The following is an 856,071-nucleotide window of genomic DNA, read 5'->3' on the forward strand; positions in this document are numbered from 1 at the left end:
AGAAAGTTCTGAACAGCTCTAATATAAAATGATAGAGAATATTGCAAAATAGAATATGTAGACTTTCAAATTGGAATTCAAAGTTTTGTGACAATTGTCAATATTTGCCAAACTTTTCAGTAGGTTCTTTGATGCCTGATTCTTTATTTGGGTATCAGAAAAATCTTTTTCCCATATGGAAGCTTTACACATATTCCTAAGCCAAATGGAATAGACATTTTGACTTATATGCAAAAGATTTGTGGTCTTTGCAGAGTCATTACAATTTCTCTTGTGGTACAGATGAAGCCATAAATAAATATGTTTATATTTATTTATAAATAAGTATATTTATATATATACTTTATACTTATAAATAAGCATATTTATAAATATACACATATTACATAAATTGTCTCATGTTTTTGAATATCTTAATTGCTCTTATTCTCTTGAGTATCTTACTGCATAGGCCCATACTTAAAGGAAGTGTGCAGTGGGTTTCATCAAATATAATATTTTTCTTCTCTTTGTACCCTCATCCAATTCCAGTAAGTACTTTACTTACACTAAATCCCGTCAACTTAACCTGTACTGGTTATTCTTGTAAAAAAGAAATGTTAAAGAGTCTCGAAAACATGGTATTTTTTCCTTCTAAAATTTAGTCTTTTTTAAAATGTAAGCTAAAAAGAAAAGATAATCATTCTGTTAGAAACTTAGCCAACTGCATCTTCAGGTCTTCCTCTGTTATAATATATATTTTCAGTATGTCCTTCATACTAAATCTCTAATAGTATTCATTTCACTGGCTTTTGTGCTCAGAAAGGAAAATAAAGGAGACCTTGAGATTATAATAGCATTGACTAGTATTAAATGTGAGAATTTGATAGCCAAAAAGGATAGCATTTGTTCAAGTTTACTTTGGTTTTAAAAATTAATATTTATTTATTTGAGTAATAAATTCATAAACCTAATTCATTCTTTTATTTTTAACTTCAACAAGCAAAATTTATTACTCCATTTATAACTCAAAAATATTAAAAATCACTTCTAAGGAGACTGAGATTACTTTATAAACACATTAAAAAGTTAGCTTAGGGCACCTGAGTGGCTCAGTCAGTTAAGCATCTGACTCTGGTTTTGGCTCAGGTGGTGATCTCAGGGCTGTGAGAAAGCCCCAAGGTGGGCACTTCACCCAGCATGTCTGCCTGTACCTCTCCCTTTGCCTCTACCCCTCCCCCTTGCTCTCAGGAACATGCACGCACACACACTGTCTCTTTCCCTCTCAAATAAATATATAAAATCTTTTTAAAAAATTTAAAAGTTAGTTTAGATTTTTTTAAATATTTTTAATTGCATCTATATCCATTTGGATAATTAATTGTCCAATTTACAAACATATTTAAAATCTTTCATACATTTAAATCTTCTATACATAATAAATTAAATTTATAGACATGATGGACATCAAGTTCTCTTAAATATTCCAATATTATGCATAATCTTTGACATTTGACTTTAAAACCACAAGACTAAAATGATTATGCAGGCTACACATTTTGAATTAGAATCCTTATCTAATGTTATTTTTAATGAGTGATGGTTGACATGAAGACTAATAACCAATAACCTTCCAGATTCATGGTAAGAATGTGCTTTGAAGATAGGTCGGGCCATGTGATTTGTTTTGGCCAATAAAATAAGAGCAGAAGCAACATGTATTGCTTTGATGCCAGAAAACTTCAAGAGGCAGTGCTATATTGTCTTCCCCCAGAAACATTGATCAGCATTGCTCCAGATCGTGGTGACTCCGTCAGTGTCAGTCCCTCTACTTTTGTAACAACATGGGTGGAAACTGAGGGCATCATGCCAAGTGAAATTAGTCAGAAAAGAAAAATATAATGTGTTCTCTCTTATATTTGGAATCTGAAAAAGGCTTTCTACTTAGAGAGTAGAATGGTGGTTGCAAAGAGTTAGGTGCTGAGGAATATGGAGAGATGTTGGTCAAAGGGTACAAACTTCCAGGTAAAAGATGAATAGGTTCTGAGGATATAGCCACCCAGGCACCCCTAGAATGATTACTGTTTTAAAGACTGATAATACCAAGTGAAAATGTGGATCTACAGGAAATTTCAAACATTATTGATGGGAATATAAAATAATGACATTGCTTTTGAAAAAAAAATTATACTTTAAGTTACATGTAACACCTACACATGACCAAGTATTTCCAAAAAAAAAAAAATAAAACTATATTTCCACCCAACATCTTCTATTTGAATTTTTAAAGAACTTTATTCAGAATAGCCCAAACTAAAAACAACCAAAGTGTTCATTAAATAGTTAATGGATTAACACATTGTGGCATATTCACACAACAAAATACTACTCAATAGTAAAAGAGTATGAACATAAGGGAATAATCTCTTATATATACAACATTGCAAATTAATTTTAAAGCATTATGCTAAGTAAAAGAAGCCAGGTACAAACACCAGATGTTATATGATTCCATAAACTGCAGTGTAATGTGCAAAGAAAAGCAATTATCTAAGGTCACTGAAGACTGAGCAAAGCAGACATATGTTACAGGTAAGTCAACACTTGCTAGAAGAGAAAAATCCTAGGTAAGCTTCCTAGTTTCACCACTCAGAGCCTGAGGACAGACAGCACCAACATTAGTGCAATGTTGTGCAACTACAATATGGATGTGATAAAACTTTTTTAATAGACTGATGAACCAAGAAGAGCAGAGTCTGGGACAACTACACAGCTGAAAAATTAAGAGGGGGCAGAGTAGAGTGAGGGGAGGATTTCTAAAAAGAGAGATAAGATAGAAACATCACATTATGCCTAAATATTTGGCGAACTTGCCATGCACCACATGGGAAAAAAATGTAGTTTGAGTTCTGTCAAACTGCACACTCAAAAACAACAACAACAACATTCTTTGAAAGTATATAACCTAATCCAGAATCTCTACAATGTATATTTCATACCCAGAACACAAATCCAAATTACACAAATTCCAATAAAATGGAAAAATGCCACACTCAAAGAAAAAAGCAATCAGCAAAGACAAAAGTAGAGATGGATCAAGATGTTGGCATCAGAACAGATTTTAAACAAGCTACTATAATTATCTTCATGGATATGGAAATACATTGATGATGAATAAAAAGACAAATCTCAAAGGAATAGAAGCTATAAGAATAAAAAAGAAATTAAAAAGTGGAAAATACAATCTGAAATAAAAATTTCACCTGACAGGATTAACAACATATTGAAGATAAAGTAAATGAACTTTAAGACAGATAAATAATAAATTAGATAAGAGAGAATTAAATGCAAAAAATGAACAGACTCAGAAAAAGTGCAACAATTGAAGATTGCCTAACATATATGCGGTGATTGTACCAGGAGAGGAAAAACAAAATAAAGAGACAGAATAAATGGATGAAGAAATGTGGCTTTTTTCTCAAATTTGGTGAAAAACATAAATGTACAAATTCAAGCTCATTAGAACATAAGCATAGTAAATTCAAGGAAAATAACATCTACACACATACAGTCAAATGTATGCTTCATTTGAAAGTTTTGAAAGCAGCCAGAGAAAAACAACATATTAAACAACATACAGAAGAACAAAATTTACTTGAGGTCAGTCAAGGTAACTCTTCAATCTCCACGATGTAATGCAGACATGTCAGAAATAGTAGAAATCTTGTAGATATTTACTGAAGAGATAAGGTATTTATTGAGATGTCCAAATGAGGCTATTAATTACTTCAGTTGGTGTAGGTAGTGGGAAAAGCACTATATTTGGGTGTAGAAGAGCTCAGTTAAGGTTCACATTGACCATCAAGTAGCTGAGATTCTGAACAAGTTCCTTAGACTCTCTAACTCTCTAAATCTAATCTGATTATTTTAAAAATTGAAATAATTGCTCCACAAGGTTCTTGTGAAGATGACCTAAGACAATCCACATGAAGAGGTGCCTGGGTGGCTCACTCTGTTAAAGTGGCTGCATTCAGCTCAGGTGGGATTTCAGGGTCCTGGAACCAAGCCCAGAATTTGGATACCTGCTCAGTGGGGAGTTGACTTGTCCTTATCCCTCTGCCCCTACCCCTGCTCCACCCCACTTGTGTGCCCACACTCTCTCCCTCTCTTTCCCTCTCAAATAAACAAATGAAATCTTGAAAAAAAAAGATGATCCATGTGAAAATGTCTCTTTTTAACATATACAAATTATAATATTTATAATATTTAGTTGAATCCAAATGATGTTTCATGTTTGAGTATTTCTTACAAAGATACACTATTTAATTTCTGCAGAAAGGCCATAATTTTGGTACCATTTTTCTGTATCAGTGGCTTATGGACTAAAAATAATTGTCCAATATAAAGGCAAATTACCTGTTGACATCTGCAAAATGACTTAAATCTTTAAAATCTTGTCCATATGTCCTCTCACTTCCCAGCATGGTGACAGAATTTTTAATTAATGCTTCTAGTTATTGATTTTCTACAACTGACCATTCTCCAAAATTTTCTTACATGGACTTTTAAAAATAATTCTTATATTAAGATTTCTAATAAATTGAAATTAATTTTCCTTAAAATTATTTGAGAATTTTATTTTGCATTTGCCATTTATTCCATCTCATTAAACATCACTATCTAATATCTACCTCCAAATAGCTACTAGCATTTTTAACATTTATACCACAATAAACTTTGATGGTTTACTAGTTGTCAAAGTATACTGCAATGTTTAGCTATACTGCTATTGCATATAAAATCAGGACTTGGTAAAGCATACCAAATATACACAAATGTACATTTTTTATCCAGTAAGATTCAATTTATCTGAGGTAGACTGTTTTATATAGAATTATCTTGAACAAATAGGAATATGTTTTCTTCTTTTATAGATTAATACTTCCAAAAAGAGATAGCTTATTTGACAAAGTTTCTGAAACAAACTATGACCTCCTACAAAACTGAAGTGGTTGAAAAGACAAAATATTACTAAATCACCAACAATACTATGTTTTTATTCGCTGGAATCTGGAGATTAAGGAAAAAATACACTCTACTCTAAGCCATGTTAGGTTGGAATTATTATCCTAATACTGTGAAGAAAATTTTCATTAAGTCATGGATTTTTATGTGTGAAGTACAAGCGGATAATTATCTTTAGGAAATGGGAGAAAATTGCAACTACTTTTCAAATGTAACCTTGACATTTTGAAAAATGCAGTCATGGATCTGTCCCCATGGGGACAAATATTTTACCCTTCATTTCTGCACCAAAATTCAGCACATCATAGCCAGATCTGATCTAATCTCCATGGTCTGTCTTAGGGGGGTTATATGCTTATAAAGATATGTCCCAATGAACAGCAAAGATTCACTGAATGTTTCTGTTCCCCACCCTTTCAATTGATACTGACAGCCATCCTTTTTTTTAGCCTCAGGTTTTTCAAAATAAAAATCAGTTTTTATGCAGTAAAATAGATGATTCAGTCAAAAGAAAAAGTTTGTGAGAACTTCAAAGCAACCACAATCCTTGGGACTAAGAATTAGACCCTATGGCTCCATTCTCCCAAGTAGGATACACTTACAGAAATCAACATTGCTTACAAATATCCAGAGTTTGCCTTCATTTAACCCCTTATTAATGATAAATGTAAGGAAGGTTTAGAGTCACTAAAATCCACTGCCACGTAGGTCATTATTTTCTTTTTTTCTCCTCTTTGCATTGAGATAATATATACAAAAGTGCTTTACCTGGTACCTGAAATAAATTGATTATCCAATAATGTGTTCATTGTGGTCTTTTAATTGTTTTGTTTCATTCATTTTTCCCTTTACACCTTGAAAAGATACTAATTAAGAAATTTTAATCAATACAGTCAAACAGCAGACATCCTGTTTATTATCTGCAGACCTTTCTAAATCTCTAGAACAAAAACAAAACTTTTTAATGAATCTCATCATTGGCAAGTTCTTACTGGTAATTTCATACGTGTGACTCATTAAAATTTTGCCTCTGTGTATGCTGAGGAATAGGAGAACTTCGATTTTTGTCACTTTGCCAATGTGCTCTACTTAAGCATGATCTCTTCTTATATTTCAATGTTGCTGTCTATCATGGGGTCTGAGGACCTGGCCTTTGAAAGCACTATAGAACTTGCTTCCAATGCAAACACAGTAATTTCACTTCACTATATCACAATATATCTAAACAGCAAAATCACAGAGTTAACCCAATATAACTCAGTAACTTATCCATTTCAGGGTTTTATTTTTTCTTAATTGCTTTATATTTGTACTGTCCACATGGAATTTTGCTTTTATGTACCTCCATTTCCATAGTAGGCATATCAAATATTATGAACACAGTTCACTTACAAAGGCAAAAATTTTATGATAACTCATTTCATGCATTACTGTTTTTAACCTAATTGATTTTCCTCATGGAAAATTTTAACACATAAAATTACGTAGTGCCTTTGTTGTTTACTTACTTGCCATCTCTCTTCTACACTAGAATATCAAGTTTAGGAGGGCAGGAACTGTATTTCTTTGCTGCTATATCCTCATTTAATACAGTACCTAGCACACATCAGATGTACAATAAAGATTTGTTAGATGAATGAGCAAATAAACAAAAGCACAGTAAATGTCTGTCTGTACTTGTTCAATCTTATGGAGGGTCAAAAACTTACACTATTAGGTGGGACAATATGGCTCCAATGGAATGGAATTGAGTATTTTGCTCCTCTTAGGTCACTTAGGCTCTGTCAAAGGACCAGAAGGCTAGGGTGTGGTTAAATCCCCTAAATAAGAAATATATTAAGAACTGACATTATTATTTGTAATCTCAAGGACTCCAAATTCTGTTTTTTTTTTCTTCCATTTGTATCTTCCTTTCCCCAAATTATTTTATAGAGATCTGTCTGATCTATTGATCAGAGATCAACACTCTAGGTCAGAAATAGCCTAATAGAATCTGTATTCTTAATATTTCTAATAATGTTCTAAAAATAAAACCAAAACCAATGTACTCATAAACATCATTTGAGAATCATAAATTTATGACATTTCTCTGTTTACATAATATGTGCACATACATGTATACTATATACTCATATTCTTACAAAAACAAGAATATAAAATGCATACACAAATTGAGAAATAAACCAGGAAAATAGTTTATAAAGAAGGAATGGGGGACGCCTGGGTGGCTCAGTTGGTTAAGCAGCTGCCTTCGGCTCAGGTCATGATCCCAGCGTCCTGGGATCGAGTCCCACATCGGGCTCCTTGCTCAGCAGGGAGCCTGCTTCTCCCTCTGCCTCTGCCTGCCATTCTGTCTGCCTGTGTTCTCTCCCTCTCTCTCTCTGATAAATAAATAAAATCTTAAAAAAAAAGAAGAAATGGTTCATATCAATTAAAATTGTACAGGTTTTCATAAATTTCTAGTTGGCGTATTAGCAAATTGGAGGTTTTTTTGAATGGCCAATTATCTCCTTAGGAAGTATATATCTTCTAGCCTCCAAAGGTGACAGACAGGGCCAAAACAGGAAATATTATTAGTTGCATGGTATTAACAAGTTCTGAGTTCCAAGTTTGGAAAGTAAACTAGAGAGCTCCAAATGTGGAATTCTTGAAAAGTCAGAGAAATAAGTTCAACAAAAGAGCAACTAGCAAGGGATGGGATGTCTTAAAATTTGTTCATTGCATATGTGATGTCTTTAAATATGCAGGTTTTGTTGTGCTAAAAAAAAGTTCCCTTTTATGCCTAGTGTTTTAAAATTTTGCAATCATTGAAAATACTGAACTTTATAAAATGTTGTTATGGGGCCTATGGGTGCCTTGGTAAGTTAAGTATCTATCTGCCTTTGGCTCAGGTCATGATTTGGGAGTCTTGGGATGGAGCTCCATGTAGGGCTGCCTGCTCAAGGAGTCTGCTTCTCCTTCTCCTCTGCCCCTCTCCTCACTTGTGCTTTCTTTCTCTCTCTCAAATAAAATATTTTTAAAAATGTTATGACATCTACCAAGATACATATATATATATTTTTAGCACAGTGACACATTGCCTGATACTCAAATGATAAATCATCCTTGAATATTTGGATTAGATTCTTTCTTTAATGTAATGTAATGTAATGTGTTACCATATTTTACATAGTAAACATACTATTGAATTTATATTATTTTACTGACCTTTTCCTTTATTACAAGTTTTTGGATTACCTTTACACTGTTGGACTGATTTCATTGTATAGGTTATCTCAAATAATTTTTCAGATCAGGTGGGTAAAAATAATCACACATTGGGTGCCTGGGTGGCTCAGTGGGTTAAGCCGCTGCCTTCGGCTCAGGTCATGATCTCAGGGTCCTGGGATCGAGTCCCGCATCGAGCTCTCTGCTTGGCAGGGAGCCTGCTTCCTCCTCTCTCTCTCTCTCTCTGCCTGCCTCTCTGCCTACTTGTGATCTCTCTCTGTCAAAATAAAAAAATAAATAAAAATCTAAAAAAAATAATAATCACACATTTATGGCACAAGAAGGGTAAACAAAAGAACAACTTTGACTCTCATGCTTCCATCAATGAGAAAATAGTTATATTTATATATATACATAAATATACATATTTATGTCATTATGTACATATTTGTACCCATATGAGATGTTACAATCAGTATATTGAGCAGTGATTCTTTTTTTTAAAGGTTTTATTTATTTAAACCAAGGCCATTTGGGTGGCCCCTAATCCAAAAGAACTGTTATCCTGATAAAAATGGGACATTTAGACAGAGAGACAGAGACACGTAGAGGGAAGATGATATGAAGAGACATAGGGAGAAGACAGCAACTGACAAGCCAAGAAGAGAGGCCTAGAACAGCCTCTTATTCCATAACCCTCAGAAGGAATCAATCCTGCCAACAACTTCATTTTAGATTAACAGCTTAAACTCTGAAACAGTATGTTTCTTTTGTCTAAGACATGCAACTTGTAGCAAGCACTTTTGTTATGGCATCCCTAGCAAGGGATTCACCATTGTATTGATACCAAATGAGATTATTAGTACAGGAAATCCAAAGTGAATTCATCCAGTCTTTCCTATACCCTTTTGATACCAGGAAAACTTACACTCATGACCCTTGATATGACAATGTGATGGCTTTCAGTGCGGTGGTAGGATCTATGAAATTTTGTCATGTGGGTGCTCCCTGTCACAGATGTCCCTTGCCTATAGAATTCTTAATTACCTAAATACTTCTCAATAAAACAGTCTGTGCCAAAGTATAGGTGTCCTAGATCGAAGTGTCCGTGTATTCCATTCGAAGTCAATATTTCTATTGACTATTTCTATTGCCCAGTCTGAATAGTAAACCCATAAAGCAAATCACTGAGTATAGGCAGCCCCCAAAGTTATGCAGATATCTGTGATGGGTGGTGATGGGAATTGGGCAGCAACAGTAAGTGGTTGCAGAGAGACTGATCCATCTTGTCTCCCTGGGTGAGTTTTTATTATAAAATACATCTTTTGTGTTAATATATGAAAAGCATATGCAAGATTAGATATCCTCCCCTCAATAAAACAGTAGAGAAGCACAAAGATAAAATTAAATCTCTTACAAAGAACATCAAAATGTGAATTGAGAGGCTTGATATTAGAGCTTATGTGACTTGGGACTGCCAATGTAAAGGTCATCCAGGGCCAGGCCTACAAGTAAAGAAAAACATTCCATCATAGTCCATCATCAAGAAGAGCAGCACTGCTACCCTTGAAACTAATAATACACTATATGTAAACTAAACTGTATTTAAATAAAAGAAAAAGAGGAAACTTCTACTCATGGAAGATGTTAGTTGAAAAATGCTTTCAAAGAAGGAAGGAAGGGAGGGAAAAGGGGAGGAAGGAAAAGTAAAGGAAAGAAAAGAAAAAAGAAAGAGAAGCACTGAAAGATGCTATTAAATACTATTCAGGCTTAGGGCTCTAAGTGTATCTTTTTTGCAGGTAATGCCAGCCAGAAGACTCTGGTGTGTAAAAGTCTTGGGAAAAGCATCTATGACTCCTGATCATATTAACTCATCACTTTCTTTAAATGTTATGACCTTTCAAGTCTGAAGATTCCATAAATGCCTAAGAGACTGCACCAACCCTTCTAGATCACCAGAACCCACTGAATAAGACACAGAGAAGTTCGAGTCTTGAGGCTGTTAAAGAACTCCCTCACGCCCTCTGAAAGTTTTTTGTCTGAGATAGCACACTTGACATGCAGAATCTCATGACTCATATTCTTGTTAAATTTTTATCCAATAGTTCAAGTTATTTGTGAACTACTTTGAAATGTCAGAATATAAATGTGCAGAAGACAGTGTGATTTCTGAAGTTTCCTACATAATATCAAAGTGATTATGAGATGTAAGGCTATAGAACCAGATGTTTAATTGAGGTTGAACAGCAGATAAAAGATTTGAAACAGGGCCAAGGTTGTTTGGGAGTAAGAACAAACAGCAGGTACAGCGAAATGGAGGCAAGTCCAGGGATTGGCTAAAATCAACCAGGAATATCCATCCCTTACTTTTCTACTTCACTGATTGCTAAAATAGATGGGGTCCACTTAGACAAATTAAAGAACAGACATTTAGATGGGATAAGATTCTATTATATGCAACTTTTCTTACATTCCAGCTACTGTGTTTGTATGAGAATATAGTTAGATTTGATGCTTCTCTAAAGAGCAGTAGGTTCTGAGTACCTGGGTGACTCAGTGGGTTAAGCATGTACCTTTGGCTCAGGTCATGATCTCAGGGTCCTAGGATCAAGTTCTGCATTGGGCTCCCTGCTCAACACACAGCCTGTTTCCTCCTTTCTCTCTTTCCTGCCTCTCTGCCTACTTGTGATCTCTCTGTCAAATAAATAAAATCTTTAAAAGAGAGATAAAGAGAGAGATTAGTAGGTTCTGGTGGGGGAGGGTAGTTAATAAATACACTCATCCATGCATATAACACCAGAATTAAGTACATCATAATTCTGTGAAAGACAGAGTAAAGTATGGGATTTAGTCTTCCAGAGTTGAGATTACTGTTTCAATCTGGCTGTCCTAGTGAAAGTGATGGACAGAGGTTGGAAGAAGACAGATAGGAAAGATTTTTGTTTAATGTTCTTCAGAATCAGGATATGAATTCAGCATGCTTTCAGACACTTAATGTAGTGAAGGCTAAAACACAGGACAGGAGCAAGACTGTCTGGGTTTGAATCCTCACTGTGTAACTCATTACAGAAGCAATAATGTAATTTTTTAAAAAAAGAATCATTGTATTCTGTTGAGTGACTATAACACTACATATTTATCTATTCCATATCTATTCCATGAGCAGAGTTGGTTCCAGCTAAGAACACTAATATATACATGGACATATGGACACTTTTTGTTTTGTGTTTAGAAGAGCAATTCTCTTAACTACAGAGAACAGAGAATATAAAGGAGAGTAGTTAGCAGAGGGCAGGTTGGTGGGGAGATGGCTAAAAGAGGTGATGGGGATGAAAGAGCATACTTATCATACTCATCATGATGGAACACTGAGTAACATATAGAATGTTGAATCACCATGTCGTACAACAGAAAGGAATAGAACACTATAAGTTAACTGTACTGGAATTAAAGTTTTGAAAAAAATTACAAAGAAGAGGAATTCTGTGATAAGAGGGTATGTATAATTGATGGACTGCAGTGCAGGATTGAAGAATTACTTCAGTAAACTATGACATTGGGTTGCAACATCCTAGCTCTGTTACTTCTGATTTTGACATGATGTCTCTTCTTTACCTAGTTTTTCTAATTCTCAATCCATAGCTATGGACTTCCCTATCATTCTTTCTTTCCTAATAATTAGCTCTTTCCAAACATGCAAATACTAATGACAAGATCATTGACTATGATCTTCTATTGCTCATCTAATCAAGTCCTACTTAAGTTTCAATTTTATAAATGCCAGCCTCTGATGTGGTTAATTATAAGAAGTCACTACTCCCAACTGTTCCTTGCATCCATTTTCCTGTGGCCACCTCATATGTGTCTCCTCATTTTATTATTGTTTGGTGTTGTTGTTATTGTTTTTGCCTGGGTCCTGGCCAGCATCTGAGGATCTCAACTCCAGGACCATAACTAATATATTTTAATATTCCAGCACCAACTAGGCAGAATGTACAACACATAGAAGATATAAATACCCATCACAAATACATGAATATTTAAGCGCATATCTCAATTTGTATTAAATGGGTTTGTTGTTTAAAAGATTTTATTTATATATTTGACACAGAGAGAGAGAGATTATAAGTAGGCAGAGAAACAGACAGGGGGGTGGGGGAAGCAGGCTCCCTACTGAGCAGAGAGCCTAATGCAGGGCTTGATCCCAGGATCATAACCTGAGCCAGAATCAGAAGCTTTAACCCACTGAGCCACCCAGGCGCCCCAGATAGGATTTGCTGTTTAAGCATGCAGTTTCCTCTTTTTGTCTACTATAATTAAACTAATCGTTTTGTGTTTGTCTCCTATACTTTTCTGCTATACACAGGGCCCACCATTTTGTCAATTTTTTTTTTTTAAAGATCTTATTCTGTTGACTAGTTACTGAAATACATGTATAGATGAGGAGGCATTGGTAGTAAGGGTATATATTTCTTTTAGAGAACCTTACAAGGGATAAAGCAGTTCTTCCAGCTTCATAGTGTATTACTTAAGCTAAGTTTTATTGCACCTTGTCACTCACTCAAATGTTACTTTTTAGTTAGTTGGTTTATTACTATTGTGAAAGCCCTTTTTATTGTATATGATACCAAGATTTCTGTATCTGTGATTTCAAAACAAGGAAGATATCAACATCAATTTTAATCAAATTCACCCATATATTTAATTTAGTTAAGACCTCTAGTAATTGCATGTTATCAGGGATAGATCTGAAATTGAAACTGACAGGAGTATAACATTCTCCCACCTCTTCAGAATCCCAAGTTGGAGCAAAAAACAAAGGCTCATATTAACTAAACATGTATAGAGAAGTAACACAAAGTCTATAAAGAACTTATCAAACTCAACACCCCAGAACCAAAAAATCCAGTCAAGAAATGGGCAGAAGACATGAACAGACATTTCTGCAAAGAAGACATCCAAATGGCCAACAGACACATGAAAACCTGCTCAATATCACTTGGCATCAGGGAAATACAAATCAAAACCACAATGAGATACCACCTCATACCAGTCGGAATGACTAAAATTAACAACTCCAGAAACAATAGGTGTTGGCAAGGATGCAGAGTGTAAGAGGAACCCTCTTACACAGTTGATGGGAATGTAAACTGGTGCAGCCACCCTGGAAAACAAGATAGAGGTTCTTCAAAAGGTTAAAAATAGAGCTACCCTATAACCCAGCAATTGCACTACTAAGTATTTATCCAAAGGAAACAAGCATAGGGATACAAAGGATCACATGCATCCCAAAATTTATAGCAGCAACACCCACAATAGCTGAACTACAGAAAGAGCCCAGATGTCCATCAACAGATGAATTAATAAAGAAGATGTGGCATATACATGTACACACGCATCACAGAATATTACTCAGCCATCAAAAAGAATAAAATCCTGTCATTTGCAATGATGTGGATGGAACTAGATGGTATTATGCTAAGTGAAGTAAGTAAGACAGAGAAAGGCAAATACCATATGAGTTCACTCATGTGGTATTTAAGGGTAAAAAAGAGATGAACTCAGGGAAAAGGAAGGAACAATAAAATCAGATGAAAACAGAGAAGGAGGCAAATCATAAGAGACTCTTAACTGTAGAGAACAAACTGAGAGTTTCTGGAGGGGAAATATGTGGGGGCATGGGGTAACTGGGTGATTGGCATTAAGGAGGGCACTTGATGGAATGAGCACTGGATGTTATTTAAGACAGATGAATCGCTAAATTCTACCCAGAAAATAAAAATATGGTGCATGTTAACTATACTGAATTTAAATATGCATTTTTTAAAAAAAGAAGTAATCCATTGTCTCCTTCTGGGTAATCAATTAAAAACAAAGAATAACCAATTATTGGATGGGCAGAAAGCAATGGTTATGGAGTCTAGTGAATGTGCAGCAATCTATGTCTTGTCATTACTTTTAGAATGAATTAATATTTGTGGATATTTACCAGTTTAGGGTAAAAGAATATCCTGGGGCACCTGGGTGGCTCAGTGGGTTAAAGCCTCTGCCTTCGGCTCAAGTCATGATCCCAGGGTCCTGGTATCGAGCCCCACATGGAGCTCTCTGCTCAGCGGGGAGCCTGCTTCCTCCTCTCTCTCTCTGCCTGCTTGTGATCTCTGTCTGCCAGATAAAAAAATAAAATCTTAAAAAAAAAAGAATATCCTAATATCATGCTTTCTGTAAAGAACTTAAATACATTAACTGAGAAATCATGTGTCTTTAACATTCGTATATTTTTTTCTAAGTGTGACAATATATTTAATTTTTGTCCCTAAAAGACACATTTATGAACTAATATCATTTTATATTAATTTGAAGTTTAGTGAAAACTTATTTTCTGTGCTTGATGGTTGTTTTTATTGCTTCAATTATTATTTTGACAAATATAAGTGCCAAAGATTTTGAAAAAAGCACTTTTGCACAATTTGTTAGGGAAAAAAATAGATCCACTAACACATAAAGCAAATTCTAAACGTTGTATTTTCAAGTATCTCCACAGATGTGTGCCTTGATTTTTGTTTTCCTTTTCAGAATACTGATCATGATCTCTGCCTGCCATCCTCATGAAACTATTCTAAGACTCAGTTGAGAGGGGTATGAAAACAATTTGAAAAATCCAAGAGTTCTGAAATTAAGAACTTTCATACTGAAGAGTACTCTATTTGTCTCTTGAGAGGTTTTTTTTTTTTTTTTAAGATATTATTTATTTATTTGACAGAAATCACAAGTAGGCAGAGAGGCAGGCAGAGAGAGGTGGGGAGGCAGGCTCCCTGCCAAGCAGAGAGCCTGATGCCATGCGATGCAGGGCTCCATCTCAAGACCCTGGGATCAAGACCTGAGCTGGAGACAGAGGCTTTAACCCACTGAGCCACCCAGGCACCCCAAAAGCTTACATAATTAAACCAAGTGCTTAGTTTTCTAAGTTATGGAAATACTCACTGGAGATTAAGCACAATGGGTAACTTCCAGTGCTGAGTTTCTACAGGGCGACTAGAATTAGAAGTGGCCATTTTGTAGGATACTCTAAATGCTTCCATTTCATTCTAACTGGTGTGTTAGAACAATTTGATAACCATATGTCCTGTTTCACGTGGGTCTATTCTTGGATTTCATTGGTGTGGGGAAGTTTCTGTCTTGTCAGCCAGTAGCAAATTGTTTTTATAATTTGTGAAATGCCTCTTAATCAACCTTGGGAATACTTTAGGAAGCAAATATGTTTTTCCTTTATCAATTATAATCCACTTACTAAGTAATACCAGCTTTTAAAAGTGCACTTTGGTTAAATCACATGTATCTCAAAACTTAAAATCCACAAAAAAAATATTTAAGAACTACTGTTCTAAGAGTCAGAATGTTAATTCAGGCAATATTCATTAACAACACATCAGGCGTAAAAACATATATCTTTACATACCATGTGGATAGATAAATAGGTACCAATTATGCACATATGTGTCCATAGACAAATATGTATATGCATGAACACTTAGATGTCTGAGAAATAGTTTTAAATTTGCCCAGCTGAAATGTATTGTTAAAACTACATTGAGGGGTGCCTGGTTGGCTCAGTAGGTTAAGCCTCTGCCTTCAGCTCAGGTCACGATCCCAGGGTCCTGGAATCAAGCCCTGTATCGGGCTCTCTGCTCAGCGGGGAGCCTGACTCCATGTCTCTCTCTGCCTGCCTCTATGCCTACTTGTGATCTCTGTCTGTCAAATAAATAAATAAAATCTTAAAAAAAAAAAGCAACTACATTGATCATTCGTGGCCAAAATAAACTCAAGTGAGTTTCTCTCATCATATCACAGAGCCTTAGATATATTGTCCTCACATGTCCTTTCCATTTAGCTGAGTCTTTATTCACCGATCTGTCACTTTTTGGCATGAATTTTAAATGTGCTTTTTTTTTCTTCTGAGTTAAGTCTTTGAAATCACATTACTGGGATCCAGGTACACATTAATGGTATTCAATATAGATCACTCTCAGAATGTTAACAAACTCTATGGCTTATGGCAAAAATACTCCATATACTTTCTCCTTTCTATTTCTTGATAGTATATGAGTAACATGGTGTAGTGGAAGGAGCATGAAGGCATATACCTATAAATTTGAATGCTGCTCATTATTTCATCACTTATCTTTTTTAAAAATTTCATTATTTATCTTTTTAAACAGAGATTATAATACCAATCTAGAGATGACAACAGTCAAATAGGTCCAGAATCCCTATGTCCTTTCTTTCTGTTCCTCTCCCTCCCTCCTTTCCTTCCTTTTTCTTTCTCTCTTTCTCTTTCTTTCTTGATTTCTTTCTCTTTCACCCCCCTCCCCCCCTAACTCCCTCCTGTCTCCCATTCTCCCTTTCTCCCTTCCTTCCTTCCTTTCTGCTCCAATGCAGGGGCTTGAACTCAGCATCCTGAGATCAAGACCTGAGCTGAAATCAAGAGTCAGACACTTAACCATCGGGGCCACACAGGTATCCTCAGAATCTCTATGTTTGACATAGTCATTATTGTGTTATTTTCTGGAGAGCAATGATATTGGCTTGATGAAGTTAGGGTGCAGCGACTTATCATTCATCTCTTGGCTAAATAGGTGAATTCATGATCTTTCATTTCAAAATGTATGCTGGCCACCTGCTTCTGAATACCTGAGATTCCACCACAGTAGTAGGGAGCTTCATGAGGTTTTAGACCTTTAAACCTTCTCCAACACCTCTCACTCTTTTTGGTTTTATAAATTCCTATGGATTTGGTTATGAGTCATTTACACTTTAGTGAAAATTCACTTAGTACTCATCTAATGGATAACTCTTATTTTCCAGACAGCAGGTGGGAAAGTCAGTATCATGGAAATACATCAAAAAATTCTCCCAAGTTTTATTGCTTAGAAACAGACCTTAAAAGGAGGAAAGAGAATAAGAACATTTGGTCCAGATCATTTAAGCAGTACTGTCCATCCTCCCACCACTGTTGGGAAGCAGATAAACTTTAAGTTTATGGACAAGTTTCTCAACCATCAAAACTTCTATACTCTGCAAGTCTTCTAGTCTCTCATGTCTTATCCACAAATTCTTCCACTATTTTCTCCTTTTAAAGCCATGCTTCATTTTTTCAAATTTGATGTGCATTGGTGCCTTCCCCATTTATGACTTGAACTTCTGGACTGATTTTATCTCCTTACAGACAGTGCCTCCTACAATCACTTGCAGAAAACCCCTCTAGCTCTAACCTTACACTGAGGAATTTATACTTTACACTTACTAACCCACTTCCCCACTTTGAATTCAGAAGTAGGATTCACACTGTCAAGCAAAAACTATAGAACTGGGAAGCTGGGGTGACTGCGTAGGAGGCTTTCAGGCAAAGAGAACTGGGTGACCTCACTGGCATCATCACAAATCCATGTTACAGGGATTTCAAGGGTCCTATCTTATGTCCAGAGTGGAGGGCCTGCAGCATATATATCCTGTTGCTCAATTTTTCTTTTTTTGCCTTTTTGTAACAAATGGAATTCAGAACATTCAAGAATGTGTATTTCACATATGGCAGTCAGAAGAACTCTGAAGTTAAAATACAGAAATGGAATCTCTTGGTAAAAAAGAGAAGAGTATAATCAGAGAAAGTTCATGATATGATCATTCTAGCCTCAAGTTGTAATAAATTTACATCTTGGAAGATGTCCATCTACAAATTTAAAACTTATTCCACCTTATTGTTTTTTTTTTTAACTTATGTTATTTTCTCAAGCCTTAAACGTTACCATCTTATGTTCCACTGCTTGAACTAATCACTTCCTGATTATCCCTATAAATAAAAAAAAATAAATATTAGGAAAGCATATATGTTTTTATACAAGTATAAAAACCCTCTTCTTTGTATTTTTTTCAGAGAATGCAATTGATTTCTCCCTACACTCTGGCTCCTAAGGCATACAATTCTATATAAAGAACTAAGTAAATTATGAAAAAAAACTAATTTGTCTATTTTACTAGTTCTCTGGAACATAAGACTAAACCCGCTGGCCCATTCTGTAGATCATTGCTCCATCTTGTGGTTGATAGTGATTACAGTTCGCATTTACTGGTCTCTTAAAGTTCCAATCCAGACACAGTGTTAAGTGCTTCAAAAGATTTATAAACCATTTTACAGATAAAGAGACTAGGCCACTACTTATTTAAGAAAATTGTGCAAGAGCACAGAGATATCAATGGACAAGATCAGATTCAGAGGCTGTGTTGTGAACCACTAAGCTACATTCATCCCTGTTCAGAATATCACTGGTGTGCTTTTAAATGTTTAGCAGCAGCTGCCTTTGGGATGGAGGGGGATAAAACACCTTGCATTGCAGCTTAGATTGATTTATGTGCTGTAATAATCCCCATCATGGTCGCTTTTAAGGCACCAAATAAAAGCAGTGAAAGAGGTGTCAGAAAGAGATGTTCAGTGTCACATGTTTGTATAGTGTTTCCCTGGGGCTGGTAAAATAATCAAATCAGACCACACCAACTACATTGATAGTAGTAAAATGTAGCAAAATAATTAGGAAATTATGAATTTTTAGTTTCTATCACTTTTGTGTTTGATACATTATTCAACTGTGAGCTTCAATTTACTTTTTAAATAATGGCTATATTTAATAACCTGCTCCCCAAATTTCTGAGAATTTAATGATTGTCTCCCATAAGCTGAATTGGCTCCAGTATGCTAAAGGAGTTAATCGTGAGTGTTTTTGCTCTATCTGTAATTTTGAGGCGTAAAAAATACTCCTAAATTGCCTTTGTTTTTCCAAATACACAGTCCATTGCTTAATCTTTTTATTTTTCAAGGTGGGGATTGCTGTTTAGCTTTCTTTCTTTCAATTTCTTCTTTTGAGGTATGCTGGGTTACTTTGCTATTCCTTAAAGCAAGAACCATTGTAGTACATTACACAGTATAGTAAATTAATGATACGTGTTATGTATGATAGCATATACATATGTCCATACATATACATGGAAAGGGCATCTCTGATCTACATGCGTGTGGTCATATTGAGACACAGAAAGTAATAAACTTGGGATAAGTTAAAATTAAAAAATGATAGTCAAAGAGTATTCTTAGAACTTGAAGCCTTTGCATTTATGATACTGTATTGATCAGAATTAACTAAAGGGTGAAATCTGATTTACTCAAATTTAAATGACTCCTCATCCATGGAAAGTTTAGCAGTGATGGTAGACAAAATATGGTCTCTAGTTGAAGTCTCTACTAAGAACATTTCTCTTTCAGACACAGAATTCAAGACAAGGTCATTGATTGTGTTCCATAAACATCTTTTTCTATTATGTATGGCTTTTGCATTTTTGCCTTGAGATGTTTTTCATTCACGCTAGTACTTATCATCCATCCATCTGTACTTTCTATAGAATATCTTATTTTACCATTGAACAGTTCATGCTAAATGACTGCTTTACTAGAAGGTAAATAAGACTCTTGAATTTTTTTTTAGATTGAAGAAGTTATTATTTGGTTCAAAGATATTAAAGGTTTGTGACATTGTAATGCAAGGAAAGAACCTTAGCTATAGCCCCAAATGTCTATTGATGCTATTAACTTCTTAAATCATTTGATTATATATATATATATATATATATATATATATATACACACACATACATACACACATATATACATATGTATATATATATAATCATATATCTCAAGGCTATCATGGAAACTGATAAAGTACCTAATACAATCGCCATACTTAACAGAGGAAAAGTTGAAAAATATCATTTTAATTCACTTTTTGGCTTTGCACGTTTCATCCTAAAAGATAGCAAATTCTTTGTGTTTATATTAGATTCAGATACATTTTTTTCTGTTATAGAAAGAGTAAATAAATCTAAACATCAAATGGTTATCATCACTTCACTCTCTAATCTAGAAATATTTTTTCTTCAAGGAAAGAACTTGAAAGGAAATTGGTTTGGGTTAGGTCAGATGAAATGCATGCCTCCATCACCAAATGGATTCAAGTATGATTTGGATGACTACATAATAATTATATAATGGAATGATATTGATAGGATTGATCGAGGGGATTTAATATCAGAAGAAAAGAAAATAAAGGATGAGGGACCTAAGTGATATAAGTTGTCTTTAATATCTGTTACTGCTCATCACTGAAACTGCCTCATCTTCTTCCTAATTTTCATAAAATAAAACATCTTAATCATTCAGTATTCCTCTCTCACTTTGTGTCATTTCTTCCCATTGATCTTTATGTTTGTTGATACATTTTTTTTTTACATCTGCTTTGATTATATTAGATCAGGTTTTGTAAGAAAAGAGCTTGATGTAGTAGAAAACACATAATACCTGCAGTTGGAATGCCTGAGTGGTCCCAACTACTATTAGAAACTCTCTGATACCAAGAAAGCTATCAGGCTTCAGATTCAGACCAGTATTGAGAGGACTGGTCTTGTGGTCTCTAAGTTTCCTAGGAGCTCTAGAAGTATATGATGATAATATCTGCCTTCCATCTCATTAATGCCAAGTAAAGATGGGTTATACTTCCTCAACTCTACTCTCACCTCTTAGTCTCAAAACTGTACTCTCAACTTACTTGAAGAAAAGTATTCCTATTCCCCAAATTTGCTGAATTCGGGGTTGAAGTGAAAAGTCTTTGTTTATTGTTTTGGTGCACAAGATTTGAATACTGGAATTTGAGTACTAGGATAAGCCTTCTAGAAAAGATTGTCAAGAAAAGCTTAAAAGCAAGTGTGTTCTGCTCATTTGTTTTTCAAAATATTAGAAATGTAGTTGCAGGGGCGCCTGGGTGGCTCGTAGGTTAAGCTACTGCCTTTGACTCAAGTCATGATCTCAGGGTCTTGGGATCGAGTCCCGCATCAGGCTCTCTGCTCAGCAGGGAGCCTGCTTCCTCCTCTCTCTCTCTCTCTCTGCCTGCCTCTCTGCTTACTTGTAATCTCTCTCTGTCAAATAAATAAATAAAATTTAAAAAAAAAAGAAATGTAGTTGCAAGGATAATGTTTTGTGAATTGTGCTATCCATCCTCTCTATTTTGCTGATGTCACACTGAGGTGTCAATTAAAGATGATATGTGCAAATCATTTAAAGCCCTAAAGAGGAAAAGGAAAAGGTTATAAAATATAAGGTCATGCCCAGGCTATTAAGGAAGCAATAAATGGAAATTATAAATAGCAGGCAAACCAAGTCCATAAGAAATAGTATGGGCTTTAAATCTCAGAGACTGTTTTAGGAGGCTCTGTGTATCCTGGTTCTCATATGGAACATGCCATAAATTGAACAGTGTCTTTTAGAAACACAAGCGTTAGACTGTGTGTAAGTTTCCTGCTGTACTGTTTTGTGTTCATCAAATTTATCAGCCTAGAAGTATTATTTTCAAGAATTATTGAGAAAAATAAGAGCCTCTGCTATTTAGAGACTGTGTGTAAGTTTCCTGCTGTACTGTTTTGTGTTCATCAAATTTATCAGCCTAGAAGTATTATTTTCAAGAATTACTGAGAAAAATAAGAGCCTCTGCTATTTAGAGATTTTCTTTTAAAAAATCAAGCATATGGCATACAAGGTATTAGTAAATGCAAATGCATACTTCTTTAAGTAGACAATTATGTGCTCATATATGACACTGCACTCCTCTGTGCTATAATATTGATATGAAAACCCAATATCAATATTATCTGTTAAAACAAATAGTATCAGAATATAAATTCATGCTGCTTCAAAGTGTAAACTTGTCTAGCTTTACAGCCCAAGTAATTCAAATATTTTAAGGTTTATTTATTGGATTCTCTCTCTCCTGATATTTACATATGAAAAAGAGACTCATGTACAAAGTATCATATGAGCTATTTTCATAGAGCCAGAGGACAATCAGAATATAGATCCTTCAACCATGCTGAACTTTATGTTGCTATCAGCAGCTTAATGTAGTGTTTGCCAGAGTACAGCCAGATGATCCTGGCAACATCATGATTTGGGTGTGATGACTCTCGCTGGACTCATCTCTGCCCCCAACACAATGTGGTACCCAGAGGGGTTTGGAGCAGTAGAGCAGCACAGAGGTTGGTAGTGCTTGTTAACATAGTGGTATGGGGCTATTGGTCATCTGTCAATGTGAAAAGGGGAAACCATTTGCCTTCATTGCAATTTAACAAGCCAGTAAGACCTTCAAAGCAGGCATCACCTAAGGGAATCAGAGCAGAACAGAATTTCATAGTGGCTATCTTGAAAGCTGTATGTTTGAGGGATATTTAAGTGTTTTTTTGGTTTTGTATAGATTTTTTAGAATTTTTACTCTGCTTGGAACATGTGTCTTCTTATTCTTCATAGGTCATCTTTCTATTACCAAATTCCATGTCATTTTGGGAACTCTTCAGACTCCTTATTATATAATTAACCAGGTCTGGGCGTAGCACCTTGCCAATGCTGTCCCACCACACTTGCCAGGGGTTCCCTCTTGAGGAGCCATAGGGGCGCCAACAGCTTTCCTGACAGGAAGGCGTCTGAGCGCTCGTCCATAGGGCCCTTTGGCTGAGGCTTCTTCAAGTACGTTTGAAAATCACGTCTGTCTCCCTGGAACATGGTTCTCGTGGTGCGCGCAGGCCGCAAGCACCCGCCTCCTAGGTGAGATGGCTGCACTGTGCCCAGTCGCCTCACACACGCTTCCGAAGGCACCTGTGTTCTCTGGCAAGAACGTGTTTGCGGACACACCTTTCCTCAACAGTTGCTGGAGGGGAAGGCTGCTCTCTCAGCAGACTTGTTTCTCGCTCCCAGGGAAGGGCCTGGCATGTTCCTCAAGCCTCCACACACCCTGCGGAGAGCACTGCTGTCTTCTGCCTGGGAGGATGCTGTTTCGGGGTGACCGGTTCTCACCGCGGTTTGGGCCCTGGGCCTCTTCGGCACCGGGCATGGGCTCTGGCTTCCAGAACGATGCTAGACGAATGGTGGCTTTCCCCGCCCTGTTGTTCCTAAGAGTGGAGTGCATGGCAGCGTGCTGCCCCTCCTGGGGCAACCAGGCGTTCATTGAATGAACCTTCTGCACACACCTCGGCGTCCTAGGTGAGGTGCTTTCCAATTTCCTCTTGCCCCATACGCACTGTGCACTACACGGGTGTTCCCGCGCGAGCCCATGTGTGTGGCTGCACCATCTCTCGCTGCTGCTGTCAGAGCCAAAAGGCCCCTTCGCCACAGACGTGTTTCGCGCTCACCAGGAAGCACCAAACACGTTCCCCGAGCTGTCCCACACACTTTGGCAACACCTGCGTCTTGCGGACAGAGGCTGCTTCAAGGTCCCCAATCTTCACTCCAGTGGCGCCCCTGGGCCTTAAGACCAAGCCCCCTCCCTGGCTTCCAAGCTTAGGTTAAGAAGACGATGCCAAGAGCCCTCTGCAAGAAACGCTAAGACGCCTTCCTGTCAGCAAAGCCGTTTCCAGGAAAGTAGCTCATAAAGAGGGACGGCCAGTGCGATGCCTGTGTGATAGCATCTGGGAGGTGCGCTGTGTGAACCCATGAGGAGGAATCCAGTCAAGGACGCATCCCTCCACGAGCTACCGCCTCCCAGAGAAGTAGTGGTGATCCAACCAGTAAAATGGTTTATATGTTTCAGGACTACACATAATATAAAAATTACTAATTTTTAAATTATGAAATCCTAAATTCTTATAGGACATCTCTTCCATTTTTATAATATAAACAGCCAATGTTAAAAAATTAGTTAACACTATATTGATGAGAGGTGACTGATACATCATTGCTCTTACCAAGGGATCTCTGGAATGGAGTAGCATTTTTTGTTAAATACCTATAAAAGAAATATATACTGACATTATTTACTATAAGAAATATTCACAGAAATGATTTTTAATTTAAAAATATGTTAATTAAGCACTAAAAATGTTTTATTTTAATCAAAAAATAGGTAAAATGATAAGCTGGCAAGAAGTGACTGTGAGTGTTGAACACTAAGCATAATTAGAATGACAACCGTAGAACAAATTAAAGAGTAAGCAGTGATGTCAATCCTTAACCTAGGTACAACAGCTTGCTTTGATGAAACATTTGTCAATTCTAAATATCCTAACAGGAGTATTTTATTAATTTCCCATTATTCTATCCAGATACCCAAAGAAATTTTTTTTCAGATCTCTTAAAAATATTCTTACTGGCGGCAGGTGCAGTGCCTGGGTGCCTCAGTTGGTTAGGCATCTACCTTCGGCTTAGGTCATGATCCCAGGGTCTGTCCTGTGACAGGCTCCCTGCTCACCTGGGTGCAGGAGGGGGGTGGAGGTCTGCTTCTCTTTCTCCCTCTGCTGCTCCCCCTGCTGTGCCCTCTCTGTCAACTAAAAAAAAAAAAAATCTAAAAATAATCCTTGCTGGGGTTGCCTATGTAGCTCAGTTGGTTGAGTGTGTGACTCTTAAAAAAAAAATTTTTTTTAAGATTTTATTTATTTGACAGACAGAAATCACAAGTAGGCAGAAAGGCAGGCAGAGAGAGTGGAAGTAGGCTCCCCATTGAGCAGAGAGCCTGACACGGGGCTCGATCCCAGAACCCCAGGATCATGACCTGAGGCAAAGGCAGAGGCTTTAACCCACTGAGGTACCCAGGTGCCCGAATGTGTGACTCTTGATTGAGGCTCAGGTCATGATCTTTGGGTGGTTAAATCAAGCCCTGAGTCAGGCTTCTTGCTCAGCCCGGAGACTGCTTGAGTTCTCGCTTTCCCTCTCCCTTTGCCCCTCCTGGCTGCTCACATTGGATAGATAGATAGATACATACATACATCGATAAAATCTTTGAAAAACAAAAAATGTCCTTGCTCAAACCTTATAAGCCATGGTGTTAACATTGCACCTCCTGGCAACCTCTCAATCTGCTGTGCTATTGTAGCAGCTCACTCTAACTTGCTGCACGGCAGACTGGAGGATGAGCACAATTCTACAGATGGATCCCCTAAAACCCTCTAGGAAGCTCTATGACTACTTGAGTGCTTTCCAAGTTCTGAGGAACTCCTGCTGCCTCCAGCCATGCATTCCTGAACCCCAAATTCTTCTCCACCAACTATGACATCAAGGTAAAAAGTGAAGAGAGGCCAAGTGAATGATTTAAGTTTACTCGGCACAGTTCTTGGGAATATTCTCCTTAGATCAAAATTTTTGAGTCACTTCAATTACCTTCTGAAGTAAGAGTCATGGTAGTTACTGCTGAACAGCGCCCTCTCTTCATACTATTCCAGGGGACTCTTGGGAAAAGGCTTGTGGGGAAGTCAAATTAGAGTCCTCCCCAATATTGCAAGGTGTCTTTCTGTTTGTTGGGACCTCCAGAAAATTCCAATGTGAACATGTTTATATGTTCATAGACCTAAACTGAGTGGCTTGAAATAAAGGTCCATAGGAGATGATGTGTCATGATGGGAAAGATATAGGTATGGGATCCAGTCAAATCTGGGATTGAATCCTGTCTCAGCCTCTTGTTACTGTGTGATCCTGGGCAAGCTACTCTTCTTGAGACTCAGTTTCCCAGGACATGAGATAATACACAGTTATCAAGGTAACTATAAAGATTAGTAATAATGTACTAAAGGCACTCGGCACATGGCTAGAACATAAGCTCTCAATAAATGCTATTATGAATAATAAGATCCACTCAGCAATACCCAGTGTATTCAAGGTATAACTGATTATATTTTCACTGATTTCCATTTCTTATAAAAGGATTAAGGTTAAAATAACTTCATTACAATAGTTTATTACCATCAAGTTCACAAAAATGATCCTGTGAATCATCATATCTCGCCCTGTCAATGAATGCTTCTTTGCTTTGATTAAGGAGAAAGAGGGAATAAAAAAGAAAAATGATTTAAATTGGGAATGGAAAATGTTACGCTGTATCTTATATAATTAAAACCAGATAATCTGAGATCATGTCTTTAATTTAGATAGTTTCATAAATTCAATTAGTGGTTACCTGAAGGAATGATAAACAAGTTATCTGAAAAATATACATATTAACTTCCATGAAGTATTTCTATTTAACTATACTAAAACTATGAGCCCTATTTTAATAATAATTTCCATTAGAAAATTATTTTACAGAAATATAGGAGATGTAGTTAAATACAAAAGTCAACCTAGCCTTTTCGACTGACTTAGAAATCGCAATCATTTTTTTCTAAAGTAGGAAATAAATTTACATTCATAATTCCTTTAACTTAAACTGCTTCTGTATTTATAAGACAAAAATACCAAAAACTGCATTTCTAGGAGCTCCCTTCCTACATGGTATTCACTGGTAGCACCAATGTCACTTTAATCATGGCATATCATTCACTGTCCATACTACCTCACATTTAATAAAATATAAGATCAAGATCTCTACTTGGAGATCTTGGAACAATTACAGTCATTCAAATAAATTCTGACCTATATTCACTTTAACCTATATTCAGACCATCTCTGTCTTAAATACATAACAGCAACATCTATAAGAGAGCTATCATCCTTCTTTATTTACAATACAACAGGAAAAAAACAAGGTAATAAAGTTATTTGTGTACCAAGTACAAATCACGTAGTTTCTAAATATGTTACTATCATAGCCAAGAATTTATTTTGTATTTGAGAAACCGCTACATGACATAACCACTAGAAGTCCACATAAGGCTGGCTGCACAAAATCCACTATCAATAAACGTTGCCGGGGTGCCTGGGTGGCTCAGTGGGTTAAAGCTTCTGCCTTCGGCTCAGGTCATGATCTTAGCATCCAGGGATCGAGCCCTCAGCAGGGAGCCTGCTTCCTCCTCTCTCTCTGCCTGCCTCTCTGCCTACTTGTGATCCCTGTCTGTCAAATAAATAAATAAAATCTTTAAAAAAAAATAAAATAAACATTGCCAATTTAATTCACAGTGGGATTTTTTTTCCTTCCTATGGGAATATTCAATTAACTTAATAATACAAGTTAATGGAAATACTTGTATCATAGTTGACTCAGCTGGAATACAGGATGTGAAAAAGCAAGAAGGCAAGTTCTAGTTACGGCTGAGATGGTAACTATAGTTATGTTACTTAATTAGAGAAGTCTTATCTTTGAAAATAGTCAAGAACAAAGCAATTGTGACATAAATTCCTATTTTCTTATTAACAATACAATTTAGAGGAACTTTTATCCTTGAGGATTCTTATGTGGTGATGCTTTGCTGATCGTTTCATCCCAAACCCTGCCTGAAAGCCACAGCAGCAGAAAAGATGGCGAAGGCTAATCTAATGCTAACAGAGCTGGCTCGGTCTGGCTTATAAGTGGGTTGAAGGGAAGTAGTCCAGCTTTTCTAAAAGTCAGTTTGAAGATGGATGCCAAGCTACTTACGTCACAACTTCCTAGTCTTTACCAGGGACTTCCTGTCAAGATGGCGCTGGGTTAAAACCAGTGGCCTTCGAAGTGGGCAATGCAGGGGCAGGAAGAAAAGGACCAGAGCGATTTCCAAAGAGCAGGAGAAAACTTCTCAGGGTGGTAAACAAAATAACTATCTTGATTAAACTGATTTTCATGTGTACACACCTGTCAAAACACCAAGAGGCATATTTAAATAGGTATAGTATACTGCATGTCAATTATATTTCAGTAAGGCTGTTTAAAAGTTATAGTACCAACTGCTGGAGAAGTTGTGGAATGAGGAACTCTCATACACTACCAGTAGCAATGTATTTTAGAAGTCATTTTGGAAAACGTCTCGGCAGTATCACTTAATTTCACCTCTAGGTATATTCTACATAGATGCATACCAAATGCAAACACCAAATGTCCACCACTATATTTTTTGGAATGGCTGTGAAGTGGAAAATTCCAACTATCAATGATAGGATGGGAACATTTTGGTGCAGTTTTAACTATGGAAACCAATGAAAAAAGAATTAAATGCTACTACTAAGTCCAAGAACATGGGTGACTCTCACAACATGATACTTAATAAAATAAGTCAGACACAAATAATACATTCCATATTATTTTATAAAAATAGGCAAAAATAACTTCTGCTACTGTAATTCAAAATCATGGATAACTTTGGACAGTGGTAATGACCAGAAAAGTACACACAGCAATCTTCAGGGCAGCAAGTACATTGTTTTGGATGGTTGTTGCAGAGCTGGGTTCACTTTGTAAAATTAAACTCACCTTTATGCTTAACATTTATATACTTTATTGCATTTCTGTTATACTTGGATTTAAAAATTTAAAAATAACTCTGTACAACAAATATCTATAAGCAAAATTAAAAGACAAGCCCTAATAATGCATATGGCCAAATAATTGTGATCAGATTGCATGAGGAATGCCTACAAATAATATAGATTTTTTAATTCATTTGACAGAGAGAGAGAGATCACAAGTAGGCAGAGAGGCTGGCAGAGAGAAAGGGGGCAGCAGGCTCCCTGCTGAGCAGAGAGCCCAAAGCAGGGCTCGATCCCAGGACCTGAGATCATGACCTGAGGTGAAGTCAGAGGCTTAACCCACTGAGCCACTCAGGCGCCCCCAAATTATAATATTTTAAAAGTACATACTATCCCACCTCCACACCCCATGCCAACCCCATGTTGTTTCACCATGGAGAAACAACAGCAAAGAATATTAAAAGGCACTTTACCTTAAAATTCTATAGTGACTTAAGTCCCAATCCCTGGATAACTTCTCTAGTTATATTCTTTCCTGGATAATGTAATATGGTTTTAAAATGCCATATATTCACACATGACTCCCACATTTTATCTCTCCCCTGAAATTGAGACTTGTGGATCTAACTACCTGCTCGACATCTCCAACTGATGTCTCATAGGCAGTTCAAATGTAGCAAGTCCAAGACTGAACTATAATTTTCCATCAAACTTGTTCCTCCTGCAAGGATCCCCAGTTCAGTCAAAGGCAACTCCTAGTTTTCTAGTTCCAAATCTTTTTTCTTTTAATGTTTTTTGGAATTTATTGATTTGTATTTAAAATGAACTGTTGACACAGATTCCCTGGAAATCATCTGACTAAACCCGAGAAAACAGTTAATTCTACTAAGACAGTAAAATAATTCCAAGACATATGGTTTACCCAACAGAACAATACTGTAGATGCTGTCTCTGATACAAAAACTCACTGCTCCTTACTCTTCTAAACACACAGTGGTATAGAGTTAACAATATTCAATCACTTCTGTTCTTTCTTGAATATATAAAATAAAAATACCAATTAAAAAACTAATATATCTTCTCTTTAAATGTTTCTTACAGATACAATTTCAATATTTTCATTCAACAGTGGTGTGTTTTAAGAGATTATTATTCATTCACAAGTCAAACAATACTCCACACAAAGAGGAACAGTCTATAGGCTCATACTGTGAATAAAGACTTCAGGAATGCAGCAACGGATCTTTCTAAATTACAAAGTGGATAAAATTCTGAGAGGATACATGCAATAAAGCTCTACTAAGCAGATGGCCACAGACCTGGAACATTCTACTGATAACTTCAATGGGACTCCAGATGCTTCCAAACTCAACATGAACTCTCATCTTAGGCTTTGTACTTTCCTTTTCCAGTTTCACTAATGACACAAACATGATTCAAATCCCTGAAGAAGTCATTATAGTCAAGGGCATATCCTACAATAAACTTGTCTGGATTTCAAATCTAACAAAGTCTGATTTATAACTAAAACATCAAGGGGTCCTTTTCACCAGCAAGCTTCCGACCTCGATGATCTTTGGATTATGCTCCTTGACCAATGAAAGCAAGGTTTGCATTGTTTTGCCAGTGTCAGTTTATCCTCAATAATCAAGACATTCTTTCCAGTCAAAGTTGAGAGAGCAGGATGCCTGGGTGGCTCAGTCAGTTAACCACTGCCTTTGGCTCAGGTCATGATCCCAGGATCCTGGGATCAAGTCCTGTGTTGGGTTCCTTGCTCAGCCAGGAGCCTGTTTCTCTCTCTGCCTCTGCCAGCCACTCTACTGGCTTGTTTTTTATCTCTCTCTCTCTTCCTTTCTCTAACAAATAAATAAATAAAATCTTAAAAAGAAAAAAGTTGAGAGATCATCTCCATCATTTACTTTGATGTGCCCTGTTGACCGGTCATTACAATAGCTCTTCAGTCTGATGAAATCTACAGTAATAGGAATGGATCCATCACAATTTCTGTTCAGTGCTTTGATACCACCCTGCAGGTCAGCAAAGAATTTATAGCCTCCCTCGAGCAGACAGAGGTCTACGATGTGACGGTCTACGATGAAGACAGATGTCTTCATCACATCTTGACTAAGCTGCTCGGTCCTGTCCATAATTCCATGAGGAATAAACACCTTTTCCAAATCCTCAGCATAATGATTGAGGTATACAGAATAAGTCTAGGTGATCACCTGGTTTATCATCACTCATCATGATGCTGGGGTTGCCACTGTGCAGCCCAGTGGGCGTATGGGTTAACCGCAGCCTGGAAAGGAGGAAGCCGGGGGCGTAGCAGAGGAGGCGGAGGCTCCACAGAAGGTGGCAACAAGTGGGAAAGCTGAGCGATGTGCTCGCTGTTGCTCTCTAGGCCGTTGCTGGAGCAGAGGCCTCTACTTCCCAATCCTGTAGTCATTTATAGCTCCTATCTTTTTCCATACCCCACATCAAATCCTTCAGCAAATCCTATCAGCTCGCTCTTCAAAATCTGTCCAGAATCTGACCACTTCTCATCATTTCTACAGCTATCACAATTCTGTCTTACCTGGATTAGTACAATTTCCACATAACATAGCACCCGGCTGCTCAAAGCATTCGCTCCAGTCCTCCAGCGACTTTTCATTCCACTCAGTTTAAAAGCAGCATTCGTAGCTGTCTTCAAGCCCTCCACCCCACCCCACCCGACCCCTGCCCCCATCCCTAACATCTTCTGACTCAGTCTTCTACTATTTTGCCCTTGACCACTGCACTCCAGCCACACTGGCCTTCTTGGGAGGCTTCAAATCATCTAGGCACACTCCTGTCACAGGTCCTTTTTACTAACAATTATACATGCCTAGAATACTTCTCTCTCAGGCAGCCATATTATGACTTACGACTTGTGCCTTTATGGGCACTTTGTTCAAATGTCCCATTATTGCTGTGCCTTTCTCTCACCACCCAATCTAAAACAGTGCCACTTCCCCATCCCCATCCACAACACCCCTAGCCCTCTGTCATCCTTCTCTGCTTTATCTTTCTCCCAGGCACTCATCACCACTTTACTTACTTCTTATATATTTTACTTTTTTACTGCAGATCTCCAAAGAGGATTAAGCTTCATGAGAAAAAGAATTTGTCATGTCCACCACTATATGCTTAATACTACTCTAGAACAGTGCTTGACATATATTGTAGGCATTCATTAAGAAACACTAATATGCAATAAACAGATTAAAAATGCTCAAACTTACTAGTAATCAACAAAATACAAATTAAACAAAAATGAGATGCTATTTCATCTGCAAGCATTATTAATTTTTGGCAAGGATGTGGAGACCAATGCCAGTTCACAGCCATACAAACACTATGGAAAGCCCTCAGGCAATATCAAGAACAGGTACACGGGGTCATCATAAGGTTCAGCAATCTCACTAGTGCATGCCAAATTTCCTACTGTATGCCAAAAAAATTTACAAGGCACTCAAGGTCACATAATTTGTAGAAGTAAGAAATCTGAATAATTCAAACGTCTATCAGTAGAGGAACAGAAAGTAAAATAGGTAATAGTCATCTGATAAAAACCATTCATCAGCTGAAATAATGAAACAAATCTCCCACGTTTTAACATAGATCTAGAACGCAATATGTACAGTGTAAAAATAAATTTGGATGTTAAATTCAGTATTATTTTATATAAGGAAAAAATAAAATCATATGTAAAATAACCATCATTTTATATATATAATAAAAACAAAACCATAGATGGATTCATGATAGTAGTTACCTCTAAGAAGGAAAGAGAACAGAATTGGGAAATAGGGCATAGGGGATTTCAAATTTATCTACATTTCTCTCTTTTTAAAAACATAGTAGAAAAAGTTAATATCTAGTCCCTAAATAAATAAATAAATAAATAAAATGAATTTATTTTATTATCTTATTATGTTATATTATCTTCTCTAGTTTTCTATATTAAGATTTTTTAATAAATAATGACTGATAACTTTATTAAGTCTAACAATTATAGTACACAAATGCCAACCTAAGCAAATAGGAAATTAAAAAGATTAGTAATAATCCATTCCCTACTCTCAATTATAGATATGTTCAGTCATTTCATAGTGCATAATCTGAGACCACTCACAAATTATGTTGGCCTTCACAAGCAGGTTTTACTTAGAGAAAATAAGGAAAAGTCAATAGGGAAAAAAAATCTATGAAACTTACTAGTCATGGTAATCAAAACTTTAACTGTTCAGAATGTAACACACAGACTGAATTACTATTTACAAAAGACTTAGAAGTTCAAGTTCCTTTTCCTATAATAACCAGGAAGAATGGATCCATAAGTCCTGTTAGCAGAACAATCTTCTGTATTTTTACATTTTGATAAAGTCACTATTGATGATATATTTTTGAAATTTAAATTTAAAAAATTTAATTTAAAAAATTAAATTTAAAAAATTGATATGTTTTTGAAATCCACTAAGAGGAGGAAGCAAAGCAATCATGAAATTTAGGATGAAGAATAACTTCATAAGAATGACTTAAAAAAAAAAAAGAGAGAGAATGACTTGAAACTTTACGGTTTCATCAAAATCACAAGAAAAACAGAATATTTCTGATATAAATATACTAAATAAGAGAATATATTTTAAACTTGCCTTAGCATGCTGTTAATTGCTCCCAGTTTATTAGCTTGCTCACAGTCTTCTAATTCTTTGGTATCGTTTGCCACTTTTGAGTACTGAAAGGAAGTACATAGTAAGTTTAGTAATAACTATTAGCTTTCTCTCTATTTCAAGTTCCACTGGCAATCTGTCAGTGATGACACAGATACATCCTATTATCAAAACCTCTTACATATGTAAGAAATGGAAATCAAAATGAGTCACAAATTCCCACCAACGAAAGAAGACATCAAAAACAATTACCACTGGGAAAAAAAAAAAAAACAATTACCACTGGTATGCTGGTGATCATGTAAAATAAGAAAACCCTCTTGGGAAAGTAATTTGACAATATTTATCTAGAGCTATAAAAATGAATAAACCCTTGAACCAACAGTCTTACAACTGAAACCATATCCAGAGCAACACTAAAAAAAAAAAAAAAAACTAAAATAAAGTACAACCGGGGCGCCTGGGTGGCTCAGTGGGTTAAGCCGCTGCCTTCGGCTCAGGTTATGATCTCAGGGTCCTGGGATAGAGTCCCACATCGGGCTCTCTGCTCAGCAGGGAGCCTGCTTCCTCCTCTCTCTCTGCCTGCCTCTCTGCCTACTTGTGATCTCTGTCTGTCAAATAAATAAATAAAATCTTAAAAAAAAAAAAGAGTAAATCTTAAAAATAAATAAATAAATAAATAAATAAAATAAAATAAAGTACAACCACTTTAGAAAGTATTTGGTACTATCTCATCATGCTAAGCTAGGCATAATCAATGGCCCAGCAACCTTACTTCTAAATATCTACCTAAATATCTACCTGTTTACTCTTACATGTGTACACAATGAGACAAAGGATGAAAATGCTGATACATCACTGTTCATAATAGCAAAAAGCTCCAAACAATTGAAATGCCCATCAGCAGAGGAAGAGCTAACCAATGAGATACTCATACAATGGAGTACTACACAACTATTAAAATGAACAAAGCTACATATATCAACAGAGACAAAATTTCCAAAAGCATAATGAAGAATAAAAAATAACTGAAAAAATATTTTTAAAATAAAAAAATTTTAATGCCATTTAAAAGTACTATGCCTCAAATACCTTGATAACTGTGTACCCTATACAATATAATCCTGAAGATGACAGGTTGACTAGTTGGAACACAAGACTAAAAATACATGCATGATAAAACACCTGTTGCACAGGGCATCTGATACTATAGTTATACTATGCTACTATAGTTCTTCTACAGAAGACAGAATTGATGTATCTTAAAAGAAACTATATAATTGAACTGTAAAATATTCAAGTTCTCTGCCTGTGGCAAGAATTAGAAAGGTGGGACTATGGAGCAAAATGTTCCCACTGCCAACTAATTCCAGTACAGTTCTCTTCTGTCAAGCAGGAAATGGTAAGTTTCACAATGTAAAGCAAAAAATATTCAAGGAACAAAAGTGACTCACCTTATTAGAACTCCCAGCTTTAATTCCGACTGGAATTTTGCTCTTAAAAGAATAAGAAAAATTTAGGAAGTTAACTTCATTTTTTTCTTGAGATTTCTTCACAAATTAGTAATGCCACTGCTTAAATACAGAGACTATTTTATTCTATGATGAAAAAAATGAACATTCATTCAAACTGTTTTCATACTATCTAATAAAAAAAACAATTTATGGACTTGTAAATCATAATTTAGCAAACTGAATGACATATACAAAATAAGTGTCAAAATCAGCTAAAATATTTTTTAAAGATTTTATTTATTTATTTGCCAAAGAGAGAGAGATCACAAGGAGAGAGGCAGGCAGAGAGAGAGAGAGGGAGAAGAAAGCTCCCCGCTGAGCAGAGAGCCCGATGTGGGGCTCCATCCCCAGTCCCTAAATTCATGACCTGATCCGAAGGCAGAGGCTTAACCCACTGAGCCAACCAGGCACCCCCAAATCAGCTAGAATTTAAACTGTAATGCAGTATGGAATAGTTCACATAACTTTTAGGTTAAAAAAAAAACTGACAAAAATCACTATTCCATAAACTTTCCTACCACAGAAAAAGAAGCTTTAAAAATTTTCAAAGTTCTTTGAAAAATTTTATGCTCAATCTTAATTTCTGCTCTAAACTGACATCTAAAGTGAAGGCAGTATGGGATTAATACTGACAGAATCAGTTCTTTGGTGCACAGGATTCACCTTGGTTTACCAATCTAGGTAATCAGGGTTTACTAATAGAAAATCCCTATGTCCAGCTCTCTTTTCTACAAAGCCAGTAATTAGTTTCAGGATTTAATAAGCAAACCTAGAAATCATTATAACTGGTTCATCAGACACAATTTTAAACAAAAAATTGTATCTGAAAGCAGAAAATCACAGGTTGATCCTCTAATCAATCTAGGGGACTGATTTCCAGCCTCGGAATCTATGGTATAGCAAAATACCTACTAAAATCTTTTCATATGTCATGGTAAATTTTAGCTTAGGTAAATTTAACCAAATATTCAGAATAAATATCTTCCTACCAGGTGGAAGAATATAAATAATGATTAGAGATATTTCCCTAATCAATAAAAAGACTAATAGATTAAAACATTACTTGTTGCAAGCATTTTATTATTTTAGTATTTGCTAGTACATCTAACAGAAGGCAGAAGAGAGAAGACTATAAAACTTAAGTCAAATCTAATAGTCACGAACCTGAATTTAAAATGTGGACGGAATACTAACCAAAAGTGACTGCTGGCTACAGTGTGTCCTCTGACTAGTATAGTATAATATGCTAAAATCAAAACCTTTAGCAGCTTTTCTGAAGGTTTGATGCTAAATACAATAACTTGACTTATACAAATCTTAACAATAAACCTTTTAGACATACTTGGGTAGGCATCACAGATGATTGTTACGAATGACACATAACAATCACAGAAGAGAATTATTAGAAGTAATGAAAAATGTAAAACTAATAACTAAATCAAGAATGAAATAAACCAGCTGGTATTGAGGCTGGGAAGATGATGGGGTAGGAGGACCCTAGGCTCACCTCATCCTATGGATACAACCTGAAAACAAAAACTTCACACAAATAATCTAAAAAACAACCCAAAGACTGGCAGAAGGCAGAACAAACTCTGCAACTAAAGGCAGAGAAGAGGCCACATTGAATTGGGTAGGAAGAGTAGAGATGTAGTGGGGAACGAAACAGGCTTTGGCCGTCTGCAGTCAAGAACTGGAGGTACAGGGAAGGGTGAGAAACAGACTATCCCACATGCATGGGGAAGACCAATCCCCATAACTTTTGGTTTTGAAAGCCAGAGGCTCCAAATTTCAGGAGTTCCTACAACCAGTGGGAGTCGAAGCTTGGATTTTTAAAAATCAGCACCTCCACTCTGGGAGAGCTGAAAGGCATTAGGAAGCAGAGTTCCTGCCCTTAAAACAGACAGCGGGGTGGGGTGGGGGGAATAGGACAAACAGCCCAGGTAGCTACAACATAGAAGCAGCAATTTGAAAAACAACTAGGGCATATGGGAGGGAGACTTACTAATCTCAGAGCATGTCTTGAAAGGCAGGGATCACAGGGAGACCCCTCCAGGAACAAAGGAGGCAGGCACCATTTCCCTCACCTCTACATCCCCACTCACAGCATAAACACATAGGCACCTGTGGGAACCAGCACTATGCAAGGCTTTCTAGCTAAATTGGTTATACTGAGCTCCACCCACCCATACCTAGTAAGGTCCCCTTTTTGACACATTTGTGTCAGTTCTGGTTTTGGATCCCTTCCCATGGAAGACCAGTGTAAACATCATCAGTGCAGCTTATTCTGACCCACACGTTTTGCAGGGCCTCAGTGTGGGCAGCTGTGGACCTTGCAGAAGCTCAAGACACAGCCTGTTGTAACTGGTACCCCACCCACACAGCCCTCCATCCATCAGGGCAGGAAACAGACCAGCACACACCTTGTTAAAATGTGCAGCCCTCCAGCGGGGGACCAAACACAGCTCACAACAAGCTAAGAGAGCCTCTTAGACAACTGGACTAAAGGAAAAGCTGGCCAGGACACAAGAGCAGAGCATATGCAACACACACAGGAGACGGTCCCTGATGTGCCAGGTCCTGGAGAATAGGGGACAACTCTACCACAGGGCACTACAGGACATCTTGTTCATAAGATTGTGAACTTCAAGAGGAGGACGCAGAGCTGATTTTGCTAACACACAGAAACAGACACAGAGAATCAGACAAAATGAGATAAGGAATATGTCCCAAATGAAAGAACAGGACAAAACCACAGCAACAGATCGAAGTGAAATGGACATAAGTAGTATGGCTGATAGAAAATTTTAAGTAATGATCATAAACATACTCACTGGGATTGAGAAAAGAATGGAGAACATCAGTGAGACCCTTAACACAGAAATAAAAAGGAACACATCAGAGATGAAGAACACAATAAATGAAAATAAAAATACACTAAATGGAATAAATAGTAGGTTAGAGGAAAAAGGCAAATGAATCAACAACCTGGAAGACAGAGTAAAGGAAAGTAATCAAGCCGAGCATGTGAGAGAAAAAAAAGTTATACAAAATGAGAATAGACTTAGGGAACTCAGTGACTCCATTAAGTGTAATAACATTCAAATTACAGGGATCCTGGAAGAAGTAGAAAAAGAAGAGAACAGAAATTTAATTTGAAGAAATAATAGCTAAAACTTCCTGAATCTGGGGAAGGAAACAGATACTGAGATCCAGGAGGCAGAGATCCCCCAACAAAATCAACCCAAGGTGAACCACACCAAGACACATAGTAGTTAAAATGGCAAAAAGTAGTGATAAAGAAAAAAAAATTTAAAGCAGCAAGAGAAAAGAAAACCGTTATATACAAGGGGAAACCCCATAGAGCTATCAGCTGATTTTTTTACCAGAAGATTTGTAGGCCAGAAGAGAGTGGCATGATAGATTAAGTGCTGAAAAGAAAAATCTGCAGCCAAGGATACTCTATCCAGCAAGCCTATCATTCAGAATAAAAGGAAAGATAATGGGTTTTCCAGACAAACAAAAACTAACAGAGTTTATGACTACTACCCCAACCATACATTAAAGGGGACTCTTTGAATGTAAAGAAAAAACTGTAAGTAAGAGTAGGAAAAGTAGGACACATAAAAGCAGTAAAAATAAGTATATCTGTAAATATCAGTCAAGAGATTCACAAAGGATATAAAATATGACACCATATGTCCAAAATGTTAAGCAGAAAGGAATAAAGAATGGGTTTAAACTTAAATGACCATCAACTTAGCACAGACTGCTATATGCAAACGATGTTATATACAAACCTAATGGTAACCACAAATCAAAAACCAGCAATAACAAATAACATGGAGGACATGGGGAGATGGAGAGGAGACAGGACTTGAGGGAAATTGGAAGGGGAGATGAACCGTGAGAGACTATGGACTATGAAAAACAATCGGAGGGTTTTGAAGGGGTGGGAGGTCGGGGGAGTCAGGTGGTGGGTATTATAGAGGGTACATATTGCACGGAGCACTGGGTGTGGTGCATGAACAATGAATTCTGTTACACTGAAAGAAATAAAGAAAAAAAAGCCAGCAATAGATATGCAATGGATAAAGAGAAAGGAATCCAAGTATATCACTAAGGAAAGCCAAAACACCACAAAAAAGAGCAAGAGAGAGATCAGAGAAAAACTACAGAACAATCAATCACAAAGCAAGTAACAACTTGGTAATAAATTTATATCTACCAATAACTACTTTGAATGTAAATGGACTAGACACTTCAATCCAAAGATATGGGCTGTCTTTGAATTACACAGAGTGGATAAAAAAAAAAAAAACAAGAGCCATCTATAAGACTGCCTACAAGAGACTCATCTCTGATGTAAAAACAACTGCCGACTGAAAGTAAGAGGATGAAGAAAGATTCGTCATCCAAATGGATGTCAAAAGAAAGCTGGAGTAGTAATACTTAAATCAAACAAAACAGACTTTAAAACAAAAACTGTAACAGGAGATAAAGAAGAACACTATATGATGATGAAGGGGAGACTCCAACAAGAAGATACATAATTATAAATATTTATGCACCCAACATGGGAGCACCCAAACACACAGTTAACAACATTAAAAAAAAAAAAAACCTAATCGATAGGAATGCAATAATAATAGGAGACTATAACACCCCTCTTACATCAATGGACAGATTGTCCAAACAGAAAATCAACAAGGAAACAATGGCTCCATTCACCAGATCAGATGGATTTAAAAGATATTTTCAGAGCATTCCATCCTAAGACAGCAGATACATATTCTCCACAAGTGCACACAGAACATTTTCCAGAACAGATCACAGATTAGCCCATAAAATAAGCCTGAACAAATTCAAGAAGATGGAAGTCATACCATGCATCTTTTCTGACCACACCACTATGAAAATGGAAGTCAACCACAGGAAAAAATCTGAAAAGAGCGCAAATTCATCAACATTAAATAACATGCTACTAAACAATGAATGAGTCATCCAAGACCTCAAAGAAATAAAAATTACATGGAAACAAATGAAAATGAAAACGCAGTGGTCCAAACTCTTGCGGATGGAGCAAAAGCAGTTCTAAGAGGGAAGTTTAGGATCGTACCAGCCTACCTCAGAAGTAGGAAATATCTCAAACAACCTAAATTTACATATAAAGGAGCTACAAAAAGAATAACAAAACCCAAAACCAACAGAAGGAAGGAAATAATAAAGATTAGAGCACAAATAAATGATACAGAAAATTTTTTAAAAACAAAATAGAAGAAATCTATGATATCAGGAGCTAGTTCCTAGAAAAGATAAATAAAACTGATAAACCTCTAGCCAGGCTCATTAAAAAAAGGGGGGGGGGGTTTGAGAGAGGACCCAAACAAAATTGCAAATGAGAGAGAGTAACAATGGACACCACAGAAATACAACTACAGGAGAGTATTATGAAAAATTACATACTCCAAACCTGGACAACCTAGAGGAAATGGACAAAATCCTAGAAACATATGATCTATCAAAACAGCAACAGGAAGAAAGAACATTTAAACAGACTGATAACCAGCAATGAAATTGAATCAGTAATCAAAAAATTCCCAACATGGGGTGCCTAGGTGGCTCAGTGGGTTAAAGCCTCTGCCTTCAGCTCAGGTCATGGTCCCAGGGTCCTGGGATCAAGACCAGCATGGGGCTCTCATCTCAGCGGGGAGCCTGCTTCCCTCTCTCTCTCTACCTGCCTCTCTGCCTACTTGTGATCTCTCCCTGTCAAATAAATAAACAAAATCTTTAAAAAAAAAATTCCCAACAAACAAAACTCCAGGACCAGATGGCTTTATAGGCAAATTCTATCAAACATTCCAAGAAAAGTTAATACCTATTCTTCTCAAAATATTTCAAAAAAATGAAGAGGAAGGAAAATTTCCAAATTCATTCTCTGAGGCCAGTATCATCCTGATACTGAAGCCAGGTGAAGACACCATTAAAAAACAGAACTACAGGGGCACCTGGGTGGCTCAGGGGGTTAAACCTCTGCCTTCAGCTCAGGTCATGATCCCCTGGTCCTGGGATTGAGCCCTGCCTTCCACTCTCTGCTCAGCAGGGAGCCAGCTTCCCTGCAACCAACACCGCCCCACTCCCTACTTATGATCTCTGTCAAATGTCAAATAAATACATAAAATCTTTAAAAAAACTACAAAAAATTAAGATTTTTTTAATTAAAAACAAAACTACAGGCCAATAACTCTGATGAACATAGATGCAAAAATCCTCTACAAAATACTAGCAAACCAAGTCCAACAATCCTTTAAAAAAAAATCATTCACCCTGATCAACCTTTACTCCCAGGTTGCAAGGGTGGTTCAATATTTATAAATCAATCAGTGTGATACATCATATCAGTAAGAGAAAGGAAAAGAAGCTTCAGATTTCAACAGATACAGAAAAAGCATCCAATAAAATACAGCAACAATAACCCTCAACAAAGTAGGTTTGGAGGAAACAAACCTCAACTATAATAAAGGCCTTATAGAGAAAATCCATTATACTCAATGGGGTGAAAACTGAGAGCATTTACCGTGAGGTCAGAAAAAGGACACGGATATCTACTCTATTTATTCAGCTTAGTACTGGATGTCCTAGCCACAGCCATCAGACAACAAAAAGAAATAAAAGGCAACCAAACTGGTTAAGGAAAAATTCAAAATTTCACTATTTGCGGAGGACATGATATTCTGTGTAGAAAACCCTAAAGACTCCACCAAAAAACTGCTACATCTAAAAATGAATCCAGTAAAGTTTCAGGACATAAAATCAATGTACAAAATTCTGCTGCATTTCTATACAGTAATAAGGAAGCAGCGGAAAGAGAAATTAAGAAACAATCCCATTTACAACAATCCCCAAAATAATTAACCAGCTATGAATAAATTTAGCAAAGAGGTGAAAAGACCTGATTGTGAAAACTTAAAATATTGATGAAAGAAGCTGAAGATGACACAAAGAAATGGAAAGACAGTCCATGCTCATGGATTACGAGAACAAATATTGTTAAAATTTCTATACTACCCAAAGCAAGCTACACATTTAATGCAATCCCTATCAAAATACCAACAGTATTCTTCATAGAACTAGAAAAAAGACATCCTAAACTTTGTATGGAACCACAAAAGACTCTGAAGAGCCAAAGCAATCTTGAAAAAGAAAATCAAAACCGGAGGGAACACTATTCCAGATTTCAAATTATATTATCTGTAGTAATCAAAAAGGTATGGTACTGGCACAAAAATAGACACTTAGGTCAACAGAACAGCATACAAAGCACAGAAATAAACCCATGATGCTACTGTCAATCTTTGACAAAGGAGGCAAGAATATTTAATGGGAATAAGTCTCTTCAACAAAGGGTAACTACATGGCTGCATGCAGAAGAATGAAATGGGACTTCTTACACTGCACACAAAAACTCAAAATAGATTAGGGACCTAAATGTGAGACCTGACACCATAAAATTCCTAGAACAGAGCACAGGAAGTAATTTCTCTGATGTTGACCATAACAAGATCTTTCTAGGTATGTCTCCTGAGGCAAGTAAAACAAAAGCAAAATAAGCACTTGTGATTACACTAAAATAAAAAACTTCTGCCCAGCAAAGGAAACCACCAATAAAACTAAAAGACAACCTAACTAACTGTAGAAGATATTTGCAATGACATATCCAACTAAGGATTATTACCCAAATTATATAAAGAATTTATATAGCTCGGGGTGCCTGGGTAGCTCAGTGCTTTAAAGCCTCTGCTTTCAGCTCAGGTCATGATCCCAGGGTCCTGGGATCGAGCCCCGCATTGGGCTCTCTGCTCGTAGGGAGCCTGCTTTCTCCTCTCTCTCTGCCTGCCTCTCTGCCTACTTGGGATCTCTGCCTGTCAAATAAAGAAATAAAATCTTAAAAAAAAAAAAAGAATTTAATACAGCTCAACACCAAAAAATATCCTAAATAATCCAATTAAAAAATGGGCAGAAGATACGAACAGACATTTCTCCAAAGACAATATCTAGATGGCCAACAGATACATGAAAAGATGCCCAACATCATGCATCATCAGAGAAATGCAAATCAAAAACAAACTGAACTATCACCTAACATCTGTTAGAATGACTAAACTCAAAAACTCAAGAAACAAGTGCTGGTGAAGATGTAGAGAAAAAGTAACACTCATTTACTGTTGGTGGGAATGCAAACTGGTGCAGTAACTGTGGAAGATAACATACGGGTTCCTTGAAAAATTAAAAACAGAACTATCCTATGATCCAGCAATTATACTACTAGGTATTTACCCAAAGAATACAAAAACACTAATTCAAAGGGATATATACACTCCTATTTTTTTTCTAAAGATCTTATTTATTTGACAGAGAGAGATCACAAGTAGGCAGAGAGGCAGGCAGAGAGAGAGAGAGGAGGAAGCAGGCTCCCCGCCAAGCAGAGAGCCTGATGCAGGACTCGATCTCAGGACCCCGAGATCATGACCTGAGCTGTAGGCAGAGGCTTAACCCACTGAGCCACCTAGGCACCCTACACTCCTATGTTTATAGTAACATTATTTACAATAGACAACCCATGGAAACAGCCCAAGTGTTGATCAATAGATGAACAGATAAAGAAGATGTGGTGTATACACATAAAATGGAATATTATTCAGCCATAAAAAAGAATGAAGTCCTGCCATTTGCAAAACATGGATGGATTTAGAGAGTATAATGCTTAGGAAAACAAGCCAGTTAGAGAATAAGAATTACCACACTATTTCACTCACCCGTGGAATTTAAGCAGCAAAACAAACACAAGAACAAAAAAGAGACAAACCAAAACAAGAAACTCTTAACTCTATAGAGAACAAAGAGATGGATACCAGAGAGGATATAAGGAGGGGGCAATGGCTGAAACTGGGGAAGTGGATTGAGAGTGCACTTATCTTGATCAGCACTGAATAGTATATGGAACTACTGAAGCACCATTTTGTACACATGAAGTGAATGTACACTATAAAACTTTTTTTTTTTAGCTATATAGAACATTAGTAAGTCATTCAGCAATATATGACTAAGGTCTATAGATTAGACATTTGTATTATAAAAATGTTAATTTCCTGATTTTGTTAGTTACATTGTGGTTACATAAGAGAATAATCTTGTTTTTAAGGAAACACAAGTAATTAGCAGTATTATATCCCCTTGTTGGTAATTTACACCCAAATAGTTCAGAAAATAATATATACAAAGAGTAATAAAGCAAACGTGATAAAAATTCAGAGAATCTGAATAAAAATAAATGAGGACTGTTGGTATTATTCTCCCAATTTTTCTGTAGGTCTGAAATTATTTCAGATGAAAAAGTTAAAAAAATTATTCTTAAAGGAAAATGAAGAGGATTTTTTAAATTGTCCCTTTACAAAGGACATTGGTTAAGGTTTTTTCCCCATTTGTAAGGATAACAAACTAGATTAATTGGTTAGGTAAGAAAAGTAAAAAGTGAAATGAAAACACAGCTTATAATGAACTATTGTTTAAGAAGAATTAACTATGGTATATGTCTAAAACAAAAGTCTAAAATATAAGTATAGCTGCTTTTTTTTTAATGTAACAAAGCAACCAAGTGAAGACCTCATACCAAGCCTGAAATTCCTCTGCTTTACAAAGCACTCTAATTCCCACTCTAAATGTAAAAGTTAAGGTCCACTAACATCACTTTTCTTATGAAATAAAAAGCATATTCAACAAAGCATGAAATAAGAGTTAGCCAATTGTAGATCCAGTCCTAGAACAGGCTGCCCAGGCTTCCACCTGGCTTAGAACCATACTATACTTCCACAACCAATCAATACTACTGGGTACAAGAGCTTCTTCGAACCCATTTTGGTGACAAGTATAAAATAAACCTTCAAGAATGTGGTTAAAAAGAGAGAGGTGACAGCATATGAATTTGAGGACAAGTCTAAATCCATTAACAGTGGCCTAAAATATAAATTCATGCTTATCTAAGAGCCCAAGAGGAAGCAATGTTTTCCTTATTATTTTTTTTTAATTTATTTTACCTCTGGACAGGGCTCCACATGGCAGTCTTTTATTGAACAATGGCCATCTTCTGCCCAGAAAGGACATGGTCGCTTCAGATTGACCTTGAGAGAAAGATTGGATAAACGTTAGCACACATATGGCACAGTTCTTCAACACTCTCTAGGTGTCCCTGTGCTGCACACCACTGATGTGGTGGTGGGAAGAAGAAAAAGTCCTACCCTGTGGCATCTATAGGGTTCAAAATTTGAAACTGCAGTTTTTCAGACACCCAATTGTAATATTAATTTTAAAAAATAACTGTTATTAGTCCTCTGACACTTCAAAAAAGAAATAAAGTCCAAGTACACTTCTCACCTGCAGACCCTGGGCAGCATTTTACTCTGATGTCTGTCAGCACCTTACCAGTTAGGGTTCTCCCGAGCGCCCACCCGCTTCAGTGTGCAATGAGCACCCACTGTCTGCACTGTGTAGGGTTTAGGGCAAAGAAGATATATAAAAAAGTGCTTCACCCGCCTGGAGTGTACTGGAGGGAATAGAAATTATAAATGCCTGCTTAATTACAAATTGTAGCAAGTGCTACAAAGAACATCCAGAGTTTCTTGATGGAAAATAATGGGCTTGGCAGACAGTGACCTTCTTGACTGCTCAGTGTAACTGGGGATTTTGTTTGTTATATCTTATTGTTTACATTTAGGAAGATATGGGATTTTGTATATTAAGTTTATAGCCTGCTATCTTAATGCATTTTTTTATCATTTTTGTTCATTATTTAAGTTTTCTAGTATTATTTTGTCATTTATAAATGGAGATAGTTTTACTTATTCTTCAAAAATGTTTATGCCTCTAGTTGCTCTCTCTTGTTTGGTATGCTAATTAAGATCTCCAGCAGTAAAGAACAGTGGGTACCCTGGGTCCCTCACCTAAGTGAGAATTCCTTGACTATTTCCCAACAAGCAAGATGGTGGCAATGCTAATGTTAGGATTAAAATGATCATGTTAAGGAAGTATCCATCATTCCTATTAAATTTTTTAAAAATCAGGAATGTGTGTTGAACTGTGTTGAGGACCTAAAAGCCTTGTTCCTGCATTCTTAGAATAAGATTAACTTGGTCAGGATATATTTTTCTGTAATATGCTCAAAACTCCACATCATCTTCGATTTCACTTCTACTCTCACAGCATACATTCACCCCATCAGGTAAGTCTGTTGGTGTTACCTCTTATGTACGATCTTCATTTGCTTACTTTTCACCTCTTCCAACTCTACTGCCCTATTCCAACTCCACTTTTCATCTGGTCTCATGCAAAAACCTACATGGTTTCTCTATTTCCTATTTCACACCCTGAGAGTCTGTTTTGTACAAATCCCCCAAAAGCTTATTATACTTATACTAAAATTCAACATCCTTACATAAGATTTTCTCATCTGGCTCTTACTTTCCAACTCTCCATATCTCACTCACCTTGCTCCAGCCAGGCTGAACTTATTCCTCAAACACGCTCAACCTTTATGCCTGCACTCAAGACGTTTATACCTGTAGCTCTACTCTCCTTCCCTGGAATGTTCTCTCTCCACATCTTGTCACGGCTTTCACGTTATGTAGGTCTTTACTCAAATGGCACAGCACGGATACCTTCCTTTCCTGATCATCTTCTTTAAAAGTAAAGCTACCTAACTTCCCCACCCCATTAATTTATTCTGTCTCCTACTTTATTCTTCTCCATAGCATTAACCTTAGTAAGCATATGACATTAAATTTCACTGTTTATTGTTTGCCTTCCTAATCTGGATAAAGCTTCATGAAGTCAGAGTCTTTGTGTTATTCACTATTGTATCCACAGCACTTAGAATAGCACCTACCTGCCTGGCAGCTGAGCATCTGCCTTCAGCTTAGGTCATGATCCCAGGGTCCTGGGATCAAGCTCTGTGTCAGGCTCCCTGCTCAGCGGGGAACCTGCTTCTCCCTCTGCCTGCCACTTCCCCTGCTTGTGCTCTCTTTCTCTCTGACATACAAACAAAATCTTTAAAAATAATAATAATAAAAATAGGAAAACTCTTTAAAAAAGAGTGCCTATTGGGCGCCTGGGTGGCTCAGTTGGTTGAACAAACTGCCTTTGGCTCAGGTCACGGTCCTAGAGTCCCGGGATCGAGTCCCGCATCGGGCTCCCAGCTCCATGGGGAGTCTGCTTCTCCCTCTGACCTTCTCGCCTCTCATGTTCTCTCTCACTCTCTCTCTCTCAAATAAATAAATAAAATCTTTAAAAAAAAAAAAAAAGAACGCCTACTGCTAAGTAGTTATTCAATAAATATTTGGTGAATAAAGAAATGGAATAGATAGTATAAGAAACTGTAAATACCAACTCAGCAGCCAACTGAGCAGTTGACAGGGGTAGACTGGCTTCCACCTAGATATCCTTGCTCAATCATAAGTATGTTTGCACATGTTTAAAATTAACCTATTCTCTTTGCTTTATTTTTCTGCCACTAGTGTATGAAAAGTATACTGACGGTGGTTAAATGTCCTTTTTGTTTAATTTGTAGGTTGGCAGAACTAGAGAAAGGAATAATCATCATCAGAATATCCTTGACTTGGAGACAAATGCATTAACTAGATCACTGAATTACCCTCCCTTGGGAAGTAAGTGGATATTTCCATTACATATGGAATAATTTCATCACATTGATTAGAATGTTTTCTTAGAACACTGTTATGTTTGCCTATCCAACTTCCATTTTTCCTCCTCCTGTAAACCCTAACATTCCATTGAGAAACAATCACTCCCCCTTATATTTATGTAAAATAGGATTGTTAACCAAAGTGTCTTTCCTTCTTTTGGTCAATTAGAAACCTGTGTAAGTGTTTTTCCAGAAATTAGGGAGGAATTTCTTCCAGAAATTTGATATAGAGTGTTGCAAAAACAAGGGAAATGGCTATTGCATTTCTTGCTAGGCACACGACATAATAAAATTGTCACCTTCAAAAAAAAAAAAGGGCAATGACTAATGGTGCCAAAATTTTAGTGGTGACATAAAAATAATGGCTATTAGTTCCTGCTCTAATTTCTTTTTTTATCCTCAGAAATATTTAAAGACTAAGATAGCTATATAGAATCAGGATAAAAAAGAAAATCATGCTCAATTTTTAAAATAAACTAAAAATGAGTATCAAAGAAATTATAAACCCAATCGAATACTGAGAGCAAGAGCAAAACAAAGCATAACAGCAGCTTTTAAAATACTGTTCTTTGATTTAAAATACTGCTTTTGAATATTGCTTTTTGTTGCTACCTTTAAACTAGCATTGGTTATTCTGTAAAGGTCTAGAGCAGAGCACTCAATTTAAGAATCAGTTCCTCAGTATTACTACGAAGGCTGTTCTGCTTGTGCCCTCAGCCTGGTTCAGCAGCCCTTCCAGTGAGCTCCCCAGGAACCATGTGCTGCTGTGGTACTTACACTGAGAAAAGCACTAACACAGGACAGGGCCCAGCAGCACAACACAGAGCCTGGAAGGGGTCTAGATGGTGGAGCCTAAATTACAGTGAAAGCTGACAGATAAGTAAGTCTGTGGCACTTTCAACTTCTGTGGAAGTAGTCTCTGTCCCAAAACTGAAAGATGAGGGATTTCCCAAACACAGGAAGAGTGTTCAGGTTCTCAGTGTTCAAAAAGACAATCAGGTTTTACTACATACTTAATATATTCAAGTGATTAAAAAAAAAAAAAAACACAGAGTGTTCTGAGAAGTCAAAATGGGTTTTCAAAAGGGTCATAAAAGTCACATCTGTAGAGAGCTATGTAAATATTTTGCTCCTAAAGGAATCAAAAATTATAGCTCTACCTTGTAATAAGGGAAGTAGTCTCACTCTTGCAATTTTTTCTATTTTGGGGAAGATTTTGAAAGTGTTGAAGTTATCGATGCTATCGATGTCACACAGGCAATCATCCAGGACTCCGGTTACCTGGGGGTGGGGAATATATACATATAAAATTTAAAATATGTAAATTATAGATATTTCAACCTTAGCAAATCTGTACTATTGTATAAAAAGATAGTTTATTCATTTGAGGTAACTAGTCTTTGTTAAGATACGTAACATGAAAGGGGTGCCTTGGTGGCTCAGTTGGTTAAGTCGATTAAGTTGTTTTAAGTCGGTTAAGCCTCTGCCTTCAGCTCTGGTAGAGATCCCAAGGTCCTGGGACCAAGAGCCCTGCTCAATAGGGATCCTGTTTTTCCCTCTCTCTCTGCCACTCACCCATTCATTCCTTTCCTCTCTCAAATAAAATCCTTTAAAAAAAGATACATAACATTAAAACAATCATTTACTTTTTATATGGCCAATTAGGTAAAGAACAACAGAAGGATTAAATAGATATACCTATTCTGAAGAACTAAGCATTAGTGGCTAGAGAAATATATTGAATGTTCCTCCCTTCCCCAAACATACATAAAATCCAAATGTAGCAGGAATGCTAAAGCATTTCTTCCAAGACTAACCTAAAAGTCACAGACTATAATAATACTGTTGTAGTAACCCCATCTTATTTTTCTACTGCCATTTATGGAACACTTATGTGATAGGCACAGTGCTAAGAACATTACAGGTTATCTCATTTATTTTTTAAATATTCTATGAAATAGGTATTATTATCCTCATTTTACACATAAGAAAATTAAGGCTTAGCATAGTTAAAATAATTTTTCCAAAGTAAAAATGAGACTTAGTCCCAAATAATCACACTTAAAAATACATGCTTTATCTACTACCCAAAGTATACATTAACTAAACAGAAAATGATATTTACAAAATGAGTTCAGAATCCAAAATTTCCATAAAACATTCTTCAGCTAAATTTAAAAATGGGACTCACAGACATCCACATATCAGATGAATCTTCAGGGAATCAGGTTGAGTGAAAAAAAGCCAACCTCAAAATGTTACTTATTATGTGGTTTCATTTATACAACATTTTTTTTAAGATTTTATTTATTTGACAGAGATAACAAGTAGGCAGAGAGGCGGAGAGAAAGAGAGAGAGGAGGAAGCAGGCTCCTCGCTGAGCAGAGAGCCCGAGACCAGGACCCTGAGATCATGACCTGAGCCGAAGGCAGAGGCTTAACCCACTGAGCCACCGAGGCACCCCTACAACATTTTTCAAATGGAGAAAAGTTTTTTGGTTACCAGGGCTTAAGGGCTGGAGTAGGGAGAGGAACTGGAGTCAGGGAGAAGGGTAGAAAGGAGGGAGAGTGGTTATAAAAGGGCAAGAAGGGAGGTGCCTGAGTGGCTCAGTCAGTTGAGCTTTTGACTCTTGGTTTCAGCTCAGGTCACAATCTCAGGGTCATGAGACTGAGACTTGCAATGGGCACATGCTCAGTGGGCAGTCTGCTTGAGATTCTCTCTCTCCCTCCTCTGCCCCTCTCCAATCCCTCTCTAAAAAAAATTAAATCATGGGCGCCTGGGTGGCTCAGTGGGTTAAGCCGCTGCCTTCGGCTCAGGTCATGATCTCAGAGTCCTGGGATCGAGTCCCACATCGGGCTCCCTGCTCAGCGGGGAGCCTGCTTCCCTCTCTCTCTCTCTCTCTGCCTGCCTCTCCCTCTACTTGTGATTTCTCTCTGTCAAATAAATAAATAAAATCTTTAAAAAAATAAAAATAAAAATAAAAATAAAAAATAAAAAATAAAAAAAATTAAATCATTTTTAAAAGGGCAAGAGGAAGGATCCTTGTGGTAATGAAATCGTTCGGCATCTTGACTACGGTGGTGCACACATAAAAGTGGACAGAAAATGTACAGATGCAAGGGAGACTAGGAGGGATCTGAGTAAGATCAGTGGGTGCGTCAGTGTCAATGTCCTGGTGATAATACCGCACTGTATGTTTGCCAAATGGTACCAGTGGGTTAAACTAGATACAGTGTAGGTGGCATTTCTTTGTATTATTGTTTACAACTGCATGGAACCTGCACTTACCTCGATTAAAATTTTTATAAAAAAGGGGGGGGGTACCGAGGTGGTTAAAAATCATTTGTATGATCCATTGGAGGAATCTATGCACAGATGATCAGAAAATGGAAACCAGAAATTCCCAGTTGTTTCTTTCTCATGTTTTCCCTCTAGGAATGCAAATGTGTCCCCAAACTCCCTACAACACAAAGAGTCAGAGGTATATTATCTTTAAAGAGCAAAGGATCATTCACAACAATTTTGGCTCTAGAATTCCAGATGCTTTACTATCCTAGTTACTAAGATCCTGTCACTAACTATTGAATTTTATTCCATTTCTCTAGCTTACTCTTTGTAAAACTTCAAATTCTAAGTAATTGTGGAGAGTTGGGGGGGTAGAAATACCAACTGACAACTTTCTAGGTTTTAAAAATACTTTATCCAGTGACTGCTCTTTCTTACAAATATTTCTTAAATTGTTCCTTTTTAGTAAACCACCATATTTTTAAAAAATATTTTAAATGTGGTAGAGGCTGGGGTAAGGTATACAAAATTATCACGTACTTATTTCTAACTCTTAAATACTAAAACAAAAGCCTGCATATCACTAAATTTTTAAAAACAGAAATAGAGAGGTGCCTGGGTGCCTCTTGGCTGAGCATCTGACTCTTGGTTTCAGCTCAGGTCATGATCTCAGGGTCCTGGGATGGAGCCTCGGGCTGTCCCTACAGGCTCCCTGCTCAGCAGGGAACCTGCTTCTCCAGCTCTCCCCACCCTCCACCCCTTCTCTTTCTAAAATAAATAATCTTTAAAAAAAAAAAATAGAAATAGAATACGGCTATTATCTTTTAAGTCGCTTTCTAATTATAGCCATCTCCCTCCCCCTGGAGGTAGAATAACTTATTTTTGTTAAATACTTTTCCTTGCAATTTCATCACATATGATATATCCCTAAACAATATAGAGGGTTCTTTTTGTTTTTGAACTTTAATGTTAATGACATGATCTTTTGCTAATATTTTGCTAGCTACCCACCATAATGAGTTTTATGGTCATTCATTTTCCCTGCTGTAAATGTTGTATTATATGAAAATATCACAGTGTATTTATTCTATTGTTGAGCTGTAAGCTCGGCAGAATAATGGCCCCCCAAGATATGCATGCCATAATTCCAGAAGCCAATGAATATGTTACAGTACATGGCAAAAGTGACTCTGCATATGTGATTAAGATCTTGAGATCTTGAGTAGTTAATACTGAATTATTTAAGCAGACTCAATAAGAAGATCCTTGTAAGAGGAAGACAGTGTCAGAGTCAGACTGGAAGGTGCTACATTACTGGCTTTTAAGACAATGGAAAAGGACACAGGCCAGGAACAAAAGCCTGGAAAAGGGAAGGAATGATGATTCTCCCCTAGAGCCTCCAGGAGAAATGCAGCTTTGTTGTAACCTTTATTTTATCCCTGTAAAACCCATTTTCAGACTTCTGGCCTACAGCATTACATGATCATAAATTTGTATTATTTTAAGCCACTAAATTTGTGGTAATTTATTAGAGCAGCAACAGGAAACTAATGCAATCCATATTTAGGTTGTTCTCAGATTAAGTTAAAGAACAATGCTACACAAACACTTTTTTCTTTATCTCCCTATATATATAAGAGTTTCTCCAACTTATATGCTTACAAGTGAAATTACTATAGCTCATTTCCAAAATAGGTATACCACTTCACAATCCTACCAACAGCAGATAGAAGTTACTGCTAAATCATATATTTGCCATTATTTGATTTTTTAAAAAAAGATTTTATTTGGGGCACCTGGGTGGCTCAGTGGGTTAAGCCTCTGCCTTCGGTACAGGTCATGATCTCAGGGTCCTGGGATCTGAGCCCAGCATCCCTCCCAGTCTCTGCTCAGCAGGGAAACTGCTTCCCACCCCCTCTGCCTCTCTGCCCACTTGTGATCTCTGTCAAATAAATAAAATTCTTTTTTTAAGAAAAAATATTTTATTTATTAAAATTTATTAAATTTATTTAATTATTTAAATCAAAGCATTAACTTATTAATTGAAATTAAAATTAAATTATTAATAATTTTAATTAAAATTTAATTATTTAAATATTTAAGATTTATTAATTTTATTAAAATAAATCATTTTTATTTTAATAAATAATAAATAAATAAATAAATAAATAAGATTTTATTTATTATTTGACAGAGAGAGAGCACAAGTAGACAGAGTGGCAGGCAGAGGGATAGGGAGAAGCAGGCTCTCCGCTGAGCAGGGAGCCTGATGTGGGGCTTGATCCCAGGACCACAGGATCAAGAGCTTAAGGCAGCTGCTTAACCAACTGAGCCACCCAGGCACCACAATTATTTGATATTTTAAAAATTTTTACCAATATAGTAAGCAGGAAAGAGTATCTGATTTTTGTAGTGATGAAGTATAATGTTTTATTTGCCGTAAGACGTGTGTATTTCTTGTGTGAAATACCTGTTTTTCATTTTTCTATGGGGTTGTCTTTTTCATATTAACATGCAAGAGTCAATACTTTTTCCCTATTCTAGTACATTCTTCTGGAACTCCAACCTGACATATTATATTAGACTGTGTCTCTTAAGCTCTCTTTAAAATTTACTAATCCATTATCTCTCTGAGCTTCCTTCTGAATAATTCATGCTTTTATTTTCCATTCATTCATTCATTCATTCATTCATTCATCATTCAACATATTTGAGAATCTACCTCACATAAGCCTTGCACTGCTGTTCTACCTGCTGAGAGTGTAAAAAGAGAAGAAAGAAAGAAAAAAACACAAAAATCTCTGCCCTCCATGAGCTTACATGCTCATAGGAAAGGGGGGGGAGAATGACCACATACAGAGTCTGTCAGATGGTAATAAAGTAACAGGGAAACCAGGGAACTGCAGGACTGAGTTGCTACTATTTTCAAAACGAGAGTTACAAAAGGTCTCAGTCAAATTTTTGCAATGCTTGAAGGAGGAAAAGGAACAAGCCACACAATTTGGGAGAGTGGGGGAAAGCACTCCAGGCATTGGGAACACAAACTATACATGCCCCGAGAAAGTCAGCTTGCCCAATGTTTCTGAGGAAAAATAAGGGGGACTATGTAGTAGGTGAAAGGAGAAATAGGAGACCATTATAAGACTTTGGCTTTACTGGAACCCGGGGTTTTCTCACACCAAACAAGTCTCCAACTCTCCAACACCAAGTGAGTGCCCAAATCAGTTTTGATACCACCTGGAGTCAGAGCAGACCTCACGGAATTAAGGGCTCACACACACAGACTGTCCCCACCTTAGATATCAGTCCTAAGTTCCAAGCCACCTGTACTTCTGACTGACCAGCTATAAATCGAGGTTCTCATGACTCTCTTCTCTGGTTCAGTAATTTGCAATGGCTCACAGGACCAAGGAAATGCTTATGTGTACTGTAAAGGATACAAATCAGGAAGTACCAAATAGAATAGATAGGGGCATAGGGCAAAGGTATTAGGAGGTGCAAGTACAGACCTTCTCTGCCTCCAATGCACCCTCCCAGCAAGGGTCTATTCGCCCACCTGGAAATGCGTCAATCTTGTTTTAAGAGCTTTTACAGAGCTCCATCTCTAGCACCCCTATCCCCATCCTAGGGGTCATGGCTGGGGCCCAAAGAGGAGAAACAAGCAAAAGATACCAGAAAGACTAGCCAGAAAGACAAGACAAAACCAGAAAAGGACAGCATCCTGGAAGCCCAGAGAAAAGAAGTATTTCAAGGAGAGTAAGTGATGAACTGTGGGGAAAAACTGCTGTCTATAGGTAAAGCTAAGGTTTAAAAACTCACTATTGGCTTTAACAAGAAAGACACTACAGACCTTGCCAAGAGAAGTTTCCGAGGAGCTGGAGTGGGTTGAAGAGAGAACCAGCATGGAAGGAGTAAGGATAATTCCTTTGATGAGTTTTTTTGATAGAGAACAGAAAAATGGAGCAGAGCCAGGAGAGTTGGGCAGGTTGAGAGGGAACTGTAAACTAGAATTAACACCATGTTTTAGAATGCCAGTAACAGTCCATCAGAGAAGGAAAAACTAATGATCCAGGAGAGAAAGGGAAGAGTTGTTGAGCCATGTGCTTGAAAGAGGGAATGGGACCTAATGCAGACGAGGCAGGGATTGACCTTTGATAAGAGTTCACAGTTCAAAAAAAAAAAAAGTTTACAGTTCATCTATGATAATCCATTGGAAGTCATGATGTGTGGATTCAAAAGCTAATAGGTAAACACATAAGGATTACACTGATTACTCCAATTTTGTTAGTGAAATACAAAGATGAGAAAAGGGTAAGTGTTGGAGGATTAAGTAGAAAAAGACATAACATGGTAGCGTGATTCAGTAATCCTTTCTTCTGCTGGATATAATCAGCTATCTAATCCACCCATTGAGTTTTTAATTTCAGCTCTAGAAACTGCAGGTCTTTTTCCATAGTCTATATTTCTAATACCTAATTCATGGTGCCTAGTGTTTGGTGATTTTGCCTATTAGCTGCTTATTCTCCTTGACACTGTATCTTCAAGAATTCTTTACGGCCTGGGTTGAAAATAAATTCTTCCAGAGGAAATGAATATTTGCTTTTACCAGTAAACCAGCCCCACTTCTGGGAGACAGATCCAATAAAATGAGATAATATATACTGAAACACATTGGAGATTAAATACTATCTATAATAGGCTCCAATACTGTATTAGAAAATACCACTGGAAACAAAAGCCAAATGTATCCACTTTTGAGGACTGTTTCACAAAACGTTCCTTTGAATATGCACAAATACTTAATTTTTGAACTATATGTATTCATTTGGACATGATAAAATGATACGTATTCATTTGGATATAATAAAAGTAAACGTGCAACTATAAAACAGTAACACATGTAATTAGTAGATGAGAAAAACCTGAAGTGAAGTTTCCAGATTGTTGACAAAGAATACAATTCACATAGGCTATAAAAAGAAAAAAAAGAGAAAAGTCTCCTTTAAGAAAAATATCTAAATGTATGCCCCAAAACTATCACCGCTAGAAGATAATTTTCCTAAAGACAATTTGGAAAATTTACTTTTTAGAAGATTTCCAACTTTCCATTAGTTCAGTGTTTTCTAAGCGGGGCTCACAAGGTAGTTCAGAGGATAACTGCGTTGCAGTTACTTACAAACAAGGCCTGGGTCCCATCCAGAGCCACTAAATCAGCAACAGGTGGCAACGGGGCCAGAGAATCTGCATTTTTAGCAAGCTCACCAATAACGCAACCGGAAGTCTGCCCCTTAGATTTTTACCAAAACATTCATTTAAAAAATACCCACACAAATACAATGCTCGCGCTTTCTGGGATTGTGTGCACACACCATAACGCCAGCAGGAAAGTGTGTGAACAAAGTCAGAAAAGCATGATTACAGGGTTGCACGCAAGGCATCAGCCGTCCTCAGCCGGGAGCAACAACCGCTTCAAATGGGCATCTCCGCTCGCGTCGAGCCACCGAGACACCTGCCCTCCCAGCGGCTCCGCCGCCTCGCAGCAGGGGCAACCGGGCACAGCCACACCTGCTGCTGCAGGAAAGCAGCGAACTGGGCTCTCAGGGCAAAGGCTCTGGCTTTCCACACCCTCGACCTCCAGCGCACTCTGTCCTGCAGGTGTCACAGGGCGCCCCCCGGGCCGGCCCACTCTCCCCAAGTGTCCGCGAGCTTTCCCCTCGGGACCCCCGGACCCCGCGGACCGGCTCAGCCGGCGAAAACTCCCCCGAGAACGAGGGACGGCAGAGCCGGGGCGCAGCAGGGGGCTCTCCAGCCCGAGAGCTCCAGGACTCGGGGTCTGGCGTCCCTCCCCGCCCGCGGCACTCCTGAGGGACGCGGGGGAGCCCCCGGTGAGGGGCGGGCTTCCCCGTCCGCGCGTCCCTCCCCACACAGCGGACCGCGTCCCCACTCCAGCCCAGGCTCCAGCACACGCCCCGGCGCCCCACACTCCAGAAGAAAAGCAGAAACGCCTCCGGGAACCGTCACCTCCTGCCGCCGCCTCCACGAGAGTCGCCTCCCCGCACTCACCGCGCGCATCTCGCAGGCCTCCCGGGACGCGGCGGTTCGGGTCACGGACCCCCGCCCGCGCGGTCCCCAAAGCCCCTGCGGGTCCGGCCTGGCCCTGCCCGCACCCCCGCCGCGGCCTGCTCGCCGCCAGCGCCTGCGTCCGGCCCCGCACCCCACCCCACCCCGCCGGCCCTCGGCTCACCTGGGCCTCGACGATGCGCGGGAGGAAGCTCAGGGTGACTAGCAGCTGCACTGCGGCCGCCCCCCGCCCGGCGCCGGACCGCCGGGGCCCCTGGCTCATGCTGACTTCTTCCCACAGCGCGACCGGCAGGGCCCATCGGGGCCGGGGAAGGGCTGGCGGCCCGGGCGACGACCCAAGGGGACGGCTCCCGGCGGCTGCGAGGCTCCAGGGTCAGAGGTCCGCGCCGTGCGGACGCGGGGAACGCCCTCCCCGGCTCCCGGCTCCCAGCAGCGGCGAGTGTGGCCGGAGAGCCGGGCGCACCCACTTCATCTCCCAGACTGCCCCGCCCCCGGCTTCCCCTTCGACCCGGCCACGGCGCCCTCCGAGCGCAGGGCCTTGTGGGAGTTGTGGTCCCCTCCTGCTGGGGGGCGGGGCCGGCGGCGGAGGGAACCCGGGAGCAGCGGCGGCGGCGGCAACTCCGTCTCCCCCACGGCGGCCAATGGGGCAGAACCACGCGAGCCTCCAAAACAAGAGGCGCTGCGGGCGGGGCTCCGCCCCCTGCGGCCGGGCGCCGCGCCGTCTCCTCTCCCCCGCGTTGGCTCCTGGAATCCCGACTGGGGGTCAGGCCTGGGTGGCTGGTCCCCGACGCCGCACAGCCAGGGTACTCGGGACGCGCCCCGGGGGGCCTTCGACTGCGAGCCGGGCGCGCTCTGCGTCTCCTGCGGCGGCCCCGGCCTCCGGCGCCCGGCGGGGCCCCGCCAAGCATTGGCCACTAGACGAGGTGGCCCGACTCCTTTTCGATTTCACGGCCCGCAGGCGTGGACGCCGCCTTTCCTCGGTCCGCTCTCACTCCCTGCGGCGGAGCAGACCGCGCGCGGAAGAAGGGGACGAGCCCCGGAATTGATCATAACTTGTGGGGTGGGGAGGAGGGCTTGGACGACCTGGGAGGGCTGCGGCCTGGCTCTGGCCCCCGCCTCCGAAATACCGCAGTTTCTCACCGGGCTTCAGAAGGACGGAGGTTCCTTAAGCTCTGCGAGCCTCAGTCTGTTCGTCTGTGAATAATAACCGACCCAAACCCTGTTTTAGGATTGCATTAGACCTTAGGTAAAGGGCTTGGGATGGCACCAGAACAAAAGAAGTTCAACGACAGCTGCTATTCGTTTTATTAATAGCCTTGATTTCTAGAAAACTAGCAATACGGCGGCTTACACGTATGTGGTGTGTATTAGACTTCCATTGCTTCGGTAACGACCACACATTTAGTGGTGTAAATAAGACATTTATTATCTTAGAGTTCTGAAAATCAGAAGTCCGAATTAGATCAGCAGGGCTGCATCTCCTAAAGGCTTTAGGGGACACTATGTTTCCTTGCCTTTCCCAGCTTCTAGAAGCCACTTGCGTTCCTAACAGCTCATAACTATACACCACACTGTCACATCTTCACTCCCTAGGCTTCCATTGTTACATTCCTTGTCTTGCTGACCCTGACTCTACTGCCTCCCTCTCATAAAGACCCCTGTGATTACACAGGGTCCACTCAGATAATCCAGGATAATCTACCCACCTCAAAAATTTTTTTTTTCAATTTTTCAGGAGACAGAGCTTGTTTATTGGGTAGGTAGGTGGGCACCAGACCCCAAAATTCTTAATCACATCTGCAAAGTCCTTTTTGCCACATAGGGTAACAAACGCACATTTTGGGAATTAGGGTATACACATGTTTGGGGGACATTGATCAGCCAACACACAGTGTGTTACACCTTTCTGAGCACTTTCATTATTTGAGGGGCCTGTGCAAAATGAAAATTCAGGGTCCTGGTTTAAAAGATGGTAAGAATTTCAACCAGGGACAACAGAGCATTCAACCAGGTGCAGGGCCCTTCTGAACCACGTCAGTCCTCTTCCTCTTCAGCAGCTTGGAATTTTTGTTGGACTCTTCCAGCTACTTTTTCACGCTTCCTCTTTTCTTTGCCAAACCTCTATTTTCTATCCTCCCGTTTCCTTTTGTCCCTTATATAAATACGATCTCTCCCCATTCTGCTAAAGCTTTTCTCTTGTCCAATCCAATGGAGTTTTTTTTTTTTTTCAAGATTCCTCATCTCTGCACCACATTTGATTTTATTGCTAACACATACATTGTGGGATTATGTTATTTAAAAAAATCTTGGGAATTTTTTGTTCTGGTTTAAAGAAAAAAAGGGAAAAAAAGTTTAGATTATACAATTTCTTATTACAAAATCTCAGGTGCTCTAGTGGACCTTTCATCTCATGTCCTCTAGTGCTTTTGCAATCAAGGACAGCAACCATGGTCTGTAGTTAGAGTCCTTCTAGATTTGTTCAGTTTGAGTGGTCAGTGGCTGGAAGGAGGTAAGGGTCACAGAACTCCAGTGCAGGGGGTCCAATAGCTATTGTCTTCCTGGTTATCAAACCCAGGAAGTAACAAGCAAGTGAAATTAGAAAGTGTTGGTATTTTGCACGAGATATGGTGCACCCAAATGCATGCCTAATGACGTCTACTGAGATCTCTCTTACCGTTAATTGTTACGAGTGTGAGGAGGGGGGGTTGTTCTTTTGTGAACAGACTGCTCCATTTGTCCTCTCCCCCTGCCTCTTTGTGTACCTTTGCTTTCCCTAAAATCAACAACAGTGAAACCAGCATTGTGCAAGGTACCGGTGATGTCATCCTTGCTTCCAGCAGAGTTCCACGGTGACACTCAGTTTGAACTTTGCCACTTTGAACGTTGTGACTAGAAGTTGTGACAGAGGAGAGAAAGTGCCAACACTAATTCTCAATGGTTGAAAGAAAAATCAGCTCCTGCTAAACTTTTCAAGAAAAAGTAGCAAATGACAAAAATGTAGAAGTGCTTATGGTACCAAGGAAGATTTCACTGTTCATGCTTCCAGGAAGGCAAGTTAGTGAGGACAGCATTCAGGGGCACTAAACAGAGTCTTTCCCAGGGCACTGCCATTGGACCCATCAATGCCAATTGCTTTTAGTCATTTGTCCTTCCTATCAAAATTCAAATTCCTTCTAGAATTTAGCTTGGAGGGAGGGAACAAGCGCATTGACTGACAACCCTGAAAGTCTACAGGGAATGAGCAAAATGATGCACAAATCAACAGTGAGTGCTACTACCTTCAATTCTTAGTAGAAAGGGAAGGGGTGGGGGAGACACCTGGGTGGCTCAGTCAATGGAGCTCCAACTCTCGATTTCGACTCAGATCATGATGTGAGGGCCATGAGATTAAGCCCTGCCTTGGCTCTGCACTGAATGTGGAGCCTTGAGATTCTCTCTTTCCCTTTCCCTCTGCCCCTCCCACTACTCATGCATGTGCTCATTCCAAGTAAACAAATCTAAAGGAAGAAAGAAAATGGAAGAGATGCTGGTCAGACATGACCCTTTCCTTCAGGAAGACATGGTTGTATTCAGATACTGGAAATAGCAACAATTTGCCAGCCACATCTGGATTGGATGGACCTAATTTTCTGGAACTAAGGTATCTTAAAAGTGACATCATTTTGCAAATTGAAGAATTTATGGGCCTCCCAGATCTATTAATCTGAGAAAGGGCAGGGCCAGCTATGAAACTAATCAGTACAAAGCCCTCATTACAAACAATGAGAATTTGTCATTGATTTGGTTGGGTCAGATTATGGGAGGGGGTTATCCTGGAGGGACAATCTTAGTGTAGATGTAATTCCACTAGGGCTAGCCATGACTCTTTTCCCCATGATTCTTAATGTAGCCAAACAGAATCAACCTATGTGTCTCGAGGATGACCCGTGTGGTTTAAGTTTTAAATGAACAGTGTCAAAATGTGCTTAAGGTTAATCTTACTCATTTTTGAAATATAGACACACTGTCGGCATGCACAAAACCAAACTAATATTTGTTGCAGTATCTCTCCATTTAGCTCTCAAATACAAATGATTCCCCATCCCTTTCTATCCCTTTGTTTCCCTTCCCCTCCTTCCTACCCCACACCTCTCCCTTCTCTGAGAGGATGGCCCATCTCATCCCGTGATCTGGAGCGAGTTTTCTAGAGTCCTGTGCTGTTCCCACCTGTGATACTAATTTAGCATGAACAATCTGCTATTCCGTATCAAGAGTTAGCTTTTGCTGCATATACATGTATTATAGACATCTGGACGGTAAAGTTTCAGAAGACTCTGTCTTCTTGTACTGTATTCTCTTTAGTGGCTATCTCAGTTCCCATGAACAATAGTTGATGAACGTTTGTCTATTGATTACTATTTCTTACAATCTCAATTTCTCTTAGAAGGTATCTGTCTCAGAACCAATCCTGGATTGGGTACCTCTGAACGTTTCCTGTGGACAACTGGGAAATAGGGTCATTGGACAGGAACATTCCTGGAGAAGGCAGTAAGAAGAAGCTGAAGGCTTTTCATTAAGGCAAGGGATTCCAGGTCCTTAAGCAGAGGTGTATTTGGGAACTATCAAAAAGACTGAGGACAGTAACAGACTTGTCAGAGGGTTGGTTGAAACCCACTATTGGAAATTCATTACTTTAAGCATTTTGTTTTTTTCCTCAAACACTATTTGAAATGTCTACACCCAAGGTTGTTGAAGCAATGGTGTGAGAATGGTCTCGAGCAGATTACTATAATGCTTAAGAGACTTTGCACTGGGTGTTTAGGTTTCCAAGATACCATCAAGTGTATTGTGTTTTTTTGATGATTTTTTGGCTTGGTGAACTCGTGACTTCTAGTGAAGGAAATCATTGATGTGTGGTTCCAAATGAAAGTCAAGGTAATGGGGTGGAAATTTAATAACATCAGTAATTTTCACTCCTGATAGCAAGCTGAACTGTGATTAATGAGCCTGCTGAGTAGAGGCAATCTGTTGTGTTTAAACAAGTGTATTTGGAGATAGTACTGCTATGTTAACAACCTGCCAATGGCAATTTTTTAAAAAGTGAATTTCCACCTGTAACTTAGTTATGAAGGGAATTTTGGCTTGGTGATAGGATTTCTTGAATTTTGCTGAGGACATCTCTTCTTCTGTTCTTTTGACAAGGGATAGGGATTAAAAGAAATTAAAATGAAAGACCTTGGCTGGCCTGTGGCTTGCTCTTAGTTATCTATATAAAGCATTCACTGTTTTTCTTTAATATTTACTCAGCTGTGACATGCTCAAGTATTTTCACTTAACAGCATTAAAGCTGATAAACTTGAGCCCATTAGAATTATTTCCATTTCTAAAAGAGTTTACCTGGAGATATGCAGTTTGCACAAAACTTTCTTTTACGTAACAAACACATGGCATTATGTTAGAAGTTAATATATAATGTGATCACAGGGGTAATCTATTAAATGTAATAACTGGGAAAATGAGAATCATTATTTTGCCAATTTCACTCTCCCACCTAATGTCTATAATGCAAAAGACTTCACATAATCCCAAAGTTCTATGGCACTGGCTTGCACATTGGGACTATCTGATTTTGGTCCAGCTCTCACTGCAGTCCACTCTGCATAGGATCCAGGGCACAGTGTGTGAGGGCGACCGCGACGGATGTTCTTACAATGTGAAGATGAACGTTACAGGAAGTAGAGAGGGCCAAGGTCATGGAGACAGTGAGGTCAGAGAGGCAAAGGCAGGGAAGGCCGTTGATAGCCATCGGTGATGGCTGGAGGTGTTTCTCTGTTGGCCCCAACTGAGTTCCCTCCTGTCAGTGCGTTCCCATGCCGTCATTGGAATCTCAAGAAGTTTCATTTTTTTCCAGATCCAGTTGTTTTTTTCCCAAGTTCAGTCTCATATGTATATTGAGTCCAGCCAGTCGCCTCGTCCTTGCCCGGTGTTGCTGCTTGTTTTCCAAGACTCACATTCACGCTTGCTCCCAGACTGCTGCCTATCGCTCCTCATCCCCATTCCCTCCAGCCCTAGAGTCTTGTTTCTATTGTGTAGGCTCCCTACCTCCTGTGCCTTAACTTCTCTCACTGGCCAACATCTTGATTCAGATTTGGATTCCATTTGGCCTTAACAGAATCACATACTTGCTGGCTTCCATTTTGTGTTATTTTCTTTCTCCTGTTTAGGAACTTCTGACGATCTCCTGACAATCTCTCATAGATACAGACTTTAAGGATCTTCTCCTTCTACTTGAGCAGGATGTGCATCTTGCATTTACAATCTTACATAAAACCTCATGCTCTTCTCTGAAAAAAAAAAAAAGAGGAACATAGCATATACTCCTCAAGGCACTATAAGTGCCTTTTACGTGATTCCTCTTAGGGTTGGAATCCCAATGGGATTCTCATTGTTTGTGACTATCCACAGTTCCCCACAGAAGCAGGATGACCCACCACATTATATGACATCCTTGGGACTCTTCTAATCCCCCAAGAATGAAATGGGTCATTTATGTCTCTCCTTTATTCCATGATCCCAAGGATTCACTATATTGCTATATAATAAAATCAACAGGGATACCTGGGTGGCTCAGTTAAGCATCTGACTCTTGATTTCAGCTCAGGTCATGATCTCAGGGTCCTGGAATGGAGCCTCCAATTACACTCTGTGCTCAGCATGGAGTCTGCTTGGGGTTCTCTCTCCCTCTCCCTCTGCCCCCCCAATAAACAAATAAATCTTTAAAAAAATGAAATCAATTACAATTTCTTAGAAAATACTACCAATTTTTACAAGGCTGCAATTGCCACTGGGTTATAAAACAGTCAGAAAACACAGAGAAAATATTCAGTTATTTTAAAGATAACTTTACAATTACTTGAGACTATCTTTTCCCCAGTTTTCAGGTTATGTTTTTAAAATGTCTTACAATCTCATGCTCCTAGTCTGTGGTGTTTTTTCCCAGACATCCCTAGGCTTATCATACCACTAAATTAGTGTGATTCTTCGCTGTACAAAATTATTTATCAAAGAAGTCCTCTTTTCAAATGCCTTCATTGTACTATTTTAATTGCCATGTATAGAAATTTACTAATTTATCAAGAATGGCTCTAAGGTTTTTAATGACAAGAGAACACTTTGGAAATGAGAGGTTCTAGTTCTTCAAAGACCTATGTTTGTATCTGAAAGGTTTGCAGAATTATTTTTTTTAAAGATTTTATTTATTTATTTGACAGAGAGAGATCACAAGCAGGCAGAGAGGCAGGCAGAGAGAGAAGAGGAAGCAGGCTCCCCACTGAGCAGAGAGCCCAATGCAGGGCTCAATCCCAGGACCCTGAGATCATGACCTGAGCCAAAGGCAGAGGCTTAACCCACTGAGCCACCCAGGCGCCCCTGCAGAATTTTTTTTTAAAAAAAGATTTTATTTATTTATCTGACAGACAGAGATCCCAAGTAGGCAGAGAGGCAGGCAGAGAGAGAGAGAGAGGAGGAAGCAGGCTCCCTGCTGAGCAGAGAGCCCGATGCGGGACTCAAACCCAGGACCCTGGGATCATGACCTGAGCCGAAAGCAGCGGCCTAACCCACTGAGCCATCCAGGTGCCCCCAGAATTATTTTTTAATAGAGTAGTTTTAGGGTCACAACACAATGGAGTGGAAAATACAATTCCCCTACACCCCTCCCATCAACCTGCACGGCCTCCCGAATAATCAACATCCCCCACTAGAATGGTGTATTTGTTATAATCAGTGAACCAACATTGATACATCATTAACACCCAAAGCCCATATTTGATATTAGGGTTTGTTTTTTTGTATGTTATACATCTGATGAGTTTTGACAAATGTGTAATAACAAGTATCCACCCTTGTCCTATTAGATGGAATAGTTTCGCTGCCTCAAAAATCCTGTGCTCGATTTGGGTCTCTCTCCTCAGTGAAATCATTTTTTCATCAACTTTCCTGCCCCGAGGTTCATGTCATAAATGGAAAAATCTATATCAGTTGGAATTAATTCTAACCATGTAGAATAAAACAAAGCAAAACATCAAATTCAACTAAACTGAAATAAGGTTTCTCTTCACTCTACATGATGTGATTTCAAGGAAAAAAAAAAGATGTGTAGTGGTGTCCAGTTATCTTACTAAATGTTAATGATCATCAGTCCAATCTTCTGACCACAATTATGACACAGGAGGGTGGGATTTTGAATGTAGCAATACGGATATCTTGTACTAAGGCAGAGACAAGAGAAGTGTCTATAGCACTGTCAAGGTTATGGGAGAAATTGAAGGTATAGGGCTCCTGGGTGGCTCATTTAGTTAAGCATCTTCCTTCAGCTTAGGTATGATCCCAGAGTCCCAGGATGGAGTCCCACATGGGGTTAGTTTCTACTTGGTGGGGAGTCTGCTTCTCCCTCTACCACTGCCTGTCCCTCCCCCTGTTGTGCACACACACACACACACACACACACACTTTCTCTCTCTCTCTCTCTCTCTCTCTCTCTCCCTCTCTCGTCAAATAAACAAGTAAAATCTTTAAAAAAAGAAAGAAAGAAAATGAAGATAGCCTTCCCTTGGGATAGCACCCTACAGCTCAGACTCTGTAGACCCTTGTGTACACTCACCTATGAAAGGACTAGTACTTCATACCAGGATTAGCTGAGGATTCTCTGCACCTCCCCCTACTCTGCAAGATATGTATGCCAGCTGCACATCCCATTTTGTATCTACATAAAAAAGCCTAATTCTGATTTATGTTTTTTGAGTAACAAATGGAAAATCTCTTGATTGCTCCAAAAAATAATTTTGAATAGAAAGCTACTAATGTGTTTTTGTTGATGAATTTCTATGATGTAGAGGAATAAAGTAGTCACTTCCCTGCTGCTGGCGCTAAAGACAAACCACCACTCAGCAGGTGGGGGGTGGGGGGATTATAAGGGAGCATAAGCATCAAATTAAGGATGAGACCAGGTGATTTTATAGAGTTTTTCAATCCTGAGTTTCAGTGATTCCACTTAAAAAAACAGAACACTCTACTTGGACCTTTTTTTTTTTTTCATCCAATGATCAAACAAAAAGCCTTTTCCTAACATTGTTTAAACATTTTAGAATTATCCTTTCCCATTTGCAGTATGAGCATCAGTATCTGCAACTCAGCAAATGGCCTGTTATCCCGTGTTCCCACTTTAATAGCTTGAACTGGAAAGTAGAATAGATTGCAAATTGAATGACTGGAGCAATCAATAGCCATATATTACCAGCTTTTGAAATAGACTAGACTACACATACTAATGTCCAGGACACAGGAATGTAACACACTTTGAGAAAAAAGAGATAGCAAGAAAAACTTTCTGACTCAAAGATCTAAAGTAACAACTGGCTGATGTTTAGATAAGAAGAACTAATTATTGTGGGGTTATTTTAATAACTTTAAGAAAAACACTTTAAAATGTCTGTATAACAGTGTCAGAAAGAATTATTTAGGAGAAAAGCCACTGGGCTGTCTTGGAATATTAGTACATCATTGTCTTACTGTTCATTGTGACCTCATTAGCAATGTGCAGACTTTTCAGATTATAAAGATACTCTTTTCATCCCAGGGTCAGTACCTCTGCCATGGCTATCTTTGTATTTAAAAAAGAAGTACATTAACCAGAAATTGTATTTCATTTCCAAAAAGCATATAGAAACCAAAGTATAGCCATGTCTCCCACTCCCTCACCTACCCACTGACCTGCATCTGCCTTTTCTCCTGTGCCTCCACCCTTACACTCAGCTCTGCTCCCTTTGCCAACCAGAAGGCATTTCTCTAACAATTTTCTCATTGTGTTCTGCATGATGGATTTCCCACTCTGCTGACGGATTCCATTAGTATTAAAAACATGTTGAAAGAACTCCCACCTTTTAAAAACACTTCTTGGCCCTATTTCTGCCTTCTCTTTTTCTTTTTTTAAGATTTTGTTTATTTGTCAGAGAGAGAGAGGGAGAGAGAGGGAGCACAGGCAGACAGAATGGCAGGCAGAGGCAGAGGGAGAAGCAGGCTCCCTGCTGAGCAAGGAGCCCGATGTGGGACTCGATCCCAGAAGGCTGGGATCATGACCTGAGCTGAAGGCAGTCGCTTAACCAACTGAGCCACCCAGGCGCCCCTTTTCTTTCTTTTTTACAGAACCCTCCTTAAACTAGTTATCTATATTTGCTGTGTTCAGTTTTGCTCCTCTTGTTCTCTAATTAACCTCCTTAAATTAAATGTTTGCCCCCACTGCCCCACCAAAACTTCTCTTGAGTAAGCTCCCTACTGACTTCTTTATTGCTATAACCAACGCCAGTTCTCAGGACTCATTGATTTGACCTAAAGCAGCATTTCGCACTGCTGAGCACCTTCTCCCTGAAATACTTTCTTCACATGACTTCCCTGGTCTTGTCCTCAATTCCATGACCTCTAAATAAAGCCTCCTTGGGACACCTGGTTGGTGCAGTCAGTTAAGACTCCAACTCTCAGGGTGCCTGGATGGCTCAGTCAGTTAAGCACTTGCCTTCGGCTCAGGTCCTGATCCTGGGCCCTGGGATTGAGACTCATCACAGGCTCCTTGCTCAGAGGGAAGCCTGCTTCTCCCTGTCCCTATGCTCCCTGCTCCCCCTGCTTGCACTCTCTCTCTGTCTCTCTGTGTCAGATAAATAAGTGAAATCTTAAAGAGAGAGAGAGAGAGAGAACTCCAACTCTTGATTTCAGCTCAGGTCATGATCTCTGCACTCAGTGGGGAACCTGACATTTCTCATAAAGTGTCATTATGTCAGGTTGGTGGGTCCCCCAGGAGAAGTTTGTTCTTTAAGCTTACTGCTGTCAGACCTCCGCCTCCCTCCTCCCCACGCTGTGGTTGGTATAGACGCTAGTCAAAGATGGGGCTGGAACTAATGGTGGCCCCATCTTCCCTGGACCACTCCGGGACAACGGTCTCATCCTTCTCAAGACCAGGCATCCCAGCACCTCTGCTCCAGGTGAAAGGAAGCACAGCTCGTCCTCAGCAGTGAACTCTGCCTTGGTGAAAAGACTTCTGGATGGGGTGCCCAGGTCAGTCTTTAAGCGTCTGCCTTCAATGCAGGTCATGACCCGAGGGTCCTGGGATCAAGCCCCACAACTATGGGGCTTGCAGTTCAGTGGGGAGCCTGCTCCCTCTCCCTCTGCCTCTAACCCCTTGGGAGTCTGCTCACTCTCTCTCTTTCTCTCTCTCTCTCAAATAAATAAATAAAATATATTTTTTAAAGATTTTATTTATTTATTTTATAGGCAGAGATCTCAAGTAGACAGAGAGAGGAGGAAGCAGGCCCGCTGCTGAGCAGAGAGCCAGAAGCGGGGCTCAATCACAGGACCCTGAGATCATGATCTGAGCCGAAGGCACAGGCTTTAACCCACTGAGCCACCCAGGCGCCCCAATAAAATATTTTTTAAAAAAGTTCTGGGATCCCATCTTTTATAAGTGTAGACAGTCATACCAGATGAGAGAGGAGAAATCAGGGCACTTGGGTACTGGATGTGGCTGCCATGAAGACCTCAAATCCTATAGTTCCAGAAATTGGGAATTATGGACAGACCAAGATCACAGAAACAGAGGGTAAGATGGTGCTTCTTAATGTATAGCACAGAACCTCTCAGGGTGCAATTGGCGCCAGTGTTCTATTCTGAAGGGGGCAGGATCAAACCGTTTTATTGAGGGGCTTCAGGGAAAGGTCAAAGGGCTAGGAGGACAATGAGATCCAGTATCCTCAGCCTGGCCAGGATCTCCTCAGCGTCACAGTTTCCAAAAAAAGTCCAAATGTCCTCTTAAGGCCCACATTCTAAAATGTCTTTTTGGGGGGCTCCTAGGTGGCCTAATGGGTTAAAACCTCTGCCTTTGGCTCAGGTCATGATCCCAGGGTCCTGGGATCAAGCCCTGCATCCAGCCTTACATCAGGCTCTCTGCTCAGCAGGAAGCCCGCTTCCTCCTCTCTCTCTGCCTGCCTCTCTGCCTACTTGTGATCTCTGTCTGTCAAATAAATAAATAAAAATCTTAAAAATAAATAAATAAATAAAATGTCTTTTTGGCATTTGGCCTGCTGGTAACTATTCACTTGAGAACCACCACATGGTGCCAACAAGGACTTGGCTTCCCATAGCGTAGGACTCCCAAACTTCTTTACCCTGTGCGCCACCTTCCCAGCTCTCCTTGCCTAAAATTCATATCTTCCAAACCAAAAAACAAGACAGACTTTCTAGTTTTTAGTTGGGGGAAAGCAGCCTATCTCAGATCTCAGGCCAGAGAAGGCTGTGGCGTACGGCAGGGGGACGCCCAGCACTGGCTGGAGGGCTGGATTCAGCCACCTCAGTCACCCCACTTGCCAGTGTTTTTTTCTCCATCATAGTGGGGCCACCATGCTACGTTCTAGGTGCCTGCCCTGAAGTCAGGAAATCGTCCCTAGACAGAGCGCTAGGCAATTGTAGGAACCACTCCTTAGTGTTCCTTCTCTCAGGAGCTATAGTCTGTGTCACTTTGGCATGGTGTCTAGAAACTCTGTATCATGTATTTTGTCCATTTTAATAGAATTTCCTCTTTATGGCAAGACAAAATGGAATTCCTAAAAAGGAAAATACTACGTTTTTAAAATCTTGGTGAGACTAAGGGCCCCTGGGTGGCTCAGTCAGTCAAGTGGCTGCCTTCAGCTCAGGTCATGATTTCAGGGTCCTGGGATTGAACCCCACTTCAGGCTCCCTGCTCAGCATGAGGGTGGGGGAGTCTGCTTCTCCCTCTCCCTTTCCTGCTCCCCCTGCTGTGCCCTCTCTCTGTCAAGTAAATAAATAAAATCTTTTTAAAAAATCAGATACGTAACCAACAGACTCACCCAAGCACCCAAAGCACATTTCACTTTTATGTGTTTCAAAGATTCACAATCAATAACATGGTAAGATCAAAACTAATACTTCATTTTATCAGCATTCAGAGATTTTTATTTGAAGGGTTGTTGTTACCAAAAACTTTGAGGAAAGATAGATGATCCTTCTGTTGCTAGTTTAAGTAACAGTTGCGAACTAGAAAAGAATATTCTCTGAGGTCATCTGAAGCCTACATTTGTATCTACAAGATGACTTAAAAGAAATCAATTCTTTATATATTTGACAGCACAAAGTATCTTTTTTGCCTAGCAGTTTCTCTTTAAAAAAGTAATGTCTAATATGTTGTACATTTTTATTTGACATTCCTGTAATATATGCCGGATTACTTCTCAGGTATGAAGAGACATTAAAAATGCCAAATTCTGGGGTGCCTGGGTGGCTCAGTGGGTTAAGCCGCTGCCTTCGGCTCAGGTCATGATCTCAGGGTCCTGGGATCAAGTCCCACATCGGGCTCTCTGCTCAGCAGGGAGCCTGCTTCACTCTCTCTCTCTCTCTCTCTCTCTGCCAGTCTCTCTACCTACCTGTGATCTCTCTCTATCAAATAAATAAATAAATAATCTTTAAAAAATGCCAAATTCTTTGACACATCCAATCACCCCTATCATCGCCATGACATAAAGATGGGGAAAGAGAACTCCAAGGCTTCATGTCTCACTTGGAACCAGGCAGTAGCCTGGGACTGGTACGCCTTCAGGCTCGAGCGCCTCCCACCCCACCCTCCGTGGTGTGGAGACTAGGATCTCAAGTTACCAGTGACTCTCAAGTCAGGTTTGTTAATAACCAGCACTCACTTACCTCTGAGGAAAAACCAGCATCATGAAAGAGAGATGACACCCTCTATAAACAGGTCGTCTTTTAACCCTGAATGGAGCTCTAAAATACCTATAGGTAATCTCTTTACTGGCTAAGAGTCAATAGCATGTGCAGAAAATAGAGGAGGGAGAACCTAGGCTTAGGGTTAGTGGCTCTGGGCATGGCTGCACTGATCTGAAAGCACTGTGGCAAGGCTTACAGGGGCCTGACTTGAGAGCATGGTTCAGGGTCAGTGTCAGTGTCAGGTTCCAGGTCTGTGTCCAGGGGACTGCTGAATGTGGGCCTCTCAGGACAGAAACCTCAGAACAGAACCCAGGGTTAGGGTAAGGGCTTAGGGGCCTAGCAGGTCTGGGACGGCATGCTCTGTCCATGTTTATGGGGGGCTGTTTTGAGGGCATGGTTCAGGGGGAGTGTCAGGTTCCGGTTTGTGTTCAGTGGCCCGCTGAATGTGCGGTGGCTAGAGTTGAGCATGCAATTTTCTCCTCCACCGAATCCTTCCCAGAGTTCCAAATGGCACGGTTTCCCTCCGCGTGGCAGGCTCAGCCATCTGGTCTTGCTCAGGTACTCCCAATCCCTTGGGTTCTGTAGCCAGGCCCTTGGGGATGGACCTCTCTGCACCCAAACTGGGGTGAGGCTTAAGGCCTAGGGGCATGGTAGGACTGATCTGAAAGTGCTTTGGAGAGCCTCCCAGGTGGCTGAGACGAGGGCATGGGTCAGGGTCAGTGTCTGGCTCTGGGTTGGTGTCCAGGGGTCTACTCATATGGGCGTGGCCTCAGTGGGCGTGCAGATTCACGGTGAGTTCTGCAGATTCAGAACAGATTCTGCTGTTCATTCTTTCTGTACTTCCAAATGGCACTGTTTCTTGCTGGGGGGCATTCTGAGCCCTCTAGGATTGCTCTGGTCTCCTCAGTCTAGACAGCTTATGTCCCAGGCCTCTGGGGCAGAAGCCTCAGAACTGAACCCACAGTCCAGTCAGGATTATAACCTAGTGGCATGACAGGTGTGGACTTCCAGTGCTCATTGCATCTTGATGGGAGGCTAAGTTGAGTGTCTAGCTCAGGTTGGGTGTCAAGCTCCAGGTTTGTGTCCAGGGGCCCCCTGAATGTCAGGGTGACCAGATGTGGGCATGCAGATTTCTATTATTCAGAATGCTTTCAAGAGTTCCAGATGGAATGGTTTCCTTGTGGATGGCAGGCTGAGGCCACTAGTATTCCTCAAGTGTCTCCAATCCTTGGGTCTTTGGATCCAGGCTCTTGGGGGATGGAGGCCTCAGAACCCAACCTAGGGTACGGGTTAGGGACTAGGGGTATGGCTAGCCTAATCTGCCAGCTTTGATTTGACCTTTCTAGAGGGAAGATTTGATGGCTTGCTTAAGAATGAGTGTCAGGCTCTGCATTGTTGTCCATGGGGCTCCTGAATGTTGGGGTGGCCTAAGGGGGATTTCCACATTTCTCCTACTTGGAATCCTTTCCATAGTTCCAAAGACCACAGTTTCTTTCTTGGTGGCAGGCTGAGTCCTCTGGTGTTGCTCAAGGGTCTTTGGATCCAGGCTTTTGGAGTTGGACCCCTCAGAACCCAATATGGGGTTAGGGTTAGGGCCTGGGGCATGGCAGGACCAAGCTGAAGGTACAATGGAGAATTTCCTGGGGGGGACTGAGATGAGATCAGGGCCAGGGTGAGTTTCAGACTCCAGGTTTCTACTAAGGAACACTGAATGTGGGGGCGGCGTCAGGTGGGCATGAAGATTTCTCCTGCCATTAATCCTTTCTGGAGATCCGAATGGCATTGTTTCCTTCTGAGTCCTCTGACAATGCCCCAGTTCCTTCTCTTTGTTCCACATCACAGGGATGGGCTTCTCAGATGCCAAATATGGTTATGGTTAGGGCCTAGGGGCATGGCAGACAGCATCTCCTAGTGGTGTTTTGATGTTTTCAGAGGGCTAAGTTGAGAGGGTGGGTCAGGGTGAGTTTCAGAATCTGGGATTATGTCCAGCTGGCCACTGAAATTTGGATGGCCTCATATGGGCATGCAGATTTCTCCTATTCTGAGTCCTTTCTGGAGTTTGAAATGGCACAGTTTTCTACAGCTGGCAACCATTTGGAACTCCAGAATGCATACAGTCAGTAGAAATCTCCATGCCCATCAGAGGATATGGCCAAATTTAGTGCACCCTTGGACACAAACCCAGAACCTGAAATTAACCTTAAAGCACACACTCATAGGAGACCCCTGTGAAGTTTTCCACATCACTGCCAGACCAAGCCTGCCATGCCACTAGACCTGAATGCTAACCCTAAGTTGCGTTCCTTAGAGGTCTGTCCCCCGAAGAGCCAGCCTCCAAAGCCCCAGAGACTGGGGACAGCTGAGCAATACCAGAGGGCTCTGCCTGTCACCCAGAAGGAAACTGTGCCATGTCAAACTCTGGAAAGGCTTCAGAGTAGGAGAAATCTGCATGCCAACACGGGCAACCCCCAATTTCTGTGGTCCGTTGGACATGAACTCAGAGTCTGACACTCATGCTGACACAGGCCCTCAACTCAGCATCCTGGGAAGCTCACGTCAAAGACTGCAGATTGGGTCTGCTATGCACCCAGGTCCTACACCAAGTGATGGGTTTAGCTTTGAGTCTTCCATCCCCAGAAGCCTGGCTCCCAAGCCCTACCCATTGGGGACAACCTCTGCAAACCCAGAGAACTCCACCTGCCATCCAAAAAGAAACTCAAACCAAGAGCATGACACACATCCTGACCCAAGCCCTCAATTTAGTCGCAAGGAGTTGGCCTCAGCTGTGGCTGATCAGCTTTGCCATGCCCTTTGGTCCTACCCAAACCTTTGGTGAGACATTGAGAATTCTGTCCCCAGAGGCCTTGCAGCCCAGCTCTACACACTGGGCCATCAGACATCAGGGATATCTGAAAAATACCAAGGACCCCACCAGGCACCCACAAAGAAATCATGGCATTTGCAACTCCCGAGAGGATTCAGAGCAGGAGAACTCTGCATGTCCACCTGAACCAACCCCCCCTTCAGAGGTTTGCTGCTACAAACCACAGAATCTGACACTCAGCCTGACCATGCCCTCAACTCAGCTCCAAAGGAAGCTGGACTCGGTGCCAGCAGATCAGGCATTTCATGCCCTTAGGCCCTAAACATAACTTTTAATTGGGCTTTGAGTGTTTGTCACCAGAGCCCTGGCACCCAAGCCTTACACATTGGGGATACCTGAGCAATACCTGAGGACTCCCCTAGCCTCCCAGAAGGAATCCCTGCCATTTGGAACTCCAGAAAGACTGCAGAGGAGGACCAATCTGCATTCCCACTGGAATTCACCCCACACTCAGGGGCTCCCATTCACAACAGCAGCCTGACTGTCCCCTGACCCAGGGCCTCAACTCAGCCCCCGGAAGCAACAAGACCTGCAGATCTCTGCCATGCCATAGCTGTAGCTTTGAGTCTTCTGTTCTCAGGGACCTGGCTCCCAAGCTTTAGGGACTGCAGAGACCTGAGCAATCCAAGAGGACTCCACCTGCCACACAGAAGGAAACCCAGCGAGTTGGAACTCCGGAAAGGATTCAGAACAAGAGAAATCTTCATGTCCACATGAGACCATTCCCAATGACCATGGCCCCCCGAACACAAACTTGGATTCTAACACTCCCCTGACCCAGGCCCCCGACTCCACACCCCAGGAAGCTCACCTCAACTCCTGTTGAATGAACCTGCCATGCTTCTAGGCCCTTACCCTAACCTGAGGTTGGACTTTGAGGCTTCTGTCCCCTGAGGCCTGGTTCCCAAGCCCTACAGACTGGCGACATCAGAGCAAAGCCAGAGAACTCTGTCTACCCCCGACAAGGAAATCATGCCATTTTGAACTCTAGAAAGAATTCAGAGAAGTTGAAATCTGCATGCCAACCTGAGTCCACCCCAATATACAGTAGCCCCTGGAACTTGAACCAGAAGCCTGCCCCTCACTCTGACCCAAGCCCTCAACTCAGCTACCAAGAAATTTGCCTCAGCTCTGGTATATTTGGTATGCTATGCCCCTAGGCCCTATCCCTAACCCTCAGTTGGACTTTGAGGCTTATGTCCCCAGCGGTCTTGCAGCCAAGCTCTATACATTGGGGATATCTGAAAAATACCACAGGACTCTGCCTGTTACCAGAAGGAATCCCTGCCATTTGGAACTCCAGAAAGGACTCAGAGCAGGACACATCTGCATTCCCACTTGAATCCACCCCACCTTTAGGGGCCCCTGGACACAACAGGGAGCCTGACATTCCCCTTAACCATGCCCTCAACTTGGGCCCCAGGGAAGCATGCTTCAGGGTCTCCTGACCTCTGCCATGACCCTCGGCCCTAACCCTAACAATTCGTTTAGTTTTGAGTCTTCTGTCCCAGAAGACTGGCTCCCAAGCCCAAAGACCGGGCACACCTGAACAAACCCAGAGAACTTTGCCTGCCACGCAGAAGGAAATTGTGCCGCTTGGAACTCTGGAAAGGATTCAGAGCAAGAGAAATCTGTATGCCCAAATGAGGCCACTCCCAATGACCACAGCCCCAGGACACAAACTTGGAGTCTGACACCCCCCTGACCCCAGCCCTCGACTCCGCACCCCGGGAAGCCTCTGAGGCTTCACCTCACCCCCCACAGATCAGGCCTACAATGCATCTAGGCCCTTACCCTAACCTGAGGTTGGACTTTGAGGCCTCTGTACCCCAAAGCACAGATCCCAAGCCCTACAGATGGGGGACACCTGAGCAAAGCCAGAGAACTCCACCGGCTACCCACAAGGAAACTTTGGAAAGGATTCAGAACAGGAGAAATCTGCATGCCAACCTGAGGCCACCTCCCCATATTTGGTGTCCCTGTGCACTAGAACCAGAAGTCTGCCCCTCACCCAGACCCAAGCCCTCAACTCAGCCCCCAGGAGTTTTCCTCAGTTCTGGCTGATCATATCTGCCATGACCCTAGGTCCTAACCTTAACCTTCAGTTGGACATTGAGGCTTCTGTCCCCAGAAGCCTGGAAGTCAGCTGTACACTTTGGGGATACCTGAGCAATACTACAGGACTCTGCCTGCCACCCACATAGAAACCATGCCATTTGGAAATCTGGAAAAGATTCAGAGCAGTTGAATGAACTGCTGAGACCAACCTGAGACCACCTCCATGTTCAGTGGCCCTCTGCACTCGAACCAGGAAATGGTCACTCTCCCTGGCCCAAGCCCTCAACTCAGCCCCCAGGAAGTTTACCTCAGCTCTGGCTTATTGAATATACTATGCCCCTAGTCCTTAGCCCTAACCCTTGGTTAGAGTGTGAGGCTTTGGTCTCCAGAGACCTGGCAGCCATATCTGAAAAATACCAGAGGACTCTGCCTGGCACCCAGAAAGAAACCGTGGCATTTGGACTCATGGAAAGGATTCAGAGCAGGAGAAATTTGCGGGCCCACCTGAACCCACCCCACCTTCAGAGGCCCCCATCTGATGAGGCAACAGAAGGCAGTCTGAGGACAATGCAGAAGCCGGCAAGCTTTAATAGCCCCCATCTTGGGATATGTGACAGTCCTCAGGCATTCCTGCTACCCTAAAGGAAAAACAAATAGCTAACTGGTAGAGATCACAATTCTACCAGACCTACGTCTCCCTCAGTGTACAAATGTCCTAATGATTTACAAGGAAGAATTCTTTTCTTTTGTTTTTTTTTTTAAAGATTTTTATTTATTTATTTGATAGACAGAGAGAGATCACAAGTAGGCAGAGAGGCAGGCAGAGAGAGAGGGAAGCAGGCTCCCCGCTGAGCAGAGAGCCCAATGTGGGGCTCAATCCCAGGACCCTGAGATCATGACCTGAGCCGAAGGCAGAGGCGTAAACCACTGAGCCACCCAGGCACCACTACAAGGAAGAATTCTTATCAATAGCTTAACTTCCAAAGGCACATAACTCAGTTCTTGAAGCCCTAACACTATCTTTCCCTCCCTAAAATTGAGGGAGGCTGAGGCAGAGGGATATGTAAATAAAGTTAAATTTCTTCTAAACCTAAAGCTCATTGATAAGAATGTGTGACAGCAGGAATGTGCCATTCCTCCAGGAAGCTTCCAAGTCTTTTACTGTTAATGTCTTACTAAAAGGAAAAACACCTTAACCTGACAATGGCAGGGCCTCTGATATCTTACAGTCCTCTTTAGCGTATGAGAGCTCTTTTGAAACTTCCCTTTTCCTTACCTCCCCAACATCACAGTCTATAATCAACCACCTCCACAACCCAAGTGTGAGAGCTCTTTCTGCCCACGGGTCTTGTTGTTTGATTAAAATCATTTTTTAAAATTTATTTTCAGCATAACAGTATTCATTGTTTTTGCACCACACCCAGTGCTCCATGCAATCCATGCCCTCTATAATACCCACCACCTGGTTCCCCCAACCTCCCACCTCCAACCCCTTCAAAACCCTCAGATTGTTTTTCAGAGTCCATAGTCTCTCATGGTTCATCTCCCCTTCCAATTTTCCTCAACTCCCTTCTCCTCTCCTTCTCCCCTTGTCCTCCATGCTATTTGTTATGCTCCACAAATAAGTGAAACCATATGATGATTGACTCTCTCTGCTTGGCTTATTTAACTCAGCATAATCTCTTCCAGTCTTGTCCATGTTGATACAAAAGTTGGTTATTCATTCTTTCTGAAGGAGGCATAATACTCCACAGTGTCTATGGACCACATCTTCCTCATCCATTCGTCCGTTGAAGGGCATCTTGGTTCTTTCCACAGTTTGGTGACTGTGGCCATTGCTGTTATGAACACTGGGGTATGGATGGCCCTTCATTTCATGCATCTGTATCTTTGGGGTAAATACCCAGTAGTGCAATTGCAAGGTCATAGGGAAGCTCTATTTTTAATTTCTTAAGGAATCTCCACACTGTTTTCCAAAGTGTCAGCACCAGCTTGCATTCCCACCAAGAGTGTAAGAGGGTTCCCCTTTCTCCACATCCTCTCCAACACATGTTGTTTACTGTCTTGTTCATTTTGACCCTTCTAACTGGTGTCAGGTGGTATCTCAATGTGGTTTTGATTTGAATAGCTCTGATCACTAGTGATGATGAACATTTTTTCATGTGTCTGTTAGCCATTTGTATGTCTTCATTGGAGAAATGTCTGTTCATGTCTTCTGCCCATTTTTTGACATGATTATCTGTTTTTTGTGTGTTGAGTTTGAGGAGTACCTTATAGATCCTGGATATCAGCCCTTTGTCTGTATTGTCATTTGCTAATATCTTCTCCCATTCTGTGGATTGCCTCTTTGTTCTGTTGACTGTTTCCTTTATTGTACAGAAGATTTTGATCTTGGTGATGTCCCAAAATATCATTTTTGCTTTTGCTTCCTTGAGAAGTATTTATTTAAATCACATGATGAATATTTTTTACCACCTAGGTTTTTGTTAGAACAAATTTACAATATTCCTAAAGAATTATGGAATGTGTTTACTTGGAAAATAGGTAAAACAAGGTAATATTGTATTTCTGGAAAGGCTACAGTACTTCCCACTTGGTTAGATAGACTTATTTAAAATCCTTGAAGTGTGTTGCGGTGCAGATCCTCTTGGCAAACATAGGGACTGCTTTTTACTGAGTGTGTCATCCTACCACTTTGGCAATTTCACATTTGTTACCATAGCAAAATCTCAAATTACTTTTTGTTCTACCTAAATCGCAGTACATAAATAAAAAAAAATCATAGACTGTTTTGTCTAAAACTTAGAGGTAACTTGAAGTAGTGACTTTCTGTTTAAAAGAAAATACATTTTACCAGTACTAAAATCCAATTTTCTTTAATCATCTCTCCCCAGTGCATTGTCTTTCTATTGCTAATGTATTTCCCACTTGTAACTATTGACAAACTTTTGCAATTCATGACTGAAATTACTTTCAGGGACCACAACAAATTTAACTTTGTGTTTGCTTCATTTATCACTGAAAATAAATTTCATTAAACATTTAAAAATGTTCTTATATGATATCACAATCTACATGGAAAAGGTATAATCCTGAGGCCAAATGGTTTATTAACTAGATCGAAAAGTCAGGTAATAGAAATGGAAGAAATTCACTGAGGTTTATTCCTCTGGGTTATAAAATCATAAAAGCAGGTACATCTTGGTTACAGATTATTGTATAATTCCCTTCAGTTTGCAGAGGTCTTACTAAATTTAGCAGGTACTTTGTAACTTTTGTTCAGTGAGTGACTTAATTGGCAATCATTGGAAAGGCAAGTTAGAAAAGAGAGATAAGGGTTTGCAAGACCTGAAGATGTTGATTAAAAAATAAGCAAAATTGGGGGTCCCTGGGTGGTGATGTCTTGGTTTTGGCTGAGGTCATGATCTCAGGGTCATGAGATGGATCCTTGTGTCAGGCTCCACACTCAGTGGGTGTATGCTTAGGACTTTTTCTTCCTCTCCCTCTCTTTCTGCCCCCCCCCCACCTCTTTCTCTCTCTCATTCTCTCAAATAAATAAATAAATCTTAAAAGAAAATAAGCACAACTGATTTGGTCTGAGAAATAAGGAGCTTAGAAATTGTCACTCCATCCCAACAACTAAAAAGCTGAATAAACTGAAAAATAAGCAATTCTCCTTAGATATTTCAGAGAGTGAGTTCATGGACAATCACTGCTTCTAAAACTGGTGAGACAGACAGGCAGACACAAAGAATTACAACTTTCCAGAGCAGAAACTTCCCCAGAAACCAGTCCTGGGTTTGGGAAACCTGAGCTGTAATTAGTGAATTGCTTGGAGGGTTAGTGTGGATATGACTCTCATAAGAACTCTAAGTGGGGACAAGCCCCGCAAAATGAAAACAAATTCCAAGGGGACCCAGCCATAGGGGGCCTCTATACATTTGTGAGTTTTACCTCCAGGGTTTCTACCAGGTCCTCATAGTTAATAGTGGAGAAAAATTTCCTCATGCCTCTAGCAGGAGAAAGGGAAACATAACCATTTATCTATATAAGAACAACTCAAGATGCTGATGGAAAGTAACGATGAGCAAAAGAATGGGAGAAAGTCTCCTTATTCATGCATAAAAAGATTCAATATGGTCAAGATGCAGGTTCTTCACAAATTGGTCTGTAGATTCAAGACAATCCCAGTCAAAATACCATCAAGTTAATTTATGGATATCAGCAAACTGATTCTAAATTTACTTGAAAGAAGAAGACCAACAATAGTCAACATCATATTAAAGGAGAGGAACAAAGTCCGAACACAGATAATACTCTTTGTATGAAAGGAAAGGCGTTCAGGAACCGGTAGTTGGGAAGTTGAAATAGCCTGGAGATGACCTCTTTTCTCTTTCAAAGATAAGTTTATGGATATAAAAAAATAATAGATAAATTAACAGAGATATCAGAATGAGACATTTTTGTTCCCGAGGGTGCAAAATATAAGGAGTCACTCACTTACAGAGTCACTCACTTACAGACTTACAGAATCTGTTTACAGAAAACAAAATCTGGACACAGATGGCCAGTTTTGTCATGACAAATTTGCAACCATTTGTACAGCAAATCAATTTTTATTTTGTACTTATAGCTTGTCAGTTAAATTTCCAAACTCTGTTACAATTTCACTTTCCTCATTTACATTGTTTATTCATCCAAATGTGTTTATTGAGTTCCTACCTAATGTGTCATGGGCTAGGCGATTGATTATATATTGGTGAAGAAAACAAAAGCTGACTGCCCTTTTGGAGTTAGTGATAAGTGAGAGATCAAGAGACATTTAACATGTACATAACTAAGTTAATAAGGACTCATTGTGGTAAGGACAATAAAAGAAACAAACATGATGCAGGATTGTCTATTATTACTGGTTCATGTTAGAGAAAATAATGATCATCTCCAAGACCTAAGATATGGTGGGGGATCAACCATATAGAAAAACTTTGGGGATGCAGTGTGGTTGAGGAAAATTCCTGCCTGAAGTCCCAAAATATTTCTTTGAATGTTAAATATTAAAGTTAAAAATGAAATAAAAAATAGGAAGATATTTTTTCAAGCATATAGAATAAAAACAAACTACATTTGGTCATACCACAAAGATACTACTAATGAAGTTATTTCTTTCTTCTAGTTTTGTCCCATGCCAGCTTTAGTAAAATTCATACCACTCCTTGACTACTCTTCTTCTGCTCTTGTCTTTCTTCTTTCTCTTCCTTCTCCTACTCTTCCTTTTTATTCTTACATATTTAAGATTGATCTAATTTTAATTTCTTCTCATTTAAAGCTACTCTTGAAGGGGCATCTGGGTGGCTCAGTTGTTGAGTTTCAGCTCAGGTCATGATCTTTTCATTCCTGGGATCCAGCCCAGAATTGGGCTCTGTGCTCAGCAGGGAGTCTGCTTGAAAATTCTCTGCCTCTGCCCATTTCCCCTTTCTCTCTCTCTCTCTCTGTCTCTCTATCTCTCTCTCTCTCTCTCTCTATCACACACACACACACACACACACACACTTTTTATTTCTAAAATAAACAAATCTTTAAGAAAATAAAGCTACTCTTGGATATTTTTCAAGTTTTTGTTGCTGTTGTGAATGAGGTCTGGTCTCTATGTTCCTTTTCATAATCTACGTAGTCTTGATGTTTCACTGTAGAGAAATTTTAAACATAGAAAAAATTCTAAGGAGTAAATAAAAATATCTCACAGTATGTTATCTGGTTAATATTTGCAGCATATTTCAGGTTTATGTTTATATTTATAAAGTCAAGCATTTTTTGTTGGTCATATGTAATGATTACATTTTGTAACTATCATTTACTTATGTAAAAGAAATTATTGTTTTTCTATATGTAGCTTGCATATGCCATTATCCATTGTATCTAATTACTAACACTTAACAAATGCTTTATCTTCATCTATTGAAATAATTGTTATTTTCATATTTCACCAATTGATGAATAAGAGTAGATTTATATATATTTTTTGGAACAGTAATGCCCTGTGTTCCTGGAACAGAATTTATCTATTCATGGTATGTTACTTCTATTTATTTTGTGTCAATTTACATACATACAATACAAAATTTACTACAATGGCTCATTCTATATGCCATATATATCAAAATTCTTCTTATACTTAAGAGAAAATCCTCTGGTAGAAAATAATAATTCTTCCATTTTCATCACTTTCTTTCAAGGATTGTTATTTCTTTGACTTTTTCATATCTCACTCTGAAGTCCACTTACATGACATTTAAAATATAATTTTATACTCTTAGCCATTTTAATAACAGAATTCTATAGAATTCACTATTATGAAGAGGGGTGCGATAGAAAATGTTTATATGTTGATTGTTCAGAACAACAAAAAGTAGCCTTAATTTGTAACATTCGTTTGCTTCCATGGGGATGGGAGGAGCCCCAGGCAGCAGTGTAGCAACAGTGTGGGGTGGGCGTGGTGGGCGGGACCATCCTGGGCGCTAAGGGGGCAGGGCAGCCTGGGGCACAGGGGCCTGGGGCACAGGGCCGCACCCGATCTGCGGCAGCTAAGGTGAGGGGGGCAGGGTGAGGCGCACAGCAGGGTGGCAGGATGCATGTTGTTGTAGCAATGTGGAGGAGGCGCGGGGAGGGGGGCGGATATCCAGAGCGGAAGTAGCGGTAACATGCCTGGCAGCAGGGAGGCAAAGGAGCAGGGGGGAGGGGGAAGCCGTCAGGCAGTAGTAGGGGGTTAGGGGCGGGACAAGCCGGGCATTAGCGGGTCTTCAACGTCAGGGCGTGGTGGTCTGGGCTGCATGAGCCGGAGGGGTTTGCAGCCGGGAGAGAAAACTGAGGTAGGGGGCCGGGATCACGGAGGAGGGAGCAGGGGTCACCAGAAGCATGGAAGGGGGCAGGCAGTAGTCGTACAGGGAGGGGGTGGGAGCTGCGTGGCACCCGAGTGGGGAAGCCATGCAGCACCTCTGGGGGATGCGTAGAATCTAGGCAGCAGAGGGGTGAGGGGATGGGAGGAGCCCCAGGCAGCAGCGCAGCAACGGCGGGGGTGGGGGGGCCGGCGTGGTGGGCGGGACCATCCTGCGCTCCAAGGGGGCAGGGCAGCGAAACGCCGCAGAGGCCTGAGGCACAGGGCCGCAGTATATCGGCGGCAGCTGAGGTAAGGAGGGCAGGGTGAGGCACACAGCAGGGTGGCAGGATGCATGTTGTTGTAGCAATGTGGAGGAGGCGCGGGGAGGGGGGCGGATATCCAGAGCGGAACTAGCGGTAACGCCTGACAGCGGGGCGGCAACGGAGCAGGGGGGAGGGGGAAGCCGTCAGGCAGTAGTGGGGGGTTGGGGGCGGGACAAGCCGGGCTTTAGCGGTCAACAACGTCAGGGCATGGTGGGCTGGGCTGCATGAGCCTGAGGGTTTTGCATCCGGGAGAGAACACTGAGGTAGGGAGACGGGATCACGGAGGAGGGAGCAGGGGTCACCAGAGGCGGGGAAGTGGGCAGGCAGTAGTCGTAGAGGGAGGGGTGGGAGCTGCGTGGCACCGGAGCGGGGCAGCCATGTGGCACCTCTGGGGGATGGGTGGAATCTAGGCAGCAGAGGGGTGAGGGGATGGGAGGAGCCCTAGGCAGCAGTGCAGCAACGGTGGGGGCGGGTGTGGTGGGCCAGACCATCGTGCACGCCAAGGAGGCAGGGCAACGAAACGCCGCAGAGGCCTGGGGCACAGGGCCGCATCCAATCGGCGGCAGCTAAGGTAAGGGGGGCAGGGTGAGGCGCACAGCAGGGTGGCAGGGTGCATGTGGGCTGTAGCAATGTGGAGGAAGCGCTGGGAGAGGGGTGGATATTCAGGGCGGAAGTAGCGGTAACATGCCTGGCAGCGGGGAGGCAAAGGAGCAGGGGGAGGGGGAAGCCGTCAGGCAGTAGTGGGGGGTTGGGGGCGGGACAAGCCGGGCATTAGCGGGTCCTCAACGTCAGGGCGTGGTGGTCTGGGCTGCATGAGCCGGAGGGGTTTGCAGCCGGGAGAGAAAACTGAGGTAGGGGGCCGGGATCACGGAGGAGGGAGCAGGGGTCACCAGAGGTGTGGAAGGGGGCAGGCAGTAGTCGTACAGGGAGGGGGTGGGAGCTGCGTGGCACCCGAGCGGGGAAGCCATGCAGCACCTCTGGGGGATGGGTAGAATCTAGGCAGCAGAGGGGTGAGGGGATGGGAGGAGCCCCAGGCAGCAGCGCAGCAACGGCGCGGGGGGGGGTGGGGGTGGGCGGTGTTGTGGGCGGGACCATCCTGCGTGCTAAGGGGGCAGGGCAGTGAAACGCCGCAGAGGCCTGAGGCACAGGGCCGCAGCGTATCGGTGGCAGCTGAGGGAAGGAGGGCAGGGTGAGGGACACAGCAGGGTGGCAGGATGCATGTTGTTGTAGCAATGTGGAGGAGGCGCGGGGAGGGGGGCAGATATCCAGAGCGGAACTAGGGGTAACGCCTGGCAGCGGGGCGGCAACGGAGCAGGGGGGAGGGGGAAGCCGTCAGGCAATAGTGGGGGGTTGGGGGCGGGACAAGCCGGGCGTTAGCGGTCAACAACGTCAGGGCATGGTGGGCTGGGCTGCATGAGCCTGAGGGTTTTGCATCCGGGAGAGAACACTGAGGTAGGGGACGGGATCACGGAGGAGGGAGCAGGAGTCACCATAGGCGGGGAAGGGGGCAGGCAGTAGTTGTACAGGGAGGGGTGGGAGCTGCGTGGCACCCGAGCGGGGCAGCCATGTGGCACCTCTGGGGGATGGGTAGAATCTAGGCAGCAGAGGGGTGAGGGGATGGGAGGAGCCCCAGGCAGCAGCGCAGCAACGGGGGGGGGGGGGGCGGCGGGAGGGTGGCGTTGTGGGCGGGACCATCCTGCGCGCCAAGGGGGCAGGGCAGCGAAACGCCGCAGAGGCCTGAGGCACAGGGCCGCAGCGTATCGGCGGCAGCTGAGCGAAGGAGGGCAGGGTGAGGGACACAGTAGGGTGGCAGGATGCATGTTGTTGTAGCAATGTGGAGGAGGCGCGGGGAGGGGGGCGGATATCCAGAGCGGAACTAGCGGTAACGCCTGGCAGCGGGGCGGCAATGGAGCAGGGGGGAGGGGGGAAGCTGTCAGGCAGTAGTGGGGGGTTGGGGGCGGGACAAACCGGGCGTTAGCGGTCAACAACGTCAGGGCATGGTGGGCTGGGCTGCATGAGCCTGAGGGTTTTGCATCCGGGAGAGAACACTGAGGTAGGGGGACGGGATCACGGAGGAGGGAGCAGGGGTCACCAGAGGCGGGGACGGGGGCAGGCAGTAGTTGTACAGGGAGGGGTGGGAGCTGCGTGGCACCCGAGCGGGGCAGCCATGTGGCACCTCTGGGGGATGGGTAGAATCTAGGCAGCAGAGGGGTGAGGGGATGGGAGGAGACCTAGGCAGCAGTGCAGCAACGGCGGGGGCGGGTGTGGTGGGCCAGACCATCGTGCACGCCAAGGAGGCAGGGCAAGGAAACGCCGCAGAGGCCTGGGGCACAGGGCTGCATCCAATCGGCGGCAGCTAAGGTAAGGGGGGCAGGGTGCATGTGGGTTGTAGCAATGTGGTGGAAGCGCTGGGAGGGGGGTGGATATTCAGGGTGGAAGTAGCAGTAACATGCCTGGCAGCGGGGAGGCAACGGAGCAGCGTGGAGGGGGAAACTGTCGGGCAGTAGTGGGGTTTTGGGGCGGGACAAGCCGGGCTTTAGCGGGTGGACAAAGTCAGGGCATGGTGGGTTGGGCTGCATGAGCCTGAGGGGTTTGCCACTGGGAGGCAATACTGAGGTTCGGGGTCGGGATCTTGGAGGAGGGAGCAGGGCTCACCAGAGGCGGGGAAGGGAACATACAGTAGTGGCACAGGGAGGGGTGGGAGCTGCGTGTCACCTGTGGGGGATGGTCGGAATCTAGGCGGGAGCAGAGGGGGTGAGGCGGTGAGGGGGTGGGAGGGTGCGAGCAGCCCCAGGCAGCGGGGCAGCAACAGTTAGGAGGGGGTGGTGGGTGGGCCCATCGTGCGTGTCAAGGGGGCGGGGAGGTGAAGCGCAGCAGAGGTCTGGAGCACAGGGCCGCAGTGGAGCGGCAGCCTCTGAGGTAAGGGGGACAGGGGTGTATGTGGGCGGTTGCAATGTGGTGGAAGCACGGGGAGGTGGTGGATAGGGTGCTAGTAGCACAGTAATGTGGCTGGCAGTGGGGAGACCACGGAGACAGGGGTGAGGGAAACAGCTAGGCGGTGGTGGTGGGTGGAGGGGAGGGACCAACCTGGCATCATCTGGAGGCCAGTGTTTGGCGTGGTGGGCAGGGTAACAGGGCTGCAAGGGTGCCAGGAGGTGTCAGAGAGGTGAAAACGCTCACGTATGGGGGCGGGATCAGTGGGGGAGAGAGCTGGGGTCACCAGAGTTGGGGGAGGGCGCAACCAATCAGTAGAGGGGCAGGGAGGGGTAGCGGCCGTGGGTCGGGAGCTGTGTGCCATCTGAGGGGGTCAGCAGTGTGGCACCTGGAGGGGGTGGGGAGATTAGAGGTGGCAGGGCAGTATAGGGAGGGTGGGACCAGCCCTGAGGCAGCAGCACAGAGACAGCTTGACTGGCTTGCTGGGCCTGCTCATAGTGCATGCCAACGAGGTGGGGAAGCGAAGCAAGGCAGAGGCCGGGGCACAGGACAGAGGCTTCCTGGCAGTGAGGGGGCCTGTGGGGGGGCACTGCAGGGTGGCAGGGGTACATTTTTGGGGGCAGCAAGCTGGTAGCCACACCGGGGGGGGGGGGGTGGATGTCCTGGGCAGACACACACTTGGCAGCCAGGAGGCATCAGAGTGGGGGGAGGGGAGTAGCTAGGCGGTAGTGTCCTTGGGGGTGGGCAGGACTAGCTGGGTATGAGTGGGGTCTCAACATCATGGTGTGGTGGGTCAGGCAGCAAAGCAAAGGGCCTGGCTTTGCTGGGCTTGGTGCATGTCTACAGGGCGGGACCACTGTTAGCAGCAGCAGCGTGGACCCAGGGTAGCAGTGGAGAGGCAATGGTGGTTGTAAGTGGGGGCGCTGTGGACGGTGGTGCAGCGTGGTGGGGGCAGCCTGGTGGTACCAGTGCGGGGAAGGTGGAGTAGGACTCATGGGGCGGCAGCAGTGCGGCAACAGGGCTAGGAAATTGGGAAGGCTCGAGTGGGGGACAGGGGTAGCATCTAGGTGGTAGCTGCAGGGAGGGGTGGGCAGGAACAGCAGAGGGGCAGCGTGGTAGGTGGGGCAGTCATGCAAGTCAACAGGGCAGGGCTATGAAGACCAGCAGTTGCAGAACACAGGGGAGCAGCAGGACATGGGGTAAGAGTGGTACCCAGGGTGGCAGCAGATCAGAAGCAGGGTAGTGGTAAGTGGGCAGTTACGGCGAGGGGCAGGGGATTGGTAGTGGGGGTGTGGAGAGAGCAGATGGGGTGGTATCAGCAATGTGGTGGGGCATCAGGACAGGAATGAGCATGTTGGTGGGCGGGGTGGGACAGCACGGCTGCACAGGTGCATGTGGGGTGGCAGGCGGTTGGTGGTGGCATGCAGAGAAGGGGGGACAGAACCATCTGGGAGGCAGCGGCACAGCAACTGCACAGGTAGAGCACGAATGGCAGGGTAGGGCCTTAGTGCCTGTCAATGGGGCTGGACAGTGAAGGTCAGCTGTGGCCTCGGGCACAGGGCAGCAGCTTAGCTGCAGCAGTGGTGGTAAGGTGGACAGTATGAGGGGTGTGCTGCAGAGGGCAGGGTCACAAGGCAGGGGCACCCAGGCAGTAGCAGCATTGGGAGAAGGCTGGGATGCGTGGGGCGGCAGCAGCAGGTCAACGGGGAGGGAATCTGGAGGCACTGGAGCAGGGGTGGGGGGCCGACAGGCGGGAGAAGTTCGGGGGGTGTTTGGTGGGACCAGCAGGGCAAGAGCATCAGGTTAATAGCTGTGTGGGCAGGGCAGGGGCTCTGCACAGTGGCAGCAAGGGGAGAGTATGCAGTGAAGAAATGGCGGGGGGAGGGCAGTGGGGCAGCAGTGATTAGAGGAAGGCAGTGACTTGAGATGGCAGCAGATGGGGAGGCAAAGCAGGGAGGCGAAGCGGGGAGGGATTGGCCTGGATGTGGTTGGGAGGGACTAGTGGCGCAGCAGCCACATGGCAATGGCACAGCAAGGCTTGGGGGCTGGGTGGGGCAGTGGAGATGGGCAGGAGCAGGGTGACCACGGTAGCAGTGGTGGTGCTGTTGGAAACACAGGCATCAGGGCAGTAGAAGCACTGGAGGTTGGCGCAGCAGGGTGGCAGAGTCCTGGGGGGTGCACAAGGGAGTGGTAAGGGCACTGGGGGTGGCACAGCTGGGCATCAGTTGCAACGGCAGGGCAGCAGAGCAACTGTGGTGAGGGTTAGCTGTTGTGGAAAAAAGGGCACTGCTGTGGAGTAGCAGGGTGGAGGGTGGCAGCGCTGGTGGCAGTAGCATGACAGGAATGGGGGGGGTGGAAGGGACAGCGGTGGGTGTGTGGGGTGCAGCAGGGTGGCAGTGGGGGATGGCACAGTGGGGTGGCAGTGGTACAGGGTGTGGGGACCAGCCAGGCGGCAGAAGCACAGGTCGGGGTGGCAGTGATTTGGTAGCGGCGCTATCAAATGCTTTTTCTGCATCTGTTGACATGGTCCTATGATGTTGATCCTTTGTTTTGTGAATGCGGCACATTAGTTTGATTTGTGGATGTTGAACCACCATTGCATCCCTGAAATACATCTTACTGGATCATACCTCTTCCTGTATTGTAGAATTTGGTTTGCAGATATTTGGGTGAGGATTTTTATGTTTATGTTCATCACAGATACTTGGGAGGTCTCGATAAGGGCCGTGCTGGCCTCATAAAATGAGGTGGGGAGCGTTTCTTCCTCTTGTTTTTCTGGCAGAGTTGGAGAAGGATTGGTATTCATTTTTTTCTGTGGATGATTCGTAGAATTCACAGGTGAAACCATGGGGTCCTGGACTTTTGCTTGTTGGAAGTTTTTGATTTCTTATTTAATCTCTCTACTGGTCATTAGTAGACAGCTGAACAGTCAGATGTCTGTTTCTTTAGAATTCAATCTTAGTAGGTTGTATGTTTCTGGAAATGTATCCTTTTCTTTTGGATTATCCAGCTTGTTGGGGTGTAAATGTTCATAGTACATTCTTAAGAGCCTTTGCATATCAATGGTTTCAGGGAACATCTCTCTCATTTCTGATGATGAGTCCTCTTTCTTTGAATCTGGCTGAGACTCTGTCAGCTTTGTTCTTTTCAAAGAACCAGCTCTTTGTTGATCTGTTATTCTTGTTGGTGTTTTTTTTTTTAAATATATATCTTTCTTTTGTTTTTTTAGTTTTTATTTCATTTATTTAAGTTCTGATGTGTTCCTTCTACTAACTTTGGACTTTATTTGTTCTTTTCTGTTTCCTTGTTCTTTTCTGTTTCCTTGAGGTATCAAGTTAGGTTGCTTATTTGAGATGTTTCTTGTTTCTTGAGTTAGGCCTGTATCACTATAAACTTCCTTCTTAGAACAACTTTTTTTTTTTTAAAGTTGGCTCTAAGGGCTGCCTGTGTGGCTTGGTCTGTTAGGTGTTGGCCTTTGGCTCAAGTCATGAATTTAGGGTCCTGGAATTGAGCCCTGCATGAGGTCCCTTGTCAGCACGGGGAGCCCCTTTCTCTCTCTTCTACTGCCTGCTGCTCCTTCCACTTTGCTCAGTCTGTCTGTTTGTCTCTCTCCCCAGCTCTGTGTCAAATAAATAAATGGCATCTTTAAAAACATAAAGTGAGCTCTATGCCCAGTGTGGGGTTGAAACTCAAAACCACAAGATCAGGAGTCACAGAGCTCCACTGACTAATCGACTAGACTAATCGACTAATCGGGTGCCCCATTTTAGAACCTGTTTTACTGCATTCTGTGAACTTTGTTTCATTGTATTATTTTTTCATTTACCTCAAAGTATTTCTGTGTTCCTATTTTGGTTTGCCCATGAACCCAATTGGTTGTTCAGTAGCATGTTGTTTAGTCTCTGTGTTTATGAATTTCCAGTTTTCTTCTTGTAATTGATTTCTAGTTCTATACCACTGTGGTTGGAAAAGATGGTTGATTTGATTTCAGTCCTCATTTGGGAAAATTCTAGGCTTCTGGAATTTATTGACTTGTCTTGTGGCCTTACATATGACCTAAGGTGGAGACCGTTCTAGGGGCACTTAAGAGGAGTATATTCCTTTTGCTGCTTTTGGATGGAGGGTTCTGTGTGTATCTGTCAAGTCCATCCAAGTAAGGGGTTGTCTGAGGCTGATGTTTCCGTTGTGATCTTCTGTCTGGATGGGGGATCATTGAGAGAAGTGTGAGGTATTAAAGTTCCCTATGGTATTGGTGCTGATTGCTTCTCTTAGGTTTGTTCATATATGCTCTACATATTTAGTTGCTCCATGCTGGGGCGGTAAATATTTATAAATGTTGGATAATTTTACTGCGTTAATTCCATTATCAGTTGTAGTGCCCTTCATTGGCTCTTGTTACAGTGTTTGGATTTTTTCTTGTTCTACTCCATTGGGCTGAAAATAAGAAGATCATCTGTTAGTTCTGCAGCCATGAACAAAGCACACCCCTGCTCTAAGTCTGGTTTTCTTTTTTTTTCCTCTGTAAATAAACACAATAAATTCTTTTCCAATGACCATATCCTGACTCCAATACGAGAATGTGTATAAAAGTGCTTTATAAACTAGGAGATACTGCCCAATTATGAAAATGATTGCGCAACCACCAAATGTTCAGGATAAGATTTTTAAAGACATATGTATTTATTGTAGAGAGAGAAAGAGAGTGCACAAACATATGCTAGAGAAGGGAGGGTCAGAGGGAGAGAGGGTATCCTCCAGCAGCATCCCCGCTGAGTGTGGAGCCTGGTGCAGGGCTCTCTCCCAGGAGCTTGGGTTCTTGATTTGAGCCAAAATCAAGAGTCAGCTGCCTAACTGACTGTGCCACCAAGGTACCTCCAGAATAAGATTTTTTACAACATTTTTTGAGGGCTTACTCTCATAGGTACTATTCTAAGTGATCTCCATTTCACTCAATTCTAAAACCTATTTTTAAATTTAAATAGAAGCGATTCTAAAAGCAAATATTCATAATATACTCCGAGGTGGGCAAACAGGCAGAAAAGAGGTTAAGTAGGGGCATTGGGGTGGTTCAGTCATTGAAGCTTCTGCCTTTGGCTCAGGACATAATCCCAGGTTCCTGGGATCGAACCCCAGGTCAGGCTCCCTGCTCAGTGGGGAGTCATCTTCTCCCTCTGTCCCTCCCCCTGCTTATGTCTCCCCCTGTTTATGTCCCCCCTGACTCTCAAATAAATAATTAAATTAAAAAGGTAAGTTACTTGCTCAGTGTCATGATAAATGTTAGAACTAGATATAGTCCTGAGTGTGTGACCATGAAGAATGTGTTCTTTACTTTTTACATTTACCAAAAAATACATAGCCCTCAAAATACCATAGATTAAATTAGTTTCCCCTTTCTCCATACATTGATTATTGGAAGATGCTACAATTCCAGGACCCTAGCTGCCTGGGTCGGTGGAGTGTCTGACTCTTGATCTCCAGGTTATGAGTTTAAGCCATGTTGGGGGTACAGATTACTTAACTGAAAAAAAAAAAGATGCTATATTTGGGCTTGTTTTCTTTTTCCTTTTGACCCCTTCACCCATTTCTCCCACCTCCAACCCCAAACTTCTGCCACCCTCCATCTGTTCTGTCTGTGAGCTCATATTTTTGTTTTTGTTTTGTTTAAGGTTCTACATGTGATTTCTAGTATTTGTCTTTCTGTCTGGCCTGTATTACTTAGCATCATGCCTTCATGGGCCACCATGTTGTAAATCGAAAGATTTCATCCTTTTTTATGGCTGAGTAGAATTCCACTGTTTATGGACCACAGTTTCCTTATTCATTCATCCACTGATGGCATTTAGGTTGTTTCTTTATTTTCACTGTTGTTATTTTCCTGCAGTGTACACAGGGGTGAATATACCTTTGTGAGTTAGTGTTTTTATTTCCTTCATATAAATACTCAGAAACGGAATTGCTGGGTCCTTTGGTTGTTCTGTTTCTCATTTTTTGGAGGAACTTCTGTACTGTTTTCCATATACTCCTAGTAATGGTGCACTAGAGTTTTCCTCTACTCCACATCTTCACCAAAACTTGCTATTTCTTGTGTTTTTGGTAATGGCCCTTCTGACAGGTGTGAAGTGGTGCCTCATTCTGGTTTGATTTGCATTTCCCTGATGATTAATGATATTGAGCCTCTTTTCGTGTTCGTGTAGACCATCTGTATTTCTTCTTCAGGAAAATGTCTATTTGGATCTGCTGCTGTTACATTAGATTACTTGTGGAGTTTTTGGTGTTTTTGTGTGTTTTGTTTTGTTTTGCTGTTGAGTTGCATGAGTTATTTATATTTTAAACATTAACCCCTTACTGGATATATAATTTACAAATGTTTTACCTTAGGTTGCCGTTTTATTTTGTTGATGGTTTCCTTTGTTGTTTGGACGTTTTATAGTTTGATGTAGGCCCACACTTTGCTTCTTTGTTTGTTTTTACTTTGGTATCAGCTTAAAAGCACCACTACCAAGACCTGTGTCAAGGGCCTTTCCAAATCCTGTGTTTTCTGCTACAAGTTTTATAGTTCCAGGACTTATATTCAAGTATTTGACACATTTTGAGTTAAATTTTGTGTATGGTGTACGAAAATGGTGCAGTTTTGTTCTTTTGCATGTGGCTCTCCAGTGTTCCCAGCACCATTGATGACAGAGACTGTTTTTTCCCCCTTGTTTATTCTTGGCTCCTTTGTCATAAAGGTCCCGGACCATAGATGTGTGTTTCACTTCTGGGCTCTCTCCTGTCTTCTGGTGATGTGTGTGTCTGTTTTTATGACAATGTTAGATTGTTTTGATTCTCAAGCTTTGTCATTAGTCTGAAAAGTGCAAGTGCAATGCCTTTAGTGTGGTTCTTCTTTCTATAGATTGCTCTGGTATTCAGAGTCTTTTGTGGCATCATACAAATTTTTAGATCCTTCTGTTCGCTTTCTGTGAAAAATGTCCTTGGAATTTTGATAGTAATGACAAAGTAGATGGTTTAGGGAAGTATGGACATTTTACCACTATTAATTCTTTCACCCATGAATATGTGATATCTTTCGGTTTATGTGTGTTGCCTTCAGTTTCTTTCCTTACTGTCTTGTAGTTTTCAATTATACAAGATTTTACCTCTTGGTGAAGTGTATTCCTGGGTATTTTATTCTTTTTGATGCAACTTAAGGTGGGATGATCTTCCTAATTTATTTTCTGATGATTCATTATTAGTGTATAGAAATGCAGTAGGTTTTGGGGTAGTAATATTGTATTCTGTCCCTTTACTGAATTTAGTCATAGTTTGAACAAGTTTTCATTGGCTTCTTTGAGGTTTTCCTTATATTCTGTATCATCTGCAAATAGTGACCATTTTACTTTTTTATTTCCAGTTTTGATGCCTTCTGATTATCTTCTTGCATAATTGTTCTGCCTTGGATTTTTAATATTGTGTTCAGTAAAAGTGGCAAGGAAAAAGTGACAGTGTTCCTAACTTCGGCGATCTTAGAGGAAATAGAAACAGCTAAAACTTTTCAGTATGGGATGTGATGTAATCTGTGTGGTTGTTGCATAAGGTCTTTAAAAAAAAAGATTTTATTTATTTATTTGAGAGAGAGAGAGATCACTAGTAGGCAGAGAGGCAGAGAGGGGCAGAGAGCCCGATGCAGGGCTTGATCCCAGGACCCTGGGATAATGACCTGAGCTTAAGGCAGAGGCTTTAACTCACTGAGCCACCCAGGTGGCCCATATATGGCCTTTTTGGTGTTGAGGTATGTTCCTGGTCTACGTGCTCTGTTGAGAATTTTGATTGCAAATGGATATTAAAGTTTGTCAAATGCTTCCCTGCTTCTCAAGATGATCACATCATTTTTATTCTTTATTTTGTTAATGTCCTATATCACTTTGATCGATGTGCTCCTGTAAACCATCGTTGCATTCCTGCAAGATCCCACTTGATCATAGTATATGATCATCTCAGCATATTGGTGAACATGGGTTTTTAGTATTTTGTTGGACATTTTTACATCTATAGTTATCAGGGATATTGGAGTATAAGATTCTTTTCTTGGGGTGTCCTCGTTTATTTTTGTATCAGGGTAATGTTGGCCTCAGCAAGTGGCTTTAGAAGCTTTCTCTTCTGTTTTTTGGAAAAGCGGGCAAAGGACTGGTATGAATCCTTCCCTGAATGGTAGAATTTACCATAAAAGACATCTGGTTCTGAAACGTGGTTTTTTGGGAGGTTTTAAATGGCTGATACGGTGAGTACTGGTGTTTTATTTAAGAATTGAATCACTAGAGATGAAACTGTTTCCATATCTTGGTGGTGGGATGGATGAAGGGGAACGAGAGTCATGGGGGCCCAGCACTCAGAGGCTCCATCTGCCACTGCGGCTGTGTCATTCCTCTCAGATGCTGGCAGAGGATGAAGGACTGGTGGAAACACGGCAGAGTGGTGGTGGCAGAAAGTTGGGGTCCGAGCGGGGTGATGAGACTGATGCGTGGCCCTCCTGTCCCACCCATAGGGTATCAGATTGCCTACTGCCTGGCCAACAGCAACTCCTGCACGTTCACCACAGTGGAGATGGGTGCTATGGTGAGGCAATTCATGGCCACCGAGCTGGACCCAGAGTCAGCATACATCTTCAGGCTGATGATCAAGATGAGGCAGGGCTGGGGGAGCCCCTAGAGGCCACCATAATCACCACTGAGAAGCGAGGTAAGGCCAGAGGCCCAGGTCCATTGTCCTGGTGATGTAGGAAGACAGCTGGGCCCAAGGCTTCCTGGGGCAGGGCTTGCAGGGTAGTGCGTCTACATAGCCCGATATTTACCAGATAGGCAGGAATGTCCCTGGAGAGGAGGTTGTGTAACTGGATCAGGGTGGCTCTGAGTCACCAGGTTGGAGGGAGGCTCCCTGAAGCCAGGTGCTTTTTCTCTGATGTTCAAGACCACATGAACAGCTGAGCCAGGGGTTCCAAAACAGGTTTCCTACCAAGCAATCCTAGGGAGATATGTCTTCCTGGATGGTGCTTCTTTTCCAAGCCCTGGTGAGGTGCTTATTGTTCATTGTCTTGGTTTATCCTTAACCAAATTCTGGGGGACAAAGTGCTGTGAGGTCCAGTTCTACAGAAGACATGGGGCACAGACAGATTCAGTCATTTGCCAGGGACACAGCTGTTGAGGCAGTGATGTGGACACCTTCCACAGACACTGGGCTCCCTGTTCCCACAGCAATCTGCTGTGGGTTCCCATCTCAGTGAGCCCCTGATATGCCATCCAGCCTCATCCCGGGATCTGCCTCGGGGTTCCCTTCCCAGGGGCACCCCAACTACTATAGGCCTTTTTTATCCCACCTGAACTTGGAGGGACCACAAGGGTTCCAGCTTAGGTCTGAGTCAGGACAGAGCAGGGGCAATCTGGAGTGCAGAGCAGGCACTGTACCCCCAATCTGAGGCTGCCAGGATCCTGCATGGCTCTCAGGGCAGCGTGGTGCCTGCCAGTTTCTGTGCTACCACCAGCCCACATGCATAGTTCCCTTAGAGCTCTGGCTTCAGAATGTGTGGCTCAGAGACTGCATCCCTGTTCTCTCCACATCCAGGGATCAGGCTGTGCTTTGGCCCTGCTGAGGCCACAGGGTAGCACACGGGTGGTAGCTTGACTTGGCCTGTCCCAGGAGTGGTGTTGAGGGGAACATATGGCTCATTTACCACCTGTGCTCTTGAACGGAGAGCCCCATCCATGTCCCAGAGCTATCTCCCTGGACTTTGGAGCAAAATCAAAACAACAAAATGAAAGGATCCAGGATACATTTGGGCCCATTTACCTGCAGAGGTACTCTTGGTCTGTGGCTTGCACATCAATGTCAGAGCAGGGCTTTTACTGGAGCACAGGTAGACTAACAACCAGGCCTATCTGGAAATGTTGCCGCCCTGGGAGAAACACATTTGCTCACTACTCAAGCGTTATTTGTGCTGTTATGCTGAATCCTTCTCTGACCCACCTGCGTACCATGAGAGGCTGAGTGAAATGCAGTGCCTGGAGTGTAGATTATGTTGGCTTCTCTATACATCTGTCCCTAGGGGTTATTCGGCTGGTGGGAAGGGGGTTAGGGAGCAGGTATTTGGGGCTGACATGCCTTGCTTCCGAAGATCCCCCTGTGTTTGAGCAGGAAGGCGGGGGGCTGCAGTCTGATCTGGCACCTGGGCCCACGTTGGTTACCACGGTGGTTGGGTTGAGGGGAGCACAGGGCCTGCAGCCAGAGTCTGTGGTTCCTCAACCGCCTGTTGACAGCCTGCACCCAGGGCTTGGGGCACTGGGGCAGAGCCAGAGTCCCAGGGCCCAGGAAGATGCTCATAGGAAAGGACTGGAGCCAGGGAGGGAGGGAGGCAGGCAGGCTCATGCAGCCACGGCAGCCAGCCAGGTCACTGGGGGGCTGAAGCCTGGCTCTGTGCTCTCTGCTGCATTGGAGGGTTGGCATGTCTCAGGGCAAAAAGCACACAGTGGGAAGTCTGCCATCACCACAACCCTGAAGTAGATGGTGTGATGTGGCGTGCACTCAGGCACCTGGGTGCCATGGGTGTGTCTCCTCCTCCTCCTCCTCATTTGAAAGGAGTTTCAAATGTCTAGGTCAGCACCTGGGCGTTGGACAGAGAGCAGCTAACTAGGGTGCGGGAGTTCTTTCTGAGGTGGCTGGCAGGTGGAATGCTGCCCTGTGGCTGAGGTGGGCGGTGGGGGTAGAGACCAAAATAGCCTGCTATGTGCTAAGGCTCAGGTTTTGTGCAAGGGGATTCTTGGAGGCGCCACAAAAGAAGAACCCCATCTGCATGTCTCTGCAGAAACCTTGGTTGGGTGCAAGGAGGGAGAAAGGGTGGGAAGGAGTATATTTGCTCTTTCCACCACTATGCGGGTTACCTTCTTCCAAAGCGATCCATTGAGGACATGGAACACAGAGGCTGAGCGACCTGGTGGACACCAGGAGAGGGTGTGCTGTGCAACAGGGGGAGAAGGGGCTAGACCTGCCTGACCATGGTGGATGCAAAGGGGGCACTGAACAGGTTTGTGGGCCTTGGGCAAGGCGGTGAGCTGCAGGGCTTTGCCATTATCCAGGAAGCCTCCGTAAACGCTGTTGCAAATCCTTTACAACCTCTCTGATTTTCTCCTTGGGAGAAAATTCTAGAAGCAGAAACCTTAGCTCAGAAGACATGAGCATATTTGGCTTGGAGATACAGAAACTCATGGACACACCATGCCCTGGCAACGAGGATGCAGGTCTTGTGGCCTCTCTGCTTCCATTTTGATGTCTTGCCTTCTATGTTAGGTGAAAATATATCTCATTAAGTGTGTGTCCACAGGCCTTTTATCCCTACTTTTCCATTAAATGCCTGTGACTATACACGGTGATGTGTCTTGTGGGGTCTTAGTGTCTGATCGTGAAAATTCTGAAACTCAACTGGGTACAGGTTTGCAGAACTCATGGAAAAGCTGCATTCAAGCCAATCAAGAATTAGTAAAGGGGAACTGAGTGAGTTGAGGAACATGAGCCTACCTTTGTGACTCTTGTTTGAAATGTTGCTGGTTCTTTAGTATTTCTTCTTCCAGATTTAGAGAAACTTTATCTGAAAATATCCATGATCTACAGAAATGTGATGAAGTATTTCTGTGTGAACAAATGGGAAAATTTAACTTCTCTCCCTTCCTGAACCCTCCATCATTCAGAAATTCTCAGGGAGAATTCTTTCTTCCAAGGTACTTAGGATTATTAGCACAAGTTCAGCACAAGCGCCTTTTTCCTGTAACAGGACACCGCTAGAAACATTGGTTATTTTACCAAGGGATTGAGTGAAATGTCCAATTTGACAGTAATGTGTATAGACTCAGATAATGACCAGACAATTTTCAGGAATTAAGGGTGACTTTGTGTAGCCCCTTTTCAATAGCGGCTTCACACCTCGATGACACAGTGCTCAGGAGCCTTGCCAGATGAGTAGGGAATGTTACCTGTTGGCAGGTATAGGAACCTCAGGATATTTGGGGGACCTCAAGAAGAGGAATCCACCCAAGTTGACAGGTAATGCAGTCAAGTCTGATGGGACTATTGCGCTTCGCTTTGGCCTGGACACACTACTGAAAGTTCACTCTAGAGATTCCTCATGAGAAGTTCCAGCATAGCAGGGTTTCAAAATCTGTATGGAATAGTCCATCACTATGCCTGCCAGGCTTAGAATAGATGCTAAGAAACCAAGTGTGCTTGCGGCTGCCTCCTTGCATCTAAGAAACCGTCCCAAATCTGTTAAACTGAAAGCCATCACCCATGTGGACTGGCACCCGCTGCCACCACCGCCAGGCGTTTATGTGCCTCACAATGGGTCCCATGAAGCTCTGAATCTGTTTAGTTGATAATCAGGTTTGGGGACCTCTTTGTAGGGTGGCAGTGTTTTCAGATTGGGAAAATCCTATCAGAACTATACCCAAAATCATCCCAGAATCCTCTAGAAGCTGGTTGTTAGAGGGCTTTCCCTTTAGGTCAGTAGCATAGTCTCTGGTTAGGAGTGAAGCAACTTCGATCTCCAAGGTATAGGTTACATTCATATTGTGTGGTGATTAGTTGTTGGTTTCTTATTTCTTTTTTTGAGTTCCAGGGTCCATGAGAGGCATGTCTTAGAAAGGAAGACCAGAGGCTCATTTCAGCCAAATAGAGTTGTGAGGAAAGAAAGAAAGCAAGACTAACAGAGTCACTCACATAGAGTAGAAAAGACATTGAGGAGGTAGAGTATATGCATATCTCCAATGGGAGTTCCGTGTCATTGAAGTTACAGGGTAGAGGAATGAGAATGCATGTCAAAGGTGAATGAAGATTCAAGGAGAAGTAAGCAACCCTAGGACGGTCATGCAAAATGCAGTTGAAATAGGGTTTATGCAGATCTTCTGTTTGGTTTATGGGAGCAGCAGAAACTTTATTTAGACTCCTGTCACTAGTTGCACATGGTGATTGACCTCTGGGCCATTTCCTGGCCCACATCCTCCTGCTTGGGTCTGGCAAAGATATCGTGGAACTCCCAGTAGCCAGCTGACCGTGCATGTATCATTTGAAGGTCTGCCAGCAGCAATGCTAAATCTTTAAATTTCGGGATTCTGTGGTTTTGGCCTCTTTGAGTTTGTGCTCTCTGCTGGAAGGGAGGGGCATGCTTTCAGTTTTGTGTGACATTGTGTCTTCCCAAGTGCGGTTTCTGAGACCTCAACTAAAAGCTCTCCCTGTTTTTACAGGTGGTGCTTCGAAACTAAGGTGACTGGACCTCGTTGGCAGCATCCAACACGTCTGGCCTCTGTCTCTTCAGTGCAGATTCAAGTGCAAAATATACAGGAATGTGACCTCTGTCATCTCCCTGGTGGATGTATATCACAGTTGTAAGTTGTCATGGTTCTGAACCTCCTGCCAGGGTTGAGGTTTAGGCCTTGACTGGGGTATCTTTTTTGCCAGCTTCTGTCTTTCTTCTGGAGGTAAAAATACCCCTTGTCGATTAACTTGGAGAGGTACCCTGAAACAGAATGTTTAGAGTTGGCTGCTTGTGGAAGATGACTTTGTTGCACATGTGGAGAAGGTTCTGCAAGTCCCTGCCCCACACAATACTTCTGAGCTCCAGGTTGCCTCTGGTAGCAGAATCCTGAGTTATTGCAACCTGACCTTGAATAGACATTCTCTCGACGATCAACTATCTGCCCACACTTGCCTCATTGGGCCATACATCTAGAGCAAAGAATCCCGGGCATCTTTACAAATGGATGTCGGAGTGGACTTCCGCACATGTGTTCTCTCTCTCTTTCTCTCTATCTCTATGTTTCTTTTTGTGGGCGGAGTGGGAGTTGCAGAGGATGAGAGAGACACTTCAACAGGCTCCACATGCCTTCCATAGCCTGACACGGGCTCAATCCCATAACCCTGATGTCATTACTGGAGCCAAAGCCAAAAGTTGGTCCCTTAACTGAAAGAACCACGGAGGCATTCCTGGACAGTCTTTGTGTTTATGGAAGGGACTGTTAGAACCCCCTTCTGTTCTAAAATCTACCGAATCGGGGAGTATTTCCACATCTGCTGTGGTCATACACCCTCTCAGGCCCAGAGATACATAGCTGTTCTTGGTGGTGGAGAAAAGCTCTGGGCTCCCATGTTCTCATAGTCAGGGAGGAAGCCCTCACTGCCTGATGCTGAACTGTCGAGGTTTTCCTGCCCTGATCCCAACAGGTCTTCCAGAAGAGCTTCTTTGTAAAAGATGAAATTAATTTGCCAGTCCCCGGTTGGCACAGTTGGGTAAGCATCTGCCCTTGGGTGAAGTAGGATACCTGAATGCTGGATATCAAGCCCTGTATTGAGCACCCTTCTCCATCTTCCTTGCTGAGCGACCCTGACTGTTTTGCACTCTCTCTAGCTCTGTCATTCTCCGATATGTGAAGTAAATAGAAATATTTCTAACCATGAAATTAATTTGTAAATCCTTTGCATTTTGTAAGGACAATATTAGTAGAATTAAGGACACATGAGAGGTAGATCACAAACCATGTGTTGAATCTTGTGGCCATTCATCCTTGCGCGATATACATACGTCGATAGGTTAAGGTTTTCTTGAACATACATCGAGGGTGCACTTGAGATGGCTTTGCTGGCAGGATGTGATTTTATTAAAGCACAGGGATACGACCCTTGGGTAGAAAGGGTTGCTTGCTAGGGTCGTGATGGGAGGCTGACTCTCTGAGATAGCATTGGGGGAGGTCAGGCAAAAGGGAGGTTTTGCAAGAACGTGGCAGGAGGACAGAGGACACCCAGGATACGGGAGGCTTTGCTCTTGTGAAGGGAAGGTGTTTTTTCCTGCTAGGAAGGCATGAATTGAAAGATGGCGCGGAGCTTCCTGGAGGAATGTTACCTTCCTCCTCTCACAGGTCCTTCTCAAGGGACTGCAGGTTTGAAAAGAAGCTGTCCTACGGACATTTCCTTCGGCCTCAGGCTCCCTCAGTGTCATGGAGGAGAGGGAGATGTCAGGGCTTCAGGAAATGGCAGATCCGGGCCTCTGGCAGGTCGCTAGGCTCTCGTTAAATGAGCCTCTTCCTGCAGAATCAGGAGGACTTTTCAAAACCGAGGGAGACTCCGGTCTTGCCGGGTTTTGATCTCCATCTGTGGAGAATCTGTTTTTTCCTTTCCTCAGCTTGAGAGCAGTCAGAGCGCCTGAGGGATGTCCCCTGTATCTCAGGTTGGGGGGCGGTGTGGCGTGCCAGTGCCTGTTTGGTGCTCAGCTAGCCTTCTCCTCCCTCCTCATGTGCCCCTGACCAGTGCAGAGCTTTGTGTGGTTAAGGTTGTTGAAGGAAGACAGTCTCATCTTCTGTAGCTTCTTCCTGCTGAATAGGGGCATAGAGCTGTCCCTCCGTGTGGGTCATTGCTGGTCAGGTGGGGGAGGCCCAGCTGGGGGAGACCTCTTCTGTCAGAGTCGTAAAAGGAAGAGGTCGCTGAGTGCAGGGGAGAACTTGTGACTGGATCTTCCTGAGCGGAAAGGACCATTTGTCCTCTGGAAGTTACTGCAGTGAAGGGTTCCTGGCACCACCTGCAGAGACCGGGCATGGGGTGGGAAACAACACAACGGGGTTAGAAGAAGAAAGAGAAGGAGAATCCCCATGAAGAGTCCTCTGATAGTGGGTGAGAACCCTTCCCCAGGCCAGGAGTTGAGCCAGTCCTTAAGGAGAGGAATCCTTGGAAGTGGGGATTTGAGCAGTGGTGTCTGGTAGAAACCCAGAGTTCTCTTTGAGATCATGGGGAATGTATGCACAGCATTGTGTCTTTTGATGGGCACAGGCTCCACCTTGTGCAGCAGTTACCACCTCTGAAGCCTTTGTGTTCTGTAGAACTGCTTTATGCGTTGGGTTCATTCCCGTATTTCACTGAGAAATCCTGTTTGGGGTGACACGGTGGGCCTTGACTGTGTACTCAGTAAGGACTTCCCCATGCCCCACGACATCCTCCATTCCCAAAGAGGGGCAACGATGGATGCCAGGTGGCCACGTCAGTGGAACAGAGCACCCGTGCACCATTGCTTAAAATGGGGAAGGTGGGCTGGGTCGGTGATGGTTTTCATGACGCGCCCATGCATTTGGCCCAGGCCAAATGTCTGGCAGCCTCTGGAGCTTGGGGAAGCCATGGGCCCAGGTTAGAGCTTCATGGCCATTGCGTCCCAGCTAGAGGCCCTTATTCAAATCCCCAGTCTCCTTAAACCGCAGTCAGGCTTTCAAAGGCTCCTTGGGTTGGGAGGAACGTGCAAGCATTTCAGGCCCATATCGGGTTGGCGGGTTCTGGCTTGGGAAGAAGAGCCTTTTCTGTCAATTGCTTCATGGGCGACAAGGATGAGGAAGGCCTGTCAGAGTCCAGATAAATTCTTGTATGATTTGTTGCCAATGAGAACCAACAGGTGGGCACTAGGATCTCTGCTTTGGGGGCAGACATGTTTGCTGACAGGCTTTGGCCTCAGCAGTCCGAGTTCGACTGATGACAGCACTCCTGGTTCTTCTTACCGCCTTTCCCTGAAACTGTTGCCGTTGCTAAAGCACCTGTCCTCCACGTTTTTGTAGGGGCCTCTGCAGTGTGGTGGACTTCAGAACCTTTCCAGAGTTAGGAGCCATGGGCGTAGAGCAGTCGGGTCCAGGCCTAAGGATCACTGGGTTTCCAGTTGTGCTGGTTTCGGGTGTTAGTTCAGGCATATCTGGAAGTGTAAGGTGGTACTTGGTAATATCATGGGCCTGCTGTCATGGTTTGGTGGCCTTTGTTCTCTGGGACACTCTGGAGCTGATGCCAGGTCCTTACAGTCAGGGGTTATCCCTGTATGAATTTTCCCATGAGGGCAATTGGATGCTTAGCTAAAGCCTTTGTTTTCCAGTGTACCTGAATAGGGGTGGCTTCTTGGATCACTGGGACTGGGAGGGAAGAAACCATTGCAAGAAACCCTTTTGAGGGTTTCTCCGCTGGGAGATCCTCGTTAGTAGGAATCGCCGGTGAGTGGGAGAAAACTTGTCCGGGAGATAAGGGCACCCCAAGTGCACCCTCCACTCCAGGTGGAGAGCGAGGTCCTTCATTGTCCCCATAAGTCCCCAGAGAACTCTGTGGAGTGGTGTGTGTTCTCTGGCTTTGAGGGAAAGAATTCCTCATCCCAGCCCCAGCTGGTCAAGGTGCTCGTTGAGTTCCACAATCGTGGAGGAATCAATCGCATGGTCCAGTTGCTGAATGAACCTTGAGCCCATGGGGTCCCGGTGTTATGCCCGCAGAATAAGGAGCAAGGGGACTGCCCACCCACGAGCTAATGTGGCCATGTTTCTGAGGGTGACCTCAAGTTGTCTAGCTTAGTTAAGCGACATATTTGGAAAGGCCACCAGAGTTAGACGGGAACATGCACAAAGGTGGGTTCTTGAAACAGACTTTTCCTCTTCAAAAGAACACTCCTTTCCAGAGACAGCCAACTCAGGGCTCATGTCCTTGGAAAGCACCCTGGGATCGACTCGAGGGGCAGCAACCCTACCCCTGCTGGATTACCCGAGGGTGTTGCCTCGGAACCGCCCCTGTCTCTTCCACGCACAGGACCATGTCCAATGCTGGGCTCAATACTGGCAGCGGCCCCACAAAATGGGCCCCGCTCAGCCTGTGTGTTTGGCAGAAGCAAGAGGTGTAGCGAGGAGAGGCTGTCCCTCATCTGAGCTCTGACTCGGGAGCACCCAGACACCACGCCAGAGGAACTGGGGCCCCATGACAGAATTTCCTCGGGGAAAACTTGGGCCTCAGGGATGGCAATGCTAGACACCTAGGACGTACCGAAATGGGACCTAACATTCCTTCGGAAGCACGTTAAAAGCATGGCGCATTTGACTCTGGTTGAGCCCTCCAAGTCAAAGGGTCTCAAGAAGCATTTCCTGACCCCTGAATGAATAGTCGACAAGATTATTCTGAAACTCACATTTTGTTAGCTGCTGTAATAACGTGCGGCTGGAGCTTTGACAATTCTCTAGGGCCTTCATTGCTCAGTTAACTCATTTGTGCAGTGGAAGAGGGAAGAGGCTGTACTAGCTAGCCACCAAGGCCCTTTCCTGACTCTAACATTGCCTAGGTCCCCAGTTATTATTTATTATGTATTCATTTGTTATTTGTTACGTATAAGCATGACAGTATCCTGAAAGCATCGGAGGCTGTGTGACGGTGGAAGGTCTGGGACAAATTTAAGAAGAGCGAGGTGAGCTGGAGCTGAGAGAGTGGGCATGCAGGCTACACAGGAAATGTCACCCCTTTGGAGAGTTTGTGAGGGCATGGTCGGGATGAAAGGCTCACCAGCCATAGCGAAGGAAATTCTGTCATCACCCCTCCCTGAATACCCACTCCTCCCCTCATTTTCCATTCCCCATTTGCCATTGTTGATGGCGTCTAGAAAGATGCAGAGGTTCCTGCTCTCCTGGCCTTATAGACGTACAGGATGGTAGTGCAGGCACGAGGTTATCTGCTTTGGCCTTATTTGAAAAATGAAAAAAAAAAACTTGAGTCTGAGAAGGTGACTGACCAAGATCATGCAGTTTGTTGGTGGCAGAACCATGGTTAAGTCAGGTCTGCGAATTCCTAGGCCACGGCTCATTTTGTAACTGTTAATAAAGGCAAAGATAGTTTCTTATTAAGACCTTTTGAAAGTTGTAAGAAACAAACATTAAACATTTATTTTTTATCTTGCCTTAAACACCGCATCTCTTTTTTCCAGAGGTTGCTTGGATTTTCTGACTTCCAGGGATTAATAGTGTTCAAAGGAAAACAGATGAACAGCGTGGCTTGAGATTTTTAATTTTTAATTTTTCCCACATCAGTTCTGAAAAAGCCATAGTGTTTCCTCCTTTAGGTTACTGGTAAATGTTAAACTCATCTTTTCATGTTTTTAATTTTTCTCTGTCACAGAACCTAAATTGGTAATAAATCAATAAGAAACAAATGTTTACATTCACTCAGTGAAAAGTATCATGTCTAAGCTCAACATCTATCTGAGCCACACATGGACCCGTAAGTATCTTGTATGTGGAGCTGTGTAGGCAGGTAAATCCAGGAACTGCAAGGCAGGCCAAGTCTCTTCTAACTTCCTTCTTCCTTCCTTCTTCCTCAGCTGTCCCTCCTCCACTAAGAGCAGAAAATGAACACATCCCAAGTGATCTTTTTGTTTGTTTATTTCCACTTTGTTTCAAAATGAGTATTCTAAAATTTGAAAGGAATCATATTTTTAAAACAAAAAAATAGAGGGCTCTTGGGCGGCTCAGTGGGTGAAAGCCCCTGCCTTTGGCTCAGGTCATGATCCCAGGGTCCTGGGATCGAGCTCCACATTGAGCTCTCTGCTCAGCAAGGGAGCCTGCTTCCCTCTCTCTCTGTGCCTGCCTCTCTGCCTACTTGTGATTTCTGTCTGTCAAATGAATAAATAAAATCTTAAAAAAACCCCGAAAAGATAGAAATAGGCAAGAATTACTTGAAGGGAAGTGTATCAAGTATATCAAGCAAATTCAAAGAACAGTTGGTAGAATAAGAAGCAGGACTCTTAATTTCACAGAGTTGTGCAAGTTGTAAAACTTCCTTTGATTTTTCTAATAACAACACTGAAATTGCCTATAATCATTTCTGATAGACACAGCATTGTACTAGAAGTGTATGGATGCTTTTCAGGGGACCGAACAATGAGGTCTGAGTGGACAGCCCTCTCATGGTCCTGCTTGATCCAGGAATAGGACTTTGAAGATCTGGTGGAATGGAGGGACCACACGTCCTCCAGATGACTCTCCCTAAGGGTTTGTGTCAGCTTGTTCACATCTCTAGCTTGAATAGCCGACTGTTCTGGCTTTGGTTTCTGCATTTCTCATTCATATTTCAACTTCATGAATGCATTCTTGCTTCTTTGACATTCACCTGAGCTCTGGAAAAGGCTACCAAATTGTAGTCAAATCCAGTTTCTGGCTTTAGTTTTACTTGACCATCCTGCAGCATAACCCTTAGTCTCTGTTGTCTCTGACACTTGCCTGCTAGCTTTCCTTTCTTAACTCTGATACATCTCCTTACTGTTCCTCACAAAGTTGTCTTTCCCTTTTGCCCCAGACGTTGCCTCTCCTTGGGTTTGTTGCCCAACCATCCTTGGCTCACTGCTTTTCTTCAGTCTGTGTTTTTTCCTGACTGGTCTTCTCTCTCTCTCTCTCTCTCTCTCTTTTTAATGAAATACTTCTGAATTAGTAATAACATGGTTAAAGGTTAAGTGATGTTCCCTCTAGGAAGGGTGACATTTTTCATCTCAACTGAGACACTTCCACTGAGAATGAAAGAGGTTCCATAAAGTTATGATGGTACAGCTGTCTATATTGGGACAGTACCAGACAAACTGGAGTTATGGTCCTCTTGCTGTAGATATGCCTGTCTGTCTTATTTGTCCTAGCAGTGCTGCTTTTTTCAGGTAAAGATACTCTTGTATGCCCCCTACTGTTATTTAGAAGGGAATCCATCATCTTTAGGGCTTTCAGAACTTAGATGCAGCTGTATACCACTGGCATCCTGTTAAAATGCAGATGCTGATTTAGTAGATCTGGTGGGGACCCTGGGTTTTGCATTTCTAAAAAGCTCCCAGGTGAAGCTGACTCTGCTGCTCAGGGAGCCACACTTTGAGTAAGGAGTCTATACATGATTTTCTGTTCTTTCTTTGATTTTTTGTCACTTCTTAAAAGCCTGTCCAAGACATCTGTATCTAAACAAACATGGATTGTTTCTTTGTTATAACTGCACAGTAATTCAAGCGTGGACGTTCCATAGTTCGTTAACTGGTTATTATTAGTTATGCACTATTTCAAACCTTTTGCTATTACAAACCATGTTCTAGTGAATGACCTTGTACATATAGGTTTTTTCTATCTGATAAATTCCTAGAAGTGTGCTGCCAGTCAACGGGTGCATAGAATTGATAACTCGATCATTCAGGATTTTGGTATCATTTTGTGTCACTCCCATCGACACCACATCCATGCTTGTTTGTCCACAGCTTCACCCATAGAACATGTGGTTCAACTTCTGGAATTTTGGCAGTGGAAAGAGAAACGTGGTATTTTATGAAGTTTATCTCTGCAAGCTTCTTATTTATGAGTGAGGTTAAGTATTTTTTCATGTATCTGAAAGGTGTATTTACGTTTCTGTGAACCCTCTGTTCATATCTTTTGCCCATTTTGCTCTTAGGTTTGTGGCTTTTTTTGTTTTTCTTCTTCTTCAGTGTCTAGCTCTTTATAGATTAGGGATACTAGTGCTTGTCCATTTTATGGATTGCAAACTCTTATTTTATGGGATGTGATTTGTCTTTTGATAGTTGACCCTGGTGTTTTCTCTCCCATGCAGGTATTCTGTTTCAGAATGCCACCTTTCACTTAGTCATTTCTTTAGGCTCCCCTTGGCTGTGACAATTTCTCAGACTTCCCTGGTTTTTGATAACCTGGGCAGTTTTGAGGAGTACAGTTAGGTGTTTTGTAGAATGTCCCTCAACTGGGAATTGTCTGCTGTTGTTTTCATGATTAGACTGAGGTTATGGGTTTCTTGGAGGAAGACCACAGAGATAAAATGTCCTTTGGTCTTATCATATCAAGGGTTAGTGCTCTGGACATGACTTATTACTTTGTTTTCTCTGTCCTCATACTGTACTCCTTGGAAGGAAGTGGGCAATTACACTATACCACTTACACTATACCTCCTTCCTGTTGGAGTAGCTACATGATTATGTACATAAATTATCAGGAATTCTGCATAGGAGATTTTTCTGTTCTCTCCTATTTACTAATCCACTTATATCAGCACGAATTCGTGGCTAGTTATTTTATATTTTGTTTCTAGTACAATGATACCTTGTTCCTTTTGTTGCTCAAGTTGTTCCAGGTTGGTTAGTAAAAGCATCTTCTAGTGGCACCTGGGTGTCTGAGTTGGTTGAGTGTCTGACTCTTGATTTTAGCTCAGGTCATGATCTCAGGGTCCTGGGATCCATCCCCAGGTTGGGCTCTTTGCTGAGTGTGGGGCCTGCTTGAAATTCTCTCTCTTAGGGTGCCTGGGTGGCTCAGTGGGTGAAAACCTCTGCCTTCGGCTCAGGTCGTGGTCCCGGGGTCGTGGGATCGAGCCCCACATCGGCCTCTCAGCTCAGCAGGGAGCCTGCTTCCCCCTCTCTCTCTGCCTGCCTCTCTGCCTACTTGTGATCTCTGCCTGTGAAATAAGTAAGTAAGTAAGTAAATAAATAAATAAATAAATAAATAGAAATTCTCTCTCTCTCCCTGTGCTCCTCCCTGCTGCTTATGCTTTCTCTCCTTTTGCTACTTTCTCAAAAACAAGTAAATTAATTTTTTAAAAAGCACCTTCTGTCGCTTCCTGTGTCTATTGACATACCCGGTTATTGTTTGAATATTTCTACCTTACTCTGTGGCAGTAGATTTTCCAGGTGCATCTTATGTCTTTCCTGCCCTAGAATTAGCCATTTTTCCCCCCTAAGTAGTTCTGGTTCTTTTCATTGGAGCATAGTATGAGAAACCAAGATTGGGGGACTAGATGTGTCTGTTGTGACTGTTAAGTCATTGCTCAAAGACCCACTCAGCTAACTGAACAGGGAGTTTGTGTATACTCACTCATGTATATACACGTGTCTAAAAATATTTTAGTATGTCACCATCTTTATCTATAGTAAGCTAAGTATTCACACTGTTGTCTCCTGTTGTAAGCATTACCAGATGGAACATTCTAACCTTCTCTCCTTGCTTGTCTGTAATCTCCTGCACTAACAGTGAGAATCCAGCTAACATCAGGATTTCATTTATTTGATAGTTCAATTCCAGAATACACATACATGATTTCAGAGTTGCATACATGATTTCAGAGTGGTTAACCCATGGATGCTTGATTCTCCCAGTTTGGGACCATTTGAATTAAGGTGCTAGAAATATTCACATGTAGGTTTTAAAACACAAGTTTTCAAAAACATAGGATGTGAAATTGCTGTGTTTGTTATGTATGTATGTATGTATGTATGTATGTATGTTTAGCTTCGCAAGAAATTGCCAAACTATTTCTACAAAGTTGCTGTATCAGTTTTTGTTCCTACCAACTATGAATGAGAATCTTGTTGTTCTGATTCTGGACCTGAAATTGGCACTGTCATTATTTTTGATGTAACCATTCCAATACCTGTGTCATGTTGTCTGCATATTCCCACTGAGGTGATGTGGAGCATCTATCTGTTTGTGTATTTATTTGCTATCCTTATATCTTTGGTGAAGAGTTTGTTCAAATCTTTTGCATATTTGTCATTTGGTCATTTCTTTTCTTATTATTGAATCATTAAGAGCTCTTTTGTGATGTTGGACACAAAGCCTTTATTAGATACCTGTGTTCCAAATATTTTCTCCCTGTCTGTGCCTTATCCTTTCATTTTCTTAAAAATGTCTTTCACAGAGCAGAAGACTTTATTTTTAATAATATCCAACACATGCTTTTCCCTGTGGAATATGCTTTTGCTGTTGAATCTAAAAACCCATCCCCCAAACCAGTGTCCTAGAGATTTTTCTCCTGTATTTTTATATTTATATCTCTGATTCATTTTTAGTTAATACTTGTGTAAGGTCTGTGTCTAGTTTCATTTCTTTTGCATGAGTGTTCGGTTGTTCGAGCACCATTTGTTGAAAGACTATCTTTTCTCCTTTTATTCCTTTTGTGCCTTTGTCAAAAAATGTTTGACTTTATTTTGGTAGATCTATTCCTGGTCCTTGTAATCTGTTCTGTTGATCTGTGTGTCTCTCTCAGCACTAACACACTGTCTTGGTGGATAGTAGCTTTATAGTAAGTCTCAAGACCAGGTGAGGTGAATTCTCATTTTTCTTCCACATTGTGTTGGCTATTCTATTTTTTTTAAACTTTTTTTAAAGATGTTATTTGTTTGTCAGAGAGAGAGAACAAACAGGGGATGTCACAGGCAGAGAGGGCAGAGGGAGAAGCAGGCTCCCCTCTGAGCAAGGAGCTTGACTCGGGACTTGATCCCAGGACTCTGGGATCATGACCTGAGCCACCCAGGTGTCCAGTGTGTTGGCTCTTCTAGATATTTGCCTTTCTGTGTAAACTTCAGAATCTTCTTGTCATTATCTGCAAAATAACTGTGAGGTTTTATTTTGATTTTATTGAATTTATCGATTAAGTTGGAAAGAATTGACCTCTTAGCCATATTGAGTCTTGCTACTGATGAATACGAACTCTCTCTCCATTTATTTAGATCTTTGATTTCTTCCATCAGTTTTGTCTTCCTGTGTATATGTATTGTGTTAGATTTTATACTTGAGTACCCTTTTTAGGGGTGTATTGTAAAGAGTATTTTTTTCATTTGAAAATTTGGAATTCAATTCTTTATTCAGATATAGGAAAATAGTTGACTTTTTTACATTGACCTTGTATCCTATGATGTTTTGGTATTTCCTCATTACTTCCAATAGAATTTTTTTATAAGATACTTGAGATTTTCTACATAGACAATAATATTGACTTCAGATAGAGTTTTGTTTTTCCTTTTAAATGACACACCCTCATTCTCTCATGCCCTCTTTCCACGCACCTTCCCTCTGGTAATCACCAGTTTGTTCTCTATATTTGTGAGTCTCTTTTTTTGGGTCTCTTTTATGCTTTGTTTTGTTTCTTAAATTTCACATATGGTTGAAATCATAGGATATTTGTCTTTCTTTGACCTATTTCATTTAGTATTATACCCTCTAGATTTATCCGTGTTGTTGCAAATGTTAAGATTTCATTCTTTTCTCTGGCCAAGTACTAGTCTATTAGCTATCTATATAATCTCTCTATCTCTCTCTCTATATATATCTATATATACACCACGTCATTTTATCCACTCATCTATTGCCGCGCTCTTCCATATCTTGCCTACTGTAAATAGTGCTGCAATATAAACATATCTTTTCAAATGTTTTTATTTTGTTTGAGTAAATACCCAGTAATGGAATTACTGGAACATATGACAGTTCTATTTTTAAATTTTTGAGGAACCCCCACATTGTTTTCCATAATGGCTGCACCAGTTTTCATCCCCACCATCAGAACACAAGGTTCCTATTTCTTCACATTATCACCAACTCTTGTTCTTTCTTGTTCTTTTTCTGCAGGCAGAGTCCCAGGCTGGCAGGAGAAGTGGGCGTGGTCGCTGGGACAGCCCTCCAAAATGGGTCAGGTGACCTTTCAAACTCTGGGGAGGTGAAGGGTTCCTAACATCACAGCAGCACGTGGGCCATACCGTAGGTGGATTTTTCTGGACCCATCAGACAGCCTGTGCAAGACGTGAGGATGAGTGAAATGTGCTGACTGGAATGGAGGTTGTGTTGTCTTCTGGGGTTTCTGTCCCCAGGGGATATTCAGGCCGGTGGGGTGGGGGCAAAGGGGCAGGTTATTTGGGGCCGATGTGCCTTGCTTCGGGGGCGACCCTGTGTTTGAGCAGGAAGGCGGGGGCTGCAGTTGGATCTGGCACCTGGGCCCACGTTGGTTACCACGGTGGTTGGGTTGAGGGGAGCACAGGGCCGGCCGGCTGGAGTCTGTAGCCCCTCAACTGCCTTTCATGGCCTGTACCCAGGGCCTGGGGCACCTGGGGACAGCCAGAGTCCCAGGGCCCAGGCAGATGCTTATTGGAAAGGATTAGAGCCAGGGAGGGAGCGAGGGAGGGAGGCCCAGGGAGCCACAGCAGCCAGCCAGGTCGCTGGGGTGCTCAAGCCTGACACTCTGCTCTGTGCTTTATTGGAGGGTTGGCGTTTATCAGGGCAAAATGCGCACAGTGTGAACTCTGCCATAGTCACGACCCTGAAGTGGAAGGGTGTTGTGGAAGGGGAAGGTAGTCAGTCGTTGTTGGTTTTTTTTTTTTTTTTTCCCCTGGTTGAGTACCAGGGCCCATGAGAGGCATGTCTTAGCAAGGAAAGACCAGACGTCCTTTTCAGCCTCATGGAACTCCTGGCAGGCAATTGGCCAAGCATGCTTTAGGGGAAGGCCTTCCAGCAGCAATGCTAAGACTTTGACAGATGGCGGGGCCCTGTGGTTTTGGCCTCCTTGAACCTGCCCTCCCTGCTGGGACGGAGGGGCCTGCTTCCATCATGGGTGACTCTGTCTCTCCCCACGTGCGGGTCTTGAGACCTCGACTGAATGCTCTCCTTGTTTTTACAGGTGGTGCTTTGAGGCTCAGGGGACGTGACCTACTGGGCAGCATCAAGAGCGTCTGGCTTCTGTCTCTTCAGTGCAGATGGTAGTGCAGCACGTCCAGGAGTGTGACCACTGTCGTCTCGCTGGTGCACGTGCATCGCAGTGGTAAGTTGTCTTGGTTCTGATTCCTCGGTGTGAGGGTGTCATTGCTGGCTAGGGAAGAAGGGATAGCTGAGCCCATTCCTTTGCTCATCAGACCGGGAAGATTTTCTTGTGTGCGAATCCTGCCAGGTCCTTCCTGTGTTGGCTCCGTGAGGAATGGGATTCCCATATGGGATGTCCTCGCATTCAGCCACAGCGATGATGCAGGGGGTCCCAGGGGTGCCTGCACCTCGCTCCCATGTGAGGGATGAAGCACACTCTGAGATGGTAGCGGGCGCCTCAGGCCTGAGCCCCACCCGAAGCTTCTCCCACCAGGATACCGGGCTAGTGGCTCTCCCTGTGTGAGTTCTCTGGTGTTGGGAAAGGGCCCACTTCTGGCTGAAGGCTCTGCCTCAGTGACGGGAGACAAGGGTTTGTACTGTGTGATTTCTGTGGCGGTGAGCAAGGTGGGCGCTCTGGGTACAGGTGGGGCCCCAGTGATGACAGACACGGGTTTCTCTGCTCTGAGTTGTCTGGTGTCTCCAAATGTGAGACCTGTATCGAACGGCTCTTCCACGTTGACCGCATTTGTCGGGGTTGCCGCCAATGTGGATCCTCAGGTGCTGGCTAAGGGTGTGGCTGGCCTAAATGCTTTTCCCTGAAGATGAAATTCAGTTGGTTTCTGTCTGTGGGAATGTGCCCATGGCCTCAAAGAGATGTATGTTGCTGTGAGCTCTTGTGCAGCAATCCCAGCACATGGCTTCTACCCCATGTGAGGTCCTGGACATGAAGAAGAGCAGAGCTCTCTGAAACAAGGGTCCCCCACCTTCTTTCCATCGCTGAGGTGCGTCTCCAGTGGTCTTACTGTGTACAGAGGTGAGCACTGCCCTGGAGTTGTTCCCCCCATGTGTATCACTTCTCCGTTCCTCGGAAGGGTGAGTTCTCTCGTGTCTCCCGAGGTTAGAGCCCTGACTAAAGGCTCTCCCACACTGGGGAGATGGTTGTGCTGCGATCCAGGATGAACGAGCTCTGATGTCCCTGGCACCAGGGACCCATGGCTGAAGGCTCTTCCACATTGTCAGCAAATACAAGGCTTGTCTTCCCAGGACACAGCACACCGGGAGTGAGGTGAGGCACGTGAGACCTCTCCGTGCTGTGCTCCAGCATTGCCTGGGTTCCTGTGCAGTGTGAACCCTGTGCTAATGGCCAGAGCACGAGGGGCTGTGGCAGGATCGCTCACTCAAGTTTTTCCCTTTCCCTGACTCAAGGAACGCATTCTAGCCCCTCCCTTCAGGAACGGTCGCTGCGTCTACCCCTGCAAGCCACTTGTAGTCGCGTGCCTTGTTCCTTTTCGGAATTGATAGATCTTTCTACATGGTAGCCTCATACCACGTCAACTGCTGATTAAATTTTTGATGTTTCCGTTTCAAAGACTATATACCCGTGAGTCGTGCTGAAGCCAGTGACTTTTCCAGACACTCGGGCGGCGGCTTGGCTCGAGGCCCATTTCAGCCGAGAAATGAAACTCTTCAGGTCTCTGGTGGGACAGCCCGTATGCTCAGGGTCTTGGATGACAGGGGATTGTGGGGAATGCTTAGCGTAGCCCGTGTCTAGCTCTAGTGTGGAAGGCCAGGGTTCATGACCCTGAAGCTTCCCGTTGACTTGCAGAGAAGCAGACCTTTGAGCTGCCCCCGTGTGGGTCTCCCTTCATCCTTTATAATAGGGAACGAATTGCCATGAGCTCCTGGGTCTTGTACACAAAGAGTGAGTCCCGGAACACTTGGTGAAAAAGTACTGAAGTGCTTTGTGGGTACTAACAGAACAGAAGGAGAAAATGAAAGAGGGGGAGGGAGGAAAGAATACAAAGAATGAAAAGATCATGTAGGGAAGGAAGGGAGGGAGGGAGGAAGGGAGGGAGGGAGGGCGGCTTGAAAAAGGAAGAAGAGAAACTGGTAGAGAGGCATTAGGGTAAAGAAGAATTTTGAAAGTTGTGAGACAAACATCTGAGAGTTAAGATTTGAGCTTGATGAGAAAGGAAAGGAATGGAGTCCTCTACTCAGGAGCAGAAACCGGTTGTAGCGTGTTGGTGATGAGAACCTATGGACCAGATAAACCTGCGAGACAAAGAAAATGAGGATGGGAGGCTGGGGAGTTTCAGAAGGGCAACGTCAACCACGTCAGGACCGAAAGAGGGGCCATGTGAGGGTTTGAGTGCAAGAATCACAGAAGGGTCCAGTCCTCGGAGGACACAGAATGTGCAGTGGGTGAGGTGGATGGAGTCGGAAGGGTTGACAGAAATGGGTTCGTGTTGCAGGGTTGTTTCCACAGGAGCCCTACAGTAGACAGGACTGATGTAGGAAAGAGGTTAGCATTCAAGGCCGATGGTCAAGAAAGAAGTCTTGAGATGGCTCTGCTGGCAGGAGGCAGTTTTTATTAAAGAACAGGGATACGACCCTTGGGTAGAAAGGGCTGCTTGCTGGGGTCGTGACAGGAGGCTGACTTTCTGGGATGGCATTGGAGGAGGTCAAGCAAAAGGGAGGTTTTGCAAGAATGTGGCAGGAGGGCAGAGGACACCGAGGATACAGTTGGCTTTGCTCTTGTGAAGGGAAGGTGGTTTTTCCTGCTAGGAAGGCATGAGTTGAAAGATGGTGCGGAGCTTCCTGGAGGAATGTTACCTTCCTCCTCTCACAGGTCCATCCCAGGGACTGCACGTTTGAAAAGAAACTCTGTCCTACAGACATTTCCTTCGGCCTCAGCCTCCCTCAGTGTCGTGGAGGGGAGGGAGATGTCAGGGCTTCAGGAAACGGAGATCCGGGCCTCTGGCAGGTCGCTAGGCTCTCGTTAAATGAGCCTCTTCCTGCAGAATCAGGAGGACTTTTCAAAACCGAGGGAGACTCCAGTCTTGCCGGGTTTTGATCTCCATCTGTGGAGAATCTGTTTTTTCCTTTCCTCAGCTTGAGGGCAGTCAGAGCGCCTGAGGGATGTCCCCCGTATCACAGGTTGGGGGGCGGTGTGGCGTGCCAGCTCCTGCTTGGCGCTCAGCTAGCCTTCCCCTCCCTCCTCGTGTGCCCCTGACCAGTGCGGAGCCTTGCGTGGTTAAGGTTGTTGAAGGAGGACGGTCTCATCTTCTGTAGCTTCTTCCTGCTGAATAGGGGCGTAGAGCTGTCCCTCCGCGTGGGTCGTTCCTGGTCAGGTGGCAGAGGCCCAGCTGGGGGAGGCCTCTGCTGTCTGAGTTGTAAAAGGAAGAGGCCGCTGAGTGCAGGGGAGAGCCTCTCCTCCCTAAACCTCTTGCTGCTGCCAAACACACAGGCTGAGCGGGGCCCGTTTTGTGGGGCTGCTGCCAGTGTTGAGCCCAGCATTGGTCACGGTCCTGTGCGTCGAAGCGACGGGGGCGGTTCGGGTGCGGCACCCTCGAGGAATCCAGCAGGGGTAGGGCTGCTGCCCCTCGAGTCGATCCCAGGGTGGTCAAGGGGCCCTGGCAGTGCCGCTTTGTCCTGCATGTGTCATGCCCTGCAGGGTTGTCGGGGACTGCAGGGGACAGCGGGAGGAGGAGCAGCCCCTGCAGCAGACAGGGGAGACAACGGGAAGGCTGCTGTCCCGCCCAGTCCCAGGTGGCCCACTCTCCCCACACAATGGACTGTTGTGGGCCCAGGTGGTTGCCTCGTGTTCCAAGTGTCCGTCATCGGCAGGGCCCGGGCAGCCAACTCTGGGTGTGGCGGCCGACTCAGAGGGTCCTCTCGTCTCGTCCTCGGGGCTCCAGTGCCGTCCTCTGGTGGGCTGCCCAGAAGTATTCTCTTTGGCCTATGGAGGTCAGGCGTAAGAGAGCCGTTCCTGCAGGCGTGTTTCCCTGTATGTTCACGCCGAATCCTCCTCCGGGCCCAAATCGGAGCAGCAAGTGAGGCCCCAGAGCCCGCCTGGCTTCCTTTGTCGGAGCACCCCAGGAGCCTCTGGTGCCTTGGGGTGGTGGGCACACTGTCCTTTGGTGCAGCTGTGGAGACAAGGGTAGAGTGGTGTGAGATAGCGAGTGGCGTGTGGCCTGGGCCTTACCAGAGGCCTGTGGGGTTTTGCGGGACGTGTCTTCTGAGGTGTTGAGGTAGAGGTTTCCCTGCAAGACCCATGCATGACCTGAAGAAAGGGGAATTTCCCGTGGGCCCCCTGGGGCTGAATGAAGGCTACACTGCCAGGGTCCCTCAGGCCCCTTCCCTGAGCGTCCTCCTCCATGACGGCGGGGTCCTCCTCCTGCTGGGCTGTCCCTTCCCCAGCCTCTCTGAGAGCCCTGGACGTGCCCTTCTCTGTGGGGGGAGCCTTTGCCCACATGAGTGTTGCAGGTGGCGTGGCAGAGACGACATGCTCCCGACCCCCATGGGAAGTGAGTTCACACAGTCCACGGGCTGTGGGCAGGTGTTGGGCAAGGTGGGAGTAGGCAGGGTGGCCTTTCCCTGGTGGGTCTCCCCTGCCGACTGAGGGATCGAGGTGAGTCTCTAGAGTATGAAACTCACAAAGCAAAGTGTGCCATGAGGGGACCCACTACCTCCCACGAGGCATCTTGGAGGCTCGGGGGACTGGAGGTGTTGGTTAGATCGTATGGGAGTCGCTGGTGGACATGACTCAGCTGGAGACCGGGCCTGACTCCCCACCCACAGGGATGCAGCGCTGGGAGGGGTGAGCTGTCCTGCTCCTGTGAGCCCGGGGGCCTGTCTTGTTTGCTCATTTCTCACGTGCCTGAAGTGGGAGATGAGGCCACCTCACCACTGTCTCTTCGCGACTAGTGTCGTCCGGGAGCAAGCCGTCTGCTGGCTTTTGCAGGGTGGGAGGGCAAGGTTTGGGTCGTGCAGAGGGAGGGGCTCAATGGGGGGTGTGGAGCCCTTTGCCAGAAGGTCACTGTGCCTAGGCTGCCTGGGGTCCAGTCCCTCCAGGCAGCCAGGGCCCTTCCTCCAAGATCAGTAGCTCCTGGACGACAGCGCCCAACCACCACAGGGAGTTGCAGGGATCAGGTGGAGGTTCCCCGTGGGATGTTCTCAGGACTTCCTAGTGCCTGCAGGGACTGGGATCTTCCTCTCCTCTCCTCTTTGTGGTCAGAGGCTAGGGCAGCACCCCGGGTTTTGTGCTGTTTGCTGAGGTACCCACAACAGGGACGGGGCAATGATAGAAAAGGTGTATCCATGTTCACCGGCCCCTTTTCCTGCCCGACTCACCCCGTTCCCGAGTCCTCCTCTTCTTCTGCTTCCCTTGTCGTTTGCGCCAAGTCCACTGAAGGAAAGTTTCTTGAGAGCTAAGAGCAAGAGCAGAAGTGGGCATGAGCACAGACTCCCCGGCATCAGAGAACCAAGTGGGGACACCCAGGCCCAGCCTCCCTTCCTGAGGCCTCTCCAGCCGGGTGAGCCGTGCCCTGCCGATTCCCAGCCCTCCTCCCTGCTCTGCTGTCCGGGGCTGCTTCCCAGAGTCCGCGGTGAGGGGTCAGGGTGATGGTAGGAAAGGGGTGAGGAGGGCTTCCCAGGGATTTCATGCAGCAGTTCCCATGCAGAGCTCGAGTGCCTGCCAGAGACGAGGGCCTCTGGAGTTGGCGTCGTCAAAGCAGGGAAAGGGGAAGAGCTGGGCGGAGGCACTTAGGGACAGAGGAGAGAGGAAGCCCAAGAGATGGAGGTGGAAGTGAATTACAGGCGCAGGGTGGCTTCTTCCATCGGAATCGTCTTCTGTGGAATCCTTCTTCGGGTTTGGGAGCAGCAAGGGTGCTGGGGTTGGCCCTGAGAGAGAACAAAGGGGAGTTAGTGCAGGTGACGACCCACGGCCTGCTGCTCTGGGGATGCTGGGCTCTGCCCTCAGTGGGGTGCGTCCCTAGCTCCGAGTCCTCCCTGGCCTTGGTCGTTTGATCTCCGCAGGGTACAGGGGGGTCTCTGGTTGCCCACCTGCTCTTCCCACCTCCGATTCTCTCCAAGACCCGGAAGCCTGGCTGTGTGATCCTTTCCCCCCTGGAGGCTGTCACTGTCCCTAAGACTGCCTCTGCGGGACGTTGTTTTCCTCTGTCCTTTTTCCTGTCCTTCCCTGCTCTCCTTCGTCCTCCTCCTCCTCCTCCACCTCCTCCCCTAGAGATGCTCCATGTCCTTCCCCCTGCCAATCTCCACCAGTCCTATTGTTGTCCAGGAGGGGGCCACCAAGGAAAGAGAGGAGATATCCTGGGTCCCCTGGAATCAATCCCCCGATCCGTCTGTGCTGGGAGCAGCTGTCATGGGTCTGGGATTGCTGGGGAAGTGCCGTTAGAGATGGCCCACCACGTCCCCACAGCGCATGTCTGCCCAGGGACTGGGATGACCTTCCCAGGGACGTGTTTCAGGGAACGCAACGCCCTCTGTTTCCCTAAGTGTTACAGAGACAGGAGACAGGAGCATGGGAAATTGTGCAGGCACCCTCAGCTGTTCAGGGCTGGAAAACGTCCAGCGGTGTGGTTACTGAAACACAGGATTTTTGCCAGTGCTCCTGCTGAGGCTTGCCAGGAATGGACGGGGTCGGGGTGTGTGTAGGGCCCTGGGCAGGCCTGAGGAATGTTTGCCGTTTGGGCATGCCTAGGGAGTGGGGAGCATGGCCAGGGCTGTGGGCCAGCGAGGTGGGTTTGTGAGAGGAACCATGACTCTCTGGCCCTGCTCCCAAGAGGCTCTGTGCTATGCTTCGAGGCCAGCTAGTGAGAGGTAGAGTGGACCCGGAGCAGCAAGTGTGTGAAGCAGGTCCAGCAGCCCCATCACACAGGCTCAGGGGACCGTGGCCCACGACAGGGGTTCTCCAGGGCAGCTGCATGGGGACATCCCACCCTTGGGAACACGTCCCCAGGTCAGACTCGGCTGGGGTGTGAAGGCTGGCAGAAGCTCCGATTTACGGGGAGCCTGTGTAGTGAACCCAGGAGAAGTACACTTTCCCTTCTGCAGCTCTGGGCGTCCCCTTGAAGTACAGCAGCTTGGAGAGAACCAGGATGGTTTGGTAGTGGAGGTTATGAGGGAGAGAATTTAGACCTGTCTTACACCTCCTGGCTCAGACCAGAACGGAGTGTCGTGTAGTGTCTCTTGCCCAGGAGAGTGCGGTTGGGGCCGCCAAGTCCTGAGCATGACTAGGTCTGGGCCCGTGCCAAGAATGATGCAGAATCTCTTGTGCACCATTCCTGAGAGGCCATGAGCAAAGAGGCCAAGCTTTGTCGTGTGGCAGTGGCCAAGGGAGGCACGAGCAGCTTTGATGGGAAAGATCCTTCAAGGAGCCACGCAAGGAGTCGAGTGGTGATGACAAACCCAGCCTACACTAAAGGCCCATGGACACCTTGTCTGTTCTTTTCATCCTGAGAACGTGACATGAGCAAATCATGCCTGTGCCAGAGCACCGCTTTCCTTTCAAAAAGGTGGTTTTTGACCCATCTTCTTCCTTCTCCAGAGCGGCAGGGGCAACCCCATGTTCCCGGGAGCCCTGTCCCAGTGTTCCCCTCCTCGGTACCATTCCCTACCTGAAGAGATTTCGTCCTCACTGAAGATGTAGTCCTCGATGCTCTCTATCAGTAGATCTGCAAGAACTGAAAGAGGAGCAATGCCGTTAGGAGAGAAACCGCCTCACCCCTTCATCCCAGGTGCGTTGAGATGTCTCTGGGCCGTGCAGCATCTGCCTGACCTTTCTGCAGTGCTCTCAGAGGTTCACGGGGTTGGCGGAGCCGGAGCCCTTGGAGGAGACAGGGATTGGAGTTTCATGCCTTCTAATGAGACCAGGACGCTGCAGCAGTCACCTCAGTGTCAGTTCTGCATGCCCATGACCGCTGTCCCCTCCCAGCGCAACCATCAGAAACTCCAGTCGTTATGGGACTCTTGACGTGTGTCTAGTGGGAGTGAGCAACTGGACATTTTTGTTCCCTTGATGATTTCCGTGTACTGCGCTGAGATAATAAATGACTGTGTATGATGGATTCTAGACAGACTCTTTCCTGGATCACTCAGCACTAGACACAAACCAGGAGCGAGAGAGGAGGCCTGCTCTCCTGTGTATTGCTCGGGCATCAGTGGCTGGCTTGACAGGGATGTTGATCAAGGGAAGACGTTCCTGGGCTCACACACACCCACCAGGTGCTGCTGGAGGTCTTTGGACCCGAAGAGATTAAGGTGAAGCCCCAGTTCCTAGAATAAATGGGGAGCGGATTCCGTGCAGCACTGATCTAAAGCATACAATGTGATGCTCTCGGGACAGAAGAGCTGCTAGAATAGATAAGGGAACCATAAAGGAACACAGCGAACCACGACGTTTCTGAATATGAAGAAGTCGGTGGTGGGTCTCTAGAAGCTGACCTTCCAATACCTTGGATGATTCCCCCAAGCCAACAGGAGGGTGCTGGCATACAAATAGGCAGGGACACCTGGGAGCGGAAGAGAAATGCCCAAGGAAATGCGCTCATGTTGGCATCAGGATGCTTCCCAAGAGGACCGCCCAGGAAAAGCATCCTCTTCTGAAACAGTGAACAGAGTGAAAAGGCAGCCCACAGATTGGAGACACCCTTGGCAATCCTTATTTCAGAAAAGGTGTGTTCACTGACAAAAAGGAAGAACAACAAAACCAACCAAACAAAAGAAGACCGGGATTTCACCAAATGAAAGAATCGAGAAAAAGACTGGAATAGTCTGTGCTGCAAAGGGAACGAATGACTCGGCCAGTCAGACAGACATCGTACGTAAAGATGCTCAACGTAAGGCATCATGAGGTCAATGCGAATCCAAAGGATGCTGAGCTGTGGCATTGTCAGTTAGGGTGGCGAGGACCCAAACCAGGAATTCAAACCCAGGACCCATGTTGGAAGGAGGCAGAAAATTAGAGACTTTGTATGCAATTCATGGAATGCAGACTGGTGCAACTACCCTGGAAAAGCCCGTTGAGTGTCCTCGGAGAGCAGCGAAATGTACTCCCGTGGATTCCGCGCATGCGAGTGAGAAAAAGAGATGTTGGAAAATCAGATTCTGTTCCAATCATGAGAAAGTCTTGTTGTCTGCCAAAGAACCCTGAAACCCTGATTTGGCTCTGTTTCCATTCCCAGGCACTGAACTCCCTTGAGTTGTCTCTTGGCCCAAACCTTCCGAATCTAACAAGGCCCTCTTGCATGGACAGATGGCCAGCGAAATGGGTGATGATTGTCCTGTCACCCCTGTTGAGGTTTGAGGTTCTCTTTGGCCACCTTGCGATGCACAGAGCACCCTTCGTTCCTGCATGGAGGGGGCCCAGGTGCCCCCAGTGATGCTCAGTCCTTGAAGACCACCTCATTCCCCCTTGGATAGGACACCTTTTGGACCCACCTCCAAGATCCCCAGCAAGGACCAGTGGTGGGTGTGGGATTTCCCTGGGAGAAGGCCACTTGCATTCTTAGACACAGTATCTGCAGGGAAATGGTAGATCTCCATGGAGAAACACGGAGTGAATTGGCCCCATCTGTTCCCTGGCCACTACCCCTTTGTGCGGGTCATCCCCAAATGGGCTGTTGTACGCGGCTGCCCCGGAAGCCACCTGCAGAAGGGAGGAAGTGTGTCCCCGCACTCAGTGTTTCCGATGAGGTTGGGAAGACGCATCATGGGGCCTCTGATGCAGAGATGTGTGTGTGTGAGTGCAGTGTCAAGAGGGAGGTGCTGTGACCATTCTTGCCCGAGACCTAGCTTGGCGGGAGAGCACCATGGACACTGACTCAGTAACAGGGATTGGAAAAGACACACTTGTGTCTTTGGGGCACAGTCTAGCCCTTTTTAGTTAGTGACAGGATTTGTTTTCTGGGGGAATTGATGTGTATTTGCAAGGAAAGAACACCTCTTTCAATTGTAGGTGTTGAGTTTTCCCATGAATGGACGTTCATGACGTGACAGTGATGGGAAACATCCCTGAGATCGCCATTTTGAGGGGACCAGACACGTTCGAGAGCGCAGAATTCATCCACCTGACACACACACACTCCAACCCTGCGAATCACAGCACATGGATTCCCATGGAAACAGACCTTGTGCCCAGCACCCGATCCTACAGCACCTAAGAGCAGCACGTTAGCTTCCAGGGCCAGGGTCACGAGGCCTCGGGTCTCGGTCCGGAACATGACCCTTAGTCTCGTTGCAACAGGATCTGGATTCTGGGTAGCTCTCAAGATGGAGCCTGCAAGGAGGCCCCACCTTGCCCATTGTCCAGGTTGCTCCAAAGCAATGAGTGACTCTAGAGGACAGCATACTTACCATGCTCCCTTTCCAGCAGGGCCACCTGTGATTTCAGAAAAGAAAACATGATGAACATCAAGTCCTGCCTGGTCCTGTGTGCACAGCTCTTTTGGTCTCTTGGTGATGGGCAGGGTCATGGGCAGTGATATGGAATCCACCTAGAGGTCGCATGCCCTGGGTCCATTAGGTGGCACGGCGGTGTTAGTAGCACCCGTGAAAAAGCTACGGACCCTGTGGACTGTAACCGAACCTGCTGTTTCCTTCAGGGTCTTTGAAATGGGGTGTCCCTGGCTAAGAGTCGCTCCCTCAATAATCTCCCCACCAAGGACATTGTACGTGCTGAGGTGTTCGGATCTGATTGCGAGTATCAGAGAAACAAGGGATGCTGTACCTCACCTGAAGGAAGGCTAACTTACCACCTTGGTGAAAAATGGGACCTCTCCTTCTGTGCTGTCCACGTCAAGGTTATCAAACAGACTATCGAGGGGATCTAGGTGGATACACACAGAGAGTGTCGGGACCCCGATGGGACTCTTCGGGAATCGCTCGGGGAGCTTTGCTTGGCGTGCACGTGTGGACAAGTGTGTGGAAGTGGGGAGCTCATCAGTATGGACTGAGCTGCAGTGGGCCCTTCCTGGATGGAGGATGAAAGGTCCTGGAGAGGAGCGGGGATGTGAATAGAAACTCTGGCTCCTGTTGGAGCTACAGGGCCTAGGTTGGCTGTGAAATAGTCCATCTCCAAGGCACACCTACTGCCTGCCCCCAAACCTGCACCACCTAAGAGCAGCGCAGTAGTTTCTGGGGACAGGGCCATGAGGCCACGGGTCTTTCCCCAGAAAATCCCTTTCTGTTACTCCGACCCTTCCTCTCAGTCCCGCCGGACCTGGAATCAGGGTGGTTCTCGTGGTGGAGCCTGTGAGGAAGCCCCGACCTTTGCCCTTTTCCAGGTTGTTGCAAACAAGTGAGTGACTCTAGAGTATAGAATACTTACCGCCATCCTCTTCCAGCAGGGACACCTGTGATTTCAGAAAAGAAAACAGTATGAACATCAAATCAGGCTTTGTCCTGTTTGCATGGCTCTTTTGTTCCCTGGGGGATGGGAGGAAGCCCGATGCGGAAGTGTGCTAGAGGCCCGTGAGCCCCAATGTGTGACGAGAGCAAAATGAGTCCTCCGCAGATGCACCCAGTCTTCCTAGAGGTCCCACATTCCAGGTCCCACTGGACAAAATAGGTGGTAAGGAGGAATAGCTACTATCCGTACCAAAGCTCCCTGCCCTCCAGATGGTAGGTGATCATGCTGTGGTTGTCCCAGCCCCCCTGCAATGCCTTCGGGGTTAGGTCGCATTTGGTAACAGATTCTCTCTCAAACTTCTCCCTACCCTGTCAATAGTGCATGCTGAGGTTTTTTTTATGTGACCTTGATTTAAAAAGCCAGAAGAGTTTTGTGTCTCCCCCAAAGAAAGCCAGCGTACCACTCTGGTGTAAAACGGGGCGTCTTCCTCATTCTTTCCTGTTGAACGTTCACCCGCCTGTCCATCCAGCCAAGCTAGGGAGAGATCCACAGAATGGTCAGTCCACTGGTGGGGCTCGGCAGGAAGAGCTCAGGGAGTTTCGCATGGGTTGGGCGTGACCGGGAGTGTATGGCGTGGGTATGGACTGAGCAAGCTGCTGCTGCATCGAGAGAGGTCAGGGCAAGGAGCAGGAACGGAGGGAGAAATATTGACTCTGAACTCGAGCTACAGGGAGTGGAATCAGGGTGACCTCTTCAAGTAGAAAGGGTAAACACTAAGAGACACGTTCCCGTACTGACAGGCAAGATCCTCCAACCAGCGTCATGGTCATTGTCAAGACCGTTTCTTGGCTGCTCCCACCTACCTCTCGCCTCTTCTAGGAGATTGTATTTCTGCAGAAGGACACTGTGTGGCAGGGTTGCATTCAATGCAAGCACAAGTACCCTATAGGTTTCTATTTGTCCCTGAGTCCTGCAGGGTCAGGAAAACCAAAGACCCAGGATTTTTACGTACTGACATCTGACCATTCCAACAGAGTCCCCATCCGCAAAGTGCTGATTCTTCCCAGTCTTTCCTTTCCTGTGGCCTGTGGGTGTGTCCTTGGGAGTCCGGGGGACCCAGTTTCCCAGGACCCAGCTCCCCCAGTCAGGATCCGGCAAGTTCACGAGAGAGCGGAGGCCAGGCGAGACAAGGGCACTCTCTAACCTGGTCATCTAGCATATTGTCAGGAAGTCGGATTGGGCCCCAAGCTAATGATGAAGCTTTCCTGGCCATTGCCATTTTCCAGTGAGCCTTCCCTCTATGTGCATTCAAGATGGGAGCGTTTTTGTAAGGCTGGTGGTGATGTTTGGGTCGACTAAAGTAGCTTCTGATTCCTTTGTGTTTTGACCCTGTCTGAGAAACGTCCCGAGCTAGGACAGATGTGGGCCCCTTTTCTCCCCATCCCTGTCTGAGGAAAGGGAATCCTGAGCAACCCTCCAGGTGGAGCTGTGGTCAGCGAGGAATGTGGTGTCCTAGCGGGGTGTGTGCAGCGGCAATGGAGGAGGTTTGGCTTTGCAACTTTGACCCGTGCCCTCAAGTCCATTCAGTGGGAGATGTCTTCTGGTGAAACGCACGCAGTCCACACACCCACATGCCCGGTCCCGTCGCTTCGAACCACGCGAAAGCGAGCCCCAACCCTCCGACGCGCCAAGCACACCGCCCGAATGACCTACTGGTTTGCAGGGACTGTAGCACAGGGTCCTGGGTTTCTGCAGGACACTCCGTTTGTTCAGTCCGCCCCAGCCTCTGTTCCCGGGAGGAACTCAGAAGGGGGGAAGCTCTCCAGACCAAAGGAGGAGAGAAAACCCTACCTTGTTGAGTTAGATCTGTCCCCCTAAGGGGAGTGATGGGGGTATAAGCATATGGGGTGTATCCAGTCGCCGCCTCCTACAGTTGGAGAAAGGGAAACCCAGTGAGGATCCCCGCACCCTGTGCACACCATGTGCACACATCTCTGTGCCCTTGGTGTGTGTTGTAAGCAAGCTAGATACGATGCGGTCATTGAGTCTATTTTCCAGAGGAGGAGGAAATGACCTCCCGAAAATGACCCCCTTGTCCTTGGCTCCGGCATGTTATGTCAAAATTCCCCCATCCATTTTCGTCAGCAACTCATTCCAAAGCCATTTCCCATAGACAGAACGACCTGGTGGAAAATGCTCACGACCATCCACTGCCTAAGCAATGGTGGTGCCCGTCTCAATCTGCTGTCCGTTAATGGTATAAACTCATGGCAGGCTCTCAGCACCAAGGACATGGTCTCTCCCCTCTGGCATGTCCATGCTCAGACACTTTCATGGAAAGAGAAATCAAACACTGGCTGTCCCTCAGAAGCACAAAATGACTTTAGCAAGGTGACTGAGCGGCTCAGACATAGAAGCTTCTGCCTTCAGCTCAGGACCTGATCCTAGGGTCCTGGGATGGAGGCCCACATTGGGCACCCTGCTCGAAAGGGGAGCCCACTTCTTCCTCTCCCTCTGCTACTCCCCCTGCTTGCGCTCTCGTGCACTCTCTGTCTGTCTATCTGTCTCTCTCTCCCCTTCTCTGTCTTTCTTTCAAATAAACAAAATCTTGAGGAACAATGAGTTTACCTGAGGGAGAGTCAGAGTTTCCTCCTCGACCCTCAAAGTGGGTAGTAGCTCTTCCATCAGGTCATCGTGGAGAGCTAGGAGGATACAGAGGCACCATGAGGACACTGGTGAGGCTGCTCAGGAAGTAGGCCGGGAGTTTGGATGGATGAGGACAGGAGGGGAGTGCGCGTGCGGGGGCGCCTAGGAGGTACGGGCCGCACTGCTGCCAGGCCTTGTCCTGGTGCAGAGGGGAAGGGACGGGAGAGGAGCAGGGAGGAAACGTGAAGAGGGTTCTTGTCTTTCTAGCTAAAGCGAGCTCGATCAAAGCCAAATAGCCAGTCCAGGACATGGGAAGCCTAACCTGGCTTCTGTGTGAAGACCGAGTCCCATAACCTCTCCTGACTGACGTGCCACTAAGGTGTCCCACGCTGCTGCTTTGGACATCAGCTCTGGGCCCAAGATCCCCACCTGCTGCGACTATATGCATCACGTCTGTGTAAGATCTTGCACAGCATAAAAAGCTTGCTTGCCGGGCTGCATTCAACCCTCAGGAAAGAAGCCTAGTAGTTTGCTTCACTCATCCTTTGTCTTCAGAAAATGCCATGTGCAACACTGGAGAGCACAGACATTGTAGCTTCCGTAAACAGCCGGCACCGTTGATGAGTGTGATAGATTCCTTCCACTGTTCTTGAGCTGTCCCGTGTGTGTGTGTGTGTGTTTCCCCTGAATACAGTGGCTGTCCGAACCCTTCCAGGTGTTCTGACCAGTGGGAAGTTGCTTACACAGAGCAGTCTGGGTGTGTGTGCTGATCGGCTGTAGGCCTGCTTTGCAGGAGATTTGCTCCGGGGATGTGGGTCCAAAGCTTCCACCCAAGCTTCACCTTGATTTCCTATTGGCCAGTGGTGCTTGAGTGTGTGCTTAGAGAATTTGAACCTTCCTGAGGCTTAGGGAAATCTTATCAAGTACAGTCAGTTCCCTTCGTGAAGCTTTTCTGCCATTGGTCGGTTGTGTGTACACACTGAGACCGGCTATGACCGATGTTGCCCTGTTCTGTCCTCCACGGGTCCACACGCTTTCCAGCCATGTGGGCTTGAGCACGAGTATGTGGCTTTTCTCTGTGCACTTGACTCCAGGGACCAGCCTGTAATCTTTAAGGTGGGCTTCTAAGCTTTCCCTGGCTTCTGTGTCCATGAAAGCCACTGTGTCATGTTGGGTCCTTTCGGGCACCATCATAGAATCTAGGTATTTGGCTGTGTGCACAGATGCTGATGGCCCTTTGCTAGCTAGCACCCATGGTACAGCATGTCCCCCTGGCTGAGGGACTAACACAGGTGGGTAGGCCAGAGCAACTTTCAGATTGGAACCTGAGCTCCAATCTTGGCTTTCCAAGTAGGAGGTCAAGGGTTTGGACCCTTCATCTCCGCACCATGCCCATCCCAGGAAATCAGAGGGAAACAACCTCCAGGTACAGCTGTGGGGAGTAGGGGAAGGAGTATGTAAAGTGTGCCAGGGTGATGAGAGAGTTTTGGAAGGGGGACACTGTGATTGTGATGGAAGTGTGAGAAAGATCACCTGGGAAAGGCACACAATCGTGTTCACAAGCATAACACATGGGGACACACACACACACACACCCACGCACACCCCCACGCACACAGGGCCTTCATCCCACGTGCACACAGATCACCCCTTCCCTATGTACGAGTTCTTCCAGGCCCTGTTTGACGTGGTGACCGTGCCTCAGCGGACAGTCTCGGTCAGTATCCCCCAACCCCCGTTCCTTGTTGGAACCCAGAATCAGGGGGCAGGCTTCTTTGTACTCTAGATTTCCTCCCAGAGCCCGATGGTCTTAAATACGTACAGCTGTCCTTGCTCCCAGCGTCTACCTGCGATTGGGAAAAAGGAAATAAAGTGAGGATCCCAGCATCCTGTCTTGTTGGGCCAGCTCTTTGGTTTGGGGAGGACTTCAGGCAGTTAATTGGATGAGGTCCCGTGGTTGAGTCCATGTCCACCCACCTGAGTTCAAGAGGACCATTTGAATGATGCTGGAGCATCATTCAATCTCCAAAGTCCATACTGATCAACAGACAGAACGTTCTCTTTCAAGGAGAAACCTTTTCTGCTGAAGAAGGTCTTTGATCCCATGGAGTTTGTAACTGAGGCTGTCCTGTGTCCTCACCCTTTTTGGGTCCACTGTGTGTAAGAGGTCAGACCCAGCATTCCTCCACGAGGGGAGACTGCTGCCCCCTTCCCCTGGGAGTTAAAGTGCCCGATGTTCACCAAACTCCACTGATGGAAGAAATCAAGGAAGCACCATTTGTGTCTCTGAGAAATCAGAGAGGCGAGCTTACCTCAGGGAGAGTTGGGGGACCTTCTTTTGTCCAGCTCCTAGGAAGGTCCTTGGACTGGCCCTCCACAGGGTCTAGGAGAACAGAGAGGAGCTGTCAGGACATTGGCTGCGCTACTCAGGAATGACTTGGGGAGTTAAGTCTGCTGGATGTGGATGCGGGGCCAGAGGGAATGGACGTGAAGGGTGACCAAGCAAGGCCTGACTTGCCAGTGGGCCAACAGTGGTGGACAAAGTGGTGGACGCAGTGCACAGTGGTGTATACAGAAACACAGAGGAGGGGAGCAGGATGGAAAAGGGAAATGGGGCCTTGGCTTTCTAACGGAGGGGATGTCATCAGTGGGAACTCTCAGCGTCTGTCTGGGAAACACTCAAGGCACCCTGTGTTTTAGGGCGCAGTCCCCTGAGCCCTCCTGCCCACTGTGAAGCCAAGCCAGCTTCTTCAGCTGGTCATGGGGCCTGTTCAGCTGTCTCCCCTGCACCCAGTCTGCTGTGTGACCCTATCGCTCCTCTATCGTGCCTTGGAGTAGTGGGTTTTTCGGTGATGGAATCTAAGTACTGGGGATGGGTTATATTTCTTAGTGCGTGTCTGTTCAGTGACACTGCTGACATCTGTGATGCTTTGCAGACTGCACTGCCATCTAGGGGGAAAACGTTGCCATCCTATCTCATGGCACCTCTGTACCCATGAGGACATGACTGGCCCTCCCCGTTTCCTCCCTCCACGGTCCCTTCCACTTTCTGGGTCTACGAATGTCCCTACTGGAGTGTCCTCAAAGCCTGGGATCATGTAATGTACCTCTTTCCTTGTGTGCTTGCTTTGAAAATGCGTGTTAAATTTCCAGGTTCCATCTGTTTCGTAAAATATTGGAAACCTTAGTTTCTTCTTACGCCTGAATTGCACTCTATGATGTGTATGGATGACACTGAATGTGTTCTTTCCTCCCGTGATGGATTTGGGGGCAGTGCCTCTCTGGGGCTATTGGGAACCCAACTGTGTGAGACATTAGTGCACAGATTTCTGTCTGTTTCCAGAATGAGAAGACGTCACCGAATGCATTGGCCCATTTGTAGAATGGTAACCACGTGGAATGTACTGGGTACTTGAGTTCCCCAAATGTGGTGAGGTCGTTCTGTTCCTTTGAAGATACGTAGCACACCCATGTAAGATGTGGCTAATGGGCGGAAGTGAAGGGGGGACATCATGAAACCTCCTGTCGTATTCTGTTCCATTTTTCTGTTCAGCGTTCCTGGCAAAAAACATAGTCTCTTCCTTCCTACACATCTAAGAACCATGTTTCCTGGGGAGACCTATAGGGATCCGTGTGTTCCAGAAAGACCTAAGATCCATCCCTTCAGCTAGTAGACACTTTTTTCCTGTGCCCCTTGGATCCAGTTGGAATGAGGATCTCATCGTGACTTGTGGACTTAAAAGGGGACGGACGGACAGCATAGAGGGAAATGGCTACCAGTGAAATCAGAGGACAGTGTGTCTCAGGCAGTTATAAAAGCTTCGGTTATGTCTGTGCTACTGAATGACAGAATGCATCTCTAATCAACGTAATGAGTCAATCCCCAAGGTACCTTCCTCGGGGTCCTCAATGGTGAAGACCTCGTTGTGGAGGGAGAACCGGACTCTCTTCTTGCGGTGGCGTTGTGGAGGGGGCGGCGTGGGTGGGGGCGTCTCCACATCCTCCAGGAGACACTCCTTACAGATTTCTGGGAGACACACAGAAATAGAGAACAGTGTCGGCACCTTGTCGTCAGGAGCCCACAGGGGGATTGGAAGTCCTTTCCTTCTAGTCCATCCGTCTCCTGCCCCTACTCGCCAGCTGCCCAGCAGGCATTCCTCCCTCCAGGTGGGACTTAGGAAGGGGTCACCATGTGCTGTGCTCTGAATTCCGCCCCCTCCCACACCCACAGGTTCCGTGGGCAACGGCTTGTATGGAGCAGAGACAGGACAGAAAAGCACGCAACAGAGCGCCGTGAGCACGCGTGATAGCCTCGGTCACATCCACTGAGCAGCCACACCTACCCGAGAGTGTTCCCCAGAACCCTCTGTGCCCTGTTTCCCTGCCCTCCGGCGTAGACGTTAGTGTGCCACCACGGTGTCCCAAGTGATTGAGTCCAAGGAGTGCCTGGGACCTAGGGGAGGACTGGATGCTTCCCAGCCGCTCGGCAGGTGTTGAGGAAGGGACCACCTAGGGACTCAGCTAGACAGCTGGCTGTGGGTGAAGCCACAGTGGAGGACAGTGGAGGGCCCTGAAATATAGGGTGCCGAAGGGTCCGTCCAGAGTTGCCACCCTGATGAAGGATGGATCTGGGACAGGAAAGTCGTCGTTTCCCTGTGGCCGGAGATCCCCGAACCCCTGACACCAACCCACGGCCCCTGCTAAAAGGTTCTGAAGCCCTGAACCAAGAGCTGCCCTCACAGTCTCAAATCCCTCTGTGCCACTGTGTCTGTAGGGGAGAGCGAGGGCCACGAGACCAGCTTCAGTCCTCACTCACCTCTGTGTTTGGGGCCCTGACATCAACTAAGTGGTGGTTTCTGCCCAGTGGGGCCCTAGTGAAGGACCAGGAACGGGTAGCTTGAGCCACGTTCCCTCACCTCTCTGCAAGGTCAGCCCAGTCGCCCAAGGCCGTCCTGAAGGCCAGTTGAAGCCCAGGCTCCTGGGGTTCTGCTTGGCTCCCAAGCTGATTCAAACTCCCAACAGTCGCATAGGACCTGGCTGAGAACTCGCTTGCCTTGAGCTCGCCAGTCCCGAGGAGCAGTCGATGGGTACAAACGGACATGTAGGTGGCCATGTGGGCTGGGAGTGGTTGGTTTCAGGAAGGAGACGGATGATGCTGAGTGGCCCGCTCTTGCCGTGCGGACTGCTCTGAGGAGGCTGGATGGAAGTGAGGCTACCCTGGCTGGCGTGAGTCCCTCCCTGCTCTCTCATTCTTCGCCAGCATCCCCTGTCTACTCTCAGGTCTCTTGATCCCCTCTGGAGACTGTAGGTTTAGCAGACAGTCTCCTGTCTCCCTCCCTAGGCCGGGCCTGGAGAACCCAGCCCAGCAGTACCTTTGAGAGCAGCAGACAGTCCACTGTGCAGCTGCCATGTGTTCTGTTCACCCACCCGGTGGCACAGCCTGTTCCCGTGCACTCCCAGGCATCAAGTAGACGGCCCGGGAAACCCTGCACATCAACCCATGAGACCACCCCGCTATCCTCCAGTGTCTCTCCTTCTAAGAACAGCTGCATTTCGACCTCTGACCTTTCCTCTCCGATTTTGTCATGTCCATCGGGAAGAGGAGACCAGCAATTCGTTCCCCTCAAATGTGCCTGGGTCGCACCAAGATTCTCCTGATGCAGGGACAGCAGTGTGGCGTGTGACCTGTGTGTTGTCCCTGTAGGACTGTGTCCGAAATGGGCATTCAAAAAGAGTACGGTTTTCTGAACATCGAAGCGCTTTAAGGAAGGCAGCTTCCCCACGAAATCCCAATGAAATCACCCAGACAAACGAACAAACACAGGCATCCAACCGGGAGGGGGAATCAGAGGGTGGAGAGGAAAAGCCAAAGAGAAGAAGCCGATCTCTGTGAAAGGGAGACAGCCAGCTCCAGAGAAGAGAATTGAGAAAATCGATAGGCACATACCTATACAACAGCAGTTAAGGTTCCCCATCGTGGGGACTGTTAGTCCTGTTCACCCAACCACCAGGGGCTCGGCTCACAGAGTGACAGTTGAAATGGAACGTTGGATGCGTGTCATCAGGTCACCGTGGCGATGGCTCATGACAGAACTCTGAGGGTGTCATGGAGGGAAGGGGGTCAGGGAGGGGTCGATGGATGATGGGCAATTAAGGCACTTGTTGTGGTCAGCTCTGAGTGGTGGAGAGAAGTGATGAGTCCCTGAGTTGTGCTGCAGAATGCAATACTGCGCTGTACGTTAACTACCTGCATTTTTGGACATTAAAAAAAGGATACTCCTGAGGGCACCTAGGAGACTGAAATGTTCATTATCCTATCTGCTACTCTGGAAAACTCCTATTTATACGAGATTGTTTCACAAAGTCTCTCCAGGAGTTCTTGGGTGGCTCAGTGGGTTAAGTATTGGCCATCGGCTCAGGTCCTGCTCTTGGAGTCTGGGATCAATCCTAGCATCAGGCTCCCTGCTCATATGGCTCATATGTATGGACGAGAATGAGTTAGGAGTAGGTTAAATAAGTTTCTTAGGCATTAATGCTGCAATCAAGGTGTTGCTTGGGACTCCTTATCTAAGGCTTGGTTGGGTTCCCATCTGTACATATGTGGCAGAATTTATTTCTGGACAGCCGTAGGAGTCACAGTAGCTTGTTTCTTCTTTGAGGTCAGAAGAAGGGTGTCTGATATCTTACGTTCCTTAAAAGACTCACATGTGGGACGCCTGGGTGTCTCAGTTGGTTAAGTGTCTGCCTTTGGCTCAGGTCATAATCCTGGGGTCCTGAGATCAAGTCCCATGTTGGGCTCCTTGCCCCTCACCCTGCTTGTGTGCTCATGCGCTCTCTTTCTCTCTCTCTCTCTCTCAAATAAATAAATAAAATATTTAAGATAAATTAATAAAAGACTCACATGATTAGGTCAGGCCCACCCAAGTTAATCTTCCTTTTAGACCAAAGTCAACTGATTAAAGGATCTCATTTATACTTGCAAAATCTGTTTTGCCGTAGAATGTATCACAATCACAGGGACTTAAGTCTCTTCCATTTAAGAGGAGTTCATGTCACGTTGTTGGATCCATTGGAGGTCATCATCTTAGATTCTGCTTATATAATTAGCGTGAGTTTATCCATTCTGTTTTCCAAGGTAGTTTTGGTTATTCTTGGCCATTCAAGTTTCTATGTAAGTCTGAGAGTAAAGTTATCAGTTTCCATAAAAATATCTGCTAAGATTTTAATTCTGATTGTCTTGAATCTATAGGCCAATTTGTGGAGAAATGAGATATTTTTGTAATATTAAGTTGTCCAAGCCATGAATATAGTGTATTCATTTACTTAGCTATTCTTTGTTTTTTGTTTTCTCAATAATACCTTATACATTTCTGGAAAATAGTCTTGTTTTTCCTAGTAACCAATTTTTAGTGTATGACATGAACATTTATTAGCTGTTTGTTTTGATAACCTGGGAATGATATGTCTCTGTTTCTTCTTGCTGTATTTTCCACAGTGGTCATTTTATAAATGGGTGGTATAAAAGCTATGAACTGTATAAGACAGTCAGTTCAGTTATGGGAAGAAAATACTTGGGTATCTCCCTAGATTTATTGTAATCCATAAAGAGAAGAATGAAGAAATCTAGTATACAGTGAAATGGATATACACACTAATGTGCTGTAATTTTGTAATACAATAAATATAGCTACATTGGCAATCGTTACAGTATATAAGCCTATCAGAGTTATACAATGTTACATGCCAAATATATTCATCTGAAAAAAGAAAAGTGACTTAGGAAAAATAACAATAATGGAATTTAATATATAAATTGACATTGTAAGTTTACTGTTTATAAAAAAGGGTTTCCTAAAAAAAAAAAAAAAAGAAAGAAAGAAAGAAAGAAAGAAAGAAAAAGGTTTTCTACATGGAACAGTAACCAAACATTTTGGACACCCCGTCCTACAGGAGTTATGTTCAGAATTATTAAATAGCATTTTCCCTGAAGACGACTGTAGCTCTTTATGTGAACATAGGCCCAGCAGTCCTTTCCTGTGTGTTCACTGACTCCTTTAACTACATTTTAAAAAGATTTTTATTCCTTTGACAGAGAGAGAGAACACATACACGCAGGGGGAGAGCGCAAAGCAGACTCCCCACTGAGCAGGGAGCCTGACATGGGGCTCGATCCCAGGACCCTGAAATCATGACCGGAGCCAAAGGCAAACACTTAACCAACTGGTGCCCCTTAACTCCATATTTTAGAAGTGTGCGTGGTTATGCTCTTGGCCCAGGCTCATGAATGATACTGTGTTATCAGTGAAACCTGCCCTAATAGCAGGAATAGAACTTTTCTCCCCTCTGTAATCTCACTCTACTTTGCACCTGTTTTACTATAGTAGGATTTCATGCTACATGGTAGTTGGATGCATCATGCTTGTGTCTGTCAGATTATATGCTCCTTGAGAACAGTGATATGGTTTTATTGGTTTTCAGATTCTCAAGATAGGAGTGTTCTTTATGGCATGTAGGCACATGATGGGATGCCGGTAATTTATCACACTGTTGAGGAATGTCTGCCATGCTTTCTCCTCCAACCAAGTACAAAGGTAGGCACGCCAGAACACATCTTCTGATTGTGAATAGTGAACTCCGTAACAGTTCTTTGACAGCTTTTCCATGTCTTCCCATTGTGATTACTTAAATTTGAATACAAATGTGCTGTTTCAGGAATCCTTATCATTTGCGGATGTGACTGTGGGCTTTACCCAGGAGGAGTGGCAGCATCTGGACCCTGCTCAGAGGACCCTGTTCAGGGAGGTGATGCTAGAGAACTATAGCCACCTTGTCTCAGTGGGTAAGGATTGTTTCCCGTGTAGACGCCTAGTATGCACCTTCATTCTTGGTTTGACACCTGTAGAAGCTTTGTTGAGTTTAATGATATTTGAGATTTCAAGTATTAAGCAGAAGGATTGTTGAATCACTGTAAAGAATGAAGTGTTGTAATTGGCCCCTGAAGCTTCGTCTTCTGTCTTCTTCAAGGGCCCTGAAGCCCATTAGCCTCGCCGAATTCCCATGTCATTTCCCAATTACAGCGTGTTGCATCCCTAAACCAGAAGTGATCCTGAAGTTGGAGCAAGGAGAGCAGCCATGGATGCTAGAGGAAGAGTCCCCAAGTCAGAGCTACCCAGGTGAGTCAGTATGTATTAAACAGATGGACACTAGGTGACATGGTATGAATTGTTTTTATTCTCAGGTACTTGCTTATATGTTCGTTTTCACATTTAACAAATACTGAGTACCTGCTGTGCCTCACTCAAGTTTTAGGTGCTGAAACACATGATCAAACTGAATTTGTTCCTGACCTCATGGAGCTTACATTCTGATAGGGAAAGAAAAGACAGAAACACACATACACATACTATACACATAATATGTCATAATATACATAATAGGTACACACATACACATACTATATACATAGTATGTCAACAAAATAGCAAGGAAGTTATAAATTGAAATAATGAAATGTAATACTTGAGAAAAGGAAGGCATTCGGGAAGGCATTTGGATGATATCAACTTGAATTAAATGATTATAAAATGCACAGGTTTACATGGGAATAAGCATTTGGTTGTATGAGCAGAGGTGATATAGGGAAGACCCCAGGTTGGAGATACTTACTTGGAAATTGTCAACTTATGGTAGTATTTAAAGTTTTTAAAATTAGTATTTGAAGCTAAGGGATCAGGTAACCACCTCTCAGAAGTAAGAATGAACAAATTTGAGAGGTCTGAAAGCTGTTCCCTGGGACACTAATGTTTAGAAGTCATGAAAATGAGAGGACTCAGCGAAGAAGAGAGAAGGAACAGTCTGGAGAGAAGGTGGAAACAGAGAATGTGGTGTCCTGTAGCTGAGTGTAGATGGTTTTCATAGACAAAATGAACTTCTTGAAGAAAAATGTATAAAGTCAGCGTTTTCTGCCTTTGTCTCCAAATCATCCAGAAGCACTAAGGGAAGTGAGCAAGACAAGCTTCATTCTATGACACTAGTGGATATCTGAAATCCCAAATCAGTGCAAGTGTACCTGCAGCAAAGCTGATGGTGGATCAAGGAACGTGTGTGTGTTAGCAGGTGGGTAGAAAACAAAAGCATTTCTGATGCGCACGGGGTCTGGCAGTGCGCTTTTCATGAACAGAGCACATCCACACCTAAGACTTCCATGAACAACGGTGCCATAAACTAGATAGCTGAGCTCCCTTGGAGACCGTTTCATTCTGCAAAGGAGACGTACTGAAGTGTAGAAGCACAAACCACACTTTTCAGTAGCCCTGTTTCCATGATGGTGCAAGAGAGACTGTACATGAGGGAAAACCACCTCATAGACACTAAATGTGCAGAAATAATCTTACATGCCATCTTAGCGTGTACTCCTCTGACATAGAATTTGATGCAAAAACTTACTTGACAACGGTTGATCGGGATTTGTAGACCTTCTACAAAAGTGAGGGAAGCATGGGGGACGGTAAGGCTGGTTAGGAGGAGGGGAATGCTCAGGGGGGTGATTACCTCATTGACTGTAGATTTGTAAATAGCACATCTGATTGCTCAGACTAGCAGGATATGTTCCGAGTCTCAGTGTGAACCACTGTGTGCCAGAGCAACTGGTCAGAAAGGTGGAAGGGGAAAGGATGTTATCTTTTGTCTTGTTCCTCTCTCTCAGATGAAACTGTTCTGTAGAGCTTTAACTACCTTTCTTTCCTGGATTGCATCAGACAGTTGACCTAGGCAGATGCTGGGGAAGTCGGAGCCTCCATGGGCCCAGTTCGGCCTCTGGGCTTATTTCTGTGAAATGAGCCCAACACTTGGTTTTCCTCAATTTGGAACTGCAGCAATGCCAGCCCCAGTGAGCTGGCTCTGTGATGAGCAAGAGAGCAAGCTGTTGTGGAGGCTACTCCAACGAGGAAGGAAGGCACATCCTAGTTGATCTGTAAACTGAGACCAACATGTGCTGAAAACTTGTTCATAATGAATTACCCCTCTAGCCTAAGGGATGACTCTGTTCGGTCTCTCAAGTAAACCTTTTGCCGTGTGGTCTTCCTTGTAAAGCTCTCATCCTTTTAGCCCAAGTAATGGAAAAGGAACCAGCACAAATGCATGCAAAACGATTATAAGAAAAAAGGGGTGAAAAGTATTGGGAAGAAAGCTAGTTGGTGATAGAATTGTCATCTGATCAAAGTAGTCATAAAGTAGGTAAATTATGTGACCAAATATTAAATCATGAGTTTCCAAAGGGTGTAGTAATTGAATTAATTATCTCTGTGATACAGGTATTTAAGAAGGATATTAATAAGGGAATAGCAAACACATGGCAAGGTGTCAAACTGAGAAAGGAGAACAGAAAATATAATTACAGTAAAGAAAGCAAATTGGAAGAACCCCAAGGATGAATACATACTGGCAAAAATCTGTTCAGGGCCCGCCCGGGTGGCTCAGTCATTAAGTGTCTGCCTTTGGCTCAGATCATGATACCATGGTCCTGAGATGATCATCTCTAGCTTCTATTTTAATGCTCTTATTTGGAGCAAGTTCTTAGGTGAACTACCATCTTGCTAATTTTTTAAATTGAAATACTTCTTTTTATGAGGTGACTACAGATTCCAGTGCACTTTTAAGAAACGATATATGCAAGTCCTGGGAACAATTCACCCAGTTTTCACTAATGGTAACATTTTGCAAAACTGTTGTATAAATATCATATCCAGAAAAAATATATATATCATATCCAGGATATTGACATTGATAAAATTTGGGGGCCTAAGAAAGATCTCTCCAGTTTTTCTTCTCTTCATTTGTTTGCATACATTTAGTACAGTACAACTTTGTCACTTGTGTAGGTTTTGCGTATCTGCCCCATAGTCAAAATACTCTATAGTTCTATAAGGACCTCTACTGTTGGCCCTTTTATAACCACAGCCTCTTCACTCCTGTGTGCTCTGCCACTGTCAGTTCAAATGTTACATAGATTTGTATGTATGTCACTTTGGGATTAGTTTCTTTCCCTCGACATAACAGCTTGAATATTCATCTAAGTTATTGTATCAATGGTTCGTTCCTTTTAGTTGCCGATTAGTGTTCCATTTTATTTATTTATTTATTTATTTATTTATTTATTACAGAGTTTATTTTTAAGAATATTTAAGTTTATTTAAGTTTATTTTTAAGAGTATTAAAACAGGGAGATAATTTTAACCTTATTAGCTAAATGATGTCTTGAGCAAATGTATTAATTCATGTACTTAGAACAAAAGTATTGAGGAAGAAACAAACTCTTCTCTTTTTTAAACAAAATTACTTGTTAGAGTAACATTTTTTAAATGAGATAAAATTCTTTCAATAAGCATAAGGAAATTTTGATCTAGGTATGCTATGTACCTTTTAGGTACTAATGAAAATGAAGTAATGGTAAAAATACTTTGTAAATGTGTGCATCTATGTTTTTTGAAAACTGAAGAAGCAGTCTGACATCTGGCTAGTTTTCGTGGGCTAGTTGTAGGAAATTTATGGAAAATAAGAATCAGCACACCAAAAAGTCTGATGCATTTTTGCATATCTAGTTTCTGTTCACTATGATCAGGATATAGATAATACTGTAAAATACACTCACGTGCTGGTTATTTAGGCTATTTGGATTCTTTTTAATATTGAAAAGGTCACACAGATTGTGATTACTGTGTAGTGTCCAAGAACTAAGGTTTGCCATCTGTTACTCAAATACAGGAAAAAGTTAAGATAATCTAGTGATATGAGTGGTTTTGACATTTCTGTTTTTTGGAATCATCTATTAATTATAGTCTTTAAAGACTAATACCAAATTTTAAGTTTTTGCACAAATAAAGCTTAGAGGTTATGCCAGTGTTTATATTTTTCTTATAAAATGTGAAGATATTGGTTGAGAACTAAAGCTTATGTAATGGAAGTCTGGCTTTTAGTCATTTTAGTTTTAGAAGATTATTTGGATATGTAAGTGGGAACACCATGTTTTATCTTGAGATATTAAGTTATATGAGATTTTGATAGTTTTAAGCTGTAATTTTCCTAAAAGTTGCTATATAGAAATTCATTACTATGGAACTTCATCAGGGAACTGATTTAATATGTATTCCTTAAATATTTGCTTTAAATATTTTTCAGGTCCTCTGCTTTCTTGCACAACTCAGTTCTTGTCTTTCTGCTATGAAGTGATTTTTCCCATTTAAAATTTTGCTTTTTCAAGCTACAATATATAAGTTGTTTCTGTAACACAATTCCTTTTCACACCCTCCCTCCCCCACCCCAAGAACTGGTGTTGCCAGGTTGGATAGATGTCTTTAAAATTGCATATTGGGCTTAATAGGGTCTGATTAGTTTTAATCTACTTTATTTATTGATATTTTTACTGAGAAGTTTGTTATGCCAAATGATTAATATGATCAGGCATACTATTTCAGTGTAGATAGGATCTAACTTTGTGTTTAGGGCCTCTATTTTTTGTGTAAGAATCATCTTGCCAATTTAAAACTCATGTCTGATGAAAGTAGATTGTTTGACAAGCATCACTTTATAGAATTTGTTTGGGTCTGAGTGGTAGGTCATGAAGAGAATGGTGCCCTTTTGGATAAACAGATAATATGTGTGTAAATTCTTTCTCTTATATTAAGTGAGGGAGCATGTATGTAGGTGAGATTTTAATCCAAATTTTCAGTCTTTACCTGTTTTGTTTGCCTAATAGTATTTAAAGGGTGTGAGGTGTTATGAGCTCCTTTCCCTTGTTTTCATTTCTGTCCCTCCCATCTAACTGTTGGTATTTTTGTTTTTCTGTATGTTGACCTTTTAATGTTTTTAAACAGTTTTTTGGTTGACAGAGTTGTCTCCCTTTTTATCTTTCATGTTTCAGCTTAATAATTTTCGAAGTTTTTTTGTATATTCTCCTTTGCATATGAAGATTCCACAACTAATTGATTAGTAATTGTGCTTTTTTCCCCCAATTGTGATAATTGGATTTATACTAAAATGATACTTGCTTTAGGAACAAGCATTTATGGGTAGCCGACTAAAACTAAAAGTACTGCCTTTTCAAACCAAGCAATGTAGACTTGCTCTCATATTTTTTAGTATATTTAAATCTGCATATTACTAAAATTTAAAATATGAATTTTGGCTAGTATTTTAGTATATGTAATTTCAAAGGTTTTTTTGATGATCCACTTATTCAAGTGATTATAAAGTTGATATAATGATAAAAATATCCTCAGTGAGAATATAAATCATGTTTTTCAGTATTAGAACCAAGGCAGTTTTCATAAAATCAGTAATATGATTCTTATTAATGTAGTAATAAATGCCAATATCTGTGCCTTAATATTTTTTATTCTGTGCCTTAATATTTTAAAGTAGACCTGTATTTCTAGTTTATATTAGTATAAACCCTTCCAGGATTAAAATACAGCAGTTAGGCAAAACTATTTTTGCCACTTGGAAAAAAAAAAAAAAAAGCAAGTCATTTCTAGATGATGTCCTGGCTTAGATATAAAATAAAGAGATTTGGGTCTGTTATATTAAAGCCAAATATAAAATGAAGCAGCCTAGCACACACTTGTTTGGAGCTTTCTTCCATTAAAATGGTTCAAATTAGCAGTGGTTTCATTGAAAGGTAATTTTGATAGAAGTAAATTTAGAAATTTTACAGTTTTAGCTTAATTAGTAGGAAAATGAAAACCCACTTGCTGGCGATACGTTTTGTATTGAGCTTTTTTCCTTCGTATTATGTATGTGTAGTAGTTTCGAACATTAGGAAATTTGTGCACGGCTGCATCTAAAAGATCAATAGAGTTGGAAAAGTTGGAATCTGTTATGTTTTTTTTTTAAAGTAGTTTACTAGTATTGAGTAAATTTGCACTAAATATTATTAGGCTTTTGTTCTCAAACTATTGATACATCCCTTATCATCTTTTTTGTCTTACCTGTTGGAATGTCTTTCTTTCTGTGGAAGTTAGTGACCTTAAAGAGCAGCCCAAACCTAGTGTTTTAGATAGTTATCTCTGGTAAATTAAATGATAAAAAGCATGGCTTTTATAATGAAATGAACTACAGAAGTACCATAAACCTAACACTGAATATAAAGATTAGAGCGTAAAAGATACACTCTTATGTACTTTACAATAATGCTGGATTGATGTCATAATTTTAAGTTTTTTAATTTTTCATATACTTTATTATGATTTTGCTGTAGAAAATTAGGTTAGCATTTGGCTTATAGTTCAGGTATATAATGCTGACAAGTATATCTAATGCATATTGGACTGATGATCTTTCTGAAAGTTGTTCTGTAAGTTACAACCATATTTTATTTGATTTGTCATTGGTAGTCAATCTTGGTTGTTTGTTAGTGGGAGCAGAACCATGGCAGGGAGGGGGGGGGGTTACGTGTGTGTATTTTAGCAGCAGCAGAGTTCTGAAACAGGAAATATGCCTTATCGTATTCATCCAGAGAGCTAGGAAGGAGGTAATTGTTTCTTACGCTCGTTAAAACCAGTTAGTTGGGCACCTTAAATTTTAGAGATTCACAGATGTAGGTTTGAACAGTTGTAGATACATTATTTCATAACAGCTCTGAAGAAAAATTGATTAAATTTGTTGAGAGGAATAATCCCTTAGCTAATACACACAAAAATTGTACTTTGGGTTTTAGAGCATTGCTAGCATTATCAGTGACTTGATTAGATATTTTTCTGTGGTTCTGGTTTGCTTACATTTAAATAAAGTTCAGAGGGCCTTGATTGTTCCTTTAAAAAGTATTTGTTTAAAACTGTAATCTTCAATTTAAACAATAGAAGAAGTTGATTCTGTGTCAGATATTTGTCACTGGAAATTATCATTCCCTCTTTGTTAATGTGTTTATGCTCATAATTACATTCTTAGGTATTCACAGCTTAATTTTTATCTGTCAGTGGGTATTTGTCATTTTTAAAGCTATATAGGTAGCATTTCATTGGGCTAAATATCAGGCATTGCTTACTGTGCTGTGTTAGGATTATTTCCATTTTTTCCCTTTAAAAACAGCATATTGTGACTATCTTTGCATAGTTTACATTGTTTTCTTAGTGCACATTGTTAGAGTGAGGTTTCGGGAATAAAAGGTAAAACAGTTTCATAGTTCTTTGTTACAGATTGCAGATTTTGTGCCAAATGAACCAATTTATGGTATTGCTACTAAGTAGAAGAATTACTAGCAATTCTTGATGTTACTTTTGAAGAATGTGGTATTTTCCTTCAGAAAGTAAGATCTAAGCCTGGCTCAGTTGGTAGAGCATGGGACCCTTAAACTCCGGTTTGTGAGTTCAAGCCCTGTGCTGGGCATGGAGCCTGCTTAAAACAAACAAAACTACAACAGCAACAAAAAGAACTCCACATAGTGACATCTAAACTTCTTTTCAAAGCAAAAATGTGTATAAACTCTTCAGTCAAGGCAAGTTGGTATAATGTAACAATTTTAGAGGAAGTTGTGAGGTCCTAATTGTTTGGAGGAATAGAAAGCTCCAGTAGAGCTCATAAATTACTTGGCAGTCAGTTTTCCTTTCTGGTTTGCCATTGTGGGCAGCTAATTTAGAAGTGTTAAAAGGAACCTAAAATTTATGTTAAAGTGGATTTAAGTGAATATATTGGAATTCTTTTCTTTTATAATTTGTTTATAAAAACATCATATTGAGTTGCCTTGTAATGAGACATTGAAACTAAAATTAAATAACAGGATATTTCTAGTCCATGCAACCTCAAATCATAACAGCTTCTTATTACAATTCTAATAGCCCTTTACAGTTTATAGTTTTAAAGATATTTCCAGATATTGCATTTTATCCTTGAAACAACCAATAAATAAATTACATCAGGTGTTAGGATCATCATTTTGCAGAAAAAAGAAACAAAAATATTTGAGGCCCAGAGACTTAGTAACTTACCTGCAGTCATAGGCTTTTAAGTTGCAAAGCTGAGAATGGAACTTTGGTCTTCTATTTATTAAATGACACTATGCACAATGAATCATGCAACACTACATCAAAAACTAACGGTTTACTGTATGGTGACTAACATAACATAATAAAAATAAATAAACAAACAAACGACATTATGCATGAAGTATTTTTTTTTTTAAAGATTTTATTTATTTTAAGAGAGAGAGATTGAGAGCAAGCACAGGCAGACAGAGTGGAAGGCAGAGTCAGAGGGAGAAGCAGGCTCCCTGCGGAGCAAGGAGCCCGATGTGGGACTCGATCCCAGGATGCTGGGATCATGACCTGAGCCGAAGGCAGCTGCTTAACCAACTGAGCCACCCAGGCGTCCCTGCATGAAGTATTTTAATGCAGGCCTGGCACCTTGGGAATATTTAAACAAATGTTCCTGTGTCCTGTGCTGTTTCTGACCACTATGCTTTATTCTTAAAAATCCCCAATTTTTTTGGAGCAATATTTTTAATATTTTTGTAGTTTTCTGTATTTTTTTGAGAAATATTTTTAATATTTCTGTAGTTTAGGCTTTGGTGCTTACGCACCCTTTTCACTTTATAAAATCAGATTTTAGGCAGCATTAATTTGCTCTGTACAGGAATATTTATACGCTTTATATGTTAGGACAAATTGTTCTCAAATAATGCAATTAGCACTTTATCAACTGGAAAAATCAGCATCTCCTTTTTCTGCTTTCCTACCAATATGAATCTTCAATTTAGAAACCAGATACAAACATTTTACACATTTAATAGAGAAAAAGAATACCTAGTCAGAAATAAAAAATCTTGCATTAAATGAGACTCCCGTATAAGTCTATGAATGGCAGTTGTTTAAAGCATAATTTGATTAGTGAAGTTGCTAATATGGATATAACTGTGACATACATGGAAACTGTTTGTTAATTTTAAACTTGTTAAAATTTGTTGGAAAAAAAATGTAGACCTGATGTAGCTTATGAATCAGTGGCTGAATTTTTTTCCCCTCACCTGATCCTTAAGCATCTGTTGGTTGATAGCCCTGACAGAAAGCAGGGGAAAAGCTCCAGAAATTCCTGGAAAATAGAATTAAATGGTGCAGTCTTGGTATTTACTAACTAGGTTTCGATTCTTCTTGTCTCCTCTTGTTAGTCTGACTTTATTCCTTCATTCCTGCTGCCGATTCAGCTCAACGTCAGTTCCTCTTGTGAGCTAGGCAACTTCAGGTTTGCTCTTACTGCTTTTTGATCACTACCTCTGTAATCTACATGTCACTTTCTATTTGCCATCTGCATTCCATGTATGTTACCGCTTCCATATGTGTATTTTTTAAATAACTTATATGTGATCTGTGGAAGTAATTTTTCTTAAAATAATTGTGGCAGAAAAAAGGTGTTACTGGTTTGAATACTAGTACTGTATACTGGTATTTTAGTTTATAACTTGTTTGGGGATAAGTATATCTATATATTATGTTGAGTAGTACTACAAAGAAACTTCAGAAGTGCTCTATTTTTAATAATTGTACTTAAAATAAGACTGTATATTCAGGGACACATAAAATAAGGCTTAAGGAGCTATTTTTGGTTATTCTCTATTTGAAAATTCTAGTTAAATTTGTAGTGCAAATGACATTAATTTGGGTACAAGTAAAATTTTGAGACAAGGTCAATATGAAATCTCAGCTCACATGTTTTTTTCTAAAGGCATTTTGTTAATTTGGTGTAACTTAGAATATCCTTAAAGTCAGGATTGGATGTTAAGAACAACCAGTAAAAATTGAGTTAGCTCATATACTAGCTGCATCATTTTATAGTGTGTCAGTTCTGTTATTGGTGAAATTGACTTCTGTGGACAGGCTTTAGAACTTAATTATCATTTATTATTTTCTTTCTTGCAGTCAGCATTCTATGTTTGAGAGGGGATTGTTGCAGCACTTGAATCAAGACTCTCCAACATGATATATATGATTATCAAAACTCATCAATGAATCACTTAAGATCTTGTATTTTATCGTATGTAAATTATACCTGAATTAAAACAAAACAAACTGAGCATGTTTGCTTAGAGGTGGGGTGAAAGGTCATGTACTGAACGTCGTATGTCTGTGTCTGCAGATCTGCCATAGCAATGGTAGCTGTCCCTCTGAGGGCCAACAGAAATTCCTTCTACCTCTCTGCTTACTTCATGTAGCCACTGATAACAAGGGGAAAGCAGTCTTTTGTTTTGTTCCCTTTGGGAAATTTGGGAATATTTTACATTTGTTCTGAAGTTAAATACTTAAAAGGCAAATTGCTATAGTCAAGATTTCAAAGAGTTAAGGTTTCTATTAGACTTTGATGCTCTTTAGAAGGATTAGGTTATTCAGTAAAGAGTATCATTGGAAAAAAAAAATACCCAAATCGTTACAGTAAGCTCTAATGGTATAGGTCTATCTCATTTGTTTAATTGATAGACAGCTATCACTATGTTCTAGTTGTTTTCCATAGGTTAATGCATTTAATCCTTATCACAACCCTATGTGATAAGTACTTTTTTTTTTAATGAAGGTAACACTTTCTTTTCTGTTTAATTTTTAATTCAAACTTTTATTTAAATTCCAGTTAGTTAGTATACAGTTAACTACATGCAGTTAATTTCTACACCTGGTTAATTTCTATACCTAAAATTAATATTATACTGTATGTTAACTAACTGGAATTTAAATAAAAGCTTGAATAAAAATTAAGCAGAGAAGAAAAGAAAATGTTATCTCCTACCAGTCCCATTTTACACAGGTAATTGAAGATGGGTAACTTGCAAAAGATGACTTAGTAAGTGAAGCTAGAGTTCAAATCCAGGCAGCTTGGCTCTTGGAGCATATGTTCTTTTTTTTTTTTAAAGATTTTATTTATTTATTTGACAGAGATCACAAGTAGGCATAGAGGCAGGCAGAGAGAGAGAGAGGAGGAAGCAGGCTCCCTGCTGAGCAGAGTGCCCAGGCGGGACTCTATCCCAGGATTCTGAGATCATGACTTGAGCCAAAGGCAGCGGCTTAACCCACTGAGCCACCCAGGTGCCCGGAGCATATGTTCTTGACCATGTTGCCACATTGCCTGCGAGTAGATCACTAGATGGCAAAAATATTTGGCTTCCTGCAGTGATCTAGTTAGTATAATTCTTTATGCGCAGCATTTATAAGTAATAAGATGAGAATTTCATATGAAACACTCTCGTTATTTGAAAGTATATCCGGTAATTGCAAGTTAACACTATTCCGTATTAGAAATATATATATAGTTTTCTCAGTTATTTTTATTTGGTTTAAATTGTCCAAAAAAAAGTATGTCAGAAATTTTAACATTAGGAAGCAAAAAAGTCAAATTGGACATGCATTGGAATAATTCTTGTCATAAGAAATATGTGTCTTATAATTCATTACTCAGTTTTGGAAATTCCAGTGATTCTGTATTGTCTTTTAAAACTTTTTCAGCTTTAACATTTGATTAGTAAATTCACTTTCATTTGAACCTGCTTCCTTTGAAGCTTTTATATTTTTGTTACAGATTTGGAAATACAAGGAACTCTTAATCTTTTATGAGGTAGCATGGTATAAAAAGCTGGGTTTGTACCTAACTGGTTTGAATCATAACTCAGTACTTACTGGCTGTGGAACTTAATGCAAATTACCCAGTCTTTTTGACCCTCAATTTTGTCATTCATGAAATGGAAATAATACCTTGTAGGGTTGCTAGGATTAAATGGGAATGCATTTCCTGTAGTGTGGCACATGTTCTCTGCATCCTTCTAACTTATGATGGAGGTTAAAGTCTTGGGTAAAATCTCAAACTGTGAATAAGAAAGGTGAGGATCTGTGAAAAATGAAACCTTCAGAAGACTGGATGTTTAGATTCTATGTTAAGGAAGCATTGGATTGTTGCTCTGTCAGAGACCCCCACGCCGATTCTGGCCTTTGACTCCTTATATGTCTGGTTAAATTGAACTCCCTCTCACAGCTTCCTTCAAACTAAATGCAGTCTTCTGTCCTGCCTTCTCCATACAGCTCTGTGTGTGAGCCACACTGGCCTGCTTGCTGCTTCCTCATGTTGTATGTATTTCCGCATCCCTGTTCTGTTCCCTGCCTGAAGTGTTCTGATTGCTTGTTTGTTCTTCTGTCTACTGGTGTCTGACTGACTTCTTAAGGATTTTCTAACATATCACCTATTTTGTGAAGCTTTAATTAGAATTAGCCCCTCTCTCTTTATCTCTTAAAATATTTCAGTCTTATATTCAGTAGAATGTAAGTCATGTGGCACCGCTGCATGTCTGTGTGTCTATCTGTCTTTCCTGACAGAGTAGGGACTTTTCCAGTGCAGTAGTCTTTGCTTACTTAGCCTCTGCTCTCACTGCCCCTTGCAAGGAATGTTCACTGTGTGTTTGAATAATTAAGTGAATGAAAGGGGGCCAACTGAGTTTACTTTAATGAGTATATAACATTCCTATTTATGTATAATTAGAGACAAATGGTTTTGTTTAAATAAGGTAACCAAGTCCTTTGCAACTTTAACTCCTTTAGTAGTATTCATAGTGCAAGGATACATTGGAGTTTAGTCCTGGTTAAAATGACTGGCTTTCAAGGGGCATTGTATTATTGTGCTTTTCTGTAAGGCTGAAAATCATACTAGTGTCTTTACTGAAATTAAGCATTCAGTTGGAAAGTTGATTAGGAGCAGTAATTACTATTACTTTGAATAAGAAATATTTTGCTGTTGCATTGCTCAGAATAATTCAACTTAAATTTTTTACTTATATCTATTTATAATTTTTTATGTAGGAATTCTGGATTGGTGGAAGCTGCCACTGCTTTGGGTCCCTCCTGCTGCCTCATTTGTCTTCTGAGTGTTATTTTCTGTATGTTGGTGCTCCCAAGACAAAGTAAAGATTATTCACTTTCAGGAATTACTACTGCTGTAGGCTTGATTTGAGCCTCCAGTCTCTCTCTCTTTTTTTCTTTCTCATGAACGGACATAATACCCAAAATATTTTGATAATTGAACATAGTTTTTTGAATGAGTTATGTTTTTAGGTGGAACTACTTTCTTAGGTGAGAATAATAGATGACAGCTATATTTGTAATGTGTGATAATCCTAGTAGTTTTGGAGTCTCCATAGTAGAAGAACACTTTGAGATTGGGGGTGAATTTATATATTCTTAAAGTGACAAAATTGCCACATAGTAAATGCTACTTAAATCTTTTTTCATTACATATTTGTGTGTATGTATGTGTATATACATATATATATTGATAGAAATTCATCATTTTTTAAAAACTAAATACAGAGCTGAATTTAAGTCATGTGGGACAAAACAATATTTTGTCATGATACTTGGTAAATAGACCTGGAGGTAATTATAAAGCAAACAATTTTTAAAAATCTGTTGCAGAAATAGTGCAGGCATTGTATCAACAACAGAAAATAAAAAACAAAAATGAGAAAAATATATATTCCCACCTCCTAGAGATGATTACTTTTAGTACCTTAGTTTGTAATCTTTTTGTCTACATATGTCTATCTGGGTATATATGCATTCTTATTCGATTATGGCATAATGCTGTGTATTCTCTTTTGAAACCTTTTTTTAAGTCAGTAATGTGTGCTTTTCCATTTCAGTCATTTTTTTATCCCATATAATGCCCAGATCATTTTCAAATTTCTCTGGTTGGCTCAAAAATGTTCTTAATGGCTTGTTCGTCTAAAACAATAGCATTGTACCTATGAACGTGGCTCTTAGAATCCTTAAGTCTTTTTTTTTTTTTATTTAAAAAAATGTTTTGGAAGATTTTTATTCATTTATTTGACAGAGAAAGGCACAGTGAGAGAGGGAACACAGCAGGTGGAGTGGGAGAGGGAGAAGCAGGCTTCCTGCTGAGCAGGAAGCCTGATGTTGGCCTCAATCCTAGGACTCTGGGACCATGACCTGAGCGGAAGGCAGAAGCTTAACGACTGAGCCACCCAGGCACCCCAACCCTTAAGTCTTTTAAAAATAAGGGATACCCATTCCTCCCCTCCTTGCCTTTTAAAAAGACATTTGAGCAGAGACTGGGTCATATGTTTCAGACCTTTTGAATTTGTCCAGTTTATTCTCATGTCATTTAGCTTGTTTTTCTATCTCTTATATTTAATGGAAATTAAAATTTATATCTAAATACTTCGTTGAGTCTCAGGTTGAAGATACCTTGGATATCATAGGTGATGCTGTGTCCTTCATATTGTATCACACAGAAAGTTACAGGATGTCTGCTTAACTTCCTTTGTGATGCCCAGATTGACCACTGAAATTGGGTGGTGGCAGTCTTTTCTGCCCGCTGTTCAGTTACATTGGTCTCTTTACATCAGAAGGTATTTTGGGTGGTGTTGCTTTGGCTCTCTTAAGAAACAAAGTTCAGTTCTTCATCATCCACTAACCTGTTGGTTTAGAACCAGTTGTTGATCCTTGCCTAAATCCATAAATTTATTAGGGTTTGCAAAATATGACTTTTAAAGTTCTATTCTTTTGTGTTTATTAACACAATGTTTTTCTGTAAAGTAGATCTTTACTGTATGAAACGATGCTATTTGGTTGTCGTGAAATACAGCACCTACAGGGAAAGTAGCATAAATACTTAATCTCCCCCTTTTTCTACTTTCAGAGTAGAGAAAGAACTGTTCTAACAGCCACTTCAAAAGGTGATAAATGAAAAATAGTTTGTTCTTTTTTCCTTTGAGAGTCTTTATATAGACTCAAGGGTTTTAATTTTATTTAGAGTGTTTTAATTTACTACCATTTAAGTTGTTTCTTTGATACTCAGTTTGTTAGAGCTTTAGGTCCTGGGATGTCCTTCATTTTAGCTCCTATATCTGTCTGATAGAGATCATTATCTCTTGAGTACCTTCCTTGTCTCCTGGCACAGAAAAATATCCCAGACTCATCTTGTACCCTCCTGCCACAGACCTGGCATCCATTGTAGTTCCAAGTTTAGTGCGTTTTAATATATTAAATATTAGAGATGCAGTCTGGGTCCATCTAGGGATTGTTTGCTGCTAAGATTGATATGATTTTAGGCCATTTCAGTGAAAAGACCTAGAGAACATAGATTTTTATAAACATGAGTTCATATTGATATTTCTTTTTTTTTTTTAAAGATTTTATTTATTTATTTGACAGAGAGAAATCACAAGTAGATGGAGAGGCAGGCAGAGAGAGAGAGAGGGAATCAGGCCCCTGCTGAGCAGAGAGCCCGATGTGGGACTCGATCCCAGGACCCTGAGATCATGACCTGAGCCGAAGGCAGCGGCTTAACCCACTGAGCCACCCAGGCGCCCATATATTGATATTTCTAATTAAGGTTTTTACTTGATTTCTTGATTTTATACCTATAATCATAAATCTTAAAATCATTAGTAAAATTTCATTTTTTTATACAATATAAAGAAGAAAGCTTGAGGATATCAATACTGATAATAGTAAAAACAAACTTGCAGAAGAAGTTTAAAATTTCTTTGTAGTTCTTTTTTTTTTTTTAAATTTTTATTTATTTATTTGATAGACAGAGATCACAAGTAGGCAGAGAGGCAGGCAGAGAGAGAGGGGGAAGCAGGCTCCCCACTGAGCAGAGAGAGCCCGATGTGGGGCTCGATCCCAGGACCCTGAGATCATGACCTGAGTTGAAGGCAGAGGCTTAAACCACTGAGCCACCCAGGCGCCCCTCTTTTTTTTTTTTTAATATTTTATTGATTTGAAAGAGAATGGGCATGAGAGAGAATATGAGCACAGGGAGAAGAGAAGCAGACTCCTCTGCTAAGCAAGGAGCCCTGTGTGGGGCTTGATTCCAGGACCTTGAGATTGATGTGTAACCAGCTGAGCCACCCAGGAGCCCCTCTTTGTAGTTCTTTTTGTTCTTACAGTGCTTCCTACCAAGAAGTACAGTAAACTTGCAGTAGCCAAATAACTCCTGTGAAATAAACTCTATCTCCTGGTTACCAATTTGATATTTAATTGGATTTGTTTGTTGCTGGTTTTAGTGAATGTTTTTCCCCTTTGCCACCCCTTCTCTATGAAGCAAACATGTTTATTGGTTTCTCAGTTATCATTTGTGTGTGTGCAAAAGCACATGTGTGCTGAGAAGTTCAGATTCAGGCAAATTGTGTGTAAATCTTACTCATTTTATCCAAAAAGAAAATATTTTTTGTACAAAAGGTAGCATATTGTATATGCTATTGTGTGCGGTCTTTTTTCTTTTAATGAAAGGTTTTTATTTTTATTTTTTAAATTTTATTTCTTTGTGAGAGAGAGAGATGGAGACAGATAGTGAAAGAGCATGAGCAGGGCAGAGGGAGAGGGACAGAGTCCTGGTTGAGCAGAGAGCCTGATGTAGGGCTCTACCCCAGGACGCTGGGATCATGACCTGAACCAAAGGCAGATGCTTAATCCACTGAGCCACCCAGGCAACCCTGTTTTTTTTTTTTCCCCTTAAAATATTTTTAGGTCTGTCCAATCAGTGTGTGGTAAAACTATGGATAAAACCTTTTAAAAAAATAATTTTAAAAAGCTTTTAGTAACTTGATAATTATTTTCAATTGAAAATAATACCAAAATTAACTCAATAATGTGAAAGCAGCCGAAAGTGATGGAAAAAGATCTACAAAAAGGCACTGGATTTGGTGAATTTTGGATTGTACTTGAAGATCAAATGGGGTCCAGGAGTAGGTAGGTGGAGAACTTCAGGGAGGGTGTTGAAGGGAGGCTTGGGGCAGATCAGCTTGGCTGTTTTGCAAGGTCCATTTCAGAAAAATCACGAGATTAGAGAGAGGAATAATGGTACTCGGGAAGAAATGAGGTCTGCCACTATTGACAAATGGATAGAAATGTAGATTGGTTGGTATTTTTTGTTTTGTTTTGTTTTTTTAGTTTGATGCAAATTCTTCTGGAGCACAGAAGTTTGTTTTTATGCTGACTACAGTGTGTAACATAAGTAAATAGAATGGCATGCTAAATGTTGATTACCTTGATGGTGAATGAGGAAAACTTTCTACCTTAGTTCAGTATTACTAAGTCACAAATACCAAGGACTTGGAAGAGATCATTGTGGTTGTCTCAACCTAATCTTGTGGAGTAGGAAATTGAAGCCTGGAAAGATGAAGTCATGTCCAGGTTATACAACGGGATGGCGGCATAAGCCAGGTCTTAAATCTGGCTTCCTAATTCTTTTTTTTTTTTAAAGATTTTATTTATTTATTTGAGAGAGAGAAATCACAAGTAGTTGGAGAGGCAGGCAGAGAGAGAGAGGGAAGCAGGCTCCCTGCTGGATCCCAGGACCCCGAGATCATGACCTGAGCCGAAGGCAGCGGCTTAACCCACTGAACCACCCAGGCGCCGCTGGCTTCCTAATTCTTAATTGTATCTACTTTTCTCTATGCTGTCGTTCCTTTTGTAACAATGAAAAATGAGAAGTTGTGTAGCTTTTTTTGTTTTTATTTTGATACTTGGTTTTTGTCCCAAGGTAACTTTAGTTCTGATTTATAGTCTGTGGTTTTTGTTTTCATATATGTGGGCCTAAATAGTGTAAATGTGGAAGTTACTTTTTTCCTTAATTTTTATGTACTTACTTTTAATGTACTAGGTAAAGAGATTTGAAAATTATTTTGTCATAGAATTATTTTGAGAATTTTTTTGGGAATTAATTTTATGTACCTGTGTTTCTTTTTTTTTTTTTTAAGATTTTATTTATTTATTTGACAGGCAGAGATCACAAGGAGGCAGAGAGGCAGGCAGAGAGAGAGAGAGAGAGAGAGAGGGAAGCAGGCTCCCTGCTGAGCAGAGAGCCCGATGCGGGACTCGATCCCAGGACCCCGAGATCATGACCCGAGCCGAAGCCAGCAACCCACTGAGCCACCCAGGCGCCCCTGTACCTGTGTTTCTTAATTACACATGATGGTTTATAGATAAATACATTTGACATCCTTTTACTAGCATAGGTATAGTGATTTTTATAATCAGCTAATGTTTTACAACATGTACATGTAGTTTGCATTGTTGTATATTTCAGGTGTTTCCTTAACTTAAGTACTCAGATATTTATCCCAACATTATTGCTATGGGGTTTCCCGCAGAAAGACTTGAAGGCGTATACAGGAACAATATTGATGATGTAGTAAGGTAAGAACTCTTAATTTTTCTGTTGCAAATATTGATGTATTCATGCTATATTTTCATTTAGAGAAGATTTCTAAGTCTTAGAAAATGATGTGCTTTGTGATGTGAACTCTTTTTATTATGTTGGTGCTCTATCACTGCTTTTTGTTTGTTTAATGGATCTCAATGGGATACAGCTCATTTGATAAGAACTAACCTTTGACATGGTTAGGTGTATGTAATAGGATTTCCTGGATTCCTTTTAAGGCTTCTTACCAATTTAAGTCCTGGATTCAGTTACACTATGTTTTTTGTCTTTTATTTCACAATTGGGGATTAGATTTAATCCTTGAGTGTATTCAGTCACTTAAATTAATTCATTCTAAGGTAGAGATAACTGATACCATGTATTTTTTACATAGAACAGTTTATAATGGAGCATAAGTATACTAAGCATTTGAAGAAGTAATTTGGTACAGAGGATCTGGACAGGAATTGCTGGGCAGACCAAGGCCTGACTTTGTCTCTTTTTTATAAACTTGCATGATTTTTTAAGTGTAATTATTATCCAGCTTGAAACCGTATTTCTCAAGACTGATTTAAATAATTTTAACACATGTATAACCTAAGAGTATGTGATCTATTTTATGAGAGAAGGAATTTGTTTCTGTTGTAGTCTTAATATATTTTCTCATTTCAAAGCAAAAATATATATGTATGAAAAATTAACTGTAAACATCAGAAAATTTAATGCCTTTTAAAGTTTAAAATTTTGGATTATTTTGTTTATCTTCTTAGAGAAATCTCTTTCTTGGAGACTTTCAGTTTAAATATTTGATTAGAATTAATGTTATCTTGAATGGGAGAGCACTTTGTAAAGCATTATGCAAATGTAGAATCCTTATATAATTGAGTATATGAATTGTCTGTGTCCTTATTATGAGCTAGCCATAAGTTGTTTTGTTAAGTGGTTAATTTTTAACAATTTGCTTTGAGCCAATGTATATATTTACATTTTGCAGTATTGAGTTGTGTCCAGTTGGATGTTGTTGTGTTTAAATTGTTCAGAATTTTAAAATCAGTATCAGTATCTACAAAAAGTACAGAAAAACCAGACTACTTTTTCGTAGTTTTATTACAGTTAGAGGTACAGGGGGCTGTCAGAATTACTGTTTAAGAATTTGAAAATAGGGAAATAAATGTGTCTTCTCATGGTTGGGCAGGACACAGTTGGAAGGATGCATAATATCAGATCCACGAGAGCAATAGCCTGATATGGCTTAGTCAGTGATAATACACATCTACAGAAAACACAGTGGGTGATGGGAAACAGAATGACGGGTGTAAATTTTGCATCGAGAGAGATGGAGAATCTGGAAAATGAGCAGTGCATCTCCTGAAGTGCAGGAGTGTTTATTAAGCCCCCTTAGGACCTAGATGAAATACCATGCAGGTTGATCTGTTTTATATTACTACTATATAATTCTGTATTCAACCAAGTACTACTTAACCAGATCAGATTAGTACTCATGTGGAAAAAGAGTATGAATACTATGGATAGAGGACAGGTTTTTGGGTCACTGTAAGGGCCTCCTTGTGGTGAGTTTACCTGGGGTGCTTGCTCCCTTTGCTCTCTTCTGACTGTGAATAAGTCACTGAAGCTGATTGATCATCTTTAAGTTACTGATAAAGTTCGGTTTCTGGATCAGCACATTTCATTTTCAGACCTTAGACTGATACTCTCACCAAGAAAATACTGTGCTACCAGTGCTTTGATCTTTCATCTTCCAACTTTGCAACTCCTGCCTTTAAGCCACTGAATTAAGATTCACAAATTTAATTTGTGAAATAGTAACCAAAGTTGAAGTTTATTCTATCCACTTTAATGTATCTACTTTATCTAGCTTTTGTCTTTTTCAAATCTGTTATTCCTTAAAAAGATTTATGTGTATGGTTTGTTATTTAGCCAGTAGTTGCTTTAGCCAAATGTCACCCTTTGGCAAGGGTGGTAGCCCGTAAATGATGAAGAATGATCTGCTGAGTAGAATAGCTAGGGCGTGCATGCCTGGCTTGTCTTGCCCTCCTGCTCCCCTCCAGTTTTGTGACTTGGATATATATATGGCTATTGAGGCTTTCGTTGGCTTCATTTGCTCACTCCACTCCACTTCTTTTATGAGAAAAAGGAGGAACAGTCACCAGGAAGGTAGCTGTAGCTTTTCCCCTATGAAGTAAAATAATTTCCAAGAAGAGGATTAACTTCTCTAAGGGATTGGCTGTCTCTAATACCTACATGATTCATTTCCTTGATTGGTTCCCACAATATGGGAAATAGTAGTAATAAGCAGTAGTGATTTCTTTTTGGTTCAAAGATGATAAAGTGATAATGAAAAGCGTGTCTTTTTATCTTCTTACAAGTTTTCTCATAAATGTATTTCCATTTGGATTTTCCTTTGCCCTATCTATTTGAATTTTTACTTCTCTAAATCCATGTTTTTTTCTATGATTTTCCCCCAAGCAAGAAATATTGTTCCAGGTTCAGGTTTTGTTGGTGTACATCTTTGCTCTGAGTAAAAGAAACTGAAATTGCAAATGCCTTTATGCTTAAATTATGCAGTATTAAACTGTTTTGGGATATGGATTGTTATGGCAACGTGAAATTTTATACTTAAGTGACTCAAGTAACAAATATTTAACTTCTCCTTTTGAGGTTACCTCCTAGGGTTAGGAATTAATGTAAAAAAAAAGAAAGTGGGGGAGAAGTGAACGAAGTTGGAATTTTTTACTATCTTAATTGCAAATGTTAGGCTTAATAATCAGAATTGACATGTCAGGACAAGGACATTTGAACAAAGGAAGATGAAGAGCTAACTCTTCCCAGATTGTTTTTTCTTCTTTTCCTCTTATTCCTACCTTCTCTTCCCCTCCTTTATTGTCATTAAGCTCTTGCTCTGATCAGCTGGTAATTTGAAACAATGTTTTATTCAGATAATTGATTATTCTTGAATATGTGTGGTAATCTTATCCCCCTGGGCTAATATTGAAATTACCCTAATTTATATGTTATCTGGTATAAATCTAAGCAGCCTTTAACGAAATGATGCATTATGTGTTTAACCGACATAGCTTAAGAACTGTTCTGTACTTAATAAATCAGCCAAATGTAGGTTTAATAGAGGTGAACTGGCTTTCTTACTGCAGAACCTTTAATACACTACTATGCCTTGCAAATCTCCCAAGAATGAAATTCGAATATGCTGCTTTCCTTTTCCTTTTTCTTCCCCTCATTCTCCCTTCTCTCATTTCTTTTGTACTGTGTTAAAATAACATCTTTCTAAAACAGTGTTTCTTGGAGCACAATTTGGGAAGTGTTGAAAATGAAAAAAGATGCATCTAACAATATTTCCCCCTAGTCTGAAATCAGTAGGAAGTAATTTACTTCCCCTTTTATTGGAAAGATTTTAGATGCGGTTAGATTCCCATATTTGTCATAAGAGAAGGCTTAGAGCTGAGCATTCTGATACATAGTGATTAAAAAAAAAAGACTTTATCCATTGTCTTCTATACTATCAGCTTTTTTGTTCGTGTGTGTGTGGGTGTGTGTGTGTGTGTATTTGTATATATATATCCAACTTTCCTGTTTTATACATTCTTCCCAAAGAAATTTAAAATAATCTTCTCTTAGTTATATGTCGATCTCTCAATCAGCCTTTTATTTATGTGTTAATGTCCAATAAAAAAGGAATTGTTTGTCTTCCCAACAATATCATTATTGGTTGTTCAGTTCCAAGAATTAAAAAGAGAGCATATAGAGGAAAGTGTCACACTAATTTAGAGGAAAGAGTATTGTTTCCATTCTCCATTTCAACAACTTTTGACTTCTCTTTTATACTGCCTTTCTTTTTCCTGCTTCCTTTTTTCTCTTTATTGTGGCAAAAATTATATAACATAAGATCAATCATTTTAAAGTGAACAATTCACTAACATTTAGTACCTTTCCAGTATTTTGTAACTACCACCTCTCTCAAGTCCCCAAACGTTTTTAATACCCCAAAATGAAAAGCCTATACCCATTGACTGCCTCCCACTTCTTTTGTTAGTTTTATTTCCTTACATATAGCAGATCCTTGATAGATTTGACAGTGTTTATAGTATCTGCATCCATCTAGCTTTTAGGATTTTAATAATAGGTAACACTTATTTTTCATTATTTCTGTTGTATAAGCTGTTTACATGTGTCATTTTATTAAAAATCTCTACAATTAACCTGTCCCCATTTCATGTATGGTTTAAAAGAAGTTAATTTCCCCAAGTGCCATAGTGGGTAAGTAGTGAGCTGAGGGTCGAGTCTAGTCTGTGAGATTCCAAAGCTGATTGTCTCAGTAGCCATATCTATTAGAGGATGAAATGTTTTACCACATACATATGTACACCAGAATATGCCTATATAGGCATATTCCAGAAAATTTGTTTAGGATTTGAGTTTCCAGGTTGAAAAAAAGCTATAAAGTGCCAAGCACAACAAATGAAAACAGGCCAATACCAGGCAGTTATTACAAAATTTCTTTAAGAATATCAGAAATAATGAGAATGTCTCAAAAGCTTTTGGGATCATTTAGGAGGGATTAGGAATATATATGTCATCTAACTTCTCATAATCTAAGAATCTAATTTAAAGATGGAAGATGGAGGACTAGCGCTTTAGAAGTTCTGCATTCAGCCTAGAGTTCTGTATCCAGCCAAACCATTAGTCAAGTGCAAAAGGAGGAAAGAAAGACCTTCAAGAACAAGAAAAAAAATATATCCACCATGCAACATTTCTTAGGAAATTCCTAGACCATGTGCCCTAACAAAATAAGAGAATAAACCATCAAAATAAAGAAAGGGGCTTTAAAATTTTTTTCTTAAAATTTTCTTTTTCTTTTCTTTTTTTTTTTTTGAGAGAGGGGTCAGTGAGGGGGCAGAGGGGAGAGGAAGAGTCTTAAGCAGACTCCATGCCCAACCCAGAGACTAATGCGGTGCGCCATCTAACATCCCTGAGATCAGAACTTGAGCTGAAGAGTCAGATGTTTAACCAACTGAGCCACCCAGGTGCCACTAAACTTTACCATTTTAACCATTTCTGAGTGTATACTTCAGTGGCCTTAGGTACATTCATATTGTACAGCCTAAAACTTTTTTTTTCTCCTACCACACTGAAATGTTGTACGCATTAAATAGTAGCTCCCCCATTTTCTCTACTCTGAGCTCTTGGTAACCATTGTTCTACTTTCTGTGTCTGTGTATGTAACTTTTCTGGGCACCTTATATAAGTGGAGTCATGTAATCTTTGCCTTTTTGTGACTGACTTAGCATAGCATGTGACTTCGTTTAGCATAATGTCTTCAAGGTGCACTCATGTTGTGGCCTATATTGGCCATGTTTTCTTCCCTTGTATGTATATAGCACATTCTGTTTATTCATCCATGGATGGACACTTGAGTTGCTTCTGCCTTTTGACTGTTGTAAATAATGCTGATATGAACATGGGTGTACCAGTATCTGCATCTTGCTGCTTTCAGTTTGTTTGGTTGTATACCCAGAAATGGAGTGGCTGGATCAAATAGTGATTCTGTGTTTAATTTTTTGAGGAACTACCATATTGTTTCTCCCAGCAGCCGCATCATTTTTCATTCTCAGCAGCAAGAATAAATGTTCCAGTTTCACTACATCCTTGTCAACACTTGGTATTTTCTGAGCTTTTTTTTTCCTCATTCTTTTTTTTTTTTTTTAAGATTTTATTTATTTATTTGACAGACAGAGATCACAAGTAGGCAGAGAGGCAGGCAGAGATTGGAGGAAGCAGGTCCCCTGCGGAGCAGAGAGCCTGACATGAGGCTCGATCCCAGGACCCTGGGATCATGACCTGAGCCGAAGGCAGAGGCTTTAAACCACTGAACCACCCAGGCGCCCCACTTTTTTTTTTTTTTTTTTTAATAGAGCCGTCCTAATGGGTGTGAAGTGGTATCTGTAACTTGAAGAAATCACACATGTCAGCTACAGAAGCAGAAACCTGAGAAACTTCCTTTTCTCTATGAGCCTTGGTAACTGACCTCTCCTGCAAAGCCCCTTCCCCAAAACCAAGAGGAAAAGGATGGGGCATAATGCACCCTTATTTTAGCTAGACTCTTTCTAAGATTTTTCCCATTCTTTTTACTTCTGGAGTATGATAGCTGATGATTGCTTTGTTTGCTGGGAACCAGCGCTCTAGGAAATTCGTGTTAGCCACTTGGCCACTCTCATGTACCCTGGCCCTCTGTTTTAAAAAAATGAACAAATGCTAAAAGAAGGTTTTAGAAACAGAGGTATTTAAAATGTGCACACTGGACACATCAGTACTTCTAGCGTACACACTTAGAATGACTGTAATTATCTTGAAACAACTTACAAAGTCTAAATTTGAGGTCTATGGTCTCCCTTCTTGGAAGGCCTATTTAAGCATCTGGTTGATTTAGTCTTATATTTCTCATCACCTAATAGGAGGCCTTCCATCTCTTTCCTCTTCTGTTCCTCTTTTAAATTTGAGTCTAGACAATATAGCTCAAGTTCCAGAGGAACCGGAAAAATGACCAATGATTTTCAGTTTTGGGGACTCTAATTTTGTGCATGATCTTTTTGCCGCATGATCTTTTTTCTTTTAATTGAAGTATAGTCAACATATATGTTATATTAGTTTCAGGTTTATAATGTAGTGATTGGAAAAATCTAACAAGTATAACTGCCATTTGTCACCATAGAATACTCTGACTTATATTCCCTTTCATCACCATGACTTATTCATTCCATAACTAACCTGTATCTCCTGCTCCCCGTCACCCATTTTTCCATTTTGTCCATAGCCATACCTGCTCCCTTTTGTATTTAAGAGTCTGTTTCTGCTTTTTGTTTGTGTTTAAAAAAATTTTTTTTCAGATTCTACATATAAGTGAAATCATATGGTATTTGTCTTTCTGTGACTGACTTACCTTGCTTAAGGTAATACTCTATATCCATCCATGTTGCAAATGCAAAGTTTCATTCCTTTTTAATGGCTGAGGTATAGTTCATTGTTTGTGTATCAATCATCTCTTTATTCATCTGTCATTGGACACTTGGGCTGCTTTCATAATTTGGACATTGTAAATAATGCTGCAGTAAACATAGGGGTATATGTATCATTTTGAATTAAAGTTTCTGTTTTCTTTGGTTATATATACTTATTAGTGGAATTACTGTATCATAAGGCAGTTCCACTTTTAATTTCCTGAGGAACCTCTGTACTGTTTTCCATAGTGGCTGCACCAATTCACATTCCCACTAACAGTATATAAGGGCTCCTTTTTTTCCACATTCTTAACCAATACTTGTTTCTTGTCTTTTGGACTCTAGACGTTTGGCAGTTGTAAGGTGGTAAGGTGGTAACCTCAGTATGGTTTTAATTTGCACTTACATAATGATTAGTGATGTTGAACATCTTTTCATGGGCTTATTGCCCATTTGTTTATCTTTTTGGAGAAATGTTTAGCAGTTTGTGTTTTTGTTGTTGAATTCTAGGAGTTCTTTATATATTCTGGATATTAATCCCTTATCAGATATGTGACTTGCAAATAGTTTCTCCCATTCTCTTGCTTTGTTGATAGTGTTCTTGATGAACAAAAAGTTTAAAGTTTGATGCAGTACAGTACAATTTAACTATTTTTTGTTGTCTGCCTTTGGTGACGCATCCAAGAAATCATTGCTAAACTGGTATTATGAAGCTTTTCTTCTGTATTTCCTTTTAAGAGTTTTATAGTGTTTGGTCTTTTTTGCTTAGATCATTAATCCATTTTAAGTAATTTTTGACTGTGTTTTAAGATAAGGGTCTAACTTAATGCTTTACATGTGGATATCCACTTTTCCCAACACCATTTGTTGAAAAGACCATTTTTTCCCCATTGAATGGTCTTTCCACACTTGTCAGAATTTTTGACCGGATATACAAGAGTTTATTTCTGGGTTCTCTATTCTAGTCAGTTGGCATACATGTCTGTCTTCATGCCAGTACAACACTTTGTATCTTTATGGTAGATTTTGAAATCAGTAATTGTGAGTCTTACATCTTTGTTCCTCTGATTCAAGAGTCTTTTGGCCATTGAGGGTTTTTGAGAGTCCATATGAATTTTAATGGAATTTTCTAGTTCTGCAAAAAAAAAAAAAAAAAAAAAAAAAAAAAAGTTTTGGGGATTTTTGAATGATATTAATCTGTAGATTTTGTTGGATGATATTGAAATATTAACAGTATCAGATTGGGGTGTCTTTCCAATTTTTTAGGTCTTTAATTTTTTTTTTCATCAGTGTTTTATAGTTTTCTCTGTATATCACCTCCTTAATTAAGTTCTTTCCTAGATTCTCTTTTTTGGTGTTTATCATGGATGGAATTTTCCTTTTTGGATTGTTCATTGTCAGTGTATAGAAGTACAGCTGATTTTTGCACATTAATTTTGTATCCTGCTGCTTTGCTTAGTTTGTTTATTCTGATGATTTTTTTTTTTTTTTTATGGTGTGGAATCTTTAAGGTACATGTAAAAACATATAGAACATGTCATCTGCAAACAGAGATAATTTTATTTCTTCCTTTTTAATATGGTTGCCTTTTTGGATAGAAGTAGCAAAACAGACTTCCTGTTTTGTTATTGACCTTAGAGGACAATTTTTGTCTTTTACCATCGCATGTCATGGTAGCTATGGGGTGTGGAGTTTTTCTTTTTAAATCGACTTTAGTTTTTGGAGCTATTTTACATTCACAGCTACATTCAATTCGAAGGTACAGAACTGTCCTGTATGCCCCCTGCCCTCACACATATATGGTCTCCTTCATTATCCTTGCCCTCTACCAGAGTGGTTTATTTGTTGTATTGATGAACCTGTTCTGACATCATTATCGTACAAAATCCATAATTTCCATTAGGCTTCACTCTTGGTGTTGTGTGTTGTATGAGCTTGGAAAAATTTTAATGACATGTATCCACCATCATAGTAACATACCTAGTGGTTTCACTGCTCTAACAGTAGTCTGCAGTCTGCCTATTTGTCCCTTTCCTCCCAGCCCAGCCGCTGGCAACTGCTGATTTTTTTTTACTGTCTCCATACTTCTGACTTTTCTATACTGTCATATAGGTGAAATCATCCAGTATGTAGCATACAAAAACTCTGGTACTATCCAATATGGCAATATATGAAAAACCCACAGCATGCAAAATGGTATGGCCACTTGGAAGACAGTTGGTAGTTTCTTAAAAAACTAAACATACTCCATAAAATCAAGCAATTGTATCCCTTTGGGTAGTTACCCACAAGAGTTGCAAACTTATATTCACACAAGAATGGATGTCAAGTCTTTAATGCCTGGCTCCTAAATGAGGAAAAAGGGGGGAAATGAAGGGAAAAAATGGGCTCTGGATCTTTAAGTCCCCTGGAAGCCTTTTCCATCAGTGGGGATTTCAGCAGTGGTGGCCTGCTTCTGTGTAATCAGAAGCAGCAGCCAATGATCAGAACACAGATCTCTGATATTTGGAGGACAAGGTCCCATAAGCTGGTGTAGGCTGTGCTAGGCATATGTGCATGGCTTCCTGTTGCGAGGTGAGGGGGTGGGCACTGGGGTGGGTAGCTGCTACCATAGTGAGAGTTGAAATTGACTGAAATTAACTGTGATTTACTGTCTAAGCCTTTTTCTAGAAGCTGCAAGCTTTTGAATAGACTCCAGGATTCCAAAATAGTTACACTAGTCAGATTATGCCAGTACAATTCTTGTTTAGGTGGGGAGATGGATTCCTGGTGACTCCTACTTTGCCATCTTCCCTCAACTAATTTCTTATTACAAGTTTTTTTTATATCTTTTGGAATACGTGTTTATGTATTCCTTTGACAAAAATAATTTTAAAATGCACTTTGGCAGCTCATAGGAGTTCACAGGAATTGAGGAAAGAAAAGACTTCTAAAAACTAAAGACTCTGTATTCTCACAGCTGTCTTTAATGAATTCAGATTATTATATATTGAAATTATTTGAAGTAAGGTATAGTGTGTCTTAGATTGTACTCTATTCCACATTTTGAGGGTATTACCTCTCTGCTCTTAAGTTTTTAGTCTACTTTCCAAGTTATCTGTAGTTAAATTTTCCCATTTCCCTTTGGAAAGTGCTGTTTTCTTGCTTTTTTCCACTTTTCCATTGTATCAAATTTATAAGGCAGTGAGCCAATTGTGGGCATGAAATCCTTGGGAGGAGAGAGGAGGAAGTGGGAGGGGCAGCCATGGTGAATGTTTTCCTAAGTAATATTCAAGTTCTTTGAGAGAACTTACCCTCCCCCCTTTTTAAAAATGCTGTGATATTTTCTCTTAAATAGATTGTTTATTCTCCTGCCAGTCTCACTGTTGCGCAAAGTGCTAGATAAGAAATTGTATAGTTCACATTATTAAAGGGAATACAAAAAGTATTTTACCAACCCTTAGTCAAAAAAAAAAAAAAAACCCCAAAAAACAAAAAAAAACAAACAAAAGCCAAAAAAACAGAACAGCTATAGGATAATAAATAAAAGAACAGAGTCAGAGTTCTGGGTTGCACATGACAGAAAGTAGCTCTAATTAAGCAGAAAAGAATTGTTTGAAAAATATTAGATAGCTCATAGGTAGAGAATCAGGCTTAGGAATTTTGCAGAAGCAAAAGACCATGCCTTGCTTTGAGGGAAGCAAGGCATGGTTAAGAGGTTACAATAAGGCAGTCTCTGCTTAGGACATGGCTGCTTGAAAACTTGCTATCCCGGGTACTGCTGCCTTGACTGCATGTTGTTGACTGTGCTTATAAGCTTTCAGCACTTCTGGAGCTTTCTTTCAGTGATCTGACTCCTTTGCCCCTTGCTATCACCACCTAGGATTCAGTGTCCAGAGTAGAAGGACCTAATTGGTGTTAGACTTGCACCCATGATGAGGAAGATAAGGAAGGGAATATTTGCTTCTCACTTTTTGAAATTCTCTCCAAATTAGAATGGTTGTGGATGCTGAACAGCCTAAAGAGTACTAAAACCTCCTATAAATTTCTCTTACTTCACACGTCCTATCCTCAGACTCTCTTCCCAAAGATACCTACAATTAAAACTTTCAGGTATTCTTTAAGAAACTGTTTTCTTCTTACATCCACTTTTTAAGAGAAATAGTTGGGAACATAGTGCCTACTCTTCTGCATCTTGCTTTTTTTTTTTTTTTTTTCCATTTACCATACTTAGGAATTTTCCATACTGACATGGAGATGGAACTGATTTTGTTATTGGCTTTTATTCCATTTTATGATCATTCCATAATAAACAGTCCCCTCCAATCCATATTAGGTTATTTCTTGTTTGTCACTATTGAAAACAGCACTCTAATAAACATTTTCTCACACATACCTTGGTGTCCTTTAACAGGTATTTACTGAAGGTAGATCCTTAGCAGTGGAGCAGTGGAGTTTTTCTCTTCTCCACAGTGGAATTTATTCTCACCAACATGTATGACAGCATCTTTCCCCCTTCAGTCTTGGCAAACAATATTATCAAACTTAAACTTTTTGTAATTTGTTGGGTAATTTGAGTTTTATTGCATTTCTTTAATTGTGAGATTAAGCGACTTTGTGATCTTTATTGGTCATATTTTTTTCCTTTTGGTTTGTACATGTATACTGACCCTATCTTCAGCATATTTAAAAGTCTTTTTTCTTAATGATTTTTATGAACGCTTCAAAAATTAAGGAAGTTAGTGGTATTCTTTCTTAAGACAATTTTATAATGCCCTGCCTTGCTGGTCTTTTGAATTTTATGACTGCGAGATTCAGGTGAAGCTGTTACAGAGAGCTTGATGGATTATCTCTGTTTCAAATTATTGATTGCTAACTGTATGCTTTACTAATATGTCTAATCATGGAATGTCAAAGATTTTGTTAACAGTTGTTTGTTCAAGAATATTCTTTAAGAAATAACCTTGCTTAAATAGCAACTTGAAACCATTTTAATCCAGAAAAATGTCATGCATCCACCACTCTTGAGTTACTGAATCAGAGCAAACCTTCTCTTGGACAGAGACAATAGAAGTGAAAGGGAATTTAGTGGCTTCTAAGCCTAGCCTTGCCTTTTCTCTCTCTTTCTTTCTTTCTTTCTTTCTTTCTTTCTTTCTTTCTTTCTTCCTTTCTTTCTTTCTGGAGTTCTGCTTATCCTCTGGCTCTAGTGTCATACGACTCTCTAACCTGTGCAGTTCTACCTTATTTAATGTTCTTTTTGGATCCAGACATTTTCCTCATTTCAAGCCTTTTCTTTTGTCTTTACTATTCTTATGTTCCTTTATATATGCTCTTTTGTATTCATCTAGGATTATTTCCCTTTTTTCCACTAGGATTATTTCCCTTCCCCCACCCCCGGTTGTAACCTTTTAAGTCTGAACATTGTGAGTGAATTCTCTGCAACTGTATTGATTGGTTTTCTAAGATAATTTCTGTTCATTTGCCTTTTTTAAGCTAGTATCCCTTGTGATTGTTTATGCAGAATTTTAGTTTTTAAATTAGTCTCTCTGTAATCTTTCCTTTTGGATTTTGAGTTATGAATTCATACCCTGTTATTTAAATGAAGCTTTTGAAATCCGTTTTACTGATCTGTATCATATCTAACTATGCCAGTATTTCCTTCCTTGTCTGATGTGAACTCTAAAATTATATGAACACTTTCTCCCTGTTTCCTGGCATTTCCACTGAAACTTGTTCCTCATTCTAGGTTAGAAATACGTCCAGAATTTTAGTTTTCTTCTTTACTGTATTAATCTACTAATAAAATTAATCAAACATACCAGGTATTTGTTAGAAAACTGCGTATGGTTGAAAATACTTTTTCATGGGTGCCTGGGTGGCTCAGTGGGAGTGGGTTAGGCCTCTGCCTTCAGCTCAGATCATGATCTCAGGGTTTTGTGATCGAGTCCCGCATTGGGCTTTCTGGTCAGCGGGGAGCCTGCTTCCTCCTCTCTCTCTCTCTGTCTGCCTCTCTGCCTATTTGTGATCTCTGTTTGTCAAATAAATAAATAAAATATTAAAAAGAAAATAATACTTTGTCAATAGGTATTTTGACAGTTGTAAAGTCCCAGTAATTACTGTAACTTTCCTCTTTTAATTTTATGCTCTATTCCAAGAATGTTCCCATTTCCACTACCTTCCTAAGCATATGTATTGTGGTCTGTTGTGTTTTTTCAATGATCTCTGTGTTTTAGACCTGTGCTGTCCAATATGTTAGCTATTAGCCACATGTAGCTATTTATGTTTAAATTAGTTAAGATAAATTTACTCATTAATGTTCATTTGCCTTAGTTTTCAATAGCTACATGCGGTTAGTGGCTTCTGTGCTGGACAGCATAGATACAGAACATTTTCATCACTGAGGAAAGTCCTATAGGGCAGTGCTTTTTTTTTTTTTTAAAGAATTATTTATTTATTGAAAGACACAGCAAGAGAGGAAACACAAGCAGGGGGAGTGGGAGAGAGAGAAGCAGGCTTCCTGCTGAGCAGGGAGTCTGATGCAGGGCTCTCAGTTCCAGGACCCTGGGATCATGACCTGAGCCCAAGGCAGATGCTTAATGACTGAGCCACCCAGGCACCCTGGACAGTGCTTTTCTGAATGTCATTTTGCTTTTCATTCTAAAAAGTTCTCATTCCTGAAGGTGATATACTTGTTGTATTTCTATCTCTGGTATTAAGCAAAATACATTTGAGATATTTTGACGTGGGTTGCATTTTACATGTTGGTAGTTGTAATCAGATTACTTTCCTAATCAACTTTATTGAGGTGTAATTTATTTGCAGTAAAGTATATTCACTTTAAGTGTACAGTTCAGGGAGTTTTGACATGTATATACATCCATGTAAACATCGCCACAGTCACGATTTAGAACATTTTTAGTGCCATAAAAGTTTTCTTCATGTCTCCCTTTAGTCAGTTCCCCAGCCTTGATTCTGGGCAGTTTCTAATTCTTCACTGTAGTTAAGTTTTGACTGTGTTAATATTTTATATAAATGCAGTTATAGAGTATGTACTTTTTTGGGTTGGTTTTCTTAGTCTTTGCATAATTACCTTGGTTGTTGCTTATTTCAGTAATGACTTTTTTCTTTTTATAGCTGAATAGTATTCCACCGTATGGTTACGATATAATTTATTTATCCACTCACCTGTGATGGGCATTTGGGTTATTGTAAATTTAGGTCTATTATGAACAAAGCTGCTGTGAGCATTCATGGCCAAGACTTTTGTGGACATATATTTTTTTGTCTTTTGGTTAAATGTCCATGAAAAGAATTTCTGGGTCATATGATATAATTACTGAAAGAAAAAAAGGTATATATATTTAGGTTAATGGAACAGAAGAGAGATTACAGGAAAACTCAGACATAGGTTGTTAGAAAAGATGATAGAGAATTCACTGGGGACAGGATACTCATATTAACAAATGGTGTTGGAACAACTGAATATCAGTATGAAGACAATTACTTCTGATAATACAAAAAAATCTCATATTACATACAAATGGATATTGTAGATAGAAGTATAAAAGTAACATGTAAAACTATAAAACAAATAGATAAAAACAGAGAAGAAAATCTTTGTGACCTTTGGTTTAGTCAGAGATTTCTTTCTTTTTTTTTTTTTAAGATTTTCTTTATTTATCAGAGAGAGAGAGGGGAGAGACCGAGCACAGGCAGACAGAATGGCAGGCAGAGGCAGAGGAAGAAGCAGGCTCCCCGCCGAGCAAGGAGCCTGATGTGGGACTCGATCCCAGGAGCTGGAATCATGACCTGAGCCGAAGGCAGCTGCTTAACCAACTGAGCCACCCAGGCGTCCCGAGTCAGAGATTTCTTAGTACATAAGAAGTTAACCGGGTAAGAAAAAATTCACAAGCTGGACTTGATCAGCATTAAAAACTTCTGTTGTTTGAAAGACACCATTAGTAAAATTAAAAAACAAAAACAAAAACAGCAAATTTGGAAGAAGTACTCACAATGCATATATCCAAAGGACTTAAACTCAATGCAATATAAAGATGATTTTAAAAAATTCATAAGAGGACAACCCCATAAAGAAAAGACAAAAAAAAATTTTGAACATAAACTTTACAAAAGAAAATACTTAAATGATAAGTAAATATATTAAAATATATTCAAAATAAATCATTGGAGAAATGGAAATTAAAAGATAACGAGGACCTGTTTCAAATTTTACTGGGATAGCTAAAACTTCAAGGGGTAATAATGCGTTGGCAAGGATATATAGCAATTTGAACTCTAATCCATGTTGGTAAAAGTGCAAAATGTTACAACTTCTTTGGAGAAGTGCTTGGCAGCTTTTAGTTCATAGTAATAGCTTTCTGAATTTTTTCACTGATAGCTCACTTCCTCTGCTGTTTCTTTTTCCTCTAGTTCTATCCCTCTTTTGAGAGAATAGATTTTCTTTCCTACTGGGGATCCTAGTCTTTGATCAGACTTTAATATAAAACTCTGAGTTTTGCTTTTGTGTTTAACTTGAAGTAATAGAGGAGAAGGCAGTACTGTGCAGGCAAGTGTTAAGATTGCATTTTTAACAGGATACTTTACTTGTATTGGATGTATAACTGATCTTAAGTTTGACAACCTAAAAATGAGTAGGATAAAAGAGTGTTTGGGGCTTGCCTGTGTTAATGGGATTAAGGCAGAGATGACTTACATATTAAAAAGAAAAACAACAACCCAATTTCATGTTTTAGTAGTAGCAATGGCAGCTGCAGGTATATTAGAGTTCTAAGAGCAAATTTTAATTTTTAAAAAAGATTTTATTTATTTATTTATTTATTTGAGAGAGAGAGAGAGAGAGAGAGATATCACAAGCAGGCAGAGCAGCAGTCAGAGAGAGGGGGAAGCAGGGTCCCCGCTGAGCAGAGAGCTCGATGCAGGGCTCGATCCCAGGACCCTGAGATCATGACCTGGCCTGAAGGCAGAGGCTTAGCTTAACCTGCGGAGCCACCCAGGCACCGTATGAGCAAATTTTAATTTAACATGAATGCAGCAGAACTAAATAGGGTGCCAAATAATGAGTTAGCTACAGAAAAATGTAGCAAATAAGTAGTTATTTTTTTTTTCTTTTCAGATATGAATTTTTCTTTTTTACCTATTTTTGGAGTAGTAGTCTTTTCTGAATGGGATATCTTTAAAAAGGATTTGCTTCTGGGTTTCTCCCAGACTTCCAGGAGCATTTGTTATTATGATTGTGGTTGTCAGTGCTACCCTGTAAATACAGTAGTAGTTGTCACAGAGGAGGTACTCAATAAATATTTGTAAGATGAATTTTTATCAATTCTCCAAGCATTTAAAAGTGATCAAATGCTCTAATAATATAAACTTTAGTAGCAGTATATATTGACAAGCAGATATACCAGTTCACTTTCAAGAAGGAGAATGACTCAGGCTTTCCAATAAAGCTTGAATTTAATTGTCTAGAATAGATTTAGTCTACATGAAGCCCTTCCGGTGGGTGGATTGATCAGTTAGCTGTTGAAACATGGAAAAAGCATGGCCAGGCTTTAGGCAATGAACCTCAGATATTTTTGGCAAGACAATTCCTGTTGTAAAAATGGAGACATCAAAACGTCTTTGTTAGAAGTTGCTTTAACTAGCTTCTTTTCTTTGATTCCACATTTATTCAGCAGCACTATACTTTCAATTTTTGGTGGGTCTCCTTATGGAAATATATTGAACTTGTCATAAAGATGTGGGTAATTCCTGTTCAGTTGGACTTTTTAAGGAAATTAATATATTGCTGTTATGGTCTTTATGATATTTATGTATCAGTCATATGACATGAGTTTGAATTTGTTTCTGAACGAAAGTACCATTCACTATACTGAGAGGATTACATCTTACACAGAAGGTAGAGGATCAGACCCTGGACTGTCATAGTAACTTCACCAGAGTAGTAACAGAATTTCTTAGGCCTATAAAGAAAGTTTATCTTGTAACCCAAATTCCTCCCCCCTACCTTTATTGGAACAAGTTTATTAATTTGGTATAAGTGTGTAGAGCAGCTAGATTGAGTTTTGCATTTGTTTAATGTAATCTTGCATTCCTCACAATTGAACATTGTGTTTTATTTTGCCTGTAGAGTGCTCCAGTTTATATAGCAAGTATATGTAAACCTACATAGACTATATTTCATAAAAAAATACTATAAGATCAAATTTAAAATTGCTTTATAATTACTGACTTTCTTAATTGTATTTAGTCCATTTACATTTAGTATAATTATTGAAATGTTTTGTTTACCATTTTTCTGTTTGTGTTTAGTTGTTCAATACTCCTTTGTTCATTCATTCTTATTCTCTTTCATTCCTCTTTTCCTCTACTCTTTGGGATTAATGGAATAATTTTAGGTATTCCATTTTAATTCTGTTGACTTTCTAGCTATATATATATATATATATATATATATATATATACACACACATATACATACATACACACACACATTTTAGAGGTTGTGCAATAAGGGTTAGAAAACACACTTTTTAGTTTATTCTAGTCCTCTTAGAGTTGATATTGTGAGCATTAAATGTAAGAACCTTATAAAAGAAGAACTTATGTCTACCTATGTATTACATCCCAGAATACAGTGTTACTTTATTTGCTTTATACACTTGTATTTCAGAGAAAGGGAAGGAAAAAATGTTCTTTTACCTTTATTCCCATTATTCCCTTCAGCCTGAGGGGCAGGTCTGATGGCAACAAATTTTCTCTAGTTTTTTTATCTTTTTTTTTAAGATTTATTTATTTATTTGAGAGAGAGCATGGGGGGAGAGGCAAAGGGAGAAGTAGAGAGAATCTTCAGACAGACTCTGCATTGAGTGCAGAACCCGAAGTGGGGCTTTATCTCAGGACCCTGAGATCATGACCTGAGCTGAAACCAAAAGTTGGATGCTTAACCCATTGAGCCACTCAAGTCCCATTGTCTTTCACCTGTCCTTCTGAGACTCCAGTAATATAGGTGATAAACTATATTCTCTTGATTTTTGTATTGTTACACAGGTCACTGACGAGCTGTTCATTTTTTCAATTTCTTATTTCTGTTCTTCAGATTAGATAATTACTACTAATTTGTTGTCAGATTCATATTTTTGTGTTCCAGCTAATATTTATGCATATCAAGCTGCCTCTACACATATTTATTATCTAAAGCATTTACCTACTTTATCTGCAAGTGCAAATTCAGTGAGTTAGGAATTCAGAATAGGCATGGTGGAATGGTTTGTTTTAGGTCCAAAATATCTGGAGTCTGGGACTCCCTGACTAGAAATGAGTTGGCAAATTGTGGCCAAATCATCTACAGGTGTTTTCACTCACATGTCTGGTAAATGCTGGCTGTTATCTGGATCTTCAGCCTGGCTATTGGCCAGCACCCCTCTACTTGGCCTTTCCAAGTGGTCTCTCCATGTGGGTTAGTTCATGCTTCATCATATTGTGTTAACTTCGTGCCAAGAGTGAAAATCCAGATTCCAAGGTGGAAGTGCTTGACATTTTTATTATCTAGTCTTAGGAATCACATAATACCACTTCTGCTATATTCTCTTGATTCAGGTTGTTACAAAGGTGTGCCCAAGTTTTAGGGGGAGGAACAGTAGACTTTACCAGTTGATGGAAGAAGTGTTAAAGTTAGGTTGAAAGGAGAGCTATGTGAGATGGATGATGCAGTCCTTCTTGAAAAATGCAGTCTGCCACAGCTTTCTTCTGCAGTCTCCATTCTTCTTTTAAAGTGAAATCTTTTTTTTTAATTTTTTTTTTTATTTATCAGAGAGAGAAAGGGAGAGAGCGAGCACAGGCATCCAGTCTTCTTTTAAGAGTAGACTTTTCTTTCCAGATACTGGACTTTTGAGGCCTAGAATTTCTGTCTTTTATAGTTTCTGTTTCTTTGTTGAGAGTTTTCATTCTTTCACTTATTGTAGTTATCTTCCTTTGTATTCATGTATATATTTATAATAGCTGTTTGAAGTCCATATCTGCTAATTCCAACACCTGGTTCATCTTGGAATTAGTTTCTATTGACTGCTTTTTTCTCTTGGTCATGGGTCTTATTTTTCTGCTTTGCATGTCTAATAAATTGTAATTGTTTAATGTCGTGATTGATATGTTGTATGTTGTGAAAGGTAATGTTTTAGGGAAATGTGGATTGTTACTTTCTTTAAGGGTATTGAGTTTCATTTTGGCAGGCGTTTCTTCTGGTATGGTTAGGCTTGGTTTTCTTTGTTAAGGCAGGCTTCTTTCCGGTTTGTCCTTTGTCTTAGGGCATGGTCCTCAATTCTAAGGTGTGGCCTTTCTGGGGGTTCAGCTGAATACCTCGTATGCTTCAATGAAGTCTCTCCATTCTGGCTGGGCCAGAACTCCTCCTCCTGGATGTGCTATCTCTGATGTCATCTCCATTATGCTTTCAGATCCTGCACATACGCAGCCCAACTCTTGGCCAAGGACCAAAGATGAATTTCCACACAGATTTCTGAGGTTCTCCTACTCAATCCCTTTTCTCTTCCTTTTTGTTCTACAAACTTCAGCTGTCTTAGCACCCCAAACTCAATCTCTGCCTTTACCTCAGTGAGACCTTTGTTGCATTTGTTCTGTTTCCCCCCTGTGTCAGAAGAGAGCCTTCACACTGAAAGTGAGGTAGTCATGGGAGTTACCTCATCTTCCTTTTTTCTGAAGGACTGTAAGCCTGTGCTGCCTTTTGTTTAGTGCCCAAAATGGTTTGCCCAGTTTTAGATTTGCTTCTAGTCAGAGGATAACTCCTGTACCAGATACTCTATAATGGTTGAAAGTATATACATGCTACTGTAAGAAAACTTGCAGTAGATGACCCCTTTGTATTGAAAACCAATATAAAACGATTTTAAGAACAAACTTATTTAAGGCCTGAAATTTTTACACTAACCTTACTACTGTAAAATAATTTATAATGTTCAAATTTTGCTTTTTATTGAATTTTACCCATAAATTTGTATTGATTTTTTTCCAGAAATAGCAAATGCAGTGAAAATTTTAATATCATTCTCTCTTCCTGACTGATATTAGACATTGCTAATCATTAATGATATTCTTCCCCAGTCTCCAACCTGGATGTTGTTTTAATAGCCTTAATATTGCACACTGGTAAGCAAGCCACCAGCAGCTTGATGCTTATTTACCATTTTAGTGTTTATTTCCATTTTACTAGCCCAATCAGTATTATTTTGTGGGATATATAGTTTTTATGAAAGATTTCCCTAGTAAATTATTTACTTCTCTAGAACTGAAGAACTGAAGTGATTTTTTAAAAAAAGTCATGTTAAAAGGAATCATTAAGGCTATTAAGTTCTCAGTACTTCCTGAGTGAAATGTAAGAAAATATAAGCTTGTGAAGCAGACATTCTTAGCACTTGTGTCTCTGATAAAAATTACTTGAAATTTAAAAGAGAATAAAAAGCTGGTTTTGAATATAAGTTATAGACACCAGCTAAAATAACACAGGAAGTGTCTTGATGAAATTAAAGGTTGAGCTTTCTATGGCTGTGCCTCTAGGAGGGATTTAAAGGTCAGTGACCAGCATTTTGATAAATTGTGTTTTGTTAATCATTGTTTTTCACTGAGATCAGATTTGCAATTTTGTGGTAGTGTATGCTAATAATTTTTTTAAAATATTTTAATTATTTTTATTGGACAGAGAGAGAGAGAGAGACCTCAAGTAGGCAGAGAGGCAGGCAGAGAGAGGGGGAAGCAGGCTTCCCACTGAGCAGAGAGCCTGATGCCCAGGACCCTGAGATAATGACCTGGGCTGAAGGCAGAGGCTTATTAACCCACTGAGCCACCCAGGTGCCCCTGCTAATAATTTTTTTTTAAAAATGTCCTCGAGACAGGCTTCGTATGAATGAAGATACCACTTAAAAAAGCCTCATGAGTCTTTCTTTTTTTTCAAGATTTTATTTATTTATTTGACAGACAGAGATCACAAGTAGGCAGAGAGGCAGGCAGAGAGAGAGAGAGAGAGAGGAGGAAGCAAGGTTCCCACAGAGCAGAGAGCCCTATGTGGGGCTCAGTCCCAGAATTCTGGGATCATGACCCGAGCTGAAGGCAAAGGCTTTAACCCACTGAGCCACCCAGGCACCCAATCATGAATCTTTATAAACAGGAATTGCATGAATCTCATTAAAACCATATCTGGGGGCACATGGGTGGCTCAGTTAAGCATCTGCCTTTGACTTCTGGGATTGAGCCCTGCATTGGACTTCCTGCTCAGAGGAGAGCCCTCCTTTTCCCTCTCCTCCTCCTCTGCTTGTGCTGTCAAATAAATAAATAAAAATTTAAAATATCCCAAAAAACCCAAACTGTTTCTCAAGGAGGATGGTTGTCATGTTAAAAAAAAACCCAGGTTTCCATTTTTTTCTAATTCAAAAATAGTATATAAAAATATTTATTTTATGTAAACTAAAATATACTGTTCAAAAACAGTTGGATTTCTAAGCTCATCAGACTGACTTTCTGGAGGTAAAATAATATATAACTTGATCAATTTATACTCTTTTGGAAAATACAGTAGGATACTTTTTTTTTCCATTGGAAAGTAGTATATGCTTATGTTTTAACAGTTGCGGAAGTGTTGAAAGTGAATAGTGAAAACCTCCATCTCTCCCTGAAAACTTGTGATAACTGCTATGACTGTTTTGGTATTTCAGCCCCACTTAAGTGTGTGCAGGGCAGCCACATGTGAATCATGTTCCTTGGATTTGGGCTATAAGATGAGTGTTTGCTTATTTATACAATATTGGTTTATATATTTGGATTCAAAACTTAACAGTCCCAGACCCAAAATGTACTAAAAGTGAATTGTTAGTCCCCCAAAATACCTTTTTCACTGCTCACATTTAAATTTTAGCTTTCTTGGAGAAAATTGTATTTTGCAGATCATTCTTGCTTACTCATTTTCTCTCAAAAACAAAAACAAACAAACAAAAAACCCTTGGAGGAAAAGATACGGCAGATAGCAATGAGTTATGTTTTCTGAATTTTATAGTCACTGTCCTTCAAATAATTTGTTTTTGTTTGGGTTATCCCAGTTATCCTTAGCATTTATATAAATTTCTAAATTTCTGACCATATTAAAATGCAAACTGAGAAAAAGCTGTAGAAGTATAAAGCTTCTGGAAGAAAGCATAGAGAATATCTTTGTGAACTCTAGGGGTAGGGAAAGAGTTCTCAGAAAGGATACAAAGTTGTAAACAAAAGAAATATTTGATATATTGGATTTTTATCAGAATTTTATTTTCCTTTTTTAAGATTCTATGTATTTATTGTTTGAGAGACAGACTGAAAGAAAAGTGGAATGGGGGTACAGAGAGAGAAGCAGACTTCTTGTGGAGCAGGGAGCCCAACATGGGACTTGCTCCCAGGACCTGGAAATCATGTCCTGAGATGAAGGCAGACACTTAGCCAACTGAGCCACCCAGGTGCCTTTTATCGGAATTTTAAATTGTTGATTATCAAAACACATTATTAAGGAAAGGAAAAGGCAAGTCCTAGATAAGGAGTAAATATTTATGTCAATACATATATGTGATAAAAGACTTTTACCCGGAATATATAAAACATCTATAAATCAATAATAAAAAGCCAGTTAATTCAATGGGGCGGGGTGGTGGTGGTGGCTGGGGAATGAGCCAATGAGTTGAACAGACATTTTCAAAGAAGAAAGTATAAAAATAGCTAATAAATAAATGGAAATATGCTTAATATCATTAGTCATCAGGAAAAGGAAGTTGAAAAACCACAGTAAGGTACCACTTTGTACCTGTTGGGAAAGCTGTGATTAAAACTGACAGCACCAAATGTTGATGGGACTGTGGAGCAAATGGAACTCTTAAAATGCAGATAAGTTTGTAAAATTGTATAACTGGTTTTGGAAAACTGTTTAGTACTTTCTTTTAAAGTTAAACATACACCTGCCCTATCTACCTTATGACCCAGCAACTCTACTTCTTAGTTATTACTTATTTACTCAAGGGAAATAAAAGTATGTGTCTCTAAAATTTTTGCACAAGAATATGTACTTATTCATAATAAACCCAAACTGTAAACATCCTAAATATCCATCAAAGGAGAATGTTTAAACAGATGATGGTGTAGTCATGCAGTGGAATCATTTTCCAAATAAAAGGAATCAACTATTGATGCATGTAACATGGATAAATCTGTACAACAGTAGATTAAATGAAAGAAGCCATTTACAAAAGACTGCATCTTATATGGTCATATTTATATGAAGTTCAGGAATAAGGACAAAACTGTGGTAATATTAGCTGCCTGGGAGCTTAGTGGGGTTTGACTGCAAATAGGCATAAGGAATTTTCTGGAATGGTGGAATATTCTGTATTTTGATTGAGTTGGTTGTACACCTATGATCTCTTTCACTGTATGTAAATGTTATCTCACTTTGAACTGAAAATCCAAAAGTACAAATTGAGAAATGTTTAGGAATTGGGAAGATAAAGACGTATGAGAGACAAGAGTAGAAGGGTGTGTAGCACCACTTTTTTCTGTAGTATAATCATATTTTTGAGTAGAAGTCATCTTAGCAGAATCACTGCTTCCTTGGTTAGTTGAAGAAGTAGGCTAAACTGAAGAATCCTAAAAAGTGACCCATACCTTAAATATTTAAAGAAAAGTACGCCTGAAACATTAGGATGAAATTGTTCTCTGTGGTTTATTAACAACCACCACCAGAACCACAAAGTAGTAATTTTCCTTTGTTTCCCTTTGCCCCTTGGCAAGAGTTCTTAGTCTTTTTTTATGCCGTGTACCTTTTTGGCAGTCTGGTGGAGCTTATGGACCCCTTCTTAGCCCTTCTTAGAGTGATTTTAAATTAGGATTACAAATATACCTGTTACATTAATATTAGTCATTTGTTCTTGTTTTTGTTTTGCAGAAGAAAAAAGGTTAGAGATAATTGCAACCAGAGACTAGAACAACAGTAGAGAAAATCAATGATCCTCTTTACTTTTCCCTTCATTAATAGAATACCACTTGTTTGCTGTGTACATGTTTTCCCAGAATGCCGATAGTAATTCTAGCTTCCCTTGTGGCTAGATTTGATAATGTGATAACTTATGATCTTTTGTTCTTAAGTAGAAATGATGAGTTCTTAAAGGAGGGGCCTATCCTTCTTTCCCTTCTCCAGTCTGCTTATACAAATATGATGGTGCACCATCGTAGACCTTGCACTGCCCATCGTGTTGGCTGAGCATATGATGGAAGGGTCCTGGGTCCAGTCCTGTATGAAACAAATCTACCCAACCAGTTGTACACTACTAATCCTGGAATTTATGTGGGAGAGTAGTGTATTCAGTGTAATTAGTAGCATATTTGTTTATGAGCCCCTCCTCCCTCCACCTTCTTCTATTTCTCACAGCTAAACCTTATTCTCACTGATACAGTTACTCTAGTATTACTTTTGATGGCAGGGATAATAATTCATAAATAATTTTATCCCAGGGAAATAAGCACAATTTCAGGTACTTAATTCATGTTTTCTCAATACATTTAAATAAAAGATAATCTTGATAGGAGTGGGTATCAAGGAATGAAAACATGAAAGCATACCATTAAAAAAAAATAGTAGGGACCCAGAACCCTTAATGAAATATGGTCATGCAAGGAAAGAGCCTAGTCTGGAAACTGCTGAGTGGTTTATGGAATGAGGGCCTTACTCTGCAGAAATTAAGAGGAACCCATCTTGTCATACTAAGTCCATTAGAGAAGGTTTTGATGGTATAGGAGAAAGTCATTGTTATGTTTGTTTTGATTATAATAGTTCAGAAAATACTAAGAAACCAAATATGTGCTAGAATACTATAGTTAACACATTACATAAAATTTATAGTCTAATAACCTAATTCTTAAGTGTTGATAATAAGTAGTATTTTACCATTTGCAACTGTTTTAGTATGACATACGAATACAAATATATCATTTCAATTAGTGACAAAGTTATGAGTCATGATTGTGTGGCATGATATTTCACATCCAAATGTATGAACTCTCTTTCCTCTCTACCCAACCACACACATTTTCAGCCCTCTTTGTGTTTTTTGTTTTGTTTTGTTTTGTTTTTATTAATGATTTTTATTTTATTTATTTGACAGAGAGAAATCACAAGTAGATGGAGAGGCAGGCAGAGAGAGAGAGAGAGGGAAGCAGTCTCCCTGCTGAGCAGAGAGCCCGATGCGGGACTCGATCCCAGGACCCTGAGATCATGACCTGAGCCGAAGGCAGCAGCTTAACCCACTGAGCCACCCAGGCGCCCCTTCAGCCCTCTTTGTAGTAGCTAAATTTGTAATTTTGGTTATATCAATTTTGGGTTTTATGTGATTATGACTAGATAAATGCAGTTTACAATTAAGTACTATAACTGTTTTTTCTGAGCATTTTATTTTCCCTGGAGGTAAAATTCTCTCTGTCTCTCTCTCTCTGTCTCTCTCAACTTCTTTAGTCTCTATGTTTTTAACTTCAGTTTATCTCTAAACTATATAAACCTCCTAACATGTTCAAGCCCATTGGACATTAAATCGATTTTATCTTCTTTAGGAGCCTTCTGATCTACCGTGAGTTGGGTCAGTTGTTCCCTAGGTTTGCCTTACAGCTGTCTACTTCAGATGTTTCTTCACCATCATTCTGAGAATTCCCTTTTCCCCTTCTCATGAGTTGGATTCTTCAGTTCCTGGAATTGTCCTCTTTCTTGGTTTCCCACCTTGTTTTGGTAGAACACATCTTCTAGTAACTTCCTGAGAGAGAAAATGTGGACAGCATTTCTCTTGTTTAAAAAATGCCTTTACTATATATTCACACTTGATTTAATGTCTCTTTTGGTATGGTATTCTAGGCTGGAAATAGTCAGAAGGTTTTTTCCTGGAAGTTGTTTTCTAGCTGCTAGTGTTGCCATTAAAAAGGGTGGTGTAATTCTGATTCCAGATACTTTTTATGAAACCTCTTTCCGCTTGGGCAGCTTATAGGATCCTATGTTCATCTTTTCAGTATTCAGAAATTTCACTGAGCTATATATGCTGTATTTGGGTCTATTTTCATCACTTTTGCTGAATACTCATTGTATCCTTTGACTTAGGAAACTCCTGTCCTTCAGTTTGGGGTATTATTCTTGAATTATTATCTTGGATTTCTTTTCCTTGTGTTTTCTGTTCTTTTCTCTAGAACTCATAAGTTGAAACTCCTCGACTTTAAATCTTCTCATTTGTTTTCCATTTTTTTAATTCTGTTTATCCTGCTGTTTCCTCAGCTTATACTTTTCTAAACTCTCTCGCCTATTGTCTACCTCCTAACGGTAAACAAATGTATATACATGAAGTACATACATGTGGTAAAAGCACATGGCAAGTGCTTTTATTGGCTGTAATTGTTGCTCTTGTTTAGGTTTGTTTGTTTTTTGCTCTTGTTTAGTTTTGTAATTGTTTGGAAGGAGAGGTCTTTGGTGTTGATTCTTTGGCTTATTAGCTGTATGACTTTGGGCGAGTTTTATAATTTTTTGACTCCTATTTTCCTTGTTTGTAAAATGTGAGTAAGTTCTATCTCAGATGTTTGTGAGCATCAACTGAGAATATATATATGAAAATACTTAATGAACTTTGTATGGAGTTAATAGTTACTACTTGCATCTTTCAGATATGGAAAGTTTCTTTGAAAGAAAATGATGGCTGAATTTTCATGTTATTTTTAAGATTACTTGATTACACATGTCTATTTTTCTCACATCTAAATGAGCTAGATGAACTTAAGCTAAGTGCTAATGCTGCCTTTTAAATAACTTACTTAATACTCAACCTCATAATGTTAGGCTGAAGAGAGATGAAAATATTTATTCTGTGAAAAGCTCTGGCTTTACTTCAGATTGTATAAATCTGTGTAATATAATAATTATTTAAGAATGACATGATTATTAATTTAAACCCATGAAGGGAATATTTATTGGAATTTGTTTGTTTATTTTTCTTAAATGGTACTTGAGATTAGGAAAAATGGAATCTTTTAGGTTTTATCAATAGTATAAATGTAATTTCAAATGTTAGCTCATTTTTGTTAATGGTGGCTTTTTGTTTGTTTTGTTTTAAGGTTTTTGGATTCAAAGCATAAAAACCATTACAAGATATACAAACTGTAAGTATGTTTTTTATTTGTATGCTTGCAAATAACTTCTAAAATAACTATTAAGTGAAAGTTATTTCCTTGTTAGAATCAGGTAGAGTTAATGATATATTTTAACAGAATTGTGTTCCTAAAACAATTAGTCCAAGCATTGTTAGGTTATTCAGAAAGCATAGTGATGAGGTCAAAACAATGTTGGCACACATTCACTTTACTTGATACGGTTTAAATGACTTGGCATCTAGCCCATCTTTGAGCCAGTAGCCTTGTGGTGACTTGAAGTGTAATTCACAGCAGAGCTTTTCTGTTAAAGCTTTAATAACCTCTTCCATGGAGGTGTGCTTCAGAGTGGGTGTGGTTCTGTTTATTCTGGTCTTTAGGTCATTCGATTGAAACAGCTTTTAGGGTATTCTCCAACTGTATATAACATAAATAAGTTACCTAATATTGTTGAGTTGGGTGGTTTCTGTTGTTTGGGGCAGGGATGTAAGGCTTGCCCGCTTGGTACAGCTGGTTTATCTTATCTTTAACCTTTTGTTTTTCTTTTTGACTTTGTCAGTAGGGATGTGAAAAGGAAAAAAGAACAAAAGAAAAATGGGAAGAAAGTATTTTGTCATTTTTGCCCTTGAAGACTATTATTCCTTTCCAAAATACTGACCCATTTTCTACCTTTTAAAAAATGTTATATGAAATGTGTTATTTTTCTCCTTGGTTTTTATTTTTCCTCTGTGATGTCTGTAAATTATGCAACAGAAAAAATTTTAATCTGTAGTTACATTTCCTGATTGTCACAGTTTCTGTAAAATTTATTTCTCAAATGTAAGAGCAAGATTCTTTTCTGCCTTTGGTGGGCATTTAAATCATCACCAGAAAGGATGAGAGATTCTGTGTGCTTTGTTGGCTTATAGGATGTTGCTTTTCTATCTTTAATTTAGTGATCTTTCTTGAATTGAGCAATAAGACCTCAGAAGACTTACGAGTAAAGTAGACACCATTATTGTTTCTTCTAGTGAGTTTTCATTAATTTCCTCAGATTCACAAAGAAGCAAACATTTATGCTGATTTTGCCACATATTAGACCCTGTAAAACTTGCTGATGGTACAGAGGTGAATAAGATACCATTTCAGTCTTTCGTAGTTTTTTATAGTCTGAAGTAATAAGTAGACATAGTATTGCAGAAGAGGTAACTTGTATACAACAGAGCTGTGTGGAGAACAGTGGAAATAGGACTTGTACCCTCTAGGCAAGTTTTCATAAAGAAGGGCATTTTTGAGCTGGGGTGAAGGAATCCGCTGAGACTCTCCTGGAGACCTCCAGGTGGGGCGTATGGCATTACGGGCAGAGGTTGGCATGGAAGAAGGCGGTTGGCATGGAAGAAGGTGTTTGGCATGGTGGGGTTTAGAGTATGGCAGATAATCCATTATGGTCAGATTCGGGGGTAGGGTATGGAGGGTGTGGGGTGACAGGTAACAAGGTGAAAGAAAGGTGCTGCAGAGACTTGGCGTGTAGGTGGGCCCCAGCTTACACATGATCTGTGCATAGATCTTCCTCTTGTCCTGATTAACCTCCTGTAACAACAAGCCTTGTTGCAGATGCCAGAATGCTTCAGTGGAGGAAAATAAAAACCACAGAGCTTTTTACTTTTGAATAACTAGATTCAGAAGCTGAGTTTAAAAAAAAAAAAAAAAACGAAAAGAAAAGAAAGCACAGAACAAGAAGTGTCAAGCTGCAGTCTATTAAGTGAGTCAGTTCAGGTTTAGACTCTTAAGATTAGGCATTTAGAGTCCCAGAAGGAAGGTAGAAAGATACCAAAGACAGATTCTGCCTTTTTCAAAATTTTATTCGAGTTTAACATTATATGCAAAGAAAAGGAAGGAAATTCTTTTCATTCCTGTATTCAGTGGCTTCCTGCTTCCAGAATTTAGGACCTAGGCTTGCACTGTCAGTACTGTGGCTCACTTAACATTATTGTGGCTATAGGTGGCATGTGAGCTAGTCTGGGAACTTGGCTGCCCTTTTACTTTTGTGTTTCTAAACACAGGATCCCAGAGTTAATGAACCGTCTCTTTGTTAATTGAGTGTAGCTTTTGGTATATATATTTCAACTCCCCTTCCCCAGTTCATTTGATGGAGTCATAGACTTTCAGAACTGGGAAGTATCTGAAAGAGATCATTTAGTCCAACCTTCTCATTTTACACATGGGGAATCTGAGGCCTAGAGAAGTTAAGTGAGTTGAACAAGGTCACATGGGTACATATGGTAGCAGACCACCCACCGTTGACGCCAATCTTCCTTTCTGGTTTTGTTGTCATTTGTTTTAACCTCCCCAAATTTTACTTCAGAAGTTTCTAGAACTACCAGGTTGTAGCATGTTTTGATTTCTGATGTCACTTTTTATTCTCACCTTCTCTCTACCCTTATTTGTATTTCTGGCTCTGGGTAAGTGAGTCTGGCAAGCAGCAGCTGTTTCTCTTTTCTTTCTTTTATTTTTGGGATGTTAATTCTATGTGATGTATATCTTTTCAGGTATATACACTGAAAGGTCCTAAAATATTGACACTAGACGTACATGTATTTAATGGTATATTAAACTTTTTATGGCAATTGTGATGTGCGGATGAAGAACAGTACTTAATATGGACTTTTTAATAATTGACTGAATCTGTTTATGTCTCTATATTATGAAGCATTCAATAAATTATCTTAAGAAAGAACAAAATTAGCTTCATATCCTTAATCAAATTTGGGTATGATGATGCTTAGTGAATTTGTTTTGGGCAGGTGTGTGTATTTCATGTTTCTATGTTCCTCTGTATACCTGTAGGCTGGTGAGGGTAAGAGGGGAAGGGAGGATGATGGGGATAGAGGCATAATACACTTCTTGCCTTTGAGGACCTTAACTGTTCCCTGGATACTTGTTTTTAAGAGCGTTACTCTATTTCATTGTGTATTCTGTTTGACACACAACTCTCCATCATTTGGTGATGAACCTCCACCTGTTGTTAATTTTTATCTGTTAAGGTTTCTTTTTAAGATAGTGATGTTGAAGAGAGTTAGAGACCTGTATACTTCCCTAATGCTTTGGGAAGTCTCACTTATCTGGAAGCTTTTCCTGTTAGTCTTACTCTTCCTTCACTTTCTGTCAACCCCTTCATTAGAAACTCTTGCAATGCTTCATCTCTCTTGTCTCATATAAGCCAATATAAGGTGAGGATTTTAAAAAAGATATCTTTTTTACACTGAATTTTAATTTTAAGGAAGTGTAAATGGTCAGATTTACCTACTACTTGTCTCAGTCAAATCCCATTTTTCATTTATGTATCTTCAGTTTTGGTTTGTTGAAGGACTTATCAACTAACATACCACACAAACGTTATAAGGAATTGGGAATGTGCACATGCACGTGTGTGTGCACGTATGCACGGTTATTGGAGAAGGTCTTAATTAAAGAAGAGAGTCATCATTCTTATTCTAGCAACCCCTCCTCCAGATCACTTCCATTACTACAGGCCCCGGTATATGTTCTCACATACTCTTCATCCACTTCATCGATACCTGTAGAGATTTTCATAACCTTTTCATGTTTTCATGGTCGCTTTTTGTTGGTTCTATCTTTTATGCCAAATACTGCTCTAGTAGGAAGGCTGATTTTGAGTAGAATTTGTTATTGCTTTTGTTTTTGAAGCTGTTCTCTCTTTTGTATTGTAAGTGGAAGAAGTATGGAGCTGTATTGGGAAAAGTTTTTATTTTTGTAACCAGAGGACCTGGGCTTGAGTCCTGGCTCTTCTAAATCTTAGCTTTCTCATATATAAGATGGAGATTATATTTTCTATTATTATATTGGTGTGACTATGAATTAAAAAAATGGAAACTCCTTTGTAAGGTTGTGTACATGTGGTAAACATGTAGAAGCTCATTAGTTCCATTTTTTCACCATTTCTGCCTCTTAACAGTAATATTTGAGAATCAGTTTATGATGGAGTCTTAAGCAGTACTTGTCAAACCAAATGTGTGAGCTCCTGAAAAAGCAGGAGAATTTTAGAAGACTAAAGCTGTGTGAAACTCAAAATGTTGATTTTTCTGTTATGCTGCCATGAGACCAGCATCTTAGAGCTTTGCTTCCTAGCCTGCTCCTTGTCCCTCACCTTTTAAGTCCTATCTTTACACGAGTCTTTATAAAATATTCTGCACTATTTACCAGACCTCTTCTTTAATCTGTACTAAAGATAGTGTAAAATGTGACTATTTTCTTGGTCAGTCTTCCTCTTACCTGTCATGTTTTGCATAGGAGTGAGTATGAAATTATTTAGCAAGGGTACATAAATATGCATATGGCATTACTAAATGATTTTTTTGAGCAAAACTCAATATATTAAAAGTGAAAAGGGGGGAAAGCTTTATTTTAAGTAGTAGTATGGAAGTTGATTTATTTCAGGTCTGACCATTTAGAAAATAGTGGATTCTGATTTGTTTATAATTAGTTCAGCTTTCATGTGGATAGGATTTAAAACCTTTTAAAGTAGAGGAACCATACAGATATTTTTAGGATTTCTTAAATGTGAAATACATGTCCACAATCACATATTGAAACTCTTAGGGCCAGTGTGTCTCTGCATTCAGAATTTTTCCCTTTGCAGAAAGATAACATGGAAGCATAAACTTACTAATATTACATAACACTCCTCTGGGGTCTAGGGCAAAATGGTCTTCCTACCATTTTCACTCTTTACTCTTAAGTGTATTAGTTAAAGAGTGCACATTGTCATAAACTCAGATCGGATGCTGCCACAATTGAGCCTGTCATAAGTTTAACAGAAAATGTTAAGATATTTCAGACTTTGGGGATTTCAGAATTGGAGAGGAAGGGATTGTACAATGACCTTGACTTGTTTTAAAACGCTAAGTTTTTATTTTAAATAATTTTTAAAAATCTCATTTGGTTAGTAGCTGTAGTTACCATGATTTTGCTGACCACAAATTCAAGTGTGGGATCCCTTTCAGAGCTTCTTAATGTTTGTTAACACACCTATTAACCATGAGTAAACCAGTGCATGATGACAAACATGTCACTACTATTAAAGAGACCAATTTTAGTATGCTCTAAGTAATATAGAGTTAACATTTTACTACTCTGTATTTATTTTACTTCTTATTCCTTCATTACTCTGAGACTTTAATTAAAACTCGTAACTGAGAGATTTTTGACAAAGATTACCTTTGTTAGAAAAATCTGCCTTAACAATTTTTTAGTAAGTGTAGTTTTTGAGTAGATTAGTGTCATTCACTTTTAAAAAAAAATTTTTTTTCTTTGCCCTTATAATTTTACTATTTTAAAAATTTATCTTTTTAAATAGTACTTCAAGAAAACGATGTATACTCAACTCTGGGGTAAAGACAGTACTGTGGCTCATTAGGTGTTTGTACATACTTGGTGAAGTCAAACATATACTCCCTCAGCATGCAGGAAGTTTCAGGGGACACGTGCAGCTGGGTGGGAGGTGTGTGCCTGAGCGGCATCACAGGTTTTGTGAGCAAGTAATGGAAGCCCTAAGTGCATAACACCTAAGATCAGTTTTCTTAATGGTAAAATGGGGATAATGACACTACCTACTTCATAGAATTGTTAGGATTGAAAGAAGTAGTTAATACAAAACAACATGATGCCTGGTACAGTATAAAAGTTCAGGAAATGTGTGTTACTATACTTTTTTTTTTTTTTTTTTTGCCAGTGCAAAAGATAACTTTAGATCACATTTAAACTTTTCTTTTAGGTGTGCTGAAAGACATTATGATACCGCCAAATTTAACTGCAGAGGTAGGTATTAACTGCCACGTAATGTATTTCTGTTATATAACTTAAAACCAATAGACCAAATCTTCTTGTCATAGCAGTAGTGAATAAGCTCAATTATTAAGTGATGTAAATATTTATCTTAAAGATGGTCTTAGACAATTTGGAAAAATTTAATTTTACTTTTGTGTTTTAGGGAACAGTTATCATATAAACCTGCCAGTACTAGTAGGAATACTAAAATGCAGGGTTGACTGTAAGAATTAGGAAAAGTTTCTAGACAAACCATAAAATAAAGAAAGGGTTATATCTACTGTTGGAGGCATTTGGTCTAATAGTAAAGGATTATAGGAAGAATAAAGCAGACAATGGAGTAACTCCGTGGAGTCGTGACCTAAAAGGGGCAAAAGTTTATGACAAATGTGGATAAGAGGAGCCTGACAAGTGGGAGCAGGAGCTGCTTTAAATGAGTTCTTCTCCAGGTGTAGTGAATTTTTCTGAGGTCCCACAAAAACCTTCCCTCATTGTTTGTGGAACCCCTTGAACCATGAGAGACCTGGAGAGTGAAGAAGCTTGGCAGATGCTACCATGATAGAAAGAGAGGGTGGAGCCTATGCGCTCCATGTTGATGTGTTTGCGGTGGATCCCTTCTGACAGTCTAGATCGGATGTTCAAACAGCTGGTTTGAGAATTCAGAAGTGCTAGTGGTGAAAGCCAGTACAGATCCACTAAGAATTTTTCCTTTTTCGTGAATTTAAGCTACTGCTTACTAGGCAAAGCGTGTTTTAGTCAACGTTTAAATAGACGTTTAACAGTTTCCTGGCTGTTTTGTGTGCCCGTGGGGAGATGAAGATGGAATGCTGAGGCCCAGGTGAAAGCATCCCAGCGACTCCTGTAATGGTCATCGTCGTCTCCCAGGACCACTCACCTGACACACTGAATCCAGTTCCATATTAGTGATGATGTGACTGAAGATAGAAGGCATACTTCTCACATATTCAGATGACACAGAGGACAATTATGTACATTAGATGTCAGTCAGGATTTGTAAGGGTTTTAGTAGAATGGAACTGCTGAGGCAGGGACCAGTAAGAAAAAATTTAATAGTGATATAGTTGAATTCCTGTTTCTGAGCAACTTAAAAAACACAACAACAAAACCCCTCTGACTATAAGCAAAGAGAAACTTTGGGTTTTTATAACTCATGTGAAAAGACTTGAAGCTTCATTAGATACACTTTACTACAACTGTATACGTTTTTATAAGTAGCTTTTTTCAGCTTCTTTAGTAAATGTCTTTAAAATCACGTGTAGTATACAACACTAACATTTGCAAGACCATCTTTAAATAACACGCTTAGCATTTTTATTATATGAAATATAAAAATCAGTCCTTTCCATTGTTGATTGATTGGTAATCTATATCTTCTCTGGAATATATGTTTTGTGGTGATGTAATATTATAAATATTATGACTCCTTTTGTCAGAAAATGCATTGAGAGCCCTGACAGGAAACCTGCCTACATGACATTTCATTTTGAGTTTGCCTCTCTCTCTGACATGTTGCCTTCTGCTACCTCTCCATTACAAAGTTTCCTCTTTCATAAAGTGGGGAAAATAATGCTCAGCCTCTGTCTAGTGGGTAGGTTTAAGAATTGAGACATTGGTAAATTATCAGGCAGCAAATTATTTTTCTCTGGAGTTCACTTTTTCTTTTAAACATCTATTAAGCTTATATGCAACATTTCTAAAGTTAATCTACTTTAATAAAGAATTCAGGAAAGACTTTTTTTTTTCCTAATTCTGAGGTTATCCTTTTACCACAGTTGCACAGTATCCTTTTGAAGACCATAATCCACCACAGCTAGAACTTATCAAACCCTTTTGTGAAGATCTTGACCAATGGCTAAGTGAAGATGACAATCATGTTGCAGCAATTCACTGTATAGCTGGAAAGGGATGAACTGGTGTAATGATTTGTGCATATTTATTACATCGGGGCAAATTTTTAAAGGCACAAGAGGCCCTAGATTTCTATGGGGAAGTAAGGACCAGAGACAAAAAGGTAAGTTATTTTTGATGTTTTTTTCTTTCTTCTTCCTTGATCTGAGCATTTATTAGAAAACAGCTTTTTATAAAGATGGTTGGTAACCCTTATTTCTTTATTCTAAACATTTAAATCTGTTACTACCGTAACTGTAGTATGAGCAAATGACCGAATCTCTCAATTTTTCTGTTCATTCTGGCATTTTCATATCATGCTAGTAAATCTTATGCATTAACTGTATGGCATATTTGGTCTTATAAAATCCTGGCAGAGCATTTAAAGAAGCAGTACGTTGAACAAAAGTAAGCTTGATATTTCTGAACCTTGCTTGAGAGTAAGATGTCTTTGGGTAATAACTTGGATGCCATTTCCTACTAAAGTATGATCCTTTATAAGTACATGAAAATTATTCTTTGATATGAATATTCACGAATATAGTTATAATTAAGATTAGTCAAAGGTTCTTCTGTTATTCAGAAGGGTAATAAAGACGATGTTGAAAATCACTGACAAACTTAATCTGTGTAATGTGTTTGAGGGGAGAACATAAAGTCAGGAGAAGTTTCATAATAATTTCTAAGAGATTCATTTCTTTGGATGGTAAACATAAACATATGTTTATGTTTCTTACAGAGAGATTTTGTACATTTCTCTGTCTCTGAGAAGGAAAAACTCAAACCGCTCCAGATAGAAGGAGAAACTCACCTAGACAAAGAACTCTCTTGAGGGAGACATTACAACTTTATGAAGAAATTTATTCTAGTTTTAATAACATTTACAATCAGGAAGGTTCTCTTCCAGTTTAAGTTACTTGCCTGCCTGCCTTCCTTTAATTTTTAGTGTGGGCTTTGAGCTCGTGACCGTGAGATCAAGATCTGAACTGAGGTCAGGAGTCAGACGTTTAACTGACTGAGCCATCCAGGCGCCCCTAAGCTGATTTCTTTTTAATTCAACTTCAAAACAGAAACATGATCACTTCTATTATTTTAGCTGGTGATTGCATTGATTCCTGCCTCCTTTTCTCCTTCCTCATTTCTTATTTTATTTATCTTTGTGATTTTTAAAAATTACTTCTAGAGATGCTAGAGTGTTGTGTATTGGTGATAGTTTATAAAACTGAATCTCATGTTAGTGCTTGATTTTAGTAAATATTCATTATAGTAGATTGCCTTACATTTCTTTAGAAGTTGTGTATGTCCTGAGATGATAGTAGTAGAGTGAATTCTTGAGTGGAAGGCCTGAGATGTTTACTTTGGTTCATTTTTTTCATCATCTAGAGGGAAATAGTTGCTGTTACTGATTAAAAATATAAAAGGTAAATTGTTCTACACTTAAGTGAGTAAGTCCAGGGCAGCACAGGGGAAAGAGACTGAATGGAAAGAAAACAATAGAGAAACAGGTTGAATCAAAGTACAGTAGCTGAAGCAGTGGTAGAAGTTTAGAGCAAGCAGGGTTGATGAGCAGTAGACACTGTATGTAGTTGTGGGAAAGAAATCAAATCAAAAGAATTTCAAATAAAAGTAGAGAAGCTGTGTATTATGGAGCCAGAACACTAGATTTAAGCTCATGGCTCTTTTTTTTTTTTTTGAAGATTTTATTTATTTGACAGAGAACACAAGTAGGCAGAGAGAGAGAGAGAGAGAGAGAGAGAGAGAGAGAAGCAGGCTCTGCACTGAGCAGAGAGCCCGATGTGGGGCTCAATCCCAGGACCCTGGGATCATGACCTGGGCTGAAGGCAGAGGCTTTAACCCGTTGAGCCACCCAGGCACCCAAAACTCATGGCTCTTAAAGGATTTATGTGACATATGTTCTAGAAATATGATGAAAGCTATAGTCTCTCACTAAAAATGTACATGGTATACTTGAACATAAAGTTTTGCTTATAGTTTTTAATTACACAGATTTTTTAAATGTGGAAAATAAAAGGAGTCTTTATAAGAATTATGTCCCCTTTTATTTTTTATTCATTTATTTTTAAGATTTTATTTATTTGACAGAGAGATCACAGTAGGCAGAGAGCGGGAAGCAGGCTTCCTGCTGAGCAGAGAGCCAGATGTGGAGCTCGATCCCAGGACCCTGAGATCATGACCTGAGCCAGAGGCAGAAGCTTAACTTACTGAGCCACCCAGGTGCCCCAGTGTCCCCCTTTTTTTTAAATTTTTTTTTAAAGATTTTATTTATTTATTTGACACACAGAGATCACAAGTAGGCAGAGAGGCAGTGAGAGAAAGAGAGGGAAGAAGGCCCCCCGCCAAGCAGAGAGCCTGATGCCCGGCTCGATCTCAGGACCCTGAGATCATGACCCGAGCCGAAGGCAGAGGCTTAACCCACTGAGCCACCCAGGCGCCCCGTGTCCCCTTTTTAAATGGAAAAAGCAGTGGCTCTTTGAGGTTAATGACGAAATATCAATGGTTACAGATTAATCAGAATTAAACTTTGGTTTTGCCAATAGGAAGTTTTTTGAAAGGGCTGCTAGTATTTAGATTATAAATAATACATTAAAATTATGCCATTGTCTTTGACTTGACAACTTCTTTGTCATCTTTTATATCCAATCAATTTTGACTATGTTTTTGGTGAAAACAAGTGCTTAAAATGCTATCTCATGAAAGAATGAAAGAGCAAATGAAATCTGTAGATTCTTTTGTCAGATGAATGTAGGATTGTATCAAAAAATTAAGATTCTCTAAAATTCTCCAGAAAAATTCATGTTGCATCATTTTCTTTGCCTTGGTTAATGAGATCATTTTGGGCAAGATTCTGGCATAACGCTGTGTTAGGAAGGGAAGGATTATGACTTCACATTTTTAGTTTTAAGGTTGAATTAAATTGTGCAAACGAGTTTATATTTTATCCAGTTGACTGCATTTAAAATCCTGGCTGTAGAATTTTGCCTTCTGAAACTAGTGAACTTATGGGTAGAAAAGCATTTCATAATTGCTCCCATTTCTTGACAAAACCTCTTGAGAAGCCCTTGATTGAATGTCTTGGCTCTCCTGAATTTGGCAATTTTCATAGCAGTAGATTTTTCATGAAACGCCCTCTTTTACAGACTGTGATTTGAGGCTTGGCACTGCTAGAGCAGGCTACTTCCCCATCAATGGCTAGAATTTCTCCCAGGATGGAGCTAGAGTCTTGTACCCCATGCACAGTGAGGAACACAGCAGTGAGTGCCACGGTGATGTGGAGAGCGCTGTCTTTCCCTAAGCAACAAAGCCAGAAGTTTTGCCAGGTGTTAAGGTGTACTATCTGCCTAGAAAATACTGAGATTTCTTGAGGGGAAGGTTTTTTGGGGGCATTTTGAAAATGTTAATGTGCCCCCGAAATTTCCAAAGAGTACTCTAAAATAAGTATTATTCTTTGATTGTGTTACCGTGTGTGTACTTGATGAAAACCGGTAGCTGGCTAACCCGAGAAGTCGTCATCATATACTGAAGGGAAGTGGTATTTCCAGTCCTCTCATGACCTGCTTCATAGTCTTAGGAAAAGAGGTCAGTTTTTCTGGGAGTGGACAGATTTGTTTGCTAGAGATAATTGCAACAGTCTTAACTTTTCTTTTGCAAGCTACAAACATGTTTGACCATTTCTAAAGTATTTGTCTTCACCACATTGAACTACACCTTTTTTGTTTGTTTGGCATTACAACCAGCAGACTTGTAGAGTGCTTTACTCGGTATTTTGAGTTAGAGGGTAATCAAAGGTTCTTGTAGTAGTCTAACTTTTTCTGACCAAGCTGTGCTTTTACATGTGCCCTCTTTTCCCCTCTTCCGCACACACCCACACACATACCTCCCCTGTGTGAGAGTTGGCTAAATGCTTATGATCATGAGAACCAGCCATGTAAGGAGCACTTGGGATAGTCTTTCACACCATACTCAGGGATACAAGTAAAACCCAAGGATGCTTAAACAGTTTAAGTTAGATCCAGGAGAAGTTTTCATAAAGAAAAAGTGAAGACATGTTTTAATTTATCATTGGGAAAATACTGTATTCCTTACAATCTGAAAATATTGTCAGTTCTCTTGCTCTGTAAAGGTGAAGAGAGACTTAGTAAACTGGCAAGGCCCAAGGGATAGTGTTGTGAAATAGGGGTCAGAGTGAAAAGATAGCAAGAGAAGTGTTTATAAAAATAAAATACAGTATACTGTAGAATGTGAACATCCCTCCATTATCAGCAGAAATGCTTCAGGCACACAGCACTCTTCTCTTATGGGTTTGAATCTCCCCCAGGTGGAAGTTAACAGGCTAACAGAATAGAGTTCTGTGTGTACTGTTAAGGGTATCCTCAGTAAAATTGTTATGCTTAGCTAATACATTATATCGAGATTCCGAGTTAAGTAATTTGGCCAAAATTGATCACTTTTAGCATCTTGGAGTCAAAATAAATCATTGAGATCTGTCGTGCTTAGTTCATGATTAATCAATATACCCAGACCATTTTTGGATGAATTAGTCACAGCTGTCATCTAAAGCAGTATCCTAAATGTGCTCCTACCATTACTTCTGTATATATTTAAAAAGGCAAAAAGAAATTTAGGAGCAGATGCTGTTAATGAAGCTCTGTCCCATTTGCACGGTTTCATTTGTATTTTATGTTGAAACAGTGTTAGAAAGTTAGATTAAATAGATAAAGATTATGGGCATAAGATTTTGAGCCTTTTTTGGCAGGAATTTTTCTTACTTTAAAAATGATAAAACGGAGGCCCAGAAAGGTGAAGTGCTTTGATTAAGATGATTCGAACAGTTAATGATAGCATTTAGAGTAAAATTTGAGTACCCTGAACGTTGTTGAATCCTGGAACTGCAAAAGAATTTTGCGGCTGTTCAGAATTAATCTCTATGGGGACAAGCTGTCCCCAAATGGGCCTATTTTGACAAGGCTCCTCAGTTTATACCCTTTTTTACTGATGCTTAGGAATTTGGTGGCCCCTGACCTAAGTACAGATAAAGGCAGCTTGAAGTTGTTAGTCTTATAAATATAATGCTGAAGGTTTCCTTTAAATCTTTGAAATTTAATTGTCTAACAATTTTCAGACATATCAGACGTTTACCTAATGGTTAGGGTGCTAGGGAAATAATCTGTTTTTAGCCTTTAATAAGTATAGTTTCATCATGAGAAATGAGCTAAGCTGAACATGGTAAAGCTGTTGTCATTCAAGTGTGGAATTCTTCCAGGGAAGTAAGTATCTTATAGTAAATATAATTATCCAGAGTAGTTTTATTCTTGAAACACCTGCTAAAAATTTATCTTCTTGCCAGTATTTCCTTTTAGGTTGAATGTATAGATTCGTATTTTTGTAACTATGAACCATTATTACGGGAGATACATATATTTTGTCAGTTTTTCAGCTTATATAGCATTAATTTTACTAAAACTGTCTTTAATGTGACTTTGCCTGTATCCTTAATTTCAGTTGTAGGGAAACATTAAGAAGGAAGTTTTGTTCTGGTGACATTTATATGGGAGGATATGGTTTCTTCTCTTCCCTCCTTCCTCCCCCCTCCCCCCTTTCTCCCTCTCCCTCCCCCCCTCTTTGTTATGGAGAAAGAAGACCCAGTTGGCATGTTTTAGTGAAGAATTTGTGGACTTGGCAGGGACTCTCCTCAAACTAATCTGGTGCAGAGTTGTCATTCCCTCAGCTTCCCTCAGTGGACTTGGTGCAAATTAAATGGCAAAGCGGTGGGTGCCTGCTGACCCTACAGTGTGCCGTTGTGTTAGTGATGCCCAAATGGTGCTTGAGGCTTTGAGTGTTGCCGAGAATTCAAAGTACAACTGATACCTCCTCTAAAGAAACGTATTTCCCAGAGCAGGATAACTGCTTGATGGAAACAAGAGTCCTTCTTTTATTCAATAATTGAGAAGAAACCTGTGTTACACTTCCCTAAGAGTAATTCCTTTGGAGATTTGGTCCTTTTTCTTCATGAGTGAAACAGGCTCTCAGCAGCTCCCTGTCCTGCCCCCCCCCCCCCCCCCCCCCCGGAGAGCCTGGTGCAGGTTAAATCCCAGGGCAAGTGCCTGTCTAGTCCTGTGCTTCACACTGTCTGCACTTAACACTTAATGTACCGGAATGAGAATAAACTCACAGCATTTATTGTAAGCTATGAATAAGTGTTAAAGCATCCTACTAATACTGGTAAGTATGTATTTTGGAAAGAGTCCCCAAATTTCTGAGTTCAGAAGCAAACTTTAGTTACATGACAAACCCATCCACAATTTCTGCTACTCCTCTCTCTTTCTGTTGCTTTCCCCCTTCTAGAATGGTGGCAGGCAAAGTACACATTAATCTTTATTTTCTTTGATTAATCTTTTAGGAAAAAATATTTGAGCTTTTGATTTCTTTTTTTGTTTTGCTTTCAAAGCAATTATTAGAGACAAAATTTATATATATTATGATCTCTGTACATGAGTTCATTAGCTTATCTGTAATGAAGACTTAAACTTTCTAGAAATAATAAGTATTAACTTTATTCTAAGTGATCCCATGAAGAGGAAATTTTCTGGTTTCTCTGAGGAGTGAATTTTTATGTCCTGATTGTATAGTCAGCTTACATTTTTCTAGCTACTAAATTTCTCCATATGATAACATAAAAAAATTTTCTAGTTTTCCCCTTCACTTAAACTCTAATTGTTCTCATTTTCAGTAAAAACAAAACAAAAAGAACTCCTAACACAATATTCTTATTTTTTTTTAACATACTAATTCTTTTGGGCTAAACTGTGTTCCTCTAATACATGGTATTTAAGCTTGTCATACAATCTATACATTCATAAAATTATAAGGTTTTTATACCTTGAAGGATTTTAGCAATGATTTAGTTAAGGCCTGTTCTAATATAAATGATCAAATAAATCTGTAAAGATCAGTCTCTCCTAGGTCATTTCATCTGTCTGTGTAATGTTATTCAAAACTATCTCCTAACCTCAAATCTAGTATTCTTTCTACAGTACTGTGTTCTTCTGTCCAGATTATACTTCTGTATCATTTTGATCCCCAAAGTAGAAATAGAAACTTAAAAAAGAAAAAAAGAAGTAGCTATATTATAACATATTAGAATTCTCTCAATATCTACTCACAGAAGCCCAACTCAAAGAGTGTAAACCCAAGGAGACCTTTATATTGACTTATATAACCTTAAAAGCTCTGGCCTGGACTTAGATGCTTAATAGGTGTTGGTAATCTTTCTCTCAGCTCTCTCCTTTGCTCTGTATGTGCTTTCTTTTCAGGCATTCTCCTTGCAAATAATAGCAAGGTATGACTCCTGGCGACTCTGGTGTTACATCCTGGCTACTTTAGCAACTAGAGGAGGAAGAGAGCTACAGTTTGAGTGAATATTCCTAGATTAGGTTCTGATTTACCTGGATTAGGGCATGTACCCATCCCTGAACTGAACATTCTGGCGAGAGGCTTGGGACATGTATCTGATGCTGAAGAATAGATCCCATCCCATCTCCATCGGACTGCAGGGGGAGTGTGATAGCTTTCCCAAAGGGGAAGGGGTGCTGTGCAGAGAGACCTGTGCCCCTTGTCTGGTTCATACTATTCGCAGAGATCTGTGATTCGTGCAGCACTGTTGTTGATAGGTTACTCAAAAGTAGTTCCATGGAGCTGGAGCTCTGTGATACTCTAAACTTTGTGGAGGCTCTTCATGGTTGGGAAAAATAGTGCTCAAACAGGTCACAACTTCTTTGTGTGCTCTTAGTGAAACCCAGGACATCGGAAGATGAAGTTCTAGGCTCAGAGTCACATTTAGGTTCAGGTCCAGGTTTTTTGAACAGGATAATCATGTGCCCCAGGACTGTTTTCTCACCCTTGAAATAGAGGTGACAGTGTTTGTCTTACAAAGTGTGGTGGTATTAGGGTCATATGTACAATGCCCAGCACTTAGCTTCATAACAAAACTCCTGCCACATGGCGTCATCGCAATAGTAACCATTCCTAAAGAGCTATATTCCTTCCTTTGTTGAGTTACTTTCCTGTGACGACCTTGTGAGGATTCTGAAACATACTTTTTCAAGCTTCCAGAAAACACTGTTATTTTAAAATACGACATTATTTCTGAGTTTAAAAGTGCCAGTGGAAAGTTTACTGAAGTAGAAAATTACTTTTTTGACTGAGGAATCTAGATTGTGACTTCATCTTAGAGAAGATGATCTGAAGGTACTGATGCACAGAATATGAGCAAAACATTACGTAGCTTGTGTTGTGGTATCCCGGTGGAATTCTGGCCTGGAAGTACCATGATAATATCCTAGGTTTGAAAGATGTGTTTAATCTCTACTTCTTCTAAGTTTCTGTTCTTTAAGAGATTAATTATATACAAGAGACTTACGTAAAACAGCTCAGGTTAGAAAAATAAGCGGTTCATTAAAGATACATCAGGCAAATGTAAATTTCAAGAGCAGATGACAGGATATCATTATCAGAGTGCATTTACAACAGAATGTGTAAAACTAGATCAGGAATGTCATTTTATATTAACACAGGGTGCACTCCACAGTGAAGAGTTAGCAGGTATGAACTCTTACATGCTAAACATAACATCAAATACAGTAAGAAAAGCTGAAAGAAATGAAGAAAAAACTGATGGCAAAACAGCAATAATAGGAATCTTTAATATACTTAAAGATCAAGAAAGTACAAAATAAGAAGATGTGTAGATGGATTGAATAGTATAATAAAAAATGGCCCATAAGATCTGTCTTTTTTCTTTTTTTGTCATCCACACAATAGTTAACCAAGATTGATAATTCATTAGGCCAACTACAAAGAAAATCTCATCTCCAGGTAGAAATCTATAAACCCCATTCCTTGATTATAATTCAGTACAGCGAGAGATTTTCTTAAATGTATAATTTTGATTTTTTTCCTTGTTTTTAAAGATTTTATTTATTTGTGTGAGAGAGAGAGAGTGTGCAAGAGGGGGAGGAGCAGAAGGAATCTCAAGCAGACTCTGCACTGAGCCTGGAGCCCCACGCAGGGCTGGATCTCATGACCATGAGATATGACCTGAGTCAAAACCCAGAGTTGGGTGCTTTAACTGACTGACTGAGCCACATAGGCACCTCCAGCTAGAGATTTTTTAAAAACGTTTAATCAAGTAAAATCAACTATTTGGAAATTTAAAACTAGTTACTTAAATAATTTGGGGTCAATTATATTTGGGAAATACAAATATATTTTAGAGATTACTAAGATAATAACTAATAGAGAGGAATTAATAAAGATGAAAATATAAGTTGTGAATTAGCAAACAGTAAACCTTTTGAACTAATCATTTCAAACATTGTATGAAATTGCCAATAAAAGCAATACATCTCTTTTAAAGTTCTTTTTGAGGAAAAAGAAAGGGGAAACACAAATTATACGTTAAGTATGAGAAAAGTGAAGAACTACACTGTGGAGGTAACTAAGAATTATTTAGGTCCCCGCTAATGAATTTGACTATTTCAATGGGAAATAAGCAATTTTCAGTGAACATCATTGCTTCAAGGTGAAATCCAAAATTTGAACAGACCATCCCAAAATGAAAATGTGTAGAAGCCCTCAACATGTACCTAATCTGAATTCTGTTTCAGGTGGTGCTATCAAACTGGAAATACGGAATAATTCTGTTACTTGAGTTGGTCTAGGTGTTAGAAGATAGGTAAAACTTCCCAGATGACTGCTTGCAGATCAGTGTCCTTAATCTGGTAAAGATAGCATACTTTAAAAAGCAGCAAGTATAGCATGGGAGAAATGAAGTACTTTGGTTTGACCAAAAATAAAAGCACATTCAGGGGAGTTGTGTGAGGTAAGAGCGGAAAAGTGGTTGGGCTGTATTTTTATGTTGTTAATGGATTTATATAATCTGTGATAAGTTTTCTTATTTGGATAGTCACTGGGAAACCATTAAGCATTTTAAATTGTTAGTGTGATTCATCTGACACTTTCATAAAGTTAATTAAAGAGTAGGTGTAAAAATAGAAGAATAGATCAATCAGAGGCTGGTATTCATTTGACTATTACAGAATTGCAGGAGGTGATTGAACTAGAATGGCCACAGAAAGCTAGAACTGCTATTTTGAGAGGTATGTCACAAAGTCTGGATTTTGACTCTGAATAGATGTGTAGAAGTCTACTAAGAGTATCCTAAAGGAACTGAACCACTGGTGTGCTTTCCGTGTTGTGTGGACAGTATGTCTGTGTGTGTGTGTCTGTCTGTCTGTCTGTCTGTGTCTCTCTGTATGTATGTACTGTGTGTAGATGCTGGGAAGTTGGCCTGGGCCTTTGCCTACAGTTCCGGGATTTCCTCATTCCTCTTTTATAGCCCTGTGTAGATCACTACTCCCTCTCAGATTGTTTCCTTGACTCTAGCAGGAAGAAGATGGCAGCGTCAGCAATTGGCTGTAAACTCTGGAGCTGGAGTATTAGGGTGAAACTTAGTTCCATTACTTACAAGAGTTGGGATCTTACCTCGTCTATAAAATGGTGTTACTGATAATACCCACTTCATGAGTACTAAATTATACTTAATGAAAGTACTTAGAACAATACAAAGAACATTGTGACAGTTCAATAAATAGTAGCAGTGGTGGTATTAGAAGAGGTTTTGAGCTTTGAGCACTGGGGAAAATAGTAAATATCATTAATAAAAATAACAGAGGTTGGTCCTGCAAAAATAGGAAAGCTTCAGTTTTTGGATATGTTGTGTTTAAAGTGCTTCTGAAATTTCCAGGTAGAAATGCCCAGCTAAGTATTAGAAGTTCTGGACTGGGAGTTGGGAATCAGGTATGGAGAGACACAGGTTTTGGAGTTAATGTTAATTGAACTACTAAGACAGAGAGGATTGACAAAGAGGGGCTCGCTCAGATCAGATTTTCAAGGTAGGCTTACTCTTAGGGAAAGAGGTTAGGTAGTTTTCTCTTACCCAGTAAGGTTAGGAGAAAACTTTCAAGAGTGTGTTCTAGGATAGAGGCAGAGAATTTTCAAAATGGCAATGAAAAATGATATAGGATGGGACTGAGAAAATAGTAGGAAATGACTGTTAGTGACACTTAAGAACTACTGACCATTAAGAAATCAGCCTTATGAAAACAGTTTCCTATGGGGTAAGGGGCAGAGGCTTACCTTTGAGAGTTATATAGAGAAGAAGGGTGACAATTTGAGAAAGATAAAAGATTTGGGGAGAGTGTGCATTTTTAGCCCATGAATGGCTTTGGATAAAAGGACAAGGGTTACCCGAGCTGTGTATTAGGAGGAGACAGGTGAAACAAAGACAAATGCCAGAGAGGGAATAATTAATAGAGCACTTACCAAAATGGAACCTAGGGAAACATGCAGTCAGTTTTATAAAATATCAGAGAATATAAGAAAATTTTAAGATGGGACAAGGGAATTCTGAGAGTGCCACACTGGGTGACCCCAAGGTTCCCAGTAGAGTAGGAGCTACATTCATTGAGGATGATGTCTAGGACAGGATAGAAAGGTGGGTTGAACAGAGTGCTGAAATCATCACTCAGTTTAAGAAGTGTGTTTTAGAAGAATGACGTATGGAATGATAGAGATTCAGAGTCATAGGTGAGACTGAGTAAAGGCAGTAGACCTTGGGAGGAACACGAAACATCTTTGCAGGCACTCCTCTAGGTCTGTGAACATCAGGGAATCGAAGAAGCAATGGTGGTCTTTTGCGATGATGGCCAGGAATGTGGTGTAAAGGCAACCCTGAAGAATGCCAAGTTTAGCTGAGATTACAATGTTTAAAAGTTACATTTGGGAAAAAAAGGTCAAGAATACAAGTAATTTTCTTCACATTTAGAGTAGAAAAGAAGAATCGTTGGTGGTTGAGGGTGGATACTTTGGGGATATAGTTACAAACCAGTTAACTTAAATGTTCTTGGTTAATTTAAATGAAAATGGAAATATTAAAAACACATAGTTATTTTTTAATCTCTAAGAGCTTCGAAGTTCAGCCCTCTTTTCATATATGTAAAATAAATTTTTGAAGATCTTTAAAATGTTCATTTCTTAGATTTTAAATGAATCTAAGAGATTTATCTTTATAGTCAAAATGCTATAGGTAAAACATGCACGTAAACCATTGTTTTCAGCGTATGCATTCAGGAAATAATATATTTGAGGTGTTATAAATTGCATTGTCAATTTACTATGGATGTTGTATTCATTTTATTTCAACATCTACATTACAATATGGTTCATTGTACCATTAATTAAATTTGAGTAAGTGTGCATTGTGGCCATGAGAGATGTGACTAGATAGAAGGATACACTAATGCCCATGGTTAGTACATATTTGAGCCTTACAACTCAATTATTTCTGCTAATCTGACTGCATTGAATTTGAGCATGCTGCTAGGTAGGAATTGCAAAGTTAAGTTACAGAAGCTGAATTATGCATAATTTGATAGTAAAAGAGTTAATTAAGTTAAATTGTGCCTTTCAGTGTTTTTCTTTGAATTGTGTCAGTAATTTTGTTTAGCTCATATTTAACACACAAATTATTCGTCCATGTTTGACATCTAGTAGATTCATATGTTCTTCCTCTATCCTTTTGCCTTGCCCTTTGGTAAGAGTTATTAACTCACTATATAAAAAGCTGCATTATACATGTGCTGCTAATCACTTGCTACTTGAAAAAAATTAAATCTCTGAAAACATTTTAATTATTCATACAAACTTATACCAAGAAGTTAAATAGGAAGAAATCATCTATCATTGCATTGAATCCCAACAAATAACTTGACAGCTTGGTCGTCTTCTACACTCCCATTGATTTGATTTTTTGAATTTAATTTTATTTAGTTTTTAGACTAAATCATAAATTCACATGTTTCAAAAAAGCTTCCTTCCTACCCAGCCATCGTCCATCTGCTATATTCCCCCCACCTTGCTTTGCAGTTCTGTGTCTTATCTTGATAAATATGAATAAGTTGTTTACTGAAGTAACATTTAAGTAATGTAATACAATAAACCATTGTAAGTTTAAACACTTTTTATTAATAATGATTTTTAACATTAGTTTTTTATAGGAGCTTTTCACAGTAATAGTATTTTACTACTGTTTCTTTAATACAGAAAACCAAAATTCTAGTTCTTCCAAAATTATACTTCAAATGTAGATAGGATTTCTAAAACTGCTAATTAGGATTTGTGTAACATTTGTAGGTTTAGCATGCTTTTGTGTAACTACACTTAGTATTTACTCCTCATGAGAATCCCGTGAAGATAGGGTAGGTATTAATTGTCTTCATTTTCCTGAGGAAACCAATCAGAATTGATATTTTGACCATTAGCTTTTAAATTCTAGTCTTTGCACTACAGCCAGAATCTTAAGTGATTTGTCCTTCTTTGAAATGGCTTTTATCCATTTTTTTGACATTCTAAATATTTTTTAATTGTAATGAAATCATGCTAATTTTTTGAAACAAACCTGAGATTACTAGAGTGAATACCTGTTTACCTGCCATTCTGTGTATCTGTCTTTAAATTCATATGAACGTACTTTATACTTTATTTAGAGGGAAGAAAAGCATTTATGTCCCGAGTGTTTAACAGATGGGGAGATTCAGATGCCAGTAATAACCTGAAAATATTACAAATTCTTTCTTCTCTTGAATATACTTCTAAGTTTTCTGCAAGTCACTTGTAACTGTCAGACATCTTCCTGTTACTATTTGCCTTCCGTTTCTGTTAAATGCCTGAATTTTCCTGAAGTTATATACATCCTAGGAAAGGAGACCTCAGCCCTCATTTATTCAGCAGCATTAATGAATTGCATGGCTGTACACACTAGATTTTTTTCTTTAGATAAGTTTTTAAAAAAATAGAACATGAATTATATATATTTAGCATTTGTAATACTTAAATTTTCTCAAACATTATGTATATCCATGGTTTCTTCTACAGAGAGATGCATGTGGCTCGAGGACATTTCCTAAGTCCCTCTGTTAGAGAATTCTTGCATACATTTATCCCAGCCACATATTCCTGTTCTTACTGGGGGTCTCAGGGCATCATTTTTTTCTGCTGCTATTTCTGTCTCTTAAAGGCACTATGCCTTTATGTGTTCTGCTGATTCTGATATGTTTTTGCCTAAAAAATAAGTAACCAAGCTTTTGAGGAGTTGTGTGTTCAATAAAAATCCATAAATTTCCTACGTCTCGGGAGCACAGCTGTATTGCAGGTGCCTTTGATATGTATTTTGGAACTGCTGAGGCCTTATCTTACTGGGTTCATGGGTTGGAGCATTGTGGTGACCATTGAATAAATGAGGGGATTATGATAATTTTAAGGGAAAAGGTTATTCTGATATTTCCTTTGTACTGATGTTGCTCTGATTTACTCTTGTTGAACTAGATTTAAATATTAATCATTTAAGGTCAAATATCTAATGTATATATGGTCTTCAGTGGATACAACCCAGTTACAACCCAGTTATCGTAACAATTTAGTAAAATAAGTGTAATGGAATTTTTCTTATGAATTTGGCTTTTCTTTTTCTTTTCTTTTCTTTTTTTTTTTCTTTTCTTTTTTTTTTTTTTTTTTTTTTTCTGTCCACCAGGGAGTAACTATTGCCAGTCAGAGGCGCTATGTGTATTATTATAGCTACCTGTTAAAGAATCATCTGGATTATAGACCAGTGGCACTGTTGTTTCACAAGATGATGTTTGAAACTATTCCAATGTTCAGTGGCGGAACTTGCAGTAAGTGCTCTAAATTCTCATCCCTCCATGTACTGGAACATTTTTCTGGACATACCTAGAGGTTTACATAGAAATCTAGAAAGAAATTTACCACACTTAAAATGTACATAGGGGTATATATTTCTGAGGTATCCAAACTAAGTAGCTCCGTTGTTCAGCTTATTGGGCTAAGGAGGCCAGCAGCCATGGGTTTTAATGTCTTAGAAGCCAAATTGTATTTATGAAAGAAACATTCTTTGCTGCATCTACCAAATGCAGCTTAAACTGTGACCAGATGACTAAAAAACCTATCCCAGTAGAGATCCAGCATCCGAGTAGCAGTGGGATTCATTAGTTCCCTGTGTGGGGGCAGGGACCAGTTCCTTCCTATCTTAGGAAGATTAGATATTGGTAGTAATGGTGACAGGGACAATAGAAAGGAAAGGTAAAAATTATAAGACGTGGCGACCTGCTGAAATATGTTGAGTGAATAGGGTTGAGTCAGAGTGTGTGGAGCATTAGAGACAACCTGGGATTAAATCCAAGATCCAGTGACAGTTTTGTTAGCTCTCTCATTGCTAGATTGTATAACCTCAGGCACACTCTACCTGTCTTTATGTTTGCTTGTCAATAAAATGAAGACATTTCGAAATCTGAAAATTTCTAAGTATGTACTAAACAGAGTTCATGTCGGTGATGTCTGCCTCCCATTGATTTCTCTTACCCTAGCCTCTGTGAGCCTCCCTCAGTGATCCTGATCCTGGTCTGCTTCTCGCTAGTCTTGGCTGGAGTTCTTAGACTGAAAGGAGCCTTAATACTGAATACCCAGACCCAAGCAGTTAGTCAAGAGAGAATGCGTGGGTGGAAGTATTATCCAGCCCAGTAAAAGATCAGACTGTTGCTGCTTTTTTTCTGTAACTGCCTTGGCAGTGATCAGTCATGTTTTCATGTTTAAGAAATATGTTTCATTTATTTAGAGAGCAGTTCTGTAGTTTGTAGATAAGCAACTACTACAGTATTTCTTTGAATACCTCTAATAATATTTCAGTGCAGTTTTGTAATTTGTTAGTGGTTTTAGTTTTTAGTTTTAAGTTTTGCTTCTTGAAAATACTTATGTAGTTAAAAAATTTCTTTTTTTTTCATTTTTTTATTAATTTTTTATTTTTATAAACATATATTTTTATCCCCAGGGGTACAGGTCTGTGAATCACCAGGTTTACACACTTCACAGCACTCACCAAAGCACATACCCTCCCCAATGTCCATAATCCCACCCCCTTCTCCCAACCCCCCTCCCCCCAGCAACCCTCAGTTTGTTTTGTGAGATTAAGAGTCACTTATGGTTTGTCTCCCTCCCAATCCCATCTTGTTTCATTTATTCTTCTCCTACCCACTTAAGCCTCCATGTTCCATCACCAGTTCCTCATATCAGGGAGATCATATGATAGTTGTCTTTCTCTGCTTGACTTATTTCGCTAAGCATGATACGCTCTAGTTCCATCCATGTTGTCGCAAATGGCAAGATTTCATTTCTTTTGATGGCTGCATAGTATTCCATTGTGTATATATACCACATCTTCTTGATACATTCATCTGTTGATGGACTTTTAGGTTCTTTCCATAGTTTGGCTATTGTGGACATTGCTGCTATAAACATTCGGGTGCACGTGCCCCTTTGGATCACTAGGTTTGTATCTTTAGGGTAAATACCCAATAGTGCAATTGCTGGGTCATACGGCAGTTCTATTTTCAACATTTTGAGGAACCTCCATGCTGTTTTCCAGAGTGGCTGCACCAGCTTGCATTCCCACCAACAGTGTAGGAGGGTTCCCCTTTCTCCGCATCCTCGCCAGCATCTGTCATTTCCTGACTTGTTGATTTTAGCCATTCTGACTGGTGTGAGGTGATATCTCATTGTGGTTTTGATTTGTATTTCCCTGATGCCGAGTGATATGGAGCACTTTTTCATGTGTCTGTTGGCCATCTGGATGTCTTCTTTGCAGAAATGTCTGCTCATGTCCTCTGCCCATTTCTTGATTGGATTATTTGTTCTCTGGGTGTTGAGTTTGCTAAGTTCTTTATAGATTCTGGACACTAGTCCTTTATCTGATATGTCGTTTGCAAATATCTTCTCCCATTCTGTCAGTTGTCTTTTGATTTTGTTAACTGTTTCCTTTGCTGTGCAAAAGCTTTTGATCTTGATGAAGTCCCAATAGTTCATTTTTTTCCTTGCTTCCCTTGCCTTTTGCGTTGTTCCAAGGAAGATGTTGCTACGGCAGAGGTCGAAGAGGTTGCTGCCCGTTTTCTCCTCAAGGATTTTGATGGATTCCTTTTGCACATTGAGGTCCTTCATCCATTTTGAGTCTATTTTTGTGTGTGGTGTAAGGAAATGGTCCAATTTCATTTTTCTGCATGTGGCTGTCCAATTTTCCCAGCACCATTTAGGCTGGGAAAGAGGCTGTCTTGTTTCCATTGGACATTCTTTCCTGCTTTGTCGAAGATTAGTTGACTGTAGAGTTGAGGGTCTATTTCTGGGCTCTCTATTCTGTTCCATTGATCTATGTGTCTGTTTTTGTGCCAGTACCATGCTGTCTTGATGATGACAGCTTTGTAATAGAGCTTGAAGTCCGGAATTGTGATGCCACCAACGTTGGCTTTCTTTTTCAATATCCCTTTGGCTATTCGAGGTCTTTGCTGGTTCCATATAAATTTTAGCATTATTTGTTCCATTTCTTTGAAAAAGATGGATGGTACTTTGATAGGAATTGCGTTAAATGTGTAGATTGCTTTAGGTAGCATAGACATTTTCACAATATTTATTCTTCCAATCCAGGAGCATGGAACATTTTTCCATTTCTTTGTGTCTTCCTCAATTTCTTTCATGAGTACTTTATAGTTTTCTGAGTATAGATTCTGTGTCTCTTTGGTTAGGTTTATTCCTAGGTATCTTATGGTTTTGGATGCAATTGTAAATGGGATTGACTCCTTAATTTCTCTTTCTTCTGTCTTGCTGTTGGTGTAGAGAAATGCAACTGATTTCTGTGCATTGATTTTATATCCTGACACTTTACTGAATTCCTGTATAAGTTCTAGCAGTTTTGGAGTGGAGTCTTTTGGGTTTTCCACATACAGTATCATATCATCTGCGATGAGTGATAATTTGACTTCTTCTTTGCCGATTTGGATGCCTTTAATTTCCTTTTGTTGTCTGATTGCTGAGGCTAGGACCTCTAGTACTATGTTGAATAGCAGTGGTGATAATGGAGTATCTCTAAATTATCCTGTACTGAGGAAATTAATTTCTTGAATAGTGTTTGTCTTTCTCAGGTATTACCACCTTCATATCTTTCCTGTGTTCTTAGAGCTGGACACCTTTATCATAGGCCACAGATTTATTAATAGAGTGTGATATAGGCTCACTGATTTGATTGCCTTAGCAAAGCACACTGGGAGCCCTAACTGATGGCTGTCGTCATCTCTGTACAGCAAAGGCCAAGCACCACAGCAGTGTTCCGTGGAGACATGCCGTGGCTTCGCTGGTGGGGAGCGCAGCATGGTGTGTAAACCTGTGGAATCTCTGTGTTGTACACCTGAAGCTAATGGCACATTGTCAACTCTGCGTCAACACAAATAATAGAATCTGTGATAAAAAAAAGTTCTAAATGCAAGGCATTAGACTGTCATAGGTGACTGACACAGAAACTTAACACGTTTATAGAGGATAAGGAAAAAAGGAAGAAAACATTCTTGCTCTTCTTGTAGGATAAATATCAGGTGTAAGGGCCAAAAGGAGGGTTTAATTTTAGGTAGAGAATAAGAGAAAGAGAACATTCAGTTCAATAATCCACCTATCTAGTGTAATTTTTTTCATTGGCTTCTCTAGCAAAAACCTGACAGTTCTGCTCTGCCTGCAACGTTCTGATGGATTTTTGTTTTGTTCTTGTCTTTTTCCACTATTACATTTAAACTTTCAAATTACTGACTGCTGAAAACTTTTCATCTTTACTAATTTTCTCCATTTATGGCCTGTGGTTTCATACTATGTAATAAAGCTATATTAAAAGTAAATGTAATTGAATGGGAGGTTATACGTATAAATTATAAATGGTGTATTCAGAAAAATAAAAGGTTTAGGGGTTGTCATATGGTTTCACAGAGGAAGTCCAGCTCTTCCTTGAATGGTAGAGAAAGTGTACCTTTTATATTGGCATTAAAACTGAAGGAAGTACTGCAGGTGTGACTTGAAGTACAATAGCAGGACATGAGCTGGACCCAGAGGCACGGAGGGTGGCATGTGTGGCCCGCTGTCAGAGGAGCCTAAATGGGGATGTTAGACTGGATTTGATAGGTGCTGTTGCATCAGTGATAGGTCAAGAGGCTAAGGCTCTGTTTTAAGTCTGGCTGGGTAGGAAGTGGTGATTGCATGATGGGGAACCAGTGATGGAAAGGAATCCAGTTACGGGACTTGTGAGCCAGATGTGCTTTCCTAAGGCAGTCAAATCTCCTTTCCCTTTTATATTTAAACAGTTTGTCAGTTTTGATTCTGGCCATATGAATAATTCCCAAAAGAGGGGAGAAGGGAAAACAAATCTCACTGAGACTTGGGAGACATGAATGTTTTTTGTTTTTAAACATGTTTTGGTCAGGTTAAGGTGAACTGTTTATATGAAGATCCTCAGTGGGTTCTTGAAAGTGGGTTTGAATCTTAGGTGAGAGCTAGATCTGGTATTTTGGGAGCATCAGGCAGCAGGCATAGTAATTAATTAGCCTTCTGTGTAAATATGGTATTGGGCTAGAGGTTGGGAAGGCTTAGGGAAACAGAGTGGGAGGAGTGTGAGACCTGGTGAGTTGGGAGTTTGGGTTCAGGGGAAGGTTGGGACCCTTGAGGAAAACGAAGTAGTTTCTGCAAAGTTGTCAGGGGTCAGCAGCTGTTTTCTTACTGAATTATTGTCCTAATATTCCTAAATAAAGGAAAAGTTACTATACTCTTCACATCTGAAAGGGTTAAAACATTAGTAAAAGATGAGCAGTGTGATTTTCTGTCAGTAGGCATATGCCAAAACAGTTTAATCCTGATTTTTGTTGGCCAGGTATTGACTTGTCATTTCTTTAGAACACAGTCAGTTGTATCAAAGAGAAAATACTTGACTTGTGTCTTAGAAGTCAGCAGAACTGCACTGATGTTGGACTTCTGATAAGTTAGCTCTTGAATATCTAAGATGGGGAATTTGTATTGTAAATGAACTGATTTTCTGTAGTGATTTAATGAAAACTTTTAAACTTAGGTTTTGGGGTAGATTCTAAGCGACGCTGATTTGTAATTAGTTTATGAATGGATTACACAGTTCTAGAATTCCTGAAGATGCACGTTTTAGATGTAGTTTAATTGAAATCTGGCTTCTACTGTTAATACACTTTTTAAAGTCCTAAAAAGAGGATTATCACATTCTGAACTAGTGGCGTCTTAATAAGATTACAAGGCATTTCATCATGGCTGGTTTTTATCATAGCTTTGGAATCATACCTTTTTGTTTGCTTTTTCAAGCTAGAATTTCTAGTGAAATTTTCAGAATCACATAGTCTTGTAAAATGGCTTGCTGTACTTTGAACCTTTAGTCAAGGAAGTGAAAATTATGGACAGATTGTTGGTAATGTTTCCCCTTTTTGGAGTGCCCTTTTTCTTGTGATAAATGGCTCACATTCATATTAGAAAAACCCAACAGGCTGTTATCAGACCTTCTGTTTATTATGTGAGTGCTGGTGCTGCTCTAGATATGCACGGATAAGCCCATATGTGTTTACTGATGGGAACATGCATCTAGCTTGGATACGCCTTTTGCCTTTTTCTCACTTGTTGGTCACATTGATAAACAACGTGATACTTCTTTCTGCATCTCTAGCGATGATGCCTTTTAGCGTTAAGGATTTTATGCCAGTTTTTATATATGTGCATATTTTATATATAAATATATATGAAATACACATGAAATTTTTCATGTACTTTTTGCAAGCTTATGATTTTATTTCTTGATGGTCTTGGCATATTTCCTTCAAGACCCACTTACTCGTAAGGTTAATCACTAAAACATATAATCCTTTCCTTTATTTTAAAACAGACAGGGACCAAAGCCAAAATACTTGTTAATGAAAGTGGAGTGTGTTTTGGAGGGAGGGCGATTTTGCTACAGTTCCCACTTGAGTCTTGTATTTCTTTGCCGACATTTCCAATCTCTTGTCTTCCTGTTTCTCATGATGATGGCTTTATATCCCTTTAAGAAATTAAATGTGAGCTATAGGTAAAATAAATGATAGTTAATATTTTTATAAATAGAGTCTTGTGTTTATGGAATTTATAACTTTGTTACAGATTGTATTCTCATGCGTCTTATGAACATGTAATGATTTGTGTTTTGTGGGTTTTATTACATGGTAGAGACATTAAAATACTGTAGCAAATATCTGTTTTTAAAGTTACTTTTCATGCAGTTTATAGATGTGCCAGAAGATTATTTTTGCATCTTAATTATAAATCTAATTTATATTAGATTTTTAACATTTTAATGTTAAAGTTTTGCTGTTATTGTAGTTCCAGAAGTCTACTGTTGGGATTTAGACATAAATAAAGATTTTATTTATGTATTTGACAGAGAGAAATCACAAGTAGATGGAGAGGCAGGCAGAGTGAGAGAGAGAGGGAAGCAGGCTCCCTGCGGAGCAGAGAGCCCGATGCGGGACTCGATCCCAGGACTCTGAGATCATGACCTGAGCTGAAGGCAGCGGCTTAACCCACTGAGCCACCCAGGCGCCCTATTTTCTGACCTTTTTAAAAAAATATTGATGTGTTTTAGATCTGGGCTACAGATGCCGAATTACTATTCTGTGTGTATTGCTAATATTAACCATTAAAATGGTGTTTGACAGTTTGACATTTGAAGGCATTTCCTGTGGAATGATGCTAACATGTATTTAACCATGCAGATCCTCAGTTTGTGGTCTGCCAGCTAAAGGTGAAGATCTATTCCTCCAATTCAGGACCCACACGGCGGGAAGACAAGTTCATGTACTTTGAGTTCCCTCAGCCTTTGCTTGTGTGTGGTGACATCAAAGTAGAGTTCTTCCACAAGCAGAACAAGATGCTAAAAAAGGTTTGCCCTTTACTTTTATTGGGAAGAATATCCAAAATCATACTTTGAAGAGTAACCTCAGATCTTTTGCTTAAAATATTTGGTTAGGCAGAAATCATTCTGTAAGGAGAGATTACAGGATAATATTTTGTGACTGACCATTCATTGAATTAATTATAATTGGTTTTCTGTTAGATCTACGCATGGTTTGCTTACTATAGCACTGATGAGCCATTATATTAGTAAAAAAAAAAAATCTTACTAGAGGAAAAGTCCTTATGTCATTGTAATTTGAAATGAATTTTCTTTAAGTTGGGTTATGCAGAGAAATTTTATAAAAATATTAAAGATTGCATACCCCATTAAATCAGTTACCATCTTTTTAGACAGGATGATCAATTACCAAGAAAAAGTTAGCAAGGGGCCAGGGGCCATGGGTTTATAAAGAAAAAAATTCTCTATTTGTATAAATAATATCTGTTCCATGGTCTTGTGTAATGACACAAAACACTTTCCACCCATTTTGGTTTATTTTTTGTGACACTATGTCATTTTATATTTGGCTTTCTCAAATTTATTGAATATTTCGAATTTTAGTTAGAGTGATAAGTATACAAAAGAAGTAATAACGAGTGAAAAAGTGTGATATTAAGTATACAGATTCAGAAAGTTAGTGGGGTTTGCTTCTTACTGAGCCATAGTTAGGGAATTCAAGAGCTCATTCTTAAAACTGTCTTGGTTTAAGATGTGAAGTGTGAACATTTGAGATGAGTGCGCCTAAGGTGCAACATTTTGGGGTATAATGAAAAAAGATTCTAGCTTTGTATGTTGTTACTGCCTCATTAAACATACCACATAGTGTATTGCCATTCTTTAGATATTCTCAGTAATAGAACTGATTTAGTTTTCCTGATATTTAGCTTAAAAAAAAAGGAAGTTTCATTTATTATTAAAACTTTAAACTCTACCTTGATTTATCTAAAGAAATACAATCTCCTATACCCAGAAGCCATATAGCTGGGAAATGACAAAATGTTAAACTTTTTTTTTTTTTTTTTTACTAGAAACCCATTTCCTACCTATTCTGTATAAGTGAAAGTTAAATATATCTTGATAACTTTGGGAAGTAATTTTTCTGTAGTCCAGGAAGCATTAGCAGGTGTTTAAAATTATCTTTTCCCTTCTGCTCATTGTAAGACTGGCACACACAAAATTTTATTTATTTATTTATTTTAATTATTTATTTAAAGTGGGCTTCACGCCCAATATGAGGCTTGAACTCATGACCCTGAGATCAAGAGTCACAAGCTCTACCAAATGTGACAGCCAGGTGCCCCTAAAATTTTATATTTTACTTTTAAAAATAGGCACCTGCATCACTCTGTCCCTATACCTTTAGGAATGTGTAAGTACTTATTTTCAGTTGTCTGTATGTTACTTTAATACATACAAATTTGAAGATTAGATTAATATTTGTAGTAAATCTGGGATTACTTTACATATATTTATTTGCATTTTATGTGATTTTGCTTACCTATTATAAATGTTGCTGTGATTTAAACAAAAATAGATTTAATATAAGCATTACCTAAACAGAATCCACATTTTTAAAGATTTAAATATTACTAGCTTGTGTTTTTCTGACTCTAAGTTAAATATATGTACTGTTACTAACTTAGTGACTTTGCTAAAATAATTGAAATTAACAAAAATTTTTTTAAAGACTTAACATATGAGGGACGCCTGGGTGCCTCAGAGGGTTAAAGCCTCTGCCTTCGGCTCAGGTCATGATCTCAGGATCCTGGGATCAAGTCCCACATCAGGCTCTCTGCTCAGCAGGGTGCCTGCTCTTCCCCCCCACCCACCCCTGCCTACTTATGATCTCTGTCGAATAAATAAATAAAATATTTTTTAAAAAAGACTTACATATGAGATTGCTAGGTACTGTTAAAAGATAAAAAGAATGTTAAACAAAAGATACTTGAAGGTCTTACATCTTTGTGGGAAAATAGCAAAACTATTAGAATAATAGTTCTAATAGGTAAATTAGAATAAAAGATTTGATGGCAGTTCAAGGCACCAGATAAGATGTCATAAAGCTGCACATCATTAACTGTCACATGGGCCATGTCAGTCAAATTCCAGTCATGAAGAGAGAGAGAGAACATTTTCTGTGTTGGTCATGAAAGGGCTGACGTGATGAACTTCTGATTGATATGTTTTTTTGATTAACAGGACCTTGTATTATTTTTAAGAAGTAATTTTTTAAAAATAGGCATTTTATAACCTAAAAAAGTCATAATGACTTGTCTTCCTTCCCTCATATTCTGAGGTTTTTCAGGCATACACATTGTAGTGTAAGAAACTGGAGCCACTTAGTGTTTGCATTGCTTCTGAAGTAGAAATGTGTCTGCCTTGCTTCTTTGGGAAGTTGTACGGACATTTCAAGAACTTTTGTTAAAGTAAATTTTCTAATGGATAACTTTTTTTTTTTAAGATTTTATGTATTTATTTGGGAGAGAAAGAAGGATTTGGGGCGGGAGTTGTAGAGGGAGAACCAGACCCCTCTGAGCAGGGAGCCTGATGCGGGACTTGAGCCCAGGACCCTAGGATCATGACCTGAGCCGAAGGCAGACACTTAACTGACTGAACCACCCAGGTGACCCTGTAATGGATAGCTTGTTGAAATAGACCATAAAACCCATTTCTGATTATTTAATACACACATATATACAAACTCAAACATTTTTTAAGGCTAACATTAGACAAGAAAGGAAATACTTTACCTAAGCTTTTAAAACAAAAGTACGTTATCTTAGAACCTGTGGAGTTACATTTTTGTCTAAAATTTGAAAAAAGAATAAACATACATGAATTAGAGCAACAGATAACCAGTAGCTTGCCAAATATTAGTCTGTACGTTTGTCTTTATTCAGACTACCAAATGACGTGTCACCTATTTTATTGACTTCTTGGGATGAGTATTAAATATAGGTGATATATTTTCTTTAAAAAAATTTAATGTCTTTTTTTTTTTAAAGGACAAAATGTTTCACTTTTGGGTAAACACATTCTTCATACCAGGACCAGAGGAAACCTCAGAAAAAGTAGAAAATGGAAGTCTCTGTGATCAAGAAATTGATAGTATTTGCAGTATAGAACGTGCAGATAATGACAAGGAATATCTAGTACTCACTCTAACAAAAAATGATCTTGACAAAGCAAACAAAGACAAGGCCAACCGATCCTTTTCTCCAAATTTTAAGGTAAGTTAAAAACATTTCGAGGAATTAGTGGGTTACTCTGTGTGTGTGTGTCTGTGTTAAGTATATAGCTGGTAAAGGACTTGTGTGACTGAGGTTTAAATCAAATTAAGTATTAATTAGAAGCAATATTTAGGTATCAGTAATGTGAGTTTCTAACATGGATGCACACAAAATTTTAAAAAGCTGCCTCCCCCACCACCCCGGCCCTTCTTCGTTGTTGTTTGGTGAAATCTGGGGCAGGGGTTGGGAAGGGGAATTCAGTTTATGGGACATGAAATAGGAATGAGGGAAGAAAGAAGTTAAAGGGAATTCAGTCATTTGGGAATGATTCGTATGGAATGTTCTTTATTTTTTAATTTTTTTTATTTTTTATAAACATGTATTTTTATCCCCAGGGGTACAGGTCTGAATCAGCACTCACCAAAGCACATACCCTCCCCAATGTCCATAACCCCACCCCCCCTTCTCCCAACCCCCCTGCCCCCAGCAACCCTCAGTTTGTTTTGTGAGATTAAGAGTCACTTATGGTTTGTCTCCCTCCCAATCCCATCTTGTTTCATTGATTCTTCTCCTACCCACTTAAGCCCCCATGTTGCATCACCACTTCCTCATATGATATGAGGTTGTGATATGATGAGATATGATAGTTGTCTTTCTCTGCTTGACTTATTTCGCTAAGCATGATACGCTCTAGTTCCATCCATGTTGTCGCAAATGGCAAGATTTCATTTCTTTTGATGGCTGCATAGTATTTCGTATGGAATGTTCTTAACTGTTCCTACTTTTGTCCCCTTCCAGTTTATTCTCAACTCCTCAGAGTGATCTTGAAATAGATAGATTGTTATAATTGGTATGGTGTTATCACTCGTGTTTATACTTTTTAAAGACCTTGTGGTTTTTTGATATGACCTACAAGGACCTACATAATTCAGCCCAGGCTTACCTCCCACATGAACTCTAGCCACATTCTGCTCCTGCTCCAAGATTCACCCAATCTGGTCTCTCTTCAGTTCTTCCAAATGCTAAGCTCCTTCTGCCTCCAGTCTTTTCAGTTCTTTTTCTCTCCCTGAGGACCTCCCCACCTTCCATCTTTCCCCTGCTGTTCCCACATTTGGCTACCCTTCCGTGTGGTAGCCTTTGCTTCAGTCTTGTTGGTCTGAAAGGCCTCTTGTCAAGCTCTTGTGTTACTCCCTTTATAAAGCTCTACTTCCTCATATTGTGGAATTATTTGGGTCCTTACTTATATCTATATGTGATGTGTGTGCATATTTTTAATCCTGTGTGTTGATAAGAATTTTCCAGGTTAAAAAATCTGATTTGTCAATATTTCCAAATGGTAGTTTGCCCTTTTTTCCTTCCCCTTTCCTGTTTCTCCTTCTACCTGATTTTCCTCCTTCCTTTCACCATACCCTTCTTTCTCTTTCAAAAAAATTTTCTTACTTATTTTGCCTCATTCCATTTTTATAATATGCAGCAAGCCTACCCATAGTTGATAAGTATAAGAATATTGTGAGCAATCCTAAAAATAAATGGGAGGCTACATATTTTAAGTGAAAATAAATCCAATATTAAGCGCCTTTAAATCTTAGACTTCTTTTAAGTGATTAGAAGGGTCTTTGAGAATTCACAGGTTTCCATCAACTATGTCTGCGTTTTCCTTAATTATTAGCTTTTATGGTGTGACTTCCTCTGGTTTTATTGTTTTAATATTAAATATTTTTTAATATTACAAGAATATATATTTGTGATTACAAATTAAAACTCTTTCAGTTATCAGTAAACAGATATAATGCTGTAAGTGTTTATGAACAAATGAGCAGAGGAGGCATAAAGCACGATCTTGGTGTGTTTTTTAGCCCAATAGTTAAGAGAAGACCTTTTCAGCAGGTGACCTGTTATCAGAGGCCCACATGGAATGAGTGAGCAGTACAAACATCTGGGATGGGAGGGAAGGGCAGATACAACAGCCCTGAGACAGAATGATTCTCCCATGTTTGAGGAGCAGTAGACAAGCAGCCATTTTGACTAAAGCACATCGGTCTGACTGTGAAGACATTGGTGTGTTTCCAGCACAGGAAGGATGTCATCTGAATTTTGTCTTTAAAATGTAGACTGGAGAGGAGGCAAGGACAGAGCTGGGAGATGAAGTGAGAAGCTGCCACCGTGGTTTAATGTAGCTGAGAGGTGGTGGCTGCAGGGACTAGCGTGGTAGCAGTGGGCACACTGAGAAGCTGTCAGAGGAGGTAGAGATGGCATCGTGTGGGTGGACCCAAAAGGGTTTGCTGATGGAACGGATGTTGGATGTAAGAGGAGGAGAAGTGAGGATGACTTTTAGGTAGTGGGTCAGGGGTAGGTTGTAGATAGAGCAGATAGAGCAGATCCACTGCCTTCTGCGCCTCTGCTTCCTCTCCGGGGAGACGGAAATCCCTGCCTCGCTGAGTTGTTGGACGGCTCTCCAGCACTGCTGTGATGGCCCTTTGTCCACTGTCAGATCACTGTATGATGTTCTTAACCTTCAGGGCTGACAGGATCCCAAACATCGCTGCTAGTCAGTGTTTTTATAATGTAGTACTTGTTTAGTGTTATTTGTCTCAGAAAATACACTGAGGCTCAGCGTGGTAGTAAGTGCAACATTCTTTTGGATCTCAGCTATTTGTACATTGAAGTTTATTGAAAAGACACTTTTTAAATGACCAACAAACTTCAGTCTCAGTGCTTTTTTTTTCAGTAGAATTATTTAGTTAATGCTTACAGCTTATGCTTATTATGTTAGTACATCCCAGTGTATCTTTTCAGTGTATAACAAGAAAACATTGGAAATCTGAAGCAGACGGTCATTTAAAAGATAGCTGCCTTTTCAAGATCCTGTTTGTCATTGCATTTTTAAAAAACAAATCTGTTAAAATATGTATCTCTACTAAGTCATTTAAGATTAGTCAGATTTATGGATTTTCCACTTAGACTCTGTCTTTTTTCTCTAGGTGAAACTGTACTTCACGAAAAACAATAGAGGAGCCATCAAATCCCGAGGCTAGCAGTTCAACTTCTGTAACACCAGATGTTAGTGACAATGAACCTGATCATTATAGATATTCTGACACCACTGACTCTGATCCAGAGAATGAACCTTTTGATGAAGATCAGCATACACAAATTACAAAAGTCTGAATTTTTTTTTAATCAGGAGGGATAAAACACCATGAAAACAAACTTGAATAAACTGAAATTGGTCTTTTTTTTTAATGGCAATAGGACATTGTGTCAGATTACCAGTTAAAGGAACAATTCTCTTTTCCTGACCAATCTTGTTTTACCCTATACATCCACAGGGTTTTGACACTTGTTGTCCAGTTGAAAAAAGGTTGTGTAGCTGTGTCATGTATATACCTTTTTGTGTCAAAAGGACATTTAAAATTCAATTAGGATAAATAAAGATGGCACTTTCCCATTTTATTCCAGTTTTATAAAAAGTGGAGACAGACTGATGTGTATACGTAGGAATTTCTCATTTTGTGTTCTGTCACCAACTGAAGTGGCTCAAGAGTTTTGTGATAACACAGGTTCACATCCTACCCCTTTGCACTTGTGGTAACAGATAAGTTGGCAGTTGGCTAAGAGGAGTTTCTCCAGGGTTTTGCTACATTCTAATGCATGTATTCGGGTTAGGGGAATGGAGGGAGTGCTCAGAAAGGGATATCTGTTAGCTGGACTCTGGACCATATACCATCTCCAGCTACTTCACGCACCTTTCTTTAGCATGCTACAGTTATTAATCTGGATGTTTGAGGAACTGGCCGCTGTCACTGCTTGTTGTTTTGTGCATTTTATTTTTTTTTTTAAAGCATATTGGTGCTAGAAAAGGCAGCTAGAGAGAGTGACTCTGTATTGGGGTACAGGAATGAACCTTCCACAACTTGTTAAGAATCCACAAATGAAGGGATATAAAAACAATGTGGTCATAGATAAGAAACACAGCAACAATGACTTAACCATATAAATGAGGAGGCTATCAACAAAGAATGGGCTTGAAACATTATAAAAATCGACAATGATCTATTAAAATACATTTTCTGAATTGTAATGACTGCTCCATCTCCTGTGTAATCAAGGCCAGTGCGAAAAGTCAGATGCTATTAGTCCCTACATCAGTCAACCACGTACACTTACTTTATTAGTTTTCAATCATATACCTGCTGTGGATGCTTCATGTGCTGCCTGCAAGCTTCTTTTTTCTCATTGAATATAAAATATTTTGTAATGCTGCACAGGAAATTTCAATTTGAAATTCTACAGTAATTGTTTTTTTCTTTAAAGATTTATGATGCACTTACTCAATCCAATAGCTGTCAGCTGTTCCACCCTTTTGACCTTACACATTCTATTACAATGAGTTTTGCAAGTTTTACACATTTTTTAAATGTCATTAACTGTTAGGGAATTTTACTTGAATACTGAATACATATAATGTTTATATTTAAAAGAACATTATTTGTGTTAAATAGGAAATTAGAGTTGCAGTAAATTTTCAACACTGCACAAATAATAAGGCATTTACTTTTTCAGTAGAAATTGTCCCACATAACGCTTTTATCAATTTTTTATTGAAAGAATAGTTCTTGGTTTTTTTGTTGTTGTTGTTTGTTTGTTTTTAAATGTGCAGTGTTGAATCATTTCTTCATAGTGCTAGACTTAGGACTAGGGCTTCAATTTCACTTCTTAAATATCATATATTTGATATGCCCAGACTGCATATGATTCTAAGCAGAGTACAACTACTATTGTAAAGCTAATGTGAAGATACTATTTAAAAAGAAGTTTTTTTCCCCCAGAAATTTGGTGTCTTTCAAATTGTACCTTAATCTTGAAACATTTAAATATCCAGCCAATTTATTTCTTAATGGTGTAAAATCTCATTTTCAATAACTTATTGGTGCTGAAATTGTTCACTAGCTGTGGTCTGACCTAGTTAATTTACAAATACAGATTGCATAGGACCTACTAGAGCAGCATTTATAGAGTTTGATGGTTAAATAGATAAGGCAGAACTTCATCTAAAATATTCTTAGTAAATAATGTTGACATGTTTTCCATACCTCATCAGTTTCATTCAACAAATAAAATTTTTACATTTTTAACAAAGCTCTTAGGATTTACACATTTGTATTTAAACATTGATATATAGAGAGAATTGACTGACTGCTCAAGTTAAATTGGTGAAGTTAGAAAACAGCTATTCCTAAGATCTCAGCATTGAAATTTATATGCCACCTTATCTTTCATAAAAGCTGAAAATTGACTAAAATGAAAATCCACTCTTCATGTTTTGATGATAGTTATTAATACTGTTATTTGTTACAGTTTTGGGCACAGTATATTAAAACATAACTTGTGTTGTTCCAATATGTAACATGGAGGGCCAGGTCATCAATAATGACATTATAATAGGCTTTTGCACTGTTATTATTTTTCCTTTGGAATGTGAAGGTCTGAATGAGGGTTTTGATTTTGAATGTTTCAATGTTTTTGAGAAGCCTTGCTTACATTTTATGATGTAGTCATTGGAAATGGAAAAATGGCATTATATATATATATATATATATATATATATATATTATACATACTACTCTCCTTTATTTCAGTTTCCATCCCCATAGAATTTGACAAGAATTGCTATGACTGAAAGGTTTTTGAGTCCTAATTAAAACTTTATTTATGACAGTATTCATAATTAGCCTGAAATGCATTCTGTAGGTAATCTCTTTGAGTTTCTGGAATGTTTTCTTACTTAGACTTTTTGGATGTGCAGCCGCTTACATGTCTGAAGTTACTTGAAAGCATCATTTTTAAGAAAGCTTATACAGTTGGGCCCTGTGCCATCCCAAGTCCTCTGTAGCTCCTCGCAAACTTTTTTTTTTTTTTTTTTTTTGCCATAATTATTACAGGGCAGTTGGATACCTAGCATCCCGGTTCTTTGCTGTGGCACAGGTTATAAACTCAAGTAGAGTTTACCGGCAGCATCAAATGTTTCAGCTTTAAAAAATAAAAAGTAGGGTACAAGTTCCATGTTTAGTTCTAGAAAATGTGTGCAATATGTTCATAACGATGGCCGTGGTCGCCACAAAGTGACTCGTGTACCTTTACATACTGTTCATATGTCATGCATGCAGACGGAAGGGGTGGGGCTGTGCACGGAAGTGGGGGCTCTAACGGCAGTGTCTGGCAGAGCTGCCTTCCACCCTGCCAGCTCAGCAGTTCAGTCTGTTTTCCTAGAGCATATATATACTCAACATTTCAGTCTGTTAAACAGCCTTACTGCGATTCAGCCTCTTCAGATACTCTCGTGCTGTGCAGTCGTGGTTCTGTGTGTAAATGCTATGCACTGAGGATACACAAACACATAATGACGTGTGCAGGATAACGCCTCATACCAATCAGATGTCCGTTTGTTACTGTGTTTGTTAACAACCCTTTATCTCTTAGTGTTATAAACTCCACTTAAAACTGATTAAAGTCTCATTCTTGTCACTGTGTGGGTGTTTTATTAAATGAGAGTACTGGTCGTTTGAATTGTTTAAATCATTTGAATTGAGGTTTAAAATAAAAGGCAGCCAGATGTGGTTCTCTGTAACACCACCACCCACCCCTCCGCCCCGTGTTCTTCAAAGCCTGCGGTTATGAAAACATGGGCCTTTGTCAGCTTGAGGGTAGAGTGTCCCAACTACTCATGTTTAATAAGAGACCTGCCTTTTTTTAGGGCTGCAGCCAACACTTAGTAAGTTGTTTCAGGCACATGAAATAACATTCTAGTCCTGAAAAAGTTTAAGAGTCTTGAAAAATTGTCTTTTCCCCCCCACTTAGCCAGATGTCTGAAGGAAAATCTCCCCGCATAGATTTGATACTTCGGATTTAAACATGGTGACTTTTCCATCCTTTGTATACTGCCATCAACATACAGGAAGCCTCATCTACTCATCATGACTTGTGCCATTTGAATATTGATAGTCCTGAGTAGTCTGAAAGACTCCATGTGCTTGAATTAATCTTGTGATTTCTAATCTTAGTCAAAGTTTAAAGACTAAGGCGTATCCTCCTTTTGTCGGAGCACAGTAAGATCTAGTAGGTGACGGTGTAGCTTGTAGGGATGTTGGGAGAAGTAAAGCAGACCGTGTATGGAACAGTGAGACTTCATGTCCTTTCAGGTTTACATGTTGTTGTGTGGCTTTTAAAAAACAGTAAGTGTGAATAATGTATAATCATCTAAAAAAGTATGCAAAGTGTGTGGTTGTGTATGCACTTCCATTTGGTATTGTGAGGGTTACCATCCTGGAGTTTTAAGTACTGGGTTTCATAAGAGGATCTTGGCAATGTCTGAGACGTAGGAGCATTGTTCTTGCGTGTTGTCCACACTGTCTCTTGCGTTCGTGGGATTCAGTGAATGCCACCACCATTTCTACTGAGAAGTAAAAACCACCCGTGTTTACCTGCAGGCTCCCAGAGGCAGATGAAACATCAAGCCCTTAAATCTCCGGAATTTGTTGCTGATGTCCAACTCCTTTTGTTCTTTAATTCCTGCCAGATAACAAGCCACGCATCTTGATGACTGAAGTCTAGGTTTTGATGGGCCGTGCTGTTCACAAGCACAGAGAGAAAAGTTTCTGAATGGAGATGGATAGCATCAGTCCAAACAGGTATAAGGACAGTATTTTAAAACTTTTAAAGTTAGAGATCGGTTTTTCTGTAAAATTGTAGAGCCATAGGAAACCTAACGACTAAGTTGCTTCTCGGTTTTTTGTTTTGTTTTTTGGTTTTGGTTTTGGAGCAAGTCTATTCTCTTGTAACCATGATCTTGCTCTTTTCTCCATCCTTCAAGGAGCTTCCTTCTTACAAGTGTATTAGAATGTTGCTATCCACTCTTGGCAAATTCCTATTGGCCAGTGACTTTAAAAATAGATAATGTGAAAACAGGAAAGGACGAATAATTTCGTTGGTGGTAATACCCTTTGGTTCTTCAGTTAGCTCTTTTGAGAATCCTTTCCCATAACAACAATAATAAAATACTCATAATTCGACCATGTGGAGACATGGCCATTGTGGATACTTTCTGTGACTCTGCAATCATTTTTTTTCTGCATATTCATGTGTATTCTTTAAGAAGTGAAGTTTGTACTATGCATACTCATAGCCTTTAAGTTTAGTATATGCGACACGTATTTGTAAAGCGTTGAGTCACATCGGACAATAATCAGTGACTTTAGTGCTGTAGGTGCAGATCGTGTGCAGAGCCCTGTCCAAGACCCCGGATTCCTCATGATGTGTAGATCCTGTTAGCATCAGGGTGATAAGTGAGTAAGTAAGATAGTTAACGTTTATTTAGCATAGACAAGCTGAATATTGTAGATCTGTCTCCTCAAAAACCATTTTAAACGTGCATTTTGGGATTGTGTGTTAAGTGGTTAAACAGAACCTATGAGACACCATGCAATAGTTCATTTCACTATTGCCTTTCCACATCCTGCGAGGTTGGAGAAGGATGAGCTTTTCAGTTTTTATAGTTCCCAAACAGGTGTTCAATTTGGTCTGAATTGATTTGACACCTGCCCAAAAGGGAAAGCTACTGCTTATTTATCAGTCAATTGTTTTGAAATCTGTGCTTGTGTGACTTCCAGCATCTCAATGAGACAGTATTTCATGCGTGGTTCACCTTCAGCTCTGGAATTCACCATGTTTAATATAATGGGGGGTTTCTAACAAAACATGCAGGTCTTCTTTGGTAGTTATTTGAGGATTTTGGTGAAAAAAATTCGGCGGCAGGGCAACACATAACTTAGAAATGTATTGATTGACATTTAAAGAATATTTTTACATGAATGAATGAAGTCGGCTGCCATCTTTGAGCATTACCAGGTTATAAAATAAAGCTGTGTATTTTTTTTTTTTTTTTTTTTTTTTTAGGTTTTATTTTTTATTTTTATTTTTTTTTTTATTTTTTTTTTTTTTACAAGTAAGAATTCACTTTAAGACTTGATCAACAATGATACAGTGAGCTGTGTATTTTTAAACGAAGTGTTTAACAAGGATTTATATTTTTTTCATTCTTTTAATTAAATATAATTTATGTCTCTTGTTGCATGTGGTTTCTCATCTGTTCTTGAGTCAGAGGTTTTGTTTGCAATGGAACAAGGCTCTAGTGTTGCAGATTGTCAACTGTTCACCGCAGCGAAATTCTGAAAATGATCCTGTGTGGCTTTCTATATTAGCCTGTAATTCACTGGCATCAGTTGACGTGCACCTTCGGGATTTTTCTCCCCACTCTATACAGCTGTCCACATGATATCTTATGTTGACAAATGCCTTTCAGTTTTTACTTTCATCTCTCACTAAACTGCCCTACTGGGAAGTTTTATAAATGTGCATTGGGTGGGTGGGTGGATGCCTTAAATTTTGGAGTGCTGGAGTCCAACTTCAGGGTTTCAAATAGTTTGATTCAGGCAAATAGTTCTCCATGAAATCTCACAGTTCACTGTAATGAAAGTAATGTCAGCCTTGGATGACTTTGACATAGAGGAATGACTCTTGGATATTAATGAATTTGTTAGTAGCGTCTTGATGTGTGCATTAATAAATTGCTTTCAGGCCTGTGCATTTAACCAAAGTTGGGGCACTGGAAATGTCTATATCATGTTCCATTTGGCTACCGATGGACATAAAAACAGAAATGCTTTCCTATGGAGAGTATTTTTTTCTTTAAAAAGAAAGTTATTTTGAGTATTTGGTTTTGATTTTTTTTATATACAAGTACTTGAAAACCTTAGGCTGCTCGAATCTTTCCCAAGGAAGTTTCTACACAGTTCTACCTCAGAAAACCTGAAGATACAGATTTGAAACTCGTAGGAGTCCTGTGATAAGTCACCTACCTGGAGACCAAAACACAGATCAGAAAGGCAGGAAGTTGAAGTGGGAAGAGAAGGAAAAGGGAAGACAAGAGGGCTCGGGGAGCTCCTGCTATCCCTTAGTACTGGAGGGCAGCGAGGGAAACGCTGTGCCAGCCCCGCGGCGGCAGATGCTTGCCGGGCTTTACCTACCCTTCAAGGTGGGTGGTTTCACCTCAGTTTATGCACAAAACCTGAAAGAGTATTCGAATTGCCCAGGCCTCACAACTAGTATGGAGGGAACGGAACTGGAGCCCACTGGAACTATGCTTCTTGACCACACTACGACACTCTGCCCCCTCATACACGTAATCAAGTTTACAACACAAACAACGAATGCATAAACAATCAGTAATGGAATCCTGCCAATATCGTTTATCGCGGGCAGAAGAAAAGCCCATTTTATTACAAGCCTTGAGTCCTGCAAAATGAATGAAGAAGAGAAATGTCTAACAGGTGTTTGTACCATGAAAGAGAACTCCGCATACTTGCAAGGTTCTTGATAGGTACGATGGTGAGGGGTTGACACATGTTTTTACGGCAAGACCCAGAACGAGAGCAAGATGGGCCAGTTTGGCCTTAAATTTGTTGAATAAACTTGTACCTTACTTGTGGTTGAACTTAGAGATGCGCTGTGGTTTAAAGAAATTCGTTCTCCATTAAGCTGGTCGACCAGTGGCCTGTCAGGTGTATGCCGCGTGCTTAGCATGTCCACTTGTAATGATGGTGCTGTAGAGCTCAGAAAAGGTCACTGACCTTTTATAGCAGTGAACAGAGAAGGAAGAGAGAGTACAACAGCTTGTTGCGGGAACAAACTTAGCCCTTTTGGAAACTATAAGAAGAGAAAGGCTAGAGCACAGTGAGTGGCGTGGAAAGCAGGGGAAGGTAAAATTTGGAGAAGTAGATGCGGGAACTTCTGATTCCAACCAAGGTGGAGTAGAACCAGTCAAGGCCATTTCTACTGTGGTTGTCAAAAACTGGACCAAATGCAAAGAAGCAAATACCTAAGAACTCAGAAGGAAACACAAGCAGACAGACCGGGAAGGAGGCTTAAGATTCGGAGAAGCATCCTATATGAGGATGATTTGCTTTTATTTTTTTCTTTCTTTTGTCTTACAGCTTTGTGGCAGGGGTCCATCCCACTTGAGGGCTGTGCAGCCATGGAGACACGAGCAGCTGAAACTCTAGGAGAAATCCACCTGTTAGCCAGAGGAAACCAGGAAAAGTGTCTCCTGTTGGCCAGAGAGTGTGGGTTAAGGGAAGGAGGAAAATCCTGAACGGGGAGAGCTGGGATGGGGGACCCTCTCATTGTGTATACGAACTTCTCCAAGTCCTGAGCTCGGTCCGGAGCGGGCGTGCTCAAGACAGACCGAAAGAACCATAGCAAAGTCTACAAAAAAATGAAAATGAGATGGGAACCACCACTAACAGAAGGTGATAGAGAATTTGCGGTCTGAGCCTGACTGTGTTGATTACTTGCTTAAACAAACAAACAAACAAACAAACCAGTAAATAAAATGTTTTTCAGAAAAATGTACCCAAAGGATCCAACCCAGTATCCAAAATTGCTTAAGAAGGAAGAACCAGGATAATGTAACCCATTTCCAAGGAAAAAGTCCATCAAGAGATGCCAGCCACGAGGTAACCCAGATGTTGGAATTATCAGACATAAAAGCAACTATTACAATTATGCTCCATGAGGTGAAGATAAACACACTTGAACAGAAAGATAGAAGTTCTCAGCAGAGAACCAAATTATAAAAAGAACCACATGGAAATTTTATGGCCAAAGATACAATATCCGAAATTAGAAATAAAAACCAGTAGATGGACAATAGAAAAATGGAAATGACGGGAAAGAATCAGCACAGTTGAAAGTAAATTACTAAGTGTCCAATTTTAATGATGACGCTAAGTTCTTTAAGGTGGATGAGGCTTTGAAAAGTAAACTGTATTGGACTGTAATTAGCTACAGGGATCCTTGATAAAATATTAACCTAAGTACATTCATGTGGCTCCTTGAGTTACATATGAAGAAGTTCCTGCTGTTTGTCAATTATGTTGAATAAGGAATTAGCATTATCATAGGTCCAACTGTGATGATTATGCAAATTTTCTGTGACAGTGTTTTTTTTTCAGGCTTAATATGTAAAAACATGTCACATATGCATTGGGGAGGGTATGTGCTTTGGTGAGTGCTGTGAAGTGTGTAAACCTGGCGATTCACAGACCTGTACCCCTGGGGATAAAAATATATGTTTATAATAAATAAAAAATTTTAAAAAAACAAAAACCAAAAAAACATGTTACATATGTTCTGCAACTTACAATGTCTGAGCTCAAGCATGCGTTGACGAAGAATGTTCCCTAATTGGGTCCATTACGTTGTGTACCTGCAGCAAAAGCAATTTCGAAACCTAAGAGAGTCATCACTAGATAATTGCCAAGCTCATCATCAGAGTCAGTGCCTGATAAATTGCTTTGCTCACCTGCTCATGTTTACTCTTTGCTTTTTAAAAAAATTTTTAATTTATTTTTAATTTTTGAAAAGATTTTATTTATTTATTTGAGAGAGAGACAGCAAGAGCATGAGAGGGTAAAAGGTCAGAGGGAGAAGCAGACTCCCCATGGATCTGGGAGCCCAATGTGGGGATTCGACCCCAGGACTCTAGGATCATGACCGGAGTTGAAGACAGTTGCTTAACCAACTGAGCCACCCAGGCCCCCTCATGTTAACTCTTTGAATCAGCGTTTGTAATAGGGCCTTTTCCCAATTGTGGATGTGATTACAGAGATGTCACGTGAAAATCGACCTGTCTCATAGGCCCAATACATGCTTTCCAATCTCATAACAGAAAAAAAAAAAATTACAATGTTTAATGCTGCTAATACTTAGAAATCTGTTACACGACATCATTAAGGCGAGTCTGGAGGAAATGGGACTGGTATTATGTTTGGAAAAATAACTTCCTGATGAAGGAAGACAATTTCAAGGCTTTAGAATATCTCTCATTGTTACATTAGTGCCATATTATTTTTAAAAAGCAGTGTGAATTCTTGTAATAGTGATAATTCTGGATTTAAGAGTTTAACAAGTGCTACCATTTAATTCCTGTAAGATAGGAAGCACAGGGGCACCTGGGTGGCTCAGTGGGTTAAACTCTGCCTTCAGCTCAGGTCATGATTCCAGGGTCCTAGGATCAAGTCCCACATCAGACTCTGCTCAGCAGGGAGCCTGCTTCCCCCTCTCTCTCTGCCTGCCTTTCTGCCTACTTGTGATCTCTGTCTGTCAAATAAATAAATAAAATCTTAAAATAAAAAAAGATAGGAAGCACAATTATATCCATCTTATGTGTGAGGAATCAAGGGAGGCTGACATTCGATAACTGGTCAGCACAGAAAAACTGGTAAGTAGTGGAACCAGGATTTGAGTTCCCCTCTATCTGGTTCCTGAGCCTAGACCACTAGCTACTGTGTTACATAGTTACTTCCTATAACAACCAAATGAGAATCTTTATTATTTTTTTTCTTTAAAGGGCACAGTTGTCAAGTTGAAATGAGTAGGACAGCCGGGTAAGCAGTGGTTTTCACGTGTTTTGGTCTCAGGATTCTTTCAGACTCTTAAAATTTATTGAGGACCTTGAAAAGCTTTGCGTGTGTAGGTTATTTTTACCTACAGATATTTTACCCTATTGGAAATTAAATCTGAGACATTATTACCTGAGAAATATTTACTAATTAAAAATAACAACAAACTTATTACATGTTAACATAAATAATGTTTTTAGTGAAGATAATTATGCTTTCCAAAACAAAACTTTAGCAATTAAGGGTGGCTTTTAAAAAAATTCTATATCTATTAATACTTGGCTTAATAGAAAACAGCTGGATTTTTATATATGCTTCTGCATTTCATCAGTTGTGAGATGTTGTTTTGGTTGTAGCACATGAAGAAAATATGGCCTCTGTACCAGATACTTGGTTAGAAAGGGAGAAGTTTTTTAAGAGCCTTTTTAGATGATTGTAGGTATTCTTGATACTATCAAACTCAAGTTGTACTTTTTGAAAAGTTCACTGCAGTGTGGGATTGGGACCCCTCAGTGAACCTTTTGTACTGAACCTTTTGTTTGATTTGAACCTGTTAGTATATCTTGTTCTTCTTCTTTTTTTTTTTTTAAGATTTTATTTATTTTTTTGACAGAGACACAGAGTAAGCATGAGTGAGCACAAGCGAAGGGAGAGGCAGGCAGAGAGGGAAGGAGAAGCAGGCTCTCTGCAGAGCAGGGAGCCCAAGCAGGACTTTATGTGGGACTTGATCCCAGGACCCTGAGGTCATGACCTGAGCTGAAGGCAGATGCTTAACTGCCTGAGCGACCCAGGCACTCCTATCTTATTCTCTGAATGGTCTTTTACTCATGTATAATTCTGTAACATTATGAATGGATTATTTAGAAAATATTGGCTCACTGATTTGTGTAGTATTTCAAATATTGACACACTTCACTGTAAACATAAAAAAAAAAAATCACATTTGCTAACACCACCCTGAGCTCATTAGAAAAGTCTTTAAATACTGGGAAGCTGTCAAGTTCAAAGTGGCAGATATAAGTTTCTTAAAATACTAATGTTTACTTAAAAGCTTGAATTTTATCCCTGACGGCAAATACCGTTCGTCATTCTCCTTAAAGGGTCTCGATATCCCACTGGGCCATCGGCCACGCTTTGAGAGTCACTGGTGAAGATCTTTGATTGGGGAGAAGTAAAGAAGAGAACATTCATCTAAAGGTCCTAACAAATTAATTTCCAGGGTGCTGAAGAAACACGAAAATGGTCTCAAAATCACTAGCCGTAATCTGTGATAAATTAGGAGAAGTGGGAGAGAGTTCAGACATGCAGGAATGAGAAAAGATTGCCTTCACTCTCCCAGGGGATGTATTCTGGCCAACTCTGATTCCCAGAAAAAGACTATATGATATCCCATAGCAGGTAGCTTCAGAACCCTACAGAATAACTCATGGGAGGTCATCTTAAGTTTTGTTTTCCTGCACAATCACCTGACAAGTGCTTCACGTGGCATACGTATACCCTGAAGTATTTGAATAACTACGAAGAGACAGTTGAAGGATAATTTGTATGGCTACTGCTTGTACAAACTGAACCAAACTCATTTGATTAGACACCGTTTATAGAGTACCCGCCATATGTAAAATGCCGTGGTAGGGAAATGGCAGACGGGAGGGGCTCAGAGAAAAGAATTGGCCTTGAGAAAGGAAAATACCGAGGGTATTATCCAGTATAAAATCTGTGAACGCCACCTAATGAGAGGAAGTAGCATGGCCTTACGGGAACATCATAGCATGAGGAGTTAGAATATTTGAAAATGTGCTCATCCTGGTTTCTGCCAACTCAGTGGACACCCTTGGGCAAGTGATGTCAAGTCTTGACCGGTGTTCCGTGTCTGTAACATGAGAGGTTAAGGTCCCTGGAAGGAATGGAGTTGTGGTCTCTCAGTTTACAGAGCATCACCAAGAGGGACTTTGGAGAAGACAGTTTGCTGTCCTAGCTCTGTGCTGCCCTTTACTAAAGCCACTAGTCACATTGTGGCTATTGAGCACTTGAACTAGGACAAGTCCAAACTGAGATGTGCTCTAAGTGTAAGTGACACACCAGATTTTGAAGACTTAGTATGAAAAATAGAATGTAAAATATCTCATCGGTAGTTTTTTTTAATAGGAATTACTGGTTAAAAAGATAAGTTTTAGATACATGGGTTTATATGAAAATATTATTAATTTCATCTATATTTTTAAAAACTATATGGTTCCTAGAGAACTTAAAATTACAGATATGGCTTAGATTAGAAAGTGGACAGTGCTGTCCGAGCTAACAGTTTCCAACCAAAGAATAGTAACTTGAAGAAGAACCTAACTTTACTTTTAACTGTTCTTTCTGAGGTTTGCAGACAGAGCGTGGGTCCCAGTTTTGACCAGAGGGCCTCCCGGAAGACTCCGTTTGGTCTCTGTTGTGTTCTCAGTCTGCACTCTGAGGAATTCTAGGGCCCCACGAGCTCTCCTCCCATGATTTGTCCGCAGTAGGCGAGGGTCAGGCCCCAAAGGGACGGCTACTATGGGACACAGGGGACTTTCTCTCCCCTTCTTAATTCAAGCAGCAGACTGTTCAGCGTGCACTGACTGAATGAAGTAATGAGCATACAAAATTTGTGTGCGTTTTTGTTTAAGGTTCAGGCTTTGGACCGGCTCAGGCCACCGGGCTGATTCTTGGTGTCACCGTTCACCAGCCCTGTGATCTGCCTCCCCCTCGCAGAGCCTCCGGCTCTTCAGTCTGAAGCAGGAGAGCTGTGTGTGCCACCATATTTTGAAGAAGCTTCCGGGTCACCCTCGGTCCAGGCCTCCCGGTGATCTGAGTCCTCGCAGTATGAGTAGGGGGAAGTGTGTGTCCGCCCTGACCCGCAGGAGTCTGCCACTGAGGGCTGGGCCATGAGCAGAGGGGCTTCTCCTCATCCAGAGCTCCCTGGCAAACCTGGCCTCCTCCTGGGTCCGGCTCTCTCCTGCTCCACAAACCTTCTCTGCCTGTGCTTTCTGTCCCTTCCACTTCCCCCGTTCTCCCTCAGCCCTACCCCGGCCTTTTCCTAAATAAATAAAGACTCTCAACTTCCTTCCCTTCTATCATCAACCCACACTCTCCCTCTTTCAATCTGCTTCCCTGTGATGCAAAAGGAAAAACCCTCTTCCTCTTGTGTAAGGCCAGCTTTTTTACTGCGCTCCTTGTCCTCCCTTTCTTGGGACCTAGGTCATGTCTTCTTGAATTATCTCTTTTTCATCTCATTTTTGACATTTTAATCTCCTTTGGGTCATTTCTTAGAGCCTATTAGATATCCTATTCTTCCCGCTCTTTTTTTTTTTTTTTTTTTTAGTAAAAGGAGAAAAAGAAAACTTTTATCTTGCATTCTACTTACATAGCACTCTATTTTGTATTATTTTTTTCATTTCTTTAAATCTATTTTTTGTTGACATAGAGTTGACACACTGTGACGTTACTTTCAAATACACAACATAGTGATTTGATGTCTCTATACTGATGCTATGCTCACCACACGTGTCACTACCATCTGTCACCACAGAATGCTATTACAATATCAGTGGCTATATTCCCTATGCTCTGCCTCATATTCCCATGACTTACTATTCCATGACTAGAAGCTGTGTCTCCCACCTCTCTTCACCCATTTTGCCCATTCCCCATCCCCCTTTTCTCTCTTTTTAAAAATCAAGTTAAAAAAGAAGAATCTACCCTTGTTTTGACTTCCTCATATCTCACTCACTCACATTTCTATTTCTAGTACTTACCATATTAATTGAGTTACAAAGGCACGTTCAAGAATCACCTGTAGAATAATACACCGATTTAGAACTACTCCGGACCTCACGCAATCATCAATCAAGTCAAAGGTAAGAATAGACAGATGTTCAGATATTTAGGGATTCCGAATTTTTATCACCTATGCAACCTTTCCTGGCAAGGTATGGGAGAACGTGTCCTGGGAAAATGCGAAAGTAAACCAAGAAAGAGGAAGACATGGGATCTGGGAAAGGGGAGGGAGAACAGCAAAAGGAAGTCCTAAAAATAGAACGACAGAGCAGGCCTAGAGGAAAACCAGTCCAGACTGAAACAGAAACGTCGAGTCCTCAGGGAGGCCTCAGGTCTCCAGGAGGAGTGGAACCAGTGTTTTTGGAGTGCAGGCAAAAAGTTATCAGGAGGTAGGTGACACAGATGCTGGAGAATCTTGGAAAAAGCATGTAAGAGTATTAGAGGTACACTGAAATTCAAGCAAATGCAACACAAATCTCCTGGTAACTGCTGATCTACTCTGGGTCTCAATAGATGTGTACAGTGGACATTTCGTATTAACAAAACCATGTAATACGTTTTTGTGTGTGTGTGTGTGTGTGACTGGCTTCTTTCACTTAGTGTGACATTTGCAAGTTTCATCCATGTGATATCTCACCCCTTTCTGTGGCTGAATACTATTCCATTGTTTGGATATACCACTTTTCATTTGCATTAGAATCTTAAACTCTCTTGTTAACAATATGTTATTGAATGAACAGGGGACCAGGTGGTGTGATCTAGTATACATTACAACACAAGTCCTTGTTGTGTTGTGAATTTGAAAAGGTCTATTTTTAACACTTTTCTGAGAATATTTAGATATGAATTAAGGACATGTAGGGGAATCAAGAAATCATGCCAGCTGCCACAGAACTTTTGGCAAAGATGGTAACTTATGTATACATTTCTGAAGCTCTTCTCAGAATTGGAAATGGCCAAGAGACATTAAAGAAATAAAAAGAAAATACCCCCAACTAATTGGTTTTGAAACCAGGGAATGATGCCAACCACATTTCAAAGAATTTCAAAATTCAAAGAATTACTATTAAGTACAGAGCAGTGGGACCAGACGGAAGTGACAGAGAGAGAAGGAAATCCTAAAGCCCTATCAGCACTCCCTAAGTTAAAGTGATCAAAGTTGAGAATGAGGATGGGATATGTGGCTAAAATAAGAACATGACACATGGCTTACGGTCATGAAAAGCAAATTGGGGATTTTCTCTGATCCATCTTCTCAGTAACTCAGGGTTTCACATGGAGGCAGATAAGGACTTTCCCAAACAGAGTGGTATTAACGTCTACTTTCTTCTCTAGAGGATGGAGGGCTGTTTCATGTGAGCGGATGTATCAAGAGTGGTTACCAAGCCTACAGCAAACTGATGTGGAGAATTGCCTTCCTACAACAGAGAATGAAATATGGAAGTCAACCAACAAAGACAAATTAGCCCAGTGCAGTGGGACCCGGGGGCAGACTCTGGCCTCAGTTCTTTCCAGTCTTCTGTAGACTTCTTTTGGAATGGTTTTGAGAACACAAGTCAGCCCTCCAGCTGGATCTACTCATCTCTCTTTCTGTGCTTTTACCCATGGTGTCCTCATCCATTCACGTGATGTGAGACACCTTCCATAACCCGAGGACTCCCAAATTTATATTTCTATCCAAGATTTCCCTTCAAAGTCCCAAGCTTGTCTATTTTTCAAATGGCATCACAATTGTGTCCCAAACTCGACTCCTGATTCTCACCCTTAAACCTGTTTCTCTGCTGAGAGCGTGGCATTATCCACTCCATTGCTTGAACCTAAAGCCTAGCAATTTCTTCCTCTTATTTAATGAAACCCTCTATGCCACATTTGATCCAGTTCACTTAACCCAAAATTCCAATTCCAAAAATACATCTTGAATCCTTTTGCCAATATCTGAACTACTGTGACTTCTCATTCGGATCACTGACTTTGCATCCTAACAGACTTGTTTTCCACCTTGTGCTTCCCAGGAGCAGCCACGGTAGATCTAAAGTCTCAGTCAGACCATGCACTCCTTTCCTTGAACATCTTAGTAACTTCTTATAGCATCTCCGAGAACATCCAAGCCTGGGAGTGACCTGGTTTTGTCCATCTCTTTCACTTTAGATTCTGTAGAGTGATTAGGACAGAGAAGAGCAAGAGCGTTCCCAGCCTCAGGGCATTTGCACCTGCTGTGCTTCATACCTGCCTAGTTCACACCTATCCTTTCTTTATCTGGATTGCTCATTTTCATCTTCCAAGTCTCATCTTAACTGTCACTTCCCAGGAGGTCTAGCGCATCACCCAGTGAAAGGCAGACTCCTCCCCCTTTGGTATTCTCTCTTGAAGGACTCCCTTCTTTTTCTTTAATAGCTTGCCCCAGTTTATACTGGATATTTGGTTTCTTGCTTGTTTATAGTCTCATTCACAGCAGGGAATGGGACTGGAAGCCACTCCTAGGATTTTTTTTTTTTTCCCTTTCACCATTTTCCTTCTGGTGCCTGACATGTGGAGATCTTCTACTAATATATTTTTCAATTAAGTGAATGACTTAAAAAATAAGCAAACATCAATAGAACAAGACAAAAATGAGATAGATGAAAAAACTCTGCCGCAGAGAGAATTAGAGGATCGCCATAGCTTTTGAAACCAGGGGATGAAAGCATTTCAGGAAAGAGGGAAATCCCAGGGAGCATTCGCTTAATTCTCTCAGGGCACTGGGAGAAATCATGAATTCTTACAGAAGAGCTAAAAGATGTTATGGTAAGACAACAAAATGGGAGAGAAAGGGAAATGCAAGGGGATGGTAGGACCATGGCAGAAACTGCAACAGCATTGGAAGCAACAAGGAGCAATGTCGCCGCTGCAGAGAATAAGGTCAGTTCAGTGAAAGGCGAGTGTAAGGCGCTCTGAGAACACAGAGGAAAAGGACAACGAGAACAGAGAACTGGAAGGAACATCCCGGACCTGCAACGGGTAGACAAAAAAGAAAGGTGCAATGTGGATCAATGGCGGTCCTGACAGGGAGAGAGGAAAGGGAGCAAGGCTGCTTCTGAACTCAAGAAAGGTCCAGATACGCCCGTGCATGAATTCATGACAAAATTAACAGCACCTGGAAACAGCTTGGTGACTTTCTTGAATTCAGGCTTACGGAATTACTTACTTACACTTTGCCGAGCAGAGTCCTACTTGTGATGGGAACATGAGCTTTGGGTGGGCAGGGGTCTGTGCACAGTAGGTACTCAATACATATATGCCAGTTTTAACATAAAAAGTTATATACTCGTGTAAAAATCAGCAATGGGAGGAAGGATTGCAGTCTTTTTGCTGACATACACAAGCTTCAGTAAAATTACTATAATAAAATTATATGCACTGGACAACAAAATATATACTACAAACTCTACTTGTAATCTGTGAACAGAAGAATCAAAACAACAGTGGAAAGAAACCTTAGCATAATTCCTTTGAGTTTTTACCTAATCAGAGAGACAAAAGTATCTGTGATTATAGATAAATTGAGTAATATAAATAATACTTAAAAATATGTAACAAATTTTATTCTTTATTAAAAAAAAGTCTTCTTTTTTTAAAGTTCCTGGAACACTAAATGACAAATCTTTAGTTAAAAATATCTTATGTGCATAATATAATTTTATTTTTAAAATTCTGCATGCATGTATACAAATATATTTTTCTGGGTAAAAATAATGCAAGATGGAGATAGCAGTAGGAAAAGTATTTTCTCTGGGTGGTGGGATTTCTTTTTTGGGGGGCATTCCAGTTTTTAAAATTATTTTTATTTAAATTCTAGTTAGTTAACATACAGTGCAGTGCTGGTTTCAGGAGTAGAATTGAGTTGTTCATCCCTTACCTACTGCACCCAGTGCTCATCACAACTCGTGTCCTCCCTCAGACCCATCTGGGGGGTGAGATTTCTAATTATTAAACATTTTCCTTTTACTTATATGAAATTTCTATCCTTTCTACAGTGAAGTTGTATTACTTGGATAATTAAAAAAGCAAAGGGGGGAAGCTAGCCAGCTGATACTCACATGAAATTTATTAGTAAAGAGATGGTCCGTCCTAAGAGAGGGGTAGCCAGGAAGACAGAGGAGACGTGCGTACAGACAACAAAACCTTCGGTGGGGCTTGGGAAGCTTTACTAAAGTGTAAGAATTGAGAGAAATCCAAGCCAAAACGTTCTATATGGAAAAGGCTGCCAAGGGTGCCGGCGCCCATCGCAGGCAGGTTTTCCCAAGCACAGCATCCCACAAGGTAAAGAACAGAAACAGAAATAATCTCAAAGGAATATGGATATTAAAATAAACATAACCTTGGAAGGACTATGTGATGCTGCTGCTGGTTTGGGGAAGTGAAGAAGACTTCCGTCCTCTGGGAGTGGTAAGAGACAGGGCAGCATAGTAAAAGATCTCTGTAGCATTAGACTTTCTTGAATGTGAGGGCAGGGTCTGCCCCTTAGACCTAGTAACCTGATTACTGAGGTTACTAGGTTACTAGGTTACCTCAGACTAATAACCTGATTACTGAGACGTCTCTGATGCTCAGTTTTCTCATCTATAAAATGGGAATAAGGTTACTTACTTTGGATGCTAGGTATCCAAACCCCTCCCTCCTGCATTACGAGGGAGGCTGGGAAAAGCCATAGGATAAAAATAACAAACCGTCCACAGAGAATTATTCGATTTTATTCGATTAACAATGATCCCAGCCTCATTTTTCTTCTCCCGATCGTCCAAGCCCATTACTGGGGAGGGCAATGCAGGCGCGGAGAATCGAGAAGGTGGGGCTGGGAAGCTGGTAAAAACCCCAAACGTTCCTGTGTTTATTTCTGCCTGCTTGTCCGGGACCAGTGTTTCACAAAAGGAGTGAGAAATGAGTAACCACATGCTGGGCAAGATGTTCCTGAGAATGTCAGGAAGCTTGTTTGTCAACCTTAATTGACAACTGATGTTTCAGGACAAAGCATGATTCTCATAATTTAATGGGACAGCATTGCTACTTAATGCCAGAGGGGGCAAGAGTGACTATAGGGCCAAAGCCTGTAGAAAGGAGAAATACGGACAAAATAATCCCCTTTTTGTTTTAGGAAAATGTAAAGTGGTGCCCCAGGGATTGTTGGCAAATATTATCATCTTTGAAAGCTACTACTTAACACAAATTACGGGAAACCAGAGACTTCTGGGTAATGTGAATCACAAGGAAAGAATGCCCTATTCTGTGGCTGCAACTTTTTAATGGAATACTGGTTGATTTTGAGTGAAGAAGGCCAGGGGTCAGGGTCAGTTTGGGAGAATTTCCTGCCTGTTTCTGTCAAGGCCCCTCCGCAAGACGCTTCTTTCTTGGCCGTCTTGAAAAGTTTCCTGGGATCACCCACATGTGGGAGCCACCCATACCTCTAGGGGCAGGGCTCCCCTTTTTCTCTACATGGCTTAACTGAGGTTAGAGCTCAATAGCTCTGTGTGGACCTCTGTGTGCTGCGATGGCTTCTGAAGAAGATCTTTTCTGTGTCAGTTCCTAATGAAGAGTTCTGTGGTAGGAAAGGGCAGGGTGGGGACTGGGGCAGAAGGGTGCTTCCAAAGAGAGGGCCAGACTTGGAGGGCTCAACGTTTCTATTAGAGTCAAGGAATGATAAACAGCAACTTGGGGTTCGAGCATCGGTGGAGGGCAGGTGTGCAGGGGATGAAGCTGGGAAGAGTTTGGGACCTCCTAGCTCTTAGGGAGAGGAGCTGGCCCCAGATAGGATGGAGAGAGTGCCCCTAGAAGTCCCCTCCTGGATCCGTACCTGTGCAAATATGGTGGAAGGGGGAGCCTGAGGAGAGGGAGGTCAGTTAGGAGAAGGAGAGAGTGAGGGGGAAGGGCAGGACTTGCCAGGGTAGAGCACACAGAGAGGAGGGGGACCCAGCGACATCAAGAACGTGGAATGGATAGGATTTGGTGATTTCAGTGCAAATGATGAAGGAAGATGAGGCAAGCCCCATTGGATGCCAGTGGTGCTCTTTACCCAACAGGAGCAGGGAACTTCTTATTTACTTCTCTGATATTTTCTCTGTACGCTGATGCTTATTTTTGGCTGCTAGTGGAATCTGAAACGGAGAAAGCTAAAGATGGCTGACTGGTTTCTGCCCCATTGCTGACAGGAAGAGAGTATATAGAACAGCCACTGCTTTCCCTGTGAGCCAGCTTTGTTCCTGGGGGAGAGACACGTATCCCAGCACGGAATCACGAGATCACCTGGCAGCTGTGGACTGGAGGTCAGTCCAGATGCCAAGGGGCTGAAGGGGGAGCCCACCTCTACCTCTGCCTGGGTGGACGTGGAAGTTGGGCATTTGTGAGGGCTTCCAAGAGGAAGCGACTCTTGAACTGAGGCTTGAGGGACATGTGGGCGTTCTGTGGGTGGAAAAGTGAGATGAGAAGTGGGTAAAGACATCGCATATGAGAGAACATGGCAAAGTTAGGCGATGGCAAATGGCGCAGTCTGGCCGAAGGCTCATGTGAGCAGAGGGAAAGTGTGAAATGAAGCTAAGAAGGAAATCAGGGGCAGAGCAGGAAGGGCCTTGAGGCAATGACAGGAAGTTACAGTCTTTGCCTTGTAGCTGATGAGGAGACGTTGGGGAGCTTTGAGGAGAATTACAGATGCCATTCTCTCGCCCACTCACGCACTCACCAGATGTTACTCAAGTTCCATGTTGGACCACTCTGGCAGCAGAGTGAAGGGGGGAGGCAAAGAAAAGATGTTTAGCGGAGAACACCAGCTGTTTTCCCAAATGTACGTCTTCTGCCGGGATACACAGCTAGATAACAGTTCTCTGTCTTTCTTGCTGCTAGGTGTGGCCATGTGCCCTTATGCCAGTCTATGCCATGTGTGCAGAAGGGAGTTGTGCTGCATCCTGGCAAGGGCCTTTGAGACCTCTCCTGTGCTAGGCTTTATGCTTTTCTTCCTACCGGCCAACTGAGTTGAGACCTTGGAAACCAAGTCTGAAAGATCCTGGTGCTGCCATGAACACAGGCCTCCCTACTCTCCAGAATCACAACCTGGACTGTTATGCGAGTCAGAAATAAACATTTATTATGTTGAGTCATTGTGTGTTTGGATCGATTCCCATAGCTTAGCTACCCTAAGTGTACACAGTTGGTGTGAAGAAAATGGAGGTCTCAGCTAGGGCCATGATGGTTTTCAGATTTGAGGATGGTCCCACCACTTCCGGTTGTCTTTTCTGTGGTTTGGAAGGAAGCCCCAGGCTTAAGCAGGAGGGATCCTAAGACGGATCCAAGAGCTGGAGGTCATCTCCTGCCATCGCTCGTGGAAGTTACTAAGTGCTGTGTATGCCACTGTTTCTTGTTAGTGAGAAGGCAGGAGAACGTGTTGCTGAAGTCATTTTGGTGGTGTCTAAGGCAATTCCCTCCAGGACTCCTTCCCCATTTGCTTCGGCATGTTCAAAGAACTTTCTGGCTCTGCCTTGACTTGTCCCCGACCACTGAGCTCTTAGTGACTCTCCTCGTTCTTTCAGATGTTGACACGCATGGGCGCCGTCTACATAACACATTCAAGCTTTTCCCAGCTTACAAGTCAAGTCGCTCGTGCCACGCAGCCCCTCCTCTAGCTACAGCGCTCTCTGTTCTCCCTCATCTCCCATGTTGGGAGCCAGGACTCTTCTCCAGCGAGCCCTCCAGAGCTGTTCCACACAAGCCTACCAGCTTAACTCTTTCTTTGCCAAACCCCATGGATATTACCCAGTCCTTATCCCTGGTGACCTTGAAGGTCTCCCCTCAGCTTCCCTGACTGCAAACTCTAAACCTTAGTAGGAGCGTGACTCCAATAACCCAATAATAGAATACATAAATATTCATGTATATGTATGTACATTTACACAGGAATATACAAAATGGCCAAGGAAATGTTAACACTGCTTGTGAACTATTAATCACGTATAATCACGTATTGATGGAGCCAAGGCCCCCCTCCCAGTCTTCGTATTTCTCCAATCTGTGTGGAGGGTCTTGCGTTCTCTTTTACTCTTCATAGAGTTTTTCTCTGGTGTATGTTTCTTTCTCCTAGTTTCTTGTGCTTGGTGGGTTTATCCCTGTTGTCCTAAAAATCTGGCAGTCATCTGCGTTCGGTCTATCACCTTGATCCAATTCCAATACCACTCCTGCTGTACTTAACGAAAAAAAAATATGTCTATTTTAGATCTTTCTGTCCTATTCCAGTCTCTTTTTTGGACTGATCATTTTTATTAATTGCTTTGTTTTATTTTTAGGTCAATAGCGATATTAGATACAGACCACAATTTTAGCTCCTTCCCCAAAGCTCCCTCTCGCTTTTCTTTTCGTTGTCTTTTTTCATTGACTACAAATTCCAGATTGCATTAGACATGGTAAGAGAGGACATCTTTATCTTATTTTTGGTGTTAGTGGGACTCATTTTTTTCACCATGTATATCATATTAGCTGCTGGCTGTACGTAGGCATTCTTTATCTTGTTTGGGTTCTATCTCTTTGTTCCCTCTCTTTCTAGGTTACTGAACAATTTAAAAAAAAAGTGTTGATGTCGTATTTTTATCCAATTCCTTTTGACCTTCATGCAGAAGTGAGTTTCTCCCCATTTAACTTAATCAAATAAATACATTTCCTAATGGAGAGAGGTCATCTGTTACCCTGGTCTTCTTGCTTTGTGTCCAACTGTCACTGCAGAGTAGGATGAAAACAAGACCCTGAGTGACAAGTGACAGGACATCCCCCGCCCATGAGGAGGGCAAGATGGATAGATTGTGGTCTGATTTTCTAGTTTCTAGTGTTTTTTTCCCAGTCACAACAAGTTTTCATTACCCTCTGAGAGCAGAAGACCGCCCCACAGAGAACAGGAGTCTGATCAGGCAGCTTCCAGGCCAGGACCTCAGGGCCCTGTTGCAGCCATGGAACAAGACAGAGCCACTTGGGGAACAGGATAGAAGCTATCTCTCTGGCTCTTCACCAACCACATAACCAGGTGTAGACATGGCATGTTTTCTCCTCATCAGCTCAACATGCCCGGAAGGGAGGCAGGGGCCGAGGTAACGAGGACCTTCTACTGTTGCTTCTTGCCTTCTCCCCCTTTTCTGAGTAGGGGCTTTGATTCTGCACTAGTTCATATCTGACAACTGCCTTTAATCCTAAAACTTAGGACTAAGCCTCAGGAGTTCCAACAGCGATGGGCAAATCCTTCTCTTATGAGCGGTAGTTGGCAAAGGCGGCCAATTATCTCAGGTGTTCACAATTATTTCCTGGACCTTTCCCACAGAGTAGACGCCAATGAGTTATATGGGAGGGAGACTCTCCTTTTTTTTAAAGAAAGAATTCAGCAGTCATGGAAGTTGAGCCATCTTTCCATGAGTGTGTGATCCTAAATCCTGTCTTAATATTTAACTGTAAAGTAAGGCAATAGCTTAAAACATTTTAAGGTCCTAGTGAGGAGCCCAGTAGGCTAGGTTATCAAACTGTGGAAGAGGCTTCCCAGTGTGCTCGCTACCCCAAACAGATGTGGTGAGGGGAGAACTGGGAGCTCTGCCACCCTCACCCCCTCCAGCATCTTTCGCATTGGACCCTGGAGCTCCTGGTGGGCTCTAATCCCTGCCTGGCTAGAAGGAAAAACTTCTCCTCGTGAGTGTTCACACCTACCACGTGACTGATTGCTACGAAGACCGCTCCCTCGCACTAACACAGAACAGGCCAGGTGGGAGCCTTGATTAGGCTGCTCAGGGACCATGCACAGGGTTTTCAGGTAGATCACACTACTCTTTCAGCAAGGTAGAATGGGGGCTGAGAGGCCCAGCCAGTCAGGAAATGGACATGAAGATCCCAGGTCAAGTGAGACCAAGAGAGGAGGGCAAAGGGATCAGGTGAGAAGCAAGAGAGGACTTAAAAAGCCAAGGGCAGGTGAACATCATGAGGGAGGAAAAACTGTGAGGGAACAGGACAGATAGCGGAGGACAAGAAGGAAGGAACAGGTGTGCTGAGTAATGTGGGTGAGTCTAAGAAAATAATGGCCTAGGTTCTAGAAGTTTCCAGGCTGTGGTTCTCGGGAGGCACCCAGGTGTGCTTTTCCTTCTTGTTCTTGGATTTCTGTGACAGTCCTATGGATTCTCAAACAACTGACCTGTGTATGTTAGCTTGCGTGTTCTCGCAGCCAGAAGACCCAGCCCTAGACCCTGAGCATAAGAGAACCTCCTTTTGTAGGCAGTGGAACCGCGAAACTCTGTCTTTCCCCTCATCCTGTTTTTCCTAATTCTCCCACCTCACGGGAATCCCACAGGGACAAAGCATGGCTGGGAATGTCTGGAGCCTGCGGATTTGAAGGTCACCAGCAGGACTGAGAGCTCGCTCTTCACACTCATGTCCACGAGGTTGGAGATCTTCTATCCCCACAAGGAGGGCTCATTGAATGTTCTCAAGTTGCGAATGATTATCTACCAACAGTGCTGGGGAGCCAGTCTCCTTCCGTCCTACTTGTACCCCCCAAACTGGCCAGGACAGTCCCCCGATTCTCAGTCCCATTCCTTGGAAACAAAAGAGCAAAAGAACAAAAGGTGAGAATTATTTCACTCAGCATAATCTCTTTGAGTCCTGTCCATGTTGCTACAAAAGTTGGGTATTCATCCTTTCTGATGGAGGCATAATACTCCACTGTGTATATGGACCACATTTTTCTTATCCATTCATCTGTTGAAGGGCTCGAAGAGATTATGCTGAGTGAAATAAGTCAAGCAGAGAGAGTCAATTATCACTTGAGAGATTGACAATTGACAAAGAGAGTCAATTTCACTTATTTGTGGAGCATAACAAATAGCATGGAGGACATGGGGAGATAGACAGGAGAAGGGAGTTGGGGTAAATTGGAAGGGGAGGTGAACACTGAGAGACTATGGACTCTGAAAAACAATCTGGGGGTTTTGAAGGGGCGGGGGGTGGGAGGTTGGGGTATCAAGTTGTGGGTATTATAGAGGGCACAGATTGCATGGAGCACTGGGTGTGGTGCAAAAATAATGAATACTGTTATGCTGAAAATAAATTAATTAATTTTTTAAAAAGGTGAGAATTAATTGTAGGGGATGGGCATATCAGGAGAAGATTTCCGATTGTGGCTCCGAGGAGAAAAGAGGCCTGAATGTGATTTGAGTCAGCATGGAGAACTTTCCGTATGCCCTAGGATTCCCACAGAGGCTCCCCCCGCACCCCGCTTGCTGACCTTAGGACCCATTTCATGGAGCAGCTCTTCTCAGATTGGGGCTCAAGGGTGGAGAGAAATTAGAGGGGCATGCCCAAGAAGAAAGGCATTCCCTGTGGAGAAAGAAGCACGGCGGAGGGTGCGGGGAGGGTCAGCATGCTATCTAGATGGAGAACTAAGGACAAGAAGGTAAACTGAGGCTCAATCCTGCCGTGCTCTGTGGGCGGGCAAAGTGGGCATCAGAGTTACAGGAATAGGAGAGGGATGTATCAGAGGCCCTGGGGAAGGGCTTGGCTTTGTAAGGACTGGAGTGAAGATGATGGGGGAGGAGAGGCCCTTCTTGAATCACTTTAAAAACCTGCAGAGACTCAACTGACAGGTTTACCAACAGATGTAAACATACTCTGTCTCAGTTAGGGGTAGGCTCAGAAAGACACACCGAGATCATGGGTAAATTAGACCGAATGTTTCATGTCTGCACTGGGGGAATGGTCTATGTCGCTAACATGTATGTCACTAAATCCTTGGATGTGCTTGTAATTTATATGAAAATGTTAAACAAAAACAAAAACAAAAAAACCCCAAACAATCCCGCCTCCCAAAACCAAAAAACAACAAAACCAACCCGGTCTCCCCCCCCCCCCTTTTTTTTTTCCTAAGAGAGTTTAAGCTATCCTATGGTCTCTAGCCTTGGATCTTTAATTCACGGCAATGATTTTCAAATCAGTGAAACATTTCCTGCATATTATCAATTTCTGACTACAAATTAGAAAAATGCAAACCCTCTGTCTTAGCACCCGGCATCTCTGAGAAGACATTCTTTTCACAATGACATTTGAAGGCTTTCTGGATGTGACCGATGGGACAGTCATTCTGAGTGAATTTAGAGATTTTAATTACTGTTGTATTTAATTGCAAGTGGGAGCTGTGGAAAAAAAAAAAAAGCTGTCAACAAAGGAAGTAATTATTCCAAAGCATTACTTCTGCTCCCCGTTCTCAGTCAAAAATTTCTCACTAAAAATGTGTTTCTTTAAATGTAACTCAAAGCAGCTGATGAAATGTAAGACCATGGAAAGTTTCAAATCACAGAGCAAATGCTGGGGACTTGACTCAGTGGCAAAAGACCTCCCCACTGTCCCTCGTATCCCATCCCGGATGCCTGCCGTTTTGTTTCCAAAGCTCAGTATTTTCCACTTAATCACTTCCTTTTCATAATACTTCTGGTGTCTCTGGAGTGTTATTACTGTTTGATTTTTCCCTTTTAATAATGACTCTGACTGTGGTGCCTTTTTTTTTTTTTTTTTAAGAGAGTGGACAGAGCAACACTGAAGCTACAGACAACTGCCCAGACAGGAGGTAATCCCGCAAACCCTCCCAGGATGCCTGCGTCAACAGCCAAGGCCAGCATGTGGAAGGTAGCCTTTCCCAAGATCATTCCTCAGCGTCCTCTAGCCTGCTGGGAACCGCAAAGACATACACCATCCATAAGGCCCTGGGGACCTAATAGATGAGCAGAAGACGAGGTCAAAACCCAGAGTTAGACCGACCCTTTCTGGAAGACAAAGAGGCAGCCGCCTTATCAGTGAATTTAATGAGCACCTATTTGTGTGTGTTAACTTTGCCAAATGCAGAAATCCCTGTCTCTGGGGTGTTTATGATATATTGACGAGACAAGGTGCATACAGACCAAAATGATTTAATTACCATCTCCCCAGGCAGAGGTTCCTAGATGATCTTCCTCAGTGGAATGTCTCTTGTTCTTCCCCATTGGAGAACATCATGATTTTCCTCTTTTCTCCCCCCACATTCAGGACCCTTTTCTACAGATGGAATTGTACATTTATCGGCTTACCTGTTTCTTGTCTGTCTTCCCGTGCAGAGCTGAGCTGTAAGAACAATAAGGCGGGGGCTGTGTTCATTTTGCTGTTGCTCTATATCCAGAAGCCAACACGGTGCCTGCAACATAGTAAGTGCTCAATAAATGTTTCTTGAAGGGATGAACAAATGAATGAGTGAGTGAACAAAGGAAAGAGAAGCTTGGCTGGGGAAAGTCTCCTAGGCCAGGAGAACATGTCGCAGACCCAGCTAGAAAGGAAGCTGGTTGAAGCCCCTTTTGACAAGGATAAGCCACTTTCCTCCCCAGAAATGACTCCAAACGGCAGGTGGGTGGGTATCTCTATTCCTAGAGGGGCCTCCTAACTGAGGACCTCGTGGAAATAATAAAGGAATCCAACAAGGGTGACGGAGATGCCATTGAGAAAAGAACCACACATATTTTATTCTATATTAAGACAATCATTATATAACCAGGGGTAGAATTTTGATGACAGCCACCATCCCTTCCTCCCTGAGGGGCTACACAGAGCTGTTGCCCAGTGTGGCTTGGGGATCTGTTTCTGTTCTGGCTTGATCTAGATTTTTCTTCTCCCAGCCTCTGCTGACCTCCTTCTGAGTCTGACATAGGTCCTTAACCTACTCTGCCTGCTTGGGAATCCATTACTTCCTTGTTTCGGGGTCTTTATTACTATTTGCAGAATATTCTCAGTCTCTGAAAATGTGATTGCTCAAATTTCACTTTAAAGACAGTCTGTATCAGCTGATATTTATAGGAGTTTTACCTCCCTACGTGCTAGGCTGCAGAAAGCCTCCTGCCGGGAGTTGAATGATGACTATCCCTTCTTCAGTTCTGTCTATAGTAACTCCCACAGGGCGCTCAGATATGTCACATGCACTTTTGTTTTGTTTTAGCTTAGCTTTAGGTCAGGCTAGTGTTTGGCTAGAAAATGAAAGATGGGTTTTACGTCGCTTTTCTGCTAGGCTCCTAGCAAGCCACTTGTGGTTGTGCGTGTGTTACTCTTTGGGAACTTAAATCTAGGAGGACTTGGAGCTCTCAAAATAATTTGCTTTTAGCAAGTGAATTCTTTCTTTAACTTTTCTCGCAAAGACACAGTATGGACCATTATGTCAATCCAATAAACTGTGAGGGTGTGGAACAATGGGGGGGAAAAAAAAACACTGAATTGTGTGTCTGGGGGCCAGAGTCCAGCCTCGGTTTGGGCCCCAAAAAACTGTGTGGCCTTGGACTGGTGCTCATTTTTAAACTGCTATCAGCTCAAGCAAAACCTGGGTCAGAGCAGCTTTTGAAACTGGCCATGATCCACTGTTTGCAAAAAAATTTTTTTAATATCCATGCTTCAAATGGGAAAGAACTAGTAGAAAGCTTATAAGAATAGCACTGAAAACTGCTATCATCAGCAAGGAAAAGAAGTGAGGATGAGAAAAATATCCATTTTTTTTTTTTCATTTCACAAAAGAATCCCGGCTTATTGTTTTCCCCCTTCTCAGCATACAGAGGCAGCCTTAAAACGTGAGTTAACCAAAGCAAACGATTCCAAGCTAATATTTTTTTTAAAGATTTTATTTATTTACTTGACAGAGAGAGATCACAAGTAGGCAGAGAGGCAGGCAGAGAGAGAGAGAGGAGGAAGCAGACTCCCTGCCGAGCACAGTGCCCGATGCGGGACTCGATCTCAGGACCCTGAGATCATGACCTGAGCTGAAGGCAGCAGCTTAACCCACTGAGCCACCCAGGCGTCTCCGAGCTAATATTTTGTTGTCTTTAAAGTTATAGCGGCATCAGATGATTTTATAGCCCACTGGGGCCAGAAGATTCGCTGGGAAGCAGAGTGAACCTACATGAGCAAGTTGTACTATATAAAGTGGCAAGTGATCTCAGACAATTACAGAAACCTTCCTGTCTCAGTTGGTACCCTGGAGACAGCCGTTAATGCTGGCATACACTGCTAAAACTGTCAGCAATAAGACGTGAGGAAAACCCAAACCAGAACTTTTAACAAATTATGAGGTTGTGGAAAAGAGCAGAAACGTCTTGGTAATGACTTACATTAACAATACAGCTGCCTCCTCGAGCTCCCCGAGTCATAAAACACTAACAGCTAGGGGCTGAAAGGAAAACATGTGCACGTTACAAGGAAATGAAGATCAGAGAAACGGACTTTGCATGGGGGTGTGGTGGTTGCCAAGCTAAATGCAGAAGAGCCACGGTTCCGCTGATGCGAAAAGAGTCAACCACGACACAGGGAAGGCGGCCGAGTGGGCTTATCTCATGCACAGGCCTCAGTGACTAAAGGTGGTTCAGGTGGAAATCGCTGGGTTTAAACCACCAGCAGTAGTGATGGGGGCTATAGCTCGGTCTCCTCATCCGTCAACTATGGCCAATGGCTTCTGTAAAGAAAGCATTTTGGGGGCACCTGGGTGGCTCCGTGAGTTAAGGCCTCTGCCTTTGGCTCAGGTCACGATCTCGGGGTCCTGGGATCAAGCCCCACTTTGGGCTCTCTGCTCAATGGGGAGCCTCCTTCCCCCTCTCTCTCTCTGCCTGCCTCTCTGCCTACTTGTGATCTCTGTCAAATAAATAAATAAAATCTTAAAAAAAAAAAAAAAGCACTTTGAAGAGTGCCTCGTGACTGAACACTCTGGAAATGTTCGCTGTTACTACTCTCATTTCTACTGCCACTGCTAGGAATGAGCCTCGTCAATCCAAACCAGACTCTTTTTTTCCCCCCAAAACATGGATAAAACCAGAAAATAGTATCAGAAACTGGCAAACGACTTCAAGAGTTGGTTAGACACAAGTCTCTATGTTCCCACATTGTTGGTTTATTCGTTTTATTACTGATTTATACAACAAATATTCATCGAGCCCTGTACTGGGGCAAGGCTCCATGGCCTAGGATTCTGACAATGAATAAGATATAGTCTCTGACCCCGAAGAGCTCACAACCTGGCTGGTGGAGAGCAGACAGAGCAGACATTCTGAGGAGTTATATTTCAGGTAAGGGAGGGTACAGCGGGAGGACAGAGAAGAAGGAAGCCGGAGGGAGGAAGCCTTGATCCAGACTGTCTGGGGTAGGGGAGGAGAGTGGGGATGGGCCATGGTCAGGCGGCATTCCCTAGAGGTGATGTCTGGACAAAAATGTGAGGTGTCACTGTTTCAGTTAGAATGGAGACGGCCAATCAGATTGAGGGTAACAGCCAGAACACCTTGAATTCCCTAGCACCATTGACAAAGAACTCGAAGTATGCTTTTGAAGTCAATGCCTACCTTTGTTCTTTCTTCCAATTAATAGAATGGAATCTTTATGGGCCATTATTTTATATTATCTCCTCTTGCAAAGGAAATGCTACTTTTATTTATTATTTATTATTTTTTGAGAGAGAGGGAGAGTGAGCTTGCAAGTGGGGCAGGTGGGGGAGGAGGGGACGGGGAGAGGGAGAGAGAGAGAATCTTAAGCGGGCTCAGCACAGAGCCTGACCTGGCTCTCGATCTCACGATCTCACCACCTTGAGCCGAAATCAAGAATTGGACGCTTAGGGCACCTGGGTGGCTCAGTGGGTTAAAGCCTCTTCCTTCGGCTCGGGTTATGATCCCAGGGTCCTGGGATCGAGCCCTGCATCTGGCTCTCTGCTCAGTAGGGAGCCTGCTTCTCCTCTCTCTGCCTCCTTCTCCGTCTACTTTTAAACTGTCTGTCAAATTAAAAAAAAAAAAAGTCTTTAAAAGAGTTGGACGCTTAACTGACTGAGCACCCCATAGAGGAAACAGTAATTTTCACGCTAACAGCATACATTTATAAAGGGTAACTTGCCACCATCACACTATGTAAGGTCCGTCTGGATGCATGAAGTCCTGTGGGGCCTTGGGCTGACCAAGACTGACCCCTACTAAGGTTGTACAGACTCCAGGTCTTAGGGCAGAGCTACTCTGGGCCCCGGTGTGTGCAACTGCGTTTCTGTTACACCACAACCGGGCAGGAGGTAGATGCGATAGCTGTGGCATCCTCTGTCAGAGGGAGAGGAAAGAGGTGGGGAAAAGGAACTCACTGTGAGCAGATAGAAGGCCAATGAGGCTACAGGTGAGGTCCTGTGAGAAATCCAAGACTGCCCTGCTCAGTACGCCATTGGGCAAGCGACATAAGCCAGAGAAAGGTGCCAGTCCCTAACCTCAGAAGAAGTCCTGGACACCAAGACACAGAAATCAAGATTTTTTTTCTAATCCTGAAATTGACCACTGTTGATTTTAACATGCAGTAGGACAGAGAGACGTTTTAGAAAGCCTTGGAGAAACTGTCGGTGAAAGCGTTCACATAGGAAATGTGCTTCCTGTTGTTCAATGCAGCTGTCTTCTTGTGGAACTCCCCTTTGAAAAATGAACTTGAGGATCTTCAAAGAACAGAGTTCTGCTCCACCCTAGCTCTGCACATCTGAAAAATGGGAAAGAGCATTTTCCGTCCTTTTTATTGAGTCGTGACCCTCAAAATGCATTTCCTTAATTCAAACCTCTAACATTTGGTAGTTTAAACAATTGGTTTAAAATATGTGAATAACTAGGCTTCATTTGTTGGGAATCAAGACCACTTGGAGAAAAAATAGAGAAAGATGCAAAGAATGTCTGAGAATTGTGGGTATTTCATTCCTTTTAAAAACCACAATTCACTTGCTCAATGAAAAAGAAAAAAAAAAAAACCTTTTATTTTTAAAGCTTCTTTCAAGCTGAAACTGTCTATGTCCAAGCTGTAGCCTAGAGCAAAATTTTACAGCTGAGTAACAAACCTCTTAAAACAGGGATTTATAATGGAAATGCTATCCGAGAATTAATTACAGTGGGCTCCAGAAGGGTGTAATTTTTTTCATCAGTTCGGAGAGAACGCCAACCTGGTGTGACCATATTTACCCCAAACCTCAGACTCCATTAATTCATTCCACTGGGCTATACAGCAAAAGCCAGTGTCCAGGTCCCTCTCTTTTTTTTTTTTATCCACTTTATAGCCCTAGTTTGTCTAAAAGGTTTCAGAAAAAGAAAAGTTCTTTTAAGAGAGGCCAGTATCAATAACAGAGGTTTTAAATTAGGACAGCCAAAGACCAAGAACGAAGTCCTGCTTGTTCTTAAGGGAAGAAACACAAACACACTCTTACTAAAAACAAAGTTTAAAAACCTGAAACCTTAATTATCTTTAGACTTCTCTTTGGACTTTGACAGGGTAAGGTTTTCATTCCTAGGAGGTCTGTTTTCTGAAAGTGCACCTGCTGCCTCATTGATGATTAAAGGAGTTAGCCTGTGACCAAGGGGACTGGGTGACACCAGGACCAAAGAGCAGAATTACCAGGGGGGATTTAAAAAAATAGATGTGCCTGAGTTCTAATGCTAGAGATTTAGATCCAACAGCCTGGGGGTGGCCAAGAGATTGAAAAGTTCCCTTGTGGATTTTAACAGGGGGCCAAGACTCAGAATCAGAGCTCTGTCCCTTCTACAAAAAGTGGGGACCATGGACCAGTAGTGCCCGTATCATCTGGAAAGGCAGAATCTCAGGCCATGCCCTATTAGAACCGGTATTTTAGCAGGACAATTGGGGGATTTCCCCAGGGCATTAAAGTTTGGGAATCAGGGCCCTACACTACAGCTATTGCAAACAACCTGCTGATAGTCTCAGACTCAGTCTTAGAGGAGTTCCAGTATACCCACCGAAAATATGATCTGCCCAATGTTCCATGCAATAAATACAGATAGGGAGTATTCCTTCACCTGATCAGAGTTGGAGGAGAACAAAAGGATGGTACTGATGAGATGGGTGTCCCTAAAGCTTTCTGGGCTCTGGATCCAGGACACATGCAGAGTTGGAAAGTGGGACGACGGGAGGGGGAGGGAGACAGCGGTTGAAATGAGTGATGATTCATCCATGTTCATAATGGAGCAGCCATTAAATATTTTGAAAATCATCTCTGTTTTTCTGTTTTGGCACACCTCAGTGTGTTTCTTGTCATCACCTGAAGCATGCTAGGCTCTTTCCATCAAAAGTCCTAGCCCTAGGCTCTACTTCCCCCTGGACGCTCTTCTCCACATCTTTGCACGGCCAGCGACTTCTTGGCATAAATAACCCAGCTTGTCACTTGGGCAGCAAAACCCTCCTTGGCTACAAGCTAGCGTAGCCACCCAGAATTTTATAACATCATCTTCCTTTTAATTCCTTCCATAACACTTATTCCATCCTGTTTCTTGGTTTTCTTATTTGTTGGTTTATTCTCTCTCTCCCCTCTTTAAAATGCATTCTTCATGAGAATGGGGAACTTGTCTTAATTCAGTGCTCTGTCTGCATTCAGTCACTCATTAAACCAGTGCTGCTTGTTCACGGGCCATCTGTTATGTGCAGGGACAGTTCTAGATGCCGGGGATGGAGTACTTTTAAGAGTGCCTGCCCTAGAAGAACTGTTCAATAAATCTTGATTGTTAAACTAATCCATGCTCTTCAACAAACATTTTTACAAGACCATTATAGGCTATTCAAAGTGCTCTGAGCTAGAGGATTACAAATGTAGATTCTAACTATAAGGAGTTCATATTCTAGTATGAACAATAAGGCAATAAGATAACCCGAGAAGCATTAAAGTAGCCTTCAGAACAAAAAGCTTTGGGAAGGACAGAGGTGAGTCAAGAATGCTACTTAGGAAAAAGTCGAGGGGAAGCAGTGTCTGGAGATCATTTTGAGAGATGACATTTCTAGAATACCCTTAAGGGGGAATCAGGTAGGACCAGGCAGAGAAATGATAGAACATTCCAGTTAGAGGACAAGGCTAAGCAAGAGATGTGAAAGAAGATGAAATGAGCGAAATGGTCAAGAGGCTCATGGGGCCAGAGGGAAAGTGGCATTCAGGTAGAAAGTGAAAGAAGTGATGCCGGAAAGTCAGGTGGAGGTACAACCCTGATAGGTGTACCACCAGCAGCATTTTAATCCGGGCTACCTTTCTGGCCAATAATTTCTCTGTATGCATTAGGGATTTTTAAATTGTTAATTCTCTTGGACTCAATATTCCCATTTTTAAGTTTTGTTTTGTTTTTTAAAGAAAATAAGCATATATTTGGACAGTGATTTATGTTTAAAATGTTTGTGGGTAAAGGGTTTATAAAGCTTTTCCCTATTTCCGCATGAGAATTTGACCTTCATTTACCTGGTAACCTGATGAAAGGGCGCATCAAGTATGTTGACAACTAGTCAACATGACTTATAGTAAACCTGACCTTGGGCTGTGCTGAGTGGCATCTAGGCTATGGGAACTATAAATAACAGATAGGAACCATAGCTCTGAGCTTCTCTGAGCATGTGCTCTTATAACTGGACATGTCCTTTATAAGGACCCTGAAACTTGTCCCAGTGAAACTGTTGTCAGAGTTATGGTTCCCTGGGAAGGCATAAAGCTTCTAAACCAGGACAGTTCCTGTGCTTAACTCGATGTGCATTTCATCTCTTTGCACATGAACTTCTGTGGACCACTGCAAGGAGTACCCATTTTTGCCCTTCCAGCAAGTTCTGTTCCCGTTCTACACAACTTTGAGTAGAATGTGTCATGTGTGTTCTTTGTGATGCTGAATGTTGAGAACCAAGAAGAATTCTTGATGCTAAATGTATAAACCAGAGTTCTGTTTTTGTTTTTTTTTTTTAAGATTTTATTTATTTATTTGACAGAGAGATCACAAGCAGGCAGGCAGGCAGGCAGAGAGAGAGAGAGAGAGGAGGAAGCAGGCTCCCTGTTAAGCAGAGAGCCTGATGCGGGGCTCGATCCCAGGACCCTGGGATCATGACCTGAGCCGAAGGCAGAGGCTTTAACCCACTGAGCCACCCAGGCGCCCCAAACCAGAGCTTTATAAGATCAATATTAGGGGGTGCCTGGCTGGCTCAGTGGGTTAAGCCACTGTCTTCGGCTCAGGTCATGATCTCAGCGTCCTGGGATCGAGTCCCGCATCGGGCTCTCTGCTCAGCAGAGAGCCTGCTTTCCTCTCTCTCTCTCTCTCCCTCTCTCTGCCTGCCTCTCTGCCTACTTGTGATCTCTCTCTGTCAAATAAATAAATAAAATCTTTAAAAAAAAAGATCAAAATTAGGGACAAGCTAAATGCCTAACAATAGAGGAATATACTCTACTCATAGAGTATAGTTCATTCAAATAAGCAAGAATAAACTATTGGCATTACTTCAAAATAAAAAGTTGCACAGCAAAAGAAATGATCAATGAAATGAAAAGGCAACCTACTGAATGGAAGAAGATATTTGCAAATCACCTATCGGATAAAGGGTTATTATCCAAAATATATAAAGAACTTACACAACTCATCACTCTCAAAAATAATCCAGTTAAAAATTGATAAAATACATAAACAGCCACTTCTCCAAACATCCAGATGGCCAAAAGACACATGAAAGAATGCTCAACATCACTGATCATCAGGGAAATGCAAATCAAAACTACCATGAGATAGCACCTCACCCCTGTCAGAACGGCTGAAATAAAAAACCCAATACATGAGTGTTGGCGAGAATGTAGAGAAAGGGGAACCATTGTGCACTGTTGGTGGGAATGTAAACTGGGCACCCACTGTGGAAAACAGTATGGAGGCTCCTCAAAAAGTTAAAAATAGGGATGCCTAGGCAGCTGAGTCAGTTAAGCGTCTGCCTTTGACTCAGGTCATGATCTTGAGGTCCTGGGATGGAGCCCTGAGTAGAGCTCCCTGTTCAGCAGGGAGTCTGCTTCTCCCTCTCCCTCGGCCCCTGCCCCTGCTTATGCACACACATACTTTCTCTCTCTCAAATAAATAAAATATTTTTTTAAAAAGTTAAAAAAAAAAAAAACTACCTCATGATCCAGTAATTGCACTACTGGGTATTTACCTAAAAAATACAAAATTACTAATTCAAAAGGGTATATGCACTCTTAAGTTTATTGCAACATTGTTTACAATAGCCAAATTATGGAAATGATCCCCGTGTCCATCACTAGATGAAGACATAAAGAAGATGTGGTATATGGAATGGAATATTACTCAGTCATAAAAAAGAGCTAAATCTTGCCATTTGCAACAACATGGATGGATCCAGAGGGTATAATGCTAGGTGAAGTAAGTCGGTCAGAGAAAGACAAAGACCACATAATTTCATTTATTTGTGGAATTTAAGAAACAAAACAAATGAGCAAAGTAAAAAGAGAGAGAGAGAGAGAGAGAGAGAAAGGTAAACCAAGAAATGGGCTCTTAACTACAGAGAACACACTGATGGTCACCAGAGGGGAGGTGGGTGGGGGATGGGGGAATAGGATATGGGGATTAAAGAGTGCACTTGTGATGGGCCCCAGCTGACATATGGAAGCACTGAATCCTTATATTGTACCCTCGGAACTAACACTACACTGTACGTTAACTATACTAGACTTTAAAATAAAATTTGAAAAACAAATAGATCTACTTCATTCATAAAATGGAACATGAAGCAGCTCTAAAAGTTCATGTTTCTGAAGAATAGTATCAATGGGAAATAAATGGTCATAATATATATTAACTTAAAAAGTATAATATGAGAAGGAATATATGGTGTGAACACGTAACACATGTTTGTATGAAACAGGAAGGAGCTCCAACCAGAGTACAGGAAGAGAATAAGGCCACATATAAAGACATCTTCCATTTTGCCATCTTTTCCCTCCTCTCTTTTCCAAGGTGCAACTAATTTTCCCAACTCAGATATTGGTGATTCATGCCATCTGGGCCATCACAGAGCTCAGTACCCTGGCCACAGTGTCCAACTTATGACCAAGGTCAACCGATCAGGGTTTCTTATGCCCCTCTCCATAGTCACTGCCTGGGCACGTGGGCTCAGGTGGTACTCGAAGGTACAAATACTGGGACAATAAACTGGAACTCTTGATTTGTTTTTGGATGAAGAGATGAAAAAACAGTTGTGGCTAGCGCCCAGGTTCCTGCCATGAGGTGGGGAGCAACAGTCACCTTCCATCCCGCGGGCTGCCCAGGGAGGGACGGTCAACTTGTGTAAGAGTTAGACAATCACAATATCACAGAAATCCAGAACAAGGAGAGGATGTGACACGTGTTTGTTAAATTTAGTTCAACAACAGTACTTTTCTTTTTCTTCTCTTCTTTGAAAAAGCCTGCTAGCACCAAGGTCTCTGAGGTCTGCTGGTATGATCTGGTCTTAGGACCCAGAAAAGAAATGCTGCTCTAAGGAAATAATGGATCAGGCCATGGACCATGACTTACTTCTTTGTGCTTTGTTTCATTTACTAGATATTTTTACAGCTAAAAATTACTCTTAATATATATGTTGAACATAGCTTTTACACAATATGCATAGACATATATGTATGGCTTACAAGATGGTAACATGCAAATGATTTCATGATTTTTCCTCTTTAGGCTTAATAATGTGCCATAAGCATCCTTCCGTGCCAGCACACAGGGCTCTATGACTCTGTCATAATCACTCTTTACTACCCTCCTGTGAACTGACGGGTACAGTCATACCTATCTTGGCCACGTGACCTCATTTCACCGCTAGGTGTCTCAGTGTTTGTCTAAGTGGGGTTAACTGACAGAGGATTTGCTATAAATGAAAGTGAAATACTGTAAGTAAAACCCTTAGCACAGTGCTGAAACAGAATGGGCTCAGTAATTGGAGTTCTATCACTATTTCTCCTATGGAATTCTTACTCCATTAATATTGTCATCAGTGGATAGCTGAGTTATTTCCGATTTCTGATTCAACAAACAAGACCGCAACACACAGTTTACCCTTGTGTGATTTTTAAAGACTAAACTCCAAAAAGCAAGACTGCTGGGCACAGTATATACCACACGCATACAAAGAGAAATGTGACAGCATACACACACGTATACACAGCATATACACAGCATGACCCCAGGACTTCGGTTACACAAAGACACTCTTATGAAGAAGAATATTTCAGGGGCTCAGAGGTTATCTCTTGGGAGCTGGCCAAGGGCTAGTCCTAAAGACACATTTCTTTGGCAAGTGTGGGGTCTGAACGACACAGGCCTGCTGAGTTAACCCTTTTCTGCCCCCGGGGAGATGCATGAGCCAAGACAGAGAGGTGGAAATGCACAACCCACACTTAGGGACAAGAGTGCAAACCAGTAGCATTAAAGGGAAGGAGAGGAGCGAGAGGTCAAGTGGAAAAGTAGCTTCGCCCAAACCATGAAGAGGAACCATGAAGAGGTTCAATGCACAGAAGCACGGGGATGAGGATAACGCACGTGGGAGTGGTTTTAAAGATAAGCTGGAGGGAAGATTCTGGAGCCTGGGGACCCTGCCAACACATCGTGGGACAAGATGGCCTGAAGCAGTGGGAATGGAGAGGGCCTGTGCAGGAGACTGTAAAAAGCAGCCAACTTTCAAAGTCACTGAAAATGGGGACAAAGCTGAGGGGCTAGAATCCTAGAGCCCTCTAGGATCGTAAGCCCATGTGGTTAAAAGTAACAGCCTCCTGATACCAACAGACGTGCCAGGAGAGCCTTCGGATCCATTTACCAACTGTTTATCACGGGCCTACCAAGTGCCGAATGAACCATCATCCAAGTTTGGTTCATGAGCCCCCCTCCGTCCCCTGAGGAGCTTGTCGACAAAGCCTATTACACCCCCCAAGAGCTACCAAATTCAAGTCTCTAGTGCAGGGCTTGGAAATCTGCATTTTCTACAAGCTCCCCAGATATTCTCACCACTAAAATTTGAGATTCTCTGTTCTCTCTGGTGCCCAGAAAGTCATTTACACTGGGAATTTAAATATATCTCAAGTTGTGAAAAGAGGGAGGAAAAACTATAGAAACCAATAGATACAGGGGTTTTTTTTTGTTGGTTTTTTTTTTTTCTTCCTCCTTTTTCCCAATTCAGGATGGGAGTCTCCATGGTAGGCATGGAGTGAGGCTAAAACTACATTTTTCTGGGTGGCTACATATGTGTGTGTGTGTGTGTGTGTGTGTGTGTGTGTGTGTGGCCTTTCTGTTAGGAAAGGATGGCTAAGATCTGCAGATGACGAGGATGTCCAAGTGCATGGCCCTATGTGTGATCTGATGAGGCCGAAGCTCTTTTAACCAAGAATGACAAAGTCTTTGCCCAGCACAACCTAAGACTGCTACAAAAAATACATGACATATATTTTGGAAATGAGCACATTAAAAGATGCCTTTATATATGGAGAAAGCAGAGAATTTTATTTAAGTTTGGGCAGCCCTTTAGAACGTTCATGAACGTTTTTAAAAGCAAAGTTCCAGGGAAGCAAATGTTGCTAGTGACAGCCCAGAGCTCAGGACATAAGCCGAATGAAATAAAAAATCCAAGGATTTTTTGTTTTGTTTTGTTTTCTCTCCTAACCTCTTCACCTGGCCTTCGCCTCCCCCTCCCCCATCCTTCTCCTTCCCTATAGGAGTCCTTTCCCCTCCTGGTCGACAGTGGAGAAGCAGCATGTTCCAGAATACGCAGCCCTCTTAATCTAATACAGCTCTGATGGTTTCTTTCATTAAGTTTCAGCATCCTTCTGAAAATCTGGCAAATACTATGATACATGCTATCTCCGTTAAATGTATTAAAAGAACATTCAATCAGGAAATTAGTTAACTATTCTCTAAATAAATTATATTTGAGATGCTACATATAAAATATGATAATTCAGAGAGTAAATCAAATTATACATAATATTTTAATGTTCTGTTGAAGAGAGTGAACAGGGCATAAGCTTTAGGGCCAGACAGAGATCAGTTTGATTTATGGCTCTAGATTCGGGGAAGTTATTTAGGTTTTCTGAATCCATTATTAGATTCTCATCCATTACCATTGTTTCTGAGCCGGGCATTATCGGCATTTGAGGCAGGATAATCTTTTGTCCCATGAGGTGGTCCTCAGCATTTCTCACCGTGGTCCTCCTCCTTTTTCTAGCTACTAGATCCCAGGAGCATTCTCAGCTCTCACCTTGAGATACCCAAATACCGTTACAAACCTGAAAACGCCCCCCACCCCCGGGAAGGTGGTGATGCTCCCAGCTAAAAGCAGGTGCATTAAATGAATAATAATAATGCCTCTCCAAGTTGGAAAATTTTTCCTGGCACTTTGGGGTAAACAAAGAGGTAGCTTAATCCCACCCCTGTCCATAGGGGCTGCTGTGCAGAGCAAGCTGCTTTATCTAAACATCCCACCGGTAACACTGCAGTAGGAGTAAGACCTGAGGGTTGTAGTAAGAATGCAATGAAGCATCACGCGCTAAGCACCGGGCAGCCAGGCTGGTGCAGTCAAGTCAGTCGCGTGGGTGCTGTCCAGATGGGAAAGCCATGCTATTTGTTATGCTCCACAAATAAGTGAAATCATATGATAATTGACTCTCTCTGCTTGACTTATTTCACTCAGCATAATCTCTTCCAGTCCCATCCATGTTGCTACAAAAATTGGGTATTCATCGTTTCTGATGGAGGCATAATATTCCACAGTGATCAGGTCCTGCATTTTTAACTTCCCAATCTCCATATGATTCTTTTTAAAAAATAATTTCTATCCACTTACTGAGATTTATTATTTGTTGATTCAGAATGTCATAATTTCCTTAGATTCTTTAAAAATAATTTCATTTAGCTGCTTTGAAGTATTGGTCTACTAAATCCAACATTTGGGGAGACTCAGATAATTTCTATTGACCGCTTTCTTTTTTAGTCACATTTTCCAGTTGCCTTAACTTTTTGTGGTAAACTGAACATTTTAGATAACATATTGCAGCAACTCTGGATTCTGACTCCCCCCATCAACAGTGGTGGTTTTTGATTTGTATTGTTGTTTGTTTTGTTTGTTTGGCAAATTGACTGGGCTAACACAAATGAAATGTGTCTCCCCACGGAGTATAGCTAGTTATGTCCATGCTTGGTTTTCTTTTAATTCTTGTTTTCATTTTTAAACCTGGATTCCTAGGGGTCACCCTTGCAACTGCACAGTTCAGTGGTCAGCCAATGACTGGATTGAGGTTATTCCACTCAAACATCTTGAGCTAGTAAAGTCTCCATCCTCTGATGAATAGATCCAACAGTAAATGGTTTTCCAAGCATAAAGCTTCTCAGATTATCACATGCCTTTGGTTGATTCTACAACACTTAAGTTTTTCTTTCTTTTTCCAGCTTTATAATCACTTTTTTTGGGAGGAAGATTAACCAAGCTTCTTATTTGGTCACAGCTGGAAGTCCTTGAAATCAGGATCTTGACTTTTCATCTCTGCATTCTAAGGTTTAACTCATAGTAGGCTTGCAGAAACTGTTGGCAGAGAAGTTCACTTTTTAATTTTCTTTTTTTAAAGATAGATACATTTCCTAAATATCACGTGGACAATTATTTGTTACCTCTGATTTTTCAAGCTGATGGCTACTGATTCCTTGATGACATTTGCAGGTTCCCTGAAAGTCATATGATGCATGACACAGAACTTGTTTATTGAATAAATTTATTGAATTTACTGAATAAATTTAGCCTTTTTTTAAAATTTAGTCTTTCTTAGTACTCTCCCCCCTCCTGCCCAGTTTTATTGAGATGTAATTGACATATAATTGTGTACATATAGGTGTATAACATGATGATTCAATACCCACGCATATTGAAAAATGATTATCTTGGTACTCTTGAACTATTTCTTCTCTTATTATAGTTGTGTTATTTATAGTTTTACCTCTCAAAGACCAAATACAATTTTTCTTGACAATTTCTGGGTTCCCATCTTTGTTTGTTTCTCTTTGTTCACAACAATTTCCCTCAGAGAATTGATAACCTCATGCTACCTACTGTGTAAGCAGTTATACTCTAAATGAAGGAAAACTGCATGAACACCTTACAAATTGGGGGCAATAACTGAGTGTCTTTTGCTGATTACCTATTTGCAAATGAAAAACCAAGTAACTATAATGAAGATAATTAGAGATATTGCATCATAATATGTATTATTTTCTTTATTTTATGCAGAGTAATATAGGTTTGACTATCTCTTATTGAAGATACTCTTATAAATAACATCCAATTTATCAGACCTCACAATTATTTTTTTTAAAGATTTTATTTATTTATTTGACACAGAGAGAGAGGTCACAAGTAGGCAGAGCAGCAGGCAGAGATAGAGGGGGAAGCAGGCTCCCTGCTGAGCAGGGAGCCCAATGCAGGGCTCAATCCTGGGACCCTGAGATCATGACCTGAGCCAAAGGCAGAGGCTTAACCCACTGAGCCACCCAGGCACCCCCAGACCTCACAATTCTTAAAAGCCCTGTGTTGGTAATATATATATATATATTCTATAATTTATACCAAGTCTTTGACAAGATGAGAACCAAAAGGAAGTTTCCATAAGAATTATTCATTTGAAGTAGGAATAACACAGAAGTTTATGAGGGCTCTCAGTAATAGCTTGTTTTAATTGCAACAGCCACCAAACCAACTCTATCAGGTAATTTAACCAATGACCAATTCTAAATTTTTATTATGAAAAATCTTCTTCAATAAGATAGGCTTACCTCTTGAGAAATTCACTTCACATATGTTCTGAGTATTCACTGATAAGGCACATTAACAAATTTAGGAGGTAGCCTTGGATAGCTAAAAGCACTTATTTATACTTTCTTACTATTGCCAGTTGTCATTCATCTATGAAAATGCAGGACATGGAATGGGAACAAAAAGATAAGTGAAATCCCTAAACACAACATTCAATCTCTTTTTCCGTAAGGGCTTTTAATAGCAATGACAAAAGAATTTGAGTTCAGTCCCCTTTCTCCTCTCTACCCCATCTACCCCAAAAGACACTAATGAGAACTAGAAGTGCCAGAAGGTAGACAGAAAAACGGAAGAAGAGAAAGAACAAAGTGCCTGGAGAATACATAGAGCACCTAATGATTCCACGAATAATTTATTGTAAACACTACTTTTCTAAACTTTCCATCAATCACTTTTTCATTAGTGACTGAAGGTAGAGTCAAATAGCGCACCTTTAAAGTTATTATATCTTAATTTCTACAAGTTGTACTGCAACACAGAGAAGAAGGGGGAAAAAAAACCTTACAAGGCAAGTAAAGCATGGCAAAATTTTTAAATGATCGGTTGAAGCATATCTCTCTATGTATATAGACATTTAATTTCTCTCAGCAATTTTTGTGGTTTCAGGGTATATAACTCACACACAGTCAGATTCATACCTGAGCATTTCTTAGTATTTGATGCCTGTTCTTGGGTCAAAAGACTCGATTCATTAAAGATGTCAATTTCCCCCAACTTGATATTATAGATTCAAGAAAATCCCCATCAAAATCCCAGCAAATTTTGAAGCAATTGAAAAAACTGATTCTAAATTTCACCTGGAAATGCAAAGAAACAAGAGTTAATGAGGCAACTTCAAAAGGAAGAACAAAACTGGAGGAATGACACTACCTGATTTCTAGATTTATGATAAAGCGACAGAAGTGAAGACAGTGTAGCATGGGTGTAAGACAATTAGGTTAATGGAAGAGAACAGAGGGTCCGGAAATCAACCCACACATACACAGGTGATTGTTTTTTTGACAAAGGTGCAAAGGCAAATCAGTGGAGAAAAAAACAGTCTTTTCATTAAGTTGTTCTGGAATAACAACTGTATGAATATCCATATGTATAATATTACCTTTTTCCATACTACACACTATATATAAGAATTAACTCAAAATGGGTCATAGGCATAAGGTGAAACCTAAGGTCCATAACATTTCTTTGCAGTGAAGTTTGAAGAAAATCTTTGTGATACCAAAGATATAATCACAAAAAATAAATTCGCAAATTCTCCTCCTTCAAATTAAAAGCCTCTATTCTTCAATAGATACTGTTAAGGAAAAAAAAAAGCCAGAACTGAGACAAAATATTTGCAAAGCATATATTTAATGCAGAACTTGAATCTAGAATACTTAAATAAAGAATTCTCAAGACTCAAAAATTTAAAAAGCAACTGAATAAAAAATGTACAAAAAATGTATAAAAAAGATATTTAAATAGTGTTCTATATCATCTGTCACTAGACAATGACACATGAAAATTAAATTAAATTAAATGTAAATTAAAGTCACAATAATATACTTCTACACCCTGACTAGGACGACTAAAATGAAAAGACTATACAATGCGTAGGCAAGACGGTGGAGGAACTGGAACTCTTGTACGCCACTGATGGGAATATAAAATGGCATAAACATTTGGAAAATAATTAGACTATTTCTTAAAAAATTAAACCTATAATTCACCTATGATTCAGCCATTTCATTCCCAGGTATTTAAATAAGAGAACAGGAAATATAAAGACTTGCACAGGAATGGTAATGGCCATTTGTTATAGCCCAAACTGGAAACAATTCATTATCCATCAACAGATAAATGGATAAACCCACTGTGATATACCCATATACGAATACTAATGATTAATACAAAGAAATGAACTCTTGACACCTACTATAGCAAGGATAGCTTTCAAACTAATTAGACTGAGAGAAAGAAGTGAAAAAAGGGTACAGCCTGCATGATTCCATTTATATAAAATTCTAGGTAAGTCAAGAGTCTCTACAGAGACAGAAAGCAGATCAGTGGTCGCCTAGGGATGCAAGGGTGGAAGGAGTGATGGGGTAGACTGCAAAGAACCATGAGAAAATGTGGGGGATTGTGGATGCCCTTATTATTGTAAGTGGTTTTATGAGTGTACAATACATAAATCTTATCAGATTGTACACTTATTTTTCTAAACATGTATTTGTTGAGAGAAAGAGAAAGCATGCGGGGGTAGGGGGAGAGGGAGAGAACCTCAAGCAGACTCCCTACTGAGCGTGGAGCCCAATGTGGGCCTCGATCCCAGGACCCTGAGATCATGACTTGAGCCACAATCAAGACTCAGACGCTTAATCAACTGAGCCACCCAGGCACCCCATACTAAATACTTTAAATATATATTAAATACTATTAAATATATATATTGTATGTCAAATATACCTCAATAAATTTAAGGGAAAAAAAACAGCAAAATGTTACCTGTTAAAAATGTCTAAGAGATGACTGTAAGGAAAAGGCCAATAAATGAATCAAACAAAATAAAATATAAAGTATGAGAACATGGGTTGAACAAGGACATAAATTTGAGGAAACAGAGGTTGAAGGCTAAGAAAGCAAAAGTGCCAGAAGCCAAAATTTCCATGATTCTTGTCACAGCAATGAGGGTGCTACATTCTTATGTAAAAACAGAAAAGCAAAGTAATTTGGCTTCAATTAAAATATTTGAGGGAGGAATTTGGGCCATAGTTGTGAATGGCAAAGCTGCCAATGTTTAAAATGAAACATGTGCATCTGAATATTTCAAAGACTTAAGAATATTTCGTTAGTTTAGCCAGCATGACCTCTTTTCAACCACCACGTGCTTCCTCTTCAGGACACTTGAGTGATTCAAGCGAGTACGGGGATCTATGAGACGACCTTCTCCACACAGTGGTCTTGCTTGGAAATCCAAGAATTCTGGGTCTTGGTTCCAATTCCATTCTGGACCTGAAGTCAGCTTGAGAGGCAAATGATTGGCCTTTTCAATATCTTCCTATTTAAAAAATGGGGTGGGGGGGAAGAGGCCTGTGTTCTATATGGGGAGAGGCCAACTCAGGTTTTCTTTCCCTGGAGATAGTCCCAGCACAGGTGAAGTTAGTAATTAAATGGCATCTTTGCCTTTATCACTGCTGTCCTCATAACGTAAATGTTAAGTGTCTTCTTATGCTCACTGCTTCTAGGAAGACTGCTTTTGTTTGTTGGCAAAAGGAAAGGGAGAAAGCAATCCTCCCGCACACTGACTGATGACCTGTGCATTTCAACGGCACTTAATCACCATGGTACCCGGGTACTCAGACCCTGCGATACATTGAGAACAAGAACATCAAACCCACAGCTCTGCAAAACGAGGCCGGTAGGAATTCTAGGACATGAGTCCTTTGAATCTGTTCCCTTTGTGTAAACAAGCTGAAGGGCAAAACGAATGTGGAGTGTATGGTTCCCAAGGTTTTTCAGATTGAAACTGAATAGCAAGACCTCGTCAATTCGAGCTCCCCATTTTCTCCAAGAACAGATAACCCCTTGCAGCGGGGGGCCACACCGGTGCATCAGGCCTGTCTCGGGAGACGCTCACGGCAGCAAAGTCAACCTCACGGCCATGTCTGTGGATGTGGAAGACTCGGTTCATCAGCCGAGATTTTGAAGACCATTCATTGGTATTCTCAAGCTGTTTCTACCCGGGAGCAATTCAGAATATGGAATCAGAGTATTCACGCTGTCATTTCTTATGAGACAAGAAGGGAAATTCGAAAGTCTGGCCTTGATCAAACTACAAACTCTTTTCTGAAATACTGATTTTCCATATTGAGCAGCTAGATGGGCAGCAACGTGAGACAGCAGCCCGTTGCTCAGGTAAAGGGACCCCCTGTCTTAGAAAATTGATTAGAATGACATTAAAAGTCTCTTAAAACTCTTTGGAAAATAAACCTTCTATATGGATTTTTGGCTGGATTTTACGGGGAGAAAACTATGTGGCAGAATGCTAATTTCAATTTGTTCACTTAGCCATCAAAAGGACCTGGTTTAAGCTGACTTGGGAGTAAGCTGCAGCAAAACATTTACCTTTTAGAAACTGAATTAGTGAAATTATTTTGCAATGCCTTGAGGTAATTCTCTAATATTTAATCTCCAAGTTTATTAAATATCAAGTAGTCGGAGATTATTTTAAAAGAAGCACACATAGTAAGCAGTTACTTTAATTATGGTTAATCCCTTACTCTGCCATTTTAAACCAAAAGTTTTTCTTCACTCTTACCTATGAAATTTTTAACCTCATGAGTGGGAGCACCTACAATCTTTATGTAAAAGAACCGTGTGCACACAAGATGAATGTTAGGCACGACTCTGGCAATAAATTACTCAACAAGATCAGATGATATAGAACGTTGTCTGTGTTTTAAGGTCAAGAATCCTGATTATTCTCAGCAAATGTAAACACAGTTTTTGCAGGAGTAACGTGTTCTAGCTCTCTTAAAAGTAAATTTACAAACTGCAAGTCACAGTCACAACCCATTTGAAAAATATGACATACTCATTTTTAAAACTGGATTTTTAAAAAAGTTTTTATTTATTTATTTGACGGAGATCACAAGTAGGAAGAGAGGCAGGCAGAGAGAGAGGAAGGGAAGCAGGCTACCCACCGAGCAGAGAGCCCGATACGGGGCTCGATCCCAGGACCCTGGGATCATGACCTGAGCCGAAGGCAGAGACTTTAACCCACTGAGTCACCCAGGCGCCCCTAAACTGGATTTATTCTGATGAACCATTCAAATTCTCAGAATTCTAAGGTTGTACAATAAAGCATCAAAATATAAACCTCTTCTTAACTAAAACTGGGATTTTATTCAAAATTTAAAATTTTGGGACGCCTGGGTGGCTCAGTTGGTTAAGCAGCTGCCTTCGGCTCAGGTCATGATCCCAGCGTCCTGGGATCGAGTCCCACATCGGGCTCCTTGCTCTGCAGGGAGCCTGCCTCTCCCTCTGACTCTGCCTTCCACTCTGTCTGCCTGTGCTCGCTCTCACTCTCTCTCTCTCTCACAAATAAATAAATAAAATCTTAAAAAAAAACAAAATTTAAAATTTTGTTTTTCCTATAAGATTTCTTGAAAAGACTACAGCTATGCAATTCAGCCACAGCATACAAACTACGTAGGAGTTGTAACATAGTAAAGCCTAAAACAGGAGGAAAAAACAACCAAACCCCTGGGGCATTCCAAACCCTAGTAAATATTTTCCTGTGTTGTAGACCCCAAAATGGATTGAAACCGACTCTCCTCTATCAGCTTCCATTGTCTCTTGAGTATACATGAGTTAACCAACGAACTAACGTATAATTCCCAGACAGCCTATTTAGTACTCTGGCCCCTATTTCAAAACGGGATTTAATGTATCAAACTATCGTATTCAGCTGCCATTTATGAAGATTTCCTCCACCTCACTGAACAGTGCTGAGAGTTCTCCATCCACAGCCCTGTGTGTCTGCAGCATATGCAGAAGGAGAAGGAGCATTAATTATAATTACCGCTAATAGCGCTGCCGAACTTGAGGCGCTAGGGCTGATGTGACAGGAGGTGACGAAGGACCATGAAGGTGAAGGGCGGTCCAGTGTTTTCTGAAGTGAGACTGCCAATTCTCAGAGCTGGTAAATGGTGTGAGAGTAAAATAAAATAAAAATAAAGTAAAGTAAAACAAAACAAGTAACATAAAAGTTTGGTTAAAAAGTACCTCAGAAGTATGTTTGAGAAAAACTAGGATAAACAAAGTTAAATAACTGGCTTGACAGCAGAACTTTCCATATACGACTATGCATCACCTGTGTCAAGAGGAAAAGAGATTGTGTGAGAACCTCCTAATATTACTTTGCCGAGAACTCCACAGCCCCCCTCCCACCACCCCTCAGCCTGCAGAACTTTTCTTAGGGTACCCTCGCGGAACAGGTGCCCGCTGCATTTCAGAAGGTAATGTTTGAAGTAACATTCAGTCCCCATAGAAACATCAGGAAAAGTCCAAGAGGTGGGGCTACACCCATAAAATACCTAGATGAAAACTGGACAGAATGTTATTAACACCCCCACTTTTTAAAAAAAATAATCTCCAAGACCAAAATTTGAACTCAAGATTCTGAGATCAAAAGATGCTTCGCTGACTGAACCAGTCAAGAACCTTTTAAAACTATGGAGCACAGAGGTGTTAGATCTATTCATTTAACCCTATTAACCCAATTTTTTTGGAAGAATGTTTCTTGAAATCATTCTTTTTTTAAAAGATTTTATTTATTTATTTATTTGAGAGAGATAATGTAAAAGAAAGAAAGTATGAGAGGGGAGAGGGTACGAGCAAGAAGCAGACTCTCCACTGAGCAGGGAGACCAATAGGGAGCTCGATCCTGGGACTCCAGTATCATGACCTGAGCTCAAGGAAGTTTCTTAACCACCTGAGCCACCCAGGCACCCGAGATCATTCTTGACTCTGATATTTGTAATTTGCTATCAGAAGCAAAGGGCATAATAAAAAAAATAAACATCTGGGACTCCATCAAACTAAAAGCCTCTGCACAGCAAAGAAAATGTCCAATCATCAACACATCAAAAAGACAACATACTGAAGAGGGAAAATATTTGCAAACTACCTCACTGATAAAGGTTGCATATCCAAAATATTAAAGAACTCATACAACTCAGTAACTCAAAAACAAATAGCAGTTACAAAATCAGCAGAGTTCAGAATATTTTCCCAAAGAAAACACAACAGAGAGCCAACAAATACAAGAAGAGATGTTTACCATTACTCTTCACCAGGGAAATGCAAATGAAAGGCCAAAGTGATGTCACCTAACACTTGTCAGAATGGTTAATATCCAGAAGACCAGAAATATCAAGCACTGGCCAAACTGTGGAGGAAAGGGAACTGTGCTCTGTTGGTGGGACTGTAAATGTGTGTAGCCACTATGGATAATAGTATCAAGTTTTCTCAAAAAAAAAAAAAATCCACATGGGGCACCTGGCTGGCTCAGTTAGAATAGTGATTCTTCATCTCAGGTTCAAGAGGTTGAGCCCCACATTGGGGGTAGAAAATACCTTGAAAAAATTAGAAATAGAAAGACCATATCATGGGCATCTGGATAGCTCAGTTGATTAGGCAACTGCCTTCGGTTCAGGTCATGATCCCAGAGTCCCAGGATTGAGTCCTGCATTGGGGTCCCAGCTCTATGGGGAGTCAGCTTCTCCCTCTGACCTTCTCCTCTCTCATGCTCTCTCTCACTGTCTCTCTCTTAAATAAATAAATAAAATCTTAAAAAAAAAAAAGAATGACCATATCATCCAACATTCTCCCTCTTACGTATTAGAAAGAAGCCAAGTCTCTCCTAAATGAAGGTGTATAGTGTGATGTGCCCTGCTGTTTAATTCCAGCACTGAGAGTCTCTGCCCCTTTGAAGTAGATTGTAAAGGGCCCTGGCCACAGGTTAAGGTATAAATTCTCAGGTCAGCTTCTCTCCAGAGCTCTACTCAAACCTTCAGAATTTAGTCCTCAGTCCATTCCTTTTGTACCCACAGCTCTGTCTTTCCCCAGTCTCTCAAGGCCCAGCCTACCACCCCTGGGAATCTGACATAACTTGTGGTTTGGTTGACCCTGAGCCCAAAGCCATGACCTGAGCTGCCCCCTACAAACATACCTGGGTCACAGAAACTTATTAACTACTTAGCAGGAAGCTCAGCAGGGTCTCACAACCAAAGGCCAACAACCTGAATACTTGCTGATCAGGGAGCATCCCCCGACCACTGCAGACCTACTGATTCAATGTGTCATCAGGTGTTCTGTGCAAATTCCTTCCACTCCTGTCCCACACTAGACTCTTACCAGCCAGTGAGAACAGGTTAAGTCACAGGCACATGATCACCAGCATCTTACTGGAGTAAGGCCTCTGCTACTCCTTCCCAGCTCAGCAGTATCTGGAAGTGAGCCAAAAAATAAAAAATAAAAATTCCCTCCCTGCAAGTAGACGCAGTTATGGGGCTCCATGCCTCGGGTTGCTGAGCCCTGAGGTAGGAGTCAGCACTTAGCTCAGATTTGGAGCACTAGCCACCTGCTGCCCCTGGAACAGCCACATTCCTCAACTCTGTATTGGATTTCTCTCAAATAGAGACTTCTGTTTTGTCTGTCAATAGGTATGTTTCTGTGTGAAGCATGGAGTGGTGTGACTACTTGTTCCTCCATGAAGTGTTGGAATGCCCTAACTCATAGATTCAAATTCATTTCCCGCCCACTCTGCAGATCTGCCAGAGCACAGCTCCACCTCAGCCCAGTACTCTGTTACCCACGGCAAGCGTCAATGCTCCGTATTATTATCCAGGACTGATGTCTTTTTCAGATCTGAACCTGAGGCTTAGTGTGGTCAATTAACTTGTCTGACATCATATGGGTAGTAAATAGTAGAACACAAATTCCAACCCAGATCTCCTCAAGATGCTCAGAGGTCTTCCCTCTAATGCAGGCCATTCTCAGGCACCTCAAGGCCCTGTGTGTTTCCCTTTCTCTGGCTACCGTGAGAAGTATAATGAGAGGTGTGGGCTGACTGTCCCAAATGTAGCCCTGGTCAGTGGCAAGGAAAGATCCTAAGTAACAAGACTGATGTCAGGGTGCAGAGCAGTTCTGCAGGGCCTGTGAGTCTCCACCTGGGGGACAGGCTGAGAGTGCCACTGCAGTGGTTTTCACCAGGCCTGCCATCAGGAGCTCCCCCTGGGCTGCTGGATCACATCCCCAGAGAAATGGTGGGTGAGAAGAGGAGGTCAGAAGAAAATGTAGAGTCATTGAGGAAACCTGGTGGAACTAAAGGCAATCCTGAAGTGGCCTGTAGTTGGGGGAAGAGGGTAGGGCAGCAAGAGGATGGGCTTGAAGAAGTCTTTTCAACTACTCTGCTCTCTGTGACAAATGATTCCTAATATTTTTCAGGTGCCAGTATGTTGCAGGGTGGCCATGTCAACTAGCGTGTAGGTCCAAACAGCCACCTGTGTGACCCCTGTGCCTCCATTCAACCCCCTCTTGCAGGGCGAGTACTACCTGAAGAGACTTGGTCTTTCCTCTGTGATTTCTTCTAAGACATTTAAAGTTGAGTCACTTGCCATAGGAGATGAGTGGCAGGTGGCAGTAAGGAGGAGAGGTGAAGACTGGCTTTGTGGTGCCTGAGTCCATCTGCTCTGGGATCACCTTCACTCCCCTCTGAACTCATCAGGACTTCTGTCCTTCTCCAGTGCACAGTACCAGTGATAGAATAGCTGTTAACCCATGGGGAATATGAGCACACATGCAAGAATTACTATACACCTGGGATGTACGATGACCACATAAGAAATCCAACAGAATGAATGTTAAATATCATTTGAAATAGAATTATTGGAGTAGACAGACTCCAGAAAATTAATAAACAAAATAAATGTATCCTTCTGGATATAGGAAAATATCAGTAGCAATAAGACCCAATTAAACTACAGGAAAGAACCAAGTCAAAATATTGCATGTGAAAAATAGAATGGTTGAATTAGATTGCATACAGATAGGGTAAATAATAGGATAAAAACAGATCAAAGAGGTGTGCAATTGGTACTTTCTGTGGACATAACAGAAGTATCGACTTTGGAGCTGGCAAACTTATGGTAGGACCATTTGTGCAATTTCTGTACCGAAGAACTAATTAGCGAGATATGGTTGGGGATACAAAGAAGTGGAAGCTGGTGCAGGAGCCTGGCATAAAGAGCAGCAACAGAGCTTTTTTCATGCCTCCCATGCCCTTTTCACCCCCTTCCTCACTGTCCCAACCTCCACCACCACTGCTAATCCTAATGGACAGTGGAAGGAAAATGAGAAGTAGAGATTAGCAGCTGACGGACACAACTGATTGAGGAAGCCCCACAAATAGGGTTTTAATGGAAATAAAATAGGGCCACTCTAACCCCTTCCTCAGATCTTCCGTTGGGGCTCCCCACTGGCTGAACTCACAGCCAGAGAGCATAGATAACTGTCAGACCTTTCTATCTACCACTTCCACACCACAGAAGGGGTTGGATGGGTGGAGACTGTGTCTTTAGAGACAGACAGGAGGTATCTGCTATGGGTGGGTGGGTAGAAATTACTAGATTCCACTCTGATACTTAAAAAAGAAAAGAAATTAAGAGGATTCATTAAAATAATCTCCATGGGGCACCTGGCTGGCTCAGTTAGTGGAGTATACATCTTTTTATCTTGGGGTTGTGAGTTTGAGAAACACATTAAGCATAGAGATTAAGCAAAAACAAACAAACAAACAAACAAATAAATAAATAAATAAAACAGGGTTGCTGGGGGGAGGGGGTTTGGGAGAAGGGGGTGGGATTATGGACATAGGGGAGGGTATGTGCTTTGGTGAGTGCTGTGAAGTGTGTAAACCTGGTGATTCACAGACCTGTACCCCTGGGGATAAAAATATATGTTTATAAAAAATAAAAAATTAAAACATTAAAAAAAAAAACTTGCATAGAAGGGTAAACCTAAAAGCCAACTCTCAATTATAGAGAGCAAACAAAATTACAGAGAACAAGCAAACCATTATACAATGGTACCAGAGGACAGGTGGGTCATGAGTTCAATAGATGACGGTTTAAAGATGGCATCAGTTTGATGACTCCAGGGTGTTGTATTGAAGTGTTGAATCTACCGTACACCTGGAACTAATAGTACACTGTACTTTCAGTAACCAGAATTTAAATAAATACACACAAGACAAAACAAACAAACAAACAACAATTAAAAAAAAAACCCTTAAAAAAAAGTCTATATAAAGGAATTGCAGAGGAAGAAAGAGAGGAGGAATGTAGAAAGCCAAATGCTGAGAAAGCCTGCACTTGAAATAAAATCAGAGTATCTGATTCCCAAAGTTCTTTTTGCTGCAAGGATATTCCTGGCCTCAATAGACATCTGCAAAGGCCACAGGAAGGTAGCTGTATTAGTCAGAGTTCTCCAGAGAACCAATTGGGTGTCTAAAAGTAAATATATAGCATCTGTATCTATGTCTATATCTATATATCTATAGGGAGGTAGGGAGAAAGAGAGAGAGAGAGAGAGAGAGAGAGAGAGAGAGAGAGAGAGAGAGAAAGAATGAGTTTTATTTTAAGGAATTGGCTCATGATTATAGAGAGTAGCAATCCAAAATCTGCAGGTTGGGCTGGCAGGCTCAGACCCTGGAAGAGCTAATATTGCAATTCAAGGCTATATTAATCATGTTTTTCGTTTTCTGTTTTTTATGGTGATGAGACATCTTTCTGGAGAAAAGGAGAAGGTAAGGAAGCCAGGAGAAGTTGTTCTATTCATGGAGATAATAATCACCTGGTTACATACCTTTTATATCCAAACCAACCAATCCCAAGGCCCTACCTCAGCACTTCCTTTATCTCACTCTCACAAACTAAAACCAATAGTTATCTCATTCTAAATCACAGCAAAGGTAGGAGTCAGACAACTAAAGGCCACCCTATACATAAAAATGCTTGACATTATTCAAACTGGCCAGTCCTAGACTGTTTCCCCTGCTCTGCCTTGCTTTGTCCATAGAAACCCCTGGAAAGTCTCTGGGCTATGCTTTCACCTCACTCCCACTTCTGTTTCCTGACCAGATTCCTGTGTGAAGTGGCACGCCCCCTTTTCTGGGGAAATGCAAATAACAAAAATACCTCAATCCCATTTGCATCTTTGTGTCATCACACAGTCACCTCCATAAGTTAAAATCCCACAGGAATTTTAACACAAAGTCCAAATGTCCTTAGGCTGGAGACCTAGGAAGAGAAAATATTGCAGTTCAAGTTTGGAGCGGTCTGCTGGGATAATAACCGTATTCCTCAGGGGCAGTTAGTCCTTTGACTGATGAGGCGAGGCCCACCCACATTATGGAAAGTCCTATGTTTTACTCCAAGTCCATTGTTTCAAGTATTAATCACATCCAAAAAACACTCTCTCACAGAAATATCTGGGAATAATGCTGGACAAAATATATGGACACAATGATATCAACCAAGTCAATATACAATATTAACCATCACAAGAAATTTATGGGGAATTCTGCACGTATTTCTCTGGGACCCCAAGGAGCCTGACAAGATAAAACACACTGTTCTCCTCAAACTCAGGAGCCTGCATGGAAGGAGTGGAAAGTTGACAGCAAAGGAATAGGCCGATGTGCCCTTGCAGTCTGACTAGCTAGGGATCTGTCAACCAGCATCAAGCTATGAATGTGGTTTGAGGTGGTCTGTGACTGATAGGGCTCCAGCCTCATGGCAGACACAAATGCTGAGCTGCTCTAAAAGAGGGTACAGTCATTCTTGGTATAAGAAAATTACTGTAGTTAGTTTTGCCAAGAATAAAAACCAGCATATGGTCAAAAAGAAAGGAAGCAAAGCTGATGAAATAAGAAGCAGTAGATACAAGAGAAAGCAGAAATGGACAAAGATTTTAGACTTTGCAAATGCCAAACTTTTCATAGACCTCTAATCATTTCCTTATGTCTGTTAGTTTTTAAATATCTCTACTCATTGCAATTACATTCACTTTCATTTACTGAATAACAAACAATCTCAAAACTAACAGCTAGGACTATCATTTCCATCATGGGTCTCTTGACCAACTGTCCAGTGAAAGTGGTGAAGATGATTTTTTTTTAAATAAGAGGGAGGGCCCACAAATGGCCCTATGTACATATAGCAAATGAAGAAAATGTATTCAAGAAAACCTACTTAGTAAGAACGGTAGGAGTCTGTGACACTTGAATCACAATCTTCTTCCTCCATTCCCCATCCCCAGCTCAATATGAAACAAAGTCCACTCCAGATGGCTGCAGCCAAGGACACAGGGCTCTTTGTCTCCCAGTTCAAGGGTTACAGCATCCTCTTGGGAGAGGCAGGATGACAGTCTTTCTCATCCTTGACCCTGGCTGCCTGTTGTCAAGGGGAAGGTCCTGGCAAGTGTGGCCAAGAGATAGAGATCTTTCTACCACTGAGGCTTTCTACCACTGAGGCCCTACTCTGGAGGAGGCTCTCCCTTGGGTGGTGCAATGAAAATACCAGAACCCCACCTGTCTTTCCCCTGGCCTGAAATGCAATTATCTAATACTCAATTTAGAAAGCTAAGATGACCTGAATCTACCACCTCCTTTCCCCATATCATGGAGCATCTACCTGCTGACTCAGGATGACAGGGAAGATTGCCTAAGAGCGTAAGCTTCTTTGTCCTGGGATCTTCCCCTGCTCTTTTTTTTTTTTTTTTAAACCTAGCAGAGAAGATTGTATTAAATAAATTAGTTGATCTACTCTACCTTTTAAAATAAAATAAATGAAATGTAATTGATAACTCTAAAATCAAAAGACTTAAATACAAAAAAAGAAAAAGCATCTTGGTTCTTTCCACAGTTTGGCAACCACGGCCATTGCTGCTATAAAAATTGGGGTACAGATGGCCCTTCTTTTCACTACATCTGTATCTTTGGGGTAAATACCCAGAAGTGCAATTACAGGGTCATAAGGAAGTTCTATTTTTAATTTCTTGAGGAATCTCCACACTGTTCTCCAAAGAGGCTGCACCAACTTGCATTCCCACCAACAGTGGAAGAGGGTTCCCCTTTCTCCACATCCCCTCCAACCCATGTTGTTTCCTGTCTTGCTAATTTTGGCCTTCAACGGATGTGGTCCATATACACTATGTAGTTATGATGCCTCCATCAGACAGGATGAATACCCAACTTTTGTAGCAACATGGATGGGACTAGAGGAGATTATGCTGAGTGAAATAAGTCAAGCAGAGAGAGTCAATTATCATATGGTTTCCCTTATTTGAGGAGCATAACAAATAGCATGGAGGACATGGGGGAATAGAGAGGTGAAGTGAGTTGGGGGAAATTGGAAGGGGAGGTGAACCATGAGAGACTATGGACTCTGAAAAACAATCTGAGGGGTTTTAAGTGGGGGGCGGTGGGAGGCTGGGGGAACCAGGTGGGGGTATTGGGGCATGGATTGCATGGAGTACTGGGTGTGGTACAAAAACAATGAATACTGCTATGCTGAAAATAAATAAAAAATAAATTTAAAAAAAAAAAAAGCAAAGAAAATCCACAACTAGAATAAATTAAAAAAAACTAAAAATTAGTATGTATAAGAATAAGTTACTTATTAAAAATAAGCCTAGAAGAAATTCTAGAATGAAATAATTTAAACACATGTACATATTTGACAATCGCTTTAATGTTAAATGAATCTGAAAATAGATAACCATGTAAAAGAGTGGCTATAGATTGGGAAGATGAAGGCAGTTGTCCCTTCTAAGTTATATAGGCTGCTCACTACATTAAAGAACAGAACCAAAATGGTGAAGGACAGTTGCAGTAGAAGTAGTGAGAGAGCAGACCCCAATGAATGAGGCGTAGGGGGATACATCTAGAAAATCTCCAGATCCGAGCTGTCATGGGTTTGAGCATTTCAGAGCAACAATAGGAGAGAGAGAGCTCTGTGAGGCTAGAGGTCTGCTTAAGACATATTGCTTTCTACAAATCCAAGAAAACAAGTTTAGCGACAGAAAAATAGTGCTATGGACTCCCAGGCAGAGGGCTTTAAGAGGAAAGGAGAGTACCTTCAGAATAGCTCCACTGAAGAAAATGAAGGCATAAATTCCTGACAAACTTCATCTACTTTCATGTGCTTTTTTTTCCCAAAATGAAGAAAAAGGCATTAGGGAAATGAAACAGGATATTGAATGACACCATAAATTAGAGTTAGAAAAACTCAGTGAGGAAAGTACAGACCTCAGGGAAGAAGCAGCAGCGTATCGACACATTACTTCCTAAGTGAAATGGAAAGTAGTAAAAAAGGCAGCAGACAGTGTTGTATGAGAATGGGAAGTGAGAAGAGAAAAATGCTAAAAAAGAAACTAAAAAAAGAGACTACAAGATTTGAGAGAAAATATCAAAATGTGAAGTTATGGACAGGAAATGAATATCTGGAATGCCTCTGGGAAAACTAAAGCAAAGACACAAAAACGTTAACAGTCATAATACAGAATTTTTTGTAAACACAATAAATCCTTTCAAACTGTTTATTAACAGAGTACCCTGAGCACTGACTCAGAATGACAAATAAAAGGTTTAGTAAAATCATTGAGAGAAAAATGGAATTAAAATTGAAATGCAAAATTTAATTGAAATGTAAAGAAAAAAGGAAATCCTTGGGCATCTAGGGAAAAAGGAGCAGATGACATATAAAGGAAAGGAAATGAGAATGTAATCCACATTTCTGAATGCCGAATTTTGTACCACAAGAAAATGGAGTAATGTATTGAAAGACACTGAAGGGTACAGGTCTGTACCCTTCAGTGTCTTTCAATACATTACTCCATTTTCTTATAAAAATATATGTTTATAAAAAAAAAAAAAAAGAAAGGACCAATACCCAACTTTTGTAGCAACATGGACGGGACTGGAAGAGATTATTATGCTGAGTGAAATAAGTCAAGCAGAGAGAGTCAATTATCATATGGTTTCACTTATTTGTGGAGCATAACAAATAGCATGGAGGACATGGGGAGTTAGAGAGGAGAAGGGAGTTGGGGGAAATTGGAAGGGGAGGTGAACCATGAGAGACTATGGACTCTGAAAAACAATCTGAGGGTTTTGAAGGGGTGGGGGGTGGGAGGTTGGGGTACTAGGTGGTGGGTATTATAAAGGGCACGAATTGCATGGAGCACTGGGTGTGGTGAAAAATAATGAATACTGTTATGCTGAAAATAAAAAATAAATTAAAAAAAAAAAAAAAGAAAGACACTGAAGGGAAGACACTGTGAACCATGGATTTTATAGCTAGAAAAACTGATTTATACAGAATAAAAGTCTTGGCATTCAAGTCATTATGCAAGAACTCAGGCTATATTTCTCCCATGAACCCTTGAAGAGGGATGACCAAACATAGGATAAGAAATGCCTTGAAAGAATGTAAGGACAGGTGGTTAACAGGCAATCTATGATGACTTTGCATCACTAAGGTTCTGTGAGAGGAAGAATGACCTCAGTGGCAGTCCCTAGGCTAATTGTTTCATAATAATCTAAGAGCTTTCTTGGATCAGAATGCTTTTATTTTATGTAAACATATTTTTAAAACAGCTGGAATTTAATATTGCTTAATATAGACATCTTATGTTAATTTTTGATTTTACATTTTAAAAATAGTAAACTTCCAACATTAAGTGTAATGGTTATTCAACAAAATGCATTCCAAGTCCACACAATTCAGGAAGGAAATAACTGGCACTACTTGAGCTGACTTGGGAGAGAGGAGTGTTCATGGGGGAGCCAAGAGGCAGCACTCTTCTTGGCCTCATGGCTGATGGAAGCCCCTGGAAATGGGTAATCTCCAGCCCCTCCAAGGCCCAGGATGGCTGCTCTATTGAGCAGTGATTGAATCTACAGAACTAGCAGGAATCCACAGGTGTCACAGTGATGGATGGAAGAGGGGCTCAGCAGGGTGGGTGTGTGGGTACCTGTAAGGCCCTGGAAGATGACCTTGAGCCCTACAGTGCCCAAGGGTCATATGCATGAGGTACTAGGGCCTCTTTGCTGCTCTGTGCTGAGGGGGTGATCTGTCAGCACACAGAATCATTTCACCTGGGTGACAGGCAGGTCAGCTTTCAGGATCAGGTACTCTGGACTGGGAAATAATGCAAAGGGAAGGGGAAGACTCTAGGTTTTCAGAGATGAACAGTCTGAGTTCCACAGACATGGAACTCTGTTCCACGAGGAACAGAGGGAGGCCGAGGGAGGAGCTGGTTGTCTCAGGTCTCATGGAACAGGAGTGGAAAATGACCCTTTCTTTCCCCCCACTCCTCCACTCAAGTCAGTCCTGTCATGAGATATGCACCTCAAAAGTGGGCAGCTTCCTGGAGGGCTTCCTTTTTCTCTAATAAAGATTTTTATTTCTAGCACAACCACTAAACCTTGCCTGTGCTTTTCAATTAAAAGATCAAAAATTCTTATGCAGTGGTATTAAAAACATAGGAAAGCAGACCTTGTGCAACCACTTTAGAAAACAGCATGGAGGTTCCTCAAAAAGTTGAAAATAGAGCTACCCTGCCACCCAGCAATTGCACTACTGGATATTTACCCTAAAGATTCAAACGTAGTGATCCAAAGGGGCACGTGCACTTGAATGTTTATAGCAGCAGTGACCACAATAGCCAAACTATGGAAAGAACCTAGGTGTCCATCAACAGATGAATGGATAAAGAAGATGTGGTGTATATATACAATGGAATACTATGCAGCCATCAAAAGAAATGAAATCTTGCCATTTGGGACGATGTGGATGGAACTAGAGGGTATTATGCTTAGCAAAATAAGTCAATCAGAGAATGACAACTATCAAATGATCTCCCCGATATGAGGAAGTGGAGATGCAACATGGGGAGTTTAGGGGGTAGGGAAAAAAAATGAAAGAAGATGAGATCAGGAGGGAGACAAACCATAAGAGACTCTTAATCTCACAAAACAAACTGAGGGTTGCTGGGGGGACAGGGGTAGAGAGAGGGTGGCTGGGCTATGGACATTGGGGAGGGTATGTGCTGTGGTGTGTACTGTGAAGTGTGTAAACTTGGTGATTCACAGACCTGTACCCCTGGGGTTAATAATACAGCATATGTTTATTAAAAAAGTTAAAAATTTTTTTAAAAGGTAAAAAAAAAAAATAGGAAAGCAGCAAAGTATATGTGAAACTTAACTTGTCTTCTCTGCTTCTTCTGCACACCTGTTTCACATGTCCATTTCCTCTACTTTATCATGTCGTGGAAGTTCTAGCTCACCAATCAGCCAACAAAAAGAAATAAAGGCATCCGAATCAGCAAAGAAGAAGTCTCTCATTCTTTGCAGATGACATGATAATTTATGTGGAAAACCCAGACGACTTCACTCTAAAACTGCTAGAACTTATACAGGAATTCAGTAAAATGTCAGGATATAAAAGCAATGCACAGAAATCAGTTTCATTTCTATATACCAACAAGATGGAAGAAAGAGAAATTAAGGAGTCAGTCCCACTTACAATTGCACCAAAAACCATAAGATACCTCGGAATAAATTGAACCAAAGAGACAAAGTATCTGTACCCAGAAATACTGAGTACTCTGCATTTATATAGTACTCATGAAAGAAATTGGGGAAGACACAAAGAAATAGAAAAATGTTTCATGTTCATGGCTTGGAAGAACAAATATTGTGAAAATGTCTATGCTACATAGAGCAATCTACACATTTAATGGAATCCCAATGAAAGTACCATCAACTTTTTTCAAAGAAATGGAACTAATAATCCTAAAATTTATATGGAACAAGAAAAGACCCCAAATAGCCAGAGAAATGTTGAAAAAGAAAACCAAAGATGACGGCATCACAATTCCAGACCTCAAGCTTTATTACAAAGCTGTAATCATCAAGATAGTATGGTACGGGCACAAAAACACACACACAGATCAATGCAAGAGAGTAGAGAGCCCAGTAATGGACTCTCAAGTCTATGGTCAACTAATCTTTGACAAAGCAGGAATGAATGTCCAATAGAAAAATGATAGTCTCTTCAGTAAATGGTGCTGGGAAAACATGCAGAAGAATGAAACTGGACCATTTCCTTACACCACACACAAAAATAGACTCAAAATGGATGAAAGACCTCAATGCGAGACAAAAATCCCTCAAAATCCTTGAGGAGAACACAGGCAGCAACCTGTTTGTCCTCAACCACAACTACTTCTTCCTAGAAACATCGTCAAAGGCAAGGGAAGCAAGGGCAAAAATGAACTATTGGGAGTTCATCAAGATCCAAAGCTTTTGCACAGCAAAGGAAGCAGTCAACAAAGCCAAAAGACAACCAACAAAATGGGAAAAGACATTTGAAAATTACATATCAGATAAAGGGCTCGTTTCCAAAATCTATAAAGAACTTATTAAACTCAACACCCAAAGAACAGATATTCCGTTCAAGAAATGGGCAGAGGACATGAACAGACATTTCTGCAAAGACGACCTCCAAATGGCCAGACACATGAAAATAGACACATGAAAAAGTTCTCAACATCACTCAGGACCAGGGAAATCCAAATCAATACCACAATGAGATACCTCCTCACACCAGTCAGAATGGCTAAAATCAACCAGTCAGGAAACAATAGGTGTTGGTGAGGATGTAGAGAAAGGGGAATCCTCCTAAACTATTGGTGGGAAATCAAGCTAGTGCAGCCACTCTGGAAAACAGTATGGAGTTTCCTCAAAAAGTTGAAAGTAGAGCTACCCTATGATCCAGCAATCCCACTACCGGATATTTACCCTAATGATAGAAATGTAGTGATCTGGAGGGGCATGTGCACCCGAATGCTTATAGCAGCGAAGTCCACAATAGCCAAATAGCAGTCCGTTGTGTGGATAGACCACATTTTGTTTATCTGTATCCTGAACATAGTAGCTGTGGGAGCTCGTATTTTTACCTCATTCCGCTTATGCACCAGTCTCTTCTGGGCCGTAGGACATGTCCAAATTATTGCTTCCTAATTAAAAACAAATTCCATTACTTGGAGTAAATTAGTCACCTTCCTCTGCACAGAGGTTAATAGAACCAGGGGTCCGCAAACACCGTCCTCACAGTGTTCCCCACCCTTATCCTTATTTTTCTGTTCCCTTATGCACAAATACTCCTCTTAGTATGTTTGTGTGTGTCCCTAAAGACTCTGCAGCTGGGTACAACGTGGGGGCCTAAGCATGTGCTTTTCCTTTTCCAGTTCTGCTCCAAAAATCTCGTTCTCTGCTTTCTCCTTTCTCTGTGCACTCTGGGGCTACTTATGTTGTTGTTGGTTCTTCCCACTTTGGGCTTTTCCCCTGCCACAGGTTCTGTAGCAAGTACTGACTGCTTCTGTCTCATCAGTTCACCAACAATAGAGAGTACGTTCTTTCTAATTCCCTGCCACAACACACCGAGCCTGTTTCTTTGTCTCCCTATGGACGAATTTACGAGTATCTCTAGAGAGAAGCTCAGGAATGAGATAACTGGTCACAGGACACACACTTTTTGTCATTGAATGCTCCCTGGACTCCTTTCTAGAATGTTCTGTGATTTACACTCCCACAGAAGGGCTCAAAAGGCTGTTTCCTCCACCTAGGCTGACACATGTTATTATGACCCCGTTATTAGTCACTTTGATGGATGTGAAGTGTATCTCATTATTTCAACATACATTTTCTAGCTTACTCGTGGATAGAATATCTTTTCACCAAATGGATTTTTAGTATTCTTCTCTGGAAATTGCCCATCTTTTGTGGATTTTGTGTCTTTTGTGGATTTTTAAAGATTGGGACCCCTTAGCTTTGTTGTTGCTGTCATCCTCGTAGCTCATTTGTAAGAATTTTTGGATATAGGATGCCTGGGGGGCTCAGTCAATGGAGCACCTGCCTTTGGCTCAGGTCACAATCCCAGAGTCCTGGGATCAAGCCCCGCATTGGGGGATCCCTGGTCAGTGGGAAGCCTGCTTCTCCCACTTCTTCTGACCCTCCCCTGCTTGTGCTCAAGCTCTCTCTCTGTGTCAGATAAATAAAACCTTTAAAAAAAAAGAATTTTGGGATATAGTAGACTTTGATTTATTATATTTTAGATATGTCTCCAAAATAAAGTCTGTTTTATATATGTGGTACCTTGCATGTTGCAGTCTCTCTTAACACTCTGTGGGTGTTTATTGTTGATTAGAAATGCTTAATTGTCTTAAATGTTTTGTTGTGTTTCTGATGTTTTTCCTATACCTTGGTTAGTTTTATATTCTCTTCTTTCTCCTTTTGATGTTTAATCTATTTGGAGTCCAACTCTCTATGCAACAGCTGAATTAATAAATAAACATGGAAGAAGGAGAAAATCACCCTTACAGAAAAATTCCAATTAATGAATGCAGACCAAATGAAGGGAATAGAAAATCACCATTAGCACATCACAGCGATATTGCTGCTGGCAATATCCATGAACAAATGCCAAATATTGATTAATTACTATGTTGGTTTTAACATATGTCCACAAATTATTTGATATTCCTCTTTCCAGGAGGTGAAGCTTGATTTCCCTTCTGCTGAGTTTGGGCTAGAATTAATGACTCATTTCTAATAAATAGTGAACATAAAGGGAAAAATATTAACTCTAGTGGAGAAACAGGTGAGCGCCCAATTGTTGAAGGTTCATGTCACCAGAAATAAGTCATGTGACCAAGCTAATGGAAGGACTCAGGCTCATCACCCCTGTGGGGCATCCTTCTAAAAATCTATACCTCCCAGATCTTCCCAGAAACACCATCTGATCATGGGAGAACCCTGGACACACCCAAACCCCAGGACACTTTATGAAAAACTTGACCTGGACTCTTCAAGACATCGGGACCAGCAAGGACAGATTGAGCTGCTCTCTCTTTGGAGAAGACAGCGACTACATACCGTGTGGAATCGTGGGACACCAGGGGAAAAAGCAGTTAAATTCCAGTCAAGTCTTCAGCTTGGATGATAATAATATGTCAATATTAATTTCTTAGAATTGGTAAATGTACAATGATTATGTTAGGTAACATTATGGGGAAACTGGGTGAAGGCTCTATGGGAACTCTGTGCTCTTTGCAACTTTTCTGCCAAACTAAATAAAAAGTAAAATTCATTTCAAAATAAAAATTTTATAAACCCTACAAACACTTTACAGATGACATAATAAACTAGAGGAAATAATTTTTCATAGTAATGTGGTGTGGAATGTATATTTATGACTGACAAATTTGACTACGTAATAATCTTTCGATAAAAATAGCAGGGCAAAGAAACATACTCTAATTAAAACTAACAGTTAAAGAACAAAGTGGGGTTACTACAAGACCACACATAGAAAGAGATCTTGGATGCAGAGTACACTAGACACGAGGCAAACCCTTTAAGTAGGGAGCGATACAACTGCTTATGCATATTGATGGCCACCACCGTGACCATGCACAGAACAGGGTATCCCTCCTCCTTCATCCATCTCCTCCTGATGCTTTGGGACCTCGGTGCTATCCTTGGTAAAACGAGAGTAGGTAAACCTTTCCCAAATGTTGTGGGTTTTTTGTTTTTGTTTTTGTTTTTAAGATTTTTATCTCTTTGTTTGTTTGTTGACCGACTGAGCCACCCCAGTGCCCCTTAAATGTTTTTATTAGGAGATCATGTAGGAGATGACAGCCAAAAATGAGGGTGGTAATAGAGACTCTTTTTTTTTTTTTTAAAGATTTTATTTATTTATTTGACATTGAGAGAATGAGATCACAAGTAGGCAGAGCAGCAGGCAGAGAGGAAGCAGGCTCCCTGCCGAGCAGAGAGCCTGATGCAGAACTCAATCCCAGGACCCTGGGATCATGACCTGAGCCAAAGGCAGAGGCTTAACCCACTGAGCCACCCAGGAGCCCCGGTAATAGAGACTCTTGTGTCCGGGCTGCTAAAAACTCACAGAACCCCACACGAATCACAAGAATGTGACATTTTGAGCTATAATGGTGTGACGAAATTGTTCCTTCCCACCTCTGCCCTGTGCCTCTAAACCTTTCCACTCTTGATACATGAGCCTTTCTGTAGTCATTTGTTTGACCATGTTTCTTACGTTCTTGTTAATGGTTTTTGTTAAGAGGAGCTCATCAGTCCCTCCACAAAGCCGATTCCTCTCTCCAGAATGTTGGAAAGCCAAGTGTTTCTTCCCCGAAACTCTCCTGCCTCCCCGAATACTTCAGCTGCCTCATGATCCCACTGGAACATCCAAGTGAAGAAGGTCATTTTGGTACCAATTTAAAACACGATATACATTTTAAAAAGGACAGGGGCTTGTTGTAGAAATCAGCTTGAATGAGTGTTCCCCTTCGCCAAGTCTGGCATGAATTTGAAGGCCACCATGATTGAGCTCGGGGTAGAATTATTGTCTTTGCTCCAGCTGCTACAGCAGAAATACTAGAGTCTGGGGATCTTGCACAACAAACATTGCTTTCTCACAGTTCTGACGCTGGGAAGGCCAAGGTCCAGACACCAGTGGATTCAGTGTCTGGTGAGAACCCACTTCCGGGTTCAGAGATAGCCATCCCCTTGTGGTGTCCTCATGCGTGGAAAGAAATGGAAGGCTCTCTGGGGTGTCTTTTATAAAGACATAAATCCTATTCATGGGGCCTCCACCCTCATGACCTAATTCCCTCCCGAAGGCCACACCTCCTAACACCATCACACTGGGGGTTAGGATTTCAACATAGGAATTTTGGACCCAGGGGGACACAAGCATTTAGTCCATAAAAATTACAAACCATTAAATATTCCTATATTGATGAGTCCATAAATGCTGTTGCTAGGCGGTTGTTTGATAGATCATGGAATCATTGCTAACTCAACTCTGAGGGCCAGAGGATAAATGTGGGGAGGCAGCCCGAAAACACCATTTTGAAACTATGTTATTTTTAGCCACGGAGGCTTGAATGTTACTCTTTATCTTAGCATAGCCCATCCTGTCCTATCCTTATGCTCTATATCTTTGCAAATGGGATTCCCTCCACTTAGAATATCCCCCCTCCTTCCACCTGGCAAATTTTTATTTGTCGTGCAATGCCCTGTTTGGGTATCACCTCCTTGCTGATGTCCTCCAAAGATAGAACCATCATTCTAGGCATCACTTCTCTTTGGCCATGGGGCAAGAATTTATTGAGTGTCTGCTGTAGACCAAGCCGCACACGAGGTATACACCATTAATGCAACCGAGTCCCAATCCTCATGGGGCTTTCAAAGGGGGAAGCACAGCCTCAGTGTCTTGTACTTGATAGACTTGCCATGAGGTGAAACTCAGACTTAGCCATATTTCTATTTCAACACCTGCCACAGAGTAGGAAATCAGTAAGTATCTGCTAAAATATGGATGTTCACCTCCTCCCTTGTGTGTCTCCAGCCCTGATTCATAACACTTGTGTGTACAATTTGCACCTATTTTCATGACCTCTGTTTAGTCTCCCTTCCTGGAGGTGGGTTCCTGGGGAGCCTGGCTCTGCTTTCTGGTTCATCCTGTGTGCGTCCGGCCTACTGATCAAGGGGGAACTGGAGAGGTTTGCAGAGCGTGTCTCGCTTACACTTCATAGGGATGGGCTGGAGGTCATCATCTGGGTCCAACACCGTAATGACTTATGCAGAAAATGGGACACAGGTGATGTCAAAATTGAAGGCTTTTTTGTCTTCTGGGACGATCACTGTGTCATGGGCTGGTCTCCAAGAACGAAGAGTGGGCAGGAGACAGAGCTGTAGGTCCAGCTCCAGACCTACTGGTGCCTCCTGTTGGTCCTTGGCTCGCCCCTTCCTTCTCTGGCGGTTGGTTGGTTGATAGATCATGGAATGCAAAATGGGGAGTGGGCATGGATATTGGCTTCTTTGTTTCCTCAAAGGTGACATAGGTGGGTCCACGTGATACCACTCTGGAGAGACTTCAAAAGACCGCTCTGGGGGAAGCTATACATTTTGCACTGTCCAGGAGCAGGGAGGGGGCCACCCTGGTCCAAGCTTTTGGACACACCGTTCCATGGCCTGGACTCCTGGGAACATTTTTGTGAAATAACACTGCTTCCCAGTCCCAAGAGAAAAATCTGGCAGAAGAGAGCTGTGCACACTTACCCTCCCCTCTGCGTGGGGGTAACACATCAGTAGGCACTCTAACGAGCCAGCACCCCTCCCTAAAGCCATGGCTTGTTTGCTTCTTCTAGGAGCCTGGCACCGAGCCCTAGATACTGTCATTGTCTTGGGGACAGACGCCCCTCCCCCAACACCTTAAGTGGCCCGCACCGCCAGCTTCACCCCAAAGCAGGCTCCCAACCCGGAGCACTTAGAGCATCTCCCCATCCCCGTGGCTGCCGAGAAGCAGCATAAATGTGCTCAGCCAGTTGGGTGCGAACGTGTGCATCTTTCTGTTCAGAAAGTTCTCAGGCTGGGCTGCTGGGGGCTGATCTGTAGACGTTCATTCACCACTTGCTGTTGGTTGGTTTTTCTCTTCCAAGGGAGGCGGGGGTGTGGCTGCAAAATATATCTCAGGGTTTTTTCTTCTCCCCAAAGAAATCATTGTGTTGTAATGCAGGGAGAGCCCAAGCTGATGACATTTTTATGGGGCTGCCTCTAAGTGAAGACTGGAGTGTCTGCTAGGGCCATCCGGAGAGCCGGTGGATCTCTCTCTCTCCCCCCTTTGCCATCGCCCACCCTCTTTCTCTCAGAGCCATACAACTTGAGCTCAATACTTGTCTAGAATTCTCCGTGGGGCTACCTAGGCTAAAAGGGGGTGAGATGGGGGAGATGACACCATATCCTCATGAGCCGATTGGCTGCTCTCAGGCTTCAGGAATGATATCATCTCTGCTTCTGCCTCCCCACCCCCCTCTACTTCCAGTCCTTTCCTGGCCGGTCAAGGCCCCCTCCCCGGCACCCTACTCCAGGACACCCCGTTGCCTTGGAGACCACAAGTTTTCAACCTCGTTGTCTGAAGGAATGGTAATTCATTATATGTCTGACATGGGGGTGAAGGGTACAGTGAGGGAGACCTGGGCTGGACGGTTGTGAGAGGAGGTTGTAGACAAAAAAAAAAAAAAAAAAAAAAAAAAAATTATGAACAAAAATATGTTTCACGCATAAGAAACTGTCAAAGATGGTGGAGAGGGAAAGGTCATTGCAAACAGCGTTTGTGAAATTGAAAAATGGAGACAGAATTCTAAAAAAACAAGCAGTGGCCGAAATATGGTTTAAAATACGCCCTCTCCCCCCCCCCCCCCGAGACAGCTCATTAGGAAGGTTTTGGAGAGAGAATTACCGGCGGTCTGGGGCTGTTGTGTTATCTTTGAAGGAAAGGCCATCCCCTCCTTACCCCCTCCCTAGGTGTATACACTAGATAGCTCTCCCTTCCTACAGGCTTTGCTCAGAGAACAAACCATTTTTTGAAAAAAAAAAAAAAAAAAAAAAAGGACTAGATAAGGATCCCCCCACACCCTTGGTGTTTGTGGGTATCTCCAAGAACTGAGCGCCAATGCCTTGGTTTGAATTCCTGGAAACCAAGGCAAGAGTGAAGAATCCCATTGAGGTTACGTGTGCGCATGTGTGTGTGTGTGTGTGTGTGTTTCAATTATCCACCGATTCCCTGTCTCCATGGATCATATTCTTTAGGGGGTCATTTAATCTTAGCTTTCCCTGGAGCAGTTGAAAGGCAACATACAAATTCCCCTTGGTCCTACCCAAACTCTTCGTGTATCCTTGCTTTGTTGGATGGATTTGACTTGGTTCCCCACCCAGACCATATGGCTCTAGAGAGAGCAGGGACTTAATAAGGTCACTTTACAGGAGCTTGATACAATTTACTGCTTAAGCAAGAGGAAGCCACCGCCTCTCTCGACAGTGTTTCACCTTACTCCCTCTATGGGTGTTTTGCCAAACACCGGATCTGAACAGATGTCTACTTTTTTAACTTAAGCAAACTTTTCTCTTGCATTTCCATTTAGCCCTATTTCTTCTATGTTGTTATCCTTGAAAATATTGAAAAATATCCTAATAAATCATTACAAACGCTCTCAATTGATTTATGAGGCAAGACAGTCTAACCTTGAAGAGTGTGGATTCTGGAGCCAGACTGCTTAGAACGGGGAGTCCAATATGGTAGCCACTAGCCACATGTGACTATCTCAATTTAAATATATTAAAATTAAGTAAAATGAAGGCTTCAGGTCCTCAGTCACACAACCCTCAAGGGCCCAGGAGCCACATGGAGCTAGTGGATTCCATATTGGAAAGCAATGATATGGGACACATTAACCCTTGCAGAAAGTCCCATTGGCTAGCGCAGGCCAGATCCATATCCCAGCCTGGCCACTCATCCTTGGCGTGAGCTTAGGCGAAATATTTGGCTTTCTGGGCCAATGTTCTCATAATGCCTACCTCCTTGAGTCGTTTGAGCCTCGTATGAGTCAATGCACTCATATGAGTGTCCAGAGCCTAATAACGGATTGATCGTAGTTAGCCACGACGGTCTGCAGCAATCTCCTTTCCCAGCTGTAGATTCCTCTCCATGATCTGAACTCTAGTCCGTGGATCCGTATCACATTTTTCATAACCACATTCTCACTACGTCCTGCCAAGAGCTCTCTTAGATCTCCCTTATAATGCAGCATCATCTGGCCGGAAACTCTTCATGGAAACTACCGTCTTCTTACTCACTCCCATTTCAATGACGCTGTAAAACCAGAGGCAACCCTGGGAAGTGGGAATCACTTTATGCTGGACCCTCATGGCCTTCCGGCAGAGCTCCCAGTCCTGGTTAGCGCCCTTCCAGCCTTTCCTCTCTGCCTTGTCTAGGGCAGCGAGTAGAGAAGCCGGAGCGTCGTCGAACCAGGCGGCGCATTCTTCCCTGGTGACTTAATGAGCCAGCATGACTAAATGACCATTAGCTGGATGTTTGTGTGAACTGCAATAGAAAAGTTCCTGTAAACTTATTGAAAGGGAAGATAATATATCTAAATAGCTTCCTGTCTCTCTGGTGCCAAGCAGCAGCAGAAGCAAAGCCGACTCTCCAGCCGGGAAATATTTAGCACGTCGGGTGCGCTCGGCCCCTCCCTGTTGGGACGAGGGAGCCAAGCCGGGGAATGAGTGAGCCTCCACGTCCTCCCGGACGCCCGTGACGTTTGGCCAATTATTTCCGAGCGGGGTACCGGAAGACACTGACGGTGTATGGAAGGTCGGAAGGGACGTGGGACAGAGATGGGGTGACCTTGACTCTCCTGTTGTTCACCTTGATACGGTGGCATCCGGGCCTGGGCGATCTTTGCTTTGGCTCTTGGAAGCCTCTGCTCCTGTCTTGCAGGACAGGGAAGAGCAGACGGCTTCCTGTCTGTGGGGTGACGGCTTCCACGCCTCCGTGCATGCTGCTCTGAAAGACCTTTTCATTGCTATTAAAGACGTGTTTGGGGGCTTGACTTTAAATAGAAACGGCTCCTTCACGTAGCCAAGCCACCTCCCGGACGCCAGGAAGCCCCTCTTGCATTTGCCGTGGTTGAGGGCAGGCATGTCAGAACCTTCTCAGAAGTCCAGGTTATGTGTTCCCCCAACCCCCACACCCTGAGGGGTTTGTCGTGGGGCGAGGTCGGTGGCTTGAGAAAGACAAGACATGCCCTGTGCGGTAAGTGCCACCAGCTGCGTCTCTGGGACTAACTCGTGCCATCCGCCCCGCTCCCCGGGGTCAGCTCCGTTGGAAGTGGCCCAGATGTGAGCTTTGGCTTCCTCTCTCAGCATCCTTCCCCAAGCACCCTTTGTCCCCCTCTCTGACTGCCGTCTACCCTGAGCCCCATCAGTGGCTCTTCTTGGGATCTAGACAAGAGGTTGGCAAACTTTTTTTTTAAAGGGCCAGAAAGGGACTATTTTAGGCCTTGCAAGTCAAGAGGCAAAGTCAGTCCCATTATGTAGGTGCTTACATAACCACTTAAAATCTAATCCTCCAAACATTTAAAAAAGAAAACAAAACAGAACCCAAACAAAAACCTTCTTCGCTTGAGGGCCATAGGAAAGCAGATGGCAGACTGGATGGGGCCTGTGGGCTATAGTTTGCTGACCCCTGAGGCAGGGGGTAAACCGTGATGCAGAACTGCTGTCTCACAGATGACAAATGTTAAGGGAGAAGTCCCTGGGTGCTGGATGCCACCCTGGTTGTTGAGGACACCACTGAAAAGCTGAAGAGGTTAAACACGGATTGTATCCTCGGGGTTCACTCTGTAATAAGGATGGTAGGTTGATAAAAAGATCGTACAGTGGGGCACCTGGGTGGCTCAGTTGGTTAAGCAACTGCCTTCAGCTCAGGTCATGATCCTGGAGTCCCGGGATGGAGTGCTACATTGGGCTTCTAGGTCCACAGAGAGTCTGCTTCTCCTTCTGATCTTCTCCCCTCTCATGCTCTCTCTCTCTCAGATAAATAAATAAGTAAAACCTTAAAAAAGAAAGAAAGAGAGAAAAAGAAAAAGAAAGATCGTTCAGAGACCAACGCAGAGAAGCAGATGTTCACAGAGACGAGGTTGCAGAAAGTTCTCCAGCCCAGCTCTGGGGTGGGTGTGTGCATGTGTGAATGTGTGTGTGCATACATTGGGGGGTGGTTAGAGAGAGTAAGGGGCACTAGAGAGGAAAAGAAACAGCTTCTCAGTTCTCGAGCTGAGAGCCTTTAGGAATTCTTGGATTAAATAGGAAGCCATGAGGCCCAGACTGAGGAGCAAGGAGGCAGGACGTTCCCAGCAGAGGGGAAAGCGCGGAGCTGGGAAACAGCACAGAATTCTGGGAGCAGAAAAGCAAGCCAAGGAGAGCCGGACTGCAGCGTGGTCACGCCAGCTGTCCTTGCTATGCTCTGGTGGAAGGGCTCACTGGGGGCCTCACATATGTGTGGGGACTTGGCGTCCATTATCAGGACCTGAGACACGACCCTGAGGTGTGCTTGCGTGACTGTCTACAAGAGTACAGAAGAGTTAAGTGACACACCAAGACACACAGAGAGAAGATGGGACCACATTCCAAGGGAAGCCAGTGTGATCCTTACACTAAACCATCCCTAGCCCCTCATTACCGTCTCAGAGCCACCAGACTCTATGACCACCCTGTCGGTGTCTCTGCCAGCTCAACCCTCAGGGGTTTTGACAGGAGCCCTGGCGCTCCAAGCCATGAGCCATGAGTGGCTAGCGGCTGCCATATTGGACCATTCTACTGGATGGCGCTGGTCTACAGGACCTGAATTGTGTTCCTAGCTTGGCTTTGGGGAGCAGTTAGACAACAGTGAATGAACGAGAGAAAGAAAGAGAGAGGGAGAGAGGAAGGAAGGAAGGAAAGAAGGAAGGAAGGAAGGGGAAAAGAGAAAGAAGAAAAGAAAAGCCCGCTCTTCTTTACAAAACCGGCAAACCCTCGTGATGTGGGAATGTCAGGGCCTCTCAGTGAAGGGAGCAAGACAGAAGAGAAACAAATGGGGCTGAGGTGAGGGACATGGTGTTTTCCCCAATATTACTAAGCAACCGTGTCCTAAAATTTGCCCAGCCAGCGACAGCATTTTGTTTACCAGGAAGAAAACACTTGAAAAGGAGAATATTTGGCAGAAATGGGCTTGGGATTAGTAGGGTTCTTTCTTTCTTTCTTTTTTTCTTTTAATGCTGTTTTGTTTTTCTTCTGGGTTGTTCAAGGTACTGACCTAGCACTCAGCCTCCTTTGCCAAGAAACTCCTTCCCGGCCTAATTAGCCTTCGGTATTGTGCGCGGGCTGGGGAGGAGGGAGCCCGGCACAGCCAATGGGGGCCAATGAGGTTGGGGTGGGGGAGGGGGCTGGGCTGGCCATTAGATGCCGAGGTCTTAAAAATCCCTCTGTAATTAATTTTCTCCTGCATTAATTAGAGAAATGTTGGAACGGGTGCGAGAGGGAGGGGTTTGTTGCCCCTGAGCTGCTTTTCAGGGTGACTTAGGAGAAAGATGGTAATCAGCAGGAGCGCTGGGGACGTGGTCCGGGTTTCAGGAGACTCTCCTGCCTGGGGGAGGGGAACCCAGTTTAACCAGGGGCTGCAGGGAAGCACTGGCTTTATTTTACCTTGGGCTGCATGATGGTAGGCCCTTCTCCCCCAGCTTGGGGTGCATGTGGGCGCACACAGGGATCACCGCTTCTCCATCATCTGCCCATGCACTCTGAAGACACGAACCTTCAGCTCGGTTCTCCATGAAGAGCCCCATTGCCCCTCTTCCTAGCCCCATCCCCCAACTAGCAGCATTCGAATATAAATCGGAATACCACTTGCTTGTATCCCCTCCAAGAACTCCCTTTTAGCCTGCACACGAGCTGCGGGTCATTTTCCCTGTGCTTTTTCTCTGTTTTCAGAGACTCCACAATGATGACCCGCCTACAAGGGAGTTTCTAGCCCCGTGGAAACGACAGCCCTGAGAAGGTTCTAATAAAAGCTTCTGGAATCTTCCAGCCCACAGATTTCTCTATCCCGAGTTCCAGTGTGTTGAAAATGACCTTGGGGAGGCAGGAAGCCAGCACGCTTCTAGAATCCAATGCCAATTCCCCGGTCCTGTTAGCCGCTTTTATGGAAATTTGAATTGAGCCCAGCTTCTTCTAGACTCCGGCCCATATGGATTTTATTAATTCCACCAATGGCTTAATAGTTGTGTTTGAGCTGGTGGGTCACGTCCAGCAAACAATAATCCTGTGTCATCAGGCCTGTCCCTGGGGCCAACACCTTTAGTTAATAGTTCAGTGGAGTTCTCCCAAAGAGGGAGGGCCAGCGTCGGCCTGTTACTGGTCTCCAAGTGGTCAAACCAGTGCCTCCGAGGAAAAAGTTTAAGCTCTGGGCTCCCAGGAGGCTTCTTCATTGACTGCTAACAACATGGTACCCCTTCTGCGGAAAGAGGCCTCCAGGGACGGACAGGCCTGTTGCTGGGGTAGAAGGAGGTGACAACCAGCTTATCTGGCTGATTACTTTGACTCCACTCTCTTCCTCTGCGGGCGGGGCCGGGGCAGCTGGACTGAGGCTCCCAGCCACTCCATCCGCAATCATTTCCGCCAGCTGAATGCACCGCTTCCCTTTAACCTTTCGGAGCTCAGGATGGCCTCCCCGGCCCCATTCCCTGCTGCTCACCACCAACAAGCCACCCTGTGGCGGGAAGGATCTTTGACCTGGTTCTTCTTGGCCCACATGACCCTTATCTCCCTGGAGGGAAGGATGTGCGGAGAGAGGACAACAAAAGAAATGAGAAGCTGGTGGGGCAAGTTCTGGGTAGGAAATGGGGCTGGGAGTGAGGGCGATAAGACCAAGACAGAATCTCCTGGAAGCTATCAGCACCTCTGGGAAGCAGCCCGTGCCCTCTCTCTCCGGGCCCATCCCCGCTGCATTCTTCACAGCAGCTGTTTCAACTCTCCTCCTTCCTCCTGGGAGGCCTCCGAATCCACCCCCATCATTCACGGCGGATGACTTCACCTCCGGCTCAACGGAGAGGATGAAGCCGCGGGTCTACACCGACGGCCGGCGGGCAGCCCGCGCGTCCGGCTGTGTCGTCAGCGAGGATCCGGGTCTCGGTCGGGGCTCTGCCACTTCCACAGCTGCTCACGGCCCGTTGGCTTCGCCTCCCTCGGCCTCAATTTCCCCACCTGTAAAATGGGTGGCGGCGAGGTTTCAATGAATGCGCGGAACTTGCGTGTCAACAACGGTCGCTCTTAAATGTCGCGAGTTGTGACAAGTGAGGGCCACCTCTGCGGTGACCACCGCCATACCATCACCCCCATTCACTCCCTCAACCTAACAGCCCCCACCTCGTGTCACAGCCGTACTTCCTCCCAGCCTTCTCGATGTCGTGGGGGAGTCCTGTGTCTCGGCTGTGGCTCCTCCGCTAGAGCAGGAAATCCTAATGAGACCTGCCCTCTCCTCTTGGTGGCCAAACGCGCTCCGGTTCCATTTAACTCCCCCCAGCGTGTGCCTTCTCTCCGCGGCTCCCTCACACCACGGTCCCATTTCTTTCCCTCCTTTCTCTAGCTGATCGACCCAAGGAGTCCTCTAAGCTTGTCGACACCACTTCCCGGCCTCCCACGCCCCCTCAGCCCCCTGCAATTTGCCTCCCGCCCCCACGGCTCTGGCAAACTGGAGCTTTCGAAGTCTTCCCAAGGGCCCTCCTCTGGCCTGCTCAGTCCTTCGGGAGAGTTGGGCTCTGTGGAGGCAAACAGCCATTCCCCAAGCTCTCTTCTCCCTGGGCATCCATGATTCTGCTTCTCCCGGGTTCCTCATCTCTTTTGCTTATGACTCATGATCATCTGTCAGGGATCCCCGAGTGTCATCTTGTTTGTCCTCTTCCTGGGTGGTCCCCCCCACCCCCCACGCCCTCTTCCACCATTTTACCCATGAGTCAGCCAGAACCATGTCTCCGGCTCAGACCTCTCCCGTGCTCTGGATTTGTACTTCCAGCTTCTTGCACATTCTTCTCTGCAGACTGCATGGCTCTCCCCATGACTCAACTCCCCTAAGGCTGAAAAAAACCCGCCAGCGCCCAAGCTCCTTCCTTCTCTCCTCTCCCAACACACAGGTCTTGTTGACCTACCTTCAGAGGCGGCCTTTGCTCTGCCATTTTCGTTCTGTTCCCTTTGGCTCTCTGCCTTTGGAGACTCTCTCTTCTTACTTGGATACTCGAAGTGGTCTTCAGAGGAATCTGTCCGGGGCTAGCCCCTTTCTGTCCCGGTGTCTTTCTCCCATTGACAGCAAGGCGAAAAATTTGGGTGGCTCCGTGATTTGGTGTCCAAACGTACTTTGTGAGGGAAAGGGAGATCTATGAAATAATTTCATGGCCAGACTGTCCTGGGCAGACAGAAATACAGGGTCACACCATCAGCATGGCATTCTGATGATGCCATTTCCTGGGTTTGAAATCTCCCGGTCCCCACACGGACACATGGTCTCAGCACAGTGCTCGTGGGTCCCTCGTGATATGGCCTGCTTGGCGATGTTAGTTCAGCCTTCTTCCTGGGCTCTCGTGCCCCTGACCGAGCAGCCCTCCTGAATGCCTCATCATTGCCTGAAATGTTTTGTCCCTTTCTGTCTATAGCCCATGCTCTGACAGGTCCCTGGCCCAGAAGTCTGTCATGGGTCTCCACCCCTGTCCCTCAAGGCATGACTGAAATGTTATGCACCCCCCTTCCCCACCTCCAGAAGCCTTCATGGACACTGCTGGCTAGAATGACCCTCTCCCTCTTCTCTGTTCCAACAGCACATTACACAGCCCTTCCTGGCATGTCCCACATTTCAAATGACCTGTGCCCATAAATCTTGCTCCCTAAAGATCCAACACTTTGGTGGGGGGTGGCAGGGCCAGGTGCCAACCTCCTGCCTCTCTCCAAGTTATTAGCACCATTCCTTGCTTAAAGAAAGGAAGAGGGAATAAAACATTCTGTCCTACCTTGGGCGTTCACATGCAGACTCTCGCTCCGTCTTTGCAACTGGGCCTGAGGAATATTATTAGCTTCCCACCACCACACTGTTCCTTTTTATTTTATTTTATTATTATTATTTTTTAATTCTTCAAATAGAGGAAAGATAAGGCTGGGGAGATTAAGTAATTCACACAGCTGGGAAGTAATGGAACTGTGTTTCAACCTGGGAACTGTCTTCTGTGGTGAAAAATGTGTAAAAAGCAGGCTGCATGGATTACTTCTAATCCCATGGGCTTTCAATACACCCTACTACTCCCAATATTTGTTTGTTGAATAAGATTTAATAAAAAAAAAAAGAGGGCCTAGTGTGCAACAGTGCAACTCACAATGGGCCTTCAACACGCCCTTGTTCTGACGAAACAGTATCAAATGCCTCCATCCCCAGCAAATCAGAGCGGGACCTGCACGACAGTTTTGAAAAGGAAAATAAGTCCTCGGCAGTCAGCCTAATGCAGAGTGTGAGGGTTTGGTGTGAATATTTTCTGTCTTAGCAAGGGTGTGACAGGCATTTTATGAGCAAAATAAGCTCCTGGGGTTTCTACTTTTTTTTTTTTTAATGCAAAATCTCCTTGTTCTCTCTTCCATAGCACTGTGTAATTGCCAGGATAGTGGGTTCTTGATGGAAAGCTGGCCAACGCCAGTGCCTGTCTCCCAGCCTCACCGCCCGGATTTAGAGTGAGGAGAAAATACGGCAGTCAGGCCAAGCTGAGTCAGGGGAATCAAACCCAAGAGCCAGAAGGGGACTTTGGGAGAAACTCCCGATGACTGTTTTTTTCTTTCCACTTGGGCCATTCTCACTTGGTGGTTTGCAACTTGACATTTCATTTGGTGACATTTGATTAGTGACAAGGTCATCAAGAGCCCCGGAATGTCACTTTGATTTTATAACCTCCTGTCCCGTCCCTGGGTCTGATGGATGCGCTGCTCCCAGATGCCATTCCTGCTTCCTGGACAAGCGTCCGGCGTCCACGATGGTTGAGGTTCGGTGTCCCCACTGCAAACACACACCAGGAGGTGGGGCAGGGACAGAGAGGTGGGGAGTGGGGGGAAAGACCGCTTGGACCACAATGACCTGTGTCTATGTCAAGGTGAGTGGGAAGGATTCCAGTCCCGAGAAGGGACATTGCAAAGCTTTGTGTCATACACAAGTGTTCCTACAAGTGCATTGTGTGCACTCACCTTGGGCTCGGTTTGTCTGTCTGCAAAACCGAGCAACACCCCCCCACCAAAAATAGACCACATCTCTTTGCACCCCTTTGAACATTGCTTGGGACCCAGCTAATGTGTGGTCAACGTTCCAATACAATGACTGGAAGAAAACATGACAACAGACAGAGGACTCCGGGCACCTCTGAAGCCGCGTGGACGGCAGAGAGTGGAAATCTCAAACCAGCTCTCCACCATGCCAAGTCTGCAGCCCCTTGGCTGTCATCACTTTGACTTCTGGCTTTCTTCATGCCCCCCCCCCCACGGTCTGCAGGAAGGGCTGAAGTAGGTGGTGCAGAGCAGCCCACGTGGAATGGGGTGCAGAGGACAGGGAAAGAGGGAACACCTTGCAGGGGTGAATCATCCCAGCCTGTGAAGAGTGCCCTTGGCTGGCTGCTTCTGAATAAAGTTTTCAGATGGATTGACTCATCAGGAGAATGGGGAAGAACTTTGCCTCCTCTGATCCTTCTAGAAGTCTCTACAAGTGTATTTGCTTGAAACTATATTTATTTATTTATTTAGGGGCTGGGAGAAATTCAAATCATCTAGACCAGGGGTCAGCAAACGAAGGTGGTGGGCTAAAAGGAACTTGCGGCCTCGTTTTGTAAATAAAGATTTATTAGAACGCAGCCGTGTCCGCTTGTTGACGCATCGTTCATGGATGCTTCTCCCAGCAACAGCGGAGTCGAGTAGGTGCAGCAGACACTGTACGATCTGTAGAGTTTGGTGTATTTGCTATCAGGCCCTTTCTAGAAAATCTCTGCAACCCTTGATCGCCCTTTGTTTAGGTCCTAGAATGTGCTGTGGGAGGGCAGGGACCATGCTGGGGACCATACCTAGCAACGTAGAAGGCCACGTGAGCTCTTAAACAGTTTTTTTTTTTAGTTATAAAACTATGAAGAAGAAAATAAAAAGGCACCCATAATTCTATCACCCTCTAATAAGAAGTTAATATTTTGCTGTTTGAGTCTAGCCTTTCCCTATGCACATAGAAAAGTATGAATATGTCATTATATAATTAAAATCCTGCTGTGTTTCGTTTTGTATCCTGTTGTGTGTGGTTGTGTTGTCCATTTTATAGCGACTGCTCTGTATGTCCTTGAATATTCCTCCTTAACATGACTTTTAATAACTTATTAATATGTGTCACGGCATCCCTGAACTTCTGGGTGGTTTTACTTATTCCCAAATCAAAATACCATGTACTAGAACAAATCCCACGGAGCAGAAATCTGTGTCCGATTCTTTGATTATTTCCTTGAGATAGATTCCCAGAAGTGAAATTACTGGGTAAAAGGGTAAGGACAATTTTCAGGGTCTTGATAACATATTGCCAAATTGCTTTCCAGAAAGACTGTACCAATTTGTTCCCACCAGCAATGTACGAAATTGCCGCCTTACCCTACTCTCACCAGCATGGAGTACTATCATTAAAAAAAGTTACCAAATTGATAGGCAAAGATTGCATTTTGTTGTTTTGATTTGGATTTCTTTGATTACCAGTGAGGTTAAACATTTTTTTTTCATCTGTTGAACACTTCTTCATATGTTTATGGCCAAGGGGAATCTTAATAATGGTCTTCAAGTGTGCAAAGGGGTTATTTCGTAGATTGGGACCAGCTGTTTTGGAGAAGAAACTGGAAATGTTGAAACTTGAGCAAGAAAGCAATCGGCTGAAGGTCCTTCAGTGATGGATGACCCCAAGAGTGGTCAAAGGCTAATGGAAGTCACCATGTTGTACCGAGCCTCTTCTCTCAAGGTATGAGGGAACAGATGACCAGTAGTTGCAGATTCTCTGCTGCTGACAATTACATATGTTTGCATTTGAATGCTCACAAAAGCCCCAGGAGACACAGGGGACTTGGGCGTAATTTATTATTAATTATCCCAAGCGGGACTGAAATCCTCACCCCAAACCCAGGTTCCATGGCCATGTGACTGCACAGCCTCTGAGAGAAGGGATTAAATGCAGAGTTCTGGCTGAAGGGTTTTGCTCATTGTGCATCAACAAAATGAGGGACGCGTGAACCAAACCTCCCAGAAGACCTCAGCGGGATCTCTCCTCTCTCACACAAATCACGGCAGGGTTTTTTGCTACCAAGAACCCAGTCACTTCTCGGAAGCTTGTGCTTTTTTATTTTTGTCGATTTCATGAGCTTGCATCACTGGGCTTGGTTCTTTCTTTTCTTATCTTTGTCTTCTGTGCCCGGAGAGGTCTTCTGGTCCAGAGAGGTCCCAAAGAGCAGGTATGTGCCTTGTTGCGAATGGTCGTCCTCAGAAGCCCATGGACCAGTTGGGCTTTCTTCCTTCTTCAGCCTCCCCTGGCCATGGGGATTGGGGATCAGGGTAACGAATACCCTCCCCAGGGCTCTCCTCCTCCCCACCACTCAATGGGAGCTTTGTCTTCGCAAAGAACGAACCTGAAACCCATCCGGCCATAGCAATTGTTGCCTGTGGACTCCTGAGCCATTTGGATTCTGACTCTGTTAGAGATCTTGTAATTTAAACTTCAACCTGCTTGTTAGAAATTCAAAGAAATCATCTAATAATATTTTAAGTCTAAGGAAAAGCAGCCAAAGTCCCACCCAGTTCCCCCCACCCCAGTTCCCTTCCTTTGCCTGTCCCTCACCTCTCCTTTTAGAGGTGCTCTGAGATCCGGGTTCCAGACACGGTGACGGGAAGTTACTCGTCTTCCACAAGTACGGTGAATTGCTCCGGTAAGTGACGTCCAAGGTCACAAGAACAGGAAGGCCAGGGTTCTCTTCTTTGGAGGGAGGGGCTGAAAGTATCTTTGGTTTTTCAACTGGGAAGTTTGGTAGTCTTGTCTTCTAGAAGCTTGGAGTTCTTTATCCTGTGTGGTCCAACACGAGTTACTGCTCTGAGAAGCAATGATGCTTCATCTTCCCTCTTGCCCATCTCCCACCCTGTCTCTTTGGAGTGCTGACCCTCGTGAACCCCTGTGTGCTTGTGTGTCTGTGGAAGGGGTGGATGGAGGGAGCAGCTGTGTTTTGTTCACTTCCTGTTGTGATGACAATTCAAGCATCCATCCTCTCAGAAACGGGCTTGCTTCTGGCCTCCTCACCTCTGAGCACAGAAATCACCTGTGCTGCCTCGAGCAAGGACAAGTAGCTCTACTACTATAGAAAGAGCCAGAAAATGGAGGTCACTATGGCTCTTCCCTGGTTGGCTGTGTGAGTCGTTTCCACCCACTGAGTTCACTTCCTTCCTTTTTACGACAAAGGCATTTTGGCCGCCATAGTCCATTTCTGCTCCCGAAGCTGATATTACCACAGTAGGAAGCCATCTCCAGAGCAGCAGGGGGACTCGTGTGCCCCGCATCAATGTGCCAGACTCCTTGGCCCTCCTGCCCTGCACTCAGCCCAGCCTTCCCCAGTTCTTCCACCCAACTCTGTCTTCCCTCTGAGCAGTGAAGCCAAGTCCTAGTGATGGTTTGGGCACATTGATTACATGAAAGATAATCCTCTGGGGGGAAGTGGTTCTTCAAGATATGTCCAAGACCAGGGCACCTGGGTGGCTCAGTGGGTTAAAGCCTCTGCCTTCGGCTCAGGTCATGATCTCAGGGTCCTGGGATCGAGCCCCGCATCAGGCTCTCTGCTCAGCAGGGAGCCTGCTTCCTACTCTCTCTCTGCCTGCCTCTCTGCCTACTTGTGATCTCTGTCTGTCAAATAAATAAATAAAATCTTAAAAAAAAAAAAGGACATGTCCTGGACCAACAGCATCTCATCACCTGGAAACTTCACCTAGAAAAAAAAAAATCACCTAAAAAGTTCTCCTGAACCCAGACTTACTGCATAAGCCACTGTGGGGATGGGTCCTAGCAGTCTGAGTTTTAACATCTAGGGGATCTGAATGCATGCTCAAGTCCCCCACCCACAGCTCTGGGATAAATCTGGGCAGAACAATCCAGACACATCCCAGGTCCCCTCCATCCCATGACACACTGGAAAAGGAGGAGGACAGGATCTTTTATCCTCCAGAGCATGGGAGAGGAGCCAGATCCTGCTGGAAAGATCTGATATTTTGTAAATGAGCTCAGGCTCTTTAATACTACTCCCCCCCGCCCCCCCCCGGAAAAAATGGGCTTCTCCTCACTCTGGGGTGTGGCAGCAAGAGTGTTTGGATTTGGGAAAACAGCTACCTAGGGAGTGAGGATACAGTAAATAATAAAATGGAAACAATAAGGTTTTCAGTTGGGCCACACAATTTAACATTAACTGAGGATTTGGCAGTTAATAGTGATTAATATTCCTTTCACATGTGTTATCTCAGAAACCACAAGGCACAGCTGAGTTGAGGTGCAGAAAGAGACACAGTGTATGACCCCATGGGCAGATTTGATGTTAGGCATCCTGACTCCTTGTTTTTGGTGATGAAGGGGGTTATACCCTGGGGATGTCCTTTCCTTCAGCCTCAATCAAACCTGCTCTCCCAGGAACGGAGTCTAGAACCAGCACTATTAGATCCTTGATACATAAAATATTATTTATCAAACGTTTGTCTGTGGATGTCTCAGCACCGAGCCTTCCTAAAAACAACCAACCAGACTAAATGAATAAAACTCCCAAATAAACAGAGAAGGTCTTACAGAGCTAAACATAGTTTGACCATGTGTGCTCCTGGATATTTACCTGGCTGATTTGAAAACTTGGGCCCTGCACACAAATGTTTATAATAGCTTTATTCACAATCACCAAAAACTGGGAGCAGCTATGATGTACTCCCATAGGTGAAATGGGTCAAGAAGCCTGGTAGGTACCCACCTTGATCAGTGGCAAAAAGGAATGAACTATCAGGCACGGTGGATCTTACATGCATATTGCTAAATAAAAGAAACCAGTCCGAAAAGGCTATGTGCTTTACAATTCCATTTCTATGATATTCTGGAAAAGGTAAAAATACAGATAGCAAAAACAGAAGAAGAAGAAAAAAAAAAAAAACCTCAGTGATTGCCAGAGGTTCAGGTGGACAATTGAATAGGCAAAGTACAGGGGAATTTTTAGGGCAATGGAACGTTTGTTAGATTTGGTAATGGTGTACACATGGCTCTGGGCATTTGTCAAAACCATAGAACTTTACAGCCCAGAAAACAAACCTTAATGTACACAGTTGAAAAAAATTATCTGGGGGGCTGTTGGGTGGCTCAGTTGGTTAAGCATCTGACTTGTGATTTTGGCTCAGTTCATGATATCATGGGTCAGGAGATCAAGCCTTGTGTTCGCCTCTGTGCTCAGTGGGGAATCTGCTTGAGGTTCCCTCCCTCTGTCCCTCTGCCAACTGTGCTCATTCTCTGTCTCTCTATCTCTCTGAAATAAATAAATTAATATTAAATAAAAAAAAATATTTGGGAGGTTGGAGGATTCTAGAATGGATTGCAAAATGTGATAGAAGAAACTAACTGTGTTGGAAATATACACAATCTTCTCACAGAATGTTAAGGAGCGAAAGGTGTGGACCTACGTGACTTTGGAAATGCCTCTATAAGACTAAAAGCAAAGGGAACACACGTAACGCTACTCTGGTTCCTAAAGTTGGTCCCCATGGGGACTTAACCATTCTCCTACTGCTCTACATGGTTACTGGAACTGAACAGGAAAGTAGATGGACCATGGATGGTAGGAACCCAGCTTCTCACTATTGGAGTGGGCGCTTCTGATAAGTAGTGGGAGGAGGCTAGAGTGGTCTGTGTGGTGATGGATAAGCGTTGGAAGTATCAGTCTGAACTCGTGAACTTGTGTTTAGCTTGATATTGACACAGATGGTTACGTATAGAAACATTTATAAATGTGTGTGTGTACAAACAAGGATCAGTATAAGCATATGTCACCTTGTGCTGTTTGTTGGAGGGTGTAGAATTCACATCGCCACACTGCCCATGCGCACACCAAACACCTTTTGTTTCTGGTCCTATTCTCCAGTAAGAAGAACCAGGGTCCTTAGATAGATGGCTGATCCCAGGACCGAGACAGGAAATATCCAAAATGAGCCTGGAGGACATTTAGTGCCAAAAAGCAAGGGAATGCCTAAACTACAACCAAACCAAACCAAACCAAAACCAAAACACCCATGCATACAAGGCTGGGAGTATGGCAAAGGAGCACGGGAACCAAAATGAAGGAGCTCTTGGTGGTCAAAGCTGAAACAGTTTGAACAAGAAAATAATGTGGTATTGGATTATATGATAATTGACTCTCTCTTCTTGACTTATTTCACTTAGTGTAATCTCTTCCAGTCCCGTCCATGTTGCTACAAAAGTTGGGTATTCATCCTTTTCTGATGGAGGCATAATACTCCATAGTGTATATGAACCACATCTTCCTTATCCATTCATCTGTTGAAGGGCATCTTGGTTCTTTCCACACTTTGGCGACCATGGCCATTGCTGCTATAAACATTGGGGTACCGATGGCCCTCCTTTTCACTACAAACCAAAGTAGAAAATAAATACCCATGAGCCCATAGTGATGTAAGTAAATGACCAAGTAAACAAATAATCAGAGAAGGCCCTTCTCTGTGCAGGAGAATTTCAAAGTATTTATGTAGGTACTCTACCATCAAGGAGATAGGACCTAGTGACTTCCCTCCAAAGAGCATAGCCAGGAAAGGAGGGGGAAGACGGATCTTTTCAATGGAGAAGTCTGATGAATGCTACCTCAGCCAGGAGGTCAAGGTCAAAATCAATAGCAATAAAACATGTCAAGAGCATGTAGCCTTGAGATGAGATGATGAGGCTGGCACTTCACCTCCGTGGTCTTCTTTCCCAAACTTGTAACTACCTTCTTACAGGAGAAAAACATCTGACAAATAAAACTGGAGGGAGATTCTATAAAATATCTGAGGGGTGCTCCTCAAAGCGACCAGGGTCAAGAAAAACAGGGAAGCTTGAAAATGTAACATCAAGAAGCATGTGAGGAGACATGGTGACTATGTGTGATGTATCCTGGCTGAGAAATTGGCACAGAAAAAGGACATCAGGAAGGACTAAGAGCATCTGAAAAATGTATGAGTTTCATTTAATAATAATGCATCAATATTGGTTCAATAAACCACAGTAATGGAAGGTGTTCATGATAGGGGAAACGGGGTAGGGTGTATGGGAACTTGCCACACCAACCCCACAGCTTTTCTGTGAATCAAAAAATTTTAGAATAAAAAGTTCCATGAAAAAGACCCAGAGATTAAAGTCAAGGTCGTGGGCACTGAGGGGGAGTCATCATAAAATACTGAGAACAGATCTGATATTGAACTGTGAACAAAGTAAGGGAGTGACATGAATGTAGTTGATGTCCAAGGAATTCTGTCCGTTCACATAAGCTCCGTGAAAGCAGCAGCTCATTTAGCAAAAGCTCACCAATCCCTTTAGCTGCCATGTCCCAGCAGGTGGGGGATGGGCTGCCTGGGAGTCCTGGGAGGGAGTTGCAACTTTAAATATGATGGTCAGAGAAGGTGGTGCTAAGAAGATGACATTTAAGTAAAAATCTGAAGGACAGAACAAGCCAGGTGTCTTCAGTGGGATGGCGTGGGTGGGGGGTTGACTGAGCTTCATACCATAGAAATAACATTTTTGTTCATCTAATCATTTCAGGATTAAAAAAAAAAGAGGGGGGGCAATGCTGGATTTAAACAATGAGTAAGTGTTCTGCTGTATGGAATGACCAAAGCTGTCATAGAGTGTGATGAAGGGAAATGTCATTGGGCTTTGGAGAAATGGACAAGGCTTTGGGGAAAGTGGAGTTTGAGCTAGGATGGGAGGAATGGGAAAGGAGTGGGGAGAAAGGCATGTACTACTCGGGATGACATAGCAAGCACGCATGACACCAAGGCAATGGGACAGGTGACACACCTTGGGGGACACGGGAAGTAAGGCTGCCCATGTGGGAAAGTGAAAGATGAGAGAGGGGAGTTTGAGAGTCAGGAACATCAGCATGGTGTCTGGGGAATGTGGTCTTGACAGGAGGAGATGGAAGGGTTGAAGGAGGATGAGGAGAAGACCAGGGTCTTTCTCGAGAACCTGCTAGGGTGTGTGGAAAAAGGAGACAGGGCACTTCGCCTCGGGCGGTGGTGGAGAGACTGGAGATGGCATGGCAAGTGGGGGAGGGGCCGGGGAGCATCGGACAGCTGATGGAGAGAGAGAGGTCGGAGGGGAGACTGGGGGCTTCTGCTAAGGGCTCTTAAAAATGGCAATAAATACACTCCGTCTTCAGAATTGATGAGGAAGCCTGCGGGTTGTTCATCTAAGGCAGGTCTGCCGGGGGTTCGTGGGCCAGTCTCATCGGCTGATTGAATTGATCCGTTGCCGTCACTGAACAGAATGGGAGGAAAGCTGGGTGTCTTCACCATAATAGTTATAATCCTTCTAGCGCTACTGCAAACCTCGTACTGAGTGTTCTGTATCAGTGGTTCTCAACTGGGAGGGATTTGCCCTCCAGGGGACATGTGAGGACGTCTAGAGGCATTTTTCATGGTCACAGCTTGGGGGAGGGGTGCTTCTGGCATGTGATGGGTAGAAGCCCCAGATGTAGTCAAACACACAGCACACAGGACAGACCCCCATGAGAGATGTCCATCCTGTCCACAGCGTCAATGGTGCTGAGCTTGCAAAAGCTCGCTCTCTGGAGATGGAGAATCCCTAGGCTCTCATGACCTGGACAAAAGGATAGTCTCTTTCTCATTCTAGCAGTAAAAGGTGATTGTGTGGCTCTCCACTAGGTAGGACACTGTCCCCTAAGGGATATTTGGAATGCATAGAAGGATTTGGGGGACCATTTGAGAAGGTGTTGTTTGCAATGTGTAGGTGGCTGGTTTCTAGGAATGCTGAATGTCCTATGACACATGGACTTTCCGGCTAATACCCTCCTTGTGGAAAAAGCTCTGGAATCCATGTGCCCAAGGTCAAATGGCTGTTTGGGGTGGAGCAGGGGGAGGGCAGAGCCAGGCTTGAACTTTGGCCTGACTGCCTACCTCCTCCTCCTCTGGGATATGTTTCCTTGGGTCAGGAGATCACAGCTCCATGAGCTCTATCACCCACCAACTACGAGCAGAGCTCTTCTTAGGAGGACTCTTCTTTGGCCAAGATGCTCCAGATTCCCCTGCCATCTTTCATGAATACCACGTACCAACGAACGTCCTTGTTTCCTCACCTGTAAAGTGGAGGAAAGAATAACACCAGGATGAAATGAACTAGTCCTTACACAGTGCCTAGGACAAAGTGAGCAGTGATGGGGGCATGTTCCCAGCCCTCACTGGAGAACCAGGAGCCGAGAGCCCAACACCTTTCAGCACCATACGGGAGCTGTCCACAGCTTCTGTTCCGTGAGTGTCCTCTGCAGGGCATCAGGGAAGGCCCCCAGGGAAACCTAATGAGCGTTAGAGACCTGATGTGGAGTGTGAGCTGTTGGTGAGTACACCTGTTCCCTGGGCTGTCATAACAAACCCCAGATCCAGTGGCTGAAACAGCAGAAATATAATGTGTCATGACCATAGAGGCTGGAGATCTGTTATCCAGCTGTCCGCGGGGTTGGTTCCTTTTGAGGGTGAACAGGACCCCTCTATGAGAAATCACTGCTTTTCTTACCCCCATGCAATTCCTCTTGGTACCACGTATGGAGGGTCCAGCATTGAAAGAAGTCTAGAATCTGGTTCCTCTGCAGCCAAGGGCAGCCCCCAAGTAAAGCAACGGTGCTGGCTATTATTCTGGAAAAGAGAACCCCTTCCAGAAGACTGACCTCGAGGAGAGAAACCAGAACTGTGCAGACCCACTTACTGCCATGCCTGAACCTCACGTCTGGGAGCTCATGCATGTGGCGGGAAGCCGATACGGCCATTATTCCGTGCCTTTAAATTAGGTGTCCCCCTGCGGCATTAGCCGATGCCATACACAGCGGCTGCATGCAAATAGTTTTGCATTGGGTGTTGCTCGCAGGAACGTGGAGAATCACATTTGGTTAAGTCTAGTCTGCACCCTGGTGAAGCCCAGCCCCCTTTAGGCTTTCACGCATTACCTCTCACCCTTATCATTTCCTGCTTTGGGATGCCCTTGCTCTCCATCCTCTGGTTTCTGTTGTTCGGTTGCAATGAATTACCCACTGCTGTTACCTCATGCAAATAAGCAGGGGGTGGGGGAAGCTGGTGGGAGGCACCTGGGCAAACTTCCTGTTCCCTAGTCCCTGTACTCAGCAGCTAACGTGCGGATTGCAAAGGGGGCTAAAGAGAGGAGTCGAAGGCCAGGACAGAGCACTGGTGCAGTCAGCCTGGGCTGTTTCTGCACGGCTCATGGAGCTCAGGAGCTGCTGGCCCCCGAGAGAGCAAGAGCCTTCTTCTGTGACCAGCCAGAGCAATTCCTTCCAAGGTTCCCCGGGGTTGCTGCACCCCTGCCACTTCCTGCCTCTCAGGAGGACAGTCCCAAGACCCTCTAGACCCTGGGTGCCCACCCGATCTCATGCCCTAGCTTCCCCTCACTGGACTTTATCCATTGGCCTGTACTGTTCTGGGGCCCCAAGTGATCTTCCAGGGATGGGCGTCATGTGCTCGAAGGTTCTCTCCCCAGGGAAGCCCTCCTCATTGACTTTGTGCAAAATTACATCTCCCCAGCTCACTGTCACTTGCCCTGGCCCATTCTGCTTTCACCCACCCCCCAGCCCTTAGTAACACTCACCTTGCTTCTCTCTGCATCGTCTGCTGGCCGCATGCCCCAGAGGACTTCACCTCTGTCTCTCTGGTCACCACGAGGACTGGCCTGGAAGAGGCCTGCTGTGCAGATCTGAAGAAGGGACAACTAGACCACCCTCTCCCATTTATGCAGCACTTTCTTCCTTTTTAAAGGATTTATGTATTTATTTGAGAGAGAGCAGGGGAGGGGCAGAGGGAGAAACAGACCTCCCGCCGAGCTGGGATCCCAATGCAGGGCTCGATCCCAAGACCCCAGGATCATGACCTGAGCTGAAGGCAGACACTTCACTGATGGAGCTACCCAGGCACTCCATGAGGCACTTTCGACAGGACATGTCGTTTGTCCCTCACAGTGACCCTGTGAGGGGTGCAGGGCAGAAAGGGTGAAGACCATTGTGTAGACAGGGAGCAGGTGGGCAGAGGGTCTCTTTGTCCGAAGGGTCGGTCGGTCAGGCCCGGGTTTGAAGCCCAGAGCGGTGCAGGGTCTGGAAGGTGGGGGGAGTCCAATTTTGGTTTCTTAAAGTGTTGACAGATTAACTGAGATCATGAATGTGAGAGGCTTAGTGTCCTGCTGACTCAGGAAGCTCTTGGAGCTGCAGGTTATTACTATTAAGGCTGCTGTGGGTTTTTTGTGCTCTCTGACCAGTGTCCTATAGCCCTCGAGGCAGAGTGGGAGCGGCAGTGAGATGTTAGCTCCCATGACTCTTCCTCTGACACAAGTTCCACTGCCCACAGAAGGGTCCCCATGGCAGTGGCTGGTGTGGACTGGGCTCAGAGCAAGCCGGGGGACTCATGGGTCTCACTTGCATGCGTCCCACTTGACTTCACAGCATCCCTTTTCCATCAGATTCAATAAATATGCTTCTGTCTTTTTTTTTTCTAAACTTCTCCATGGTGAGTCTCCTTGATTTCCTCACTTCCTGTGCATTTTGAATCATCGCTCTTTCTTCTCTGATAAGATTGAGTTGGTCACATCATCTTTATAACAAATTTCTAAAAGCCAGCCACCGTGTCAATGTGTCTTGAACCCAGCGTGGAGCAAGCCAAAAAGGAGGCTTGTGCCTCTGCAGTAGACCACTGGGGAGGGCTCAGTCTGTGTGCCGCGTGCCACAGGCTGGTGGCTATGCTTTCTCTAAGCATTGAAACTTTGGTGTCAGTAGAGAAATATGCTCTCATTGACTTTGTTTTGTATTTCCCAGCTTTTCTCAGTAAGTTTTAGAATTTACTTTCTAGACTGTGCCTCCAGATGGCTGGAGTCCTTATAATCTATCTTAGCAACTGCTTTGGGGAATAAAGGGGCGGAGGGACTTATAGAAGATACTCTGGTTCCTTCTCCCACTTCCATGGCCCCATGCTGACTTTGTTTTTGCCTTATTGCTGGGCATTCCCATCTGAGTCTTCTGCAACTCTGCAGCTAATATTTTAGAAAAACACCATGTTGTATTTTTATGATTTGGAACAGTTTTCTGAGATTTCACTGTACATTGGTGCAAAGTTCTTTTTTTGGAGAAGTGCATCTCCAGCTTTTACAATCAATGTCATCAGGGAGATACGATTTGATCCTTAGGACTGTGGCTGGGGAGACTTTCCAGGAAAGGGAGACACTGAAAGTGAGATAATCTTCTCCTAGCCTGGGACTGGGTTGGACAGATTGTGTTGCACTCTGATTTTATTACAGCATTTATTTATTCGCTTAATAAATATCTGTTGTGTGTTAGGCATGAGGCATATAGCAGGGAACACAAAAGCAAAGTTGGTGCACTTACAAGGCTTACTTGCACTGAGGGAGACAGATGATAAATTCATTTGTACCATTCATGCCAGACAGTGATACACTGAGAAAAAAATAAAGCAGGGTAAGAGGACAGACGGAGAAACCACAGGGCTGTTGCAAGTAGAATGTCAGGGGAGCCTGCTCAGAGGGACACAGGAGGGCAGAGACTGAATGAAGTGTGGGTGCAAGCCATTGGCATGTTTTCAGCAAGAATATTCCAGACAGAGGGAATAGAAAATGCCAAGTCCCCAAGGCAGAAACATTCTTAACATGTTCAAGAACTGGCCAGAACACCAGCTAGAGTGGAGTGAATGAGGCAAAGGTTGGGTGGCATATGTTCTGAAAAGTAGGTAGGGACCAGATCACATAAGGTCTTAATGGTCAGAGAAAGGAGGATGGATGTCATTGTCATTTTAAAATACATTTGTTCATCTGTTATCTTTACAGACTCTGCACTCCTAGAAGGACAGAAGGGAACATGACATCTTTGTTTTACATTTTTTGCGTCTGGGGACAGTGAGTGCTCAGTAAATGTATGTTAAGGGGTTCTTCTTTGCTTCAATGTTAAAATCCAAGTGGGAATAACTTCTCTCCATGGTCTGTCTCTTTTTGGCCCTTGAGCTCGGAGGAAAGGTGTGGTGGCCATGGACAGAGGAATCCAGAATGTCTTTAGCGTGCAGCCCATGTGGCAGAATCTCTTCGCCACCCTTTCCCTGAAACTGGCAGTATAGGCAAACAGCCCTCTGGGTGTTCTCAACACGCTAGGTGCCCCGTGCAGGGTGTGTCTGTGCGGACTCGGGGCAGAGAGTCCTGATGATCTGAACGGAGAGTAAGAACAACAGTTCACTTAGTATCTGTTTCCAGAAGTTTTTTTTTTTTTAATTTTACTTATTTATTTGAGACAGAGCACAAGAGAGTATGAGTGGGGATGGGGAGGGGCAGAAGGACAGGGAGAAGCGGACTCCCCCACTGAGCGGGGAGCCCCATGTGGGGCCCCATCCCAGAACCCCAAAATCATGACCTGAGTGGAAGGCAGACACTTCACAGACTGAGCCACCCAGGTGCCCCTGTATCCAGCAGTTTTTATAAAAAAGGACTTTTACTGACACTGTCTAATGGGCTCCCAGCTGCCCCTGGGAGTGAGCGTGTGCTGGAGGTAGGAGGTGCGGCAGGGGATGCGTGGGGTCGAACTCTGGGAACAAAACTTGCACGCGGGCCGTAGCGTATACAAGCCAACACGGATGATGGCTGGGAAATCACGGCCAGCATCAAGCATCTGAGTTCTGGATTCCTGGAGGGCCCTTTCAAAAGCCGGCTTGCTTTGGGTGTGGAAACGGTCCTTTCCCTGGTGGCCCGGCATGCAGATGGGACTCAGCAGGGGAAGGATGGTGGATTTCTCTCCTGAGTGACTCCCAGAGCCAGTTAGTCTCAGCCTCTGACCAGAAACTGAGATTTATTTCTCACTGGCCAGAAGAGAGTTATTTCAAAATCTTCTTCCTCCATTACAAAACGCCCCCTGGGATTGGGGTTGGCCAAAGCTGCCACAATCTTGGTTTCTCTGTCTTCAGTGCATCTAGAATTACACGCTGCAAATGAGGGTTTGGGTTCTGGAAGGGTAGGCTTGGGGTCCCTGCTGTCCCTGAAACTGTCAGCCTTGGCAATGGGGCCCGGTTTCAGCTGTGTTCAGGAAGGCCCCACCCCCTTGTTGTGTGGGTAAATATTCCCTCTTGGCAGAGAGGCCAGTGCAAACAAACCTCCAGCAAAAGTGTGGGGGGTTTTTTGGTTTGTTTTCGCATTTCTACTTTATTTTTGTGCGTATGTTTGTTTTGTTTCACATAGCTTTTTCGATAGAATGCTCGATTTTTAACCACAAATAACTATATTGGAGTCCCAGGAAGTTTTGGAATGTTGGAGCCAAGCCGATGAGACATCCACGTTGGGGAAGCAGTGATATGTCTGCTGCATCCTTTCTGGAACGATGACCAATGTCCGTGCCCGTGTTCACATGATGCCCGGTCCTGCTCACTCTTCTCTACAGGTTTTAGAGCCATTGGAAGGCACAGTACCGTTAGTTGGTTGTCTGTGTGTGATCCTGTCCCCTTCTATCCCCATTAGAACACACATTCTGTGAGGGCAAGGAGTTGATTTTATTTTGTGCGATGCTTTATTTTTTTTTTAATTTAATTTATTTATTTGACAGACAGAGATCACAAGTAGGCAGAGAGACAGGCAGAGAGGGGGAAGAGAGGGGGAAGCAGGCTCCCCACCAAGCAAAGAGCCCGATGCGGGGCTCGATCCCAGGACCCTGGAATCATGACCTGAGCCGAAGGCAGAGGCTTTAACCCACCCAGGTGCCCCATGTGCCGTGCTTTATTTCCAGGACCTGGAAAAGAACCTGCCCAGAGCAGGTTCTCCCTAAAGGTTTCATGAGAAGGACAAATGAGCAGTTGCTGGCCTCCTCAATTGTGCGCCTAAGAGCATTATCTCAATGTTTTCTTCATCTTTCCTCTCCAAACTCTATCAGCAAGGATTTGTTATGATCCTGAGATTTGGGATGAGGAAACAGCCTTTGAGAATTGACAGCACAGGGCAGGGGCATGGTGGAAGGGACCCGCAGGCTGGCAGTGGGACCACAATCCAGCGGAGGCAGGGGACCCTGAGCACGAGGGACTTTGGCGTCTCCCTCCCCCAGTCCCAGTCCAGCCCCGCCCCGCTGCCCACCTGCAGAACCCAAGCTCTCCCTCATGGGATAGAACCCTCTCTCATGTAGGGATGTTTCATACACACTCACCCACAACGACATGGGTTCACCCTCAGGCTCACACAGGCTCAACAACTCGCACAGTCTCATGTTCACGCACGCACACACAGGCACATACGTACACGCACACAGGCCACCGTTAAAAGCGATCATGGCCTTCTGGTCTGACTTCCTACCGGGAGCCAAGAAATGGACTCAGGTCAGCTCCCTTCCTAATTCTTATCATTAACAGGAAAAATGACTCTGAAGTCATTGGCTGTAGAAGAACACCTTCAACCTAGCTGACATGAAATTTTTTCCGGCTATGCCTCAGAGACCTCTTCTAGGGGTTCCCGAGTCTGGAAGCTTCTGCAACCACCTGGAGACTCTTCCCAGGCTGCAGCAAGTTGGAGTCATAGTTCCTGGGCAGGATCCAGAGCCTGGATTGCTCCTCCAACTGCCTCTGAGGCTACCAGTCCGTGGGCCAGCTGGCGCTGGGCAGCCACTGGAAGGAACTCAAGGATGTCTCCTTAAGGACAGAGCAGGCCTTGGTGTCCAAGAAAGAAAACTGCTGAGTTTCACTTACTGCAAAACAAGTCTTATAAACCGTAGAACACAGGTATGATGGAGTCCCCTCTTAGAACAGGGGTCTTATTCCTCCTAGAAGATCCTCCTTAAGTATTTGTCGATACCATTTGCCATGGGAGGAGGGAGCACTAACTGAATCATTGCCCACTCTCTAAGTCCACAGGGTTTCTCCCCACTTTGTAGACCTTAGCAACCTAAAAATCTAAAAATCTAACCCTGCCTGAGGCTCCCGCTACCGCCATTCTGACTTAACTGATCAGGGGTGGGTCACTTCAGTTAGTTTTGCAGATTTCCAGGTGATTCTACCATATTGCTAAGGTTGTCACTATTCCAGACCCGAAGCTGGTCAACATTTCCCTGAAAGGGGCAGGTTCTTGAGGGTCACGGTCACTCAATCCTGCCTCTGTATTGCAGAAATAGGCATAAACAACATATCAACAATGGGCGTGGCTGGGTCTCAGTAAAACTTTATTTATCAAAACAGACAGTGGGCCACCTTCAGCCGCCAGGCTAGAGTTTGCCAATCCTGGTTCTAGGCCGCCCTCTCCTCCAAACACGTGTGGTCAGCCTCATCAGAAGGATGTTTTAAAATTTACATTTCCTGGCCCCTTTTGATGGTCTTCTCTGGAGTCTGGATGGAGCCTAGGAATCGGGATTGATCAGGAGCCTCCCAGAACTGAGGGCTATTCTGAGGTGGGAGCCCATGATCCACACTTGGAAATTACCCCGCATTCTGGCTGATTGGCTGAGGCACTGATCCTTCCCCAAGCATTCCCCCTGTTGGGGCCTCTCCATCCAGAAGTGAGGGACCACCTGGTCTGTGTCTCCTTCCTTCTCTCTTCCCGTTTTATTCTCTGTGCTTTCGTCCCAGAAGCCCTTTCCAGACATCAGTTCCTAAGTCACACCGGCAGGAGGTGAGAGATGGTGCCTGGTCTTTGGGCCCCAGAGGGCCGGAGGGAGGTGGAGAGGCCTGTGGGGCCCTTCTGCTGCCTTTGGGGACAGGAGGAAGATGATTCTTTCAAGGCCACTCTGGAGGGCACTTTTCATACCTCCCCTTGCCCCTCGCCCCCCACAGGCATGGCTCTGACTCCTTCTGAGCCCGGACTCCAGGCCTCTGCACCCTGCTGGTTACTGGGGCTTGTTTTCACAGGTGAGGTGATGGGAGCCTTTTCCAGCTTTCTGTTTCATGATAAGATTCTTATCTCCCTGACCTTCTCCAAGCTGCGGGGTGATGGCTTCGCGGAGGCCTCAGCTTCAGCTCGGTTGTTCTTAATTAAATCTGAAATCGACTTGAATGATCGGGTTTGGGAGCTCAGTGGGCTGCCGGCCAAGAGCCTGAGCAAAACTGCCACAAAACTGCCACAAGTTGCACCACTTCCCACAGCCCTGATCCCTGGGACATGTGTCCAGATCATGGAGAAATCCTCCTGCAATGAAGCTCTGTTAACTCTTTCACCTGGGGGCCGGATTTCAAAAGCAAGCACGGAGCAGGGACAGAGGACCTGGCTTGGTTTCGCTGCATACACGGAGAGGTTATCCAGCACCCCAGGAATCGGGACCCCCCCCCAGAACTCTCAGGGTGATGATGGGAGGGGGGGAATACGGGGAGGTCCTCAAGTTCTGAGACATAATTCACCCCACCAGCTGTAACTGCCCAGTCTTTATTAGAGGGTTTTCCCTTAAAGTGATCCAAGGAATTGGTATATTCAGAACAATATTTGGGACTTGGGCAACATGGCTGGCTCCGTCAGTTAAACGGCTGGCTTCAGCTCAGAACACAATCCCAGGCCCCACATCGGACTCCGAGCTCAGTGGGGGAGTCTGCTTCTCCCTCTCCTTGTTCCTCTGCCCCTCCCCGCTGCTTGTGTTCAAACTTTTCTCTCTCCCTAATAAATAGAATCTTTAAAAAAAATTGGGGGCTTCAAGGAAAAGTTTGGGTTGCAGAGGTGTGGACGGTCCCTGGCTTCTAGGCATAGGGACAAGAAGCCTGGGGCTCACCCAGGGTCAGCACTTGGAGGGGAACATTTCCTAGTACCTTCATCTGTGCAGGGCAGGTGCTGGGAGCCCCAGGCATCCATCACACACATGGAGAGGAGCAGGAACTGTGCGTCTCAGAACAGCAGGGCATCCCAGCCTTACACACACACACACACAAACACACACATACACATTCATTTTACATATACTCTCTTACTGAATCATTCCAATAACACAGAGGCTCACCATCATCTCTCCTGGAAGACAAAGACACCCAGGCACAGAGAGGTTAAATAATTTGCTCCAGGCCAAACAGGTGGTAAGTGACAGAACTGGTATTGGACTTCGGGTTAGCCTGTTGCCAAAAGAACTGAAAAAATGTATGAAAGGTGACAGTCTCCGCCCCCTGGTCACAACTGGAAGGCATTTTTAGGGCAACCCAGAAGCAAAGGCGATGTCGCACATTGGGCTCCGGGGGGTGTTCAGTGTGGGAGCAGGTTGTTAGGGTGACTGAGGACTTGGAGAAAGGGCATATCTCCCCATTCTGTCCCCTTCCTTCAGCCGTGGAGCAGCAGTGTGCCCATGTCACCCTGTGGAGGGGCAGGTGTGGAGGGGCAGGTGCAGAGGGAAGTAGTCGCAAATGTATTGGCAAAGCGAAGACAGGTAAGGACCACTGGGCACTGAGACTGAGTGTATGTCCTTCTCCCCACTGCTCTGGGGGCTATGGATCCCTTCTTTCAGGGCCTTTTCTGATCAGCAGCTTTTCTCCTTAAGCTTCTCTTTGTTTTGCTTCTGTCCCAAAGGAAGGCAACTGCTTAGTATGGTGGGTTAACTACACCGTGTCCCCCGTCCCCCTCAAAATTCACACTTTGGAGCCCTAATGCCAGTCCGCTGGAAGGTGACCATATTTGGAGATGGCGTGTTTACAGAGGTGATCAAGTCAAGGTGAGATCATGAGAGCAGGGGCCCTAACTCAGTACGACTGCTGTCCTTATAAAAAGGACATCTGGACACAGGATTGCACGGAGAAAAGAGGACATGAAGAGCCACAGGGAATAGAGGGCCGTCTACAAGCCAAGGAGCGAGGCCTGGATGGATCCTTCCCTCAGGGCCCTTGGAAGGAGCCGACCCTGCCGACCCCCTGATTTCAAGCCCCCAGCTTCCAGAACAATAAGTTGATACACTTGGCAGAAGCCATCCAGTCTCTGAAAATATGTTACTGCAGCAAACTGAAGCCCCAGCGTGTGCACATCAGGGTTCCCACAATTTCAGGATCATTCTGGATTTCAAAGAAGAGATAAAAGTCAAAGAAAATGCATCCATGGGAGTGGAGGAGTTGGGGGTGCTGATGGCACCCAGGGCCCTCTGAACTGTGGAGAGGTGAATGCTGGGGCGGGAGCTGGGGTTGCAAAGCTCGGGAGGCCTCGGGCTCCCTTTCACTCCCTGCCTGGTTCCCTTTTGAGAACTCGGTGTTTAGCTGCTTCATTTTTGTATCCTGGAAACTGAGCCAGGCTGGTGACACCGCCCTGAGCAAGTGGGGCTCCCTAGAGCTGAGACTTCTAGACACAGAATGTTCCCAGTTTCCAGAAGGTTAAGAAGCTCCCTGGGGTCATGGTCTCCACAGAGGCCAAGGAGACCTGTCCAAGCTCGGAGTTGGATCGCTCGGCTGCCTAGCCTGAGGTGCTCAACGTGGGGTCCACAGGGAAAGCTGCACATGCCCACAAGTGGAGAATAAATCCCTGCGGCGAGGTTTTGAGAGATCTTTGCTGCTGTGTCATCTCTGGGTCCAGCCGACGTCGCCTGCTCAGCCCCGCGCTGGGGAGACCACTGTGAATGAGTCTAGGAGGGACAAGATACAGCTATGGTAGATTTTCAGATGTGACGATCATTCGGAAAGGGTCCCACTGGTCCCAGGCCATTGGCTCTTCTCCGGATGTCTGTGGTCCTTTGTGTGTTGGTTCCCACCAACCTCAGGTTATGAAGGTCGGGGGCACAGTCCTGCTGGCATGCTTCCTCCCAGAGGCTCTTCGGGCTCCTGGTCCTGAGGAGGTGGTTTTTACCAAACCTGAGCACACATGGTCACGTGGGGAAGTCGTGGAAATGCAGATCACCCGGCCCCGTCTTTAGAGGACCCGAATTTGTGGATTGGGGGAGAGCCCAAGGATATGCACTTTTTTTTTTTAGAAGATTTTGTTTATTTATTTGACACAGACCTCAGATAGTGAGAGAGGGAGCACAAGCAGGGGGAGTGAAAGAGGGAGAAGCAACTTTCCTGCTGAGCAGGGAGCCCGATGTGGGACTTGATCCCAGAACCCTGGGATCATGACCTGAGCAGAAGCCAGATGCTTAACGACTAAGCCACCAGGCGCCCCAAGGATGTGCATTTTTTAAAATTTTTTTTAAGATTTTATTTTATTATGAAGGGGGGGGGGAGAGCGAGCACAGGCAGACAGAATGGCAGGCAGAGGCAGAGGGAGAAGCAGGCTCCCTGCTGAGCAAGGAGCCCGATGTGGGACTTGATCCCAGGACGCTGGGATCATGACCTGAGCCGAAGGCAGCTGCTTAGCCAACTGAGCCACCCAGGCATCCCAAGGATGTGCATTTTTAATAAGAATATTTGCACCCCCACCTGGGTGGGTTGAAATGTGTGCACCGCCGTTCCGAGAACATTTCTCCTAGGATCAGGGGCCACTTGCTACTTTTCTTTGTATTTCCACAAAATAAAACAGGAGACAGAAATCTGTGTAAAGTGAAACTGGCAAATGTCAGGGAGAAAACAAGGTTATTTTGCTGAAACTAGCAAGTCAAGTCAATGTTGGTTGGATTGAAATGGATTCCTACTGCCATAGGAATTTTTTTTTTGAGACTTTTTTATTTTAGAGCAGTTTTAGGTTCACAGCAAAACTGAGAAGAAAGAACAAAGATTCCTCATATACCCCCCCCCCCCCATGCACGGCTTCCCTGACTCTCAACGTCTCCCCCGCCCCCACTGACCAGAGAAGGACGTTTGTTACAACCAGTGAGCCTCGTGGACATGCCAGTATCCCCCAGAGAGCACAGCCTACGTGAGCGTTCGCTCTTAGTCTCGCACATTCTACAGGTTTTGACGAAGGTACAGGGACATGTACTCGCTATGAGAGTCTCATGCAGAATCGTTTCACTGCCCACCAAACCCACCGTGTTCCACACCCTCACCCCTCCCTTCCCTTAACCCTCAGCAAACCCTCGTCCTTTTACTTTCTCCATAGCTTTTCTCTTTCTTGCCATGTCATGGAATTGGGATCAGAGCACATATGTCCTGTTTGAGCTGGCTTCTTCTGCCATGTGACACGCCTTTGAGCTTCCTCTGTGTCTTTTTGCGACTTGCTAGCTCCTTTCTTTTTAGTGCTGAATATTATAGTCATCTGGATGGACCACAGATTACTTCTCCTGTTGTTGTTTTGAAAGACAGGGAGGCAGACGATACAGTGTTTCTATCAGCCGTGGGTCCCCTTCCTTTATAATAATAATGAGGCTTTAGAGTCTCAAGCTTCACTGTGTTTGATTGAAAACCTTCCCATCATAGATACATGTTTGCTCACTTGGTTTCCTTTGATTTTTGCAGGACTGGGAAGTTGTTCATCTCAGACCCTGGACTGTAACCCGGACGGAGACACTGAGATAGGTGAGTCATGTCAGCGATGTGGCCATCCCGACAGGTGACAGGTGACAGGTGACAATGTGATGGGGAGCTGTGAGGAGGTCAGTGTCCCCCCGCCCCCTGCCGGAGACAGAGATGCGGGGTTCATGCCCCAGGTCTTCAGTGTCCCTGCACACTGTATCGTCCTAGGGGCCAAAAGAGGTGAAGTCTTGCCAGCCAACGGAGTTGCTGTGTGTCGTAGGTAACTTCCTTGCTCTCTCTGAGTTTTAGTTTGCTTATCTGCGAAAGCGGTGGTAGCTGAGAATGGCTTGAAGTCAGACATGATACGGCGTGACGACATAAAAACCAGGTCAGCATCCTGACCTCCTCGTTCCCATCCAACCTGTCCCGGTCCGTTCATCAGCCTGGACCGAGAACAGCGTGAAACGCGGAGTGAGCACACAGGACATGTCCAGAGATGGCTCTTCGGCTCTCGGACCTGACTATTCTTTATCGGGCCTATTTCTGAAATATCAGCGTAGGTTAGAAAGAAGGAAGCTGGGGACATTGATATTTTTTTCCGTAGGGATCTCCTTCCTTTACCGTCACCCATCCAGCTGGGGGCACCCTCTAACCTCCGCCCCCCGAAACCTGGAGCAGATTTCCCTCCCACTTCTTCTGACTCATATCTTCATCATGTCTCAGGAGCACGGCGTCTGTCACTCCCTTCTCCTGGGGGACAGGACAAGAGGGCCCTGGGCAGAGTCAGCTGGCGCCCCGCACAGCCAGGACTCGGCACAAGCCTGGTCCGATTAGCAAAGCTGGGAGGTCGGCAGCAAGCGCGGCCCCGTTCACATCTGGGTGAAGGAAGCTTCCTGCTTTCTTAGACACCTGCTTCCTTTCCCCATGAAGCATGAATTAGGAAGAAGAAAGCCTTCTTGCTTCTCTCCCCTCTCCCCCTTTAGCCATGACTCTGAAGGACACTAAAGGTGATTCTCAGTGCCTTGGAGGCTGCTTCCACTTTTCATGGGCAGGTGCACGGCTGCCCTGAGCCTACTCACGGCCAGTGCAGAGGTCAGAGCCCCCAGATTCTCACCTCCCTCCACGCCTCCAACCTCTTCTCCATGAGATTTCCAGGGCCACCCTTTGTCGAAACCCAACCAGAACGCTTGCTGGTGTGCTTGGGAGAGGAAAGCTTACTTTAGATGGGCTTTCCAGTGCTTTTCTCTAATTACAGCTTGATTCTAAAGCAATGAAATGGTTATTATTATAAAACCAATGTGTTTGCAGCCAAGGCGATGGGAAAGACACCACATAAGCTGCACCGACCCAAGGTTCAGGGAAATCCAGACTTTTTACTGGATCCGAGAGGAAGGCAAATGGGTGAGAACAGGAGACGGGGATCGTTAGCCATGTGCGCCGACTCACAGGTTCGTAGGGGGACGGGAGAGAAAGAAGGAAAGAAACAGAGGAGTGAAACACCTTAGGTCTGGTGACAGACAGAGCAGTGACTTGGAGTGCACAGACACCCAGCCAAATAACCATTTGCAAGGGTTCTGGAACATACAGACAGCTGCGATGTTGAAATATATACTTTCCCAAACTCTTAGTCATTTCAAAGTGTTTACACAGCTCACTAGGTGCCAGGCATTGTCCCTGACCTTCCACATATACTAACTCATTTAATTAAATTTCCATTGAGTTTCACAGTTTCTAGATTTATGGAATTTTCACCTGGAGACTGTTAGTGAAATCTGGGATCACTCCTCATCCAAAGAAGCTCTTGGAACGGTGACAGATCATTCTAGATTCCAGCCCACACTTTCCCTGTTAGCACCTGTGCCTCTACTGAATGTTTAACCCCTTGTCTGCTGGGCAGGACAAGAGCTAATGGACGGGAAAGGGGAGAGTGGGGAAGGGGGAGAGGCCAAGGGGGAGCAGAGGGAAAGGCCAGGGACCTGCAGGCAAGCTCAGGGGAACAATAAGGCAGCCTAGTCAGCTGGGACTCCTTTTCCTGAAGACCTACCATCTCAGCAGAAGGAGGGAGGTCTGTTCAAACCGACAAGGCAGCTGAGAGCCTCTGGCACACCTCCCCCTTAGCTCCTTCTGTGCAGCAGCAAGCAAGAAAGTTCTGATGAGCTAATGCTTCCAGGAACTGAGTAGGAGGGATCGCCTTGCTGGCCAGGGCATTATCCCACTCTTGGAAGGGTTGGTTTTGAAGAACGACCAAACTCGGGCTTGACGCAGCAGAAACAGGGCACGCGGTGGCATGGCTTGACATTGGGACGTGTGTCCATCCATCTCCAAGTTCCCTCTCTGGCCCTCCTTCCCCACTCGGCACCCTCCCTGTGTGAGTAGGACTGACTTCAGGGAGCGGGAATTCTTCCCAGGAGCCCTTCGCTGTGGCCCCTTCTGCTGGTTTTGAGGGACCTGGAGCGGAGTGGAAGGATCTCAAGGCAAAAGCAAATCCAAAGCCTATTAAGAGTCAGAGGTCAAAGTCCAAGAGGTCACGCTCAGAGGGCCAGAGGTAGGACACTCTGGAAGAGTTTCAAGCTCTGTAGTGTTTGAGAGAGCGCCTGGTTTGCAATAAAGCAGAGAGCACCCAAGGCAGTCACAAGGAGAGGTCTAGAAGGTACGTGCTTCCCTTCAGCATTGCCTGCTTGGGGGCTGGTTGCAGGTGTCCAAGGTGGGGGTGGGCAGGTGTCGCTTTTCTCTAAGTTTCCTTACAGCACGAGACAAAAAGTCTCTGGTCGCTATTAAATGACCCAGTTCATGACAAGTGCCTAACAAAGGGTCCGATATAAATATTCCTTAGGTTGGCTTCCAGGATTCCGTTTTGTTAACGAAAGTCTTTAGAGGTCATAATAAAATTCACCCCTGGAAGTTGGCCCACTTGCCCACAAATGGTGGTGACCCTGCCCTGAGGTAGCAGGAAACAGCCAGATACATTTTCTTCCCCTGGAATGATCGGTTTGGTGTCCGGGGGTCGGGGGACCCTCTCTAGATGGCACGACATGTAAGCACGTACCGTTGAGTTCGGCAAGCTATAGAAAAGTCTAGTTTCAGGTTTGGTGATTCGAAAGAGGAGTCACCCAGAAGGTGGCACTTGTCTTTGGCTGTTCTCGGGCAGCGGTTTGACAAAGATCTGGAGAGGGCAGGGAGAGGCTTGGTTTATGAGTACTTGAACTCCAAGATCCTTTGGTGGGTCTGAGGGGTGAGGTGGGGGCCAGAAAGGGGTGAAAATCTGGGAGGTAGATGACAATAGGGGCTCCTCCCTGTGAAGTTGTCCAGTATTGCCTCTCTGTGAGCGCCCCCCCCCCCTCATTATATGAAATGGGCTAAAACATTCTGGGATTCCTTGCTTGAGAATAGTGGTGACATGATGTAATTTTTTTTTTTCTTTGAAGCCATTTCTGTTGCACTACCTCCTTCGATGTGGCTCTGCCTTGCCTGTCCAGAGGTCTGAAAAAAGCAAAATATTTTAGACACTGGAAAACCATACTGGAGTTGGGGTGCGCCCTTTCCTGGCCAGTTCCCCAATGGATGCTCTTGTTCTCCCAGCCCAGCCTCGGCTTCTTGCTAAGTCACCCTGGTCCCATCTCCCATCTCTGCTGGTCTGGGGCAGCCGCCGATTCCTGCCATGATACTGCCAAGGATCAGTTTCAGGGAGTTTGATGTCAGGGTAGGAAGGGTCTGTGGGAGCAGCAGCCCAGCATATAGGGGGGGATTTTCTGTTCTCTGGGGTGTAGACCAGTCTGCTCCAGGAGCCATGGACCAGTGGCCAGATGCTCAGAGGCAAGGCTTTTATTTCTGGGGAAAAGGAGTCAGAGGCTCAGGGAGGCTTGGCACCCAGTAGACACTCCACGAATCTAGGGGATGATTTGATCTCAGCTGTCCCATCCTTCAAATAATAGACACTCACACATCATCGAGGGCCTTCTTACAGAACCCCTAGTTGTATGATCTGACTTGCAAACTAATATTCTACAGATATAGACCTTCCTATCTGGACCTGGCTGCATTTATTGCTGAGGTCCTCTTTTCTTTCCTTCTGGTGGCACGTTTGCTCTCCGTTGTACCTCTCTGAGACAAAAGACCGGGAGCCGTGTTCCTTCTTCTAGGTCATTTATTCACGCATTCACTCCACGCAGTTTTATGCGCACTCACTCTGCTTGTGTCTCAGCTCTTGGAGCATGAAGGTCAAAGAACAGGACTCTTCCCTTGGAGGAAAGAAAGGGGCAGAGAAACAACCCCAGTGCCATGAGACAGAGCACCAGAATCTTCTGGTGTGGTCAGGAGACGCTTCTCAAGAGATGAGTTCCCAGAGCGGAAACCCCCTCCCTGCCCAAGACAAGCAAGAGGTCAGAGGGAGAGCGGGTTAGAGATGAGCTGTTTCAGAAAGATGAGAAGCCCAGATGTCAAGGCACCAGGGTGCTCAGAGCTGGGGATGGGGGATGGGAAGCAATTACAGGGCCTGGGTGGGGCAAGCAGTTATGGATGCCTGGAGTATCACACCAAGGTGGGGGCAAGGTGAGATGAAGGCAGGCCAGAGCAGAGGCCAAGTTCACCGGAAGTCCAATACCATAAAAAAAATACCTTCATCCAGTGGTCAGTAAGAAGCCAGGAAAGACCTTGACCTGCATGGGGATGAGAGGGGATGAAAGGTGTTTGAGGCCAGAGGGACGAGAGGATAGAGTATAGGCAGTTAGGCCGGTGGCAGGAAGACCAGGTAGGGTCATCTTCCAAATTCCGGGCAAAGGAAGCTACAGAAATGGCATGCCGATGAGGGTGCCAAGGAGAGAGTGGTGGAGAGATTTGGGGGATCAACTAGATTTAATTTCCAATTACATGTGAGTGGTCAGGAGGGTTCAGCATTCTTACTCGGAGTGGTGAGTGGTTCTATTCACGGAGGGAGCTAGAGAGGGGGTGAGGGGAGCCAGCCGGTAAGGGGGGTGGGTCTCTGAGGCGCTCCAGGGAGGTCTCGGTGTAGATGTCCGGCATGCTGCCGGCTCTGGGGCTATGGAGCCCAGGGGATCCATGTGGGTGGGGACAGTCATTTAGAAGTCGTTAGCATGTGGGTGGTGGTTACCGGCTCTGGAGGTGAGTAGATGAGGGGACAGGAGGTAGTGGCAAGAGAACCAAGTCTTGGGAAACAGCCACATTGGCGAGATGGGGAGAAAAAGCGAACTCTCCCATAGAGCCAAGGAGGTGTGTTAGGCATAGAAGGGAGCTTGTTCAGAGGTAGTGGCCAGTGTCCCCAAAGCAGGCGGGAGCACATCCAAAGAAGGATGCGTGGGTAACATGGAAGGCATAGCAGAAAGGGCAGCCACGACCACCAAAAATAACCCTTGTGTCTGGTGGTCAGGAGCCCACGTGGGACCTTGGAGCGAACTGTTTCGGTGCAGAGAAGGAGGGGAACCATCCAATGAGCTGAGGGACACTGACAGTGAGAAAGTAGCTGCCCTAAATGTAGACTCCCCTGCAGAAAACCTGGTAGTGTGCGTGCAGGGAGACTGGCAGCAGGTCAACGGAGCGGTAGACAGTAAGTAGACAGTGAACCAGATTTAGAGGGCCTGCAAAGTTAATAGACCCTTCAGGATAGAAAACGCTTGAATTTGTTAAAAGATCAACAGGCAGATGCCAACGGAGAGACAGGAGAAAATGCAGGGAGGTGATCGGAGAAGTGGGCACGATATGTGGGTGTTTGGGGAAGGACTCATGCTAGGGATGCAGGAAGGAGGGAGGGCTGGGCACCAAGGGAGGAAGTTCATGTGCACTTGCCTCCTTTTTCCTTTCCATTTTGTTTTCGGTGAAATAGGCAAGGTGCCCTCTTTTAGGAAAGTTGGCAGAAGGGGCTTCGATCCTGGCATTGCTGTGAGGAAAAGGGGGCATGGGTTTGACCAGAAAGTTGTAAGAGGATGGCTGAGTGCTTAGGAAGCTACCGGGGATGGCTCTTGGCCCGCTGTGGTCCTGCCCGCGTGGGGGTCTGTGAGCAAGGCCAGGACGTGGAGGCAGAGCAGATCTGTGGTTTTCCTGGTGCACGACTGGGGCTGGAAGCAGAAAGACACCTTCACTCTTGCAGTTGTTGGCGGGAGCATGGTCTTGGCTGATGGGCTTACCTGGGAAGAAACGTACAGGAGGGGAAAGGTGACAGTGTGAGAGAAAAGGGAGGTGTCCAGAGTCTGGAGAGCGTGATGAGGTGAGAGACTGAGCAGGAGAAAGAGCTGGAAAGATGGATACTGTGTCAGGGAGCTCTGGTTTTAAATGTCAGAGGCGGGACTCCTTGGGGATGGTGGCAAGTCCAAGACACAGCTGGAAAAGTGGCAAAGACAGTGACAAGCATTGAAGCTGGGGTCCAGGAACCAGAAAGCTGTCATGCTCCCCTCCCCCGCCCGGATCTCACTCACCACAGGGACTGTCATGGGAAGAGGCCACGGGGCAGCCGGCGTGACACTGAAGGGCTCGGAGAACTCCGAGACGCATCTCGTGTTCGTGAGAAAGACTCGACCGTGGGAATTCTTGGTCAACATGGTCTCCCGAGCAGAACAGATGAGGGCCGGGGCGGGCCCCTTCTGCTTGGTTGCAGCCCTCGGAGCCCGTGGACCTCTGCTTGTTTGAACAGTTAAGGGGCAAAGCTAGTTATTTCCAGCATCCGGAGAAGTGGAAATTTCCACAAGACTGCCGGTGACTTGGCCCCAAATGACAGCACCGAGAGGTTGAGCTCAGTCTGTCACTTCATCTTCCTTCCTCTCCCTGCCTGGCTTCCTCTCTCACGTTTGACCGACTGCAGCAGAGCTGGTCCCCACGGGCCTCCTTGATGCACGCCCTCTGGAGATTTGGCATGGAGAGTTGATACAGGGATGTGGAGGGGAAATTTCCCACTTGGCAGTGCGGTGTGAAAGTCAGGAGGGAATGCTTTTCCTGCTCAGCAACACGAGGTATCAGATCATTACTGCTTGCTTCTCTGTCCAACTCTGTTGCTATTTACGTACATGTATCGGTTCCCTAACAATACCTTTTGCTCAGGTCGTGATCTCAGGGTCCTGGGATCAAGTCCCGCATGGGACTCTCTACTCAGCGGGGAGCCTGCTTCCCCCTCTCTCTCCCTGCCTGCCTCTCTGTCTACTTGTGATCTCTTTCTCTGTCAAATAAATAAATAAAATCTTAAAAAAAAATTAACTGGGACTGATTTCATGATGGGGGCCAGGACAAACCATGCTCTGAGAACACTAATTAGCTCTGGTGCCCATGTGGGAGAATTGAAACCAAGGCTAGAAGCTTCCTTATAAATCACCGACCCTCCTGTCATGAGGCAGTAGTTTAGTTAAGAAGACAACAAGAAGGGAAATTTAAAAAAAAAAAAAGAAGAAGAAGAAGAAGACAACAAGAGGAACCTCTTTCATAAAAGGGATGAGGAGACACGCCCATGCCGTGGGGGCCAGAAGCCTGAACCATCAGGAGAAGATGGGAACTTACTTTTTGTGGGTGTTCACCATGTCTCAGGCACTGTGTTGGGTGCGTTGAATTTAGAATATCTTTTAATTATTTAACAACCTGCTTCAGAGAGTTGGGAAAGCTGGAATCCTGGAGGAAAGGAATTCTGGGTATGTCAAGCTTTCAGACTACCATACAGGAGTACAGACTAAATTGTGCAAAGCTTTTTTATGCAATCTGGATGGAAAGACGTCAGCATCACTGTAGTTGGGCATGTTCCAGGACATTCTATGAACTAATGATAGACTGGAAGACACGAGAAGTCAGGGATCTCCTCTCTTTGGCTCCTCCATGTACAATGCCCAGGAGATGACAGGTGCTTAATGCAGGATTTGATGTTCGGAGCTGTAGCGGCCATTTTGTGACCATGAGGAAAAGAGAGGAAACATTTCAAGGACTGTGACCCAGAGCCCTCATATATTTGAGCTGCCAAATTAACTCACCCTGGGACCACCTACCTTCAGACCTCTTACTCTATGACATAATTAAACATATTTGCTTTTCAAAGTTACTTTTATCAGGCAATGTTTTTTTTTTTTTAAATCATGGCCAGAAATGCCTTAATTGACCCAATCTCTACATAGAAGCTTGAGCTGGCCGTTGTTCATTTCTGTGCTTCAGCTGAGTGAACACCACCGTGCTCCTTAAGGGAGCCACACGTGATGAGAACAACGGTGGGCACCTCGTTCTCAAGGTTAGACTATAAAGTTTGCCAAGACCCTCAGGCTGATCTCCCCTACCTACGTTTAAACAAACTCTCGTTTCATCCAGAGCTGGATTCCCGGCAGCGCGGGTGGGAGAGAGCGAGCCTGGCAGTTTCGTGTTTGGTTTGTCAGGGTGCCACATGGAGCTGGGTGCCAAGGCCATGTTATGTGATCGGGGCCATCCCTCTGACCCGCCCGCGGCCAGGCGTCATGGCAGGCCAGCCGTTGAGAGAAAAGCATAGTTTGCATTCTTCCCTTTCCTGGGGAATTCTAGGAGGAAAGACACCTGAGCTGGTCTAGGAGGGCATTGTTCCTGCCCTTTTCCGATGGGATCTGTAGGCTTTTGAACCTGAACAGAGGTGGAAAGGGGTATTGGAGTGCCCTGGAGCCTTATTAACCTGTTGTCAGGGAAGACGGTGATTTGGACTAAGCGTTTGGGGCAGATATTTAAGAGTGTCTGTGACTATGGTGGGCGAGCATCTGTGTTCCGTGCTGACGAAGCAATCTGACTTCTTTTCCTCAAACACACTACCCTGACACTCGGCCGGCTGCCTGGGAAGAGCCATCCCGTCCTAGTGACCCCCGCATCCCCCTGTTATCTCCTCTGTGGTGACTCAAAGTTGTAAGGATAAGGAGATGACATGAGGTCTGGAACGTATCTGAGGAACAGCTGCTAGAAGGTTTGTTAACATTGGACAAGCAGGGGCTGTGTTTCCAGCACCTCTGTCATTGTCCCTGTGAACCTCAGGCCACAGGGCTCCACACAGAGAAGCGGGGAGAGGGCCCAGGAGGGACAGACGCACAGCTGCACCACCACAGCCACAGCCAGCTTTCTGGGAAGCGGGCTGTAGGGGAGCAGAAGAGCCAAGCCTTCCCCAGGACTCTGCTGGTTAAGTCAAGCTATAGTAGGCACGTTGTCCTGGGGTCAAAGATCACCCTCAGGGAACCAGCACCAAGACATATGGCTCACCCTCACTGATTACAGATCATCACAAGCTCTTTGGGGAGGAGAAGATGAGCAGGACCCTCTTGAGAATTTGGTGCATCTCCTCTGTGCCTCCTTGACTTGAAGTTGCTCAGACGAGCCCGTAGCTCCCAGCTCAAGTTCCGGTTCCCTTCCTTGTCAACCTCTTTGTCTTTTTTTTTTTTTTTTTGACAGAGAGAGAGATCACAAGTAGGCAGAGAGGCAGGCAGAGAGAGAGGGGGAAGCAGATTCCCGGCCGAGCAGAGAGCCCAATGCAGGGCTCGATCCCAGGACCCTGAGATCATGACCTGAGCCGAAGGCAGTGGCTCAACCCACTGAGCCACCCAGGCACCCCTCAACGTCTTTGTCTTGACAGAATCCCAAATCCAACAGCTTCCTCACTACTACCTTTTGATATCTGTGTCTTGTCACCCTACCAGGCCTTTTTTTTTTTTTTTAATTGTTAGGTTTTAATTTTGAAACAATTTCAAGCTTAGAGAAAAATCGCCAACACTGTACAAAGAACTTTGTCTTAGGAAGCCCTTTCCAGTCAATTGCTAACATGATGCCCCATCACCGTGAAAATCTTAGTGTGGAATTTCTATGAGCCGCATAGCTTCTTACACACGTATATTTACCTAAGTGCCTCCTACATAAGCTAGTATATGGCCATCCTGATCCCGACGTTAGCACCCAAGGCCCTTCATCCCTTGTTTCAGTAATGGGTCTAGTTGTCGTAATGGAGGCATCTCATTGGACAATGTTGAACCATCACTTTCCTAGTCTTTCCTTGACTTTTGTGACATTGACACTTTTTTTTTTAAAAGCTTTATTTATTTATTTTGAGAGAAAAAGAGAGAGAGAGATGGGGGGACGGAGTAGAGCGAGAGAATCTTCAACAGACTCTACACGAGGTACAGAATCTGACATGTGACTCGATCTCATGACCCTTGAGATCATGACCTGAGCCAAAGTCAAGAGTCAGATGCTTAACTGACCCACCAGGTGCCCCTGTGTCATTGGTAACTTTAGAGAATACAGGCCAGGAATTCTTAGAGTGTCTTTTAGTTTTAGTTTGTGTGATGATTCTTCATGATGACCTTTAGATGTGCATGTATTTGGCAGACAAATCATAGAAACGATGCTGTGTTCTTCTCCTTACGTCCTGACCCGTGAAACACAGTGCTGAGCACTTAAAGAAGGTGGGTGTACCAGATCCCATGATCAGAAAATCACCACTTTTCCCTATGTAGTTAATAAATATTTTTCCTGCCTGGGGAGGCATTTTGAGACAATGCAAATAACTTTGTTTCTCATCAAAAGATAAATTTATTTCTATCAGTGTGGACTCATGCATTCTTATTTTCATTAGTCATAAGCCATTGTTTCATTGATTTTGTTGTTCAAAGTATCCCAGATTTGGCCAGTGGGAGCTCCTTCAAGCTGACGTTTGTGGCTTTTCAACACTGGGCCCAAGGACTCAAAGATTTGCCAGAGTGGCACAGGATAGCAATGTTTCCAACTCCATTCCTCATCATATCCCTTCCCTGCCCCAAGATACTTGAACTATGTAAATCCTTCCCCAGAGAACATAGTGGCATGGTCATAACTTGTTAAATACCATAATTAAAATAGTTCTCTTATTAACTTCGTGATAACGCTTTCCCCCCCTCCTCCTTGAAATTACATGTTAGCATTTTGTTAATTAAATTTCCAGTTCCAACAGAACTTCTTGCTGCTGCCATGAGGTTTACAGGGGCCCTCTTCCTGGAGGGTGGGAAGGTGGCCCAGCAAGTCAGACAGGCTCTCATCTTTTCTGCAAGAAGGTTGAGGGAGGGAAACAGAAGAGATTATCAACAGTCTGTGATCAAATCAGGTGGCCAGATTTAACAAAACCAAAGAAAGAGAAAATTTAAATTTCTGATATACAACCGATGATTTTTTTAGAGTAAGTATATCCCCCAAATTTCTTGGGACATACTTATGCCAAAAACCTCATTGTTATTTCTCTGAATTTCAAAATTGGCATGATATCCTGTACTTTCTCTGGCAATCTTACACCTACCTGAACCCTGGCTCACTGCTCAAGAGAAGAGGGGTTTTCCACTCTTCTTTCAATGTATGTTGGCTCTGTAATCACTGAATTAGCTTTGGAGGTAATTTGTATTGTTCTGGTCAGCTCCTTAATGCACACAATATCAAAAAAGATTTTATATATTAGTGTGATGATGATGGTGGACCCATTGATCTTTAATCATTTAAAGTGTCTGCTATGCACCAGGAGCTGTGGGAGGTGCTACAGATACAAAAACCAATGAAGACGCGGGCCTTGACCTCATGGAGCTCACTGTTCAGAGCCAAGGTCCTAGACCTGGCTAAATCCAGCAACCATCTTGTTTTATAAATAAAACTTTATTGACACACAGCCACCCCCATTTGTTTACTACTGTTGATGGATGTTTTCATCTACAGTGGCTGAATCGAATAATTGGAACCCAGTCCCTGTGGCCCCCAAACATAAGATATTTGCTTTTGGCTCTTAAGAAAAAATGTTGGCTGGCCCCTGCCCTTGAGAAAGAACAAGTCCGCAATGGGAATAATAGGCTACAAGAGGTAGAAGCAAAGCCCATGGAGAGCGCAAAGAAAACAGCACCTAGTTCTGTCTCTGTGGTGCTGTACCCGTTTGTCGGAGCGACCCTGGAGCTGAGTTTTAAGGTATTTGTCCAAGGGTGAGAAGGGAGGGGGGCTAGGATTCTGAGTAGAAGCAACAGCATGTGGCAAAGGCACGGAAGCTCCTTCAGGGCCAGGATCTGGGGACGTGGAAAGTGTATGACAGGGTTTAGGAAAAGATCCTATCTTGAGGGTCTCCACCTGTCGGGAACCTACAGATATTCATTTACAAGGGCACACTGTATGGCCTGGAGTAGAAATTAGAATTTGTATTTTACACATGAGGAATTGAAGGCTCAGAAAACTCATGAAACTGTCCAAAGTCCCACAGAAGGAAGCAGAGGAGTCAGGACGCTAACTCAGGGCGCCCCCCGGAAAAGCTCGTGTCCTCAGCATCCCCTGTTTTGCATTGCACAGTCGGGGGTCCAGCACTTCTCACAAACCACGGCCAGGCTCTCAGAGACTGGGAAGTGTTTGTTCTTCTAGAGGGGTGACTCCCAACCGTGGATGATTGTGTCCCTCTGAGGGGCACTTGGCAATGTCTGGGGACATCCTGGGTTGTCACAACTTTGGGGGGAGTCGCTACTGGCATCTCATGGGTAGAAGCCAGGCATGCTGCTATGTATCCTATAAAGCATAGGACAGGCCCCCATGACAAAAATTATCTGTGCAAAACATCAATCGTGTCACAAATGAGAAACCTTGCCCTACATCCCTGTGCCCAACACGGGGCTTGGCAAATGAAGGGTACTTAGTACTGTTTGTTGAACTGGAAAAAAAAAATGGATGTGTTTAGGGGATGGGGAAACCATGGACCAGATGTTAGTGAGTAGAAGACAGGGCAAGAATGTAGATTAGAATGGGGCTCTAGGCATGCAGGGACTGACGTTGGAGAGGTTTAATTTCTTCTGAAAGCTTGGGGACATCAGCGAGGCATTTTAGTCCAGGAGAGTGACACGATTAGAGGGGTTTGTTGGAGAGTCGCTGACTCTAGCATGAAGGTGAGATTCAAGTAAGGAGGCCTGATGGCAACCTTGACGAGGCAGGGCCAGCAGGGAGAGAGAGGCCGAAGAATCCTGAGAGAGGCAGGTAGGAGACTCAGCAGGATTTGGGGTGTGCGGGGTGAGAGGAAGGGTCACGAAGACACTCGTTTGAGCAATTACAAGACTGGCTGAGATAAGGAATATAGAAGGGTAGACCAGGTGTCTGGGTGCCGGGTGGGGAGAATGAAGACTTGGGATTTGCCAACGTTGAGGTGGCTCCAGTCTTCCTGTGTTCCCATGTGGCAACTTTCAGTAAGGCCCTGGGAATCTGAATTGGGAACTCGGGAAATGAAGCTGGGATGAGACTATGTATGTTTGCCCCATTTGATGTCATTCTTTCTTACCTTGTTTTGCCCATTGTCCCTCACCAGACCATAAATCCTCAAGGTCATGCATGGTGCAGGGATTAGGAGTTCAGACAGACAGGGATTGGAGTTTGAATTCTGACTCCGCCGTATCCTCGCTATGTCATACCGGGATCTTACTTTGGCCCCGTGAGCCGTAAAGTTTCCTCATCTGTAAAATGGGGATGGTATTAGCTACCTATATTGTTGCAGGCATAAAACAGGCAGAACGCCCTCAGTAGTGGTAATGACTTAGTATCTCACTCTCTGCTCCCAGTGTGCAATGCACACATGTGTGTGCACCCATGTTCACATGTGTGACCTAGTGCGGCTTAGCCCTGACCACGTGGTCTTGAAATACTTGGCAGAGGTATTCATTTTCCCCCAATAACTCTTCCAGGAAAGGTGGCTACCTATGTGTGTGTCCCTAGCCCCTGGAACTGCTCCTGGGTCACAGGTACGGCGTCATGAGGGTTGCATCTCTAGGCAAGCCACATGCCCAAGGTTGCACTGCTCACCACGGCTCACAGACCTGAGGCTCGCCTTGGCAATATGGCAGACAGAACAGTCTCTGATCCTTCTGGCCAGCAGAGAAAAAAAAAAAAAAAACCAACATCAGTGATTAACTCCGGAACACATGCACTTAACTTTGCTGGTGAACGCATACTCATCACTGTACACTTTTCTCCGGGCTGGTGTGAGGATGGGTTTGCACTCCTGAAGTTGGCCTCACTGAACAGGGACAGGAAGAGGCGAGTTTGAGACATCCAGCTGCTCCCAGGGGAGGTGAGAGTTAAATGGATCTCACCTTGCCTTCCTCATGGTCATTTCCAAGCCTGGCCCCTGGGGACTCTGGGTACTTGGAACCCACTCTGGGCTCTGGTGCCAGCTGAGTCATCCGGGAACACACGCTGCCCCACCCCACATCCTCTGCCTTCTGACCAGCACCAAGTCTCCTCCATCGGACGGGAATGAGACTGCTTCCTGTGGTTTTCTCAGCCAGAGACGCCCACCTGGCCGCTTCTGGCCGCCTCACATTACTCTCCACATGGGGCCTCATGCACAGACCCTTTTCTTCATCACCCTGGTTAAAACAGTGAACGAAGTCAAATGGATGAATCAGCCTTAAAAAAAAGAAAAAAAAAAGCTCTCTATGGTAGATCTCCAAGTCGATCCAAAATTATTTTTCGACTCACCCATGACCACAGTTTATTTCCTCTTTGGTACGGCAGGGGTGAATGCCAGACAGGGGGCAGACAGAGGTTCTCCTGGTTTAAATCAACTCACATTTATAGAGCGTCGACAAGGTGCCAAGCACTGGGCTGACTCTTTCCCCAGTGATTCTCAGCAAGCAGCAGCAACATCTGTCTTATCCTTCGTTCCTAAGTAAGACATCTCCTGTGCCCTGGGGAGATCAAGCCCTGGGGTATTTAGGTGTGCTCTGTCCTCATCTCCAGGCAACTCCTAAAGCCTGAGGTCAATTCTGCCACCTCCTAGACTTCTCGAAGGATTCAGCTTAGGATGCTGAACACCGCAGAGTTTTAGGACTTCCTACCTTGGCACCCTGCGGTGTCTCATCAAGCAAGGAGGCTCCCCCCTAAGCCTGCAGGCTCCTTGCTGTCTGACCCCAGCCATCTACCCTCGCTTCAAATTACAAGTAGGACTGGAAGCCAAGAGCCAGCCAGATGCATCATGGTTCCCACTAAGGAAACAAACCAAGCTGCCAGCCAGCGGGGCTTGGGTACAAAAGCCCAGGAAGCAGCGAGTTTACCCAAGAAAGTGATTTCGTATGTTTGTTTCTACATGCCGCTTTTCTCTCTGCAGAAGCTACGTGTTTCTCCAACTGCTCTTCTTTTAGAGAGGAGCAGCGTCGTTGGGGTGCCGTGGGGAGGGGCTAACAGGACATGCAACTGGCTAATTTAATTGTCTTCATTTAAGGTAAGGACACCACCATTGGTTCAGTCCCCTTTAAATCCTGATTAGCCTGGCTGTAATCTGGACCCACGAAATGCACTGCTGAGCCAAGGTGGCACTTTATTCATTCATAAATGAGTAACCCTGGTCCCAAATGGGACCTCACATGAAAGGATGCATGAGGATTACATTCTCAGTCTATTCCCGTCATATGTGAGCCGCTTTCCTTCTCACTGTCCCCAAAATGCACACCAGAACTACAGTTTGGTCCATCGATCATTGATATTCCTGCGATGGGCGGGGGTGTGTGGCAGGGGGACTCATTAAGGAGAACCCTGGGAGTTCTACTTCTTAGCAAAGGTGTCCACATCTGGGATCCCAGGCAAGGATGGACGCTGGGCGGATTATGAACTCGGGATACAGGGTCTTTCCAACTGGTGATTTTGTCATGTGAGTTAAAACGTTGGAATCCAGACACCCTGCGAAGAGAGAGCTGCCCGTTCTCTGATTTCTCAGGCGTCCAATGATCTGTTCATTCATTCATTTATCAAACATCTGCTGCCCTCCTCCGTGTGTGGGACAGACACAGCACTGACTATGAGAAGTAGTTCGATGTCCTAGACTATCCTGGGGGCTGACCTTGCCACGCATGTTGGAAGGCCCTGGGTGGGAGTCAGGAGATCAAATCTGTCTTTGCTGGGTGACCATGAGTGAGTCGCTGTCCATCCCACGGATTCGCATCTCTCCCTGGGGTGCCTTGCCACTCTGCGGCTCTGTGTTTGTGCTCAGTCAGCTGGGGAGGACGAGGACGCCAGGGCCAGCCTCCCTCTGCCTTCTGCTCTGGGCAAAGACTGAAAACCAGGCCTAGTGGGGCCAGCCCCGCTCTCCCCTCAGGCTCGTCCTGGGCCTTTTGGTCCCCCCCCCCATCCTCTCTCTCTGCAGAGGTGAGGAAGGGAGGAAAAGAGGAAGAGGGACACACAGAGAAAAATGAAACAAAAGTAACTGGCGACTTCCTGTAACAGGGTAGATCTCTCAAGTCTCAACCTGAGCAGAAGCATGCTTTCCTGCTCCCCAGCTATTACCTGACTTTGGAGCCCAAATGGGTGTTCTCTGTCAAGTCAGCGATTGCGGTTCACGGTGAAGACTGACTTCTATACACATCACCATGGTAACGTTTAGGCAAACCGGCTGGGAAGCCTGAGGATGGATATTATGGGATAGCTTCCTTTCCTTTTTTTTTTTCTTTCCTCTCTTAACAGTAGCCTAAGGTAAAGAACAGCAGAGTTGGATTAATTAACTTCTTTTTAGACATTTCTTACCGTTGGGTATACTTGGCTCTGGCATTGTTAGTGGAGGTTCAGCTGGTCATCCCAAGGCATTCGGAGGTCCTTGAGTGTTATTGGTGAGTGGAGGGAATGACTGATGAGTCACGGTGAGCAGGACTGATGAGAATACGAGAGGAGGAGGGGGACACACGGACGCCTGTGTGTATGTGTGGATCTGTGCCCTTGTGTGGAACTGCATGTGTGTGCACCTGTGGTTCTGTTTGTGTCTGTATTTGTGTGTGTGTGTGTGTGTGTGTGTGTGTACTGGAAGGGGGATGGTGGCGTGACTTTAATTCAGATGTCTCCATTCTCCATTCAGATACCATCTTCTGGTCCCAGATTCCCCCAGTAGAGGTCCTGTTCAGTACCACCCGTGTTGTCTTTTGTCTGCTTAGCTAGAATTTGAGCCACTGTCTATCTAATGTCCCATGATCACATGCTAGGAGGATCCCGGAACGCCAAAATGAGCTTCCTCCAGAGGTGCCCAGAGAAAACACAGAAGATAAGCTGATACTCCTTATCCCCTCTGGAGGTCAACACTAGAAACTTCCAAAAGCTTATATTGAAAACCACGAATCTCTTGGACTTCCCTGGCTATTTTATTTATTGTTTTTTCTGAGCTTGACCTGGAGGTTGTAGGCTTAAAACATTAAGCTTACCTGCGTATAAAAAGATGGGCTCAGTAAATACTCAGACAGCGTTTCTGGAGCTCATCTTCTAGAGATGTCTGGGCAGCCTTTAAGGAAACACATAAGTTCTCCTTTGCCAGGGTTCCTGAATCCTACAGACGTGGGCTTTGGGGAGGAGATCCACAGTGGCAACAGATAGAATTTGGAGAAGCCAATTCTCTGCTTTCTCCCAATCTCCCCCGTTACTAATTTTAAGTTTGTGAAGGGTAATCCTTTTTTTCTTTTTAAATATTTTATTTACTTATTTGACAGATGGAGATCACAAGTGGGCAAAGCAGTAGGCAGAGAGAGGGCGGGGGGAAGCAGGTTCCCCACCGAGCATAGAGCCTGATGCGGGACTCGATCCCAGGACCCTGAGCTGAAGGCAGAGGCTTAACCCACTGAGCCTCCCAGGTGCCCCGTGAAGGGTAATTCTAACTGTATAACCAAATGGGATAAAGAATTTCTTTTTTCCCCAAAGACAACACATCTGAAAATTTACAACTTCTACAGATGTGTGCCTTCCATTTGCAATGGATAGGTGCTTGGACATCGCGTGGATATGGAAAATTTGAAGTGAGTGAATTTTACGTATATTGAAGAAAACCACCGGAGGAAATCTTTGGTGATTCCTTTGTAAAGTGATTGTGTCTTTATAGCCATTACCCAGATCTTTCCGCCTTAGGTTGGATGGGAACAGAGTGTCCCAAAGCTTTGGATAAACAAACAAACAAACAAAAAACAAGTGGGCTTGGCCTGGGTAAAATTCAGAGTAAGCAAAAAGATCTTTGGCACCTACATTATCTCTCCTTTTGATGCCTTCTTAGCACTTTTGGGACGTGTGGACATTTTTTCTACCTGTCTCTACAGTTGCTTAGGTCACATTTCTTCTTCTTCTTCTTCTTCCTTTTTTTTTTTTTTTTTAATTTTACTTATTTATTTGTCAGAGAGAGAGCACATGCACAGCAGTGGGAGCAGCAGGTAAGGGAAGAAGCAGGCTCTCGGCTGAGCAAGGCTCAATCCCAGGACCCTGGGATCATGAACTGAGCCAAAGGCAGATGCTTAACTGACTGAGCCACTCAGTGTCCCACATTTCTTCTTTATAAATTAAATGCCCTGGTCAAAAATTCTTTAATTTTTTGTTTGTTTGTTTGTTTGTCTGTCTGTATTTTAGAAGCTTCTATGACATGGAGACTCCTGAGAAACTGAGTTTCTAGAATCACCTTTAACGTATTTTCTGTGTCAATGTATAATCCACTCTTCTGAAAAACCTGACTTTTTTTTTTTGCCATCTCTGATAAGAAACCCCATTTTATTTTTAATTTTTTATAAGATTTTTATTTATTTGACAGAGAGAGAGAGAGCACAAGAAGGGGGAGCAGGAGGCAGAGGGAGAGAGAGAAGCAGGCTCTCCGCTGAGCAGAGAGCCTGACGTGGGGCTCCATCCCAGGACCCTGGGATCGTGACCTGAGCCAAAGGCAGACACTTAACCCACTAAGCCACCCAGGCATCCCTTAAGCCCCATTTTAATATTTAGATTATTTAGCCAACAACTTCAACAGGAAGAAATGACAGCAACTAGCCAGAAAAAGCTTGCAGGGATACTGGACAGAGACGGAATAAATCCATTTTGGGCTGTGGATGGCTTCCAGCTCTAGATCTGAGCCCGCATGGAGGTCCCAGGACCCTTCCCGTTTCAAGAGCTAGTGGCATCTCTCCTTTGGTCTTTCCTGGGCTCTGACTGATTTTAATATAAGTCAACTCTTGGCAATGGAGATTTGGAAGCCAAAAGTAGACTCTTTATACTTTGATCCTTAAGGAAACTGGAACAAATCGAGTTGCTTATTAAAAAAAAAAAAAGCCAAGGGTGAGGTCCCCTGGGGTGTGGTGTAAGGGTTGTGCTGGAAAAGGGAGGCCATGGTCCAAGCAAATGCGGCTGAGGAAAGTCTTCCAGCTGGACTGGGTTCCTAACCATTTCTCTGGGCAAAGGGGAGATCCACTCCCTGATAAAATAAAAAAAAAGCAGCTCATCACCCTCCGAGCAGGAGCTGGGCCAGCAGCCAGGCAAGGGGAACAATGATTTCCTTGCTTTTAAATTTGATTATTAGTTCCTATTTATTGGAAGCCTGTGATACAGTTAGCCTCGTAGCCAACGTGCAGGAGGAGGCAACCCTTAATGGGATTCATTTTTTCCTATTAACTTTTTCTGTATTTCATCAATTGAGTCAGCATCTCACTAGTTAAGAGATGTTCTGCTGAATCTCGTTTGATGGCCATGCAGTGACCAGAACCACTCTGGCTCTCCTTGTCATCCCATCCACCGGTCAGTCCAGCCTGTGCCCAACCCCCTACTCCTTCTGCATGGCTATCGGTGAGGTCACATGGCCGATTTCATTGAAAATGAGCGTTCCTGGCCCCATTTCACAACTGTGCAACCAGAGGCCAGGAAAACTATAGGAAATTTCAAGATCTGGCTCTTAATGTTTGTCTTCCCACCAGCGACCTGGGATTACCCACTCTGCATACGGCCTCCCGTGGTTTTGGATACGGGTCATAGCCCCGCGTCCTCAAGCGTCAAAAGCCAATGGAAGAATACCAAGTGATATTCCCATTGTTCCTCTAGAAAAATAACTGGGCAAGTGCATCTTAAACTCGGGTCTGTAGAAATGGTTATGATTAGAGGTATGACTCGCAGGATATCTTAAAACCAGACATCTGGTTCAGAATGCACGTGCACGCTCGAATATGCACTGAGACCAAACTGTAGTGGTCTTATTCTCAAACTGCAGTTGTTAGCAGTGCATTGAAAACCCAAGTTGCCATTGGGATAAGCTTGGCTTGGATGCACCCATGGGGAGAGTTGCTTGCGCTCTTGTTGAACAAGCCGGTGGCTGTCTGCAGGTTGAGCAACCCCTACCCCACTCCCCGCGGGTCCAAACTGGCGACCATCCCTGGAGGTTACTGGTTCTGGTGCTCCCTGAGGTTGACCGTAATGAGGAGTTGTTTCAACTCCTGTGTTTGCCCATTAGGTGAGCTCTGGATGAAACAATTCAGGTATGAGTAAGTGCTATAGGGGTTTGCGTATGAGGCCAAGATTTTTGCAATACATTGATGTTTACTCTTCCGGGGCTAAAGTGGGTTGTGGTTTATTGCCAGGTGCAGAGCCGTGGTAGACCGCCAGCAGTGGTGGAAGCCAAGAGCAGAGGGAGCCAATGGCAAAAACAGGGTATCTGACAAATGGCCTGTAGTTGCCCCCAAGAAAGTCAAAGTAAATAATATAAAGCAAGTTTCCATACACATCACTCTGGGTCCAGAAAAAAGGTTTCTCATGACAAGGGATTAATTAAACGACTTGTCAGGTCCTGAGACAACACTGGTATTTAGTAGGGTCTTGGTGGGGGAGCTATTTGGACAGGAGTGGGGTGATTTCTTGTTTTCGGAAGGGGTAATAGATGTTTGTATGATCCGGCAGGAGTCCTGGTGGCCATGGCCCTTTCTAGGTGATCATCTCCAAAACAAGACTTAGGTGCAAGATGCAAGCATCATTAGATTGAGCTCCAAGGTGGAAGCAAGGCAAACCCCAGAGGCCTTGAGAGTCTAGTGGGCTGACCCAACAAGCTCTTCCTCCCTGAGCAGGCAGATCTTCTCATAGTCAGACTCCACATGATGCCCCTGAATGGGACAGGTGGCACAGTCCACGCCAACAGCCACCCACTGGTCAAGTTTCAGATTGCTCTGGGGATAATGCTGGTGATGTTACCCAAGTCTACCACTGTTGAGCTCACGGGTACATGGAAGTGTAGGTTCTGATGGACGCTACTTAGCTCCAAGTCAGCTTAGATTATGTCAAGACAGACCTATAATTTGCACATTATTGGTTTTGTATTCTTGTAGACTCTTGTGTCTAGCCCAAATCCCCTCTTTATCCCATAAATATTTTAGGTGGTGAGATCCTAATTCCTCCTACTGGACCTACTACAGAGGCTACAAAGAGTGGGCATGTGCCCAATTTCACTGATGGCCTGAAATCTTTCTTCTAGTAGTTCCATTCACCTGCTAAGCCCCCTTGTCATTGTCCCAATACCTGGGAGGTGGCATTCAAAGACCAATAACCAGCCATTGTTCCAATTCCAGGTAACACACGGAAAGTTTGAAAAGTCTCCGTTTCCTCACTGGTGAAAGAAAAGGGTCATTGTTGGAGATAATATTTATCCCATGTTCAACTGTGTGATCTCATTTAATCTCTATCATGACCCCATGAGATTTGGGTATTTTCAGTTTGCTCTTCAGATCTGCCCTGTTTTGTGCCCCAGTAGACTAAGCCATAGGAATGGTATCAGTAGGTTGCCTTACCTTTGGCTTCCAGTTGGGTTCAGTCAAGGAGGGCAGAAGACAAAGGTGAGCCAATCCCTACCTTTCAGAGTTACCCTGCCTGGTTGCCTCTCTCCATTCTCATTCACAGCTACTGCTAGGGCGTGTCTCTCTCTTCTTCTGCCCTCTTGTCCTTCAGTCCTGGGTAATGGTGACCCTGCTCTTTCTAGCCCTGGGGTAGTACACCAGCCCCCATATTTCCCTACTCTCCGCTCGTTCCTTTGTAAGTAGTTCCTTCATTAAACTCTGTTAAATTCCCTAATCTGAGTGCGTCATCTGTTCCTGCCAGAACCCTGACTATACAGAGGTTACTAATATGATCCCCATTTTACAGGCAAAGAAACTGAGGCCTAAGGAGAGCAATCCACTAAGGCCAAGGACTCCCACCTCAGAAGAGGTGTTCAGATCCTGGTTTGTCTGAGCTCAGAGTCTGGTGATTGAGGACGGTACCTCGGCACTCCAATGGGGTCCCTTCCTGTGTTGGCAGCCCCTGACAAGGACACCGGCCACTCACCAGCCACAGAGCATTGCTCTCAAGGCCTCCTCCACACCCGCTATCCCCAGAAAGGGGAATTGTGCAGATCTGCCTGCTTTCTCATTCCATCACGTTAGGGTCAAAAGACGTGAGTGTGCATAGCAGACGGTCTGGTCTGGGATGAAGACGACGTGGCAGGGCTAAGAAGCCACTTGAAGAGCAGCTGAGCCTGGCTTCCCTGGCCAGTGTCCCGTGGCCTGGAGGGAATGTTCCATGAGGCACAGGGATTGCAGAGCTGTTCAGCTTGGACTGGAGTCATTCCTCGGAGCATACACTCACTCCCAGGGGGCCCAGGGGTTGGCTCAAACCCTTTCCTGCACATCTTCAGAGCTGGGTCATAGAAAATGCAGGTGCACATGGTTGAGAGGAGGCAGAACGCTCTTCTGGTTTTGGACATCTCCACGGTGCTCTTTTCCACTGATGCTCTGATGCCAGTGGTCCTGCACTGATTTTGAGAATGTAGTGTGGACCAGGCATTGTGTTAAGGTTTAATAGGCAATAGCTCATTTAATCTTCCCAAATTGGTGAGAGTGAGAGAATCATCCATTTTACAGATGAAGAAGTTGAGGCCCAGTTAGAAAATCTGCATTGCATCCAAACGGGCATTTCTAAGTGGCTGCATTAGCACAAAAAGCTAAATCTGTCTTCAGACCTCAGAGCTATGGCTAATCATTCAAAACTCTGGGTTGGATGCCTGACATTTACGTTCTGTTAATCTGATCTTGTGGGCACCATCTAGAGGCCTCCGGAACGTCCCACCACACCTATAACCTCGCCACCCAAGCAATTTCTCTCCCCACATGATTCCTTCTCACCCTGTCCCCCTTCTTCTGAGGTTTCTTTCTTGCCCGTTTCCTCTTCTCATTGTGAAATGGTTTTCTCTCTGTTGCTGCCTGTCCCAGCCCTTAGGCAAGAGAGGCACTGAAATGGATTCGCTAGCTTTTGCCCTGACCTGTCTGTTGCATCTCACAGCACACCCAGGGATGCCTTGCCTTGGAGCCTTATTAATCATTTCAATTTGACATTGGGTGTGTTTTACGGTCTTCACTTCCACCCCTACTTTGCCCCCATTCAATTATATTTTCCTTTTAAAGCAGCCCTGGAAGAGAAAAATCGATTTCTCCTGCCAGATGCTAAAAAAAAAAAGAAAGAAAAGAAAAATACTCCCTACACACACTACACACACACACACACACACACACACACACACACACTTTTCTGCTTCCAAGTTTCTCTTTAACACACAGATAAATAGAAGGAAAAAAATGCCTCCTTGTTTTTAGTAATGAGCAACAGGGACGTTGTCCTGAGTATGAGGATTTCTAAACCACCGTGTCTGATCCTTGGATGTGCGTAGAAAGCCCCCGAGGGCATAATGGGAGAATTCGATTTCTGATCCCATAGATCTTGGGTGGAATGTGAGATCTGCATTTCATGCGGCAGCAGTTGTGGGGGGGTGCGGGGGGCAAGGTCAAACTTTAAGGAAGTCTCCAGAGTTACCCTCCGCCGCGTTCTGCACGCCTCCATGGACCTGGGCCAATGCTTCTCCGTTCTCCACAGTGCAGGGAAGCATGTCCTCACCCGGGAAATGTTTCCAGGTCCCCCAACTGGCCCACGTTGCCCACAAATGGCATCTTTTTTTTTTTTTTTACGGCCGAGGGCCTTTTTTTTTTAAATTTTTTATTTTTTATAAACATATATTTTTATCCCCAGGGGTACAGGTCTGTGAATCACCAGGTTTACACACTTCACAGCACTCACCAAAGCACATACCCCCCCAATGTCCATAATCCCACCCCCTTCTCCCAAACCCCCTCCCCCCAGAGTATGGTTTAGGTTGGAGTCTCCCTCCTAAGCCCTTCGGAGGCTAACAGTTAGTTGTCCCTGGCTGGGAGACAAAAGAAATGCATTTTTCTGGAGCCAGTTTTCCCCCAACGCTAATGACACCTTTATCTCTGGGTAATTAAGGTTCTGACTGATGAATGCATAATTATGCATAAGCCCGACTGAAATGATCACCTTGGTCTTTCATCTTTTCACTTACTTCATCAAGAGGTAAGTCTCGGGCCTGCTTCGGAGAGCAGCTGGTCTGAGGTGTCTAAGGTGGGTGGGGTCCCTTGGGGTCCCAGCTGCTGCCACAGGGACTGCGGGGCTGGAGAGGCCGAAGCTGTCTCGGTGGCCATGACGTAGAGGCTTCTGGTGGCATAGAATGTATCATGATTTGCCAGTCTGTGTGGAAGTTCAAGCTGTGGTCCGTGGGTCTTGTCCAGTTCTGCCTCCAGAGAAATGAGGTGACAGGGCTGGGCTCAGGCTCTGTTACTTGGGCCTTTGACCTCCGCTGGCCCCTCCCTGTTTGGGGACAGGCTCATTCTTCATTCTGGCTGCCCTCGAACATAGTTACGTGAGTGTCACTGCCGTCATCCTATGACAGTCACCCTCTCACTGCGGGGTCAGGGCTGCCCTCCTCCTGGGCAGGCACTCAAGGGGTAGGGGGAGCACAAGGAAAGTTCCAGGTCTCCACCCACACCTCACCAGAAAGTGTGCTCTGGAGTGACAACACAACTCATGAGTTGTAGGCCCCAACTGAGCTCCAGACCCTCTTCCACCTCCCCTGAGCTCTGCACAGCTTGGGAAACTCTTCTGAGCCTCTGGTTTCTCACATGTGAAATGAAGATTATTGTGCCCACTTTCTAAGATGAATTAAGGGGAATAAAGTCTGTTTGGGCTTCGCACGTGGCCTGGCCACTGCATGGGAGGGCCCTTGTCTACCCTTCGGGTGCTGGAGAGCTGAAGGAACTGTTCTGGTCTCCACTTCTTAGGGTTCTCTCTCCTGCCACGGGGCCTCCAAAGCTGCTGGAAAATCTGCAGCCACATGGGATTCAGGGCACAGGTGCAATCGGACTGTTGCCTTAAAGGGTTGGTCTGGGTTGACCATGAGCCCGCCTGTGGTCTCCAAGAGCACAGAGACGTTCCTCTGAGGGGCAATCAGTGAGGCCTAAGAGTGAACCATGAAATGGGAGAGTTCATCTGAAGGCCTTGAGGACTCAGTAGATGTTTGGTGGGTAACCATTCCCCGACCGGCCCCGGGCTGTGTGTTTTCACACATTCATTTATCTTTGCCACGATCCCACATGGTAAATGTTTCATTCGATGCATGAAGGTACCAAGGCTAGAGGGGTGGATCCTCCCCATGTATCTCACTGCTAAGTAATCCATGTAGGGCCCCCCATCCCAAGCAAGACACTGACACCACTGTCCTCTTGGACTAGCTTGCTAGCTCCTTTTTTCTTTTTTCAGTGCATGCACACGTTTCTCAAATATATCTCCCTTCACCAATTAGGTAATTATTCTTTAATCCCCTTAAAATAGACTTTCATTCTCTGCCCACTGGTGATACTGTCTCTCCAAGGTCAACAATGACCTATTTCTTCACTGTCAAACTCAATGACCTTTTCTCTTTTAGTCTTCATTTCTGGCGCATTCCACCATTGATGGAAGCTCTCTCCTTGGGCTTGAAGACAACGTATCATACTGATTTACCTCCTCCTCCTCTCTCTCCTCATCACTTCTTTTTCCCTCTGGTGCCTCTTTTTCCCTCTCGTACTTGTGATTTTGGTCTGATTCTTCTAGCACATTCTTTGACAAACTCATCTAATGTTACAGTTTCAACTATATCCTTTATGCTTACCATTGTCCAAACTTCTATTTTTCGAGCTGTCCTCTATTGAGCTACAAGCATGGACAGAACAGCTGTCTTCTGCTAGACCTGTTGCTGTCATCTCCAGCTTCATAATGCCAACACACAGATCTCTGTCCCTCTTTGATTTCTCATTCCCTTGCTGACTTCTCTGTTTTGGCCTGTCACAGAGATATCTCAGTCATCATGGACTACTCTGTATCCCGACCCAAATATCCACCCGACAGCTTTGGGTCCTGACTCAGTCCTTTCCCCTCAATGAGGCCCTGACTACTTCACACCTGGCTCATGGGCATGATCTTCCCTTAGTTCCCCAGACTAGGACACTCTACAAAAGACAAAATATATATACAAAATGCAGCCAGAGTGTTTCTGTCTTGGGAAATGCCACTTTTACTATACTTGTCTCCCAAGAAACCCTACAAAATCACTAACAGGTGCCTTACCTTGATTTGAGAAGTTCTCCATGATCTCCATTTTTTCCCCCTGTCCTGCTCTCCCACTAATCACCTACAGACACCCAGCTCACATCAATTTAGACTATGTTCTAATTAGGATTAAGTGCAATTGGCAGTAACACTGTAGCCTAAAATAAGTATGACAAACTACACAGACACTGATTTCTCTCTCATTTCAAATCCCAGGACAATAATGATATGTGATCTTCACCAAGTGCCCAGAGACCCAGATCTCTTCCATCTTGTTGCTCTGCTTTGTATGATCTCCATTTCCAAGGTCGCCCTGGATACAGATTAGCCATTTCAGGTCCCACTGTCAAATCCACAGCCCACCCAGAAAGAAGCAGGAAAGGCTAAAGAAGGACACAGTCCTTCTGTATAAGGACACTTTCTGGAAGTTGTAGAAAGAGCTTCCACTTAAATCTTATGGGTCAGAATTTAGTCACATGGCCACACCTGAGCACAAAGGAGGCTAGGAAATGGATGCTTTACTATAGCGAGGCACTGTGCATACCTGGCTAAGACTCAGGGCTCTATTACCAATGCAAGAAGGTGGGAAAGTCTGTTGGGAACAACCAAGAAGGTGGGAAAGTCTGTTGGGAACAACCAATAATCCTTGCTAGAGCCAACCTTTTCCTTTCCTCACAAAACATGACACTTTGGTAACCGAGTTGTATAGCATAATGGTCCCCCCTTCCCGACACACTCTCCTGTTTATCTAAGTCTTACTGGTCAGGGAAACGCTCTGACTGAGGAGGATGAGCACTGACCCTGGAGTCACACAGAACAGGGTTCAAATCCCAGTTTTACCACTTCCCCTTGCTGTGAGACCTTGAACTCACTCAGTGTCTCAGCCTCAGTCTTTACCTCTGTAAAATAGGATGACAAAACTCATGATGGTTATTACATGAGAATCCCCTGGGCCAGTTCTGATTAAATACCTAACACCGGGTTGGGCGCCACCTACTCAGATGAGAAATGAAGGCAACTTGTTTTATCGATAATCATGAGATTTGCCCTATTTTCTCAAAAGGCTCAACCCAAATCCTTTTTGTTTGGCAGAGAATTTCCTATCCGTTTCAGATCAGGACACCCATCCCTGCCTTCAGCTCTTTCTGATAATACAAATACCATTTAAGATACTCAGGTGAAAGTGAACATAGCCTGCTTATAACTTTATTTATTTTTTACCCTCAGGAAAGTTGAAAGAATAGAGCTTTGACTTTTCTGGAATTGTTATCTTAAGGTATTACCTCTTTGTACACACATGCCCAGTTTTCTCAATGAGGTGAAATATTCTTGAAGGCAATGCCTATTTTAAACAGGAAGTTTCCTTTGTTTTTGATCCCTTGCTTTTTTTTTTTTTTTATCCTCTTAGCACCTCCAGTGTTACTTAATAAAAATGTGCATTTCACTATCCCCATCTTCTTCTGTCTCTGATGGTTTCCATGGATGTCTGAAACTGTGGCAACAAGGAACGTATGGGATAAGATTTTGAGACTTATCGAAATTGTCCATTATTGCCTTCAAGGCACAGTCCTGGGGCAGACGTGTCCTCCTGTCCCTTCCTTGTACATATCATAACTCCCTGTAGTATTCTTAAAACAAACAAACTAACAGACAGCTGCTGAGTGAGTGAGTGAATGGCCAAGGGTCCAGTGTACGGCGACTGGCACTAGCTCAGGCGGTCAGTGAGAGAGCACAGATGTGGCCGTGCTGGAGTTGAGGGCTCTAAGATGCTTCCTGCAACACGGAGCTCACCCAGAGGCAACAAATGGTCCTGAACATGCTTTGGATGAATCTCCCCATTTCCCTTAGGGAAAGACAAACTTCCTTCTTTTAAAAGAATTCTATTATTGAGAAATAACCTATTCTCCAAGGCTCTGTGGGAGCTTGATTGGTTATAACTGATTGTCTTTCTTTCATGGACCCTGCAGGGAGTTAAGATGACCTTCCAGAGGCAGTCTCCTTCCGTCATTTGTTCCCTTGGCATAGCTATGATCCCATCTATTCTGCAGTAGGTAGGAAGAACCTAGAGGCTAAGAACTTAAATTTTAGAAGAATTTAAAACCACTACTGAATTATGTACTTGTAAATGACAGACAATAAAGTTCTCTGTGTTGAATGCATACAGGACAAAACTTCCAAGGTAGGAATCATTATTCCATCTTACAAATTAGTTTAAGGGAGGCACACTAAATCACACAGCTCCCAGCGGGCAGAGGCAAGATTTGAACTCGTGTTTAACTCTGTAGCTTTTTGTTTTGTTTTAAATTCTACTGTGGAAGACCCTCCCTATGAGTATTTCATTAACATAGAACATGTTTCAGAAAACAGCCACAGTAGCCAGTTTGCCCTAGCACCTTGGGCAAATAGGAAGTGAATATGCAACAATGTTTCTCTTCAGTAATACACTGGTCAGTTTCTCACCCCACCCCTCCCTAAATGCACTCTCAGGAAATATACTTGACACTAGATGACAAGGAGAATCTTTTGGCTTGTTCTTTCTCAAGGTTCTTGAAAGCAAGAATTAACATAGTTATGTTTTATTTTCTTATGTTTTAATTATTTCTACTTTATGAACTGGACTCTTCTCAAAATCACTGCTTGGCTGGAGATGACGGACACAGTCAGAGTGCCCAAAGGCCGACTTGCCCGAGAGAAAGCAAACTCTCACTGAGTCAGAAGTATTTGCCTTCAATCCTCTGTCTCTGGCACATAGTCTATATATTTTAGAGTCCATAATATGCATGTACACCCATGACACGTACACGTAATAAACCGAGCAGATACAGTACGTTATTATGCCTTGTCTAGATCACCAAACAACGTCCTGATGGAACAAAGGCTCTTAGCAGAAAGATTGCAGAATATGCTGTCTTTTGTCCTGCTTTCCTCTTCTCTTCTTCTCCCTCCTCCGCCCTCTACCTGCCCCTCCTTTTCTAGTTTAGAGCACTCCACATCAGGGCGACAAAGCATTGAATTCCTCACCAGGTTTAATCTCTGCAACATTCTGGCCCTGGAGTTATTAAGAGGAGATTGTGCAGAGCCCTGATGACGGCTAGATGGAGACTTTTCCTGGATAAAAAGTCCTTGCCTGGGATTATCTTTACTTCTTTTGCAGTAATCCCACCGCCCCTCCACTGATTTTGCCCTTCTGAGATGGAGACAAGTGCAGACACAGGGCTCTGTAGGGCCCACAGAGTGGTAGTAGCCATTAGAGGAGTGAGCTGGGGAGGGGTCCGAGAGCTCTCCTCTGGGAGGGTATGGGATGGTCTCTAACACTTCTGTTCAAAATGCAAAAGGAGGCCAAACCACGTGGTTGGCCTTGAGGTTGATGTTAACAGCGTGTTCCAGCTCATGGATGGGCAGCGCCCAGGTCCAAAATAAGCAGTTTCGCTTCTGTTCCAGACACCTTTCCGAGCTTTTTCCACCTGCTACCTCCAGTTGTGTCTGACAGAGACATGCTTTTCTTTCACGGCTCACTCTTTTCCCCCAATGACTTGATTATTTCCATGGATGTTCAAATAAGTAAAGGAAACAAGGTATGTACAAATCAAGATTTTAAATGGCTCAGATGTGATGTGTCCTGCCGGCTGATGGGAGAGATGGGAAGTCGTTTGCTGATAAGGATTTTAGATGTGGACAGCAGAAGATCTCTTGTCTGTGAAAAGAGGCTCATGGTAGCCACGCAAAAGCATTGGCATCGAGTGCTGAGCAGATGTCTGGCGTGTGGTAAACAGGAAACAGGTGAGGCTACTTGTGGCTGATGATGAGACTGAGAATGTGTCCCAGGAGATACTGTGACCGCAGAGACCACCATGCTTGGAATGCCCACTGGGTGCAAAGGATTTTTTCCTTTGGCAGAACATGAAGATTACCTGGGGAACTTAGAAATATCTGGCATCCTGGGGGCCCTGGGGGGCTCAGTTGATTAAGCATCTGATTCTTGATTTCAGCTCAGGTCATGATTGCAGGGTCCTGGGACCCAGCCCCGTGCTGGGCTCCCTGCTCAGTGTGGAGTCGGCTGGGGAATTTCTCTTTTTCTTTCCTTCTGCCCCTCCCTGTGCTGACTCTCTCCATCCCCCACTCAAAAATAAATATATACATTTAAAAAATATATAGCATCCCAAGCATGCTTGTTTCAGGGTGGTTTTGCTTTAATGTCAGCGAACTAGAGCTGCTGGCTGGGATGAGAACGCTCGGGAGCATGAGAGGACCAGGGCAGGGAGTGAATGGTGGCTGGTTACTAGAGACTATGGTCCCACCACAGTGGGCAAGACCTCTTCTGTGTGGGTAGCAAAGAGAAGGGAAGGAAAAGATAGTTACAGGAGACATTTCAAGGAAGAAAGGGCTCGTTTCTTATTGCCTGTGTGAAGTAGAGAGGAGAAACCAAAAGCTCTGTGCCTTCAAAGCTAAGTGCCTTGGAGAATGGAAACGAGGGGATGTGGAACCATGGGAAACATCTGGATGGAAAGAGGGAAACTGGGAGGAGAGCAGGCTTTGAGGGAAGAGTCCCAGGAGAAGGTGTAGAGACTTATGAAAATACCCAACAGCAAGTTTGAGAGGAGGGGGACACCTTGACCCACTAACGTGGGAGCCCCCTGCACACAGGTCATAATCAAAGCTCTAAGAATGAATGAACTCGGACTCTGGGCTGCTGCTTCTGCTGTGACTGCCTGCTCGCAGCATGGATTTTAACCGAGGCACGGACAACATCACCGTGAGGCAGGGGGACACAGCCATCCTCAGATGAGTATGATATGAATTAAGTATAATAACTTCAGGTGGAGAATAAGCAGTTAAAAAAAAAAATCCACTGGGGGGCGGAGTCAAGATGGCGGAGAAGTAGCAGGCTGAGACTACTTCAGCTAGGCGGAGATCAGCTAGATAGCTTATCTAAAGATTGCAAACACCTGAAAATCCATCGGCAGATCGAAGAGAAGAACAACAACAATTCTGGAAACAGAAAAACAACCACTTTCTGAAAGGTAGGACCAGCGGAGAAGTGAATCCAAAGCGACGGGAAGATAGACCCCGGGGGGAGGGGCAGGCTCCCAGCAAGCAGCGGAGCAACGGCGCAAAAAATCAGGACTTTTAAAAGTCCGTTCTGCTGAGGGACATCGCTCCAGAGGCTAAACCGGGGTGAAGCCCAACGCGGGGTCAGCGTGGCCTCAGGTCCCGCAGGGTCACAGAAGGATCGGGGGTGTCTGAGTGTCGCAGAGCTTGCAGGTAATGGAACGGGAAAGCCAGCCACAGAGACAGAGCTGACAGTAAGCTCACAGCTCGGTGTTACCTTGAATCGGTCACAGGCTTGGTGAGCTCGGAGTGCGGCCGGAGGTCAGGCAGACGGGAATAACTGGGCGCTGTTCTCGGAAGGGCGCACTGAGGAGTGGGGCCCTGGGCTCTTGGCTCCTCCGGGCCAGAGACCAGGAGGCCGCCATTTGTATTCCCGTCCTCCGGAACTCTACGGAAAGCGCTCAGGGAACAAAAGCTCCTGAAAGCAAACCCGAGCGGATTACTCACCCCGGCCCCTGTTAAGGGTGGTGGAATTCTGCCTGGGGCAAAGACACTTGAGAATCACTAAAACAGGCCCCTCCCCCAGAAGATCAACAAGAACACCAGCCGAGACCAAGTTCACCTACCAAGGAGTGCGATTTCAGTACCAAGGAGAGCAGCAGAATTCCAGAGGAGGAGAAAGCAAAGCACGGAACTCATGGCTTTTTCCCTGTGATTTTTTTAGTCTTGCAGTTAATTTGATTTTTTTTTCATTTTTTGGTTTATTTTCTCGCCTTCTGGTAAATTTTTTTTTAACTTTTACCTTTTTTTTTTTTTTAACATTTCTTAACTAGTTTATCCAATATATATATATATTTTCTTTTTTTATATTTTTCTTATTCGTTTTCTTTTTTTAATTCTTTTCTTTTCTTTTTTTTCAGTTTTCTTTTTTTTTTCTTTCTTCCTTTTTGAACCTCTTTTTATCCCCTTTATACCCCCTCACGATTTGGGATCTCTTCTAATTTGGTTAAAGCATATTTTCCTGGGGTTGTTACCACCCTTTTAGCATTTTACTTGCTCTTTCATATACTCTTATCTGGACAAAATGACAAGATGGAAAAATTCAACACACACACAAAAAAAAAGAACAAGAGGCAGTACCGAAGGCTAGGGACCTAATCAATACAGACATTGGTAATATGTCAGATCTAGAATTCAGAATGACAATTCTCAAGGTTCTAGGTGGGCTCGAAAAAGGCATGGAAGATATTAGAGAAACCCTCTCGAGAGATATAAAAACCCTTTATGGAGAAATAAAAGAACTAAAATCTAAGCAAGTTGAAATCAAAAAAGCTATTAATGAAGTGCAATCAAAAATGGAGGCTCTCACTGCTAGGATAAATGAGGCAGAAGAAAGAATTAGTGATATAGAAGACCAAATGACAGAGAATAAAGAAGCTGAGCAAAAGAGGGACAAATAGCTACTGGACCAGGAGGGGAGAATTCGAGAGGTAAGTGACATGATAAGATGAAACAACATTAGAATAATTGGGATTCCAGAAGAAGAAGAAAGAGAGAGGGGAGCAGAAGGTATACTGGAGAGAATTATTGGGGAGAATTTCCCCAATATGGCAAAGGGAACGAGCATCAAAATTCAGGAGGTTCAGAGAACACCCCTCAAAATCAATAAGAATAGGCCCACACCCCGTCACCTAATAGTAAAATTTACAAGTCTCAGTGACAAAGAGAAAATCCTGACAGCAGCCAGGGAAAAGAAGTCTGCAACATACAATGGTAAAAATATTAGATTGGCAGCTGACTTATCCACAGAGACCTGGCAGGCCAGAAAGAGCTGGCATGATATTTTCAGAGCACTAAACGAGAAAAATATGCAGCCAAGAATACTATATCCAGCTAGGCTATCATTGAAAATAGAAGGAGAGATTAAAAGATTCCAGGACAAACAAAAACTGAAAGAATTTGCAAACACCAAACCAGCTCTACAGGAAATATTGAAAGGGGTCCTCTAAGCAAAGAGGGAGCCTACAAGTGGTAGATCAGAAAGGAACAGAGACTATATACAGTAACAGTCACCTTACAGGCAATACAATGTCACTAAATTCATATCTCTCAATAGTTACCCTGAATGTGAATGGGCTAAATGCCCCTGTCAAAAGACACAGGGTATCAGAATGGATAAAAAAACAAAACCCATCTATATGTTGCCTCCAAGAAACTCATTTTAAGCCCGAAGACACCTCCAGATTTAAAGTGAGGGGGTGGAAAAGAATTTACCATGCTAATGGACATCAGAAGAAAGCAGGAGTGGCAATCCTTATATCAGATCAATTAGATTTAAGCCAAAGACTATAATAAGAGATGAGGAAGGACACTATATCATACTCAAAGGGTCTGTCCAAAAAGAAGATTTAACAATTTTAAATATCTATGCCCCCAACGTGGGAGCAGCCAACTATATAAACCAATTAATAACAAAATCAAAGAAACACATCAACAATAATACAATAATAGTAGGGGACTTTAACACTCCCCTCACTGAAATGGACAGATCATCCAAGCAAAAGATCAGCAAGGAAATAAAGGCCTTAAATAAGACACTCGACCAGATGGACATCACAGATATATTCAGAACATTTCATCCCAAAGCAACAGAATACACATTCTTCTCTAGTGCACATGGAACATTCTCCAGAATAGATCACATCCTCGGTCCTAAATCAGGACTCAACCGGTATCAAAAGATTGGGATCATTCCCTGCATATTTTCAGACCACAGTGCTCTAAAGCTAGAACTCAACCACAAAAGGAAGTTTGGAAAGAACCCAAATACATGGAGACTAAACAGCATCCTTCTAAAGAATGAATGGGTTAACCGGGAAATTAAAGAAGAATTGAAAAAAATCATGGAAATAAATAATAATGAAAATACAACGGTTCAAAATCTGTGGGACACAACAAAGGCAGTCCTCAGAGGAAAATATATAGTGGTACAAGCCTTTCTCAAGAAACAAGAAAGGTCTCAGGTACACAACCTAACCCTACACCTAAAGGAGCTGGAGAAAGTACAAGAAAGAAACCCTAAGCCCAGCAGGAGAAGAGAAATCATAAAGATCAGAGCAGAAATCAATGAAATAGAAACGAAAAAAACAATAGAACAAATCAACGAAACTAGGAGCTTGTTCTTTGAAAGAATTAATAAGATTGATAAGCCCCTGGCCCGACTTATCAAAAAGAAAAGAAAGGACCCAAATAAATAAAATCATGAATGAAAGAGGAGAGATCACAACTAACACCAAAGAAATACAAACTATTATAAGAATACACTATGAGCAACTCTACACCAACAAATTTGACAATCTGGAAGAAATGGATGCATTCCTAGAAACATATAAACTACCACAACTGAACCAGGAAGAAATAGAAAGCCTGAACAGACCCATAACCAGTAAGGAGATTGAAATAGTCATTAAAAATCTCCAAACAAACAAAAGCCCAGGGCCAGACGTCTTCCCAGGGGAATTCTACCAAACATTTAAAGAAGAACTAATTCCTATTCTCCTGAACTGTTCCAAAAAATAGAAATGGAAGGAAGACTTCCAAACTCATTTTATGAGGCCAGCATCACCTTGATCCCCAAACCAGACAAGGATCCCATCAAAAAAGAGAGCTATAGACCAATATCCTTGATGAACACAGATGTGAAAATACTCACCAAAATACTAGCCAATAGGATTCAACAGTACATTAAAAGGATTATTCACCACGACCAAGTGAGATTTATTCCAGGGCTGCAAGGTTGGTTCAACATCCACAAATCAGTCAATGTGATACAACACATCAATAAAAGAAAGAACAAGAACCATATGATACTCTCAATAGATGCTGAAAAAGCATTTGACAAAGTACAGCATCCCTTCCTGATCAAAACTCTTCACAGTGTAGGGATAGAGGGCAAATACCTCAATATCATCAAAGCCATCTATGAAAAACCCACTGCAAATATCATTCTCAATGGAGAAAAACTGAAAGCTTTTCCGCTAAGGTCAGGAACACGGCAGGGATGTCCATTATCACCACTGCTTTCAACATAGTACTAGAGGTCCTAGCCTCAGCAATCAGACAACAAAAGGAAATTAAAGGCATCCAAATCGGCAAAGAAGAAGTCAAATTATCACTCTTCGCAGATGATATGATACTATATGTGGAAAACCCAAAAGACTCCACTCCAAAATTGCTAGAACTTGTACAGGAATTCAGTAAAGTGTCAGGATATAAAATCAATGCACAGAAATCAGTTGCATTTCTCTACACCAACAGCAAGACAGAGGAAAGAGAAATTAAGGAGTCAATCCCATTTATAATTGCACCCAGAACCATAAGATACCTAGGAATAAACCTAACCAAAGAGGCACAGAATCTATACTCAGAAAACTATAAAGTACTCATGAAAGAAATTGAGGAAGACACAAAGAAATTGAAAAATGGTCCATGCTCCTGGATTGGAAGAATAAATATTGTGAAAATGTCTATGCTACCTAAAGCAATCTACACATTTAATGCAATTCCTATCAAAGTACCATCCATCTTTTTCAATGAAATGGAACAAACAATTCTAAAATTTATATGGAACCAGAAAAGACCTCGAATAGCCAAAGGGATATTGAAAAAGAAAGCCAACGTTGGTGGCATCACAATTCCAGACTTCAAGCTCTATTACAAAGCTGTCATCAAGACAGCATGGTACTGGCACAAAAACAGACACATAGATCAATGGAACAGAATAGAGAGCCCAGAAATAGACCCTCAACTCTACAGTCAACTAATCTTCGACAAAGCAGGAAAGAATGTCCAATGGAAAAAAGACAGCCTCTTCAATAAATGGTGTTGGGAAAATTGGACAGCCACATGCAGAAAAATGAAATTTGACCATTTCCTTACACCACACACAAAAATAGACTCAAAATGGATGAAGGACCTCAATGTGCGAAAGGAATCCATCAAAATCCTTGAGGAGAACACAGGCAGCCACTTCTTTGACCTCAGCTGCAGCAACATCTTACTAGGAACAACGCCAAAGGCAAGGGAAGCAAGGGCAAAAATGAACTATTGGGATTTCATCAAGATCAAAAGCTTTTGCAGAGCAAAGGAAACAGTTAACAAAATCAAAAGACAACTGACAGAATGGGAGTGGATATTTGCAAACGACATATCAGATAAAGGACTAGTGTCCAGAATCTATAAAGAACTTTGCAAACTCAACACCCAAAGAACAAATAATCCAATCAAGAAATGGGCAGAGGACATGAACAGACATTTCTGCAAAGAAGACATCCAAATGGCCAGCAGACACATGAAAAAGTGCTCCATATCACTCGGCATCAGGGAAATACAAATCAAAACCACAATGAGATATCACCTCACACCAGTCAGAATGGCTAAAATCAACAAGTCAGGAAATGACAGATGCTGGCGAGGATGCGGAGAAAGGGGAACCCTCCTACACTGTTGGTGGGAATGCAAGCTGGTGCAGCCACTCTGGAAAACAGCATGGAGGCTCCTCAAAATGTTGAAAATAGAACTGCCCAATGACCCAGCAATTGCACTATTGGGTATTTACCCTAAAGATACAAACGTAGTGATCCAAAAGGGCACGTGCACCCGAATGTTTATAGCAGCAATGTCCACAATAGCCAACCTATGGAAAGAACCTAGATGTCCATCAACAGATGAATGGATCAAGAAGATGTGGTATATATACACAATGGAATACTATGCAGCCATCAAAAGAAATGAAATCTTGCCATTTGCGACAACATGGATGGAACTAGAGCATATCATGCTTAGCGAAATAAGTCAAGCAGAGAAAGACAACTATCATATGATCTCCCTGATATGAGGAAGTGGTGATGCAACATGGGGGCTTAAGTGGGTAGGAGAAGAATCAATGAAACAAGATGGGATTGGTAGGGAGACAAACCATAAGTGACTCTTAATCTCAAAAAGCAAACTGAGGGTTGCTGGGGGGAGGGGGTTTGGGAGAAGGGGGTGGGATTATGGACATTGGGGAGGGTATGTGCTTTGGTGAGTGCTGTGAAGTGTGTAAACCTGGTGATTCACAGACCTGTACCCCTGGGGATAAAAATATATGTTTATAAATAATTAAAAAATTATTAAAAAAAGACAAGAAATGATTTCTTCTTCAAATCAATTCAGAATGAGGCAAGGTAGAAAGAAAGATGAAAAAGAAGAAAGGAAAAAATCTTGCATTATTATTTTTCGCAGTCAAACAGAGGACTCAGGACTTTGAAAGGTGAAAGGTGCTGGATGTGTTATGAACAAACCTCCTGTATGTCCGTGGACACCCTCAGCAAAATGGCACCTGCATAAACGGTCTGTCACCATTCCCTAACACCAAAAGCAGAACACAGTCTTCTCTCCCTGTGACTTTCCATGCACTAAAAGATGATGTATTTCAAACTTATGTTGGGTACCATCAAAATGAAAGTGTGTATCCTCACTCTGAGTAAGGAAAACAAGAATGAGAATGAGGTGATATTGGCAGACAATGGATTTCTTTTTAGTGCCAAATGTAAGGAGTTTAGGAAAGCACAATATTTCCTTAATCTCCGTCTCTCTGGGTTTCTCTGGATTGTGGAAAGTCACCAGATAATCTGTTTCCTGGTTATTTGTTCCTTATAATTCACAATTTCTCTTAATGTTTATCTTTAATTTTATCCCCTATATAAGCCCAAACAGGATCTTTGATTTACAGGTGTGTTATTTTCCATCAGCTATAGCTTATTGCCACTCAGACTATATTGTGTAAAATGTAATAAAATGAAGACCTTGAACAAAAATGCAAATAAGCAAAAGAAAAATATATATTTACAATATACAAAATATGCATGTGTGTATCCACACACTATACAACTATATATGTGTGTACATATGTGTATATATTTATAGCTGTAACGCATAACTTACTTGGAAGATACAGTGCAGGCACAGCGACATTTCTATAGTCCCAGATGCACAGAATTATGGGAGAAAAGATTCATTTCTAGGCACTTTTTATGGACTCGATTGATCTTGGGAAAATAGAAAACATTAAGTAAAACTGTACATAATAGTAAAGCTATGTATCTGCTATATTCTTTAAGATGCTATCGTCCATGCCATGGTGACACCGAAGAACATGCACAGAGAGGAGCGCAGGGGCCGGAGACAGGCTCTCAGGGCTGCGCAGGCTGGGGCTGCGGGCCAGGAACCAGCACCACCGGATCAGAAGCCCCAGAGCCCGGGGTCCGTGGGGAAATGCAACAGGTGCGTTCATCGAAGTCAGGGAGTGCTCCCCTGATGAGGCGGTGAATGCGGGGGGGTTTTCACGGCATGGAGTTTAGAGGGAGGCCACCAGAGCAGGGATGTATGGGGCAGGGTATACCTGCAGGGATGACGCCGAGCTGGAAGGAGGGCGGGGTGGGGGCTGGCAGGCTGCCCCCAAGACACGGGAGGACGTTTAGGACAGGGGCTGACCAGGGAACAAGCCCGAAATCCGGGTCAGGACGCCACACTGTGAGGGGCCCTGAGTGTCCGAGCCAGGAAGGGTGATGCAGTGCCCAGGCAAGGGGCACCCAGGGAGGCTTCAGGGTGCAGACCAGCACCTGCTCCAGTGGGATGACACTGCAGGGCCCAGAGTGGGGGAGGGGAGTGGGGCTGCTGCGAACCTGGGCTGGGAATCTGTCTCTACAGACTGTATCTGAAATGGAGCTAATTAGTGATCAGGACTGAGTCAAACGGAGTGAGACCAGTTCTTGGAAGGTAGCAAGGTGGTTTGTCTCCTGGTGCCTAGCCTGGCTTTCATTGTTGTCGGGTTCCCCTCCTCTTCCAACCACCAGCCGTGAAGTCAGGTTTTAAAATTGAATTCATTTAATGATTTTGGGCCCTAACCCCTTACCCAGAGGGGAAAAATGCTGTCAATGATATCTTGTATATCCACCCAGTAATATCCATTTCAGGGATGTATTGTTATTATTATTTATTGTTATTATCTTGCTTTTAAAAAAACCTGTCTCACAAATGCATTCTATGTGATCCATGTTATTCCATAAAATGAAGGTAGCATGTTTTATCTCTGTGCTCACCAGCGGCAGAGAACCGGACTGTGACTGTGAGGATGTGACACTGTCCTCACAGGCGTATTCTGTGTTGCTCACGTGTCCCTGTGGGATTTGTTCCCAGGAGTGGAGTTTCTACTCTGTGTAGATGGTGCACTGAGGGGATTTAAGGTGATCCTCCTTCTGGACTGTCATCTTCAGAGCTATGCAGCAGGTGTTTGGGACATTTTTATTTAATGTTATACAAATCGCCTTCCAGGGGCTCCTGCCTGAATCCCCTGGACCATGGCAAGCCAGTTTATGTGGGTCAGGCAGCCAGACCCCCTGGGTTCCAGTTCTATGACCTCACAACTAGCCATGTCATGTGGGGACAGTGAACTGAGATGCCTCCTGCCTTGGTTTCCCCACTTGTGAATGTGAGGATGTGTTGAATTATCACATGTAAAGCACGTGAGGCAGTTAGAGTCCTGGACGTCCTGAGCACCCAGCATGGGTTAACTCTTCTGGTGGATTTAATGACCATCTTTAAATGTATTCTGTTTTTAAACTGCATCTTATGCTGAATGATACACAGGGATATCATAGATCTGATGTGCTAGCTACAGGTCACACTAAGACATGGGAAATAGATAATTATAAAATAAAAAAAAAAGGGTTCAGACTCCGCCACAATTTGGAAAGTTCTAGCCTGAGCAAGATCATTCCTCAGAATGCGTTGAGCTCCTTAAATCAGAGAGGGTCCATGGTGCCACATGGGTGTTACGAGACTCATCTCTCCAAGTGGGAGTGAAGTTGGGCATTTCTCGTATGTTCACGAGTCATTTTATTTTCTTTTTGTAAACTGACCATTATCTTTTTTGCCTGATTTTATATGAAGTTTTGGTCTTTATCCATTGGTTTGTAAAAGGGTTTTATAAATGGAAGAGACTAGTTCTTTGTCAGGTGTACTAACAATTTGTTCCTATTCATGTCTGAAGTATTTCTGAGGGCTCCCCCCACCCCCATTCCGTACCTTTCAGTTGAGCTAAGTTATCAGTCTTTTCTTCCCTGGCACCTGGGTTTGGGCCTTGCTGACACCCTTGATCTTACCCACAAGGCTGAGAAGCGATTGGGTCCTGCTTAGAAAGCCACAGCTGGCCACCTGTGCTTTTTATCCACAAACATTCTCCCCTGGTTTTGTCCTGTCCTTTCTCTGGGTCTCTTTTAGTGTAAATCTTCATTCCATTCCACAACTACTTCAATGTACGGTGTGAAGGATGGACCTTGTGTGACGTGTGGACCTCCAGATGGCTATTTGGGCCAGCATCACTTACTGAGTAACTCCGTTTTCCTCACTGAATTGAATCGCCACGTTCACTGGCCACATGTGCTACATTCCGGGGTAAGTCTGTGTGTTTACTGCCGGGCCCTCCGATCGCTCGTCATGAACACCTGTCCTGACACGCTAATCTCTGAGAGCCCGAGTCGGGCTCTGTCATGTACTTCTCTATGCCTGTAGAGCTAACACTTGTTACTCTTTTCACTAAGTACTCTTTTCACTAAGTGTACTCTTTTCACTCAATGACTCTTGAATGTAACATTTCAAATTGAAACATGGCATTATCAAAAAAAATAAATAAAAGGAATGATCTTATTTTACTTAGCATTTTACTTTAGGAAGCACTAATGTCTTTATAATATCAAGTCCTGGTACCCAACCCAGGGATTGTTTCTGTCTCCTGTCATGTCCTTCGGTGCTGTTCTGAATATTTATTCATAGAAACTTGAAACATTTCTTGTTAATTTTTTATTTCAGATTCCATTAAAATTGGAGACAATTTTTCCTTATTTTACATATGTGGGGAGAACCATTGGCTTTTGAAATTAATTTCAGAGGGAGAAACTTTACTGAATTTTCTTACTATTTACTGTTTTTTGGGATCTTGTCTTATTTTCAAGAAACAGACACTGATAATTTTGATTTATTTCTAATGTTTATGCTTCTTGCTTTATACCTCTTCTTGCTGAATATGCTAAGAAAGGTAAGAATAGAAACCTGGGAGGGAGGAGTGAAATATTAAATACAGGTTTAAAAAGGAAGCTATTGCCACCAAAATAAATGTCCTCTCTGGGAGCAAGTTATGAGAGAAGTCAGAAATAGAAGTCTGGGACCTTAAAAAGACATGAAGGAATGAAGAAAAAGCTTACAAAACATTATATTGCTGTTATTATATGACAGAAGTTTTAAATCATTTTATCATCCCTGAATGATGAACCAAATCCAGTCTCTCTCTCTTTTTTTAATTTAAAATCAATTAATTGGGATGCCTGAGTGGCTCAATTGTTAAGCGTCTGCCTTTGGCTCAGGTCATTATCCAGGGTCCTGGGATCCAGCCCTGCACCCAGGCTCCCTGCTCAGTGGGAAGCCTGCTTCTCCTTCTCCCACTACCCATGCTTCGGTTCCCTCTCTCCCTCTGCTTCAGTTCCCTCTCTCAAATAAATAAATAAAATCTTTAAAAAAATTTTAATATAAAAAAATCAAGTAGTTAACACATAGTGTATTCTTATGTATTTATGTACTATGTATGTATTATGTATATTATGTATTATCCTGTAGTTTCAGGATAGAATTTGTTGACTCATCTGTTGTGTACAACACCCAGTGCTCATCACATCCGTGCCCCCCCCCTTAATGCCCATCACCCCGTGACCCCATCTCCCCGCCCACCTCCCTTCAGCAGCCCTCAGTTTGTTTCCTGGAGTTAAGAGTCTCTTATGGTTTGTCTCCCTCTCTATTTTTATCTTACCTTATTTTTTCTTCTTTTACCCTAAGCTCATCTGTTTTGTTTCTTAAATTCCACATATTAAGGAGATCATATGATAATAGTTCTTCTCTTGTTGACTTATTTCACTCAGTATAACGCCCTCCAGTTCCATCCACGTCGTTGCAAATCACATCAGGTCTTTCGATGTGCATATATATTCATTCGAGGATATCAAACACAGCTTCACATTTACTTCTACTTTTTTCTCTATAAACTCCTAACTAATTTGCTTTTTCAAGACTCATAGATTTGGAGAAAATAAGGCAAGATCAACCACTTTTATTACATTAGCTTTGGGGCATAGTATATATATTTGTTATGGAATCGTATATATACACGATTATGAACAATGAAGGAAACATAATAATAATTATCATAATTAGTGATATTAATAATGTAATTAAAAGAGGAACAGCCACAACACCACTGAAAACTTCCTGTGTGCCAAACACTGAGTGCAGTGATGTAAATGGATTTTCTTATTTAATCCCCACAAAAACTAAGTTTGCAAAAGCTTAATTGCCCAAATCCATTGTTTATGACTTATTTTCAAAGCCAGTTCTGTACAACTCTAAAATCCCATCCCAGGCACTAACTTAGCCCCAAAACTATTCATTTATTTTTTGGTAATACTTAATAAATCACAGATTTTGGTCCCAAATCAATTTTTTTAAAAAGTCCATCAATAAATGCAAGCTGCTGAAAGATTAACTTAAACACTTGGTAGAGATTTTAAAATAACATAATCTAATCCGGGGAAATGAGCTGAGAGCTCACAGGGGCGTTTTCTGGAGATGCGCACATAGCATCTCTATCCAAGAAAGAAAACCATCCTCAGGGAGCCTGCGTTCCAGAACTCGGGCATCGCCGACCTTTTATGTAGGACGTTCACGAAGAAACGTCTTAAATGATAGCTAACATCGGACTCGGAGAGTCTTTGCCCGAAGGCAGACACACACACGTGGCCAGCTTCTGCGGTCAGCTTCTTCCTAAGGCCATGTCCTCCTTGAGAAGCCTGGCTGGGGGCGGAGCCTCGTGAGGGATGCGGGAGATCAGGATCATGCGGGGCAGGGGAACGGCATCATCCAGGGCAGAACAGGATTGTCCGGGGCAGGAGAACTCTGCCTCTGCAGGGCCTCGGAAGCACCAGGTAGGGGCGTCTCAAGAAACAAACCGAGCGGCCCCCATTCCCAGAGGACAACTGTGCACAGCTAAGAAGATGGCTTTCCACTGGAGAAAAAGGGGGTATTTTTTTCAGCTGGTGACAGGGAATGAGGTGGGGGACAGGCTGTCAGGGGACTGCTAGAGTCCCCAAAGGCTGAGTCCCTGGGACTCAAAGGGACACTTCCTTAGGAAGCCACTTGCGAGTCCCCAGGGTTCCTGAGGCTGCTCAGAATGGGAACAGTCTGTCCCTCCCTTTCATTTAACCAGTATCCTTTTTTTCTTTAAATTGAAGTATGGTTGACATAAAATGTTATATTAGTGTCAAGTGTATGACATAGTGATTTGACTTTTACACATGTTATAAAATACACGCCAGGTAAGTGTCCCCACCATCAGTGGCCACACAGTGTTATCACATTACTGACTGTGTTCCCTGTGTGGCACTTTTCATTGCCGTGACCGGTTCATTTTATAACTGGAAGTGACTCAACCCCCTTTACCCATTTAGCTCATCCTCCAACCCCCTTCCCTCTGGCAACCACCGATTTGTTCCTTGTATTTAAGAGTCCGTTCTTTTTATTTTGTTGTTTAGATTCCGCATGTAAGTAAAATCGTATCGTATTTGTCTTTCTCTGTCTGACTTTTTTCAGCTACCACGACACCCTGTACGTCCAGCCAGTGTGTCTAACAAACAGAGGCCCCAGAATTTTCACAGTATAGTCTTTTGCTTCCTTGGTTAAGTTTATTCCTAGGTATTTTATTATTTTTAACCAATTATAAGTGGGATTCTTTTCTTCCTTTCTTTCTGCTACTTCGTTATTGCTGTATATAAATACAATAGATTTATGTATATTAATTTTGTATCCTACAACTTACCTGAATTCATTTGTCAGTTCTAATTTTTATTTTAGTGGAGTTGATAGGGTTTTCTATTTATAGTATCATGCCAGTTTATTTGATGGCTGTCAGTTTTCCTTTTTTTTTTTTTTTTTGCCATTTGCAAACAGGGAGAAGTTTGCTTGTTATGAATTTGGACATCTTTTATTTCTTTTTCTTGTCTATGTGCTGTGGCTAGGACTTCCAGTACTATGTTTAGTGAAAGCGGTGAGAGTGACCCTCATTTTGTTTCTGATCTTAAGGGGAAAGCTCTCAGTTTCTCATCATTAAATGTAATGTTAGCTGTAGGCTGTTTGTTTGTTTTATAGAGAGCCTTTATTGTTTTGAGGTGAGTCCCTTCCACACCTACTTTGCTGAGAGTTTTTTATTATGAATTGATGTTGTACTGTATCAGATGTTTTCTCTGCCATCTCTTGAGATGATTGTGTGTCTTTTTTATTCTTTCTCTTGTTAATGTGATATAGCATATTCACTGATTTATAGGGGAATATTGAACCACACTTAAATTCCTGGAATAAATTCTACTCTATCATGGTGGATGATTTTTTTTTTAATGTATTCTTCAATTTGTTTCATTCAAGTTCTTTTGAGAGTTTTTGCAACCATGTTCCTCAGAGATGCTGGTCTGCAGTTTTTTTTTTTTTTTTTTTTTTTTTTTGTTTGTTTTTGTTTTTTTTTTGTGGTGTCTTTGGTTTTGGTATTAGGGTTATGTTGGCCTTACAGAGAGAATTTGGAAGTTTTCCACTCTCTTCCACTTTCTGGAATAATATGAGAAGAATACGTTTCAGCTCTTCTTTAAGTGTTTGGTAGAATTCACCTGTGAATTCACTTGGTCCTGGACTTTGTTTGCTGAAAGTTTTTTGATTACCAATTAAATTTCATTACTAGTAATCAGTCTGTTCACATTTTTTATTTCTTCCTGATCCAGTTTTGGAAGATTCTGTTTACAGGAATTTATCCATTTCTTCTAGGTTGCTTCACTTGTCAGCCTACAATTTCTCATATTATTCTCACACAGTCCTTTGTATATTCTCCCCTTTCATTTCGATTTCTATTTATTTGAGTCCTCTCTCTCTTTTTCTTGATGAGTCTTGCTAAAGGTTTATCAATTTTGTTTATCTTTTCAAAAAAACAGCTTCTAGTTTCATTAATGTTTTCTTTTTTTTGTAGTATTTATTTCATTTATTTCTGCCCCAAACTTTATTATTTCTTCTTTTCTACTAGTTTTGGGCTTTTTTTCATAGCTGCTTTAGATGTAAGGTTGGGTTATTTATTTGAGATTTTTCTTGTTATATGAGGTAAGCCTGTATTGCTACAGTGTTCCCTTTTAGAGCTATTTTTGCTGCATCCTAAAGGTTTCAAACTGCTATGTTTTCATTCTCATTTGTTTCCATGTGATTTTTATTTCCTCTTTGACATCTTGGTTGATGCCCATTATTTGGAAGCCTGTGGTTTAGCCTCCATTTGTTTCTTCTTGTAATTGATTATTCTAGTTCCATACCACTGTGGTCAGAGAAGATGCTTGGTCTGAGTTCAGTCTTCTTAAATTTACTGAGACATTTTTTGTGACCTAACGCGTGACTTCTCCTGGAGAAGGTTCCCTGTGCACTTGCATAGAATGTGGGTTCTGCTGTTTTGAGTGAACTATTCTGTTGGGTCTGTATATATGTTGAGTTTGTATGGTCTAATGTGTCACTGAAGCCACTGTTGCCTTGTGGGTCTTGTGCTTGGATGATCTGTCCTTATGTAAGGGGGATGATAAAGTCCCCTGCTGCTGTACTGCTGTCAGTCTCTCCCTCTACGTCTGTGAACTTCTGCTCTGTGTGTTCAGGCACTCCTGCGGTGGGTGCACGTACATTTATGATTATTACATCTTCTTGTGGAATTGTTCCCTTTGTCATATTAATGCCTTTCTTTGTGTCTTGCTACAGTCTTTGTTTTAAGTCTGTTTTATCTGACATGGGAATTGCTAACCTGACTTTTTTTCTTTCTCTGCTTCCATTTGCATGATCCATGCTCTCCAGTCTCCTCACTTTCAGGCCACCTTTAGGTTTGAAATGAATCTCTCGTAGGCAACATACAGACAAATCTTTTTTGTTTGTTTGTTTATTTTATTTTTTTTTATCCCTTCTGTCATCCTGTCTGTTGATTGGGGCATTTAGTCCATTTACATTTAAAGTAGTTGTTGAGGGTGCCTGGGTGGCTCAGTTGGTTAAGCAACTGCCTTCAGCTCAGGTCATGATCCCAGAGTCCCAGGATCAAGTCCTGCATCGGGCTCCCAGCTCCACAGAGAGTCTGCGTCTCCATCTGAAATTTCCCTCACTCTCTCAAATAAATAAATAAATAAATAAATAAATAAATAAATAAAATCCTTAAAAAAAATAAAGCAGTTGTTGATAGGTACATACTTATTGCTATTTTGTTAATTGTTTTTTGGTTGTTTTTGTAGTTTTTCTCTGTTCCTTTCTTCTCTTCTTGCTTTTTTCCCTTATGGTTTAATGACTTTCTTTAGTGTCATGTTTAGACTCTCTTCTCTTTTTTGTGTGCATACCTACATAGAATTTTTATTTGTTATCCCATTGCCATCAGGTTACCATCAGTTACCATCAGGTTGACATATAACGTCTTATGTATGCAGCATTCCATAGTAAGTTGGTGGCCACTTAAGTTTGAATACATCCTAAAAACACTAAATTTTTACTTGCCCTTCCATGATTTATGTATATGATGTCATATTTTATATCTTTTTTATATCTCTTGGCTGATTTCTGTAAAATAATTAATTTTACTGTTTTTGTGTTTTTCCCTCCATACTGGTTTTATAGTCTACTAATTAGTAGCCAGCAGACTGGTTTTATTAGTCTTTACCTGTATTATATATTTGCTTTTACTGGTTAATTTTTTGCCCCTTCATAATTTCTTACTTCCAGTCTGGACTTTTTTTTTTTTTCCATTCAAAGCATTCCCTTTAACATTTCTTGTGAGTTGGTTTACTGGTAATGAACTCGTTTAAATTAAAGAAAATTTTTAAATGAAATACTTTTAATACTTAAATGCATTTAAAGTAATTTCTTTATTTTCAAGTATATTTTCCCAACCTGTTCTTTGGGAAGGAATCTTTTTCTTGCATATAGAGACTACATGATAAGAAAATCCACTTAAGTTTTAAGTTGTCAATGTATTCAGAATAATAAGTCTCATCTTGAATTCATAAGAGCTATAGCAACATTTTAAATTAGAGTTCTAATGAGTTTTTAATGAAAACGACAAAACTCTGATTATTGCAGAGAGTGCAGATTAAGGATTAAATGATGGCTGTCTAGACTCACCAACATCTGGCCGTTATTTATTGATTCCTCCCAGCCCCACGTTCCAGGCCAATGGCTGCCAGGAGGACCCTGCCTCCGGCTGCCACCCCCATATGAGCACTGCCGCAGGAAGGTTCTTTCGGTCAACGCAGTGAGAGTCATCTGCTTGGGCTGACAGATGGACAGAAGGAAACTACTTCCTAAAGCAGGCAGAATCATTCTTATGATTCCTAAATGTTTTGGGGAGGCTGCATATGTTCTGTTGTAGAAGAAAGAAAAGAGGGAGGAAAAGAAAGATCATGTGTTTGAAGAAGGAAAACACAAGTCAAGACAAGAGGGGAAAGGGCAGAAAAAGAGAAAGAGAAAAGAGCATGTGACATGCTGGTGTTGCCTCCTGGCCTCCAGCTTTTGCTGCTAGAACTGCTGCCCCTGCCCCGCTGTAAAGGGTTCCATGTCTCTCAATGGCCTTCCAACAGCCACATGTGCTTAAACCAAGGTGGGGTCAGACCTGAGCTGGCCCCCTTCCTCTGAGCTGCACTCACCACTAAGGCTGGGTATGTCTGAGTGCTCTTCCAACACATTTTTTTTTAATTTGACAGAGAGATAGAGAGACAGAGAGAGCACAAGTAGGTAGAGCGGCAATGAGAGGGAGAGGCAGAATCAGGCACTCCACTGAGCAGGAAGCCTGATGCGGGACTCAATCCCAGGACCCTGGGATAATGACCTGAGCTGAAGGCAGACGTTTAACAGACTGAGCTACATAGGTGCCCCTCCAAGACTATTCCTAATCAGAGTAGAGGGAGAAAAAGTGTCTTTGTGGCCATGAAAATTAGAAGATGTAAAACTCAGGGCTCACTGAGATGCCTGGGAGGCTACATTGGTTGAGCATCTTACTTTTGATTTTAACTTAGGTCATGGTCTCAGGGTGCTGGGATCCAACCTGACAACATAGGCTTTGGGATCCATACACAATGGTGAGGGGGCTCTGCTTAGGGATTCTCTCCCTCTGCCACTCCTCCCACTCTCTCAAATAAATAAATAAATAAATCTTAAAACAAACAAACAAACAAACAAACAAAAAGACCTCAGAACTCACAAAAGCCAAGGTTTCTACCAAGTTCAACAACTGACCTGTAGGAGGGAATGGACTAGCAGGTGACATGAGGCACCATTTGCCTCCTCAGCACAGCTGGGTCTTCTCATTCTCACTACACAGCAGAATCTGCCATTTGTCTGTACTAATTTGAGCTTTTTAATCTCATGAATCATAAATGCTGTAGCAAGAAAGTAAAAATAAAGAAGAGGAATAAAACAGATAAGAGAAAATAAAAATAAAATAATAAAATAAAATAAAAATAAATCATAAATGCTGTAACATGAAAGTAAAAATAAAGAAGAGGAATAAAACAGACAAGAGAGGTTAGGACAATGTACATAAATAAGGAAAAGAATGAAAAAAGAAAGACACACATATAGGCATTCTCCTTTGTTGGCTGTCATGAAGCATGTGAGCATTTTGGGGAGACCCACATGACAAGGGGATGAGGGTGGTCACCATGCAGCTGCCAGCAAGAAACTGGAGCTCTCAGACCCTCACACAAGAATAAATGAATTCTAACCAGTAACGTGGTAGAGTCTGGTAGCAACATCCTTCCCTGCAATAGACAACACAGATTTTGTACCTGAAAGTGATCTTGCTGGAACAACGACCTGAAAATGTGAGCGTGACTGTGGATGGCAGTGAGTGGAAGACAGAGAAATTCTGAGGAGTGTGAGAGAAAGTCTCAATGTCCTGTTAGTAGAAATTTAAGTATTGAAGATGCTGTTGATGAAGCTCAAAAGGAAGTAAGAAGCAAGTTACTGAAAACCAGAGGAAGCAAGACCCCTGTTATGTGGTTTCAAGGCTTTGCAGAAATCATCTCCTGCAGTCGTTTGAGAAGCAACAGGACTTGCAAGCCATGAACTCGGCTTTATAGCTAAGATTTCCAAGGAAAGATGGAGGTGCCTTCTGGCTTGTAGTACTGATAGCTGAGCACTGCATGTAATAACCCTCCTACTTAGTGTAAAATGCAAGAGGAAAGAGGTCCATTAGAGGAAGCACTGTTTGAAAAAAAGGATCCAGGTTTTGATTATTTTGAAATTTTTCAAGTCTTTCCAGGCAGCAGAGAGAAAAAGCCAAGAGTGTGACCATGCACATTTTGCAAAACCTTGGAAAGATCAAATCATCAGAGTGTTCCAAAGGGCTTTCAGATGATCAAGGATGTTCTCCTTGCAGACCCTCTTGGCCATACCAGAGAGCTTCTAAGAAGGTAAATTGTGTTGTCCCTCAGCCCACACAGCAGGAATCCCAGGTAAAAAGGGTTTATCCAGAAAAGACCTTGGGGGCTTTTGTCTAGAAATGTGAGCCCCATCCCATCCAGGAAATTCATGGGAGAGACACAAGTTCTTGATAAAATTGTATCAGTAAAATTCTGGCCAGCTTGGTCTAAAAGAGAGTATAAAAGGGAAAGAGGATACCAAAATCCTAAAATTATACTGTCAGGAAGCTGGCAGAGGGAAGTTGGTTGCATGTACATAGTATCCTCATAAAGAAGGAAAGATGACTCTCATGTCTAAACCAAGAACCCAGAGACTGGAGACAAGAGCCATGGAAGGTTACTCTCTGTGTTTGAGAACTATTATGGCCCAGTGACCTTTTGTCCTTTACTTTTTCTCCTTTTTAGGATGGGGACATCCATAGCTGTTATGGATGGCTATCCCACCACTGCACATGGGGTGCATGAGGAGGGTGCAGGTGACTTTTCTTAAGGCTGGTTGCTGGCTCTGTAGGTTTGCAGAGTGGCCAGTCAAGAGGAGTTTCGCATAGTGTCATCCACACCTTGGAACTGACCTACATTATGAGGTCCTGGACTTTGAGCAGATGCTATCATGGCATGAGGCCCTTGGAGACCTTGGGATGGATAAACGTATTTTACATTTGGGAAGGGCCTGAATCACTGGGCGTTGCAGTGACTCTGACAATCTTGTAAGGAGGACCCCATGATTCCTGTTTACGTATTTGCCCTTTAAGAGCTCCCTCCTTTTGAGTATGGACAGGACCTGTGACTTCTAATCTATACAGTCCTTCAAAGGTAATAGACATAAGTTACTATGTAGGTGGGATTCAGCAACACAGCTAACTGTCTTGCTGGAGACTCTTTTGCAGACAGTGGTAAGGCACGCAGGTACTGGGGGGAGGCCTACCTCTTGGAGAAATGCAGGCAGCCTCTAGAACCCAAATGCAGGCTATGCTGTGGAACAGCTCAAAGCCAAGGCCTTCCGTTCTCCAGCTGGGAGGGAATGAATTCTGCCAACAAGTGAGCGAGCCTGGAATGAGACTTTTCCCCAGTCCAGCCTCCGAGTGAGAACCCAGCCCTGCTGGACAACCTTGAGTGTGACAGAACCCAACAAAGCCACGCCTATGCTCCCAACTCACAGAAACAGCAAGATAAGAAGTGTGTGGTGGTTTAAGCTGCTCGGTTTGTGGCACTATTTTTATGCAGCAATGCATATCTACCATGGCAAGTGAGAGGGAGAGAGAGATAAAAAACAGAGTGAATACAAAAAAGGACAAGAAAACACAGTCAACAGTCCTGAAAAGACAGTCCCCAGAGGGAGACTGAATGCAGGAACTGCCGACAACCAGGGCCAGCTCGCTGATTTGTGGGAGGACAAGAAAGCAGTTCAGAGTGGGTGGACTTGAACCACTGAACACAGGCCCCAGCAGCACAAGAAGAAGAGGTGCTGAAGAGGACACGTCGGGGCTGGAGAACTCTGTCAACCCTGTCTGGGGTGCTGTCAAGACCTGGTCCAGCAGGAACCTCCATACCTGCTGAAAGCCAGAGTTTTCTGCCAACCTGCTTTGGCACCTGCCATGCTTCACAGAAGGAAGACGTGCCATCTGATGACACTTTTGAGGCTCTTCAGGGGCCGCTCAGACCACAGCTCGTGGTCATCTCTTTAGAAATGGAAAGTAATGAGTTTAGCTCGACGTCTGCTAGTTTACAGGGTGGCCCAGAGAAATTTTCATGATGAATCACACATCATCTCTTTCTTTTGAGATTCTGGTTCTTAATTCTCGCAGAAATAAGTAAAAACTATACATCAGGGATGGCGACTTCTCTGTGGTCAACAGTTTACTGCTTTGGTCAATAGAACATGGTCACAGAACCCCTTGGTCTGGCTCCAGAATGTTTATAAGCCACTGTTAGGCTGGGTTTCTGGGAATCTTTTATCCTGACGCTGCTCCTGGGCATTTGGTCTCTCCAGGCAAGTGGGTCCTCAGACAAACCAACAGCAGAAACACTATTACCCACAACACTCGCTCCTTTGTCTTTCTTCTTAGCACTCACAGTAGTTCTGTCTTGTTTGAATAATGGTTTGAACGATGCTGAATTCGGGTTATTTGTCAGACACATGTTGTAGGAGTAAGTGCCTGAGGTAATGCAGTCGCCCGGAGTACAACAGACAGTGAGATTTCTTGGGTGATCAAGAAGAAAACCACACACACACACACACACACACACACTCTCTTGTTCAATACAAGGGACTCTCCTTTGAACATAGCATTCATGACTAGAGCTTTCATTAACTTCTCTAATGGCAGCTAAAGTGAAACATTTATGAATAAGTAAAAGAGGCTAAAACAGCCTCTTCTCCATCTCCCACTCACCCTGCTTGTGCTCTTTCTCTGTCAAATAAATAAAATCTTGCAATAAATAAATAAAGTCATTTGCAAAAAAAGAATAATATCGAGAGTTGACTACAGCCAAATAGCAGAGAGCTCCATGGGCACGAGCTCTTGCCAGGGCACTGCTGTGCCCCTCAACATGCTTTTCCTTTTATTACACACTTAAATATCCAGTGTCTGTTGGAATTTCCAGATTAAATCAGGAAGCAAGAAAAATAAATAGGTTTTATGAACGTAAAGAAATGCAGAGGCTATGTAACTGAACAACATAAAAATAGATTACAATGACATTGATTTCTTAGATACCCAGACCCTGTTCTCATTCAGAGAATGCTTTTCTCCCTCAATTATGCATGTGGAATGCATGTAAAATACAATTTGGACCTTGCCATCTTCTGCAAAATATTTTCAAAGTAAATTGGTAGGTTTGGTTTCTCTACTCAATATAGGTTAAAATACATGTGGGTCTTTAAATAAAAGAACATGCCCAGATGCTTCCTTCTTGCCAATATTGCTTCTAATTTCTCCCACTGTCACTGAACATCAGGATGTAGCTGGTCACCCAGTGGGAGGTCCCCCTTCCCCCACTCCCCAGGTGGCCAAAGCTGGGACCTCCATTCTCTCTTTAAAATCAATCTGCAGCCACTGGTATTTATTTGACCTAAGTGGGGATCAATCACCAGCATTTTTCTATAGGCATCTTTCTATAAAAGGAGGAATATAGAAACAAAAATAAGAAACTGTTAAGATCATTGTTAATAGAATAAAAACACCTGTGAGGCTGTGTATATACCAATGTAAGAAAATAATAGTCCTCCAATGCATAACATGCAACTTCTCATCATTACAGAAAAAAAAAAAAAGCATAAAACCATGAACTGAATGTAAAGGAATGGGACTTAGATTAATTGTGGACATTCTAGGGCGCAGACACCCCTGAATCTGTAATGTGGTTAATATGGGGAGAGGCCCCCAGACATCCTGTGCTCGGGTCCCCTCACAGAAGTGGTGGATCTCCTGGGTCCCGCGTAGGGTTTGCAAAGAGTCCTGCTATCTGAGCCCTTTGCCTTTTGCTCTACCTAAGGAAACAAACTCACATTAAAGAAATCCTCAGAAATAGTTCAGCACATTGAAAAGGATCCAAAAGAAAATGTTGGAAGCTGATCCAAATGAAGTTTCATGGTAATTCTCCACAGCCCAGAAAAGAGGGTCACTCGCTATTGTCACATGATGGGAAGAAGGCAGGCCAAGTTCAAAATACTCTTGCTAAGTATTTACAAAGACATAAGACACTAATTTTCAATGTTTCTAAGTGTTTTAAATTATAGCGTACTACATAAATATGGCCTTCATCTGTCATAACTAGGTAGATGCCCAGCTTAACTTCACGACCAAAGGGGTGTAGCAGCCGGTGGAGAACTTCAGCTTTGAGCTCTCAACGCCAAGTCTCATCATGCCGTTGTGGTGGTTTCATCCAGAAACAAGTCTGTATGTGTGAGTAAGAGTCCTGGGGAGCTCGGGAGCTCGTACCCACATGCTTTCCCTTCCTGTCTTTCTCTTGCTGCCTCCTGTTCTTTTCCTTTAAATAAAAACCTTTCATGAATACAACCCATGGAGTCTTCTCAGACACACCAAGTGGAGAAATCTTCGCATTTACCAAATACATATGCCGCATGGGAAGAGACGTTGTTATGACTCTGAGATTTAGAGTGTGAATGGAGACAGCATGCCTAAAGTGGATTTCTCTAAATATAAGTATGCATATTTCTGGTGCCATATCTTCAATAACATGAAAGTAATAAAAATAGAAAGAGAGAACACTCTCATCTCTCCATGAAAATACTTCTTAGTGTAACGTGGCTCCCTAAATCTGTTGAACTGGAAGACAGCACCGTTTTCTGACTTCAGCATTTTTCTCTTGTAGACTATTTTGTGCTCGGAAAATATATGATTGGGATGGCTCCAATTATGTAATCTTAGAGTACATCCTTAAGTATCTTAAAATGTATTGAACCTATTAAAACCAGTAAGAAGTTACAGAGCACCGATTATTAAGGAATGAGTCCTAGGACCTCAAGTAGGCTGGCATGGGAGATCCTTTGTTTTTGTTTTTGTTTTAAAGATTTTATTTATTTGACAGAGATCACAAGTAAGCAGAGAGGCAGGCATAGAGAGGGGGGGAAGCAGGCTCCCTTCCAAGCTGAGAGCCCTATCTGTGGCTCAATCCCAGGACCCTGAGGTCATGACCTGGGCCAAAGGCAGAGGCTTTAACCCACTGACCCACCCCAGCGCCCCGATGCTTTGTATCTAATGCACGCACCAGAGATTCGAATGTAGATAAAATGCTTACATTATAGGGACTCTGGGAAGAGAGAGGATGTGGATGGGGGCTTGAAATCAGCCTTCATTCGATGTCGTGGCAGAGAAGTAGGACTGAGGACCATGTCAGTCTGTACGACCTTGGACACATCAGTGAGTCTCTCTGTGCTGCTGGGCCTTGCTCAGAACATGCACGGCTTTGACATCTCTAAACTCTATTTCTTCTCTATAAATCTGTTGTATCACTGAATCACTGCCTTACTTTTTTCAGCAAAACTCTCCTGTTCTTCACTGAATCTTTCCAATTCTTGGGCATGGTATTTCTTTCTCATCAGAGATCTACTGCAGCACATCAGTTGGTAAAAGCCTTAAGAAAAGCTGGCCGCAAGTATCTTTGTGAACAGTCCTTGCTTCCACTACTAGATCTATTAGCCAACCTATGATTAAACCCATTCAATTTAACAAGTACCATTTAACAAAAAACACAATTTCAAACAGTCAAATGTGTCATATGGAAGTGTGGAATGGCTTCAGTTCAGTATTTCTAAACCTTCATTAAATCTGTTTTGTTAAATTGTCAGTCTTTCAGGAAAAGTCTTTGTGATATGATTTTGCAAATGAGGTAAAGGGCTGATTCCAAGTTTGAAGTTGTCTTTTGAAAACCTCAGCCTCCAATAATAAATTTGGCAATACTTATCTAACATTTTATATTATGAATGGTTCTTTGATAAAGTAACTCAATAAATTGGTTATCTGCTCTGCCATTGTTATTCATGAGCAATTAGTTTTAATAGGAAATTGTGAACTTCCTGCTGGGAGAATGGGCCCTGCTGCTTTATTATTATTATTTTTTACAGATTTATTTATTTATTTTAGAGAGAGGGAGAGAGCATCAAGCAGACTCCCTGCTGAACACCGAGCCAGACATGGGACTTGAACTCATGAACCTGAGATCATGAATTGAGTGGGAACAAAGAGTTGGAAGCTTACCCGACTGCACCACCCAGGTGCGCCCTCCCCCATTGCTTTCCTAAGCTTTTTATGCAGACTTGGGAATGGTCAGAGATGTGTGTAAAGAAGTAACTGCTTTCTAATGTTCTCCAATTTGAATCTGACTTCCCTTTAAAAAAAAACAAATGACACATTATTTAACAGCTCTCAGTGCCTTTTGCACTCATACCATTGGCTGTCAAGTAAATGCTGAAAAAAGACACCCTAAAGAAATGTCTATGTGTAGAGTAATCTTCGCTTTAATTTTGTAATATAGAGACATCAAATCCATTACAACAAACACTCCCACTGTTTTCATCTTTCTATTTCTCGTATTCAACACAGTTCATACTGTAGGTGTAAAATAAATGCTTCCTGATAAATGATAAATAAAGTGCTACGTGCTGGACGGCCCTGTTTTGTAAAGGGGCAGTGCAGCAGGTGGGTCAGCACGTGCATGCTAAGGCCAGACAGAGCTGAATTCGAGTCTGGCTGTGCCCGTTCCTAGCTGAGTGTTGGAGGGTGTTAGATGCTCCTTGTCTCCGTGAAGAGCAGAGTTTAGGGCCCTGCCTTACAAGTTCCTCCTGACCCATTCCATATTGGTTTTCTGTATTTTCTCTAGATAAGGCTTTGGGGCTTAAGAGCAACATGGCAAAGCCTTTCCCCAACTATACCTATTAGGGATCACATCTGTCAGTAAAAATGTGTCTAAAAACAACGGCCAAATAAAAATAATTAAAAATCTCTAAGTATCAGGAGTTCTATCACCATATATCTGAAAATCTATCAGAAGTATTGGCATTTCATGGTTACTCAGTTTTCTTTATATTTAAGCCAAGTGGAAAGATGAGATGAAATCAATTATGTTATGTTACTAAAGATCATAGTAAAGTTGGAAAATATTAAAGGAATTAATCCAATTTCTGGACAAAATTAACCTGCTTCCTAAATTTATGAATCTTATGCAATGCAAATTACATATACTCTGTCATACGACCAAACTCCAATAAGTGTCCTAGAAGGTTGCTGATCCCGCATTTAATTCTGGCTGAGCTATTATCAGAAAGATCTCTCACATCATAAAATCGGTTTTACAGTTTACAGATTCAGTACTTGCCAAGTACAAGGATGCATCTGATAGAGAATATAGATTATGGTCGGTGCATTTATATTTTCTTTAATTTATTTGTTCCTCCTCTGATAGTTTAAAGACACATTTGCTAAACACACTACAAAAATCATTTCACGTTTCCTGACTGACCCCGTCCTGTGTGATGCAGTCCCGGGCAGGGTATCCACGTGCCGTCTTCCCACGAGCGAGACCTGCCTGCCGTCAGTGACCCCTGGCAATTCTTGGTGTGTGGGCGTCACCTCTTCCCCTTCTGGCATATCTACTAAGGTGCTATTCCTTCTTTTTTCAATAACATACACAGCGAATTTTTAGTAGGTTATAGAAAAGTAGATATTTTTCTTTCTAATAGGTTGATGTTCTGATCGTTCCAACCGGTCTCATCCTCGTAAAATTTTTTTACTCGCCTTCGTAGTCAGGTGTGACTATGAACAGACAGCTCTGTTGTCATTCTGAACCACGGATCGGATCACACCGAGCTCAGAATCCTCTGGAGACTCTCCTGTCTGTCCTCCTCCCCACCAAGGCCAGGCATACTTCGCAACGAGGTCCGTGTCTTGCCACAAATCCCTCCATCCTCTTGTCCTTCCCTGAGCCCTGACACTCCGTCTCTTACCAAGGCCCGCCCTCCACCGTTACTCCTCTAAGATCAAAGTCCTCCTGGTCTTGGGAAAATTGAGAACTCTTTCCCATCAGCTTCTCTCTTCACCTGCTTTCTAGATGTCATTCTTCCTCACTCTCAGCTCACCCTTTGGTGTCTTGTCACTTTATTTTGCAACCAGGAAATCCAGGACCCTCGCTCCCTCAGAACAGCAGCTCTGCACCCCTGTGGAGGCCCCCCTCCATTTTCCAAGGCACCATGGACCGAAGGATGAGTGACTATAGCATATGTTGTGGTCAGAATGGGGATGGCTATCTTAGGGGACTTGTGATGTATTGAGCAAAGCTTGAAACTGGGTATAAACATGACTGCCTCAAGATTTCCTGTAAGGAAGCATGGCCAGGACCTTCCCACGGTTCTCCCATAGCCAGCCTGGCTCTGCTTCCTGGACAATCACCAACCTCCTGACCCTGAGAGTCAAATTCAGAAGCTCTTCTCTTCACTCATCTTTAGGAAAAAACAAACCTCTGTATACACAGTCATTGCTTTGAGCCTAGAATATACATCTTGGTCCAACCACAATCGCCCACTTAACGTATCATTTCTCCAATGATGTCTTCCTGCGGGCTGATTTTTTTACTCTAAACCTGACCCAGAGCTGTGCCCTTGCAGACAACCTAGGGCTGGACTGCCGAGGCCTACTAGGTAAGTCCTAGGAGGGATTTGTCAGTATGTCTTGGGTCCCCTTTAGTTCTTTCTTACAGAGGACGTGCCCCTCCATTCTTCCTGCAATGTGCTTATTTCCTGTGGATTCCTCTGGACAGAACACCTGTGTGCATACACACACACATACTGCACACACTTGCACACACAGACACGTACAAATCCATATATGCACATTACACATAAGTATGCAAAAATACGCACAGCACACACGTATGCACATGCACACAGACATGGGCATTGCACACATTCATTCTTCCAGCAAAAAGTTACTGAACCCAATGTGAATACAATATGAGCAAAATATGGTCATCACCCTTATGGAGCTTATGGCCAAGTGAAAGAGATGGCAAATCGCTGCAAAATAAAATCTCTCTTTGTACTCTGTGACAACTGTAATGAAGGCCGAGTGCTCAGACGATGCCCCACGGAGAGACGTGCTAGGGCTAGGGGCTGAGAGCAGCTTCAGACCTGGAGGGAAGGTCACTTCAGGGAGAGGGATCAGCACATGCAAAGACCCAGTGAGATGAGGAAGCATGTATTTAGTTTTTAGAATTGGTTTTGAAAGAATCACCAAGAGACAAATCAAGACTCCACACCCTACAAAAAAAGTAAATATATTTACCTGGGAAGTTGAGTCAAGAAAAAATCCCATTCATATATAAAGTCCTGTTTTTTTTTAATCATAAGATGATGATATTTGAAAAACTGCACACCATTTTCTTTTCCGTTTGAAAAACTCTCACTCGATGTTTAAGTGCCGGCAAGTACCAGACTTCTCACTCTGCTGTTCCCTTTGATCACGTGAACTTCGGTTGCACTTGGCTTTCCGGCAGACACAGAACAGACAGATGTCATGCTTCCACTTTTACCTTCTTAAATCCTGAGAAAGAGCACATCCTAAAATACAAGCGCTGATGGCCGATGGACTAAATGTCACTCACAGACGTGGTTCAGTGAACAACCTTTAGAAACAAATAAATGAAAAGTGCAATTGCTCTAAGTTTTATGGCTTCCAAAGCCTCTTTTTTATCCCGTATGATTCTCAATGGATCCAACAGAAAAATGCTAGACACTTACAGTACTTTTTTTTTCCTCTTGGAGTAAATAAGATGCTGGTGTTATTTTTAGACTATGGATTGAGTAATTCTAAAAAAAAAAATGTAGAAGTGACACATGTTCAAGGAACGTAATCCAAAGAAGAGGGACATTGTGGGCTAGAAGCAGGGATGTGATCTGGAAGGCAATAGGGGTTAGTAGCCTCAGAGCTTGTCAGTCAAATAGATATGGCTCTTCTGGGAGAAGACAGGTTTTCTCTGATTTTCCCCAAACCCAAATTCAGTTTCTGGTTAGAAGAACTAGACTCAGCCCCTGGGTATGTCTTTGTAGCTATGGCTATGCCCATGATTCAGTAATCCATGGATGACTGTGCCCTTCAGGCCATCCTTTGGAACACCAGGTCCTCTTTCTTCTGGGGAGCTTGCCCCCTTGACCAGCCTGTGAACTTGCTCCATAGCCCCAGGGTAGAGGAGACTCCCTGTCCCTTGCCTCCTGTTCTCATGGTAGTTGTGCTGGGTCTGTCCCTGATGCTGACCCTGACCTTCAGCTTCCTATGTTCTGCCCAAGTCCTCAATCCTTGTAGCTTCATCTTCCAGATGCCAACCCTCACTTCCTGTGTGGACCACGTTGACCTTCTGCCCTTCCTCTGAGTCTACAAGGCTCACTGCCTACGTTCTCAGGTCTTTTGTTGTCAAGGACTGTTCATTCCAGACTTCATTTCACCCATTCAGACCTGACCTCTTGTCCATTTGCTTGGGTTCTGAGGGCATCCCAGAACCTGACCATCTTCTACATGGTACTTTTCCCTCTTTCTGTAAGATTCCTTTCAGAAATGTCTGAGACTTTTGTTGTTGTTTCCTTGGGTCTCCCAGAGTTCCTAAGTCCAACCCACTTGGGCAATGGACATATTGGACAAATCCATCCCACTGATGAGCAGTCCAGTGCTGGCTCCATTTCTCAGCAGAGCTGCCACTGACTCATTAAAACACACACCTGTCTGTTCTCTTATGTGGTGAGCACTGTCACGGGCACAACAGTCTCTGTAACACACCTCACTGCCCATGACTATGCGATTCCTTCTAGGGTGCTAAGTCTGATCCCTCATCAAGCGCTTTTCTTCTGAGATGTGGCAAGGCAAGTCAGAGGTCAGTGTTATGAGCTGAGGCCAGGAAGCAAAGCCAGAGGCTGGGTTCCCCAGCTTGCAGACGTAGGTGATGGAAATCTCAGAGAACAAGGGCTTTCAGAGGAGTTGGTTGAGGAGGGAACTGCTCAAGGATCCAGCAGGATCTTACTATCTACATAGTATAGAACCCCAGGGTGTTAATGGTCAGGGCACCACCGAGGTAATAACTACTCCCCCACTTCATGGAATGAGGAACCCCAGTGGCCTGTGTAGGAACCCCCTTTGTTTCACTTTATTTTTCCTTACCACCACCAAGTCCCACTGTAGTCACTTTAGTGTTAATGACTCATAAAATGTAGATGCTCCCAGCACTCCATGCACACACTGACACACTTCCCTACATCATACCCACAGCTGTGTGTGCTTTAGTGTGCAAAATAGCATTGCATTTTGCTATGAATTTTATTGTTTCATACTTTTTTTTATTAACGTGATGGCTTTTTAGCTTATTTCCATTACTTCAGCTGTTCTAACTCCTTTCTGAGGTCACAGGGCGTTCGTGGATCATTTTACATTTTGAGTTCTCCAATAGTGGATGCTTTGACTCTTTGCTGTCACTAAGAACACTGTGATGAACCCGATGGACCTGCTGAAGAACTTTTAATATGAGGAAGATGCACTTTTGGCCAAGTTAGCCATAAAGTTGAGTGCAAGTGATCTACTCACATGACTCTGCTCCATTGGATTTCAGGAGCAGAATGGAGCAGTTCTGACAGTGCTTTCAAAGTCTTGTTCACAGGGAACCAGCAGGGTTAACCTGACTTGGTTAATATACATAGTACCCTAATACACAGCCTCAGAAGTTGCTGCTGGGACACCTTTATCCATAACCATCATGAAGTGCTCAGTAATGCTCTAGCAAACCCAAAATGTCAACGTCTTTTCTTGCTGACTTGACAGCACAGAAGAACATGCAGTAATTAGACTTCAGAAATCTGAAGCATACTTACATTTGTTTTGAACCTTGGAGGACACTTAATTCACACACTTTAATTAGATAACATGCTTGTTTTGGGGAAAAGACAGGTATTTACTTCTTTTTATTTTGGAGGGATTATTTTATTTATTTTTTTTTTTTACTTTTTAATTTTTATAGGTATTTACTTCTTGATGAATCATTAATGTCTAAGAACTTCACATGTCCAATTTAGGGATTCTAAGAATACAGACATACATTGCCTAATGCAATGGGTGATTATCAGGACCTCTGGGCTTTAGAAAGTGGAGTATCCTCAGGACACAGGAGTAGCTTGGGTCTTCCAGAGTCACCTGAAGGGACTGACAAGGCCTTTGGGAGATCCTCACATGAACAGACTCCTATGAACCATGGGCCACCAGTGTTTTCCTTTCTCTACTGGAACAAGATATTTTAGGCCTATGTCACTCTTGAGCTTGATGTTTGGCAGCCCAGAGACTGGCTCCACTCCCTGTTTTGTTTTGTTCTTGTTCTTTACAATGAATTTTCTATCTGTATTTAAAAATAAAAATTTTAATAAAAGTACAAATTACCAACTTCCATAATCTGGCTATTGTGGATAATGCTACTATTAACATCGGGGTGCATGTATTTCTTTCAATTAGTATTTGTGTCTTCTTTGGGTAAATGCCTAGTAGTGCAGCTGCTGGGACGTGAGGTGGTTCTCTTTCTAACCTTCCGAGGAGCCCCCAGACTCTTCTTCAGGGTGACGGCATGAGTTTGTCTTCCCACCAGCGGTGCAAGAAGATTCCTATTTCTCCACATTCTCACCAATACCTGTTCTTTCTTGTGTTAATTTCAGCCATTCTGACAGGTGTGAGGCAACACCTCATTGTGGTTTTGATCTGCGTTTCCCTGAGTGTGAGGGATTCTGGGCGTCTTTCACGTGTCTGTTGGCCATCTGTTTGTGTTCTTTGGAAGGATACCTATTCATGTCTTCTGCCCATTTCTAATTGAATTATTCACTTTTGGGTACTGAGTTTTGTGCGTTCTTTATATATTTTGGATACTAGCCCTTTCTGAGGTGTGTTCCACAGATTGACCTTTAGTCTGTTGATTGTTCGCTTTTTATCTTGATGAGATCCTGTGGGTTTTTTTTTTTTTTTTTTTTGCTTTTGTTTCCCTTTCCTCAGGAGACACATTCAGAAAGAAGTTGCCACAGCCAATATCAAAGAGGTTACCGCCAGTGTTCTCTTCCAGGATTTTTAGTTTCAGGTCTAACATTCAGGTCTTTCATCCATTCAGAACTTATTTTTGCATGTGCTGTAAGACAGTGGGCCCATTCCATCCTCTTGGAGGCAGCCGTCCAGTTTTCCCAACACCAAGGGGAGGTGGGTGGAGGGATGGGGGAAATAGGTGATGGGGGGTACGGAGTGCACCTGTTGTGATGAGGTCTGGGTTTTGGGTGGAACTGTTGAGTCACTAAAGTGTACACCGAAAATGAGTATCACACTGCATGTTAACTGATAGGAATTTTAAAATGTAGATGATCTACTTAACTTGGCAACAGCTGCTTAAAAGTGGGAGCAGATGCCTCTGAAGGATGAGGTATGAGATTCTCCATCAGGCCACATCAGTAGGGTCCCTCTCATCGTGTGCCCAACACAGAGGCTGGGCATCCACCATCTTGTGTTTGTCATAGGTACCATCTACACTGTCTTACTAATGTTACCTGACTTCTCTTGGAGTAATATGAGTGTCTGATGCAGAGGCTAACATAACGAGAGTGTGTGCCGTGAAGAAGGGGCCAGGGGGTCAAAAGACTCAGGCTTGTGGGTCAAGAATTTCAGTAAAGAGTTATATGACCTCACATGGGTTACTCCACTTCTCCAGCATTGGTAATCCTTTGTAAAGTCAAGGGATTGGACTGCTCGCCATTTTTCAAATTATACACTGCTGTTCACAAAATACTAATAGGTAGCCCATAAAAAAAAATTAAAAAGAAAACAATGAAAATTTTCTTCTAAAATGCATTTTTAAATATAGGCTTACAAAAACATAAGTAAGCAAAATAAGCTTATTTTTCAGTCTTTTAGCCTGCCAACTTTATCCTGCGACTTCCCTAATTTATATCTGCAGGTTGTAACTATGTAAGAATTAACATGTCTAAATCCACACCTTTGATCCCCCTAGCCCTGTTCCCTGTTCCCATTCCCACTTCCAGGTGTTAAACCATCAACCCAGCCACTCAGGCAGAACCTTCTGTAATATATTTGGCTCATTATTTCACCAGATGTATCTATACTGTCAGCTAATTCTTTCTCACTATCAGTTACCCAGCTGTGTAAAATATGACCCCAAAACTTCGTAGCTTAAGAAAACAAACACTTCGTTAGCTCACAGTTCCATAGGTCAGCAGTTTGGGCCAGATGCAACTGCATGGCTCTTCTCTTGGCCTTGCAGAATGCACTCCAGTGGCAGCATTATCTCGGGGTTGGCTAGTGTCTGGTGGTGCCCAAGCTATGACAGCCTGTATTTGCTATATATGGCCCAATCATCTGCAAGGCCAGCTTTGGCTTCTTCCCGTGGCAGTCTAAGGGCAGCAAGAAAGGGCAAACACCACAGAGAAGGTACATTCCAAGTCCTTGTCTGCATCGCACTTGACAATATCTTGTTGTTCACAACATGTCAGCTGGCCAAGTCCAGAGTCAGAGAGGGGCCACAGAAGAGTGTGGATAGATGAGGGGCCATTGGAGGCCACTGCTGTGACCCTCTTTCCCCCAACCCAAAGCAAATCCCAATGTCTGCACTTTCCTTACCCACTGGCTTCTCTGGAATCAAGCCCCTCTCATCTCTCACTCAGAGATTGTAATAGATTCCTACTAACTTGTCTGTCCAGTTCTTCTCTCAGATCCCCTGAACAGGTTTTCCAAGGACAACAGAGAGATTATTTAAAATGTAAGCAAGGTGGTCTTGTTCCCTGTCAAGAATCCCTCCAAGATTTCTTATTTAATTGAGAATGTGACGTAGATGAATTCCTCGGGCGGAAACATCTCCGCAGCTTTGTCTCCACTTACCTGTGATGCTCGTCTTCCTTTCCCTCAGCTGTTGTCAGGGATGCCCATCTTTCGGTTTCGCAGAGAAATCGGGCTCTTCCCAGTGATACGTCTTTCCATTATCATTCACGCACCCCCACCCACAATGTTCTTCCCTGAGCCATTGCATGACTTAGCTCCCTCTTGGATCTCATTAAAGTGGGATCCTTCAATGACCTGGTCTGTTTCTTTTGAAGCTCTCTGTGCATCACAGTTTTTTTGTGTGTGGGTTACTTTTCCACTTACCTGTTAGCTGTTAGACAGTAGTTTGTGGGCACAGGAGGACAGGGTTATGGCTTTTCGTATTCTCACTGTTTAGCTTGTCGTGCTTGTACGTAGTACAAACTCAAGAAATCTCTGTACAATGATCTCTCCAAACTCAAAGCAGCATTAACCACATGGCTAAAAAGTGGAAATATCCAATATGCCCATAAACTCATGAACGTTGAATGGACACAATCTGGTACACACATATGGAGGAATCTTGTTCCACAATAAAAAGGAATGAAGTAGTAACACATGCCACAGTGTGGATGGACCTGAAACATGACACTAGTGAAAGATGCAGACCACAGCAAAACCAGACCCTACATCTCGTAGGATTCCATTCATACGAAATTTCCAGAATAGGCAAATCTGTGGAAACAGAGGCTAAGTAGTGTGAGTGCTGGGAGACAGGGAAAGGCTTCTCATTATATGGAACTTCTTTTTGGTGGGAAACACTCTAAAATTATATAACCGGTGGAAATGCACAACTCTGCTAATCCACTAAAAAATTAAATGTACACTTTATGTGGGAGGATTTTATGATATGTAATTATATTCTTCAAAATTGATTTAAAAAAATAATTCTTAGAAAATGAAATAAAATCAGGTGCAATAATGTTCACACTGATCCCGATTTGGGGGGGCACAGGAGAGGAACAGCTATTTCAAAACTTCTTCAATTTCTGTGCATTATCTTTTTCATTTAAGAGGTAAAACTGTAGAAAGAGTTGTGAAACCAGAAGCAGGAGGAGTCAACTTCAAACTCCTTTGGTAAAGATGTTTTCGTTAAAGAAAAGTTAAAAAATCAGGGGATGTGGAGAAAGGGGAATCCTCTTACACTGTTGGTGTGAATGCAAGTTGGTGCAGCCTCTTTGGAGAACAGTGTGGAGATTCCTCATGAAATTAAAAATAGAACTTCCCTATGACCCTGCCATTGCACTCCTAGGTATTTACCCCAAAGATACAGATGTAGTGAAAAGAAAGGCCATCTGTACCCCAATGTTTATAGCAGCAATGACCACAGTCACCAAACTGTGGAAAGAACCAAGATGCCCTTCAATGGACGAATGGATAAGGAAAATGTGGTCCATATACACTATGGAGTATTATGCCTCCATCAGAAAGGATGAATACCCAACTTTTGTAGCAACATGGACAGGACTGGGAGAGATTATGCTGAGTGAAATAAGTCAAGCAGAGAGAGTCAATTATCATATGGTTTCACTTATTTGTGGAGCATAACAAATAGCATGGAGGACATAGAGAGGAGAAGGGAGTTGGGGGAAATTGGAAGGGGAGGTGAACCATGAGAGACTATGGAAAACAATCTGAGGGGCTTGAAGGGGCGGGGGGTGGGAGGTCGGTTTACCAGGTGGTGGGTATTATAGAGGGCACGGATTGCATGGAGCACTGGGTGTGGTGCAAAAATAATGAATACTGCTATGCTGAAAATAAAAAATAAATTTAAAAAAATTCATGGAATTTTAAACCTCGAATTCACCCTAAAGAATATTCCATCATAAAATGCAATGTCCTGGAATATATTTTAATTAGCTATGCAAGTTTGCATGCACACATGTGTGCACACATACATACACACACACACATATTCTGAGTTCATTTCATCTGTGCAAGAACCAGGCAAGACCCTGCCAGCCATTTCCAAGTCCTGACATAGGTGTGGAAATTGGCCTTTTCTATCATTGTGAAGATGTATCTTGGCTGTCAAAGAACTAAACATTATTTATTTTAACCTGCCTGAAACTTAAAATAATTTGAGTTTGCAAACTGAATGTGCTCTAATTCACTTCTTAGTCAAATGAGGAAAGTCAGCCAGTATGTTTGAGACTGACCTTACGCGGCACATCTAAAAACCACACTCCAGTCTGCAGGCTTAATTTTCCTTGCTCTTCCTCTTGAATTTTATTACCCTTCAGTTGTCATTTCCAATCTCTAGTGTGTTGTGATAATACCCTCCTCTGGAATGTGCTTCCACTAGAAACTTTTTGGAACTGCGAAAAAGGAATTACTTATCATGATCGTTCACTCATTAATGTCACATTTTTGTTGATACCTGATGTTGTTGAAACTACTCTTAGCATCCAGAGTCTTGCCACTCAAGAAAAATAGCCACCAATACACACAATTCCTTTCAGAAAACTCTTTTCCTAAGAAGTGTGATAATTGTATTTCTCACTGCCCATATTCTTTTATGTGTTCTATCTTATGCTTAGGAATTTAAAAAACACGTACATAAACAAAACAAAACAAACCACACATACACACCCACCCACCCCCCATATATATATATATATATATATATATATATATATATATATATATATAATATAAATATAAAAAACCCTCTGAGATAAAACTCTGCTTTATCTAGTAACCTTAGATTAGACAATTCTGCTAATGGTTTGTTACATGACTATGTGGCAATCAAAGGAGACAGTTAAGATACCCGAGCTCTTCAAGCTGTGTTGGATCCCTACACTTCCCCAATTTAACCAGGATCTTCCATGCTGACAGGACAACCCATTCTGCTGGCATGAGCCTTGCCTCCCTCCTTGACTCATGGGTCCTAATGACAAAAGCCCCTTGAACTCGCAATCTGACTTGCCCTGTTGCTTCAAACAGCCCACCTGAATGAGAGTCAGGCATGTAAGATGCAATGTAACTAAACAATGAGATCTGTTAAATGTGAATTGGGAATATGAATATAAAGATATTTGAATGTGAAACTGAACAGAAGTTTACCTAGATAAAAAACTGATGACCTGGCTTTGGTCCACAATTCTTCTTATTGGAAGGAAGACAGATGGTGATTTATGAAGTAATTTGATGTGCCATGCAACTTACAAATCATGTTCTATTTAATCTTCACATTAAAGTGTGAGGGAAGTGTTGCTCCATCTGTGAACCAGATGAAGACTTAGAGGATTGAGAAGTTGTAATAATTTATTGAGATTATATAATTTGTGAGATTCAGAATTACATTTTAAGATATACCTTATCATATCATTTCTATAATAGCAAATATTCTCCTAGAGTTCTTCAAACTTAGAGAAATACATAGAAATTCAGTTGAGATCATCTCACAGTAATTTATTGAGGACAGATCATAATACGGATCTTTGGGGAATTGAAAAGATTGTTAAGGGAAAGAAAATTGGTAAACTGCATTTTTTTTCCTGAAACTAAATGCTTTTCTTGCCCTCAGAGCTAGGCATAGGTTTAAAAAGCAAGTGTATTATTGTCTGTCTCTGCTTCTCAGAGAAGCATGAAAGGCTTCCGAAATTTAAGGCAAAATATCAGAAAACCTGATGTTAGAAGATGTCTTGGCTCCAAAGTTTTGTTACTGCCATTTTGATGCAATTCATGTGTTGAACATGCTGCTTCCACATTTATGACAAGCATACAAAACTTTAATCAAAATTATCTCAAATTTGAGTCTCATTAAAATATTCACCTAATTAATACCATCTTCCTTGATGCTATAGATAAAACCTTTCCACTTTCTAAACTTTTTTTTACTAAATGTATTTTCAATGGTTCCTATTCCTTAATTAATACTTCAGATAAAAACTTGATTTACTGTTCAAAGTTTACTAAGTCTATCTTATGTCAATGTGTATTTTGTTTTGCACACAGTTGTTAACTAAATGCAACTATCCAAGATCTTAAACATTACAACTTTGTCAAAAATGTTTTTGTTATCTGTCCATATTTTACCAAATAAAACTTCTTACCATGTCAAGTTTTACATGCTATCAATATTTTGGGGGAGATTCTTTCTACCAAGTGTGTTTTTTGGCATTTTATTATTGCTATTTTCAATACTTCCAAGCTATATGATTCTTCAAAAATATTTTTACTTATAACTCTCAGTTTGGGGGTTTGTTGATTACTTCAATCATAATATTTACTAAGAAATGGTTAAAAGTTTTGGATGTAATTATCATCATGTTTTCATGATAGACATTTCAAAAGTTCAAAAAATGATTATCCTTTGGCTTAATAAGAGAAAAATCATTCCTGGATTCATTTGAGGAAAAAAAAATCTTACAGCTTTAGTAATTACAAAATAAGAATGCTAATTTCAAGAAATATTACAAACACCAGCATCATTTGGTCTATTGTGAAAGACTAATTATTCAGTTAAGTAAAATAATAGGTATTAATTTCACATAACCTTAGTAGAGATATAAATCCTATATATTATTACTAAATCATGTATTTTTTATTATGGCCAAATATACATGACACATACCATTTTACCATTTACTATAACAACTGCCATTTTAATCATTTTTTTTAAAGCAGACTCCACACCCAGCATAGAGCCCAACACAGGACTTGAACTCACAGTCCTGAGATCAAGACCTGAACTGAGCTCAAGAGTTGGACACTTAACTGACTGAGCCATCTAGGCATGCTGTTAACCATTTTTAATTGTACAATTTAGAAGCATTAACTTTTATAATGTTAATCACCATGACCCATTTCCAGAACTTTCTCTTCATTCAGGACACTCCACATCCATTAAGCAGCAACTCGCCATTTCCCCCTTCCCTCAGCCCAAGGTAACCTTTTTCCCGCTTTTTGTCTCTATGCACTTAGTTATTCTTGGTACATCCCATAAGCAGATTCATGTAATATTTGTTCTTTTGTGTTTGGCTCATTACACTTACCGTAATATCCGTAATATATTTGAGGGTCACATACAGAGCGTGTGTCAAGATTTTATTCTTTTTTTAAGACTGAATAATATTCCATTGTATGCAGACACCGTATCTATTCATGCATTCCTCTATTGATGGACACTTGTGTTTATTTCAGCTTTTGGCTACCGTGAATAGTAATACTGCTGTGAATGTTGGTGTATGAGTACCTGTCTGAGTCATTGCTCTCCATTTGGGGAGGGGATGGTGAATACCTAGAATTGGAATTGCTAGATCCTATCATCCAGCTTTTTGAGGAACTAACAATTTCACACAGCAGCTGTGCCGTTTGAAAATGCACATGGACTTCTGGTCCTCCATGTCCTTACCAAAGCTTGTTGTCTTCAGCCTTTTTGAGAATAGCCACCCCACTGAGTGTGAAGTGGCATCACATTGGGTTTTGCCTTGCATTTCTCCAATAATGAGTAATTTGAGCCTTTTTCATGTGCTTTTTGGCTATTTGTGTATCTTCACTGGTGAAGGGTCTGTTCAAGTCCTTGCCCATTTTTTTTTTTTTTTAAATTGGGTCTCTTCGTTTTTTTTATTCTTGAGTTGTAATATTTGTATATTCTGGATATTAACCTCTTATCAAATATATCATTTGAAAATATTTTCTCCCATTCTATGCTATTTTTCCCACTCTTGCTAATGTCTTTGATGCACAAAGTTTTTAAATTTGATGAGATCGAATTAATTTTCTCTTCTTGCCCATGTTTTTGGTGTCCTTCTCCCTGAAGTATCAAATCCAAAGTCATGAAGACTTTTCCTTATGTTTTCCTTTATGACTTTTATAATGTTAGCCTTTACATTTAGGCCTCTGATACATTCCAAACTAATGTCTGTAAATGGTATTAGGTCAGAACTCAAACTCATCCTTTACCATATAGGTATCCAGTTTTCCCAGGACCATTTCCTCAAAAGACTGTTTTCTCCCCCATTTAATGGATTTGGCACCTTGCTAAAAATAATTTTACAATACATGTATGAGTTATTTCTGGGCTCTCTAGTCCATTCATTTGTATTTCCATCTTTATTCCAATACCATGTTGCTGTGATTACTGCAGGTGTAGAATACGTTTCAAAATCAGGAAATGGGCACCCGCCAGTTTTGTCCCTCTTTTCCAGGATGTTTTGGCATTTCAGGTTTCCTTGATTTTCAGCAAAGTGACCTTTGTATTTGCTCATGTATTTAACTTCACCAGAGATTTTTATATCTTCCTATGGGTTCTACTTGCTGTCTAATGTTGTTTTATTTCCATCTGAAGGATATACTATATTTTTTAAAGATTTTATTTATTTATTTGACAGACAGAGATCACAAGCAGGCAGAGAGGCAGACAGAGAGAGAGAGGAGGAAGCAGGCTCCCTGCTGAGCAGAGAGCCCAATGTGGGGCTTGATCCCAGGACCCTGGGATCATGACCTGAGCCGAAGGCAGAGGCTTCAACCCACTGAGCCACCCAGGCAGCCCGGATATACTATTTTTTGTGGTGAGGTCTGTGGTCAGGGATTTTATCAGATTTTGTTTATCTGAAAGTGTCTAATTTCTTTAATTGTTCCCTCAAAAATGAAGGACAATTTTGCTGGTTACAGAATTCTCAGTTGACAGCATTCTTCTTTCGGCTCTCTGAACATACCATCCCACAGCCTTCAGATCTCCAAGATTGCCTGGCAATCTTCCTGAGGATCCCTTGCATATGATCACTCATTTCTCTCTTGCAGCTTTCTCTCTTAGCCTTTGTTTTTTGATAACTTCATTAGTGTGTTTCAGTGTGACTATCTTCGGGTTTATTCAACATGGAGTTTGTTGAACTTCTTAGGCTTACATTATTTATGTCTTTAATCCAATTTGGAAAATTTTTTACATCATTTCTTCAAATGCTCTTTCTATCCCTTTATCTCTCTTGTCTTTTCCTAGGACTCCCATAATTCTTACGCTGGCTTGGTTGAGACTGTCCCACACAATATTGATTCTCTGTTTATTTTTCTGTTTTATTTTTCACCCTACTGAAAGCTTAAGGTGCTCTCAGATCCTTTCTAAGCATACATCTTTTCTGGGCATGGACATGGTTTTCTAATTTCTCCCCTTATATGTGGTTGCTTTTGAATATCCTAATTTCCAAAAGAGTCACAACCCAACTTCTCTAGGCCTTAGATGGTTTATTCTATATCTCCACTTGTAATCTCTTGCTCCAGGCATCTGTGAGTATAGTTCTCCTAGATTTTACAAACAGTTCCCATTACTTTTCCTGCTTGTGTTCCAAGTTATGCAAGATGGGAATGAATGCCTTGCATCAGCCTTTTGGGTATAGCAGATGTGTGAAATTACTTGGGAAAAAAGTCTGTTCCTCTAAATAAGGGGAAAATTGGGAACCAGGTTGCTACCAGCTTAAGACCAAGACTATTACCAGGTCAGGCAAGGGATAGGGTTAGATGACTATTGCTTGGTTTCTACAAACTTTTAGTGTTTTCAGAGCTCTTATGAATTGATTCATACAACTTCTGACGTGAGCGTGTGTGTGTGTGTGTGTGTGTGTGTGTGTGTGTTGGTGTGTGTTATATGTAGAAATCAGTCCTAGGGACTTTCTACTTTGCCATTTTGCTGATAACATTGCTATATTTTTTAAAACCTAAGAAATGTTTACAGATAAACAATCTCCTTGAATATTTTTTTCTGTTCCATTTTTATTCCCTTCTATTTGGACTCTAACTGCACATATACCGAGAACTTTGGGTAAGTCCCACGTGTCTCTCCTGTTCTTTTCTATTCTTGGTTTTCTCTGTGTTATACTGTGGACATTTTCTATTGACCAGTTCAATAATCTTAGTCTATCCAATCCTTTCTTAAACCCATCCATCTTGTTCTTAATTTCACATACATATTTTTCAGTTATAAGCTATGGCTTTTGCTTATATATAATGTCTAAATCTCTGGTAAAAATTCTCATTCATTTTGTGTCCATCTTTCTCTTTTTTTCTTCAGCATATTAATCACAATTATTACAATGTCTACTAAGGTTATTTTCTGGATTATCTGTCAGGCTTGCTTTTTAGAGTTTTATTATCTTGTTTATTTCTTGTTGGTTTTAGCCATACTGTATTACCTCCTTGCATGTCTTGTAATTTTTAACTGCATGCAACATATTTCAGACAAAAGAACCTTTGAGGGTCCAGATGGCATCTTCCACCACTTGTCCATCTCCCCCATTAGGCAAAAACAGTAAGTGGTTGGTAACATCCATCTAATCTCTAAATTTCAGCTTAGGTAAGTTTCAGTTTCTCTCTCCTTCATCTCTCCTTTTCAGGTGGGGCCCTCAATAGCTTCTAACTGAAAGATTCATGGGTCTTTCAACAACATAGCCTTAAAGTGGATATTCTAGAATTAAAAAGTACAATATCTAAAATGAAAACACAGAAGATGAGTTTAAGAGACCCACTTTTGTCCTCTAAAGATTTTCAGCTCAGTCTTTAGTCTATCAGCCAACAGCTTCGACATTTGACAAGTGGAATTCCATATGATTTTAGATTAGATATAGACAGAGAAAGAACATCACTCCCATCCTTAAAATAAGAAAAAAGCTATAAAGCTGAAAGTTGACTAATTTCTATGAGACCATGAAAGAACCAAAGTCACAGCTACAGAGACAGGTGCCTGCAGGAAGAACAGCCCCAGAGCATTTGTTTCCCTGAGACAGAAGTGGCCAAATGTCATATAAACAAATAGAAATATCAGATAAGAAAAATTTTAACAAGTTGTTGAAGCATGGACTTTACTGGGAGTATGAAGCCCCTGGAGACCGCTACTATGAAGGAGGAATTTCACCCTCTTACAGGTTTTTCCTCTAGGAACCCCGCCTAACAACCACAGGGAAGATGGGGATAATGCTAAGAAAGAAAGGTAATGGCTGAGGGAGAAGCAGCCTTGGCGAGTGCTCCACCCAGACCCATCCCCCCTTATTTTCCATAAAACACAAAGGCCTTAGCCTACAGAAGAAAGATCAGTTAAATCATAGTCTGAGTCCTGGGAAAAGGAAATGGAGACCACCACTGAAAATCTACCTTCCCCCATATCTTTCAAAGTGGATAAGAGCCCCAACCTGCAGAAGGCACAGTGGCAAATCCACAGGCTGGGGGTGCATAATGGAAACCCATTCAGCGTGAAGGAGGGAAAAAGGAAGCTCTATTTCAGGAAGAAGTGTAGGAACAATAGTGACATTCATATTCTTAAGACCAAGGTTCAATCTCTTTAAAAAGAAAAAAAAATCCTTAAAAAAATGGGATTACCTGAAGCTGAGATTAAATTAGAAAATCAGAGAATTTCACCAACCAAATTTCATCCCCAGCAGCACACTAACTAGCCAAGAGTAAAAATATCAATGGATATAGCAGAAAGCACAAGAGTATTGGTCTTTCCGGAAGTTCAAATTAAAAACACGATGAGATGCCACAATCAGCACTGCTAAAACAAAAACAATAAATGTCTTACGTGAACCTTTATAATTGCCATTCAAGCTGACAAAGAATGTAAACAGCCAAGATGTCCTTGAGCAAATGAAAGGATAAACACGCTGGACACCTTGTGTACTGGGCTGTGACTCAGAAAAAAAGACACGGTGAGCTGCTGAGTCACAAAACAACATGGCTGGGGGACTTTGGGGAATGCCTGCTTCCTAAGGATTGTGAGGTTTGTGCACATTTTACTGCCTTTCAGGAGATTTGGGGACTATGCCTTTTACTGTCTGGTGTAGAAATCAGCAAATGCTTTCTGGGGTCCCCTATTCTCTCCAATTTATGATTTCAGCTCATGTGACTACTAAAATTTTTGTTAGTTTTATTTTCTTTCTGCATCCCAGCCTTTGCTGACAACAGGGGAAATAACAACTACTTGTTATTCGTTCTTTCCCGAAGTCTGCCGTCCTTGAAGTTTTAGCTCATTCAGTACTGCTGTTTCTACCTGCATCTCATGCCTTCAGACACGTAACTTTTCATGGTTTATTCTACTTTTCCTAGTTGTGATTAGTGAAGGTCTGCCATGAGTAACTCTCTCCTCCAGGAGCATACTTTTTTTTTTTTTAAATTTCTTTTCACGTAACAGTATTCATTGTTTTTGCACCACACCCAGTACTCCATGCAATCCGTGCCCTCTCCAATACCCACCACCTGGTTCCCCTTCAGATTGCTTTTCAGAGTCCATAGTCTCTCATCATTCACCTCCCCTTCCAATTTCCCTTAACTCCCTTCTCCTCTCCATCTCCCCTTGTCCTCCACGTTATTTGTTATGCTCCACAAATAAGTGAAACCATATGATAATTGACTCTCTCTGCTTGACTTATTTCACTCAGCATAATCTCTTCCAGTCCCATCCATGTTGCTACAAAAGTTGGGTATTTGTCTTTTCTGATGGAGGCATAATACTCCATAGTGTATATGAACCACATCTTCCTTATCCATTCATCCGTTAAAGGGCATCTTGGTTCTTTCCACAGTTTGGCAACTGTGGCCATTGCTGCTATAAACATTGGGGTACAGATGGCCTTTCTTTTCACTACATCTGTATCTTTGGGGTAAATACCCAGGAGTGCAATGGCAGGGTCATACGGAAGCTCTATTTTTAATTTCTTGAGGAATCTCCAAACTGTTATCCAAAGAGGCTGCACCAACTTGCATTCCCACCAACAGTGGAAGAGGGTTCCCCTTTCTCCACATTCCCTCCAACACATGTTGTTTCCTGTCTTGCTAATTTTGGCCATTCTAACTGGTGTAAGGTGCTATCTCAATGTGGTTTTAATTTGAATCTCCCTGAGGGCTAGTGATGATGAACATTTTTTCATGTGTCTGATAGCCATTTGTATGTCTTCATTGGAGAAGTGTCTGTTCATATCTTCTGCCCATTATTTGATATGATTGTCTGTTTTGTGTGTGTTGAGTTTGAGGAGTTCTTTATAGATCCTGGACATCAACCTTTTGTCTGTACTGTAATTTGTATATATCTTTTCCCATTCCATGGGTTGCCTTTTTGTTTTGTTGACTATTTCCTTTGCTGCACAGAAGCTTTTGATCTTGATGAAGTCCCAAAAGTTCATCTTCAATCCTAATTATTTTCAAGAAAAGCTAAATTTCAAATCAAAACACAATCTGTATTTTGATTACAATATTAAGTACGATTATTTATTGGATGCTTTCTTCAGAAACTCACTTGATACCGTACTGTTCAGAGGACCCAATTAATGGAGATTATAGTTGGTGGAAAAAGTGATTAACTGCCATTTATTAATAAATTTTGAAAATAGCATGGAGAGTTCTCTGAACTAGTTAAAGAATCCAAAATTGGGGAGCAGCAGTGTAACTCAGTCGGTTGTGTCTGACCCTTGATCTCAGCTCAGGTCTTGACCTCAGGGTGGTGAGTTCAAACCCCCTCTTGGGCTCCACTGGGTGTGGAGTCTGCTTAAAAAGAAAAAAAAGAATTAAAATTGGACTATCTGACTCAGGAAAAAAAAAAGAGGATATTAAAAATGTAATATGAGTGGCTCACATCTCAAATTATTTCTATTAAAGTCTAGCAAAAATAAGCCAAAAATAGTTTATCTACTTAATGTATCATAGACATTGCTTAACAAACAAATGCTCGGTGAAAAGCCAATATAAAGGGGTGCCTAGGTGGCTCAGTGGGTTAAAGCCTCTGCCTTCAGTTCAGGTCATGATCTCAGGGTCCTGGGATGGAGCCCCCCATCCAGCTTTCTACTGGGTAGGGGGTCTTCTTCCCCCTCTCTCTCTGCCTGCCTCTCTGCCTACTTGTGATCTCTGTCTGTCAAATAAATAAATAAAATCTTATAAAAAAAAGAGAAAAGCAAATATAAATAATGAGAAGGGGATCAATAATGCCAATATCTTCCCTATACTCACATATTTTTCATGCTATGAAGTACAGAAAAAATGTCCTTGATTTACTGTAAGAAAGATGTTAAAACCTTGAGCAAAGGGGTGCATGATGTCTCTCCTGCTCCTCACTTGAGCCTGTGGCAGGTGTGAGGCCGCCCGTGCACCGGGACCGTCTGGCTGCAACGGCTGGAACAGCTCACGGACTGTAGGCTCGAGGGAGCCGAGTCGTCTCTGCTGCAGCAAGCATGCAGGAGGTGGGCTGCATCTCCATGGAGAGGTTGGTATGGACTAATTCCCTTACCCTCTGTGGTCTGGCGTGACACCAGCACCCCCGCCGTCGCTGTTCCTGGACCAGAACCACCTGCGGGCCTGGCCTCTGCCGGGGGCGGGTTGATGGGGCAGTCCCACCCCTGGCAGTCTCTCCACACCCACAAGTAAGACATACTCAGGTCAGGACGGGAATGTTGACTTGGGAAAACCTATCAAGTGGGATCTGGAATCCAAAGAGGGGGTCCAAGTTTCAGTCCTGCAAATGCCCAACACTGGTACCTTGGCCATGGTGGAGTCTGGGACCTGTAAACTGTTATATGGCAAACACTAAAACGTGAGCCCCATTTAGTCCCAGGTGGGGACCTGGTCCCTTCCGTCTGATTTGGATTTTTGCTCAAAGATCAAGAACTCTGAAGTAATATGGATTTTCCCCATCTATAATTTTTAAAACCTTGTTTCTGATTCTAAAAGTTCTTCATGGTTATAGGAAAATATTTGGGAAATACAAAATGATTTAGGCAGAAACATATGCCCTTCAAAACCCCAACTCTGGTAAATGAGGAGTTAAAGTCTTGGTACTTTTACTTCCAAAGTGCTTCAAGTTCATTTCCTTACCATTTTAGCACAGCTTTCTATATTGGACATACTTGTAATTAACACCACCAAAGTCTGAATGTGACAGCATTGAGAAGTGGGAATGGGGATTCAACTCCATTCAGGCAAGCCTCTGAAGGAACTAAGGGGGTGCCTAGGGGACCATCTGCCCCCACCCTCACTTGCCTGAGCATCTGGGTCAGGGACAGGCTCTTGGTGCACATTGAGGACACCTAGCTGTGTCCACAGTAAGCAGGAAGGGGTGTGGAGATCCCTCACACCTGCACTCTGGGGTCTCACACTCTGGGTTTCCCTGGGGAGAATGCTTTCTGCAACCCACATGGAGTTCTCATCCCCCTGCCTCAGCTGCCTATTGAAGGGAACCCCACCAGGTGGGTCACAGCACATTTTTCTAATTAGATTTCCGGACTGCTCAACCAATGTTGAGTCAACAGCACAATCTTAAAATTCCTCTTTATAAAAATTGAGGTTGTGACCACTGGTGGTTCTGACCTGTGCCTGGCAGAGTCCTTTCCTTTCCTATGTGCTTCCTCACCTCCACCACTGTTCCTGCCACTGACAGGGCTTCCCTCCCCACGGATGCAGCTCCCTGTCCCAGGGATGGCTCCCTCCTCCTGGAGGAACCCCTCTCCTTCGTCAGCTAACATCCAAGGACACATCCAAGGACACTCTCTTAGAGGACACATTAAATTTAATATCTTTATCTTAGAAGAAAACATAAAAATATATCTTCATGATTGGAGCAGGCAATGACTTCTTAGATATGACACACAAAAGAAATGAAAAAAAAAGAGGTAAGTTGAGCTTCATCAAAATTAAAAACCTTTGGGCTGCTATCAAATAATTAGTATTATTAAATAAAGTAGAGACAAACCACAGAATGGGAGAAAATATTTACAAAGCGTATATCTAAGAGACGTCTCTCCAGAATATGTAAGATCTTATACAAGTCAATAATAAGATAACTAAACCAATGGGAAATGGGCAAAGGATATGTATAGACCTCTCTCAAAGGAAAATATACAAATGGTAACTGGCACACATACACAAAAATGTGCAAAATCATTAGTCATTAGGGAAATGCAAACCATAATGAGATAAAACAATAATGAGATACCACTGGAGAAACACTAGGATAGCTAAAATAAAAAGAAAGAAGCAGGTGTTGGTGAGGGTATGAAGAGATGAGATCCCTTATACGTTGCAGCAGGAATATAAAATGACGCATCTGCTTCAGAAAACAGTTTGTTCCTCAGGATGTTAAACACAGATTTATCACAGGATGCAGCAGCCCCACTGGTAAACATGTCCCCAAGAGGAGTGAGAACAGAGGTCCACAGGAAAACCTGCACATGAATGTTCACATCAGCATTGTCTATAAGGGCCCCAAAGTGGAAACAACGCAGTGTCCATCAACTGCTGAAGGCATACAGAAAATACAGTATACCCTCCAGTGAAATATTCAGTGTAAGAAGTGCTGATGTATCCTACCACGTGGGCGGGCCCTGAAAAATACTATGCCAAGCAAGAGAATCCAGTCAAAAAAAGATCGTATGTTCTATGATTCCACTTGCACCAAGTTTCCAGAAGAGGAAAATGTCCAGAGACAGAAAGTGTGCTAATAATATTACTAAGGAGTAATAGTGAACACGGGACAGGGGGAAGCATAGAGGATATGGCGTACCTACCCATGAGTGTAAACTTCCTTGGGAAAGAAATGAGAATGTTCTCAAATTAGAGTGTTGTGGTGGTTTCGCACCCTGTAACTGTACTTGAAGAACACCGTGCACTTTAAGTGGGTGAATTTTATGGTATGTGAATTTTGTCTATTACAGTTTTAATTTGGCTTTTCCCACCAGAAACTAATATTTAGAAGAGCTGCCCTTTCCATCTGCTACTTTAGCAAATCAGGTCTCAAGACGTCTGTGATCCTCAGAAACAATTCATTAAGAAATTACCACACCCTGCCCAGCACTGTCAGCAATAAGTTATCTTTTGGAGAGCCATGCACTTATGGTTAAATCCATAACAATTTAAGGAGATAAAATAAGAAGAATAAAGGGAGATCAATAGTTCTACAATTATCCGCAGAGCTGCAGCATAATTATATTCCAGACATCTACACCCTTAATGGACTTCTGATAAGAAGCTATGGATTAATAGTCCACATTAACTTGGGCTGAGTTGCAGAAGAAAATCTGCATTTATAATTGTGTCACTTTTGCCTGTTTTGCAGAATTCTATTCTAGACTGAAGTGCACTATGAAAAGATACATCTGTAATCAACCACCATTGAGAAGAAACATGAAAGAAACCACCTCATTTACACAAGATCAATAACAAAAAAATCAAAAGATATGACAAGAAGTTTTTGAAGTCATGTACAAAGCCTATGTGAGGAAAACTATTCAACACAAAGTAAGTCTTCTTCATTCTCTTTATTCAATTTCTTTTTAGTCATGATATCTAATGCTTTGAAATTTCAAGTGATATTTAATAACTTTAAAAAAGGACTTTTTAAATTTATTAAAATTTAAAATTTACAATTTCCATCTGTAACAAACATGACCTGTGTTAAGATGCACAGCTCTCAAAGTACATTTCAATAAATACTTTTCCTTCCTGGGCTGTCCACTCCGAACTTTAGACCCAAAGTGTATCAGAAGTGACAGTACAATTTAAAAGGCATGCATTACTTGGTAGATATTTTATGAAGACTATTTCTTTTCATCTCCATAAGAGCTCTAAAAAGAAGGCAGTATTTCCACTATGTGAGCAAGAAAGCTACTTCCAAGATTTGGAAGCTCTGCTCCTGGGCGATGAACTCAGATCTGCCTGTCCCAAAGTCCCTATTCTTCCCACTTTCCACTGTCCGTTGGTGCATTAATCTAATAAATAGTATGGAAAATACGAAAGAGGAGAGCTTTGCTTCTAGGCTCGTTAGATCCTGAAGAAGATTTTCTGTTTTCATTGGTTCTTACTACTTAATCTCTCAGATCTGAATTGTAAATGTAGACTTCTTATCTTCACTATGAAGTTATAGACAGTTTGTGAACAAAATCAGTAATTCTACAGTGTAATTGAAATGTCAGTTATTCTTAAATTAATATATACATTTGAAGGGATCCCAGTTAAAACACCAACAGGTTTTGATCTCCCATTTTTGTTTTAGTGAGTGGTGAGGTCCTTTAGTCAAGCCAATTCCAACCTATTTGGATATAGACCAAAAAATTTTCGAAAAACTCTGAACAACAGAGAGTGACATTGCCTACCAGGTAGTGAACATTTGCCCCCCTGTCCTGCGTGCAAAATGCCTTCATCCTATCCCGATGTTCCCCCAAAGTCCTAACCCATTCTAGCATCACCTGTAAGTTCCAAATCTCATCCTCTAAATCATCCATGTCAGGCAGGAGTATGACTCTGAGTAGAGGCCACACTCAGAAAGATTCCATCCGTGGACCTGTGAAGAGAGAAAATAGCTATCTTCTTCCAGAATAGCATGGTAAGGCAGGTACAGGATAGGCATTCCATTTTCCATAGAGGGAAACTGAAAGGAGTAGAGGGGTCACCAAGTGAGTCCAAACTCAGCAGAGCAAGTTCCATTAAGGCTTGGAAGATCCTCTGAGTCTTGGTGCCTTGTCCCCAGGGCTTTTGGGGTGGCCCTGCTGGCCTGGCCCTCAGCCTCTCTGACCTCTGTCTCCATGTCCACATGTGTGTCTTTGGAGTCATTCTTCCTTGCTCGTGAAGGACAGCCTGTGTTTTCCTGCAGGTAGCTCTGGAAGCCCACTTCCTGCTTCTAGAATCTCACAGGTTTTGGATAGCCTCCCTTCATTTATTCCTGTCTCTGTTCCTTCAGGAGAAGCTGGTGGTGTTTCTTCTGATACAACATTCCGTGAAATCGTGCTGGTCTGTGGTGTACATCGTGGGGCACCCATGCCATTAGACCCCTCCAGCCAAACCCCATCTCTGCTCCTGGCTCTGCTGAGATGTCTGAGTGGGTCCATGGGGCCCCAGATCATGTCTTCAGCAGAAGGTTGCCCAGTCTCACACTTGGCCCTCTCTCCTGAGCATCCTTCATCAGCCATGGATGGCCTTGTTTTCCCACTCCCAACTGGGATTGGCTTGGGACTAACCCAGTCAAGCACTAGTCTGTCTTTGCTGAGCAACCCCTCCTCAATTTATCTCCTTATTCACACATTGCTACGAGCTGAGTGGAGTCCTGCTTGGAAATCTCTTCAGTTATCCTCAGGATCTCCTCAGCTAAATCTCATCTACACCTCTCCATATTTGCCATCGTAAATTGTTTTCCACTGGACAAAAGAACTCAATTCAGTTGAGCTTTCTGCCACTTTGCAACGAAGATGAACTTTTCTCCAATTTCGGATAACATGTTCCTCCTTTCCTTTTAAGACCTCACCAGAAGCACCTTTAACATTTGTATTTCTGCCAAGATTCTGGTCATCAACAACTCGATGTTCACAATGAGAAACTTTCTCTGCCATGCTTCTTCCCGAGTTGTCACCAAAATCCCCCTTAACATCCATTCTTCCTTCCCAGTTCAGAAGCCACTTTCCTCAGGCGCTGCCATAACAAACAGTCACAAACTTGGTGCCTGAACAGAAGTGTTAAGGTTTTGATAGGATTAGGGCAAGCTGTTCCTTCTGGAGGCTCTGAGGCAATCATTTGCTCCACACTCTCTCATGGTTTCTGCCAGCAACCCTTGACATTTCTTGAACTGTTATTTGTTGTTGTTGTTTTAAGATCTTATTTATTTATATGACAGAGAGAGATCACAAGTAAGCAGAGAGGCAGGCAGAGAGAGGAGGAAGCAGGCTCCCCACGGAGCAGAAAGCCTGATGCGGGGCTCGATCCCAGGACCCTGGGATCATGACCTGAGCCAAAGGCAGAGGCTTTAACCCACTGAGCCACCCAGGCGCCCCTCTTGAACTGTTGATACATCACTCCCATCTCTGCCCCTGTCTCCATGTGGCATTTTCTTTTGTGGCAAACATTTTTTCCCATTTTGTTTTTTTTTACATTCACTATTTAAAGTATACTTCTTACAGAGAGAAGGGCCGCAAAATACAACCACATTTTAGAGTTAATTTGCAAATGGAAAGTGTTAATTAAAATTTAAGGCTCTCGAAGTTTCTAATTAGCCTGTAAAATTCATTCTGCTATTGGGGTTTGAGTTTTTATTTCTTTTCTTGGTTGTATCTCTAATTATAGACTGTAAACTAAAAGTTGGGTTTTTTTTTTTTTTATATTTCACAAGAGCATTTTAAAAGAAAATCACCAAACTTTTAAAAATGTAAATGGCTTCCTAAGATTCAGTTGATGCAAATACTATTAGATAATTTGGTTTCACTGTGAAGTGAAAACTTCTAACAGAAATGGCTGAGCTTTTACTTTATGAATTGGAATTTAGGGAAAATAATCTCAAATATTGATTAGATTTAGTTAAATCATGGGCATAATTCCATCAGTTGGTGATAATACACAAATTTCATATTTTTTATCCAAGTAGCACAAGAATATGGCAAAAAGTGTGGGTTACCACTCTATTTTTATAAAAAGATTCATTTATTTATTTGAGAGCAAGGAGAGAGGGGTGGGGGGAGGGGCGGGGGGAAAGGGAGAAAGAATCCCGAGCAGACTCCCCACTGGGCACAGAGTCTAAGGCGGGCTGGATCCCATGACCTGTGATCCTGACCTGAGCAGAAATCAAGAGCTAGATGCTTGATGGACTGAGCCCCCTGGGCGTCCCCTCCATTTTTTGAATATACATCCAGGACTGGTTTTTAAGATCACAGTCTTGCATAATAAGCAAGAAGCTGAAATAATGACTGAGTCAGAAATTAAGGCAACAGCAATTCATTGACTGGTCCCCATACATCAAGCACATTGATGTCCCTCATCACAGCAGTTCTGACCCTTACTACTTCATTTTTTACCACATTCATATGTACCTAGATAACCCAGCATCCAGAGCCGGTAGATGTATCTACATCCTGAAGGCACCAAATTTTAGCATACAACTCAGTAATGCCTAGTCACTCTGGAGGGCTGTCAATATGACCACTGTCCCGTTTGAAAGCATTTCCAAAGAGGCTCGCACTCCCGTGCTGTTGGCTTCATTCCCACTCCAAGCCGAAGTGAGGGCTAATGTACTTCCTGTCTCTACAGGCTTGCCTTTTACAGACATTTCATATAAATGGAATTTCACAATCTGTGCTTTTAAAAAATGTACTTAGCCTGATATGTTTTGAGGTTCATCTCCATTGCAGCATGGATGCGCACTTGGATTATTTCTACTTTTTGGCTCTTCTAAATCATGCTGCCATGAACATTCATGCACACATCTCTGTACGGACACATATTTTCATTTATCTTGGATGGATATTCAGGAAAGTCATTGCTGGGTGATCTAGTAAATTTACATGTTTATTTTCAAATAACTGACAGATTGTTTTCCATGATGGCTGCACCTTTTTGTGTTCCCATGAGCAATGAATGAGGGTTCCAATTTCTCCTCAGCTTCTCCAACACTCATTCTTTACTTATATTTTTTTCACTTTATTTTTTTTAAAGATTTTTATCTACTTATTTGACAGAGAGAAAGAGAGCACAAGCTGGGGAGAGAGAAGCAGACTCCTCTCTGAGCAGAGAGCCGAATGTGGGGCTTGATCCCAGAACCCAGGATCATGACCTGAGAAGGTAGACGCTTCATCCACTGAGCCACCCAGGTGCCCCTGTCTTTTTTGCTGTGGTCATCCTTGTAATTATGAAGTGACATCTCATTGTGGTTTTTATTTTCATTTCTCTGATGGGTAATAATATTGAGAATTCTGCCTTGGGCTCCTTGGCCATTCTATATACATATGCGTTGATGAAATGTCTATTCAAATTTTTAGCTTATATTTTACTGCCTTTTTGTCTTGTTGACAAAAAGGCAGTAAAATGTGTTTTAATTAGTCAATTCGTTGACTAATTGAGCTGCAAGCTTTTACAATCTATTTGGGATGCAAGTAATTTATCATAATATGTTTTCAACATTTTTTCTTCCCATCTAGGACTTGATTTCCACTTATTAATGGTGTTCTTGAAGTTCAAAATGTTTTCATTTTTATGAATGCGAATTTGTCTTTAATCACATGTGTTCTTGGGGTTGTAGTAAGACTGCCTAACCTTAGTCCCTACTCTGCTGAAACTGGAAACTGAAGTTTCATGTGGCCCAGGAGATGCTCAAGGGCCTGCATGTGTTCACAGGCAGGAAGTTGTCCCTATGCCATCTCTCCTCTGTGCTCACTGCTACCAGGATTCAATTCCTGGGAGCCCAGATGGGGGATGTCTGACCCTGGGCCTGCGATTTCCCCAGTGGTGGACATATTTTGAGTGACCCAAGCCCAGGAAGAAGGAACAGACCTGTCTTCCCAGAAAACACCTCAAGCCTCTTCTGTATTATGTGAAATAAATGTTTTGTGAGCAAATACATCCTATAAGAAAGTTTCCGATGATCCCTTCATCACCCTAAAGTAAAATGAACAATGCTCTTCTCTGATTTTAAGATACAAAAAGTAGAAATGTAAGTTAAAAAATTGGCCTTTAAACCTTTTTTTTTTTAAATCTTCTATATAAACAAACTCTAGGAGTGCCTGGCTCAGTCAGTTGAGCACTGGGCTCTTGATTTTGGCTCAGGTCAAGATCTCAGGGTCATGAGATGGAGTCCCTCGCCAGACTCTGTGTGGGGATGGACTCTGCTTCTCTATCTCTCTCTCTGCCCTTCCCCCAACTCACAAGTCTCTCTCTCTCTCTAAAATAAATACATAAATCTTTAAAACTTTTCTATAGGAAAACCAGGGGACCAACTGTTAAGTTTAAAGTAATCAAAAATTTCAACTGCATTACCCAAATTATTATAATGTGCCAATAATTAAGGTCAGTCACAGTGTATGTTGGTTTAATGTTAAAACTAACTAAAGAGACTTTACGAAGAATACGTGGAGGAGACTAGCTCATGTTGTGAATTTAGGAAGCATTTAAAATATGTCCTTGTGGAAGGTGGCCTCGAAAGTGACCCCAATGTCCCCTACCTGCTTGTATCCCCACCCCCTGAAATCCCCCCACGTCTTGGACATGGGCTAGGCTGAATGACCTGCTTCTAACAAATACACAGCAGAAGCACACACACAGCACTCACAGCACTGCCAAGGTAGGTGACAACATTATGTCAGCATGCCCCTGGCCCTCCCTCTCTTGAGCACTTGCTCTGGAAGAAGCCAGCGGCCATGTTGTGAGCTGCCCCACTGACATGCCACGTAGTAAGGCCCTGGTGTCTCTGGCACACAGCCAGAAAGCACCTGGGGCCAAGGAGTGCCAGTCTCCAGTCCTGGGAGTGATCAGGTCTCTAAAGGGATCCTCATCTTTGAACCAACAGGAAAAAATCCTATCCTTTAAGTCTGTATGACTTTTGGATAAACCACATATTTAAATTAAGTGGAGTTCAATCAGACCAGGAGCGGGTGAGAGAACTTTAAGTATTGCATCATGATCCAAGCACGCTACAGGTAAGGGCTAATGAGAAGTGCTTTCAGCAGCAGCTGTCACTCCACCAACCTCTGGGGGTGTGGGTGAGCTCGGATTCTGCCACGAGGACATCACATTCAAGGCAACACCTGGCATCTTAATTATTGAAGGGCTGCACAAGGATCTCTCATTCATGCAAACTGCACGCTTGTAATTCTTGACAACAGATGGTTAGAGGTAAGGGGTTCATTTATATTCTCTTGACCAGCAGTTGTGTAGATGAGGGCACAACTTAAGATCGAGCAATTAGACGGAGTGAGATTTCTTCTAACTTATCTCTCTTCAGTTATGTTATCAGGAATGATTCTAATGACTCCATGTGACTAGCATCATAGTAACAAAGATGGAAATATACAGGGCATCTTATAAAGCAGCGCTTCTCAAAGCACGGCATCTTTTCTTAGAAAACCAAGTGCCCTGTCTCCACCCCCAAACTGCTGGACCAGTAGAGGAAAAAGTCCCCATTGTTTTCAAGAGTGACGTTTGGTTACCAGGACATCATCAGGATAGATCAGGGTGCTGACAGAGAGGCCAGTTTCAAAGGGAAGAATTCTGTCTTTGTAGTATGAACAGTGAGGTCATGCATCTAGCAAAACAAAAACACTCCAGTAAACCAGGTTTTTAAAATAGCTTCTTTTTACATCATTATGAAAGATTTTCTGAAAGAAGTGGAAGGAGTTTGGATGGGACATTTATGACTCATGTATTTTTGTTTTGTTTTGTTTTACAGTGGGTTCAATACCACTCAGAGCACACTGGTTCTCTACGATCAGGCAGGTCCAGGAACAGCCATCCCTGGCTCCTCTTGAGAAATGTGGTATTGTCAGAGTCTTGCCAGTGTTCAGATTGTAGAAGAGCTGAGGTGAAGGGCGTGAGGCTGAGGGCTGGTCCACCCATTCCTTGGGTTCAAGGATGAGAAGGGCAGAGCCTATGTGAAGGGCTGTGGGCACAGGGGCCGTTCTGATGGATCAGGACTTGAAGGAGCTCAAATTAGAAGTTCTCAGGAGAAGGGAAGGATTGAAACAAATTTTCCCTTCCTCCCCCAATGAAGATGTGTGTCTCTCTTCTTATTTCTTCATGTTTCTGAAAAGATTTTGAATTGTTTTTCATTTCTGCTGCAAAGGCAAATTTTCTGTCAAATAAAAATGTGAACTGAGAAAATTAATAACTAAGAGAAAAGGGGTGAGGTGGGAAGGGGTCTGCACAGAATGACCTGCAGGCTCAGGCTGACCTGCTGTTTACTCTCTCACAATTCAGTCCTGAGGGAGGTTCTGGGGCCTCGGAGGCATTTTGCTGTCCTCTCCAACTGCAGACAACTTTCATCATCTTTCCCTTCTTCTACGTACTTCAGTCCTCCCCGTGTTATGGTCAGAGACAGCCCCATTTCTAGATTTCTAGAGTGGAGTCATCTGATTGTTTCCTTTTACTCATGCCCTTTATTCAGCTGTCCTGTTTGCCTTTAACTCCCCATGGCCTGACCCCTACAGAAGCCGAGACCATGGAGGATGACATCAGGAGGAGCTTAGTGAGGACCAGGCCTAGGAAATTCCACTGGATCAAAGGAGGAGGTTTTGAGTAACACTTCAGAGAGGAACACCTGGAAAGGGCCATGAGGAGGGGGAGTATCAATGCCCTGTAAGATACTATCACTCTGGCTATTCAACATGAATATTTACAATCCCCATAGTTGTGTTATGAAAAAGGAACATATTGTACAAACACATATAGAGAATTGTTTTACTGCATTTCTACTATACGTATAAAAATTCTATTTAAAATTCTATGAGCACAATTATATATTTTAATTTTCTTTTCAGTAATGTGTATTTTAGCTCCTTAAAAGTACTTTTTCTAGGGGCACCTGGGTGGCTCAGTTGGTTAAGCATCTGACTTTTGGTTTCGGCTCATGTCATGATCTCATGGTCGTGGGATTGTGCCCCGAGTTGGACTCTGTGCTCAGAGGGGTCTGCTTCAAGTTTCTCTCTCCTTCTCCCTCTGCCACTCCAGCTCATGCTCTCTCTCTCTATCTCTCTCTTTCAAATAAAAAAATCTTAAAACCAAATGAAACCGAATAAAACAAAACCTTTTCTGGCTACTGTACACATGCCCCAAGGTTGTTAACCCAGAGAGCCACTGGCCTGAAGCCACACATGTTTGGTCTGATGCACCACTGCCTTTCAGCTCTTGTGGACTCCATTCTCCCATCTATTTTTCAGGGTCACAGATTCTAAGAGGCTTTGCCACAACATCCCAGGGTCCCAGAGTAGCCACATCACAGCATGACATCCATATGTATGGAGACAACCACAGTCCAACTCCAGAAAAAAGAGTCACAGGGCATGTATCAAGGAAGAAATAGAATTTTATGTTTGCATTTTAAGTTTAGGAACCATCAGAAGTACTTGTATTGGCACTGGCTTGTTGTCAACAGAGTAACAGGGAGACAGCAGAGAAACCCTATTTCAAAAGCTAAAGGTCTCACTAAATCCTTAAGATGTTATGAAATAAAGCTTTGATTCTGGTAAACAAAGCAGGCCCTGGAATTTTTCCTGTGCCCTGCATAATACTTTCTAGCAGATAGGGCTTACTTTTTGGTGTTGTTATTAGTTACGTTCCTTTTCCCTAGTTTTTGGTTGACTTTATTATTTTGCTTTATTTTTAAAGCTTACAAAATGAAGAGTGTAAGCTATGCAGAAGATGTAAGGGATAAAAATAAAGGAACACCCATGCATAACTCCTCTGCCTAAGAAAGAAAACTCAGCCATGTCTTCGCAGACCTTTATTGGTCCATCTCTACTCCCATCCTGTTGGTTATCCCCATTGTTCCTCCTCATAGTTTACTTGATGGGAATATACGGCTAAAGAAGATATCACTTTGAGTTGCATACTTTGAACTTTAAATAGAGGGAACCATATACTGTGTGTATTCCTTGACTTGCTTTCTGGCTCAGTATCATGTTGATAATATTAAATCTCATAAACTTTCATTGTGGTCTATGGTCATTGTTTTATTATATCTCATCATAAAATTATATTAAGCAAATGCATCCATTCTAGTTGATTGGATTGGGTCTTTCCCCCATTTTTCAAATTACAGTGAAAACAGCTATGCATCTTCTCAGGATCTTGGAGACGGGGCTGCAATTTATTTAGAGAATATACAATAGGAATGGCTGAGTCCAAAATTTGACACATCTTCACATCTACGAAGCTTCAACAAACTGTTTTCTGAGATGGCTGTGTCCTCATGAGCAGTCAAAAGGCTCTGGAAGTCCATGTTGCTATGTAGAGTTGATAGTGTTGCTCTTTTTAATTGTGTCCAATTTGGTGGTTGGGAAATGGGATCTCTCTATGTTCTAATCTTCATTTCCTTCATTACTAAGGCAGTAAATAAAGAAAAATAATTTTTTAAGTATTTTATTTATTTATTTCACACACACACACACACACACACACACACACACACACACACACACACAGATCACAAGCAGGTAGAGAGACAGAGAGAGGGGGAAGCAGGCTCCCCGCTAAGCAGAGAGCCCAATGTGGGGCTCAATCCCAGGATCCTGGGATCATGACCTGAGCTGAAGGCAGAGGCTTTAACCCACTGAGCCACCCAGGCGCCCCTAAAGAAAAATAATTTTATTTAGACAAACCAAGAAGGAAAAATGGGAGGGGGCTACCTCGGATGAAGGATCAAATTGGGTGTCAACTGTGCAGAGTCATCTATGTAGACATGAGAGACGAGATGGGCTGTGCCAGGTAACCAGCTGTGGGCAGGGGGCTGCAGACAAAGGGAGTGGTTTCTAGCAGTTCCAAGAGGCAAAACCCTCTTTCCTTTTAAGTGCTGTAAGTATTCTTAGCTGGTAAATAAGAGACCTTGCCAGACAGTTTTAATCTAGATTAGGAGACTAGGGAGAAAAGGGAGAATGTAGGAAGACATACTTTGTGCCTATTTATTCTCTTAACTGGGGTGAATTACTTTGCACTGTAAGAAAAGGAAAATCACATATAAAAACAAATTTTTAAAATCCTTGAGAAGAATTAATCTGGCATGAATCATGCAATGTTTTAAGCTTAAAAGAATCATTAAGAGCTTTCTAGGTTTGGAGAAATATATACATATATATAGTCGGTCATATTTTAGATCTGCATGACTTGCCTGTGTTAAATCTAGATGAAGCATTTCTAGCCCATTGGAGATGCCCCTTCTTGTTCCCAAGTTCCGTTATATGTAGCTGCAATGGGTCATTCCCTATCACTTGAATGTTGAGTCGAACTGAGTGTCACCATTCACTCCTGGAAAAGGACTCACCTTTAATGATCAGTGGAGTCCAGAAGAGCCCAATGGGGAACCTTTCTAGTTTTTCTTAGTCATTTTGCATTCTCTTAGGAACAGATGCCGAGATGGAACCAGTCATATGAGTGATTTGCCAGGGAAATGCCTGTGGAGAATGAGGAAGCAGGAGTAAGTGTGGTAAGCATTCCTATTTCGATGCAGGTCTGATGACTGAGGAGACAGGATGAGGCAGAATTGGACAAGAAGAGCTTCGGACTTGACTGCAGTTCAGAGACAGCTTCAGCCAGGCTGATGCGGAGTCTGGAGTAAAGGCACCCTCCAGGGAGACCACACATGAGGCCAGGAGAGCCCCGCTCCACCATCCAGTCATTGGCTGAGAGAAGCCTTGGGAGAATATGGCCCCAGGATGGAGGTGAGTGGGGACCCAGAAGTCCCAGAGGTACCTAGGCTGGAGGCTGTCATTTTCCCATGCCTCTCACAACAGGTTCTTTTGAAAGGGAGAGCTGAAAAACGTATCTCCATAACTGCCTCACTAAGAAATATAAACCTATTAAACTCACCATACAAAGAAGCTCACGGTCTTTAACGTCTGCATAACAATGAAATATCACGAATGCATTGGGCTCCTAAACTACATGTGGGCCTACCAGTTATGACATCCAAGAGCATCTCACTGGTGTTCCTAATGACGTTGAAATGAAATGAGGGTTATTTGCCTGGCTCAAGGGATTATTTTTTAGAACTTTGTGTTGTTTGCAAACAAATTAAGGAAGACATTTTTTAAATTTACAAATTAAACTGATGTAGAGACATCTGTTAGTACCCTATAGCTTCAGTTCTCTATTTGTCTGTAAGCACAGTGATCCCCTTTCGTGTTCCTATCCTCAGCACTGAGTTGGTTTTCCCTAAGTAGATTTTCTTCTGCATGAGTATGTACTCATTATTTATTTGGACTTCACATAAAATGGTTGCTATCCTTGACCCAGTGGTCCCAAACCACTCACATGGATCTAGAATGTTCTGTGCCTAGGGATGCTGTCATATGATTGCAGAAGCCAGGCCTCCTGCATTGTTCATTCATTATGTGACATTCAGACCTCTCAGACTCATCTGCTTCATTATCTTATTCCTACTAACCACACAACGTTTCAAAGCAGAAGGACACAAAAATGGGATTCAGACAAAAGAGGCCCAGCTTAACCAAGAGACTGGTTCTTCCCCCTCCCTTTGTTTGCGATGTTTAGTGTATCTACTTTACAATGGGAAAGGAGTGGAATGGCTCACTTACACAGAGTAGAAGTTAGTGGAGAAGAATAATTAATTAGTGAGAGGAAGGATAACCTTGTGTTAGGTTGGCCATCTGTGTGGGAGAGGAGAATTACGAATCCCTACAGGAGGTTTGTCTAACAGAGGCCATGCAGTCGGGAAGAGCAGAGAGCCCTAGAATGACATACGTCTGTGATGCCCACCACGTGACATGCCTTCACCCAAACCTCTTTCTGTCTTACTAGAACCTCTTACTACTCAGCATGGTTGCTTGCTTAGTCCCATGGCCACCAAAAAACTTCTGGAAAGATAATAACTTTCCAGTTGGAACATAAGTATTGTTAGCTCTCCCGATGGCCCCCTTCCAGGTCCATGACTCATGCTGAGCTACCTTTGTCCTGAATGGCTCTCACTGATAACTTGACCTACCTTTGGTCCTGTCAAGGCCACTCAGCACCCTTTAACAGAAACAAAGAGTGTTCAATGAAAGTTGCAAAAAGACCAACTAAAAATAGAACCCAAGTCACTGTTGGAAGGCTAAATAATTAACTAAATAATTAGCTACTTTCAAAATCAAAGCCGACCCCCCAAAGTCAAGGAAACTCCCTGACTGACAAATGCACTAAGACAGCCACTTTCCAAGGAGACTCCTCCTCCACCACCACACACTGCCCCCTGCTCAATCTTCTGTAGAGACAGAAACTTAATGGACACAACACACTGCAGCTGCTAACACCTGAGGCTGAGAAGCTCCTTGGAAGGATGAGGCAGGAGGCTTTACCACTCAGATGGGTTTTGGAGACACCCAAATTGGCCACTGGGTCTCTTCTTGGTCTTTTGCCCAAAATTTAGCCCACAGCCTTCATAAAATTACATGTTAGCCCAAAGGAAATCTCAAAGATCTTCTCCACAAATATTGGTGGAAATGGTAATAACTAGCTCTTCTGCACAACCAGAAATAGGCACCATGTGTTCTCATTTATGGGCTTTTGTCTGATGCATGTAGAAGTTTTAGAATTAAAGCTCTTTATTTATATCTGTCTGGATGTTTTTGTGTCTACACATATGTAATAGTTTCCTGCCTTTGGATGGTATTACAAAATTACACCATAAATTTCTTAAAAGGACTTCTATTTTAATTGCTGTAATGATAAATAAACACATACAGATTGAACAGTTCTAAAATTCCCAGAAATCTGGGAAATTATCTTTTAATACTTTTATATGCTTTAAAAATATTCTTATACAAACTGACACAAGTATTTTCAAAATTCAAGTTTCCATAATTTGGGTAGGTCTTTAGCAATCAGGACTAGTTTGATATTGCCGGTTGAAACACTGGCGTTTCTAGCATCATACATTTCTATACTATTTGGGTACATTCTTCCCAAAATTACAAAGGTTTCCTGATTAAATAAACCCGCCTGTGGCTACCGCTGTTTCAGACTATCAAAAATGCAAAGTTTTCTTTAACCAAATTGAACCTTCTTCTGACCAACCTTATTTCAACAGTACTTACAATTTGTAGTATAAAAATAGTTTCCAAGCTCTTTACATAACCTAAAACCTTAAAGTTATGCTAACCTGAGTAAATGGTTTTCTTTAGATATCCAGGTCACTTATAAAGAAGAGAAAATACTGAAACTTAATTACTAAACTTAATTAATTCTATAGGCTTTTTGTCTCTAATTTTTACATGGTACAGGCTGGGATAAGATTTCAGAATTGCATTCAGGCCAGGTTATTTCTCCTGGAGAGCACACTTCTGTTCTATAGAAAGATCTGGACATATTTCCAAATAATTCCTATTCCCCAACTACCTCCTCCTCTCATCCATCCCCCTCCAAAGCCACAAAGGCACCTTTCTCCATCCTCACCATGAGAACCTACGGGGCTTCTGATGGAGAAGGCCCCAAAATGGTGGCCGCCAGGATTTTCCCAATGAGTCACAACCAGCCTCCAGCCATTTGTGAAAAGTATCATGTAAGTCTCCCCACGTGTCTGTGGCTTCAATGTGCTTGCTATGGGCCTCAGGAGGCAGTCACAGGCTCAGCTCCTGTCTCTCTGGATATGCCTGCCTCTCTAAATTTCAGGGTGGCAGCTAGTCTTGAAGCCTTGGTTCTCTGAGGAGCCCAAGAGAATCTACTGATCTCCAGTTTGTCCTGATTTTTCTTACTGTAAGGCTAAAAGTGATGACTTCTGGAAGTTGCTTCTCTTGCTGTCAACATGTTATACAACCATGTTATGTCTGCCATACTGAGCAGTGAACATCGGTACCACTGTTAACTACAGATTTTATTCTGATTTCACCAGTGTCTTCCACTAGTGTCCTTTGTCTCTCTCAGAATCCAAATAAGGATAACACATAGAATTTAGTTATGTATCAGCTTAGTCTCCTCAATCTGTGATACTCCCATAGCCCTTTCTTTTTTTATTTTTTTCAAGACTTTTTCACATTTGGAGTTCTCTCATTATGGATTTTTCTGATATTTTCTATTAATTAGGCTGGATTTATGTTTGGGGGGAAGTATAGCACAAAGGTGAGTCCCCTTTATACATCATATCAGGATGTACATGACAGAAGCTTGACTAATAACTGGGGATGGTAGCTTGATCACAGGGTTTAGATGGCACCTACCAGATTTCTCTGCTGAAAAGTTACACTTTTTCCCCTCAAATCTCTATCAGCTAGAAGCCAATCACTAAATTCAGTGCACACTCAAGGGGAATGGAATTAAACTCTACCTCTTGGTAGCAGGAATATCTGTATCTATATCAAGAATAATTTTTCTGTTATTTATTTTTTCATATGGACTCATGGACATTTATTTTATTCTTTGGAGTTTGATCCAACATAGGCTTGCTTGTGTCATTGCTCAATTTATTAAAATTTCCTGGTTTCACCTTTGCTTGAGTTTATAACTTCTTCAGTCTGTGTCTGCCCTGAATAATGCTGTATTCTTACTTCTCCCAGTGAGTGCCTGTCACTCTCTAGTTTTCAGGTTGCTTCTTCTTCCTGTGACATCAGATCTCTGCTGGGTTCACAAAAAGTAACTCATTTCCAACAATGCTCTTTCCAGCTCTCTATGTCTCTGAAATCATTTATTAGACTGATATCTGATAAATCATGATCCAAAAGCTCACATGAAAATAATGGATGTATAATTACAATATGAGTTCTGAATCACTGGTTCTGTGTGCTCTGAAATTTTCTGATCCAGGCTGGTGCCATTAGAGAAGATAAAAATAGATTATTTCTTCGTGTCACTTCAGTTCCCTCCCTTCACATCACTCCCATCTGTCCCTCACCTACAGAACCCATTAGGCACATAAGGCCCATGACTTGGCTTGTTCTATATCGATACTATCAATCATGCTCTTTGGCCTTACAGCAATAGACTCACTCCTGACTTTGTCCTCAGGAGAGAATACAGTAAATTATCAAAAAGAGAAGGTTTACATTACTCTCATAAAGTGTAGTTAACAAGCAGGGAGGACGTTCATACAACACCCCCATCAATCAGTACCTGTGCTGAGACATAACAGTAAATATCAGTGGTAATAATAATAATAATAATAACAATTGAATAAATAAAGGCTTTTAAAATGGGTACACCTCCGAGAATCTTAGAAAAAAAATGCAACATGAATTTAGGACTCAGAGAGTTTAAAGGTCAGAACAGGTCAGGAAGAGTAAAACTTATACCATTTCATAGATTTGAACAATTACTTTAGGAAAAATCCATTACATAATACACCTGTTAGATGCTGAGGAAGTAGTATGAAAAGGGACTATCTCGTCTGATATAACACTATCAAAATGTATTCTGGAAAGGGATTCAATATGGCAGCAAAGGAAGATCCTGAAGTGATCTCCCATAAACATAAACAAATCTACAGCTACATACGGATCAAATCTACAGCTACATACGGATCATTCCCCTGTGAAAAAGATCTGAAATCTGGATGACAATCAACGGATAAAAAAATGTCATTGAGACAGGTAAGAGAGGCAGAGATTTGGTCTTCACAAAAAACTCAGGCCCCAGAGCCCAGCACACAATAGGGAGGGGTCTCACCAGTCTGGTGCTTCCTCTGGAAAAGTGAGGAGCTGGTGCCTCATATCAGGCAGTCCAACCCTTGGGATCTGCACCAGAGAGATGAGTTCTCCAGAGATGTCTGGGGAAAGCCAAGGGAGATGAGGGATCCAAAGTACTATAGGAAACTGAGGTTTTCCTTCTAAAGAGCTCATGTTTGGTCTCACTCCTCCTGGGATCCTACTCAAAAGCACCACTTTTTTTTTTTTTTTTTGATGTGGAAAAAAAATATATTTTTTATTTCTTTTCAATGTAACAGTATTCATTGTTTTTGCACCACACCCAGTGCTCCAGGCAATACGTGCCTTCCCTAATACCCACCACCTGGTTCCCCCAACCTCCCACCCCCACCCCTTCATGACCCTCAGGTCGTTTTTCAGAGTCCATAGTCTCTCATGGCTCACCTCCCCCTTTTAAAGTGTCTAGACTGTATGGCAAGAAAATTCATTTGTTCATCTGAGGGTATCTGCCCGAGGGGCAGGGAAGAGTCAGGGGTCTCTCTGGAGACAAAGGCTCTGGCAGACACCGTTTGTGTGTTCTACACCTACCCTGCTAGCCAAGGTAGGCACATTGTGACACAGCACATTCCTGTTGCCTCACAAGAAGGGCTCGCAGAGGGACGCCTGGGTGGCTCAGTTGGTTAAGCAGCTGCCTTCGGCTCAGGTCATGATCCCAGCATCCTGGGTTTGAGACCCACATCGGGCTCCTTGCTCTGCAGGGAGCCTGCTTCTCCCTCTGACTCTGCCTTCCACTCTGTCTGACTGTGCTCGTGCTCGCTCACTCTCTGACAAATAAATAAATAAAATCTTAAAAAAAAAAAAAAAAAGAAGGGCTTGCAGACCCAGCATGGTCCCACCGCCTTGCTGAGGCTAGAGAGAGTGGGTGGTAGCAGCAATTCTTCACTCCCGCAAGGGCAGACTAGTGTGAACAATCATGGCATTTCCCTGTCCCCAATCTCAGGACTGGGATAGGGCAGCACAGCTAAAATTGATGAGTACATGCAGTCAAGGCATTTTCCTGTTTTCGTTCTGAAGCCAGAGGGCGTGCCTTGTCCCCTGCACGTACCGCACAGGGGATGCCCCTTATTTGTTTGGCTCTGGTGGCCAAGGGGGCTGGCATTCCTGAGCTCCAGGGAACTATAACAAATGCAAAGACACTTCTTGGCAGACCAGTACCCCCAGGACACTGCATAGACAGCAGGCTGAAACACAACCCCTGTTTTTCCGTGAATAAAGCCTTTTTACTTACCCTGGAGCTTCAACCTGAGGGACAAGCTTCATGTCTCCCAGACATATAGAGGCTACAGAGGTGCTCCCAGGGAATGTAAGCAGAAAGAAACCATCCTTGCTCATCCCCTTTGCCTCAATACTGCTCTACCAAACATCCCAGAAAGGAGCTTATACACTTATCTAGAGCCCTGATTTTTGAAACTGTCACCAGGGACACCTCCAGATCTCCCAATCTGGAGTCCAACTGGGATTGAAATTGTCACCCCACAAGACTATATATATTTGCACACTTTAAAAGCTTCTGCCTGAGTGTCTGACTTCCAATCAGCCTAAAACAAAGTGTTAGATTAGATTCCTTTCCTTGGAACACTGACAGGTCTTGGGGACAGATCAGAAATAAATCAGGCTATTTAGACAATCACAAAGGTTAGGAGACAACCAAGAACCAGGACAAGGGTAAGGGAGAAAGTTCGTCTCCTACACATGGCAACTCTTCATCACTGGAAGAAGAAGTTGTTTTGCCAAATATATAGAAACACAGGAAGTCAAGAAAAATGAGGAAATAAAAATACGTTCCAAATAAAAGAATAAGACAAAACTTCAGAAAAACGTTAATGACATTGAGATAAGTAACCTACATGTAATGAACTCAATTTGATAGTCATAAAGATGCCCGTGGAACTCGGGAGAAGAATGGAGGAGCACAGGGAGAACTTCACCAGTAACAGGAAGTGTGTGAAAGAACCAATCAGAAGTGACAGGAATGACGAATACAATAATTAAACCAAAAACTACACTAAAGGTGTTCAGCCTGAGACTGGATGATACAGAAGATAGAGTCTCTGAGGTGGAACATAAAGCTGCCCAAACAGAGCAACAAAAAGAAAAATGAATTCAAAACATTACAGATAACTTAAGAAACTTAATGTGACATCAAGCAGCATGACACTCAAAGAGGTCCTAAAGGGTGAGGAGAATCAGAAAGGTGCAGATAACTTATTTGAAAAAATCATGGGTGAAAACTTTCCTAACCTGAGGAAGAAAACACCACACTGGGATATTCAAATCAGAAAAACAAACAAATATAAAACACCTCAAAGACCCCAACACCAAGCCACATTATAATTTGAATGTCAAAAATTAATGATAAAAAGCAGCAGCAGAACACCTGTTTATTATGTGCAGGGAAGTGTACCCAGTAGGCTACCAGCAGATTATTCAGCACACGTTTCACAGGCCAGAAGAGAGCAGTGTGATGTGTTCAGAGTACTGAGGGAGGCACCTCAGTGGCACAATTGTTTAAGAGTCCAACTTTTGGTTTCTGCTCAGGTCATGATCTCAGGGTTGTGGGATCAAGCCCCAACTTGGGCTCCCTGCTCGGTCTGCTTCAGTTTCTCTCTCTTTCATCCCTCTTCCAAAGAAATTGTTAGTGTCCGTGATCAAAGGAACGAGGCTGATGCAAAGTGAAAGTCAAGCAAAGCTTTATTTCGCGCCAAGCATTGAAAACCAAACCGACTGGTAGGGGCCATGTCTTACAAAGAGGCGATGACGACGACCCTAACGAAGCCACTCCCCAGACAAGGCCATTCTCCGGACAACGATGCTCCCCAGACAACGACCCTGACGAGGCCAACGACTACCCCAAGGACTACCCCCAACGTCTACTACTACTCCCACCCATCCAGCCTCACAAACCAACCTTTAAAGAGGCAGTTGAGCCCAGCCCACACACAGGTGGCCAATGAGATTGCAACACACAGGGAAAGCTGCACAGTCATGCTCGGTCAGCAATACGGGTGACCAGTTGAATTTCAACTGACCACAGTAAATATATGAACACTCCACTGATTGGATGTCTCCATCTGGTCTGGCCCACCCCTATATCCGGGGTTTGCAAGTAAGTTCCTCTGGCTAACAAGGCCCTCATACAGGCCCTCACATTCCCCCCTTTTCCTTGGAAATAAGTCAAATCCTTGACTTTTTAGCCAGTTCTATGTTCTCCTGTTGTAAGGGCTTATATTGAGCTTGTAAGACTAACTTTTTTTTTTAAGATTTTATTTATTTATTTGTCAGAGAGAGAGGATCGAGAGCGAGCACAGGCAGACAGAGTGACAGGTAGAGGCAGAGGGAGAAGCAGGCTCCCTGCCAAGCAAGGAGCCCGATGTGGGACTCGATCCCAGGACGCTGGGATCATGACCTGGGCTGAAGGCAGCTGCTTAACCAACTGAGCCACCCAGGCGTGGGACTTGATCCCAGGACGCTGGGATCATGACCTGGGCTGAAGGCAGCTGCTTAACCAACTGAGCCACCCAGGCGTCCCATAAGACTAACATTTTATCGCTCTAATTTTCTTTTGTACAAATGACATAAGAGCATTTACAATGCAGGGGCCAAAAGCAACAGTAGTGCACAGTCGGCTGATGAGTTAGCCATTCACCGCTTTGTATGACCTTTTGCATTTTTCCTAATTCCATTCATCTAATTTCCTGCCTATACTTTACATAAACAGGTAACAATAGGAGCAACAATAAACTCACAAGTTTTTTAGTCTTAGCTTTAGTCCATGGTCAGCAGGGTCCGTGGGCTGCGGCTTCCATCTCTGGGGGGCGTCCTCATCCTCATCTCATTTGACATGATCCGCGTGAATCCAGGCCCTAATTCCTTCTACTTTTACTGACACGGGGGTGGTCAGGATGACAGTAAATGGTCCCTTCCAGCGAGGCTCTAAGTTTCCCACTTGATAGCGACATATCCAAACCAAGTCCTTGGGTTGGTAAGGATGTGGTTCCACCTCTGTCTCTGACCCAGTGTGGTCAGTCCGGATCCCTGCGTGGGCTTTTTTAAAAATAGACTGTAATGCCTGCAGTGACTGGAGTACAGAATTATCAGTCATTTTTGCTAGGGCAACCTCTTGTAGCCAAGGACGGGGGGGGGGAGGGGTCTCCTGAACATTGTTTCAAGTGGGGTCACCTTGTTTAAATAGGGTGTACATCTTGCCTTGAGGAGGGTGAAAGGAAGGAGATCAACCGATGTTCTGGAGTCCACCAGACTCCAGAATTAGTTTTGTCAAGGTCTCTTTAAGAGTCCAGTTCATTCTCTCTACTTGCCCGGAACTCTGGGGCCAATAGGCACAATGTAGTTTCCAATTAGTGCCAATGGCCTTGGTCAATCCCTGTGAGACTGAACTCACAAATGCAGGGCCATTGTCTGACCCGATTGCAAGAGGCAGCCCAAACCTAGGAATTATTTCTTCTAGTAGCTTTTTGGCTATCACTCTTGCCATCTCATGTTTGACAGAAAAAGCCTCTACCCAGCCTGAAAAGGTATCTACAAAAACTAACATATACTTGTGCCCATATTTTCCAGGTTTCATTTCTGTAAAATCTATTTCCCAATAAATTCTGAGTTCCTTACCTCTTTCTCTTTTCCCTCTTCCCATTTTAGTTCTTCCCACATAAACTGTCTGGCATTGAGCACATCTATCAACTACATCCTGAACCATACATCCTAATTTAGAAACCTGAAACTGCTTGTCTATAAGTTCCTTGAGTTTGCGTATCCCCAAGTGAGTACCCTGATGTATCTGGTCTACTAACTTCTTATCTAGTCTTCGAAGAAGAATTATTTTTCCTGCTTTAGTCTTAGCCCGGTTCCCTTCATAGTCCAATTTAACCCATTTTTGTAAATACTTTAAATCTTCTTCTAAATAGTTTGGTTTTTCTGGTAGGGCTGGAGCCGGGAGTGTAACCAGTTCTTGTACTGTTTCTCAGGCTGCTTGCTTTGCAGTTTTATCTGCTAATTGGTTTCCTTTTGAAATCAGATCAGTCGCCTTTTGGTGACCTGGGTAATGCATAATGGCCACCTCTTTTGGGTCCCAAATAGCCTAAAGGAGAGCCAATATTTCTCCTCTGTTTTTAATTCCTTTTCCTTCTGCTGTTAATAGGCCCCTTTCTTTATAAATAGCCACATGTATATGGAGAGTAGCAAAAGCATACCTGCTGTCCATATAGATGTTAGCGGTTTTACTTCGGCTATCTGCAGTGCTTTGGTGAATGCAATCAGCTCCACTTCTTGCACCGATGTTCCGTGTGGCAGGGCTGCTGTCCAGAGTTCCTGTCCAAAAGAAACCACCAAAGCCCCCGCATACCTCTTTCTATTGACCATGTAGCTACTCCCATCTGTGAACAGAGTCATCTCAGCATCTGGGAGGGGAATGTCTCTGAGATCCGGCCTTATTCCTGTGACTTGGGTTAGGACCTCCCCACAGTCGTGTGGGTGATCAGCCAGCTCCTCTGGCAGCAGCGTGGCTGGATTTAGCACCGCTGGGGACTGGAAGGTCATTCTTGGTTCATTAAGGAGGAGGGCCTGATACCCCGTCACTCAGGCGTTCGTCATCCATTGGTCTGGTGGAGCCCAGAGAAGGCCCTTGATAGCCTTTTGACCCAAAGTCAATTTACTTGCACCCTTGACCAGGAGGGCCGTGGCAGCAATTATGTGGAGGCAAGGGGGAACCCAGCTGCTACTGGATCTAGTTTCTTGATAAGATAGGCTACTGGCCTTTGCCAAGGCCCCAGAGTTTGAGTCAAAACTCCTTTAGCCACCCCTGCTTTTTCATCCACATACAAGTGGAAGGGCTTGGTAACATCTGGGATGACCAATGCTGGGACACTCAGTAAGACTGTTTGTAATTCCTGAAATGCTCCTTCGGCCTCAGCTGTCCACTCTTATCATAGCGAGCCACCCTTTTGCCAGTTTGTAGAGAGGTCAGGCAATCTCTGCTAACCATGGTAGCAGAGCCTACAGTAACCCACCGTCCCAAGAAACTCCCTCACTTGTCAGGACATGGTGTGGCAAGGGTATCGGGTGATCACCTGTTTCCTGGACTCAGACAGTGAACGCACACCCTCGTGGAGATCAAAGCCTAGATAAGTGGAATGGCTCTGACAGAGCTGTGCTTTCTTTGCTGACACCCGATATGCTTTTTCCTGCAGAGTCTGTAAGAGAGCTCTTGTCCCCCACAAACATGACTCATAGTCCTCAGCGGCTACTAGCCAAGTTATCAACATACTGTAACCGAGTGACTCCCAGGTTGGAGGTTCTGTACTCACACAAATCCTTATGTAGGACCTTGTCAAAAATGGTGGGTGAATTCTTGAATCCTTGAGGAAGTCTTGTCCAGGTGAGCTGGCCTTGGAAACCTTCTTGTGGGTCAGACCACTCAAAAGCAAAAAGGGGCTGAGATTCCCTTGCTAAATATATGCAGAAAAATGCATCCTTGAGATCTAAGATGGTATACACAGTTCTTTCGGGGCCCAGGAGGGAGAGTAGGGTATAGGGGTTAGGCACCGTTGGGTGGATATCTACAACCCGTTTGTTAACTTCTCGCAAGTCCTAGACAGGTCGGTACTCCCCAGTCTCAGCTTTTTTGATGGGCAACAAAGGTGTGCTCCATGGAGATTTGCAAGGAAATAGGATCCCATCTCCTCTGAGACAGTTAATGTGTTTTCTGATCCCTTCCTTTGCTCCCCGGGGGAGGGGGGACTGCCAAACGCGAACAGCCATAGCCATCGCCTTTAATTGCACCACCACTGGGTGTTGTCCCCTGGCCAAGCCAGGCGGGTTCCCTTCTGCCAAGACCTAGGGAAACTCGACCTGTAGGGTTTGGAGAAGGCTCCCCCCGTTTGTCTTCTCTGGTTTTGAGACTGGCTCATAAAGGAGGTATTCATCTACTGCTGCCATAAGCACCTGTACAGTGGGTTGTCTCAAGGTTACAGTCATGTCTCCTTCCAAGAACTGAATGCCAGCTCATAACTTGTGGAGGAGATCTCTTCCCATCAAGTTACATGGAGCATTATGAAGGGAAAAAAATCAATGTTTAACTACTCCTGAGGCCAAATTTAAAGTCCTTTCTATTGTCCATTTATGCCTCTCTGTGCCATTTGCTCCTAGTACCTAGACTTCCTCTCCAGATAGTTTCTCCATAGGTTTAAGTAATGATAAAAATTGGGCTCCTGTGTCCACCAAAAAATCAATTGATTTCCCCTCCACTTCAATTTTTACCTGAGGTTTAGAGAGGGGGTTCGAACCATGGCCCCTTCAGTCTCTGGTGGCAAGCATTGCTGTCTTCTTTTGGGGGCACTCCTTGGCCCAATGTCCTTTTTCCTTACAGTAAGCACACTGATCTGAATCTAAGTCTCCCCGCCTGCCTTCTCTGTGCTTAGGCTTTTCCTTTCATTTACTATCCCCTACCTGTCTCCTCCCCTCCTCATGTAATGCCAAAACCTTAACCAGTTTTTTTGTCTGCTTTTCATCCTTGTGTGCATCCCTGTTGTTAAACACCTTTTCTGCTATTCCCACTAACTCAGTCAGATTCTTCCCTTCAAATCCTTCAACTTTCTGAAGTTTCCTCCTTATATCTTGGGGCTGACTGACTGGCAAATGCAAGATTCATTGCCCTCTGATTTTCGGGTGCCCTAGGCTCAATCTGACTATACATTTTATAGGCTTCAATAAGCCTTTCTAGGAAAGCCCCTGGAGACTCATTCTTACCTTGAGCCACTGTACCAGTTTTAGATAAATTTATGGGTCTCCTTGCAGCTGCACGGAGGCCTGCCAGTAGAGCCTGGTGGTAGAAATGTAAGCTCTCCTTGCCTTCATTGGAGTTTGGATTCCAGTTGGGGGGTTCCCTCAGGCAGTAGTCCTCCATTCGGCAGGGATCGAGGTCCCTGCCAAGTATCTCACTTTTCACCTTATGGGTTTCTCGCATGATGTGATCCCTCTCTTCTGCGTTAAAGAGAGGCATAAGGAGCTGTTGAATATCCACCCAGGTAGGTTGGTGGATAAGAAAGACAGTCTCCAAGAGACTAATTAATATCCTGAGGGAGGACATAAAAGGATTTGTGTTGGGCCTTCCAGTTATAGATGTTAGAAGAGGAGAAAGGGATATAGGTTAGGTTAGGTGGGGGTGCCCTCTCCCATATGGTAGAGCAAACTCACGGAGAGGCAGCATTGGCGGCAACAGCACTGGTGAGGTAAAGGGAGGCAGAGGGGGATAGAGGAAAGGGGAAAGATCAGGGCGGTCTCTCTGCTTGGTGGTCCCATAGGTGGACCCCAACCACATATGAGGTGGACTGGTAAGGGCATCTCAGGACTGAGAGTCAAGTTTAGGGGACAGATGGGGACGGGGAATTCCACATCCTCCACATCCGATGGGGGGAGGACGGTCTTCTTCCCTGGTTCCCCCTTATCTGTCTGTTCTGGTTTTGGTCTTTGACCTGCCTTAGAGGGAGAGAGATGGTTTCATTAGCAGGGGAAGGTGGGACTTGAGCCATGACGGTGGCTCTTCTATCAGATATCACCAGGCCACAATGTACGGTATTTGGTCTTGATGTAGATTGAACACCTCACTCAGGGTAGAATAGATCTGAACCTAGGCAAACGTTCCTTCCGGCAGCCACCCTGTGGGCCACTCTAACTGGCAGAGTGTTTTTAGTGTTCCCGGGGAAACCTTGTCACCGACTGGGTGGCTTTACCTTGAAAATCCTTGAAATGTTCGAGAACAAGACCCAGGGGTGTCACAGGTCCCTTACTCTCCGCTTGTCCCATTTCTCCAAATACAACAAACAACACAACAGACAACAAAAAAACAAGGCAAAGACCACCACAGGCCCAGCAATTCCCATCCAGAGCCCACTGATGGTGGGGACTTTCTTGGTCCCTGACAAACCAGACAATGGACAAAAAAAAAAAAAAAAAAAGCTAGAGTGAAGACAAAAATAATATGTTTAACTAAAACTACAATAATTAGTTAAAAGATTTATATTTTTAAAAGGTTGTGACATCAAAAACATTAAACATATGGTTCCCCACAGTATAGAACTTCAACAGTTTACATCAATGGAAAAGTCATCCACACAGAAAGTCAATAAGAAAAAAATCAGTCTTAAATGAATCATGTATACTGAGGTGAATGGATAAAGATATCACATACATCAATACTATTCAGCCATAAAAAATAATAAAATGGTGATGGTCGTGGTAACATGGAGAACCTTGAGAATACCTTGTTAAATAAAATAAGAGAAAGATAAATACCATATAGTTTCACTTGTATGTAGAATTGTGGAAAAAAAAAGAAACTCAGATTCATAGATACAGAGAAGAGATTGGTGTCTGCTGAGGGGAGGGACTTGGAGGCCTGGGAGGGCGGAGGGATAGAGCCACAGGGTGGGGCTCCCTCCCCCTCCCTCAGGAGCCCTTTGTGACCAGACACTAGCTCTGTGATGTGGGCCTGGGGCTTGTATCTGCACCTCCACACCCAGGGCTCAGTTGTCTGAGGACAGCAGTGTGGTTGGACGCTAAGTCTCAGAGCTCAGTTGTCTGAGGCAGCAGTGCGATCAGACATTAATGTCTGCTGAGGGAAGAGATGAAAAATTATCTCTTCCCTCAGCAATTCTTTTTTAATGGTTGGCTGAGCTCCAGTCCCATTATCTGGGCAGTTAATGTCATCTTTGCCCTTGTATGTGGGATAGGGCTCTTTGTATATTTAGTTTCTTATTTCCAGCCTGATCCATCCTCACCACCAGGCAAGAAACACAAAAAGAGCGGGAAGGTAAGGAACCCTCGGCCCAGACCCAGCAGAGTGTGATTCTATCTTCTTTGCTATTATTCTTTCCACTTTTCTGAGTCACTGGAGAGACTCCTGAAATGGGAAAGAATAGAATGGGTATTCTCAGAAGAGAGCAGACCACCATCCATCCAGGACAAGCCAGACTCAGCAGGGGTTAGAGGGACACGAGGATTTCTCCCTGAAGATCTCAGGCCAGAATCCAGGTGTGGTGGAGGGGTCCAGGGCAGTGTCCCAAACACAGTGACCGGTGGCCAAGGACCAGAGGCTAAAAGCTGCCTCTCTAGCGGAGGTCAGGCCCCTGAGCACTGTGTCACCAGCCACGGTCCAAGGACAGGTATTTCAGGTGAATGTTCCCCCTTCAGGGCTGATTGAGGGCAGTACTGAGCCCAGGAGGTCCCAAGCAGCAGCTAGAGTGGGGCTCTGGCCTCGGAAAGTGGGGTACTATGTGAAAAAGTCCAGTTGCGCCACCAGGTCTGGTATTATGTGTGTTTCTTGAGCAGAGGAACAGTGGCAAACTTCTCACATAGGATATCCTTCTGTACATTCTTCAAAGAGGAAAACTGGAAATATTTGTATCCATTTTGAAAAGGAAATGAGTAAAACTAAAGAAAATCACAGTCCGCCCACCCCCTTAGTTAAATGTAGGAAGTCACACTACTCATGAGCAGTGAGCACCTGCTGCTGGGCTGGGGGTCCCAGCCTCCCAATGTTCTCTTATCTCAGTACCAAGCAGAGCCACGGAAGAGAAGCAAGAGAAGCCAGAGAAGCCAGACTCTGAAAGGTGAGTGTCCACCACTCACCCCTGCGTGCCCCAGTTACACTGTGCCCCCTGCTCTGAAGCCCGGCCCCACCATCTCCCAAGACACCAGGGCCTGAGCCCATCCCTCAGGAAACAGAGCCCTGGGAGGCGGGTTGGGGGCTCCTGGGAGGGAGATCACAACCCACCCAGAGGCTTCCCAGATTCTGCACCAGAAAAAAGCCCTGAGGGGCTGGAAACGGGTGTTGCCCAGCAGGGGCCCAGGGCCTAGACTAGGGGCAGGACCTCCTGCTTCCACTGTGGACAAGCTGTTCAACTCAGCTCAGATTCCTCTGTAAAGCCATGCAGTCCTTCCTCCCCCAGCAAGGTCATGAGTGAGAAAACACTTTGGAAAAGACAAAGCGATCCCCAAAATGAACCCTGTAATCACCGTGTGGGCACATGACCTTTGACAGTGCTGTTTGGGGCTTCTAAGTCCAATCCCCCAAAGGTTTCCCCTAAAGGGACATTATACCCAGTCTCCTGTAAGACACCTGGGCCCCCGCCTTCCCCTTGACCCAGTCTCCTGTTTCCAGCTTGCAGAAATTGCCTGCACGAGCTGGAAGAGTTCCGCAGTTTAGTCTCCCTTCTGCAAAGGTAATGGATCTGCCCCCTTATCCCCTGGGTGGGCCTCCCTGAGTCTGTGGTGTGACCCCCAGGGCTGCAGGGAACCGGCCTCTGGGGCTGCTTGGGGGTGCTGGGAGGAGCCATGGGACAGATTGTGACCAAAGCCCCGGGCTGAGGGACAGCAGGAGCATTGTGATGTGGGTGTGGGGCGTGGAGGGCCATGGGGTCCTCTCCCGGCCCCAGGCTGCTGCAGGGACAGCTCACACCTCTTGTCTCCCACAGCCACCTGACAAGGGTCTCTGACCACGGGGGCTTTCACCAGTCCTTACATCAAGCAGCCCCTGGTCATGTGTGCCAAGGGGCACCAGCTGGAGCCCATCAGCCATGCAGGGAGCCTGTGGAAGGCGCTCCTCCTGCCGTGGCCTCATCACCTGCTCGTGCTCCACTGACAGGGCCCCCTCGGCCTCTGGCCTCCACCCTCCCAGTGAGACCTCAAGAAGAGCAAACTAACTTTAAAAAAATCCTACCAGACACAGTGAGAAAGAACTTTCTTCCAAGTCATTCCAACTGGGCCTCTCTCATTCCAGCCATCTCAGGCCTTGGCCATGCCAGCTACCCCATTTTTTCCTTTTCCTGGTGGTGGGAAAGTACCAAGTCCTTGTTCTTGCCTGGCACATTACAGCAAAAATGCCAGCAAGAACACGTGTCCTGCCACCCACCAGATGCCTCATTCTGGCGTGGCCTTACTAACAGGCAGATAGAGACTCATAACCCTCCGTTTGTCAATCCGGATGTCCAGAAGCTCCTTGAACTACTAATCAACAAAAGGGTAGAACTGAAGAGTTGGAAGGAGAAAGAAAAGGTTGGGTCAGTTTTCAAACAGGGGTGCCCAGAAGACCACGTGAGCTTCTGGGGGACTCTGTGGAAGCTTCTGGGTACTGAGCAGACCACCACCACCCAGCCATCCTTCTGGAACATGAAAAACAAAGCAGAGCCACTGGCCCAACCTCAGCCGTTCTCATCTCCCAAGGTCTTGGAAGACCACTTGCAATGGAAACGCAGCCAGCTCTTCTGGGGTCTCCCCTCTCTACACAGTGAGTCCCTGGTGACCACTGCCTTGTTTTCTACCCACTCTTCTCCACTACAGTCTCCCTCTGTTTTATTCAATGGGACCTCTAATTGCTTGCCCGTTCTAAACCAGGATCAAGTATCTTCACAGTTTTCCCATGCCCCACCATTGTTCCACCGTGGGATCCAAACTCAACCCTCAACACTAACCTTGCCCCAGCCCCAAGTACCCCTTGCACCCTCTGTCCCAATAAGACCACCTTCTCTCCCATCCCAGAGGAGGACCAGTAGGGTATCTTTTGCTACATCCCAGAAAAAGACACAATCCTTCACCCCAACTAAAATGCAACATCTGGAGTGGCCCTTGTTGCCAAAGCAACAAGGAAGGGGGAAGACTTTACCCACTATGGAGGAAAGATCTCCAAAATTCTTTAGCCAAGTCCCTCCCAAGCTTCTAGAGGACCACCAGGCCTCCCGGGCCCACAGATCAGGTTCTACCTATCAAGGGGACTTTGTCATCTTTAATATGCAGAAGCCACAGCTTCAGAGGAAGCTCAGCAGGGATAAACAGCAAAGCAGCTTGCCCCACAAGGTTCAGCTGTCTCTGGAACTGAGGTGGTCTCAGGATGAATCCCCGGGAATGAGTCAGGCACAGAGAGAGCAGGGGCTCTCAAGGCCCTTTGTGTTTAAAGGTAAAAGCAGCCAAGCTACATGGAGGACCAGGTCCAGATACCACAGGAAGTATAAAGCAAGATTCAAACTAGAGAAGAACTTTGGTAAGGGTCTATGGCAGTGTCTGAAGAGGACACCAACAGGTCTCTCCAGGATCTCAGCTAGATTCCCAGTGAAGGTTCTGGGAACCAACTCTGAGAAGGAGTTTGGAAGACCCTTAATAGGGGCCTTGGAGGGTGGTCCAGGAAAATACTTAGCCAGGGGCCCAGACAAGAAACATATAGAAAAAACTTTAAAGGTTCATTTACACAGGAAATTAGGACAGATCAATATAGGTCTGATCCCTGTGACTGTGCGTCGATCCTGGTTTGTGGCCAGCCATGCTTTTCCCAAGTCCCAACCCCACATGGCTATCAGAAATCTAGCACCCTTAAAGGATCAGGAGCTCTGCGTAAACACCTCCCATGAGCTGTCCTTCCTCTGTCCTAACACTCAGCAGAAGCTGGAAACACACATCATAAGTTTTCGAGTGAGGCGTAAGTGGGACCTACCTCTCCAAACTGTTGAGCCCATAGATCTCAAACTACTTGAAGCTCAACATTTGCCTTTTCCCCAGTCCCCCTTTCCATGCTCAGCCACCTTTGTACCTGGGGCCCCCTCAAAAGCCAAATTTTACAAGTTCTTGGGGAAACCACCTCAGCCCCATCCAGAAGAGAAGGGTATAACTGAAAAGTCTGATCCCACTTCAGGGAGTCCCCTGCCTGTTCCCTCACCCATACGTGAGCAAATCCAGCAGGCCCTGGGAAGGACTTTACCTGGTGATGGCCATCAGTCCTCAAAGATGTCTTTATCAAGACAGGAGGGCAGTTCACCTTCTTGGGCCTCCATTCTCAGCCTCCCAAACAGAACCCTACACAGCAAGACTGGTATGGGGGCCAAGAAAGACAACCTGGAACCAAGTCCAAGTTTAGCAATGGCCAGGAATGAGCTAAAAGAGAGTGGGGGTCAGGCCTCACCAGACATGGTAGCAACACTGAAGATGAAGCTCAGGTCCCAATCTCCAAGGTCTGAAGGGGCCACAGAGGCTATGGAGGCCAAGAAGGCCCCTGCCTGGAAAGTTGTCTTAAGACCCAGTGGGCTGGCCAACAAACCAGCCATTTATGTGGATCTGATATCAGGATATCCAGGTGCTAGGAAAAGCCCCTCACCATCTACAGTGTTGGTTGCTCAAGATCCAGAGGAGGTAAGCCTTGAAACAAAGGTTAGTAAGGTTGAGCTCCAAGAGAAGATAGAGTCAGAGAACCAGCCTGAAGGCTCTACCACTAGTGAGCTTCCTCAAGATTCTCCCAGTGACCTCCTCCTTCCGGACTTTGCCACTTGTGTGCTTGTTGAAGACAGTGGCACCAATGTGCTCCCACCAGACTCTCACACTAATGCTGTCTTTGCTGCAGACAGCTTGACCACTCAAGAGTCACCCTCCTGTTCCCAAATGGAACGTGCCAGTGGAGAGACACCATCTTCCCCGATGTCACATAACCTTAGCTCAAGTGGATCAAGCAGTAAGGGGCAGCAAGAGCCCTGTGGACCAAAGGTTGAGGAACCAAGTGACAGCCAGAGCAACAATGAGATCACTGATGAGGGAAAGGACGAGAAGAGACCCAAACCAGAAGAGAATGAAGACAGGTGTGCAGAACCATTGGCAAGCAGGGCTTTCCAAGCTAGCAAGATAGGCCACCCTCCCCAGGTCAGAGGATCAGGAGAGAGCCTTGGGAGCAAATACCTCTGGCTCATGCCACCGGAAAAGGGACATGTTTTTCCGGAAAGCCACTTTAGACAAAGGATGAAGAACTTTCTGCAGTGCCTTAATCCCAATAAAAAGAGCAAAGGACTGGAAGGCCCCCTTCAAAAAGGCAAGCCTGCATCGGCTTCTGCCCCGAGCTGGGTACCAGTCAGAAGCAGATCGGTTATGGACAACAGGGCTGCCGAAACTCAGACGGTAGTGACAGCCGTGGGACAAATCCTGGTGGAAAAATTGGGACTCCACCAAGGAATTCGGGCCTCAGAGATGTATCAGCACAAGGAATTGCAGGCCCCAGTACATAGGCATTCTTGCCCTCACAGGGCTTTCGCCTCTACAGACCCGAAGAGAGTGATGGGAGGAATAACCTCCAATCAGCCTGGTACCTCCAAGGGCCATAGCTGCCCTAGCAAGAGCCAGCTGACCAGATACAGGAATGGTGAATGGAAAAGCCTCCCCAGGAACCTGGGGCCCCCAGGCAGACCCAGCCAGCACCAGCCAATGGTGGCAGGTGTCTCAGGTCGAGTTCATCATTATCCTACATGCAGTTTTCGAAAATATGCCTCAACCTATCAGGCAGAGAACGCTTCACACATCTTTTCTGGTCAGAAAGATTTTCCTCAAGAAAAAATCGAGTATATGCAAAGAAAGTCCATTTTTTCTCATGTTAGCACATCCTCTGTGTGCTAATGACTTCCCCATGCCACAATTTTGTCTCCTGAAAATATATGTTTGGTGTTTTTTCTCTCATGAGTGGTGCTGGACTTTGTGTGTGCCCTGCTTGGGTGGAGGGGATCAGAGTTTTCTCTCCCCAAAGGCCTGCTTTGGTTTCCAGAATGATGGGGCCTTGGAGGGCCAGGGACCTTGGGGTCCACCCTGTCCCCTTCCTCACACACCTTCCATTTCCATGACAAGGTGAACAAGACCCAGAGTGGGACCTTGCTCTGCCCATCCTCTCCTGCTTTCCTTCCACCTGAAATTTGTGTGGTTGTAGGGAGGGTCTGCTGAGGCATAAATCCCACTCAGGCTCCAGGAAGATAGAGTCCTAGATCAGAGTGGGGCCTGCAGTTGGGAGACGCAAGGCTGGCCTTGAGGGCAGAGGTGAGAAATCCTGCCCCCATCCACGTATCCTGTGGGGAGTAGAGGACGGCCATCCCAGGAGCCTTCTCACCCCCAGATAATCTCATCTTAGCTCCATGCAGCCCCTCTTACACTCGGAGCAGCAAGGGATGAGCTCTCTCCCAGCACTGAGGGTGTGTGGGATGCCACAGAGACCCCCAGGCACCAGCCTGCCCAGCCCCAGGGCACTGAAGGGGCCTTCTCACCAGCACCCCCTTCCCCTTCTGGGGGATGGGTGGGGTGTGGCTGTAGGCAGGGGGACCCTGTACTTAGGGTGGGAGGCCAGGAAGGAAGCCAAGTGTCAGGGTAAGCCCATGCCTGGTGTGACGACTGAGGACCCTTTGTGTCCCACTGCCACCTACAGGCCCAGAGGGGAGAAGTTAGAGGCCCCGGGACTGTCCCCACAGGATTTCCACCCTACTCCAGCTGCCAAGTCCAGGGGTGGGGTTGTGAAGAGGGTGGGGCGGGGGTTGTACAGAAGCCACCTGAGCTCCCACATGGAAAGCCAGGTTCCCAGAGACAGCCAGGCCTTCAGGCAGAGAAGTTAAGTTCTGCACAATTTGATAAGCTTGTAGGACTGCGGGCCCCGGGAAGACTTGTGGTCTGTGACCTTTATGTACACGTGTGGCCCAAGGATGGCTCCCAGGGGACTGGTGGGGACTCGGAGGCCAAGGGACTGGCCTGGCTCCTGGTCATGGTTACCTCAGAGCCCAGAAGGGCAGGAGGACAAGATGGGGCTTGTCCCACCACCGGCTGGAAGAAGGTGTCCAGAATGAGCGTGCAGTCCAGGAGGCTCCCCCACCGCCCGTGTGCCCCGGTCCCAGCCCAAAATCATCCTCTAGGGCCCCTCACACATAACTCACATGGTAGAGAGTCCCACAAGTCGGACGTGCACTCCACACTCCTGTTAGTAGAAGTGCCGTGGACAGGAGGCTGGTGGAACAGCCAGAAACAGGAAGGAGCAAATCCCCTTGCCCTTCTCCTGCCAGATGGTACAAGAAGGCCAGAAAGGGAAAGCCCCATGCCAAGAGACCTTGTGCAGAGACCTCTGACAGAGACCCACCAAGGCCTCCCACAGAGACTCATACAGAGACCCACACTGAGACCTCCCACAGAGACCCACACAAAGCCCACATAGATCCTACACAGAGACCTCTGACAGGGGCCAACATCAAGAGCCCTCATGAACACCATGTCCAGGGATGATCTTCAAGGCCCTCCCACACAGACCTTATGCAGAAACTCTCACAGTGAACAACACCAAGAGACTTCGCAGAGACCTGTGACAGAGATCCACACAGATTTCTCTCAGGCACACCTCAGAAACCGATCTGAATACCCACACACAGCTCTGAAGAACCCACACAGAGGCCTCCCAGTGCCCTGCAGACGCCAAAGACATACCTTGAACAGAGGCCTCACCTCCATCCTTAGGAGCCCAAGTAGCCACCCAGTGTCAGGCCCCGCTTGGATCTGAAGCCACTTAACAAACTGGCAGTGAAGTTGTGCTGTAAAGGCTTGTGTATTTTTTAATTACTTCTGAAAAAGACTTAGATTCCCCATGTAAACCTGAAAAATCCTTTCCTTCACAAATTTTCATTAGCTTGAGCTCCCACGCACAGTTTAAAGAATCAGAAATTGAAAACAAAACTTTGCCATCGTCTAATGAGGGAAGAAAACTTATTTGTTCAGTTTTAGCTACGGTTTAGTGAAATGGCCTCAGGGTTCATGTTCTTTATTTTGTTAGGGACAAGTCCCTCCACCCAGTGACTTATTCACATTGGAAATGCTGTAGGGAGGTCTACAGCCATTGGAATGTGGGATGGAGTGAACCAGCAGAGAGGTCATTGACTCAAATGTACAGACAGCATGCTCTTTGGCCCAGAGCAGCTTGTGGTAGGTTTGTGAGGCTTGCTTTATTTTTAAATCAAAGAACTCACAGTGTCAAACACATGAAGCTGTTTTAGAAATGAAACAGTTCGGCAATATATTTTTTTTAATTTTTTTTATTTTTTAAAAACATATATTTTTATCCCCAGGGGTATGGGTCTGTGAATCACCAGGTTTAAACACTTCACAGCACTCACCAAAGCACATACACTCTCCAATGCCCATAAACCCACCCCATCTCCCAACCCCCCTCCCCCCAGCAACCCTCAGTTTGTTTTGTGAGATTAAGAGTCACTTATGGTTTGTCTCCCTCCCAATCCCATCTTGTTTCATTGATTCTTCTCCTACCCACTTAAGCCCCCATGTTGCATCACCACTTCCTCATATCAGGGAGATCATATGATAGTTGTCTTTCTCTGCTTGACTAATTTCGCTAAGCATGATACGCTCTAGTTCCATCCATGTTGTCGCAAATGGCAAGATTTCATTTCTTTTGATGGCTGCATAGTATTCCATTGTGTAAATATACCACATGTTCTTGATCCATTCATCTCTTGATGGAAATCTAGGTTCTTTCCATAGTTTGGCTATTGTGGACATTGCTGCTATAAACATTCGGGTGTACGTGCCCCTTTGGATCACTACGTTGTATCTTAAGGGTACATACCCAGTAGTGCAATTGCTGGGTCATTGGGCAGTTCTATTTTCAACATTTTGAGGAACCTCCATGCTGTTTTCCAGAGTGGCTGCACCAGCTTGCATTCCCACCAACAGTGTAGGAGGGTTCCCATTTCTCCACATCCTCGCCAGCATCTGTCATTTCCTGACGTGTTGATTTTAGCCATTCTGACTGGTGTGAGGTTATATCTCATTGTGGTTTTGATTTGTATTTCCCTGATGCCGAGTGATATGGAGCACTTTTTCATGTGTCTGTTGGCCATCTGGATGTCTTCTTTGCAGAAATGTCTGTTCATGTCCTCTGCCCATTTCTTGATTGGATTATTTGTTCTTTGGGTGTTGAGTTTGCTAAGTTCTTTATAGATTTTGGACACTAGCCCTTTATCTGATATGTCATTTGCAAATATCTTCTCCCATTCTGTCAGTTATCTTTTGATTTTGTTAACTGTTTCCTTTGCTGTGCAAAAGCTTTTGATCTTGATGAAATCCCAATAGTTCATTTTTACCCTTGCTTCCCTTGCTTTTGGCGATGTTCCTAGGAAGATGTTGCTGCGGCTGAGGTCGAAGAGGTTGCTGCCTGTGTTCTCCTGAAGGATTTGGATGGATTCCTTTCGCACATTGAGGTCCTTCATCCATTTTGAGTCTATTTTTGTGTGTGGTGTAAGGAAATGGTCCAATTTCATTTTTCTGCATGCGGCTGTCCAATTTTCCAAACACCATTTATTAAAAAGGCTGTCTTTTTTCCATTGGACATTCTTTCCTGCTTTGTCGAAGATTAGTTGACCATAGAGTTGAGGGTCTATTTCTGGGCTCTCTATTCTGTTCCATTGATCTACGTGCCTGTTTTTGTGACAGTACCATGCTGTCTTGATGTTGACAGCTTTGTAAAAGAACTTGAATTACAGAATTGTGATGCCACCAACTCTGGCTATCTTTTTCAATATCCATTTGGCTATTTGAGCTCTTTTCTGGTTCCATATAAATTTTAGAATTATTTGTTCAATTTCTTTGAAAAAGATGGATGGTACTTTGATAGGAATTGCATTAAATGTGTAGATTGCTTTAGGTAGCATACACATTTTCACAATATTTATTTCCAATCCAGTAGCATGGACCATTTTTCCATTTCTTTGTGTCTTCCTCAATTTCTTTCATGAGTACTTTATAGTTTTCTGAGTATAGATTCTGTGCCTCCTTGTTTAGGTTTATTCCTAGGTATCTTATAGTTTGGGGTGCAATTGTAAATGGGATGGACTCCTTAATTTCTCTTTCTTCTGTCTTGCTGTTGGTGTAGAGAAATGCAACTGATTTCTTTGCATTGATTTTATATCCTGACACTTTACTGAATTCCTGTATAAGTTCTAGCAGTTTTGGAGTGGAGTCTTTTGGGTTTTCCACATACAGTATTATATCATTTGCGAAGAGTGATAATTTGACTTCTTTGCCGATTTGGATGCCTTTAATTTCCTTTTGTTGTCTGATTGCTGAGGCTAGGACCTCTAGTACTATGTTGAATAGCAGTGGTGATAATGGACAGCCCTGCCGTGTTCCTGACCTTAGCGGAAAAGCTTTCAGTTTTTCTCCATTGAGAATGATATTTGCGGTGGGTTTTTCATAAATGGCTTTGATGATATTGATTTATGTGCCCTCTATCCCTACACTTTGAAGAGATTTGATCAGGAAGGGATGCTGTACTTTGTGAAATGCTTTTTCAGCATCTATGGAGAGTATCATATGGTTCCTGTAGTTTCTTTTATTGATGTGTTGTATCACATTGACTAATTTGCGGATGTTGAACCAACCTTGCAGCCCTGGAATAAATCTCACTTGGTCGTGGTGAATAATCCTTTTAATGTACTGTTGAATCCTATTGGCTAGTATTTTGGTGAAATTTTTGCATCTGTGTTCATCAAGGATATTGGTCGATAGCTCTCTTTTTTGATAGGATCCTTGTCTCGTTTTGGGATCAAGGTGATCCTGGCCTCATAAAATGAGTTTGGAAGCTTTCCTTCCATTGCCAATTTTTGGAACAGTTTCAGGAGAATAGGAATTAGTTCTTCTTTAAATGTTTGGTGGAATTCCCCCGGGAAGCCATCTGGCGTGGGCTTTTGTTTGTTTGGAGATTTTTAATGACCATTTCAATCTCCTTACTGGTTATGGGTTTGTTCAGGCTTTCTATTTCTTCCTGGTTCAGTTGTGGTAGTTTATATGTTTCTAGGAATGCATCCATTTCTTCCAGATTGTCAAATTTGTTTGCGTAGAGTTGCTCATACTATGTTCTTCTAATAGTTTGTATTTCTTTGGTGTTAGTTGTGATCTCTCCTCTTTCATTCATGATTTTATTTATTTGGGTCATTTCTCTTTTCTTTTTGATAAGTCTGGTCAGGGGTTTATCAATTTTATTAATTCTTTCAAAGAATGAGCTCCTAGTTTCATTGATTTACTCTATTGTTTTTTTCATTTCTATTTCATTGATTTCTGCTCTGATCTTTATGATTTCTCTTCTCCTGCTGGGCTTAGGGTTTCTTTCTTGTTCTTTCTCCAGCTCCTTTAGGTATAGGATTAGGTTGTGTACCTGAGACCTTTCTTGTTTCTTGAGAAAGGCTTGTACCGCTATATATTTTCCTCTCAGGACTGCCTTTGTTGTGTCCCACAGATTTTGAACCGTTGTATTTTCATTATCATTTGTTTCCATGACTTTTTTCAATTCTTCTTTAATTTCCCGGTTGACCCATTCATTCTTTAGAAGGATGCTGTTTAGTCTCCATGTATTTGGGTTCTTTCCAAATTTCCTTTTGTGGTTGAGTTCTAGCTTTAGAGCATTGTGGTCTGAAAATATGCAGGGAATGATCCCAAACTTTTGATACCGGTTGAGTCCTGATTTAGGACCAAGGATGTGATCTATTCTGGAGAATGTTCCATGTGCACTAGAGAAGAATGTGTATTCTGTTGCTTTGGGATGAAATGTTCTGAATATATCTGTGATGTCCACCTGGCCCAGTGTGTCGTTTAAGGCCTTTATTTCCTTGCTGATCTTTTGCTTGGATGATCTGTCCATTTCAGTGAGGGGAGTGTTAAAGTCCCCTACTATTATTGTATTATTGTTTATGTGTTACTTTGATTTTGTTATTAATTGGTTTATATAGTTGGATGCTCCCATGTTGGGGGTATAGATATTTAAAATTGTTAGATCTTCTTGTTGGACAGATCCTTTGAGTATGATATAGTGATATAGTGTCCTTCCTCATCTCTTATTATAGTCTTTGGCTTAAAATCTCATTGATCTGATATAAGGATTGCCACTCCTGCTTTCTTCTGATGTCCATTTGCATGGTAAATTCTTTTCAACCCCTCACTTTAAATCTGGAGGTGTCTTAGGGCTTAAAATGAGTTTCTTGGAGGCAACATATAGATTTTTTTTAATCCATTCTGATACCCTGTGTCTTTTGACAGGGGCATTTAGCCCATTAACATTCAGGGTAACTATTGAGAGATATGAATTTAGTGACATTGTATTGCCTGTAAGGTGACTGTTACTGTATATAGTCTCTGTCCCGTTCTGATCTACCACTTGTAGGCTCTCTCTTTGCTTAGAGGACCCTTTCAATATTTCCTGTAGAGCTGGTTTGGTGTTTGCAAATTCTTCAGTTTTTGTTTGTCCTGGAAGCTTTTAATCACTCCTTCTATTTTCAATGATAGTCTAGCTGGATATAGTATTCTTGGCTCCATGTTTTTCTCGTTAGTGCTCTGAAAATATCATGCCAGCTCTTTCTGGCCTGCCAGGTCTCTGTGGATAAGTCAGCTGCCAATCTAATATTTTTACCATTGTATGTTACATACTTCTTTTCCCGGGCTGCTTTCAGGATTTTCTCTTTGTCACTGAGACTTGTTAATTTTACTATTAGGTGACGGGGTGTGGGCCTATTCTTGTTGATCTTGAGGGGCGTTCTCTGAATCTCCTGAATTTTGATGCACCTTCCCTTTGCCATATTGGGGAAATTCTCCCCAATAATTCTCTCCAGTATACCTTCTGCTCCCGTCTCTCTTTCTTCTTCTTCTGGAATCCCAATTATTCTAATGTTTTGTCTTATGGTGTCACTTATCTCTCGAATTCTCCCCTCGTGGTCCAGTAGCCGTTTGTCCCTCTTTTGCTCAGCTTCTTTATTCTCTGTTATTTGGTCTTCTATATCACTAATTCATTCTTCTGCTTCATTTATCCTAGCAGTGAGAGCCTCCATTTTTTATTGCACCTCATTAATAGCTTTTTTTTTTTATTTCAACTTGGTTAGATTTTAGTTCTTTTATTTTTCCAGAAAGGGCTTTTATATCTCCCGAGAGTGTTTCTCTAATATCTTCCATGCCTTTTTCAAGCCCGCCTAGAACCTTGAGAATTGTCATTCTGAACTCTAGATCTGACATATTATAAATGTCTGTATTGATTAGGTCCCTAGCCTTCAGTTACTGCCTCTTGTTCTTTTTTTTTTTTTGTGGTGAATTTTTCCGTCTTGTCATTTTGTCCAGATAAGAGTATATGAAGGAGCAAGTAAAATACTAAAAGGGTGGCAACAACCCCAGGAAAATATGCTTTAGCCAAATCAAAAGAGATCCTAAATGGTGAGGGGGGAGAAAGGGGATAAAAAGAGGTTCAAAAAGGAAGAAAAAAAAAGAACAGAAAAGAATTAAAAAAATAGAAAATGAATAAAGAAAACTATAAAAAAGAAAAATATATATATTAGATAAACTAGTTAAAAACGTTAAAAAAGAAAAGGGTAAAAGTTAAAAAAAGAAAAAAAACTTTACCAGAAGGCAAGAAAAAAAAATGAAAAAGAAAAAAATTAAATTAACTGAAAGACTAAAAAAAGTCACAGGGTGGGACGTCTGGGTGGCTCAGTTGGTTAAGCAGCTGCCTTCGGCTCAGGTCATGATCCCAGCGTCCTGGGATCGAGTCCCACATCGGGCTCCTTGCTCAGCAGGGAGCCTGCTTCTCCCTCTGCCTCTGCCTGCCATTCTGTCTGCCTGTTCTCGCTCTCTCCCCCTCTCTCTCTGATAAATAAATAAAATCTTAAAAAAGAAAAAGTCACAGGGAGAAAGCCATGAGTTCCGTGCTTTGCTTTCTCCTCCTCTGGAATTATGCTGCTCTCCTTGGTATTGAAACCGCACTCCTTGGTAGGTGAACTTGGTCTTGGCTGGATTTCTTGTTGATCTTCTGGGGGAGGGGCCTGGTGTAGTGATTCTCAAGTGTCTTCGCCTCAGGCGGCATTGCACCGCCCTTACCAGGGGCCGGGCTGAGTAGTCCTCTCGGGTTTGCTTTCAGTAGCTTTTGTTCCCTGAGCGCTTTCCATAGAGTTCCAGAGGACGGGAATACAAATGGCGCCCTCCTGGTTTCTGCCCCGGAGGAGCCGAGAGCCCGGGGCCCCACTCCTCAGTGCGCCCTCAGAGAACAGCGCCCAATTACTCCCATCTGCCTGACCTCCGGCTTCACTCCGAGCTCACCGAGCCTGTGGGTGATTCAAGGTAACCCTGAGCTGTGAGCTTACTGTCGGCTCTTTCTCTGTAGCTGGTTTTCCTGTTATAATACCTGCAAGCTCTGCGACACTCAGACACCCCCGATCCTTTTGTGACCCTGCTGGACCTGAGGCCATGCTGACCTCGCGTGGGCTTCGGCCCGGTTTAGCCTCTGGAGTGATGTCCCTCAGTGGAACAGACTTTTAAAAGTCCTGATTTTGTGGGCCGTTGCTCCGCCGCTTGCCGGGAGCCGGCCCCTCCCCCTGAGGTCTATCTTCCATTCACTTTGGATTCACTTCTCCACCAGTCCTACCTTTCAGAAAGTGGTTGTTTTTCTGTTTCCAGAATTGCTGTTCTTCTTCTCTTCGATCTGCTGATGGATTTGCAGGTGTTTGCAATCTTTAGATAAGCTATCTAGCTGATCTCCTGCTAGCTGAAGTAGTCTCAGCCTGCTACTTCTCCCCTCAGTTCGGCAATATTTCTATTACCTTTGGTTTGTTTAGATTTACTGTTAACAACATAACATAATTTTATCTTTTTCTTTTTGTTCCTTTTAAAATATGATAGTATCCTTAGATGATATCATGCATATGTTCAGAACATGAAAAAAATCACAAGCTAATGATCAGCTATGGTAGCTTAAACTTCTGGAGTATTCAGAAAGTTTCATATTTTACAGAATCTTAAGGCACGTTCAGTTTCTATGACTCAGGAAGTCAGGCTCTGCTTTATATTATCAGCTTAAAAAGGGCACAGTGCTTAAATAATTTTGAAATCTTAGAAAATATTCCATTTAGTTGCTGCTTGAAATATATATTACCTCAATTAAATTAGTTGGAAATTGGCATTTTAACATCTGTTAAATTTTAAAAGTATACGTTTAATCAGCATTTCATTATAATAACAAAGAGCTCACTATCTACCTAATATTTTCCAAGCTGGGCACTTAGTTGAGACTCCGTATTTCTCACTGGTCTTAAGAGTCCTGTTGCCCTGACTTGATAAGATCTAGATAACAGATCTCAAGTGTATGCGTAAATCTCTCAGGTGACCTGTTGAGGTGATGATGCCACAATATTTTCTCTCAGAAGAGAGGAAGAGCTGGTGTCAGTTCTGTGGGTATATATACGCTTTTTAATTAAGAAAAAACATAGGCAGTAAAATATTTTTTGGACCCACAGTTATTAATGTTATTAACATTTTGAAATTTGCTCCCTTGATGATACTTTCTCATGTTACTGAATCACAGGAACTATGGAAAATGGCCCTGGATAGCCTATAATGTCCAATCAGTAGTATTTAATAACCGAGACAACACATCATTTCCCTATAGATGCCTGCATCCACAATATCCCACAATCATAAAAAAAGATACTTTCTTTTTTAAGTTTAAGCTACATCTAAACCATGCTTTTAGTCAGAATAAAATTAAATTCTTGTAAGAGGTATAAAATAATGTAACTTCTAACAAAATAAATGGGAATTTTTGAAGTTTTACTGTCTTTTGAAGGAAAACATCACTGCCTCGTCTCATCCTGATAACAATAAATGAGATGACACAGCTCTTTGCTCTCAGCAATTTTATGAGTGTGTGTGTTGGTTCTGTGGATCAGATGCATTAGTATTTTTTTTAAAGATTTGTGGGACAGACTATTTTTATAGAAGCGATAAATAGGACATATGTCTTGTTAGTGTCAGTAGCCATTCTTACCCCACTTGGAATAAGGGCAAACGAGGAACCAACACAAACGTTTTCCGGGAAGTGATTCCATTACCTTGAACTTTTCTCAGTAGAAGAAAAGGTGGGAAATCTCAGGTAGGAAGCTGAGACACTTTTGCCTCACAAATAAGTACACAATTCATATGCCATTAAAACTGGGAGGGCTGCTGCAGGCTGTTGGCTGGAAGGATTTGCAGAGAGCAAATGAAGACAGATAGGTACGTTTAAGGTCTCTTGGCCATAGCCAGGACACCATTTACAAAATGTGCCCATAATATAAGTAGGAAACAGAACTTGACCAAAGCCTGCTGCGTGTCCTATCTTCCCTCAATTTACACAGCAAAGACACTGCCCTCCACCACCACCTCCCCACAGAATCCTCCCTCGTTGTCAGTCAGAAACTTACTGTGGACTTCAGATGAAGAAGTAGGTAAAGAAAGGAATAAGAGAAGAGGGGAGACAACCATTACCAACACACACACACACACACACACACACACACACACACACAGGTGTTGGTCTCTGCTTTATCCCAGCCACCTAGTTAACAAATGGGGATCCCATGGCACGGAGTCTCCCCAAGCCACACAGGTACTCAGTTTCCACACCTGACTCTCATCCAGTGCTTCCTCTGCTACACGACTTGAGCAGTGTAAAAGGATCCCTTTCCTAAGTCAGACAGATGATATCCCTACAGGAAATTATTTCCACCACCACCAGATAATGGTACATATCACTTATTTCAGAGAGAAAAAAAGGAAGGAAAAGTCATCTTGCCATTTAGATAATGAAAATTTTAGAGAATAGAAACCTCTCTGGATCACAGTCTGGTTTTTCATTTGTTTGTTTTTTAAATATTTTATTTGACAGTGAGAGATAGTGAGGGAGGATAGAGAGGGAACACAAGCAGGGGAGCTGGAGAGGGAGAAGCAGGCTTCCCACCCAGCAGGGAGCCCAATGTGGGGCTTGGTCATGGGATCGAGCCAGAGCTGAAGGCAGACACTTAACGAATGACCCACCCAGGCATCCCAATGACAGTTTGTAATATTTCTCTAAAAGAAAAGAATGACAAATGGGAATTTAAATCTATTAACTTTCATGAAAATAAGTACAATGGAGTGTGTTCCACTTTTCCCTCTGGGTGGACTCCTTCCTGAGAAGTGTACCTTTGTCTGCATCTTGAATCCGCCTGCAATTCCAAGTAGTCCTCACAGATTTTGAGGATTGGAGGCAAAAGTACACAAAGTCCAGTTCCTGGAGATACCATTCTGGCTTTGCTCATCTGAGAGGCTTGGGAAGTCCATTAAGAGTGAGACAGTAAGGGCCTATTTAATGTTAAAATCTGTTTAACTGTTAGGGCCTGCTTAGCTAGAGCAACTCCATATTGCCTAGGTATCCATATTGTTGCTTACATCCACGGACTTCATTCCAGGAATAAACACCCCATTAGTTCCTGGTATTGGTTCCAGGTATCGATTCTGGGAGTAAACACCTTAACAATAGAAGCCACATACCTTGAGGTCCGTGGTAATGCCCTATAAAACCAGCTTGTGAGATGGGGATGGGGTCACTCTTTTTGGAGGTGGACCTGGCCGGTCAGTCTGACTTCTAGTGCTTGGTATAGAATAAAGTTTGCATGACTTTCACTTTGTCTCAGTCTCATTCCTTTGATAATGGGCCTGAACAGAGACCTTTTTGTGGTGGGGCTCACCAGGTGACTGGACAGGACAGTACACAGTGGTGCAAAGGAACACATTAGAACTTCCATTTGGAAACTTTTTCATCTCATTTTTAAAAAAATCCTTATATTTATATAAGCTTTGCACTGGATATAAATTATAGACTTATGATGCATGTAGTTAACTTACAAATACATAAACACACACACATAAGAGGCTACATATGCTGAAAGATTTTTATGGTAGAAATGTAGAGACCACTGACATGAACAAGATTCCTGGTCTTTTCTAAGAAGCTGATCCAGAATCCAAAACAACCATTGGTTCTGGGCTCCATCAGCCAAACCATCTATATGGCTGGTCCAGAAAGAATGAGGACCATGGAACTCCAAAAGGGCTGTTTCACCAAACTTGGCAATCTTGATCATCCCCTCATAGGCAGGGCATGGGTGACACAGAGGTGAGTGAACCATTCTGCCCCAACTCACCTGCAAACACAGCAGAGCTGTGCACAAATAAAACCCCAAGCCTGTGGTGAGGGTTGTGATGAGGGGAAAAGAAAGGGAGGTGAGATTCAGTTAGAGTGCAGTGAAGGAACCTCATGCCTTTCCTGGACCATCAGACCTACGGGAGGTGTGGGGAAGGTGCAGAAGCCATGGGAACCCCGGACAACATTTAGCAGAGATCACACACACCATACTCAGGAGAGTCGTTAAGAATGCAATGGTTTGCATTTCCATTACATTTTTGTGAGTATCCTATTGCATTCAAGGTAAAATTTTGAAGGTATTTTCCAACGTAAAAAAATTGAAAATCCACTGGGAGATGTTATTTGCTTTGGATCATGTGAATAGTTCTGCAGACAGAAAAGAATGGATTCCTGCAGTCAAGTATATGGACACAGTGACTTGACTAGGAAGCAAGGGGGCTAAATACATTGGACCAAATTAAACAGATTGGCTATTCCTCAGGCACACAACCACTGATGGTGCTCACAAGCTGGCTTATTAAGACAGACCTCTAGCTAACAGGCCAAGCAGCTGCTGTGAGTGCACTTAAGCACAGACAGCCTGGGAAACACCCCAAGGTAAGGGCTACAAGCAAGGATGCAGCGAGGTCAGTGAATGACCCAGTTCTGGTGAAGGCAGCATCTGCGCTGGTCAGCTCTCACCATAGAGGATGATGTGAGAAGCACAAGTGGAGAAAGAGAAGTATTTCAACTTCGATGTCAGAATCAATCACCTGAATGTATCACTAGATGTAGAAAACGAACTGAACTGAGAGTCTAACTGGTTCATCCACGACGCGCTGTCTACATTACCTGCTTGTCTTCTACAGAAAGGACGTCATTATTTCACAGATTCTCTGATCCCCACCACACTGGGAGAGTCTGATATACTTGTCAAGGTGAAGCCAGACATCAGGGGACAGACTCACAGGAAGTATGAATGTCGTGCAACTCCCTGAGAGACCGGCACCAAACGAAACATTTCATGGCATGACATGATAAGATATGATATATGATGGATGTATCGACAAACAAAGGGATGGTGAAAAATACTATAAATTATAGATGTGAAAAAAAAATGACCTCTGCCATCTCAGGAGAAGTACCCTACTTTTAACTTAATTCTGCCACTCTCAAGGGCTATCATGTCTGTGTTCTTTTTATTGGGGTGACATTTTTGCCTGTACTCAGCATATGGATAATTTATCAGTGAACAAGTTCTTATTAAAACCCTTTGCAGGAATTCCTGAGTGGCTCAGTGGGTTAAGCCTCTGCCTTCAGCTCAGGTAATGATCTCAGGATCCTGGGATCGAGCCCAGCATTGGACTCTCTGCTCAGCGGGGAGCCTGCTTCCCCCTCTCTCTCTGCCTGCCTCTCCGCCTACTTGTGATTTCTCTCTGTCAAATAAATAAATAAAATCTTTTTAAAAAACCCTTTGTATTCAAATTACAAGCAGACTTTATATAATAAATGCCTTTCTATTATATAAATGTCATTTATTTTTATGATAATTTATACATTTGTATACATCTTATATATTTTTATAATAAATGTTGTTATATAATAAGTGTTTTGTGAATGTCCTCTTTGTTTTATAACATTCCACTCTGATACCAGTCCACTAGTTTTCTAGGGAATAACAGTGGGATGGTGAAAAGTCAGAGGTTGAAATCTTAAGCAAAGGGAATCAGAGGGCCCAGGCTGAGACAGTGCTTAAGAGAGAGTGCAAGAACTGAAATCATCTTGGTGGTTTTAACATTTATGAATTTTTACTATGTCAAAATAAATATAAAATTTGGGAGTGGAAGAGTTAAGGCAATCTTAGAGAATACACTCAAGCCAGCAATGCACTTACCCATTAATCTCTTTCTCCCCATACATTGAACAGGTTTTGCTAGAAGACTTGTACATTTCACTGATTTCTAGAATTCAAGAATTATATCTCCCAATAGAAGGTAAAAGCTTACCCATGTTCCCTTTACTGATGGGACGGTGGTGGGGGTATCCAGCTCTGCTAATGTCCAGAAATGGCCCTGATTCACACCAGGGCTGTGTTACTCTCCTCTTGGACATAAACGCCAAGGGGTATCACAGAACACCAACGCCAGACAAAGTTTCTCTGAGATCATGATAAAGGGGGACAAAATGAAGGTAACTCATAATTGTTTTTAAGTATAGAAACAAAGATCACCCCCAAAATACCCCCCAAAATACCAGGCACCCCATTCTCTTCATTAATATGAGTGACATCTACCTCATTACCAGTAATGGTTTCTTCTGACTATAATCTTCCCTCCTATAGATAAGATTTATTGATATCATAGAATTGCCTCTGCCTTCAGCATCCAATTAAATGTGATTAGATTCAGCATTCAATCTAAATCCAATCTAAAGTGACCCCCCACTTTTCGTCTTTCCCTCAAATCACCCAACCAAAACCCAATCCAACAGCAGATTTTTTTCTAACACCTCCTCCCCAGACACCTCCTGGTTCCCCATGGTATATGTTCTCCCTCGTTGCAATGAATAATAAGCCCAGCTTGTTCTGGATAAAACTCGTTCATAGGAGTGTTCCTGGTGGTCTCTGGCTAGAGGATGTGGACTTTGGAATGATCTCAGGGCAACCAGCTGATTATCCCTCCCAAAGGAGAACACCCCCCATTCTTCAGTCCTTCCTCCAAACACCACTCACTCCACAGCACTTCCATCCTCCCCCAGCTGAGTCAGGTCCCATGTGCTGCATTCTCCAGACCCCCTGCACTCCCTCCTGTGACAGCCACTGCCTATCATGGCAGGCTTCTTACAAGTGCATTGAAAGCTCCTTGCAGGCCCAGGGAGGAATGTCTGACCACATTGCCTGTAATTAGTCTGGGGCCTGTTGAAGCGGATCAGTAAAAGTTGGCTTATTCATGGACACATGTCGTAGAGCTTTCCAATCTCCCTGAAGACTGAATCACAACAGTGTAATCACATATTTTAAAAGGTTTCCAAGTAGCCAATATGTTTTGATAAGAATCTGTAAGATAAAACAGCATTAACAATTGAAATTTAATGATGCAAAGAAAACTCCAAATTATTGAATCTAAGTCTTTTATTTTATATGTCAAATACAAATATCCTTGTCGCTTTTGAAATTAATCACAAAACTTAAGTGTTTATAGAATACAGTTTAAAAAGCATTTTACCTTAAGGTATTACTTTATGATGACAAAAAAAATCATTTAAAAAGCTATTACCAAAGAATATATTTAAGATAATTTAAATATGCAACTTGCAACAACCACATATATTGTAAATCTACTATTCTAAAAACAAGAAACAATTATCTCTTGTTTACTTTAACATTTAATGTGCTGAAAAGTCCAGAGAACCATTGGTTTATTAATAAATTCATATAAAAAAGGGTAGTGAACAATCACACTGCATGCATTTTCCCTCTTTGAAAATTATTTTTGAATTATTGAAAGTGTTTAAAGACATTATTTGAAAGGTGTGCAAGAGAGAGGAAAATATGCCTGCATGCTTACTGCCTAACAATTTAAATTACAAATATACAGAAGCACCAACTTTTAGTTATTAGATGAATAAATTTTAGATATTTAATGCATAAAGTGGTGATTATAGTTAATAATAATGTATTATACATAGAAATTTTCTAGGAGAGTAGATCTCAAGTGTTCTCTCCACAAGAAAAGGGCAAAGACATAAGGTGATAGATATTTTAATTAGCTTAACTGTGGTATGATTTCCTGGTTTCACTTGTGAGATGATTGTGAAATCATTTCACAATATATAGGTAATTGAAAACATCACATTGTACAACCTTAATCCATACAATCGTTATTTGCCCATCATACCTCAATAAAGCTAGAAGAAAAAATGCACAGATGTATACACATACATGTATATCCATATATGTTACATGGTGTATATACATGTGTGCATTTTAGCATCCTTAAATTTGTATTATGTATTCCAGTTTTTGCTGGAAAATGCTGTTTTCATTATTCTACATAATATGGCACACTAAGGTTGATAAGCAGATATGATGCCCAAGTAACTTTTTTCTTTCTCCAGGGGTTTCTTCCAGGTCAACTTGAACTTGAGTTTGGAGAATTGCCTCCCTGCTCTACACCAACCACTGCCAGCATCCCCAGCTCATTCCAAATCCTCTGGTTCGTCAAAACTTTCATGAGCATAAAGAGAGGTTTTTTCTTGGGAAAACATTGGATAACTCTACTATTGACCACCTGTGCATTTATAATGAAGGATCAATCTGTGTGATTTGTCTATAAACTTGGAAGGGCAAAATGAATGCTTTTCCTTTTTACTCAGAATAACTAAAGGTATGAATGGATATACTATTAAAGGTAAATTTTCATTAAAAAGTGTTCACAAAAAAAGAACTAAGAGTTCTTTGTGTGTCCCTACCTCTAAGAGGTTTTCTCCTAGGATTTTCTTTGATCATTTTATAATGTTATGTTTTATAGCTAAGTTTCTGATATATTTTGAGTTAATTAGTATTAAGGGTCTGAAGTTTGGGTTGAGATTTTTTTTGAGCCTATGGATGCCCATTTTCTCCAGTATTATTTTTTAAAAGACTGGCTTTCCTCTTTCAGAAAAAAATTGTCAGAGACCATAGTGAGCGAAGAAAAAAAAAGTAAAACTGAAAGTGAAGATTTTTATTGCCTTTATAAAAAATGCTTTAAGAGATTGCCATTTCTAAACAAATAACAATTTATAGAGGTACATTAAGCAATAAATAATTGTGAAATTGAATCATGTTCAAAATTAACCTAGCATGTTTGAGAAGAAGACCTCATTAATCATATCCATTGCTATGAGATCATCACAACTTTGCGGGTATATTGGTGAATCTGAAACACAACTTGATCTCACATGGCCCTGCTGTCATCTTGGGCCCTCACTCAGGATTGTAAGGTCACCTCCACTTTTTCTGTTGCGTCTTCCTCTATCTTCAAGCCAACAATGATATGTCAAATCCCCCTGTGCCTGAAATCTCTCTGACCTTTTCTTCTTTTTACCAGACAAAGCCTGTGTAAAGAGCTCACCTGATTGGGTCTGGCCCACCTGGATAAACTCTATGTCTTAAGGTCAAGTGACTCAGAGTTTTAATTACATTTGCAAAAATTTCTTCACAGTGGTACCTAGATTAGTGTTTGATTGAATAATAAGAAGACCTGAATCTTGAAGAACTGTGTTTAGAGTTATTCCTACAATGGGGCACCTGGGTGGCTCAGTCAGTTAAGCGTCCAACTCTTGATTTTGGCACAGGTCAGGATCTTAGGGCTGTAGGATTTAACCTATTAAAGATTCTCTCACTCCCTCTCCCTTTTCCCTCCCCTTCCTCTCTAAAATAATAATAATAAAATTATTACAACCATGGCTTACATCCATACTGTTCTCCGTACTGGCTTCACTAATTTATAGTCCTACCAACAATGCATGAGTATTCCCTTTTCTCCACATCCTCACCAACAATTATTATTTCTTCTGTTTTTGATGGTAGCCATTCTAACAGGTGTGAGGAGATATCCCACTGTCATTTTGATTTGCATTTTCCTAATGGTTACTGCTGGTATGCATTTTTTTCTTGTACCTGTTAGCTATCTATATGCATCTAGAGGACTGTTGCAAGTTTGTTTGTATCTGCATGTACCTGTTGGCCATTCTCTTCCAATTCTATCTAGAACTCACTCAAGCAGGCTAGCCCACTACCAAAATACCTGCCTTAGAAATCATTCCTCCTCTCTCTCTGCCTGCTTCTCTGTGATCTCTGTCTGTCAAATAAATAAATAAATAAAATCTTTTAAAAAATGGGGTGCCTGGGTGGCTCAGTGGGTTAAAGCCTTTGCCTTTGGCTTAGGTCATGATCCCAGGGTCCTGGGATCAAGCCCCACATCGGACTCTCTGCTCAGCAGGGAGCCTGCTTCCTCCTCTCTCTCTCTGCCTGGTTCTCTGTGATTTCTGTCTGTCAAATGAATAAATAAAATCTTTTAAAAAATTAAACAATTAAAAAAAATTGGGGCTCAGTGGGTTAAAGCCTCAGCCTTCAGGTCAGGTCATGATCCCAGGGTCCTGGGATGGAGCCCCACATCAGGCTCTCTGCTCATCGGGGAGCCTGCTTCCTCCTCTCTCTCTTCCTGCCTCTCTGCCTACTTGTGATCTCTGTCAAACAAATAAATACAATCTTAAAAATAATAAAAATTTAAAATTTAAAATAAAAAAAAAAAGAAATCAGTGACCACTTTCTACATCCAAAGTTTAATTGAAAATCTTTATCTTAACAAACACTAGAGCAACAATTGACATTGATGGAAACCAAAACCTCCTCATTGGAATGATGTCTTCATTTGTCTTCTAGGCACTCTATTCTCTGATAAGTCTTCTACCTCAGGAGCCACTGTATCTATGTTTTTTTTGTTATTTTATCCCTATTTTCTCATTCTGCTTTTCTCTAACTCCTTGGAGTTAATATTGTCTCATGACTTTAGATCCAATTGGTATGCTGGTTACTCACAGGTTTGTACTTCCAGCCTGGACCTATACCCCTGAACTCCTTCTCATATGTCTAACTCCATATGTGTTGGCTCACACCAAGTGTCTAGAAGTCATCTGATCTTTCCTTATCTCCTATCCTTGCTCTTTGAATCTTTTCCCACCTCCAATCTTTCTTCTTCCAGCTAATGGCAACTCCATTCCCCTAGTAGCTTAGGCAAAAATTTTTGGTGTCATCCTTAATTTCCAACTCACATCCCACATCTCTCATATCAACCAATCCCACTGGCCCTATTTCAGAATTTTAACTGGTGTCTAGCAATGTCTAACTCCCTCTCCTGCTCTTACCCAAAACTTATCACTTTTTCCTGGGGTTTTTTCATTTCCTAACTTTTAGATGACCTCTACTGCTTATACCTTATGCTTCTACAGTTTATTCTTAAAAACCGGAAGGAGTGAGACTTCTAAAATAAGGCATACAGTGCCACCCCTCTGCTCAAAGCACCAGAAAAACTTCCCGATTCATGCAGTCAAGTCTAAAGTGTTTACTATGGCTAACCAGGCTCTCCACTCTTCCCAGCAATCCCCCTTCCTTGATCTGTACCTTCTCTGTGTTGTCTAGTTTGTCTCTGAGCTCTTCTTTAAACGTCACAGCTTTTCACCTTATTTGCTTTGGCTCTGTCCTCACGTGCTTCTCCCAGACATTTACATGGCTCTGCCCTCACTTCCAGCTCCTCTGCTAAAAAGGCACCATGATAGTAAAAACTTCTCTAATAACCCTCTGTTTTTTTAAAAGACAATGGTCCCCACTTCCCCATTTTGCAATCTTTGCCCCCCTTTTGTTTCATTTTATTTAAAAAATTATTTTTAGAACTGGTATAGAAAGATCATGAACTCACCTCCTTCCATAAACACAACAAACCTATGGCTGCATATGCAATAATTCCCTCCTCTGAAAGAATCCTGAAAACTGTAAGGACCTATTTATCCAGAGTGACTCCATCTCAGTTAAATAGCCACTTTGTTGTTTATGCAGTAAACTTAAATTGACCCTGCCCCCCCCCCGAGAAACTTACTTAAAGCAAGTCCAGAAACCAGTAAAATGTAGTCAGCTAAGGGGGAACCCTCTTACACTGTTGGTGGGAATGCAAGTTGGTGCAGCCACTTTGGAGAACAGTGTGGAGATTCCTCAAGAAATTAAAAATAGAGCTTCCCTATAAACCTGCAATTGCACTCCTGGGTATTTACCCCATAGATACAGATGTAGTGAAAAGAAGGGCCACCTGTACCCCAATGTTTATAGCAGCAATGGCCACGGTCACCAAACTGTGGAAAGAACCAAGATTCCCTTCAAGGGATGAATGAATAAGGAAGATGTGGTCCATATACACTATGGGGTATTGTGCCTCCATCAGAAAGGATGAATACCTAACTTTTGTAGCAACGTGGACGGGACTGGAAGAGATTATGCTAAGTGAAATAAGTCAAGCAGAGAGAGTCAATTATTATATGGTTTCACTTATTTGCGGAGCATAACAAATAATATGGAGGGCATGGGGAGATGGAGAGGAGAAGGGAGTTGTGGGAAATTGGAGGGGGAGATGAACCATGAGAGACTATGGACTCTGAAAAACAATCTGAGGGTTTTGAAGGGGTAGGGGGTGGGAGGTTGGAGGAGCCAGGTCGTGGGTATTATGGAGGCCATGCATTGCACAGAGCACTGGGTGTGGTGCAAAAACAATGACTTCTGTTACGCTGAAAAGAAATAAAAAAAAATAGTAGTCGGCATAGAATAAAGCTTTGCATAACTTTAACTTGGTTTCAGTCTCGTTCCCCTGGCCAATCAGTCTGACTTCTAATACTTGGCACAAAATAAAGCTTTAAATAACTTTCACCTTGTCTCAGTCTCGTTCCTTTGATAATGGACACTAACAAAAACTAGATGAACAGTGCCTCCACCACAAATTATAAAAGAGCTACACTGAGATAGGTAGGAGCAGCAGAGACATGCTTTCCCCAAAAACACCACAACTCCAGGCAGGGCAACACACAATCAGAAGGACCTCAAAGATATTGAACTTTTCCTGAGGGGCAAGGAACTTGTCTTCTATATCAGGCACCCCATTCCCTGGGCCCTGCACCAGAGAAATAAGCCTCCAAAACACTTGGCTTTCAGAGCGATAAGTACTAAAAAGGCCATGTGTTGTGATAAGCACTGGGTGTTTTGGGGTTTTCTTTTGCCTGATTTTTTTAACTTTTTTATTATGTTGTGTTAGTTACCATACAGTACTGCATAAGTTATTGATGTAGTGTTCCATGAAGTGCTGGGTGTTATTCGTAACTAATGAATCATTGAACACTACATCAAAAACTAATGGTGTATTATACAGCGGTTAACTGAATATGCATACATAAGAAAGACACTTGGCTTTCAAAACCAATAGGGAGTATGTCCAGGATGACCACAGAACTCTAGGGAATAGACTATCCATTCTGCAAGGACTCACACAGAGATTCACTCAGCCTGGGACTGAGCATAAAAGCAGCATTTTGAAAAAACCTAGATCATATGTGGAAACTACTAATCTTAAAGTGACTTCCAGCAAGACAGAGGCCTGTTGTGACTCTTTCCAGAAATGAAAGTGCTGGTGGGCACTACTGTTGTAGTCCCACTCTACCTATTAATGCTGGTGTTGGCAGGTACCATATTGGCACTCTGACCTACTAGTGCCACTGGGGCCACCTTGCCACACACATAACACAGCACACTGCAGCCAGCCAGGAGAACCCCAGCTCTACTCTATATGCCAGCTACACCAGAGCCATCCAGGAAATCACCCTATCCCCCTGTGCTGCAGCCATGCCAAGGTCCGATGCCTCATCTATGTGCTGCCTACAAGAGACCCACTTCAAAATGAAGGCACATGCACCCATGAAAAGACATTTCATGTAAGTGAAAACCAAGAGAAGCTGTTGTAGTTAGACTCAGACAAAATAGACTTTAAAATAAAGGCTGTAACAATAGACAAAGAGGGGCATTACATAATGATAAAGTGGTCAATCCAGCAAGAAGATGCAACATTTATAAATACTTATGCACAAAATATGAGAGCGCTACAAGACAGACAGCAAATATTAACAGACCTGAAGGGAAAAATTGACACAAGAAAATATAATATAGTACAATACAAGTAGACAACTTGAACTCCCCCTTACATCAATGGATGGATCATCCAATTAGGAAATACATAGGGAAATATCAGTCTTAAACAACACGTTAGACCACATGGACTTAAAAGACATGTACAGGACTTTCCATCCAAAAGTAGCAGAACATATACTCTTCTCAAGAGCATATGGGACATTCTTTAAGATGTATCACATGCTAGGCCACAAAACAAGTCTCAGTATATTGAAGAAGACTGAAATCATATCAAGCATCATTTCCAACAACAGCAGTATGAAATTAGAACTCAATTACAGGAAGAAAACTGGAAAAATTATTAATATGTGGAAATTAAACGTGCTATTGGACAACCAATTGGCAATTAAAGAAGTCAAAAGAGAAATGAAGAAATACCTAAAGACAAATGAAAATAGAAATGAGACCTATCAAGGGCACCTGGTGCCTCAGTCAGTTAAGCATCTGCCTCTGGCTCAAGTCATGATATTAGGGTCCTGAGATCAAGCCCCACATCAGGGTCCCTCCTTCTCACTCTCCCTCTGCCCCTTCCCCACTTGTGCACTCACATGCATTCTATTTCTCAAATAAATAAATAAATAAAATCTTTTAAAAACTTTAGGAAAAATCGAAATGAGACATATCAAAATCTATGAGATGCAGGAAAAGCAGTTATAAGAGGGAATTTTGTAACAACCCAAGCCTACCTCAAAAATAAAGAAAAATCTCAAACAAGCAATTTAATTTTACAGCTAAAGGAACTAGAGAAAAAGAAAAACAAAGAGCAAACAAGGATCAAAGTTAGAAGAGGGGAAATAATAAAGATCAAAGCAGAAACAAATAAAATACAGACTATAAAGGCAATACAAAAAAAATCAATAAAACTTAGAGTTGGTTCTTTGTAAAGATAAAGAAAATTGACAAACCTTTAGGTAGACTAGCCAAGAAAAAGAGAGGGTTCAAATAGATAAAATACAAATAACAAGCAAGAAGTCATAACTAATGTCAAGAAAAATGCAAAAGATAATAAGAGACTACTAAGAAAAGAGAAGCCAAGAAACTGGACAGCCTAGAAGCAATGGATACATTCCTAGAAACATACAGTCTGAATCATAAGAAATAGAAATTCTGAACAGTTTGATTACTGGCAAGGAGATTGAATTGGTAATCAATACTTTCCAAAAACCAAACGTCCAGGACCAAGGATTTATAAGTATATCAAAAAGAGTAAAATACCTAGGAATGAATTTAATTAAGGAGGTTAAATACATGCATACTGAAAACTGTAAGACACCGATGAAAGAAACTAGAGGTGACACATATAAATGGCAAGATATTCCATTCTCATGAGTTGAGAGAATTAATATTGTAAAAATGCCCATACTACTCAAAAAAATCTGCAGATGCAAGACAATTCCTATCAAAATTACAATGCTGTTTTTTTTTTAAAACAGAACTAGATTAAATAATTTGTATGGAGCTATGAAACACTCCAAGTAACCAAAGCAATACTGAAAAAAGAGGGACAAAGCTGCAGGTATCCCACTCCATGATTTCAAATTATACAACAAAGCTATAATAATCACAATAGTGTTGTACGGACATAAAAACAGACCCAGATATGAACAGAACAGAACAGAACAGATACCCCAGAAATAAACCCATACATACATCATCGATTTATGACAAAGGAGGCAAGGACATACAATGGGGAAAGAACAGTCCATTTATTAAATGTTTGTAAAACTGGACAGCTACATACAAAGGAAAGAAACCTGATCACTATCTTACACCATATACAAAAATCAACTCAAAATGTATTTTTAAAAAACTTGAATGTAAAGTCTAAAACCATAAAACTCTTAGAATAAAACATAGACAGTAGTATCCTCTTCGTGTAGTTTTTCTTTTTTTAAGATTTTATTTATTTATTTATTTGACAGAGAGAAATCACAAGTAGATGGAGAGGCAGGCAGAGAGAGACAGAGGGAAGCAGGCTCCCTGCTGAGCAGAGAGCCCGATGCGGGACTCGATCCCAGCACCCTGAGATCATGACCCGAGCCAAAGGCAGCGGCCTAACCCACTGAGCCACCTAGGCGCCCCCTCTTCGTGTAGTTTTTTTTTTTGGAGCTGACTCCAAAGGCAAGGGCAAAATAAACAAAAGTGACCACATTAAACTGAAACGTTTCTGTGCAGCAAAGGAAAACATCAACAAAAAGAAAAACAGCCTCAAGATATGGAAGAAGATAGCTGCAAATCATATATCTGATAAGGAATTAGTATAAAAAATAAATTTTTTAAACATTTATACAACTCAATAAGAACAAGAACAACAACAACCAAAATCTGATTTTTTTAAAGATTGTATTTATTTATTTGGCAGAGAGAGATCACAAGTAGGCAGAGAGACAGGCAGAGAGAAAGAGGAGGAACCAGGCTTCCTGCTGAGCAGAGAGCCTGACAAGGGACTCGATCCCAGGACCCTGAGATCATGACCTGAGCCGAAGGCAGCGGCTTAACCCACTGAGCCACCCAGGCACCCCCAAAATCTGATTTAAAATGAGCAGAGGACCTAAATAGATATCTTTCCTAAGAAATACAGGAGGCCAAGAGATGCTTGATAAGATGCTCAACATCGCTCATCAAGGAAGAAAAACCAAAACTATAATGAGGTGTCCCCTCACCTCTCAGAATGACTAGTATCAAAAATACAAGAAATAACATGCTGGTGATGATGTGGAGAAAGGAAAACCTGCTGCATTGTTGGTGGGAATGTAAACTGGTGCAGACACTATGAGATATGGTGTAAGGGTTCCTCAAAAACTGAAAAATAAACAGCCATATGATCCAGAAATTGCACTGTGGGGTGTCTATTTGAAGAAAATAAAAATACTCTTTAGAAAAGCTAGTATACTACATAGATACTGTTCTGTTCATGGCAGCCTTGTTCACAACAGCCAGGATATGGAAACAACCCAAGCTTTCCCAACAAATGAGTGGGTAAAGTAGGTTATACTATAATATATATATATATACATATATGTATATGTATATATATATATAAAATTGAGCATTCTCATAAAAACAAAGTCGTCCATTCTCCAAGAATATATAGCAATCCTAAATGTACATGCTCCTAGAAAAAAATCTTCAAATATATGAGATGAAAGCTAATCAATATGGAAAAAAAACACATAAATACCACAGTAGGGGAATTTAATACTCTTCACTTAATAAATGATAGAATAAGTGAGCAGAAAATCAGGTGAAGTATCTTGACTTCAAAAAGCCAGATGTGGGGCGCATGGGTGGCTCAGGGGGTTAAAGCCTCTGCCTTCGGCTCGGGTCGTGGTCCCAGGGTCCTGGGATCAAGCCCCACATCGGGTTCTCTGCTCAGCGGGGAGCCTGCTTCCTCCCCCCTCTCTCTCTCTGCCTGCCTCTCCAACTACTTGTGATCTCTGCCTGTTAAATAAAAAAATAAAATCTTTAAAAAAAAAGCCAGATGTTTTTGTGATTTCAAAAACTCAACTAGAGATTATAGTGTACCATTAATATGTTGTTTTGGCTATTTCTCAAGCATTATCTGAAGAGCAAGTGTGGTTAAGTCAGGGTCTAGAGCTGTGTGCCATTTATAAGGATTTATCTCTTGCAAGGAACACCAGGAAGAAGCTAGTGGGAATGAAAGGATGGCTCATACAGAGACAGTGGCATAGTACATTTGTATTGACCTAATTGTGGAGGTTCTTGTATCAAGACTCCCAATACAATTCATTATTTCAGCACATACATAAAATTGGGACTTAACCATTCCTTTTCTTGAACCCTATTAATGTTATGAGCCCTCTCATAAGCAAGTTTTCTTACCAGTGTAAAAGTTTTGTTTCTGATTTTTGTTTCTAAACTACAGTGAAAACTTCTTCAATCCAATTTCACACTAAAAAACAAGAAATTATAATAAATATATAAGAAATTGTTAAATGTCTCCAATAAAATAATGTTTGCACATTGAAGTGGGAAAAGCAAGGGAGAGAGGAAAGAAGATAACAGGGAATAGATATTAATATGTCTTCTTTTAAAAAAATCTAAACATGCTGGTATGTTAAGCAAAACTCAAAGTTAGAAATACATAAAAATTCGCACACATGCCATTCTGCAGCAGAGGCTGAGCACATGATAAACATGGCAGCAATCACAATACTAAAAAAATGAAAGTCTGGTTATCAAGAGCTGATGGAACTTCTGGAACCACAGAGCTCCTGACCCGTTAGCAGCTGAACCGAAGTGGGGAATCAGCATCAAATAGCAGTTTCCTGGAACCATAACTAAAATAATAATTACATAACTGTGAACTTATGCACCACAGGAGAGAACCATTTACTTGAGTTTATTAAGAAATTAAAATTCCGGTATAACTCCAGAATAAAAGTCCCTCCCTTAGGACTGACTATGGGAAGATAGTTGTACTTTACATAATTTACCTTTTAGCACATTATAAGAAATGTAGTGAAAATATCAGAGGGATTTATCAAATTTTTTATCCCTCCCAAGTAATTATTAATTATAAGTGACAGCATCAATATTTTAAAAGAACTAAAGCAGAAAACACTAGATGAAATATGTGCTTTGATTTAAAAAATCATAGAAATATTAAGGATGAAAAACATGTCTAACTATTGGAGGAACACAGCAAGTCCCATCATACGGATCAATAATCAGACTATTTAAAGAGGATGGACACATTATGATAGGAACATTCATGAACAGCTATAGCTCTAGAGGAACAAGAACAGAAGATGAGGATTCTGAGACATGGTCTCAGAACTTAATGGGACTAAGATTTGCTGAAAATATGAGACCTGGAGGAGGTGCAGTGACATATGGAAGTGAGATCTAACTTGCTAGAAAAATTAGTTGGAGAGGTCAAGAAGACTAGCACTGGTGTTCAAAGAGGCATGTGTAATGAATACAGACTCTTCTACTCTGCCTGGAGCCCTCTCCAGGGAGCTAGTTTGGCCATAGCTGTAGAAGGAGACTATATAAGGAACACCAGTGGAAGCAGGAAGTTTCACTCAATGACTGAAATGTGTGAGACCTGAGGAGGGGCATTTAGGATGGACTTTAGGGATATCTAGTCTAACTCCCAATTCCATGGGTGAGTTTACCAAGGCCTGGGAAGGAGAGAAATAAGGCAGTTGATAAGTAGCTGGGCTGTGGTATAATCTAGCTTTTCAAGTTTAGTGATAAGATCTTAAATTTCTTGAGGATAACTACCTTCCATTCTGAGAGATTTCAATTTCAAATTCAGGATTGCTTGCTCTCAGGCGATAGGTTTCCAGATGCTTAGTTTCCTGGAGACCTATATTGCTAATAAATGGACTACTACATAATTAGGCATTCAGTCAGTCCTCGTTTATTTGGCATATATCCTCATATCTCCTTTTAATGTTTCTAGGCCCCATCAAGTCTTATAATCCTAATCTAGGATAAATTTTAAAAACACACATATACATTCAGGAAGCTTCTTTCAGAAGTTTCATAAATGTCTAGGGTCTTCATTATAAAACTATATACCACAAAGTGTACAGCTTCAGAAGTCAATGGCATTTCCTTTCTCAATCCCTCTTTGTTAAGTCATGCCCTTAGGTACAATTATATCACCAAACCCAGAGCTATAAAAAGTAAATTTATAATTTTTTCACACTGAAACCTATCTATAATTACCTTTTTTTTCTTTTGCCATGATGATACTCTCCAAAAATATGAAGTCCCTTGAGCTGATTGTTTCCAGAAGGCACTTTTTCTACTCCTAAATATGAATGCCAAGAACAGGTAAATCGCCCTCCTTAAGGGCCTTTATATTTTTATAATTATTTCACACTCTGCAATAATCAGTAATAGCAAAGAAAAGTTATTTCAGTTACCCTGAAATGTGCTACTAGAGTGACATATGGATGCTTGATTGACTAGGGTATGAGCACAATGTAATTTTCTGATTAATCAAAATGTATAGTCATATTTTCCAGCTAGTCAATAGAACAGGTCATAGACACTTTAAGTTTAATGAAAAATTTAAAAATTAGAAATATCCAATTAGAAAATTAGAATACCCAATGCATGGAAACCAGTAAGGTTAAACAAGTAATTATGCTTCCATGTTAAGATCAATCCTCATGGGAGTGAAGACATTGGTGCTGGAAGCCCCAAGCATCCATCTCTCAAATGGACAACAATTGTACTAGCAGAAACCATCTGAAGAAAACACTTTGCAACTCTGTAGTTTCTTTGTTAACTTGAAATGTCCAGGGGATAGTTTGCTTGGGAAATTTTGGTTAACTTGATTTATTTAAGGCATGAAGGTAATGGCAGCTACCCAGCCCCATATCAGGCAGTTGTAAAGAATATGACCCATGTTTCTGAGGAAGCTTATGGGACCAGGGTTGCCAATGATAACCTTGTCATCGAAATAGTAGGGACTTAGATTCTCATTAGGAGTTATTGCTCTGATTGATGAGATGGGGACAGGGAGGCTGGCCCCCAATACTCCAATTTCTACAGCTGAAGTGACTTCCGGGAGATTTGAAAGAGTCACATCTGTTGTTTTTGATATTAAAACAATTATAAGGGGGAATTTAGAAGGCCACACACTAAACCAAAGAAAGATGCAGCTCAGAAAAAACACCTCAGCACAGAGGTACCTTATAACATAAAAAAGCACCAAACCTTGGTTAAAGGGGGGAATCTTATTTCCAGTTTCCACATGATAAGATTCAAAATTCCAATTTTCAATTAAAAAATACCAAGGCATACAAACAGGAAATTATAGCTGATTCAGAGAAGCAAAATGAACCCGAGGAAGCCCAGGTGTCAGGCTTATTGAACAAAGACTTTAGGATAGCTTCCTTAAAGATGAAAAAGATAAATGAAGACATAAACAAAGAGGAAAATAATATGTGGGGAAAAAAAAGATAAATTTATTTTTAAAAAGAACCAAAAAAGGGGCACCTGGGTCGTTCAGTGTGTTAAAGCCTCTGCCTTCAGCTCAGGTCATAATCCCAGGGTCCTGGGATTGAGCCCCACATTGGGCTGTCGGCTCCATGGAGAGCCTGCTTCCTCCTCTTTCTCTTCCTGCCTCCCTGCCTCATTTTGATCTCTTTCTCTGTCAAATAAAATCTTCAAAAAAAAAAAAAGAACCAAAAAATGTCTAAAGCTGAAAAGTATAATAACTGAAATGAAAAATACATCAAATGGATTCAAAAACAGATTTGTGCACGCGGAAGAAAGAGTTGGTAGGCTTAAATAATTGAAATTATCAAGTCTGCAGAACAGAAAGAAAAAAAAAGAATGAAAAAAAATTTAACAGGGTCTAAGGGACCTCTAAAACACTATTAAGTGGACCAACATAGGCATTGTGGGAATGCCATCAGGAGAAGAGGGATAGAAAGGAGCAGAGTGGTGCCTGGGTGGCTCAGTTGGTTAAGTGCTGCCTTCAGCTTGGGTCATGTTCTTGAGGTCCTGGGATCAAGCCCCTTGCTGGGCTCCCTGCTCAGCAGAGAGTTTGCTTCTCTCTCTTCCTCTGCCTTCCCCCCATGCTTGCACTCTTTCTCTCTTTCTCTCTGTTTTATCACTCAAATAAATAAATAAGTAAATAAATAAATTTTAAAGGGAAGAAACAGAAACTAATTTGAAGAAATAATGTCAAAAGACTTCCAAAATTTAAAGGATTGAAATTATAATAAATTAGTCTACACATTCAAGAAGTTCAACAAACTCTAAGTTGAGTAAAATAAAGATACTCGTCCAACTACACATTGTAAACAAAATGTTGAAAGATAAAGCCAAAGAAATGATCTTAAAAGCAACAAGGAAGAGGTGACTCATCACACACAGGAGATCCCCAACAAGATTATCAGTCAATTTCTCATTTGTGGAGCATAAGAAATAACACGGAGGACATGGGGAGACAGAGAGAAGAGAGTTGGGGTAAATTCGAAGGGGAGATGAGCCATGAGAGACTATGGACTCTGAAAAACAACCTGAGAGTTTTGAAGGGGTGGGGGGTGGGAGGTTAGGGGAACCAGGTGGTGGGTATTAAGGAGGGCATGTATTGCATGGAGCACTGGGTGTGGTGCATAAACAATGAATTCTGTTACACTGAAATTAAATTAAATTAAATTAAATTAATAAATAAATGAGCACAAGTGTAAAAAAAAAAAAAAAGAAAATCTTGGAGACCAGAATTAGGTGGTTTGCTCTACCCAATATGCTTAAAGGAAGAAAAAACAAAGACAAACAAAACTGTCAACAGAAAACTTTATATCCAGCAAAATTGTCTTTCAAAAATTATAAAGAAATGGCATTCTCAGATTTTAAAACACTAAGGGAGTTCATTACCACTACACCTTCCCTGCAATACATGCTAAAAATAGCCCCTTAAGTTGAAAAGAAAGGAAAATAGTAACAGGGAGCCATATTAAAAAAAAAGGGTAAAGGTAAGACATGAGCATTGGAAAAGCGATTATTATTATAATGTTGGATTATAATATAAGCCAATTTTCTATTTTCTTTAGCATAAAAAAGACAAATGTACATAAAATAATCACTGATTTATATTATGCAGCACACAATGTATAAAGATGTAATCTATGACAATAGTAACAGAAAATGAGGGTGTAGCTGTATAGGGGAGGAGTTTTCTATGCTATGGAAGGAAGTTGGCATCAATTCAAATTATATTATTAAAACTTTTAGCATGTTAAATGTAACAATCATAGTAACTACCAAGAAATTATGTATACAGCATACATATAAAGAATTGAGAAGAGAATCAAAGTATTTCACCACACACACACACAGACACACACACACACAATTAACTAAAATGAAGACAGTAATGGAGAAAAATGAGGAATAAAAAGACTACAAGCATGTGGGAAACATTTGTTTGTCAGAAAATGGCAGAGATAATTCCCTCCTTATGAGTGATTAAGTGTAAATAGATTACACTCTTCAATCAAAAAATAAGAAACTGGCAGAAAGGATAAAAACATATGATCCAACCATATGCTGTCTACCAGAGACTCACATTATTTCTAAGACAAAAATAGGTTGAAAGTAAAAGGATGGAAAAATATGGTCCACACAAATAGTGACCAAAATAGAGGTTCAGTGGACCTACTAATTTCAAAGAAAATGGATTTCCATTCTTAAAAATTTAAAAGAGGCAAAGGAGTAAATTATACATTTATAAAAGGTAGAATAGTTCAAGGAAAATAAAAGTTATAAATATTTATGCACCTGATAACAAAACCTCAGATATGAAAAACTCAAAAATGAAGCAAAAAATAATAATAATTAATAATAACATGAAATGGAGGAATATCAGAAGTTTTACAATAATGGTTTCAATAATGGATTGATCAGTCAGACATAAGAAAAATTAAGAAATTAAAGTACATAAGCAGCACAATAAATCAACTAAATTAAAAAAAGATATACAGAATAGTCTACCCAACAGCAGCAGAAGAGAGGTTCCCTTTTAAGTGTACATGGGACATTCCATGGGACAGATCACACGTTAAACCATAAAACAAGTCTCAATAGATTTTAAAAGGCAGTTATCATACAAAGTATCTCCTCCAACCACAACAGGATGAAGGTTGAAATACATAACAGAAGGAGAACAAGAAAAGCTATCAATATGTGGAAATTCAGGAACACACTCCTAGAGAAGCAATCACAAGGATAATTAGAAAACATTTATAGATCAATGAAAATGAAAACACAACTTACCAAAGTTAAGAGCTGTGACAGAGGAAGTGCTCAGAAGGAAATCAATAGGTGTAAATGTCTGTTTTAAAAAATAAATAAGGTCTCCAATCAATAACACAACTTCACAACATAAGGAATTAGATACGGGAAAGCAAGCTAAACTCAGAGCTAGCAGGTGGAGGGGGAGGAGCAAGATGGTGGAGGAGTAGGGGACCCAAATTTGTTTTGCTCCCAAGAACTCAGCTAGATAGTTATCAAATCATTCTGAACACCTAGAAAGTCAATAGGAGATTGAAGAGAAGAAGAGCAGCAACTTTAGGAACAGAAAAGTGACCACCCACTGGAAGGTAGGACATGCCAAGAAGGGACTCTAAGGCTATATATGAGAGGAGAGACCATGGAGTGGGGAGGGAGTCTCTGTCAGATGGCTACCGGCAAGTGGTGGAGCAGTGGAGTATGAAATCAGGAATTTTAGAAGTCTGCTCTGCTGAGGGACATCACTCCAATGACTAAGCAGGGGGTGGAATTCTCGCGAGGGCAGTGTGGTCTCAGGACCCATGGGGGTCACAGAAGACCAGGGATATATGAGTGTAGCAGAGCTCCCAGGTTTGGAGCAGGGAAGATGGCAGCAGAGATGGAGCCGAGCATTGGGCTCTCAGCTGGGGTTGCCAGAAAACCATGATCCTGGCACAGTTGGGCAACTGCTCTTTGAGCAGAAACCCCACAAGTGGCAGATCCAGAAAAACCTCTTCCTTCTTTCTCTGGGATGAGCAGTGCAGGTGTGGTGCAAAGGAATCTGCTTGGTTTGGAGACTCCAAACAAGGCCATGCACCAGAGAAAGAAGCACTCGGTCACAGGCCGGGTGAGCTCAGAGTGCGGCCAGAGACCAGGGAGATGGGACGGATTGATGGCTTTTCTCTGACAGTGCACTGAGGAGTGGGTCCCCAAGCTCTCAGCTCCTCCAGCCAGAAACTAGGTGGCCACCATTTTCATTCCCGTCCTCCAAAGTGGTACAGAAAGCACTCAGGAAACAAAAGCTCCTGAGAGTGAACCGGAGCAGATTACTTAGCCCAGCCCCTGGCAAGAGTGGTGCAATTCCACCTTAGGCAAAGACATTTGAGAATCACAGCAACAGTTCCCTACCCCAGAGGATCAGCAAGAACATCCAGCCAAGACCAAGTTCTCCGACCAAAATGAGAACTGCAGAAATTCAGACCAAGGGGAAGATAACACATAGAATTCATGTCTTTTTCCCCATGATTCTTTAGTCTTTCAAAGTTAATTTTTTTAAATTTTCTTATTTTTTCTTTTTCTTTTAAAAAATTTTTTCCTCTTTCTTATTTTAACCAAATCTTATCAATAATACCATTTAAAAAAATCTTTATTATTTTTCGTTTTTGCAGTCATATTCTATCCCTTCATTGTATTTAACCTCATTTTTTGTGTATATATATATATAAAATATATTATATATATTTTGTATCTATATATAATAAAAATAAATATTAAAAATATAAAATATTTTAATAAATATATTTAATAAATTTTAAAAATATTAAAAATATTAAAAATGAATAAATTATATATATATGTTTTTCTTTTTAACTCTAGTGTATCACTTTGTTCTAGTACTATGCATGATCACTTTCTCTCCCTTTTTAAAATTTTTTTCTTTATTTTTTCAACCAACTTCTTATCAATTCATTTTTTATAATCTTTTTAAATTTTACATTTACAGTCATATTCCATCCCTTCATTGTATTTACCCTTTGTGTGTGTGTGTGTGTGTGTGTATTTTTCTTTCTTTAAAAATTTGGAAGGCAGTTACATCTAACAGACCAAAATATACCCAAAATCTAGTGTGTGGCTTTGTTCTATTCACCACCCTGATCATATTCCCCCCCGCCCAATTTTCCAACAGTTCTGCAACAGGTCTCTTCTGATTCCTTTAGTTTATATTTTTCCTGGATTGTTTTTACCATTTTAGAATTTCATTTTCTCATTCATCTATGCTTCTCTGGACAAATAACAAAACAGAAAAACTCACCTTAAAATAAAAAAAAAAAGAACAAGAGACAATACCAACTGCCAGGGACCTAATTGATACAGACATTAGTAAGATGTTGGAGCTAGAGTTCACAATGACGACTATAAATATACTAGCTGGGCTTGAAAAAAACATAGAAGATACTAGAGAATCCCTTTCTGGAGAAATTAAAAAACTTTAATCAAGACAAGTTGAAATTTAAAAAGCTATTAATGAGGTACCATAAAATATGGAGGCTTTTCCTGCTAGGATAAATGAGGCAGAAGAAAGAATTAGTGATATAGAAGAACAAATGATGGAAAATAAAGAAACTGAGCAAAAGAGAGACAAACAACTACTGGATCATGAGGGGAGAATTCAAGAGATAAATGATGCCATAAGATGAAATAAAAGTACAATTGGGACCCCAGAAGAAGAAAAAAGAGAGAGGGGGGCAGAAGGCATATTGTAGCAAATTATAGTGGAGAACTTCCCTATTTGAGGGAAGGAATCGGGCAACAAAATACAAGAGGCACAGAGAACCCCCCTCAAAATCAATAAAAATAGATCAATACCCTCTCATCTAATAGAAAAACTTACAAGTCTCAAAGACAAAAAAAAAAAAAAATCTTGAAAGCTGCTAAGTACATGAGGTCTGTAACCAAAATGGCAGAAATATTAGATTGGCAGCAGACCTATTCACAGAGAACTGGCAGGCCTATAAAGACTGGCATGATATATTCAGAGCACTACATGAGAAAAATATGCAGCCAAGAATACTATACTCAGTTAGGATTTCATTGAAAACAGGAGAATAGAGAAAGAGCTTCCAGGACAAATAAAAACTAAAAGAATTTGCAAACATCAAACCAGTCCTACAGGAAATATTCAAAGGGATCCTCCAAACAAAAAGAGAGCCTAAAAGAAACATAGACCAGAAAGGAACAGATACCATACACAGTAACACTCACTTTACAGGCAATGGCACTAAATTCACATCGTTCAATAGTTACCCTGAACGTAAATGGCTAAATGCCTAATCAAAAGACACAGGGTATCAGAATGGATAAAAAACAAGATCCATCAATATGCTGTCTGCAAGAAACTCATTTTTTACCCAAAGACACTTCCAGATTTAAAGTGAAGAGGTCAAAAACCATTTTCCATGCCATTGGACATCAAAAGAAAGTTGGGGTGGCAATCTTTCATGTCAGAAAAATTAGATTTTAAACCAAAGACTATAAGAGATGAGGAAGGACACTATATCATGCTTAAAGGGTCTGTCCAAGAAGAAGTTCTAACAATTCTAAATATCTATGTCCCCAACATGGGGTCAGCCAATTATATAGGCCAATTAACAACCAATAAATACATTCACAGATAATCAAATAATCAAAGAAACATTCACAATAATACAATACTAGTAGGGGATGTTAAAATCCCCCACACTGCAATGGACAGATCATCTAAACAAAAGATCAACAAGGAAATAAAGGCTTTAAATGACACACTGGACCATATGGACATCACAGATATATTCAGAACACTCCATCCCAAAGCAATAGAATGCACATTCTCCTCTAGTGCACATGGAACATTCTCCAGAATAGATTACATCCTGGGTCACAAATTAGGTCTTAACCAGTACCAAAACATTGGGATCATTTTCTGCATAATTTCACACCACAGCTTTGAAACTTGAACTCAATCACAAGAGGGAAATTAGAAAGAACTCAAATACATGGGGGCTAAAGAGCATCCTACTAAAGAATGAATGGGTCAACCAGTAAATTAAAAAAGTATTAGGGGCACCTGGGTGGCTCAGTGTGTTATGCCTCTGCTTTGGCTTAGGTCATGATACCAGGGTCTTGGGATCAAGTCCCATATCAGGCTCGGGAGACTGCTTCCCACCCCACCCCCTGCTTCTCTGCCTACCTGTGCTCTATCTCTCTCTGTCAAATAAATAAATAAAATCGTTAAAAAAATAAAGAAATATTTTTAAAAATTGTGGAAACAAATGAAAATGGAAACACAACTGTTCAAAATCTGTGGGACACAACAAAGGTGATCCTAAGAGGAAAGTATATAGCAATACAAGGCTGTCTCAAGAAATAGGAAAAGGTCTCAAATACACAACCTAACCCTACACCTGAAAGAGCTGGAGAAAGAACAGCAAAGAAAGCCTAAATCCAGCAGGAAAAGAGACATAATAAAGATCAGAGCAGAAACCAATGAAATAGAAACCAAAAGAATAGTAGAAGAAATCAATGAAACTAAGAGCTGGTTCTTTGGAATAATTAATAAGATTGATAAACCCCTGGCCAGACCTATCAGAAAGAAGAGGGAAAGGACCCAAATTAATAAAGTCATGAAGGAAAGAGGAGAGATCGCAACCAATACCGAAGAAATACAAACAATTATAAGAACATAGTATAAGCAACTACATGTCAGCAAATTAGACATCTGGAAGAAATGGATACATTTAGAGACATATAAACTACCCAGACTGATCCAGTAAGAAATAGAAAACATGAACAGACCTATAACCAATAAGTAGATTGAAGCAGTAATAAAATATCTCCCAACAAACAAGAGATGGGAGATGGGCCAGACGGCTTCCCAGGGGAATTCTACCAAACATGTAAAGGAGAATTAATGTCTATTCTCCTGAAACTGTTCCAAAAAAAAAAAAAAAAAAAAAAAGGAAAGAAATGGAAGGAGAACGTCCAAACTCATTTTATGAGGCCAGAATTACCTTGATCCTAAAACCAGACAAAGACCCCATCAAAAAAGAAAATTACAGACCAATATCCCTAATGGACATGGATGCAGAAATTCTCACCAAAATACTAGCCAGTAGGTTCCAACAGTACATTAAAAGGATTATTCACCACAACCAAGTGGTATTTATTCCTGGGCTGCAAGGCTGGTTCAACATCCACAAATCAATCAATGTGAAACAATACATTAATAAAAGAAAGAACAAGAACCGCATGATACTCTCAATAGATGCAGAAAAAGCATTTGACAAAGTACTGCATCCTTTCTTGATCAAAGCTCTTCACATTGTAGGGACAGAAGGTACATACCTCAGTATCATAAAGGCATCTATGAAAAACCCACAGCAAATATCATCCTCAATAGAGAAAAACTGAGAACTTTTCCCCTAAGGTCAGGAACATGGCAGGGATGTCTACTATCACCACTACTATTCAACATAGTAGTAGAAGTCCTAGCCTCAGCAATAAGACAACAAAAAGAAATAAAAGACATCTGAATCTGCAAAGAGGTTAACCTCTCACTCTTCACAGATATGATACTTTATGTGGAAAACCCAAAAGACTCCATCCCAAAACTATTAGAACTCATACAGGAATTCAGCAAGGTGTCAGGATATAAAATCAATGCAGAGAAATCAGTTGCATTTCTAAACAACAAGACAGAATAAAGAGAAATTAAGGAGTTTATCTCATTTACAATTACACCCAAAACCATAAGAATACCTAGGAATAAATCTTACCAAAGAGGCAAAGAATCTGTACTCATAAAAGTACAAAATACTCATGAAAGCAATTGAGGATGAGGCAAAGAAATAGAAAACGTTCCATGCTCATGCATTGGAAGAACAAATACTGTGAAAAAGTCTATGGTACCTAGAGAAATCTACACATTTAATGCAGTCCCTACCAAAATACCATCAACCTTTTTCAAAGAAATGGGAACAAATAATCCTAGAATTTATAGGAAACCAGAAAAGACCCCAAGTAGCCAGAGGAATATTGAAAAAGAAAAGCAAAGCTAGTGGCATCACAATTCTGCACTTCAAGCTCTATTGCAAAGCTGTAATCCTCAAGACAGTATGGTACTGGCACAAAAACAGACACACCGATCAATGCAACAGAATAGAGAGCCCAGGAATGGACCTTCAACTCTAAGGTCAACTAATCTTTGACAAATCAGGAAAGAATCTCCAATGGAAAAAAGACAGTGTCTTCAACAAATGATATTGGGAAAATTGGACAGCCACATGCAGAAGAATGAAACTGGACCATTTCCTTATACTACCCACAAAAATAGACTCAAAATGTATGAAATACCTCAATGTGAGAAGGAATCCATCAAAATCCTTGAGGAGAACACAGACAGAAACCTCTCTGACCTCAGCCACAGCAATTTCTTCCTAGAGACATAGCCAAATGCAAGGGAAGCAAGGGCACAAATGAACTATTGGGACTTCATCAGGATCAAAAGCTTTTGCAACAGCAAAATAAACAGTAAACAAAATAAAAAAATAACTGACAGAATGGGAGAAGATATTTGCAAATGGCATATTGGGTAAAGGGCTTGTATCCAAAATCTATAGAGAACTTAACAAACTCAACACTTACAGAACAAGTAATCCAATTAAGAAATGGGAAGAAGACATGAACAGACATTTCAGCAAAGAAGACATCCAGATTGCCAACAGAAACATGAAAAAGTGCTCAACATCACTCAGCTTTAGGGAACCACACCACACACTTGCTAAAATTAACAAGTCAGGAAATGTCAGGTGTCGGCGAGGACACAGAGAAAGGGAAACCCTCCTACACGATTGGTGGGAATGCAAGGTGGTGCAGCCATTCTGGAAAACAGCATGAAATTTCCTCAAAAAAATTGAAAATAGAGCTACCTTATGACCCAGAAATTGCACTACTTCATATTACTCTAAAGATATAAATGTAGTGATCCGAAGGGGCAAAGGCACCCGAGTTTATAGCAGCAATGTCCACAATAGCCAAACTATGGAAAGAGCCTAGATGTCCATCAACAGATGAATGGGTAAAGAACATGTTATATATATAGAGAGAGATAGATAGATATAGATATAGATGATATAGATATAGATATGTAGATACACACAGATATTATACAGCCATCAAAAATGAAATATTACTATTTGCAATGATGTGGATGGAACTAGAGGGTATTATGCTAAGCAAAATAAGTCAATGAGAGAGTAACAATTATATGCTCTCACTGATTTGAGGAATTTGAGAAATAAGACAGAGAATCATAGGGGAAGGTAGGGAAAAATGAAACAAAATGAAACCAGAGAGGGAGACAAACCTTACGAGACTCTTGGTCTCAGGAAACAAACTAAGGGTTCCTGGAGTGAAGGGGGGGTGGGAGTAATGGGTGGCTGGGGGATGGACATTGGGGAGGGTATGTGCTATGGTGAGTGCTGTGAATTACATAAGACTGATGAATCACAGACCTGTACCCTGAAACAAATAATACATTATATGTTAATTTTTGTAAAATTCTAGCAGATGGAAATAAATAATGAAGTTTAGAGCAGACATAAGTAAAATAGAGAAATAAAATAATAAGAAAAATAATCAATGAAACCAAAAATTGGTTCTTAGAAAACACTAACAAGTTTGACAAACCCTTAGGAGATTGACAGAGTATAAAGAAGAAAGAAGAAGAAGAAGAAGAAGAAGAAGAAGAAGAAGAAGAAGAAGGAGGAGGAGGAGGAGGAGGAGGAGGAGGAGGAGGAGGAGGAGGAGGAGGAGGAGAAGAAGAAGAAGGAGAAGAAGAAGAAGAAGGAGGAGAAGAAGAAGAAGAAGGAGAAGAACAAGAACAACAAGAAGAAGAAGAACAAGAAGAAGAAGAAGGAGGAGGAGGAAAAAGAAGAAGAAGAAGGAGAAGAAGGAGGAGGAGGAGGAGGAGTAGGAAGAGGAGGAGGAGGAGGAGGAAATTAAAAAAAGAAGAAGAAGAAGAAACACAAATGAAATCCATCACAATGACAGTCATGGGGTACCTGGGTGGCCCAGTCTATTTAATGTCTGCCTTTGGCTTGGGTCATGATCTCAGGGTCCTGGGATCCAGCCCCGCATCAGGCTCCTTGCTCAGTGGGGAGTTACCCTGCTTGTGTGCTCCCTTTCTCTGTTAAAAACACAAATAAATTATATAACTAAATAAATAAATACTTTCCTTCCCAGTTGGAATGATGGTAAGCTTTGGCAGTAGAGCGCTCTGGAGTGCTCTAAAGAGACATTGCAAGAAGAAGGGGTTTCCCCTCCCAGTTATTGTATGCTCTTTCACCATCCTAACTCTAACAGTGCCTACAGTCGTGCCCCATCTCCCTGGTTATGTGTGCCTACAAGCTTCAGCTCACCGGGACTCCAGAATTATTGCTGCTTTCCTCATGGTTTGAGGCCAGCTCTAGCTGGGATGATCCCACAAACCCCTCTGCCATCTAGGGGTCTGGAACTACACCTTTATTTTTTGTATTTTTTTCAGTGTTCCAAGATTCATTGTTTATGCACCACACCCAGTGCTCCATGCAATACATGTCCTCCTTAATACCCACTACCAGGTTCACCCAACCACCCACCCCTCTCCCTCTAACACCCTCAGCTTCTTTCTCAGAGTCTACAGTCTTTCATGGCTTTTCCTCTCCCTTCAATTTCCCCCAACTCACTTCTCAATCTCCCAATGTCCTCTGTGTTATTTCTTATGCTCCACAAATAAGCAAAACCATATGATAACTGACTCTCTCTGCTTGACTTATTTCACTTAGCATAATCTCCTCCAGTCCCATCCATGTTGCTATAAAAGTTGGGTATTCATCTTTTCTGATGGGGGCATAATACTCCATTGTATATATGTATCACATCGTCCTTATCCATTCATCTGTTGAAGGGCAGCTTGGCTCTTTCCACAGTTTGGCGACTGTGGCCATTGCTGCTATGAACATTGGGGTACAGAAGGTCCCTCTTTTCACTCTGTCTGTATCTTTGGGGTAAATACGCAATAGTGCAATTGCAGGGTCACAGGGAAGCTCTATTTTTAATATCTTAAGGAATCGCTGCACTGTTTTACAAAGTGGTTGCACCAACTGGCATTCCCAGCAACAGTGTTAGAAGGTTCCCCTTTCTCCACATTTTATCCAACACACGTTATTTCCTGTTTTGTTAATTTTGGCCATTTTAACTGCTGTAAGGTGCTATCTTGGTGGTTTTTTTTTAAAGATTTTATTTATTTTTTCGACAGAGAGAGATCACAAGTAAGCAGAGAGGCAGGCAGAGAGAGAGAGGGGAGGAAGCAGGATCACTGCCAAGGAGAGAGCCAGATGTGGGGCTTGATCCCAGGACACTGGGATCATGACCTGAGCCGAAGGCAGAGGCTTTAACCCTCTGAGCCACCAGGAGCCCCTCTCGGTGTGGTTTTGATTTGAATCTTCCTGATGCCTAATGATGATGAACATTTTTTCATGTGTCTGTTAGCCATTTGTATGTCTTCTTTGGAGAACGGCATCTTATTCAACAAAGCCCAGAATCCCCTTCCAAGTTTGTACTTCCTTGGGTCCTCTCCCGTAAGCCCTAAAGTACCATTTAAGGTTCTTCTTCCACCTCTAGAATTACTCTCCTATACCAGCTTAATACTTCTGTATAGTTTCCCAAGTTTAAAAACTATGGTTTCTTTCTCCTGATAGCATTCAACTTGATAGCAAGAGTAGTTCCAGAAGATGGACCCATACAGAGGGGATCAGTGAGTTAGCTTTCTCGTGCCTTCAGGCTCAGTGCAGTGCTGAGCTCCTACCTCATGGAAGACAAGGTATTAGTAATCCATGGCATGCAGGGCATAAAATTTAACCAAGCCACACTAATTATCTGTGTTGAATGATGAAAAAAGCACCAAGTGACACATACACTTTGGGAGCCCAAGTGGCTGCTGCCCTTGACTAGTACAGCAGTGTTGATGGCTGCAGTGTGGGATGAATAATTTTTAGTGTAATTAAATTTTTATAGAGAGAAAAGAACACGCTCAGGTCTTTTAAGTCTCAGATGACAGCCTGAGAACCAGAGGGGCTTCCACATAACCCTTAAAAAATACCTATTTTTTGCAGCCACAGGATTGACATTGCTGCAAATTAAACACAATTCTCGTGTTCTGAGTAGTGGAATTCACAGTTTCACCCGTAGTCCTCCCAGGGAGTAGTAAGGGCAGACATCACCCTGTTCCTTATCAGATGGGGAAAATACTCAGCCTTTTACCATTAAGTATGATGTTATCTGCAAGTCTTTTTGTAGATCTTGTTCATCAGCTTGAAGATATTACCCTGTATTCCTACTTGTTGACAGACCTGCTGTTGATTATTGTGAAATGGTTGTTCTGCATCATTTCATATAATCATCTAGTTTTTTCTTAGACTGTTAACACAGTAGATTACATTGATCCATCTTTGTAAGCACAAAGGAGAACAGCTAAGCCAGAAGAAGAGGGAAGGAAAAATTAATAGAAATAAGAGTGGAAATCAATGAGGGAGAAAACACACATATAGTTTTAACACTGCAAAAGTTAATTCTGAGAAAGACCAGAACATGAATAAATCCAGTGGTATTTGCTCAATTTTTCTTGTACTCCATAAACCTTCTACCAAGGGACATAGTCAGTCTGGATCTGAAAGAAGAGACACCCCCCCATCATACATGGGGCTCACAAAAGTACATACTGCCCCTTGCCTCATACTGTTTTCCATCCCACAATGTATTATTTTAGAATCAATTAATTATGGAAAATTAAGTTGCAACTCATTCATTCTGGGTTTATAAATACAAATTAGAATGTCTCAGCCACCCAAAGTAATTAGTTGTGGAGCTAGAAATATAGTCCATTCCTCAAACATTCATCAGCAGGCATCACAACATTGAAGACATTCTCTTAGCTCACAACCTCTTTCCAGGGCACTCTTCCTGGTTCTAGTTTCAGCAGCTATGGCATATTTTTTTTTATCTCTAATAACTGTGTCACTTAACATAAATCCTCCAACAATAACAACAACAACAACAACAAGGTAAATAAAAACATAAATTTAGTATATCAACAAAGCTTTTAAGTTCAAAGCTATTTACTGTATTTTCCAAACCTGAACTATAATGCTGTTCAAATTAGTATGGTTTCTAGAATGAAAACTTACCTTTCTGAAGCCACTTAACTGATAGAACAAGAAAAAAATGACTTTTAATTCAATAAGAGCTGTCAACAAATGGAATGTTGTTAGTCCAATGTATAACTCAAAGCATGTGTTTTGCAACTTAATTTCTGCCAGTCAGCATGGTGCAGGAAGTTGACATTCAGTGTTCTGAAAACACAAACATGAAAACTTTGCCTTTGTAATAACTGTCACATTTGTCGCATTTGTCACAGAGTTACAGACACACATATACACACAAACACACTTACTTACACAAGTACACTCACATATGCATGAACGTGCATGCAAATACATACAAGTACAAATAAGGAACATACACATGCATAAACACATACACACATAAGCACACAAACACACCCACTTACACACCTACACCCCCATTTATATACATGCATGCATTTACACATATACACACCAACTTACACACAGATACCCATGCATGCATACACATACCTACACACAAACACGCATACCTACAGTCATACATACACATACCCAACCACACTATAGAGTGTGTGTACGAGATCCAAAAAGCCATTTTTAAAAGTGGGTTTAGAAAATATGAAAGCATCCTAATAAATCTAATAAATGCTGCATAAAACCAAATAAAATGTGAACCATGCTTATTCGGGCAACAGAACCTTTAGCAAAAGAAATGTCCTTGAAAATTTTGTGATTATTAACCACGGGTACAAATGTACCCTATTATATTTAGCTCAAATATTCTCATTTGTAAATCTGCTCCATTTTACCCCAGCCTCTTTTCCTATTCCTTCTCTGCCCTAATTTTCTCTTCTCCTCCCATCATGTGATGCTCCAACCCTGACTTGAAAGTAACATAAATTTAATGCTGAAAGTAACCAGCATCCTATAGGCTGATTGGAATTGCTGGGCTATTAGTAGGAATAAAAATGGCTCAATAATTTCTAGTATTCCAGTCTTGTTAATGTCACCCCAGGTGTAGGGAGAGATAAAGAATATTCAATATCTTCATTGTAATAATATGGAAACAATCTACTGTGTTTTGATTCATCATTGGAAACAAGCAGACAATTCCATTAGAGGCAAGCTTGAGAAACATTAGGAAAATGTTTTTGAATACTTCCTCCTGTTCCTTTTTGAGGGAGCAGGCTCTGTTTAAGGAGATAGGCTGCTGCCCCAGAGCCCCATCTTAATTGACTTCAGCAAAGACCATCCCTGGCTTGTCATGGTTCCCTCCACTCTGTAAAAGAAGCAGACCCCAGGGCGAGGAGACACAGAGAGCACCAGGCTGGGCCACTGCATGCCACCACTGGACAACCAGTGATTGGGAAAAATGGCTAATTGCTCTAATAATCAACAATCCTTAGTCCCTTGTGTTCCAGACATACCTCACTGTGAACTGAGATGCGACAAGGAAATGCACAATATTAGCTTCCTTAAGAGGGATGGCCTTGGGCCTGGACACAAATGCACTGTCTTATGTCATTCTGCATCAACCCACAGCACTCAGAGCAGACCCCTGAGCAATTAAAAGACACGAGTAATCTTATTTTTAATTTGAAAATTCTAAAATTCTACCCGTGTAGTATGACTAATAAATTGGAAAAAGAAACAAACATATTCTTTTTTTCCCCAATACTGCAATGTTCTAGAATAATTTTTAAAAGAAAAATTCCTCCCTCTTTGGAATCTTAAATAGACGGTACACTCCTATAACCACTCTTTATCATGTAAGTTGACAAGACATTTATCAGCTTGAGTTGAAATAACAGCCTGCTCTAAATTCAGACTTGAACACAGGTGAAAAGCTCGACTTTGGGGCCATTCATTTTGGAGATTGAATTCAAGTAGAGCAGAAGTGGCAGATGTGTGGTGGGGGGGAAGATAGAAGTGAGCAACAAGTCCTAGCAATGCAGAGGAAGAAGAGGCTCCCACATGTCTTGCCCTGTCCCCTCTATCCTCCTCCAACACACCTAGACCAACTGAATGCCACCATTTTGCACCCAGATGACTCATCCATCCCACAACTTCCTCCTTGGTCAATGCTTGGTGCCACTGCTATCACATTCACCCAAGTCACGGGTACCCTCTTCTTTATGTGACCTTTTCATATTCTTAGCAATCCTACATGCAAGTCAGTTTTATTGATAATTCAGGATGAACATGGAACTTGGTGGCTGCCCAACAATTTCTAGGGATGATTCATATTCTCAGTTAATTTTTTGTGTATGTATTCTATAAACATTCTACCTACTGGGAAAAAAAAAAAAAAAAACAGGAATAATCCCCAAGCCGTTTGTTGGCTATCTGATGGTCTCCACTGAGGAATGTACATAAGCACAGTCATCTGCTTTGTGAGGGTCATGGGACTTGATCCCTCATCTAGGCAGAAACATTTCACCCCAATTTCAGAGAGGCTGTAACACTATTTAGAGACCTTTCCTTCTGACAGCATAAATTGGTAGTCAGATAGAAAGAAGTGGTGATGAACATGGTCATTTTTTTTAAGGATTGAATAAAATGGCTTATGACAACAGCCATTTGGGACACAAAGAAAAAGTTCAGATGACTGTCATCATCTTACAAATGAAATGTCAACATCTCATCAATTGATTAAATAAAAAACACAGATTTGAAGCAGTTTCCATGCAGTTGTGAGAATACAGTCATTCTCTAAAATGTGATAGAGAGAAGATGGCTTCTTCTCCATCTAGGATATGCACCACAAGCCTTCCTGGCAGCCCTTTCCAGGGATCTGTGGGCAGCTCTCCCACTGCCCCACAGCCCTAAAGCCAGAGAAATCACATCTAGAGTAAGAATGAATTTTTATTTTCAAGATTTCCTTATTAATTCTGGGTCTCTTCTGATTCCATACAAATTTTAGGATTATTTGCTCCAGCCCTTTGAAAAACACCAGTGGAATTTTTATCGAAATGATATTAAAAGTATAGATTGCTCTAGGCAGTATAGACATTTTAACCATGTTTATTCTTCTGATCCAAGAGCATGGAATGGTCTTCCATCTTTTTGTGACTTCTTCAATTTCTTTCATGAGTAAAACTGGTGGCATCACGTTACCTGATTTCAAGCTTTACTACAAAGCTGTAATCACCAAGACAGCATGATACTGGCATAAAAAACAGACACATAGACCAGTGGGACAGAGTAGAGAGCCCAGATATGGACCCTCAACTCTATGGTCAAATAATCTTCAACAAAGATGTTGATGTGGATGTTCCTCAAGAAATTAAAAATAGAGCTTCCCTATAACCCTGCAATTGCACTCCTGTGTATTTACCCCAAAGATACAGATGTAGTGAAAAGAAGGGCCATATGTACCCCAATGTTTATAGCAGCAATGGCCATGGTCGCCAAACTGTGGAAAGAACCAAGATGCCCTTCAACAGACGAAAGGATAAGGAGGATGTAGTCCATATACACTATGGAGTATTGTGCCTCCATCAGAAAGGATGAATACCCAAGTTTTGTATCAACATGGATGGGACTGGAGGAGATTATGCTGAGTAAAATAAGTCAAGCAGAAAGAGTCAAGTATCATATGGTTTCACTTATTTGTGGAGCATAACAAATAATGTGGGGGACATAAGGAGATGGAGAGGAGATGGGAGTTGAGGGAAATTGGAGGGGGGGGTGAACCATGAGAGACTATGGACTCTGAAAAACAACCTTAGGGTTTTGAAGGGGCGGGGAGTGGGAAGTTGGGGGAGCCAGGTGGTGGGTATTAAAGAGGGGACGTATTGCATGGAGCACTGGGTGTGGTGCAAAAACAATGAATTCTTTTATGCTGAAAAGAACTTTAAATAAATAAATAAATAAATAAATAAATAAATAAATAAATAAAGCTACCTGAAAAAAAAAAGAATGAATTTTGATCAATTTTACCATTTCCTCACTCCATTCAGCCACTTCTTTGTTGAGCCCTTCCAAAGGCTGAACCATATGTATGGAGGACTATGGCATTAGCACAAACAACCAAATTATCATTTATTCAAGGTGACAAAGATTTTCCTCCAATACATTGGTTTAAGCAAAATTATTTCCACAAAGAACATTCATCCACTGTTTCATTCTTTGGAAGTACTCTGTACTAATGAAATCGCCTCTAGCTTCACTGAGATAACATTTAGTTCTGGACATCATATAGTTGTCACTCAGCACCTGGGGCAAACCATGCACTGGAGAAGACAATAGAAGAAGAAAAGATTTGTAGGGTATGGACAGAGTGAAACCGAAGTAGCACTATTGTCACATTCATGATCCTGCATTTTTCTAGCAACCTTTTTTCTAATAACTTGAAGCTTTTCATGAATATTTGCTGCAGAAACACCATGGGATACGGTTTATGAATGGAGAAGACGTCAGGATCATTCTAACCCCAAGATTCCACCTGAGCTTTGGCTCCTGATCCCCTGACAGATAACTGTATGAGAAGGAAAGGGGTAGCAGCCATGCACTGAGCACCTCAGAAGCCCACATGTTTCCTCCAGGATCACCTCAGTTAACCTCTCCCCTGTGAGGCAGCTTCTGGGAGCATTTTATGGAGGTTCCCATGGGTCAACAAAATGACCCAAAGCATTCTGCCTTGAGGATATTGGAAGACTAATGAGCTCCAAGTGAATGCCTATTTCCTTCTCCATTCATGCCTACCCCTCAAATGAAATATAAGAGGGGTTCCTGGATTTTTCAGTTGGTTCAACGTTTGACTCTTGGTTTCATGTAGGGTCATAATCTCAGGCTCATGGGATTGAGCCCCACATCAGGCTCCTTGCTCAGCCTGGTGTCTGCTTAAGATTCTCACTCTCCTTCTGCCTCCTCCTACCACTCATGCTTGTGCTCTCTCTCTCTTTCTCTCTCTCTCAAATCAATAAATAAACAAAACCAGGAAGGAAGGCAGAGAGGGAGGGAGGGACACCAAACTGCCATTTGGGGAAGGCGGAAGGCAGACAGGCCAAAATGACAATGCTCTTGGCATTATAGAACAGTGACTTATAAGGCAAAGAATTCTGAAGTAGATGCCAATTCCAGAAGAATTAGAGGGACCTGAGAGAACACCCACACTGATCAGCCTAAGGTGATCTGGACACGTTTGTGCCATGGGTCAATGTGGAAAAATGGTATCACAATGTTGAAACATGGTATTTTGGTACCAAAGGCATGGACTAGTGACTCCTTTCCACCCCTCAACAGCTCTGCATGTCCATAAGCCCCTCACACAACAGTTGCATAAAGAACTTGCAAAATTTCCACAATAAACTGAGAAATCTGGAATTGATGAGATGATTTACTATCAAGCAGAAATAGGATTTCATGATGGAAAATGAAATATTTTTAAAAATTACACTTTTGTCTTCTTTGGTAGATTTTTCAGATTGCCACTATGAAACCTTAAAATGGCTTTAGACATTATTTTCAAAACAGGAACGTTTTTAAAGCATTGTTGAAATAGAATTGATTTTTTCCAGCTGCCAAAGGAAAGTATATGACCTTCTCCTTATCCCTTTGTTTTTCTGTTTTCACCTTGAAAACTGGAACCCCCTCCTCTTGAAGACTAAAGCATTGTACTGACCAAAGCAGAAATCATTAAAAAAAAAAAAAAACCTCATCCTTTTTAATATTATAAGCTTTTGGCTATTATAACCTTTTTTTTTTTTTGGCTTGTCAGAAAGCTTTCCTGTGTTATTCCATGTCCTCAGATGTGGGAACAGGATATTGTATCAAACAGCCCCACAAGGAGACAGGACATTCATTACCAAGATAGGAAAAACCCTGGCCTAATTATCAATTAATCCCAGTCCATCTTTGTTCTAGAAAAGCAGGAGGCTGTAAAGGTCAGAGAGCATGGGTAAAGTGGATGACACTCCCAGGCTGACATGAGCTTACTGGTCCCCATCATTTCCATTATTTGGCAGATCCTCTAAAATAGTTTTCCTTTTGTTTTTCCAATATTCACACCATAGTTAAAGAAAGGATAATCAGTGCCAAAGTTTTCATTTGTTTTAGTTAAGACCAAAATCGGGAACAAATCTAACATTTGAATAATATTTTGTTCTTCCTTTCTTTTTTTTTTAGTATAAATACTATATTTATTAAATATCTTTACAGTTTATTTAAATGTATTTACAGAACTATTCCTGCATAAGTTATATTTCAGACATCCAATTCAGGTCATTGCCTCTTGAGTAAGACAAATAATGATAGTCTCAACAGAAAAAAGCAGCTCATTAGTATGCACAAATTAAAATTTGTTTCAGTATTTAGCCATCTTTGCCACAAACTACCTGCTAACAGTTAAAATTTTGACATGGACACTGCCGTTTTTTAGTTGAGAAATTCAATTTTGCAAAGAATTTTTTTAAATGAATAGAATCCAAATGCTTTTCTGCTTCATAGTTTCAATTTTATAAGCAGATTTGGGGGATTTTTTTGATCTTGTGAAATTTGTTAACTGCAAAAATGTGATAGTTTCTAGGGAAATTGGATGCTATAGCTTCTAACAAAGATAGCTGGCATAAGGTGACAAGGAACCATGAACTTATTCAAAAGTACAAACATTTACAGTTCTAGCCAATCTTGTTTACAATCTCCAAAATGATCAAAACTGACTCCATGAATTCCCACAATTCTGCCTTGTTACTCGATGTGTAGGTTGGTGGTACTAAAGGTGGTCCTGAAGGCGACTGTTCTATCTGGAACAAATGCAGCTGCTAGAAGAGGACACTCTCCTATCATGCAAAGCTTGAAATCTGGTTTCTACTCTAGACACAGCCCACCCCCCCAGACATGCATACCTGGAATGGATTCTTTTGTGATTTAGTACGTATCAACCATGTCAAGCCAGTACAGTAATTCAGGACAAATAACTTGTCTCCCATACCCCCATTTCTTCTTTCAGTTTTTAAGAGCCCAATGGACTCTACTGCATTATTCAATCAGTGAATTTTTTTTGTGCGCAGGCAGCTTAAGTTCACAGGAAGAAATAAGGTTCTGATATGTTTAGAGTGCACATTTTAAAACAGAATAAAATAAAAATTTCAAGCATGTGATAAAAATATTGATTTTTATGATGCAGTATTGTTTTATAAATATAGATGGAAAAGCTATAAACTTTACTGGTCTTTGGTGCATCCAGAGAGGGATAATTTGCCATTTGTAAATTAGAAATCCAAATTCTTTTTGTTATAAAAGTCCATTACATGAGGCAAATGTGTGTGTTTTATTCTGCTTGATTTAAAATGCAATTAACACACATCAAGTTCAGAATCCGACCCACCAAGTGGTATATCGCAGTCACACCCCACAGAGACTTAGGTTCTGTGACCTGGAAAATTCCAGTATGGGTCCAGCATAGCCTCTAACTACTGGGAGTGGAAGGAGTGTTACTTGTTAAGCAGCACTCCAACTGACCACCCCCCCATCACTCCCTGGCAGTCATAAAATTAATTGTGTCACACACAAAGGACAGGGCAAAAAGAAAAGCGAGAAAATATTCTGTGTCACTAATCTATAGGCGAGGTCCAAAGTCAGCTCCATTGTGAAACTCAAATTCTTTTCCAACTATTTTTGTATCACTGACACCAACATTGTTGATTTCTAATGGTCATTTCTCAAAAAAGACGAAGTTGATTAAATGAGTCATGTAAAACATCACCAATCTAGCTTTATAAAGATTGTGTTTGATGGGTTAAATGAGAGCAGAGAAAAGCCAGTGACTTGACCAGCACTGCTCTTACAAGGAATTAAATGTAGGCATTGGAAAATTAATGCAAAATATATCCAGATCATAAGGCTACATACCTCTGACCAGAAATAATTAAAAGCCCAAACAAAAGAACTGAAATTGTCAGCCCAAATATAAATGTATTCCTTCTAACAAAACCCTTCTGGATGCAACTTTCTTTACTTTTTAAATACACAGAGACTGCAAACAGTTTGTGCAAAATAAATACCCCGCCACTTGCCACTCACACTTCCATGTTTTATAGGAGCACGATGGGTACTCTTTATTTAAACAGAATGTAACTCCACCCAGCCCTCCCTGCCCAGTCCCCTATCTCTTCTACCAAAGAATTCTGTTTTGTCAAGTTAGGGTAGTTAAGGCATTCTGACATGTAATTAAAGGTGATTCAAAATAGATATCTAACATTATGCCAATTTAGGAATAGTAGATAAATTACTGAATGGCTTACAAATGAATAACTCATTCTTATTATAAATGGAATGCCTGTTACAAGCATGATGCATTGAAATATAGTAATGACATGTACATGGTACATGTTAAACAATTTTAAATAAAACAAAAGCTTGACAGTTACTCAAATATACAGTACAAATTCACAAAACAAAAATCTTTTAAAACAAGTTGAGGTAACCTCAAACATAAGTTTTAATGCAATAAACCAGTGAATAAGTATCTCCTTTAGAGAAAGACACTTTCCGTATTCTCCTCCAGTAGATTCTCATCAGGTTTAATTGCATTCTCATCTATACACCAATGTTACTTGACTTATAAATAAAACATAGCTTTAATTTAAGGATTTCTAAGTATATATACTTTTCTACCACCAAGTTAATGAAGGAAAAAAACTGACCCAAAAATATATATCTTTACAGCAGTTGACTTGTACATAAACCTTAAAAATAAGTTTGAGCTTGCAGATAAAGGGAAAACTGAATGCAGGGTAGTTTTATAAGAAAACTATACACTGCAAGATGGCTATTCGGAAACTGTAAACATTAAGCTTGATTCGGACCCCTAAATTTCTGTGTAGGGCAAATGCAAATGTCAGATCATCACCAGGAGTTTTCCTCGTGGGCTCTTGTGCTGCTGCCACTGCCCACAGTACTCTTTTCACACGGACTCCCTGAATTTGGTGCCTGCTCTACGGAAAGCAAGGCTAGTAATGAAAGATCTGAGAGGGAGACTATGAGTAGCATGAACATCAAAACCCAACCAGATTCAAAGTTACAGCTGTCCACTCTCAACCTATTAGGCCTGTGGGCCTAGAGCTCCCACATAGGGATCTCCTATCAGAAAGCTGGGAGGAATTTCAGCCATAACATTAAAATTCCTAGGATTTGAGGAGTTTTATAATCTTGGGTAATATTTCCATTGAAAAAATCTGGTAGGGAGGCTCCCCAAGGCCTCCTGCAGAGGAGGCAGCCTTGGGGCCACAAGCCTATAATTTGGACTTATCAATAAACTGCCAGAACTTTCCTCATAGGAGTGCAATTAAGCATCTTTTAAAAACCAGAAAAATATTTGCATCCATAGAACTAAACTAAATTTTTCTTCCAATTTTTAACGAAAAAGCTCCTGGGATGATGATTTCACAATCCAGAGCAATGTTTTAGAGCAGAATTATAAGCCCCTGAAAAATAGGAGTTTATAATGAAAACATAAAGCCACACCAATCATCATAACAAAGACTGTATAGTACATGTGTAACATTTCTTTTGATGATAATGTATGTTTCTAGTAGATGTACCATAACATACATTTTGTGTTAGACTTTTAAAATCCCCTTTACACACTGTAATTTTGAATTCACTCATTTTCAATACTTAAACCATTTTTAAAACACAATAGCCATTCTGGCATTGAAAACCTTCATTCCATCATAGAAACGACAGTAAGAAGTGAAGGTCAATCTTCAAATCTTGATTCTCTTCAAAGTTGCTGGCAGATACGAGCTAGTGAACGACAGTAGTGGTTCTCCACAAAGATCTCAACCAGGTCTCAAAAAGACAGGCAAAGGCTTACATCATTGGCCATCAAGATCAGTGGCAAAGAAAGAGTTCTGCCAGCAGGATCAGCACGCATGGCAGGGGAGAATTTGGGAAGATGAAAGGAAAGGCCAGAGTTGACACCTAGGCGAGTCAGTCTGTATACTCAGCCACTAATGAAAGAAGGACGGTGATGTCATCAGGCTTTCCACCTCTCACATTCAATCCGTTGTCACATACAAACTGTGCAAAAGGTGACATATAAATTGGGTCATAGGCCAGCTCATGGGCTTGCTCAGCAATGCTTCTTGCCATCTACTGTATACTTTCATAATTTGAATTCTTTTTTTTTTTTTTTTTAGCTCCTGAAGAATCATATAATCAGGCATGTTGTCAAAAAGTCCATCTGTTGCCGTCAGAATAATGTCTCCTAACTGGACATCAAAAGATGTGCTATCAGCAGCATCCGGGCTGTCACTCAGGACGACTCCTTCGGCTTCAGGTGGTGCAATTGAGAGCTGGAATGGAGTGTTGAAGTAATGCTGCTGCTCATCTGATCGGTGCACAACCTCACCACCCCTGACAACCAGAAAGCCTGAATCACCCAGGTTTGCTGTGTGTAAGCGGTGACTAGTTCTGTCCAGCACCACGATGCAGGCAGTACTGCTACCAAGCAAAGATACTTTATTTTGCAGCAACTCACAGTAGCTTGTGGTGAGGATTCCGATGGGATTACTTGGGACGAAGCGTCCGTATTAAGTCCCTGAGAACTGCGATGGATCAACTCCATAGTGTCTCCACCCTCCTTCACCATCTGCAACCCCGAGCACGTCTGCCGAGCGGTGCCGGGCCACGAAGCACGCGCCGTCCCAGTAGCACGCGCCCTTCTTGAGAAGGCCCTTGCGGAAGTCTTTGCTGAAGCCGCAGCCGGCCGTCACCAGCTCGTAGTCACCGCCACCGCCGCCACCGGCCCTGGGGTCGGTCTGCGAGAGGCCGCCTAGCACAGCGCGGGCCACCAGCCGCCCATAAGAGAGGACCTAGAACATCGCCGCTGCTGCCCGCCCCCCGAGGAGGCGGGGTCCCGGGGAGCAGGAGGACGCGGAGGCCGGGAGCCCGCTTGCTCCTCAGCCGCAGCAGCGCCGCCGCCGGGGCGCTCCTCCGGGCGGCGCAGAGTCGCCGCCGCCGCCCTTGCCCGACGCGCGGGGCCTCGCACACGCTCCACCGCGCGCACCGGAGCCAGAGCGAGGTCAGAGCCGGCGGCTCCTCCACCTCAGCCCAGGTGGGGTCCCGGCTGCAGCCACCGCTGCCGCCGCCATCTTCGGCTCCACTAGCGTGTTCCGGGACTTCCTTTCTTTTTTTAATTCAAATGATATTTATACAAATATTCTCCCATGGAAGGTGATTATTTCTGCCCATAATCTGGATCATTTACACATTTCAAAACGAATAAATGGAATCTTAGCTTTAAGAAAAGTCTTGGGTTTAAATCCAAACACTGATGACCACCTAATGGTAGCGACATAAGCCACTGAAACTCTCTGAGTTGTGTTTATTCTTCCACAGAATAATATGATACTGCCTATTATAAAGCTCTATGAGGACAGGTAACTTGGGCCATTTTGTTCACTACCATATGACTGGTGTCAAGAATTGTGCCTGATGTATGGTAGGCACTAAATCAATAATAGTTGAATGTATAGAACAAACAGCAACCATAATAATATGACCACCTTTGTATGATTTATTATACTAGGCTAGTTGATCAGCAATAGTATTTAACTCTCCATTATTCAGAAAAATTTTTTACCCGGAAGAGAGTGAAGTAAATTGTGCTTCTGCCACTGGAGAATTTGGAGGGAATGACTTCCAGGGAACCAAGACCCTGGGATCACATAGGCCACATGAAAATCTATCCCGAGGAAGTAAGTACTGTTCACATCATCTTTTCCAGTTGTCAAATAACCGAGAGCCACTCCTCAGGGAATGATCCCCAAGCCCATTCTAGTAAAGCGGTCAGGACACAGGGCTTGAAGCAATGTCCAAATCACCCAACGTGTGGCCAAAACCATAACTGAAATGTCTTCCCAATTTCAGGGTAGAATTACTTATAAAGATGGAAAGAAGAGAGCACAGAGACATCCTCAGGAGAAACAAACAAACAAAGAATGAAGCCATGAGGTGGGTCTTGCTGGGTCTAGGAGTTTATAGGTAGAAACATGGCGCCCCTTGAATGAGTTTTGTCCAGCATCTTACCGCTTCTTGAAACTTCTGTCAGTTCTCTAGCTCATACAGAGAGTAGTGGTTCAGAATGTGCAGTGGACTCAGGAATCAACAGAAATCATGGCCCCAACCCCTCACCAAAGAACAAGGCAGCAGGTACCAGCACCTTGAAAAGTCTAAAATGCCTTCCTGAAATGCAGCAGGATGACAGCTTGGAATCAGCTTTTGATGGTGCATATTCTTCTATACATGTTGTTTTGCGGGCATTCTATTTGTAAAACACTGGGATAAGGATCAATGAAAAGATATGATGAGTAGACCAAATCAATAGACCAAGAACCCCGGTTCTGTCACCGGCCTGAACCCCTGAACTAGGAAATTTCTAGTAGAAAGTTCTGCCTAGATATCAATGTTGCCTGTGAGAACAGAAATGCATTTGAGGAAGACTCATCACCCAGATGAATCAGAAAGTGCCAGAAGTGACCAATAGTTCCCTCAGCCTCATTATAATGTTAAAATCTGCTCCTGAATAGTCATCCCTGACCCTAACAAAAGGGGCCTGCTTTCCCTTGTTTGGGGCTTTGGAAATGATTCCCAGGATCTCTCTGTTAGTACAAATAAAGGCAACCTGGTGAGGCATGAAGACTCTGCCTGTATCTCACTGGAGAGCAGATTCACCCTTACCCTTGTTCCCAGAACAAAGCCTGGGGAGCTGCACTGAGTGTTACAGGATGATGGTAAGTCTCCTGGCTCCCAGGAGAAGTTCTGCCTACAGGTGCCACATTGCCAAGCACTTCTCTTACTCCAAAACTTGGAGCAGCTCTGGCCTGGTTGATTTTTAGGAGGTCTTTTTACTCTATATACCTCCAAGGGACCCAGACTCTCTGCACAAGTGAGATAAAAGGGAATAACAAAAACAAAAACAGGAGCCTCTGTCTCCTGAAAAACTGCTATTCCTGGTGCCTGCCTTTATCCCCCGAAGATGAGAGAACCCAGTCACTGGGGCACCTTGCAAAGTAAAGTGCTTTCTGGGATGCCTGGCTGGCTCAGTCCATTTTTTTTTATTATTATTATTATTTCTTTTTTATTTCTTTTCTTTTTTGTGTGATTCAAAATTTTTTTAAAATTTCTTTTCAGCGTAATAGTATTCATTGTTTTTGCACCACACCAGGTTCTCCATGCAATACATGCCCTCCTTAATACCCACCACCTGGTTCCCCCAAGCTCCCACCTCCCGCCCTTTCAAAACCCTCGGGCTGTTTTTCAGAGTCCATAGTCTTTCATGGTTCACCTCCCCTTCCAATTTCCCTCAACTCTCTTCTCTCCATCTCCCCATGTCCTCCATGTTATTTGTTATGCTCCACAAAGAAGTGAAACCCTATGATAACTGACTCTCTCTGCTTGGCTTATTTCACTCAGCATAATCTCTTCAAGCCCTGTCCATGTTGCTACAAAAGTAGCAACAAAAGTTGGGTATTCATCCTTTCTGATGAAGGCATAATACTGCACAATGGCTCAGTCCATTAAGTGACTGCTTTCAACTCATGTCATGATCCCAGTGTCCTGGGATCAAATCTCACATTGAGCCTCCTTGCTCAACAGGGAGCCTGCTTCCCCCTCTGCCTCTGCCTGCCGCTCTGTCTGCCTGCACTCTCTCTCTCTTTCTCTCTCTCTGACAAGTAAATAAATAAAATATTTTTTAAAAGAGAAGTAAAGTGCCTTCTATTTTTATAGAAATATTTGAAAGACATTTACCCTTCTAAGTTCCCTTCTGCTCTCTCCCCACATTCTCTTCCATGCTCAGGGTGTCCACCCCCAGGTGCACATGTTCCAGAAACAGAAGTGAGGGGAGCCAACCCCCCTGTGTCCACAGTGCTGCAGGTCGGACCCAGATTATGCCTTTGTGCATGAAGAAACTGATCACCCAGCCATGTTCACATGAATCCTGATGAAAGCCAGGATTCCATTCAAACCTGAAAAATGTTTTTCTAAGTTTTTTTTTTTAATTATTTTTTAAGTTACTTTTATTGTTTTAGTAATCTCTACACCTAATATGGGGGGTTCAAATCCACACCCCGGGGTCAAGAGTTGCATGCTTTTCTGGTTGAACCAGCCAGGCGTCCCTAGTGTTTCCTCTTATCAGGCACCTCGTTTTATCGCTGTGTGCATGGCCCACTTTTGCAAGGAAAGACAATTCTTTCTTGATTACCATATAGTAAATCTTTGTACTTCTTCTGTCAATGGGGTTTAACTCATACCAACCTTCCAAGGCAAATACTATTATTTCTGTTTTAAATATGCAGAGGCTAAGTCTTGGGAGATTAAGGGAGTTGTCTCTGGATACTCCAGTGATAAAGAAGAGAACCAGGTCTTTCCAGTTCTGAAAACCCTCAATCTTTCACTACACAGGCAGCACAGGCATTAATCTACTAAATGATCTAGAACAAACACAACTAAGCCAGGACCAAAAAGGGCTTATAAATGGACTAAATAAATATCTCATCTATATTGTACAGTCATAATTGGTAGAAAAAGGGTTTTTAAAGTCACAGGAATAGAACTTCCAAAAATAACAAACTCATAAAGCCAGGTGAGAATTTTAAGGAAAGTTTTCCTAGCCAATGTACATTGTTATTTGAAGTTTTTTTTTTTTCTTCTTCTGAAGAAATCTCATTCGGTCTTTTAATTAGTGGCAAACAAGATAAAAGATTATCATAAAGACATCATACATCCTGTCCCTTCAAACTTTAAATCCAGAAGTGTTTTTATTTTCTACTGTAATAAGCAAAGTGAATAATATTGACATTCTTAATTACACCGAAGGAAGTGAAGGCAAGTCCACTAATTAGCTCTAGAGCTTTATCTACTTTAGAGTTGATGAAATAACTCATAAAATAATCTAACGCATCTTTAAAGAACTTTAGAAATACATGTCTGGCACTGGCAGAAAGACACTCACTAAAGTAGTACAGAGCAGCTTTGCTCTGGACCTCCGGGTGCAGCTGGAGTTGAAGATCCTGATCTGTTACCAGTAAGAGCACTCCATGCAGTAATCTAAGAAAGTGCAGAGCAAACAGTTCTAGGGACAAGCAAAAAGGAAAGAAAACACCATGTCTTAGCAAATCTTATGATATTTACCAAGGGAGATCTTTCATTTTATTGGTATTCCATAACCACCTGGTCCATTAAGTCTCCACTGCATCTATTAACTCCAGAGGAGGCAAAATCCCATCTGGGACAGAAAAAACAATGAAAGCAAGACATATTTTCTGTCCTTAGAAACCCCTCTCCCCTGGAGAGGCCACTTGTCAACGTACTTTCCAATGTAACAAGAGGTGGTTGCTTGCTAAGGAGGGTCAAGAACTTCTCATTTAAGGAGATTCTATGTTAGAAATGATAACCCATGGATCCCAGCTGTGTCCAAGGCTCCAGATCACTCAGACCAATTGTTCATTGTATAAACTGTTATCAGTGAATTCTTCAATAGCCACCAGCACCAACAGACACAAATAGAAATGCTCACCATGAGACACATTAGAATTTTCACTGCAGCCTGTTTTGGAATAGGCAAAAATTGGAAACTATGAAATGCCCATCAGAAGCATAAAGGAAAATAAACTGTGAATGCAAAGTGAGCAACAAGGCAGCAGTTAGCATGCATGAAGAAACCGCAGACATAACATTGTGTGAAAAAAGTCCATGACAAATGAGGACATGCTTCACAATGCCACTTTTAAAGGACAAGAATGGAAAAGCAAGCTATACACAGCTCAAGGACAAAAGGACAATCATAGGAGGAGCCAAGAACTTGCACAGATACTGTTCCAAAGAAGACTTACAGATGGCAAAAAGCACACAGAAAGAGGTTCCACATCATTATTATTCATTAGGGAAATCAAAACCACAATGAGATACCACTACACACCTACTAGGATGGCTATAATCAAAACAATGGAAAGTCACAACTGTTGGCAAAGATGCCAAGAAATCAACACCATCACCCACTGCTAGTGGGAATGTGAAAATGTTCAGTCGGTGTGGAAAACAGTTTGGTGGTTCATCAAAAATTTGCATGTAGAATTACTGCAGTTCTATTCCTAAGGCACATACCCTAAATGGCTGAACACAGGCATGTAAATAAAAGCTTTCATATGGAGATAATGGCAACGCTATTTACAATAATCAAAAGGCAGGAACAACTCCCCAAAAGAGGTTGGAAGTACTATTCTTAATATCAGTCAAAAGCAAACACCTGTGAGATTTGGAATTCTGGTTTACTCCCAGTATTCTGGGGTCAGCAAACTGTACTCTCCTGCATACACAACAAAAATCTGTGCATATGATGCTTATCCCCTCAGCACATAGTGAAATTAGGACATCAGATGAATTTATAATTTTCCTATTTCAAACATCTAAATCTCACAACCCAAGAGAGTCTGACAACATATTTTAGGCTTCCAGTTATACTGATCTCATAAAAGGGATGCTTTTCCATTTTCCCAGGTATCTTCTCCAACCTCGTCCTCCACTGGCCTGATGCTGATGCATCATGTGCATACATTAGCTTCTTAGGGGGTCCCCAGTACATGCAAACTGCTAGAGAGAGCATCTGCTTCTCGATCCTTCCTAAATCTCCACCACTGACACCTTTACTTCAACCCCAATGGTTAAACCACATAAAGTGTATGACACCTAAAGGGCATGTGGGCAGTCTCTACCTTACATGTCACTCACGGTCCTCCCTTCTTCAAATCAGAGGTCTGTTTTGTCACTTTAAAAAACGTAATAGTGAATCCAAGAAGGCCTGATGGGATTTTGTTGAGCACAATAAGACAGTGTCTAGAACCCAAGAGCCCTGCTGACTCTCCCCTGCTGCTTGGCTGTGCCTCTGCTCGCTCTCAGAGCTGAACTCAGGCAACGTGTCCCCACATCTCCCCTGCAGTTCTTCTGTTCCATGCTACTGTCACAGCGGGGGTGTGGGGTTCAGCTTCCTGAAGTACCCTGTTCTGATAAAGACAGAAGGGACACTGATGAGTCCTAAGGGCAACATGTCTATTTAGCACAGAGCAGGAAACACTTGCCTTCGTAAGAAGAAGCCCACTTATTACATGATCCTTTTCAAATATATGCAGGAGTTGAGGGTTTTAAGGGCGTCTTCCATTTCCCTATCTCTGAAATGATGATGAAGGCGTGAGGTACTTATAGTCTCTTTAGTGTCTCCCAGGCAGTGGTCTGAGCTAGGAACTCATTGAGGGTGATAGATTCACACAGCACTTTCTTGGCACCCACAATAGTAAAATCATTTATTTTTTTATATAGCTTTCCTCTACTTGACACAATCCAAATATTACTGACTTCCTACAGAGATCTCCCAACTCTGAACATGCTAGTTTTATCAATAAATGTGTTTATAATAGCATTGTAACTCCACAGAACTCATTAATATTATTAATAACTTAACCTTTTCACCTCACAGGCTTAGTACAAAACTCTTCACATGTGGATTGTTAAAATACATAATGACAACGATAATGAGAAGCGTATTCCTCATTCCCAAATTACTACCTGCTCCAAGGACCAGCTTTTGAAGACTTCTGAGGAATGTAACACTTTTTTTTTAAAGATTTTATTTATTTATTTGACAGAGAGAGATCACAAGTAGACAGAGAGGCAGGCAGAGAGAAGGAGGGAAGCAGGCTCCCTGCTGAACAGAGAGCCCGATGCGGGACTCGATCCCAGGACCCTGAGATCATGACCTGAGCCGAAGGCAGCAGCTTAACCCACTGAGCCAGCCAGGTGCCCCAGAATGTAACACTTCTTATATTTGATAACAATTTCAAAGGCATCAGCTAAAATTATAAGTCATATGTAATCAAGTTTGATCAACTCCCTGAAAGACATGAGAGAGACTATGTGGAGACCCTCATCAGATACTTGAAGGTATGTGACCAATGGGAAAATCAGTTGTTTTGATTTGCGCAACAGAATGTGCATTTGGGTTCCCTCAACAAGGGAGATGGGGGGAAAGTCATTGGAATGAAGTGTTTTTTTTTTTTTTTAATATCCTGATTGAATGGAGAAAGACAACTATCAAATGATCTCCCTGATATGAGGAAGTGGAGATGCAATGTGGGGGGTTTGAGGGGTAGGAAAAGAATAAATGAAACAAGATAGGATCGGGAGGGAGACAAACCATAAGAGACTCTTAATGTCACAAAACAAACTGAGGGGGGCAGGGGGTAAGGGGTTGGGAAAGGGTGGTGGATTATGGACACTGGGGAAGGTATGTGCTATGGTGAGTGCTGTGAAGTGTGTAAACCTAGTGATTCACGGACCTGTACCCCTGGGGATAAATATACATTATATGTTTATTTAAAAATTAAAAAATTAAAAAAAAAATAATAAATTTTTTAACTCTTAAAATTTTTTTTTTTAAATTTCCTGATTGAAGAAAATCTGTTTTGCTTTTCTTTATAACTTAAACAGGCTATAGTATTTCAAGCATAATGCATACCCTTACTATTGAACAAAAGATGGTTATACTAAAACAAACCGACAAACGACCTTCAAATGCTCTTCTTAGCCCATTTTATCACACTTGCTTCTGCTGGAAAAGAGGGAAAGTTCAGATGACACACTCAAACCATCCATTAGGAGACCCAGCCTGAATAGTATCCTATCACCCCATAATGGCTATGAACAGGCAGACCCCTTTGCCATTCTGCCCAACACAAGGTCAATGGACAGGGTTCTGAGACAGCCCTCCCTGATTGCCCTTGGCAGACTGAGGCAGTTTTTCTATTCTGTGAGTGATTGCAGCATTACCCGGATAAAAGGGTAGTCTAAGTCCAAACTCTTGGGTGAAAGTCTTGAATAATTTGCAGCTCCTGCCATGAGCTCACACCCAATCTATCATATGCCATTAACACAGCTGTCTGTCTGTGGATCCTGGCAACAGGTAGCAAGAACACACTGAGTGCAGGGAGAAACCTAGCCCCCATACCCACACAAAATCCTCAACAAGATGGACAGGGCAATTAGATTCTGTCACAAAGACTCCAAAGTAAGCACAGCAGCTCTGCTGTTAGCAACTTAGTGCTGACCCAACCAAGCCTCCACTCTTTTTTCCCCACACTCCTCCCTTTCTTTTATAACCTCTCTCTCACCTTTCTTCTACCAAATGCTTGAGTAAAATTATCCCCCTCTTTGTTCCATTGCAAATAACCCCACTTGGAAATGAGCTGAAGACAAGAAACCACCCAAACAATAGAAGGATGGAAAAGGGCAAGACCTGTATTCAAGCCAGTGAGGAACAATGGCCAACACTCATTCAGAATTATCTATGAAGTGTTTCCTGCCAAATAACCTGGACATCTAGCTCACGGAGTAAGAGTTCCTGTGTTTGAGCTAGTGGGGTCACAACCACTAATCAACTCCCATTATGTGTGAAAGATTACCACATATTCTCTTTCATCACAGTTCTGTTTCATTTAAGAGTAGCCTTCCCACAAAACTTGCAAAGGGATTCTGCCACTGAATTGTACACCTGAAATGGATTAATTGTATGACGTGTGAATTATATCTCAAAAAAAAAAAAAAAAAAGAGAAAAAAGTAAGAGAGAGAGAGAGACTCAGATTGCTGTCTGCCACCTATCTCCAGGTGACAGGAAGTGGATTTTTAGAGGGAGGTGATCAAGGCTTTCCCCAGTGTGCAGGAAATAAAATATAGCCACATGACTGTTTCTCCCCATCATTCATTTTATCAGTGAAAGGCATGACAGCACTTCCTTAGTGAGGTGCTGAGCCCTGCGGAGGTCTGTAACCAAGAGAAGGAGGAGGGAATAAGATAGAATGACCAGATGTTTAAAGCACTGTCAAAAGGAAAAAAAGTGATCTAAAGTGATCATTATGACAGGACACATCTCCCAGGAAAATGCCTATCACAAAGAGCTTGCATGGGGGCATAAAAGGAGTTCTGGCTTGAAGCCACAATGAAAGGCCTGTAGCAGTAATTCTCAGACAGAAGGGAGATAGAATTAAAGGTGAGCCCAACACCCAACACTGAAGTAAGAATGTGCCGGGTAGTACAGGGGTGGGCAAGTGCCTGCATCAGCAAGAAATGGGGGATTCGCTGGTGATAGAGGCTGAGCGGTTGGTTGGGTAGGATGTGAGGGTTCTCAAATGTCACGCTCAGGACAGCAACTGCCTCTGGCATCACGGATAAACACCTTGGAGGCTGGCAGCTTGAGTAGTGCATCAGCACATCTGATATCTTGCCCGTATAAACAGCACCCAAGCAACGGGTCTCGGAGGAAAAAATAATGTGATTAGATATGTGCTTTAGAAGGACAACCCCCCAAACAAAGCATAGCATGGTGGAGCACAGAAAACTGTAGCAACATTAACAGTTCGGGGGCCCCCAGGGAAGTTTTGATACCTCCATAGAGTGGAAATGTTAAGGCAGTCATTAAAAATCATGATCTTCAAAAAAATGTAATGTGACTTGGGAAAAGAACATGTACACAATATTAAAAGAAAAAAGCAGAATACTGAGCTCTATTAGATGTTTCCAATTTTATTTTTTTAATTACTCAGGATAAACATAATAAAGAGGTTAGTAATAAATACACCATATAGAGTTCCACTTCCAGGATGACTGTGAGAAGCTCCAAGGACCCACTCCCCAGTGAAGCCAGCAAAGCTGGTGGAAAAAGGATTTTAAAAGTAAAGATATCTAGAAATTGTCCTCAGGGCGGTAGCAAATGAAGAAACTTTGATTCAAGAAAACTTTTTAAAATGGTGTATGAATATTATGGCATTTGAGCCACAAACTATTCTTTTCCTCATTACCAGAATCGCCAGATGGGCTTAGCAGAAGGTCTTCTGCAGATGGGCATAGCCAAGAAGATAGGGTCCCTTCTCCCTCTGCTCTCAATCAAGGCTTAGTGTATCTCATCAAGAGGGATAGGCAACCCACATTCCTCATTTCCTTCAACCCCAAGTTAAAAGGGTTATATTCCTGCTAAGTGTAGCCAAGAGGCCATGACCTCCCTTCTCTGACACAGCCTCTCCCCACAAAATGGAGGCTCCAGTGAAAGCATGGCAGACTGAGAATCCTGGGGCCCTAGCCACCCTCACTACAGCTCACCTGGGGACCAGCTTTCATGCTTCTGAGAGGCAAGCTGAAATGACCAGAGTCTACTGTCTCACCTGGTGCCCAGTGTGGTTCAGAGAGTTTGTCTAGGGTGAGCAGAAGTCCATAAGAAAAGCGAGCTCCAGAATTCTCCACAAAGGGTGTGGGCAATTCAAGTGAAAGGAGCTCAAGACAGTAGTCTCTCTTAGTTCATATTGACAAGCTGAGCCATTGACCAGCTCGTTCACCAAAGACGCAGGGAAAGAGGCCATTGAGAGCCCTCCTAGGGTTCAAACAGATGCTAAAGACTAGCCTAAAAATCTACCTCTGCCCAGATGTAATTGGATCAGACTGTTGAAGAGGTGATGCCCAGCACACTGGGGAAAAAAGTAGAGAAATCACAAGGTAACTAACGTGACCATGGGTATGGTGGGTATGGGTATGATTGGGCAGATGAGTAACACGAAAATGCAGCAGACAGCTTAACAGTGATGATGGAGAGACAAAACTACACCATCCCAGGGTGACTGTCTACATGTCCAGCTGCACCATCTGAGGAAACCTGCTGCTTCACACTGTGGAAGAAAAGACTTCAGAACAGCCAACCAAGTCACACAACAAATAAGACAAGTTAATAACAACAAGCCTGGAAACATGGAGGGGACTCAGTACCCACAGTTGCTACAATATATTATCCAAAATGTCCAGTTTTCTACAGTAACAACAAATATAAGTGCGAAGAAATAGGGATAGGAACACATATTTGGGCAAAAAAAAAAAAAAAAAAAAAAAACAGGCAACAGAAATTGCCTTTGAGTAGGGTAACGCCAGATTTAATACACAAAATTTTCAAAATAGCCATGAAAAAATACATTCAAAAACGGATGTGAATCATACTTAAAGAAGGAAATCACAGTATGAAGACCTCAACTCACCAATAGAGAATGCCAATCCAGAGGCAAAAATTGTTTAGAAAAAAAATGAAAATTCTGGTGTTGAAAGTACCATAAATAAAATTATAAATTCATTGGTTGGGCTCAGCAGTAGATTTGAACTGGTAGAAGAAATAATCAGAAATCTTGAGTATAGATAGATAGATAGATAGATAGATAGATAGATAATAGAGATTCTATAATCTGAGAAATAGAGCAGAAATTGAATGCAGAAAAATGAACAGCACCTCAGAGAAACTTGGGACACCATTAAGTATGCCAACATGGCCTGAGCTAAAACCAGAGTCAGACTCTCAACTGAAGGTGTCACCCAGGCAGCCCAGCCATCTGTGATTTCTGTCCACAGTCTCTGTAAGGCTCATCCCATGCTTCAGGGCTGCAGCTGCACTCCGTTTTTCCATGGAAGCTTTCGGTTTGAGGTGCCCCAATTGGCACCTCCATGAGTCCTTGTGTTTAGGCTCTGCAGGTCTCACTGGGTGTTGTTGTTACTGCCTTTATTACACAGATGGTTGCCTCATGAAATAGTTTCAGGTATTATTCTTGCAGTCTCTTCTAAGTGTTGACATAAATCTCAAGTATTGTTGCATATGTTCCAATGTTTCCATTGGAAACAGAGAGTATAATCTTAAGAGCATAAGAGAAAATCAGGCAGACACACAAACATCAGTAATTTTTTTTGCTCTGAGTTCTGCCTCCCAAGACATGTGGTCCTTTTTAGGGATTCCAACACAAGCTTGTAGATCAGATTCAAGAGATTGGAAAACCTGGTGAATTTTGTGTGCAATTGTAGGTGATTGTGTGCGGATAAGTGAAGTTCACTTTTATGTGCTACATTCTGTGACTTTCATCTGATCTCAAAAAGATTCATAACCTGGAAAGACCAAGAATTGTAGCTCTATAATGAACTCTATAATAAACCCTTCTATTTATAAACACATCAAGTTATTTAGAAAGAGAGAATGGTTGAATTTCTTATTTAAAAGAGTCTTAGAGGGGTGCCCCAGTGGCTCAGTGATATAAGCCTCTGCCTTCGTCTCAGGTCATGATCCCAGGGTCCTGGGCTCGAGCCCCATGTCAGATTCTCTGCTCAGCAGGGAACCTGCTTCCCTCTCTCTCTCTTTGCCTGCCTCTCTGCCTACTTCTGCCTACTTGTGATTTCCCTCTCTCTGTCAAATAAATAAATAAATAAATAATCTTTTAAAAATAAAAATAAAAAAGTTAAAGAGTCTTAGAAAACAGTTTGAGTATCTTTGTAGTTTTATGGAAGGAATCCAATTTTCTTTGCTGGGTGTTCCAATACTAAGCATAAAGCTTTTTCCACAGACACTTTAAGGACCTGAGAGCACTCAGGTAATAAAAAATTTTCTACCTTGAGAGCAACAGAAGGCTGTAGGTGTAGTCTTAGTTCCTTGGTGGTAACTAAGACCAAATCTTCAGAAGCACAACTCCATGATCTATAGTCACATGAATACTTTAATATCTTCCCCCATATAGTTCAGAACTGGTACTTTGCAGGGAGTAAATGATTGCCATTGTGTTTTATGACATTTCCTCTCTTAATTTGCTCATTATGAATTTGATTTTTGGTCTTTGTAGATGTCTTATTTCTCTCTTTTCTCTGATCATTTGTCCTGAATGTAGGCCATTCTATTTTTCTCTTTGTACATCTGCCACCTGTGATTCTTCCTTTTCTCATTTCCAAGTCTCATTTTCCTAATCAGTGTGTCTCCTGCCTTGATCATGAGATCTGTTATTCTCAAGAGACTTTAGGCATCTTCTCTTTTGTTCTGTCCGAAGGCTGGAAGAGGCTCTTGGTTGTTGTTTTTGGTGTGTGTGTGTGTGTGTGTGTGTGTGTGTTTCTAAACTGCACAGTCATAGAATTAGAATCTAGAAAGAGGTCTGTGAAACTCTGTGCTTGTTTTCTTTTTTTAAGGATTACCTTTTCTCGTGTTTCTTTGAGGGTTTTTTTTTTTCCCCCAATTTAGAACTATCCGAAGGAGAGTCCATCCTGCCCAACATGCTTCCTAAGTCTGCAGGAGTTCAGTAAGTGATTGTTGACTGGCTCACTGATTCTTTAAGAGCAACCTTAGTAACAGAAAATTAATCTTGACATCTAACCTAGAATTGTTTCTACTTCAAATCTTTTCCCTCTAATTACTTTGAGTACTTTCCTTCTCAACAATCTGGCACATGGAGCTTTATTCCCCACTATCTCATTCCCCTTTATTTCTGTTCAGTTAAATATTCAAGTGCCTCATAAGCCCATCATGTGATTTATGTGCTTTGCTTTTTATTTTTATTCTGTTCTCTGTTCTGAAGACTTGTCTTTACAAACCATAAATCTCTGGTTCCCTGAGGATCAGCTGACATACTGACATGGTATTAGGGATTGAAATCTCAAGGAAGCAGAAGAGAGGGAAAGCAAGGAAGGAGAGAGATCATGTAGGGAAGGGAGCACTGATCATCACACCAACCCGCGGCAGCAACTGCAGCCAGTGCTCAATCATAGAGGGTCATTTCAGAGATGCTAGTCATACCACCAGTTCTTGGGACAGTACGGGGCTGCAGGCAGGAAAAGAAGGATTTATCTCTTTTTTCTCACTCTCCAATTTTCCAGTAAGAGCACCCAGTGGTTACTGCAGCCGCAAGAGCTCAGAGTTCCCATGGCTCTGGATCCAGCCCTGCTTGTACTCAGTGAAGTGATCTCTCTTACACAGCTGGCACCACAGTGCAGAGCCTCCCCACCTCTGCTGATTGATTATGGTGACAATATCCGCAACCTGGACCATCACTCTGGGGACTGCAGAAGCCATGACAAGTCAATTTCCTCAGCAAGCAGAACCAGTGCCCATTAACTGGGCTCCATGTAATACCCTTTATAGAGAAAAATAGCTTATTATATCCTGGCATGCTGCTCCTATCATCTTCCATGAGGAGCCAAACACATTCTTCAGTATCAATAGTGTGTGTGTTTTTTTAACCTCACCCACACACCTCTCTCCAGAGAGAACCCTCTTCCCTCTCATAGCTCTGGCTCCATCCCTACCTCTCAAAATCATCTTCTTTGAAGTCCATGGTATTCACCTACACCTTCCTTTATCCTTTAATCTGTGCTGGCTTTCTGAGATTAAATGCTGAAAGGTTTTGTGGTGTTTCTTAACTATCTTCTCCACACTCCCCCTGCCCTGTGCCCTGCTCTGCCCCTGAGGGATCAGACCTTGACTGCCTGCCAAACATGCCATAAATCAGCCTATAACTGTTGGACACTTGGGGCCACTTACCATATTTCACTCTTATAAATAATGCTTAAAATTTGGATCTCTCTATGGTTGTTTCCTTAGGTATGTTCCTAACAAAGAAAGTACTATGCAACTGGAAGGTTTAATTGATACTGAACTTTCTCTCAAAGAGTACTAAAGTGTGTGTTTATTGACATTCTTAAAAATATGAATGACCTTGCCCAAGTTATTTAATAAAATAGAAAGATAATATATATTATAGTGATATATAACAAATGCTATATAATGCAAAAATATAAGGGATCTTATTCATTCATTCATTGCCTGACCTTTATTTTTCAGAGTTTTCTGTAATAAACATAACTACAAGGAGACCTATTTTGTAAATGACATTTAGACACATAGCAAGCAACCTATATGTGTAAAATTTAATATCATATGTACACTTCACAAAAACACTAAATGTTTGCATCATAGACAAGAAAAACAGTGAATTTCACATTACTTAATGGGATTCAGAGCATTATGAACTCTCTGTGCATTGGGAGAGATAAGTTTTATGACCTGATTTTCTTTTGTGGTGCTTAAGAAAAGTCCATAAAGATTCTCCTTCCTGAAAATTTACTCTTTTGGGGTGATGAAGCTACCTTCTGTGTAATTTCAGAATTCTCTTGATAAACTATGCTTACTGCATGAATCATCCAACAGATGTGCTAGTACTTAGAAGCTGGCAATGAATATGGATCCTATGGATTTAAATTCTTAAGTTTTTAAATATGGGATTTTTAGTTTATATTTACCTTCCAGCACAGAGGTATATACCAGATGTTTACCATAGTTCCATTCTATTTTGCTTTCTCTAATCTCTACCAATATTTTAACACAAAATTGCATCCAAGTAATTTGGAAATATTTTAATCATATTAGACCTATGTGTTAAGAAAAATATAAGTCATGGGGCACCTGGGTGGCTCAGTGGGGTAAGCTGCTGTCTTAGGCTCAGGTCATGATCTCAGGGTCCTGGGATCAAGCCCCGCATCGGGCTCTCTGCTCAGCAGGGAGCATGCTTCCTCCTCTCTCTCTGCTCTCTCTCTGCCTGCCTCTCTGCCTGTTTGTAATCTCTGTAAAATAAATAAAATCTTTAAAAAAAAAAGAAAAGAAAAAGAAAAAGAAAAATATAAGTCATAAAAAACAAAAGTGTTGGAGCACCTGGGTGGCTCAGTCATTATGCATCTGCCTTCAGGTCATGATCAAAGAGCCCATGGATGGAGCCCTGCGTGGAGCTCCCTGCTCAGCAGGAAGCCTGCTTCCCCCCTCCCTCTTCCCTCCTTGTGTTCCCTCTCTCTCTTTCTCTCTCTCTCTGTCAAATAAATAAATAAAATCAAAAGCAACAACAAAAAAAAGTGTTCCCTAAGATATTTGTCATGAATGCATAAGCGTAAATATGACAAATCTGAAGGCTTTGTTATCAAACAGGTCATAATACAATCAGATAAGTTCTTGGACAATTCCTGGAAGACATTCAATCATAAATTATTTTTTAAATTTACTAGTGAGGGGGAAGGGCGTCAAGATGCCGGAGAAGTAGCAGGCTGAGACTACTTCAGCTAGGGGGAGATCAGCTAGATAGCTTATCTAAAGATTGCAAACACCTGAAAATCCATCGGCAGATCGAAGAGAAGAACAGCAATTCTGGAAACAGAAAAACAACCACTTTCTGAAAGGAAGGACCGCGGAGAAGTGAATCCAAAGCCACGGGAAGATAGACCCCAGGGGGAGGGGCCGGCTCCCAGCAAGCAGCGGAGCAACGGCGCACAAAATCAGGACTTTCAAAAGTCTGTTCTGCTGAGGGACATCGCTCCAGAGGCTAAACCGTGGCGAAGCCCAACGCGGGGTCAGCGTGGCCTCAGGTCCCGCAGGGTCACAGAAGGATTGGGGGTGTCTGAGTGTCGCAGAGCTTGCGGGTATTGGAACAGGAAAGCCGGCTACAGAGACAGAGCCGACAGTAAGCTTGCAGCTCGGGGTTACCTTGAACCGGTCGCAGGCTCGGTGAGCTCGGAGTACGGCAGGAGGTCAGGCAGACGGGAGTAACTGGGCGCTGTTCTCTGAGGGCGCACTGAGGAGTGGGGCCTGGGCTCTCGGCTCCTCCGGGCCGGAGACCAGGAGGGCGCCATTTGTATTCCCGTCCTCCAGAACTCTATGGAAAGTGCTCAGGGAACAAAAGCTCCTGAAAGCAAACCCGAGCGGATTACTCACCCCGGCCCCTGGTAAGGGCGGTACAATACTGCCTGGGGCAAAGACACTTGAGAATCACTACAAAAGGCCCCTCCCCCAGAGATCAGCAGGAAATCCAGCCGAGACCAAGTTCACCTACCAAGGAGTGCGGTTTCAATACCAAGGAGAGCAGCAAAATTCCAGAGGAAGAGAAAGCAAAGCAGGGAACTCAGGGCTTTTTCCCTGTGATTTTTTTAGTCTTGCAGTTAATTTAATTTTTTTTTTCATTTTTTTTTCTTGTCTTCTGGTAAAGTTTTTTTGTAACTTTTAGCCTTTTCTTTTTTAACGTTTTTTAACTAGTTTATCTAATATATATATTTTTTATATATTTTTCTTTATTAATTTTCTTTTCTCTTAATTCTTTTCTTTTCTTTTTTTTTTTTCTTCCCTTTTGAACCTCTTTTTATCCCCTTTCTCCCCGCTCACCATTTAGGATCTCTCTGATTTGGTTAAAGCATATTTTCGTGGGGTTGTTGCCACACTTTTAGTATTTTACTTGCTCCTTCATATACTCTTATCTGGACAAAATGACAAGATGGAAAATTCACCACAAAAAAAAGAACAAGAGGCAGTAACTGAAGGCTAGGGACCTAATCAATACAGACATTGGTAATATGTCAGATCTAGAGTTCAGAATAACAATTCTCAAGGTTCTAGCCAGGCTCAAAAAAGGCATGGAAGATATTAGAGAAACCCTCTCGGGAGATATAAATGCCCTTTCTGGAGAAATAAAAGAACTAAAATCTAACCAAGTTGAAATTTAAAAAAAAGCTATTAATGAGGTGTAATAAAAAATGGAGGCTCTCACTGCTAGGATAAATGATGCAAAGAAAGAATTAGTGATATAGAAGACCAAATGACAGAGAATAAAGAAGCTGAGCAAAAGAGGAAAAAACAGCTACTGGACCACGAGGGGAGAATTCAAGAGATAAGTGACACCATAAGACAAAACAACATTAGAATAATTGGGATTCCAGAAGAAGAAGAAAGAGAGAGGGGAGCAGAAGGTATACTGGAGAGAAATATTGGGGAGAATTTCCCCAATATGGCAAAGGGAATGAGCATCAAAATTCAGGAGTTTCAGAGAACGCCCCTCAAAATCAATAAGAATAGGCCCACAACCTGTCACCTAATAGTAAAATTAACAAGTCTCAGTGACAAAGAGAAAATCCTGAAAGCTGCCTGGGAAAAGAAGTCTGTAACATACAATGGTAAAATATTAGATTGGCAGCTGACTTATCCAGAGACATGGCAGGCCAGAAAGAGCTGGCATAATATTTTCAGAGCACTAAACGAGAAAAACATGCAGCCAAGAATACTATATCCAGCTAGGCTATCATTGAAAATAGAAGGAGAGATTAAAAGCTTCCAGGACAAACAAAAACTGAAAGAATTTGCAAACACCAAACCAGCTCTACAGGAAATATTGAAAGGGTCCTCTAAGCAAAGAGAGAGCCTACACGTGGTAGATCAGAAAGGAACAGACCAAATACAGTAACAGTCACCTTACAGGCAAAACAATGGCACTAAATTCATATCTCTCAATAGTTACCCTGAATGTGAATGGGCTAAATGCCCCTATCAAAAGACACAGGGGATCAGAATGGATAAAAAAACAAAACCCATCTATATGCTGCCTCCAAGAAACTCATTTTAAGCCCTAAGACACCTCCAGATTTAAAGTGAGGGGGTGGAAAAGGATTTACCATGCTAATGGACATCAGAAGAAAGCAGGAGTGGCAATCCTTATATCATATCAATTATATTTTAAGCCAAAGACTATAATAAGAGAGGAGGAAGGACACTATATCATACTCAAAGGGTCTGTCCAACAAGAAGATTTAACAATTTTAAATATCTATGCCCCCAACATGGGAGCAGCCAACTATATAAACCAATTAATAACAAAATCAAAGAAACACATCAACAATAATACAATAATAGTAGGGGACTTTAACACTCCCCTCACTGAAATGGACAGATCATCCAAGCAAAAGATCAACAAGGAAATAAAGGCCTTAAACAAAACACTGGACCAGATGGACATCACAGATATATTCAGAACATTTCATCCCAAAGCAACAGAATACACATTCTTCTCTAGTGCGCATGGAACATTCTCCAGAATAGATCACATCTTCGGTCCTAAATCAGGACTCAACCGGTATCAAAAGATTGGGATCATTTCCTGCATATTTTCAGACCACAATGCTCTAAAGCTAGAACTCAACCACAAAAGGAAGTTTGAAAAGAACCCAAATACATGGAGACTAAACAGCATCCTTCTAAAGAATGAATGGGTCAACCGGGAAATTAAAGAAGAATTGAAAAAAATCGTGGAAACAAATGACAATGAAAATACAATGGTTCAAAATCTGTGGGACACAACAAAGGCAGTCCTGAGATGAAAATATATAGCGGTACAAGCCTTTCTCAAGAAACAAGAAAGGTCTCAGGTACACAACCTAACCCTCCAACTAAAGGAGCTGGAGAAAGAACAAGAAAGAAACCCTAAGCCAAGCAGGAGAAGAGAAATCATAATGATCAGAGCAGAAATCAATGAAATAGAAACCAAAAAGACAATAGAGCAAATCAACGAAACTAGGCGCTGGTTCTTTGAAAGAATTAATAAGATTGATAAACCCCTGGCCCGACTTATCAAAAAGAAAAGAGAAAGGACCCAAATAAATAAAATGATGAATGAAAGAGGAGAGATCACAACTAACACCAAAGAAATACAAACTATTAGAAGAACATACTATGAGCAACTCTATGCCAACAAATTTGACAATCTGGAAGAAATGGATTCATTCCTAGAAACATATAAACTACCACAACTGAACCAGGAAGAACTAGAGAGCCTGAACAGACCCATAACCAGTAAGGAGATTGAAACAGTCATTAAAAATCTCCAAACAAACAAAAGCCCAGGGCCAGACGGATTCCCGGGGGAATTCTACAAACATTTAAAGAAGAACTAATTCCTATTCTCCTGAAACTGTTCCAAAAAATAGAAATGGAAGGAAAACTTCCAAAATCATTTTATGAGGCCAGCATCACCTTGATCCCAAAACTAGACAAGGATCCCATAAAAAAAGAGTGCTATAGACCAATATCCTTGATGAAGACAGATGCAAAAATTCTCACCAAAATACTAGCCAATAGGATTAAACACTACATTAAAAGGATTATTCACCACGACCAAGTGGGATTTATTCCAGGGATGCAGGGTTGGTTCAACATCCGCAAATCTGTCAATGTGATACAACACATCAATAAAAGAAAGAACAAGAACCATATGATTCTCTCCATAGATGCTGAAAAAGCATTTGACATAGTACAGCATTCCTTCCTGATCAAAACTCTTCAAAGTGTAGGGATAGAGGACACATAAATCAATATCATCAAAGCCATTTATGAAAAACCCACGGCAAATATCATTCTCAATGGAGAAAAACTGAAAGCTTTTCCTCTAAGGTCAGGAACACAGCAGGGATGTCCATTATCACCACTGCTATTCAACATAGTACTAGAGGTCCTAGCCTCAGCAATCAGACAACAAAAGGAAATTAAAGGCATCCAAATCGGCAAAGAAGAAGTCAAATTATCACTCTTCGCAGATGATATGATACTATATGTGGAAAACCCAAAAGACTCCACTCCAAAACTGCTAGAACTTATACAGGAATTCAGTAAAGTGTCAGGATATAAAATCAATGCACAGAAATCAGTTGCATTTCTCTACACCAACAGAAAGACAGAAGAAAGAGAAATTAAGGAGTCAATCCCATTTACAATTGAACCCAAAACCATAAGATACCTAGGAATAAACCTAACCAAAGAGGCACAGAATCTATACTCAGAAAACTATAAAGTACTCATGAAAGAAATTGAGGAAGACACAAAGAAATGGCAAAATGGTCCATGCTCCTGGATTGGAAGAATAAAAATTGTGAAAATGTCTATGCTACCTAAAGCAATCTACACATTTAATGCAATTCCTATCAAAGTACCATCCATCTTTTTCAAAGAAATGGAACAAATAATTCTAAAATTTATATGGAACCAGAAAAGACCTCGAATAGCCAAAGGGATATTGGAAAAAAAAAAAAAAAAGCCAAAGTTGGTGGCATCACAATTCCGGACTTCAAGCTCTATTACAAAGCTGTCATCATCAAGACAGCATGGTACTGGCACAAAAACAGACACATAGATCAATGGAACAGAATAGAGAGCCCAGAAATAGACCCTCAACTCTACAGTCAACTAATCTTCGACAAAGCAGGAAAGAATGTCCAATGGAAAAAAGACAGCCTCTTTAATAAATGGTGCTGGGAAAATTGGACAGCCACATGCAGAAAAATGAAATTGGACCATTTCCTTACACCACACACAGAAATAGACTCAAAATGGATGAAAGACCTCAATGTACGAAAGGAATCCATCAAAATCCTTGAGAAGAACACAGGCAGCAACCTCTTTGACCTCAGGCGCAGCAACATCTTCCTAGGAACAACGCCAAAGGCAAGGGAAGCAAGGGCAAAAATGAACTATTGGGATTTCATCAAGATCAAAAGCTTTTGCACAGCAAAGGAAACAGTTAACAAAATCAAAAGACAACTGACAGAATGCGAGAAGATATTTGCAAATGACATATCAGATAAAGGACTAGTGTCCAGAATCTATAAAGAACTTAGCAAACTCAACACCCAAAGAACAAATAATCCAATTAAGAAATGGGCAGAGGACATGAACAGACATTTCTGCAAAGAAGACATCCAGATGGCCAACAGACACATGAAAAAGTGCTCCATATCACTCGGCATCGGGGAAATTCAAATCAAAACCACAATGAGATATCACCTCACACCAGTCAGAATGGCTAAAATCAACAAGTCAGGAAATGACAGATGCTGGCGAGGATGTGGAGAAAGGGGAACCCTCCTACACTGTTGGTGGGAATGCAAGCTGGTGCAGCCACTCTGGAAAACAGCATGGAGGTTCCTCAAAATGTTGAAAATAGAACTGCCCTATGACCCAGCAATTGCACTACTGGGTATTTACCCTAAAGATACAAACGTAGTGATCCAAAGGGGCACATGCACCCGAATGTTTATAGCAGCAATGTCCACAATAGCCAAACTATGGAAAGAACCTAGATGTCCATCAAGAGATGAATGGATGAAGAAGATGTGGTATATTTACACAATGGAATACTATGCAGCCGTCAAAAGAAATGAAATCTTACCATTTGCAACAACATGGATGGAACTAGAGCGTATCATGCTTAGCGAAATTATTCAAGCAGAGAAAGACAACTATTATATGATCTCCCTGATATGAGGAAGTGGTGATGCAACATGGGAGCTTAAGTGGGTAGGAGAAGAATAAATGAAACAAGATGGAATTGGGAGGGAGACAAACTATAAGTGACTCTTAATCTCACAAAAAAAACTGAGGTTTGCTGGGGGGAGGGGTTTTGGCAGAAGGGGGTGGGATTATGGACATTGGGGAGCGTATTTGCTTTGGTGAGTGCTGTGAAGTGTGTAAACCTGGTGATTCACAGACCTGTACCCCTTGGGATAAAAATATATGTTTATAAAAAATAAAAAATTAAGAAAAAATTTACAAGTGAGGGACACCTGGGTCACTCAGTCAGTTAAGCATCTGCCTTCAGCTCAGGTTATGATCAGTGTCCTGGGATAGAGCCCCACATTGGGCTCCCTGCTTGTGCTTTCTCTCTCTTTCTCTCTCTCTCTCATTCATTTTCTCTTTCACAAATAAATAAAAATCTTTTTTAAAATAATTATTAGCAACTCCCCACTTTACCCAAACTTTAATGTTTAATAGTAAATTGTTCATCCTTTCTTCTTTCCTCTTAAGCCACCATATTATCTTCGACTAACTTTCTTCCAAATTTTCTGAGTGAATGTAAAAAGTAAAAGCTTTTGTCAGAGGTAAGACTTATTTTTTTAATAATTTATTTAATAACATAAAACAAAGGATTTGTAGTAACTTATTCTGGCAGCAAATTAAGTCTTGTTACCAGGCTCTCTCTTTTCTAATAATAAGAATATATTAATGTTCCTACACAATGGATTAAGTAAATTTGCATCAAAACAATGCTAAAATCTGGTTTTAAAGTGGTGGAGTAATAGAAAGAAATTCTCAATAGTCTGTATTTTTTTTTTAATTTTTATTTTTTAAAACAGGCACATAGACCAGTGGAACAGAGTAGAGAGCTCAGATATGGACCCTCAACTCTATAGTCAAATAATCTTTGACAAAGCAGGAAAAAAGATACAGTGGAAAAAAGACAGTCTCTTCAATAAATGGTGCTGAGAAAAATAGACAGCTATGTGTAGAAGAATGAAACTCGACCATTCTCTTACACCACACACAAGGATAAACTCGAAATGGACAAAAGGCCTCAACATGAGGCAGGAATCCATCAGATTCCTAGAGGAGAACATAGGGAGTAACCTCCTCAACATTGGCCACAGAAACTCTTTCCAGATATGTCTCCAAAGGCAAAGGAAACAAAAGTGAAAATGAATTTTTGGGACTTCATCAAGATCAAAAGATTCTCCACAGCAAAGGAAAGAGTCAACAAAACAAAGAGGCACCCCATAGAATGGAAGAAGATATTTGCAAATGATACTACAGACAAAGGGCTGATATCAAGGATCCATAATGAACTCCTCAAACTCAACACACACAAAATAGATAATAGTGTCAAAAGATGGACAGAAGACATGAAGAGACACTTCTCCAATGAAGACATACAAATGGCTATCAGATAAATGAAAAAGTGTTCATCATCACTGGCCATCAGAGACATTCAAGTCAAAACCACATCAAGAGATCACCTTACACAGTTAGATTGGCCAGAATTAACAAGACAGTTAACAACATGTGTTGAAGAGGATGTGGAGAAAGGGGAACCCTCTTACACTGTTGGTGGGAATGCAAGTTGGTGCAGCCACTTTGGAAAACAGTGTGGATGTTCCTCAAAAAATTAAAACTAGAGCTACCCTATAACCCTGCAATTGCACTATTGGGTATTTACCCCAAAGATGCAGATGTAGTGAACAGAAGGGCCATCTGTACCCCAATGTTCATAGCAGCATTGGTCACAGTCACCAAACAGTAGAAAGAACAAAGATGCCCTTCAACAGACAAATGGATAAGGAAGATGTGGCCCATATATACAATGGAGTATTATGCCTCCATCAGAAATGATGAATACCCAACTTTTGTATCAACATCGACAGGACTGGAGGAGATTATGCTGAGGGAAATAAGTCAAGCAGAGAGAGTCAATTACCATATGGTTTCACTCCACAAATATGTGGAGCATAAGGAATAACACAGAGGACATGGGGAGATGGAGAGAGAAGGGAGTTTGGGGGAAATTGGAGGGGGAGATGAACCACGAGAGACTGTGGACTCTGAAAAACAATCTGAGGACTTTGGAGGGGTGGTGGGTATTACGAAGTGCACATATTGCATGGAGCACTGGGCGTGGTGCATAAACAATGAATTCTGGAACACTTAAAAGAAATTTAAAGAAAGAAAAAAAGAAAGAATAAAAAGTCTGCATTTTCAAATGTAAAAATTTTAATCTAAGTAATAGTTGTTTATAAAAAATAATTCTGTAAGGCATAGAGGCTTGTTGCAAATAATGAATTTTCAGATTAATAATATATCTGAATATCTTCTAATATCTAAAGTAATAATATTCTACATTAAAAGCTTCCTTGGGGACGCCTGGGTGGCTCAGTTGGTTAAGCAGCTGCCTTCGGCTCAGGTCATGATCCCGGCGTCCTGGGATCGAGTCCCACATCGGGCTCCTTGCTCAGCGGGGAGCCTGCTTCTCCCTCTGCCTCTGCCTGCCATTCTGTCTGCCATTCTGTCTGCCTGTGCTCGCTCTCCCCACCCCCGATAAATAAATAAAATCTTAAAAAAAAAAAAAAAGCTTCCTTGGGCTAAAATATTTCCTGGACCTACCTGATGTGCTCTTAGAGTTTTACGAGAGAAATCATAGGTTCTTGAGCTATCATTAAGGAAATTATAACAAAGAAAATGTTTGAGTTTTCTCTTTTTCCTGGATCTTTTGATTACTGAATTTGCCATAATAAGTTAGCAGCATTGTTGGGTATATGTTTGTACATGCTAATGTTATTGAGACAGGCTTAGTTTCAATTGTGGTAACTTTTTTCTCTGATGAATAAAAAGGAGGAAATTTTAAATAAATAAATACATAAAGTGATAGAGTAAGATGATACTGCCTCTTCTCCCACAAATGCATTCCATATAAGAGAGAATAGGACATAGAAGATATATACTAGATGAAATAAGTCAGATAGATAAAAACAAATAGCAGACAAATAGGAAGACAAATATGAGTTCACTATATGTGGGATCCCAAAAAAATTAACAAATGAATGAAAGCAGAATCAATCCTATAAATACAGAGAACAAACCGATGGTTGCCACATGGAAGGGGGTAGGAGGATGAGCAAAATGGGTGAAAGTTTCCAGTTATGGAATGAATACATCATGAGAATGAAAAGTAAAGCATCAGTAATATAATCAATGATATTGTAATAGCGTCATATGGTGACAAGTGGTAGCTACACTTGCAATAAGCATAATACAGTGTAAGCATAACATAACATTATATGTTGAATCTCTATGTTGTGCATTTGACACTAATGTACTGTTGTGTCTCAACTATACTACAATTTTTAGAAAGGGAATAAGAAGCAGAAATATATATCTATCTTCAAAAAATAGAACCATCTCAACTGAAGCACAAAACATGAGGATTAGCTACCACACATGGTGAAAATCAAACAAAAGAATGAAAAGAACATTCACCATCTGTAACCCAATGTTCATAGCAACCATGGCCATGGTCGCCAAACTGTGGAAAGAACCAAGATGCCCTTCAATGGACGAATGGATAAGGAAGATATGGTCCATATACACTATGGAGTATTATGCCTCCATCAGAAAGGATGAATAACCAACTTTTGTAGCAACATGGACGGGACTGGGAGAGATTATGCTGAGTGAAATAAGCCAAGCAGAGCGAGTCAATTATCATATGGTTTCACTTATTTGTGAAGCATAACAAATAGCATGAAGGACATGGGGAGTTAGAGAGCAGAAGGGAGTTGAGGGAAATTGGAAGGGGAGGTGAACCATGAGAGACTATGGACTCTGAAAAACAATCTGAGGGTTTTGAAGGGGCAGGGGGTGGGAGGTTGGGGGAACCAGGTGGTAGGTATTAGAGAGGGCATGGATTGCATGGAGCACTGGGTGTGGTGCAAAAATAACGAATACTGCTATGCTGAAAATAAATAAAAGAGAAAAAAAGACAAAAAAAAAAGAAAGAAAGAAAGAAAAGAAAAGAACATTCACCTCAGAGACATAGAGTTAGAAAGCTATTGTTCCATTCTTAAAAGACGAAACCTGAACAAACTTCATATCAGTGACTTTCTTGACTGCATCAGAAATGGTATTTTCATGGCAAGCAAACAACTCAAAAACTGGAAAAGACAAATGCCTGAAGTAGAAACAGGACTCACTTAGTCTTCTCTGAGACATATAATGCAGAGCTCCATATAATCCAGAGGAAAGGCCTCAAAATCATAAGTCTCAGATGTTAGTAGGTACACACTGGAAACGAAGGAACAAAGTGGGGAAAGTAAAAGATACTCTACCCATGTGGAAGGACAAAGAATATTTGTGAAGACTGGGACTACTGCCAAGGACTGAGGACTAAAGCAGCAAGAGATGCAAAAAGACCACCTCTCCAGGAAGTTTAACACAGGAAGGACCCACAGTCAAGCACAGAGACAAAAACAAGGTCATTCAAGGCATTTTTCTTGGTGTGAATAAGAACAACCATCAATTTCAAGCTGAAGTGAGAAGACACTGAATGGTAAGTCAAGGCCATACAAATAGCTCTGGTAATGGTAAATATGTAGGCCAATATAAAAGTTAGCAGTATTGTATTTTTAGTTTACAATTTCAGTTTATAATTGTTCATTTTAATTCCTACATATTTAAAAGACAAATGCATAAAACAATGATTATAAATATATCTAAATCAGTGTACAATGTATAAAAATGTAATTTTAGACAACAACAACATAAAGGAGAAGACAGCACAGGATCAGAAATTTTTTAATCTGTTGAAACTAAACTGGCATCAATTCAAATTAGAGCATTTCATGTCTATAGTGTTAATTGTAATTCCAGTGGCAACCACTAAAAATTGCCTTAAAATGTATAGAAGTTGAAATGAGAAGGAAATCAATATGATACACTACAAAAAGAAAAATCAATTAAATCCCCCAAAAACAGCCATCATAGAAAATGAGGTATAGAAAAGGAAAAAGACATAGAGAAAGTAAATAACAAAATGACAGGAGTTAAGTCCTTTATTAATATAAATATAAATAGATTAAATTTATTAATCAAATTTAAGGATTGGTTCAGTGTATTTTTTAATTATTAAATATGCACTTCTTACAATAGATTCACTTGATATTAAAAGATACAAATATATTGAAAGTGAAAGTATGGAAAATAGGGCGCCTGGGTGGCTCAGTGGGTTAAGCCGTTGCCTTCGGCTCAGGTCATGATCTCAGAGTCCTGGGATCGAGTCCCGCATCGGGCTCCCTGCTCAGCGGAGAGCCTGCTTCCCTCTCTCTCTCTCTCTGCCTGCCTCTCCATCTACTTGTGATTTCTCTCTGTCAAATAAATAAATAAAATCTTTAAAAAAAAAAAGAAAGTATGGAAAATATACTTCATGCAAATAGTCACCATTAGCAGGAATTAATAAAATACAGGATGGAAAACAGAAAGGAGTAATGAAACCAGAACTTGACTTTTGAAAGGATCAACAAAATTGACAAACCTTTTAGCTAGACTAAGAAAAAGAGATAAACATCAAGTAACTGAAATAGGAAATTAAAATGGGGTCATTACATCTGAACTTACAAAAATAAAATATGATTATAAGAGAATAATGTGAACAACTGTACACTAACACACTGGATAACTTAGATGAAATAGAAAAATTGCTAGAAACACACACTACCAAGACTGACTAAAGAAGAAATCGAAAATCAGAATAAATATGTAACAAGCAGAGATTGATCAGTAATCAAGTGCTGATCCATTCTGCAATGTCAATGAACACTGAAATCAAGCTAAGTGAAAGAAATGAGTCACAAAAGTTACATTTTGTGTACTTCCATTTATGCAAAATATCCAGAATAAGTAAAGACAGACACAGAAAACATAATTATGGTCTTTAAGCGCTGAGGAGCAGGGAGATAGGAGAATGCTTAATAGGTATGAGATTGCTTTTGTGAGTGATAGAAATATTTTTGAACTAGACAGAGATATTAGTTGTACAACACTGTGAATGGACTATATTCCTCTGAATTTTTTGCTTTAAAATCACTTTACATTTTATGATTTAATTTTTATCCATTAAAAACACATAAGCAAAACTCATAAATCTCAAAGAAAAGGTGTAAAAACATAGTTTTAGGTAGAGATTTAAGTATTCCTCACTCACTAATTGATAGAAAAAAAAAGTCAGAAAATCAAATATGTTATGGGTGAACTGAACAGCACTTAGAACCAGCTTGAGCAATGGATGCTCACAGAACATTCCCTCTAAGAATAGAACCCAAGTTATCTCAAATGCACATGAAAGACCACATTCTGGACTACAAATCATAACAAGTCTGAAGTAATAAAATTTAAATCACAAAAAGTACATTCTCAGCTGATAATATAATTAATAATAATAGAACAGTAGCTGATATATAGGAAGAAAGTTTCTGCCAACCCTCTTAGGGTCTCCAGGTAGGTCTAAAAATTAAACTATCAAGGACAGATTAAGAGAAGAGCATGCAAATTTATTTAATAAAAAGTTTTGCATGGCACAGAATATTTCATAAGGAAGTTAAGACCCAAAGAAGAGTTAGGGCTCAGTATCTTTGCTTAGATGAGAAAGCAACCCAAGTGAAAAAGATGTGAGATATGTATCTAGATGTATAGATATATATAAAATCAATATTACTCAGCCATAAAGAAGAATGGAATCTTGCCATTTGCAACAACATGGATAGATATAGAGGTATAATGCTAAGGGAAATAAGTCAGTTAGAGAAAGACAAAAATACATATGATTTCATTCATTCATTATTTAAGAAACAAAATAAATGAATAAAGAAAAAATGAAACAAACAAACAAAAAGACTCAAATACAGAAAAACAAACTGGTGGTTGTCAGAGAGGAAGTTCATGGGGAATGAGTAATATAAAGGGAATTAAGAGCACACTTATCCTCGGGCGCCTGGGTGGTTCAGTGGGTCTGCATCTGGCTCTCTGCTCAGCAGGGAGCCTGCTTCCCCCCTCTCTCTGCCTACTTGTGATCTCTGTCTGCCAAATAAATAAATAAATAATCTTTAAAAATAAAAAAGACACACTTACCCTGATGGGCACTAAGAAATGTATAGAATTATTGAATCATATTGTACACCTGAAATGGATATAAACTACATGTTAATTGTACTTCAATTTAAATAATAGACATAAAAATGAAAACAAATATAATAACAAAAGCAAAATTGCAAAATTCGCTTTCAGACAGAGACACCAGAGAAAAATAATTCCTGTGATTCTCTGCAACTATTGACCAGAAAACCACGCATGTGCCACGTTGGATCCCTTCCTCCTGACTGCCCCCCAGCTGCCCTGGCTCTGCCCTAAATCAGCTGGGCTCAAGAGCACAGTAGCCACAGTGAGCACCACTCATTGCTATCAGGCAGCACACACGCCGCCACACACCCTCAAGCACAGTCAAATCTGAAACCACGCAGTGATTAAATCTGGAGGGGCAGGCAATCATCCTCTGAGATGACTCGCAAGCATCGGACAAGCAGATCAACCAGTGACAGTATGTCCGATAACAGCTGTCCTCCTGTGATTTCAGAAATATTTTTAAATACTAACGTAATAAAAATAATAAGAAAAAATTAAAAATTAACTCTCAGAACTATTGTCAAATGACCAATGGGATCTTCTGTGACAGAACCCCAGGTCTGGGCCCATGTTGTGTTGATGATATTTCTTGTCACCACTCTCCCCATTGAAGAACAGTGGCCATCGACACCCAACAAATACACTCGTTGTACAGCCTGAAGAAGACACACCAAACAAAAGAAAAGGCTGTCCTAAGACTGTCTTTGTGAGCCCCTAATCGGTGCATTTTCATTCGCTCTGGTGACAGGACAGATGACTTTATAGAACCAGATAACATGGGTAATGATCACTCACTCTCATATTTTACCAAAACTAAGGTTGTGCCTGATGCACAAAATAGACACAGCCAACTACCTTTAGCACACAATGTCGCGTCTGGTGACACAAGGTAACTCCTGCTCAGTGCTGCTGTTAGAGCATGGCTCCCATGAGGATGTTGAGGATGGCTACTCCAAACTTCGGGTCCTCTGGAATCATGCCATGTCTCCACTCCTGGTGTCTTCCAGCTCCAAATACAAAACAGGTTGGCTGGTCCCCCCAGGAACCAGTCCCTAAACTTCCATGGAGCTTTAGACTCTATTGGATTCCCTAAAAGCAACAGGTCCAGTACCATCCTCTGTCAGCCTTCTAGGTGGAAGCCATTCTTTGGAACATAAACATTATGAAAAGAGAGGTCTCTGTGGAGTAGATGTCACACATCGCAGGACACTTTGTCGACATTCAGGGCAGACATGAAGGGCTCAGGAGCAGGCAGCTATTGCGCTCACTGGATTTTCACTCAGAACAAGTTAGTTGAGAGTGTGAGATAGCAATGAGGAGCGAGGAAAACTTAGATATATAAAATTTTTTTCTTCACATAAAGAAACAGATTCCATGAGTGGCCCCTTGGAAAACAGGTTCCAGGAAGATCAGGTCACTTGGTCATCTAACTGGTTACAGTCTGACATATAGGCAAAAAACACACTTTGGTTGTGTTGAAGAGTTTACTCAGTGACTTGGGGATGGCTTGTTCAGACAGTAACAGTGCGCACAACCATCTGTGTGATATTCAGAGCCCAATGCACGTGAGGGCACATGGCATAGCCTCGCACCTCTACTGTTGGCCAGGCACAGTATCAGTTTCTCTGACTCATCTGCTCTGTGCCATGGGCTGCCGTCCACTGTGAAATGGGAGCATGCCGACATCCTCCCTCTCTGGGATTTCAGAACAACTGAAAAACAAATCAACAGAAGAATGTTCAAGTATAATTGGATTCTTTTCAAATACTGGAAGATATTTTAAATGATCTCTCCCTGTAACTTTAAACATGGACATGATGGTCACAGAGCAGGGACTCTGGGATCAGTCAGGACTTTATGGTCAGGACATACGTACAAACTGGGTGTGTGGGTAAAATGAAGTTAGTAGGCTGATGAGGTGGCCTTGGTTTTTACCTAGAGATTAGAGAACACCAGTTAGTGTCTAGAATAAAACAACTCTAAGTAAATATTTGTAAGTCTTACTGTGGAGAATATTCTCTTAATTACAGTGCCTTCTAGCTAGCTATCTCTGGTCTGAAATGGGCTAATTAAAACAAATTTTTTTAAAACCTGTAAAATAAGGCAAAATCTATAAAAATAAGGTTCTCAAGTTTGCTTTTACAAGGTAAGGAGAACCCCAAGAATTATGTCCCATTTTGCAGAATCATTGAAACTTTCCAAAAAGGAGCTACACAGACGTAGATGGCATCCCAGTTTCATAGTGGCCACACCTCCCAAGTAGAATTTCCACCTTGTCGGTGGCCGAACACAACTTTGCTGGAAAGCAACATATTTTCTGTGATTTTTCGAAATCCTCCCACCTCCTTCTTCCCTTCCCACAACAGTCTCCAGGATAACCCCTGCTCAATCTCCCTAGATCTCTCCACTGCTGATTGCCTTCTTCATTCACTGCATCCTCTCAAAACCCTGCACACACCCCAGGCAAAATTCAGCCCCCAGAGAATGTAGAGAAAGCTCTGTTCATTATACACATGCCTGCTTCCAGAGCAGCTGACCTCATGTCTGTAAAGTGGGAATTGATTAAATAAATATGATATACCCAGACCACAGAATATCTTGTATGCATCGGTAAAATAGCTGAATTATGTTAATCCCTAAAACAGGCATGTGATGTTAAGTACCGAAAGTAGGCTGCAAGTAGTCCGATACAGTGTGTACATATGTGTTTGGAAAGCAAGGTAAATGTGACATACAGTTCATCGCCATGGGGGGGGGTGCTGAAAATGAACGTGCATTTACTGATTATGTATTATCTATCATTTATTATTATTTCTTTTTTATTAATTATTTTTATTAACATATAATGCATTATTTGCCCTAGCGGTACAGCTCTGTGAATCGTCAGGCTTTCACATTATTTCTGTTTGAGTTTTGTACAAGTGTATTTTCTAGTCACAAATAGTAGAAAATGAACAAATTTATTTTATAAGAAAGATAACGTGCTGTAATTTGGTAATACAAAGAAGGGATATATCAAAACTAAAAATTAGATTATGAGATTATTTTCTCCAAAAATGAATTCTTCTTTTTTGGACAATTTAGTCATCATAATTTATCTTTTAAATGGTGCTTTATGTGCCTGCCTGTTTATGTGGGCCCAGATATAAACTCCTCGCTTGGGATCCTGGAACAAAAATAATAACACAACAACACAAAATCAGAATATTAGAAGATACTCAGTAAGCTATTACCCGTCAGTGAACATACCCCACCTACAAGAAAACCCCACTTAAGCGTAAGTTGTATAAAATTGCATTTGTATTGCTTTTATTTATTTATTTTTAATTTTTCATTTCTTTTCAGCGTAACAGTATTCATTGTTTTTGCACCGCACCCAGTGCTCCATGCAATCCGTGCCCTCTCTAATAGATTCGCCTGCATTCCGGCTTGTTTGGAGGTCAGCTCTCTCTTTCCAGCACGGGCCGCTCTCTTTCCTAGGCCAGGAGGACCTTCAGCCTCCTCCAGGCAAGGACCCTGTCTTCCAGCACTTAGTACCCGCACAGAAGGGCCAGTGGGAGGCTTCGCTCTGGGCTCCCGCGCTCCCTACATTGTTACACTGTTCAGTGATCTTTTTGCATCTTTTGAGGTTTGGGCTCCCTCTTCCGGACAACCTGTTTCACATCGCCAGTTTGTTTCCCTAAAAGCAGAGCACGTAGATGATGGAGTGTTCTGGGCAAAATGAAATCAAAACATAATTTCTGACAGTTTGGGGTAATCTTATTTCTAAAACCCGAGGTAAGTTGTTTGTTGAGTTCCCACAGGAGTCAAAGAAGGGTTTGTGGGCTTTAGCAACAAGAGCATCTGAAATTACAGAACACCCCTTCGGCCCAGACCTGAGAACCATCAGCTCCAGGCTCTGCAGCTAAGCATCCCGCTCTGAGTAACACCGAGAGGGGGCAATGGGGCCCTCAGGCAGCGTATCCAACGCAGCTGCTCCTGAGGGATGTGAGGTCTGGTGATGTAAACAGGCTGGTGAGATCCAAATTCGGAGCACTTGGGACTGTCTGGAGCCCTTACACACATACCCGGTTATTCTACAACCACACAGGGGCTTCTCAGTAAGCCCAAACGAAGGCAGGCATCTTTTCTGAAATGCCAGGGCAATGGGCTTTGGAGAGTTGTTTGGGGGGTAGGGGCACCCTGGGTATTGCCGTTAGAGCTCTGGTCCCCAGGCAGGAAGGCTTGATTCCCTTTCAGACTCTGCCACCAAGAGGGTGCTAGGCCCTGGTGGATCTGCGCTTCACATGTAACCTAAGAGAACCGGTCAAGAGAAGTACCTTTGGCTGCCATTGGCTCCTGCTGTCCACAGGCTGTTCAGGCGGATGACTGAGATAAAACACACTCCTCTGTCTAAAAAGCTGGGCTGTATCAAACGTCTGTCCCTTTTCCACATGGCTCCCAGGGACTGGGTTCATCAGGAGGAATGAGCTGAAGCAACATAGGCAAACACAGGACATCTCCTGCATAATTAAAATTGTTCACCACCAAACTCTTATATTAAAAGTTTGGCTTATCATATGATCTCCCTGATATGAGGAAGTGGTGGTGCAACATGGGGGCTTAGGCGGGTAGGAGAAGAATAAATGAAACAAGATGGGATTGGGAGGGAGACAAACCATAAGTGACTCTTAATCTCACAAAACAAACTGAGGGTTGCTGGGGGGAGGGGGTTGAGAGAAGGGGGGTGGGGTTATGGACATTGGGGAGGGTATGTGCTTTGGTGCATGCTGTGAAGTGTGTAAACCAGGCGATTCACAGACCTGAACACCTGGGGATAAAAATATATTATTTGTTTATAAAAAATAAAAAAAAATAATTTTTTTAAAAAATAGGTTAAAAAATAAAAAAAATAAAAGTTTGGCTTAAATATGATTTGGGAAAAGCAAGTCTTGTTAACAGGGTAAGGAGGAGGCTGGTACTAAACTTCGGCTCTTCTGATTTTGGCAGATGTTGCAGACATCAGAAGTCCAGTGGGGATGTGGTAATGCCAACACGACACTGTCATTAACAGCCTCCTTATAAGCAGTCTTATTGTTCTTGTCAATGGGTGATGGCACTCCTGTAGGTGTCAAGTGAATCTCATTACAGTTCTGACTTGCATTTCCCTAATAACTAGTGACACCCAGCAACTTTTCAACTTTTCACGTACCTGTTGGTGATTCATTGATAATTTTGGGGGAAAATGTCTATTCAGGTCCTTTGCCAATTTTTTAGTTTGATTACTTGGTATTTTTTACTGTGCATTGTATGAGTTCTTTATATATTTTGGATATTAATCCCTTATCAGATACATAATATGCCCATTTTTCCCATTCCATAGGTTTTCTTTTCATTTTGTTGTCTGTTTTGATGCCAATATCATATTCTTTTGATTGATAAAGCTTTGTAATATAGCTTGAAATCAGAAAGTATAATGCCTCCCACTTTTTTCTCAGGATTGCTGTTTATTCAGGGTCAGTTCATGGTTCCATATATATATTTTAAGATTTGTTTTTTTGTTTTTTTTTACTTCTGTAAGAAATGCTATTGGAGTCTTGATAGTGATTATGTTGAATCCATAGATGGATTTTGGTAGTACTGATGTTTTAACAATATTAATTCCTCCAATCTATGAACACAGAATAACTTTCCCTTTATTTGTATCCTCTCTCTCTCTTTTTTTTTTCACCAACATCTTATAGTTTGAAGGGTAGAGAAATTTCACCTCCTTAACTAAACTTAATCCTGAGTATTTCATTGGTTTGGATGCTATTATAAAGGAGATCTTTTTAAAAATTTCTTTTTCAGATAATTTGTTGTTAGTGTATAGAAATGTTACTAATTTTTTATGTTCTGTATCCTACAACTTTACTGAATTTATTCATTATATTTAGTAATATTATGGTAGAGTCTTCAGGATTTTCTGTACATAAAATCATGTCATCTGCAAATAGAATTTTACTCTTCCTTTCCATAATTGGCTATATTTTCTTTCTTTTTCTTTTCTGATTGCTCTGGCTATGTCTTCTAGTACTATGTTTAATAGGAGTGGTGTGCATGGGAACCCTTGTCTTGTTCCTAATCTTAGAGGAAAAGCCTTAAAATTTTGGTGTCAGGTGTACTCTTAACTATGGGCTTGTCAAATATGGCCTTCATTATGTCAAGGTATATGCCCTCTATACCCAAATTATTGAGAGTTTTTATCATGAATGACTGTTTAATTTTGTCAAATAAATATTTTTTGTGTTGGAAATATCTTGTGATTTTTTTCCTTTCTTTCTATTCATGTGGTATAGGATATTGATCGATTTGTGTGTGTTGAATCATCCTTGCATTCCAGGTTTAAATCCCACTTGGTCATGGCGAATGATCCTTTCACATGCTGCTGAATTTGGTTTGCTAGTATTTCAGCCAGGACTTTTGTATCTGTATTCATGAGGGATGTTGATGTATGGTTTGTTTTCTGGTGATATCCTTTTCTGGCTTTGTTATCAAAGTAATTCTTGTCTCAGAAAATGAGTGTGAGAGTTTTCCCTACCCTTAATTATTTTTTTGAGAATATGAGAAAGATTAAAATTAAATCTTGTTTAAATATTTGGTAAAATTCACCAGTGAAGCCATTTGGTCCTGAGTTTTTCTTTTTGGAGAGATTATTGATTACCAATTCAATCTCCTTTCTATCAATTGTTCAGTCAGATTTTCTATTGCTTCCTGATTCATCTTGGTAGGTTGTATGTTTCTAAGAATTTTTCTATTCCTAGATTTTCCACTGTGTTGATGTACAGTTCTTCCTAGCAGACTCTTATAGACCCTTTGTATTTCTGTGATATCTATTGCATGTCAGTTTCTCATTTACAATTTTATTGAATTGATTCCTCTTTTTTTCCCCTAGGTTATTTTAGATAAAGGTTTATCAATTTTGGTAATCTTTTCAAATAACTAACTCTCTTGGTTCTCTGATTCATTGGTCATTCAGAAAACTCTTCCATTTCCATGCATTTGTGAATTTTAGTTTTCCTCTTGTAACAGACTTCTAGTGTAATGCCACTGTGGTCACAAAGGTTAATTGCTAGATCTTAATTTTCTTGGATTTGTTAAAACTTGTTTCATGACCAAACCTAAAGTCTATCCTAGGAAATGTTTCATGTGTACTTGAGAAGAATGTGTATTGTACTGTTCTCAGAGTATTTTGTACATCTGTTGGGTCTGTTTATTCTACAGTGTTGTCCAAATCTGCTGTTTCTTTATTGATTCTGTCTGGATGATGTATCCATTGTTGAGTGGAGTATTAAAGTCCCCAACTATTATTGTATTGCTGTTTATTTTTCCTTTTTAGTTCTGTTATGGTTTGCTTTATATATTTAGATGCTCCAATGTGGGGTACATAAATATTTACAATTGTCACATCTTCTTGATGTGTTGATCCTTTTATCATTATATAGTAGCCTTTTGTACCTCTTTATTATTTTATTTTAAAGTCTATTTTGTCTTATATAAGTAGAGCTACCTATACTTTCTTTTTTTCTTTTCTTTTTTATTTTTATTTTTTTTTTGGTTGTTGCCATTTGCTAGAAATACATTTTTTCCATCCCTTCACTCTCAGTCCGTGTGTGTTTTTATTTATTTTTTCTTTTTTTAGAGAGAGAGAGAGAGCATAAGTAGGCAGAAAGCAGGCTCCCCGCTGAGCAGAGAGCCCGATGTCACGCTCGATCCCAGGACCCTGAGACCATGACCTGAGCCGAAGGCAGAGTTTTAACTTACTGAGCCACCCAGGCACCCCCCTGTGTGTACCTTTAAAACTAAAATGAGTCTCTTTTAGGCGGCATGTCGTTAGATCTTTCTTTTAAATGTCAGCTGTTCTATGTATTTGAATGGAGAATTATTTGTTTATATTTAAGATAGTTAATAGGTAAGGACTTATTATTGCTATTTTATTAATTTATTTCTGGTTGTTTTGTAGATCCATTGTTCGTTGTTTCTTAACCTACTATCTTTTTGTGTTCTGTTTTGTTTTGTTTTGTTTTGTTTTGATGTCTTTAGGTATCACTGCACTTGACATCTTTATCATGGTGTGTGTGTGTGTGTATAATTACTACAGGTAATTATTTTGTGCTTACCCTGAGTCTTACATAAGGTATCCTGAAATTATGCACCCTATTTTAAACTAATAACAACTTCTCATTCTGGGAATCATTTATTTTCATGTCCTTTGTTCTCTTCAAAATGTTGCAAGTTAAGGAGTGAATATCAGATATATTGATTACATCAGAATACTTGTTCTTGGAGTAGGGAAGCCAGAGAAGTAGTACACACTCAAAAACCTGTCAGTTACAACTTACTTCTCTTGAGGGCGGCACAACATTACCCCTTCACATATATTAGCTCATTAGGCCCATCCAACCAGATGATATTGCCATTCTTTTATGAGAAGAAATATTTAAGCTTACACATACGAATAAATGATTTATTATTCAGGATTTATCAGACTGAAATGTCACTGAAACATGGGTCATCTACTCCTAATTCAGCAGATAAATGGTGTCTGGAATAGTGTGTTATGACACTCTGAAAACATTTGTTAAATATATTAAAATTAATAAAGTGGACAATTGCTGCTTAACATTAAAAACTAAATAAAGTTTCAATAAAATAAAATAAAATAATAAACTAATAATGACTAAATTTTAATAGAATCCCTAAGCTTTACACTTCTACTTCTCTTTCCCCTCGAATTTTAGATTATTGATGGTAAAATTTATGTATCTCTTATGTTGTATAGCTAATAACAGATTATTGTTGTTATGGCTTTTGCTATTTTTTTCTAAGTTTTAAACTGGAGTTATAAGTGAATTATACAACATCATTTTCATGTTGTAGATTTTAACTTTGACTACATGTTTACCATTACCAAGGAGTTCTACACTATCGCCTGATGTTTTTATGAAGTTAATTAACATCATTTTCTTCCACTCAAAGAACTCCCTTAACATTTCTTGTAAGAAAGGTCTCACAGTGTTGAATTCCCTCACTTTGGTTTGTTTGAGAACGTTTTTATCCCTTTTCATTTCTGAAGGACTACTTCACTGAGTGTAGAGTTCTTGACTGACAGGTTTTTTGTTTCCACATTTTGAATGTGTCATCCCTTTCTCTCCTAGTTTGAGAAGTTTCTGTTGGAAATATTCATCTATCATATCCTGGGGATTTCCTTAAATGTAATTTCTCTCCTTTTTCCTTTTCCTTCAAAATTCCTTATATTTGGCTTTTGAAAATCTAGTTCTAATGTGTTTCTGGGTAGCCATATTCAGGTTCAGCCTATTTGGGCCTCATGGATTTTGATGTCTGTTTCTCTCCCCAGACTTGGGAAGTTCAATTGCTTTAAATATATTTTCTATCCCGTTATCCTTCTCTTATCTTACTAGAGTTTCCATAATGCAGATATTGTTGGGGTTTTGTTTTGTTTTGTTTGTTTTTATCGTGTCTTATAAATCCCATAGGCTTTCTTCACTCTTTTTCATTCTTTTCATTCTTTTTCCCTGTCTGGATACTTTCAAATGTCTTCTCTTCCAGGACATGGTTTCAGTCTGCTTTTGAAGCTCTCTCTTGAATTCTTCAGCTCAGTTATTGTATTTTTCAACTTTAGAATTTCTGGGATTTTTTAATGGTTTCTATTTCTTTGTTGAACTTTTTGTTTTGTTCATGTATTATTTCTTCATTTCATTTAGTTGTCTCTTTGTGTTCTTGTAGTTCACTAAACTTACTCTGAACTTTTTGTCTGACAGATCATAAATCTCTATTTCTGTGGGGTCAGTTATTAGAGCTTTATTAGTTGCATCTGGTGGTGTCCTGTTTCCCTGTTTTTTTGTGATCCTTGATTCCTTATGTTGGCATCTGGGCATTTGAGAAAGTGGGCTCCTCTTCCAGAATTTACAGGTTTGCTTCTGCAGAGATAGTCCTTTACTTTTGAAGCTCAGTTTGGGTGTTTAGACATGTCTGCTGGTAATATTCTTGAACAGGTGGGGCCTGCTACTAAGGTCTATTTTGGGGCAAGCTCAGTTTGGGTGTGATTGTGCCATTGACTTATAATAGCTGGATTGGACTGCTGGCTTGCTTGCCTGCCCACCTATGGCTATAGTTGTCTGCATTTGTAGATCAGGACTGGGTACTGTATTTAGCAATAGGTGGAGCTATAACTTAACTTCCTGGGTCTGGCAAGGTAGCAGGATAAAACAGGACCTACACTACTTGTTGTTTAGGGACCTGAATCAGGCAGGAGTGTGCCCTGAGTTCCCTGGTCAGATGAGGCCACGAGTTTTGCTCTGCTGAAAGAGAAAGCCACAGGCTGTGCTCTCTGTTGAGTGTCACTGTAAGCAGGGCTGATGGCTGGGCTATACAGCTTCTCATATATACTCTGGTTAGGTTCCCTAGGCAGGCAAGCTGAAGGCTATATTCAGCAATGAGTTGGTCTACAGATTAGTTTTTCTGCACATGTGCAGCAAGAGAAGCAACTCCAAGGCTGCTAAGGTTCTTTGCTTGTGGTCTTAGCTCAAGCTGAACTGTGCCCCACTTTCCCTGGTCAAAAAGGGCCATAGAGTTTGCTCTGAGGGTGATCAACTCTGCCCTTCCACCTCTTGGCTCCAGACTGGCTGAGTTACACAGCTTTCAGGTATTTCAACAGCTTTCAGCTCTCATATTTACCAGGGACTGGGAGCCATGCCCCAGACCAGATGGCTCTATGACTTAGGTCCCCTACCTGGGCATGGGCAGACTAGGTTCCAGACCAGCAAACTGCTCATTCAAGGACCTGAATCAGGCAGACCTGCACCCCTGGTCACACTGCACTACTGACTGGTTCTGCAGGGGAGCAAAGCTACTGATTGGAACTACTATTTAGGCTCTGCAGGCAGGAACTCAGTCTGCCAATACCTGAGTGCAAGTTGTTGGAAGCCCCTCTCCCTTCTCTGTCACAGAGTCCCAGTTTTGACCTGAAGATTCCCCTGCTATTCCTGTGAGACCAGACCAGAAAAGAGGCCCTCACAAAGTGCCTGCAACACTGGAGGGGCCGGATTCCACCCCTGGGCTCTCTTTTCCCACTGGAGATGTAGGCTCAGAAGAAATCCCTGTGCTTGGTGCCATGCCAGACTGGGGGAGGGGCAATACAATCAGTATGTATCTCTTTCCCTTACCCCTCTAAAAGTCTGTCTTGTTCTCTGTGGTTCAGGGGATGCTTCAGCCTCACTCCTATGTTCTAGAATTCTGTCAAGTGGCAACTCGTTCATGAATAGTTGTGAGTCATTCTTTTGAGAGGAAGTGAAGTCAGAAATTACCTATGTCACCATCCTGGTGACATCACTCTTCTGCATGAATTCCTTATTTATTTATTTATTTATTTATTTATGACAGAGATAGAGGGAGAGGGAGATAGAAAACGACCAGAGGGAGAGAGAACCTTAAGCAGACTGCACTCTGAGCATGTAACCCAACATGGGGGTCAATCTCATGACCCTCAGATTACAACTGAAGCAGAAACCAAGAGTCAGATCCTTAACCACCTGAGCCACTCAGGTACCCCTGGTTATGAATTCTTAACGGAAATTGGTTTTCTTCCTATTTAACACCAACTTGAAGATATATATGTTCCATTCTGTCTCCTTCTGTGCAGTAAATTTAATTATTGTTCACATTTGTTTCCTTTTTCATATGGAGGTAACATTTTAGACTCCCCACATCTACTGTGTCCTAGATTTTATATTTTTGTATTTCCTGTATCAAGGAATCTTCAGTAACTACTGTGCTTGCATTGGTTCAACAGAGCCATTGGGAAGAAGTCCATGTTTACTACTTGCATATATCTCAGAGATCTCACCTTCTCTCATCTTAGGTCTCTGCACTTCCACAACCTGAGGAATATAATCTTTTAAATGTCACATTTTTTATAAAGATTTATTTATTTATTTATTTATTTGAGATGAGCAGAGAGAGGGACAGAGGGCAGAGGGAGATGGAGAGAGACTCTCCAGCCCCACTGTGCTAGGAGCCTGACTTTGGGCTCAATCCCATGACTGAAGTCATGACCCAAGCCAAAACCAAAAGTCACTCAACCAAATGAGCCATGCAGGCACCCCTAATATGTTACAATTTTTTCAGTAATAGAGTTATTTTTATGTTAATAAGATTATTCAGACTATGAGTCTGGCTTTAACATATTTATTTAGACATATTAAAGATTTTTTTCTATATGGTATTCCTATTATCTACAGTTTCAATAATGTAATATCTGCTCTGATTCTATTCTTATTTTCATCTTGTAATTTTTATCACAAAGTTTTGTTTTGTGGTATGTTTTGTAGAAATTGGCTGTTAAAACACATTCCTTATTATTTTATCTATGACAATTCTTTCAGTTTTGCTTTTAAATTAAATTATTGTGCAAAGAAGCTTCATTTATTTTTGCCAATCTGGTGAGCAGATTTGGGGTTTGTTGTTTGGAGCCATGCATGTTGTGTGAATTATACTGATATATACATGTAATTGTAGGTTTGTGGTTTGGAATGCTGTTGAGAAAAATTAGGCTGGAATATCTATGTTTGTACTATGTAGGATAAAATAGTTTTCCATTTCTTAACTTCTAAAGCTATTTTCTTTAAGAGAGGTATTGAATTTATGAAGAATCTCACATTGAATAGCTCACCATTTTGGAGAACCACCAGGCTTTGTCTCTGTCTTCCTCAAATATTTACCCCATAAACTTCAAAGTCTAGTACACCAGACATGTGCAAATTCTCTAAGTGGTGAAAGTGACTTCAAAGCTTATTAATATTCCTATACTCATTCTTTATAATGTCAGAATTTCAATTAATTTACTGCTAGTTTACACATAAATTTAGGAGTTAATTTTATTTTATCCAAATTTTTAATGTGTTCTCCATTTGGAGAATGTTTCTGAACACATAAATTCTGTCATAATGTGGGGAATAGAATCCAAAATCATATTTTTTATTTTAAAACATGTTCATCAAAAAAATTTCCATTTGTATGTACTTTTCAATTTCTTGGCATATAATTTTCTACATTATCCTGTTACTAGTTTTGAATCTGTACTGATCATAAAATTTTATCTCTGTGTGTTATTAATATTGTTTGTTCTTTTTCTACTTTTCCTAGTCTTATAAAACACACTCTTACTCAATTTTATTGGCAAACACTCTTTGATATTTTTGTTTCGTTTTATCCTTTAAAATTGCTTATTCAAATTACATCAGGGCCTACCATTTATATGCTTTGGTTAGCTCTGTTCTTTTTAACTCCTTATCTTCAAGTGTTTATCTTATTTAAGTTAACACATTTTGTTCTTAAATATAAGACCTTATGTATACATTTGACTCCTGATTCAGATGGAGATCGCATGAGATTTGTACTGAAATCTTTCAGGATTTGTACTGAGATCTCTCGAAATTTGGAATAAGTCCTCATCTTATGGTATTTGGAAGGAGTTCTCATGATATTTGGGTAAAAATCTCACGAGAACTGCCTGAGTTCTCATGAGATTTGGACTAAGATCTCATACTTCCAGTGGCAGGAACCAACACTGCCACTCCTTCCAGTGGCTGGCACTGCAACTGTCTACTGCCTCCAGTGGCAGTAATCACCACTGCAAAGCATTCTGGCATCCCTCACACTGCAGCTGACCACTGCCTCCAGTGGAAAGAAAGACATGGTTTCTTCTTCCAGGAAAAAAAGACATAGTTTCTTCTTCTTCGTCCTGAAGCTCACCACTGCTTCCAGTGCTAGGTAACTAGACTGCCACTCCTTCCAATGCCTCAAAGTACAGCTCAACCTTGTCTCCAGTAGCAACAAGCTGCTCAGCCGAGCCATTCATGGTCTCAAACTGCATCTCAACACTGCCTCTAGTGACTGTATGCAGCACTGCAAAGCCTTCAGACATCCCTCACACTGCTGCTGACCCCTGTCTTCAGTGGTGGGAATGGACACTGCCTCTCCTAGGGTCTTGCCCTGCAGCCCACAACTGCCATCAGTGGTTAAAAAAACAAACAAACAAACAAACAAACAAACAAACTTCACTACCAGGCCTTGCAGCACCTTAAACTGCAGCTCACTACTGCTTCCAATGATAGGAAACTGCATTGCCACTCTTTTAGGGTCTCACACTGTAGCTCAACAATGCCTCAGGGCGACACACTGCATGTCAACATTGACTCTAGTGGCCATAAGAAGCACTGCAAAATCTTCAGGTGTCCCTCCCACTACAGCTGATCTCTGCCTCCAGTAGCAGGAACCAACACTACCACTTCTTCCAGTGTCTCCCACTGGATCTCACCACGGCCTCTAATTGCAGGAAACTGCACTGCCACTCCTTGCAGCATCTCACCCTGCAGCTTAGCCACTGCCTCCAGTGGAGACAATGTGTACAGCAATGCCAGGCACGGACTTGCACTGCATATCAACACTGCATCTTTGGCCATAAATGATACTGCAAAGCATCCTGGCATCCCTAGCAACAGGCAGCTGACCTCTGCATCCAGTAGCAAAAATCAGCACAACTTCCTTTTCCAGCATCTCACTGTGCAGCCCACCACTGCTTCCAGTGCTAGGTAACTAGATTGCCACTCCTTGCAGCATCTTGAATTGCAGTTCACTGTTGTCTCCAGTGGCAGGAACTGACATGGCAACTTCTTCCAGGAATTCTCACTGCAGTTCACCACTGCCTCGAGTGGTAGGAACCTGAATGGCCACTCTTGCAGGGTTTTGCCTCCAGTAGCAACAAGTTGCAAAGCCATGCTACCTATGGTCTCCCACTCTTTCTCACCACTGCCTCTAATGACAGTAAAGAGCACGGCAAAGCCTTCTGGTATGCCCCAAACGGCAACTGACCACTAGCTTCAGTGGTGGGACACTTCACTGGCACTCCTTTTAGTGCCTCGAACTGCAGCTCAGCATTGCCTCCAGTGGAGACAAGGTGCATAGCCATGCCATCCATGGCCTTGCACTGCCACTAGTGGCTGTAAGCAGCACTGCAAAGCCATCAGGCATCCCTCACACTGCAACTGACCACCCCCTCCAGTGATGGGACTGTCACTGCACGTCTACCAAGGTTTCACGCTGCACCTCCACACTGCCTCTAGTGGCCACATTTTGCAAAGCCACACCATTAACTGTCTCACACTGCAGATCATCACCACCTCTCATGGCATTAATGAACACTGCAAAACCTTCTGGAATCACTCACACTCTAGCTGACCACTGCCTACAGTGGTGGGAAATGACTTTCCCATTTCTTCCAGGGTCTCACAATGCAGCTCACAACTGCCCGAAGTGGTTGCAAGTTGACTGGCACGTCTCCCAGCTGCTCTCACAATCCAGCTAAGCATTGCTTCCAGTGACAGAATTCTTCACTGCCATGCCACCAAACAACTCTCATTATTCAGCTTCCCACCACTGGAGGCAGTGCTGAGCTCCAGTGCAACAGATGCTGAAAGACAGGGCACTTCAGTTTGCCACCAAGGGAGGGAGTGATAAGCTGGAGTGGGCGAGACACTGGAAGATGTGCTGCTGGAACTTCCTGACAATGGATGCAGTGGGCAGGCACAGTGCAAGGCATGGGAAGTTGAAGCAGTGTGGATTCCCTCCACTGGAGGCAGTGCTGAGTTGCAGTCTGAGGGATGGTGGAAGATGTGCCAGTGTGGCTTGAGACCAGTGGAGGTGTTGTGAGCTGCATTGCCAGACACTGGAAGGCCTAGCAGTGCAAGATCACACCACTGGAAGGAATGGTGAGCTGTGGTGCTAGAGGCACTAGAAGACATAGCAATGCTGCTTGCCACCACTGGAGGCAGCGGCAAGCTGCCATGGGAAAAGTGCTGGAAGAGGAGTCAGTGAAGCCTGTCAGCACTGAGGGCAGTGGTGAGGTGCTGGGTGACAGACCCCGAAAGGTGAGGCACTGAAGCTTCTTTCTACAGGATGGTATGGTAAGCTGTATAGTCTCTGTTTTCCCAGGCTCAAGAGTAGAGGTAACAACCCCTGGAGCCAAGCCCCCACTCATCATTGTGCCCTGTGTCCCCAGGTTTGGTGGTAATAGGCTGTCAGGATGGTGCAGCAGGTGTCTCCCAGTGGGGGCTCTGGAGCCAGGGGGAACCAAACGTGACACATGGTGTCTTTTGAACCGAGGAGTTGAGTGTTTGTTTGGAAGAGTCTATTTGCTTCTCCAAAAAGGACAAGGGCATTGGCTGACTTTTGAAGTGAATGACCACTAAAGAAACAAGCCTGTATCTCTCCTTCTCCCAGGACTTGGAGCAGGTGTGCAGGCTTCAGGTGGGATGTGCCTGCCTATCCCCACCTGACAACCCTTCTTCACGCTGGCTCCACGAGACCTGAAGTTTGGAAATCAGCATCTGAGTCTGTTATGCAGCTTGTCCCAGGACATCAGTGTTCAAAGACTATAGCAGGCCCATTGGGTGCAAGGTCACATCCATGCCAGGATGAGAGGTAAAACTTCTCTTTCACCCCAAACATCCTGGGCTTTCCTCTTGTTTCCAGTGGAGCCACAAAGTCACACTGAAGCAGCTGTCAGTAATGTAGAGTGGGTGCCAGAATTCCTGAGTTTCCCTGCAGGGTGCTCATGGCAGGGGATCCCATTTAATCTGTTAATTTCTGGCTTATGAAGGTATTTAGAAAAGCTCTTTCCTAGGCAATCCTTGGATTAAAAGGGGAAGATGAGATGGGCTCAGTGTGTGTTTTGAACATAGAATTTTTCCTTCATCTAATAGTGTTTATTCTGTTGGGCCTAGGCTGTGGTAGAATGGCCAGCATCTAGAGTTAGGTGGCTGTTTGTGGTCAGATAGAGACATGGATGATGGCTTCTCCTTTGTCCAAGATGATGTATCCAAATGTATTTGTCTTTTCATCCAGAGTTTCAATGAGGGCAGAGGGAAATTTCAAAAGGATTACAAGGAACCTTGGATGATTGAGAAGGGAAACTTGACTTTCCAGTTTCACTCAGTGGACCATCTAGATAGTTGGACATTCCATATTTTCTCTGCAGTTTCATTGGTGGTGAAGTTATAAGAAGAGTCTTTGGGAATTCTCCTGGGTAGAGGCATTCTGGTGGCTTCATGGGGCTTGGCGTCAGGAACCCTGGGGTGAAATTCTGTAGCTGCTTTCCTGATCCTGGGTGAGTCATGTTATCCCACAGGTTTTCCATTTACTCCTTAGGAAATGGGTATCAGGGAATGTTCTGTTTAAAGTGGAACCCTCCTGTACTGTCAGTGGGCATGCGGGCTGTTGCAGCGACTCTGAAAAAGAGTATGGTGGTTCCTCCAAAAGCTAAAAACTGAAGAACCCTAGGATCCAGCCACTGCACTTCTATGTATTTCCCCAAAATGCACAAAAATGCACATTCAATGGGGTACAAGCACCATGATGTTTATAGAAACATTATCAACAATAGTGAAACTATAGAGGTAGTCCCAATGTCCATTCACTGATGAATGGAAAAAGAAGATGTGGGATACACACACACACACACACATACATGTTAGGTCCATTTTTTTTTTAAAGATTTTATGTATTTATTTGACAGAGAGAGAGAGAGAGAGATCAAGTAGGCAGGCAAACAGAGAGAGAGGAAGCAGGCTCCCCACTGAGCAGACAGCCTGATGTGGGGCTTGATCCAAGAACCCTGAGATCATGACCTGAACCGAAGTCAGAGGCTTAACTCACTAAGCCACCCAGGTTCCCCCATGTTAGGTCCATTATTAAATGAAACGAGACAGAGACAAAGTGAAAGTTATGTAGAGCTTTATTTTATGATAAGTATTAGAAGTTAGACTGACTGGCCAGGGGAACAATACTGAGACATGGTGAAAGTTATGCAAAGTTCTATTTTATGTTAAACATTAGAAGTCAGACTGACCAGCCAGGACCGTCTCTGAAGAGAGCAACCACCCCCAGCTTACAGGCTCAAGAATTGACTGACTGACCGGTCAGGGCCACCTCCGAAGAGGGTGACCCTTCCCCATCTTACAGACTACCTTTTATAGAGCAAAAGTCTGGCCACACATAGGTGGCCAATGAGATTGTAGTCATGTCAGGTCACATGCAGGTGGCCAATTGAATTACAATTTACCCTATAGTAGCTGTTTGAACTAACCTATTACTCTGGTCAGAATTGGTGCTCAAGATTGGTGCCCTAATGGCGGGGTTTACATTCTTTGGTGGTTAGGGAAAAAGTATGTGTGTTTTACTGATTTAATGTCTCCACCTGGCCTGACTCATCCTTGTATTCTGGGCTCTGTTATCAGGAACTATCTGGCCATATTCTGCTGGTTTCCCAGACTTGTCTTTAAGTAAGTTTCTCTGGGGGTGGGGGCAGCAGAGTCAGTTTAAGTTTCACTGCACAAACAACAAAATGGCTTTTAATCAAGATGGAGTCACTCTGGCTAAATAGGTCTTTACAATACATATAGATAGATCGATAGATAGATAGATAGAGATAGAGATTATAGTTAGATATAAATCTATCTATCTTTTGATTTATCAACACAATTGAATAGGACCCAGCTTCAGAATGAATGAAACCTTACCATCTGAAAGGAAATGGATGGATCTAGAGTGGATTTAGCTAAGCAAAATCAGTAAGAAAAGACAAATATCCTTGACTTGACTCCTATGGAATTTCAAAAAGAAAACAGATGAACATATTGAGGGGAGAACGATAGGCAAATAAGGAAACAGACTCAACCTTAGAGCACAAACCAAAGGTTGTTGAGGGCAGGGATGTGGAGGAAAGGGTTAAATGGGCGATGGCTATTAGGGAGAACACTTGTGATGAGCTCTGGGTGTTCTATGCAGGTGGGGAATCACAAAATCCTACCCTTGAAGCAAGGAATTAACACTGCATGGAAATAAATTGGAATTGAAGTCAATGAAGAAAAGAAGACCACGTTCTGCTTCATGTGGAGTGAGGTAAAAATGGAGTGATTTTCACTGTCTTATTATGTAGATGATTATTTTCAAACACACTGCGGTAGGATACACTAGTTTCTGGTTGCAGAAAGCTGCAATGAAAGATTCAGATACCAGAGCATATCTGTGTTCCATTGATATGTTCCTTCCAGTTTGCCTAGGTACAAAGGTGAGTGGACATAAATATGGCAGAAGAGGAAAAGAGGTGTTAAGCATTCAGGAAGGAGTATTTTCCCTTTCTTATGAAATACTTGGGCCAGTGTAATTTTGGAAGAAGGAGGGGGGATCCTATAGCCTTGTGGCAGACGGGGAGTTCCAGGTCTGCGTAGAATTCAGGGGTCCTCAAGGAGACCAGAGTGCATTCTGCAGGAGGATATGGCCAGGTTGGCTCCAGTGGTGACTGTGTGTCTCACATGTGAAAGTTGTGACAGGTCAGGGCTGTGAGGAGGTTCCTGGCTGAGGACAGGTGAGGCCCAGTGGAGAGAAGGCAGAGCGCCTTTTGTGCCACCAGCGTCAGCCAACACACACAATCTCCTAGTCTGTCCCTGTCATTCCAGTTCAGGCTTCTCCACGTTGCCAGGCTGAGACATTGGTTTGGGCTTCATTCTTTGAGTGAGTGTGAAGTTTCAAAAGTTTGATGGTTGGAATGATGGGTCTTCAGAACATATGTTCCTTTTCATCTTCTTGTTCTACTTTCAATCACTGAAGTGAATCAGACCTGTTAATGGAAGGACAGTCTATGTGTTTTTCTTTCCTGATTTCATTAAACAATGGGAAAACAGCCTTCTGTAATAGTCAAAGAATCCTTTGTGAGGGTTTATGTTTTTCTCTCCTGTGAATCACTTTCTAATACTAGAAATTATGTTTGAGGGGCACCTGGGTGGCTCAGTCATTCAGCCTCTGCCTTCACCTCAGGTCATGGTCCCAGGGTCCTGGGATCAAGCCATGCATTGGGCTCCCTGCTCAGCAGGAATCCTACTTCTCCCTCTCTCACTTCCCCTGCTTGTGTTCCCTCCCTTGATGTGTCTTTCTCTGCCAAATAAATAAATAAAAATCTTTTTAAAAAGAATTGTTTTTTAAAGTAAAGCACAGCCTCAGAGCTGTAATGGGGTACAGTGCCCTTTATGAGGGGGAGAAATGGAGGAGGAGTGTAGGTTGTTAGGAGCATGGGGAGTGGCTCATTGTGCTCCCAATGGAATGAAAGCCCCTGTTAGCCTTCCCTGGTGGGAACTGAGAGACAGTGTGTGTGTGTGTGTGTGTGTGTGTGTGTGTGTGTGTGTGTGTGTGGCTGCTTACTTGGTGGCACATCCTGGGCTCTGAAACCTGACCCTGTGAGTCACTTGTGACTTTAATTGGGGAATTTATGAAGAAAACAGAATGAATCCTAGAGGGCACCTGCATCCTTTGCACTCAGACAACTCCATGGAGCAAAGGAATCCATCACCCATGAGGCATGTCAGGATCCCTGAGAGTGTGGGCCTTGCTTCCTGGCAAGAGGTTGCGTCTTCATCCTTATCTGAATCAGAGCCATGTTGTCTGGTTAAGGAGATCCAGATCTTTATGTAACCATGTCATTATTATTCTTGTTATTTTAAGAAAGTAATATAGACATTGACTTCGAGATCCAAATATCAAAAATACAAGGTCAAATATATATATATATATTGAACTTGTGGTGCCTCTCATTAGTATGGGTAATGTAGGATTGCCCTTATGAGAAAGAACAAGGAATTCTATTTGGATAGAAGTGTGCTGTGCACACGGAGTGCTTTATTCTATCCTTTTCTTTACTTCTTTGAAGGGAAAATGTAGTCATGACTGAAGCTTGGTTTCTGATTTGAAGGAATGGAAGACAAGAGATTTGAAAGAGCAGTGTTCATGCTGACATGGTTTTCCATGCCAAGTGAGTGAGGTGTTTGAAACCTGGAGTTGGAAGCATTGGTGTTCAGGGAGGATGTGGTCTGAGTTTCCCGCACACAGAGTCACCCGGCTGGTCTGCCTCATTGGACCAGTTCCCGCCTTTTGAAGAGCAGCTTTAATGTGGCTTGAAACCCTAGGGGATGAGAGGAATTATTTGGAAGGGACACCTGGGTGGGCCAGTGTAGACAAACCCAGGAAATTTCAGAGCTAATGATGAACATGTTTCTGAGACTGGAGTTGGCTTCTCTGTGAGAAGCATCAAGCAGGGGTGTAAAGCAGTCTCTGGGTCTTAGGAGTCACTGTGTCAGCAGGTGTGAGCCTGGCAGTGGAGTCAGATCATATCTGGGAGACTGTGAGGCTGTGGCAGTGGGCCATCGTTCTTGATGCACAAGCCAGCTTGCTCCAGGGACAGGGCTTTGCTCCCCAGCCAGCCCTCCTGCTGCAGATGGGATAGGAAATTTGTTTCCTGTTGGATTGGAAATTTGTTTCCTGTTGGATTTGTTGCCTGTGGGCTTGGTGGGAAGAAGCCCATAGGCATCCTTCTGGATTCTTGTCCAGTGTGCCCCTTGCTTCCTCAGATAAGGCACCACAGGTGTCCTCTGCCTGGTGTCTATGAATTCAGCCAGCAGAAGCACTTCTTCCAGAGACACACCCCTGAGAAATCCTCCACTTTCCTGTGTTGTGTGGAAGAGACCACTTTTCATTTGGAACTGAAATCTCAGCTCCTGCCATTAGGTTTCAAGGCCACATGACACCGGTCTCACTGAAGCTCTCATTCCACATGTCACCCCATGTGCCAGACTGAGACTGAACCAAGGAGGTCTATTGCTGCTGCTGCTGCTGCTGCTGCTTCATGTTCCTTCCTGAAAACTGTGCAGCAATGCCTGGTTTGTGATGACATCCCAGGAAAAAGGGACAGGTACACCATTCTGCCCCAACACAGAAGGATGCCAGATGTCAATCACAGGTGGCTGGTGCAGGTAGAAGAGATGTCTGTTTCCCAGGACCTTGGTCAGAAGAAGATTTGGACCCTGGGATGCTCTCTGCTCAGCTTTCTCAGATGAGTACATCAGGAAAGGAAAGGAAGTGTGTGTGCTCACCTGGAATGGAGGGAGGTGTCTGTTTTCAGGTTTCATGTACAAATGGATTCCTCTTATGGCTCATTTTCATAATGGTATTCAGGGTGCTATAAGGCGACCCATTGTCCTGAGCATCCTGGCTGTGCAAGAGCTCTGGTCAACTTTTCCACCAGGGCTCTGGACTAGGAAATCAGAGGGAGTCTGTGGTGAAACAATCTGAGTAGGCCTCCATTTCCCCCTTGCTGAGATTGGCTGGTGACTGTGATAACTGATCTGGAAATATAAAGCAGGAGACAGGGCTGGGGTGCTGAAGGGGAGGTGACAGTGTTGCTTGCTATTCCTATAGGGTCCAGGTGGGACTTTGCTAGGATGGTGATGTTTGAGTCAAGTTAAAAAGAAGGTGTGTGATCTCATATCAAAAACCTTCTAAAAGGAAGGGACAGAAAATGGAAAGCCCTTGGGGCAGGAACATATCAAGTATGTCCAGGAGCAGCAACAAGGCCCTGTGGCCATAGGATATGGCTTAAGACATGACCTCAGGGAGGTGACATTAGGGTGGCAGAAAGCCATTGCAGGGCCAGACCCTATGGGACCCCATTTCACTGGGCCATCCTGGCAACAGTATTGAGAACAGATGACAGAGCACTGAGGATGGGCAAGGGATGTCAATGATGAAGCTTTCCCAGAGCAGAGTTGAGGGAGGAGTGGTGACTGAGCGTCTGTCTCTGACTTTTCAGGTGGCTAGGGTGCCCAAGGATGGGCCTGGCCTCAGTGGGGGCAGAAATGTATCAAGGCTTGTATACAGCTCTGAAAGACACCATTTAACCAGGGTGGTAGAGGAAATTGTGGCGAAGGACTCAGGACTCAGGATCAGGATTGATTTGGGCTGAACGCTCATGAGAATTGGCTGGCATTGGGCAGCCCTGGGGACCACCCGGTTCGCTGTGGCCAAAGGCCTTTTCTTGCTCAGGGAGGGTGGCAGCTACCCAGAAAATGCACTGAATTGATGCAGTACAATGGGGACCCCGGCGCAGGGGAGCGTTCCTGGAGCAGAGTTGAGGCAGGGGTTCTGGCTGGGAGTCCGCCACCAACTTTTCAGGTGGCTGGGGCGCCCAGGGATGGGGCTGGCCTCTGTGGGGGAATGAATGGATCTCTTGCTTTAAGGCTTGTTCCCATCTCTTTTCTTTTTGATAAGTCTGGCCAGGAGTTTATCAATCTTATTAATTCTTATTAATTCTTTCAAAGAACCAGCTCCTAGTTTTGTTGATCTGTTCTACTGTTCGTTTGGTTTCTATTTCATTGATTTCTACTCTATCTTTCTCTTCTCCTGCTGGGTTTAGGCTTTCTTTGCTGTTCTTTCTCCAGCTCCTTTAGGTGTAGGGTTAGGTTGTGTACCTGAGATCTTTCTTGTTTCTTGAGAAAGCCTTGTATATACTTTCCTCTTAGGACTGCCTTTGCTGTGTCCCAAAGATTTTGAACAGCTGTGTTTTCTTTATCATTTGTTTTCATGATTTTTTTTCATCTATTTATTTTCAGCATAACAGTATCATTATTTTTTCACCACACCCAGTGCTCCATGCAATCCGTGCCCTCTATAATACCCACCACCTAGTACCCCGACCTCCCACCCGCCCAATACTTCAAACCCCTCAGATTGTTTTTCAGAGTTCATAGTCTCTCTTGATTCACCTCCCCTTCCAATTTACCTCAACCCCTTCTCTCTAACTCCCCATGTCCTCCATGCTTTTTGTTATGCTCCACAAATAAGTGAAACCATATGATAATTGACTCTCTCTGCTTGACTTATTTCACTCAGCATAATCTCTTCCAGTCCCGTCCATGATGCTACAAAAGTTGGGTATTCGTCCTTTCTGATGGAGGCATAATACTCCATAGTGTATATGGAACACATCTTCCTTATCCATTCATCTGTTGAAGGGGGGCATCCTGGTTCTTTCCACAGTTTGGCGACCATGGCCATTGCTGCTATAAACATTGGGGTACAGATGGCCCTTCTTTTCACTACATCTGTATCTTTGGGGTAAATACCCAGGAGTGCAATGGCAGGGTCATAGGGAAGTTCTATTTTTAATTTCTTGAGGAATCTCCACACTGTTCTCCAAAGAGGCTGCACCAACTTGCACTCCCACCAACAGTGTAAGAGGGTTCCCCTTTATCCACATCCTCTCCAACACATGTTGTTTCCTGTCTTGCTAATTTTGGCCATTCTAACTGGTGTAAGGTGTTTCCATGAATTTTTAAATTCTTCTTTAATTTCATGGTTGACCCATTCATTCTTTAGTAGGATGCTCTTTAGTCTCCATGTATTTGAGTACTTTCCAACTTTCCTCTGTGGTTGAGTTCTAGTTTCTAGTTTCAAAGCATTGTGGTCTGAAAATATGCACGGAATGATCCTAATCTTTTGGTACCAGTTGAGACCTGATTTGTGACCCAGGATATGATCTATTCTGGAAAGTGTATCCTGTGCACTAGAGAAGAATGTGTATTCTGTTGTTTTGGAATGGAATGTTCAAAATATATCTGTGATGTCCATCTGGTCCAGTGTGTCATTTAAAACCCTTATTTGGGGCGCCTGGGTGGTTTAGTGTGTTAAAGCCTCTGCCTTTAGCTCAGATCATGATCTCAGGGTCCTGGGATCAAGCCCCACATCCAGATCTCTGCTCAGCAGGGAGCCTAGTTCCCCCTCTGTCTCTCTGCCTGTCTCTCTGCCTACTTGTGATTTCTGTCAAATAAATAAATAAAATCTTTAAAAAAATCCTTTATTTCCTTGTTGATCTTTTGTTTAGATGATCTATTTCAGTGAGGGGGATGATAAAATCTCCTACTATTATTGTATTATTGTCAATGTGTTTCCTTGATTTTGTTATTAATTGGTTTATATAATTGGCTTCTCCCATGTTAGGGGCATAGATATTTACAATTGTTAGATCTTCTTGCTGGATAGAACCGTTAAATATGATATAGTGTTCTTCATCATTTCTTATTATAGTCTTTGGGTTAAAGTCTAATTTATCTGATAGAAGGGTTGTCACCCCCAGCTTTATTTTGATGTCCATTAGCATGATAAATTTTTTCAACCCCCCTCCCCACTACTATAAATCTGGAAGTGTCTTTAGGTCTAAAATGACTTTCCTGTGGATAATGTATTGATGTGTCTTGTTGTGTTTTTTTTTTTTTTATTATTCATTCTGATACCCTGTGTCTTTTGATTGTGGCATTTAGCCTATTTATATTCAGGGTAACCATTGAAAGATATTAATTTAGTGCCATTGTATTGCCTGTAAGGTGACTCTTACTGTATATTGTCTGTGTTCCTTTCTGGTCTGTTACTTTTAGGATCTCTCTTTGTTTGTTTTTTTTTGTGTTTTTTTTTTTTTTAATTTGTTTTTGTTTTAAATACTTTATTCATTTATTTGACAGACAGAGATCACAAGTAGGCAGAGAGACAGAGGGGGGAAGCAGGCTCCCTGCTGACCAGAGAGCCTGATGCGGGGCTTGATCCCAGGACCCTGAGATCATGACCTGAGCCAAAGGCAGAGGCCCAATGCACTGAGCCACTTGGGCACCCCGAAAGAAAAATCTTTTTATTGTTTATTTTAATTCCAATTGAGTTGACATACAGTGCTATATGAGTTTCAGGTGTGCAATAGCATGAGTCAGTAATTCTCTGTATCACTCTGCTCATCCAGAAAAGTGTGCTCTCAGTCCCCTTCATCTGTTTCACTCATCCCTCCAGCCACCTACCCTTTTGTGATCATCGGTTTGTTCTCTGTTGTTAAGAATCTGTATTTTGGGGGGAGACAAGATGGCGGGGAAGTAGGAGGAGGCTCCATTTCAACCTGTACCCTAAAGTGAGCTGATTACCTACTAAAGAACTCCTATTACCCATGAAATCATCCTGAGATCAGAATTACACATGTCTGGATCTCTATGGGGGCAGAAGACACCAGTGGGCAGGTAAAGTGGAGTGGGAACATTGGACTGACATCAGAAGATAAACAAAAGGGGGAGAGAGCCACCAGAGGCGACCCATTGGAAAGTAATACCCCAATACGAGAGTGCCCTGCACCTGGGGGCCAGCATTAACTTGGACTCTGGTTGAAAGCACTCAAAATGAGCAAAGGATCATGGGGGGAAATTGTGGGAATCATGGTGGTTAGGGACAGGGGCTTAAGTCCCCAGACCCTGGACAGCCACCCCTGGTGCTGAGCCAGAGAGAGTGCAGCGGAGAAACCAGGTCTTGGTCCCTGTGCTGCCAGTGTGCCTGAGAACGTGTGGGGTCCAGCTCCCATGAGGGGCTGGGAGCCTTGCCAGCTGGCAGAAGCACAGCCTTTTTGCACTCTCCACATGAGCACTGTGCTATGCTATCAGAGCCTGAGACACATGCACCCCACACCCTCCCCTGAGAGAGGTGCACAAAGGCGCCAGCCCGGCGCTTTCAGACCAGGAAAGACCAGGCACTCCCAGCCCAGGCCAGTGGGAAAACCTCAGTGTGTGATCACTGCTTGGAAACTCTCAGGTGGTCCGGAGCTGCCCAGACAGCCACCACTGTCCTGGTTTTGGATACAAGCAGGAGTTCCGTTGTCCCCAGGGACCACGACTGGGAACGTGCTCTGCCAGTGGCTGAGGGGGAACTTATGTGCTTTGTAGCACCCACGGGGGAACAGACTGAGGTTTCTCTCTGAGAGGGAGGTCGGGGTGCAGTCTCCCTTCCTCTAAACCTCCAAAAGCCATCAAAAGCTGTCAGGTGAGAGAAAACAAATGAAAAAGCATAAAAACCTCCAGAGAACAAAAGCCTGAAAAACTGGTTTCCTCAGAGCCCACCACCTTGAGGGGGGCGGGAGGACTTAACTCAGGGAACACTGCCTGAAAACCCATGTGGCAGGCCCCTTCCCAGAAAACCAACCAGGAAAAAAAAAAGGAAAAAAAAGACAACAAGAGAACAACCACCACTACTTCATAGATACAACTTTTATTTTTAATTCATTCCCACTATTCTGGTTCATTTTTTTTAATTTTATATAGATAATTTTTTAACCAATTTACCATCACAGTGAGATATCTAGTACATCAAATTCCATAATAACATTTTAACCTGAAGTTTTTGATACATATATCCGTGTTTTTCTTTTGCTTTCCTATGTTTTAACTTTTTAAATTTTAGTTTAGTTTATTTTTTTATTTTTATTTTTAAATATTCATATAGAGTTAAACTTTAAGGTAATCCCCTTTCCCCAATCAATGCTACCCCTATAGGTAAACCAATTTTTAATCCCCCTTTATCTTAGGAAAGCTGAGTCCTTTAACAAAGATATCAAGATACATCCAAGAAGAATCAAAATAAACTTCCTTGCCCACACTGAGAATTTATAACCCGTCTCCCATCTTTTTCTTCCCCCAGTTTTTCTGTGTATTTTTGTTTGTCCTGATAGTATATAAATCTTATACTTGGGGTTCTTTTTGATGAGTTTCTTTCTTTTTTTTTTTTTTTGCTTTTATATATAAATATTTTTTCTCTTGTCATATACTTTTATCAGTCTTTTTGTTTTTATGCTTTTGTATACTTCATAAATCTTACCCCTTGGGGCCCATTTGGGCTAAGCCTTCCTTTTATCTTGCCTTTTTTTCTCCTCTCTCTCTCTTTTCTTTTTCTTTTCTTTTTTCTCTCATTTGGGTGGGGACTCCTGATTGCTCAGAAGCATTCCAGGGTGCACCTTGACTGCACCACTGTTGATATATCCAGCTACATCCATTCAGCCATCTCTCACCAAAATGATGATGAGGAGGAATGCCCAACAGAAGAAAAACTCAGAGGATGGGCCTTTTGCAACAGAACTAATGGCTATCGGCATAGACAATATGCCTGAAAGGAAATTCAGGCTAACAATTATCCAGGCAATAGCTAGGTTGGAAAAAGCCATGGATGACCAAACGGAATTGATTAGGGCAGAACCGAAAGCCAACAGGGATGATGTTCACAATGCTGTCAATGAGTTCCAATCTAATCCAAATTCTCTAAAAGCTAGGGTAACTGAGACAGAAGATAGAATTAGTGATCTGGAGGACAAACAGATAGAGAAAAAGGATCAGGAAGAAGCCTGGAACAAACAGCTGAGAAGCCACGAAAACAGAATCAGGGAAATAAATGATGTAATGAAACGTTCCAACGTCAGAATTATTGGAATACCTGAAAGGGAGGAGAAAGAAAGAAGTCTAGAAGAAATAGTGGAACAATTTCTCCATGAAAATTTTCCCAATCTCACAAATGGAACCAGCGTTCATATACTAGAGGCAGAATGGTCCCCCCCCCCAAGATTATAGATTCTTGAAAGTCCTCCAGACACCTAATAGTAAGAATGAAGAATTATAATTGTAGGCAGGCCCTCTTGAAGGCAGCTAGGACAAAGAATCTCCTTATGAACAGAGGAAAGCCCATCGGAATAACATCATACCTGTCCACAGAAACCTGGGAAGCCAGAAAGGGCTGGCAAGATATATTCAGGGCACTAAATAAGAAGAACATGCAGCCAAGAATACTTTATCCAGCAAGACTGACACTCAAAAAGGATAAAGAGATAAAGAGTTTCCAAGACCGGCAAGGCTTAAAAGCATATGAGACCACCAAGCTGACACTGCAGGAAATATTAAGGGGGGGTTCTATAAAATAGGAAGAATCCTAAGAATATTATTGAACAGAAATATAAAGACAATCTACAGAAAGAAAGACTTCAAAGGTAACACAATGCCAATAAAAACATATCTATCAATAATCACTCTCAATGTGAATGGCCTAAATGCGCCCATAAAATGACACAAGGTTGCAGATTGGGTAAAATGACAGGACCCATCCATATGTTGTCTACAAGAGACCCATTTTGAACCTAAAGATACACCCAGACTGAAAGTGAAGGGATGGAGAAGCATCTTTCATGCCAATGGGCCTCAAAAGAAGGCCGGGGTAGTGATTCTCATATCAGATAAATTAGATTTTAAACTAAAGACTGTAGTCAGAGATACAGAAGGACACTACATAATTCTTAAAGGGACTACCTACCAAGATGATCTAACAATTGTAAATATCTATGCCCCAATATGGGAGCAGCCAATTACATAAGAAAACTATTAATCAAGATAAAGAGTCATATTGATGTGAATACATTAATAGTAAGAGATCTTAACATGCCTCTCTCAGTAATAGACAGGTCATCCAAGCAGAAAATCAATAAAGAAACAAGAGCATTGAATGACACATTGGACCAGATGGACCTCATAGATATATAGAGAACATTCCACCCTAAAACAACAGAATACTCATTCTTCTAAAGTGCACATGAAACCTTCTCCAGAATAGACCACATGCTGGGTCACAAATCAGGACTCAACAGATACCAAAAGACTGATATTTTTCCCTGCATATTCTCAGATCACAATGCTTTGAACTGGAGCTCAATCACAAGGAAAAGTTTGGAAGGAACTCAAATACCTGGAAGCTAAAGACCACCTTGCTTAAGAATGCTTGGATCAACCAGGAGATCAAAGAAGAACTGAAACAATTCATGGAAACCAATGAGAATGAAGACACTTCAGTCCCAAACCTATGGGATACAGCAAAGGCAGTCCTAAGGGGGAAATACATAGCCAAAGAAGCCTCCCTCAAAAAAATTGAAAAATCCAGAATATACCAGCTGTCTCTACACGTTAAATAAGTGGAGAATCAACAACAAATCAAACCAACTCCACACATAAGAATGGAAATGATCAAGATTAGAGCAGATATCAATGAGGTAGAAACTAGAGATACAGTAGAACGTATCAATAAAACTAGAAGCTGGTTTTTTTTAAAGAATCAATAAAATGGATAAACCATTGGCCACAGCAATCCAAAAGAAAAGAGAGAAAGCCCAAATTTATAAAATTATGAATGAAAAGGGAGAGATCACAACTAATTGAGGAAGTAGAAACAATCATCAGAAGTTATTATCAACAGTTATGTGCCAATATGTTAAGCAACCTAGATGATATGGATGCATTTCTGGAAAACTATAAACTCCCAAAATTGAACCAGAAGAAATTGACAACCTGAATAGGCTGATATCTAATGACAAGATTGAAGCAGTGATCGAAAACCTCCCCCCCCCCCAAAAAAAAATAAAAACAAGAGCCCAGGACCTAATGGATTCCCTAGGGAATTCTATCACACTTTCAAAGAAGAAATAACACCTATTCTCCTGAAGCTGTTTCAAAAAATGGAAGCAGAAGGAAAATTTCCAGACTCTTTTTATGAAGCCAGCATTACCCTGATCCTCAAACGAGGCAAAGACCCCACCAAAAAGGAGAATTTCAGACCAATATCACTGGTGAATATGGATGCTAAGATTCTCAACAAGATCCTAGCAAATAGGATCCAACAGCTCATTAAAAAGTTTATCCACCATGACCAGGTGCAATTCATCCCTGGGTTACAAGGATGGTTCAACATTCGCAAATCAATCAATGTGATAGAACAAATCAATAAAAGAAGAAAGAAGAACCACATGGTCCTCTCAATTGATGCAGAAAAAGCATTTGACAAAATCCAGCATCCATTCCTGATTAAAATGCTTCAAAGTATAGGGATAGAGGGAACATTCCTGAACTTCATCCAATCTATCTATGAAAGATCCACAGCAAATATCATCCTCAATGGGAAAAAGCTCACAGCCTTCCTGTTGAGATCAGGAACATGGCAAGGATGCCCACTCTCACCACTCTTGTTCAACATAGTATTAGAAATCCTAGAAACAGCAATAAACAAAGAGAACAACAAAGAGAAATAAAAGGTATCCAAATTGGCAATGAAGAAATCAAACTCTCTCTCTTTGCAGATGACATGATTCCTTATATGAGAAACCCAAAAGACTCCACCCCCAAACTACTAGAACTCATACAGCAATTCAGTAATGTGGCAGGATACAAAGTCAATGTACAGAAATCGGTGGCTTTCTTATACACTAACAGTGAAAATACAGAAAGGGAAACTAGAGAATCGATTCCATTTACTATAGCACCAAGAACCATAAGATACCTGGGAATAAACCTAACCAAAGAGGTAAAGAATCTGTACTTGAGGAACTACAGAATACTCCTGAAATAAATTGAAGAAGACACAAAAAGATGGAAGACTATTCCATTCTCTTGGAACAGAAGAATAAACATTGTTAAAATGTCTATACTGCCTAGAGCACTCTATACTTTTAATGCCATTCTGATCAAAATTCCACCGCCATTTTTCAAAGAGCTGGAGAAAATAATCCCAAAGTTTGTATGGAATCAGAAGAGACCCCGAATTGCTAGGAAATGTTGAAATGTTGAAAAAACAAAAATAAAACTGTTGGCATCACGTTACCTGATTTCAAGCTTTACTACAAAGCTGTGATCACCAAGGCAGCATGGTACTGGCATCAAAACAGACACACAGAGCAGTGGAACAAAGAGAGAGCCCAGATATGGACCCACAACTCCATGCTCAAATAATCTTCGACAAAGCAGGAAATAAAATATTCAGTGGAAAAAACACAGTCTCTTCAATAAATGATGCTGGGAAAATTGGACAGCTATATGTAGAAGAATGAAACTCGAACATTCTCTTACACCATACACAAAGATAAACTCAAAATGGATAAAAGACCTCAATTCTAGAGAGGAATCCATCAGAATCCTAGAGGAGAACATAGACAGTAACCTCTTTGATATCAGCCACGGTAACTTCCTTCAAGATATGTCTCCAAAGGCAAAGGAAACAAAAGCAAAAATGAACTTTGGGGACTTCATCTAGATCAAAAGCTTCTGCGCAGCAAAGGAAACAGTCAACAAAACAAAGAGGCAACCCACGGAATGGGAGAAGATATTTGCAAATGAGAGTGCAGACAAAAGTTTGATATCCAGGATTTATAAAGAACTTCTCAAACTCAACACACACAAAACAGATAATCATATCAAAAAATGGGCAGAAGATATGAATAGACACTTCTCCAATGAAGATATACAAATGGCTATCAGACACATGAAAAAAATGTTCATCATCACTAGCCATTAGGGAGATTCAAATTAAAACCACATTGAGATACCACCTTCATCAGTTAGAATGGCCAAAATTAGCAAGACAGGAAACAACGTGTGTTGGAGAGGATGTGGAGAAAGGGGAACCCTCTTACACTGTTGGTGGGAATGCAAGTTGGTGAAACCACTTTGGAGAACAGTGTGGAGATTCCTTAAGAAATTAAAAATAGAGCTTCCCTATGACCCTGCAAGTGCACTAGTGGGTATTTATTCCAGAGATACAGATGTAGTGAAAAGAAGAGCCATCTGTACCCCAAAGTTTATAGCAGCAAAGGCCACGGTTGCCAAACTGTGGATAGAAACAAGATGCCCTTTAAAAGACGAATGGATAAGGAAGATGTGGTTCATATTCTCTATGGAGTATTATGCCTCCATCAGAAAGGATGGATACCCAACTTTTGTAGCAACACGGACGGGACTGGAAGAGATTACGCTGAGTGAAATAAGTCAAGCAGAGAGAGTCAATTATCATATGGTTTCACTTATTTGTGGAGCATAACAAAAAGCATGGAGGACATGGGGAGATGGAGAGGAGAAGGGAGTTAAGGGAAATTGGAAGAGGAGGTGAACCATGAGAGACTATGGGCTCTGAAAGACAATCTGAGGGTTTTGAAGGGGCAGGGGGAGGAAGGTTGGGGGAGCTAGGTGGTGGGCATTAAGGAGGGCACATATTGCATGGAGCACTGGGTGTGGTGCAAAAACAATAAATACTGTTATGCTGAAAAGAAATTTAAAAAAGAATCTGTATTTTGGTTTGTCTCTTTTTTCTCCTTTATGTATGCATGTTTGTTTCTTCAATTCTACACAAGAGTCACATCATATGGTATTGTCTTTATCTGACTGACTGATTTCACTTAGGATAACCTTCTCTAGTTCCAGCCATGTGGCTGCAAATGGCAAGATTTTATTACTTTTTTGCCTGAGTAATATTCCCGTGTGTGTGTGTGTGTGTGTGTGTGTGTGTGTGTGTGTGTGTGCATACACATCTCATTTCATTTATCACTTTATCAACAGACACTTGGGTTGTATTTTGATCTTGTAAATAATGCTGCAAGAAACAAAGGGGTGCATGTATCCTTTTGTGTTCTTGTTTTCATGTGCTTTAGGTAAATACCCAGTAGAGTTGTTGCTGGATCCAGGGCAACTCTATGTTTAACACCTTGAGGACCCTCCATACTGTTTTCCAGAGCGGATGCAGCAGGTTGTTGTTCCACCAACTGTGCATGAGGGTCCCCTTTTACCACACCCTCCCAGCACCTGCTGTTCCTTGTGCTGTTGATGGGAGGCATTCTGACAGTATGTGGCAATATCTCATTATACTTCTGGTTTGCATTTTCCTGAGCTTGGGTGATGGTGAAACAGCTTTTCATGGGATCATTGGCCATCTCTATTTCTTCTTTGGAAAAATATCTGTTCATGTCTTCAGACCAGGTGTTGAGTTGTATCCATTCTATATATTTTGGACACTATCCCTCTATTGCATAGGATATTTGCAAATATCTTCTCCCTTTCAGTAGGGTCTTCCTAGTTCTCCTGTGTGGAAATATATATATATAATGTCTCAGTATATATATATATATATATATATATATATATATATATAGTCTCAGTAGTTTATTTTTGCTTTTCTTTCCTTTACCTCAGGAGACAGTCTAGAAAAATGCTACTTGGTCCATGTCAAGAAGTTACTGCCTGAGCCCTCTTGTAGGGTTTTTATGGTTCCAGGTCTTTCACTGGGGTCTTGAAACTGTTTTGAGTTCATTTGTCTGTATGGTGTAAGGAAGCAGAGTAATTGCATTCTTCTGTGCGTGGCTGTCCAGTTTTCCAAAACCATTTGTTGTAAAGACTGTCTTTTTTCCTTTTTGATATTCTTGCCTGCTTTGGGGAAGATTAATTGGGCACACAACTGCCAGTTTATATCTGAGTTTCTGTCCTGTTCCCTTGGTTGCTGTGTGTATTTTTGTGCCAGGACCATCCTGTTAGGATGACTACAGCTTTGTAGTAGAACTTGAAATCTGGAATTGTGACTCCTCCAGCTTTGTTTTACTTTCTCAGTATTGTGTTGGCTGTTCAGAATCTTTGCTGATTCCGTATAGATTTTTAGGAGTGTTTGCTTGAGTTCTTTTTGTTTAACTTAAATTCAATGAGCCAACTTAGAATGCATCATTAGTTTCAGATATAGTGTTCAATAATAGATCAGGTCTGTGTAACACCCAGTGCTCATTGCATCCCATGCCCTCCTTAAGGTCCATCACCTAGTTACCACATCCCCTAGCTACCTCCCCTCCAGGAACCCTCAGTTTGTTACTGTAACAAACCCAACAGTTTGTTTCTGTACTGAAGAATCTCTCATGGTTTTTCTCCCTTTCTGATGACTTCCCATTCAGCTTTTCCTCCCTTCCCCTCTGATCATCTGTGATTTTTCTTCTATTTCACATAGGAGTGAACCCATGAACCAACTGTCTTTCTCTGATAGACTTATTTTGCTCAGCATAACACCCTCCAATTCCATCCAGATGGATGTGATGATAAGTCTTCATCCTCTCTTGACTGAATAGTAATCTGTTGTAGATATGAACCACATCTTCTTTATCCATTCATCTGTCCATGAACATCTGTGCTCTTTCCATACTTTGGCTAGAGAGGATAATGCTGTAATGAACATTGGGGAGCAGGTGCCACTACTTTTCATTCAATCTGTGTCTTTGGGGTAAAGACCTAGTAGTGCAATTTTGGGGTCATAGGGTAGCTCTATGTTTAAGTTCTTGAAGAAACTTGATAACATTTGACCGAGTGGTTGTACGAGCTTGCTTTTCCACCAGCAGTGTAAGAGGGTTCCCCTTTCACCATGTCCTCGCCAACATTTGTTTTTCCCTGACTTGATAATTTTATCCATGCCATCTGTTGTAAGGTGGTATCTCATTGTGGTTTTGATTTGTATTTCCCTGATGCTAAGTGATGTGGAGCACTTTTTCATGGGTCTCTTGATCTCTTATATGTTCTTTAGGTAGAAAGTTGTGTTCATGTTTATACCTATTTCTTAATCTAGGATAGGGGTGGTCCTAGGAGCATGGAAGGTGTGATCTGCTTAGATGTGGAGACCTTCCCAGATGTCTGAATTGAGGGCTAGAGTTAAGGAGAATATCAGGCTCAGGCTTTGCATTCAGTATGGTATGGAACTATAAATAAGCAGGGATTGGTTCAAGATTTCATTCAGATTTCTTCCCTAAATCCTTTCTGCACTTCAAAAGGCATGATTTCTGACTTTGTTGTAGGATGAGCCCTCTGCTTCGCTTGGGTGTCCCCATTTCCTGGGGATCTGTAGCCAGACCTCTAGGCATAATCCTTTAAAAAGCGAATCTAGGGTTAGGGTTGGGGCCTAGGATCATGGCAGGTTTAGTTTGCCAGCTGTGTGGCAAGACTACTAAAGGGCTGAGTTCAGGGCATGGTCAGGGTGAGTGTCAGGCTCCAGGTTTGAGTCCAGCCGGCACTGAATGTGGGAGTTTCCTTATGTGGGCATGCAGATTTCTCCTGCTCTGAATCATTTCCAGAGTTCCAAATGGCATGGTTTCCTTCTGAGTGGCAGGTGGAATCCTCTGGATTTTCTCAGGTGTCCCTAGTCCCTGGGGCTTTGGCATCAGATCTCTGGGAACAGACCCCTCTGAGCCCAACCTAGGGTCGGGGTTGGAGTCAAGTTTACAGTCATGGTTTAGGGTCACAGGTTAAGGTTAGGGGTTTGGGGTAGGGTTAGGGTCAGGGGTTTGGGTAGGAGTAGGTTTAGAGTTGTGCTAGGGTTAATTTTCCTTTTTTTTTTTTTAAGATTTTATTTGTTTGGGAGGAGTCAAGATGGCAGAGAAGTAGCAGGCTGAGACTACATCAGCTAGCAGGAGATCAGCTAGATATCTTATCTAAAGATTGCAAACACCTGCAAATCCATCGGCAGATCAAAGAGAAGAAGAACAGCAATTCTGAAAACAGAAAAACAACCACTTTCTGAAAGGTAGGACCGGCGGAGAAGTGAATCCAAAGCGACGGGAAGACAGACCCTGGGGGGAGGTGCTGGCTCCCGGCAAGCGGTGGAACAATGGAGCACAAAATCAGGACTTTTAAAAGTCTGTTCTGCTGAGGGACATCGCTCCAGAGGCTAAACCGGGGCGAAGCCCATGTGGGGTCACAGAAGGATCGGGGGTGTCTGAGTGTCGCAGAGCTTGCGGGTATTGGAACGGGAAAACCGGCTACAGAGACAGAGCTGACAGTAAGCTCACAGCTCGGGGTTACCTTGAACTGGTCGCAGGCTCGGTGAGCTCGGAGCGCAGCTGGAGGTCAGGCAGACAGGAGTAACAGGGTGCTGTTCTCTGAGGGCCCACTGAGTAGTGGGGCTCGGGATCTCGGCTCCTCCTGGCTGGAGACCAGGAGGCCTCCATTTGTATTCCCATCCTCCAGAACTTACGGAAAGCGCTCAGGGAACAAAAGCTCCTGAAAACAAACACGAGCGGATTACTCACCCCGGCCCGGGTAAGGGTGGTGCAATTCCACCTGGGGCAAAGACACTTGAGAATCACTACACTAGGCCCCTCCCCCAAAAGATCAACAAGAAATCTAGCCAAGACCAAGTTCACCCACCAAGGATTGCGGCTTCAATACTAAGTAGAGCAGCAGAATTCCAGAGGATGAGAAGGCAAAGCATGGAACTCATGGCTTTCTCCCTGTGATTTTTTTAGTCTTGCAGTTAATTGAATATTTTTCTTTTTCATTTTTTTTCTCTTCTTCTGCTAAAAATTTTTTAACTTTTACCCTTTACTTTTTTAATGTTTTGAAACTAGTTTAACTAATATATATATTTTTTCTTTTTTATATTTTTCTTTATTATTTTTCTTTTTTTAATTCTTTTCTTTTATTTATTTTTATTATTTTTCTTTCTTTCTTTTTGAACCTATTTTATCCCCTTTCTCCACCCTCAAGATTTGGGATCTCTTCTGATTTGGTTAAAGCATATTTTCCTGGGGTTTTTGCCACCTTTTAGTATTTTACTTGCTCCTTCATATACTCTTATCTGGACAAAATGACAAGACAGAAAAATTCACTACAAAAAAAAGAACAAGAGGCAGTACTGAAGGATAGGGACTTAATCAATACAGACATTGGTAATATGTCTGATCTAGAGTTCAGAATGACAATTCTCAAGGTTCTAGCCAGGCTCGAAAAAAGCATGGAAGATATTAGAGAAACCCTCTCGGGAGATATAAAAGTCCTTTCTGGAGAAATAAAAAAAATAAATCTAACCAAGTTGAAATAAAAAAAGCTATTAATGAGGTGCAATCAAAAATGGAGGCTCTCACTGCTAGGATAAATGAGGCAGAAGAAAGAATTAGCAATATAGAAGACCAAATGACAGAGAAAATAGAAGCTGAGCAAAAGAGGAACAAACAGCTACTGGACCACGAGGGAAGAATTCGAGAGATAAGTGACACCATAAGATAAAACAACATTAGAATAATTGGGATTCCAGAAGAAGAAGAAAGAGATAGGGAGCAGAAGGTATACTGGAGACAATTATTGGGGACAATTTCCCCAATATGGCAAAGGTAATGAGCATCAAAATTCAGGAGGTTCGGAGAATGCCCCTCAAGATTAATAAGAATAGGCCCACACCCCGTCACCTAATAGTAAAATTTACAAGTCTCAGTGACAAAGAGAAAATCCTGAAAGCAGCCTGGGAAAAGAGGTCTGAAACATACAATGGTAAAAATATTAGATTGGCAGCTGACTTATCCACAGAGACCTGGCAGGCAAGAAAGAGCTGGCATGATATTTTCAGAGCACTAAACGAGAAAAACATGCAGCCAAGAATACTATATCCAGCTAGGCTATCATTCAAAATAGAAGGAGTGATTAAAAGCTTCCAGGACAAACAAAACCTGAAAGAATTTGCAAACACCAAACCAGCTCTACAGGAAATATTGAAAGGGTCCTCTAAGCAAAGAGGGAGCCTACAAGGGGTAGTTCAGAAAGGAACAGAGACCATATACAGTAACAGTCACCTTACAGGCAATACAATGGCACTAAATTTATATCTCTCAATAGTTACCCTGAATGTTAATGGGCTAAATGCCCCAATCAAAAGACACAGGGTATAAGAATGGATAAAATAAAAACAAAACCCATTTATAAGTGGCATCCAAGAAACTCATTTTAAGCCCGAAGACACCTCCAGATTTAAAGTGAGGGGATGGAAAAGAATTTACCATGCTAATGGACATCAGAAGAAAGCAGGAGTGGCAATCCTTATATCAGATCAATTAGATTTTAAGCCAAAGGCTATAATAAGAGATGAGGAAGGACACTATATCACTATATCATACTCAAAGGGTCTGTCCAACAGGAAGATCTAACAATTTTAAATATCTATGCCCCCAACATGGGAGCAGCCAACTATATAAACCAATTAATAACAAAATCAAAGAAACACATTAACAATAATACAATAATAGTAGGGGACTTTAACACTCCCCTCACTGAAATGAACAGATCATCCAAGCAAAAGATCAACAAGGAAATAAAGGCCTTAAACGACACACTGGACCAGATGGACATCACAGATATATTCAGAACATTTCATCCCAAAGCAACAGAATACACATTCTTCTCTAGTGCACATGGAACATTCTCCAGAATAGATCACATCCTCGGTCCTAAAGCAGGACTCAGCCGGTTTCAAAAGATTGGGATCATTCCCTGCATATTCTCAGACCACAATGCTCTGAAGCTAGAACTCAACCACAAGAGGAAGTTTGGAAAGAACCCAAATACATGGAGACTAAACAGCATCCTTCTAAAGAATAAATGGGTCAACCGGGAAATTAAAGAAGAATTTAAAAAAATCATGGAAACAAATGACAATGAAAATACAACGGTTCCAAATCTGTGGGACACAACAAAGGCAGTCCTGAGAGGAAAATATATAGCAGTACAAGCGTTTCTCAAGAAATAAGAAAGGTCTAATGTATACAACCTAACCCTCCACCTAAAGGAGCTGGAGAAAGAACAAGAAAGAAACCCTAAGCCCAACAGGAGAAGAGAAATCATAAAGATCAGAGCAGAAATTATTGAAATAGAAACAAACAAACAAAAAAAAAACCAATAGAGCAAATCAACGAAACTAGAAGCTGGTTATTTGAAAAAATTAATAAAATTGATAAACCCCAGGCCCGACTTATCAAAAAGAAAAGAAAAAGGGCCCAAATAAATAAAATCATGAATGAAAGAGGAGAGATCACAACTAACACCAAAGAAATGCAAACTATTAGAAGAACATACTATGAGCAACTCTATGCCAACAAATTTGACAATCTGGAAGAAATTGATGCATTCCTAGAAACATATAAACTACCCCAACTGAACCAGGAGGAAATAGAAAGCCTGAACAGACCCATAACCAGTAAGGGGATTGAAACAGTCATTAAAAATCTCCAAACAAACAAAAGCCCAGGGCCAGACGGCTTCCCGGGGGAATTCTACAAACATTTAAAGAAGAACTAATTCCTATTCTCCTGAAACTGTTCCAAAAAATAGAAATGGAAGGAAAACTTCCAAAATCATTTTATGAGGCCAGCATCACCTTGATCCCAAAACTAGACAAGGATCCCATAAAAAAAGAGTGCTATAGACCAATATCCTTGATGAAGACAGATGCAAAAATTCTCACCAAAATACTAGCCAATAGGATTAAACAGTACATTAAAAGGATTATTCACCACGACCAAGTGGGATTTATTCCAGGGCTGCAGGGTTGGTTCAACATCCGCAAATCAGTCAATGTGATACAAGACATCAATAAAAGAAAGAACAAGAACTATATGATTCTCTCCATAGATGCTGAAAAAGCATTTGACAAAGTACAGCATCCCTTCCTGATCAAAACTCTTCAAAGTGTAGGGATAGAGGGCACATAAATCAATATCATCAAAGCCATTTATGAAAAACCCACCGCAAATATCATTCTCAATGGAGAAAAACTGAAAGCTTTTCCTCTAAGGTCAGGAACATGGCACGGATGTCCATTATCACCCCTGCTATTCAACATAGTACTAGAGGTCCTAGCCTCAGAAATCAGACTACAAAAGGAAATTAAAGGCATCCAAATCGGCAAAGAAGAAGTCAAATTATCACTCTTCGCAGATGATATGATACTATATGTGGAAAACCCAAAAGACTCCACTCCAAAACTGCTAAAACTTGTACAGGAATTCAGTAAAGTGTCAGGATATAAAATCAATGCACAGAAATCAGTTGCATTTTTCTACAGCAGCAACAAGACAGAAGAAAGAGAAATTAAGGAGTCAATTTCATTTACAATTGCACCCCAAACCATAAGATACCTAGGAATAAACCTAACCAAAGAGGCACAGAATCTATACTCAGAAAACTATAAAGTACTCATGAAAGAAATTGAGGAAGACACAAAGAAATGGAAAAATGTTCCATGCTCCTGGATTGGAAGAATAAATATTGTGAAAATGTCTATGCTACCTAAAGCAATTTACACATTTAATGCAATTCTTATCAAAGTGCCATCCATCTTTTTCAAAGAAATGGAAAAAATAATTCTAAAATTTATATGGACCAGAAAAGACCTCGAATAGCCAAAGGGATATTGGAAAAAAAAAAAAAAAAAGCCAAAGTTGGTGGCATCACAATTCCGGACTTCAAGCTCTATTACAAAGCTGTCATCATCAAGACAGCATGGTACTGGCACAAAAACAGACACATAGATCAATGGAACAGAATAGAGAGCCCAGAAATAGACCCTGAACTCTATAGTCAACTATCTTCCACAAAGCAGGAATGAGTGTCCAATGGAAAAAAGACAGCCTCTTTAATAAATGGTGCTGGGAAAATTGGACAGCCACATGAAGAAAAATGAAATTGGACCATTTCCTTACACCACACACGAAAATAGACTCAAAATGGATGAAGGACCTCAATGTGCGAAAGGAATCCATCCAAATCCTTCAGGAGAACACAGGCAGCAACCTCTTCGTCCTCAGCTGCAGCAACATCTTCCTAGGAACATCGCCAAAGGCAAGGGAAGCAAGGGCAAAAATGAACTATTGGGATTTCATCAAGATCAGAGCTTTTGCACAGCAAAGGAAACAGTTAACAAAGTCAAAAGACAACTGACAGAATGAGAGAAGATGTTTGCAAACGACATATCAGATAAAGGGCTAGTGTCCAAAATCCATAAAGAACTTAGCAAACTCAACACCCAAAGAACAAATAATCCAATCAAGAAATGGGCAGAGGACATGAACAGACATTTCTGCAAAGAAGACATCCAGATGGCCAACAGACACATGAAAAAGTGCCCATATCACTCGGCACCAGGGAAATTCAAATCAAAACCACAATGAGATATCACCTCACACCAGTCAGAATGGCTAAAATCAACAAGTCAGGAAATGACAGATGCTGGCGAGGATGCGGAGAAAGGCTAACCCTCCTACACTGTTGGTGGGAATGCAAGCTGGTGCAGCCACTCTGGAAAACAGCATGGAGGCTCCTCAAAATGTTGAAAATAGAACTGCCCTATGACCCAGCAATTGCACTACTGGGTATTTACCCTAAAGATACAAATGTAGTGATCCGAAGGGGCACGTGCACCCGAATGTTTATAGCAGCAATGTCCACAATAACCAAACTATGGAAAGAACCTAGATGTCATCAACAGATGAATGGATAAAGAAGATGTGGTATATATACCCAATGGAATTCTATGCACCCATCAAAAGATGCCATTTGCAACAATATGGATGGAACTAGAGGGTATCATGCTTAGAGAAATAAGTCAAGCGGAGTAAGACAACTATCATATGATCTCCCTGATATGAGGAAGTGGTGATGTAACATGGGGGCTTAAGTGGGTAGGAGAAGGATCAATGAAACAAGATGGGATTGGGAGGGAGACAAACCATAAGTGACTCTTAATCTCACAAAACAAACTGAGGGTTGCTGGGGGGAGGGGGATTGGGAGAAGGGGGGTGGGGTTATGGACATTAAGGAGGGTATGTGCTTTGGTGAGTGCTGTGAAGTGTGTAAACCTGGCGATTCACAGACCTGTACCCCTGGGGATAAAAATATATGTTTATAAAAAATAAAAAATCTAAAAATAAATAAATAAATAAATAAAATAGAGTCTGGTTAAAAAAAAATTTTATTTATTTATTTGACAGAGAGAGATCACAAGTAGGTAGAGAGGCAGGCAGAGAGAGAGAGAGGAAGGAAAGCAGGCTCCCCACCAAGCAGAGGGCCTGATGTGGGGCTCGATCCCAGGACCCTGGGATCATGACCTGAGCTGAAGGCAGAGGCCTTAACCCACTGAGCCCCCCAGGCACCCCTTTATTTGCCTTTTAATACAAGATGTCCATGCTTAAATAAGACATTTTCTTAGAGCATTTTATAGTGAGTAAGGTTAGCATGTAACCCAAATAGTTACAGAGAAGAACCAAATGTTCCAAATCAACACTTAAGACAATATTTCTTGACATTTGTGTTTTAGGGTCAAAATAATGAAAAATCAAGTTGCTCTGTCACTCTTCTCCCAGATGGACTCACTGGCCCTGTCTTTCTGGTCTTGGCTGAAAAGCATCTTCTCAGTGGGCTTCCTTAATGGGCCTCTCTGAATAGGATGGCTCTCTTAGCCCTCAGCCTGCATTCCTTCCTACCATCGATCCATTGATTTTATCCCTTGTACTTTGCAAGCTCCCAGGTGGAACTGGAGCTATACATTTGCTTTAAGTAGATACTCCATAAATATTTATTAATTCAACAAATTTGGCTTTCTTTTTAATCAAAAATATCCATGTTTTATCATTGGATTTTTTTATCATCAGAATATATTTGGAGAAAACTATTGTTCCATGAAAACACATCTGTCAAGGCTGTGGCTTTCTTGTGTCCTGTGTCGTGCTTCCCTGAGCTAGCTGAGCACTTCTGACCCATGTAGGAAGATCAGCTTCAAACCATAGGGTGAGTTCTGGGAAGGCGCTGGGGGGCGTTTGGGGGGCTTATTCTTCTGGACACCACCATGTCATCTGGGGCCAGATGCGACGTGGGCACCCCCCCCCCTTTCCCTAGCTGCTTCCATCTTCTTCTACCCTCTGTCATGTGGGTTTCCCACCAACAGTATCTTTTGCAGACAAACTCTGAAATGGCCCATGGCTTGGGACTCCACTGACACCACAGTCTCGTTATAGCCAGTGTCAGAGGTTTCTGTGGCACTGACATGACCTTTGTTCCCAGGATATGTCCCATGAAGAGTCCCACGAGAGTTGGGGATTCCAGGAAAGATAAATGGGTGATTGCGGCTCTAGCAAAAGCCACTCTGGGGGATCCTGCTAGAGGCCATCTCCCAGATCATTCTGGCTCTTTCGCTGATTTCCAATATGACCTGGAAAAGTCACTTCATCAAAGCTTTAGGCTCATTATTTCTAAAATGAGGGAATGTTTTTAGATTAATGGATTCATTCAAGACTATGGAATGAACGCCTAGGAAGTTCTGGGCAACCCCCAAGATGGATTCTATCTCAGAAGTTCTGACTCCAATCCTTCCCACTCCTATTGAGTTATTCTATTGGACACAATGGCTGTTCCATAGAAATTCCCCAGAGCAACACTGGATTAGCAAGGGTCTTCAGGGTGTGCCCCCATGCCATCTGATGTGGCCAAGGGGCCATGAGCAATTCTGAACCCAAACCAAGGCTTTGGCTGTGCTACCTTAGTTGCACAAAATTAGCAGTGCCCAGGTCAGGCCTTCACTGTGACAGCTGAGCCAACTTAGTGAGGACCTTTCCCAGGACACTAGCCCCCATGATGCCATGAGGGCACTTGGAGTCCACAGTTATGTCATGCAAAGCAGCAGGTAATCTACACCTGGGCAGATGATGCAAAGTATAGTTTCACAGCGAACATGATGAAAAACATTTAAATGACAAAATAGTATGTACTCTATATGGTGGCAGTGATGGGAAAAGTGAACAATGGTGTCATAAAGGGGAATGGGAGTTCCAAGAAGCAGGCTGGAGTAGTCGGGAGTAGGGGGTGTCTCATGAAGGAAGGGACCAGGAGGCGTGTCATGGGTTCCAACAGTGCAGTATCAGGGTGTGCTCTCTGCCTGACCCATGAGCCCCAGGGGCGCTGGGGGCATTCTAGCTCCAGAAGATCTACAGAAATATAAATTGGCTTGAGCAGAGCCTCTGTGGTCTGTCTTCTCTGTCCCTGGGTGTGGCTCTTTCTCTGCTCCTGGAGGCTGTTGATTGTTTTTTTGTTTTCCTCTGAGCTACACTATTTTGTATGGATTCAGTGCTGTGAGTTGACACAAATTCTTCCTGCAAAGAAATGGAATAGAAGTCATCCTCATTTCCTTAGTAGACCTGAATAGATTCAACAGTAATAGCCTTTTCCCAGACCCCTGAGCCTTCATCTGTTTGCCAACTCCCAGATTTTAGAAAACATCTTCTATTCTTAACAGGTTGAAAGAATTAGTTTGACTTTTTAAAAATTCAACAAAGTCACACTTTTCATAATGTATACAATAACCTGTAAACATTGAATGAACAAGTTTTGACAGGGTGAAGGAAGAATTGGCTTTATAGTGGGATTTGCATCAGTGTTTACTCACTGTTGCTCCCATGTGGCCACTCTCCAGAAAGCATGTGGCTCAACGTGTTCCAACTTAACAGATTCAAGAGAGAATAAAACAGAACTGGTCACTGGATTCCTTAGCTTCTAAAAACCATCCTCTAATTTTTGATCGATATTCTAAATTGAGTATATCTTAACTAGAAATTAGGGTTAGGGTTAGGGTCAAGTTGCATACATTAACTACAGTTTTTTGTATGTCAATCTTAACCTGCCTAAGGTGTTTTTAAAAAAATAAAATGGGAGAGGATATAGTCACCAAAGCACTGAGCACATGCCCTGTCCCAGGACATAGATAACTAAACATACTGATTGTTTCATCTTAGCTGAGGATCAGGAGCTGGTCCTATAGGTACTTGGCATGTAGCATCTGTGGCCATATGGCCTCTCCTGACACCCACACCCAGCTCAGCCCATCCTCTGCTCTGCTCAAGGGCAGCAAACACACGGGTGCAGGTGGGACTCCCTCCTGTCAGGCATGACTTGCTTCTGACAGGTGGAGAAGTGGGCCAACTAACATGCACATGATGTGTTCTTTTGGTTCCTTGCTCTCTGCCTCCCCTTTCTGTCACCCTGGTCCTAAGCCTTTAGATCCTGGGAGAACTTGGGTTTTCAGATTTCTGTTGACATTTTGAAGTGTAGATCTGAATTGCCTTTGCTCTCTGTGCTTGGATCAGAGATGAAGGCAGGAAAAGTCATCATACTCTGAAAGCAGAGTATGAAATATCCAGTGTGCTCTGCCCCCAGCACCTCAGGTTTGAAAGCAATGGCAAACTACGTACTTCATATTCTACACAGTCAGCTTTAGGGACTCACGGGCGCATGTGACATGAAATTATACTGAAAGAAATCTCGTTACTAAAATTTTTCCTCGTAGAAGACAGTTTAGGGACATAGCCCCTTACCCGCCCTGTCATTTCCGGTCTGGCCAATGACCAGTCACACTGACATGTGTAGCCACACAAGGGCACAACTGCGACATCCTCCTGGAGCACTCCTGGTCCCTCTGCCCCCCGTTCTGACCAAACCTGCACACCCCCAGTCCTCCAGGCATTCCCTAGAGTGACATAGGCTGCGTTCACCCTCCTGGAGCACTCCCAGGCCCCTGCCCCTAGTCTGGCCAACTCCATAACCCCCAGTCCTCCCAAGCATTCCCTGTAGTGACACAGCTGTGATCAACCTCCTGGAGCATTCCCTGTCATACTGGAAACCTGGTCTGGCCAACCCTGAACACACCCAATCCTCCTGAGTGTCCCTGTCATGGCACTTGTCACACAAGACTGTCCATTTATTGTCTCTTGGTCTGTCCTTTCTGCTTGAGGTAGATCTCTCTCACAGATGTCTGGCTGGATGACAGGTGGATGAATGGTTTCAGGATCTTTTGTCCTGGAAGAGCAGGCGTCATTCAAAACGCTGATGGGCAGAGTAGTTTTTGTCCCTCTTTGTGCCCCCAGCCTCAGTGGAACATAGTGTCTAGGACAAGGGAATTGGGAGTCCTCCCAGATGCAGTTTGTTCTATGAAGGTGGCTTCCTTGTGAGGTCACAATGCGACCACATTGCGTGCCATTCCTGTGGGATGGAAAGCACGCTACTGTATTATATCCTCCTTGCACACTATGGCTAACAAAGGGGAAGCACACGCTCACCCTCACAAGTTCACACTTACACCTGTTTCTGAGCATTGCTATCATGTAAACTACAGTGAATTCCTGTTGGTCAGCAGACATATAGATGTGCCATTTAAGGTTTAAATAGAGGAGGTTGGAGATGGAGTTCTGGCTAAAAGGATGGAAGCCCTTGCCTCTGGGGGTGAATAAATTACATTTTACCCAGAAGGCGCTATGCTCTATTCAAAGAAGTGACATGATCCTAGGACCTTTGAGACCAGGGATTGACACAGACTTTTCCATAAGGCCTTCTGTAAAGATTTTCTGTCAGGTTTGCTGTCCATGTGGTGTCTCTGACAATGACTCCACTCTTGCACTGTGGCTTGAAAGCAGCCACAGACCATCCATAACTCATGTTCCAGCCACACTTGATTGAAAGAATACAGGGAGAGGTCCCATTTGGCCCATGGGTGATAGTTTCCCACACTCCAGATCTGCAATATGATGGGTGATGGGGAGAGGGCTCTTCTTTTCCAGTGGCAGAGTGGGAATACACTGGGACATATCCTGCCTGACCCTGGCCCCTCCACTTGAAAGAAAAAAAAGATGATAGTGAGATTGGCCAACAATGAAGGCCTCAGGAATTCTCCTGCCATTCTCTGTAGGCTTCAAGTTTGCCACAAGACGTTTGTCTGTGGTTGAACTCCATGTAGGTATTGTTTGGCTGAGTCAGTCCCCATTGCCTGGTGGGTATATCTTGCAGGTTATATACCACACAGATGGTCATCTTGTTCAGGCCAAGACCATGAGCACATTTAGGGTTCTCCTGAGTTAGCAGAGGATGTAGCATGTGTGTGCTTCAGGACAAGTCTGATTCAAGCCCTCAGCAATATTATAGAGCATCTGGCTTCCTGGGCTCTCTGTGGCACTGGCACATGCCTGGCTGAGGTCACTTCTGTAGTCATGATGGAAAACCCCCCTGGCCTGGGAAGTTCACCCCATCCTTGGCCCTGCAGGCTAAGACCCAAGGTTCCTCCCACCTCATTGGCTGGGACCAGGTCACATGCCCATGAATGAACCAATCCCTGGAGCCAGGGAGTAGAGCCATGGAGGTTGGCACATGTTGTTAGGACCTCTGTTGTAATGACTTTTATAATGGCTGTGGTGGCAAGATCTTATGGGATGCATCTGTTAATAAAATGAATATTAATTTCTGATAGTAAGTGGGCCCAAGGTGCTGGCTTAGCACCTAGCACCTCAGTCCCAGCACCTCAGTACTGCTGTACTTCTCTGCAGAGACAATGGCTGAGGAGCAAAGTGGATGGAAACTGGCCCAGAGTGCACAAGGGAAGTGTGTGTGTTTAGGGGATTAGGGATAATAGCTCTGGCCAAGCTGTAGCTCTAACTTACCTAGGTTCGAGAAGGTTCAGGGAATCCATGGTGTTTTACTATCCATCATTTTGCAGATGGAGAATATGGCAAGAGTGTGGCAAGACTTGTTCCAAGTCTTCTGTAGTTGGTATGAAGTTGAGAATACAGAACCCTCCATCTGCTGGGATAGGCATGAGAGGCTGAATGCTCTCAAGAAAGTGTCTGGCTTTCTGTAAGCCTGCACACAGGCCTGATGAGGACAGTTCACGGTTTTATTCTGAGGAAGGAGTGGTGCCACATGTGATCCCGGAAAGGGGACAGACCTGGAGTCCGCTGTAGAGCTACTTCATGGGAGTGGGGGTGATCTGCAGCATCCGCCCCATGAAATGTCTGTCCTTTATTGAGCTCTGGGTAGGTTTCTGTGACTGTGTCCTAATGGCTGGGATTTCCAAGGAGCGGGATTTTTTGGCTTCACTATAAGAGTTGGTCCACCCAGACTGGGTAAGTCCCATTCTGCTGAGAATTGTGTCTCCAGCGTTTGGAGTGTGTATTACAGGCCTAGAAGTCAATGGTGTGGTGGTTACAGTGGTCAGTAGGCTACTGTTATTGATGATTTTTTAAGTGAAATCTATAGGATGATATGTTAGATCTTATGGTTAGGGATCCACATTAGGTGCCCATAAATGATGCTTTTTCTGAATTTCATATTTGGTATCTTTTTAGTACTTCTAATAGCCCTTCTTGTACTTGGTATTCCAAGGAGCAATGCATTACAACGTTGCCTGCATTGTGTTGATGAGGATTTGAGCATGAAAAGGTTGTCAGTGCTTCCACAAATTGTACACTGAAACAGCCAAAAAATAAAATTTTATTTTTGACACTAAGTAGGAAATATCCTGCTGTGATTCTTAGTTTAAACCAGGGGAGGGGTCCTCTTTTGGTACTGGTAATGAAAACCATAGGCCTTCCTAGGGAACATTATCAGATTCTATTGGAAACTTGGTCTTTGTTTTTGTGGAAGAATCAGGAGTCAACCAGTTATTTGTCTCCTGTCTCATTTTCCATGATAGTTCCACAATATTTGGTTTCACACCTCTACCATTGTGAAATCCCAACTTTGGCACCAACTTTCCCTTCTCTGTCAAGGGCAGAGAGCCAAGACAAGAGCCACTTCTGGGTGACTGGGAGACTCTAGGATCAGAATGCTGTTGGTAGGGAGTTACTGGGATCTTAAATTCCAAACCAGCTCCTGACACCCAGATGAAATACATTTCTTTTATTTTTTTTTCAAGATTCTATTTATTTATTTGACAGACAGAGATCACAAATAGGCAGAGAGGCAGGCAGGGGGTGGGGAGAGAAGCAGGCTTCCCACTGAGCAGAGAGCCCGATAAAGGGCTCAATCCCAGGACCCTGAGATCATGACCTGAGCCCAAGGCAGAGGCTTAACACACTGAGCCACCCATGTGCTCCCAGATGAAATACATTTCTGACTTAGAAACTTCAGATAGAAATTTTGTGTCCATGATGACAACTGAAGAAAATGTGTCATCCCTAAACCTAACCTTAACCCCTAACAACACTGAAACCTAAGCTGACCTTAAAGCCCAAACTAGAACCCTGAATCCCAAACCTGAAGTGGAACCAAACCTGGACCTGAGCCCTGGATCCAAGCCCTGAACCATGAACCCAAACCCTAAACCAGACCTCCAAGTCATGAACTCCAAACCCAAATCTCAGCTTGAAGCCAAACCCCAAAATTGACCTTGAACTTTATCTGTGTCTGAATCCTGAGTCTCAAAACCTAAATTACAAACTTCAATCCCTAAACTCCAACTCTGTTCCCTTGCCCTTCACTCTAAATCCTCACCCTGACATTAAACCCAAAGCCTGATCTAGAAATCTGACTAAAACCTGAACCTGAACCCAAATTCAAACCCTTCACCACACTTTGCTTATGCATTTGCCATTGATGGATATTTGCAGTTTCTACCTTTTGGTTCTTGTGAACATTGTTTGCATTGGGGGCTAGGGTTAGGGTCTTGGATTGGGGTCAGGTCCAGGCTTGAGGCCAAGTTGAGGTCAGAGTGTGGGTCTGCATCAGGGCCATATTCAGTGCCACTGTTTGGGTCAAGGACTGTTGTAATTCCACATTGTTTCCAATTCGTTGTTCCTTAGCTATTTTGGGAGAAGTTGGGAGATATTGGGCTCCAATGCTGCTTGAATTTCCGGAATGAAATGGCTTCAGCTGGACCCGGGGAAGGAGCAAGACCTTCCACTGAAGGGTGAGCTCCCACAGTCCTGCACTGCCTTCCATCGCCTGAAGAGGGCGCCAGAACCCAGCTCTGGCCCTGAGCCCAGGCTGCACAGCCACACCTGGGACTGGAGCCCCGCCTCTTCAGGACCCACTGTGGAGACTTCTGGAGAATGTGGGGCGGATCCCACCCTGACAGGACATGCTGAGGAGGGTGTGGCTCTGCATCCACACTGACCGGACCGTTGTAGAGGACGCGCCCACACTGACAGCAGTCCAACCTCCTAAGGACCTGACGCTGAAGGAGCTGAGGAGAAGCCGCTGGAGTGGACTGTCAAGGGGGTACGTGGTCTCAAGACCCCACAGAGGAAGGGCTCCCTGTGTAAATGCTGGGGCTTCCGTCCTTTTGTGTGCGATGACATGGCTTCCTGCTGTGCTGTACGCAGGGCTGTGGGGTCCCCCCTTTCTGGGCTCCGATGCTGCCCCTCCGTCTGTGTTTGTGTGCTCATGGATTCGGTTCTGGGGCTCCTCAGATGGTCTGCAGTCAGGGAGCGTCCGCCTGCTTCAGGGCTTGTGCTCCCCCCACCTCAGCCCTGCGGGGTCCTTCCCGTGTCCACACCCACTCCAGGATGGCGCCGAGTCTGGAAGTTCGGGAGCCAGAGTGAGGACTGTAGATGGTTTTGGGGAGAGTAGGTATTTTCCCAGTGTGGGTTCTTCCCTGAGCACAGTGCCTCCCCATCTCCGTATGCAGCCCTCCCTGTCTGTCGTCATTGTTGCAGGGGTGTCAGAGGACAGGTCTGTCACCTCCTTGGTTCAGGGGCCTCCCGGGTATCTTGCTCTCTTGGATGCAGGTGTAAATGAGATTGTTCTCCGTAGTCTCTTTCTGATGGTTCCTTCTGAGCACGTAGAAATGCCACTGATTTGTACATATTGATTTTGTTCCTTGCAAGTTTCTTGAATTTATTAGTTGGATTTGCCTTAAACTCAAACTGCCAGTTATTTGACCAGCAGCATAGGTTTATTTGGGAAGACCAGAGAATGGCAGTCTGGGCTGAGCAAGCTATGGTCCCATCACAGGCAAGTGCGAGAAACAAAGGAGAGGAACATTATTTCATGGAGGAGGAAGAAGTTGGGAGGGGTGCTTAGAAGGAAAGTCCCCTGGAGAAAGGCAGGGTTCGGGGTGATGGAGAATTCTCACCAGCTGAGCTGCAAGCTCCTACAAAAAGTCAGGAGATGAACCTCCAGCTTCCGCTGTGGGGCCTGGAATTGGTGAGTCTCTCCTGTGAGGGATTGCAACGTGGGGTCTGTAATGGGTACTGGGCACCAGGCACCCCTTTCCAGCCTTCTAGCATCCCTTGTCCACTTTACTGGGGCATCCCTTCCTGCCTTTGCACAGTTCTAATCAGCTTGTGGTGGAACGTTGTGGAAAACTGGAATTCCAAATCCACTGCTTCTACTGCACCCAAGACATGGGGGCCCGTGATTTAATCCTCCCATGAGTCTCTTGCTAACATGTGGCCTCTCCACATTGGGTGACCTGGATCTGGGAGGGCTTGGCCTCCATCCCAAAGTCTGATGTCCTCTCTACTTCTGTGCCATCGTGCTAACATGGATGTTTGGAAGAGTTATTTCCTCTGCAGTGATTTCAAAGTGCAGTCAGCTTGTTATAGCAGCAGAAATATGTGCTGTCTTCACACTCAGATTCCCCAGCTGTCATTTCTTTTTTTTTTTAATAAACATATAATATAATTTTTATCCCCAGGGGTACAGGTCTATGAATCTCCAGGTTTACACTCTTCACAGCATTCACCATAGCACATACCCTCCCCAATGTCCATAACCCCACCCCCTCTCTCAATCACCCTCCCCCCAGCAACCCTGAGTTTGTTTTGTGAGATTGAGTCACTTATGGTTTGTCTCCCTTCCAATCCCATCTTGTTTCATTTATTCTTCTCCTACCCTCTTAACCCCCCACGTTGCATCTCTACTTCCTCATATCAGGGAGATCATATGATAGTTGTCTTTCTCTTATTGACTTATTTTGCTAAGCATGATACCCTCTAGTTCCATCCATGTCATCGCAAATGGCAAGATTTCATTCCTCTTGATGGCTGCATAGTATTCCATTGTGTATATATACCACATCTTCTTGATCCATTCATCTGTTGATGGACACATAGGTTCTTTCCATAGTTTGGCTATTGTAGACATTGTTGCTATAAACATTCGGGTGCACGTGCCCCTTCGGATCACTACGTTTTTAACTTTAGGGTAAATACCCACTAGTGCAATTGCTGGGTCATAGGGCAGTTCTATTTTCAACATTTTGAGGAACCTCCATGCTGTTTTCCAGAGTGGCTGCACCAGCTTGCATTCCCACCAACAGTGTAGGAGGGTTCCCCTTTCTCCGCATCCTCACCAGGATCTGTCATTTCCTGATTTATTAATTTTAGCCATTCTGACTGGTGTGAGGTGGTATCTCATTGTGGTTTTGATTTGTATTTCCCTGATGCCGAGTAATATGAAGCACTTTTTCATGTGTCTGTTGGCCATCTGGATGTCTTCTTTGCAGAAATGTCTATTCATGTCTTCTGCCCATTTCTTGATTGGATTATTTGTTCTTTGGGTGTTGAGTTTTCTAAGTTCTTTATAGATTTTGGACACTAGCCCTTTATCTGATATTTCATTTGCAAATATCTTCTCCCATTCTGTCAGTTGTCTTTTGGTTTTGTTAACTGTTTCCTTTGCTGTGAAAAAGCTTTTGATCTTGATGAAATCCCAATAGTTCATTTTGCCCTTGCTTCCCTTGCCTATGGCGATGTTCCTAGGAACATGTTGCTGCAGCCCAGCCGTCATTTCTTTACCACGTTTGCCATTTCACATGGGATGCTTCAGTGTTTTTGACCCCACACCAGGACAATGTCCTGCAGAACCACCACATAACCTGAAATGAGGAGATCATTACAGAAGCCATCCAAGGGTTAGCATTAGGGACTAGGGACATGGCAGGACTGACCTGAAGACCCCATTGACAGCTGTCTGGGTGGCTGAGTTGACAGTGTAGGCGAGGGTGAGTGTCTGGCTCTGGCTTTGTGTCCAGGAGTCAGCTCAGTGTGGATGTGTCCTCAGCCGGGCATGCAGATTTCTGAATCTCTGAATCCATTCCAGCGTTCCAAATGGCACAGTTTCCTTCTGGGTGGCAGGCTGAGTCCTCTGGGATTGCTCAGGTGCCCCCTATCCCTTGTGCTCTGAGGACAGGCTCCTGGGAATGGACCTATCAGAACCCAGCCGTGGCTTAGGGTTGGGGTCTAGGGGCATGGGAGGACCCATCTGAAGGCTCTGTGGAGAGCTTCCTGGACTGCTGAGCTGAGGATGTGGGTCAGGGTGAATGTCTGGCTCTGGATTTTTTGGACGAAGGTCCATTCACTATGGGCATGGCCTCAGGTGCACATGCAGATTTTTTCTGCTGTTCATCCTTTCCGGAGTTCTACATGGCATGGTTTCCTTCTGGGTGGCAGGCTGAGTCTTCTGGTATTGCCCAGGTGTCCCCAAATTGTAGGGCTTCTACTGCAAGGCCTCTGGGGTCAGAACCCTGAGATCCAATCCAAAGGTTATGGTTAGGGCCCACCACATGGCAGGCCTAATCTGCCAGCACTCTATCCCTCTTTTGGGGGGGCCAGGGGGAAAGGGGTGGAGTCGAGGGATTGGTTCAGGGTGAGTGTCAAGCTCCAGGTTTGCATCCAGGGTCCTGCTGAATATGGGGGTGTCCAGAGGTGGGAATGCAGATTTCAGTTCCTCTGAATCCTTTCTGGAGTTCCAAATGGCATGTTTTTGGGGGGTGGCAGGGTGAGTCCTATGGTGTTCCTCACTGTCCCCAATCTCTGGGTCTTTGGAGCCAGGCTGTTGGGGACAGACCTCTCAGGATAGAATCTAGGCTTAGAGTTTGTGCTTATGGGCATGGCTGCACTGATCTGAAAGCACTGTGGTGAGGATCACAGGTGTCTGAGTTGAGAGCATGGTTCAGGATCAATATCAAAGTCTGGGTTTGTGTCCAGGGGACCCCTGAATGTAGGGGTAGTCTCAGATGTCCAAGCAGATTTCCCCTACTCTGAATCCTTTCCAGTGTTCCAAATAGCCTGGTTTCCTTCTGGGTGGTAAGCTGAGTTCTCTGGGATGCCTCAAGTCTCCCCAAGGGGAGGGCAAGACAAGACCTTGCAAGGGAAAGATACTTTTTATAGTAAAAGAATTCACCAGATGGGGCTGAACAGCAGAAAAGACACAGCTCAAGAGTAAATCAGGGAACAGGAATATCATGTCAAAAACTTCTTTGAGAACACACTACAGAGCAAGGGAAGATAGGAGAGAAAGCTGAGATATAAAGGACAAACCATACAACTTTACAACATCATTCCCTACTCGTTTATTTCCACTGCCGTCAGCTCCTTCCCAGTGAAAAATAAGTCACCTGAGCCAGCCTTTTTTCTTCCTGAGCTTGGGGCACTGCAACCCCATCAGAGGGGCCAATGGCACCCCTGCACCTGCTGAGCTGAGCCCATTTGTACTCCAAAAGTGAGCAGGTATAAGCCTGGTCCTCTGGTGCCCCGTGGACTGTGGAAGTCCTTCCTTCTGGACCCTGCTTTGCTGCTATTTTTCCCTAACCCTGATCTCAAACTAGGGATTGCTCCTGGAGGAGGATCCCAGGCAGATGAGGCTCAGGAGGGCCTCCCTGCCTGGAATCTCCGTGTGGGGAGTGCACAGCCCTCGCATTTTGCCCAGGGACTTGTAAAATGCAGAGAGGCAGATTTCTTTTCTCTCTTTCTCTCTCTCTCTAGCCTCATACCAACCAAGAGTTCTTAGAACTTTCTTCAGTGACTTCTAGGTGTAGCCTGGCCACTGTTTCCACAGAAAGGCCACTTGAGCATGATCAAACACATGTATAAGCAATTACATTAAAAAAAAAAAAACCAACATGATGCACACAAACCTTTGACAGCAGCACAGGACGATCAAGGGACCAGAGTCCCTACCTTGGGCAATAGTGGCAGAGGCCAGGTTCTGCCACCCAGGACCCTGGACCTTTGGCAGTTTCCATGATTGCAAATCCATACATGCAGAATCCTGAGGGACAACCTACTAACTGCAAAAGGGTAAAAATTCATCAGCATTCAGAGAGTGGAATTCCATTTGAACTGGAAAAGAAAGAAGCAGGCTTGCTGTGAATCTAGCATGGAGAACAGGCATATATAAAGGCTACTGTATGAGTCATGGAAACTATTGTTTCTCAAGGGTCATGTTGTCTCTGTAAAATGCTATGAGGACTCTCTCTTGGGGAACTCCTGCTTTCCTAGCAGTGACCCCCCCCCCCCCACCTATTCTGCTTTGCTAGTCCCATGGATTCCTGGGAATACAGTTGCTAAGCTACACTGTCCTCATGGCAACACTTGTTAATGGACTGAATGTTTGTGTCTTGCCCCAATTCAGATGTTGAAGCCCTAACCCTCAAGGAGTGCATCTGGAGGTGTGGGCTTTGAGAGGTGATGAGGTCATGAGATTGGAACCCTTGTGAATGAGATAAAAGCACTCCTAAGAAAAGACCTGAGAGCTTGTTCTGCCAGATGTCAGCCATGCAAGGCTACAACAAGAATATGGGCATCTATAGATAATGAAGCAGGCTCTTGCTAGATATTAGATCTCCTAGGACCTTGCTTTTGGTCTTCTCAGCCTCTAGAACTGCAAGGAATAGTAAATGTTTTGCTGTTTCAGCCAACCAGTCTGTGATCATTTGTTGCAGCAGCCTGAATTGAATAAGGCAGAGCCCAAGTCCTGGTTAATCCCTGCTTCTACTCATTTCCCCTCAGAAAGAGCTTCTAATCCTGAACTGACCTCTGCTTTCCATATACCTGCTTCAGACTCCTTCTGTGAGAGCCCAGACTTTGTAAAAGATGCTTCCCTCCTCCCTCATGGCAACCATCATTCTATGACTCCTGAAGAATGTCCTCCATGACTGTATTGAGTCAATAAATCTGATTTTGATCCTGGAGTCCCAGGATCGAGTCCCTCATCGGGCTCCCAGCTTCATGGAGAGTCCACTTGTCCCTCTGACCTTCTCCCCTCTCATGCTCTCTCTCTCTCTCTCTCTCTCTCTCAAATAAATAAATAAAAATCTTTTAAAAATCTGATTTTAATAGGCCATAAGTTTGTTCTTGCTGATCTTTGGAAGATTAGGCATTAGCCCTTCTGAGAAAGTTCTGAATGGCTGCTTCATGAAGGAGTGAGCTGTGTCCCCAAAGTCTCTTTTTCCTGCCTTCTAATCACAGATGCTGAGACAAAACCTCCCAAGTGCTGGTTTCTTACAGCACTTAATGCTTTGGCTTTGAAGTTCCTCACTTGACAGTTCTGCTTTAATCAGTTTGTGACAAAGCAGCCAAATGGCGGTGGATGGAGAATGCACTGATAAATTTAATATCAGGGGAAATTTTTTCTAGTGTAAAGCGTGCGTATGTGTGTGCACACACCATCCATGTGCTAAGCATTATGGTAAATGTCTGACAAGAACTAAAACATCAAAAAGTCAGGATACCCTACATCCTAAACTATGAAAAACAGGGTCAAAGAATAAGAAGTGGCGAAGAGAATCAAGATTTGAGGCAGTTTGACTTCACAGCCAGCCTTAACCAATAAGCATGTACACCTGTGTCTAGTTTCAGCTCTGTGTAACCTTGCAATAACCTAAGATAAGCCCTTCATCTCTCAGGTTCAGGCTCTTGTTCCAAAGAGGGAAGGGGCACAGGTTGAGTACCTCCAATGGGACTCCAAGCATTCCCATTTCAGTTTGAGTAACTAAATGCAGTCTTTGTTTTACTGAAGGCCAAGCTTGTCCAGTGTGTCCACGCCACCAGCCAGCAGCATTTGTCCACACCATGTAACAACTGAGCAACATTTATAGGAATGGGGAAGAAAAGATGTCCATAGGTGTTGACAGATGTTATGCATGGAGGGACAGGAGCTGGGGCCATCACCTTTTTCTAGTGGCCTTCTCTGTTGAGTTAAAATAAATGGCAATTTATTTGCAATGACTTGGATGGAAGTAGAGGGTATTATGCCAAGGGAAGTAAGTCAGTCAGAGAAAGACAATTATCATATGATCTAACTCATATGTGGAGTTTAAGAAACAAAACAGAATCATAGGGGAAGAAAGGAAAAAAAATAAAACAAGATGAAATCAAAGAGGGAGACAAACCAGAAGAGACTTTTTAAAAAAGATTTTTATTTACTTATTTGACAAACAGAGATCACATGTAGGCAGAGAGGCAGGAAGAGAGAGAAGAGGAGGAAGCAGGCTCCCCACTGAGCAGAGAGCCCGATGTGGGGCTCGATCCCAGGACCCTGAGATCATGACCTGAGCTGAAGGCAGAGGCTTTAACCCACTGAACCACCCAGGTGCCCCTCAGAAGAGACTCTTAATCATAGGAAACAAACTGAGGGCTCTTGGAGGGGAGGGGGATGGGTGGATAGGGTAACTGGGTGATGGACATTAAGGAGGGCATGTGATACATTGAGCACTGGGTGTTATAAAAGACTGATGAATCACTAACCTGTATGTCTGAAACTAGTATTATATGTTAATTAATTGTATTTAAATTAAAAATTTATTTTAAAATAATTTAAAAATAAAATAAGTAACAATCAAATCATGATCAGAGCTATCTAGCAGGGGGTATCAGATCTAGAAGTCAGTTAAATTTAAGGGGCTTGCCAAAGTTTAGGAGAGTCACATTAGGTCAGTTTCCTGTGGGAAGTCTTCAGGGGCAGTTCCAAAGACAAATATTATTAATATTTCTCCTTCCCCCATTCCTCCTAGAACCAAGGATGTTTCCTCCACTCACCCACTGGCCCTGTACGTAGGTGTTGCTTTCTCTCTACTAATCACAAAATCAGTGAGTAGCTATAACTTCACATTTTCCAATATCCCCCAACCCCTGACCTCTTGTTTTTAATGGCCATGGGCAACAGGGACAAAGGCATTTTTAAAAAACTTACAGAGATCTATTATGCTCTGCTACCTTGGCCCACATGGGCCACTGCAAAGGGATTCGGCGAACTGTGTATTCAGATTAGTGATCATTATCTTCAGAAAGGCAGGGACTGTGATAGACACAGGAAACAAAAAAGCAAGAATTAATGGACCATCAGAATAATGGAGTACCAACACTTTTTCGTCCCTGGCTTGAATCCTCAAGGTCGAGTGTCTCAACAGAATTTTCATTTTGGTCTCATCTGACTCACTTGTCCACCCCTGGGCCAGTTGGCAGTTATACTAAGAACTGGAAATTTTTCTTAGAAGAGGAAAAGAGTATTTGTCAGGTAAACCCAAAATAATGTCCATGATAGGAAGTTAGGCCTTTTGTCATGGTACTCCATTAACACCCTCCTGACCGTTAAAGAAAAAAAAAAAATTGTGATACCAATTAAAGACAGTAAGGAAGATTTTATTCAAGGGATGCTACTATGATGGGATTTTATTTTATAGTATGGGAGAGAGATCTAGCTCAGCTCAGACAAATGGAGATTTATAGCTAAAGAGCATGGTGGGGGTCACTGAATGTAAAATTAAGATGGAACATCAAGGGTAAGGATGAAGGGATTCTGACTAAACCATCTGGACAGTAATATTGTTGATAGAAGGCTAGGGTCATAAACTATTGAGAGCAGGGGATAAAGAATTTTTTAAAAGACTTATTAATACATTTTAGAGAGAGGGAGCAGGGGTGGGGTAGAGGGAGAGGGAAGGAGAATTTTAATCAGACTCTTCACTGAGCATAGAGCCTGAGGTGAGGCTTAATCTCAGGACCGTGAGATCATGACCAGAGAAGAAATCAAGAGTCAATCGTTCAACCAACTGCACCAACCAGGTGCTCTGGGAATAAGGGATTTGATCAGATGTTAAGCATTGTAGATACTGAAGCACCTGGGTGGCTCAGTTGGTTAACTCTCTGGCTTTGGCTTAGGTCATGATCTGATCCCAGGATCAAGACTGGCATTGGGCTTGCTTCTCAGTGGGGAGTCTGGTTCTCTCTCTCCCTCTGCTACTCCCCTGCTCATGCTCTCTCTCTGTCAAAATAAATAAATCTTAAAAAAAAAAGAGTGGTAAGATACCACAGGTGAGAGATAAGGAATTTGATCAGATATCAAGAGTAGAATAGGAGATTGCTGAAAAATTGACTAAGCAGGTTTCTTGCTAAAACTGGGCTAAGTGGGCAGAGCCTGAGGTCAAGGCTGGACAGAAAGAGGACTCAGAGGAACTTGACTCAAGTCTGGTCAAGAAGAAAATCTTCATCATCCATGACCATTGTATTTTCTGCAGTCACACATTTTACTAATTCTTTTATCAGACATTCAGTGAACGAGAAACATGAACACAGCAGCAATAATAATAACAAATGTAAGCGCTCTAGCAGAGACAAAGGCAGTATAGGAATCCACCTCATCAGATTTAGAATATGCATGACTCCATGACTGAATTACTACCACTGCTTGACATTACTGTTGAGATTAAGATGTAGTAGAGAGGATCAGAGGGAAGGGAGGGAAAACTGAATGGGAGTCATCAGAAAGGGAGACAAACCATGAGGCACCTTTAACTATAGGAAACAAATTGAGGGTTGCTGGGGGGGGAGGGGAGTGGGAGACATGGAGTAACTGGGTGATAGGCATTGAGGAGGACATGTGATTTGATGAGCACCAGGCGTTATCCACAACTGATGAGTTACTAAATTCTATGAAACCAATGATGTACTATCTAATGGCTAATTGAATTTAAATACCTAAAAAATACACTTAAAAAAAAAAGATGTAGCATAACTCACAATATCCTTTGAGTGGAAGAATGTGCGGACTTTCCACACCTCTGCTGTCCAAGTCCGATGGCTAGCAGCCACATGTGGCTAATGACCACTTAAAAGGTGGCCAGTTCAAATGGAGAAATGCTCTAAAATCAGAATAAACACTGGCTTTCAAAGACATATTGTAACCAAAGGTCAGAGAGTATTGCCACCCTCACATCGCAAACATTGCATGACTTCTACAGCTAATGAGAGTGGGACCCAAGATGGGAGAGGTCAACCTGAAAGTCCATGATGTCAGAAAGAACATGGGGAAGAAAGTGTTATAATCCTGGATTGGATGGACTGAGGACAGTCAGAATGCCTTTTTTTTTTTTTTTTTTTTTTTTTTTTGGTGATTCTGTATACGGACAAGGAGAATTCACTGGAGATAACAACTGTATGCCTCACATTTTCAAGGGAAAATTATGAAAATGCATATAGACCCACAGCCATAGTTTAATTATGTTTGAAATGTATTCAGACCTACTCCAGTCAGTAAATTGCATACTTTCACATTTAGCTTCTCAATTTTCTCTTTGGCCCCTCCCATTCTTGAAATCCCAACACAAATCCCATCTCTTGCCTAAGGACCATAAACTACCTCACTATCAAAGGCCACAGTTCATTCATTCATTTGATTCATTCAAAGCAACCTAATCTTGAGTGATGTCTTAGGCGCTCTTCTAGGGACTGGTGACACGGTGAACAAAACAGGTAAAGATCTCACTTTCATGGAGCCTACCTGGTATTTAGGGAAAAATCTTTCCTTATCAACATGAAAAGTCTTATTATGGATGTTGCTTAGAATTTCAGGTTTTTTTTTTTCTTGACAGTATCTCAGGTGATCATCTTTGAGGTGGTTCTCCTGAAAATCCCTTTGCGGGGTACTGATTCAACTTTCTGAGTCAGACACTTTCCTAATGACAGGGGTCACAGGAAAAGTGACAACTGTCACTCTTGCAGTAAGAACAGGGATCACAATGCTTCAAACATAGATATGCTGCTCAGCTGTCAGAAAGTCCACAAGGCTCCAAATGTGTGTGGCCAACTAATGGAACCTGTAACTCAGAGGTTATGAGAGCAATGGGAAATCCCTCTAGTTAAGGACTCTCCTTGACGGAAGCTTGACAATGGCCTTGATTCACTTACTATGATGTTTAGGTAATTATACACATTAAGAAAAGTGCACAAGGCACTTACATTTCCATGATACCATCAAGGATATTGTTGTTTTATTAAAATGTTACATCTAGAGCTGTAACGTATAGAGTAGTTAAGTCAATCACTATGTGCTACAGGTGAGACTATTGTAGCAGCCATACTTCCATAAAAAAGAAAAAAAAATTTGTGGTTTCTGATCTAGGAATCAGCCAGTGAATAATTCTATATCAGTGTCCAGTTACTGGGCTAAACATGTAATTTATTTATACTTCTGAGGGTAAGCTGAATTGTGATCACTGAGCCAGCTGTGTTCTAGTAACTACTCATTTACCCAACATAACAGATATAAGAAGGTAAAAGGCTTCTAAGGAGACTGGTTATTTATATTTTAAACCACACCTTGGCAGGTATAACTTGCAACGTGTGCTTAGTGGTAAGATTTCTGGTATTTACTTTCTCCTTCCCTCGGCAAGTCAAGTTAGTTAAAAAGTAACTAGAGTTGAGTCCACTGTTTTTCTTAAATGTTTACAGAGCTATAGAACTCTCAAGCTTTCTTTACTAGACAGGATTAGATCACATTAGTGATAAATATCAGAATGATTTACATTGCTAAAATGAGAACTGCCTGTTAATTAGGAGAAAACTCATTTTTATAACCAACAGATTGGCTATGCTAGAGATTAATGAGTGCTATGGGTGGGGTGATGAAAGTGATACATTCAATGACCTGTGGAATTTGTTCTGTAATTTCCTCACTCCTCTGGTCAGCAGAGCGTCTTCTTCAGTACCCAGCACTGCCCATAACTGCATTCAGAAAATCACTCTACAAAAATGGTTATGTTTTGCCTTTTTTAAAATTTTTTTAAACATTTTATTTATGTACTTGACACACAGAGAGAGAGAATGAGAGCACAAGCAGGGGGAGCAGCAGAGGGAGGGGGAGAAGCAAGCTTCCTGCTTGGTGGGATTGCACAAGGCTGAAGAAGACAGAATGGGAAAGGGACAAGGAGAATAGTGGGTTTCAGCTTCTTGGAAACAGATCCCACATTTATTTCTATGTTTATCTCACTGCTCTAAACCCAGGTCACAGCACAGTGCCTGCAGCAGAGTCATGGAAGTGCTCCAGAACTGATAACTTTGCTATTTATACTACTAAAATTCCCCCACAAAGGGCCAAGTGTCATAGCGTCTCTCAGTTCCCCACACTGAACACAATGAAGAATCAAACTATCCGGTTAAGGATGGCGAGAGGCGTTTAACAGGACCCAGATCACAGGAGCCATATTGTATTGCAGGACCAGGGGTCTTACCAGTGACTAGGTATTCACTCCTCTTAAGAGGCTAGCTCCTTGGATCTCCCTCTTTAATCCTCTGAACCTATGTCTGACATCAGAAACAAAAGTAAACATAACTTATCGCCCTTGTTTATTTTTTACTATTATTTGATACAGAGGAAGAGAGAGATCACAAGCGAGGAGAGAAGCAGGCAGAGGGAAGGCAGGCCCCCCACTAGAGCCTGGTATGGGATCCAATCCCAGGACCCTGGGATCATGACCTGAACCAAAGGTAGATGCTTAACTGAGTAATCCACCCAGGCATCCCTTATTGTCCTTCTTTAAAATTTAATGTATTCTCTCTCCCTCTCTCTTTGTCCCCACTCTGTCACTCATACTCACACAATCACAGAGTCACAGACAATAGCAAGGTATTTCCCATTCTAATTCGCTAAGGCACTATGAGCTTAAGCACAACAGAATCACTTTGCCAGCTGCTGCTCTACCGTGCCCTGATCCCTTCTCTGTCCCCAAGCTCGATCTATAACTCAAGTGTCACGGTGGTGGCTCTTTCTGCCCTCCCTCCACAAGGCTGTCATCAGCACACTCTTCCCTGTGGCTCCACTCCTCGGCACTGACTGCCTTTGGCCTACTGGTATGCCCTCTCCTAGAGCCTTTCCACTCTCTCTGAGGGGAAGAGAACCCTTACTTCTCTCCTGTGGCTGTCACGTGTCCGCTATATATTGTGACGAGTGGCCTGATTAAGAGATTGGGAACTAAAAGACCGGCTTCTGGTTATGGATAAAACTAACTCTGGAGCTTGGGACACATGACAGCAGCACATGGTGGTAGAACTGAGATGGTTAGGGAGTTAATCTGCATTTTCACATCTGGTCAGCAGCAGAACAAAGAGGACACCGCAGATCTCCCAGAACAGTACTCTTCAAGTAACTTACAGCACCATCCTTCTCCAGCTTTGGGAGTAGCACTTTTTCAACCCCAAAGTCTTGATTCTAGGCAGCACTCTGAGAGATATTCCCTCCAGAATCACCCCTGGCTGGAAGTAGTGGTTGGCCAAGGCCTCGCAAATATCTTCCCTTCAGTGTTGTGCTTGCATCAAACTCAAAACTGTGGCACGTACGGGACTTTCCTGTCGGCCTCTAGCTCTAATGCCCTATTGGACTTCAGAGGTGCTCTTTTATACCCACTTACCTTATAACATCACCGTGTGACTCCTCTAGAATTCTCTCCATGGTTTTTCTCCTGTACTGATTGTTATGGACTGAATTGTGTCCCCACAAAAGTCATATGTAGAATTCCTAATCTCCAGTGTGACTGCATCTGGAGATAGGGCCTACCTAGAAGGAGGTACTGAAGGCTTGGTGAGGTCACGGGAGTCCTAATCTTCTAGGACTGGTGTCCTCATAAGGGGGAAACACATGAAAGCACTCCCCCTACCCCACTTCTGGGAGTCCACAGAGAAGAGGTCATCTGAGGGCACAGTTGAAAAGATAGTGATCTATAGACCAACAAGAAAAGGCTCACTGGAGACCAACCTTGCTGGCACCTTGATCTAGAACTTCTGGCCTCCAGATCTGTGAGAAAATACATTTCTGTCATTTAAGCCCACCAGCCTGTGTTTGGTATAGCAGCCTGAGTAGACAAAAATATACTGATAAAGCCTTCTTTAAAGCTTGGGAGAAACTTTCTATATACTGTGCTCCATCCTTTTGGGTCTAACCCTTCTCTCCATAGCCATTGCTAATATTTGAGCCAGAGAAGTCATAAATACTAGGAATGTTGGAATTGGATAGGGGATCAATAACCATCTAACTCAGTATCCCCAGCCATGAATAATTAACACACACACACACACACACACACACACACACACACACACACTACAAACATGGCTATCCCACTTAATTACATTGGTGATTTCTTGATACCAAAGCCCACATGCCAGCTCCCCTTCGGAGTACTAACCTCACTATCTCCCTGTGACCTACCCACCTCCATGCAGACCTAGGACCTTATACCTCAACTCCTGCCAAGCTAACAACAAAAGTTTATGATTCAGTTCCTACCTATCCTGCTTTATTCATGACCTCTTAAAGTCTAGTGACCCATCCTCCTCTTCTTTCTAAAAAACAAAACAAAACCCACTGCTTCCTGGGAACCTTTCAGATTTTTTTTTAAATTTTTTATTTCTTTTCAGAATAACAGTATCCATTGTTTTTGCACCACACCCAGTGCTCCATGCAATACATGCCCTCCCCAATACCCACCACCTCGTAGCCCGTACCTCCCCCCCACCTCTTCTAAATCCTCAGATTGTTTTTCAGAGTCCATAGTCTCATGGTTCACCTCTCCTTCCAATTCCCTCAACTCCCTTCTCCTCTCCATCTCCCCTTGTCCTCCATGCTATTTGTTATGCTCCACAAATAAATGAAACCCTATGATCATTGACTCTCTCTGCTTGACTAATTTCACTCAGCATAATCTCTTCCAGTCCTGTCCATGTTGCTACAAAAGTTGAGTATTCATCCTTCTTTCAGATGTTTTTTACCTCTATAATCTACTGGAGGATAACAATGTACCAGAACCCTTGAGTGACCATTAATGCCTATTGGTCACATCGTGTATGCTACATAGGACCCTATTCTGTGTTCTTAATAATCATGGCTTTGGGGGCGCCTGGGTGGCTCAGTGGGTTAAGACAGTGAGAGAGAGCATGGGAGGCGAGAAGGTCAGAGGGAGAAGCAGACTCCCCATGGAGCTGGGAGCCTGATGTGGGACTTGATCCCGGGGCTCCGGGACCGTGACCTGAGCTGAAGGCAGTTGCTTAACCAACTGAGCCACCCAGGCACCCTAAAAAGAGCTTTTGATGTACAAATTTAAATTTGAAATTATTCTAATTTTGAACTTTATTCTGTTCCCTCTCCCTGGAGAATTTCTTTCATGTCCTTTTTTAAAAAAGATTTTATTTATATATTTGACAGAGAGACACTGCAAGAGAGGGAACATAAGCAGAAAGAGTGGTAGAAGGAGAAGCAGGCTTCCCACCAAACAGGGATCCCGGTGTGGGTCTCAATCCCAGGACCATGGGATTATAACTGAGCCTAAGACAGATGCTTAACAACTGAGCCACTTAGGCACCACTTGTTTCATGTTCTTAATAAAACTGAGAGGTTTTTTTTTTTTTTTTTTAATAGAATATGGATCATCACCATGATTCTATAGTGCCTTGCTTGGCCGAGATATAAAAGTATACAAGCATCAGCTTTCAAAGGATTACCTCCAGCAAATTCTTATGTTTACCATAATGTTAATTTTTAAAATTACTTGTTTAGATGCAGTACAAAAAACAGATGTTTGTCATTTTTGTAGCAAATTATTACTGGTTTTCCATTCATCTTTGAGAGTCCTTGTGAAGATGTTTGGTTCCCCTTGAAGTACTGAAAAGAAGATTCTAAAAAATATTTCGGGGTGACTGGGTTGTTCAGTCGGTTGAGTGGCTGCCTTCGGCTCAGGTCATGATCCCAGGATTCTGGGATCGAGTCCATCTTCAGTGTCTCTGCTCAGCAGAGAGCCTGCTTGTACCTCTCTCTTTGCCTGAAGCTCTGCCTACTTGTGCTCTCTCTGTCAAATAAATAAATAAAATCTTTTTTAAAAATTGGAAGGACTCCTCAGTCACTCTTTCCTACTATCCCCATTTGTACATAAGGAAAGGCAGTGCAAACCTGGAGGGAGGAGCCCAGAATAAAAATGAAAGAAAGAAAGAAAATGAAAGGGGAACTGGCTGAGAGACTAGAACCGAAGGTTCACCAAAGTATAGCCTTCCAGGAAGTAGAAAATGGGATGTTTGCTTCCAGCTTGGAGAGTATGGGAGCTTGGGTAAAAGAAACAAGCAAAATCCCGATGATTACGAGGCTCTGGAGGAATGGGGTGGGGGACCCAGGTGACCAGTAGGTTACAAACCCTGATTCTACCCATTTTCATTAAAAAGAAAAAAAAAAATACCCTGCAGTTCATCCTCTTCATGCCCCTCCCTCCTGCAAAGAGAGTACAAAGCAGTGACTCTCAAGGTACATAAAAATGAGTGAGACATACACCAACAATCACAAACGTTTCAGAAAAATCAAACCAAGGAAAAAAAGAACAGCTTTAATATGTTTTATCCTTTCTTTCAAGAGAGAATATGCACCTAAGTGGGGGGAAGTGTTAGGCATTAACATCAATGTAATTAAATTAATCATATGGATGAGCCAGAATATCTTATCATGAAATGAGAGCAGGCAGTTATAAAAATAATTAACGGATATCTTGGAAATACAAATAGCAACAGCAGTAAAAAGAAACCTTTCAAAGAGATGGGTTGAATAGCAGAATAAGCACTGCTTAAAACCAAACCAGAGAGATGGAATATCAAGCTAAGGAATTCTCTAAGAAGGCAACCCAAGGAAGAAAAAGACAAAAGCTCTGAGTGACAGGTAAGGAATTATAGAAGACAGACGTAAAAGTTCCAATAGAGGTCTACAGACATCCCATTGGTTTGTCATCTTTCCTGCTTATCTTCTCAGCAAAAAGTAAAGCACCTCAGCGCCGGTGGACTTTTTCCCAGTTATTGTTGGCTTCTGGCTCAGAGTCTCAAAGTGCTGGTTTGGGCCCCAGTTTTCCCCCAGGATTCCCCTACCAGCAACTGTGACTTTTTCAGACAGCCTCCTCAGGAAGCCCAAGACAACCAGCAGCTTCAGCGCTACCCAGTCCCTAGCACTGCGCCTCCTAAGCTAACACTTCATTACACTCTTCCCGTCGAGAGCCGGTCCGAGGCGATGCCCCAGGACTCCAATGAGTCCAGCTGCCAGATGCCAATCCAGCGATGAGAAAGCTCCTGAGCTCCAGAAAGCCACATGGGGACGCTGAGCCCCAAGGCCCCTGCATTATGGTCCTGCCCCTCCATGCAGACCCCGCCCCTTTATCAGCCAGGCTCTGTTGGAGTGTGGGGCCTCGTGGGAGTTGTGGTCCCCCCAGGGCCTCCAGCCTCCTGTGGGAAGGTGGGGCTGGCAGCTGGATGAACCCGGGAACCACAGCTGCGAAGGACGCCTCTGCCTCCCTGGGAACTCAGGCTCTATGGCGGCCAATTAGGCAGGACCACGTGAGTCTCCAAAACAAGAGCAGGAGCAGGCTGGGCGCCTTCCCCTAGGCCCGCCGCCCTTCCCGCCCTCCCGCTCTCTCGCACTCCCTCACTCCCACCAGTCCCCTCTCAGGTTTGGGACTTGCTGAGGGAGCAGGAGGCTGACTGAGGACACAGGGAAAGCTGGCACCTTGCACCTCCTCTCCACCCACTCCCCTCGGTAATATGTGTAACATTCCTCAGGCACCCGACCGCCATAAAGGAGAAACAAAGAGTTAACTTGCAGAGATCACAATCCTGCAAGACAGGCATCTCCCAACTATATTGATGTTAATGGCTTGGTAAAAGACAACTCCTATTTAGCATATGAAAACTCCGTTGAAACCTCCCTTTCCCTCCCCTTCCCCCAACCACAGAGTACTTAACCTGCCATCTCTGTCAACCCGGGTTATCTGCTCTTCCTGCCCACAGGTCCTGTCTCTGTGCTTTAATAAACCACGATTTTGGAGCAAATATGTCTCAAGAGTTCTTTCTTGGTCATCGGCTCTGGACCTCAGCCCACTGAACCTCACCTAGGTTCTATAACTTCATCAGCTCTTTCCCTTAAAAATTGATGGTCCATATGGTTTTAAAATTAAATATACTAAGATGTTATTTTCTTTTTAGAATCCTGTCCTTCACATATTGTTAAGGGGGGGAGGGGGGGAAGCTGTCTCCCACTGAGTGTGAGCTAATGAGTCTAACAGCTACTCAGGTGATACCAAAAATCCATCATGGTTCCTCATTCCCAAAGAAGATTCACTGCCTTTGATGGGGGACAATAACAAGGTCATTCTGGAGGTGGAATGCCTGGCCATGGTTCCTCATTGGTCTGTCAAGCTTCAAACAGGGAACTTCTTACGGTAAGATGCCAGTTTCACCACTGTCCCAGCTGCTTTTCTTGTAGCCCCTACACAATTTTTGGATATTCTCCTTCAAGGAATTTTCCCTCCAGCCCAGTTCTCAGGAGCTAAAGGTTGCTCAACTCCCTTGCAACTCCCTGGTGCCAGCTTCAGGCCCAGGTCCTTCAAGCAAAGTCCTTAATGCCTCTCAGTGATGAGGGAGCATGAGGCTGGCTGAAGACAAAGCAAAAGCTGGTGCCTTGCACCCCCTCACCCCCCTCTCCATCCGCTCCCCCTCAGTCCTATGTGTAGCATCCCTCAGGCAGCCCTGACTGCCATGAACAATAAGCAAATAGTTAACTTGCAGAGCTCACAATCCTGCTAGACAGGAGTCTCCCTTGGCTTACAAATGTCCTAAATCTCACTAACAAAGACGATTGATAGCAGGATTGTGACATCCCACCAAAAAGTCTCCCAACTATCTTAATCTTAATAGCTGGTCTAAAGACAACATTGATCAAGCCCCAAGGGCAAGACCTCAGGTTGGCCCTCTTTAGCATATGAAAACGCCATTGAAACCTTCCTTCCCCTCACCTTCCCCCAACCGCAGGGTACATAACCTGCCATCACTCACAAACAGGTGCAGCTGCATCTCCGCCTGCCCACGGGTCCTTGTCCCCGTGCTTTAACAAACAACTTTTAATAAACAACCTTTTTGCACCAGAGACGTCTTAAGAATTCTTTCTTAGCCGTCGGCTCCAAACCTCATCCCACCGAACCTGACTTAGGTTCTGGGACTTCATCATCAGCACCTACTGCTCTCCTCTCCTGGTGGTTTCGCCGGAAGGGGTCTTCTCTAGCTCTTCTAGCAGGAGATGGGCACTTCCCCTCTACCCCTATTGCCAGACCAACCTTACCTATCCTGCAGGGTCAGGTCGGCCTGGCTTTTTATCTGTTGTTCTCTTCTGAGTGTTTAGTTTGTTATAGATACCATACTTTGCTTTTGTCAGGATTTACTTTGGACTATCAAAACCCTTTTCTTGTGCCAGTGAAGCCTAAGAAACAGTCCTGATGAGAGAACCAGGAACTCGAACAGATCATATTGATCCTGACTGTTCTGTCCAAAATGAAAAATACATTTCTGAGGAGGCTCAAGATCTCTGAGAAGGGAAGTTTCACCAACTCTGTCATGTAGTGGCATCAATTTCGATGCTGTGTCAATTTTCCTACTTTCCCAGCTAGTAATTCTCTACCTCAGAAAGCCCACTCTCAACCGTTTCTTCTCTCAAAGGCAGTTGCTCTTAGAGTCTGCACATGGCACTTGGGGCCTGCTGGTAGTTGGCTACTGCCCTCTGTACCTTGGGTCTAACAGCTGCGGGGCATCAAGATGAGAACGTCTCTTGTTCTAAGACTTAATACAGTTTGGGGCACATGGTAAGCAATAATCACTTTTTTTGTTGATCCAAGTGTTCGACCTTTCTTAATTATTCTAGTACCAAAATTTACTTGTTCTAAGATTTGTCCTCCCCCCCCCCAATTTTAATATCTCACTTGCACTTGATGACATATCCTAGTTTAACTGACAGCATTTCTCTTTCTTAGTCGAACATAAACTATAGTGCATCTTACCCTTAATGAAAGCTAGGATGCAATTAAATACTCTGTTATGGTTACGATTCTGATATTTTAAATCCTCCAGTAGCTCCCTGTGCCCCCACAGGGTAGTACCTCACCTCCACAGCATAGTATACAAACCATCTCACCCCCAATGTTAACCCCGGAGCTCAGCCTCCATCCCCAGGTGATGCTGCCAGATCAGTTGTCGGTTGTCATGAACTGGCTGTAGTTTCCCAAATGCACTGTGCTGCCTCCTGGCACTTTGAAACTTGACACACTCATCCTCATTCTTCTGCTTTGCCCTTGTGTATCACCTCCCCCTGAAAATCTGTTCCTAAGTGGCTTTTCCCAGCTCCAACCTACCCTTGGCAGTCTTTTATCTCCCTGTGGGAAAACCTGTCACACTGCACCATGGACATGCCCGTTGTCCCCCTGAGAAGAGAAAAGGGACAGCGAGGGCCCCCCAGCATTTGCAGCTCTAGTGCAGAGCCCCATGGCTGGCTTGCAGGAAATGCCGGATCATGAAGACAAATGGAGATCATCCTCTGGCTAAAACCAGCTCTTCTTTGCCTATCGCAGGATCTGGATCAATAAATAGCAGCCAGTTATTATTGCTGTTTTTCTAGGGATTTTTTCCCCATATATTTCCCAGGTCTTTACTCTTTTTATATCACTTTAATTCAACTTCAACCACTTCCTAGTCAGATCAGGTGAAATCATTTTCCTTCCCATACCTTCGATGTATTTCACACCTAGTAATTTTTTTTAAAGATCTTATTGACCCATTTGACAGACAGATCACAAGTAGGTAGAAAGGCAGGCAGAGAGAGAGGGGGGGGAAGCAGGCTCACTGCTGAGCAGAGAGCCCGATGTGGGGCTCCATCACAGGACCCTGAAATCATGACCTGAGCCGAAGGCAGAGGCCTAAACCACTGAGCCATCCAGGAGCCCCCATACCTGGTAATTTTAAATCAACGTGGATTTGCTGCATCAAATAGTTCCTTCTTCTTCAAATATAAATATATAAAAATATTGATTAAGTCACTCGCATGTCTTAGGAAAATGTCATACCTTTAGTAGCAAACTTGAAATCTTGGCCATTGGTTTTGATTTTTGTTTTGGTTTGGTTTTTGTAATTTTAAAAATCCCTCCAGCCCTTGGCTCTGTCTGACCTGATTGCTTTCAGCTGTTTCTGCAACAAAATTGTCCCGGTAGCGAAAACTCTCATTGTTTTCAGTGGCACCCTCTTCTGAACACTTTGTTAATAAAAAGATTTTTTTGGGGGGGGGGTATGGTAAATCTGGAACAACAATGAGGTATTTCACAGAGGTGAACCACAGATAAATTTCTCTAAGGGTGGGGTGAGGGTTACTCAAAAAGAAACTTTACAAGGCTTTTAAAGATATTGATAATCATTATAACTTAACGTGACTTATTGTTACTGTGCTCTTAACTGGTCAAACACTTGTTGGCTCCCAAGAAAGACTAACATAGTTCTAGATGGTTCTAGCGGCGTTCTAGCACAGGGTCTCATGAGGCAGGGATTCTAGCCACTGGCTGTGCAAGGCATGAGGCCTGTTAGTGATTCTATTTTTTCCTCTGCAGAATGGGCCCCCAGGTCCTTTCTACCCAAATAAATAATGTGGTGATTCTCTCAGTGAGTTGTACTTTTGGTTTAAACAGCCAACTGTCTCTTAAAAAGGACTTTTGTTTAAAGTCCTTTAAAAAAAATAGTCCTTTTAAAAAAATCTTTTTTTATTTTTTTATTTTTTAATCCCATATGTTTACTCTGATCCTGGAACTTTGTCATTTTGACCTTCTCTGCTAATTAAAATATTCTCTCCAAAATGTCAGTTATTTGCAGGTACTTGCACTGTAGACATTCTTTACATATTTTTTTAAAAAATCCATTCACGATCCTTAGTGAAAATCTCGGGAATCTGAAAGACTACCATTTGCTATTCATCAAATAGTTACTGTCTCCACTAAGTGACAGGGCTTCAGAGAACGTGAGCTCAGAAGAGATGTAGGCTTTTTTCCACTTTCTGCTACCATGTTCATTTCTATGTTACTCAGAGGAGCCTTCTTTGTAGAAACATATTATCCAATCTTTTAAAAATCATAAAGCTGAATTTAAATCCTGTCCCTTCATTCCCCACAATGCTTAAAAAGCCAAGCAAATTTTGTTCCATTTTTTAAGAGCCCATAGATGTCATTTTTTAATGTTGTGTTTTTGAGTTTTTATCACTATTTATGTTACTTCTACTTCACAGATAAACAATTGCTAATGACAATGTGAACTTCCTACAAATATGCAATCAAAATCCTTAGGTACACATTACTGAAGTTCTTCATTCCCTTTAAACATTATTTTCCTCTTGATGTGCATTCTTGTTTTGTATTGTATTGCATTATAAAGGTTTTTTTTTAACAGACTGCATTTTTTATAGTAGTTTGGGGATCAAAGTAAAATTCCCTTTCCCCACATACACACAGCCTTCCCCATTATCAACATCCTGTACCACGGTGATAATTTGTCACCCTCACTGACCCTACACTGACACATCATTATCACCCCAAAGTCCACAGTTTACATTAGAGTTCACTCTTGGTGGGGCACCAGGGTGGCTCAGTGGGTTAAGGCTTCTGCCTTCGGCTCAGGTCATAATCTCACGGTCCTGGGATCGAGCCCCAGACCAGACTCTCTGCTTGGCAGGGAGCCTGCTTTCCCACAAACCCTGCTTTCCCTGCCTGCCTGTCTGCTTGCTTTGATGCCTGTCAAATATATAAATAAAATCTTAAAAAAAAAACTTTTCTCATAGAGTTCACTCTTGGTATAGTACCTTATGCATTTTGACAACTGTGTAGAGATATATATCTAAAATATCATACATATCATACAGAACATTTTCACTGGCCTAAAAATCCTCTGTGCTCTGCCTATTCATCCTCCTCCTCTCCTAACTGCTACGAACCACTGACCGTTATACCATTTGCATAGTTCTACCTTTTCAAGAAGGTCATGTAGTTGGAACCTTGCAACATGAAGCTTTTTCAAATTGACTTCTTTCACATATTATGATGAATTTTAAGTTTGTTCCATGTCTTTTCATTGCTTGATAGCCATTTCTATTTATCGCTGAATCATATCCCATTGTCTCAATGGACCACAGTTTATCTATCCATTCTCCTCCTGAAGGACATCTTGGTTACTTCCAACTCTTGGCACTTATGGGTAAAGCTGTTATAAACACAGGTTTATATGCAGGTTTTTGTGTACACAAAGTTTTCAGCTCTTTTGGGTGAGTACCAAGGAGCACGATTGCTGGATCATATGGTAAGTATATGTTTAGTTTTGTAAGAAACTTCCCAACTGTCTTCCAAAGTGGTAGCACCATTTTGGTGTTCTCACCAGAATGAATGAGAGTTTCTCTTGTTCCTCAACGTCAAAATCATTTTATGTTGTCAGTATTTTGTTTTTTAGCCATTCTAATAGATATGTAGTGACATATCATTGTTTTATTTATTTATTTATTAAAAACATTTTACTTATTTATTTGACAGAGAGAGATCACAAGAAGACGGAGAGGCAGGCAGAGAGGAGAGAAATGGAAGCAGGTTCCTTCTGAGAAGAGAGCCCGACGTGGAACTCGATCCCAGGACCCTGAGATCATGACCTTGGCTGAAGGCAGTGGCTTAACCCACTGAGCCACCCAGGCGCCCCTCATTGTTCTTTTAATTTATAATTCCTCAATTATACATGCTGTGGATCATCACAGCATCTTTTCATATCATTATTGCCATCTCTATATCTTCTTCAGTGAGGTGTCTGTTCCAGTACTTCCCAATTTTTCAATCAGGTCATTCATTTTCTTATGTTAGAGTTTTAGTATCATATTATATATATATAATATGATACTAAATATGTATATATATATATATATATATATATATATACACATATATATATTTAATTATTATTATTTTTTTATAAAAATATATTTTTATCCCCAGGGGTACGGGTCTGTGAATCACCAGGTTTACACACTTAACAGCACTCACCATAGCACATACCTTTCCCAAAGTCCATAAATCCACCCCCCTTCTCCCAACCCTCCTCCCCTCGGAAACCCTCAGTTTGTTTTGTGATATTAAGAGTCACTTATGGTTTGTCTCCCTCCCAATCCCATCTTGTTTCATTTATTCTTCTACCCCCTTAACCTCCATGTTGCATCTCTACTTCCTCATATCAGGGAGATCATATGATAGTTGTCTTTCTCCACTTGACTTATTTCACTAAGCATGATACCCTCTACTTCCATCCAAGTCATCGCAAATGGCAAGATTTCATTTATTTGATGGCTACACAGTATTCCATTCTGTATATATACCCTATCTTCTTTATCCATTCATCTGTTCATGGACATCTAGGTTCTTTCCATAGTTTGGCTATTGTAGACATTGTTGCTATAAACATTCGGGTGCACGTGCTCCTTCGGATCACTACGTTTGTATCTTTAGGGTAAATACCCAGTGGTGCAATTCTTGGGTCATAGGGCAGTTCTATTTTCAACATTTTGAGGAACCTCCATACTGTTTTCCAGAGTGGTTGCACCAGCTTGCATTCCCACCAACAGTGTAGGGGGGTTCCCCTTACTCCGCATCCTGGCCAGCATCTGTCATTTCCTGACTTGTTAATTTTAGCCATTCTGACTGGTGTGAGGTGATATCTCATTGTGGTTTTGATTTTTATTTCCCTGATGCCTAGTGATGTGGAGCACTTTTTCAAGTGTCGGTTGGCGATCTGGATGTCTTCTTTACAGAAATGTCTGTTCATGTCTTCTGCCCATTTCTTGATTGGATTATTTGTTCTTTGGGTGTTGAGTTTGCTAAATTCTTTCTTTATTTTTTTTAAAGATTTTATTTATTTGACAGAGATCACAAGTAGGCAGAGAGGCAGGCAGAGAGAGAAGAAGGGGAAGCAGGCTCCCCGCTGAGCAGAGAGCCCGATGTGGGGCTTGATCCCAGGACCCTGAGATCATGACCTGAGCTGAATGCAGAGGCTTTAACCCACTGAGCCACCCAGGCGCCCCGCTAAATTCTTTATAAATTTTAGACACTAGCCCTTTATCTGATATGTCATTTGAAAATCTCCCATTCTCTCAGTTGTCTTTTGGTTTTGTTAACTGTTTCCTTTGTTGTGCAAAAGCTTTTGATCTTGATGAAATCCCAATAGTTCATTTTTGCCCTTGCTTCTCTTGCCTTTGGCGTTGTTCCTAGGAAGATGTTGCTGCGCCTGAGGTCAAAGAGGTTGCTGCCTGTGTTCTCCTCAAGGATTTTGATGGATTCCTTTCTCACATTGAGGTCCTTCATCCATTTTGAGTCTATTTTTGTGTGTCTTGTAAGGAAATGGTCCAATTTCATTTTTCTGCATGTGGCTGTCCAATTTTCCCAACACCATTTATTGCAGAGGCTGTCTTTTTTCCACTGGACATTCATTCCTGCTTTGTCGAAGATTAGTTGACCATAGAGTTGAGGGTCTATTTCTGGGCTCTCTATTCAGATCCATTGATCTATGGTTTTGTGCCAGTACCATGCTGTCTTGATGATGACAGCTTTGTAATAGAGCTTGAAGTCCGGAATTGTGATGCCATCAGCTTTGGTTTCCTTTTTCAATATTCCTTTGGCTATTCGATGTCTTTTTTGGTTCCATATAAATTTTAGGATTATTTGTTCCATTTCTTTAAAGAAAATGGATGTTATTTTGATAGGAATTGCATTAAATGTGTAGATTGTTTTATGTAGCATAGACATTTTCACAATATTTATTCTTCCTATCCAGAAGCATGAACATTTTTTCATTAATTGTGTCTTGCTCAATTTCTTCAGGAGTACGTTATAGTTTTCTGAGTATAGATTCTTAGCCTTTTTGGTTAGGTTTATTCCTAGGTATCTTTGGCTGCAACTGTAAATGGGATTGATTCCTTAATTTCTCTTTCTTCTGTCTTGTTGCTGGTGTAGAGAAATGCAACTGATTTCTGTGCATTGATTTTATAACCTGATACTTTACTGAATTCCTGTATAAGTTCTAGCAGTTTTGGAGTGGAGTCTTTTGGGTTTTCCACATATAGTATCATATCATCTGCAAAGAGCGATAGTTTGACTTCTTTGCCGATTTGGATGCCTTTAATTTCCTTTTGTTGTCTAATTGCTGAGGCTAGGACTTCTAGTACTATGTTGAATAGCAGAGGTGATAACGGACATCCCTGTTGTGTTCCTGACCTTAGCAGAAAAGCTTTCAGTTTTTTTTTTTCCATTGAGAATGATATTTGCAGTGGATTTTTCATAAATGGCTTTGATGATATTGATGATATTGATGATATATTGATGATATGTGCCTTCTATTCCTGCACTTTGAAGAGTTTTGAGCAGGAAGGGATGCTGTATTTTGTCAAATGCTTTTCCAGCATCTATTAAGAGTATCATATGGTTCTTGTTTTTTCTTTTATTAATGTGTTATATGACATTGATTTGCAGATGTTGTACCAACCTTACAGCCCTGCAATAAATCCCACTTGGTCGTGGCAAATAATCCTTTTAAAGTACTGTTGAATCCTATTGGCTAGTATTTTGGTGAGAATTTTTGCATCTGTGTCCATCAAGGATATTGGTCTGTAGTTCTCTTTTTTGATGGGATCCTTGTCTGGTTTTGGGATCAAGGTGATACTGGCCTCATAAAATGAGTTTGGAAGTTTTCCTTCCATTTCTATATTTGGGGAACAGTTTTAGGAGAATAGGAATTAGTTCTTTAAATGTTTGGTTGAATTCCCCCGGGAAGCCATCTGGCCCTGGGCTTTTGTTTGTTTGGAGATTTTTTTTTTTTAAGATTTCATTTATTTATTTGACAGAGAGAAATCACAAGTAGATGTAGAGGCAGGCAGAGAGAGAGAGAGGGAAGCAGGCTCTCCACTGAGGAAAGAGCCCGATGCGGGACTCGATCCCAGGACTCTGAGATCATGACCCGAGCCGAAGGCAGCGGCTCAACCCACTGAGCCAACCAGGCGCCCTGTTTGGAGATTTTTAATGACTGTTTCAATCTCCTTAGTGGTTATGGGTCTGTTCAGGCTCTCTAGTTCTTCCTGGTTCAGCTGTGGTAGTTCATATGTCTCTAGGAATGCATCCATTTCTTCCAGATTGTCAAATTTGTTGGTGTAGAGTTGCTCATAATATGTTCTTATAATTGTCTGTATTTCTTTGGTGTTAGTTGTGATCTCTCCTCTTTCATTCATGATTTTATTTATTTGGGTCCTTTCTCTTTTCTTTTTGAGAAGTCTGGCCAGGGGTTTATCAATCTTATTAATTCTTTCAAAGAACCAGCTCCTAGTTTTGTTGATTTGTTCTATTGCGTTTTTTTTTTTTTTTTGGTTTTTATTTCATTGATTTCTTCTCTGATCTTTATGATTTTTCTTATCCTGCTGGGCTTAGAATTTATTTCTTGTTTTTTCTCCAGCTCCTTTTGGTGTAGGGTTAGGTTGTGTACCTGAGACCTTTCTTATGTCTTGAGAAAGGCTTTGTTATGTCCCACAGATTTTGAACCATTGCGTTTTCATTATCATTTGTTTCCATGGATTTTTTTCAATTCTTCTTTAATTTCCTGGTTGACCAATTCATTCTTTATAAAGATGCTGTTTAGTCTCCATGTATATGGGTTCTTTCCAAATTTCCTCTTGTGGTTGAGTTCTAGCTTCAGAGCAATTTGCTCTGAAAATGTGCAGGGAATGATCCCAATCTTTAGATACCAGTTGAGGCCTGATTTAGGATCGTGGATGTGATCTATTCTGGACAATGTTCCATGTGTACTAGAGAAGAATGTGTATTGTTGCTTTGGGATGCAATGTTCTGAATATATCTGTGATGTCCATCTGGTCCAGTGTGTCACTTAAGGCCTTTATTTCCCTGTTGATCTTTTGCTTGGATGATCTGTCCATTTCGGTGAGGGGAGTGTTAAAGTCCCCTACTGTTATTGTATTATTGTTGATGTGTTTCTTTGATTTTGTTATTAATTGGTTTATATAGTTGGCGGCTCCCATATTAGGGGCATAGATATTTAAAATTGTTAGATCTTCTTGTTGGACAGACCCTTTGAGTATGATATGGTGTCCTTCCTCATCTCCTATTATAGTCTTTGGCTTAAAATCTAATTGATCTGATATAAGGATTGCCACTCCTGCTTTCTTCTGATGTCCATTAGCATGGTAAATTCTTTTCCACCCCCTCACTTTAAATCTGGAGGTGTCTTCGGGTTTAAAATCAGTTTCCTGTAGGCAACATATAGATGAGTTTTTGTTTTTTTTTTTTTTTTATCCATTCTGATACCCTGTGTCTTTTGACTTGGGCATTTAGCCCATTAACATTCACGGTAACTATTGAGAGATAAGAATTTAGTGCTATTGTATTGCCTGTAAGGTGATTGTTCCTGTATATTGTCTCTGTTCCTTTCTGAGCTACTACTTTTAGGCTCTCTTTTTGCTTAGGGGACCCTTTTCAATATTACCTGTAGAGCTGGTTTGGTGTTTGCAAATTCTTTCAGGTTTGTTTGTCCTGGAAGCTTTTAATCACTCCTTCTATTTTCAATGATAGCCTAGTTGGATATAGCATTCTTGGCTGCATATTTTACTAGTTTAGTGCTCTGAATGTATCATGCCAGCTCTTTTTGGCCTGCCAGGTCTCTGACGGTAAATCTGCTGCCAATCTAATATTTTTACCATTGTATGTTACAGACTTCTTTTCCCGGGCTGCTTTCAGGATTTTCTCTTTGTCACTAAGACTTGTAAATTTTACTCTTAGGTGATGAAGTGTGGGCCTATTCTTATTGATTTTGAGGGGGGTTGTCTGCACCTCCTGGATTTTGATGCTTGTTCCATTTTCCATATTGGGGAAATTCTCTCCAATAAGTATCTCCCATATACCTTCTGCTCACCTCTCTCTTTTTCTTCTTCTGGAATCCCAATTATTCTAATGTTGTTTCATCTTATGGTGTCACTTATCTCTCTAATTCTCCTCTCATGGTCCTGTAGCTGTTTGTCCCTCTTTTGCTCAGCTTCTTTATTCTCTGTCATTTTGTCCTCTATATTGCTAATTCTTTCTTCTGCCTCATTTATCCTAGCAGTGAGAGCCTCCATTTTTTATTGCACCTCATTAATAGCTTTTTTGATTTCAAATTGGTTAGATTTTAGTTCTTTTATTTCTCCAGAAAGGGCTTTTATATCTCCCAATAGGGGTTCCCTAATATCTTCCATGCCTTTTCAGAGCCCGGCTATAACCTTGAAAATCGTCATTCTGAATGCTAGATCAGACATATTACCAATGTCTGTATTGATTAGGTCCCTAGCCTTCGGTACTACCTCTTGTTCTTTTTTTTTGTGGTGAATTTTTCCACCTTGTCATTGTGTCCAGATAAGAGTATATGAAGGAGGGACGCAGGGGCTCAGTTGGTTGGACAACTTCCTTCGGCTCATACTATTGGGTATTTACCCTAAAGATACAAACGTAGTGATCCAAAGGGGCACGTGCACAATATAAAGTACAAATGGGGCCCTAATTTAGCAGGTTCCTGAAATAAAGCCAAGCATTGGCTTCTATTGGCAATCATCTATATAGATAAATTAATATTACCCTGACCAATCAATATTTTCCTGCACTCATTCTTTTATAGCAGCTGGAAGATCTATCTCCATTTTTTGTCAACATCAGGGGTATTTTTTTGAGGGAGAGAGAGATAGAGAGCCAAAGAGAGGAGGGGAGTGGGAGCAGAAGCAGAGGGAGAGGGTGAGAGAGAAAATTTTGCAGGTTCCATACCCAGCATGGAGCCTGACACAGGGCTCAATCTCACAACCCTGAAATCATGACCTAAGCTGAAATCAAGACTCAGATGCTTCACTGACTGAGCCACCCAGACATGGCAGGGGTACTATCTAATATATCTGCTTCTTGCCTTTTATTGATATTTGGGGTAACATAGCAAGCCCACCTCCATACTGTTACAAGCCTGGGCTGCTGTGTGGGCCCCGTTACAAGGCCCACGGCAGTCTAGCTTTCCTGTCCCATGGGTTACAGCCAGCCTGTCTTCTCATCACTGCTCACTGCCACAGTAAGGACAGACACAGACCATGTGTGCCCAACTTCTGCAAAATCTGATCCTGCTATGGATTCCATGGCTACTCGCTTCTCTTCTCCAGCACCACATTTTTCCCTTACCTCTTCCCTTTTCTGTCTCCAGTCACTGCTCAGCATTGGCGCCAAGAATCAGACTTTTTATAAAGCAAATCAAAAGAAAAGAAAGGCATTCTTTACAAAGAAAGATCCTGAAGATCAACTCAGGTCACTCCACTGCTCATCCATCCCCTGGGGCTTCCCATCTTACCCTTCAAAAAAAATAAAATAAAATAAACCCAAGTCCTCAGTGAGACCTATCAGCCCCACCTGGTCCTACCCTTTCCTTGTCCACTCCCATCTCCTCCAACTCTATTGACTTCCCTTAGATTATCAAGCGTATTGATGACTCAGAGTCTTTATATTTACAGTTCCCTCTGTTTGAAACACTACTCCCATAAATAATCCAAAACTATTCCCTGCTCAATCCAGTTCTTGACACTAAACCCCTCTTCAGAGAGGCCTTCCCTGACCCTGCTATCTAGATCAGCATATACACTCCCCAATAAAGCTTCATTTTCCTATAATCATTACCTGAAACTATACATTTGTTTGTTATTTGTTTATTGTCCATCTGCCCTAATAGACTGAAAATCTCATGAAACTGGAGCTTCATTTGGCCCACAGCAATCCTTCAGTGTCTAGTTGCAGAATGACTTCAAAAAAGTGTATACTATCTAACATAGAGCTCAAAGAGTGGGAAATCCATTTATTAAAAGGGAAACCATTACTTCCCTCCAATTAGATAAATCCCCCACTTTAACTCCCACACTTTTAAGTAAAACATAAAATGTCATGTAAGGTTTTCTCAGTGACCTAGGATTATCAACACAAAAGTCAATGCTCTCTTGATACACATGGGCATGAGCAGAGATATGAGCAGTACTGTTTTATGTGAGAATGTATCAGAATGCCTTTCCAGAACTACTTTCTCAGGAATATATGAGCCAGAATGAGATTAAGTCTCTAGGATCAGGGCAAATAATATGCAGGCCAGCTAATCAGAGTATACCATCTCCTATAGGAACAGGTCCATGACCCAAGGAAAGCCAATCAGTGTGGTCTCAAGACCTGGAGCCCAGAGGGGCCACAATCTTCTCAAGAGTCACTAGTTTTCAGGGACCATCTCTCCTGCACCTGGCAGAGATTGCCTGACAATGAGGCAGAAGCACAGAAAAGAAACAAACACAGAGCCAAGAGTGGAAATGAATAATTTTCACCTACAGGGAGGTCAACAAAGAGAGTGGACGTGAGAATGGGTGGGTGTCTTGGAATCCACTTACATCCCTCTCAACAGTCACACATACTTAAAGCCAAATGTACCCATGGAATAGTCCTGTGTATCATTAAATCCCCTCCTTTTGAAGTCAGACTTTCTGCCACTTACAACCAAGAGTCTTGACTCATACAAATATGATCAACATATACAGCTAACCCTTGAAAAATGCAGGGAGTAGGGGTGATTATTCCCTCCATTTACTTTTGACTCCCCAAAATCTTAACTCATAACAGCCTGTTGACCAGAAGCCTTGCTGATAACATAAACAATTAACACATATTTTGTATACATGTAATATGCACATAGTATGCTGTGCATATTACAATAAAGTAATGTAGAGAAAAGAAAATGTTATTAAGAAAATCATAAGGAAGATAAAATACATTTACATTTCTGTAGTGTTATTTAAAAAAAAAATCACATAAATTGGACCCATGCAGTTGAAACCCATTGTTCAAGGGTCAACTGTACTATCACCTGGGTGGAACACAATAATTTTAAAAAGAAAAAAAAATCCCCAACTGGTTAAACACACACACAAGTAGTTGCCAGGGCTGTAGGGAGGAAAGAACAGAGACTACTTCCTGGGTAAAGGTTTTTCTGTTTGAGTGATGAAAATGTTCTGGAACTAGATAGAGGTGTGATGATTACACAGTACTATAAATGTAGAACATTTACAGCCAGTGAATTATTCACTTTAAAATTATTAATTTTATATTATGTGAAATTTACCTCAATGAACAAAATTATTATTGTGAAAACAATGCTGCAATGCATTTTTAATCACCTTTAAGTGTACCTGTCATCATTTCTTAGAAAAGGAAATTAAGCTAAATGATATGTACAGTTTTAGCGTATTAGCACATACTAACAAATTACTTTCCAGAGAGATCATACTAAATTAGAATTCTACCAAAGGTATATTGGAAAGAAAACACAGATAATCAAGAGGAATCATTAAGAGAAAAAATACACACCAGGCACCTTGGTGGTTCAGTGGGTTAAGCCTCTGCTTAGGTCATTACCTCAGGGCCCAGATCAAGCTCTGCATCTGGCTTTCTGCTCAGCAGGGAGACTGCTTCCCCTCTCTCTCAGCTTGCCTCTCTGCCTACTTGTGATCTCTCTTTCTCTCTCTCTCTGTCAAATAAATAAAAAGTCTTAAGGGGCGCCTGGGTGGTTCAGTGGGTTAAAGCCTCTGTCTTCAGCTCAAGTCATGATCCCAGAGTCCTGAGATCTAGCCCCACATCTGGCTCTCTGCTCAGCAGGGAGCCTGCTTCCCTTCCTCTCTCTCTCTGCCTGCCTCTCTGCGTACTTGTGATCTCTGTCTGTCAAATAAATAAATCTTTAAAAAAAAAAGTCTTAACACACACACACACACACACCAGCAACTTTGCTAAAATAATAGGTAAATACATTCTTATTTGTAAGTTTATATATCCTAGAAAACTGAAGTGACATTTAAAACACTGTTTCTTATCATTTCTTCATTTGTGACATATATATGTATAATTTAAACATTTGTTCTAATTTTTCCTGTTAATATATAGGGCTCTTTATGTACTGAGGATATACTATATCCTGTCCTATAAATTTCAAATATTTTTCCAGGTCATTCTTTACTTTTCACTTCAGTTAAAATGATATGTCTGCTTGTGCACATATTTATTTTAGGCACAGAAAGAGAGGATCAGAACCATTCTCTCCAAAATAAACAGCTGCAATATGACACAAACACACACTCACAAGATATTATTTTACCTCTAACCCAAAGTTCAGCATAAGCTCTACTACAACAAGCCTAAATAAGCCAAACACATCCTTCTCTTATCAGACATAAAATCCATGGAAAATGGAGGTTTACACTGATTGTCCAAGAAATATGACCGTATAGAAATAAAACATTAATCCCTTTCAGAAGTTGTAAAGAAGCAACATATGTCACTGTTCCCCTCTCTTCCATGCTGTCTTAAAAATACTACAAAAGATCTCATTAAAAGAATTTTTCCCAGTTAGAACCAGTCCTTTTGGAGGGACAGTGACTCCGTTTCGGTTGCTGTATATTTAAAATTTTACAATAGCATCTCTGCAATTTGGTTTCCATGAAAGAAGCCTCACCCAAGCCTATCCTTCCCAACAGCCCTCTGGTCTGGCTGCCCCTCTCCTCTGACCTCTTTGTCCAACCTCTTCTCCCTTTTGTCCACACTTCGTCCTCTCTTACAGCTCTTCTCCTTGGGGTTAGAGGGGTGGGTGTGATAATGACTGCATGTACACAAGGGAGAAGGTCCGGGGACTCTTTCAGGAGACCTTAATTCTCAGTCTCAAATCACTACTTTAACAATGGGAACACTGGCTTGTGAAAACAATCATTGGGGCAGGAAGGCTTTTAGAAATTTTTCAAAATATCAGGTAGCTGTTACTCTCCCAGAGACTTACACACGCCTATTTGGAAATCACGTTTTGGGGTTTGCTTTTTAAATAGTTGTTAATTATAGACTTGGATTGTAAGCTCTGGCAACCCCAACACTGAGTATAGCACCTGGAACATATTCTGTCTGAATAAAAAATACCTGCTAAATGAACAACAGGACCATGGAGCCAGCCACCTCGATTCAAACCCTGCCTCTGTCACTTACCAGCTATGTCATCCTGGACAAGATTCTTAAACTCTCTGGATCTCATCCATAAAATGAGAATATTACCTACCTTATTTGGAGGATTACCTGAATTAATTCACGTAAAAGTATTTCTGGCAGTGTTGGACACATGGAAAGTGCTGATTAAATGCTAATTATTATGATTACAAATAAAGAAGTATGTTACCAAAACGAATCAGATGAACAAGAAGCTCATCAAGTTCTCAGTGTATTTATCATCAAGGAGGAAACATCCAGCAGATACAAAGCCAAAGGCCACAAATGCCAAACACAAAGTTCAAAATGCCATGGGAATTCTGAGGAAATATCATCTCAGGGCAGGGGGATAAAGAAAGTTGATGTGGAAAATGTAGTGCCCTCATGCTGTCTTCTGAAAGGGTTTTAGGTGGTAGGATGGACACCTCTGGGGAAAGGGATGGTGTGTCAGTTTGGGCTCCCTGAGAAGGAGACACCAAGACAGCATTACATGTGTAGGAGATTTATTGGGGGAACTGGCTGTGAAGGGGGAAAGGGAGAGACCTGAGATGGCATGGGGAGGTTGAACCACAATGCGGGTCTGACCCCCTGTGAAGGAGACAGGGAAGGAAGGAGGGCTGGAAGAAAGGATCTCAGACTCCCAACTCAGTCCAAAGAGGCTCTTGACCAACCCATTGGGAGTCGTCAAGCCAGAGTCACCCTTCAGAGGCATCTGGATCGTGCATGAGTGTACCACAGTAGTATCCCCCACTTGCTCAGTAACTGCAAGTGGCCAAAGAGAAGCTCAGCTTTGGCTAAGAAGTGGTGGTGAATCCAGAGGGCAGCAGCTGGAGACATCAGTCAGTCATGATCCCCAAAGCAGAGGCCTAAGTGATACATTCTCATGGTCCCACAGTGGGGCACAGGCAGTGTCACTAGTAACTATTTGTCCTTGAAACCTTGATTGACGTTCAGTGAATATGTGCCATCACTTAAAATCAAACGCAAGACAGTATCATAGGGCTCCTTATCTTTTTAGGCTAAAGCACAGTTGCAATACTAAAATAAAATATTTACTGTTAAAATACCTTTCAAATGTGGGTTCAGTTTCTGAAATAATACAAAAGACATAAAAATGGTAATGAAATCTCTCTTTTATAAAAATCACAGTTAAAAACTTGAAAGGGACATTCAGAACTACATCAGAAACAAAGTTTGACTAAGAATCTGAAAGGTAAGTCCTTTCCGAACTGGTAGCTTCAGGCAGCATATTGATCCAATGAGAATATAAGAAAACACTGCAAAAGGGCAAGGTGCCACATGAATATGTATAATCCCAAGACATCTTATGTGAGGTGAAGTGACATTCAAGGCAAAAATGGAGAAGATCAAAATTACCCTTAGCCACTAGAGCCACACCCAGCAGGACAGATGGTCCCACAGAGGAGAGGCATGAAGGAAAGGAGACCATTGAGAACACAGCACTCTCCTGGGCCCACCCACTGCACTCGGGGACATATAGTCACTGAGTGGAAGGCCAAACAATATATGCACTCCCTAACTGTCCTTGTTTTACATATATATACATTTCCTGGCTTCTGGCCAATTACTGAATACATAAGTTAAATGCATTTATGAGAGTGTTCCCCCAAAGAACAACAATAATCAGTTACAGGACTTACTGATTACAGTAATTCCTTTGTTTTAAGGCATGGGAGAGGGAACAAGACACCCTTAGTCCCTATTACTACACGGGCAAGAAAACTGGCTCAGTAGCCAGGTCTACCTCTTACCTTCACAGAGAAAACAGAAGCCAGGGCAAGAGAGCTCCCTCCACATCTAGGACCCCATTCTTAGTTGCTCCAAGTGGCCTTAGAGGAAGTGATGTCCCACTTGTCAAGCCTGATCTGCTCGACACCTTTCATCCCACTGAAGGCCTCACCTTTGTCCATCATTTGTATTCCCCTTCTCTGCACTGCATCTTCAATTCTGCTCTTTCATTAGTTCCTTCTTCTACATATATATAAGATCAATTGGCTCAGCTCTTAGAAAGAGCACACCCACACATACCTACCCACCCGCCCACCCTTGACCTGGTATTTCCTCCCTCTCTTTCTGGCATATGAATCTGTATTCTTTCCATTTCAAGACCCAGAGCTATGACTCAAGCTAGCTGAAGCAAAAACAGGGTGTTACTGGCACCTGCAACCGAGAAACTCAGAGTTGGAGATGGCACAGACACAGCCGGACCTCTCCGCACACAAGGGGTCTGCTGCACTCCTCTCACCCTCCATCTCTCTGCCCTCCTTCCCTCTCATTATGGATTCCATTTGAGGTAGGTTCCCTCCACGCTGGGTAAAGATGAACGCTGGCAGCCCATACTACACCCTCAGGGTTTGCAATCCAAAAGGGCAGCCCATGCTATACCCTCAGGGTTTGCAATCCAGAAGGTGGGAGCTCACACTCCTGCTTCAAATCTCAGAAAGTCTGAGAATCTTGGGCCAATCATCAAGGGGGCAAAACTGGATCTGGCCCCTGCCCTCTACTTAGGTCTTCCTGGCTCCCAAGAACTACCACACCACAGGATAAAAGCCAAAGGGCACTTAACACCATGGTGGCCACACCATTGCCTTCACACTAGTTCCTCTCAATCTAATTCCCTCATCCCCAATCTGTCCCCCAGGAAAACACCATATTCGTCATTCCAAATACACCTCAGACCACATCTCCCTCAGGAAGCACTGGCAACCTCTCCAAGGAGCATAGGTTCTGGGATTCTGCCCTATGAATATCTGAATACACAGCCCTCCCGAGCAGATAGACAGACAGATAGACACACACACACACACACACACACACTCTCTCTCTCTCTCTCTCTCTCTCACACACACACACACACACACACACTCACTCATACACTCATGAGAAAATGTGTATGGAACTGAAATTTCTTTTAAATCTGAAGAGAGCATAATTGTCTACTACTTTTATATATTACAGTACAATAACGTATTCCTCCTTTAAAAAAACTTAAAAGTTGCTATCCAGGATCTATAATGAACTCCTCAAACTCAACACACACAAAACAGATAATCATATCAAAAAAATGGGCAGAAGATATGGACAGACACTTCTGCAATAAAGACATACAAATGGCTATCAGACACATGAGAAAATGTTCATCATCACTAGCCATCAGGGAGATTCAAATTAAAACTACATTGAGATACCATCTTACACCAGTTAGAATGGCCAAAATTAGCAAGACAGGAAACAACATGTGTTGGAGAGGATGTGGAGAAAGGGGAACCCTCTTCCACTGTTGGTGGGAATGCAAGTTGGTGCAGCCTCTTTGCAGAACAGTGTGGAGATTCCTCAAGAAATTAAAAATAGAACTTCCTTATGACCCTGCAATTGCACTCCTGGGTATTTACCCCAAAGATACAGATGTCGTGAAAAGAAGGGCCATCTGTACCCCAATGTTTATAGCAGCAATGGCCATGGTCGCCAAACTGTGGAAAGAACCAAGATGCCCTTCAACGGACGAATGGATCAGGAAAATGTGGTCCATATACACTATGGAGTATTATGCCTCCATCAGAAAGGATGAATACCCAACTTTTGTAGCCACATGGATGGCACTGGAAGAGATTATGCTAAGTGAAATCAGTCAATCAGAGAGTGTCCATTATCATATGGTTTCATTTATTTGTGGAGCATAATAAATAGCATGGAGGACATGGGGAGTTAGAGAGGAGAAGGGAGTTGGGGGAAATTGGAAGGGGAGGTGAACCATGAGAGACTATGGACTCTGAAAAACAATCTGAGGGTTTTGAAGGGGCGGGGGGTGGGAGGTCGGGGTACCAGGTGGTGGGTATTATAGAGGGCCCAGATTGCATGGAGCAGTGGGTGTGGTGCAAAAATAATAAATACTGTTATGCTGATAATAAAAAATAAATTAAAAAAAAGTTAAAATTTAAATGGAATCAATTTGTCATTTTGAAAGACAATTTTTAAAAAATGAACAACTATCTACAGTTTTATCTGTAGAAAGGTCAGTATTCTAAACAGCTAGTAAAATGATCCATGCCCACTTACAAGTAAAACACCAACAAAATCAAAATACAAGGTAAAAAAAGTTTACATCAAAATATTCTGGACCTATCAATTAACTCTCTTCTCAGAATAAAAGGAGGAAGTCAGCCTTTTTAAGTTGTCCCAAACAAAACATCTGAGTTCCATTGGACTTTTATCCTTGGTTCATACTTCTCTCATCAGAAGTCCAGACATTCCCAAGCCCTAGAGGCAGGGAGTAGTGTATTTCTGATACACACATCTGTGTCCAAAGTTCATCTCAAGTTCCTGAGGCTACAAATATAAAATGTTGGTAACTGATGAAAAATTAGGAAAGTGAGCATTATGGCGACGTGACTTTACTTCAAACAAGGTTAAATGAGAGAGACAAAACAAAGACATCCTGAAGAGCCTGAAATTACACCTCGGGCTTTGCTCTGGTTGTAGAATGTCCTTTGGCACTAACATCCATGCGAATATTTTACCACCGGCTCAGCCTGCCCAAGGCCCAGAGAGGCCAATAAACAGGAAAACACAAAGGGAGTCTTTTTATCTTCTGCCATCCTGAAATCAAATATAGCCTCCCTAGAAGTCTCTAGTCTCCCTAGAGATATTAAGTCTCCCTAGAAGAATCTAGTAAAACAGACTAGGAAGAGAACAGCACAAGTCCAAGCAATATTTTTGGGAGACATGCAAAAACACTAGGGCTTTTGTTTCTATGTTAATATCCAGTGTGGTGGGTAAATATATTTTCTGATATATAAATATGCTTTGGGGTCAGATAACTAGCAGAGGTACAACACAGCCTTTAGAATCAGGAATCCCAGCTCTGCCGCTAACTGACTGGGTGCTGACAGACAAGCAGTTAAGCTCACTGAGCCTCAGTTTCTGTACCCTCTCAGTGGAGGGTAAGAACACTGCCTACATCAGAGGTTGTGGGAAGATGTGATGGAACCAGGATGAAAATAGACAACAATATCATAGCTTTCTACCCTACTATTATGTTCCAGACCCCCCGTCCCTCAATCTCCCAGACATCTCCACTTGGATCTTGCCCTTTTCTCAAAATCAATGCCCTAACACCAAATTCGTCTTTCCCTATCATTAGCCAGGATCTCCCCTTAACTCCTCTGACCCTCCTCCCGGCACTCCCATTCTCCAAGATGCCTCCCTCCAATGATCAAATTACACCAATGTGTCTATTGCTAGTCAGACTACAGTGCACATGGTAGTCTCAATCCTTGCTGCTAGTAGGCTCACTGGGAGCAACATTTAGGAAATGAGACTGAGTCTCAGTCAACTGAGAACTGAACTGAAACTCAGTCAACTGCGTCATAAACATGTTCAAATTCAGCAATTTGACATCAGTGGAATCTTTCCTAAGGAAATGACACAAATTAGAGACAAAGCTGCTTCCCAAGATGCTTAAAGCAGTATTATTCAGATCAGAGAAAAAAAGAAAGAGAGAGCGAAAGGAAGGAAACAATTCAGCCATCCAGGAAATGGTAAGCTAACTTACAGCACACAGTTTCAACAAATGTTTGTAGTTAATAAAAATGAGAGGAAAATGCAAATAATAAAATAACTTTAAAAGGCAACACTTAAAATTGTAAGCGAGGGGCTCCTGGGTGGCTCAGCGGGTCAAAGGCTCTGCCTTCAGTTCAGGTCATGATCACAGGGTCCTGAGATCGAGCCCCAGGGTCCTCTCTGCTGAGCAGAGAGCCCAATGTGGGCTGAACAGAGAGCCTGCCTCCACCTCTCTCTCTCTGCCTGCCTCTCTGCCTATTTGTGATCTCTCTCTGTCAAATAAATAAATAATATTTTTAAAGATTTTATTTATTTATTTGACAGAGAGAGATCATGAGTCAGCAGAGAGGCAGGCAGAGAGAGGAAGGGACGCAAGCTCCCCACCGAGCAGAGAGCCCTATATGGGGCTCGAACCCAGGACCTGAGATCAGGACCTGAGCTGAAGGCAGAGGCCCAACCTACTGAGCCACCCAGGCACCCCAATAAATAAAATATTTTTTTAAAAAAATTGTAAGCAAACTTGTCCATATCTAAAGTAACAAATGCTTAAAAGGAAATAGACCCAAATGGTCCATTTTACTCCATCAATATATAGAGAGCATTTGTGAGAGACTCCTCTCCACTCTGGTTCCAAATATTGGGACCAAGCCCCAATGTCACTCGATTTGCCTTGACTGAGGCCTCTTCTCCCAGATCTCTTCTGCTTCAGACTGATCACTCCTCACCTGGCTTCAAATCACTTGTTTCATTACTTAATTGAGACAATCGCTAGTTCCCACTGCCTTGGTCCTTTGAAATCCCACTCCTCTTCTCCATTCACGGAGTATCTTCTTTCAGATCCTTGTCATTTGTCTCTTCTTTCTCTGCCAGCAGGGTCACCCCTACCATCACCCCTAACACCCAATCCAATTTTCTGGCCCTGCTGACAGCCAGGCAGCTCTCAATTCTTATCATTTGACTTGCTAAGCATTCTTCAAGAGGGCCCTCCCACCTGCAAAGTAAAATAGGAGCTTCCAACTCAGACGAACAACACCTTTTATGATCTGACCCTCAAACTGCCTCAGCTTCTGCCAGTCAGGCTGTCACTCCTCTCCCCCTACCAAGATCCCCCAGTCCAACTCACTGTCCTGTCCCTACCCCTGGCCTACATACCACTCTAGTCACATATCTGACACTGTGAACACCCTCAGGGCAAGAATTCTACCAATCCTTCTCATGACCAGTGTTACCCTGGGACTCCCTTACTGGACAGGAGGAAGGAGCAGGCAGGTGTACTTCACCTTTCTACATCATTGCCATGTGTATTTCCACTACCAGCTTCCATCTCCCCTTGCTTGGAACTGCCTTCCTGCTGCGCTTCCCAAATGCTAACCTTGCTCTGCCCCGTATGCAGCCACTAGCCACATACAGCTACTGAGCCCTTAAAATGCAGCTAGTGTAAATTGAGACATGCAAGAACTGTCCAACACACACTGGATTTCAAAGACTTGATATGAAAAACAGAACACAAAAAAATAATAATGTTTTATATTGGTTACCTGTTGATATAATACAAACTAGAGCTGTGGGATTCAATAAAATGGATTATTAAAATTAATGTCACCTCTTTCTTTTTACTTTCTGAAATGTGGCTACTAAAAATTTTGAAGTTACACATGTGGATCAGTGGTCTAGACACCCTTCAAGGGACCAGCATGAGGAAAACCTTCCTCAAAAGGCCCTTCTGTTTGTGCCACTCTTCATGATCTTTTCTGAACCTTTGTAATCCTAAAATGGAGTCCAACATAGAAGCCACTATCTAATTACATGCCATACTATATGCTTCCTGGTACATCATTCTTCTTGCTACATCAATACCATTTATAGATGGGTATTTGTAGTAGGGACTCAACCTTTAATTAAACATGGCATCTTTGCTGGAATAAGATAGCAATGCACAGAATTTTTTTGGTTTCTCTTTTGTTTTGTTGACTCATTTACTCTCCCACTGATGATTTCAACAATGCATGGAGAACTGGAAGTCAGGGGATCTAATGGCTCTTTGGTCTACCTGTAACTAACACAATGCATATAGGCCATATGCACATAGATCCACGGCTTGGCCCCTTGCTAGGTCTATCTGGTCCTCAGTCTCCACCCTTGTAAAATAAGATTAATGGTATCAGGCCAATCTACAATACACAGTCAGATTAAAGTAGCTAAATAAGTTCTAACTGGAATGAGAACTACTCTACTTTCCACAGTTCGTTGGGTGTCTCGCAGTTGTGTTGTCTTTAACACAGACTAATTTTTAGAATGAGAGAAAAAATTTACAGCAACTATCCAAATACCAGGGGTGGTGTGGGAAAGTACCTATCAAAATACTTTTCCTAGTCTGTTCATGATGGAGGGCCAGTAATAGGAGAGGAAACTATTACATGCCTGCTGCAAGCTGTAGTCATTTATACCTTATACTCACAACAAATTTTACAAAGTAGACATGACCATACCCATCTGACAGAGTAAAGAAACTGAGGTTCAAAGACAGGCTAAGTAACCAGCCAAATTGATGTTGCCAACGACTGGAAATCCAGGTCAGTGGTATCATCTTGGTAAAACAGAACATCTTTATTATTGCTTGAAGACAAAATATGTGAAAATCAAGAGTATTAAAAGAAATATGCAAATAAAAATACAACAATAATGTCTATTCATTTCCTTCAGTAGTTTTCTTGCTCTTGGATAACTCTTGTCTTTCAGGTCAAGAGGCCATTTTTTTTTCCCTAAGTTGACTTTTTCTTTAAGTAGCAAACAAATAGGGTATATGATGTGCTAGGTACTAGTCCATGAATGTACTGTATTTCTTTAAGATCTTTAAACCACAGTTGTTGGCCAGAGTTTATGTGAGACATTATCACTAGAAGTCTTCAGACATATTTGCAAAAATGTAGTCCCTATGGGTAAGACTGCAGCCAGAAAGGACACTGGGTCATTCCACAAACAAATACATCCACAAAAAGCAGCCTCATATCAAAGAACCTGCCTGTGTTACAAACTGAGGTCATCATGAGCTCAATGAAGTGAAAAAAGAAAGTTCCTCAAAATAAAATACTGCACCTTAAAGTGAAACCACAATTACACAGTCTCGAAAATGAACTACTTTCTCAGACTGGTAACAAGGTACTGTGCATCTCTAAGAAGCCAAACTCATCTAAGTTTAATTGATTTGGCCTTTACAAAATGGAGCCAACATAATCCTGCAGACTTGGACAGAACAAAAGTTCAAATTCTCTACTACAGAAACAGTCCCAGAGTATCAAATCTGTTCCTTTATCAAGTGTCCTTGCAGTAATATTTACCAGTCACTAGAACTCTGCACAGTGCAATCTGTGTGAGCATGAGATTTTACTACAGGGAGGAGACAGGTCAGTTTACCAAGGACACCACACTTCACTTTCTCAACTCTTGAAAACTAATCTCTCGCAACAGTAAGTAATTAATTTGCATTCATTCCAAACTGAACGAGATAGTGTAAACCTCAAGGAATCTGAGATTATAAATAACCTCACTGGGAACCGTGTGTGTGAGTGTGTGTGTGTGTGTGTCCTCTGAGGTACTTCACAGGGTATAAAAAGAAATAATTAGCAACTTTCAATCTCATGAACAAGATGTTTATTTAAAATTCTCGCATATAAAATGAATTCTTTTATGTCTTATTTCCTCAAGTGTGTTTTTCCCCCTCATTTTAAGAATAAAAAAGACATCCAGAGGAAACAAGGTGTCCTTTTCTCAGCCTCCAGAAACACTAGGGACAGCACAGGTAGCACAAGTGTTTGGTCTTAAACAAAATTAAAACTAAGTAGGGAAGAAAATGGAAAACAGAACACAGCCTAGCAAAGCAGCCAGAGATCACATGCAGCAGGTGACAGGAAGCCTTGCAGACACTTCACAGCCACCAGGATGAGCTTCATCCCAGGTCCCTGCAGGCCCTCTGGGCTCCATAGAACCTCCACCCAGCAGTCCACAAAAGCAAAAGGCGGCCAAGAACTCTCACTGTCATCCTGGCAAGAAAGAAGCAGCAGCCTCCTTGAACCCAGAAAAGCCACCCCTCCCTCCACAAACAGGAGGAGCCCCCTGCACACCAACCACATAAGGAAGCCCAAGCGGCCAGACCCAAAATAAAAATAAGAGGAGCGTGGGAAGATAGATGACAGCTCAATTAAATTTATCCTGGGAGCACTGGGAGGCTCGGTCTCTCTGAAGACTCCAACTCAAAAGTAAAACTAAAATTTAAGGGGAGGGAGCCCACAGAAGAGAGGACAGTTCAGTTAAGTCTGGGCTGGGAACACTTGGAGACTCTACTTCGGGTGTCAGAGTCAGAAATAAAAATTAAAAAACGAGAGGGGGAGGTGTCAGTTTATTTTGTGTGTGAGTGTGTGTGCGTGTGTGTCTGTGTAGCACCTGGAGTGCAGGATTTGCCAGGGAGAGGAAAGTGGCGGCTCCGCCGGCCTTGAGGTGACCAGGCTCAAATCCGGCGTGAGTTTACGTTCTGGGCGACAGGGCAGAGTCCGAAGCCAGACTGCCCGCAGTCGGGAACAATGCTGGGCCCTGGAAAGGAGGGTCTTACTCCACCCCACGCCCCCCCCTCATGCCGTCGGCATCCCAGCCCCCACCCTCCCCCGGCCCACATCAGGGTAGGAACGCCCAAACCCGGGGTCCCAGAGCGGGCCTCACCCAGCAGCGCCCACAGGTGCTTCAGGCGCGTCAGCCCATCCTTCTCGGGGTCCAGCACCTTCTGGGTGGACTTCTTCGCAACCCCGTGGCTCCTTCCAGGGAACGTCCCGCCGCCGCTGGAAACCGCCCGCTGGCAGGGCAGGGGTGCCTGCGCCTTGCGAATAACCGCATAGGATCGGGGTCCCTGTTGCGCGGACCCCTCGCCAACCGCTGGCGGCCACGCCCATTGCCTGCGCCGCAGCCGCCGCAGCCGCCTCAGCAGAGGCTCTGGGGAGGAGGGGCGGGGCGGGTACTGCGAAATCCAGGGGCAAAAAGGCAGTGTCCACGCGGAATCCTCGCTGCACTGCCAGAGATGCGAGTCAGCCCTTCGGATGCGAGCGCAGCCAGCCCACTTGGACATGCCAACGCAGGCGCTAGTTCGCGGGCCGGCTCTGAGCTCCTTCTTCCTCCTCCCCAGTCAGTGGGTGTCAAGGCCTCTCTGGAAATGTAGTTCTTTAGGGGGCGAGGTGCGGGGACTTAACCTTCCCAGAGTCCCCAAGTTGCTGGACAGCACCCGCCTGCCCCCTCCAGGAAGAGGCCCAGAGTTCCCAACCCTTCACTCCTTGCTCTGGGCCACCAGCCCATTTTCCTCTAGTGCAACGTGAACCACAAGAACATGTCAGTAAGAAAAAGTCAAGGCTTTAAAATGCAAACTATTGGGGCGCCTGGGTGGCTCAGTGGGTAAGCCGCTGCCTTCGGTTCAGGTCATGATCTCAGGGTCCTGGGATCGAGTCCCGCATCCGGCTCTCTGCTCAGCAGGGAGCCTGCTTTGCTCTCTCTCTCTGCCTGCCTCTCCATCTACTTGTGATTTCCCTCTCTCAAATAAATACATAAAATCTTTAAAATGCAAACTACTTTTCCTTTTGACTTCTAGGAATCACACAAAGGAGGGAGTCTGAGTCCCTTTGACCAAACTAAAATCAGAGCTCCAGCTTCACACCAACATCAGTGGCTTTGGCAGCAGGAAGAACATCCCTAGACTCTGCATGAGGAGTCCAACCGGTACACTTGGTTCCTGGGATCCAGCTTCACTGGGGTATGAAGTAGCCTTGCCTAGAGGGCTCCTCAGGCTCTTGTCTCTTGCTTTGTAGGAAGTGCACCCATCTTCCCTGTGGTGTGCAAGGTCCCATAGCAATCCAGTAGCAAAACCAGAAATAGAACCTGAGGGACCTGACTCTCAGGCTGGTATGCTTTTGCAGATTAGGTGCCTGAAACCTGGAACAAAACTTTGAAAAGGAAAATGGCCTGGAGATTTCTTACAAGAGATCTGTAGGATTATTTACTGGCCTCTCGATCCTCTGACGCTCCAAATGTGGACATTTGAGCGAGTACTTAAGCTGGCTCCTTAAAATCATGGGCTTTCCATACACTTGGAGCACCATTTTTCTCATTCAAGGGAACCTGTACCTTGGGGACAAACCCAAGAGATATGAAATAGCTTTGTATTCTCATAATTAGCATAATATTTGACCTCCATAAGCACTTGTTAAAAGTTTATTACAGAAAATGGAATAAGAGCTAGTTCTATAGAAAAATAGAAAACCTCTAACAATGAGAAGAAATGTGTTTGCATGCCTGGATGATAGAAATGTCCATATCTGAATCCAAGGAACATGGGATTGCAACTATTTCTTAGAAAAAGGAAATCATCTTCAATGATCTGGGTGGTGCCTAAATCTAATGACTGTCTTCTACTTATATAAGACAGAAGAGGAAAAGACACAGAGAAGGCCATGTGAAAATGGAGGCAGAGATTGGAGTCATGTAGCCATAAGCCAAGTGATCCTGGAGCCACCAGAGCTAGAAGAAACAAGAAAGGATTCTGTCAGGGGGTTGTCCAGAGGGAGCACCAACACCTTGATTTTAGACTTCTGAACTTAAGAAATCAGAAAATAAATGTCTGCTATTTTAAGCCACCTTGTTTGTGGTACTTTGTTGTAGCAGCCCTGGAAAATGAATACCACCAGATGCTGGAGACAACCCAGTGTGACTGTCTAGCAAGATCAGAATGACCAATATTGATTATAAGATCTTGAATAAATAACATTCAAGAATCCATAATGATACTCAAAAGAATGCTTTGTGATGTCCTAGGTGGGTGTTTCCAGTAGAAAACATACGTGTACTTTTGACGATTTGGAGCAGGGTTGGGTTTTTCTTTGTTTGCTTTTGTTTTTGTTTTTAGCTTATTTATTTGAAAGAGAGAGTGAGAGAAGGGGAAGGGGTGGGTAAAGGGAGAGGGATGGGGCAGAGGGAGAAGAATAATCAGTCTCCCTGCTGAGCAGGGAGCCCCATCTTGTCTCTAGGCTGATTATCATCCAAGGACCCTGGGATCAGGACTTGAGCTGAAGGCACGTGCTTAATGGACTAAGTCAACCAGGTCTCCCTGGGTGGGTATTTTTTTTTTTAAAGAAGAGAATGTGATAGCCCCAGATGGCTAAGACCCTTTCTCAGTAACAAATGGGGAACCTGATCTGAACTGGCTATGTGTTTCACGATTCTAACCAGGGAAGAGTGCAGGGATTTAGAGCTTTACAATTCCCCCCCATACGTCACATACCAGAAAGGATCATGTTTTCCTGATGACAGAAAATTGAATTCACATCTTCAGGAAGACAGAGCCCAAGAAACCAGGTCTGAGTGAGGGAAATGAGAGACCAAAAGGTCCCAAAGAATGAGAGAAACACTTATCAATTCTTTTTTTTTTTTTTAAAGATTTTATTTATTTATCTGACAGAGAGAAATCACAAGTAGACGGAGAGGCAGGCAGAGAGAGAGAGAGGGAAGCAGGCTCCCTGCCGAGCAGAGAGCCCGATGCGGGACTCGATCCCAGGACCCTGAGGTCATGACCTGAGCTGAAGGCAGCGGCTTAACCCACTGAGCCACCCAGGCGCCCAACTTATCAATTCTTGATGTTGTCTGCAGGAGAATTTCAGATTTTTGTTCTGTTTTGTTTTTGTATCCAATTTACATATATTCAAACCAACACATATTTACTGAACAAGTCATACCATTAAACTGTGATGACCATAGTTTTCTAATTCCCATTCTTTTCTATTTTGCAGAAAATTGTTGTTTCAAGGGCCATGTGGAAACTGCAACTCCTGCCGTTATTGATGTTAAATATTTATCAAACAATTCTACCATTCCTCATTGTTGGGCTTATACCCAGCACAGGGTCAGGGTCAGCAATCAATCACTATTTGTGGAATAAACAAAATCATTCATTTCTTCATTAATATCTCCATGAGCATTATTAAGGAATGTTGTTTAGTACAATGTTTTCAATTTAACTAATGTGTTATGAATCCAAATGTTAAAACTCTACCCTTCTTCCCTCAGAAATCTTTTTAAAATATAAAGAGACCTCCCTGTCTTCTTAAAGAGCTTATTCGCTGTTTATGAAACCACAATCTGCCCCACACATCCACTGTGATTCCCTTCAACTCCTCTTACAGGGGTGTTGCTACCAGACACAAAGGAGAAATGCCTGGTAGATCTTCCCCATCTAATTTTAACCATTTCTTGACCCCAAATTCAATCTCTGCTATCAGAGATCATTTGTTTCCCTTTTGAACATCCATATTGGAATGTTTCTATATGTTTAGAACTGCCAGTTCTAAGTTTCCAGATAATCTAAAGGTTAAGGTATTTTACTTTCTAGTTGTCACTCATCAGAGTTTTTCAGTTTGGAAGGATTTGGGGTTTCTTCAGGTTGACTAAATCATCCTGTGCCTGCACATCAGTCCTAGTTGTCATGATTGTTCTATTAATTTTAATATGTGTGAAAATTTAACTTTTTTGATGCAAATTTTTTTTTATCAGATAAGCTCATTGTGCCTGTCCTCAGAAGTAAGATCTTTTTGTATGCTAGATGCACTGTGGATCTTCATTTGGATATTGCCACAGAGAGCCAGCCCCAGTGAACTTCTGTGACATAGACTATTTTTATGGATCTTTGCATTCTTATTTTCTTAAAAAGGAAAGCATTGATCTAATAAATTAATTTTTTATATCAACTCTTACCCTAAAATTTTGAATTCATTCAATGTGTATCCTGTGCCCCTGAGAATCTGCATCTATCTAAAATTCCTAAGAAAAGAAGGATGCCCCTCCCTAAGAATGAAATACCAGCTCAACACCTAAGAAACAAGAAACCCAATGTCCTTGTTTTCCAGATGCTATATTACTGTAGACACCAAAAACATGTTTTTCTCCTCCAGAAAGATTTCCAAATAGTCTTTTCTTTCCAAATATCTGTTAAATGAGGAGATTTAATACTTTGAACTTGATTATAAATCATTTTATATGAGAATTTCACTTCAGGACAGACTTGAAAAAGTTTTCAAAAATATGCTAGCCATTTTGATATGTCTGATGGACACTTGATAACAAAGAAATTCTTTAAGGGGAAAAAACTTAATCACTTTTCTAAATTTACTCAAGCAAATATCTTTGCAGCTGTGCATTTCAATCACAATGTCATCTGCTTTGGATATATTTTCTTTTCTTTTCTCTTCTTTTTAACATCAGAACAGTATTAACATTTCAGTTGTAAATCCTGGTAACACATCAACATTACAAAAATGTAAGGCCATAACCTTTTGTGAATTCAAAAAATTGTCTTTGAATGATAACGTCGGAAAAATAAAGAATCATGGAAACTCTCTAGATAGTAAATCCAACTTGCGTAGCAGGACGATGTACAAAGGCTGGAGAGAGATAAAGTTTCATAGGTGAGAAGCCTGTGAAAATGTGCTCATGACCTCACCTCTTTCCCCATTACACAAAATGCCACTATTAGGTTTAATATTAGGTAAGATGTACTCCATAATTTAGAACGAGGTGCTAGATTTTCTGAAAATGAGTGGAGGAGGAGGAGGAGTCAAGATGGCAGAGGAGTAGCAGGCTGAGATGACATTAGGTAGCAGGAGATGAGCTAGTTTATCAAACCATTCCAAACACCTACAAATCCAACAGGAGATCAAAGAGAAGAAGATCAGCAATTCTAGAAGTGGAAAAACAACCACTTTCTGGAAGGCAGGACCTGTGGAGAAATGAATCCAAAGCCACAGGAAGATAGACTGCGGGGGGAGGGGCCAGCTCCCTGCAAGCAGCTGAGCAATGGAGCACAAAATCAGAACTTTTTAAAGTCTGCTCCACTGAGGGACATCGCTCCAGAGGCTAAGTTGGGGTGAAGGTCATGCTGGGACAGCGTGTTCTCAGGTCCTGTGGGATCACAGAAGGATCGGGGGTGTCTGAGTGTCACAGAGCTTGCAGGTGTTAGAGCGGTGAAGCCAGCTACAGAGACAGAGCCAAGGAATGAGCTCTTAACTCCGGGTTACCTTAAACTGTGATCCATGGGACAGTCAAGCCACTGCTCTTTGCGTGGATCACACAAGATTTGGAGGACCCCCCCTGGAAGAGCCAAGGAGTGAGCTCTTAACTCCGGGTTACCTTAAACTGTGATCCATGGGACAGTCAAGCCACTGCTTTTTGCGTGGATCACACAAGATCCGGAGGACCCCCCCTGGAAGAGCGCAGGGATCTGCTGGGTTTGGAGACTCCAGACAGGGCTGTGTGCCAGAGACAGAGAAGCTTGGCCTCAGGCTGGGTGATCTCGGAGCATGGCCAAAGGCCAGGGAGACAGGAGTGATTGAGCGCTTTCCTCCAAGGGTGCACTGAGGAGTGGGGCCCCAAGCTCTCTGCTGCTCTGGGCCAGAGAATGGGAGACAGCCATTTTCCTTCCCGTCCTCCAGAACTCTATGGAAAGCATTCAGGGAACAAAGTCTCCTGAAAGTGAACCCAGCCCCTGGTAAGGGTGGTGAAATTCTGCATTGGGCAAAGACACTTGAGAATCACTACAGTAGGTCCTTCCCCCAGAGGATCAGCAATAAATCCAGCCAAGACCAAGTTCACTTACCAAGGAGAACAGTGGAATTCCAGAGGAGGAGAAAGCAAAGCATGGAATTCAGGCCTTTCTCCCCATGATTCTTTAGTCTTGAAAAGTTAATTTAATTTTTTTTAATTTTATTTTTTCTTATGCTAATTTTTTTAAATTTTTAATCTTTCCCTTTTACCATTTTTAACTAGTTTAACAATACCTCTCATAAAAATATTTTTGAACCTTCCTTACTATAGTCATATTTTATCCTTTATTGTATGTAACTTGATTTTAATTATACACATAATGTTTTCACTTCTAAAAATATCTGGGATACAACTTCTTCTAATAGATCAAAATATACCATAAATCAGGCACAGGGCTTTGCTCTAGTCTTCAGCCTGAGTAAATTCTCTCCACTTTTTATTCCTTTATACTTCCAATCAACTTATCTTATCCACTCCTATTTTAGAATTTTTTTTTAAAATTTCATCTTTATTGTCATATTCCAACCCTCCATCGTGTTTACCCTTATTTTGTGTATTGTGTGTGTGTGTGTGTGTGTGTGTGTGTGTGTGTATTTTTTCATTCTATAAAATTTTGGAAGGTAGTTTCTTCTAAGAGACCAAAAGACTCCCAAATTAAGTGGGTGACTCTGTGACTCTGTTCTCTTCACCAGTCTAATATTTATATTTTCCTTTTTTATATTTTTCCTTTTTTTCCCCTGAACTTTTTATCCTCTCTCTTACCCCCAAAATTTGGGGCCTCTTCTGATTTGGTTAAAGCATATTTTCCTGGGGTCTTTGGCACATTTTTAATATATTCATCTGGATAAAATGACAAGGCAGAAAAACTCACCACAAAAAAAAATAAAACAAAACAAACAAATAAACCACAAACAAACAAGAGGCAGTACCAAAGGCTAGGGACCTAATCAATACAGACATTGGTAATATGTCAGATCTAGAGACTGGAATGACGATTCTCAAGGTTCTAGATAATAGAGAAACCCTGTCTGGAGAAATCAAAGCCCTTTCTGGAGAGATAAAAGAACTAAAATCTAACCAAGCTGAAATTGAAAAAGCTATTAATGAGGTGCAATAAAAAGTGGAGGCTCTTACTCCTAGGAAAAATGATGCAAAGAGAGAATTAGTGACATAAAAGACCAAATGACAGAGAATAAAGAAGCTGAGCAAAAGAGAGAGAAACAACTACTGGACCATGAGGGGAGAATTCAAGAGATAAGTGATACCATAAGATGAAACATTAGAATAATTCAGATTCCAGAAGAAGATGAAAGAGAAAGAGGAGCAGAAGGTATACCAGAGAGAATTATTGTAGAGAATTTCCCCAATATGGCAAAGGGGACAAGCATCAAAATAAAAATCCGAGAGGCACAGAGAACCCTTCTCAAAATTAATAACAATAGGTCCACACCCCATCATCTAATAGTAAAATTTTCAAGCCTTAGTGACAAAGAGAAAATCCTGAAGGCAGCCCGGGACAAGAACTTCGTAACTTATAATATTAAAAATATTAGATTGGCAGTGGACTTATCCACAGAGACCTGGCAGGCCAGAAAGAACCAGCATGATATATTCAGAGCATTAAATGAGAAAAACTTGCAGCCAAGAATGCTATATCCAGCTAGGCTATCATTGAAAATAGGAGGAGAGAAAAAAAGCTTCCAGGACAAACAAAAACTGAAAGAATTTGTAAACACCAAACCAGCTCTACAGGAAATATTGAAAGGGGTCCTCTAAGCAAAGAGAAACCCTAAAGTTAGTAGATCAGAAAGGAACAGAGACAATATACTGTAATAGTCACCTTCCAGGCAATACAATGACACTAAATTCATATTTCTCAATAGTTACCCTGAATGTAAATGGGCTAAATGCCCCCAATCAAAAGACAAAGGGTATCAGAATGGATAAAAACACAAAAGCCATCAATATGTTGTCTAGAAGAAAGTCATTTTATTTTATTTTATTTTTTTTTAAAGATTTTATTTATTTATTTGACAGAGAGAGATCAAAAGTAGGCAGAGAGGCAGGCAGAGAGAGAGAGGAGGAAACAGGCTCCCTGCTGAGCAGAGAGCCCGATGTGGGACTCGATCCCAGGACCCTGAGATCATGACCTGAGCCGAAGGCAGCGGCTTAACCCACTGAGCCACCCAGGCGCCCAGAAAGTCATTTTAGACCCAAAGTCACCTCTGGATTTAAGGTGAGGGGGTGGAAAACAATTTACCATGCTTGTGGACATCAAAGGAAAGCTGTGGTGTCAATCCTTATATCAGATCCATTCGATTTTGAGCCAAAGAGTATAATAATAGATGAGGAAGGACACTATATCATATTCAAAAAGTCTGTTCAACAAGAAGATCTAACAATTTTAGAATTTTTTTTATTTGACAGAGAAATCACAAGTAGGCAGAGAGGCAGGCAGAGAGATGGGGGGGAAGCAGGCTCCCTGATGAGGAGAGTGCCTGGTGTGGGGCTGGATCCCAGGACTCTGAGATCATGACCTGAGCCAAAGGCAGACGCTTAATCCACTGAGCCACCCAGGTTCCCCGAATATCTAACAATTTAAAAAATCTGTGCCCCTAACATGGGAGCAGCCAAATATATAAACCAATTAATAACAAAATCAAAGAAACACATCAACAATAATACAATAATAGAAGGGGACTTTAACACTCCCCTCACTGAAATGGGTAGATCATCCAAGCAAAAGATCAACAAGGAAATAAAGGCCTTAAATGACAAACTGGAACAGATGGACATCACAGATGTATTCAGAACATTACACCCCAAAGCAACAGAATACACATTCTTCTCCAGTGCACGTGGAATATTCTCCAGAATAGATCACATCCTGGGTCATAAATCAGGTTTCAACCAGTATCAAAAGACTGGGATCTTTTCCTGCATATTTTCAGAACACAATGGTTTGAGCTAGAACTCAGTCTCAAGAGGAAATTTGGAAAGACCCCAAATACATGGAGATGAAAGAGCATCCTTTAAAGAATGAATGAGTTAACCAGAAAATTAAAGAAGAATTGAAAAAATACATGGAAACCAATGATAATGAAAACACAACACTTAGAAATCTGTGGGGCACAGCAAAGGCAGTCCTAAGAGGAAAATATACAGCAGTACAAGCCTTTCCCAAGAAACAAGAAAGATCTCAAATACACAACCTACACATACACCTAAAGAAGCTGGAAAAGAACAACAAAGAAAGCCTAAACCCAACAGGAGAAGAGAAATAATAAATATCAGAGCATAAGTCAATGAAATAGAAACAAACCAACAAACCAACAAACAAAAATAGAACAAAACAATAAAACTAGGTTCCTTGAAACAATAAAACTTTGGTTCCTTGTAAGAATTACTAAGATTGGGGCACTGGGTGTCTTGGTGGGTTAAAGCCTCTGCCTTCAGCTCAGGTCATGATCCCAGGGTCCTGGGATTGAACCCCCCCATTGGGCATTCTGATCAGCAGGGAGCCTGTTTTCCCTTCCTCTCTCTCTGCCTGCCTCTCTGGCTACTTGTGATCTCTGTCTGTCAAATAAATAAATAAAAGCTTTAAAAAAATTAATAAGATTGATAAACTCCTGGCCAGACTTATCAAAAAGAAAAGAGAAAGAGCTCCAATAAATTAAATCATGAATGAAAGAGGAGAGATCACAACCAACACCAAAGAAATACAAACAATTATAAGAACATATTATGAGCAAATATATGCCAGCAAATTTGACAATCCGGAAGAAATCGATGCATTCCTAGAGATGTATAAACTACCACAGTTGAACCAGGAAGAAATAGAAAACCTGAGCAGACCCATAACCAGTAAGGAGATTGAAGCAGTCATCAAAAATCTCCCAACAAACAAGAGCCCAGGGCTAGACGTCTTCCCAGCGGAATTCTACCAAACATTTAAAGAAGAATTAATTCCTATTCTCCTGAAACTGCTCCAAAAAATAGAAATGGAATGAAAATTTCCAAACAAATTTTATAAGGCCAGCATCACCTTGATCCCCAAACCAGACAAAGATCTCATCAAAAAAGAGAATTACAAACCAATATCCTTGATGAACACAGATGCAAAAATGCTCACCAAAATACTAGCCAATAGTATCCAACAGTATTTTAAAAGGATTATTCACCATGTCAACTGGCTGGTTGCAACAGGGCTGCAAGGTTGGTTAGATATCCGCAAATCAATTAATGTGATACAGTACATTAATAAAAGAATGAACAAGAACCATATGTTAACCTCAATATCATCAAAGCCGTCTATGAAAAATCCACCGTGAATATTATTCTCCATGGAGAAAAACTGAAAGCCTTTTCACTAAGGTCCGGAACACAGCAGGGATATCCATTATCATCACTGCTATTCAACATAGTACTAGCAGTCCAAGCTTTAGCAATCAGGCAACAAAAAGAAACTAAAGGCATCCAAATCCAAAGAAGAAGTTGATTATCACTCTTCACAGATGATATGATACTATTTGTGGAAAACCCAAAAGGCTCCACTCCAAATCTGCTAGAACTTGTACAAGAATTCAGTTAAGTGTCAGGATATAAAATCAATGCACAGAAATCAGTTGCATGTCTCTACACCAACAACAGGACAGAAGAAAGAAAAATTAAGGAGTCAATCTCATTTACAGTTGCACCCCAAACCATAAGATAACTAGGAATAAACCTAACCAAAGAGGCAAGGACTCTATACTCAGAAAACTATAAAGTACTCATGATAGAAATTGAGACAAAGAAATGGAAAAATGTCCCATGCTCATGGATTGGAAAAACAAATATTGTGAAAATGCTATGCTACCTAAACCGATCTACACGTATAATGCAATCCCTATCAAAATCCCATCCATTTTGTTCCAAGAAATGGAACAAATAGTCCTAAAATTTATATGGAACCATAAAAGCCAGAGGAATATTGAAAAAGAAAACCAAAGTTGGTGGCATCACAATTCCAGACTTCAAGCTCTATTACAAAGCTGTCATCATCAAGACAGTATGATACTGGCATGAAAACAGAATAGAAAGCCCAGAAATAGACCCTCAACTCTATGGTCAACTAATCTTCAACAAAGCAGGAAAGAATGTCCAATGGATAAAAGACAGTCTCTTCAGCAACTTCTGTTGGGAAAATTGGACAGCCCCATGCAGAAAAATGAAACTGGATCATTTCCTTACACCACACGAAAAAAGACTCAAAATGGATGTAGGACCTTAATGTGAGAAAGGAATCCATCAAAATCTATGAGGAGAATACAGGAAGCAACCTCTTCGACCTCAGCCACAGCAACTTTTTCCTAGGAATATTGACAAAGGCAAAGGAAGCAAGGGCAAAATGAACTATTAGGACTTCATCAAGATCAAAAGCCTTTGCACAGCAAAAGAAACAGTTGACAAAACCAAAAGACAACTGAAAGAGTGGGAGAAGATATTTGCAGATATCTTCTACAAATTTGAAGACATCAGACAAAGGGCTAGTATCCAAAATCTATAAAGGGCTCAGCAAACCAAAATCTATAAAGGGCTCAGCAAACTCAAGACCCAAAGAACAAATAATCAAATCAATAAATGAGCAGAGGACATGAACAGACATTTCTGCAAAGAAGACATCCAGATGGGTAACAGACACATGAAAAAGTGTTCCACATCACTCGGCATCAGGGAAATACAAATCAAAACCACAATGAGATACAACCTCACACCAGTCAGAATGACTAAAATTAACAAGTCAGGAAATGACAGATGCTGGTGAGGATGCAGAGAAATGGGAACCCTCCTACACTGTTGGTGGGAATGCAAGTTGGTGCAACCACTCTGGAAAACAGCATGGATTTTCCTCAAAAAATTGAAAATAGAGCTACCCTATGCCCCAGCAATGGCACTATTGGGTATTTATCCTAAATATACAAACGTAGTGATCGGAAGGGGCACGTCACCCAAAAGTTTATAGCAGTAATGTCCACAATAGCCAAACTATGGAAAGAACCTACATGTCCTTCAACAGATGACTAGAGAAGGAAGATGTGGTATATATATATATATATATACAATAGAATACTGTGTAGCCATCAAAAAATGCAATCTTGCCTTTTGTGATTACACGGATGGAACTAGAGAGTATTATGCTTAGTGAAATAAGTCAGTCAGAGAAAGACAATTATGATATGATCTCCCTGATATGAGGAAGTTGAGAGGCAACATGGGGAGTTTGGGGGATAGGAAAAGAATAAATGAAAGAAGATGGGATTGGGAGGGAGACAAACAATAAGAGACCCTTAATCTCCCACTGAGCCACCCAGGTGCCCCAAGAGACCCTTAATCTCACAAAACAAACTGAGGGTTGCTTGGCGGTGGGGGGTGGGGTGGGGATAAGGTGGTTGGGTTATGGACATTGGCGAAGGTATGTGATATGGTGAGTGCTGTGAAGTGTGTACACCTGGTGATTCACAGACCTGTACCCCTGGGGCTAAAAATACATTATATGTTAATAAAAAAAATAAATTATAAAAAATAAATATAGATTATATGATGTCCACAAAAACTATTCATCTATTCATTTAAATGGAGAAGTCCATCACACAGTTTTGCTTCTATATCTTGTAATTTTCTAGAAAAATGAATCTCAAAATAATTCTTAGAGAACACTAATTCTTACTAATCATGACACAAGAATGCAAATTCTTTTACTTATCTACATGTAAATGTATGTCCTAAATGGAGACTCGGTATTTCAGACAAATTTCTCAGTTTTAAGCAACAGAAATTGACTGGCTATTTAAGTAAAGATGACTCATGCAGAGAATGCCAGATTCCCAAAATCAGTGGAAGGTTGGAGATGCAGTCCTGGAAAACAATGAGAAAATTAGATCTAAGGTAGCACTGGGAGGCCTAGAAAAGTCATAGAGCAGAACACATGGGTCAGCATACAAAGACTTCCATGACAATGAAAGAACTTCCACCGTCCTACACATCTTCAAGTTCAAAGTCTCAAGAACATCCAGTTGGCTAAGTCTTAGATGGCTACCTAGCTCGTGTGTCCACCCACCTGGCAGCTCTGGGTCCGAAAATCTGAGGTGTTAATTCTCTTTGTACGTAGGACCTCCTCCACCAAGACACCTATACAGGATAAGAAATACCCCACCCCTAAAATAATGGAGTGTATTATTGGAGAAAGGAAAGTTGGATGCTGAGTAGCTAAAATAACAACAATAAGGAGTAAACAATAACAAAGAAAATAACAAGGTGAATCATCATTTAGGATTCATGTGACATAAATTAACATATGCCCTGGAATATGAAAATGAACCACCCATTGGGTTGATCTATAATTAAGATCTTGTATTTTATTAAGATGATTTGAAGACATAGTTTACTGCTTTCAGTTAATCTTTAAGGAAGACTTAGAGCTGATAGTTTTTTGTTTTTTCCCATATGTTAACTGGGAAACCCCTGATATCACTTAGACATAGGATATGTGTCAATTAGGCAATTATTAAAATCATCTTAGTGAATAACTGGAAAGAACTGAATCCTATTGTTTTTTCTGTTTAACCAAAATTGAATAATTCAAATGTCACAGAGAACATTACTAAGTACTTCCCTTTATATTACCCTTCTTTCTATGTCTTTATGTTCCTTCTTTTCTCTAAATTTCTTTCTCTAAATTGATGTGTCCCCTCCATGAGACACACATTTTCAAATCATTCTGAGTAATGTTTCTGATCCAATCAGTAGACTTCACTGAGTCCCTACTCTGTGCTAGTTTACGCCCACAACTGAAGTTACAAACAGAATGAGGACACAGTCTTGATCCTCAGAAAAGTCACAGTCTAGCTGAGAATTCAGACATAGGCCTGAGCTCAGAGAGCTCACAGTCTAGTGCAGGAGATGGATACCTAAGTAGATAATAATAATTAACAATAGCAATACAGGCAGGACATTATGGGAGATACCAGGAAGGACTGGGCAGTAGAGATGAGGGGAGGATCAGAGAAGGCTCACTGGAGGAGGTGACATCTGAACTGGGGAGAATATCTCAACACACCACAGGCAGAGTAAGGAAGAAAACGCAATGGACTGTGTGAAGATCACCAGAAGCAGTCTGGTTTTGTGTGGCTTCCCCTCAGGTTTGTGCTTGTGGCTGTACTGTAATGTAAGGGTTGCAGAAATATATGATGTTCTTGTAACCTTATAAAAACAGGGCCAACTGATAGTAAAATGTGATGAGGCCAAAGCTGGAAGAGACTCTATAGAAGCAGGACAGAATGAGGGCAAAAGCAGAGGGTCTGAATCCCAGTCCTTTCCCCTTACTAGCTATGTAATCTTAAGTGGGTGACTCAATTCTCCAAGCCTCTGTTTTCTTCATTTATAAAATGGAGAGAAACTCACATTAGGCTATTCATTCTAAGGAGTAAATGAGTAGAGAAAGGATCGAACACAATGCTTGGTACAAAAATGTTGTTCACTGACTACTATTTTGTTTTTCTCTTCTCCTCCACTTCCAGAAAATACAAACAAGGCAACTTCTTCTTGCTAAGATTGTGCACACTTGATTTCTCCATGTGTCACCTAGGAGGGGTTGACACAGCTGAGTTTCTCATGGTTTTACCTCATTGAATCTGAACACCATCAGAATAGGTCAAAGCAATATCCAAGAACCGTTTATCTCACACATTGGTGACATGTACTCTTCAGTAATAGGGGGCGTATTCATGGATGCTGCCATCACATCAGGTTAGATATTGCTCCGTTCTGAATTGTCAGTGATACTGGATTAGGAATGTTGGCTAAGGGAAAAGACATAACATGTGACTCAGCAGTTTGTTCTGGGCATATTTTGCTTCCTCTGCTTTCTGTGAGACCAAACCCATGAAGAGTTTATGGGTCCTTTTCAAAAGTTAAAGTCACAATTCAGATGATTATAAATCAGGTTATAATAAATCAAATTAATAATTCCACTATAACAGTCATAAAACAACAAAATAACACCCCACAGTGTAAAAGGTTTGGTTTAAATAACCTATCCAAAAGATACCAATTGAGGTTTTTCTCCAGCACTTACATGTTCATTTTTTAAATCAAATAATAAGCCTTTTGTCTGAGCCTCTTCACAATTCAAGGTTCTTCTCATTCATTCGTTGATTCAAAAAGCATTAACTGATTTTTTTTTTTTTTTTTTGCTGGGCACTTTTTCTAGTCACTGAATGGGTAGAAATTAAAAAAAAATAAAGGAAAAATCCTTGTTCCTGAGTTGCTGTCTGGTTGGGTAAACTATCTGAAGATGACACCTTACAAAATATTGTTTAAGATGTTTTTATTTTTAACTTTCAGAAAGTATTTTAAAAAACCCCTCCTTTCCTTTGCATTTGTATAATTCTGCTCCACTCCATCTCAGCCCTGGTTGTGAGTTTGCCTACTGTAGGTGCAGGCTATATAATTCCACTGGATTGTCAAGGGTTATCAGCAAGGAAATCCTGGAGTCTTAGAACGTCTTGAGAGTGACAGATGTATTCCCTCAGTATAAAATGGAAAAATAAGAATCAAAGTTGGTTAGTAAGTGGTTGTCACCAGGACTGGAGATGGAAAGAACAACCTGAATATGACATGCTAGTGCTGGCGGCATTAGGGTGGCCGGACAATGCCATCTCATCCCAGTACCATTTTGCAAAGCAATTTTGTGCTCCTTCTTCCATCAGTCTTCAAGACAGCCTATAAATCTGGGTTTCTTATCCCCATTTCACCTAGACTAAGATAAGTTGTGTGGCTTCCCAAGGTTATCCAGCTCGCAAGAAGCAGGTCAAAAGGACAAATCAGAGGGACTGAGATCAGCAGAGCTCAGGAATTAAGTAAATAACTGTGTTGGCCTTTTGGCAGTTGCAGATCAAGATAGACCAGCTCAAAAAGAATGGGATAGACTCATGAAGGAGAATGTAAAGACTTCCCTGGGAACTGACACCTACCAAGACTTTAGACTTTGACTTTCAAACCAGAGGTTACTTTAAAGTTCATCCAGACAAACTTTAGAATCTGGTCACTTCTCCAAATCTCTGAAGTTAATGAATAGTCCAACTAGGTAAGAACTTCCAGTGTCTTGACTCCTAGGCCAATGCTCAACATCACCTCATTATTTGCTGGCTAGAAAGGTTAGTGGAAGTTCAACTTTTAGTAAAAACTTGAAGGAGCCTGGACTTATCTTTGACAGTGGTTCTTCTGAATGAACCATACTCCCAGTGTTCATACACCCCTGCATTTTCCCTTTCCCTTTGAATCGAAGCTGATTCTGTGATCTTCTTTAACCCATTGGACATAGACGAAGTGACAGGGTACCAGTTTCCATGCTAAGCCTTAAAAGGACCTGGCAGCTTTTTTTTTTTTTTTTTTTTTTTATTCACACATGAAGAAGACAGTCACCGTGGAAGAAGTTTGACTGCCCCCCTGAGAGATATCTAATCTAGACATATGGAGAGACCACACAGAGAGGAACTGAAGCCCCTGGCTAACAGCCTTAGCTGAGCTTCGAGCCAACAGTTAACACCACCTTCCCAGCCATGAGAGAGAGTGGGGCCATCTTGCAAGTGCATCCTGGGGTCCAGGTCAAAACTATCAGCGATGTAGATCAGAGTTGAACTGTCTCAGCCAAGCCTTACCAAAATTACAGGATTGTGAACAGATAAACAAGAAGGTAATTGGAGTAAGCCACCAAGTTTGGAGATGATTTGTTACATACCAGGAAGTAGCTACAACAGTGAAGGTATGTGCTGCTGGCTCCAAGAATCTGGACCCACCAAATTTGGAAGACTTATCTCCTTAGTTGGACAGAGCCACACACTGCATCCACTGGCTTATCTCTACGTCATTCTGAACTCTAGATCTGACATATTACCAATGTCTGTATTGATTAGGTCCCTAGCCTTCGGTACTACCTCTTGTTCTTTTTTTTTTTGTGGTGAATTTTTCCACCTTGTCATTTTGTCTAGATAAGAGTATATGAAGGAGGAACGCAGGGGCTCAGTTGGTTGGACAACTTCCTTCGGCTCAGGTCATGATCCCGGAGTCCCGGGATCGAGTCCCTCATCGGGCTCCCAGCTCCACGGGGAGTCTGCTTCTCCCTCTGACCTTCTCCTCGCTCATGCTCTCTCACTGTCTCTCTTGCCAATAAATAAATAAAAATCTTTTTTAAAAAAGCGTATATGAAGGAGAAAGTAAAATACTAACAGGGTGGCAACAAACCCAGGAAAATATGCTTTAACCAAATCAGAAGGGATCCCAAATCATGAGGGGGGAGAAAGTGGGTAAAAATAGATTCAGAAAGAAAAGAAAAGAAACAATTAAAAAAAAAAGAATAAAGAAAAAATATAAAAAAGAAAAAATATATACATATATTACATAAACTAGTTTTAAAAATGTTAAAAAAGAAAAGGGTAAAAGTTAAAAAAAAATTTAGCAGAAGGGAAAAATTGAAAAAGAATAAAAAATTAAATTAACTGCAAGACTAAAGAATCATGGGGTGAAATCCAAGAGTTTCGTGCTTTGCTTTCTCCTCTTCTGGAATTCCGCTGCTCTCCTTGGTATTGAAACTGCACTCCTTGGTAGGGGAACTTGGTCGTGGCTGGATTTCTTGTTGATCTTCTGGGGAGGGGGCCTGTTGTAGTGATTTGCAAGTGTCTTTGCCCCAGGCGGAATTGCACCACCCTTACCAGAAGCCGGACTGAGTAATCTGCTTGGGGTTGCTTTTGGGAGCTTTTGTTCCCTGAGCGCTTTCCGTACAGTTCCAGAGGTCGGGAATGAAAATGGCAGCCTCTTGGTCTCCTGCCTGGAGGATCTGAGAGCCCGGGGCCCCACTCCTCAGTGCGCCCTCAGAGAACAGCGCCCAATTACTCCCGTTTCCCTGGCCTCCAGCTGCACTCCGAGCTCACCCAGCCTGCGACTGGTTCAAGGTAACCCTGAGCTGAGAGCTCACTCCTCGGCTCTGTCTCTGTAGCTGGCTTCCCTGTTCAAATACCTGCGAGCTCTGCGACACTCAGACTCCCCCATCCTTCCGTGACCCTGCGGGACCTGAGGCCATGCTGACCCCACGTGGGCTTCACCCCGGTTTAGCCACTGGAGCGATGTCCCTCAGCGGAACAGACTTTTAAAAGTCCTGATTTTGTGCTCTGTTGCTCCGCTGCTTGCCAGGAGCCGGCTCCTCCCCCCATGGTCATTCTTCCCCTCGCTTTGGATTCGCTTCTCTGCCAGTCCTACCTTTCAGAAAGTGGTGGATTTTCTGTTTCTAGAATTGCTGTTCTTCTTCTCTTCGATCTCTCATTGGATTTGTAGGTGTTTACAATCTTTAGATAAACTATCTAGCTGATCTCCTGCTAGCTGAAGTAGTCTCAGCCTGCTACTTCTCTGCCATCTTGACTCCTCCCCCATCTCTTATATATTTTTAATAACAGTCCTCTATCAGATATGTCTTTTGCAAATTTTTTTTCTCCCAGTGTGTGGCTTATCTTTTTATCTTCTTGACAATGTCTTTTGTGAAGCAGAAGCCTTCAGTTTTAATGAAGCCCAGCTTATTGATATTTTATTTCATGGAGCGTGCCTTTGGTGTATATATATAAAAAAAAATCTTTGTCATATCCAGGGTCATTTAGGTTTTCTCCAATGTTGTCATCTGTATTATAATAGGATTTATATTTAGGTCTATGATCCATTTTGAGTTAATTTTGAAGGGTGTAAGGGCTCCGTCTAGATTATTATTTTTTTTAATTCTATTTATTTATTTGACAGAGAGGGATCACAAGTAGGTGGAGGCAAGCAGAGAGAGAGGGGGAAGCAGGCTCCCTGCTGAGCAAAGAGCCTGATGCTCGACCCCAGGACCTTGAGATCATGACCTGAGCAGAAGGCAGGGGCTTAACCCACTGAGCCACCAAGGTGCCCCTAGATTTTTTTTTAAATATATGTGGTTATCCAGTTGTTGCAGCACCATTTGTTGAAAAGAATATTTTTGCTTCTTTGTCAAAGATCAGTTGGCTATATGACTATATTTATGTAGGTATATTCATGGGCTGTTTATTCTGTCTCATTGATCTACTTGTCTATTTTTTTGCCAATCGTACTGTCTTGATTGCTGTAGCTTTGTAGTAAGTCTTGAAGTTGATTTTTATCAGTAAGACTTTGCTCTTCTTCAGTATTGTGTTGGTTTTTCTGAGTCTTTGACATCTCTACATGAAATATAGAATCAGTTTGTTGATATCCACAAAATAACTTTTTGGAACTTTTATTGGGATTTTGTTGAGTCTATAGATCAAGGTGAGAATAACTGACATTGTGACAATATTGAGTCTTCCTATCCATAAGCATGGAATATCTCTTCATTTATTTAGCTGTTCTGACATATTACCTTTGGGTTTTATAATTTTCCTCATATAGATGTTATAAATATTTTGTTAGATTTATAACTAAGCATTTCATTTTATGGGGTGCTAATGTAAATGGTATTGTGTTTTTAACTTCAAATACCATTTTTTCATTGCTAGTATACAGGAGAGTGATTCACTTTTGTATATTAACCTTGTATACTGGAACTTTGCAATAATTGCTTATTATTTCCAGGAATTTTTTGACAGTTTTGTTCCCTACATAAATGATCATGTCAATTACAAACAAAGAGAGTTTTATTTCATCCTTCCCAATCAGTATAATTTTTATTTCCTATTATTGTCTTATTGCATTACCTAAGACCTCCAATATGGTATTGAGAAGGGACACTCTTGTCTTGTTCCTAATCTAGCAGGACAACTTATAGTTTCTCACCATTAAGTGTAATGTTAATTATGGGGGATTTTTTTGTATATGTTCTTTATCCAGAATGTGTATTCTGTTGTGTTTTAATGAGATAGTTGATAAATGTTGACTAGGTCCACTTGACTAATGGTGTTCAACTATGTCCTTACTGGTTTTCCACTGGCTCTGCCCATTTCTTTTTTTTTTTTTTCTGATTTTATTTATATTTATTTATTTGAGAGAAAGAATGAGAATGGAGAAGTCAGAGGGAGAAGCAGACTCCCTACTGAGCAGGGAGCCTCATATGGGACTCGATCCCTGGACTCTATCCTGGGACTCCAGGATCATGCCCTGAGCCAAAGGCAGTTACTTAACCAACTGAACCATCCAGGCACCCAGATCCTCCGATTTCTGAAGAGGGTGTTGAATTCTTCAGCTGTAATAATGAATTCATCTATTTCTCCCTGTAGTTCTAGTAGTTTTTGCCTCAGTCATTTTGACATCTGTTGTTAGACACATATATTTTAAGAGCCTGCTTTCTTTTTATTAGTGTTAACATGGTATATATATATATATATATATCTCGCCATCCCTTTACTTTTAATTTCTATAAGTGTCTTTATATTTAAAATAAGTTTCTTTTTTTTAAGATTTTATTTATTTGAAAGAGAGATGAATGGGGGGAGGGGCTGTGAGAGAAGGAAATGCAGACCACCCACTGAGCAGGGAGCCTGATGCAGGTCTCAATTCCATTACCCCAAGATCATGACCTGAACTGAAGGCAGATACTTAACCGACTGAGCTACCTAGGCACCCCTAAAATAAGTTTCTTATAGATAAAATATAGTTAGATCTTGTATTTTGATCCACTCTAATAATCTCTTTTAGTTGGTATATTTAGACAATTAACATTTAAAGTGATTATTGATATTTTTGGATTGATACCTACCATAGTTGTTACTATTTTCCATTTAGTACCTTTGTTCTTTGTTCCTGTTTTTATCTTCCTCTCCCTTTTGTAGTTTTTAAAAAATATTTTATTTATTTATTTGTCAGAGAGAGATCACAAGCAGGGGGAGCAGCAGCAAGCAGAGCAGGCAGAGGGAGAAGCAGATTCCCTGCTCAGCAAGGAGCCTGATGTGGGTCTTGATCCCAGGACCCTGGGATCATGACCTGAGCCAAAGGCAGATGCTTAACCAACTGAGCCACCCAGGTGCCCCACCTTTTTTAGTGTTATTCTTTTATTTTTTATTTTTACCTTTTGTAGTTTCAATTGAGCATTTTATGGGATTCCATTTTATTTTCTTTTGTAGCATATCAGTTATATTACTTTAAAAAAAAACTTTTTTAGTGGCTGTCCTAGACTTGTGCAATATAATAATACAAGCCTTTTTCAAATAGTGCAAGTAGTGCAAGTACCTTATAATAACATAAGTAATCCTAATTCTGCCCATATATCCCTTGTATCATTGCTCATTTCACTTCTACAATAAGCATACTATACATATATATGTATATAAACACACATAATTAAGTACATTGTTGCTATTATTATTTTGAACAAATTATTATTAGATCAACTAAAAGTAAGAAAAATAAAAGCTTTTATTTTACCTTGATGTATTGCTTCCCTGATGGTCTTCCTTTCTTTATGGAGGTCTGAGTTTTTGACCTCTGTTTTTTCCTTCTAAAGAACTTCTTTTAACATTTCTTGTAAGGCAGGTCCACTGGCAATTAATTCCCTCAATTTTTGTTAAATTGAGAAAATATTTACTTTTCTTTCACTTTCGGAGGTTAAGTTTTCAGGGTGCAGAATTCTAGGTTGGCATTTTTTTCCCCTCTCAACACTAAATATTTCACTTCACTGTCTTCTCGTTTGCCTGGTTCTTGAGCAGAAGTTGGATGTAATTCTTACCTTTATTCCTCTATAGTAAGGTGTTTTTATTCTCTGGCTTATTGTTCCTTTACCATTGCTTTTCTGAAGTTTGAATATATTATGCTTTAGTATAGTTTTGTTTGTCTTGCTTGGTTTTGGTTTTTGTCATTTATCCTGCTTGGTGTTCTCTGAGAGTCCTGGATCTGTGGTTTGGTCTCTGATACTAATTTAGGAAAATTCTCAATCATTATCACTTCAAATATTTCTTTTGTTTCTTTCCCTCTTCTTCTGATATTCCCATTATGTGTATGTTAAAACTTTTGTAGCTACATCTCACTTCCAGAATATTTTGTTCTAGTTTCTTTTTTCTATCTTCTTTACCTTTTTCCTTCCATTTTGGAATTTTCTACTGTCTTATCCTGAAGCTCTGAATTTTTCTCCTCATCCATATCCCATATGCTGATGAGCCCATCAGAGGCATTCTTTATTTCTGCTACAGTGATTTTTTTCCCCTAGCATTTAAAAAATTTTTCTTTTGAGAATTTACTTCTTCCTACTTAAGTTGTCAATCCACTCTTGCCTGATGTCTACTGTATCCATTAGAGCCCGTACCATATTGATCAGAGTTTTCAGTTCTCTGGTTGATAATTCCAACAACCTTGCCATTGCTGTTTCTTCAAATTGTGTTGCCTTTTTAGTATGCCTTGTAACTTTTTCTTGATAGCCAGACATGATGTACCAGGTAAAAGGAACTGTGGCACGTAGGCCTCTCATACGCCAGCCTTTAGTAATGTGGTGGTGAGTGTTGGGGTGAGGAAGCATTCTGTAGTCCTATTATTTGGTTTCAGTCTTCTGGTGAGTCTGTGTCTCTGGACTGTGAACCTCACAAATGCTTCTCAGTCCACTTTTGCCCCGAGATGAGACAAAATTGCTAGAGTAGGTTGGACTTGGGTCTTTCTTTTCCCCGATGTGGAAGGTGAGAGCCAGCTGAGGTTGGACATTTCCTTCCTCTGGGTTGGTTAGGCTGTGATAAAACACCAGTAGTTTAGACTCTGGTAGAATAGTTCCTCTGAGAGGGAAGTGTTTTTAATAACAGAATGCTCTCAGTATTTCAAAATGATTCCAATTCACTTCTTGCTACTGATAGTCACTGTGAGAACCTGGTCAAACTCATGAGGTAAAATTCCTAAAAATGTGTGGTTCCCCATCCCCCCACCCCCTGGAGTTTTTATTTCTCAGAAATCCACACTGAGTCTTCAGCAATTGAACAATTACAGCCCAGGATTTCCTGTCTTCCTACGAATTCTAGTGAAGGTTTCTGTGTGTGGCTTTCTGTTCTGGTAGATTGTAATCTTCTATACGGGCCTGTTGATTTCTCCAATGTTTGAAGGCAGTGCTTTGCCCTGTGACCCCACTTCTCTGATGGATCTAAGGAGGGCTGTTGACTTTCCGGTTTGTTGAGCTTTTTACTTGTTGTCAGGGAGGAGTGGGGATGACTTTCAGCCTCCATGCTGGCCACTATAAAGCTTTAAGTATTTGAAAGCAAAATAATGATTTTATTGTTGCATCAGTATACTTTTGTGATCATGATTAAGGTATCATAATTTCAGCCACTCTATTATTGAACACGAAGGTGCATCTACTCTTCCTTTATTTCTTAGTTATACTTCAGCTGAAATGATTATCTTCATGCACTTGAAATTATTCTTCTTTGGATTATTTTCTTTTTATATCCAAGGTCACATCTATAAACCCCTAATCCCAAAATCAATTAAGAAAATGACTATAATATTCATGACTGATTGGATCTTTTGGTAGGGAAAGGAGGTTGGGGGAGGAGACACATGAGGATTAGTAGTCCTCTTTCAACACTTCCAAGTCTTTGCACTGATTGAAGTGGAAAATGTCTGAGTATCATAAGGAGTTGCCTGTTGAAACAAGTTAAGTGACACCCCATTCTCTCAACTGAATAGTAAGGAGTCCTTGGGGCTCCTGGGCGGCTCAGTCAGTTAAGCCGCTGCCTTCGGATCAGGCCATGATCCCAGGGTCCTGGGATTGAGCTGAAAGTCAGACTCTCTGCTCAGCAGTGAGCCTGTTTCTCTCTCTCCTTCTGCTTGTCTCTCTGCCTCGTTGTGTTCTGTCTGTCAAATAAATAAATAAAAACTTAAAAAAAAAAAAAAGAAGAAGAAGAGGAAGAAGTAAGGAGTCCTGAAACTGAGAAAGTTTGTATGGAAATGCTGGTGATATGCATTTCTAAAATGCGAGTTCTTAATAATCACAAAGGGAAGGTCAATTAAATTCTGTTAATCTATGAGAAATTATATTCTACAATGTGCAACTTAAGCTTCCCCTTCTGTTTCAACTGAATTACATTTTTCTCCATGCTAATTGTGTCAACTCTAACTTAGTGATAGAAAAGTACACGTTTCAGACACATAAATGTTACCAAAACTCTCAAAAGGCAGCTTTTGCCTTATATCATCCTGTTATGTATAATGTTTTGTCTATCATAGAAATAAAATTGGCTTTTCAATTAAAAAAAAAAAAAAGTACACGTTTCTTCCCCTGAAACTGCTGGAACAGATGTTGGTTTGAGATGGCTCATGCACAGGTCCTCTGTACTTGTGTTTGCCTTTGGTGCCCTCTACCTTCCCTCTCGGTGCACTTCCTTGTTCCTCTTCATTATTTCCTCTCTTCCTAATGCTCCCCAGTTCCCCAAAGAAAAACTGATTGGATAAAAATAATTGACAATAGCATGAAACTATTTGCCTTTTAAAAGAGATCAAAACAGTGTGACACAAAGGAATGGTTGGTATATAATCTCAGATAGGAAAAGTCTCATATCTATTTCAAATATGCTAACCACCAGTTAATTGTGTAAAATGGATAAACAAAATCAATTATTACGTTCATATTTATGTCATAGTCTGTGCATGTCCCTTGTTGGGTATTGGATATTTTTGATTTTCTATATTTTATATTTGTGTTTATTGAGTTTTTCAGGATGCAGCTAAGTTACTTGAAAAAGAGTTTGATCCTTTTGGGTCTTGCTTTTAAGATTTGTTGGGTGGAAATGGAGCAGCGCTCCATCAGTCCAGGGATAATTATTCTCCTAATTCTTCTCTATTACTGAGGCAAGACTCTTGTGTGAATTCTGCCAAATTCCTATGAAATAGAAGGTTTTTCTAGTCCTGTTGGTAGGACTAAGCACTATTCATGGCTCTGAGTGAGCACCACTCATTGTCCCCTCTAACTGTCTGACATCGTCCCTCTAATCATCCTTTCTCCAACTCTGGGTCATTTCCAACTTGAATGCCTCCATCAGTAAATGTTATGCTGAGTAGTCAAGAGGGACATTCCATGGATCTCTGAGGAACCTTCTGTGAAGTCTCTATAGCATTTTGTCCTGTGACTTCTAGCTTCATCTCTTCACATTAGGGTGTCATAGGGATTTGTCTGCATTCCCATTCTCTGCACCGCAACTGGGAAATTACCTTAAGATAGTAAACTGGGACAATTATAAGAATCATCTTGCTTATATCCTGGCTCTTAGAAATCATTGACATTTTTTTTTCTGTTGTGTAGTGCCTTAAAAACTCTTGTTTCATATATTTTACTTGGGGGTTTTGTTCTTATTTCAGGTGAAAGGGTAAATATGCTTCCTGTTACTCTACCTTGGTCATAAGGCAAAGTTGACATACATCCATTTTTTAAAAAATCGTACATGTAGTTATAGAGAACATAGATTGGCTTGTGTCTACCCCTCATATCACTGTACAACTTGTTTTTTTCATTTATAAAATTTTTAGCTTATTTTTGCTAACTTCTGTAAAATACTATCTTGCATGATTATATTATACATTTATTCATCCTCCTATTGGTTACCATTTATGTTGTTTCTAATACTTGCTGTTACAAACAATGCTGCAGACAACATTCTTATGCGCTCCTCCTTGTATCACATGTAATGGATATCTTAGGTCAATTTTAGCAAATTTAGCAATTTTAGGCCAATGTTCTCCAATGTGACCATTATCACTTTACAGTCCCACACTGTAAGAAGACCTGTTTCTTTGCAATTTTGCCCATATTTGATATTGGCAAGCTTTTAACGTTTTGCCAGTCTGCTAGCTCACTAATACTTTAATTTGTATTTCTCTAACTTTTTAAAAAGATTTTATTTATTTATTTTTAAAGATTTTATTTATTTATTTGACAGAGATCACAAGTAGGCAGAGAGGCAGGCAGAGAGAGAGGAAGGAAACCAGGCTCCCCGCTGAGCAGAGAGCCCGATGTGGGGCTCAATTCCAGGACCCTGGGAACATGACCTGAGCCAAAGGCAGAGGTTTTAACCCACTGAGCCACTCAGGCGCCCCAGTATTTCTCTTATTTTTACAAGGTTGAGCACCTTATCATATTTTTATTGGTCAATTTGGTTTCTCCTAGGAATTTTCTACTTAGTTTTTATCTAACCTTATATTATTTTTTAACATACTTTAATTTGTTTAAATGAATGCTGAAAACTTTTGATCCTCGACTTTTATTTTATATACATAAATATATATTATATACTATTCTATTTTATAATTAGAAATATAAATATTTTAGGGGAACCTGGGTGGCTCAGTGGGTTAAGCCTCTGCCTTTGGCCCAGGTCATGATCTCAGGTTCCTGGGATCCAGCCCCGCATTGGGCTCTCTGCTCAGCAGGGAGGCTGCTCCCCCCACTCTCTCTCTGCTTGCCTGTCTGCCTGCTTGCGAACTCTCCCTCTCTCTCTCTCTGTGTCAAATAAATAAATAAAATCTTTTAAAAAATTTTTAGAAAAGAAATATATTTTATATTTAAATTTTATTTTATATTTTACTTAGTTATAAAATAGAATATTACATAGTTAATTTCTCTAAGTTTGCCCTTATTGTATAAATTTTTAAAAATGTTTTGTTTTTGTTTTTGTTTTCTTTTTCATTAACATGTAACGTATTATTTGTTTCAGGGGTACAGGTCTGTGAATCCTTAGTCTTATATGATTCACATCACTCACCACAGCACATACCCTACCCAGTATCCATAACCCAGCCACCCTGTCTCTCCCCTCCCAGCTCCCCAGAAACCCCTCAGTTAATGGATGAAAGACCTCAGTGTGAGACAGGAATCCATCAAAATCCTTGAAGAGAAAACAGGCAGCAACCTCTTCAACCCCAGCCATAGAGACTTTTTCCTAGAAACATCGCCATTTTATAATTTTTAATTGTTTTCTGGTGCAGAATTTGAATTTATATTCAGTTGGACTTTATGTCTGCTTATTTTTTGGCCTTAGGAAAGCCTTTCTGGGGCACCAGGGTGGCTCAGTCAGTTAAGCAACTGACTCTTGGTTTTGTCTCAGGTTCAAGAGATCCAGCCCCACGTTGGGCTCAACACTTAGTACAGAGTCTGGTTAAGACTCTCTCTCCCTCTCCCCACCCACCCTTCTTTCTCTCTCTCTCAAATAAATAAATAAATAAATAAATAAATAAATAAATATTTTTTTAAAAAAAGAAAGCTGTACCTGCACCTGAGGTTATTAAGACATTCTCTCCTTCTTAGTAATTTTAGTCTTTCTTATTAATTTTAAAATTAAATGCTTTACAGTTAGATATTTAATCTGTTTGAAACTTACTTTTGTGTATAAGGTGAGGTAGGGATGTAAATTGCATTGTTCATCTCAATCCAAATATTCCAATGCTATTTTTGGACTATCCATCTTCTCACCACTTAAAAAAAAAAAAAAAAAGATTTATTTATTTGAGAGAGAGAGAGAGCGTGCACCTGCATGCATGTGAGTGGGACAAGGAGCAGAAAGAGAGAAACCCAGGCAGAATCCTTGCTGAGCACAGAGCCTGAGGTGGGGCTTACCACACAGATCCATGAGGTCATGACCTGAGGAGAAACCAAGAGTTGGTCCCTTAACCAGCTTAACCACCCAGGTGCCCCTCACCATTTAAATATCTGTCATATAGCAAATTCCCAAAAGATACAAGAGTCTGTGCTTGAAATTTTTTCTGCTCCCATTAATCTATTTTTTACACCAACTGTTTTAATTACTGTTGCTTTATAATATCTTGCTATCTTGTAGGGCAAATCCCCCCTTTTCGTTATTCTTCCTCAAAATTCTGTTATTCACCCTCTCATATACATTTGCAAACAGTTTCATGTTCTAAGAAAATCTTATTAGCTTGATTGTGTTTTATTAACTCGATAGATTCATTAGGGAATCATGAGCGTCTTTATAATATTGAAGCCTCTTTTTTTTTAAAAAAAGATTTTTATTTATTTGTTTGAGAGAGAGAGAGCATGAGGTGGGGATTGGGGGTCAGAGGGAGAAGCAGACTGAGCCAGGTGCCTGCTCCCGGGCTAGATCCCAGGGCACTGGGATCATGACCTGAGCCAAAGGCAGATGCCTAATATACTGAGCCACTCTGGGGCCCCAGTATTGATGCTTCTAGCCTATTAACCTGGTATAGCTTTCTCTTTAGTCAGATTTCCTTTTAATGGCTTTCAGGAAAGCTCTGTAGTTCATGCAATTTTTTTTTAAGATTTACTTATTATTTTAAAGGCAGAGGCAGAGGGAGAAAGAGTCCAAGCAGACTCCGTGCTGAGCACAGAGCCCTTTGTGGGGGTCAATCTCATGACCCCAAGATCATGACTGGTGCCAAAAACTAAGAGTCAGGCGCTTACCAACTGCACCACCCAGGCAATTCAGTTGTTGCAATTTTTAAACAATGTTATTGAATTTATCTCCAGTAAATTTATAGCTTTATTTGCTACTATATAATTTTTTTAATAAATCTTATTTATTTAATGCAGAGAGAAATCACAAATGGGCAGAGAAAGAGGGAGAGGGAGAAGCAGGCTCCCCGCTGAGCAGAGAGCCTGATGCAGGGCTCAATCCCAGGACCCTGAGACCATGACCCTGAGACCATGACCTGAGCCGAAGACAGAGGCCTAACCCACTGAGCCACCCAGGAGCCCCTTTATTTGCTACTGTAAATGGGATTGTTTCCCCTCCCCCCTTGGTTATTGTTGGTCTATAAGAAAGCTGTTGGGGTTCCATTTGTTGAGCTTTCTCTCTCCTCCAAAATGAGCTCACTTATGTTCTAATAGTTTCTCAGTTGACTCACTTGGATCTAAGCCTACCTTATTGTCTAAGCTCAGAATAAATTCTAAACGACAAGTTGCTAAAATAACTTATTTAATGATGGATGACCTTGTAGATATCCAAGTCAGCAACCTGAGCCTGTGTTCAACATTCTGGGGGTACACAACGCAGGAAACTAAACTGTGGGGTGCTTACCATACAAGCTTTAGCTTGTCACTGATAACACCGGGTTTTCTTCTCTATTCTCTTCTAAGAGCAGAAACAACAAAATCTCCTCTGGCTGACTTTAGATAGTTGGGGTTCAGGTTTTAATATAGCAAGTCCAGGGGTACCTGGGTGGCTCAGTGGGTCTCTGTCTTCGACTCAGGTCATGATCCCAGGGTTCTGGGATCAAGCCCTGCATCGGAGCCTCTCTGCTCAGGGGGGAACCTGCTTCTCCCTCTTTCTCTGCCTGCCTCTCTGCATACTTGTGATCTCTGTCTGTCAAATAAATAAATAAAATCATATATATATATATATATATATATATATATATATATATATATATACACACACACACACACACATATATATAAAGTCCATCCCTCTGAACAGATTTTTCTCTCAAAGTCCGGGGCAAGAAATCAATTGTTACATATGTATTCACTAAAAAAGCAGCTGGAATATGCTGAGCACTGTGGCCCATGAGATCAAGGCACCAGCACACACGTGTGAGGGTGAGCTCCCAAGGCTGGAGGAAAATTCTAGAATAAAGTGCTCATTAGAGAGCCATACCTTTTCTCCTGTTTCCTTACCTCTCTGCACTGCCCTCTTGTATCCACAGCATTGGAAATGCTTTTAGCAACACACCACACTGAATCACCACAAATTATGTGATTCTCTTGGTGGAAAACCAAACACTCTGTAAAAACTGTGGTTTTCTAGTTCATGCTTCTGGATGGAAAATAATTCAAAATAAGCTGATAGGAGTAGCCAAGAGAGATTTAATCTTCTGTTTGGAAAAGGGCTTCTATATAAGTGAGTAGAGGAACCTTTAAGAATTATTCATGTTTAGGGGCACCTGGGGGGCTCTTCGGGTTAAGTCTCTGCCTTTAGCTCAGGTCATGACCTCAGGGTCCTGGGATCAAGCCCCACATCATGTTCTCTGCTCAGCGGGGAACCTGCTTCCCCCTCCCACTTTCTGCCTGTCCCTGCCTACTTGTGATCTCTGTAAAATAAATAAATAAAGATTTCTAAAAAAATAATTATTCATGCTTACATATATGCACCAGAATGTTATGTCCCTTGTCAAATAGGCTTCAAATCAACAAAAATGATAATATTTTACTTAATAAGTTTTTTAATTCCCCTGTTAACATTTTGGAATACATCATTTTAATGCACATATGCAAATTTGTAATCACTTCTTGTGAGACAAGGAATGCTTAAAAAGGCAACCAGGGGCACCGGGGTGGCTCAGTGGGTTAAGCCTCTGCCTTTGGCTCAGGTCATGATCTCAGGGTCCTGGGATCGAGCCCTGCATCAGTCTCTCTGCTCAGCCGGGAGCCTGCTTCTCTCTCTCTCTCTTTCTGCCTGCCTCTCTGCCTGCTTGTGATCTCTCTCTCTGTCATATAAATAAATACAATCTTAAAAAAAAAAAAAGCAACCAAAAAACATTTACAGTTTTGGACAGGAGTTTCCCTCACGTTTGGATAAGGATGCAAATTCAACTTCATAATAAATTACAGTGCATCATAAAGATTAAACACACTCAGGGATTGTGTTCTCTCCTCCCTCCACCCTATCCTACACACAGCTGCCCGACTAATCCTACAAAAACACCAATTCTCATGTGCTGCTTTTCAAAATTAGCTTCCTGGATTCCTGTTGCCTGAAAAAAATAGTCTCAAATGCTTTTGTCTGGAATTCAGGGCTCTCTAGGATGGGCACCCTGGCCAACACATCACTCTGCTCATTTGTTCCACCACACACAAGTGGATCTCGGGCTAGTTATTCAGAGACCCACCTCCTCACCGACCCAGCAAAGGTCTCGTGCATCTACTAAACTCACAGCTCACTCAGTGATGTTCTCAAAGGCCATTAGTGGGTGACATGCCAACTGCTAGAGTCAGGAGCCAGGGTGAAGTTGCCGCCGCCTAACTGCATGGACTGAAAGTGGGAACGTTGATTCTCCAGGAGAAAACTGGGGCATTGTTATGAGAAGGCAGACGGCAAAACCACCCAGGTCCCCTATGACTGCTTTAACATACTCTGGACAAAATTTAAGGAGACAAGTGAACGTATTAACTCCCACTTAGGCTGTAGAAGGCAAATGCAACGGAGGGAAGGCATTGTCTTGTTCTGGAACAAACCATTTAGCTCCAGCTACTTTTATAAATAGATCAGACCCTGTCCAGGAGCCCACTTAGCTGGGTTCATTTGTATACAATGTCCATACCTTCAGGAATATTAACATTTTATCTCAGATTGCATTAATTTAAATAAAACTTAACAAAAATGGTGTGAAATGAACAAAAACACCACATTCTGTGATGGATCAAATGAAATACATTTTCAGTTGCTGTTTTCCCCATTTAAAGATAAAATTTCTGATAACTGTCATTATTTGTGAAAAGGCACAAGACCAACAGTTTGTGTGTATGTGTGTTTTGGTTTTTGGTTTTTGGTTTTTTTCTTCCCCTTAAGGCCATGGCCATATTGTCACTAATAAAGATCTCAAATTTGCCTGGAAGCTTTCGTGGCAAATTGTCAGTCTGAGGGTAGTCACCACCCAGCCAAATGGCTTTATACATCATCAGTGCCTTTCTTCCACACACACTCTCTTCCTGGTTTAAACATTAGTTACCCTGGTTCTACACTGACACAGTATTTGCATCTCTCTCCTGTCCATAACTCCTGAAAGTTGGGGACCTCTCACTTTGGTTTCCCCAGAGCATGACATTTTATTTGGTGCTTGGGGGGCAATGGGCAGTTCAAGAAGTATGTTAATACTATCACTCAATGTATTGATCCATGCTATGCACCAACAGTGTAGTAAATATCGATCATTCCTTGTAACAAAGGCAGTAGGAACTTCTCCCAAGGGACGGAATTCCAAGGACAGAATGAAGGCAGGAAGGGAGCTGGTATATTTGTACCTACTTTGTGAGAGACACCGGTTTAGGTATTTTTATGTATACATTATACCACTGAACTGTCACAATCCTGCAAATTCTTACATGCTTGGTTTTATATGTAGCAAGTTTAGTAAGCCACCCAAATTCACAGTGACAGGCCCGTGAGTCAAATCCAGCATGCTTGACTCCATGATTGTCAAGTCCACTAGCCCCATATATCATGAGTCTGAGATTCATGAGTGCGTAGGTGCTATCAGGAAATGTCAAAAATGCCCATTTCAGGGACACATGGATGGCTCAGTTGGTTAATTGTCTACCTCCAGCTCAGGTCATAATCCCAGCATCCTGGGATCGAGTCCCCCATCAGGCTTCGTGCTTACCAGGAGCCTGCTTCCCACTCTGCCTGCCTCTCCCTCTGCTTGTGCTATCTCTCTGATGAATAAATAAAGTCTTTTGTAAAAATCTTGTTAAAAAGGCCCATTTTAAAGAATGTTTTAAAACATTGTTTGTTTGGACAGCAATAGAAGCGAAAGCAGAATGACATAATGTAATGACAGATAGTTTATATGGGAGCCCTTTGGGTACTCTGGTGGATGAATGTTTTTAAATTAGTTTTTCGTGGACATTGGGAGTTAGAGAGGAGAAGGGAGGTGGGGGAAATTGGAATTAGAGGTAAACCATGAGAGACTATGGACTCTGAAAAACAATCTGAGGGTTTTGAAGGGGTGGGGTTTGGGAGGTTGGAGTACCAGGTGGTGGGTATTATAGAGGGCACTGCTTGCATGGAGCACTGGGTGTGGTGCAAAAAGAATGAATACTGTTATGCTGAAAATAAATAAAAAATAAATTTAAAAAAATTAGTTTTTCATTAACTGCAAAAAAAGAAAAGCACTCCCATTTATAGCGTACACTTTATGGTTCACAAAGCACATGGCAACAATAAAAATCATGCTGGGTTACCGTTACAATTCATAGAAAAGGAGGTACAGGGAAATTGAATGAAAGGGAATAACAAAGTAGGTTCATAAGTCAATCTTCCTTGTAAAAAAAATTAACCTGAAAGTGCGATTCTGCCACCTTTCTCCTGTTTGATATGATAAAGAATGACCATGATACATGACTTATAGTTCGGGGTTTTGAAAAGCATAATAGCTTTATACCAACACTTGAGCTTTTATTTATTTATTTATTTATTTGCTAATAAGATAGCTCGATTTGATATATCGGTTCCTGACAACCAACCTCAGAAATAATTCCATCTTCATGAGAAGTCAGAAAGAACCACAAACCAAACCTCAAAATAGATTCAAAGAGAAAATACTCTTTAAAAAATTTCCCTTCCTGGGGCACCCCAGTGCCTCAGTGAGTTAAAGCCTCTGCGTTCGGCTCAGGTCATGATCCTAGGGTCCTGGGATTGAGCCCCATGTCCGGCTCTCTGCTCAGCGGGGAGCCTGCTTCCACCTCTCTCTCTGCCTGCTCTCTGCCTTCTTGTGATCTCTGTCTGTCAAATAAATAAATAAAATCTTAAAAAAAAAATTCCCTTCCTATCAGAAGCAGACCAAAGAGAAGTGTATCCTCCCACTAACAAATTCCCCAGAAAGCTTCATCTAAAATCTAAAAGGTTGTACTTTCTTCAGACACCCAGCAGGACCTTCTTCTCTGGGCCTGGTATTTCTTCAATGGCCTATTCCAGAGAATAAGACACTAAACTACTGAGCGCCATGGGCCTCAGAACCACGAAAGAGATGATGAGGGGCACAAAGCACGCCTCTGGTCACCAAGAGGGGATGTAGACGTTTGCTGCTTTTCTGCATTTTTCAAAGCTGAGTTTTTAGCTGGAGGCCGCTCCTTTATGATAAATTGCTGGTGCCGTATAGTAAAAGCTATTATATGATCTTTTACAAACCATTTCCTATCTTTGCATTCTCATGTGCCAAGACAGACACGGATTATTTAAAACCCTGAAGAGAGTGCTATTGCATTTAAATTGTCTGTAACCTTCATGTAATAGATTTATGATTGATGATAGATTTAGTTAAAATATAACTATTTTAAATATTTATTCTCGGTAAACGATTTCAACCTATGCTCACTTAAGTAACTTGGTGCATAATCCCTTTTCAATTAAACCGTAGTGCAAGGACCAATGCCTCCTTTCCGAGAGAACCCCAAGCTATTTTTCTAGAATGGAAATATATCATATTTATCATATGCGTATATATCAGGCGTCCTCTTTTCACTCCCTTTGTGGAGCACCTACCCTGGAGGTCATGTAATAACCAATGACCAAAAAACAAACAAACAAAAAACCCAAACATCCCGGTCGAAGTTATTCACGCGTGCCATCATGCAATGGCGGACCCTGCCTGGAGACGAGCAGACTGCTCAAACAGATCTCGGGCGGGCATCTCAGCCCAGGCCTGTGCTGGGGAAGCTGGTTCCGGCTTCCCATGCAATCAGGAAGCCAGCGAAGTGACCCGAGAGTGCAGCCGGGGTTTAGGGCTGATGATCTTTTCGCAGCCAGGCCGCACGCGGACACCCGCTCAGGGAGCCAGGCTAGGAGGCCACCCAGCGCCGGCGCTGGCCACGCTCGCAGCCCCCCGGGGCTTCGCCCTGAGTCCCCGCCGGGGTTCGCGCCTCAGGAGGGAGGGGGGCGGGGGTGGCGCGGAGAAGGGGCTTTGCAAATTGCCTAAGCTGGAAGTGGGCTCACGGAGAACGCGGCAGAGAGTCTGGGAGGAGGTGGAGGGGAGGTGGAGGGGCTGGCACGCGCCACGGTGCTGTGCTGCGGCCCAGTCCAAACTGCAGGACCTGGGGGACTCGCTGCCTGTGTGCTCCCGCTCTCCAGCCCAGCCCCCGAGGCCGCGCTGGCCCGCTCCAGCGGCCGGCTGCCCCTCCCCGCCCCATGGCTTCTCCGGACCACCCTCTGCGCGCAGGTTATGTGACACCGCACCGCGCCCTCACATGGAGCGGGAAGGGCGGGTCGCGAGCTCGTGGGGGTGTCGGGGCCCAGCCTCCCGCGACCCCCAGGGCACCGCGACCACCCCGGACACCGCGCCACACCCAGGTCCGCACAGGGTCGGGCCTGGGACGGCGCCGCGCGGTGCCCCCCCCCCCATGGTTTGGCACCCCCACGCGCGCGTGTCGAGGACCCCCTTCCCTCATCCCGCACCTGTCCCCGCCGCTTTTGTTCTGGACTTGGGATCCCAGGTGGAAACTAGTCCCTCAGACCTCCCTGGCAGCAAGGAGCACAGGGAGGGATTCTCGGTTTTTCCGCACTGGCTCTTCCTCTCTCCCCACTCACATGCTTTCTCACGTCCTTTTCCTCTCCTCATTTTCACTTTTATTAAATGGTTTTGTTCCGCATGTTGACCCGCAGAGCTATTTCATGAACGAATATACACGAAACCGAGTAGGAGCCCACCTGTGAGAGCCCACCTGTAGAGGCCTTTCATTAGAATGGTCTCTGGTTCTAGCCTCAGTTCAGAATACTGCGTCCAGATGTTTCTTTCATCTCTGACTTGAATTTGAAATCCTCCTCAGACTTCAGCTTCCAGGATTTCTCCCGTCCTTGCTCTCCCACTGTCTTGGTGGGGATCCGCCATGAGTGTTGAACACAGGAATGAATGAATGATATATACCCCAGATCGCTGGGGCTTTTTCTTGTTTTGCTGAGGTTGGAAAGGCTTGGGAGAGACCCCCTGTACACAGATACAGAGCTGCATGCAATTGCTTAGATAAACGTGTTCCCCACTTAATTGCTTGGGCATTGAACATTTCGCCCTTAACCTGTGGCTTGAGCAGTTAGGAGGAGACAATCTGGAGGTGAATCAGAAGATGGCTGAATTCACATGGTGGTGGGCTGGGTTTGGGAGATTTTCCTGGAGATTCAAAAGAAAGATCTCAATTCTTCCAATGGGGAGTGGTAAACATTTTATCAATGGGAGAGGGGAATTAATTGTCTGGTTAACCTTTCCCTCCCCCTCAAAACCCATTATTTGAAAAAACAAAAAGGGAAGTGAAAGGAGAAATCCTCCCACTCCCATCCCCACTCACCCCCATAGCCACCTCCTCTTCCAAGAACCTAACAGACAAGGTGCCAAGAAGTGTTAGGTACCAGCAGTGGTCTCAGATCTTATTCAAGGATCATGGTGAAAGGCATTCAAAGAGATTGTGGGGGCACAGGGATCCAATTAAGGGCAACAAGCTTAAGGTTTGCCTGGTCTCCTAAAAATTAATGGCACTAGAGAAGATGAGCTTTGGGAACTATAGCTTAATGGATACAACGTGTAAAAAGCTTCAGTGAGTCATGGTGGGAAGAGGCCATGAGGGCAGCAAATACAGTCTTAGATGATGTTATTAATAGCACTACAGGCTCTAGATTTCCTGTGGTGGTGTTCTTGGCAAGAACAGCCCGGCCAAAGTGGATACTCACAGCCTGGAACAGAGGGTCTTGGGTATCCCAGCACGTGAGGTATGATGACAGGGTAAAATGATAGGAGGTGTCCTTTGGAAGGACTGTCCCCTTGACTTTAAAAGGGAGAACCCAAATCTGTAGGTGAAATCATCTTTTTGGCTACAAAGAGGGCCGAAGGCCTCCTAAGGTCAAGGTCTCCTCGTCACTCGAAGAACATATTCAGACATTTCAAAGATGTCCTCATGTCCATCCGTTCCCACTCTGGAATTCTATCAATAAGGTGAGAGTTACTCTAGTTGAAAAAAAGATCTAAAATAACTTCCCTTTCTCATGTAATTTCTGTACCCTCCAGGACACACCCACCTACCCCTTCCAGCGCTGTAATGAAGCCACAGCTGGTGCCAATTTGTGGAACTCCTTAAAGGCTATTTTCCCTTATAGACCCCCGGGCCAAGTTCCCATGCTCCCTCACCTGATTTCCTGCACTCACCTCCCACCTGGTGTGTTCACACCTGCACGTGCCTTTTACCAACCCCTTTGCCAAAAGGCAGCCAGAGTGACCTTTCAAAGGCCTATCAGTTCCTGGCATTTGTCTCCATAGAAATCTGCACTGATCTTCTAACAAATTCTCAGTCCTCCAAAGGCATCCATAATCCTCCCATCCGTCTCTTCTTACCCCTCCAACTGACTGATGCCTGTTCTGCCCCATCTCTCTGCCCTTCAACCACGCTGCCTCCCTCTTCCTTTGGAGACCCCTCATGGCACCTGCCTCCAAGCACAGGTGATTCCCATTGATGGGAAGACCCTCTTCCTCTCCCCCATCTCCCCACTCCAGTTACTCCCACTTATTCATGAGCTCACAAGCCCGATGGTACACACTCTCCATGCAGCCTGCTCTCTCTTTTCTAGCACTGGCCTCCGTTTCTAGCTGTGGTTGTGTCACGGATGTCCCTCCCCAGCCAGCCTCCAAGCTCTCCGTCCATTTAGCTCCAACACCTGACACAGTGCCTGACACATAGTAAGCCCTGGATAGCTTCTAAGAGCCTCACTGAGGGACTAAAAGCGTTTTTAAAAATGTCACCACATAGGCTTCAAACTGTAGGCAGAAAAAGCTTTGCCTGGATTGATATTTTAGAGACGTATTCGTCAAGTTAGATGTGTTCACTGACTTTACCTTGTAAAATTAAAAAAAAAAAAAAAGGACCTCTGGATCGCTTCCCATCTAACGAAGGCACATGTATACTATTAGACCACGTTACGAGCTTAATGGAAGGAGACAAGATTTTTTCCGCTAAGAAAATGTATAAGACTGTCGAGGTCACGTGGGAAGAAATAGTCCGTTTGTTGGAGCATTGCTATCTTACTCTATCACAGCCACTAATAAAAATCTGACATGGGGGTGAGTCAGAATTGTCTGTCGGAGATGAGTTAGATCTGGCTCATGTTCCTACAGACATGAAATCCAGGAACGAAGAAAGAGGCTTTGAAAGCCTGGGTGGAGGAGGCGGTGTGGTTCACTGCGATGAGCTAAGTGCTCAGGGCCACTGGCAGACATGCGGGCCTGTGTCCTTCCTTTGTTCTGGGGTCCCTCTTGCACCATGTGGTGAGGCTGGCGGCTGGGAGCAGCTCAGGACAGGACCCGGTGGCATCTTACCTCTCCCACCCTCCTGTGGGCTCCAGTGGGCTCCAGTGGGTCCCAGGTGACAGCCTGCTTTCCTTGCAAAGCCCAGTAGCACTAGGAGCAGAAACTGGGACCAAAGAGTGAGCACCCTGTTTGACAAGCCGGACCAGCCACCTCTTCTTCAGATGCAGGGGGAGCCCTGGCGTGCTGACTCCTCCCTTCTCCCTTTCCCCTTTCCTCCCTCCCTCCCTCTTCCCTTCCCCTCTCTCCTTCCCTGGTGGTGCCCTTTTCCAATGTCCACTTCATCCCTTTTCCTTTCTTACATGCCTGTCTTCTAGATTTTCTTCTCTTTCCTCCCAATTACTTCCCTTCGTCTGAATCTCCTCTTTGGTCCCTTTGTCCCTGCTCTCTGCTCCTCCTCCCCTTCCCTGGCCCCTGTTCAGCTCCATCCCGACTACAGGCAGAGCTGGACTAACACGATCACTCGCTAGCTCAGCCACCCTCCAGAGAAGTCACTCTTCGGTGGCCACCTTCCTGACCCCCTGGTCCTTTCTCCACTTGTTCAGCTATTGCTCTGAAGTCTGAGGAGGACAGAGTGGGGCTGCCACAGAATCAGGCCAGAGGAGAAACCAAACCATGCGTCCACACTGTCCCCCAGCACTGCTGCTCTGAGAGCTTTCAGAGTCCTCAACAGGGTTAGGATTTAGGGGCTTCTTCAGAACCGGGAGTGAAAACAGCCATAGGTCAAAAGAAAAGCTATGGCCCCCACACAAGAATAATAATCACAAATGAAAACTAAGTTAACTCTGAAGTCCCAAATTCGAAGAATTGCCTTGAATCTGTCACTAGAAAGCACCCAAGGCCTCACTCTCTGGGTTCTGGGTGCCCTGGGAATGGCAGGAGGCTCTGACCCCCTTCCCTCTTCATTCTCTCCCAAAGAACGTCCTCTGAGGTGGTCTTCAAACTTCCTCTGAGAAACTGTCTCTGGGAACTGTAGGCCCTCGGCTGCTGGGACGAATGAGGGTGATGTCAGGACCTGATGGGCAGCTTTACCAGGAGATTGTGGCTTCTGGATGCAGTCCTCAGGTCCCATGGTCTGGGTGAGATCTGGGTCTTTGAGTGGAGGAGGACAGATGAGATTTCAGATTTTAAGTTGATTCTGGAATGATTAGTGCTTTGGGGGGCATTGGGTGAAGGTATTTTGCACATGGGAAGGACACGAATTTGGGGGGCCAGAGAGTGGACTGTTAAGAGCTGACCTGCATTTCCCCCAGAAACCTTGCTGCTGTCCTTATCTCTGGTACCACAGAACGTGACCTTATTTGGAACTAGAGTCCTTACAGATGCAATCACATTACAATGAGGTCGTTAGTGTGGGCCCTAATCTCCTGTAACCGACCTCCTTATGTAAAGGGAAAATCTGGACAGAGAGATGCCCCTACTGTCAGTGGTGGGCAGTGCATGAACCCCTAGAACCCTGACAGTAGTGGAAAACAGACACAGGCTGAGCACTAGGTAAATGGGAGCTCTAGCGGAATGTCAGATGAAGATGCTGTGGACCTCGGCTTCCCATGTCATAGTGATGTTAGCCTGAAGATGCTCTTTTGACCCTGAGAACCCTGCTTTTTACCATTCACGGACTTTTAAAGCTGGAAGGACACGTGTTGGCTCTCTGTTTACCCCTGAATATTACAGATTAGTAATCAAGAATGATAGGTAGATAACTATCAAATGGTATTTTCAAATAGGTAACTTCAAAACAATGAAAATCCTTGAACAGAAATATCCCAAGGAGAAAACCATCAGCCAATAAACACATGAACAGATTCCTTAAATCCTCAGTGATTTGTTGAAATATTGAAGTTGAAGTCTACTACCTTGCTACTCGTGTTTTCTTGTTCCCATCAATTCCTTCTTCTCTTTGGAACTGCCTTCCTTTGGATGACCTGAGTCATTGGAAGGCTGCTCTCTGCCTTCTAGGATCCGCCGTCCCAGGGGCAGTGAGATGTTAGTAGGTAATACTGATTCTTTCTCAAATTGTTCTCCCACTTGGTTAGGGAATCTGTTGAGGAAGCTTTCTTGGAGGGACCATTTCATCCTGCTCCTAACTCATGATTCTTACTGGGTCGCTACTGAAGATTCTGACTTAGCCACAAGAACTCTTCCCTTTGGCTGGTTTTATCTCCAATGACCTCTAGCCTTGGAGGAGTCTTGGCAACCATCTGGATCAGTTGCCTTGACACTGTGTTAGAATCTGGGGCATTTTCTTAGAGACACACTGCTTCCTGTTGATCATCGACTCAATAGGACGTCAGGGTGTATTTCCAAGAGCTTGTTTTCTACTTGAGTTCCTTCTTTTTGGAACCCATGGCCTTTTCCTTACTCCAGCCTTCCTGAATTCCAATCTCTCTTTCCTCACACCCAGGAGATTCCCCTCTTTTCCTTGGAATCTGCTCCCTATCCCCACCATCCAGAGCTCCTCCAGGTGAAAATCCAAGTGTGTCCTGGGGCTCAGTGTTTTTGTTTGTGTCTTTGCTGCTTTTCCTTTTCAAGGGGTTCACAAATGTGTGGTCATTTTTCAATATTTTAAAGACTTAGATAGATAGATAGAGAGTAGAGATTTTTTTTGCTTTTCCAATTCCCATGGGCTTCCGGTGGGTTTCTTTTCCTCTAACCAGGTTTCTATTATTTTTCTAAGGTTGCTTTTACAAGATACCACAAGCCTAGAGCCTGAAACAACAGAAGTGGACAGTGCCACAGTTCTAAATGCTATAATATTGGTAGGCCACACTCTTTTTGTGGGTATTAAGGAAGGATCTGTTCCAAGCCCCTTTCCCAGCTTGAAGTTTTGCCCTGGCTTTGGACTTCTTCGCATGGCCTTCTCCCTCAGGGCATAACTGTGTGTCCCCAGTTTCCCATCTTTGAAGGACACAAGTCCTCCTGAATGAGGGGCCCAGTCTGTTCAAATATGACCTTATCCTTGCTAGTTACAACTCCAGGGACCCTATTTCCAAATGACATCACTCTACCAGGTGCTGGTGTTTAGGACTGGGATATTTCATATGCATACACACACACACACAGACACACACACACACACATACACACACGTTCTTTCTTTATATGTATGCATATGTGTATGCATATAAAATATGCATACACACACTTTATTTATTTATTTATTTATTTATTTATTTTCTTGCCTAATAAAACATTTTTTTCAGCATCTTAGTCTCCCTTCCTTTCATTACAAGGTTATTCCCATGATTTTTGTGCCTCCTGAACAATTCGACCACCTCTACCTCTTCAGTCTCCATGAAAGTTATTATTACCTAAAGTCGCCTGCATTTTTTTAAAAACAGTTGGCATCTCTTTGGAGTTTACAGTTTTTTTGGTATTGAGTATCTGTTTATAGGCTGATGGAGGTGACTTTCATCCTAGTCTTTCCTTCTGAATTTGTTTTTTTTTTTTTTTTTGGAAAGTCAACGCCTCTGTCTTTTAAAAGAAGGTCCTATAAAAGCTAAATTGTTCTTATTTGTAAGTCTACATTCTTTTGTCTCATTTTGTGTGTACTTGAAGTGACCAGAGATTTGGGGGCTGACATCATGGATCAGCATTTAGAAGGAAAAAAAATAAATTAAATTTAAAATAATTTAAATTAAATACATCTAATTTTAATTTAAAATTTAAATTAAAAATTAAAATCAAAAACTAAAATTAAATACATTTAAAGAAAAAATATATTTTTAACAAGATATCTAAAAAGGGATGAAGCAAACACAATGCAAGGCAAGGGACAAAATTGAAGGGCTCAATCCTTTCATGAAATGTCAATGGTTCTATTACTCTAATGAAAAGATTAAATTGGTTAGATTGCATCAATGCCCACATACACACATAATGATGTGCAGCTTCGATGAGATACAGAATCCGCTCACCAAGGCAGAAAGAAATGTCAGTAGTATTGAACACCTGAAATGGAAGATCTCTTCTACCCACCAAGAAGGGGATGTCCTAGCGAGTCTAAGAAGGGATGGAGGAATATTGAAGGTATAACAACTAGAAAAAATGAGTGAAATTTGTATAGAAAGATATTCTAAGAGAAGGTACAAAGTATTAGAATCAGGAAGTGAATGAGTCAAAGTAATCGGATATAAGTTAAAAATTCAGAAAAATTCATTGGAATTCTGTGACATATGAACCAAGGTTGAAAATCCTATTGATGAGAGCACCACAACGAGGACTTCATCTCTCCTAAGACTTGATGCAGTCTCAACCCAGCAAGTCTCCACCCAGAAAACCATCCAAGATAAATCAATGGGATGTCCACTAGGTTCATATGTTACCTATGTTGATAGAACAGGTTCATAGATTGGATGGTCGGTATTGTAAAGTTTCAATTGACCCCACCTTGATGGAGAGATTTAATGCAATCCCAGTTTCCTATCTAGCAAGTGCCTGTGTACGTGGAGAAGCCAATTCTTCTATTTCCATGGAAATGAAAAGGACTCGTCATTCCCCCAGCAAATCTGAGGAAAGAAGCGAGAGCAAGAGTGAGTGAGAAAAAGAGTGAGAGGAGCATCTGATGGGATAGGATTTCTTGCAAAAGGACTCTTGAAAGTACCAGAGAAAACAGACAAACCAACAAGGGCAGACTTTGACCAAGCGATGCTCAACGGCGTGAATATCCACATGGAACCTTAGAGACTAAAATGCTATTCCAGACTGATGTGGCCTAAATACGAAAGAGGACATCAGAAGTTCTCTGGAAGATACAAAAGGAAAACATTTTTAGGATGTGGGGGAGGTGGCAGAGATGAGTGGAACAGGACACCAAAAACGGGAAGCACAAGAAAGGTTGGGAAGTTGGACTCTACTCATTCCCAGTTTAAGAACCAAAGATCTTGCCCACCAAATGACAAGAGAAAACGATGAAAGGCTCTATCGAGATCCCATCTAAGGAACTGGATACAAATTGAGATAGGATAACTAGGAATCCAGAAAGCAAGGTAGGTCACTTTCAAACAATGAAAATCCTTGAACAGCAATATCCAAGGAGAAAGCCATCAGCCAATAAACACATGAAAAGATTCCTCAGGGATCCCAAAAGAGCCAAGGAAAACAAAATGTGTTAGTGTTAGCACAGAGAAGGCAGACCCAAAGAAGTGTTGCTAAATCCAAGGGACTGAATAGTGAAAAACTGATTGAATCACAGAGTGGGGCACTTGGGTGGCTTCATTGTGAAGCATCTGCTTTCTGCTGGAGTCCTGATGGCAGGGTCTTGGGATCAAGCCCTACCTGGGGCTCTCTGCTCAGCAGGAAGCCTGCTTCTCCCTCTCCCACTTCAACTGCTTGTACTCCCTCTCCAATTGGGCTCCCTCTCTCACTGTCTCTGTCTTTCTGTCAAAACCATCAATCAGTCAACCAAATCCTTCAATTCAAGAAGTAAAAATCAAATTTTGATGCATGGGGTCCTAATGAACGACAAGAATATGGTGGGTTGTTTGATGATTTTTTTTTTAAGTTTTTCATTATAACTTTGACAAGCAGAGAGGAGAAGGAGGGAGAAGATGGGCAGAGAGAGAGATGGGAAAACAGGCTCCCTGCTAAGGAAAGAGCCAGATGCAGGGCAGGGTCCACAGGCTGATGCCTTGCAAGTGCAGTCTGAAGCCCTGAAGCAGCTCCAGCAGTCCCATGGGGATCTCCCTGCAGGTCTTGCCTGCCCTCCAGCACCAGGGGCACCTGGGTGCCACCCTTTCCTCCTCCCTGGACCAATCTGCGGCCCCGCCCACCCAAGCCTGCGCATTCAGAGGGTGAGAGAGTCAAAAGGAAGTCAAAAGGAAGGCACAGTAGGCTTGGGTGCAGAAGGCCTTGCCTCTCCCTGACATGCTGCTGTGGAGAGCAGCGGTCTGACCTTGAACAAGTCCAAGGGTGTGACGTTGGATGAGGTCTGCAGTGTCACCTTGGATGACTCACCTAAGTGTTTGCTGCTTCAGGCTCCTTCCCCTGTAACCTGCAGTCCAGGGGACCTAGGAAAGATGTTCTGGTGAGGCCGGGAGTGGGAACCCTATCCGCTCTGCTCTGACCCCCTTACTCTGACCCCACTCTGGATCACACCTGAGCATGTGTCCTGTCAGGCGAACAGGAAGAGCCAAGCCAACAACAGCACCTATCTGGCCGCCCAAAGTTTATCACTTTGTCTGAAATCTTTGATAATAGATGGAAGTTCTGATGGGAAGGGGACAATGAATTCCGGCTTCTCATTTTCTGAGTCATGGCTGCAAAGCCAAAGGGCAATTGGGAAAAGAAACAGATTCGTGACCAGCCAGGGAGGCACCTTCAGGACTTTGAATCACATTTGCTGGAGCCTCTGATGGGGATCAGACCCTGGAGGAAGTTCTTCCAGGTGCATCATTGCCAAGTTCGCTCACCGACCCAGACCCAGGTGGTGCCCGACGTGCTCTGCCTGACCCTGCTCATCCTCGTGGTTCAAACTCAGTCACCTTTGTTTTCGAGGCCCAGATGGCTGTGCACCGAAGAGATCATTTGGAAGAGGGCTCACCCTGGTTATTTGATACTGGTCTGGAAGGAGGAAGTTGTGCTAAAGGATTTCTGAGAGCTCTTGGAGCTGAACGGTATAATATTATTAAGTCTGATATCAAATCATTTGGAAGCATTAAAATGTTTATTTTTACAGGCCCCAGGAAACAGCAGGCAGGGCTCTACTGTCCCAGGAGGTCCCTTCCTCCCAAAGCCACCTCACCTCTCCTGGACTGGGGACTCCAAGCAAGGCATAGACCACCCCAAATTAGCTGACAACTAACCAACAAGGATCTCACTGATGGTAGCAAGAATGATGCTGAGTGAAATAAGTCAAGCAGAGAGAGTCAATTATCATATGGTTTCAATTATTTGTGGAGCATAACAAATAGCATGGAGGACATGGGGAGATAGGGAGGAGAAGGGAGTTGGGGGAAATTGGAAGGGGAGGTGAACCATGAGAGACTATGGACACTGAAAAACAATCTGAGGGTTTTGAAGGGGCGGGGGGTGGGAGGTCGGGGTACCAGGTGGTGGGTATTAGAGAGGGCACGGATTGCAAGGAGCACGGGGTGTGGTGCAAAAATAATAAATACCATTATGCTGAAAATAAATTTTAAAAAAATTAAAAAAAAATAAATAAATATACAAGAGGTACCTATTAGAAATCAGGTATTGTCGTTACTATGATGGCCAAAAAAATAGACGTAGCTAATACTGCCTGTTGGTGAGTCAGATATTAAAAAAAAAAAAGATGTTTAATTTATACACACATCTTCTGGACAGTTCTCAAAAGGCATGATAAAGGCCCAGGGTAAACTCACACAGTGGCCCTTGGAGATGGCACCCAGCCTCGCTCTTGGAGAACACAAGTGAGAGCCAATGAGGCGGGCTGTGCAGTCAGTTGTTTCTCTAGGACTTCTCTCCCTAATCTATAACATTCAGAGGTAAACAGAGAGCCTCCACGTGTTCCTCTAGCTTTAAAAGTCCGTGAATGGTAAAAAGCAGGGTTCTCAGGGTCAAAAGAGCATCTTCAGGCTAACATCACTATGACATGGGAAGCCGAGGTCCACAGCATCTTCATCTGACATTCCGCTAGAGCTCCCATTTACCTAGTGCTCAGCCTGTGTCTGTTTTCCACTACTGTCAGGGTTCTAGGGGTTCATGCACTGCCCACCACTGACAGTAGGGGCATCTCTCTGTCCAGATTTTCCCTTTACATAAGGAGGTCGGTTACAGGAGATTAGGGCCCACACTAACGACCTCATTGTAATGTGATTGCATCTGTAAGGACTCTAGTTCCAAATAAGGTCACGTTCTGTGGTACCAGAGATAAGGACAGCAGCAAGGTTTCTGGGGGAAATGCAGGTCAGCTCTTAACAGTCCACTCTCTGGCCCCCCAAATTCGTGTCCTTCCCATGTGCAAAATACCTTCACCCAATGCCCCCCAAAGCACTAATCATTCCAGAATCAACTTAAAATCTGAAATCTCATCTGTCCTCCTCCACTCAAAGACCCAGATCTCACCCAGACCATGGGACCTGAGGACTGCATCCAGAAGCCACAATCTCCTGGTAAAGCTGCCCATCAGGTCCTGACATCACCCTCATTCGTCCCAGCAGCCGAGGGCCTACAGTTCCCAGAGACAGTTTCTCAGAGGAAGTTTGAAGACCACCTCAGAGGACGTTCTTTGGGAGAGAATGAAGAGGGAAGGGGGTCAGAGCCTCCTGCCATTCCCAGGGCACCCAGAACCCAGAGAGTGAGGCCTTGGGTGCTTTCTAGTGACAGATTCAAGGCAATTCTTCGAATTTGGGACTTCAGAGTTAACTTAGTTTTCATTTGTGATTATTATTCTTGTGTGGGGGCCATAGCTTTTCTTTTGACCTATGGCTGTTTTCACTCCCGGTTCTGAAGAAGCCCCTAAATCCTAACCCTGTTGAGGACTCTGAAAGCTCTCAGAGCAGCAGTGCTGGGGGACAGTGTGGACGCATGGTTTGGTTTCTCCTCTGGCCTGATTCTGTGGCAGCCCCACTCTGTCCTCCTCAGACTTCAGAGCAATAGCTGAACAAGTGGAGAAAGGACCAGGGGGTCAGGAAGGTGGCCACCGAAGAGTGACTTCTCTGGAGGGTGGCTGAGCTAGCGAGTGATCGTGTTAGTCCAGCTCTGCCTGTAGTCGGGATGGAGCTGAACAGGGGCCAGGGAAGGGGAGGAGGAGCAGAGAGCAGGGACAAAGGGACCAAAGAGGAGATTCAGACGAAGGGAAGTAATTGGGAGGAAAGAGAAGAAAATCTAGAAGACAGGCATGTAAGAAAGGAAAAGGGATGAAGTGGACATTGGAAAAGGGCACCACCAGGGAAGGAGAGAGGGGAAGGGAAGAGGGAGGGAGGGAGGAAAGGGGAAAGGGAGAAGGGAGGAGTCAGCACGCCAGGGCTCCCCCTGCATCTGAAGAAGAGGTGGCTGGTCCGGCTTGTCAAACAGGGTGCTCACTCTTTGGTCCCAGTTTCTGCTCCTAGTGCTACTGGGCTTTGCAAGGAAAGCAGGCTGTCACCTGGGACCCACTGGAGCCCACTGGAGCCCACAGGAGGGTGGGAGAGGTAAGATGCCACCGGGTCCTGTCCTGAGCTGCTCCCAGCCGCCAGCCTCACCACATGGTGCAAGAGGGACCCCAGAACAAAGGAAGGACACAGGCCCGCATGTCTGCCAGTGGCCCTGAGCACTTAGCTCATCGCAGTGAACCACACCGCCTCCTCCACCCAGGCTTTCAAAGCCTCTTTCTTCGTTCCTGGATTTCATGTCTGTAGGAACATGAGCCAGATCTAACTCATCTCCGACAGACAATTCTGACTCACCCCCATGTCAGATTTTTATTAGTGGCTGTGATAGAGTAAGATAGCAATGCTCCAACAAACGGACTATTTCTTCCCACGTGACCTCGACAGTCTTATACATTTTCTTAGCGGAAAAAATCTTGTCTCCTTCCATTAAGCTCGTAACGTGGTCTAATAGTATACATGTGCCTTCGTTAGATGGGAAGCGATCCAGAGGTCCTTTTTTTTTTTTTTTTAATTATACAAGGTAAAGTCAGTGAACACATCTAACTTGACGAATACGTCTCTAAAATATCAATCCAGGCAAAGCTTTTTCAGCCTACAGTTTGAAGCCTATGTGGTGACATTTTTAAAAACGCTTTTAGTCCCTCAGTGAGGCTCTTAGAAGCTATCCAGGGCTTACTATGTGTCAGGCACTGTGTCAGGTGTTGGAGCTAAATGGACAGAGAGCTTGGAGGCTGGCTGGGGAGGGACATCCGTGACACAACCACAGCTAGAAACGGAGGCCAGTGCTAGAAAAGAGAGAGCAGGCTGCATGGAGAGTGTGTACCATCGGGCTTGTGAGCTCACGAATAAGTGGGAGTAACTGGAGTGGGGAGACGGGGGAGAGGAAGAGGGTCTTCCCATCAATGGGAATCACCTGTGCTTGGAGGCAGGTGCCATGAGGGGTCTCCAAAGGAAGAGGGAGGCAGCGTGGTTGAAGGGCAGAGAGATGGGGCAGAACAGGCATCAGTCAGTTGGAGGGGTAAGAAGAGACGGATGGGAGGATTATGGATGCCTTTGGAGGACTGAGAATTTGTTAGAAGATCAGTGCAGATTTCTATGGAGACAAATGCCAGGAACTGATAGGCCTTTGAAAGGTCACTCTGGCTGCCTTTTGGCAAAGGGGTTGGTAAAAGGCACGTGCAGGTGTGAACACACCAGGTGGGAGGTGAGTGCAGGAAATCAGGTGAGGGAGCATGGGAACTTGGCCCGGGGGTCTATAAGGGAAAATAGCCTTTAAGGAGTTCCACAAATTGGCACCAGCTGTGGCTTCATTACAGCGCTGGAAGGGGTAGGTGGGTGTGTCCTGGAGGGTACAGAAATTACATGAGAAAGGGAAGTTATTTTAGATCTTTTTTTCAACTAGAGTAACTCTCACCTTATTGATAGAATTCCAGAGTGGGAACGGATGGACATGAGGACATCTTTGAAATGTCTGAATATGTTCTTCGAGTGACGAGGAGACCTTGACCTTAGGAGGCCTTCGGCCCTCTTTGTAGCCAAAAAGATGATTTCACCTACAGATTTGGGTTCTCCCTTTTAAAGTCAAGGGGACAGTCCTTCCAAAGGACACCTCCTATCATTTTACCCTGTCATCATACCTCACGTGCTGGGATACCCAAGACCCTCTGTTCCAGGCTGTGAGTATCCACTTTGGCCGGGCTGTTCTTGCCAAGAACACCACCACAGGAAATCTAGAGCCTGTAGTGCTATTAATAACATCATCTAAGACTGTATTTGCTGCCCTCATGGCCTCTTCCCACCATGACTCACTGAAGCTTTTTACACGTTGTATCCATTAAGCTATAGTTCCCAAAGCTCATCTTCTCTAGTGCCATTAATTTTTAGGAGACCAGGCAAACCTTAAGCTTGTTGCCCTTAATTGGATCCCTGTGCCCCCACAATCTCTTTGAATGCCTTTCACCATGATCCTTGAATAAGATCTGAGACCACTGCTGGTACCTAACACTTCTTGGCACCTTGTCTGTTAGGTTCTTGGAAGAGGAGGTGGCTATGGGGGTGAGTGGGGATGGGAGTGGGAGGATTTCTCCTTTCACTTCCCTTTTTGTTTTTTCAAATAATGGGTTTTGAGGGGGAGGGAAAGGTTAACCAGACAATTAATTCCCCTCTCCCATTGATAAAATGTTTACCACTCCCCATTGGAAGAATTGAGATCTTTCTTTTGAATCTCCAGGAAAATCTCCCAAACCCAGCCCACCACCATGTGAATTCAGCCATCTTCTGATTCACCTCCAGATTGTCTCCTCCTAACTGCTCAAGCCACAGGTTAAGGGCGAAATGTTCAATGCCCAAGCAATTAAGTGGGGAACACGTTTATCTAAGCAATTGCATGCAGCTCTGTATCTGTGTACAGGGGGTCTCTCCCAAGCCTTTCCAACCTCAGCAAAACAAGAAAAAGCCCCAGCGATCTGGGGTATATATCATTCATTCATTCCTGTGTTCAACACTCATGGCGGATCCCCACCAAGACAGTGGGAGAGCAAGGACGGGAGAAATCCTGGAAGCTGAAGTCTGAGGAGGATTTCAAATTCAAGTCAGAGATGAAAGAAACATCTGGACGCAGTATTCTGAACTGAGGCTAGAACCAGAGACCATTCTAATGAAAGGCCTCTACAGGTGGGCTCTCACAGGTGGGCTCCTACTCGGTTTCGTGTATATTCGTTCATGAAATAGCTCTGCGGGTCAACATGCGGAACAAAACCATTTAATAAAAGTGAAAATGAGGAGAGGAAAAGGACGTGAGAAAGCATGTGAGTGGGGAGAGAGGAAGAGCCAGTGCGGAAAAACCGAGAATCCCTCCCTGTGCTCCTTGCTGCCAGGGAGGTCTGAGGGACTAGTTTCCACCTGGGATCCCAAGTCCAGAACAAAAGCGGCGGGGACAGGTGCGGGATGAGGGAAGGGGGTCCTCGACACGCGCGCGTGGGGGTGCCAAACCATGGGGGGGGGGGCACCGCGCGGCGCCGTCCCAGGCCCGACCCTGTGCGGACCTGGGTGTGGCGCGGTGTCCGGGGTGGTCGCGGTGCCCTGGGGGTCGCGGGAGGCTGGGCCCCGACACCCCCACGAGCTCGCGACCCGCCCTTCCCGCTCCATGTGAGGGCGCGGTGCGGTGTCACATAACCTGCGCGCAGAGGGTGGTCCGGAGAAGCCATGGGGCGGGGAGGGGCAGCCGGCCGCTGGAGCGGGCCAGCGCGGCCTCGGGGGCTGGGCTGGAGAGCGGGAGCACACAGGCAGCGAGTCCCCCAGGTCCTGCAGTTTGGACTGGGCCGCAGCACAGCACCGTGGCGCGTGCCAGCCCCTCCACCTCCCCTCCACCTCCTCCCAGACTCTCTGCCGCGTTCTCCGTGAGCCCACTTCCAGCTTAGGCAATTTGCAAAGCCCCTTCTCCGCGCCACCCCCGCCCCCCTCCCTCCTGAGGCGCGAACCCCGGCGGGGACTCAGGGCGAAGCCCCGGGGGGCTGCGAGCGTGGCCAGCGCCGGCGCTGGGTGGCCTCCTAGCCTGGCTCCCTGAGCGGGTGTCCGCGTGCGGCCTGGCTGCGAAAAGATCATCAGCCCTAAACCCCGGCTGCACTCTCGGGTCACTTCGCTGGCTTCCTGATTGCATGGGAAGCCGGAACCAGCTTCCCCAGCACAGGCCTGGGCTGAGATGCCCGCCCGAGATCTGTTTGAGCAGTCTGCTCGTCTCCAGGCAGGGTCCGCCATTGCATGATGGCACGCGTGAATAACTTCGACCGGGATGTTTGGGTTTTTTGTTTGTTTGTTTTTTGGTCATTGGTTATTACATGACCTCCAGGGTAGGTGCTCCACAAAGGGAGTGAAAAGAGGACGCCTGATATATACGCATATGATAAATATGATATATTTCCATTCTAGAAAAATAGCTTGGGGTTCTCTCGGAAAGGAGGCATTGGTCCTTGCACTACGGTTTAATTGAAAAGGGATTATGCACCAAGTTACTTAAGTGAGCATAGGTTGAAATCGTTTACCGAGAATAAATATTTAAAATAGTTATATTTTAACTAAATCTATCATCAATCATAAATCTATTACATGAAGGTTACAGACAATTTAAATGCAATAGCACTCTCTTCAGGGTTTTAAATAATCCGTGTCTGTCTTGGCACATGAGAATGCAAAGATAGGAAATGGTTTGTAAAAGATCATATAATAGCTTTTACTATACGGCACCAGCAATTTATCATAAAGGAGCGGCCTCCAGCTAAAAACTCAGCTTTGAAAAATGCAGAAAAGCAGCAAACGTCTACATCCCCTCTTGGTGACCAGAGGCGTGCTTTGTGCCCCTCATCATCTCTTTCGTGGTTCTGAGGCCCATGGCGCTCAGTAGTTTAGTGTCTTATTCTCTGGAATAGGCCATTGAAGAAATACCAGGCCCAGAGAAGAAGGTCCTGCTGGGTGTCTGAAGAAAGTACAACCTTTTAGATTTTAGATGAAGCTTTCTGGGGAATTTGTTAGTGGGAGGATACACTTCTCTTTGGTCTGCTTCTGATAGGAAGGGAATTTTTTTTTTAAGATTTTATTTATTTATTTGACAGACAGAGATCACAAGAAGGCAGAGAGCAGGCAGAGAGAGAGGTGGAAGCAGGCTCCCCGCTGAGCAGAGAGCCGGACATGGGGCTCAATCCCAGGACCCTAGGATCATGACCTGAGCCGAACGCAGAGGCTTTAACTCACTGAGGCACTGGGGTGCCCCAGGAAGGGAAATTTTTTAAAGAGTATTTTCTCTTTGAATCTATTTTGAGGTTTGGTTTGTGGTTCTTTCTGACTTCTCATGAAGATGGAATTATTTCTGAGGTTGGTTGTCAGGAACCGATATATCAAATCGAGCTATCTTATTAGCAAATAAATAAATAAATAAATAAAAGCTCAAGTGTTGGTATAAAGCTATTATGCTTTTCAAAACCCCGAACTATAAGTCATGTATCATGGTCATTCTTTATCATATCAAACAGGAGAGAGGTGGCAGAATCGCACTTTCAGGTTAATTTTTTTTACAAGGAAGATTGACTTATGAACCTACTTTGTTATTCCCTTTCATTCAATTTCCCTGTACCTCCTTTTCTATGAATTGTAACGGTAACCCAGCATGATTTTTATTGTTGCCATGTGCTTTGTGAACCATAAAGTGTACGCTATAAATGGGAGTGCTTTTCTTTTTTTGCAGTTAATGAAAAACTAATTTTTTTAAATTTATTTTTTATTTATTTTCAGCATAACAGTATTCATTCTTTTTGCACCACACCCAGTGCTCCATGCAAGCAGTGCCCTCTATAATACCCACCACCTGGTACTCCAACCTCCCAAACCCCACCCCTTCAAAACCCTCAGATTGTTTTTCAGAGTCCATAGTCTCTCATGGTTTACCTCTAATTCCAATTTCCCCCACCTCCCTTCTCCTCTCTAACTCCCAATGTCCACGAAAAACTAATTTAAAAACATTCATCCACCAGAGTACCCAAAGGGCTCCCATATAAACTATCTGTCATTACATTATGTCATTCTGCTTTCGCTTCTATTGCTGTCCAAACAAACAATGTTTTAAAACATTCTTTAAAATGGGCCTTTTTAACAAGATTTTTACAAAAGACTTTATTTATTCATCAGAGAGATAGCACAAGCAGAGGGAGAGGCAGGCAGAGTGGGAAGCAGGCTCCTGGTAAGCACGAAGCCTGATGGGGGACTCGATCCCAGGATGCTGGGATTATGACCTGAGCTGGAGGTAGACAATTAACCAACTGAGCCATCCATGTGTCCCTGAAATGGGCATTTTTGACATTTCCTGATAGCACCTACGCACTCATGAATCTCAGACTCATGATATATGGGGCTAGTGGACTTGACAATCATGGAGTCAAGCATGCTGGATTTGACTCACGGGCCTGTCACTGTGAATTTGGGTGGCTTACTAAACTTGCTACATATAAAACCAAGCATGTAAGAATTTGCAGGATTGTGACAGTTCAGTGGTATAATGTATACATAAAAATACCTAAACCGGTGTCTCTCACAAAGTAGGTACAAATATACCAGCTCCCTTCCTGCCTTCATTCTGTCCTTGGAATTCCGTCCCTTGGGAGAAGTTCCTACTGCCTTTGTTACAAGGAATGATCGATATTTACTACACTGTTGGTGCATAGCATGGATCAATACATTGAGTGATAGTATTAACATACTTCTTGAACTGCCCATTGCCCCCCAAGCACCAAATAAAATGTCATGCTCTGGGGAAACCAAAGTGAGAGGTCCCCAACTTTCAGGAGTTATGGACAGGAGAGAGATGCAAATACTGTGTCAGTGTAGAACCAGGGTAACTAATGTTTAAACCAGGAAGAGAGTGTGTGTGGAAGAAAGGCACTGATGATGTATAAAGCCATTTGGCTGGGTGGTGACTACCCTCAGACTGACAATTTGCCACGAAAGCTTCCAGGCAAATTTGAGATCTTTATTAGTGACAATATGGCCATGGCCTTAAGGGGAAGAAAAAAACCAAAAACCAAAAACCAAAACACACATACACACAAACTGTTGGTCTTGTGCCTTTTCACAAATAATGACAGTTATCAGAAATTTTATCTTTAAATGGGGAAAACAGCAACTGAAAATGTATTTCATTTGATCCATCACAGAATGTGGTGTTTTTGTTCATTTCACACCATTTTTGTTAAGTTTTATTTAAATTAATGCAATCTGAGATAAAATGTTAATATTCCTGAAGGTATGGACATTGTATACAAATGAACCCAGCTAAGTGGGCTCCTGGACAGGGTCTGATCTATTTATAAAAGTAGCTGGAGCTAAATGGTTTGTTCCAGAACAAGACAATGCCTTCCCTCCGTTGCATTTGCCTTCTACAGCCTAAGTGGGAGTTAATACGTTCACTTGTCTCCTTAAATTTTGTCCAGAGTATGTTAAAGCAGTCATAGGGGACCTGGGTGGTTTTGCCGTCTGCCTTCTCATAACAATGCCCCAGTTTTCTCCTGGAGAATCAACGTTCCCACTTTCAGTCCATGCAGTTAGGCGGCGGCAACTTCACCCTGGCTCCTGACTCTAGCAGTTGGCATGTCACCCACTAATGGCCTTTGAGAACATCACTGAGTGAGCTGTGAGTTTAGTAGATGCACGAGACCTTTGCTGGGTCGGTGAGGAGGTGGGTCTCTGAATAACTAGCCCGAGATCCACTTGTGTGTGGTGGAACAAATGAGCAGAGTGATGTGTTGGCCAGGGTGCCCATCCTAGAGAGCCCTGAATTCCAGACAAAAGCATTTGAGACTATTTTTTTCAGGCAACAGGAATCCAGGAAGCTAATTTTGAAAAGCAGCACATGAGAATTGGTGTTTTTGTAGGATTAGTCGGGCAGCTGTGTGTAGGATAGGGTGGAGGGAGGAGAGAACACAATCCCTGAGTGTGTTTAATCTTTATGATGCACTGTAATTTATTATGAAGTTGAATTTGCATCCTTATCCAAACGTGAGGGAAACTCCTGTCCAAAACTGTAAATGTTTTTTGGTTGCTTTTTTTTTTTTTAAGATTGTATTTATTTATATGACAGAGAGAGAGATCACAAGCAGGCAGAGAGGCAGGCAGAAAGAGAGAGAGAGAGAAGCAGGCTCCCGGCTGAGCAGAGAGACTGATGCAGGGCTCGATCCCAGGACCCTGAGATCATGACCTGAGCCAAAGGCAGAGGCTTAACCCACTGAGCCACCCCGGTGCCCCTGGTTGCCTTTTTAAGCATTCCTTGTCTCACAAGAAGTGATTACAAATTTGCATATGTGCATTAAAATGATGTATTCCAAAATGTTAACAGGGGAATTAAAAAACTTATTAAGTAAAATATTATCATTTTTGTTGATTTGAAGCCTATTTGACAAGGGACATAACATTCTGGTGCATATATGTAAGCATGAATAATTATTTTTTTAGAAATCTTTATTTATTTATTTTACAGAGATCACAAGTAGGCAGGGACAGGCAGAAAGTGGGAGGGGGAAGCAGGTTCCCCGCTGAGCAGAGAACATGATGTGGGGCTTGATCCCAGGACCCTGAGGTCATGACCTGAGCTAAAGGCAGAGACTTAACCCGAAGAGCCCCCCAGGTGCCCCTAAACATGAATAATTCTTAAAGGTTCCTCTACTCACTTATATAGAAGCCCTTTTCCAAACAGAAGATTAAATCTCTCTTGGCTACTCCTATCAGCTTATTTTGAATTATTTTCCATCCAGAAGCATGAACTAGAAAACCACAGTTTTTACAGAGTGTTTGGTTTTCCACCAAGAGAATCACATAATTTGTGGTGATTCAGTGTGGTGTGTTGCTAAAAGCATTTCCAATGCTGTGGATACAAGAGGGCAGTGCAGAGAGGTAAGGAAACAGGAGAAAAGGTATGGCTCTCTAATGAGCACTTTATTCTAGAATTTTCCTCCAGCCTTGGGAGCTCACCCTCACACGTGTGTGCTGGTGCCTTGATCTCATGGGCCACAGTGCTCAGCATATTCCAGCTGCTTTTTTAGTGAATACATATGTAACAATTGATTTCTTGCCCCGGACTTTGAGAGAAAAATCTGTTCAGAGGGATGGACTTTATATATATGTGTGTGTGTGTGTGTGTATATATATATATATATATATATATATATATATATATATATATATGATTTTATTTATTTATTTGACAGACAGAGATCACAAGTATGCAGAGAGGCAGGCAGAGAAAGAGGGAGAAGCAGGTTCCCCCCTGAGCAGAGAGGCTCCGATGCAGGGCTTGATCCCAGAACCCTGGGATCATGACCTGAGTCGAAGACAGAGACCCACTGAGCCACCCAGGTACCCCTGGACTTGCTATATTAAAACCTGAACCCCAACTATCTAAAGTCAGCCAGAGGAGATTTTGTTGTTTCTGCTCTTAGAAGAGAATAGAGAAGAAAACCCGGTGTTATCAGTGACAAGCTAAAGCTTGTATGGTAAGCACCCCACAGTTTAGTTTCCTGCGTTGTGTACCCCCAGAATGTTGAACACAGGCTCAGGTTGCTGACTTGGATATCTACAAGGTCATCCATCATTAAATAAGTTATTTTAGCAACTTGTCGTTTAGAATTTATTCTGAGCTTAGACAATAAGGTAGGCTTAGATCCAAGTGAGTCAACTGAGAAACTATTAGAACATAAGTGAGCTCATTTTGGAGGAGAGAGAAAGCTCAACAAATGGAACCCCAACAGCTTTCTTATAGACCAACAATAACCAAGGGGGGAGGGGAAACAATCCCATTTACAGTAGCAAATAAAGGGGCTCCTGGGTGGCTCAGTGGGTTAGGCCTCTGTCTTCGGCTCAGGTCATGGTCTCAGGGTCATGGTCTCAGGGTCCTGGGATTGAGCCCTGCATCAGGCTCTCTGCTCAGCGGGGAGCCTGCTTCTCCCTCTCCCTCTTTCTCTGCCCATTTGTGATTTCTCTCTGCATTAAATAAATAAGATTTATTAAAAAAATTATATAGTAGCAAATAAAGCTATAAATTTACTGGAGATAAATTCAATAACATTGTTTAAAAATTGCAACAACTGAATTGCCTGGGTGGTGCAGTTGGTAAGCGCCTGACTCTTAGTTTTTGGCACCAGTCATGATCTTGGGGTCATGAGATTGACCCCCACAAAGGGCTCTGTGCTCAGCACGGAGTCTGCTTGGACTCTTTCTCCCTCTGCCTCTGCCTTTAAAATAATAAGTAAATCTTAAAAAAAAATTGCATGAACTACAGAGCTTTCCTGAAAGCCATTAAAAGGAAATCTGACTAAAGAGAAAGCTATACCAGGTTAATAGGCTAGAAGCATCAATACTGGGGCCCCAGAGTGGCTCAGTATATTAGGCATCTGCCTTTGGCTCAGGTCATGATCCCAGTGCCCTGGGATCTAGCCCGGGAGCAGGCACCTGGCTCAGTCTGCTTCTCCCTCTGACCCCCAATCCCCACCTCATGCTCTCTCTCTCTCAAACAAATAAATAAAAATCTTTTTTTAAAAAAAAAGAGGCTTCAATATTATAAAGACGCTCATGATTCCCTAATGAATCTATCGAGTTAATAAAACACAATCAAGCTAATAAGATTTTCTTAGAACATGAAACTGTTTGCAAATGTATATGAGAGGGTGAATAACAGAATTTTGAGGAAGAATAACGAAAAGGGGGGATTTGCCCTACAAGATAGCAAGATATTATAAAGCAACAGTAATTAAAACAGTTGGTGTAAAAAATAGATTAATGGGAGCAGAAAAAATTTCAAGCACAGACTCTTGTATCTTTTGGGAATTTGCTATATGACAGATATTTAAATGGTGAGGGGCACCTGGGTGGTTAAGCTGGTTAAGGGACCAACTCTTGGTTTCTCCTCAGGTCATGACCTCATGGATCTGTGTGGTAAGCCCCACCTCAGGCTCTGTGCTCAGCAAGGATTCTGCCTGGGTTTCTCTCTTTCTGCTCCTTGTCCCACTCACATGCATGCAGGTGCACGCTCTCTCTCTCTCTCAAATAAATAAATCTTTTTTTTTTTTTTTTTTAAGTGGTGAGAAGATGGATAGTCCAAAAATAGCATTGGAATATTTGGATTGAGATGAACAATGCAATTTACATCCCTACCTCACCTTATACACAAAAGTAAGTTTCAAACAGATTAAATATCTAACTGTAAAGCATTTAATTTTAAAATTAATAAGAAAGACTAAAATTACTAAGAAGGAGAGAATGTCTTAATAACCTCAGGTGCAGGTACAGCTTTCTTTTTTTAAAAAAATATTTATTTATTTATTTATTTATTTATTTATTTATTTATTTGAGAGAGAGAGAAAGAAGGGTGGGTGGGGAGAGGGAGAGAGAGTCTTAACCAGACTCTGTACTAAGTGTTGAGCCCAACGTGGGGCTGGATCTCTTGAACCTGAGACAAAACCAAGAGTCAGTTGCTTAACTGACTGAGCCACCCTGGTGCCCCAGAAAGGCTTTCCTAAGGCCAAAAAATAAGCAGACATAAAGTCCAACTGAATATAAATTCAAATTCTGCACCAGAAAACAATTAAAAATTATAAAATGGCGATGTTTCTAGGAAAAAGTCTCTATGGCTGGGGTTGAAGAGGTTGCTGCCTGTTTTCTCTTCAAGGATTTTGATGGATTCCTGTCTCACACTGAGGTCTTTCATCCATTAACTGAGGGGTTTCTGGGGAGCTGGGAGGGGAGAGACAGGGTGGCTGGGTTATGGATACTGGGTAGGGTATGTGCTGTGGTGAGTGATGTGAATCATATAAGACTAAGGATTCACAGACCTGTACCCCTGAAACAAATAATACGTTACATGTTAATGAAAAAGAAAACAAAAACAAAAACAAAACATTTTTAAAAATTTATACAATAAGGGCAAACTTAGAGAAATTAACTATGTAATATTCTATTTTATAACTAAGTAAAATATAAAATAAAATTTAAATATAAAATATATTTCTTTTCTAAAAATTTTTTAAAAGATTTTATTTATTTATTTGACACAGAGAGAGAGAGAGGGAGAGTTCGCAAGCAGGCAGACAGGCAAGCAGAGAGAGAGCGGGGGGAGCAGCCTCCCTGCTGAGCAGAGAGCCCAATGCGGGGCTGGATCCCAGGAACCTGAGATCATGACCTGGGCCAAAGGCAGAGGCTTAACCCACTGAGCCACCCAGGTTCCCCTAAAATATTTATATTTCTAATTATAAAATAGAATAGTATATAATATATATTTATGTATATAAAATAAAAGTCGAGGATCAAAAGTTTTCAGCATTCATTTAAACAAATTAAAGTATGTTAAAAAATAATATAAGGTTAGATAAAAACTAAGTAGAAAATTCCTAGGAGAAACCAAATTGACCAATAAAAATATGATAAGGTGCTCAACCTTGTAAAAATAAGAGAAATACTGGGGCGCCTGAGTGGCTCAGTGGGTTAAAACCTCTGCCTTTGGCTCAGGTCATGTTCCCAGGGTCCTGGAATTGAGCCCCACATCGGGCTCTCTGCTCAGCGGGGAGCCTGGTTTCCTTCCTCTCTCTCTGCCTGCCTCTCTGCCTACTTGTGATCTCTGTCAAATAAATAAATAAAATCTTTAAAAATAAATAAATAAAATCTTTTTAAAAAGTTAGAGAAATACAAATTAAAGTATTAGTGAGCTAGCAGACTGGCAAAACGTTAAAAGCTTGCCAATATCAAATATGGGCAAAATTGCAAAGAAACAGGACTTCTTACAGTGTGGGACTGTAAAGTGATAATGGTCACATTGGAGAACATTGGCCTAAAATTGCTAAATTTGCTAAAATTGACCTAAGATATCCATTACATGTGATACAAGGAGGAGCGCATAAGAATGTTGTCTGCAGCATTGTTTGTAACAGCAAGTATTAGAAACAACATAAATGGTAACCAATAGGAGGATGAATAAATGTATAATATAATCATGCAAGATAGTATTTTACAGAAGTTAGCAAAAATAAGCTAAAAATTTTATAAATGAAAAAAACAAGTTGTACAGTGATATGAGGGGTAGACACAAGCCAATCTATGTTCTCTATAACTACATGTACGATTTTTTAAAAAATGGATGTATGTCAACTTTGCCTTATGACCAAGGTAGAGTAACAGGAAGCATATTTACCCTTTCACCTGAAATAAGAACAAAACCCCCAAGTAAAATATATGAAACAAGAGTTTTTAAGGCACTACACAACAGAAAAAAAAATGTCAATGATTTCTAAGAGCCAGGATATAAGCAAGATGATTCTTATAATTGTCCCAGTTTACTATCTTAAGGGAATTTCCCAGTTGCGGTGCAGAGAATGGGAATGCAGACAAATCCCTATGACACCCTAATGTGAAGAGATGAAGCTAGAAGTCACAGGACAAAATGCTATAGAGACTTCACAGAAGGTTCCTCAGAGATCCATGGAATGTCCCTCTTGACTACTCAGCATAACATTTACTGATGGAGGCATTCAAGTTGGAAATGACCCAGAGTTGGAGAAAGGATGATTAGAGGGACGATGTCAGACAGTTAGAGGGGACAATGAGTGGTGCTCACTCAGAGCCATGAATAGTGCTTAGTCCTACCAACAGGACTAGAAAAACCTTCTATTTCATAGGAATTTGGCAGAATTCACACAAGAGTCTTGCCTCAGTAATAGAGAAGAATTAGGAGAATAATTATCCCTGGACTGATGGAGCGCTGCTCCATTTCCACCCAACAAATCTTAAAAGCAAGACCCAAAAGGATCAAACTCTTTTTCAAGTAACTTAGCTGCATCCTGAAAAACTCAATAAACACAAATATAAAATATAGAAAATCAAAAATATCCAATACCCAACAAGGGACATGCACAGACTATGACATAAATATGAACGTAATAATTGATTTTGTTTATCCATTTTACACAATTAACTGGTGGTTAGCATATTTGAAATAGATATGAGACTTTTCCTATCTGAGATTATATACCAACCATTCCTTTGTGTCACACTGTTTTGATCTCTTTTAAAAGGCAAATAGTTTCATGCTATTGTCAATTATTTTTATCCAATCAGTTTTTCTTTGGGGAACTGGGGAGCATTAGGAAGAGAGGAAATAATGAAGAGGAACAAGGAAGTGCACCGAGAGGGAAGGTAGAGGGCACCAAAGGCAAACACAAGTACAGAGGACCTGTGCATGAGCCATCTCAAACCAACATCTGTTCCAGCAGTTTCAGGGGAAGAAACGTGTACTTTTTTTTTTTTAATTGAAAAGCCAATTTTATTTCTATGATAGACAAAACATTATACATAACAGGATGATATAAGGCAAAAGCTGCCTTTTGAGAGTTTTGGTAACATTTATGTGTCTGAAACGTGTACTTTTCTATCACTAAGTTAGAGTTGACACAATTAGCATGGAGAAAAATTTAATTCAGTTGAAACAGAAGGGGAAGCTTAAGTTGCACATTGTAGAATATAATTTCTCATAGATTAACAGAATTTAATTGACCTTCATTTTGTGATTATTAAGAACTCGCATTTTAGAAATGCATATCACCAGCATTTCCATACAAACTTTCTCAGTTTCAGGACTCCTTACTTCTTCCTCTTCTTCTTCTTTTTTTTTTTTTTAAGTTTTTATTTATTTATTTGACAGACAGAACACAACGAGGCAGAGAGACAAGCAGAAGGAGAGAGAGAAACAGGCTCACTGCTGAGCAGAGAGTCTGACTTTCAGCTCAATCCCAGGACCCTGGGATCATGGCCTGATCCGAAGGCAGCGGCTTAACTGACTGAGCCGCCCAGGAGCCCCAAGGACTCCTTACTATTCAGTTGAGAGAATGGGGTGTCACTTAACTTGTTTCAACAGGCAACTCCTTATGATACTCAGACATTTTCCACTTCAATCAGTGCAAAGACTTGGAAGTGTTGAAAGAGGACTACTAATCCTCATGTGTCTCCTCCCCCAACCTCCTTTCCCTACCAAAAGATCCAATCAGTCATGAATATTATAGTCATTTTCTTAATTGATTTTGGGATTAGGGGTTTATAGATGTGACCTTGGATATAAAAAGAAAATAATCCAAAGAAGAATAATTTCAAGTGCATGAAGATAATCATTTCAGCTGAAGTATAACTAAGAAATAAAGGAAGAGTAGATGCACCTTCGTGTTCAATAATAGAGTGGCTGAAATTATGATACCTTAATCATGATCACAAAAGTATACTGATGCAACAATAAAATCATTATTTTGCTTTCAAATACTTAAAGCTTTATAGTGGCCAGCATGGAGGCTGAAAGTCATCCCCACTCCTCCCTGACAACAAGTAAAAAGCTCAACAAACCGGAAAGTCAACAGCCCTCCTTAGATCCATCAGAGAAGTGGGGTCACAGGGCAAAGCACTGCCTTCAAACATTGGAGAAATCAACAGGCCCGTATAGAAGATTACAATCTACCAGAACAGAAAGCCACACACAGAAACCTTCACTAGAATTCGTAGGAAGACAGGAAATCCTGGGCTGTAATTGTTCAATTGCTGAAGACTCAGTGTGGATTTCTGAGAAATAAAAACTCCAGGGGGTGGGGGGATGGGGAACCACACATTTTTAGGAATTTTACCTCATGAGTTTGACCAGGTTCTCACAGTGACTATCAGTAGCAAGAAGTGAATTGGAATCATTTTGAAATACTCAGAGCATTCTGTTATTAAAAACACTTCCCTCTCAGAGGAACTATTCTACCAGAGTCTAAACTACTGGTGTTTTATCACAGCCTAACCAACCCAGAGGAAGGAAATGTCCAACCTCAGCTGGCTCTCACCTTCCACATCGGGGAAAAGAAAGACCCAAGTCCAACCTACTCTAGCAATTTTGTCTCATCTCGGGGCAAAAGTGGACTGAGAAGCATTTGTGAGGTTCACAGTCCAGAGACACAGACTCACCAGAAGACTGAAACCAAATAATAGGACTACAGAATGCTTCCTCACCCCAACACTCACCACCACATTACTAAAGGCTGGCGTATGAGAGGCCTACGTGCCACAGTTCCTTTTACCTGGTACATCATGTCTGGCTATCAAGAAAAAGTTACAAGGCATACTAAAAAGGCAACACAATTTGAAGAAACAGCAATGGCAAGGTTGTTGGAATTATCAACCAGAGAACTGAAAACTCTGATCAATATGGTACGGGCTCTAATGGATACAGTAGACATCAGGCAAGAGTGGATTGACAACTTAAGTAGGAAGAAGTAAATTCTCAAAAGAAAAATTTTTTAAATGCTAGGGGAAAAAAATCACTGTAGCAGAAATAAAGAATGCCTCTGATGGGCTCATCAGCATATGGGATATGGATGAGGAGAAAAATTCAGAGCTTCAGGATAAGACAGTAGAAAATTCCAAAATGGAAGGAAAAAGGTAAAGAAGATAGAAAAAAGAAACTAGAACAAAATATTCTGGAAGTGAGATGTAGCTACAAAAGTTTTAACATACACATAATGGGAATATCAGAAGAAGAGGGAAAGAAACAAAAGAAATATTTGAAGTGATAATGATTGAGAATTTTCCTAAATTAGTATCAGAGACCAAACCACAGATCCAGGACTCTCAGAGAACACCAAGCAGGATAAATGACAAAAACCAAAACCAAGCAAGACAAACAAAACTATACTAAAGCATAATATATTCAAACTTCAGAAAAGCAATGGTAAAGGAACAATAAGCCAGAGAATAAAAACACCTTACTATAGAGGAATAAAGGTAAGAATTACATCCAACTTCTGCTCAAGAACCAGGCAAACGAGAAGACAGTGAAGTGAAATATTTAGTGTTGAGAGGGGAAAAAAATGCCAACCTAGAATTCTGCACCCTGAAAACTTAACCTCTGAAAGTGAAAGAAAAGTAAATATTTTCTCAATTTAACAAAAATTGAGGGAATTAATTGCCAGTGGACCTGCCTTACAAGAAATGTTAAAAGAAGTTCTTTAGAAGGAAAAAACAGAGGTCAAAAACTCAGACCTCCATAAAGAAAGGAAGACCATCAGGGAAGCAATACATCAAGGTAAAATAAAAGCTTTTATTTTTCTTACTTTTAGTTGATCTAATAATAATTTGTTCAAAATAATAATAGCAACAATGTACTTAATTATGTGTGTTTATATACATATATATGTATAGTATGCTTATTGTAGAAGTGAAATGAGCAATGATACAAGGGATATATGGGCAGAATTAGGATTACTTATGTTATTATAAGGTACTTGCACTACTTGCACTATTTGAAAAAGGCTTGTATTATTATATTGCACAAGTCTAGGACAGCCACTAAAAAAGTTTTTTTTTAAAGTAATATAACTGATATGCTACAAAAGAAAATAAAATGGAATCCCATAAAATGCTCAATTGAAACTACAAAAGGTAAAAATAAAAAATAAAAGAATAACACTAAAAAAGGTGGGGCACCTGGGTGGCTCAGTTGGTTAAGCATCTGCCTTTGGCTCAGGTCATGATCCCAGGGTCCTGGGATCAAGACCCACATCAGGCTCCTTGCTGAGTAGGGAATCTGCTTCTCCCTCTGCCTGCTCTGCTTGCTGCTGCTCCCCCTGCTTGTGATCTCTCTCTGACAAATAAATAAATAAAATATTTTTTAAAAACTACAAAAGGGAGAGGAAGATAAAAACAGGAACAAAGAACAAAGGTACTAAATGGAAAATAGTAACAACTATGGTAGGTATCAATCCAAAAATATCAATAATCACTTTAAATGTTAATTGTCTAAATATACCAACTAAAAGAGATTATTAGAGTGGATCAAAATACAAGATCTAACTATATTTTATCTATAAGAAACTTATTTTAGGGGTGCCTAGGTAGCTCAGTCGGTTAAGTATCTGCCTTCAGTTCAGGTCATGATCTTGGGGTAATGGAATTGAGACCTGCATCAGGCTCCCTGCTCAGTGGGTGGTCTGCATTTCCTTCTCTCACAGCCCCTCCCCCCATTCATCTCTCTTTCAAATAAATAAAATCTTAAAAAAAAGAAACTTATTTTAAATATAAAGACACTTATAGAAATTAAAAGTAAAGGGATGGCGAGATATATATATATATATATATATACCATGTTAACACTAATAAAAAGAAAGCAGGCTCTTAAAATATATGTGTCTAACAACAGATGTCAAAATGACTGAGGCAAAAACTACTAGAACTACAGGGAGAAATAGATGAATTCATTATTACAGCTGAAGAATTCAACACCCTCTTCAGAAATCGGAGGATCTGGGTGCCTGGATGGTTCAGTTGGTTAAGTAACTGCCTTTGGCTCAGGGCATGATCCTGGAGTCCCAGGATAGAGTCCAGGGATCGAGTCCCATATGAGGCTCCCTGCTCAGTAGGGAGTCTGCTTCTCCCTCTGACTTCTCCATTCTCATTCTTTCTCTCAAATAAATAAATATAAATAAAATCAGAAAAAAAAAAAAAAGAAATGGGCAGAGCCAGTGGAAAACCAGTAAGGACATAGTTGAACACCATTAGTCAAGTGGACCTAGTCAACATTTATCAACTATCTCATTAAAACACAACAGAATACACATTCTGGATAAAGAACATATACAAAAAAATCCCCCATAATTAACATTACACTTAATGGTGAGAAACTATAAGTTGTCCTGCTAGATTAGGAACAAGACAAGAGTGTCCCTTCTCAATACCATATTGGAGGTCTTAGGTAATGCAATAAGACAATAATAGGAAATAAAAATTATACTGATTGGGAAGGATGAAATAAAACTCTCTTTGTTTGTAATTGACATGATCATTTATGTAGGGAACAAAACTGTCAAAAAATTCCTGGAAATAATAAGCAATTATTGCAAAGTTCCAGTATACAAGGTTAATATACAAAAGTGAATCACTCTCCTGTATACTAGCAATGAAAAAATGGTATTTGAAGTTAAAAACACAATACCATTTACATTAGCACCCCATAAAATGAAATGCTTAGTTATAAATCTAACAAAATATTTATAACATCTATATGAGGAAAATTATAAAACCCAAAGGTAATATGTCAGAACAGCTAAATAAATGAAGAGATATTCCATGCTTATGGATAGGAAGACTCAATATTGTCACAATGTCAGTTATTCTCACCTTGATCTATAGACTCAACAAAATCCCAATAAAAGTTCCAAAAAGTTATTTTGTGGATATCAACAAACTGATTCTATATTTCATGTAGAGATGTCAAAGACTCAGAAAAACCAACACAATACTGAAGAAGAGCAAAGTCTTACTGATAAAAATCAACTTCAAGACTTACTACAAAGCTACAGCAATCAAGACAGTACGATTGGCAAAAAAATAGACAAGTAGATCAATGAGACAGAATAAACAGCCCATGAATATACCTACATAAATATAGTCATATAGCCAACTGATCTTTGACAAAGAAGCAAAAATATTCTTTTCAACAAATGGTGCTGCAACAACTGGATAACCACATATATTTAAAAAAAAATCTAGGGGCACCTTGGTGGCTCGGTGGGTTAAGCCCCTGCCTTCTGCTCAGGTCATGATCTCAAGGTCCTGGGGTCGAGCATCAGGCTCTTTGCTCAGCAGGGAGCCTGCTTCCCCCTCTCTCTCTGCTTGCCTCCACCTACTTGTGATCCCTCTCTGTCAAATAAATAAATAGAATTAAAAAAAATAATAATCTAGACGGAGCCCTTACACCCTTCAAAATTAACTCAAAATGGATCATAGACCTAAATATAAATCCTATTATAATACAGATGACAACATTGGAGAAAACCTAAATGACCCTGGATATGACAAAGATTTTTTTTTATATATATACACCAAAGGCACGCTCCATGAAATAAAATATCAATAAGCTGGGCTTCATTAAAACTGAAGGCTTCTGCTTCACAAAAGACATTGTCAAGAAGATAAAAAGATAAGCCACACACTGGGAGAAAAAAAATTTGCAAAAGACATATCTGATAGAGGACTGTTATTAAAAATATATAAGAGATGGGGGAGGAGTCAAGATGGCAGAGAAGTAGCAGGCTGAGACTACTTCAGCTAGCAGGAGATCAGCTAGATAGTTTATCTAAAGATTGTAAACACCTACAAATCCAATGAGAGATCGAAGAGAAGAAGAACAGCAATTCTAGAAACAGAAAATCCACCACTTTCTGAAAGGTAGGACTGGCAGAGAAGCGAATCCAAAGCGAGGGGAAGAATGACCATGGGGGGAGGAGCCGGCTCCTGGCAAGCAGCGGAGCAACAGAGCACAAAATCAGGACTTTTAAAAGTCTGTTCCGCTGAGGGACATCGCTCCAGTGGCTAAACCGGGGTGAAGCCCACGTGGGGTCAGCATGGCCTCAGGTCCCGCAGGGTCACGGAAGGATGGGGGAGTCTGAGTGTCGCAGAGCTCGCAGGTATTTGAACAGGGAAGCCAGCTACAGAGACAGAGCCGAGGAGTGAGCTCTCAGCTCAGGGTTACCTTGAACCAGTCGCAGGCTGGGTGAGCTCGGAGTGCAGCTGGAGGCCAGGGAAACGGGAGTAATTGGGCGCTGTTCTCTGAGGGCGCACTGAGGAGTGGGGCCCCGGGCTCTCAGATCCTCCAGGCAGGAGACCAAGAGGCTGCCATTTTCATTCCCGACCTCTGGAACTGTACGGAAAGCGCTCAGGGAACAAAAGCTCCCAAAAGCAACCCCAAGCAGATTACTCAGTCCGGCTTCTGGTAAGGGTGGTGCAATTCCGCCTGGGGCAAAGACACTTGCAAATCACTACAACAGGCCCCCTCCCCAGAAGATCAACAAGAAATCCAGCCACGACCAAGTTCCCCTACCAAGGAGTGCAGTTTCAATACCAAGGAGAGCAGCGGAATTCCAGAAGAGGAGAAAGCAAAGCACGAAACTCTTGGATTTCACCCCATGATTCTATAGTCTTGCAGTTAATTTAATTTTTTATTCTTTTTCAATTTTTCCCTTCTGCTAAATTTTTTTTTAACTTTTACCCTTTTCTTTTTTAACATTTTTAAAACTAGTTTATGTAATATATGTATATATTTTTTCTTTTTTATATTTTTTCTTTATTCTTTTTTTTTAATTGTTTCTTTTCTTTTCTTTCTGAATCTATTTTTACCCACTTTCTCCCCCCTCATGATTTGGGATCCCTTCTGATTTGGTTAAAGCATATTTTCCTGGGTTTGTTGCCACCCTGTTAGTATTTTACTTTCTCCTTCATATACGCTTTTTTAAAAAAGATTTTTATTTATTTATTGGCAAGAGAGACAGTGAGAGAGCATGAGCGAGGAGAAGTTCAGAGGGAGAAGCAGACTCCCCGTGGAGCTGGGAGCCCGATGAGGGACTCGATCCCGGGACTCCGGGATCATGACCTGAGCCGAAGGAAGTTGTCCAACCAACTGAGCCCCTGCGTTCCTCCTTCATATACTCTTATCTAGACAAAATGACAAGGTGGAAAAATTCACCACAAAAAAAAAAAGAACAAGAGGTAGTACCGAAGGCTAGGGACCTAATCAATACAGACATTGGTAATATGTCAGATCTAGAGTTCAGAATGACGTAGAGATAAGCCAGTGGATGCAGTGTGTGGCTCTGTCCAACTAAGGAGATAAGTCTTCCAAATTTGGTGGGTCCAGATTCTTGGAGCCAGCAGTACATACCTTCACTGTTGTAGCTACTTCCTGGTATGTAACAAATCATCTCCAAACTTGGTGGCTTACTCCAATTACCTTCTTGTTTATCTGTTCACAATCCTGTAATTTTGGTAAGGCTTGGCTGAGACAGTTCAACTCTGATCTACATCGCTGATAGTTTTGACCTGGACCCCAGGATGCACTTGCAAGATGGCCCCACTCTCTCTCATGGCTGGGAAGGTGGTGTTAACTGTTGGCTCGAAGCTCAGCTAAGGCTGTTAGCCAGGGGCTTCAGTTCCTCTCTGTGTGGTCTCTCCATATGTCTAGATTAGATATCTCTCAGGGGGGCAGTCAAACTTCTTCCACGGTGACTGTCTTCTTCATGTGTGAATAAAAAAAAAAAAAAAAAAAAGCTGCCAGGTCCTTTTAAGGCTTAGCATGGAAACTGGTACCCTGTCACTTCGTCTATGTCCAATGGGTTAAAGAAGATCACAGAATCAGCTTCGATTCAAAGGGAAAGGGAAAATGCAGGGGTGTATGAACACTGGGAGTATGGTTCATTCAGAAGAACCACTGTCAAAGATAAGTCCAGGCTCCTTCAAGTTTTTACTAAAAGTTGAACTTCCACTAGCCTTTCTAGCCAGCAAATAATGAGGTGATGTTGAGCATTGGCCTAGGAGTCAAGACACTGGAAGTTCTTACCTAGTTGGACTATTCATTAACTTCAGAGATTTGGAGAAGTGACCAGATTCTAAAGTTTGTCTGGATGAACTTTAAAGTAACCTCTGGTTTGAAAGTCAAAGTCTAAAGTCTTGGTAGGTGTCAGTTCCCAGGGAAGTCTTTACATTCTCCTTCATGAGTCTATCCCATTCTTTTTGAGCTGGTCTATCTTGATCTGCAACTGCCAAAAGGCCAACACAGTTATTTACTTAATTCCTGAGCTCTGCTGATCTCAGTCCCTCTGATTTGTCCTTTTGACCTGCTTCTTGCGAGCTGGATAACCTTGGGAAGCCACACAACTTATCTTAGTCTAGGTGAAATGGGGATAAGAAACCCAGATTTATAGGCTGTCTTGAAGACTGATGGAAGAAGGAGCACAAAATTGCTTTGCAAAATGGTACTGGGATGAGATGGCATTGTCCAGCCACCCTAATGCCGCCAGCACTAGCATGTCATATTCAGGTTGTTCTTTCCATCTCCAGTCCTGGTGACAACCACTTACTAACCAACTTTGATTCTTATTTTTCCATTTTATACTGAGGGAATACATCTGTCACTCTCAAGACGTTCTAAGACTCCAGGATTTCCTTGCTGATAACCCTTGACAATCCAGTGGAATTATATAGCCTGCACCTACAGTAGGCAAACTCACAACCAGGGCTGAGATGGAGTGGAGCAGAATTATACAAATGCAAAGGAAAGGAGGGGTTTTTTAAAATACTTCCTGAAAGTTAAAAATAAAAACATCTTAAACAATATTTTGTAAGGTGTCATCTTCAGATAGTTTACCCAACCAGACAGCAACTCAGGAACAAGGATTTTTCCTTTATTTTTTTTAATTTCTACCCATTCAGTGACTAGAAAAAGTGCCCAGCAAAAAAAAAAAAAAAAAAATCAGTTAATGCTTTTTGAATCAACGAATGAATGAGAAGAACCTTGAATTGTGAAGAGGCTCAGACAAAAGGCTTATTATTTGATTTAAAAAATGAACATGTAAGTGCTGGAGAAAAACCTCAATTGGTATCTTTTGGATAGGTTATTTAAACCAAACCTTTTACACTGTGGGGTGTTATTTTGTTGTTTTATGACTGTTATAGTGGAATTATTAATTTGATTTATTATAACCTGATTTATAATCATCTGAATTGTGACTTTAACTTTTGAAAAGGACCCATAAACTCTTCATGGGTTTGGTCTCACAGAAAGCAGAGGAAGCAAAATATGCCCAGAACAAACTGCTGAGTCACATGTTATGTCTTTTCCCTTAGCCAACATTCCTAATCCAGTATCACTGACAATTCAGAACGGAGCAATATCTAACCTGATGTGATGGCAGCATCCATGAATACGCCCCCTATTACTGAAGAGTACATGTCACCAATGTGTGAGATAAACGGTTCTTGGATATTGCTTTGACCTATTCTGATGGTGTTCAGATTCAATGAGGTAAAACCATGAGAAACTCAGCTGTGTCAACCCCTCCTAGGTGACACATGGAGAAATCAAGTGTGCACAATCTTAGCAAGAAGAAGTTGCCTTGTTTGTATTTTCTGGAAGTGGAGGAGAAGAGAAAAACAAAATAGTAGTCAGTGAACAACATTTTTGTACCAAGCATTGTGTTCGATCCTTTCTCTACTCATTTACTCCTTAGAATGAATAGCCTAATGTGAGTTTCTCTCCATTTTATAAATGAAGAAAACAGAGGCTTGGAGAATTGAGTCACCCACTTAAGATTACATAGCTAGTAAGGGGAAAGGACTGGGATTCAGACCCTCTGCTTTTGCCCTCATTCTGTCCTGCTTCTATAGAGTCTCTTCCAGCTTTGGCCTCATCACATTTTACTATCAGTTGGCCCTGTTTTTATAAGGTTACAAGAACATCATATATTTCTGCAACCCTTACATTACAGTACAGCCACAAGCACAAACCTGAGGGGAAGCCACACAAAACCAGACTGCTTCTGGTGATCTTCACACAGTCCATTGCGTTTTCTTCCTTACTCTGCCTGTGGTGTGTTGAGATATTCTCCCCAGTTCAGATGTCACCTCCTCCAGTGAGCCTTCTCTGATCCTCCCCTCATCTCTACTGCCCAGTCCTTCCTGGTATCTCCCATAATGTCCTGCCTGTATTGCTATTGTTAATTATTATTATCTACTTAGGTATCCATCTCCTGCACTAGACTGTGAGCTCTCTGAGCTCAGGCCTATGTCTGAATTCTCAGCTAGACTGTGACTTTTCTGAGGATCAAGACTGTGTCCTCATTCTGTTTGTAACTTCAGTTGTGGGCGTAAACTAGCACAGAGTAGGGACTCAGTGAAGTCTACTGATTGGATCAGAAACATTACTCAGAATGATTTGAAAATGTGTGTCTCATGGAGGGGACACATCAATTTAGAGAAAGAAATTTAGAGAAAAGAAGGAACATAAAGACATAGAAAGAAGGGTAATATAAAGGGAAGTACTTAGTAATGTTCTCTGTGACATTTGAATTATTCAATTTTGGTTAAACAGAAAAAACAATAGGATTCAGTTCTTTCCAGTTATTCACTAAGATGATTTTAATAATTGCCTAATTGACACATATCCTATGTCTAAGTGATATCAGGGGTTTCCCAGTTAACATATGGGAAAAAACAAAAAACTATCAGCTCTAAGTCTTCCTTAAAGATTAACTGAAAGCAGTAAACTATGTCTTCAAATCATCTTAATAAAATACAAGATCTTAATTATAGATCAACCCAATGGGTGGTTCATTTTCATATTCCAGGGCATATGTTAATTTATGTCACATGAATCCTAAATGATGATTCACCTTGTTATTTTCTTTGTTATTGTTTACTCCTTATTGTTGTTATTTTAGCTACTCAGCATCCAACTTTCCTTTCTCCAATAATACACTCCATTATTTTAGGGGTGGGGTATTTCTTATCCTGTATAGGTGTCTTGGTGGAGGAGGTCCTACGTACAAAGAGAATTAACACCTCAGATTTTCGGACCCAGAGCTGCCAGGTGGGTGGACACACGAGCTAGGTAGCCATCTAAGACTTAGCCAACTGGATGTTCTTGAGACTTTGAACTTGAAGATGTGTAGGACGGTGGAAGTTCTTTCATTGTCATGGAAGTCTTTGTATGCTGACCCATGTGTTCTGCTCTATGACTTTTCTAGGCCTCCCAGTGCTACCTTAGATCTAATTTTCTCATTGTTTTCCAGGACTGCATCTCCAACCTTCCACTGATTTTGGGAATCTGGCATTCTCTGCATGAGTCATCTTTACTTAAATAGCCAGTCAATTTCTGTTGCTTAAAACTGAGAAATTTGTCTGAAATACCGAGTCTCCATTTAGGACATACATTTACATGTAGATAAGTAAAAGAATTTGCATTCTTGTGTCATGATTAGTAAGAATTAGTGTTCTCTAAGAATTATTTTGAGATTCATTTTTCTAGAAAATTACAAGATATAGAAGCAAAACTGTGTGATGGACTTCTCCATTTAAATGAATAGATGAATAGTTTTTGTGGACATCATATAATCTATATTTATTTTTTATAATTTATTTTTTTTATTAACATATAATGTATTTTTAGCCCCAGGGGTACAGGTCTGTGAATCACCAGGTGTACACACTTCACAGCACTCACCATATCACATACCTTCGCCAATGTCCATAACCCAACCACCTTATCCCCACCCCACCCCCCACCGCCAAGCAACCCTCAGTTTGTTTTGTGAGATTAAGGGTCTCTTGGGGCACCTGGGTGGCTCAGTGGGAGATTAAGGGTCTCTTATTGTTTGTCTCCCTCCCAATCCCATCTTCTTTCATTTATTCTTTTCCTATCCCCCAAACTCCCCATGTTGCCTCTCAACTTCCTCATATCAGGGAGATCATATCATAATTGTCTTTCTCTGACTGACTTATTTCACTAAGCATAATACTCTCTAGTTCCATCCGTGTAATCACAAAAGGCAAGATTGCATTTTTTGATGGCTACACAGTATTCTATTGTATATATATATATATATATACCACATCTTCCTTCTCTAGTCATCTGTTGAAGGACATGTAGGTTCTTTCCATAGTTTGGCTATTGTGGACATTACTGCTATAAACTTTTGGGTGACGTGCCCCTTCCGATCACTACGTTTGTATATTTAGGATAAATACCCAATAGTGCCATTGCTGGGGCATAGGGTAGCTCTATTTTCAATTTTTTGAGGAAAATCCATGCTGTTTTCCAGAGTGGTTGCACCAACTTGCATTCCCACCAACAGTGTAGGAGGGTTCCCATTTCTCTGCATCCTCACCAGCATCTGTCATTTCCTGACTTGTTAATTTTAGTCATTCTGACTGGTGTGAGGTTGTATCTCATTGTGGTTTTGATTTGTATTTCCCTGATGCCGAGTGATGTGGAACACTTTTTCATGTGTCTGTTACCCATCTGGATGTCTTCTTTGCAGAAATGTCTGTTCATGTCCTCTGCTCATTTATTGATTTGATTATTTGTTCTTTGGGTCTTGAGTTTGCTGAGCCCTTTATAGATTTTGGTTTGCTGAGCCCTTTATAGATTTTGGATACTAGCCCTTTGTCTGATGTCTTCAAATTTGTAGAAGATATCTGCAAATATCTTCTCCCACTCTTTCAGTTGTCTTTTGGTTTTGTCAACTGTTTCTTTTGCTGTGCAAAGGCTTTTGATCTTGATGAAGTCCTAATAGTTCATTTTGCCCTTGCTTCCTTTGCCTTTGTCAATATTCCTAGGAAAAAGTTGCTGTGGCTGAGGTCGAAGAGGTTGCTTCCTGTATTCTCCTCATAGATTTTGATGGATTCCTTTCTCACATTAAGGTCCTACATCCATTTTGAGTCTTTTTTCGTGTGGTGTAAGGAAATGATCCAGTTTCATTTTTCTGCATGGGGCTGTCCAATTTTCCCAACAGAAGTTGCTGAAGAGACTGTCTTTTATCCATTGGACATTCTTTCCTGCTTTGTTGAAGATTAGTTGACCATAGAGTTGAGGGTCTATTTCTGGGCTTTCTATTCTGTTTTCATGCCAGTATCATACTGTCTTGATGATGACAGCTTTGTAATAGAGCTTGAAGTCTGGAATTGTGATGCCACCAACTTTGGTTTTCTTTTTCAATATTCCTCTGGCTTTTATGGTTCCATATAAATTTTAGGACTATTTGTTCCATTTCTTGGAACAAAATGGATGGGATTTTGATAGGGATTGCATTATACGTGTAGATCGGTTTAGGTAGCATAGCATTTTCACAATATTTGTTTTTCCAATCCATGAGCATGGGACATTTTTCCATTTCTTTGTCTCAATTTCTATCATGAGTACTTTATAGTTTTCTGAGTATAGAGTCCTTGCCTCTTTGGTTAGGTTTATTCCTAGTTATCTTATGGTTTGGGGTGCAACTGTAAATGAGATTGACTCCTTAATTTTTCTTTCTTCTGTCCTGTTGTTGGTGTAGAGACATGCAACTGATTTCTGTGCATTGATTTTATATCCTGACACTTAACTGAATTCTTGTACAAGTTCTAGCAGATTTGGAGTGGAGCCTTTTGGGTTTTCCACAAATAGTATCATATCATCTGTGAAGAGTGATAATCAACTTCTTCTTTGGATTTGGATGCCTTTAGTTTCTTTTTGTTGCCTGATTGCTAAAGCTTGGACTGCTAGTACTATGTTGAATAGCAGTGATGATAATGGATATCCCTGCTGTGTTCCGGACCTTAGTGAAAAGGCTTTCAGTTTTTCTCCATGGAGAATAATATTCACGGTGGATTTTTCATAGACGGCTTTGATGATATTGAGGTTAACATATGGTTCTTGTTCATTCTTTTATTAATGTACTGTATCACATTAATTGATTTGCGGATATCTAACCAACCTTGCAGCCCTGTTGCAACCAGCCAGTTGACATGGTGAATAATCCTTTTAAAATACTGTTGGATACTATTGGCTAGTATTTTGGTGAGCATTTTTGCATCTGTGTTCATCAAGGATATTGGTTTGTAATTCTCTTTTTTGATGAGATCTTTGTCTGGTTTGGGGATCAAGGTGATGCTGGCCTTATAAAATTTGTTTGGAAATTTTCATTCCATTTCTATTTTTTGGAGCAGTTTCAGGAGAATAGGAATTAATTCTTCTTTAAATGTTTGGTAGAATTCCGCTGGGAAGACGTCTAGCCCTGGGCTCTTGTTTGTTGGGAGATTTTTGATGACTGCTTCAATCTCCTTACTGGTTATGGGTCTGCTCAGGTTTTCTATTTCTTCCTGGTTCAACTGTGGTAGTTTATACATCTCTAGGAATGCATCGATTTCTTCCGGATTGTCAAATTTGCTGGCATATATTTGCTCATAATATGTTCTTATAATTGTTTGTATTTCTTTGGTGTTGGTTGTGATCTCTCCTCTTTCATTCATGATTTAATTTATTGGAGCTCTTTCTCTTTTCTTTTTGATAAGTCTGGCCAGGAGTTTATCAATCTTATTAATTTTTTTAAAGCTTTTATTTATTTATTTGACAGACAGAGATCACAAGTAGCCAGAGAGGCAGGCAGAGAGAGAGGAAGGGAAAACAGGCTCCCTGCTGATCAGAATGCCCAATGGGGGGATTCAATCCCAGGACCCTGGGATCATGACCTGAGCTGAAGGCAGAGGCTTTAACCCACCGAGACACCCAGTGCCCCAATCTTAGTAATTCTTACAAGGAACCAAAGTTTTATTGTTTCAAGGAACCTAGTTTTATTGTTTTGTTCTATTTTTGTTTGTTGGTTTGTTGGTTTGTTTCTATTTCATTGACTTATGCTCTGATATTTATTATTTCTCTTCTCCTGTTGGGTTTAGGCTTTCTTTGTTGTTCTTTTCCAGCTTCTTTAGGTGTATGTGTAGGTTGTGTATTTGAGATCTTTCTTGTTTCTTGGGAAAGGCTTGTACTGCTGTATATTTTCCTCTTAGGACTGCCTTTGCTGTGCCCCACAGATTTCTAAGTGTTGTGTTTTCATTATCATTGGTTTCCATGTATTTTTTCAATTCTTCTTTAATTTTCTGGTTAACTCATTCATTCTTTAAAGGATGCTCTTTCATCTCCATGTATTTGGGGTCTTTCCAAATTTCCTCTTGAGACTGAGTTCTAGCTCAAACCATTGTGTTCTGAAAATATGCAGGAAAAGATCCCAGTCTTTTGATACTGGTTGAAACCTGATTTATGACCCAGGATGTGATCTATTCTGGAGAATATTCCACGTGCACTGGAGAAGAATGTGTATTCTGTTGCTTTGGGGTGTAATGTTCTGAATACATCTGTGATGTCCATCTGTTCCAGTTTGTCATTTAAGGCCTTTATTTCCTTGTTGATCTTTTGCTTGGATGATCTACCCATTTCAGTGAGGGGAGTGTTAAAGTCCCCTTCTATTATTGTATTATTGTTGATGTGTTTCTTTGATTTTGTTATTAATTGGTTTATATATTTGGCTGCTCCCATGTTAGGGGCACAGATTTTTTAAATTGTTAGATATTCGGGGAACCTGGGTGGCTCAGTGGATTAAGCGTCTGCCTTTGGCTCAGGTCATGATCTCAGAGTCCTGGGATCCAGCCCCACACCAGGCACTCTCCTCATCAGGGAGCCTGCTTCCCCCCCATCTCTCTGCCTGCCTCTCTGCCTACTTGTGATTTCTCTGTCAAATAAAAAAAATTCTAAAATTGTTAGATCTTCTTGTTGAACAGACTTTTTGAATATGATATAGTGTCCTTCCTCATCTATTATTATACTCTTTGGCTCAAAATCGAATGGATCTGATATAAGGATTGACACCACAGCTTTCCTTTGATGTCCACAAGCATGGTAAATTGTTTTCCACCCCCTCACCTTAAATCCAGAGGTGACTTTGGGTCTAAAATGACTTTCTGGGCGCCTGGGTGGCTCAGTGGGTTAAGCCGCTGCCTTCGGCTCAGGTCATGATCTCAGGGTCCTGGGATCGAGTCCCACATCGGGCTCTCTGCTCAGCAGGGAGCCTGTTTCCTCCTCTCTCTCTCTGCCTGCCTCTCTGCCTACTTTTGATCTCTCTCTGTCAAATAAATAAATAAAATCTTTAAAAAAAAATAAAATAAAATAAAATGACTTTCTTCTAGACAACATATTGATGGCTTTTGTGTTTTTATCCATTCTGATACCCTTTGTCTTTTGATTGGGGGGCATTTAGCCCATTTACATTCAGGGTAACTATTGAGAAATATGAATTTAGTGTCATTGTATTGCCTGGAAGGTGACTATTACAGTATATTGTCTCTGTTCCTTTCTGATCTACTAACTTTAGGGTTTCTCTTTGCTTAGAGGACCCCTTTCAATATTTCCTGTAGAGCTGGTTTGGTGTTTACAAATTCTTTCAGTTTTTGTTTGTCCTGGAAGCTTTTTTTCTCTCCTCCTATTTTCAATGATAGCCTAGCTGGATATAGCATTCTTGGCTGCAAGTTTTTCTCATTTAATGCTCTGAATATATCATGCTGGTTCTTTCTGGCCTGCCAGGTCTCTGTGGATAAGTCCACTGCCAATCTAATATTTTTAATATTATAAGTTACGAAGTTCTTGTCCCGGGCTGCCTTCAGGATTTTCTCTTTGTCACTAAGGCTTGAAAATTTTACTATTAGATGATGGGGTGTGGACCTATTGTTATTAATTTTGAGAAGGGTTCTCTGTGCCTCTCGGATTTTTATTTTGATGCTTGTCCCCTTTGCCATATTGGGGAAATTCTCTACAATAATTCTCTCTGGTATACCTTCTGCTCCTCTTTCTCTTTCATCTTCTTCTGGAATCTGAATTATTCTAATGTTTCATCTTATGGTATCACTTATCTCTTGAATTCTCCCCTCATGGTCCAGTAGTTGTTTCTCTCTCTTTTGCTCAGCTTCTTTATTCTCTGTCATTTGGTCTTTTATGTCACTAATTCTCTCTTTGCATCATTTTTCCTAGGAGTAAGAGCCTCCACTTTTTATTGCACCTCATTAATAGCTTTTTCAATTTCAGCTTGGTTAGATTTTAGTTCTTTTATCTCTCCAGAAAGGGCTTTGATTTCTCCAGACAGGGTTTCTCTATTATCTAGAACCTTGAGAATCGTCATTCCAGTCTCTAGATCTGACATATTACCAATGTCTGTATTGATTAGGTCCCTAGCCTTTGGTACTGCCTCTTGTTTGTTTGTGGTTTATTTGTTTGTTTTGTTTTATTTTTTTTTTGTGGTGAGTTTTTCTGCCTTGTCATTTTATCCAGATGAATATATTAAAAATGTGCCAAAGACCCCAGGAAAATATGCTTTAACCAAATCAGAAGAGGCCCCAAATTTTGGGGGTAAGAGAGAGGATAAAAAGTTCAGGGGAAAAAAAGGAAAAATATAAAAAAGGAAAATATAAATATTAGACTGGTGAAGAGAACAGAGTCACAGAGTCACCCACTTAATTTGGGAGTCTTTTGGTCTCTTAGAAGACACTACCTTCCAAAATTTTATAGAATGAAAAAATACACACACACACACACACACAATACACAAAATAAGGGTAAACACGATGGAGGGATGGAATATGACAATAAAGATGAAATTTTAAAAAAAAATTCTAAAATAGGAGTGGATAAGATAAGTTGATTGGAAGTATAAAGGAATAAAAAGTGGAGAGAATTTACTCAGGCTGAAGACTAGAGCAAAGCCCTGTGCCTGATTTATGGTATATTTTGATCTATTAGAAGAAGTTGTATCCCAGATTATTTTTAGAAGTGAAAACCTTATGTGTATAAATAAAATCAAGTTACATACAATAAAGGATAAAATATGACTATATTAAGGAAGGTTCAAAAATATTTTTATGAGAGGTATTGTTAAACTAGTTAAAAATGGTAAAAGGGAAAGATTAAAAATTTAAAAAAATTAGCATAAGAAAAAATAAAATTAAAAAAAATTAAATTAACTTTTCAAGACTAAAGAATCATGGGGAGAAAGGCCTGAATTCCATGCTTTGCTTTCTCCTCCTCTGGAATTCCACTGTTCTCCTTGGTAAGTGAACTTGGTCTTGGCTGGATTTATTGCTGATCCTCTGGGGGAGGGACCTACTGTAGTGATTCTCAAGTGTCTTTGCCCAATGCAGAATTTCACCACCCTTACCAGGGGCTGGGTTCACTTTCAGGAGACTTTGTTCCCTGAATGCTTTCCATAGAGTTCTGGAGGACGGGAAGGAAAATGGCTGTCTCCCATTCTCTGGCCCAGAGCAGCAGAGAGCTTGGGGCCCCACTCCTCAGTGCACCCTTGGAGGAAAGCGCTCAATCACTCCTGTCTCCCTGGCCTTTGGCCATGCTCCGAGATCACCCAGCCTGAGGCCAAGCTTCTCTGTCTCTGGCACACAGCCCTGTCTGGAGTCTCCAAACCCAGCAGATCCCTGCGCTCTTCCAGGGGGGTCCTCCGGATCTTGTGTGATCCACGCAAAGAGCAGTGGCTTGACTGTCCCATGGATCACAGTTTAAGGTAACCCGGAGTTAAGAGCTCACTCCTTGGCTCTTCCAGGGGGGGTCCTCAAAATCTTGTGTGATCCACGCAAAGAGCAGTGGCTTGACTGTCCCATGGATCACAGTTTAAGGTAACCCGGAGTTAAGAGCTCATTCCTTGGCTCTGTCTCTGTAGCTGGCTTCACCGCTCTAACACCTGCAAGCTCTGTGACACTCAGACACCCCCGATCCTTCTGTGATCCCACAGGACCTGAGAACACGCTGTCCCAGCATGACCTTCACCCCAACTTAGCCTCTGGAGCGATGTCCCTCAGTGGAGCAGACTTTAAAAAGTTCTGATTTTGTGCTCCATTGCTCAGCTGCTTGCAGGGAGCTGGCCCCTCCCCCCGCAGTCTATCTTCCTGTGGCTTTGGATTCATTTCTCCACAGGTCCTGCCTTCCAGAAAGTGGTTGTTTTTCCACTTCTAGAATTGCTGATCTTCTTCTCTTTGATCTCCTGTTGGATTTGTAGGTGTTTGGAATGGTTTGATAAACTAGCTCATCTCCTGCTACCTAATGTCATCTCAGCCTGCTACTCCTCCGCCATCTTGACTCCTCCTCCTCCTCCACTCATTTTCAGAAAATCTAGCACCTCGTTCTAAATTATGGAGTACATCTTACCTAATATTAAACCTAATAGTGGCATTTTGTGTAATGGGGAAAGAGGTGAGGTCATGAGCACATTTTCACAGGCTTCTCACCTATGAAACTTTATCTCTCTCCAGCCTTTGTACATCGTCCTGCTACGCAAGTTGGATTTACTATCTAGAGAGTTTCCATGATTCTTTATTTTTCCGACGTTATCATTCAAAGACAATTTTTTGAATTCACAAAAGGTTATGGCCTTACATTTTTGTAATGTTGATGTGTTATCAGGATTTACTACTGAAATGTTAATACTGTTCTGATGTTAAAAAGAAAAGAAAAGAAAAGAAAATATATCCAAAGCAGATGACATTGTGATTGAAATGCACAACTGCAAAGATATTTGCTTGAGTAAATTTAGAAAAGTGATTAAGTTTTTTCCCCTTAAAGAATTTCTTTGTTATCAAGTGTCCATCAGACATATCAAAATGGCTAGCATATTTTTGAAAACTTTTTCAAGTCTGTCCTGAAGTGAAATTCTCATATAAAATGATTTATAATCAAGTTCAAAGTATTAAATCTCCTCATTTAACAGATATTTGGAAAGAAAAGACTATTTGGAAATCTTTCTGGAGGAGAAAAACATGTTTTTGGTGTCTACAGTAATATAGCATCTGGAAAACAAGGACATTGGGTTTCTTGTTTCTTAGGTGTTGAGCTGGTATTTCATTCTTAGGGAGGGGCATCCTTCTTTTCTTAGGAATTTTAGATAGATGCAGATTCTCAGGGGCACAGGATACACATTGAATGAATTCAAAATTTTAGGGTAAGAGTTGATATAAAAAATTAATTTATTAGATCAATGCTTTCCTTTTTAAGAAAATAAGAATGCAAAGATCCATAAAAATAGTCTATGTCACAGAAGTTCACTGGGGCTGGCTCTCTGTTGCAATATCCAAATGAAGATCCACAGTGCATCTAGCATACAAAAAGATCTTACTTCTGAGTACAGGCACAATGAGCTTATCTGATAAAAAAAATTTGCATCAAAAAAGTTAAATTTTCACACATATTAAAATTAATAGAACAATCATGACAACTAGGACTGATGTGCAGGCACAGGATGATTTAGTCAACCTGAAGAAACCCCAAATCCTTCCAAACTGAAAAACTCTGATGAGTGACAACTAGAAAGTAAAATACCTTAACCTTTAGATTATCTGGAAACTTAGAACTGGCAGTTCTAAACATATAGAAACATTCCAATATGGATGTTCAAAAGGTAAACAAATGATCTCTGATAGCAGAGACTGAATTTGGGGTCAAGAAATGGTTAAAATTAGATGGGGAAGATCTACCAGGCATTTCTCCTTTGTGTCTGGTAGCAACACCCCTGTAAGAGGAGTTGAAGGGAATCACAGTGGATGTGTGGGGCAGATTGTGGTTTCATAAACAGCGAATAAGCTCTTTAAGAAGACAGGGAGGTCTCTTTATATTTTAGAAAGATTTCTGAGGGAAGAAGGGTAGAGTTTTAACATTTGGATTCATAACACATTAGTTAAATTGAAAACATTGTACTAAACAACATTCCTTAATAATGCTCATGGAGATATTAATGAAGAAATGAATGATTTTGTTTATTCCACAAATAGTGATTGATTGCTGACCCTGACCCTGTGCTGGGTATAAGCCCAAAAATGAGGAATGGTAGAATTGTTTGATAAATATTTAACATCAATAACGGCAGGAGTTGCAGTTTCCACATGGCCCTTGAAACAACAATTTTCTGCAAAATAGAAAAGAATGGGAATTAGAAAACTATGGTCATCACAGTTTAATGGTATGACTTGTTCAGTAAATATGTGTTGGTTTGAATATATGTAAATTGGATACAAAAACAAAACAGAACAAAAATCTGAAATTCTCCTGCAGACAACATCAAGAATTGATAAGTGTTTCGCTCATTCTTTGGGACCTTTTGGTCTCTCATTTCCCTCACTCAGACCTGGTTTCTTGGGCTCTGTCTTCCTGAAGATGTGAATTCAATTTTCTGTCATCAGGAAAACATGATCCTTTCTGGTATGTGACGTATGGGGGGGAATTGTAAAGCTCTAAATCCCTGCACTCTTCCCTGGTTAGAATCGTGAAACACATAGCCAGTTCAGATCAGGTTCCCCATTTGTTACTGAGAAAGGGTCTTAGCCATCTGGGGCTATCACATTCTCTTCTTTAAAAAAAAAAATACCCACCCAGGGAGACCTGGTTGACTTAGTCCATTAAGCACGTGCCTTCAGCTCAAGTCCTGATCCCAGGGTCCTTGGATGATAATCAGCCTAGAGACAAGATGGGGCTCCCTGCTCAGCAGGGAGACTGATTATTCTTCTCCCTCTGCCCCATCCCTCTCCCTTTACCCACCCCTTCCCCTTCTCTCACTCTCTCTTTCAAATAAATAAGCTAAAAACAAAAACAAAAGCAAACAAACAAAAACCCAACCCTGCTCCAAATCGTCAAAAGTACACGTATGTTTTCTACTGGAAACACCCCACCTAGGACATCACAAAGCATTCTTTTGAGTATCATTATGGATTCTTGAATGTTATTTATTCAAGATCTTATAATCAATATTGGTCATTCTGATCTTGCTAGACAGTCACACTGGGTTGTCTCCAGCATCTGGTGGTATTCATTTTCCAGGGCTGCTACAACAAAGTACCACAAACAAGGTGGCTTAAAATAACAGACATTTATTTTCTGATTTCTTAAGTTCAGAAGTCTAAAATCAAGGTGTTGGTGCTCCCTCTGGACAACCCCCTGACAGAATCCTTTCTTGTTTCTTCTAGCTCTGGTGGCTCCAGGATCACTTGGCTTATGGCTACATGACTCCAATCTCTGCCTCCATTTTCACATGGCCTTCTCTGTGTCTTTTCCTCTTCTGTCTTATATAAGTAGAAGACAGTCATTAGATTTAGGCACCACCCAGATCATCGAAGATGATTTCCTTTTTCTAAGAAATAGTTGCAATCCCATGTTCCTTGGATTCGGATATGGACATTTCTATCATCCAGGCATGCAAACACATTTCTTCTCATTGTTAGAGGTTTTCTATTTTTCTATAGAACTAGCTCTTATTCCATTTTCTGTAATAAACTTTTAACAAGTGCTTATGGAGGTCAAATATTATGCTAATTATGAGAATACAAAGCTATTTCATATCTCTTGGGTTTGTCCCCAAGGTACAGGTTCCCTTGAATGAGAAAAATGGTGCTCCAAGTGTATGGAAAGCCCATGATTTTAAGGAGCCAGCTTAAGTACTCGCTCAAATGTCCACATTTGGAGCGTCAGAGGATCGAGAGGCCAGTAAATAATCCTACAGATCTCTTGTAAGAAATCTCCAGGCCATTTTCCTTTTCAAAGTTTTGTTCCAGGTTTCAGGCACCTAATCTGCAAAAGCATACCAGCCTGAGAGTCAGGTCCCTCAGGTTCTATTTCTGGTTCTGCTACTGGATTGCTATGGGACCTTGCACACCACAGGGAAGATGGGTGCACTTCCTACAAAGCAAGAGACAAGAGCCTGAGGAGCCCTCTAGGCAAGGCTACTTCATACCCCAGTGAAGCTGGATCCCAGGAACCAAGTGTACCGGTTGGACTCCTCATGCAGAGTCTAGGGATGTTCTTCCTGCTGCCAAAGCCACTGATGTTGGTGTGAAGCTGGAGCTCTGATTTTAGTTTGGTCAAAGGGACTCGGACTCCCTCCTTTGTGTGATTCCTAGAAGTCAAAAGGAAAAGTAGTTTGCATTTTAAAGATTTTATGTATTTATTTGAGAGAGGGAAATCACAAGTAGATGGAGAGGCAGGCAGAGAGAGAGAGCGAAGCAGACTCCCTGCTGAGCAGAGAGCCGGATGCGGGACTCGATCCCAGGACCCTGAGATCATGACCTGAGCCGAAGGCAGCGGCTTACCCACTGAGCCACCCAGGCGCCCCAATAGTTTGCATTTTAAAGCCTTGACTTTTTCTTACTGACATGTTCTTGTGGTTCACGTTGCACTAGAGGAAAATGGGCTGGTGGCCCAGAGCAAGGAGTGAAGGGTTGGGAACTCTGGGCCTCTTCCTGGAGGGGGCAGGCGGGTGTTGTCCAGCAACTTGGGGACTCTGGGAAGGTTAAGTCCCCGCACCTCGCCCCCTAAAGAACTACATTTCCAGAGAGGCCTTGACACCCACTGACTGGGGAGGAGGAAGAAGGAGCTCAGAGCCGGCCCGCGAACTAGCGCCTCCGTTGGCATGTCCAAGTGGGCTGGCTGCGCTCGCATCCGAAGGGCTGACTCGCATCTCTGGCAGTGCAGCGAGGATTCCGCGTGGACACTGCCTTTTTGCCCCTGGATTTCGCAGTACCCGCCCCGCCCCTCCTCCCCAGAGCCTCTGCTGAGGCGGCTGCGGCGGCTGCGGCGCAGGCAATGGGCGTGGCCGCCAGCGGTTGGCGAGGGGTCCGCGCAACAGGGACCCCGATCCTATGCGGTTATTCGCAAGGCGCAGGCACCCCTGCCCTGCCAGCGGGCGGTTTCCAGCGGCGGCGGGACGTTCCCTGGAAGGAGCCACGGGGTTGCGAAGAAGTCCACCCAGAAGGTGCTGGACCCCGAGAAGGATGGGCTGACGCGCCTGAAGCACCTGTGGGCGCTGCTGGGTGAGGCCCGCTCTGGGACCCCGGGTTTGGGCGTTCCTACCCTGATGTGGGCCGGGGGAGGGTGGGGGCTGGGATGCCGACGGCATGAGGGGGGGGCGTGGGGTGGAGTAAGACCCTCCTTTCCAGGGCCCAGCATTGTTCCCGACTGCGGGCAGTCTGGCTTCGGACTCTGCCCTGTCGCCCAGAACGTAAACTCACGCCGGATTTGAGCCTGGTCACCTCAAGGCCGGCGGAGCCGCCACTTTCCTCTCCCTGGCAAATCCTGCACTCCAGGTGCTACACAGACACACACGCACACACACTCACACACAAAATAAACTGACACCTCCCCCTCTCGTTTTTTAATTTTTATTTCTGACTCTGACACCCGAAGTAGAGTCTCCAAGTGTTCCCAGCCCAGACTTAACTGAACTGTCCTCTCTTCTGTGGGCTCCCTCCCCTTAAATTTTAGTTTTACTTTTGAGTTGGAGTCTTCAGAGAGACCGAGCCTCCCAGTGCTCCCAGGATAAATTTAATTGAGCTGTCATCTATCTTCCCACGCTCCTCTTATTTTTATTTTGGGTCTGGCCGCTTGGGCTTCCTTATGTGGTTGGTGTGCAGGGGGCTCCTCCTGTTTGTGGAGGGAGGGGTGGCTTTTCTGGGTTCAAGGAGGCTGCTGCTTCTTTCTTGCCAGGATGACAGTGAGAGTTCTTGGCCGCTTTTTGCTTTTGTGGACTGCTGGGTGGAGGTTCTATGGAGCCCAGAGGGCCTGCAGGGACCTGGGATGAAGCTCATCCTGGTGGCTGTGAAGTGTCTGCAAGGCTTCCTGTCACCTGCTGCATGTGATCTCTGGCTGCTTTGCTAGGCTGTGTTCTGTTTTCCATTTTCTTCCCTACTTAGTTTTAATTTTGTTTAAGACCAAACACTTGTGCTACCTGTGCTGTCCCTAGTGTTTCTGGAGGCTGAGAAAAGGACTCCTTGTTTCCTCTGGATGTCTTTTTTATTCTTAAAATGAGGGGGAAAAACACACTTGAGGAAATAAGACATAAAAGAATTCATTTTATATGCGAGAATTTTAAATAAACATCTTGTTCATGAGATTGAAAGTTGCTAATTATTTCTTTTTATACCCTGTGAAGTACCTCAGAGGACACACACACACACACACTCACACACACGGTTCCCAGTGAGGTTATTTATAATCTCAGATTCCTTGAGGTTTACACTATCTCGTTCAGTTTGGAATGAATGCAAATTAATTACTTACTGTTGCGAGAGATTAGTTTTCAAGAGTTGAGAAAGTGAAGTGTGGTGTCCTTGGTAAACTGACCTGTCTCCTCCCTGTAGTAAAATCTCATGCTCACACAGATTGCACTGTGCAGAGTTCTAGTGACTGGTAAATATTACTGCAAGGACACTTGATAAAGGAACAGATTTGATACTCTGGGACTGTTTCTGTAGTAGAGAATTTGAACTTTTGTTCTGTCCAATTCTGCAGGATTATGTTGGCTCCATTTTGTAAAGGCCAAATCAATTAAACTTAGATGAGTTTGGCTTCTTAGAGATGCACAGTACCTTGTTACCAGTCTGAGAAAGTAGTTCATTTTCGAGACTGTGTAATTGTGGTTTCACTTTAAGGTGCAGTATTTTATTTTGAGGAACTTTCTTTTTTCACTTCATTGAGCTCATGATGACCTCAGTTTGTAACACAGGCAGGTTCTTTGATATGAGGCTGCTTTTTGTGGATGTATTTGTTTGTGGAATGACCCAGTGTCCTTTCTGGCTGCAGTCTTACCCATAGGGACTACATTTTTGCAAATATGTCTGAAGACTTCTAGTGATAATGTCTCACATAAACTCTGGCCAACAACTGTGGTTTAAAGATGTTAAAGAAATACAGTACATTCATGGACTAGTACCTAGCACATCATATACCCTATTTGTTTGCTACTTAAAGAAAAAGTCAACTTAGGGAAAAAAAAATGGCCTCTTGACCTGAAAGACAAGAGTTATCCAAAAGCAAGAAAACTACTGAAGGAAATGAATAGACATTATTGTTGTATTTTTATTTGCATATTTCTTTTAATACTCTTGATTTTCACATATTTTGTCTTCAAGCAATAATAAAGATGTTCTGTTTTACCAAGATGATACCACTGACCTGGATTTCCAGTCGTTGGCAACATCAATTTGGCTGGTTACTTAGCCTGTCTTTGAACCTCAGTTTCTTTACTCTGTCAGATGGGTATGGTCATGTCTACTTTGTAAAATTTGTTGTGAGTATAAGGTATAAATGACTACAGCTTGCAGCAGGCATGTAATAGTTTCCTCTCCTATTACTGGCCCTCCATCATGAACAGACTAGGAAAAGTATTTTGATAGGTACTTTCCCACACCACCCCTGGTATTTGGATAGTTGCTGTAAATTTGTTCTCTCTTTCTAAAAATTAGTCTGTGTTAAAGACAACACAACTGCGAGACACCCAACGAACTGTGGAAAGTAGAGTAGTTCTCATTCCAGTTAGAACTTATTTAGCTACTTTAATCTGACTGTGTATTGTAGATTGGCCTGATACCATTAATCTTATTTTACAAGGGTGGAGACTGAGGACCAGATAGACCTAGCAAGGGGCCAAGCCGTGGATCTATGTGCATATGGCCTATATGCATTGTGTTAGTTACAGGTAGACCAAAGAGCCATTAGATCCCCTGACTTCCAGTTCTCCATGCATTGTTGAAATCATCAGTGGGAGAGTAAATGAGTCAACAAAACAAAAGAGAAACCAAAAAAATTCTGTGCATTGCTATCTTATTCCAGCAAAGATGCCATGTTTAATTAAAGGTTGAGTCCCTACTACAAATACCCATCTATAAATGGTATTGATGTAGCAAGAAGAATGATGTACCAGGAAGCATATAGTATGGCATGTAATTAGATAGTGGCTTCTATGTTGGACTCCATTTTAGGATTACAAAGGTTCAGAAAAGATCATGAAGAGTGGCACAAACAGAAGGGCCTTTTGAGGAAGGTTTTCCTCATGCTGGTCCCTTGAAGGGTGTCTAGACTACTGATCCACATGTGTAACTTCAAAATTTTTAGTAGCCACATTTCAGAAAGTAAAAAGAAAGAGGTGACATTAATTTTAATAATCCATTTTATTGAATCCCACAGCTCTAGTTTGTATTATATCAACAGGTAACCAATATAAAACATTATTATTTTTTTGTGTTCTGTTTTTCATATCAAGTCTTTGAAATCCAGTGTGTGTTGGACACTTCTTGCATGTCTCAATTTACACTAGCTGCATTTTAAGGGCTCAGTAGCTGTATGTGGCTAGTGGCTGCATACGGGGCAGAGCAAGGTTAGCATTTGGGAAGCGCAGCAGGAAGGCAGTTCCAAGCAAGGGGAGATGGAAGCTGGTAGTGGAAATACACATGGCAATGATGTAGAAAGGTGAAGTACACCTGCCTGCTCCTTCCTCCTGTCCAGTAAGGGAGTCCCAGGGTAACACTGGTCATGAGAAGGATTGGTAGAATTCTTGCCCTGAGGGTGTTCACAGTGTCAGATATGTGACTAGAGTGGTATGTAGGCCAGGGGTAGGGACAGGACAGTGAGTTGGACTGGGGGATCTTGGTAGGGGGAGAGGAGTGACAGCCTGACTGGCAGAAGCTGAGGCAGTTTGAGGGTCAGATCATAAAAGGTGTTGTTCGTCTGAGTTGGAAGCTCCTATTTTACTTTGCAGGTGGGAGGGCCCTCTTGAAGAATGCTTAGCAAGTCAAATGATAAGAATTGAGAGCTGCCTGGCTGTCAGCAGGGCCAGAAAATTGGATTGGGTGTTAGGGGTGATGGTAGGGGTGACCCTGCTGGCAGAGAAAGAAGAGAGAAATGACAAGGGTCTGAAAGAAGATACTCCATGAATGGAGAAGAGGAGTGGGATTTCAAAGGGCCAAGGCAGTGGGAACTAGCGATTGTCTCAATTAAGTAATGAAACAAGTGATTTGAAGCCAGGTGAGGAGTGATCAGTCTGAAGCAGAAGAGATCTGGGAGAAGAGGCCTCAGTCAAGGCAAATCAAGTGACATTGGGGCTTGGTCCCAATATTTGGAACCAGAGTGGAGAGGAGTCTCTCACAAATGCTCTCTATATATTGATGGAGTAAAATGGACCATTTGGGTCTATTTCCTTTTAAGCAATTGTTACTTTAGATAGGGACAAGTTTGCTTACAATTTTTTAAAAAAAAATATTTTATTTATTGGGGTGCCTGGGTGGCTCAGTAGGTTGGGCCTCTGCCTTCAGCTCAGGTCCTGATCTCAGGTCCTGGGATCGAGCCCCATATAGGGCTCTATGCTCGGTGGGGAGCTTGCGTCCCTTCCTCTCTCTGCCTGCCTCTCTGCCGACTCGTGATCTCTCTCTGTCAAATAAATAAATAAAATCTTTAAAAATATTATTTATTTATTTGACAGAGAGAGATCACAAATAGGCAGAGAGGCAGGCAGAGAGAGAGAGGTGGAGGCAGGCTCTCTGTTCAGCCCACATTGGGCTCTCTGCTCAGCAGAGAGGACCCTGGGGCTCGATCTCAGGACCCTGTGATCATGACCTGAACTGAAGGCAGAGCCTTTGACCCGCTGAGCCACCCAGGAGCCCCTCGCTTACAATTTTAAGTGTTGCCTTTTAAAGTTATTTTATTATTTGCATTTTCCTCTCATTTTTATTAACTACAAACATTTGTTGAAACTGTGTGCTGTAAGTTAGCTTACCATTTCCTGGATGGCTGAATTGTTTCCTTCCTTTCGCTCTCTCTTTCTTTTTTTCTCTGATCTGAATAATACTGCTTTAAGCATCTTGGGAAGCAGCTTTGTCTCTAATTTGTGTCATTTCCTTAGGAAAGATTCCACTGATGTCAAATTGCTGAATTTGAACATGTTTATGACGCAGTTGACTGAGTTTCAGTTCAGTTCTCAGTTGACTGAGACTCAGTCTCATTTCCTAAATGTTGCTCCCAGTGAGCCTACTAGCAGCAAGGATTGAGACTACCATGTGCACTGTAGTCTGACTAGCAATAGACACATTGGTGTAATTTGATCATTGGAGGGAGGCATCTTGGAGAATGGGAGTGCCGGGAGGAGGGTCAGAGGAGTTAAGGGGAGATCCTGGCTAATGATAGGGAAAGACGAATTTGGTGTTAGGGCATTGATTTTGAGAAAAGGGCAAGATCCAAGTGGAGATGTCTGGGAGATTGAGGGACGGGGGGTCTGGAACATAATAGTAGGGTAGAAAGCTATGATATTGTTGTCTATTTTCATCCTGGTTCCATCACATCTTCCCACAACCTCTGATGTAGGCAGTGTTCTTACCCTCCACTGAGAGGGTACAGAAACTGAGGCTCAGTGAGCTTAACTGCTTGTCTGTCAGCACCCAGTCAGTTAGCGGCAGAGCTGGGATTCCTGATTCTAAAGGCTGTGTTGTACCTCTGCTAGTTATCTGACCCCAAAGCATATTTATATATCAGAAAATATATTTACCCACCACACTGGATATTAACATAGAAACAAAAGCCCTAGTGTTTTTGCATGTCTCCCAAAAATATTGCTTGGACTTGTGCTGTTCTCTTCCTAGTCTGTTTTACTAGATTCTTCTAGGGAGACTTAATATCTCTAGGGAGACTAGAGACTTCTAGGGAGGCTATATTTGATTTCAGGATGGCAGAAGATAAAAAGACTCCCTTTGTGTTTTCCTGTTTATTGGCCTCTCTGGGCCTTGGGCAGGCTGAGCCGGTGGTAAAATATTCGCATGGATGTTAGTGCCAAAGGACATTCTACAACCAGAGCAAAGCCCGAGGTGTAATTTCAGGCTCTTCAGGATGTCTTTGTTTTGTCTCTCTCATTTAACCTTGTTTGAAGTAAAGTCACGTCGCCATAATGCTCACTTTCCTAATTTTTCATCAGTTACCAACATTTTATATTTGTAGCCTCAGGAACTTGAGATGAACTTTGGACACAGATGTGTGTATCAGAAATACACTACTCCCTGCCTCTAGGGCTCGGGAATGTCTGGACTTCTGATGAGAGAAGTATGAACCAAGGATAAAAGTCCAATGGAACTCAGATGTTTTGTTTGGGACAACTTAAAAAGGCTGACTTCCTCCTTTTATTCTGAGAAGAGAGTTAATTGATAGGTCCAGAATATTTTGATGTAAACTTTTTTTACCTTGTATTTTGATTTTGTTGGTGTTTTACTTGTAAGTGGGCATGGATCATTTTACTAGCTGTTTAGAATACTGACCTTTCTACAGATAAAACTGTAGATAGTTGTTCATTTTTTAAAAATTGTCTTTCAAAATGGCAAATTGATTCCATTTAAATTTTAAGTTTTTTTAATTTATTTTTTATTATCAGCATAACAGTATTTATTATTTTTGCACCACACCCACTGCTCCATGCAATCTGGGCCCTCTATAATACCCACCACCTGGTACCCCGACCTCCCACCCCCCGCCCCTTCAAAACCCTCAGATTGTTTTTCAGAGTCCATAGTCTCTCATGGTTCACCTCCCCTTCCAATTTCCCCCAACTCCCTTCTCCTCTCTAACTCCCCATGTCCTCCATGCTATTTATTATGCTCCACAAATAAATGAAACCATATGATAATGGACACTCTCTGATTGACTGATTTCACTTAGCATAATCTCTTCCAGTGCCATCCATGTGGCTACAAAAGTTGGGTATTCATCCTTTCTGATGGAGGCATAATACTCCATAGTGTATATGGACCACATTTTCCTGATCCATTCGTCCGTTGAAGGGCATCTTGGTTCTTTCCACAGTTTGGCGACCATGGCCATTGCTGCTATAAACATTGGGGTACAGATGGCCCTTCTTTTCACGACATCTGTATCTTTGGGGTAAATACCCAGGAGTGCAATTGCAGGGTCATAAGGAAGTTCTATTTTTAATTTCTTGAGGAATCTCCACACTGTTCTGCAAAGAGGCTGCACCAACTTGCATTCCCACCAACAGTGGAAGAGGGTTCCCCTTTCTCCACATCCTCTCCAACACATGTTGTTTCCTGTCTTGCTAATTTTGGCCATTCTAACTGGTGTAAGATGGTATCTCAATGTAGTTTTAATTTGAATCTCCCTGATGGCTAGTGATGATGAACATTTTCTCATGTGTCTGATAGCCATTTGTATGTCTTTATTGCAGAAGTGTCTGTCCATATCTTCTGCCCATTTTTTTGATATGATTATCTGTTTTGTGTGTGTTGAGTTTGAGGAGTTCATTATAGATCCTGGATAGCAACTTTTAAGTTTTTTTAAAGGAGGAATACGTTATTGTACTGTAATATATAAAAGTAGTAGACAATTATGCTCTCTTCAGATTTAAAAGAAATTTCAGTTCCATACACATTTTCTCATGAGTGTATGAGTGAGTGTGTGTGTGTGTGTGTGTGTGTGAGAGAGAGAGAGAGAGAGAGAGTGTGTGTGTGTGTGTGTGTGTGTGTCTATCTGTCTGTCTATCTGCTCGGGAGGGCTGTGTATTCAGATATTCATAGGGCAGAATCCCAGAACCTATGCTCCTTGGAGAGGTTGCCAGTGCTTCCTGAGGGAGATGTGGTCTGAGGTGTATTTGGAATGACGAATATGGTGTTTTCCTGGGGGACAGATTGGGGATGAGGGAATTAGATTGAGAGGAACTAGTGTGAAGGCAATGGTGTGGCCACCATGGTGTTAAGTGCCCTTTGGCTTTTATCCTGTGGTGTGGTAGTTCTTGGGAGCCAGGAAGACCTAAGTAGAGGGCAGGGGCCAGATCCAGTTTTGCCCCCTTGATGATTGGCCCAAGATTCTCAGACTTTCTGAGATTTGAAGCAGGAGTGTGAGCTCCCACCTTCTGGATTGCAAACCCTGAGGGTATAGCATGGGCTGCCCTTTTGGATTGCAAACCCTGAGGGTGTAGTATGGGCTGCCAGCGTTCATCTTTACCCAGCGTGGAGGGAACCTACCTCAAATGGAATCCATAATGAGAGGGAAGGAGGGCAGAGAGATGGAGGGTGAGAGGAGTGCAGCAGACCCCTTGTGTGCGGAGAGGTCCGGCTGTGTCTGTGCCATCTCCAACTCTGAGTTTCTCGGTTGCAGGTGCCAGTAACACCCTGTTTTTGCTTCAGCTAGCTTGAGTCATAGCTCTGGGTCTTGAAATGGAAAGAATACAGATTCATATGCCAGAAAGAGAGGGAGGAAATACCAGGTCAAGGGTGGGCGGGTGGGTAGGTATGTGTGGGTGTGCTCTTTCTAAGAGCTGAGCCAATTGATCTTATATATATGTAGAAGAAGGAACTAATGAAAGAGCAGAATTGAAGATGCAGTGCAGAGAAGGGGAATACAAATGATGGACAAAGGTGAGGCCTTCAGTGGGATGAAAGGTGTCAAGCAGATCAGGCTTGACAAGTGGGACATCACTTCCTCTAAGGCCACTTGGAGCAACTAAGAATGGGGTCCTAGATGTGGAGGGAGCTCTCTTGCCCTGGCTTCTGTTTTCTCTGTGAAGGTAAGAGGTAGACCTGGCTACTGAGCCAGTTTTCTTGCCCGTGTAGTAATAGGGACTAAGGGTGTCTTGTTCCCTCTCCCATGCCTTAAAACAAAGGAATTACTGTAATCAGTAAGTCCTGTAACTGATTATTGTTGTTCTTTGGGGGAACACTCTCATAAATGCATTTAACTTATGTATTCAGTAATTGGCCAGAAGCCAGGAAATGTATATATATGTAAAACAAGGACAGTTAGGGAGTGCATATATTGTTTGGCCTTCCACTCAGTGACTATATGTCCCCGAGTGCAGTGGGTGGGCCCAGGAGAGTGCTGTGTTCTCAATGGTCTCCTTTCCTTCATGCCTCTCCTCTGTGGGACCATCTGTCCTGCTGGGTGTGGCTCTAGTGGCTAAGGGTAATTTTGATCTTCTCCATTTTTGCCTTGAATGTCACTTCACCTCACATAAGATGTCTTGGGATTATACATATTCATGTGGCACCTTGCCCTTTTGCAGTGTTTTCTTATATTCTCATTGGATCAATATGCTGCCTGAAGCTACCAGTTCGGAAAGGACTTACCTTTCAGATTCTTAGTCAAACTTTGTTTCTGATGTAGTTCTGAATGTCCCTTTCAAGTTTTTAACTGTGATTTTTATAAAAGAGAGATTTCATTACCATTTTTATGTCTTTTGTATTATTTCAGAAACTGAACCCACATTTGAAAGGTATTTTAACAGTAAATATTTTATTTTAGTATTGCAACTGTGCTTTAGCCTAAAAAGATAAGGAGCCCTATGATACTGTCTTGCGTTTGATTTTAAGTGATGGCACATATTCACTGAACGTCAATCAAGGTTTCAAGGACAAATAGTTACTAGTGACACTGCCTGTGCCCCACTGTGGGACCATGAGAATGTATCACTTAGGCCTCTGCTTTGGGGATCATGACTGACTGATGTCTCAAGCTGCTGCCCTCTGGATTCACCACCACTTCTTAGCCAAAGCTGAGCTTCTCTTTGGCCACTTGCAGTTACTGAGCAAGTGGGGGATACTACTGTGGTCCACTCATGCAAGATCCAGATGCCTCTGAAGGGTGACTCTGGCTTGACGACTCCCAATGAGTTGGTCAAGAGCCTCTTTGGACTGAGTTGGGAGTCTGAGATCCTTTCTTCCAGCCCTCCTTCCTTCCCTGTCTCCTTCACAGGGGGTCAGACCCGCATTGTGGTTCAACCTCCCCATGCCATCTCAGGTCTCTCCCTTTCCCCCTTCACAGCCAGTTCCCCCAATAAATCTCCTACACATGTAATGCTGTCTTGGTGTCTCCTTCTCAGGGAGCCCAAACTGACACACCATCCCTTTCCCCAGAGGTGTCCATCCTACCACCTAAAACCCTTTCAGAAGACAGCATGAGGGCACTACATTTTCCACATCAACTTTCTTTATCCCCCTGCCCTGAGATGATATTTCCTCAGAATTCCCATGGCATTTTGAACTTTGTGTTTGGCATTTGTGGCCTTTGGCTTTGTATCTGCTGGATGTTTCCTCCTTGATGATAAATACACTGAGAACTTGATGAGCTTCTTGTTCATCTGATTCGTTTTGGTAACATACTTCTTTATTTGTAATCATAATAATTAGCATTTAATCAGCACTTTCCATGTGTCCAACACTGCCAGAAATACTTTTACGTGAATTAATTCAGGTAATCCTCCAAATAAGGTAGGTAATATTCTCATTTTATGGATGAGATCCAGAGAGTTTAAGAATCTTGTCCAGGATGACATAGCTGGTAAGTGACAGAGGCAGGGTTTGAATCGAGGTGGCTGGCTCCATGGTCCTGTTGTTCATTTAGCAGGTATTTTTTATTCAGACAGAATATGTTCCAGGTGCTATACTCAGTGTTGGGGTTGCCAGAGCTTACAATCCAAGTCTATAATTAACAACTATTTAAAAAGCAAACCCCAAAACGTGATTTCCAAATAGGCGTGTGTAAGTCTCTGGGAGAGTAACAGCTACCTGATATTTTGAAAAATTTCTAAAAGCCTTCCTGCCCCAATGATTGTTTTCACAAGCCAGTGTTCCCATTGTTAAAGTAGTGATTTGAGACTGAGAATTAAGGTCTCCTGAAAGAGTCCCCGGACCTTCTCCCTTGTGTACATGCAGTCATTATCACACCCACCCCTCTAACCCCAAGGAGAAGAGCTGTAAGAGAGGACGAAGTGTGGACAAAAGGGAGAAGAGGTTGGACAAAGAGGTCAGAGGAGAGGGGCAGCCAGACCAGAGGGCTGTTGGGAAGGATAGGCTTGGGTGAGGCTTCTTTCATGGAAACCAAATTGCAGAGATGCTATTGTAAAATTTTAAATATACAGCAACCGAAACGGAGTCACTGTCCCTCCAAAAGGACTGGTTCTAACTGGGAAAAATTCTTTTAATGAGATCTTTTGTAGTATTTTTAAGACAGCATGGAAGAGAGGGGAACAGTGACATATGTTGCTTCTTTACAACTTCTGAAAGGGATTAATGTTTTATTTCTATACGGTCATATTTCTTGGACAATCAGTGTAAACCTCCATTTTCCATGGATTTTATGTCTGATAAGAGAAGGATGTGTTTGGCTTATTTAGGCTTGTTGTAGTAGAGCTTATGCTGAACTTTGGGTTAGAGGTAAAATAATATCTTGTGAGTGTGTGTTTGTGTCATATTGCAGCTGTTTATTTTGGAGAGAATGGTTCTGATCCTCTCTTTCTGTGCCTAAAATAAATATGTGCACAAGCAGACATATCATTTTAACTGAAGTGAAAAGTAAAGAATGACCTGGAAAAATATTTGAAATTTATAGGACAGGATATAGTATATCCTCAGTACATAAAGAGCCCTATATATTAACAGGAAAAATTAGAACAAATGTTTAAATTATACATATATATGTCACAAATGAAGAAATGATAAGAAACAGTGTTTTAAATGTCACTTCAGTTTTCTAGGATATATAAACTTACAAATAAGAATGTATTTACCTATTATTTTAGCAAAGTTGCTGGTGTGTGTGTGTGTGTTTGTTAAGACTTTTTTTTTTAAAGATTTATTTATTTGACAGACAGAGATCACAAGTACGCAGAGAGGCAGGCAGAGAGAGAGAGGAAGGGAAGCAGGCTCCCTGCTGAGCAGAGAGCCAGATGTGGGGCTAGATCTCAGGACTCTGGGATCATGACTTGAGCTGAAGACAGAGGCTTTAACCCACTGAACCACCCAGGCGCCCCTTAAGACTTTTTATTTATTTGACAGAGAGAGAGAGAGAAAGAGAGATCACAAGTAGGCAGAGAGGCAAGCTGAGAGAGAGGGGAAGCAGTCTCCCTGCTGAGCAGAAAGCCAGATGCAGAGCTTGATCTGGGCCCTGAGGTAATGACCTAAGCAGAGGCTTAACCCACTGAACCACCAAGGTGCCTGGTGTGTATTTTTTCTCTTAATGATTCCTCTTGATTATCTGTGTTTTCTTTCCAATATACCTTTGGTAGAATTCTAATTTAGTATGATCTCTCTGGAAAGTAATTTGTTAGTATGTGCTAATACGCTAAAACTGTACATATCATTTAGCTTAATTTCCTTTTCTAAGAAATGATGACAGGTACACTTAAAGGTGATTAAAAATGCATTGCAGCATTGTTTTCACAATAATAATTTTGTTCATTGAGGTAAATTTCACATAATATAAAATTAATAATTTTAAAGTGAATAATTCACTGGCTGTAAATGTTCTACATTTATAGTACTGTGTAATCATCACACCTCTATCTAGTTCCAGAACATTTTCATCACTCAAACAGAAAAACCTTTACCCAGGAAGTAGTCTCTGTTCTTTCCTCCCTACAGCCCTGGCAACTACTTGTGTGTGTGTTTAACCAGTTGAGGATTTTTTTTTTCTTTTTAAAATTATTGTGTTCCACCCAGGTGATAGTACAGTTGACCCTTGAACAATGGGTTTCAACTACATGGGTCCAATTTATGTGATTTTTTTTTTTAAATAACACTACAGAAATGTAAATGTATTTTATCTTCCTTATGATTTTCTTAATAACATTTTCTTTTCTCTACATTACTTTATTGTAATATGCACAGCATACTATGTGCATATTACATGTATACAAAATATGTGTTAATTGTTTATGTTATCAGTGAGGCTTCTGGTCAACAGGCTGTTATGAGTTAAGATTTTGGGGAGTCAAAAGTAAATGGAGGGAATAGTCACCCCTACTCCCTGCATTTTTCAAGGGTTAGCTGTATATGTTGAGCATATTTGTATGAGTCAAGACTCTTGGTTGTAAGTGGCAGAAAGTCTGACTTCAAAAGGAGGGGATTTAATGATACACAGGACTATTCCATGGGTACATTTGGCTTTAAGTATGTGTGACTGTTGACAGGGATGTAAGTGGAGTCCAAGACACCCACCCATTCTCACGTCCACTCTCTTTGTTGACCTCCCTGTAGGTGAAAATTATTCATTTCCACTCTTGGCTCTGTGTTTGTTTCTTTTCTGTGCTTCTGCCTCATTGTCAGGCAATCTCTGCCAGGTGCAGGAGAGATGGTCCCTGAAAACTAGTGACTCTTGAGAAGATTGTGGCCCCTCTGGGCTCCAGGTCTTGAGACCACACTGATTGGCTTTCCTTGGGTCATGGACCTGTTCCTATAGGAGATGGTATACTCTGATTAGCTGGCCTGCATATTATTTGCCCTGATCCTAGAGACTTAATCTCATTCTGGCTCATATATTCCTGAGAAAGTAGTTCTGGAAAGGCATTCTGATACATTCTCACATAAAACAGTACTGCTCATATCTCTGCTCATGCCCATGTGTATCAAGAGAGCATTGACTTTTGTGTTGATAATCCTAGGTCACTGAGAAAACCTTACATGACATTTTATGTTTTACTTAAAACTGTGGGAGTTAAAGTGGGGGATTTATCTAATTGGAGGGAAGTAATGGTTTCCCTTTTAATAAATGGATTTCCCACTCTTTGAGCTCTATGTTAGATAGTATACACTTTTTTGAAGTCATTCTGCAACTAGACACTGAAGGATTGCTGTGGGCCAAATGAAGCTCCAGTTTCATGAGATTTTCAGTCTATTAGGGCAGATGGACAATAAACAAATAACAAACAAATGTATAGTTTCAGGTAATGATTATAGGAAAATGAAGCTTTATTGGGGAGTGTATATGCTGATCTAGATAGCAGGGTCAGGGAAGGCCTCTCTGAAGAGGGGTTTAGTGTCAAGAACTGGATTGAGCAGGGAATAGTTTTGGATTATTTATGGGAGTAGTGTTTCAAACAGAGGGAACTGTAAATATAAAGACTCTGAGTCATCAATACGCTTGATAATCTAAGGGAAGTCAATAGAGTTGGAGGAGATGGGAGTGGACGAGGAAAGGGTAGGACCAGGTGGGGCTGATAGGTCTCACTGAGGACTTGGGTTTATTTTATTTTATTTTTTTTGAAGGGTAAGATGGGAAGCCCCAGGGGGTGGATGAGCAGTGGAGTGACCTGAGTTGACCTTCAGGATCTTTCTTTGTAAAGAATGCCTTTCTTTTCTTTTGATTTGCTTTATAAAAAGTCTGATTCTTGGCACCAATGCTGAGCAGTGACTGGAGACAGAAAAGGGAAGAGGTAAGGGAAAAATGTGGTGCTGGAGAAGAGAAGCGAGTAGCCATGGAATCCATAGCAGGATCAGATTTTGCAGAAGTTGGGCACACATGGTCTGTGTCTGTCCTTACTGTGGCAGTGAGCAGTGATGAGAAGACAGGCTGGCTGTAACCCATGGGACAGGAAAGCTAGACTGCCGTGGGCCTTGTAACGGGGCCCACACAGCAGCCCAGGCTTGTAACAGTATGGAGGTGGGCTTGCTATGTTACCCCAAATATCAATAAAAGGCAAGAAGCAGATATATTAGATAGTACCCCTGCCATGTCTGGGTGGCTCAGTCAGTGAAGCATCTGAGTCTTGATTTCAGCTTAGGTCATGATTTCAGGGTTGTGAGATTGAGCCCTGTGTCAGGCTCCATGCTGGGTATGGAACCTGCAAAATTTTCTCTCTCACCCTCTCCCTCTGCTTCTGCTCCCACTCCCCTCCTCTCTTTGGCTCTCTATCTCTCTCTCCCTCAAAAAAATACCCCTGATGTTGACAAAAAATGGAGATAGATCTTCCAGCTGCTATAAAAGAATGAGTGCAGGAAAATATTGATTGGTCAGGGTAATATTAATTTATCTATATAGATGATTGCCAATAGAAGCCAATGCTTGGCTTCATTTCAGGAACCTGCTAAATTAGGGCCCCATTTGTACTTTATATTGTGCACGTGCCCCTTTGGATCACTACGTTTGTATCTTTAGGGTAAATACTCAATAGTATGAGCCGAAGGAAGTTGTCCAACCAACTGAGCCCCTGCGTCCCTCCTTCATATACTCTTATCTGGACACAATGACAAGGTGGAAAAATTCACCACAAAAAAAAAAAGAACAAGAGGTAGTACCGAAGGCTAGGGACCTAATCAATACAGACATTGGTAATATGTCTGATCTAGCATTCAGAATGACGATTTTCAAGGTTATAGCCGGGCTCTGAAAAGGCATGGAAGATATTAGGGAACCCCTATTGGGAGATATAAAAGCCCTTTCTGGAGAAATAAAAGAACTAAAATCTAACCAATTTGAAATCAAAAAAGCTATTACTGAGGTGCAATAAAAAATGGAGGCTCTCACTGCTAAGATAAATGAGGCAGAAGAAAGAATTAGCAATATAGAGGACAAAATGACAGAGAATAAAGAAGCTGAGCAAAAGAGGGACAAACAGCTACAGGACCATGAGAGGAGAATTAGAGAGATAAGTGACACCATAAGATGAAACAACATTAGAATAATTGGGATTCCAGAAGAAGAAAAAGAGAGAGGTGAGCAGAAGGTATATGGGAGATACTTATTGGAGAGAATTTCCCCAATATGGAAAATGGAACAAGCATCAAAATCCAGGAGGTGCAGACAACCCCCCTCAAAATCAATAAGAATAGGCCCACACTTCATCACCTAAGAGTAAAATTTACAAGTCTTAGTGACAAAGAGAAAATCCTGAAAGCAGCCCGGGAAAAGAAGTCTGTAACATACAATGGTAAAAATATTAGATTGGCAGCAGATTTACCGTCAAAGACCTGGCAGGCCAAAAAGAGCTGGCATGATACATTCAGAGCACTAAACTAGTAAAATATGCAGCCAAGAATGCTATATCCAACTAGGCTATCATTGAAAATAGAAGGAGTGATTAAAAGCTTCCAGGACAAACAAACCTGAAAGAATTTGCAAACACCAAACCAGCTCTACAGGTAATATTGAAAAGGGTCCCCTAAGCAAAAAGAGAGCCTAAAAGTAGTAGCTCAGAAAGGAACAGAGACAATATACAGGAACAATCACCTTACAGGCAATACAATAGCACTAAATTCTTATCTCTCAATAGTTACCGTGAATGTTAATGGGCTAAATGCCCAAGTCAAAAGACACAGGGTATCAGAATGGATAAAAAAACAAAAACAAAAACTCATCTATATGTTGCCTACAGGAAACTGATTTTAAACCCGAAGACACCTCCAGATTTAAAGTGAGGGGGTGGAAAAGAATTTACCATGCTAATGGACAACAGAAGAAAGCAGGAGTGGCAATCCTTATATCAGATCAATTAGATTTTAAGCCAAAGGCTATAATAAGAGATGAGGAAGGACACCATATCATACTCAAAGGGTCTGTCCAACAAGAAGATTTAACAATTTTAAATATCTATGCCCCTAACATGGGAGCCGCCAACTATATAAACCAATTAATAACAAAATCAAAGAAACACATCAACAATAATACAATAACAGTAGGGTACTTTAACACTCCCCTCACCGAAATGGACTGATTATCCAAGCAAAAGATCAACAAGGAAATAAAGGCCTTAAGTGACACACTGGACCAGATGGACATCACAGATAGATCAGAACATTGCATCCCAAAGCAACAATACACATTCTTCTCTAGTACACATGGAACATTGTCCAGAATAGATCACATCCACGGTCCTAAATCAGGCCTCAACTGGTATCTAAAGATTGGGATCATTCCCTGCACATTTTCAGAGCAAATTGCTCTGAAGCTAGAACTCAACCACAAGAGGAAATTTGGAAAGAACCCATATACATGGAGACTAAACAGCATCTTTATAAAGAATGAATTGGTCAACCAGGAAATTAAAGAAGAATTGAAAAAAATCCATGGAAACAAATGATAATGAAAACACAATGGTTCAAAATCTGTGGGACATAACAAAGCCTTTCTCAAGACATAAGAAAGGTCTCAGGTACACAACCTAACCCTACACCAAAAGGAGCTGGAGAAAAAACAAGAAATAAATTCTAAGCCCAGCAGGATAAGAAAAATCATAAAGATCAGAGAAGAAATCAATGAAATAAAAACCAAAAAAAAAAAAAAAAAACGCAATAGAACAAATCAACAAAACTAGGAGCTGGTTCTTTGAAAGAATTAATAAGATTGATAAACCCCTGGCCAGACTTCTCAAAAAGAAAAGAGAAAGGACCCAAATAAATAAAATCATGAATGAAAGAGGAGAGATCACAACTAACACCAAAGAAATACAGACAATTATAAGAACATATTATGAGCAACTCTACACCAACAAATTTGACAATCTGGAAGAAATGGATGCATTCCTAGAGACATATGAACTACCACAGCTGAACCAGGAAGAACTAGAGAGCCTGAACAGACCCATAACCACTAAGGAGATTGAAACAGTCATTAAAAATCTCCAAACAGGGCGCCTGGTTGGCTCAGTGGGTTGAGCCGCTGCCTTCGGCTCGGGTCATGATCTCAGAGTCCTGGGATCGAGTCCTGCATCGGGCTCTCTGCTCAGTGGAGAGCCTGCTTCCCTCTCTCTCTCTCTCTGCCTGCCTCTCCATCTACTTGTGATTTCTCTCTGTCAAATAAATAAATAAAATCTTTAAAAAAAAATCTCCAAACAAACAAGAGCCCAGGGCCAGATGGCTTCCCGGGGGAATTCAACCAAACATTTAAAGAACTAATTCCTATTCTCCTAAAACTGTTCCCCAAATATAGAAATGGAAGGAAAACTTCCAAACTCATTTTATGAGGCCAGTATCACCTTGATCCCAAAACCAGACAAGGATCCCATCAAAAAAGAGAACTACAGACCAATATCCTTGATGGACACAGATGCAAAAATTCTCACCAAAATACTAGCCAATAGGATGCAACAGTACTTTAAAAGGATTATTTGCCACGACCAAGTGGGATTTATTGCAGGGCTGCAAGGTTGGTACAACATCTGCAAATCAATGTCATATAACACATTAATAAAAGAAAGAACAAGAACCATATGATACTCTTAATAGATGCTGGAAAAGCATTTGACAAAGTACAGCATCCCTTCCTGCTCAAAACTCTTCAAAGTGCAGGAATAGAAGGTACATATCATCAATATATCATCAATATCATCAATATCATCAAAGCCATTTATGAAAAATCCACTGCAAATATCATTCTCAATGGAAAAAAAAAACTGAAAGCTTTTCTGCTAAGGTCAGGAACACAACAGGGATGTCCGTTATCACCTCTGCTATTCAACATAGTACTAGAAGTCCTAGCCTCAGCAATCAGACAACAAAAGGAAATTAAAGGCATCCAAATCGGCAAAGAAGTCAAACTATCGCTCTTTGCAGATGATATGATACTATATGTGGAAAACCCAAAAGACTCCACTCCAAAACTGCTAGAACTTATACAGGAATTCAGTAAAGTATCAGGTTATAAAATCAATGCACAGAAATCAGTTGCATTTCTCTACACCAGCAACAAGACAGAAGAAAGAGAAATTAAGGAATCAATCCCATTTACAGTTGCACCCAAAGATACCTAGGAATAAACCTAACCAAAAAGGCTAAGAATCTATACTCAGAAAACTATAACGTACTCCTGAAGAAATTGAGCAAGACACAATTAATGAAAAAATGTTCATGCTTCTGGATAGGAAGAATAAATATTGTGAAAATGTCTATGCTACATAAAACAATCTACACATTTAATGCAATTCCTATCAAAATAACATCCATTTTCTTTAAAGAAATGGAACAAATAATCCTAAAATTTATATGGAACCAAAAAAGACATCGAATAGCCAAAGGAATATTGAAAAAGAAAACCAAAGCTGATGGCATCACAATTCCGGACTTCAAGCTCTATTACAAAGCTGTCATCATCAAGACAGCATGGTACTGGCACAAAACCATAGATCAATGGATCTGAATAGAGAGCCCAGAAATAGACCCTCAACTCTATGGTCAACTAATCTTTGACAAAGCAGGAATGAATGTCCAGTGGAAAAAAGACAGCCTCTGCAATAAATGGTGTTGGGAAAATTGGACAGCCACATGCAGAAAAATGAAATTGGACCATTTCCTTACAAGACACACAAAAATAGACTCAAAATGGATGAAGGACCTCAATGTGAGAAAGGAATCCATCAAAATCCTTGAGGAGAACACAGGCAGCAACCTCTTTGACCTCAGGCGCAGCAACATCTTCCTAGGAACAACGCCAAAGGCAAGGGAAGCAAGGGCAAAAATGAACTATTGGGATTTCATCAAGATCAAAAGCTTTTGCACAGCAAAGGAAACAGTTAACAAAACCAAAAGACAACTGAGAGAATGGGAGATTTTCAAATGACATATCAGATAAAGGGCTAGTGTCTAAAATTTATAAAGAATTTAGCGGGGCGCCTGGGTGGCTCAGTGGGTTAAAGCCTCTGCATTCAGCTCAGGTCATGATCTCAGGGTCCTGGGATCAAGCCCCACATCGGGCTCTCTGCTCAGCGGGGAGCCTGCTTCCCCTTCTTCTCTCTCTGCCTGCCTCTCTGCCTACTTGTGATCTCTGTCAAATAAATAAAATCTTTAAAAAAAATAAAGAAAGAATTTAGCAAACTCAACACCCAAAGAACAAATAATCCAATCAAGAAATGGGCAGAAGACATGAACAGACATTTCTGTAAAGAAGACATCCAGATCGCCAACCGACACTTGAAAAAGTGCTCCACATCACTAGGCATCAGGGAAATACAGATCAAAACCACAATGAGATATCACCTCACACCAGTCAGAATGGCTAAAATTAACAAGTCAGGAAATGACAGATGCTGGCCAGGATGCGGAGTAAGGGGAACCCCCCTACACTGTTGGTGGGAATGCAAGCTGGTGCAACCACTCTGGAAAACAGTATGGAGGTTCCTCAAAATGTTGAAAATAGAACTGCCCTATGACCCAAGAATTGCACCACTGGGTATTTACCCTAAAGATACAAACGTAGTGATCCGAAGGAGCACGTGCACCCGAATGTTTATAGCAACAATGTCTACAATAGCCAAACTATGGAAAGAACCTAGATGTCCATGAACAGATAAATGGATAAAGAAGATAGGGTATATATACAGAATGGAATACTGTGTAGCCATCAAATAAATGAAATCTTGCCATTTGCGATGACTTGGATGGAAGTAGAGTGTATCATGCTTAGTGAAATAAGTCAAGTGGAGAAAGACAACTATCATATGATCTCCCTGATATGAGGAAGTAGAGATGCAACATGGAGGTTAAGGGGGTAGAAGAATAAATGAAACAAGATGGGATTGGGAGGGAGACAAACCATAAGTGACTCTTAATATCACAAAACAAACTGAGGGTTTCCGAGGGGAGGAGGGTTGGGAGAAGGGGTATGGATTTATGGACTTTGGGAAGGGTATGTGCTATGGTGAGTGCTGTTAAGTGTGTAAACCTGGTGATTCACAGACCTGTGCCCCTGGGGATAAAAATATATTTTTATAAAAAAATAATAATAATTAAATATATATATATGTGTATATATATATATTTAGTATCATATTATATATATAATATGAATTTTTATATTATATATATTATATATTTATTATATTATATATATATTATATATATATTTTATATTATATATATAATATAAAATGAATGACCTGATTGAAAAATTGGGAAGTACTGGAACAGACACCTCACTGAAGAAGATATAGAGATGGCAATAATGATATGAAAAGATGCTGTGATGATCCACAGCATGTATAATTGAGGAATTATAAATTAAAAGAACAATGAGGGGCACCTGGGTGGCTCAGTGGGTTAAGCCACTGCCTTCAGCCAAGGTCATGATCTCAGGGTCCTGGGATCGAGTTCCACGTCGGGCTCTCTTCTCAGAAGGAACCTGCTTCCATTTCTCTCCTCTCTGCCTGCCTCTCCGTCTTCTTGTGATCTCTCTCTGTCAAATAAATAAGTAAAATGTTTTTAATAAATAAATAAATAAAATAATGATATGTCACTACATATCTATTAGAATGGCTAAAAAACAAAATACTGAAAACATAAAATGATTTTGACGTTGAGGAACAAGAGAAACTCTCATTCATTCTGGTGAGAACACCAAAATGGTGCTACCACTTTGGAAGACAGTTGGGAAGTTTCTTACAAAACTAAACATATACTTACCATATGATCCTGCAATCGTGCTCCTTGGTACTCACCCAAAAGAGCTGAAAACATTGTGTACACAAAAACCTGCATATAAACCTGTGTTTATAACAGCTTTACCCATAAGGGCCAAGAGTTGGAAGTAACCAAGATGTCCTTCAGGAGGAGAATGGATAGATAAACTGTGGTCCATTGAGACAATGGGATATGATTCAGCGATAAATAGAAATGGCTATCAAGCAATGAAAAGACATGGAACAAACTTAAAATTCATCATAATAAGTGAAAGAAGTCAATTTGAAAAAGCTTCATGTTGCAAGGTTCCAACTACATGACCTTCTAGAAAAGGCAGAACTATGCAAATGGTATAACGGTCAGTGGTTCATAGCAGTTAGGAGAGGAGGAGGATGAATAGGCAGAGCACAGAGGATTTTTAGGCCAGTGAAAATGTTCTGTATGATATGTATGATATTTTAGATATATATCTCTACACAGTTGTCAAAATGCATAAGGTACTATACCAAGAGTGAACTCTATGAGAAAAGTTTTTTTTTAAGATTTTATTTATTTATTTGACAGGCATCAAAGCAAGCAGACAGGCAGGCAGGGAAAGCAGGGTTTGTGGGAAAGCAGGCTCCCTGCCAAGCAGAGAGTCTGGTCTGGGGCTCGATCCCAGGACCGTGAGATTATGACCTGAGCCGAAGGCAGAAGCCTTAACCCACTGAGCCACCCTGGTGCCCCACCAAGAGTGAACTCTAATGTAAACTGTGGACTTTGGGGTGATAATGATGTGTCAGTGTAGGGTCAGTGAGGGTGACAAATTATCACCGTGGTACAGGATGTTCATAATGGGGAAGGCTGTGTGTATGTGGGGAAAGGGAATTTTACTTTGATCCACAAACTACTATAAAAAATGCAGTCTGTTAAAAAAAAAACCTTTATAATGCAATATAATACAAAACAAAACAAGAATGCACATCAAGAGGAAAATAATGTTTAAAGGGAATGAAGAACTTCAGTAATGTGTACCTAAGGATTTTGATTGCATATTTGTAGGAAGTTCACATTGTCATTAGCAATTGTTTATCTGTGAAGTAGAAGTAACATAAATAGTGATAAAAACTCAAAAACACAACATTAAAAAATGCCATCTATGGGCTCTTAAAAAATGGAACAAAATTTGCTTGGCTTTTTAAGCATTGTGGGGAATGAAGGGACAGGATTTAAATTCAGCTTTATGATTTTTAAAAGATTGGATAATATGTTTCTACAAAGAAGGCTCCTCTGAGTAACATAGAAATGAACATGGTAGCAGAAAGTGGAAAAAAGCCTACATCTCTTGTGAGCTCACGTTCTCTGAAGCCCTGTCACTTAGTGGAGACAGTAACTATTCGATGAATAGCAAATGGTAGTCTTTCAGATTCCCGAGATTTTCACTAAGGATCGTGAATGGATTTTTTAAAAAATATGTAAAGAATGTCTACAGTGCAAGTACCTGCAAATAACTGACATTTTGGAGAGAATATTTTAATTAGCAGAGAAGGTCAAAATGACAAAGTTCCAGGATCAGAGTAAACATATGGGATTAAAAAATAAAAAAATAAAAAAAGATTTTTTTAAAAGGACTATTTTTTTAAAGGACTTTAAACAAAAATCCTTTTTAAGAGACAGTTGACTGTTTAAACCAAAAGTACAACTCACTGAGAGAATCACCACATTATTTATTTGGGTAGAAAGGACCTGGGGGCCCATTCTGCAGAGGAAAAAATAGAATCACTAACAGGCCTCATGCCTTGCACAGCCAGTGGCTAGAATCCCTGCCTCATGAGACCCTGTGCTAGAACGCCGCTAGAACCATCTAGAACTATGTTAGTCTTTCTTGGGAGCCAACAAGTGTTTGACCAGTTAAGAGCACAGTAACAATAAGTCACGTTAAGTTATAATGATTATCAATATCTTTAAAAGCCTTGTAAAGTTTCTTTTTGAGTAACCCTCACCCCACCCTTAGAGAAATTTATCTGTGGTTCACCTCTGTGAAATACCTCATTGTTGTTCCAGATTTACCATACCCCCCCCCAAAAAAAAAGCTTTTTATTAACAAAGTGTTCAGAAGAGGGTGCCACTGAAAACAATGAGAGTTTTCGCTACCGGGACAATTTTGTTGCAGAAACAGCTGAAAGCAATCAGGTCAGACAGAGCCAAGGGCTGGAGGGATTTTTAAAATTACAAAAACCAAACCAAAACAAAAATCAAAACCAATGGCCAAGATTTCAAGTTTGCTACTAAAGGTATGACATTTTCCTAAGACATGCAAGTGACTTGATCAATATTTTTATATATTTATATTTGAAGAAGAAGGAACTATTTGATGCAGCAAATCCACGTTGATTTAAAATTACCAGGTATGGGGGCTCCTGGATGGCTCAGTGGTTTAGGCCTCTGCCTTCGGCTCAGGTCATGATTTCAGGGTCCTGGGATGGAGCCCCACATCGGGCTCTCTGCTCAGCAGGGAGCCTGCTTCCCCCCTCTCTCTCTCTGCCTGCCTTTCTACCTACTTGTGATCTGTCTGTCAAATGGGTCAATAAGATCTTTAAAAAAAATTACTAGGTGTGAAATACATCGAAGGTATGGGAAGGAAAATGATTTCACCTGATCTGACTAGGAAGTGGTTGAAGCCTGAATTAAAGTGATATAAAAAGAGTAAAGACCTGGGAAATATATGGGGAAAAAATCCCTAGAAAAACAGCAATAACTGGCTGCTATTTATTGATCCAGATCCTGCGATAGGCAAAGAAGAGCTGGTTTTAGCCAGAGGATGATCTCCATTTGTCTTCATGATCCGGCATTTCCTGCAAGCCAGCCATGGGGCTCTGCACTAGAGCTGCAAATGCTGGGGGGCCCTCACTGTCCCTTTTCTCTTCTCAGGGGGACAACGGGCATGTCCATGGTGCAGTGTGACAGGTTTTCCCACAGGGAGATAAAAGACTGCCAAGGGTAGGTTGGAGCTGGGAAAAGCCACTTAGGAACAGATTTTCAGGGGGAGGTGATACACAAGGGCAAAGCAGAAGAATGAGGATGAGTGTGTCAAGTTTCAAAGTGCCAGGAGGCAGCACAGTGCATTTGGGAAACTACAGCCAGTTCATGACAACCGACAACTGATCTGGCAGCATCACCTGGGGATGGAGGCTGAGCTCCGGGGTTAACATTGGGGGTGAGATGGTTTGTATACTATGCTGTGGAGGTGAGGTACTACCCTGTGGGGGCACAGGGAGCTACTGGAGGATTTAAAATATCAGAATCGTAACCATAACAGAGTATTTAATTGCATCCTAGCTTTCATTAAGGGTAAGATGCACTATAGTTTATGTTCGACTAAGAAAGAGAAATGCTGTCAGTTAAACTAGGATATGTCATCAAGTGCAAGTGAGATATTAAAATTGGGGGGGGGGAGGACAAATCTTAGAACAAGTAAATTTTGGTACTAGAATAATTAAGAAAGGTCGAACACTTGGATCAACAAAAAAAGTGATTATTGCTTACCATGTGCCCCAAACTGTATTAAGTCTTAGAACAAGAGACGTTCTCATCTTGATGCCCCGCAGCTGTTAGACCCAAGGTACAGAGGGCAGTAGCCAACTACCAGCAGGCCCCAAGTGCCATGTGCAGACTCTAAGAGCAACTGCCTTTGAGAGAAGAAACGGTTGAGAGTGGGCTTTCTGAGGTAGAGAATTACTAGCTGGGAAAGTAGGAAAATTGACACAGCATCGAAATTGATGCCACTACATGACAGAGTTGGTGAAACTTCCCTTCTCAGAGATCTTGAGCCTCCTCAGAAATGTATTTTTCATTTTGGACAGAACACTCAGGATAAATATGATCTGTTCGAGTTCCTGGTTCTCTCATCAGGACTGTTTCTTAGGCTTCACTGGCACAAGAAAAGGGTTTTGATAGTCCAGAGTAAATCCTGACAAAAGCAAAGTATGGTATCTATAACAAACTAAACACTCAGAAGAGAACAACAGATAAAAAGCCAGGCCGACCTGACCCTGCAGGATAGGTAAGGTTGGTCTGGCAATAGGGGTAGAGGGGAAGTGCCCATCTCCTGCTAGAAGAGCTAGAGAAGACCCCTTCCGGAGAAACCACCAGGAGAGGAGAGCAGTAGGTGCTGATGATGAAGTCCCAGAACCTAAGTCAGGTTCGGTGGGATGAGGTTTGGAGCCGACGGCTAAGAAAGAATTCTTAAGACGTCTCTGGTGCAAAAAGGTTGTTTATTAAAAGTTGTTTGTTAAAGCACGGGGACAAGGACCCGTGGGCAGGCGGAGATGCAGCTGCACCTGGTTGTAAGTGATGGCAGGTTATGTACCCTGCGGTTGGGGGAAGGTGAGGGGAAGGAAGGTTTCAATGGCGTTTTCATATGCTAAAGAGGGCCAACCTGAGGTCTTGCCCTTGGGGCTTGATCAATGTTGTCTTTAGACCAGCCATTAAGATTAAGATAGTTGGGAGACTTTTTGGTGGGATGTCACAATCCTGCTATCAATCGTCTTTGTTAGTGAGATTTAGGACATTTGTAAGCCAAGGGAGACTCCTGTCTAGCAGGATTGTGAGCTCTGCAAGTTAACTATTTGCTTATTGTTCATGGCAGTCAGGGCTGCCTGAGGGATGCTACACATAGGACTGAGGGGGAGCGGATGGAGAGGGGGGTGAGGGGGTGCAAGGCACCAGCTTTTGCTTTGTCTTCAGCCAGCCTCATGCTCCCTCATCACTGAGAGGCATTAAGGACTTTGCTTGAAGGACCTGGGCCTGAGGCTGGCACCAGGGAGTTGCAAGGGAGTTGAGCAACCTTTAGCTCCTGAGAACTGGGCTGGAGGGAAAATTCCTTGAAGGAGAATATCCAAAAATTGTGTAGGGGCTACAAGAAAAGCAGCTGGGACAGTGGTGAAACTGGCATCTTACCGTAAGAAGTTCCCTGTTTGAAGCTTGACAGACCAATGAGGAACCATGGCCAGGCATTCCACCTCCAGAATGACCTTGTTATTGTCCCCCATCAAAGGCAGTGAATCTTCTTTGGGAATGAGGAACCATGATGGATTTTTGGTATCACCTGAGTAGCTGTTAGACTCATTAGCTCACACTCAGTGGGAGACATCTTTTTTTTTTTCCCCCTTAACAATATGTGAAGGACAGGATTCTAAAAAGAAAATAACATCTTAGTATATTTAATTTTAAAACCATATGGACCATCAATTTTTAAGGGAAAGAGCTGATGAAGTTATAGAACCTAGGTGAGGTTCAGTGGGCTGAGGTCCGGAGCCGATGACCAAGAAAGAACTCTTGAGACATATTTGCTCCAAAATCGTGGTTTATTAAAGCACAGAGACAGGACCTGTGGGCAGGAAGAGCAGATAACCCGGGTTGACAGAGATGGCAGGTTAAGTACTCTGTGGTTGGGGGAAGGGGAGGGAAAGGGAGGTTTCAACGGAGTTTTCATATGCTAAAGAGGAGTTGTCTTTTACCAAGCCATTAACATCAATATAGTTGGGAGATGCCTGTCTTGCAGGATTGTGATCTCTGCAAGTTAACTCTTTGTTTCTCCTTTATGGCGGTCGGGTGCCTGAGGAATGTTACACATATTACCGAGGGGAGTGGGTGGAGAGGAGGTGCAAGGTGCCAGCTTTCCCTGTGTCCTCAGTCAGCCTCCTGCTCCCTCAGCAAGTCCCAAACCTGAGAGGGGACTCGTGGGAGTGAGGGAGTGCGAGAGAGCGGGAGGGCGGGAAGGGCGGCGGGCCTAGGGGAAGGCGCCCAGCCTGCTCCTGCTCTTGTTTTGGAGACTCACGTGGTCCTGCCTAATTGGCCGCCATAGAGCCTGAGTTCCCAGGGAGGCAGAGGCGTCCTTCGCAGCTGTGGTTCCCGGGTTCATCCAGCTGCCAGCCCCACCTTCCCACAGGAGGCTGGAGGCCCTGGGGGGACCACAACTCCCACGAGGCCCCACACTCCAACAGAGCCTGGCTGATAAAGGGGCGGGGTCTGCATGGAGGGGCAGGACCATAATGCAGGGGCCTTGGGGCTCAGCGTCCCCATGTGGCTTTCTGGAGCTCAGGAGCTTTCTCATCGCTGGATTGGCATCTGGCAGCTGGACTCATTGGAGTCCTGGGGCATCGCCTCGGACCGGCTCTCGATGGGTAGAGTGTAATGAAGTGTTAGCTTAGGAGGCGCAGTGCTAGGGACTGGGTAGCGCTGAAGCTGCTGGTTGTCCTGGGCATCCTGAGGAGGCTGTCTGAAAAAGTCACAGGTGCTGGTAGGGGAATCCTGGGGGAAAACTGGGGCTCAAACCAGCACTTTGAGACTCTGAGCCAGAAGCCAACAATAACTGGGAAAAAGTCCACCGGCACTGAGGTGCTTTACTTTTTGCTGAGAAGATAAGCAGGAAAGATGACAAACCAATGGGATGTCTGTAGACCTCTACTGGAACTTTTACGTCTGTCTTCTATAATTCCTTACCTGTCACTCAGAGCTTTTGTCTTTTTCTTCCTTGGGTTGCCTTCTTAGAGAATTCCTTAGCTTGATATTCCATCTCTCTGGTTTGGTTTTAAGCAGTGCTTATTCTGCTATTCAACCCATCTCTTTGAAAGGTTTCTTTTTACTGCTGTTGCTATTTGTATTTCCAAGATATCCGTTAATTATTTTTATAACTGCCTGCTCTCATTTCATGATAAGATATTCTGGCTCATCCATATGATTAATTTAATTACATTGATGTTAATGCCTAACACTTCCCCCCACTTAGGTGCATATTCTCTCTTGAAAGAAAGGATAAAACATATTAAAGCTGTTCTTTTTTTCCTTGGTTTGATTTTTCCGAAACGTTTGTGATTGTTGGTGTATGTCTCACTCATTTTTATGTACCTTGAGAGTCACTGCTTTGTACTCTCTTTGCAGGAGGGAGGGGCATGAAGAGGATGAACTGCAGGGTATTTTTTTTTCTTTTTAATGAAAATGGGTAGAATCAGGGTTTGTAACCTACTGGTCACCTGGGTCCCCCACCCCATTCCTCCAGAGCCTCGTAATCATCGGGATTTTGCTTGTTTCTTTTACCCAAGCTCCCATACTCTCCAAGCTGGAAGCAAACATCCCATTTTCTACTTCCTGGAAGGCTATACTTTGGTGAACCTTCGGTTCTAGTCTCTCAGCCAGTTCCCCTTTCATTTTCTTTCTTTCATTTTTATTCTGGGCTCCTCCCTCCAGGTTTGCACTGCCTTTCCTTATGTACAAATGGGGATAGTAGGAAAGAGTGACTGAGGAGTCCTTCCAATTTTTAAAAAAGATTTTATTTATTTATTTGACAGAGAGAGCACAAGTAGGCAGAGCTTCAGGCAAAGAGAGAGGTACAAGCAGGCTCTCTGCTGAGCAGAGAGACTGAAGATGGACTCGATCCCAGAATCCTGGGATCATGACCTGAGCCGAAGGCAGCCACTCAACCGACTGAACAACCCAGTCACCCCGAAATATTTTTTAGAATCTTCTTTTCAGTACTTCAAGGGGAACCAAACATCTTCACCAGGACTCTCAAAGATGAATGGAAAACCAGTAATAATTTGCTAAAAAAATGACAAACATCTGTTTTTTGTACTGCATCTAAACAAGTAAATTTTAAAAATTAACATTATGGTAAACAAGAATTTGCTGGAGGTAATCCTTTGAAAGCTGATGCTTGTATACTTTTATATCTCGGCCAAGCAAGGCACTATAGAATCATGGTGATGATCCATATTCTATAAAAAAAAAAAAAAACCTCTCAGTTTTATTAAGAACATGAAACAAGTGGTGCCTAAGTGGCTCAGTTGTTAAGCATCTGTCTTAGGCTCAGTTATAATCCCATGGTCCTGGGATTGAGACCCACACCGGGATCCCTGTTTGGTGGGAAGCCTGCTTCTCCTTCTACCACTCTTTCTGCTTCTGTTCCCTCTCTTGCAGTGTCTCTCTGTCAAATATATAAATAAAATCTTTTTTTAAAAAGGACATGAAAGAAATTCTCCAGGGAGAGGGAACAGAATAAAGTTCAAAATTAGAATAATTTCAAATTTAAATTTGTACATCAAAAGCTCTTTTTAGGGTGCCTGGGTGGCTCAGTTGGTTAAGCAACTGCCTTCAGCTCAGGTCACGGTCCCGGAGCCCCGGGATCAAGTCCCACATCAGGCTCCCAGCTCCATGGGGAGTCTGCTTCTCCCTCTGACCTTCTCGCCTCCCATGCTCTCTCTCACTGTCTTAACCCACTGAGCCACCCAGGCGCCCCCAAAGCCATGATTATTAAGAACACAGAATAGGGTCCTATGTAGCATACACGATGTGACCAATAGGCATTAATGGTCACTCAAGGGTTCTGGTACATTATTATCCTCCAGTAGATTATAGAGGTAAAAAACATCTGAAAGAAGGATGAATACTCAACTTTTGTAGCAACATGGACAGGACTGGAAGAGATTATGCTGAGTGAAATTAGTCAAGCAGAGAGAGTCAATGATCATAGGGTTTCATTTATTTGTGGAGCATAACAAATAGCATGGAGGACAAGGGGAGATGGAGAGGAGAAGGGAGTTGAGGGAATTGGAAGGAGAGGTGAACCATGAGACTATGGACTCTGAAAAACAATCTGAGGATTTAGAAGAGGTGGGGGGGAGGTACGGGCTACGAGGTGGTGGGTATTGGGGAGGGCATGTATTGCATGGAGCACTGGGTGTGGTGCAAAAACAATGGATACTGTTATTCTGAAAAGAAATAAAAAATTTAAAAAAAAATCTGAAAGGTTCCCAGGAAGCAGTGGGTTTTGTTTTGTTTTTTAGAAAGAAGAGGAGGATGGGTCACTAGACTTTAAGAGGTCATGAATAAAGCAGGATAGGTAGGAACTGAATCATAAACTTTTGTTGTTAGCTTGGCAGGAGTTGAGGTATAAGGTCCTAGGTCTGCATGGAGGTGGGTAGGTCACAGGGAGATAGTGAGGTTAGTACTCCGAAGGGGAGCTGGCATGTGGGCTTTGGTATCAAGAAATCACCAATGTAATTAAGTGGGATAGCCATGTTTGTAGTGTGTGTGTGTGTGTGTGTGTGTGTGTGTGTGTGTGTGTGTGTTAATTATTCATGGCTGGGGATACTGAGTTAGATGGTTATTGATCCCCTATCCAATTCCAACATTCCTAGTATTTATGACTTCTCTGGCTCAAATATTAGCAATGGCTATGGAGAGAAGGGTTAGACCCAAAAGGATGGAGCACAGTATATAGAAAGTTTCTCCCAAGCTTTAAAGAAGGCTTTATCACTATATTTTTGTCTACTCAGGCTGCTATACCAAACACAGGCTGGGGGGCTTAAATGACAGAAATGTATTTTCTCACAGATCTGGAGGCCAGAAGTTCTAGATCAAGGTGCCAGCAAGGTTGGTCTCCAGTGAGCCTTTTCTTGTTGGTCTATAGATCACTATCTTTTCAACTGTGCCCTCAGATGACCTCTTCTCTGTGGACTCCCAGAAGTGGGGTAGGGGGAGTGCTTTCATGTGTTTCCCCCTTATGAGGACACCAGTCCTAGAAGATTAGGACTCCCGTGACCTCACCAAGCCTTCAGTACCTCCTTCTAGGTAGGCCCTATCTCCAGATGCAGTCACACTGGAGATTAGGAATTCTACATATGACTTTTGTGGGGACACAATTCAGTCCATAACAATCAGTACAGGAGAAAAACCATGGAGAGAATTCTAGAGGAGTCACACGGTGATGTTATAAGGTAAGTGGGTATAAAAGAGCACCTCTGAAGTCCAATAGGGCATTAGAGCTAGAGGCCGACAGGAAAGTCCCGTACGTGCCACAGTTTTGAGTTTGATGCAAGCACAACACTGAAGGGAAGATATTTGCGAGGCCTTGGCCAACCACTACTTCCAGCCAGGGGTGATTCTGGAGGGAATATCTCTCAGAGTGCTGCCTAGAATCAAGACTTTGGGGTTGAAAAAGTGCTACTCCCAAAGCTGGAGAAGGATGGTGCTGTAAGTTACTTGAAGAGTACTGTTCTGGGAGATCTGCGGTGTCCTCTTTGTTCTGCTGCTGACCAGATGTGAAAATGCAGATTAACTCCCTAACCATCTCAGTTCTACCACCATGTGCTGCTGTCATGTGTCCCAAGCTCCAGAGTTAGTTTTATCCATAACCAGAAGCCGGTCTTTTAGTTCCCAATCTCTTAATCAGGCCACTCGTCACAATATATAGCGGACACGTGACAGCCACAGGAGAGAAGTAAGGGTTCTCTTCCCCTCAGAGAGAGTGGAAAGGCTCTAGGAGAGGGCATACCAGTAGGCCAAAGGCAGTCAGTGCCGAGGAGTGGAGCCACAGGGAAGAGTGTGCTGATGACAGCCTTGTGGAGGGAGGGCAGAAAGAGCCACCACCGTGACACTTGAGTTATAGATCGAGCTTGGGGACAGAGAAGGGATCAGGGCACGGTAGAGCAGCAGCTGGCAAAGTGATTCTGTTGTGCTTAAGCTCATAGTGCCTTAGCGAATTAGAATGGGAAATACCTTGCTATTGTCTGTGACTCTGTGATTGTGTGAGTATGAGTGACAGAGTGGGGACAAAGAGAGAGGGAGAGAGAATACATTAAATTTTAAAGAAGGACAATAAGGGATGCCTGGGTGGATTACTCAGTTAAGCATCTACCTTTGGTTCAGGTCATGATCCCAGGGTCCTGGGATTGGATCCCATACCAGGCTCTAGTGGGGGGCCTGCCTTCCCTCTGCCTGCTTCTCTCCTCGCTTGTGATCTCTCTCTTCCTCTGTATCAAATAATAGTAAAAAATAAACAAGGGCGATAAGTTATGTTTACTTTTGTTTCTGATGTCAGACATAGGTTCAGAGGATTAAAGAGGGAGATCCAAGGAGCTAGCCTCTTAAGAGGAGTGAATACCTAGTCACTGGTAAGACCCCTGGTCCTGCAATACAATATGGCTCCTGTGATCTGGGTCCTGTTAAACGCCTCTCGCCATCCTTAACCGGATAGTTTGATTCTTCATTGTGTTCAGTGTGGGGAACTGAGAGACGCTATGACACTTGGCCCTTTGTGGGGGAATTTTAGTAGTATAAATAGCAAAGTTATCAGTTCTGGAGCACTTCCATGACTCTGCTGCAGGCACTGTGCTGTGACCTGGGTTTAGAGCAGTGAGATAAACATAGAAATAAATGTGGGATCTGTTTCCAAGAAGCTGAAACCCACTATTCTCCTTGTCCCTTTCCCATTCTGTCTTCTTCAGCCTTGTGCAATCCCACCAAGCAGGAAGCTTGCTTCTCCCCCTCCCTCTGCTGCTCCCCCTGCTTGTGCTCTCATTCTCTCTCTCTGTGTGTCAAGTACATAAATAAAATGTTTAAAAAAATTTTAAAAAAGGCAAAACATAACCATTTTTGTAGAGTGATTTTCTGAATGCAGTTATGGGCAGTGCTGGGTACTGAAGAAGACGCTCTGCTGACCAGAGGAGTGAGGAAATTACAGAACAAATTCCACAGGTCATTGAATGTATCACTTTCATCACCCCACCCATAGCACTCATTAATCTCTAGCATAGCCAATCTGTTGGTTATAAAAATGAGTTTTCTCCTAATTAACAGGCAGTTCTCATTTTAGCAATGTAAATCATTCTGATATTTATCACTAATGTGATCTAATCCTGTCTAGTAAAGAAAGCTTGAGAGTTCTATAGCTCTGTAAACATTTAAGAAAAACAGTGGACTCAACTCTAGTTACTTTTTAACTAACTTGACTTGCCGAGGGAAGGAGAAAGTAAATACCAGAAATCTTACCACTAAGCACACGTTGCAAGTTATACCTGCCAAGGTGTGGTTTAAAATATAAATAACCAGTCTCCTTAGAAGCCTTTTACCTTCTTATATCTGTTATGTTGGGTAAATGAGTAGTTACTAGAACACAGCTGGCTCAGTGATCACAATTCAGCTTACCCTCAGAAGTATAAATAAATTACATGTTTAGCCCAGTAACTGGACACTGATATAGAATTATTCACTGGCTGATTCCTAGATCAGAAACCACAAATTTTTTTTTCTTTTTTATGGAAGTATGGCTGCTACAATAGTCTCACCTGTAGCACATAGTGATTGACTTAACTACTCTATACGTTACAGCTCTAGATGTAACATTTTAATAAAACAACAATATCCTTGATGGTATCATGGAAATGTAAGTGCCTTGTGCACTTTTCTTAATGTGTATAATTACCTAAACATCATAGTAAGTGAATCAAGGCCATTGTCAAGCTTCCGTCAAGGAGAGTCCTTAACTAGAGGGATTTCCCATTGCTCTCATAACCTCTGAGTTACAGGTTCCATTAGTTGGCCACACACATTTGGAGCCTTGTGGACTTTCTGACAGCTGAGCAGCATATCTATGTTTGAAGCATTGTGATCCCTGTTCTTACTGCAAGAGTGACAGTTGTCACTTTTCCTGTGACCCCTGTCATTAGGAAAGTGTCTGACTCAGAAAGTTGAATCAGTACCCCGCAAAGGGATTTTCAGGAGAACCACCTCAAAGATGATCACCTGAGATACTGTCAAGAAAAAAAAAACCTGAAATTCTAAGCAACATCCATAATAAGACTTTTCATGTTGATAAGGAAAGATTTTTCCCTAAATACCAGGTAGGCTCCATGAAAGTGAGATCTTTACCTGTTTTGTTCACCGTGTCACCAGTCCCTAGAAGAGCGCCTAAGACATCACTCAAGATTAGGTTGCTTTGAATGAATCAAATGAATGAATGAACTGTGGCCTTTGATAGTGAGGTAGTTTATGGTCCTTAGGCAAGAGATGGGATTTGTGTTGGGATTTCAAGAATGGGAGGGGCCAAAGAGAAAATTGAGAAGCTAAATGTGAAAGTATGCAATTTACTGACTGGAGTAGGTCTGAATACATTTCAAACATAATTAAACTATGGCTGTGGGTCTATATGCATTTTCATAATTTTCCCTTGAAAATGTGAGGCATACAGTTGTTATCTCCAGTGAATTCTCCTTGTCCGTATACAGAATCACCAAAAAAAAAAAAAAAAAAGGCATTCTGACTGTCCTCAGTCCATCCAATCCAGGATTATAACACTTTCTTCCCCATGTTCTTTCTGACATCATGGACTTTCAGGTTGACCTCTCCCATCTTGGGTCCCACTCTCATTAGCTGTAGAAGTCATGCAATGTTTGCGATGTGAGGGTGGCAATACTCTCTGACCTTTGGTTACAATATGTCTTTGAAAGCCAGTGTTTATTCTGATTTTAGAGCATTTCTCCATTTGAACTGGCCACCTTTTAAGTGGTCATTAGCCACATGTGGCTGCTAGCCATCGGACTTGGACAGCAGAGGTGTGGAAAGTCCGCACATTCTTCCACTCAAAGGATATTGTGAGTTATGCTACATCTTTTTTTTTTAAGTGTATTTTTTAGGTATTTAAATTCAATTAGCCATTAGATAGTACATCATTGGTTTCATAGAATTTAGTAACTCATCAGTTGTGGATAACGCCTGGTGCTCATCAAATCACATGTCCTCCTCAATGCCTATCACCCAGTTACTCCATGTCTCCCACTCCCCTCCCCCCCCAGCAACCCTCAATTTGTTTCCTATAGTTAAAGGTGCCTCATGGTTTGTCTCCCTTTCTGATGACTCCCATTCAGTTTTCCCTCCCTTCCCTCTGATCCTCTCTACTACATCTTAATCTCAACAGTAATGTCAAGCAGTGGTAGTAATTCAGTCATGGAGTCATGCATATTCTAAATCTGATGAGGTGGATTCCTATACTGCCTTTGTCTCTGCTAGAGCGCTTACATTTGTTATTATTATTGCTGCTGTGTTCATGTTTCTCGTTCACTGAATGTCTGATAAAAGAATTAGTAAAATGTGTGACTGCAGAAAATACAATGGTCATGGATGATGAAGATTTTCTTCTTGACCAGACTTGAGTCAAGTTCCTCTGAGTCCTCTTTCTGTCCAGCCTTGACCTCAGGCTCTGCCCACTTAGCCCAGTTTTAGCAAGAAACCTGCTTAGTCAATTTTTCAGCAATCTCCTATTCTACTCTTGATATCTGATCAAATTCCTTATCTCTCACCTGTGGTATCTTACCACTCTTTTTTTTTTAAGATTTATTTATTTTGACAGAGAGAGAGCATGAGCAGGGGAGTAGCAGAGGGAGAGAGAGAACCAGACTCCCCACTGAGAAGCAAGCCCAATGCCAGTCTTGATCCTGGGATCAGATCATGACCTAAGCCAAAGCCAGAGAGTTAACCAACTGAGCCACCCAGGTGCTTCAGTATCTACAATGCTTAATATCTGATCAAATCCCTTATTCCCAGGGCACCTGGTTGGTGCAGTTGGTTGAACGATTGACTCTTGATTTCTTCTCTGGTCATGATCTCACAGTCCTGAGATTAAGCTCAGGCTCTATGCTCAGTGAAGAGTCTGATTAAAATTCTCCTTCCCTCTCCCTCTACCCCACCCCTGCTCCCTCTCTCTAAAATGTATTAATAAGTCTTTTAAAAAATTCCTTATCCCCTGCTCTCAATAGTTTATGACCCTAGCCTTCCATCAACAATATTACTGTCCAGATGGTTTAGTCAGAATCCCTTCATTCTTACCCTTGATGTTCCATCTTAATTTTACATTCAGTGACCCCCACCATGCTCTTTAGCTATAAATCTCCATTTGTCTGAGCTGAGCTAGATCTCTCTCCCATACTATAAAATAAAATCCCATCATAGTAGCATCCCTTGAATAAAATCTTCCTTACTGTCTTTAATTGGTATCACAATTTTTTTTTTTTCTTTAACGGTCAGGAGGGTGTTAATGGAGTACCATGACAAAAGGCCTAACTTCCTATCATGGACATTATTTTGGGTTTACCTGACAAATACTCTTTTCCTCTTCTAAGAAAAATTTCCAGTTCTTAGTATAACTGCCAACTGGCCCAGGGGTGGACAAGTGAGTCAGATGAGACCAAAATGAAAATTCTGTTGAGACACTCGACCTTGAGGATTCAAGCCAGGGACGAAAAAGTGTTGGTACTCCATTATTCTGATGGTCCATTAATTCTTGCTTTTTTGTTTCCTGTGTCTATCACAGTCCCTGCCTTTCTGAAGATAATGATCACTAATCTGAATACACAGTTCGCCGAATCCCTTTGCAGTGGCCCATGTGGGCCAAGGTAGCAGAGCATAATAGATCTCTGTAAGTTTTTTAAAAATGCCTTTGTCCCTGTTGCCCATGGCCATTAAAAACAAGAGGTCAGGGGTTGGGGGATATTGGAAAATGTGAAGTTATAGCTACTCACTGATTTTGTGATTAGTAGAGAGAAAGCAACACCTACGTACAGGGCCAGTGGGTGAGTGGAGGAAACATCCTTGGTTCTAGGAGGAATGGGGGAAGGAGAAATATTAATAATATTTGTCTTTGGAACTGCCCCTGAAGACTTCCCACAGGAAACTGACCTAATGTGACTCTCCTAAACTTTGGCAAGCCCCTTAAATTTAACTGACTTCTAGATCTGATACCCCCTGCTAGATAGCTCTGATCATGATTTGATTGTTACTTATTTTATTTTTAAATTATTTTAAAATAAATTTTTAATTTAAATACAATTAATTAACATATAATACTAGTTTCAGACATACAGGTTAGTGATTCATCAGTCTTTTATAACACCCAGTGCTCAATGTATCACATGCCCTCCTTAATGTCCATCACCCAGTTACCCTATCCACCCATCCCCCTCCCCTCCAAGAGCCCTCAGTTTGTTTCCTATGATTAAGAGTCTCTTCTGAGGGGCACCTGGGTGGTTCAGTGGGTTAAAGCCTCTGCCTTCAGCTCAGGTCATGATCTCAGGGTCCTGGGATCGAGCCCCACATCGGGCTCTCTGCTCAGTGGGGAGCCTGCTTCCTCCTCTTCTCTCTCTTCCTGCCTCTCTGCCTACATGTGATCTCTGTTTGTCAAATAAGTAAATAAAAATCTTTTTTAAAAAGTCTCTTCTGGTTTGTCTCCCTCTTTGATTTCATCTTGTTTTATTTTTTTTCCTTTCTTCCCCTATGATTCTGTTTTGTTTCTTAAACTCCACATATGAGTTAGATCATATGATAATTGTCTTTCTCTGACTGACTTACTTCCCTTGGCATAATACCCTCTACTTCCATCCAAGTCATTGCAAATAAATTGCCATTTATTTTAACTCAACAGAGAAGGCCACTAGAAAAAGGTGATGGCCCCAGCTCCTGTCCCTCCATGCATAACATCTGTCAACACCTATGGACATCTTTTCTTCCCCATTCCTATAAATGTTGCTCAGTTGTTACATGGTGTGGACAAATGCTGCTGGCTGGTGGCGTGGACACACTGGACAAGCTTGGCCTTCAGTAAAACAAAGACTGCATTTAGTTACTCAAACTGAAATGGGAATGCTTGGAGTCCCATTGGAGGTACTCAACCTGTGCCCCTTCCCTCTTTGGAACAAGAGCCTGAACCTGAGAGATGAAGGGCTTATCTTAGGTTATTGCAAGGTTACACAGAGCTGAAACTAGACACAGGTGTACATGCTTATTGGTTAAGGCTGGCTGTGAAGTCAAACTGCCTCAAATCTTGATTCTCTTCGCCACTTCTTATTCTTTGACCCTGTTTTTCATAGTTTAGGATGTAGGGTATCCTGACTTTTTGATGTTTTAGTTCTTGTCAGACATTTACCATAATGCTTAGCACATGGATGGTGTGTGCACACACATACGCACGCTTTACACTAGAAAAAATTTCCCCTGATATTAAATTTATCAGTGCATTCTCCATCCACCGCCATTTGGCTGCTTTGTCACAAACTGATTAAAGCAGAACTGTCAAGTGAGGAACTTCAAAGCCAAAGCATTAAGTGCTGTAAGAAACCAGCACTTGGGAGGTTTTGTCTCAGCATCTGTGATTAGAAGGCAGGAAAAAGAGACTTTGGGGACACAGCTCACTCCTTCATGAAGCAGCCATTCAGAACTTTCTCAGAAGGGCTAATGCCTAATCTTCCAAAGATCAGCAAGAACAAACTTATGGCCTATTAAAATCAGATTTTTAAAAGATTTTTATTTATTTATTTGAGAGAGAGAGAGAGAGAGCATGAGAGGGGAGAAGGTCAGAGGGACAAGTGGACTCTCCATGAAGCTGGGAGCCCGATGAGGGACTCGATCCTGGGACTCCAGGATCAAAATCAGATTTATTGACTCAATACAGTCATGGAGGACATTCCTCAGGAGTCATAGAATGATGGTTGCCATGAGGGAGGAGGGAAGCATCTTTTACAAAGTCTGGGCTCTCACAGAAGGAGTCTGAAGCAGGTATATGGAAAGCAGAGGTCAGTTCAGGATTAGAAGCTCTTTCTGAGGGGAAATGAGTAGAAGCAGGGATTAACCAGGACTTGGGCTCTGCCTTATTCAATTCAGGCTGCTGCAACAAATGATCACAGACTGGTTGGCTGAAACAGCAAAACATTTACTATTCCTTGCAGTTCTAGAGGCTGAGAAGACCAAAAGCAAGGTCCTAGGAGATCTAATATCTAGCAAGAGCCTGCTTCATTATCTATAGATGCCCATATTCTTGTTGTAGCCTTGCATGGCTGACATCTGGCAGAACAAGCTCTCAGGTCTTTTCTTAGGAGTGCTTTTATCTCATTCACAAGGGTTCCAATCTCATGACCTCATCACCTCTCAAAGCCCACACCTCCAGATGCACTCCTTGAGGGTTAGGGCTTCAACATCTGAATTGGGGCAAGACACAAACATTCAGTCCATTAACAAGTGTTGCCATGAGGACAGTGTAGCTTAGCAACTGTATTCCCAGGAATCCATGGGACTAGCAAAGCAGAATAGGTGGGGGGGGGGGGTTACTGCTAGGAAAGCAGGAGTTCCCCAAGAGAGAGTCCTCATAGCATTTTACAGAGACAACATGACCCTTGAGAAACAATAGTTTCCATGACTCATACAGTAGCCTTTATATATGCCTGTTCTCCATGCTAGATTCACAGCAAGCCTGCTTCTTTCTTTTCCAGTTCAAATGGAATTCCACTCTCTGAATGCTGATGAATTTTTACCCTTTTGCAGTTAGTAGGTTGTCCCTCAGGATTCTGCATGTATGGATTTGCAATCATGGAAACTGCCAAAGGTCCAGGGTCCTGGGTGGCAGAACCTGGCCTCTGCCACTATTGCCCAAGGTAGGGACTCTGGTCCCTTGATCGTCCTGTGCTGCTGTCAAAGGTTTGTGTGCATCATGTTGGTTTTTTTTTTTTAATGTAATTGCTTATACATGTGTTTGATCATGCTCAAGTGGCCTTTCTGTGGAAACAGTGGCCAGGCTACACCTAGAAGTCACTGAAGAAAGTTCTAAGAACTCTTGGTTGGTATGAGGCTAGAGAGAGAGAGAAAGAGAGAAAAGAAATCTGCCTCTCTGCATTTTACAAGTCCCTGGGCAAAATGCGAGGGCTGTGCACTCCCCACACGGAGATTCCAGGCAGGGAGGCCCTCCTGAGCCTCATCTGCCTGGGATCCTTCTCCAGGAGCAATTCCTAGTTTGAGATCAGGGTTAGGGAAGAAATAGCAGCAAAGCAGGGTCCAGAAGGAAGGACTGCCACAGTCCACGGGGCACCAGAGGGCCAGGCTGGTACCTGCTCACTTTTGGAGTACAAATGGGCTCAACTCAGCAGGTGCAGGGGTGCCATTGGCCCCTCTGATGGGGTTGCAGTGCCCCAAGCTCAGGAAGAAAAAAGGCTGGCTCAGGTGACTTATTTTTCACTGGGAAGGAGCTGATGGCAGTGGAAATAAACGAGTAGGGAATGATGTTGTAAAGTTGTATGGTTTGTCCTTTATATCTCAGCTTTCTCTCCTATCTTCCCTTGCTCTGTAGTGTGTTCTCAAAGAAGTTTTTGACATGATATTCCTGTTCCCTGATTTACTCTTGAGCTGTGTCTTTTCTGCTGTTCAGCCCCATCTGGTGAATTCTTTTACTATAAAAAGTATCTTTCCCTTGCAAGGTCTTGTCTCGCCCTCCCCTTGGGGAGACTTGAGGAATCCCAGAGAACTCAGCTTACCACCCAGAAGGAAACCAGGCTATTTGGAACACTGGAAAGGATTCAGAGTAGGGGAAATCTGCTTGGACATCTGAGACTACCCCTACATTCAGGGGTCCCCTGGACACAAACCCAGACTTTGATATTGATCCTGAACCATGCTCTCAACTCAGACACCTGTGATCCTCACCACAGTGCTTTCAGATCAGTGCAGCCATGCCCATAAGCACAAACTCTAAGCCTAGATTCTATCCTGAGAGGTCTGTCCCCAACAGCCTGGCTCCAAAGACCCAGAGATTGGGGACAGTGAGGAACACCATAGGACTCACCCTGCCACCCCCCAAAAACATGCCATTTGGAACTCCAGAAAGGATTCAGAGGAACTGAAATCTGCATTCCCACCTCTGGACACCCCCATATTCAGCAGGACCCTGGATGCAAACCTGGAGCTTGACACTCACCCTGAACCAATCCCTCGACTCCACCCCTTTCCCCCTGGCCCCCCCAAAAGAGGGATAGAGTGCTGGCAGATTAGGCCTGCCATGTGGTGGGCCCTAACCATAACCTTTGGATTGGATCTCAGGGTTCTGACCCCAGAGGCCTTGCAGTAGAAGCCCTACAATTTGGGGACACCTGGGCAATACCAGAAGACTCAGCCTGCCACCCAGAAGGAAACCATGCCATGTAGAACTCCGGAAAGGATGAACAGCAGAAAAAATCTGCATGTGCACCTGAGGCCATGCCCATAGTGAATGGACCTTCGTCCAAAAAATCCAGAGCCAGACATTCACCCTGACCCACATCCTCAGCTCAGCAGTCCAGGAAGCTCTCCACAGAGCCTTCAGATGGGTCCTCCCATGCCCCTAGACCCCAACCCTAAGCCACGGCTGGGTTCTGATAGGTCCATTCCCAGGAGCCTGTCCTCAGAGCACAAGGGATAGGGGGCACCTGAGCAATCCCAGAGGACTCAGCCTGCCACCCAGAAGGAAACTGTGCCATTTGGAACGCTGGAATGGATTCAGAGATTCAGAAATCTGCATGCCCGGCTGAGGACACATCCACACTGAGCTGACTCCTGGACACAAAGCCAGAGCCAGACACTCACCCTCGCCTACACTGTCAACTCAGCCACCCAGACAGCTGTCAATGGGGTCTTCAGGTCAGTCCTGCCATGTCCCTAGTCCCTAATGCTAACCCTTGGATGGCTTCTGTAATGATCTCCTCATTTCAGGTTATGTGGTGGTTCTGCAGGACATTGTCCTGGTGTGGGGTCAAAAACACTGAAGCATCCCATGTGAAATGGCAAACGTGGTAAAGAAATGACGGCTGGGCTGCAGCAACATGTTCCTAGGAACATCGCCATAGGCAAGGGAAGCAAGGGCAAAATGAACTATTGGGATTTCATCAAGATCAAAAGCTTTTTCACAGCAAAGGAAACAGTTAACAAAACCAAAAGACAACTGACAGAATGGGAGAAGATATTTGCAAATGAATTATCAGATAAAGGGCTAGTGTCCAAAATCTATAAAGAACTTAGAAAACTCAACACCCAAAGAACAAATAGTCCAATCAAGAAATGGGCAGAAGACATGAATAGACATTTCTGCAAAGAAGACATCCAGATGGCCAACAGACACATGAAAAAGTGCTTCATATTACTCGGCATCAGGGAAATACAAATCAAAACCACAATGAGATACCACCTCACACCAGTCAGAATGGCTAAAATTAATAAATCAGGAAATGACAGATCCTGGTGAGGATGCGGAGAAAGGGGAACCCTCCTACACTGTTGGTGGGAATGCAAGCTGGTGCAGCCACTCTGGAAAACAGCATGGAGGTTCCTCAAAATGTTGAAAATAGAACTGCCCTATGACCCAGCAATTGCACTAGTGGGTATTTACCCTAAAGTTAAAAACGTAGTGATCCGAAGGGGCACGTGCACCCGAATGTTTATAGCAACAATGTCTACAATAGCCAAACTATGGAAAGAACCTATGTGTCCATCAACAGATGAATGGATCAAGAAGATGTGGTATATATACACAATGGAATACTATGCAGCCATCAAGAGGAATGAAATCTTGCCATTTGCGATGACATGGATGGAACTAGAGGGTATCATGCTTAGCAAAATAAGTCAATAAGAGAAAGACAACTATCATATGATCTCCCTGATATGAGGAAGTAGAGATGCAACGTGGGGGGTTAAGAGGGTAGGAGAAGAATAAATGAAACAAGATGGGATTGGAAGGGAGACAAACCATAAGTGACTCAATCTCACAAAACAAACTCAGGGTTGCTGGGGGGAGGGTGATTGAGAGAGGGGGTGGGGTTATGGACATTGGGGAGGGTATGTGCTATGGTGAATGCTGTGAAGAGTGTAAACCTGGAGATTCATAGACCTGTACCCCTGGGGATAAAAATTATATTATATGTTTATTAAAAAAAAAAGAAATGACAGCTGGGGAATCTGAGTGTGAAGACAGCACATATTTCTGCAGCTATAACAAGCTGACTGCACTTTGAAATCACTGCAGAGGAAATAACTCTTCCAAACATCCATGTTAGCACGATGGCACAGAAGTAGAGAGGACATCAGACTTTGGGATGGAGGCCAAGCCCTCCCAGATCCAGGTCACCCAATGTGGAGAGGCCACATGTTAGCAAGAGACTCATGGGAGGATTAAATCACGGGCCCCCATGTCTTGGGTGCAGTAGAAGCAGTGGATTTGGAATTCCAGTTTTCCACAACGTTCCACCACAAGCTGATTAGAACTGTGCAAAGGCAGGAAGGGATGCCCCAGTAAAGTGGACAAGGGATGCTAGAAGGCTGGAAAGGGGTGCCTGGTGCCCAGTACCCATTACAGACCCCACGTTGCAATCCCTCACAGGAGAGACTCACCAATTCCAGGCCCCACAGCAGAAGCTGGAGGTTCATCTCCTGACTTTTTGTAGGAGCTTGCAGCTCAGCTGGTGAGAATTCTCCATCACACCGAACCCTGCCTTTCTCCAGGGGACTTTCCTTCTAAGCACCCCTCCCAACTTCTTCCTCCTCCATGAAATAATGTTCCTCTCCTTTGTTTCTCGCACTTGCCTGTGATGGGACCATAGCTTGCTCAGCCCAGACTGCCATTCTCTGGTCTTCCCAAATAAACCTATGCTGCTGGTCAAATAACTGGCAGTTTGAGTTTAAGGCAAATCCAACTAATAAATTCAAGAAACTTGCAAGGAACAAAATCAATATGTACAAATCAGTGGCATTTCTACGTGCTCAGAAGGAACCATCAGAAAGAGACTACGGAGAACAATCTCATTTACACCTGCATCCAAGAGAGCAAGATACCCGGGAGGCCCCTGAACCAAGGAGGTGACAGACCTGTCCTCTGACACCCCTGCAACAATGACGACAGACAGGGAGGGCTGCATACGGAGATGGGGAGGCACTGTGCTCAGGGAAGAACCCACACTGGGAAAATACCTACTCTCCCCAAAACCATCTACAGTCCTCACTCTGGCTCCCGAACTTCCAGACTCGGCGCCATCCTGGAGTGGGTGTGGACACGGGAAGGACCCCGCAGGGCTGAGGTGGGGGGAGCACAAGCCCTGAAGCAGGCGGACGCTCCCTGACTGCAGACCATCTGAGGAGCCCCGGAACCGAATCCATGAGCACACAAACACAGACGGAGGGGGGAGCATCGGAGCCCAGAAAGGGGGGACCCCACAGCCCTGCGTACAGCACAGCAGGAAGCCATGTCATCGCACACAAAAGGACGGAAGCCCCAGCATTTACACAGGGAGCCCTTCCTCTGTGGGGTCCTGAGACCACGTACCCCATTGACAGTCCACTCCAGCGGCTTCTCCTCAGCTCCTCCAGCGTCTGGTCCTTAGGAGGTTGGACTGCTGTCAGTGTGGGCGCGTCCTCTACAACGGTCCGGTCAGTGTGGATGCAGAGCCACACCCTCCTCAGCATGTCCTGTCAGGGTGGGATCCGCCCCACATTCTCCAGAAGTCTCCACAGTGGGTCCTGAAGAGGCGGGGCTCCAGTCCCAGGTGTGGCTGTGCAGCCTGGGCTCAGGGCCAGAGCTGGGTTCTGGCGCCCTCTTCAGGCGATGGAAGGCAGTGCAGGACTGTGGGAGCTCACCCTTCAGTGGAAGGTCTTGCTCCTTCCCCGGGTCCAGCTGAAGCCATTTCATTCCGGAAATTCAAGCAGCATTGGAGCCCAATATCTCCCAACTTCTCCCAAAATAGCTAAGGAACAACGAATTGGAAACAATGTGGAATTACAACAGTCCTTGACCCAAACAGTGGCACTGAATATGGCCCTGATGCAGACCCACACTCTGACCTCAACTTGGCCTCAAGCCTGGACCTGACCCCAATCCAAGACCCTAACCCTAGCCCCCAATGCAAACAATGTTCACAAGAACCAAAAGGTAGAAACTGCAAATATCCATCAATGGCAAATGCATAAGCAAAGTGTGGTGAAGGGTTTGAATTTGGGTTCAGCTTCAGGTTTTAGTCAGATTTCTAGATCAGGCTTTGGGTTTAGTGTCAGGGTGAGGATTTAGAGTGAAGGGCAAGGGAACAGAGTTGGAGTTTAGGGGCTGAAGTTTGTAATTTAGGTTTTGAGACTCAGGATTCAGACACAGATAAAGTTCAAGGTCAATTTTGGGGTTTGGCTTCAAGCTGAGATTTGGGTTTGGAGTTCATGACTTGGAGGTCTGGTTTAGGGTTTGGGTTCATGGTTCAGGGCTTGGATCCAGGGCTAAGGTCCAGGTTTGGTTCCACTTCAGGTTTGGGATTCAGGGTTCTAGTTTGGGCTTTAAGGTCAGCTTAGGTTTCAGTGTTGTTAGGGGTTAAGGTTAGGTTTAGGGATGACACATTTTCTTCAGTTGTCATCATGGACACAAAATTTCTATCTGAAGTTTCTAAGTCAGAAATGTATTTCATCTGGGAGCACATGGGTGGCTCAGTGTGTTAAGCCTCTGCCTTGGGCTCAGGTCATGATCTCAGGGTCCTGGGATTGAGCCCTTTATCGGGCTCTCTGCTCAGTGGGAAGCCTGCTTCTCTCCCCACCCCCCGCCTGCCTCTCTGCCTATTTGTGATCTCTGTCTGTCAAATAAATAAATAGAATCTTGAAAAAAAAATAAAAGAAATGTATTTCATCTGGGTGTCAGGAGCTGGTTTGGAATTTAAGATCCCAGTAACTCCCTACCAACAGCATTCTGATCCTAGAGTCTCCCAGTCACCCAGAAGTGGCTCTTGTCTTGGCTCTCTGCCCTTGACAGAGAAGGGAAAGTTGGTGCCAAAGTTGGGATTTCACAATGGTAGAGGTGTGAAACCAAATATTGTGGAACTATCATGGAAAATGAGACAGGAGACAAATAACTGGTTGACTCCTGATTCTTCCACAAAAACAAAGACCAAGTTTCCAATAGAATCTGATAATGTTCCCTAGGAAGGCCTATGGTTTTCATTACCAGTACCAAAAGAGGACCCCTCCCCTGGTTTAAACTAAGAATCACAGCAGGATATTTCCTACTTAGTGTCAAAAATAAAATTTTATTTTTTGGCTGTTTCAGTGTACAATTTGTGGAAGCACTGACAACCTTTTCATGCTCAAATCCTCATCAACACAATGCAGGCAACGTTGTAATGCATTGCTCCTTGGAATACCAAGTACAAGAAGGGCTATTAGAAGTACTAAAAAGATACCAAATATGAAATTCAGAAAAAGCATCATTTATGGGCACCTAATGTGGATCCCTAACCATAAGATCTAACATATCATCCTATAGATTTCACTTAAAAAATCATCAATAACAGTAGCCTACTGACCACTGTAACCACCACACCATTGACTTCTAGGCCTGTAATACACACTCCAAACGCTGGAGACACAATTCTCAGCAGAATGGGACTTACCCAGTCTGGGTGGACCAACTCTTATAGTGAAGCCAAAAAATCCCGCTCCTTGGAAATCCCAGCCATTAGGACACAGTCACAGAAACCTACCCAGAGCTCAATAAAGGACAGACATTTCATGGGGCGGATGCTGCAGATCACCCCCACTCCCATGAAGTAGCTCTACAGCGGACTCCAGGTCTGTCCCCTTTCCGGGATCACATGTGGCACCACTCCTTCCTCAGAATAAAACCGTGAACTGTCCTCATCAGGCCTGTGTGCAGGCTTACAGAAAGCCAGACACTTTCTTGAGAGCATTCAGCCTCTCATGCCTATCCCAGCAGATGGAGGGTTCTGTATTCTCAACTTCATACCAACTACAGAAGACTTGGAACAAGTCTTGCCACACTCTTGCCATATTCTCCATCTGCAAAATGATGGATAGTAAAACACCATGGATTCCCTGAACCTTCTCGAACCTAGGTAAGTTAGAGCTACAGCTTGGCCAGAGCTATTATCCCTAATCCCCTAAACACACACACTTCCCTTGTGCACTCTGGGCCAGTTTCCATCCACTTTGCTCCTCAGCCATTGTCTCTGCAGAGAAGTACAGCAGTACTGAGGTGCTGGGACTGAGGTGCTAGGTGCTAAGCCAGCACCTTGGGCCCACTTACTATCAGAAATTAATATTCATTTTATTAACAGATGCATCCCATAAGATCTTGCCACCACAGCCATTATAAAAGTCATTACAACAGAGGTCCTAACAACATGTGCCAACCTCCATGGCTCTACTCCCTGGCTCCAGGGATTGGTTCATTCATGGGCATGTGACCTGGTCCCAGCCAATGAGGTGGGAGGAACCTTGGGTCTTAGCCTGCAGGGCCAAGGATGGGGTGAACTTCCCAGGCCAGGGGGGTTTTCCATCATGACTACAGAAGTGACCTCAGCCAGGCATGTGCCAGTGCCACAGAGAGCCCAGGAAGCCAGATGCTCTATAATATTGCTGAGGGCTTGAATCAGACTTGTCCTGAAGCACACACATGCTACATCCTCTGCTAACTCAGGAGAACCCTAAATGTGCTCATGGTCTTGGCCTGAACAAGATGACCATCTGTGTGGTATATAACCTGCAAGATATACCCACCAGGCAATGGGGACTGACTCAGCCAAACAATACCTACATGGAGTTCAACCACAGACAAACGTCTTGTGGCAAACTTGAAGCCTACAGAGAATGGCAGGAGAATTCCTGAGGCCTTCATTGTTGGCCAATCTCACTATCATCTTTTTTTTCTTTCAAGTGGAGGGGCCAGGGTCAGGCAGGATATGTCCCAGTGTATTCCCACTCTGCCACTGGAAAAGAAGAGCCCTCTCCCCATCACCCATCATATTGCAGATCTGGAGTGTGGGAAACTATCACCCATGGGCCAAATGGGACCTCTCCCTGTATTCTTTCAATCAAGTGTGGCTGGAACATGAGTTATGGATGGTCTGTGGCTGCTTTCAAGCCACAGTGCAAGAGTGGAGTCATTGTCAGAGACACCACATGGACAGCAAACCTGACAGAAAATCTTTACAGAAGGCCTTATGGAAAAGTCTGTGTCAATCCCTGGTCTCAAAGGTCCTAGGATCATGTCACTTCTTTGAATAGAGCATAGCGCCTTCTGGGTAAAATGTAATTTATTCACCCCCAGAGGCAAGGGCTTCCATCCTTTTAGCCAGAACTCCATCTCCAACCTCCTCTATTTAAACCTTAAATGGCACATCTATATGTCTGCTGACCAACAGGAATTCACTGTAGTTTACATGATAGCAATGCTCAGAAACAGGTGTAAGTGTGAACTTGTGAGGGTGAGCGTGTGCTTCCCCTTTGTTAGCCATAGTGTGCAAGGAGGATATAATACAGTAGCGTGCTTTCCATCCCACAGGAATGGCACGCAATGTGGTCGCATTGTGACCTCACAAGGAAGCCACCTTCATAGAACAAACTGCATCTGGGAGGACTCCCAATTCCCTTGTCCTAGACACTATGTTCCACTGAGGCTGGGGGCACAAAGAGGGACAAAAACTACTCTGCCCATCAGCGTTTTGAATGACGCCTGCTCTTCCAGGACAAAAGATCCTGAAACCATTCATCCACCTGTCATCCAGGCAGACGTCTGTGAGAGAGATCTACCTCAAGCAGAAAGGACAGACCAAGAGACAATAAATGGACAGTCTTGTGTGACAAGTGCCATGACAGGGACACTCAGGAGGATTGGGTGTGTTCAGGGTTGGCCAGACCAGGTTCCCAGTATGACAGGGAATGCTCCAGGAGGTTGATCACAGCTGTGTTACTACAGGGAATGCTTGGGAGGACTGGGGGTTATGGAGTTGGCCAGACAAGGGGCAGGGGCCTGGGAGTGCTCCAGGAGGGTGAACGCAGCCTATGTCACTCTAGGGAATGCCTGGAGGACTGGGGGTGTGCAGGGTTGGTCAGAACGGGGGGCAGAGGGACCAGGAGTGCTCCAGGAGGATGTCGCAGTTGTGCCCTTGTGTGGCTACACATGTCAGTGTGACTGGTCATTGGCCAGACCGGAAATGACAGGGCGGGTAAGGGGCTATGTCCCTAAACTGTCTTCTACGAGGAAAAATTTTAGTAACGAGATTTCTTTCAGTATAATTTCATGTCACATGCGCCCGTGAGTCCCTAAAGCTGACTGTGTAGAATATGAAGTACGTAGTTTGCCATTGCTTTCAAACCTGAGGTGCTGGGGGCAGAGCACACTGGATATTTCATACTCTGCTTTCAGAGTATGATGACTTTTCCTGCCTTCATCTCTGATCCAAGCACAGAGAGCAAAGGCAATTCAGATCTACACTTCAAAATGTCAACAGAAATCTGAAAACCCAAGTTCTCCCAGGATCTAAAGGCTTAGGACCAGGGTGACAGAAAGGGGAGGCAGAGAGCAAGGAACCAAAAGAACACATCATGTGCATGTTAGTTGGCCCACTTCTCCACCTGTCAGAAGCAAGTCATGCCTGACAGGAGGGAGTCCCACCTGCACCCGTGTGTTTGCTGCCCTTGAGCAGAGCAGAGGATGGGCTGAGCTGGGTGTGGGTGTCAGGAGAGGCCAGATGGCCACAGATGCTACATGCCAAGTACCTATAGGACCAGCTCCTGATCCTCAGCTAAGATGAAACAATCAGTATGTTTAGTTATCTATGTCCTGGGACAGGGTATGTGCTCAGTGCTTTGGTGACTATATCCTCTCCCATTTTATTTTTTTAAAAACACCTTAGGCAGGTTAAGATTGACATACAAAAAACTGTAGTTAATGTATGCAACTTGACCCTAACCCTAACCCTAATTTCTAGTTAAGATATACTCAATTTAGAATATCGATCAAAAATTAGAGGATGGTTTTTAGAAGCTAAGGAATCCAGTGACCAATTCTGTCTTATTCTCTCTTGAATCTGTTAAGTTGGAACACGTTCAGCCACATGCTTTCTGGAGAGTGGCCACATGGGAGCAACAGTGAGTAAACACTGACGCAAATCCCACTATAAAGCCAATTCTTCCTTCACCCTGTCAAAACTTGTTCATTCAATGTTTACAGGTTATTGTATACATTATGAAAAGTGTGACTTTGTTGAATTTTTAAAAAGTCTAACTAATTCTTTCAACCTGTTAAGAATAGAAGATGTTTTCTAAAATCTGGGAGTTGGCAAACAGATGAAGGCTCAGGGGTCTGGGAAAAGGCTATTACTGTTGAATCTATTCAGGTCTACTAAGGAAATGAGGATGACTTCTATTCCATTTCTTTTTTTTTTTTTTTTTTTTTTAACTTTTTATTTTTTATAAACATATATTTTTATCCCCAGGGGTACAGGTCTGTGAATCACCAGGTTTACACACTTCACAGCACTCACCAAAGCACATACCCTCCCCAATGTCCATAATCCCACCCCCTTCTCCCAAACCCCCTCCCCCCAGCAACCCTCAGTTTGTTTTGTGAGATTAAGAGTCACTTATGGTTTGTCTCCCTCCCAATCCCATCTTGTTTCATTGATTCTTCTCCTACCCACTTAAGCCTCCATGTTGCATCACCACTTCCTCTATTCCATTTCTTTGCAGGAAGAATTTGTGTCAACTCACAGCACTGAATCCATACAAAATAGTGTAGCTCAGAGGAAAACAAAAAAAAATCAACAGCCTCCAGGAGCAGAGAAAGAGCCACACCCAGGGACAGAGAAGACAGACCACAGAGGCTCTGCTCAAGCCAATTTATATTTCTGTAGATCTTCTGGAGCTAGAATGCCCCCAGCGCCCCTGGGGCTCATGGGTCAGGCAGAGAGCACACCCTGATACTGCACTGTTGGAACCCATGACACGCCTCCTGGTCCCTTCCTTCATGAGACACCCCCTACTCCCGACTACTCCAGCCTGCTTCTTGGAACTCCCATTCCCCTTTATGACACCATTGTTCACTTTTCCCATCACTGCCACCATATAGAGTACATACTATTTTGTCATTTAAATGTTTTTCATCATGTTCGCTGTGAAACTATACTTTGCATCATCTACCCAGGTGTAGATTACCTGCTGCTTTGCATGACATAACTGTGGACTCCAAGTGCCCTCATGGCATCATGGGGGCTAGTGTCCTGGGAAAGGTCCTCACTAAGTTGGCTCAGCTGTCACAGTGAAGGCCTGACCTGGGCACTGCTAATTTTGTGCAACTAAGGTAGCACAGCCAAAGCCTTGGTTTGGGTTCAGAATTGCTCATGGCCCCTTGGCCACATCAGATGGCATGGGGGCACACCCTGAAGACCCTTGCTAATCCAGTGTTGCTCTGGGGAATTTCTATGGAACAGCCATTGTGTCCAATAGAATAACTCAATAGGAGTGGGAAGGATTGGAGTCAGAACTTCTGAGATAGAATCCATCTTGGGGGTTGCCCAGAACTTCCTAGGCGTTCATTCCATAGTCTTGAATGAATCCATTAATCTAAAAACATTCCCTCATTTTAGAAATAATGAGCCTAAATCTTTGATGAAGTGACTTTTCCAGGTCATATTGGAAATCAGCGAAAGAGCCAGAATGATCTGGGAGATGGCCTCTAGCAGGATCCCCCAGAGTGGCTTTTGCTAGAGCCGCAATCACCCATTTATCTTTCCTGGAATCCCCAACTCTCATGGGACTCTTCATGGGACATATCCTGGGAACAAAGGTCATGTCAGTGCCACAGAAACCTCTGACACTGGCTATAACGAGACTGTGGTGTCAGTGGAGTCCCAAGCCATGGGCCATTTCAGAGTTTGTCTGCAAAAGATACTGTTGGTGGGAAACCCACATGACAGAGGGTAGAAGAAGATGGAAGCAGCTAGGGAAAGGGGGGGGGGGTGCCCACGTTGCATCTGGCCCCAGATGACATGGTGGTGTCCAGAAGAATAAGCCCCCCAAACGCCCCCCAGCGCCTTCCCAGAACTCACCCTATGGTTTGAAGCTGATCTTCCTACATGGGTCAGAAGTGCTCAGCTAGCTCAGGGAAGCACGACACAGGACACAAGAAAGCCACAGCCTTGACAGATGTGTTTTCATGGAAAAATAGTTTTCTCCAAATATATTCTGATGATAAAAAAATCCAATGATAAAACATGGATATTTTTGATTAAAAAGAAAGCCAAATTTGTTGAATTAATAAATATTTATGGAGTATCTACTTAAAGCAAATGTATAGCTCCAGTTACACCTGGGAGCTTGCAAAGTACAAGGGATAAAATCAATGGATCAGGCGCACCTGGGTGGCTCAGTGGGTTAAGCTGCTGCCTTCGGCTCAGGTCATGATCCCAGGGTCCTGGGATCGAGCCCCACGTCGGGCTCCCTGCTCAGCGGGGAGCCTGCTTCCTCCCCTCTCTCTCTCTGCCTGCCTCTCTGTCTGCTTGTGATCTCTGTCAAATAAATTTAAAAAAAAAAAATCAATGGATCAATGGTAGGAAGGAATGCAGGCTGAGGGCTAAGAGAGCCATCCTATTCAGAGAGGCCCATTAAGGAAGCCCACTGAGAAGATGCTTTTCAGCCAAGACCAGAAAGACAGGGCCAGTGAGTCCATCTGGGAGAAGAGTGACAGAGCAACTTGATTTTTCATTATTTTGACCCTAAAACACAAATGTCAAGAAATATTGTCTTAAGTGTTCATTTGGAACATTTGGATCTTCTCTGTAACTATTTGGGTTACATGATAACCTTACTCACTATAAAATGCTCTAAGAAAATGTCTTATTTAAGCATGGACATCTTGTATTAAAAGGCAAATAAAGGGGTGCCTGGGGGGCTCAGTGGGTTAAGGCCTCTGCCTTCAGCTCAGGTCATGATCCCAGGGTCCTGGGATCGAGCCCCACATCAGGCCCTCTGCTTGGTGGGGAGCCTGCTTCCCTTCCTCTCTCTCTCTCTGCCTGCCTCTCTACCTACTTGTGATCTCTCTCTGTCAAATAAATAAATAAAATCTTTTTTTTAACCAGACTCTATTTTATTTATTTATTTATTTATTTATTTATTTTTTAGTTTTTTTATTTTTTATAAACATATATTTTTATCCCCAGGGGTACAGGTCTGTGAATCGCCAGGTTTACACACTTCACAGCACTCACCAAAGCACATACCCTCCTTAATGTCCATAACCCCACCCCCCTTCTCCCAATCCCCCTCCCCCCAGCAACCCTCAGTTTGTTTTGTGAGATTAAGAATCACTTATGGTTTGTCTCCCTCCCAATCCCATCTTGTTTCATTGATCCTTCTCCTACCCACTTAAGCCCCCATGTTACATCACCATTTCCTCATATCAGGGAGATCATATGATAGTTGTCTTACTCCGCTTGACTTATTTCTCTAAGCATGATACCCTCTAGTTCCATCCATGTTGTCGCAAATGGCATGATTTCATTTCTTTTGATGGGTGCATAGAATTCCATTGGGTATATATACCACATCTTCTTTATCCATTCATCTGTTGATGACATCTAGGTTCTTTCCATAGTTTGGTTATTGTGGACATTGCTGCTATAAACATTTGGGTGCACGTGCCCCTTCGGATCACTACGTTTGTATCTTTAGGGTAAATACCCAGTAGTGCAATTGCTGGGTCATAGGGCAGTTCTATTTTCAACATTTTGAAGAACCTCCATGCTGTTTTCCAGAGTGGCTGCACCAGCTTGCATTCCCACCAACAGTGTAGGAGGGTTCGCCTTTCTCCGCATCCTCGCCAGCATCTGTCATTTCCTGACTTGTTGAATTTAGCCATTCTGACTGGTGTGAGGTGATATCTCATTGTGGTTTTGATTTGAATTTCCCCGATGCCGAGTGATATGGGCACTTTTTCATGTGTCTGTTGGCCATCTGGATGTCTTCTTTGCAGAAATGTCTGTTCATGTCCTCTGCCCATTTCTTGATTGGATTATTTGTTCTTTGGGTGTTGAGTTTGCTAAGTTCTTTATGGATTTTGGACACTAGCCCTTTATCTGATATGTCGTTTGCAAACATCTTCTCTCATTCTGTCAGTTGTCTTTTGACTTTGTTAACTGTTTCCTTTGCTGTGCAAAAGCTTTGATCTTGATGAAATCCCAATAGTTCATTTTTGCCCTTGCTTCCCTTGCCTTTGGCGATGTTCCTAGGAAGATGTTGCTGCAGCTGAGGACGAAGAGGTTGCTGCCTGTGTTCTCCTGAAGGATTTGGATGGATTCCTTTCGCACATTGAGGTCCTTCATCCATTTTGAGTCTATTTTCGTGTGTGGTGTAAGGAAATGGTCCAATTTTAATTTTTCTTCATGTGGCTGTCCAATTTTCCCAGCACCATTTATTAAAGAGGCTCTCTTTTTTCCATTGGACACTCATTCCTGCTTTGTGGAAGATAGTTGACTATAGAGTTCAGGGTCTATTTCTGGGCTCTCTATTCTGTTCCATTGATCTATGTGTCTGTTTTTGTGCCAGTACCATGCTGTCTTGATGATGACAGCTTTGTAATAGAGCTTGAAGTCCGGAATTGTGATGCCACCAACTTTGGCTTTTTTTTTTTCCAATATCCCTTTGGCTATTCGAGGTTTTTTCTGGTCCATATAAATTTTAGAATTATTTTTTCCATTTCTTTGAAAAAGATGGATGGACCTTTGATAAGAATTGCATTAAATGTGTAGATTGCTTTAGGTAGCATAGACATTTTCACAATATTTATTCTTCCAATCCAGGTGCATGGAACATTTTTCCATTTCTTTGTGTCTTCCTCAATTTCTTTCATGAGTACTTTATAGTTTTCTGAGTATAGATTCTGTGCCTCTTTGGTTAGGTTTATTCCTAGGTATCTTATGGTTTGGGGTGCAATTGTAAATGAAATTGACTCCTTAATTTCTCTTTCTTCTGTCTTGTTGCTGCTGTAGAGAAATGCAACTGATTTCTGTGCATTGATTTTATATCCTGACACTTTACTGAATTCCTGTACAAGTTTTAGCAGTTTTGGAGTGGAGTCTTTTGGGTTTTCCACATATAGTATCATATCATCTGCGAAGAGTGATAATTTGACTTCTTCTTTGCCGATTTGGATGCCTTTAATTTCCTTTTGTAGTCTGATTTCTGAGGCTAGGACCTCTAGTACTATGTTGAATAGCAGGGGTGATAATCGACATCCGTGCCATGTTCCTGACCTTAGAGGAAAAGCTTTCAGTTTTTCTCCATTGAGAATGATATTTGCGGTGGGTTTTTCATAAATGGCTTTGATGATATTGATTTATGTGCCCTCTATCCCTACACTTTGAAGAGTTTTGATCAGGAAGGGATGCTGTACTTTGTCAAATGCTTTTTCAGCATCTATGGAGAGAATCATATAGTTCTTGTTCTTTCTTTTATTGATGTCTTGTATCACATTGACTGATTTGCGGATGTTGAACCAACCCTGCAGCCCTGGAATAAATCCCACTTGGTTGTGGTGAATAATCCTTTTAATGTACTGTTTAATCCTATTGGCTAGTATTTTGGTGAGAATTTTTGCATCTGTCTTCATCAAGGATATTGGTCTATAGCACTCTTTTTTTATGGGATCCTTGTCTAGTTTTGGGATCAAGGTGATGCTGGCCTCATAAAATGATTTTGGAAGTTTTCCTTCCATTTCTATTTTTTGGAACAGTTTCAGGAGAATAGGAATTAGTTCTTCTTTAAATGTTTGTAGAATTCCCCCGGGAAGCCGTCTGGCCCTGGGCTTTTGTTTGTTTGGAGATTTTTAATGACTGTTTCAATCCCCTTACTGGTTATGGGTCTGTTCAGGCTTTCTATTTCCTCCTGGTTCAGTTGGGGTAGTTTATATGTTTCTAGGAATGCATCGATTTCTTCCAGATTGTCAAATTTGTTGGCGTCGAGTTGCTCATAGTATGTTCTTCTAATAGTTTGTATTTCTTTGGTGTTAGTTGTGATCTCTCCTCTTTCATTCATGATTTTATTTATTTGGGCCCTTTTTCTTTTCTTTTTGATAAGTCGGGCCTGGGGTTTATCAATTTTATTAATTTTTTCAAATAACCAGCTCCTAGTTTCGTTGATTTGCTCTATTTTTTTTTTTTTGTTTCTATTTCAATGATTTCTGCTCTGATCTTTATGATTTCTCTTCTCCTGTTGGGCTTAGGGTTTCTTTCTTGTTCTTTCTCCAGCTCCTTTAGGTGGAGGGTTAGGTTGTATACCTTAGACCTTTCTTATTTCTTGAGAAACGCTTGTACTGCTATATATTTTCCTCTCAGGACTGCCTTTGTTGTGTCCCACAGATTTGGAACCGTTGTATTTTCATTGTCATTTGTTTCCATGATTTTTTTAAATTCTTCTTTAATTTCCCGGTTGACCCATTTATTCTTTAGAAGGATGCTGTTTAGTCTCCATGTATTTGGGTTCTTTCCAAACTTCCTCTTGTGGTTGAGTTCTAGCTTCAGAGCATTGTGGTCTGAGAATATGCAGGGAATGATCCCAATCTTTTGAAACCGGCTGAGTCCTGCTTTAGGACCGAGGATGTGATCTATTCTGGAGAATGTTCCATGTGCACTAGAGAAGAATGTGTATTCTGTTGCTTTGGGATGAAATGTTCTGAATATATCTGTGATGTCCATCTGGTCCAGTGTGTCGTTTAAGGCCTTTATTTCCTTGTTGATCTTTTGCTTGGATGATCTGTTCATTTCAGTGAGGGGAGTGTTAAAGTCCCCTACTATTATTGTATTATTGTTAATGTGTTTCTTTGATTTTGTTATTAATTGGTTTATATAGTTGGCTGCTCCCATGTTGGGGGCATAGATATTTAAAATTGTTAGATCTTCTTGTTGGACAGACCCTTTGAGTATGATATTGTGATATAGTGTCCTTCCTCATCTCTTATTATAGCCTTTGGCTTAAAATCTAATTGATCTGATATAAGGATTGCCACTCCTGCTTTCTTCTGATGTCCATTAGCATGGTAAATTCTTTTCCATCCCCTCACTTTAAATCTGGAGGTGTCTTCGGGCTTAAAATGAGTTTCTTGGATGCCACTTATAAATGGGTTTTGTTTTTATTTTATCCATTCTTATACCCTGTGTCTTTTGATTGGGGCATTTAGCCCATTAACATTCAGGGTAACTATTGAGAGATATAAATTTAGTGCCATTGTATTGCCTGTAAGGTGACTGTTACTGTATATGGTCTCTGTTCCTTTCTGATCTACCCCTTGTAGGCTCTCTCTTTGCTTAGAGGACCCTTTCAATATTTCCTGTAGAGCTGGTTTGGTGTTTGCAAATTCTTTCAGGTTTTGTTTGTCCTGGAAGCTTTTAATCACTCCTTCTATTTTGAATGATAGCCTAGCTGGATATAGTATTCTTGGCTGCATGTTTTTCTCGTTTAGTGCTCTGAAAATATTATGCCAGCTCTTTCTGGCCTGCCAGGTCTCTGTGGATAAGTCAGCTGCCAATCTAATATTTTTACCATTGTATGTTTCAGACCTCTTTTCCCAGGCTGCTTTCAGGATTTTCTCTTTGTCACTAAGACTTGTAAATTTTACTATTAGGTGACGGGGTGTGGGCCTATTCTTATTAATCTTGAGGGGCATTCTCCGAACCTCCTGAATTTTGATGCTCATTCCCTTTGCCATATTGGGGAAATTGTCCCCAATAATTGTCTCCAGTATACCTTCCGCTCCCTATCTCTTTCTTCTTCTTCTGGAATCCCAATTATTCTAATGTTGTTTTATCTTATGGTGTCACTTATCTCTCGAATTCTTCCCTCGTGGTCCAGTAGCTGTTTGTTCCTCTTTTGCTCAGCTTCTATTTTCTCTGTCATTTGGTCTTCTATATTGCTAATTCTTTCTTCTGCCTCATTTATCCTAGCAGTGAGAGCCTCCATTTTTGATTGCACCTCATTAATAGCTTTTTTGATTTCAACTTGGTTAGGTTTTAGTTTTTTTATTTCTCCAGAAAGGACTTTTATATCTCCCGAGAGGGTTTCTCTAATATCTTCCATGCTTTTTTCGAGCCTGGCTAGAACCTTGAGAATTGTCATTCTGAACTCTAGATCAGACATATTACCAATGTCTGTATTGATTAGGTCCCTAGCCTTCAGTACTGCCTCTTGTTCTTTTTTTTGTAGTGAATTTTTCTGTCTTGTCATTTTGTCCAGATAAGAGTATATGAAGGAGCAAGTAAAATACTAAAAGGTGGCAAAAACCCCAGGAAAATATGCTTTAACCAAATCAGAAGAGATCCCAAATCTTGAGGGTGGAGAAAGGGGATAAAATAGGTTCAAAAAGAAAGAAAGAAAAATAATAAAAATAAATAAAAGAAAACAATTAATAAAAGAAAAATAATAAAGAAAAATATAAAAAAGAAAAAATATATATATTAGTTAAACTAGTTTCAAAACATTAAAAAAGTAAAGGGTAAAAGTTAAAAAATTTTTAGCAGAAGAAGAGAAAAAAAATGAAAAACAAAAATATTCAATTAACTGCAAGACTAAAAAAATCACAGGGAGAAAGCCATGAGTTCCATGCTTTGCCTTCTCATCCTCTGGAATTCTGCTGCTCTACTTAGTATTGAAGCCGCAATCCTTGGTGGGTGAACTTGGTCTTGGCTAGATTTCTTGTTGATCTTTTGGGGGAGGGGCCTAGTGTAGTGATTCTCAAGTGTCTTTGCCCCAGGTGGAATTGCACCACCCTTACCCGGGCCGGGGTGAGTAATCCGCTCGTGTTTGTTTTCAGGAGATTTTGTTCCCTGAGCGCTTTCCGTAAGTTCTGGAGGATGGGAATACAAATGGAGGCCTCCTGGTCTCCAGCCAGGAGGAGCCGAGATCCCGAGCCCCACTACTCAGTGGGCCCTCAGAGAACAGCACCCTGTTACTCCTGTCTGCCTGACCTCCAGCTGCGCTCCGAGCTCACCGAGCCTGCGACCAGTTCAAGGTAACCCCGAGCTGTGAGCTTACTGTCAGCTCTGTCTCTGTAGCCGGTTTTCCCGTTCCAATACCCGCAAGCTCTGCGACACTCAGACACCCCCGATCCTTCTGTGACCCCGCGTGGGCTTCGCCCCGGTTTAGCCTCTGGAGCGATGTCCCTCAGCAGAACAGACTTTTAAAAGTCCTGAGTTTGTGCTCCATTGTTCCACCGCCTGCCGGGAGCCAGCACCTCCCCCCCGGGGTCTGTCTTCCCGTCGCTTTGGATTCACTTCTCCGCCGGTCCTACCTTTCAGAAAGTGGTTGTTTTTCTGTTTCCAGAATTGCTGTTCTTCTTCTCTTTGATCTGCCGATGGATTTGCAGGTGTTTGCAATTTTTAGATAAGCTATCTAGCTGATCTCCTGCTAGCTGATGTAGTCTCAGCCTGCTACTTCTCTGCCATCTTGACTCCTCCCAAACAAATAAAATCTTAAAAAAAAAAAAAGGAAAATTAACCCTAGCACAACTCTAAACCTACTCCTACCCAAACCCCTGACCCTAACGCTACCCCAAACCCCTAACCTTAACCTGTGACCCTAAACCATGACTGTAAACTTGACTCCAACCCCGACCCTAGGTTGGGCTCAGAGGGGTCTGTTCCCAGAGATCTGATGCCAAAGCCCCAGGGACTAGGGACACCTGAGAAAATCCAGAGGATTCCACCTGCCACTCAGAAGGAAACCATGCCATTTGGAACTCTGGAAATGATTCAGAGCAGGAGAAATCTGCATGCCCACATAAGGAAACTCCCACATTCAGTGCCGGCTGGACTCAAACCTGGAGCCTGACACTCACCCTGACCATGCCCTGAACTCAGCCCTTCAGTAGTCTTGCCACACAGCTGGCAAACTAAACCTGCCATGATCCTAGGCCCCAACCCTAACCCTAGATTCGCTTTTTAAAGGATTATGCCCAGAGGTCTGGCTACAGATCCCGAGGAAATGTGGACACCAAGCGAAGCAGAGGGCTCATCCTACAACAAAGTCAGAAATCATGCCTTTTGAAGTGCTGAAAGGATTTAGGGAAGAAATCTGAATGAAATCTTGAACCAATCCCTGCTTATTTATAGTTCCATACCATACTGAATGCAAAGCCTGAGCCTGATATTCTCCTTAACTCTAGCCCTCAATTCAGACATCTGGGAAGGTCTCCACATCTAAGCAGATCACACCTTCCATGCTCCTAGGACCACCCCTATCCTAGATTAAGAAATAGGTATAAACATGAACACAACTTTCTACCTAAAGAACATATAAGAGATCAAGAGACCCATGAAAAAGTGCTCCACATCACTTAGCATCAGGGAAATACAAATCAAAACCACAATGAGATACCACCTTACAACAGATGGCATGGATAAAATTATCAAGTCAGGGAAAAACAAATGTTGGCGAGGACATGGTGAAAGGGGAACCCTCTTACACTGCTGGTGGAAAAGCAAGCTCGTACAACCACTCGGTCAAATGTTATCAAGTTTCTTCAAGAACTTAAACATAGAGCTACCCTATGACCCCAAAATTGCACTACTAGGTCTTTACCCCAAAGACACAGATTGAATGAAAAGTAGTGGCACCTGCCCCCAATGTTCATTACAGCATTATCCTCTCTAGCCAAAGTATGGAAAGAGCACAGATGTTCATGGACAGATGAATGGATAAAGAAGATGTGGTTCATATCTACAACAGAATACTATTCAGTCAAGAGCGGATGAAGACTTATCATCACATCCATCTGGATGGAATTGGAGGGTGTTATGCTGAGCAAAATAAGTCTATCAGAGAAAGACAGTTGGTTCATGGGTTCACTCCTATGTGAAATAGAAGAAAAATCACAGATGATCAGAGGGGAAGGGATGAAAAGCTGAATGGGAAGTCATCAGAAAGGGAGAAAAACCATGAGAGATTCTTCAGTACAGAAACAAACTGTTGGGTTTGTTACAGTAACAAACTGAGGGTTCCTGGAGGGGAGGTAGCTAGGGGATGTGGTAACTAGGTGATGGACCTTAAGGAGGGCATGGGATGCAATGAGCACTGGGTGTTACACAGACCTGATCTATTATTGAACACTATATCTGAAACTAATGATGCACTCTAAGGTGGCTCATTGAATTTAAGTTAAACAAAAAGAACTCAAGCAAACACTCCTAAAAATCTATACGGAATCAGCAAAGATTCTGAACAGCCAACACAATACTGAGAAAGTAAAACAAAGCTGGAGGAGTCACAATTCCAGATTTCAAGTTCTACTACAAAGCTGTAGTCATCCTAACAGGATGGTCCTGGCACAAAAATACACACAGCAACCAAGGGAACAGGACAGAAACTCAGATATAAACTGGCAGTTGTGTGCCCAATTAATCTTCCCCAAAGCAGGCAAGAATATCAAAAAGGAAAAAAGACAGTCTTTACAACAAATGGTTTTGGAAAACTGGACAGCCACGCACAGAAGAATGCAATTACTCTGCTTCCTTACACCATACAGACAAATGAACTCAAAACAGTTTCAAGACCCCAGTGAAAGACCTGGAACCATAAAAACCCTACAAGAGGGCTCAGGCAGTAACTTCTTGACATGGACCAAGTAGCATTTTTCTAGACTGTCTCCTGAGGTAAAGGAAAGAAAAGCAAAAATAAACTACTGAGACTATATATATATATATATATATATATATACTGAGACATTATATATATATATTTCCACACAGGAGAACTAGGAAGACCCTACTGAAAGGGAGAAGATATTTGCAAATATCCTATGCAATAGAGGGATAGTGTCCAAAATATATAGAATGGATACAACTCAACACCTGGTCTGAAGACATGAACAGATATTTTTCCAAAGAAGAAATAGAGATGGCCAATGATCCCATGAAAAGCTGTTTCACCATCACCCAAGCTCAGGAAAATGCAAACCAGAAGTATAATGAGATATTGCCACATACTGTCAGAATGCCTCCCATCAACAGCACAAGGAACAGCAGGTGCTGGGAGGGTGTGGTAAAAGGGGACCCTCATGCACAGTTGGTGGAACAACAACCTGCTGCATCCGCTCTGGAAAACAGTATGGAGGGTCCTCAAGGTGTTAAACATAGAGTTGCCCTGGATCCAGCAACAACTCTACTGGGTATTTACCTAAAGCACATGAAAACAAGAACACAAAAGGATACATGCACCCCTTTGTTTCTTGCAGCATTATTTACAAGATCAAAATACAACCCAAGTGTCTGTTGATAAAGTGATAAATGAAATGAGATGTGTATGCACACACACACACACACACACACACACACACACACACACGGGAATATTACTCAGGCAAAAAAGTAATAAAATCTTGCCATTTGCAGCCACATGGCTGGAACTAGAGAAGGTTATCCTAAGTGAAATCAGTCAGTCAGATAAAGACAATACCATATGATGTGACTCTTGTGTAGAATTGAAGAAACAAACATGCATACATAAAGGAGAAAAAAGAGACAAACCAAAATACAGATTCTTTTTTAAATTTCTTTTCAGCATAACAGTATTTATTGTTTTTGCACCACACCCAGTGCTCCATGCAATATGTGCCCTCCTTAATGCCCACCACCTAGCTCCCCCAACCTTCCTCCCCCTGCCCCTTCAAAACCCTCAGATTGTCTTTCAGAGCCCATAGTCTCTCATGGTTCACCTCCTCTTCCAATTTCCCTCAACTCCCTTCTCCTCTCCATCTCCCCATGTCCTCCATGCTTTTTGTTATGCTCCACAAATAAGTGAAACCATATGATAATTGACTCTCTCTGCTTGACTTATTTCACTCAGCGTAATCTCTTCCAGTCCCGTCCGTGTTGCTACAAAAGTTGGGTATCCATCCTTTCTGATGGAGGCATAATACTCCATAGAGAATATGAACCACATCTTCCTTATCCATTCGTCTTTTAAAGGGCATCTTGTTTCTATCCACAGTTTGGCAACCGTGGCCTTTGCTGCTATAAACTTTGGGGTACAGATGGCTCTTCTTTTCACTACATCTGTATCTCTGGAATAAATACCCACTAGTGCACTTGCAGGGTCATAGGGAAGCTCTATTTTTAATTTCTTAAGGAATCTCCACACTGTTCTCCAAAGTGGTTTCACCAACTTGCATTCCCACCAACAGTGTAAGAGGGTTCCCCTTTCTCCACATCCTCTCCAACACACGTTGTTTCCTGTCTTGCTAATTTTGGCCATTCTAACTGATGAAGGTGGTATCTCAATGTGGTTTTAATTTGAATCTCCCTAATGGCTAGTGATGATGAACATTTTTTTCATGTGTCTGATAGCCATTTGTATATCTTCATTGGAGAAGTGTCTATTCATATCTTCTGCCCATTTTTGATATGATTATCTGTTTTGTGTGTGTTGAGTTTGAGAAGTTCTTTATAAATCCTGGATATCAAACTTTTGTCTGCACTCTCATTTGCAAATATCTTCTCCCATTCCGTGGGTTGCCTCTTTGTTTTGTTGACTGTTTCCTTTGCTGCGCAGAAGCTTTTGATCTAGATGAAGTCCCCAAAGTTCATTTTTGCTTTTGTTTCCTTTGCCTTTGGAGACATATCTTGAAGGAAGTTATCGTGGCTGATATCAAAGAGGTTACTGTCTATGTTCTCCTCTAGGATTCTGATGGATTCCTCTCTAGAATTGAGGTCTTTTATCCATTTTGAGTTTATCTTTGTGTATTGTGTAAGAGAATGTTCGAGTTTCATTCTTCTACATATAGCTGTCCAATTTTCCCAGCATCATTTATTGAAGAGACTGTGTTTTTTCCACTGAATATTTTATTTCCTGCTTTGTCGAAGATTATTTGAGCATGGAGTTGTGGGTCCATATCTGGGCTCTCTCTTTGTTCCACTGCTCTGTGTGTCTGTTTTGATGCCAGTACCATGCTGCCTTGGTGATCACAGCTTTGTAGTAAAGCTTGAAATCAGGTAACGTGATGCCAACAGTTTTATTTTTGTTTTTTCAACATTTCAACATTTCCTAGCAATTCGGGGTCTCTTCTGATTCCATACAAACTTTGGGATTATTTTCTCCAGCTCTTTGAAAAATGGCGGTGGAATTTTGATCAGAATGGCATTAAAAGTATAGAGTGCTCTAGGCAGTATAGACATTTTAACAATGTTTATTCTTCTGTTCCAAGAGAATGGAATAGTCTTCCATCTTTTTGTGTCTTCTTCAATTTATTTCAGGAGTATTCTGTAGTTCCTCAAGTACAGATTCTTTACCTCTTTGGTTAAGTTTATTCCCAGGTATCTTATGGTTCTTGGTGCTATAGTAAATGGAATCGATTCTCTAGTTTCCCTTTCTGTATTTTCACTGTTAGTGTATAAGAAAGCCACCGATTTCTGTACATTGACTTTGTATCCTGCCACATTACTGAATTGCTGTATGAGTTCTAGTAGTTTGGGGGTGGAGTCTTTTGGGTTTCTCATATAAGGAATCATGTCATCTGCAAAGAGAGAGAGTTTGATTTCTTCATTGCCAATTTGGATACCTTTTATTTCTCTTTGTTGTTCTCTTTGTTTATTGCTGTTTCTAGGATTTCTAATACTATGTTGAACAAGAGTGGTGAGAGTGGGCATCCTTGCCATGTTCCTGATCTCAACAGGAAGGCTGTGAGCTTTTTCCCATTGAGGATGATATTTGCTGTGGATCTTTCATAGATAGATTGGATGAAGTTCAGGAATGTTCCCTCTATCCCTATACTTTGAAGCATTTTAATCAGGAATGGATGCTGGATTTTGTCAAATGCTTTTTCTGCATCAATTGAGAGGACCATGTGGTTCTTCTTTCTTCTTTTATTGATTTGTTCTATCACATTGATTGATTTGCGAATGTTGAACCATCCTTGTAACCCAGGGATGAATTGCACCTGGTCATGGTGGATAAACTTTTTAATGAGCTGTTGGATTCTATTTGCTAGGATCTTGTTGAGAATCTTAGCATCCATATTCACCAGTGATATTGGTCTGAAATTCTCCTTTTTGGTGGGGTCTTTGCCTCGTTTGAGGATCAGGGTAATGCTGGCTTCATAAAAAGAGTCTGGAAATTTTCCTTCTGCTTCCATTTTTTGAAACAGCTTCAGGAGAATAGGTGTTATTTCTTCTTTGAAAGTGTGATAGAATTCCCTAGGGAATCCATTAGGTCCTGGGCTCTTGTTTTTATTTTTTTTTGGGGGGGGGGGGAGGTTTTCGATCACTGCTTCAATCTTGTCATTAGATATCAGCCTATTCAGGTTGTCAATTTCTTCTTGGTTCAATTTTGGGAGTTTATAGTTTTCCAGAAATGCATCCATATCATCTAGGTTGCTTAACATATTGGCACATAACTGTTGATAATAACTTCTGATGATTGTTTCTACTTCCTCAATTAGTTGTGATCTCTCCCTTTTCATTCATAATTTTATAAATTTGGGCTTTCTCTCTTTTCTTTTGGATTGCTGTGGCCAATGGTTTATCCATTTTATTGATTCTTTAAAAAAAACCAGCTTCTAGTTTTATTGATACGTTCTACTGTATCTCTAGTTTCTACCTCATTGATATCTGCTCTAATCTTGATCATTTCCATTCTTATGTGTGGAGTTGGTTTGATTTGTTGTTGATTCTCCACTTATTTAACGTGTAGAGACAGCTGGTATATTCTGGATTTTTCAATTTTTTTGAGGGAGGCTTCTTTGGCTATGTATTTCCCCCTTAGGACTGCCTTTGCTGTATCCCATAGGTTTGGGACTGAAGTGTCTTCATTCTCATTGGTTTCCATGAATTGTTTCAGTTCTTCTTTGATCTCCTGGTTGATCCAAGCATTCTTAAGCAAGGTGGTCTTTAGCTTCCAGGTATTTGAGTTCCTTCCAAACTTTTCCTTGTGATTGAGCTCCAGTTCAAAGCATTGTGATCTGAGAATATGCAGGGAAAAATATCAGTCTTTTGGTATCTGTTGAGTCCTGATTTGTGACCCAGCATGTGGTCTATTCTGGAGAAGGTTTCATGTGCACTTTAGAAGAATGAGTATTCTGTTGTTTTAGGGTGGAATGTTCTCTATATATCTATGAGGTCCATCTGGTCCAATGTGTCATTCAATGCTCTTGTTTCTTTATTGATTTTCTGCTTGGATGACCTGTCTATTACTGAGAGAGGCATGTTAAGATCTCTTACTATTAATGTATTCACATCAATATGACTCTTTATCTTGATTAATAGTTTTCTTATGTAATTGGCTGCTCCCATATTGGGGCATAGATATTTACAATTGTTAGATCATCTTGGTAGGTAGTCCCTTTAAGAATTATGTAGTGTCCTTCTGTATCTCTGACTACAGTCTTTAGTTTAAAATCTAATTTATCTGATATGAGAATCACTACCCCGGCCTTCTTTTGAGGCCCATTGGCATGAAAGATGCTTCTCCATCCCTTCACTTTCAGTCTGGGTGTATCTTTAGGTTCAAAATGGGTCTCTTGTAGACAACATATGGATGGGTCCTGTCATTTTACCCAATCTGCAACCTTGTGTCATTTTATGGGCGCATTTAGGCCATTCACATTGAGAGTGATTATTGATAGATATGTTTTTATTGGCATTGTGTTACCTTTGAAGTCTTTCTTTCTGTAGATTGTCTTTATATTTCTGTTCAATAATATTCTTAGGATTCTTCCTATTTTATAGAACCCCCCCTTAATATTTCCTGCAGTGTCAGCTTGGTGGTCTCATATGCTTTTAAGCCTTGCCGGTCTTGGAAACTCTTTATCTCTTTATCCTTTTTGAGTGTCAGTCTTGCTGGATAAAGTATTCTTGGCTGCATGTTCTTCTTATTTAGTGCCCTGAATATATCTTGCCAGCCCTTTCTGGCTTCCCAGGTTTCTGTGGACAGGTATGATGTTATTCCGATGGGCTTTCCTCTGTTCATAAGGAGATTCTTTGTCCTAGCTGCCTTCAAGAGGGCCTGCCTACAATTATAATTCTTCATTCTTACTATTAGGTGTCTGGAGGACTTTCAAGAATCTATAATCTTGGGGGGGGGGACCATTCTGCCTCTAGTATATGAACGCTGGTTCCATTTGTGAGATTGGGAAAATTTTCATGGAGAAATTGTTCCACTATTTCTTCTAGACTTCTTTCTTTCTCCTCCCTTTCAGGTATTCCAATAATTCTGACGTTGGAACGTTTCATTACATCATTTATTTCCCTGATTCTGTTTTCGTGGCTTCTCAGCTGTTTGTTCCAGGCTTCTTCCTGATCCTTTTTCTCTATCTGTTTGTCCTCCAGATCACTAATTCTATCTTCTGTCTCAGTTACCCTAGCTTTTAGAGAATTTGGATTAGATTGGAACTCATTGACAGCATTGTGAACATCATCCCTGTTGGCTTTCGGTTCTGCCCTAATCAATTCCGTTTGGTCATCCATGGCTTTTTCCAACCTAGCTATTGCCTGGATAATTGTTAGCCTGAATTTCCTTTCAGGCATATTGTCTATGCCGATAGCCATTAGTTCTGTTGCAAAAGGCCCATCCTCTGAGTTTTTCTTCTGTTGGGCATTCCTCCTCATCATCATTTTGGTGAGAGATGGCTGAATGGATGTAGCTGGATATATCAACAGTGGTGCAGTCAAGGTGCACCCTGGAATGCTTCTGAGCAATCAGGAGTCCCCACCCAAATGAGAGAAAAAAGAAAAGAAAAAGAAAAGAGAGAGAGAGGAGAAAAAAAGGCAAGATAAAAGGAAGGCTTAGCCCAAATGGGCCCCAAGGGGTAAGATTTATGAAGTATACAAAAGCATAAAAACAAAAAGACTGATAAAAGTATATGACAAGAGAAAAAATATTTATATATAAAAGCAAAAAAAAAAAAAAAGAAAGAAACTCATCAAAAAGAACCCCAAGTATAAGATTTATATACTATCAGGACAAACAAAAATACACAGAAAAACTGGGGGAAGAAAAAGATGGGAGACGGGTTATAAATTCTCAGTGTGGGCAAGGAAGTTTATTTTGATTCTTCTTGGATGTATCTTGATATCTTTGTTAAAGGACTCAGCTTTCCTAAGATAAAGGGGGATTAAAAATTGGTTTACCTATAGGGGTAGCATTGATTGGGGAAAGGGGATTACCTTAAAGTTTAACTCTATATGAATATTTAAAAATAAAAATAAAAAAATAAACTAAACTAAAATTTAAAAAGTTAAAACATAGGAAAGCAAAAGAAAAACACGGATATATGTATCAAAAACTTCAGGTTAAAATGTTATTATGGAATTTGATGTACTAGATATCTCACTGTGATGGTAAATTGGTTAAAAAATTATCTATATAAAATTAAAAAAAATGAACCAGAATAGTGGGAATGAATTAAAAATAAAAGTTGTATCTATGAAGTAGTGGTGGTTGTTCTCTTGTTGTCTTTTTTTTCCTTTTTTTTTTCCTGGTTGGTTTTCTGGGAAGGGGCCTGCCACATGGGTTTTCAGGCAGTGTTCCCTGAGTTAAGTCCTCCCGCCCCCCTCAAGGTGGTGGGCTCTGAGGAAACCAGTTTTTCAGGCTTTTGTTCTCTGGAGGTTTTTATGCTTTTTCATTTGTTTTCTCTCACCTGACAGCTTTTGATGGCTTTTGGAGGTTTAGAGGAAGGGAGACTGCACCCCGACCTCCCTCTCAGAGAGAAACCTCAGTCTGTTCCCCCGTGGGTGCTACAAAGCACATAAGTTCCCCCTCAGCCACTGGCAGAGCACGTTCCCAGTCGTGGTCCCTGGGGACAACGGAACTCCTGCTTGTATCCAAAACCAGGACAGTGGTGGCTGTCTGGGCAGCTCCGGACCACCTGAGAGTTTCCAAGCAGTGATCACACACTGAGGTTTTCCCACTGGCCTGGGCTGGGAGTGCCTGGTCTTTCCTGGTCTGAAAGCGCCGGGCTGGCGCCTTTGTGCACCTCTCTCAGGGGAGGGTGTGGGGTGCATGTGTCTCAGGCTCTGATAGCATAGCACAGTGCTCATGTGGAGAGTGCAAAAAGGCTGTGCTTCTGCCAGCTGGCAAGGCTCCCAGCCCCTCATGGGAGCTGGACCCCACACGTTCTCAGGCACACTGGCAGCACAGGGACCAAGACCTGGTTTCTCCGCTGCACTCTCTCTGGCTCAGCACCAGGGGTGGCTGTCCAGGGTCTGGGGACTTAAGCCCCTGTCCCTAACCACCATGATTCCCACAATTTCCCCCCATGATCCTTTGCTCATTTTGAGTGCTTTCAACCAGAGTCCAAGTTAATGCTGGCCCCCAGGTGCAGGGCACTCTCGTATTGGGGTATTACTTTCCAATGGGTCGCCTCTGGTGGCTCTCTCCCCCTTTTGTTTATCTTCTGATGTCAGTCCAATGTTCCCACTCCACTTTACCTGCCCACTGGTGTCTTCTGCCCCCATAGAGATCCAGACATGTGTAATTCTGATCTCAGGATGATTTCATGGGTAATAGGAGTTCTTTAGTAGGTAATCAGCTCACTTTAGGGTACAGGTTGAAATGGAGCCTCCTCCTACTTCCCCGCCATCTTGTCTCCCCCCAAAATACAGATTCTTAACAACAGAGAACAAACCGATGATCACAAAAGGGTAGGTGGCTGGAGGGATGAGTGAAACAGATGAAGGGGACTGAGAGCACACTTTTCTGGATGAGCAGAGTGATACAGAGAATTACTGACTCATGCTATTGCACACCTGAAACTCATATAGCACTGTATGTCAACTCAATTGGAATTAAAATAAACAATAAAAAGATTTTTCTTTCGGGGTGCCCAAGTGGCTCAGTGCATTGGGCCTCTGCCTTTGGCTCAGGTCATGATCTCAGGGTCCTGGGATCAAGCCCCGCATCAGGCTCTCTGGTCAGCAGGGAGCCTGCTTCCCCCCTCTGTCTCTCTGCCTACTTGTGATCTCTGTCTGTCAAATAAATGAATAAAGTATTTAAAACAAAAACAAATTAAAAAAAAAAAACACAAAAAAAAACAAACAAAGAGAGATCCTAAAAGTAACAGACCAGAAAGGAACACAGACAATATACAGTAAGAGTCACCTTACAGGCAATACAATGGCACTAAATTAATATCTTTCAATGGTTACCCTGAATATAAATAGGCTAAATGCCACAATCAAAAGACACAGGGTATCAGAATGAATAATAAAAAAAAAAAAACACAACAAGACACATCAATACATTATCCACAGGAAAGTCATTTTAGACCTAAAGACACTTCCAGATTTATAGTAGTGGGGAGGGGGGTTGAAAAAATTTATCATGCTAATGGACATCAAAATAAAGCTGGGGGTGACAACCCTTCTATCAGATAAATTAGACTTTAACCCAAAGACTATAATAAGAAATGATGAAGAACACTATATCATATTTAACGGTTCTATCCAGCAAGAAGATCTAACAATTGTAAATATCTATGCCCCTAACATGGGAGAAGCCAATTATATAAACCAATTAATAACAAAATCAAGGAAACACATTGACAATAATACAATAATAGTAGGCGATTTTATCATCCCCCTCACTGAAATAGATCATCTAAGCAAAAGATCAACAAGGAAATAAAGGATTTTTTTTAAAGATTTTATTTATTTATTTGACAGACAGAAATCACAAGTAGGCAGAGAGACAGGCAGAGAGACAGAGGGGGAACTAGGCTCCCTGCTGAGCAGAGATCTGGATGTGGGGCTTGATCCCAGGACCCTGAGATCATGATCTGAGCTAAAGGCAGAGGCTTTAACACACTAAACCACCCAGGCGCCCCAAATAAGGGTTTTAAATGACACACTGGACCAGATGGACATCACAGATATATTTTGAACATTCCATTCCAAAACAACAGAATACACATTCTTCTCTAGTGCACAGGATACACTTTCCAGAATAGATCATATCCTGGGTCACAAATCAGGTCTCAACTGGTACCAAAAGATTAGGATCATTCCCTGCATATTTTCAGACCACAATGCTTTGAAACTAGAAACTAGAACTCAACCACAGAGGAAAGTTGGAAAGTACTCAAATACATGGAGACTAAAGAGCATCCTACTAAAGAATGAATGGGTCAACCATGAAATTAAAGAAGAATTTAAAAATTCATGGAAACACCTTACACCAGTTAGAATGGCCAAAATTAGCAAGACAGGAAACAACATGTGTTGAAGAGGATGTGGATAAAGGGGAACCCTCTTATACTGTTGGTGGGAGTGCAAGTTGGTGCAGCCTCTTTGGAGAACAGTGTGGAGATTCCTCAAGAAATTAAAAATAGAACTTCCCTATGACCCTGCCATTGCACTCCTGGGTATTTACCCCAAAGATACAGATGTAGTGAAAAGAAGGGCCATCTGTACCCCAATGTTTATAGCAGCAATGGCCATGGTCGCCAAACTGTGGAAAGAACCAGGATGTCCCCCTTCAACAGATGAATGGATAAGGAAGATGTGTTCCATATACACTATGGAGTATTATGCCTCCATCAGAAAGGACGAATACCCAACTTTTGTAGCATCATGGACGGGACTGGAAGAGATTATACTGAGTGAAATAAGTCAAGCAGAGAGAGTCAATTATCATATGGTTTCACTTATTTGTGGAGCATAACAAAAAGCATGGAGGACATGGGGAGTTAGAGAGAAGGGGTTGAGGTAAATTGGAAGAGGAGGTGAATCAAGAGAGACTATGAACTCTGAAAAACAATCTGAGGGGTTTGAAGTATTGGGCGGGTGGGAGGTCGGGGTACTAGGTGGTGGGTATTATAGAGGGCACAGATTGCATGGAGCACTGGGTGTGGTGAAAAAATAATGATACTGTTATGCTGAAAATAAATAGATGAAAAAAAATCATGGAAACAAATGATAAAGAAAACACAGCTGTTCAAAATCTTTGGGACACAGCAAAGGCAGTCCTAAGAGGAAAGTATATACAAGGCTTTCTCAAGAAACAAGAAAGATCTCAGGTACACAACCTAACCCTACACCTAAAGGAGCTGGAGAAAGAACAGCAAAGAAAGCCTAAACCCAGCAGGAGAAGAGAAAGATTGAGCAGAAATCAATGAAATAGAAACCAAACGAACAGTAGAACAGATCAACAAAACTAGGAGCTGGTTCTTTGAAAGAATTAATAAGAATTAATAAGATTGATAAACTCCTGGCCAGACTTATCAAAAAGAAAAGAGATGGGAACAAGCTTTAAAGCAAGAGATCCATTCATTCCCCCACAGAGGCCAGCCCCATCCCTGGGCGCCCCAGCCACCTGAAAAGTTGGTGGCTGACTCCCAGCCAGAACCCCTGCCTCAACTCTGCTCCAGGAACGCTCCCCTGCGCCGGGGTCCCCATTGTACTGCATCAATTCAGTGCATTTTCTGGGTGGCTGCCACCCTCCCTGAGCAAGAAAAGGCCTTTGGCCACAGCGAACCGGGTGGTCCCCAGGGCTGCCCAATGCCAGCCAATTCTCATGAGCGTTCAGCCCAAATCAATCCTGATCCTGAGTCCTGAGTCCTTCGCCACAATTTCCTCTACCACCCTGGTTAAATGGTGTCTTTCAGAGCTGTATACAAGCCTTGATACATTTCTGCCCTCACTGAGGCCAGGCCCATCCTTGGGCACCCTAGCCACCTGAAAAGTCAGAGACAGACGCTCAGTCACCACTCCTCCCTCAACTCTGCTCTGGGAAAGCTTCATCATTGACATCCCTTGCCCATCCTCAGTGCTCTGTCATCTGTTCTCAATACTGTTGCCAGGATGGCCCAGTGAAATGGGGTCCCATAGGGTCTGGCCCTGCAATGGCTTTCTGCCACCCTAATGTCACCTCCCTGAGGTCATGTCTTAAGCCATATCCTATGGCCACAGGGCCTTGTTGCTGCTCCTGGACATACTTGATATGTTCCTGCCCCAAGGGCTTTCCATTTTCTGTCCCTTCCTTTTAGAAGGTTTTTGATATGAGATCACACACCTTCTTTTTAACTTGACTCAAACATCACCATCCTAGCAAAGTCCCACCTGGACCCTATAGGAATAGCAAGCAACACTGTCACCTCCCCTTCAGCACCCCAGCCCTGTCTCCTGCTTTATATTTCCAGATCAGTTATCACAGTCACCAGCCAATCTCAGCAAGGGGGAAATGGAGGCCTACTCAGATTTCCTAGTCCAGAGCCCTGGTGGAAAAGTTGACCAGAGCTCTTGCACAGCCAGGATGCCCAGGACAATGGGTCGCCTTACAGCACCCTGAATACCATTATGAAAATGAGCCATAAGAGGAATCCATTTGTACATGAAACCTGAAAACAGACACCTCCCTCCATTCCAGGTGAGCACACACACTTCCTTTCCTTTCCTGATGTACTCATCTGAGAAAGCTGAGCAGAGAGCATCCCAGGGTCCAAATCTTCTTCTGACCAAGGTCCTGGGAAACAGACATCTCTTCTACCTGCACCAGCCACCTGTGATTGACATCTGGCATCCTTCTGTGTTGGGGCAGAATGGTGTACCTGACCCTTTTTCCTGGGATGTCATCACAAACCAGGCATTGCTGCACAGTTTTCAGGAAGGAACATGAAGCAGCAGCAGCAGCAGCAGCAGCAATAGACCTCCTTGGTTCAGTCTCAGTCTGGCACATGGGGTCCCATGTGGAATGAGAGCTTCAGTGAGACCGGTGTCATGTGGCCTTGAAACCTAATGGCAGGAGCTGAGATTTCAGTTCCAAATGAAAAGTGGTCTCTTCCACACAACACAGGAAAGTGGAGGATTTCTCAGGGGTGTGTCTCTGGAAGAAGTGCCTCTGCTGGCTGAATTCATAGACACCAGGCAGAGGACACCTGTGGTGCCTTATTTGAGGAATCAAGGGGCACACTGGACAAGAATCCAGAAGGATGCCTATGGGCTTCTTCCCACCAAGCCCACAGGCAACAAATCCAACAGGAAACAAATTTCCAATCCAACAGGAAACAAATTTCCTATCCCATCTGCAGCAGGAGGGCTGGCTGGGGAGCAAAGCCCTGTCCCTGGAGCAAGCTGGCTTGAGCATCAAGAACGATGGCCCACTGCCACAGCCTCACAGTCTCCCAGATATGATCTGACTCCACTGCCAGGCTCACACCTGCTGACACAGTGACTCCTAAGACCCAGAGACTGCTTTCCACCCCTGCTTGATGCTTCTCACAGAGAAGCCAACTCCAGTCTCAGAAACATGTTCATCATTAGCTATGAAATTTCCTGGGTTTGTCTACACTGGCCCATCCAGGTGTCCTTTCCAGATAATTCCTCTCATCCCCTAGGGTTTCAAGCCACATTAAAGCTGTTCTTCAAAAGGCGGGAACTGGTCCAATGAGGCAGACCAGCCGGGTGACTCTGTGTGCAGGAAACTCAGACCACATCCTCCCTGAACACCAATGCTTCCAACTCCAGGTTTCAAACACCTCACTCACTTGGCATGGAAAACCATGTCAGCATGAACACTGCTCTTTCAAATCTCTTGTCTTCCATTCCTTCAAATCAGAAACCAAGCTTCAGTCATCACTCCATTTTCCCTTCAAAGAAGTAAAGAAAAGGATAGAATAAAGCACTCCGTGTGCACAGCACACTTCTATCCAAATAGAATTCCTTGTTCTTTCTCATAAGGGCAATCCTACATTACCCATACTAATGAGAGGCACCACAAGTTCAATATATATATATTTGACCTTGTGTTTTTGATATTTGGATCTCGAAGTCAATGTCTATATTACTTTCTTAAAATAACAAGAATAATAATGACATGGTTACATAAAGATCTGGATCTCCTTAACCAGAGAACATGGCCCTGATTCAGATAAGGATGAAGACGCAACCTCTTGCCAGGAAGCAAGGCCCACACCCTCAGGGATCCTGACATGCCTCATGGGTGATGGATTACTTTGCTCCATGGAGTTGTCTGAGTGCAAAGGATGCAGGTGCCCTCTAGGATTCATTCTGTTTTCTTCATAAATTCCCCAATTAAAGTCACAAGGGACTCAAAGGGTCAGGTTTCAGAGCCCAGGATGTGCCACCAAGTAAGCAGCCACACACACACACACACACACACACACACACACACACACTGTCTCTCAGTTCCCACCAGGGAAGGCTAACAGGGGCTTTCATTCCATTGGGAGCACAATGAGCCACTCCCCATGCTCCTAACAACCTACACTCCTCCTCCATTTCTCCCCCTCATAAAGGGCACTGTACCCCATTACAGCTCTGAGGCTGTGCTTTACTTTAAAAAACAATTCTTTTTAAAAATATTTTTATTTATTTATTTGGCAGAGAAAGACACATCAAGGGAGGGAACACAAGCAGGGGAAGTGAGAGAGGGAGAAGCAGGATTCCTGCTGAGCAGGGAGCCCAATGCATGGCTTGATCTCAGGACCCTGGGACCATGACCTGAGGTGAAGGCAGAGGCTGAATGACTGAGCCACCCAGGTGCCCCTCAAACATAATTTCTAGTATCAGAAAGTGATTCACAGGAGAGAAAAACATAAACCCTCACAAAGGATTCTTTGACTATTACAGAAGGCTGTTTTCCCATTGTTTAATGAAATCAGGAAAGAAAAACACATAGACTGTCCTTCCATTAACAGGTCTGATTCACTTCAGTGATTGAAAGAAGAACAAGAAGATAAAAAGGAACATATGTTCTGAAGACCCATCATTCCAACCATCAAACTTTTGAAACTTCACACTCACTCAAAGAATGAAGCCCAAACCAATGTCTCAGCCTGGCAACGTGGAGAAGCCTGAACTGGAATGACAGGGACAGACTAGGAGATTGTGTGTGTTGGCTGACGCTGGTGGCACAAAAGGCGCTCTGCCTACTCTCCACTGGGCCTCACCTGTCCTCAGCCAGGAACCTCCTCACAGCCCTGACCTGTCACAACTTTCACATGTGAGACACACAGCCACCACTGGAGCCAACCTGGCCATATCCTCCTGCAGAATGCACTCTGGTCTCCTTGAGGACCCCTGAATTCTACGCAGACCTGGAACTCCCCCTCTGCCACAAGGCTATAGGATCCCCCCTCCTTCTTCCAAAATTACACTGGCCCAAGTATTTCATAAGAAAGGGAAAATACTCCTTCCTGAATGCTTAACACCTCTTTTCCTCTTCTGCCATATTTATGTCCACTCACCTTTGTACCTAGGCAAACTGGAAGGAACATATCAATGGAACACAGATATGCTCTGGTATCTGAATCTTTCATTGCAGCTTTCTGCAACCAGAAACTAGTGTATCCTACCGCAGTGTGTTTGAAAATAATCATCTACATAATAAGACAGTGAAAATCACTCCATTTTTACCTCACTCCACATGAAGCAGAACGTGGTCTTCTTTTCTTCATTGACTTCAATTCCAATTTATTTCCATGCAGTGTTAATTCCTTGCTTCAAGGGTAGGATTTTGTGATTCCCCACCTGCATAGAACACCCAGAGCTCATCACAAGTGTTCTCCCTAATAGCCATCGCCCATTTAACCCTTTCCTCCACATCCCTGCCCTCAACAACCTTTGGTTTGTGCTCTAAGGTTGAGTCTGTTTCCTTATTTGCCTATCGTTCTCCCCTCAATATGTTCATCTGTTTTCTTTTTGAAATTCCATAGGAGTCAAGTCAAGGATATTTGTCTTTTCTTACTGATTTTGCTTAGCTAAATCCACTCTAGACCCATCCATTTCCTTTCAGATGGTAAGGTTTCATTTATTCTGAAGCTGGGTCCTATTCCATTGTGTTGATAGATCAAAAGATAGATAGATTTATATCTAACTATAATCTCTATCTCTATCTATCTATCTATCTATATGTATTGTAAAGACCTATTTAGCCAGAGTGACTCCATCTTGATTAAAAGCCATTTTGTTGTTTGTGCAGTGAAACTTAAACTGACTCTGCTGCCCCCACCCCCAGAGAAACTTACTTAAAGACAAGTCTGGGAAACCAGCAGAATATGGCCAGATAGTTCCTGATAACAGAGCCCAGAATACAAGGATGAGTCAGGCCAGGTGGAGACATCAAATCAGTAAAACACACATACTTTTTCCCTAACCACCAAAGAATGTAAACCCCGCCATTAGGGCACCAATCTTGAGCACCAATTCTGACCAGAGTAATAGGTTAGTTCAAACAGCTACTATAGGGTAAATTGTAATTCAATTGGCCACCTGCATGTGACCTGACATGACTACAATCTCATTGGCCACCTATGTGTGGCCAGACTTTTGCTCTATAAAAGGTAGTCTGTAAGATGGGGAAGGGTCACCCTCTTCGGAGGTGGCCCTGACCGGTCAGTCAGTCAATTCTTGAGCCTGTAAGCTGGGGGTGGTTGCTCTCTTCAGAGACGGTCCTGGCTGGTCAGTTTGACTTCTAATGCTTAACATAAAATAGAACTTTGCATAACTTTCACCATGTCTCAGTATTGTTCCCCTGGCCAGTCAGTCTAACTTCTAATACTTATCATAAAATAAAGCTCTACATAACTTTCACTTTGTCTCTGTCTCGTTTCATTTAATAATGGACCTAACATGGGGGAACCTGGGTGGCTTAGTGGGTTAAGCCTCTGACTTCGGTTCAGGTCATGATCTCAGGGTTCTTGGATCAAGCCCCACATCAGGCTGTCTGCTCAGTGGGGAGCCTGCTTCCTCTCTCTCTGTTTGCCTGCCTACTTGATCTCTCTCTCTCTCTCTCTCTGTCAAATAAATACATAAAATCTTTAAAAAAAATGGACCTAACATGTATGTGTGTGTGTGTGTGTATCCCACATCTTCTTTTTCCATTCATCAGTGAATGGACATTGGGACTACCTCTATAGTTTCACTATTGTTGATAATGTTTCTATAAACATCATGGTGCTTGTACCCCATTGAATGTGCATTTTTGTGCATTTTGGGGAAATACATAGAAGTGCAGTGGCTGGATCCTAGGGTTCTTCAGTTTTTAGCTTTTGGAGGAACCACCATACTCTTTTTCAGAGTCGCTGCAACAGCCCGCATGCCCACTGACAGTACAGGAGGGTTCCACTTTAAACAGAACATTCCCTGATACCCATTTCCTAAGGAGTAAATGGAAAACCTGTGGGATAACATGACTCACCCAGGATCAGGAAAGCAGCTACAGAATTTCACCCCAGGGTTCCTGACGCCAAGCCCCATGAAGCCACCAGAATGCCTCTACCCAGGAGAATTCCCAAAGACTCTCCTTATAACTTCACCACCAATGAAACTGCAGAGAAAATATGGAATGTCCAACTATCTAGATGGTCCACTGAGTGAAACTGGAAAGTCAAGTTTCCCTTCTCAATCATCCAAGGTTCCTTGTAATCCTTTTGAAATTTCCCTCTGCCCTCATTGAAACTCTGGATGAAAAGACAAATACATTTGGATACATCATCTTGGACAAAGGAGAAGCCATCATCCATGTCTCTATCTGACCACAAACAGCCACCTAACTCTAGATGCTGGCCATTCTACCACAGCCTAGGCCCAACAGAATAAACACTATTAGATGAAGGAAAAATTCTATGTTCAAAACACACACTGAGCCCATCTCATCTTCCCCTTTTAATCCAAGGATTGCCTAGGAAAGAGCTTTTCTAAATACCTTCATAAGCCAGAAATTAACAGATTAAATGGGATCCCCTGCCATGAGCACCCTGCAGGGAGACTCAGGAACTCTGGCACCCACTCTACATTACTGACAGCTGCTTCAGTGTGACTTTGTGGCTCCACTGGAAATAAGAGGAAAGCCCAGGATGTTTGGGGTGAAAGAGAAGTTTTACCTCTCATCCTGGCATGGATGTGACCTTGCACCCAATGGGCCTGCTATAGTCTTTGAACACTGATGTCCTGGGACAAGCTGCATAACAGACTCAGATGCTGATTTCCAAACTTCAGGTCTCGTGGAGCCAGCGTGAAGAAGGGTTGTCAGGTGGGGATAGGCAGGCACATCCCACCTGAAGCCTGCACACCTGCTCCAAGTCCTGGGAGAAGGAGAGATACAGGCTTGTTTCTTTAGTGGTCATTCACTTCAAAAGTCAGCCAATGCCCTTGTCCTTTTTGGAGAAGCAAATAGACTCTTCCAAACAAACACTCAACTCCTCGGTTCAAAAGACACCATGTGTCACGTTTGGTTCCCCCTGGCTCCAGAGCCCCCACTGGGAGACACCTGCTGCACCATCCTGACAGCCTATTACCACCAAACCTGGGGACACAGGGCACAATGATGAGTGGGGGCTTGGCTCCAGGGGTTGTTACCTCTACTCTTGAGCCTGGGAAAACAGAGACTATACAGCTTACCATACCATCCTGTAGAAAGAAGCTTCAGTGCCTCACCTTTCGGGGTCTGTCACCCAGCACCTCACCACTGCCCTCAGTGCTGACAGGCTTCACTGACTCCTCTTCCAGCACTTTTCCCATGGCAGCTTGCCGCTGCCTCCAGTGGTGGCAAGCAGCATTGCTATGTCTTCTAGTGCCTCTAGCACCACAGCTCACCATTCCTTCCAGTGGTGTGATCTTGCACTGCTAGGCCTTCCAGTGTCTGGCAATGCAGCTCACAACACCTCCACTGGTCTCAAGCCACACTGGCACATCTTCCACCATCCCTCAGACTGCAACTCAGCACTGCCTCCAGTGGAGGGAATCCACACTGCTTCAACTTCCCATGCCTTGCACTGTGCCTGCCCACTGCATCCATTGTCAGGAAGTTCCAGCAGCACATCTTCCAGTGTCTCGCCCACTCCAGCTTATCACTCCCTCCCTTGGTGGCAAACTGAAGTGCCCTGTCTTTCAGCATCTGTTGCACTGGAGCTCAGCACTGCCTCCAGTGGTGGGAAGCTGAATAATGAGAGTTGTTTGGTGGCATGGCAGTGAAGAATTCTGTCACTGGAAGCAATGCTTAGCTGGATTGTGAGAGCAGCTGGGAGACGTGCCAGTCAACTTGCAACCACTTCGGGCAGTTGTGAGCTGCATTGTGAGACCCTGGAAGAAATGGGAAAGTCATTTCCCACCACTGTAGGCAGTGGTCAGCTAGAGTGTGAGTGATTCCAGAAGGTTTTGCAGTGTTCATTAATGCCATGAGAGGTGGTGATGATCTGCAGTGTGAGACAGTTAATGGTGTGGCTTTGCAAAATGTGGCCACTAGAGGCAGTGTGGAGGTGCAGCGTGAAACCTTGGTAGACGTGCAGTGACAGTCCCATCACTGGAGGGGGTGGTCAGTTGCAGTGTGAGGGATGCCTGATGGCTTTGCAGTGCTGCTTACAGCCACTAGTGGCAGTGCAAGGCCATGGATGGCATGGCTATGCACCTTGTCTTCACTGGAGGCAATGCTGAGCTGCAGTTCGAGGCACTAAAAGGAGTGCCAGTGAAGTGTCCCACCACTGAAGCTAGTGGTCAGTTGCCGTTTGGGGCATACCAGAAGGCTTTGCCGTGCTCTTTACTGTCATTAGAGGCAGTGGTGAGAAAGAGTGGGAGACCATAGGTAGCATGGCTTTGCAACTTGTTGCTACTGGAGGCAAAACCCTGCAAGAGTGGCCACTCAGGTTCCTACCACTCGAGGCAGTGGTGAACTGCAGTGAGAATTCCTGGAAGAAGTTGCCATGTCAGTTCCTGCCACTGGAGACAACAGTGAACTGCAAATCAAGATGCTGCAAGGAGTGGCAATCTAGTTACCTAGCACTGGAAGCAGTGGTGGGCTGCACAGTGAGATGCTGGAAAAGGAAGTTGTGCTGATTTTTGCTACTGGAGGCAGTCAGCTGCCTGTTGCTAGGGATGCCAGGATGCTTTGCAGTATCATTTATGGCCAAAGATGCAGTGTTGATATGCAGTGCAAGTCCGTGCCTGGCATTGCTGTACACATTGTCTCCACTGGAGGCAGTGGCTAAGCTGCAGGGTGAGATGCTGCAAGGAGTGGCAGTGCAGTTTCCTGCAATTAGAGGCCGTGGTGAGCTCCAGTGGGAGACACTGGAAGAAGTGGTAGTGTTGGTTCCTGCTACTGGAGGCAGAGATCAGCTGTAGTGGGAGGGACACCTGAAGATTTTGCAGTGCTTCTTATGGCCACTAGAGTCAATGTTGACATGCAGTGTGTCGCCCTGAGGCATTGTTGAGCTACAGTGTGAGACCCTAAAAGAGTGGCAATGCAGTTTCCTATCATTGGAAGCAGTAGTGAGCTGCAGTTTAAGGTGCTGCAAGGCCTGGTAGTGAAGTTTGTTTGTTTTTTTTTTTTTTTTTAACCACTGATGGCAGTTGTGGGCTGCAGGGCAAGACCCTAGGAGAGGCAGTGTCCATTCCCACCACTGGAGACAGGGATCAGCAGCAGTGTGAGGGATGTCTGAAGGCTTTGCAGTGCTGCATACAGTCACTAGAGGCAGTGTTGAGATGCAGTTTGAGACCATGAATGGCTCGGCTGAGCAGCTTGTTGCTACTGGAGACAAGGTTGAGCTGTACTTTGAGGCATTGGAAGGAGTGGCAGTCTAGTTACCTGGCACTGGAAGCAGTGGTGAGCTTCAGGACGAAGAAGAAGAAACTATGTCTTTTTTTCCTGGAAGAAGAAACCATGTCTTTCTTTCCACTGGAGGCAGTGGTCAGCTGCAGTGTGAGGGATGCCAGAATGCTTTGCAGTGGTGATTACTGCCACTGGAGGCAGTAGACAGTTGCAGTGCCAGCCACTGGAAGGAGTGGCAGTGTTGGTTCCTGCCACTGGAAGTATGAGATCTTAGTCCAAATCTCATGAGAACTCAGGCAGTTCTCGTGAGATTTTTACCCAAATATCATGAGAACTCCTTCCAAATACCATAAGATGAGGACTTATTCCAAATTTCGAGAGATCTCAGTACAAATCCTGAAAGATTTCAGTACAAATCTCATGCGATCTCCATCTGAATCAGGAGTCAAATGTATACATAAGGTCTTATATTTAAGAACAAAATGTATTAACTTAAATAAGATAAACACTTGAAGATAAGGAGTTAAAAAGAACAGAACTAACCAAAGCATATAAATGGTAGGCCCTGATATAATTTGAATAAGCAATTTTAAAGGATAAAACGAAACAAAAATATCAAAGAGTGTTTGCCAATAAAATTGAGTAAGAGTGTGTTTTATAAGACTAGGAAAAGTAGAAAAAGAACAAACAATATTAATAACACACAGAGATAAAATTTTATGATCAGTACAGATTCAAAACTAGTAACAGGATAATGTAGAAAATTATATGCCAAGAAATTGAAAAGTACATACAAATGGAAATTTTTTTGATGAACATGTTTTAAAATAAAAAATATGATTTTGGATTCTATTCCCCACATTATGACAGAATTTATGTGTTCAGAAACATTCTCCAAATGGAGAACACATTAAAAATTTGGATAAAATAAAATTAACTCCTAAATTTATGTGTAAACTAGCAGTAAATTAATTGAAATTCTGACATTATAAAGAATGAGTATAGGAATATTAATAAGCTTTGAAGTCACTTTCACCACTTAGAGAATTTGCACATGTCTGGTGTACTAGACTTTGAAGTTTATGGGGTAAATATTTGAGGAAGACAGAGACAAAGCCTGGTGGTTCTCCAAAATGGTGAGCTATTCAATGTGAGATTCTTCATAAATTCAATACCTCTCTTAAAGAAAATAGCTTTAGAAGTTAAGAAATGGAAAACTATTTTATCCTACATAGTACAAACATAGATATTCCAGCCTAATTTTTCTCAACAGCATTCCAAACCACAAACCTACAATTACATGTATATATCAGTATAATTCACACAACATGCATGGCTCCAAACAACAAACCCCAAATCTGCTCACCAGATTGGCAAAAATAAATGAAGCTTCTTTGCACAATAATTTAATTTAAAAGCAAAACTGAAAGAATTGTCATAGATAAAATAATAAGGAATGTGTTTTAACAGCCAATTTCTACAAAACATACCACAAAACAAAACTTTGTGATAAAAATTACAAGATGAAAATAAGAATAGAATCAGAGCAGATATTACATTATTGAAACTGTAGATAATAGGAATACCATATAGAAAAAAATCTTTAATATGTCTAAATAAATATGTTAAAGCCAGACTCATAGTCTGAATAATCTTATTAACATAAAAATAACTCTATTACTGAAAAAATTGTAACATATTAGGGGTGCCTGTATGGCTCATTTGGTTGAGTGACTTTTGGTTTTGGCTTGGGTCATGACTTCAGTCATGGGATTGAGCCCAAAGTCAGGCTCCTAGCACAGTGGGGCTGGAGAGTCTCTCTCCATCTCCCTCTGCCCTCTGTCCCTCTCTCTGCTCATCTCAAATAAATAAATAAATAAATAAATCTTTATAAAAAATGTGACATTTAAAAGATTATATTCCTCAGGTTGTGGAAGTGCAGAGACCTAAGATGAGAGAAGGTGAGATCTCTGAGATATATGCAAGTAGTAAACATGGACTTCTTCCCAATGGCTCTGTTGAACCAATGCAAGCACAGTAGTTACTAAAGATTCCTTGATACAGGAAATACAAAAATATAAAATCTAGGACACAGTAGATGTGGGGAGTCTAAAATGTTACCTCCATATGAAAAAGGAAACAAATGTGAACAATAATTAAATTTACTGCACAGAAGGAGACAGAATGGAACATATATATCTTCAAGTTGGTGTTAAATAGGAAGAAAACCAATTTCCGTTAAGAATTCATAACCAGGGGTACCTGAGTGGCTCAGGTGGTTAAGGATCTGACTCTTGGTTTCTGCTTCAGTTGTAATCTGAGGGTCATGAGATTGACCCCCATGTTGGGTTACATGCTCAGAGTGCAGTCTCCTTAAGGTTCTCTCTCCCTCTGGTCGTTTTCTATCTCCCTCTCCCTCTATCTCTGTCATAAATAAATAAATAAATAAATAAATAAGGAATTCATGCAGAAGAGTGATGTCACCAGGATGGTGACATAGGTAATTTCTGACTTCACTTCCTCTCAAAAGAATGACTCACAACTATTCATGAACGAGTTGCCACTTGACAGAATTCTAGAACATAGGAGTGAGGCTGAAGCATCCCCTGAACCACAGAGAACAAGACAGACTTTAAGAGGGGTAAGGGAAAGAGATACATACTGATTGTATTGCCCCTCCCCCAGTCTGGCATGGCACCAAGCACAGGGATTTCTTCTGAGCCTACATCTCCAGTGGGAAAAGAGAGCCCAGGGGTGGAATCCGGCCCCTCCAGTGTTGCAGGCACTTTGTGAGGGCCTCTTTTCTGGTCTGGTCTCACAGGAATAGCAGGGGAATCTTCAGGTCAAAACTGGGACTCTGTGACAGAGAAGGGAGAGGGGCTTCCAACAACTTGCACTCAGGTATTGGCAGACTGAGTTCCTGCCTGCAGAGCCTAAATAGTAGTTCCAATCAGTAGCTTTGCTCCCCTGCAGAACCAGTCAGTAGTGCAGTGTGACCAGGGGTGCAGGTCTGCCTGATTCAGGTCCTTGAATGAGCAGTTTGCTGGTCTGGAACCTAGTCTGCCCATGCCCAGGTAGGGGACCTAAGTCATAGAGCCATCTGGTCTGGGGCATGGCTCCCAGTCCCTAGTAAATATGAGAGCTGAAAGCTGTTGAAATACCTGAAAGCTGTGTAACTCAGCCAGTCTGGAGCCAAGAGGTGGAAGGGCAGAGTTGATCACCCTCAGAGCAAACTCTATGGCCCTTTTTGACCAGGGAAAGTGGGGCACAGTTCAGCTTGAGCTAAGACCACAAGCAAAGAACCTTAGCAGCCTTGGAGTTGCTTCTCTTGCTGCACATGTGCAGAAAAACTAATCTGTAGACCAACTCATTGCTGAATATAGCCTTCAGCTTGCCTGCCTAGGGAACCTAACCAGAGTATATATGAGAAGCTGTATAGCCCAGCCATCAGCCCTGCTTACAGTGACACTTAACAGAGAGCACAGCCTGTGGCTTTCTCTTTCAGCAGAGCAAAACTCGTGGCCTCATCTGACCAGGGAACTCAGGGCACACTCCTGCCTGATTCAGGTCCCTAAACAACAAGTAGTGTAGGTCCTGTTTTATCCTGCTACCTTGCCAGACCCAGGAAGTTAAGTTATAGCTCCACCTATTGCTAAATACAGTACCCAGTCCTGATCTACAAATGCAGACAACTATAGCCATAGGTGGGCAGGCAAGCAAGCCAGCAGTCCAATCCAGCTATTATAAGTCAATGGCACAATCACACCCAAACTGAGCTTGCCCCAAAATAGACCTTAGTAGCAGGCCCCACCTGTTCAAGAATATTACCAGCAGACATGTCTAAACACCCAAACTGAGCTTCAAAAGTAAAGGACTATCTCTGCAGAAGCAAACCTGTAAATTCTGGAAGAGGAGCCCACTTTCTCAAATGCCCAGATGCCAACATAAGGAATCAAGGATCACAAAAAAACAGGGAAACAGGACACCACCAGATGCAACTAATAAAGCTCTAATAACTGACCCCACAGAAATAGAGATTTATGATCTGTCAGACAAAAAGTTCAGAGTAAGTTTAGTGAACTACAAGAACACAAAGAGACAACTAAATGAAATGAAGGAAATAATACATGAACAAAACAAAAAGTTCAACAAAGAAATAGAAACCATTAAAAAATCCCAGAAATTCTAAAGTTGAAAAATACAATAACTGAGCTGAAGAATTCAACAGAGAGCTTCAAAAGCAGACTGAAACCATGTCCTGGAAGAGAAGACATTTGAAAGTATCCAGACAGGGAAAAAGAATGAAAAGAATGAAAAAGAGTGAAGAAAGCCTATGGGATTTATAAGACACGATAAAAACAAACAAAACAAAACAAAACCCCAACAATATCTGCATTATGGAAACTCTAGTAAGATAAGAGAAGGATAACGGGATAGAAAATATATTTAAAGCAATTGAACTTCCCAAGTCTGGGGAGAGAAACAGACATCAAAATCCATGAGGCCCAAATAGGCTGAACCTGAATATGGCTACCCAGAAACACATTAGAACTAGATTTTCAAAAGCCAAATATAAGGTATTTTGAAGGAAAAGGAAAAAGGAGAGAAATTACATTTAAGGAAATCCCCAGGATATGATAGATGAATATTTCCAACAGAAACTTCTCAAACTAGGAGAGAAAGGGATGACACATTCAAAATGTGGAAACAAAAAACCTGTCAGTCAAGAACTCTACACTCAGTGAAGTAGTCCTTCAGAAATGAAAAGGGATAAAAACGTTCTCAAACAAACCAAAGTGAGGGAATTCAACACTGTGAGACCTGTCTTACAAGAAATGTTAAGGGAGTTCTTTGAGTGGAAGAAAATGATGTTAATTAACTTCATAAAAACATCAGGCGATAGTGTAGAACTCCTTGGTAATGGTAAACATGTAGTCAAAGTTAAAATCTACAACATGAAAATGATGTTGTATAATTCACTTATAACTCCAGTTTAAAACTTAGAAAAAAATAGCAAAAGCCATAACAACAATAATCTGTTATTAGCTATACAACATAAGAGATACATAAATTTTACCATCAATAATCTAAAATTTGAGGGGAAAGAGAAGTAGAAGTGTAAAGCTTAGGGATTCTATTAAAATTTAGTCATTATTAGTTTATTATTTTATTTTATTTTATTGAAACTTTATTTAGTTTTTAATGTTAAGCAGCAATTGTCCACTTTATTAATTTTAATATATTTAACAAATGTTTTCAGAGTGTCATAACACACTATTCCAGACACCATTTATCTGCTGAATTAGGAGTAGATGACCCATGTTTCAGTGACATTTCAGTCTGATAAATCCTGAATAATAAATCATTTATTCGTATGTGTAAGCTTAAATATTTCTTCTCATAAAAGAATGGCAATATCATCTGGTTGGATGGGCCTAATGAGCTAATATATGTGAAGGGGTAATGTTGTGCCGCCCTCAAGAGAAGTAAGTTGTAACTGACAGGTTTTTCAGTGTGTACTACTTCTCTGGCTTCCCTACTCCAAGAACAAGTATTCTGATGTAATCAATATATCTGATATTCACTCCTTAACTTGCAACATTTTGAAGAGAACAAAGGACATGAAAATAAATGATTCCCAGAATGAGAAGTTGTTATTAGTTTAAAATAGGGTGCATAATTTCAGGATACCTTATGTAAGACTCAGGGTAAGCACAAAATAATTACCTGTAGTAATTATACACACACACACACACCATGATAAAGATGTCAAGTGCAGTGATACCTAAAGACATCAAAACAAAACAAAACAAAACAGAACACAAAAAGATAGTAGGTTAAGAAACAACGAACAATGGATCTACAAAACAACCAGAAATAAATTAATAAAATAGCAATAATAAGTCCTTACCTATTAACTATCTTAAATATAAACAAATAATTCTCCATTCAAATACATAGAACAGCTGACGTTTAAAAGAAAGATCTAACGACATGCCGCCTAAAAGAGACTCATTTTAGTTTTAAAGGCACACACAGGGGGGTGCCTGGGTGGCTCAGTAAGTTAAAACTCTGCCTTCGGCTCAGGTCATGGTCTCAGGGTCCTGGGATCGAGCGCGACATCGGGCTCTCTGCTCAGCGGGGAGCCTGCTTTCTGCCTACTTATGCTCTCTCTCTCTCTCTAAAAAAAGAAAAAATAAATAAAAACACACACGGACTGAGAGTGAAGGGATGGAAAAAATGTATTTCTAGCAAATGGCAACAACCAAAAAAAAATAAATAAATAAAAAAGAAAAGAAAAAAAGAAAGTATAGGTAGCTCTACTTATATAAGACAAAATAGACTTTAAAATAAAATAATAAAGAGGTACAGAAGGCTACTATATAATGATAAAAGGATCAACACATCAAGAAGATGTGACAATTGTAAATATTTATGTACCCCACATTGGAGCATCTAAATATATAAAGCAAACCATAACAGAACTAAAAAGGAAAAATAAACAGCAATACAATAATAGTTGGGGACTTTAATACTCCACTCAACAATGGATACATCATCCAGACAGAATCAATAAAGAAACAGCAGATTTGGACAACACTGTAGAATAAACAGACCCAACAGATGTACAAAATACTCTGAGAACAGTACAATACACATTCTTCTCAAGTACACATGAAACATTTCCTAGGATAGACCTTAGGTTTGGTCATGAAACAAGTTTTAACAAATCCAAGAAAATTAAGATCTAGCAATTAACTTTTGTGACCACAGTGGCATTACACTAGAAGTCCGTTACAAGAGGAAAACTAAAATTCACAAATGCATGGAAATGGAAGAGTTTTCTGAATGACCAATGAATCAGAGAACCAAGAGAGTTAGTTATTTGAAAAGATTACCAAAATTGATAAACCTTTATCTAAAATAACCTAGGGGAAAAAAAGAGGAATCAAATCAATAAAATTGTAAATGAGAAACTGACATGCAATAGATATCACAGAAATACAAAGGGTCTATAAGAGTCTGCTAGGAAGAACTGTACATCAACACAGTGGAAAATCTAGGAATAGAAAAATTCTTAGAAACATACAACCTACCAAGATGAAATCAGGAAGCAATAGAAAATCTGACTGAACAATTGATAGAAAGGAGATTGAATTGGTAATCAATAATCTCTCCAAAAAGAAAAACTCAGGACCAAATGGCTTCACTGGTGAATTTTACCAAATATTTAAACAAGATTTAATTTTAATCTTTCTCATATTCTCAAAAAAATAATTAAGGGTAGGGAAAACTCTCACACTCATTTTCTGAGACAAGAATTACTTTGATAACAAAGCCAGAAAAGGATATCACCAGAAAACAAACCATACATCAACATCCCTCATGAATACAGATACAAAAGTCCTGCCTGAAATACTAGCAAACCAAATTCAGCAGCATGTGAAAGGATCATTCGCCATGACCAAGTGGGATTTAAACCTGGAATGCAAGGATGATTCAACACACACAAATCGATCAATATCCTATACCACATGAATAGAAAGAAAGGAAAAAAATCACAAGATATTTCCAACACAAAAAATATTTATTTGACAAAATTAAACAGTCATTCATGATAAAAACTCTCAATAATTTGGGTATAGAGGGCATATACCTTGACATAATGAAGGCCATATTTGACAAGCCCATAGTTAAGAGTACACCTGACACCAAAATTTTAAGGCTTTTCCTCTAAGATTAGGAACAAGACAAGGGTTCCCATGCACACCACTCCTATTAAACATAGTACTAGAAGACATAGCCAGAGCAATCAGAAAAGAAAAAGAAAGAAAATATAGCCAATTATGGAAAGGAAGAGTAAAATTCTATTTGCAGATGACATGATTTTATGTACAGAAAATCCTGAAGACTCTACCATAATATTACTAAATATAATGAATAAATTCAGTAAAGTTGTAGGATACAGAACATAAAAAATTAGTAACATTTCTATACACTAACAACAAATTATCTGAAAAAGAAATTTTTAAAAAGATCTCCTTTATAATAGCATCCAAACCAATGAAATACTCAGGATTAAGTTTAGTTAAGGAGGTGAAATTTCTCTACCCTTCAAACTATAAGATGTTGGTGAAAAAAAAAAGAGAGAGAGAGGATACAAATAAAGGGAAAGTTATTCTGTGTTCATAGATTGGAGGAATTAATATTGTTAAAACATCAGTACTACCAAAATCCATCTATGGATTCAACATAATCACTATCAAGACTCCAATAGCATTTCTTACAGAAGTAAAAAAAAACAAAAAAACAAATCTTAAAATATATATATGGAACCATGAACTGACCCTGAATAAACAGCAATCCTGAGAAAAAAGTGGGAGGCATTATACTTTCTGATTTCAAGCTATATTACAAAGCTTTATCAATCAAAAGAATATGATATTGGCATCAAAACAGACAACAAAATGAAAAGAAAACCTATGGAATGGGAAAAATGGGCATATTATGTATCTGATAAGGGATTAATATCCAAAATATATAAAGAACTCATACAATGCACAGTAAAAAATACCAAGTAATCAAACTAAAAAATTGGCAAAGGACCTGAATAGACATTTTCCCCCAAAATTATCAATGAATCACCAACAGGTACGTGAAAAGTTGAAAAGTTGCTGGGCGTCACTAGTTATTAGGGAAATGCAAGTCAGAACTGTAATGAGATTCACTTGACACCTACAGGAGTGCCATCACCCATTGACAAGAACAATAAGACTGCTTATAAGGAGGCTGTTAATGACAGTGTCGTGTTGGCATTACCACATCCCCACTGGACTTCTGATGTCTGCAACATCTGCCAAAATCAGAAGAGCCGAAGTTTAGTACCAGCCTCCTCCTTACCCTGTTAACAAGACTTGCTTTTCCCAAATCATATTTAAGCCAAACTTTTATTTTTTTTATTTTTTAACCTATTTTTTAAAAAAATTAATTTTTTTTATTTTTTATAAACAAATAATATATTTTTATCCCCAGGTGTTCAGGTCTGTGAATCGCCTGGTTTACACACTTCACAGCATGCACCAAAGCACATACCCTCCCCAATGTCCATAACCCCACCCCCCTTCTCTCAACCCCCTCCCCCCAGCAACCCTCAGTTTGTTTTGTGAGATTAAGAGTCACTTATGGTTTGTCTCCCTCCCAATCCCATCTTGTTTCATTTATTCTTCTCCTACCCGCCTAAGCCCCCATGTTGCACCACCACTTCCTCATATCAGGGAGATCATATGATAAGCCAAACTTTTAATATAAGAGTTTGGTGGTGAACAATTTTAATTATGCAGGAGATGTCCTGTGTTTGCCTATGTTGCTTCAGCTCATTCCTTCTGATGAACCCAGTCCCTGGGAGCCATGTGGAAAAGGGACAGACGTTTGATACAGCCCAGATTTTTAGACAGAGGAGTGTGTTTTATCTCAGTCATCCGCCTGAACAGCCTGTGGACAGCAGGAGCCAATGGCAGCCAAAGGTACTTCTCTTGACCGGTTCTCTTAGGTTACATGTGAAGCGCAGATCCACCAGGGCCTAGCACCCTCTTGGTGGCAGAGTCTGAAAGGGAATCAAGCCTTCCTGCCTGGGGACCAGAGCTCTAACGGCAATACCCAGGGTGCCCCTACCCCCCAAACAACTCTCCAAAGCCCATTGCCCTGGCATTTCAGAAAAGATGCCTGCCTTCGTTTGGGCTTACTGAGAAGCCCCTGTGTGGTTGTAGAATAACCGGGTATGTGTGTAAGGGCTCCAGACAGTCCCAAGTGCTCTGAATTTGGATCTCACCAGCCTGTTTACATCACCAGACCTCACATCCCTCAGGAGCAGCTGCGTTGGATACGCTGCCTGAGGGCCCCATTGCCCCCTCTCGGTGTTACTCAGAGCGGGATGCTTAGCTGCAGAGCCTGGAGCTGATGGTTCTCAGGTCTGGGCCGAAGGGGTGTTCTGTAATTTCAGATGCTCTTGTTGCTAAAGCCCACAAACCCTTCTTTGACTCCTGTGGGAACTCAACAAACAACTTACCTCGGGTTTTAGAAATAAGATTACCCCAAACTGTCAGAAATTATGTTTTGATTTCATTTTGCCCAGAACACTCCATCATCTACGTGCTCTGCTTTTAGGGAAACAAACTGGCGATGTGAAACAGGTTGTCCGGAAGAGGGAGCCCAAACCTCAAAAGATGCAAAAAGATCACTGAACAGTGTAACAATGTAGGGAGCGCAGGAGCCCAGAGCGAAGCCTCCCACTGGCCCTTCTGTGCGGGTACTAAGTGCTGGAAGACAGGGTCCTTGCCTGGAGGAGGCTGAAAGTCCTCCTGGCCTAGGAAAGAGAGCGGCCCGTGCTGGAAAGAGAGAGCTGACCTCCAAACAAGCCGGAATGCAGGCGAATCTATTAGAGAGGGCACGGATTGCATGGAGCACTGGGTGCGGTGCAAAAACAATGAATACTGTTACGCTGAAAAGAAATGAAAAATTAAAAATAAATAAATAAAAGCAATACAAATGCAATTTTATACAACTTACGCTTAAGTGGGGTTTTCTTGTAGGTGGGGTATGTTCACTGACGGGTAATAGCTTACTGAGTATCTTCTAATATTCTGATTTTGTGTTGTTGTGTTATTATTTTTGTTCCAGGATCCCAAGCGAGGAGTTTATATCTGGGCCCACATAAACAGGCAGGCACATAAAGCACCATTTAAAAGATAAATTATGATGACTAAATTGTCCAAAAAAGAAGAATTCATTTTTGGAGAAAATAATCTCATAATCTAATTTTTAGTTTTGATATATCCCTTCTTTGTATTACCAAATTACAGCACGTTATCTTTCTTATAAAATAAATTTGTTCATTTTCTACTATTTGTGACTAGAAAATACACTTGTACAAAACTCAAACAGAAATAATGTGAAAGCCTGACGATTCACAGAGCTGTACCGCTAGGGCAAATAATGCATTATATGTTAATAAAAATAATTAATAAAAAAGAAATAATAATAAATGATAGATAATACATAATCAGTAAATGCACGTTCATTTTCAGCACCCCCCCATGGCGATGAACTGTATGTCACATTTACCTTGCTTTCCAAACACATATGTACACACTGTATCGGACTACTTGCAGTCTACTTTCGGTACTTAACACCACATGCCTGTTTTATGGATTAACATAATTCAGCTATTTTACCGATGCATACAAGATATTCTGTGGTCTGGGTATATCATATTTATTTAATCAATTCCCACTTTACAGACATGAGGTCAGCTGCTCTAGGAAGCAGGCATGTGTGTAATGAACAGAGCTTTCTCTACATTCTCTGGGGGCTGAATTTTGCCTGGGGTGTGTGCAGGGTTTTGAGAGGATGCAGTGAATGAAGAAGGCAATCAGCAGTGGAGAGATCTAGGGAGATTGAGCAGGGGTTATCCTGGAGACTGTTGTGGGAAGGGAAGAAGGAGGTGGGAGGATTTCGAAAAATCACAGAAAATATGTTGCTCCCCAGCAAAGTTGTGTTCGGCCACCGACAAGGTGGAAATTCTACTTGGGAGGTGTGGCCACTATGAAACTGGGATGCCATCTACGTCTGTGTAGCTCCTTTTTGGAAAGTTTCAATGATTCTGCAAAATGGGACATAATTCTTGGGGTTCTCCTTACCTTGTAAAAGCAAACTTGAGAACCTTATTTTTATAGATTTTGCCTTATTTTACAGGTTTTAAAAAAAATTTGTTTTAATTAGCCCATTTCAGACCAGAGATAGCTAGCTAGAAGGCACTGTATTTAAGAGAATATTCTCCACAGTAAGACTTACAAATATTTACTTAGAGTTGTTTTATTCTAGACACTAACTGGTGTTCTCTAATCTCTAGGTAAAGACCAAGGCCACCTCATCAGCCTACTAACTTTATTTTACCCACACACCCAGTTTGTACGTATGTCCTGACCATAAAGTCCTGACTGATCCCAGAGTCCCTGCTCTGTGACCATCATGTCCATGTTTAAAGTTACAGGGAGAGATCATTTAAAATATCTTCCAGTATTTGAAAAGAATCCAATTATACTTGAACATTCTTCTGTTGATTTGTTTTTCAGTTGTTCTGAAATCCCAGAGAGGGAGGATGTCGGCATGCTCCCATTTCACAGTGGACGGCAGCCCATGGCACAGAGCAGATGAGTCAGAGAAACTTATACTGTGCCTGGCCAACAGTAGAGGTGCGAGGCTATGCCATGTGCCCTCACGTGCATTGGGCTCTGAATATCACACAGATGGTTGTGCGCACTGTTACTGTCTGAACAAGCCATCCCCAAGTCACTGAGTAAACTCTTCAACACAACCAAAGTGTGTTTTTTGCCTATATGTCAGACTGTAACCAGTTAGATGACCAAGTGACCTGATCTTCCTGGAACCTCTTTTCCAAGGGGCCACTCATGGAATCTGTTTCTTTATGTGAAGAAAAAAAATTTATATATCTAAGTTTTCCTCGCTCCTCATTGCTATCTCACACACTCAACTAACTTGTTCTGAGTGAAAATCCAGTGAGCGCAATAGCTGCCTGCTCCTGAGCCCTTCATTTCTGCCCTGAATGTCGACAAAGTGTCCTGCGATGTGTGACATCTACTCCACAGAGACCTCTCTTTTCATAATGTTTATGTTCCAAAGAATGGCTTCCACCTAGAAGGCTGACAGAGGATGGTACTGGACCTGTTGCTTTTAGGGAATCCAATAGAGTCTAAAGCTCCATGGAAGTTTAGGGACTGGTTCCTGGGGGGACCAGCCAACCTGTTTTGTATTTGGAGCTGGAAGACACCAGGAGTGGAGACATGGCATGATTCCAGAGGACCCGAAGTTTGGAGTAGCCATCCTCAACATCCTCATGGGAGCCATGCTCTAACAGCAGCACTGAGCAGGAGTTACCTTGTGTCACCAGACGCGACATTGTGTGCTAAAGGTAGTTGGCTGTGTCTATTTTGTGCATCAGGCACAACCTTAGTTTTGGTAAAATATGAGAGTGAGAGTGAGTGATCATTACCCATGTTATCTGGTTCTATAAAGTCATCTGTCCTGTCACTGGAGCGAATGAAAATGCACCGATTAGGGGCTCACAAAGACAGTCTTAGGACAGCCTTTTCTTTTGTCTGGTGTGTCTTCTTCAGGCTGTACAACGAGTGTATTTGTTGGGTGTCGATGGCCACTGTTCTTCAATGGGGAGAGTGGTGACAAGAAATATCATCAACACAACACGGGCCCAGACCTGGGGTTCTGTCACAGAAGATCCCATTGGTCATTTGACAATAGTTCTGAGAGTTAATTTTTAATTTTTTCTTATTATTTTTATTACGTTAGTATTTAAAAATATTTCTGAAATCACAGGAGGACAGCTGTTATCGGACATACTGTCACTGGTTGATCTGCTTGTCCGATGCTTGCGAGTCATCTCAGAGGATGATTGCCTGCCCCTCCAGATTTAATCACTGCGTGGTTTCAGATTTGACTGTGCTTGAGGGTGTGTGGCGGCGTGTGTGCTGCCTGATAGCAATGAGTGGTGCTCACTGTGGCTACTGTGCTCTTGAGCCCAGCTGATTTAGGGCAGAGCCAGGGCAGCTGGGGGGCAGTCAGGAGGAAGGGATCCAACGTGGCACATGCGTGATTTTCTGGTCAATAGTTGCAGAGAATCACAGGAATTATTTTTCTCTGGTGTCTCTGTCTGAAAGCGAATTTTGCGATTTTGCTTTTGTTATTATATTTGTTTTCATTTTTATGTCTATTATTTAAATTGAAGTACAATTAACATGTAGTTTATATCCATTTCAGGTGTACAATATGATTCAATAATTCTATACATTTCTTAGTGCCCATCAGGGTAAGTGTGTCTTTTTTATTTTTAAAGATTATTTATTTATTTATTTGGCAGACAGAGATCACAAGTAGGCAGAGAGAGGGGGGAAGCAGGCTCCCTGCTGAGCAGAGAGCCAGATGCAGACCCACTGAACCACCCAGGTGCCCGAGGATAAGTGTGCTCTTAATTCCCTTTATATTACTCATTCCCCATGAATTTCCTCTCTGACAACCACCAGTTTGTTTTTCTGTATTTGAGTCTTTTTGTTTGTTTGTTTCATTTTTTCTTTATTCATTTATTTTGTTTCTTAAATAATGAATGAATGAAATCATATGTATTTTTGTCTTTCTCTAACTGACTTATTTCCCTTAGCATTATACCTCTATATCTATCCATGTTGTTGCAAATGGCAAGATTCCATTCTTCTTTATGGCTGAGTAATATTGATTTTATATATATCTATACATCTAGATACATATCTCACATCTTTTTCACTTGGGTTGCTTTCTCATCTAAGCAAAGATACTGAGCCCTAACTCTTCTTTGGGTCTTAATTTCCTTATGAAATATTCTGTGCCATGCAAAACATTTTATTAAATAAATTTGCATGCTCTTCTCTTAATCTGTCCTTGATAGTTTAATTTTTAGACCTACCTGGAGACCCTAAAAGGGTTGGCAGAAACTTTCTTCCTATATATCAGCTACTGTTCTATTATTATTAATTATATTATCAACTGAGAATGTACTTTTTGTGATTTAAATTTTATTACTTCAGACTTGTTATGATTTGTAGTCCAGAATGTGGTCTTTCATGTGCATTTGAGATAACTTGGGTTCTATTCTTAGAGGGAATGTTCTGTGAGCATCCATTGCTCAAGCTGGTTCTAAGTGCTGTTCAGTTCACCCATAACATATTTGATTTTCTGACTTTTTTTTTCTATCAATTAGTGAGTGAGGAATACTTAAATCTCTACCTAAAACTATGTTTTTACACCTTTTCTTTGAGATTTATGAGTTTTGCTTATGTGTTTTTAATGGATAAAAATTAAATCATAAAATGTAAAGTGATTTTAAAGCAAAAAATTCAGAGGAATATAGTCCATTCACAGTGTTGTACAACTAATATCTCTGTCTAGTTCAAAAATATTTCTATCACTCAAAAAAGCAATCTCATACCTATTAAGCATTCTCCTATCTCCCTGCTCCTCAGTGCTTAAAGACCATAATTATGTTTTCTGTGTCTGTCTTTACTTATTCTGGATATTTTGCATAAATGGAAGTACACAAAATGTAACTTTTGTGACTCATTTCTTTCACTTAGCTTGATTTCAGTGTTCATTGACATTGCAGAATGGATCAGCACTTGATTACTGATCAATCTCTGCTTGTTACATATTTATTCTGATTTTCGATTTCTTCTTTAGTCAGTCTTGGTAGTGTGTGTTTCTAGCAATTTTTCTATTTCATCTAAGTTATCCAGTGTGTTAGTGTACAGTTGTTCACATTATTCTCTTATAATCATATTTTATTTTTGTAAGTTCAGATGTAATGACCCCATTTTAATTTCCTATTTCAGTTACTTGATGTTTATCTCTTTTTCTTAGTCTAGCTAAAAGGTTTGTCAATTTTGTTGATCCTTTCAAAAGTCAAGTTCTGGTTTCATTAGTCCTTTCTGTTTTCCATCCTGTATTTCATTAATTCCTGCTTATGGTGACTATTTGCATGAAGTATATTTTCCATACTTTCTTTTTTTTTTTTTTTAAAGATTTTATTTATTTATTTGACAGAGAGAAATCACAAGTAGATGGAGAGGCAGGCAGAGAGAGAGAGAGAGAGGGAAGCAGGCTCTCCGCTGAGCAGAGAGCCCAATGCGGGACTCGATCCCAGGACTCTGAGATCATGACCTGAGCCGAAAACAGCGGCTTAACCCACTGAGCCACCCAGGCGCCCTATTTTCCATACTTTCACTTTCAATATATTTGTATCTTTTAATATCAAGTGAATCTATTGTAAGAAGTGCATATTTAATAATTAAAAAATACACTGAGCCAATCCTTAAATTTGATTAATGAATTTAATCTATTTATATTTATATTAATAAAGGACTTAACTCCTGTCATTTTGTTATTTACTTTCTCTATGTCTTTTTCCTTTTCTATACCTCATTTTCTATGATGGCTGTTTTTGGGGGATTTAATTGATTTTTCTTTTTGTAGTGTATCATATTGATTTCCTTCTCATTTCAACTTCTATACATTTTTAGGTAATTTTTAGTGGTTACCACTGGAATTACAATTAACACTATAGACATGAAATGCTCTAATTTGAATTGATGCCAGTTTAGTTTCAACAGATTAAAAAATCTCTGATCCTGTGCTGTCTTCTCCTTTATGTTGTTGTTGTCTAAAATTACATTTTTATACATTGTACACTGATTTAGATATATTTATAATCATTGTTTTATGCATTTGTCTTTTAAATATGTAGGAATTAAAATGAACAATTATAAACTGAAATTGTAAACTAAAAATACAATACTGCTAACTTTTATATTGGCCTACATATTTACCATTACCAGAGCTATTTGTATGGCCTTGACTTACCATTCAGTGTCTTCTCGCTTCAGCTTGAAATTGATGGTTGTTGTTCTTATTCACACCAAGAAAAATGCCTTGAATGACCTTGTTTTTGTCTCTGTGCTTGACTGTGGGTCCTTCCTGTGTTATACTTCCTGGAGAGGTGGTCTTTTTGCATCTCTTGCTGCTTTCATCCTCAGTCCTTGGCAGTAGTCCCAGTCTTCACAAATATTCTTTGTCCTTCCACATGGGTAGAGTATCTTTTACTTTCCCCACTTTGTTCCTTTGTTTCCAGTGTGTACCTACTAACATCTGAGACTTATGATTTTGAGGCCTTTCCTCTGGATTATATGGAGCTCTGCATTATATGTCTCAGAGAAGACTAAGTGAGTCCTGTTTCTACTTCAGGCATTTGTCTTTTCCAGTTTTTGAGTTGTTTGCTTGCCATGAAAATACCATTTCTGATGCGGTCAAGAAAGTCACTGATATGGAGTTTGTTCAGGTTTTGTCTTTTAAGAATGGAACAATAGCTTTCTAACTCTATGTCTCTGAGGTGAATGTTCTTTTCTTTTCTTTCTTTCTTTCTTTTTTTTGTCTTTTTTTTCTCTTTTATTTATTTTCAGCATAGCAGTATTCATTATTTTTGCACCACACCCAGTGCTCCATGCAATCCATGCCCTCTCTAATACCTACCACCTGGTTCCCCCAACCTCCCACCCCCTGCCCCTTCAAAACCCTCAGATTGTTTTTCAGAGTCCATAGTCTCTCATGGTTCACCTCCCCTTCCAATTTCCCTCAACTCCCTTCTCCTCTCTAACACCCCATGTCCTTCATGCTATTTGTTATGCTCCACAAATAAATGAAACCATATGATAATTGACTCTCTCTGCTTGGCTTATTTCACTCAGCATAATCTCTCCCAGTCCCGTCCATGTTGCTACAAAAGTTGGTTATTCATCCTTTCTGATGGAGGCATAATACTCCATAGTGTATATGGACCATATCTTCCTTATCCATTCGTCCATTGAAGGGCATCTTGGTTCTTTCCACAGTTTGGCGACCATGGCCATGGCTGCTATGAACATTGGGTTACAGATGGTGAATGTTCTTTTCATTCTCTTGTTTGATTTTCACCATGTGTGGTAGCTAATCCTCATGTTTTGTGCTTCAGTTGAGATGGTTCTATTTTTTGAAGATAGATATATATTTCTGCTTCTTATTCCCTTTCTAAAAATTGTAGTATAGTTGAGACACAACAGTACATTAGTGTCAAATGCACAACATAGAGATTCAACATATAATGTTATGTTATGCTTACACTGTATTATGCTTATTGCAAGTGTAGCTACCACTTGTCACCATATGACGCTATTACAATATCATTGATTATATTACTGATGCTTTACTTTTCATTCTCATGATGTATTCATTCCATAACTGAAAGCCTTCACCCATTTTGCTCATCCTCCTACCCCCTTCCATGTGGCAACCATCGGTTTGTTCTCTGTATTTATAGGATTGATTCTGCTTTCATTCATTTGTTAATTTTTTTGGGATCCCACATATAGTGAACTCATATTTGTCTTCCTATTTGTCTGCTATTTGTTTTTATCTATCTGACTTATTTCATCTAGTATATATCTTCTATGTCCTATTCTCTCTTATATGGAATGCATTTGTGGGAGAAGAGGCAGTATCATCTTACTCTATCACTTTATGTATTTATTTATTTAAAATTTCCTCCTTTTTATTCATCAGAGAAAAAAGTTACCACAATTGAAACTAAGCCTGTCTCAATAACATTAGCATGTACAAACATATACCCAACAATGCTGCTAACTTATTATGGCAAATTCAGTAATCAAAAGATCCAGGAAAAAGAGAAAACTCAAACATTTTCTTTGTTATCATTTCCTTAATGATAGCTCAAGAACCTATGATTTCTCTCATAAAACTCTAAGAGCACATCAGGTAGGTCCAGGAAATATTTTAGCCCAAGGAAGCTTTTTTTTTTTTTTTTTTTTAAGATTTTATTTATTTATCGGGGGTGGGGAGAGCGAGCACAGGCAGACAGAATGGCAGACAGAATGGCAGGCAGAGGCAGAGGGAGAAGCAGGCTCCCCGCTGAGCAAGGAGCCCGATGTGGGACTCGATCCCAGGACGCCGGGATCATGACCTGAGCCGAAGGCAGCTGCTTAACCAACTGAGCCACCCAGGCGTCCCCAAGGAAGCTTTTAATGTAGAATATTATTACTTTAGATATTAGAAGATATTCAGATATATTATTAATCTGAAAATTCATTATTTGCAACAAGCCTCTATGCCTTACAGAATTATTTTTTATAAACAACTATTACTTAGATTAAAATTTTTACATTTGAAAATGCAGACTTTTTATTCTCTTTTTTTCTTTCTTTAAATTTCTTTTAAGTGTTCCAGAATTCATTGTTTATGCACCACGCCCAGTGCTCCATGCAATATGTGCACTTCGTAATACCCACCACCCCTCCAAAGTCCTCAGATTGTTTTTCAGAGTCCACAGTCTCTCGTGGTTCATCTCCCCCTCCAATTTCCCCCAAACTCCCTTCTCTCTCCATCTCCCCATGTCCTCTGTGTTATTCCTTATGCTCCACATATTTGTGGAGTGAAACCATATGGTAATTGACTCTCTCTGCTTGACTTATTTCCCTCAGCATAATCTCCTCCAGTCCTGTCGATGTTGATACAAAAGTTGGGTATTCATCATTTCTGATGGAGGCATAATACTCCATTGTATATATGGACCACATCTTCCTTATCCTTTTGTCTGTTGAAGGGCATCTTTGTTCTTTCTACTGTTTGGTGACTGTGACCAATGCTGCTATGAACATTGGGGTACAGATGGCCCTTCTGTTCACTACATCTGCATCTTTGGGGTAAATACCCAATAGTGCAATTGCAGGGTTATAGGGTAGCTCTAGTTTTAATTTTTTGAGGAACATCCACACTGTTTTCCAAAGTGGCTGCACCAACTTGCATTCCCACCAACAGTGTAAGAGGGTTCCCCTTTCTCCACATCCTCTTCAACACATGTTGTTAACTGTCTTGTTAATTCTGGCCAATCTAACTGTGTAAGGTGATCTCTTGATGTGGTTTTGACTTGAATGTCTCTGATGGCCAGTGATGATGAACATTTTTTCATTTATCTGATAGCCATTTGTATGTCTTCATTGGAGAAGTGTCTCTTCATGTCTTCTGTCCATCTTTTGACACGATTATCTATTTTGTGTGTGTTGAGTTTGAGGAGTTCATTATGGATCCTTGATATCAGCCGTTTGTCTGTAGTATCATTTGCAAATATCTTCTTCCATTCTATGGGGTGCCTCTTTGTTTTGTTGACTCTTTCCTTTGCTGTGGAGAATCTTTTGATCTTGATGAAGTCCCAAAAATTCATTTTCACTTTTGTTTCCTTTGCCTTTGGAGACATATCTGGAAAGAGTTTCTGTGGCCAATGTTGAGGAGGTTACTCCCTATGTTCTCCTCTAGGAATCTGATGGATTCCTGCCTCATGTTGAGGCCTTTTGTCCATTTCGAGTTTATCCTTGTGTGTGGTGTAAGAGAATGGTCGAGTTTCATTCTTCTACACATAGCTGTCTATTTTTCTCAGCACAATTTATTGAAGAGACTGTCTTTTTTCCACTGTATCTTTTTTCCTGCTTTGTCAAAGATTATTTGACTATAGAGTTGAGGGTCCATATCTGAGCTCTCTACTCTGTTCCACTGGTCTATGTGCCTGTTTTAAAAAATAAAAATTAAAAAAAAATACAGACTATTGAGAATTTTTTTCTATTACTCCACCACTTTAAAACCAGATTTTAGCATTGTTTTGATGCAAATTTACTTAATCCATTGTGTAGGAACATTAATATATTCTTATTATTAGAAAAGAGAGAGCCTGGTAACAAGACTTAATTTGCTGCCAGAATAAGTTACTACAAATCCTTTGTTTTATGTTATTAAATAAATTATTAAAAAAATAAGTCTTACCTCTGACAAAAGCTTTTACTTTTTACATTCACTCAGAAAATTTGGAAGAAAGTTAGTCGAAGATAATATGGTGGCTTAAGAGGAAAGAAGAAAGGATGAACAATTTACTATTAAACATTAAACTTTTGGGTAAAGTGGGGAGTTGCTAATAATTATTTTTAAAAAGATTTTTATTTATTTGTGAAAGAGAAAATGAATGAGAGAGAGAGAGAAAGAGAGAGAAAGCACAAGCAGGGAGCCCAATGTGGGGCTCTATCCCAGGACACTGATCATAACCTGAGCTGAAGGCAGATGCTTAACTGACTGAGTGACCCAGGTGTCCCTCACCAGTAATTTTTTTTTTAATTTTTTATTTTTTATAAACATATATTTTTATCCCCAGGGGTACAGGTCTGTGTTCACCAGGTTTACACACTTCACAGCACTCACCAAAGCACATACGCTCCCCAATGTCCATAATCCCACCCCCTTCTCCCAAAACCCCTCCCCCCAGCAAACCTCAGTTTGTTTTGTGAGATTAAGAGTCACTTATGGTTTGTCTCCCTCCCAATTCCATCTTGTTTCATTTATTCTTCTCCTACCCACTTAAGCTCCCATGTTGCATCACCACTTCCTCTTATCAGGGAGATCATATGATAGTTGTCTTTCTCTGCTTGACTTATTTCGCTAAGCATGATACGCTCTAGTTCCATCCATGTTGTCGCAAATGGCAAATTTCATTTCTTTTGATGGCTGCATAGTATTCCATTGTGTAAATATAACACGTCTTCTTCATACATTCATCTCTTGATGGAAATCTAGGTTCTTTCCATAGTTTGGCTATTGTGGACATTGCTGCTATAAACATTCGGGTGCATGTGCCCCTTTGGATCACTACGTTTGTATCTTTAGGGTAAATACCCAGTAGTGCAATTGCTGGGTCATTGGGCAGTTCTATTTTCAACATTTTGAGGAACCTCCATGCTGTTTTCCAGAGAGGCTGCACCAGCTTGCATTCCCACCAACAGTGTAGGAGGGTTCCCCTTTCTCCGCATCCTCGCCAGCATCTGTCATTTCCTGACTTGTTGATTTTAGCCATTCTGACTGGTGTGAGGTGATATCTCATTGTGGTTTTGATTTGTATTTCCCTGATGCCGAGTGATATGAAGCACTTTTTCATGTGTCTGTTGGCCATCTGGATGTCTTCTTTGCAGAAATGTCTGTTCATGTCCTCTGCCCATTTCTTGATTGGATTATTTGTTCTTTGGGTGTTGAGTTTGCTAAGTTCTTTATAGATTCTGGACACTAGTCCTTTATCTGATATGTCGTTTGCAAATATCTTCTCCCATTCTGTCAGTTGTCTTTTGATTTTGTTAACTGTTTCCTTTGCTGTGCAAAAGCTTTTGATCTTGATGAAATCCCAATAGTTGATTTTGCCCTTGCTTCCCTTGCCTTTGGCGTTGTTCCTAGGAAGATGTTGCTGCGCCTGAGGTCAAAGAGGTTGCTGCCTGTGTTTTCTCAAGGATTTTGATGGATTCCTTTCACACATTGAGGTCTTTCATCCATTTTGAGTCTATTTTTTGTGTGTGGTGTAAGGAAATGGTCCAATTTCATTTTTCTGCATGTGGCTGTCCAATTTTCCCAGCACCATTTATTGAAGAGGCTGTCTTTTTTCCATTGGACATTCTTTCCTGCATTGTCGAAGATTAGTTGACTGTAGAGTTGAGGGTCTATTTCTGGGCTCTCTATTCTGTTCCATTGATCTATGTGTCTGTTTTTGTGCCAGTACCATGCTGTCTTGATGATGACAGCTTTGTAATAGAGCTTGAAGTCTGGAATTGTGATGCCGCCAACATTGGATTTCTTTTTCAATATTCCTTTGGCTATTCGAGGTCTTTTCTAGTTCCATATAAATTTTAGAATTATTTGTTCCATTTCTTTGAAAAAGATGGATGGTACTTTGATAGGAATTGCATTAAATGTGTAGATTGCTTTAGGTAGCATAGACATTTTCACAATATTTATTCTTCCAATCCAGGAGCATGGAACATTTTTCCATTTCTTTGTGTCTTCCTCAATTTCTTTCATGAGTACTTTATAGTTTTCTGAGTATAGATTCTGTGTCTCTTTGGTTAGGTTTATTCCTAGGTATCTTATGGTTTTGGGTGCAATTGTAAATGGGATTGACTCCTTAATTTCTCTTTCTTCTGTCTTGCTGTTGGTGTAGAGAAATTCAACTGATTTCTGTGCATTGATTTTATATCCTGACACTTTACTGAATTCCTGTATAAGTTCTAGCAGTTTTGGAGTGGAGTCTTTTGGGTTTTCCACATATAGTATCATATCATCTGCGAAGAGTAATAATTTGACTTCTTCTTTGCCAATTTGGATGCCTTTAATTTCCTTTTGTTGTCTGATTGCTGAGGCTAGGACCTCTAGTACTATGTTGAATAGCAGTGGTGATAATGGACATCCCTGCCGTGTTCCTGACCTTAGAGGAAAAGCTTTCAGTTTTTCTCCATTGAGAATGATATTTGCGGTGGGTTTTTCATAAATGGCTTTGATGATATTGAGGTATGTGCCCTCTATCCCTACACTTTGAAGAGTTTTGATCAGGAAGGGATGCTGTACTTTGTCAAATGCTTTTTCAGCATCTATGGAGAGAATCATATGGTTCTTGTTCTTTCTTTTATTGATGTGTTGTATCACATTGACTGATTTGCGGATGTTGAACCAACCCTGCAGCCCTGGAATAAATCCCACTTGGTCGTGGTGAATAATCCTTTTAATGTACTGTTTAATCCTATTGGCTAGTATTTTGGTGAGAATTTTTGCATCTGTCTTCATCAAGGATATTGGTCTATAGCACTCTTTTTTTATGGGATCCTTGTCTAGTTTTGGGATCAAGGTGATGCTGGCCTCATAAAATGATTTTGGAAGTTTTCCTTCCATTTCTATTTTTTGGAACAGTTTCAGGAGAATAGGAATTAGTTCTTCTTTAAATGTTTGTAGAATTCCCCCGGGAAGCTGTCTGGCCCTGGGCTTTTGTTTGTTTGGAGATTTTTAATGACTGTTTCAATATCCTTACTGGTTATGGGTCTGTTCAGGCTTTCTACTTCTTCCTGGTTCAGTTGTGGTAGTTTATATGTTTCTAGGAATGCATCCATTTCTTCCAGATTGTCAAATTTGTTGGCGTAGAGTTGCTCATAGTATGTTCTTCTAATAGTTTGTATTTCTTTGGTGTTAGTTGTGATCTCTCCTCTTTCATTCATGATTTTATTTATTTGGGTCCTTTCTCTTTTCTTTTTGATAAGTCGGGCCAGGGGTTTATCAATTTTATTAATTCTTTCAGAGAACCAGCGCCTAGTTTCGTTGATTTGCTCTATTGTCTTTTTGGTTTCTATTTCATTGATTTCTGCACTGATCATTATGATTTCTCTTCTCCTGCTTGGCTTTGGGTTTCTTTCTTGTTCTTTCTCCAGCTCCTTTAGTTGGAGGGTTAGGTTGTGTACCTGAGACCTTTCTTGTTTCTTGAGAAAGGCTTGTACCGCTATATATTTTCCTCTCAGGACTGCCTTTGTTGTGTCCCACAGATTTTGAACCATTGTATTTTCATTGTCATTTGTTTCCATGATTTTTTTCAATTCTTCTTTAATTTCCCAGTTGACCCATTCATTCTTTAGAAGGATGCTGTTTAGTCTCCAATGTATTTGGGTTCTTTTCAAACTGCCTTTTGTGGTTGAGTTCTAGCTTTAGAGCATTGTGGTCTGAAAATATGCAGGGAATGATCCCAATCTTTTGATACCGTTTGAGTCCTGATTTAGGACCTAGGATGTGATCTATTCTGGAGAATGTTCCATGCGCACTAGAGAAAAATGTGTATTCTGTTGTTTTGGGATGAAATGTTCTGAATATATCTGTGATGTCCATCTGGTCCAGTGTGTCGTTTAAGGCTTTCATTTCTTTGCTGATTTGCTTGGATGATCTGTCCATTTCAGTGAGTGTTAAAGTCCCCTACTATTATTGTATTATTGTTGATGTGTTTCTTTGATTTTGTTATTAATTGGTTTATATAGTTGGCTGCTCCCACGTTGGGGGCATAGATATTTATAATTGTTAGATCTTCTTGTTGGACAGACCCTTTGAGTATGATATAGTGTCCTTCCTCCTCTCTTATTATAGTCTTTGGCTTAAAATATAATTGATGTGATATAAGGATTGCCACTCCTGCTTTCTTCTGATGTCCATTAGCATGGTAAATCCTTTTCCACCCCTCACTTTAAGTCTGGAGGTGTCTTCGGGCTTAAAATGAGTTTCTTGGAGGCCACTTATAAATGGGTTTTGTTTTTATTTTATCCATTCTTATACCCTGTGTCTTTTGATTGGGGCATTTAGCCCATTAACATTCAGGGTAACTATTGAGAGATATGAATTTAGTGCCATTGTATTGCCTGTAAGGTGACTGTTACTGTATTTGGTCTCTGTTCCTTTCTGATCTACCACGTGTAGGCTCTCTCTTTGCTTAGAGGACCCTTTCAATATTTCCTGTAGAGCTGGTTTGGTGTTTGCAAATTCTTTCATTTTTTGTTTGTCCTGGAAGCTTTTAATCTCTCCTTCTATTTTCAATGATAGCCTAGCTGGATATAGTATTCTTGGCTGCATGTTTTTCTCATTTAGTGCTCTGAAAATATCATGCCAGCTCTTTCTGGCCTGCCATGTCTCTGGATAAGTCAGCTGCCAATCTAATATTTTACCATTGTATGTTACAGACTTCTTTTCCGGGGCTGCTTTCAGGATTTTCTCTTTGTCACTGAGACTTGTTAATTTTACTATTAGGTGACAGGTTGTGGGCCTATTCTTATTGATTTTGAGGGGCATTCTCTGAAACTCCTGAATTTTGATGCTCGTTCCCTTTGCCATATTGGGGAAATTCTCCCCAATAATTCTCTCCAGTATACCTTCTGCTTCCCTCTCTCTTTCTTCTTCTTCTGGAATCCCAATTATTATAATGTTGTTTTGTCTTATGGTGTCACTTATCTCTTGAATTCTCCCCTCGTGGTCCAGTAGCTGTTTGTCCCTCTTTTGCTCAGCTTCTTTATTCTCTGCCATTTGGTCTTCTATATCACTAATTCTTTCTTTGCTTCATTTATCCTAGCAGTGAGAGCCTCCATTTTTGATTACACCTCATTAATAGCTTTTTTTTTTAATTTAAACTTGGTTAGATTTTAGTTCTTTTATTTCTCCAGAAAGGGCATTTATATCTCCCGAGAGGGTTTCTCTAATATCTTCCATGCCTTTTTTGAGCCTGGCTAGAACCTTGAGAATTGTCATTCTGAACTCTAGATCTGACATATTACCAATGTCTGTATTGATTAGGTCCCTAGCCTTCAGTTACTGCCTCTTGTTCTTTTTTTTTTGTGGTGAATTTTCCATCTTGTCATTTTGTCCAGATAAGAGTATATGAAGGAGCAAGTAAAATACTAAAAGTGTGGCAACAACCCCAGGAAAATATGCTTTAACCAAATCAGAGAGATCCTAAATGGTGAGCGGGGAGAAAGGGGATAAAAAGAGGTTCAAAAAGGAAGAAAAAAAAAGAAAATAAAAGAATTAAAATAAAATAAAATTAATAAAGAAAAATATATAAAAATATATATATATATATTAGATAAACTAGTTAAAAAACGTTAAAAAAGAAAAAGCTAAATGTTACACAAAAACTTTACCAGAAGACAAGAAAAAAAAACGAAAAAGAAAAAAATTAAATTAACTGCAAGACTAAAAAAATCACAGGGAAAAAGCCATGAGTTCCGTGCTTTGCTTTCTCTTCCTCTGGAATTTTGCTGCTCTCCTTGGTATTGAAACCACACTCCTTGGTAGGTGAACTTGGTCTCGGCTGGATTTCCTGTTGATCTTCTGGGGGAGGGGCCTGTTGTAGTGATTCTCAAGTGTCTTTGCCCCAGGCAGTATTGTACCACCCTTACCAGGGGCCGGGGTGAGTAATCCGCTCGGGTTTGCTTTCAGGAGCTTTTGTTCCCTGAGCGCTTTCCATAGAGTTCTGGAGGACGGGTATACAAATGGCGGCCTCCTGGTCTCCAGCCCGGAGGAGCCGAGAGCCCAGGGCCCCACTCCTCAGTGCGCCCTCAGAGAACAGCGCCCAGTCACTCCCGTCTGCCTGACCTCCGGCCGTACTCCGAGCTCACCGAGCCTGTGACCGGTTCAAGGTAACCCCGAGCTGCGAGCTTACTGTCGGCTCTGTCTCCGTAGCCGGCTTTCCCGTTCCAATACCCGCAAGCTCTGTGACACTCAGACACCCCCGATCCTTCTGTGACCCTGCGGGACCTGAGGCCACGCTGACCCCGCGTGGGCTTCGGCCCGGTTTAGCCTCTGGAGCGATGTCCCTCAGCAGAACAGACTTTTAAAAGTCCTGATTTTGTGCGCCGTTGCTCCGCTGCTTGCTGGGAGCCGGCTCCTCCCCCTGGGGTCTATCTTCCCGTGGCTTTGGATTCACTTCTCCGCCGGTCCTACCTTTCAGAAAGTGGTTGTTTTTCTGTTTCCGGAATTGCTGTTCTTCTTCTCTTCGATCTGCCAATGGATTTTCAGGTGTTTGCAATCTTTAGATAAGCTATCTAGCTGATCTCCGCCTAGCTGAAGTAGTCTCAGCCTGCTACTTCTCTGCCATCTTGACTCCCTTCCCCCTCACTAGTAAATTTAAAAAATAATTTATGATTGAATGTCTTCCAGGAATTGTCCAAGAACTTATCTGATTGTATTATGACCTGTTTGATAACAAAGCCTTCAGATTTGTCATATTTACGCTTATGCATTCATGACAAATATCTTAGGGAACACTTTTTTTTGTTGTTGCTTAAGATTTTATTTATTTATTTGACAGAGAGAGAGAGAAAGAGAGAGAGGGAACACAAGGAGGGAAGAGGGAGGGGGGAAGCAGGCTTCCTGCTGAGCAGGGAGCTCCACGCAGGGCTCCATCCCTGGACTCTTTGATCATGACCTGAAGGCAGATGCATAATGACTGAGCCACCCAGGTGCTCCAACACTTTTGTTTTTTATGACTTATATTTTTCTTTTTCTTTTTCTTTTCTTTTTTTTAAAAGATTTTATTTATTTTACAGATATTACAAACAGGCAGAGAGGCAGGCAGAGAGAGAGCAGAGAGAGAGGAGGAAGCAGGCTCCCTGCTGAGCAGAGAGCCCGATGCGGGGCTTGATCCCAGGACCCTGAGATCATGACCTGAGCCGAAGACAGCAGCTTACCCCACTGAGCCACCCAGGCGCCCCATGACTTATATTTTTCTTAACACATAGGTCTAATATGATTAAAATATTTCCAAATTATTTGGATGCAATTTTGTGTTAAAATATTGGTAGAGATTAGAGAAAGCAAAATAGAATGGAACTATGGTAAACATCTGGTATATACCTCTGTGCTGGAAGGTAAATATAAACTAAAAATCCCATATTTAAAAACTTAAGAATTTAAATCCATAGGATCCATATTCATTGCCAGCTTCTAAGTACTAGCACATCTGTTGGATGATTCATGCAGTAAGCATAGTTTATCAAGAGAATTCTGAAATTACACAGAAGGTAGCTTCATCACCCCAAAAGAGTAAATTTTCAGGAAGGAGAATCTTTATGGACTTTTCTTAAGCACCACAAAAGAAAATCAGGTCATAAAACTTATCTCTCCCAATGCACAGAGAGTTCATAATGCTCTGAATCCCAGTAAGTAATGTGAAATTCACTGTTTTTCTTGTCTATGATGCAAACATTTAGTGTTTTTGTGAAGTGTACATATGATATTAAATTTTACACATATAGGTTGCTTGCTATGTGTCTAAATGTCATTTACAAAATAGGTCTCCTTGTAGTTATGTTTATTACAGAAAACTCTGAAAAATAAAGGTCAGGCAATGAATGAATGAATAAGATCCCTTATATTTTTGCATTATATAGCATTTGTTATATATCACTATAATATATATTATCCTTCTATTTTATTAAATACTTGGGCAAGGTCATTCATATTTTTAAGAATGTCAATAAACACACACTTTAGTACTCTTTGAGAGAAAGTTCAGTATCAATTAAACCTTCCAGTTGCATAGTACTTTCTTTGTTAGGAACATACCTAAGGAAACAACCATAGAGAGATCCAAATTTTAAGCATTATTTATAAGAGTGAAATATGGTAAGTGGCCCCAAGTGTCCAACAGTTATAGGCTGATTTATGGCATGTTTGGCAGGCAGTCAAGGTCTGATCCCTCAGGGGCAGAGCAGGGCACAGGGCAGGGGGAGTGTGGAGAAGATAGTTAAGAAACACCACAAAACCTTTCAGCATTTAATCTCAGAAAGCCAGCACAGATTAAAGGAGAAAGGAAAGTGTAGGTGAATACCATGGACTTCAAAGAAGATGATTTTGAGAGGTAGGGATGGAGCCAGAGCTATGAGAGGGAAGAGGGTTCTCTCTGAAGAGAGGTGTGTGGGTGAGGTTAAAAAAACACACACACTATTGATACTGAAGAATGTGTTTGGCTCCTCATGGAAGATGATAGGAGCAGCATGCCAGGATATAATAAGCTATTTTTCTCTATAAAGGGTATTACATGGGGCCCAGTTAATGGGCACTGGTTCTGCTTGCTGAGGAAATTGACTTGTCATGGCTTCTGCAGTCCCCAGAGTGATGGTCCAGGTTGCGGATATTGTCACCATAATCAATCAGCAGAGGTGGGGAGGCTCTGCACTGTGGTGCCAGCTGTGTAAGAGAGATCACTTCACTGAGTACAAGCAGGGCTGGATCCAGAGCCATGGGAGCTCTGAGCTCTTGCGGCTGCAGTAACCACTGGGTGCTCTTACTGGAAAATTGGAGAGTGAGAAAAAAGAGATAAATCCTTCTTTTCCCGCCTGCAGCCCCGTACTGTCCCAAGAACTGGTGGTATGACTAGCATCTCTGAAATGACCCTCCATGATTGAGCACTGGCTGCACTTGCTGCCACGGGTTGGTGTGATGATCAGTGCTCCCTTCCCTACATGATCTCTCTCCTTCCCTGCTTTCCCTCTCTTCTGCTTCCTTGAGATTTCAATCCCTAATACCATGTCAGTATGTCAGCTGATCCTCAGGGAACCAGAGATTTATGGTTTGTAAAGACAAGTCTTCAGAACAGAGAACAGAATAAAAATAAAAAGCAAAGCACATAAATCACATGATGGGCTTATGAGGCACTTGAATATTTAACTGAACAGAAATAAAGGGGAATGAGATAGTGGGGAATAAAGCTCCATGTACTAGATTGTTGAGAAGGAAAGTACTCAAAGTAATTAGAGGGAAAAGAATTGAAGTAGAAACAATTCTAGGTTAGATGTCAAGATTAATTTTCTGTTACTAAGGTTGCTCTTAAAGAATCAGTGAGCCAGTCAACAATCACTTACTGAACTCCTGCAGACTTAGGAAGCATGTTGGGCAGGATGGACTCTCCTTCGGATAGTTCTAAATTGGGGGGAAAAAAAAAACCCTCAAAGAAACACGAGAAAATTTAATCCTTAAAAAAAGAAAACAAGCACAGAGTTTCACAGACCTCTTTCTAGATTCTCATTCTATGACTGTGCAGTTTAGAAACACACACACACACACACACACACACACACACACACACACACACACCAAAAACAACAACCAAGAGCCTCTTCCAGCCTTCGGACAGAACAAAAGAGAAGATGCCTAAAGTCTCTTGAGAATAACAGATCTCATGATCAAGGCAGGAGACACACTGATTAGGGAAATGAGACTTGGAAACGAGAAAAGGAAGAATCAAAGGTGGCAGATGTACAAAGAGAAAAATAGAATGGCCTACATTCAGGACAAATGATCAGAGAAAAGAGAGAAATAAGACATCTACAAAGACCAAAAATCAAATTCATAATGAGCAAATTAAGAGAGGACATGTCATAAAACACAATGACAATCATTTACTCCCTGCAATGTACCAGTTCTGAACTATATGGGGAAGATATTAAAGTATTCATGTGACTATAGATCATGGAGTTGTGCTTCTGAAGATTTGGTCTTAGTTACCACCAAGGAACTAAGACTACACCTACAGCCTTCTGTTGCTCTCAAGGTAGAAAATTTTTTATTACCTGAGTGCTCTCAGGTCCTTAAAGTGTCTGTGGAAAAAGATTTATGCTTAGTATTGGAACACCCAGCAAAGAAAATTGGATTCCTTCCATAAAACTACAAAGATAGTCAAACTGTTTTCTAAGACTCTTTAACTTTTTTATTTTTATTTTTAAAAGATTATTTATTTATTTATTTATTTATTTGACAGAGAGAGAGAGAGAAATCACAAGCAGGCAGAAGTAGGCAGAGAGGCAGGCAAAGAGAGAGAGAGGGAAGCAGGTTCCCTGCTGAGCAGAGAATCTGACATGGGGCTCAAGCCCAGGACCCTGGGATCATGACCTGAGACGAAGGCAGAGGCTTATATCACTGAGCCACTGGGGCACCCCTCTAAGACTCTTTTAAATAAGAAATTCAACCATTCTCTCTTTCTAAATAACTTGATGTGTTTATAAATAGAAGGGTTTATTATAGAGTTCATTATAGAGCTACAATTCTTGGTCTTTCCAGGTTATGAATCTTTTTGAGATCAGATGAAAGTCACAGAATGTAGCACATAAAAGTGAACTTCACTTATCCGCACACAATCACCTACAATTGCACACAAAATTCACCAGGTTTTCCAATCTCTTGAATCTGATCTACAAGCTTGTGTTGGAATCCCTAAAAAGGACCACATGTCTTGGGAGGCAGAACTCAGAGCAAAAAAAATTACTGATGTTTGTGTGTCTGCCTGATTTTCTCTTATGCTCTTAAGATTATACTCTCTGTTTCCAATGGAAACATTGGAACATATGCAACAATACTTGAGATTTATGTCAACACTTAGAAGAGACTGCAAGAATAATACCTGAAACTATTTCATGAGGCAACCATCTGTGTAATAAAGGCAGTAACAACAACACCCAGTGAGACCTGCAGAGCCTAAACACAAGGACTCATGGAGGTGCCAATTGGGGCACCTCAAACCGAAAGCTTCCATGGAAAAACGGAGTGCAGCTGCAGCACTGAAGCATGGGATGAGCCTTACAGAGACTGTGGACAGAAATCACAGATGGCTGGGCTGCCTGGGTGACACCTTCAGTTGAGAGTCTGACTCTGGTTTTAGCTCAGGCCATGTTGGCATACTTAATGGTGTCCCAAGTTTCTCTGAGGTGCTGTTCATTTTTCTGCATTCAATTTCTGCTCTATTTCTCAGATTATAGAATCTCTATTATCTATCTATCTATCTATCTATCTATACTCAAGATTTCTGATTATTTCTTCTACCAGTTCAAATCTACTGCTGAGCCCAACCAATGAATTTATAATTTTATTTATGGTACTTTCAACACCAGAATTTTCATTTTTTTTCTAAACAATTTTTGCCTCTGGATTGGCATTCTCTATTGGTGAGTTGAGGTCTTCATACTGTGATTTCCTTCTTTAAGTATGATTCACATCCGTTTTTGAATGTATTTTTTCATGGCTATTTTGAAAATTTTGTGTATTAAATCTGGCGTTACCCTACTCAAAGGCAATTTCTGTTGCCTGTTTTTTTTTTTTTTTTTTTTTTGCCCAAATATGTGTTCCTATCCCTATTTCTTCGCACTTATATTTGTTGTTACTGTCGAAAACTGGACATTTTGGATAATATATTGTAGCAACTGTGGGTACTGAGTCCCCTCCATGTTTCCAGGCTTGTTGTTATTAACTTGTCTTATTTGTTGTGTGACTTGGTTGGCTGTTCTGAAGTCTTTTTCTTCCACAGTGTGAAGCAGCAGGTTTCCTCAGATGGTGCAGCTGGACATGTAGACAGTCACCCTGGGGTGGTGTAGTTTTGTCTCTCCATCATCACTGTTAAGCTGTCTGCTGCATTTTCGTGTTACTCATCTGCCCAATCATACCCATACCCACCATACCCATGGTCCCGTTAGTTACCTTGTGATTTATCTACTTTTTTCCCCAGTGTGCTGGGCATCACCTCTTCAACTGTCTGATTCAATTACATCTGGGCAGAGGTAGATTTTTAGGCTAGTCTTTAGCATCTGTTTGAACCCTAGGAGGGCTCTCAATGGCCTCTTTCCCTGGGTCTTTGGTAAACGAGCTGGTCAATGGCTCAGCTTGTCAATATGAGCTAAGAGAGACTACTGTCTTGAGCTCCTTTCACTTGAATTGCCCACACCCTTTGTGGAGAATTCTGGAGCTCGCTTTTCTTATGGACTTCTGCTCACCCTAGAAAAACTCTCTGAGCCACACTGGGCACCAGGTGAGACAGTAGACTCTGGTCATTTCAGCTTGCCTCTCAGAAGCATGAAAGCTGGTCCCCAGGTGAGCTGTAGTGAGGGTGGCTAGGGCCCCAGGATTCTCAGTCTGCCATGCTTTCACTGGAGCCTCCATTTTGTGGGGAGAGGCTGTGTCAGAGAAGGGAGGTCATGGCCTCTTGGCTACACTTAGCAGGAATATAACCCTTTTAACTTGGGGTTGAAGGAAATGAGGAATGTGGGTTGCCTATCCCTCTTGATGAGATACACTAAGCCTTGATTGAGAGCAGAGGGAGAAGGGACCCTATCTTCTTGGCTATGCCCATCTGCAGAAGACCTTCTGCTAAGCCCATCTGGCGATTCTGGTAATGAGGGAAAGAATAGTTTGTGGCTCAAATGCCATAATATTCATACACCATTTTAAAAAGTTTTCTTGAATCAAAGTTTCTTCATTTGCTACCACCCTGAGGACAATTTCTAGATATCTTTACTTTTAAAATCCTTTTTCCACCAGCTTTGCTGGCTTCACTGGGGAGTGGGTCCTTGGAGCTTCTCACAGTCGTCCTGGAAGTGGAACTCTATATGGTGTATTTATTACTAACCTCTTTATTATGTTTATCCTGAGTAATTAAAAAAATAAAATTGGAAACATCTAATAGAGCTCAGTATTCTGCTTTTTTCTTTTAATATTGTGTACATGTTCTTTTCCCAAGTCACATTACATTTTTTTGAAGATCATGATTTTTAATGACTGCCTTGACATTTCCACTCTATGGAGGTATCAAAACTTCCCTGGGGGCCCCCAAACTGTTAATGTTGCTACAGTTTTCTGTGCTCCACCATGCTATGCTTTGTTCGGGGGGTTGTCCTTCTAAAGCACATATCTAATCACATTATTTTTTCCTCCGAGACCCGTTGCTTGGGTGCTGTTTATACGGGCAAGATATCAGATGTGCTGATGCACTACTCAAGCTGCCAGCCTCCAAGGTGTTTATCCGTGATGCCAGAGGCAGTTGCTGTCCTGAGCGTGACATTTGAGAACCCTCACATCCTACCCAACCAACCGCTCAGCCTCTATCACCAGCGAATCCCCCATTTCTTGCTGATGCAGGCACTTGCCCACCCCTGTACTACCTGGCACATTCTTACCTCAGTGTTGGGTGTTGGGCTCACCTTTAATTCTATCTCCCTTCTGTCTGAGAATTACTGCTATAGACCTTTCATTGTGGCTTCAAGCCAGAACTCCTTTTCTGCCCCCATGCAAGCTCTTTGTGATAGGCATTTTCCTGGGAGATGTGTCCTGTCATAATGATCACTTTAGATCACTTTTTTTTCCTTTTGACAGTGCTTTAAACATCTGGTCATTCTATCTTATTCCCTCCTCCTTCTCTTGGTTACAGACCTCCGCAGGGCTCAGCACCTCACTAAGGAAGTGCTGTCATGCCTTTCACTGATAAAATGAATGATGGGGAGAAACAGTCATGTGGCTATATTTTCTTTCCTGCACACTGGGGAAAGCCTTGATCACCTCCCTCTAAAAATCCACTTCCTGTCACCTGGAGATAGGTGGCAGACAGCAATCTGAGTCTCTCTCTCTCTCTTACTTTTTTCTCTTTTTTTTTTTTTTGAGATATAATTCACACGTCATACAATTAATCCATTTCAGGTGTACAATTCAGTGGCAGAATCCCTTTGCAAGTTTTGTGGGAAGGCTACTCTTAAATGAAACAGAACTGTGATGAAAGAGAATATGTGGTAATCTTTCACACATAATGGGAGTTGATTAGTGGTTGTGACCCCACTAGCTCAAACACAGGAACTCTTACTCCGTGAGCTAGATGTCCAGGTTATTTGGCAGGAAACACTTCATAGATAATTCTGAATGAGTGTTGGCCATTGTTCCTCACTGGCTTGAATACAGGTCTTGCCCTTTTCCATCCTTCTATTGTTTGGGTGGTTTTTTGTCTTCAGCTCATTTCCAAGTGGGGTTATTTGCAATGGAACAAAGAGGGGGATAATTTTACTCAAACATTTGGTAGAAGAAAGGTGAGAGAGAGGTTATAAAAGAAAGGGAGGAGTGTGGGGAAAAAAGAGTGGAGGCTTGGTTGGGTCAGCACTAAGTTGCTAACAGCAGAGCTGCTGTGCTTACTTTGGAGTCTTTGTGACAGAATCTAATTGCCCTGTCCATCTTGTTGAGGATTTTGTGTGGGGATGGGGGCTAGGTTTCTCCCTGCACTCAGTGTGTTCTTGCTACCTGTTGCCAGGATCCACAGACAGACAGCTGTGTTAATGGCATATGATAGATTGGGTGTGAGCTCATGGCAGGAGCTGCAAATTATTCAAGACTTTCACCCAAGAATTTGGACTTAGACTACCCTTTTATCCGGGTAATGCTGCAATCACTCACAGAATAGAAAAACTGCCTCAGTCTGCCAAGGGCAATCAGGGAGGGCTGTCTCAGAACCCTGTCCATTGACCTTGTGTTGGGCAGAATGGCAAAGGTGTCTGTCTGTTCATAGCCATTATGGGGTGATAGGATACTATTCAGGCTGGGTCTCCTAATGGATGGTTTGAGTGTGTCATCTGAACTTTCCCTCTTTTCCAGCAGAAGCAAGTGTGATAAAATGGGCTAAGAAGAGCATTTGAAGGTCGTTTGTCGGTTTGTTTTAGTATAACCATCTTTTGTTCAATAGTAAGGGTATGCATTATGCTTGAAATACTATAGCCAGTTTAAGTTATAAAGAAAAGCAAAACAGATTTTCTTCAATCAGGAAATTAAAAAAAAATTTTAAGAGTTAAAAAATTTATTATTATTTTTTAAATTTTTTAATTTTTAAATAAACATATAATGTATATTTATCCCCAGGGGTACAGGTCCGTGAATCGCTAGGTTTACACACTTCACAGCACTCACCATAGCACATACCTTCCCCAGTGTCCATAATCCACCACCCTTTCCCAACCCCTTACCCCCTGCCCCCCTCAGTTTGTTTTGTGACATTAAGAGTCTCTTATGGTTTGTCTCCCTCCCGATCCTATCTTGTTTCATTTATTCTTTTCCTACCCCTCAAACCCCCCACATTGCATCTCCACTTCCTCATATCAGGGAGATCATTTGATAGTTGTCTTTCTTCATTCAATCAGGATATTTAAAAAAAAAAACACTTCATTCCAATGACTTTCCCCCCATCTCTCCTGTTGAGGGAACCCAAATGCACATTCTGTTGTGCAAATCAAAACAACTGATTTTCCCATTGGTCACATACCTTCAAGTATCTGATGAGGGTCTCCACATAGTCTCTCTCATGTGTTTCAGGGAGTTGATCAAACTTGATTACATATGACTCATAATTTTGGCTGATGCCTTGGAAATTGTTATCAAATATAAGAAGTGTTACATTCTGGGGCACCTGGCTGGCTCAGTGGGTTAAGCTGCTGCCTTCGGCTCAGGTCATGATCTCAGGGTCCTGGGATCGAGTCCCGCATCGGGCTCTCTGTTCAGCAGGGAGTCTGCTTCCCTCCTTCTCTCTGCCTGCCTCTCTGTCTACTTGTGATCTCTCTCTGTCAAATAAATAAATAAAATCTTAAAAAAAAAAGTGTTACATTCCTCAGAAGTCTTCAAAAGCTGGTCCTTGGAGCAGGTAGTAATTTGGGAATGAGGAATACGCTTCTCATTATCGTTGTCATTATGTATTTTAACAATCCACATGTGAAGAGTTTTGTACTGAGCCTGTGAGGTGAAAAGGTTAAGTTATTAATAATATTAATGAGTTCTGTGGAGTTACAATGCTATTATAAACACATTTATTGATAAAACTAGCATGTTCAGAGTTGGGAGATCTCTGTAGGAAGTCAGTATATTTGGATTGTGTCAAGTAGAGGAAAGCTATATAAAAAAATAAATGATTTTACTATTGTGGGTGCCAAGAAAGTGCTGTGTGAATCTATCACCCTCAATGAGTTCCTAGCTCAGACCACTGCCTGGGAGACACTAAAGAGACTATAAGTACCTCACGCCTTCATCATCATTTCAGAGATAGGGAAATGGAAGACGCCCTTAAAACCCTCAACTCCTGCATATATTTGAAAGGGATCCCCATGTAATAAGTGGGCTTCTTCTTACGAAGGCAAGTGTTTCCTGCTCTGTGATAAATAGACATGTTGCCCTTAGTACTCATCAGTGTCCTTTCTGTCTTTATCAGAACAGGGTACTTCAGGAAGCTGAACCCCACACCCCCGCTGTGACAGTAGCATGGAACAGAAGAACTGCAGGGGAGATGTGGGGACACGTTGCCTGAGTTCAGCTCTGAGAGCGAGCAGAGGCACAGCCAAGCAGCAGGGGAGAGTCAGCAGGGCTCTTGGGTTCTAGACACTGTCTTATTGTGCTCAACAAAATCCCATCAGGCCTTCTTGGATTCACTATTACGTTTTTTAAAGTGACAAAACAGACCTCTGATTTGAAGAAGGGAGGACCGTGAGTGACATGTAAGGTAGAGACTGCCCACATGCCCTTTAGGTGTCATACACTTTATGTGGTTTAACCATTGGGGTCGAAGTAAAGGTGTCAGTGGTGGAGATTTAGGAAGGATCGAGAAGCAGATGCTCTCTCTAGCAGTTTGCATGTACTGGGGACCCCCTAAGAAGCTAATGTATGCACATGATGCATCAGCATCAGGCCAGTGGAGGACGAGGTTGGAGAAGATACCTGGGAAAATGGAAAAGCATCCCTTTTATGAGATCAGTATAACTGGAAGCCTAAAATATGTTGTCAGACTCTCTTAGGTTGTGAGATTTAGATGTTTGAAATAGGAAAATTATAAATTCATCTGATGTCCTAATTTCACTATGTGCTGAGGGGATAAGCATCATATGCACAGATTTTTGTTGTGTATGCAGGAGAGTACAGTTTGCTGACCCCAGAATACTGGGAGTAAAGCAGAATTCCAAATCTCACAGGTGTTTGCTTTTGACTGATATTAAGAATAGTACTTCCAACCTCTTTGGGGGAGTTGTTCCTGCCTTTTGATTATTGTAAATAGCGTTGCCATTATCTCCATATGAAAGCTTTTATTTACATGCCTGTGTTCAGCCATTTAGGGTATGTGCCTTAGGAATAGAACTGCAGTAATTCTACATGCAAATTTTTGACGAACCACCAAACTGTTTTCCACACCGACTGAACATTTTCACATTCCCACTAGCAGTGGGTGATGGTGTTGATTTCTTGGCATCTTTGCCAACAGTTGTGACTTTCCATTGTTTTGATTATAGCCATCCTAGTAGGTGTGTAGTGGTATCTCATTGTGGTTTTGATTTGTATTTCCCTAATGAATAATAATGATGTGGAACCTCTTTCTGTGTGCTTTTTGCCATCTGTAAGTCTTCTTTGGAACAGTATCTGTGCAAGTTCTTGGCTCCTCCTCGGATTGTCCTTTTGTCCTTGAGCAGTGTATAGCTTGCTTTCCCATTCTTGTCCTTTAAAAGTGGCATTGTGAAGCATGTCCTCGTTTGTCATGGACTTTTTTCACACAATGTTATGTCTGCGGTTTCTTCATGCATGCTAACTGCTGCCTTATTGCTCACTTTGCATTCACAGTTTATTTTCCTTTATGCTTCTGATGGGCATTTCATAGTTTCCAATTTTTGCCTATTCCAAAACAGGCTGCAGTGAAAATTCTAATGTGTCTCATGGTGAGCATTTCTATTTGTGTCTGTTGGTGCTGGTGGCTATTGAAGGATTCACTGATAACAGTTTATACCATGAACAATTGGTCTGAGTGATCTTGAGCCTTGGACACAGCTGGGATCCATGGGTTATCATTTCTAACATAGAATCTCCTTAAATGAGAAGTTCTTGACCCTCCTTAGCAAGCAACCACCTCTTGTTACATTGGAAAGTACGTTGACAAGTGGCCTCTCCAGGGGAGAGGGGTTTCTAAGGACAGAAAATATGTCTTGCTTTCATTGTTTTTTCTGTCCCAGATGGGATTTTGCCTCCTCTGGAGTTAATAGATGCAGTGGAGACTTAATGGACCAGGTGGTTATGGAATACCAATAAAATAAAAGATCTCCCTTGGTAAATATCATAAGATTTGCTAAGACATGGTGTTTTCTTTCCTTTTTGCTTGTCCCTAGAACTGTTTGCTCTGCACTTTCTTAGATTACTTCATGGAGTGCTCTTACTGGTAACAGATCAGGATCTTCAACTCCAGCTGCACCCGGAGGTCCAGAGCAAAGCTGCTCTGTACTAGCCCTTTAGTGAGTGTCTTTCTGCCAGTGCCAGACATGTATTTCTAAAGTTCTTTAAAGATGTGTTAGATTATTTTATGAGTTATTTCATCAACTCTAAAGTAGATAAAGCTCTAGAGCTAATTAATGGACTTGCCTTCACTTCCTTCAGTGTAATTAAGAATGTCAATATTATTCACTTTGCTTATTAAAATAAAAACACTTCTGGATTTAAAGTTTGAAGGGACAGGGTGTATGATGTCTTTATGATGATCTTTTATCTTGTTTGCCACTAATTAAAAGACCGAATGAGATTTCTTCAGAAGAAGAAGAAAAAAAAAAAAAAAACTTCAAATAACAATGTACATTGGCTAGGAAAACTTTCCTTAAAATTCTCACCTGGCTTTATGAGTTTGTTATTTTTTGGAAGTTCTATTCCTGTGACTTTAAAAACCCTTTTTCTACCAATTATGACTGTACAATATAGATGAGATATTTATTTAGTCCATTTATAAGCCCTTTTCGGTCCTGGCTTAGTTGTGTTTGTTCTAGATCATTTAGTAGATTAATGCCTGTGCTGCCTGTGTAGTGAAAGATTGAGGGTTTTCAGAACTGGAAAGACCTGGTTCTCTTCTTCATCACTGGAGTATCCAGAGACAACTCCCTTAATCTCCCAAGTCTTAGCCTCTGCATATTTAAAACAGAAATAATAGTATTTGCCTTGGAAGGTTGGTATGAGTTAAACCCCATTGACAGAAGAAGTACAAAGATTTACTATATGGTAATCAAGAAAGAATTGTCTTTCCTTGCAAAAGTGGGCCATGCACACAGCGATAAAACGAGGTGCCTGATAAGAGGAAACACTAGGGACGCCTGGCTGGTTCAACCAGAAAAGCATGCAACTCTTGACCCCGGGGTGTGGATTTGAACCCCCCATATTAGGTGTAGAGATTACTAAAACAATAAAAGTAACTTAAAAAATAATTAAAAAAAACTTAGAAAAACATTTTTCAGGTTTGAAGGGAATCCTGGCTTTCATCAGGATTCATGTGAACATGGCTGGGTGATCAGTTTCTTCATGCACGAAGGCATAATCTGGGTCCGACCTGCAGCACTGTGGACACAGGGGGGTTGGCTCCCCTCACTTCTGTTTCTGGAACATGTGCACCTGGGGGTGGACACCCTGAGCATGGAAGAGAATGTGGGGAGAGAGCAGAAGGGAACTTAGAAGGGTAAATGTCTTTCAAATATTTCTATAAAAATAGAAGGCACTTTACTTCTCTTTTAAAAAATATTTTATTTATTTACTTGTCAGAGAGAGAGAAAGAGAGAGAGAGTGCAGGCAGACAGAGCGGCAGGCAGAGGCAGAGGGGGAAGCAGGCTCCCTGTTGAGCAAGGAGGCTCAATGTGAGATTTGATCCCAGGACACTGGGATCATGACATGAGTTGAAAGCAGTCACTTAATGGACTGAGCCATTGTGCAGTATTATGCCTTCATCAGAAAGGATGAATACCCAACTTTTGTTGCTACTTTTGTAGCAACATGGACAGGGCTCGAAGAGATTATGCTGAGTGAAATAAGCCAAGCAGAGAGAGTCAGTTATCATAGGGTTTCACTTCTTTGTGGAGCATAACAAATAACATGGAGGACATGGGGAGATGGAGAGGAGAAGGGAGTTGAGGGAAATTGGAAGGGGAGGTGAACCATGAAAGACTATGGACTCTGAAAAACAGCCCGAGGGTTTTGAAAGGGTGGGAGGTGGGAGCTTGGGGGAACCAGGTGGTGGGTATTAAGGAGGGCATGTATTGCATGGAGAACCTGGTGTGGTGCAAAAACAATGAATACTATTACGCTGAAAAGAAATTTTAAAAAAATTTTGAATCACACAAAAAAGAAAAGAAATTAAAAAGAAATAATAATAATAATAAAAAAAAAATGGACTGAGCCAGCCAGGCATCCCAGAAAGCACTTTACTTTGCAAGGTGCCCCAGTGACTGGGTTCTCTCATCTTCGGGGGATAAAGGCAGGCACCAGGAATAGCAGTTTTTCAGGAGACAGAGGCTCCTGTTTTTGTTTTTGTTATTCCCTTTTATCTCACTTGTGCAGAGAGTCTGGGTCCCTCGGAGGTATATAGAGTAAAAAGACCTCCTAAAAATCAACCAGGCCAGAGCTGCTCCAAGTTTTGGAGTAAGAGAAGTGCTTGGCAATGTGGCACCTGTAGGCAGAACTTCTCCTGGGAGCCAGGAGACTTACCATCATCCTGTAACACTCAGTGCAGCTCCCCAGGCTTTGTTCTGGGAACAAGGGTAAGGGTGAATCTGCTCTCCAGTGAGATACAGGCAGAGTCTTCATGCCTCACCAGGTTGCCTTTATTTGTACTAACAGAGAGATCCTGGGAATCATTTCCAAAGCCCCAAACAAGGGAAAGCAGGCCCCTTTTGTTAGGGTCAGGGATGACTATTCAGGAGCAGATTTTAACATTATAATGAGGCTGAGGGAACTATTGGTCACTTCTGGCACTTTCTGATTCATCTGGGTGATGAGTCTTCCTCAAATGCATTTCTGTTCTCACAGGCAACATTGATATCTAGGCAGAACTTTCTACTAGAAATTTCCTAGTTCAGGGGTTCAGGCCGGTGACAGAACCGGGGTTCTTGGTCTATTGATTTGGTCTACTCATCATATCTTTTCATTGATCCTTATCCCAATGTTTTACAAATAGAATGCCCGCAAAACAACATGTATAGAAGAATATGCACCATCAAAAGCTGATTCCAAGCTGTCATCCTGCTGCATTTCAGGAAGGCATTTTAGACTTTTCAAGGTGCTGGTACCTGCTGCCTTGTTCTTTGGTGAGGGGTTGGGGCCATGATTTCTGTTGATTCCTGAGTCCACTGCACATTCTGAACCACTACTCTCTGTATGAGCTAGAGAACTGACAGAAGTTTCAAGAAGCGGTAAGATGCTGGACAAAACTCATTCAAGGGGCGCCATGTTTCTACCTATAAACTCCTAGACCCAGCAAGACCCACCTCATGGCTTCATTCTTTGTTTGTTTGTTTCTCCTGAGGATGTCTCTGTGCTCTCTTCTTTCCATCTTTATAAGTAATTCTACCCTGAAATTGGGAAGACATTTCAGTTATGGTTTTGGCCACACGTTGGGTGATTTGGACATTGCTTCAAGCCCTGTGTCCTGACCGCTTTACTAGAATGGGCTTGGGGATCATTCCCTGAGGAGTGGCTCTCGGTTATTTGACAACTGGAAAAGATGATGTGAACAGTACTTACTTCCTCGGGATAGATTTTCATGTGGGCTATGTGATCCCAGGGTCTTGGTTCCCTGGAAGTCATTCCCTCCAAATTCTCCAGTGGCAGAAGCACAATTTACTTCACTCTCTTCCGGGTAAAAAATTTTTCTGAATAATGGAGAGTTAAATACTATTGCTGATCAACTAGCCTAGTATAATAAATCATACAAAGGTGATCATATTATTATGGTTGCTGTTTGTTCTATACATTCAACTATTATTGATTTAGTGCCTACCATACATCAGGCACAATTCTTGACACCAGTCATATGGTAGTGAACAAAATGGCCCAAGTTACCTGTCCTCATAGAGCTTTATAATAGGCAGTATCATATTATTCTGTGGAAGAATAAACACAACTCAGAGAGTTTCTGTGGCTTATGTCGCTACCATTAGGTGGTCATCAGTGTTTGGATTTAAACCCAAGACTTTTCTTAAAGCTAAGATTCCATTTATTCGTTTTGAAATGTGTAAATGATCCAGATTATGGGCAGAAATAATCACCTTCCATGGGAGAATATTTGTATAAATATCATTTGAATTAAAAAAAGAAAGGAAGTCCCGGAACACGCTAGTGGAGCCGAAGATGGCGGCGGCAGCGGTGGCTGCAGCCGGGACCCCACCTGGGCTGAGGTGGAGGAGCCGCCGGCTCTGACCTCGCTCTGGCTCCGGTGCGCGCGGTGGAGCGTGTGCGAGGCCCCGCGCGTCGGGCAAGGGCGGCGGCGGCGACTCTGCGCCGCCCGGAGGAGCGCCCCGGCGGCGGCGCTGCTGCGGCTGAGGAGCAAGCGGGCTCCCGGCCTCCGCGTCCTCCTGCTCCCCGGGCCCCCCCGCCTCCTGGGGGGGGCGGGCAGCAGCGGCGATGTTCTAGGTCCTCTCTTATGGGCGGCTGGTGGCCCGCGCTGTGCTCGGCGGCCTCGCGCAGACCGACCCCAGGGCCGCTGGCGGCGGTGGCGGTGACTACGAGCTGGTGACGGCCGGCTGCGGCTTCAGCAAAGACTTCCGCAAGGGCCTTCTCAAGAAGGGCGCGTGCTACGGGGACGGCGCGTGCTTCGTGGCCCGGCACCGCTCGGCAGACGTGCTCGGGGTTGCAGATGGTGAAGGAGGGTGGAGACACTATGGAGTTGATCCATCCCAGTTCTCAGGGACTTAATACGGACGCTTCGTCCCAAGTAATCCCATCGGAATCCTCACCACAAGCTACTGTGAGTTGCTGCAAAATAAAGTATCTTTGCTTGGTAGCAGTACTGCCTGCATCGTGGTGCTGGACAGAACTAGTCACCGCTTACACACAGCAAACCTGGGTGATTCAGGCTTTCTGGTTGTCAGGGGTGGTGAGGTTGTGCACCGATCAGATGAGCAGCAGCATTACTTCAACACTCCATTCCAGCTCTCAATTGCACCACCTGAAGCCGAAGGAGTCGTCCTGAGTGACAGCCCGGATGCTGCTGATAGCACATCTTTTGATGTCCAGTTAGGAGACATTATTCTGATGGCAACAGATGGACTTTTTGACAACATGCCTGATTATATGATTCTTCAGGAGCTAAAAAAAAAAAAAAAATAAAATAAAGAATTCAAATTATGAAAGTATACAGTAGACGGCAAGAAGCATTGCTGAGCAAGCCCATGAGCTGGCCTATGACCCAATTTATATGTCACCTTTTGCACAGTTTGTATGTGACAACGGATTGAATGTGAGAGGTGGAAAGCCTGATGACATCACCGTCCTTCTTTCATTAGTGGCTGAGTATACAGACTGACTCGCCTACGTGTCAACTCTGGCCTTTCCTTTCATCTTCCCAAATTCTCCCCTGCCATGTGTGCTGATCCTGCTGGCAGAACTGTTTCTTTGCCACTGATCTTGATGGCCAGTGATGTAAGCCTTTGCCTGTCTTTTTGAGACCTGGTTGAGATCTTTGTGGAGAACCACTACTGTCGTTCACTAGCTCGTATCTGCCAGCAACTTTGAAGAGAATCAAGATTTGAAGATTGACCTTCACTTCTTACTGTCGTTTCTATGATGGAATGAAGGTTTTCAATGCCAGAATGGCTATTGTGTTTTAAAAATGGTTTAAGTATTGAAAATGAGTGAATTCAAAATTACAGTGTGTAAAGGGGATTTTAAAAGTCTAACACAAAATGTATGTTATGGTACATCTACTAGAAACATACATTATCATCAAAAGAAATGTTACACATGTACTATACAGTCTTTGTTATGATAATTGGTGTGGCTTTATGTTTTCATTATAAACTCCTATTTTTCAGGGGCTTATAATTCTGCTCTAAAACATTGCTCTGGATTGTGAAATCATCATCCCAGGAGCTTTTTCGTTAAAAATTGGAAGAAAAATTTAGTTTAGTTCTATGGATGCAAATATTTTTCTGGTTTTTAAAAGATGCTTAATTGCACTCCTATGAGGAAAGTTCTGGCAGTTTATTGATAAGTCCAAATTATAGGCTTGTGGCCCCAAGGCTGCCTCCTCTGCAGGAGGCCTTGGGGAGCCTCCCTACCAGATTTTTTCAATGGAAATATTACCCAAGATTATAAAACTCCTCAAATCCTAGGAATTTTAATGTTATGGCTGAAATTCCTCCCAGCTTTCTGATAAGAGATCCCTATGTGGGAGCTCTAGGCCCACAGGCCTAATAGGTTGAGAGTGGACAGCTGTAACTTTGAATCTGGTTGGGTTTTGATGTTCATGCTACTCATAGTCTCCCTCTCAGATCTTTCATTACTAGCCTTGCTTTCCGTAGAGCAGGCACCAAATTCAGGGAGTCCGTGTGAAAAGAGTACTGTGGGCAGTGGCAGCAGCACAAGAGCCCACGAGGAAAACTCCTGGTGATGATCTGACATTTGCATTTGCCCTACACAGAAATTCAGGGGTCCGAATCAAGCTTAATGTTTACAGTTTCCGAATAGCCATCTTGCAGTGTATAGTTTTCTTATAAAACTACCCTGCATTCAGTTTTCCCTTTATCTGCAAGCTCAAACTTATTTTTAAGGTTTATGTACAAGTCAACTGCTGTAAAGATATATATTTTTGGGTCAGTTTTTTTCCTTCATTAACTTGGTGGTAGAAAAGTATATATACTTAGAAATCCTTAAATTAAAGCTATGTTTTATTTATAAGTCAAGTAACATTGGTGTATAGATGAGAATGCAATTAAACCTGATGAGAATCTACTGGAGGAGAATACGGAAAGTGTCTTTCTCTAAAGGAGATACTTATTCACTGGTTTATTGCATTAAAACTTATGTTTGAGGTTACCTCAACTTGTTTTAAAAGATTTTTGTTTTGTGAATTTGTACTGTATATTTGAGTAACTGTCAAGCTTTTGTTTTATTTAAAATTGTTTAACATGTACCATGTACATGTCATTACTATATTTCAATGCATCATGCTTGTAACAGGCATTCCATTTATAATAAGAATGAGTTATTCATTTGTAAGCCATTCAGTAATTTATCTACTATTCCTAAATTGGCATAATGTTAGATATCTATTTTGAATCACCTTTAATTACATGTCAGAATGCCTTAACTACCCTAACTTGACAAAACAGAATTCTTTGGTAGAAGAGATAGGGGACTGGGCAGGGAGGGCTGGGTGGAGTTACATTCTGTTTAAATAAAGAGTACCCATCGTGCTCCGATAAAACATGGAAGCGTGAGTGGCAAGTGGCGGGGTATTTATTTTGCACAAACTGTTTGCAGTCTCTGTGTATTTAAAAAGTAAAGAAAGTTGCATCCAGAAGGGTTTTGTTAGAAGGAATACATTTATATTTGGGCTGACAATTTCAGTTCTTTTGTTTGGGCTTTTAATTATTTCTGGTCAGAGGTATGTAGCCTTATGATCTGGATATATTTTGCATTAATTTTCCAATGCCTACATTTAATTCCTTGTAAGAGCAGTGCTGGTCAAGTCACTGGCTTTTCTCTGCTCTCATTTAACCCATCAAACACAATCTTTATAAAGCTAGATTGGTGATGTTTTACATGACTCATTTAATCAACTTCGTCTTTTTTGAGAAATGACCATTAGAAATCAACAATGTTGGTGTCAGTGATACAAAAATAGTTGGAAAAGAATTTGAGTTTCACAATGGAGCTGACTTTGGACCTCGCCTATAGATTAGTGACACAGAATATTTTCTCGCTTTTCTTTTTGCCCTGTCCTTTGTGTGTGACACAATTAATTTTATGACTGCCAGGGAGTGATGGGGGGGTGGTCAGTTGGAGTGCTGCTTAACAAGTAACACGCCTTCCACTCCCAGTAGTTAGAGGCTATGCTGGACCCATACTGGAATTTTCCAGGTCACAGAACCTAAGTCTCTGTGGGGTGTGACTGCGATATACCACTTGGTGGGTCGGATTCTGAACTTGATGTGTGTTAATTGCATTTTAAATCAAGCAGAATAAAACACACACATTTGCCTCATGTAATGGACTTTTATAACAAAAAGAATTTGGATTTCTAATTTACAAATGGCAAATTATCCCTCTCTGGATGCACCAAAGACCAGTAAAGTTTATAGCTTTTCCATCTATATTTATAAAACAATACTGTATCATAAAAATCAATATTTTTATCACATGCTTGAAATTTTTATTTTATTCTGTTTTAAAATGTGCACTCTAAACATATCAGAACCTTATTTCTTCCTGTGAACTTAAGCTGCCTGCGCACAAAAAAAATTCACTGATTGGATAATGCAGTAGAGTCCATTGGGCTCTTAAAAACTGAAAGAAGAAATGGGGGTATGGGAGACAAGTTATTTGTCCTGAATTACTGTACTGGCTTGACATGGTTGATACGTACTAAATCACAAAAGAATCCATTCCAGGTATGCATGTCTGGGGGGGTGGGCTGTGTCTAGAGTAGAAACCAGATTTCAAGCTTTGCATGATAGGAGAGTGTCCTCTTCTAGCAGCTGCATTTGTTCCAGATAGAACAGTCGCCTTCAGGACCACCTTTAGTACCACCAACCTACACATCGAGTAACAAGGCAGAATTGTGGGAATTCATGGAGTCAGTTTTGATCATTTTGGAGATTGTAAACAAGATTGGCTAGAACTGTAAATGTTTGTACTTTTGAATAAGTTCATGGTTCCTTGTCACCTTATGCCAGCTATCTTTGTTAGAAGCTATAGCATCCAATTTCCCTAGAAACTATCACATTTTTGCAGTTAACAAATTTCACAAGATCAAAAAAATCCCCCAAATCTGCTTATAAAATTGAAACTATGAAGCAGAAAAGCATTTGGATTCTATTCATTTAAAAAAATTCTTTGCAAAATTGAATTTCTCAACTAAAAAATGGCAGTGTCCATGTCAAAATTTTAACTTTTAGCAGGTAGTTTGTGGCAAAGATGGCTAAATACTGAAACAAATTTTAATTTGTGCATACTAATGAGCTGCTTTTTTCTGTTGAGACTATCATTATTTGTCTTACTCAAGAGGCAATGACCTGAATTGGATGTCTGAAATATAACTTATGCAGGAATAGTTCTGTAAATACATTTAAATAAACTGTAAAGATATTTAATAAATATAGTATTTATACTAAAAAAAAAAAGAAAGGAAGAACAAAATATTATTCAAATGTTAGATTTGTTCCCGATTTTGGTCTTAACTAAAACAAATGAAAACTTTGGCACTGATTATCCTTTCTTTAACTATGGTGTGAATATTGGAAAAACAAAAGGAAAACTATTTTAGAGGATCTGCCAAATAATGGAAATGATGGGGACCAGTAAGCTCATGTCAGCCTGGGAGTGTCATCCACTTTACCCATGCTCTCTGACCTTTACAGCCTCCTGCTTTTCTAGAACAAAGATGGACTGGGATTAATTGATAATTAGGCCAGGGTTTTTCCTATCTTGGTAATGAATGTCCTGTCTCCTTGTGGGGCTGTTTGATACAATATCCTGTTCCTACATCCGAGGACATGGAATAACACAGGAAAGCTTTCTGACAAGCCAAAAAAAAAAAAAAAAGGTTATAATAGCCATAAGCTTATAATATTAAAAAGGATGAGGTTTTTTTTTTTAATGATTTCTGCTTTGGTCAGTACAATGCTTTAGTCTTCAAGAGGAGGGGGTTCCAGTTTTCAAGGTGAAAACAGAAAAACAAAGGGATAAGGAGAAGATCATATACTTTCCTTTGGCAGCTGGAAAAAATCAATTCTATTTCAACAATGCTTTAAAAACATTCCTGTTTTGAAAATAATGTCTAAAGCCATTTTAAGGTTTCATAGTGGCAATCTGAAAGATCTACCAAAGAAGACAAAAGTGTAAATTTTAAAAATATTTCATTTTCCATCATGAAATCCTATTTCTGCTTGATAGTAAATCATCTCATCAATTCCAGATTTCTCAGTTTATTGTGGAAATTTTGCAAGTTCTTTATGCAACTGTTGTGTGAGGGGCTTATGGACATGCAGAGCTGTTGAGGGGTGGAAAGGAGTCACTAGTCCGTGCCTTTGGTACCAAAATACCATGTTTCAACATTGTGATACCATTTTTCCACATTGACCCATGGCACAAACGTGTCCAGATCACCTTAGGCTGGTCAGTGTGGGTGTTCTCTCAGGTCCCTCTAATTCTTCTGGAATTGGCATCTACTTCAGAATTCTTTGCCTTATAAGTCACTGTTCTATAATGCCAAGAGCATTGTCATTTTGGCCTGTCTGCCTTCCGCCTTCCCCAAATGGCAGTTTGGTGTCCCTCCCTCCCTCTCTGCCTTCCTTCCTGGTTTTGTTTATTTATTGATTTGAGAGAGAGAGAAAGAGAGAGAGAGCACAAGCATGAGTGGTAGGAGGAGGCAGAAGGAGAGTGAGAATCTTAAGCAGACACCAGGCTGAGCAAGGAGCCTGATGTGGGGCTCAATCCCATGAGCCTGAGATTATGAACCTACATGAAACCAAGAGTCAAACGTTGAACCAACTGAAAAATCCAGGAACCCCTCTTATATTTCATTTGAGGGGTAGGCATGAATGGAGAAGGAAATAGGCATTCACTTGGAGCTCATTAGTCTTCCAATATCATCAAGGCAGAATGCTTTGGGTCATTTTGTTGACCCATGGGAACCTCCATAAAATGCTCCCAGAAGCTGCCTCACAGGGGAGAGGTTAACTGAGGTGATCCTGGAGGAAACATGTGGGCTTCTGAGGTGCTCAGTGCATGGCTGCTACCCCTTTCCTTCTCATACAGTTATCTGTCAGGGGATCAGGAGCCAAAGCTCAGGTGGAATCTTGGGGTTAGAATGATCCTGACCTCTTCTCAATTCATAAACCGTATCTCATGGTGTTTCTGCAGCAAATATTCATGAAAAGCTTCAAGTTATTAGAAAAAAGGTTGCTAGAAAAATGCAGGATCATGAATGTGACAATAGTGCTACTTCGGTTTCATTCTGTCCATACCCTACAAATCTTTTCTTCTTCTCTTGTCTTCTCCAGTGCCTGGGTTGCCCCAGGTGCTGAGTGACAACTATATGATGTCCAGAACTAAATGTTATCTCAGTGAAGCTAGAGGCGATTTCATTAGTACAGAGTACTTCCAAAGAATGAAACAGTGGATGAATGTTCTTTGTGGAAATAATTTTGCTTAAACCAATGTATTGGAGGAAAATCTTTGTCACCTTGAATAAATGATAATTTGGTTGTTTGTGCTAATGCCATAGTCCTCCATACATATGGTTCAGCCTTTGGAAGGGCTCAACAAAGAAGTGGCTGAATGGAGTAAGGAAATGGTAAAATTGATCAAAATTCATTCTTTTTTTTTTCAGGTAGCCCTATTTTTATTTATTTATTTATTTATTTATTTATTTATTTATTTATTTATTTAAAATTTCTTTTCAGCATAAAAGAATTCATTGTTTTTGCACCACACCCAGTGCTCCATGCAATACGTGCCCTCCTTAATACCCACCACCTGGCTCCCCCAACTTCCCACTCCCTGCCCCTTCAAAACCCTAAGGTTGTTTTTCAGAGTCCATAGTCTCTCATGGTTCACCCCCCCCCTCCAATTTCCCTCAACTCCCATCTCCTCTCCATCTCCTTATGTCCCCCACATTATTTGTTATGCTCCACAAATAAGTGAAACCATATGATACTTGACTCTTTCTGCTTGACTTATTTTACTCAGCATAATCTCCTCCAGTCCCATCCATGTTGATACAAAACTTGGGTATTCATCCTTTCTGATGGAGGCACAATACTCCATAGTGTATATGGACTACATCCTCCTTATCCTTTCATCTGTTGAAGGGCATCTTGGTTCTTTCCACAGTTTGGCGACCATGGCCATTGCTGCTATAAACATTGGGGTACATATGGCCCTTCTTTTCACTACATCTGTATCTTTGGGGTAAATACACAGGAGTGCAATTGCAGGTTATAGGGAAGCTCTATTTTTAATTTCTTGAGGAACATCCACATCAACATCTTTGTTGAAGATTATTTGACCATAGAGTTGAGGGTCCATATCTGGGCTCTCTACTCTGTCCCACTGGTCTATGTGTCTGTTTTTATGCCAGTATCATGCTGTCTTGGTGATTACAGCTTTGTAGTAAAGCTTGAAATCAGGTAACATGATGCCACCAGTTTTACTCATGAAAGAAGTTGAAGAAGTCACAAAAAGATGGAAGACCATTCCATGCTCTTGGATCAGAAGAATAAACATGGTTAAAATGTCTATACTGCCTAGAGCAATCTATACTTTTAATATCATTTCGATAAAAATTCCACTGGTGTTTTTCAAAGGGCTGGAGCAAATAATCCTAAAATTTGTATGGAATCAGAAGAGACCCAGAATTAATAAGGAAATCTTGAAAATAAAAATTCATTCTTACTCTAGATGTGATTTCTCTGGATTTAGGGCTGTGGGGCAGTGGGAGAGCTGCCCACAGATCCCTGGAAAGGGCTGCCAGGAAGGCTTGTGGTGCATATCCTAGATGGAGAAGAAGCCATCTTCTCTCTATCACATTTTAGAGAATGACTGTATTCTCACAACTGCATGGAAACTGCTTCAAATCTGTGTTTTTTATTTAATCAATTGATGAGATGTTGACATTTCATTTGTAAGATGATGACAGTCATCTGAACTTTTTCTTTGTGTCCCAAATGGCTGTTGTCATAAGCCATTTTATTCAATCCTTAAAAAAAAAATGAACATGTTCATCACCACTTCTTTCTATCTGACTACCAATTTATGCTGTCAGAAGGAAAGGTCTCTAAATACTGTTACAGTCTCTCTGAAATTGGGGTGATATGTTTCTGCCTAGATGAGGGATCAAGTCCCATGACCCTCACAAAGCAGATGACTGTGCCTATGTACATTCCTCAGTGGAGACCATCAGATAGCCAACAAACGGCTTGGGGATTATTCCTGTTTTTTTTTTTTTTCCCAGTAGGTAGAATGTTTATAGAATACATACACAAAAAATTAACTGAGAATATGAATCATCCCTAGAAATTGTTGGGCAGCCACCAAGTTCCATGTTCATCCTGAATTATCAATAAAACTGACTTGCATGTAGGATTGCTAAGAATATGAAAAGGTCACATAAAGAAGAGGGTACCCGTGACTTGGGTGAATGTGATAGCAGTGGCACCAATCATTGACCAAGGAGGAAGTTGTGGGATGGATGAGTCATCTGGGTGCAAAATGGTGGCATTCAGTTGGTCTAGGTGTGTTGGAGGAGGATAGAGGGGACAGGGCAAGACATGTGGGAGCTTCTTCTTCCTCTGCATTGCTAGGACTTGTTGCTCACCTCTATCTTCCCCCCCACCACACATCTGCCACTTCTGCTCTACTTGAATTCAATCTCCAACATGAATGGCCCCAAAGTCGAGCTTTTCACCTGTGTTCAAGTCTGAATTTAGAGCAGGCTGTTATTTCAACTCAAGCTGATAAATGTCTTGTCAACTTACATGATAAAGAGTGGTTATAGGAGTGTACCGTCTATTTAAGATTCCAAAGAGGGAGGAATTTTTCTTTTAAAAATTATTCTAGAACATTGCAGTATTGGGGAAAAAAATAATATGTTTGTTTCTTTTTCCAATTTATTAGTCATACTACACGGGTAGAATTTTAGAATTTTCAAATTAAAAATAAGATTACTCGTGTCTTTTAATTGCTCAGGGGTCTGCTCTGAGTGCTGTGGGTTGATGCAGAATGACATAAGACAGTGCATTTGTGTCCAGGCCCAAGGCCATCCCTCTTAAGGAAGCTAATATTGTGCATTTCCTTGTCGCATCTCAGTTCACAGTGAGGTATGTCTGGAACACAAGGGACTAAGGATTGTTGATTATTAGAGCAATTAGCCATTTTTCCCAATCACTGGTTGTCCAGTGGTGGCATGCAGTGGCCCAGCCTGGTGCTCTCTGTGTCTCCTCGCCCTGGGGTCTGCTTCTTTTACAGAGTGGAGGGAACCATGACAAGCCAGGGATGGTCTTTGCTGAAGTCAATTAAGATGGGGCTCTGGGGCAGCAGTCTATCTCCTTAAACAGAGCCTGCTCCCTCAAAAAGGAACAGGAGGAAGTATTCAAAAACATTTTCCTAATGTTTCTCAAGCTTGCCTCTAATGGAATTGTCTGCTTGTTTCCAATGATGAATCAAAACACAGTAGATTGTTTCCATATTATTACAATGAAGATATTGAATATTCTTTATCTCTCCCTACACCTGGGGTGACATTAACGAGACTGGAATACTAGAAATTATTGAGCCATTTTTATTCCTACTAATAGCCCAGCAATTCCAATCAGCCTATAGGATGCTGGTTACTTTCAGCATTAAATTTATGTTACTTTCAAGTCAGGGTTGGAGCATCACATGATGGGAGGAGAAGAGAAAATTAGGGCAGAGAAGGAATAGGAAAAGAGGCTGGGGTGAAATGGAGCAGATTTACAAATGAGAATATTTGAGCTAAATATAATAGGGTACATTTGTACCCGTGGTTAATAATAAGCACAAAATTTTCAAGGACATTTCTTTTGCTAAAGGTTCTGTTGCCCGAATAAGCATGGTTCACATTTTATTTGGTTTTATGCAGCATTTATTAGATTTATTATGATGCTTTCATATTTTCTAAACCCACTTTTAAAAATGGCTTTTTGGATCTCGTACACACACTCTATAGTGTGGTTGGGTATGTGTATGTATGACTGTAGGTATGCGTGTTTGTGTGTAGGTATGTGTATGCATGCATGGGTATCTGTGTGTAAGTTGGTGTGTATATGTGTAAATGCATGCATGTATATAAATGGGGGTGTAGGTGTGTAAGTGGGTGTGTTTGTGTGCTTATGTGTGTATGTGTTTATGCATGTGTATGTTCCTTATTTGTACTTGTATGTATTTGCATGCACGTTCATGCATATGTGAGTGTACTTGTGTAAGTAAGTGTGTTTGTGCGTATATGTGTGTCTGTAACTCTTTGTGACAAATGCGACAAATGTGACAGTTATTACAAAGGCAAAGTTTTCATGTTTGTGTTTTCAGAACACTGAATGTCAACTTCCTGCACCATGCTGACTGGCGGAAATTAAGTTGCAAAACACATGCTTTGAGTTATACATTGGACTAACAACATTCCATTTGTTGACAGCTCTTATTGAATTAAAAGTCATTTTTTCTTGTTCTATCAGTTAAGTGGCTTCAGAAAGGTAAGTTTTCATTCTAGAAACCATACTAATTTGAACAGCATTATAGTTCAGGTTTGGAAAATACAGTAAATAGCTTTGTACTTAAAAGCTTTGTTGATATACTAAATTTATGTTTTTATTTACCTTGTTGTTGTTGTTGTTATTGTTGGAGGATTTATGTTAAGTGACACAGTTATTAGAGATAAAAAAAAAAATGTGCCATAGCTGCTGAAACTAGAACCAGGAAGAGTGCCCTGGAAAGAGGTTGTGAGCTAAGAGAATGTCTTCAATGTTGTGATGCCTGCTGATGAATGTTTGAGGAATGGATTATATTTCTAGCTCCACAACTAATTACTTTGGGTGGCTGAGACATTCTAATTTGTATTTATAAACCCAGAATGAATGAGTTGCAACTTAATTTTCCATAATTAATTGATTCTAAAATAATACATTGTGGGATGGAAAACAGTATGAGGCAAGGGGCAGTATGTACTTTTGTGAGCCCCATGTATGATGGGGGGGTGTCTCTTCTTTCAGATCCAGACTGACTATGTCCCTTGGTTGAAGGTTTATGGAGTACAAGAAAAATTGAGCAAATACCACTGGATTTATTCATGTTCTGGTCTTTCTCAGAATTAACTTTTGCAGTGTTAAAACTATATGTGTGTTTTCTCCCTCATTGATTTCCACTCTTATTTCTATTAATTTTTCCTTCCCTCTTCTTCTGGCTTAGCTGTTCTCCTTTGTGCTTACAAAGATGGATCAATGTAATCTACTGTGTTAACAGTCTAAGAAAAAACTAGATGATTATATGAAATGATGCAGAACAACCATTTCACAATAATCAACAGCAGGTCTGTCAACAAGTAGGAATACAGGGTAATATCTTCAAGCTGATGAACAAGATCTACAAAAAGACTTGCAGATAACATCATACTTAATGGTAAAAGGCTGAGTATTTTCCCCATCTGATAAGGAACAGGGTGATGTCTGCCCTTACTACTCCCTGGGAGGACTATGGGTGAAACTGTGAATTCCACTGTTGTGTTACTCAGAACACGAGAATTGTGTTTAATTTGCAGCAATGTCAATCCTGTGGCTGCAAAAAATAGGTATTTTTTAAGGGTTATGTGGAAACCCCTCTGGTTCTCAGGCTGTCATCTGAGACTTAAAAGACCTGAGCGTGTTTTTTTCTCTCTATAAAAATTTAATTACACTAAAAATTATTCATCCCACACTGCAGCCATCAACACTGCTGTACTAGTCAAGGGCAGCAGCCACTTGGGCTCCCAAAGTGTATGTGTCACTTGGTGCTTTTTCATAATTCAACACAGATAATTAGTGTGGCTTGGTTAAATTTTATGCCCTGCATGCCATGGATTACTAGTACCTTGTCTTCCATGAGGTAGGAGCTCAGCACTGCACTGAGCCTGAAGGCACGAGAAAGCTAACTCACTGATCCCCTCTGTATGGGTCCATCTTCTGGAACTACTCTTGCTATCAAGTTGAGTGCTATCAGGAGAAAGAAACCATAGTTTTTAAACTTGGGATACTATACAGAAGTATTAAGCTGGTATAGGAGAGTAATTCTAGAGGTGGAAGAAGAACCTTAAATGGTACTTTAGGGCTTATGGGAGAGGACCCAAGGAAGTACAAACTTGGAAGGGGAATCTGGGCTTTGTTGAATAAGATGCCGTTCTCCAAAGAAGACATACAAATGGCTAACAGACACATGAAAAAATGTTCATCATCATTAGGCATCAGGAAGATTCAAATCAAAACCACACCGGGAGGGGCTCCTGGTGGCTCAGAGGGTTAAAGCCTCTGCCTTCGGCTCAGGTCATGATCCCAGTGTCCTGGGATCAAGCCCCACATCTGGCTCTCTCCTTGGCAGGGATCCTGCTTCCTCCCCTCTCTCTCTCTGCCTGCCTCTCTGCTTACTTGTGATCTCTCTCTGTCGAAAAAATAAATAAAATCTTTTAAAAAACCCACCAAGATAGCACCTTAAAGCAGTTAAAATGGCCAAAATTAACAAAACAGGAAATAACGTGTGTTGGATAGGATGTGGAGAAAGGGGAACCTTCTAACACTGTTGCTGGGAATGCCAGTTGGTGCAACCACTTTGTAAAACAGTGCAGCGATTCCTTAAGATATTAAAAATAGAGCTTCCCTGTGACCCTGCAATTGCACTATTGCGTATTTACCCCAAAGATACAGACAGAGTGAAAAGAGGGACCTTCTGTACCCCAATGTTCATAGCAGCAATGGCCACAGTCGCCAAACTGTGGAAAGAGCCAAGCTGCCCTTCAACAGATGAATGGATAAGGATGATGTGATACATAGATACAATGGAGTATTATGCCCCCATCAGAAAAGATGAATACCCAACTTTTATAGCAACATGGATGGGACTGGAGGAGATTATGCTAAGTGAAATAAGTCAAGCAGAGAGAGTCAGTTATCATATGGTTTTGCTTATTTGTGGAGCATAAGAAATAACACAGAGGACATTGGGAGATTGAGAAGTGAGTTGGGGGAAATTGAAGGGAGAGGAAAAGCCATGAAAGACTGTAGACTCTGAGAAAGAAGCTGAGGGTGTTAGAGGGAGAGGGGTGGGTGGTTGGGTGAACCTTGTAGTGGGTATTAAGGAGGACATGTATTGCATGGAGCACTGGGTGTGGTGCATAAACAATGAATCTTGGAACACTGAAAAAAAAATACAAAAAATAAAGGTGTAGTTCCAGACCCCTAGATGGCAGAGGGGTTTGTGGGATCATCCCAGCTAGAGCTGGCCTCAAACCATGAGGAAAGCAGCAATAATTCTGGAGTCCCGGTGAGCTGAAGCTTGTAGGCACACATAACCAGGGACATGGGGCACGACTGTAGGCACTGTTAGAGTTAGGCTGGTGAAAGAGCATACAATAACTGGGAGGGGAAACCCCTTCTTCTTGCAATGTCTCTTTAGAGCACTCCAGAGCGCTCTACTGCCAAAGCTTACCATCATTCCAACTGGGAAGGAAAGTATTTATTTATTTAGTTATATAATTTATTTGTGTTTTTAACAGAGAAAGGGAGCACACAAGCAGGGTAACTCCCCACTGAGCAAGGAGCCTGATGCGGGGCTGGATCCCAGGACCCTGAGATCATGACCCAAGCCAAAGGCAGACATTAAATAGACTGGGCCACCCAGGTACCCCATGACTGTCATTGTGATGGATTTCATTTGTGTTTCTTCTTCTTCTTTTTTTTTAATTTCCTCCTCCTCCTCCTCCTCTTCCTCCTCCTCCTCCTCCTCCTCCTCCTCCTCCTCCTTCTTCTTCTCCTTCTTCTTCTTTTTCCTCCTCCTCCTCCTCCTTCTTGTTCTTCTTCTTCTTGTTGTTCTTGTTCTTCTCCTTCTTATTCTCCTCCTCCTCCTCCTCCTCCTCCTCCTCCTCCTTCTTCTTCTTCTTCTTCTTCTTCTTCTTTTTCTTCTTTATACTCTGTCAATCTCCTAAGGGTTTGTCAAACTTGTTAGTGTTTTCTAAGAACCAATTTTAGGTTTCATTGATTATTTTTCTTATTATTTTATTTCTCTATTTTACTTATGTCTGCTCTAAACTTCATTATTTATTTCCATCTGCTAGAATTTTACAAAAATTAACATATAATGTATTATTTGTTTCAGGTTACAGGTCTGTGATTCATCAGTCTTATGTAATTCACAGCACTCACCATAGCACATACCCTCCCCAATGTCCATCCCCCAGCCACCCATTACTCCCACCCCCCCTTCACTCCAGGAACCCTTATTTGTTTCCTGAGACCAAGAGTCTCGTAAGGTTTGTCTCCCTCTCTGGTTTCATTTTGTTTCATTTTTCCCTACCTTCCCCTATGATTCTCTGTCTTATTTCTCAAATTCCTCAAATCAGTGAGAGCATATGATAATTGTTACTCTCTCATTGACTTATTTTGCTTAGCATAATACCCTCTAGTTCCATCCACATCATTGCAAATAGTAATATTTCATTTTTGATGGCTGTATAATATCTGTGTGTGTATCTATATATCTATATCTATATCATCTATATCTATATCTATCTCTCTCTCTATATATATATAACATGTTCTTTACCCATTCATCTGTTGATGGACATCTAGGCTCTTTCCATAGTTTGGCTATTGTGGACATTGCTGCTATAAACTCGGGTGCCTTTGCCCCTTCGGATCACTACATTTATATCTTTAGAGTAATATGAAGTAGTGCAATTTCTGGGTCATAAGGTAGCTCTATTTTCAATTTTTTTGAGGAAATTCCATGCTGTTTTCCAGAATGGCTGCACCACCTTGCATTCCCACCAATCGTGTAGGAGGGTTTCCCTTTCTCTGTGTCCTCGCCGACACCTGACATTTCCTGACTTGTTAATTTTAGCAAGTGTGCGGTGTGGTTCCCTAAAGCTGAGTGATGTTGAGCACTTTTTCATGTTTCTGTTGGCAATCTGGATGTCTTCTTTGCTGAAATGTCTGTTCATGTCTTCTTCCCATTTCTTAATTGGATTACTTGTTCTGTAAGTGTTGAGTTTGTTAAGTTCTCTATAGATTTTGGATACAAGCCCTTTACCCAATACGCCATTTGCAAATATCTTCTCCCATTCTATCAGTTATTTTTTTATTTTGTTTACTGTTTACTTTGCTTTTGCAAAAGCTTTTGATCCTGATGAAGTCCCAATAGTTCATTTGTGCCCTTGCTTCCCTTGCATTTGGCTATGTTTCTAGGAAGAAATTGCTGTGGCTGAGGTCAGAGAGGTTTCTGTCTGTGTTCTCCTCAAGGATTTTGATGGATTCCTTCTCACATTGAGGTATTTCATACATTTTGAGTCTATTTTTGTGGGTAGTATAAGGAAATGGTCCAGTTTCATTCTTCTGCATGTGGCTGTCCAATTTTCCCAATATCATTTGTTGAAGACACTGTCTTTTTTCCATTGGAGATTCTTTCCTGATTTGTCAAAAATTAGTTGACCTTAGAGTTGAAGGTCCATTCCTGGGCTCTCTATTCTGTTGCATTGATCGGTGTGTCTGTTTTTGTGCCAGTACCATACTGTCTTCAGGATTACAGCTTTGCAATAGAGCTTGAAGTGCAGAATTGTGATGCCACTAGCTTTGCTTTTCTTTTTCAATATTCCTCTGGCTACTTGGGGTCTTTTCTGGTTTCCTATAAATTCTAGGATTATTTGTTCCCATTTCTTTGAAAAAGGTTGATGGTATTTTGGTAGGGACTGCATTAAATGTGTAGATTTCTCTAGGTACCATAGACTTTTTCACAGTATTTGTTCTTCCAATGCATGAGCATGGAACGTTTTCTATTTCTTTGCCTCATCCTCAATTGCTTTCATGAGTATTTTGTACTTTTATGAGTACAGATTCTTTGCCTCTTTGGTAAGATTTATTCCTAGGTATTCTTATGGTTTTGGGTGTAATTGTAAATGAGATAAACTCCTTAATTTCTCTTTCTTCTGTCTTGTTGTTTAGAAATGCAACTGATTTCTCTGCATTGATTTTATATCCTGACACCTTGCTGAATTCCTGTATGAGTTCTAATAGTTTTGGGATGGAGTCTTTTGGGTTTTCCACATAAAGTATCATATCTGTGAAGAGTGAGAGGTTAACCTCTTTGCAGATTCAGATGTCTTTTATTTCTTTTTGTTGTCTTATTGCTGAGGCTAGGACTTCTACTACTATGTTGAATAGTAGTGGTGATAGTAGACATCCCTTCCATGTTCCTGACCTTAGGGGAAAAGTTCTCAGTTTTTCTCTATTGAGGATGATATTTGCTGTGGGTTTTTCATAGATGCTTTTATGATACTGAGGTATGTACCTTCTGTCCCTACAATTTGAAGAGCTTTGATCAAGAAAGGATGCAGTACTTTGTCAAATGCTTTTTCTGCATCTATTGAGAGTATCATGTGGTTCTTGTTCTTTCTTTTATTAATGTATTGTTTCACATTGATTGATTTGTGGATGTTGAACCAGCCTTGCAGCCCAGGAATAAATACCACTTGGTTGTGGTGAATAATCCTTTTAATGTACTATTGGAACCTACTGGCTAGTATTTTGGTGAGAATTTCTGCATCCATGTCCATTAGGGATATTGGTCTGTAATTTTCTTTATTTTTTTTAATTTTTTATTTTTTATAAACATATATTTTTATCCCCAGGGGTATAGGTCTGTGAATCACCAGGTTTACACACTTCACAGCACTCACCAAAGCACATACCCTCCCCAATGTCCATAATCCCACCCTCTTCTCCCAAACCCCCTCCCCCCAGCAACCCTCAGTTTGTTTTGTGAGATTAAGAGTCACTTATGGTTTGTCTCCCTCCCAATCCCATCTTGTTTCTTTTATTCTTCTCCTACCCACTTAAGCCTCCATGTTGCATCACCACTTCCTCATATCAGGGAGATCATATGATAGTTGTCTTTCTCTGCTTGACTTATTTCGCTAAGCATGATTCACTCTAGTTCCATCCATGTTGTCGCAAATGGCAAGATTTCATTTCTTTTGATGGCTGCATAGTATTCCATTGTGTATATATACCACATCTTCGTGATCCATTCATCTGTTGATGGACATCTAGGTTCTTTCCATAGTTTGGCTATTGTGGACATTGCTGCTATAAACATTCGGGTGCATGTGCCCCTTTGGATCACTACGTTTGTATCTTTAGGGTAAATACCCAATAGTGCAATTGCTGGGTCATAGGGCAGTTCTATTTTCAACATTTTGAGGAACCTCCATGCTGTTTTCCAGAGTGGCTGCACCATCTTGCATTCCCACCAACAATGTAGGAGTGTTCCCCTTTCTCCACATCCTCGCCAGCATCTGTCATTTCCTGACTTGTTTATTTTAGCCATTCTGACTGGTGTGAGGTGATATCTCATTGTGGTTTTGATTTGTATTTCCCTGATGCCGAGTGATATGGAGCACTTTTTCATGTGTCTGTTGGCCATCTGGATGTCTTCTTTGCAGAAATGTCTGTTCATGTCCTCTGCCCATTTCTTGATTGGATTATTTGTTCTTTGGGTGTTGAGTTTGCTAAGTTCTTTATAGATTCTGGACACTAGTCCTTTATCTGATATGTCGTTTGCAAATATCTTCTCCCATTCTGTCAGTTGTCTTTTGATTTTGTTAACTGTTTCCTTTGCTGTGCAAAAGCTTTTGATCTTGATGAAATCCCAATAGTTCATTTTTTCCCTTGCTTCCCTTGCCTTTTGCGTTGTTCCTAGGAAGATGTTGCTGCGGCAGAGGTCGAAGAGGTTGCTGCCTGTGTTCTCCTCAAGGATTTTGATGGATTCCTTTCGCACATTGAGGTCCTTCATCCATTTTGAGTCCATTTTTGTGTGTGGTGTAAGGAAATGGTCCAATTTCATTTTTCTGCATGTGGCTGTCCAATTTTCCCAGCACCATTTATTGAAGAGGCTGTCTTTTTTCCATTGGACATTCTTTCCTGCTTTGTCGAAGATGAGTTGACCATAGAGTTGAGGGTCTATTTCTGGGCTCTCTATTCTGTTCCATTGATCTATGTGTCTGTTTTTGTGCCAGTACCATGCTGTCTTGATGATGACAGCTATGTAATAGAGCTTGAAGTCCGGAATTGTGATGCCACCAACGTTGGCTTTCTTTTTCAATATCCCTTTGGCTATTCGAGGTCTTTTCTGGTTCCATATAAATTTTAGCATTATTTGTTCCATTTCTTTGAAAAAGATGGATGGTACTTTGATAGGAATTGCATTAAATGTGTAGATTGCATTAGGTAGCATAGACATTTCCACAATATTTATTCTTCCAATCCAGGAGCATGGAACATTTTTCCATTTCTTTGTGTCTTCCTCAATTTCTTTCATGAGTACTTTATAGTTTTCTGAGTATAGATTCTGTGTCTCTTTGGTTAGGTTTATTCCTAGGTATCTTATGGTTTAGGATGCAATTGTAAATGGGATTGACTCCTTAATATCTCTTTCTTCTGTCTTGCTGTTGGTGTAGAGAAATGCAACTGATTTCTGTGCATTGATTTTATATCTTGACACTTTACTGAATTCCTGTATAAGTTCTAGCAGTTTTGGAGTGGAGTCTTTTGGGTTTTCCACATATAGTATCAGATCATCTGTGAAGAGTGATAATTTGACTTCTTCTTTGCTGATTTGGATGCCTTTAATTTCCTTTTGTTGTCTGATTGCTGAGGCTAGGACCTCTAGTACTATGTTGAATAGCAGTGGTGATAATGGACATCCCTGCCGTGTTCCTGACCTTAGTGGAAAAGCTTTCAGTTTTTCTCCATTGAGAATGATATTTGCGGTGGGTTTACATAGATGGCTTTGATGATATTGAGGTATGTGCCCTCTATCCCTACACTTTGAAGAGTTTTGATCAGGAAGGGATGCTGTACTTTGTCAAATGCTTTTTCAGCATCTATTGAGAGTATCATATGGTTCTTGTTCTTTCTTTTATTGATGTGTTGTATCACATTGACTGATTTGCGGATGTTGAACCAACCTTGCAGCCCTGGAATCAATCCCACTTGGTCGTGGTGAATAATCTTATTGGCTGTTGAATCCTATTGGCTAGTATTTTGTTGAGTATTTTCACATCTGTGTTCATCAAGGATATCGGTCTATAGCTCTCTTTTTTGGTGGGATCCTTGTCTGGTTTTGGGATCAAGGTGATGCTGGCCTCATAAAATGAGTTTGGAAGTTTTCCTTCCATTTCTATTTTTTGGAACAGTTTCAGGAGAATAGGAATTAGTTCTTCTTTATATGTTTGGTAGAATTCCCCCGGGAAGCCGTCTGGCCCTGGGCTTTTGTTTGTTTGGAGAGTTTTAATGACTGCTTCAATATCCTTACTGGTTATGGGTCTGTTCAGGCTTTCTACTTCTTCCTGGTTCAGTTGTGGTAGTTTATATGTTTCTAGGAATGCATCCATTTCTTCCAGATTGTCAAATTTGTTGGCGTAGAGTTGCTCATAGTATGTTCTTCTAATAGTTTGTATTTCTTTGGTGTTAGTTGTGATCTCTCCTCTTTCATTCATGATTTTATTTATTTGGGTCCTTTCTCTTTTCTTTTTGATAAGTCGGGCCAGGGGTTTATCAATCTTATTAATTCTTTCAAAGAACCAGCTCCTAGTTTCGTTGATTAATTCTATTGTTTTTTTTTGGTTTCTATTTCATTGATTTCTGCTCTGATCTTTATGATTTCTCTTCTCCTGCTGGGCTTAGGGTTTCTTTCTTGTTCTTTCTCCAGCTCCTTTAGGTGTAGGGTTAGGTTGTGTACCTGAGACCTTTCTTGTTTCTTGAGAAAGGCTTGTACCGCTATATATTTTCCTCTCAGGACTGCCTTTGTTGTGTCCCAAGATTTTGAACCGTTGTATTTTCATTATCATTTGTTTCCATGATTTTTTTCAATTCTTCTTTAATTTCCCGGTTGACCCATTCATTCTTTAGAAGGATACTGTTTAGTCTCCATGTATTTGGGTTCTTTCCAAACTTCCTTTTGTGGTTGAGTTCTAGCTTTAGAGCATTGTGGTCTGAAAATATGCAGGGAATGATCCCAATCTTTTGATACTGGTTGAGTCCTGATTTAGGACCTAGGATGTGATCTATTCTGGAGAATGTTCCATGTACACTAGAGAAGAATGTGTATTCTGTTGATTTGGGATGAAATGTTCTGAATATATCTGTGATGTCCATCTGGTCCAGTGTGTCGTTTAAGGCCTTTATTTCCTTGCTGATCTTTTGCTTGGATGACCTGTCCATTTCAGTGAGGGGAGTGTTAAAGTCCCCTACTATTATTGTATTATTGTTGATGTGTTTCTTTGATTTTGTTATTAATTGGTTTATATAGTTGGCTGCTCCCACGTTGGGGGCATAGATATTTAAAATTGTTAAATCTTCTTGTTGGACAGACCCTTTGAGTATGATATAGTGTCCTTCCTTATCTCTTATTATAGTCTTTGGCTTAAAATCTAATTGATCTGATATAAGGATTGCCACTCCTGCTTTCTTCTGATGTCCATTAGCATGGTAAATTCTGTTCCACCCCCTCACTTTAAATCTGGAGGTGTCTTCGGGCTTAAAATGAGTTTCTTGGAGGCAACATATAGATGGGTTTTGGTTTTTTATCCATTCTGATACCCTGTGTCTTTTGATAGGGGCATTTAGCCCATTCACATTCAGGGTAACTATTGAGAGATATGAATTTAGTGACATTGTATTGCCTGTAAGGTGACTGTTACTGTATATAGTCTCTGTTCCTTTCTGATCTACCACTTGTAGGGTCTCTCTTTGCTTAGAGGACCCCTTTCAATATTTCCTGTAGAGCTGGTTTGGTATTTGCAAATTCTTTCAGTTGTTGTTTGTCCTGGAAGCTTTTAATCTCTCCTTCTATTTTCAATGATAGCCTAGCTGGATATAGTATTCTGGGCTGCATGTTTTTCTCGTTTAGTGCTCTGAAAATATCATGCCAGCTCTTTCTGGCCTGCCAGGTCTCTGTGGATAAGTCAGCTGCCAATCTAATATTTTTACCATTGTATGTTACAGACTTCTTTTCCGGGGCTGCTTTCAGGATTTTCTCTTTGTCACTAAGACTTGTAAATTTTACTATTAGGTGATGGGGTGTGGGCCTATTCTTATTGATTTTGAGGGGCGTTCTCTGAACCTCCTGAATTTTGATGCTCGTTCCCTTTGACATATTGGGGAAATTCTCCCCAATAATTCTCTCCTGTATACCTTCTGCTCCCCTCTCTCTTTCTTCTTCTTCTGGAATCCCAATTATTCTAATGTTGTTTTATCTTATGGTGTCACTTATCTCTCGAATTCTCCCCTCGTGGTCCAGTAGCTGTTTGTCCCTCTTTTGCTCAGCTTCTTTATTCTCTGTCATTTGGTCTTCTATATCACAAATTCTTTCTTCTGCCTCATTTATCCTAGCAGTGAGAGCCTCCATTTTTTATTGCACCTCATTAATAGCTTTTTTGATTTCAACTTGGTTAGATTTTAGTTTTTTTATTTCTCCAGAAAGGGCTTTTATATCTCTCGAGAGTGTTTCTCTAATATCTTCCATGCCTTTTTCGAGCCCGGCTAGAACCTTGAGAATTGTCATCCTGAACTCTAGATCTGACATATTACCGATGTCTGTATTGATTAGGTCCCTAGCCTTTGGTACTGCCTCTTGTTCTTTTTTTTGTGTTGAATTTTTACGTCTTGTCATTTTGGCCAGATAAGAGTAAATGAAGGGGCAAGTAAAATACTAAAAGGGTGGCAACAACCCCAGGAAAATATGCTTTAACCAAATTAGAAGAGATCCAAAATCATAAGTGGGGAGAAAGGGGATAAAAAGAGGTTCAAAAAGGAAGAAAGGGAAAAAAAAGAACAAAGAAAAGGAAAAAAAAGAAAAGAAAAAAATTTTTAAAAGAAAGAAAACACCTGAGAAAAATGTAAAAAAGAACAAATATATATATTAGATAAACTAGTAAAAAATCGTTAAAAAAGAAAAAGGTAACAGTTAAAAAAAAAAAATTTTACCCGAAGGCGAGAAGAAAAAAAAAAAATGAAAAAGAAAAAATTAAATTAACTGCAAGACTAAAAAAAATTCACAGGAAAAAAGCCATGAGTTCCGTGCTTGGCTTTCTCCTCCTCTGGAATTCTGCTGCTCTCCTTGGTATTGAAACCGCACTCCTTGGTAGGTGAACTTGGTCTCGGCTGGATTTCTTGTTGATCTTCTGGGGGAGGGGCCTGTTGTAGTGATTCTCAAGTGTCTTTGCCCCAGGCGGAATTACACCGCCCTTACCCGGGGCCGGGGTGAGTAATCCGCTCCGGTTTGCTTTCAGGAGCTTTTGTTCCCTGAGCGCTTTCCGTAGAGTTCCGGAGGAAGGGAAAACAGATGGCGGCCTCCTGGTCTCCAGCCCGGAGGAGCCGAGAGCCCAGGGCCCCACTCCTCAGTGCGCCCTCAGAGAACAGCGCCCAGTCACTCCCGTCTGCCTGACCTCCGGCCGTACTCCGAGCTCACCGAGCCTGCGACTGGTTCAAGGTAACACCGAGCTGTGAGCTTACTGTCGGCTCTGTCTCTGCAGCCAGCTTTCCTGTTCCAATACCCGCAAGCTCTGCGACACTCAGACACCCCCGATCCTTCTGTGACCCTGCGGGACCTGAGGCCACGCTGACCCCGCGTGGGCTTCGCCCCGGTTTAGCCTCTGGAGCGATGTCCCTCAGCGAAACAGACTTTTAAAAAGTCCTGATTTTGTGTGCGGTTGCTCCGCTGCTTGCCGGGAGCCGGCCCCTCCCCCGGGGTCTATCTTCCCGTCGCTTTGGATTCACTTCTCCGCCGGTCCTACCTTTCAGAAAGTGGTTGTTTTTCTGTTTCCAGAATTGCTGTTCTTTTTCTCTTCGATCTGCCGATGGATTTTCAGGTGTTTGCAATCTTTAGATAAGCTATCTAGCTGATCTCCGGCTAGCTGAAGCAGTCTCAGCTTGCTACTTCTCCGCCATCTTGACTCCTCCCCCCTATCTGTAATTTTCTTTTTTGATGGGGTCTTTGTCTGGTTTTAGGATCAAGGTAATTCTGGCCTCATAAAATGAGTTTGGACGTTATCCTTCCATTTCTTTCCTTTTTTTTTTTTTTTGGAACAGTTTCAGGAGAATAGACATTAATTCTCCTTTACATGTTTGGTAGAATTCCCCTGGGAAGCTGTCTGGCCCGTCTCCCATCTCTTGTTTGTTGGGAGATATTTGATTACTGCTTCAGTCTACTTATTGGTTATAGGTCTGTTCATGTTTTCTATTTCTTACTGGATCAGTCTGGGTAGTTTATATGTCTCTAAATGTATCCATTTCTTCCAGATGTCTAATTTGCTGACATGCAGTTGCTTATACTATGTTCTTATAATTGTTTGTATTTCTTTGGTATTGGTTGCGATCTCTCCTCTTTCCTTCATGACTTTATTAATTTGGGTCCTTTCCCTCTTCTTTCTGATAGGTCTGGCCAGGGGTTTATCAATCTTATTAATTATTCCAAAGAACCAGCTCATAGTTTCATTGATTTCTTCTACTATTCTTTTGGTTTCTATTTCATTGGTTTCTGCTCTGATCTTTATTATGTCTCTTTTCCTGCTGGATTTAGGCTTTCTTTGCTGTTCTTTCTCCAGCTCTTTCAGGTGTAGGGTTAGGTTGTGTATTTGAGACCTTTTCCTATTTCTTGAGACAGCCTTGTATTGCTATATACTTTCCTCTTAGGATCACCTTTGTTGTGTCCCACAGATTTTGAACAGTTGTGTTTCCATTTTCATTTGTTTCCACAATTTTTAAAAATATTTCTTTATTTTTTTAACGATTTTATTTATTTATTTGACAGAGAGAGATAGAGCACAGGTAGGCAGAGAAGCAGGGGGTGGGGTGGGAAGCAGTCTCCCGAGCCTGATATGGGACTTGATCCCAAGACCCTGGTATCATGACCTAAGCCAAAGCAGAGGCATAACACACTGAGCCACCCAGGTGCCCCTAATACTTTTTTAATTTACTGGTTGACCCATTCATTCTTTAGTAGGATGCTCTTTAGCCCCCATGTATTTGAGTTCTTTCTAATTTCCCTCTTGTGATTGAGTTCAAGTTTCAAAGCTGTGGTGTGAAATTATGCAGGAAATGATCCCAATGTTTTGGTACTGGTTAAGACCTAATTTGTGACCCAGGATGTAATCTATTCTGGAGAATGTTCCATGTGCACTAGAGGAGAATGTGCATTCTATTGCTTTGGGATGGAGTGTTCTGAATATATCTGTGATGTCCATATGGTCCAGTGTGTCATTTAAAGCCTTTATTTCCTTGTTGATCTTTTGTGTAGATGATCTGTCCATTGCAGTGTGGGGGATTTTAACATCCCCTACTAGTATTGTATTATTGTGAATGTTTCTTTGATTATTTGATTATCTGTGAATGTATTTATTTGTTGTTAATTGGCCTATATAATTGGCTGACCCCATGTTGGGGACATAGATATTTAGAATTGTTAGAACTTCTTCTTGGACAGACCCTTTAAGCATGATATAGTGTCCTTCCTCATCTCTTATAGTCTTTGGTTTAAAATCTAATTTTTCTGACATGAAAGATTGCCACCCCAACTTTCTTTTGATGTCCAATGGCATGGAAAATGGTTTTTGACCTCTTCACTTTAAATCTGGAAGTGTCTTTGGGTAAAAAATGAGTTTCTTGCAGACAGCATATTGATGGATCTTGTTTTTTATCCATTCTGATACCCTGTGTCTTTTGATTAGGCATTTAGCCATTTACGTTCAGGGTAACTATTGAACGATGTGAATTTAGTGCCATTGCCTGTAAAGTGAGTGTTACTGTGTATGGTATCTGTTCCTTTCTGGTCTATGTTTCTTTTAGGCTCTCTTTTTGTTTGGAGGATCCCTTTGAATATTTCCTGTAGGACTGGTTTGATGTTTGCAAATTCTTTTAGTTTTTATTTGTCCTGGAAGCTCTTTCTCTCTTCTCCTGTTTTCAATGAAATCCTAACTGAGTATAGTATTCTTGGCTGCATATTTTTCTCATGTAGTGCTCTGAATATATCATGCCAGTCTTTATAGGCCTGCCAGTTCTCTGTGAATAGGTCTGCTGCCAATCTAATATTTCTGCCATTTTGGTTACAGACCTCATGTACTTAGCTGCTTTCAAGATTTTTTTTTTTTTTTGTCTTTGAGACTTGTAAGTTTTTCTATTAGATGAGAGGGTATTGATCTATTTTTATTGATTTTGAGGGGGGTTCTCTGTGCCTCCTGTATTTTGTTGCTCGATTCCTTCCCTCAAATAGGGAAGTTCTCCACTATAATTTGCTACAATATGCCTCTGCCCCCCTCTCTCTTTTTTCTTCTTCTGGGGTCCCAATTGTACTTTTATTTCATCTTATGGCATCATTTATCTCTTGAATTCTCCCCTCATGATCCAGTAGTTGTTTGTCTCTCTTTTGCTCAGTTTCTTTATTTTCCATCATTTGTTCTTCTATATCACTAATTCTTTCTTCTGCCTCATTTATCCTAGCAGTAAAAGCCTCCATATTTTATGGTACCTCATTAATAGCTTTTTAAATTTCAACTTGTCTTGATTAAAGTTTTTTAATTTCTCCAGAAAGGGATTCTCTAGTATCTTCTATGTTTTTTTCAAGCCCAGCTAGTATATTTATAGTCGTCATTGTGAACTCTAGCTCCAACATCTTACTAATGTCTGTATCAATTAGGTCCCTGGCAGTTGGTATTGTCTCTTGTTCTTTTTTTTTTATTTTAAGGTGAGTTTTTCTGTTTTGTTATTTGTCCAGAGAAGCATAGATGAATGAGAAAATGAAATTCTAAAAGGGTAAAAACAATCCAGGAAAAATATAAACTAAATGAATCAGAAGAGACCTGTTGCAGAACTGTTGGAAAATTGGGCGGGGGGGAATATGATCAGGGTGGTGAATAGAACAAAGCCACACACTAGATTTTGGGTGTATTTTGGTCTGTTAGATGTAACTGCCTTCCAAAGAAAAATACACACACACACACACACAAAGGGTAAATACAATGAAGGGATGGAATATGACTGTAAATGTAAAATTTAAAAAGATTATAAAAAATGAATTGATAAGAAGTTGGTTGAAAAAATAAAGAAAAAAATTTTAAAAAGGGAGAGAAAGTGATCATGCATAGTACTAGAACAAAGTGATACACTAGAGTTAAAAAGAAAAACATATATATATAATTTATTTATTTTTAATATTTTTAATATTTTTAAAATTTATTAAATATATTTATTAAAATATTTTATATTTTTAATATTTATTTTTATTATATATAGATACAAAATATATATAATATGTTTTATATATATATACACAAAAAATGAGGTTAAATACAATGAAGGGATAGAATATGACTGCAAAAACGAAAAATAATAAAAATTTTTTAAAATGGTATTAATGATAAGATTTGGTTAAAATAAGAAAGAGGAAAAATTTTTTTAAAAGAAAAAGAAAAAATAAGAAAATTTAAAAAAATTAACTTTGAAAGACTAAAGAATCATGGGGAAAAAGACATGAATTCTATGTGTTATCTTCCCCTTCGTCTGAATTTCTGCAGTTCTCATTTTGGTCGGAGAACTTGGTCTTGGCTGGATGTTCTTGCTGATCCTCTGGGGTAGGGAACTGTTGCTGTGATTCTCAAATGTCTTTGCCTAAGGTGGAATTGCACCACTCTTGCCAGGGGCTGGGCTAAGTAATCTGCTCCGGTTCACTCTCAGGAGCTTTTGTTTCCTGAGTGCTTTCTGTACCACTTTGGAGGACGGGAATGAAAATGGTGGCCACCTAGTTTCTGGCTGGAGGAGCTGAGAGCTTGGGGACCCACTCCTCAGTGCACTGTCAGAGAAAAGCCATCAATTCGTCCCATCTCCCTGGTCTCTGGCCGCACTCTGAGCTCACCCGGCCTGTGACCAAGTGCTTCTTTCTCTGGTGCATGGCCTTGTTTGGAGTCTCCAAACCAAGCAGATTCCTTTGCACCACACCTGCACTGCTCATCCCAGAGAAAGAAGGAAGAGGTTTTTCTGGATCTGCCACTTGTGGGGTTTCTGCTCAAAGAGCAGTTGCCCAACTGTGCCAGGATCATGGTTTTCTGGCAACCCCAGCTGAGAGCCCAATGCTCGGCTCCATCTCTGCTGCCATCTTCCCTGCTCCAAACCTGGGAGCTCTGCTACACTCATATATCCCTGGTCTTCTGTGACCCCCATGGATCCTGAGACCACACTGCCCTCGCGAGAATTCCACCCCCTGCTTAGTCATTGGAGTGATGTCCCTCAGCAGAGCAGACTTCTAAAATTCCTGATTTCATACTCCACTGCTCCACCACTTGCCGGTAGCCATCTGACAGAGACTCCCTCCCCACTCCATGGTCTCTCCTCTCATATATAGCCTTAGAGTCCCTTCTTGGCATGTCCTACCTTCCAGTGAGTGGTCACTTTTCTGTTCCTAAAGTTGCTGCTCTTCTTCTCTTCAATCTCCTATTGACTTTCTAGGTGTTCAGAATGATTTGATAACTATCTAGCTGAGTTCTTGGGAGCAAAACAAATTTGGGTCCCCTACTCCTCCACCATCTTGCTCCTCCCCCTCCACCTGCTAGCTCTGAGTTTAGCTTGCTTTCCCGTATCTAATTCCTTATGTTGTGAAGTTGTGTTATTGATTGGAGACCTTATTTATTTTTTAAAACAGACATTTACACCTATTGATTTCCTTCTGAGCACTTCCTCTGTCACAGCTCTTAACTTTGGTAAGTTGTGTTTTCATTTTCATTGATCTATAAATGTTTTCTAATTATCCTTGTGATTGCTTCTCTAGGAGTGTGTTCCTGAATTTCCACATATTGATAGCTTTTCTTGTTCTCCTTCTGTTATGTATTTCAACCTTCATCCTGTTGTGGTTGGAGGAGATACTTTGTATGATAACTGCCTTTTAAAATCTATTGAGACTTGTTTTATGGTTTAACGTGTGATCTGTCCCATGGAATGTCCCATGTACACTTAAAAGGGAACCTCTCTTCTGCTGCTGTTGGGTAGACTATTCTGTATATCTTTTTTTAATTTAGTTGATTTATTGTGCTGCTTATGTACTTTAATTTCTTAATTTTTCTTATGTCTGACTGATCAATCCATTATTGAAACCATTATTGTAAAACTTCTGATATTCCTCCATTTCATGTTATTATTAATTATTATTATTTTTTGCTTCATTTTTGAGTTTTTCATATCTGAGGTTTTGTTATCAGGTGCATAAATATTTATAACTTTTATTTTCCTTGAACTATTCTACCTTTTATAAATGTATAATTTACTCCTTTGCCTCTTTTAAATTTTTAAGAATGGAAATCCATTTTCTTTGAAATTAGTAGGTCCACTGAACCTCTATTTTGGTCACTATTTGTGTGGACCATATTTTTCCATCCTTTTACTTTCAACCTATTTTTGTCTTAGAAATAATGTGAGTCTCTGGTAGACAGCATATGGTTGGATCATATGTTTTTATCCTTTCTGCCAGTTTCTTATTTTTTGATTGAAGAGTGTAATCTATTTACACTTAATCACTCATAAGGAGGGAATTATCTCTGCCATTTTCTGACAAACAAATGTTTCCCACATGCTTGTAGTCTTTTTATTCCTCATTTTTCTCCATTACTGTCTTCATTTTAGTTAATTGTGTGTGTGTGTGTCTGTGTGTGTGTGTGGTGAAATACTTTGATTCTCTTCTCAATTCTTTATATGTATGCTGTATACATAATTTCTTGGTAGTTACTATGATTGTTACATTTAACATGCTAAAAGTTTTAATAATATAATTTGAATTGATGCCAACTTCCTTCCATAGCATAGAAAACTCCTCCCCTATACAGCTACACCCTCATTTTCTGTTACTATTGTCATAGATTACATCTTTATACATTGTGTGCTGCATAATATAAATCAGTGATTATTTTATGTACATTTGTCTTTTTTATGCTAAAGAAAATAGAAAGTTGGCTTATATTATAATCCAACATTATAATAATAATCGCTTTTCCAATGCTCATGTCTTACCTTTACCCTTTTTTTTTAATATGGCTCCCTGTTACTATTTTCCTTTCTTTTCAACTTAAGGGGCTATTTTTAGCATGTATTGCAGGGAAGGTGTAGTGGTAGTGAACTCCCTTAGTGTTTTAAAATCTGAGAATGCCATTTCTTTATAATTTTTGAAAGACAATTTTGCTGGATATAAAGTTTTCTGTTGACAGTTTTGTTTGTCTTTGTTTTTTCTTCCTTTAAGCATATTGGGTAGAGCAAACCACCTAATTCTGGTCTCCAAGATTTTCTTTTTTTTTTTTTTTACACTAGTGCTCATTTATTTATTAATTTAATTTAATTTAATTTAATTTAATTTCAGTGTAACAGAATTCATTGTTTATGCACCACACCCAGTGCTCCATGCAATACATGCCCTCCTTAATACCCACCACCTGGTTCCCCCAACCTCCCACCCCCCACCCCTTCAAAACTCTCAGGTTGTTTTTCAGAGTCCATAGTCTCTCATGGCTCATCTCCCCTTCGAATTTACCCCAACTCTCTTCTCTCTGTCTCCCCATGTCCTCCGTGTTATTTCTTATGCTCCACAAATGAGAAATTGACTGATAATCTTGTTGGGGATCTCCTGTGTGTGATGAGTCACCTCTTCCTTGTTGCTTTTAAGATCATTTCTTTGGCTTTATCTTTTAACATTTTGTTTACAATGTGTAGTTGGACGAGTATCTTTATTTTACTCAACTTAGAGTTTGTTGAACTTCTTGAATGTGTAGACTAATTTATTATAATTTCAATCCTTTAAATTTTGGAAGTCTTTTGACATTATTTCTTCAAATTAGTTTCTGTTTCTTCCCTTTAAAATTTATTTATTTATTTATTTATTTATTTATTTGAGTGATAAAACAGAGAGAAAGAGAGAAAGAGTGCAAGCATGGGGGGAAGGCAGAGGAAGAGAGAGAAGCAAACTCTCTGCTGAGCAGGGAGCCCAGCAAGGGGCTTGATCCCAGGACCTCAAGAACATGACCCAAGCTGAAGGCAGCACTTAACCAACTGAGCCACCCAGGCACCACTCTGCTCCTTTCTATCCCTCTTCTCCTGATGGCATTCCCACAATGCCTATGTTGGTCCACTTAATAGTGTTTTAGAGGTCCCTTAGACCCTGTTAAATTTTTTTTCATTCTTTTTTTTTCTTTCTGTTCTGCAGACTTGATAATTTCAATTATTTAAGCCTACCAACTCTTTCTTCCGCGTGCACAAATCTGTTTTTGAATCCTTTTGATGTATTTTTCATTTCAGTTATTATACTTTTCAGCTTTAGACATTTTTTGGTTCTTTTTTTTTTTTTTTTTGAAGATTTTATTTGACAGAGAAAGAGATCAAAAGGAGGCAGGGAGGCAGGAAGAGAAAGAGGAGGAAGCAGGCTCTCTATGGAGCAGACAGCCCAATGTGGGGCTCAATCCCAGGACCCTGGGATTATGACCTGAGCTGAAGGCAGAGGCTTTAACACACTGAACGACCCAGGTGCCCCTTTTTTGGTTCTTTTTAAAAATAAATTTATCTTTTTTTTCCCCACATATTATTTTCCTCTTTGTCTATGTCTTCATTTATCTTTTTGAGCATCTTTAAGGAAGCTATCCTAAAGTCTTTGTTCAATAAGCCTGACACCTGGGCTTCCTCGGGTTCATTTTGCTTCTCTGAATAAGCTATAATTTCCTGTTTGTTTGTATGCCTTGGTATTTTTTAATTGAAAATTGGAATTTTGAATCTTATCATGTGGAAACTGGAAATAACATTCCCCCCTTTAACCAAGGTTTGGTGCTTTTTTATGTTATAAGGTACCTCTGTGCTGAGGTGTTTTTTCTGAGCTGCATCTTTCTTTGGTTTAGTGTGTGGCCTTCTAAATTCCCCCTTATAATTGTTTTAATATCAAAAACAACAGATGTGACTCTTTCAAATCTCCCGGAAGTCACTTCAGCTGTAGAAATTGGAGTATTGGGGGCCAGCCTCCCTGTCCCCATCTCATCAATCAGAGCAATAACTCCTAATGAGAATCTAAGTCCCTACTATTTCGATGACAAGGTTATCATTGGCAACCCTGGTCCCATAAGCTTCCTCAGAAACATGGGTCATATTCTTTACAACTGCCTGATATGGGGCTGGGTAGCTGCCATTACCTTCATGCCTTAAATAAATCAAGTTAACCAAAATTTCCCAAGCAAACTATCCCCTGGACATTTCAAGTTAACAAAGAAACTACAGAGTTGCAAAGTGTTTTCTTCAGATGGTTTCTGCTAGTACAATTGTTGTCCATTTGAGAGATGGATGCTTGGGGCTTCCAGCACCAATGTCTTCACTCCCATGAGGATTGATCTTAACATGGAAGCATAATTACTTGTTTAACCTTACTGGTTTCCATGCATTGGGTATTCTAATTTTCTAATTGGATATTTCTAATTTTTAAATTTTTCATTAAACTTAAAGTGTCTATGACCTGTTCTATTGACTAGCTGGAAAATATGACTATACATTTTGATTAATCAGAAAATTACATTGTGCTCATACCCTAGTCAATCAAGCATCCATATGTCACTCTAGTAGCACATTTCAGGGTAACTGAAATAACTTTTCTTTGCTATTACTGATTATTGCAGAGTGTGAAATAATTATAAAAATATAAAGGCCCTTAAGGAGGGCGATTTACCTGTTCTTGGCATTCATATTTAGGAGTAGAAAAAGTGCCTTCTGGAAACAATCAGCTCAAGGGACTTCATATTTTTGGAGAGTATCATCATGGCAAAAGAAAAAAAAGGTAATTATAGATAGGTTTCAGTGTGAAAAAATTATAAATTTACTTTTTATAGCTCTGGGTTTGGTGATAGATATAATTGTACCTAAGGGCATGACTTAACAAAGAGGGATTGAGAAAGGAAATGCCATTGACTTCTGAAGCTGTACACTTTGTGGTATATAGTTTTATAATGAAGACCCTAGACATTTATGAAACTTCTGAAAGAAGCTTCCTGAATGTATATGTGTGTTTTTAAAATTTATCCTAGATTAGGATTATAAGACTTGATGGGGCCTAGAAACATTAAAAGGAGATATGAGGATATATGCCAAATAAACGAGGACTGACTGAATGCCTAATTATGTAGTAGTCCATTTATTAGCAATATAGGTCTCCAGGAAACTAAGCATCTGGAAACCTATCGCCTGAGAGCAAGCAATCCTGAATTTGAAATTGAAATCTCTCAGAATGGAAGGTAGTTATCCTCAAGAAATTTAAGATCTTATCACTAAACTTGAAAAGCTAGATTATAGCACAGCCCAGCTACTTATCAACTGCCTTATTTCTCTCCTTCCCAGGCCTTGGTAAACTCACCCATGGAATTGGGAGTTAGACTAGATATCCCTAAAGTCCATCCTAAATGCCCCTCCTCAGGTCTCACACATTTCAGTCATTGAGTGAAACTTCCTGCTTCCACTGGTGTTCCTTATATAGTCTCCTTCTACAGCTATGGCCAAACTAGCTCCCTGGAGAGGGCTCCAGGCAGAGTAGAAGAGTCTGTATTCATTACACATGCCTCTTTGAACACCAGTGCTAGTCTTCTTGACCTCTCCAACTAATTTTTCTAGCAAGTTAGATCTCACTTCCATATGTCACTGCACCTCCTCCAGGTCTCATATTTTCAGCAAATCTTAGTCCCATTAAGTTCTGAGACCATGTCTCAGAATCCTCATCTTCTGTTCTTGTTCCTCTAGAGCTATAGCTGTTCATGAATGTTCCTATCATAATGTGTCCATCCTCTTTAAATAGTCTGATTATTGATCCGTATGATGGGACTTGCTGTGTTCCTCCAATAGTTAGACATGTTTTTTATCCTTAATATTTCTATGATTTTTTAAATCAAAGCACATATTTCATCTAGTGTTTTCTCCTTTAGTTCTTTTAAAATATTGATGCTGTCACTTATAATTAATAATTACTTGGGAGGGATGAAAAATTTGATAAATCCCTCTGATATTTTCACTACATTTCTTATAATGTGCTAAAAGGTAAATTATGTAAAGTACAACTATCTTCCCATAGTCAGTCCTAAGAGAGGGACTTTTATTCTGGAGTTATACCGGAATTTTAATTTCTTAATAAACTCAAGTAAATGGTTCTCTCCTGTGGTGCATAAGTTCACAGTTATGTAATTATTATTTTAGTTATGGTTCCAGGAAACTGCTATTTGATGCTGATTCCCCACTTCGGTTCAGCTGCTAACGGGTCAGGAGCTCTGTGGTTCCAGAAGTTCCATCAGCTCTTGATAACCAGACTCTCATTTTTTTAGTATTGTGATTGCTGCCATGTTTATCATGTGCTCAGCCTCTGCTGCAGAATGGCATGTGTGCGAATTTTTATGTATTTCTAACTTTGAGTTTTGCTTAACATACCAGCATGTTTAGATTTTTTTAAAAGAAGACATATTAATATCTATTCCCTGTTATCTTCTTTCCTCTCTCCCTTGCTTTTCCCACTTCAATGTGCAAACATTATTTTATTGGAGACATTTAACAATTTCTTATATATTTATTATAATTTCTTGTTTTTTAGTGTGAAATTGGATTGAAGAAGTTTTCACTGTAGTTTAGAAACAAAAATCAGAAACAAAACTTTTACACTGGTAAGAAAACTTGCTTATGAGAGGGCTCATAACATTAATAGGGTTCAAGAAAAGGAATGGTTAAGTCCCAATTTTATGTATGTGCTGAAATAATGAATTGTATTGGGAGTCTTGATACAAGAACCTCCACAATTAGGTCAATACAAATGTACTATGCCACTGTCTCTGTATGAGCCATCCTTTCATTCCCACTAGCTTCTTCCTGGTGTTCCTTGCAAGAGATAAATCCTTATAAATGGCACACAGCTCTAGACCCTGACTTAACCACACTTGCTCTTCAGATAATGCTTGAGAAATAGCCAAAACAACATATTAATGGTACACTATAATCTCTAGTTGAGTTTTTGAAATCACAAAAACATCTGGCTTTTTTTAAAAGATTTTATTTTTTTATTTAACAGGCACAGATCACAAGTAGTTGGAGAGGCAGGCAGAGAGAGAGAGGGGGGAGGAAGCAGGCTCCCCGCTGAGCAGAGAACCCGATGTGGGGCTTGATCCCAGGACCCTGGGACCACGACCCAAGCCGAAGGCAGAGGCTTTAACCCCCTGAGCCACCCAGGCGCCCCACATCTGGCTTTTTGAAGTCAAGATACTTCACCTGATTTTCTGCTCACTTATTCTATCATTTATTAAGTGAAGAGTATTAAATTCCCCTACTGTGGTATTTATGTGTTTTTTTTCCATATTGATTAGCTTTCATCTCATATATTTGAAGATTTTTTTCTAGGAGCATGTACATTTAGGATTGCTATATATTCTTGGAGAATGGACGACTTTGTTTTTATGAGAATGCTCAATTTTATATATATATATACATATACATATATATATATATATATATATATATATATTATAGTATAACCTACTTTACCCACTCATTTGTTGGGAAAGCTTGGGTTGTTTCCATATCCTGGCTCTTGTGAACAAGGCTGCCATGAACAGAACAGTATCTATGTATTATACTAGCTTTTCTAAAGAGTATTTTTATTTTCTTCAAATAGACACCCCACAGTGCAATTCCTGGATCATATGGCTGTTTATTTTTCAGTTTTTGAGGAACCCCTACACCATATCTCATAGTGTCTGCACCAGTTTACATTCCCACCAACAATGCAGCAGGTTTTCCTTTCTCCACATCATCACCAGCATGTTATTTCTTGTATTTTTGATACTAGTCATTCTGAGAGGTGAGGGGACACCTCATTATAGTTTTGGTTTTTCTTCCTTGATGAGCGATGTTGAGCATCTTATCAAGCATCTCTTGGCCTCCTGTATTTCTTAGGAAAGATATCTATTTAGGTCCTCTGCTCATTTTAAATCAGATTTTGGGGGTGCCTGGGTGGCTCAGTGGGTTAAGCCGCTGCCTTCGGCTCAGGTCATGATCTCAGGGTCCTGGGATCGAGTCCCTTGTCAGGCTCTCTGCTCAGCAGGAAGCCTGGTTCCTCCTCTTTCTCTCTGCCTGTCTCTCTGCCTACTTGTGATCTCTCTCTGCCAAATAAATAAATACAATCTTTAAAAAAATCAGATTTTGGTGGTTGTTGTTCTTGTTCTTATTGAGTTGTATAAATGTTTAAAAAATTTATTTTTTATACTAATTCCTTATCAGATATATGATTTTCAGCTATCTTCTTCCATATCTTGAGGCTGTTTTTCTTTTTGTTGATGTTTTCCTTTGCTGCACAGAAACGTTTCAGTTTAATGTGGTCACTTTTGTTTATTTTGCCCTTGCCTTTGGAGTCAGCTCCAAAAAAAAACTATACGAAGAGGGGGCGCCTAGGTGGCTTAGTGGGTTAGGCCGCTGCCTTTGGCTCGGGTCATGATCTCAGGGTGCTGGGATCGAGTCCCGCATCGGGCTCTCTGCTCAGCAGGGAGCCTGCTTCCCTCTGTCTCTCTCTGCCTGCCTCTCCATCTACTTGTGATTTCTCTCTGTCAAATAAATAAATAAATAAAATCTTAAAAAAAAGAAAAACTACACGAAGCGGATACTACTGTCTATGTTTTATTCTAAGAGTTTTATGGTTTTAGACTTTACATTCAAGTTTTTTTAAAATACATTTTGAGTTGATTTTTGTATATGGTGTAAGATAGTGATCAGGTTTCTTTCCTTTGTATGTAGCTGTCCAGTTTTACAAACATTTAATAAATGGACTGTTCTTTCCCCATTGTATGTCCTTGCCTCCTTTGTCATAAATCGATCATGTATGTATGGGTTTATTTCTGGGGTATCTGTTCTGTTCTGTTCTGTTCATATCTGGGTCTGTTTTTATGTCCGTACAACACTATTGTGATTATTATAGCTTTGTTGTATAATTTGAAATCATGGAGTGGGATACCTGCAGCTTTGTCCCTCTTTTTTCAGTATTGCTTTGGTTACTTGGAGTGTTTCATAGCTCCATACAAATTATTTAATCTAGTTCTGTTTAAAAAAAAAAAAACAGCATTGTAATTTTGATAGGAATTGCCTTGCATCTGCAGATTTTTTTGAGTAGTATGGGCATTTTTACAATATTAATTCTCTCAACTCATGAGAATGGAATATCTTGCCATTTATATGTGTCACCTCTAGTTTCTTTCATCGGTGTCTTACAGTTTTCAGTATGCATGTATTTAACCTCCTTAATTAAATTCATTCCTAGGTATTTTACTCTTTTTGATATACTTATAAATCCTTGGTCCTGGACGTTTGGTTTTTGGAAAGTATTGATTACCAATTCAATCTCCTTGCCAGTAATCAAACTGTTCAGAATTTCTATTTCTTATGATTCAGACTGTATGTTTCTAGGAATGTATCCATTGCTTCTAGGCTGTCCAGTTTCTTGGCTTCTCTTTTCTTAGTAGTCTCTTATTATCTTTTGCATTTTTCTTGACATTAGTTATGACTTCTTGCTTGTTATTTGTATTTTATCTATTTGAACCCTCTCTTTTTCTTGGCTAGTCTACCTAAAGGTTTGTCAATTTTCTTTATCTTTACAAAGAACCAACTCTAAGTTTTATTGATTTTTTTTGTATTGCCTTTATAGTCTGTATTTTATTTGTTTTTCTTTGATCTTTATTATTTCCCCTCTTCTAACTTTGATCCTTGTTTGCTCTTTGTTTTTCTTTTTCTCTAGAAAAAGATCTTGTTTGAGATTTTTCTTTATTTTTGAGGTAGGCTTGGGTTGTTACAAAATTCCCTCTTATAACTGCTTTTCCTGCATCTCATAGATTTTGATATGTCTCATTTCGATTTTTCCTAAAGTTTTTAAAAGATTTTATTTATTTATTTATTTGAGAAATAGAATGCATGTGAGTGCACAAGTGGGGAAGGGGCAGAGGGAGAGTGAGAAGGAGGGACCCTGATGTGGGGCTTGATCTCAGGACCCTAATATCATGACTTGAGCCAGAGGCAGATGCTTAACTGACTGAGGCGCCAGGTGCCCTTGATAGGTCTCATTTCTATTTTCATTTGTCTTTAGGTATTTCTTCATTTCTCTTTTGACTTCTTTAATTGCCAATTGGTTGTCCAATAGCACGTTTAATTTCCACATATTAATAATTTTTCCAGTTTTCTTCCTGTAATTGAGTTCTAATTTCATACTGCTGTTGTTGGAAATGATGCTTGATATGATTTCAGTCTTCTTCAATATACTGAGACTTGTTTTGTGGCCTAGCATGTGATACATCTTGAAGAATGTCCCATATGCTCTTGAGAAGAGTATATGTTCTGCTACTTTTGGATGGAAAGTCCTGTACATGTCTTTTAAGTCCATGTGGTCTAACGTGTTGTTTAAGACTGATATTTCCCTATGTATTTCCTAATTGGATGATCCATCCATTGATGTAAGGGGGAGTTCAAGTTGTCTACTTGTATTGTACTATATTATATTTTCTTGTGTCAATTTTTCCCTTCAGGTCTGTTAATATTTGCTGTCTGTCTTGTAGCGCTCTCATATTTTGTGCATAAGTATTTATAAATGTTGCATCTTCTTGCTGGATTGACCACTTTATCATTATGTAATGCCCCTCTTTGTCTATTGTTACAGCCTTTATTTTAAAGTCTATTTTGTCTGAGTCTAACTACAACAGCTTCTCTTGGTTTTCACTTACATGAAATGTCTTTTCATGGGTGCATGTGCCTTCATTTTGAAGTGGGTCTCTTGTAGGCAGCACATAGATGAGGCATCGGACCTTGGCATGGCTGCAGCACAGGGGGATAGGGTGATTTCCTGGATGGCTCTGGTGTAGCTGGCATATAGAGTAGAGCTGGGGTTCTCCTGGCTGGCTGCAGTGTGCTGTGTTATGTGTGTGGCAAGGTGGCCCCAGTGGCACTAGTAGGTCAGAGTGCCAATATGGTACCTGCCAACACCAGCATTAATAGGTAGAGTGGGACTACAACAGTAGTGCCCACCAGCACTTTCATTTCTGGAAAGAGTCACAACAGGCCTCTGTCTTGCTGGAAGTCACTTTAAGATTAGTAGTTTCCACATATGATCTAGGTTTTTTCAAAATGCTGCTTTTATGCTCAGTCCCAGGCTGAGTGAATCTCTGTGTGAGTCCTTGCAGAATGGATAGTCTATTCCCTAGAGTTCTGTGGTCATCCTGGACATACTCCCTATTGGTTTTGAAAGCCAAGTGTCTTTCTTATGTATGCATATTCAGTTAACCGCTGTATAATACACCATTAGTTTTTGATGTAGTGTTCAATGATTCATTAGTTACGAATAACACCCAGCACTTCATGGAACACTACATCAATAACTTATGCAGTACTGTATGGTAACTAACATAACATAATAAAAAAGTTAAAAAAATCAGGCAAAAGAAAACCCCAAAACACCCAGTGCTCATCACAACACATGGCCTTTTTAGTACTTATCGCTCTGAAAGCCAAGTGTTTTGGAGGCTTATTTCTCTGGTGCAGGGCCCAGGGATTGGGGTGCCTGATATAGAAGACAAGTTCCTTGCCCCTCAGGAAAAGTTCAATATCTTTGAGGTCCTTCTGATTGTGTGTTGCCCTGCCTGGAGTTGTGGTGTTTTTGGGGAAAGCATGTCTCTGCTGCTCCTACCTATCTCAGTGTAGCTCTTTTATAATTTGTGGTGGAGGCACTGTTCATCTAGTTTTTGTTAGTGTCCATTATCAAAGGAACGAGACTGAGACAAGGTGAAAGTTATTTAAAGCTTTATTTTGTGCCAAGTATTAGAAGTCAGACTGATTGGCCAGGGGAACGAGACTGAAACAAAGTTAAAGTTATGCAAAGCTTTATTCTATGCCGACTACTATTTTTTTTTTATTTCTTTTCAGCGTAACAGAAGTCATTGTTTTTGCACCACACCCAGTGCTCTGTGCAATGCATGGCCTCCATAATACCCACGACCTGGCTCCTCCAACCTCCCACCCCCTACCCCTTCAAAACCCTCAGATTGTTTTTCAGAGTCCATAGTCTCTCATGGTTCATCTCCCCCTCCAATTTCCCACAACTCCCTTCTCCTCTCCATCTCCCCATGCCCTCCATATTATTTGTTATGCTCCGCAAATAAGTGAAACCATATAATAATTGACTCTCTCTGCTTGACTTATTTCACTTAGCATAATCTCTTCCAGTCCCGTCCACGTTGCTACAAAAGTTAGGTATTCATCCTTTCTGATGGAGGCACAATACCCCATAGTGTATATGGACCACATCTTCCTTATTCATTCATCCCTTGAAGGGAATCTTGGTTCTTTCCACAGTTTGGTGACCGTGGCCATTGCTGCTATAAACATTGGGGTACAGATGGCCCTTCTTTTCACTACATCTGTATCTATGGGGTAAATACCCAGGAGTGCAATTGCAGGTTTATAGGGAAGCTCTATTTTTAATTTCTTGAGGAATCTCCACACTGTTCTCCAAAGTGGCTGCACCAACTTGCATTCCCACCAACAGTGTAAGAGGGTTCCCCCTTAGCTGACTACATTTTACTGGTTTCTGGACTTGCTTTAAGTAAGTTTCTCGGGGGGGGGGCAGGGTCAATTTAAGTTTACTGCATAAACAACAAAGTGGCTATTTAACTGAGATGGAGTCACTCTGGATAAATAGGTCCTTACAGTTTTCAGGATTCTTTCAGAGGAGGGAATTATTGCATATGCAGCCATAGGTTTGTTGTGTTTATGGAAGGAGGTGAGTTCATGATCTTTCTATACCAGTTCTAAAAATAATTTTTTAAATAAAATGAAACAAAAGGGGGGCAAAGATTGCAAAATGGGGAAGTGGGGACCATTGTCTTTTAAAAAAACAGAGGGTTATTAGAGAAGTTTTTACTATCATGGTGCCTTTTTAGCAGAGGAGCTGGAAGTGAGGGCAGAGCCATGTAAATGTCTGGGAGAAGCACGTGAGGACAGAGCCAAAGCAAATAAGGTGAAAAGCTGTGACGTTTAAAGAAGAGCTCAGAGACAAACTAGACAACACAGAGAAGGTACAGATCAAGGAAGGGGGATTGCTGGGAAGAGTGGAGAGCCTGGTTAGCCATAGTAAACACTTTAGACTTGACTGCATGAATCGGGAAGTTTTTCTGGTGCTTTGAGCAGAGGGGTGGCACTGTATGCCTTGTTTTAGAAGTCTCACTCCTTCCGGTTTTTAAGAATAAACTGTAGAAGCATAAGGTATAAGCAGTAGAGGTCATCTAAAAGTTAGGAAATGAAAAAACCCCAGGAAAAAGTGATAAGTTTTGGGTAAGAGCAGGAGAGGGAGTTAGACATTGCTAGACACCAGTTAAAATTCTGAAATAGGGCCAGTGGGATTGGTTGATATGAGAGATGTGGGATGTGAGTTGGAAATTAAGGATGACACCAAAAATTTTTGCCTAAGCTACTAGGGGAATGGAGTTGCCATTAGCTGGAAGAAGAAAGATTGGAGGTGGGAAAAGATTCAAAGAGCAAGGATAGGAGATAAGGAAAGATCAGATGACTTCTAGACACTTGGTGTGAGCCAACACATATGGAGTTAGACATATGAGAAGGAGTTCAGGGGTATAGGTCCAGGCTGGAAGTACAAACCTGTAAGTAACCAGCATACCAATTGGATCTAAAATCATGAGACAATATTAACTCCAAGGAGTTAGAGAAAAGCAGAATGAGAAAATAGGGATAAAATAACAAAAAAGACATAGATACAGTGGCTCCTGAGGTAGAAGACTTATCAGAGAATAGAGTGCCTAGAAGACAAATGAAGACATCATTCCAATGAGGAGGTTTGGGTTTCCATCAATGTCAATTGTTGCTCTAGTGTTTGTTAAGATAAAGATTTTCAATTAAGCTTTGGATGTAGAAAGTGGTCACTGATTTCTTTTTTTTTTTAATTTTAAATTTTAAATTTTTATTATTTTTAAGATTGTATTTATTTGTTTGACAGACAGAGATCACAAGTAGGCAGAGAGGCAGGAAGAGAGAGGAGGAAGCAGGCTCCCCGATGAGCAGAGAGCCTGATGTGGGGCTCCATCCCAGGACCCTGGGATTATGACCTGACCTGAAGGCTGAGGCTTTAACCCACTGAGCCCCAATTTTTTTTAATTGTTTAATTTTTTAAAAGATTTTATTTATTCATTTGACAGACAGAAATCACAGAGAACCAGGCAGAGAGAGAGAGGAGGAAGCAGGCTCCCTGCTGAGCAGAGAGTCCGATGTGGGGCTTGATCCCAGGACCCTGGGATCATGACCTTAGCCAAAGGCAAAGGCTTTAACCCACTGAGCCACCCAGGCACCCCATTTTTTAAAAGATTTTATTTATTTATTTGACAGACAGAGATCACAGAGAAGCAGACAGAGAGAGAGGAGGAATGATTTCTAAGGCAGGTATTTTGGTAGTGGGCTAGCCTGCTTGAGTGAGTTCTAGATAGAATTGGAAGAGAATGGCCAACAGGTACATGCAGATACAAACAAACTTGCAACAGTCCTCTAGATGCATATAGATAGCTAACAGGTACAAGAAAAAAATGCATACCAGCAGTAACCATTAGGAAAATGCAAATCAAAATGACAGTGGGATATCTCCTCACACCTGTTAGAATGGCTACCATCAAAAACAGAAGAAATAATAATTGTTGGTGAGGATGTGGAGAAAAGGGAATACTCATGCATTGTTGGTAGGACTATAAATTAGTGAAGCCAGTACGGAGAACAGTATGGATGTAAGCCATGGTTGTAATAATTTTATTATTATTATTTTAGAGAGGAAGGGGAGGGAAAAGGGAGAGGGAGTGAGAGAATCTTTAATAGGTTAAATCCTACAGCCCTAAGATCCTGACCTGTGCCAAAATCAAGAGTTGGACGCATAACTGACTGAGCCACCCAGGTGCCCCATTGTAGGAATAACTCTAAACACAGTTCTTTAAGATTCGGGTCTTCTTATTATTCAATCAAACACTAATCTAGGTACCACTGTGAAGAAATTTTTGCAAATGTAATTAAAACTCTGAGTCACTTGACCTTAAGACATAGAGGTTATCCAGGTGGGCCAGACCCAATCAGGTGAGCTCTTTACACAGGCTTTGTCTGGTAAAAAGAAGAAAAGGTCAGAGAGATTTCAGGCACAGGGGGATTTGACATATCATTGTTGGCTTGAAGATAGAGGAAGACGCAACAGAAAAAGTGGAGGTGACCTTACAATCCTGAGTGAGGGCCCAAGATGACAGCAGGGCCATGTGAGATCAAGTTGTGTTTCAGATTCACCAATATACCCGCAAAGTTGTGATGATATCATAGCAATGGATATGATTAATGAGGTCTTCTCCTCAAACATGCTAGGTTAATTTTGAACATGATTCAATTTCACAATTATTTATTGCTTAATGTACCTCTATAAATTGTTATTTGTTTAGAAATGGCAATCTCTTAAAGCATTTTTTATAAAGGCAATAAAAGTCTTCACTTTTAGTTTTACTTTTTTTTTCTTCGCTCACTATGGTCTCTGACAATTTTTTTCTGAAAGTGGAAAGCCAGTCTTTTAAAAAATAATACTGGAGAAAATGGACATCCATAGGCTCAAAAAAAATCTCAACCCAAACTTCAGACCCTAAATACTAATTAACTCAAAATATATCAGAAACTTAGCTATAAAACATAACATTATAAAATGATCAAAGAAAATCCTAGGAGAAAACCTCTTAGAGGTAGGGACACACAAAGAACTCTTAGTTCTTTTT

General features: G+C 41.8%; 2 protein-coding genes, 4 long non-coding RNA genes and 4 pseudogenes across 16 annotated transcripts; 3 read left to right on the plus strand and 7 right to left on the minus strand.

Annotated features, from left to right (window-relative positions):
- Positions 1 to 27,848: 27,848 nt before the first annotated feature.
- LOC309859342 (hypoxanthine-guanine phosphoribosyltransferase pseudogene) lies at positions 27,849 to 31,163 on the minus strand (annotated as a pseudogene). Its single transcript has 3 exons — positions 31,011 to 31,163; positions 30,355 to 30,832; positions 27,849 to 30,131 (listed from the first exon to the last, which is right to left on the minus strand). The product of its transcript is annotated as a hypoxanthine-guanine phosphoribosyltransferase pseudogene (transcript).
- A 1,938-nt stretch (positions 31,164 to 33,101) lies between these two features.
- Positions 33,102 to 57,025, minus strand: LOC309859344 (ERO1-like protein beta; annotated as a pseudogene). The gene is made up of 5 exons (XR_014316665.1): positions 56,927 to 57,025; positions 48,558 to 48,678; positions 44,738 to 44,821; positions 34,584 to 34,625; positions 33,102 to 33,194 (listed from the first exon to the last, which is right to left on the minus strand). The product of XR_014316665.1 is annotated as an ERO1-like protein beta (transcript).
- A 26,454-nt stretch (positions 57,026 to 83,479) lies between these two features.
- On the plus strand, positions 83,480 to 219,639 carry LOC309859847 (phosphatidylinositol 3,4,5-trisphosphate 3-phosphatase and dual-specificity protein phosphatase PTEN-like; annotated as a pseudogene). Its single transcript, XR_014316666.1, has 20 exons — positions 83,480 to 83,508; positions 94,113 to 94,306; positions 97,186 to 97,332; positions 98,851 to 98,991; positions 104,543 to 104,644; positions 104,745 to 104,786; positions 110,791 to 110,855; positions 111,833 to 111,973; positions 134,285 to 134,397; positions 134,519 to 134,645; positions 134,884 to 134,979; positions 135,794 to 135,922; positions 152,876 to 152,985; positions 180,172 to 180,216; positions 185,978 to 186,021; positions 187,824 to 188,062; positions 202,604 to 202,745; positions 209,703 to 209,869; positions 212,890 to 213,114; positions 216,096 to 219,639. The product of XR_014316666.1 is annotated as a phosphatidylinositol 3,4,5-trisphosphate 3-phosphatase and dual-specificity protein phosphatase PTEN-like (transcript).
- LOC309859888 lies at positions 89,698 to 97,224 on the minus strand. The gene is made up of 3 exons (XR_014309023.1): positions 97,133 to 97,224; positions 95,411 to 95,516; positions 89,698 to 90,025 (listed from the first exon to the last, which is right to left on the minus strand). It is a non-coding gene; the product is annotated as an uncharacterized lncRNA (long non-coding RNA).
- On the minus strand, positions 114,403 to 123,943 carry LOC309859862 (uncharacterized protein). The gene is made up of 8 exons (XM_082721079.1): positions 123,621 to 123,943; positions 123,140 to 123,164; positions 122,565 to 122,638; positions 122,167 to 122,191; positions 119,430 to 119,495; positions 117,608 to 117,693; positions 117,145 to 117,221; positions 114,403 to 115,937 (listed from the first exon to the last, which is right to left on the minus strand). The coding sequence occupies exons 6-8, from the start codon at positions 117,628 to 117,630 to the stop codon at positions 115,453 to 115,455; spliced, it is 585 nt and encodes a 194-aa protein (XP_082577205.1). The 5' UTR covers positions 117,631 to 117,693; positions 119,430 to 119,495; positions 122,167 to 122,191; positions 122,565 to 122,638; positions 123,140 to 123,164; positions 123,621 to 123,943; the 3' UTR covers positions 114,403 to 115,452.
- A 15,521-nt stretch (positions 219,640 to 235,160) lies between the features above and the next one.
- On the plus strand, positions 235,161 to 237,552 carry LOC309859876. Its single transcript, XR_014309010.1, has 3 exons — positions 235,161 to 236,009; positions 236,555 to 236,728; positions 237,303 to 237,552. It is a non-coding gene; the product is annotated as an uncharacterized lncRNA (long non-coding RNA).
- LOC309859875 lies at positions 236,901 to 836,172 on the minus strand. Of its 7 annotated transcripts, none has more exons than XR_014309007.1 (5): positions 435,305 to 435,437; positions 268,209 to 268,423; positions 264,673 to 264,789; positions 243,530 to 243,633; positions 242,345 to 242,602 (listed from the first exon to the last, which is right to left on the minus strand). It is a non-coding gene; the product is annotated as an uncharacterized lncRNA (long non-coding RNA). The 7 variants fall into 7 exon arrangements; XR_014309008.1 differs by lacking the exon at positions 435,305 to 435,437 and adding an exon at positions 270,851 to 270,881; XR_014309003.1 differs by lacking the exons at positions 264,673 to 264,789; positions 268,209 to 268,423 and adding an exon at positions 236,901 to 238,630 and having other exon boundaries at positions 242,460 to 242,602.
- LOC309858743 (spermatogenesis-associated protein 31E1-like) lies at positions 420,621 to 426,531 on the plus strand. The gene is made up of 4 exons (XM_082719056.1): positions 420,621 to 420,880; positions 421,622 to 421,679; positions 422,231 to 422,291; positions 422,544 to 426,531. The coding sequence occupies exons 1-4, from the start codon at positions 420,695 to 420,697 to the stop codon at positions 426,487 to 426,489; spliced, it is 4,251 nt and encodes a 1,416-aa protein (XP_082575182.1). The 5' UTR covers positions 420,621 to 420,694; the 3' UTR covers positions 426,490 to 426,531.
- LOC309858744 (protein phosphatase PTC7 homolog pseudogene) lies at positions 479,208 to 604,309 on the minus strand (annotated as a pseudogene). Its single transcript has 3 exons — positions 603,849 to 604,309; positions 480,203 to 480,455; positions 479,208 to 480,141 (listed from the first exon to the last, which is right to left on the minus strand). The product of its transcript is annotated as a protein phosphatase PTC7 homolog pseudogene (transcript).
- LOC309858793 lies at positions 685,663 to 697,001 on the minus strand. The gene is made up of 4 exons (XR_014308327.1): positions 696,612 to 697,001; positions 687,560 to 687,721; positions 686,502 to 686,891; positions 685,663 to 685,741 (listed from the first exon to the last, which is right to left on the minus strand). It is a non-coding gene; the product is annotated as an uncharacterized lncRNA (long non-coding RNA).
- Positions 836,173 to 856,071: the final 19,899 nt, after the last annotated feature.

Source organism: Mustela nivalis (assembly GCF_964662115.1).
Source record: "Mustela nivalis genome assembly, chromosome: 2".
NCBI lineage: Eukaryota > Metazoa > Chordata > Mammalia > Carnivora > Mustelidae > Mustela > Mustela nivalis.

Excerpts from the sequence above, each read along its gene's own strand:
- LOC309858743 (XM_082719056.1), top strand. The coding sequence starts at position 420,695 with ATGAAAAATTATCTCTTCCCTCAGCAATTCTTTTTTAATGGTTGGCTG. Across the intron at positions 421,680-422,230 it reads GAGAAGCCAGACTCTGAAAG|CTTGCAGAAATTGCCTGCAC; the intron begins GTGAGTGTCCAC and ends TCCTGTTTCCAG. Across the intron at positions 422,292-422,543 it reads TTAGTCTCCCTTCTGCAAAG|CCACCTGACAAGGGTCTCTG; the intron begins GTAATGGATCTG and ends TGTCTCCCACAG.
- LOC309859862 (XM_082721079.1), bottom strand. The coding sequence starts at position 117,630 with ATGGAAGAAGCCACCCTGCGCCT. Across the intron at positions 117,222-117,607 it reads GAAGAAGCCACCCTGCGCCT|CTCTCAAGAAACTTTCCTTC; the intron begins GTAATTCACTTC and ends TCTTGCTCTTAG. Across the intron at positions 115,938-117,144 it reads GAGGAGGACTCGGGAACGGG|CTGCACCAAAGGACAGTGTG; the intron begins GTGAGTCGGGCA and ends TTGTCTCCACAG.